Below are 1,153,433 nucleotides of genomic sequence, written 5' to 3'. Positions count from 1 at the left end.
TCTATTTCATCTATTCTAATTGTCAAGGAGTCTGTTAGGTAAAGTTTTATAACTCTTTTCCAAGCCTTTAATTCTCTTTCCAATTCTTTTTTCCATTGTCTTCATTTCTTTTTTAATCCTGCCATTTAATGTATTTAAAAAATCATATTAAAATGTTTTTTAATACTTGTCTCATTACTTCCAGAAATTCTAGTTGAACTTGTGCAGCTTTCTTTTTCTTTGAAGCTTGCTTATTAAAACCATTGTTCTAATGTTAGAACCATTCTTTTCTACATTTACATTGTTAGCATCCCAGTAACATAATAGTACTTTATAATGGGATTCTTTTGTTGTTATTATTTGCCCATTCTTAAAACCTTACTTCCTGACCAGATTTAGTGTTAAGGGTAGTCTCCATGCACTTTTGAAGGGTATGTCTGGATCATGTTTTCGTCCTGTTTTGTGTCTTCTTGGGTTGTGCTGCTGCTTTCTAACAGTTTTGAATATTATGTTAATACTGGATCTCAGGTACAACTCAGGCTGTTATCATGAAAACTTTCAGGTTTTCTAAAGCAATCTGATTCAGGGTAAAAGTTAAGCTGTTCCTTCCTGGAAAGATTACACTCTGCAAGCTCCTGACCTAAATTTTGGTCTAAGCCATAAAACTGTAAACTTGCCTTTGGTGGAAACTCCAGTATCAGGTCAAATGGAAAGTTTCTCTTTCATCTGGGTTTCCTGCCTTGTTTGCCTGCTACAGGCTTCTAAAAGACCTGATGGTTGGATCTGAGGCCCCACTGCCATCCTGGGGTCATAAGCACATAGCTATTGTTTATTTCTATGCTTGCTTGGTATACATCCTGGTTCTAGGAGTGCTCCTTGCCCTAGATCACCATCCCTAGATGAAATCCTCTTTGAATCTATGACCAAGAACTAAATAGAGAACAATAAAACTGCCTGTTAGAACCAATTCTTGTACAAAATTAGGTCCTTCTGTGAGCCTCGACTGCATCTTGCCCTATTATATAGCTTTGGGCAGGCTTTGAAGCAGTTTCCTCTTGGAGGGTCTACATGACATGTTCCTAGCTAAACCCTATTCCCAGGGTTCACAGACTTCTCTGTCTCCCTCTACTGACCTGGAATGAATCATTGTGGTTGTTTTTTTCTTCTTTTTTCCAACCAGGTGTTAGTCTAGTACATTTTCAGATCGTTGTGAAGTGGTAGTAGAAAGGGAGTGGGCAGCTGGGTCGTACTTTGTCCTTTTTTTCTCATTTGTCCATCTAGGCCTATTTGATTATTAAAGGCAATTGTGTAGTAAATCTATCATTTGATAAACCCAAAGACCACAGCTTCTGGGATAAGAACTCACTATTTGACAAAAACTTCTGGGAAAACTGGAAAAGAGTATGGCAGAAACTAGGCATAGACCAAAATCTCAGACCATCTACCAAAATAAAGTCAAAATGTGTTCATGGTTTAAATATAAAAGCTGATACTGTAAGCAAACTGGGAGAGCAAGGAATAATTTACCTAGCAGATTTGTGGAGAACAGAAGAATTCATGACCAAACAGGAGATAGAGAACATTGTGAAATGCAAAATAGATAGCTTTGATTACATTAAATTGAAAAGTTTTTGAAAAGCCAATGCAACCAAGATTAGAAGGAAAGTAGAAAATTGGGAAAGAATTTTTACAACCAGTGTCTTTGATAAGGGCCTCATTTCTAAAATACAAAGAGAATTAAGTCAAAATTATAAGAATACAAGTCATTCTCCAATTGATAAATGGTCAAAGGATATGAACAGTCAGTTTTCAGATGAAGAAATTAAAGCCATCTATAGTCATATGAAAAAATGCTCTAAATCATTATTGATTAGAGAAATGCAAATCAAAACAACTTTGAGGTACCACATCACACCTATCAGATTGGCCAACATGACAAAACAGGAAAATGATAAATGTTGGAGAGGATGTGGGAAAATTGGAACACTAATGCATTGTTGGTGGAGTTGTGAAATGATCCAACCATTTTGGAGAACAATTTGGAACTATGCCAAACGGGCTATAAAAATGTGCATACCCTTTGACCCAGCAATAGCACTTCTAGGGCTGTATCCCAAAGAGATTATACAAATGGGAAAAGGATGCACAAGTACAAAAATATTTATAGTGGCTCTTTTTGCAGTGGCAAAGAATTGGAAATTGAGAGGATGCCCATCAATTGGGGAATGGCTGAACAAGCTGTGGTATATGAATGCAATGGAATACTATTGTGCTATAAGAAATGATGAGCAGGCAGACTTCAGAAGAATCTGGAAAGACTTGTGTGGTCTGATGCTGAGTGAAGTGAGCAGAACCAGAAGAACATTGTACACAGTAACAGCCACATTGTGTGATGACTAATATTGATAGACTTAACCATTCTCAGCAATGCAAGGATCTAAGATATCTCTAAAGGCCTCATGATGGAAAATGCTATCCACATCCAAAGAAAGAGACATGGAATTTGAATGCAGATTGACACATACTATTTGCTATTTTTTTTTCTTCTGTTGTGTTTTGTTTCCTCTTTCTGGTGGTTTCTCCTACTGGTTCTAATTCTTACTTACAACATCACTAATATGAAAATATGTTTAATAGGAATGTATATGCATGGCATATATCAGATTGTGTGTCATCTTGGGGAGTGAGGTTGAGAGGGAGGGGGAGAAACATTTAAAACTCAAAAGCTTATGGAAGTGAGTGTTGATAAATCAAAAAAAAATTAATGAAGAACACAAAAAAAGGTAATGGTGAGCCACTTGAGTTTATTGATGGGATAAAGGGTTGAGGGAGGTTGTAATGAAGGGCAAAGAGATAGGATTTGTGACCTTTAGGCAAATCACTAGACATTTATAGAGTGCCAGATCCATATATCAGGCTTTGAAGAGTAGATTATATCAACCAGAACTCAGAAATCTTTGCCTAATTACCATTTGTATAGTGTGAGCCAAGCATCAGCTGGGAACTGAACTGCATTATTAATATTCCCTTAATCACTCAAAGGAAGAGTAGTCAGGGTTGAAGGTAAAGAGGGGCTAAATAATTTGATTGATCTTTTCCAAGAATCTCTGGATTTGGAGCAATTTACATATTGTGTTTGAGATATAGTATTGTTTAGTGAATAGAGAGATGGCCTGAGAGTCAGGAAGCCCTGACCTAAGTACATTGTCAGTATGATCCTGGACAAGTTATTTAATCTTTCAATGACCCAACAAACTCTCTACGAATAGAAGGTGCAGAAATGGCGTTCATATCCATTAGTAGAAGGAACGTCTTCCCTGAGAATTCCCTATATCAATGAAATGCCATATCCAACTACTCTCCCTTCCAAAAAAAAAAAAATACTGTTTGATGATTGCCTGGTTCTAGGAGAAGATATTGGCCTATAGCTTCAAGGCATGTTCTTTGTTGCTACCGGTTCTCGTTGTTGTTGTTGTTGTTCCTCTGCCAACAGTAAGACACTGTTCCTGCATGAAGTGATTCCATTTTGCTAAGGTAACATGACCAGGGTTCAGTGAAAGAGTTCAAAGTCAAGAAAAACGCAGAGCAAGGCAAGTCATTGGAGTCTCAGTTTAAATCAGATTGAGTAAATCCATGTTACTGATTTTCCCTAGACTAAATAGTCAGTGGAGCTATCCAGAAAAAGAAAAGTTGTCTACTTTCCAACCAGGTTTTAGTCTGGCACATTTTCAGATCTTTGTGAAGTGGTTGTAGAGAGGGAGTGGGTGGTTGGATTGTACAAAGCAAAGGAAAGTTGTTTATCTATCCCCTGAGAACAATATAGAGTTTGGCACTTTCTAAAAACTTGCACTCGGTGGCATGTAAGGTTCCAGGGCAAGTGTGGCACTTCCCAGCTTCTAGTCCTTCCTGTGAAGTAGGATCAATGTAAGGACTAGCAATTCTACCTGGTAGTTAAATTGAGTTTTGTCTTATGGGCAAACACTCCTGATGAACAGTGATTTCAGCCCATAGTTGACTATAAAGAGAAAATCAAGCCAGATAGCATTTTTTCAGATTAAATAACATTTTCAATAATAGCTCTGTGACACTGGGCAAGTCACTTAACCCTATTTGCCTTAAAAAGACCTGAGTTTAAATCCAGCCACAGACACTAACTGCATGATGCTCAATAAGTCACTTAACCTCTGCCTGCCTCAGTTTCCTCAACTGTAAAAGGAAATCAGCTATTTTCTCATTTCTTACAGCACAATAGGAGTGTGTGGGCATTCAGGAAAGACTAACACCTCTGGCATGAGGGCTGCCAAGCCCTTTTCACGGCTGTTTATCCATCTTTGGTGTCCACCTGCCTCCCAACTCTCACCTGTGGCTCCAAGAAGCAAGGGCAGTGACCTCACCACAGTAAACAGTTTTGGCAGATGGGCTATGCCAGGTTGAGGGTAACCAACAGGCCTCTAACCTATCAGTGGGTGTCCAATCACGTATGCAAAGAATTTCCTTGGTAGAATGAGCAGGTGTGAAAAATTTGTTCCAACAGACCACGAAGATGGTGGAAGCAGGCATTATATAGCACTTAGAGCTTGGTTAGACATTAAAGATGCCAAGGTCACCCACTGTAACCTAAGCCATCACCAGTCATCTTGACTTTTGTCTTGCTACTGGAATCTGATGATTCTGGAAGAGAGCGTAAAGCTGACAACTTCTTGAAACTCAGCCTCACTTAAATCCAATTTATATACAATCACCCACACCATTTTTACCTACCTCAAAGTACTATGGCAATGAGCAAGTGACCAAGTAGCAGGTGCATATACTCTGGGAGCTCTAGTCACAACCCTAAACACATGCGGCCCAGGCCACAGGGTCATCCTCTTACTGGACTGAAGTAAAAGAAGAAATTGGCCGACACCTGGGTGTCTGAGCAGATTTTTTTAAGGATCACATTGCTCACTTCCTGGCATGAGGAAGGGACTAGAAAAGATTCCCTAAAAATTGTCTGTTTCAGAATCAAAAGAACATTATGCACAATAATATCCACATTGTGTGATGACCAAGTTTGATAGACTTAGCTCTTCTCAGCAATACAAGGATCTAAGACAACTCCAAAAGACTCATGATGGAAAACGCTATCCATATCCAGAGAAAGAACTGTGAAGTCTGAATGTAGATCAAAGCACACTATTTGCTCTCATTTTTTGTTTTGTTCTGTTTCTTCTTTCTCATGGTTCCTCCCATTCATTTTATTTCTTCTTTACACCATGACTAATGTGAAAACATGTTTAATAAGAATGCATATGGGGGCAGCTAGGTGGCACAGTAGATAGAGGTCTGGCCTTGTAGTCAGGAGGACCTGAGTTCAAATGTGATCTCAGACACATGACACTTACTACCTGTGTGATCCTGGGCAAGTCACTTAACCCGATTGCCTCACCTAAAAGCAAAAAATAAAAATAAAAATAAAAATGAATGTATATGTAGAGTCTATGTCAGATTGCATGCCATTTTGGGGAGGGGAAGGGGAGGGAGGCAGAGAAAATTTAAAACTCAAAGTTTATGGAAGTGAATGTTGAAAACTAAAACTAAATAAATAAATTTTTTAAAAATTGTCTGCTTCACCTAACCTAACTCTGGCCTGCTTACTGTGGAAAATGGGGATCCTACCCTGCTATGGAAACACAAAATAGTAACTCAAAAAAAGTATGAGATGTGCAAACTTAGAGATATCTCCACTCCAAATGTACATATGGACTATTTGTACCTGACCTATGATCTCATAGTGGTCTGATCAGTTACAGTCTGACACACTGTACCTCTAATGTAGCGATGACATTTTGGTCCTCTTTGAACAACAACACAGCCCAACAGCATTCCATCACATTCATATATCACATTGTTAAACACTTTCTATTTTCAGGGGTGTTTTTTGTTTTTACCACCAAAAGAACTGCTAAAATATTTTTGTACATGAAAGACTTTTTCCCTCTTTCTTTGATCTCTTTTGGCTATAGATCATCCAGTGGCATAACTATGTTAAAAGGCATGCACCCTTTAGGAACTTTTTTGTGATGTAATTCCAAATTGCTTTCCAGAACAAAGTAAACCTATTCAGTGAATCTATTCAGAGGTTCACCAACAGTGAATCAATATGTCCATTCTACCACAGTACTTCCATAGTTTTCCTTTTTTGTCATTTTTGTCCTTCTGGTATGAGGTAGAATCTCAAATATCCTTTCATTTTAATCTCTGTAATTATTAGTGATAAAATATTAGCATTTTTTCATATGGCTAAAGATAGTCTGAATTTTTCCCTTGTGAACTATTTATTCATATCTATAGGTCATTTACCAATTAGACAATTACTTTTATAAATTTTAACCAGTTCATTTATCTGGGAAATGAGAGCTTTATCAGAGAAACTTGCCATAAAGATTTTTTTTCCTAGTTAATTGTTTCCCTTTTAATCTTAGCTTTACTAGACTTGTTTGTGCAAGACTTTTAAAAAGTCTACAGATTAAAAATTACCCGTTTTCATCCTCCATAATCCTTTCTATTTCTTGTTTAGTCATGAACTAGATCTGATAGGGACTTTTTCCCCATGTTTCTCCCATTTATTTCTAAGGTGACCTTTTATATCTCCTCAAGAAAGTTCTTAAACCAAGGTCTGATGTCTTTCACTTTCATCCCTAAATGGGATGAAATTTGACTCAGTTTTCTATATATTTGAAAAATGAGTCCTTTATAAGAGGCATTGCTGTAAAAATTCTTTCCTAGCTTTCTGCTTTCCTTCTAATTTTTGGTTGTAATTGGTTTTGTTTGTGCAAAAGCTTTTTAATTTTATTTAACGAAAATTATCTATTTTTTCTTTTTTAACATTCTCTCTCATTTGGTCATGAAGCTGAAACTCACTTAACTTCTCCTTTAAGAATGTGGATGCTATACCACTTGTTGCATATATGTTTAGTATTGATATTATTTCATTGTCTAAGGTACCTTTTAGCAAGATGTAGTTTCATTCTCTATCTCTTTTAATTAGGTCTATTTTTGCTTTTACTTTACCTGAGATCAGGATTGCTACCACTGCTTTTCTTTTTTTTACTCAATAGATAATAGCATAATAGATTCTGCTCCAGCCCCTTAACTTTACTCTGTATGTGCCTCCTTGCTTCAGTTGTGTTTCTTGTAAACAACACATTGTAGGATTCTGATTTTCGATCCACTCTGCTATCTACTTATATTTTATGGAAGAGTTCATCCATTCACACTCACAGTTATGATTACTATCTATTTTTCCTCATTCTATTTTTCCTCCTGTTTGTCCTCTCTCTCCATTCACCCTTTTCCTCCTTAACACTGTTTTGCTTCTTTTGTTCTTCCAGATGAATTTTGTTTTGATTTTTTCCAAGGCAAATAAAATAAATTTTTGGTGGTTTAATTGGTATGCCACTGAATAAGGAAATTAATTTAGGCAGAATGCCCATTTTTATTACATTGATTCAATACATCCATGAGCAATTAATGTTTCTTCAATGGTTTAGATATGTCCTTGAGTGGAAAATATTTTCTAATTGTGTTAATTAATTGCCTGGATTTATTTTCACAGGTAGACTCCCAAGTATTTTATAGTGTCTACCTAACTTTAAATATATTTCTCCCTCTATCTTTTCCTGCTGGGTTTTGTTGGCAATATAAACAAATGCTGATGAATTCTTTGTGGGGGGGGGGGGGTTGTGTCTTACAACTTCTGTAAAGTTGTTTCAAATACTCTTTTTTAGTTATTCTCCTGAGTTCTCTAAGTTCATCATATCATATGCAAAGAATGATACTTTTGTTTCCTCATTGCCTACTTTTATTCTTTCAATTTGTTTTCTTGTCTTATTGCTATACCTAGCATTTCTAGTACAATATTGAATTATAGGGGTAATAGTAGAAATCTTTGTTTCATCCTTGATCCATTGGGATGTTTCTAGGTTATCACTATTACTTTATGCTCGCTCTTGGTTTGAGATAAATACTACTTATCATTTTAAGAAAGGTTCCATTTATTCCTATGTTTCATAGTGTTGTAAATAGGAATAGGTATTGTATTTCATCCCAAAAAAATGTGAATTTATAGATATAATCACATTATTTTTGCTATTGATATGGTCACTTATGTTTATATTTTTCATAATATTGAATCATCTCTTCATATCTCCCTGGTATATGATCTTTATGCTATATTGCTTTAATGTCCTTGATAGTATTTTATTTAACATTTTTACATCAGTAGTAAATAACCATAGTAATCTGATAAATCCAAAGATTTGGAAGGGGAGGATGGAAAAGCAGTGGGCAAAAACTTACTATTTGACAAAAACTGCTGGGGAAACAGTATGACAGAAACCAGGTATGGACCAACATCTTACATTGCATACCAAAATAAGTATGTGTATATGAGTATATGATTTAGAAATAAATAGTGATTCCATAAGCAAATAGAGGAGCCTGGCTTAGCTTACCTGTGAGATTTATGGATAAGGGTAGGATTTATGACGAAATAAGAGACAGAGAGCATTATGAGATGTAAATGATAACAATAATAATAATAATTACCTTTCATATTGCTCTTTAAGGTTTGCAAAGAGCTTTAGAAATACTATCACTTTTTATCCTAACAATCCTGGGAGATAAATGTTATTGTTATTATTCTCTAAGGCAGTGTGAGAAATCTCTTAAAGGATTTTCCAGAGTGAGAAACACATACTATGGACTTCACTGTAAGATCCATCTTTCCTCCTTTTCTGAATCTCAAAATCCCTTGGCATTATTTTTCAACCATTTCAACCATTCTAACTTTACATAGTTTCTGATGAAAAGGCAAATTTCTCAAGAAGGCTGAATCCTGTAAATGTGCATTTGATTCACTACCCTTCCCATTTCTTCTACAATTAGGGAATACCCAAAATCCTGCCTCCTGTTCTTCAACCTTTTCTTTTTTGTACGTATATTGCAATTTTTTTTAATTTTTTTTTAAATTTGTATTCATTTTAAGCTTAAATACAAAAGGACAAAAAAAGAACTTTATATACACAGCACAACAAAAAAAGAGGATTCAATATAAAACAATGAATTTCCATTTCACCATTAACTTTTTTAAAAATCTATGTAGTACATACTACATATTTTCAAAACTACCTTGTTTTTCTGTATTTCCTTCTAAATTTTATTTTGTTCTCTGCTGTGCACTTTGTTATCTCCCTCCCACTCCACCTCACCCTAGAGATGGCTACCATTAAACACAAATAAGTTTGTGGGTATATGTACATATGTATGTATATATATATATATATATATATATATATATATATGTGTGTGTGTGTGTGTGTGTGTGTGTGTGTATGTATGTATGTATGTATGTATATACATGTAAAATCATACTATACATGTTTCTACTTATCAGTTCTTTCTATGGATACAAGTAGTATCTTCTTTCATAGGTCCTTTGTAGTTGATTTGAGTATTTATAATACTCAAAGTGACTTAGTCTTTCAAAGTTGCTCTTAGAACATTTCTGTTGCATATAATATTCTTTTGGTTCTGCTTATTTCACTCTTCATTATTCCAGCCTTTCTATGTTTTTTCTAAAATCTACCAGCTTATTATTTCTTATGGCACAGTAGTATTCCATCATAATCATATATCACAACTTCTTTGGCCATTCTCCAATTGATCAGCATCCTCTCAATTTCCAGTTCTTTGGGAGCTGCTATAATTGCTTTAGAACATATATGTTCTTTTCCTTTTTCCCTTAATCAGCTTGGGAAACAGACCTAATAGTGGTATTTCTGGGTCAAAGGGTATAAACAGTTTTACAACTCTTTGGGCATAATTGCACGTTGCTCTATAAAAAGTTTGAATCAGTTCACAGTTCCACCAACAGTGAATGTGTTCCAATTTTTCCACATCCCTTCCAACATTTGTTGCTTTCCCCTTCTATCATTTTATCCAATCTGATAGGCTTAAGGTGATATCTTAAAGTTGTTTTAATTTGCATTTTTCTAATCAATGGTGACTTAGAGCATTTTTCATATGACTATAGCTTTGATTTCTTCATTGAAAAACTGCCTGTTCATATCCTTCGATAATTTATCTATTGAGAGATCAATCATATTCTTATAAGTTCGACAAAGGTTTTACAAAGTATATATGAAATATTTATCTGAGAAACCATCTTTAAAAATTTGCCACCAATTTCCTGTTTTCCTTCTGATCTTAGCCACATTGGTTTTATTTGTACAAAACCTTTTTAATATAATGTAATTGATATTATCCATTTTACACCACATAATATTCTCTATTTCTTGTTTATTCCTAAGTTATCCTCTACTCCATAAGTCTGATGGGTAAGATGGGCCATGATCTTCTAATTTTGCTATAATATCTACCTATCTATCTAGCTTATGCATACATTTCGAACTCATCTTATGTCAAAATTAGGTCCCTGGAGAAGTTCATCAGCATTGTATGTCAATTTCATGATGGCATGCTTGCCCAGGTTCTGGATAACGGACAATGGTCTTTTGCTTTGCCATTCACCAATGGAGTGAAGTAAGGCTGTGTGCTTGCTCTCATGCTTTTCAACATGATTTTTTCAGCCATGTTGTCAAACACCTTCAATGAGGACAAACAGCATCAAAATCAGCTCCAGCACTGATGGTAAATTCTTCAACTTGAAAAGGCTACAAGTCAAGACCAAAGTAGAGGAAGTGTCAGTGCATGATTTTCTGTTTGCAGATGATTGTGCCCTCACTGCAGCCTCTGAAGCTGAGATGCTACAAAATATAGATCTATTCTCTGCTATTTGTGCTCATTTTGGCCTAATAACACCAAGAAAACATAGATGTTCCAAAAGACAGCACCATGCCATCCACACATGGAACCTTGGTCACAGGATATGGAGAAGATTTGCATGCTGTGGATAAGTTCACCTACCTTGGCAGTGTACTTTCCAGGGATGTACACATTGCCAGAGCTAACTCAGTATTTGGGAGCCTTTGAAGGAGAGAGTGGGAGAGAAGAGATATTAGACTTACTACCAAACTGAAGATCTACAGAGCTGTTGTGCTGACCTCACTGTTAGATGCCTGGGAAAGCTAGACAGTACATCAGCACCATGCCAGGAAAGTGAATTGCTTCCATTTGAACTGTCTTAGAAAGATTCTGAAGATCACCTGGTAAGATAAGATACCACACACTCAGGTCCTTTTTTGAACTAAACTGTCAAGCATTCAAACCCTACTGCAGAGAGCACAGCTTAGATGGGCTGGCCACATTGTTCAAATGCCAAATGTATGCTTGCCAAAAAGACTGTCTTATGGAGAACTCACACAGGGCAAGTGCTCACATGGGGGTCAGAAAAAAATGATGCAAGGTCTCTCCTAAAAATTTTGGAAATGGGGCAGCTAGGCGGCAGCATGGATGGAGTACCGGCCCGGGAGTCAGGAAGACCTGAGTTCAAATTTGGCGCCAGAGCAAACACTTGACAGTTACGAGCTGTGTGAACCTGGGCAACTCACTTAACCCCAACTGCCAAAAAATAAAAACATTTTTAAAAAATTAATTTTGGAATTGATTATGTGACACTGACACAGGACAGTGGTGTGTCCTCATCAGAGAAGATGCTGTGCTCTAGGGGCAAAGAAGAATTTAAGAAGCTCAGAAGAAATGCAAGATGTGCAAATTTAGAGAATCCACCCCAAATGTTCACATGTGGACTACTTGTGCCCAACTTGTGGCTTGTATTGGTCTGATCAACCATAGTCAGATGCACTGTAACTTGACTCTAACATAGTGACATCATTTTGGTCCTGTTTGAAAACAAAGGACATCCACCAACCAATCTTGGTAAATGGTATGACATTGCTCTTATTAAATTGGCCCAGTTTCTGTCAGATTGCTCTTCAGCTTTCCCAGCAATTTTGACCAATAAGAAATTCTTATCCCCAAGCCTTAATTTTTCACATTTGTCAAATACAGGTTTACTACAATCATTTGCTACTGTATGATGCATGTCTACTCTGTTCAACCGATCAGTTCATGTAATTCTTTCTATGCATTTCTGAGAGCATCCTGCTCAATATTTCTTATAGTACAATAGTTTCCATCACAATCACACAGCATGACTGGTTCATCGATTTCCCCAATTGATTGGCATTCCCACAATTACCAGTTCTTTGCCACCACAAAAATAGCTGCTATAAATATTTTAGAACATCTAGGTTATTTCCTTTTTCCCTAATCATCTTTAGTCAAAGCTACTAGCAACTGTAACAAACCATATGCAACACTCTTCTAGATGCTAAATTTTCTAGAACCAGTCCTATGCTGCCAATGTTTGCACAGAGAAAATTGTGGTGCTCCTACTGGAGTTAAGTGTCCAGTTTCTCTTTGATATTGTTGAAGGAATTTGCTCCCATGGAATCAGCCTGCCCTTGCTCCCACGACTCCTTTGTTCATCCAAGGATACAAATGGTTGGGATGGAGGGCTGAGGTCCCCACTGGACATATGTGAGATTGCATCTGGGGCTTTCTCTGTGAAGGTATATTTGCCAACACCAAACTGCTGGAGACAGGTAAAATATTGGTATTGAAGATAGCCCACCATATGGTGAGGAATTGTGAGTCATGGTAGGGTCATGAATGTCATTCCTGAAACTTTTCATTAGGGGTTGGAGTATAATTCCATGATTTGATTCATCTCAGGAAATGCTTGAATTCTGCGTTTGCCCCAAGTGCCTTAAATGCTGGATAGTAGAAGTATATAATAATGCTGCTTAGGTTATAAATAAATGCCAGGTGCTTTCTGATATTTCTTGTTGCCCAAAAGCCAAAGAAGATGTTCACCAAACCCTGAACCCCACCATAAAAACTGCCCTGTTCAGAAGCCATACGTAACAGCTGTATATTTCAGTGAAAGGTCAATAAACAAAGACACTGAAATTGAAACAGTCAGACCAATCTGAGTCTGGTGCTGCAATTAGTTTCTCTCTCTCTCTCAAAAAGCTCATCAACATTTGCCAGTACCAGAGTATCTGCCTCCATGAACACACATTATGCATACTGTATTAGTGACCAGAAGTGCAGTTTAGTTAACATGACATCCAGCACAGACCTGTGTTTTTTCATTAAGATTAGATGAGCTGGATCCTCACTGTTCAGGATGGTGACTATGATGACTACATTGAAAATCTTTTCTAAACTCTCCTGTTATGATGCTGGGGAGGCAGTGACTGGTCACTGTTGAGTATAGGAACCCAAGGCACTGTGGTGAGGCAGCACCTGAGAGGAACATCTAGAACTTCCTTACTTTAAAAAAAAAAATTTAAACCATTTTTAATAAGTTATTCTAGCAGTGCTTGCCCATTTGCCTTAATAGTTTTTTGGCTATATTGGTCAGTCAGTCACTAGAAGTTCCTCATGTAATGTCAGTTTCATTCATGATTCAAGGCCCTAAAATCTCCTCAGGTTGATTAATGAAATTTCTTACATCAGCTAAAGGAGCAAAGTATAGACATTTCTTTACACTTCCTTACAAGTTGTGAATGGGACACTCTTTAGTCTCTGTGTAAAGTCATGCTTATGCATTTGAGAGAAATAATTATTTCTCTCTTACATTTAATAACTATTTCTCTAAAGAGGATGAAGGTTTTTCTCTTTTTCTGCTTCCTCATTCAGAAATCACTCCCTGTGGGTTACTCAGGCAGACTTTGAAGGGCTGATACCGAGAGGGAGAACTCAGATCTGTTCAAAAGGTAAAGTTAGGTGAATTGATGGATTGTAGCCCATTGTGTTTTACTTAGACAAGTCTGGGAAAATGTGGATTCTCCCTTTTATCAGACAAGGATATGGATCCAAATAATTTTCTTTGACCAAAACCAAGTAATTAGAATCATATACTCCACACCCTCAGTAGAATAGATCCATGTCTCAGTATAATATTCATTCTCTCATTGTTGACCAATCAAAGCTGATTCCAACTCTCAGGAACCCACATTTTTCCACGGGCATTGAATGGGTTCCATGAGGGTTTTTTTTTTCAAAGAGAGATAGCCAAATGGCCATCCTTTTATTAATAACATGCTAGCATTATTAATAAAATTATTAATTACTGAGAAACTATGACTCTCAAACTTTTTATATGTCACACATAATGCATGTAAGATTGTTTTATGTATGTAATAATTAGAAAATTAAAATTAAAATGGATCTGCTGAGATTTAGAGATGTAAGGGTGATGGTACTCCAAAATCACCACAAACGTGTCCTGTCCAAATGAATTTGACCCAACCCTTCTTTCAGCCAAAGACAAGGTTTATTAGAACATTGTGGTGGGTGAGATTTAAAGAATCTTCCAGATTGGATACACTCTTAAGGAATCTAAACATTTGTATCGCTAATGTAATCAGGCCATATCTTAAGAATCTGAGCCCCTTAATGGAGAACAAATGGATCTTATATATAGAAAGATTGTGGGAGGGATCTAGGAGTGTCCAAGTAGTCTGGGGTGCCTGGAGAAGGAGGTCTAAGGAGGATCTAGATGAGAGTGGCCATTAAGCTGGGGTGACTGGGAGGTAATAGAACACCAGGGACCAGGACCACGTGGCAAAGGGAGAGTGGAGCCCAGATAGGATTAAGGGTGGGAAGTTGCTGGGGGCCATAGGGAGGTAAGACAATGGAGGGCTAGGATAGGTTAAGGGTAACAAGGAATTGGGAGTTTGGGCATAGGTGATAATGAAAGGCCAGTTGTTAGGATTATAGCCTCAGAAGAACTAGAGATTTGGCCATGTGGGAAAGTCCAGGGCTTTTCCTTTTTGGAATCCAGATCCCAAAGACAAGATCTTTTCCTTTTAGGGGTTCAGATCCCATCCCATCAGATCTTGTATCATATTCTTATTGATCCTTTATTTACAGCTAATTGATTTTGTCCTATAACTGACTTCTTAGTCTCTGTCTCTAAACTTAGTTCAGAATCTCACTGACCTGTAATGGGTTAAGTTTAGAAATCTAGTTCTCTTGCTAGCCACTATTCTACTCTTGCCTCAAGGAATTCTGCTAACCTTGGAAGATATGGTCTGCCATAAGAGAGTTGGGCCTAATATATTTACAACACCTTCAATCCTTCAGTGATGTCTGGTTTGCTGTCCAAATGAGTCTGGGCCATTATCTTGGGCCTTACAAGCAGACTCAATCAATAACTACTTCTTAGTCACAGGAAGGAAAGGAGGAGGGTTGTTGCTAGCCCCCCAATATCTAATCAATTATGGTATAACCCACACCTCAGCTACATAACCAATTATGTTGCCCTTAAGCACATGATGTCACCTAGCTTGTTATGTTCTTTGTTCTGTAGTCATCAAAGAGTATAAAAGGGGAGTTGTCCTTTTGTTTTGGGTCTTTGATTGGAGTCCTGATAATAGAATGTTATCTTGCTTAGAGAAATGTGCCTTAGTTTACCTTTTTGTTAAATTTAACTTGCAACAATATTTAATAATTACGGCTATTTTTGTTCTTAATGTGTTAAAATGTCAAAGAAATTACTCATTATGTACATAATATGGAAATCATGGACAGAACACACCTAAGCAATACTGGAGAGTCTCATTCAGGAAGGAACAGAAGGTCAAAACAGCAACAAGCATTTACAAAGTATTTATTGTGTGTCAGGAATGGTGCCAAGTACGGGGGATATACAGACAAAAAACAGTACCTATTTTTAAGAAGGTTAATTTCATTCAGGAAGGCAATATGAAAATAATTATGCACAAAAATATATATAGTATGTATGTGTGTGTGTGTGTGTGTGTGTGTGCGTGTGCGTGTGTGTACAAAGGCACTGGAATTAGAAGAACTGGAGAAGGTAGAGGGGGGCAAAAAAACAAAAACAGAAGGGAGAGGAGGAGAATTTCTTTCTTCTTTTGAGGGGAGGGACCCGGAAGAGAGTGGGGAGACAATCAAGGTTAAGTGACTTGCCCAAGGTCACACAGCTAGTAAGTATCAAGTGTCGGGGACCAGATATGAACTCAGGTCCTCCTGACTCCAGGACTGATACTCTATCTACTGCACCACCTAGAAAGCACATGAAGTAGGGAGATGAAATCTCTTATGAAAAGAACAGTGAGGAGGTCAGTGTCACTGAATTGCCAAGTATGAGGAAGGAAGCAAGGTAGAATAAGATAGGAAAGATAGGAAGGGGCCATGCTATGAAAGGTTATAAAAGACAAATAGGACTTTATAGTTTGTCCTGGAGGTAATACAGAGTTACTGGAATCTGGGGGAAATGGTCAGACCTGTGCTTTAGGAAGATAATTTTGATAGTTAAGTTTAGTATGGACTGGAGTAAAGAGAGTACTGAGGCTGGGAGAACAACCAGCAGGCTAGCATAACAGTCCTGATGTGAGCTAATAAGGGCCTACCTCAGGGTGGTTGTAGTACCTTGAGGAGAGAGAAGGGAGACTATAGTAGATATGTGATGAAAGTAGAATTGACAGGATATAACTAGTGATTGAATGTTCTGTGGGGGTGGAGTGAGAGTGAGGCATTAAAAATGATAGCTAGTGACTGGAAAAGTTGCTTTCTCCTGGGATAGATGAAAAAACAACACAGGCCAGAAATAGAAATGGTTCAGAATCCCTCTACACCTGTTACTAGATCTAGGCATCTTTTACTTTGTGCATCATGAGCTCAACCCCCTTCTGGATTCACTGGCACCTCACCTCCTGGCAGGGGAAGTTTCTGTGTAGTCTCACATTCCTTTTCCTCACTGTGTCTGTCGTACAGTAAAACACAGCTGTATCCTCAGTCTTAAGGGAATTCATCTGTAGATATAGCATGCTGTTGCCATCATCTCTGGAGATGGTGAATCGACCTTCCACAGAGTCTGCATAGTATGTACTACTTCCACCAGTGCTAATTCGTGCAACCCATTCCAGTCCTTTTCCTGAAGCCTGGCGGACCCAGTGCATCGTGTAGCTGCTGAAAGTAAATCCAGAACCTTTGCAGGAGAGACTCAGAGAACCCCTAGGCTGTCTCACATCTCCCCCAGACTCCACCAGCTGCACATCACACTGGGCACCTACAATACAGAGACATTGTATTAAAGTCAATAGTCACATGAAGTCACCACTTCATATTATCCCTCCCTCTACAGAAAATTACCTTTGAAAATAACCAGAAGGAAAATCCAGTTCAGTCTAAATTTCATGGTGAGTTTCCAGGTTAGTCCTCTGCGGGGAAGGACACAAAGAGCTTGAGCTTGTCTCCCAGAGATACAGGTACAGGGTTTAGGGCTGCTTTTCATCCCAGTAGGGAGGGACCCAATATGCATGTCTTGCTGTATTCAAAAAGAGAAAGAGTACCTTCCTCTCTTTCTTGAACTTCAAAGAGAAGTTGGTTCCAAAGCACTGGGGAATGTTGGTGACACTGAGACTCCCAGAATTGACTGTTTTGACTCAGTGTCAAACACCTCACATCACATCAACAAGTGGATCACACGTAGTAGGCCTTTCTGTGTTTCTAATAAACTTCTAATCAATCTTAATCTCATTTCTCATTGTCAAAGCTCCTAAACCATCTTCCACTTCCAATGATCAACAGATTGAATCCGTTCTATGAATCACTTTCTTCTCTGGGTCTCTTGTTCTAATCCTTGGCACCTCTACAGCTACATTTTGTTTCCCTTTACCTAGAATTATATTTCATCTAAATTATTTACCCGTAGTCCCAGTTATAGTCCCCCATTGCCTTGTTAGGAACAGCTCATATTCCTTATTTCACTCTTCTAGGTGGAGAAATTGAGTTACGAAAGTCACAGTTCACATTAAAAAAAATTGCAAGTCTCTTCCCCAAAAAATCTTGTCCTCAGAGAGAAATGTCTTGTTTGATGGGACAGAGAAATTTTTATCCTCTGTGACACTGACCTAATAGTCTGATTTATGGGAAAAGTATTGCTTAGATCTCCATGAGATGATCGTCATATTTCAAATACCATTCTCATTACCTAGAATATACAGCTCTGCTGCCACCTGCTGTACATTTAATTACTCAGCCTTATTTTTTCATTCTCACTTCCACTTTTTTTTTTTCCATAGAGGAGAGTTTTGTAATTTCAGGTCCCTTATCCTTCTAGAGATCTAGGTCTTGAGATCTTTGAGAGATGATCATTATTTTCAGAGACTCAAATCAACGGGGTAAAAAAAACCACCAATCCCTCTTTTGGCCACCATTATAGCTACGGAATCTTCATCATAAAGCAGGGAGTCTGCACCACATCTATTTTTTCCCCTCCCCTGCTATTGTTATTGTATTTGAGGTGGCTCCATCTTACTCAATCATTTACCAAATTAAGAATAATTTATAATACAACAGCGTTGTCAACAGAGTTCAAGGACTATAGAAAAGTTCATAAGGGTCTTCTTCGAGTGCTAAGTCCATAAATCATTGTTTCAGACATGCTTGTATAAGGGTCTTAGACTTTTAGATTTTTCCCTTTTCAGACATAAAATGATCACCCTATGTGTCCTATTCATATACAGTAAAGTTTGCAAAACTTGAAAGTGTCCCATTCACTATTTGTAAGGAAATTTAAAGGAATGTTTATATTTTTTACTCCATGAACAATTTTAATTAACCTGAGAGCATTTGGGGTCCTTGCTCATATGATGAATGCAACTGATGCCATGTGAGCAAGGTCTAGATTAGCCATGTCCCTTGGGTTGATATAAAAAGCAATCCAGCCAATTTTGTGATTAGCAGAGGGAGAGTCAGCTCTGTTGTCAGGAGTTGGGCTAAGGAGAAAAGTAGGCAAGGGAATACAATTGTAAGACCTGCACAGCAAAGATACTGTTCCCATAAAGAGCAACATGGAAATTTCACCGTAAGAAAAAGGAAGCCAAGGTCTTCAAGTAGCTGAGACTTGAGTTGGTTTGGCCATGTGTATTCCTTATATGTATCTTACAACTAGCATACTTTACACACGTGCCAATTCATCACACTGCCTCTGTATGTATTGTGGGAAAGTGTGCCTCATGTTTATAGTTAAAAGGTTCATGCTACACATAACCTTTATCTTTTCTTTGAACTAATTATATCAACTGATGTCTGGACCTCAAAGCTGTCTCGGCCTCTACCTGTGCTTGTAGTGGCCTCAGTCTTTGCTCATGTGATTTCTGAAGGGACGAAATGGCTTCAGGTGGATGCCAGGACCTTTTCCTTCAGAGCTGGTAAAGCCCCATACATTCTGGTTTTCTACTCCAGTTCCTGGCCCAAAGGGCCCATGAGTGTGGACTCACAAACTACCTGAGATTTTTGACCCAGGACATTCCATGAAAGTGAGTTGGAGGACTAGGCCAAGAGGGAGATGCTACATTGGAAATAACACTTCAGAAAAAAATATCCTTAGATTTCCTTAAATAGGAATATAAAGAAAGCTATATTCAAAATCTGATCAGACATTCTTAGTCATATGACCAACAAGATGGAAGAATCTCTATCCTCTCCAATTCTCACAACCTTTCAAATGTTTCCAAAATAATAAGAATGTTTGAGAAATAAAATCAGTTTCAGCTATCAACGTCATTTAAGCACTAAGAACTCCAACAACACAGCAAATTGATGAACTTAACAAGAGAGAAGTCTTATTATCCCTAATTCCAGAATTCCTTCTCAAAGCAGCTCCTAAATCCTTGGAGAATTGTCACAACCTGACCCATGGGCTTATAACAGAACTCAATTCTTTCCACTCCCGACTGTGCAAGAGGGGGGAGGTATAGAATGTCAGATTTTTGCTGTCTTTGGTGTGGCAGTATGGCAGCATGCTGTGCTTAGCAGTACTTCGCTAGAAAACTAAGGAACAGAGGGAACTGGAGTAGGAAACCAGAACGTAAGGGGCTTTGCCAGGTCTGAAGGAAAAGGTCCTGGCATCCACCTGAAGCCATTTTGTCTCTTTAGAAGTCACGTGGGCAAAGACTGAGGCCACTACAACGTGAACCCCCTACCATAGGAAGAGGCTGAGACAGCTTTGAGGTTCAGACAGTAAAGAAATCTATCATCAAAGTGGAATGAGTCAAAACGTAAGGGATAGGTGAATATAATGAAAAAAATATTGAAATTACCAAAGATCTCAATAAGAAGAAAATCCAATTAGAGACCTTGAACACAAGCAAATAAACCAATAAGGAAGATAAAAATAACAAAAGAAAGCCCCTACAACATCCAAATTGAATAAATATTGCAATACAAAAGAAAATAAATCAATACATGATGCAGCAGAAAGCTCTATGGATTCCCAAGGTCTCTTGGGAAGTGATTGCATGAAGTTACAGCAGAATGTTTCCTAATAGTGCAAGAAAGAAATGAGTTATGAAAGCTGAATTTATCTCCTGCATAACAGACATAATAGGCAGCACAGAAAAATTTAAATCCATGGTGGCAAATCTCACCAAAGAAAAAAAGAGAGAACAAGTGATTGGGAATATAAATATACAAAAGTGAAGAACAATCTGGAAGGAAAAAAGCAAAAATCAATAACCTTAAAAGAAAACATGATCTCTATAAAGTAAAATATATAGTTCTCTAAGAGAGGATGCAAAAAGGTAATTTAAAGATCTGACACTTTATGATCCCATTTTGGAGTTTTCTTGGCAAAGATACTGGAATGGCTCACCATTTTCTTCTCCAACCCATTTTATAATTGAGAAAACTGAGGTTAACATGGTTAAGTGACCTGCCAAGGTTACACAAGTATAGTAAGTATCTGAGGCCAGATTTGAGCCCGTGGAGATGAGTCTTCCCAATTCCAAGCCCAGTGCTCTATCCACTGTGCCACTTAGCTGCCCATGTTTATATCTATAGATAAATACATATACACATATGACTTGTGTATATGTGTATATGTATTTATATGTGCATATGTACATATACATATATATAGTTTATTTATGTGAGTATGTATGTACCAAAAGCCATTCTCCAATAGATTGCTTAAGTGGTCAAAGAATACAAACAAACAGCTCTCAAAAGAAAAATTACAAACTATCAATAACCATATGAAAGAATGTTCCAAGTTACTAAAAATAAGAGAAATGTCAGTCTCCTGAAGTTTGGCAAAAGGGATTGTGGAAAGATAGGCATTGTTGTTGGAGCTCTGAATCTGTAAAAAAAAAAAATAGAACTACAAATAACATGACTAAAATGTCCATGGAGGTAGTTAGGTGGTGCAGTGGATAGAATACTGCAGTTAGAAACAGAAAAATCTGGCCTCGGGTACTTACTAGCCAGGTGACCTTGGGCAAGTCACTTAACCCTGCCTCAGTTCCCCATTTGCAAAATGAGCTGGAGAAGGAATTGGCAAACCACTCCAGTATCTATGCCAAGAAATCCCCGCATTGAGTCACAGAAAGTCCAACACAACTGAAAAATGACTTAACAAAACTTAACAAAAAAATGTCCATGTTCTTTGGCTCGGAGATCCTACTACTAGATTTTCCCACAAGAATATTGTCGATAAGAAAATTTCAATAGTGCCAAAATATTTATAGGAGCATGGTATCAAGGAAATGAAAATATAGTAGATACCTATGGAGGAGAATGTGGAGGAGGAGAAGTAGAAAGACTAAACAAATTGTACCACATAAATGGAACAGACACTGTAAGAAACAGCCCACATGATGAATACAGAGTTATACGGAAAGATTTACATAATAAAATATAGAGTAAAATAAGTAGAACCAAGAAAGCAATGCACACAATAACTATAACAATGCCAAAGAAAGAAGAATAAACATAAAACAATCAAAATGAATGTTAGAAAAGCACAAAGAATCAACATGGTCCTGAGGAAGAGATATGAGAAGATTTCCCTATCCCAAGACTTTGGAGGTGTGTGGGTGTGGTACATTTACACATATTTTCAGACTTATTTCCTACATTGATTGGTTTTGCTGATTTTTTCCTTCTTTTTTTTAAACAATATTTTTGTTATCTGCAATGGTTCTATAAGAGTTGGAAGGGGGAGGAGATACTGGGAGAAATTTGTTGATGAAACAGACAAAAGATAGCAATTGAGAATCATCAGCATTAAAATGATCGTTGAATCAATGGGAACTGATGAGATCACCAAGTGAAGCAAAGGAATGTGAAAAGAGGGCCCGGGATACAACCTGTGGGACACCCGCAGCTAGTGTATGCAGTAAGAGAAGTTCTCCATGAGACCAAACAATCCATTTAAGAGACTCCAGTGTCTCTCCCCTCCCTAATTACAGAAACTAAGACCCAAGGTGGGAAGGATTGGATTGAAGTGAGACAGTGTAATGAAACACAGTTAGATAACATTAGAAAAAAGCACTGTCAAGATGCTGGTGAGTCCCTGGAGGAGTAGCTTATCTTGCTAATTAATAAGAGAACACCTCCTGTTTAAGCAAGAGTGGGTGCTCTAAGAGGACTAAAAAATAATACTATGGTTATTTTGATATTTGATAGGTTGTTCCCTATTAGAACGGCCAGGGGGAGGGTGCTACTATTTTCATCTACCCCCACCTGAAGTGACTTCCCTGTTGCCCCTGAGAAGTGATGATTAAAACCATCATGGAGGCAGTAATTTTGCTGACAAAAACCTCTCCTGATGATATGCTAATTACCTAGCAGATGTTAGATGACCTGATTTCCACAGAGCCCCCCAAGTAGAGGAGATGTTTCTTTCATGCTCCTACACCAACAGGGAGGAGAGTTTGTCAAGAGATGATCTGTCATCTCTTGCTCCAAAAGGAGCAAAACAGCAGCCACCCCCAGCAGGATCTACTGATTACAAGACGGCCCATAGGAAATGTGCTTGTGGAGGATGCTGCAAATGTAGCGGGTCAGTTTTCTACTAACTCCTAGGAGAATGCTGATGCCAAGGTCTTGGCATCTTGGTCTACCTTCGATTCAGAAATCTCAATATTTTAAGGAACAAATCTAGATTACAAATATGACCAGATGCCTAGTTAAGTCCCTCAGAGAACTGAAGGCCTGACTACTGGTGACTTTAAAGTGGCTAGGAGATTGATGACTGTTTTGATTCCATTGTGAGAAACTGTTCTACGCCACTAAGTTTGGATCTGATGCCATCTGGTGGTGAATCCAGGTCATTGCAAGTGTTATTGTTGGCCATTTCTAACCGCTGAGATGGATAGTAGTATCAAAGTCCACAGAGGAGTACATTATAGAAATTGACGCACCAAATTGGTTTACTAGCTAGGCTCTGTATCAGAAATGGCCCTGTTCCTATAATACTGTCTCTATCCTACTCTTAACAGTTAGGTGAGTGGCTGCCAGTGGCACCCAGTGTTGTACTCTCCTCAGCGAGTGGTGGAGTTGAGGCAATATTGAATCCCATGAGAAGGGGACATGTGTATTGATACAGAAATTATTGGATGCTAGAGTCCTTAGGAAAACCATCTCTCAGTTCAACAACCCTTTTTGGCCAGTGAACAAGGTAAATGGGACTTAAAGATTGGCCACAGATTGTTGTTGTTATTGTTGTTGTTTGCCCTTCATTTTCCAAGAGGACCATGATATCAGGAAGATGATGCCATGACTTGCAAGGGAATTGGATTTAAGTGAGGGATGGCTGTGCAAGGTCACCAGCTTCACTTTCTCCTCCAGAGCCATCTGGATCCAGTGGCAAGATACAGATCAGGATGAATGGAGATGGCCCCCAGCCATAGATTACTAGGGTCTGAATAAAGAAGTTGACTCATTAGCTTTGAATGACACCATTCTAACACTATAACTCTTTCAGAGACTCCCTACAGGCTGGGCTTGTGGGTGACTTGACCAATGCATTCTTTTTGGCTCTCCATAAGACCGAGGACTAGAATCAGTTTGTTTTAACTACTGTGATGTATAAAATGGTTTGAGAGGCATAATTTTGGGTATTTAATCATTTTATTAATAATGCTAGAATATTATTAATAAAAGTGGTCAGTGTCATTCTCAAATGCCAAAGACAAATCATGGAACCCACTTGGAAATCAACTCTGATTGGTTAATAAGTAATAAGAGAGAATGAATATTATAATAAAGAGGTGGACCTATTCCATTGAGAGGCTGGGAGAGGTGACTGTGATCATGCCATTTACTTCCAATCCATCCCCCAGCCTTGGGCAATCTAATCAAAGAATTTATCCGCCCAAACCTAAGTAGTACACAATGGTCAGGAATTCACCTAGATAAGATGGTCTGGGTGGAGTAATTTTTAGTAGAGGTCAGTAATGTCCTTCAAAGGCTAGGCTTCAAACAAGGAAACAGGACAGGGGAAAAGCCTGGCTCTCCCCTATAATTGGTTACTGATAATCATTTCTCTCATTCGCTAGGCATAAATTATTCTTTAATGATTCTCCCACAGGAATATCTTAGCAACCCTACAATTTGCCACTAAAGGGACAAATTTAAGTTTCCTTCTGATTTAAGGGCAATCCATTATCAGGATAACATTATGTAGGTAGGTCCTAATGAGGAAGCAGTGACCATTGCCCTTTACAGGTTTATTATCCATTTATACCAAGATGGTTGGGCTACTAGCCCTGACAATATCCAGGGCCCAAGAACCAAAATTTCTGGGGACCCAATGTATAAGTTTACAACATGACATATTTCCCAAGGTCAGGGACAAGCTCCTGGCCCTTAAGCTCCTGACCAACAGAGAGAATGCACACCCACTTATTAGCTTTTTTAAATGCTGGAGACAGCATATCTCCCGCCTGGGGATAATTCTGAGACCCTCTGATACTGTGACACACAAATCTGTACGTTATAAATAGCCCACAACACAACAAGAAGCCTTAGAAACTGCTCAGAGGATAATTCAGTCCTTACTCCCAAGACCCCTGCTGGCAAATGATAATACCGAACTGTAGTATCCATTACCAACAGCGATGCAAATTGGGATTTACAGCAATAAGACATGGCTGGAGGATTCTGGACCTGAGCTTTGAGTTGCTCTTCACCAACAGATAGTGACAATGCCGGGACCTGAGGCCTCCAGTCCAGACCCTGTAACCCTGACTCCTCCAATGGCCCAGTGGGATCCAACCAATAAGGATCTGGTTCTTGAGCAACACAATTCTGCCTATTTAGCCAATGGTACCATCTGCTACAAAACAAGAATTTACAACTGGACTAGTCTGGTAATAGGAAACAGGGATACTGGCAATTCCTTATAACTGGAGGAGCTCCAGGCTTCACAGCTGACATGTAAGAGAGCCTTGAAAAATGCTGTAGAGAAGATCTTCATCTATACAAGTTCCTGGGCAGTGGCCATGGGCCTGGCCCAATGATCTAGGGCCTGGAGAGCACAAGATTGGATAATCAAAGGCTTTCCCTTTTGGAGTTTTGATCAATGAAAGAATTTTGCTGATGCCTCCAGTTACATAGCTTGTAGGCCATGTCAGCCCCCATCAGAAGTATATGCTAAAAAAAACAGATTGGAGATTTGTTACAAAATCAGCAGAGTTTGGGGAGTGGGTCTAGAGTCAGTTTGGATATTTGAGTGGCCAAATCATTCCGCACTGACCATAGGACCAGATGATCCCTGTCACTAGGAACAAGGCAACTATTCCTGACCCAAATAGCCCTCAACCTGTCCCCACTGGGCAAAACCGAACTCCCTCATCTCAGCTTGAGAGAGTTGCCCCTACTGATGAACAGTGGCATCATAATGCACCTGACTGCCCACGTCAGGCGTCCAATCTCCCAGAAGCTGTGTCTGTAACAGCTGATACTATCCTGGAAAGGAGCAGTGCTCCCTGCTCCAGTTTCTTGGATCCGGACTTCAAGAAGGCCAATCCGATAAGAATGAACTGGTTTTGGACATCGTTCTGGCTGATCCTTTCTGGCCTTTCCTCAGGTTAGTTTCTTGTTCTTTCAGAGGGCTCCATATACCCTGGATAAGTAGCTCAGGTCCTCCTCATGGCAGACACTTTCCATTAGGATAGTTCAAGAAATTCCTTCCCAGAAAATTTCTCTCTCTCTCCCTCCCCCCTCTCCATGTGATATATATATAAACTAACTTTTATGTTTTCAGATCTCTTACATGTCCTTTATCTCTATTTTATACCTTTTGGGGTTTTGCTCATTTTGCAGCTGGAAATCCTAGGGCAGTGAAAGCTCTTATCAGGATAAAGAAAAGAATGTAGATCTCAAGCTTGCTCAGTTGGACTTGAAGCAACAAATGATCCTTTCTCTTTTTCCCTTCCCGTGATCTGGTCTTTACTTACAGAAACATATAATTTATTAAAAGTAGAAGTAAGGCGCAGCTAGGTAGCACAGTGGATAGAGCACCGGCCCTGAAGTCAGAAGGACCTGAGTTCAAATCTGGCCTCAGACCAAACACCTGACACTTACTAGCTGTGTGACCCTGGGCAAGTCACTTAATCCCAATTACCCTAAAAAAGAGAGAGAAAGAGAAGAAAAGTAGAAGTAGGTAGATGCTTATGGATATCTAGGAGTGCAGTGGATAGAATGCTGGGCCTGGAGTCGGAAGACCCATCTGAGTTCAAACCTGGCCTCAGACAACTTACTAGCTGTGTGACTCTGAACAACTCACATTTCCCTGTTTGCCTCAGTTTCCTCATCCATTAAATGAGCTGCAGAAGGAAATGACAAACCACTCCAGGATTTCGCCAAGAAAACCTCAAATGGGGTCATGAAGAGTCAGACACAACTAAACCTACTTACCAACAGGTAGATACTGTCATATACACATATATATCTACATGTGTACAGTTATATGTGCACCTATATAGATATATGTATGTGTGGGTACACACACACACACACACACACACACACACACACTCCAGGTCACAGTGATCTTGATGAGGTGCTTGGGTGCTTGTACTGGGACCCCAATTCCATGACCACAATTCTCCCTAGCCTCAGAAACACTATCCCTGGCAGTTTCTCCCCAGCCCAAGGACACTGTGCCTAGCAATTACTCATGCATGGGTTGGAGCAATTTCTCTCCCTGGTGCAGTTCTAAACAGCACCTGAAGGAATTATTAGTTTGAACTGGCTTTGCACTGGGTCATAAAGACATTCTTACCCACTACTATACTATCCTACCGCCCTACCACATTATCTACATCCTGGGCTCCTCATTAACTGTATTCGAGACTTAAGACATATGTGTATACTCCCTACATCTATCCTGTCTAACAAGACATTAACTGGAGGCAGCCTGGACAACTCTCAGTTACCCCTGAACTCTAGTTAACTTAGTGAGGTAGCAGGCCTAAAGCCACACCTCCGTGTAGCTCCCCCTTGTGGGCTTTTCCTGGTGAAGTCTGGGTAAACCAGCTATACAGTAGATACAAAAAGTGCATGTTCCTTTAAGAACTGACCACTCCTTAACCACTCCCTAATCCCGCCCTGAATCACCTAGTTAGCATATTTGGCACATGTTTTATATTTTATCCTATATAAACTTTATCAGTACCCCTTCTAAGGTCACAGGTTCCTTAAGAATCCTTGCCTCCTGAAAAACATAACAATAAATATTTTGCCAACTTGATTCAAGGAATGCTTGAGTCTGTGAATTCATGCCACAGACTACCAGTCCTGTACTCTGGTCTTTGAGGAGGTCTCAACCTCTCAGACCGCAACAGTCCGCAACAGTCCCCTCGTGGTGGTAGACGCAGGATTAAGATTTACAGCTGGGCTCTAAGGAAGCCTTTAATTTAACTTTATGGGGCCGGGGCACACTCAGAAGCACACTACCAGGTCCTCTTCCCTGCTCATCCTTGACCTTTTCGGTGACCTTTTAAGTTATCCCACCACTAGCTACACTGTTTCTTTAGCATCAGTTCCACTCCAGCTAACTTCCACCAGCTCTTTCCTTCAACTCAGCTAAGGCCTGTTTAGGCCATTCTTCACAACTCAAGCCCCGGTCCTCCCCGGTCCTCCCCGCCACGCCCCTCCGAGCCGCTGCACAACCAGGTCAGACGCAGCGAGACCGAAGCCCGGGGCCAGGCAGCGCAGTTACGGGCGCTTCAGGACTGGCGAAGGGGCAAGCGGCGGGACCCACGCCCCGCGAGTCGTCCAGCCAATCCAGAGCCCCGAGGAACGAGGAGCGCGAGGCGGCGACGGCTCGCCCGCGGAGCTGCGCGTGCGCGGTGACGTCTGTGTTTCGTTAGGCCGCGTGGACTGAAAGCAGGCTTGGCCCGAGGCGGTGGGCGGAGACCAAGAGGGAGGCCCCGGAAGACGGACTGCTCGGTGGAGGTTCCGATGGCGGGCATGACGCTCGGAAGGGCTTGGCAGCAGATGTCTTGGTTCTATTACCAGTATCTGCTCGTCACCGCGCTCTACATGCTGGAACCCTGGGAGAGGACCGTCTTCAGTATCCTGCTCCATTGGCTGCGGGGGCGGGCGGTGAGGGCCTTGGAGGTGGGGGGGCGCGCGCAGATGAAAGCCAGATTCGCGGCGGGAAGGAGGCTGTGGGACCTGAAGGGGCCGGGCTCGCCGAATGGCGGAGAGAGTCGTCTGAGGTGGAGCTGTGGGGAGAAACCTAGGCTAGACAGCCAAGCGTCGGCCTGTAAGTGCGTGGAAGAGCGTGGAGGGCACCTGTGGAAGAGAGGGCCTGAAGCCGGGGGGCGGGGGGGGGCGGTGCTTGCGTCCTGGTGGCGGATACAGCTGAGCTTGGGGAGGGGAGGGGAGGAGAGGAGCGAGGATGACCTGTGAGAAAACGTCCAGGCAAGTGAAGGGAGCTGTGGAGAGCTTAGGTTCGTGTGGTCGGGGGGAAGGTATCCTGCTTTCCTGCTCTGTGTGTGTGTGAGTGTGAGAGGGGCAGAGATTTGTCTCTTGTAGTGCAACACCATTTAAGTCCGTTATATCAGCCTTTTTCCAAGTTTCAAAATATTTGGTCCAAGAGAAACAGTTTAGATTTATCTTTGTGATGGATAAGTTTTAAGTTCCAGATTTTATGTATATGGTTAGGAAAGGAATTCTTAGTTATATTTGGATTAGAATTAGCAACTAATAACAAGGCCTTACTGAAGTGGACAATTTTGTTGATTTTTCAAGAGGAAAGAATATTCCAGATGGTGGCGTTTATTTCCTTGACCATCCTTCATAATTATTTTGTATTTCCTATGTTAGTGGCAAATACATGGCATTCGTTTCTGTATACATTGGTGTTTTCAATATTGTTTTCTGGAGGGGGCTTAGTTTTTAAAAGGAACATATAAAAATGATAGAAAAGTATTGAAGTAATTTTATTACTACTGTATATAAAATATTTATCCTGGAAACCACCACAGCTCCCCTTGATTCAGTCTCCTGAGGCCTACTTTGCCTGTGTGGACCACACTGAACTGCACTTCTCTCCCAGCTCAGCTCAACAGACCTTTCCTGTGGACCATCCAGGTTGTCTTGGGCTGGAAGTTTGTTTTACTCTGTCTTTTTGTGGGTTCTGCTGCTCTAGAATTTGTTTAGAGTCATTTTGTACAAGTATTTGAAGGGGTTTGGGGGAAAGCTCAAGCAAGTCCCTGCTTTTACTCTGCCATCTTGGCTCTGCCTCTGGATAGCTGACTCCCACTCACATTCAGTTATGATTACGAACTATGCATTTCCCTCTATCCTATTTTCTTCTGTTTATCCTTCTCTCTCTCTTTTTATACTGTCCCTCCCAAAAGTTTGTTTTGCCTCTGACCACTGGCTCCTTAATCTATCCTCCCTTTCATCATTCCACCTCTTTCTCTTATCCCTTTCCCTTCCTATTGCCCTGTTGGGTAAGATAAATTTCTGTATCCAACTGAGTTTGTATTTAACATTCTTCCCACACTGAACCAGTTCCAATGAGAGTAATGTTCAAGCATTGCCCATCACCATTTCCCCCTTCACTCTAAACCTTTTCCTTGTGTGCCTCTTTGATGTGAGATAATTTTCTCCATTCTACCTTTCCCTTCCCCTTTCTCTTAATGCATCCCTCCTTTTTTTTTAATATCATCCCAACATAATTCACTCATACTTGTGCCCTCTTGTCTATGTAGTCTACATCTAAGTGCTGTCATAAGGATAAAAAGTTCTTAGGAATTACAGTATAATCTTCCCATAGAGGAATGTAAACACGTTATCTTATGTTTTCTCTTTTATGTTTTCCTTTTTATACTTCTCTTTAGTCTTGTATTTCAGTGTCATATTTTCTATTCACTTCTGGTCTTTTCATTAGGAATGCTTCAAAATCCTCTATTTCATTAAATGCCTTTTTTTTTCCACTGAAGAATTATACTCAGTTTTTCTGAGTAGGTTATTCTTGGTTGTAATCCTAGTTCCTATGCCTCCTAGAATATCATATTCCAAGCCCTCCACTCCTTTAATGTGGAAGTTGCTAAATTTTGCATGATTCTGACTGTTGCACCACAATATTTGAATTGTTTCTTTCTAGATACTTGGACTATTTTCTCCTTAACTTGGGAGTGCTAGAGTTTGACTGTATTATTCTTGGGAGTTTTCATTTTGGGATCTCATTTAAGAGGTGGTTGGTGGATTCTTTCCATTTCTGTTTTATCCTCTGGATCTAAGATATTGGTGTAATTTTTCTTGATAACTTCCTGAAAAAATGATGTCTGGGCTCTTTTATTTTTTTTGTCATGGTCTTCAGATCAATCATTCTTAAATTATCTCTCCTTGGTACATTTTCCAGGTCAGTTGTTTTTTTGTTGAGATAGTTCACTTTTGCTTGTGTTTTTTGCATTCTTTTGACTTTGTTTTATTGTTTCTTGATATCTTATGTAATCATTAACTTCCAGTTCACCAATTCTTATTTTTAAGGAATTATTTTCTTTAGTGAACTTCTGTGCCTTTTTTTCCACTTGGCCAGTTCTGTTCTTTAAAGTGTTATTTTCTTCAGTATTTTTTGTGCCTCTTTTACCAAGGTATTAATTCTCTTTTCATCATTTTCTCACATTACTCACCTCTTCCAGGAATTCTTGGTGGGCCTATGTCCAAATTCACTTTTTTTTTTCACCTTTAGAGATTTAGTTGTAGTTATGTTCACATTGTTGTCATCTTCTGAGTTTGTGTCTTGGTCTTTCCTGCCACCATCGTAGCTTTTTATGGTCAAGTTCTTTTTTGTTTGTTTGGTTTTTGTTGATTTTTCTAGCCCATTTCTTAACTTTGAACTTTATGTTAAAGTTGAGCTCTGCTCACCTAGGTGTGGGAATGCATTGTCCCAAGCTTCAGGCTTTTTCATGCTGCTATTTTCAGAGTTAGCTCTAGGGAGCTGCAAGTTTGCGATACTTCCAAGGTGGTGTGTTTTGGGGAGAAGTGTAATCACTGGTCTCCTCGTCAGTGCTCTGGGGGTTCCTGCTCATCTTGTGCAGTTGACAGCACCAGTGCTCTTGTTCTGCTTGGCTTTGGAGCTGTGAGTAGGGCCCCTGTTCCCTTGCAGCCACACAAGTCCTAGCATTTCTCTTGTTCCTGCTCTCAAGCCATCATCTTATATCTTTATTCCCTTTCTCGGCCAAATTCGTAGAAAAAGATCCCTACACTCAGGCTCTGTTTCTTCTCTGCTCAGCTACTCCTCAACTGCTTGCATTCTAGCTTCAGACCATCAACTGAAACAACTCTTTCCAAAGATAGTTTCTTAATTTCCGAAGCAGATTCTCTTTTCTCTGTGTCCATCCTTCTCAGTTTTTCTGCTGCATTTGACTTTAACATCCCTTTCTTTCTGGATTCTCTGACCTCTGTAGATTTTTGAGATACTGTTCTCTCCTATTTTTCATTCTGTTTAACCATTACTTCTCTATTTCCTTTGCTTATTGGCTCATCATCAAGACCCGTAACTGTGGCTGTCCCCTGAAAATCTGTCCTAGCTCTCTTTGTCTACCAGGGGATCTTAACCTGTTGTCCATGAACTTGTTTATTTGTTGTTAGAACTATTTAAGTAAAATTGTTTTTCTTTGTGATCTTATGGAAAAGGGTCCACAGGTTTCAGCCAGCTTTGAAAGGAGTCCATGATCCAAAAAAAGGTTTAAAAATAAAACTCTACTTATATACTTTCTCTTGGTGACCTCCTGATCTCTTACACACTTAATTTCACTGTTAGTGTGTGTGTGTGTGTGTGTGTGTGTGTGTGTGTGTGTGTATACATGTGCATGCATGCACACATGGATAAATAGTTGCCTTTGTTTTCCTCCTAAGTTTCAATCCCACATCACCAGTTAGTAACCTGTTGGACATTTCAAACTGGATTTCCTGGAGAGATCTCAAACTCAGCATGTCCAGAATGGAACCTGTTTTCTTTCTTCAAAACCCTCCCCTCTTCTACATTTTCCTGTTTCTGTTGAAGTCTCCCAGGTTCAAGATCCCCTTTTAACTCTTGATTTTAATACATACTAGCTATATGACTTAAATTGCTTACAGATGAGTTGCCAAGCTCCATTCCTGGAGGGAGTTTTTATACTTAAAGACTTTCTGCCTACTGTACATGTTCCTTCCCAGTAGTATACAGTTCTTCAAGAACTGTTTTGTAGTAAATTACTCTTATTTAAATAAAATTTGTGGTCATGGCCCCAAGTTTTGCAATCTGTCACTAGAAGTCACCATGCTATCATACTATCTCCAGTCTGGAAAGGGAGTATAAATTATTTGTGTAATATGTGTATAGTTTTACAAGAAATGAAGATAGGACAAAGGAGTTTTTATAATAGGAAAAAAAAATCACTTTTTGAAAATGTATATCCCGGCCTTTCTGTAATGACTGCAAAATGTATTGCTGGCTCTTCGTCATGACCTGTAACCGTTGTACAAGTCTGTCCTAGGCCCTCTTCATGCATTTCATAAAGCATATGAGAATTTAAGTAGTTGAATAAAGCTTCCTAATAAACTTTTTCTTTAAGTTTCCAGGATATATGTTCTAATTTAATTCTTTCCCTTGAGAGTATGTTCACAATCATATGAGCTACAAAAATATTTCATAAAACCTATAAGTTCTCATATTTGTTAGTGATATATTGCTGACATGCCCTCCCATGCATGGGGCCTGGGTGGTTGATATTTAGCATTGCCTGGTAGAAGTCATGTTGCCTTTACATAGAAAGGAACTGGGACAGATAGTATAAATGAACAGATAGAAATCAGTGACATTGGGGTTAGCAGCAGTCTTGAAGCTGAGATGGGTTGTTCTTAGAAATAACTCCTGACTTCTCTCTCTCCTTCCATTTTCATTTGATAACCTATTAAGATTAATGGTGGTGAGGCTTTGCCCTTAGTAGAGACTCTTGTCTCCACTCTCACAGGGCAAGGTGCTTGGCTCATAGGACTGTGTGAATCAGGGACCTCCGTCCCCACTGTTAGGCATCAGTGTAACTCTAGTGGAAGCATCCCATTCAGGTCTGGGACCAGGGAGGAGAAATTATCTTTGTGTTTACTTGTGAGGGGATAGAAGTTCCTTGTGGGGACATTTGTCTTTCTCTGTATGGGTAACAAAAGGAAACTGGGAGCTGGCTTCAAGTAGTTACCTTATGGTATTAGCTGATGAGCATCCCAGATTAGACCTTTTATCTGGGAAGAGAGTGAGTGAGAAGCAGTCAAAAGAACATTGGCTTGTTCTAGGGTGTTTGGTTTTTTGATTTTTTTTTTAAACCTTTTTTATGTCATGGGTCCATTTGGCAGACTGGTAAAGCCTGTGGGCTCCCTCTTAGAGTAATGTTTTTATGAAGGAAATCAGCTGTATTGAAAGCAGTTATCAGGTGGTGGCTTTTTTTGTTTGTTTGTTTTTAAGACCTTGAATAAGTCATTCAGCCTCCTTGCAAACCTGTAAATTGAGAGGTTTGAACTAGATAGCCTCTGGAGTCTCTTCCAATTACAGACTCATTTATATGATCCTTAGATTATGGCCCTTAGGTACCCCCTGTTTCCTCCTTATTATAGCACCCAGGAAAGAAATAATTTACATAATTTTGTCAGCAGTATTTGTGTATTGCGTGTGACTTAACTAATTTTCTTGGGGGCAGGTTTGGGGAATAAGTATAAAATGCATACTTATTGGTTAGGTCAGATGAGGATGGGTTTTACTCGATGGTTTTTACTTACTCATATTCTCCTTAAAGTTTGCCACAGAGGGGCCACCCATTTTGTTGAAGGCCCCTCTTTGCTTTCTCCTGATATCATGAAGCTGTCATTCTGGCTGACCATTTGCCATCCCCTTATTATTGCCCGACACATCTTCTCTTTCTGGCTTCCTATTTATTGATAATATCCTTTACTCTTGTTCTTCTTGGGAGATTTAGTTGGTTATATTTGGCAGTCTGCTCACATTCACTTTATGGTTCTCCATGGCCCTCAGTGAGATGTCCATCTTTAGTTCTTTGCAGGCAGTGGTATTTCAGATTTTGCTGCCATGCAGCAGTACTTGTGAAACATATTGAAAAGATGAGAATTGAAGTAACGTAGCATAAACTGAAGATGTGTTTATTGTCTAAATTACTATCATAATTTTACTTTAAGTTACATGCTGTATTGGTTTTTGATGCTTTGCCACTTGTGATTACTTCAGTATGAAACACTGCAGTTTAGAAAGAAGGCTTTCCTCATTTAAAAATTTTTGAGTTTACTCTTCTAGATTCTACATTTTTGTATTTTAAATTATCTTTGTTAAAATTCTCCATTGTACTAAGAGAAACAACCTAATAGTTTTCCTTAATTACAACTCCAGATTCCATGTTGATTTCCATTGTTGGAATGGCATTATACACTGGATACATCTTCATGCCTCAACATATCTTGGCAATATTACACTACTTTGAAATTGTACAATGAACACAATGTGCTCAAGAAGCAACGGACCAGAGATCCATGGAAGGGAAGAAGCAACCTCTCTTGGTGAAATGAGACTTCAGCAAATTCCAGACATATGTTATGAATATAAAGACTAAATTTGGTTTAGTAGGATGAGGAAGCAATCCCAACTCATATGTTGTATTCATTATTCAAGTATTCCTTTATACAATAGTTTTGTCTATTTTGACATTGTGGTGGTTTGTACTCAAAATATCAGTATTTTCTTAACCTTTGGAACTGTTTCACTGTTGTTCTGTGAAAACTTTTCTTAATGTAACATTGAGTAAATTTTGATTGCCTTCTATTTTTTTAATCTGAGATCATTAGTTAGGCCTCTTGCTTCAGAAGTTGTCTGGACAAAAATCTACCTGGATATATTTATAGTTTTCACCAAAGTTTTGTAGAAATAATAATAGCAAGATAAAGAGGGAATATTTCAATTGAGCATAAGAGACTTCTTTGTAAGTTTATACTCAGGAGTAGTTCCAGCTGTGTAGACTGCTCATTATAAAACATTTATTTTGCTTTAGTGTTATTAAAAAAAAACAAAGTATTTCTCCCCTTAATAATGAAAGAGCAAAGAAGATCCTTCTACAGTTTGAATAAAGGAATACCTAACTTTTTAATAGTTAGCCCTATTTTATGGATTTCTCATTGATAAAAAAAAGTTCTACAGTAAAATGCTTGGAGAAGTAATTAACTTACTTGGGGCATTATTATGGAATGCTGATCAAATGGTAGTTTTATTAAGTAAGTAGGAAAAGATTTTCCTAAAGCATATCACTAACATTGTAGTCTTATAAAATTAACTTTGAAGATTGTAGCTGGTGCATAATTAGTAAAACTACAACCCAGGGAGCTTTACAAACTTGTTAATATACCATTTCACACTTTGTGATGTATGTATATTATTATGTGTGTTGTAAAAATTTTCATTTCCGAAATAGAATTTTTCTGTGGTGAAGGCTGATTATCAGAATTGAAAATGAACTGATAGGAAAACTTCTTTGTTTGAGATTTATGCCATTCTTGATTTTAATCTCATGCTGTGTATTTTTTTCCATTCTAAATTTATTGCTACTAAAGATTAATAATTTTTAACTGATTGGTTTTCATTTTCTTCCCATATTATAGAATTGTTAAACTTTAAGAACTGATTCAATCAGCAGGTATTTATTAAGCAACTTTTATGTGTCAAGCACAAAGCTACGTGCAAAGACAAAAAGAAAGACAATTTCATATACAAATAAAGGTTAAATAATTTTTCCAAGGTCATACAACCAAGTTCAAGCTAGTGTTCTTTCTCCTTTGTTGATAGTTCACGCAGTATTTGGGGTACACTTAAAATTGTGTAGAAAAAATAACAAGATGAAGAGGGAATATTCCAAATGAACTTTTTTCTGACTCTTTTTGTGCTGCTTGCTCATGATCCTGGCCAATTACTTGAGTTTTAAACTCCTTGTTAAGGTAAGAGTCTGCTTCCAGTGTGGAGAATGTACTGTCCGAAGCTTCAGGGTTTTGTGCAGCTGTTTTCAGAGATACTTGTAGGGACCTGTAAATTTTCAGTTCTTCCAAGGTGCTATGATAAGGGGTGAGGTGTTTACTCCTTTCCTGGCCTGTGACCACAAGTACTCCTTTCTGTCCTGTAACTGTGAGGAGGGGTTTCTCTCCACAGCCACTACAAGCTCCACCACGCCAGTGCTCCTCCTCATCCCAGCACTGCTGCCCAGAACTGTGACCCAGATCCACACACGGGCAAAGCAAGAGATTCCTGCCTCAGCACTGGCAGAGATCCCTGCAGTCCCTCTCTGATCAACCATTGGATTCCCCCTCAGTCTGTGGGCCGGAAGCTCGGGAAGCAGCTTCCCCCCCTCACCCCCCACACGCTCTTGGGGAATGGAGCTGAGACCCCGCCTTCCTCTCTGACCACTGACAGAAACAGACTTTTCCCACTGACCTTCTAAGTTGTCTTTGGCATTGGTGGATTGAGGAGTCTGGAAACCTCCACAGCTGCCCGCGATTCAGTCCTCTAAGGCCTGCTCCAGGTTTGCTGCAGCCTGCGCCCACGCTGCATTCCCAGCCTGGCACGACACACCTTTCTGATCAATCAACCAGGTTGTCTTGGGCTGGAAATTTGTTTCACTCTGCCTTTTTGTGGGTTCTGCTGCTTCAGAATTTGTTTACAGCCATTTTTTATGAGTATTTGGAGGGGTTTGGGGGAGAGGTCAAGCAAGTCACTCCTTTCACTCCACCATCTTGGCTCCGCCCTCCAGTTGAACTTTTTTCTAAGTTGATACCCAGGAATAGTTTTAGCTGTCTAGACCCTGCTCATTATGAAATTTTTATTGAATCATAGAATGTAAAGCCGGAAGAGACCTTACTTAGAGATAGACTACTTAATTCCCTCATTGTACGGTTGAAACTGAGGCCTAGAGTAGTTAAGTGACTTGCCAGAGGTCACAAAAGCATTTCTAATCCCAATTTTGAGGTAGACCAGGAAAACTGAATTACAATAAGAAAAACAGAAGGAAGCAATCTATAAGCATGATAATGGTAAGCCAGTCAGAGCCTAGGTGTCTTCATCCTTAAAATGACTAATTAGAATAGTAATGCTTTTACCTACCTCAGAGTTAAAGACCTTTGTAAACCTTAAAGTGTTTAAGAATATGGACTGGAGTCTGTTATTTAGAACACAGTTGATTTAGAAGAGACCCTCTAAAACAGTTCCACAAATAGATTTAAGGGGATCCACAAACTTGGATGGGAAAAAAGAATTTATTTCCACTAGCCCCTAGCTGAAATTTGACATTTCCTTTGATTATGAATAGAAAAAACTAAACTTATTCTAAGAAGGGTTTGCTAGGCTGTCCAGGGGGTCCATGACACAAATAGTTTATAGTTCATTCTTTATTAGAGAGGCATCCTGACCTGACAGAATGAGAGCTGGGGTCTGCATCAAGAAGAATGGGCTCACTTTCTGCCTCTGACATGCTGGCTCTGTCCAGTTAAGTGACACTGGACAAGGTACCTCTCGTTGCCCCAGCAACTCTTCTAAGACTTTGAACAGAGAAGGTACATGCACATCAGCAACTCATGTGAATCATGAGTCACTTGGGGCACTGAGAAATTAGGTGACTTGCTTGTCTTGGCAGGTATTTCTTGCTCCAAGACTGCTACTCTATCCACCGTCCAACACTGCCTCTTGCTTGCTTAAATGTTGCTTGCTTTAGTGGACTTGTATTGACATACGTGTATGTATTAATATTGTATGCCAACAATGCCAGGTGTTGCACTAAACATATTTTTGAAATACAGCTATATCTACTTGCAAAAAGCATCTACATGCTTTTTAAAAATTATCTTATTGTAATAGGACAAGCCCACAGTGCATTTAACTTCCACCTCTCTGCATGCTCAGCATTAAGCAGTAATATTTAATCTGAAGTTTGTTACTTTTCCTTTTAGTACCATGTTCAGAACCATCCTTACTATAATCTGGTACTTGTAGCCTGCTGTAAATATCATTAAGCTTTTTGGAGTAAGGAAGGGGAACTACATACAAAATATTGGCCCCCATTCTGTTTCACCATTATTTTGAATCTTGGTATCACTTTCTTCATGTCTCTTTGCTTAATTTAATTAGCAATTTGAAGAAGGGGCTTCCAGTAGTACATAGAGGTCCTACCTTGAGGTCAGGAAGGCCTGGATTAAATCCCCTCTGTGACACATAACTGCCTATAAATCTGTGTGACCACCGGAAATTACTTAGCCTCTAAGTGCCTCAACCAACTTTCTGGGAGTAAATTACACTCTAGTTATAGGTCTGGAAATGGAGTTAATTTTGTGCTTTTACTAAGCACCAAATTTTATGAGTCAAAATAATAGAGTGAGTTCAAGCAAATTTTCAAAATAATTTTCAAAAACGTTTTAAGTGCTTACTATTTCAGGCATAGTATCAGTGATACAAGTTCAAGAGAAGCAAATTTTCAAGGAACATACCTTCTAATGGGGAAAACAGCACAAATGGGATGTGGAAGAGAGGGAATTGTGTTGTAAACATGGTGGCAAGGTGTGGAGATTGCCAAAAAGTGGCATGGAAGCCTGATCAGGGCAAGAACTCATTACAGCTGAGCCCTAGTTCATTCCAAGGGTCAAGTCCAAAGCTCCTGTGAGGAGGAAATGAGGATGATGACTAGAGTCTGGGGCTGTTCCAGTAAGACAGTAGGAAATTTCAAATAGCTACTGGCTCATTTCCTACTGCCTGCAAACATGCCTATGCCTTCCCTATCCTGAAAAAAATAATCACTTGATTCTTCCATTCCTGCTGTCTCTCATCCTGTATCTCTTCCCTTTTTAACTAAACTCAGTGCCTCCGTTTTCTCTCCTCTCACTTCTTACAGTCTGGCTTCCAGCATTATCATTCCACCAGATCTACTGTAATGATTTCTCAGTTGTGAAATGCAGTGGTCTTTTCTCAGTCGTCATTTTCCTTGACCTTATTATAGCCTTTGACCCTCTCTCCACCTTGATATTCTGTTTTCTCTTGAGTTTTCAGGACACCACTCTCTCTTACGTATTTGGCCATTCCTTCTCTGTCTTCTTTGCAGGATCTTCCTCCAGATCACATCCTCTAATCATAGGTGTCCCTCAGACTTTTGTCCTGGGCCTCCTTCTATTCTGCTTCACTTGGTGATCTCATCACCTCCCATGGATTTAATTATCCTCTCCATGCTTATGATTCATAAATCTGCCTTTCTTGTGCCAATCTCTCTACTGCCCTTCAATCTTGCATCTCCTCTAACAGCCTCTCAGACATCTCAAACCGGATGTCCAGAAGACATCTTAAACTCAGTATGTCCAAAGTAGAACTCATTTTCTTTCCTCCTCCTTTTCCTCTTTCTCCTTTTACTTGCTCCTTATTTCCCTATTGCTATAGAAGGCAACACCATTCCTCCCAGTCCCTCAGACTTGGAGTCATCCTTGATTCCTCACTTTCTTTCAGATATCCAACCTGTTGCAAAGGCATAATAATTTCACCTTTGCAACATCTCCTCTGTATGCCCCCTCCTGTCCTCTGACAATGCAGACCCTCATTACCTCATGCCTGGATTATTGTATTATAGCCTGCTGGTGAATCTGCCTGCCTAAAATGATCCCCCTAAAACGCAGGTCTAAACATGTTGCTGCCCTACTCAGCAAACTCCATTGTCTCTCTATTGCCTCCACAACCCACTCCTCTCCTACCTTTCTAGTGCTTTTATTCCCCAACATGTATTTTTCAGTCCAATAACACTGGCCACCTGTGTGTTCAAGCCACAAGAGAGTCTGTCTCTGGGCTCTGGGCATTTTCTCCAACTGTCCCCCTTGCTGGGAATATTCGATCTCTTCCCCTCTATCTGCTGACTTTTCTGGCTTCCTTTAAGTACCAACTAAAGTCCATCTTCTACAGGAAGCCTTCCCTAACCTCTCTTAATTCTGGTGCTTTCCCTCTTTAACTATCTTCTATTTATCCTTAAGAGCTTGCTCTGTATATATATTTTATGTTGTCTCCCCCATTAGATTATAAGCTCCTTTATGAGCCGGAATTGTCTTTTGCCTTTTTTTTGTATCCCCAACACTTAGCACAGTGCCTCAAAAACAGTAGGTGCTTAATCAATGTTTTTTGATTAATCGATAGTTCTGATTTGTGAAGAAGTGACACAGCATGACATGAGGCAATGTCTAAAAGGGTGGAAGAAAAGGTAGAGAGAGAGTACAAGCCAAATAACTGATGTGGTAGAAACAAATTCATCAGAAAAGTGCAGCTTGGGTTACTAGAAATTTGTCATTACAAAAATTGAGCACTCACATATTGACATAGTAATGTGTACTTCATAAGTAAACGAGAAATAATTCATGTTTGTGCAGTTCTGCAAGTGTTTATTGAAAACCTAGTGAAAGCAAGGTATTGTACGAGGCTCTAGGAATACGAAAAATAGTGATAATGACAATAGCTAGCATATAGTGCTTTACATATGTTATCTCGTTGGATCCTCCCAATAATCCTGTAAGATAACTGCTACTTAACATGTTCATTTTACAGATGAGGTAACTGAGATAAAAAGTGGTTAAGTGACTTGTACAGGTCACAACAGAATTGGAACAAGTCTTGGCTTCAACTACATCGTGCTATCCACTGAGCCACCTAATAAAACAGCACCTGTCCTTATGGAGATTGTTTGGATTTTCATAGACATTTTTCTGGAGTTGATGAGGGCAAAATATCCCTTTTTTACATGCAGAAAAACTAAAGCATACAGTTCAAAGTACTTGACTAAATTAACTGAACCAGTGACGAGGGCAGAGCCAATCATAAGTTGACCTTATTTGCCCATAGTGAAGCTTCCTCTTAGGGAGAAGTGATCTTCATAAAGTGCCAGTCTGACTATATCATCCCAGCCCTTCCCTCATTCAGTATACTCAGCCACTCCAGTGACTCCCCCTTACCTCCAGGATCAGATATAAATTCCTCGGTTTGGTTTCTACAGCCCTTTATAACTTGGTCCCTGCCTGCCTTTCCAGTCTTTCTCCCTTCCTCCTCGACACCAGCTACAATCTGGTGACATTGATCTCGTTGCTGTTCCTCCCACCTGACATTCTGTCTGTGACTGCATTTTCACTGCCTCTCCCTTGGGCCTGAAATTCTCTCCTTCATTTCCACCTTCAAGTCTCAACTAAAATCCCTTCTGCAAGAAGCCTTTCCCAGTCTTTCACCCCTTAATGTTAATGCCTTTCCTCTGATTTCACCTTCTTTGTACATAGTGTGAAAGTTGTCTCTCCCATTAGACCGAGTTTCTTGAAATGCAAGGAAAGTTCTTTTGCTTTCCTTTGTATCTGCAGCTCTTAGTGTAGGGCCTGTTATGTTTCTTTTTGTCTCTTGTTGATATCTGCATTATGGGGTAAACCTGTTTCTTGCAATTAATAAAGTATTTATACATGGGCTTACAATAAAACCTAACTCCTGGAAAAAAAAGTGTTTATCAATGTTTACCATACTTTGCATGTGTTCCAGGCACAGGTTTGCCATTATTTTAACCTGTTTAAGCATTGTGAAAGTAAAATCTGGCCTTTGCACTTTGTAGGATAACAGTGCTATTTTGGATGGTATTTTTAGCTGAGCCTTCAAGGAAGCTAAGGAAACTAAGAAACCCAATGCAAAGGCACAGGAAAATTGGGAAGAGGGTAGGGTTTAGGGGGACTCTTGCTTCTGGTTGGGAAATGTTCATTTTGGGATACCTGTAGGAGAGCCAAAAGGCAGTCAGTGAGTCAGGACTGGAACTCAGAAAAGAGACTGGAGCTAGATAGACAGTAAACATTTATTGAGAGCCTACTAGGTGCTAGGCACTGTGCTAAGGCCTGGGAATACAACACAGGACAAAAGATAGTGCCTGATATTAAAAGGAAGACATTCACAGAGTGCTTTCAGTTTTGCAAAGTGCTTTGTAAACCATTTCGTTTGATCCTAATGTTCCTCAGCACACTTCTGAACTTCCATTTTGAAACTTCTTTGAAAGATACTTTATTAGCCACGTAAGAAAATCAATCTCATTTTATAGTGTTTGTATATACACACTCTCCCTGGGTTCGATGCCTTTTTCTCATTCTTTCCCTAAAGGAGGGAAGACAAAGGGAAATGTGCATGTCTGAATAATGGGCCCATGGGGAATTAGAGAACACTACAGGCTGGAAATGAAAGAACACTTCACCTGGGAAAGTATTAGAAAGTAGAATAAAACATTTCGTCCAATACAACTCAGGGAATAGGTACAAACAAAGAACATACAGGGTAAATAGGAGAAGATTAAAAGAGAGAAGGCATTAGAATGAATAGGGATTGGCAAAAAGCTTTCTGTAAAAGATGAGATTCTGGTTGGGACTTAAAAGAAGCTTGTAGGTAGAGATGAGAAAGGAGAGCAAGCCAGGCATGAGAGCCCACCAGAGGGAATGCCCACATCTGAAAGATGGGAGTGTTTTGTTCTAGGAGTACAGGGTGGGGAATAAAGTGTATGAAGACTTGCAAGGTAGGTTATGAAAGCCTTTGACCACCAGAGGATTTTATATTTGATCCTGTAGGTGATAGGGAGCCCTGGGGGTTTGCAGGCTGCAGAGAAGGAGCCAGTAGACAGAGAATGACTGAAAACAAATGATAAGAGTAGAGATGACAGAATGGACAGTATTAAAGGAGATTAGATGGATTGAGACCGCATGTGCAGGTAGAGGGGTTAGGCCCTTGTAAGGAGTAAAGCCAGCTTTTCATTTGAGACAGGATAAAGGAGGAGATGGTGGCAGAAACCATATAAGTGATGTGAAAGGAAGAAGGAAAAAGTGGAGCCATGGGGGATTTGAGGAGGGCTAAAAAAGTTTGGGAAAGCCAGGGTGGAGAGTGGGAAAGTGAGCTGATAAAGGAGGTGTACAAGGATTGCCTAGTGGAAGTGAAGGCCCAGTTGAGGTTGTATAGTATTACTTTGTAATGAGCCCACTCGAAACAGTTGTGTGACTTTCTTTACCAACATTCAGGTGCCAGATGGTGGGTTGGCAGGGTCCAATTGCTGATATAATGGAGGTAGGGGCTCGAGAATAGGACAGTGTAAAGAATTGGTTCACTAAGGGGTCAAGTTGGGGAAAAGAGTAGACAGTGGCTAATGTAAGGAAAAGGGACTAGGAGACGAGTGAGGGGTCAAGGAATTTGAGATCATGGTGTGGGTGAAGAGTAGGTTTTGGCAAGGGAAGGCAGAGGGAGGGGTGGAATGTTAATAGATTGTGGTCAGATTTGGAAATACTTGAATATGGATGTGGTACATGTGTGGGTAATGGAAAGATTAGAGGTGTAACCATCTGTATATGGCTGACATGGGGTGGAGGAATAGGTCAGGGGAAGTGAATAGGTTAAGGAAGTAGGTTTAAGTGAGAGGATGCCAATATGTAAGTTGAAGTCCCCAAGTGTGAGGACAGCAAGTAGAGAGGAGAGAAAAATTGTGAGCCAAATTTTTGGCTCACAAAAAATTGTGAGTCCAAACTCATTGAGCAAGCAGGGGGAGTAACCTGAAGATTTTTCAACAGCAGCTGCCAGGATTTTGATTTGGTGGTAGATGTGAATTGCATGACCCTCAAAGGAGGAAAGGTGTTACTGAGAACCTGGAAGTGGCAGTGGTGGGCAAGGCATATTCCAACTTCGTCATCTCAATCAGTGAGCCAAAGAGTGAAGGTATAGCCAGTACTGGAAAGGGTGGCCAGAGAAGTTGGGTTACTAGGGGAAGCCTGCTTGCCAATAGAGAATGGAAGAAATAGGAGAGGAAAAGATTTGTCTAGGGAACTTTGTTGCCTGTGGAACAAGCATTCCAGAGGCCACAGTAGAAGTGAATGGTGTTTGAAGTGAATGGTGTTTGAGGTGAGATGGTTGAGAGGATTAAGAATAAGGAATGATGGAGGATGGGGAATAGGGTTCCGATGATTACCTGCAGGGGTCAGAATCAGTGAGAGCTGTAGGATATGAGCAGGTGTCAGAATTTTCATCATTAAGTGGAAGGAACTGCTTCTCTTTACACAGGAGACAAGCTCAGGCTGGGGACAAATGCAGCATGAGATGGAAGGCACACAGTCAAATGGGAGGACCTAGTTCACTCCTCTCCCCTCCAAATACTGGAAAATGAGCAGAGATGGAAGTCGAAGCTGTGTAACACATTTTCTCTTTTCTCTTTCTCTTCCCTCTTGTCTGTGCCAGATCAGGCCTGCAGCAGGAGGTGGAAGTTGTCTTGTGCTGGCACAGATGAAAGTCATTCCACTAGCCTGTAGCAGCCTCTCCTAAGGGATCACTCAAAGCAGGCATCAGAAGGCTCCTGGTTAGAGGAAAGTCTTGGTCTTCTCACCTGAGAAAGTGGAAGTCTCCCAAGTGCAGGGGAAAGTCACTGTGGGTCACATAGAAATCAGTCTGCTGTGTTTATGATCCCCTGAGTTTTCCCAATCCACTATATTCCCCCAAACTTAGCAGGCTATACCCTGGGCCCAGTCCTGAACCATGACATGGGCCAGGCTACCTTCCTGTCTGGGGCTTCAATCATTGTGGCCTTATCTGGTACAGTCAAATTTGTCATCACTGTAATGGTGTATATCAGTGTGCCCTCATGAAGGGAGGCCTCCCACCTTAATGGATCGATAAGAGGCACAATTCAAGTTGTCCTACAGAAAGATAGCTAAAGTATACTGGACTCTTCCAGTTGAAAACAAAATGCTCCTTACTTGTCTCAGCCACAGAAATGAAGAAAAAAGCATTGATGAGGTCAGTAATTCCATATCACTCACTCTGGGCCTGAGCTACTTGGTGAATGACTTTGAAGAGATCAGGAACAACTGTTAGTTGTGGTGGGCATGACTTTGTTCATGTGGCAAGGTGCCATCTACCGTCCTCATGGACCACAAGGGATTGTAATGTGGAGAATTAGGAGGTGCTTCCGATTTCTTCATCTCCCTCACTAAAGAAGAAATATGTTTCACTAGGAACCACGGCACCCGTTCCCCCAACCCTCCTCAGAGATCTGTATTGTTTGGTTACCTACATGGGATGGTTCAGACAACACAAAATGTTCCCATGTATCCTGCACAAAATAACTTACATAGAGGTTCCCAAAAGGGGCTCAATACAGATGCTGCCTCCCAAGAGCCCATGATAGCCCTTCCCTTGGGGTTAGAGGAAACTGAAGGGTCTTAATGCCCTGTTGTTACATTTCCTAGTACAGTTTTACTGGTACCTCCATAGGCTGACCATCAGTTACTTTATTAACAGCCTTGTGTTTTAGGAACCCCATACCCAAAGCTCCCTCATCAAGTCTTGGCAGTATGGTGGACTCTGCTTTCTCCCATCCCCAAGAGTGCCTGTTTGAATGGACTGTTTGCCTGAGTCATATCTGTCCTGATCTCTGCTTCACATTTTACTAGTTTATCAGACTACCCCTGTATAGTTGTAGAGTAAAACCCATGTTAGGGTCTGCATAAATCTAATTTATCAAACCCATTTCTTTTAGGAACTTAACCCCCTCCTTTGCAGACCCTCATTGGTACGGCAGCATTTTATCTTTATGGGACCAGGTGTGTGTAATATCCCTATCTTACCTCCCTAAAAAGGGACGTAAGGTAACTTCCACGTGGATTGAGTAATTATTTAAGCAGCTTCCCTAGTTAAGTCTTCTGAGAGCTTCCCTATGGATCTCTACTAGGGAGAGAAGCTTCCCATTAGTTCCATTTGACCATCCCTCAGCAGCCATTGCTCCAGTGACTCATTAGGATGCTACTGTTGCATCATCACCATCACTTTTTTAAGGTTTTCAGAGCATTTAATATATGTTACTTGATCCTCACAACATTTCTGGGGGGTAGATTCTGTTATTATCCCCAATTTAGAGATGTGGAAACCTGAGGCTGAGAGAGCTTAAATGACTTGCCCAGGGTCACACAGCAACTTCTTGTCTGTGATAGGATTTGAACTTAGGTTAGTGGTGAAAGCCCACTCATGCCCTGGTTCCTGGGTAGAAGGAGTCACCCTTGGAGAAACAGTAAATAGGAAATATCAGGAACTTTGTTAGCACACTTCCCAAGTCTCTGCTTCACTCCTGCTCTGATTCTCCTATCTTACGATTCTGGTCTCAGTTCAGTGCAGTGAAATCTCTGAGGTTGCCAGTCTCAGCCCATTGGTTGCTGTTGTGTTCTCTGGTGTTGGTCCCCACCTCTTTTATGTGTGCTGTTACGGAGCCTATTAGCTGCTATTTTGGATTGTCAGAAGCCAAGAGCTCTGTCTCCAGTTGCTGAATGCATTGAGCCAACTTAACTTTTAGTGTTATGGTCATTCAACTTTGTTACAACAAAGGGAAATCATCTGGCAGAACAAAAGGCCAAGAATATAAAGGGAAACGGTGAAAAAAAATGTGAAGGAAGGTGGCCTAGTCATATCAGATCTTAAATTGTATTATAAGGTGGTAATTATATTATAAAGTGTTAATTATCAAAACAATGTGGTACTGGCTAAGAAATGTGGCTAAGAAAGAGTGATGGATCAGTGGACTAGATTAGGTACACAAAACATTGTAGTAAATTACCATAGTGATCTGGTGTTTAAAAAACCCAAGGATTAAAGCTTTGGGAGCAAAACCTCCCAAAAATCCATTTGACAGAAATTTCTGGGAAAACTGGAAAGCTGTTTGGCAGAAACTAAGCAAAGAGTAAGATCTTCTACCGTATACCAAGGTCAGAAAGTCAAAATGATTAGAAATAAAAAGTGATAAGCAAATAAGGGAGCATAAAAAATTGTATCTGTTAGATCTGTGGGTAAAGGAAGAGTTTATGATCCAAGAAGATAGAGAGAGGGAAGATCACAGGAAGCAAAATACATAACTTTGGTTACATGAGATTAAAAAGTGTTTGAAGAAGCAAAATCAAGGTAACCAAAATTCTAAGGAAATTGGGGTAAAAATTTTACAGCTAGTGTTTCTGTTAAAGGCCTCATTTCTCAAATAGATAGCGAACTGAGCCACATTTACAAAAATAAAAGCGATCTCCCAGTTGCTAAATGGTCAAAGAACATGAACAGGCAGTTTTCAGAAGAAATCAAAGCTACCAATAGTCATATGAAACAGTGCTCTAAATCATTAGTGAGGGTAACTACAAAGTAAAACAACTCACACGTGTTAGATTGGCTTGCATGACGGAAAAGGAGAAGGACAAATGCTGGATGAAATGTGGAAAAATTGGGACACTAACGCACTGTGGGTGGAATTGTGAACTGGTCCAACCCTTCTGGAGAACAATTTGGAACTATGTCCAAAGGACATAGAAGCTGCATACCTTTTGACCCAGCAATACTGTTACTATGTCTATTCCAAAAGGATAAAAGGAAAAGGACCTACATGTACAAAAATATTTATAGCAGCTCTTTTTGTGTCAGGAAAGAATTTGAAATTGAGAGGATGATACCCATCAGTTGGAAAACAGCTGAAGAAGTTGTGGTATATAATATGATGGAAGAAATTGTGCTATGAGAAATGACAAGCAGGATGCTTTGAGAAAAACATAAGACTTACATGAACTCACGTCCTGGGGTGGACGGCCCATCCCTCAGCTCCCAGCTGGCTTACCAACAGTCATGATAAAAATCTGCAATAAAAAGAAACTGAGATAGAAAGTTCTGAGCCTGATCAGGCTTGCAATTGCCAATAAAAGGGATGGAAATCTCCTCAGTACCTAAGGATGCATCTGACAATCAGAGCAACTCTTTTATATAGTTCATTACACAAGGCACCAGAAGCAGTCCAGTGATGCAGGTCCTATCTTGCTAGGTGTTCAGTAGTTGCAATCTATAGTGATGTGTTGCACAGCTTCCCTTTTTTTCTTTGTATAATCTTTGACCATGAAGTCTAGGGTCCTTCGGAACAATCTGTCTGTAACGTATGGTGGCAATGAACTGGTCCCAAAATTTCTTTCCCTGTTAAACCCCCCCCCCCAGTTTCCAAAAATAAATCCACATGACTTGTCATTTCTTCAGCACATCGTTGCTGACATATTGTTAGCTGAATTCATGATGCTACTCATGGAGTACCTTTTTTTCTGCTTTTGGATCTTAACTGTTTCATAGGCTGCATCATGAAAACATTAGTAAGCCTTTGATCCTCACACTTTCTCACTCCCTATGGCCAATCTGTTGGCAAGGCCTGTCAGTTTCAATTTTGCAGCATTTCTTCAATATGTCCTCTTCTTTCCACTGATGTTGCCACCACTCTGGTGCAAGCCCTTATCACTTCACACCTGGATCATTGCAGTATTTTTTGTCCTTTGTTGTTTTTTTTAAATTAATTAATTACTTTTTTTTTAAATTTTTTGGAAAGGCAATTGGGGTTAAGTGACTTGACCAGAGTCACACAGCTAGTAACTGTTATGTGTCTGAGGCTGGATTTGAACTCAGGTCCTCCTGACTCTAGGGCCAATGCTCTATCCACTGTGCCACCTTTTTTTTTTTTTAAGCAGACTAATGACATGACAGAGTGATGTCTTGACTGGTGTGTAATTTGGATTTCAGTGAGGCAGAGTTGCACAAAGTCAATAGCCACACTCTCTCTTCCATAGTCATGGAAGTCCAGTGGCAAGACAAAACGCTTGCCCTGTGTGAGTTCTCCATGAAATAGTCTTTTTGGCAAGTGTACATTTTGCATTCAAACAACATAGCCAGCCCATTGGAGTTACCCACACTTCCTGTGAACATCTTGTGTATTTGTGGAAGAGTATGCCCCAGATTTGTGGGGGGCATATTTTGTAGCTACTGTTCTTACTACTTCTCCTTAAAGGAACTCATTAAGAGGCAATTTTGTCTAACTGATTGTTAATAGGAACTTCTGAGCTATATTGTTGCAAGTACAGGCTCATTGGCTCATCCCTAAGAACCTGAGAGAGTAGCTACCCTCAGGGAATCCAACCCACAGGTCTAGGGTGTATCCCAGGTGAGTACATATTTGATACTTATATCTTTGGGTGTTTCATATACTCTGTTATCTTCAGTTCATCCAGTTAAGAGATCAAAGGAACTGATGATACCAAAAAAAAGTTTTCACTTGCTGTGCCCATCCCTAAGCTTTATAATATTAGTTAGAAGTAACCAGCCTAGGCAGAGTGTATTTTAAAATTACAATTTAATATGTAGATTTATAATAGGAGATCAATATACTTGCTTTCCTAATGAAAACATAAACTTTATAATCTAGTCTATAAGAAAAACAAGATTGTTTAACTATCCCAATTAAGGATAGTTATCAAAATCATGCAAAAAGCTGTCATTTCTGTAGATGTGGGAGAATTATTCTAGCATAAGCACCATTCAGTAATGCAAATAGATTATCATCTAAAGAAAGTGTTATAAGTAGGTAAGGCAAAGCATTTATTGAATAGACTGTTTTAAACTGCTCATCTTGATGTTAAGTAATGCAGTGATTATTAGGTAGCTATGACTATTGTTTTCCAGGTCACATCTGATTTGAGGTCATTCCTTGTTAGTGTATAGTCAAAGTTTTCCAGTATATCCTGTACAAAGAATGAGTTTTAGTACCATACCTCTAGAGTTAAAGCAGAGATCTTTTTTTTTTTTTGAGTCAGGGAATTTGGACTAAAGATGATTTCTAAGATTTTTTTTAAAGGGGTGAAGTTTTAAAGGCTCAAGTGAGTGAATTGTGATATACTGAAAAATGGATTTCACAGCTACTTATAGTTTGCAAAGCAAGATGAATTGAAAGCCCTGTTAAAAACTGGAACAATTCTGATGGCACCTTAAGGTAAGTAGGTAGAGATTATTACCTCCATGTTTACAGATGTTGATATAGAGCCACAGATGAAGCAATTGAATGGTGAATGAGTCAGTGATCTGTCTAGTAAAATGTTCTGTAGATTGCTAAACAGTGACGTCTTTTATCTGCTGGGAGTAATGCATTGCAATGGATAATGCAGACATTGCATAAGTATTACAAATGCTCTGTCGTTACTCAGATTCTGAATATTATTTGAACTATTTCTGCCTCAGAGAACAATTGGAAAATGAATGAGTCAAAGATCTGTTGAGTTCCACGTTGAACCTTATCATTCCTTTGTCCTTGACTTAGTGTTAGTATGTGAAAATACTGATTTAGCTTGAATCTCTCTTATATGAAATGTCTGGAATTCAAATATTCCTCTAGACAGGGCAGAATCTCATTTCATTTTGTCAGATGTTCCATCTAAGCTGTTTCTGATTTGCTGTGTGATTACAGACATGTCCTGGTGAAGTGATTCCTGCCTCTATCATGCATACTAATTAAAAAGGTGCTATTCAAGATGCCTGGGGAAGCACACACACTGGTGAGCATGAGTACATGCACATACACAATCATTATCATCATCCCTGGTTACTACAATCAATTAATCAATAAACATTTTTAAGCACTTACTATGTGCCAGTCACCATGCTAAATCCTGGCAAAACAAAAAGAGACAAAGTATAGCCCTTTCCCTCAAGAAGCTTACAATAAAATGGCAGAGACAACATGCAAACAAATATGTACCAAGCTAGCTATATACATGATTAATCAGAAATAATTAATAGAGGGAAGGAACTAGAATTAAGAGGGGTTAAAGAAGGCTTCCAGTAAAAAAAAAAAAAATGGGATTTTAGTTGGAATTCAAAAGAAACCAGGGAGGTCAGTAGGTGAGGTTGAGGAGGGAGAGTGTCGCAGGCATGGGAGACAGGCAGAGAAAATGCCAAGATGATAGATGGAGTGTCTTATTTGTGGAACAGGCAAGAGGCCAGTTTCACTGGATTGAAAAGTGCATGTTGGGAAGTAAGGTGTAAGAAGACAGGAAAAGTAGGAGGGAGCTAGGTTATGAAGGGCTTTTTTGTATTTGATCCTGAAGAGGAGGGATCCACTGGAGTTTATTGACTAGTGGGGTGACATGATCACATCTGTGCTTTAGGAAAATCACTGTAGTGGCTGAAGTGGATGGGAGTGAGGAGAGGCGATCTGCCTGGAGTGAAGCAGGCAGATCCACCAGCAGGCTGTTACAGTATGAGGGCCTTGTGCTAGAGTAGTGGCACTATTAGAGGACAGAAAGGGGCATATTTGAGAGGTGTTGCAAAGGTGAAATCTACAGGACTTGGCAACAGATTGGACATAGGGGTGTGAAACATAGGTGTCCAAGATGACTCTTAGGTTGTGAGTCTAAAGGACTGGGAGGATGGTTATTGGCCTCTGCAGTAATAGGAAAGGTGGGAGGAGGTCCCCTCCCTAGCAGAGCACACAGTCAGTGAGAACATTAGTGTAAAAGAGCATGTATATAATAACATACATTGGCAAGGATCCTTTGGAGAAAAAAATATTGGGGGCAGCTAGGTGGCGCAGTAGATAGAGCACTGGCCCTGGATTCAGGAAGACCTGAATTCAAAATCAGCCTGAGACACATAACACTTACTAGCTGTGTGACCCCTGGGCAAGTCACTTAACTCCATTGCCTAACCCCCCCCAAAAAAAAGAAAAGAGAAAAAAATGTTGAACTCTAAATATTGAAAGGACACCTAAGAAATGTGTTGCAGCAGTCTTCTGCAAGTGAGAAACCAAAGCATTCTAGATGCAAATATCTCAGTTTTTCCCTGCTGCATATAAATCAATCCAGCTGGAAGTCTGAAGAAAAAAAATCCCCTGGGACCCTGAAACACATAGCAGACCTACAATTTTCTGAAAGGATCGTGACAATACGTAGGGCAACCCAAATAATTCTTAATTTACTTAATGATAGAACAGGCAGGATTAGGTTTAAAAAAAAGAAAAAGAAAAAAAATGTGATGAGCCCTGAACACGAGCAGGATGCCCCAGAAAGGAATTAAGGTTGATTGGAGTCAGTACTTTAGATACCTCTTGCTTCTTTGTAGCAGTGTGCCATTTCTTTGTGTAGAAGTAACCTATCCCATTGACTGAGAACAATACAAACCCCAAGGAGATACATCTAGATGGGTACCAGGCCAGCATGTCTCCAGTATGGTACTAGACGTGTACTCCATAAGTGCTTAAATTTAAAAAAAAAACGTGGCCAGACGAGAGCAGAGTACAACAGGAGTTTCATTTCCTCTGCTCAAGATGCTAATACTTCTATGAATGCAGCTTAAGAAATTATCTTTTTTTTCATTGCCCTGCTACACTTTTGACTCAAATTGAGCTTGTAGTCCCTAGGTCTTTTTCATGTAAATTGCTTATCAGCCACGTTTTCTCCAATTAGTGCAGCTGATTTTTTAAAAATATAATTGTAAAACATTACACTTGTCCTTATTACATTAGACCAGGTACTTTATTCTCATCTATCAATCTTTTATATTCCTAACTCTTTTAGCCAGTGTATTATCTGTAATAGATTTGGGCAGGGGAGTGGGGGGATACTTACCAATCTAGGTTCTTGAAGTTACAGTCAGATAAGAGCAATGAGTCAATTAATAATGAAGCAAGTAGCCATTTATCCTGGCCTATTCTGGTAGGTACCAAAAAGGACAGCATCTACACTGAGCCTGGCATAAGTGGTTATGTATGTGTGTGTGTACATATGTACACATATACATATGTGTACATATGTATATACACATATACATATGGATTTTTTGGGGCAGCTTTCATAAGCTAAACAGTATGCAAAGTAAAATGAAATAAAGAAAGCTATTCATACAACATAAGTGGTTATACAAAAAGGAATAGTATACTTGGAGAAAAATGTGTATTATTGGTTACAAGAGACAGATAAGGGAGGTAATCAACTGAGTATAGATAAACTCACTCAATTCAGAAATCTGCCCATTGAGCCAGAGAGGGAGGAGAACTTTCCTCAGTCTCTGAAATCTTCCACCTTTAGCAGCCAAATCTTCAAGAATAAGAATGAAGAACAAACCACAACTTTTTGTACTGATAAGTGGTAAAAAGGAGACACTGAGTTCCTGCAGCTGGTCTTATAGTTCTTCTAGGGGTCATTTACAGCAAGTTGGCTGATACAAAACAAGGTGGAGGCAGCATGCCTTGAAGTAGGGCTATTTCTAAGGAGAGGAGGGTCTATGCATTACAGAAGTATGTTAGGGATGTTCATGGTGCAATACTGGGGGTTTGGCAAGGCAAGGGGAGTGAGTAAGCTCACTAGAGGTTATCAACTTTAGGAAGCATGCTGAAGTCAGACTCTAGGATTCATCTGGGATGGTAATTTTGTTCACTTTTTCCAGATACCCATCTTTCAAGTGTCATGTCATTGACAAATGTGTTAAGCAGACTGTTTCCTCTTCAGAGCAACTGATAAAGTGCTGAACAGATCGTTTTTAGTGTCAGTGACAGGAGAGGCCAGAGAATACAAGGGACAAACTACTTTGCCTCAGCTCACTTGCTTTCTTACATTAGCTTACTGATTCCAGATAAGTAGTGGAGTAAGCTGAAGGAAAGTTGTCCTGATTTGCAAGTAGAGGAGGGGAGGTTGTGTCTGTCTTAGACACAGGGACACTGACCACCATGGAAGGGGAACTTGAGACTCCATGAGGCCTCCACTTGAGAAGCCAACCCCAGGGGAGATGAAGAAAGCCTTCTGACTGATTCCTAATCTTAATAATTAGGTATTAGATCAATTGTTGCTCTGAATTTGGCATCCAAGAAACTTAAGTAATACTTTGGGGACTGAAAAGAGCTTGAAATCACCTCTGTCAAAACAGCATTAGAACTGGAAAGGACTTTAGGAATCATCTAATCTAAGACCTATATTTTACAGAGGGAGAAACTCTGGCCTGAGAGAAAGGCAGTGACATGACTTGCCCAGTCAGAGAAGAAAGCTCCTTCAGCTCTTACTGAAACAGAGGTCAGACTGAGGTACAGTAGAATAGGATACAAATTTCAGAGATTCACAGATTTTTAGACCTAAGTAAATTCATGCTGCCCCAGATGCCGATCCAAAACTTCCCAGAAGATACTCATGCTCTAGACTTCTGCCAGGTCAAATGTTTTCTGTCCTATGTCCCATTCCTCTAATCTCTAATATGTGCTAAAATAATAATGGATCAACTTCTGTCTTTTCCATTCAACATCTACATACCTCAGCCATTTCTGATTAATCTATTCCTTGATTCCTGATTTCCCCACTCCACATTCCTCACCATCTCCCCCCCAACTGAATTTTCCCTTTTCAAAAAAAGTTAAGCAAAACAAACAAAATAACAACAGAGGAACCATTAAGAATTCTTTCTAAAAGTACACAAAAAGGTGAGGGTGAAAGTGGAATTCAGATAGAAGAGATGGTAGAGACCCTGACCTGAAAATTCCATGTGGCTTGAAACTCACAATACTGCGCATCTATAAGTGAATAAAAAAATTTTTTTTTTAAGACTGAAGTGCACAATAGGAAGGTGAATAAATGGAGAGAGCGGACATGGAAGATACCTACCAAAGTACCGGACCCAAGTAAATGGTAAGCAATGACAAGACAGCAATTTCTGTATTCTCTCAGGAAGAAGATAGACTACAGGAGAATGAGTGGCACCTGACAAAGGTAGGGACTGAAACAGGGTAGAGTGGAAGAAAGGAGGCAATCTTGATTGAGTGGTAAGGGGGGAGGTCTTACTAAAAAAAAAAAACACCTTAATGAGGGGGTGTGAGAGATTCTGTAATAGGAAATGAAGAGCTTTAATAGGTATAATCAGCAAAAATTTGGTGCTTCAAAAGATTTCTGAGAATGTTATACCTCCATGGACAGCATTCTTCCTCAGGAGAAGGGTAATCAGATTCCTGGGGGAAACTGACAACAGCAAAGTTGGAAGGTATAATGAGAAAAGAAACTTACTGTCAAAGGGGGAAAAATTATCGTGATGAGAGTAAAGGTTAGGAATGAACCACATACTTAGGGACACAGGAAAATTTTTACTTTTGTATAATACTTCTGTCTCTGTCTCCTGCAGGAAATATTTCTAAGATTGAGGCACAACAGGAAAAAAAAGGAGAAGGAACAAGATTTACAAGGCAAAAACACAGAATTTGTTTAGAAGACAGAACTCAAAATAGGTACCTTAGGTATTAGGTGGGCAGGCATCTGAGGCCAGGACACTCCAAGTGGTGGATCCTGCTCTGGCTCAGGTGGCTAAGGTCTACTTTTTCATTGTATTTATTTTTTAGGAGTCTATTTGGGTCTTTTGTTTTTTGGTCCGTATTTCTTTCACAACATGACTAATATGGAAATTTTTTTTAAAAAAGAAAAAGTCCTTTAGAATTGTTGATTAAGAGAGCATTGATGACTTGGGAGAGAGGAGTTTTAGTTGAGTAATGAAGACATACTGCAGAGTTTGGAAGAATGGGAGAGAAAAGAAAGTGGAGCCACTAGAGGGCCTTCTCAAGGAGTTTTACCGTGAAAGGGAGGAGAGATATGGCATGATGACCAGTGGGGATGGAGGGTTTTGGGTGTATGGAGGGAGATAAGAGTATGTTTGTAGGTAGTATATACAAAACAGAAAAGAACACAAATAAAATGATTCTATATGAAACTGAATCTCCATTTCACACTGCCTGCTTTTTTTAAAATATATAGTAAAGTCTGCATGTTAATATTGAAATTTCCTGTTTGTCTTCTCCTTCCTTCTGTTCTCTTCTGCGCATTTAAAAATATATCATAGGGGCAGCTAGGTGGCATAACACTTACTAGCTGTGTGACCCTGGCCAAGTCACTTAACTCCAACTGCATCACCAAAAAATAAAATCATATACATACATACATACATATATATATATACATATATATATATATATAATGACAGTTTTGTAGGTACTGCTGTTAATATTTTAGAATAAAATTTCACTGATATCTTTTTACAGTCAACTAAATTTCCTCAAGAATCCATTCCCATTTTCTCTCTTCCCAGAGAAAGTCCATATGACAAAGAATAATTTTAAGAGAGAAAAAAAGAGGAAGGGGAGAAAAAAAGAGGAAGGGGAGAAAAAATTAGAAAAGCCAATCAATTTTAAAAATATATGAAAATGTGAAGTGTTCCACATCAGTGAATGTCTCACCTCTGCAAAGAAGTTGGAGATGTTTTCTTATCTCTCTTCTTTGGAGCTGTGCTTTAAAAAAATTTTTTTTTGGCCACATTCACTTTCAGTTGTTTTGTGGTGGTTGTTCTTTCCATTGATATTATTGTAGTCATTAAGCATATTGTTTTCTTGACTCTGCTTGCTTCCTCTGTAGCAATCTCTTTCCATGATGCTCTGGATTCATCATATTCTTTATTTCTTATAACACAGTAATATCCCATGAACCACAATCATATTCATGTACCACAATTCACGTTCCACAGTCAGTGGGCATCTCCTTTCTACTTCTTTGCTACTACAAGAAGTGTTGTTGTAAATATTTTGGAAAATACAGAGACTTTCTTTTATGTATATGTATAGTAATGGCATCACTAGATCAAAGAGTCATTTTGGGGGGATAATTCTAAATTATTTTCCAAAATTATTGTATTAAATCATAGCTTCAATCAATCGATCAATATTTATTAAGCACCTACCATGCCAGGCATTATGCTCAGTACTAAGGATACAAAAAAAGATAGTCCCTGCTCTCATAGAGCTCACTATGTAATGGGAGAGACAACATAAAAACAAACATATATGAAGGAAGCTATGTACAGAATAAATAGGAAATAATTAACAAAGGGAAGGCACTCTATTAAGAAGAGTAGTAAAGGCTTACTGTAAAAGAGAGGATTTTAGTTGGAACTGGCCAGGGAGGCCAGTAGGTGGAGTTGAGGAGGGAGAGCAAGCCAGGTCTAGGGAACAGCCAGAAAAAAAATGCTTGGAGCCAAGAGATCAACAGTCTTGTTTCTGGAATAGCCAGGAGGCTAGTGTCACTGGATCATAGTATGTGTCAGGGAGTAAGGTTGTGTATGTGTGTGTGTGTGTGTGTGTGTGTGTGTGTGTGTGTGTGTGAGGGTGGGGAGGTGACATGGTAGGAGTTACACTTTAAGAAAATTATTTTATTTGCAAAAAACTTTCTGGGATGCATCTGCCTTTTATTTACTTTACCATTTAGGTAATGTCAATTTAAAAATAGTTTTCTATTCCAATTTATATTAAAGCACTTACAAATAAAACTTGAAATTTCTTAAAACTGGTATCATTGTCCCATTAGTCTTGTCCTAATCCCTATCATGCATTAATCACAAATATAATGTTAAAAATATCCCAATAAGGCTCTCCTCTCGCTAAGCTGTTGACACTGGGCTCAGCGATTACAGGTGGTGACCATGGGTAGCAGGGTTCCTGCTGATGTGGCAGTGATTCAGGGTTGGTTGTCTGTGCTGACTTGCCCTTTGAAACTGTATGCATGTTTGCTCTAAGGAAGAAACACTTTACGGTTTCTGACTTAACCTACGCAGAAGCCACCAGGTAGGTGGTGTTCTCTCAGCTGGCTGCTCTCTAGAGCCACATTTGAAATTTCTATAGTGTGTGACCTGTAGACACTTTAACAACACATTTTCATTTCTAGGTTACTAGGAATTCAATTACTTTAAAAAAAAAAAAGATAGGTAATGACATGATTTGCTTTGGTTTTTTTAACCACAAGCTACAACAGGAAATGATCAGTGGCAAAGGTCAAGACAGAAGATAAAAAACACTCATACCAAGATTCCTCAGCAGACATGGGCTTTGGCAGATTGTAGACTCATCTCACCTTTTTAAAGGGGTTGTGTTAACATGAAGTATGATACTGAGGCCCAGCAATTGCTGGAGTGGCCTTGGCAGTCATCATTGTGGCATGTGAGAAAAGGATCCAGGGTGTTAAATTATAAAGGGACAGCCCTTTAACTCAGGTAAACTGAGTGATGCCTGAAGGAGGAGGGACCATGTACAAGAAGCAAGAACCACGAGTAATAACTCAAATAAATTAGGCCATAAAGCTTGGATTTAAATTGTGGAAAATTGATTTTCTAGTTGTATAAATTACCACTGTGGGAGATACCAATGTGGTTAAATCTTTCAAAAAATATATATGTTAGTGCACATAACACACATATCCTAATGAGAGAATATATTTAGGAACTGTCAAATGTCAAACAATTTTATGTTGTCTGAATTTTTAAAATTACTAATATTTTCCAAGATTATTTAAAAAATACTCTTGCTTAATGAAACCAGCCAAATTTGTGGAAAAGTACATATGTGTTCTCATGGGATACAAGTATCCCATAAGCCTTTTAGTATCAAAAATAGTGTCCTCCTAAATTTAGTATCTCAATCGTGTCCTAGTAAAACTTAGCATCTAATTAGTATCTAAATGTAGTATGTAAATAGTGTTCTAGTTAAAATTTAAAAAAAAAAAAAGGATGCCTTAGTATCCCATCAGGTTCCAGGCCATATGCAACCAAGCCCCAAGTACAACAATTTAGGAAACATCTCTTAAGGAGTCATTGTGAAGCCTCATTTCCTCTTTCTCACTCTCAATATTTATGAAATCCTACTTTGCCATAGCTAAATAAACAACTAGAAAAAACAATTTTAATTGTACTTTAGTTGTATGGATGTTTTTTGTTTGTTTGTTTTTTGAGGCTTAGGCTTCTGATTTCATGGATTTCATTGTTCTCACTGTGGAAACTCCACCAACGCTGATGTGCAACCCATCTTTACCTTGAGATCTTAGAAGGTTGCCTGGGGACACAATAAGAGGTCAGGTAATTTGCCCAAAGTCACATGGCCAGTATATGTCTCAGAGAAGACATCCCAACTTCAGAGCCAGCCTCTAATCCACTCCTCCATACTGCCTCTTCTGTTTGAGATATTAATACAATATTCACCAACCTTTTTTCTAAAATACATGATTCTCAGCAGAATTTCATTTGTGGACAGCACAAATTAGTGAAATTTCACACACATTTTAAAAGTTATCTAGATTTGCTACTTATTTGAGGACAATTATTTGATTTTCTAGTGGGCAACTAGGTGGCACAATAGATAGAGTACTGGACCTGGAGTCAGGAAGACTTGAGTTCAAATAATACCTCAGACATTTACTAGCTGTGTGACCCTAAGCAAATCATTTAACCCTGTTTGCCTCAGTTCCTCATCTATAAAATGAGCTGGAGAAAGAAATGGCAAACCACTCTAGAATCTTTGCCAAGACAACCCCAAATAGGGTCATGGAGAGTCAGACATGACTAACAAAACAAGAAGTTGATTTTCATCTGGTTTCTCCCTGTTCTGTAATCCCATATAACTCCAGCATCAAGAAAAAATACATCAAGAAAAGGAGAAAATGCAAACAGAAAACAAGACACACTAGCCTGGGAAAGATGTCCAGCAGCTTATGTGCAGGCTCCACATTGATGTTCATCAGAGTAAACTCATTATTGAGATTAGAAAACAACTTTTCACCCACTTAGCAGGAACCTTCAAATCGGGGATATGCCTCTGAACAGAAAAAGACAATTATTTTAATTGAAGTTCTTCTTCAAATACGTTTTCAAATTTTGAAAAAGAAGTTGTACAGGCACACTGGGGCTATCACTAGCCTATTTTTTAAAAGAAGAAGATGCATGCTAAAAGTGGATACAACTATTGACATAAAAGATATTTCATTTAGAATTAAGCAGACTTGTATTGAGACCAAAAGAATGGATTTTTCATGTACTTGGAAGGAGAATAAGAAAAATGACAATGTACAGCTAACTGAAGTATATTTAAAGCTTCTGAGACCAGGCTGAAGGGTTAATCTTATACACACAGAAAGCAGGCTCAGGAATTTGTAAAAGCAAAGCTGACTATCAACAGAGTGAGAGGTGAGAGGTGAGAGAAGGTCTTTTACCTTCAGAAGAACATTGAGACAATACCAAATATTGGCAATGCTGTCCTCAAATAATATGCAATCAACTGGGAAGTCTTCTTACTATTTGCAAGGTTTCTTCCACTTCTGTGAAGAATTGCAGCCAGCAAAGGAAATAACCACTGTAAAAATCAGTTTAACGAGCAGTAACAACCCCTAGCAAAAGCAAAAGAATGGCAAAGTTCCATTTATTTACAGCTAAGCAAAATGCCAATGACCCTAGGATGTCTTAGTTACAAGACAGGCGAAGAACATAAAGCCAAGCTGAGAGTCACAGAATCATATTGAAAATGTCCGTACTCAATCAGAAGAAGGCCTGGAAATGCCCTTGCAAGAAATAGAAGAAGGCCTGGAAAAGCTCTCACAAGCTTCATTTTGGATGAAGGTTGTTTTTTTTTTCCTTTTAAATAAAAATAGTATAGAACAACTGAAGGTATGTAAATCATTAGACTGACAATAAAAGCTGTTGTACATATGTAATTAACATCTGTTGAATACTCTCCTAGCCCTATGATGTGTGTAGTGAAGAATTAATTTTAACGCTGTCATTTGATTATTAATATAAATTTGTAATATTCTCTTCTCTGTCAAAAGGCTATCTCTTACACCAGCTTAAAGAAGTGGCCAACTCTAGCTAAGGAATGTCATCGTATTAAGTGTATTCTCAAGGCATCTGCTGATTAACTAGGTTGGTCTGGGCCCAGCTCAACTGGAAACTTGAGTTCTGTTTGCTAGAGTTTTGAGTTTTGAGACTCATGATCTAGCCTCATTCCTCAGCTGAACTCCCACTTTGACCATGAAGAAATGGGGAGGGGATGAGGGCTCTTAGCCCACTTCCTCATCAAATGTCAGGGTCACTTTTCTCTTGTCAAGGGAGTTTTCAGTAATTTACCATCAGCAAAACAGACTGATGTGATAGTCTCCCTTGGCATTTTTGGTTACCTAGAGAAACCACTGACCATCAATTTATTGATTATTGGCTAGCCTAATTAATAAATTGATTGTTGATGCCCAGAAACTTTGTCTCAAAAATTTTACCTGCCACAAGAGCAATACAGCCTGGATTGATAGGTTCTGCAAGATAGGCACATAAAAGACTGGGTAAAAGACTCATGATGGAAAATGCTATCCACATCTAGAGAAAGAATTATGTAGTCTGAATGCAGATCGAAGCATACTATTTTCTTTTTTTCTTCTTTGTGGTTTTTCTCTTTTGTAATGATTCTTCTTTCCCAACATGACTAATGTGGAAATATGTTTAATATGAAAAAAAGATTATGGTAAGCTGTAAGAAGTAGATAATCTAGTCCCCAGTACCATAAATTTTTATCACTGCTATTGAAGTACCATTGCTTGACTGGTAAATTAAAAGTAATTTCTCTCCAGTGCCTCTGATCTTCACAAACTCCAAACGTAGGAGGTTTTCCAGATTCTGAGTAATAATTCAGAGAGACTGTCCACCAGACTTCTTGTCCATTGAGGACCACAATGATCATCAATAGCCATTCTTCCATAATTTCTCTTCCCTCAGGCTACACACAAAGAAAAAATTTTCAGGCGCTTTTAAGATGTCTGCTTTCAAAAAGGCACACTTTATTCCCTTCAAAACTCTGCTTGATCAGATAAAAATATCAATATTCAAGGTGTTATCGCTTCTCTGCCATTGAGAATTTCAGCCAACTTTAAGGGATGCCAGGCTTTTAAGTGTGAAATCAAAAAATGGTTATCTGTTATATCAATGCAAGAAGGATCCCCTGGTACTCTTAGTGTTCCCACTTGTCCTAGGCTTCCTGTACAGTGCTCAGAAAAAAATCTTTTTGGTAGCTGAATCCAGGATAGACTGGAGGCAAACAGACTGAGTAGCAAGCTATTGCAGTACTCTAAGCATAAGGTAATGTGGGCCTGCACTAGAATGGTGGCAGTATCAGAGCAGAGAATAAGGTATATTTGAAAGATATGGCAAAGGTGAAACCAATAGCCCATGGCAACAGATTGGCTATGGGGAATGAGAGATAGTGAGGAGTTCAGGATAGTTCCCAGGTTGTGGGAGCATACTGGGAGGATAGTGTTGTCCCCCACAGTAATAGGGAAGGTAGGAAGGAAAGATTTAAGGACAAAGAAAATGAGTTTGAAGAGGTCTTCACCAACATTGGGGCATTGCTATTGTTAACCCTCCTCTCCATTCACCCCAGAAAAAAACACCCTTGTAACAAATAATCATAGTCAAGAAAAATGAATCCACAGAGCTGCTGCATTCAAAATTGTATGTTTCTTCATTGTGTGTCCATCACTTCTCTGTCAAGAAGTGGGTAGGTCCTCTGGAGACATGATTGGTCATTGCTTGATCAGAGTTCTAAGTTGATTTTCTTTACAATATTATTCTTGTATGAATTGTTCTCCTGGTTCTGCTCATATCACCCCACATCATTTCATAGTATCCAGGATTCTCCAAAATCTTCCCTTTCAAAATTTTTTTAAAGTGCAATAATACTCCATTAACTCATATATCACAATTTGTTCACCCATTCCTTAGTTGTCTAAGAGGCCAGCTAAAGCTGCCCCTTAGATGATGATGATGATGATGATGATGATGATGATGATGATGATGATGATTCTTCATCATCATCATCATCATTTCTTATAGCACAATACTATTTCATTACATTCATATGTCATATTCACAATTATGATTACTATCTGTGTCTTTCTCTCCATCCTTTTCCCCGTTTATGTTTTTCTTTCTCCTTTCTCCTTTTCCTTCCTCACTAATGTTTTCCTTTTGACCACCGCCTCCCTCAGTCCCACCTCCCTTCTATTAGCCCTCTCCCTTTTCTTCCTTTTTACCCTTACTACTTCTTCCCTGCCTTTCATCCTCCCTCCCTTTTCTTTCTCCTTTTCCATCCTACTGCCTATAGAGCATGTTAGATTTCTACACCTAACCGATTATTTTATTCCCTTCTTGAGCCAAATCTGATGAGAGTAAGGTTCAAACAATCTCATCTCCCTCCTTCTTTCCCTCTGCTGTAACAGGTTTTTGTGCCTCTTCCTGTGATGTAATTTACCCTTATGTGCCTCCTCCTTTCCTTTTCTTAGTTAAATCAGATTATTCCACTTACTTGGATCCATTTAACCCAGTTGATTAGACATTTTTCACCATTACATCAAAGTCAACATGATGTAATAACAATACAGTTCTCAAAAGTTACAAATGTCAGGGGGCAGCTAGGTGGTGCAGTGGATAGAGCACTGGCTTTGAAGTCAGGAGGACCTGAGTTCAAATTTGACCTCAAACCAAACACTTGACACTTACTAACTGTGTGACCCTGGGCAAGTCACTTAACCCCAATTGCCTAAAAGCAAAAAAAACAAACAAAGAGTTACAAGTGTCATCTTCCCTTGTAGGGATGTTAAACAGTTTGCCCTTATTAATAACTTGTTTCTTTCTATTTTCTATTTTTTCATTCTTTTGTTTTTGTTTGACAGATTCTTGCTCTCTCATAGAATCATTAGCTTCCATCTGCCCAATTCTAATTTTTAACAAATTGTTTACTTCTATTAGATTTTGTACCTCCTTCCCCATTTGGCCAAATGTATTTTTTTAGGGACTTGTTTTCTTCAGTGTACTTTTTTTCCAATTGGCCAATTGTATTTTTTAAGGACTTGTTTTCTACAGTTAATTTTTGTCCTTCCTTTTCTTTTCCCAAGCTATTGACTCTCTCTTGCATACCTCTCATTTCTTTTCCCATTTTTTCTTCTACCTCTCTCATTTGACTTTTAAAATCCTTCTTGAGATCTTCTAAGAAGGCTTTTTGAGCTTCAGATCAGTTTGTATTCCCTTTTGAGGTTCCAGATGTGGGTTTGTTGACAATGTTGTCCTCTTCCGAATTTCTGCCTTGATCTTCACTGTTCCCATGAAAAAGAATCTATGGTACGTTTCTTTTTGCTCATGGTGTTTGCTTATTTCCTGGCCTTTAAAGAGATTGAGCTCTCCTGCTGGGGAGCAGAGGGTACTGAACCAAGCTTCTTGTGTTGGAGCCCAGGGCCTGGTCACTGGCTTTGTGTGCTGAGGCCTCCAGTGTTGGCAGTTGGAGGCTACAGGATTCTGGCAGCTTACCTGGTGTTGGGCTGAAATCAGCAACACTGGAACTCTTGGGGTAGGATTGGGTAGTGTGGCTCCTGGAGTTTTCCTGCTCCCCGTGCCTTTCCTTCCTTTCGCCTTCTTCAGCTCTTTGCAGATGGATGTTGTAGGGTGTTTATCCACTTGGGGCCACTTGGAGCACTGCTTCCCTTAGTTTTGCTGAGGCACTGGGAGACTTGGTTGCTGTAGAATGCCCAGGCACGTGGTAGTTTTCCAAGCTGGTTTCCACTGGTTCCCCCACTCTCAGTGAGGCATTCGGGAGTCCAGGTGTTGGTGTTTGCCTACTCCACCACCTGGGCTTCAGGATCTCCTCCTGGTGTGCTAAGGTGGGGCTTTCCACTAGCTTGCTGGGACACCTCCGGTTCTGTACTGCTCCCCTTCCCCCAGGGTAAGAGGGGCCTTTCCCATTAATCCCTCAGGCTGCCTGGGCTACTGGACTACTGCACCCTATCTTTCTTCTGGTTCAGCTATTCCAGTGTTTTTCATGGGGTGATATTTTCTGGGCTCCCAGGTGTTAATAAGGAAGGGTAAGAGTGAATTACTTCTTACTCCTCCATCCTGGCTCCTGGAAGCGGAAGTCCCTGGAACCCAAAGTTTTAAAACCAAATGTTAAAAATTGTTTTTACATGCAACTGGGAAATATGACATATGGGCAATGGAGTATGGAAATCTATCCTGCCCTACAGGAAAATAGCAGGGGGAGGGGATAAGAGAAGGCAAGGTGATAGAAGGAAGGACAGATCAGGGGAAGGGGTATTCAGAATGCATGCCATTTTGGGGTAGGGGGAGAGGAGAGATGGGGAGAATATTTGGAACTCAAGATCCTGTGGAAGTGAATGTTGAAAACTAAAAATAAATTTTAAAAAATAAAAGCTAATGGATTAATCAGTACAACAAAATGAAAAAAAAAAGACTGAATAAGAAAACAAAACACTACAACCTGTTGCTTATAAGAAATGCATTTCAAAAACAAAGATTTACACAAAATAAAAACTGAAATGGGAAAAAATGTACTATTCATCAAGTGAATCCAAAACAGTAAGACTTGACATCATGCTAACACATGAAACAAGGTTTTATTTCAAAATGAAAAGGGACAAAAAAAATACATTATGATGCAAGGAACCATAGACCACAAACCAATATCAGTAAGACACTTATATACTTCAAATGCTTTATGATCCAAATTCATAAAAGAAACATTAACAAGAGGATATAGACAGTAACACAGTAGAGACAAGAGACTTCAGTAACCTGTTCTCAGTTTTGGTAAGTCTAACACGGATAAATAAAAGGGAAAATATGGAACTCACTAAAATGCTCAAGAAACTAGTTAAAATACTTAAGACATGTTCAATATGTGACTGCAAAAGAACATTCATATTTCTCAGAATCACATAGAATTTTGACAAAAATTAACCATGTATTAGGGCACAAAGATATTGCAAAAAAAAAACATCTAAAAAGGCAGAAATAGTTAAAACAGCCTTTGCAAATCATAAAATAATAAGGCAATAGACACAGACTCAGATGGAAACAATGAAAATTGTAAACAATGTGTGGGTCAAAGAATAAGAGGAAAAAATCATTATATAAAAGAAAATTATAATGATGAAACAACATACTAAGATTTTTAGGAAACAGTTACAGCAATCCTTGGGAAACAAGCATATCTTTTCACAATACATTAACAAAATAGAAGAAAAAAAAGGATTCAATAACTGAATCTGCATTTTTTTTTAATTTGAAAGCTAACAAATAAAACAAACCTGAAATAAACACAAAAGAGGAGATATTAAAATCAGAAATAGATACATAGGAAATAAATATATCCATAGAAATGATATACTAAAAGCTAGTTTTTTGAAAAGACTAATAAAATTAATAAACTCTTAGTTAACTTTAATTAAAAAAGAAGATAGGAGAAAATCAAGTCAATAAGATATTAGTGTTATTCATGAGAACCAACCCCAAAATCTGACATCCTTTTTAGAAAGAAATTTAGTTAAGTCTTTTGGTAGAGGAGAGTTAGCCAGAAAAGAGATATGACTCCTTCTCAGGCTCTGGAAGTTTTACGTTGTGTGGGATTTACACCCCATTTGTTATTGTTGTTCAATCATTCAGTCATGTCTAACTCTGTATGATCCCATGGACTAAAAAACCATGGGATTTTCTTGGCAAAGACGTTGGAGTGGTTTGCCATTTCCTGGTCCGGTGAATTAAGGCAAACAGAGGTTAAGTGACTTGCAGAAGGTCACACACCTGGTTTCTGGGAGCCTATTTCAACTCAGGTTCTCCTGATTCCAGGCTCAGCAACTCTATCCCCTGAGCCGTCTCGCTGCCTTGAACCTCACATACACAGTTCAGTTTTGCTGAGAGAGCAACTCAAAAGCAAGGTACACTGAGACAGATATTCAAAAATATTTGGGAGAAGCCAAAAAGCACAAAAGAACCTAAAACACAAGCTTGGGTGGACCCCAAAACAAGTCCTGGACGTGTCAACTCAAGGTGGATCCAGGATCTGAGTAAACCCCCAAATCCTTGTAGCCATCTCCAGCAATCCTAGAGAGTTATTGGAGTCTGGTGACGTTCCAGGTTTGAACAACCTTTTATTAAATAACGTTGAATATAAAAGATAAAAATTGTTTTTCTAAACAATATAACAAATCATTTTGCTCACAATTTTCTCATTTGGGGCTTTTCCAAGTCTAATATTCTCATAATAACTAAAGCATAATAGCAGAAGCAAAACACTGAGTTAAGGTATCAAAGGGAGTTCATTAAAATTAAAAAAAAAACTTGAATCAACGGAATCATCCTCCTTATTATCTATCGTGTCTAAAGCTTGATATAATTCATTTAAGAAGAGATAGGAATGAAATTGGTAACAAATTTTCCCAATGCCTCATGGTCAGAGGATCAATCTAAGTAAATTTCAGGGGCTATAAGTCAGAGGATTTAAATTTATACTAGGACACAAATGCATTCTGGCCATGAGTATCAAAAAAAATTGTAATTCCTCATTTTCTTCAAGTTCATAAAAGTTGAAAAACTTTAGTTTAGCAGAGTTATAATCTCACTTTATTAAATAGAATCTATAGGTTTAAATCAGACAGTTTAAGTGAGATTAAACTTCATTTAGAGGGTTCACAATGGACCAGTTAGGAGAAGAGATTTGCATATCACTAAGATAACCAAGAAAACTCAGTGACAGGAAACAGTTAACTAGGGTGATAATTAAATCATTTTGGGAAGCTTCAAACTTTTCTTTGGCTTCTATGTGAGGAATATCAAAAAGTTAACATTGTTATTCCATAAGTCAAGTTTTGGTAAGGTAAAGTTGATATATACAGAGAACACTGAAAGATGTAAAGTGAAATCTTTTATGTATGTGAGTCCTGGTAAATCTCTGTTGCTTATTACAGCTCCGAGAGAGTAAAATGAACTGCATCTGGCTCTAAACTGTGATTAGTGAAACTTGCTGTTTGAGATAAAAGGCTCTTGGGACTGTAACTAATTTTGTTTTGAGTTTGAATTTGGGTATAGTTCTCTGTATTAAACCAGAATCTGAGAGAAATGCCACAAGCTACTCAAAGGGAATGTGATCCTGTACTGTGAACAGATGGAGGTCTACATTTGGGAAAAAGCCATGAGGACAATCTAAACCTCAATAATCTAGGATGGGATCCGCCTGGCACAGTTTCCCCATTTGTGTTCCTCTGAAAAAGAATGTTTCCCACTTTACTATTCCTGAGTCTGGCGATGATGTGAAATTGATACTGCATGATTGGAGAGCTGTGACTCTTATCTGAATTCAAACAGAGCTAAGGATGTTCTATCTTGTCATAGTATGTCACATATCCCTGCCTTTTCCTTTTATAGCAGATTTCTATGATCAGAGCAAGTGGTCAGTAAAAGACATGAGCACAATGTAAGTATGTGAGATCTTGCTGTTTTGATCTGAATTTGTAGTCATCCCATGGCCTAAGTAAGAGTAAAATCTGTGTTTGAATTTATCATATGTAAAAGATTCAATTTCTGAGGTATCTCGTCTAGAGGATAAACAAGTTTGTGGAACAAGATTGTATATCTATTCAGTTGTGAGGTTAAAGTTAGGAACCTCTTTTGTTTAAGGCAATTTTTGCAAGAAACCCCCTCCCTAATGTAACCACCTCAGAGATCTTTGCCACCCCTTTGCCTTTTGTACTGGCCCCTCCTTTATGGGAAAATTTTTCTATCTCAACACCCTGCTTCTCAATGGGGAATTATTCCCTTGCTTGAGAGACAAGCTCTGTAGCCACTGTACAGGTAAAGACCCTTGCTAGGGGAGGGATTGTAAATGTCTCTGCTGGTCTCTTGACTTGTACTACCTATAAGGATGCCTACAGTGATGAGTGTCCCTAGAATTTCACCTCTGCCATCTCTACCACCTGTTTTGAGGGAACACTCCCTACTTGTACCTATGACTGAATTCCTCTTGCCACTCTCCTAGTAGATACTCCTTATTTAACCTTCTTTTCCCAGTTGACACACAATGCTACAGCCCCCTTCTAGCTATAACACTCTTGTTGATCTTTTGAAAGTTTCTCTCTTACCTGGAATATTGGCGTGTAATCATACTGATCTATGGGGCAGCCATGCTCAGTACCTTTGACAAACAGGCCCCATCTGTACCCCTAAGGGATATTCCTTCCTTTGTGGAATGGGTAGGCCAGGTGATGAGGATTCTTAGGAAGATGTAAAGCAAAATGCCACTACTTGGCAGGACCCTAGGACTTGTTCTGGACACCCAGTGTTTAACACCTTATAAGGATTTTGGTGTGTGCTCCCTTGGATTTTTGGCACCACCTCTGACCATTTTCAATCTTACTAAACCCAGCACCTCCACCCTGAAAAGAGTAAAGCATAGGTTCTGGGACAATGTTCTCTGGTACCTTAAAAAGGGAGCAGATGGGGCAGATAGATGGCACAATGGATAGAGCACTGGCCCTGAAGTCAGGAGGACCTGAGTTCAAATCGGGCCTCAGACCAAACACTTGACACTCACTAGCTGTGTGACCCTGGGCAAGTCACTTACCCCAATTGCCTTAAAAAAAAAAAAGGGAGCAGAGTAGCTCATGCCTTGGTATGGACACTTACAAGATGAGTTCATTCTTTCAAACCTGACAAGGACCATTCACCAATTGGCAAATGACACAGCTTATAGTCTCCAGGACATTCAGCAATCTCTGGATTCCCTGGCAAATGTGGTCCTGGATAATCAGATGGCTTTGGATTATCTATTTGCTTAGTGGAGGTGTCTGTGCCCTGGCAAACACCTCCTGCTGGATGTATATTAACAACTCTCAACAGGTGGTGCTTTGTACTGAAAGTATGCTAGAGAAAGCCACCTGGATGTGAGACATCCATGAAAACCTTAGTACACCAGGGCGATCCTCTTCTTAGGGATCCTGGCTTCTTTCTATGTTAACCCATATACTTGTTCCACTCCTGATTATATTCCTTTTACTTCTTTTTGGACCTTGTCTGCTTAATTTTCTTATCAGATTTGTCTCCTTTAGGCTCAGTGCCCTCCATTTCCAAATGACTGCTCAGGTTGGGTACCAACCTTTGTCTGAGACCACAACCCATCACCCTCTGGACCTGGCATCTGCCAAGTTCTGGACACTGGCTAAAGCACCAACCCCTTGAATGGAGGGACCCTGCAAGACTGGGACAGCTCTATACCCAGTCCCAGCAGGAAGCAGTTTCAGAAGCTGAGACCTTCATCCCTTACCCCAAAAGATTTTGGGTCTCATCTGTTTAAGGGGATAATGATGGGGTGCTTAGGTGGTTGTACTGGAACCCCGATTCCATAACCATGTTTCTCCCTAGCCTCAGAAACACTATCCCTGGCAGTTTCTCCCCAACCCAAGGACACTGTGCCTAGCAATTACTCATGAGTGGGCCCCAGTTACAAACTGCACCCGAAGGAATTATTAGTTTGAACTGTCTTTTCACTGGGTCATCAAGATATTCTTACCCACTGGACTATCTATACTACCACCTAACTTCATTGTCTACATCTTGGATTCCTCATCATCTGTATTCTAGACCTAAGACATATGCATACTCCCTACATCTATCTTGTCAAACAAGACATTGAATGGTGCTGGACAACTCTCAGTTACCCCTGACCTCTAGTTAACTTAGTGAGTTAGCAGGCCTAAAACTATACCTCCGTGTGGCCCCCCCCTTGTCGGCTTTTCCTAGTGAACTCTGGGTAAAATGCCTGCACAGTAGATACAAAAAGTACATGTTCCTTTAAGAACTGACCACTCTTTAACCACTCCCTAATCCTCCCCTGAATTACCTAATTAGCATATTTGACACATTTTATTATAATTTATCCCATATAAGCTTTAACTGTTCCCCTCTAAAGTCACAGGTTCCTTAAGAATCCTTGCCTGCTATATAGCATAACAATAAACGTTTTGCCAACTTGACTTAAAGAACACTTGAGTCTGTGAATTCATTCCAGCTGATCCTGTCCTGTACTCCAGTTTCAGGACCTCTCAACCCACAGACTGTAAGGGGGTCAGAAGGTATCCCTTTGCTGGCCCTAGGAGCAAGATTCTGTTGTATTGCCCATACTTGGATCTGGTCATAGTACTGGGTTTCAGTACCAGGGTGAGGAGGAGCTTGCAGCTACAGGTGAGCTGAGACCCTGGTCACAGTTAGAGAGTGGAAAAGAGTATTTGTGGTCCCTCACAGACCACAGCACAAGCCAGGAGAGTAGTAAACACTCCTCTCCCTAGATCATACCTTGGAAGAATCAAAAACTTACAGGTTCCCAGAATTATCTCTGAAAACAGCTGTACAAAAAACCTGAAGGGATCTAAGACATCTCCAAAGGACTCGTGATGGAAAACGTTATCCACATCCAAAGAAAGAACTATGGAGTTTGAATGCAGATCAGAGCATACTATTTGCTATTTTTTTCCTCTTCTCTTGAGTTTTGTTTCCTTTTTCTGGTGTTTCTTCCTATTGGTTCTAATTCTTACTTACAACATCACTAATGTGAAAATATGTTTAATAGGAATGTATATGTATAGCCTATATCAGATTGTGTGCTGTCTTGGGGAGGGTGGTGGGAAGGAAAGGGGAGAAAAATTTTCAACTCAAAAGCATATGGAAGTGATTGTTGATAAATCAAAATAAATTAATTTTTAAAAAATAATTTTCTTTTCCTAGAAGCCATCTTTGGCACACTCCTGTAAGTATGGAGCATAGTAGAGCTGCCTATGAGATTGATATGAAGACCAGGTGGAGAAGGAACATGCAGTCTTAGGAGATGCATCACACTGTTTTTCTGGATGAAGACAGGAATCTGACCTAATTCTGTTGAGTGCCTACTATGAACTCTAAGTGTCTATGTGTGGGCTAGAAGTATTGGCCCTTGGAATGTAAAAGATCAGTTCCACTGCCCATTGTGAAAGAGCCAATCATGTCAGAAATGGATCTGAGCCCACATGCAGAACAGTATAAAAGGTCTCACCTCTTAGGGCTCCTCAGTCCACCTGACTCCTTGGGGACCTCCTCTCGTCATCCATCCAAGAAGGTAGGTATCTCCTGGCAGTGGAATGGACAGGAGGGAGAACAATCATTGCTTCTTCAGAAGGAGGTGGAAGGTCTTGGAGGATGGGACAGAGAGGAGATGCCAAATCTAAAAGCTGGGATGTGCGGAAGCACTCAAGAAGGAAAAACATCAAGACAAGAAAAGAATGGAGTTTGAATACAGATTGAAGCATACTATTTGCTATTTTTTTTCTTCTGTTTTATTTTGTTTCCTCTTTCTGGTGGTTCCTGCTATTGGTTCTAATTCTTACTTACAACAATACTAATGTGAAAATATGTTTAATAGCAATGTATGGATGGCCTATATCAGATTGGTCACCATCTTGGGGAGGGAGGGGGAGAAAATTGAAAACTCAAAAGCTTATGGAAGTGATTGTTGATAAATCAAAATAAATTAATTAAAAAAAGAAAGAAAAGAAAAACAAAAACAAAAACCTGAAGGTTGGGACAGTGCCCCCTCCACTCTGGAAGCAGAGCCTCATTTTAGCAGAGAGTTAAAAATCAAGAACAAGGCTGGAAAAATGAGCAAACAGAAGCAAGCAGAAGAATCCTGACTATAGAAAGTTACTATGGTGACAGAGAAGATCAAAACACAAACTAAGAAGAAAAAGAGGTACAAAAGAACCAGAGAGTGAAAGAGAAAATGAAAGAATCCACCTATCACCTCCTGAAAGAAACCCCAAAATAAAAATTCCCAGGAATATTATAGCCAAATTCCAGAAATCCCAGGTCAAGGAGAAAATATTGCAAGCATCCAAAAATAAACAATTCAAATACTGTGGAGCCAACATCAGGATAACACAAGATTTAGCAGTTCTACAATAAGGGATCAGATTGGACTATGCTATTCCAGAGGACAAAAGAGCTAAGATTACAAGCAAGAATCACCTCTCCAGAAAAACTCAGTATAATCCTTCAGGGGGAAAAAATGGACATTCAATTAAGCATTCAAGCATTCCTAATGAAAAGAGCTGAATAGAAAATTTGGCTTTCAAATATAAGACTCCAGAGAAGCATAAAAGTAAACAGAAAAGGGAAATCACAAGGGATTCAATAAGTTTAGACTGTTTACATTCCTACACAGGAAGATGATACTTGTAACTCACAGGAATTTTCTCATTATGAGGGCAGTTAGAAGGAGCAGATATAGACAGAGGACATGGATGTGAGTTGATTATGATGGGATGATTATCTAAAAAAATCAAATTAAGGGGTGAAAAAGAGGGATGAACTGGAAGAAGGATAAGGGGAGAGGTAGAACTGGGTAAATTATCTGCCATAAAAGAAGCATGAAAAAGCTTTTACAGTGTAGGGGAAGATGGGAGTGGTGTGTGGGAGGGGTCAGCGGTTTTGCGAACCTTACTCTCATCAGAATTGGCTCAAAGAGGGAATAACATATATTACAATTGTGTATAGAAATCCATCTTACCACACATGAAAGTAGGAGGGGAAGGGAATAAGGCAGGGAATAAGGGGGGCTGCTAGAAGAGGAGGCAGATTTGGGGAGGCAAAAGTCAGACGCAAAACCTTTCCAAGAATACACAGGGTAAAAGGAGAGAGTTGGGAAAATACGATGAAGGGAAATACATAATAATCATAACTGAAAAAATTTTATAGCAAGTTTCTCTGATAAAGACCTCATTTCTCAAAAATATAGAGAACTGGGAAATAACAAAAGGCAGTTTTCAGATGAAATAACCAAGCTATCATAGTCATATGAAAAAAATGCTCTGAATCACTATTGATTAGAGAAATGCAAATTAAAACTACTCTGAGCTACTACCCCTACCTATCAGATTGGCTAATATGACAGAAAAGGAAAATGACAAATGTTGGAGAGGATGGGGGAAAATTGAGACACTAATGCACCATTGGTGAAGTTGTATACTGAGTCAACCATTCTGCGGAACAATTTGGAACTGTACCCAAAGGATTATAAAACCATTACCCTTTGACCAAGCAATACCAATACTAGGTCTGTATCCCAAAGAGATAGAAAACAAAAGGGAAAAGGACTTATATGTACAAAGATATTTATAGCAGCAGATATTTATAGTGACAAAGAATTGGAAATTGAGGGGATATCTATCAATTGAGGAACGGCTAAACAAGCTGTTGTATATGATTGTGATGGAGTACTATTGTGCTAGAAGAAATGACAAGCAGGATGTTCTCAGAAAAAGCCGGAAAGATCGATGCAGAATGAAATGAGCAGAACCAGTAATACTGTGTAATGAGCAACCCTAAATGACTTAGCTATTCTCAGCAATACAATGATCTGGGAGAATCCTGAAGGCCTTAAGGTGAAAAATGCATCTACAGAGAAAGAACTGATGGAGTCTGAATGCACACAGAAGCATACTTTTTATTTTTTTTGTTGGTATTTTTGTCTGTGTTTTCTTTCACAACGTGACTCACATGGAAATATGTTTTGCATGACTGCACATATATGGCCTACATTATCTCGACGCGGGGGGAGAGTAAGGGGAGGGAGAGAATCAAAAATTTTTTCTAAAAATCCGAATGTTAAAAAAAATTGTTGTAACATATAATGGGGAAAAATAAAATGTTCATTTAAAAAAAACACATTCCTCTTACGGTGCTGGAGCTGCACCTCTGCAGCTACTGTTATAAGACCCTGATGCTCCACTATGCGCCACCTCCCCGCCCCGCCCCGCCCCGCCTCTCCCCTCCCGTCCCCTCCCCTCCCCCCCCTTTCCTGGAAGCTCTCTGCGCAAGCGCAGTAGCAAGGAAGCGGAAGTGCCGCTAACGGCTGCTGTTACAAAGTCCTAAGTTGTGGCTTCGGTCGGAGGGCCTGTGCTGGGCCCCCGGGCCGCTCGTCATGAACCGGCTTTCTGAAGATGATGACCCGTATGTAGTTGAAGAGCCCAGCGACGAGGAACCAGCTCTGAGCAGGTAGGCCTGGCGCGGGGCCTGCTCAGCGCGGCCAGGACACCCCCGACTTCTCCGGTAATCGGGGTTGGGCTTTCCAGCGTCTGTCCGCTCCCGGAGCGGCCCGGGATAAAGCAGGAAGGCTTGATGTCGGAGAAATGGAGCCTCGGGAGGGAAAAGGAGCTCCCCCTCCTGGAGGCCTCCAGGCAGAGGCCGGGAGTGCGCCGAGCTTGGGAGCGCGCCTTGAGCAGTAGCCCCGAAACCACCCAAACAAGTGGGAGGGGCCTGCTGAGCTTGGGGTTTAAGGGAAAGCACGGGGGCGGGTGGGAGCACAGCTTGCTGGTGTCAGGTCCACGAGCACCCACTGTGTGCCAGTCACTGTGCTGAGCGAGCACCTACTGTGTGCCGGTTACTGTGCTAAGCGCCGCAGACCGAACGGCAAAAGACAGTTTGTGCCCTCAAGGAGTTCGTGGTCTGGTGAGAATGAAACCACGCTGAACGAACAAGCTGTATACAAGATAGGTTGGAAACGACCTTAGAAGGAAGGCACTGGGATTAAGAGGGACTGGAAAAGTTCATATTTTTATTTTTTACAGTAAATAGTATTTTATTTTTTCCAATTACATGTAAAGATGGTTTTCAACATTCATTTTTAATAAGATTTTGAGCTCCAGTTTTTTCTCCCTCTCCTCCCCCCTCCCCAAGATGGCAAGCAATCTGAAATAAATTATACATGCACGATCATGTTAAACATATTTCTACATTAGTCATGTTATGAAAGAAGAAACAGAATAAAAGGAAAAAACCAAAGAAGATGAAAATAGTAAGCCTCGATCTGCATTCAGACCCCAGCAGTTCTTTGTCTGGGTGGGGATAGCATTTTCCATCATGGGTCTTTTGGCATTGTCTTGGATCATTGTATTGCTGAGAAGAGCTAAGTCTGTTGTAGTTGATCGTCACACAGTATTGCTGTTATTGTACATAATGCTCTGCTGGTTCTGCTCACTTCGCTCAGCATCAGTTCGTGTAAGTCTTTGCAGGTTTTAGAAAAGTCTTCTTGCAGATGGTAGGATTTTAGCTGGGACTTGAAGAAAGGCAGGAGGGAGAGATGAGGAAAGAGAGAATACTAGGCATGGAGGACAGCCAGTGAAAATGCACAGATTTGGGAAATGGAGTGCCTTGTGAGTGGAGCGGCAAGGAGGCTAGTGTTATTGAGTAGTGGAGTATGTGGTGGGGACTGGAAAGGTGGAAGGGAGCCAGATTATAAAGGGCTTTGAATGCCAAACAGATGATTTTATAGTTAACCTTAAAGGTGATTGGGATCCACTGGAGTTGATTGAAAGTGGGATGGGGATGGGGGTGGGAGAAGGGATAAAGAATGGGTAGGGTGGTAATATGGTCGGATTTGTGCTTTAGAAAGATATGTTTGTCAGCTAAGTTTAGGATGAACTGGAGTGGGGAGAGCCTTATGGCTTTTGCAGTAGTCCAGGCATGAGATGATTAGGAGGGAATAAGCATTTATATAGCTCCTACTATGTGCCAGGCACTGTGCTAAGCACCTTACAAATATTTTCTCATTTGATCCCCACCAAAACCCCACAAGGCACGTGCTGTTGTTATTCTCATTTTACAGTTGAGAAAACTGAGGCAAACAGGTTAAATGACTTGCCCAGAGTCACACACTTAGTAAATGTCTGAGTCTAGTTTTGAAGTAAGCTTACTGACTCCAGGCCAAGTGCTCTATCTGCTGTGCCACTTTGCTCCCTTACATGGGCTTTTGGGTACCAGGATAGCTGCAATATCAGTTAGTTGAGATAAAGGGAATTAGTTGAGCCTAGCTGAATGAAATTTATAAACAACCTTTCAAATCTCATAGCGTCCAGAAGTTCAGTCAGACTTTTATGTAATGGGCAATATGTTAAAAGACGGGAGACTACGGATGTGGAATATTGCACATGTTTTCAGAACCCATGGATGCAACTGTTAGTTTTGATGAACTACTTTCCCTACTTCTTTTAACATCTTTGACTCATTGGATAGGTAAGGCTAAAGGGATGTTATATGTCTGTATGTGTATGTGTATGTGTGTATAGATAAGCATTCATATAGCACTTTAAGGTTTGCAAAGCATTTTTACATGTTTTATCTCGCGCTATCCTCAAAACAGTCATGGCGGGTAGGTGCTATTATTATTATCATCCCTGTTTTACAGATGAGGAAACTGAGGCTGAGAGAAGTTGAGGCACTTGCCCAGTGTCACACAGCTAACTAAATTTTGAGGCAGAATTTAAACTCAGCTCTTCCTGACTCTAAGGCCAGTACTCTATCACTGTGCCATTTGTCTAGTATACAGTATAAAGGACATTAAAAACAAGATGTTTTTTTAAAGAGACAGATTTGTAGAATAGAAATTATACTGGACATAGAACCAGATGATCTGGGTTTAAAGGTGCCAGTTTCATTACTTACACATTGTGTTGACCCTCACTTGTCCTTAACCCACTCTGGATCTAATGCACTACTCTACCTCACCAGAGCCCTTAAGAGGCCCAATTAACAAGCAATTAAGTACCTACCTTGTATATGTTGTGTTGGGTACTTGGTATACGAAGACAAAAATGAAACAGTCCTAGCCCCTCAAGGAACTTTCATTGAGGAGCTTACATTGATGAAATCAAATATGTTTGTAGAAGTGCTTTGAAAACTGAAACCCTATATAAATAAATGTAAGAGAGAAATAAATGTATCAGAAATTTCAAGTCTCACTTCTCCTGTTCTCCCAGCCCTCCCCACCAAAATTTGGAGACTCAACATTCTGTACTCTAGAAGACAGAAGCAAAGAACCTGGATAGTCCATATGTTGATTAAATATCCCCTAATAATTGATTTAATTATGAACAAAATTTTGTAGAAAAGAATTTTGACATTTAATTTCTTCTTGAAAATTAATCTCATTTACCTTAAGTTTATGGTGGTGCCCTCAACAGAGGCTGATTGGGGAAATCTCAACAAAGAGAGAACAAAGAGAAAAGTAACTTACTTGAAAGTACTAATGAAATTCTGCATAAAATTAAATTCTGTCTTTATTGGATCTTCATCCAGTCATGTCCATTGTAGATGGGTGATTGCCCAGCACTCAATCCTGGGCCCTATTCTCTTTTCCCTCTATTTTGCTTCACTTGGTGATCTGATCAGCTCCCATGGATTTAATTATCATCTTTGCTGTTGATTCTCTGTGCTGATGATTCTCAAATCTATTTATCCATCCCTAACCTCTCTGATAATCTCTAGTCTCCAACTGCCTGTTGGATATCTCTAACTGGATGTCTTATAAACATCTTAAACTCAACATGGCCAAAATTGAACTCGCCCTTCCCTCACCCCTCTAAGCCCTACCCCTTTCCAGAATTCTCTGTTTCTGTTGAGGGCATCACCATTCTTCCACTCCCCCTAGGCTGACAACCTAGGTGCCATCCTTTACTCGTTATCTCTTACCCCATATCCAGTCTGTTGCCAGGGCCTGCCTATTTCACCTTTACAACATCATTTGAATACTCTCTGATATGGCTACCGCCCTAATATAGGTCCTCATCTTCTCCTGTATGTACTGTTGAAGTACTTTGCTGATTAGTCAGCCTGCCACAAGTCTTTCTCCACTCCACTCCTTCCTCCATTCAGCCGTCAAAGTGATTTTCCTAAATAAAATGTTAGTCTGATCATATCGTGCTGTTAAACTCCAGTGGCTTCTAATCAGTATCTAATATAAAATTCTCATTTGTTAAAAGTTCTTCATAACATAACGCTCTTTCCCACTTTTCCAGTCTTCTTACACTGTACACCCCCCACATATCCTTCAGTCCAGCGATACTGACCTCCTTACTGTTCCTCAAAAAAAGGTATCAAGTCTCCCAATTCTGTGCATCTTCACTGGCCATCCTGTATGCACGTCCCACGTGCTCACCTTCTCACCTCCCCGTGTTGGCTTCCTTCGGGTTCTGGCTAGAATCCCACCTTTTACAGGAAGCCTTTCCCAACCCTTCTTAATTCTAGTGTCATCTCCTTGTTGATTATATCTTATTTATTCTGTACCTAGTTTATTTGTACATAATTATTTACTTATTGTCTCCGCCATTAGTTTGTGAGTTTCTTGAGAACAAAGCTGTCTTATACCTTTCTTCTTATTCCCACATAATAGGTGCTTAATAAATGCTTATTGAATGCTTGCCTAGTTTCCTTTGCCACTGTGTCTTTAAAAACTGTAAGTTCTACTACACATCTATATGTTTGTATACCAAGGTCTGCTAATTGTCTGTCTTTAAATATTAGTTCTGAAGATGAAGTAGATGTGCTTTTACATGGCACTCCCGACCAAAAACGAAAACTTATCAGAGAATGTCTTACTGGTGAAAGTGAATCATCCAGTGAAGATGAATTTGAAAAAGAAATGGAAGCTGAATTAAATTCCACCATAAAAACAATGGAAGATAAGTTGTCATCACCAGAAACAGGTAAATCTTCAACTCAGTATTTTAAACACTTAGTTTATTCTACACACTTAGTTTAAAGAGCCGAGTTAGATTTTTTTCCCCCAGAGACTTAGCTGAGGTTTGGCATTCATTACCCACAGAAGTTTTGCTTGTGTTGTTGCTAAGATATAAGTGATAGCTACTTGTATGATATTATTTACTTGCTAGACTTTGTGTTGGAATAGGGATGGAATGATGTTGGGGAGGGGGTAAAAGAAAAGCTCAGAAATACCTCTAGGATTAAGTTGCATAAGGAAGATTTGAGGATTTACCATACTTGAATTCCTTATTGTTCCCCTCATTGAAATTTGTTCTGCATTTTGTATAGTCCAGGGGTGGGGAACCTTTTCATGTTGGAAGGCTGTATTAATATTTAGCTGTAATCAAATAAGGCCTCTTTCTTTTTTTAAAAATTTTATTAATTTATGTTGATTTAGCAACAATCACTTCCATATGCTTTTGAGTTGAAAATTTTTCTCCCCCCATCCTCCTCCCCACCCTCCCCAAGACGGTGCACAATCTGATATAGGCTTTATATTTACATACCCATGAAACATATTTTCACATTAGTGAAGTTCTAAGTAAAAATTAAAACCAATAGGAGGAACCATCAGAAAGATGAAACAAAACTCAACAGAGGGCAAAAATAAGTGATAGTGATTCGACTTCCATAGTTCTTTCTTTGGATGTGGACAGCATTTTCTATACCGAGGCCCCTGGAGATGTCTTAGATCCTTGTAATGCTGAGAAGGGTTCAGTTTAATAATATTAGTCATTGAATAACATGGCTGCTATTGTGTACAAAGTCCTCTTGGTTTTGCTCACTTCACTTAGCATCAGACCATATAAGTCTTTTCAGGTTTTTCTGAAGTCAGCCTGTTCATCATTTCTTATAGCACAATAGTATTCCATTACATTCATATACCACAACTCGCTCAGCCATTCCCTGATTGATGGTCATCTTCTCAATTTCCAATTCTTTGCCACCACAAAAAGAGCTGCTATGAATATTTTTGTACATGTGATTCCTTTTCCCATTTGTTTGATCTCTTTGGGATATAGTCCTAGAAGTGCTATTGCAGAATCAAAGGGTATGCACATTTTTGTAGCCCTTTGGGCATAGTTCCAAATTGTTCTCCAAAATGGTTGGATCATTTCACAACTCCACCAACAATGTATTAGTGTTCCAATTTTTCCCACATCTTCTCCAACATTTATCATTTTCCTGTTTTGTCATGTTGGCCAATCTGATAGATGTGATGTGGTACCTCAGAGTTGTTTTGATTTGCATTTCTCTAATCAATAACGATTTAGAGCTTTTTTTCATATGACTATAGATGGCTTTAATTTCTTCATCTCAAAACTGTCTGTTCATATCCTTTGACCATTTATCAATTGGGGAATGGCTTGTGTTCTTATAAATTTGTCTTAATTCTCTATGTATTTTAGAAATGAAGGCCTCTTTCTTTTTTAGTGAGGCAGTTGGGGTTAACTGACTTGCCCAGAGTCACACAGCTAGGAAGTATTATGTGTCTGAGGCCAGATTCGAACTCAGGTCCTCCTGACTCCAGGACCGGTGCTCTATCCACTGTGTCATCTAGCTGCCCCTAAACAAGGCCACTTTCAAGAAGCTCCAATTAGATATACTTAGAAATGTAAATCATTTTGTAAAAATCTGTCATGTACTTAATAATTTCAACAAATGTAAACTGTTGTTAATTTTAAAGTTAATTAACCTTTTAATGACTTTGTTATGCCTGCTTTTTATAGTTGGAAAGCATTTGAATATTTGATTGCAGCATGGAGGTCTGAAGTTTCAGTTCATCCTCTAGATGGGTATCAGTCATTTGTGATCTTAAGGGCGTCTTGATTTGGGTTAGGTAGGAGAATGTAGATTTGCAGCAATAAGGAGCAATAAATGGTTGAAAAACAAGAAAGCATTTTTCAGGCATCTTGCCAAAGGTGTGGGTATAATACAGTATTTTTCCATATTTCAGTTGGATCTTTCTTAGCATCAAATAATGACTTAAAAATGTCATCTAATGAGAGCTCTGTAGTTCTTTAGGTGCCTTGGTGATATCAACTAGGTGAGGCTGAAATGCTAATTTGAGTGTGATGTCATGATTCTCAAAGTCAATGAACTTTTCATTGTATTCTCCAATTAATAGGTTTATAACAGCTGTGTATTCTTTAAATGATTTGCATATATCATCCTGCTCATCAGTGACCTTTGCTAAATGAGGAAAATGTCCATCCGAAATTTCCTTTTGAAGAAGATGTGTTTTGAAAAAAGATAGCTTTTGTCAGAATGCTTGAATTTTTTGGCCACATATCATATATAGACTTAAGTTTTACTTTGCAGAGAAACATTCAGGTTGTTTTGATTTGATGTGATATCACATTGAAATGTAACATTCCTATAGAAATATTCTTTCAGTAATTCACATTGCTGATTCTGTTTTTCATAAAATTTAACTATCTCTTCTCAAAGAGAAAAAATTTTGGCAAACACCTGTGCCTGTGATAGCCAACGAACTTTAGAATGATATGGCAAATCTACACTGAATACCTCATCTTCAACTTTAGCATGTTATGAAACTGACAATGTTGTGTTGCATTTGCAGAAATATAGTTAATAATACTTATAACTTGTTGCAAAATGTCACTTAAAATAGTAGCTTTAGCACAGAAATTTTGCTGATGCAAGATATAATGAAAAGAAATGAGAGCATGCGGATGTGTTAGTATTTTTTTATCTGTACAATAAACCCTTCATGTTTTCCTGTCAGAGAAGGTGCACCGTCTGTACACACACTCACTAAATTTACCAAATTCAGTCCAAACTTTATGACATTTATCTTGAAAGTTGTTGAAGATAATTATTCCCTGTGTTCTTTCTGTTTGCAAGAGTGTGCAAAGTGAGTAACTCTGTGTAGCAAAGAGTTAACTCTCTGTAGTGACTGTGAAGTATAAAACCTGTGCAGAGTCAGTTGATTCATCCAAGTCGAGTGAATAATACATATTTTCCTTTTGAAGTATTGCATGAAGTTGTTCTGTTAAGTTGAAGCCCAATTCATGCTGCTGATCAGTTATGGCAGTTGTTTGTACTTTGAAATGTTATTAGTGTTTAAGTGTCCTACAACTTTGATAATGCATTCTTTCACAATTTCTACGTCACTGAATGGCTTCCCTTTTTTCCCAGAGCTACTTTATAAGTTGCTTCGGTGGCATTATTCCAGGTCTTATTGCTGTTTGAAAGAATTGTCTTTGCTTTTGCTTTTCATCTTTTGACTTATGCAATACAACCTTTCGTGCCTCTCCCTCTAATTTAAAATATTTCTGGTCCTTATGAATGTTATAATGTTGATGAGCATTGAATTTCTTTAATGTTGATGTGCAGTATCACATAGCAAGCAAATCATGTTATCTTTAGCAGAAACAAGATAATATTGCAATTCCCAGTCCTCATTAAAAAAATCTGTTTTCTTCCTTCAGTGTTCTCTTGATCTTTGACATGATGGGCTGTTAAGCAGACAGAATTAAAAAATATTGTTGAGCAGTGCAACTATTCACAAATTCCACTTCAAAAAGAAACACAGTGCACCGTTGTCCAAAGCTGACAACTTGACCCCTTATAAATTCTTGCCAACTAGCCTTGTGTGGTAGTGGTGCCAGTTAGGTATAGCAGCTGTCAATTTAGCCCTTATGGCTTACTAATATTCTAATTGTACTGGTCTATCTGAGAGAATTACTTTGTTGAAACTTATTTTATTCTTTGGTATTTTAAATCTGTTCATTTTAAAAATAAAATACAAGAGACTAACAAGATGTATTAATAAAATAAAAGGATTTGTTCTGTAAAATTTGGATTCAGTTTAAAGGCCACACTTAAGGACCTAGAATGCCACATATAGCCTTCTGGCGTCAGGTTCCCCACCCCTCATATAGTGGTTGAAAAACAAGAACTTTTTCCTTTTCTTTTTTGAGTTAATAACAGTAAATAACCCTGTGAATTCTGACAGTTACTCTATAACACTCACCCAAATTGGGCTAAGGAGGAGGTATCATTTTGTTACTAAATCCTTGGATAAAATGTGGTTGTACTCTAGACAATTAGGCATCAAGTTAGTTAGGTATCGAGATCTTAATTTGTGTTGTAGGAGGAGTTTGGTGGGACCCCTTCTTTCCCTATTTTTTACAAACAGTTTATGTAATTGATTTATTCTTTGAATGTTTCATAAATCCATCTGTAGCAGTGTGTATGTGTGTGTGTTTTTTGTCTCCTGGCTTTTCATTTTTAAAAACAGTTTCTTCCTTAGGAACTGTGAAAACTTCAATGGCTCTGTCAAAGTATTATGATGACATATATTCTGATTCTGATTCTGAGGATGAAGACACAGGTAAGGACGATATAATACTCTTACAGCAAGGTTTTTTTTTTCTTTTGAGAAACAAAAAATGTTAGCCAGTTGGTATTATCTTGATGTAACTGAATTTAAATAGCTACAAGACGTTTGCATTTAGGACAGCTAGGTGGCACAGTGGATGGAGTGCCTGACCTGGAGTCAGGAAGACTCATTTGTCTGTGTTGAAATCCACTTATTAGCTGTGTGACTCTGGGCAAGTCACTTTACCCTGTTTGCCTTAGTTTCGTTATCTGTAAAATGAGCTGAAGAAGGAAATGGCAAGCTACTTCAGTATCTTTGCCAAGAAAACTCCAAATGAGGTCATGAAGAGTTGAACACAACTGAAAATGATTGAACAGAAGATATTTGCAAAGATAAAAGAGATAAAAGTATATTGTTTCAGTCTTATAGTTTCATCATTTCTACTTGGTCAGATTTTATAGCCATCATCTTTTCCTACTAGCTTCCCTTTCTCTTAACTAAATTTTTATGGAAGACCTTCAAGTATGATGACATGCTCTATTCTTTTTTTTAATATTTTTTTTCCTCCAATTGCATGTAAAAACAATTTTTAACATTTTTTTTTTAGTTCCAAATTCTATCTATCCCTCCTTTCCCTTTGCTCTCCCTGAAATGGTAAGCGGTATGGTATAGGTTATAAATGTGCACTCATGTAAAATGTATTTCCATATCTAATCTCAGTTCTTAAAGCAGTGTAGGTAATACATTGGAATAAATATCTGAAGAATTCATAAGATAAAATATAAAATTTACTGTTTTTCTTGTTAATTGTGTGTTTACTATCTTAGCTATATTTAGATGCATTGAGTATGAAGAAAAATAGTGAATTAATTACAGACCAAGCCAGATGTTTTCAGTTGTATATTCTAAAATTATTTTCATTACAAACTTACCTGTCAACAAAAGTAACAAAATAAACATGTAAAATAAAAGGTAAGATCCTGCGCTACAGTAGAAACAAATATATTTTTGAACAACAGATAACCAAAGAAGAAACTTTTCTTCTGTGTCTGCTTTATGGTCTCCCAGAAGTTCCACCTTTGGCCCTATTTTCTTCCTTCCTTCCTTCCTTTCACTCTGTTACACCTCATATTCTGTTTTTCTTGTGTAATTCATATTTTATCATTTTAATGACACCGTAATTTTCTATTTCACTATATGACAATTCAGCCATTCTCTCAATTATTGGGCATAGAGGTTATTTGTAGTATTTTGTTGTTACAAATAAAGCAGTGGTGAATGTTTTTATACAGATAGACTCACTGCAATTTTTGTTTTTGTTTTTTTGACGAGGAAGTTGGGGTTAAGTGGCTTGCCCAGGGTGACGCAGCTAGTAAGGATCATGTAGCTGAATTTGAACTCAGGTCCCCCTGACTACAGGGTTAGTGTTCTATCTATGCACCACCTACCTGCCTCCCCGCCCCACCATTGCAATTTTTTAAATGATAGTTCTGGTATTTAACAGTGAAATGACTGGGTCAGATTTTATTTCACATTTTGAAGCACTTACACATGAGGACTTAAGGAAACTTTAGGCCCAGAGAAATGAAGTAATTTGCCTAGGATGTCATATTGAGTGAGTAATTTAACATTTAAAGCATTAGTTACTGGGATTTTTGTGGAGAGTTTCGTGTTGGCATGTGAATTTATCCCATTTACAGTATAATTTTAAATATCTTTATTAGCTGAATAAGAACTTTGGGCTGAGCTAGGTTGGGAAGGAAGAGGTATTATCTTTTTCCTTTTTCTCAGTTTTAAGGAAAATATGTACATAAACAGGAAAAAAATAACACCAAGAAGATATGTAGCATAGGAAATTCTCTCTCTGTGTTAAAAGGACATGACTGTTTGAGTGGTATTAAGGCACTTCCTTTACACTTTCAGTAATATCACAAGTGAACAAGAAGAAAAAACAGCAGCGTCGGATTCCAACAAATGATGAATTATTATATGATCCTGAAAAAGACAATAGAGATCAGGCCTGGGTGGATGCACAAAGAAGAGGGTAAGAATTATAAACCAAAAAAGAAATTATGTTAGAACACTGAGGGAGAAATTCAAAATAATTATCTCAGCTAAGTGCCTTGAGATCATTGGAAAGTTAAAGTACACCTTTGTGCTTTTGAAATTTATTTTTAAAATAAATGGTTGAAATTGTTGCTTTAATCCAACATATGATTCATAACAGGTTATTTTATTTTTTCCCTAGATTTTTAAAAATATATATTTTAAAGCTTTCTTATAATCTTACACATATAACATATACAACTTTAAATTCATCTAGAATCAATCACTTATATATGGCAGATTGTTGTTTTCTAGCTTTTTATCTCCCAGTGTCTTCATGAAGGCTTCCCTTTGGATGCCCAAAGTTACCCACTATGGCCTTTGATATATTTGACTCCTCTCCTTCAAGCCCCAATACACTTTCATTTGCCAAATAATACTAATTCTGTCTCCACAATATTTCTTAAATTTACTCTTTCCTCTTCATTCTTAAATTCATTCTCAGTCTAGTTCGTTTTGCCTCAACTGTAGTCATCTAACCTTTTCCTTTGATCTGCCATTCACACTGTTGTCAGGATAGTCTTTTTCCTGCACAACTCTAATCATGTTATTACTCTGTTCAGTACTCTTTAGTGGCTCCCTTTTGCCTACCAAATAGAGACCACACTCTCTCTTATCCTAGCGTTCAAGTTCTTCCTCATCTTCAGGCAAGAAAACATTAATCCTGGCTGTCCACAGCTTATCGGGGCCCTTGTTCCCTCTTGTTTAAGAGAGTGGAGGGTAGAGAACAGAGAGCTCCTCCCAGATCCTCTGCTTAGGAAGGGTGGCCAGGCCAGCCATCTCTTCATTTCCTACCTGGCTATACATCGGACTTCATCATGCCCCCAAGCCATGCCCCCTCCCCTTTTTCCATCCCACTCTTCAACTTCTTTTTTATGTGTTGTCTTCCCTCATTAGACTGTAAGCTTCTTGAGGACAGGGACTGTCTTTTGCCTTTTTCTGTACTCCCAGCACTTAGCATAGTGCCTGGGCACGTAGTAAGCACTTCATAAATGTTTTTTAACTGATACTGAATGACTGACTTTCACAATCTGACCTCAGTGTGCCTTTTCAGCCTTACCTCACACTACTTATTTTCATACACAGCCTTTCCTATACTTTCCTATGTCCTTATCTTTGTTCTTTTGTGTCAGGCTCCTTCCTATCTTTACAATCTTCTTGCATCTTGCTTCTTTCCAATTACTCTTCAGTCGAGTGACTCTGCCTCCTTGCTTTTCCTTACATATCATCTCCCTACTCTTAAGCATTTTCAGTGGCTGTTCCTTCATTCCTGGAATTCTGGAATTCATCTTTGCCTTCTAGCTTTCATGAATTTCTTAAAGTCTCAGCTAAAGTCCTGTGTTACATAAGAAGCCTTTTCTAGTCCTCCTTGTTTCTAGTGCCTTCCAAAGACTAACTCTAATTTAGCCTTGTGTATATCTTTTGTTGTATAAAGTTGTTAAATTTTATCTCCTTCATTAGACTGATTTCTTGAGGGTAATACCTTTTTGGGGGGGGGGCTTTCTTTGAATCCTCAGTACTTAGTACAGTACCTGGCACATGATAGGAGCTTAATAAATTCTGTTTAACTTGACTTGAAATATTCTTTTCCCCTTCCCAGCCATTTCTGCCTAGTGACATCCTGTCTTTAAAGGTCGAGTTCAAATGCCACCTCCTCCATGAAATTTCCCCTTTTATTGTCAGCATTGTACTTAATTCTTTCTCTTTGGTGCTTTATCATATTTTAATTTGTGTTACAGTTATTTGTGCAGCTCTCCTACTTGATTTTATTTTAAACTCCTTAAAGGGCAGGAACCAGTCTTTGTTGTATTTTCATCTCCCTAAGATATAGTGCCTTGTATATTACAATTTTGGGGGGCTAAGGGGGCTAGGCAATGGGGTTAAGTGACTTGCCCAGGGTCACACAGTTAGTAAGTGTCAGGTGTCTGAGGCCAGCTTTGAACTCAGGTCCTCCTGACTCCAGAGCTGGTAACTCTATCCACTGCACCACCTAGCTGCCCCACAAATGTTTATTGGATGACTTGAATTCTACCTAAGCCTGCTCTCCCCCAGGATAATCCCATACTCCAAAATGATCCCTTCTTTTTTTTGAAGGGATCCACAACCTTATCCACAACCTTAGCAGGACTAATATTACCTGGTGTGGGCTCTAAATAATCAACCTGAGGGCACCAAGTAAGTCCTGATTAGGGATCTCAGATTGAAGGTGACTCCAAAGTGCTCCCAGAAAAAGGAAAAGCTTGTTTTGAAATCAGAAAGCACTGAAGCTAAGTGAAGTTTAATGATACTACTGCAGTTTAAGTCAATTCTTTAGGTAAATTAAAACACAGTAAAACTTGTGTTAAAATGAGTTGGTTAGTGAAAGTAAGTTTAAAGTGTATAAATAAGGCTGTAGTAAGTTAGGGAAAGAATTATTGAAGATAAGATTGAACAAGAATATACAAGTAAGTAAAAATAGATATAGAAATAAATTAAGTGGATGTGTACACCTAATAGAGGGTGCTCAGATTGGAATAGATCAAATTAAAATGAGAATATGTGGCTTATAAAATACTGAAATTTTGAGAAGGAAAAGCAATACTTGCACATTATTTAAAAACAAAATAAATTGACTTCACTTTGAGAAATAGAGAAGAGGTTATACTCTGAGCCCTTCAGAAAAGTACTATCTCTATCAGACGGTTTACCAGTAATGCAATTCCTATTATGTTCCTGTGCCATAGTTGGGCTTTGGCCTGTCTCCTTGGGCGTTGCCAAAATAGCTGAGTGAATGCCTTTCTGGCATAAAATAAGTTTAACTTTGAGAAGAAATCAAACTGCTGGCTAAAATCTGACACCCTCAAATAAGGAACTTGTGCTGAGTGAGTTGTTTTTGAGTCCATTTGCCTATCACTTATAAAAATTATGTGACCGTAACTAATTCTAATTGCCCAAAAGCCCTTAAATAGATTATTATTAACTGTGCATTTGTAACCACTACAGAACTAAAAATGGGTTTACTAGAGGAATTAAATAAGTAGAAGAAATAAAGAGTAGTGTTGCATAAGGAAATAAGAAAAATTAAGGCGGAGATGGGTAAAGAAAGTTGGAGTCTGCACTTTCAGTATAAATTATGGGTTTGAAAGTAAAGCGTTTTGGAGTTTTGAAAGGGAGATTTCAGAGAGGGTATTAATCCCACTGAAATGAGAAAAAAGAGATTTAGGATTTTTTTTCTTTTTAAGCAGTGTCCCTTTGATAGTTGCTGCAGGTCTTCCTTCCTCAGTCAGTATAAGTCTACAAAATAAGTTTCATAAAATGCATGTTAATTGATTGATAGAGAAAGGATTATTTCTTTTCTCTGGTTTAAATAGTCATGCTAAAGGATTAGTAATTTAGAAAATTTAAAGAAATTGGTTTGGCTCTTTGGGTAACTCAAGGAAACAAAGAAACAGTAATGGGAAACTGGGATTGTCATCATGAATTTTTTTTTAATATAAGCCAACTAAAAGTAATGGAACCTTGTGCCAAATGAAGTTTAGTTATAGCCACTAATCATAATAAATCAGAATGATTGGGTTGAAAATATTGTAATGGTGGTAAATTAGAGAATCTAATCAGTCCTTGTAAGTACAAAGGGAATAATAAATATTTACACCTATCTCCCAGTGTTGTTGGGAGAAACACTTAGTTGTGAAGTGCTTAACACAGTGCCTGGCTTGTGTAAAGGATGAGTATTGTAGTGCTCAGACCTTGTAGGAATACAGTTGAAACAAAATGCTATGCCATTTATCGGTACTTTTTCTAACTGGCATGGAATGTTAACAAATTGAGAAATTATAGACTAAACATTTTGAAGTATTACTAAAAACAGGCTTAAGCAACTCTCAAGACAGGAAAAAGCCTGACAGGTTAGCACTTCGTAAACATGAAAATGCCACAGGTAATAAGATAAATGACATTCTATGATTTCATAAGATTGAAATGTATTTAAATAAACTTATCACCTCATTGGTGATGTTTTAAGTACAAGAAGGCTAAGAGAAGTTGTTAAAGCACATTTCTTCCTCTTTTCAATCTGAATACTGTTACATTATAAATACCTCTGTTATATGATTATTGGAGTATATTTTATTAAAAAAAATAGGAGGCAGCTAGGTGGCGCAGTGGATCGAGTACCAGCCTTGGAGTCAGGAGGACCTGAGTTCAAATATGGCCTCAGACCCACAACACTAGCTGTGTGACTCTGGGCAAGTCACTTGACCCCAATTGCCTCACCAAAAATAACCCAAAAAACCAGAAAATAATAATAATAATAGTAAATGACTTACTGTTAGGAGGAAAACATTGTAAAATTCTCTTAGGGGATCTTTGTCTGTAATGTTTCTTGGGATGAGCTCTGCCTATCCTACCCAAAGTAGAAAAAGAAACCTTTTGAATAATAAGTGGGTATCATTTGAGGTCATTTGGAGACCAGTGTAATTGTATCTTTTAATGCTATTATTTGAACCAACTATTCATTGTGTAGGGTAATTCAAGGCAGACTCACCAGTCTTGAAGAGACTTACCTCAGACTCAGAGAATTTGGGTACAGACAATGAGGGGAATCCAACCTCCCAGGGCTGGCGTCCATGGGGGAGCCATCGACGAAAATTCAACCTGGTGTGCACTTCCTTTTTGGGTCCCTTGAAGGGGCTGGCCTAAAGAGGTCAGGGTGGGAGGTCCACGCATCATTGTCCTTTAGTGGTCTCTATTAATGTGAGGATTAAAATTATCCAGCCTGCAGTAAGAGAGATTGAGGCAGAGCCCTGAGGCAATGGCACTTTATTGAAGGGTCTATGGTCTCCTCTAATGAAGTGGATCTTAGATCTTTCTCAAAATGTGAGATGCCCCCTCCTTTCAGGGCCCTAGTTTTATACGGTTAGATATCTAGACGTTCTAGAATGGTTATAGCAAATACAGAATAATTCCATTGGTTAACATATGATGTGTAGGCTAAAGTAAGCAAAAAAAATGTATCAGCAGGATCATGGGTTAGGCAAAGCATGGGGCATCTCCACCGACTGGGTGGTCAGAAGATGATCACCTGCTTGTGTTGGACGAAGGATAATGGTCTGGAGGTACAAAAATAAATTGGAGGATTTTCCATGTAGTTGAATCACCTCTGCTACACTGTGAAAACAAGGGTGGAGGGCCTCTAGCTAATTTCCTATGATTATGCAAGTGATCTTACAATCCGAAGCTCACAGTTCTGGGACCTGATATACAGAGCTTATAATCACTACGCCTATGGAATCATATCAAATTGATTGATAATGACTGGAATGGAGTAAGGGTTCAAATGTATTACTTTTCACACTGGTTAAGAAGACTTTGCTTGAAATAATAGGTATAATGTTCCTTCATTATCCCTTTTTTTTCATCTTGAATATACTGAGAGATTTGACTAACTAGTCAATCAAGAAACATTTGTTAAGAGTCTGCAATGCACTAGGCCATAGGTTCCAAAGTGGCTGATACTGGTCCACTGTGGAGCATTGGACCGATCCAGGGAGGTGACAGTAGCCTTGAGTGCAATGGGAGGAGGGGAGTGTTGAATAAAAATAAGAGGGCTTTGGAAGGAAAGGAAAGAAGAGAACAGAAGAAAATTTTGAAAAACCTTTTGTACATGTTTCATCTATAGTGTAACAGAGTTAGTCATAGTGATTACATTCTTTTCCAAATAAACACACAAAATGCAAGTTATAACCAATTAGTGATCAAGACCAAAAGTTATAACCAATTAGTGATCAAGACCAAGAAGGCTTTAACAGTCAAGTGTTAGCAGGTGAGCATGTCACTCATTTTGGGGAGATGTGTACATAATGACTTGTTTACAATACAATGCTATACGGTTACATGGCTCCATATTGTGTCATCAAAATTTCAATATGGGAAAAAAATCCACAAATTTATAATAAATTATTAAATTTAAGATTAAATTATATAATTTTTTGAAATGATGCAGATTTTTTAAAAAAAAATTAAAGGGTTAAAGAAATTCCAGGGGGTGCTGAGTAATTTTTTTTTTAAAGGGGTGGTGGCCAAATAAGTTTGGGAACTTCTGCAGGGGGCAGTTATTTAAGGCACTGGATAGAGCAAAGTGCAGTGAGGTATCTTATTCTTGTGTTAAGATCATATAAGAATCCTGATTGTTCCAACCACAGAGATAATTTGGTCAAGGATCCTCATTTACCATTATTAGGCAAGGGAAATCAATTAGTCAGTATTAAGTACCTGTTGTGTGCCAGGTATTGTTCTAAGTACTGGGATACAAAAAGAGGCAAAAGACAGTCCTTGCTCTCAAAGAGCTTACCTTCTAATGGGAGGGAGAAATTAAGGATATTGTATGCTTCGTCATTATCATGGAAGATTTTTCTGAACAGAGTTCAAATGGAATTCCATATATAGAGTAAGGTCCTCTAGGTGTTGCTGCATGCAGATGGTATTGTGCTGCTTTCATCAGACTCCAGAATGCTACAATACCTCCTCAGTAAGATCTATTGCCACTTAAGAAGTTGGTTTAACAGTTCACTCAAGAAGAAAACAAGTGGATAGAGAATTTCTGTTGCTCAAATTATGACATACAGTTGGATGATGAATTAACAACAACTAAGAGGCAAAGTGGAGCAGCTAAGTGATACAGTGGAGAGAACACTAGGCCTAGAGTCAGGAAGACCTGAATTCAAACCCAGCCTCAGACACTTACTAGCTGTGTGACTCTGGTCAAGTCACTTAACCCCTATTTGCTTCAGTTCCTCATCAGAAAGTGGGGACACACTGGAGAAGGACATGGTAAACCATGGGGTCACGTGGAGTAGGACATGATTGAACAAGGAAGCACAGTGAGTGCTGGACTTGGAGTCAGGAAGATCTGAGTTCAAATCCTGTCTTAGTCACTTACTTAGCTATCTGACCCTGGGCAAGTCACTTAACCTCTCTTAGCCTCTTCTGTTAAATTGGAATAATGATAGCACTTACCTCACAGGATTATTGTGAGAATCAAATGAAGATAGCATGTATCTTTAAAGCCCTTTACAAATCCTAAAGTGCTATGTAAATGCTTGCTACCATCATTATCATCTTCATTGTCATAAGTAACACTAATAATTTATTAAGTCTGTTTATCTTGGGACAGATATTAAATATGAAGAAGAGTAGACTGGATAGCATTTGAGAAATCGCTATGTGCTTTTGTATTTCTCAAGATACTCTAGCCCTTCAACCCCTTTTTTTGTTGGGGGAAGGAGGTTGGATTTGTGGCTTCATCAATGGAGGAAACTTCTGGTGAGGAGACACCTATCAATGAAGATCATTTCTGTGATTTATCATCTTAAAGATTTGCTTGGGCGTCTGTGATTGACATAACTTTTAGATACCCTTTATTCATTTGATGAATCCACAAGTAAGAATCATGCAACACTGTGATTTCTGAAAGTCAAAATAGTGAATGATCTGTAGGGAAATAGAGGGACATAATGTGATGGGGCTAACCAGCCTCTAACAAAATGTTAATGATAGCATAATAGGTGGTTCTCCTGAGTGCTAAGCTACTACCTATGAAATGTTAAAAGACCTGGGCTGATCCTCAGTTCCATATGGAATTTGAAGGACATGGTAAGAATTATATAAAATGAGAACGCATAGAGGAATTGTGACCTTTACCGGTGAAGTGAAGAGTCACATTAATGAGATCACAGATTCTTCAAAGTATTGAGTAATTTTGTGAAAAATTACAAGCATACCATCTTCTAATATTTTCAACTTACTGGAGTTTATGTTGCACTAACACGTTAGTTTCACAAACCTTTCACAAACATAGGACATTGTATAGTAAGGTATTTCATTTTTATTGCCCAGATTTTAGTAAAAATGGAAGACAGTGGTAGTATTTGAATACAGACTGTGAAAACATAAATTTCAGTCATATAAGTTTATGTTCTTATTGCAAGTGCAGAAGCAGCGTATGGTAATCAGTCAATAAACATTTATCACGCACCTACTATGTGCCAGGCACTGTGCTAAGTTCTGGGGATACAAACAGAGGCAGAAGAAAGTCTCTGCCTTCGAGAAGCTTACAGACCAATGGGGGAGACAACATGTAAACAAATATACACAAAACAAGCTGTATATAGCATAAATCAGAAGTAATTAAAAGAAGGCTCCCTGTAGAAGATGAGATTTTAGTTGGAACTTAAAGCTAGGGAAGTCCGTAGGTGAAGTTGAGGAGGAAGAATGTCCCAGGAATGGGAGGCAGCCAGAGAAAATTCCTGCATCTGTGAGATAGAGTGCCTTGTTTAGAGAACAGCCCAGGACACTATCACTGAATCAAAGAATATGAGTTGGGGATTAAGGTGTAAAAAGACTGGAAAGGTAGGGGGCTTTGAATGTTAAACAGCATTTTGTATTTGCTCCTGGAGGCAATAGGAAGCCACTGGAGTGGGGCAGGGCGGAGTGACACAACAGCGCTTGTGTTTTAGGAAAATAACTTCAGTGGTTAAATGGGAAATGGATCAGAGTGGAGCAGGCACTTGAAGCGGGGCAGAGGCATCAGCAGGCTATTGCAGTAAGAGCCTGAGGAGATGAGGGGACTGCACCCGAGTAGTTGTAGTGTCAGAAGAGAGAAGGCTGTGTATTTGAGAAATGTCACAAAGGTGAAATCAACAGGCCTTGGCAACAGCTTGGATATGGAATATGAGAGAAAGTGAGGAATCCAGGATGACTTCCTGGGTTTTGAGCCTAAGAAACTGGGAAGATGGAGTTCTCTACAGTAATAGGGAATAGGAGGGTAGGCCTTTGGGGAAAAGATAAGAGTTCTGTTTTGGACATACTGAGTTTAAGATGTCTACCGGAAAACTAGTTTGGAATGCTTGAAAGGCAGTTAGAAAGGTGAGATTGGAGGTCAGCAGAGAGATTGGGGCAGTATAAGTAGATTTGAAAATCCTCAGCAGAGAGATGTAATTAAATCCACGGGAGCTGATGAAGACTAGTGTAGAGGGAGAAGAGAAGCGAATTCAGGACTCAACATTGAGGGACACCCTGGTTAGAAGGCATGATCTGGAGGAGGATCCAGCAGAACCAGGAGGAGGTGGTGTTCTGAAAAAGAGAGAGAGGAGAATATCAAGGAGGTAAGAGTGAGCAACAGTGTCAAAGGCTATGGAAAGATCAAAGAGAATGAGGATTGAGAAGAGGCCATTGGATTTGGCAACTTTGGAGAGAGCAGTTTCAGTGGAATAATAAGGTCAGAAGCCAAATTGTAAGGGGTCAAGAAGAAAGTGAGAGAAATATAGAGGCCTACTTTGTAGATGGCCTTTTCAAGGAATTTAGCTACAAAGGGCAGAAGAGATATAAGGGGATAGTTAAAAGGGATAGAAGGATCAAGTGATGTTTTTTTCAGGATTGGGGGAAATGGGCATCTTTGTAGACAACAGGAAATGAGCCGCTAGAGAGGGAGAGATTGAATATAACTGAAAGAGTGAGGATGGCAGAGGGGGTAATCTGTTGGAAAGAGATGGGATGATTACTTGAACAAGTAGGTTAGGTTTGGTAAGAAGTAAGGCTGCTTAATCATGTGAAACAAGTGAAGGAGGAGGAGGTGGCAGAAGGTACTTTAGAGCCTCCGTGAGTGAAATCATTATATTCTGCATGTTTTCATATGATATAAATATGGTTCGGCAATACATATTAATGTTATAATAATCTTTTTTTTTTCGCTTTTTCTGTAATAGATACCATTGTTTTGGAATGCAGCTCTCTCACCAACAACAGCCTGTTCCAAATAGTGATGCTGTCTTGAATTGCCCTGCCTGCATGACTACACTGTGTCTTGACTGCCAGAGGTAATGAATAAAGAGGAGGATGTTGGTGGATTTTATTTTAAGCAGAAATAAGCTTTATATTTGGGGGCAGCTAGGTGGCATAGTAGATAGAGTGCTGGGCCTAGAATCAGGAAGACCTGAGTTCAAATTTGGCTTTAGACACTAGTTGTATGACTCTAGTCAAATCACCTAACCCTGTTTGCCTCAATTTCTTCATCTGTAAAATGATCTAGAGAAGGGAATGGCAAACCACTCCAGTATCTTTGCTAAGAAAACCCCAAATGGGGTCATAAAGAGTTGAACATGACTGAAGCAACTGAACAACAAAAGAGCTTTCTATTTAGATTTCCGTAAATTCCTTGAGGACAGAGGCATTTTGTGCAAGCTCAGAAAATCTTTTAAAAATGTCATTAATAAATATTTTTTCTGTGTGACCTATATTTCTAAATGTATTGCTCTCTCTCCTATCCCTCCTCCCACCAATCCCTTATAACAAAAGCAAATATGAGTGACAGGAAAAAACAGTTCAATAAAACTATCCGGCATATCAAAAAAGTCTTAACATATGCAGTGTTTCCCCCTTCCTCAAAAGAAGCCAGGGGAAATGCCTTCTCAATATTTCGGGGGTCAAGCTTTGTCATTATAATTTTGCAGCATTCAATTTCAGTTGTTTTATTATTTTTTCCATTTATAGTTTATCACTGTATGTTGTTTTCCTGGTTCTGTTTGCTTTGTATCAGTTCACATAAATCTTTCCATGCTTCTTTCAACTGATCATATTGTTTCTTACAGCACATCAATATTCTATTACATTCCAATTCTTTTACCTTCATGTAGCACAACTTGCTTATTCTTTCCCTATTTGTGGTAGGAGCAGTACCTTAACCCCTCCCTCTATTCAGGTTAGGCTAGTGTTTTTCCTTAAAACATATTAAGACATTCTTCAAGACTTGGTTGGCTCAGAATATTGATATCACTTCCTCATGTAATATGTGGAGTATCATGGAGTACGAGGAGGCTAGCAGGACATTTCAGACAGGGAGAGACTTAGAGGTTTGACCAGTGGATCAAGATGGATGTAAAAGGAGCTTTGATCAGCTAAATTAATTAAAGGTTTCTTCAACACCTGCCCTTGTTTGAATATCTTTCTCCCGCTATGGCTAAGTAAATCTTCCTTTGTTAACTGTTAAATGAGCCACTCCAATTTACTTATTTTGTTTCATTATTGAACCTAACCTGGTTATGAGGTTGCCGACCTGAGACAGGACCGGCATATGGCAGTTGGAATAGTCTTGTAGGATTGGAACATAAATTGAGCTCTTGGAGTGGGCAGTGGGCCCTGTAGAAGAGGGCATTTATGCTTCTAGTGGTACTTTTGGTAATGCCAAAAGGCAGTGTCTTAGTATGAGGCACTCCCACTCCTGGGAAACTAGAGATTAAACTGTTTGGGGCCATTCAGTAAGAAGAGAACTATATGAGTATGCTTTTTATCCTTAAGAATTGTACCTTGAAGATAAATGCTGTAAACTGTTTTAGGCTCTCTAACTTTGTGGGTCTTCAAGCCTGTAAGCCTCTTCTAAGTTCTGCTAGGGGATACCTTCAGTACTCAGTTTACCTTCAAAGCAGCTTGGAGGGACTCAAGTTTTGGGGATGGAGAAAGAAGTGTTTTCTTCATTAGAAAAGGACAAATTCAGAAGAACTAGTGCTCAGGCCACAGCTAGGTGGTGCAATAGATAAAGTAGAGTGCCTGACCCAGAGTCAGGAAGACTCCTCTTCATGAAATCAGATCCAGCCTCAAACACTTACTAGCTGTTCATGACTGGACAAGTTACTTAATTCTGTTTGCTTCAGTTCGTCACCTGCAAAATGAGCTGGAGAAATGGCAAATCACTACAGTGTCTTTGCCAAGAAAACCCCCAACATGAATTTTGTTGTGATTCTTCGGTGCAAAGTATTGGGGGACGCACTTATCAGTACAATGCTAAAATCTATCCAGGAACCTAGATACATTTCTGGAGTTGGGGATGGAAGAAAGGAAGAAAACAAGCATCTATTAAGTGCCTACTATGTGCCAAGCACATTTATAAATATTATTTTATGCTGTTATCATACCCATTTTACAGTTGAAGATTCTGAGACAGAGATGTTAAATAACTTGCCCAGAATCACTGGATTTGAACTCGAATATTCCTGACTCCAGACTTAGACCTCTAGTCACTGCACCAACTAGCTGCCTCTTTGGATAGACAAATGTGTCAATTGCACCCCCCCTGTTGAATTAGCTGAGAGCAAGCAGAGTGCTGCGTAAGTTTTATAAGTTACCCTCTTATGCCTACGTAGTAGTTGACCCGGGCAAAATGGGCAGCAGGTTGAGATGAGAACTCTGGTGTTAGCAGACTGGATCAGCTCCTTATTTAGTAACAACAGCCCACTGGCAGAAAAGGTGGGGCACTACTGGCATGCTCACTGACCAAAAGGCAGGCCCACACTGCTGTTAATCCAATCTCTAGTAATCATGGTACAACTCCACCCCAAGAAGAGCTTGGAGGATAAAGGGGATGGGAAGGAACTTGGCTTTCTGATAGGGAGAAGTGAAATTGTCTAACTAGCCCCCACATAAGAAATGGGCCTGCTCTTTAGAGGATTCAGATTTTGTATTCCTCCTCTCATCCCAGGGAAGGGGGCGTTCCTGGCTGGGAACACTAAGTGGGTTGCAGATAGTTCTCCCTGATTTGTGAGGGTCAGTGATTATGACAGAAATGTCAGCATTTTTTCAGTAAGCCTTATCTTCCTAGTGCTGCTAATTATGGCCTTTTATACTGAGAGACCCACCGGGAACTGCATATATTTGGCATCACCCTCAAGATGGACATGATTATTTAGCCCCTGGACTCCATCCTTCTTGGTACTCTCGTAAATTCAGTCACTCCTTCAGGGAAACATTACATTTTTTTTGGTTATGTTTTTCTTTGAGTTTTTCCTAGCCCTAAAGTAATTTTAAGTGTCATTTAAGTCATAAAAGTAACTTAAGATGGGCCTCTAGAACAGAAGTGTCAAGCAGGAGGCCTCAAACACTATAATTGGGAAATACTTAGCAAAATAAATAAGAACACACCAGAAATAGGTAATATGTGGTTTTATAAGTCAGATATACAGCCTGCAGGGATCCTTGTGTACAGTTTAATAATCCTGTTTCTATTTGAATTTGACACCACTTTTCTAGAAGACCTAACAGATTTTGCCATCAAGGATGTGGTAGGAGCAATATTTTAACAACTCTCCATCCAAGTTAGGTTAATTTTTCCTTAAGCGTTATTAAGACATTTCCTGAGACTTGGTTGGCTGTGGGAACTAAGGACTTAGCTAAGCCTCATCCTTTGAGTACAAAACAACCAAGAGGACTGGGAGCAGTGTTGGGGGTAGAGGCTTCCAGGTTTAACTGGCTAAATCAACTGCAGATATCTAGAATGCCTTTCTTGTTGAATATCCTTTTGTTGTGGTTAGGTAAATCTGCTTGAATGACTTAAGAGTTTCATTTTGTTTCAGTACCAAATCTAAATTGATTACAGCTGAGGCCAGGACACCATTTGATGGGCATCTACTTTGTTTTCAGTTCTTTGATGCTCCACCAACAATGCATTAGTATCCCTGTCTTTTCTATAGTCCCTCTAACCTTGACTGTTAGCTTCTTTTGTGAATTTTGTGAGTACGAGGTAAAGCCTCAAGATTGTTTTGATTTATATTTCTCTTATAGCCAGTGATTTGGAGCATTTCATATGGTTTTTTGATAATTTGCAATTCTTCTTTAAAGAATTATTCACTCATGTCCTTGGACTATTCTCTGTTCTAGACATGACTTTTGGTCTTACATATTTGTTAGTTGCCTATATTATCAAAAATATCCCCGATATAAGTACTTTTCCCATTTGACTTGCTCCCTTATTCTAGTTGTATTAACTTTGTTCATACAAAAGCTTTTTGATTTTTTGTAATAAAAATTAATTTTTATATTTATAATTACCTCTTTCCCTTATTTATTACAAAAAGTTTTTGTTAATGATAATAATTGGTTAAAATTTGGGATTTTATTTTGGTAAATAATTACACTTACAATTACTTCAGCAGTTGGTATTTTTAAATTTCATTAATCAGATGGGGAAATATGAGTTTTTGTGATAGAGATATGGAAGTACTAAAATGTTCATTTAACCTACTGGTATTTTGTGGCATGAGATGATAACATTCTGTCATTACAAAACCATTCCTACCTTTTATAGACTCATGAACCCTTAGAGTTGAAATGCACCTCACATATCCTCTAGGTCAGCCGTTATTACAGTATCCAAAAAGTCTTCCAACTTATACTTGAAAAACTTTGCTTACTACCTTCAGAGACAGTCCATTCCATTTCTTCATAGCTTGAATTTTAGGAAATTTTTCCTAATTTTAAGTCAGAACTGCCCTAGTTCTGTGGTTCTGGGGTGAGGCAAAACAAGCCTAATTTCCAGTCCACTTGACAGACCCTTTGAGATTTGGAGATAGCTATTAAGTGTCTTTCTAGATCCAGGGTTCCTTTTTTTTTTTTCTAAATAAATTTTTATTGATGTTTCTTTTTTTTTATATCATGATAGTTTTCCCCAGTATCCTTTCTTTTTCCCCTCCCAGAGAGCCATCTCATATAACAAATACTATTTTGTGTGTGGTAAAACCTATGTGTCTCTTTCAAAATGATGTTTTCAAATTTATAAAATCAGCTCTGCCCTTCTCCAACATTTTATTCTGTGGATTATTGAGAGCTTTTGTTGTAGCTCTCTGTAAATCTGGATAACAATTGTACCTAAGAGGTTTTTCCCTCCTCCTGCTTCTTTTGAGGCCATTTTAATCAGATCAACAAACAGACAGTTTAGTCATTTTTTAATTGCTTTTTCTCTGAACAAAGATCTGTTTTTACTTCCACCTCCTTCCCTAACCCCAATTGAAAAAGAAAAACAAAAACATGTATACATAGTCATGCAAAATATATTTCCACCTTCATCATGCCCAAAAGACAGTACCTTTCTCCCAGCCTGTTAAATGTTTCTGAACAAAAGCACATCATAACTGTATTTTACATCATGGGCTATGAGTCAAACCCTATACTCTAACACTTATCTTTTACAAAAAAAATTAACGTTTTTCAATTAACAATAAAATCTATTTTCCTCCCTACATTGCGGGGGGGGGGGAGGAAAATCCCTTTTAACAAATATGCATATTCAAACAGAACAAATTCCCACATTGACTGCATCTGGAAAATATGTTTTAACTTTGCACCCTGAGTCTATCACCTCTGTCAGGAGGACTAACACAGACTTTAGTCAGTTGTTAAGGTCTTCCTTCACCTTCAGTTGGCAGTAATGATGAAAAAACTTACTGTCCCCATCTAAGTACTTCTATTTCCCACTTAGTAAGGCTCCAATCATTTTGACTACATTTGATGATATATATATATATATATATATATATATATATATATATATATATATATATAATATATATATCTCAATCATTCTTTCTATATTTCCTTTGCTATCTAGCTTCAAAAGATCTGGGCAGTTTTCATTAATTTACTAAAATACAGTGGTGAGGCTTTTAAATTTAAAAAAAAAAATTTTTCAGTCAGCAAAAATCTTCTCTTCCTGCAACCCCTACCCTGACCACCATTGTGCATGAAAGAAAAACAAAACCTGTATATGTAAGAAACATATACAGTCAAGCAAAACAAATTTCTGCATTGGCCATGTTAAAAAAAATTATATTTCATTCTGCATTCTGAGTCCATCACCTCTCTATCAGGAAGTGTTTTATCATTATGCCTTTGGAATCAGGTTGTTCTTTAGACTGCTCAAGAGTTTTTTCTTTTTTCAGAGGTGTTCATCTTTGCCATATTGATATCATTGTATAAATTCTTCTCTTGGTTTTGTTTACTTTGTATCTGTCTGTTAACTGAGATCTTCTCAGGCTTCTTAGAAACCACCATTCTTACAGAGCATTAGTATTCCATCACATTTATAAACCATAACTTGTTCAGACATTCCTCAATTAATGAACACCCCCTCTGATTCCTATTCTTTGCTGCCTCAAAAAGTTATAAATATTTTTGTACATCCTTAGAGTTTATTTTGCTTAGGAATAATCCTTCCTGTAATCTACTTTCCCTCTAGTTCTTTCCCCCTTTCCCACCTGTTTCTCTATTGAGTGAAATGTATTTCTGTACCAACTGTGTGTGTTTGTGTGTGAGATAATTTTCGCTAATCTTCCTTTCCCTGCTCCCTCCCACGTCCCTTTCCATTTTTCTTAAGATCATCAAGATATAAGTCATTTTCAGATCTTCTAACTAGACTCCCTCTTTGACCCTGATGATGATAGGGTTCAGAAGGGGCAAATACATAATTTCTTCATGTTTGAATATAAGTGGTTCTTGTTTAGTCGTTTATGATTATTCATTCATGTTTACCTTTTTATGTGTCTCTTGTGTTTGAACTTTAAAGTATCTTCACAACTCAGGTCTTTTCATTGGGAATGAATGGAAGCCCTCCATTTCATCAAAGGTCCATTTCCCCCCCTCCTTCCTCCTTTATGATTATATTCAGTTTTATTGGATAAGTTATTCTTGGCTATAAGCCTATATATCCTTTGCCTTCTGGAATATGGTATTCCTATTTTTTTGCTTCTCTATTATAGAGGAGTGTGTGATCATGGCTCCTCAGTAGCTGAATATTTTCTTTCTGGCTGCTTGAAGTATTTTTTCTTTGACCTGAATCTCCACAATTTGCATTTAATTGTAATGTCCCTGGGAGTTTTCATTTGGCTCTTTCTTAAAGGAGATAACCAGTGGATTCTATTTCTACTTTGCTCTCTGATGCTAGTTGTCATTCAGAATTTTGATGTCTAGGTCCTTTTGGGCATGGCATTCAGGTAGTCCTGCAATTCTTAAATTTTTTTCCTCCTCAGTCTTTTTTTCAAGTCAGTTATGTTTGCTGTGAGATCATTTATATTTTCTTCTGGTTTTTTTTAGCCTGTTGACTTTTTTTGTGTGTGTAAAAAGAGTTTAGTAGCTAAATGTGCCATGATGTGTTCAGAGGATAGTATATAAATTACAGTATGTGAAACATCCACTTTGGTTTAGGCAAAACAAAACACACATCTTTTAGAGAAACATCTTTTAAAAAACCTCACTATCCCCAGTACATATTTTCTGTTTCAGATTTCTAAGTGAAGGGATTATAGGTCCCTTCCTTCATACTGAGGTAGGTGATGGGCTTGAAGAACACAGGAAAAAAAAATGTACCTGCCTGCTCCATGCTTAATTCCCACCTCCTAACCTGCAGTCAAAGCTCTTCCCCCTTGACACTCATTTTTTTGTTGTTGTTTTGTTTTGGTTTTGGTTTTCAGCATTCACTTCCACAAGATTTTGAGTTCCAGATTTTCTCCTTATCTCATCCCTCTCCCCACCCCAAGATAGCATGCATTCTGTATACTCCTTCCCCTAATCTGCCCTCCCTTCTATCTCACCCTCCCTTTTATCCCCTTCCCCTTCTATTTTCCTGTAGGGCAGGATAGATTTCTATACCCCATTTACTGTATTTCTTGTTTCCCAGTTGCATGTGAAAACAATTTTTTTTTAATATGTCTTAAACTTTGGGTTCCAAATTTTCTCCCTTCCTCCCTCCCCATCCACCCTCATTGAAAAGGCAAGCAACTCGATACAGGTTATGCATGTGTAGTAATGCAGAACACTTCTGTAATAGTCATTTTGTAAAAAACTAAGTATATTTCCCTTCACCCTATCCTGCCCATTTATTCTGTTCTCTCTTTTGACCCTGTCCCTCCTCAGAAGTATTTGCGTCTGATTACTCCCTCCCCCAGTCTGTCCTTCCCTCTGTCATCCTCCTGCTCTCTTGTCCCCTTCCTCCCTCCCTGTTTTCTGTAGGGTAAGGTAGATTTCCATACCCAATTGAGTGTGTATGTTATTCTCTTCTTAAGCTAAATCTGATGAGAATAAGATTCATTCATTCCCTCTCACCTTCCCCCTGTTTTCCCTCCACTGTAAAAAGCCTTTTGTTTTCTGGTTTATGTGAGATAATTTACCCCATTCTACCTGTCCCTTTCTTCTTCTTTCAGTATAATCCTCTCTCACCCCTTAATTTTATTCTCCAGATATCACCCCTTCATCTTCAACTCATGCTGTGCCCTCTATCTATCTATCTATATATACATACATATAATTTTTACCCTCCAACTACCCTAATACTGACAAAGGTCTCATGACTTAAAAACATCTTTCCATCTAGGAATGTAAACAGTTCAACCTTAATAAGTCTGTTATGATTTCTCTTTCCTGTTTACCTCTTCATGTTTCACTTAAGTCTTGTACTTGAAAGTCACATTTTCTATTCAGCTCTGGTCTCTTCATCAAGAATGCTTGAAAGTCTTCTGTTTCACTGAATGACCATTTTTTCCCCTGAAGGATTATACTCAGTTTTTCTGGGTAGGTGATTCTTGGTTGTAATTCTATCTCCTTTGCCCTCTGGAATATTATATTCCATGCCCTCTGGTCCCTTAATGTAGAAGCTGCTAAATCTTGTGTTGTCCTGATTGTGTTTCCACCATACCTGAATTGTTTCTTTCTGGCTGCTTGCAATATTTTCTCCTTCACCTGGGAACTCTGGAATTTGGCTACAGTATTCCTAGGAGTTTTCCTTTGGGGCTCTCTTTCAGGAGGAGATCAATGGATTCTTTCCATTTCTGTTTTGCCCTCTGGTTCTAATATATCAGGGCAGTTTTCCTTGATAATTTCTTGAAAGAGGATGTCTAGGTTCTTTTTTTGATCATGGTTTCAGATAGTCCAATAATTTTTAAATTCTCTCTCCTGGATCTATTTTCCAGGTCAGTTGTTTTTTCAGTGAGATATTTCACATTGTCTTTTATTTTTTCATTCTTTTGTATTAGTTTTACAGTGTCTTGATTTCTCATAAAGTCACTAGCTTCCAATTGCTCCATTCTAATTTTTAAGGAAGCATTTTCTTCAGTAGGCTTTTGGACTTCCTTTTCCATTTGGCCAGTTTTACTTTTTAGGGCATTCTTCTCCTCATTGGCTTTTTGGACCTCTTTTGCCATTTGAGTTAGGCTATTTTTTAAGGTGTTATTTTCTTCAGTATTTTTTTGGGTCTCCTTTAGCAAGCTGTTGACTTGTTTTTCATGATTTTCTTGCATCACTCTCAGTTTTTCCTCTACTTCTCTTACTTTTCAAGATCCTTTTTGAGCTCTTCCATGAGACCAATTCATATTTTTCTTGGAGGCTTTGGATATAGGAGCTTTGACTTTGTTGTCTTCTTCTGGTTGTATGTTTTGATCTTCTTTCTTACCAACGAAAGATTCTGTTGTCTGATTCTTTTTTTTTGCGCCTTTGTTTGCTCATGATCCCAGCCAATTACTTGAGTTTTAAACTCTTTGTTAAGGTAGGGGTCTGCTTCCAGTGTGGAGAATTCACTATCCCAAGCTTTGGGTGTTTTGTGCAGCTGTTTTCAGAGATACTTCTAGGGACCTGTAAACTTTCAGTTCTTCCAAGGTGGTATGAGCAAGGGTGAGGTGTTTACTTCTTTCCTGTCCTATGCCCCGGTCTGTGAGTGACCACAAGCACTGTTTTCTGTCTTAGAACTGTGAGGAGGATTCTCTTTATAGCCACTACAGCTACACCATGCTAGTGCTTCTCCTTACCCCAGGACCACCACCTAGAACTGTGACCCAGATCTAAGCATGGGCAAAGCAAGAGAATCCTGCACCAGCAGAGAGATCCCTGCAATCCCCCTCTAATCAGCCACTGGATTCCCCCTCATTCTGTGGGCTGGAAGCAGCCGCTGCCCTGGGGCCAAGCTCAGGGACTGGGGCTGGGACCACGCTTCTGTCTCTCACCAAAGACACAGACTTTTCCCACTGACCTTCTAAGTTGTCTTTGGCATTTGTGGGTTGAGAAGTCTGGAAACTGCCACAGCTGCCCACAATTCAGTCCTCTGAGGCCTGCTCCAGGTTTGCAGAGGCCTGCCTTCCCTGAGCTCCCATGCCAAACTGCACTTAACTTTCCCGGCCCAGCACAATATACCTTTCCCATCAGCCATATAGGCTGTCTTGGGCTGGAAATTTGTTTCACTCTGTATTTTCGTGGGTTCTGCTGCTTCAGAATTTGTTTAGAGCCATTTTTTATAGGTATTTGGAGGGGTTTGGGGGGGAGCTCAAGCAAGTCGCTGCTTTTACTCCGCCATCTTGGTTCCCAGTCATTAAGGAGTTTTTGATGCTCATTTCTTATTCAACACTTTATCTAAGATTGTTCTTGATTGTGTTCAGGAAGCCTGCGATATTAAGGTAGCGCTCCTTTAGCTTCATATTACTTAGACCATAGAAGAAGCCTTGAGATCCTTAGTCATAACTTCACACTATCCTGTCTCGGCACATATCTTTTCCAGTCTGTAAATTTGATTAAGTCCTGATTACTGCCCAGCTTCTCTCAATGCTGTAATCTTGTCCAAGCAAAGATGCTGGCAATAGGATTAGTGCTGGTGAGTTGGCTGTTCTGGTGTTCTCAGTAATAGCAGGTGACAGTTCCATGAGTAGTCTCTAAGTCGGTGGTCTTTCCATCTAGGCAGACCAGCACTGAAGTCATTGGGTCAGGGGAACCAAAGCCCTGGGCTCAGTTATCAGGGACCATCATATGGTGACATCATAATTCTTACCAGTCCAGGCAAAATTACCTGAAGACTTCTGCATCTCCGGGGGCGGGGGGGGGAGATTGTACAGTCCACGTTCCTTTATACCACTACCATCCTTTGGAGTAAACACTATCTTGAAAGTGCCCTCATTCTGTGTAGATTTATTGTAATAAAGTTGATGACCTTGTACTGGTCACCATTCACATCCCTTCTAGTGTGCATTGTGCTTGGTTCAGCCACGGACTAGACTGGGGGTGTGGCGTCTTCACTAAATCAGTATTGCCCTGGTAGATTATGTGTCTGGTCATGATGCGGGAGCCCTAGTTAGTGTATGTGAGCTGTACATCCGCAGAGGGCAGGATGAGCTTTTCTCCTGATGAACTGCCACATGATATTCATTAGCTCACCTCCATTCATCTCCAAAACAGACTTCTCCACTTTGATCCATTTGCCTTCACTTGTTACACTGTGGCTGCCTAAGCCAAAGCCCTATGGGTTTCTGCTCAGGACTGAAGGGAAGTTCTGCCAGAGTTGTGCATGACCTCTAGCTAACCAACTATCTCTAGTAGACAGAGCGATAAGAAGTCTGTTTCTTTTTGTCCCATGGAGTCATTGCTTTTTTTTGATCCATTCAAATTTTCAGGAAGTTTTTTGTTTGGGCATGGTTTTTGTACTTCTTGCGCCAAGCTATTGATTCCCTTTCCAGTTCTTTCTTCTGTAGCTCTCATTGATTTTCTTTTTCTTTGTTTTTCTTGCAGTGTTCTCATTTCATTTATAAAAACATTTAAAAACTTTTAAAAAAACATTCTTGCTTCATCTCTTCTTGGAATTAGAATTGAATCTGTGCCCAAGATGTTTTCCTTTGAGGCTTTGCTTGTGGATGTTGTGGAGTCTTTCTCTCCATCTGATTTGCATATTAAGTAACCTTTTTGTCAGAATAACTTTTTTTGTTTGTTTATTCTTCCAGCTTACTTCTTGAATTTGGACTTGATGTTAGAGCTAGGGTCTGCATACTTCTGGAAGGAATTTCTGGACTGATCCTTTTACTTCTTTCTTGAGCCACTGAGCGTTGTGTTATTCTGGGATCTCAGGGACAGCCCAGGCTGGAGACTTGGCAAGGTTTCAGTGCTCCCAGAGTGCTCTGATGTAGAAACCCACTGTTGTTCTTTTGGTCCACTAAGCCATTTCTGAGAAGGAGCTGTCAGATGACCACTAAGTACGATAGTAGTAGCAGTGTGAAGGGGCCTGTCAGGTCTAGATTACAGTAAAGAGAAGACTACAGTAGGCCTAACTTTGTTTCAGTTCTCACTCATATCAGTGCTTATCTGCTGTGATCTAAATATGGCATTCCACTCCCCCTTCACTCTGCCGTCCTCCCCCATGCTGAGACATTTTGCTTCCCACCTGCCATGCTAGCAGCAAGCATTTCCAGAGGCCTGAATGCTACTTTCAGTGTTCCACTATTGTGGGGCAGGAGCACTGCTATAGGTGTTGTCACTGGTGGGGGCTGAGCTCTCTCCCTTTACACCCCGTGCTGGGACCCTCTTATTCGACGTTAAGCCATATACCTCTCCCCCCAACCCCCACCCACCCATCCTCTGACCAGTTACCAAGGCTGCTAATGTCACAAGTAAGGATGTCATTGTCACTGGCCAATATGTTGATGAGGTCAGGAGTGGTCCTAGACCTTGAGTTCCTCCTGCAGCCCTTGTTCAGAGTCTAATGTTGGCAATCCCTTCTGCTACCAGTCAGCCATGCTATGGGACTCAGGAGCTACTGATGTCTGAAACTGACAAGGCTGCTACCATTTGTTGAGAACGTACATCTCAGGGTTGTCTGCCTGTATGTCAGGAAAAGAGAAAAGGCAAAAGAGTTGACTGGGACATATGCTCTACCTCCTTTTTCAAAGTAGTTCTTATTTCTGCCAGAGTGGAGGAGATCACCAGGGGCCTAATCTCCTAAAAGACCCCTAACCTATCTCTCAGGAGGGAGTGAGGAGAGACAGGGAGAGAGAAGTGGGAGAATAGGGAAAATGGAGAGAGACAGACTAATGAGATAAGGGGAGAGACAGAAAGACACAGGGAGACACTGAGCAACAGACTGGTTGGAAGGGAGTTAGAGACCAGAGGGAAGGGGAGCATCAGAGTGATTGACTAGGAGACAGTCTGACTGGAAGTGATGGGGAGAGGGAGAAACAGACAGAGACACTGACTGGGAGGTTGTGGGGGAAGAGGTAGACTTACTAGAAGGGCACTAAAAAGGCCGAGGTTGGAAAAAAATCAGCAATTCACATATTTTTTGGAATAAAATATATTATCAAATTTCATCCTCATTACCCTTTCAGTTAGGTGGATACTATTTTTATCCCCATTTTACAAATGTGGAAACTGAGGCTCAGAGAAGTTATGTGCTTTGCTCAGGCTTACACACTAGTAAATATTTAAGGAAGGATTTTTATCTAGGTCTATTTGGATCCAAACCTAGCACTAAATCTACCATGTCACATTCTCTACTCATCTGTAAAGGGATAGTATTAATAATTGTATTATTTACCTGATAGGGTTGTCATAACACTCAAATGACATAATGTTTGTAAGGTACTTTGCAAAGTGCATCATAAATGTCAGTCGGAGTTTTGGTGAGAAGTTGATACTAGTGTCACCAAGATTTCTCCTGTTTTAGATAAACATATTTATAACATTTAATTCCTCTTCCTCTTTCCCTTAGGCACGAATACTACAAAACTCAATACAGAGCAATGTTTGTGATGAATTGCTCTGTCAACAAAGAGGAGGTCCTGAGATATAAAAGCTCAGTGAATCAGAAGAAAAGGCAGGGCCATAAAAAAATGAAATCTGACAGTAATGATTCCACGGTTCAAGCAGAGAATGAAGAAGTATATCACCCAGTAAAATGTACTGAATGTTCAACTGAAGTAGCAGTATTTGATAAGGATGAAATCTTCCATTTCTTCAATGTTTTAGCAAGCCATACATAAAAGCACAGTTGAGAATTTGCATACCTGCTACTATATAAAATATAAATATGGAGTATTGCTAGTTTCTACATTTAAGAAAATCTAAAATTATCATCCGAGGAAACAATTTTAATCTTGATAAAAAGTGGTTACTAACTTTCAGACCAGTTTGATTGAAAGCTAATTTAGAAGTCAGGCTGTTTAAGCAAGTAGCTTTATGTTTATTAGAGCTGTCTGGAATAAACATTTTCCTGAATTACAACAATTCTTTTCCTCTGTGAAATTATTTTTCCCATGTCCTTTATGTTACTAGAAGCTGTTGTGTTCATTAGTTGTAGGTTTTGCTAACAAATGTGTCACTTCATAGAATCTGTTGTAACCTGTGCTATCTTTTTTTTTTTTTTGCTAGACAGTGGTTAAGTGACTTGCCCAGGGTCACACAGCTAGTAAGTGTTATGTGTCTGAGGGTGGATTTGAACTCGGGTCCTCCTGAATCCAGGGCCGGTGCTCTATCCACTGTGCCACCTAGCTGCCCCTTAACCTGTGTTTTCTTAGAAAACTCCTTCAACTGAATTTTCAGTAGATCAAAAACAAGTTACAGTATCTGGAGGTAGTGATAAATTTGGTTTTTGAAGCTACAGCATTGGCTATTGTCAGTTAAAGAATTCACTTATCATTAATGAATTCATTCATTAACAAGTTCATTCAAATGATCCCTTAAAATTTATAGATCATTACCCACTATTATCCACTTTGTGGATAATCACAAGGTATCTCTGGTATGGCCTTTAGTTGGAGTTGGCATTTTTAGATTTGTAGTAATATGTCTTTTAGTTTAAACATGGGGAAAATTAACTAAATTAGCTTTTCAGAATTTCCTGATTGGTCATCAAAGTAGTTTTTACAAAGCAAACATTATCTTGAAAACTCTTTGTAAGCTTCCTTTCTACAATATGACAGTAACAAGAACGATGAAGGGTCTCAAAGACAGTGTCCTTTATTGGGACACAGGAGTGTCAGCATGGGAAGGGAGGTATGGCAGGGGGTGGGGGATTTTTGGCCACATGGGCATTGCAGGGAAAAACCTGCCTAATCCAGTTCACAAGCTAGTCTGTTGACCTGCCTGAAGGCCAGAAGTATGTGAGGCTGCAGAGGCCATTAGACTCCCTGGACTTGCTCTTCACTTAGATCTCCGACCCACAAACAGCTGGGCTGGGAGTGATTCCCCAGAGACAGGTATCTATAAGCACCAGACCTGTGTAGCACATTATACTAGGACGATTAAAGAGAGAAAAAGTGTGATTCTTCCTATGACAAATATAAAGCCCTTCAAGTTTGTGCTGGGCAAGCAGGCATAATCAGGGCTTTAAAAATAAAAATTTCTGTTGAAGTTTTCTATTTATTACACCATCATAGTTATCCAAAATATTTGTTCCCCTACCCCTCCCAGAGAGCCACCCCATATAACAAATAGTATTTTTTAATAGAAAAAAAATTGCAACTGATGGATACATTGGAATAAGTCCAAAAACATGTACAATATGTAACACCTGAAACTTCCACCTCCATGAATGAGAGAGTTAGGGGTTTCTTCTCACATTTCTTCATTAGAGTCCTGCTTGATCTTTGTAATTCTGTTATATTCACTTTGATTTTTTTGTGTGAGGTTCTTTCCACTTACAGTATTGTAGTTATTGTGCTTCCTTGGTTCTACTTACTAAGCTTGTCAGTTCATTTAGGTCTTTCCATGCTTCTCTGTATTCATCACATACATCATTTCTTATAGCACAACAATATTTCATTACATTTATCTAGCACAGTTTGGTTAGCTATTCCCCAAATGATAGATAGCTACCTTGTTTCCAATTCTTAGGTATCACGAAAAGTGCTGCTACAGATTTTGGAGTACATGGGGATTTTCTTATCAATGATTTCTTGGTGTATAAGTTCAATAATGGAGTCTCTGGTTCAAAGAGTATAGATGCTTTAGTCACTTTAATAATGCCAATTTGCTTTCCAAAATGGTGGTTACCATTTCACAGCCCCCATACTTCACAAATCATCTCAAAAGCTGAAAAAGAAAACACTTTGCCTTTTATGAGACAAATTTACCGAAGCGGGAAAAAGTTTGTAAGAGAAAAGGTTTAAGTAAATAGAAATAGGAAAATAGATGGAAAATTAAAGAAAACTGAAGTCTGTTTGCACTGACAGTGTGAATAGAGGGTTTGAAAGTCAAGGGTTTGGAGTTGTGGAAACAGGTTTGAGGGTGTTTTTTTAATTCTATTGAGATGAGAATTAGAGAAACTTTTGGGAGAAATACTTGTTAGCAATTTCAGATAGACAATATTCTATCACATTATAACATTTACCAAATGGAACCATAGGAATAAACTTGCAGCACAGAATCATTCGAGTACAGCATACTAAAATTCTTCCTTGAAGGACTATTAGAAGGGTATGTCCCAATGCTTATAGTCTTGCGGGCTGCAAAAAGAGGGATGGGAATGTGACTGCCACCATGGAGCTCTGAAAATGAGCTAACTGGTGGAAGCAGTGAGCTCCATAATTTGAGGTTGTGGCCCTTGGGAAAATTGAGATTTTGAATGTTAGCATTAGTGATTGTAAATCTAGATTTGATTTGGTTGAAGTTCTGAAATTAATTTATACTGTGGTCTCATTTAAAGTGAGATGTGTTCTCTTATTAGCATAATTATGGTAAGTCAGAACAAGGCAAAATAGATTTGATATTTGGCATTAAGTGCCTGGAACCTGAGTTCAAATCCAGCCTCAGAAATTTAGAAGCTATACAAGTCATTTCACCTGTTTGCCACAGGTAAAATGGAATAACTGCACCTACCTCCCAAGGATGTGGTGAATATAAAATGAGATAATAATTGTAAAGTGTTTAGCACAATCCCTGGCACATGTTAAGTGCTATAGAAATGTTAGCTATTGTTATAGTTAACATAATTACTCTATACTGGTTTTTGAATATGATTAGTATAGAATATCAAATTGGTAGACAATTTTCTATATGAGAAGATTTGGAAATACATTCAAATGAATTGATACTATTTGACTGGCAGAAAGCTTTGTTTTAAAAATCTAACAATAAAATAAACAGTATTATAGAATTCTAATTTTTATTGTGGTTTTGGGGAATCTATTCTATAAGAAATGCCATTAACTTGAAAAATCATACTTGGAGAATTATGGTTACGATGTTGGAAAACTCTTAAGTTGAGTATATTTTGCTTTAAAATAGACAAAATTTGGGGGACTTTCTATTTGGATTGTGTCATAGGATCATACCAGCCATATGTAATGCAGTTTTAGAAACTAGAATCATGCTTCTTAACTTATGGGAGCCAAGATGGTGGAGTAAGCAGTTAGTCACTCTCACTCTGAGTCACTCTCACTCTCCCTTATTGACCTCTAAAAACCCAGAAAATATTGCCCCAGCTGCGTTAGCAGAAAAACAGAGAGGAGCATTCTATTAGCCTGGAAGACTTGGGGGATCAGTGAGAAAGGTCCATGGCTCTGGTAGAAGGGGAGCGCAGTCCAGCACCAGAGGCATCCCATCAAGCCAGTGACAAGCCCCACAGCAGCAAACCAGTGGGAGATCCTGAGGCCCAGGAAGGTGGAACAGGTAAGTGCCAATACCAGAACCTCTCACATGCCTTGGCATAGCTAGAGAAACTGGCAGACTCCAGATTGAGAACAGTCACATGTGCCACCGGGAAAGCATCCTCCAGCAGCTGAACCTCCCTGTGCTTCAGAGCAGCCCCAGCAGGCAGGTGTCCCCCAGCAAGCAACACCCCCCACACACACCACCCACAGCTTCAGCGTAGCCCTAAGGAAATGCAGAAAAACCCCACATTGCCTCAGCACACACCAGACACCACCATTAGGACCTCAGCTCAACACCAGGTAAGCTGCCACACTGTGAAAGCCTCCAGCTGCCAGCACCTTAGGCCCTAGCACACAAAGCCAATGACCAGGTCCCTGGCCCCCAAAACAAGAAGCTTCGGACAGTTTCCCTATGCTCCAGCAGGAGAGCTCAACTTTAAAAGCCAGGAATCAGGCAAACATCATGAGCAAAAAGCAAAAATGGACACTGACCATATATTCTTCCTATGGGGACAGAGAAGATCAAAACATAAATTCAGAAGAGAACAACATTGTCAATATACCCACATCTGAAACCTCACAGGGGAATACGAACTGGTCTGTAGCCCAAAAAAGTGTTCTTGGAAGAGGTCAAGAAGGATTTTTTTTAAGTTAAATAAGAGGTAGAAGGAAAATTTGTAGAAGAAATGAGAGGCATGCAAGAGATAATTAGTAGCCTTGAAAAGGAAGGACAAAAATTACCTGTATAGAAAACAATTGCTTAAAAAATACAATTGGTCAAATGGGGGGGGGAAGTCCACTGAAGAAAACAACTCCTTAAAAAGTAGAATTGAAAAAAAAAAGTAGAATTGGCCAAATAGAAAAGGAGGTAGAAAAGCTAAATGAAGAAAACAATTTGTTAAAAATTAGAATTGGGATGGGCGGAGCCAAGATGGCAGAGTGAAAGTAGTGACTTGAGCTCTCCCATAAACCCCTCCAAATACCTATAAAAAATGGCTCTAAACAAATTCTAAAGCAGCAGAACCCACTAAAAGACAGAGTGAAACAAATTTCCAGCCCAAGACAACCTGGATGGTTGATTGGAAAGGTGTATCGAGCTTGGCTGTGAGAGGAGTGCAGGGTGGCATGGACGCACAGGCCGCAGTGAATCTGGAGCAGGCCTCAGAGGACTGAATCGTTGGCAGCTGTGGCAGTTTCCAGACTTCTCAACCAAAGAACACCAGGGACAACCTAGAATGTCAGTGGGAAAAGTCTGTTTCTAAGCTGCTGAGAGAGGAGCACGGGGTCTCAGCTCCATTCCCCAAGTGTGGCCCAGGGCAGCGGCTGCCTCCTGAACTTCTGGCCCACAGACTGAAGGGGAATCCAATAGCTGATCAGAGGGGGATTGCAGGGATCTCTCTACTGGTGCAGGATTCTCTTGCTTTGCCCATGCGTGGATCTGGGTCACAGTTTTGGGTAGTGGTCCTGGGGTGACGAGCAGTGCTGGCGTGGTAGAGCTTGTAGTGGCTGTGGAGAGAAAATCCTCCTCACAGTTCCAAGGCAGAAAAGAGTGCTTGTGGTCACTTGTAGACCAGAGCACAGGCCAGGAAAGGAGTAAACACCTCGCCCTTGATCATAGCACCTTGGAAGAACTGAAAATTTATAGGTCCCTAGAAGTATCTCTGGAAGCAGCTGCACAAAACCCCCGAAGCTTGGGACAGTACATTCTCCACACTGGAAACAGACTCCTACCTTAACCAAGAGCTTATAACTCTAACAATAAGGCAGGATCATGAGTAAACAGCGCAAAAAGAGTCAGACTATATTATCTTATTTTGGTGACAAAGATCAAAACACACAACCAGAAGAAAACAATGAAGCCAAAGCTCCTACATCCAAACCCTCCAAGAAAAATATGAATTGATTCCAGGCCATGGAAGAGCTCAAAAAGGATTTTGAGAAGCAAGAGAAGTAGAGGAAAAACTGAGAGTGATGCTAAAGGAGACCCAAAAAAATACTGAAGAAAATAACACCTTAAAGAATAGCCTAACCCAAATGGCAAAAGAGGTCCAAAAAGCCAATGAGGAGAAGAATGCCCTAAAAAGCAGAATTGGCCAAATGGAATAGGAACTCCAAAAGATTACTGAAGAAAATACTTCATTAAAAATTTGAATAGAGCAATTGGAAGCTAGTGACTTTATGAGAAATCAAGACACTATAAAACAAATCCAAAAGAATGAAAAATTAGAAAACAATGTGAAATATCTCACTGGAAAAACAACTGACCTGGAAAATAGATCCAGGAGAGAGAATTTAAAAATTATTGGACTATCTGAAAGCCATGATCAAAAAAAGAGCCTAGACATCATCTTTCAAGAAATTATCAAGGAAAACTGCCCAGATATTCTAGAACCAGAGGGCAAAATAGAAATTGAAAGAATCCACTGATCAAGTCCTGAAAGAGATCCCCAAAGGAAAACTCCTAGGAATATTGTAGCCAAATTCCAGAGTTCCCAGGTCAAGGAGAAAATATTACAAGCAGCCAGAAAGAAACAATTCAAGTATTGTGGAAACACAATCAGGATAACACAAGATTTAGCAGCTTCTACATTAAGGGACCTGAGGGTATGGAATATAATATTCTGGAGGGCAAAGGAGACAGGATTACAACCAAGAATTAACTACCCAGCAAAACTGAGTATAATCCTCCAAAGCAAAAAAATGGTCATTCTGTGAAATAGAGGACTTTCAAGCATTCTTGATGGAAAGACCAGAACTGAGTAGAAAACTTGATTTTCAAATACAAGACTCAAGTGGAACATGAAGAGGTAACAGGAAAGAGAAATCACAAGAGACTTATTAAGGTTGAACTGTTTATATTCCTGCTTGGAAAGATGATATTTATAACTCTTGAGACCTTTGTCAGCATTAGGGTAGTTGGAGGGAAAAAATTATATGTATGTATAGATATATTTAGATAGATAGAGGGCACAGGGTGAGTTGAAGATGAAGGGGTCATCTGGAGTATAAAAATGATAGGTGAGAGATGATTATACTGGGAGAAGGAGAGAGGTAGAACAGGGTAAATTATCTTACAAAAAAAAAAAGAAAAGGCTCTTACAGTGGAGGGGAAACAGGGGAAGGTGAGAGGGAATGAGTGAATCTTATTGTCATAGGATTTGGCTTAAAGAGGGAATAACATACATACTCAATTGGGTATGGAAAGATGTCTTACCCTACAGAAAAATAAGGGGAGAAGGGGACAAGAGAGCAGGGGAATGATAGAGAGGAGGGCAGAGTGGGAAAGGGGGTAATCAGAAACAAACTTCTGAGGAGGGACAAGATCAAAAGGAATAGAATAAATTGAAGGGCAGGATAGGATTAAGGGAAATAGAGTTAGTTTTCCACAACATGACTACTATGGAAGTGTTTTGCATAGATGTACATGTATAACCTATACTGAGTTGCTTGCCTTTTCAATGAGAGTGGGTGGGGAGGGAGGAAGGGAGAAAATTTGGAACCGAAAGTTTTAAAAACACATATTTTTTAAAAAAATGTTTTCACATGCAACTGGGAAATAAGAAATACAAGAAATGGGGTACAGAAATCTATCCTGCCCTACTGGAAAGCAGAAGGGGAAGGGGATAAAAGAAGGGGGGGGAGAGAAAGAAGGGAGGGCAGACTAGGGGAAAGGATATTCAGAATGCACGCCATCTTGGGGTGGGGGGAGGGGTGAGATGGGGTGAAAATTTGGAACTCAAAATCTTGTGGAAGTAAATGTTGAAAAGTAAATAATTTTTAAAAAAAGTCAGAATTGGACAAGTGGAAGCTAATGACTCCATGAGACATCAAGAATCAGTCAAACAAAATCAAAAGAATGAAAAAAAAAAAGAAAATGTAAAATAATTCACTGGAAAAACAACTGACCTAGAAAAACATCCACTACTTCATGGTTGAGGGGGGAGGTCAGCTGAGGAAAGAGGGTAGGTCATGAGTTTTGAGCCCCCTCTAGCAAAAAGAACTCAGGTTCCCAGTTGGGCTGGGCCTAGACCAACCTACTTAATGGGTAGATATGCCTTGAGAAAACACTTAATACAATGACATTCTTTAGCTAGAGTTGGCCAAAGTCTTCTCTTTAAGCTAGTGCAAGAGATGGCCAGAGTAAAAAATGATTAAACAAATTCTAGAGCAGCAGAACCCACAAAAAGAGTGAAACAAATTTCCAGCCCAAGACAATCTTGGATGTCCATGGGAAAGGTCTGTTGTGCTAGGCTGGGAGAGGAGCACAGTTCAGCTTGGGCCTCAAAGAAAACACATAAAAGAACCTATCCATGGAACCAAAGTACAATTAGGATTCTTCTTTCCAGCTGTTTTTTTAGTTAAGTTAAAATAGGATTTCATAAACATTGAGAATGAGAAAGAAGAAACGAGGCTTCACAATGACTCCTTAATTAAAGCGGTGTTTCCTAAATTGTTGTACTTAGGGGTTGGTTGCATATGGCCTGGAGCCTGATGGGATACTGTGGTATCCTTTTTTTCTGTTGTAACTAGAACACTATTTAGATACTAAATCTAGATACTAATTAGATGTGAAATTTTACTAGGATACGATTTAGATACTAAATTTAGGAGGACACTATTTTGATGCTAAAAGGCTTATGGGATACTTCTGTATCCCATGACAATATATATAGATATATATATATATCTATATATATATATATATATATATATATATGTACTTTTCCACAAATTTGGCTGGTTTCATTAAGCAAGAGTATTTTTTAAATAATCTTGGAAAATATTAGTAATTTTAAAAATTCAGACAACATAAAATTGTTTGACATTTGACAGTTCCTAAATATATTCTCTCATTAGGATATGTGTGTTATGTGCACTAACATATATATTTTTTGAAAGATTTAACCACATTGGTATCGCCCAGAGTGCTAATTTATACAACTAGAAAATCAATTTTCCACAATTTAAATCCAAGCTTTATGGCCTAATTTATTTGAGTTATTACTCGTGGTTCTTGCTTCTTGTACATGGTCCCTCCTCCTTCAGGCATCACTCAGTTTACCTGAGTTAAAGGGCTGTCCCTTTATAATTTAACACCCTGGATCCTTTTCTCACATGACACAATGAAGACTGCCAAGGCCACTCCAGCAATTGCTGGGCCTCAGTATCATACTTCATGTTAACACAACCCCTTTAAAAAGGTGAGATGAGTCTACAATCTGCCAAAGCCCACGTCTGCTGAGGAATCTTGGTATGAATGTTTTTATCTTCTCCTCTCTTGACCTTTGCCATTGATCATTTCCTGTTGTGTCTTGTGGTTTTAAAAAAATGAAGCAAATCATGTCATTAGCTATCTTTTTTTTTTTAAGTAATTGAATTCCTAGTAATCTAGAAATGAAAATATGTTGTTAAAGTGTCTACAGGTCACACACTATAGAAATTTCAAATGTGGTTCTAGAGAACAGCCAGCTGAGAGAAGACCACCTACTTGATGGCTTCTGTGTGGGTTGTCAGAAACCGCGAAGTGTTTCTTCCTTAGAGCAAATGTGCATAAAGTTTCAAAGGGCAAGTCAGCACAGACAACCAACCCTGAATCACAGTAGGAACCCTGCTACCCATGGTCACCACCTGTAATCGCTGAGCCCAGTGTCAACAGCTTGGCTACGGGAGAGCCTTATTAGGATATTTTTTTAACACTATGTTTGTATTTACTGCATGATAGGGACTGGGACAAGATTAATGGGACAATGATACCAGTTTTGAGAAATTTCAAGTTTTATTTGTGTTTTAATATTAATTGGAATCTAAAACTATTTTTAAAGCAACATTACCTAAATGATAAATAAAAGGCAGATGCATCCCAGAAAGTTTTTTGTAAATAAAATAATTTTCTTAAAGTGTAAGGCCTACCATGTCACCTACACACACACACACACACACACACAACTCCCTAACACATACTAAATCCAGTGGCACTAGCCTCCTGGCTATTCCAGAAACGAGACTGTTGATCTCTGGGCTCCAAGCATTTTTTTTCTGACTGTTCCCTACACCTGGCTTGCTCTCCCTCCTCAACTCCACCTACTGGCCTCCCTGGCCAGTTACTCTCATCATGATAATTTTTACCCATTTGCCATTAAGTCTCTTTTCTCATTATACCTTCCAACTTTGCTGTTGTCAGTTTCCTGCAGGAATCTACTCTTCTCTTGAGGAAGAATGCTGTCCATGGAGGTATGACATTCTCAAAAGTCTTTTGAAGCACCAAATTTTTGCTGATTGTACCCATTAAAACTCTTCATTTCCTATCACAGAATCTCTAACACCCCCTCATTAAGGGTGTTTTTTCAATAAGATCTCCCCTCTTACCACCGAATCAAGATTTCCTCCTTTTTTCCACCCCACCGTTTCAGTCCCTACCTTTGCCAGGTGACACCTATTCTCCTGTAGTCTGTCTTCTTCCTAAGAGAATACAAAAATTGCTTTCTCATCATTGCTTACCATTTACTTGAGTCGGGTACATTGCTGGGCATTATCTGCCATCTCCTCTCTCTCCTTTTATTCACCTTCCCACTGTGCACTTTAGTCTCAAAAGAAAATTTTTTTTGATTCACTCATAGATGCGCAGTATTGTGAGTTTCAAGCCACATGGAATTTTCAGGTCAGGTTCTCTACCATCTCTTCTATCTGAATTCCACTTTCACCCTCACCTTTTTGTGTACTTTTAGAAAGAATTCTTAATGGTTCCTCTGTTGTTATTTTGTTTGTTTTGCTTAACCTTTTTTAAAAAGGGAAAATTCAGTTGGGGGGGAGATGGTGAGGAATGTGGAGTGGGGAAATCAGGAATCAAGGAATAGATTAATCAGAAATGGCTGAGGTATGTAGATGTTGAATGGAAAAGACAGAAGTTGATCCATTATTATTTTAGCACATATTAGAGATTAGAGGAATGGGATATAGGGCAGAAAACATTTGACCTGGCAGAAGTCTAGAGCATGAGTATCTTCTGGGAAGTTTTGGATCGGCATCTGGGGCAGCATGAATTTACTTAGGTCTAAAAATCTGTGAATCTCTGAAATTTGTATCCTATTCTACTGCACCTCAGTCTGACCTCTGTTTCAGTAAGAGCTGAAGGAACTTTCTTCTCTGACTGGGCAAGTCATGTCACTGCCTTTCTCTCAGGCCAGAGTTTCTCCCTCTGTAAAATATAGGTCTTAGATTAGATGATTCCTAAAGTCCTTTCCAGTTCTAATGCTGTTTTGACAGAGGTGATTTCAAGCTCTTTTCAGTCCCCAAAGTATTACTTAAGTTTCTTGGATGCCAAATTCAGAGCAACAATTGATCTAATACCTAATTATTAAGATTAGGAATCAGTCAGAAGGCTTTCTTCATCTCCCCTGGGATTGGCTTCTCAAATGGAGGCCTCATGGAGTCTCAAGTTCCCCTTCCATGGTGGTCAGTGTCCCTGTGTCTAAGACAGACACAACCTTCCCTCCTCTACTTGCAAATCAGGACAACTTTCCTTCAGCTTACTCCACTACTTATCTGGAATCAGTAAGCTAATGTAAGAAAGCAAGTGAGCTGAGGCAAATTAGTTTGTCCCTTGTATTCTCTGGCCTCTCCTGTCACTGACACTAACAACGATCTGTTCAGCACTTTATCAGTTGCTCTGAAGAGGAAACAGATAGTCTGCTTAACAAATATGTCAATGACATGAACCTTGAAGGATGGGTATGTGGAAGAAGTGAACAAAATTACCATCCCAGATGAATCCTAGAGTCTGACTTCAGCATGCTTCCTGAAGTTGATAACTTCTAGTGAGCTTACTCACTCCCCTTGCCTTGCCAAACCCCCAGTATTGCACCATGAACATCCCTAACATACTTCTGTAATGCACAGACCCTCCTCTCCTTAGAAATAGCCCTACTTCAAGGCATGCTGCCTCCACCTTGTTTTGTATCAGCCAACTTGCTGTAAATGACCCCTAGAACTATAAGACCAGCTGCAGGAACTCAGTGTCTTCTTTTCATCTCTTATCAGTACAAAAAGTTGTGGTTTGTTCTTCATTCTCATTCTTGAAGATCTGGCTGCTAAAGGTGGAAGATTTCAGAGACTGAGGAAAGTTCTCCTCCCTCTCTGGCTCAATGGGCAGATTTCTGAATTGAGTGAGTTTATCTATACTCAGATGATACCTCCCTTATCTGTCTCTTGTAACCAATAATATACATTTTTCTCCAAGTATACTATTTTTTTTGTATAACTACTTATGTTGCATGAAGAACTTTCTTTATTTCATCTTACTTTGCATACTGTTTAGCTTATGAAAGCTGCGCCAAAAAATCCATATGTATATGTGTATATACATATGTACACATATGTATATGTGTACATATGTACACACACACATACATAACCACTTATGCCAGGCTCAGTGTAGATGCTGTCCTTTTTGGTACCTACCAGAATAGGCCAGGATAAATGGCTACTTGCTTCATTATTAATTGACTCATTGCTATTATCTGACTGTAACTTCAAGAACCTAGATTGGTAAGTATCCCCCCACTCCCCTGCCCAAATCTATTACAGATAATACACTGGCTAAAAGAGTTAGCGATATAAAAGATTGATATATGAGAATAAAGTACCTGGTCTAATGTAATAAGGACAAGTGTAATGTCTTACAATTGTATTTTTTAAAAATCAAAAGCACAAATTGGGTAAAGCGTGGCTGAAAAGCAATTTATATGAAAATGACCTGGGGACTACAAGCTCAATTTGAGTCAAAAGTGTAGCAGAGCAATGAAAAGAAGATAATTTCTTAAGCTGCATTCACAGAAGTATTAGCATCTTGAGCAGAGGAAATGAAACTCCTGTTATACTCTGCTCTTGTTTGGCCACGGCTTTTTTTTAATTTAAGCACTTAATGGAGTACACATCTAGTACCATGCTGGAGACATGCTGGCCTGGTACCCATCTTGATGTATCTCCTTGGGGTTTGTATTGTTCTCAATCAATGGGATAGGTTACTTCTACACAAAGAAATGGCACACTGCTAGAAAGAAACAAGACTCCAATCAACTTCAATGGGCATCCCACTCATGTTCAGGGCTCATCAGATTTTTTTTTTTGCTTTCTTTTTAAACTAATCCTGCTGGTTCTATCATTAAGTAAATTAAGAATTATTTGGACTGCCCTATGTATTGTCAGTATCTTTTCAGAAAACTGTAGGTACACTATGTGTTTCAGGGTCCCAGGGGATTTTTTTTCTTCAGACTTCCAGCTGGATTGATTTATATGCAGCAGGGAAAAACTGAGATATTTACATCTACAATGCTTTGGTTTTGCACTTGCAGAAGATCACTGCAACACATTTCCCAGGTATCCTTCCAACATTTAGGGTTCAACATTTTTTTCTCCAAAGGATCCTTGCCAATGTATGTTATTATATACATGCTCTTTTACACTAATGTTCTCACTGACTGTGTGCTCTGCTAGGGAGGGGACCTCCTCCCACCTTTCCTATTACTGCAGAGGCCAACAACCATCCTCCCAGTCCTTTAGACTCACAACCTAAGAGTCATCTTGGACACCTATGTTTCACACCCCTATGTCCAATCTGTTGCCAAGTCCTGTAGATTTCACCTTTGCAACATCTCTCAAATATGCCCCTTTGTCTCCTCTAATACTGCCACTACTCTAGCACAAGGCCCTCATACTGTAACAGCCTGCTGGTGGATCTGCCTGCTTCACTCCAGGCAGATCGCCTCTCCTCACTCCCATCCACTTCAGCCACTACAGTGATTTTCCTAAAGCACAGATGTGATCATGTCACCCCACTAGTCAATAAACTCCAGTGGATCCCTCCTCTTCAGGATCAAATACAAAAAAGCCCTTCATAACCTAGCTCCCTCCTACCTTTCCTGTCTTCTTACACCTTACTTCCCAACATGCACTTTTCAATCCAGTGAAACTGGCCTCTTGCCTGTTCCACAAATAAGACACTCCATCTAACATCTTGGCATTTTCTCTGCCTGTCTCCCATGCCTGCGACACTCTCCCTCCTCAACCTCACCTACTGACCTCCCTGGTTTCTTTTGAATTCCAACTAAAATCCCATTTTTTTTACTGGAAGCCTTCTTTAACCCCTCTTAATTCTAGTTCCTTCCCTCTATTAATTATTTCTGATTAATCATGTATATAGCTAGCTTGGTACATATTTGTTTGCATGTTGTCTCTGCCATTTTATTGTAAGCTTCTTGAGGGAAAGGGCTATATTTCGTCTCTTTTTGTTTTGCCAGGATTTAACATGGTGACTGGCACATAGTAAGTGCTTAAAAATGTTTATTGATTAATTGATTGTAGTAACCAGGGATGATGATAATGATTGTGTATGTGCATGTACTCATGCTCACCAGTGTGTGTGCTTCCCCAGCATCTTGAATAGCACCTTTTTAATTAGTATGCATGATAGAGGCAGGAATCACTTCACCAGGACATGTCTGTAATCACACAGCAAATCAGAAACAGCTTAGATGGAACATCTGACAAAATGAAATGAGATTCTGCCCTGTCTAGAGGAATATTTGAGTTCCAGACATTTCATATAAGAGAGATTCAAGCCAAATCAGTATTCTCACATACTAAGTCAAGGACAAAGGAATAATAAGGTTCAGTGTGGAACTCAATAGAACTTTGACTCATTCATTTTCCAATTGTTCTCTGAGGCAGAAATAGTTCAATTAATATTCAGAATCTGAGTAACGACAGAGCATTTGTAATACTTATGCAATGTCTGCATCATCCATTGCAATGCATTACTCCCAGCAGATAAAAGACGTCACTGTTTAGCAATCTACAGAACATTTTACTAGACAGATCACTGACTCATTCACCATTCAATTGCTTCATCTGTGGCTCTATATCAACATCTGTAAACATGGAGGTAATAATCTCTACCTACTTACCTTAAGGTGCCATCAGAATTGTTCCAGTTTTTAACAGGGCTTTCAATTCATCTTGCTTTGCAAACTATAAGTAGCTGTGAAATCCATTTTTCAGTATATCACAATTCACTCACTTGAGCCTTTAAAACTTCACCCCTTTAAAAAAAATCTTAGAAATCATCTTTAGTCCAAATTCCCTGACTCAAAATAAAAAAAAAGGTCTCTGCTTTAACTCTAGAGGTATGGTACTAAAACTCATTCTTTGCACAGGACATACTGGAAAACTTTGACTACACACTAACAAGGAATAACCTCAAATCAGATGTGACCTGGAAAACAATAGTCATAGCTACCTAATAATCACTGCATTACTTAACATCAAGATGAGCAGTTTAAAACAGTCAGTTGTACTGGCTAAGAAATAGAATGGTGGATCAGTGAAATAGGTTAAATATGCAAGACACAGTAGTCAATGACTATAGTAATCTATTATTTGATAAACCCAAAGACCCCAGCTTCTGGGATAACAACCCAATCTTTGAAAAAAACTGCTGGGAAAACTGGAAAAGAGTATGGCAGAAACTAGGCATAGACCAAAATCTCACACCAAATATCAAAATAAAGTCAAAATGGGTTCATGATCTAGATATAAAGACTGATACTATAAGCAAAATGGGAGAGCAAGAAATAGTTTACCTATCAGATCTATGGAGAACAGAAGAATTCATGACCAAACAGGAAATAGAGAACATTATGAAAAGCAAAATGGATAATTTGATTACATTAAATTGAAAAGTTTTTGCACAAAGCCAAGGGAACTAAGATTAGAAGGAAGGTAGAAAATTGAGAAAGAATTTTTACAACCACTGTCTCTGATAATGGCCTCATTTCTAAAATATATAGAGGATTGAGACAAATTTATAAGAATACAAGCCATTCCCCAATTGATAAATGGTCAAAGGATATGAAAAGACAGTTCTCAGATGAAGAAATTAAAGCCATCTATAGTCATTTCTCATAGCACAATTTCTTCCATCATATTATATACCACAACTTCTTCAGCTGTTTTCCAACTGATGGGTATCATCCTCTGAATTTCAAATTCTTTCCTGACACAAAAAGAGCTGCTATAAATATTTTTGTACATATAGGTCCTTTTCCTTTTATCCTTTTGGAATAGACATAGTAATAGTATTGCTGGGTCAAAAGGTATGCAGTTTCTATACCCTTTGGACATAGTTCCAAATTGTTCTCCAGAAGGGTTGGACCAGTTCACAATTCCACCCACAGTGCGTTAGTGTCCCAGTTTTTCCACATTTCATTAAGCATTTGTCCTTTTCCTTTTCTGTCATGCAAGCCAATCTAACACGTGTGAGTTGTTTTACTTTACAGTTTCCCTCATTAATGATTTAGAGCACTGTTTCATATGACTATTGGTAGCATTGATTTCTTCTGAAAACTGCCTGTTCATGTTCTTTGACCATTTAGCAAGTGGGAAACTGCTCTTATTTTTATAAATGTGGCTCAGTTCACTATCTAATTGAGAAATGAGGCCTTTAACACAGACATTAGCTGTAAAATTTTCACCCCAATTTCCTTAAAATTTTGGTTGCCCTGGTTTTGCTTCTTCAAATACTTTTTAATCTCATGTAATCAAAGTTATGTATTTTGTTTCCTGTGATCTTCCCTCTCTCCATCTTCTTGGGTCATAAACTCTTCCTTTATCCACAGATCTGAGAGATACAATTTTTTATGCTCCCGTTATTTGCTTAAGTTATCACTTCTTATTTCTAATCATTTTGACTTTCTGACCTTGGTATATGGTGGAAGATCTTACTCTTTGCTTAGTTTCTGCCAAACAGCTTTCCAGTTTTCCCAGAAATTTCTGTCAAATGGATTTTTGGGAGGTTTTGCTCCCAGAGCTTTAATCCTTGGGTTTTTTAAACACCAGATCACTATGGTAATTTACTACAATGTTTTGTGTACTTAATCTATTCCACTGATCCATCACTCTTTCCTAGCCACATTTCTTAGCCAGTACCACATTGTTTTGATAATTAACACTTTATAATATAATTACCACCTTATAATGCAGTTTGAGATCTGATATGACTAGGCCACCTTCCTTCACATTTTTTTTACCGTTTCCCTTTATATTCTTGGCCTTTTGTTCTTCCAGATGATTTCCCTTTGTTGTAACAAAGTTGAATGACCATAATAAGACTAAAAGTTAAGTTGGCTCAATGCATTCAGCAACTGGAGACAGAGCTCTTGGCTTCTGACAATCCAAAATAGCAGCTAATAGGCTCCGTAACAGCACACATAAAAGAGGTGGGGACCAACACCAGAGAACACAACGGCAACCAATGGGCTGAGACTGGCAACCTCAGAGATTTCACTGCACTGAACTGAGACCAGAATCGTAAGATAGGAGAATCAGAGCAGGAGTGAGGCAGAGACTTGGGAAGTGTGCTAACAAAGTTCCTGATATTTCCTATTTACTGTTTCTCCAAGGGTGACTCCTTCTACCCAGGAACCAGGGCATGAGTGGGCTTTCACCACTAACCTAAGTTCAAATCCTATCACAGACAAGAAGTTGCTGTGTGACCCTGGGCAAGTCATTTAAGCTCTGAGAGAGCCTCAGGTTTCCACATCTCTAAATTGGGGATAATAACAGAATCTACCCCCCAGAAATGTTGTGAGGATCAAGTAACATATATTAAATGCTCTGAAAACCTTAAAAAAGTGATGGTGATGATGCAACAGAGGAGTTGGAAGAGAAGTTCAAGTAGCAACCTAATGAGTCACTGGAGCAATGGCTGCTGAGGGGATGGTCAAATGGAACTAATGGGAAGCTTCTCTCCCCAGTAGAGACCCATAGGGAAGCTCTCAGAAGACTTAACTAGGGAAGCTGCTTAAATAATTACTCAATCCACGTGGAAGTTACCTTACGTCCCTTTTTAGGGAGGTAAGATAGGGATATTACACACACCTGGTCCCATAAAGATAAAATGCTGCCGTACCAATGAGGGTCTGCAAAGGAGGGGGTTAAGTTCCTAAAAGAAATGGGTTTGATAAATTAGATTTATGCAGACCCTAACATGGGCTTTACTCTACAACTATACAGGGGTAGTCTGGTAAACTAGTAAAATGTGAAGCAGAGATCAGGACAGATATGACTCAGGCAAACAGTCCATTCAAACAGGCACTCTTGGGGATGGGAGAAAGCAGAGTCCACCATACTGCCAAGACTTGATGAGGGAGCTTTGGGTATGGGGTTCCTAAAACACAAGGCTGTTAATAAAGTAACTGATGGTCAGCCTATGGAGGTACCAGTAAAACTGTACTAGGAAATGTAACAACAGGGCATTAAGACCCTTCAGTTTCCTCTAACCCCAAGGGAAGGGCTATCATGGGCTCTTGGGAGGCAGCATCTGTATTGAGCCCCTTTTGGGAACCTCTATGTAAGTTATTTAGTGCAGGATACATGGGAACATTTTGTGTTGTCTGAACCATCCCATGTAGGTAACCAAACAATACAGATCTCTGAGGAGGGTTGGGGGAACGGGTGCCGTGGTTCCTAGTGAAACATATTTCTTCTTTAGTGAGGGAGATGAAGAAATCGGAAGCACCTCCTAATTCTCCACATTACAATCCCTTGTGGTCCATGAGGACGGTAGATGGCACCTTGCCACATGAACAAAGTCATGCCCACCACAACTAACAGTTGTTCTTGATCTCTTCAAAGTCATTCACCAAGTAGCTCAGGCCCAGAGTGAGTGATATGGAATTACTGACCTCATCAATGCTTTTTTCTTCATTTCTGTGGCTGAGACAAGTAAGGAGCATTTTGTTTTCAACTGGAAGAGTCCAGTATACTTTAGCTATCTTTCTGTAGGACAACTTGAATTGTGCCTCTTATCGATCCATTAAGGTGGGAGGCCTCCCTTCATGAGGGCACACTGATATACACCATTACAGTGATGACAAATTTGACTGTACCAGATAAGGCCACAATGATTGAAGCCCCAGACAGGAAGGTAGCCTGGCCCATATCATGGTTCAGGACTGGGCCCAGGGTATAGCCTGCTAAGTTTGGGGGAATATAGTGGATTGGGAAAACTCAGGGGATCATAAACACAGCAGACTGATTTCTATGTGACCCACAGTGACTTTCCCCTGCACTTGGGAGACTTCCACTTTCTCAGGTGAGAAGACCAAGACTTTCCTCTAACCAGGAGCCTTCTGATGCCTGCTTTGAGTGATCCCTTAGGAGAGGCTGCTACAGGCTAGTGGAATGACTTCCATCTGTGCCAGCACAAGACAACTTCCACCTCCTGCTGCAGGCCTGATCTGGCACAGACAAGAGGGAAGAGAAAGAGAAAAGAGAAAATGTGTTACACAGCTTCGACTTCCATCTCTGCTCATTTTCCAGTATTTGGAGGGGAGAGGAGTGAACTAGGTCCTCCCATTTGACTGTGTGCCTTCCATCTCATGCTGCATTTGTCCCCAGCCTGAGCTTGTCTCCTGTGTAAAGAGAAGCAGTTCCTTCCACTTAATGATGAAAATTCTGACACCTGCTCATATCCTACAGCTCTCACTGATTCTGACCCCTGCAGGTAATCATCGGAACCCTATTCCCCATCCTCCACCATTCCTTATTCTTAATCCTCTCAACCATCTCACCTCAAACACCATTCACTTCAAACACCATTCACTTCTACTGTGGCCTCTGGAATGCTTGTTCCACAGGCAACAAAGTTCCCTAGACAAATCTTTTCCTCTCCTATTTCTTCCATTCTCTATTGGCAAGCAGGCTTCCCCTAGTAACCCAACTTCTCTGGCCACCCTTTCCAGTACTGGCTATACCTTCACTCTTTGGCTCACTGATTGAGACGACAAAGTCGGAATATGCCTTGCCCACCACTGCCACTTCCAGGTTCTCAGTAACACCTTTCCTCCTTTGAGGGTCATGCAATTCACATCTACCACCAAATCAAAATCCTGGCAGCTGCTGTTGAAAAATCTTCAGGTTACTCCCCTTGCTTGCTCAATGAGTTTGGACTCACAATTTTTCTCTCCTCTCTACTTGCTGTCCTCACACTTGGGGACTTCAACTTACACATTGGCATCCTCTCACTTAAACCTACTTCCTTAACCTATTCACTTCCCCTGACCTATTCCTCCACCCCATGTCAGCCATATACAGATGGTTACACCTCTAATCTTTCCATTACCCACACATGTACCACATCCATATTCAAGTATTTCCAAATCTGACCACAATCTATTGACATTCCACCCCTCCCTCTGCCTTCCCTTGCCAAAACCTACTCTTCACCCACACCATGATCTCAAATTCCTTGACCCCTCACTCATCTCCTAGTCCCTTTTCCTTACATTAGCCACTGTCTACTCTTTTCCCCAACTTGACCCCTTAGTGAACCAATTCTTTACACTGTCCTATTCTCGAGCCCTACTTCCATTATATCAGCAATTGGACCCTGCCAACCCACCATCTGGCACCTGAATGTTGGTAAAGAAAGTCACACAACTGTTTCGAGTGGGCTCATTACAAAGTAATACTATACAACCTCAACTGGGCCTTCACTTCCACTAGGCAATCCTTGTACACCTCCTTTATCAGCTCACTTTCCCACTCTCCACCCTGGCTTTCCCAAACTTTTTTAGCCCTCCTCAAATCCCCCGTGGCTTCACTTTTTCAGAAAAAAAAAAACTGGAGCTGTTCTCCATTAACTCCTTCTTCCTTTCATATCACTTATATGGTTTCTGCCACTATCTCCTCCTTTATCCTGTCTGAAGTGAAAAGTTGGCTTTACTCCTTACAAGGGCCTAACCCCTCTACCTGCACATGCGGTCTCAATCCATCTAATCTCCTCTAATACTGTCCATTCTGTCATCTCTACTCTTATCATTTGTTTTCCATCATTCTCTGTCTACTGGCTCCTTCTCTGCAGCCTGCAAACCCCCAGGGCTCCCTATCACCTACAGGATCAAATATAAAATCCTCTGTTTGGTGGTCAAAGGCTTTCATAACCTACCTTGCAAGTCTTCATACACTTCATACTCCTAGAACAAAACACTCTCATCTTTCAGATGTGGACATTCCCTCTGGTGGGCTCTCATGCCTGGCTTGCTCTCCTTTCTCATCTCCACCTACAAGCTTCTTTTAAGTCCCAACCAGAATCTCATCTTTTACAGAAAGCTGTTTGCCAATCCCTATTCATTCTAATGCCTTCTCTCTTAATCTTCTCCTATTTACCCTGTATGTTCTTTGTTTGTACCTATTCCCTGAGTTGTATTGGATGAAATGTTTTATTCTACTTTCTAATACTTTCCCAGGTGACGTGTTCTTTCATTTCCAGCCTGTAGTGTTCTCTAATTCCCCATGGGCCCATTATTCAGACATGCACATTTCCCTTTGTCTTCCCTCCTTTAGGGAAAGAATGAGAAAAAGGCATCGAACCCAGGGAGAGTGTGTATATACAAACACTATAAAATGAGATTGATTTTCTTACATGGCTAATAAAGTATCTTTCAAAGAAGTTTCAAAATGGAAGTTCAGAAGTGTGCTGAGGAACATTAGGATCAAACGAAATGGTTTACAAAGCACTTTGCAAAACTTAAAGCACTCTGTGAATGTCTTCCTTTTAATATCAGGCACTATCTTTTGTCCTGTGTTGTATTCCCAGGCCTTAGCACAGTGCCTAGCACCTAGTAGGCTCTCAATAAATGTTTACTGTCTATCTAGCTCCAGTCTCTTTTCTGAGTTCCAGTCCTGACTCACTGACTGCCTTTTGGCTCTCCTACAGGTATCCCAAAATAAACATTTCCCAACCAGAAGCAAGAGTCCCCCTAAACCCTACCCTCTTCCCAATTTTCCTGTGCCTTTGCATTGGGTTTCTTAGTTTCCTTAGCTTCCTTGAAGGCTCAGCTAAAAATACCATCCAAAATAGCACTGTTATCCTACAAAGTGCAAAGGCCAGATTTTACTTTCACAATGCTTAAACAGGTTAAAATAATGGCAAACCTGTGCCTGGAACACATGCAAAGTATGGTAAACACTGATAAACACTTTTTTTTCCAGGAGTTAGGTTTTATTGTAAGCCCATGTATAAATACTTTATTAATTGCAAGAAACAGGTTTACCCCCATAATGCAGATATCAACAAGAGACAAAAAGACAACATAACAGGCCCTACACTAAGAGCTGGAGATACAAAGGAAAGCAAAAGAACTTTCCTTGCATTTCAAGAAACTCGGTCTAATGGGAGAGACAACTTTCACACTATGTACAAAGAAGGTGAAATCAGAGGAAAGGCATTAACATTAAGGGGTGAAAGACTGGGAAAGGCTTCTTGCAGAAGGGATTTTAGTTGAGACTTGAAGGTGGAAATGAAGGAGAGAATTTCAGGCCCAAGGGAGAGGCAGTGAAAATGCAGTCACAGAGAGAATGTCAGGTGGGAGGAACAGCAACGAGATCAATGTCACCAGATTGTAGCTGGTGTCGAGGAGGAAGGGAGAAAGAACTGGAAAGGCAGGCAGGGACCAAGTTATAAAGGGCTGTAGAAACCAAACCGAGGAATTTATATCTGATCCTGGAGGTAAGGGGGAGTCACTGGAGTGGCTGAGTATACTGAATGAGGGAAGGGCTGGGATGATATAGTCAGACTGGCACTTTATGAAGATCACTTCTCCCTAAGAGGAAGCTTCACTATGGGCAAATAAGGTCAACTTATGATTGGCTCTACCCTCGTCACTGGTTCAGTTAATTTAGTCAAGTACTTTGAACTGTATGCTTTAGTTTTTCTGCATGTAAAAAAGGGATATTTTGCCCTCATCAACTCCAGAAAAATGTCTATGAAAATCCAAACAATCTCCATAAGGACAGGTGCTGTTTTATTAGGTGGCTCAGTGGATAGCACGATGTAGTTGAAGCCAAGACTTGTTCCAATTCTGTTGTGACCTGTACAAGTCACTTAACCACTTTTTATCTCAGTTACCTCATCTGTAAAATGAACATGTTAAGTAGCAGTTATCTTACAGGATTATTGGGAGGATCCAACGAGATAACATATGTAAAGCACTATATGCTAGCTATTGTCATTATCACTATTTTTCGTATTCCTAGAGCCTCGTACAATACCTTGCTTTCACTAGGTTTTCAATAAACACTTGCAGAACTGCACAAACATGAATTATTTCTCGTTTACTTATGAAGTACACATTACTATGTCAATATGTGAGTGCTCAATTTTTGTAATGACAAATTTCTAGTAACCCAAGCTGCACTTTTCTGATGAATTTGTTTTCCACATCAGTTATTTGGCTTGTACTCTCTCTCTACCTTTTCTTCCACCCTTTTAGACATTGCCTCATGTCATGCTGTGTCACTTCTTCACAAATCAGAACTATCGATTAATCAAAAAAACATTGATTAAGCACCTACTGTTTTTGAGCACTGTGCTAAGTGTTGGGGATACAAAAAAAAGGCAAAAGACAATTCCGGCCATAAAGGAGCTTATAATCTAATGGGGGAGACAACATAAAAATATATATACAGAGCAAGCTCTTAAAGGATAAATAGAAGATAGTTAAAGAGGGAAAGCACCAGAAATTAAGAGAGGTTAGGGAAGGCTTCCTGTAGAAGATGGACTTTAGTTGGTACTTAAGGAAGCCAGAAAAGTCAGCAGATAGAGGGGAAGAGATCGAATATTCCCAGCAAGGGGGGACAGTTGGAGAAATCCCAGAGCCAGAGACAGACTCTCTTGTGGCTTGAACACACAGGTGGCCAGTGTTATTGACTGAAAAATACATGTTGGGGAATAAAAGGACTAAAATGGTAGAAGAGGAGTGGGTTGTGGAGGCAATAGAGAGACAATGGCGTTTGCTGAGTAGGACAGCAACATGTTTAGACCTGCGTTTTAGGGGGATCATTTTAGGCAGGCAGATTCACCAGCAGGCTATAATACAATAATCCAGGCATGAGGTAATGAGGGTCTGCATTGTCAGAGGACAGGGGGGGCATACGAGGAGATGTTGCAAAGGTGAAATTATTATGCCTTTGCAACAGGTTGGATATCCGAAAGAAAGTGAGGAATCAAGGATGACTCCAAGCCTGAGGGACTGGGAGGAATGGTGTTGCCTTCTATAGCAATAGGGAAATAAGGAGGAAGTAAAAGGAGAAAGAAGAAAAGGAGGAGGAAAGAAAATGAGTTCTATTTTGGACATACTAAGTTTAAGATGTCTTCTGGACATCCGGTTTGAGATGTCTGAGAGGCTGTTAGAGGAGATGCAAGATTGAAGGGTAGCAGAGAGATTGGCACAGGGAAAGGCAGATTTATGAATCATAAGCATGGAGAGGATAATTAAATCTATGGGAGGTGATGAGATCACCAAGTGAAGCAGAATAGAAGAAGGCCCAGGACAAAACTCTGAGGGACGCCTATGATTAGAGGGTGTGATCTGGAGGAAGATCCTGCAAAGAAGACAGAGAAGGAATGGCCAAATACGTGAGAGAGAGTGGTGTCCTGAAAACTCAAGAGAAAACAGAATATCAAATCAAGGTGGAGAGAGGGTCAAAGGCTATAATAAGGTCAAGGAAAATGACGACTGAGAAAAGACCACTGCATTTCACAACTGAGAAATCATTACAGTAGATCTGGTGGAATGATAATGCTGGAAGCCAGACTGTAAGAAGTGAGAGGAGAGAAAACAGAGGCACTGAGTTTAGTTAAAAAGGGAAGAGATACAGGATGAGAGACAGCAGGAATGGAAGAATCAAGTGATTATTTTTTTCAGGATAGGGAAGGCACAGGCATGTTTGCAGGCAGTAGGAAATGAGCCAGTAGCTATTTGAAATTTCATATCGTCTTACTGGAACAGTCCCAGACTCTAGTCATCATCCTCATTTCCTCCTCACAGGAGCTTTGGACTTGACCCTTGAAATGAACTAGGGCTCTGTTTGTATGAGTTCTTGCCCTGATCAGGCTTCCATGCCACTTTTTGGCAATCTCCACACCCTGCCATTATGTTTACAACACAATTCCCTCTCTTCCACATCCCATTTGTGCTGTTTTCCCCATTAGAAGGTATGTTCCTTGAAAATTTGCTTCTCTTGAACTTGTATCACTGATACTATGCCTGAAATAGTAAGCACTTAAAACGTTTTTGAAAATTATTTTGAAAATTTGCTTGAACTCACTCTATTATTTTGACTCATAAAATTTAGTGCTTAGTAAAAGCACAAAATTAACTCCATTTCCAGACCTATAACTAGAGTGTAATTTACTCCCAGAAAGTTGGTTGAGGCACTTAGAGGCTAAGTGATTTCCGGTGGTCACACAGATTTATAGGCAGTTATGTGTCACAGAGGGGATTTAATCCAGGCCTTCCTGACCTCAAGGTAGGACCTCTATGTACTACTGGAAGCCCTTTCTTCAAATTGCTAATTAAATTAAGCAAAGAGACATGAAGAAAGTGATACCAAGATTCAAAATAATGGTGAAACAGAATGGGGGCCAATATTTTGTATGTAGTTCCCCTTCCTTACTCCAAAAAGCTTAATGATATTTACAGCAGGCTACAAGTACCAGATTATAGTAAGGATGGTTCTGAACATGGTACTAAAAGGAAAAGTAACAAACTTCAGATTAAATATTACTGCTTAATGCTGAGCATGCAGAGAGGTGGAAGTTAAATGCACTGTGGGCTTGTCCTATTACAATAAGATAATTTTTAAAAAGCATGTAGATGCTTTTTGCAAGTAGATACAGCTGTATTTCAAAAATATGTTTAGTGCAACACCTGGCATTGTTGGCATACAATATTAATACATACACGTATGTCAATACAAGTCCACTAAAGCAAGCAACATTTAAGCAAGCAAGAGGCAGTGCTGGACGGTGGATAGAGTAGCAGTCTTGGAGCAAGAAATACTTGCCAAGACAAGCAAGTCACCTAATTTCTCAGTGCCCCAAGTGACTCATGATTCACATGAGTTGCTGATGTGCATGTACCTTCTGTGTTCAAAGTCTTAGAAGAGTTGCTGGGGCAACGAGAGGTACCTTGTCCAGTGTCACTTAACTGGACAGAGCCAGCATGTCAGAGGCAGAAAGTGAGCCCATTCTCCTTGATGCAGACCCCAGCTCTCATTCTGTCAGGTCAGGATGCCTCTCTAATAAAGAATGAACTATAAACTATTTGTGTCATGGACCCCCTGGACAGCCTAGCAAACCTTTCTTAGAATAAGTTTAGTTTTTTCTATTCATAATCAAAGGAAATGTCAAATTTCAGCTAGGGGCTAGTGGAAATAAATTCTTTTTTCCCATCCAAGTTTGTGGATCCCCTTAAATCTATTTGTGGAACTGTTTTAGAGGGTCTCTTCTAGATCAACTGTGTTCTAAATAACAGACTCCAGTCCATATTCTTAAACACTTTAAGGTTTACAAAGGTCTTTAACTCTGAGGTAGGTAAAAGCATTACTATTCTAATTAGTCATTTTAAGGATGAAGACATCTAGGCTCTGACTGGCTTACCATTATCATGCTTATAGATTGCTTCCTTCTGTTTTTCTTATTGTAATTCAGTTTTCCTGGTCTACCTCAAAATTGGGATTAGAAATGCTTTTGTGACCTCTGCAAGTCACTATAACCTACTAGTTTCAGGTTTCAACTGTACAATGAGGCAATTGAGTAGTCTATCTCTAAGTAAGGTCTCTTCCAGCTTTATATTCTATGATCCAAAATAAAAATTTCATAACGAGCAGAGTCTAGATAGCTAAAACTACTCCTGGGTATAAACTTACATAAAAGTTCAATTGGACTATTCCCTCTTCATCTTGTTAATTTTTTCTACACAATATTAAGTGTACCCCAAATGCTGCGTGAACTATCAACAAAGGAGAAAGAACACTAGCCTGAACTTAGTTGTATGACCTTGGAAAATCACTTAACCTTTCTTTATTTGTAAAATAAGAGTTAGATTATATCTCAAATTCTATGAAATTGTGTTTCTTTTTGTCTTTGCATGTAGCCCAGTGCTTGACACATAAAAGTTGCTAAATAAATGCCTGTTCATGATTGAATTACTTCTTAAAGTTTATCAATTCTATAATGTGAGGAGAAAATGAAAACTAATCAGTTACAAAGTATTCATCTTCAGTAGCAATAAATTTAGAATGGAAAAAAATACACAACATGAGATTAAAATCAAGAACAGCATTAATATTCTTTTTTTTTTTTGGTTAGGCAATGGGGTTAAGTGACTTTCCCAGGGTCACACAGCTAGTAAGTGTTATGTGTCTGAGGTCGCATTTGAACTCAGGTCCTTCTGAATCCTGGGCCAGTGCTCTATCCACTGTGCCACCTAGCTGTCCCCTAAGAACAGCCATTAATCTTAAAGAAGTTTTCCCATCATTTGATTTTCAATTTTGATAATCAGCCTTCACCACAGAAAAATTCTATTTTGGAAATATAAATTTTTACAGCACATACCACAAAGTGTGAAATGCTATATTAACAAGCTTCTAAATCTCCCTGGGTTGTAGTTTTACTAATTATTCACTGTGAACAATAATATGCCTTTTTCCCCCCCCAGCATCAGCTACAATCTTGAATTTTACAGGACTACAATGTTAGTGATTATTTACTTAATAAAACTACCATTTGATCAGCATTCCATAATAATGTCCCTAAGTAAATTAATTAGTTCTCCAAGCATTTTATTGTAGAACTTTTTTATCAATGAGAAATCCATAAAATAGGGCTATTAAAAAGTTAGGTATTCCTTTATTCAAACTGTAGAAGGATCTTCTTTGCTCTTTCACTATTAAGGAGAGAAATACTTTGTTTTTTTAATAACACTAAAGCAAAATAAATGTTTTACAATGCACACTCTAGACAGCTGAAACTACTCCTGAGTATAAACTTACAAAGAAGTCTCTTAGGCTCAACTGAAATATTCCCCCTTCATCTTGCTATTATTTCTACAAAATTTTGGTGAATACTATAAATATATCCAGGTAGATTTTTGTGCCAGACAACTGCTGAAGCAAGAGGCCTAACTAATGATCTCAGATTAAAAAAATAGAAGGCAATCAAAATTTACTCAATGTTACATTAAGAAAAGCTTTCACAGAACAACAGTGAAACAGTTCCAACGGTTAAGAAAATACTGATATTTTGAGTACAAACCACCACAATGTCAAAATAGACAAAACTACTGTATAAAGGAATACTTAAATAATGAATACAACATACGAGTTGGGATTGCTTTCTCATCCTACTAATACCAAATTTAGTCTTTATATTCATAACATATGTCTGGAATTTGCTGAAGTCTCATTTCACCAAGACAGGTTGCTTCTTCCCTTCAATGGATCTCTGGTCCATTGCTTCTTGAGCACATTGTGTTCACTGTACAATTTCAAAGTAGTGTAATATTGCCAAGATATGTTGAGGCATGAAGATGTATCCAGTGTATAATGCCATTCCAACAATGGAAATCAACATGGAATCTGGAGTTGTAATTAAGGAAAACTATTAGGTTGTTTCTCTTAGTACAATCAAGAATTTTAACAATATTTTCATATTCAAAATATGAAAATGTAGAGTCCAGAAAAGTAAACTCAAAAATTTTTTTAAATGAAGAAAGCCATTCTAAACTGCAGTGTTCCATACTGAAGTAATCACAAGTGGCAAAGCATCAAAAACCAAAAGCATGTAACTTGAAGTAAAATTATGACAATGCCTTAGACCATAAACACATCCTCAGTTTATGCTACATTACTTCAAGTCTCAATCTTTTCAATATGTTTTACAAGTACTGCTGTATGGCAGCAAAATCTGAAATACCACTGCCTGCAAAGAACTAAAGATAGACATCGCACTGAGGGCCATGGAGAACCATAAAGTGAATGTGAGCAGACTGCCAAATATAACCAACTAAATCTCCCAAGAAGAGCAAGAGTAAAGGATGTTATCAATAAATATGAAGACAGAAAGAGAAGATGGGCTGGGCAATAATAAGGGGATGGCAAATGGTCAGCCAGGATGACAGCTTCATGATATCAGGAAAAAGCAAGGAGGGCCTTCACTAATATAGGTTGCCCCTCTGTGGCAAACTTTAAGGAGAATATGAGTAAGTAAAAACTTTAAGGAGAACATGAGTAAGTAAAAACCATCGAGTAAAACCCATCCTCATCTGACCTAACCAATAACTATGCATTTTATACTTATTCCCCAAACCTGTCCCTGAGAAAATTAGTTAAATCACACATAATACACAAATACTGTTAACAAAATTATATAATTATTTCTTTCCTGGGTGCTATAATAAGGAGGAAACAGGGGGTACCTAAGGGCCATAATCTAAGGATCATAAATGAGTCTGTAACTGGAAGAGACTCCAGAGGCCATGTAGTCCAAACCTCTTAATTTACAGCAACATATCACTAACAAATATAAAAACCTACAGGTTTTATGAAAAATTTTTGTAGCTCACTTGACTGTGAACATATTCTCAAGAGTAAAAATTACAATTAGAACATATCCTGGAAACTTTAAGAAAAAGCTTATGAGGAAGCTTTATTCAACTACTTAAATTCTCATATGCTTTACTGAAATGCATAAAAAGGGCCTAGGACACACCTGTACAACAGTTACAGGTCATGATGAAAAGCCAGCAATACATTTTGCAGTCACTACAGAATGGCTGCAGTACACATTTTCAAAATGTGATGTTTTTTTCCTATTATAAAAACCCCTTTGCCCTATCTTCATTTCTTGTAAAACTATACACATATTACACAAATAATTTATACCCTCTTCCAGGACTGGAGATAGCATGATAGCATGGTGACTTCTAGTGAAAGATTACAAAACTTGGGGCCATGACCACATTTTATTCAAATAACAGTAATTTATTTAAAAAATAGTTCTTGAAGAACTGTATACTAGTGGAAAGGAACACGCACAGGAGGCAGAAGGTCTTTAAGTATAAAAACTCCCTCCAGGAATGGAGCTTGGCAAGTCATCTGTTAACTTACAGTCTTAGAGTTACTTGGGATACTAACAGATTTGGCAACTTGTCCTAAGTCACATAGTTAGTATGTATTAAAATCAAGAGTTAAAAAGGGGATCTTGAAGCTGAGAGAAGGTGGTAACTTCAACAGAAACAAGAAAATGTAGAAGAGTGGAGGGCCTGGAGGAAAGAAAATAGGCTCCATTTTGGACATGTTGAGTTTGAGATCTCTCCAGGAAATCCAGTTTGAAATATCCAGCAGGGTATTAACTGGTGATGTGGGACTAGAACTTAGGGAAAAACAAAGGCAAGCAAGTATCCATGTGTGCACTCGAGTACACACGCAGACCTCCCCCATCCCCCCCGCCACACACACACACAGAATAACAGTGAAATTAAATGCATAAGAGATCAGGAGGTTACCAAGAGAAAGTATATAAGCAGGATTTTGTTTTTAAACCTTTTTTATTTAAATAGTTATAACAACAGCAGTAACAATAAAAAATAAACAAGTTCACTTCTGCTTCCAGGAGCCAAGATGGAGGAGTAAGAAGTAATTCACTCTTATCCTCCCTTATTAACTTTCTCTGAAAGCCCAGAAAATGTCACCCTAAGAAAAACCCTGGAACAGCTGAACCAGAAGAAAGATAGGATGCAGCAGTCTGTTAGCCCAGGTAGCTTGAGGGATTAATGGGAAAGGCCCCTTCTGCTCTGGGGGAAAGGGAGCAGTACAGAACCGGAGGGGTCCCAGCAAGCTAGTAGAAAGCCCCACCTCAGCATACCAGGAGGAGAAATCCAGGTGGTGGAGCAGGCAAACACCAACACCAGGACCCCCGAGTGACTCAGTGAAGGCAGGGGAACTGGTGGAAACCAGCTTGGAAAACCACCAGTCCCTGGGCATTCTACAGAAACTAAGTCTCCCAGTGCCTCAGCAAAACTCTGGGACGCAAGTTCCAAAGAGCCCCAGGCAGATAAACACCCTACAACATCCACCTGTAAGGAGCTGACAAAAGCCAAAGGAAGGAAAGGCATGGGTGTGCAGGAAATCTCCAAGGGCCACACTACCCAATCCTACCCCTAGAGTTCCAGTGTTGCTGATTCCAGCCCCACACCAGGTAAGTTGCCAGAACCCTACAGCCTCCAACTGCCAGCATTAGAGGCCCTAGCACACAAAGCCAGTAACCAGGCCCTAGGCTCCCAACACAAGAAGCTTGGGTCAGTGACCTCTGCTCCCCAGCAGGAGAGCTCAATCTCTTTAAAGGCCAGGAAATAAGCAAACACCATGAGCAAAAAGAAACACTCAACTGGAATAACAAAAGGTCCAGAATATCAAGAGAACTAATGAAAAGAAATGCAAGGGAAGGTAGCCTAGCTATTCAAGATCCTAAATTGTATTATAAAACAGTAATCATCAAAACTACTTGGTACTGGCTAACAAATAGAATGGTGGATCAGTGGAACAGGTTAAGTATGCAAGACATAGTAGTCAATGACTATAGTAATCTATTATTTGATAAACCCAAAGACCCCAGCTTCTGGGATAAGAACTCACTGTTTGACAAAAACTGGAAAAGATTTTGGCAGAAACTAGGCATAGACCAAAATCTCACACCATATACCAAAATAAAGTCAAAATGGGTTCATGATTTAGACATAAAGGCTGATACTGTAAGCAAACTGGGAGAGCAAAGAATAGTGTACCTATCAGATTTATGGAGAACAGAAGAATTTATGACCAAACAGGACATAGAGAACATTATGAAATGCAAAAAAGTTTTTGCACAAACAAAGCCAATGCAACCAAGATTATAAGGAAAGTAGAAAATTGGGAAAGAATTTTTACAACCAGTCTCTCATTTCTAATAGAGAATTAAGTCAAATTTATAAGAATACAAGTCATTCCCCAATTGATAAATGGTCAAAGGATATGAACAGGCAGTTCTCAGATGAAGAAATTAAAGCCACCTACAGTCATATGAAAAATGATGTAAATCCCTATTGATCAGAGAAATGCAAATCAAAACAACTCTGAGGTACCACATCACACCTATCAGATTGGCCAACATGACAAAACAGGAAAATGATAAATGTTGGAGAAGATGTGGGAAAATTGGAACACTTATGCATTGTTGGTATAATTGTGAAATGATCCAACCATTTTGGAGAGCAATTTGGAACCATGCCCAAAGGGCTATAAAATGTGCATACCCTTTGACCCAGCAACAGCACTTCTGGAGCTGTATCCCAAAGAGATCATACAAATGGGAAAAGACCCCACATGTACAAAAATATTTACAGCAGCTCTTTTTGTGGTGGCAAAGAATTGGAAATTGAGAGGAAGCCCATAAATTGGGGAATGGCTGTTGTGGTATAAGAATGTAATGGAATACTATTGTACTATAAGAAATGATGAGCAGGCAGACTTCAGAAGAATCTGGAAAGACTTGTATGGTCTGATGCTGAGTGAAGTAAGCAGAACCAAGCGAACGTTGTACATGGTAACAGCCACATTGTGCAATGACTATTATTGATAGACTTAACCCTTCTCAGCAATATAAGGATCTAAGACATCTCCAAAAGCCTCATGATGGAAAATGCTATCCACATTCCAAAGAAAGAACTATGGAGTTTGAATGCAGATCGAAGCACAGTATTTGCTATTTTTTTTCTTCTGTTGTGTTTTATTTCCTCTTTCTGGTGGTTCCTCGTGTTGGTTCTAATTCTTACTTACATCATCACTAATGTGAAGATACATTTAATAGGAATATATATATGAATAGCCTCTATCAGATTGTTTGCCATCTTGGGGCAGGTGGGAAGAGAGAGGGAGAAAAATTAAAAACTCAAAAGCTTATGGAAGTGATTGTTGATAAATCAAAATAAATTAATAAAAAGAAAAGAAAAAACAAATAAACAAGTTCACGGACAACAAGTTAAGATCCCCTGGTAAACAGAGAAGAGAGCCTGGGAAAGACTCTCAGGGAATCATCTACAGTTATGGGTCTTGATGATGAATCAATAAGCAAAGGCAGCACAGAAGGAATGGTTAAACAGAATGAAAAATAGGAGAGAAGAGTATCAAAAATCTGCAGAGGCCAGAGAATCCACGAAGAGAGGGATTTTAAACGTTAAACGCAGCAGAAAAACTAAGGATTGACACAGAGAAAAGAGAATCCAATTTGGAAATTAAGAGACTACCTTTGGAAAGAGTTGTTTCAGTTGAAGGACTGAAGCTAGAATGCAAGGGGCTGAGGAGTAGCTGAGAGGAGAAGAAACAGAGAATGAATGAATGGACCTTTTTCTAGGAATTTGGCTAAGAAATGGAATAAAGATATAAGATGATAGCATGAGGGCAGGGTAGGTCTAGAAAAGATTTTTCTATGGTGAGGGAAAGTTGGCCTATTTGAAAGAAGCAGGGGAAGGAACCAGTAGATAGGGAGAGGTGGAAGATTTTTAGGGGAGAGAATGATTGAAGTTATAATCAGTTGAAGAAGACAGGAGGGGATAGACTCAAACAGGCATGTAGGAAAGTGGGCCTCTGTAAAGAGAAGGGCACTACTTTTCAGCAACTGGGGAAAAAATGGCAGATGTCAAGGCATTTTGAGATAAAGAGAGAATTCATGGTGAATGCCTTCAGTTTTCACAATAAATTTAAGCTGGGAGGTGAAGAGAAGTATGAGACTTAAGAAGAGAAAATGTTTGGAGTAGTTTCTATAAGGACTAAGACAGAGAATCAATTAGGAAGAGGAGGAGGAGGAGGAGGAGGAATGAGCAGAAGGAAGAGGGAGAAAAAGAGGAAGGATGGAGGAGGGAGGAGGAAGAAGAATAAGAACAAAAAGAAGAGAAAAGAGAGGACAAAGAAGAAGAAATAGCTAACATTCAAATATGTGTGAGGCACTCTACTAAACACCTGACAAATATTATCTCATTTTATCCCCACAACAATCCTGGATAATATTATCATTCCCACTTTACAGTGGAGGAAACTGAGGCAAATTGAGGTTAAGTGATTCGCCCAAAGTCATAAGCTACTAAATGTCTGTGGCTGGATTTAAACTCAGGTATTCTGGTCTCCAGGCCTAGTATTCTATACACCAAGCCACCTATTATAAACAGTGGCCAATCTACACTGGTGAAAGAAAGATTTCCTCACCAGGGGATTCCCTATACCTCTGAAATCACTTGTCCAGAGATTTGGACATATGTTTGCATTGTTTCTATGTTTTCCTAACGTGGGACATAACTCATTTGATTAAAAACATTAAGAAGGGGAAGAGCCAAGATGGTAGAATAAAGGCAGGGACTTGCTTGAGCTCTCCCCCAAACCCCTCCAAATACCTTTTTAAAAATGACTCTAAACAAATTCTAGAGCAGCAGAACCCACAGAAAGACGGAGTGAACCAAATTTCCAGCCCAAGACAACCTGGAAGGTCAGCAGGAAAGATCTGTTCCACCAGGGTGACAGTGGAGCACAGTCCAATGTAGGCCACGCCAGCGAGCCACAGCCACAGCAAACCAAGAGTAGCACAGGCCAGGGAGTGGTAAACCTTAGAGCATACCAACTTGGAAGAATTAAAAACTTATGCTCCCCTAAAAGCATCTCTGAAAATAGCTGCATAAAACCCCTGAAGCTTGAGACAGTGCTCCCTCTACCCTGGAAGCAGAGCCTTACTTTAATAAACAGTTAAAAATCAAGTTAATAGGCTGGGGAAATGAGCAAACAACAGAAAAAAACTCTGACTACAGAAAGTTAATATGGTGACAAGGCAGATTAAAACATACACTTGGAAGAAGACAACAAAGTCAAAGCTCCCACATTCAAAGTCTCCAAGAAAAATATGAATTGGTCTCAGGCAATCCTCAAAGAGGATTTTGAAAATCAAGTAAGAGAAATAGAGGAAAAATTGGGAAAAGAAATGAGACTGATGTAAGAAAATCATGGAAAACAAGTCAACAGCTTGGTAAAGGAGACACACAAAAAATTTACTGAAGAAAATAACACCTTAAAGAACAGGCTAAGCCAAACCGTAAAAGAGGTCCAAAAAGCCAATGAGAAAAATGCCTTAAAAAGCAGAATCAGCCAAATGGAAAATGAGGTCCAAAAGCTCACTGAAGAAAATAATTCCTTAAAAATTAGAATTGAGCAAATGGAGGCTAATGACTTTATGAGAAATCAAGAAACAAAACCAAACCAAAAGAACGAATAAATAGAAGGCACTGTGAAATATCTCACTGGAAAAATAATGACCTGGAAAACAGACCTAGGAAAGATAATTTTAAAATTACTGGAGGGGGCAGCTAGGTGGTACAGTGGATAGAGAACCAGCCCTGAAGTCAGGAGGACCTGAGTTCAAATCCGGCCTCAGACATATAACACTTACTAGCTGTGTGACCTCGGGCAAGTCACTTAACCCCACTGCCTAACCAAAAAAAAAAATTATTGGACTACCTGAAAGCCGTGATCAAAAAAGTAGCCTAGACATCATCTTTCAAGAAATTATCAAAGAAAACAGTCCTGATATTCTAGAACAAGAGGATAAAACAGAAATTCAAAGAATCCACCAATTACCTCATGAAAGATATCTCAAAAGGAAAACATCTAGGAATAGTATAGCAAAGTTCCAGAATTCCCAGGTCAAGGAGAAAATACTGTGATAAGCCAGAAAGGAGCAATTCAAGTTTCGTGGAGTCATAGTCAGGATAACACAAGGTTTAGCAGCTTCTACATTAAGGGATTGGAGGGCTTGGAATATGATATCCCAGAGGTCAAAGGAGCTAGGATTACAACCAAGAAATCACCTACTCAGCAAAACTGAGTATAAACCTTCAGGGGAAAACATGGGCATTCAATGAAATCAAAGGCTTTCAAACATTCTGGATGAAAAGATGAGAGCTGAATAGAAAATCTGACTTTTAAATACAAGACTCAAGAAAAGGATAAAAAGGTAAATAGGAAAGGAAAATTATAAGAGACTTAATTAGCTTAAACTGTTTGCATTCCTACATGGGAAGATGATATCTGTAACTCATAAGACCTTTTTCATTATGAGGGTAGTTAGAAGGTGGACACAGACAGAGGACACAGGTTTGAGTTGAATATGAATGGATGGTATCTAAAAAAACAAAATTAAGGTGTGAGAGAGGAATGTACAGGGAGAAGGAGAAAGGGAGAGGCAGAATGGGGTAAATTATCTCACATAAAAGGGGCACTAAAAAGCCAGAGGAGGGGAAGAAGGGGGAGGTGAAGGGGAGTGAGAAAACTTTACTCTCATCAGAATTAGCTCAAAGAGAGAGAATAACATACACACGCAACTGGATATAGAAATTGGGTATAGAAATCTTTCTTACCCTACAGTAAAGTAGGAGGGAACGGGATAAGAGGAGGGAGGGAGGGCTGCGACAGAAGGGAGGGCAGATTGGTGGAGGGGGTAGTCAGAAGCAAAACACTTTTGAGGAGAGACAGGGTGAAAGAGAGAGAGTAGAATAAATGAGGTGGGGGGTGGGGATAGCATAGAGGGAAAAATAGTCAGCAATAGTAACTGTGAAAAAAATTTTGAAAAAAGTTTCTCTGATAAAGGCCTCATTTCTCAAACATATAGAGAAGTGATTCAAATTTATAAAAATAAGAGCTATTTCCCAACTGAAAAATGATAAAAGATATGATCAGTTTTCAATAAAGTAATCTATAAAAATATGAAAAAATACTCTAAATCACTACTGATTGGAGAAATACAAATTAAAACAATTCTGAGGTACAACCTCATACCTATTAGGTTGGCTAATAGAACAGAAAAGTGACAAATATGTTAAAGGGGATGTGGGGAAAATGAGGCATTAATGCGTTATTGGTGGAGCTGTGAACTGATTCAACCATTCTGGAGAGCAATTTGGAACTATGCTCAAAGGGCTGTAAAACCATGCATACCCTTTGACCTAGTAGTATCACTGCTAGGTCTGTATCCCCAAAGAGATAAAAAACAAAAAGGAAAAGGACCTATATATACAAAAATATTTATAGCAGTTCATTTCTGGGGGCACAGAACTAGAATTTGAGAGGATACCCATTAGTTGGAGAATGGCTGCACGAGTTGTGGTATGTGATTATGATGAAATACTATTGTGCTGTGAGAAATGATGAGCAGGATGCCCTCAGAAAAACCTGGAAAGACTTGCATGGACTGATACAAAGTAAAATGTACTATGTACAAAGTAACCGCCATATTCCAAGATAAGCTGACTTAGCTATTCTCAGCAATACAACAATCCAAGACAACTCTGAAGTACTTATGATGAAAACTGCTATCCATCCCCAGAAAAAAACTGATGGTTTTCAATACAAATTGAAGCATACTTTTTCAAATTTCTTTTATTTTTCTTGAGGGTTTTTTTTGTCTGTTTTCCTTCACAACATGATTGTTAGGGATATCTTTTGCATGACTACACATGCATAACCTATATGGAATTGCTTGCCTTCTCAATTCGGGGAAGATGGAGAGAGAGGAAGGGAGAGAATTTGGAACTCAAAGTTTTAGAAACAAATGTTAAAAACTATTTTTACATATAACTGGGGAAAAATAAAAAGTAAAATACTGAAAATTTTAAAAAATTAAGAAGTTACATTACTATATCAGAAAAATTGTGTCTGAGTAGAGAGAGGGCTGTCTTCTCAGTCTTTTCTTTTTTTAACGGCAATTGGGGTTAAGTGACTTGCCCAGGGTCATACAGCTAATAAGTGTCAAGTGTTTGGTCTGAAGTCGGATTTGAACTCAGGTCCTCCTGTCTTCAGGGCCAGTGCTCTATTCAGTGCGCCACTTAGCTGCCCCTGGCCTCTCAGTTTTCTATGTTACAAGGCAATGGCCCATCTTGGTGGATGAAATTTCCTTACTGGGAATTCCCTTCACCAAAGACATCACAGGTCTAGTTACCATAATAGTAACGTTAGATGCAGAAGACTTTTGATAAAATATAAAACTCAACTGTGTTGAAATCATTAAATAGAAAAGGAACAGAAATTTTCTTTGGTCTGAGTAGCATGATTTGAAACCAACAGTTGGCCTTATGTAATGAAGAGACATTAGAGGTTTTTCCATTTTAAAAAAGATAAAAAAGCAAGGATACCAATACCTGACAATTTTTAAAAATGACAGGAAAAGAATTAATCAAGAAAAATAAATTCAAGCCGATGTAGTGGCACGTGCTTATATTTCCAGCTCCTGAGAAGGCAGAGGTCTTTCTCTTGAGCCCCTGAGTTCTGAGCTGCAGTGGGCTAAGCTGGTTAGGTGTTCACACTAAATCTGGCCATTTCTATCTCTTCTTCCTGCTAAACTTTTTTTTTACACTGAAAAAAAAAATAAAACAACTCTTTAATTAGAATTGGCAAAATGGAAAAAGAAATACAAAGGCTGACTAAAGAAAACAATTCGGTAAAAATTAGAATTGGGCAAGTGGAAACAACTGACACTATGAGAAACCAAGAATTAGTCAAAAAAAAAATCAAAAGAATGAAAAAAAAATAGAAGAAAATGTAAACTACCTCACTGGAAAAATGACTGACCTGAAAAACAGATACGGGGGAGACAGTTTAAGAAGTATTATTCTACCTGAAAGCCATGACCAATGAAAAGAGCCTGGACAGCATCCTTAAAGAAACCATCAAGGAAAACTGCCCCGAGGTCCTAGAACCAGAGGGCAAATGGTCATCAAAAGAATCCACAGATCACTTCCTGAAAGAGATCCCAAATTGAAAACACCAAGGAATATTGCAGCCAAATTCCAGAATTAGCAGGTCAAGGAGAAAATACTACAAGCAGCCAGAAAGAAAGAACCCAAACACTGTGGAACCACAGTCAAGACCACACAGGATCTCGCAGCCTCCACATTAAAAGATCAGAGGGCTTGGAACATGATACTCTGTAAGCCTAGATTACAACCAAGGATCAACTACCAGCAAAATTTAGTATAATCTTTCTTTTGACTAACACCTCCCTCAGTCCCTCCTTCCATTAGCCCTGTCCCTTTTCTTCCCCTTTACCCTTACTACTTCTTCCCTCCCTTCTATCCCTCCTCCCTTTTTTTTCTCCTTTACCCTACTACTGCCTCTAAGGCAAATTAGATTTCTATACCTGATTTTGTTATTCCCTCTTGAACCAAATCAGATGAGTAAGGTTCAAACAATGCTCATCTCCCTCCTTTCTTTCCCTCTACTGTAATAGGTTTTCATGCCTTTTCCTACAGAAATTTACCCTCAACTGCCTCCTCCTTTCCTCTTCTCCCAGTACATTTCCTTAGTTAGATCATATTAATCCATTTACTGAGATCCATTTAACCCACTTGATTAGATTTTTTTTTATTATTGCATCAAAGTAAACTTATACCCACCCCTTCTGTGTATAACCCTTTAAAATTATGTAATAACAATACAGTTCTTAAGAGTTACACAAGAGTCATCTTCCATTGTAGGGATGTAGACAATTTGCCCTTATTAATAACATGTTGTTGTTTTCTGTCCCATTTACCTTTTAATGTCTCTTTTGAGTTTTATATTTGAAGATCAAATTTTCTGTTGAGCTCAGCAAGGTTTGGAAGTCCCCTGTTTTGTTGAATGTCCATCTCCTCCCCTGAAAGAGGATGCTCATTTTCTCTAGGCAGTTGATCCTTGGTTGTAATCCAAGCTCCCCTGCCTTAAGGAACACCACATTTCACGCCCTATCCCCTAACGTAGAGGCTGCAAGGCCCTACACAATCCTGTGGTTCCACAACACCTGAATTGTCTCTCTGGCCACCTGCAGTTCTCCCTAATGTGGTAATTTTGGAATTTGACTGCTATATTCCTTGGCATTTTCAACCCGAGATCGCCCCCAGGAGATGATTGGTGGATTCTTTCTATTGCCATTTTACCCTCTGGTTCTAGGACCCCAGGGTAGCCTTTCCCGATGACCTCCCGAAAGGTGCTGTCCAGGCTCTTCTCTTCATCATGATTTTCAGGTAGACCAATAATTCTCAAATTGTCTCTCCTGGATCCATTCTCTTTTCTTTCCTTTCTTTCTTTTTTTAAAAATAATTTATTTATTTTTAGTTTTCAACATTTACCTCAAGATTTTGAGTTCCAAATTTTCACCCCATCTCGCCCTCCCCCCACCCCAAGATGGCATGCATTCTGAATATCCCTGCTAAACCTAACCTTATGCCTCTACTTTTGTAATCCCAAGCAATGTGGCTTCTACATTTAGGTACTACTCTAAACTAGTCTTTCAAAAGGTAAGCAATAACTTTTTTTTAAAAAAAATTGTTAACTTAGGGGTAGCTGGGTGGCACAGTGAATAGAATACCGGCCCTGGAGTCAGGACGACCTGAGTTCAAATATGACTGCAGACACATAACACTTATTAGCAAGTCACTTAATCCCCACTGCCTCACCAAAAAAATAAAATAAAATAAAAACTGTTAACTTAACCAAACAAAAATATTTCAAGATACAAACGGGAACATGGAAGAGGGCTATATAAGAAACTGTAAACTTCTGTTATGTAGCATGTTATTTGTGTGTGTGTATGTAAAATGTGCAATATATACAAATATAGTTTAATAAGGTAGTAAGAAAATCATCTCCCTCCAAAATTTTTTTCTGTTATTTAAAAAAGTATCTATGCTATATGTTACATATATGCTACATAAAAAAGTATTATAAGTAGTATATTTAAAGCAAAACAAATTAACACAGTGGCTACAGCAGAGAATGCACATCTTATTCTGTGTTTCTAGTACATCCTCTTCACCAAGAGGTGGGACATATGTTAAATCATCTGTTTTTCAGAAATCATGACTGATCATTGACCTGGTCAGCATTCTAAAGTTTTTCAAAGTTGTTTCCCTTCACATTATATTTCACTTTATATTCATTCAATATTTCTCTGAATTAATCATATTCATAATTTCTATTGGCACAGTAAAAGTATACCAACATCTTCTGAGCTATTCCCCAATTAATGGGAATCTGTTTTGTCTTCAAACCCTTACTAGAACAAAAAATTTTGTCACATGTAATAATCTCCTATACATAGGTCCTTTCCTTCTGTCCTTGACCTCCCTTGACACATGTGATTGATACTGAGACTAACAGAATATTTATTTAGGATTAGGGTCACAAACTGTGCTAAGTGCCGCAGACACAATACAAGCAAGCAATATAGTCTCTGTACTCAAGGAACACAGAAAAGTGAAGAAGTAATGCAGAGTCCTGGGACCTGGGAAAACAGGGAAAAGCTGACTTAGCAAAGCCAAGGAACTCTGACAGAGTCCAGGTCATAAGAGGCAAGGAGAATAAAAGCAGGCTGTGGCTGATTGAGAAAGTTGTAATAAAAACTTACTTAAATTTAGTGATTTGGGTGTATAGTTCCAAATTTTTTCCCAGAATGGTTGAATCAATTCACAGCTCCACCAAAAGAGCATTAGTGTGCCAGTCTCCCCAGAATTTCTCCACGAACTGTTATTTTCTTCTTTTGTCATCTTGCCAGTCTGATGGGTATGATACAGAACCTCAAAATTGCTCTAATTTACAATGACCTCCTAATAACCAAATCAAAATTCCCCCCCCATATCATCCTTTTCGGCAATCTCTCTCCTTCTTCATAGTTTCGACTACCACAGCTAACGTAAATGAATCCCAAATATTTATTCTGAATCACAACTGTCTTTTGCAATCTAGACCCTCATCTCCAGCTGCCTTCAGAAAACCTTTACCTGATCTCCTACCAGCATCTCAAAACTTAGCACTTCCAAAACCAAATTCATCCCTCCCTCTTCCAATGAACTCCCTCCCCCAACGAATCCCCCTCCCCTTTTGACAATATTTCCACGGCACTACCTCCTACTCCAATATATACAATTCTGTGGTCCTTTCTGGACATTTGAGGCACAGGAGAGATGAGCAGTATTGATTCCACCCCAATAACATCTCTCATATCCTACCCCTCTTCTAAGAGCCACTTAACCTTCCTGCTTCTACTTTCCACCCTCTCCTCCCACTATCATTTTATGCAACATATTACTGCCAAAATAATCTTTCTTTTCTTTTTTTAAAGGCAATTGGGGTAAAGCAACTTGCTCAGGGTCACACAGCTAGTAAGTCTCAAGTGTCTGGTCTGAGGCCGAATTTGAACTCAGGTCCTCCTGACTTCAGGGCCAGCGCTCTATTCACTGTGCCACCTAGCTGCCCCCCAAAATAATCTTTCTTATGAAGAGATTTGGGTGATTTAATTTATCTGCTCAAAAATCTTCGTGCCTCCCTACTGCTTCTCCAATAAACAACCAACTCCTCTGCCTAGCATTCAGAACCTTTTACAGTGTGACACCTCCTCAGACTCTTCTAGCTCTCTCTCTATGCTCCTATAAAACATAGCTCACTAGCAAGACTTTGCTCAGACTTCTCTATGTCTGAAATGCTCTCTTTAATGTCCTTTTTAACCTGAGGAATTCCTACCCATGTTTAAAATTCAAACTAAAATGCCACATCCTCAAATCTTCCCTGATTTCCCTGTTGAACAACAAATGACTCCCCCTCTCAGAGTTCACATACTACTGTTTTGCAATTTTGCATTTAACTAAAATGTAACATGCCTTATCCTCCTGCTGGACTATGTAACCGCTATGAAGGCATCAAACTTGTCCTATCTCAATATTACAAATCACCTAGCATTCAGCACAGTATTTTGCATACATAAGGAACTTAATGTTTGCAGAATGAGAGAAACTGCTGTTTTTCATACCCTATAAATACCATTGCTCTAGCCATGACTCATATTTTCGGGTAGGTACCTTATAGATCATCGAGTCCAACTCCTTCATTTTACATATTATGAAACTGAGGCTGAATTGTGACTTATCCAAGTCCCTAAGGAAAAAAAAAATCAATTCAACTGAACAAGAATTTAATGAGTATTTATTATGTGCCTGGCACCGAGGATACAAAGACAAAAATATCAGTCCTGGGGAATAAGCATTTGTAAAATGTCTGCTACGTGCCAGGCACTACACTAAGCACTTTACACAGATTATTTCTTTTGACCCTCACAACAATCCTTCCAGGCAGTTGCTGTTATCCCCATTTTACAGCTGAGATAACTTGAGACAAACAGAGGTTAAGTGGCTTGCCCAGGGTCTGTCAAAAAAGGACTGTGTAGGAGGTGGTACCTGAGGTTTTCTCCATTTAATTTTCATTTGGAAAAACAATTTACAAATATCACATCTTTACTAAATTAATTATACAACAGATCAATAGTTTTCCTGACAGATAAGAAGCATGTTAAAATAACTGGCTTGATTTACTTAACTTCTTTGCTATGAAAGCAACTTGATTCCCATTTAGACTTGTAGCATTAGAGATGATTTCCATCAACTCCTTGACAACAACTTGGCAAGTACAGTTAAATGTTAATGTCAATTTATCAATCATCAGAGGCATTCTTGTTAGGACTGTCTATTGCTGCCATCTTTATATTCCATTCCAGTGGTGTTATCCCTATGGGCTGGTGTTGACGTAGAAAACCACAAGTTAAATATCTCTGATAAAAGCCTTATTTTTTCAAATATACAGAGAACTGAGTCAAATTTATAAGAATATAAGTCATTATCCAACTGACAAATGGAGTTTTCAGATGATGAAATCAAAGCTATCCATACTCATATGAAAAAATGCTCTAAATCACTAATGATTAGAGAAATGCAAATTAAAACAACTTGGAGGTACCACATCACACCTATCAGACTACGTAGTATGAGAAAAAAAGGAAATAGATAAATGTTGGAGGGGATGTGGGAAAACTGGGACACTAATGCACTGATGGTGAGGTTGTAAACTAATCTAACCATTCTGGAGAGTAATCTGGAACTATGCCCAAAGGGCTATAAAACTGTGTGTACCTTTTGACCCACAAATAGCACTACTTGGTCTATATCTTAAAGAGATTAAAAAAATATTTAAAATATTTATAGCAGCTCTTTTGTGTGGTGGCTAAGAACTGGAAATGGAGGGAATGCCCATCAACTGGGAGATGGATTAGCAAGTTGAGGCACATGATTGTAATGTAATATTATCGTGCTGTAAGAAAAGACAAACCGGATTATTTCAGAAAAATCTGGAGAGACATGAACTGATAACAAAGTGCAGTAAACGGAATTAGGAGAACAGCGTATACAGTAACAGCAACTATAAATGACTTAGCTATCTCAGCAATACAAGGATCTCATGATGAAAAATGCTATCCAGCTCCAGAGAAAAACTGATGTTGTCTGAACACCTGAAGCATATGATTTTTTTCTTTCCTTCCCTCCCTCCCTCTCTCCCTTCCTTTCTCCCTTGAGTCTTCTCAAATAAAATAATATGGAAATGTTTTAGCTGATTGCACATGTATAACCTATATCAGATTACTAACTGTCTGGGCTGGGGGGAGGGTATTGAGGGAGAGAGGGATAGATTTTGGAACTCAAAACTTAAAAAAGGTTAAAAATTGTTTTTATATGTTACGGGAGGAAAATTATTATTAAAAAAAGAAAACCACAAATTAACACTATGTATATTCCGTCAAACATTTCCCAACTGCATTTTAATTTGATTCTGGCTGTACTTGGGAGTTTTTCTAGGCATCAAGTTTGACTGAGAAAGTAATATATGATGCTTGCCAGACAATATTGTTGGTAGTTAGTTTGTTTTTTTGGTAGCATCAATTTCATTATAAAGACTCAAGATCTCAGCACCTCCAATAGTATCTGAGGGAAAGGTAGTTTTTCTTCTGCTTAACAGCAGACAATAGACCTGAATAAATTAAAGATAACAAATCCTTCATGACATTCATATTCAGAACCTAGTAATTCAAGGACACTGACTAATGTACCTCCAAAGGCAAGAGGAGGAATCTCCTTCCCAGTTCCTTAAATTTAATCAGAAATTGTTCAGAGTACATTTTATAGTATTAAGTATACCTGAGTTTATCAGCTCCCACAGGCATAACTTTCTTCTCAGCTGATACGGAGCAGTGTTACTTTTCAAATTTGACAAGTATAGTAGGCCAGGCTGAGTCAGGCCTGTCTGGTACCCCAGGTTAGAGACTGGAATAAAATAAAATATCATAACACACCTGAAAGTAAACAGAGAAATTTACTTAGCCACGGCAAGGAAAGAGTACAAACAAGGATACAGCATGAATTCAGTGGAGAGTAGCTTCCTTGTGCCAGTGCTGGTCATGCTGCTGGTCTGTCAGAAGCCTGAAAAAGGAGCCAGATGACTACCTGTGCTCTAGCTTTTGTATTTAGGATACCAGTAAGCTACTCAATAGTTCAAGCTTTCAGTTCCCAGAGGTAATTAATTCTTAAGCATGATTTCAATATCTTTTAAAGAAAAACTAGCTTAGCATGCATAGGGTACTGTCTTAGGATACTGCCTCCAGCACAACTAAAAAATGAATAGCACCACCAAGGAATCTGAGGATAAAACAATATTGAGGCATTTCTTCTTGTCTTCTGGGTCTTCCCTGCCAAGGACCCCTCTACTTATGCCCACAATCTCACTTCCTTCAGAAACTTGCTTCTTTGATCACTGTCTCTCCTGGTGTAATCTCTCTTTTCTTCTCTTTTTCTTTACACACTAACCAAGATTCACGTAGCCACTAATAACCTAATTCAACCCCTCTCCTCTTACCTGAAGCCTCCTAATCCATTTCCCTGCTACCTCTCTTTGCCCTAAACTCTTTCATCCTCCACTCAAAAGGATCTTATCAATGCGAATATTCCTGGGAGGTCTAAGTAGCTTTTTAGGTCACAAGACCAGAAAAAAATGACAAATCAATTATTGTTTCCAAAACATTTTAATCCTCCAATTCACTCAAAAAGGAATTATGCACAATATATAACTATAGTCAAGAAAACAGAATACCCGTAAGATACAATTAACTACAAAGAATTATTAATATTTATGTGTTCTTACTCAGATTCTTTAAGCAATCAGCTTCCATGTGTCAATGGCAGAAGCACATGTAAACTCAGAGGCCTCTGGGAGGGGCAGAGCCAAGATGGTGGCGTGAAAGCAGTGAGTTGGTTGAGCTCTCCCCCAAACCCCTCCAAAAACCCATAAAAAAAATGGCTCTAAACAAATTCTAAAGCAGCAGAACCCACAAAAAGACAGAGTAAAACGAATTTCCAGCCCAAGACAGCCTGGATGGTTGATCGGAAATGCATATCGCACCGGGGCAGAGAGGAGCACAGTTTGGCTTGGGCATGAAGGCCCCAGCAAACCTAGAGCAGGCCTCAGAGGACTGAATCGTGGGCAGCTGTGGTGGCCTCCAGACTCCTCAATCCATGAACACCAAGGTCAGCGGGAAAAGACTGTTTTTTCGGTGAGAGAAGAGCTAGGGAAGAGCCAGTTCCAGAGCACAGAGCATGGGTGCCGGGGTGGTGGCTGTGTCCAGAGCTTCCGGCCCACACACTGAGGGGGAATCAAGTGGCTGATCAGAGGGGGGGACTGCAGGGATCTCTTTGCTGGTGCTGAGGCAGGAATCTCTTGCTTTGCCCATACTTGGATCTGGGTCATAATTCTGTGTGGCGGTCCTGGGGTGCGGAGGAACGCTGGTGTGGTAGAGCTTGTAGTGGCGCTGGAAAGGAAATCCTCCTCACAGTTCCAAGACAGAAAAGACTGCTTGTGGCCGGTCACTCAAAGACCAGAGCACAGGCCAGGAAAAGAGTAAACACCTCAACCCTTATCATACCACCTTGGAAGAACTGAAAATTTACAGGTCCCTAGAAGTATCTCTGAAAACAGCTATACAAACCCCCGAAGCTTGGGACAGTACATTCTCCACATTGGAAGCAGACTTTTACCTTAACAAAGAGTTTAAAACTCAAGTAGTTGGCTGGGATCATGAGCAAACCTCGCAAAAAGAGTCAGACTATATTATCTTACTTTGGTGACAAAGAAGATCAAAACATACAACCAGAAGAAGACAACAAAGTCAAAGCTCCCACATCCAAAGCCTCCAAGAAAAATATGAATCACTACCAGGCCTTGGAAGAGCTCAAAACGGATTTTGAGAAGTAAGTAAGAGAAGTAGAGGAAAAACTGGGAAGAGAAATGAAAGTGATGCAAGAAAATCATGAAAAACAAGTCAACAGCTTGCTAAAGGAGACCCAAAAAAATACTGAAGAAAATAACACCTTAAAAAATAGCCTAACCCAAATGGCAAAAGAGGTCCAAAAAGCCAATGAGGAGAAGAATGCCCTAAAAAGCAAAATTGGCCAAATGGAAAAGGAAGTCCAAAAGCTTACTGAAGAAAACACTTCCTCAAAAATTAGAACAGAGCAAATTGGAAGACAGTGACTTTATGAGAAATCACGACACAGTAGAACAAATCCAAAAGAATGAAAAATTAGAAAACAATGTGAAATATCTCATTGGAAAAACAACTGACCTGGAAAATAGATCCAGGAGAGAGAATTTAAAAATTATTGGACTATCTGAAAGCCATGATCAAAAAAAGAGCCTAGACATCATCTTTAAAGAAATTATCAAGGAAAACTGCCCTGATATTTTAGAACCAGAGGGCAAAATAGAAATTGAAAGAATCCACAGATCTCCCCTGAAAGAGATCCCCAAAGGAAAATCCTAGGAATATTGTAGCCAAATTCCAGAGTTCCCAGGTCAAGGAGAAAATATTGCAAGCAGCCAGAAAGAAACAATTCAAGTATGGTGGAAACACAATCAGGATAACCAAGCTTTAGCAGCTTCTACATTAAGGGACCTGCGGGCATGGAACATAATATTCTGGAGGGCAAAGGAGACAGGATTACAACCAAGAATCACCTACCTAGCAAAACTGAGTATAATCCTTCAGGGGAAAAAATGGTCATTCAGTGAAATAGAGGACTTTCAAGCATTCTTGATGAAAAGACCAGAGCTGAATAGAAAATTTGACTTTCAAATACAAGACTCAAGTGGAACATGAAGAGGTAAACAGGAAAGAGAAATCATAAGAGACTTATTAAGGCTGAACTGTTTACATTCCTGCATGGAAAGATGATATTTATAACTCATGAGACCTTTGTCAGTATTAGGGTAGTGGGAGGGGAAAAATTGTATAGATAGATAGATAGATAGATAGACAGACAGACAGAGAGATAGATGGCACAGGGTGAGTTGAAGATGAAGGGGTGATATCTGGAGAATAAAATTATGAGGTGAGAGAGGATTATACTAGGAGAAGGAGAAAGGGAGAGGTAGAATGGGGTACATTATCTTGCACAAAACAGACAAGAAAAGGTTCTTACAGTGGAGGGGAAACAGGGGAAGGTGAGAGGAAATGAGGGAATCTTATTCTCATAGGATTTGGCTTAAGAAGGGAATAACATACACACTCAATTGGGAATGGAAATCTATCTTACCCTACAGGAAAACAGGGGGAGAAGGGGACAAGAGAGCAGGGGGATAGAGAGAAGGGCAGATTGGGAAAGGGGTAATCAGAAGGAAGTACTTCTGAGGAGGGACAGGGTCAAAAGAAAGAATAGAATAAATGGGGGGCAGGACAGGATTAAGGGAAATAGAGTTAGTTTTTCACAACATGTCTACTATGGAAGTGTTTTGCATAGCTGCACATGTATGGCCTGTACTGACTTGCTTGCCTTTTCAATGAGGGTGGGTGGGTAGGGAGGAAGAGAGAAAATCTGGAACCCAAAGTTTTAAAAACACATATTTAGGGGTAGCTAGGTGGCACAGTGGATAGAGCACTGGCCCTGGATTCAGGAGGACCTGAGTTCAAATTCCACCTCAGACACATAACACTTACTAACTGCGTGACCCTGAGCAAGTCACTTAACCCCACTGCCTAGCCAAAAACAAAAAACAAAACAAAACAAAAAAGAAAACCACGTTTAAAAAAAAAGTTTCCACACACAACTGGGAAATAAGAAATTCAGGAAATGAGGTACAGAAATCTATCCTGCCCTACAGGAAAATAGAAGGGGTAGGAGATAAGAAGAGGGGGGAGAAATAGAAGGGAGGGAGGACTAGGGGAAGGGTATTCAGAACGCATGCCATCTTGGGGTGGGAGGAGGAGCAAGATGGGGTAAAAATATGGAATTCAAAATCTTGTGGAAACTAAAAATAACCAAATTTATGTATAAAAAAAAAAGAAATAAGGACAGAAGCCTTGAGCTTAAGTAGGATGTGGACAAGTAGAAAAGTTGTCCAGGTCTCATGGTGAAGTTCATACCCAAATCATAGCTTTAGCTAGACATCTGTACATAGTTTGATCACTTTTGTCTATTCTATATCAAATTTAATTTGACCTACCTTTACTGAGTGCCTACTGTGCATGAGATGCTGTATTACTTGCTTGTGATGCCAAGAAAATTATGCATGTTAAAATATTATTCTGAAAAGGGGCCCACATGCTATACCAGACTGTCAAAAGAAAACATGACACAAAATACAGTAAGAACCACTGTACAAGAGGAAGGGCCACAACATTTAGGTTCAGTCCTCTGAGAGGGTTTTATAGGCTATAGACAAGAGTCTCACAGGATGAAAACATGGATGGGAAAAAATATCCAGAACGATGACATCACAAATTGAGTGAGTGGACATTTACCTTTGCTTGAACACCTCCAATAAGGGAAACTACTACTTTTCAAGACAGTTTATTCTCCACTCCCGTACTCCTTTCATCCCAATTTGTAGACAGTTTTGTCTGCCTCTGCAACTTCACTGCTCTCAATTCTACTCTCTAAGCCAAAGCAGAATGCATTTATTCCCTCTTTCACACAACAAATACTTCAAATATTACATATTTTCTGAGTCATTTTTCCTCCAGGCTATAGACCCCTAGTTTCTCCAACAGAGCAGCATTATCTCAAAGTCTTTTACCATCCTGGTCATCTCCAGGTTGCTTTTTGGCTTAACAGTGTCCTTACTTAAATGTAATGCCCTGAACTAAACATAATACTTCAGATGCAGTCTTAGTTTTCTCTTAATGCTGCCTAAGCCCACTTATATTTGCTTTCTTGGCTTTCATATCATATTCTTGACTCATACTGAGTCCACCAAAACCCTTGGATCTTTTTCATATGAAATGCTTCCTTTATCTTATATCTGTGAAGTTAATGTTTCGATTCCAAAGGTAAGACTTTACAGTTATCCCAATTCAATTACATCTTAATAGATTTGGTCACGTGTTGTAGCAGATTGTTAATATCACCTAGGAGTGTATGGGGGCATGCAAGGAAAACTAGCACCTCTGGTGTGAGGGCTTGCTGAGCCTTTTTCAGGGCTGCTCATTCACCTCTGCTGTCTATCAGGCACCCAACTCTCACCTATGGCTCCAAGAAGCTGTAATATGCACAGTGGCCACACCCAGGTAAACTGTCTCAATAGATGGGTTAAACCAGGTTGAGGGTAATCAATGGGGCTCAAACCTGTCACTGAGTTATCAGGGTGTCTACTGCAAGCATGTGAAGACTTCCCCTGGTGAAATGGGCATATAACGACAATTTGTTACAACGGCCATGAACACGGCTAAAGCAGGCACTGTGGAGTACTTAGAGCTGGTCATAGAAAATGCCAGGGTCATCCACTGAATCCCAGGCCTTCACCAGTCATCTTTACTTTTGTCCTGACACTGGATTCAATGATTCTGGAAGAGAGAGCAGACCTGACTACTCTACCCAACTCTGCCTCACTCAAATCCAATTCATGCACGAGTCAAGAAATCACCTCATGATGTCATTGGTACTCTTTGAAAATGAAGGACAATTATGAACATCTAGGACCCTTCAGTGTGTTAGCTATCCGTCTAAGCATTATATCCACAAATTTTATAAAAAATACCATCTAGACCTTTATCCAAATCACTGCACTTCACCATTCTACCAGTCACCATTACCTGTTTAAACTGTTCCCTATGCCTCAAATGCCTTCCTGTCCCAACTTCACCTACTGAACATTTATCTGTCTTTTAAACTTCAATAGTTCTGTAATAGTTTAAAATTCAATATTTCTCAGTCACTGATGTGGCCATTCCCGCCTTCAGGGCAGACAGAAACCCAACCATTTCTTTTCCTTCTGGGTCATTAATATTCATGTTTTCCTACAGAATTTGTACTCATCTTAGCCAACCTGTGATTAGCCCCATTGAGAATGATAGACATACTTTATATAACACTTAGTGGTACAGCCCTCTACTAAACTAAAAGCTGATGACAGCAATCCAGAATTATCTATACTATTTTTCCCAACATTGTCTACTGAATAAGCACTTTGTTGAATAAATTAATCTTTCTTTATAGGCCAAACCTTTCATTCATTTAGTACCTAAAAATTGTTTACTGATTAGTCCAATCACTAAAATAATCTAATAAGAATAAGATAAGGAGTTGGGTGGAGTTAAATCTATGGTCATAAAAGACCTACTCTAAAAAGGTCATGAAATCATCCATATCTTTTAGCCCGGGGAAGCTTGGGAAAAGGTCCCTTTCACTCTGCTGGAAGAGGAGCAATACAGCATTGGAAGCTTCCCGGCAAGCCCCACCTTAGCAAACCAGTGGGAGATCCTGAACACCAAGGTGATGGAGAAGGCAAGTGCCAATACCAGGACCCCCCAAGTGCCTCGGTACAGCCAGGGGAACCGGTAGACTCCAGCAGCCAAACCACTCTGTGCTTCAGCACAACTCCAGGTGGGCAGGCTTCCTCAAGTAGCCAAACTTGGTCAAAAGCAAAATTTTAGTGAGGACGGAAAGGGAGAAAGAAAGGAGAAAGAAAAGCATAAACGGGGTGGGGGGGATAGGATGGAGATAAAGATACCAACAGTAATCATAACTGTAAACGTGAATGGAATGAACTCTCCCATACAATGGAAGCAGTAGCACAGTGGATTAAAAATTATAATCCTACAATATATTGTTGACTAGAAACACATCTGAAGTAGAGGGATACAGATAGAATAAAGGTAAAAGGCTGGAGTAGAATACATGCTTCACCTAAAGTAAAACAAGAAGGGGTAGCAATCTTGATCTCAGACAAAGCAAAAGTAAAAACAGATCTAATTAAAAGAGATAAGGAAGGAAACTACATCCTGATAAAATGTACCACAGACAATGAAGTAATATCATTACTAAATACATATGCACCAAGTGGTATACCATCCAAATTCTTAGAGGAGAAGTTAAGGGAGTTACAGGAAGAAATAGACAACAAAACTATACTATTACGGGACCTAAACTTCCTAATATCATTACTAAATACATATGCACCAAGTGGTATACCATCCAAATTCTTAGAGGAGAAGTTAAGGGAGTTACAGGAAGAAATAGACAACAAAACTATACTATTAGGGGACCTAAACTTCCCCCTCTCTGAACTAGATAAATCTAACCACAAAATAATTAAGAAAGAAATTAAGGAGGTGTATAGAATTTTAGAAAAGTTAGATATGGTAGACCTCTGGAGAAAACTGAATGGGGATAGACAGGAATATACCTTTTTCTCAGCAGTACAAGGAACCTACACATAAATTCATGATGTGTTAGGGTATAAAAACCTCACAATCCAAAGCAGAAAGGCAGAAATATTAAATGCATCCTTTTCAGATCAACATGAAATAAAAATTACATGTGATAAAGGGCCATGGAAAGATAGATTAAAGTTAATTAGAAACTAAATAATCAAATCCTAAACAATGAGTGGGTCAAACAACAAACCATAGAAACAATCAATAACTTATGGGATGCAGCCAGAGCAGTTCTTACGGGAAATTTTATATCTCACAATGCTTACATGAATAAAATAGAAAAAGAAGAGATCAATCAATTGGGTATGCAACTAAAAAAGTTTGAAAAAGAACAAATTAAAAAGCCCCAATCAAATACCAAATTAGAAATCCTGAAAACCAAAGGATTAATAAAATTGAAATTAAGAAAACTACTGAATAAATAAAATGAGCTAGTTTTATTAAAAAAAAACACAATAAACAGATAAACCTTCGGTTAATTTGATTTAAAAAAAAGAAAAGAAGAAAACCAAATTATCAGTATCAAAAATGAAAAGGGTGAAGTCACTACCAATGAAGAGGAAATTAAAACAATAATTAGGACCTATTTTGCCCAACTATACACCAATAAATTTGACAATATTAGTGAAATGGATGAAAATTTACAAAAATATAAATTGCCTAGACAATGGATGAGGAAGTAAAAGACTTAAATAATTCCATTTCAGAAAAAGAAATTGAGAGGCAGCTAGGTGGCACAGTGGATAGAACTCCAGTCTCGGAGTCAGGAGGACCTGAGTTCAAAACTGGCCTCAGACACTTGACACTTACTAGCTGTATGACCCTAGGCAAGTCACTCAACCCCGACTGTTCACCAAAAAGCAAAAAAAAAAAAATTGAACAAGGTTATCAATGAACTTCCTAGGAAAAAATCTCTAGGGCCAGACAGATTTACAAGTGAATTCTATCAAACATACAAAGAACAATTAATTCCAATACTGTATAAACTATTTAGGAAAACAGTTGAAGAAGGAATCCTACTTATGATACAAGTATGATGCCGATACCTAAACCAAGAAGAGCCAAAACAGAGAAAGAAAAATACAGGCCGATTTCCCTAATGAATATTGATGTAAAAATTTTAAATAAAATATTAGCAAAGAAATTACAGCAACTTAACACGAGAATAATACACAGTGACAAAGCACGATTTATATAAGGAATGCAGAGCTGGTTCAATAAAAGTCAACTAATAGGCTGGGAATAAGAGCAAACAATGGGGAAAAAACTGACTGTGGAAAGTTACTATGGTGACAAGGAAGATCAAAACACATACTTAGAAGACAACCAAATCAAAGGTCCTACATCCAAAGCCTCCAAGAAACATGAAATGGTCTCAGGCCATGGAAGAGCTCAAAAAGGATTTTGAAAAGCAACATAAGAGAACTAGAGGAAAAACTGGGAAGAGAAATGAGACTGATACAAGAAAATCATGAAAAACAAGTCAACAGCTTGCTAAAGGAGACCCAAAGAAAATCATGAAAAGTAAGTCAACAGCTTGCTAAAGGAGACCCCAAAAAATACTGAAGAAAATAAGACCTTTAAAAATAGACTAACCCAAATGGCAAAAGAGGTCCAAAAAGCCAATGAGAAGAATGCCTTAAAAAAGCAGAACTGGCCAAATGGAAAAGGAGGTCCAAAAGTTCACTGAAGGAAATAAGTCCTTAAAAATTAAAATGGAGCAAATGGAAGCTAATGACTCTAAGAGAAATAAAGAAATTATAAAACAAAACCAAAAGAATGAAAAAATAGAAGACACAGTGAAATATCTCATTGGAAAAATAATGACCTGGAAAACAGATCCAGGAAAGATAATTTAAAAATTATTGTACTAACTGAAAACCACGATCAAAAAAAGAGCCTAGGGGGCAGCTAGATGGCAGAGTAGACAGAGCACTGGCCCTAAAGTCAGGAGGATCTGAGTTCAAATCCAGCCTCAGACACATAACACTTACCAGCTGTGTGACTCTGGGCAAGTCAACTTAACCCCAACTGCCTAAAAAAAGAGAGAGAGAGAGAGAGAGAGAGAGAGAGAGAGAGAGAGAGGGAGAGGGGAGAGGGAGGGAGAGAGGGAGAGAGAGAGAGAGAGAGAGAGAGAGAGAGAGAGAGAGAGAGAGAGAGAGAGAGAGAGAGAGAGAGAGCGCAAGCCTAGACATCATCTTTCAAGAAATTATCACGGAAAACTGCCCTGATATTCTAGAACCAGAGGGTAAAATAGAAATTGAAAGAATCCACCAATCACCTGAAAGAGATCCCAAAAGGAAAACTCCTAGGAATATTATTCCAGAGTTTCCAGGTCAAGGAGAAAATACTGTAAGCAGCCAGAAAGAAACAATGCAAGTATTGTGGAAACACAATCAGAATAATAGAAGATTTAGTAGCTTCTACAATAAGAGCCTGGAGGGCTTGGAATATGATATTCCAGAGGTCAAAGGAGCTGGGATTAAAACCAAGAATCACCTTCTCAGCAAAAATGAGTATAAACCTTTAGGGGAAAACATGGACAGTCAATGAAATAGAGGACTTTCAAACATTCTTGATGAAAAGACCAGAGATGAACAGAAAACTTGACTTTCAAATACAAGACTCAAGAGAAGCATGAAAAGGTAAATAGGAAAGAGAAATCATAAGGGACTTATGAAAGTCGAACTGTTTACATTCCTACATGGGAAGATGATATTTGTAACTCAAGAGACCTTTCTCAGTATTAGGGTAGTAGGAGGGATGATAGATAGACAGACAGACAGACAGAGAGATAGACAGAGGGCACAGGGTGAGTTGAATATGAAGGGATGACATCTAAAAAATAAAATTAATGGGAGAGAGAGGATTGTAGAGGGAGAAGGAGAAAGGCAGAGGTAGAATGGGGTAAATTATTCACATAAAAGGGGCAAGAAAAAGCTTTTACAGTGGAGGGAAAAGACGGGAGGTGAGAGGGAATGAGTGAATCTTACTCCTATCTGGGTACAGAAATCTATCTTACCCTACAGGAAAATAGGGAGGAAGGGAATAAAAGAGGGAGAGATGATAGAAAGGAGGGGGTAATCAGAAGCAAACACTTTTGAGGAGGGACAGGGTCAAAGGAGAGAATAAATGGGGGTGGGATAGGATGGAGGGAAATACAGTCGTGTCTTTCACAACATGACTACTATCCCTATAAAGAAGTGCTTGCCTTCTCAATGAGGGTGAATGGGGAGGGAGGATGAGACAGAATCTGGAACTCAAAGTTTTTTAAAAAATGTTAAAAATTGTTTTTACATGCAAGTAGGGAATAAGATACACAGGCAAAGGGGTATAGAATCTATTCTGCCCTACAGGAAAAGAGAAGTGGAAGAGAATAAGAGAAGTTTGGGTGGTGATAGAAGGGAGGACAGACTGAGGGAAGGGGTATTCAGAAAGCATGTCATCTTGGGGTGAGGGGAGGAGAGAGATGGGAAGACGATATGTAACTCAAAATCTTGTGGAAGTCAATGCTGAAAAAAAGAAATTTATTAATAAAAATATTAAAAAAATCAGAACAAAAATCATGTGATTATATCAACAGAAACAGAAAACGCTTCAAACAAGACATAACAGCCATTCTTGTTTAAAAAAATGTTAAAAAATATGGGAATAAATGGGACTTTCCTCAAATAACAAACAGTATCTCAAAATAAGAACCAGCATTATATGTAATGAGAATAAAGTAGAAGTCTTTCCAATAAGACCAGGGATAAAGCAAGGGTGTCTATCATCACCATCAAAGAAATGCTAGCTATAGCAATAAGACAAAGAAATGAACAGAATAAGCACAGGCAAAGAGGAAAGAAAATGACTGTTTTCTGCAGATGATATGATGGTTTACTTAGAGACCCTTAGCATCGACTAAAAAAATTAGTAATTTCAGCAAAGTTTTCAGGTATAAGAAATCACCAGCATTCCTGCATATTATCAACACAACATAATAAGAGATTTCATTTAAAATAGCTACAGAACACATAAAATACTTATAAGTCTACCTACCAAGGCACACAAAGGAACTAAATTACTACAATCACTAAACGTTCATTATGAAAATAATGTCAGACCTGCGTTAATGGAAGAATGAATTGCTCGTGTGTACACTGAGCCAATACAAACGTGAGTAATATTTAAATTACTTTATTTAGGGCCACAGCAATCAAACTACCAAGAGGTTATTTTAAACAGCTACAAAAATTCACCTAAAGGAACAAAAGATCAAGAAACTCAAGAGAAACAATGAAGAGTGAGATGGAAGGGGGCCTAGCAGTACCACATTTCAAATTATACTATAAACCAGCAGCAGAGAAATAATCTGCTACGCGTTTAAAAAATAAAGAGGTTGACTTAAATGGTGTTGCACTACAAGAGACAAATCTCTGCCCCTCTCACACTCACACACACACACATAGCAGGAAAGCAGGATACCTTCCCCCCGACCACACGAACCTAAGCTCTCCACAGCTCCTTCACTTGCCTGGACGTTTTCTCACAGGTCACCCTCGCTCCTCTCCTCCCCTCCCCTCCCCAAGCTCAGCTGTATCCGCCACCAGGACGCAAGCACCGCCCCCCCCCGCCCCCCGGCTCCAGGCCCTCTCTTCCACAGGTGCCCACCACGCTCTTCCACGCACTTACAGGCCGACGCTTGGCTGTCTAGCCTAGGTTTCTCCCCACAGCTCCACCTCAGACGACTCTCTCCGCCATTCGGCGAGCCCGGCCCCTTCAGGTCCCACAGCCTCCTTCCCGCCGCGAATCTGGCTTTCATCAGCGCGCGCCCCCCCACCTCCAAGGCCCTCACCGCCCGCCCCCGCAGCCAATCGAGCAGGATACTGAAGACGGTCCTCTCCCAGGGTTCCAGCATGTAGAGCGCGGTGACGAGCAGATACTGGTAATAGAACCAAGACATCTGCTGCCAAGCCCTTCCGAGCGTCATGCCCGCCATCGGAACCTCCACCGAGCAGTCCGTCTTCCGGGGCCTCCCTCTTGGTCTCCGCCCACCGCCTCGGGCCAAGCCTGCTTTCAGTCCACGCGGCCTAACGAAACACAGACGTCACCGCGCACGCGCAGCTCCGCGGGCGAGCCGTCGCCGCCTCGCGCTCCTCGTTCCTCGGGGCTCTGGATTGGCTGGACGGCGCGCGGGGCGTGGATCCTGCCGCTTGCCCCTTCGCCAGTCCTGAAGCGTCCGTAACTGCGCTGCCTGGCCCCGGGCTTCGGTCTCGCTGCGTCTGACCTGGTTGTGCAGCGGCTCGGAGGGCGTGGCGGGGAGGACCGGGGAGGACCCGGGGAGGACCGGGGCTTGAGTTGTGAAGAATGGCCTAAACAGGCCTTAGCTGAGTTGAAGGAAAGAGCTGGTGGAAGTTAGCTGGAGTGGAACTGATGCTAAAGAAACAATGTAGCTAGTGGTGGGATAACTTAAAAGGTCACCGAAAAGGTCAAGGATGAGCAGGGAAGAGGACCTGGTAGTGTGCTTCTGAGTGTGCTCCGGCCCCATAAAGTTAAATTGCAGGCTTCCTTAGAGCCCAGCTGTAAATCTTAATCCTGCTAATACCACTACTACAAGACCACTGTGACCTGGATTATATAACTATAAGCATCTGCCTGTTAAGTCGTTTCAGTAGTCTCTGACTCTTTGTGATCCCATTTAGGATTTTCTTGGCAAAAATCCTGGAGTGGTTTGCCGTTTCCTTCTCCAGCTCATTTTACAGATGAGGAAACTGAGGCAAACTGTGTGCCCTGGGTCACACAGCTAGTAAGTTGTCTGAGGCCATATTTGAACTCCATCAGATGAATCTTCCAGACTTCAGGCCCAGTAGTCTATCCACTGCACCACCTAGCTGGTCCTAAGCATCTACCTACTTTTTACCTTTTTAAAAGTTGTATGTTTCTGTAAGTGAGGGCCAGATCATGGGAAGGAGAGAAAGGGAAAGAATCATTTGTATCTTAAAGTCCAACTTCTCTAGGATTTCCAACCGCTAAATAAGCAAAACCCAAAGTAGCATAAAATAGAGATAAGAGGATATGTAAGAGATCTAAAAACATTAAAATGAATTCACATGGGAGGGAGAGGGGAGAGAGACAGACAAAGGCAGGGGAGAGTTTAAATGGGAGCTCAGCTTTTTTCATTGTAAGGAAAGCTATTAATACACTAATGCATATTAGTATATAAAGAGAGCTAATGTATAACAATGATAGTAGTAGGGACAATTTCAGAGAGAGAATAACTACTTATTCTCTCTCTCTAGCAGGCTCCTTTTTCTGCCTCAGTTCCTGCTGAAGAAGTGAACAATATCTCCTATTTCTTTAAAGGCAGAAAACCCTTTTCTCAGTCTTTAAATTAGCTACACCTTACAGGTGGTGCCCAGTTTTTATCAAAAAAGTGAAAAAGTATGAGTTTAAAAAAAAACAACTATGAGAAAGAACACAGCTTAGGCTCTAGGCCAAATTGTCTGTCTCAGACACTTCTAGTTTTTCTTTCATCTCTAGTAAGATAGGAAACCAAAAGTAAGCTTCTGGTATTACAGTAAGGACTAATTCCTTTAAACTAAGCTCCCTTTAATGACAGTACTAGAGTGGGGTGGGACAGGGAGGGGAGGCTGAGTTAGAAATAATAGAATTTTCCTCCTCCCTTCAGGAAGACCAAGTCTCAAATGTCTGTAGTCTAGTCCATGTGGTAGGTGATGCTGCATCTTTGCAGTTCACAATGCATCTCCTAATGTAAGGTGGTGAAGATGAACCAGAGCAGCTCCAGAAACATCAGTCAGAGTCCAGGTTGTGAAATCAGTCATTCAACTAGAATTTATTAAACATCTGATAGGCAGTGTGCTAAGTGCTGGGAATACATAGAAAGGTAAAAATAAGTCCCTATTTTCGAGAAACTCAAAGTCTAATACGGGAGACAACATTCAAACCACTATGTATAAACAAGTCACGTCATACCTGTGCCCTCTCTCTGTCTACTCCTTTAACTGCCTTTATAATGATGAAGTTCTTATGAGTTACAAGTATCATCTTTCCATGTAGGAAGGTAAACAGTTTAACTTTATTGAATCACTTATGTTTCCTCTTTCCTGTTTTCCTTTTTATGCTTCTTGAGTCTTTTATTTGAAAGTCAAATTTTACAGAAACTAGGTATTAACCAAGACCTTATACCACATATCAACATAAGGTCAAAATGGATACATGATTTAGAGATAAAGGGTGATGCCATAAGCAAATTAGGATAGTAAGGAATAGTTTACCTGTCAGATCTATGGAGAAAGGAAGAATTTAAGACCAAACAAGATAGTAAACAAAATGCAAAGTGGATAATTTTGATTATATTAAATATGAAAGGTTGTGCACAAATAAAACCAATGCAAACCAAGATTAGAAGTGTTGACAGAATTTTAATGAGCCAGTCTCTAACCTGGGAATGACAAGACAGAGCAGGCCAGAGGAAAGGTGCCAGTAATCAAGTAGCTGTTTAATTAATTAGTTTCATTATGAGGAACAGACCTGCAAGTTGGGAATTCTCCTGATCAGAATTCCACTTGCTATACTGAAGGCAGAAATTCTATACATAAATCATAAGTGGGAAGGGAGGGGAAAGGTGAATTACAAACAGTCATTTCCAGAGGCTGAGTGGTTTCCCGGGACAAGCCCACCAATAAAGGTGTTTTGGCTTTCTGTGGGAACAGCATTGCTTCAAGTCCCCGGGGGAATGGGGAGGGGCACAGGACCAGAGTTTTGTGATAGGAACAGGTTCTAGATCTTTGATTTGATCCAGTTAAGGTATGCAGGTGTAGGAATGTAGTGATTGTGAGAGCATTGTCAGGGGTTTGATTGATCATTTCAAGCTGTATTGTAAGCTTCTGTAACTCCCAAGCCAGAATCTGAGGAATCTAAATTATTAGTATGTTCATTACACATATCATATTGATTAATATGAAAATCATAATTCCCTTCACAGAAGGAAAACAGAGAGCTGGGAAACTATTTTTACAGCAAGTAGCTCTGATAAAAGCCTCATTTGTCAAATATATAGATAACTGAGTCAAATTTATAAGAATACAAATCATTCGCCAATTGATAAATAGCCAAATGATTATGAACGGGCAGTTTTCAGATGAAAAAAAATCAAAGCTATATATAGTCATATGAAAAAATGCTCTAAATCACTTTGATTAAAGAAATGCAAATTAAAACAATTCTGAGGTACCACCTCACACTTATCAAATTGACTAATATGACAGAAAAAGAAAATGATAAATGTTCCCTTTGACCCAGCAATAGCACTTCTAGGGCTATATCCCAAAGAGATCATAAAAATGGGGAAAGGACCCACATGTACAAAGATATTTATAGCAACTCTTTTTGTGGTGGCAAGCAATTGGAAATTGAGGGGATGTCCATCAATTGGGGAATGGCTGAACAATGGCTGGTATATGATTGTGATGGAATACTATTGTGCTGTAAGAAGTGATGAGGAAGTAGAAAAACCTGCAAAGACTTACGTGAAGTGATGCACAGTGAAGTAAGCAGAACCAGGAGAACATTGTACACAGTAACAGCAATACTGTATGATGATCAACTGTGAATGATTTAGCTATTTAGCTTATTATGATTAGCTATTAGCTCCTTGAAAGTCCTTCATTTTATTGAATATCCATTTTTTCCCCTGATGGATTATACTCAGTTTTGCTAAGTAGGTGAATCTTGGTTATAATCCTAGCTCTGTTTCTTCCTGAATATCATATTGCAAGCCCTCAGATCCTTTAATGTTGAAGCTGTTAAACTTCATGTTATCTTGATTGTGGCTCCACAATATTTCAATGGTTTCTTTCTGGATGCTTGCACTGTTTTCTCCTTCAACTGGCTATAATAGTCCTGGGAGTTTTATTTTGGAATCTCTTTCAGGAAGTGATTAGTGGATTGTTTCAATTTCTCCTTCACCCTCTGATTCTAGGATATGGTGGGGAGGGTTTCCTTGACAATTCTTGAAATGTGATGTCTAGGTTCTTTTTTGATCATGGATCTCAATTAGTCCAATAATTCTCTTTTTTTGATTCTTTTGATTTTATTTGATTGTTTTTTGATGTCTCATAAAGTCATTAGCTTCCACTTGCCCAATTCAACTTTTAAGAAATTATTTTCTTCAGTGAGCTTTTGCACCTCCTTTTCCATGTGACCAATTCTGATTTTTAAGGTATTTTCTTTAATATTTTTGGGGGCCTCTTTTATCAAGATTTTGACTCTTTTTTCATTGATTTTCTTGCATCACTCTCATTTGTTTTTCAAATTTTTTCCTCTACCTCTCTTATTTGATTTGTGAAATCCTTTTTGAACTCTTCCAAGAATTCTTTTTTGGCCTTAGACCAATTCACATTTCTCTTTGAGGCTTTGAATATAGCTGTTTTGACACTGTTGTCTTCTGAGTTTTTGTTCAGATCTTCTCCGTCACCATAATAACTTTCTACAATCAGGTTCTTTTTTGTTGTTGTTTGCTCAACTTTCCAGCATTTTTCATAACTTTCAACTTTATGTTAAAGTTGGGGCTCTGCTCTCAGAGTGGAGGGGTCACTGTCTCAAGCTTCAGGTTTTTTTGTGCTACTGTTTTCAGAGATAGCTTTGGGGATCTGTAGTTTTTTGGTTATTCCAAGGTGGTAAGATCTAAGGAGAAGTGTGGTCACTGCTCTCCTGGCATTTGCTCTGGTCTGTGAACAATCACAAGCACTCTTTTCTGCCCTGAAACTGTGACCAGGGTCCCTGCTCCTGCTAATGCTTCCCCTTGCACTAGTATTGCAACCTGGAACCACTTATAAACAATGCAACTGAGTCCTACATCCAGTGCCAACAAAGGGACCCTTGCAATCTTCTTCTGACCTGGTGTCCAACCTTGTTATCCTCAGTGGGCTGAGAGATCCAGAAGCCACCCTACTTCCACCAATTCATTTGCCCCCAAAGGTCTGCTGCTGGCTTGACAGGGGTGGCTTGCCCTGGACTGCACTCCACTCACATCCTGGTGAGACAGACCTTTCCTGCAGACCTTCTAAATTGTCTTGGGCTGAAATATTGTTTCATCTCATCCTTTTGTCAGTCCTGCCACTCCACAATTCATTTTGAGGAATTATTTTAAATTTGTTTAGAGGGGAATTTGGGAGAGCTCAGGCAAGTCCCCGCCTTTACATTTTGGCTCTGCAACTTCTAGGGGAGGTGCCTATTTAACAGCAAGCTCTTCTCCTGTTCTCGTGCCAAAAGACATTTTTCCAAGAAAGAATATTCAGTAAGGGAACTCATTGTTCCCTTAAAGGGAGTAACTCTTTCCTAGCAGGGTGGAGTTAAACTGTCTCAGAAAACATCTGCCCCAACAATTTGAGGGCTTAAGGCCACACTTGACCCAATATGGAGGCTTACATTAGCTCAGAAGAATTTGAGATCCAGGAGAGATGTCCAACCTCTGGGAGCAGTCTTCTGCGAAGTTTTTGAAAGTTTGTGCTAGGGAGCCAAGTCTTGTCTCAGCCTGTTTGGCTTTGCCAAAAATGGTGACAGCTGAAATCTGAAATGGCTAGGGAAACAAAGGTTCGAGCTTCCAAACAAATCAAATTATGAAGTAATGAATGCCAAATACATAACAAACCAAGATCATACCTCCTCTGCTTTGCACTGAAAGGGCAAAACAAATTTTATTGCATTAAAAGAAAACAACAGAATAAAAACCAGGATACAAGATTAGGTAATCTGATTTCTAATTGGAGGAAAGATGTTGGATTTTCCAAGTTGGGAGGGGGGAAGAGTGAGTTTTAGTCAAGTTAGGAGGGGGCAAGTGGAGAAGTGCTCTCTTAAATCTTTAAAATCTGGCTTATAACTTTATCATTTGATTGAAAGAGTTTTTTAAAAAGTTACCAGTAATAATTGCCAAAAATAATTGAAGTTTCTCGGTCCTCATCCTTCCTGAGCTCTCTGTAGCCTTTGACACTCAAATCACTTTCTTCTCCTTAATACTCTCTTCTCTCTAGATTTTTGTGACACTACTCCCTCTGAGTTTTATTTCTGCCTCTCTCCATTTCTGGATCTTCATCTAGTTCATGCCTGCCAAGCATGAGTGTCCCCTAGGGACCTTAGGGTTATAGGCCCTCTTATCTTGCCCCTCTGTATTATTTTACTTGATGATCCTTATCAGAAATCATGGATTAAATTACCTTCTCTGTACTAGCTAGTCGCACTTAAAATCCCACCTTCTACAAGAAGCTTTTCACAATCTCATTTAAAGTTTATTTCTTCATTCTGTGGTTATCTCCAATTTATCTTGGACATATCTTGTTTGTACAAAGTTACTTGCATGTTGTCTTCCCCATTAGATTGCCATCTCTTTGCACTGTCTTTTGAATTTCCAGAGACTTGTCTTTTGACTTTGTATCTCCAGTGCTTAAAACAGTGCCTAACACATAGTAGGCACTTAATAAATGCATTTGAATGACAGGTTTTGATATGCAAATATATTAAATTCAGAAGAGAATCCTGGTAACCAGGATAAAAGGAGGGACAGAGAGGGGTGTTTAAGAGAGATGGCATTATGGGTAGGGGAATAGTTGTGTTAACTGAAAAATAAGGAAAGCTCACCTAAGTTTTATGCAAAAAAGCTTTATTCCACTGGAGGAGGGAAAAGTGGACACACATGGCAGAGTCTGGTCTAGGACAAAGGAGACCTTTGACTCCCTCATATTGTCCTTAATTTTAATAATTTGATTCTCTCATTTTGAATCTCTAATTTTTAACATTTATACATTAATTTTGATTTTGATAATTTTCCTCCCTAATTTTAGCTCCTAGATCCTGATTTTGTAATATTGACTCCCTAAGTTAATTCTGACAATTTGACCCCCTAATTTTGATACCCTAGTTTTGACTTCCTTATTTTGACAATTCTACTCCTTATTTTAGCTCCCAAATTCTGATTAATTTTGACAATATAATTTTCTAATAATGCCTCCCTAATCTAGAAAATGTTACTCCCTAATATTGACTCCCTAATTGTGTCTTCCTTATTTTGAAAATTTGGCATATGAACTGGGTTTCCCCTGGGAAAGAGAAGGGAACCTATCTTGGGTAAGCATGGAGCTCAATCCAACTGTAGAAAGCAAGGGCTCATAAGAGAAATTCTCTGTTCCCCCTGAGAGGTTTATTATGTATCCTGTACTTTTAATTCTAAGAGGGCATAGCATCTGCATCTTAATTGGGATTAATTTACAGTCTCCCACCCACACTAAGCCATGTGGGCCCTTTGGAGGGATTTAGCCAGTTTTAACAATTTGATTCCCTAATGTTCACTTCTTTATTTGACAATTTGGCTCATTAAATGGGGTCCCTGGGAAACAGAAGCAAACATAAGTCAAATGAGCATGGCACTGTGAACTCAGCTGTAGTAAGGGCTGATGAAGGAAATTCTCCGTTTCCCTTGAGAAGTTTATTATGTGTCCTGTACTTTTAATTCTAAAAGGGCATACCAACCATGTCTCAGTTGAGATTAATTGATAATCTCCTACCCATGAAAAGCCACATGGCCTTTCTGGAGAGATTTAAATCATTTTGACAATTTTATCCCCTAATTTGGACTCCCTAATTTGGCTTTATAATTTTGTCAATTTGTCTCCTTAGTTTTGATTCCTTAATTTTGAACATTTCACTTCTTCATATTAATTCTCTGATTTTGACTTCCTAATTTAGACAATTTGACTCTTTTAACATTGATTCCCTTATTCCAAAAATTTGACTTTATTTAGACAATTTGACTCCCTAATTTTGACTTCCCAATTTTGCCAATTTGACTCACTATAGTCTTGACTCCTAATTTTAACAATTTGACTCCCTAATTTTCAAATTAATTTTTTAACATTTTGATTCCCTAGTTTTGAATATCTGATTCTGACAATGTGACTCCCTCATTTTGACTTTCTAGTTTGGCATCCCTAATTTTTAAAAAACATTTATTTTTAGTTTTCAACATTCACTTCCATAAACTTTTTTTAAATTTTCTCCCCTTTCCTCTCCTCCCCCCTTCCCAAGATAACATGTAATCTGATATAGGCTCTACTTATACATTCATATTAAGCATATTTTCACATTAGTCATAGAAGAATTAGAACTAATGGAAGGAACCACGAGAAAGAAGAAATAAAACAAAACAACAAAAGAAAAGGAGAGCAAATAGTATGCTTCTATCTGCATTCAGACTCCATGGTTCTTTTTCTGGATGTGAATAGCGTTTTCCATAATGAGTCTTTTGGAGTTGTCTCAGATCCTTGCACTGCTGAGAAGAGATAAGTCTATCAAAATCAGTCATTGCACAATGTGGCTGTTACTGTGTACAATGTTCTCTTGGTTCTGCTCATTTCACTTGGCATCAGTTCATGTAAGTCTTTCCAGGTTTTTCTGAGGTCTGCTGGCTCATCATTTCTTATAGCACAATAATATTCCATCACATTCATATAACACAACTTGTTTATCCATTCCCCAATTAATGGGCATCCTCTCAATTTCTAATTTTTTGCTACCACAAAAAGAGCTGCTATAAATATTTTTGTACATGTGGATCCTTCTCCCTTTTTTATGATCTCTTTGGGATATAGACTTATAAGTGGTATTGCTGGGTCAAAAGGTATGCACAACTTTATAGCCCTTTGGGCATAGCTCCAAATTGCTCTGCAGAATGGCTGGATCAGTTCCCAACTCCACCAACAGTGCATTAGTGTCCAGGTTTTCCCACATCTCCTCTAACATTTATCATTTTTTTTTTTGTCATACTAGCCAATCTGATAGGTTCGAGGTGGTAACTCAGAGTTGTTTTAATTTTCATTTCTCTAATCAATAGGAATTTAGAGCATCTTTTTAATGTAACTATAGATAACTTTGATTTCTTCATCTGAAAACCACCTGTTATAATCCTTTGGCCATATATCAATTGGAAAATGACTTGTATTCTTATAAATCTAACTCAGTTCTCTATATATTTGAGAATGAGGCCTTTATCAGAGACACTTGCTGTAAAATTTCCCCCTAGTTTTTGGCTTTTTTTCTAATTTTGGTTGCATTGGTTTTGTTTGTGCAAAATTTTTTAAATTTTATATAATCAAAGTGATCCATCTTATGTTTTGTAATGTTTTCTATATCTTGTTTAGTCATAAATTCTTCTCTTTTCCATAGATCTTACAGGTAAACTATTTCATGCTCTTCTGATTTATGATATTCTTTATGTGTAAATTGTGGACTTATTTTGACCTTCCCTTGGTATATGGTGTGAGATATTGGTCTATACCTAGTTGTTGCCAGACTGCTTCCAATTCTAGCAGTTTTTGTCAAATAATGAGTTCTTGTCCTACAAGCTTGGCTTTTTGCCATTACAGAATACTAGATTAGTGCTGTAATGCATTGTGTACCTAATCTATTCCACTCATCCACCATTCTAAGAATAGAGTACTGATTGATTTGATGATTACTGCTTTGTAATTCAATTTGAGATCTGGTACTGCTAGTCTACCTTCCTTTACATTTTTTTTATTCTCTTGATATTCTTTTATTCTTCTAGATTAATTTTGTTATGATTTTTTTCTATCTCTACACAATAATTTTTGGTAGCTTGATTGGTAGGGTACTGAATAGATTAATTTAGGTAGAATTGTTATTTTTATTATATTGGCTCGGCCTACCCAGGAGTAATGACTGTTTTACTACTGTTTAAATCTGACTTTGTTTATGTGAAAGTGCTTTGTAATTGCATTCATATAATTCTTGGGTTTGTCTTGGCAGGTAGACTCCCGAATATTTTATATAATCTACAGTTATTTTATTTTGGTTTTATTTTATTTTATTTTATTGCTTTTTGGTGAGACAATTGGGGTTAAGTGACTTGCCCAGGGTCATATAGCTAGTAAGTGTCAAGTGTCTGAGGCTGGATTTGAATTCAGGTTCTCCTGACTCCAAGGCCAGAGCTCTATCCACTGCCTCACCTAGCTGCCCCCATATCTAGTTATTTTAAATGGAATTTTTCTATCTCTTGCTGCTGGCTTTGTTGGTAGTATATAGAAATGCTGATCATTTATGTGGGTTTATTTTATATTCTGCAGCTTTGCTAAAGTTGTTAATTATTTCAACTATTTTTTTTTAATTGATTCTCTAGAATCCTCTAAGAGTACCATCATATCATCTGCAGAGTGGTAATTTTGTATCCTTATTGACTATTTTTTATTCCTTAAATTTCTTTTTCCTGTCTTATTGCTATAACTAGAATTTCTAGTACAATATTGAATAATAGTGGTGATAATGAGCATTTTTGCTTCACCTCGATCTTATTGAGAAGGCTTCTAACTTATCCCCATTAGAGATACTGCTTGCTAATAGTTTTAGATAGATACTACTCATCATTTTAAAGAAAGCTCCATTTATACCCTCTAATGTTTTTAATAGGAATGGGTATTGTGTTTTGTCAAAGGTTTTTTTTCTGGATCTATTGATATAATCATATGATTTCTTTTGGTGTTACTGATATGATCAATTATGTTAATAGTCTTCCTAATATTGAGCCAGTCTTTCATTCCTGGTATAAATCCCACCTATTCATAGTGTATGATCCTTGTGATATATTGCTGTAATCTTTTTAGTAGAATTTTATTAGAAATTTTCACATCAATATTCATTAGGGAAATAGGTCAATAATTTTCTTTCTTTGTTTTGGGTCTTCCTGATTTAGGTATCATTATCATATTTGTGTCACAAAAATGATTTTTATAGGACTCCCTCTTCACCTACTTCCCAAATAGTTTATACAATATTGAAATTAATTGTTTAAATGTTTTGTAGAATTCACTTCTAATCCATTTGGCCCTGACGACTGTTTCTTGGGGAATACCTTGATGTCTTGTTCAATTTCTTCTTCTAAAATGAGGTTACTTAAGTATTATATTTCCTCTTCTGTTAATCTGGGCAATTTATATTTTTGTAAATATTCATCCATTTCACTTAGATTGTCAGATTTATTGGCATACAATTGGGCAAAGCTATCCTTACAATTGTTTTAATTTCTTCTTCTTTGGTGCTGAATTCACTGTTTTCATTTTTGACACTGGTATTTTGGTTTTCTTCTTTCTTTTTTAAAAATTGAATTAACCAATGGCTTATCTATTTTTTTGGCTTTTTCATAAAATCAGCTCTTCGTTTTATTAGTTCAATAATTTTCTTACGTTCTGGTTTACAGGAGGGTGGGGGTCTCGCTAATGGATTGCCTTGGGGTTGGAGCCTCTTGCAAGCCCTGTGCTGCAAGTCTGGCTGCTGCTCTTGGACCTCTTTTCCCTCCCACCCCAATGAGACAGATCTTTTGTGCTATGCTGGGTAAGCTGCTTCCCTGCTTCTAGATCAATTCTGAGGCAGTTTTCTAGTTGTTTGAGGGGAACTTGGGAGGGCTTCAAAGGTTTCCTTTCTCACTCTACCATCTTGGCACTAGAAGCTTGTGACTCTTTATTATTATTATTATTATTATTATTTTTTATTTTTATTTTTTTTAGGCAATTGGGATTAAGTGACTTGCACAGGGTCACACAGCTAGTAAGTGTCAAGTGTTTGGTCTGAGGCCAGATTTGAACTCAGGTCCTCCTGACTTCAGGGTTGGTGCTCTATCTACTGCGCCACCTAGCTGCCCCAAAAGCTTATAACTCTTAAGAACTTTATCACTCTTAGGGCAATTAAAATGATAAAAAAAAAAAAAGACAATGCAGTTAACTATGATGGGATGATATAAAAAAACCAAATAAACAAAATTAAGGGGTGAAAAAGAGGATTGCACTGGGAGAAAAGATGTAAAAGAGTTACCACAGTGTAAGGGAAGATAAAGGGGAAGGGTGGTAGTAGGCAGTGCTTGAATCTTACTCTCAGAATTTGCTCAAAGAGGAAATAATACACACAGTTGTGTATAGGAATCTATCTTATCATATAGGGAAGCAGGAAGGGATGAGGATAAGAGAAGGGGAGGGGAGAACTGATAGAAGGGAGAGTGAATTGGGGGAGGTGATGGTCAAAAGTACTTGTGAGGAGGGACAGAGTGAAGGGTGAGAGAGAAAAAGATAAATGGTGAAAACAGGATGGAGGAAATACAGAGTTAGTAGTCATAACTAAGTATGGAATGAACTCACCTACAAAATGGAAGGAAATAGCAGAATGGTTTAAAACCTGGAATCCTATTTATAAGAAACATATTTGAAGCACAGGGACACTCACCTAGTAAAGGCAATTTTATTAAAGAAAATGACAACAATGAGACAACATACCAAAATTTATGGGACACAGCCAAGTGGTACTTAGGGGAAAATTTATATCTCTAATTGCTTACATCAATAAAATAGAGAAAAAGCAGATCGATGAATTGGGCATACAATTTAAAAAACTAGAAAAGGAACAAATTAAAAATCCCCAATGAAACACCAAATTGGAAATCCTGAAAATCAAAAGAGAAATTGATAAAACTGAAAGAAAACTATCAAACTAATAAATAAAATTAGAAGCTGGTTTTATGAAAAAATCAACATAAAGCATTGGTTAATTTGATTAAAAAAAGGAAAGAAAACCAAATTACTAGTATCAAAAATGAAAGGCATGAATTTGTCACCAATAAAGAGGAAATTAAGAATTGTTAGGAGCTCTTTTTAAAATTATTTTAATTATTTTTAGTTTTCAATATTCATGTCCGTAAGATTTTGAGTTCCAAATTTTCTCCCCATCTCATCCCTCCCCAACCCTAAGACAGCATGCATTCTGAATACCCTTTCCTCTAATCTGTCCTCTCTTCTATCTCCCCGTCCCTTCTCTTATCCCCTTCCTCTTCTATTTTCCTGTCAGGCAGGATAGAGTTCTTCCCCCCCCCCATCCTCATCTTTTTATTTTTATTTTTATTAATTTATTTTGATTTATCAACCATCACTTCCATATGCTTTTGACTTTAAAATTTTTCTCCCCCTTCCTCCCCACCACCCTCCCCAAGATGGCGCACAATCTGAAATAGGCTATACATTTACATTCCTATTAAACATATTTTCACATTAGTGAAGTTGTAAGTAAAAATTAAAACCAATAGGAGGAACCATCAGAAAGAGGAAACAAAACAGAAGAGAAAAAAAATGATAGCGATTCAACTTCCATAGTTCTTTCTTTGGATGTGGATAGCATTTTCCATCATGAGGCCTCTGGAGATGTCTTAGATCTTTGTAATGCTGAGAAGGGTTAAGTTTATCAATATCAGTCATCGCATAACGTGGCTGTTATTGTGTACAGTGTTCTCTTGGTTCTGCTCACTTCACTCAGCATCAGACCATACAAGTCTTTCCAGGTTTTTCTGAAGTCAGTCTGTTCATCATTTCTTATAGCACAATAGTATTCCATTACATTCATATACCACAACTTGCTCAGCCATTCACCAATTCATGGGGATCCTCTCAATTTCCAATTCTTTGCCACCACAAAAAGAGCTGCTGTGAATGTTTTTGTACATGTGGGTCCTTTCCCCATTTGTATGATCTCTTTGGGATATAGCCCTAGAAGTGCTATTGCTAAGATCAAAGGGTATGCACATTTTTATAGCCCTTTGGGCACAGTTCCAAATTGTTCTCCAAAATGGTTGGATCATTTCACAACTCCACCAACAATGCATTAGTGTTCCAATTTTCCTACATCTTCTCCAACATGTATCATTTTCCTGTTTTGTCATGTTGGCCAATCTGATAGATGTGATGTGGTACCTCAGTGTTGTTTTGATTTGCATTTCTCTAATCAATTACGATTTAGAGCTTTTTTTCATATGACTATAGATGGCTTTAATTTATTCATCTGTTCATATCCTTTGACCATTTATCAACTGGGGAATGGCTTGTATTCTTATAAATTTGTCTTAATTCTCTATATATTTTAGAAATGAGGCCCTTATCAGAGAGACTGGTTGTAAAAATTCTTTCCCAATTTTCTACCTTCCTTCTAATCTTACTTGCATTGGCTTTGTTTGTGCAAAAACTTTTCAATTTAATGTAATCAAAATTATCCATTTTGCTTTTCATAATGTTCTCTATCTCCTGTTTGGTCATGAATTCTTCTGTTCTCCATAGATCTGATAGGTAAACTATTCCTTGTTCTCCCAGTTTGCTTACAGTATCAGCCTTTATATGTAAGTCATGAACCCATTTTGACTTTATTTTGGTATATGGTGTGAGATTTGGGTCTATGCCTAGTTTCTGCCATACTCTTTTCCAGTTTTCCCAGCAGTTTTTTTTTCAAAGAGTGAGTGCTTATCCCAGAAGCTAGGGTCTTTGGGTTTATCAAATAATAGATTACTATTGTCATTGACTACTGTGTCTTGCATATTTAACCTATTCCACTGATTCCCCACTCTATTTCTTATGCAGTACCAAGCAGTTTTGATGATTGCTGCTTTATAATACAATTTAAGATCTGGAATTGCTAGGCCACCTTTACCTGCATTTCTTTTCATTAGTTCCTCTGATATTCTGGACCTTTTGTTCTTCCAAATGAATCTTATTATTTTTTCTAACTTTGTAAAATAATTTTTGGTAGTTTGATTGGTATGGCACTGAATAACTAAATTAGCTTAGGTAGGACTGTCATTTTTATTATATTAGCTCAGCCTACCCATGAGCAACTGATGTTTTTCCAATTATTTAGATCTGATTTTATTTGTGTGAAAAGTGTTTTGTAATTGTGTTCATAAAGTTCCTGGGTTTGTTTCGGTAGGTAGACTTTTAAATATTTTATAATGTCTACAGTAAGTTTAAATGGGATTTCTGTTTCTATCTCTTGCTGTTGGTCTTTGTTGGTAATATATAAAAATGCTGATGATTTATGTGGATTTATTTTATAGCCGCAACTTAGCTAAAGTTGATTATTATTTCAAGTAGTTTTTTACTTGATTCTCTAAGTATATCATCATGTCATCTGCAAAGAGTGATAGCTTTGTTTCTTCTTTGCCTATTCTAATGCCTTCAATTTCTTTTTCTTCTCTTATTGCTAAAGCTAAAATTTCCAGTACAATATTGAATAACAGTGGTGATAATGGACATCCTTGTTTCACCCTTGATCTTACTGGAAATGCTTCTAGCTGTCCCCATTATATATAATGCTTGCTGAAGGTTTTAGATAGATGCTTTTTATTATTTTAAGGAAGACTCCATTTATACCTATGCTTTCTAGTGTTTTTAATAGGAATGGGTGTCGTATTTGGCAGGATAGATTTCTGTACTCCACTGCCTATATATCTTATTTCCCAGTTGCATGTGAAAACAATTTTTTAACATTTGTTTTTAAAATTTTGGGTTCCAAATTTTCTCCCTTCCTCACTCCCTACCCACCCTCATTGAGAAGGCAAGCAACTCAATACAGATTATACATGTGTAGTTATGCAAAACACTTCCATAGTGGTCATGTCATGGAAAACGAACTATATTTCCCTTCATCCTATCCTGCCCCCCATTTATTCTATTCTCTCTTCTGACCCTGTCCCTCCTCAGAAGTGTTAGCTTCTGAATACCTCCCCCCCAATCTTCCCTCCCCTCTATCATCTCCCTGCTCTCTTATCCCCTTCCCCCCTATTTTCCTGTAGGGTAAGATAGCTTTCCATAACCAAGTGAGTGTGTATGTTATTCCCTCCTTAAGCCAAATCTGATGAGAATAAGATTCACTCATTCCTTCTCACCTTCCCCCACTTGCCCTCCACTGTAAAAGTCTTTTCTTGTCTGTTTTATGTGAAATTATTTACCCCATTCTACCTCTCCCTTTCTTCTTCTCCAAGTATAAGCCTCTCTCACTCCTTAATTTTATTCTCCAGATATTACCCATTCATCTTTAACTCACCCTGTACCCTCTATCTATCAATCTATCTATATATCTAATTTATTTTCCCCTCCAACTACCCTAATACTGATAAAGGTCTCATAAGTTACAAATATCATCTTTCCATGTAGGGATGTAAACAGTTCAACCTTAAAAAGCCCCTTATGATTTCTCTTTCCTATTTACCTTTTCATGCTTTTCTTGAGTCTTGTATTTGAAAATTGAATTTTCTGTTCAGCTCTGGTCTTTTCATCAAGAATGCTTGAAAGTCCTCTATTTCACTGAATGTCCACTTTCTTCCCTGAAGGATTATACTAAGTTTTTCTGGGTAGGTGATTCTCGGTTGTAATCCTATCTCCTTTAACCTCTGGAATGTCACCTTCCAAGCCCTCAGTTCCCTTAATGTAAAAGCTGCTAAATCTTATGTTATCCTGATTATATTTCCACAATACTTGAATTGTTGCTTTCTGGCTGCTTGCAATATTTTCTCCTTGACCTGGGAACTCTGGAATTTGGCTACAATATTCCTAGGAGCTTTCCTTTGGGGATGGATCTCTTTCAGAAGGTGATTGGTGGATTCTTTCAATTTCTGTTTTGCCCTCTGGATCTAGAATATCAGGGCAGTTTTCCTTGATAATTTCTTGAAAGATGATGTCTAGGCTCTCTTTTTGATCATGGCTTTCAGATAGTCCAATAATTTTTAAATTATCTCTCCTGGATCTATTTTCCAGGTCAGTTGTTTTTCCAGTGAGATATTTCACATTGCCTTCTGTTTTTTCATTCTTTTGGTTTTGTTGCAAATGTCTTGATTTCTCATAAAGTCACTACCTTCTGTTTGCTCCATTCTGATTTTTAAGGAAGTATTTTCTTCAGTAAGTTTTTTAACTTCCTTTTCCATTTGGCCAATTCTGCTTTCTAAGTTTTCTTTGGCGTTTGTGGGTTGAGAAGTCTGGAAACCACCATAGTTGCCCATGATTCAGTCCCTGAGGCCTGCTCCAGGTTTGCTGAGGCCTGGTCTTTCCCTGCAAGCCTATGCTGAACTGCGTTTCTTTCCCAGCTTGGTGCGATAGACCCTTCTAATAAACCATCCAGGTTGTCTTGGGCTGAAAATTTGTTTCACTCTGTCTTTTTGTGTGTTCTGCTGTTCCAGAATTTGTTTAGAGCCATTTTAAAAACAGACATTTGGAGGGGTCTGGGGGAGAGCTCAAGCCATTAGGAGCTCTTTTGCCCAATTATATGCCAATAAATTCCATAATCTAAATAAAATGGATGAATATCTACAAAAATATAAATTACCTAGATTAACAGAAGAAATAAAATACTTAACCCATTCTTAGAAAAAGAAATTAATCAAGCCATAATTGAACTTTCTGAGAAAAAATCCCCAAGACCAGACAGATTCACAAGAGAATTCTACTAAACATTCAAAGAACAAATTAATCCCAATATTATACCAAGTATTTGGAAAAATAGGTGAAGATAGAGTCCTACCATACTCCTTTCATGACACAAATATGATGCTGATACCCAAAACCAGTAAGAACCAAAACAGAGAAAGAAAATTATAGAGCAATTTGTCTAATGAATATTGATGTGAAATTTTTAAATAAAATACTAGCAAAAAAACTCAGCAATATGTCACGAGGATCATACACTACAACCAGGTAGGATTTATACCAGGAATGTAGGGCTGGTTCAATATTAGGAAAACTATCAGCATAATTGACCATATCAACAACAAAACTAACAAATCATATGATTATCTCAATAGATACAGAAAAAGCATTTGACAAAAAAATACAACACCCATTCTTGTTAAAAAACACTAGAGAGCATAGGAATAAATGGAGTCTTCCTTAAAATGATAGGTAGTATCTATTTAAAACCATCAGCAAGCATTATACGTAATGGGGAGAAAGTAGAAGCATTTCAAATATGATTGGGGGTGAAACAAGGGTGTCCATTATCACCACTGTTATTCAATATTGTACTAAGAAATGTTAGCTTTACGAATAAGAGAAGAAAAAAGAAATTGAAGGAATTAGAACAGGCAAAGAAGAAACAAAGCTATCACTCTTTGAAGATGATACAATGGTATAGTTAGAGAATCAAGTAAAAAATTACTTGAAATACTAAACAAATTTAGCGAAGTTGCAGGCTATAAAATAAACCCATATAAATAATTGGCATTTCTATATATTACCAACAAAGACCAACAGCAAGAGATAGAAAGAGAAATTCCATTTAAACTTACTGTAGACATTATAAAATATTTGAGCGTCTACCTGCCAAAACAAACCCAGGAACTGTATGAACACAATTACAAAACACTTCACACAAATAAAGTCAGATCTAAATAACTGGAAAAACATTAGTTCTTGTGGGTAGACTGAGCTAATATAATAAAAATGGCAATTCTATCTAAATTAATCTATTTAGTAAATGCCATACCAATGAAACTATCGAAAATTATTTTATAGATGTAGAAAATAATAATAAAATTCATCTGGAAGAACAAAAATTCAAGAATATCAAGGGAATCAATGGGAAAAAAAGTGCCAAAGAAGGTGATCTAGCTGTACCAGATCTCAAACTATTTTATAAAGCAGCAATTATCAAAACAATCTGGCATTGGTAAGAAATAGAGTGGCAGATCAGTGGAATAGATTAGGTACAAATTGTATTATAGTAAATGATCATTGTAATCTATTATATGACAAACTCAAAGATCCAAGCTTTTGGAACAAAAACTCATTGTTTGACAAAAAACTGCTGGGAAAACTGGAAAACAGTATGGCAGAAACTAGGTATAGATTAACATTTCACTCTGTATACCAAGATAAGGTTAAAGTGGGCACATGACTTACAAATAAAGAGTGATACCATAAGCAAATTAAGAAAGTATAGACTAGTTAATGTGTCAGATTTATAGATAAGGGAAGAATTGAAGACCAAAGAAGACATAGAGAGCATTATAAAATGTAAAGTAGATCATTTTGATTATATAAAATTAAAAAAGGTTTTGTATAAACAAAACCAATTCAACCAAAATTATAAGGAAAGCTGAAAACTGGGAAAAAAAATTTGTGACTAGTATATGTCATTTCTTAAATATGTAGAGAACTGAGTCAAATTTGTAAAAATACCAGTTATTCCCCAGTTGATAAATGGTCAAAGGTTATGAACAGGCAGTTTTCAGAAAAAGAAACCAAAGCTACTTATAATTATATGAAAAAATCTTCTAAATCACTATTGATCACAGAAATGAAAATTAAAACAACTCTGAAGTACCAGCTTACATCTATTAGATTGTCTAATATAACAGAAAAGTCAAATGATAAATGTTGGAGAAGATATGGGAAAACTGGGACACTAATGCATTGTTGGTGGAGTTGGGAACTGATCTAACCATTCTGGAGAGCAATTTGGAACTATGCCCAAAGGGCTATAAAACTGTGCATACTCTCTGATCCAGTAATACCACTGCTATGTCTACATCCCAAAAACATCCAAAAAAAGGGAAAAGGACCTCTTTGTACAAAAATACTTATAGCAGCTCTTTTTGTGGTGGCTAAGAATTGGAAATCAAAGGCATGCCCATCAATTGCTGAATGGCTAAACAAGTTGTGGTATATGATTATAATGGAATATTATTGTGCTATAAGAAATGACAAGCAGGATGATTTCAGAAAATCCTGGAAAGACTTACAATAACTGATGCATAGTGATGTGAACAGAACTAGGTGAACATTGTACACAGTAACAGCAATATTGTTTGACGAAGTACTATGAGTGACTTTGCTATTCTTAGCAATACAATGATCCAAGACAATCCCAGAGGTCTAATGATGAAGCATACTATCCACCTCCAGAGAAAGAACTGATATTGACTGAATACAGACTGAAGATGCCATTTTTCATTTTCTTTCTTTCTTTCATTTTTTTTCTTTTATTTGTACAAAATGAGTAATATGGAAATGTTTCACATAATTGCACATGTATAATCTATATCTGATTACTTACCATCTGAGAGATGGGGTAAGGAGGGAAAGAGGGAGGGATAGAATTTGGAACTCAAAACTTTAAATAAAAATGTTGAAAAATTGGGGGGAAAAGATTTAAAAGTATTATCTATGTGTTTACTGACTTCTTTGAGACAATTTCTCTTCTCCTCCCCCCTTCCCTCCATCTATTGATTGGTCCAAGCATCCTGATTTGGCATAAAAGTCTTCATCCTCATAGAGTCAATTCCTTTCAGACTTGGTTCATGACTGAGACCATGCTAGTTGCCATACTGATGACTTACTGACCAGACAGTTTCAGATGCAGATGAAGGGATACTGTGTCCAGAAAAGTGAAGTATAGTCTTCTTTGCAAATGCAAAAAAAAGTAAACCTCCTCCTTTGTTAAACGTTTGGTGCCTTGCTGGTGTCTCATTGTGTCTCAACATAGAACATTAACTAAGAGAGTGCTGGCTCTAAAGCCATGCTTACAACAGCTTCTTTGTACATAAACATGTGGGAGAATGTGGCTAGATGGCTCTGCCCATTGTTAGAGAAAAAACCCTCTAGCTTGGAGGTTTTAGCCTCCCCAGTTACTACATTTAATTTAAAACTAGCATTAATAGGGGGCAGCTAGGTGGCACAATGGATGGAGCACTGGCCCTGAAGTCAAAAGGACCTGAGTTCAAATCCAGTCTCAGACACCTGACACTCACTAGCTGTGTGACCCTGGGCAAGTCACTTAACCCCACTGCCTAGCAAAATTAAAAAAAAATGGGGGCAGCCAGGTGGCACAGCAAATAGAGCTCTGGCCTTGAAATCAGGAGGATTTGATTATCACCTGTAAAAGTGATAGTTTTGGTTCCCTTTTGCCTCTGTTATTCCTTCAATATTTTGGGGGGTGTCCTAGTGCTACAGTTAGCATTTCTAGTATAATGCTGAACAATAATGGTGATAATTAACATCCTTGCTTGCCCTCTGATCTTATTGGAAAGACTTCTAGGGTTGTTTCCCCCCCTCCCCATTACGATAATGCTTGCTCTTGGTTTTAGATGAATCTATACCATTTATCATTTTGAGGAAAGTTCCATTTATTTTAGTGCTTATGTTTTTTTCCCCCCCTTAAACAGGAATGGGTATTGCGTTTTGTCAAACGCTTTTTCAGCATCTATTGAAAAAAAAGTTATTTTTCTTGTTTTTGTCATGGATATCATCAATTACACTTGCAGTTTTCCTAATATTGAACCAGACCTGCATTCCTGCTACAAGGTCAGCTTGGTCATAGTATATGAGCTTTGTGATATATTGCTGTAATCTTACATTTTATTCACATATTTTTGCATCAAAATTCACTGGGGAAATTGGTCTATAGTTTTCTTTCTCTGTTTTGACTCTCTTTGATTTAGGTATTAAGACCATATTTGTGTTATAAAAAAGAATTTAGCAGGAGTACTTCTTTACTGTGATGATCAGCCTGCTGACCCCTTATTTGGATCCCTATCTACTCTGTATCCACTAGAATATCTGGATGTCATGTTCTACTCACCTTTAGGGAAACTAATTTGCTGTCACTGCATCTGCATGGTGCATCTGCTTGGACTTCCACCTGTAACTTGCTGCCATACTTCTGACACTGCACTCATCTAGACAGATTCTTTTTAGTGCCTGGATCTTTTTGCTTCTCTTGTCCCACTTCAGGGAGTCAGGTTCTCAGTTACTCTTGCTTCCACTGACCTACCATTCTCCAATGTCCTTGTAGGAACACATCAAGCCTCCAAATAATTCAAGCCTTTATTTCATACATAGGCCTGCCTATAATACGCTTCATGGTCCATCCAGTTGAATAATGGAGAGAGTCCTATGAGATATTTTAAAGATCCATAGAAAAGAACACTATTACCATATATACATTATAGTATCTCTACTAACATTATCAATATTTCCATAGGAAATAGAACATATGAGGTATACCTTGGTCTCACACCAGTGGCTTTAGTTATGAAAATACTGGTCACCAGGAGAAAGGGTAAATACCTCTGAGTCCCACTGATAAAGGAGGTCAGTTCAGTTCCCAATTCCCCACACGCTGTCAGATGAGCCCTGAAAGAGGTAGTGGTGTCATAAGAAGTATGGTCTTCCACATTTTTTGGTTAGGGACAATGAATCCCAATATTCTAGTTCTGAGACCTAGGGACCAATTTAATCTAAGCAGAGTAATTGCATAATCAGAGTACGTATAGCTTAGGCAGTTCTGTATCAATTCTTGTTTCTGATCCTATAGATGTTATACTCCAATTCTAATAATAGGGTTCATAGAACTTTAGAATTAGATAGAAAACTTAGATATCACCTGGCTCGACCCTTTAGTCAACTGACTTGAATTCATCGAATATTTGCAAATATACCATGTGCAAGGAACTATGTGCTAGATGCTACGGACACAAAGACAAAAATAAAAGGCCCTGTTCACAAGGTGCTTATTAGAGGGTTTCTACTGGTGGGAGACAGGTACAAAGACAAGTAAACCAAAGATAATTTGAGGAGGATAGTAACAAGTAGGGTTATCAGAAAGACTACACGGAGTAGTAAGTTATTTTACAGTAAGCTAAAAATTCTAAAGTACAGGTGAGGAGGAAGTGGTTGCAAGGCACAGGGAACACCCTGTGCAAAAAAGCAACAGATGGAATGCTAAATGTGAGAAAAAAATTGGTAGTCCCATATGGCTACTAAGGTGTGCGAAAGGGAATACTAGTGAAATAATTCTGAAAAAGAATAAGCTATAGCCAGATTGTGGAGGCCTTGAAATGCCAGTTTCACTGTATAAAGAGGCCACCTCAGATTCCTGAGAAGGGGAATGACTTTAGCACCAGGAAGATTAATTTGGCTGCTCTGTGGAGGGTAGATTTGCAAGGAGGAAAGCAAGGAGACCAGTTAGGAAGCTACTGCAATAGTTCTGGCAAGTGATAATGGTCTGGGGGCAGTTAGGTGGTACAGTGGATAGAGCACTGGCCCTGGAGTCAGGAAGACCTGAGTTCAAATCCAGCCTCAGACACTTGACATTTACTAGCTGTGTGACCCTGGGCAAGACACTTTAACCCCAAATGCCTCACCAAAAAAGCAAAAACAAAAACAAAAACAAAAACAAAAAAAACCTCCCAAGGTTGTGAATCTACATTGACAAACAGATGATGAAGCCCTCTGTATGCTGATATTTGGTGAAGACATGAGTTGGGGCAAGGGAGGGAGTTAAGATAATGAATTTTATTTTGGACATATTGAGTTTGAAGGGCTCATGGGACATTCAGATGGAGATGTTCAGGAGATAGTTGTTGTAAAACTAGAGATATAAAGAACTTGGAGGCATTTGTGTAAAGATGGTAACTGAACCTATAAGAAGCATATAGAGGTGACTGGGCAGGAAAGAGATGATGATTTAGTAAAGAAGACTGCAAAAGCAGTTAGTGAGGTAGGCAAGAACAGTGTTATAGAAGTCAAAAAGAGTATCAAGAAGGGGTTGGTTAAATGCTATAGTCTTCAAGTAGGATGAGGACTGAGAAGACATCAGATTTAGTTGGTAAGAGATCACTGACAGTCTTAGAGACAAGTTTTGGTTAAGTGGTGCAAAAAGAAGCCAGCTTGCTTTCAGCAGAGAAGTGCTGGTGTCAGAGGTGTTGGTGGAGCATGACCCAGCTGAGATTAGTTAGCCGATTTGTTATGAACAGTAAGCTTACTTATGACCTGAAGTGCTATTTGGAAGCAGTGGTGTACGAGCAGAGGTGGAGGGGGTAATTCAGGGTTGGGGAGAGGTGAGTGGCAAAAGGACAGTGGGTAAGGAATTCAGGGTAGAGGAAAGGAAATAATTAAGCTATACATGTGAAAGAAGGTGAGGCAAGAGATGTGACAGATTGAGAAGAGGTGGAGGAACTACTTGAAGATAAAAGAAAAGGTCTAATTGGAGCTTCCTTAAATTTAAGCATAGAGTAACTTAAAATATACACATGATTTCTGATTTTATGTCCCCTAAAATACACAACAAAATGTTAAAAAAGGTGGATTATTTTACAAATCTCTGGAGTATCATACTTACATTTTCTTCAAAAAGGGTGAAAAGATCACCATTTTCCTGATGCAACTTGCTTCCTTCCCCTAATACAACCTGATTGGTCTCAACTTCCCTGACATACCTTCTTGGTCAAAAGGCGTAACATAAGAAATCTCAGTTAAATCTAAGAATCTAGATCTCTCAGATTTGGTGGTGCCTGAGATCATGTGAGTTATCATACCCTGATGACTTACCAATAAATTTTAAGATAGAGATTGGGGCAGGGGGAGGAGGGGCCCAGTGCCTACTAAATGCCACTGTATTCTTATTGTTAGGGCAGTTAATTTCCTTTGTCAGATGTTCAGCAACTTTTGAGTGCTTCATTTTGTCCCCAAACTGAAGCAAAACTAAGAGGGTGCTGGTGTTCAAGCCCTTCCTATAACAGAAAGGTTTATGGATCAAAGATCAAATTGAAGACTAGGTTAATAATACAGCCATCCATATTGCTGACTAGTCAAAGGTTGATTTTTACCATTTCGTGAATCTGATTTTAGAGAATTGGCAATAAATGTTTAGTCACCCTGAAGGGAAAGCTAATAATTTATTTTTGGCAAAAATAAACTTTCATAGCCACGTGACTAATGTTAGCCACCATTATTATGGCACCCTATATACAAAGGATAGAAGAGCCTTTCCAGTTTAAATAATTAAAGAGAAAGGAATACATAAACCCTTTGAGTGGAATATGGATTCTGTTAAAGGGAGGGAGAAGGCTCTGTGAAATAATGAATACTTTTATTTATTAATTAAGCACTGCCAAATACAAGAAATTTTCAGCATGCCAGGAAGGGCAAAGTGAAAATTACAATACCTCTCCTAACCAGAACAAAGGTCAACCTTAGTATAAAAAGCATAACTAACAGTAGATGCCCAGATTTTGCAGGTTTAGTTCCATATTATTGTTTAGCATTCACATAGTACCTTTATATTTTCAAAATAGTTTAAAACATTTATTAATCCTCACAACACCCCTGTGAGGTAGGCAAATTTATCTTTTATAGCTGGAGAAATTGAGGCAGAGGTTAAGTAACATGCCCAAGGCCACCAAGGCAGTAAGTGAAATTGTATTTAAAATCCAGAAGCTATGGTCCTATTTCATCAAAGAAAGTTACACAAAGGACCAAACACTAGGTCTTCTTAGCCAATAATAACTATGACAGACGACAACAACGACAACAACAACAACAACAACGGAACAGCTTAAATGCTATCAGGGATGTTAAGAAAGTTAAAAAAATTTAACTAGAAACAAGTTAGGCAACAGAACATGTAGAAATGGACTGTAGAATCACCAGCACTAGAAATATCTGAGACTGAGATTAGGCATTCATCAGGAATGGTTTAGGAAAATGTAAACAAACCTGCTACAAATGCAGGGAAAGTAAACTAACCAATTCATTAGGTTTTTTCCTAACCCCAAATAACTATGCTTTCAAAGGAAAGAATGGTCAGAAAAAGTGAGACAATCAAACTGAACCCAACGTAACTTCAAGCCAGTAAACATACTAATGGTCATTCACATTATAAAGGTCAAAACCAATTTTAATTTGTGACAACTAATATGGTTTCTATAAACTGATTTGCAACCAAAATCTACCAAACATTTTCTTATCAAATCAAACTAGAAGTTGGGGAATCAAGCACCAGGCAGTTAGTTAGCATAAACCATATAGCTAGCTTGATGACTAAATCCAAATCTAGGCTCTGTAATTCCCAATGTCAACTTTGTGCTTCTATATTTTATAATTAGATATTTAAATTGGTTTATCCAAATTCCATCTTTGAATGTTTTAAGAGAGCAGAAGTGTACCTTACTTTTTTTTGCAAAGGGACTGGTGTGCTTGGTTCAATATAACACTTCTAAAAACTGAACCTGCGTTGTAAAGCCTAACAAATGAGTAGGTTTACTAGGGCAATTGAAAATTTTATAGTGATACAATGACTACATAGTTTAAAAAATATCACTGTTATCACTGTTTATTTTACAATAATAAGGATTAGTCTACAAGTTAAGGCAAACATACTAATGCATTTGCTTTTCTTCAAAAATCATAACGAGAGATCACATAACATCTGTTCTAAAACTTCTAGGAGATGTTCATTAACTAAAAATAAGCCAAATCAAGATGCTTTGCAAGTATACATGAGAAAATAATGCTTTATGATAACAGTACTCAAAAATAGCCAAAGGAAATGTATATCCCATTTGATCAAATGGATAATTCAAAAAATAAGACTGGCAGCTACACATAAGTATACTTATAACATGAACATAATTATATTGCCTACTTTCACAAGAAAACAAGTTTTGGTTTCTGAACAAGAAAAGTATACAGTGATTAAATAAATGTACATGTGAATATATGTATTTCTGAGCAGAGTTGCATTATACACTCAGGAATCATTTGAGAGTAGTATTAATCCATTGTTTAAAATCAGAAGATTATGTGCATTTTGTCAGCAGACTTTTTTCCTCCAATGCCCTGTAAATGTTTGGAGGCCATCAACAACAATAATAAAATACAAAGGAAGGCAGCCCTTGTTAACAGGAACATGGAGTGTAATTTATGTGTCTCCATTTAGCACTGCCAGACAGCTTTGCAGCAGCTGTAAATTACCCTAGAAAATATAGAAAACAAAAGTTAATTCAAGCCACAGAAAACTGTTAAATAAAATGACGATTTTATGAATTCTGAATTATATATTAGATTCTTCAACAAATTTCATTAAATCATAAAATTTTAGAACTAGTGGTGCAAAAACACCTTTTACTTCAACCATATTGTTTTACAGGTAAGGAAACTAAGGTACAGAGAGGTCAAATGACTTGCCTAAGATCACACTATAACAAGAGATAAGATTCAAACTCTGGTCTTCTGAACCTCAAGTACCACTATACTACTATACACTAATTGGATAAGCAGAGGGACAAAGAATCAGATTATGAATTTTCTCAAGAAATTCAGTACACTAGTATACCCCTTGGATGCACAGTGGGATGTTCTTTTATACCCCCATTCTTCCACTAAGGGATTTCAACATACATGTCAGTCAGTTAACAAACAATTATTAAGTACCTACTATCTGACAGACAGGCACTGTGATAAGGGCTGGAGATACAAAGAAAGGCAAAAGACAGTCAAGAAGCTAATGGGGAAGACAACACATGAAAAGAAGATGAAAGCCCAGTTTGTGGCTTCCTTAAATACAGCATCTGGGAGGAGCTTTCTACTGTCAATTCTCCATCCTCTCTAATCAGAGGAAGGGAGGGGACACAGAAGTAAGGAGTATTGAGCAGGTGTAAGTTTAGGAGTTGATGTAATTCTGCAGGATGAGATTCTAATGAAGTCCAGAGGAAAGCAGCCAGTTGGGGACATGAAGATATGTTGATGTTACTTCAAACATCGTAGCCTCACAATTCCTCAACATCCCAGCCTTCCCAGTCCTTAAGTTTTCATTTCCTCCCATATTTTAAAATTTTATTCTTAACATTTTTTGAATGTTGAGTTCCAAATTCTCTCCTTCTATTCAGCCCCATCTCCTCCCCCTGAGAAGGCAAGCAATATTATATCAATTTTACATGCAAAGTCATGCAAAACACATTTCCATATATTCATCAGTTCTCTCTCTGGATGTGGATAGCATTTTTCATCATGAGTCCTTTGGAATTGTCTTGGATCATAGTATTAATCAGAGTAGGGAAGTCTTTCACACTTCATCATCTTGACAATATTGCAGTTACTGTGTACAATAATCTCCTGGTTCTGCTCACTTCACTATGCATCAGTTCATATAAATCTTCCCAGGTTTTTCTGAAACCATTCCCCTAGTTTCTTAAATCACAATAGTACTCCATCACAATCATATACTACAACTTGTTCAGCCATTCCCCAAATGAGCAACCCCTTAATTTCCAATTCTTGCCACCACAGAGAACTCTTCATATCCTCTGATCATTCATATAAATTGGGGAATGGCTCTTACTTTTATAAATTTGACTCAGTTTTCTATATATTTGAGAAACGATGTCTTTATCAGACAAACTTGCTGTCAAATTTTTTGATGTTATTTCATTGGTGATGGTACCTTTTAGCAAAATATAGTTGTTCTGTTTATCTTCTGGAAAGGTTTACTTTTGCTTTGCCTGAGATCATGATAGCTACTCCTGTCTTTTTTACTTCAGCTGAAGCATTTTGCTCCAGCCCTTTATTTTAACTTTGTGCATGTGTCTTTGTTTCAAGTGTGTCTCTTGTTAATAACATGGGATTCTGGTTTCCAATCCATTCTACTATCATCTTTGGTTTTATGAGCTGATCTCATTCAACGTCATGATTAACTGTGTATTTCACTTCATCCGATTTTCTTTTTTGTTTGTTCATCTCTCTCTTTAGCCTATCCACCCTTTTTTTTTTAGCCTGCCCCTCCTCTATTTTGCTTCTCACCACTCCTTCCTTAATCTGCCTTCCCTTTTATTAGCCCAGCCCCACCCCCTCCCTTTCAGGCCCATTTCTTTTATCTCTTTCCCCTCCTACTTCTGTGTTGGGTAAGATAGATTTCTATATGGAACTATATGTGTACAGATATTCTTCACTGTTTGAACCAATTAAAGTAAGACGTTCAAGTGCTGCCCCCCAACCCACCATTTTCCCCTCTGTTATAAAAGCTACTCTTTGCACATCCCTTTTGTGAGATAATTTCCCCCATTCTTCCTCTCCCTTCACCCTTCTCCCAATGTACCCCTCTTTTTCATCCCTTCATTTTTTTTTCTGACACCATCTCAATGTAATTTATTCACACTTGTGCCCTCTACATAGACTCCTAACTGCCCTTATAATGATAAAGTTCTTAGGAGTCACATGTATCATCTTCCCATATAAGAATGTAAACAATTTAATCTTTATGGTTTCTCTTTCATGTTTACCCTTTTATGCCTCTCTTTAGTCTTACACTCGAATGTCCTATTTTCTAATTAGTTCTGGTCTTTTCATCAGGAAACTACTCTATTTAATTAAGTATCCATTTCCCTCCCCTGAAGAATTACACTCAGTTTTACTGGGTAGGTTATTCTTGATTGTAATCTCTAGGTCCTCTGCCTTCTGAAATATTGTATACCTCCTACTTTAAAGTGGAAGGCACAACATCTTGAGTAATCTAGACTGTAGCTCCATGGTACTTTAATATTCCTTAGAGTTTTCATTTTGGAATCTCTTTCAGGAAGGGATGGATAGAATTTTTTCCATTTCTATTTTACCCTAAGGTTCTAAGATATCAGGGCAGTTTTCCTTAATTATTTCTTGAAATATGATGTCTAGGCTCTTAAGTAGTCCAGTAATTCTTAAATTATCTCTCCATGATCTATTTTCCAGGCCAGACCTTTTTCCAATGATATATTTCAGTTTCTTCCCACCCCCCATTCTTTTGACTTTATCATTTCTTGATGCCTCATGATGTCATTAGCTTTCACTTGCACAATTTTAATTTTTAAAGAATTACTCCTTCATGAGCTTTTGTACCTCTAGTTCCATTTGGCCAATTCTGCTTTTTAAGGAGTTCTTTTCTTCAGCAGATTTTTATGCCTCTTTTACCATCTGGCCAATTCTGGTTTTTTAAGGTGCTATTTTCTTCAGAGTGTGTGTGTGTGTGTGTGTGTGTGTGTGTGTGTGTGTGTGTGTGTGTATGCGCATGCACACATGTGACTCTTTTACTAAGATAATTCTTCTTGTAATTTTCTTGTACCACACAATAACTTTGTTCCAAATTTTTCCTTTATCACTCATCTCTTTCTTTAACTCTTCAAGGAATTCTTGTTGGCCTTCTGTCAAATCAACATTTTTTTTGAGGTTTTGCTTATAGTTGTTTTCTTCTGAGTTTTGTGTTGTGTTCTTATTTGCTATTGTAGTAGCTTTTCATGCTCAAGTTCATTCTTTTTTTTTTTTTGGTGCTTATTTTTCCAGCCTTTGAACTATTATGTTAAAGTTTGGCTCTGTTTACCTGGGGGTGGAAAAGGCACTGTTCCAAGCTTTCGGCTTTTTTGTGCTACTGTTTTCAGAGCTATTTCTGGGAGTCTGCAAGTTTTTGGTGCTTTCAAGGTGGTGTGATTCAGGGTGAGGGGCAGAATCTCTTTTGCTCTGGTCTTTATCCAAAAGGGCCCCTGTTCCCCTGCGGTCACAAGTACTAGTGACCAGGGTGCCCCTGCCCCTTTGTGATCATCCACAAGTGAAGCTCTTCACCTTAGAACTGCATCACAGAACTATATATGGGCAACAGAACTGCCACACAGCTTCCAGTCCTGTGCCTTGCGTCACCTCTGGGCCCCCTGCAATCTTTCTGACCAGCTGACCAATCCCCTATCTCTGGATCAAGACTTCTCAAGGCGGTTGTTGTCACAGATGCCTCTAAGACCCACTTCTGGTATTGCTGCTGTGTGCAGTTCATCCTGGACCCACCCTGGTGTCACAGACCCCACTTGCCTAAGTTGTCCTGGCCTGGAAAAATGTCTTGCCTTGACCTTTTTTTTTTTTTTGGCTCTGATACTCCAGAGTTTGATCAGAAGTTTTTTTAAAAAGTTGCCTGGAGGGAAATCTTGGGAGAATTCAGCTGGGTTGCTGCCTCTACTCTTGTCTTCTTGGCTCCATTACCCGCTTTAGTGCTTTAGAACTAACAGCAACTCTGGTTTAGTACTCCTGTCTTCTGCCTCCACTCCAACTCCACTACTGCTACTGAATAGAGATGGAGAAAAATCATAAAACCAAGTAAACAAGGTTCACTACAAAGTTAAGTTATCTAAACCAGTGCTTCTTAAACTGGTTTAATGGAAAAAAGTTTAAGACTTGCTGATCTAAACTGTGCCCTTTCCATATACAGCAAAATAATCCTCTTACTCCACCCTAACTGATTCTCTATGCTACTGTCCATAGCAATTATTCCAAAATTTTTCTCAAGTTTGTTATTTCTTCTCCCTCCTTTCTCAGTTGATGACTTTGTTACTTATTTGAGAAAACTGATACCATTTGCCTTGAGATCATTCTTATCATTCTCTATATTTTTTTAAAAAACCCTTTGAAACCAGACCTCAGTCTTTTCCTTTATTCCAGTTTCTGAAGTAGTGATCTTCTCCCCTCCAAATTCCTATATACTCTTGATACCATCTTATCCTTTCTTCTCTAGCAGATTCCCTTTCTAATTCATGATCTTCATTTCCCTCCCTACTGCTTATAAACAAGCCCCAGTCTATCCAACTTAAAAATTCCCCTCCAGCTGTGTTCCTATATCTCTCTACATGTTTCTCAACCACATATCCACAAAAAGCTATCTATATCTGTCACTATAATCCAATAACAAACAAAAATGGCCCTCAAAGGAAATCAACCTCATTAACTATAGTGGCGCTGTCAGTCCAGGAGAACTGATGGAACATGTTTTCCTTCATATTATTGAATTATGCACTGTCTACTAGATTTGCTTAGGTGTTTTAATTTGTTACAAAGAAAGATTCAATACCATGTAGAGAGAAAGGTTCCCTTGGAGAGTCTTAAAGGTGAAATTACTACAATGCAGAAAATAAGTTGTAAGTAAAATTTAAAAAATTATCACATTACATCAAACATTGTAAATTTCATGCTATTTATTCATCACCGTATTTCAAGAAATCATAAAGCAAAAAAAAAAAAGAAAGAAAGAAATTATAAAGCAAACCTGCCTCATATCTTAGATGAAAAGGGTAAAACAGAAATGTTAAGAATCCACCAATCATCTCCTGAAAAGAGATCCCAAAATGACAACTCTCAGAAAGACTACAGCCAAATTTCAGAGTTCCAAGGTCAAGGAGAAAATATTGCGAACATCCAGAAAAAACAATTCAAATACCATGGAGCCACAGTCAAGATCACACAAGATTTAGGACCTTCTACATTACAGGAGAGGAGGGACTTAGAATATGATATTCCAGAAGGCAAATTACAATGAAGAAAAACCTATGCAGCAAAACTGAGCATAATCCTTTAGGGGAAAAAATATTTTAATGAAATGCAGGGCTTTCAAGAATTACTGATGAAAAGACCAGAGCTGAACAGAAACGCTGACATTCAAATACAAGACTCAAGAGAAGCATAAAAAGGTAAACATGAAAGAGAAATTATAAGGCACTCATTAAGGTTAAACTGTTTACATTCTTATGTGGGAAGGTAACTCCTAAGAACTTTATTATTATTTATCAGTTAGAAGGAGTGTAGATAGGCAGAGGGAAATGATCTAAGTCAATTATGCTCTGATGACCTAAAAAAAAGAAAAAAAGGAGTGAAAAAGAGGGATGCCTTGGGAGGAGGAAAGGAGAAGGGGAAAAATTATTTCATGCAAAAGAAAACCATAAGGAAGAGCTTTTATAGTGGATGGGAAAATGAAGGGTGCGAGTGGGCAACGCTTACATCTCACTCTCATTTAAATTGGTTCAAAGAGCAAAAAAGAAAATACACACATACTCGGTTGGATATATAAATCTATCTTATACAATAGGGAAGTAAGAGGGGAAGGGAATAAGAAAAACAAAGGGTTGATAAAAGGGGGGGGAGTGGATTAAGGAAGGCAGTGGTTAGAAGCAAAATAGATTTTTGAGGAGGGACAGGGTAAAAAGACAAAGAGGGAAGGATACATAGACGAAAATAAGATGCAGAGAAATACAGTTAAATAATCATAAATGTGAAGGTGAATGCGGTGAACTTAGTCATAAAACAGCCAAATGGATTAGAAATCAGAATTCAACAATAAGGAGTTTATAAGAGACATGTCTGAAAATAAAGACACATACACAGAGTTAAAATAAGAGACTGGAACAGGATCTGTTATGCTTCAGCTGAAGTAAAAAAGGCAGGGGTAGCAATCATGAACTCAAACAAAGCAAAAGCAAAAAATGGCATAATTAAAAGAGGTAATCAGGTAAACTTCACTTTACTAAAAAGCACCATAGCCAATGAAAGAGTAACAAATTTTTTTTACAGTAAGTTTTTCTGATAAAGGCCTCATTTCTCAAATATATACTGAATATAGAAATGGGCAGGTAGGTGGTGTACTGCATAGAGTACTGGGTATGGAATCAGGAAGACACGTCTTTATGAGTTCAAATCTACCCTCAGACACTTACTGGCTGTGTGTCCCTGGGCATTTTCCATAGTTCCTCATCTGTAAAATGAACTGGAGAAGGAAATGGCAAATCACTCCAGTACCTTTGTTAAGAAAACCCCAAATGGGGTCATGAATAGTTGAACACTACTGAAATAACTTAAGAACATAGAACTGAGTCAGATTTATAAAAATAAGAGCCATTTTCCCAATTGATAAATAGTCAAAGGATATGAACAGGCATCTTCAATAAGGAAAAAAAAAATCAAAGCTATCTATAATCATTTGAAAAAATGCTCAAAATCACTATTGATTAGAGAAAGGAAAATCTGAGATATTATTTTACACTTATCAGAAATGGCAAACGCTGGAGGAGACGTGAGAAAACAGGCATGTTGGTTTAGTTGTGAACTGATCCAACTACTCTGGAGAACAATTTGGAATTATTCCCAAAGGGCTATAAAACCATGCATACCCTTTGTCTCAGTAATACTGAAGAGATCAAAGAAAAAGAAAAACTTACATGTAAAAAAAATATTTACAGCAACTCTTTTTGTGGTGCAAAAAAGTTGGAAATTGATGGAGAATGCCTGAACAAGTTGGGGTATATGATTTTTGACAGAGTAACATTACTATGCTATACAAAATGATGAGGGAGTGGTTTCATAAAAACCTGGGAACACCAATATAAACTACTGTAAAGTGAAAAGAACTAGGACAGCATTTTACACAGTTACAATACTCTAACAACGATCCACTGTGAAAAGCTTTGCTACTCTGATTAATACAATGATCAAAGACAATTACAAAGGACTCTTGATGAAAAATGTCATCCACTTGCAGAGAGAACTGATAAACTTTCACTGTAAATTGAAGTGTAATTTTCTCACTTTATTCTTCTTGCTTGTTTTTGCAACATGGCTAATAAGGAAATATGTTTGACATGTTTTCACATGTGTAACTGATATCATATTGCTTGCCTTCTCAGTGGATTAAGGAGGGGTTAAAGAGAGAATCCGGAACTCAAAATTTTAAAAATAAATAATCCTTTAAATAAACAAACAACAAATTGGGAGAGCAGAGGAAGAGACATTTCATTGCATTGGGGATGCTAGTCTGAACTGGTATACGATTTCATCACTGGGAGTTCCCTATACTAATGAAACTCTAACCCAAGTCTCTTTCTTTGTCCTTTTTCATAGCTCAGCTGGTATTTACAAACAGCTTGACTGATAGTCTTTTTTTGGGGGGCTAGGCAATGGGGTTAAGTGACTTGCCCAGGGTCACACAGCTAGTAAGCGTTATGTGTCTGAGGGCAGATTTGAACTCAGGTCCTCCTGAATCCAGGGCCGGTGTCTATCCACTGCACCACCTAGCTGCCCCACTTGACTGATATTCTTAAAATGTCTTAATACCTTGGCATGTTTTAGTTCCAGTTCTGCTAGTTCCACTAAATTTTTTCTGAATGCAGCAACTCTTCTTGTCTTAAAGTCAATAAGTTCTACAAAAGAAAGAAGTTAAGATTTAAAATTCAACTTACCTATTGGTTTGGGACATTTCTTGTAAACAAAGATTACAAAGACAGTACCTTGCTTTGCAGATTCTGATATCTTTTCAAATTTCTGACAACACACTTGCTGAGAGGTTTCAGCCTGTAGAACATCTTTATTTTTGGCTCTTGCTTTATCCAGTGCCTTATTAGCATTTTCATAATCCACTAGTGACCTAGATCTTCTGTACAGGAGATCCTATAAAATAGCATGCTCCAAAGTAATACATGTCACAAGCTCACAGTTATTATTTTCAATCATTTAGTTTATCAGTTAAAGTGAAAAAATTTTGGTTTTTGTAAGACTTCACTAATTTTTCATCATGTAAATACAAAGAAAAGAAAAAGAACACTTTGTTTAGTTAAAGAATTTAGAGCTCTCTCATAAAAAGACACATTTTTAGTGTGTGTAAATATGCATAAATCTTGTTATTAATACTAAGAAACATTAAAATAATGAAAAATGGAACATTTCTATCTTAATTGCAGAAAAAATAATTTGAAATATAAATTCCATTATAAAGTAATAAATTTAAGAGTGTATAAAGCTAAAGTTCCAAGTGAAGATTTTTTTTTTGTAAAGATACATGTGTTATAAAGGAGAATAGCATCTTTCTTAGTAGTGGACTACAAGTCAGATATTATAAATCTGAATCCTGCCCCTCTTTGATATTTATTAACTTTGGGCAGTCATATAAGCAAACATGAATGAGCCTCAACTTCATGCACAAAATGGGAAAAATTGATGTTTACCACATTTCACACATACTGTGAAAATGAAGCAATATGAAATGTATGACAGCACTTTCGTAAATTCTAAGATGATACAGATGTGTGCTTGAAAATATAGCTTCAGTAAACACACTTCATTTTTTACGTCTAGTTCTTAGTCCTTACAAGGGAGGAACCCCTTCTGTTTAACATGAAATAAGGATTTTCTTGGCAATTTTCACAGCCTGTGCTTAAAGGTTTCCAAAAACATTTTCCGTGTTATTTCATTTGATCCTTTCAAGAACCTTGTGAGGTAGGTGCTACTTTTATCCCCCTTTAATAGCTGATGAAATTGCAGTACACAAAGGTGCTGCACATGACCTGCCAACATGTGTTAAGTTCATAGCTAGTAAGTGTCTGAGGCAGGATTTGGAACCTACGTCTGCCTGAGGCCAGCATTCTATAAATCTTGTCTCTCAAAATTGTTGAATGAGAATAGATTTTTACTTAGCACAATGACATGAATAGAACAGATGCTTAATATTTTTCTGAATTAAATTGAGTTACATTTACATGAGATGAAGAAATTCAACATTTTTAAGCTTAAAAATCAGATTCTCTTTAGTTATAAATAAACACTAAACTATTTTGAAATTACAGTACATTTCACAAAATAAATGTATCTGAGGTGATTTTTTTTGCTATGGTTATTGAAAATTCTGATTTAATGACTTTTTTCAGTTATCTCCTATATACTATATTTTCTATTGCATTTTTCTATTTAAGCAGCTTACATGACATGATTTATTAAAAACCAGTTATTATAGAAATTATTTTTGCAAAATGAAATATCATGCATAATTTTGTATACTCTTTATGAGAATTTGCTATGAAATAATAAGTATGCATTGGTACTCAGACTCACCTGCTTCATAAATTAACATTAAATCTGGACTTTCTGATGCTATTAGGCAGCATTTAAAGTATTCCCATAGTCACTTTCATTCTCATTATTAAAAGTTTAAATAAATATCCTGAAGCTAAAATGCCAGAAAGCCTTTTCAATGACTTTCTTTTCCTCAGTGGAGACATAGCAAATTAGAAATTTCTTAAGAGACCCAAAATGTTTTTGTTTGGAGGCATTTCTGGTTAACTTAGTGGAAATTTATAGAATTCACAGGAACCATTCTTGGCTGCAGTTGCGGAAGTTTTAGAGATGGAGTATACAGAATATAAGGCATAAGACTAATGATGTTTATACTCTCTCATAAAACATTTCAAAGAACACTGAACAACAAAGTCACCTTAGCAGCTTGAGATTCCCTTAAGTAATATTTTAGAAGGTCAGAAAGTTTGAGGTCCTCATCAGCAGATACTCGTGCTTCTATCTTCTGAAAGAGTAAAAGCATTGTTTCTGTAAGCAGACACACACCTATTAGCTCCCTCTACCTCAGGGGTTCTTAATGTTGGGTCCATAAACTTGTTTTTTAAATACTATGGTGACTGTATTTCAATATAATTGTTTTACTTTGAAATCTCATGTATTTTACTTTATGTACTTAAAAACATTGTAAGAAGAAGTTCAGAGGCTTTACCAGACTGCCAAGGTATCCATGACACAAAAAAGGGTAAGGACTCCTAATAGGTTACTGCAAGAAATTTAAATAGTTATAGAAAACAGTTATATTTTAAAAAAATATATTTTTCAAAATACTCTCCAATACTCTCCCTCCCCATGTCTATTCTTTGTCAGTAGAAGAAACTAAAATCAGCTAATTTGGGCAGATTAACTTTCATAGAATTACATAACTCAGAGTTAGAAGAGACCTCAGAATTCATCTAGCCAAACTCACACTTAAATATTATTTGACAAGTAGTCCTTCAACCCTTCCCTGAAGATCTCAAATTAGGAAGAACCTACTGACTTACAAGGAAGGCCTTCCGTTTTTCAAAAATTAAATGTTAGTTAAATTTTATCTTATATTGAACCTAAATTTGTCTCTTTGCCACTTTTATCCAGCCTCCTGGGAGCCAAATGTAACAAATCTACTACTTCCCCAACAGCCCTTCAGATGCTTAGCAACAGCAATGATGTCTTCTCTTATGTAAACATCTCTAGATCCTTCAGTTAGTCCTCATCACGTAATGCCAGGATCCTTCACCATCTTGGCTATCCTCCTTTGGCCACTCTCTAGCTTATTAATATTTGTCCTAAAGGTGGTGTGACTAGGGCAGAGTCTAACAGGACTGTATCATCTTTCTAGTACCAGACATTACACCTCTCTTAATTCAGTCTCACATTATATTTGTTTATTTTATTTGGTTGGCTGCTACATCACACTGCTATATTTATAGTTTGTTAAAACACCAAGTCGTTTTCAAATGCTTGTTGCTTAGTCATGAATTTTACAACTTACCCTTGTGAAACTGGCTTTTTAAATCAAAGGGTAAAATTTATCCCTATAACATTTCATCTTACATATCTGTATATAGTGACTTCATTGCTATAGGGAATTCTTAGCTAAGTGTAACTCCCTCTATCAGTGCAGGTCAGCACCTTCTCTGCAACTTCTATCCTAATTAGGTTGCCTAGAACACTAGAGTGTTACATTATTTGCCCATGGTTACAAAGCCAGGTATTGAATCGAGTCTTCCTCACTCTGAGGCCAGCTCTCAACTGTGTTGCCTCTCAAATTTGTTTTAGTTTTTTTATTCTAGCAAATTATACTTTTAATTAAAACTGCAGTGATACCACAAAGAACACTCTGCCTTTTGAGTTTAAGTTCTATATATATATATTTCAATTAATGACACAGTGATACCACAAAAATACACTGCCACCAAGTTTTTAAAGTTACAAATTAGATCGTCTTCTATAAGATACAAATTAAAAGTACTATCAGGAATCTATACACTATATAGAAACAATATACTTTGGTATTTAATACTTGGACAAATTAAAGCCCAACATATATTCTTATGTGCATACCCTACAAAAAACTCCTTTGGCTATTCCAAAGCAAAACTTTGTTACCTAACATAGGAACTGACTAGCTTTATGATGTGAGAAAATACACATGCACAAATTATAATCATATTCAGTCTAAGTGAAACTGCAAGTCTAGTTAATGTATATAGTTCTTGCTATAAACAAAAATGATTATTTTACTATAGACATTTATTAAATGACAAACTGACCCACTTAGCACTTATCAAAAACTTGCCTGAGATAATGCAATGGGCATAGGTACTCTCCATTATCTATAATTTCCAAGTTCCATCCTTTATTACAGTTTTGATTAAAGTTCTTTCCTAACAAATATTAGGATTTCATTATTAGATTTCATTTACTTATGAAACAAGATATTTGTTGCAGGTTGCTTTTTCAATAAAACCTCACTAATTTTTTGACTAGCTAGGTAATACAGTTGGAATTAGCAAGAAATTTGGATTAGAGAATTTTATTTAGTACAAGTACAGTAAACAAATTAATGGTGTTCTATTATTAAAAGTACCTGGGCTACCTGCTTAATTAGTAATGATTTGTAATTAGTGTATTGACCATATTAATGGTCTAGAATAAAAATGCTTGAAAAAGGATTATTCTTTCAAGTATTTAAAAACTGAAAGTGACCTTTGGCAAGTCATTTAACCCTGCTGGGCCTCAGGTTAATTCACTGTATAATCAGGGGGTTGAACCAGATACAGATAACCTCTGAGGTCCTTTTGGGCTTTTAGATTTATGTTCCTATGATCCCCTATCACCTTCGTCATTTTAACTGTTTTAGACTGATTTTTATAATAAAGGAAAGTTATTTTATGCAAAGGCAAAACTTCATATTGTCTTCTTTCCAAACAGCTACAAAATGAAATTAGGAAGACTCTCAGGTACATCTAGAAGTAGTAAAATGTCTGATATCTAGATACTCATGATCCAGAATTTCTAGTTATCCAAAATGCTCAGAAGTAGAACATATATGTCATATACTTCCAAACATTCTGTCCTAGGCTCCTCATCTAGAGAACCAGGAAAATCTTTTAAGTTTCTCACAGGATGCACAATTCTTATCTATTGTGGAGTCCCCTCTCAGTTACATGAATGTTAGCAACAAAACATTAATAAGATGGATGAAAGTTTATTATGTTATGTATAATGTAAAAAAATACATTGAATTGGTTAAAGTAAGGGAATGTGTTTAGCCTGAAAAAGATAAGACTTGAGAGGAAAATGATAGTTTTCTTTAAATAGCTGAAGGAGAGTCATTAGGAAGGATTAGGTATATTTTGTGTTTTTTCCAAACTTGGATCAATAAATTTAAGATAGGACACTGGATTTCAGATCAGTATAAAGAATATGACTATTACAGCTGTTAAAAATGGAATAGGCTGCCTTTTAAGGTGATGGAATTACTTTTCACTAGAAATGTTAAAGCTGAGGACAAATGCTTACTTGTTGGCTATGTTATAGAAGAGAATCCTATATTAATACTGAACTAGATGAACCATATAAAGAAAATGACATTTCTACATACTTAATATTTTAAAAGTTATAGCACTTCAAAAATTGATTTTTACTACTGTCCTCTACAAAATGGCTACTTTGGCTACTTTTCCTATTAGCACCTCTAAAAAGGTTCAAAACTGATATGTAAAGTCTAAAATTATTAACTTCTCGAGTATATCAAATGTTAATAAATAAGTTTTGGTATGACTACATGGGGGGGGGGAGATATCATGATTAACACATTATCACCATAAAACAAATCTAAACTCTTTAAGACAATGTTTCTTTTTCATAATTTTTAAAAGACACTGCTGAAAGGGATTCTTTGTACCTTGTCTAGAATTTAAAATATCACTGCCAGGAATTTCTTCTTATATCTACCTTAAAGCATTTCTGTTCCCAATTAAACTAACTGTCCTTAGTAGAAATCGATGGTTTTTTAAAAAAATCATCATTACTTATGTATGTGTGCATATATGTGTGTATATATGTATACCATGTTTATTTTTAACCTTTCTTCATAGATGCTACTTTCTAATCTTGTAAATTAACATTGTGATTTTCTAATTTCACATCTGAAATCAAGTCTAAAAATGGATACCATCCTGTTGCCTATTTATTGTTTCTGCATTCCTGTTTATTCATTTCAATATCACACACACTTTAAAAATGTCATTCTATTATTTGCTTTTCTTAACTTTGTAGCTTACTATGAACGCTACTTCATTTTCGATGCTGTGATTACTGATTACTACAAGTACTTATGAATATTTGTGAAGGAAAATATATTACTGGTTGGAAGAGAATCAAAGGACAACCAAAACATTTCAAGAGAAAAGGACTATCATACGACAGTTGAAAAGAGCTAAAAAGTGATATAATCTAATATTAATATAATCATAAAAGGCAAACGGTGAACCTCGTCTTGTTTAACCAATCCCAGAAAAAAGGAGTGCCCTTAAAGCTTGAAATATGTAAATTTAGGACAAATACATTTACTTCACATGCAAAGGGGTAGTAAACATGTTACCCTAAGAGGTGGTAGAGACTAAAAATATAAATATATTGAAAACATTTGAGCTCCATTCATGGATGACAGATCCATAATGGTTTTTAAGGGAAACCATAGGGTTCTGGAATATTTCTAATCTTTTTTTAGTCTTGATGTCCATAACAACCATGTTCTAACACATGAAAAATTCTTACTCAAAGAAATTTTTTTCTTCTGTAAACAGACAATTCTATTCATTTGTCTCTGAAATAAACTGAAATCACCTGACATTAAGTCAAAATCTGACATACACACAGGATTAATCACTGCTCCCAGCTCAGTCATCCATGAATGAAATAAATAGTATTTTTTTTGCAGACTAGCACTTGTGATCTTATAATCATATAGAATATAAAACATAAAGGATATCATGTCAATATTATTAAGATAGTAACCACTGTGATTTTAGCCTTCCAAACAGTTTAGTACCTACATAATAACTCATAATAATCATTCATTTGTTGATAAGTATATCACAACGTGCTAAAGCAAAAGTCTTGGTAAAGGTTAAAAAACATTTCATTTGATTTGAAGAGCCCACCAGTCTACTATAAAAGAAAACAAAAAGTTTGGTAAGAGTCTTTGTAAAATGTAAGCTTCAAAGACTTGTGACTCTGTTGGTATGGATAGTCACTTGGATCACAACTCTTTTATGATTTGGTAAACTGTCTTAAGAGATTTTCTTTGGTTGACTCAATGAACATTTATTAAGTGCTTGCTATGTGCCACACACTTGCCAACCTTGTGATGAATTTCTCTGATTTTTTTCCAGATATCAAGAGGTCCATATTTGAATCCTTTCCAGTTCAGTAAGACTTGCCAAGAACAATCTTTAAAAAAAGTGAGACGTCCACTTGACAGCCTTTTAAGAACTTAGGGATACTTTCATACCAAAATGAAACAATTAAGGCAAACTAAAATAAGTATTTACATAATAAGAACAAAAATACACGTCTTATTTCAAACACAAATATTTGGCAAAGAATAAAATGTATTATATTCAAAATTAACTCTTGGATACTTGATATCTTTCGGTAGAATCTATTCTCTTGAACTACAACCAACCTTTCATGCTAAAACACAAAGGGAATCTTAAAGTCTTACTGCATGCACAGAGTTTAGATTCTCAAATCTTAATTAATGGGACTTACCCTTGTCTTATCAAACAATTCTGAAACTTTAAGAAAAAATCTGGAAGGAAAAAGATTTTTATCAGTTGCTTCCTTGGATATCATTAATTTTCCATTTCAAGTTTTCACAGAATTGCTCAAACATCCAAATTAATTCTGAGCATCTGATAGAGTGCCAGACCTGAAGTGAGAAAGATCTAGGTCTAAATCCTGTCTCTGACACTTACTAGTGGTATGACAATAGGCAAGTCATATACCCTCTCTGGGTCTTAGTTTCCTTAACTACAGAATAGGGATGATAGCATCTCTAAGTACCTATACTTCACAAGGTTGTTTTGAGGCTTGAAATAATATTTGGAAAGAATTTAGCAATTTTTAAACCAAGATTTAAATGTCAGTTATCATTAATGCCAGAGATTTTGTTAGTCAATATATGCAAGGATACTAGTTCTTACTTTGATCCATGTACAAATTGAAATTTGTGGAAGATTACAGAAAATATCACTATATTTCAAAACTTTCAGTGAAAGCCTTTTGTGTCAAGAAGATATACTAAACCACAAACTAAACACATATATCTTTATACCCTTTAGTAATGTACCATATTTCATCAAAATTATTCATCTCCTTCTAAAGTTAATGTGCAAATAAAATACTAAGGAGTAAAGGTGAAACACGTACCTCATTTTTTCCACTCAATTAAAGGGAAAACTTAATGAAGGTACAGAAATGCTTCAGATACCTGATGATTAAAAACTATGACTTAAGCATTTCCAAAGACTGGTTTGTTTCTATACAGTAATGGAGGAATAAAACAATTCCCACCTGGAATTCACTCACTTCCTAGCAAAGAATCTTTCTATACTTCCAGGTGGTAACGCCACCACATACTAAAACGAAATCAAATGTAAAACTGTTACATCAGCTTTAAGAACATAGATAGTATTGCATTTGATCAAATGAATTACTATAATAAGAGAAATACTAGTGTGTGCAAAGTAAAATAATCTCCCTCATAAATGTTTAAAAATTTCACGTAATTCTAGTCCGTACTTTCTCCATATACTATCTATCCAATGTTCTGGAGGCCTTTTTCTTGCTCTTCATTACAGTATGTGAGGAGTAGCAATGTGCCACTTCAGTGGTCCACCTGTTTTCTAATTCTCGATATGTTATTACTTGCTCACTTAGATTTCTAGTCACATGCAACTTTAATGACATTCAATACAATCTACATCGTTTCTCATCAACTAATCTTGTTGGCAATACATCGCAGGCTACACACAGTCATGATAAATTTCTCCTCTGCCCTTGGAGATATTTGTCATTTTAATCCTTCTGAGAGAGCAGACTTCCATAATTTGCAACCATATAAAATCACTGAGATGGGCTTTTGGTAACAATAGTTGATGAATTTTCCCAAATGCAACTCCAGTTTGAGCTTCTATTCAATTCAAGACTCAACTCATTATTCTAGCAGCATATATTAATTGTTCATCATTCATATACTGTCATTCAGTAACGTTTATTCTTTGTGACCCTGTGGGATCATAGAATGCCATGAAGTTTTCTTGGCAAAGATACTAGAGTGGTTTGCCATTTCCTTCTCAAGTGGATTAAGGCAGAGGTTAATGATTTGCCCAGGGTCACACAACTAGTAAGTTTCTGAGGCCAAATTTGAACCTAAGCCTTCCTGATTCCAGGCCTAGTGCTCATATCTACTGAGCCACTTAGCTGCCTCAACATATATTAATACACTGATTCAAAAGGCAGCCTGCCCGGCTCTATGTCATAATTTTGGCAATAGGCATCACTTTTCCAAAATGGAAGATTACATGAATCTTTTCTTTTCTTCTCATTACTGTATATTTTACTGTGAAGACTTTGTAGTGTTTTCCAGGACGAGAGATAATTAGCACTTCATCACGTATAGGATCATGTGGATAACAAGGAGCTCTTCTCGCTCTGTACTGCCTCTCCTTTTATCCCTCTTTGCCTGCTGAATTCTTTAAAACCCAACTCAAAAGCCACCCCTTCCATGAAGTCTTGAGTCTACTCCCTCCAAACCACCACCAGAAATAACCCTCTTCCTTAGCTCTCACTGTTTTATACAAAGCTTCCAGAAACAAAGAAACCATAAATTTTCTATCTCCCCCAGTGCCTGGAACAATGTTCTGTACACAGGATATGTTTAATAAACGTCTGCTGAATGAAGCAATCAATATAACATCTTTAATGTTTTAGACCTTATAAGCGACATCGCCAGAACCTCTGGCAAACACAACTTCCTGTTTAATACCTTGTCAATAACTCAACAAGGTTAATAAAACAAGTAATTTCCCATTTCCACAAAGACATAAACCATATCTCTTTAGCAACTATTAACCCATATTTTATCACAAAGGAGTGAAAAATGAACTACTAATCAATTGTTTTTCTTTTGCATGAAGTAATGTAAATAAATAAAAGTGAAATCTCTAGCATATTCAGCCCTGCTCAAAATTCTGGACCTTGAATCTCTCCTGAACACTGTTATATCATAGTTCAAAGAGAAGGTTTTGGGAAAAGGTATAGAATAATTAACTCTCAAATTTTTTTCTACAATTGAAAAAAACAGCCCTAAGGATGAAAAACTGAAATGTTTTTCCATTAAGAGTGGGGATTACAATGTACTCTAGATATAGCTTAAATCAACTTAAGCAAACCAAAACACCCCCTCCCCTCATCATAGGATAGTTATGCAATAAAACTTTCTGAGCAATCTACTATATTGTTAATTTCATATTAGTAACCTCTCAGTTGCCAAATGCATATTCAACAAATTATAAAATGTAAAACAAGTCATGTTAAAAAAATTTCACCAGAACACAACATCTGAGCCACAATAATCTTTATGAATATGAATCTGAATTTGAAACTGATTGCTTATTTTAATAAAATTTCTCAAAGGCACATAATATCCTATAAGACTTAAGAAGAATTCAAGAAAAAAAATCAGCTAATTTTTATCAAGTGAAAGACAACAGACTGTGAAAATAATATATGTCTCATATTCCTGTGATAATTGAACAGAACAGGAACGAGGACAGAATACTAATATAGCACGTTCAAGCAAAGTCTTCTTGATATACATACGTGCTGAATGAGAAAAAAAATGAATTTCAATATGCTAAGCTGGAGGTATATGGGCTGAGACTGTTAATTAGCAAATTTTCTCTGCTTTATCTTGAATACTATTTGACCAAAGTGCTTACTTGCATATATCTGTAGAATCTTGTGTACCTAATGCATACAGTGAAGATCCAATTCTATTGTAATCATCTGCAGCACCTGAGGAGAAAATTTTGAAGATTTACTATATAATTCCAAAAGACTTATTACAACACTGTCTTCCAAGCCTATGCCATCAGCACAACTTTTCAGATAAATGTGTTATAAAAAGGTGTTTCTGGTGATACCAATAACAAAACCCCTTGAATGAGGTCTAAGGCAAACTCATCATATATTAAAATTCTCCATATTAGTAGTTCATATTAAAAGTTTTCTATAAATGTAAAAATTCTTATAAAATGGCGTAAGAATATCCAATTACTATTCTAATAATTCATGGATAGATTTCTATTCAACCTCAAATCAAAGATTTACATACTTATTGTTGTTCCAAGAAAAATCCCTTGTGAATAAGCTTTCTCCATCACAAGCCCTAGATTTGGAAATGTATTTCTCATTCTGCACATTTTGAAATCTCTTGCAGACACATCATTTTGGGCAAAACTAAACTTACTATTTTCATAGCCATGATTCTGAATTTTGATAAAGAAACAAGTAAACTTAAACTCAGAGATATTCTCATTTCGCTGGTTAATTCATTTTAATTGCTTGAGAATCATCTCCAATGTTGGGGTCAAGGTACAGTGTTTTTGACTATGGCTTTAAAGTCTCATATGAGCTCAAAAGGCTCTATCACAGGTAGGACAGGGCAGCTAGGAGATACAGTGGATAGAGCACTGGCCCTGAAGTCAGGAGGACCTGAGTTCAAATTTGGTCTCAGACCGAACACTTGACACTTACTAGCTGTGTGACCCTGGGCAAAGTCACTTAACCCCAATTGCCTTAAAAAAAAAAAAAAGAAAATCTAGGATGGTGATGTCTTTAGACTTGGGCATCTCACATTTCCTTTGGGCTACTGGGCTCAGAGCACAGTGCCTTCTTTGATGCAGAAATACCTGCTTTTATTTATCATAATTCGAAGAAATATCATAAAAATTGACGCACCTGTATATGTGTATATATCTGTGTGCATATATGTATATATATCTATGGATACATATCTATCTATCTATCTATCTATATCTATCCATGTGTAAATACTACAGACAAAGAAATGAAAGCAAAACAAAGTGATTTACCAACAGCTTTTCAGCATACCAATATGGGAGCTGGGGGAGAAAAAAACACTAAAGTTTCCGAAGTTTCCATTCAGAATACTACTTTTTGTTTGTAGAAACAGTATAGAAGGTACTGTCTCTGTATTTAAGAACTACATATCATAGACAGAAATTTCCTCAAGAAGGACACGTTAAAATATAACTTTTAAGTACGCCAAAGCAATGGCACAAAGAATAGAACTTAACTGATTATCAAGCAAGATACTTCTTTAATTCCCTTCTTCCTAAGCATTTATTAGCTACACCCACAGTTTACTGTTATATCAGGTCTTTACATTCAGTTTGTCCATTAACTGATTTAAAAACAAAAATATTTCTATGTTAAGGAAATTGCCAATTGTAAATGATAAGTAACTTTTGCTACATTAAGTTTATACTGATCCTAGGTTTCTCTTCAAAAAGTTAATACTTACTTTTATGTGACCTTGTCATCCTATCTGATTTGGCAGATGCATCCTTAACTCGGTTATGATATTCTAAAAGGAATGTTCGTTCATGTTCAAAGAAATCATCTACATCCTGTAGATCAAAACAGAAAAACAAGATTTTTACATAGCCCAAAGTCTGACTATAAGGAAACTTTAGCACTGCAGAATCAATGCTTCTGAATTGTGGTGCTGGAGAAGACTTTTGAGAATCCTTGGACAACAAAGAGATCAAATCAGTCAAGAAATTAATTCAGACTATTCACTGGAAGGTCAAATATTGAAGCTGAAGCTTAAAAGCTTTGGCCACATAACAAGAAAACAGGAATCTTTTGTGTGATTAAGGAAGAAAAATGTGGTTCAGATTCGCTCCTACAATGAGACACACTCCTAGAGAGAGAAGTGAAGGTAGCTTTAATTAAGATTATAATATAGGTATAGAAAAGGTAGATTTATAGCAACATATAATTAGCAATATGACTATGGTCAGGCTAAGAATACAAAGAATAGCAATAATATAAGAAAACATCACCAATTCGGGGAAGCATCAACACCTGAAGTCCAAGCTAGGGATTCCCAGGGTACAATTTTTCATGGTCCCGATTGGGAAAGTCCCAGGCAGAGCATCCTCTCCATGGGTTAGAATCCAAAGACAGCTTTCCCAACTAGGATTTATATAGGGCTTCTAACAAAGGAGGCCCTGTGCCAGAAGTGCTCATGATTCTAGTAGATGTTTTCACTTGGTCCAGGAACTGGCCAAGTTCCTGGAGCAAGCAAAACATCTTAGAATATTAATTAACTTGATATGTTCTGATGAAATGGCCAGGTTCCCAGAGCATATCTTCCTGAGAACTGGCTAAATTCTCAGGTCAACATAGATAACCACACTCTGGTTTATAGCCCAATGTTTAGAGTCATACAGGGGACATGGACGATCTTTCCTTATAAGATTTATTGATCACCTTTGGATGAGATCCTGATGTTGAGAAAGATTAAAGGCAAAAGGAAAAGGGGACGGCTGAGGATGAGATGGATAGAGTCATGGAAACAACAATATGAACTTGGACAAATTTCAAGAGACAGTGGAGGACAGAAGGGCCTGGGGTTCTGTGGTCCAAGGGGTTATGAAAAATCAGATATGACTGAACCAAAAGAGGACAAAATATTCTTTTGAAATATGTTATTTTTCTTATCTATACCAGTTACATGTTTTAGTATACATAAGAGATAAAATCAAATTTGTAAACAAGTATTTTAAGAACAAATGGGAGGGGGGCAGCTAGATGGTGCAGTGGATAGAACTCTGGCCTTGGAGTCTGTGGAGGACCTGAATTCAAATCCCTCAGACACCTGACACTTACTAGCTGTGTGACCCTGGGCAGGTCACTTAACCCCGACTGCCTCACCAAAACAAACAAACAAAAACAAATGGGTCTTCCATAAAACATAACATAGCAGTATGGATGACTAATACTGTATACTTCACACACACTTATTTAAGAGAATGAAATGCAGTCATATGATTTTAACTATCTGCACAGGGACCCTTATAAAATTCATGCAATATACTTCTAGAATAATGCCATTCAAAAATCATATATGTAGAACCCAAATGAGAATATAAACTTCTTCGTAAAATATAATGAAAAATAACGATGGATGAATTATGAGCATTATCATTTCAAAACGCAGAGAAATAGTGCAGAGTAAAACTAGCTTAAAGAAAGCTTTGCAAGGTATCCAACTTAGCTCAGTCACACATAGGGCATTCAACGGTGGAAATGGAAGGATTAGAAAGAATAAAAATGAAAAAGATATACAAAAATTATTTTAGCTAACTTCTTTCTCCACCAATGACAGCGGAACCCCACTCGGACACTGAATCTCAGATGCACTTTCTGGAGGGAGAAATGGTACTGAATAGAAAAAAAAAAGGTAAAGCACTAGAGGTGTACTAATTATCTACTTCTACCAAATCTGCATTGAAAGATGAGAAAATATTACAAGAACACTGAAAGACCGATATGCTATGTATCTGAAGGAAAGGGAAGTTACTAAAAACACTGAGAAAACATCTTTATTAACACTGAAAAAACTGAGAGAACATCAATAACTATTGATCTATAATTCTCACTCTCCCACATACACAAAAAATGTGAGACAATATAGGAAGCAAGAGTATCCCTCATAAGTATAATGAGTAGAGAATATGTAGGCTTTTGGAAGGTAATTCAACAATGAACTATATCTTTACCGTTTCTAAAATGAAAGATGTTGAAAACAGAAGAACCCATTGTGCTGTGAAGACAAGCAATATATGAACTATACAAGTGAAATCATGAAAAACGTCTTGGGGAAACAAAAGCAAAAAAATGAATTGAAATAAAATCTGCTTCATTCTGCATTTGAGTTCATGAGTTCTCTCTCTGAAGGTGGATAGCATTTTTCATCGTTGGTCCCTTGGAATTATTCTGGATCATGATACTGACCAAAGCAGCTGTCTTTCACAGATGATTGTCATTACAATATCATTGCTACTGTGTACAATGGTCTCCTAGCTCTACTCACTTATCGCTGCAACAGTTCTTGGAAATCTTTCCAGGTTTTTCAGAAACCATCCCCCTCCTCATTTTCATAACACAACAGTATTCTATTACAAGCATATGCGTGTAAGTCTCCTGAAATTTTTCTGAAATAATTCTGCTTGTCTTTTCTTAGAGCACAATATTACATTATGATCACACACCACAACTTGTTTGGTCATTCCCCAACTGATAGTCCCCTCAATTTCTACTTCTTAGCCACCACACAATGAGCTACTGTAAATATTTTTGTACAACTAGGTCCTTTCCCTTTTATCTCTTTGGGATACAGACCTAATAGTGGTATTGCTGGGTCAATGACCTTTAGGCATAATTCCAAACTGTTCTCCAGAATGGTTGGACCAATTCATAGCTCTACTAATAGTACCTTAATGTCCCTATTTTTCTACATCAACTCCAATATTTGTCATTCTCCTTTTCTGTCATATTAGCCCAACTGATAGGTGTGAAGTAGTACCTCAGAGTTGTTTTAATTTGAATTTTTCTAATCAATACTGATTTGGAGCACTTCATTTTATTGATCAGAGTAGCCTAGTCTTTCAATTAATCTTCATTAATTACTGTGACTGTCCACAAAGATCTCCCAGTTCTTCTCACTTCACTTTGCATCAGTTCATAAAGACTTTGCAATGTTTTTTTCCCTGAAACCATCCCTCCTTGCCACGTTCCACAGTACAATATTAATCCATCACAATCACATGCCACAACCTGCTCAGCTATTCCTCCACTGATAAGCATTCCCTTAATTTCCCATTCTTTGCCACCACAAAAAGATGCTACAAATATCTTTGTACATATAGGTTCTTTTCCTTTTCCTCTAATCTCTTTGGTATACAGACCTAGTAGTGGTACTGCTTGGCCAAAAGGTATGCACCCCCCACCCAAGAACTTTGGGCCCAGTCCAAATTGTTCCTCCGTAATGTTCTGACCAGTTCACTACTTAACCAACATTTCATTAGCGTACCTATTTTACCTCAACCCCTTTAGTATTTGTCATTTCTGACAGGTGTGAGGTGGTACTTCAGAGTTGTTTTAATTTTCCTTTCTTTAATCCGTAGTGATTTAGAGCATTTTTTTATATGACTACAAAAAGCTTTGATTTTTTTTTCCTGAAAACTGCCTATTCATATCCTTTAACAATATATAATTCGGGAAAAGATCTTAGTTTTACAAGTTTGGCTCAGTTTCCCACAGATTTGAGAGACAAGGTCTTTACCAGAGAAACTTCCTATATACATTTTTACATTAGTTCACTGTCTTTAGTTGTGTCCAATTCTCTGTGACCCCACTGGGTGCTTTCTTTCTTTCTAAAAATTAATTTATTTTTAGTTTTCAACATTCATTTCCACAAGATTTTGAGTTTCAAATTTTCTCCCCATCTCTCCCCTCCCCCCACCCCAAGACAGCATGCATTCTAAATACTCCTTCCCCCAATCTGCCCTCCCTTCTATCACCTCCCCCCTTCTCTTATCCCTTTCCCCTTCTATTTTTTATATGGCAGGACAGATTTCTATACCACTTTGCCTGTACATTTCCCAGTTGCATGAAAAACAATTTTTAACATTTGTTTTTAAAACTTTTGAGTTCCAAATTCTCTCCCTTCTTCCCTCCCCACCTACCCTCATTAAGAAGGCAAGCTATTAGATATAGGTTATACATGTGTAGTCATGCAAAACACTTCCATGATAGTCATGTTGTAAAAGACTGTATTTCCCCCATCCTATCCCACCCCTCATCTATTCTCTCCTTTTACCCAGTCCCTCCTCAAAAGTGCTTGCTTCTGATTATCCCCTCCCTCAATCTGCCCTCCCTTCTATCATATCCCCATCTCTAATCCCCTTTCTCCCTATTTTCCTGTAGGGTAAGATAGAGTTCCATACCCAACTGAGTGTGTATGTTATTCCCCCCTTAAGCCAAATCCAATGAGAGTAAGATTCACTCATTCCCTCTCACCTCTCCTCTTTTCCCTCCACTGTAAAAGCTTTTTCTTGCCCCTTTTATGTGAATAATTTACCGCATTCTACCTCTGCCTTTCTCCTTCTCTCTCACCCCTTAATTTTATTTTTTAGATATCATCCCCTCTGTCTATATCTATCTATGTATACCTATATCTATATTCCCTACAACTACCCTAGTACTGAGAAAGGTCTCATTGAGTTACAAATACATCTTTCCATGTGGGAACGTAAACAGTTTAACTTTAATAAGTCCCTTATGATTTCTCTTTCCTGTTTACCTTCTCATGCTTCTCTTGAGTCTTGTATTTGAAAGTCAAATTTTCTGTTCTTCTCTGGTCTTTTCATCAAGAATGCTTGAAAGTCCTTTATTTCACTGAATTTCCATGTTTTCCCCTGAAGGATTATACTCAGTTTTGCAGGTAGGTGATTCCTGGTTTTAATCCTAGCTCCTTTGACCTCTGGAACATCATATTCCAAGCCCTCTGGTCCCTTAATGTAGAAGATGCTAAATCATGTGTTATTCTGATTGGTTTCCACAATACCTGAATTGTTTCCGGATGCTTGCAATATTTTCTCCCTGACCTGGGATCTCTGGAATTTGCCTACAATATTCCTAGGAGTTTTCCTTTGGGGATCTCTTTCAGGAGATGATTCTTTCAATTTGCATTTTACCCTCTGATTCTAAAATATCAGGGCAGTTTTCCTTGATAATTTCTTGAAAAATGATGTCTAGGCTCTTTTTTTGTTCATGGCTTTCAAATAATCCAATAATTCTTAAATCTCTCCCTTAATTTCCAATTCTTTGCCACCACAAAAAGATGCTACACGTATCTTTGTACATATAGGTTCTTTTCCTTTTTCTTCGATCTCTTTCGGATACAGACCTAGTAGTGGTACTGTTTGGCCAAAAGGTATGCACCCCCCCACCCCCCCTTCTAAGAACTTTGGGCCCTGGATCTATTTTCCGGGTCATTTGTTTTTCCAATGAGACATTTCACATTGTCTTCTATTTTTTCATTCTTTTGGTTTTGTTTTATAATTTCTCGATTTCTCACATTCATTAGCTTCCATTTGCTCTATTCTAATTTTTAAAGAATTATTTTCTTCAGTGACCTTTTGAATATACTTTTCCATCTGGCCAATTCTGCTTTTTAAGGTGTTTTTCTCATTGGCTTTTTGGACCTCTTTTGCCATTTGGGTTACTCTATTTTTTAAGGTGTTATTTTCTTCACTATTTTTTTGAGGTCTCCTTAGCAAGGTTCTTAAAGAGTCTCCTTTAGCAAGCCATTGACTCGTTTTTCATGATTTCTTGCATCACTCTCATTTCTTTTCCCAATTTTTCTTCTACTTCTCTTACTTGGTCATATTTTTCTTGGAGGCTTTGGATGTAGGAGGTTTGCCTTTGCTGTCTTCTAGTTGTATGTTTTGGTCTTCTTTGTCATCAAAGTAAGATTCTATAGTTTGAGTTTTTTGCCTGTGTTTGCTTATGTTCCTAGCCAATTATTTGACTTTTTAACTTTCTGTTAAGGTAGGGCTGTTTCCAGGGTGGAGGGTGTACTATCTCAAGCTTCAGGGGTTTTGTGCAACTGTTTTCAGAGATACTTACAGGTACCTGCAAATTTTCAGTTCTTCCAAGGTGGTATGATCAAAGGACAGGTGTTTACTCTTTTCCTGGCCTGGGCTCTGGTCTATGAGTGACCACAAGCACTTTTTTTCTGCTTTGGAATCTTAAGGAGGATTTTCTCTGCACTACCAAGAGCTCCTTGCCCCAGGCCTGCCACCCAGCACCGCATCCCAGATCCAGGCACAGGCAAAGCAAGAGAATCTTGCCTCAGCACCGGCAAAGAGATCCCCACAAGTCCCCCTCTGATCAGCGGCTTGATCTCCCCACCACCATCTGTGGGCAGAGAGCTCAGAAGCAATGCCTCTGTTGCCACTGTCCCAGGGCTGGACTGTGTTCCTCTCATTCAGGTCCAACAGACCTTTCCCACTGACCTAAACTGTCTTTGGCACTTGTAGGTTGAGAAGTCTGGATATTGCCACAGCTTCCCGTGATTCAGCCCCCTGAGCATTGGGGGTTTTCTTAGCAAAGATACTGGAGTGGTTTGCCATTTCTCCCACTCACTTTACAGATGGTGAAACTGAGGCAAACAGGGTGATGTTACCTGCCAATGGTCACATAGCTAGTAAGTGCCTGAGGCCGCATTTGAATTCTTATCTCCAGGACCAAAGCTTTATCCACCACACCTAGCTGCCCTATTGTCTGTAGTACCGTTTAGTAAAATATAGTTCCCCACATCATCTCCTTTAATTAGTTCAATTTTTGCTTTTGGTTTGTCTGATTGCTTCCTGTTTCACTTCAGTTGAAGAATATTAGATTCAACTTTAGTCCTTTATTTTGACTTTGTGTGTCTTTCTGTTTCAAGTGTGTCTCTTGTAAACAACACAGTGTTGGATTCTGATTTCTAATCCATTCTGCTACCTAGTTCCATTTTGTGAGTTTATAGTTACAATTATTGTTTATTTGCAACCTCCCCATCCCATTTTCTTCTCTTTATTATTCTTTTTTATCTAATTCCTCTTCCAAAATGCTTTGCTTCTGACTACTGCCTCCATTAATCCACTACTCCTCTTTTATCAACTCTCCTTTTTCTTATTCCTTTCCCTCCTACTTTCCCACTAAGTTACATTTCTATACCAAGTGAGTATATGTGCATATTCTTTGCTCTTTGATGTTTACTTTTTTATGCCTCTCTTGAGTCTTGTGTTTGAAGGTCAACTTTTCTATTTAGGCTATTCTTTTTATCAGGAATGCTTCAAAGCCCTCTATTTCATTAAATATCCTTTTTTTTTCCCCTGAAGGAGTATAAATCAGTTTTGCTGGGTAATTCTTGGTTGTAATCTTAGTTCCTTTGCCTTCTAGAATATCATATTTCAAGCCTCTCCTCTCCTGCAGTGTGAGAGATGATAAATCTTGTATAATCCTGACTCTGGCCCAACAATATTTGAATTCTTTTTTCCTCTAAAATGTTTGCAATATTTTCTCTTTGACCTGGGAGCTCTGAAATTTGGCTATAATATTCCTGAGAGCTTTCATTTTAGGATCTTTTTCAGGAAGAATGGGTGGATTCTTTCCATTTCTATTTTACCCTCTGGTTTTAATATGTATAGACAGATTTCCTTTACGTTTTCTTAGAAAATAATGTCTAGGCTCTTTTTCATTTTTTGGTCATGGCTTTCTAGTAGTCCACTAATTCTTAAATTCTCTCTCCTTAACCAATTTTCCAGGTGAGTTTTTTTAATGAGATATTGAATATTTTCTTATTTTTTTCATTCTTTTGACTTTGCTTACATTGCTTCTTGATGTCTCATGAAATCATTGGTTTTCATTTGCACAATTTTAATTTTTAAGGAATTCTTTTCCTTAGTGAGTTTTTATATCTCTTGCTCCACCTGGCCAATTTTGCTTTTTAAGGAGTTCTTTTCTTTGGTGAATTTTTATACCTCTTTTACCATTTGCCCAATTTGTTTTTCAATTTATTTTTTATTTCAGTATTTTTGGTGCCCCCTTTACTAAGCTATATGGCAATAAGACATGAACACCAGTATTTCTGAAGAACTAAGATAAAGAACACACAGAGGGCAATGAAGAGGTGTAAACAGTAAGTATGAATATTACAACATGTAATCAATGAAGAACTGTAAAGAAGGACAACAGAGATAACCTTCAAGGAGCTACACGACAGGAAGAAAAGATGGGCTGATATGGTGGCAAGAAGGGGGAGCAACAAACAGGAAGATAACCTGAGTCTTCCAGTGATTCCCTTGAAACGTCCAGAGAAAACAAGGAAGGCACACTGCATGGATTCCCTGTAACGATCTTTTGGGAGGGCAAAGACAAAAGTGGCACAGGATGAACAGATATAGTTTAAGTGTAATCTATCCTGCTGGACGGACTTTGTAAATCTATGAGATCACAAATTCATATGAATATCCAAATAAGAAAGGAGGAAAGGAGTCTGGAAGAAAGAAAACAATCTTTTTTTTTTTAATGACCCATTATATGCATCAACTCCTATTTTTCTGAAGTTAAATTCTCCCCAGCAGGAGGAGCTAGGTGGTGCAATGGATAGACTGTTGGACCTGGAATCAAAAAGATTCATCTTCCTGGGTTCAAATTCAGCCTCAGACACTTACTAGCTGTGTGACCCTGAGTAAGTCACTGTTTGTATCAGTTTCCTCATCTGTAAAATGAGCTAGAGATGGAAATGGCATACTTTGCCAAGAAAACTCCAAATGGGGTCACTAACAGTCAGACATGACTGAACAACAAAACAATAACAAAATTCTCCCCACCTGACTTAGCTAACACTAAACAAACCCAATTATTAGCAGAATATTCCCCTCTTGAATACTTCCATAAAATATTTATTGAAAAGAACTACAATAACTAGTTAATTCCTACAAATAAAAGAATCTCCAGAATTGTAAACTGAGGAGATGCCCATCAATTGGAGAATGGCTGAACATGTTGTGTTATATGAATGTAATGGAATATTATTGTGCTTATAAGAAAAGAACAAGCGGACTTCAAAAAAACTTGAAAGATTTGTATGGACTGATGCTGAGTGAAGTGAGCAGAACCAGGAGAACATTGTACACAGTAAAGGCAACTTTGATAGACTTAGCTCTCCCCAGCAATGCAAGGATTTAAGACATTTCCAAAAGACTCATGATGGAAAATGCTAACCACAACCACAGAAAGAACTATGGAGTCTGAATGTAGATCGAAGCATACTATTTGCTCTTTTTTCTCCTTCTGTTTTGTTTCTTCTTTCTTATGGTTCCCCCTGTTGGGTCTAATTCTTCTTTACAATGACTAAAGTGAAAATGCTTAATAGGAATGTATATGTGAAGTCTATATCAAATTGCACACTGTCCTGAGGAGTGAGAAAAGGGAGAAAATTTAAAACTCAAAATCTCATGTAAGTGAATGTTGAAAACAAAAAATAAATAAATTAATAAAGAACAAATCAAATAATCAATAATTTCATTAAAAGATTGTCAATAATGAGATAACATATCAAAACCTATGAAATACAGCAAAAGCAGTGATCTGAGGAAAATTTATATCTCTAAATGCTTACACCAGTAGAGAAAAAGCAGACCAATGAACTGGGTATGCAATTAAAAAAACCAGAAGAAAAACTAAAAATCCATAACTAAATACTAAATTGAAAATCCTGAAAATTAAAGGTGAGATTAATAAAATTGAGCACAAGAAACCCACTGAATTAACAAATAAAGCTAGGAGTTGATTTTATGACAAAAACAAACAATAAAATAGATAAACCATTGGTTAGTTTGACTTAAAATAAGAGAGAAAAAAACCAAATCTCTAATATTAAAAGGAAAGGGTGAATATACCACTACCAAAGATGAAATGAGAGCAATTACAAGGAGTTATTTTGCCCAATTATGCCAATAAATTTGACAATTTAAATGAAATGCAAGAATATTTACAAAAATACTAAATTGCCTAGATTAACAGCAGAGCAAAGAGAATATCTATATCTAAATATGTCTATTTTGGAAAAACAAATTGAACATGCCATAAATGAGCTTCCTAAGAAATAAGCACCCTGACCAGATGGATTTATAAGTGAGTTCTATTAAACATTTAAAGATCAATTAATTCCAATATTAAATGAATTATTTGGAATTATAGGCAAAAAGTCCTACAAAACTCCTTGTAAGAAACAAATATGTGGGGCAGCTAGGTGGCGCAGTGGATCGAGTACCAGCCTTGGAGTCAGGAGAACCTGAGTTCAAATCTGGCCTCAGACCCACAACACTAGCTGTGTGACTCTGGGCAAGTCACTTAACCCCAATTGCCTCACCAAGCTCCCCCTTCCCCCAAAAAAAACCCAAAACCAAACAAGAAACAAATATGATACTGATACCTAAATCAGGAAGAGTAAAAACAGAGAAAGAAAATCATAGACCTACTTCATTAATGAATATGGCTGCAAAAATCCTAACTAAAATACTAGTCTGAAGATAACAACAACATATTACAAAGACTATACGTTGTGACCAAGTGGGATTTATACCAGTAATGCAAGGATGGTTTAACATGAGGAAACACAAGGAAAAGTAACATAAAATTAACATAACTGATTATATCAATAACAAAAATTTTAAAAATATCAAATAATATCAACAGATGCAGAAAAAGCTTTGGATAAAGGAAAACACTTATTTCTATTAAGAACACTCGAAAGTATAAGTATAGATGGATGAAAAATATTTATCTGAAATCATCAGCAAATATTTTAATGGGGATAAGCTAGAAGTATTCCTAGTAAGATGAGGTGTGAAAGAAGGATGCCCACTGTTAACAATATTATTCAATATTGTATTGGAAATCCTAGCAATAGCAGTAAAAGAAGAAAAATAAATAGAAGGAATCAGAGGAGGGAATAAGGTAATAAAACTCTCTTTTTGCAGATGATATGATGATATACTGGGGAAATGCCAAAGACTCAATTAAAAAGTTAGCTGAAACAATAATTTCAGCAAAGTAGTTGGTTATAAATTAAATCCACATAAATCAGCATTCCTGTAAATCACAAACAAAACCCAACAACAAGACCTAGCGAAAAATACTCCATTTAAAATAACTCTACAGAGTATAAAATACCTGGGAGTACATCTGCCAAAACAAACCAAGGAACTATATAAACAAAATTATAAAAAAACTTTTTATACAAATAAAACCTGATTTAAATAACTGGAGAGAGGTTAATTGTTCATGGGTAGGCAGGCCCAATACAATAAAAATGACAATTTTACCTAAACTAATTTATACATCAAATGCCATCCTAATTAAAGTACTAAAAATTATTTTACTGAATTAGAACAAATAATAACAAAATTCATTTGGAAGAAAAAAAAGTCAAGAATATAAAAGGAAATAATGAAAAAAAATGTAAAGAAGGAGGTTTAGTAGTACCAGATCTTAAATTATACTATAAGGCAATAACCATCAAAACTAGCCGGTACTGAAGGGGCAGTTAGGTGGCACAGTGGATAGAGCACTGGCCCTGGAATCAGTTAGACCTTAGTTTAAATCTGGCCTCACACACACACAGCTGTGTGACCCTGAGCAAGTCACTTAATCCTGACTGTCTCAAAAAAAAAAGTTGCAAAAATTAGCTGGTACTGGCTAAGAAATAGAAAGGTATATCTCAGTGGAAAAGAGGAGACATATAATTTATAGCAGCAAATAAATATAGTAATCTTGTATATTACACCGCATAAAGACTTGTTTCCCAACAAAAATCGTTGGGAAAACTGGAAAGCAGTATGGCAGAAACTGGGCATAAAGAATATGTTTAGAATGCTCAGTTGTTTAAATTCAGCTTATTTCCAAGTTTTCTCATAAACTCACATACGTAACATATACAACCTTGTATTAATTGATAATCAATCATTTGTATAAATTAAGAACTAATAAGCTAGCACCCTGCTGCCAAAAGTAAATTGTTGTTCTCTGGCTTTTTATTCCCCAGTGTCTTTATGCCCTCCTCTCGATGCCCAAAGTTCTCCACTGTGGGCTCTGATATATTTTTTGACTCTTCTTCCTCAAGTCCTACACACTATCATTTACTCAAATTTATTCCTTTCTTTTTATTCTTTTAGTTCAATCTGCCTTTTAGTTCCTTTTGCCTCAGCTGATACAGTAGTCAGCTAACCTTTTCCCTAGATATATTTCCCTGTCATATGAACAGCACTGATCATGTTATTCCTCTGTTCAGTAATCTTCAGTGGTTCCCACAACCTATCAAGTAGAGTCCATACCCTCTCTTATCCTGGCATTCACTCAAGAACTTCCTCAAGTTTTCCTGTTCCTCACAAGAAAACTTCAACCTTGCCTTTCCTAACCTTATCAGTTACCCCGCCCTGCCTCTAGGACCTCTTCTTCACTCTGACTGGGGAGAGTGGAGAGTAGATAGCTCCTCCTAGGTACTCTGTTTAAGCAAAGTGCTCAGGCCAGCCACCTCTTTATTTCCTACCCTCCTAGACTTCGCCATGCCTCCAAGCCAGGTATTTTCTCCTTTCATTCCCTCTTCAGCTTCTTTTTTATGTGCTGCCTTTTCTCATTAGATTGGGAGTTTTCCAGCACTTGGCAACAGTGCCTGAGCTAATAAATAAGTAAGCACTTAATAAATGTTTACTGACTGACAACAAGCAACTGACTTTCACAATCTGGTGTCTTTCAGGAACCTGTTGCCTAATTATTCCTTTTTTCTCTGATTTTCAATATCTACTTAAACCCCTGGAGCCTTTCCTGCCACCAATAATCAAATAAGCAAGCATTAAATACCTACTTTGTAAGTCACACTGTTCTAGGTGCTGGGGAAACAAAGACAAAAAACAAAGTCAGTTCCCTCAAGGAGTTTACATTCTGTTGAGGAAGGAAACACGTACATATCTAAGTACTTACAAAATAATTTTGAAGAGGAGTGTACTAATAGCTTCAGAGGATCAGGAAAGGCTAATGTACAAACATGTCTCGATTTCCTCCATCCCCAAAAATCCTTTACATGACCATACTAACTCCTCAAGCTATTATATCTCTTTTCTTTTTTCACCAACTTTCAAACTGTAACCTGTACTCATTGCATCCATTTCCTCATCTCACTTCTAGCAACAACCTATTTTCCAACCATACTACTCAACTCAAATTGTTCCCTTCTAAGTTTCAAATAACTTCTTAAATGCTAAATCTAGTGGTTAGCCCTCTCCAATTTGACCCCTCTGAAGCTTCTGACACAGTCTACCATACTCTTCACTTAAACATTCTCTTTCCTTACCTTCACTGGTACTGGTCTCTTCTTAAATCTCCTGTCTTTATGTCCTTTGTCCAATCACAATTCACCTACCCCCAAAATGTGGGCATCACCAAGGTTCTGCACTGGGTCCTCTTCTCCTACATCTCCTTTATCCCTTAGTGATTTCATCAGCTCCTATGAGTACAACTATCTCGGTGAAGATGACTCCCAACAGAATATGAGCTCTATAAGCCCAAGTTCCACGTCTCCTTTTTGTCTTCAGCACCCAGCACAAAGCCTTAAACATAACATTTACTGCATTGAAAGGAACAAATACTATACTTAGAGAATCCTAGAGAATGAAGTAAAAAACTACCTGAAACAGTAAACAACTTTAGCAAAGTTGCAGGCTATAAAATAAAACCACATAAATCATCAGCATTTCTATATATTACTAAAAAAGCCCAACAGCAAGAGATAGAAAGAGAAATTCCATTTAAACTTACTGTAGACATTATAAAATACTTAGGAGTCTACCTCCTGAAACAAACCCAGGAACTCTGTGAACACAATTACAAAACACTTTTCACACAAATACAGTCAGATCTAAATGACTGGAAAAACGTCAGTAGCTCATGGGTAGGCCGAGCTAATATAATAAAAATGACAATCCTACCTAAGCTGGTTTACTTATTCAGTGCCATACCAATCAAACTACCAAAAATTATTTTTTAGAGTTAGAAAAAATAAAAACAAGATTCATTTGTAAGAACAGAAGGTCCAGAATATAAAGGGAAATGCAGGGGAAGGTGGCCCAGCCATTCCAGATCTTAAAATTGTATTATAAAGCAGCAATTATCAAAACTGCTTGGTACTGGCTAAGAAATAGAGTAGCAGATCAGTGGAACAGGTTAAATATGCAAGACACAGTGGTCAATGACTAGAATAAACTATTATTTGATGAACCCAAAGATCCCAGCTTCTGGGATAAGAACACACTCTTGGAAAAAAAAAACTGCTGGGAAAACTGGAAAAGAGTATGGCAGAAATTAGGCATAGACCCAAATCTCACACCATACACCAAAATAAAGTCAAAATGGGTTTATGATTTAGATATAAAAGTTGATACCATTAGCAAACTGGGACAGCAAGGAACAGTTTACGTATCAGATCTATGGAGAACAGGAGAATTCATGACCAAACAGGAGATAGAGTACATTACAAAAAGCAAAATGGATAACTTTGATTACATTAAATTGAAAAGTTTTTGCCCAAAGCCAATGCAACTAAGATGAGAAGGAAGGTAGAAAATTGGGAAAAAATTTTTACAACCAATGTCTCTGATAAGGGCCTCATTTCTAAAACATATAGAGAAATAAGTCAAATTTATAAGAATACAAGTCATTCCCCAATTGATAAATGGTCAAAGGATATGAACAGGCAGTTCTCAGATGAAGAAATTACAGCCATCTATAGTCATATGAAAAAATGCTCTAAATCAGTATTGATTAGAGAAATGCAAAGCAAAACAATCTTGAGGTACCACATCACACCCATCAGATTGGCCAAGATGACAAAACAAGAAAATGATAAATGTTGGGAAAGATGTAGGAAAACTGGAACACTAAGGCACGGTTGGTGGAGTTGTAAAATGATCCAACCATTTTGGAGAGCAATTGGGAACTATGCTCTAAAATGCTATAAAAATGTGAATATCCTTTTGACCCAGCAATAGCACTTCCAGGGCTATATCCCAAAGAGATTATACAAAAGGGAAAAGGAATCACATGTACAAAAATATTCATAGCAGCTCTTTTTGTGGTGGCAAAGAATTGGAAATTGAGAGGATGCCCATCAATTGGGGAATGGCTGAGCAAGTTTGGTATATGAACGTAATGGAATACTATTGTGCTATAAGAAATGATGAACAGACTGACTTCAGAAAAACCTGGAAAGACTTGTACGGTCTGATGCTGAGTGAAGTGAGCAGAACCAAGAGAACACTGTACACAATAACAGCCATGTTGCACAATGACTAATATTAATAAACTTAACCCTTCCCAGCAATACAAGGATCTAAAACATCTCCAAAGGCCTCATGATGGAAAATGCTATCCACATCCAAAGAAAGAACTATGGAATTTGAATGCGGATCAAAGCATACTATTTACTATTTTTTTCCCTCTTCTGTTGAGTTTTGTTTCCTCTTTCTGGTGGTTTCTCCTACTGGTTCTAATTTTTCCTTACAACATCACTAATCGGAAAATATGTTTAATAAGAGTGTAAAAAAAAAAGAAAAATAAATAAATTGTTTCTTTCTGGCTTCTTGACAAAAAAAAAGGAACAAATACTCATACTATTATTACTATAAATAAAATCTTACCTTTACCCCTGAAACAATGACACCATCTGCCGACTTAACCATATTTTTAAAGAAATCTTCAAGTTTCTCTTTCTTGTTTTTTCCACGTACACTCAACTGAAAGATACAGAAATTTAAAAAAGGCATTCTCAGTATAAATAGGAAGCAATGCCCTTAATGCCTGAAGCATCAAAATGGAAATGACTATTTTCTTAGACACTTCTGTCTGTCCCCTCCTCCCTCTTTGGCACACCCTTCCTTCCCTATAATTGGCCAGCTATTTTCCAACTCTCAAAAACCATAGTAAAATAAGTACAGCCTTTCTTATTGAAAAGGGCACATCAATCAACACTCCTATGGCTTACTCATCATTTGCTATTGATCATCTGTTTTCTAAATTTACTGATGGTTGGAGAATTGATATTCAATACACTATTTAGGACACTTGTTTCATTCCACGTTTAACTGTTAGGAAATGGCCTGTTTCCTGGGTCACCAGGTTCCTTACTGATTTCAGGCAGGTCCACCTATCTATCCTTTCCCCAATCACCACCCACAGAGGAGGACTAGGAAAATTATGCTGTCTCATGAAGACTGACAACTTCAGTCCAGATAAATACAAAAAAAGCATAGTAAATGATATATAAAGAAGCTTTTTTACAATGGCTACTTGACATTTTCTATTATATAATTATCTGAAAATTAATACAGAATGACTATCTACTAATTCTGGTAGATACATCTTCAAATTCAAATCTATAACCTGTTTCCACTTCATCCTAATTAAACTTCATACTGTCATGTGTTAGATGAACACTTATTAGGTTCTCATTTTAGAGACTAGCTCTCAACTCAAATTTATATCTAGTATTTTAAAAAATGAAAATAATTTTAAATGTGTTCATACACATTTTTTCCTTCTAAAACTACCCTGGATTTCATTAATGACCAGGTACTTTAACCAAGTTATATCACTTCAAAAACACATTAATGATGGGCCATATTCCTAAAAAGTAAGATCTCTCGCAAATAAAAAAATCTCAAGTGTGTGCGTGCGCACACCCACCCACCCACTCACCCACACCTTTGGTGTGTGCCTTAGACCATTTCTCAAAAAGATTTTAGTTAAGTGAGAAAGTATGCATATGGATTAATACCTGCTATTATCTCCTTGGCTGCCTTTTTTTTTTGTGGGGATGGGTGGTGGGGTGGGTGGGTTAAAGTACCATTTTCTTCATTTTTCTAGAATCAGTCTCTCTATCATATCCTAAAAACCAATCCCTGGGTGCATGTAAAATAGTTTGAAGTATAGATTTATTTTCTGTATGCATTTAGTCACCTGAGGTAGTCTTTCCAACTTTAACTATTGCCACTTCCTTAAGTACCTACTGGAGAGAGTCCAAATACTGTGGTTCCATTAAAGTCATTAATGAAGTAGATTATTACAGTAACAGTAGAAGATATTTTACATTTTACATTTGCTTATAAATTTAAATTCTGAGTTTCAGATTCTCAAAATCTTTCTGTAAGAACACTTCAAAGGTCATTTGGACCAACATATATACCTGAACAAAAATACTGACAACATATCTATCAAATGGTTATCCACCCTCTTCTTCAAGACCTTTGGTGAAGGAGGGAAACCCACTGCCTTCTAAGGCATCCCATTCCACTTTTGGTTAGCTCTAATTGTGAGCCAGTTAAAAAAAAATCTATCCTACATTTACCTCTTTGTCATTTTCAGGCATTATTCCTAATTTTGAATCTCTGGAGCCAAGAAGAAAAAGTCTAGTCCTTCTTCAAATGAGCAACCTTACAAATACTTCAAGAGTGCTATCATATTCCTCCTAAGTCTTCTCTTCTTCATATGTCATTTCTTTCACAGGAAATGATTTATAAAGCCCTACACCTTCCTCTGGATATTTATCAAAGTCCTTAAAATGTGGCACCAAGAACTGAACACAAAGGATCTGAGGAGGCCTATCTCCACCTTGGTTCTGGACACTATACTTCTTAAGCCTGAAAGGAGAAAAGAGGGTGGGGAAGAAGGGAGAGAGCATTTTTGTCTTTACTTGTTTGTTCTTCATTCATTTAGTTCTTCCTTGTTAAAGGCTAGGGGTTTGGCTGGTCATGAGCTATCCTTGTACTCTAAGAGGAACAAAATGGTATCACTATGTTAGGTTCAATGAACAATGTGTCCAACCATGGCTGATTAGATTACAGGTCAGGTACAAATGGTATGCACAGAGATGTCTTTAAGTTTGCATATTTCTACATTTCTTTTGAGCTACTGCAATTATGTTTTGCTCATAGAGCACAGTGCCTACTTTGATGTGGACATATTGTGCTGGGTGGTCCTGTGCCAGTGTCTCTCTCTCAATTCCAAAGTTCTTCAGAGAGACTTTGAGAGTTTTCTTGTATTGCTCCCTCTGTCCTCCATGTTAGCTCCTGCCTTGTGTGATTTCTCCATAAAACAGTCTTTTAGGCAAACATACGTTTGGCATTCGAACAACGTGACCAGTCCATCAGAGATCCCCTTTCTGCAGAAGAGTTTGAATGCTTGGCAGTTCAGCTCAAAAAAGGACTTCAGTGTCTGGTACCTTGTCTTGCCAGGTGATCTTCAGAATCTTCCTAAGACAATTCAGATGGAAGTGATTCACTTTCCTGGCATGGCACTGGTAGACTGTTCAGGTTTTACAGGCATATAACAATGAGGTCAGCACAACGGCTCTATAAATGTTCAGTCTGGAAGCAGCCTAACACCTCTTCTCTCCCACACTCTCCTCTGGAGCCTCCCAAACACTGAGCTAGCTCTGGCAATGTGTGTGTCAACCTCATCATCTATGTGTACATCCCTGGACAGTATACTGCCAAGGTAAGTGAACTTATCTACAGCATTCAGAATTTCTCCATTTGCTTTAACAGATGGTTCCACGTATGGATGGTATTGTGCTGACTTGTAGAGAACCTCTGTTTTCTTGGTGTTGACTGTCAGGCCAAAATTAGCACAAGCAGCAGAGAATCAATCCATACTCTGTTGCATCTCAGCCTCAAAGGCTGCACTGAATGCACCAACTCTCCCTCCACTTTGTAGAGGGTTGGGTTAAGTAAATGAAATCCTAGATCATGAAAGAGTAAGATGGCACCTAGTTGCCCTTGATGAGTTCATGTCAAACCAGTCCCAAAGTACATTCAATCATATTTGAAGGAGTGGTGGGTTTAACTGATGAGCTGCTGATAGTAACATCTGATAGGCTACTGAACAAGAACTGAAAAACAGGAAAATATGTCCTCATTTTCAAAAAGGAATAGAGTGAAATCTGGACTGTTAGCCAAAGAATGACTGGAAAGATGAGTCTTTTTGACTCTGGCTTAGCATTTTATCTACTGGGCAAACTAGCTGCCCTTAACGGTAGGCACTGTCATTTTTATATTGATACCTTAGCATACTAGACCATTAAATAATATTGAATTTGATGGTTTTTTCATCCTTGAACAAATATGAGTGGTAGAAAATTTTCTCCTAAATTTTAGGATTTATTCATGAGTTATATTTTCTATGTAGTCTTTGAGCCAAGAAGACCTGCCCCTGATACACACTGGATATGAGACCTTGGGCAAGTCAGTTTTTCTTTCAAGGTCCTGGGGAATTCTCCAAGACTCTAAGTTGTAGTTTGGACGCTCACTTTAATTGGCAGATGGAGTTTCCTCATCTGGGAGTTTCCTGAACAAATAAATTTAAATATCTGGTCCCTATCCCTGTTGAAACTAGGTCAGCTAGGCACATCTATACATAATTCCTGGGTACAAGCAGTAATATGCAAGAAAAATAACAAAAGGAGAACATTAATTCTATTTCTGTTCCTATAAAAATTATTATTTAACATTAACACACCAGACTCTTGTTCTTTAATAAATTATAGTGACTCCCTACTTCCCCCAAGATCAAACATAAAAGCTGCTAGGTTTTTAAGGCCTTTCACAAACTCGGTGCTTCCTACTTTTTCAGTCTTCTGAAAAGTCCCTCCATCACATTTAACAATCTAATGACACTGGCTTCCTTGCTATTTCTTGAATAAAATACTCCATTTCTTGACTTCATGATTTTTCACTGGCTGTCACCCATGCCTGGAATTCTCTCTCCTTACTCCCATTCATCTATCCTCCCTGGCTCCCTTGTAGTCCCAACTAAGATTACACCTTCTGTAAGTCACCTTTGCTGATTCCCCTTAATGCTAGTGTCTTCCCTCTGTTGATTATCTCCAATGCATCCTGAATACATCTTATATGTATGCAGTTGTTTGCATGTTGTCTCCCTCACTAGACTGTGAGCTCTCTGAGGGCAGGAATTGTCTTTTACATCATTTTGACATAGCAGGAGCTCAATAAATATTTACTGAATGACATCCCTCTACCATAACTTTCAAAAGTTTTATTTTTAAAAATTATAGATAGTGTTTATTTGAAGGTTCATAACGCCACAATTTTAACCTCCTCTGTGCTGAAGAGAAAGAATATGAAGAGGAAAACACAGGAAAGGAAGCATATCTTACCCCCTTAAGGGAATCCCTAATATGGCATTATCGAGTTCTATAGCTCTAATATCATCCACGAAAGTTTTAGCTAACTTCGTCAAATCTATTTGATAATCCAAATTCTCAGATTCACATATCAAGAAAAATAAATTCTAGTATCCCATATGACAGAAGTATGAATTCCCATTCTTTCAACTGACTTTCCAAACTTATGAAAGACTACTTTACTCCTGTGGCACTGTATTTCGAACTAATTAATTTTCTAAAACATCTAACCCTTTTCCAAAATAACTTGGAAATAAGCCTTGATTATTGCTTCAATTAAGTCAATCAATACTCACATCCTGATTATATTCCAAGAAGACATGAAAATTTAAATCTTTTCTCAAAATAGGATGTGCTGCAACACGACACAAGAAGACTTCATGCATTGCAACTGTCTTCTTGAATATTGCCAAATACTCACTGGAAATAATGAATAGAATTAAAGGTTAAGTCAATCAACTCAAATAATTAATCAAATCTGCTAACAGAAAAAGAAAGTATTACACTCATGTAAACAAAGGTGTTAGTTGAAATTTTTATTAAAAATGTAAAACCTTGCCTCTGAAGTTTATTAAACATATGTAAATTTTGATACTTAATGGTTCTTTAGACTTTTTTATTACAAAAAGGTGATATTTAATAATTTCCAACCACATCATTATTATAAGGGTGTAAAGTTTCTGGTACCACCAAAAATACACTTAAAAAAAAAAAGACCTAATTGATACTCTTGCTTCACTACGTGCAAGAAGGATCATAAGTTTTACATACCAGGAAACCAGCAGGATCAATGTTGGGAGAAGTTTGATCTCTGTGAGTGTAGTCATTCAGTGAAGACAAAAAAGAAGGATGCAGAGGATGGAGGTGGCAGTAGAAGAAACCCAAGGTTTCTGTGTTATCCAACCCCTAACCAGACCACAAAAGAATCATGATCAGGGCCACTGGAAAATCACAGATTCTTCAATATAAGTGTGCTCTGTTAATTTCCAGTTTTTCAATCTTACAATCTGTAAGTATATATCTCCATCTGCTAACAGACTACTTCTTGAATATACTTCTTGTACAAAGAACTAATATGTTTCTAAAAAACTAAACAAACACAAAAAAGAATCCAGTTTCCTGAAACTAGATTTTTCCTGGCAGTTTGAAATGCCAAAGAAGTGCCTAGTAGCAATGTGAATATATACTTGGAAATGGAAACCAAGTGTGAGAGGACATTCAATGAAGGGCAGAAATGATCAAAAAAAAAATTGAGAGAAAAGGATGGAAATGACTAAAGGAAAATCAGTATTCTGTGTGACTCTCATAATGCAGAGAACCAGCACAGTGCAAAGCCTAAATTAATATAAAGATATAAAAATATAAATAATATAAAAATATAATATATTTTTTCTCAGAAAAAAGAGAAAGTCTCTATACTTTGGACAAAGTATAAATATAAAATATCAATTGCTTTAACTTTTTTTTGATAACAAATATATGGTATGTTTAGAATTACTTTACAAAAGTAAAGCAGAAACAGCTACTATGACATGGCTATTTTGCTCATTATATACTAATGCTTATTTGCTTTTATATCTAGAAGCAGTTTATAATTTTGAGGCAGGAAAAAAAGAAGATAAAATAAGACGTGTATTTTGAATACAAAGACACTTATAGTTAGTAGCATAGTCCAAAATTATATGAGGAAACAGAAATTTCATGCTGGAAAAAGAACCAGATTGGTAACAGCTGAAGTTTTATGAGTTAAACATGTTTAACAATTATTTTTATAAGCCTATGAATAAAGTATTTTGGCAGAATGGATTTAAAATAAACATTTAAATAATTTTCACTGTGGGAGCAATAATTGCTACAATTTTCCTGCTGGCTCTGATCATGATAGTTAACATTTGTTATGTAGTATCAGTGAATGTGCAAACCTGAATCTTCCAGAAAGAGTTACCATACTGAAATGATCAGAAGAATGACAGAGCAGAGAATATTCGAAATAGACATCATAATGAAAGCATATTTACCAAAAATGAGTGGAATAAAAGATGTACATACGCTTCCAGTTCTTGTTTCATCTTTGTGAATTCTTCCTTAGTCATTGACCCTTCTCCTTCACCAAGTTTCTGCAGTTTTTCTCTTGAAGCATCGAAATCAGGTCTTGGTGGTGCTGGTGGTATCTGGAATGGTATCATTCAGGAATGGAGAGTTACTCAGTTTAAAGTTGTTTCATTTCATATAGCTAGTCAAAGACTTATGCTTACATTCAATTCTGGAATCAGTCTAGCAATTTGGATGCACTGTAAAATCTGAAGGAATGTTGCAATGAATTAAACTGGTTCCACAAAACTTCCTAAGAACATCCTAAAAACCTGACTGACCCAGAAGAGATTCAGATTAAACGTATCAAATTCTAATTTTTAAACTTTCTTGTGCAATTAAAAAAAATTATTCCTTTAATTAAATTAATGTTTATCAGGGGCTCCCTTTAGGTCAAAGGGGAAAAATAAAGTCTTTTCCTATTCCCCAATCAGTACTTTTTGTATTCATGACTGATTAGAACAATGCTTCCTGTCTATAGCCATACACCACACAATAGCCCAGAACTGGAGCTATCTCAAAAATACTTAGACCATGGCAAAACCTAAATAAAATTATTAGCTTTACTTTGTTCTAATATTCTCATGTTAATGTAGGGCTAGAAGAGAACATAGAGACTATACAATCCCGATCATATAATCACTTTGCAACTTTTTTATTCTAAGTGATTTAAGGATCTAAGTGACACTGATTAGTTAGGGGCAGGAGACTAAAGAAAGAATGAAAAGGTTTTAAGAGTGACTGATTAAAAAATGAGGAGGTACTCATTATGTTTTGAAGGCTACATAAGGCAAGTTTTCTGCATATTTTTCAGTAGAAGGCTACGTGATTGGGAATTCATGTGCTTTGGCCATATCACTATTTTACAATTATTAAATGTTTCAACATGGGTTAGTAGATGTAAGGTTGGCCTTGGAATCGGCGAAAAACTAGATTCAAATCTTGCGTCTGGCACATAATAGCTGTGTGACCTAGAATAAATTATTTAACCTCTTAATAACTACAACTAGGAGGGAGAAAACTCCTCATATCAAAGAAAATCACACACAACTGGAGCAGGAAAAAAAAAACTTTGCTGGCAGGCAGTAGCCAGTTATTTTACATACTAGTTATATCTACACAAGTATCAGGCAGTAGTCAGTTACATATATACATATATGCATATACATATTATATATGTGTATGCACACACACACACACACACACACACACACACACATATATTGCCTACTGGTTCTTTTGTATGAGCTGATTAGTGAATTGGGTTTTTTGGTGCTAAAAATCTCTAGTGAACTCCACCCTATAGTCAAGTAGGTTGTAGTTGCCACAGAGATAAATAAGGAGGCCTGAAATGATTTAATTTTGGAGCTTAAGATGAGTTATGGGTAGAAGGCAAGAAAGAACTCAGCAAAAAGGAGAGAATGTACGTTAGGGATTAACTCTGAAAAATTGGATAGGGGTAGGTGATTCTAAATGGGAAGGGACGACTATTTCTCAGGGAAACAGACAATTTAATAGAAGGTGAGCATAAAGGAATGAGAATAGGTATTGGACAAAAACTTAAGGAGAGAGTAGGAAAACAGGTTAAGTTTAAAGGGGAAGAAATGTCTTGAAAGAGGCAAGGATTAAATGATCTAATAAAAAGATGGGCGAAATGGCCTCTATGATGAAGTAGCAAGAGCAATGAAGTCAGAGAATGAAAGTTAAAAATCTCAGCACTGCTTACTATCCTTGTAATCTTAAGCAAATCATTCTGTTTTTTTCATCTGTAAAATTAAGGGCTGGGAAGAGATAACCTCCGGCTCTCATTTTTATAATCCTAGGTATTACGATTAATCCTGGGAATGAAGTAGGGATAATGCTTTCCAAAAAAGTAGGTCCTTGAGGGCAGGGACTATTTAATCTTGGTCTTTTTATTTGAGTACCAACCATAAGGACTGAGACATAAAGTTGTTTAATAAATGCTTGCTGATTGATTAAAAGAAACATATTACTGACATAAGATCATGGTTCAGAGAGAGAAAATGAAGAAAGGATGGAAACAAATTTAGAACCCAATAGGTGCTATTTCTATAAATGAAAGAACTGCTCCTGATCATCTCATTGATTCTATCATAAGAAAATCGTGCTTCAATTAAACATTATAGAACCTTAAAAGTGATTACCTTAAGTTGGTTGGAACTAAAATGCATACAAGACGACTAGAATTCAAATTCTTCAGACACTCAGCAAGTGTATTACCCTGGACAAATCATTTAATTGTTGTCTACCTCAGTTTCCTCATTTGCAAAATGAGGATAATAATAACATCTACCTCACAGAATTATGAGGAATACTTCACAAACCTTAAGGTGATCATTAATATTAGCTAATAATATCACTATTCTTTTTAAGAAAGGTAAAAAGTTAGGAAACTGACTCTTATAGACAGATCCTACTGAGCCCCAAAAATCTTTCGAAACAAAATAAAGCACAAAAATATTAAATGATCTCTAGCATTAAGTCAGATTTAATTAAGTCAATTTACCTGCAACATTCCATATGCAAAACAAGAAAAGCTAAAGAAAAAATAAAAGGTCTTAGGATCACTATAAGATTAATATGAATTAGTTAAATGACACAGTCACCAAAAAAGCTAGACTGCATTACTAAAAGCACAGGTTCAGGACAAGTGAAGACAATACTTTTAATGTACCCTGTACATTGGTCTTGGAGTAGTACATACTGAATGTTATATTTTAAGAGCACTGGCAGATGAAGGAACCAGGCAGATTTAGTTAGAAAAGATAGGACAGCTGTCTTCAAATATTGACGTGACTGTGATGTGGAATAGTTGATTCTGTGCAGCACCTAAGAACAGAACTAGGATCTGAAGATGAGAATTAAGAAAACTTTTTAAGAATTTGCAGTATGTAGTGATCTGCTTTCTGAAATACATTATGAACTCCCCATCACAGGAAGTGTTCAGAGGAACACAGCAGGAAGACTTCTTGGACTGGGTAGGAGTTTGGGCTAGATGGCCTCTAAAAATTTCAACTTGAACGTCTAGACTATGATTCTACAAAATAAAAAGTCAAATCAAATAGGAATAAAATGCTAGTATTAAAGACAACTTTCATAACAGACATTTCTTTTCATGACATAATCACAATAAGCTAAGTGATGCAGCAGATAAAATGTTGAATTTGGACACAGGAAAATATAAGTTCAAATAAAGGCTCAGATACTTAGCTGTGTTACCCTAGGTAAGTCACTTAACCTGTCTACTTTATTTTCCTCATCTGTAAAATGGTGTTATTAATAGTACCTACCTCTCAGGGTTGTTGTGAGAATAACATAAGACAGTGTTTGTAAAGTGCTTTTACAAAGCTCTATCTGAATGACAGCTATTGAGATATTCAGTCCCTAAAATAATATTACATAACAAGTGAAAATAATGAGTTAGAACTTAAGATAATTAGAAAATTGGTACCATGTTACTTTATAAATAAACTAACTCAAAGTTCTTTCAAAGTAACTGGTGAGAAACTAAACTTAGAGAACCAGTTTTAGTACAAAACTGGACTTGTTAAGAATTATGACTGTAAAAGCAGTTTATTGCAATGAACAGTATTCTATGAACTATTAAGTACAATTTAAAGAGGCAGTGTAACACAGTGAATAAAGATGGTCTTAGAGTCAGGAAGACTTGGGTTCCATTTCCATCTCTGAAACATACTGGTATGTTGCCCAGGCAACAAGCTGCAGAGCAGGTGTAGATCTATTGGCAGAGGGAGTTTAAAATCACTTTAAAATAATATCTAAATGATAAAAAAGCCCAGGGGAGATGTCCCTCCTTCCTACCTATACAAAAGGATAACTTCAAGCATGAAAGGCAGTATTAGAAACTGGATCACTTCACTGAAAGCACACAAATAAAAAGGACCTTCAATTAATTATACAAATCAGGGCTTAAAAAAAAAAGCAACCACAGTACTTACAATGTAACCTGCATAATCTTCATTTTCAACAAAGGAATCATGAAGCCATATAAACTCCTCATGTTGCCGAACAACAGAAAATTCATTTTGTTTAAAATTTGGTAATGAACTCTGCAAAGACAGAGATCCTTGAGTGAAAAAAATGTTCAGTATTTTTACAAACATGTTCACATCTTAATTTCAAAAGATTACTCTTCAAAGAATATAATATTTCAGACTTATTCTATTAGGAAAAAAATACAAAACAGAAAAAGATACAAATTACTACAACAGTATTTGGGAAAATAAGTTGACAAGGCATTATTTTGTTGGACTACTACATGATTTAAAAGTCACTACCAATAAATACTGAGCTCAACTATTCAGAGGAAAAATTTGTTCAAAATTAGTAGAGGTGCATAGGAAGTAAAATATACGTCAAGAGGAAATTTGAAAGACAGTAGTTTAACTTTAAAATGGGGAAAAAAAAGTAGAAAGTGATCAGAATATCACAAGTTTTAATAGATCCCTGAAATTAAAAATACTATCTAACAATTTAGAGTAGAAGTGTCAAACATGTCTCCTCACAATGTGTCAAACATGTGGCTTACAAGACTCCTGAGTGCAGCTGAACGAGATTAAAATGCAACTGAGAAATATTTAACAAAATAAATAAAAATACTATTTAATACAAGCAATGTTAGTATATGGTTTTCCAACACAGGCTCACAGGGATCCTTATTTATGATAAGAGTCTGACACCACTGATTTAGAGTATTAAGTTTTTAATACCTCTAGAATCTATGTATAAAATATTCTTAAATCAATGAAGTTTGTCTACTTTCCCTAATATTTATTTTGCTAAAAGAACGTAATAGTTAACTATAAACTATTACTTCTTTTTTGGCTAATTTATTACTCTTGTTTCAAAGCCACAGTCCAGACAGATTCATTATTGCCTAGTAGCATTAACAACAAAAAGCTCCGAATCCAAAAAGGGGAGGGGGGGGCAGTGAGAGAACAAATTTACCTTTGTGTGAACAGTGAATTTCACTTTATCCCTCTCACTAAGCGCATCAGAAATATCCACTTGCAGGGCAGCATCACTTTGAAGATCTACATTTATTGCTCTAAGCTAGACAAAGAAAATCAATAATGCCTTAATAACAATATTGAATTTGTGCTTTTAAATAGTATTTCATATTCTTTCCCTCTCCCACCCCCACTCAACAAGAGAACTTTAAGAGAAAAAACTCTGAAAAAGAGACAGAGTGAGAGTGAGAGGGAGTGAGGGGTAAGAGGAAAGAATGGGGAAGGAGAAGGGAAAAGAAGGGAGAATACTTGGGACTGTATCATAAGTAAACAGGCTTTCCAAACCATCTTTCATTCTTTCCAACCAAACTTTTCAGTAAGACTGGGTAATTCACATCAAAGCAAAAAAAGATTCTCTACAGCTCTGTATGAGGGGTAGATTTTACTCTACTACATGATCCATTATATTAAAAGCTTCTAAAACTACCCGGAGTTTAAAGCTTGTAGAAAAAGGAATACAATACAATGTTTTTAAAAGGCTGCCTTAATTAGGATGGCCAAGTCACAGATTGCATCCAATTGTAGTTGCCCCTTGCCTACTCAAAACAGCAAGAAATGTGCCAAATCAAGTAAGGTATAACACAAAGGGAAGAAAAGAAATTATCCAAAGGTAATCATCATGGAAAAAGTACTAAAGAAGCGTGCTATTGGCTGCCCTTGCCAATGAGATAGAATACTGATCCAATGACAAGCAAGTATAACAAACCCCCCACACTAAGGGCTTCCACTCAAGGTCTCAGTGAAAGCAGACATTCAACCAGAATCTTCCAAACCTCAGTAAATAGAATTCCATAAATTAAGCATCCAAAGAAAAACCTAGCAGACATGCTGCTGAAACAAGCAAGCAAAGAAAATTGTTAATACAATGAAAGAATAATATGGGGAAAGGAATACCAAGATAAAAATCTGCAACAATAAAAGGTCAGCCAAAAGTACTCAAAATAAATCTCACTATACTACAAATATAGACCTCAAAATGTGGTTGAGAATTCAAAAAATAAACTGAACAGGAACCAGAGCATCATCACAGACAAAGCTGTTGCTCACAAACACCTGGACACAACATTGATCCATAAGCATTTAAAAATAACATTTTAAAAAGATTCTGGCATGCTAGAAACACATAATGTCCAAACCATAGGGAATGAAAAGCTTTCACAATATAAAGACATAGCAGAAGAAATCAAAACCATCTGGGCATAGGATGAAGCAAATATCACTTCTGTCATCCTGTTTGCTACTGACGTTGCTCTGAAAAAGTCAATCTTCCTTTCAGGGAGTTGAAATTTTAACCCTAATACTTTTATGAAGTTATAAGAAGCAATTATTTCATTCAAAGAGTACATAGAATGTAAGCTTATAATATATAACAAAATAACAGAATGGTAACCTGTCCATGGCCAATTCCTATATGAACTCAATTCAATTAAGATCATAATAATAATAGTAATCAATATTTATGCATCTCTTTAAAGACTGAAAAGTGCTTTACATATATCACATGATCCTTAGAATAACTCTTTAACTGGGGAAAAAAAAACCCACCCCAAAACTTCTGCTCAGACAAGTGACTTCTTATCCACTGCTGCCAAAAAAAAAAAAAAAGATAAACTCTACATTAATTACAAAAGAACCTAAGAAAAGAACCTGCCATAAAGGGCAGAAAGGTCTAATAGAAGAACTGAAGGAAGTACTAAGGAGTAATATTAGATTTCATTAAAAAAAAATTGTTACTTTCTGATTTTATATCACTTTCATTTCCAAATACATCTCTATCCCTAACTCTGACCCAATGCACATTTTGGTGGGTTGAAATAAGAGTTCTTAATGAAAAACAAGGAGTGTCAATGAATCTGTCTGGTCATCTCATTTTATCAACATGTTCTGCCCCTCTAATTGGATCTTATGACCAGAGGACAGGACATGGGCGCCAGGGACTTTATTTTTATCTTTTCTTTTCTACTTACGTACTTAAGTATGCACGTATATATGTATGTATGTATGTATGTATGAAGAGTTTTCAACATTCACATTAATAAGATTTTAAGTTCTAAGTTTTCTCTCACTCCTTCCATCTTCCCCAAGACGGTGTGCAATCTGATATGGGCTATACATACACATTCATATTAAACATATTTTCCTATTAGTCATGTTGGAAAGAATTAGAACCGATGAGAGAAACCCCCAGAAAAAAAGAAACAAACAAAAAAAAACCCAAAATGAAACACAAAAAGGAGCAAACAGTATGCTTTGATCTGCATTCAGACTTCATAGTTCTTTTTCTGGATGTGGATAGCATTTTACATCCTGAGTCTTTTGGAGTTGTTTTAGATCCTTGCACTGCTGAGAAGAGCTAAGTCTATCAAAGTTAGTCATCACATAATGTCACTGTTACTGTGTACAATGTTCTCCTGGTTCTGCTCACTTCACTCTGCATCAGTTCACAAAAGTCTTTCTAGGCTTTTCTGAAGTCCACCTGCTCATCATTTCTTATGAAACAATAGTATTACATCACATTCACGTACCACAACTTGTTCAGTTATTCCCTAACTGATGGGCATGCCTTCAACTTCCAATTTTTGGCCTGTACGAAAAGAGCTGCTATAAATATTTTTGTACATGTGAGTCCTTTTCCCTGTTTTATGATCTCTTTGGGATACAGACCTAGTAGTGGATCAAAGCTGGGTCAAAGAGTATGTAGAGTCTTACAGCCTTTTGGGCATAGTTGGAAAATGCTCTCCAGAATGGCTGGATCAGTTCACAATTTTACCAACAACACATTACTGCTCCAATTTTCCCACATCTTCTCCAACATTGGTCATTTTCCTGTTCTGTCACATTGGCCAATCTAATAGGTGTGATGTGGTACCTCAGAGTTGTTTTGATTTGCATTTCTCTAACCATTAATGACTTAGAACACTTTTTTTATATAACTATAGACAGCTTTAAATTCTTTATCCAAAAGCTGTCTGTTCATATTTTTTGACCACCTATCAATTGGGGAATGACATATTCTTATAAATTTGACTCAGTTCTCTAGACATTTTAGAAATGAGGCTATCAGAAACACTAGCAGTAAAAATTCTTCCCCAGCTTTCTGCTTCCCTTTTCATCTTGGTTGCATTGGCTTTGTGCAAAAAGGTTTCTTCTGGGGCAGCTAGGTGGCACAGTGGATAGAGCTCTAGCCTTGGAATCAGGAGGACCTGAGTTCAAATCCAGTCTCAGACACTTGACACTTACTAGCAGTATGGCCTTGGGCAAGTCACTTAACCCCATTGCCTAGCCAAAACACAACAACAATAACAACAAAAGTTTCTTCCATTCTCCATAAATCTAACAGGTAAACTATTCCTTGCTCTCCCAATTTGCTTATAATATCAGCCTTTACATCTAAATTGTGTACCCACTTTGACTTTATCTTGGTATACTGTGTAAGATGTTGGTCGATACTTAGTTTTTGCCATCCTATTTTCCAGTTTTCCCAGCAGTTTTTGTTAAATATTGAGTTCTCATCCTAGAAGCTGGAGTCTTTGGGTTTATCAATCAGTAGATTACCATAGTTACTACGGTGTCTTGTGCATCTAACCTATTCCACTGATCTATTTCTTAGATAGTACCAAGTAGTTTTGATGATTGCTGCTTTATGACACTTTTTTTTTTTGGTTTTTGGTGAGGCACTTGGGGTTAAGTGATTTGCCCAGGGTCACATAGCTAGTAAGTGTCAAGTGTCTGAAGCTGGATTTGAACTCAGGTCCTCCTGACTCCAAGGCTGGAGCTCTACCCACTTGTGCCACCTAGCTGCCCCTGTAACACAGTTTTAGATGTGGTACATCTAGGCCACCTTCCCTAGTATTTCTTTTCACTAATTCCCTCGATATTCTGGACCTTTTGTTCTTCCAGATGGACTGTTATTATTTTTTCTAGCTCTATAAAATAATTATTTGGTAGTTTGATTGGTATGGCACTAAACAAGTTAATTTAGGCAGAACTGTCATTTTTATTACATTAGCTCAGCCTACCCAGGAGCAACTGATATTTTTCCAATTATTTAAATCTAACTTTGTGTAAAGAGTGTTTTGTAACTGTGTTCACATTGTTCCTGGATTTGTCTAGGCAGGTAAACTCCCAAATGTTTTATAAAGTCCTCAGTAATTTTAAAAGAATTTCTCTTTCTATCTCTTACTGCTGGGCTTTGTTAGTTATATATAGAAATGCTGATGATTTATGTGGGTTTATTTCTTATTCTGCAACTTTGCTAAAGTTGTTTATTATTTCAAGTAGTTTTTTTAGATGATTTTCTAAGTATACCATCATATCTTCTGCAAAGAGTGATACCTTTGTTTTCTCAATGCCTATTCTAATTCCTTTAATTATTTTTTCTTCTCTTATTGCTAAAGCTAACATTTCTAGTACAATACTAATCTCTGTTCTTACAGGAAATGCTGCTAGCTGATTGCTATTACATATAATGCTTGCTGATGGTTTTAGAAAGATGCTACTTATCACTGTAAAGAAGACTCCATTTATTCCTATGCTCTCTAATGTTTTTAATAGGAATGGGTGTTCTATTTTGTCAAAAGCTTTTTCTGCATCTATTGAGATAATCATATGATTTCTACTAGTTTTGTTGTTGATATGGTTAACCATGCTGGTAGTTTTCCTAATATGGAATCAGTCTTGCACTCCTGGTATAAAACCCAAGTGGTCATAGTGTATTATCCTCATGACAAATTGCTGTAGCCTCTCCTGCTAATATTTTATTTAAATTTCTGCATCCATATTCATTAGGAAAATTGATCTATAATTTCTTTCTCTAGTTTGGCTCTTCCTAGTTTATGTATCAGCACCACATTTGTATCATAAATAGAATTTGGTAGGACTCCGCCTATTTTCCCAAATAGTTTATACAGAACTGGAGTTAATTGATAAAATTCACTTTTAAATTCATCTGGCTCTGAAGATTTTTTCTTAGAGAGTTCATTGATGGTTTGTTCAATTTCTTTTTCTGAAATGGGGTTAAGTATTTTATTTCTTCTGTTAATCTGGGCAATTTATATTTTTGTAAATACTCATCCATTTCACTAAAATAGTCAAATTTATTGGCACACAGTTGGGCAAAATAGCTCCTAATTATTGTTATAATTTCCTCTTCATTGGTGATGAATTTACCCTTTTCATTTTTGATACTGGTAATTTGGTTTTCTTCTTTTCTTTTAAATCAAATTAACCAAAAGTTTATCTATTTATTGTTTTTTTCCCATAAAACCAGCTCTTAAAATGTTTTATTTATTAGTTCAATAGTTTTCTTATTTTGAACTTTATTAATCTTTCCTTTAGTTTTCAGCATTTCTAATTTGGTATTTTAATTGGGGATTTTTAATTTGTCCTTTTTCTAGCTTTTTTAGTTGCATGCCCAATTTACTGATCTCCTCTTTCTCTATTTTATTCACGTATGCATTGAGAGATAGAATATTTCCCCTAAAAACTGCTTTGGCTGCATCCCACAAATTTTGGCATGTCTCATTATTGTCAATTTCTTGGATGAAGTTATTGTTTCTATGATTTGTTTTTGACCCACTTTTTCTTTAGAATTGGATTATTTAGCTTCCAATTAATTTTTACTCTTTCCATGGCCTTTATTACATGTGATTTTTACTGCACCATGGTCTGAAAAGTATGCACTTAATATTCCTGACTTTCTGTACTGGATTGTGAGGTTTTTACGCCCTAGTACATAATCAACTTTTGTTTAGGTTCCCTGTACTGCTGAGAAAAAGGTATATTCCTTTCTATCCCCATTCAATTTTCTCCAGAAGTCTACCATATCTAACTTTGCTAAGACTCTATTCACCTCCTTAATTCTTTTCTTATTTTGTGTTTCGATTTATCTACTTCTGAGAGGGGGAGATCTCTCATTAGCATAGTTTTGCTACTGAATCACTTTTGGCAGTGGCAGTTGCCAGACCTCTCAGCCCACAAATGCCAATGTCAACTTAGAAAATGGGCAGGAAAGGTATATAGCACCAGGGTGAGAGTGGAGCATAGTCTAGTGCAGGCCATGTCAGCCCAACCCTGGCCCCAATAAACCAGGAGCAGGCCTGGAAGTGACTGAATCGGCAGTGGCAGTAGATGCTTTCTGAGCTCTCAAACCAGCTCAGACAGTAAAAGGGTTGAACAACTGCTCAGAAGGAGAATTCCTTGGGTCTTTTTGCTAGCACTGAGGCAGGACTCTGTTGCTTTGCCCATACTTGGATTCAGGTCCCAATCCTGAGTGGCAGTCCAGGGCAAGAAGCACTAGCATAGCAGAGCTTGTGGCTACAGTTGAGGGAGGACCCTTCTCACAGTTCCAGGGCAGAAAAGAGTGCTTGTGGTCACTCACAGACCAGAGCACAGGCATGGAAAGTAGTAAACACCTCTCTTTAGATCATACCACCTTGGAATAACTGAAAACTTATAGGTCCCTTGAAGCATTTCTGAAAACAATTACACCCCCCCCCCGAAACTTGGGACAGTGCGTTCTCCACCCTGGAAGCAGAGTCCTACCTCAACAAACTCAACTAATAAGCTGGGAAAATGAGCAAACAATGGGGAAAAAAATCTCTGATTACTAGAAGCTGCTATAGTGACAAGGAAGATCAAAACTCACACTCAGAAGACAACAAAGTCAAAGCTCCTACATCCAAAGCCTCCAAGAAAAATATGAATTGGTCTCAGGCCATGAAAGAGCTCTAAATGGATTTTGAAAATCAAGCACAAGAGGTAGAGGAATATCATATTCCATAATTCTGACTGTGGTTCCATGATACTTAAATTGTTTCTTGCTGGCTGTTTGCAGTATTTTCTCCTTGATTTCACCTGATAATTCTGGACAATATTCCCTGCCGTTTTCATTTTGGGATCTCTTTCAGGAGGTGACTGGTAAGTTCTTTTGATGATTATTTTACCCTCTGGTTCTAGGACCTCAGGGCAGTTTTCTTTGATAATTTCTTGAAAGATGCTGTCCAGGTTCTGATCACGGCTTTCAGGTAGACCAATCATTCTTAAATTCTCTCTCCTAGATCAATTTTCCAGGTCAGTTGTTTTTCCCAATGAGGTATTCTACATTTTCTTCTATTTTTTCATTCTTTTGCTTTTGTTTGATTCTTGATGTCTCATAGTGTCATTAGCTTCCATTTGACCAATTGTAACTGTTAATGAATTGTTTTCTTCAATTAGCTTTTCTACCTCCTTTTCCATTTGGCCAATTCTATTTTTTAAGGACTTGTTTTCTTCAATGGACTTTTTTTCCATTTAATCAACTGCATTTTTTAAGGAATTGTTTTCTACAGTCAATTTTTGTCCTTCCTTCCTTTTCCAAGCTATTGATTCCTTTTTGCATACTTCTCATTTATTTTCCCAATTTGTCTTCTACCTCTCTTATTGGACTTTAAAAACTCATCTTGAGCTCTTCCAAGAAGTCTTTTTGGACTTGAGACCAGTTCATATTCCCCTTGGAAGTTTCAGATGTAGGTATATTGACAATGTAGTCCTCTTCTGAATTTGTGTTTTGATCTTCCCTGTCCCCGTAGAAAGAATCTATGGTCAGTGTCTGTTTCTGCTGTTTGCTCACAATGTTTGCCTAATTCCTCCCTTTTAAAGTTGAGCTCTCCTGCTGGAGCACATGGGTCCCTGCCTGACATAAGCTTCTTGTGCTGAAGGACCTGGTTAATTGGCTTTGTGCGCTGGTGGCTGGAGGCTGGAGGGGTCTGCAAGCTTACTGGGATCCTAGTGTTGGTGACTGGTGTGTGCTGATGTCATGTGGGATTTTTCTGCATTTCCTCAGGGCTACATCGAAGCTTGTGGGGTGTGGAGAGGTCCTGATGCTGTTGCTTGCCTGCTGCACCACCCTGGGGCTCAGGATTTCCCACTGGTTTGCTGAGGTGGGGCTTGCTGGGATGCTTCTGGTTGTGGACTGCATTTCCCTTCCACCAGAGCAGGAGAGACCTTTCCTGCTGATCCCCCAAGCTTCCTGGGCTAATACAATGCACATCCCCATTTTTCTGCTAGTTCTGCTCTTTCAGGATTTTTCCTGGGGTGATATTTTCTGGGTTTTTAGAGGTCAATAAGGGAGAGTGAGAGCGACTTACAGCTTACTTTGCCATCCTGGCTCCCAGATCCTCCAGGGCCTTTATTCAAAGAGGGGTTTAGCATAGTTTTCTCCCCACTTCCCTGGCTACAGTGTTTTTGGACTTCTCAGGTACATTCTTTCCCTTTCCCTTCCCCTTCTCTCTTGCTTTTCAGCCTCCTTTTGTCTGTTGTCTTCCCCAATTAGACTGCTTACACTAATTGAGAACAGGGGCTATCTTTGTTTTTATTTGTATTTGTATTCCCAGAACTTATCAGAATGCCCGGCACAGAGTAAGTTGACTATTTGCCAACTACTGACTTTACTGATTTAAAACAAAACTAGAAACTCAAGCAAAATGGTGACCAGAATAGAAAAAAAATATAAGGAAAAAGTTCAAAATTCAATGATTACTGAAATGCTGAAGCAAGGTTAAAACAAAGAAAAAGAAAGAAAAGAAAAATTTGAAGAAACAGTCAAGGCCTTCAAAAGCAAACCTGGAAAATGGAGCTACAATCAATGGTCTCTGGAAAAACTGAAATGCAGTCTGGCAAAACAAAGCTTAGATCAACATCTTCTACCACATTCCTTAACGAATTCAAAATGTATAATGGCCTTAATATTAGAGTTTCATGCCAGTAAAAAAAAAAAAGATGAGAAACAGATCAGAGTTTCACTAGCTGTGGGTAGGGCATGTATTCTCTGTCAAAAGGGATAGGCAATTACAAAAGACCAAAATGGATAACTTTGACTACATAGAACTGAGAAGCTTTTGCAAAAACAAGATGCAGCTGCTGAGAAGACCTCCCCACATACATCCAAATACATAATGACAAAACCAATACAAATGGAAAGAACCACCATAACACAATCAAAGGTGAATACTGTAAAAGTACATTTAAAAAAGCATGTCTTTTCCCCCCCAAATAAGATACCGCCACTGCATGCCTTAGCAGCGGTAAAAGGTGTGGAATTTCACATATATTTTCAGACTTTTTTGATGTACCCGTTTTGCTGATTTCAATTTTTGTCTATCTTTTTAAAAATCTTTGGGATGGTTCTATGAGAGACCGAGGCATACTGGAAGAAACTATGGCAAATGTAAAAACACAAGATTTTTAAAAAATTATTTAAAAATCAATAATTTCCCACAAACACATAACAATGTAAAAAAATACGAATAGCTTATTAAAAGAAGTCGGGGTAAGAGGGCAAGATAATAGAGTACAGGTAGCAAAACTCAGCTGAATTCTCCCAAAATTCCCCCTCCGAACAATTTTAAAATAATGCCTCAGATAGAATCCTGGAGTGTCAATAAAACGTCAGGGTAAGACATTTTCCCAGCCCAAGACAACTTAGGAGGTCAGCAGGAGAGGTCTGTGATACTGGGGTGGCAGCTGGCCTGGGGTATAGCAATATGCCAAAGCAACACCAGCAACAGACCTTAGAGGCAGCTGCAACTATGGCACAGCAGCTTTGGGAGCTCTCAGTCCACAGATGATAAGAGGTACAAACAATTGGCCAAACAGAGATCACAGAGGACTCTTTGAGGGCACTGTGTTCAGGACCCTGTTGCATTCATTGCCCATATGTAATTCCAGGTAGCAGTTCCAGAATGAATGGAAACACTAGCACTTGCAGCAGAGGAGGAACAGGGTCCAGACAGCAGCTCCAAGGTGGAAAAGAATGCTCACTTACAAGGAAGTAGGGGCCCTGTTCTCAATTCCAAGGGAGAAAGGACCATTAGCACTTGCTGCTGCAGGGGAACAAGGTCTCTTCCTGTGTAAAAACACAGACTAGACTGTGGAGTTGTGAACTGATCCAACCATCATGGAGAGCAATCTGGAACTATGCCTAAAGGGCAATCAAACTGTACATGCCCCTTATTAGAGCTGTATCCCAAAAAGATAAAAAAAAAAAGCGAAAATGGCCTACTTGTACAAAAATAGCAGCTCTTTTTGTGGTGGCAAAGAATTAGAAACTGAAGGGATGTCCATCAACTGGGGAAGGGTTGAACAATGTAATCGAATACCACTATACTATAAGAAATGATGAGCAGGCGAATTTCAGAAAACCTGAAAACACTTACATGAACTGATACAAGGTGAAGTGAGCAGAATCAGAAGACTATTGTACACAGTAACTGTGACACTGTACAATGATGAACTATGAATGACTTAGCTATTCCCAGCAATACAATGATTGAAGACAATGCCAAAGGTTTCATGAGGAAAATCGCTATTTACATCCTGAGAAAGAACAGATGGAAGCATGCTATTCCCATGTTCTTCACTTTTTTGTTTTCTTTTTTCATTTCTTCTTTCACATCATTAATATGGAAAAATATTTGACATGACTGAACATTTAAAACCTCTATCAAACTGCTTAGCATCTTGGAGAAAATTTGGAACTCAAAGGCTATAAAACTGTGCACACTCTTTGATCCAGCAATACGATTGCTAGGTCTATTTCCCAAAAACACCCCAAAAAGAGTAAAAGGAGCTATCTGTACAAAAATATAACAACTTTCTGTAGTGACTAAGAATTGGAAATTGAGGGGATGCCCACCAAGTGGGCAATGGTTGAACAAGCTGTGGTATATGGTTATAATGGAATAGTGCTGTGCCATAAGAAATGACAAGGATGCCTTCAGAAAAACCTGGAAAGACTTGTATGAACTGACAAATAGTGAAGTGAGCTTAACCAGGAAAACTCTGTACACAGTAAAAGCAATATTATACAACAAATAACTGTGAATGACTTAGCCATTCTCAGCAATACAATGATTCAAGACAATCCCAGAGGCCTCATGATGAGAAATGCTATCTGCCTCCTGAGAAAAAACTGATGAAGTTTAACAACAAATGTTAAAAATTGTTTTTATATATAACTATGGAAAATTCTTTTTCAAAAATATATTCAAGCTCTTCACTTTTTGGGGGTGGGGGCATGGTGTTTAAATAAGATTATATAGGTGAATTAAGATCCTAAGGAATATTATAATAATTTTGTTGTCATTCAGGCATGTCCCCGTTCTTCACAACCCCATTTGAGGTTTTCTCGACAAAGAAGAGAAGTTTGCCATCTCCTTCTCCAGCTCATTTTAAAGATGAGGAAACTGAGGCAAACAGGGTTAAGTGACTTGCCCACGGTAACAAAGCTAGTAGACATCTGAGGTCTAATCACAATGCAGGAAGATGACTCCAGGACCAGAATTCTATCTATTGTGCCACCTAGCTGCTAATATGCTATATAATGACTTTCTCTTCTCTACACACACGCATACATTAAAGTCATTCACTAATATCACATTTGATTTCTTCCTTCTCCTCTGCCACTGCCATCGTCACCACCACTTCTTTAAACTCAAATGCTATATCATCTGTAGTGGAGAAACATCATAAGCTTTTCCAATAAATTTAAGAGTAAAGCAAGGACAATAACTATGTTTGACATAGTGGCACACATGCTAGCTACAGCAATACAGTAACATTAAAATGAGGATTGTTGTTGTTTGTCCTTCATTCTCAAAGAGGACCATGACATCAGACAGGTGATGCCATGACATGTAAGTGAACTGGATTTAAATGAAGAAGGGCTGTGCAAAGTCACCAGTCTCACTTTCTTCTCCAGAGCCATCTAGGTCCAGCGGCAAGATATAAATCAGGACAACTGGAGATGGCCCTGGATGTAGTGGGAGATCTTGGCCTTTTTAAGCTAAGGTCTTTAATAGGTCTCAGTCTGACTGAAGCAATGCCCATTCCGTGATTAAGTCTAGGTAAGAAATGAGGCAGAGAATGGTCTCTATTACCTAGTAAAAAAAAAAAAATCCGGGAGGGGAAGACCATCAGGGTTTCTGCCCAAAACATTAACAACTGCTATTTACATTCACTCTGAGCCAATCAGGGCCCAAAAAATGACCAAGTGGGGCTTGGCCTGGGACCTATTATTGGCCAATCAATGTGAGCCAGAGTGATTTGGGTTTAAGGCAACGTCCTTAAGAAAAAAATCTAGCCTCTAAACTCCAAAATATATTGCGATGTTTCAGCAATCAAAATTTATATGTGAAGAGAGGGAAGGGTGTGGGGGGGAAGAGAGACAGAGAGAGAGCAAGCGAGCTGTTTTGCCCAACTGGCCAGTTCCAGTTCAGTCCCAGTGGGGCAGCTCCTACTATTCAGAAGTTGTTGTTTGTCCTTCATTCTCAAAAAAGACCATGACATCAGGAAGGTAAAGACTGTAGCTTAAAAGGGTCAAAGTCTGTCACTGCATACAGGGCCCTCTCTAGTTGTCCTGATCTGTATCTTGCCACTGGACCCAGATGGCTCCAGGGGAGAAAGTGAGGCTGATGACTGTACAGCCCTCCCTCACTTAAATCCAAAATGAGGGAATAAGAACAAGAAAAGGAGAAGTAAAATTATCTTAGTTAAAAAATGCAGTTAAAAAATATTTTGTCCCCACTATAACCCTCAATACAGCTACCTCTCAATACTTTGCAAGGCTGACTATTCTGGTTATGCTTTTGTCCCCTTCCAATACCGACCTTATAGTTATCCAATTAGACTCTATTCTGTCATCTAGTCCCTCATTCCTTTTCCCCTGGACAATGAAGTAATATCATTAGTAAACATATATACACCAAATGGTATAGCACACAAATTCTTAGAGGAGAAGTTCAGGGAGTTACAGGAAGAAAGTGACAGCAAAACTATACTAGTGAAGGACCTCAACATCCTCCTCTCAAAACTAGATAAATCTAACAATAAAATAAACAAGAAAGTTAGATATGATAGACCTCTGGAGAAAACTGAATGGGTATGGAAAGGATTATAGCTTTTTCTCAGCGTACCTAGCAGCTGCACAAAAACTGACCACGTATTAGGGCATAAAAACCTCACAATCCAATGCAGAAAGACAGAAATATTAAACGCATCCTTTTCATATCATGATGCAATAAAAATTACATGTAATAAAGAGTCATGGAAAGACAGACTAAAAATAAATTGGGAAACTAAATAATCTAATCCTAAAGAATGATTGTGTCAAACAAAAAATCAAAGAAACAATCAGTAATTTCATCAAAGAGAATGACAACAATGAGACAATATACCAAAATTTATGGGATGCAGCCAAAGCAGTCCTTAGGGGAAATTCTATCTCTCAATGCTTGTGTGAACAAAATAGAGAAAGAGGTCAATGAATTGAGCATGCAACTAAAAAAGCCAGCAAAAACACAAATTAAAAATCCCCAATTCAATACCAAATAAGAAATTTTGAAAATCAAAGGAGAGATTAATAGAATTGAAAGAAAAACTACTGAACTCATAAATGAAACTAAGAGCTAGTTTTATGGAAAAAAAAACCAAAATAGATAGACCTTTGGTTAATTTGTTAAAAAAAAAAAAGAAAGAACAGAATTACCAGTATCAAAAACGCAAAGGGTAAATTCACTACAAATGAAGAGGAAATTAGGAAATTAAAACAATAATTAGGAGCTATTTTACCCAACTATATGCCAATAAATCTGCTGATCTAAGTGAAATGGGTAAATATTTACAGAAATATAAATTGCACAGATTAAAGGAAGAGGAAATAAAACACTTAAATAACCACATTTCAGAGAAAGATATTGAACAAGTCATCAGTGAAGTCCCTAAGAAAATATCTCTAGAGCCAGATGGATTTACAAGTGAATTCTATCAAACATTTAAGGAACAATTAATTCTAACACTATATAAACTATTTGGGAAAATAGTCAAAGGAGTCCTACAAAATTTTTATGACACAAATATGGCGCTGATACCTAAACCAGGAAGAGCTGAAATGGAGAAAGAAAATTATAGATCAATTTCACTAATGAATATTGATGCAAAAATTGCAAACGAAATATCAGCAAGATTACAGCAATTTATCACTATGACCAGGTGTGAATTATACCAGGAATGCAGGGCTGGTTCAATACTAGAAAAATTGACCATATATGACTGTATCAGTACTATATCAGTAACAGCATAATTGATCATATCAATAAAAAAATTAAAAGAAATTATATGATTGTCTCAATAGATGCAGAAAAAGTTTCTGACAAAACACACCACTCATTCCTATTAAAAACACCAGAGAACATAGGAATAAATGCAGTTTTCCTTAAAATGATAAGCAGCATCTATCTAAAACCATCAGCAAGCATTATATGTAATGGGAATAAGCCAGAAGCTTTCTCAGTAAGATCAGGGGTGAAACAAAGATGTCCATCATCACCACTGTTACTCAATACTGTATTCGAAATATTCGGTTTAGCAATAAAAGAAAAAGAAATTGAAGGAATCAGAATAGGCTATGAGAAAAGAAAGCTCTTTGCAGATGATATGAGGGTACATCTAGGGAATCAACTAAAAAACTATTTGAAATAATAAACTTTAGCAAGGCTTCAGGATATAATATAAACCCACATAAATCATTGACATTTCTATGTGTTACTAAGAAAGCCTAGCAGCAAGAGATAGAAAGAGAAATTCCTTTTAAAATAACCACAGACTACGGCAGCTAGGTGGTGCAGTAGATAGAGCTTCAGTCTTGAGTCAGGAGGACCTGAGCTCAAAATAACCATAGATTCTATCGAATACTCAAGAGACTACCTACCAAGACAAACCCAGGCACTATATGAACATGATTACAAAATGCTTTTCACACAAATAATGTCATATCTAAATAATTGGAAAAATATCAGTTGCTCACGAGTAGGCTGAGCTTATGTAATAAAAATGACAATTCTACCTAGTTTATTTAGTGTCATATCAATCAAGTTACCAAAAAATTATTTTATAGAGCTAGAACAAATAGTAATAAAATTCATCTGGAGGAACAAAAGGTCCAGAATATCAATGGAATTAATGAAAAAAAAATGCAAAAGAAGATGGCCTAGATGTACTAGATCTAAAAATACATTATAAAGCAGCAATCATTAAAACTATATGGCACTGGCAAAAAACAGAGTGGTAGATCAGTGGAACTGGTTAGATACACAAAGACAGAGTAGTCAATGACTATAGTAAAATCTGTTTGATAAATCCAAAGACTGTAGCTTCTGGGATAAGAACTCATTATTTGACAAAAACTGCTGGGAAAACTGGAAAACAGTATGGCAGAAACTAGGCATAGACCAACATCTTACAACCCATACCAAGATAAGGTCAAAATGGGTACATGATTTAGACATAAAAGGTGATATCACAAGCAAATTAGGAGAGCAAGGAAACACTTTTCCTGTCAGATCTATGGAGAACGGAAGAATTTATGACCAAACAAGAGTAGAGAACATTATGAAATGCAAAACATAATTTTGATTATATTATATTAAAAAGGTTTTGCACAAAGCCAATGCAACCAAGACTAGAAGGCAATCAGAAAGCTGGGAAAGAACTTTTACCTCCAGTGTTTCTGATGAAGGTCTTGTTTCTCAAATATATGGAGAACTGAGTCAAATTTACAAGTCATTCCCCAACTGATAAATGATCAAAGGATATAAACAAGCAGCTTTCAGATGACAAAATTAAACCCACATATAATTATATGAAAAAATGCTCTAAATCACTATTGATTAGACAAATGCAAATCAAAATGACTCTGAGGTACCATATCACACCTATCAGATTAAGATGACAAAACATGAAAATGATAAATGTTGGAAAAGATGGGGGAAAACTGGAACACTAATGCATTGTTGGTGGAATTGTGAACTGATCCAACCAATCTGGAGAGCAATTTGGAACTGTGCCCAAAGGGTCATAAAATTGTGCATATCCTTTGACCCAGCGATAGCACTTCTAGGGCTGCATCCCAAAGAGATCATACAAATGGGAAAAGGACTCACACGTACAAAAATATTTATAGCAGCTTTCTGTGGTAGCAAAGAATTGTAAATTGAGGGGATGTCCATCAACTGGGGAATGCCTGAACAAGTTGTGGTATATGAATGTAATAAAATGCTACTGTACTATAAGAAATGAGGAGTAGGCAGATTTCTGAAAAATCTGGAAAGACTTACATGAACTGATTCTAAGTGAAGTGAGGAGAACACTGTATACAGTAACAGCCACACTGTGCAATGATTAACTTTGATAGATTTAGGTCTTCTCAGAAATGCAAGGATCTAAGACAATTCCAAAAGACTCATGATGGAAAATGCTATCCACATCCAGAGAAACACTTATGAAGTCTGAATGGAGATTGAAGCATATTACTTTCTCTTTTTTCTTTCTTACGGTTTTTCCCTTTTGTTCTGATTTTTCTTTTACAAGATGACTAATGTGGAAATATGCTTAATATGATTGTACATATATAGCCTATATCAGATTGCTTGCCATCTTGGGGATGGGGGAGGAAGAGAGATAACTTGGAACTCAAAATCCTATAAAAATAAATACTGAAAACTATCTTTACATGTAATTGGAAAGAATAAAACACTATTAAGAGGAAAAAATAAAACAACAAAAAATATACAATACAGGGAAAAACAGGAACACAAAATATTGGAATAAATTAGAAAAGGCAAAAGAAAGACAACCAGGAATAGCCTACCCTGAAAAAAAGTAGAATTCTAATTGTGAAATAAACCTTTAACAGAAAGTGAGATTTTAATGCATTCTTGTCAGAAAGACCAGGCTGTGCAGAATCTTTGAAATGAAAAGCGTAAGAAACAAGCAAAATCTAGAAAGGTAAATATATCCGAAAAAATGGGAAGGAGTGAAATGATGATCAAGTAACAACATTTAAATAGAGGAAGATAAAAAAGAGTCCTTTAAAAATTTCACTGGCTTCAGGGGTCAAAGAATAATAAACAAAGGGCTTGGGAGTTTCTTAGCTCCATATTATTGCTCTTAAGAGAGAAAAAAAAGGGAGGAATAAAAGAATAAACTAGGGAACAAATGAAAGGAGTTTATATAAAACTTCCTATTTGTCATAATTGGGTCTCCTGAGATCATACAACTGAGCGGGGGAAATTGGGTACCTCATGTCCCTCCTTCTTATCTGAACTGATCAAAGAGGGTTAAACAGATAAGTACAAGCAGTTTGCTATAGAAATTCAATAAATTCAACAGGGAAACAGGTGAACATGGGGAGAGGAAGTAGTTTAAGGAGGAGGGTAAAGTTAGGAAGAGAATAGTGAAAAATAAAACAAAAATTAATTTCAGGTGGTAGATTATAATAGGAAGGAAAAAGGAATAAAGTATAAGAGAATGGGGGTAAATAAGTGGGATCATTTTAACCATAGGCAATTAATTCTGATTCTACTCCACTCTGACAATGATGATAGTAAGATCTAGCATTTATATGGTACAATAAGGTTTGCAAAGCACTTATCAAATCTTATCTCTTTTACTCCTCACAACACCACCAAGATGTCGGTGCTATTATTATCTTCATTTTACAGATGAGAAAACAAAATGGCACAGGAGTGACTTTTTTTGTTGCAAAGGGGAGAATGCTTCAAAAGAGGGAAAAAAAACCCCAATGATCAACCACAATGGTGATGAACTCACTTATGAAACAGAGGAAGGGAATAGAAAGAATTAGATAGCAGAAACCAACACTATGTTGTTTATACATATTTAAAACAGAAAGATTCAAAGTTAAAATCAGGAGTTGGATCAAAATTCTTATGGCTCAAGGATATTTCTGAAAAGCAGGAGTGGCAGTTATGACCTCGAAGAAGGCAACATTAAAAACATACAACACTGAAAAAGATGACAGAAATGACATCATGCTTAAAAGTATGATAGAAAAAAACCTTAAAAATGCTCCTAACAAAGTAGCATCCAAGTACTTATTAAAAAATAATTTAATTTAAATAACCTTATCTTAGGGAAAAAAAAACAAGCCATAAATTGCCAAATGGACAGAATATATTAAGAAGTGAATTAAGAAGTATTTAAACAACTATCAACTTCAACTGTAGATACTGTTTGCAAAAATAAGAAAAGATAAAATCCTACTAAACTACTTCTACAATATAAATATGGTCCTGATAACTGAACGAGAGACAAAACAGAAACTATAAGCCATATTTTAATGAACACTGATGCAAAAATATTGAATAAAATATTAGCAAAGATGCTGCACCAACACAGTAAAAAGATTATATATTATTACCAAAAATGTGGGGTTGCTTCATTATTAGGAAAGCAATAAACATGATAAACCACATTAATAAGAAAAATGAAAATCATATGACAGATGCAGGAAATGTTTTTGAGAAAAAACAAACACCCAATCCTATTAAAAACATTAGAAAGTATAAGAAAAAAATGGAGCTTTCTTAAAATAATAACTACTACCTATCTAAAACCAAGGACAAGCATTATCTGTAATGGAGATAAACCAGAAGACTTTACAGAAACATCAGGGATGAAAGCTAGAATGGTCATCATTATTATCATTTAATACTGTAATAGAAATGCTAGCTATAGCAATAAGAAAAAGAAATTGATGGAATAAGGAAACAACAAGGAAACACAACTATTCCTTTCTAAAAATTTTTTATTTTATTTTTAACTTGTGAAATAAAACAAGCATTTCCATAACATAGTAAAATAAAAAATGATTGCACATGATACTACATCTATCATATACAACTTGCTAGTCCTTTTAAATATATAACAGTTATCATGTAAATTTCTTTTTTTTCCTTTTCTTCCACCCCACTCCCCCAATGGCTACCATTAGACACAGATACATATGTATATGTAAAATCCTATACATACTTCTACTTGTCAGTTCTTTTTCTGGATACAGATAGCATCTTCCTTCATAAGTTCTTTATAATTAATCTTTATAATTAATTAAATTATAATTTAAAATTCATTTGTCTATAATAATAGACAAAATGACTTAGTCATTCAAAGTTGTCAATAAAACAATACTGCTGTTACTGCAGACATTTTCTCAGTTCTGTTCATTTCACTCTTCATTATTCCATGTGAGTCTATCCATATTTTTCTAAAATCAACCAGGTTATCATTTCTTTTTTTTCCCCAGGTCATCATTTCTTATAGTACAGTAGTCTTCCATCATGCTCATATACCACAACTTGTTCAGCTACTCCCCAACTGACGGGCATCCCTGTAATTTCTAGCTCTTTACCACTACAAAGAAAGATGCTATAAATATTTTAGAACTTGTGGATTCTTTTCCTTTTTCCCTAATCATCTTTGGAAATAGACCTAGTAGTGGTACTGCTTACTCAAAAGGTACATAGGCATTTTAATAACTCTGGGCATAATTCCAGATTGCTCTCCAAAATGGTTTGGATCAGTTTACCGCCGCACCAACAGTGAATTAGTGTCCCAATTTTTCAATACTCCCTCTGACAGTTGTCATTCTCCCCTTCAATCATTTTAGCCAATCCGATAGATGTAAAATGATATTTCAAGGCTGTTTTAATTTACATTTCTCTAATCAACAATGCTTTAGAGCACATTTTTGTAATTCTTTTCTTTTTTTGGCTAGGCAATGGGATTAAGTGACTTGCCCAGGGTCACACAGCTAGTGTTGTGTCTGAGGCCTGATTTGAACTCAGGTCCTCCTGAATCCAGGGCCAGTGCTCTATCCACTGCACCATCTGGCTGCCCCTTGCTTTAGAGCATTTTTAAAATCACTATAAATGGTTTTGATTTCTTTATTAGAAAACTGCCGGTCCATATCCTTTGATATTAATCAACTGGGGAATGATTCATATTCTTATAGATTAGATAAAGTTCTTTTTTTTTCAATATAAATTTGTTTATTTTTAGTTTTAAACATTCACTTCCACAAGTTTTTGCGTTCCAAATTTTCACCCCATCTCCCCCTTCCCCCCACCCCAAGATGTCATGCATTCTGAATATCCCTTCCCCTAGTCTGACTTCTATCTCTCCCCCCCTTCTCTTATCCCCTTCCCCTTCTATTTTCCTGTACAGCACGACAGACTTCTGTACCCCATTTCCTGTATTTCTTATTTTCCAGTAGCATGTGAAAATACATATTTTTTAAAACATATGTTTTTAAAACTTTAGGTTTCAAATTTTCTGTCTTCCTCCCTCCCCACCCACCCACCCTCATTGAAAAGGCAAGCAACTCAATATAGGTTGTACATGTGCAGTTATGCAAGACACTTCCACAGTAGACATGTTGTGAAAAACTAACTCTATTTCCCTTAATCCTATCCTGCCCTCCCATTTATTCTATTCTTTCTTTTGACCCTGTCCCTCCTCAGAAGTATTTACTTCTCACTGCCCTCCTCTCTATCACCCCCTGTTCTCTTGTCCCCTTCTCCCCCTATTTTCCTGTAGGGTAAGACAGATTTCCATACCCAATTGAATGTGTATGTTATTCCCTCCTTAAGCCAAATCCTATGAGAATAAGATTCACTCATTCCCTCTCACCTTCCCCTGTTTCCCCTCCACTGTAAGAGACTTTTCTTTCTGTTTTTTTTTTGTGAGATAATTTACCCCATTCTACCTCTCACTTTCTTCTTCTCTGAGTATAATCCTCTCTCATCCCTTATTCTCCAGATACGACCCCTTAATCTTCAGCTCACCCTGTGCCCTCTATCTACATATACATACTTATAATTTTTTCCCTCCAACTAACCCTGATACTGACAAAGGTCTCATGAGTTATAAATATCATCTTTCCATGCAGGAATGTAAACAGTTCAATCTTAATAAGTCTCTTATGATTTCTCTTTCCTGTTTACCTCTTCATGTTCCACTTGAGTCCTGTATTTGAAAGTCAAATTTTCTATTCAGCTCTGGTCTTTTCATCAAGAATGCTTGAAAGTCCTCTATTTCACTGAATGACCATTTTTTCCCCTGAAGGATTATACTCAGTTTTGCTGGGTAGGTGATTCTTGGTTGTAATCCTATCTCCTTTGCCTTCTGGAATATTATATTCCATGCCCTGTGGTCCTTTAATGTAGAAGCTGCTAAGTCTTGTGTTATCCTGTGTTTCCACAGTACTTGAACTGTTTCCTTCTGGCAGCTTGTAATATTTTCTCCTTGACCTGGGAACTCTGGAATTTGGCTATAATATTCCTAGGAGTTTTCCTTTGGGGATCTCTTTCAGGAGGAGATCTGTGGATTCTTTCAATTTCTATTTTGCCCTCTGGTTCTACTATATCAGGGCAGTTTTCCTTGATAATTTCTTGAAAGATGATGTCTAGGCTCTTTTTTTGATCATGGCTTTCAGATAGTCCAATAATTTTTAAATTCTCTCTCCTGGATCTATTTTCCAGGTCAGTTGTTTTTCCAATGAGATATTTCACATTGTTTTCTAATTTTTCATTCTTTTGGATTTGTTCTACTGTGTCGTGATTTCTCATAAAGTCACTATCTTCCAATTGCTCTATTCTAATTTTTAAGGAAGTATTTTCTTCAGTAATCTTTTGGACTTCCTTTTCCATTTGGCCAATTTTGCTTTTTAGGGCATTTTTCTCCTCATTGGCTTTTTGGACCTCTTTTGCCATTTGGGTTAGGCTATTTTTTAAGGTGTTATTTTCTTCAGTATTTTTTTGGGTCTCCTTTAGCAAGCTGTTGACTTGTTTTTCATGATTTTCTTGCATCACTCTCATTTCTCTTCCCAGTTTTTCTCTACTTCCCTTACTTGCTTCTCAAAATCCCTTTTGAGCTCTTCCAAGGCCTGGGACTGATTCATATTTTTCTTGGAGGCTTTGAATATAGGAACTTTGACTTCATTGTCTTCTTCTGGTTGTATATTTTGATCTTCTTTGTCACCAAAGTAAGATAATATAGTCTGACTCTTTTTGCACTGCTTGCTCATGATCCCAGCCAATTACTTGAGTTTTAAACTCTTTGTTAAGGTAAGAGTCTGCTTCCAATGTGGAGAATGTACTGTCCCAAGCTTTGGGGGGTTTGTGTAGCTGTTTTCAGAGATACTTGTAGGGACCTGTAAATTTTCAGTTCTTCCAAGGTGGTATGATAAGGGGCGAGGTGTTTACTCCTTTCCTGGCCTGCAAGTACAAGTACTCCTTTCTGTCCTGTAACTGTGAGGAGGGGCTCCTCTCCACAATCACTACAAGCTCCACCAAGCCAGCGCTCCTCCTCACTTCAGCACCACTGCTCAGAACTGTGGCCCAGATCCAAACACGGGCAAAGCAAGAGATTCCTGCCTCAGCACTGGCAAAGAGATCCCTGCAATCCCTCTCTGATCAGCCACTGGATTCCCCCTCAGTCTGTGGGCCGGAAGCTCAGGAAGCAGCTGCCCCCCCAGCTCCATGCTCTTGGGGAATGGAGCTGAAACCCCACCTTCATTTCTCAGCACCTACAGAAACAGACTTTTCCCACTGACCTTCTAAGTTGTCTTTGGCATTGGTGGATTGAGGAGTCTGGAAACCTCCACAGCTGCCTGAGATTCAGTCCTCTGAGGCCTGTGCGCCCACACTGCACTGTGCTCCCAGCCAGGCGCGATACACCTTTCTGATCAGTCATCCCACTTGTCTTGGGCTGGAAATTTGTTTCACTCTGTCTTTTTGTGGGTTCTGCTGCTTCAGAATTTGTTTAGAGCCATTTTTTATGAGTATTTGCAGGGGTCTGGAGGAGAGCTCAAGCAAGTCACTGCTTTCGCTCCGCCTCCCCTAAAGTTCTTTATGTATTTGCGATATGACCTGTATCTGAGAAACTATTACAAAATTTCCCACAATTTTCTGCTTTCCTTCTACATTTTTTATTTGTACAAAAAATTTTTAAATTTAATGTATAGTTATCCCTTCCACTTCACAACTTTCCTCACTGCAGTTTGGATATATCACAAGTCAGCATGAGAAATTAAATGTCATTTTTTTTTGGCAGCCACAAAAGATAGCAACATTTCAAAGATAATTAACTGAAAGACTTAGTAACTCTGATCAATACAATGATTCATGACAATTGCAAAGGACTCATGATGAAAAATGTTACCAACCTCCAGATAGTAAATTGATAGACTCAGAGTACAGACTGAAGCATATTTTTTCCTCTTTATTTTTCTTGTACCCCCCCCCAATATGGCCAACATAAAAATATTGCATTTCTTGTCTTTTCAAAGGGTGGGGGAGCAGGTGGAGGGAATGAATGAATTTTGAACTGGAAATAAAAATAAAATAAAATAAAAACAAAGAAAAGGGGGAAAATACCCTTTTATGTAAAACAAAACAAAAACCCTAGAAAGCACAATGATATGGTATGGTAAGTCCTTGTTTGTAAAACTGAAAATATCAAAGCAGTATTTTTCTGGTCTTAAAAAAAAGTGGAAAAAGAAGTTCAAGACATCCTGGGTTTGAAGGTGGGATAATTTGAGGGCAAAAAACATCTCTTATAATGAGTTGGACTAAGAATGGTAATTTAGAACACATTCCTTAAGTTAATTGGGATGCTGACCATTCTAAAGGAAGTCTTACTTGCTTTATTCCCATAAAAAGGACTATCCCACTATTCCAATTAAAGAGAAGCATCCTCTTCTACTCAGAAGACATTCTCCTCTCCAATTCAGAAGAAATTTTAATATTGATCACTGAGAGAAGTCCTATTGACTTCTTTAGGGCAGTAGTACAGGAAGAAATCCAAACTTCTTACTCAATTATAATTTTTAGATATTGCAATTGCCTTCTTCAAGATTTGCCCTTAAAGATGAACATTACCTAAAATTGTCTTGGGGGCAGAGATGTCATCAGGGCATTAGGAAACAACCATTTTAGATATTTCATTCTTTCTAGGCCACAAATGATGTGGATATTTGACTAATATTAAATAAAATTGTTTCTGGTAGATTTGAATTGATATACATCAATATTTTTCTATCTAAAACCAAGAGCTATCATTAATTGAGATGATGAAACTCTAAATGCCTTTTCAATAAAGGCAGAGTGGATAGCAAGAATATTCACTGTCATCACCGTCATCTTATATCATAAGACAAGAAAAAAATTGAGGGAATATGCAAAAGAATGAACAAAGATATCACCTTTTTTCAGGTAATGTGATCCACTTAGAGATCCTAAGAGAGTCAACTAAAAATTAACAGAATCAACTAATGGCTAACTTCAGTTGCGTAACAGGATGTACAAAGAACTTAACCATCAACTTAGACTGTAAAAAGCCAAGCAGGCTAGCAAAGGTAAAGTACAAAAGTCACATATAGTCATAAAAAGTACTATTAGAGTCAGTAAAGCTCACAATGAGTTAAGTATAGCCAAGAATGTCATTAGCAACAAAAATGATTTTGGGGGAGTATACTGGGGGGGGAAAAGAGACTCAAAGAACTGCGCAAGGTTTACAGGAAGATAAAAATTGACAATTTATAACTACTTAATTTTGACTTTTCTTCTACTTTCTCTTCCAAAGAGAATTTTTGGATTGAAAAAAGAGACTAAAAATGGCTAAAAGTTGCCACCCAAGACAAACAAGGAGACACTAAGAATGCACCTATGTGGCCTGGGTGAGTTGAGTTCAAGTCACCAGGCTCAAAAAACTTTCATCCCACGGAACTGGAAAAATCCTTACATGTGATTGCAGAACTACTGCCAAAGATCTCAGAAAAAAAAGGAAAGGTACTGCAAGGCTGCAGATGGACAGGTGTCTGATTTTTGCAAAAAGTAAAAAAAAATTCAGCAAACAATAGGACAAAGAGCTTAACATCAATTCTTGGCAAAATTCTGTGGTTAGCAAACTTCAGATATGGCTTCATTAAGAACAAGTTAACAGTGGCTTCTCTTTTAGAAGTGTCAAATCACTGTTGGTGAAATTGTGAACTGATCCAACCATTTTGGAGAGCAATTTGGAACTACACCCAAATGGCTATATAGACAAAAAATATTTATAGCAGCTCTTTTCTGCAGTAACAAAGAATTAGAAATTGAGGGGCTGCTGACCAATTGAGGAATGGCTGAACAAAGTTGTGTTATATGATTGTGATGAGATACTATTGTGCTATAAGAAATACTAACAAGATGCTTTCAGAAAAACCTGGAAGGACTTACATGAACTGATGCAAAGTGAAGTGAGTAGAACCAGGAGAACATTGTATATAATAACAGCAATACTGTACAATGATCAACTATGAATAACTTAGCTATTCTCAGCAATACAACATCTAAGACAATTCTGAAGGCCTTATGATGAAAAGTGAAAAAAACAGAAAAACCACCTCCATAGAAAGTACTGATGAAGTCTGAGTGTACACTGAAGCACACTTTAAAAAAAAAAGTCTTTATTTCTCTTGGGTTTTTTTTGGTGGGGGAAGAGTCTGTGTTTTCTTTCACAACATGACTAATATAGACATATGTTCTGTGTCTCTGCACATGTATAACCTATAACAAATTGTTTGCTTTCGCAATAAAGTGGTAGGGGAGGGAGGGAAAGAATTTGGAACTCAATTTTTTCTTTAAATGAATATTAGTTGTTTTTACACGTAATTGAAGAAAATAAAATATTTAAAAAAACAAACCAAAACAAACAAAAAAGAGCAAGTAACAGCAGACTGCTCTCATTTCCTTGGTCTCATATTGACAGGGAACAAATGCAGCATAGTGAATAAAGTGCTGTATTTAAGAATCAAATTCAATTTCTTGACATTTCCTAGTCATGATTATTTTAACTAAGTCAAAGTTAACCTCTCTGAGACTCAATCAATTACCTACAAACTATGTTTCTGACAAGCTGTAATACGCACTGAGGGAAGGAGTTCCAATACTGATGAAATCACAGATTCTTGAGGTACTGATTAGATTGGTAGATCAAGAGATAGAGCACAGGACATGGAGATATGCACAGGATGAAGAGAGATGGGCTAAATCATAAAAGTTAGTTGAATTTAGAACTAGTTGAATATCAGACCCAAACATTAGTGACTAAAGGTTTAATGTCAACGTAGAAGAAGATAGGTTCCCAAAAGATGTCTTAAAAAAAAAAAAAGATGGTGGCTCTCCCTATCTCACCCAGGCAAGATGTACAGTTGGTCCTCACGGGTCTGATCCCACTAATGATCATCACGGAGGCTTTAATCTGCTGTTTCCAAACTTGTTTCTCCTAAGGCAGCCTGGAGGCCCTTCAATCTGGGTGACTAACCATAGTGATGCTAGATTTAGTGCAGATACACATTCAGCTTAGCCAATTGAGGTTCAACTCCAGAGCTCAAGAGAGCTACCAGGACCAGCCATTCCAGTAGCAGCAATTACAGGAGGGCATAACCATGCCCAACCCCAAAAGATTCTAATAGGCTTGAATTTTGGCTGAGTCTACTAAGCTCAAACTGAAAAGGCATAAATGTAGGCTTATGCTAGGGATTAAGAAAATCAATTTCACAAGCAGAAGAGCAATCAACAAGCATTTATTAAATGCAAGGCTTATTACATTCCAAGGACTGTGCCAAGGGATACAAGGAGTCCCTGCCCTTAAGAAGCTTTCACTCTAATGAAAGAGACGAGTATACCAAGATTTCAGTTTTACCCTTGAGTTCTAAAACAGCCAGTCAGTCAATAAACACTTATTAAGTACTTATTAAGTGTCAGGTATGTGCTATATACCAGGTATAGGAAATAGCTCCTGCTGTCAAGGAACTCAATCTAATTGGGGAAACAACATGCAAACAACTATGCACAAATCAGGATAAATTAGTCGTAATCTCAGAGGGAAGACACTACACTTAAGAGGGCTCAGGAAAGCCTTCCTGTAGGTTGCATTTTAGCTGGGACTTGAAGGAAGTTAGGAGGCAGAGATGAGGAGGGACAGCATTCCCCCAACGGGGGACAGACAGCCAGTGAAAATGCCCAGAAATGGAGTCTTGTTCCAGGAACAGCAGGGAGTATAATGTCACTGGATCTAGGAACATGTGGGGTGGGTGGAAAGTGAGGTATGAAAGCAGTACTGATACAAGGAAAGGCAAAAACCAACATCCCTACTCTTAACAGGGGAAACAATATGTAAATAATAATGTATAGGATAGGCAGAGTGCAAAAATATAGTGTAAATGTAATCTTAGGGGAAGGCCTTCAAAGAGGGTGGGATTTGAGCTAAGACTTGAAGGAAGACTATTAGTTATAGACCCTCAATAAATATTTCTTGGGGATGAATATTTCTTTATGCTCTTCCTTTAAACCACTTGAATTAAATTTAATCAATTATCACTTATCGAATGTCAATTAAATGCCAAGCTGAAAGGAAGGTTACCATTGGATAAAAAAATAATAATAATGTGATACCTATTCAAAAGGAACTTATAAGTTCACAAAAGAATTTTAAAATTTTCAATACCAATGGGTAAGTCCAAGTCAATATAATTAAAAGTGTCAATACTACCTAAATTAATTTACTCAATCAGTGCCATCCTAAAGTACTAAAGGATAACTCTGCAGATTGAAAAGAGTAATCATAAATGACAATAATGTTAATAATGAAATTCGTCTGGAGAAGAATAAGTTAGAAATTTCAGGAAGATAATGAGAAAAGTAGAAAGCAAAAGGGCCTAGGAGTATCAGATCTCAAATTATACTACAAAGCAGTAATCACCAAAACAATGGGTTAAATAATCAGAAGAACAGATTTGGTACACAATATAGAAAAACAAAGGCACACAGTACCCTAGTTTTTGATAAACCCAAAGACCTCAGTGTACTGGGGAAAAACCTCACTATTCCACAAAAACAGACAGGAAAACTGGAAAGAAGCTCAGCAGAAACTAGGTATAAACCAACATCTAACCTTTTATAGCAAGATAAACTCCAAATGGGCATGACTTAGAGCAGAGGTGCTGGTTGCATACTGCAACCACAAACTAACATTACCTATATTATATATTATTTTTTATTTATTTTGTTAAACATTTCCTAATTACATCTTAATACCATTTGACACCTCCGACTTAGATGAATCATAAATAAATTAGAGGTGTGAGAAATAAATTGGCTTTCAAATCTAGGGAAGCGGAGCATTCATAACCAAATAAGATATAGAGAAAATCACAGAAATTGACAATTTGATTATATAAAATTGAAATTTTGCCCAAATGTGGCTAATGTAGCTAAGATTAAAAAATAAACATTTAACTGGGGAAAAAAATCTTTGCAGCAAGGTGCTTAGTTAAAGGTCTCCTAACAGATTCAAACTTCTAATAATAACAGCTATTCTCCAATCGATAAATAAATGGCTAAAGGATGCAAACAGGCAACTTTCTCAGGAAAAAGTGCAAACTATCAATAGTCATACGAAAAGAAATGTCCCAAATCAAAAATAACAGAGATGCAAATTCAAGCAACTCAGAGGTACCATATCACATCCGTCAGATTGGGAAAATTCACTAAAAAAGGAAAAGGACATGTTGGAGGGGCTTGCCAAACAGGCACATTAATGAACTGGTCCAGTCACTTTGGAAAGCAATTTGGAACTATGCCAAAAAAGTCACAAAATTGTACATGCTGTATTCACAATAATACTCCCAAAGAGAGGAAAAGAAAGCATATGTACTAAAAGATTTATATAAATTCTTTTTGTAGTGGTAAAAAACTAGAAACTAAGGAGGTGCCCTTATTTGGGAAACAGTTGAAGAAGTTATAGTATATTAATGTATTGAATACTATTGTGCAACAACAAATGATGAAAGAAATAATTTCACAGAAGTCTGAGAATATTTGTGTGAAAACCAGTGCAGGATGAAGTGAACAGAACAATTTATACAGTAACAACAGTATAATAACAAAGGACTTGGAAAGACTAAAGAAAAAGAACTCTGAATTGATGCAATTACCAACCATGATTTATTTTAGAGGGCTGACTGTAAAGTAAGCTACTCATGTCTTGACACACACTGCAGGAAGAGACATATTTTTGAGAAAAGGCTGAAGTAGGAATTTGTTTTGCTTGACTGTGCATATTTATTACAAGGTTCTCTTTCATCAACTTCAGACAGGGGCAAAGAGGTAGGAAAGAGAGATAACAGATTTTTGTTAATTTAAAAAATTTAAATATTAATTGATCCAAAATATACACTGTCCAAATTCATGGTAATATTTGTCTATTCTCATTTAAAAGGTGTGTCATTAAGAAAATATCTCCTATTCAAAGATTCTTTTCTAATCCTATAATTTTTTTTTAAATGGACACATTTTCTCACAAACTTCCAGTTCCATTCATCAAAAAGGGTTATATAACATAGCCCTATTGCCTCCCCAAAGGATCTATGGATAGATTTCAGGGCGTCAGTGGTTTCAGGGGAGAAAAAAAATTCCATCTTTATTCATCATTTTTGGTTTCCTCTCTAATCCTATGTATTTTATTTTATGCATTTAAAAACATTCTGAGGAAGAGTTCCATGACCCCCAAAGGTTAAGAACTCCATTAAGCAATTCCTAATGGCATAACTAAGCAAATGTACATACTACTTTAACATCATTAGGTATAATTTACCACTCAAAATTATTTGGTTTATAACTATAAACAGCAGGGCTTCAAAAACAAGCAAGTAGTACCATTTTGCTGTGCACTTTCACTTAAGAAAAAATAAGTTTAGTTGCCCAGTGAAATAGTTCTTATTTAAGAGTATTATTATTAAATCACTTTTATTATCTTCATCTTATTAAATAACTTTTGCTGACTGAACTGACTAAATAATCATTTAAGCACCTGTGTGCCTATCACCACAAGAGGTGATATATAATGCTTAGATAAGAAACAATACAGTAAAGGAATGTAATACACCCAAACATCATAACATAAAATAAGTGCATGAGAGAGGAACAAAGTAGTACATGTGGTAGAGGACAAGGTCATCATAAACTGGATCAGGAAATTGACAAAATATCAGAAAAGAGCTTCACTGAGGAATATGAAGAGTTTGGTTTCATTTTCTCTTATTTTAACTGACTGGATACCTAGCCAATTAACTTCACTGTCCTTTGCAACACAAACAAAAAATAAGGACAAGGTTTTAAATCACAAAAAAAAAATTACATTTTTAAACCAATCGACAATTATAAAACATAGGACAAGCTGATTAAGCAGGTGGCACAAGGGATGGAGAGCAGGGCTGGAATCAGGAAGACTCATCTTCCTGAGTTCATATCTGGTCTCACTAGCTGGGAACTAGCTATGATCCTGGGCAAGTCACTTAACCCTGTTTGCCTCAGTTCCTCATTTATAAAACAAGCTGAAGAAGGAAGTGGCAAATTATTCCAGTATCTATGCTAAGAAACCTCAAAATGGAGTAAGGAAGCATTGGACATGACTGAACAATAAAAATCCTCCCCAAAAAAACTCCCTCAGAATTATCTGATTAAGTCATAAATGACTGGGATGTGTATTGGTGAAGAGTTCCTCATGATAACAAATTCACAAATTCTTCTCATATCTGAGTAGAGATTATTGCGCATTACTGTAGTCTGACCAAGTTCAGAAATCTGATTTTTCTATCAGATTTTTTCTATTTTTGTATCAATGTAGCATAACAAAAAACAATCAGAGAAAGTATGCCCTTCTCTCAGTGTCTTCCTATGTTAATCTACTATCCTTAATGTTTCCTAACAAGAATTCACCAATTTCACAGTTCCTACATAATCTAAGAGAAATATATGGCAGCAAAATGCAAACAATTCTGGAAAATAATCACCTGAAAAGTAAGTACTGACTGTAAGTCAGTGGAAACCTTGCTAGGCTATACTACAATGATATGATATATATGATATACTTATATCATTAACAAACATGAAGATCATACTGGCAAGCTGCAGTTGAGACCTTACCCTTCAGCAATGGTAAATGGGACAATGAGGTAAGAGGAAGTTTAGGATCTCCAGAGACCAATTCTGAAATAATTACTCTGAGGAGCAGAATGTTCTCTTACTAGGGCAAAGGAAGAAGATAGTTTTCATAGCGTCAGATATTCTCAACTACACAGTCATTTCTGTATGTACATACTTTTTTAACTTAGCAGATTATTAGAAGTATGGAGTTAAAGTCTGGAAACTGAAAGTTGCTAAAAATGTAATTTAAGACAAAAATATACTGTTTTGGGGTGATTAAGAGGCATAGGAGCGTGTAGAGGGGAAAAAGGACGAAAATTCATATAAAAAAGCACCTTGGAAGGTAGAAGAATGAGTTTTCATGCACACTGGGGAGGAATGCTAAGTCTCAAGCATTCTTTGAAAAGACAGTGCTGTAAGAAACCGGGAAAGGCTAGAAGATCGCCCCACTTCTCATTATCAGCCTCTTAGAAGGACCAGATTGCTGGGTGGGGTGAGAACTCGGCGTTCCTGGAAGCCTCAACATAAGAAGAGAGCCCAAGAAGGTAGGGACGGAGGAATGAAAAGCAAAAGGGAGGGTTAAAACTCCCGGGGACACAAGAATAGGGGCGTCCCCTCGGGAAGGCGAATTGCAGAAGGGCGGGGCGAAGCAGGGCGGCCGGCAGAAGCAGAACGCAAGGCTTGTCACGGGGCAGAAGTGCAGGAGCAGACAAAGGAGGTGCCCTCCGAGCCCCAGAGAAAAAAGGAGGGGATGCCAGAAGTAAACGAAGCAAAACTTACTCCGCGGTCCTCCTCAGAGAGGAAGTCAGGGCCGTCGTCCAGGCCTTCCTGCAGGGTTGGCGGCGCCCGGGGCACCCAGGAAGAATATGAAGAAAGGGGAAATACAAAGGAGAGAAGTTAGTGCGAAGCGGGAGCAGCACCCCCAGCCTTCCCCACTGGCTGTCCCCGCTGTCCCCACGGCCCCGCCGCGCGCCCGAGCGCTCCGAGGAGCCGAAAACACCCACCATCATGGCTGCTCCAAGCCAAGGGCTAACGCATGCGCGCAGGAAACGGAGGGCGGGGGAAGTCGGCTGGAGGTGGGCGGGGCGGAAGAGACATCCGGTCCTCATGGTCCCAGGCCTCGGGGTGCTGGCTGCTGAGTGGTCAGGCTGCGGTGAAGCTTGTGTCCCCGAGAGGGAGCGGAATGCATAGGTTATGGAGACACCCTGACAGCTTCATCTCTCCTCGTCTCATCTCTGGGCGAGTGTTCTCGGTTTGTCGGGGCTTTTCTTCCCAACCAATGCGTAAGCCCACGAGTGTAGGAATCGAAGGGAAATGGAAATCTTCCTATCATTTCCAATTGAAATCTTTCCAGGTTCTGACCTCCTTTTACAAATGATCTAGTTTTCCCCAATGGAAAGAAAACAAACTCTGCAAACTGTAAGCCAGTGTGATGGACTTGGATTTCTGGGGAAATTGTAGAAGGGATCCGTCATTAAGGATATGCCCAGTGAACATTTTCAATTGGAATCTATGATCTCAAAGAGCCTCGTTAAAAACAAGTCATTCCATACTAACTTTAATTTTATTTTTCATTTTTTAGGGTTTTTGACATGTAGATCAAGGAAATGCTGTAGATACCATTTATCTAGATCTTAGTATACTGTAGGGTCAAAACTACTCTATTTCTAGTGCCCTGATTAGGTGAGGATGCTTTAAAAAAATTTCAATCAATGAAAACTGAATGAATAGGGCATGCACACCTTGAAATGATCAGAGCCATTATGTGATAGGCTGGGTCTCAACCAGAGGACTTCATATAAAGGGTAGACGCTATCTCAGAATTGGAAATAAGAAATTCTGATCATGTAGACTGGAGAGATTGGAGCAAGCTTGGAGCAAAAAGCAGACTGATATGTAATAGAAGGCTTATAATGGGGAAAGGCTTTATTTACAGGATCCAGCTTCAAAGTGGTGGTGGGACCTGGCCCCCCAAAAGCCATGTCTCAGAAAATAACCCAGCCCTGCTGGGTTATTCTAACTCTTCCCTTCACCCCCTACAAGAAAATTTTCCCTTGTTGCAGGCCTGACTCTGTAGTTCTCTTATCAGGACAGAGACAGGAATATTGACCCAAGGACTCTCTTTTTGGCACCAGATCCCCAAGTTCCATGCCTCTGACAACTCCCTCAATGTCTGGTATACTCCCTATGTTTTCCTATCCATAGCTCCCAAGGCCACCTGGACCCTTAGATTACCTAATTAGAATCAGGGCATTCCTTTCCCATGCCTTTCTTCTATATAAGTTCTAGATTTACCCCCATTAGAGTGTAAGTTCCCCAAAGGGACTTTGCAGGGTGTTAGAATAAACCACCTCTTGACTGAAAGAAGGCGTGGGTGTGTGAATTCCTTCCAGGCAACTCTGCCTTGGCATTCTTGGGGTCCCAGCATCCCTAACCTCTACCTTAAACTTCTTCAAAAGAACTTCCAAGAAAAGGTCAGCTCTTTTCCCAACTCCCTGTCCCAATGTCTATCTATAGATATTATAAATTTTTTAGAATTATTAACCATGTTTTATTAGCCACATGTTTTATGAAATGTTTTATTAACTACATGCTTCTAGTAAACGGGATTTTGCCTCCACAAAAAGGCTAAGGGGAGGCAGCTAGATGGCCCAGTAGATAGAGCACCAGTTCTGGAGTCAGGAGGACCTGAGTTCAAATCCGGCCTCAAACACTTGACACTTACTAGCTGTGTGACCTTAGGCAAGTCATTTAACCCCATTGCCTAGCCAAAAAACAAAACGAAATGAAACTAAAAGGCCAAGGCTTAACTAGAGATAGATTTAAATAAATGCAAAGTTAGACAGAAAACCCAACCTCTTCCAAGGAATTAGGGATTATTCCTAATTGAGGGCTCAGTGATTGTACTGAACTTTTCATCTAGAATATACTCCCTAAGCCAAAGAGAAGGAAATCAAATGGACCCTAGGGACTATTATATTGCCCCCCCAGGCTTAAAATGAGGTAGTTATCGTAACAAGGTGTTAACTTTTGATAAAGTGTCATATTCTTCTTATGGATATAAGAGAGAGAAATGTGGATTCAGAATTCATTGAATGGCGACTTAAAGTGTAGCCGTTAATGGTTCAAGTCAACTTGGCTGGAGGTCTTAGTTGGAGTGCTTTATGAATATGTTCTATTAGAACCTACATAGATGAAATTTAACATAGGTGAAATTCTTATCAGATTTACAAATGGACACAAAACTAGATGACAGGATCAGAAAAGGTATTAGAAGATTAGAAAATTGGCTTGAATCTAATATAAAATTCAGTTAGGTTGTTTTGTTGTTGATCAGTTTTATCTGACTCTTCATGAGTCAGTCAAAACCTCATTTGGGGTTTTCTTGGCAAAGATAATGTAGTGATTTGCCATTTCCTTCTCCAGCTCATTTTACAGATGAGGAAACTGACACAAACAGAGTTATGTTTGCCCAGGGTCATACAACTAGTATCTGAGGCTGGATTTGAATTCAGGTCTTGCTGACTCCATGCCCAGTGCCACCAAGCTGCTGAAATTCAATAGAAATAAATGTCAGATATTATCTTTGTATAGCCTTGGCAGGATAGTCACCCCTTACTTTAATTGCTGAAAACTCATTTCATTAATTCTTTAATTGTGTTCTTAGGCAACCAAGGGATATATTTTATGTAAAAGTTACAAGATAAGTAAAGTTTCAGCTTGGTTTAAGAAAACATCCTAATAGGCCCTGCAAGTCTCTACAACTTCAGTTTCTCTGAAGGGCAGAATTTGGAAGCCTCCTTATTATACAATTGCGCGTAGGTTCCTTATACTTTCTTCTGTATCACCTCAAGATTGGTACTTAAGGATCAGATTGGGAAGCCTCCTTCAGAATCTGTTTTTGTATCTGGAGTCACTTCCCCCACTGCATTGTTTCACCAAATGATTTAAGAAAGGCAACAAGGTTTCAAGCTTCTTCCAGCTTCTTCATTAGCTAGGATAGTTCATTCTTGTAATCCAGTTGCTAGGGAGTTGGGAGGAGGGGAGGCAGGGTCAGGGTTGAGGCTGGCAGATATTTTGAGCTTGGGAATACAAATGGGCTATTGGGATCAGGTGTCTTCACTAGGTTCAACATTAACATGCTGAACCTCTGGCAAAGCAGTTGCCTAAGGAGGGTCAAACCCATCTAGGTTGCAAAAAGAGCAGGTAAAATCTCACATGTAAATCAATAGAGGGATCAGGCCCATGAGTAGTCTCTGTACTTCCAGCCTGTACTGCAGGCTGAAGAAAGAAAAACAAAGAACCTATTTCATCTTTGAAAACTTAGGGCAGGTAGGTGGTGCAGTGGATAAAGCACTGGACCTGAGTTCAAATCCAGCCTCAGGCACTTTCTAGCTGAGTGACCCTGGGCAAGTCACTTAACCCTGTGTGCCTCAAGGAAAAAGAAAAAAAACTCATGTATCTGGCCTATCTTAGGCTCAAGTGCCAGGACTTTTGAAACAAGGAACTTATCTTTATCCTGGAATAGGGCACACTGAAACTTGACTCTAGCACAGTGATATCACTTTGGTCCTCTTTGACAATGAAGAACAGCAACCAACCAACTAACTTCAGGAACTAGGCCAGGTATAATATTCCATTAGCAGATTATCATTTTGAAATAAAGCAAAGAACGTGGTTCTGAATTCAATTCAACTGAAAGGCCCATAAACTGGAAGGGATAATAAAGACTGTCTAGTTTGATCCCTTAATTTTACAGATGAAGAAACAGATGAAGGAGATTAAATGACTTGTTCAAAGTAACACTGAAGTGGTAGAGTTGTGATTTGAATCCAAGTACTTTGACTCCAGAGCCAATACTTTGACCAATTAACTGTACTCAATAGATCAAATTTTATTAAGGACTTACTGTGTGCCAGGGACTTAGCACAGGCACTGTGTTAAGCTCTGGGGATACGAAAAGAGGCAATCTAATAGGGGAGACAACATTCAAATGAATATATACAAAGCAAACTATATAGAGGATAAATAGGAAATAATTAACATAGGGAAGGCACTAATATTAAGAGGGTTTTAGGAAAGCTTACTGCAGAAGGTGGGATTTTAGTTGAGACTTAAGGGAAGCCAAGGGAGTTAATAGGTAGACTTGAGGAAGGAGAGTGTCCCAGGCATAGAGGACAGAGGACAGAGAGAATGTCCAGAGCCAAGAGTTGGAGTGTCTTATTCATGGAACTGCCAGGAGGCCACAGTTGCTGGATCAAAGAGTATGTATTGGGGAGGAAGATGTAAAAAGACTGGAAAGGTAGAAGGGGGTTAGGTTATGAAGAGCTTTGTTGTATTTGCTTCTGGAGGCAATAGGTTACAATGGAGTTTATTGAGTATGAGGGGATGATGTGACCAGACCTGTGCTTTAGGAAAATCTCTTAAGTATCTCACTAGAGGATGGATTGGAGTGGAGAGAGACTTGAGGCAGGCAGATCTATTACAATAGTCTAGGTATAAGGGATTGACTGCCAGGGCTAATGTCCTGGCAGTATCAAAGGAGAGAAAGGGGCATATTTGAAAGATGTTGCAAAGATGAAATCAACAGGCCTTGGCAATAGATTGAATATAGGGGGTGAAAGGTAGGGCTAAACTAGGTTGAGGGTCTACCTCCAGCACACGAAGACTTCCCCCAGCAGAATGTGCAGATTGTCCATTAAGGCAGCTGAAGTAGGCATGGCGGAGTGCTTAGCGTTCAGTCAGACATCAAAGACACCAAAATCATCCACTGCATCCTGGGCCATTACCAGTGTTGAAATGGAGTGAATAATGAGTTTACTTGATTTGCTTGAGCTCCCTTATTATCTGGGAGAGGTTGAAATAACCTGGGAATCAAAATAAGCCAATCAGAAGTCAGAATATGTGCTGCTTAAATGATCCTTTATGGTGTCCACTGGGTGAACCCAGAACACCTCTGCTATGCCAGCAACCATAGGGCTGGCTCAAATGGATTCATACTGGCCCCAAATGGACAGAACTTTCATAAATGTCCTAGTTCTGGGTATTCTAAATTCTTCCTATTCTCCTGCTTTACTTTGTTGTAAAACCACATAAACCACTTCCTAAAACCCCAATCTTTAGAGCAGCAGACTAGGTTCTACTGTTCTCTGCATGCACCTGTGCTGTATTCACCCAGTAAATGCTTCTGGCTTTGCACTTGAACTGTGCCTTCATTCCCTTTGTTCAGGAGGAAACTGTGCCTCAAATCATCGAATTGCCAATTAATCAATTTGTGTCAGAAATGGGATTGGTTTATGGGTTTGGGATCCTTACCCACTATTACCACTGAGACTGAGCTTAGCCAGCAGGAGCCCTTTGTGTTCCATCCCCTGTGGATGATTGTGTGGTGAGTCCTCTGCCCCAGCCCAGTCCTGAACTCTCAACTCTTTTTGTTGAGTGAGGATTTGGTAAAGGCCTTAGAAGGTGACTCACTAGGAGGAACCTGCAGGTAAGAGCTTCTGTTCCTGACTATAAGCCATCTGTTGGTCTATGGCTTTAGAAGCTTTCTGTTGTGGTTCTATAGCCCTAGAAGCCATCTGTTGTAGTTCTACAGCCTTAAGAGCTGCCTATCTCACACCATGGATAATAATAACTCTGAGAAACAGGTTAATAATTGTCCTCCTGTCTGGAGAGCAGCCTACTGCATATTTTGGCAATCCAGTGCTGATACTTATAAGTCTGCATCATAGCTCCCAAACCTGCAACTATGTAACCAATTGGAAGAAATTGACACAAAATGACCCACTTCACTGTTGGCCAACTTGGAGTTCTTTTGATTGGGATAAAATAAATTATGTTAAGAAATGTCTTGATGAGGCCAGCAAAAAAAAAAAAAATTAAAACCCTGAATGAGATATTTTTAATAAATGACTGCTTGAAACCATCAAGTAAGAAGCCATTTGTAACTTGGATTCCCTTAAGAAAAGCTTAGAAGGAATTATCCTATGTGTCTGTCTTATCATTTTGTCTGTGTTTGTGTCTTTGTAGAATGTAGAAAATCTTGTTTTGCATTGTGTTTGTGTTGTTTATAGATTCTGTTACCTTGAAAGATTTAAAATGCAGCCAGCCAGAAAAATTTTTAAGGTCTATAGCCAAAGAGTTTAAAACACTGGGAAAGATTAATGAACTTTTATACTTGAAGCAATTGTCCCAGTACTAAGGGCTAACTCCCACTTTAGGCTTTCCATAGGAGATTAGGTTGGAAGAAAACAGAAAAGAAATAACTTGATAGGAAAAAAAAAACATCTTGGTAGATTTTGAAGGTTTGGAGATTAACCATTTAAGGAGTTTGAAGATTTATCATTTTTAAGATTGCAGGGGAGAACTCCTGGGATTTTGGGTAATTCCAGGAACTCATTACCTTATGAATTATCTTAGTGAGTTTTGGAGTACCACTCTGTACAATTTGTTTAAAGAAAGAATTAGATTCTATAAAAGTTAAATGATCCCTAGAGATGGATAGTCTCATTGTTCTAGGGCAATGAAGGAAAGCGGCTAGTTTGAAAGTAATCCCAGAATGAAGAGAAAAAAAATAGGTATACAAGTTGCTCTTTATAGCCAAAATGATTAGACAAATAGGGAAAAGATGTAATGAAAAAGTTTTCTAATTAAATGGAATAATACATTTTGAGAAAAACAATAGGATTAGACAGTTGTCTCTAAGAATTATATGCATATGTATATGATTGGCTTCCAAATTTATCTATCATGAAAATTTAGGCTTTGAGTATGTTTTAGTAATAAGTTCTCAAAATTGAGTTAAGGATTTTGCACATAAATTGGACTGATAATGGTAAAGAAAGTGAAATTAGTTCCCCATTTTTAAAGTATCTTTCTGATCATATTAAAGGGCAGAAAAGTTCATTTTATAGTTGGATCCTCATGAATTTTTCAAGATTCTTGTATCAGGTACAGGGTTTAGGTAAGGATAGAAACAGCCAATGGTATATCACTGAAATTCTTTGAAGTTTCAAATTTGGAGAACTCAATTTAAGTGATTGTACTAAAAGTCAGAATATGTAAGAACCTCTAGATTTGGAACTAGAGAAACAGAGCTCCTTCAGAGCTATTCTGAGGATAAAGTGTACTGTCTAAGAAAAGATATCTAGGGACCAGACGACTACATGAGACATTTGGGACTCAAAATATGTTGGTTAAATGAACATTGAGAATGGTTTACTAGGATACAAAGAGACTTGATGCTAGTTAATATTGATGGTAATTACTGTATTGTCTTTTGTTTCATGTTATTTAAGTTTAAGTTTTCTTGGTTACCATGGTGAGATATAAATCTCGCTTCTCAAAACTAGCCCATGGAGCAGCTAGGTGGTGCAGTGGATAGAGCACAGGCCCTGAAGTCAGGAGCACTTGGGTTCAGATCCGGCCTCAGACCAAACACTTGACACTTACTAGCTGTGTGACCCTGGGCAAGTCACTTAACCCCAATTGCCTAAAAAAACAAAAACAAAAACTAGCCCATTGAGCCCTCTAAGTAGTTTGATCTGTATTTGACTTAATGTAATTGTGCAGTTATGGGAGTTTGGAGAAAATCTCACGGTGCTGTTTGAAACTAACTCTGCATTCCGGGAAACTAGACCATCTCTATGTGCTGTTTAGAGATCCTTAACCAAGGACCTATGTTATGCTGCCCAGAAACTCAGATCCAAGGATTGAAGCAAAGAGTTTTCTCACAGTAGTCCAGCATTGGTAAATGGAGAGGCCAACAAATTCACGTTATAGCCACCCCTTGTTAACCCTTCCTTGACCAGGAAAAGAGAAGATTGTTTAAACCAAAGATCTCCCATGATTCCCCCAGTTCAGAGACCGTCTCCCTCTGATCCTGTTAACCCCTCTCATTTCAGATCAGGTTCCCAAATAAAGATGTTGGGAAAAAATGCTGGAAAAATGTAGGGAAACTTGAATTACGTTCTGGTCACAGAAACTTATCAGCTGTGTAATCTTAAGCAAGTTATCTTATATCTGTTTGTCCCAGTTTCCTAATCTATGAAGAAAAAAATAATAATGGTTCCCACCTCCCAGGGTTGTTGTGAGGACAAAAATAATATAATGATTGTAAAGTGCTTAACACAGTGATTGATATATACTAAGCACTACATAATTATTGAATATAATTGTTCCATGCCTGATAATTCTCAAATGGGTTTAACATGTCAAAGGTAATAAGAATAAAGATTTTTGTATGGGATAATTTGGAAATACAATTAACTGAATTGATGTCATCTGAAATTTTGTTTCATGTTTTAAATACATGATATTTTTTGTTATTACTGTATTTCTAAGTTCTCTTACATTGTGAAATTTAACGGACAGAAATGCTGTTAGGCAAAACAACTTTTTAATCTGGATGCTTTTATGCATGAATTGAGCTTTAAAAAGATGTGATAAAAATAGATATTTGAAAACTTAATATTCAATAAGGCATATTTTCTTATACAACAGATAGTAAAAATGGTGATGATCATGATAATAATAAACATAAATGTACTATAATAGTAAATTTTCATTTGAAAATTTTTTGGCTATTATTAAAGTGTATAGGGTAATTTATAAGTCAACTATGTCTGTTGACATGTCTGTATGTCTGAAGCCTCAAAATATGGTTAATTTTAATTTATAAGTAAGGAATAAATGAAATGTTAACTGTTAGGGAAACATCAGGAAAGATATTCAAATCCTACATTGTGGTTATTGAAGTTTTGCTATATGAGGTAAATATTTTGCGAACTATAATTTACTATTGTTTTGAGCTTAGATTACCAGGATAGTTGTCTGAATTGTCATGAAGCCAATAATAGAAAATGGCATGTGCTGCAGTCTGGGAATTGCTAAAGGTAGATGTCTGTGCCTGGGAAAAGTTTTGGGGACCACCTTGGCAATGCCTAAGATAGGATCCTTTGACTTTATTTCCCTATTGTGTATTTCCTTCTGAAAAGAAAATTTCCCCACCTGGTTAATCTTGAGCCTTGCTTTTGACACCCCGTGGCTACATGACACCATGTGATGACATGACTCATGCCTTGACTCAAGCAGAGCTAAGGGACTTTTTCACCTTGTTGTGCCCAATCCCCATACTCTCATGCCAGTCTAAATTCCTTGGATACATTGTTGCTCCCAATAGACTATGTCTCAATTTCTGAAGGCCAGTCCCTCCGGCTGTATACAAATGAGGGAATAAATGTGTGTGTGTGTGTGTGTGTGTGTGTGTGTGTGTGTGTGTGTGTGTGTGTGTGATTTCTGTCCCCTTGAATATTATAGCAAGACTCTTGATATTGTGGCCAAAACACAACCAGGGTTCTTGTGAGCAGCCATGCCAGCGGCTTATTTGGTCAAGTCTGTTGCTAATGTGGTGTTGGACTTAACAGTCATCACACTCAGCATCTTTCAGCCAGTCACCTCACCAATTAGAAGCTGGTCTCCTCAGCAAGCCGAATACCACCCATTAAGCCCATCTGAAGAAAGCTCCTTGTCCTGTTTGGATGATCAAGCCCACTGGTGACCTGATTGCTGTCATTTGGAAGGGCCAGAAGCCACCAACTACAGGTGTAGATAGCTCTTCCCAAGAGACAAAGAAGACAACATCTGGTATAGACAGGAGTCCTAAGATTCAGGACCTGGGCTGAGGATTGCTGAATATTTTATCCTGTGTTGCTATTGCATTTTTGTTACTGCTTTCTTGCATCTTTTGATAGGATTCTTTGGAGGTCCTGTGCCTGTCTTCTTCAACCTCCTTATAGTCCTTATTTCCTTGGTCTCTTGTTACTTCCTGGGGGTCTCTGTCTACCAGCCCTTACTATGATTCCCCTAATTAGGTTGTTCTTGGTTGCTCCCCACTGTCGCCGTAGGCCCTCATAAAACCTTGCCCATAGGACCAACTTGACCTTATCCATGTTGTTGGGACTTTGTTTCTTTCTGCTGTGGGTGTGTCCTGCACCCACTAAAGCAACCCCTACATGGGTTTGCCTGACAGCTTCACTTAACTGACTGCTAGATTTGTGTATGTGGAAACCACTTTTTCTCTTGCTCAGTGGCTACCCCATATCATGTGTGAGATATCTATCCTGGAGCCAAATTATGGCTAGTGGACTGCCCTTAGCATGATGCACCCAAGATTTGGGATTTATTCCCTTGAAACAATAGTCCACAATTTATCATGTAAGATCTCAGAATACTTCAGCATCACCTCTCAGGTCCTCCACAAGATTAAGTGAGAAATACATTCCCTTTTTGCCATGGTCCTTCAGAATGGGTAGGTCCTTGACAACCTTACCACCATGCAGGGGATGCTTTTGCCTATCTTGGTTCTATGTCAACTGATCTAGTGCCGTTCATGATGATATCTGCTTACTCCAGGAGAAGGCCAGTGTCTTTGATTCCTTGGGGCAATACATCTTTAGTTGGCTCACCAGAGGAATAAGCTCTCTCCTCTGCTCTGTTCTCTTTGGCTTCCATGCTATCTTCATCATTATGATATCAATCTATGTTATAATCAACTGTTTCTTTGCACTTGCTTCACACTGTTCTACCTCAATAGTTAACAAAGTCATGTTCCAGAAAATTTTGCTCCCTTAGTCTTTGGGTGGTGTTCAGATCACCTTGACCAACAGGAAATGTAGAAATGGAATGAATAATGAGTTTACTAATCACCTTGATTTGCATGACTTCCCTTATTATCCAGGACAGGCTGAAATAACTTGGGAATCAAAAGCAGTCAATCAGGAGATAGAATGAGTGTTGCTTGAGTTTGACCTACCACTTTGTGGTGTCCACTGAGTGAACCAAGAACACTTTGGATGTGTTAGCAACCACAGGGCTGGCTCAAACTGGTTCATATTGGTCCCAAATACAGCTTGTACAAACATTCTGGGGACTCTGCATTCCTCCTATTCTCCTGCCTCCCTTTGTTGTAAAACAATATAAAATGCTTCCTAAACCCCTAATCTCTAGAGCAACAGAATAGGTTCTACTGTTCTCTATGTGCATGTGTGCCGTACTTACCTATTAAATGCTTGTGTCTTTGCACTTGAACTGTGCCTTCATTCCCTTTGTTCAGGCAGATATTGTGCCTCAATTAATCAAATTGCCAATTAATCACCAGTCATTTTGACTTTTGTCCTGTCACTGGACTTCAATGACTCTGAAAGAGAGAGTGAGGCTGATGACTTTACACAACTCTGCCTCGTTTAAATTCGATTAATGCACAAGACAAGACATCATTTGTGATGTTGTTGGTCCTCTTTGAAAAAGAAGCACAGAACAACAGAAATTCCACACTGTCCTTCCTTGTCCCACTAGTCTTGTCTATGGCATAGATGTTCATTATTTCAATTGGAATGTAATCATTGAGCTCTTTGTCAAATACTTAATTCCAGCCTAAATGTGTTTAGCGTATTCACGAATGTGTGCTTCAGTAAAAACATATAGATTTGCAATGATTCTGTTGGCTTAAGGATGAGGAGCACCCATGTTAAATCTCCTTGTTTCCCATGTAAGGACCACAGTCCATTGAATTGAGTTGAGTCACAAGCTATATGTACTCCACTATGAGGATTAAAGCAAAAATTCCTTTGTCAAGAAATATTCCAAGGAGTTGAAGTCATTGCCTGATTCCAGTAGACTACAGTAGACCAGTAGACTTCTTGAAAGATTTCTAACATTAATCTTAAAGACTGCACTGTAACATACTTGGTAAGACATATTCTATGCAAGGATAAGAATTCCATATCTTGCTTCACTCTCATGCTAGGCCAGGGCTGTATAGGCACATAAGATTTCCTAGGAAATAGAAACCATTCCACAGAGAGACAGAGAATCTGCTGTGATTCAGGGTATTTATTTGACTTCATATGGTCCTCCTATTATCATTAATGCATCAAGTCCGTCAAGGTTCCATTAGTGTGTCTTTGCCAAAAAAAAAAAATAAAGAGAGAGAGAGTTCTTCTCCTTCAATAAATGTTTGATACAAAGGAAATCATTCCTGCCTATTATTTCTCTCAAAATATTTCTATTTCTCTCTAAATAGAAAACTCTTAAATGGACCAAAAATACCTACAATAACAAGAGTCTAAACTCTATTGCAATGTATTGAATTATAGAAAGGAAATGAATCTTGATGAAATACAATTTTACATGTTGAATGTCCAATCATGTTCCAAATGGTTTCTCTTTGTATCTACAATGTGGTTCAGTCATCTCAGTCATGTCTGACTCTTCATGAGCCTATCTGTGTTTTTCTTGGCAAAGATATTGGAATGGTTTGCCATTTCCTTTTCCAGCTCATTTTATGGATTAGGACTTGAGAAAAATAGGGTTAAGTAATTTGCTCAAGGTCACATAACTAGTGTCTGAGGCTGGATTTGAACTCATAAAGACATTTTCCTATCCATTGTGCACCTACCTGCCCCACGTATCCACAATAGATATTCATTTCTCAATCAGCAAAATTGAAAAGGTCCTTCAACAAAACAGGAAGTGTCCTATACCATCCTTGTAGTTTTCTCTATGGTGTAGATGTTCCTTATTGCAACTGGAATGAAACAATTGAGTTCCATGTCAATAATTTCATTCCAGCATGAATGTGTTTGTCTTTTTCAAGAATGTTTTCTTCAACAAAAACAGATATATTTGTGATTGGTTCTATTGGGTATTAGATCATGAACACCAATTTTCCACAAATTTACAAAACTTCTTATTGCTCTGCACTGCTTTTGTGGAATAAAAATATGTAGTGCAACCTCTCAAAAACAAACATTTGAATTGGGTTGAGTTACAAGCAACTGTGCTGAATCAAAAAGATTATAGCAAAAGTCCCTTTGTCAAGGAACATTCCAAAGCACTGAAGCCATTGATTAAAACTAGGAGACTACAGTGGAATCTTTTTGAAAAGCTTTCTAACATTAATCTTAAAGGCTGCGTTGTAATATACTTGGTAAGACCCACGTGCATCAGTGTTGTATTAGGCTTAATGTAAATGAATGGGAGTTCTATATCTTTCTTTTCTCTAAAGCTAGTCCAGGGCTCTATAGTATATAAAGTTTCCCAGGAAATGGAAACCATTCCACAGAGAATTGCTGTGATTCAGGAATTTTATTTGACTGCAGCAATGCAATTTATATATAATTTATATGCTTCAGTTCCATTAAGGTTACATTAAGGTCTCTTTGCCCAAGAAAGAGTTCTTAAACAAAGGAAGTCCTTCTTACCTATTATTGGAGAAAGAAAGTGCTGAACTGAGTGAAGATTACTAACAAGGGTTACAGTTTAGTCATCTTGTAATGTATCATATCCAAAGGAAGAAAATGAGTCTTGATGAAATATGATCATACCCATTAACATAGGTAAGACAAATATAAGTAAAACATTAACATAAATAAGACAAACCTGCACCAGTATTGCACTGGGCTCAATGAACAGGAATTCTTTATTGTCCTTCCCTCTAAATCTAAGCCATGGCTCTGCATGCATATAGGGTTTCACAGTAAATGAACCCATTCTATAGAGGAGCAGAGAACTTTGGTGATTCAGAACATTTATTTGATTTCCAATATTTCCACTATTATCAAGTCCACTAGGTCCATTAGAGTTACTTTGTCTAAGGAAGTGCTCTTTTCTTTCAGTACATGTTTTACACAAAGAAAGTCTATGTGCCTATCGATACACACAAACACAAATGTTTTGCTGTATCTAAATGATGGAGATTTCTTGATGTGCATCATGAATTTGTTGCCATAAAAGCAAATGAAAGTTTCTATGGGAGAGTAACAACTCCATGTAAGAAAATGTTGATTGGGTACTGACTGTTCTTTTTAGGTTCCTTCCCCTTGATAGCATCAGATATCAGGATGCCCTATCTATCATGAGACAATCATGAGAAACTTTCAGTAGTCTTGTGGTGCTCCAAAGGCACTCTGTACCTTTGAATTCTTTGCAAGTTCCTGATGTCAGGAAAGTGTTCTACTCCTGCTCAGATGATATCTGATTATTTTGAGTCTCACTGACCTTCCTTGACCAACAATCTTCACTCAAGTTCTCATTGTCTAATTTAGGATACATGAAAGCAGCCTTTTTTACCTTGAACTTTAAATGATTCTACAATGGTCTCCAATTAACTTTTTTTTTAATTTCCTAGCCCAGATGATCAAATGAATTTTCATTTGCTTTTATGGCAACAAATTCATGATGCACATCAAGAAATCTCCATCATTTAGATACATTCTTCCAGCAATCAGAATAATTAATGAAGTGGTGACATGTGACAATTTATTTATCGACAAGGGCTTCAATCTAAGCAATTCTCATTGCATGCTGTAAGCCTGGGGAGATTGAAGAAGTTTTACAATAGCTGGAACCACAGAAAAGTCAACTTTTAACTTTTATTGACCTTGTGCTGAGTTCTCAAGAAGGTCTATTTGATAGGGAATTCTATGTAATGATACTGAATAGAGGCAATCCAAAGTGACTACTCAGCAGGAAGCCATTTGGAAGTTGAAATTTGACTTTTCTATGGTACCAGCTATTGTGTTCAGGGCTTCAACCCTGGGCTTATAGCACGCAATGAGAATTGCTTAGATAAAAACATTTGTCAACGGATCTATTGTTACATTCTTTTACCTGTTGCCACTTTTCTATTTATTCTAACTCTTATTCACCTTTCCTAAGTATACATCCAACTCAGAATTACACTTATTGGGGGAAAATTTTCACAGCACTGTAGGTGACAGTCTCAAGTATCATGGATTGCCAAACAAGAGTTAGTAGCCCAGGAGCCAGAAATAGAGTTTCTCTATATGAGAATATACAAAGTGCACTAACAAATTAAACAATAAATAATTAAAAGGGGAGTCAAAATAGGGGATAACCATGAGCTCCAAGATGAGGTAGAGGAAGATATCAAGTTGGAGTGGATGTCTTGTATCCAAGAGGCTGTCTGTAGTATCCTTTGAGTGTGGAGTTCTACCCTATGGGAATGATTAATGTACATACAACAAGAGATGTGACCAAAGCACAAAAACCTCTTGTAGAGGCAAGAAGATAGTCGAGAGCAATACAGTTGTGTAGAACGACATTGGCGAAAAAGTCAAATGACTCTCAAAGTTCAGATAAGCCATGGGCTGTGTTGTTTGTGAAGAGCAAGATGATTCCTGTTAAGTTAAAAAGAAATAGCCTCATGCTTCCAGTGGCCATACCAAGGGAATAAATACTTAGTTCCCTTGGATAGATACCAGAGGGTATTTTCCCAGAATCCCCATTTGATGGGGGGAGAATGAGAAGGGGGTTTGGGAACAAGTAGTACGTTTTTAAATCTGTATTGGGAGTGCCACCTGGCTGAGTGTGCACTGTCCAAATGGTTGGTAAGGGGAGAGGCAGCAAGAAGTTAGGACAACATCAAAGGGTTGGGTAACATTAAGGGTGGCTAGTCCACAAAGATAGTCCCTGGGGTAGTACAAAGAGAACCTGTGGTTTTATTTAAGCTAGGTCACAACATCATTGCCTATATGAGTGATGTGTTACAGGCACAAGGGAAATACCCAGGCCAGTGTCGGGTAATATTGTAAGGATATAGAATGCTACTGGTCAACTGGAGATATTTGAGAAGGTTCTGGATGCTAGTAATAGTGGTCTCTTGGTCATCCCTGGCCCAGAAACACAGGTCCTTGCCTGTCAGATTTGAAAGTAAGAGAGCAGTTACCATAGCAAGGAAGTCCTTAAAGGAATGCTCATAGGATAAATTCCATGCTGAGTTCTTGGGGGGATAAGGAAAGGGGTATGGGAAGTAGACCCATAACCTGGGGGTGATGGTGACATACCCAGCAGTCACATGCCCTGGCCCACCTGACAGAATTCCCTCTTTGAACCAAAGCATTAGACTCGCAGTCATGGGGAAGCAAGCCTAGCTCTAGGCATGGGATAGGAATTAATGACAGAAAAAGGAAGAATAACATGATAATGTTTTTATGAGTAGAACCAGAAGCAGAGGAATAGAAGGCAGAACAGAAAAGCAAAGCAACCAAAAGGCAGCTGCTCAACCATCAGCAGAGTATGATGGTCCTTTGTCTCTTTTGTTTGTTTGTTTTTTTGTTTGTTTTTTAGGCAACTGGGGTTAAGTGACTTGCCCAGGGTCACACAGCTAGTAAGTGTCAAGTGTTTGGTCTGAGGCCGGATTTGAACTCAGGTACTCCTGACTTCAGGGCCGGTGCTCTATCCACTGCGCCACCTAGCTGCCCCCAAAATGTTTTGCAATTTTTTTTTTTTTTTGCTTTTAGGCAATTGGGGTTAAGTGACTTGCCCAGGGTCACACAGCTAGTAAGTGTCAAGTATTTGGTCTGAGGCCGGATTTGAACTCAGGTCCTCCTGACTTCAGGGCCGGTGCTCTATCCACTGTACCACCTAGCTGCCCCTCCTTTGTCTCTTTTGAAGAGAAGTTTTAGATCCTTGATTGGTTCACAGGTGTACTGCTTGGGCTGCCCTACGATAGGAGAAGAGACAGGTTTTATCTGGGACACGTGACCAGGTACTGAGGCCTTGAAGCTTCACAGCAGTGGGGGTTGTTTATTATTGTATGGATTATTGTGTGGCCCCTTCCATTTTACCCACAAAGGGTTAGTACCCTGTGACTTCCAAGATTTTATTTTTTTATTAATTTATTTTGATATATCAACAATCACTTCCATAAGCTTTTGAGTTTTAAATTTTTCTCCCCCTCCTTCCACAAGATAGCATGCAATCTGATACAGGCTATACATATACATTCCTATTAAACATATTTTCACATTAGTCATGTTGTAAGGAAGAATTAGAACCAATAGGAGGAACCACCAGAAAGAGGAAACAAAACAAAACAGAAGGAAAAAAAAATAGCAAGTAGTATGCTTCAATCTGCATTCAAATTCCATAGTGCTTTCTTTGGATGTGGATAGCATTTTCCATCATGAGACCTTTGGAGACATCTTAGATCCTTGCATTGCTGAGAAGGACTAAGTCTATCAATGTTAGTCATCACACAACATGGCTGTTACTGTGTACAACATTCTCCTGATTCTGCTCACTTCACTCAGCATCAGTCCATACAAGTCTTTCCAGGTTTTTCTGAAGTCTACCTGTTCATCATTTCTTGTAGCACAATAGTGTTCCATTACATTCATACACCACAATTTTTTTTTAAAATGAGATTTTAAATAAACCGTATCTCCAGGGCTAACTGATAGGAAGGAGGTAGAAACTTTTGTCTGGCTTGGGGAGGTGTGAGTTGGCATAGTCACATACTGCCCTTTGCACTTGCCCCAGCTGAGAGAATTCTTAGTCAGTAGTTAGTGATCTGAGAATATAAGTAGTTAGGAAGGGCCTGCCATACATGAGTTCAAAGGGGCTAAGTCTGATGTCTGTCTGAGGGGCCATTCAATCACGAAGTAGGGTTACAGGGAGAAGTTTCACCCACTCCTGCCGGATTTCTAGGGTCATTTTAGTCAAGGTCCTCTTTAGGGTATGGTTAATTTTTTTCCACCTTGCCCAAGAACTGAGGGTGCCACGCAGAATGAAGATGGTGGGTTATATCTAATGCCTTGGCAACTCCTTGAGTGATCTGGGAAGTGATTGCTGGCCCATTATCACTTTGCAAGGATCGAGGGAGTCCAAATCTGGGAATGACCTCATTCAAATGTACCTGAGTCACTTCTGTGACTTTTTCAGTGCAGCAAGGTTTCAACCCAGTTTGTAAAGGTGTCTATTAGCACTAAGAGAAGCTTAAAGTCTCTGCAGGATGGCATATGCATAAAATCTATTTGCCAATCTAGGCAATTAATGCTTGGGAAGGTACTGCGATTTTGGACAGGGGTAAGGAGATGGTCTTGTTGGGTATGAACAGTGATGACTGTCACATATGTTACTGTAAAATCTGCCACCTGCAAGTGTAATACTGGGTTGCATATACACTTTGGGAAAGGTGAGTAAGAGTCAAAATAATTAAGAAAGAAGTAACATATAGAAGAGAGTAACATAAGTCACTGCTCCTTTAGAGTTGGCTTGGATACATATAGAACAAACCTTGCAAACCTGCCTAATTGTTTCTAGCAATTTAGGTTCAGTAAAGAGGGACCTCACCAGATTGTGAAGTGCATGCTTTTCTAGATGTGTAGCCTGGTGGAGCTGAAAAATGAGTTTCCATGTTCTAGCTCCTAGGATTGCTAATTAACTGGAGGGTGACTTATACCAGCCAGAAAGGGAGAGTTCAAATCCGTTCCTTTGATATTGTTGTTGTTCCTCAGTAGTATATTGAGGTGTGGTAGTGGGAGTAACCTGAGGTTCCAGGGGTGTCATCGAGGCTGATTCTCGAGCAGTGGCTTTAGAAGCCTTGTCTGCCAGTTGGTTTCCCACAGCCTATTCGGATTCCCCCTTCTGGTGGCCTTTACAATACATGACTGACACCTCTTAGGGAGAGTGTACTGCCTGAAGAATTTCGGTCCCATGTTTAACGGGGTACTTTGTGGTCAAGAATCCATGCTCCTGCCAAAGAGTGCCATGGATATGTAAAACATGGAAGGCGTATTTGGAGTCTGTAAAGATGTTTACCTTTTTGTTTTTCCCAAATTCCAAGGCTCTGGTGAGTGTAATCAGCTCAATCTTTTGTGCAGAAGTTCCAGATGGAAGGGACTGAGATTCTTTTGTGCCCTGTAGGATGATTATTGCATAACTGGCTCTCCTCACCCCTCCTTCCACAAAGCTAGAACTGTCAGTATACCATTCCTTGTCAGGATTATCAAGGGTGGAGTACTTTAGATCAAGAGTCTCTTTGCAGTTGTGGGTGAGGCTCTCAGAGCCACTGGAATCAGGAAGCAAAGTGGCTAGATTCAAGGTGTTACATACACAAAAAGTCAGGTCAGTGCTATCTAGCAGAAGTGCACGATATTTGGTAAGATGGCCACTTGCCAACCACTGGTGTCCTTTGGTTTCTAAAATGCTCTGGACTTTATGAGGAGTCAGAAGTTCCAGCAGTTGGCCAAGGGTAAGTTTGGAGGCTTTGGTAATAAGGAGGGCAGTGACTGCAATAGCCCAGAGGCAGGGAGGCCAGCCAGTCACAACAGAGTCAAGTTGCTTAGAAAAATAGGCCACAGGCCTTGGATCAGGTCCAGGGTCTAAGTAAGGACTCCCAAGGTCTGTCCCACCTCTCATCCACATGAAGAGCAAATGGTTTTTCCAGATTAGGTAATGCCAGAGTAGGGGCAGAGATTAATTTGGACTTAAGGGTGCTAAAGGCCTGTTTCTATTTGGGTGTCCATTCTAAGGGAAGGGTGTTGGGACCCTGTGGGGCAGCATACAGAGGTCTGACAATGACCCCAAAGTTGGGAATACAGATTCTGCAGAATCTGGCCATACCAAGAAAAGTAACTGTTTCTTTGTGACTGGTTCAGGCTAAGACAAAATGACTTGCTTTCTTTCTGATGTTAAAGACCGAGAGATGGAAGTTAAAGTATGGCCAAAGTATTTTATGGACTGACAGGCAATATGGACTTTGGATAAAGAGACCCTATATCCATGAGAATTCAGAAAATTAAGAGTTTATGTGGCTGCTATAAAAGCGGCTTCTTGAGTGGGAATACAAATGAGGATGTCATCAACATATTGAAAGAGGCTGCTGTTAGATAATTCAAGGCCCCTTAAATCTCTACCCAGAGCTTGTTCAAATAAGTGAGGGCTATCCCTAAAACCCCATGGGAGGACAGTCTATGTTAACTGGTGTGGCATCAGCTCCGGGGAAGATGTCTATTCAAAGGCAAAAACAAACAAGGACTCTTAGTGAAGGGGAATATATAAAAAAAAGAAAGCATCTTTGAGGTCTAGGATGGTAAACCAGTGAGTGTCACCTGGAGTCTGGGACAGGATAGTATATGGATTAGGCACAATAGGGTGAATGGGGACCACTGCCTCATTGATAGCTTGTAGGCCTTGGACAAACCGGTATTCCCCATTTGGTTTACTTAAAGGGAGTATAGGAGTACTACAAGGTGATTGAAAAGGGACCAACAGCCCATATTGGAGAAATTTACCAGCGAGAGGTTGTAACTCAAGCTGTGCCTCTAGCTTGATAGAGTATTGCCATGTTGTGTGATGACTAACATTGATAGACTTACCCCATCTAAGCAATGCAAGGATCTAAGACATCTCCAAAGGTCTCATGATGGAAAATGCTATCCACATCCAAAGAAAGAACTATGGAGTTTGAATGCAGATTGAAACATACTATTTGATATTTTTTTCTTCTGTTTTGTTTTGTTTCCTCTTTCTCGTGGTTCTTCCTTTTTGTTCTAATTCTTCCTTACATCACTAATGTGAAAATATGTTTAATAGGATTATATATGTATAGCCTATATCAGATTGCATGCTGTCTTGGGAAGGGAGGAGCTGCCAGAACCCTACAGCCTCCAACTGCTGGCATCAGAGGTCCCGACACACAAAGTCAGTGACCAGGCCGTGGGCTCCCAACACAAGAAGCTTGGGTCAGTGCCCCCTGCTCCCCAGCAGGAGAGTTCAATCTCTTTAAAGGCCAGGAAATAAGCAAACACCATGAGTATAGAAAAGTGCTGTAGATTCTTATTATGGGAACAGTGAAGATGAGGCAGAAATTCTGAAAATGACAACATTGTCAACAAAACCCAATCTGGAACCTCAAAAGGGAATATGAACTGGTCTGAAGCCCAAAAAGCCTTCTTGGAAGAGCTCAACAAGGATTTTAAAAGTCAAATGAGAGAGGTAGAAGAAAAATTGGGAAAGGAAATGAGAGGTATGCAAGACAGAGTCAACAGCTTGAAAAAGGAAGGAAAAAATTAACTGTAGAAAACTAGTCCTTAAAAAATACAATGGCCAAATGAAGAAGGAAGTTTAAAATGTAATGGAAGAAAATAATTTGTTAAAAATTAGAATTGGGTAAATGGAAGCTAATGACTCTATGAGAAAGAGAGAATCAGTCAAACAGAAACAAAAGTATGAAAAAATAGATGAAAACATAAAATACCTCATTGGTAAAACAACTGACCTGGAAAATTGATCCAGGAGAGACAATTGTTTTTGTTTTTGTTTTCTTATGTCTAATTCATCTCTAAGTCTACCTTCTATCTTAATCCACATCTACCCCTTGCTGCTTGTTTTTTTTCTGAAGTTTACAACAAACTCTGCATGTGTTTGTTCAAACATCTTTCCTCTGGTTCAGAAGACAGTGAAGTTAATGTGTAGCCCCCTATCCCACCTTGCCTCCGTATTTATTATAATCTTTGCAGTCTTTGAGAGGGTAATTTTCATCTCTTTCCTCTTTCTTCTATTCTTTTTTCCTTCCCTTTCCTTTTTAAAAAGTCCATCAAAATAGAAAAAGTGCTCTGTGTTTTATACTTCTTCTATAACCCTTGAAAACATTATGTAAGGGTTATGTAAGATAATTTTTTCTTTTCCCCCCATTATACTGTAAACACTTTATATAATCATATAATTCCAATGGCTTAAATGTTTTTACCTGTTTTTCTTGACTTCTGTGTTTACATATCAAAGTATATTCTTAGCTCTGGATCTTGATCAAGAATATCCAGAAGTCCTTTGTTTAAAGATAATTTTTTTTACCCCTGTTACATTATATTCAGTTTTGCTAGATACAGTTATTTTTGGTTCTAAGTCTTTAACTTTTGCCTTTTGGAATGTTATATTGCAAGTTTTACTCTCCAGAGTGGTTGCTGCCAGGCCTTGTGTTACAACTGATTGTGGCTCCTTAGTACTTAAACTCCTTCTTTCTTATTATTTGAAGTATTTTTTTTAACCTGGAAGCCCTCCCTATCTCTCATCCCTCCTTAATATCTAATCTGTTGCCAAAGCTCATCAATTTCACCTTTACAACATCTCTCAATTATGCCCCATTCCTTTCTCTGACACTGTCTCCATTTTAGTGTAGGCCCTCATCACCTCATTAGTGGATTGTTGCATTAGCCTATTGGTGGGTCTACCTGCCTCAAATCTTTCCCAATTACCATGTATCCTCCATTCACCCACCAAAATAATTTTCCTAAGGTGCAAGTCCTACCTACTGTGTCATACATACCCAATGGCTTCCTCTCACCTCCAGTATCAGATGTAAAATCCTCTGTTTGGTGTTCACATTAGCCCCCTTCTACTTTCCCAGTCTTTGTATACCTTACTTCCTATCATGACGGTTCAATGACACTGGCCTCCTTGCCAAGACACACCATCTCTCAGCTCTAGGCATTTTTGTTGGCTATTCCGCATCCCTAGAATGCTCTCCCTCCTTATTTCTGTCTATTGGCTTCCCTGACTTCTTTTAAGTCTCAACTAACATTTTTTTCTTCTACAGGAAGCCTTTCCCAACTTGTCTTAATTCTAGTGCCTTCTACATAGCTTATTTACACATGTTTGTTTGCTTGTCTCCTCTATTAAATTGTGAGCCCCTTGAAAGCAGAGACTTTTTTTTTGCATCTTTTTGTGTCTTTATTGCTTAATATAGTGCCCAGCACACGACAGGTGCTTAATAAATTTTTGATTGACTGACATTCTTAAGTGTCATAATTTTGGGTTTTCTATCAGGAGGTGACTGATGAACTCTATTTTCACTTTATCCTCTGGTTCTAATAGGTATGGGTAGTTTGCATTAAAATTTTCTTGAAGCATATCTATTTTTTTAATGTTAGAATTTTTCAAATAATATAATGATTCTTAGATTATTTTTCACAATCTATTTTTCAGGTCAAATGTTTTCAGTAAGAGATATCTTAGATTTTCTTATATTTTCTCAGCTTTTCACTTTATTTTCTTTTTCTTATAGTCTCATCAAGGCATTGATCTTTGGATTGCCCAACTTAATTTTCAAGTAGTAATAAAAACCTTGGGTAAGGTTTTGAATATCATATATTAGCTAAGATATTTATTCTCTTTCTTATTCTTTGTAACTTTAATTCTATTTTCTGTTCTTTCCTTCATAGTTCTCATTTACTTTCTCATTCTTTTATCTAAAGACCAATTATTTCATTTTTATTACAATTTTTAATTTCTTCTTCTTAGAATCCATTAGAATTTGTTACTTTGTGACTTAGAATGTGTGACTTTCCTTAAGGATTTGCTTATAGAATTATTTTGTCTTTTTAGCTTTGTATCTTGGGAGTTTCTGACCCCAATATTAATTTTGTTATTTTCTTCTGTTTGCTCATTTTTAAAAACTTTAAATTGGGACTTTTTTGTCATATGAATTTTTCTAAAATTCTATTCAAGTTCTTAACTTATTTCTTGTTTGCTTTTGGTCAGATTGTCTAATTTTGACAGGGAAATATTGAGGTACTGCAGTACAATAGTTTTATGTCTATGTGTAATTTATTTAATTTTCTCCTTAAGTATCTATATGCTATGTATTTTGGTAAAATCCAATTTTCTTCTTTATCTCTTTAAGTCTATGTTTGTTGGCGCCATGTTTGAAATCATGATTATTACCCCCTACTTTATAATTTTTGCAATGGCATAATAAATTTTACTCCAACCCCTTATTTTAATTCTGTGTTTTTTGTATTTGAACTCTGAATTTTTATATTTAAAATGCATTTCTTCTAAACAACAGATCATTGGATTTCCCTTTCAAATCCCTTCTGCTTTTTCTTTGTATTTTATAGTTGAGATGATCTCATTCATATTAACAGTTATAATAATTAATCATGTGTTTCCTTCCATCCCATTGTCATATACTTTCCCCCCTCTTTACTTTCTGCTATCTCTTTATCACAGGTTCTAACCTTTTCTTTCTTTCTTTTGAAACCCTTCCTCAATTCCTCTGCTCCACGCTTAGTGTATTTTGCTTATCACTAATTCTTCCTTGAATTGACTTTTTTTCTTCTTATTCCTTGCTTCTTATTGAGATGAATGTGGGTTTTATACCAAACTCTTTATATGTGACCAGGTCAATGGAAAGTGACGCTTAAGTAACACCCACTTCCTCACTTCTTCCCCATAGTTTACCCTGATTAGTTGAGATAAATTTCCCTATATTTCCTCTATTTTTTTGCCCTTATATATTATTTCCCACCACCCCTTTTCTTTATTCTTCTAACATCAACAAAACATAACACAACCACTCCCATATCCTCTGTCTGTTGGACTCCATGTGTACTGATGACATGAGGATTCTGAAGGAAGCTTTATTTGATCCTCTATCCCAGAATGTAAACAATTCAACCTTATAAAATACCTTTTGGCAGCTTGAAGAATTTTTTCCCCCATGATGTTCCTCTGATTTTTTTCTATTGAAAGAATTCTTTTCATTTTCAATTTGGCCTTTTCTGTATATATCTGGATAGGTTTCTTTCATGATTTCTTGAATAGCCAATTTCTTTTCATTCTTTCTTTCTTTCTTTTTTTTGGACATGGCTTTTAAGTAGCACAATTATTTTTTAAATTAAATTTTTTTTTACATCATCAGAATTAATATTAGTATCCACTATCTCCCCCTCCCAGAGAGGTATCCTATATTTTAGAAAAATTGTGTTTTAAAGTGAAAAATAAAAAAGCAAGAATTGGTAAAATTATTTAATACATAGAAAAGGTCTGGAAAAATATGCAATGCCCATACCTAGGTATTTTGTTTTTCTTTTCTGTTGCTATTTTTAATTAAATTTAAAAACAATTCCTATTAGTTCTTCTTTTATATACTAATTCTTTAGCATTTGATTATTTTGTTTCTAATTCCTATTTAGTTCTCTCTTCAAAGACTCTATTTTGAATAGAATATCTATTGGATTATGATCAGTGAAATGTGTGTTTAATATTTATTGTTTTCTGCATTTATTTATGAGACTTTAAGCCTTAATGCATGGTTAATTTTTGTAAAGGTGCCATGAACTATATGTAGGTATGTATACATAGGCATATATATGTGTGTATGTTTATGCATATACATATATGTGTGTGTATATCTGTCTATTTATCTATCTATCTATGTACTTATTCTCACTCAATAATTGTCAGTGATCCATCATATCTAAATATTCTGCAAACCTATTTAGGTATTTGATATCTTTATTTTTTCATATTTCCTAGTTTTGACTGGACTTGAAAGGGGTACAATGAAATCTCTCATAATCTGTTTCTTTCTGTACCTTATTTGGCAAGTACTTTGAGTGTATGGCATTTGGTATATATGTTAAGTATGAAGTCAAATTAATTCATTTATCATAATGTAGTTTTTCTACACACAATAAAAATATTTTTCTATTTACATCTTTTCATTAAGTCTATTTGTGCTACTATTTTGTATGAGATCATGATTATTATGCTTGATTTTTAAAAAATTTCAACTAAATTGTAATAGGCTTCCTTCTCAATTCATTCTGGATCTTCGATCCATTTCTGGAGTCCAAGTGACACAGTTGTTAACTGGCTCCTCTTCCTTCTATTACACTTTCAAAAAATACCATTTTATCTTTGCATTTTCTGAAAACTATCCTATCTTGTGATTTTCCTAGATTTTTTTTTTGGAGTAATTGTAGGCAAGAGGTGGGCTTTACTACTTTCTCCTCCTCTCCATTTTGGGCAGTCTCTTTTTGATCTGCATCTTGAAGGAAGGATATTTTAAAAGGAGGAGAGGCTTGAGTGAGAATACATTTGCATGCATAGCTGATGAAAATTCCCAATGTAGGAGATGCTGTAGCACTTGCTTCCATCAGAATGATGATGACATGTAATGGAAGTGCCTTGGTTAAACTTAAACAAGGGCAGATTTATAAAAAGCTTTTATTTAGTATTTTATTTTTCCCCAGCTACATGTAAAAACAATTTTTAACATTGGGTTTTAAAACTTTGAGTTCCAAATTCTCTCCCTTCCTTCCAGCAATTCCATATAGGTTATACATGTGTAGTCATTCAAAATATTTGTAATGGTCATGTTGTGAAAGAAAACATAGCCAAGAAAAAAAAACTCAAAAAAAAAAAGAAAATTAAAAAAAAGTGTGCTTCAATCTGTATTCAGACACCAACAATTCTTTCTCTGCGGACGGATAGCATTTTTCTTTTTTTTTATTAATTTATTTTGATTTATCAATAATCACTTCCATATGCTTTTGAGTTTAAAATTTTTCTCCCCTTTCCTTCCCTACCCCCCTTCCCAAGATGGCACACAATCTGATATAGGTTATACATTCATATTCCTATTAAACATATTTTCACATTAGTGATGTTGTAAGTAAAAATTAAAACCAGTTGGAGGAACCATCAGAAAGAGGAAACAAAACTCAACAGGAGAGAGAAAGAAATAGCAGTTCTGGATAGCATTTTTCATCATAAGTCCTTCAGAGTTGTCTCAGATCATTGTATTGCTGAGAATGGTTAAGTCATTCACAGCTGATAATCTTACAATATTGCTGTTACTTTGTACACAGTACATTTTACTTTACATCAGCCCATGCAAATCTTTCTAGATTTTTCTGAGGGCATCCTGCTCGTAATTTCTTAAAATCCAATAGCATTCCATTATAATCACATACCACAGTTTGGTCAGCCATTCTCCAATTGATGGGCATCCCCTCAACTTCTAACTCTGTACCCCAGAAAAGAGCTGCTATAAATATTTTTGTACAGGTAGGTCCTTTTCTTTTTTGTTTTTTATCTCTTTTGGGATACAGACTTAGTAGTGGTATTGCTAGGTCAAAGGGTAAGCATGGTTTTATAGCTCTTTGGACATAGTTCCAAATTGCTCTACAGAATGATTGAATCAATTCACAACTCCAGCAATAATGCATTAAAGTGTCATTTTTTCCACATTCCCTCCAATATTTGTCATTTACCTTTTCTGTACTATTAGCCAATCTGGTAGGTATGAGATAGCACTTCAGAATTGTTTGAATTTGCATTTCTCCAATTAATTAGAGTATTTTTTCATATAGCTAGAGGTCTCTTTTATTACTTCATCTGAAAAGTGATCATGTGTTTTGGTCATTTATCAATTGGAGAAAGGCTCTTATTTTTATAAATTTGACTCAGTTCTCTATATGTTTGAGAAATGAGGCCTTTATCAGAGAAACTTGCTTGAAAATTTTTTTCACAATTACTATCCTCCACTTTATTCTATTCTCTCTCTCTCCTTTCACCTTGTCCCTCCTCAAAAATGTTTTGCTTCTGACTATCCCCTTCCCCAATCTGCCCTCTCTACTATCACCACTCCACTCTTCTCTTATTCCCTTCCCCTCCTACTTTCCTGTAGGGTAACTATGATAGATTTCTATACCCAGTTGAATCTGTATGTCATTCCCTCTTTGAGCCAGTTCTGATGAGAGTGAGGTTCACTCACTTTCCCTTACTTCCCCCTTGTTCCTCTCTACTGTAAAAGCTTTTTCTTGTCTCTTTTATTCAAGATAATTTATCCCATTCTGCCTCTACCTCTCTTTCTCCTAGTATATTCCTCTCTCACCCCTTAGTTTTATTTTTTAGATATCATCCCTTCAAATTCAACTCACATGTGTGCCCTCTGTCTATGTATGTTCCTTCTAAATACCCTCATAATGAGAAAGGTCTTATGAGTTATAAATATCATCTTCCTATATGGGAATGTAAACAGTTTAACCTTATTAAGTCTCTTTCCTGTCTACCATTTTATGCTTCTCTTGAGTCTTGTATTTGAAAGTCAAATTTTCTATTTGGTTCTGGTCTTTTCTTCAAGAATACTTGAAAGTCCTCTCTCTTATTGAATATCCATTTTCCCTCTGAAGGATTATACTCAATTTTGCTGGGTAGGTGATTCTTGGTTGTAATTCTAGCTTCTTTGTCCTCTGGAATATCATATTCCAAGCCCTCCTATCCTTTAACGTAGAAGCTTCTAAATCTTGTGTTATCTGGACCGTGGCTCCATGATACTTGAATTGTTACTTTCTGACTGCTTACAATATTTTCTCCTTGACCTGGGAACTCTGGGATTTGGCTATAATATTTCAGGCAGTTTTCATTTTCAGACGTCTCTTAGGAGGTGATTGGTGGATTCTTTCAATTTCTATTTTACCTTCTAGTTCTAGAGTATCAGGGCAGTTTTCCTTGATAATTTCTTGAAAGATGATGTTGAGGCTCTTTTTTTTTTATCATTTCTTTCAGGTAGTCCAATAATTTTAAAACGCTGTCTCCTGGATCTATTCTCCAGGTTAGTTGTTTTTCCAATGTATTTTTTTTCATTCTTTTGGTTTTGCTTTGTCTCATAAAGTGATTAGGTTCTAATTGTCCATTCTAATTTTCAAGAAATTTTTTTCTTCAGTGACCTTTTGGACCTCCTTTTCGATTTGACCAATTCTGCTTTTTAAGGCATTCTTCTCCTTATTGGCATTTTGGACCTCTTTTACCATTTGACTTAGTCTTTTTTAAGGTGTTATTTTCCTCACTATTTTTTGTGCCTCCTTTAGCAAGCTGTTAACTTGTTTTTCATGATTTTATTGCATCAGTTTCCTTTCTTTTCCCAATTTTTCCTCTGTCTCTCTTACTTGATTTTCAAAATCCTTTCTGAGCTCTTTCATGGCCTAAGACCAATTCATATTTTTCTTGGAGGCTTTGGATATAGGAGTTTTGATTTTGTTGTTTTCTTCTGAGTATGTGTTTTAATCTTTCTTCTCACCACAATAACTTTCAATAGGCAGAGGTTTTTCCCCCCCATTGTTTGGAGGGTTTTGTGCAGCTATTTTCAGAGATACTTTTTTGTTTGTTTGTTTATTGGTTTTTTGTGGGGCAATTGAGGTTAAGTGATTTGCCCAGAGTCACACAGCTAAGGAGTATTATGTATCTGAGGCTGGATTTGAACTCAGGTCCTCCTGACTTCAGGGCCAGTGCTCTATGCACTGCACCCCTTAGCTAAGATACTTTTAAGGACCTGTAAGTTTTCAGTTCTTCCAAGGTGGTATGATCTAAATGGAGGGGTGTTTACTGCTCTCCTGGCCTGTGCTCTGGTCTGTGAGTGACCACAAACATTCTTTTCTGCCCTGAAACTGTGAGGAGGGTGCCCCCTTCACTGCTGCCACAAGCCCTGCTATGCTAGTGCTCCTCCTCACCTGGGGATTGCCACCAAGGACCTGGAGCCAAGTATGGGCAAAGCAACAGAATTCTGCCTTAGTGCTATCAAAAACACCCAAAACAAAACAAAACCCTGTAATCACCTTTTCACCAGTCGCTCCATCCCCTTGCCATCTGTGGGCTGAGAGCTTGGGATGCAGCCACTGCAGCTGCTGTTGCTAATTCAGTCACTCCCAAAGCCTGCTCTTGGTTTGCTGTGGCCTCAGCTGTGCAGATGCGGCCTGAGTTGGGCTAGTGTTCCACTCTCACCCTGGTACAACAGACCTTTCCTGCCTACCTTCCAAGTTGTCTTAGGCTGGAAATTTGTCTCACTCCATCTTTTTATGAGTTCTGCTGCTTTAGAATCTGTTTAGAATAATTTTTTAAAGATATTTGGAGGGCTTTGGGGGAGAGATCTGGTGAGTCCCTGCCTGTGCTCTACCATCTTGTCCCCACCCAAAAAAATGCAGACATTTTTCACTTAGGTAAGCTAACCATTTGATTAATAAAAGCCCTTTTTGAATGACTGGACAGCCACAATTGGGAATGTCTTCAAAACTTTGCTCTTGGTTTGATTCCTTCACTGATAATGATGAGACAATGCTTTAAGACTCCACAGCTTCCATATGAATACTGAAAAAGGCCATGAAAAAGGCCTTGCTGGTTTCAAAGGTCATGAGAATGAATACTTGGATATCCTGGCTTCTTGGTATCACAGAATCTGGATACCTCTTATCCAAGTATCGGAGCATTCTGAAGTTCTAATGAATGAGTTTTCCCTCCAGCTTATCATCAACATTCTAAGAATTAAGTATTGCCCTTTGGGACCCACCCCAGTGGCAGCTGAGATAAGGACTCAGTCATGTTGCATCTGAATATCCCTTTTTAAAAGCTATTACTTATCAGACTTATGGCTAGGTGAACAATTTATGAATAAACAAGAGACAGAGAGCAAAGTTAGGCATAAAATGAGTAATTTTGATTACATGAAATAAAAAGGTTTTGTAGAAATAAAACAATTGTATCCAAGATCAGAAGGAAAGCAGAAGATTAGGGAGAGGTTATTTATAGGTGGTTTTTCAGATAAAGGTCTCATATCTAAAATATATAAAAAGCTTTGCCAAATCCATAAGAAAATGAGTCATTCTCCAGTTGATAAATGGTCAGTTGATTAGGCAGTTTTCCAATGAAGAAATCAAAGCAATTTATTGTCATGGAAAAAAGTGCTCTAAATCATTATTGATTAGAGAAATGCAAATTAAAACAACCTTGAGACATCATTTTACACCTACCAGATTGGCTAAAATTATTGAAGGGGAAAACACAAAATGTTGAAGGGGATGTCGAAAAATTGAGACTCTAATTCACTTTTGGTAGAACTCTGAACTGATTCAACCATTTTGGAGAGCAGTCTGGAATTATACCTGAAGAGTTATTTAACTGCCCATTCCCTTTGACCTAGCAATACCACAATTAGATCTATTTCCAAAGATGATTAAGGGAAAAGGAAAAAGAACCTATATGTTCTAAAATGTTTATAGCAGCTCTCTTTGTGGTGGCAAAGAATTGGAAATTGCAGGAGTGCCCATCAATTGGGGAATAGCTGAACAAGTTGTGGTATATATGACAGTGATGGAATACTGCTGTGCTATAAGAAATGATGATGTCAATGATCTTAGAAAAACATGGAAAGACTTGTATGGAATGATGAAGAGTAAAATGAGAAGAACCAAAAGCACATCGTACACAATAACAGCAATATTGTTTTAAGAATTACTTTGAATGCCTATGTAATTTTGGCTTATTATAGATACCCAAATTTAACTATAAAGGGCATATGAAGAAAGATGCTATCTACATCCAGAGAACTGATAAATAAAAGTATGTATAGAATATTTTTACATATATTTACCTATTTGTGTCTAATGGTGGCCACCACCATTAGACACAATGGTGGGGAGGGGGTAGAGAAGAAAAAAAAAGGAAAAGAAGAGAATTTTACATGATAACTTTATTATATATTTAAAAGGGATAGCAAGTTATACATAATAGATTTGCAGTTTCATGTGCAATAATCTTTTTTATTATACTATATTATGGAAATTCTTGTTTCATTCCATAAATTAAACAATGAAATAATTTTTTCAAAAAGTTTATTGATATTAAGCGGTCAAACAGAACTGGGTCAAGATTAAAAATCACCAAAACAGTGGGTGGAAAGGGGACAGAATTGGTGTTGGGTTAGGGTAAGGGCATTTGAAAATCCGCAAAGTCCTACGGGGGATCTTTCTGGGTATCAGGTGTCTTTTTGGGAGAATAAGAGCAAGGTGTACTCTCTACATTTATGTTTGTCATGACACTTCTGCACCAAAAATGTTTTTAAAATGTAAATATTTACAATGCTAAGATAATTTATTTTACTGATATTTAAAACCAATGTTATAATTAATACTATAATGATATACAATGCATAATTTTAAAAATATATAAATATTAAGAAATATGCTATTATAATATTGAAACAAAATGTGAGATAATATGATTTCTTGGAAAGAATTTTGGATTTAGAGGCAGCTAGGTGTATGTGAAGTTAAATCCTGGGTCCAAAGCAAGCCTTGATCATTTCCTAAATATGTCAGCATGAAAATATAATTTAATTGGAGTCTCAAGTACAAAATTGGAATGACAGTAAAAAAAGTCACTAGATTTTTGTGAGAACCAATTAACATACTGTATATAAAATACTTTTTATACTTTGACACGCTATATAAATGTCAGCTGTTACTATTTGGAATCAGTACATGTGATCAGTATTTGTGATCAGTACTTTCTGTTGCTTACTATCTTTATGATTTGGAACAAGTCATTTAACTACTCTGTTTCTTGGTTTTCATCTCATAACAATAGTAATAACAACAGCTAAAATTTATTAAAAAACTGCTAAGTGCCAGGCAGTACACTAAGCACTTTACAAATATTATCTCATTTGATTCTCAGAACAGTCCTGGGAGGAAGGTACTATTATTATCCCCATTTAACAGATAAGAAAATTGAAGTACACAGAGGTTGAGTTTTATCCAGGGTCACACAGCTAGTAGGTATCTATAAGTTTTATGTGTTTATAAAATCAGACCTAAACAAAAAAAAATACAGACTATTTCATAAAAATAAATACTAAGAATTCATGCCAAAATTCATACGAAATAATACCCAGGAAAGTAAGCAGAACTAAGAAAACAACAAAAGTAATAAATACTTCTTTAATGCAAAGAACAGAAAAGAAATTAAATGTGCTTTAATTATAGTGATTATGCTTACCTCTGCATAGGCAAAAAAAGTGCTGGGATATGTAAATATCTTTCCTTTATTTTCAGGTGTGAGCAACTATATATGTGGAATATTGCATCTGTTGTCATAATTGATGTATTGATTGGTTTAATGAACTGCTATCTTTCATTTAATATTTTTGTTACAAGAAATATCTCACTGGGTAGGGAAGGGGGCAGACATGCATTCAGAAAGGAAGTAATATAAAAACAAAAGATATCAGTAACTTAGGTTTTGTTTTTTATTATTATAACTACCTTTACAATCTCTGGGTAGACTGATACTTAAACCTCATCAAAATATCTTTACGTTTGTGAGAGTGCTGAAATAGACATGGCTACGTTTGACATGATTCCTATGCTGTCATAATAACTCTCAATCTTCCCCTTACTAATAATTATCTTCTCTTATAAGTAAATTCCCCTCACCACCAGTCGACTATACTCAGTGGACCTCTGGACCCACAAAAATAACAGTGACCTCCTAGTATGGTTACATTAATCTCCAGGTTGATGCTTTGTCTCCTATCTAAGAAAAAAAATAAAGTGGAAAAAGAAGCCAGGAGCCCAGCTTCAGATTAACCTAATAGACTTTGGCATGGTTATCATTATTTGGTGGTAGAGGAGGATCAGTCCTTCCCCACACTGCTCTGGAAATCTAATATTTCAGACAGCAAGATGACACAGAAAGTGATTTGTGTAAGCTGATATACCCTTCATCCCCCTAAAACAGAAATACACAGAAAAGTAAAAGAATAATCCCAACAAAGAGAGGAAAGGAAAGAATTTATTACATGGAAAAAATTGTGTCACAGAAGACCTTGCAATTCATTAAAGTGTTCACTCTGTAGCTTCCTTTTTGGAGTTTGTGTGTAAGAGATTAAAATGATTACTCTGCTCTATCATAACTCTAAAGTTAAAGTCAAGTACTGCGAAGAAGGTATTATCTTGCCCAATATAATCTGACAGTCTTAGATGGCATTATAACCTGTAAAGTCTAAGTCTTATTTTTTTTTAAATTTCTTTTTCTGATAAGCACCTTAGAGTTTTTTATTTTTATTTTTATGTTTAATTTTTGTATCTTACCTATCATTGTCACATGTATCTGAAATAATATGTTTTCTAGTTTACTAATAACTTGACTGCAAGTTGGATAATATTGATAATTCCCTTTTACTTAGTTAATTTACTGCTTCTCACTACCTCTTTCCAGAGTATGAGACCTGATTTGTCTAAGGGTCTTTAAGATGAGGCAAAATTTCCTCACACCTTGTCAGCTGAGTCAATTTCATTATGTTTCTGTTGCTTCATATGTGTCATTCCAGTTTGATAGACCTACTTCCTAAAGAATAGCCAGAATTATCTATTAGCAAACACTTTTATCCTGCTGTCAATGCCTGGAAAACTCTGGACCCCTACCCTGCTCTGACCAGCAGTTTCTAACTGCCTTTGTTCCTGGACAGATAGTTCCAAGGACATTTATGTGATCTTATTCTTGTAATCCCTCAACACCTTCAACACTCCCTTTCTGCAGTTCAGCTGTTCTGTGTATCCAGACTATAAGCTTCCTGCTGTTTCCAATGACTATGCCCTAAAAGAATCCCCTTCTCTTCTTTTCTCCTGGGCATCCCTGTCTGAATAAGGCAGTGTGCTGTCCCAAATTGCAATTCCGTGACCCTGAATAAATGCTTAATTTTGTTTACTGATCACCTAGTTGGTCTGAATTTTTTCCAGGTTGACACTGTCCTATGTCTCCAGTTGTGAACTAGGAAGGAGATCAGGCCCAGAATATAACATAATTGGAAAATAGTTTACACTTAGCAGCTTACACAACATGAGAACTCCCATGGATAAATTCATATATATGTATATATGTATGCATATCTGCATACATATGACATATATACACATATATATGTATGTATATATCACCCTTTTAGAAAACAGGGCAATGGGGGAAGAGAAAGAGAGAGTGGAGGGGGAGAGAGAGAGAGAGAGAGAGAGAGAGAGAGAGAGAGAGAGAGAGAGAGAAAGAGAGAGAGAGAGAAAGAGAAAAAGAGAAAGAAGGGAAGGTTATATTTTTGGCCACATTGGATAGCAGGACAGCAAACATTATAAAAGAAATATAATTTACTTTTATATAAAATTAAAGAAAGTTTTGCTTTTGTGTATCTATAATAATAAACATGGAATAGAAAAATTTTTGTGATAATGTCACTGATAAAGTTGACACAAAAAATCTGTAAGGAATTTACACAAATATATATTTAGCAGTATACCGTATTAATTTCTTTATTTTAAACCTAAATAAAGTAAAATGGTGATCTCTATGGTCCATGTGGTCCTCTAGTCTGCTGTTTTAAGGAGTTGGCTTTATTTTTAAAAATTGTTAAGTAAAATCTCAATTGCTCTAAGCCCCTAGTTAGGAAAATGCCTAACAATTCCTCTACTCTGATTCCTGTATTTTAATTTACATTTATCTCTCATTAAGCTCTGACTTCTTTTTGGTTGAAGGATCCTGAAAACATATGGGTAAAACAGCAGATTATATTACAGCCTTTGTGGATAGAGAGGCATTCAGAGGGGAAGTTGGAGGAAAAGTATATCTTTTCTTGAGATTTCCTTCAGTTCTTGAGTAAGTGGATATATTGGTAGAATCAGAATGGGTCCTCTTCTCCAAGACCTGATGACTCTCCTTGATAATTCCCTTCCTTGCTACAGTTCTGTCTTATCTTCTTTTTCTTCTTTATATTACCATTACTTACCATTGTTGTACTCCATTCCTCTTGCTCCACTTCTAAAAACTTGGAATATCTATTTCATTCTAAACTAGTTCCTCTTTTAAAAAATTTCTTAGAGTAGGACCAAGTATCTTAAAAAGTGGCATTCATTTATTAGCATATTAAGAAATTTTCTTTTTCTGATAACTAATAGAGATTCCTGGGGTACAGATTTTTTGGTGACCTTTCATATATACTTAAAGTACACAGTGTCATTTAAGAACAAACCCAAAACCTGAAAAAGTTTTAGGGAGATATTTATTAAGTCCTTTGGCAGAGGAGACAGATAGAAAAGGTGTAACCCATTCCCCTGAGCCTCTCTAATTTTACATGATACAGAATTCAAACAAGGGCAAAAGACACAATACATAAGCAATTTCTATATAAAGCACATGGGTTTCTTGAGATGCATATCAGCAGGTAATTCCAAACATATGTTTTTTGCCACTGAAGCTTGGGACAGTGTCGTGTAACTATAAGAACTTTATCATTATTAGAACAGTTGAAAAGATGTGAACATAGAGAGTGTGCAGGAGGGAGTTGATTATGTAAAAAAAAAAAAGATTGGTAAGAAATAGGGATGCCCTTGGAGAAGGTGGAAGGAAGAGTGGGGAAAATTATGTCACATAAAGAGCCACACAAAGAAGAGTCTTTACAGTGGAGGGGAAGATGGAGGTGAGAGTAGGAAAAAATTGAGCCTCAGTTTTACTTAAGTTGGCTCAAAGAGGGAAAAGTACATACACACACCAAATTGAGTATTTGGAAAGTAGGAAAGGAAAAGAATAAGAAACAGGGTGTGACGATAAAAGGGAGGTTGGATAAAGGAAGCCAGTGGTCAGAAGCAAAACAGACTTAATGGAAGGGCAGGATAAAAAGAGAGAAGGATAAACAGAAGAAAATAAGAAGGAGAGAACTGCAAAGTTAGTAATCATAAATATAAATGTGAATGGGATGAAATCACTGAAATGGAAGCTAATAGTAGAATGGCTTAGAAGCCAGAATCCAACAATATGTTGTTTACAAAAAACACACTTGAATAATACACAGAGACACACACAGAATAACAATAAAAGGTTAGAGAAGAATCTAGTATGTTTCAGCTGAATTCAAAAAGGCAGTGATGGCGATCCATCTCAGAGAAAGCAAAAGCAAAAATATACCTAATTAAAAGAAATAAGCAAGAAAACTAAATCTTGCTAAAACAGCATTAAAGACAATATCAGTACTAAACATATGTGCACCAAGTGGCATAGCATCCAAATTCTTGAAGGAAAAATTAATTGCAGGAGGAAATAGTAAAATTGTATTAGTGAAAGGACCTTAATTTTCCCCTCTGAAAGCTAGATAAATCTAACCTTGAAATAAAAAAGAAAGAAGGAGATGAATAGAATCTTAGAAAAATCTATATATGATAGACCTCTGGAGAAAATTGAGTGGGAATAAAAAGGAAAATACCTTTTTCTCAAATGTACATGTACTTCCACAAAAATTGACCATGTACTTGGGCATAAATATTGATTTCATACTTTTCATACCATCATAATGGATCCATTATGAAAAATGCTATCCACCTCCAAAGAGAGAATTGATGAATTTTGAGTACTGATTGAAGCACATTTTAAAAATTTTCTTTATTTATCTTGGTTTTTCTTTTGTGTGTGTGTGTGTTCTCTTTTGCAACATGACTGTTATAGGAATATGCGTTGCATGACTTAACATGTATAAACAAAATCAAATTGCTTATATTCTCAATGAGTAGAGGAATGGCAAGAGGGAGGGAGAGAATTTGGAAGTCAAAATTTTTAAAAATAAATGCTAAAATTTTTTTACATGTAATTGGGAAATATTTAACTAACTAAATAAAAATGTATTAAAACAAACCCAGAGGAATCAGAAAAGAAACTTATTTATATCATAGCTTTAGTAAAAAAAAAAAGTAGATTACAAAATAAACTCACAGAAATCAACACTTCTAAAAAGCAATAAGAAAATAAGAAAAAAATTACAGAAAGGGAAGTCCCTTTCAAAATAATTACAAAATACAATAAATATATGAAGGTCAAATTGGCAAATAGCACTCAAAACTGTACATGTGCAATTATAATATATTTCAAAATGAAAAAATAATGCAATAGTTGGAGGAATATTCAATGACCATGCATCACTACAATAAAAATACCAAATGCCACTGAAGTTAATTTATAGATTTGTTGAATATGAATTTACTGATATAAAAAAGCAAGGATTCATTGATAAGTCCTGCTGCCAATCATTTATCAGTATGTAAAAACATTTTCTAATCAGTTTATGTTATATTCTCAGAACATGGCACCATGGCAATAAAAGAAAGAAAGAAAATAATATTTTAAACCATATTACACAGGGCAAGGCAGGATGGATCCAACTGGAATTTTTAGAGGAAGGAAATAGGGAGGCAAAAGATTTACGCGTCAAAGAACTGAGAGCCGAAGGGGGAGATCGTGTAAACTGATCAGCAATTGATGGAACCAGGCTTACGATTTTGCAAACAGACAGCAGGAACTGACGAAACAGTGCCAGATTTTGAGTTAGATGTCTTAGCTAGATGATTCAAGCTTAGGTCTGTTATAGATTTGCTGTCTCAGGCAAAATGAAATTTATACTAAAATTCTCTTATGACATACCAAAGGGATAATCTATGAGGCTAGCCAAATTAGCAATAAATATCATTTGGAGGAACAAAAGCTTTACAATATCAAGAAAAATAATGAAAAAAATAGGAATAAATGGTAAATAGCACTTTCAGATGTCAAACCATATTAAAAGACAGCAATAACCAAAACTGACACTGTTATTAAAGGTAGATCAAAAGAACAAATAAGAAATCAGAAGTAATTGAAATTTGAAAAAAAACACATTGCTCAATATGTCCAAAAGACATTAATACATAGGAAGGAACACTTCATTTTGCAAAAACTCGTAAAACTGAAAATAATGCTATCAAAAATTAGGCTTAGACCAGCAGTTTACACTGTCTACCATGTGGTAGGACCTGTGTTGGTGAGTGGGATGTTGGAGATCACTGGGGAGAAGGATTCATAGGAATGCCTACTGAAGAATTTCTGACAAATGATCTTTTTATGGATCCTTTTCCCTTCCTTCCCCTTCATTCCTAAAACTTCACTTTCCTTTTAATTAGGTTGATCCCTTAATATGGAAGGGTTTTCAGCTAACATACCATAAAAGGGTTCGTTGAGGTATAATTGTGTCAGAAAAATGCAACTGAGTTTTTTTTTTGTTTTCAGGAAAAGTCAAGCAAACTGGTTGCCATGGGGACATGAAGCTTATATTTCTGTAATGCCAAGCTGACTGCTTTTTGCAGTGTCTGCTGAAGCCTTTATTGCATTGCAGGGAGGTGGTGAGGGAATGCTAAGCTAACCATTTGGAAGCTTCATCTAGGTTCTTGTTTTCTTTACAATCTATCTGACTGTCTGCTGTGATGATTCTGAGGAACTGAGAAATATTTCATTTTCCTTTAATCTCACATAAAATAAAGATAGCTTTAATTATATTTGGTGATTTACAGTGCTAATTATATTTTAAACCTCAGACCTACTAGCCTAGTGTTATGAGAGAAACGGTGAGTACTGTTGAAATGCATGTTGTTGTTGTTGCTATACCTTCATTTTGAAGAAAACCACTGACGTCACTGGGTGGTGTCTTAACTTGTGCATGTATTTGATTTAACTGAGGCAGAGATGCCCAAAGTCCTGAGCTTCACTTTCTCTTCCAGAGTCATTGAAGTCCATTGGTAAGACAAAAGTGAAGATCACTCATGATGGTCCAACAATGCACTGAAAGACCTTGGAATCTTTGATGTCTGACCAAGTTCCAAAGCACTCCACAGCATTTGCTTCAGCCACATTCGTGGCCATTGAAACAAATTATTCTTATCTGCCCATTCCATTGGGGAAAGTCTTCACCTGCTTGGGAATATATATTCCCCTAACTCACCATTGGGTTTGAGGCCTGTCACTTCCCTCAACCTGGTTAATCCATCTGCTGAAAAGGCCTGTGGCTGTTGTGCATGTTACATGATAAAGGTACTGTAATAGAGACATTATGGAGGTAAAAACATAGAGTTAATTATGCTTAAGCACAAGTTCAGAGGGGTAGAAAAAGTAAACCCTGACCCATGATTAGGATTCTTGTGAGGCTTTTAACAGACAAAATTCTATCAGAGTGACAAAGAAATAATTCTTTTATATATTGCAATCTTGTACATTTATTTAAGCTACAAAAGTTTAAAAAAAGATTTATATTCCCATGTTTCCTTTAATGTCATAAAAGTTGAGCAAACTTAGTAAGTAAAGTCATAATCTCATATATTCCCTAAGGAAACAAATCTAGTTAAATAGACTCTATAGGCAAACTAAATCGGGTTAAACCTTGAAATTACAAAATCTTACACTTCCCTCCTAGGTTGCATTTTTTAAAAAGTCACAATAGGCTAATTGAGAGAAAGGGATTTACATGTCATAAAAAGCTTGGCATCAGTGAAATTCTTCCACAAATGAAATATTTTTGAGATTTTTTAAATGCTGTATTCATTTTTCCTCTCATTTGTTTTCTCAGGAATGTCAAAAGTCTTCCCTTAACATTATTATTCCATAAGTCAGGTTTTGGTTAGGTGAGTTTAATATTAATAGACTTAGTTAATCCAGAGTTGCAAGAGGAATGGCTCTCAGCCTTGATTATATAATAAAAATCAATAAAAGGAAATAAAAAATTTCTATAACATCCCACAATATGCGGCACTAGACTCAAAGTGGAAATGTGATCAGAATAGAAAAGATCGTTCCATAAAAAACATGAAAAGTTTTTGGGTGAAGACAAGTAATGTGACAAAGATAAGAAGGGAAGCAATTGTAGGGAGTCAGCTATTGTGCTAAGTCAGTCTGAGAGACTCCTTTTCCAATCTTATTTTTAACTTTGAATATGTGGCAGGTAGCCTGCATAACATGGTGGTGGCACATGCTCACTAATTCCATTTCCCCTTATGTTGTAATGAAGGAGGAGTTGAGGCAGCCTTAATCCCACATCTTCATTTGAAAAGTAGACCAATCAAGAGCTAAGTTGGCATTAACCTCATCTTTTCATTTGAAATTTGGGTCTATCAAGGTTGTTTTTTCACATGCTGCCTTGATGTATTAATGAATTCTTTTTGTCTTACTGAGTTTGCCTTAATTGAGTAGGTGAGGCCCTAACCTAGGTTGTTGGTTTTTTTTTTTTTTAACACAACCAGTTGGGAAAAATATTTGTATCAAATATCTCTGATGAGGGTTTGAGATTTTTTTTTAATATATAAACACACACTCAATTAAAATATTATATATGTATGTAATTAGGAAAGATTCATAAAACCAAAAGCAATCCTTAATAGATAAGTAAATGGAAAAGATAAGAAGAAACTTTTTGTTTGTTTTTTTTCACTTCTTTTTAAAAACAGTATTTTTATTTCATTAAATATTTTCCAATTACATGTCAAAAAACTTAACAATCAACTTTTGAAACATTGAATTCCAAATTCTTTCTTCTGCATGTCCTTTCCCCCTCCTTGAGAAGGCAAACAATTTGATTTTGTTATGCGTGGGAAGTTATGCAAAACATATACATATTAGCCAGCTTGCAAAAAAAAAACAACCAAAAAAATTACAAATAAAAAAGTATGCTGCATTCTGCATTCATAGTTTATCAGTTCTCTCCCTGGAATGGATAGCATTTTTCATCATGTATCTTTTGAAATTATCTTGGCTTGTTGTGATCAGAGTGGCTAAGTCTTTCATACTTGATAATGTTTGCAAAAGTAATATTACTGTGTACAGTGTTCTCCTGGTTCTGTTCACTTCGCGTGAGTTCATATGAGTTTTTCCAGGTTTTTCTGAAACCATTTGCTCATCTTTTTTTGTAGTACTTTTAAAAAATACATTCAACATTTCTTATTGATTCCATCGCAATCATATGACACATCTTGTTCATCTGTTCTGTGATTGATGATCATCCCCTCAATTTTCAATTCTTTGCAACTACAAAAAAAGTTGACATGAATATTTTTGTACATATGTCCATTTCCCTTTTCTTTGATTTCTTTGAGATATAGATATACTGGTGGCATCGCTAGATCAAAGGGTATTCACTGTGTTATGGCATTTTGGGCATGGTTCCAAATTATTCTCCAGAATGCTTGGACTTGTTCACCACTCCACCAACATTACATTAGTGTCAATTTTTCCACAACTCCTGTAGTATTTGTCATTTTCTTTTTCTGTCACATTAGTCAATCTGATATGTGTGGGATGGTATCTCAGAATTGTTTTAATTTGCATTTCTTTAATTCATTGATAATTATTTACAGCACTTTTTTACTGTGACTATTGAGCTTTGATTTCTTCTGAAAATTCCTTGTTTATATCTTTGACCACTTATCAACAGGAGAATAGTTCTTAGTTTTATAAATTTGGCTCAGTTTTCACTCACATTTGAGAAATGAGTCCTTTAGGGGGGCGGAGCCAAGATGGCAGAATGAAAGCAGTGACTTGCTTGAGCTCTCCCCCAAACCCCTCCAAGTACTCATAAAAAATGGCTCTAAACAAATTCTAAAGCAGCAGAACCCACAAAAAGACAGAGTAAAACAAATTTCCAGCCCAAGACAACCTGGATGATTGATCAGAAAGGTGTATCGTGCCGGGCTGGGAGCGCAGTGCAGAGCAGAGTGGGCCGGCAGGCTGCAGCAAACCTGGAGCAGGCCTCAGAGGACTGAATCACGGGCAGCTGTGGAGGTTTCCAGACTCCTCAATCCACCAATGCCAAAGACAACTTAGAAGGCCAGTGGGAAAAGTCTGTTTCTGTCGGTGGTCAGAGAGGAAGGCGGGGTTTCAGCTCCATTCCCCAAGAGCGTGGCCCGGTGGGCATGGGAGGGGGGCGTGCAGCTGCTTCCCAAGCTTCCAGCCCACAGACTGAGGGGGAATCCAGTGGCTGATCAGAGAGGGACTGCAGGGATCTCTTGGCAGTGCTGAGGCAGGAATCTCTTGCTTTGCCCGTGTTTGGATCTGGGCCACAGTTCTGGGCTGCAGTGCTGGGGTGAGGAGGAGCGCTGGTGTGGTGGAGTTTGTAGTGGCTGTGGAGAGAAACCCCTCCTCACAGTTACGGGGACAGAAAGGAATACTTGTGGTCACAGGCCAGGAAAGGAGTAAACACCTTGCCCCTTATCATACCACCTTGGAAGAACTGAAAATTTATAGGTCCCTACAAGTATCTCTGAAAACAGCTACACAAACGCCTGAAGCTTGGGACAGTACACTCTCCACATGGGAAGCAGACTCTTACCTTAACAAAGAGTTTAAAACTCAAGTAATTGTCTGGGATCATGAGCAAGCAGTGCAAAAAGAGTCAGACTATATTATCTTACTTTGGTGGCAAAGAAGATCAAAATATACAACCAGAAGAAGACAACAAAATCAAAGCTCCTACATCCAAAGCTTCTAAGAAAAATATGAATCAGTCCCAGGCCTTGGAAGAGCTCAAAAGGGATTTTGAGAAGCAAGTAAGGGAAGTAGAAGAAAAACTGGGAAGAGAAATGAAAGTGATGCAAGAAAATCATGAAAAACAAGGCAACAGCTTGCTAAAGGAGACCCAAAAAAATACTGAAGAAAATAACACCTTAAAAAACAACCTAACCCAAATGGCAAAAGAGGTCCAAAAAGCCAATGAGGAGAAAAATGCCCTAAAAAGAAAAATTGGCCAAATGGAAAAGGAAGTCCAAAAGATTACTGAAGAAAATACTTCCTTAAAAATTAGGATAGAGCAATTGGAAGATAGTGACTTTATGAGAAATCAAGACACTGTAAAACAAATCCAAAAGAATGAAAAATTAGAAAACAATGTGAAATATCTCATTGGAAAAACAACTGACCTGGAAAATAGATCCAGGAGAGAGAATTTAAAAATTATTGGACTATCTGAAAGCCATGATCAAAAAAAGAGCCTAGACATCATCTTTCAAGAAATTATCAAGGAAAACTGCCCTGATATTAGAACCAGAGGGCAAAATAGAAATTGAAAGAATCCACAGATCTCCTCCTGAAAGAGATCCCCAAAGGAAAACTCCTAGGAATATTGTAGCCAAATTCCAGAGTTCCCAGGTCAAGGAGAAAATATTACAAGCTGCCAGAAGGAAACAATTCAAGTACTGTGGAAACACAATCAGGATAACACAAGATTTAGCAGCTTCTACATTAAAGGACTGCAGGGCATGGAATATAATATTCCGGAGGGCAAAGGAGATAGGATTACAACCAAGAATCACCTACCCAGCAAAACTGAGTATAATCCTTCAGGGGAAAAAATGGTCATTCAGTGAAATAGAGGACTTTCAAGCATTCCTGATGAAAAGACCAGAGCTAAACAGAAATTTGACTTTCAAATACAGGACTCCAGTGGAACATGAAGAGGTAAACAGGAAAGAGAAATCATAAGAGACTTATTAAGATTGAACTGTTTACATTCCTGCATGGAAAGATGATATTTGTAACTCATGAGAACTTTGTCAGTATTAGGGTAGTTGAAGGAAAAAAATTATATATATATAGATAGATAGATAGATAGAGGGCACAGGGTGAGTTGAAGATTAAGGGGTCATATCTGGAGAATAAAATTAAGGGATGAGAGAGGATGATACTCGGAGAAGAAAGGGAGAGGTAGAATGGGGTAAATTATCTCACAAAAAAAAACAGAAAAGTCTCTCACAGTGGAGGGGAAACAGGGGAAGGTGAGAGGGAATGAGGGAATCTTATTCTCATAGGATTTGGCTTAAGGAGGAATAACATACACATTCAATTGGGTATGGAAATCTGTCTTACCCTACAGGAAAATAGGGGGAGAAGGGGACAAGAGAACAGGGGGGTGATAGAGAGGAGGGCATATTGGGAAAGAGGGTAATCAGAAGTAAATACTTCTGAGGAGGGACAGGGTCAAAAGAAAGAATAGAATAGATGGGAGGGCAGGATAGGATTAAGGGAAATAGAGTTAGTTTTTCACAACATGTGTACTAAGGAAGTGTTTCGCATAACTGCACATGTACAACCTATATTGAGTTGCTTGCCTTTTCAATGAGGGTGGGTGGGTGGGTGGGGAGGGAGGAAGGGAGAAAATTTGGAACTCAAAGTTTTAAAAACACATGTTTTTTTTAAAAAAAGAGAGAAATGAGTCCTTTATCAGAGAAACTTGCTGCAAAATTTCCCCCCAGTTTCTTGTTTTCCTTTTAATTTTGGCAGCATTGGTTTTTTGTGCAAAAGCTTTTAAAATTTATGTAATCAAAATTATCTTTTTAATTCTCATAATCCCCTCTGTCTCTTGTTTGGTCATAAATCTCTTATCCATAGATGTGACAGGTACATTTTTCTCTGCCCTCCTAATTTACATGATATCCATTTTGATCTTATGTTGGTCTATGCTGATTCTCTGCCAAATGGCTTTCTAGTTTTACCAAACTATTTTTGTTGAATGGTGAGTTGTCATCCCAAAAGACTGGATCTTTGGGTTTATCAAAGACTAGAATGTCATTTAATCCCTATGAATTGACTCACTTTGTACCAGTACCACTGAACAGTATACTGTCACCTGCTCTATTCCACTGATCCACCACTTTGTTTTAATGGCTGCTTTGCAATATAGTTTGAAATCCAGAACTGCTAGGACACCATCCTTAACTATTTTTTTCATTGATTCCTTTGATATTCTTCACCTTTTTTTCTTCCAGATAAATTTTGTTACCATTTTCCCCAGCTTCATAAAATAATTATTTGGTAGTTTGATTGATATGACTCTGAATAAGTAAATTAGGTAGAATTGTCATTTTTATTATGTTAGCTCAGCCTACTTATGGACAATTAATATTTGTCCAATTGTTTGTATGTCTTTGTATGAAGTGTTTTGTAATTATGTAGTATTGTGTTCATCTGGGTTTGTGTATGTAGACACTCAAGTACTTTATATTGTCTGCAGTTATTTTAAATGGCATTTCTCTTTCTATCTCTTCTTGCTGGATTTTGTTAGTAGCATATAGAAATACTGGTGATTTATGTAGATTTATGTTATATCCTGTAACTTTACTGAAATTTTTAATTATTTTAACTAATTTTTTTTTTACTAGTTTTTAAAAATTGCTTCTCCAGGCTTCTATAAGTATGCCATATCATCTGCAAAGAGTGATAGTTTTGTTTCCTCATTGCCTGTTTATATTTTTCCATGTTAATCCCTGGAAAACTCTAAGACCCCTACCCGTTCTGACTAGCAATTTCTAATGACCCCTCAACCCCAATCTCTGCTGTGGGCAACAGTTTCCAACTTCCCCATTCCTTGACAGAAACGGCTCCAAGGACACTTCTGCAACCCCTTCCTTCTTAACTTTGTCTATTCTGATGACCATAAAGGTGACCCCAGCCTGAGGCATGGTCAGTGTCCGGCTTCTATTGGTTAGAAGTTGCCTAAACCAATCCTGTGGTTTCTCTAGGAAAGTTTTTTTTCTATTACCCTGCAATGTATAACTTGTGAATACTATTCTATTTATCAACTTAGCTGCCCCCACTTCTGAAAGTATATAACCTCTATTTATAACTCCCCTCACTGAACTTCCCTGAGTAAGACAGTGCATTGTTCTGAAGTGCAATTCTTTGATCCTGAATAAATGCTTTACTTTACTTATTGCTCACCTTGTTGATTTCATTTTTATGCAGGCTTGCCATAATTGGTATCAGAAGTAGGATCTGAAGGGGGACATCCTTATTAAGCCCTTGGACTTTGCCTTGTGAGTTTGGTACACCAGGGATCCGCTGTATCCATCTGGGCCCAGGACCTGCGCTGTCCTTGGCAGCCCTTCTCAGATCTCTAAGCTGCCACCTTGGTTGAGTTCTTGAGAGCCTTTTGCATCTAGTCATCTATGGGGCCGTTGGTTATTTGGGGCCACCAGTTCCCCATTCATATGAGGCCATTTGTTATTTGGTTGCTGCTGCTAATACCTGCAAGAATGGAAGGGGATAAAAAAATTTTGCATTTGAGATCACGTCTAGACAAGGTGGGATTCTTCATCAAAAACCCCTAATGAAACTCATTCTTTCTTTGCTATCTAGAAAGATGAGATTCTCAATCTGCATTAACCTAATATCTATATATAGACCTCAGAATTTGACCTAAAAAGTACTTTCTTTTGTGCACACTAAATTATTTTTTAAAAAAGTTGCAGGCTTTTGTCTGTGTGGAGGGTTGTTTGCCAAATTTTTGTGTGTATATGTGTGTGTGTGTGTGTGTATACATGTATATATATATATATGTATATATATATATATATATTTGTTATGTGTATGCTTCTGTGTGCTTTTCAAATATGTGCTTCAGCAGAGAGCCTAGCAGGATGGAAGTTTAACCTACCTGATGTGTTAACAGGGACTTTAACCCTCTTGGGAGAGGTAAGGAGGAAGACTTTGCTGGTAAGCACTTTGGTTTCTTTTTTGTCATATTATCCATGTTTAAAATCAAACTAGTTTTTTCCTGAAGTGACCATCAGACACTTTTGAATGTCTTCTGTTTGTTTGTCCACCGTTTCACAGCTGTTGGTCTTTTCGCGTGTTTTTCTGTGACCATGTTTCTGTGTCTCTCAGAGTCTGTGTGAACGACATTGTGTGCATGGAGCTCAAAAGGAAAAACTTTGCCAGCAAATATATCTCTCTGTATCTGTTTAATCATTCATTGAGGCTTGCTAAATTTCCTTTTAGATCAGTAGTCTTTTGGGCTATAAATTAAATTGTTAAAGGGTTGATGTTAAATATTTGAAACTGTTCATTTAGAAATTCAATAGACATTATTATTATTTTTTTTTTACTCTGAATATTGGCTATTCTGGGTTTTTTTTTTGTATTGTGCAAATTAAGAATCATTGGAAAAGGGAAAAAAACGGGACCATGCTCTGCTAACACCTGACTTAAGTCCTAAAATCAATCATCTAGAATTCTAGAGAGAGAAGTTTTAAAAGCAATGGCTTATAATACTTAATCCAGATTTTGTACTTGAAGCCTCTTCACTGAGGTTTGGGTGATAAAGCTTAGGTGTGCCAAAGTTCAAACTTCTCTCTCTCTCCTGAGAGATACCAGGATGAACTTATCAATCACCAGTAAGTCTGCCACTAGTAGAAGACCCCAGGGAGTGGCTCAGACCCTAAAACTTACAAAAGTATTCCTTAGAGAGAGTGGGAGATAATCTTCAAGGCATGTGGGAGATATATCCCTTTTCCTTAAAACTGCTATTAATGATCTCTGTGATGATGGCCAACTAGGTGATTTCTATTCTGTTCTTCATTCCATGCTTGTAAAAATGTATTATATCCTAATTTAGGGGTCTCTTGGCCAGAGGCAGAGCCATTAGACCATAATAAAGGATACTTAAGTAGGAGATCTGCCTCAGTTTATCCTTTTTTTGGGTAAATTTGTATTGAAACAGAATTAACCTGTTGATTATAGCTATGATTTTAAAGCTTCACATATATTTCTTAATGCTCCCAATGAAACATTAAATATGTGTTTATATTTTGGAACTTGATAACAAAGAGTCAGACTGACTGAAATGACTGAAAAGCATGCCTCCTCTACTTCTACATGTAGATCCTGAATAGTGCTAATAATAAATCCTTTTAATTTGTCACATTATTCTAATTTAAATTGAGTATTTCTATTGGGCTGGAACCAATAACCATATTTTATATTACTGTATCTTCAAATAGTGAAAATTCAAATACATAAGACTACTTGGAACCATTCATTGTTAGCACTTATCAGAATCTTGTTGCATGTTAGATACAAATCAATGATATCTTGTATGAGAGTATTAGAAAGGAAAAGGCATGTTCAGTTAAAATCCTACCTTCTAAACACTTTTTCCTTACCTTCTAAGATTATCTCCAATTTATTTTGTATGCTTCTTGTTTATACATTTTCAGTCAATTTTCAGCTGTGTCTGACTCTTTGTGACCTTATTTGGGGTTTTCTTGGCAAAGATAGTGGAGTGGTTTGCCATTTCCTTCTCCAGCTCATTTTACAGATGAGGAAACTGAAGCAAGCAGAGTTAAGTTGCTTGCTTAGGGTCACATAGCTAGTGAGTATCTGAGGGGCAGATTTGAACTCACAAAGATGAGTCTTTTTGATGCCAGGCCTAGCATTTTATGGTTTTTGCACTGTACTCTGCACTATACCACATAGCTGCCTGTTTGAACATAGTTATTTACATGTTTTCTCCTTGAGCACAAGGACTATCATTTGCCTTTCTTTGAATCTCCAGCACTTTGTACAGTTCCTGACATAGGTCTATATCTATGTCTATATCTATATCTATATCTATATCTATATCTATATCTATATCTATATCTATGTCTATGTCTATGTCTATGTCTATGTCTATGTCTATGTCTATGTCTATGTCTATGTCTATGTCTCTGTCTCTGTCTCTATCTCTATCTATCTATATCTATATCTATATCTATATCTATATCTATATCTATATCTATATCTATATCTATATCTATATCTATATCTATATCTATATCTATATCTATATCTATATCTATATCTATATCTATATCTATATCTATATCTATATCTATATCTGATGTCATGTAATAGCTCTGACTTAAAGAAGAAAAAAGAAATAAGGACTGGAATTAGAAACTCCATTGAATTGCTTAATTTATTAAATTTATGAAATTATTAAATGGGGACAGGTACACTTGATTCACTGGATACTTGATGAGAATGACTATGATGGCATCAGGGAATAAGGGTTTGATTACACCTTAATAAAGGGTGTAGGGTGTGTTCAGGGAAGACTAGTACCTCTGATGTGAAGGCTGCTAAACCCTTTTCAGGGCTGCTTTCCACCTTTGGTGTCCACCTATTCCACCTAACTTTCACCTCTGGCTCCAAGAAGCGCTGTTGCATGCACCGTGGCCACACCCTGGTAAACTGTTATGACGGATGGGCTAAACCAGGTTGAGGGTAACCAGGGATCTCAAACCCATTGGTGAGTTAGGGGGGTATCTACTCCAAGGATGTAAAGACTTCCCCTGGTAGAATGGGCAGATGAGAACAATCTGTTCCAACAGCCATGAAGGCAGCTGAAGCAGGTGCTGTGGAGTGCTTAGAGCTTAGTTAGACATCAAAGACACCAAGGTCATCCACTTCATCTTGAGCCATCGCCAGTCATTTGACTGACTCTGCCATGCCAACTGAACAATGATGACTCTGGAGGAGAGAGTGAGGCCGACAACTTTATGCAATTCTACCTCACTTAAATCCAATTTGTACATGAATCAAGACATCTCCCATGACATTTTACCATTTTTACCTATCTCAAAGTCCTGTGGTGGCAGGCAAGTGATGAAGCAGCAGATGTGGATACACTTGGAGCTTTACTCACAATCTTGCACATAAGAGGTCCAGGCCATAGGGTCATCTTCTCACTGGAAGCAGCAGTGGGATTTGGCAGCCCCCTGCATGTCTGAGAGCCTTTTTTCAAATTTTTTATTTTTTTGGCTCTGAGCAGCCTTTTAAGGGTCACACTGCTCACCTTCTGGCGTGAGGAAGGGGCTAGAAAAGGTGCCCTAAAATTGTCTGCTTACCCAACTCTGGTCAGATTAACACAGCAGGCAGGGGATCCCACCCCATAGTTGAAACACTAAAAATGTACAAAAACAGTTGCAAAGATGATTCCACTCACCATCGGCATATGGAATGTGTGCAAACTTGTGGAAAATACAAAATCAAAATCCAGTAGATCTGAAAGAGGAACAGCTCTTGTTGCAAGAGAACTCAGCAGTTATTACATCCAAATAGCAGCCCTGAGTGAAACAAGGCTGACAAATGAAGGCCAGCTTACCAAAGTTGGAGCTTGATACATGTTTTTTTCTGGAGGGGATGCAGTGAAGGGGAACACCAGTGATCATTACTGATGAGCCCTGATGAGATCAAAGAAAAATTTTATGAAGACCTGGAGACCCTTATCATCAGTGTGCCAGAAAAGGGCAGAGTAGGCTCAGACTACCAGACTTGGCAGGGAATCCTAGGGAGGAATGGAATTGGAAACAGCAACAGCAATGGTCACTTAGTACTGATGACTTGTGCATCTCGTGACCTTCTCACCACCAACACTGTCTTCCATTTACTTAAAAGCAATAAAACTTCATGGATGCATCCTCACAGCAAATACTGGCATTTAATAGACTATGTGATTGTAAGGAGAAGAGACAGACAGGATGCGAGAGTGACAAAAGCTGTGTGTGGCACAGAGTGCTGAACTGATCAAAGACTTATCCTCTCCAAGCTAAAGATTCACATTCAGGGGATGGAGCCAAGATGGCAGAATAAAAGCAGTGACTCACTTGAGCTCTCCCTCAAACCCTCCAAATACCTGTAAAATGACTTTGAACATATTCTAGAGCAGCAGAACCCACAAAAAGATGGAGTGGAAAAATTTCCAGCCCAAGACAACCCAGAAGGTCAACAGGAAAGGTCTGTTGTACCAAGCTGAGAGAGGAGCACAGTTCAGTGTAAACCATGCCAGCACAAAGTGGGCCCCAGGAAACCCGGAGCAGGTCTTAGGGAACTGAATCACTGGCAGCTGTGGCTGTTTCCAGACTTCTCAACACACAAATGCCAAAGACAACTTGGAAGGTCAGTAGGAAAGGTCTATTGGACCGGGGTAAGAGAGGAGCACAGTCCAGCACAGGCCTCAGCACAGGCCTGGAGTGGCAGTTGTGGCAGCTGCTGCTTCTGGAGCTCTCAGCTCACAGATGGTAAGGTCATTGAACAACTTATCAGATGGAGATTACTGGGATCTCTTTGCTGGCACTGAGGCAGGATTCTGTTGCTCTGCCCATTCTTAGATCTGGGTCACAGTCCTCAGTGGAGGAGTGCTAGCATAGCAGAATTTGTGGCAGTGGTGGGGGGGGACCCTCTTTATAATTCCAGGACAGAAAAGAGTACTTGGGGTCACTCACAGGCCAGAGCACAGGCCAGGAGAGGAGTAAACACCTTTCCTTAGATCATACCACTTTGGAAGAACTGAAAACTTACAGGTCCCTAGAAGTATCTCTGAATACAGCTGCAGAAAACCCCTGAAGCTTGGGACAGTATACTCTCCACACTGAAAGCTCTACCTTAACAAAGAGTTACAAAGTCAAGTAATTGCCTTGGAAAATCAGCAAACAGTGGAAAAAACTCAGACTATAGAAACTTTCTTTAGTGACAAGGAAGATCAAAACATACAGTTGGAAGAAGACAGCAAAGTCAAAGCTCCTACATCCAAAGCCTCCAAGAAAACTGTGAATTTGTCTCAGCCTGTGGAAAATCTCAAGAAGGATTTTGAAAACCAAATAAGAGAAGCAGAGGAAAAATTAGGAAGAGAAATGAGAGTGATGCACAAAAATCATGAAAAACAAGTCAACAGCTTGCTAAAAGAGACCCCCCAAAATACTGAAGAAAATAACACCTTAAAAAGTAGACTAACTCAAATGGCAAAGAGTTCTGAAAAATCAGTGAGGAGAAGAGTGTCTTAAAAAGCAGAATTGGCAAAATGGAAAAGGAGGTCCAAAAGGTCACTGAAGAAAATAATTCCTCAAAAATTAGAATGGAGCAAGTAGAAGCTAATGACTCTATGAGTAATCAAGAAATTATAAATCAAAACCACGAGAATGAAAAAATAGAAGGCAATGTGAAATATCTCATTGGAAAAACAACTTACCCGGAATATAGATCCAGGAGATAATTTAAGAATTATTGGACTGCCTGAAAGTCATGATAAAAAAAAAAGGAGCCTAGAGATCATCTTTCAAGAAATTATCAAGGAAAACTGTCCTGATATTCTAGAACCAGAGGATAAAATAGAAATCCTTCCTGAAAGAGATCCCAAAAGTAAAACTCCCAAAAATATTATACCAAATTTCCCAGGTCAAGTAGAAAGTATTGCAAGCAGCCAGAAAGAAACAATTTACGTATTGTGGAAACACAATCAGGATAATACAAGATTTAGCAGCTTCTACATTAAGGGATTGGAGGGCTTGGAATATGATATTCCAGAGGTCAAAGAAGCTAAGATTAAAGCAAGAATCACATATCCAGCAAAACTGAGTATAATGAATAAAGGTGAAAAAATGACATTCAGTGTTGTAGAGAAATTTAATGCATACTTGAGAAGCAAGAGCTAAACAGAAAAATACACACACACACACACACACACACACACACACACACATATTGAACCTTACTCTCATCAGATTTGGCTTAAGGAAGGAGTAACACACACTCAACTGATTATGGAAATCTATCTTACCCTACAGGAAAGTAGAGGGGAAGAGGATGGGGGGGTGATAGAAGGAAGGGCAGATTGGGGGTGGGGTAATCAGAAGCAAACACTTTTGAGGAGGAACAGGGTCAAAGGAGAGAATAGAATAAATGGGTGGGACAGAATGGAGGGATATATAGTTAGTCTTTCACAATACGACAATTACAGAAGTGTTTTGCATGACTGCACATGTATATACTACATAGAATTGCTTGTCTTCTCAATAAGGGTAGGTGGGCAGGGAGGATGGGAGAGAATTTGGAGCTCAAAGTTTTAAAAATGAATGTTAAAAATCATTTTTACATGCAACTGGGAAATAAGATACACGTGCATTGGGGTATAGAAATTTATCTTACCCTACAGGAAAATAGAAGGGGAAGGGGATAAGAGAAGGGGGAGAGGTAGAAAGGAGGGCAGATTGGGAGAATGGGTAATCAAAATGCATGCAGTCTTGGGAAAGGGAGAGAGACAAAATTTGGAACTCAAAATTTTGTGGAAGTGAATGTCACAAACTAAAAATAAATAAATAAATAAAAAAGATTTGCATTCAACAAAAGCAGAAGCCCCAAGGCAAAATGAATCCAGAAGAATTAATATAAACAGATTAGAGCTCTCCTCTGAGAGGGAACATTTTGTTGCTAACTTAGAGGGAAAGTTGAGCCAACACATAGTTGTCAACAGTGAGCAGAAAAGGAATGTGCAGCTTTCAGAGATCTGGTGTATACCACTGCATTTGCTCATCTGGGTCAGAACACTCATAAACATCAAGCTGGTTTAATGAAAACGATGCAGAAATTCAGAAACTGCTAAATGAAAAACAAGAACTCCATAGGGTTTACCAGCAGGATAGTTCATCAAAAATAAAGTACAAGCAAAGCTTAGAGAGATGCAATGTTCTTGGCTCAGTGAGAAGGCAGAGGAAATTCATTTTTATGCTGATAGTAACAATCCAAAGTGCTTTTATGATGACCTGAAGGCTATTTATGGGCTAAGGACCTATGGTGCATCTCTTTCTCCTTTTTCCTTTCCCCCCTTCACTAGTGTTTTGCTTTTGACCACCGGCTCTTCAGTCCCTCTTCCCTTTTATTATCCCTTTCCCTTTTCTTCCCCTTTACTCTTACTGCTTCTTCCCTCCCTTCTTTCCCCCCTCCCTTTTATTTCCCCCCTCCTTTTTCTTTTCCCTTTTGCCTCCTACTGCCTCTAAGGCAAGTTAGATTTCTATACCTAACTATTATGTTATGCCCTTCTTGAGCCAAATCTGATGAGTAACGTTCAAACAATGCTCCCCCCTTTCTTTCCCTCTGCTGTAATAGGATTTTGTGTCTTTTCCTGTAATGTAATTTACCCTTGTCTGCCTCCTCCTTTCTCAGTACATTTTCTAAGATCAGATTGATCGATTTATTTGATCCATTTAACCCACTTGATTAGATTTTTTTTTTATCCACCCTCTTTATGTATACTCCTTTAACATGGTGTAATAACAATACAGTTCTCAAAGGCTGCAAGTGTCATATTCCCCTGTAGGGGTTTAAACAGCCCCCGCCCCCCATTAACAACATATTATATCTTTCTTTCCCATTTACCTTTTTATGTCCTTCTTGAGTCCTGTACCTGAAGATCAAATTTTTTGTTGAGCTCTGGTCTTTTTATCAGGAAAGTTTGGAAGTCTCCTATTTTGTTGAATATCCATCTCCTTCCTTGAAAAATGATGCTCATTTTTGCTGGGTAGTTGATACTTGGCTCCTTTGCCTTACGGAATATCATATTCCACGCCCTGGTCTTTTAATGTAGAAGCTGCAAGGTCCTGTGTAATCCTGACTGTGGTTCCATGATATTTAAATTCTTTCTTTCTGGCTGCTTGCAGCACCTTCTCTTTCATCTGGTAATTTTGGAATTTTGCTATTATATTCCTTGGTGTTGTCAATTTGGGATCTCTTTCAGGTGGTGAGTGGTATATTCTTTCTATGGTTATTTTGCTTTCTGGTTCTAGGACTTCTGGGCAGTTTTCCTTTATGATTTCCTGAAAGATAATGTCCAGGCTTTTTTTTTCATCATGATTTTCAGGTAGTCCAATAATTTTTAAATTGTCTCTCCTGAGTTGATTTTCCAGGTCGATTGTTTTACCAATGAGGTATTTAATGTTTTCATCTATTTTTTCATTTCTTTTGTTTCTGTTTCACTGGTTCTTGCTCTGTCATAAGACATTAGTTTCCATTTGTCCAATTCTAGTTTTTAACAGATTGTTTTCTTCTGTTAGTTTTTGTCCTTCCTTCTTCAATTGGCCAATTGTGTTTTTTAGGGACTTGTTTTCTTCAGTGTATTTTTTTTCCAATTGGCCAATTATATTTTTGAAGGACTCTTCTACCTCTCTCATTTGACTATTAAAATCCTTCTTGAGCTCTTCTAAGAGGCTTTTTGGGCTACAGACCAGTTCATATTCCCTTTTGTTGTTGCAGATGTGGGTTTGTTGACAATGTTGTCCTTTTCCGAATTTCTGTCTTGATCTTCACTCTTCTCATAATATGAATCTATGGTATGTTTCTTTTTACTCATGGTGTTTCTTTATTCCCTGGCCTTTAAAGAGATTGAGCTCTCCTGCTGGGGAACAGAGGGCATTGACTAAAGCTTTCTTGGGAGCCCAGGTCTTGGTCACTGGTTTTGTGTGCTGGGGTCTCTTATGTTGGCAATTGGAGGCTATAGGCTTCTGGCAGCTTACCTCGTGTTGGGTTGGAATCAGCAAGGCTGGAACTTTCAGGCAATTCTAGGTTGCCTGCTTTTCCTTTCCTTTAGCTTTCTTCAGCTCCTTTCAGTTGGGTGCAACAGGGTGTTTATCTGCCTGAGGCCCCCTGCAGTGTTGTCTCCCTTGTTTCTGATATTACACTGGGCGATTCCTTTGCGGTAGAGTGCTGAGGCACCTGGTGGTTTTCTGAGCTGGTTTCCACTGGTTCCCCCCCCCCCCACTGAGGCACTGGGAGGTCCAAGTGTTGGTGTTTGCCTGTTCTACCACCTGGGTTTCAGGATTTCTTCACAATTGGAGGCTGCAGGGCTCTGACAGCTCACCTGGTGTTGGGCTGGAACCAGCAAGGCTGGGGCTTTAGGAAGCCTTTAGGTTGCTTTCTTCACCTCCTTTCAGATGAATGCTGCAGGGTACTTATCTGCCTGGGGCCCCTTGTAGTTCTGCCTCCCTTATTTTTGCTGAGGCACTGGGAGACCTGTTTGCTGGGCTGCTGCACTGCTGCTCCCCATCTTTTTTCTAGTTCAGCTATTCTAGGGATTTTTTCCGGGGTGATATTTTCTGGGTTTTCAGAGGTTGATAGGGGAGAGTGAGAGTGACTACCTTTTCACTCCGCCATCTTGGCTCTACCTATGGTGCATCTCAACTACTCAGTGCTAATGGAGCCACACTGATTAACGACAAGAACACGATCCTAAGAGATGGGCTGAACACTTCCATGGTGTTCTCGACAGGCCTTCGTCAATCAATGATGAAGCCATTGACTGTTTGCCTCAGGATAAAGTCAATCCCTCCTTAGCTGAAGTTCCAAATGAAGAAGAGATTTTGAATGCCATTAGGCTGCTTTTGTGTGGCAAAGCCCCTGGTGATGATTCTATTCCAATTGAGCTTTACAAGGCAGGGGGTCCATTGTTCATGCAAAAGCTGACTAATATTTTCTAGGTTATGTGGCAAGAGGAGGTTATCCTAATAAGTTCAAGGATGCCTCCACTGTCCATCTCTATAAAGATAAAAGACATAGATTGTCCTGCAACAACCACAGGAGGTCTCTCTCTTAGTTATTGCTGGCAAGATTCTTGCCAGAGTTCACTTGGAAGATAGTCATCTACCTGAGAACCAGTGTGGCTTCAGAAAAGGCCAAAGAATGGTCAATATGGTGTTTGCTGCCCAACAAGTCCAGGAGAAAAGCCAGGAGCAGAATGGAGGTCTGTACACAATGTCTGTAGATCTGACCAAGTCATGAGGCCTTATGGAAAATTCTGTCAAAATTTGGTTGCCCAGAGAAGTTCATCAACATTGTGTATCAATTTCATAATGACATGCTTGCCTGGGTTATGGATAATGGACAATGCTCTTGTGCTTTCCCAGTTACCAATGGAGTAAAACAAAGCCATGTGCTTGTTCCCATGCTTTTTAGCATGATTTTTTTCAGTTATATTGCCAAATGCCTTCAATGAGGGCAAACATAGCATCAAGGTCAGCTACCACACAGATGGTAAATTCTTCAACTTGAAAAGGCAAGACGAAAGTGGAGGGAGTGTTGGTGCATGATTTTCTGTTTACAGATGATGTGCACTCAGTGCAGCCCCTGAAGCTGAGGTGCAGCAAAGTATGGATTGATTCTCTGCTAATTTTGGCCTAACAACACCAAGAAAACACAGGTGATCCATCAGCCACTGTCACACCATCCATATGTGGAGCCATTGGTTACAGCAAATGGAGAAATTTTGAATGCTGTGGATAAGTTCACTTACCTCAGTAGTGTACTTTCCAGGGATGTATGCACTGATAATGATATCCAAATAAGAAATAGCCAAAATAATGATAATAATAATAATAATAATATTGATAATAATGCAAACATAAATGTATAATGTATAAATAAATAAGTAAATAATCATAATAACAACAATAATAACATTGATAGATAAATTGATAATGATAGCCAAACAATAATAGTCAAAAAGACTATTTATGGAGAACTCACACAGAGCAAGCATTCACATGATGGTCAGAAGAAGCGATACAAGGACACTCTCAAGGTCTCTCTTAAGAATTTTGGAATTGATTGTGTGACTGGCATAGATCTGCTCAGCATGGTGTGCCCACATCAGAGAAGGTGCTGTGCTCTATGAGCAAAGCAGAATTGAAATAGCTCAAAAGAAAAATGAGATGCACAAATTTAGAGAATCCATACCAAACATTCACACAGACTATTTGTGCCTGACCTGTGGTAGAACATTCTGAGCTCATACTGGTCTGATCATCCACGGTCAGACACACTGTAACTTTATTCTAATATGGTGATGTCATTTTGGTCCTCTTTGAGAATGAAGGACAGTAACCAACCAATAAGGCACAGTTATATGGCAACTTCAGGAGTTCAAGGATGCCTCCATTGTCCACCTCTGTACAAGTAAAGGAAATAGATTGTCCTGTGACAATCACGGAGGGTGTTGTTTCTCTCTTAGTCATTACTGACAAGATTCTGATGTGAAATCTGAAACATCGGACATGGAGAAAGGAGCTTCATTGAGGGACAGTAGAGCTGTGATTATGTAGACTGGCTCAGGGACTAGGAGATAGGTCAGAGACTCTTTAATGGAATGGAAATCAACCCAGGCTCCCAGTGGAGTGTTCAGCCTATGCTAGGCAGTTGGGGACTACAGCAGCATGATTGGAGGAAGGTACTTTTTGGTAATGAAATCTCCCAACCTTTCCTGAAAGCGGAAAAACACTTTGGGCCTCCTGTTTCATTTCCCTTCACCTGTCCCTCCAACTGTTTAATTGCATTGCAATAACTAGTTCATTATTAGTTAGGAAGTGATATATTGTCGCTTAAAATTATAGTGGTTCTCTCCTCTTCAGCTGTAGGGAATTTGTTTTAGATAAAGCATTTTAAGTTTAGTCATAATCACTCTAGATCCTCAGTTAGGAACATTCCAAATGTTTAAGCCAAAGTTGAGTTCTCTGCCTAATTTTCCCTTTATCTCTCATTAACCACCATCCTCAATTTGCCAATTATGTAACATTAATATCTGGAGAGGGAAAAAAAAAGTCAAGCATTTGGAATTATAAAAAAATACACAATAAGAATTTCATTGTTTCACTTAAATGTATAAGAACAATTCCCTGTGGATTTTCCATTTTGGTTGTTATTATAGTGAAATTCAGCCAAATATTTCCATCAATCCACTCCAGATCTTTGGTAGTGTTTAGAAAAATTGCCTGCACAACAATAATTATTATTTTAGAACATTAAAAAAAAAGCAAAATCAGAGTAGCTTGTTATATTGTTCAAAAACAACAGACACATGAAATCAAATAAATATCCTGAAACACAACAGATTCACTCTGTTTGTGAAGAATGTTTTCATTTGCATTGATGCATTGTATCCAATAGAGAGAAGGCTTAATGTTAGAAGAAAGCTAGATACAGAATTCCTATTCATTTGTTTTATGGACAACATTAGTTAGGCAGTGGAACTTCAACTTCATGTCACATTTTGGTCGTCAGAAGGAATTAGGAAAAGCTTTTAAAAAGATTATTGTGGAAAATGGCAGAATAAGAGAGGAAATACCAAGCTCCCCAAAATTCTCTCACAAACGAGATAAAATATTGCTTCAAAGTGAATTCTGAGTGGCAGAAATAATTAAAAGTTGGGTTAAAGCAGTTGTCCTAAGTCAACTTGAGAGGATGTTAGGAAAGACTTGACTTCCAGAGGCCAAACCTTGGCCCAAGTGAAGTACAAATACTTCTAGACAGATTTAGATGAATTAACGAACAACAAGCCCTGGGGGCAGCTTCAGCAACTTTCAGATCCTGCACAGTATGGAGGTCAGAGAGCTGAGCAAGGAAAGATTGAAGGGCACTCAAATGTTGTGGCAAGCCAGGACTAGTTGTGCTTACCAGATGTAGTTCCAGGCTGCAGCTGTAGATAAGGAGGAGTGAGCACATGCCATGTGAGTGTGGTAGCAGAAGGGTGGTGACCTTGCTGGCTATGAGCACTTGCAGGAAAGCAGCATCCCTGGTTTCAGTTCCAGGACAGAGGAGTGAGCTTAACTGTGCAACAACAGGAGGGAATACAGGGAGTAAGAGTGCAGTAATTAAAGCAACTCTAAGGTACCACCTCACACTCATCACAGTGGCTAATATGACAAAAAAGGAAAATGATAAATGTTGGAGGGGATATGGGAAAACTGTTGGTGGAGAGCGATTTGGAACTATGTCCAAAAAGGCTATAAAGCTGAGCATACCCTTTTTATCTAGCAATAGATCTATAGCTCAAAGACATCAAAAGAAGGGAAAAGGGCCTGTTTGTATAAAAATATTTATAGCAGCTCTTTTTGTGGTGGCTAAGAACTGGAAATCAAAGGGATGCCCATCAACTGGGGGATGGCTAAACAAGTTGAAGTATATGATAATAATACAATGTACCAAAATGACAAGCAAGGTGATTTAAAAAGAAAACCTGGAAAGACTTACATGAACTGATGCATAGTGAAGTGAATAGAACCAGGACAACATTGTACACAGTAATAGCAACGAAGAATCGTGAATGGCTTAGCTATTCCCAGTAATACAATAATCCAAGGCAAATCATGAAGAACTAATGATGAACCGTACTATCTGCCTTCAGAGAAAGAACTGATAATTGATTGAATAAAGACTGAAGCATGCAATTTTTATGTATGCTTTTATTCAAGTCTTCTTGTACAAAATGACTAATACGGAGATGTTTTACATAATTACACATGTATAACCTATATCTGATTGCTTACCATCTCAGGGAGGGGTGAGGGGAAGGAAGGGAGGGAGGGATAGAATTTGGAACTCAAAACTTTAAATAAAAATGATTTAATTTTTTTAAAAAAAGTGCAGTAACAGTGTGGCTGGGGCCCCTAGCTGGGGCTCAGAGGCAGACAGGAGTGTCTGAGATTAGGCCCCCAGGTAGAGTTCAGAAAGCACCAGTATGGGGGAAGCTAGATGGCACAGCGGATAAAGCACCGGCCCAGGAGTCAGGAGGACCTGAGTTCAAATTTGGCCTCAGACACATGATACTTACTAGCTGTGTGACCCTGGGCAAGTCATTTAACCCCATTTCCTAGCAAAAAAAACAAACAAACCCCAAATCCAAAAAAAAAACCCAACCCCAAACCCAAAATAACAACAACAAAAACAGAAAGCACCAGTTCAAAAAATCTGAAGCCTGAGGCATCATTTCTTACAACTCAGGATTTGAACTTGGCTATAACAATAAAATGCTTTAAAAAAAAGTCATGAGTAAGAAAAGGAGAAAGAATCCGATCATGTATAGTTATTATTGGGATAGAGAAGATCTGGTTTCATACTCAGAAGAAGATGGTAAAGTTAAAAAAAAACCATTCCCACTTTAAAGAAAAATGTCAAATGATCACTAGCCCAACAAGCATTCTTGGAAGAGGGAAAGGATTTGAAAAATCAAATAAGAGAGGTTGAGGAAAAAATTTAAAAATAAGAGCAATCCAAGAAAACCAAGAAAATTATGAAAAAAAGTCAAGCAAATGGAAAAAGAGAACCAAAAACTTATGGGAGAAAATAACTTTTTAAAAACTAGAATTGGGCAAGGGGAAGACACCAAGAAATAATAAAACAAAATCAAAAGACTAAGAAAATAGAAGAGAATGTGAAACATTTCACTAGAAAAACAACTGATCTAGAGAACAAATTAAGGAGAGACAATATAAGAATTGTTGGACTACCTGAAAGTTATGTTTTTTTAAAAAAGTGGGTAGTATAGATGTGATATTAGAGAAATCTAAGAAAAATTGCCTTGAAATTCTAGAACAAGAGGGTAAAATAAAAATAGAAAAAATCCATCAATCACCACCTGAAAGAGATCCCAAGATGAAAACTTATAGGAACATGACAACCAAATTTTGAAACTCCCAGGTTAAAGAGAAAATACTATAAGCAACAAGAAAAAATAATTTAAATACAGTGGAGACAGGACAACACAAGATCTAGCAGTTTCTACATTAAAAGACTGAAAGGCTTGGAACATTATATTTTAGAGAGTGAAGAAGCTGGGTTTGCAACCAAGAATAACTTACTCAGCAAAGCTGAGTATAATATTGGATGAAAAAAATGAACATTTAATGAATTGAGAAACTATAAAGTATTTGTGACAAAAAGATAAGAACTCAATGAAAAATTTGATGTAAGATGCAGGAGAAACATACAGAAAACATTAAAGATCAATTATAAGGGACTCAGTAAGGTCAAACTGTTTACTTTTTATGTGGGAAAATGTTATCTGTGCTCTTAAGAATGTTATTATTTTGATAATTTGAAAGAGCATACACAGATAGAAGGCTTGGGATTGAAGGGAGAATAATGGGATGATTCTAAAATATAAAATTGGGTAGGGATTAAATGAAGTAATTATTTCATACTAATGAAGCATGAATGGAAGAACTATTACAGTGAAAACAGGTGGAGATGGAGGGCTGGTAGTGCTGAACCTTATTTTCATTGGACCTGGGTTAAAGATGGAATAACATACATCTAGAAGGGTATGAAAGTTCTAAATTTATAAAAAAATAGGAGGGCCAGGGGACAAGATAAGGGAGAGACTTTTAGAAGGGTATGTAGATGAAGAAGTAGGAGGGAGAGGAGACAGGATAAGGGAGGGATTCTTACAAGGGTTGGTAGATTAAGAATAAGAGGGTAAGGGGAGAGGATAAGGCAGGGATTCTTAAAAAGGATGCAGATTAGAGAGAGTGGTTAGAAGTAAATCAAACATGTGAGGAGGGATAGGGTAAAAAGAGGGTGAGAAGAATTAATAGAGAGGAAAAATAGGATAGAGTGAAATATACTAGTAATTATAACTTTGAATGTGAATGTAATAAACTCACCAATAAAATGTGAATAAATAACAGAATAGATTAAAAATCAGAATCTGACAATATATTGTATAGGAGATATATTTGAAAATGAATGATACACACAGACTTAAAGGGCTGCAGTAAAATTTATTGTGCTTCAGCTGACAAAAAAAAGCAAGGGCAGCAATCATGATCTCTGACAAAGTTAAAGCTCAAATAAATTTAATTAAAAGAGATAAACAAGGAAACTACATTATGATAAAAGTTACTATAAAAGCGGTGCAATATCAATATTCACTTATATGCTATATATGCATATACCTCTATGCTCCCAAATCTATGACATCTAAATGTTCAATGGAAAAGTTAATTTCCATTAAAGGGGAAACTAGATAATAATACTATGATAATGAGGGACTCTAACCTTTCCCTCTCAGAATTAAACAAACCTAAGCAAAAAATAAATTAGAAAGAAGTCAAGAAGGTGAAAAGAATGTTAGATAAGCTAGATATGATAGATATTTGTAGAAAATTAAATGGAAATGAAAGTAATACACCTTTTTTTCCTCAGTGGTATATGGTACTTTTACAAAAATTTACCTTATCAGGCAATAAATAGGGCACAGGGCATAAAAAGCATAGGGCAACATAGGATATGAAATTTTTATAATTAAATGCAGAAAAGCAGAAATATTAAATGCATTCTTTTTAGAAAATGATGCAATAAAAATTATATTCAACAAGAGATTATGGAAACAGATTAAAAGCTAACTGGAGACTAAGTAACCTAATCTTAAAGAATGAGTGGGTAAAAAAACAAAAAACAAAAACAAATCATAGAAACAATAAATAATTAAAAGGAAGCACAATAATGAGATAATATACCAAAATCTATGGGATGCAGCAAAGCAATAATCAGAGGAAAATTTATGTCCCTAAGTACTTATGTCAATAAAATAAGGAAGAGTAGATCAGTGAAGTGGGTATGCAATTAAAAAAATAGAAAAAGGACAAATTAAAAATCCTTAATTAAACACCAAATTGAAAATCTTAAAAATTAAAGGTGAAATTAATAAAATTGAGTATAAGAAAACCATTGAATTAATAAATAAAACCAGGGGTTGGTTTTATGAAAAACCAATAAAATAATATTAACCAATAAAATCATTGGTTAACATGATTTTTAAAAAGAGAGAAGAAAACCAAATCATTAGTAATAAAGATGAAAAGGGTGAATATATCACTAATGATGATGATATCTAAGCAATTATAAGGACTTATTTTGCCCAATTATATGCCAATAAATTTAACAATTTAAGTGAAATGGAAGAATATTAACAAAAACATAAACCACCTAGATTAACAGAAGAAATAAAATATCTAAATAAATCTATTTTGAAAAAGAAATTGAACAAGCCATAAATGAACTTCTTAAGAAAAAAGCATCAGGACCAGATGAATTTACAAGTGAATTTTACCGAACATTTAAAGACTAATTCTAATATTAAATAAATTATTTGGAATAATAGGCAAAGAAGGAGTCCTACCAAACTCCTTTTATAAAACAACTATGTTACCATTACCTAACCAGGAAGAGCAAAAACAAAAACAAAAAATTATACACCAATTTCATTAATGTATATGCATACAAAAATCCTAAATAAAATACCAGCTAGCAGACTACAATATATTACAAGGATTATAAATTGTGACCAAATGGTAGTTATACCAGGAAGGCAGGGATGGTTTAACATAAGGAAAACTATTAACACAATTGATTACATTCATAACAAAAATAATATGATTATATCAATAAATGTAGGAAAAGCTTTTGATGGAATGCAGATAGAATTTGTATCAAAAACACTTGAAAACATAGGTATACATAGATTTGTCCTTAAAATGATAAGAAACATCTAAAACCATCAGCAAGAATTATTTGTAATGGGGATCAGCTAGAAGCCTTCCCAATAAGATCAGGATTAAAACAAGGATGCCCATTGTCACCAATATTATTTAGTATAATCTTTTCCATTAGCCCTTATACATTAGACTGATATACAGCAAAGACTTACTGCTACAGGAATGCAAGATAAAGAATTCCCATTCACTTGCTTCAGGACCTACATTAATCAGGAGCTAAAGACTTCACTCATGTCACATTGTGGCCTTTAGGAGGAATGATTGAATTCTTTCAGAAGATCACTATGTAGTCTATTGGAATCAAAGAGTGATTTCAATGACTTGAAATATTCCTTGACAAAAGGACTTTTGCTTAATTCCTCATGATTTAGAACAACAACTTTGAGATTAAAAATCATTTGAATGGACTTCTCATTACATGGAAAGGAAGAATATCTTATTTTGGGCATGCATGATTTTTAAACACATGTTCCTAGAATCACAATAAAATTATCAGTGCTTTTTCTGAGTAATAAATGATTGACTTGGATATAAGCATTAGTGCTGAAGTCATGTAAATCATGGGAAAAAATGATTTCACTTTGTTTGGAATTATGCTATCTTTAAGCAGTGAAACAAGGAATATCAATACAAAGGCAAAGTGTATTGTCCCAGAGAAGCAAGAAATGTGATAATCATGGAGCACCTTCTTCAATTTCTTAATTCTGACACATTTGTATCTCAATAGGATATAAAGGTAGGCAGCTAAGTGGTGCAGTAGATAGAGTGAGGAACCTGGAGTCAGGAAGACTTATCTTCCTGAGTTCAAAGCCATCAGGCACTTACTAGCTATGTGATCCTGGGCAAATCACGTAATCCTGTTTGCCTCAGTTTCCTAATCTGTAAAATGAGCTGGAGAAGGAAATTGCAAACTGCTCCAGTATCTTTGCCAAGAAAACCTTAAATGGGGTAACAAAGAGTTGGACATGGCTAAAATTATTGAACAACAAAGGATGCAAAGGTAAATCATTTGGAATGAAAGTAAACATCCAATAGGAAGTATTTTTAGCCATAACTCTCTTCTTTTATTTGGATCAAATATGTAAATATATGAGTACCAGTTTGATGGTTATTGTAGTCAAATTATACCAATTTATATTGTAGTCAAATTATACCAACCCCTCTTAATCCTCATCCTGGAAAACTTTACTTGTGTTGAGAAAATTGCTTTCATCAGAATAAATGTTATTTGAGCAAATAAATGCAATGTTAAGTCTAAGTAGCTTGATATAATATTGAAAATAGGTGAAAGTCATGAACCCTTGGGACAAATCAGATTAACTTCCTTTCTATGGAATTTCCATTTGTAGTGACACATTGTATTCATGTAGAACAAAGACTAGAGGAAATCAAGTTACAGAATTCTCAATCAGTACTATCCAGGATCTCCATCAGTCAGGCAGTGGAGACATCCACTTAACATAACATTATGGCCTTTAGGAGGAATGATTGCAATTTTAAAGATGATCACTATATCAAGGGGAATCAAACAATTATTTCAATAACTTGGAATATTTCTTGAGAAAGAGACTTTTGCTATAGTCATTATGATTCAGCACAATTTCCTTGTGATAACACTCAAATGAATGGAACCATGTCATTTTATAGGAAACAAGGAAATTTTATCTTAGGAGTATATGATTCTCTTATGATTATTTCTAGAAACACAGTAAAACCAAAAATGCTTCTCTTAGCATGAGTAGAAAAGATTGTGCTTAATCATGACTCACTTTTAGAATTTGAATTAAATTAACAATACTCCGGTGGTCTCTCTAGTTAAATCCAGCCAACTCTATGTTTCAATCCATACCCAAGCATTCTTTCCTTGGGTTGAGAAAAATGCCTGCATGAGAAGAACTATTATTTGAGCAAATAAAACCTAGTGGTAACTCAAAATAACTCTATACATTAGTGGAAATAGGGGAGATATAGGCAGTCAAAAATCTGGAAGACACCAGATTTGATCCATTTCTTTGGAATGGTTTTTATTTGCAGTGATATATTATACAAAAAAGACTTAGTTTTAGAGGAAAGTATGTATTTGATTTTTTCAGGACCTACATCAATCAGGTATTAGAGAAGCTCCACTTCATGTCACATTGCAGAACGGAGGAGGAATCATGGAAAGCCTTTAAAAAGATCACTGTGTATTCTTTGAGAATAAAACATGGATTTAATGACTTGGAAAATATTCCAATACCTTGAGAATAAGATTTTTGCTGTATCCCTTATCATTCAAATCAATGTTCCTGTGATTGTATGCAATGGAAAAGAGAATTGCCTGTATGTAAAAAAAATGAAGAAATATTATTTTGGGAATGCATGATTCTTTTATCATCATTCATAGAATCACAGCAATACAACAGTGTTTTCTCTGAGGAATAAATTATTTCAAAGTAGTTTGATATAATTATGGATGCATGAATACTCTGGAACACATCAGATTCACTCCTTTTCTGTGGAATGCTTTTCATTTGCAGTGCTATTTTATATCCATTTAGAGCAACATTTTACTATGTAACACTTCTGTTTGTGAAGCGTCTTTTTCAATTTCTCAATTTTGACACATATCTATAGAGGATACAAAAATAAAGTATTTGGAACAAAATTAAAGACTTAATAGGAATGATTATGCTTAACCACCACTCTCTTCATTTGAACTGAATATATAATATTATGCTTTCAGTCTTCCAGTTTGGTGTTCATTGTAGTCAAACTAAGTCAACTTTCTCTCTCCGTCCTCATCCTGGAAAAGTTTATTTGTATTGAGAAAATAGCTTTTACAAGAATAAATGTTATTTGAGTAAATAAACACAATATTGTGATAGTCACTTGATATAGTATTGGAGACAGAGGAGAGTTATGAAGTTAAATAAACATCTCAACGCACCAGATTTACTCCTTTCTATGGAGTGATTTTTATCAGCAGTGAGACATCATATCCATGTAGACTGAAAACTTACTGCTAGAAGGAAGCAAGATGCAGAACTCCCATTCATTAGCCTACATTACTTATTTATCCAAGAGATATCCACTTTATGTCACATTATGACCTTTAAGAGAAATGATGAAATTCTTAAAAAGATCACTATATAGTCTATAAGAATCAAAAGCGAGTTCAATAACTGGAATATTCCTTGACAAAGAGATCTTAAATATATTCAGTGCAATTTCTTTGCGATAACAGTCATTGAATGGACCTTTGTCATTATGCAGAGAATAATAAAATTTTATTCTTTATGATCGTTCCTAGAATCACAGCAAAATAAACAATGTTTTCCTAACTTTAAATAGGAAAGATTGTGCTTACCCATGATGCTTTTTCTTTATTTGAAATAAACATAAAAATACACCTTGATTATTCTGGTTTAGTAAATACTGTAGTCAAAATCAATCATTTTTCTATCTGTGAATCTATGTGCAGGACATCAGGAAAGTTGTCTTTATGTAGAAAAAAAGGACATCTATGTTGAGAGTACATGATTATTTTACCATCTTTCTTAGACTTAGAGCAATACAATGTTTTCTGTAAGGAATAAATTATTTGATAGTAGCTTGATAAAGTGATGGACATAAGAGATGTTTCTGAAGTGAAAAGGATGTCCTAGAACAAATGAGATTGATTCCCTTTCTGTTGAATGGTTTTCATTTTCAATAATACTCTATCCAAGCAGAGCAAAGTTTTACTCCTAGAAGAAAGCAAGATACAGAACTCCCATTCATTTGCTTCTATATCAATGAAATGGTGGAAACTACCACTTTATGTCCCATTGTGGACTTTAGGAGGAATATAGGAGAGCTTTAAGAAGATTGTTATGTAGTCAATGGCAATCAGAGAATGGCTTCAATGACTTGTAATATTCCTTGACAAAGGGACTTTTGCCATAATCCCCATGAAACAGTACAGTTTCATTGTGATTCTACTCAATTCAGATGACTCTGGTCATTTCACAGAAAGTGATAAACTCTTAACATTGCCCATACATGGTTCTTTTACAATCAAGAGTAGAATCACAGCAAAACTGGAACACATAGATATCTCTAGTGGATACGAATTTAATCCATTTGGAATTAGAAATGCCATTTAGTAAGAAAGATTTTGCTTAAGGACAAGTCAGTTTATAGCATTACTCCTTGAGTATCCCATTTGGGTGTTAATTTTAGGCAATTCATCTGGCTTTCTAATCTCAATCTAGTTGAGAAAATTGGCTGAGTGAGAATAATTCTTGTTTTAGAAAATGAAATCTAATAGAAAGATAAATTCCATTTAAAGTAATTCTGGACAGTATAAAATACTTGGGAGTCTACTTGCCATGACAAATGAACACAAATTATATGAAATTATGTGAACACAATTACAAAACATTGCTCATGGGTAGGCTGAGGCCATATAATAAAAATAACAATTCTACTTAAATTAATCTATTTATTCAGTGCCACAACAAACCACCCAAAATTATTTTATAGTTAGAAAAAATAATAAAAAACTTCATCTGGAAGAACAAAAGGTCAAGAATATCAATAAAATCAATGAAAAAAATGTGAAGAAAGGTAGTCTAGTCATGACATATTTCAAATTGAATTATAAAGCTATAATTATCAAAACCATTCTGGTACTAAGAAATAGAGTGATGGATCAATGGAATAGATTAGGTACACAATACATTAGAATAAATGGCCCTAGTAATTTAGCATATGGTAAACCCAAACATTCAAGATTTTGGGACAAAAACTCATTATTTGATAAAAACTGCTGGGAAAACTGGAAAATAGTATGTCAGAAACTAGGTGTACACCAACATCTCACGCTGCATATCAAGCTAAGGTCAAGATGATTTAGACATAAAGAGTGATACCATAAGCAAATTAGGAAAACAAGGAATAGTTTACCTGTCAGATCTATGGGTAAGAGAAGAACTTAGGACCAAACAAGATATAGAGAGCACTATGAAATATGAACTGGATAATTTTGATTATATAAAATAAAAAAAGTTTTGTGCAAACAAAACCTATACAACCAAAATTAGAATGAAAACCTTTAAGAAAATCACTATGTAGTATATGGAAATCAAGAATGGCTTCATTGACTTGGAACTCCTTGACAAAGAGACTTTTGCTCCAGAAATTTCACAATTTACTTGTGATTCCATTTAATTAACACAATTCTGGTCAATACATAGAAAGTAAGGAGATCTTAACTTGGGCATGCCTTTTATTAGAAGCCATTGAAATACAGAAAAAACAACAATGACCCAATGCTTTTGTTGAAGAAGACATTATTTAACTGGATATGCACATTAAAGCTGAAATTGAGTAATTTGCATGGAACACAATGGTTTAATTTCATTTGGAATTTATTGTTTTTATTAGATACAAAGTTAGAGCATTTGGAATAAAACAAATCATTCAATGGAAAGAATAGTTCTTAACCACAACTCTACTTCTTTAACTGAATTCATTAAGTAACAGTAGTCCTAGAGTATTCCAGTTGGGAGTTTGTTGTGTTCAATCCAGCTAGCAGGTGAGTTTAAATATAAGGTAGGAATAAGGATTGGACCTGTGGTTTCATTGTATAGGGAACTTTCTCAGGTAAGGAATCTTTCTATACCAAAGGAGATTCTCAAGCTATTCTGTAAGTGATAGAGAGTAGTCTTTTTCAACCCACATTCATAAAAAAAAAATTTACTTTGTTAAGAATATTGTCTGAATAAGAATAACTTTTAATTTGGAAAATTATACCTAATGATACCTCAGAATAGCTTGATGCAGTGATAGAAAGGAGAAATATAAGAAGTCAAATAAATGCCTTGAATCATACCAGATTTCTACCCTTTCTGTGGAATGGTTTTTATTTGCATTGATACATTATATCCTTGTTGAACAAAGATACTTGTAAAGGAATGGTTTCAACGACTTGGAATATTACTTGACAAAGAGACTTTTGTTATAATTCTCAAGAATTTGCACAAATTCTTTGATTCCATTCAATTCAAATGACTTTTTGTTATTACATAGAAAGTAAGGATATCTTTAATTGAGTGTGAACTATTCTTTTACCAGCAATCATAAAATCATAGCAAATTGAACAGTCACTTTACTGAGGAAGATACTGAAATGATATTAGGACCCAGGCTGAAATTGAGAAATGGGCATTGAACACAATGGTTTCATTTTGTTTGGAACTGTATTGTTTCTCTTGATAGGATAAAAATTCCAATACAAAGAAAATAGCTATTGCACCTGATGCAGTTTAGGGGTCCTGGGACCCCAAAATCACAACATGCAGATCCTGCCATAAAGAATTCAACCCAAGCCTTTTCTCAGCCAAAGACAAGGTTTATTAGAACACCTTCCATGTTAGACAGACTCTTAAGGAGTCTGAACATTAGTAAGCTATTGCTTAGATTAGAAGAATCTAAGCCGTGGCTAGATTTTAGGAATCTGTGCAGTGGCTAGATTATAAGAATCCCAGCAGTGGCTAGATTATAAGAATCCCAGCAGTGGCTAGATTTTAAGAATCTAAGCATCTTAATGGAGACAAGATAGGCCTTATATACAGAAAGCCTGTGGGAGGGATCTAGGACTGGCCAAGTAGTTTGGGGTGATGGGAGGAGGGGCCTAAGGAGATCTGGATGGGAGTGGCCAGTAAACTGGGGTGAACAGAACTGCTGGGACCTGTACAATGGAGCCTAGCTAGGATTAAGTATGGGAAATGGCCAGGGGCCATAGGGAGGTAAGACAATGGAGGGGAGACTGGGTGTGGCCACAGTGATAGGCCAGTTAATGGGAACTGCCACAGTTTTGGCCATGTGGGAAAGTCCAGGGTTTTTCCTTTCTGGGGCCCAGATCCTAACCCCATCACACCTAGGAAACATATGTGACACTCTTTATCTTTGTAGAGCCCCCTTTTCAAAAATTAATAAATGTATATCTCCATGAATACAAAGGTAAACAGTTTGGGATGAGACACATCATTTGTTGAGAAAGATTGTACCTAACCATGATTCCCTTTCATGATTTAAATTTAACATGTAACAATTTTTTTTTCAACATTTGGGACAGTGCTGCTAATGACAACTCTATTGCTGCCTAAGCCTTCTGTTGGAAAATGAATGTGCAACCCTCAACTCACAATCCTCCATTATGGAACATATTAAAATAAAGGAAACAATGCAATAACTCCCATAACTCCAAAGCAATTCTATGAAGAGTGGTGAATGGGAAACGTAAGGTAAAACCCAAATGGGTCATTTTGCCCTCTAAAATTATCTCAGACAAATATTGAGAAATCTAAGGTTACTTGGGAGAAACCCAGCCAGGAAGGCTCATGCATAGCCTTTCAGGATGAAAACTGGGCAGGGCCAGTACTCTTATCCACTGTGCCACCTAGCTGCCCCAATCTTTTTAAATCTTACTCACACCCTTCCTCCTCACCTACTCTCTTGTAGGCTTTCTACTTTCTGAGACTGCAGTGATCACTTTCCCTTCATTGCTATCCCTTGATTTGAACCTGGCATTTCACTAATTCCTCTTTATCTCTTGGTTTACCTTACCTCTTCTATGTACAAGCATGTTGTACTATAACCTCTCAAAAGATGCATTCAAAAGAAATTGTAGGCAGCATGCCATCAGGTTCTGTTCAAATGCCCTTCACTGTTCATTCATCCTTCACTGTTAATTCTACCAGATTTCTGCCTTTACCTCTGTCTCTTTGTGTACATTTAGAAAGAATTCTTTTTCTGGTTTCTCTATTATCAATCTGTTGCTGTTATTGTCTTTGTCTGCTGCATTTATTCACCCCAGCTGCATTTCTGTTGTCTGGGTGCTTGAGAGGCAAATAAACTCTTCACTGCTGTTTTTCTTTCTAAAAATGTTTCAAACTTTTCTTTAATATTGAATGTCCATCTCTTGCCCTGTGTGATTAGGCTCAGATTTTGAGGGTAGATCACTGTGGACTTGCTCTTTGCAATACTTTATTCTATATTGTCCTCCTTTTTCTAGTGGGTGCAGAATAGTCTTGCCTTGTGCATACATCCTTTACTTTGCATTTTGTGGTCTTTTTCCTGATGGCTAGCAGAACTTTTTTTTTTCTGAATTGAATTGTTAAATTTAATCACTGTGTCTCTTGGAATTTGCAGCCTTGGTTTATTATTTTTCTTAGGTAATCTGTGAATTCTTTCAATTGGAATTTCATATTCTATATTTAGATGTTCTGACCAGTTTTCTTCTGGGAGACCTATGATCTTTATATTTTCTCGGTGCACTTTTGCCTTTAAGTTCAGTATGTTTTGTTGTCTTAGTGAGTGTATTTTCTTTTAGCGGTATTATATTTTTGCTTCTCTTTTTCTGGGTTGTCCTTGAATTCTGTATATTTACATTCCCAATCTGTTGTTCTTCCTTGTGTTTCTTCTGTGAGGTGTGCCATTGTTGATTCAAGTTTTTCTATTCTTGTCATTATTTTTACTCTACCTGACATAATTTTTTTTTCTTAATTATAATTTCTCTTTTAAACTCCTCAGGAATAAAGTGTTGTGGTTTCATGCTCTCTTCAAATTCCAGTCTTATGTTATTTTATTTTGCAGTATTTATTCATACATGCTTGCATTCATTTACTAGATCTGGAGACCATATTTCCTTCTGTTGTTATTGTTTTTCCTATTGATTTATCTATTTATGTTCAAGGTTTTTGAGATTTATTCTTCCTGAAGTATTTGGCATTTTCAGCCTCCCCACCTCTTATTTTCCTGATCTTCTTGCTCCTTAGATCATGGGGATCTAGATTTTGGGAGCTGGAAAACAATGTCCTCCCACATTGGACAATTAGTGATTCAACAGCCTAGGTCCCTGCCCCAACTTACTTTTAAGTACTCAGAACTGGTGCAAGTTGGATGTTGTGCTATGTCCCTCAGGCTTGATGGAATTCCATGCAGTCCTTCAACACCCAGTGTCCTGTCCTGATGACCTGTGCCACTTCCAGTTCAGAGCCTATTTTCTCTGGCATTGATAGTTCAGAGGTTTGCAGTAATGGTGCTTCCAGGTTGTCGCTCCCAGCAGGTTTTTGCTCCTATGCCTAACTTGTGAAGAAATTAAATTGAGTCTGCATAATTTTTTTTTTATTAATTCTACTTACAGTTAATTGATCTTCTCATAATTCCCTAACTCATGCTTCTTTGTCTCAGAACTTAGTTCAGAAATTCAGTTGGCCTGTAATGAATTAAGTTTAGAAATCCAGTTCTACTAATTCTATTCTTGACTCAAGGAAATCTGCTATACTTGAGAGAAGCAGGTGGACACCAGGGAGTGTGCTCACTATCCCTAACTTTTCAGGTGAACTCAAACAATGAATATTTTTAATCACAGAGTATAGCTTCCCTCTGAGTTAGCTTAATTAATGGGAAAACTGTTATCTACCATGTTCTATCTGCATCTCTGAAGAAAATAACCAGAAATCTGGTATTATCTTTAGCTAGCTCAAAGAGATATATTATTTGCCCTTCCTGTCCTTGTACAATTAAGGAGAGTTCTATCATCCTCCTAAGAGACAGGGAGTCTGCTATCCTTGGTCCACTACACCTCAGGATGCAGGTAGGTCCCATAAATCAATCAAGCATTCCTCTGACACAGACAAGGATGGTTGCTAACACCACACAAGTGTTAATCTGCTCTTCTTAATGTAACCAATCATATTATCCATACTCCCATGGTGCTGTCTACCTTGTAACCAATCTTATTATCATCCCTAGCTGCCCAACTCTGTAATCCCAAAACAATATTAAAGGTGGTGAGTCCTATCTTTGGATTTTTGGTCATTGAGAGGCCATTGACCCAATTTATTGGTAACAGCTAGGCCATCTAATAAATTGATTATGCTCAGATCATTGTCTCTAAGCTTACTTTAATTTTCAAATGTAACAAAGGCCTGAACAAATTTCCACATCCTGAAACTGGATTCTCTATGGAATTGGAAAGATGGAGAGGGGGAATGGAATGCGCAGGGATGAGTTTTAATGTAAGCCTGTGTTGTGTGCTTGGGTCTGCTAGTGTGGCCTCACTGTCATGTTGTGGAAGATTAGGGAGGGGCATCAGTTCTCAAGGTTTTTTAAAAAAAATAATTAATTTATTTATTTTTGGTTTTCAACATTCACTTCCACAAGATTTTGAGTTTTACATTTTCTCCCACTTCCTCTCCTTCTTCTTCCCCAAGATAACATGCAATCTGATATAGGCTCTATTTATATATTCATATTAAGAATATTTCCACATTAGTCCTTATGTAAAGAAGAATTAGAACTAATGGGAGGAACCATGAGAAAGAAGAAACAAAACAAAACAACAAAAGAAAAGGAGAGCAAATAGTATGCTTCCATTTGCATTCAGACTCCAAAGTTCTTTCTCTGGCTGTGGATAGCATTTTCCATCATGAGTCTTTTGGAGTTATCTTAGATTTCAAGGGTTTTTTTTTTTAAACTTTCTTTTGGATCCTGGGTGTCCTAGACCAGGGCTTCTTAAACTTTTTCCACTCATGACCCCTTCTGTGCTTTTTTTGTTTTGTTTTGTTTTTTGTTTGTTTGTTTTGGCTAGGCAATGGGGTTAAGTGACTTGCCTAGGGTCACACAGCTAGTAAGTGTTATGTGTCTGAGGCCGCATTTGAACTCAGGTCCTCCTGAATCCAGGGCCGGTGCTCTATCCACTGGCCCACCTAGCTGCCCCTGTGCTTCTTAAACTATGGATTGTGACCCCTTTCCCCCATATGGGGTTGTGACCCACTGTTTAGGAAGTGTTGTACCCAGACCCTGGAGATAGCTGAATTTAATCTATCTTTGGTATATAATTTCTGTGTTGAAGAGCTTTGAGAGGTTGTGGTAGTGATCAGAGAAAATGTCTAGTGTACCATCTTATTGTTCACACATGACCTGGACCCTTGTTTACTTTATAATAATTCTCTCAGTGATACCTCTATGGATATTTTGATGATGATGATAACAGTTGATGATGACAATGATGACGGTGATGATGATAATCATGTTGCTATTGTTGCTGTCATTGTTGTTTTTAACCTCAAATGTATCTTTTTTTTCTTTATTTCTGGGATAATTTGTTTCATTATGTGTGCCTTCCTTTATAGCTGTATTTGTTTACTTTTTCACAGTATATTTGTTGTCTGAGGTGTTTGCAAGGCACATTTGTTTTCTTTTTTTTTTTTTGCAAGCTCACATATAGTTTTCTTTATAGATATGCTTCAAAGTTATCTTTTTCACAGAATATGCTTCTTTTTTCTCTAACGATTAAACACGGATTTACAGGTGTGCCACCCTGAGATAAATTTTGAGCTCTTTTCCTCTGTGGAACATATTATTTTGTTCTCTCCTGCAGTTTCTGGTGCCTTTCTATTGAAGTTTTTTTTTTCTCCTGGTCACATGAAGATTTTGTTTTCTGTAATTGGAATGGTTAAATTTAATAACCCACTATGTGTTTTGGATTTTTCAGAAGTTTTAAAAAAATGATCTGTGAATTCTTGTGATTGGCACTTTCTTCCTATTCAAAAATTCTGGACAATTTTCTTACAGTATTTCTTGAATTATGCTGTTCAGTTTTTTTTTTAAACTTATGTGTTCTTCTGGGACACCTATAATCCTTAATTTGCCTTTATTACTTTTATCTTAAAGTTCAAAATGTTTTACTTCTGGGGCAGCTAGGTGGTGCAGTAGATAGAGCACTGGCGCTTAAGTCAGGAGGATCTGATTTCAAATCCGGCTTCAGACCAAACACTTGACACTTACTAGTTGTGTGAGCCTGGGCAAATCACTTAACCCCAACTGCCTAAAAAAAAGTTTTACTTGCATAGAAAGAATATATTCTTTCAAAGTCACCACTTTTTTTCCTTTTTTTTCTTCCATACTATCTTCCACTTCTGTGTATTTGCATTCTCATTAGTTGATTTTTCTCTTGTTTCTTTGGTGAAATTTGCCATTGTGGATTCAACTTTTTCTTTTCTGCAAACTGTTTCTGTTCTTCATAAATTCCACTTCTGTTATTTTTATTTCACTTGAGAAGTATTTGTTCATTAATTTTCCTTTGTTTTGAAAATATTTAATCAGGGTTATTCGGACTCATTTATATTATCAGGCCATATTCTTTCTTGTTATATCTATCCGTTAATGCTAAAGGTTCTTCCTGCTGAGATTTTTGGTAATTTTAGTCATTTTTCCTTTTTTTCCCTTATTGTTCACTTTCTGACTCCTTCCCCTTTAATGGCAGTTTCTACAGGGGCTGAACCTCAAAGCTTTCTCAGCCTCCTCTAATTCTAGGGAATTAACTTTTTAACAACCTCAGTATTTTCTCCAATTGTCTTTGGGGAGAGAGGTAAAACTAGTTACAGCCTGATGCCAGTCCTGTTTTCTTTAGGCCTTGTGCAACCATCCTCAGTTCTCTGTCTGAGCATCGTTGAAGTGCAACATCATGAAGCTAGCATCCCTAGGCAGTGCAAGCTTCCCACTTGCATGTACCTGCAGTATATGGGGCAGAGTTCTGCTGCAAGCCCATGGATAGGGTTGAACTTCTTGGCAGAGAATGGTGCCCTGTGTGGGAGGGGCTGCTGTGTGTTATGGATTAAGCATTAACCTTCTCTACTGTTTGTTTGTCAATTGTTATTTCATTAATGTTCTTACTGTCTCAGACCACAGAGACAAGTGATTGTTTTTGTCTTTTATATAATTACTACTTTGGAGATGTTTGAGAATTTGTGTGAATCAGAAATCCACCATATTTTTAGTCATGTGACCCAAGAAGTCTGGAATTTGTCCTCTTTCATTTGTATCCTAGTCCTAGAATTGTCCCTAGGATAGTATCAGCTAGCAGTAATGTCTTCATTGGCAGACAAGGTTAAACTGGATGTGATGAAGTAAAATAGATTCAATACTGTTTAAGGAGCCTATCTCAGAAACTACACCATATCTGCAGGGAACATTTTAAGGATTCCAGCAAAATAACTGCCAGAAGCTGTGAGTTACTGCTTTTCCACATAGGTTTTTTTAAGCCTATAGTAGTTTTCTCCTGAACTCTATTTTTACTGGTGAGACAGTATGTCTCAGACTTTTGTACGGTTATTGTGTACCAACAGTTCTTAACTTTACTTTAGTAAATACTAAACACTTTAGTAAATACTAAAAGCTAGTAAATACCTAAAAGTTAATTTAATCTGACTTATTAATTTATTTCAATTGATTATCAATTAGAGAAGAGCTATAGTGGAGGTTTATAAGTTATAGTATTACAGCCGGGTAATAAAGTGGGCCTGGAGTCAGGAAGACTCATCTTCCTGAATTCAAATCTGACATCAGATGTTTATTAGCTGTGTGACCCTGGGCAAGTCCTTTTACCCTGTTTGCCTCAGTTTCTTCATCTGTAAAATAACCTGGAAAAGGAAACGGCAAACCATTATAGTATCTTTGTTAAGAAAACCCCAAATAGGGTCACAAAGAGTTGGACACAACTGAAATGACTGAACAACAAATTATAAAACCATTACCATCCCTTCAGTAGTACCCCTAGAATGTTGGGAGGAGATGCAATAGTCTTCCTCTGGGACCCAACATTACTGTCCCATTGTAGGTTGTAAGATTAACTCCAGAGCCTGACTGATCTATGTATAGAAGGTTACATCATAAAAAATTTAAGAAACAAGGAAGAAATTCTATTTTGGATCTACAAATAAGGAAGAATCCATGAACTAACAAGTAATAGAAAGGATAATAAGATAGAGTAAATAATTTAAATAAAATTAAAAAGTTTTTGTATTAAAGTTACAAGTGAAAATCAATTAATTGGGAAAAATATTCACAGGAATTTCCCCTCACAAATGTCTCATTTCATGGACACACACATATTTTCTAAGGAATATACCTAAGCTATCAACAACCGTATTAAAAAAAATGCTCCAAATCATGAATAATTAGAGAAATTCAAATTATAAGCTTCCACCTTATATCCATAAGATTGGAAAAGATTTAAAAAGAAAAATGACAAATATGGAGAGGGGTGTGCGAGAAGATGGATACATTAATATACTTTTAGCAGAGCTGTGAATTAGTCTAGGCATCCTTGAAAACAACTTAGAACCATGCCCTCAAAGTCACTAAACTCTTCATATCCTATATCTTAGCATTAGCACTACTATGCCTATATCCTAAAAAGATGAAAAAAGGGGAAAAGGACTCATATATATGAAACTATGTTAAGAATCTTTAAAATGAAAATAACTAACAAAGAACCTTGATGTTCAGCCACAAAGTTTTCCCTGATATTCCTGTAAAAAACAATGAATAGAAATTAGACCTAGACAATTATATGTATTAATTAGGTTCTAATGTTATTTTACTACCAATGAATTTGTACCTTTTTTTTTCTGTAGTCTGACCATTTTGTTTTCTCTAGAGACTCCTTAAACATCTGAGTTCATTTTTTTAGGAGGAAGCAAACGGCTGCAAAAATCACTGGGATCCTGTGTAATAGTCTTGTTTATTGCCTTAGGGTGTGTGTGGCATAGTTTCTCTCATTTTATTTCAGTATGGAAAATCCATTTAAAATATTTTGGCCCTCCCTTCCAGAGAAGAAGTCTGAATTATTATGGTATTAAAAGATAAAATAGGTTGATATTATAAAATACTATACATATATTTTATGTATTTCTGAGTTTCTTAGCTTTTTATGTGTCATCTGCTGACATTTACATGTTGTTTGTAGCTTCTACAAAACTCCTCCCAAATTCCCATTTAATTTCTGATGCTGAACTGTGATATATTGAAACTACAAAAGTCGCAGTGTGGAAGGGATAACTGTAAATGAAGGATAAAGGGTACTTTAAAACAAGTTACTAGTTGGAACTGGCCAATCATTCCTATAAAACCATTGCTACAATGTCTCTTGAAGACAAAGTCATAGTTTAGGAAAACTGAGGTTTCTGTTGTCAAAAATGTTGTATCAGATCACCCATATTTTATTGCTAATGGATATGCATAGTGAAGACTGCAATTCAGTCTAGGTAGAGAAAGAACTGCAATGTCACCTTCTTAGCCTACCTTCATTTCTAGATCAAATTAGTTTTTAGATATTCTAGGTAGGATCTTGGGAATGTGTCATATCATATGAACCCTAAGTTAGGTACTTATCTAAAACAAAAGGCTTCAATCTCTATTCAGGTATAAAATCTGAGAAGGAAAAAAAAAATCTAATATTAGACCTGAAGGAATTTGCATGGCTTTTGTTAGCCGGATGTGGTGGCTATAACATCTATGTTTTTAACAAGAAGATATTTTAGCAGACTAACTCTGAGGTGATTGATTTGACTCCGAAGAGATGAAATATGTCACTAGAGTCCAGAAGAATCCAGTGGAGTCAATGAGGGGCAGGCCCTGTGAACTCAGTGGAAGAATGCATCCAGTAAGGAGCAATAAAACAGCATTACCTGAAGACATGAAAAGTGCTATAGCATTAGAGGTGGGAATTACATTTCACGTATGTTCCCTTTGTGTAAGGATCTCCTCCCTCTCCCCTCACCCCGGCCCCTGTATCTCTTGGAATATTCTTATCTGGCTCACTCTCCCTACTAATAGCATGTATATGTATGGACTGTGTCCTACGTTTATGATTATATGCTCCATTTTAAAGGATAAGGAGGTCTGCATTATTGAGTGTATAGAGTTGAATAATGTGAAATAGAACTAAGCTCTTTAAGAGCAGGGACTATCTTTTATCTTTGTTTGTACTCCCCAGTACAGTGCTGACACATAGTGAGCCCTTAATAAATGTTTATCAACTGGCTAACTGACCAAAAAATAGAATGGGCCCAGATGGTGAAGAGCTTTCCAATGCCATGCACAATGGGTTTTCTGTTTGTTTGTTTTGTTTTTGTCCTATAGGTAATAGGGACTCACTGTAGTTTATTGAGTAGAAAATCACTTCAGCTGCTATGGAAGATATACTGGAATGGCAGGCAGACCAGGTAGGATGCAATTACAATAGTCCAGGTGAGAAGTGATGAGGGCTTGAATTATTGTAGTGGTTATGTGAATAGAAAGGAGGAGTTACATTTGAGAAATGTTGTGGAGATAGACATAATATTTTGCAACAGATTGGATTTCTGGGGTGAATAAAAACGAGGAACCTGATTGACTGCAGATAGGGAAGTTCATAAAAGTGAGAATTTGGGATGAAAGTTGATAAGTTCTGTTTTTAAACATACATTCTACTGAATTTGAGATGCCTGTGAAAAAGCCAATGGGGAAATATCTTAAGATCACTCATGTAAAACCTGTTGAATGCCTACCTGTGTTGAGTCTTTTACTTAGGGACTGGAAGATGTACATCATATGGAAAAACCAAGTTACTACCTTCATAAAGCTAATGACTTATAAAATAAAATAATTGTAAGAGCTCATATTTATGTAGCAGTTCAAGTTTGTAAAGGATTTTACATATATTGTATCATTTGATCCTCATAGTAAGTTTGAGAGGTAGGTCCTATGATGGTGATGATAAGGATGATGATGATTTTGCAGATGGGGAAACTGAAGCCCAGAAAACTTAAGTGGCTTGACCTACATAACATAGCTAATAAGTGTCATGAGCAGGGTTATACCCTATATATTCTTCACCTCAAGTCCACAAGTTGGAGCCCTCTGCATAAAGTATCTTTAGAGTGAGGAGTACACAACCCAGGACATGAATAAAATGTTCTATTGGAAAGGAAGTACTATAATTTTTATGTATTTTTATCCAAAAATGAGATAGAAATTACATTTAGCTCCTATTTAGAATGTAGATTGACATGGGCATGCTCACTTGGTCCATATGTCAAAAAGTCACGTATCATGTATGAGATTTCTTAAAGGAAGAGAAAGTATTCTATAACATGGAGGCATTGAAAATGGCACCCTTAATGGCTTTTAAACTTTCAGTGTATGACAACATGTCATGTTTTGTGTATGCCTTTTTAAAAGTATTTGTACCATATATTATTTAGTTTTGATTACACTAACACAAAGTGACAAATAGTTCAAAACATTCTGAGGGGAAAATGTAGACTGAAGATAATTATGAAAGCACAAGAAAACCAAAAGGAAATGGCAGGGCTGAAATTCTGCTACTAGACCCAGTTGTTTGTTAGCCACATCATTTTCAAAATATTTATTTATTTATTTTTGGTTTTCAACAATCACTTTTATAAGATTTTGAGTTCTAAATTCCCCCTGCCACACACACTCCTTTCTCCAAGACACTATGCAATTAGATATAGGCTGTGGGTATATGATCACATTAAACATATTTCCATATTACTCATGTTGTGAAAGAAGAATTAGAATAAGAGGGAAAAATATGAGAGAAAATAACAAAAAAATAACAAAAGAAAGAGAAAATAGTATACTTCAATCTACATTCAGACTCCATAATTCTTTCTCTTGATGTGGATAGTGTTTTCCATCATGAGATTTTTGGAATTTTCTTAGATCATTGTATTGCTGAGAAGAGTTAAGTCTATCAAAATTGGTCATCGCACAATGTTGCTGTTATGGTGTACAATGTTTTCCTGATTCTTCTCACTTCACTCAGCATCAGACCATACAAGTCTTTCCAGGTTTTTCTGAAGTCCACCTGCTCATCATTTCTTATGGAACAATAGTATTCCATTACATTCATATACCACAACTTGTTCAGCTATTTCCCAAGTGATGGACGTCCTCTCAATTTCCAATTCTTAGCCACCACAAAAAGAGCTGCAATAAATATTTTTGTACATATGAGTCCTTTCCCCATTACGATCTTTTTTGGGATACAGACTTAGAAGTGGTATTGCTGGATCAAAGGGTAAGCAGAGTTTTATAGCCTTTAGGCATAGTTCCAAATTACTCTCCAGAAAAGTTGGATCAGTTCATAACTCCACCAACAATGCATTGTGTTCCACTTTTCCCACATCTTCTCTAACATTTATCATTTTCCTGTTTTGTCCTGTTACCCAAACTGATGGGTGTGAGGTGATACTTCAGAATCATTTGCATTTGCATTTCTCTAATCATTAGTGATTTAGAACATTTTTTCATATGACTATAGATAGATTAAATTTCTTCATCTGAAAGCTGCCTGTTCATATCCTTTGACCATTTATCAATTGGGGAATGACTTGTATTCTTATAAATTTGACTCAATTCTCCGTATATTTTAGAAATGAGGCCTTTATCAGGGACATTGGCTGTAAAAATTGTTTCCAAGCTTTCTGCTTCTTTTCTAATCTTGATTGCATTGGCTTTGTTTGTGGAAACCTTTTTAATTTAATGTAATCAAAATTATCCATTTTGCATTTCATAAGGTTCTGTATCTCTTGTTTGGTCATAAATTCCTCCCTTTTCCATAGATCTCACAGGTAAACTATTCCTTACTCTCCTAGTTGGGTTATAGTATCACCTTTTATGTGTAAATCACGTTCCCATTTTGACTTTATGCTGATATATGGTATAAGATGTTGGTCTATGACTAGTTTCTGCCATACTGTTTTCCAGTTTTCCCAGCAGTTTTGTCAAATGGTGAGTTTAACCCCACAAGCTAGAGTCTTTGGGTTTACCAAAAAGTTGATTACTATAGCCATTGACTACTGTGTCTTGTGTACCTAACATATTCCACTGATCCACCATTCTATTTCTTAGCCAGTACCAAGTAGTTTTGATGATTGCTGCTTTGTAATACAAGTTTAGATCAGGTATGGCTAGGCTAACTTCCCTTGCATTTCTTTTCATTAATTCACTTGATATTCTGGACCTATTATTCTTCCACATGAATTTTGTTATCATTTTTTCTAGTTCTATAAAATAATTTTTTGGTAGTTCAGTTGGTATGGCACTAAATAAGTAAATTAATTTAGGTGGCATTGTCATTTTTATTATATTAGCTTGGCCTATCCATGAGCAACTGATGTTTTTCCATGTATTTAGATCTGACTTTGTTTGTGTGAAAAGTGTTCATATAGTGCTTGAGTTTGTCTTGGCAGTTAGACTCCTAAATATTTTTTATTGTCTTTAGTTACTTTAAGTGGAATTTCTCTTTCTATCTCTTGCTATTGGGCTTTGTTAGTAGCATTTAGACATGCCAATTATTTATGCAGGTTTATTTTATATCCTTCAACTTTGCTAAAGTTATTAATTCAAGCAGTTTTTTAGTTGATTCTCTAGGATTCTCTAAGTATACCCTCGTATCATCTGCAAACAGTGATAGCTTTGTTTCTTCCTTGCCCATTTTAATTCCTTCACTTTCCTTTTCTTCTCTTATTGCTAAAGCTAACATTTCTAGCACCATATTGAATAGCAGTGGTTATAATGGACATCCTTATTTCATCCCTGATCTTATTGGAAATGCTTCTAGCTTATTCCCATTACGTATAATGCCTGCTGATGGTTTTAGGTGGATGCTACTTATTATTTTGAGGAAGACTCCATTTATTCCTATATTCTCTAGTGTTTTTTTTTTAAATAGGGATAGGTGTTGTATTTTGTCAAAAGCTTTTTCTGCATTTATTGAGATCATTATGTGGTTTCTGTTAGTTTTGTTGTTGATATGATCAATTATGTGTATAGTTTTTCTACTATTGAACCAGTTTTGCATTCCTGGTATAAATCCCACCTGGTTATAATGTATTACCTTCATGATAAGTTGCTGTGATCTCCTTGCTAATATTTTACTTAAAAATTTTCTATCTACATTCATTAGGGAAATTGTTCTATAATTTTCTTACTCTGTTTTGACTCTTTCCAGTTTAGGTGTCAGCACTGCATTTGTATCACAAAAATAATTTAGTAGGACTCCTTTTTTTGCCTTTTTTCCCAAATAGTTTATAAAACATTTGAATTAATTGTTCTTTAAATGTTTGGTAGAATTCACTTGTAAATTCATCTGGCCCTGGAGATATTTTCTTAGGGACTTCATTAATGGCTTGTTCAATTTCTTTTTCTGAAATATGGTTAAGTATTTTATTTCCTCTTCTGTTAATCTGGGCAATTTATATTTTTTGTAAATATTCATCCATTTCACTAAGATTGTCAGATTTATTGGCATACAGTTGGGGAAAAAAGCTCCTAATTATTGTTTGATTTTTTTCTTCATTGGTGGTGAATTCTCCCTTTTCATTTTTGATACTGATAATTTGGTTTTCTTCTTTCTTTTTCTTTCTTTCTTTCTTTCTTTCTTTCTTTCTTTCTTTCTTTCTTTCTTTCTTTCTTTCTTTCTCAAAATAACCAAATTAACCAAAAGTTTATGTATCTTATTTTATTTTTCATAAAACCAGCTCAGTTTTATTTTCAGTTCAATAGTTTCCTTAATTTTAATTTTATTACTCTTTCATTTAATTTTCAGAATTTCTAATTTGGCATTTCATTGGGGATTTTTAATTTGTTCTTTTTCTAGCTTTTTTTTAGTTGCATGCCCAATTTATTGATCTCCTATTTTTCTGTTTTATTCATGTAAGCATTTAGAGAGATAAAACCTTCCCGAAGAACTGCTTTGGCTGTATCCCATATGCTTTGTCATATTGTCTCATTATTGTCATTCTTTTGGATGAAAATGATTGTTTTTATGATCTGTTGCTTGGCCCACTAATTCTCTAGGGTTAGATTATTTAGTTTCTAATTAATTTTTAGTCTGTCTTTCCATGGACCTTTACTAGATGTAATTTTTATTGCATTATGATCTGAAAAGGATGCATTTAATATTTCTGACTTTCTGCATTGGATTGTGAGATTTTTATGACCTAGCACATGATCAATTTTTGTGTATATGCCATGTACTGCTGAAAAAAGATATATTCCTTTCTATCCCCATTCAGTTTTCTCCAGAGGTCTACCATATCTAACTTTTCTAAGGTTTTATTAACCTCCTTAACTTTTTTCTTGTTTATTTTGTGATTAGGTTTTTCTAGTTCACAGAGGGAGAGGTTGAGGTCCCTGACTAGTATGGTTTTGCTGTCTATTTATTCCTGTAACTCACCTAGCTTCTCTTCTAAGAATTTGGATACCAAATGATATCACTTGTTGCATATGTTTAATATCAGTAATGCTTCATTGTCTATGGTACGTTTAGCAGGATGCAGCTTCCTTCCTTATATCTCTCGATTAGATCTATTTTTGCTTTTGCTTTGTCTGAGATCAGTATTGCTAACCCTGCTTTTTTTTACTTCAGCTGAAGTAAAATATATTTTTCTCTAGCCTTTTACCTTCACTCTGTGTCTATCCTTTGTTTCAAATATGTTTCTCATAAACAACATAGTGCAGAACTCTAGTTCTTCTTATCCACTCTGCTATCCACTTCCATTATATGGGAGAGTTCATCTCATTCATATTCACAGTTATGATCTCTAACTAAGTCTTTCTCTCCATCTTATTTTTTCCCCTGTTTGTACTTTTCTGTTCCTTTCTCCTTTCACTCTTCACTAGTGTTTTGTTTCTGACCACTACCTCCCTCAATCTGACCTTCCTTCTATCAGCTCCCCTCTTTTTTCTTTCCCTTTTCCCCTACTATTTCTTCCTTCCCTTCTGCCCTTTCTTCTATCCAGCCCTCTACCTTTTTTCCCCCTTATCCCTCCTACTTCCTATAGGGTTAGATAAATTTCTATACCCAACAGAAAGTGTATGCTATTCCCTCTTTGAGCCAATTCTAGTGAAAGTAAGATTCAAACAATGCTAGCCTCTTTCCCTTCTTTCCACGTACTATAATAGATCTTTGCACCATCTCATGTGATATAATTTACCTTTTTCTATCTCCTCCTTTCCTCTTCTCTCAATTTAATAATTTTTTTTCACTCCTTAATTAATTTTTTTATCATCACATCAAAATCAACTTATACCCACACCCTCTGTCCACGTATACCTCTTATTAATATTGTAATAACAATACAGTTCTCAAGAATTACAAATATCATCTTCCCATGTAGGGATGTAGACAGTTTACCCTTATTGAATAAAGTGGTTTTTTTTCCCTTTTCTTCTTACTTTTTTATGCTTCTCTTGAGTCTTGTATATGAAGATGAAATTTTCTGTTAAGCTCTGGATTTTTCATCAGGAAGATTTGGAAATCCCCTATTTCATTAGATGTCCATCTTCTCCTCTGAAAGATTATGCTCAATTTTACTAGGTAGTGGATACATTATTGTAATCCAAGCTTCTTTGCCTTCCAGGATATCATATTCCAAGCCCTCCAGTCCTATAATGTGGAAGCTGCTAGTTTCTGCATAATCCTAACTGTGGTTCCATGATACTTAAATTGTTTCTTTCTGGCTGCTTGCAGTATTTTCTCCTTGACCTGATAATTCTAGAATTTGGCTACAATATTCCCTGGAGTTTTCATTTTGGGGTCTGTTTTATGGCGTGATTGGTGGATTCTTTCAAAGACTATTTCCCCTCTGGTTTAAGGACCTCAGCACAGTTTTCCTTGCTAATTTCTTGAAAGATACTGTCCAGGGTCTTTTTTTTTTTTTATCATGCCTTTCAGGTAGACCAATCATTCTTGAATTATCTCTCCAGGATCTGTTTCTGAAGTAATTTGTTTTTGCCATCAGGTATTTTACATTTTCTTCTACTTTTTTATTCTTTTGATTTTATTTGACTGATTCTTGATGTCTCATGAAGTCATTAGCTTCCACTTACACAATTCTAATTTTTAAGGAATTGTTTTCTTCAGTTAGCTTTTGTACCTCCTTTTCCATTCAGCCAATTCTATTTTTTAAGAGTTATTTTCTACAGTCAATTTTTCTTCCTTCCTTTCCCAAGCTATTGACTCTTTCTTGCATACCTCTCATTTTTTCCCCCAATTTTTCTTCTCCCTCTTTTATTTGACTTTTAAAATCCTTCTTGAGCTCTTCCAAGAAGGCTTTTTGGGCTTGGGACCAATTTATGTTTCCCTTTGAGGTTTCAGATGTAGATATATTGACAATATCGCCCTCTTCTGAGTTTGTGTTTTGATCTTCCCTGTTACCATTATAGTTCTCTATAGTCAGTGTTCTTTGCTTTTGCTCATTTTGTTTGCCAATTTCCTGGCTTTTAAAGTTGAGCTTTCCTCCTGGAACACAGGTGGCACCGTCCTAAGTTTCTTGTCTTGGGAGCCAGGGGCTTGATCACTGGCTTTGTGTGCTGGGGCCTCAGGTGCTGGCAGCTGGAGGCTGTAGGGCTCTGGCAGCTTACCTGGTACTGAGCTGGGGTCCTTGTGGTGGTGTCTGGTGTGTGCTGAGGCCACATGGAATTTTTGTTCATTTCCCCAAGGCTACACTGAAGCACAGGGAGATCTGGATGCTGGAGGACACCTGCCCCCTTCTACTGAAGCATGTGGAGATTCTGCTGGAAGAAGCCTGCCCTCCCAGAGAACTGTGCTGCAGCACAGAGTGGGGGCATTTGGCTTCTGGAAGATGCATGCTCCCCTGGGGCTGCACTGAAGTCAGCCCCTGGAGGATGCCTGCCTGCTTGGGACTTTGTGGGCACATGTGGTGGTTCTCTGAGTTAGTGTCCACTGTTCACCTGTCTAGGTTAAGGCATGGGGGTGGGGAGAGTCCTGCAGTTGGCATTTGCCTGCTCAACCACCCTGGGGCTCAGAATCTCCTGATGGTTTGATGATGTAAGGCTTGCTACTGGCTTGCTGGGACAACTTCTGTCCTGAACTGTGCTCTCCTTTTGCCTAATTGAAATGGACCTTTCTTAGCAATCCTCTAATTTTCCCAGGCTGAAAGACTGCTTCTCTGTATTTTTCTGCTGTCTCTGCTATTCCAGGATTTTTCTTGGGGTGCTATTTTTTAAGAGGTCATTGAGGGAGAATGAGAGAGAATAAGAGAGAATGAGAATGGTTACTCCACCATCTTCGCTCCCAGAAGTTCCCAGTCAGTGCAAAACCTTTTAAATTTAATGTAATCAAAACTATCCATTTTGCATTTTATAACATTCTCTATCTCTTGTTTGGTCATAAATTCTTCCCTTCTCCATAGATCTGACAGATAAACTATTCTTTGTTCTCCTAATATGGTTATAGTTTCACCCTTGATGTCTAAATCATGTACCCATTTTGACCTTATCTTGGTATAGAGTGTAAGATGTTCTGTGCCTAGTTTCTGCCATATTGTTTTCCAATTTTCCAAGCAGTTTTGTCAAATAGTAAGTTCTAGTCCCACAAGATAGTTTTTGGGTTTATCAAAAAGTACATTACCTTGTTTTTGTCTACCTAACTTTTCCCATTGATCCACTACTCTATTTCTTAGCCAGTACCAAGTAGTTTTGATGATTATTGTTTTATAATACAGTTTTGGATCTGATATGATTAGGGCACCTTCCCTAGTATTTCTTTTCTTAATTCACTTGATATTCTGGACCTATTGTTCTTTCAGATGAATTTTGTTATCATTTTTTCTAGCTCTATAAGATAATTTTTAGTAGTTTGTATTGGTATGGCACTAAATAAGTAATTTAATTTAGGTAGAATTTTCATTTTCATTATATTAGCTTGGCCTACCCATGAGCAACTGATATTTTTCCAATTATTAAAATCTGACTTTATTTGTGTGAAAAGTGTTTTGTAATTGTGTTCATATATTTCTTGGGTTTGTCTTGGCAGTTAGGCTCCCAAATATTTTATACTGTCTTTAGTTACTTTAAGTGGAATTTCTCTTTCTATCTTTTGCTATTGGGCTTTGTTAGTAATATTTAGACATGCCAGTGATTTATGTGGGTTTATTTTATATTCTCTAACTTTGCTAAAGTTGTTAATTATTTCAAGTAGTTTTTTAGATGATTCTCTAGGATTCTCTAAGTATACTCTCATACCTTCTGCAAAGAGTGATAGCTTTGTTTCTTCCTTGCCTATTTTAATTCCTTCAATTTCCTTTTCTTCTCTTATTGCTAAAGTTAACATTTCTAGCACAATATTGAATAGCAGTGGTGATAATGGACATCCTTGTTTCATCCCTGATGTTATTGGAAATGCTTCTAGCTTATTCCCATTACATATAATGGGCTTGATGATTGTTTTAGAGAAATATCGCTTATTTTAAGGAAAATTGTATTTATCCTACATTCTCTAGTGTTTTAATATGAAGGTGGACAACAAGGGGGTGTTTGATTTCTATTCTATGTTGTTTGTTCTACTTTTTTTCAGGTGCTAGAGGTAATCCTGATGAGAACCAGCTAGAATTTCTAGCCATTTGGATCTTGGTGCCTGGATTCCAGGTGGGTTGATATAGCCAGACAGCCAAGCTTGGAAGCTCTGAGAAGCCTGGATCTAAGCTAACTCTAATTGTAACCTTATCCTTAGACTAACCTTAACCCTAATTCCAAGTTCCAGGGGAGTTTTGGACTTGGAACTGAAATTGTGTTCTATAGGAGCCAAGCTAAGCTATGAATCCAATCTCCCTTCTCCTTTCCAGAGACTGAAGCAGTATAAAGGTGTTGGTGATAGTAATGGCCTCCCACATATGGGAGAGAGTAAGTTTGTACATTTTGCTTTGAGAAATTAGCTAATGAGAAAGACATTATAATCACAGTTTTAAAAACTAAGGTTTTGCTGCTCAAAATGTTATCACCTACACAACTTAACAGAATTTTCTAGTCTGTGTTCCAAAAACAAATTTTCAGTGGTTTTGAACTCATTTGTTAAAAACATAAAAACCTAACACCTTCCAATGGGTTTGCAAGACCCTCTGATTGACATCAGAGAAGATGGAAATTTACTAGCTAAGTTTCAATAAAATCTTTTGTATAATTGGTGGATGGAAGTGACAAATGAATATCATGATTAATGGTATTAATTAATGGTATAGGGAGACACAGATTATAAATGATCATAAAGTCAATTTATTAATTTTAAAATCTATGAAATAAAGACAGCATAATCTGTAAATCTATTTATTTTAGCAAATGACAAACATTAATCAGAGAAATTCTTCAGATTAAACTATAATAGAAAATACATGGAGTGAATGATTTCTGGGAGCAATTGAGAGGCATGTATCTCACACAAGAGAAAATTCCATAAAGTCTTTGGAGAGGCAAGCTAGAAATCAGAGACAGGCTGCGGAACTGGCTTTCCCCTGCATATCCATCTTCTAATGTCTCTTCTATCTCTTTACGTGTCTATATCTGGAATCTGGAATTGCATGCATCTTCCCTTGAAGGAAGAACAGAGAAAATATTCTCTCCTCTCCAAAGCTCTCATGGCAACTTTGACCCTCATGCAAGGCATGCTGTATTGAATCACCATTTTTTCCACCCTTGAGAAAAGTCTTGAAACCTGGGTTACAACAGGATTGTATGTTGCTGTGAGACTGACAGACAACAACAACAATAACCCTCCTTGTGAACCAGACTATTTGTTGTTATTCAGTCATTTTAATCATGTTTGATTCCTGTGACCCCATCTGGGTTTTCTTGGCAAAGTGGTTTGCCATTTCCATTGCATTTCATTTTACAGATGAGGAAACTAAGGCAAACAGCGTTAAGTAACTTGCCCAGGATCACACAGCTAGCCTGAAGATAGATTTGAACTCAAGTCTTCCTGACTCAAGGTCCAGTGCTCTATACACTGAGCCTCCTAGCTGTCCAAACCAGATGATAAACAATACAAATATAAAAGTAAAATCTAATATATGTTTTAAGGAAAGAATGGCTTTAGGGAAATTATTGTTTCTCTGGGAGAACATGCAATTTTAGAAAATCTTTTAAGATGATTAGAACTGTGATTTAAATAAAGGAAATATAATTTTATGCTTATGTGAAACTTTTATGATGTGGTATGTGCAAAAATTCGTTATAAAATAAGGAACTATGGGAAAATCATTGATACAACATGAGAACTATATTTCTAATTTTAATTTTCTATAATCAAGCTACATAATTAATTTTACTTTATAAATATCATGCTTGTTATCTTGTCCTGAAATATCTATAATCATCCGATCTAGTGTTTCATAAATCAAGGTTTCTTTGTTTTTTGAAGCAATCTCCCATTACCTAATTGAACGTCTTACTTCGTCCTGTAGAACTGAAGGGTTTTATACTATGAATTCATTAGATGAAGTTTAGAAGTTCTTAGTAGAAAATACTAGAAACTATTCAGTTGACAATGTCTGTAAATGCAGTAAAAACACAACAGAATGTTAGGGCAGAGACCCAGATGCTAAAGAGATACCATAATCAACAACATATTTTATTAGTAGCATCCAAATACCTAGTTGGTTCAAATGCTTCCTTGTGACTTAACCTTTTTTGGAATTGACTTTCCTTACCTGTAAAATGAGCAAATTAGACTGAATGATTTCTAAAGGGCCTTTACAGCTCTAGATCTAGAACTCCTTCTATGACGTCTTATGAACTACTAGTCAGGATGGAAAATAGAGTCAAGAAATTTACAGAAGGGTCACTTGTGGAAAAAGAATTTTCATTTAACTATTGTGTTCCTGGCACTTCTTTATTGCCTCATGGCAAAGTAATTTTATTTTACTCCAAGACAAATTAGAGAGGCTTTGGACACATTTTCTAAATATTAATTACACTAGCCTCATTACAACTAATTCTATTCCCAGAGAAGGTCTCTGAAATTTAAGGAAAAGAAATTCAAAGCAGCACCTGTAACATACGGTACACACATATATCTGATTTATTACTACTTATGCTACCTACTGGGTGGAAACACCAATTATACTTCTACTTTTTAATCCATGCACCCAAACTTTTTTAAAACATACAAACAATACACTCCTCTAAGAACAAACCACTAACCTGAATCTTAGATGGTTCCAATAAACTTCTTTCATACTAGACTCAACAATATTCCCCTTGCCCAGTTGGAGGCCAAAGGTCTTTCTCCAAGTTGGTTGTTTGTTACATTTCTGCCAATCAGTGTTGCCCTCAAGCCAATACCAGCAGCTTGATTCTCAGGCATGGGAAATATAGGAATCATTTCTAATCTTGCCCCAGTAACCAGCTGCAGTCCTAAAGTAGGCTCCTTCCTTCCTTCCTTCCTTCCTTCCTTCCTTCCTTCCTTCCTTCCTTCCTTCCTTCCTTCCTTCTTCCCTCCTTCCTTCCTTCCTTCCCTCCTTCCTCCTTCCCTCCTTCCTTCCTCCTTCCTTCCTCCTTCCTTCCTCCCCCTCCTTCCCTCTTCCTTCCCTCCTTCCCTCCTTCCCTCCTTCCCTCCTCCTTCCTCCTTCCTCCTTCCTCCTTCCTCCTTCCTTCCTTTCCTCCTTCCTTCCCTTCTCCTCCTTCCTCCTTCCTCCTCCCTTCCTTCCCTCCTTCCTTCCTTCCTCCTTCCCTCCTTCCTCTCCCTTCCTCCTTCCTCCTCCTTCCTTCCTTCCTTCCCTCCTTCCTCCTCCCTCCTCCCTCCTTCCCTCCCTCCCTCCTTCCCTCCTTCCCTCCCTCCCTCCTTCCCTCCCTCCCTCCTTCCTTCCTCCTTCCTTCCTTCCTCCTTCCTTCCTTCCTTCCTTCCCTTCCTTCCTTCCTCCCCTTCCTTCCTTCCTTCTTCCTTCTTCTTCTTCCCTCCCCCTCCTTCCCTCCCTCCCTCCTTCCCTCCTTCCTTCCTTCCTCCTTCCTTCCTTCCTTCCTTCCTTCTTCCTTCCTTCCTTCCTTCCTTCCTTCCTTCCTTCCTTCCTTCCTTCCTTCCTTCCTTCCTTCCTTCCTTCCTTCCTTCTATAGGTATTCCTAAGTGGTTTGATACGTAATTTGAATGGTAATTTGGTATGTGAACTACCAATGTTGTTTACGATATTTTTTTGTGGGTGGTCTGTCTTAGAGTGTCTTCTACATATTGCTTGCTATGTGCACCACACAGAATCTTATTACTGAAAAATAACATAGCAAAATAACTTGACCAAAACAGTTCAATAGCAAAATGGAGGATTAAAACAAAGTGGAATCAGCTGTGCCAAGTTAACAGCCTTGTTCTTACTATCCTATTAAAATACTAAAACTTATTTTAAAATGTATATAGCATGTACATGAATGAAACTACCTATTTATCCCCCAGAGTTTTTATCTGCTGTAATGATTTTTCTATTTTAAAAGACAGAGCTTTGGAAGAGGCACTGACTGCTCGAGTTACATGTGTCCTGTTCTGTTTTCCAGCAATCTAGGGCCTATCTTTTAGGACTTGGGTTGGGATTCTGGCTTATTTTCCCTTATTCATATTCCCTTTCTTGGTTTAGTAACTAGACTCTTGATTCCAGGACAAAAATAATTAAAATATCAGAAATAAGCAATGATAATCTGCGGTTGCAGATCTTAGCTGAGAAATACTGAGGAGGGAATCAGTTAGAATCAAAAGGCCCCCTATGCTGCTAGCTAGCCTGTTTGTGACAGTGTGCTTTAACGGCCCATAATGATGATCTCTGGAGACACACAGACAGTGGGAAAATGAAGGCGAGCAAGACAAAGACCTGTACTATGATCTAGAAAGAGTAAGCTATAAAGCTTGAACAGAAGGAGAGATAAACTAGGAAATGAGTGGAAAAAAAAAAGAGGGGAAAGTAGCATAGACTTGCAGCAGGCTTTGACGTAACTGCTGCAGCTAACATCTCCAGCTCTCAGCACGTAGTGAACAACGTGACCACACACATCTTTCCTCCATAGCAACCCCAGTCCTCCTCTATTGCTAGCTCTTTCTTTTCTTTCCTGAGCGTATATCCATGTTCACACTGGGATTCCAGGTTTCCAGCCGCTGTCTCTTCCGCTTCATTGCCCAGTGCCAGTCAACTCATCTGCAGCTGGACGCTGCTGTGGCACTATTTGGTTAACTTGCATCCAGATGCAACGGCCTTCTTCCCCCAATCCCTTAGCAGTATTTCCCAGCTTCACCTTTGGATGACAATATTTGGCTAATACAGCCAAGGCAGGGAACTCCATATAAACTCCTGCTTTTCCCTATTCAGTAATCCACTCCCTTCCCCACCGCCCCCTCCCTCTCTTCTTCCTTGAGGAGGAGAGTCTAAAGGGAAAAGAACATTGTGTATGTGCTCAACTGTGTGTGCACATACCGTTTCAACTTGGATTTTTTTTTTTCTGCAGCCCTCTTTGAATATGATAATGGCTAGATCACAATTTTTGCTCCCGGAATTTGTTTTACTAGCAGTAGCTGTATTGTTCCTACCTGGGCTTTATTTAAGGCTACTTTGGAGAGCAGTGGCAAACAGCAACAGCAGTGGCTAAAAGGGACTGCACATCTCTTTCCCATTCCGTTTCCCTGCCTCCTCCCTCGCCATCTCCAATCCCATCCCCCCATCTTCTGTCTTACCACTCCATTCCTAGACCTCCTCCACCCGCACCACTGTGCCAGTCTGAATCGTGTAACAGGATTGGCGTTGCAATGGCAACTGATGGAACGGGTGCGGGGAAGACGGCAGAGATGGGGGCACGAGACTACAATCAAGCAGGCCGCAGCTTCTTGGTTCTCAGTAGATCGCTGCGAGTCACTTTTTAAAAACAAGACCAGAAGAGGAAGCCTATTCTCCGTTTCCGTTCAGAGCCCAATTTTTGGTATCTGCCTGCAGGCACGAGTCTTGGATTTTTCCCAACCTCTCTGCGTATTTCTTCCACCTGCCGCGGCCAGCAACAGCCTCCACCACTGCAAAGACTCAGCTCAATCCAGCTTTCCTGGAAGAACATTTCAATCGCCAACCTTTCTTTTCTATCACCGCCCTTCCTCCCTTCCCCTGCCTTCCACCATTTGTCTGCGTTTTCCCAGCCTCCTAGTGTATTTCTGTGTGTTTGGGTATGTTTGTGGAGTCTGGTGGAAGAGGAAGGGGAGGTAGGGGTGGGTTATTATAGTGTGTGTGTGTGTGTGTGTGTGTGTGTGTGTGTGTGTGTGTGTGTGTGTGTGTGTGTGTGTGTGTGTGTGTGTGTGTGTGTGTGTGTGTGTGTGTGTGCGCGCGCGCGAGCGCGCGCGTCCGCGCCCTTGTGTGTATGTGTGTGTATGCGCGCGCGCGCGCGCGCACACGCGCTAGGTTCTTGCGTTCCGCCAGCTACAGCCTGAGAAGGACGTCTGCCTTTCCCTCTTTATCTGAGCAGTTTCAGGCAGCTGGAGGCTTCTCCTCAACGGAATTGGAGAGCTCTGGGCCTGTGAAGGTTCCGTAGTGTCTTCCTGGGTTGGATATGTTCATGTTCACGTGAAGATGGATTTAATTTACAGTCTCCCGTGGATTCTGACAGTTCTCCTGGAGGGGATCTCTGGCCAAGGAGTGTATGGTGAGTAGAATCACAACCTAGCCTTATTCATTCTTTTCCGCAGTTAAGCGATCGTGACCTTGTAATTCTTAGGTTAAAGTAGCTGTTGAGACGGGAAAGAACGAAAATACATTGTATAGTGCGGCCTGTCAAGATTCTCCTATAGTGACATTTGATTTACAATTCATCTGGTTATTGGGAGGCATTTAGAGGCAGAGAGACGCGATGCAGATTGGTAAATCTGCTCTTCAGGCCTCTCAGACTGTGAGTTATGTGGAGCAGGTTCAATTGCAATTGTGCTTGTGAATAGGTTTGGACTCAATTCGACTTAGAATTTGCTTTAATAGTCATCTGGTGCTTTGTTTCGGGCCCAGTGTTTTCTGAACAGGAAAAGGAAATAAGAATATAATCCCCTTGTCTATTCCCTTCTTTCTCCGCTCCCATTTCCCCACCTTTCCCCGTTTTTTTCTTTTCCTTCGTTTTCTAGCTAAGGGAATGACAGGACAGTTGATTCTGGCTTTGCGAAAACCATTAACATAAATACTACCTTATGGGGCAGAGGGAGGGAAAAGTCAAGATTCCCAGTGGCAGGCACAATTAAGGGGCATGTTTATGTGAATGAACGGAATAAATGAATGAATGGAAAGAACGAATGAATGAATAGAAGTGAAGTCCAAGCTTCTCAGTCCGGGTCCGGGTCATTAATCCCTTCTTTTCACCTGCAAGCCCACATCTGCAGCTCCCCACTCCTTTTACTCTGGGAGGGACAGATATGTGTGTGTTTGAGAGAGAAAAATAACTTATTTATTTTGGGAGGAGGCATTTTTACTCTAATGTCAATCCAGGTTCTTTGGCAGACAGCAATGTGCACTTTTTGCTTCTAATATTTTAGCACACACACACACACACACACACACACACACCCCATTGCATTGACTCCAGCTATTCTATTTTGAATCTGGATATCCTCTGTAGGACAAGCTCCCAAAAAGAGTGTAACTTTTTGAATTCACAAGGGATGGTTGAAGGGGAAGAAGAAGCAGGGAAGTGGGTTCAAGGTTGTGTTTGCCCCTAAAACAGACTCCTGGGGGCCATATCCTGAGGAGTTGCAGCTGCATTCAGAAATCAATGAATCAGCACTAGGACTCGTGGGAACCCCCAGTTATGAGCAAGATTAGCAGCATCTTTCATTTCCTTATGAAGTGGGGTTCATATGTCATAGCTGAGGATGCCAAGTCCATTCTTGAAAGTCAGAAACCACAGATCCAGGAACTGGTGGCTGGAGGCTATGCAAAGGTTTCTTTACCCTTCAAACTTTGTCACTGTCTTTCTCATCTACAGTGGCATTGCTGGATAGTGAGCGAAATTAAGGTACCTAATAGGATTTTCAGGAACTTCAGTGCTTTGCTACCATTCACAATCTTTCCAAGGGTAAAGTTACTATCCTGTTTGCCCTATAATGGGTGGTGGTGGTGGTTAAGAACAGGCTTCCTCTATTTCCCTCCTTCTCTTTTGTGCTTTCCCCATCTGTCAGTATGAACTGAATCATCATTCAGTATGAACTGAATCACTTTTTATTCATCTCCTAGCCCACTCCATCTTTCTAGTTTCTTTGAACTTCTGGGAAGAAAACTGGACAGCAGAATTTGATAGTAGAAGTAGGAGAGTTGGGGGCAGCTATAGGTGCTTATGTGTCATCATGGGCATAGCACTAGTGACCTACTCAGATTGGCAACAATAGGTGGCTAGAAGGGGATTTCTATGGTGGTGCCCAATAGATTAGGTGCACTTTAGATTTTAGGAAGTTGAAAATGTTCCCAGGGCACTGAGGCATCCATTGTAGAGTCACAATGGAGGACATTTCTAGGCAGAGGTATTTTTTTCAGTGTTTTGAATACCTTAACTACACTAACCTTTTCTGAGTCCTCAATCTCATCCTAAATCCTGTCTTTTATACTAAACAACAACCAAAACAAAATAGTAGGTTTGTTTCCAAATGGTACGAATGAGACTGTGCCAAAGATTGAAGGTCAGTGATACATTCCTTGGCACACTTTTTCCCCCTTTCAGTTAATTTCTCCTGGGGGGAATGAGGAAGGTGGGAACCATGGAGTTGTATTATTATTTTAGGTACATCAGCATGTGCAGATCAGCAGTTTTGTGAGAGGCAGCATTTCTAGTTAACTATTTACATCTTTCACTTTAATAGTGCATATGTATGTCACTTTCTCTTTCTTATCACAGGTGTTCATTTTTAAAAGGTAGCAACATGTCATAAAGGCAGCTCCTTATAATCAAATTGAAAGATTGAAAGTCTAACCAATATCTATTATCAGATCCCATTAAAAGGACTAAAACCAGATTATATGTATAAATCAAATAATCTTTCAACCTTATTACTTTCTGTAAATTAAGACCTACCATAATTTTGTGTTCACAATATTCTATCATAAGAAGCAGCATGTATATGTACAATATCTTGGACTTGGAGTCAGGAAGATCTGGTTTCAAATTCCACCTGTAAAACTAGTTTTGTGACCATAATAGCAAAGTCACTTAAGCCCTCTGTGTGCCTTGGAGGAGGGAGTTCCTATTCCAGTGAATTCATGAGTTCTTCACATATTGACTGTTTATTCATTACAGTCATAGATTTAGAACTAGAAGTGACTTTGCTTATCATTTAGTCCATCCTCATCATTTTACAGAGGAGAAAACTAAGACACAGAGAGGTTGAGCAATTTGTCCAAGGTAAGATACATACATAATAAATTTGTGAATGAACCCAGGTTCTCTGATTCCAAATGTGGTGCTCTGTTGATACTTTGGTAATGACATGAATATTTTATTTTTACTTCATGTACTAAAATTTGATTTTTACTACATCTTTTCTTAGTTTAAAGGACATATACAGATTGATGAAATCATATAGATAATTTTGAACATTTTAATGCAATTATAATTAAAATAAGTTACATGTAAAATGCTTTGCAAACTTGAAGTGCTATACAAATGTCAATCATTATTACAACTGTTTAATTTTTAATGCAAAGCAAGGGTGAATAGGAACCTAAAAGACCCATATACCATAGGTTGTCATTGTATGAACTCTTGATTTCTGAGATCCCTTGAATTTTATCACATTGCATTTTCCCGAGTCTCTTCCTACCTCCTTTCAGTTCCTATCACATGATCGTCGATCTAGAGTCAGAAGGGACTTCAGAAGAAAACTAATCTAATCCTGTCCTTTTGCAGATGAGAAAACTAAGGGCCAAGGATATTCAGTGACTTGCCTAAGGTCATAGAGTAAGGCATAGAGGAAAGATTTGAACTCAGTTTTGCTAACTGTAAAGCCAATGTTCCTTTTCCTGTTCCCAGCTGCCTAAATCTGTATGTTCCCTAATTCCTGAGCATTCCCTAAAGGTTTATCTTTAGTCTCTTTTTTTTTTCTTCTGTAGATGTAGATGAGATCATTTATTATCTCTATGCAAATTACTTTATTTTCTCTATATCCAACCCCAATCTCATCATTCAGTCCCAAAGCAGCTTGCTGGAATCATTTACTTAATATATCTATTCAACTCATCAGATTCATTATGTCCAAAATATACTCATCTTCCTTTATAAACCTTATCGACTGTAATCACAAAAGACCATAAACTCCTTGAGAGCATGGGTACTTTGCTTTTAATGTTGTATTGCTAGTACCTAGCATAATTTCTGTAATTTAGTAGGCGATTATTAAATGCTTGTTGACTTGTTTGATGTCACCTTCTCTCAGTTCCCTATGCTAGGTAACCTAGGGTCATCCTACTTTCCATTCTTACTGCTACCACTCTAATTGAAGTCTTCATTTCCTCTCACCAAGACTATTTTAATAACTTTTCTCTGAGATTCCTGTTTTCAGTCTCTCCTTCCTCCAATCTGTCACTGCCAGATTAATCTTTTAATGTGAAAGTCATTTTTCTCCTCAAAATTTGCAAGTTTTCTTAACCAAATACAATGCAAAAGCTGCTATTCACTCCCTCCTCACCAAATTGGTTTGAAATTATTTTTTCTCTTATTTCACTTTGCTTCTCGCATTTTTGCATTTCAGTCAAACTCGGATTGTGTGATCTCATCATATTGGATATTCCCATGTTTGCCCCAGGACGATATCATCTTCCCTCTTGTGTCTCTGACAAGATGATAATTCTTCTTGTCTTGGTTCTTGGCCCTTCCATACTTCACATACCTGAGCAACAAGAAATAAGAAACAAATGAAAGAAAGCCCACATATTGGCGCAATTCAGTTCCTTGGAGAGCTGTATGTGCATATTCAGTCTTTCCTATCTCCTACTTTTGCTTCCCAAAGAATCACTTGCATCAAGGAACCAGTGCCATTTAGAGACACAGACGGAGAAGAGGAAGAGAGGTTCTCCTAAGGGAAAGGTCATGAGAAGCTCCAAACACATCCTGAGAAAGTGGACAAAAGTAACTCAGATCTAGTCTTGAGAAGAGTGACATAGTAAGACAGACTTTAGGAATATCAACTTGGCACATGCATGGAAAATGGATTGGAAAGGGGAATAGTAAATACAGAGAGATCCAACGAGAGGTTATGAAGGCATGGAGTGGGGTCGTTGTAGGATGAATTGAGAAAAAGAGACTGACTAATGAAGAGATAAAATTGGCAAGACAGAAACAAGTAAGACATTGTGGAGGTAAAGAAGACTGAAGAATCAAAGATAATTCCTAGGTTGCAAACCTGTGTGACTAAAGAATGGTGGAATCCTCAAGCAAAATAGATATGTTAGGAGGAGGGGTGTACTAATTGCAAAGTGATTGAGTTTTGTTTTGCATATGTACAGTTTGAGATGTCCATGGAACATGCAATTGGAGAAGACATGTTGGAGCTCAGGAGAGAGATTATAGTTATGTTTGAAGGGGACAAGTTAGTCTTTGAACAATTGATGTTACCCACTGCTCACTAGTTAATATAATTCCAGAAACCTCTCTTTCCAAATAGGAGTCATGACACTATTTCTGTTTTGGATAAGGTTGGGATTGCTTGCTGAAAACTGGCCACACCCCTGGGGGCCTTTAAATAGATAGCACATCAGCCCTAGAGTCAGTTGAAGCAATTAGAGAGTTTGGGTTAGTCTAGGTAAGGAATAAAGTAGTTAGGTGGTGAAGTGCAGAGAGTGCTGGCTCAGCAGTCATCTTCCTGAGTTCAAATCTGGCCTCAGGTACTTACCAGCTCTGTGATCCTAGTCAAGAGACTTTTAACCCTGTTTGCCTCAGTTCCTTATCTGTAAAATGAGCTGGAGAAAGAAATGGCAACCACTCTAGTATCTTTGCCACGAAAACCCCAAATGTGGTCACAAAGAGTTGGACACCACTGAACAACACAGGTAAAGAATAGTTTTGTGGAGTGTGACCCTTGTGCCTATTCCAGAATGCCTTTAGCAGTGTAGCTATTCTCCTAAAAGAGAATGAAATTTGAGAGAGTTAGAGTTACAGCTTGAGGGAGAAGAGACAAACAGAATTCACGTGCACACTTAATACACACATACACAGAGGCAACGACTAGAGGGAAAAAATACCCCAGCACTAAAAGCAAATAGGAGCTGTAAGCATGAATTCAAAGGAGAATTGATCCTAGCCATTGAGAATCAAGCTTTATGAGGGCTCCATGAAGAAAAAAAAAGACATAGAGTGCCAAAGGCAGGAGCTACTTTTGCCTCATATGTGCTTTACACATGCTTCATTACCATTGTATTTTAGGGTAGTCCCCACTCTTCTGAGTAATATTATGTGTATTTGTTGGAGAGTATTCCTCAGGTTTATAGAGGGGACCATTTTGTACCTTTGTTCCTACTATGACATTTTTGTAAATGCTTTTGTTACAAGAAACTTGCAAAAACTGATTTAGTGTTAAGGATAAGCACACCAGAAAAGGCTCATGAGCTGTGGAGAGCAGAGTACACAGGATATTTCAAATGTACTTAGTCAGTCTTTGGGGAAGTACTTTGCTGTTTGGTCATTTCAGTTGTATCTGACTCTTCATGACTTCATTTGAGGTTTTCTTGGCAAAGATATTGAAGTGGTTTGCTATTTCCTTCTCCAGTTTATTTTACAGATGAGGAAACTGAGGCAAACAGGATTAAATGACTTGTCCAGGGTCATACAACTAGTAAGTGTGTGAGGCTGTATTTGAACTCAGAAAAATGAGTCTTAGAAATCAAGCTGATTTGGGAGTCATTTGCATAAAGATAATAGTTGAATCCATAGGGGCTGGTAAGACCACAAGGAGAGCGAAAAGGGAAAATTAGAGAGGGCCTAGGAAAAAGCTATACTATGGAGTGTGATATGGATGATGAATTGGCAAAAGAGGCACATAATAAGTATATAAGATAATATACTATATAATAACATATAATAAAGAGGCATTTAGCAAATAAGAAGAGGACTACAACATTGTACATCTGTGAAAACTCATGAGGAGGGTGTATCCAGAAGGAGAGGATGAATCCATAAGAGTGTCAAACACTACAGATATCACAGGATCAAACGTCTAAAGATAGAAGGGACCCTAGGGTTCCTCTAGTCCAACCTCTCATCACATGATTTAAGAAACAGATCCAGGGTGGTTAAAAAGGATGAGGGCTGAGAAAAAGCCAATAGCAATAGCAATAGATTATTAGTGATCTTGCACAGATCAGTAGGAGAGGATGAAAGCCAGTTTTCAAGGAATCAGATGAAAAAGTACAGACAACTAACATACACACACACACACACACACACACGCGTATCTTTTCTAGGAGTTTGGCTATGTAAGAGAGTGATAATCTGATGGGATGTTAGGGTCAAGGGAAGGTTGTTTAGGGGAGTAGAGCAGTGACATTGGTCACTGAAGGATTGCCTTTTCCTTTGAGACTGCATTAGAGCAAGGGAAAAGAGAATGGAAGATACACACAATCTGAAGTGAGGAATTGAAGAAGCGAGGGAGCTTGTAAGAGACTTGTCATGTATGTTCTGGCATACAGGCAAGAAAGGATGGAACTTTTATTTCTACAAAAATTATTTTGATCTCATATTTGCAGTTGTACAAAATAAAAAATATAGATTAAACTCCTTAAAGAAATCTTTTATCTTTCCTACTGTGTGTAACTTTAAAGTAGTGAAACTGACTCCCTTACATAGTTTATTATTGACTCAGAAGGCTATTTTATAAAGGAGCTCATACTCTAATTCATGCTTTTAATTACTTTATATTATATGCAGATGTGCCAGGGCCCAGAGGCCTGTGCCACTGCCAAAACCCTGGTTAAGTCAAATTCAGGGGTGCTGTGCTTCAGAGGATATCCCTATACTGACTGTCATTGGGTTATGGTCTTTAAGTTGTTGTTGTTGTTATTGTTGTTGTTTTTGTACATATTGACAATAAATTTACCTTGGTTTATTAATTAAATAATTGCCTGATACCTGTTGTGACTAATAACATATGCAGAAGGAACCTGGTATTAGTGGTTTAAGCTATAGAACAGAGCAAAGCTAGTCTTAAATACTTGGGTTTGACCTTCAATTAAATGAAATAGAACAGTATTTATAACTTAACTTTTAGGTACTTTGTATAGGTATATATATTTTTCCACTGAACACATTCCACATTTGAACTGAATGGAAGATTTTTGCTGCTGAACCAACATGTCCACTGGGTCCAGGGGGTCTTAAGTACTTACCTTCTCCCGCTTAGGGAGCTCTGGGCTCTATGTATGCAAATCCAGTTTCAGTCCTATGGGATCTTGACCCTTAAAGATGGAAGTTAGGCTCTTTAATTCTTTGAACTCTACAGCTTTGTCTTGGAACCTCAAATGGAATTGCTTACAGCTTAGATTTGACTCCTGTCTAGATTTTACAAAATAAGTTAGGTATGACAGTCATTTAAAGTCTCCACACTCTAGAAATACTGAAAACCCAAAAGACTCAAAAGTACGTACTGATAAAGAGTTAAATTTATATCTCCTGTTATAACCTCCTGAGATGTTGATGCTTAGCCATTAAAACAAGAACCCTTAGTCGAACTATTGAATAGGCATTGCATTTTTAATTCAGCTCTGCACTGTCCAAACTATTTCTTCAAAGCCCATGTTTTCTGGCAATCAAGGCCAAAAGTTGAGTGTCCTCTAAGAAGTTCTGTAATTTTGGAGGAGTAGAAGGGGAGAACCAACTTACCTTACAAACTACAGCAAGCACTAATTGAGGAACTCGTGAACTTCTACCCTCTCATACTTATAAATAGCCTCTAAGGCAAGAAATATGTGCCTTAGCATCTTTTTTTTTTGTCCTGGGGATTCAGGCAAAGAAACACAATGCAGAAGAGGCAGCTAGGGTTTTGAGATCCTGATTCAGTCTTACCTGGATGTATACTCCCTAGTTGCCGTGACAGCAGTCATTTCTGTTCATTGAAAGTTGCAGAAAGGAAGAGTTATGTACTTCATGATCTGGAGGGAGGAAAAAGAGAAAGCACTAGAGGCTAGAGTCATTCCATTTAAATCTACTCCAGACCTGCATTACTTGGCAGTAGGTGGGGACCAAAATTAAAGTAGGCTAAACTTCTTTGGGCTGCAAATAGTCTAGTCACTAGAGACAGATTGACAATGGTTGGTTTCCATGGGTCACATGACAAACAGGAGAGAGTGTGCGGTGGCAACCCACTTGCCAAGTTACATGATAGGCACAATAGTGACTAGTGGAAGGCAGGTTAAATGAGGCACAGACAAAGCACTCTTTACTTTCTTTTACATCCTTTACATTTTTCATGGGCTGCCTGAAATCCTTTAGCGATCCATATGTTGTGTAGGTCTGGTCTGTTCAGTGGGTAGTTCTGCCTGGTGTAGTTGTCAATCCTTTCTATGAAACTTTGACTTACTCCTCTCCTTGGGGTCATTCAGGAAGTTGCAACTTGAAACTCAACCAGAAAATTTTGGTTGTACATGTCTTTTATCAAAGGACCTCCAGAAAGGGCAAGAACAAATGTGTCACTAGAGAGGCTCGATCACAAGAACAGAACATACTGGAAAGAGATCTGCATGGGGTGTAATCTAGCTAGAGCCAATCCAGGGGATTTTTCTTGATTGCATCCATTTCACCACAATGTAGCAGTCATTAACTGAAAAGTACCAAATACTCTCGATACATTGCTCTACATACATTGTTTAGAACAATATGAATGAAGTATTTCACGTACAGGAAATTGTTTTCTATTTTCTAGTGGAAACCATTGATCATTGATCGTATTGAATCATAGGGTAAGAAAGAGTCTTAAAAGGTCATGAAATTTATTTTACTACTTAAAGGCAGAATCGCATGTAGATTAAGAGTCTGTACATTTTAATTTAGTCAACAAAAGAGAAAGAAATTCTAAAATCTCTCAGAACATGTAAAGCTTCACTGTCTAGAAATTGTTTCCTAGAATTGATATAAGCCCTCATGCTATGTGTAATGACATTTATATAGCTAATAATTTCTCTTCTATTTTTTGTTCATTTGTCACATTTAAATTGACTAAGAATTTTTATGCTTAAAAATCCCAAATATTTTAGTAAGTTCCAATCACAGAAGAGAATTATTGTCTCCATTTTAATACACACATAAATATATATGTGTGTTATACATATACCTGTATATATGTATATTTATACATATATGTGTATATATGTGTATATTTATATACACACACATATGTATATGCATAACACATCCCAGATGAATTGCAAGGTACTACAATGGGCACAGATAGAAACTTCCAACTCTGTTACTAGTTACTCAATTCTGATTGACAGATGTAGGACAGACTGAGAAGGAGACTTTCATAGACAAGTAGAGTTTCTGGACAGGGAGGTCCTGAGTTGAGTAATGAGAAAGGAGAAAGTTGAGAAACAAACAATAGTCGTTTTGCTCAGGTCACAGAAATAGAGCAGAGTTTCAGTTCCAACACTTTGAACCAGCACAAGATCCCAGTTGGGGCTAATGCCTGTGACGCAACAAGAAATATAAAAACAAAATTAAAAGGCTGCAATAGAAGACACGTAAGATATCTTGTATCAGTAACAATTTAGCTAGAAAACAAAGGAGAAAAAATTCAAGAAGCATTTGATTATCTGAATTCCATGTCTGAGAAGAACCTAGACATACTATTTCAAGAAATCTTAAAAGAAAACTGCCCAGATCTCTTAGAAGCAGAGGGCATTGTAGAAGCAGAAAGAATCCACTGATTACGTCCTAAAAGAATCCTCAAAATAAAAACTTCTAGGAACATCATGGCCAAAATCCAGAGCCTTCAGGTCAAAGAAAAAAATATTTCAAGCAGTCAGAAAGAAAGAATTCCAGTAGCCAGGAGGCACAATCTGGAATACACATGATTTAGTAGCAGCTGCTATAAAGTAGTAGAGAACTTGGAATACAATATTCCAGAAGGCAAAGGCTATTGTTTTACAGATAAGAATAACTTACTCTGCAAAACTGATTATAAAGCTACAGGGTGAAAATGAATTAAATTGTTTTATTATTCTTTACATTTATTTTTGAAAAAATGAATTTTTAATGAAACAAAGGACTTTGAAGCATTCCTAATGAAAAAAGAGCAGAGTTACGGAGAAACCTTGAAGTTCTAACACAAGAATGGAGAGAAATGAATGAAGATAAACTTGAATAAACAATGATAAAGGCTAAACAAAGATAAATTGCTTGCATCCAAACATGGGGAGATGATACATTTGGTCCCCTCTGATTCTTATCATCATCTGAAGTCATAGAAGTTTGACTCGATAAGTCCAAGGAGTCATTCTGTTATGTTTTGATGGTCTTAAGAAAAGAATGGAAGGAGAGGGAAGAAAGATAACACTAGGGGGAAGTAACAGAGAAAATTATCTCACAAATAGGACATACAGCTCAACAAAGGATGTACAACTATACAAAGAAGGATGAGGAAATGTAGGAAAGGAGCTGCCAGTTAAACCTCACAGTCATCTGAAGTGGTCACAAGAAGGAAGAATTACACATACAGTTGGTGGGAGAGAAAGGGAAGAAAGGGGAGGGGGAGTTCGGAGAAAGGTAGATTAAGACAAAGATTAGTCCTAATTAGCAAAACAAACTCTAATGTTGAATAAAACTATTTATATCTCTTATTGAGGTGGCAAAAATGGGAATATAAGGGGTGCCCATAAATTGGGGAGTGGATGAACAAATTTTGGTGTAAATCTGATGGGATACTATTGTACTGAACTTTTATCAGCATAATGGCCACAGTGGAAAGGTGTTTTGATTGATTATTTGTTATGTCCTATTTTTATTATATTCTCAATTGGATGGGGTTGGGATGGGAGCATAAAAGGGCAAATTTTGACTGATTAAAACAAATAAACTATTTTAAAAATAAATGAATAAAAATGCATACTTTCATCAATTAATCATTTTGCTCTGAGCTTCTGTTTCAGTGTATTAATTAAAGCTGAGAAACTTCTTTTCCCATCTTTCATTTATTTTTTTCACTATCATTGCCTTTAGTCCTTAGGCTTAAATAAATATCAGTATTACTGATTACATAATTAATATTATATAGCATAGTTACTCTTAACCTCATATCTGTGGGGAAGATTTATTTATTTTTATGGTAAGTCTTTGCTTGGACATGTCATTATCAAATGGCTTATGTCCCCAGTTAGAGACCAAATTTCTAGCTGGACTGGGAAATGAGCTTCCAGCCCATCACTATGAAAGCCCCTTTTCCCTATATTGCTCTCATTGTGCCCCCCATGCCTCAAACAAAGGGACTCCAGGCAACTTGAGGATAAGATCAACAACAGATGTTTATAAGAAATAATATTAAATTTGGAGAATGTATTTTTTAACAGCCCCCCCCCCAAACACACACACAATTAATTAGGAATAAGGCAAGGGAAAGTAGGGACTGGTTTGTCTCTCTTAGTGCTCCTGCCCTTAGAATGAATGCTTGAGACAAAATACACAGTCACATACCTCCCAGCTTGTCCATTTCAAAGTCATCTCTTATAGAATTGAAGTAGGAACCTGAAGATATGGCAGGCTCCATGTGCTGCCACAGAACAACTTCCACCTTCCCTTGCCTCCTTATTTTCTTTAACCCTCCCAAACTCCTTCAGTAGTGCATACATGAAAAACCAGAGTCCTATGTCAAGGCAGATCTTTCATTAATTCCCTCTTTTTTTCAAACTGGGAAGAACTACAAATCCCAGGGATTTTTTGGCCAGCTAAACCTGTGTCAGATATTATTACAAGCATAGCAAATAATAAAAAGACATGTTTACTTATTTCAACAATGTTTCCATTTACCACTGTTAAATCTTCTTTAGCATTTATTTTTAAATAAAAACTATTTCATATACAGTCTGACTTTTTTGACATCTACTACTAATTAGAGCATCTGTCACAAGGATTTACACACATTAGGTAACTGATAAGTACTTGCTGGGTTAATAAATTAGATCTCAATTTCTGTTTATTTTCCAAGTAATGGTGGTCTTTTGAAATATAAATGTTTAACTATTTCTCTTCTCTCTTTCCAGAAAAAGTTTGAAGGTGTGCAAGGTTTGCTCCATTAGACTAAAATAATAGTCTTTTTCTAACATGGGTACGTTTCAGGGAGAAGGTGAGGACTGAGATCCTTAAATTCAGAAACAACTCCACTCCTCTCCTTTTCACGTATCTGAAAGAAAATAGATTTATTTTAGTCCAATCATCATACTTTATGGAAATGATGTGGGGCCTATTTTCAGCAATATTTCAGCTGAGATTTTGCATCTCTTATTATTTCTCTCAGTGTAGTGACTCATACCTTGCTGATAATTCTACTCGGTTATCTTGCCTGAATCTAGGGTCCACCGCATTTCCTAATTGAACTTCCTATCTGATCCTGTCCTCCAGGGGCAAATCACTTCATTATCATATCTGAATTTATGTATTTAATAAATTTGTTTATGTAATTTCTAAAGGGGGGAAACTTCTTATAAATACGTGTAGTCCAGCAAAACAAATTCTCACACATTAGCAATGTGCAAAACCGTATTTCTCATTTTGCATCTTGAATCCATCACCTCTCTGGCAGCATAAGGGTAGCATGTTCAATTTCTAGTTCTCTGGACTTGTGATTTTCATTGCATTAATTAGAGTCCCAATGTCTTTCAAAGTTGTTTTCTATAATATTGTTGCTTAATTCTTTGAATTTCACAATTTGTAATTTTCTTTTTTTGGTTATCTTTCCCCATTTGATGAGTGTCAGATTGTACCTCAGAGTTGTTTTAATTTAAATTTCTCTTAACATTAGTGATTTAGACAATATACACGCTTTAAAAAAAACTTGGATTTTCCCCCTTGAGTGTTGCTTGCTCATGTCTCTTATTCATTTATCTACTGGAGAAAACTACTCACTCTTACACATTTGGATATAAGACCCTTTTCCACTGAAACTTGCTACAAAGATTCCCCCACACCCCAGTTCCCTGTTTTCCTTCTAATTCGAATGATATTCAATTTGTGCAAAAACTTTTAGAGTTTTATATAATCAAAACTGTCCTTTTATCTTCATGATCCTCTCTATTGTTTTTTCAGTTATTCATCTTTTCCCTCTCCATGGATCTGAATTTTCTTCTTTGCTCTTCTTATTTGCTTATGATGCCATATATGTTTGGAGTTTATCATTGTATTATGTTGATCTATACCTAATTTCTGCCAAAGTACTAATTTTCCCAGAAGTTTTTATTATATAATGAGTGAGTCCTTCTCCCACTACACAGCAGCTTTGCATTTAGTGAATACTTTTTTTGTATCACCCTATTAGTTGATGGGTGTCTAGTACCAGATTAGTTTTTAATATTTACTGCTTTGTAATATTGTTTGAAAAATGATACTGATTCTCTTCTTTCTCATTATTATCCTTGTGTTTTTTGACCTTTTAAGTCCTCCAGATGAATTTTGTTTATGTTTTTCCTAGCTCTGTATAATAATCTTTCAGCAGTCTGATTAGTTTGGCACTGAAAGAGTAAAATTAGTCTAGGTAGTATTGTTATTCCATTTTCTTGACCTACACACAAATAATTAATATTTTTCCAAATATTTTATACTGTCTTTTTTCCTGCAAATTATATTTTAGTGTGGAATTCATGTAGTTTCTGGGAATATCTTGAGAGATGCACTCATGAATATTTTATGATTTCTGTAGTTATTTTGAATGGATTTTCTTTTTGTTAGATTTTGTTAGTAACATACAGGAATGCTATTGATTTATGTGGATGCATATCAGGCAACTGTGCTGAATTTATTATTGCAATAATTTTTGATTGACTAGTGTTTTTAAATAGATCATCATATTATCTGTAAAAAAGGTAATTTTGCTTCCTCTTTGCCTATTCCTTCAAATTCTCTTTCTCTTCTTATTGCTATAGTTATCATTTATAGCACTATGTAAAATAGCAGTGTAAAGTAGCAGTGGTGATAATAAACCTCTTTATCCATTGAAGCCATTGGTGACGCAGTAGAAAGAACACTGAGCCTTGAGTTAGGAAGACCAAGTTTAAATGTGGCCTCAGACACTAGCTGTGAGACCTCAAGCAAGTCACTTGACCACTGTTTGCTTCAGTTTCCTCAGCTATAAAATAATAGCAGCACCCATTTTGAAGTGTTATTGTGAGGCTCCTATGAAATAATATTTATAAAAAGCTCTGAGAACTGTGTCTGGAACATAGTAGGTGTTATATAAATGCTTATTTTCTTTCCTCTCCTTTCCCTTCCTTTCCTTTATCCTTACCTGATCTTTATGGAAAGGACTCCAACTGTTCTCTAATATGTGTAATGTTTCTTATTGGTTTTAGATAAATAGTATTTACTTTACCAGTGAATGAGCCATTCATTCCAATTTTTCAATAGTTTTTAATGGAAATGTGTATTTTTATTTTGTCAATCTTTTCAGTTTATATTTATATAATCTTGTAGTTATTATATTATATTATTATTATATTATTATTATTATTATTATTATTATTATTATTATTATTATTATTTTTAGGCAATTGGGGTTAAGTGGCTTGCTCAGGGTCACACAGCTAGTAAGTGTCAAGTGTTTGGTCTGAGGCCGGATTTGAACTCAGGTCCTCCTGGCTTCAGGGCCTGTGCTCTATCCATTGTGCCAACTAGCTGCCCCTTATTATTATATTATTAACATGATTTATTTTATTCATATTATTTATATTGAATCAATCATACAACCCTGATGTAATAACAAAAAGCAATAGTGTGTCTTCTTTATTATTACAAACATTTTATATAATATTATAATTAAGATTCTTCTTTTGAGTGTTTGATAGAATTCACTTGTAAATACATTTGATCCTATACATTTTTCCTTTGGAGTTTATTTATGTCTTTAATTTTTTTCAGATATTATTTTATTTAAATAGTCACTGCACCTGTTGATCTGGACATTTTAAACTTTTATATGTACTCATTCTTTTCTTCTAGCTTGTCACTTGTGTTAGAACTTAGTTATGCAAAAATAATTTCTGAAAATTTCCTTTATTTGCTCTTCAATTACTGAGAATTTTTTTCATTTTTGACATGAACAACTTCGTTTCCCTCTTTCCTCCTTTAATCACTTTACCTGTTGTTTGTTTTATGTTTTTTTAACACTTAATTTTTATGTATCAGTTCAATGGTCTTTTACTTTCAACTTTAGCCACCTTTTTATATAATTTTTACAATTTCTACTTTGTTGCTTGGTTGGGGATTTTGATTTGTTGCTCAAGGTATTTGTAAATTACATCTCAATCCAGTACTTTGTTCTCCCTAATTTTTTCATCTTTGATAACATTTTCTATTTTTTTCTAATTTGCATTTTGGCCCACTAAATCATTAGAATTACATTATTTTTTTCTCCAACTGCTTTTTAATTTCCTTTTTGTATTAAAATATTTGGGCAATTAGGTGGCATAGTTGATAGAGCTGTCCTTGGAGTCAGAAGGACCTGAGTTCAAATGTGACCTCAGTCACTTACTGGCTATGTGACCCTGCACAACTTACTTACCCCTGTTTCACTCAGTTCCTCATCTGTAAAACCAGCTAGAGAAGGAAATGGTAAACCACTCCAGTATCTTTGCCAAGAAAACCCCAAATGGGAACATGGAGAATTGGAAATGACCGAAACCTCCCAACACATTAAATTTTTTATTTTACAGGCAGTTATAATCTCTCTTTTCTACCCCAACTGAACTGAAAAAAAAAAAAGATGTAACCCTCATCATAAAAATACATCAGTAGGCCAGCAGAATAAATTCCATGACTAAAAATGTGTGTCTCTATATTTTAAGTTCATCACCTCTAATGTCAGGTAGTGCCATGTTTTATCTTTAGTCTTTTCAACATTTTTTTTTGTATTGATCACATTTCTAAAAGTTTCAAAATTGTTTTTCTCTATAATGCTATTTTAATTGTATAAATTATTCCACATCTGCCCAGTTAAATCTGTATCAGTTCATAGAAATTCCCAAGTTTTCTCTGAAGTTGTACATTTTTGTCTTTTCTTCTGGAGCAATAACACTCCATTGCACCTTCATACTATAAATTCTTCTTCTTCTTCTTCTTCTTCTTCTTCTTCTTCTTCTTCTTCTTGCCATTCTTCAGAATGAGAATACCTCAATTTCTGGCTAGTAGGAAAAGAATCTACTAAATCGATTTTTTAACATATAGGTCTTTTCAGTTTTTCTTTGATTCCTTATGTGTATATATCTAGTATGTAGGTGAGTCAAATAATATGTACAGTTTAAAAACTCTTTGGTTACTAAATTTGGCTCACATAACTTTCTAGAATGACTTTTAATGACTTTTCAATTTATTCTTCAAGAGATTTTTACATGTTTTTATTGTATTTTGACCAATAAATGAGTTTAATATTTCTGATTTTCTACACTTTTTTTTAATGAGCTCATAGATGCTGCATGTAGCTGAAAAGTTAATAAATTACTTTCTGTTCCCATTTAGTAATTGATAGAGTTCTACAATTTTTAATCTTTCTTAATTTCCTTATTTATGTTTGGGCTAAATTTATCTAGGTCTGAAAGCTCATTGAGCTGTCTCAGTATTATTATTTTACTATCTATTTCTTTCTCCAATTTGATTAATTTTTTCCTTTAAGTATTTAGATGCTATGCTATTTAGTTAATGTCTAAGGAGTGTTGATATTCAGATTGCCTACTGTTTCAGGGAGGGAGGAAGGTAGTGAGGGAGGAGTAGAATTTGGAACTCAAAACTTAAAAAAAAGTTAAAAATTATTTTTACATGTAATTGGAGAAAAATGAAATATTAAAAATCAAGAATTTATCAACATAAACATTAAGGACACATTAAAATTTAAATTTAAAAAATAAGTAGATATTTCCAATTCTTTGCTATTACAAAAATAAAACCCCTATTACCTAAAACACATTTATACATATTGTAATTTCCTTTGCTTTACTCTTTTGTCCTATCTATAGCCTTATCTGAAAGAAAATGTGATTATGTAGATTATTTGCCACTTGAAATACAGCAATGAAAAATATGGAAAACTGGTTGAATCACTTTCATTTCTTTAATAGAGATTACTATGCACAATATAGTTGTTTTACAAAGTAGAAATTTGGAAAATTAGAAAATAGTTAAATCTTGATAAAAACTGTCATTTAATGGATAAATAAATTAAAGAGCTGATTTTATAAAATGAATAAAATAAAATTAGCTAACCTAATTTTAAAAAGGGAATTTTGTATGTAAAAGAATTTTCATATCAAAATGGAAATAAAAGGAGAATTTACAACAGTTAAAGAGGAACTAAAGAAATTCTTCAGAAACTGATTTGCCCAGTTATATGCTGACATAACTGGTGACTTAGAGGAAATGTATTAATGCTACAAAAATATGAATTACACAGGTTTTAACATTTTTCATTTATTTTTAATCAAGAAAAATCTTACTTTTCTCCCCTCCCCAAAAAAAGTGAGAAAGAAAGAAAAAATAAAACCCCTATTATAAGCATGCATAATCAAGCAAAATAGATTTTTACATTGGTCATGTCCAGAAAAATGTCTCATGTTACACTATGAAGTTTTCACTTTTTTATCACGAGGTAGGCAGTATTTTTTATTATTAGTCTTCTGGAATTATGGATATTTATGCTGATTAGAGTAACTATGTATTTCAAAGTTGTTTGACTTTGCCATATTGTTTCATTGGTATGAATTGTTCTCCTGGTTCTACTTACTTCTCTTTCCATCAGTTCATGCCAGTCTTCCTAAAATTTTCTCCAAAACCATTTCCTTTATCATTTCTTACAGCACAATGTTATTCCATCACATTTATATGCTGTAACTTATTAATCCATTCTGCAATTTATGGGCATCTCCTCAGTTTCCAATTCTTTGCTACTACAAAAAGCTCTTTTTATATCTCTGTAGTTGGTTTTGTTCTACTCTCCCTCTAGTTCTTCCTTTTCCTTTCTCCCCTTTCCTTTCTATTTCATTGTTGAGTGAAATGGATTTCTTTTCCCAACTGTGTGGGTACAACTGTGTACCTAACTAGTTCATATGAGAGTGTATGTTTTACCCACTCTTTTCCTTCTTATTTTTATACTTTTATTTGTGCACCCTTTTAATGTTTTTCTTGACTTCTTGATTTCTCTTGATTCACAACAAAATTTTAATATTGATTCTTGACCTTTTCCGAAGGATTTCTTAAAAGTCCTCTATTTCATGAATGAATTATACTGTTTTTCTGGGTAAGTCATCTTTGATTTTAAGCCTATATCTCTTTTGCCTTCTAGAATTGTATATTCCAAATTCTTCACTCCCTTAAAGTAGTGGTTCCTAAATTATATATGATCCTCTGTGACTCCTCAGTGTTTCAATACTTTCTTTCTGCCTAGTTTTTACTATGATGTTCCTGGTAGTTTTCATTTTGGAAATTCTTTCAGCAGATGATCAGTGGATTCTATTTGTACTTTGCCCTCAGGTTCTAAGAGATCTGGACAGCTTTGTATTTTTATTTTCTTGAAATATGATGTTTAGGTTGCTTTTTTTGCCATAACTTTCAAGTAGCCTAATTATCCTTAAATTTTCTCTCTTTGATGTGTTTTTAAAGTCAGTTATTTTTGCTGTGAGATAGCTTTGGTTTTTTCTTTTTTTTTCAATCTTTTGACTTAGCTTCAGTATTTCTTATTGTCTCAAGAAGTTTTGTACCTCTCATGCCAAATTGTTAATTCTATTTCCAATTCTTTCTTCCATAGTTCTTAGTTCTTTTTTGATTTTTTTCCTCTAACACTCTCATTTCATTTATAAAAGTAATTTTAGGGCAGAGCCAAGATGGAGTAAAAGCAGTGACTTGCTTGAGCTCTTCCCCAAACCCATCCAAATACTGTAAAAAATGTCTCTAAACAAATTCTAGAGCAGCAGAACCCACAAAAAGAGAGAGTGAAACAAATTTCCAGCCCAAGACGACCTGGATGGTTGATTGGAAAGGTCTGTTGTAAAGGTCTGGGAGAGGAGAGCAGTTCAGCATGGGCTGCACATCTCCGCATCAGTGAACCCAGAATTGGCCTTAGGGGACTGAATTATGGGCAGCTGTGGTGGTTTCCAGACTTTGCTTCCCGCAAACACCAAAGACAACTTAGAAGGTCACTAGGAAAGGTCTGTCAGACCGAGGTGAGAGAGAAGCTTGGTCTGACACCAGTCCAGGCACAGGCCCAGGGCAGCAGCTGCTTCCAGAGCTCAGCCCACAGATGGAAGATCAAATAGCTAATCAGAGGAGGATTGCAGGGATCTCTTTGCTGGCACTGAGGCAGGATTCTCTTGCTTTGCCCATGCTTGGATCTGGGTGGCAGTTCTGGGGTGAAGAGGATCATTGGCATGGTGGAGCTTGTGGTGGTGGTGAAGAGAGAATCTTCCTCACAGTTCCAATGCAGAAAAGAGTGCTTGTGGTCACTCATAGACCTGAGCACAGGCCAGGAAAGGAGTAAACACCTCACCTTTGATCAGATCACTTTGGAAGAACTGAAAATGCACACCATCTTGGGGTGGGGTGAGGGGTGAAATGGGGAGAAAATTTGGAACTCAAAAACTTGTGGAAATGAATGTTGAAAACTAAAAATTAATTAATATAAATAAATAAAAATACATACAAAATACATATAAAAATAACTTTAACTTTCAGTAATTTCAATTGAATTTGTGTTCAAACTGTGCTTTTTTTTTTTACTTGAGATTTTTACTTGTTGACATTTTGGCATTATTTTCTTCTGGTTTGGTGTCTTGAATGTCCTATCACCATGATAACTTTTTATGGTGGAATTCTCTTTTTGTTTGCATATTCTTCTAGTCTACCTCTTGAATTCAGAATTAATGTTAGGGTCAGGAATTGCACAATTCTTGAAGAAATGATTAAGTTCATGCTGCTGCTTTCTTGGAGTTGTTGAATGTTATTCTATTTTGGACAGCTTAGTACTCCCAAAGTGGTCTGACCATGGGCAAGCCTGATCTGTGCCCCGCTCCCCCCCCCCAATTTGAGCTTTGCAATTTCTTGACCTGGATTTGGGTCTCAGCAGTTGGTTATGAGCTAGACTTTTCTGTAGACTGCTGTATTATCAACACAGATATGAGCCACTATCAGGTATATAGAGACCCCCTATCAGTCATCTGGAGAACATTCCATATGTTCAGAGTGACAGAACTATAGGTTTCACTTTGGTTCGAGGTTGCTGCCCTGGTTATTCCTTGGGCTTCAGACTAGACTAGAGGCTGGAACTGAGACCCCGTTCTACTCCAGAGTCTAAGCCACACAGTTGCTACTTGCTTCTGAACTTGTTCCTCACTCACTCCCCAGTCTATAAACTGAGGTCATTCTTTATGCTGGATAACCACCCCTAGACACAGGTCTCCTCTGTTCTACTTTGGGAATGCTTTCTCAATGTTTTCATAAACAAAAGAGAAAAAAGAACGAGCCAAAGAATCAGTCATCCATCTAAAAACCCTTACAGAACACAAAAATTTAAAATCTCAAATAAGTAACAAAGTAGAAACTCTGACAATTGAAGGAGAGATTAATAAAATTGAAATCAAAATAAAAATTGAATTAATAGATAAAACTAGTTTTTTGGGGAAATAACAGCATAGGCCAACTTTTAGCATAATTTTAAAATTCAAATTTATTTTATTTTCAGATCTAAATTCTTTCCAATTATTGCGAAGATGAGAAATACAATACCTATTGTATACATGCATTCATACAAAACAAATCTCATCATCAACCATGTTCCTTCCTGTTTCTCCAAAAATACAAGAAAAAGGAAAGAGGAAAAAAATATGCTTCAATTTGCATTTGAGTTCATCAATTCTCTATTTGGAAGTGGAAAGCATTTTATGTCATTAGTCCTTTGGAACTACGGTGGGTCACTGTGTGGATCAGAGTTACTAACTCTGTCAACAGTTGATTATCATTGCAATATTGCTGTTGCTGTATAAATTGTTCTAGTTCTATTCTTTTCACTTTGCATCAGTTCATATAAGATTTCCCAGGTTTTTCTGAAACAATCTGCTTCATTATCGCTCAATAATATTCCCCAATTGATGGCCATCCCCTCAGTTTCTAACTCTTTGCCACCAAAAAAAAAATTCTGTTATAAATATTTAAGTACATATGAGTTCTTTCCTTCTTCCTTTTGATATCTTTTAGGTATAGACCTAGTAGTGGTGTTGCTGGGTCAAAACATGTGCACAGATCAATAGCTTTTTAGACTTAACTCTAAATTACCATCTAGAATAGTTGGACTAGTGTACAACCTCACCAGCATTTGTCATTTTCCTTCTTTTGTCACCTTAGGTTACGAGGTGCAACCTCAGAGTTGTTTTAATTTGCATTTCTCTAATAGTGATTTAGATAAATGTTTTACATGACTAATGATAAGTGATTTTTTTTTTTGGCTAGGCAATGAGGTTAAGTGACTTGCCCAGGGTCACACAGCTAGTAAGTGTCAATTGTCTGGTCTGATAATGAATTTGAACTCAGGTCTTCCTGACTCTAGGGCCAGTGCTTTATCCACTATACCACCTACCTGCCCCATAATTGATTTCTTCTTGGAGAATCTGTTCACATCTATTAATCATTAATGAATTGGGGAATGGCTCTCATTTTTATAAATTTTACTCAGTTTTCCCAGCTGTTTTTGTCGTATAGTGAGTTCTTGATCTAATAGCTAGGATCTTTGGATTTAATAGTCACAAGGTTGTTGTGTTCATTTGTTTTGATATGTTGTGTAGGTACTTTGTTCCATCAATCAGCCACTCTATTTCTTATTCAATATCAAATTATCGTTATGATTACAGCTTTCTAGAACAATTTGAGATCTGGTACTGCTAGTCCCCCTTCCTTTAATTTTTTTTTCCATTAATTTCCTTGATATTCTTGACCTTTTGTTCTTCCAGATGAATTTTGTAATTATTTTTTCTAGCTTGAAAGAGCTTTCTTTAGTAGTTTGATATTTCATTAAATAAGTAAATTAATTTAGGTAGCATTGCCATTTTCATTATACTGGCTGTGTCTATCCATGAGCAATTATTATTTCTCCCATTATTTAAAGCTGTCTTTACTTGTATGAACAGTATTTTGTAATTGTGTTCATATAGTTCCTGTGTCTTTCTTGGCAGGGGGACTCCCAAGTATTTTTTATTATCTGTAGGTACTTTGAATGGAATTTTTGTATTTCTTCCTGCTGGGTTTCATTGGTAGTATATACAAATGCTGATGATTTGTGTAAATTTATTTTATATCTTCATTATTTTATATCTTGTTTTATAACTTTGCTAAAGATATTAGTTGTTCTTAACTAGTTTTTAGTTGTCTGTGTAGGGTTCTGTAAGTAAACTATCATATCATCTGCAAAAGGAATAGTTTTATTTCCTCATTACCTGTACTTAGTTCTTCAATTTCTTTTTCTTGTCATTGCTAGAGCTAAAATTTCTAGTAAAATATTGTATAATGATATTGATAATGGTCCTTGCTTTACCACTGATTTTATTGGAAAGGCATCTAGTTTATCCCCATTACTAATAACATTTGCTCTTGGCTTTAGATGAATACCACTTATTTTAAGAAAAGCTCAATTTATTCCTATGCTTTCTAGTGTTTTCAATAAGAATAATTATTACCATTTGAAAGACTTCTTTCTTTTTCTGAATCAATTAGCCAATAATGTATTTATATTATAATTTTTTGAGGCATGTTATCTCATTTTTATAATTATCTTTAATAAAATTATTTATTATTTCTGTGATTTATACTTTGATCCACTCATTCTTTGGAATTTTTATTTAATTTCCAATTAATTTATATAGTTCTAAATTTTCTTTTATTTCTTTTTAAAATGATTTTTTTGACTTATTATCTTTCAATATTTCTGCTTTTCTGCATTTGTTTGTAAGGTTTTCATGCCCTAAAATAAATGGTCAATTTTTATAAAGATGCCATGCACAATATTCCCCAGAGTTTTCACATATCTAGTTTTTCTAAAATTCTATTCATCTCCTTAACTTCTTTCTTCTTTATTTTATAGATTTATCCAGGTCTGAGAAGGCTAAATTTAGTTCCTCTATTATTATAATTTTACTTTCTATTTCCAACACATTTAACCTTTCCTTCTAAAATTTGGGTGCTTTGCCATTTCATGCATATAAGTTCAGTACTGATATTAATTCATTGTCTTTGGTAACTTTGAGAAAATATAGGTTCCCTGATTATCTCTTTTAATTAAGTCTATTTTTGTTTTTGTTTTGTCTGAGGTCATGATTGATATTCCTGCTTTTAAAAAAATCAGCTGAAACATAAAAGCCCTTAACTCCAGCCCTTAATATGTGCATCTTTCTATTTTAAGTGTGTTTCCTTCAAACCGTGTACTGTTGGATTCTGTTTTCTTTCTTTTTTTCTTTAATTTTATTAATTTATTTTGATTTATCAACAATCACTTCCATATGCTTTTGAGTTGAAAATTTTTCTCCCCCTTCCTCCCCCCCCCCAAGACGGCACACAATCTGATATAGGCTTTACATTTACATACCCATTAAACATATTTTCACATTAGTGAAATTGTAAGTAAAAATTAAAACCAATAGGAGGAACCATCAGAAAGATGAAACAAAACTCAACAGAAGGTAAAAATAAGTGATAGCGATTCAACTTCCATAGTTCTTTCTTTGGATGTGGACAGCATTTTCCATCCCGAGGCCTCTGGAGATGTCTTAGATCCTTGTAATGCTGAGAAGTATTCAGTTTAACAATATTAGTCATTGCATAACGTGGCTGTTATTGTGTACAAAGTCCTCTTGGTTCTGCTCACTTCACTCAGCATCAGACCATATAAGTCTTTCCAGGTTTTTCTGAAGTCAGCCTGTTCATCATTTCTTATAGCACAATAGTATTCCATTACATTCATCTACCACAACTTGTTCAGCCATTCCCCAATTGACGGGCATCCTCTCAATTTCTAATTCTTTGCCACCACAAAAAGAGCTGCTATGAATATTTTTGTACACGTGGGTCCTTTTCCCATTTGTTTGATCTCTTTGGGATATAGCCCTAGAAGTGCTATTGCTGGATCAAAAGGTATGCACATTTTTGTAGCCCTTTGGGCATAGTTCCAAATTATACTCCAAAATGGTTGGATCATTTCACAACTCCACCTGGATTTAATTTTTTTCCATTAATTTCCTTGATATTCTTGACCTTTTGTTCTTCCAGATGAATTTTGTTATTATTTTTTCTAGCTTGAAAGAGCTTTCTTTAGTAGTTTGATATTTCATTAAATAAGTAAATTAATTTAGGTAGCATTGCCATTTTCATTCTACAGTTCTTTTCCATTTTGAGGTGAGTTTATCCCATTTACATTGACAGTTATGATTGTGAACATTGTATTGTTTCCTTATGTGTGTGTACAGACACAGACACATGCACACACATATATATACATAATGTATTTTTAATATATTTTATCCTTCCTGTTTGCTTATATTTATCCTTCTCTTTTACTCTGTCCCATCTTCTTTTGCTTCTGTCCACTGCTTCTCTTAATACCACTTCCTTTTCTCTTTACCTCTTTCCTTTCTACTTCCCTGTTGGGTAAAATGAATTTTTATGCATATGTAAATGCTTTCCTCCTTAGATGAGTTCAGATGAGAGTGAGGTTTAAATGTTACTTGCTCTGTCCCCTCCTCATTCTTCCCTCCATTTTATAAACTCTTCCTTTCAGGCCCTATTTATGTGAGACAATTTTCCCTATTTTTCCTTCCCCTTCCCCTCTCTCCCAGTACATCACTCTTTCTCCTTTCCATTATTCTTTTGAGATCATCTCAACGTGATAAGATTAGGCCCATGCCCTCTAAGTAGACTCTATCTAAAAGGAGATGATAACATTCTTAGAGAGTACATATATTATCTCCAAATATAGGAATGTAAACAATTTAATGTTGTTTAGTCCCTTATTATTTCTCTCTCATGTTTATATTTTTATGTTTCTCTTGAGTCTTGTGTTTGAAGTCAAATTTTCTATTCAGCTCTAATCTTTCCATTATGAATGCTAGAACCACTTTGATTTTGTTAAATATCCATTTTTTCCCTAGTAGCATTATAATCAGTTTTGCTGAGTAGGTTATTATTGCTTGTAATTTTAGCTCCTTTGCCTTCCAGAATATCATATTTCAAGCCACTCCTCCATTATGAGACAACAAGAAACAATAAAAAATCTATCAGCAGTAGCTGCTAAATTTTGGGTGATCCTAACTTTAATATTTGAGTTATGTAGTATTTGAGTCTGTCCATTTACAGTATTTTCTGGATTTTCTGTATTATAAATACATGCATACATATTCCCTATCATATAATAATCCTGGGACCTTTCATTTTGGGATTTCTTTTAGGAGGTAACCATTGGATTCTTTCAATTTTTACTTTGCCCTCTGGTTCTAAGCTAGATGGGTGGTTTTCCTTTATAATTTTAAAAAATATGCTGTCTGGGTTTTTTTTAAAATGGATTTTAGGTAGTCTCATGATTCTTAAATTATTTCTCTTTGATCAATTTTACAGGTCAGTTGTTTTTCCTAGGAGATATTTCATATTTTCTTCAAAATTTTTCAGTGTTTTAATTTTGTTTTATTTTTCTTTGTTGTTTCATAATGTCATTAGCTTTCATTTGGCCAATTCTAATTTTCAAAAAATAATTTTTTAAATGAATTTTTAAGTGAAGTCATGATTGATACTCTTGCCTTTAAACAATTCAGCTGAAGCACAATAATTAATAATTAATTTTTAGTTCATTGTTTAAAATTTATTTTTACTTTTTTACTAAACTGTTAATTCTTTTCATTCTTGTAGAACTCTCATTTCTTTCCCCAGTGTTCCATTATTCTTTATCTGATTTTAAAAATAATTTTAATAATTTTAAAATAAATTTTTTGCTCTTGTCTTTTTCTTTAACTCTTCTAGGAATTTTTGTTTATGAATTGTGTTCAATTTGCAATTTTCTTTGCAACTTTGCTTTAGATGTTTTCAAATTATTGTCTTTCTGTCTTGAGCTGTCACTATGGTAGCTTTTTGTGGTCAGGTTTTTAATTTTCTTCTTATTAGCCTACTTCTTGACTTTGGAGTTCATATTAGTGTTACATTCTATTAACCTCTAGAGAGAGAAGGTCTGGCTCAGTCTTCTGTCTTTTATGTCCTTCTGCTTTCATTGCTCAGTCTGGGCTGTCAGCTTTTTGTACTTCCATAGTGGTATCATCTGAGAAGTCTGTTCATTGCCCTCTTTTTCTATGCTTTGAAATTTCCTGACCCAGGTTAATTTTTTGGCTTCTGTGTAGTTGCGTTTCGATAGAGAGTTGCTGACCTCAGCCATTGTTAGCTGGCTGGAAAGTTCCATAGGTTGAAAGCAACCAAAATGCTGGTTCCCCTTTGGTTTTGGTCTCCTGACTTGATTTATTCCATTGCACACTTATTCTGGACCAAAAGTTAGAACTGAGTCACCACTCTATTCTTGGGTTCAATAACACAGAGCTAAGTTTCTGGAAATTATTCCTTGCTCCTTACACATATGAGGGCCCTGGTCCCTAGTGACTGTATCCTAATGACCAAATGAGCACTCATTTCTTCCCTGGAACTGTATGACCTAGAACCAGGTAATCAGTAACTGAGCTTCTAGATGGCACCCATTCCTGTTCCTAGTTGCTAGTAAGGGGATCTCTTTCTTCCCAGATGTTCAGTCCCCTTAAAGTCCTTGTGTGCTGCACTGCTCTCCATATCTGCTTCCACCACCACAGCTTACTACCACTCTGCTGCCTGCTGCCACTGCAGTGCACTATGTTCCTGGCCAGCTTTAGTCTAATGTACATTGACTCTCTATCTTCCTAGGCTGCCATGGATTGGAAAAAATTGCTAATTTTTTTTTTCTGATCAGAATTTGGTTTGTTGTGCTTTCCAGGTAGTTGTAGAGGAGGTTGTGAAGGAGCTAAGGCAAAAATTGCTACCTCTCACTTAACCATCTTGACTCTTCCTCCCTACGAATGATTTTAAAAAGAGAGAGAACCAAATCATTCATATAAAAACTGAAAAAGAATACTTCAGAACAATTTAAGAGGAAATAAAGGACACTTTTTAGAAACATGATAAATTTTATAACTTAGAGGAAATGGAGGAATGCTTACAAAAGTATAAAATGCCCAGATTAACAAAAGATGAAATAGACTATTCAATTCACTCAATATCAGAAGAATAGAAGAAATCATTAATTAACTTCCAAGTCAAAGAGCTCCCAAATAAATTCTATTAAACATTCAAAAAACAATTAATTCCAATGTTACAGAAACTATTTTCAATACTTCATTCTGCAACTACTCTACTATAACCACAACTGTGTATTCAGCTTTTACTTTTTTGAACATAGACATTGATACTTGTTGGGAAATTGTTAGTTAATTGTGCATGGAATTCATGACATTGGCAAACTGATCAGATGTTTTCTGAAGGATTAGTTTTTAGAAATATTGAAAACATTAAGATTTTCATTTATAAGGAAGATCAACTCAAGTTTTTAAAACACCTCCATACATCCGTAGGATGGGCTTCTGCACCTTTGGTGACATGACTAACACCTACTGTGCAATTCATTCTCCTTATAGCTTCTGTGCTAGGTCATGGAGTGGCTCAAAGTAGATTCCCAGGAAGAACATGAATTCATGACAGATATGAGGAAAAGACTATAGCTGGGACTCTGGGCCCCCAAACCCTCCATCTACTCAGACTTGGGAGGTAGGAAACTATGACTAAAGCCAGCTGATAAGGGCACTGACCAAGAAACCACAGTCCAGTTTTTCCTCAATCTCTCTCATTTGATTTTTAAAGTCTTTTTAAAATTCTTCTATGAATTCTTTTTGGGCAGTGACCATTTGACATTATTCTTTGGGATAGGAGAGGCTTTTTTTTTGCTTTTTCATTTTTGATACCAGTAATTTAGTTTTGTTCTTTCTTGCTTTTAAGTCAAATTAATCAATGGTTTATCTTTTGTGTTTTTTTCTCATAAAACTAGATAATTAATTTAATTTTTTACTTCTAATTTATCTCTCCTTAGATTTTCAGGATTTCTATTTTGGTGACTAATTGGGGATTTAGAATTTGTTCTTTTTCTAATTTTTTTTTTAGTTGGATACCTGATTTATTGATCTGCTCTTTCTCTGTTTTATTGATGTAAGCATTAACAGAGATACATTTCTCACTAAGTACTGCTTTGGCTGCATCCCACAGATTTTGTTATATTGTCTTATTGTTGCCATTATCTTTAATGAAATTATCGATTGTTTCTATGATTTTCTTAACCACTCATTCTCTGAGGTTATATCATTTAGTTTCCAATTGGTTTTCAATCTGTGCTTCAAAAGCTCTTTACTGACTATAATTTTTATTACATTGTGGTCCAAAAAAAACTGCATTTAATATTTGTTTTTCTGTATGTCTATTAGGTTTTTGTGCCCTAATACTTGGTCAGTATTGTGAAAATGCCATGTACTACTGAGAAAAAGATATATTTTTTCTATTCATATTCAGTTTTCTTTAGAGGTCAATCATATCTTAAGTTTTCTAACATTATAGTAATCTTAACTTCTTTCCTATTATTTAATGGTTAGATTCATCTAGTTTTGAGAGGAGTAAATTGGGGTTCCCTCATTAGCATACTTTTATTATCTATTTCCTACCATAACTCATTTAACTTTTCCATTAAAATGTTGATGCTATGTCATTTGGTGAATTTATGATTGGTACTGATATTACTTCATTGTATATGGTACTTTTTCACAAAATGCAGTTTCCCTGCATTTTAATTAGGTCTATTTTTCCTTTTCCTTTTCTGAGATCAGAATTGCTATCCCTGACTTTAAAAAAAGATTCAGCTGAAGCACAATGCATTCTACTCCAGCCCTTTATTTTAACTCTGTGAGTCTTTCTGTGCAAGTGTGTCTCTTGTAAACAATATGTTGTTGGATTCTGGTTTCTAATCCATTCTGCTATCTACTTCTTTTTATAAATGTGAATTCATCCCACTTGCACGCATAGGTATGATTACTAATTGTATTTCCCTCTACCTCATTTTCTTCTGTTTATCCTTCTTTCTCTTTCTATCTTGTCCCTCCTCAAAAACCTACTTTGCTTCTGACCACTGCCTCCTTTAATCCATCACTCCTTTTATCGTTCCTTTCTTTTTTTTTTCCCTGTCCTTCTTCTTTCCCTATTGGATAAGATAGATTTCTATGCCTAGCTGAGTGATTCTATATATTCCTCCCCCCTTGGACTAATTCTGATGAGAGTGAAGTTCAAGCATTGCCTGTCACCTCCTCCCCCCTCTGTTACATTTCCATTCCACTGTGAAAGCTCTTCCTTCTGTGCCTCTTTTATATGAGAAAATTCTCTATTTTATCTCTCTCCTTCCCCTTTCTCCCAGTGTATCCTTCTTTCTCATGACTTCATTGTTTGTTTTTTAAAAGTCTTCACAACATAATCAAGTCATATCCATGCCCTTTGTCTATGTAGACAACTTATTAATGATAAATTTCTTAGGAGTCACATGTATCGTCATTTCATGTAGAATGTAAAGAGTTTGATTTTATTGATTCTCTTATGATTACCTTTTTGTGCTCCTCTTGAGTCTCCTGTTTGAATGTCAAATTTTCTTAGCTCTGGTCTTTTCATCAAGATGTTTGAAAATCTCTATTTCATTACACTCAGTTTTGCTGTGTAGGTTATTTTTGGTTGTAATCCTAGCTTCTTTTCCTTCTGGAACATCATATTTCAAGCCCTTCAGTCCTTTAAAGTAGAAACTGCTAAATCATGTGTGATTCTGACTGTGACTCCATAAAATTTTAATTATTTCTTTCTGGCTGCTTGAAGTATTTTCCCTTTGACCTGGAAGCTCTGAAACTTGGCTATAATATTTTTTCATTTTGGGATCCCTTTCAGGAAGTAATAGGTAGATGATTTTTTAAAAATTTTATTAATTTATTTTGATTTATCAACAATCACTTCCATATGCTTTTAAGTTGAAAATTTTTCTCCCCTTCCTCCCCCCCCCCAAGACGGAGCACAATCTGACATAGGCTTTACATTTACATACCCATTAAACATATTTTCACATTAGTGAAGTTGTAAGTAAAAGTTAAAACCAATAGGAGGAACCATCAGAAAGATGAAACAAAACTCAACAGAAGGTAAAAGTAAGTGATAGTGATTCGACTTCCATAGTTCTTTCTTTGGATGTGGACAGCATTTTCCATCCCGAGACCTCTGGAGATGTCTTAGATCCTCATAATGCTGAGAAAGGTTCAGTTTAACAAGGTGGATGATTTTTTAAAAGTATTTTGGGGCAGCTAGGTGGCACAGTGGATAGAGCACCGGCCCTGGAGTGAGGAGGACCTGAATTCAAATCCAGCCTCAGATACATAATACTTACCAGCTGCGGGACTCTGGGCAAGTCACTTAACCCCAGTTGCCTCACCAAAAATATTTTATTTTTTCCAACATATAAAAACAATTTTGAACATTAAAAATATTTTTTTGAGCTCCAGATTTATCACTGAGAAGGCATGAAATTTGATATAGGTTATACATGTGCAGTCCTGCAAAACATATTTTTATATTAGGTTGTGGAAGAAAACACAGACTCCTCCCCCCCACCCCCAAAAAAATAACAAGAAAAGCAAAGGAAGTAAAAAAAAAAGTTTGCTTCAATCTTCATTGAGACTTCATTTAGTTCCAGCTATAGAGGTGAATAGCATTGTTCATTATGAGTCCTTCAGAATTGTCTTAGATCATTGTTTTGCTAAGAATAGCTAAGGCATTCACAATTGATCTTTGTGCAATGTTGCTGTTGCTATATACAGCTATATACAGTGTTTTCTTGATTTTTCATGGAGTCATAAGCTTCCAGTTGCCAAATTCTAATTTTTAAGGAGTTATTTTCTACAGTGAACTTTTGTATCTCTTTTTCCATTTGGCTAAATCTACTTTTTAAAGAGTTCCTTTTCTCAGTGAATTTTTGTACCTCTTTTTTCATTTGGCCAATTCTGTTTTTAAGGCATTCTCTTCAGTGGATTTCTGTGACTCATTTGCCTATTTTGTTTTTTAAGGTGTTATTTTCTTCAGTTTTTTTTGTTCCTTCTTTATCGAACTGTGCATCACTCTAATTTCTTTCCCCAATTTTCGCTCTACCTTTCTTATTTGATTTTTAAGCACTTCCAGGAATTCTTTTTGAACCTGAGACCAATTCACATTTTTCTCTGAGGCTTTGGGTATAGCAGTTTTGATATTGTTTCCTTCTTCTGAGTTTGTATTTTTGTCTTCCCCGTTACCTTAGTAACTTTCTATGGTTAGGTTCTTCTTTAGTTGTTTGCTTCTTCTCCCATTATCTCTCTTGAATTTTAATTTTATGTCTGTTACTGACATTTTCCTAAACTGTCCCAAGCTTCTGGTTTTTTGTGTTGCTGTTTCCAGAGATAGTTCTGGGGTTCTGTAAGTTTTCAGTTCTTCCAAGGTGGTATGATCTAAGGAGAAGTGTAATCACTGATTTGCTGTCCTGTGCTCTGGTCTGTGAGCAACCACAAGCACTCTTTTCTACCCTGGAACTGTAACTATGATCACTGCTCCTCATCACTCTGAGACTGCAACTTGGAACTGCATATGGACAATGCAGCAGAGTCCTGCACCCAATGCTAGCAAAGGATCGCCTGTAATCTCCTCCTGACTCTTACCACTTGTCTGACCTGCTTCCTGTCTATGGGCTAAGAGCGCCAGAAGCCACTGCTGCCTATTCCATTACCCCCAAGACCTATTTTGGCTTGCACTCTAGTCTCACCCCAGTGAGACAAACCTTTCCTGCTGACCTTATAAGTTGTCTTAGGCTGGAAAATCATTTCACTCCATCTTTTTGTTGATTCTCTTGCTCTATAATTCATTTTGAAGTATTATTTAAAGTTGTTTGAAGGGGAATTTGGGAGAGCTCAGGCAAATCTCTGTCCTACTTGACAATCTTGGCTCTGCCCTGGTGGAGTCTTTCCATATATTTTATCCTCTGGATCTACGATATTGGTGCAATTTTCTTTTATAATATAATGTCTAGGCTTTTTTTTTTTAAACTATGGATTTCAGGTAGTCCAGTAATTCTTACATTATCCATCCTCAATCTATTTTACAGTTCGGATGTTTTTCCTTTGAATTATTTCACATTTTCTTCCATTTTTTTTGTTCATTTGATTTTGTTTCATTATTTCTTGATGTCTCATGGAATCATGAACTTTTACTTGCCTAATTCTAATTTCTAGGGAATTATTTTCTTCAGTGAGCTTTTGTACCTTTTTCTTTTTTTCCCATTTATACAATTCTGCTTTTGAAGTTTTATCTTCAGTGATTTTTTTTAACCTCTTTTGCCATTTGGTCTAGTCTGCTTTTCAAGGTGTTCTCTTTTTTATTAAATTTTTGTATCTCTTTTACTATTAGATCATTTCTGTTTTTAAGGTGTTTTTTTACTAGTATTTTTTGTTCCTCTTTTATCAAGCTATTAATTTTGTTTTTATAATTTTTTTTGCATTGCTCTAATTTAATTTCCCATTTTTTTCTATCAATCATCTCTTTCTTCAACTCTTTTTGAAATTCTTACTGGGTTTGGGTCTAATTAGCATTTTTCTTTTAGTCGTTTTTTGGGTAGCTGCTTCTTTTACATTATTGTCTTCTCCTGAATTTGTGCCTTGGTGATCCATGTCACTATAGTAGTTTTTTATGATCAAGTATTTTGTTATTGTTATTGTTCGCTCACTTTCCAAGCCTATTTCTTACCTTTGAACTTTTAAAAAAAATATCAATTCCAAGTGGGATCACAGAGAATGGTATAACCATTCATTCATTTATTAATCCATCCATCTATTCATTCTTTATCCATTTGTATAATGTATACATATTGAGAGTTTACCATCCTTAAGCTTTTCCAGAAAGGAAGTATAGGGAAAGGGAGGGATAAAATCTTCAAATACTGTTAGAAGTCACTACTTTTGCATTCTTGTTTTTCATCCCATTTTGATGGCTAAATTATGAGAAAATGAAGGAATAATATGAGGATGGCACAACTCATCTTTCTTTCTGTGTTCCAAGTAAGCTTTTGGCAACATATATCCACACATACATATATGGATATGGTAATAGTAGTAGTAGTACATATATATATGGTGATACAATATGAAATGATAAGTAGTATCTATCTTTAATGAGGATAAGATCGGGGTGAAGCAAGGATGTCCTTTATCAATACCGTTAGTCAACGTTATACTAGAAATGCTAGCTATGAGAGGAAGAGAAGAAAAAGAAATAGAAGAAATTAAAATAGGGAATGAGGAAACAAAACCATCACTCTTTGAAGATGAAATGCTTGTCTACTTACAGAATCCTAAAGAATCAACTAATAAACTATTTTAAATAATTAACAACTACAGCAAAGTTGCAGAATATAAAATAAACTCACATAAATCATCAGCATTTCTATATATTACCAACAAAAGTCTACTAGGAAGAGATAGAGAAATTCCATTTAAAATAACCCCAGACAATATAAAATACTTAGGAGTCTACCTGCTAGACAACCAAGAAACTGTACACACACAGTTACAAAACACTTTTCACAGAAATAAACTCAGATTAAACAATTGGAAAATATTAATTGCTCATGGGTATGTGTAATGTCCAGAATCCCCTTGGCTGGGGAAACCCTGATTCTCCCCTATAACCATGGGGTGCTCTTTTGATACCAAACGAAGAGGCCAAATATCTCCATATTGATTAAAGGTAATAGTTTAATTAATCATCATGAATACTCACAAACAGGTGCAATCTTTGGTCTGAGGCAGCAGCAAGACAGTTTAGTGGATCCCCACTTAGAACCCCACAGGTGCTGGTGGTAATTATGGAAAACAGATAAAGGGAGGAGGAGCTATAAAGTGCATCTGATTGATGGATATTTTTGGGTTTTTGCTTAGTAATGAGCTTGGGAGTTAAGCCAATATTATACCCAAACTTAAGTTTGTGTATCGATCATGTCCCGGTTACATATAGGTCACAATATTCTTGTTATGGCTTTCATAGGTCATAGTATCTTAAATTATGATTCAGTATCTAAGTTATGATTTAGTATCTAAGTTATGATTGTTAACAGGTCATCATGTTTGGGCTTCTACCTTCCACAGAGTTCAAGGTTTTAGGCTTTTCACTTATAACTGTATTTTATGGCTTTTTCCCAATTGGAACCCTACAATCCACTCCTGAAAAGCTGCTCATACATTCTTTCTAAATATCTTCCACAAGGTCCCTGGGGCAGCTCTATACTAGGGTGTTTAGGGCTTTTTTGGGTACAGCCAGGATGATCTAATTTGTAAGCATAAACCACATAAGCAATACAGGCAGAGACAGAAAAACAACATGACAAATTTAAAAAATACTTGCCATAATAATTACAATTTTCTTCCATCCTACCCCTGGGGAGATGAAGAACCAATGGCATTTGGTGATTAATGAGTGAGCTGAATTTCTGAACTTAACTTAGTACAGGCCAGTTGAACTAGGTTCAGGGACAACTAACCATGACTTGGGCAGTTTTCCAACATACTGGGGTGACAGAGAATGGAATCAATTAGAAAATGGAATCAGAACAATTTTTTCAATTTCCTTTTTTTTTTTTTTGTCAAGGGGAGACTCTTACAATGATGATCATCGACCCATCCCCAATTTGATTAACAAATTTTATCTTTGAATCCAGACATCCCATTTAGTTGTCTGTCTCTGGAACATATTTTCTTGGGCTATTTAGAAAATGTCTTGTCCTCAGGAGCAGCTCTTCAGTAGAATTGTTTTTCTGGTTCCAGATTGCTTGTAGAGACTCCTTAGATGTTTCCATTAAAATCTTTTACAAAACAGATATCAACACAAGTTTAGTACAGACTCTCAAATTTTCCTTTTCCAATAACTGGTTCATATTGTGAAGACCAGCTGAAACCTTACAATTTCTGATCTTAACAATAGAACTATAAGAGAGAACATCAAAGTTGGAAGCCATAGTTTGCTTGAAGCTCCAGGAAATTTAGTTTTTTTCCTTTACATGCTCCATTAGAATTATTTGTATTTGACATATAGGATTATTTCATCTTGTTTCTTTTGCAAACTTTTCCAATCTAATTATAATTCTGTTGGGAGGATCAGATGCTTTTGGGGATCTAATCTTGTACATGAAAAAAAAAAGTAACAATACTCTTGCAGGTAGAAGCTTTCCACCCTGGGTTCAATAGTTACACAAATGAATTTACTTATAAGAGGCTGACTTTATTCTAATTATAATAAAAGACTTGGGAGAATACTTAAATAATAATTCCAAAATAGTGCATATCAATGAGCTGTTTATAATTGAACATATTTCTACTACAGGACACACAGTACAAATGGGTATTATTTCCACATTAGTAATAAACTTGAATGAAATTGACTTTTCTATTAATGTAACACAAAATATTCCCTAAGTTACTTCCCTCTAAGAAAACTGATTGTACTGAAATTCTCTTCCCCAAACCAAACTGAAGATGTTTCTGATTTCCATCCCACAAATTAATAAATCCATATATTTGTTTCAAAAACTATTTTATCTTTGCCTAATCACTCCCATATTATTCTGAAAGAATGAGCTATTTCAGGGACTTAGTCTTTCATATGACTATGCAGGCAGGCAGATGACAAACCTGAGTACTAATTTACTTAGTGTTTAGGATATAGAATGACTACACATTCAGATTGGAAATAGCAACATCTCATGCGTTTGCACTGTGCTTATATCTTTTACTGACCACTTACCTTGATTATACAAATTTGCTATAAAAGGAAAAAGCAGGAAATCAATTATACCAGCATCAAATTGGTCCTTCAGGATTAAGCCTAAAGACACATATATGACAGCATAAAACAGCCTTAGCTATGTTTGATTTCAGATAAGAATCACAGTTTGGTAACCAACCATGCAGTAACAATTCCACTTCCTAGCCAGACTCAGATGAAGCCAAGTGGGAAACATTCCTTTTCAAAGGAACACAATGGAGAAACTGAGCCAAGAGGATTCCACCTTAGGCTGATGCCAAGGTTGTCCTCTCAGCTTTTTCCAGATGCAAACCTCCATCTGTAACAGTTCAGGATCACCTTTCTTCTAAGTAGCTTGTGGCATTTCTCTTGAATGTGGGATTACTGCCTTTATTCATCAGACCTGAATTCAAAACTCAAACCTCAAAAAAAAAAATCTGTTCCAGTCCCAAGAACTTTTACCGAAGTGGCAAGTTTCACTAATCATAGTTTAGGATTAGATGCAATTGTTTTTACTCTCATGGAATTGCAATAAGCAATAAAAATTTACGAGGACTCACATACATAAGAGATTTCACTTAACATCTTTCACTTGTTTTTCTTTCCTTTACAAGTTTATATTTATTCTAGTACAGAGACTAACCATTAGAAATCATTTTAATATTATACATCAACTTGCAAATTCTCAACAGCCAGGTTCATTGTTTAGTAACCCCATAATCCAAACAAGCTCTTTTCCCAGGGCTGATGACCTTACCTACACAGATGGTTTCCAGGAACCTGGCAAGCTTACAAAATAAGGAGAATCAACAGGGACCCCAGAGAAGGGGCTGATCTTGGTGCCCTTGCCTGTCTACACCATGATATTCTTCTTCTGGACTGAGGTAAACTACATACTCTCTGGGTGGCAAGTCCCCTATTTTCAGTCTTAGTTTAGTTTGTTTTGCCCTGACTGAATTTCGCCTGTATACTTTTATGGCTACACTTGCCAGGATGTCTTTCAGTGTTTCCATATAGCATCATGCATTCTGCATCGGTATCTACCAATGTGGACACTGTTCATTGTTAGGACCCCAGTATATGGCAACTGGCACACGAGGCCTCCAGTCACCACTACATTGGAGGTGACCTTGGCTGCCTTCTTGAGGGAAAGGAAGTGGAAGTATCCATCTGATCTACCCTTAGAGCTGCTGTGGCCTATATTCTTTGATACCTTCCCCCAAGGTGGCATAGACTAACCCTGCTGCACACCCTCATATCCCAAGGAGGACTGTTCTGAATGGGCAGAAGCAATATGGATGAGGCTTTCATTTCACCCCCTCCTTTCCACACACAGTAGTCAATTAATGATTTTAGTTTTTGACATTAAATCAATAATCCCAAATAACTTAGTTAACAATCCTACAACTAACATAAGTGATAGCCAAATAATTTTAGCTGTAACTTCCTCTTAACTACATACAAAAGTGGAAACACCCAGTTTTCTAAATGACAGTTACAAAACATTATAAGGCAGGGTTAGCAGGGCTGTTGAAATAACAATTGATTTTAAACAATTTTTCCACCATCTTTTAGTTTCTTTCAGTTCATACTCTAGTAACATCCAAATTATGAAAGTTTGTGTGACATAACTGATGCAATAATTTGAAGCAATAGTATGTATTTGAAACTTGGAACAAACCCATTACCCATCAGGTGACTCTAATCCTGTTGAACACATTTCCAAATTACCTTATATAGAAAATCGGGTATCTCATTATCATTGGCATTGTATACTAATCACATCTAATTAAAGAACTAAAAATAATAGTTAACATTTATAATGTCTGCACTGTGCCAGGCATTGTGTTAGGTACTTTACACTTATGTGAAGTAAACTGAGGTAACTTGCTTAACATCACCCAGTGAACAAATTTCAGCTCTATGCATCTTCCCAATTTGTCTCAGTGCCAAATAATATAATAAATTCTGACTTATCTTAAGCATCAAATTGGAAGAGACATATTTCACTTAAAATGTGACCAGAATGAATTCAGTTACTTGGATCTATGTTCCAAATGGTATTACACAGAATCTGGGGTCATAATTTTAATACTGACTATAGCATTATATTTTACACAAATGCTATTTATTTAAAACACTTCATAATTATGAAGTCCACTGTTTCTAGCCAATCCACTGCCAAAGATTGTAAAAGTGGCAATCTGATATTGAGATTTAATCTACCTCAATGATCACACAAGAACATGTTTTAATTTAGTTCAAATCTTGGTTCCACAACCTCAGAAGGAACTCATAGCTTACCAATTTATCATAGCTCTCTATGATTTCTTCTTATGAATATAGTTTAGTCAAGTTTCCAATTTTAACACACACCTCAGTTTAAAAAATTATTTTAAAATTGACCACCACTTAATTTTAGTTTGTAAGACTTCCTAAATTCTAGCTAGATATTCCGGTCAAACTCAGTTATGTTTTGGTTGTTTCCTGATACACACAAACCTTTCCCTTTTTTGTGAACTAGGAAAGGGCTAAACGCCAGTCTATTCCAAAGTGCAGCCTCTTCCCTTTCTTCACCTTGAAACTTTTCACTGACACAGTCCCCAGCCTTCCTGTTTCTAATCAGCAAAGTGACACTTTCTTTTTATGAGCCAGGAAAGGGTTAAGAGCCAGTTCTATTCTAAAGTGCTAACCTTTAAACTTTCACTGATGCAGCCCTCAAATCTACCTGTCTCTCTATAATCAGTGAAGCAACCTTCTTCTCTTAGATCTGAGGGGAAAAATTCCCCTCTTCTTTTTTATTCTTTTTTTTTCCTAGGCAATGGGGTTGAGTGACTTGCCCAGGGTCACTCCAATTCACTACTGCAATTCTGCTTTGCTCATAGAGCACTGCACTTTCTTTAATGAAAGCATGACATTTGGGGTGATCCTTTGCCAGTGTTTCTCATGTCATGCAATCAATTCCAAAATTCTTCAGAGAAACCTTGAGAGTGTCCTTGTGTTGCTTCCTCTAACCTCAGTGTGAACGCTTGCCTTGTGTGAGCTGTCTGTCAGATAGTCTTTTACACATTTGAACAAAATGGCCAGCCCATTGAAGTAGGGCTCTCTGCAGTAGAGTTTGAATGCTTCACTCTGCTGGTGACTGGGAAAGTGTGAGAGCATTTTCCATTGTCCAGAAGTTGTGTGAACATACAATTATAAAACTGATATGCAATACTTTTGAACTTCACCAGGAGACCAAAATTTGCCATAATTTTCCACAAGACCTCATGACTGATAATATCAAAGGTCTCGATCAGATTATGAACATTATGTGTAGACCTCTGTTCTGCTTCTGGCATTTTTCTTGGAGCTGTTGGACAGCAAATACCATATCAACCATTCCTCAGCCCTTTCTGAAGTCATACTGGCTCTTGCTTCCAGGTGAAGTATTAGCCTATTAAGGAGGATTCTGGCAAGAATCTCGCCAGCAATGACTAAGAGGGAGACCCCCCACCCCTGTGATTGTCACAGGACAATTTATTTCCTTTACCTTTGTAAGGATGGATAATGGAGGCATACTTGAACTCCTGGGAAATAACTTTCTCTTTCCATGTAACCCAGAAAAATTCAGTCAGCTTTTGTATGAACGGTGGACTCTCTGCCCTTTCAATCTCATCTGGAATCAGCATAGAATCAGAGCCAGGCACTTTGCCACATGAGAGGAGCCTAATGGCAAAACCTCTTCTTCAATTTGAAGTTTGGCTAGAGAGGGATTGACTTTGACCTGAGGTATATGGTCAGTGGCTTTAGCATTGATTAATGACTGGTGAGAGCACTATGGAAGTGTTCAGCCCAATTCTTCAGGATCATGTTCTTCACACATGTTCTTCATTGTGGCTCTACCAGCATTGAGTAGTTGAAATGCAGCATAGGTCTTTGTTTCAAAAATAGCTTTCAGGGTAATAAAAATGTTGCTATCAATGTAAGACTGAATTTCAACTGCTGTTTTACTGGGCCAAGAATCCTACATCTCTCTAAATTTCACTTGTACTTCACTTTTGATAGAGTTAAAAGCTGCCTTCTTATAGATGAATGAACTATCTGCTGGTAAACTCTGTGGAGTGCTTGTTTTTTATTTAGCAGTTTCTGAATTTCCCCATCACTTTTGTTAAAATAATCTTGATGTTTGTGAGTGTTCTGGCCCAGATGAGTGAATGCAGTGATGTACATCAAGTCTCTGAAAGCTTGCCACTCTATCTACTCCTCTTTTGCCAATCATGTGTTGATTCAGCTTTCCCTCCAAGTTAGCAATAAACTGTTCCCTCTCAAAAATGCTCTAATCTGTTAACATTAAGTCTTCTGGTAGTTGTCTTGCCTTCAGCCTACTACTTTTGTTAAATGAGAATCTTTAGCTTGGAGAAGATAAATCTATGATCAGTCCAGCTCTCTCCACCACACATCCTATTTATCTCTTTCCTTACAATGACATAGTGTATTAAATGCCAATGTATGCTGTAAGGGTATGTTCATGAAGTTTTGTTGCATTTAGATAAGTGGAAGACAGTATAAAGACAGTAATGAGAAGATTGTGAGATGCACAAGTCTTTAGTAGTTAATGACTTGCTGTTCTGTTTCCAACTCCATTCCTTCCAAGGACTCCCTGCCATGTCTGTGCCTAGTCTTGCATTAAAGTCACCCAGAATTTTAAAATTGTCTGCTTTTGACACACTAATGATGAAGTTCTGCAGGGCTTCATATAATTTTTCTTTGTTCTCATTGGGTTTTGTCATGGTGGGAACATGTACACTGATGATGTTGACATAGCACTTTCTTGCAAGAGACAATTTGTGTTGTCATGAGCCTGTTGTTTACTCCTTTTGGGAGGCATATAAACTTGTTGACTAGATTAGTTTTGATTACAAAGCTTCATAGCACTCCCTTTCACTGTAGTCACTCTAGAAAAACAACATTTTTAGCTCCAACTTTGGTAAGCTGGCCTTCTTTTGCCAACCTTGTTTCACTCAGGGCTGTTATTTGGATACGATACCTGCTGAGTTCTCTCACGACAGCAGCTGTTCATCTTTCAGGTCTTCAGATTTTGTGCTGTCCATAAATGTGTGCACATTCCATGTACCAATGGTGAGTGGAATCATCTTTGAAAAAGTTTTTGTATATTTTTTTGTGTTTTGACTATAGAGGGGGATCCCCACCTGCCACAGTAAGCAGGCTAGGACTGGGTGAAGCAGAAAATTTTTAGGGCATCTTTCATAGCCCCTTCCTCATGCCAGGAGGTGATTGGTGTGGTTCTTCAAAAAAGCTGCTCAGACACCTGGGGTCTGCTGAATCCTACTACTGCTTCAGTCCAGGCAGAAGACGACTCTATGGCCTGGGCCACCTATATGCAGGGTTGTGACTACAGCTTCCAGTATATTCACACCTGCTGCTTCATCACTTGCCTGTTGCCACAGGGCTTTGAGGTAGGTAAAAATGGTAAAATGGTATGGGTAATGTCTTTTGATTTGTGCATAAATTGGATTTAATTGAGGCAGAGTTACACAAAGTTGTCGGCCTCACTTTCTCTTCCAGAGTCATCGAAGTCCAGTGCCAAGACAGAGTCAAGATGACTGGTGATGGCTTGGGATACAGTGGATGACTTTGGCATCTTCAATGTCTAGCTAATCTGTAAGCACTCTACAATGTCTGCTTCATCCACCTTCCTGGCTGTTGGAACAAATTTTTGTCATCTACCCATTCCACCTGGGGATGTCTTCACATACTTGCAGTAGACACCCCCTAACTCACTGAAGAGTTTGAGACCCTCAACCTGGTTTAGCCCATCTGCTAAAATGGTTTTCTGGGGTATGGTCATTGTGCATGCTACAGCTTCTTGGAGTTACAGGTGAGAGATGGGTGAATCAGGTGGACACTAAAGGTGGAAAGCAGCACAGAAAAGGGCTTGGCAGCCCTCACATCAGAGGTACTTGTCTTCCCTGAAAACACTCTACACCCCAGCTACTTGTATTTGACAAAAACTGCTGGATCACTGGAATTCAATCTGGCTGAACTTAGGCTTTGAAATTAGCATTGTATGATAATACCATTACACTTCATGTCATATAACTACAAATGACTTAGATATAAAATGTCACATCATAAACAAATTTGAAGAACAATGAAGACGTTACTTTTTGGATCTATGGATAAAGGAGTTCAAGACTCAAAGCAAGGCATAGAAAGGATCACATAAAATAACATGTGCAGTTGTGATTAAAGAAAATGTGAAAGTTTTTGCACAAACAAAACCACTAAGATTAGTCACTATGATTAGAAGGGAATCAATTAAAAGAGGAAACAAATTTGTAGCAGATTTATCTTATAAGAGGCATTTTTCCAATTCATGAATGGTAAAAATATATATTCTTTAGACTTATATGGACTGACACTGAGTGAAATGAGCAGAACCAGGAGAACATTGTACGTAGTAACAGCCACATTGTGCTATGACTGACTTTGATAGATTCTTGCATTTCTGTAAAGAGCCAAGTCTAAGATAACTCCAAAAGTTGCATGATGGAAAATGCTATCTACACCCAGAGAAAGAACTATGGAATCTGAATGCAGATGGAAGCATACTGTTTACTCCTTTTCCTTTATTTTGTTTTATTGATTCATTTTCATGCTTCCTCCCATTAGTTCTAATTGTTCTTTAGATCATGACTAATGGGAAAATATGCTTACTATGAATGTACACATAAAGCCTATATCAGATTGCGTGCCATCTTGGGTGGCAGAGAGAGGAAGGAGGGGGAGAAAATTTAAAACTCAAAAAAAATTACAGAAGTGAATGTTGAAAACTAAAAATATGTAAGTTTTTTTTAAAAACTCACAAGTCCAATTATCGCTTCTAAAGAATCAATAGATCTAGAGGCAGAAGGGACCTCAGAAGCCATCTAATCCAATGCTGTTTTTTTTGTTTTTTGTATATAGATAGAAAATGGAGAATTCAGAGAGTGGTTTACCTATGGGGACAAAAGGAATAAATAATAGAACTTGGATTTGAAACCCAGTGTTGGGATACCAAACCTGGAACTCTTCATGCTGCCTCCACTTTGGAGGACTTCCTCTCTCCCCCCCCCCCCACTGGGGGAAAAAAAAAGCCCCACACCAATTACTGTCTGAGACTCCCTTCCCTGAGCCCTTTCCCACCTAAAAACAAAGTCTGATATCACAGTAACTTCACCGTCCCCAACCATTTACAGAAGACGAAGGCAATGCGCCATTGATATATCCAAGATATACTTCTCTTTAAGAGGAATTAAGGCAGACCTGCACACCTTGGCAGTAGATAGAGATCAGGGTTAAAATAAGCTAAACTTCTTCAGGCTACAGAGATAGGTGGAGGGCTGCCACGCAGTGAGGAAGGGACAGAAGCTTTCGCATTGTTGCTACTCATAGCATAGTGGATGTTGGCTGTGTTGGTACGTGGCTGCACTCACTTTGCCCCTGTTCAACGCCAGTAACGACTGAAAACACAGTGAAAAGATATGACTTTAGCACCTCTCAAACTAGAGACAGACTAATTGCCGAGAGTTACGTGACAAGAGAGTACACAGTGGCAACCCACCCGCCAAGTTACATGACTGGCACAAAAGTGACTAGTGGAAGGCCAGTTAAGCTGGCATGGACGAAGCACCCGTACTTTCTTTACTTTCTTTACATCCTTTACATTTTTGTGGGCTGCCTGAAATCCTTTTGCACCTATATGTTGTACAGCCTTGAATTAAAGTTAAGGTAACTTAAAAAAAAGCAAGGTGCTTGACCTCCTGGGTTCAATCAAGTGAGAAGTAGGGATTAACAAAAGAGTGAAGATAACACCTAAGCCTTTGTTGTTGTCCTCTGCAGTTCAAGGAGTGACCTTGTCAAAGTCCATTCTGCACTCTCTCCCGAAGGGCTGTTTTTCATGGAGATACTTCTTGGGGTCATAGATCATAGGAATCTTAAACCTTAGGAAGGAAGGAAATTTAAACACCTTGACTGCCCCTATCAGGGCCTGCCATTAGGAAACCTTCTCCCATCTTCTGGTATGTGTATTTCTTTGTTGGCTTCAGAAGTGATGCCAGTCCAATCCTTGATTCTCCTGATGTCCAATTTTCCATCGAGTTCTGGTCTGTCACAAATGGCACTTTTTCAATTCGGTAACTTCATTTTTTTTTTTTTACCTATTCAGGCTAATAATCAGCTTTGCTGGGCAAAGCCCTACTGTTTTTTAATGTAGATAAAAGCTGCTAGGTTTTGGCATTATCCTTAATCCCGTAGAGCTACATTTTTAAAAATGTTGCATATTGTATTTTTTCCTTTCAAGGAAGCTTGAAACTTGGCTAAGAGTTTTCATCCTGGGATCTCTTTCAAATGGCCAAAAAAATAAATTCTTAAGCCCAATAACGTTCCCTTAGGTTTCTTCTGATTCTTACATTTTAAAGTCAAATTTTCTGTTCAGGTCTGGTCTTTTCCTCAAGAAAGTCTGAAAATCCTCTAAATCATTAAAGGACATACATGGGGCCTGGGAGGGAACCACTACTTCCTGATGTAGGATTCAGTTTGCATCCTCCATGTTTTCAGGGACACATACCCAAACCAAGTTCCTTAAGAATACCGCCAGATGCTTTCACATCAGATGCATTCTTCAATTGATCTTCAAAAGTAGAACAGGTCCTGGGGCTGGGCTCCTGCTCGCTGTTTCTGCTGCTCAGCTTCTGCTCCTTGACTCTTGTACTGCTCTGAAGTCCACAACTTAAAACTGCTTCAGGGCAAATCAGCTTGCAGTCTTCTTTTCTTCTTCATCCCCCTACTCTTCTCCAGGGCCAGCTCTCAATAGAATTCTGCTTCTTTCTGCACCACTGCTTATACTGCTCTTCACTCCTGTGGCACTGCAGGCAATGCACATACCTTTGCCAGGCTTCCCCGATGCGTGCCTGGGCCACAGGCGTACCTCTACCCTCTTGCCTTTGTGCTGCATGTAGGGTTTGTGGCACATGCCCTGGTCTTTTCCACGTGTTTCTGCCTGCCTGTGTAAGTAGTTCAGCTCTTCGAACCCTGGGGGAATGCCCTAGTCCTGGTTATTTTTGGTCGGGCAAACATACGGGCTAGAGGTGGGGATGGCTCCTGTCCTAATTAAAAAAGAATTCTTAGGGGCAGCTAGGTGGTCCAGTGGATAGCGCTCAGGCCTTGGAGTCAGGAGGACCAGAATTCAAATCCAGTCTCAGACCAGATACTTGACACTTACTAGCTGTGTGACCCTGAGCAAGCCACCTAACCTCGACTGCCTCACCAAAAAGGAAAAAAAAATTCTTAACTTGTAATCTGAATGATTTTAAATATGTACACATCAATACCTGTATTTCAATACAATTAAAATCCTATGTATTTTATTCTATGCATTTCAAATATTCAGATAAGGTATCTCAATACAAAAAAAAAAAAGGAACTTGGGGTGTGTGGTGGTGTTGAGGTTTAGAGGCTTAGGGAGGCTAGACCCCAAAATCATGACAGGCAGGTCCTGCCCAAATTAATTCGACCCAAGCCTTCTTTCAGGCAAATACAAGATATATTAAAGATCTGCCATATTGGCCAGACTCTTAAGGAATCTAAGCATTTGTGTCACTAACGCAAGTGGGCCAGATTTTAAGAATCTGAGCCTAAAAAGATATTAACAGGCAGTTCTCAAAGGGAGATAACCAAATTATCAACAACTATATGAAAAATCTTCAAATCACTAATAATTAGAGAAGTGCAAATTAAGAGTTACGAGATTCAACTTCACATGTGTCAAATTTACAAAGCTGACTAAGGAAAGTGAAAAAAGTGCTGCGAAGTCTATAGGAAAACAGGCACTGTGAATTGGTGCAGCCATTCTACAAAGCATTTTGGAACTAGGCCCTAATATCAATAAACTAGTATATTTGATACAGTGATAATTCTTTTTAGCCTTATTTCTCAAAGAGCTCAAATTTAAAAAAATGTATAAAATTAATTATAGCAGATCTTAGATGATAGTAGGTGACATAAATTTGGGGACTAGCAGGGGTACAGTATTGAAATTGTACCAGATTCTTGTCTTCATCAAGAATAGGTGTGTGTTATTTGGGTGAATGATCAAAATGCACTGTGATAAATACAATACTGTGATACCATAAGAAACAAGAAATGTGAGTAATTCAGAATTGCATGAACTGATGGAGAATGAATTAAGTTTAACCAAGAAAGCATTGTACACAAGAACTAAAATACTATAAACAGAAGTATTGCTGAAACTATTAAATTTAGATTAACTGTAATGACCAATCTTAGTTCAGGAGAACACTTGGAGGCACACTTTCTGCTCCTTGTAGAAAAATTGAGAACTATGGTGGTGGAAAGTTGCATATGCTATCAGACAGTTTCAGTGTCAACTGGTTTGCTTGTGAAAAGGGAAAATTCAGCAGTTATGTGAGCCTTATTGGAAAAACATTGTAGTGTTAAGATGAAAATCAACAAACTTTGTCCAAAAAGAGGCTACAATTTTCTGGCAGGCTGCAGGACTTCAAATAAAATTTTAATGTTAGCAGGAAAAATCCCCCACAACTTTATTATTTCTTGCCGTTAGGTTCCTGATTCACACATTAAAAAATTCTGCTTTAGAAATAAAGTTAATTAAAAGCTAATTAGTTTAATGATTGCTGAATGAAAATTTAAAAAGAGCAGATCAAATTGTTTTTGAACAGACTTACTAGACTGATAATTAGGGAACCTCATGTCTACATAATTCACCTAGATTTGGGGGAATTTGACAAAATCTGTCATGTTATTCTTATGGAGAGAATTAAGAGATATGGTCTAGATGATAGTAACCTTAAATAGAGTTTTTTACAGTATGGGATATATGCCCAGACAAAAAAGTTGTTATAAATAGGTCATCATGCATATGGAAAGGTCATTGCTAGTGAATTGTGTAAGGAATCTTGGCTGTGTTTGCTTCAGCATGTTTGTTGGTGACTTGGCTGAAAACATGGTTGATATGCTTATTAATTTGTGGAATGCACAAGGCTAGTAAGAATAGATTACACATTGGAAAACCAAGTTCAGATTCTTAAAAGATATCAAAAAACTAGAGTATTTGGCCAAAGCTAACAGATTTCATATAATAAATGTAAACTCTTGTAAGTGGATTCAAAATATCAGCATTCACAAGATGAGGGAAGATGAAGTTAGACAATGGTTTCCTCCCAAGATTTTAGTGGATGGAAACCTTAATGTGCATTGATGGTGTGAATACGCTACCAAAACACGATCACACATACATATAAAACCAACAAAAATGTAATCTTAGGGTTTATTAAGAGAGACATAGTGTACAGACAATGGAATAATAATTTCTTACTCTGACCTGAAATAACTAGAGTACCACGTTTAATTCTATACATCATATTTTAAGAAGAGGCATCCAAAAATGGGAAATTGGCCAGTGGAAGGTAAATGAGATGGCAAGAAAATGCCATGCAAGGATTTGTTGAAGGAATTTTTTTTTCTTTTTGGCTTGGAGAAGGAAAGATTTGGGTAGTGTCCATGACAATAATCTTCTAGTAGTTGACAGCTATTATATTGACGAGGAATTATTAACTTGTTCTAATTATCCCCAGAGGGGAAATTGCTGAGATATGATTTAGGATCCATGTAAGATTAAAACCTCATAACAGAGCAACACAAAAGTGATATTGACTGCCTGGAGAAGTAGTGAGTTTTTCTGCATTTGAGGTCTTCTCTGTTGTTGTTTGTCCTTCATTATTGAAGAGGACCATGACATCAGTAAGGTGATACCATGACTTGCAGGTCTAGCAAATGCTGAAAGTCCTCTTGAAGCAAAAGTGATAGAAAGCATGCTTGTTCTGGTATATTTGGGGATAATTGTCTTCTGAGTTCCTTCACAGCTCTGAGATTCTGTAAACCGTGTAATTTGCCAGCCTTGAAGGATAGCTCTTTCTGCTGGTAGGGTATGATAGAGAAAAGACGAGATTTTTTCCAGCTCTTGTTTAATAAAATGACATCAAGCTATTAAAGAATACTAACCTCCCAGTTCTCCTCAGCTTGTCTCTTTAACTACCCGAGATCCCTCAACTTCTTCTTGCTCAAATGCAAAACACCGCCACCACCACCAAATCTACAACAAAAAGTTCCAGCTTAGAGGAAGAAAAGAAAAAAGGGTGATGTGAGTCTGACGCCTCTCAACTTTATCTACTGGCTTCAGAATACTTATTTTCACCAATTCCATATAGAAAGATAGGGCATGATGAGCTCTGCTTTATCTTCCAAAGACTGGAACTCTGATTTCTAGAAACATACTCAATTTAAGAGAATTCCTCTGCTACAATACAATTTGGAGGTACAGCACATAGTCCTTTGTATTTAATTACTTTGCATAAGTTTATAGTTATTTACATTATACTTATGTTGGATATTTTTCATTTATACTTTGTATATTCACTATTAGAATGTGAGTTCTTTTAAAACACTATTAGGCAAAGAAATAAAAGAAAGATAAAAAAGACCTATAATTACAAACATATTTTATAGAAACTCTTTTTTTTTTGATTGGTAAAAAGGAGATGTTCTCCTAAGAATGGCTAAGCAAATTATGGAATGTCGAAGTAATGGAATAATATTGTGCCATAAGAAATTACAAAATGGACTATTTGAGAGGAAACTGGGAAGGTATCTATGAATCGATACAGAGTAAACATAGAACTAGAACAATTTGTTCAATGACAACACTATAGAGGAAAACAATTTTGAAAGGTGTTAGAATGCTCATCAATGTAATAATGAACCACAAATGCAGAATGTTAAAGATAAAACATGCCTTTATCTACAACCAGAGATGTAATGAACTTGAAGTGTAGAGAGACGTACATTTTTGGGGGTGTGTCCAACATAGGAGTTTGTTTTGCTAGACTGTGTCCTTGTGATGTAGGTTTTATTTTTCTGGTTTTATTTTTTGTTGTTGTTGTTGTTTCTCAATCAAGGAGGGGCACTGGGGAGCTCAGATTATAAATGCGTGTAAACATAAAGAAAAAATAAAAATGATGTGAGCTCCTCTTGAATAGGTCTTATTTTGTTCCTTTATATCCCTAGAGTTTAGCACAGTGCCCTGCATGTATTAGGTACTTAACCCATGCTTGCTGACTGATGGTTGATAGAATTTTGCCCACATGCTAAATAATCTAACGATTGATATTGTTCAGATTTCTTGGAGCCCACATGTATGTGATGATAATTCAATGTGTTAAAGCAAGGACTTTCATAGGATTATAGGATTTATCATTTGAAGGGACATTAGAGATCCTATTCCCTCTCATTTCACATGATTAAACTGAAGCTCAATGAAGATGGGATGATCTGACCAGAGTATCACGGACATGTTGTAGAGGAGACAAGATTCAAGCCTCGGGTTTTTTTTTTTGACTCAAAATTCAGTGTTGTTAGTGGAGTCACAAGAATATATAGATAATCATAGACTGTTAGTACAGGAAAGGAACCTTAGAAATTAATCTTCTCTTCCACCCTCTTATTGCACACATGAGAAAACTGAGGACTAGAAAGGGGGAATGATTTGCCAAAGGTCTTACAGTTAATTAGTAGCAAAGTTGGAATTAGAATTCAGGTGTTCATTTGCCCTCTAGGAGTGTTTCTCCTCTGAATCACCTGTAATACCTTGTTTGGCCACAGTTGAGCTTACCATGCAGCTTACAAAACAACAACAAAAGGCACAGTTCTGACTATATCAAACACCCTTCTCACCTCTCTGTCCCTATTAAAAAATTTCAGTGACTTTAAATTACCTTCAGAATCAAATATAAATCAATCTCTTTTTAGCTTTTAAAACCTTCATTCCCACTGCTAGAAAAGTAATGCTTATAATTCACTCCAGAGATCCTCTAATAAAGTTATCTTTGGAAGAAGAAGAAACTAGCCTGAAATAGCTATGAGACATTTTTGTTTTGTTTTGTTTTGTTTTGAATGAATACAAAAAAGAACATAACAACTGCCTTAAATATCATCAAGGATGTATATAAGCAGAAAAGGCAATAGTTTAATCCTCTAGTCTCTCCACACTAGTTTCAAGTATCTCAACACTCTAGTCCTTCCTCCCCTCAGCTATCAAATTGATGCTCTTAAAGCACAGTCTAGGCAGCTGGGTGGTGCAGTGGATAAAGCGCTGAGCCTGAAGTCAGGAAAACTCATCTTTGTGAATTCAAATCTGGCCTCAGATATTTACTAGCTGTGTGACCTTGAGCAAGTCACTTGACCCTGTTTGCCTCAGTTTCCTCATCTGTAAAGTGAGCTGGAGAAGGAAATGACAAACCACTCCAGTTTCTATGCCAAGAAACACCCAAATAGGGTCACAAAAAGTTGGATATGACTATAACAAATGAACAACAAAACAACAAAAAGCACAGTTTTGACGGTATCATATACTCCTCTCACCTCTCTGTCCCTATTTAAAAAACTTCAGCCACTCCAGATTATCTCCAGGATCAAATATAAATCAATTTCTTTTTGTTTTGTTTTATTTTTTATTTTTTAGGCAATTGGGGTTAAGTGACTTGCCCAGGGTCACACAGCTAGTAAGTGTCAAGTGTTTGGTCTGAGGCCAGATTTGAACTCAGATCCTCCTGACTTCAGGGCCAGTGCTCTATCCACTGTGACACCTAGCTGCCCTGATCAATTTCTTCTTAGCTTTTAAAGCCCTTCATAATCTGACTCCTTACTATCTTTCTACTCTTCTTACACTTAACACCCCTCCACTACTTTGTGATCTACTTACATTGACCTCATTGTCATTTCTGGAATTAGTACACTATCTCAGAGTCCAGGCAATTTTTCTGACTAACCACCATGCTTGAAATTCTCTTATAATCACTGTCTCCCAGCTTCCTTGGCTTCATTCAAGTCTCAGCTAAAGTTCTTACCTTCTGCAAAAGCTTTTCCCAATCTTCCTTAATCTTAGTGTATTCTCTCTGAAATCAACCCCAACTTGTTTTTGTCCAAATCTTGTTTGCACATAGTTGTATTCTGTCCCTCCATTAGACTGTGAGCTCTTTGATAGCAGAACTTGGGGTGTGTGTGTGTGTGTGTGTGTGTGTGTGTGTGTGTGTGTGCGCGCATGGTGTGTGTGTGTGTGGGGAGGGCATGTATGTGTGTGTAGTTGTTAATTGTTTTTTTTTTTTGTGGAGCTTTCTTTTTATCCCCATCACTTAACATAGGATCTGGCATACAGTAGGCACTTAACTTGACTTGTAATTTGAGAACAGGATACATATGGAAGGTGGTATGTAACCAGGACTTTGGTTAGATCATCTATGGAGGACTGATGAGAAGATGTGGACAAAAATCATAAAGGCTGTGAAGGCATGTAAAGGTTGTCAGGAAGCACTGGTAGAAGGTACACACACATCTCTAAGATCAGAGATCTATCAGAACTCATTAATTTTTATGGAATGGAATTTCTGATGAAATCTACTGAAAAACCAAAAATTTGATTTTGACAAATATTAAACATTTATAACCTAGCACATTTATAGTAACCCATCCAAAACAGAATAATATTTTTTTAAAAATATCAGTACTAGACAATACCCTGGAAGTTGCCTATCTGAGTTGAAAGGGGCATTAGACTCCTTTGACACCTAGATAATAATAATAATAATAGTTTACATTTAACTAGCAATTTACAGTTTGCAAAGTGCTTTTGTCACAACTTCAGGGGAGTGATGTGGCAAGTATGATCTCCATTTTATGGATGAGGACATGGAGATTCTGAAGGATTAAATGACTTGCACATTATCACACAGCTAGCAACTATCTAAGACAGGTTTTGAATCCATTACTTCTGTCTCTAAGTCCAGCTCAGTATCCACCACACCATGATGTTAGTATTTTAATAATCTCATCTGTACCCATCCTGTCATTGTACACCTGAGAAAACAGACCCAGAGAGGCTAAGTGATTTGACCAAGGTTGTGCCACTAATCTGTGGCAAAAATAGGACCCAAAATCAGGTGTCTAGACTTTAAATTCAGTGGTTTTTTTAAAACATCACTTCCTAGATACATATTTAAGACTTTGGTTCTCTTGCTTGTGACATTAGTCATTTCATAGGTACCTCTGAATAGCTTTCTCTATGTATAAAACAGGAAGAAAACAGCTGCTACTTGCTGCACTCCATGGGCATATTAAAAGAGCATGCCTGTAGAAGACTTAGAAAAAGTGGAATTCAATAAACTAAATACCAGATGCTAGACTATAGAAATAAGTATACCAAATATACCAATAGGTATACCAAAAGGTATACCTGACTGAAGGGAATGAATTAGAAATGAAACAAGCAACAGGTTTAGTGGCCTTTGAAGAGACAACAGTATTGTTACCACTGTCAGGCACTCTACCTTGTGCTCTACTGAAGAACACATGGTCGCTGGACAGAGCTTTTATGATTCTAATGAGACTTAGGGGCTCTGTGCAAGAGAATAAAATGCACAGTGGCTCATAACCACAACAACCCATAAATATATATAATCTCTCTTGGGTTGGAAGGGAGTAGTAGTAGCAGCAATTCAGAGCATAATACAAAATACTCACAAGTGTCTGACAAATTATACAAATACCACAAGCACCCAGTACATTATAGGTAATGGAGTGACATCTACCTGTTGACATCCTACCTATCTTTCAAGATTCAAATACTACCTCCACTATAAAATCTTGCCTTATATCCTTCTATTGCCAGTTAGAAGTAATTTATCTTTTAACTAATCTATTGTAGCAATTTGTGCCACTCTTGAGCTCTTATTTTAGTCCACATATTTGGTCCTATAATAGCTATATATGGCACCTTATCTTTGTGTATGAGCCATATTCATGCCCTTCCCTGCCTTAAGTTCCATGAGGCTAGTCATAATAACTAGACCTGAAATTTCACTGCTTTAGGGAGCTCAGTGATAAGGGAACTCCCTCTACCAATATGGGTTGGGAATTGCTCTATACTTTTTACAATTTTAAAAAGCTGTTGCCTAAAATGATTGAAGTTTAAGTGACCTGTCCAGGGAGATACAACCAATGACAGATGTAGCACCTTAACTTAGATCTATGTTTCAAGGCCAGCTCTCTATGTGATGAGCACATTACATCTCCTAAGGACTGTATCTTGAGTATCTCCCCACCTCCTGCCCAGTAGATTGGTTTGAACTTAGGTTATGCACACTGAGTGGCTATCATGTGCTTGTTTGGTATCAAAAGACAGGGTTCTATTTCTAGCTCTGGATTCCTTATTCAAGGTCAACAGCTAAGAAGTCAGATAATGTCACAGAATCTCAGGTGAAATGGGCTAAAATCCCCTGCCTTTGCTTGTTTTCCAGAGTGGTTGTGAGAATCATATGAGATCATGAATGTTCAGGCGCTTTAGAAATTCTGAAGTTCCGTGTGAATGTAAAGTGCTGAGACTATTAATATTGTTGCATGCAGAGATATGGGATAGAATGATGTTCAGGCCTGTCTGTATATGTGGGTATAATATGCCAAAAAGTGAGAGAAAGGCAAGAAAGGAAAGTCTATAACAACTCTACTTTTATTTAAATAAAGCAGCAACCATTAATATGAATACTGCTTGTCTATTGTCTGGTTTTAACTAGATAGTAAGTAAGTAATCCATGGATTTGTGGGTTTGGGATTTTATTAAATATTATTATTTTTATTTAATGATGTGTTAAATGTGCCTATTTTATAGCAAGTTAGGCTGGGGTGACTGAACGATTTATTTTTAAAGACAATTTTAGAGCATTTTTCTTTCATGATTTTATTAATTTTAAAAAATGCTTCCATTCAAAATTTCTGTAGAAGCTTCAACAATTTTTTTTTTCTTATATGATCTGTTCAGGAAGTTGCTTGAACAAAAACCAATTTATGATGGAGTATAAATCAAATGAAGCAATTGCAACCAACAGTTTCAGTTCAATTTTTTTGTCCTAAGATGCCTGCAGGAACCTAGTGATCCACCATGTTTTCCCCCTTTCTACTGCTTTTCAGCTTCAGTTCTGTCCTCCCAATCCCTTCGTCTTCCTCCTGTCTCTATCTCCAGCTATTATTTTTCATACCTGCCCACAAACATGCCTGTATTCTTAGTTTGAAAAAACAAACCAAACGAAACCAGTAGATCCTATCATGCCTTCAGCTATTATCCTATATCTGTCCTCTCCTCAGCTAAAGTTCTCAGCTAAACTAATATATTTGGTGCCTTTACTTTTCTTATTTCTTAAACCCTCTACAATTTGATTTCCAGCTTCATCATTCTACTGAAATTACACTCTCAAAAGTTATCAATGATATCTTAATTATCTTTTCTCAATCCTCATCCATCTGGACATTTCAGTAACAATTGCCATGTTGAACCTCTGTCTTGGGGCTTTATTGACTGTTGTCTTTGGGTTCTCTACTCACCTGTGTAACCACTCTTCAGCCTTTTTTTTCCTACATCTTCATTCATGTCTTGCCTTTTAACTATGGGTATCCCCCAAGCTTCTCTCCTAGGCCCTCATCTTTTTTCTCTCTACTTGTTCACCTAGTAATCTCAACAGTTCTATCATTTCTATGCAGTTCTATCTATCCAGCCCTAGTCTCTTTCCTGAATTTCCATCAGGCATCACCAACTGCTTATTGCACATTTCAAACTAAATGTCTTACAGATATCTCAGGCTTCATATGTCTGAAAGAAAACTCATTATCTTTCTCCAAAACAATCTTAATCTGGGTGGAATTCTGGAGGTACCCATCCCATATTACTATATTACTGTCAACAACACCATCTTTCTAGCCACCTAGGTTTACAATTTTGATCTCATCCTCCACTCTTCTCTCTCACTCACAGTTCATTGACAAATAGAAAGTTAGCAAGGTGGTGCAGTGGACAGAATGCTGAACCTGGAGTCAGGAAGATCTAAATTTGACCTCAGACACTTATTATCTGTGTACCCTTGGACAAGTCATTTAATATCTATCTGCCTCAATGTCTTTAATGTTAAAATGAAGATAATAATAGTGCCTGACCCTCTGTGTTATTTTGAGGATTAAATGATCATATTTAGAAAGCATAAAGCATAGTGTCTAGTGCAAAGTATATACTATAAAAATGCAATTATTGACTACTACTGTTATTATTATTATATCTTAAAATTACTTTTTTCACTGTCATCCCTTAAATCTCCTTCCCTTTACTCCTCTTTACTCATATAAGCCCTTGTTCACCTTCTTCAAACCTTCATCACTTTTTGCCTGCTGGTCTCCCTTCTTCATCTATTGCTACTTTAATCCAACCTTCACTCAGCTGCCAAGGTGATTTTCCTAAAGTCTAGGTCTGATAATATTAAATGCCTACTCAATAAACTAATAGATCCCTATTACTTCTAATATAAATTCTTCAAGGGGTTTACATTTAAAATTATTAACACTGTGACCCTTTCCATCTTCTCAGTCTTTTAACACATTACTTCTTTTCCACAGGCTCTAAGGTCCAACAATTCTGGTCTGCTTACTTTCTCTGTCACACACAATGCACTATCTCCAATCTCAATTCCTCTGTACTCAAATGTTCTGTCTCCTAACCTCCACTTTTTAAGAATCCTGGCTTTTTATGAGACTTAGCTCAAGCACTGCTTCCTATAGTAGGTCTTTCCTGATCTGCCTAGTTGCCAGTTTCTTTCCCATTATGAGTAACCTTTTTTTTTCCTAGTCTATATGTATCTTATATGTACCAATTTATGTATATGTTGTCTCCACCACATTAGGCTCTTTTCCTTTTTCTTTCAATCTCTAGTTCTGTTATTCTTAAACTTTTGGTCTCATTAAACTTTTTGGTCTCTTTTGAACTCATGTACTGCCTGAAAGAATCTTTGGAATGCCTATGGTTCTATAGACTACATTTTGAGAAACAGTGCTCTGATGCTTCGCACAGTGCCTGGCACATAATAAAATCTTACTACATATTTATTGATTAATTACAATATTAGTTTCCTTCAGTTTTTCAAAGTGCTTTATATAAATTATCTCACTTAATCCTCACAATACCCTGTGAAGTATGTGCTATAAGTGGAATGTAAACTTATTTTATGGTATGGATTATTTCATTTTTGTACCATCATTTTTTAGCATAGTGCCCATATGCTTAAGAAATATTTGTTGAATTGAATTGCATCTTCATTTTCCAGGTAAGAAAATTAATGTTCAGAGGGGTAAAGTCGTTTGCCCAGGACCACACAGTTTGTATTTTAGGCAAGATCTGGCTTGCTGATTCAAGGACTTTATCACTTTATCACTTATGTGATAAAACTTTCAAGTATACAAAATATAAATATATAGTAATTTTTATATCTGACTTGCTTATGTTTGTTAACTATGTACTGATGTACAATTATTAAAGCCCTTAATTATTTTTCTCTCATACTTCAATTCATTCAAAATTATTAATATTGGACTGTACATTAACATAGTTTTGCAGTTAAATACATTAATTTTTCCTTAAAGATATACAGTTATCCCTTCCACATCACAACCTTCCCCATTGTGGTTTTGATATATTGTGGGTTGGCATAAGAAATTAAATAGGAATTTTTTGGGAGTTTTGCAGAAGTAAAAAAAATAGATGACACACAGCCAAATACATAACCCAAATGTTATAATAAGGTACTGTAAACACTCCATAATGGAAAAAGAAAAAATTCAGACTTCTCTGGTATGAAGGGAGGGCCAAAAAATCTGTGGATTTTTCAGATTGCAAGGGCATTCCACTCCTAACCACTGCTATGTGGAAGGGATAACTATATTCCTGTTGATTGATTTTATACCTCTTCTATTGTTGACTGTCTCTTCTCCATCTTTTGTTTATACACTAGAAATTTCTATTATAAATTTCCTTTCTATTATCTTTATGTTCCAGATACTGGGGACTTGAGAATTCAAAGTCTAAAAAATAGAAATTCTAGTTCTCAGAGAGTTTTGCATTTCATAAATGAAGAAAGGTTTTTGAGGAAAAGAAAGACGTATTTGGAAAAAAAAATAAAAGATTCCCAATCAAATGTGTAAATTTGAGATCAACCTTGCCATTGCCTTATTGATAAAGATTATTTCAGTTGGCAATAATTAATTGTTACTATCTTGATTGAACATGAGAAACAAAAGATGTGATTAGAGCTCAAAAATTTTAAATGACAGAGCAAAAGATTATTTTATGTTTGGTAGCTTTAAAGTTTTAAAATATAACTGAACAGTAAACTGTCTTAAAAGGTAAATGATTGTTCATGTTGTCCAGAAAAAAAGTTAAATGAAAAACATAGAATAAGAACATGGCTTTATATTCCCTAGAAATTCAAATTAGCACCATACAATGTAGACCAATTTATAATTCTTTGATTTAAATTATTTTGTAAATATGTAATCTTCATTCTTCATTCATATGTATCAATATAGACTTGTCATTACAGAGTTTGTCAAAAACAATACCATTTTTTACCACATAATTGTCATGATTTTTCTGGCAAAATTTTGCAAAAATGTAGGGTGCAACCATTATGTGAGGCTTTAAAAAATTTGTGTCAGTATTACTTGTCTTTTAGTTTTCCCCAGTCTTGCACCAACTTTTCACTCCCTGAAAACTCTTTCTATAGCTCCATTTCCATGCTGTTCAGTGAACACAATCATTTTCAGTTTGAAGCCTGCAGAACAATTATTCTATTTATCCATAATCAGAAAGAAATGCTTCACATGTTTATGTATCACTGGAAAATGAACTGTATAGTTTAGCTAGTGTGGGAAGATACAAGTCTTACCTTATCACATGACTTACTCATGACAGCTTTGCCTGCCCACCTGCTCCCCTAAGGCTCTTCATTGGGCTGAGTGACAATACTATTAGTACTGCAGCGCTCTGAACAAACCATAGAAGTTGGCTTTCATAAATATATTGACAATGTGTGTGGGCTGAGCATTCTAGGCTCACAGCTCTCAATGTGCAAGAGATAAATGCGTAACCATATGCCACTGGTGAATACATTGCTTCTCTGTTTAACTTTTAAGCAGTGTGATGAACAGAATTATACCATGGGATGATTATGTGATGAAATATTATAAACTAATTTTTGGACTGAAAAAAAAAACGGTGTAATAGTTATGTGGTGGCCGTGATTATGTGGTGAAATATGGTAATATATGTAGAACAAAAAACATGTAGTAATAAATATACATTAAAACAATGTTGAAGTAGTTAATTTATCCTCAAACTAAACAAAGTAAATAAATAAGAGGTGAAATTTAGTATTTCAGAGCCTAGTAATTAAGAATTTTTTGTTATTTTCAAGCAGTGAACTGATGTTTTTTCACCTTTATACTCTAATGAAGACAATATTTACTAAACACTCTGGGATTGGAAATAAGATTGAGTTTGGTGTTATAGAATCCTAAATTAATATGAATTTAGGGTACCTTCAAACATTTAAAAAGTACCTATATGTAATTAATATGTTGATTAAAAATTAATTTTCTATTCATTAAGATCATGTTCCATTTCTAGTTCTAGTTACTCTATGTGGAATATTTGAAAATAATACACACTAACATTTAAACATTTTTAATAATTTATACTGGCTTTCCCTTATTTATTTAGGATTAGTGAGACAGTAGCATAGCGATAATAGCAACGGATTAGGGGCCAGTAGATTTTGAATTATATGGTCCCAGCTCATTTTTTACCACTCACTGTTAATTAAACCATCCTTCATCTGCTTTCTCATTTGTAAAATGTGCATTTCCCATTTATTTAATATAATTTGGGGGAGGACAAATGGGGAGCTTGTATGTGAAAGTATTCTTTGAAATCATAAATTTATAGGAAAATGAAAGATAATACTTAACAAAAACATTCCTGAAAATAGTTTATGCTCATTCTTATTTTCCTTTTCTCTATTCTTTTTCCTACTGTTGCTATTCTTTCCATATTATTTCAGTCATATCATCAATTAAATATTTTTGGAGCTAATCCTGGAGACTAACCATCCAGCTTTGTTATGAGAAGACCTGAGTGTGAATTCTGATTTTGCTACAAATACCTTTGTGACCTTTGGCAACCCACAGAGCTGTTTGTATGTATATAATTTTTAGTATATTTACAATGTGTTCTGGACATAGTTAATTTACATTTTTACTTGAAGTAAATATTTATTTTTTATTGAGGAAAGGATCAATGAATGCTAATAGGATGTTAAGAATACAAATATTCAAAAAGATTGAAACAAGTAAAAAATATATTTTATATATTTATATATGTACTTATATAAATATGTATAATATATATATATATATATATTAAATACAGAAAAATGTTTCATATTAGGTATCCATTTTGAATTTACTGTGGTATATGGCATAAAATGTTGGCCTAAGCCTAAATTCTACCAGATTGCTCTCCAATTTTTTTAATCAGGTTTTTATTAAATAGGGAGTTCTTTCCTAAGTAATTTATGTTTCTTCAAATTTATTGAACAAGTTATAAAGTTTTATTTTTTTCTGGTTCTGTCTTATCTAATCTTTTCCATTGATCTACTTCTGTGTTATTTAACTAATACAAAATGTTTTGATAGCTGCTACTTTATGATGTAATTCAAAGTCTGGAAGTACTGCACTCCTTCATTCTTACTTTTCCCTCTCATTATCTCCCTTGATATTTTTTGTTGTTATTTTATCAGGGTCTGTGAAGTATCCTTTTGATTGTTTGGTATAGCATCAAAAAAGCTGCTTAGAGACCCTTAACTAAGGACATAGATTATGCTGAGCAGAAACCCAATCAGATCCAAAGTTGATGCAAGAAGTTTTGTTTTGTTTTGTTTTGTTTTTTACAATTATACATCTCAAACAATCTATATGTTTTACTTATCAATCAGCTACTGTTTCCATGTTCCTTTGATTGACTACAGACCCTGAGGTGAGAAGTGTGGGACACCTCTTTTTCTGATTTCAGGGAATTGCATCTATTTGCTCTTTCCCTCTCAACTTGTAAAGTCCCTAATCTTTCCTTCAATTAGAAATCAGATTACCTAATTTTGTTTCTAGGTAATTGTTTTCTTTTAATTAACTGATCTTATTTGATTAACGGTTTTTAATGCATAAAGTCTGTTTCCTTTTGTATTTGGAGTCCAGTGTCAAAGCTGAGGAAGGTGATTGGACCCGATTTGTTGGGTAATTGCCATGTATAGCTTAATAAACTGATACACTTGGAAGCTCGAACCTTTGTCATTTCATCTTTCACCCACTGCACTGCCCTAATGATGATAAAGTGCTTGGGGTTTACATGTATCATCTTCTCATGTAAAAATGTAAACTGTTTAATTTTATTAAATCCCTTGTGATTTCTTTTTCATGTTCATTTTTTTGTGCTTCTCTTGAGTCTTATGTTTGAATATCACATTTTCTATTAAGCTCTGATATTTTCATAAAGAATTCTTGAAAATCTTCTTTTTCATTAGATGTTCATTTTGTCCCTTATAGTATGATACCCAGTTTTGCTGAGTGGGTTATTCTTGGTTTTAATCTTAACTCCTTTGCCTTCTGAAATATTATATTCCTAGTCCTTTGCTCCTTTATCTCATGGCTACTAAATCTTGTGTGATCCTGACTGTGGCTCAATGGTATTAGAATTGTTTCTTTCTGACTGCTTTCAGTATTTTCTACTTGACTTGGAACTCTGTATTTTAACATAAGATTCCTGGGAGTTTTCATTTGAGTATCTCTTACAGGAAGTGATAGTTGGAATTCTTTCAATTTTTACTTTGCTCTCTGATTCAAAGATATCTGGGAAGTTTTCCTTTATAATTTGGAAATAAGCTGATTAAGCTCTTTTTAAAATCAGGACTTTCAAGTAGTCCAATAATTTTTAAATTTTCTATACTTGATTTATTGCCCTGTTTAGTTATTTTTCTATGATACATTACACATTTTCTTCTTTGTTTTATTCTCTTCATTTTGTTTTATTGTTTCTTGATGTCTCATGGAGTCATTAGTTTATACCTGACCAATTCTAATTTTTATGGAATTATTTTCTTTGGGGAGATTTTGTGTATCTTTTACCATTTAGTCAATTCTGATTTTTTAAGAAGTTATTTTAATATTTTTTTAAAATCTCATTTACTAAACTGTTAATTTTCTTTTTATATATATATATTTTACATTTCTCTCATTTCTTTTCCCAATTTTTCCTCTATTATTCTTATTTGATGTAAAAATAGTTTTTCGCTCTTTTTAAAAATCACTTCCTTTAGCTCTTCTAGGAATTATTGTTTGTCTTGGGTCCCATATGCATTTTTCTTTCATATTTTGCTTGTGGTTGTCTTCATATTATTGTCTTCTGAGTTTGTGTCTTGAGCTTCTCTGTCACCATGGTAGCTTTTATGGGGAAGTTCTTCTTTTTTTTTTTTTTTTGCTAGGCAATGGGGTTAAGTGACTTGCCCAGGGTCACACAGCTAGTAAGTGTCAAGGGTCTGAGGCTGGATTTGAACTCAGGTCCTCCTGACTCCAGGGCCAGTGGTCTACACACTGCACCAACTAGCTGCCCCAGAAGTTCTTTTTGTTGTTGTTTGTTCATTTTTTCCAGACTATTTCTTGCTTTTAGGTTTTATGTTAGAGTTCTTTGCTTACCTCTGGGTTGAAGGGCAGTGACTGACCTGAGCTTCAGTCTTTTATGTCCTGCTGTTTTTACAGCTAGGTCTGGTGGCCTCTAAGTTTTTAATGCTTCCAAAGCGGTATAACCTGGAATGTGCCCTAGTCCGGTCAGTATCTTTTTGGTCTGTATTCTAATTCTTATGTAAGTTGAGTCCCTGCTCCCACTTCTCTCTACCCTAAAGCTGTGACCTAGATCTGGGTTCTGTGTGATGGAGCTCCAAAATGAAACCCCATCTTGCACCTAGCAGAGAGGGCCACCTAGACTCTTTCTAACCAGTCCAGTCTCCTTACTGACCCCGGGCATTGGGCACTCCCAGTATTACCACTGCTGTAGCTACTGCCATTGCTGTTTTCAAGATGCTCACCTGGTAGCATTTTTGCCATGGCACACACATAGTTCTTACCATCCTGTCTACAAACCTCACTTTCTGTCTTCCTAAGTTTCCTACGGCTTAAAAAGTGATTTTGTGTGATTTTCTGTTAGCTATCTCACTCAGGATTTAGTTTGATCTTCTTTTCAAAAGTGATTTAGAGGGGTGGGTTGGAAGAGCACAGCAAAATTATTGACTTCATCTTAGCCCTTCCCTGCAGTCTCTACTTTTAAGAAGCTCATACTCTAATGTGGAAAAAATACAGAAAGTTTTGGCTGTGAGTTAGATGGTATTTAGAGTGCAATAACAAAGCATATGAAAATGCATCTACTTTAGCATTATAGCATCAGATTTTTTTCCTGAAATGAACCATTTGCTGTGCTGGATAGTTGTGGATGAATGGTTTCTGCACAGAGGACTAGATTAGAAAAAGAGCTGATGGTCTGGAATGGTTGGAGGGAATTGCTATTCTTAGGGTTATTGGGAAAAGGATCCTGGACTGTTGCAATTGGAGTTAGAGGGGATGAATTGGATGAGATGGTTGCAGCAGCTGATTCTTCTGGCACATGGTACCCTCTGTCTCTCCCATTCTAGTGTTTCTAATCTTTCCATGTTTTCTCATTAATGCTAGCTTTTGTTTTTAGATAAACATTTTATATCATATTTCAAAAATATTTTTCTATGACTATGTTTCATAATATTTTTAAATGTAGAAAAATATATTTTATCAAAGGCTTTTTGGTATTTATAGACATAATAATGCAATTTGGAATGCATATGTTGACATTGTTAAAAATAAAGCAATATTTGCAACTGACTTTAAGTACAGTTATCACTTAATACAGCCCACAAGGGCTGTATTACTGGCTAATGAAAACATTAGCTAGTAGAAATGTTAAATATTTTGTATCATAACTAGGAATTAATTTTCATTGATTGATTAGGTGGCTAAAAGTAAAAAGTAAATTTCCATGTCTCAGTAAGAAAGTTTGTAAAATTCTTTTTCCTTCTATTTTCCACCACATATTTGTATGAGTAAGTATTTTCACTGTATCCTTGTTTTAAATCAAAATACAGAAATAAGCTTGATGCAGAGCCAGATTGAAGACCATATTTGCTTGGTGTGGAGCCAAATATTGCAAACCTTTGTTCAGATAATAAAGTTCAACATCAATTATGTTTATGTATGATTATTATCTTATGTTGAATATTTTCTCATTTGTAACTTATTTCACTAAAATGTTTTTATATTAAAAAGGCTTTATAAAATAATAGATTAATATGATATATTGTGGATAACAAAAAACATAAAAGGTCTTGCTGGATTACTAATTTTTTCTTTTTTTATTAATTAATTTATTTTCAGTTTTCAACATTCACTTCCACAACATTTTGAGTTCCAAATTTTCTCCCCATCTCTCCCCTCTTCCTACCCCAAAACAGTGTGCATTCTGAATACCCCTTCCCGCAATATGCCCTCCCTTCTATCACCCCCCCATTCCCTTCCTCTTCTATTTTCCTATAGGGCAGGATAGATTTCTATACCCTTTTGCCTGTATATCTTATTTCCCAGTTGCATTTAAAACAATTTTTAACATTCATTTTAAAAACTTTGAGTTCCAGATTCTCTCCCTTCCTCCCTCCCCACCCACCCTCATTGAGAAGGCAAGAAACTTGATATAGGTTAAACATGCATAGTCATGCAAAACACTTCCATAATAGTCATGTTGTGAAAGACTATATTGCCCTCTATCCTCTCCCTCACTCCTGCCCCATTTTTTCTATTCTCTCCTTTGACCCTGTCACTCCTCAAAAGTATTTGCTTCTTATTATCCCGTTCCCCAATCTGCCCTCCCTTCTATCATCGCCCCCATTTCTTATCCCCTTCTGCTCCATTTTCCTATAGGTTAAGATAGATTTTCAGACACAAATGAGAGTAAGATTCACTCACTCCCTCTTACCTCCCCCCACTTTCCCTCCACTGTAAAAACTTTTTCTTGCCTCTTTTATGTGAGATAATTTACCTCATTCTACTTCTACCTTTCTCCTTCTCCCAGTACAATCCTCTTTCACCTCTTAATTTTATTTTTCAGATATCATCTCTTCATATTCAACGCACTCTGTACCATCTATCTATCTATCTATCTATCTATCTATCTATCTATCTATCTATCTATCTTCTCTCCAACTACTCTAATACTGAGAAATGTCTTATGAGTTACAAATATCAACTTTTCATGTAGGAATGTAAACAATTCAACTTTAATAAGTCCCTTATGATTTCTCTTTCCTGTTTACCTTTTCATGCTCTTCTTGAGTCTTGTATCTAAAAGTAAATTTTTCTATTTAGTTCTGGTCTTTTCATCAAGAATGCTTGAAGGGGCAGCTAAGTGGTGCAGTGGATAGAGCACCATCCCTGAAGTCAGGAGGACCTGAGCTCAAATCCAGCCTCAGACCAAACACTTGACACTTATTAGCTGTGTGATCCTCAGCAATTCACTTAACCCCAATTGCCTTAAAAAGTGCTTGAAAGTCCTCTATTTTGTTGAATATCCATTTTCCCCCTGAAGGATTATACTCAGTTTTGTTGAATAGGTGATTCTTGGTTTTAATCCTAGCTCCTTTAACCTCTGGAATATTGCATTCCAAGCCCTAAAATCCCTTAAGGTAGAAGCTGCTAAATCTTGTATTAGCCTGATTGTGTTTCCACAATACTTGAATTGTTTCTTTCTGGCTGCTTGCCATATTTTCTCCTTGACTTGGGAACTCTAGAATTTGGCTATAATATTCCTAGGAGTTTTCCTTTTGGGATTTCTTTCAGGAGGTAATCAGTGGATTCCTTCAATTTCTATTTTACCCTCTGGTTCAAGAATATCAGGGCAATTTTCCTTCACCATTTCTTGAAAGATGATGTCTAGGCTCTTTTTTTGATCATGGCTTTCAGGTAGTCCAATAATTTTTAAATTATCTTTCCTGGATCCATTTTCCAGGTCAGTTGTTTTTCTTTTTTTTCTTTTTTTTTCTTTTTTAGGCAATTGGGATTAAGTGACTTGCCCAGGGTCACACAGCTAGTAAGTGTCAAGTGTTTGGTCTGAGGCTGGATTTGAACTCAGGTCCTCCTGACTTCAGGACTGGTGCTCTATCCACTGCACCACCTAGCTGCCCCATGATGCAATTGGGGTTAAGTGACTTGCCCAGGGTCACACAGCTAGTAAGTGTCGTGTGTCTGTGGCTGGATTTGAACTCAGGTCCTCCTGAGTCAAGGGCTGGTACTCTATCCACTGCGCCACTTAGCTGCCCCTCAGTTGTTTTTCCAATGAGATATTTCACATTGTCTTTTATTTTTTCATTCTTTTGGTTTTGTTTTATAATTTCTTGATTGCTGCATTCTAATTTTAAATGAATTATTTGCTTCAGTGAGATTTTGGGCCTTATTTTTCATTAGACCAATTCTGCTTTTCAAGGCATTCATTTCCATATTGTCTTTTTGGACCTCTTTTGCCATTTGGGTTAGTCTATTTTTTAAGGTGTTATTTTCTTCAGTGTTTTTTTGGGTCTCCTTTAACAAGCTGTTGACTTGTTTTTTCATGATTTTCTTGCATCAGTCTCATTTATCTTCCCATTTTTCCTCTACTTCTCTTAATTGCTTTTAAAAATCCTTTTTGAGTTCTTCCATGGCCTGGGACCAATTCATAGTTTTCTTGGAGGCTTTGGATGTAGGAGCTTTGATTTTGTTGTCTTCTTCTGGTTATATGTTTTGATCTTCTTTATTACTAAAGAAAGATTATGACTTTTTTTTTTGCGCCTTTGTTTGCTCATGATCCCAGCTAATTATTTGAGTTTTAAACTCTTTGTTAAGGTAAGGGTGTGCTTCCAGTGTGGAGAATGTACTGTCCCAAGCTTTGGGTGTTTTGTGCAGCTTTTTTTCAGAGATACTTCTAGGGACCTCCAAGGAGGTATGATCAAAGGGGAGGTGTTTACTGTTTTCCTGGCCTGTGCTCTGGTGTATGAGTCACCACAAGCACTGTTTTCAGCCTTGGAATTGTGAGGAAGATTTCCTCTTCACTGCCACTACAAATTCTACCACACCAAAGCTTCTCCTTGTCCCATGACTGTCAACCAGGACTGTGACCCAGATGAAAGCAGAGGCAAAGCAAGAGAATCCTGCCTCAGCACCAGCAAAGAGATCCCTGCAATCTCCTCTCATCAGTTACTCAATCCCCACACTGTCTGTGGGCGATGAGCTTGATGAAACCACTGCAACTGTGGCTGCCACCCTGGGGCTGCGCTAGGGCCAGGGATGGACCATGCTCCTCTCTTACCCAGGTCTGACAGACCTTTCCCACTGACCTTCTAAGTTGTCTTTGGCATTTGTGGGTTGAGAAATCTGGAAACCACCACAGCTTCCCGTGATTCAGTCTCCTGAGGCTGCTCCATGTTTGCTGTGGCCCTGTCTTTGCCTGTGTGGCCCACACTGGACTGTGCTTCTTTCCCAGCCCAGCACAACAGACCTTTCCTATCAACCATCCAGGTTGTCTTGGGCTGGAAATTTATTTCTTTCTGTCTTTTTGTGGGTTCTGCTGCTCTAGAATTTATTTAGAGTCATTTTTACAGATATTTGGAAGGGTTTTGGGGGAGAGCTCAAGCAAGTCACTGCTTTTACTCTGCCATCTTGGCTCCATCCCTTGGATTACTAATTTTCTTACAGACTATCCCACAGAATGTATTCATATATGTTCATATAATTCATAAAGTGAAAGTTTAATTTGAATGAAATTTTTTACATTTTACAATTTTATAATACAAATTCTAATTTGGAGCTTTTGGGGATAAACATTACCACTTTAGCTCTCATAAGCACTTAATGAATAAATTTTTTAAAAAAATTATGAGTAGTACACTAAATTGCCTTGAGGGTTCACAAAATTTTTTTTGTTATTGTTGAAAAGAGTTTGTGAAAGGAAAAATTTGGGAACCCCTATAATAGAGTATGTTGGTAAACTGTGATGAAACTTAAAAATGGATAACTTCCCTATATTAGATCAATAAGTCTACCAAAACTTTTCATACCTTTCAGAAGGAGTTTTATTAGGTCAGGTTTCTGATATTGTATTATCTTAGTGGTTGCTTGTCTTTGAGGATAATTTATACTGATAGCATAGAACACCTGAGAATTGCAGAGGCTCCTGGAAGGCATGTGTAATCATATAAAGGCATCTGACCTGTTCATCTGTATAGGAAATATCAAATGATCAAAGAATCTCTATTAGACAGATTTCAACATGCATTGGATGGATGACATACAGATCTTGTTCATCAATAAGTCCCATCTGAACAAAAAGTACAGATCAACATCAAATTGAGCTCAGAGTTGAAAAGGAGAATTGTCTGGATTGCCTTTTGATTTCCCTTGGTAAAATTATTTTATGAACCCAACATTTCCATGAAAGTAAATATCCATTTTTAAATGTAGTAATGTTCTTTTGCTATATATCAGTAGGACACAAAAACAACTAGCACTAAATAATTAAAAATGAGCATCAAACAGAGTACAATGGTGAAATACAAGATGGGTGTTAGCAGATTGAAATGTTTAAGCAATGAAGGACTCTAAGGATCAGAAATAAAAATATCAAAAGATATGATAAAAAAGAGAATGGGGGCTGGTCATATAAAAAGTGTGAAGGATTCCAGGTGAACAGCCAGAGTGCTTCACTAATATGCTCAAAATATCAGGAAAAAAGAAGTCCCCCAACATATTGGGTGTACCCTAACCCATATGGGAAGGACATAGACAAGAGTCATACAAGATGAGCAGATATGGATAAGTCAGTATCTTCGTTTTTGGAATGATAGATGACAGGTCCATTTGTTTATTGATATCCATATAAATCGCAAGATATCTGTTTCTTCTTTCTTTAAACTGACTTATGCCTTTTTGCCTTACCCTTTCAGAGTAGTTTTCAGAAGCAGTTCCATTTGGATGATCAAATTAATGACAAATATATAGCTCAGCTCACATTGATATTATTTGTTAACCATGATTTTCCTAAATAGACAATGAATATAACTCATTTTTTGATCACCATAGACATAATTATAAATATATTAGTATACTTATAACTAAATATAAGATAAGCATTTGTCTTAGAAACTTTATGCTATTATTTATCCTCAAAGACATTCTTTTTTTTAAATCCAAATTTAAACACACAGAACATCTTTATATACACAACAAAACATAAAAAGGGATTCCATATGAAACTATGAGTTTACATTGTATATTGTTTGCTTTTTATAGCAAAGTATATAATAGATTATACTCATTCCTTTAAAACTATCTTACTTGTTTCAACTTCCTTCTGAACTTCCATTTCTTCTTTTCTGTCTGTGCATTTAAAAATAGTGTTAAAAATAGTTAAAAATTGTTAGCCTCTCCTGCTCCCCCAATACCAATTAAAAACCAATAGAAAGGAGGAAAAAAAGAAAAATCTTATAAGAAATACACATTGTCAAGCAAGAAGAATCCATAATGTGAATATGTTGAAAAATTCATATCATTTCACCTCATGTCCATCATCTATCAGTCACAGTACTGGTAACATGCTTCATCATTGGTCCTCTGGAGGTATGGTTGGTTATTATTTTAAACAGAGTTCTTAAATCTTTCAAATTTGTTTTCCTTTATGAGATTCTTGTCCTCGCACAAATTGTGCTCTGGTGCTGCTTACTTTACATTATTTTATATTCATACTATCCAGAATTCTCTGAAAATTTTTATTTCTTAAAGCACAATTCTCTTATGTTCATTGAACATAATATGTACAGCTATCTCCTAATTATCTAAGAGGCAATCTATATCAATCCTTTAGATTCTAGTTATTTTCTTCTCCCACCCTTTAATAATCCCTTCAACATCACGTATTTTGTTATGCTTATGAGTATTCTCACCCCAGTATTTACCTATTTCTGTTACTCTTTCCTATAACTGCTTGTTTTCCTATTGAATTTGATGTGTTTCTGTCCCAACTTGTCTCTCTATCTCTTTATGTTCCACAGTTCTTTGTCTATTTCAGAGACAGATTCATATGATACCTACTCCACCATCTCTCTCATGATTATATACTCTTCTTTCTCATAACCCCATTCATGACAAAGAGTAAGTTCCCCCTCTTACACTAGCATATTTCTTTTAACTTTTTTGTCCTTCTCCTCTTCAAATGCCAACAACAGGACCAGTTCACCCTTCTTAATTTTTCAGTAACCTTTGAAGTTATTAAGATTCTAAAAGATGTTTGTTTCTACAACAATGTTAGTTACAGCTTCTTCCAATTGTTCAAAGAAATTTGCCTTTCTAGGTTTCTTGGAAAGCTTGTGTTTGCATTTCAGAGTTCTGCTTCACTCTGGGGTTTTCATCAGAAATTTTAATTTTCATTAAAAATATGTTTCCATTTATAATACAATTTAAGATCTGGTACAGCCACCTTCCCTTGCATTTCTTTTCATTAATTCCCTTGATATTCTGGACCTTTTGTTGTTCCAGATGAATTTTGTTATAGTTTTTTCTAGCTCTACAAAATAATTTTTGGTAGTTTGATTGGTATGATGCTGAATAAGAAAATTAATTTAGCTAGAATTGTCATTTTTATTATATTAGCTTGGCCTACCTATGAGCAATTGATATTTTCCAGTTATTTAGATTTGACTTTATTTGTGAGAAAAGTGTTTGTAATTGTGTTCATATAGTTCCTGGTTTTGTTTTGGCAGGTACACTCCCAAATAGTTTATAATGTCTACAGTAATTTTAAATGGAATGTCTCTTTCTATCTCTTGCTGTTGGGCTTTGTTAGTAATACATAGAAATACTGATGACTTGTGTGGGCTTATTTTATATCCTGCAATTTTGCTAAATTTCTGCATTTAATTGTGAGGCTTTTATGCCCTAGTACACGGTCAATTTTTGTGTAGGTACCATGTACCACCAAGAAAAGGTATATTCCTTTCTATCTCCATTCAGTTTTCTCTAGAGGTCAATCATATTTAACTTTTCTAAAATTATTCATCCCTTAATTTCTTTCTTGTTTATTTTATGGTTAGATTTATCTAGTTCTGAGAGGGCGAGGTTGAGGTCCCCCACTAGTATAGTTTTGCTGTCTATTTCTTTCTGTATCTCCCTTAACTTCTTTAAGAATTTAGATGTTATACCACTTGGTGCATATGTTTAGTAATGATATTATTTCATTGTCTATGGTACCTTTTAGCAGGATATAGTTTCCTTCTTTATCTCTTTTGATTAGATCTATTTTGCTTTTGCTTTGTCTGAGATCAATATTGCTACTCCTGCTTTTTTTTTAACTTCAGCTGAAGCATAATATATTCTGCTCCAGCCTTTTACCTTTACTCTATGTTTCCCTTTGCTTCAAATACGTTTCTTGTAAACAGCATATTATAGGTTTATGGTACTTAATCTACTCTGCTATCCATTTCCATTTTGTGGGAGAGTTTATCCCATTCACAATTGCAATTATGATTACTATCTGTGTCTTCCTCTCCATCCTATTTCTCCTCCCTCCAGTTTATGCTTTTCTCTCTCCCTTTTCCCTTTTCAGTAGAGTTTAGCTTTTGACCACTGCCTCCCTCAGTCTGCCCTCCCTTCTATTAGTCTGTTCCCTTTTCTTCCCCTTTACCCTTTCTACTTCTTCCTTCCCTTTTATTCATCCCTCCCTTTTCTTCTCTCTTTTCCCTCCTACTGCCTAGATTTCTATACCTAATTGATTATGTTATTCCCTCCTTGAGCCAAATCTGATGACAGTAAGGTTCAAACAATGCTCATCTCCCTCCCTTCTTTCCCTCTACTGTGACAGGTTTTTGTGCCTTTTCACATGGTGTAATTTACCCTTGTCTGCCTCCTCCTTTTCTCTTCTCCCAGTACAATCTCTTTTGCCTTCTGTCTAAGTATACCCCTTTTAAATGTCATAATAACATTACAGTTCTCAAGAATTACAAGTGTCATCTTCCCTTGTAGAGATGAAACAGTTTGCCCTTATTGATAACATTTTTTTTCCAGTTTACCTTTTTATGCCTCTCTTGAGTCTCGTATTTGAAGGTCAAATTATTTTTTGATCTCTAGTTTTTTCATCAGGAAGGTTTGGAAGTCCTCAATTTTGTTGAATGTTCATCTCCTCCCATGAAACATTATGCTTATTTTCACTGGGTAGTTGATCCTTGGTTGTAATCCAAGCTTCTTTGACTTAGGGAATGTTGTATTCCATGCCCTCCAATCTTTTAATGTAGAAGCTGCAAGGTCCTGCATAATCCTGACTATGGTTCCATGATATTTAAATTGTTTCTTTCTGGCTGCTTGTAGTACTTTTTATTTGATCTGGTAATTTTGGAATTTGGCTAGAATATTCTTTGGAGTTTTCTATTTGGGAACTCTTTCCAGACGTGATTGGTGGATTCTTTTGATGACTAATTTACCCTCTGGCTCTAGGACTTCAGGGCAGTTTTCCTTGCTGATTTCCTGAAAGATGCTGTCCAGGCTCTTTTTTTCATCATGGTTTTCAGCTAGACCAATAATTTTAAAATTGTCTCTCCTGGATCTATTTTCCCGGTCAATTGTTTTACCAATGAGATATTTTATGTTTTCTTCTATTTTTTCATTCTTTTGTTTCTGTTTGACTGATTCCTGCCCTCTCATAGAGTCATTAGTTTATATTTGTCTCATTCTAATTTTTAATGAGTTGTTTTCTTCTATTAGATTTTGCACCTCCTGTTCCATTTGGCTAATTCTACTTTTGTTTTTTGGCTATTTTAATTAATTAATTTATTCACTTCCACAAGAGTTTGAGTTCCAAATTTTCTCCCCATGTCGTCCCTCCCCCACCCCAAAATGATGTGAATTCACCAATTCTACTTTTTAAGGACTAGTTTTCTTCAGTTAATTTTTGTTCTTCCTTTTCCAAGCTAATGACTCTCTCTTGCATACTCTCATTTCTTTTCCCAATTTTTCTTCTGCTTCTCTTATTTGACTTTGAAAATTCTTTTTGAGCTCTTCCAAGAAAGCTTTTTCGGCCTTGATACCAGTTCATGTTTCCCTTTGAGATTTTGGTTGTGGGCATATTGACAATGTTGTCTTCTTCTGAATTTGTGCCTTGATTTTCCCTTTCCCCATAATAAGAATCTATGGTTATTGTCTGTTTTTGCTTTTTGTGCATGATGTTTGCCTATTTCCTGACTTAAAAAAAATTGAGTTTTCCTGCTGCAGTGGCGTTCTCCTGCTCACCTGGTCTTTGCACTTGAATGTTTGGCTCATGCTCCCCTTGGCCTTGCACAGGGATGTTTTGCTGCTGGTGGATGTCTGTCAGCCTGGAGTTTTACCTCCTGGAGTCATGCTTCCCAGAGTTGTGTTGAGGCACTGGTGATTTGGCTGCTGGAGAATGTTATCACCTATGGTGATTTTCCAAGCTGGTGTCTATTGGTTCGCTTGCCTGTATTGAGGCTTTTTGGGGGGAGGGGACCTGGTGCTGGAACTTGCCTGCCCCACCAACCTGTTTCTCAGGATGTTCCCCTGTATGATGAGGTGGGGCTTGCTGCTGGATTGCTGGGATGCCTCCTGTCCTGTAGTGCTTCCTCTCCCCCAGAGTGAGAGGGGACTTTTTTGTTGATCTCTCAAGCTTCCTGGACTACAAAGCAGCAATACTCTGTCTTTTTGCTGGCTCAGGGTTTTTCCTGGGTTGATATTTTCTGGGCTTTCAGACAGAGGTCAACAAGTGAGGGTGAGAGCAACTTACTTCTTACTCAGCCATCTTGGCTCCCAGAAGTGGAACCTACCTGCCAAAACAAACTCAAGAACTATATGAACGCAATTACAAAACGCTTTTCACACAAATAAAGTCATATCTAAATAATTGGAAAAATATCAGTTGCTCATGGGTGCGCTGAGCTAATATAATAAAAATGATAATTCTACCTAAATTAATTTACGTATTCAGTGTCATAGCAATCAAACCAGTAAAAATTATTTTATAGAGTTAGAAAAAACAATAACACAATTCATCTGGAAGAACAAAAGGTCCAGAATATCAAGGGAACTAATGAAAAGAAATGTAGGGGAAGGCGGCCTAGCCATTCCAGATCTTATATTATAAAGCAGCAGTCATCAAAACTACAATGAGTTATACTAATCTACTGTTTCATAAATCCAAAGACTCCAGCTTCTGGGATAAGAAATCACTATGTAACAAAAACTGCTGGGAAAACTAGAAAATAGTATGGCAGAAACTAATCACAGACCAACATCTTACACCCTATACCAAGATAAAGTCAAAATGGATATAGGATTTAGATATAAAGACTGATACTATAAGCAAACTAGGAATAGTTTGCATTTCAGATCTATGGAGAAGAGAAGAATTTATGACCAAACAAGAGATAGAAAACATTATGAAGTGCAAAATGAATAGTTTTGATTACATTAAATTGAAAAGTTTTCACACAAACAAAGCCAATGCATCCAAGATGAGGAGGGAGGCAGAAAACTGGGAAAGAATTTTTACAACCAATGTAAACCTATCATTTTTATCTTTTGGAATATTGTATTTTAAGATGTCTCGCTTATAATAGAGGCTTTCTGATCTTATGTGGTCCATTAATTCCTTCTGGAGGCTTGTAATACACATACACACATATTGTTGCTATGATAATCGTGCTACTTTTGATTTTCAAGTTCTTTTAGGAGATGATCAATTCATTGTTTCTCACTTTACATTACTTAAGACTCTCTCCACTTCAAGCCATTCTCCATTCAGCCACTAAAATGGTTTTCCTAAAACAGGAGTTCAATCTTGTCACTTCCCTACTCAGTAAGCTCCAGTGGCTTCATGTTGCCTTCTGGAGGAAATACAATATGTTCTATTTTATATTCAAAGACTCTCATAACTTAACCCCCTTTCCATTGTCCTTGTACCTTACTTCTCAACACAAACTTTTTGTATTCAGTGATACTGGCGTCTAGTCTGTTCCATAAACAATACACTCCCATCTCTCAATTCCAGTCATTTTCTTTGGCCATCCCCCATGCCTGGAATGCTCTCTCTCCTCTGCTCCTACTACTGACCTCTCTGACTTCTCATCTTTTACTGGAAACCTTATTCAATTGCTCTTTATTCAGTTCCTTCCCTCTGTTAATTTTTTCCTATTTATCCTGTTTATTGTGTGCTTCATATATATTTCTTTGTATGTCTCTCCCATTAGAGGCCAATCTTTTGCCTCTTTTTGTATCCCCAGTACTTAGCATAGTGTCTGGCATCTAGTAGGTGCTTAATGAATGTTTATTGATTGATTAGTTAATTGATTGATTCTAATAGATCAAGACATTTTCCACTTATGATTTCTTGAAATAGTGTGCAGGCTTTTTAAAAATTATGGTTTTCTGAATGTATAATGTATAATGACTTTTGTTTTTGATACCAAATATCTTGCATTGTCTTCTTTCTTCTCATCTTCTTTCAATGTTTGATTACCAGTATTTCTTGCTGTCTCATGGAGTCATTTATTTCTCTTTGATTTATTGTAGTTTTTAAGGAATCCAATTCTTGAATAGGGTTTAACATTTTTTTCTCTGTATTATCTCTCCCTTGGTTCCTTCTGTTTTTACAATGACTTTTACCTCCCAGAGTCAATCACTACCCCTCAAGTCTTTGAAGTTCAGAGTCCTGGGTCTTTGGAACCATCTTTTGAGCCTGAAGACAGCTTTGGGAACCTCTGAACCCCTAGCCCAGGGCTGTTCCAGTCTGAATACTCTGATATGCTGGATAGTGCCACCTCTGAAGGTTGTTTGCTAAGACTTCCAAGGTCCTTGCCTTGGGGCTTTCTTATCACCTTAAAGCCTTCTCAGTGGAACACTTTGTTCTTCCAGTCTTTGTAAAGAAAGTCTTTCAAGTTATAAGTATCTAGTCTCTAATTGCATGGCTATTCTGTTCTACTACTGGCTTTGCTATAGGGGTTCCCTTTCCTAGTGTCTGTGGGGTCTTGGATGACTTTTTGTGAAGTTCTAGTGTGAAAGAAGTAGGACTCTGTATTTTGTTACTGCATTTAAAAAATTTTTAATTAATTTATTTTTAGTTTTTCACATTCACTTGCACAAGATTTTGAGTTCCAAATTTTCTCACCATCTCTCCCCTCCCCCACCTCAAGACAGTGTGCATTCTGAATACCCCTTCCCCTAATCTGCCCTTCCTTCTACCACCCCCACCTTCTCTTATCTCCTTTCCCTTCTATTTTCCTGTAAGGCAGGATAGATTTCTATACCCCCATAGCCTGTAACTTATTTCCAAGTTGTATGTAAAAACGATCTTCAACATTTGTTTTTAAAACTTTGGGTTCTAAGTTCTCTTCCTTCCTTCCTCCCCACTCACCCTCACTGAGAAGGCAAGCAAGTTGATATAGGTTATACATGTGTAGTTATGCAAAACACTTCCATAGTAGTCATGTGTGAAAAACTAACTATATTTCCCTTCATCCTATCCCACTCTCCCATTTATTCTATTCTCTCCTTTGACCCTTTCCCTTCTCAAAAGTGTTTGCTTCTGATTACCACCTCCCCCAATCTGACCTCCCTTTTGTCATCCCCCCTCTCTTATCCCCTTTCTCCTTATTTTTCTGTAGGGTAAGATAGATTTCCATACTCAATTAAGTGTTTATGTTATTCCCTCCTCAAGCCAAATCTGATGAGAGTAAGGTTCACTCATCCCCTCTCACCTCCCTTGATTTCCCCTCCACTGTAAAAGCTTTTTATTCACTGTTTTCTGTGAGATAATTTATCTCATTCTACCTCTCCCTTTCTCCTTCTCCCACTACATTCTTCTCTCACCCCTTAATTTTATTTTTTTTAGATATCATCCCTTCATATTCAACTCTGTCCTCTGTATCTCTCTCTCTCTATATATATATCTATATATCCATATATATATATATATATATCTATATATCCATCTATCTATCTATCTATCTATCTATCTATCTATCTATCTATCTATGTATATATATTCCTTCCTACTACTCTAATAATGAGAAAAGTCTCATGAGTTACAAATATCATCTTTCCATGTAGGAATATAAACAGTTAAACTTTAATCAGTCCCTTATGATTTCTCTTTCCTGTTTACATTTTCATGCTTCTCTTGAGTCTTGTATTTGAAAGTCAATTTTTCTATTTAGCTCTGGCTTTTCAAGAATGCATTAAATTCCTCTATATCATTGAATATATAAATTCCTCATTGATTATGCTCAGTTTTGCTGGGTAGGTGATCCTTGATTTTAATCCTAGTTCCTTTGACCTCTGGAATATCATATTCCAAACCCTCCAATCCCTTATGTAAAAGCTGCTAAATCTTGTATTATTCTGATTGTGTTTCCGCAATACTTGAGTTTCTTTCTGGCTGCTTACAATATTTTCTCCTTGACCTGGGAACTCTGGAATTTGGCTATAATATTCCCAGGAGTTTTCCTTTTGGGATTTCTTTCAGGAGGTAATCAGTAGATTCTTTAAATTTCTTTTATCCCCTGGTTCAAGAATATCAAAGCAGTTTTCCTTAACCATTTCTTGAAAGATGATATCTAGGCTCTTTTTTTGATCATGATTTTCAGGTAGTCCAATAATTTTTAAGTTATTTCTCCTGGATCTGTTCTATAGGTTAGTTGTTTTTCTGCTGAGATATTTCACATCATCTGACAGACCTTTCCCACTGACTTTCTAAGTTTTCTTTGGCGTTTGTGGGTTGAGAAGTCTGGAAACCACTACACCTGCTAGTAATTCAGTCCCCTGAGGCCTGCTCTGGGTTTGCTGAGACCTAGTCTTTGCCTGCCCATGCTGAACTCTGCTCCTTTCCCAGCCCAGCACAACAGACCTTTCCCATCAAACATCCAGGTTGTCTTGGGCTGGACATTTGTTTCACTCTGTCTTCTTGTGAGTTCTGCTGCTTTAGAATTTGTTTAGAGACATTTTTAACAGGCATTTGGAAGGGTTTGGGGGACAGCTCAAGCAAGTTACTGCTTTTATTCTGCCATCTTGGCTCTGCCTCACCCATTATTGCATTTTTAAATAGCATTATTCAGTCTAGCAAATTTCAGTGTTTTGCTGAAGTACACATGCACAACCTGGGCAGTCTCTGTTTGGGCAGCCTTCTTAGTAAAAAGCACTTAAAGACTGATTTTTCAAAAAGAAATTACTCTTTTCCCTTATTTTTAATAGAACTTCCCCTGATTTCTAAGAAGCATTTAATTTTTGTAAGGGTAATAAATGACTCTCCTTTCAGTCTTAGAAATTTTTTTAATAAAATTTACAAAATTTTTCTAAATTTTTTTTTTATAAAACTGAGATAAATTTATAAATTTTTTTGTTTTTTATTTTTTTTATACATGGTACTTTTAAATAGAACAAGATGAATTGTGAAGTCTGAAAACTGGTGCACAGGAGTGGTAAAGGTAGAAGACTATGGATAGTTTAAGGGCAGCCATTCTTTGAGTTACTTCTATGGAAGGAAAAGTCTCTCTAGTATTTAATATCATAACCTCTCATTAATATCTTACTTTTTAACAAATATATATGTATATACATATCACATATGTACATATGCACACATGAATATATGTGAGCATATGTATATATGTATGCCACTTTCTATGGCTCTTGGAGAACAACCAACAATGTCAACTGAAAGAGTACTGACTCGATGCAGGGGCAAACGACCCTATATTTGTAATATCATTTATGCAATAATACGTGCCCTAAATACCTTGTTACAGAAATCAGATTATATGTATATATATATATATATATATGTATATATACATATATATATGTTTAAGCATTTTAAGATAATCAACCTATACATATGCATATAAAAATAATTGCATGAGAAAAATAAAATTGAATCTGAGAGAATATAAGGGGAAATCCTCTTTCAGTCAGACACTTCAAACAAGATGTTATTTTATTTTTTAAAAATTTCAGGACTAACTTTATGCATAAAGTGAATAGATGGTATAATTTGAGAGGTTCTAGCAAATATTTATGGCCTAAAGTGATTTTTCTAACATAAATGTATTAGAAATGATTATTAGAGACTAATTTCTTTGGGATTCTTTCCTTTTCAGACTCTTTTATTGGGCAAATATTCCTTGGAGGACACAGTAGTAAAACAGTAATTCACAATTCAATGTCATCGATTCGTGACATCAAGTCTGAGTCTCAAACTCAGCATGAGAATATTGAATATTGAGAGAATATAAAGATGATGAAAGAATAGATAGAAATTGCTGAAAGGGAGATGATAGATATAAAAAAACACAAATAATTTACTTCATGGTTATACATAGGATTAACTGTTTACTTCTTTCTATTTTGCCCTATTTCTATGTCTGAGAAATATATACTACAATGATGCTATTTTATTAATATAGACAGAAAACTATATTTGAATGATCTATACTATGGATGCAGTTATATAACCTTGCCCACTTGATAGTAAGTATATTTTAAAAATATTTTGTTCTTTTGGTAGGGTACTAATATGTGCTATATAAATATTAATGCCTTTCAAGTGTTTGAAATTCTAAAAAAAGATTTAATATGTCAAAATTTCATAGTGGTTGTTTGGCTGATAGACAATTCAATAAGCTGATGGGGGAAAACAGTTCACACTTCTCTAATGTTTCATACTTTTAAAATGTTTTCCTCACAATAGTGCTTCAAGGTAGATAATACACTTATTTTATAAATAAGGACACTGGCCTTAGAGAAGTTAAATAACTCCATATTATATGGAGTGAGGGCTAATGCTCTTAGATATCTAGCCTATCTCTGTACAGATACCCATACATATTCACATACATTTGAATGATGTTCTTTTGTTTAAAAATTACTACCTCTCCTCTCATACATTATTTGCTAACTCCTATTCAGAACCTTACTCAGTGCTCCCAGTTATTAATGCTCTTTCCCTCTTCAAATTATCTTGAATTTACATGTGCTTTGTTATAGCCTCAGAGAAACATAGAAAAACCCCACCTGGCCTCAGCACATGCTAGACACCACCCCAGCTCAGCACCAGGTAAGCTGCCAGACCCCTAAAGCACCTGAGGCCTCAGGACACCAAGTAAGTGACCAGGGCCCAAGAAGCTTGGAACAGTGCCTCTTTTGCCCCAGAAGCAGAGCTCAACTTTAAAAGCCAGGAAATAAACAAATATCATGAGCTTTTTAGCAAAAACAAACACTGACCATAGACAGTTTCTGTGGTGACAGAGAAAATCAAAACACAAAAGAAGAGGACAACATTGTCAAATATGCCTACATGCAAAACCTCACAGGAGAATATGAATTGGTCTCAAGCCCAAAATCCTTCTTGGAAGAGCTCAAGAAGGTAGAGCCAAGAAGGTGGAATAAAAGCCATGTCTTGCTTGAGCTCTCCTCTAAACACCTGTTAAAAAGAGCTCTAAACAAATTCTAGAGCAGCAGAACCCACAAAAAGACAGAGTGCAACAAATTTCCAGCCCAAGACAACCTAGATGGTTGATTTGAAAGGTCTATCATGCTGGGCTGGGAGAGAAACACTGGTCAGTGTGGGTATGCAAGCAAAAACCAGGCCTCAGTGAACCTGGAGCAGGCCTCAGGGGACTGAATCATGGGCAGCTGTGGCAGTTTCCAGACTTCTCAAACCACAAATGCCAAAGATAACTTAGAAGGTCAATAGGAAAAGTCTGTGACCATGGTGAGAGAGAAGCTAGGTCCCAGCCCCAGTCCTGGCTATAGCCCCAGGGTGGTGGCTGCTTCCTGAGCTTCCAGCACACAGACTGAGGGGGAGTTGAGTGGCTGATCAGAAAGGGATTGCAGGGATCTCTTTGCTGGTGCTGAGGCAGGATTCTCTTGCTTTGCCTGTGTTTGGATCTGGGTCACAGTTCTGGGCAGCGATCCTGGGGTGAGGAGGAGTGGTGGTGTAGTGGAGCTTGTGGTGGCAGTGAAGAGAAAATCCTCCTGACAGTTCTAAGGCAGAAAGGAGTGCTTGTGGTTACTCATAGACCAGAGCACAGGCCATGAAAGGAGTAAACACTCTGCCCTTAATCATACCACTTTGGAAAAACTAAAAGTTTACAGGTCCCTAGAAATATCTCTGAAAACAGCTGCATAAAACCCCCAAAGCTTGGGACAGTACATTATCCACATTGGAAGTAGACCCCTACTTTAACAAAGAGTTTAAAACTCAAGTAATTGGCTGGGATCATGAGCCAAAATAAGTGCAAAAAAAAATCAGACCATAGAATCTTTCTTTGGTGACAAAGAAGATCAAAACATACAACCAGAAGAAGACAACAAAGTCAAAGCTCCTACATCCAGAGCCTCCAAGAAAAATATGAATCAGTCCTAGGTCATGGAAGAGCTCAAAAAGTATTTTGAGAAGCAAGTAAGAGAAGTAGAGAAAAAACTGGGAAGAGAAATGATAGTGATGCAAGAAAATCATGAAAAATGAGTCAACATCTTGCTAAAGGAGACCCAAAAAAATACTGAAGAAAATAACACCTTAAAAAATAGTCTAACCCAAATGGCAAAAGAGGTCCAAAGAGCCAATGAGGAGAAGAATGTCTTAAAAAGCAGAATTGGCCAAATGGAAAAGGAAGTCTGAAAGCTCACTGAAGAAAATAATTCCTTAAAAATTAGAATGGGGCAAATGGAAGCTGGTGACTTTATGAGAAATCAAGACATTATAAAACAAAACCCAAAGAATGAAAAAAATGGAAGAGCTCAAGAAGGATTTTAAAAGTCAAATAAGAGAGGTAGAAGAAAAATTGGGAAAAGAAATGAGAGGTATGCAAGGGAGAGTCAACAGCTTGGAAAAGGAAGGACAAAATTTGACTGAGGAAAACAATTCCTTAAAAAATACAATGGGAAATGGGAAATAATCCACTGAATAAAACAACTCCTTAAAAAAGTAGAATTGGCCAAATGGAAAAGGAGGTACAAAAATTCACTGAAGAAAACAATTCCTTAAAAATTAGAATTGGGCAAGTGGAAGCTCATTGAGACATCATGAATCAATCAGCCCACAAAATCAAAAGAATGAAAAAATGTAAGAAAATGTAAAACACGTCATTGGAAAAACCACTGACTTGGGAAATAGATACAGGAGAGATAATTTAAGAATGATTGGTCTACCTTAACGCCATGATCAAAAAAAGAGCCTGGACAGTATCTGTCAAGAAATTATCAAGGAAAACTTTGCTAAGGTCCTCAAAACAGAGGGTAAAATAGTCATTGAAAGAATCCACCAATTGTCTCCTGAAAGGATCCCCAAATGAAAACTCCAAAGAATATGTAGCCAAATCCCAGTCAAGGAGAAAATACTTCAAGCAGCCAGAAAGAAGCAATTTAAATACCATGGAACCACAGCCAGGATTCATCTTCTATATTAAATGATTAGAGGGCTTGGAATATGATATTCTGGAAGGCAAATGAGCTTGGATTATAACCAAGAGTCAACTACCCAGCAAAATTGACAATAATATTTCAAGGGAGGAGATGGATATGCAATTAAATAGGGAACTTTCAAATTTTTCCGATAAAAATACCAGAGCTGAACAGAAAATTTGATCTTCAAATATAAGACTCAAGAGAAACATAAAAAGGTAAACAAGAAAGAAAAAAATATTCAATAAGGTTAAACTGTTTACATTCCTACATGGGAAGATATTAATTGTAACTCTTGAGAACTATATCCTTATTATGACATTTAGAAGAGTAGAATATAGACAGAGTGTCTGGGTATAAGTTGACTTTGATGGGATGATGGGTGGAATAAAAGGATTGTACTGGGAGTAGAGGAAAACAGGAGGCAGAAAAGGGTAAATTATATCGCATGAAGAGGCACAAATACCTATTACAGTAGAGACAAAGAAGAGGGGAGGTTCATTGTTTGAACCTTACACTTATCAGATTTGGCTCAAAGAGAAAATAACATACACACTCAACTGGATATAGAAATCTATCTTACTCTATAGGAAGTAAGAGGGGAAAGAAAAGAGAGGGGGTGGATAGAAAAGAAGGCAAAAGAAAGGGAAGAACTAGTAGGGGAAAGGTAGAAGAAAAGGAAGGGGGCTGATAGAAGGAAGGGCAAATTGAGGGAAATGAGGTCAGAAACAAACACTAGTGAGGAGGGAAAGGGAAAAAGAAGAGAGAAAAGTATAAACAGGGGGAAATAGGATGGAGAGAAAGACATAGTGATTATAACTGAGAATGTGAATGGGATGAATCCTCCCATAAAATGGAAATGGATAGCAGAGTGGATTAAAAACCATAATCCTACAATATTTTGTTTGCAAGAAACATTTGAAGCAGAGAGATACATACAGAGTAAAGTGAAAGGCTGTAGCAGAATATATTATGTATCAGTTGAAGTAAAAAAAGCAAGGGTAGCAATCCTGATGTCAGACAAAGCAAAAGCAAAAATAGATCTAATTAAAAGAGATAAAGAAGGAAACTACATTCTGCTCAAAGGCACCATAGGCAACAAAGTACTATCAATACTAAACATATATGTACCAACTGGTATTGCATCCAAATTGTTAGAGGACAAGTTAAGTGAGTTATAGGAAGAAATAGAAAAAGTATACTAGTGGGGGATCTCAACCTCTCCCTCTCAGTACTAGATAAATCTAGCCACAAAATAAACAAGAAAGATGTTAAGGAGGTGAATAGAATTTTAGAAAAGTTAAATATGGTAGACCTCTGGAGAAAATTGAATGGAGATAGAAAGGGATATATCTTTTTCTTATCAGTCTGACCATATACTAGGGCATAAAAACCTCACAATTGAGTGTAGAAAGGCAGAAATATTAAATGCATCCTTTTCAGATCATGAAACAATAAAAATTACATGTAATGAAGGGCCATGGAAAGATAGACTAAAAATTAATTAGAAACCAAATAATCCAATTCTAAAGAAAAAGTAGGTCAAACCACAAATCATAGAAATAATAACTTCATCCAAGAAAATGGCAATAATGAGACAAGATACCAAAACTTATGGGATGCAGCCAAAGCAGTTCTTAGTAGGAATTTTATCTCTCTAAATGCTTACATGAATAAAATAGAGAAAGAGGATATCAATGAATTGGGCATACAACTAAAAAAGCTAGAAGAAAGACAAATTAAAAATCTTCAATTAAATACCAAATTAGAAATTCTGAAAATCAAAGGAGAGTTTAATAAAATTGAAATTAAGAAAACTATTAACTAATAAATAAAAGTAAAAGCTGGTTTCATGAAAAAAAAAACCAATAAAATAGCTAAACCTTTGGTTAATTTGATTTAAAAAAAGAAGAAAACCAAATTACCAGGATCAAAAATGAAACAATGAATTCATCTCCAATGAAAAAGAAATTAAAAGAGTAATTAGGTGCTATTTGCCCAACTGTTTGCCAACAAATCTGATAATCTAAGTGAAATGGATGAATGGTTACAAAAATATAAATTACCGAGATTAGCAGAAGAGGAAATAAAATACTTAACCCCATTTCAGAAAAAGAAATTGAATGAGTCATCAATGAACTACCTAAGGAAAAATCTCCAAGGCCAGTTGGATTTACAAGTGAATTCTGCCAAACATTTAAAGAACAATTAATTCCAATACTACTTAAAATATTTGGAAAAATAGATGATGAAAGAGTCTTACTAAATTTTTTTATTATATAAATATGGTGCTATTACTTAAAGCAGGAAGAGCCAAAACAGAAAAAGAGAATTATAGAATAATTTCCCTAATGAATATTGATGCAAAAATTTTAAATATAATATTAGCAAAGAGATTACAGCAACTTGTAACAAGAATAATATACTATGACCAGGTGGGATTTATATTGGGAATGAAGGGCTGTTTCAATGTTAGGAAAACTATCAGCATAAATGACCAAATCAATAACAAAATTAACAGACATCACATGATTATTTCAATAGATGCAGAAAAAGCTTTTGACAAAATACAACATCCATTTCTGTTAAAACACTAGAGAGCATAGGAATAAATGGAGTTTTCCTTAAAATGATAAGTAGAATCTATCTAAAACAGTCAATAAGCATTATATGTAATGGAGATAAGCTAGAAGCATTTCCAATAAGATCAAGGTGAAATAAGGATGTCCATTATCATCACTGCTATTCAACATTGTATTAGAAATATTAGCTTTTGAAATGAGAGAATAAAAAGAAATTGAAGGAATTAGAATAGGCAATTAAGAAAAAGAATTATCACTCTGTAGATGATATGATGGTATAGAGAACCCTAGAGAATCAACTGGAAAAGTACTTGAAATAATTAACTTTGGCAAAGTTGCAAGATATGGAGAAGGGAAGAATTTATGACCAAACAGGAGATAGAGAACATTATAAAATGCAAAATGGATAATTTTGATTACCTTAAATTAAAAAGGTTTTGCAGAAAGCAAGACAATGAAACTAAGATTAGAAGGGAAGCAGAAAGCTGGGAAACAATTTTTACCATCAATGTCTCTGATTAAGGCTTCATTTCTAAAATATGTAGAGAACTGAATCTAATTTATAGAAATAAAAGCCATTCCCCAATTGATAAATGGTCAAAGATTATGAAAAGGCAGTTTTCAGATGAAGAAATTAAAGCTGTCTATAGTCATATATGAAAAAATGTTCTAAATCATTATTGATTAGAGAAATGCAAATAAAAACGACTGTGAGGTAACATCACACCTATCAGATTGGCTAACATGACAAAACAGGAAAATAATAAATGTTGGAAAAGATGTGGGAAAATTGGAACACTAATGCATTATCGGTGGAGTTGTGAACTGATCCAGCCATTCTCGAGAGCAATTTTCCCAAAGGGCTATACAACTGTGCATACACTTTGATCCAGCAATACTACTAGTTGGACTGTTTCCCAAAGAGATCATAAAAATGGGAAAAGGACTCCCATGTACAAAACTATAGCAGCTCTTTTTGTAGTGGCAAAGAATAAGAAATTGAGGCAATGCCCATCAATTGGGCATTGACTGAACAAGTTGTATGTGAATCTAATGGGATATTATTGTTTCATAAGAAATTATGAGAAGGGGGACTTCAGAAAAACCTGGAAAGACATGAACTCATGTTAAGCTCAGTAAAGTGAGAAGAACCAGAAGAACACGTTACACAGTAGGAAAGAACAACACTGTGTGATAACCAATTTTGATAGGCTTAGCTCTTCTCAGCAGTGCAGTGATCTCAGACTTTTAGTAAAGTTAACTAGATCAGGCTGATACCGTGGGATTGATTTCAGCAAGATATTAAACAAAATTTCTCATAATATTCTCAGGAATAAAATGGAAAGATTTGAGCTAGGTAGTAATAAATAGAAATAGAACAAACAAAAAACCAAAACTCTTTCCTTTAGGCCTCTTTCATGTGCAAGGTAGTTTTGTCTCTTCATTTTTCTTCCCACTTTTCCTAGTGAATCCATCTTTCTAAGCCCTTCATTTTTTTTGACATCATCCCAACATAATAATATCAGGCCCATGACCTTTCTCTATCTAGACATCTTATAACAGCTCTAATAATGATAAATTTCTTCAGAGTTACATCTTCCCATATAAACAGTTTAACCTTTTAAGCCCCTTGATTTCTCTTTCATGTTTACCTTTTTATGCTTCTCTTAAGTCTTGTGTTTGAATGTCATTTTTAATATTTCGTTCTGGTCTTTTCATCAGGAATGCTTAAATGTCCATTTTGTCCTCTGAAAGATTATTCTGAAATTGTCTGGGCACATTATGTAAGGCTGTAATCCTAGCTTTTCCTGTCTAGAAAGCTGATAAATATTGGTTTATCCTGACTGTGGCTTCACTATATTTGAGTTGTTTCTGCTTGCTTGTAATATTTTCTCCTTGACCTGACAACTGTAGAATTTGCTATAATATTCCTGGAAGTTTGCATTTTGGAATCTCTTTCAGAACATGATCAGTAGATTCTTTCAATTTCTATTTTACCTTCTACTTCTAAGATAGCATAGCAATTTTCCTTTATAATTTCGTACAATATAAAATAAATTCTTTTTTTTTTTTCACCATGGCTTTCAGGTAATCCAATGATTCTTCAATCATTTCTCCTCAATCTGTTGTCCAGGTTAGTTGATTTTTACCATAAGATGATTCACATTTTCTTCATGGAGTCATTGACTTTTACTTTACCATTTCTAATTTTTAAGGAATTGTTTTCTTCATTGAGATTTTATTTCTCTTTCCCTACTTGTCCAGTTCTTCTTTTTAAGGAGTTCTTTTCTTCGGTAAAGATTTGTACCTCTTTTACCATTAGGGGTAGGCCAATTCTATTTTTAAGATTTTATTTTCTTCAGCATATTTGTTCCTCTTTTACTAAGCTGTTTAATTCTTTTTTCATAATTTTATTGCATCACTTTCATTTCTTTTCCCAAATTTTACTCTGCTACTCATTTCTTTCTTTAGTTCTCCCAGCCTGTACACAGATGACCCAAGGCATAGGGTTGTCTTCTCACTGGATTGAAACAGTAGCGGGATTCAGCAGCCTCCTGGGTGTCTGAACAGCCTTTTTTAAAGGACCACATTACTCACCTCCTGACACGTGGAAGGGGCTAGAAAAGTGTCCCAATATTTGATTGCTTCACTTAACCTAAATCTGGCCTGTTAACTGTGGCAGATAAGGATCCTATCTTGTGGTCAAGACATAAAAAAAATGTACAAAAACTTTTGTGAAGATGATTCCACTCACCATTGGTACATGGACATTGCTTATGGACAATAAGCAACATGAAAGACCTGAAAGATGAACAAGTCTTGTTGTGAGAGAACTCATCTCATCCAGATAGCAGATCTGAATGAAACAAAGCTGGCAAATGAAGGCCAGCTTACCCAAGTCAGAGCTGGATAAACAGTTTTCTGGTGTGGCTACAGTGATGGGGAGTGCTGTGAAGCTGGTAGGTTTCACAATCAAATCTAGTCTAGTCAACAAACTTGTATGACTCCCCAAAGGAGTGAACAACAGAGTTGTGACAACGAGATTACCACTGACAGGAAACTGCCATACCAACATCAGCAATACATATGCTCCCACCATGACAAACCCTGATGAGGTCAAGGGAAAATTTTATTAAGACCTGGAGACCTCATCATTAATGTGCCTGAAGAGGACAATTGTAATTCTAATTCTGGATGACTTTAATGCCAGATTAGGCACAGATCCTTAGATATGGCAACATCCTTGGGAGGAACGGAGTCAAAACCATCAACAACAATGGTCATTTACTACTGAAGACTTGTGCATCTCATGACCTTCTCCTCACTGTCTTCCATTTACCTAAAACCAAGAAAACTTCACGTATACATCCTTACAGTGAACATTGGCATTTAATATACTGTGTCATTGTAAGGAGAAGAGACAGACAGGTTATGAGAATGATTGTGATGCAGAATGCTGGACTGATCATAGATTTATCTTCTCCAAGCTAAATTCAACAAAAAGAGCATACAGGAGGTGAGACAGCCGCAAGAAGACCTAATGTCAACAGATTAGAGCACTTCTCCCTGTGTGAACTTTATGTTAAAGTTGAGCTCTGCTCATTTTGGGCTGGGGGGGGCACTGTCCCAAGCTTCAGACTTTTTCTACTGCTATTTTCAGAGATAATTCAGAGGGCCTGTTAAGTTTTTGACACTTCTAATGCGGCGTGGTTGGGGGAGAGGTGTGATCACTGCTCTCCTGGTCTCCTGGTCTACTCTCTGGGCTTTATACAGAAAAAGGGTCCCTGGTGCCCTACAGTATCAAGTGCTAGTGCCCCTCTCGATCTTAGAACTGCAGCAAGCGCCTCTAGTTCCCTGCAGCTGCACCCACTCCTCTCTGCCCTGGAACTGTGACTTTGAACTGTGTATCAGCATTGGAGGTGCCAAAAACCACCTGCTTTTGCATCCAGTGCTAGCTCAGGGTGCTCTGTAATCTATGTCCAGTTGTCCATTCCCCTGACTGTCTCTGGGATGAGAGTTCCTAAAGTTGCTTCCGCACAGTCACCTCCAAGGCCCAATGTTGGTGTTGTCACAGTGTACACCCTGGGCTGGCTCTCATCCTGTTGTCAAAGACCTCCCCTTTCAACCTCTTAATTTGTTTTAGGCTAGAAATTATCTCTCTCATCTCAACCTTTTACTGGCTGTGCAACTCCAGATTCAATTTGACCTCTTATTTGAAAGTTGTGGAGTGGAATGTTGGGAGAGTTTGGCTGGCTTTCTGCCTCTACTGAGTCATCTATTTTTTTTCTATGTATAAATAATTAAAAATTATAGTAAAATAGAATTATATTCCATTCTTAATAGTCATTCTTTGATTGGTGACTATACCTGTGGACAGACTTTTGTATGTCATTTTCTTTGAAATTTATGGATTTTTACATTGGATATCAAAAACAGTCAACAATTAAAGACATTCCTGAGGAAGAAAAAAAAAAAGAAAAACTGTCTGCCAGAACCCCTGCCAAACCACTCAGCTTGATAATTTGGTTACTTTCACTTCCCATTGCTGCACTCCTTTTCCCCCCAACCCCCAACTATTGACTTTTCTGGTGGTTAGGTTTAGGCAGAGGTCATTTGCATGTCTGAAGCTGAAAGAGATCTTTTGTTTAACTTATTTATAACCTATCTGTTATACCATGAAGTGCATATGTGCTTGCTTTCCTAATGGCTACAGTATCCCTACTTGTCACCAAGGGATGCTATGTGTAAACACTCAGAGTACTCCCCGTTCCACCACCCTAAGCTCACGGGGTTATTGGTCTCATACAGGATTCAAATTTTAGACTAAGAGAAAAGAAAAAAGAATATGTCTGTAAACTATAATAATTTTAAAAAGTTATAAAAATCTTAACACAGCTCTTTCAGTGGCAGATTTGAGAAATCTGCTCTTGATCAAGCAGCCTCACTTAGAGACTCAAATGATTGAGTTTTTGGTAGTCACAAGTCCAGGGGTGATCTGGAGCTTGCTGGAGCCAGCTAGAGAGAGCTGGGTGTGTTTGCATTTACATCTTCAAAAGTGCCAAATGCTATAAATCAGGGCTTAATTTCTTATGTCATTGATTATCTAAGGAAAATGATGGAGGAAATGTTAATAATACAGATTAAACTTAAAAGTGTGTTGTGTATACCAAGGAAAATTAATGTTGGATTTATTATCAGTATTTCTTCATGATGCCATCTGTTTCCTCAGACCCCTAATATTTGAGAGTCAGGAAGTATTTGAAGGGCATAATTCAGTAAGATTTTCTTCTTGTCCCTTTCCTCCACTCTCCTACCCTGCAGGATACCCACCTCAGCAGGGATCTTTACTTTTGTTTAGGGACTCTTGCTTTACTTTCTGTAAACAAAAGCCCCTGGAGCCGCATCCTCCCCTAGGGACATGTCTACTTGTCCTTGCTACTCCCTTCATCAAGATTTGGGACCTGGACTAAAATAGGGAAAACTAAGCCAGTGAAAACCTAATTGAGATAGCTTATATTTTTCTATCCAAAGATTACTAGAGGAAGCTGGGTTTCATAAACCAACTTATATTCCCTTTCTTAAGCACCAGAAAAGACTTGGTTAGCCACATTAGAAAGCCATTTTCCCTAGCTGTAGTGAAGCCTGAGGAGTAGTTCCCACCCCACAGGCTCGCCTAATGGAGGAGGAGCTGTGAACCTTTAGCCCACCTCCTCACAAAAGTGTCCATCAATTGAGATTGCTAGAGGAGTTCCCAGTGACTTCTGTCAAGTCATTCAGAAAGAAGACAAACCTAGGGATCCCACCCTCTTCCAGATCTCAGTCTGATTTAAGGTTACACAGCTAATACATTTCTGAGGCTGAATTTGAACTCAGGTTTCCCTGATCCATGCAGTATCCAAGTACATTGCCTTAATGCCAAATATAAAATACATTTACCACAGTTATCCTAATAAGAGAACACACGTCATCGTAAATGAAACCACATTGCAATTTTCCCTAGGGCTATTAACTACCAGCTTCTCTAATTTCAGAGTCCACTGTTTTCAGTTAGCTCACTTTCAAAGATTCATGGTGGAAGTCTCAGTTTTCCATCCCCCTTATTTTGAATCCTATGAGGCTGTAAGGATTGGTATATGCCCTTCTAATGATCTAGATTTTTAGTATGCTATACTCACATAATTTCATGTTGCCAATTTATTTCTATAATTTCCATTTGGTAAATGTTGTAACACTATAGAATATTGTCTGACTGAAACTGTTAACAGACAGTTCTCCAAAAAGTTTCTCACATTCTTATCTCAGTGGAATAAAAAACTTTCTCAGATCTCCTTCCAAAACTCCAAACTAAAGACTTTTTTTAAAGACTTTCAAACCCTTTATTTATGGTCACTGCAAATAGACTCCAACTTTCTTTAACTTTCCACCAGTTTTTCTCTTCTTTACTTACTTAAACCTTTTCTCTTGTATTTTTTTCCTTTCAGTGGACCAACTACAAAACTGACTTTTTTTTAAAAAAAACACTCTGATTCCTCATTTTTCTTTACCTTCACTACTTTTCTTAAATCCATTTCATCCATCATATTCTAATCTAACATTCTACTGAATCTTTCCTGTACAGATTACCTTATGCAACACAATATAATTGCTATACTTTTACTTCCTGAATAGTATAGTCTATTTCAATTTAGGTCACTTAGCCACTAGTTTACCTAAACAATTAAATTCTGTTGAAAAATTTTCAAACTAAGCGTTGGTTCTGCTTATTCTTTAGGAAGTGAAATTGACGGGGTGCTTGGGTGCTTGTGTTTGGGTGCTTGTACTTGGACCCCAATTTCTCCCTAGCCTCAGAAACACTGTCCCTAACGTTTCTCCCTAGCCCAAGGACCCTGTGCCTAGCCATTACTCATGAGTGGGCCCCCGCAAGACCCTTATCTCTCTCCCTGGTGCTGTTCCAAACGGCACCTGAAGGAATTATTAGTTTAAACTGGCTTTGCACTGGGTCATAAAGACATTCTTACCCACTACTATACTATCCTACCGCCCTACCACATTATCTACATCCTGGGCTCCTCATTAACTGTATTCTAGACTTAAAACATATGTATGCTCCCTACATCTAACTTGTCAAACAAGACATTGATTGGTGGCAGACTGGACAACTCTTCAGTTACCCTGAACTCTGGTTGACTTAGTGACGTAGCAGGCCTAAAACCACACCTCCATGGGGCCCCCCTTGTGGGCTTTTCCTAATGAACTCTGGTAAAACGCCTGCGCATTAGGTACAAGAAGTGCATGTTCTTTTAAGAACTGACCACTCCTTAACCACTCCCTAATCCCACCCTGAATCCTCTAGTTAGCATATTTGGCGCATGTTTTGTGTATTTTATCCTATATAAACTTTACCTGTACCTCTCTAAGGTTGCAGGATCCTTTAAGAATCCTTGTCCCCTGAAAAGCGTAACAATAAACTTTGCCACCTTGGCTTAAAGAATGCTTGAGTCTGTGAATTCATTTCACATGACCCAGTCGTTGAGGGGTCACAACCTCTCAGCCCACAACATTTATGGTGCCCAACGTGGGGCTAGTCTGAAGTCTCAAGCCTTCTTCGACTCAAGGTAAGCCTCCCCCCTCCTCTCGTCCTGTAGTTGGGTCGCCCCTCAAGCACCCAGGAAGGCTTGCTGGGGCTGAGTTGAGCCTGCAAAAGGCTCTAGCGGATTTCCCTCTTGACAAGGGACGCCTTGTTGGGAACTTCTGCCGGGTTTTTTTTTCTCCCTCACCAGGACGCTGGTGGAGGCAAGTAGACTACCCGAGCAAGTCCTTCTTTTTTTGTTTTTTTAAGGTTTATAGGCAAAGAGGATGGGCAGATCTCCCTCTACACCTTGAGATTCGCCCCTAGGTTATCTTTTACGCAATTGGAGAAAGCTCATTCTCCAAAACCCTAAGAAAAATTTTTTTGCCTGGTCTCCATAAGATCTGGAGAATCATGAAAAATTGTCTGTTTTGTGCAGGGGAAGTCTCTCTGAGTTTTTGGATCATCCCTGTCATTATCGTGTATCTGTTCTGTGTTTGTGTTTGTCTGTGTGGTGTGTGTCCGTGTGTAATCTGAAACCCTTTGCAGTCAGGGCTGTAGCTGGACTCAGAAATGACGTTTTTTTCTTCTTTCTCTCCCTCCCTGATAACAGCAGCTTCAGAGGAGCGGGTGGATGAGGAGAGAAAAATACTTTATTATTTAGGTTACATGATTGGTAAAAAGCAAGTCGAGGAGGATCCTCGAAGTGTCAGGTCAGAATTAGAAAGAAATAAGATATGTGCAGTTTTAAAGGGACTTTAATCAAAAGTCCATCAGAGGGATAAGTAGGTAGGAAGGCAAGGCAAGAAGGTTTAAGCATGTAGGAGAGAGTATGTGTAGAAAGCTTAAGGAACGTATAATTTATTTACACAGTGTGAATAGACGGTTTGAGAGTAAGAAGGTTTTGAAACTTTTGGAGAAACTGTCAGGGACAGTGTTTCTGAGGCTAGGGAGAAATTGGGGTCCAAGTACAAGCACCCAAACACAAGCACCCAAGCATCCCGTCAAAATCACCCTCTAGGAAATAGGGGAGAGAGGCATGTGCTATTTGTCCTTAATCTGTATCCTAGTTGCAAACTTCAAGAAAAAAACTCACAAAGATGTTTTAAGAATTACAAAAATCTTTAACCCATACTGTGGAAATTTCCAGTAAAGATATTACATTTCAGTTACAATTTTTAGTCTCTAATTAGTTTATAATGTCTTAAATTTCTACAATGTAGGAATAACATTTCTTCCTTTTCTTGTCTTTATCTCTGCAATCTCCAACCTGGCCAGAGTTTTTGAGAGAAAGAAAGAATTTCAGTTTTGCTCCTTATCTCCCACTGAAAGTCTTAAAAAATGTCGGTGAGAATAAATCCCTGCCTAATATTACAGACAGCTGGAAAAGCTGTTTTAAGTATAAGATTTCATTAGTCTTTCCCACCCTTCCAAGCTCCCTTTCTGTGCTATTTCAAGGCAGTTTTTGTGGGTGACAAAGTGTTCCCCTTCAAAATTCTTCAAGGTAAACAATATCTTGTGTGTGCTAGAGAACTTCTTCTGAAGTAGAAGCCCTCATCAAATCCCACCTCACTGCCTGCCCAGTACAGGTTTCCTTCACCTACCAAGGGTCATCCTAAGTGAATGAGTGTAGAACTAATGCTCCTGTTCATCAGGATATCTGAATGGCTGCCAGCCAGTCACAGACCAGGTATCTCATAAGAGTTGAGGAGAAAAACAGGAAAAGAAAGAAAATGAGAAGAAGAAAAAGCTCTTCCAAAGGACCTCTAGCCTGATTTAACCAAATTTTTGGTTTTTAGTAGCTATTTACCAAACCTTGAGTAATCAAGTCAAGGGGATTATTCATTTGGCCAATTAGGGATTAGTATGGTCTTGGCTAATTCTAACCCCACCTCAGTGTTTCCCTAGGCTAAAACCAAGCACAGCCCCCTTAACTTTCTTGACACCTGGAGTCAGGGCCTGGACTATGTCCAACCTGAACCCAAGGAACACACCAGGTTCTCACTGCATGTGATGTGATCCCGTTTTGGTCAGTCCCACCCATGCTCAATTGTAGAATCAGAAACTTATTCATTTTCCCTGGTCTCAGGGAGCCTTTGGTTTTACTTGAGCAATTACCAGGGAATCCCACTGTTGTTGTTGAAAACAAACGCCAAAATCTGAAATGGTTTTTAAAAAGAAATTTATTAGGCCATTTGGTAGAGGATAGTGACTTGGAAAGGAGATGTGGCTCACCATAATCCAGCCTCTGGAAGGTGTATGATATATAGGATTTATACAAGGGTCACCACACACAAAGCAAATATGCAGAGTTAAGCACTTGCCATCAGGGCAACTTGAAAGCAATGTTGATTGAAATAGATACAAAAAACTGTAAACACTAATAAAATTTGGGTGAATCCAAAGCACAATGGAGCCTAAACCAAAAGCTCAGTTGAACCCATCCCAAATTCTGCATGAAGTAAGCCAAAACAAAAATCTTTGTTTTGGGATCCAGGACCTGGAGGAACCCAAAATAGCTTGTAGCCATCTCCGGCATTCCTAGAGAGTTACTGGGATCAGGAGATATTTTGGTGTGCACAACCTTTAATCACCTAAAGTTGGATTTAAATAGAATAATGCTATTTTCTGAGCAATATAATAAATCAACCCCCCCCCCCCCCACACACACACATACAGGAGTCAGGGACTTTCCAATATGAGATCACCAAATGGTTGTTTTTCAGGGGGATTTCTACATTGTAAGTCTATCAATATATCGTGAAATTATTGAGGTTCCTATTTTTTTTCCACTTCATAAGTATAATTAAATCTAGATTACTCTGTATCTGTGTTCGTTAAGTTTGTAAGTTCCTGTTTCCTCTTGATTTCTACCAATTTCCTTAATAATCAGTATTTTTACTTGAGAGTCAGTGATTATTTTTAATCCTTTATGTATTCTTATAGGAAGGCAGTTGATTCTCTTTTGGAGGTATTGTTTTCAATAGTTGTAGGTGTTTGACAAAAATATCCACACGAAGAAGTGGGAGCCTAGTTTTCAATAGAAGTATTTTTCTACGAGACATTTTTCCAGTAATCTTACAAGAAGTCAGAATAAGTGTTTAAACTTCTAGTTTTATCTTAAATCTGGCCCACTGGTACCTTTTTTTTTTTTTAATGAGGCAATTGGGGTTAAGTGACTTGCCCAGAGTCACACAGCTAGTGAGTGTTATGTGTCTGAGGCCAGATTTGAACTCAGGTCCTCCTAACTCCAGGGCCAACACTCTATCCACTGTGCCACCTAGATGCCCCCCAGCGGTACCTTTTCAAAAGGCTCATGGCATTGTAAAAGACAATAGACAATTAGCATAACTATATAATTAGTGAGAACAGCAACAAAAAAGGAACAGGGTAAACATCTTAATATCTTAAACAAAAGATTCTTGTTCTGTTGACTTGGGTTTAGCTGTCTACTTTATGAAATTATTTGCTTCCAGGAAACTTTTTTCTTGTAATTCTAAATCAAAGAGATATGTCCTAGACTATTACAAATTGTGTAACTTGGTCCACTTGCACTAAGCTGAACCCTTCCATCTAGTTTCTAAGGAAGATTTGCAGAGGTGTTTTTGTTTTGTTTTAATTTTCTCCCCCCAACCCCACCCTGTCCAGCCAGGTTCTAAGTTATTTATTTATTTTTCTTATGAGGCAGTTGGAGTTAAGTGACTTGCCCAGAGTCACACAGCTAGTGAGTGTTATGTGTCTGAGGCTGAATTTGAACTCAGGTCCTCCTGACTCCAGGCTGGTGCTCTATCCACAGTGCCACCTAGTTGCCCTCATTGTTTCTTTTAGTACTTCTCTAGGTAATGAAATTCATACCTGCTTAGTAATAGGATGTCATAATTTAATAAGGTCAAACACAATATAATGACTTTTGTCTTCTTGAAAATTTTAAGGTGTCAAGCTTATAATATTCAGGACTATAAGAATATCAGATTAGTGTAGCTATAACATCTGAAAGTTTTGAGAGTTTCAATTTTCACATATGACTTGTTCTTTTAAAAATTATTGTTTATTTTTAACATTAACCAATTTAAGTTCCAAATTTTCTCCCTTCCTTGAGTCCCTTTCCCATCTATTGAGAAGGCAAGGAATGTGACATCAATTATGCATATGAAATCATGCAAAACATATTTCCATATTAGCCATATCACAAAAAAACAAGAAAAATAAAGTGATAAAATTATGCTTCAGTCAGTTCTCTTTCCAGAGGTGGGTAGTATTTTTCATCCTATGTCCTTTGGAATTGTCTAGGATTAGTATATTACTCAGAATATCTAAGTCATTCACAATTGATCAACATACAATATTGCTGTTATTGTGTATATGATCAGAAAAACAACCTTAGACATCGTCTTTCAAGAAATTATCAAGGAAAACCACCCCGATATTCTAGAACCAGAGGATATTAAATAGAAATTGAAAGAATCTACCGATCTCCTCCTATAAAAGATCCCAAATTGAAAACTCCAGGAATATAGATAGCCAAGTTATATTATAGCCAAATTCCAGAGCTCTCAGAATAAGGAGAAAATATAGTAAGCAACCAGAAACAAACAATTCAAATACTGTGGGGCCACAGTAAGGATAATACAAAATTTGGCAGCTTCTGCTTTCTAGGATCAGAGGGCTTGGAATATGATACTCCAGAGGGCAAAGAAGCTAGAATCGCCTACCCAGAAAAGATGATTATTATCCATTGGGGGTGGGGGGAAATGGATGTTGAATGAAATAGAACACTTCCAAGTATTCCTGATGAAAAGACCAGAGTACATGATTGTGATGGAATACTATTATATTGTTAGAAATGAAGAGTAGGATGTTTTCAGAAAAACCTAGAAAGGCTTACATGAACTGATGCAAAGTGAAATGAGCAGAACCAGGAGAACGTTGTACACGGTGACAGCAACATTGTACACTAACTTAGCTATTCTCAGGCATACAATGATCCAAGACAACTTCGAAGGCCTCATGATGGAAAATGGTATCCACCTCCAGAGAAAAGAACTGATGGAGACTGAATGCAGATTGAAGCATAGTTTTTTAAAACTTTTTTCCTTTATTTTGGTCTTTTTCTTTTACAACATGACTAATATGTAAATGTTTTACATAACTGTACATGAATAACCTATATCAAATTGCTTGCCTTCTCAATAAGATGGAGAGTAGAAGGAGAGAATTTGGAAATTAAACATTTTTTAAAATGAATGTTAAAAATTATTTTTAAATGTAATTGGGGAAAATAAAATATTAAATAAATGTTACAATAAATTGTAGTATCACTTTTCATTTTCATATATCTTTTAGCAAAATGTAGTGTCCTTGTGACAAAAAAAATTGATATTGTCTACATTTTTGTAATTGGTTCTATTGTGTATCACTGCCAGCATTTTGTATAATAAGTCACATTTGTTTGTCTCTGAGGTAAGTTCAGAAATTCAGCTTTTCTCTTTGTTTTAATTCAATTTAGAAGTTCAATTTTTTCTGCTAATAACTATTTTATTCTTGTGTCAAGGAAATCATTTATCCTTGAAGGATGCAGGTGGATGCTAGGACTTTGTCTGTTATCTCTGTAACACTGGTTGTCCTTCAAGAAAATCTGTTTTGTAATCTCTGTGACACTAACTAGCCATGCAGGTGGACATCACCAATGAGGTTTCCATAACGACAAAATGGAAGGAGGGGTTGTTGCTAGCCCTACATTCCAAATTTCCAGCCAATCATATTATCCCCCAAATCTATGATGCATCAAATTTAATAACGAATTTCTTTTCTTCAGCTGTGGTGCAGCGTTCTAGTTTTTGTATGCTTCTATTTTTATCTATAAAATAAAATGCCAGCCCTCTTTCAGGGTATTTTTGTTTGCTGATGAGGTAAGACCCCCTTTTAATGGTAAATACTAGCTTTACCAATAAATTGAATGTAGAGTTTTGTGCCTCCCTTTATCTTAATTTCAACCACAACATCTACTTATCTTTTTTTTATTAGGTCTATTTTTGCCTTTGTGTTTTCTGAGGTCACTATTGCTACCCCTGCCATTTTTTACGCAGCTGAAGCATAATAGATTTTGCTCCAGCCCTTTATTTTAACTCTGTGTATGTCTTTCTGCTTCAAGTGTGTCTCTTGTAAACAACATATTGTTGGATTCTAATTTGTAATCCATCATGCTATCCACCTCAGTTTTATGGGTGAATTCATCTGATTCACATTCAGTTATGTTTACTGTGTATTGCCCTCCATCTTATGTTCTTCTGTTAATTTTTATTGCTCTTTTTTTATACTGTCCTTCCTTAAAAATTTGTTTTGCTTCTACTGCTGCTTCCCTTAATCTGCTCGCTTTTTAAATCATTCCCCCATATCTTGTATCCCATTTATTTTTCATATTCCTATTGAGTAAAATAGATTTCTATACCTCTCTCTCTCTCTCTCTCTCTCTCTCTCTCTCTCTCTCTCTGTATTCTTCCCTTTTTGAACCAATTCTGATGAGAGTGAGGTTCAAGAGGCCCATGGCCTCTGCTCCCCATTTTCCCTTCGCTATAAATCTCTTCCTTGTGTATCTCTTTTATGTGAGAAAATTTCCTTATTCTGCCTTTCCCTTGCCCCTTCTCCTAGTTACATCCCTCTTTGTCACCCCTTCATTTTTTTCAAAAGAGATCATTTCAGTATAATCAACTATCTTGCTCTCGGTCTGTCTAGATTTCTCTAATTGCCCTAATGATAAAGTTCTTAGGTGTTACATGTATAATCTTCCCATACAGGAATATAAACAGTTTAACCTTATGATTACTCTTTCATGTTTAACTTTTTGTGCTTCTTTTGAGTCTTTTGTTTGAATGTCAATATTTCTATTCAACTCTGGTGTTTTCATTAGGGATGCTTGGAAATGTTCTGTTTCATTAAATATCCATTTTCCCCTCAACAGGTTATGCTCAGCAGAGGTTCCCAAACTGGGCAATACTGCCCCTGGGGGTGCTGAAATGATCCAGGGGGGCAGAAATAGTCTCAGGTGCAATTGGGGCATGTTGAATAAAAATAAGGGGGCAGTGGAAGCATAAAGAAAGAAAAAAAGAAAAAAATTGAAAAAAACATTCTTATATGTTTCATCTGTTTTATAAGAATTAAAGTTGTAGTGATTACATTATTTTCCAAATAATCACACAAAATTCAAGTGGTCAAGTCTGCTGACAAGTCCTAACAAGCAAGTGTTGGCAGGTGAGTGTGTCACATATTGTCTAGAATTCCAGAATGCATCTGCAGGGATATGTATGTGTAATAACTTGTTTACACTATGATACTATACAATGATGTAACACAGTATTGTGTCATCAAAATTTTAATGCAGAAAAAACCCCACAAATTTACAATAAAGTATTAAATTTAAGATGTGCCATTTAGTATGTGTGTGTGTGTGTATTTGAAATGATGCAAATTTTAAAAAATATTAAAGGGTTAAAGAGAGTAAATTTTGAGGAGAGCGTTGAATAATTATTTTTAAAAGGGGGTGGTAGGCCACATAAATTTAGGAACCTCTCATACTCAGTTTTGCTGGGTAGGTGATTCTTGGTTGTAATCCTAGCTCCTTTATCTTCTAGGATATCGTGTTCTGAGCCTTTAATGCCTTTAACTTGGAAGCAGCTAAATCTTCTATGATCCTTATTGTAGCTTCACAGTATTTAAATTGTATCATTCTAGTTGCTTGCAATATTTTCTCTTTATTTCCTGAGCTCCAAAATTTGGCTATAATATTCCTGAGGCTTTTCATTTTGAGACCTCTTTCAGGAGGCAATCTGTGGATTCTTTCCATTTCTATTTTACTAATTTACTATTATTAATTATTAATTATTAATTTTCTAATATACTATTTCTATTTGAAGATATTGATATTGATAATTGAAGATATTTCTTCGTGATTTCTTGAAATATAGTATCTAGGCTCTTTCTTTGATCATGGTTTATAGGCAGTCCAATAATTCTTAAATTATATTTCCTGATTCTTTTTGCTATACAAATGTTTTTTTTTCCAGTGAGATATTTTACATTTTCTTCATTTTTGGACTATTTTTCTTGTTTCTTGAAGTCATTAGGTTCCATTTACCCAATTCTAATTTTTAAGAAATTATTTTCATTGGTAAATTTTTGTAACTCTTTTTAAAATTTGGTCAGTTCTGCTTTTTAAGGAGTTATTGTCTTCAGTGAATTTTTGTGCCTCCTTTACCAAGGTATTAATTCTCTTTTCATAATTTTCTTGCATCACTCTCTTATTTTCCCAAATTTTCCTGTACAACTCTTATCTCTTTCTTTAACTCTTGTAGGAATTCTTGTTAGGATTGAGTTTGATTAACATTTTTCTTTGAGGCTTTGTTTGTGGCTGTTTTCACATTATTGCCTCCTTCTGAATTTATTTCTTGGTCTTCTCTGCCATTACAGTAGCTTTTTATAGTCAGGTTCTTTGTTCTTGTTGTTGCTTTTGTTCGCTCATTTCCCGAGCCTGTTTCTTTACTTTCAATATTATGTTGAAGTTTGAATCTGGTCACCTGAGGTTGAGGAGGTCTGATGCCTTAGGCTTTTTTGGTCTGCTATTTTCAGAGCTAATTCTGGGGGTGAATAAGTTTTTGGTGGTTCCTGGGAGAGATGTGGACACTTCTTTTCTACCCTACACTGTGTTCTTTACCCTGTTCTCCTGGGGATGCAGTGCTCCTTTTTGCTTTAGAACTGCAACCAATAACTCTGTATGGGCAATAGAGTTGCCAATCAGTACTAGCTAGCATCCAGTCCAACAAAGGGTCTCCTATCCACTCTCTATCCAATCCCTGTACTGTTTCTGGGCTGAGAGCTCCCAATACTTCAGCTTTCGCCATCACTGACAGCTACCTCCAGGGCGCTTGGCTAGGGCTACTTGCTATGCTCTGGGCTGACTCCTTTCCTGGTGTTACGGACCACTGTTCACTCTGACTTTTTGTTGGCTCTGCTTTTCCAATATTAGATTTGAGGAGTTATTTAACATTGTTTGGAGTTAATCTATGTTTCCATGCCTCTTTATTGAATGCAATTTTTATTGCATTATGTTCTGAAAAGGATTGATGGCAAGGTGGTCCACTATACTGAGAAGACTCAGGAAGACCTGAGCTTGAATTTGACCTCAGACCCTTAGTAACTCTATGATTCCTTTTTCCCCGGTTTTCTCATCTGTCAAAAAGATAGAGAAGGAAATGGCAAACTACTCTAGTAGCTTTACCAAGAGAACCCTAAATAGGCTCATGAAGAGTCAGATGTAGCTGAAACAATTGAACAACAAACCTGAAAAGAATGCATTTAATAGTTCTATTTTTCTCTATTTGGTTATGAGTTTGTTATGCTATAGCTGGTGTTTTCACCTTGCTGCACTCTGGGCTATCCTCAACCTGAGTGTCACAAAACTCCTGGACCTTTTGTGCTCCTAAATTGTCTTGGGCTAGAATGTCTCACTCTAACATTCTGTAGTCTGGATGATCCAGAATTTGATTTGATGCATTATTTTAAAATTGTTTGAAAGGAAATGTTGGGAGAGCTTAACTGCCATCTTCTCCGCCATCTTAATGCTGTCTCAAGGCAGCAGTTCTTAAGCTAAGGTCCACAGACTTATTTTCTTAAGAACACATATAAGTACATTTCTTCCAAATTATTTAACTTCTCTGTTTTCTCATATACATGTATATACATTCATATACATATATGAACATATAGTTAATAAATATATTCAGAATAATTGGTTTCTTTATAACCATATATCTTATTTTATGAATTTTGCTACATTTAAATATTTTGTTAAACAGAGAATTTGTCTGGACTCTTTGAAAACTATTACCAATGTGGCATTTAAAAAGTTTGAGAGACATCATTTCTGGGTAGTCATTTTATTAATAATTAATTAAATTTATATTAATATTAATTATATCAATATTTATTTATTTAATTAATTAATAAAAGAAGATTTGTGGCACTCTCAAATGCCAAAGACAGTTGTGGAGGAGGGCTCATAGCTTTTAGACCCTTGGAAGATGGTTATTCCCTGTGGGTGGCAATCAACTCTGATTGGTTAACAATGAGAGAATGAATTGCAATAAAGAGCTTGATCTATTCTAATGAACTTTGATTATGTCATTTACTTCTAAATTACCCCCAGCCTTGGGCAATCTATTCAAAGAATTTATCTCCCACCCAAGCATAGAAGGGAGTTTCACCTTAGATTAGAAGTCTGTTCTTGTTGGGGGGAGTAGCAATACCTGGAATGAGGAAGTGTTAATCCCATCTTCAATCAGCTCTGTCCTTAAGAGACTGGACAAGGAAATAGGGCAGGGGAAAAAAAAGCTTGTGTCTTCCCAATTTTAATAATTTGCTGTTAATATGATAGAGAAATAATCATTTCTCTCAGCATGATTTTGAAACAGAGAATTTCCTCTGGTTCTTTTAATGATTTATGGATACCATTGCAGCAACAGGCTATTATCTAATGCTAAATTAATGCTAAACATTCATCTCCTTTCCATGTAATACAGATGCATAACAATGTCTTCCATGCTACTTTTCAAGTAGAAGTAGCATGAATTCAAATGAGGGGGAAAAGTTTCACTTCCAAAAGTGAAACTGAAATAGTTTTACATTCACTTCAAATAGAAGCATTGCAAAGAACTGATAGTTGATTCAAAGTTACTCATATTGTTTATACATTTGAATTTTAACCAAAGTTTCAAAGTCAGAATTTGAAGCAAATATTTAATTATTTGTAATTCGTTATTGGACTTATCGCATTAAGCCACATCTCATTCTTCTTCTATTCCCTGACATTCATAGACATCATTCCTTCCTTATCCTTCTGTTGTCACTCAGACATTTCCTCAGATGTCACACCATAGCTATCATTTACTGACTTGCGCATACATCCCTAAAACGAAATTTGCTAGTTATTTTCCTTTCCATTGAGAACTCCCAAGAGAGCTAGATGGTGCAGCAGATAGATCTTTGGGCCTGAAGTTAGGAAGACCTGAATTCAATCTGACATTTACTAGTTTACTTAATTTCTGTCTACCTCAGTTTTCTCAACTGTAAAATGGGAATAATAGCACCTAACAAGATTGCTATAAAGTTCAAATAAGATAATATTGGTAAATACTAGCATACTAGCACAATGTACATTAGTAGGTGCTTAACAAATTCTTGTTCCCTTCCACCCCACTTTACATATGAACTAGTCTATTACTTAGACTTTTACCCTATCTACTGAGCCTTAGACACTGTAACATTTTATAGTGGAGGACAACTGCATACAAATCAGAAGTAGTATAAAGTTGAACCCAGTCAAAATAAAGTTTTGGCGTATGCAAGAGGGCAGGATTTTTGTAAAAAGTAGTTTAATCTAAAGAGCTTTTTCTTTCTTAATATATTTATATATGTCACTTTGTAAAAGGAAGATTTGGAGGACTTTTCTGTATGTATACTTTATAAACCAGTAATACTGGAGCAAAGAGGCAAAAAATAGTAGACACTCTGCAAAATAAATGATTAAAGAAATCAATTCATCATGAAAACACATTTATGAAAATATAACGAGCTTCCTGAAAATGTTTTGTTTTTTCTGATATGAGTGATTCTTAGTTGTGAAGGCTTCCTCAACCCTTCTTAATTTTAATGCCTTCTTTCTGTTAATCATTTCCTACTTATTCTGTATATAGCTTGCTTTGTTTATATTTGTTTGCATGTTATCTCCCCAATTAAGGGCAGGGCTATCTTTTGTCCTTTTCTTATCCCTAGCACTTAGCACAATGCCTAGTACATAGTAAGTGCTTAATAAATATTTATTTATTGATTGATGAGATGATACACAATATTTACCTTTCCAGTTTTCACATATATGGTAATTTCAATAGCTTAATTTTTTTTTTATTCAACCTTGTTAAACTAGTTAGGATTTTATGAAGGGCTCAAAACAGCCTGTATGCTACCTCTGAAAAAAGATTATTTCTTTTGTTTGCCCCCATAAAGGGCACTGAGAATTAGTTCACATCTCAAAACATTTCTCTACCAGCAGATTTATAACATTTCATCATTGCAATGCTCTCATCATTTCAGTGGCCAAATCATATCTTCCCTTCTCATCCCCTCCCTGCCACCTCCTAGCAAATCCCCAACAAATGATTATCCAGTCTTTGTTTGAAGACCTCTAAATCAGGGGAACTCACAACCTCTTATTCCTTTTTTTGTTTAGCTAGCCCTAACATTTCAATAGTTTGTAGACTGTATCTTGCCATAGGTATGATAACTTTTAGTAATCTGTGGGATGTTGAATTGGAACAGCTTTAAGCAAGGCAGAGTTTAAACCTTTTCTGCTTCAGATATATACCTACAAATTGCGTATTTTAAAATTATTTTTTCAATTAATAAGCATTTATCTTCCTCCTACCTTACTCCTCTCCAAAGCAGGGAAAAAAGTGTAAGGGAGGAACTTCATAAAAAATATGTATAGTCAAGCAAAACAAATTCTTATGTTGGCTGGTATATCCAAAAATTTATGTCTCATTCCTCATATTTTGTCATTCACCTCTGAACAGCTTCTACAATCATGGTTTATCGCCATATTTATCAGAGTTAAGTCGTTCGAAACTTCATATCTTTTTATAATGTTATTGTTACAGTATAAATAAAAGGTATTCCTGGTTCTACTCACTTTATTCAGTATCACTTCCTTTAGGCTTTCCTAGATGTCTCTGAAACCATCCCCTTTATGCTTTCTCATAGCACAATAATATTTCATTATGTTCATATGCCATAATTTCCTCAAGTATTGTCCAGTTGATGTGTACTCCCTTAGTTTCCAGTTCTTTGCATCCACAAAAAGAGTTGCTGTAAATATTTTTTGTACATAGAGGTCCTTTTTCTTTGAGTTCTTTGGCATTATAAGTCATAGTAGTGCTATCTCTAGGGTGGCTAGATGGCACAGTGGAGGGGGTGTGAGGTCTGAAGTCAGGAAGATTAATCTTTTAGAGTTCAAATCTAGCCTCAGACACTTACTAGCTATATGATCCTCGGCCAGTCACTCAACCCTTTTTCCCTCAATTCCTCATCTATACAAATATGCTGGAGAAGGAAACGACTAACCACTCTAGTATCTTTTCCAAGAAAACCCCAAATGGCATCATGAAGAGTTGGACATGACTGAAAAGTGACTGAACAACAAAAAATGGTATCTCTAGGTCAAACAATATGATTAGATGGTTAACATGGGGATCATAGTTCAAAATTGCTTTCTGGAATGGATAATCCAAAGGCAAATTTCTAAAAAACAAGCTGAAAGCCAAGTATGCAAAATGCAATGGAATGGGAAGAGAGTATATAGAGTTATGTATGTAGGGTGATGAGGAAGTTAGGTGGCTTGGTGGATAGAGTGCTAGACCTGGAGTCAGGAAGACCTGAATTCATATTTGGCCTCAGACACTTACTAACTGTGTGACCTTGGGCAAATCACTTAACCTCTGTTTGCCTTAAACCACTGAAGAAGGAAATGGCAAACCATTCTAATATTTTTGCTGAGAAAACCCCGTGGACAGCATTGGCATGCTGTAGTCCATGGGGTCATGAAGAATTGGACATGACTGAACCACTGAACAACAGTGTAAGGTGAGAGAAGAATTATGAGTCTACTGGTTATAAAGATGTGGAGTGAATTCCAATCTATACTTTTATTTAGTAAATTTTACTTCGTATGTATATATATATATACATACATATATATACATATATGTGATACAAGGTTTCCTCAATTCAATTAAACTAATATTTATTAAGAAGTTTTTATATCGTTATAATATATGCACAGAGAAGTAAATGTGAAGTAATTTCAGGATAGGAAGATTAACTAGAGGGGAAATCAAGAAAGGCTTCTTTTAGAACCTAAAGTAGAAAGAAGAAAAAAAGAAAATTAGCAGTGCAAGACTGAGTAAAAACAGGCACACTAGTGTCTATTGTTGGAACTCTAAGTTCATCTAACCAACGATACCCCAAAAGTTACCAAATTGTGCATACTCCTTTGACCCAGCTATATTGTTTAGTAGGCCTATGTGCTAAAGAGATAAAAGAAAAGAAGAAAAATACATATATACAAGAATATTTGTAGCAATTCTTTTCATAGTAGGCAAAACTGGAAATTATTGGGGTGCCCTACTATTGAAAAGAAGGAAATAATCATATTTTAAAGACCCACTATGTAGTATACTAAGTACTTTATGAATATTATCTCATTTCATCCTCATAACAGCCCTGTGAGGTAGGTGCTATTATTATTCCTATTTTATAGTAGATGAAACTGAGGCAGACAGAGGTTAAGTGAGCTGTCTTAGGCTGCATTTGAACTCTGGTCTTCTGACTCCAGGTCTAATACCGTTTCCACTATGCTACATTGCTGGGTTAAAGAAATTATGGGATGTCAGTGAACTAGAATACAAAAATGCCATAAAAAAATGACAAAATGGTTAGTTACCAGTGCAACTGTGAAGATCTCTATGACATGATGCAAAGTGAAGAGAGCAGAACTAGGAGAATAATTTATATGATGATGACATTTTAGAGGGAAAAAACACATTGAAAGAACTCTCATCAGTGCAATGATAAAGCAGAAGTCTAGAGGAATGATGATTCAATATGGCACCCATTTCTTGCTGGAGAGGTGATGGAATTAAAATTGATAATGAGCCATTTTTGTACATGGCCAATATGGGAATTTGTTTTGCTAAACTACACATAGTTATTATTCCTTTTTCTTTTTTTAATTGTATAATAGGGGAGAGAAAATAATAGGTGTTTATAAACATAAATTTATTTTTCAAAAAGAAAGGGCTTTTAAGTAAGAGAAGTGAGGAGTACATTCCAGGTTTAAAGGACAGCCTATGTAAAGTTAAGGACCCTACATGGCAAGGCAATCTGGGGAAATGAGTAGTAGGTCAATTTGACTAGAATCGAGAGTACATGTAGGGGATTAATATATAACAGATCCAGAAAGATAGGTAGCAACCAGATTATGGAGGGCTTTCAAAGAGAGTCTAACTTTTATTTTTTCCTACAGGCAATAGAAAGCCATTGCAGATTTTTTTTGGTAAGAGTCTATATTATCCTACACTATAGTAAGAGATGTAAGTTCAATATCCGCACATGTTAGAGGTAGGCAAACCTATGTTCCAGCACCCTATGTTCAAGTTCCATCTTGGGATTAAATAAATGACTTCAGGTTATGGAATAATTAACTAAAGGAAGTTTTCTTAGCTGTAACACAGAAAGGATATTCAACAAGGACATAATAGAATTTAGCTTGTATATAGATGTACTCTCCTTCTGTTCCCCATTCTCCAAAAAGAAATGTAACTGGGTAGCAGGGCAGGGTGTGATGATTCGTTTGATTTTGGAACATTCACTCATTCTAAATGGTCCTGACCCCACATAAGTGGGTCTTTTATGTCATTAGGTGACCAGAAATCCACATTAATATAGCCAGAAGCTACCAGGTCATTGTGTCCATGTCAGCACAGTTTGAGCTTTTCTAATTCCCCATTGGGAAGTGGACCAATCAGATCCTGGTTTAGTAGCATTTTATGGAAAATCAAGCCTACCTGATGGCTGGGGTGAAGATGGAATGGGATCAGAGACACAAACCTAGTAAATATTGGACCTATTACATAGGTCCAATAGCAAGACCCTAAGGATCTTCTAGAAGACCCTTCCACCATATAAATGCATTTATGGCTTTTACTAAATAATAATTCTAGCTTGGGCTACCTAGGATGAAAGAAATTAAGAATTAAGGAAGGAAGGAAAGAAGGAAGAAAGAAAAAAAGAAAGCAAACAAGAAAGAAAATTACATACATCTCCTCTACCTTGTGAAGGAGTCACCCTGGAGAGATAGAAAATAGAAAAAAAGAAATGAAAAACTTTGAAAGCCCAAAGACTCAGAAATTCTTTGCTTTTCCTTTTGCCTTCAGGACCAAACATAAGATCTTAAAAGTTTGGTTTAGTTAGGTAATGTCAAATCTTGGCAGTTCACAATGGGCCTCCTGTCTTAAAACTGAATCTTGTTCTGGTCCCCCTGAAAGCCCTCTTCCTCTTCTAGTTACTATCATAATTAAGTTTATGAATAGCCAGTATAAAATAACAATAGCAGAAAGTGAGATTTCAAAGGGGAACCTGGAAGTCACATACAGACAGTCCTAAAGATCAAAGAAGCATAATTTGCAAACTATATCATGTATTAACCAAAAATCACATCCTGAGAATATTTTCTATATTAGCCAGCTAGGTCCTGCTCTCCAGGCATTTTGGTCCTATAATATATAGATCTCAGATAAGTTCTAGACATTCACATTAAGATCAGCAGAACACCAAATGTTGCTGATAACTTTGAGAGGATGTATATATGTTAGTGATACAACCCCAAGATGTTATGGATAAGAGTTATTCTATCCCTACCAACCTTATAAAACCTTATAAAAAGTGAAACTCCAAACTCCTACCCCTTTGAGCACTCTTCCATCTCCATCTGGGTCTATGCTACTTAGTACTCCAAACTCTAATCCATGGTTACATGATTACATGGATACTCTTTGTGACTTTTCCTGTTTCCATTCTCTTCCCCACACTGCCTGCATTCTTTCTTTCATTTTTAAAATTTTTTTATTAATTTATTTTTTGTTTTCAACATTCACTTCCATAAGCTTTTGAGTTTTTAATTTTCTCCCCATCTCTCCCCTTGCCCCTCCCCAAGACAGCATGCAATCTGTTATAGGCTCTACATCTACATTTCCATTAAATAGATTTTCACATTACTCATGTTGTAAAGAAGAATTAGAACCAATATGAGGAACCACAAGAAAGAAGAAACAAAACAAAACAGAAGAGAAAAAAAGCAAATAGTGTGCTTCAATCTGCATTTAAACTGCATAGTTCTTTCTTTGGATATGGATGGTATTTTACATCATGAGACTTTGGGAGATGCCTTAGATCTTTGCATTGCTAAGAAGAGCTAAGCCTATCAAAGTTAGTCATCACACAAGATGGCTATGACTGTGTACAACATTCTCCTGGTTGTGCTCACTTCACTCAGTATCAGTCCATAGAAGTCTTTCCAGGTTTTTCTGAAGTCTGCTTGCTCATCATTTCTTATAGCATGATAATATTCCATTATATTCATATACCACAACTTGTTCAGCCATTCTCCAGTTGATTCACATCCCTTCTGTTTTCAATTCTTTGCCACCACATATAGAGCTGCTATAAATATTTTCATACATGTGGGTCCTTTTCCTATTTTTATGATCTCTTTGGGATACAGACCTAGAAGTGCTACTGTGGGTCAAAGACCTTTTCATAGACCTTTGGGCACAGTTCCAAATTGCTCTCCAAAGTGGTTGCATCAGTTCACAACTCCACCAACAATGTATTGATGTTCCAATTTTCTCACATCTCCAACATTTATCGTTTTGCTGTTTTGTCGTGTAAGCCAACCTGATAAGTGTAATGTGATACCTGAAAGTTGTTTTGATTTGCATTTTTCTAATCAATAGTGATTTAGAGCATTTTTTCATATGACTATGGATAGATTTAATTTTTTCATCTGAAAACTACCCCTTCATATCCTTTGACCATTTCTCAATTAGGAAATGACTTGTATTCTTATAAATTTTACTTAGTTCTCTATATATTTTAGAAATGAGGCCCTTATCAGAGACATTGGTTGTAAAAATTCTTTCCCAGTTTTCTGCTTCCCTCCTAACCTTGGTTGCATTGGCTTTGTTTGTGCAAAAACTTTTCAATTTAATGAAATTATCCATTTTGTATTTTATAATGTTCTCTAAGTCTTGTTTGGTCATACATTTTTCTATTCTCCATAAATCAGACAGGTAAACTATTCCTTGCTCTCTGTTTGCTTATAGTTTCGGCCTTTATATCAAAATCATGTACCCATTTTGACTTTATTTTGGTATAGAGTGTAAGATTTTAGTCTATACCTAGTTTCTGCCACATCCTTTTCCAGTTTTCCCAGTAGTTTTTGTCAAATAGTGAGTTCTTATCACAGAAGCTGGAGTCTTTGGGTTTATCAAATAGTAGGTTACTCTTGTGTACCTAACCTATTCCACTGATCCACCACTCTATTTCTTAGCCGGTATTCAGTAGTTTTGATGATTGCTGTTTTGTAATAAAATTTAAGATCTGGAACATCTAGGCCACCTTCCCTTGCATTTCTTTTCATTAGTGTCCTTCATATTCTGGACCTTTTGTTCTTCCAAATGAATCTTCTTCTTATTTTTCCTAGCTCTATAAAATGCTTTTTTGGTAGTTTGATTGGTATGGAAAACCCTTAACTTAGGTAGAATTGTCATTTTTATTACATTAGCTTGGCCTACACATGAGCGACTGATATTTCCCCAATTATTTAGATCTGACTTTATTAGTATAAAAAGGGCTTTGTAATTGTTTTCATTTAGTTCCTGAGTTTGTTTTGGCAGGTAGACTCCCAAATATTTCATAATGTCTACAGTAACTTTAAATAGAATTTCTTTCTATTTCTTGCTGTTGGGCTTTGTTAGTAATATGTAGATTTGTGTGGGTTTATTTTATATCCTGCAACTTTGCTGAAGTTGTTTGTTATTTCAGGTGGTTTTTTACTTGATTCTCTAGGATTCTCTATGTATATCATCATGTCATCTGCAAAGAGTGATAGCTTTGTTTCTTCTTTGCCTATTCTAATACCTTCAATTTCTTTTTCTTATTACTAAAACTTTTCCAGTACCATATCAAATAACAGTGATGATAATGGACATCCTTGTTTCACCCTTGATCTTATTGGAAATGTTTCTAGTTTGTTGCCATTACATGTAATGCTTGTTGAAGGTTTTAGGTAGGTGCTACTTATCATTTGAAGGAAGACTCCATTTATTCCTATGCTCACTAGTGTTTTCAATAGGAATGGGTATTATATTTTCTCAGAAGCTTTTTCTGCATCTATTGAGATGATCATGTGGTTTCTGTTAGTTTTGTTGTTGATATGATCAGTTATGCTGATAATTTTCCTAATATTGAACCATCCCTGCATTTCTGGTGTAAATCCTACCCAATCATACTGTATTATTCTTTTTTTGGCCATTAATGTATTTATTTATTTTCAACATTCACTTCCACAAGATTATGAGTTCCAAATTTTCTCCCCATCTCGTCCCTCTCCTAACTGCAAGGCAGTGTGCATTCTGAATGCTCTTTCCCCTAATCTGCCTCCCTTTCTATCTATCCCCACCCCTCCTTTTCTTATCCCCTTCCTCTTCTATTTTCCTCTAGGGCAGGCTAGATTTCTATACCCATTTCCTGTATATCTTATTTCCCAGTTGCATGGGAAAACTTTTTAAGATTTGCTTTTAAAACTTTGGGTTCCAAATTTTCTCCCCCCCCCCCCCAGTTGAGAAGGCAAGTAGCTCAGTACAGGTTATACTTGTATAGTCACATTGTCTCCTATTTTTTATTCTTTTGGTTTTGTTTTACAATGTCTTGATTTCTCATTGAGTCACTAGCTTCTGTTTGCTCCATTCTAAGTTTTAAAGAAGTATTTTCTTCAGTGAGCTTTTGGACTTCCTTTTCCATTTGGCCAATTCTGTTTTTTAAGGCATTCTTCTCCTCATTGGCTTTTTGGACATCTTTTGCCGTTTGGGTTAGGGTATTTTTTAAGGTGTTATTTTCTTCAGTATTTTTTGGGTCTCTTTTAAGCAAGCTATTGACTTGTTTTTCATGATTTTCTTTCATCACTCTTATTTCTCTTCCCAGTTTTTCCTCTACTTCCCTTACTTGCTTCTCAAAGTCCTTTTTGAGCTCTTCCATGACCTGGGACTGATTCATATTTTTCTTGGAGGGTTTGGATGTAGGAGATAAGACTTTGTTGTCTTCTTCTGGTTGTATGTTTTGATATTCTTTGTTACCAAAGAAAGATCATGACTTTTTTTTGCACCTTTGTTTGCTCATGATCCCAACTAATTACTTGAGTTTTAAACTCTTTGTTAAGGTAGGGGTGTGGAGAATGTACTGTCCCAAACTTTGGGTGTTTTGTGCAGCTTTTTTCAGAGATACTTCTAGGGACCTGTAAGTTTTCAGTTCTTCCCAGGTGGTATGATTAAGGGTGAGGTGTTTACTCCTTTCCTGGCCTATGCTCTGTTCTGTGAGTGACTACAAACACTGTTTTCTGCCTTGGAAGTGTGAGGAGGACTCCCTTTCCACCAAGGCACAAGCTCCACTATGCCAGCACTCCTCTTCGCCCCACGGTTGCTGCCAAGAACTATGACCCAGATCCAAGCAAAGCAAAGCAAGAGAATCCTGCCTCACTACCAGCAAAGAGATCCCTGCAATCCCTCTCTGATCAGCCACTTGATTCCCCCTCAGTCTGTGGGCTGGAAGCTCAGGAAGCAGCCACCACACTAGGGCTACAGCCGGGACTGAGTCTGGGACCTAGCTTCTCTCTCACTGAAGTCACTAACTTTTCCTACTGACCTTCTAAGTTATCTTTGGCGTTTGTGGGTTGAGAAATCTGGAAACTGCCCAAGATTCAGTCCTCTGAAGCCTGCTCCAGGTTTGCTGAGGCCTGTTTTGCCTGTGCACCCAAGCTGAACTGCATTTCTCTCCCAGTCCAGCATGATATACCTTTCTAATCAACCATGCAGGTTGTCTTAGACTGAAAATTTGTTTCACTCTGTCTTTTTGTGGGTTCTGCTCTAGAATTTGTTCAGAGCCATTTTTACAGGTATTTGGAGGGGTTTGGGGGAGAGCTCAAGCAAGTCACTGTTTTTACTCTGCCATCTTGGCTCTGCCCTACATACTGTATTGTTCTTGTGGTAAGTTGCAGTAATCTTTTTGCTAATATTTTATTTAAAATTTTTGCATCTATATTCATTATGGATGTTGGTCTATAATTTTCTTTCTCTGTTTTGACTCTTCCTGGTTTAGGTATCAGCACCATATTTGTATCATAAAAAGTATTTGGTAAGACTCCTTTTTCACCTATTTTCCCAGGTAGTCTATATAGTATTAGAAGTAATTGTTCTTTAAATGTTTGATAGAATTCGCTTGTCAATCTATTTTGATTTTTTTCCTAGGGAGTTCATTGATGGCTTGTTCAATTTCTCTTTCTGAGATGTGGTTATTTAAGTTTTTCACTTCCTCTTCTGCTAATCTGGGCATTTTATATTTTTATAAATATTCATCTATTTCACTAAAATTGTCAAATTTGTTGACATACAGGTGGGCAAAATAGTTCCTAATTATTGTTTTAATTTTCTCTTCATTCACGGCAAATTGATCCCTTTTATTTTTGATACTAGTAATTTGGTTTTCTTCTTTCTTTCTTTTTTAAATTAAATTATTGTTTTTTTTTCCCATAAAACCAGCTCTTAGTTTTATTTATTAGTTTAAGAGTTTTCTTAATTTCAATTTTATTAATCTCTCCTTTGGTTTTCAGAATTTCTAATTTGGTACTTAATTAGGCATTTTTAATTTGTTCTTTTTCTAGTTTTTTTAGTTGCATGCACAATTCATTGATCTCCTCTTTCTCTATTTTATTCATGTAAACATTTAGAGATATAAACCTCTCCCTAAGAACTGCTTTTACTGCTTCCCATAAGTTTTGGCATGTTATTTCATTATTGTCATTCTCTTGAATTAAGTTATTGATTGTTTCTATGATTTGTTGTTTGAACCATCCATTCTTTAGGCTTTGATTATTTAGTTCCCAATTAATTTTTAGTCTGTCTTTCTATGGCCCTTTACTACATATATTTTTTATTGCATCATGATCTGAAAAGGATGCATTTAATATTTCTGCCTTTTTGCATTGGATTGTGAGGTTTTTATGCCCTAGTACATGGCAGTTTTTTGTGTAGGTGCCACCTACCACTGAGAAAAAAGTATATTTCTTTCTATGTCCATTCATTTCTCTCCAGAGGTCTACCATATCTAACTTTTGTAAAACTCTATTCACCTTAACTTCTTTCTTATTTATTTTATGGTTAGATGTATTTAGTTCTGAGATGGGGAGGTTGAGGTCCCCCACTAGTATAGTTTTGCTCTCTATTTCTTCCTGTTACTCCCTGAACTTCTCTAAGAATTTGGATGCTATACCATTTGATGCATATATATCCCTGCTTCTGGGGCACAGGGGGCACTGTCCCAGGCTTTTTGTGCTGGGGGCTAGGGGCTTGGTTACTGGTTTACTGAGGTGTGGTTTGCCACTGGCTTGCTGGGATGCCTCTCTTCCTGTACTAGACTTAGCAGCCATAGTAAGAGGTGTCTTTCCCATCAATACCCCTAGCCTCACCACCTAAAACACTGCTGCATCTAGTCTTTCTGCTGACTCTACTATTTCAGGGTTTTTCCTTGGGAAATATTCTCTGGGTTTTTCAAGGTCAATAAGGAAGGGTGAGAGCAACTTATTGCTTACCCACCATCTTAGCTCCAAGAAGTTGAAATAGGTGACTTTCAAACATTCAATCTCTGGGCTAATAGCTCCAGGAGCCACTTCTGTGGCAGCTACTGCTGCTGATTCAGTCACTCCCAAATGTTGTCCTTGGTTTGCTGGTGTTGGTGCTGTATTGCATGCCCTGCGGCCCTATACTTGACCATACTTCTCTCTCACCCAATTCCTATAGACTTCTCCTGCTGACCTTCTAAGTTGTCTCTGGCATCTGTGGGCTGAGAAAACTGGAACTCATCACTGCTGCTAGTGATTCAGTCACCCAGAGTGGCTTTGTTTATGCTCTGTATGCCTCTGCGCCCTGCATGGTAGACGCTCCTCTCTCAGGCCAGTGCAAAAGACCTTTCCTGTTGACCTTCCAGGTTGTCTTTGGCTGGAAGTCTGCCTCACTCTGTCTCTTTGTGGGTTTTGCCATCTAGAATTTGTGGAGATTCGGGGGCATGCTTAGACAAATCCCTGTTTTCACTCCACCATCTTGGCTCTGCCTTCTCCCTGCCTTCTTTCAACACCCCATCCCAGTCCCCATAACCATCTGCCTCTGTATCCCCTACTTTGCACTGTTTGTCTCTGGACTAGCTGTGTCATTTTCTCCTATACCCTCTGAGTGATTGAAGCCTCACTTCCTGCTGCCATTGTGTTCTTTCCTGGTGAGAACCCAAAGAACCAAGCATGTATCCCTCATTTCATAATTCCATAAATTAGCAATTCTTTTTTTTTTTTCAGTCATGTACAAATCTTTGTGATCCTATTTGGGTTTTTTTTTTGGCAAAGGTATTGGAGTGGTTTGCCATTTCCTCCTCCTCCTCTTCCTCCTTCTTCTTCTTCATCTTCTTCTTCTTCTTCTTCTTCGTCTTCTTCATCTTCTTTTTTTTTTTTTTTACATTTTATAAATGAGGAAACTGAGATGAACAGGGTTAAGTGACTTGCCTAGGGTTACATAGCTAGTAAGTGTCTGAGGCTGGATTTGAACTAAGAGTCTAAGCCCAGTGCTCTATTGTGCCAGTTAGATGCCCCAAATAGCAATTCACCTCCTGATAAAAAGTGATGAGAAATAGCACAAATGATCACATTTTTAGCACAGTCATAGATTCTTTTCCTGATGTAAGGTGGTGATAAGAATCAGTAGCAGCACAGGAAAATTAGAACCTTTGCACATATGATTCTTCTGGCATAGGCAACAATCAAACATCAATGTCATCTGTAGTAAAATGACTAAGAGGTCATAAACATCTTGCATGCAGTCTGCTCCATGGTAGCCAGATACTATAATGGCTAGAGCACTGAACTTGGAGTCAAGAAGACCCGAGTTCAAATCTGGCCTCAGATTCTCAGTAGCCATTGCCTTTAGCTTATTTAAAGGCAAATCTTTAAACCTCTCCTTACTTTAGTTTCCTCATCCATAAAAAGAGGATAATAATAGTTCCTATTTCCTAGGGTTGTTGTGAGGATAAAATGAGAAAATATTTGTAAAGTGCTTTGCAAACCTTAAAATGCTATATATAGTAGTCAACCTTCTCCTCCAAATGGTCTCCCAAGACTCCCATTTATACAATATTCCTTGGTTGGTCAAGTAAAACTTACTCCTCTCTGAAAACTGCATTAGAGAAATAGTACTAAAATCTTTATCCACTAAGAACCCTCTGTATAGGGCTTGTCAATTTATTCCCCAGGGGAATAAGGACTCTCTCTCTCTCATCCCTATCTAGCATCTGAGGATTACTACCCAGTCGGTAGTGGATCCCCCTTCTTCCAAGTAAATAAACATTCATCATAGTGACATAGTGACAGTTTCATTTCTAAGTTCTTAGAAAGCAAGGGATCTCTCAATAATATCACCACATGGTCCTTTGAACTCTTGATGGGAAGGAGTTGTCTGAACTATCCTGGTGGAAAGTAAGCCTTCAAATTGTGGGAAACCTGAGCTATTTCTCCAGTGTGTATGAAGCTCTTTGAATGTGCAAAAATCTCATAGGCGAAGTGATTTGGCAGCAAGAAGAAAGAAGAGAAGGCTGGAGAGTGCAAACCGAAACTATATCTGAAAGCCGTCTGATCTTATCAGCTAAGTTTTGCTGTAGACTAGATCCCAGGAGCTATTGAACTGGAGATCTTTTCCCTTTCATTGTGGTGGTGTTGATTCATCAGACTGGATTCTGGTGGTTTGGATAGTTGACCTTCAGAAGTTAGGTACATGAAGATGCTATAGATTGTAGGTGCAGATCTTTTGTCCTGAGGGGAGAGAGCACCATTTTGGTATTTGGGGAGAGATTAGGTGGGATCTGGCTAGAAAAAGATCTGACTAGAACAAGAATCTGCATTGGGGAGGAATAGTTAACTACCCTGTTCTTGGTGTTGTCTCATGCAAGCACAACATAGGATCACCTTGCCAACATCCAGATTGGCAATTGACCCACGCCCCAACCTCTGTTAGTTATATAATGACTTCATCTTGGTTGTTAAGTACATGTTATCTTATGGGAGCCAACATACCTACAAAAAATTGTATGCAATGGAAGATATCAGCTAAATTCCTCCCTTATTCCTGTTCCCAAAAGGGAGAGCTTTTGGTTGTCCATCTTTTTTTCTCCAGCCCCAAGATTACTTAGTCTATCCCAAGGTCAAGGCTAGGAATTGATGTAGATGTAGATCTCCTCTGCCTACTCCCTTAAGCCTAGAAGTCAGCCCAATAGAAGTACTCACCAGGTCCCTCATTCTCTAGGGAAGGAAGAAAACAAGAATTCTATGTGACGGATACTATGCTAAGCACTTTCCAAATATTTTCTTATTTGATCCTCACAACCACTCTGAGAAGCAGATGCTATTATTACTATCATTTTACAGTTGAAGAAACTGAGGCAGACAGAGGTCAGGTGATTTGCCTGAGGTGCGAGGTGCTAAAAACTTTCTGAAGCTGCTTTCGAACTTGTCTTCCTGACTCCAAGCCCAGTGCTCTATGCACTGTGCCATCTAGCTGCCTAGGAAATCCTCCTTTATTGGATTAATGTCCGTTGAAATCTCATTTTGTATGTCTCTCTTATAGTGGATGGAGCCATTTGCTATTCTTCAGGAAGTAGGTTCTTATAAGCGATCAGGCTAGCAGAAGAGGCAGAGGTTCAGGGCCTGGACTGGAGGTCTCAGTAGCTGCTCCAATATGTATTTGAAGAGCACCAGAGTGACCCACACAATGTGATTTTTAATATATCATTTTCATTTATCAGTAGATGCTTCCTGTGCCCTACTCTGTTTCACTTAAGTCATAAAAGACAACTCTGAGTAAAAAGTGATTATATGATCACCTTTGTCACCTGTTAGATAGCAACTAGTGCCCAGGGTTAGTCCAGCAACTACTTCTCTTTTTTTAAAAATTAATTAACTTATTTTTAGTTTTCAACATTCACTTCCATAAGCTTTTGAGTTTTAATTTTTTTTCTCCTTTCCTCCCTGCCTCTCTCCCCAAGATGGCGCACACTCTGATATAGGCTCTACATATACATTCCTATTAAACATATTTTCACATTAGTCATGTTGTAAAGAAGAATTAGAACCAATAGGAGGAACCACAAGAAAGAAGAAACAAAACAAGAAAAAAAGAGCAAATACTATGCTTCAATCTGCATTCAAACTCCATAGTTCTTTCTCTGGATATGGATAGCATTTTCCATCATGAGACTTTTGAAGATGTCTTAGATCCTTGCATTGCTGAGAAGAGCTAAGTCTATTGAAGTTAGTCATTGCACAACGTGGCTGTTACTGTGAACAGTGTTCTCCTGGCTCTGCTCACTTCACTCGGTATCATTCTATAGAAGTCTTTCCAGTCTGTTTGCTCATCATTTCTTATAGCACGATAGTATTCCATTACATTCATACCATAACTTATTCAGCCATTCCCCAGTTGATTCACATCCTCTCAATTTCCAGTTCCTTGCCACTACAGAAAGAGCTGCCATAAATATTTTTGTACATGTGGGTCCTTTTCTCATTTTTGTGATCTCTTTGGGATACAGCCCTAGAAATGCTATTGCTGGGTCAAAGGTAGCAACTGCTTTTCAAAAGTGGTATAGTAAGAGGTCGTTTCATAGAATTTGTAGATCCCAAATTCTAAATAACCATTTATTATTGCCCACCCTTTGGAACCTATGAAAGTCTTCACTCAATCTACTATTTATATACAGAAATCTCCCCAAATAGGGACCTGCATGGTCATAAAGGCCCAAGATTGCTAAATGACTTGCTTTGGATTTTCCAGCAATGTAGCCTATTCTGGGCCCCACTTGAAAGAGTAAGGTGACTTGGTAAATGGTGATTATCAGAATGCACAGGTGGGGAATGTGGGTTTTACAAAGCCTGAAGAATCCAGTAAGTATCTAGGATTACTTCTTAGATTGTAGAGAAATTAGTGTTATTAGCTTATTCCAGACTGTGCCTAGAATACTCTGGGTTTTCCTTACCCATTATTCCTGAAACTTGATAGAGAAGGCTGGCTCTAGCATTTCTCTCCTTTTGTCCTTCGTAATGGCTACTATCAGATGCAGGGCCTCAGCCACCATGGCCTTCTGTTCTGGTCAACATATAATTTCATCAATATTGTGGTATATGTCAATGCCCTCAAGAAGAAAAGCCTCCTTTAAGTCTCTGCCTGCCATAATGTGGTGAAGGAGAGTTCAGATAGCCCTGAGGAAGATCAGTGAACATATATTGGGTTTCTTCCTAGGTGAAATTAAAATTCTTCTGACTAATGTTAGTCACAAGAATAGAGAAAAAATGCAGTGATGAGGTTAATAATCCTAATAACACTCACCCTAGACCTGAGCTACTTGGTCTATGACACTGACAAAGTAATGATGAGCTGTGTATAAGTATAATGACCTTCGCAGGTCCTCATAATAAGACAAAATATCAGGCACCACCTTCCCTCCTCACAGATAACACGAGATTACTCTAAAGGATTTGATATAACCAGATATATTCCTCTTCATTTATCTCTGTCACTAGAGAAAAAAGAAACTTTCATCATTCTAAGGATTCCATATAGTTTGATGGTAACTGCACAGGATAGTTGGGCAGCTCTAAGGGTTTCCATTTGGTTCCACCCACAATAGTTGGCATATAGATGCCAAAAGAACCGATGCAGATACTCATGATTAATCAGAACCATAATCTGACCTCTGTAGCTTTCCCTGAATAATCAAAATATGGCAAGGGTTTTAGGGAATATCTTGGGCTTGGATAAGGCTGAAGGGCTCCTTCAGCCCTGGTACTGAATTTCCCTGTACAGTTTTACTAGCACACCCATAGCTTGGCCATCAACTGCTTTCTTATCAACCTCATATATCAGGAGTCACATTTAAATCTTCATTTCTATGCTTTCTGTGTCTTCTCAAGCCACAGCTGTCACAATATCATGCTCAAATTTCACCATTTGATCAGCCTATGCCTGTATAGTTATGTGTAAAGAAAGATCCATAGCTAAGGTCTGAAGCAAGAAGGTAGTATCTAATTGCACCCAAGGCAGAATAGGTGTATAGTATGGTTGCCTGTGAATGCATGTGTGTGTGTGTTGCGGGGGAGGTGGGGTAGGGGTAGAAGATAGATGCAATCTATCAAACATTTCTTTTAGAAACTTCCATATTAAGGAACTGACTACAGTGAGAATTCATTTTAATGGGGCAAGGTGGAAGTAACTCCCTAATTCAGCCGTCTGACAAGGGATCATTAAATCCCTATCTGGAGTCTTTAATTGATTTGCATGACTCAGTAATGCTATCCTCAGAGTGCTCTCCTGTCTATACACCTTTTTGGCAGACGATGTCTCAGTATTGGCTACCGTATACCCTCAGGAGCCACTGCCACAGTTGCTCATCAGGTTGCTGTTTAAACTTCTCTTGCAACCTCCCCAGTTCCACAGTGGTGAAATGCTACCCACCCACTCCTCCTTCAGTGATGGAAGTCTCCTACGAGGAGCAGTAATAGGGAAAACAGCATTTTTTTAACCCCAGTGAGAGTTTTCAAGTTTCTTCCTCCCTTAGGCTCTCGTTCTCATGGCTTCTTTGGAATGCACTAAAATCTTAGTCAGAGATCATCCTAAGGGCTGTGTGTTACTGTCTGGGACTTATTTATCCTTGCCGTAATAAGCAGAACTCCCTGTAGTTCGTAGTCATTAGCTCCATACGTTTTCCATTAGCTTTCATTGAATGGTGCTTAAAAGTTGAGTTTTGTCTCTACTTGCTGAATGTACTGGGCCAATTTAATCTCAGTCTCATTTTACTGAGAGTGAAACTTATGAAGGATGTTCGATAACAACCAATATATACTGGACTTAGTATTTCTGTAGCTGCCCTGGCATCCCCCTCCGGCATCCACTGAACTAGTTACTATGCCTGAGTCAGAGTAGAATGTTCCATCGAGAGTACTTCTCATGTACCGTTAGAAAAGCCTTTGGCATAGGGACCCATAATATTGTATATGGCACTCTGATCAGCTTACTCATTCTATCTGTGGCATCCTTAAAGCAATTACAATGTGGGTCACAAAACCATCTAGTCCAAATTACTGATAACTTTTGAGAGGTGTGCTTGACTCAGGTCAGTACCCTAATAGTTCCAGTTCAATGCTCACACAAAATGAGGCATCCATTGAACAGTCCAGCACTCTGTTAGTTCAAGTTCCTTATTGGGATAAAATAAGGAATTTTAGGCCATTGAACAGTTAACAAAAGGAAGCTTAACTTAGCTGTATCATAGAAAGATCATTTAACAAGGATGAAGTAGCACTTACCTTGTGTAGATGTAGCATCCTCATCACCATATTGAAGCATATTTGGTAAGAAGGGCATGGTATGACAACTTGTGTGTTCTTAGTACATCCACCAAGTCTGAAGGTCCCCAGACCCAAGTGGGCCTTTTATGCCCTTCAGAGAACAGGAGGCCACGTCAGAATGTACAGCTATGCCCTTGGTGGTTCAAGTTAAGCTTTACCTTATCTCCAGGTCCTTTTGCTTTTTCAGTTTCTCTTACCTTTTTTTTTTTGAGGGAGACTATGTTAGATGAGGGGAATATGAAAAAATGGATGAGACTAGTGATTGCTGGCATTGTCTGCTCCCTGCAGTAGTAGTCAGTGGGGATTGGGCTATATCTTTCATTCCTGGCTATGCCTTCTCTTCTTAGGCTCTATTCCTGGTATATCTGAGATAGTGGTTAGAACTGTGGCTGAAAGTAAGGATGCCCAAAGCCTGATATAGTTTCTCTTAGGAAAGAAATTACCTCTGCTGAATTGAGAAGAGGAATATATTTTTTTTCCCAATGACTTCTGAGTGTTCAAATTTTGTCAGGGAACTCTTATTTTCATCTCTTCTATGGCCATGAGGGGGTGATGTGAATTTAAAACAAGCTGTCTATTACTCTTATTGAGGACCTTGGGAATAATTACTTACCTACTGGCTCTATCCCGCCATTAGTTAATTCCAGATTTTGGCCTTAGTGACTATCTCTAATTATCTCAATGTATGTAGATATTCTCTCTCTCTCCCACACCTGTCACCCCCTCTCCCCATTCTTCCCCCATCTCTTCTCTTTCCATATATACACTTTCTTAATGTGTATTACACATATATGTGTGTATGTATTGCACACTCAGGTGGCACAGTGAATACAGTGCCAATCCTGGAGTCAGGAAGACTCATCTTCCTGAGTTTAAATGTGGCCTCAGACACTTACTAGCTATATTACCCTGGACCAGTCACTTAACCCTGTTTGCCTTAGTTTCCTCATTTATCATACATACACACACATGCACACACACACACACACACACACACACACACATCCCTGTATATAATATGTATACATTTATCTATCTACAAAGCCAAAAATGGAACACTTCTTTCACTCAAGATTACAATTTATAGGGGGTAGGAGGGACAAATGGATACACACACACACATTGTGATGAATGAAAAGTCTGAGAGACATACTTTCTGGGTAATCAATATTCAATTTATTAATTATGGCTAACAAATAATTATTAAAATGAGGTCAGTGGCATTCTTGGAAACCAAAGGTGAACCTTGGGAGCTAGTGAGAGTTTAAGTACCCTAGAGAGTGGGTGTTCCCTACTGGCAAAAATCAGCTCTAATTGGTTAGCAATTAATGAAAAAATGAATATTATAATGAGAGGTGGTTTTATGCTAATGAGGGGCTAGGGGACCTGATTTTGATTATGTCACTTTTGGAGAAAGAGACTTATCTCTACCAAGACCACCCTAGCCTCTGGCAATCTAGACAAAGGAATCTACCTTTACCCAAGCCACCCATGTATGTAGTTGAACAATGGGCTGGAATTTACCTAGATTAGATTCTCTTTACCCTTTAATCAGAACTAAACTTTCTCAGTTGGGTGGGGTCTCACTGAAAATTGAGGAGAATATTAACCCAATCTCATTATCAGCCCTGTCCTTCAGAGGCTGCTTTGAGCTAGTAGAGAAGGAAACAGGGAAAAAACCCTGGATCCCCCAATTTCAATTGGTTATTAGTAATTATTTCACTCATTATATAGATAAATTGGTAGAGCTATATCTATTATGTAGGTATAATGTATATAGTGAACACACACTACATACAAGGCAATTTAAGAGAGGAAAGAAACTAGCTTTGGGAAGATCAGGAAATTCTGTATAAGGTAGCACTTAAGTTGTCTTGAAGGAAGTAAAGGATGTCTGGGAGAAGTGAGAATAAAGAGCATTGCAGGCAAGGTGGTTGGTTCAAAGCCACAGAGATGCAAGACAGAATGTTGTGTTTGAGGAACAGAAAAAAAATAAAAGCCAGTTTGACTGGACTGTAGAATTAGACCATAGTTTGATTGCACCTATAGGTAGTTTGGGGCCAGGTTTAAAGGGCCCTAAAAGTCATTTTATCCTAGAGAAAGCCACAGGGTTTTTTGAATGCAGAAGTGATATAGTCAGACATACAGCTGAGGAAAAATCACTTTGTTGGGTGTGAATGGATTGAAGCAGGAAGAAACTCAAGGCAGAGAGGACTGTTAGGAGACCATTGCAGCAATGGAGGTGAGAGATGATGAAATCCTAAACTCTCAGTGAAGTTGGGATAGATGCAAGAAATATGGACATGGAAACTATAAGAGTTGTCAACTGATTGGTTATGTAGGATTAAAAGAGTGAAGACTCAAGAATAATGCTGGGATAATCTGGGAGACTAGAAGAATGCTGATGCCCTCAACAGAAATAGGGAAATTCATAACTGTGTTCGAAGTAGGGAAGAAAATAATGAGTACTATTTTGGGCAAATTGAGTTTGAGATGGGATGTCCAATTTGAAATTCCTAAAAAGCAGTTTGTGATCATAGAATGGAGCTCAGAAAATTGACTGGGACTGGCTATATAGATCCAGAAATCAACTGCATGGAGATGATAGATGAACCTATAAGAACTGATGAGGTCTCCTAGTGAGAAAGTATATTGAGAAAAGAAGAGGATCCAGGATGATATGCTCACAATTAAGAGAAATTTCAATTTAGCAAAAATTCATGAATCCTAGGAGGATTGGTCATTTTAGTCACAATGCCTGGCATATAGAAAATTATTAGGAAAGTTATGTATCATCTAGGATTCAGTACTGAAGATAAGTCCCTTGAATTTTTGGGACTTAAGGATCTTGAAACATGCTGTACATAATATATCCAACAGAAATGTAATAGAACTGGGTTGCTTACCACACCATATTATCACACCCTCACCGTAAGTAGGAAACTAAAGTTCAAGTCTCAGGTCTGCTATTGACTATGTGACCTTGGAGGAAATAATTTAGATTTTGAAAGTCTCAGTTTTCTTATCAGTAAAATCAAAATCAAAATAACTTTTTAAGTACCTAACAATATTATCATAAACAGAATCCACTATATGTCTGAGAATTCTATATAAATATGACTTTGGAGGGCAACACATGATCTCCTTAAGATTTTCCAGTTTTTCAGTTTCTGTATAAAATTGAGAAGTTAAATATATTTGGGAACCATAATATAGTCCATCCTTGAATAATTGAATTAAATATTTTAAAAATAATTGATCCTGAGGGGTGGAGCCAAGATGACTTGATTAGAAACAACCCAGCTGAACTATCTCCCTCCAAAAAACTTAAAAATAAGGCCTGAAATCAAATTTTAGAGAGGCAGAGCCCACAAAAGGTCAGGGTGAAATACGTTTTCTGGCCTAAGGGAACTTAAGAGGTCAGCAGAAGTCTGTGACGCCAGGGTGGAGGTCTGTCCAGAGCCCACACAACAGGGACAGAAACAGTGATCACAGCAACAGCAGCATCTTTGGTAGCTCTCAGTTCAGAGATGGTGAGGGGGTCAGACAAGTGGTCCGAAAGACATTACAGTGGACCCTTTGCTGCCACTGGGTACAGATGTTGCTAAGGCAACTCTATTGCCCATACACAGTTCTGGGTCCCAGTTTAGGGAAGAGAAGAGTGCTAGAGGATGGTCAAAAGGGAACAGGGGCCCTTATCATAGTTCCAAGGTAAAGAGAGTGCTAGTGTTTATAGCTGCAGGGGACCAGGGGCCCTTGCTACGTAAAGACCAAAGTGCAGACCAGGAGAGCAATTACCATAAATACCTCTCAGGATCACACCACTTTGGAGGACCAAATACTTGCAGACACTCACCCCTAACCCCAAACTAGCTCTGAAAACAGCAGCATGAAAAAGCCTGGAGCTTCAGTCAATGCCTCCTCACCTCCAGATAAGCAGCTCTCAACTTCATAACATTCAAAGTCAAGAAATAGGCTGGAAAAATGAGTATACAGCAACAACAACAATAACAACAACAAAAGAACTTGACCATATAAAGCTACTATGGTGGCAGTGAAGACCAAGACATAAACTCAGAAAAAAATGTGAAAACAGCTTCAACCAAGACCTCAAAGAAAATGCTAATTGGACCCAAGACCAACAAGAATTCCTGGAAGAGTTAAACAAAGAGATAAGAGTGGTAGAGGAAAAATTAGGAGAAGAAATGAGAGTGATGTAATAATTTTATGAAAAGAGAATTAATAGCTTGGTAAAAGAGGCACGAAATAATACTGAAGAAAATAACACACTGAAAAACAAAATTGGCCTAATAGTAAGAGAGGCACAAAAATTCATTGAAGAAAAGAATTCCTTTAAAAGCACAATTGGCTGGGGAAGCTAGGTGGTGCAGTGGATAGAGCTCTGGCATTGAAGTCAGGAGGGCCTGAGTTCAAATCCAGCCTCAGACACTGGGCACTTACTAGCTATGAGACCCTCGGCAAGTCACTTAACCCTGATTGCCTCACCAAAAAGCTAAAACAAAACAAAACAACACAAAAAAGTGGAATTGGCCAGAATTGGCTGCTTAACAGTGGATTAAGGGAGGCAGTGGTTAGAAGCAAAATCAGCATTTGAGGAAGGACAGGATAAAAAGAGGAAGAAGAAGAAATAGAAGAAAATTTGATAGAGAGAAATATACAGTTAGTAATCATAACTGTGAATGTGAATTAGATGAGCTCACTCATAAAATGGAAGTGGATGCCAGAAGGCATTAGAAACCAGAATCCAACAATACATTGTTTCCAAGAGGCAGGCGTGAAACAGAAAGACACACACAGAGTTAATATAAGGGGCTACAGCAGAATTTGATATACTTCAGCTCAACTGAAAAAAGGAATGCATGATCTCAGACAAAGCCAAAGAAAAAATTGACCTAATTAAAATAGGTAATCAGAGAAACTCCATTTTACTAAAACTAGACAATAAAGTAATATCAAAAAAATTAACAAGTTTCTCTGATAAAGGCTTCATTTCTCTAATATATACTGAGTCAAATTCATAAAAATAAGTTGTTGCCTAAATTGATAAATAGTCAAAGGATATAAGCATACTGTTTTTAGGAGAAAAAATCAAAGCTATATATCGTTATATGAGAAAATGCTCTAAATCACTATTTATTAGAGAAATGCAAATTAAAACAACCCTGTGTTATCTATCCCATAGATATCAGAAATGACAAATGCAAAAAAAAAAAATGACAAAGATTGGTTGGGATGAGGGGAGAAAGTAGGTACACTAATGAACTAATGATGGAGTAGCAAATTGGTTCAGCCATTCTGGAGAATAATGTGGAATGCGGCCCAAATTTACGCATACCCTTTGACTCAGCAATACCACTACTTTACTTTGATCCTAAATAGATAAAAGAAAAGGAAAGGGATCCATATATACAAAAATATTTATAGCTGCTCTTTTCATAATGGCAAAGAATTGGAAATTAAAGTGATGCTCATCAGTTGGGGAAGACTTGAACTAGTTGTGGCATATGATTGTGATGGAATATGACAATGGGGTTGGTTTCAGAAAAACATGAAAAGACCCATATAAACTGATACAAAGTGAAATAAGAACTGAGAGATCATTCTGCATAGTAACAGCAACGTAATGGGGATCAACTGTGAAAGACCTAACTACTCTGATCAATACAGTGATCCAAGACAGTTCCCAAGGACTTATGATGAAAAAATGTTATCCACCTCCAGAGAGAGTACTGATGAACTCTTCTTGGTACAAATTGAAGTACAATTTTCTCACTTTCTTAATTTTTCCTTGCTTTTGTTTTTTGCAGTATGGCTAGTATGGAAATATATTTTGCATGATTTCACATTGATATTATATTGCTTGCCTTCTTATTGGGTGGGGGAGTGGTGGGAGGGAGGGAGAGAATTTAGAGCTCAAAAATTAAAAAGAAAAAAATTGTTAAAATAAGCATTAAATTAAAAATATGCACTTTATCTACTATGTTTTGAATTTGATCAATAAAATGCTAGAGGACTTGGGGAATATTTAGTCTAATCACCTCATTTTATGTCATAGAAAACAAGCCCAGAGGAAGTTAAGTGACAATCATATAGTGAATAGCATAGCCAGTTTTTAAGCCCAAGTCATTTGACTACAAATTCAGTATACTTTTCCCCATAGCACATTGCCAACCAATATACTAATGAACCTCATTATCATTCATTAAGAAGAATAAGTCCTGGGTAATTGTTATTTTCCCAGAAGGTAGAATAGGAACAAATTTTTTTTTACTTAAATTCATATATTCAGCCCAGGAGTTTATGGATTTGATGATTTTTTTCTTCAGTTAAGGGTTCTAAATATTTCAGCAATAATCTAATGTACCGCTGTCACTGATGATAATCATATTGATTGAATTAACAAAATGGTACAGACAGAAAAATTCTTGGTGTAATTCTCCTTTTGTGTGCATGTAATTAAATAAACTAATAAACTGATAACTAAACTGATAGTAAATTATTTATAAAGATGGATTTGTTGCTGGAGTTACTATTCTTCATGACCCCATTTGGGGCTTTCTTGGCAAAGATATTAGAGTGGTTTGGCTTTCCTTCTCCGGTTCATTTTACAGATGAAGAAACTGAGGCAAACAGGGTAAAGTGACCATATTTGAACTCAGAAAGATGAGTCTTTCTGACCCCAGACCTGGTACTCTATCCACTGTGCCACCTAGCTGTTCCAGATTTAGGCTTACCTCCTAACTAAAACTTGTATATGATTGTTAGACTGTTTGTCTAAGAGTAAATTTTTTTTTCTAAATGCGTATAGTTGAATCAAATTCTTCCTAGAAGATTATTTATAATTGCTGCTGCTACTCTTAGCTCACATTTATTCCACAATTTACAAAGTGCATTCCTTGCATAAACAGTGTGAAGTGCTGAAACCATGAGTGTGGCATCTTCTTTTAGCAAGGCCAGTAAATTTTGGCTAGCACTTGTGACCGTAAAGTAGACTAACAAGACTGAATAGCTCCTTGAGAGTTCATTCTCCTAGATTTAGTGTTACAAATTGTTATTGAATTGAAACAAATGAATTTTAGAGATGATCTAGTCCAATGCTTTTATTTTATAGATGTGAGAAAACCAAGGTACCAAAAGCTTGTGACTTACTTAAAGTTACAAAGCCAATTAGTGGCAAAGCTAAGACTATAATCCTGGTTTTCTAACTCCTAAATTGTCATTTTGCCATCTGATATAGCTAATTGAATTTATAGTATTATGCCAAAGATACATATCACTACAAATAATGATTCAACTTCATCAATAGGAGTGAGGTGAGATGGCATTGAAAACAGTACAGGGAACTTCCCTCAGCTGGAACATTAGCCAGAAAAGTTTACTTTCTCTTAGCTAATGATCAAATTGCCAGTTATACTCATTCCTTGGTCATCATCCTCTTCTACACTTTCCATAGGAAAAGTAATGTGTGCATTTCAGAAACCTAATGCTATCTTGATTGATATCACTGGACATCACTGGATTGGAATCACTGATATCTTGAACTATTGTTTTTCCATAGTCATCCTCATCTTTATGTGTATGTGTGTGTGTACATATGCATATGCATATGCACCTATGTATATATAATGTGTAAAACTTTGAATATCCCTGATTTATATGAACAATATAGAGAAATATAAGATTTTCTGTCCAATATCTGTCCTTAGTTGATACATCTATTTTTAAATCTGATAAGATTTGCTTTTACATTTGATGCACTCAGAATGGTTTTTGAAAATACTTTACTTAATCTTTGCTTTCCTGTTGTCTCTCTTCCTACTGGTTTAACAGCTCCTCCCACTGTGCGGATTGTGCACTCAGGTTTGGCATGTAATATTGAAGAGGAGCGCTATTCAGAGAGAGTCTACACTATCCGAGAGGGAGAGACTTTGGAACTGACCTGCCTGGTGACAGGCCATCCACATCCACAGGTGAGTCCTGAATAGTGACAGATGAAATTCATTAAGGAATTTTTGGACACTCGTTTTAGTAGATTTAATCAAGTTTTATCTATATGCACGTGTGCAATGTGTGTGTGTGTGTGTGTATGTATGTGTGTGCTTGATATGTGTCAGGCACTGGCTAAGCACTGGAGATAACGAAGGTCAAAATGAAGCGAGGGAATAGTACCTTATCTCAAGGAACTTACATTCTATTTAAGGAGCTTATATGAATTGATAATGACAAAAATATTGCTTAGAATACATGAATTTCTAAGACATGGATTTTGGGTGTATACAGTTTCTACTATGATTATTCTATCGTAATCTCTTTATTTGTTAAGTGAAAACTTTCACCAGTGAGCCAGAGATCACAGATTTTCCGGATTCTGGGAACCTAATATCTTATTCTATCTCTTTACCTTGTATGGATACAAGTGGTCATCCTTTGCTCTTGCTAAATAACCAATCTACCTTCTTTTCCCATGGGAGGGGAGGTAAGAAGTATTTAGTAAGTGCCTACTACATACCAAGTGCTAAGCACTTTACAAATTATCTCATATGATTCTCACAGTAACCCTGAGAGGTTGGTGCTATGGTTATCCCCATTTCACAGCTGAAGAAATTGAGGTAGACAGAGGATAAGTAACTTACGAAAGATCACATAACTAGTAGGTATCTGAGATTGTATTTTAACTAAGTTCTTTTTGACTTCAGCTCCAACATTTTATCCACTGTGCACCTAGCTGATGACATCCTTTACACATTGTCTTTGTACAACTCTTGGTAATGTGCTTCATGCTTCTTATATCCCATCTTACATCTTATTTCCAGACTTCTGATATCTCAGCCTCCCAATTATCCTTAAGTTTAATTCTTCAGAAGCTGTGGTATTACGTGATTTGAAAGTATGCAGAGTGGCTAGAAGAATACTGTTAAAAAGATGGGTTGTTATTCCCACTGTTCATTTTTTTTCTTTTTGCTCAACTCTTATTCACTTGCAGTGTTTAACCAATATTTCTATATTAATAGATAAATTCTTTGTGCTATCCAGCAAACTGTATATCATAGTCTGAAAAATAGGCATTCAATCATTATCCATTTATTTTCTGTTAGAAATTTTTTTTTCAGTAATTATAGGTCTAATTGAGGAGATTTTGCAGTATTCTGTGATGATGCAATAAGCACATTAGGAAACTTTGTAGCATCTCATCTATAGAGAATCTTTCTTTAACTGGATTCTGCACTGAACAGTCTCTATTAAAGAAGTATGTGGTACCCTGTTGAATGTTTTGCTTAGTGTTAATATTCAGAGCATCACTGAACAAAATGTCTCTGATGTTACGTCATTCAAGTAACCTTGCATGGTTTTGACTTATATGTGGGAGAGCTTTTAAAGTAACAACTTGTTTGATTAAATCTGTAATTTTAAAAAATGAAAAATTAATTGTCATAGTGGAATTTCATAACCATCATTCATTCATATTTCATCTTTCATTCACTTGTATGACCATAAACATGTGGTCTGCTATAGAATATCATTTATGAATACTTTGTCATTTCTCTCTTACTTTCATCAGGAATTCCCTTAATGTGTTGATTTTATATATATATATATGTGTGTACATATGTATATGTATATATATATACACACACATATATTTAATGAACTTTATGTACAAAATCATTTGATTTCAAGTAAACATTTAATATAAAAACAAATGTTTATTTCAACAACTGAACTTACCCGCATTTTTTAAACACATCTACTGTACCATTCAAATGCTTGACCAGCTTACATGGTTTTTTCAAAATCTCTTACCAATGGTACATATAGAAAAGGCACCTTTTAATAAATAGAAACAAAGGGATTTTTTCAGCTCTTATTATAAGAAGACATGAAAAGTTTACTTAACAGAAGTTATTTCATTACTGTTTTTTGGGGGAATCACCAACTTTTGTGTGAACAGTACTAGCCTTCTTTTAAACATTAAGATCATAATTGCTTAAGAAATAACATAAGCAACAATTCTAGACCTACATCTACCTTAAAATAACCTATTTTTTACATATGCACATAGCTTTAGCAAATTAAAGCCAGAGAGAAATGCTTGAGATCTACTTCCTGGAGGCATAATTTGAGTTATGGGAGCTCCTCATTGGAGAGCTGACAACTCAAGGAGTCTGTAATGAAAGCTGCAGTTTCCCTCTTTCCTATTTTCCCACAAACACCAGTGACTAAGAACTTAATACTGGATGACAGATCGCATCCATGCCATTAGTTAAATATTCCCCCCAGTTAAACACATCTTAAAGACCAATCAAATCATTTTATTAATTTCTGAAGACACCATTAGAAACCTTCACTCAACAAAAATAGGGAACTGCTTCATTGATTATATTTTAGAGCTAAATTTATCATAATCTTAGAAAAACCACTGGAAGAAAACTATGTGATGGCTATATCCTATGTGAGGCAGCTAGATGATTCTGTGGATAGAGTGTTGGGCCTGGAGTCAGGAAGACCTGAGTTCAAACCTGACCTCAGACACCTACTAGCTATGTGACCCTAGGAAAGTCATTTAACCTCTATTTCCCTTAATCTACTGTAGAAGGAAGTGGCACTCCAGTATCTTTGCCAAGAAAACCCCGTGGACAGTATTGGCATGCTGTGGTCCATAGGGTCATGAAGAGTTGGACATGACTGAACAACAACATATCCTTTTAAGAATAATAATAGCTAGCATTTATATAATGCCTGCTATGTGCCAGGTATCATGCTTAGTGTTATTAACTCACTTGATCCTCACAACAACCCTGAGGAGTTGGTGCTATTATTATGCCCATTTGACAGGTGAGGAAACTGAGGCAAACAGGGATTAAATGATTGAGGTTATATAGCTAGTAAGTTAAATCTAAGGCCAGATTTAAACTCAGGTCTTCCTGACTTTAGGCTCAGCACATTGTACCACTAGCTGCGTATATTTTATTATATATATAATTTTCTATGTCTAGGAAAAACAATTTATTTGGTGATTTTGGTCTTTTTAATGGCAATATTGTCCTTATAATCTTAATGAGTATGTTATGTTGATTATATCAAATGTCAGAATTAGAATAGTGAGTTGGCTCTTATTTGTAAAAATGTACATGGTTTTCAGTGACCTATGGCTTCTCTCTAAATCAAAGACTCATTTTTTTTTTTAAGAACTGTTACTCCTACTGACACTATGTGGCTATAATGTACAGATTACCAGACTCACAATTGCAGGTAACCCAAAGGACAACAAAGGGATTTATTATGGGCACAAGAAGAATGAAGTAGATTGCCAGTGAAGAACTATGCAAAAGTAGAATAAAAAATGATCAAAAAGGAATTGGATCAGCAACATTGTGTGATGATCAACTATGAATGACTCTGCTCTTCTCAGCAATACAATGATCCAAGACAAGTATAAAGGACTCAACAAAGGAAAATGCTATTCATATTTAGATAAAGAACTGGTGGACTCAGTGCAGATCAAAGCATATTTTTTCATTTACTTTATTCTTTTCTGTGTTTTTCTTTTGATCTGTTTCTTCTTTTACAACTGTGACTAATATGAAAATATTTTTACATGATAGCACATGTATAAACTATATCAAATTGCCTACCAATTTTAGAAGAGAGGAAGGGGAAGAAGGCAGGGAGGGAGAAAAAATGGGAACTCAAAATCTTGTAAAAATAAATACTAAAATTTTTCTTGACATGTAACTGAGGAAAAAATAAAATACTGTTAAAAAAAAGGAATTGGCACAGTCATGGAGCAAGAAGGAAGGATTGCTCATTTGCTCCGGTGGTATTCATAAAATATCAAGAAATCTAGAGGAAGTCCTCTAATATGTTGAACTTCCTGTGGAGGATTCATGGAAGGACATGCACAAGAGTTCCACTGTATACAAAGATTGAAATGAGTTAAGATTGACACAATTATAAGGGATACCAACATTAAGGAGATCACCAATGCATAAAAGTAAAGAAGTGTTAAATTGTGTTCGTCACAAGACAATTGAAAGGAATTATAGAAACTTCTTCATGGATTGCATCTTATCTTTACTTTCACAAGTTAAGTATCTTATCAGGATAGGGAATAATCAATTTTTAGCCAAGAATAGAGATTAAAAATATGGGAAGAGAAGGGCCTCAGTCTGTATCTATTCCCTCTCAGTTCATTATTGAGGTCTGGGAAATATGATGCAATAGAGAAAGAAGAGATGTAGACTTTTTCATATGGTTCAATGTAGGCCAATTTTGATAACCTGTATTGTTCAATGCAATGTGTTTTTCTTGACTTAATTAAATTGTTCATGATTAAATTAGAACTCATGATGTCTTCCTTTACTAGCACCTTATGCTAGTATCCACCTGTTGAAAAAATTTTTATGCCTGTGTTGAAGAAGTTAGAAAATGATGAAAGCAGGGTAGGGGAGAGAGGGAGGGAGGGAGAGAGAAATAGAGAGAGAGAGAGAGAGAGAGAGAGAGAGAGAGAGAGAGAGAGAGCGAGAGCAGGATATTTGTTTCTTGTCTTCAATCTGTCATTTAGCTCAAGGTTGAATGAACTTGGACAAATTTTTTAACTTTTCTTCATTTTTTCCTCATTAGAATCTGTGCCCATATTGCATGACTAGGTCAGAAGGCAGCTTCTAGATGCTATAAAAAGACTAAACTTTTGATGAATCAGTCTGATTTAAATAAATTGTCAACTACCCTGGTACTCCCTATATTTCACCCTCCTGATTTGGTATTAACTCCCTAGCTAGAGTTTTCTTTCAACTGGTTTTCTTGCTTGTTTCAGCCTCTTAAATGTTGGTACTTGACTTCCCAGGACCACTTCAACTTGACTTTAGTTTCTACTCACTATTTTAGATCCCATTCTTTTTCTCCCAGAGAAACATTGTACGTCCCTCATTTTGGTGTTTTCATCCATGCTAGTACGTGAGATATCTGGGTAAAGCAGTGGCTAGTAGCTGTGGGCATGGAGTCAGGGAGACCTAAGTCCAATTCTAGCCTCAGACTGTGTGCCTGTGGGTAAATCTCTCAATGTGTGTTTTGATTTCTCAACTGTAAAATAGGGAAAATAGCACCTGCCTCCTGGGGATGTTGTGAGGATCAAATAAGATAATATTTATAAATCACTTAGCACAATGCCTGGAGCCTAGGAGATGCTTAATAAATATGTAGTTCCTTCCTTCCTTCCGTCCTTCCTTCCTTCCTTCCTTCCTTCCTTCCTTCCTTCCTTCCTTTCTTCTTTCCTTCTTTCTTTCCTTCCTTTCCTCCCTCCTCCCTCCCTCCTTCCTTCCTTTTTTCCTTCCTTCCTTCCTTCTTTCCTTCCTTCCTTCCTTCCTTCTTCCTTCCTTCCTTCCTTCCTTCCTTCCTGCCTGCCTTCCTGCCTTCTTTCCTTTCTATTGGTCCTGTCTTGAATGAAATAAAGGTGTTCTGGGCTAAGCTTGACTCAGGTTGGTACAGTTGTTCAGGCATGAAATTGAAACAAAATGAAAGTTGTAGACTATATCACACTTAATAAAACAAGTTTAATTAACAATAATGTGGAAAGAAATAGGCAGAATCAAGATGATGGAGTAGCTGGAAGATGTACAGCTTATGTCTCCCACCACATCTCTTCCACAAAGAAACAAAATCTGAATTCTGATCAGAAAATCCAAGAAAAAAATCCCCATGAATCATTTTTCCAGCCCCATTTGGCTTGAATGTTAGACAGAGATATTTGTAGATACAGAGGAATGTATCTGGTTAGGAACGTCCTGAGTTTAGAACATTTCAAGGGCCAGGGATTGAAAGAGAACCAAGACTGGATACTGGGGTAAAAGGCACTGAGGTAAAAAGAGTTGCTAGAGGATCTTTGAACTAGCACACGATGTAGAAATGGTTACTCTCTGTCAGCTCTGTCTCTCATTACCCAGTTCTGGTTCTGGATGAAGGATGGGATCTCACTTAGGGGTGGTAGAAAGGATCAGTAATGACCATGGTGCCTAACTGGTACTGACTAAGAAATAGAGTAGATTAGGTGCACAATATAAAGCAGTAACGACAATACTAATCTAGTGTTAGATAAATCCAAATATCTAAGATTTTGTGACAGGAACTCATTGTTTGACAAAAATTGCTTGGAAAACTGGAAAGCAGTTTGGTTGAAATGAGGTGTAACCTATATCTCATACTGCATACTAAGATAAATGAGTACATGATTTAAATATAAAGGGTGATACCATAAGCAAATTAGTGGCACATAGAATAGTTTATCTGTCATAGCAAACTCTCATAACATTAAATGTGACTGATTAAATCATCCAAAAAATCAAAAGAGTGACAAATTGGATAAGAAAGCAAGACTTTAAGATCTGTTGCTTATAAGAAACATTTAAAACATATTCAAAACATCCGGAATTATAATCATGTTACCTGGCAAAGCAAAAACAAATATTAAAAAATAAATAAGATAAACAAGGAAACTACATTATGTTGAAAGGAACCATAAATAGTAAACCAATATCAGCATTACATTTATATGTTCCAAATGTCTTAGCATCCAAATTTATAAGGAAACATTAACTGAGCTACAAAAATATGTAGACAGTAACACAATAGTGACAGGAGACAATGCTTCTGAGTTTTGGATAAGTCTAACAGAAAGTTAAGCAAAAGAGAAAATATGGAACTGAACAAATTATTGGAGTCACTAAAGCTAAAGGACTTATGTGTCTTCTAAATGAGACTGCAAAACAGTATATATACACACATACATTATATATGTATATGTATATATGTGTGTGTGTATATATATATATATATATATATATATATATATATATATATACATACATATATAACATATTCAAACACACACATACACACAAGATGCAGACCCAAATGAAGGCCTTACGATGAAGTCCTAAGTAATGAGTGGTTCAAAAACAAATAAAAAGAACAATTAGTAATTATATGAAAAAATAATTATGAAACAACATACCAAAATTTCTGGAATGCAGCTAATGTTTAGGCGAGAAATCATGTCCCTACAAATATACATTAATAAAACAGAAGAGACAACATGCCAAAATTTATGGGATGCAGGCAAAGAAGTACTTAAGAGAAAATTTATATCTCTGAATGCTTTTTATCAATAAAATAGAGAAATAACAGATCAATGAATTGGAATTCAATGAATGCAACTAAAAAGAAAACTGGAAAAGGAACAAATTAAAAATCCCCAATTAAAACACCAAATTGGAAATTCTAAAAATTAAGTGACCCATGAATGGATATGTTCTGATCTCCAAATAACTTGCTACATATGGTGTTGTCTACTACCTTTACATTTGTGTGTTTCCCTTGAGAGACAGCCACCTGAGAACAGGGTTATTTCACGTATATCTTTATATCTCAGGCCCCAGCAATGTTTCTAGCACAAAGAAAGTTCTTAATAAATGCTTATTGTTTGATTAATTTTTTAATCTTAGTATTGTTTCATCTTTGCATAGTACACCTCTTGAGACTTACTTTCCCAATTCCTACTTGTACTGGCTGGCCAGAGAGCAGCTAATTACTGTTCTCTTCAAGAGTTCTAAAGGAAACCCTAAAAGATTCAGGGTTCTAAGAGCTCCTAAAATCTCATCTTTTGTTCTCTCCAATAGACAAGTAGAATGCTATTAGGTTTTTAGAAAGGGAGTATTTACTGAGAAGTTATAGCAAGAATAGCAGTTACCAAAACATTTTCTCCAAATTGGAGGCATTATCTTTTCTGGCAAACACAAGATCTCTGGGTATAGTGGGCTCGAAGTTAAAGTGCAAAGGTAGTCAGGCACACATGTAAAGATTGTGTGGGGCTAAGAAGTACTACAATGCTGCTAACCCTAAAGTCCTTTTCTCTCTTTATGGAATCCACGGGAAGTTTCCCTTTGATGTGATGCTCTTCTGGGCTTCAATAATTAATGTCTTTCTAGAGTCTCCAGTCATAATCTTTTAAGCTTCAGACATGCTAAAGATTCTCTGCATCCATTTGAATTGTTTCCTTTGCTGTCAAGTAGTGTTATGTAATTTGATTGCAAGTGAGACCTGTGATGGCTGTCCTGATTTTATATTGACACCCATTGTTAGAATATTCATTCATTTAATTATTTTATTTTAAAATAATATATTATTTTATTTTTCAAGTAACAAGTATTTTAAATACTTGTCATTACTATTACCATACCCTTACTAAAAATTTTTACAGATGAGACTCATAGTTTGTGAAATTGAAGGAGCAATGATTTCGGGTAAAAATTTATTGTTTTGGATAAAAATATATCTTTCCAGCTGCACCCTGCTTTCTTAGATAGCCTCGCTCTTTGCTATGAAGCTTTAGTGGTGGAGTTGAAGGTTTCTTTTTAAAAACTAAATTAAAAAAAAATTTGCCTTCTGCCCATGCCAACCCAAGGCCCAGGACCAGAGACTGAGGCTGAAGCTCAGAAAACTTAGTGCCTAGAGGAGTCAAAAGAAAGGGAAACACGTCTTGTTGGTTTCCCCAACCTAGCAGTAGCTGGCTGGAGTTCCTAGGAAGCAGCAGGGACTTCTCATCTATGGATGGGAAGGAGGGCAGGTAGCCCTCCCCACCCCAGTGTGAACTGCCCCCCACCAAACCTAAGAGTCATCACAGCAGGCAAGGTAATGATGTGAATATTGTCTGGAAGAGGGTCACAGAGGGGAGCCATGCAGTAAGTGATCAGGTCACTAATCTGACCCCTTCTTAATCCTGTACCAAAGACTCTGTTTTATAAGTGGGAAAGAAAGGAAGGAAACAGGAAAATCTACGTGTTGTCTACAACAATGAGGACGTCTTTAGAAACTGGAAAAATCACTCAGGCCCTCATAAGCTACATAATTGGGCAATTTGCTGTTGTTAGAAGATTGCAGAAATATTAATTTCTGACTGGCACACCTAGAATGTTGTTGTTGTTTAAGTAATTTTTTCACTTGTGTCCAATTCTCCATGACCCCATTCGGGGTTTTCTCGGTAGAGATACTGGAGTGGTTTGCTATTTCCTTCTCCAGTTCATTTTACAGATGGGGAAACTGAGGCAAACATGGTTAAGTGACTTGCTGAGGGTCACAGTGAGGCCAAATCTCAACTCAGGAAGATGAATTTTCCTGATTCCAGGCCCAGCGCTGTGCCACTTAATTGCCCCTCACCTAGCATGCAGATGTATGAATACTTATGTCTTTCACATGACCATAATTTCTCTCTTCTTTATGCAAAATTACATAGAGCTTGACTGGCCTGTCTAAAATGCCTCCTTCAAACTAATGTTTCCATAATCTATTATATTGGAAGAATGCAATAAATTCTTTGCGTGTCACATGTGCAATAGAAATGATGAGTACTCTGTAAAGTAGGTAGAACAAATTGTGTTGCTTTTTTAGAATACAACTTCAAAATAATGGTTAAATTTTTAATATCTTCCAATTGAAAATAAATTGTACAGTTAAAACTAAACAAAAAAAAGGAAATTATGTTGCTCTTTGGAGCAGCATCTTAATTAGGCACTTGAGCACTCTAAAGTACCACTGAACAGAAACCCTGCAGACTCAGAGCTTGTTACAGAATTTCAAATTCCATTAACGGAGATAGCTTCATGCTATGTTTTCACTATTCCAACGGTGTCAGTAATAGTAATCTAGTCAAAATGCAGTAATCCCTATTGTAGGAAAGTACTTGCTTATGTAATTTCTAGTAAGAGAGTTTGTCCAAAATTTGTGGTATTTCATACTTCCTCTTGAAGCATATACAAAATAAAAGTCTTTAATAGTCCTGGCATGGGTTGTGAAGTATATTTATCACTGGAGTTTAATTACTACCACTGTAATGATATAAAATGAACATTGTGGCACTTAGGAGTTTGATGCTGAAGCTCTTGGAAAGTAATGGACACACATACACGCACACACACACATATGTATGTACACATTTGGCATAGAAAAACTGAATCTCCTCCCTAATGCAAACACTTTTTGACTAGAAGGGGGTGGTACATAGGAATTTGTGTTGGTTAGAAATTTGTTTTGGTTTAATGACACTCTTGGGACTTATTTACGATACTTAAAGATAATTTACACCAACTTAGTTTTGATATGTTCCAATTTTAAAGATTTATTTTTGCTTTAAGGTTAAATAAGAAAGAAATGTATGTCAGTTTAGAGGTTTCCAATTAATTTTCTTCATGAAAGTTTAATAATTATCTCTTTAACATCAATAAATTTCAAACTGTTTTTAAGAAAGAGAAATACTTTTAGGAAGAAATCCTTAAGTAAAAATCTTTTTCATATATGTTTAAGTAAAAATTTTTTTGGTGATTTTTAGAAGGCCGGATAAATTTTATTTGTAAGCCTACTTATTGCAGTAATTTGGTGCTATTGATAACAATTGTGTCCACACCTACAGTCATAAGGGTGATTTATTGTTTGAGGAGAAAGCTTTTTTGGGATCCTGAATATTCTTTTTGGAGTTTCATTCTTAGGTTTGTTGTATCCTTGAACTGACTCTAAGTGGGAGCTTTAAGAAAAACATCAGCAGTCGGCAGCTCAATGGGAGTGACATCTGAGATCTAAGGCTAGTGAATGTATGTCTAGGAGAATAAGGTAGGGAAGTTACCTTGGAAAAGCTAAGATTGGATTCTTCTTAATTTATTTTCCCATACAAGAAATCTGTTGACCTGGTTCCATATGCTAGACTACTTATAGTGGTGTAGTCCTTGAGGACCAGTTTTGATGTTGTTTTAACTATGACCCTGCTTATGACTCTCAGAGCAAATTTCTGTTATCAGGGTAGACAAACAGTGAAAGTTTGTTATTGCAATATCTATTAGTTACTAGACTAAGTTACTAAGGCATCTGAATTACTGTAATAAGTTGCAGGTGGGAATAGATCTTGCTGTTTTAAATCTGAATTTGTAGTCATTCCATGGCCTAAGTAAGAGTTAAACTAGTGTTTGAACTTGTCATTCATATATATATATATATATATATATATACACACACACACACACACACACACACACACACACACACACACACACACACACGCACACACACACACGTATATATGATTCAGTTCCTGAAGTATCTCATTCTTTCAGGATGATATGAGTATAATTAGACAAAGGTAGAGAAGTTTGTGAAACAAAGATGTGAATCTATTAAATTGTGAGCTTCTTTTGTTTTCGTTTTAAGGAATAGGATTTCAGCACAATCAGTTGTGTTAATGGAGAGTAGTAATTATGAGCTATCATATGTTACCTTAGCTGGAAATCTGATTTTACATATGTTTGTTATTTAATCTGGGATTAGAAGAAGAGCATGCCCTGAACTGAATGCACACTACCTAAGAGTCACCTTAAAGATGTTCTCAGTGTTTAAAGGGATCTGAGAGCAGTAGTATATGTTTATGTCCATTTGAACATGGTTAATAACTGAACATGTTTTACTATAGACAAATTTTCATATAATCCGTTCTCTGCATATAATTTGAGATTATTATATTTATATATCCCATCATGTCTTTTGTTACTTTTTTTTTGTTTTATTTCATTTTTTGTTATTAAGCATCTTAAAGAAAAGGCATTTGGGCAATATTGGACTTAGGGAAATTTTTTTTATCTATTTAACATGAATACTAGTTATATCAAGATGTCATGATTTTTTCATAAATGCTAAGGATTTCTTTATTCTTTGAACAGATTACATTTTGTGCTAATATCCAGATTTATCTTCCTTTCACTAACCATATTCCCTGTTAAGCACACCATAACAACATCACAGTGAAATAAATAATGAAATAAAAGAATTTTGATACATTAGAAAGCAGTACTCAGTGATACATTTACATTCTATTTATACGATTAAACATCTGTTCATATAGGACCTATCTATAGGATTACTAGCTAATTTTGGGGGAGGGTTTATACTGTTACAGGTATTATTAACATGATAACTACTTCCCTTATATGCAAATAGTAGACCTATAACCTTATTGAGAATAAAACTGATTATGAAAATTGACTAAGTAGCCTCTCCGAGAATATGGCTTATGAAATCATGTGTAATATGACAAAAACTGCCAGTGACATCAATATGGATTTTCAACCTGCTTTTTATGACATCACATTTAATCAATAGAGACCAACATGGTCAGTCAGTTAATTCTTAATATGAACAACTGGGCAGGGGGAAGAATCTATACATGAATAAACAGGGGAACTAAATGCATTTATCAAGGAATGTCTGGTGGTGATAATTCTGGATGAAACTTGTATTGCAGTTTTCATTTCCACAGCTGTTTGCTGAGAGTCTGACCCTATGAGCTTCCAGACCATCATGCTGTTGTATTGGGGGGATGGCCAAAGCTGACAACACTGGTGGTGTCATTCTAGCCATTTGCTGATTCATCTGAGAGAGGTTCTACTGGGGCTGCTGAGTTTGCTGGATACCAAACTTATTCTGCTCCCATTTGTCCTACCATTACTCCTTGAGACCCAACCACATTTTGAGGAAGTGGCATCACACCAGTTTGTGCATTTCCCACAAACCTGTTGGGCATTACCATGCCAACCATCATGCTTTCATTTTATCCCATCATGGATACTGATCGTCCCATCATATTTCTCATGATTCCAGTGGCTGCAGGCACATGGATGGAAAGCCTTGAAACTGAATTGGTGCTTGTGAGGTAAATAGTATAGTTGAAGGGTCCATAAACATACCTGGAGCACTTGGTTGCTGAATGGCCCCTGTCCCATACAGAGATAGGATGGATTCTTTGGATAATTGCTTCTTTGCTGATTCTTCTTATTTTATAGTTGGCTCAGTGAACACATCCAGATCCACAGATCCAGCAGTTAATGTGGCAGCTACTGGTTCTGACTGTTGCTAGTAAAAGATTAGAGATCATTGGGCCAAATATATCCAGGTCATCATTCAGGGTAGTGGTGATGGTGATAGTACTGTCATTTGTCATAGGCACTTCAGGAGGGCCATCAAGTCCTAAAAGGTCAATAGTGGGGTTTGCTGCTTTTTTAGAGCTGGTGCTTTTTTCAAGTTCCTGATTGAGTTCTTCTTTCTTCTGGGACTTTTCAGCTGAAATGGGTTTTGATGGCTTATCTGGATCCTTCTCTTTCTTTTTCTTTCCCTTTTTTTCTTCCTCCTTCTCTTTATTGGTAATAGTCACTGCATTTTTGCCATTGTATTTCTTTTTTTTCATATTTAGTTCTGTTGAAAATTTCCCACTCCTTGATCTATTTGGGGCTGTCAAAAGTTCTCTGGAAGGTTAGCTTCATAGAACATTCTTGCCTTTGTATTTCCCATACCTTGCATGCACTGTAGTTGTTCTGGTGTCCTCTGATCAAGGCTGACTGACTTGACCCTGGATATATGAGCACCAAGATTTATGTGAATTACAGCACACTGAATGCAAATAAATATGCCAGTATTCCAGGAAGACCATTGTGGACCTTGAAAAGCTGCAGTGAGGGAGGGAATCTCTCAAGTAAGCTTGCTTCATTTTTGGCACCTCTAATTGCAAGAAAAATTTTTCTTCCCATCCAGCCTTACTGTGATCAATCATTTCCCATCTCTCCTGAAAATTCATCCTCCTTGATGCTTGTGATCTTGCATTTTCTGACTCGCTCCATTCTATGCCCTCCATGATGAATCTTATACAGTTACCAATGTGAGATTATAATCAATACTTGTTATCTAAGAAATGGGATCCTTGAAAACAGAATCCATAGCTCTAATTTTTGGAACTTGCTATTTAAGACATTCTGGGACTGTAACTGATATTATCCTGAGTCTGACTCCAGGTATGATCATCAGTGAATTCTGTTAAGCCAGTGATCCATGATGTCAGTGACATTGTGGGGTTTACATCTGTGAACTGCATGCAAAGTTCTCATGGGAAAGGTTGGGAGAATGACTCTTGCGTGCCAAGGCATGGGTTGAGGTTTGATTTTCTTCGCTTAATTTCCCCATTATAACATTTCCTCTTGAGTGGAAAATATCACACCTGACTGACTTTAAGCCTGGCACAATGCAGTTGGCTATCTACATAACTTTTGCCTGGAACTGACATTTTGTTAGAGAGGCAATATTCCTTGTATCCCTGATTCTTCTTTTATGGAAAGTTTCTATAATCTTGGTAGGTGATCAGTACTATAGAGTGAGATGCAGGTATGAGATCTGAGCTATTTGGCCTAGAATTTTAGTCCTTTCTATAATCCAAACAGCTAATTAATTAAATCTTTAACCTTGTCATCTACCTGTTTCTAGTTATATATCCCTTTGTAAGATAAGGTCTTTTAACTTCTCACAATGGCATGGGGATAATTAGGCAAATGACAAGAAGACTTGTGAAACCAGGATACAATCCTGTTATTTAGTGAAATTAATATCATAACTATCCCAATTCCGTGTTAATGAAAAGAATAGCAACAGCACTCTTAGTTATCTTAAAAGAAGAATGTTTTGTGGTCACTTTTACAAATAACTTACTTGATATGCACTGTCCTGAAACTGATTATTCAACATGTTTATATATCCCACCCCAGAACCTTTTGTTATAATTGAAGTTAATCTGGCAACATTTAAATGAATTCATTTTTGTATTACAGTTCTTCTTCTTATAACAAAGTGTTCTGTTATTAATTCCTTAGCAGAATCTCATCCTCCTAACGTGGGAATGAACAATGCAAAGTATAAAAATTGGCTTCTAATTTTCTGTTTGTACCTGAGTTTCCTATATGTATCAGTATAACAATTGGCCAACCTAAAAATGTAAATTTCCTTGTCTGAAATGTTCCAGGTTTGATTTTCTAATTATAGAAACATAGGGTTTGAGCTAACTTTCATTAATTAAACTGGTTATTGGCAAAGCAAATTTAAAATTCTGTTAAGACCAACTTTGTAGGGAATTTTTAATGGAGAAGAGGATCTCTATAAGGGATCTGAACAAAAGAAGAACTGCTCTCAAACCATACTCAAACCATGGGACTGCATCAGATGTTTGCAGAGGAATAGAGGAGTTCTATAGGGGAAGGATACATCTATGAAATGCACAATTCTATTACTATTTATTTTTTTCCTTTCTTCCTTTTATCTATAAGATCTAATTATCAGAGGGGATTGTCCCCTTTGATTTTGTCAAAGGGCTTGTCCTTTTTTCCCTTTTCCTCTCCTGTAGTTAGAAATCCTTGATGAAAGTGTTTGTCGTATTAGTTAGCGATCCAGTGAGGAGACTATGTCTCTCAATAGAATCAAATGGGGGAATGAGAGAAATAATTATTTCTTTTTCATATTAAGAGCCAATTGTTAAAATTAGGGAAACCCCAGCTTTTTCTACCTGTCCTATTTCCTTGACTAATCTGTCAAGGACCAGGCTGTTAAAGATAGGGTTAAGATTCTCCTTATTTTGGGTATTGCTACGCTACCCAACTAGCTAAGGCTAAGGTGGGAGATACAGATTCTTCATCTAGATTGCCATATGTATAGCTACATGTATATATGTACACACACACACACACACACACACACACACACACACACACACAGAGTCAATTAAATTAGCCATATCCCAGTAATAAAGTTTACCAGGCCTTTAAAAATTTACTCAATATCTTTTCTTCCTTTTGTCTTCTACAGTATAAATTCAATCTGGCACAAAATATATTGCTTGAAATCAAGAAAATGATTATATTCTGGAATACCACATAGATGCAATATGTGATAGTTTACTTAAACCCCTAGGACAGGGGTGAGGAACCTGCACCTTCAAGGACATATGTGGCTTTCTAGGTCCTTGGGTGCGGCCTTTTGACTGAGTCCAAGTTTTACAGAACAAACCCTTTTATTAAGGGGATTTGTTCTGTGAAGTTTGGATTCTGTCAAAGGGCCACGCTTGAGGACCCAGAGGGCCACATGTAGCCTTGAGGCTGCAGGTTCCTCACCCCTGCCCTAGAAAAACAGCACTGGTCAATTGCTGTATACCCCCAGATTTTATACACACATGTGTTTTTGTATGTATACATATATACATACATACATGTATGTATGTATGTATCTATATCTATGTATGTGTCCCCAGGTGAAACTCACTCTACATCATAAGCCAGCTTGAAAATTACACCCTCTGGTTTTTTTGCAAGGAGTACGTGTATCCTATTTACTCAGTAGGATTCCACAACTCAGCAAATCCTTACACTTGGGTTGATAAGAATATATGACTAGATGGTTCTCAACATCTTTATAAGTTTGGAAAGGAGATTTCACAAAACCTTTTCTTCATACGTTTTCCCACACATCAATAAATTATCAATATTCCTTTTTAAAATTTCTATGTAATTATTTGTTAGGTTTTAACATCATAACAATGACTCCAAATAACTTAGTTAACAATCTTCAAAGATGATGACCAAATAATTTTAGGTGAAACTTCCTCTTAAATATAGGCAAATATAAATATAACTTAACTTCATAATTACAGTACTTCAGAATATTACAGCACAAGATCATCAGGGCTGATAAAATAATCTAACAGTTTTCCAACTCCTCACCTTTTTTACCTTCTTTTAAAATTATAATTTTTAATCTAACAATATCCAGATTATGAGAGAAATTGCTTTTCTAACAACATAGCTGATATAATAGTTTAACAGATTTCAAAATATAAGAAAATGTAGAAACAAAACAATACTCTAAACAATATCATGTTTTTGCAACTTGAAGCAAAACTTATTACCAATTAGATCACAATAACTGATATATTATCACATCCAATATTTGTGTAGTGTTAGGTTTAATATGTATGGACTTCCTACAAATTTATCCTGAAAGGTGGGTGGACATGATTAACCAGATATTTTCCTTTGCCATTTCTAGTTCTTAACTGAAATCAAAGCACTATGCTGTAACCTAAGCATTGGGCTAGATCCTGAAAATTTAAAATACTGACAACGTAACTCAGTTATTAATCTGCTATTGATTTCTTTTTAATATATTTATATCAGTCTTTTAACAATTTTATCTACAGTCCAAAAGAATGAAAGAAGAGTAAACTTTTCTAACAATATTTCTAAAACAGTGAATTATTAAGCACTTTTCTTCAACACATTACAAATCATATAACTGGGGTAACTTGGCTTACTAACAAACTTCCTGACCCACATATTATAATAATCATAATAATAACAACAATAATAAATTTCACTTAAAATGAGACCAGAACAAATTCTATCACATCCTTATCTATTTTCTAAATACTGTCACATAGAACCTTAAATTATAATTTCAATGATTTAGTATTATATTTTAAACAAAGGCAATTTATTACAAGGATTTCATATTATGGGGATCACTATTTCCAACTAACCCACTGCCAAATATTTTAAAAGTGACAGTATGTAAGAGATTTTAATTAGGAGTACTTTGGAGCTTAGGAGCACTTTGCTCATCAGATTTCTTCTAACTCCCTATAACAGAAATTGCCACATCGCACTTGGAGAAAAGAGGACTATGTCCTTTATTTTGATTCCCAAACTTGTTAACAGCTTACAAAAAACCTGACTGGTACCTAACAGGAGAGATATGTTATGTTGCCTAAAAAACTGTTTTCCAAATTAAAAGTCATACTTGCCTTCTTTTTGTCTTGCTACTTTTCACCTTTTAGAATCTGGAAAGAGTTAACACTTAATAATTTGTAAATCAAGGGAGCTGTATTTTTCTCACACCTTTCACCAGCATTGCTTATAAGTGATTACTTATAAGGCTAAGATAGAAAAGCTCAGATCAAAGTATCTTAAAAGGCAAAAAAACTCTTTTTTTTTGGCATTTAAACACATTGTCCTGATGTCAAGTATATTTGGGGGGCAAAGATAGTCCCCTAGATTTAATTTAAACATAATCTACAAACTTTAGCTTTGCAATCCAATTATACCTGAATTCAGCTAACTTTGGAATAACCAAAAAAAAAAAATCCCTTTTGCTAGGTGCCTACTTCTTCCTTTTCTCTCATTAGCCCTTTATCAGTTCTCCCTTTAACTTTATCAGTTTAAAGCTCCTGCTAAAGCTTCATCCAAAGGGGGGAAAAAAAAACTTAGAATTTGTGCTGAGAGAAAGCCTTTCTTGGATTTCACCTCTAAAACTCCAAACTTACAATTAAAAGACAGAAAGAGAACTGTTTAAAATTATCTCTTTTTAAATGTTATAGCCAGGAGGAGTCTCATCCTGCTTTTTCAGGACACTTCACCTAGCAAATACAGACCATATCCCATAGACAAAGACAAATCACAGAGAAAAACATGCAGAAATCAAAACTGAGATGTAAAAACTACATTTCCACTTTGGAAAACATGCTGTCCAAGGCCAGTAGCTTTTCCAAGAGTTGATATCCTCACAACTTACCTCAGTTTCCTTTAAATCTACCTGCAAAAGGCTTCCAGGTCATTCCTACTTGAGCAATGGGACTGAGGTACCCAGGCCATGACCTCAAAGTGAACTCTGGACTTCTTAGGTGGCCACAACCCTATGGGTTCACCACAAAGAAGAAAACAGAGCTATCATAAAAGACCTCTTTGGCAGATGCTTCCCACAACTTGTGGGAACCTCCCAATACACCCTCATAATCCTGGCTTGAAGGGGTTTTATCAATAGACCTTGTCAAATTCTGTTGATGGTTCCTTTGCTAATGTGAATGAAAATTAGAGTGCTGCAGCATTAAAAGCAGATATATAGACACAAAATATATAATCTTGCACAGATAAAATTTAATTACTGATAAAAAAGGAGAGTCAGATCACAGCCAGAGCCCTAACAGAGAACTGTCCTTATAAAGAACTCTCCGTGGTCCCAAGATACATAGGGGAGGTTTTTTTTGTTAAGCATCTAGGGTGCCTATGTATCTCCTTTCTTAAAATTTTTATTTTTAATTTATGGAAAAAAACAAGCATCTTCATAACATGATGCAATAAAAAATGATTGTATATGAAACTGCAGATCTACTGTGCACAACTTGCTCTTCCTTTCAAATACACAACAAAATTATCACATACATTTTTTTCCCCTTTCCCCACCCTAGAGATAGCTACCATTAAATACAAATAGTATGTGCATATGTGTATACATGCACATATGTGTAAAATAATTTTATACGTATTTCTATTTATCAGTTCTTTCTCTGGATGCAGACAGTGTCATTCTTCATATGTCCTTGTTGTTAATTTGGGTATAGACAAAATAACTTACCAGCTCTAAGTTGTTCTTAAAACAATATTGATATAAATATATACAATGTTCTCTTGGTTTTGCTCATTTTGCTCTTTATTATTTTGTGCAAGTCTTTTTTATGTTTTTTTAAAATCACTGAGCTCATCATTTCCTATAGCACAGCAGTATTACATCACAATCATATACCACAACTTGTTAGGTCATTCCACAACTGATGCAATTTCTCTGCAATTTCCAGTTCTTTGCAACCACAAAGAGAACTGTTACAAACATTTTAGAACATATAGGTTCTTTTCCTTTTTCTCTATTCATCTTTGGAAATAGACCAAGTAGTGGTATTATAACTCTTTGGACAGAATTCCAGATTGCTCTCCAAAATGATCAGATCATTTTACAATTACATGAACAATGAATTGGTGTCTCAATTTTTGCACATGCTCTCCAACTTTTGTCACTTTCCCTTTCTATCATTTTAGCTAATCTGATAGGTGTAAAATGATATCTCAAAGGTATAAAAAAGCCTATATTTCAAGAAATCATAAATGAAAATGGCTTAGAAATTTTTGCACTAGATAGCAAAATAAAACAAAAAAGAATCCATCCATCACTCCCTGAAAGAATATGATTCAGTTCATCAGAAAAATTTTGGTAATGAAATAGCATATATAATATCTGTGGATAGACAGCCATTGGATGCTTGTACAAGCTAATAACTATTTTCAACGTCACCTTTTTCTGCCAGAGTTCAGTCTTATCTTTGTCAGAGAGAAGTCAGGTTTACTCCAACATTTCGGCTTCAAGATCCTTAGAATTTCTCTGGCTCTGAGTTAGTTTCTTTCCATTGCTCAATAAGTCTCTTACATCATTATGTGAGATGATATTTGATTGATTTAAGGAGGTATATAAGGTCCTGTCTACCAATTCAAAAAAGAAGTGTTTTTACCTAACAAAGGTAAGTATTTTTAAATGTGTAGCATAATTAATGAAACCTCAACTTTACAAGAGGAAAAATAAAGAGATAAAAGGAATACATTTGGAAAGAAAGAAGGAAGAAGAGTGGAGGAGCTTGCTACTTCTAACAATCTTTGTGAGTATAAGAGATAATAGACATAGAGAAAGGAATACAGGGAGAGGGCCTCCAAAAGATATTAAGAATAATAATAAAACATGCCAAAACTTTTGACATCCAGCCAAAACAAAACTTGTAGGAACAAAGAAATAGAAAGCAAGTGAATGTCCATTGATTTCAGATCAAATTGTGGTATATGCTTGTAATGAGATTATTGCACTAAAAGAAATGACAAAAATAACATATAATGAAACAATGCATAATGATTTTTCTATAGATATAACATGCACTTATATATTTGATCCTATTATAAATACACAATAGTTATCACTAATATTAACTGACATTGAGTCCCCTTGTATTCTAGTGACCCATTCTCAATATTCATTTAGTCAGCACATTTTGAATCCCAGAAAGTTATCTGGTCCCTAGATATCTTTTCTTGGACAATATGCTTATTTTTAGGACAGCTCTAAAAGGAGCTCTGTTTCTCTGGTTCCAAATCTAGAGGTTTCTAGATAATTCTGACTTAATATAGTTAAGTACAATCATTTAAATTTGGTTCTTCAATCTTGAACCTTCAGAGAATTTCAGTATATATAACATTTGATATTTCTATCCTTAACTAAATTCTTATATAAGAATCTTTTTTCTTAATTTATGAGCTACTTTCCTGTTTTTTAGCTAGCATCAGATAGTTTTGATAATTATGGCTCTCTAAAATAGTTAACGATCTGGTACTGTTAACCCCCTTCCTGTACAATTTTTTTTATTAGTTCCTTTGATACTCTGGCCTTTTTGTTCTTCATTTTTATAATTTTGGCCCTGCCAATCCATGGATAATTTATATTTCTCCAAGTATTTAAATCTGAAACAATTCCTGGGTTTGTTTTAGCAGATGTTTCTTCCAGGTATTTTATACTGTATAGAGTTATTTTAAATGGGATAGCTCTTACTATCTCTTCTTGAGGGTTTTTTCTGGGTAATGTATCTAAAATTATTAATTATTTCAACTAAATTTTTAGTTGAGTCTTTGGTATTTTCCAAGTATTTCAACATGTTGTCTGCAAAAAGAGATAGTTTTATTATTTCATTCCATATTTTGATTTCTCTTTCTTCTCTTATTGATATTGCTAGGATTTCTAATATAATATTGAATAATATTGGTGACAGTGGGCATCCTTGTTTCATACCTGATCTTACTAAGAAGGCTTCTAGCTCATCCTCATTACAAATAATGCTTTCTGATGGTTTTAGATAAACTTTTTTTTTTTATCAATTTAAGGGAAAAACCATTTATACTTGTATTTTCAAATTTTTTAAAGTAGAAATGAATTTTGTACTTCATCAAAAGCTTTTTGGGGGCATCTATTAATATAATCATGATTTTTTCTGTGTTATTGGTATAATCAGTTATGTTAATATTTTTCCATCTCTGCATTCTTGGTATAAATCCCACTTGTTCATAATATATGATATTTGTAATATATTGTTATAATATCTTAGCTAGTATTTTATTTAGGATTTTGGCATCAATATTCATTAATGAAATTTGTCTATAATTTTCTTTCTCTGTTTTTACTCTTCCTGCTTTTAAGGATCAGTATCATATTTGTTTTATAAAAGGGATTTAGTTGGAAACCTTTGAATGATTTATTTAATAATGGAATTACTTGATCTTTAAATGTTTGATAAAATTCACTTGTAAATCCTTCTGGTCCTAGTGCTTTGTTCTCAGGAAACCGGTTCTTTTGCCCATTTAATATTATAATAATTTAATATTAATATATTAATATTAATATTATAATATTATCAAACAGGTACTATAAAAATGGGGAAATAGTTTCACTTTCTTTACCATTATCAATACAATTTATGTGTAAAATCCAATTTTGAGAACTTATTACTAAAACATACTCAAAGCTTGAATTTCCATGATAGATCAATTTTGGAAGCCAGTTATATACATCTGTATATAGTTATTAGTGAAAACAGTCTAATTCTGTTGCTTTTATCAAAATTTACTATTCCATTTAATTAGAAAACTTCACATTACATCTTTTTCTTATTACTTTATCAGATGATTTCCTCCTTAGGAAGATATCCTTATGTTATAATTTTACCATAAATACTGGTTAAAAATTTAAGATGCTCATACTTGCATCCTATTATAATAACTCAGAGATGTTCCAGCATCAATCTATTATTTAATAGATTTAGTATTGTACTTATAAAACTTCTTGATTGTAGAAATTTGTTAAAAAGAGAAAAAGTGGGACATAGTTATAACTATGGGGAAAACTCCCTTAGCTGTTTGATTCCAGACATGAGTCATATCTGACAGCCAATCATGTAGTCACAGGGTATTAAAAGCAAGGGTCAGGATTAAACAGGTGAGGAAATTTCCTTTTCAGCAATGAAATAGCACAACAGGGAAATAGAGTCAGGAAGATCCTACCTAGGCTGTGCCTAGGTTGTCCCCAAAACTTTTCTTAGGCACAGACATCCACCTTTAGCAGTTCCCAGATTGCAGCACTTGCAATTTTCTAGTATTGACATCACGACAGTTCAGACAACTATCCCTGTAATCAAAGCTCAAAACAATAGTGAACTTCAGTCCCAAGAATTTTTGCCTTAAATAGCAAAATTTCACTAACCGCAACTTAGGGCTTGAATATGTTTCCTGATGTTTCCCTGACAGTTATACCATTTTGTTTATCCTTTACTTATAAATTAAAACTAATCCTATTCCGGGGCTTTAGACATACAGCAAATACCTGATAGTTGACTCATCATTAATATGTTGAAGCCACATCTTTAAAGCACCCTATATACTTTCATAAAAGCTAAGAATTTTCAAATAAAATTTGCTATTATATTATTATCTACTTTATAACAAAATGTACTTAATTAAGTACTTAAATCTTCAAATACCTATTTTCTATTACAATCTTTTAAAAACCCAATTCACGTATAACAGCATCCAGATTAAAAAGTTATTTTGTCTAACAGAATTTCTATTACATTGGTCTCTCAAATTTTACAATATAAGAGAATTTAGAAATATAATAACAAACAATAAAGTTAAGATGATGTCATTAATTGCATTTCCAAATTATCTCACATAACAATCATTGATCTTATTACCTTTGGCATTTTAAAACCACTTTAGAGTTATCAGGTATGGCTCAATTACATTCAATTAAAGAAATGACAATAATGTAGTGCTTAGCATATGCCAGTCATTGTTTTAAACACTTTACATTATCATCATATTATATTATCATTATATTAGTTTGTTCTTCATCACAACCTTGGGAGGTCGGTACCATTTTATTATTTTTCTCTTTACAGATCAGGAAATTGAGGCAAACAGAAATAAGATAACTTGTCTAAGATTATACAGCTAATACATTTCTGCAACTGGAACAGACAAGGGTGGGCTCACTTTGGGACCAGGTACAACTCAGGCTGGGCTCACTTTAGCTGCTGGGGCTGGGAAGGCAGAAAATACTACACCTGGGTGATGCTGTCAGGCTTGCCTAGTGGAATGGGCTGCAGGATGCCTAGGGGCACAGGACCATTGGGGCCACTGCCAGTGGGGGGCTCCACCTCAGCTGCAGACCCCCCCCCCCCCAAATCCAGGTGGGCCCTAGACAATAGCTGAATGGCTGCAAGGGCAGAAGATAAGTCAAGTTTCACTACATTTTTCCAGCATTTCTTTCAACGCGTGTATTTGGGAATCTGATCTGAGATGAGAAGGGTTAATATAAGTTCATCTATGTAGTCAGTAGTCAATATATTAAGTACATACTATGTGCTACACTGTGCTAAGTACTAGGGATACAAATATGAAAAGAAAGCCAGTTGTTTCTCTCAAGAAATTTACAATCCAATGGAGGAACACAGGACACAAAAGAAAGCTGCAGGGTGTGGAGAGGGAGACTGCCAGAGTGCACCCTACATAGCGGCATGCATGATGGAGTCAGCAGAAAGCCAAGCAGCTGATGGAAAATGAAGTGAATTAGGAAGTTCTCAGCTCTCTATAAAGGGAAGCTTTTGGGAGGGGTTACTGCTCTATCCTCTAGTACTCCACTCAGAGTGGAGAGGCAACTGACAGTGCTGAGAAGATATTGAGTATCAAAACTATATCATTCTCCATATTGGGATTTTAGGTGATGAAGGTATCCTAGGGGAAGGAAAAGACCTCATTCTCTAATGAGGGAGACAACATACAATTACCTATATACATAAAAGAAATATGTAGGGTAAGTAGCAGGTAGTTTTAGAAAGAATGCACTAGTAGTGGGGTGGAGTATATGAAGAAATGTTTCCTGACATAGGTGTAATTTTAACTGAGACTTGAAGGGGGACAGGAAATCCAAGAGGTGCATGTGAAGGGACCAGATATTCTAGGAGTGGAGGCCAGTGGGTGAAAAGGCACTAGGCTTCATTTTTATCTCTCCTACTCTTTTGTCCCCCACTCTCTAATCAGGTTTCCAATATAGATATTTAATGTTTTCTGATTCAGGTGTCACTGGTTTGTTTAATATTTAATTATATTTTCCTAATATAGCTTTAATTTTTCTCATATCCTGAGATGCACCCTTAAGCGTCATAATATATCTAACAATGAAATGTGTCATCTGTAATGTATTCCATTTGCCAATCAATTTGGCTTCATGAATATTTATTAAATGCCTACTCTGTGCAAGGACAGAGGCAGTAGAATGGGTGGTGAACTAGTTTTGCATTTATGAGGAAAATTCAAGTCTTGCCACTGACATATAATGATCACCTTATCTCATTGCATAATTCTGAGTCCTGGAAACTTTAAATGCTTTAGGATATCCTCTCAGTCTATAGCTTATTGGAAAATTCTTGATCTCAATTGGTAGAAAAAGTTTCTTTATTGGGATTTCCCTAAACCAATGAAATCACAGATCTGGACCAAAAAAAAAAATGCATACGGTATCACTGTACTGGTTATTCCATGTTTCCTAAGGAGTACTCAGTAGGACAAATGCTTTTTTGTAAGATCTGTGATCTGTGATCCTATGATCTCATTTATTCTTCTATTTAAAAATTAAAAGCAGTCTGGCTTCACAGAAAAATTTAGAGAACAAGTTTGCTGACAAGATGGTGGTTATTATATGTTAAGTGACCTTCCTAAAATAGGAAACTTTCATGTCTTATATCCATTTCTATCAGGGCAAACTTGTTATAATTTTTAAAAATATATGTAAGGATTGACTATGTAGTTTAATTGAGATGTTTAGATAGATGAGAGGAATTATAGAGACAATGATTCAGATTAGTTTAAGGAAATGATTGACTAAATTTCTAAAGGAAATGATATAAATTTTATCTCACATCTTGTTTTTAATGATGTTGAGAATGATATTGAATGATTGCCTAAAAAAGACCTAAGAGAGAAGATGGTAAAGATATTTTGGTGCATGACTTTTGGAAAGCCTTAATGTTGGCAATATTTTGGGCTTTGATGCAATCAGTACAGATTACCCTCTGCCTATTCAGTCCACTTTATTTATTTTTTATTTTTAAAAAATATTTTGAGCTTAACAAACACTAAATAGAATAGGTATTTCACTGTGTATGGGAGAATAGGAAAAAGAGGATTATAGTTGAAATGGAAGATCTCTATTACATACAGGTTATCTTTCTATTTAATCATATAATAAGTTCAACCTATAGTGTTCAAAGTTTTCATGCTTCTTTTCTGACCTTTCTGTTTTTCTTCTCTGCATTAAAAAAAACCAAAAACAAGAACAAGAACAAAAAAGTAGACTCAGTAACACTATTCTTAAACTTTTTCCCCCCAACCTATCCCTATGCCTCTCTCATCTTTCCATCCCTTTCCACTGGAAAAAGAAAAGAAAAAAAAAGCCTTTGTAATAAATATGCCTAGTCAAGCAAAACAAATATCCACATTTCCATAAATGTATCTTGAGTTTTATCACTTTTCTGTCAAAGAGTGAGTAGCATACTTTATCATAACTGTTTGGAATTATAGTTGTTCATTCCTTTTATTAGAGATCAAAAATCTTTCAAAATGTTTTTTTAATAATGTTTTTATATAAAGTGTTCTCCTGATTCTGCTCACTTCACTCTGTATCAGTTCATATAGTTCTATCCAAATTTATCTGAAACTGTCCAGCTAGGTGGTGCAGTGGATAGAGTGCTAAGCCTGTAGGCAAGAAGACTCATCTTTCTGAGTTCAAATCTGGCCTCAGATACTTACTACTTCTGTGATCTTAGAAAAGGTAATAGAGAATTGGACACAACTAAAAAATGACTCAACAAGAAAAATCTTTTTTTACAATGAAATATTCCATTATATTCATATATCATAATTTGTTTAGGTATTCTTCAATAGATTTGGACCCCTTAGCTTCCAGAACTTTACCTCTACAAAATGAGCTGCTGTAAACAATTTCATTCATGTGAGTTAAGAGTAAAACTTTTATCTCATTTGGATACAGATGTAAAGGCATTTAGATGGTACAGTGTATAAAGTCCTAGACAAGGACTCAGGATAGTGTTGAATTTAAACTCCGTTCAGATACTTACTAGCAGTGTGACTCTGGGCAAGTCATTTAACCTTCCTCTATTTCATTTTCTTCATTTCTAAAACAGGGAAAATAATAGCACTTACCTCATGGGGCTGTATTTTTTTAAAAATTTATTTATTTTTAGTTTTCAACATTCACTTCCGTGAGATTTTGGGTTCCAAATTTTCTCCTCATCTTTTCCTTCACCCAAGACAGCTTGCAATCCAATATAGACTCTACATATACATGCACATTACACCTATTTTAAAATTAGTCATGTTGTAAAGAAGAATTAGAACCAATGGGAGAAACCATGAGAAAGAAGAAATAAGCAAAAAAAAAAAAAGAAAAGAAAAGAAAAAAGAGGTCAAATGATGTGCTTTAATCTGTATTCTAACTTCAGTTCTTTCTCTGGATGTAGATAGCATCATGAGACTTTTTGGAGATATCTTAGATCCTTGAATTGCTGAGAAGAGCTAGGTCTATCAAAATTAGTCATCACACAACATGGCTGTCACTGTGTACAATGTTCTCCTGGTTCTGCTCACTTCACTCAGCATCAGTCCATACAAGTCTTTCCCGGTTTTTCTGAAGTCCACTTTCTCATCATTTCTTATAGCACAATAGTATTCCATTCCATTCATATACCACAACTTGTTCCCCAATGGATGGACATCACTTCATTTCCAGTTCTTTGCCACCACAGAAAGAGCTGCTATGAATATTTTTGTACATGTGGGTCCTTTTCCTATTTGTATGGTCTCTTTGGGATACAGCCCTAGAAGTGCTATTGCTGGGTCAAAGGGTATGCACATTTTTATAGCCCTTTGTGCATAGTTCCAAATTGCTCTCCAGAAAGGTTGGATCAGTTCACAACTCCATTAATAATGCATTAGTGTTCCAATTTTCCCACATCTTCTCTAACATTTATCACTTTCCTATTTTGTCATGTTGACTAATCTAATAGCTATGATGTGGTACCTCAGAGTCATTTTGATTTGCATTTCTCTAAACAATGGTGATTAAGAGCATTTTTTTCATATAACTATAGATAGCTTTAATTTCTTCACCTGAAAACTGCCTGTTCATATCCTTTGACTATTATCAATTGGGGAATAACTTGTATTCTTAAAAATTTGACTCAATTCTCTATAATATTTTAGAAATGAGTTCCTTATCAGAGACAGTGGTTGTAAAAATTCTTCTCCAGTTTTCTTCTTCCCTCCTAATCTTGGTTGCACTGGCTTTGTTTGTGCAAAAACTTTTCAATTTAATGTAATCAAAGTTATCCATTTTGCATTTCATAATGTCTTCTAACTCTTATTTGGTTATAAATTCCTTTGTTCTCCATAAATTTGATAGGTAAACTATTCCTTGCTCTCCCAGTTTGCTTATAGTATCAGCCTTTGTATCTAAATCATGAGCCCATTTTGACTTTATTTTGGTATACAGTGTAAGACTTTGGTCTATGCCTAGTTTCTGCCATACTCTTTTCTAGTTTTCCCAGTAATTTTTGTCAAATAGTGAGTTCTTATCCCAGGAGCTGGGGTCTTTGGGTTTATCAACAGTAGATTACCAGAGTCATTGACCACTCTGTCTTATGTACCTAACCTATTCCACTGATCCATCGCTTTGTTTCATAGCTAGTACCAAGTAGTTTTGATGATTGCTTCTTTGTAATACAATTTAAGATCTGGAACAGCTAAGCCTCCTTCCATAGCATTTCTTTTCATTAGTGCCCTTCATATTTTGGACTTTTTGTTCTTCCAATAAAATAGAATCTTGTTATTATTTTTTTCTAGCTCTTTGAAATAATGTTTTGGTAGTGTGATTGGCATGGCACTGAATAAGTAAATTAACTTATGTAGAATTGTCATTTTTATTATGTTAGCTCAGCCTACACATGAGCAACTGATGTTTTTTCAATTATTTAGATCTGACTTAATTTGTGTGAAAAGTGTTTTGTAGCTGTGTTCATATAGTAGCTAGACTCCTACATATTTTATAATGTCTACACTAACTTTAAATGGAATTTCTTTTTCTATCTCTTGCTGTTGGGCTTTGTTGGTAATATGTAGAAATGCTGATGATTTATGTGGGTTTATTTTATAGCCTGCAACTTTGCTGAAGTTGTTTATTATTTCAAGTAATTTTTTTTATTATTGGATTCTCTAGGATTCTCTAAGTATATTATCATATCATCTGCAAAGAGGGATAGCTTTGTTTCTTCTTTGCCTATTCTAATACCTTCAATTTCTTTTTCTTCTCTTATTGCTAAAGCTAACTTTTCCAGTACCATATTGAACAACATTGGTGATAATGGACATCCTTGTTTTACCCTTGATCTTATTGGAAGTGTTTCTAGCTTATCCCCATTACATATGATGCTTGCTGAAGGTTTTATGTACTCAATGCTAATTATCATTTTAAGGAAGACTCCATTTATTCCTATGCTCTATATAGTCTTTTCAATAGGAATGGGTGTTGTATTTTGTCAAAAGCCTTTTCTGCATCTAATGAGATGATCATGTGGTTTCTGTTAGTTTTCTTGTTGATATGATCAATTATGCTGATAATTTTCCTAATATTGAACCATTCCTGAAATTGAGGAGATGCCCATCAATTGGAGAATGGCTGAACAATTTGTGATATATGAATGTAATGGAATACTATTGTGCTACAAGAAATGATGAGCGAGCAGATTTCAGAAAAACCTGGATAGACTTGTATGGACTGATGCTGAGGGAAGTGAGCAGTACCAGGAGAATGTTGTGCAATTGTAATAGCAACATTGTGTGATGACTGACTTTGGTAGACTTAGCTCTTCTCGTCAATGCAAGCACCTCCAAAAGTCTCATGATCGAAAATGCTATCCACATCCAGAGAAAGAACTATGGAGTTTGAATGCAGATTGAAGCATACTATTTGCTCTTCTTTTTTTGTTTCTGTTTTGTTTCCTTTCTTCTTTCTGGTGGTTCCTCCTATTGATTTTAATTCTTCATTACAACATGAAAAATGTGAAAATATGTTTAATAGGAATGCATATGTAGAGCCTATATCAGATTACATGCCATCTTGGGGAGGGAAGTGGGGAGAGTGGGGGAGAAAATTTAAAATTCAAAAGCTTATGCTAGTGATTGTTGAAAACTAAAAATAAATTAATTATTTTTAAAAAAGAGAAAAAATAAGAATAATAGCACTACCTGAAAGTTATAATAAAAAAGAATCTTGGTAAGATAATACAGGAAATAATTAAAGAAAATTGTCCTGAAGCTTTAGAACAAGAGAGGAAAGTAGAAATGGAAAAAAACATCCACTGATCACCAGCTGAAAGAGACCTTATGAGGAAAACCTACAGGAATATTTTAGTCAGATTCTGAACTCCCCAGCTCAAGGATATAATATTACAAGCAACAAGAAAACAAAAACATTTTACATATGGCAGTGCCACAATTAGAATCACAAAAGACCTAGCAGTGGCAATGGTAAAAGACTGTGGGTCTTGGAATACTATATATCAAAGAGCAAATGAGCTGGGCTTCCAGCTGAAAATATCATACCCAGCAAAGCTAAGTATAATTCTGAATTTTTAAAAAATGGACATTTAGTGAATTTTCAGACTTTCAGGACTTTGTAAAAAAGCAAACAACTTAATAGAAGACTTGGCATGTAAGAGCCAAGAGAAACATAAGGTATATTCCAAAGACCAATTACAAGGGACTTAATAAGGTCAGATGGTATAACTTTTCTGTATGTAAAATGTAAAACATATTTCTAAGGTTGTTATTAGTAATTGGGTAGTTCGTAAGAAAGATTGGGGTAGATTTGAAAAAAGTAAAACCATTCAGAAACAGCTAAAAAGAGTAATTGTCTTATACAAATGAAGTGCAAGAGAAACAACAAATACAGAGGAATTAGATGGGGAAAGAGGTCTGTTAGTTCTGGAAACCTACATTTGTCGGTAATGGGTTTAAGAGGGGAACAATACATATACATCTAGAAGAGCATAAAAGTCTTCTAAATTTAGAAATAAAATGCTAAGGGGATAGGGAGGTGGGAGAGGATAAGGAAAAGATCTTTGGAGGGGAGGGTGAGGGAATGGGTTAAAGGGTAGTATAAAAGTGTGGTTAGATTTGTAAGAATGGGAGGATCAAGGACAGATCTTTAGAGGGGAGGGTGATAGAATAGGTCAAAGGGTAGTATAAAAGTGTGTTTAGATTTATGGGAATGGGAGGATAAGGTAGGGATAATTGGAGGAGTGATACATTAAGTAATAAGAGAGGAGGGCAATGTAGCAAGTAGAAGTAAAGTAGAGGAGTCAGGAGGGATAAGAAATAAGAGATATGCACAAATATAAAAACAAAGATTTGGAGTAGAATCTATTGGAGAAAGTATATGTTTATGTATGTGTATATATATGTATATGTATATGTGCATGTATATATCTATAAATAAATATAATCATGCTTAATTGGAGCCTCTGGGGGGAATGACAGGGGGAGGACAGGTGAAAAAAGAACAAAGTAAGAAGTGTAAAACAGAGAAGAAAAGAAAACCTATAAGGAACAAAGAAAAGATGGACAGCTTTCAACACAACATGCAGTATTTAATATATGAGATTTCTTTTTTCTTTTTTTAAAATTTATTTTGATTTATTGACAATCACTTCCATAAGCTTTTGAGTTTCAAGTTTTTCTCCTCTTATCTCTCCTGCTCCCTCCCTAAGATGGTGTACAATCTGATATAGGCTTTACATATACATTCCTATTAAACATATTTTCACATTAGTAATCTTGTGAGGAAGAATTAGAATCCATAGGAGGAACCACAAGAAAGAGGAAACAAAACAAAACAAAACAAAAAAATGGCAAATAGTATGCTTCGATCTGCATTTAACTTACAGTTATTTTTTTTTCATTTTTTCCCTATATATGTATATTTTAATATAAGTTTATTTTTAGTTTTCAACATTTATTTCCACAAGATTTTGAGTTCCAAATTTTTACCCATCTTGCCCCTCCCCCTACCCAAAGATGGCATGTATTCAGAATTCCCCTTCCCCTAGTCTGCCCTCTCTGGTATCTCTTTCCCCCTTCTCTTATCCCCTTCCCCTTCTATTTTCCCGTAGGGCAGGATAGACTTCTGTACCCCATTTCCTGTATTTGTTATTTCCCAGTTGCATGTGAGAATATTTTTTTTAAGCATGTGTTTTTCAAATTTTGGGTTCCAGATTTTCTCCTTTCCTCCCTCTCATTGAAAAGACAAGCAACTCAATATAGGTTATACATGTGTAGTTTTGCAAAACACTTCCATGGTAGACATGTTGTGAAAAACTAATTCTATTTCCCTTAATCCTATCCTGCCCCCCCATTTATTCTGTTCTTTCTTTCGACCCTGTTCTCCTCAGAAGTATTTGCTTTTGATTACCCCCTTTCCCAATCTGCCCTCTTCTCTGTCATCCCCCTGCTCTCTTGTCCCCTTCTCCCCTTATTTTCCTGTAGGGTAAGACAGATTTCCATACCCAATTGAATGTGTATGTTATTCGTTGCTTAAGCCAAATCCCATGAGAATAAGATTCACTCATTCCCTCTCGCCTTCCCCTGTTTCCCCTCCACTGTAAGAGCCTTTTCTTTTATGTGTTTTTGTGAGATAATTTACCCAGTTCTACTTCTCCCTTTCTTCTTCTCCTAGTATAATCCTCTCTCATCCCTTAATTTTATTCTCCAGATATGACCACTTAATCTTCAACTCACCCTGTGCCCTCTATCTATCTATCTATCTATCTATCTATCTATACATACATACATACATACGTATATTTTTTTCCCTCCAACTACCCTAATACTGACAAAGGTCTCATGAATTACAAATATCATCTTTCAATGCAGGAATGTAAACAGTTCAATCTTAATAAATCTCTTATGATTTCTCTTTCCTGTTTACCTCTTCATGTTCCACTTGAGTCTTGTATTTGAAAGTCAGATTTTCTATTCAGCTTTGGTCTTTTCATCAAGAATGCTTGAAAGTCCTCTATTTCACTGAATAACCATTTATTCCCCTGAGGGATTATACTCAGTCTTGCTGGGTAGGAGATTCTTGGTTGTAACCCTATCTACTTTGCCCTCTGGAATATTATATTCCATGCCCTGTGGTCCTTTAATGTAGAAGCTGCTAAATCTTGTGTTATCCTGATTGTGTTTCCACAATACTTGAGTTGTTTCTTTCTGGCAGCTTGTAATATTTTCTTCTTGACCTAGGAACTCTGGAATTTGGCTACCTTTGGGGATCTCTTTCAGGAGGAGATTGGTGGATTCCTTCAATTTCTGTTTTGCCCTCTGGTTCTAAAATATCAGGGCAGTTTTCCTTGATAATTTCTTGAAAGATGATGTCTGGGCTTTTTTTTTTTTGATCATGGCTTTCATATAGTCCAATAATTTTTAAATTCTCTCTCCTGGATCTATTTCCAGGTCAGCTGTTTTCCCAATTAGATATTTCTCATTCTCTTTTAATTTTTCATTCTTTTGGATTTGTTTTACAGTGTCTTGATTTCTCATAAAGTCACTAGCTTCCAATTGCTCTATTCTAATTTTTAAGGAAGTATTTCCTTCAGTAATCTTTTGAACTTCCTTTTCTATTTGGCCAGTTTTCCTTTTTAGGGCATTCTTCTCCTCATTGGCTTTTTAGACTTCTTTTGCCATTTTGGTTAGACTATTTTTTAAGGTGTTATTTTCTTCAGTATTTTTTTGGGTCTCCTTTAGCAAGCTCTTGACTTGTTTTTCATGATTTTCTTGCATCACTCTCATTTCTAATCCCAGTTTTTCTTCTACTTCTCTTACTTGCTTCTCAAAATCCCTTTTGAGCTCTTCCAAGGCCTGGGACTGATTCATATTTTTCTTGGAGGCTTTGGATGTGGGAGCTTTAACTTTGTTGTCTTCTTCGGGTTGTATGTTTCGATCTTCTTTGTCACCAAAGTAAGATAATATAGTCTGACTCTTTTTGCTGTGCTTGCTCATGATCCCGGCCAATTACTTGAGTTTTAAATTCTTTGTTAAGGTAAGAGTCTGCTTCCAATGTGGAGAATGTACTGTCCCAAGCTTTGGGGGTTTGTACAGCTGTTTTCAGAGATACTTGTAGGGACCTGTAAATTTTCAGTTCTTCCAAGGCGGTATGATAAGGGGTGAGGTGTTTACTCCTTTCCTGGCCTGTGCTCTGGTCTATTAGTGCCCACAAGCAGTCTTTTCTGTCTTGGAACTGTGAGGAGAAGTTCTTCTCTCCAGCCACTAGAAGCTGTACCATGCCAGCGCTCCTCCTCTCCCCAGGACACCCACCCAGAACTGTGACCCAGATCCAAGTATGGGCAAAGCAAGAGAATCCTGCACCAGCAGAGAGATCCCTGCAATCCCTCTCTGATCAGCCACTCAGTTCCCCCTCAGTCTGTGGGCCGGAAGCTCAGGAGACAGCTCTCGCCCCAGGCTGTGCTCTGAGAATGGAACTGAGGCTACCTTGCTTCTCTCTCAGCACCACAGAAACAGACTTTTCCCACTGATCTTCTAAGTTGTCTTTGGCATTTGTGGGTTGAGAACTCTGGAAACCACCATAGCTGCCTGCAATTCAGTCCTCTGAGGCTTGCTCCAGGTTTGCTGTGGCCTGTGCGCCCACATCGAACTGCACTCCTCTCTCAGCCTGGGGTGATATACCTTTATGATCAACCATCCAGGTTGTCTTGGCCTGGAAATTTGCTTCATGCTGTCTTTTTGTGGGTTCTGCTGCTTTAGAATGTATTTAGAGCCATTATTTATAGGTATTTGGAGGGGTTTGGGGGAGAGCTCAAGCAAGTCACTCTTTTCACTCTGCCATCTTGGCTTCACTCATAGTTCTTTCTTTGGATGTCGATAGCGTTTTCCATCATGAGACTTTTGAAAATGTCTTAGACCCTGGCATTGCTAAGAAGGGCTAAGTCTATCAAAGTTAGTCATCACACAAAGTGGCTGTAACAGTGTACAACATTCTTCTGGTTCTGCTCCCTTCACTCAGTATCAGTCCATACAAATCTTTCTAGGTTTTTCTGAAGTCCACTTGTTCATCATTTCTTATAACATGATAGTGTATGTGCCACGTACTGCTGAGAAAAAAATATATTTTTTTCTATCCCCATTCAGTTTTCTCCAGAGAGCTACCATATCTACCTTTCTATTCCATTCTATTCACCTCCTTAACTTCTTTCTTGTTTATTTAGTGGTTAGTTTTATCTAGTTTGGAGAGGGCGAGGTTGAGGTCCCCACTAGTATAGTTTGCTGTCTATTTCTTCTTGTAACTCCCTGAACTTCTCCTCTAAGAAGTTGTATGCTGTACCACTTGGTGCACATATATTTAGTAATGATATTACTTCCTTGTCTATGGTGCCTTTTAGCAGGATGTAGTTTTCTTCCTTATCTCTTTTGATGAGATCTATTTTTGCTTTTGTTTTCTCTGAGATCAGGATTACTACCACAGCTTTTTTTACTTCAGCTGAAGCAATATACGGTCTACTCCAGTCTTTTACCTTTACCCTGTGTGTGTCTCTCTGTTTCAAATATGTTTCCTGTAAAAAAGATTATGGTTTTTAATCCATTCTGCTATCCACTTCTGTTTTATGGGAGAGTTCATCCCATTCACATTCACAGTTATGATAATTATCTGTGTTTTTCTTTCCACCCTATTTTCCCCTGTTTATGCTTTACATTCTCCTTTCCCGTTTTCCCTTCTCCCTAGAGTTTTGCTTTCGACTACCACCTCTCTCAGTCTGCCCTCCCTTATATTAGCCCCCTTTTTTCCTTCCCCTTCACCCTTCCCTTTTCTTTCCCCTTTTCCCTCCTACTGCCTAGAGTGCAAGTTAGATTTCTATACCTAATTGATTATGTTATTCCCTCCTTGAGCCAAATCTGATGAGAGTAAGGTTCAAACAATGCTCATCTCCCTGCCTTCTTTCCCTCTAACCTATATAAGAGGTTTTTGTGTCTTTTCCTGTAATGTAATTTACCCTTGTCTGCCTCCTCCTTTCCTTTTCTCCTAGTATAATACCTTAATTAGATCCATTTAACCCACTTAATTAGATTTTCTTTATCATTACATCAAAGTCAACCTATACCAACCCCCTCTGTCTATGAATACCCCTTTAAAATGGTGTAATAATAATAATGATAATACAGTTCTCAAGAGTAGCAAGTGTCATCTTCCATCGTTGGGATGTAAACAGTTTGCCCTTATTAATAACATGTTGTTGGGTTTTTTTTTCTGTCCTGTTTACCTTGTTATATTTTTCTTTAGTCTTGGATTTGAAGATCAAATTTTCTGTTGAGCTTTGGTCTTTTTATCTGGAAGGTTTGGAAGTCCCCTATTTCATTGAATGTCCATCTCCTCCCCAAAAGATCATGTTCATTTTCATTGGGTAGTTGATCCTTGGTTGTTATCCAAGCTTCTGTGCCTTACAGAATATCATATTCCATGTCCTACGGTCTTTTAATGTAGAAGCTGCAAGGTCTTGTGTAATTCTGACTGTCATTCCATGATATTTAAATTGTTTCTTTCTAGCTGCTTACAGCATTTTCTCTTTGGCCTGGTAATTTTGGAATTTGGCTAATAAATTCTTTGGCATTTTCAATTTGGTATCTCTTTCAGGAGGTGATTGGTGGATTCTTTCTATGGCTTTTCTACCCTCTGGTTTTTCCTTGATAATTTCCTGAAAGATCCTCTCCAGGCTCTTTTTTTCATCATGATTTTCAAGTAGAGCAATAATTTTTAAATTGTCTCTCCTGAATCTATTTTTCCAGGTCAGTTGTTTTACAATAAGGTATTTTACATTTTCATTTATTTTTTCACTCTTTTGTTTCTGTTTGACTGATTCTCACTCTCTCATAGAGTCATTAACTTCCATTTGCCCAATTCTAATTTTTAACAAATTGTTTTCTTCCATTATATTTTATACCTCCTTTTCCATTTGGCCCATTTAATTTTTAAGGAGTTATTCTCCTTAGTGAGTTTTTGTGTCTCCTTTTCTGTTTGACCAATTCTACTTTTTAAGGAGTTGTTTTCTTTAGTGTGCTTTTTATTTTCCATTTGGCCAATTGTATTTTTTTTTTTTGCTGTTTTGGTTAGGCAATAAAGATTAAGTGACTTGCCCAGGGTCATACAGCTAGTAAGTGTCAAATGGCTGAGGCCTGATTTAAACTTGGGTCCTCCTGACTTCGAGGATGGAGCTCTATCACCAACTGTATTTTTTAAAGACTTGTTTTCTACAGTTAATTTTTGTACTTTTTGTTCCAAGCTATTGACTCTCTCTTGCATATGTCTCATTTCTTTTCCCAGTTTTTCCTCTATTTCTCTTATTTGACTTTTAAAATTCTTCTTGAGCTCTTCCAAGAAGGCTTTTTCAGCTTCAGACCAGTTCTTATTCCCTTTTGAGGTTTTTGGGTGTGGGTTTATTGGCAATGTTGTGTTCTTCTGAATTTGTTCCTTAATTTACCCTGTACCCATAACAAGAATCTATGGTCATTGCACATTAAAACAAATTGCTCATGGTGTTTGCTTATTTCTTAACTTTTACAAAAAAAAAATTGAGCTCTCTTCCTGGAGAGCAGGGGGAACTGACCCAACTCTGGGGCCTGGTCACTGGCTTTATGTGCTGCATCCTCAGATGCTGGCATTTGGAGGCTGTAGGGTTCTGGCAGCATACCTGAAGTTAGGCTGAAATCAGCAACACTGGAGCTCTAGGGGTAGAGGTGGGGATTCTTGCCCTTGGAAGAAGCCTCCTCACCTGGGCCTTTCACTCCTTTCTTTGGCTTCTGCTCACCTGGGCCTTGCAAATGGATGTTTCACTGCTGCATGATGTTTCTCTGCCTGGAGGCTTCCCTCTTGGAGTTGTGCTTCCTAGAGTTTTGCTGAGGCACTGGGAGACTTGGCTGGAGAAATTCCATTTAAAGTTACTGTAGGGGCAGCTAGGTGGTGCAGTGGACAGAGCACCAGCCCTGAATTCAGGAGGACCTGAGTTCAAATATGACTTCAGACCAAACACTTGACACTTACTAGCTATGTGACCCTGGGCAAGTCACTTAACCCCAACTGCCTAAAAATTAAAAAGATAAAAATAAAAAAAATAAAGTTACTGTAGACATTATAAAATATTGAGAAGTCTACCTGCTGAAATAAACCCAGGAACCATATGAACACAATTGCAAAACACTTTTTTAAACTTTTTTAAAAATTACAATATTACTAATTTATTCATTTTTAGTTCTCAACATTCACTTCTACAAGTTTTTTTTGGTTCCTCTGTCTATACTGAGACACTTGGGCATCCTAGTGTTGTTGCTTGCCTCCTCCACCACTCTGGGGTTCAGGATCTCCCCCTGGTATGCTGAAGTGGAGCTTTCCACTGGCTTGCTGAGACACCTCCCATTCTGGACTGCTCCCCCTCCTCCAGAATGAGAGAGGCCTTTCACATTAATCTTCCAAACTTCTTGGGCTACCAGACTGCTGCAACCCATCTTTCTGCCAGTTCAGCTATTCCAGCATTTTTCTTGGGGTGCTATTTTCTCAGCTTTCAGAGGTCAATAAGGTAGGGTGAGAGCAACATATTTCTTACTCTACCATCTTGGCTTCCAGAAGTTGAACTCATGAGGCATTCTTAAAACGATAAGTAGTATCTATATAAAATCAGGAGGAACCACTCTTTGTAATGGTAAATAAATTATAAGCTGTTTCAATAAGATGAAGAGTAAAGCAAGCATCTGCTTCATTTTCACAATTATTAATCAAAATTGTACTACATGTACTAGCTATAGCAATAAAGCAAGAAAAAGAAATTGAAGGTATAGCGTATGTAGCAAGGAAAGAAAACTATCCTTTTTTTCACAGGAGATGTGATGAGAACCCTAGAAAATCAATGAAAACTAGTTAAAAGAACAACCTTAACAAAGTTTCTCTATTATTAATTAATCCACATAAACCACCAGTATTTCTATATATTACCAACAAATCCTAGCAGGAAGAGATAGGCAAATACCATTTAAAATAATAATGGACAATATAAAATTTTTGGAACTTTACTTGCCAAGAAACATCCAACAAATATTTGAACACAATTACCAAGCACTTTTTATGTGAATAAAAAAACCCTAAACTAAAAATTAGTGAAATAATTTGTCATGTGTGGATTGAGTCAATATATTACTAACAATTCTACCTAAATTAACTTACTTATTCAGTGCCATGTTAAACTGCCAAATAATTATTTTATACAACTAGAAAAAGTAATGAAATTCATCTGGAAGAACAAAATTCAAGAATATCAAGGGAATCAGTGAAAAATAAGAAGGAAGGGGGCTTAGCACTATTAAATTTTAAACAAAGTGATATTCATCAAATAATCTGATATTGGCTAAGAAATAGAGTTGTGGATCAGTGGAATAGGATGTGTACACATTATACCATAGTAAATTAAAACAGTAATCTAATGTTCCACAAGCCAAAGGAATCAAAATTTGGGAACAAGAACTCAGCATTTGACAATAATTGCTGGAAAAACTGGAAAGCAGTTTGTCAGAAACTAGACATAGACCAACAACTCACTTTGTATAACAAGATAAGGTAAAAACGGGCACATGATTTTGACATTTAGGGTTGTGTAAGTAAATTAGGGGAGCATGGAAACCATTTATGTGTCAGATCTATAAATAAGGGAAGAGTTATAACCAACCAAAGATAAGATCATGAGAAGTAAAATGTACAATTTTGATTGCATGAAATTAAAAAAAAATTACACAAGCTAAACCAATGCAGTAAAAATTAGAAGGAAAGCAGAAAGTTGTGAAAAAAATTTTACATTATTTTTCATATAAAGACCTCATTTCTCAAATATATAGGAAACCAAGTTGAATTTATAAAAATAAGAGCCATTCTCCTATTGTCAAAGGATATGAATAGGCAGAAATCAAAGCTATTAGTTGTCACATGAAAAAATGCTCTAAATTGCTATTGATTACAAAAATGAAAATTAAAGCATCTCTGAGGTACCACCTTGCACCCATCAGACTGACTAACCTGACAGAAAAAGAGAACAACAAATACTGGAGGTAATGTGGAAAAATAGGGACACTAATGTTGTTCACTAAGTGAATAGGTCGAACCATTCTACAAAAAAAAATTGGAATTATGTCCAAAGGACCATAATACTGTACATATTTTTGTCCTAGCTATACCACTTATAGACCTAGTAGTTCTATTTTTGTCTCAAAGAGTTCAAAGAAAAGGGAGAATGACTAATTTGTATAAAAATATTTGTAGCAGCTCTTTTTGTGTTGGCAAAGAATTAGAATTTGAGGGGGATGTTCATCAATTGTGGAATGGATGAACAATTTGAAATATATTATTATAATGAAATAATATTATGTTATAAGAAATGATGAGGGGGATGGTTTCAGAAAAATCTTGGAAGAATAATATGAATTAATGCAAAGTGAAGTGTGCATATTGTATACAGTAACAGCCATATTGTGATGATCACCTATGAAAGACTTAGCTATTCTAATCAATAAAATAATCCAAGACAATTCTAAAGGGCTTATGATGAAAAATGCTGTCCACCTCCAGAGAGAGAACTCACAAACTCTGAAGGCAGACTGAGGTATATATTTTTTTACTTCCTTTATTTTTCATCCTTTTTTCCAACATGGCTAATATGGAAAATATTTTATATGGCTTCACATGTATAGTTGATGTTCTGTTGCTTGCCTTCTCAATGGGTGAGGGAGGAACGAGAGGGAAAGAGATATTTTCAAACTCAAAACTGTAAATTTTTTTTTCAAAAAAGAGCTAAATTGAAATTAGAAAGAAAAATTGCCTAGATATCTTAGAACCAAAAGGCAAAATAGAAATTGATAGAATCTTCCAATTACCTATTGAAAGGGATCTCAAAATGAAAACTCCCAGGAATATTATAGCCAAGTCCCAGGGCTTCCAGGTCAAGGAGAAAATTCTGCAACCAGACTGAAAGAAACAATTTAAATAACATGGAGCCACAGTCAAGAGCTCATGTAATTTTTTAGCCATCTCTTTAAAGAAATGTACAGTATAGAATATGATATTCTGGATTATGACTAAGAATAACCTACTCAGTAAAACTGAGTGTCATCCTTCAGTAGGAAAAAAAAGGATATCAAATGAAATTGATGACTTTGAGGCATTCTTAATAAAAAGAGAAGCATAAAAAGTGAATATGAAAGAATCATCATAATGGATTTAATAAGGTTAAACTGTTTATATTCCCAAATAGGAAAATGATTCATGGAACCCCCAGAAACTTTATCATCATTAGGGCAATTAAAAAAATACACATATGTATATATACACATATATGTGTATACACACACGCACACAGATTAAAACGAGATTTGTGATTTCATTGGTATAGTGAACTCATTGGGTGAGGAATTTCCCGGTGCTTTAAAAACAAAGACAAAAATAAGAGTCAGTATCAATCAGTAGTTGAAGAAAACATTTTAGAATTCCCTCTGTAGCCCATAGTCTCAATGCTGTCAAACTTTAGAATGAAACTTGCCTGCTCATGTGTCATAGCTATGATTTTTTTCTAAAAAGTAGCACATAGGTCCCCCCCCCTTGTGTTATGCCTTAAAAATCTTCCCCACATTTCATGTACTCTTTGAGTCAATATTCACTAATATTATAGGTCATAAGCTCTGACTAATACATTAAATGTCAATTATCCAGTGAGAAAGGACATAAATAAGAGTTCATAGTAAATTAAATAACAACAAAACATTGCCTTATGTTTGTAGGAGGATAGCCTTATGCTGGTTACCTCATTATCAGTAGTATAGTATACTCATACAGAGGATATGCATGAATAGAAAACACATGGAGGGAAAACACATTTTTGTGGGAAGATAGCATGTGGATAAACACATGCAAAGAATATGTATATATATATATATATATATATATATATATATAAAATGAACACATGTAAAGAGACTTGTACACAGATGGTTGTTCTGGGTGTAGGTTTGGGCACTGCTATGGATCATGAACATTTTCTTTCTACATATTCTCTCACTTGGAAATCTCATCAGCTGATATAAGTTTAGTTTTCATCTTTGTGTCCAGTCTTTCTCCTGAGTTTATTATGCATCAGTACCTGCCCTTTAGCCATTTCATATTGTTAATTCTGAAGTTTGCATTAGTATCTCATAACATTGTGGTATAACCACTTTCCTAAAATTAAGAAATAGAAAGGATGACAAAGGATTGCAGAGTGGCTGTCTTCCAAACCATTATACTGATGCACTTGACATGAAGTGAGTGGAACTCTTTCATAGTCTGGTACCACAAAAAGACAAAATGCATTACAACAAATCAGATATACCAAATATCCCACCAGGTAAAAATGTGTCAGTGCAGATGGCTCATTGTTAATGTAGTCAAGCAATGAGTATAAGTGAAATGAACTGAAGATAATGAGTGTTTTTGTTGTAAGCCAGTAATTGATCCTAATAAAATTATAGTAAATATGAATATATTTAAAATATTAGTAATAATCAACCATGTGAGTTATTAATATATTACAATAAACTGTATCATTATGAATATATAAATAATAGATATTCATAGACAAGGACATTTTATTGTTTTTGTTAAGTAAAAACAAATTAAAGAAAAAATATTAACATTAATAATATAAAAATGTTAAATAAAATTTTCATTTTATTTTATTTAACATTTTAATAAATTCTAATATTAAATAAAATATATAAAATATTAAAACATCACTGATATTAAAACAATAATTTAAAATATTAATTAATATTTAATAATTAATATTTTATTAAAATATTAAACAGGACAACAACAACAAAATAAACCCACACAAATCATTGGCATTTCTATGTGCTGCTAACAAAGTTCAACAACAAGAGATACAAAGAGAAATTCCGTTTAGAGTTACTGTAGACATTATAAAATGAGAGTTTATCTGCCAAAACAAACTCAGTAACTATATGAACATAATTATAAAACACTTTTCACACAAGTAAAGTCAGATCTAAATACTTGGAAGACTACCAGTTGCCCCAGGACTGCTACCCAGAACTGTGACCCAGATCCGAGTACGGACAAAGTAAGAGATTCCTGCCTCAGCACCAGCAAAGAGATCCCTGCAATCCCCTCTGATCAGCCACTCAATTCTCCCTCAGTCTGTGGGCAGATAGCTCCAGAAACAGCCACTGCCCCAGGATTGCACCAGGACTGGAGCTGGGACCCAGTTTCTCTCTCACCGAGGTCATGGACCTTTCCTACTGACCTTCTAAGTTCTCTTTGGCAATTGTGGGTTAAGAAGTCTGGAAACAGCCACAGCTGCCCAAGATTCAGTCCCCTGAGGCCTGCTCCAGGTTCTCTTTGCTTGCACACCCATGCTGAAGTGTGCTCCTTTCCCAGCCCTACACAATAGACCTTTCTAATCAATCATCCGGGTTGTCTTGGTCTGGAAATTTGTTTCACTCTTTTTGTAGGTTCTGCTGCTCTAAAATTTGTTTAGAGCCATTTTTTACAGGTATTTGGAGGGGTTTGGGGGAGAGCTCAAGGAAGTCATTGCTTTTATTCTGCCATCTTGGCTCCACCTAAATTTCCAATTCTTAGCCACCATTAAATATGTTTGTACAAATAATTCCTCTCCCTTTCCTCACTTTGTTGGATTTTTTTGTGATACAGACCTAGTAGTGGTATTACATAGTCAAAGAATTCTATTTTGACTCTTATAATCTGCTATATTTCTTGTTGGGTTAGTAACGATCTCTCTTGCTATAGTTGTGAAATGTTCATGATCTCATAATGCTTTTAAAAAAATATTATGAAACTTTTAGTTGTTCTCCTGCCTCCCTCTCCCATGGAACACAATATAAATAGAACTGTTGCTGATTTCTCTGTAGTGAAATTGGAGTTATCTATATTTTATTTGTAAATCAAGTGTTAGAAGTGAATTTGCATAATATTTGTGAGCTTTTGTTTCCTCATTTGTAAAATGGAGTTAATAAAGTACCTACTTCCTCTCAGTTTTTTTGCAGCTCAACTGAAATAATGTCTTAAAAAAACCTGTCAGTTTTAGAGCACCATATCAATGTCATTTGCTTTTAAAAGCTGGATAATCAGAGAAAAATTATAAAATATACTTCACTTATAAAATACATGTAACTGAATATTTTTAAACAATCCTTTAGAGGAATGAGATGTATTATCCTCTTAGAAAGTGTATTATTCAGAGATGTTCAGATTAATTTGTTCTGTGAGCACACAGCTAACCTAAAGTAACAAACTTTTTTTCTTTTTGGATACTTGCTCAGATCAGATGGACCAAAACAGCAGGAAGTGCCTCTGATAGATTTCAAGATTCAAGTGTCTTCAATGAGACTTTGAGGATTACAAATATTCAAAGACACCAAGGAGGCCGATACTACTGTAAAGCAGAAAATGGTTTGGGATCTCCAGCAATAAAGTCAATTAGAGTGGATGTGTACTGTAAGTAAAGAGCTGAGAAAGCTTCTTCTTACTATTTTTCTTTTACAATTTTAAATAACCATTAAGGTTATCTTGCTGATTCCTTTAAATGATACAAATTCTGTGTAGAAATACAATGTTTAAGATAGTGACAACTCAATTAAGAAACCTTCTTTAAACAGCATGTTGAAGTAGATAGACAATTTGAGATAACAGATTGATTTACAGTTTGCCTCTGAATTGTACTAGTTGTGTGAGCATGGAGAAGTTAACAACTCAGTGTTCCATGACAAGTCTCTAAGACTCTTAAGCTGAAGATCAGGTAACCTGGAATTTCCTACAATGATAAAATCACAGGTCTAGAGCTCTTCTATCTCAGTCCTATTAAAAAAAAAGTTTAAATACCTACATACGTACACATATATGTAAATTAATGAATGTGTAAATGCATTAGCTTAGAAGAAGAAACTTTAGAGTTCATTGATTCTAACACTCTTGTTTTACAAATGAGGAAATTGTAGCTCTGAGAGGTTGTGACTTTATGGAGATCACACAGCTAGTAGAGGCAATATTCAAACCCAGGTTTACTTGACTTCAATATTCTATCCAACATACCACACTGCCTTTCAAGAGTTTATCAGTTATTACAAGCTTTACCTACAGCTTTGTTAGCTATTAAGTTACACACACACACACACACACACACACACACACACACACACACAACACAAAATAGTACCTGGCTTCTGTTCAACTATACCCAGTTTAAAGGAACCACCAAAAGCAAAACTGGAACCCTTCATCTTATCTTTTGTATTTAACCTCATTTTTTCTGATCCTTATTCTTTCTTTATGTGTGTACTTCACCTGAAAAACAAAAACAAAAATGGAGAAGCATCTTGTAATTTGTTGATAAATTGACTGAAACTCATTCTCATTTGAACAAAAAATGTAAAGCTTTTGAAGTGTGTTTTTATCTCTTTTGTGAAACCTGTATTTTTGTTTTCTGCCTGATTAAAGCACATTCAAGCATAAATAAGAAAGTGAGTAAACATAAGTTATGCTATTTTTTCCCTTTACATATTCCACATCTCCCTGCTTCCCTCATACACTTAAATTGGCAATGTGGCTTCTGGGTACAAAACCACTTATCTCCTTTCATATCTAAGTTTCTTGAAGGTAGAAAGTGGTTCATTTTTATATTTCTTCCACCCAACTTCAGCTCCTGGTATAATGCCTGGCACAGAGTAGATATTTAATAAATGTTTGTTGATTACTTGATTGTTTCTAAAACCCATAACCCAACCTTTCCTGTTATAGTTCTGCCGACATGCCCTTCTACCCTAATTTTTTTCTCCACACACAGGAAGTTGGGCTGTCTCTACCATTTAACCTAACCCCTATCCTCTTCTCTGCATTCAGAAGTTCAAATATACATAGTACTGGCTTGAATATAGGTTATCTTATTCCCCCCTGCCAATTTTTCTTGTTTTAGGTTTTGGATTGCTTGAGGTCAGGGATTATATTTGGACTCTTTTTGTACTCCCGTTACTTTGCACAGTGCCTAGCATCTAGTAGGTGCTTAATAAATGCTCATTGAATTGGCTATAAAACCTAGGTGTGGCCTAAAATTGGTTTATTTTAATATTTCTAATTTTTTCTACTGTTAACTGTCTTTACCTGACTGACCATACCTTTTTCTGACAGCTTGGAAACTCTTTTTGTCTCCTATTTCATTTTTATATTTGGAAATAAAACTTTTAAGGAATATATATATTTGAAAATAAAAATTTTAAGGAAAAATTGTATGCCTGAAGGGGATTAACATATATTTAAAGGTGCTCAGGAATCATTTCTCAAAATATCTTGAGTGAAAATTTTTAAAAGAGGTGACAAGTTCACAGAAGGTGTTTTTTTTTTTTAAGGAAAAAATAAGCAAATATCAATTGCCCCTTCATCTGGCTATTGTCTTTATGTGAATCACTTACACATACATTGGTAATTATCTTTAGTGAAAATATAAGAAAGAAATGAAAAAGGATTTTCTAAGCTATTTTCTGTACTAGAGCAATCTTTATATTCATACAGTTGATTGAGAGGTATAAAACTATGTCATATTTATTATTTGATTTATTATTTGACTTGATGATAAATACAGCTTTGAAGATTTCTAATCAAACATGTGGTATTAGTGGATAGTGTGCTAGCCTTGTGGTCAGGAAGACCTAGGTTCAAACATTTGTTTACTAAGTGTGTGACTGTGGGCAAGTCACTTAATGTTTTTGAGCCTCAGTTTCCTCATCTGAACAATGAGGGAGTCGGACTAGATGACCTTTAAATGATATCTTTTCTTTCTCTAAATCTATAATCCTTTTGTCGTTATCCATAAAATTTTTCTTGTTAGGTGTTATTTAAAAGTTATTGTTGGCTGCAAAGATGTTAACATAAGCAACGAGATCTATCTTTGCCAAAGGTATGTTAGTTTTACCTCATCTTCTGGATGGTGCTTTAAGGGCAGTTCTATGTCTTATATTTTTATATTCCTTGAAGGATACTTTAGCACATCATACTTATTCTTTTTTTTAATTATTTTTGGAGGGTGAGATGGGTTCATGTAGAGATTACTGGATTTTGCTCCTAGCTATACATACAAGCGAGCTCAACTGTTAGATTTTCAGTGTGAATGTTGGAATTTGACAGTCATTACAACCATTTCTTAATTTATTGTTTTGCTGATTGTTTAGGCTTACCAAAGTGATGGAGAAAATGTTAATAATTCAGATTAACCTTAAAAGTGTGTCATGTGTCCTTTTTATTGAGGTAGTTTACCAGCTCGAAATATTTCCCAGTACACTGCTGGATCCATGGCTTTATTGATGTAGTTACTCCTTTCGCTTTCTTATCCATAGTAGCTTAAATTAAAAATCCATCCAACATCCTGGAATCTTTATCCCAATTCCTTTTATGTATCTGGGATATAGAGCTGCTGTATTTGACCTCACAGCTTGGGTTAGAAGATTCACAGGAAACTAGTATTCAGAAACTACTGCAAACATGAATTTTATTATCATACAGCACAGCGAACAAACAAAAACCCCTACACATGCAATACAGATGGGGTTTTGGCCACACAGATGCAAAGAAACTCATGCACCTTGAGGGAGAGTGAGGCATGTACAGGGTCCAAGATCTCAGTGGTAGTACAGGCTCAGAAAAGAGGTCCAAACAGGGATATTGTATAGCTTAAAAATGGGCTTGGTTGAGGACTATTAATCAAAGCGAGATGTGTGAGAGAGAGGCCATTCCTAGTCAGACCCAGATTTGGTGGGGAAATTCTCTGTTACTTATCTGATACAAGGCTCAAGTGGAGTGAACTTCCTTGTGGGGACCAGAAGCTTTTTGAGTTGGTAATCAGAGATCCTAGGGATAGGCGTAGCTCACAGCTCACAGTTGGCCAGTTGTCCCATTCAGCTGTGATCATTACTGCTTGACATAGGGTCGGAATGAGACAGTAGGAAAAAGTAGAAAAGTACAAGCTATCTACAATGTCTATATTTTATGGCATTAGGATCACTTAGCTTAAGTGACTCCTTATTGGAGGCTTGTCATTATAACTATAACAACAACTAATGTATTTCAAAAATCACAATGATCACTAGGACTTAACCTCTCTGTTCTTTTTCATTCTTCTTAAGGCCTCACTATTTTTCTGGTCATTCAGGTCCTTGATGCTTTTTATATCACCTCAGACTCAAATTATCTTTAGTAAAATGTGTGGCCTATTTATTTCTAGTATATGTTTTTATGGCTACTTATCTTTTCCAAGATTTTAGTGTTCTGCTATATTCTTTTGCTGATGTAGTAGCCCCTATGAGATACTTCTCCAACTTGCATTTGCACTTGTGGGTTATATGCCATAGAGTGACTATTACTCCAATGTTTTAAAGAGTCTGTGGTCAGATCTCTTACTGTAGTTTGTAAGCTTAAACTTGGGTTAGTCTCACATAAGTTCACAAAATGTTCATTGGAAGAGGTGGCACAAGCCTAGAGCACAAACAGGATAGGGTACATATGTGGCCAAAACTACTCACTCTTCGACTAAAATTTCTTTCTGTCCTGTAGATTCCTAAGGAAGCCCAATCTTTGGGTATAGCTTTTCTGTTGGGGGGGTGGTAGCTTAGATGGACTCCCAGAAATAATTATTCTACATAGCCTAACTCTCAACTGCTACAGCTGGATTGTTTTTTGAATTCATAACCAGCTCTCTTTGCTTCCAGAGGTCCCATTCTAGGAAGCATCTTTTAACCTTGAGTGACTCCCTCCCTGTATGTGTCTATCTGGAATCTAATTTCTCAACTGTGCCTTAGGATCTCTTGAACTCTCCAACTATTGAATGAAATAACTTCCCCTGAGCAAGTAGCTCTGTTGCCACATTATATGGCATATGGTGGAGGAGGGAGAAAACATTCTCCTGCGTCTCCCCTCCCCAGAGAAGTAAAGATATGGGTTCTTCCTTGACTGCTGACTCTCTTTTTGACTGTTTTCAACTTTTCAAGTCCTGGCCTTCTCTCTCTATTTTAAGCTATAAGAGGGATGGTCATTTTTCATCCAAGCTAATGAGCTGATTCCTCCTTTCGAGAATCAGAGAGCAGTATGAAATTTATGCTTTATAAAAGAATCACTTGCTGTTAACATTTTGTTACCATGCCAACCCTTCATCATCTGGAACTGTATCCCAGGGCCATATCAATTGGGGATGACAAGGAAATGATACCCACTCTCTATCCTTTTCCTTTCCCCCTTATTCCCTCCCTCCATTACAGACAGACAGACACACACACACACACACACACACACATACACACAGTGAAAGCATACATAAATTCCCTTTCTGCTCTTTGAATGTGACATTCCATCTCCTAACTTTGTGCCTTTTCACTGGTTGTTTTACATAGCTGGAGTGCTCTCTGCCTTTTGAATTCCCTGGCTTCTTCAAGACTCAGCTCAAATCTTATCATGTAAAGCAAGGCTTGCCTGCTTCTTACCTCTGTTAGTGTCAACCCTTTGAAATTATCTCCCATTTACACTATATATATCTTGTTTATACATAGTTGTTTTCATGTTGTTTCTCCATTAGAATGTGAGCTCCTTGAGGACAGGAGACCATGTTTTTTTGCATTTCTTTTTATCCCAGTGCTTAGCACAGTGCTTGGGATATATCAAAAGCATAACAAATGCTTATTAAATGATTAAAGCTTAGCACAGAATTATTCATTTAATATTATATTTGGTTTACAGCTACTGAGAACATATTCCTGACTCACCACCATACTAATATAGAAAAGAAACACTTATTAACAACTTACTCTTACAAAAGCATGGTTATTCTAAATCCTCTCGAATATTTATAGATTCTGTTAAAGTATAATATGATGCCTTAAAGTTTGTGTTCAGGTGTTGCCTCTGACACATGCTATCTGAGCAAAGGCATTTCATCACCTGGGAGTTTCTGGAACAAATAAAATCACAAAATTCTCTCCCTAGTTTTTGAAATATAGGGAATTTCTGACATATTATCCCTGACACTTGATCATTTATTTTTATGTATTCAATAAGAGTTTTTTTCAGCAAGTAGTGAAATACTAAATCTAACCTACAGTGATAAATTGGTATTTCTTTACTAGTAGTGGCAGCAGTAATATTATCTCATTCTTCTCATCTTACTCTGTGGAGTTTAGATAGAATAGTCACAAGACAAGACACTGCCCTACTATTCTTTCATATTTAATATTCTGCAGATTTTTAATCAGTTGAATAAACTAGCTGCATTTTTTGGTCATTATATAGCAAGTATTAGACTATCAGGCTCATTTTTTTTGTTAGGCTCACTGAAAACATCTTCAAGAAAATTCTACTAGGGGATAAGACAGTGGTGATGATATATATCCTATCCATTTCCTTCATGGTTTTGATTTCTTCTATAAGATCTCTATATTTAGAAAGCTTTTCATCCAATGAAACTTGAAGATTGTGTGTATTTGTCATGATGATACTTATTAAAGACACTCTTCTTTAATTTCTGTGGATTAACTTTATGGTCAAGTGATTGTGGGTTATCAGTTCTAAGAGTAATGCTGTTCTTGCTCCCATAGCTTATTTGTGATTGTCAAAGATATTTTTGTGTTTACATTTGTAGTGTGTTGATTTGTCATCTGCTAGTTTATGAAATTGAAATTATTATTCTTTCTAGATATCTCATGGATAATAAAATTTTTGTAGCCTACAGTGATATATTGTGGAATTTCCACCATTTCATAGCATAATCTGTATCAATAACTAACTCTGAGCTCTTTAAGGAAACTTTTCTGTGTAATATCTGGTGGCAATTATGTAATCCTTAATTGATGTCATAAGTATCATTTTTGTTAAAAAAATTATATTACCTAGTTATTTAACACTTCCTTATAACTTCCTTATAACTGGTTGATTTATTTGGCTTTTGCCCATGGGGAATCTTTGACTCCACCTTTGTATCTTAACTATTTCATGGGTTCCTGTGCAGAGGAAAAAATAGTTATATATGGGAAATGCAATTGCATAAGCCCATGGTATAAACCAAGTAAGACATAGGTCTTACTTGAAGTCTGTTTGTTCCAAATATATTTCTGCAAATGTTTGATTTGTTTATCATGTGATCTGAGAACCTCTAGCTATTCTTTTTCTCCCTTTTTAGAGAAAAAGTGTTTTTTCTGTAGTGACCTTACGAGTTATGGGTCTCATTATCATTGCATGGGTTTCTATTTGGTCACCTTCTCAGTTTGAGGAACTGTGGGTTTGTGTGTGTGTGTGTGTGTGTGTGTGTGTGTGTGTGTGTGTGTGTGTGTGCGAGAGAGAGAGAGAGAGAGAGAGTAATTTTGCCAGTATGGTGATTATATATGATATAATTATATATATATATATATAGTATATGTTACATGATATATAATATACATATAAAATATGGTATTTCTGAGGAGATTATTGCTTAAAATGTGTTTTTTCCATTTAGCTTCAATTTCAGGATTCAGTTTAATTAGATCAGAGCTCTGGATATAAATACTCACTGGCTAATTGGACCCTTTCCCTCACTCCCTTCAAACTCCAGAATTCCCCTTCTCAGCTCTTTGGAAATTTTATCTTGACCCCCGGATTGGCCAGCTTGACTTTTTTCTTTTTCTTTTTACTAATTTATTTTGATTTATCAACAATCACTTCCATAAGCTTTTGAGTTTTAAGTTTTTCTCCCCTTCCCTTAACACCTCCCTCCCCAAGACAGCACATAATCTGATATAGGCTATACATACATATTCCTATTAAACATATTTTCTCATTAGTCATATTGTAAGGAAGAATTAGAACCACAAGAAGGAACCACAAGAAAGAGGAAACAAAACAGAAGAAAAAACATAGAAAATAGTATGCTTCGACCTGCATTCAAACTCTGTAGTTCTTTCTTTGGATGTGGATAGCATTTTCTGTCATGAGGCTTTTGAAGATGTCTTAGATCCTTGGCCAGCCTGACTGAAAAACTCTATGAGAGTGCATGGAGTTGAAGTAGAAGTAAAAAAAAAAAACCCCATGGGAGTGGAAGATGGATATCATATAACACCAAGAGAGTAGAAGCTATTGGAGGGATGTGGCACCAATAAATCATCATCACTGGACTCTTGGTCTGGGACTGTGTTGAAACTTTTTTGGAGTGTAGAAGCTAAAGGGTGAGTCTTCATTTCTCTTCTCCCCATTTAACTTTCTTACTTTTTTTTTTTCCCAAGAGGTCTAGAACTGATGTCTTTTCCCTGGATGTAGGAAAAGTCTGTTTCCTAGAGATGTAGTTACCGTTTTTTTTTATACATTTACTTTGTATCAAGCCAGTAATTATGATAAAATGTTAACATGGAAATTGTTAATCTGAATGAATTTGGGACGAGGCAACTGAGGAGAGAGAGAAAGAGACAAAGATTTTGAAATTGAGGTATTTTTGCTAAAAAATCTGCTAGTTAGGGACTTAGACTTTAAAAAGGCATTTTATTAACAAAATTATTAATAAACCATTTTTATAACTTCCATGAGCAGAAAAAGAATACTTATGCCAAAATTACTTCAGGCAATTAAATATCAGTAGCTTGATGTTGGAACAGGGGTTCTGGGGATAGCTATGATAGATCTGAGACAGAACTTCGGCAATTTTTTTTCCTGGGCTTTTTCAGAGAGAAAAGTCCCTGTCAGAGGACTGGCTGGGGCTGAGTGGACTAGCTCACAGAAAGGGATGTGTGTGTGTGTGTGTGTGTGTGTGTGTGTGTGTGTGTGTGTGTGTGCGTGTGTGTGTATTAAGAGTGATTGATAGCCTTGCTCACCAGTATAGCATCATATTAACACACTACTACCTGAAATATTTATATATTCCAAATAGATTGTTAAATGAACTTTTCAATGAAGCCATATAACTTGACCATAACCATGTCGATCATGTGATAAGTGTGATGCCTCTCCTTTTGTGAATGAACTCTATTCAGAAGTGATAATAATTGTTTCAGTACTAGGCAGAACCATCGTAGGCTTAAAATGTCTTGAAGGAAGATGCCATACTTTATAAGAATTGTCCTAAACATTTTTTCTAGTGACATGTTTTAAATAAAAGTTTTCCATGATCATCAAATATTCTAGTGTCCCAATTATTATTGGATCTATTTTATCTATTATATAAGTTTAAAATACATGATTAGGCCATGACTATTAAACTCAGTCAAAGGCTTTGAGTTAATCAATAAAAGCAGCATAAATGTTTCAGTGCTTTCATTGAATTAATGAATTGTACTTTATATTACTGTTGCTTTTTTGGCACATCCATTTTGCTCCTTAGTCAATAGGTTTTTTTTGGCTAGAGTTCATATACTTTCAGTCATAACAGTGTTGAATATTTTATATAAATTATATAAACACATGACTGACATATTTGTATGATGGCCTGGAAAAAATTACCCATCAGATCTGTGGATAGGGGAAGAGTTCATAACCAAGCTAGAGAGTTACAGATTAATAGGAGATAAAATGTAATAAAATGTAAAAGATTTGCACAAATAATACCAATGAAGCTAAAATTAAAAGAAAAGTAGAGAACGAGGGAAAATCTTTGCAGCAAGTTTCTCTGATAAAGGTCTAATTTGTCAAATATACATGCAACTGAGTTAAATTCATAAGAATAAGCCATTCTCCAATTTATATTCAGATAATATGATTTTCAATATGGTTTTCTGAGGAAGAAATAAAAGGTATCAATAGACATGTGAAAAATGCTCTAAATCACTAATAATTAGAGAAATGCAAATTAAAAAATTTCAGAAGTACCATCTCACACCCATCAGATTGGCAAAGGTGATAAAATAAGAAAGTGACAAATGCTGGAGGGGATGTAGGAAAGCAAGTATTTTAATGCACAATTGGTGGAGTTGTGAATGAATCATTCTGAAAACAATTTAAAACTATGCTCAAAAAACTATTAAACTGTGCTTACTTTTTGACCCAGTAATACTGGTACCAGGTCTGTACTCCAAAAAGATCAAAGAAAGTAGAAAAATAGTACATATCTACAAAAATATGTAGAGCAATTCTTTTTGTGGTAGCAAAAAATTGTAAACTGAAGGGATGCTCATCATTTGTAAATGACTGAACCAGTTATGATATATGAATTTACTGAAACATTATTGTTCTATAAGAAATAATAAAGAGGATGGTTCTAGAAAAACTGAGGAAGACTTATATGAACTGATGCAAAGTGAAGTGAGCAGAACCAAAAAAAATTACACAGTAATTAATAACAATATTTTAGAGCAGGGCTTCTCAAATTTTTTTCCACTTGCCACCATTTTTCCCATTTGAACAACATTTGTTGGTGTTTCATGGCCTGAGGGCATGTGCAGTGCAAAGTGCACATACTTTGTGTTCAGAACCAAGGCTGCAGTAAAATTGTGTGATGCAACATGGGCAAATGCTGCCAAAAACAGCTAGGATTCATCATGCATTTGCTTTATAATTAATTTTTGGTCATTGTGTGTTCAGAAACCTTTTACTTTTGCTAAATTTTTCATGACCCCACATGAGGTCATGACCCACATTTTAAGAAGTGCTGTTTTAGATATAACCAACTGTGAAAGTCTTAGGCACATATTATATGTATGTGTATATATGTGTGTGTGTGTGTGTGTGTATGTGTGTATACACACATATACATATGTATATGTAAATTCATCAGGAAGAGATAGAAATTCCACTGAAAATAACCAGAAACAATAAAAAATACTTGGGAGTGTACCTGCCTAGACAAACCCAGGGACTATATGAACACAATTATGAAACACTTTTCACACAAATAAAGCCAAATCTAAACAACTGGAGAAATATTAATTGTTCATGAGTAGGCCAAATAAATAAAAATGATGATTCTACCTAAATTAATGTGCTTATTCAGTGCCATACCAATCAAATGTGGGTAGCAGAGAAAAGTAAAGCAACTCTAACTGCTAGCATTTCTAATACAATATTGAATAATATCAGTGATAATGAGCATCCTTTTTTCACTTCTGATCTTGTGGGGAAGGCTTCTAGCTTATCCACAATAAAAATAATGCTTCCTGATGGTTTTAGGCAAATGCTTCTTATAAATTTAAGGAAAAATCCATTTGTACCTATGCTTTTGAGTGTTTTCAACAGGAATGAGTGCTGCATTTTGTCAAAAGTTTTTTCTGCATCTATTCATATTATTTTATGATTTTTGTTACATTTGTTGTTGTTATAATCAATTAGGTTTTCCTCATGTTAAGTCATCTCTGCATTCCTGGTATAAGTCCATCTTGGTCGCTATGTATAATCTTTGTGATATATTATTGTAGACTAAGGGTTAGTGTTTTTTTTTTCATCTAGAGTCATTAAAGAAATTAGTCTATAATTTTCTTTCTCTGTTTTTGTTCTTCCTGGTTTAGGTACCAGAACAATATTTGTTTCATAAAAGGAGTTTGGTAGGACTCCTTTGCCTAATATTCCGAATAATTTATTTAATCTTAGAATTAGTTTATCTTTAAATGTTTGACAGAATTCACTTGTAAATCCATCTGGTCTTGATGCTTTTTTGGGGGGGAGAGTTTCTGAACTTTTATTTTTATTTTAAGGAATGGTTCTCTGAAAGAAATTTGGGGAGGGTTAGATTAAGAAATGAAGGTGATATAAAAACAAAATGTAATGAAATAAAAAAAAAGAAATGCGAAAGAAGCAACTTTGGATTTTATCTCTTACTATCCATCCTGTTATTTGAGACCAAATAAAACTGAACATTTTGGAAGAGATCATATATCAAACCTCACTGTTTTTCACTTCCTGAAATGGAACATGATTCATTACTCTCCAAATATCAGAATCCTTCACACTTATTCCTCTAACTTATTAGCTTTGATGTAAAGAGCAAATACATCTGGGTAAAGAATCTGAATTGATTAGTGAACCAGATTACTTAAAATCAGAGTTTTAAAATATTTGTTGTAAGGAGGGGAAAATGGAGGTGTAGAGACATTATTTTGATTTATTAGAGATGTACCACACCATCTTACTAAAACATTGAAATTTTGAGTGGTAACCTTGCTTAGTGAATGGAGAGCTGGCTACAGAGTGAAGGAAATCCATGTACAAGAAATATCCTAACATACTGGCTATGTGATCCAGGGCAAGTCAGAGCCTCTCACTACCTTGGACACCTTCTTTGCCTCTAAGTTGAAGAATCTGTACTGGGTTGCATTGGTAGAGAGGTTTTCTATACAAATTAAAATCATGGTACTTGATAAACCACTGTAAAATAATTATTACCACCCAAACAACATAGGATGTTGTTCATTTCAAGGAAATTCAAAGTCAGTAAAACTGCGGACTTCTACAAAAATCTTTGGCCCTCATGTTGATTCACTTATGTTCAACTAAAAGACTGCCTAAACTCACAACACTAAAAGTAATTTCTCTCCAGTCTGTCTAAAAAGATTTCCTATAACTTACAAAGGGTGTCCATTGCAGCTAAGTGATTTCCTATACTGAACACATTCAAAGATTTTCCTGTGATAGGAATTCTTTTATGTTTAGTAGAACTTTATGTCAAATACTTTCCCACTTTCACTGAATTTAAGGTGGTTCCTCTACAGTATGGATTCTCTTATGTTCAGTAAGATGACCACTACAGCTAAGGTTTTCCCACATTCACTACATTCAAAGAGTTTCTCTCCAGTATGAATACACTTATATGCAGTAAGCTGCCCATTCCACCTAAAGGATTTACCATATTCGGTACAATTAAAGGACTTCTCTCTAGTATGAATTATCTTATGTTTAAAAAAATCTGGTTGCTACCTAAAGGATTTCCTACATTCATTACATTGAAAAGATATTTGCCCCAATATGAACCATCTTATGTGTAGAAAGCTATCTGCTTTGGCTAAAGGATTTCCCACATTCACTACATTTAAAAAGTTTCCCTCCAGTATTAACTCTCTTATGTTGAGTAAGATGTCGACGTCAGTTGAAGTATTTTCCACATTTTTTACATTCAAAAGGTTTCTCTACAGTATGAATTCTCTTATGTGTGGTTAGGTGTCCATGCTGATTAAAGGACTTTCCACATTCATTATATTTAAAGGATTTTTCTCCAGTATGAATTCTCTTATGTTTAATAAGCTGTCCACTCCAGCTAAATAATTTCCCACATTCATTACATTCAAATGTCTTCTCTGTAACATGAAGTACCTGATGATTTGTAAAGGATGAGCTGTAACTGATGACTTTTCTGTATTCGTAAGTTTTTCCTTCAGTACATTCCCTGTGAAGTTCAACGCATTCTGGATGGTAACTTAAGTGTCTTCCCACAGTTATCTCTACAAAGCTTCATCTCAGAAAAGATTCCATTAATTTTCCTATCATTTGAGCACTGATTAAAAGTTGTTTTGTGTGTATCACATTTACTTAGACTTTTTTTCCATATGATCTCTCATTTTTTAAATTGTAAGTATTTCTTCATTGAAGGCTTTTCTAAATATATCACATTCATTTGTATTAAATATAGTTTTTCTGTCGATGACTGTTATCTCCTTTGAAAGGCTTTTGTAGTTGCTTTTCTGTTGCTGTAACCTAACATCAGATTCCCAGATTTTTTCAACTTGGAATCCCAGGGACCATCCTCCTTGAGCCTTTCCTTGGATGATTCTTCCACAGAAATGCCTCTATTTGTATTTCCTTGGTTGTTTCATGATTACTCTCCAGAATGAGGCTGTCTGGGCACTGGCCAGGACCATGCCCTTCCAGAATGGGTGGGGTCCTCTATGGGGACATCGGGAGAAGGCCTTTCCTGAGTTGGTTTGAGAGACAATACAGTCCCAGGCTCAAGATTCCCTGGTGCATTGGAGAAGGAGGTGGTCCTGTGAGGAAGACAGCCAAGAGAAGATGAGCCTGATGCTTTTTTTCTGAGGAAGCTCATTTGTGGCTTGTTCAATTTCTTTTTCTAAAATAAGTTTATTTAGATATTCTATTTCCTTTTTTGTTAAGGTAGGCAGTATATATATATATATATATATATATATATATATGTATATATATAATATGTATATATATATAATCTGTAGATGCAGAGATATATATATATATTTATATATATACACATATATCTATATACACATGTGTGTGTGTGTGTGTGTGTGCATATATATATGTATATGTGTATATATATATATATATATGTGTATATATATATATATATATACACACACACATATAAATAAGATGTATATTTTTTTTGTGTGAGGCGATGGGTAAAGTGATTTGCCCAGGGTCACATAGCTAATAAGTGTCAAGTGTCTGAGGCTAGAGTCATTTATGTATTTTTAAAAAAATATTCTTCCGAGTGGTGGAGCCAAGATGGCAGAGTGAAAGCAGTGACTTGCTTGAGCTGTCCCCCAAACCCCTCCAAATATCTATAAAAATGGCTCTAAACAAATTCTAAAGCAGCAGAACCCACAAAAAGACAGAGTAAAACAAATTTCCAGCCCAAGACAACCTGGATGATTGATCAGAAAGGTTTACCGTGCCAATCTGGTAGAGGAGCACAGTGCAGCATGGGCACTCAGGCCAAGAACCTGTAGCAGGCCTCAGAGGACTGAATCACGGGCAGCTGTGGCGGCTTCCAGACTTTTCAACCCAGAAACTCCAAAGACAACTTAGAAGGTCAGTGGGAAAAATCTGTTTCTGTGGTGCTGAGAGTGGGGTCTCAGTTCTAGTTCCCTGAGAGCTCAGCCTTTGGGGGGCGTAGCTGCCTCCTGAGCTTCTAGCCCACAGACTTAGGGGGAACTCAGTGGCTGATCAGAGAGGGATTGCAGGGATCTCTTTACCAATGCTGAGGCAGGAATCTCTTATTTTGCCCGTGCTTGGATCTGGGTCACAATTCTGGGCGGTGGTCTTGGGGTGAGGAGGAATGCTGGTGTGGTGGAGCTTGTAGTGGCTATGAAGAGAAAGCCCTCCTCACAGTTCCAGGACAGAAAGGAGTGCTTGTGGTCAGAGCACAGGATAAGGAAGGAGTAAACACCTCACCCCATATCATACCACTTTGGAAGAACTAAAAATTTACAGATCCCTACAGGTATCTCTGAAAACAGCTGTGCAGACCCCAAACCTTGGGACAGTACATTCTCCATGTTGGAAGCAGACTCTTAACTTAACAAAGAGTTTAAAACTCAAGTAATTGGCCGGGATCATGAGCAAGCAGCACAAAAAGAGTCAGACTATATTATCTTACTTTGGTGACAAAGAAGATTAAAATATACAAACAGAAGAAGACAACAAAGTAAAAGCTCCTACGTCCAAAGCCTCCAAGAAAAATATGAATCAGTTCCAGGCCTTGGAAGAGCTCAAAAGGGATTTTGAGAAGCAAGTAAGAGAAGTAGAGGAAAAACTGGGAAGAGAAATGAGAGTGATGCAAGAAAATCATGAAAAGGAAGTGAACAGCTTGCTAAAGGAGACTCAAAAAATGCTGAAGAAAATAACACCTTAAAAAATAGTCTAACCAAAATGGCAAAAGAAGTCCAAAAAGCCAATGAGGAGAAGAATGCCCTAAAAAGAAAAAATTGGCCAAATGGAAAAGGAAGTCCAAAAGATTACTGAAGGAAATACTTCCTTAAAAATTAGAATAGAGCAATTGGAAGCTAGTGACTTTATGAGAAATCAAGACACTGTAAAACAAATCCAAAAGAATGAAAAAATAGAAGAGAATGTGAAATATTTCATTGGAAAAACAACTGACCTGGAAAATAGATCCAGGAGAGAAATTTAAAAATTATTAGACTATCTGAAAGCCACGATCAAAAAAAGAGCCTAGACATCGTCTTTAAAGAAATTATCAAGGAAAACTGCCCTGATATTTTAGAACCAGAGGGCATAATAGAAATTGAAAGAATCCATTGATCTCCTCCTGAAAGAGATCCCCAAAGGAAAACTCCTAGGAATATTATACCCAAATTCCAGAGTTCCCAGGTCAAGGAGAAAATATTGCAAGCTCCCCCAGAAAGAAACAATTCAAGTACTGTGGAAACACTATCAGGATAACACAGGATTTAGCAGCTTCTACATTAAAGAATGCAGGGCATGGAATATAATATTCCAGAGGTCAAAGGACACATGATTACAATCAAGAATAACCTACCCAGCAAAACTGAGTATAATCCCTCAGGGGAAAAAATGGTTATTCAGTGAAATAGAGGACTTTCAAGCATTCTTGATGAAAAGACTGGAGCTGAATAGAAAATTTGACTTTCAAATACAAGATTCAAGTGGAACATGAAGAGGTAAACAGGAAACAGAAATCATAAGAGACTTATTAAGGTTGAACTGTTTACATTCCTGCATTGAAAGATGATATTTGTAATTCATGAGACCTTTGTCAGTATTAGGATACTTGGAGGGAATAAATTATATGTATGCATAGATAGATAGATAGATAGATAGATAGATAGATAGATAGATAGATAGAGGGCACAGGGTGAGTTGAAGATTAAGGGGTCTTATCTGGAGAATAAAATTAAGGGATGAGAGAGAATTATATTAGGAGAGAAGAAAGGGAGAGGTAGAATGGGGTAAATTATCTCACCAAAAAAACCCAAACAAACCAGAAAAGTAAAGGCTCTCGCACTGGAGGGGAAATGGGGGAAGGTGAGAGGGAATGAGTGAATCTTATTCTCATAGGATTTGACTTAAGGAGAGAATAACATACACACTCAATTGGGTATGGAAATCTGTCTTACCCTACAGGAAAATAGGGGGAGAAGGGGACAAGAGAGCAGGGGGGATGATAGAGAGGAGGGCAGATTGGGAAAGAGGGTAATCAGAAGCAAATACTTCTGAGGAGGGACAGGATGAAAAGAAAGAATAGAATAAATGGGAGGGCAGGATAGGATTAAAGGAAATAGAGTTAGTTTTTCACAACATGTCTACTATGGAAGTGTTTTGCATAACTGCACATATATAACCATATTGAGCTGCTTGCCTTTTCAATGTGGGTAGGTGGGGAGGGAGGAAAGGAGAAAATTTGGAACCCAAAGTTTTAAAAACATATGTCTAAAAAAAATGTTTTCACATGCAACTGGGAAATAAGAAATACAGGAAATGGGGTACAGAAGTCTATCCTGCCCTACAGGAAAATAGAAGGGGAGGGGGATGACAGAAGGGGAGATAGAAAAGAGGGAAGACTAGGGGAAGGGAAATTCAAAATGCATGCCATCTTGGGATGCAGGAAGGGGTGAGATGGGGTGAAAATTTGGAATGCAAAATCTTGTGGAAGTGAATGTTGAAAACTAAAAATAAATAAATTTATATGAAAAAAACATTCTTCCATTTCACTTATATTGTTAAATTTATTAGCTTATAGTTGGGCAAAATAACTCCAAATAATTTCTTTAATTTCATCTTCATGAACGATATATTCACCTTTTTCATTTGTTGGTACTAGTAATTTGGTTTTCTTTTCTTTTCTTCATTATATTAGCTGATGATTTTTTTGTTTTATTGGTTTTTTCATAAAACCAACTTCTGATTTTGTTTATTAATTTTCTTGTATTCAATTTTACTAATTTCATCTTTAATTTTTAGGATGTTCAATTTGGTGCTTATTGGGGGATTTTAAATTTGTTCTTTTTCTAGTTTTTTTTAATTGCACATCCAATTCATTGGTCTTCTCTTTCTCTATTTTTTTGATCTTAGCATTTAGAGATATATTTTTTTCTCTGATTACTGCTTTTGCTATATTCCATAGGTTTTAATATGTTGTCTCCTTCTTACCATTCTCTTTAATAAAATTATTTATTATTTCTATGACTTTTTCTTTAAGCTGTTCATTCTTTAGGATTAGGCTATTTAGTTTGCAATGAACTTTTAATCTGTTTCTAAGGTCCATTATTAAATATAATTTTTGTTGCATTACGATCCAAAATAGTTGCATTTAATCTTTTTTTTGGCATTTATCCATAAAGTTTTGATGTCTTAATATGATCAGTTTTTGCAAAAGTACCATATACCACTAAGAAAAAGGTATTCCTTTCTATTCCCATTCAATGCACTCCAGATATCTATCATATCTAGCTTACCTAAGATTCTGTTCATCTCCTTGACTTCTTATTTTTTTCTTTCTTTTGATTGCAATGATCTAGTTCTGAAAGGGGAAGATTGAACTCCCACAGTATTATAGTTTTATTACATATTTCCCCCTGTAATTCATTTAGCTTTTCCTTTAAAAATTTGGATGCTATTACATTTGGTGCATATAGATTTAGTATTGATATTACTTAATTACTTATGGTACCTTTTTATCATAATGCTACTTTTCTATTTATCTCTTTTAATTAAATCTATTTTAGGTTTGACTTTGACATCATAATTTTTAACCCTGCTTTTTATGTATCAGTTGAAGTATAACTAATTCTGCTCCAGTCCTTTATTTTTACTTTATATATATCTCTCATTTTGAAATATATTTCTTGTAAATAATACATTTCCTGATTCTAGTTTTTAATCTATCTGTTTCTGTTTTATGGGTGAGTTCATCCCATTCACATTCCTAATTATAACTACTGGTTGTGTGTTTGCCTCCATCCCATTTTTGTCACTGTTTATCCTTCTCTCTCTCTTTTTTTACCCTATCCCTCCTCAGACATCTAATTTACTTTTAACTGCTGCTGTCCTAATCCTCAGCCTTTCTAAGAATCCCTCCCATATCCTCTTTCCTTACTCTTCTATTTATTGATCTGCACACTCTTTTAAAAATCCCTCCCTTATTCTTTCCCCTCACTCCCGTATTTCTTTGTTATATAAGAAGACCTTTATACCCTTCTAGATGTGTAGGTTATTCCCTCTTCAACTCGGTACTGATGAGAATATGGTTCTAGCACCACCAGCCTTCCACCCCCTCCTGTCTCCGATAATAATAGTTCTTCCATTTGTATGGGATAATTGCTCCATTTCCCTCTTCCTACCCGTTTTTTTTTTCAGCCCCAGGCCTTCTATTTATGTATGTTCTTTCTTGTGTTAGAGTTGGGCTGCAGTCCTTAGGTGTTGAGAATCTTGTTTCAGGCCTCAGGTTTTTCATGCTGATGTTTTTTAAGCTCTCTCTGGGTGCTTGATTTCAGGTAGTCCTCTTCATTGCTGAGCTACAACCAGGGCCCTCAGCAGCACTGTCACCACAGACACTCTTATTCCTTGTAGTCTCTTCCCAGATCTGCAACCCCTGCCCTGGATCCAAAACCAGGGACTCTGCTCTTCTGCAAGTGCCCACAGTCAGCAGAGTTGCTGCTTCCGCTCTGTGATGCACTCACTAGTTTATGTTTGTTCATCCTCACAGCCACAGCCGCAGCCACAGCCATAGCCATAGCCTGGGACTGAATGTGGTCAATGCACCTGGGCCTCACTTGTTTTGAGTCAAGGGCACTGCAGTCTTCCTCTCTTTAGCAGTCTCTCCTTTCCCCCACACTATCCATGGGATGAAAGTTCCTAAAATAAGGCTGACATCTCTTCCCTCAGAGCTTATTGTTTGTTGACTTAGCAGTATCTGCTGGGAAGGTATGTACACTGCAGCCAGGCCAGAATACCACCCAGGGAGGTGAGGTCTCTCCAAATATCCTTGGAAGTTGTCTTAGGCAGACAACAGTTTTATCCTAACTTTTAATTATTTCTGCTTTGCAAGGTGCACTTTGAGGCAGACTTGAAAAAAAATATTTGTGGAGCAATTTGGGAGAGCCAGGTAATTTTCTGCCTTATTCTGCCATCTTCCCAGAGTCCAAAGGGAACACAAATTTGTACAAAAATATTTACAGCAGCTCTTTTTGTGTTTGCAAAGAACTGTAAATTGAGGTGATACTCATCATTTGGGGAATGGCTGAACAGGTTGTGATGTATAATGTAATGGAATACTCTTGTACTATTAAGAAATGATGAGCAGGATGATTTCAGAAAAAGTTGGAAAGATTTACATGAACTGCTACAGAGGGAAGTAAGCAGAACTAAGAGATCACTATTACACAATAACAGCAATATTGTATGATGGAAAACTGTGAATGACTTAGCTATTCTCAGCAATAGCTGAGTGTCAATAGAATCAAAAATCTGACACAATCCCAAAGGACTCATAATGAAAAATGCTATCCATTTACAGAGATAGAATGGATAAAGTCTGAATGAAGAAAGAAGACTACTATTTTTCTTTCTCCCTCTTCTTTCCTTCCTTCTTTCCTTCCTCCCTCCTTCCCTCCCTATCATTCCTTTCTTTTTCTTTCTTTCTTTTCTTCCACAAAAAATTATGGAAATATATTTTGCATGTAGGCTTGTGTATAATCTGTAACAGACTGCTTACCATCTCAGGGAGGGAGGAAATGATGGAGAGAATTTAGAACTCACAAATAAAAGAATGTTAAAAAATGTTTTTACATGTAAATAAATATTATTTTAAATAATAATAAAACATTTTTAAAAAATCAGAAGTGGTTAAATGGAAAAAAGACACAAAACTTTACTGAAGAAAATATTCCTTAAAAATTAGAATTGGTGAAGTGGAAAATAATGACTTCATGGGCATTGAAACAATAAAATAAAGTTAAAAAAAATGAAAACACAGAAAATGTTAAATAGCTAATAGGAAAATCAATTGATCAAAGAGAGATAATTTAAGAATTGTTGGACTACCTGAAAGTAATTATCAGAAAAAGAACCCAGAAATCATATTTCAAGAAATTAAAGGAAAAACTTTCTAGCCTCTTAGAGTCTCCAAACTTAGAACCAGAGGACAAAGTAGAAATTGAAAGAATCCACAAATCAGCTCCTGAAGTAGATCCTAAGATGAAATTTCCCAGGAATATATAGCCAAATTCCAGAGCTACCAGGTCAAAGAGAATATACTGCAGGCATCCAGGAAGAAACAATTCAAATACTGTGGAGCCACAGTCAAGGTCACACAGGTTTTGGCAGCTACCATGATAGAAGAACTTGGGATAAGATGTTTTGAAAGGCAAAGGACCTAAAAATAAACCAGATAAAATCTATTCAGGAAAACAGTATAGTCTTACAGAGGAGGAAAATGAGCTTTTCATGAAACAGTATTTCTATTTAAGTATTTTTAAAGTAGTCCTAATGAAAAGATCAGAGCTGAATGGAACATTTAAGATTCAAACACAAACTCAAGAGGGATGTGTAAAGAAAAACATGAATGAGAAATAGAGGAACTTAGTGAGGATAAACTGTTTACATTCCCAAATGGGAAGATGACGTATGTAAATATAAAAGAACTTTATCATTAAGTTAGCTGAGGAATGAAGGGAAACCTTAATTTACCCCTTTGAGACCTGTATATGTCTAACCCTAAAATAAAGAAGAAAGCAGTTTAAGAGATGAATAAAATTTTAGAAAAGTTAGATATCATAAATTTCTACAGAAAATTGAATGAGCATAATAAGGAATATACCCTTTTCTCAACTATGTGGCACTTTCACAAAGACTACCCATTTACTAGGGCATAAAAGCTCACACACAAATGCAGGGATATTAAATGCCCCCTTTTTAGTCCAAAAGGCATTAAAATTACATTTAACAAATGCCTTTGTTCCACAGATTAAAAATTAATTGGAAACTAAATTATGTAATCCTAAAAAATGAATGGGTCAAAGAACCAATCATAGAAATACTCGATAATTTAATTAAAAATAATGTCAACTATGAGACAACATATCAACATTTGTAGAATGCAAAGTTGCAGTTAGGGAAAATTTTACACCTCTGACTGCTTATATCAATAAAAGAGAGAAGGAGCAGACAAATGAATTGAACATGTAACTTAAAAAAATGGAAAGAGAAAATTTAAATTCCCAATTAAACAAAAAATAGAAATCCTAAAAAACAAAGGAGAGATTAATAAAATTGAAAGTAAAAGAAAATTGAACTAATAAGTAAAACTAAGAGTTAGTCTTATAATAAAATAAAGATAAACTATTGGTAAAAAAAAATGGCTTTTTTTAAAAGAAGAAAATCAAATGACCAGTATAAAAAATAAAAAGTGAATATTCCACTAATGAATATAAAATTAAAACAGTTATTAGGAGCTGTTTTGCTCAATTATATGTTAATAAAACTGGCAATATAAGTGAAATGGGCACGTATACATAAAAATAATTTGTTGAGATTAACAGCAGAAAAATGGAATATTTAAATAACCCTATCATGGAAAAACAAATTGAACTTTCCAATAATGAACTACCTATGAAAAAATCCATTAAAAAAGTCCTAGAATATTCCTTCCATGACATAAATAAGGTTTTGTAAGTAAACTTGGGAGAGTAAAAACAGAGAAAGAAAACTATAATCCCATTTCCCTAATGAGTATTGATGCAAAAAATTTTTAATAGAAAAGTAGGAAGAGACTATAGTAATAAATGACAAAGATCATACTCTATGATCAGGCGGAAGTTACACCTGGAATGTAGATCTCAATCAATATTAGTAAAACCGTAACTATAATTGCCCATCTCTATAACCAAAACTACAAAAATCATATATGATTGTCTTATTAGATGCAGAAAAAACTGTGACAAACTTCAACACCTACTTGTATTAAAACACTAGAAATTATTGGAACAAATGTTGCTTTTTTTGTGCTTTTTATAAAAGCTAAAACAGATTTAATCAAAAGAGAAAAAAGAGGACACTACACCGTCACCCATATTTTTCTTTTTTTTTTTTTTAAATTAACTTATTTATAGTTTTCAGCATTCACTTCTACAAGATTTTAGGGTCCAATTTTTTCCCCATCTCCTCTCTCCTCCCACACCAAGATGGCATGCATATGGAATACCCCTTCCCCTAATCTGCTTTCCCTTCTATCTTTCCCCCTTTATCTTATCCCGTTCCCCTTCAATTTTCCTGTAGGGCAGAATAAATTTCTATACCCCATTTTCTGTATATCTTATTTCCCAGTTACGTGTGAAAACAATTTTTAACATTTGTTTTTAAAACTTTAGATTCCAAATTCTCTCCCTTCCTCCCTCCCCACCCACCCTCATTGAAAAGGCAAGCAACTCAATACAGGTTACACGTGTGTAGTTATGCAAAACACTTCCATAGTAGTAATGTTGTGAAAAACTAAGTATATTTCCTTTAATCCTATCCCACCTCCCATTTATTCTATTCTCTCTTTTGATCCTGTCCCTCCTTAGAAATGTTTGCTTCTGATTACCCCCTCCCCCAATCTTTCCTTCCATCTGTCATCCTTCTGCTGTCTTGTCCCCTTCCCCCCCCTATTTTCCTGTAGGATAAGATAGATTTCCATACCTAATTGAGTGTGTATGTTATTCTCTCCTTAAGCCAAATCTTATGATAATAAAATTCACTCATTCCCTCTCACCTTAGCCTGTTTCCCCTCTACTGTAAAAGCCTTTTCTTGTCTGTTTCATGTGAGATAATTTACCCCATTCTACCTCTCCCTTTCTCCTTCCCTCCATATAATCCTCTCTCACCCATTAATTTTATTCTCCAAATATGACCTCTTTATCTTCAATTCACCCTGTGCCATCTATCTATCTATCTATCTATCTATCTATCTATCTATCTATCTATAATTTTTTCCCTCCAACTACTCTAATACTGACAAAGGACTCGTGAGTTGGAGACATCATCTTTCCATGAAGAATATAACAGTTCAGCCTTAATAAGCCTCTTATGATTTCTCTTACCTGCTTATCTCTTCATGTTCCTCTTGAGTCTTGTATCTGAAAGTCAAATTTTCTATTCACCTCTGATCATTTCATCAAGAATACTTGAAAGTCCTCTATTTCGTTGAATTTCCACTGTTTCTCCTGAAGGATTATGCTCAGTTTTGCTGGGTAGGTTATTCTTGATTGTAATCGTGTGTCCTTTGACCTCTGGAATATTATATTCCAAGCCCTCCAATCTCTTAATGTAGAAGCTGCTAAATCCTGGGTTATCCTGATTGTGTTTCCACAATACTTGAATTGTTTCTTTCTGGCTGCTTACAATATTTTCTCCTTAACTTGGGAACTCTGCAATTTGGCTATAATATTCCTAGGAGTTTTCCTTTGGGGTTTTCTTTCAGGGGGTGATTGGTGGATTCTTTCAATTTCTATTTTGCCCTCTGGTTCTAAAATATCAGGGCAGTTTTCCTTGATAATTTCTTGAAGGATGATGTCTAGGATCTTTTTTGATCATGGCTTTCAGGTGGTTCAATAATTTTAAAATTTCTCTCGTGGATCTATTTTCCAGGTCAGTTGTTTTTCCAATGAGATATTTCACATTCTCTTCTATTTTTTTCATTCTTTTGAATTTGTTTTACAGTGTCTTGATTCCTCATAAAGCCACTAGCTTCCAATTGCTCCATTCTAATTTGCAAGGAAGTCTTTTCTTCAGTAATCTTTTGGACTTCCTTCTCCATTTGGCCAATTTTGCTTTTTAGGGCATTGTTGTCCTCATTGGCCAGAGGCTAGCTTCTACAGTGTTGGGGAGATTCCCTAAGTAAATATATGAAAAAAAACATGGAAAATACTTGCACAAGTTTTGAAGGCATAGAAGAAATTAAGTTCTTTATTTGTGGAATACCCAAAATAATTAAATCAGTGATCCACAATTTTTAAATAGAAATACCATAGTCTTAGAGGAGGAAAACAATATTCTCAGTTATCATTTTTAAAGAGAAAATCTGCTGCATAGCCAGTTAATGTAGATGAAGTTTTCAATACTATATTAAAACATTTAATCTAGCATTTTAAATCACAGATTTAAAGTTGGAAGGGAACTTCATGGCCTTCTAGTCCAACTCTTTCCTTTTACAGATGAAGACACTCAGGGGACTTCCAGGAAAGGTGGCTGCCTAAATGGGAGGTAGAGTGCCAAACTCCCAAATACCCACCCCAGCAAAAATTAGAAAATTCTCACTACACTGCAAAATGATCAAGAAATCCATTGAGAAATGAAAGTAAGTGGTTCTTCTCCTGAAAAAGTGATCCAGAAAGCCATAGATAATAGAACAGTGAGTCATTAGCAAAGCCAATGCTAGTGAAAGCAAATATACTTATGGTAACCTCCTCATGTGATTAAAGATGGCCCAGAGATTTGTGTAACTTGTAAGGCTCTGTTTCAGAGACAGTGAGGGTGGAAGGCACAGTTAGGGTGGCAGGTGGAGATTAGTGTAGGAACCCATGGCGAGACCAAACAGTACTGAACACCACATGAAAAATGCAGCAGAGGGCTGCATTAGCTTAAAGGGAAGTTAAGTATTTAAATACTGTTCACACATCACTAAATATTTTGAAAGTCATTTTTTTTTTCTGAAACACTATGCTTCAGTCTTCTTTGGATAAGGCAATGTGTTTTCAGTGAAACAAAGTGACTTTTTTTTAAAGAATTTCAATGTTGTTATTCCTTTGAGAAATTAGTGGGAAAGTGCAAATCGAAGCATACTTTTCTCATTTTTTTTTTTGCAACATGGCTAATATGCAAATATGCTTAGCATGATTTCACATGTATAATCAATACATTGTTTATCTTTTCAGCAGTTGGGGGAGGGGTAGGAGAGAGGGAGAGAATCTGGAACTCAAAATTAAAAAATAAAAAAGTTAATAAATAAACAATATGTATTTTAAAATTAATGGAAGACAAGGGTTGCAACTTATCAATGTCTTCCTAACACATGATTAACCAGTGGATGGAAAGATATATTTCAAATCCTTAAACTAATTCACGAAAGTATTTGGCTTTACAGGGGCAGATAGGTGGTACAATGGATAGAGTGCTGGGCCTGAAGACTCATCTTCCTGATTTCAAATTTAGCCTCAGACAGTTACTGGATGTGTGACCCTGGGCAAATCACTTAACCCTGTTTGTCCCAGTTTCCTCATGTGTAAAATGAGCTGGGAAGGAAATGGCAAACCACTCCAGTATCTTTGCCAGTAAACCCCAAATGAGATCATGAAGAGTCAGATATTACTGAAAAAAAAAACCCACAGCAACTATTGAACAGCAACAAATATCAACTGTTTGGCTTCACAGATTGATTTTTTCATATAATATATTTTCTTGATATGAAAGCTCAAAAAGTAGGCTAGAAGCGACAGATTTTCATCCTAGTAGCATTATTTTGCCCCAAATTTGGCGAAGAACACAAAATTATATTAATAGGTGAAGGTTGACTCAGGCCAATACCCTATTTTTCAGGCTTGTTGAAAGTAGGCAACAAAATGAGGTTTACTTATTCATAGAATGTAACGGATATGCAACAAGGATATTGTAGCACTTAACTTGGGGGAATCTGTGGTTTTCCTCTCTGAAGTCTGAGTAGGCCAGAGGCTGCCAGGAACCTTCATCAGACAAGGTGAAGCTTGAGCCTTAGTCCACACAAGTCCCTGAAACCCTGGGGATTGCTTTGTTGCCTTTCAAGGAAAAACTAGCTCTACTAGTATAAGGGAAATGTAGCTCCTACCACATGTGTCAAAAAATGGTGAGATTCTCCCTGTTTATTTTCTAAATTCTCTAAGTCTTCCTCTAAATTCTCTAATTTTGAGAGGTCTTAGAAAAATATACTTATTTGTGAAGTGTGGTTATAAGTACAAATTCAGTTTAATCATCTTTGTTGTATACTCAATATATACCCAATGTATAAACTGAGTGCCAAATCTGGCATCTCAACAGTGCAAGCTATTCTACACAAAACAATGATGTACTAAGGATTTTATTTACCTATCAGAATTGTGAAGGGGATTATGATTTTTGTAATATGATATGTGCAATGAATATACTAATAGATTAAGTTTTTCAGAATTGCCTCTCTTGTGAGTCAGACTTACAACACAGCTTGAAATGATAAATGAAACCTTTGACAGTACTCACAATCACTGGCATCCTCCTGCCTATGTACCTGAAATGAAGTGAATCAAAGATTGTAGAACATGTTCCCATCATAGAACTCTGGTCCTGTGACCTATCACATGATGACCACCAAGGACTTGAGTGGTATTGCCCCTACGGGACCCCAGAATTGTATTGCCTTCCATTTGTGGGTTTGTCATGGGAAACTACTCAAGCATAGGAAAACACTGTAACCCACTTTCCCCCTCTCTTCCCACTTGTGATTTATGTATATAATCTCTGTCTTCACTTCAGCAAGGTGAAATTCTGATCAGGAGAATTCTTGATTTGCAAATCTGTTCCTTGTAATGAAACTAATTAATTAAATGGCCACTTGATGCTTTGTCTCTGGCCGGCTCTTTTGTCATTCTCAAGTTAGAGACTGGCTCAGTAAAATCCTGTTAATGTAAGTCTGTCATGATATGTAGAGGCCTTAGCAAATGCCCAATGGCTTTTTGATTATTTATAAAGAGGCTTTGTCTATTGTTCTGTGACAGAGATCTATTTGTGCTAGTTTGACAGTTTGATATAGTCAGTGATGATACCCAGAAATACAAGGAAGGCTCACCCAAAATTAGGGTCAAAAGGAACCTTATACATCAAGTCTAGGATGTTACCCTACTACAAAAGCTCTAATGGCTTATTCCTCCACTTTTGAATATTGGTCCAACTCTTTGTGATCCCATTTGGGGTTTTCTTGGCAAAGATACTGGAGTGGTTTGCTATTTCATTCTCCAGCTCATTTAACAAATAGGAAACTGAGATAGACATAGATAAGTGACCTAGTCAGGGTAACAAAGCTGGTAAGTGACCGAGGCCAGATTTGAACTCAGGAAGATAAGTTTTCCTGACTTCAAGCCCCACATTCTATCCACTGCAACACATAGCTCACTAGCTTTCACAAGGTCATTTATTCCATTGCCTAGTTTTTTTGTTTTGGTCTGATTTTTTTTTGTTGTTGTTGTTTTGTTTGTTTTGTTATTAAAGTTCTCCTGACAAAAGAATTTTAAATGTAGTTCGGGACTGGACTGATTTCTAACCTGTGGGTAGCCAGAGACAAACAAATCAGGTCAAAGGCAAATGAGTCAGGAATCAGATAACAGTTTAATTTCAAAGTGAGGAAAACACTTGTGAGCAGAAATCTACCTTCGAGAGAAGGAGGGCTTTTGGTTTATGGCAGGGGAAGGGTTTTTAGTCATGAAAACCACAAATGACATGACCACAACACAGTCATTCTTACATCTTGAGTAAACTTTCCACTGTTGGCTTTTTTTGGGACAATACAGGCATTCTTCAGTCCTGTGAGAACAGTCTCTAAGTTATTAGAATTGTTGAGTCTTGTGATTCTCTCAAGTCATTAGGGTTGTTGAGCCTTCTGATCATTCAGTAGGGTACAAAACCAGAGTTAGTGTGGTGGTAACAGGAGTGCAGCACCTGGTTTGGTTGACTTAATCTTACAAGCACAGGGATTGTTCAGAATGTCAGGAGATGTGATCGATCACTTTCTGCTGCAGTGTGTCAGCTGTAGCCCCAGCTCTGAGGCCTCTGAGGCCAAGATCTCTTTGGAAATAGGGAAGCTCTAAAAATCTAACCCATTACACACATGTAAAATTATAAATCCCATGATAGTATTTGCTAGATGGTGAGATCATCCAGAGATTGAACACAAAGGATTGTTGTTATTCCAAGCTCAGGACACAGCCCTCTTTCTGGGCCTTACCTCTGGAAAAGAGGGTATCTCCTAATATCTTGACATTTCTCCCTTTTAGCAAATGGGAGTGTGTCTAAAAAAAAACACCCTACCTTTATGGCCAATAAAGGAGAGGCAGGTATAAGCCAAGATGCCAGGAGAGGTCAATTAGGCCAGGATGAGATGTTGTCCTGGGGGTTAGTTCCTTGAGGGGACCCATCAGGGAAGTGTGTCCCAGATACCATTGAGAGTCATTGTTTTCATATAAGCAGAAAAGGGGGGGGGCAAGAAAATGCCAGCACATGCTTGAATCAGGGCCTTGGTGGTTGAGCACATAACAAAAAGAAAGATGAAAAAACAAAGAAACTAGGATATTATATTCATCCTTTGTCCAGAATCTTGAGACAGCTGTCTCATCTAGATGTCAACTGCTTCTGGTTCCATAGTAGAAGAACTTTGAGGGTTTTGCCATCCACTTAGGAGCAGGGGCTTACTTCAGATGATCCAGGAGTACAAACCCACAAGTTTGGCAGCTGTGAGAGTAGTCAGAAGGACCTGGTAGGGGCCATGGGGGAAAACTCCTCACATTAATCTTTGAATCCAAGTTTCTGGACAGCATAATATAAGTATTTAGTTAAAAGTCTCCAAACAACACATAAATATGATCCAGTTTCCCAGCTACATAGGGCTATGTTTAAACAATACAATAGTTTTTCTCATAATTCCCATAATTGTGCAATTACATTAAATCAGGTACAGATTAAACTACTTAGAGGTCTCATAATGGACTAGTTCTAAGAAGAGAGATTTAAAAGGCACCAGGGTAACCAAGAAAACACAAATATAAACATCTTAAAAGACCAAAGCAACACAATAGTTAATCACTAATATTAACTGACATCAAGTCTCCTTATATTCTAGTGACCCATTCTCAATATTCATTTAATCAGCACATTTTGAGTCTCAGATGGCTCATATTTTATCTGTTTCCTTGATATCTTTTCTTGGACAATAAGCTTTATTCTCAGAACAGTTCTGAAGGGGACAATACTTCTCTGGTTCCAAATTGAGAGGTTCCTAGATAATTCTGACTTAATACAATTTAGTACAATTGTTTAAATTCGGTTCTCCAATTTTGAAATTTCAGGGAATTTTAGTTTATGTACTGTTTGCTACTTCTATCCTTACCTAAGTCCTGTAACCTTATGTAAGAAACATTTTTTTTTGAAATTGAGTTATTTTTCTATTTCTTAGCCAACACCAAATAATTTTGATAATTACTGCCTTATAATCTAGTTTAAAATCTAATACTGCTAAACCTTCCTCCTTTACATGATTTTTTTGAATTTGTGTTCTTCATTTTTATTATATTGGTCCTGCTTACCCATGAACAATTCATATTTCCCCAATTATTTAAATTCGATATAGCTTTTTGGCTACATCTGCTAGGTATTTTATTTTCAAGTATTTTACACTGACTAGAGTTATTTTAAATGGAGTATCTCTTACTATCACTTCTTGCAGGGTTTTGTTTATGTTATATAGGAATACTGATGATTTTATGTATATTTAGTTTATATCCTGCTACTTTGCTAAAATTATTAATTGATTCAACTAACTTTTTAATTGAGTCTTTGGGATTTTCCACGTATTTCAACATATTGTCTACAAAAAGAATTAGTTTGATTACCTCATTCCCTATTTTGATTCCTTCTATTTCTTTTTCTTCTCTTATTGCCATTGCTAGGATTTCTAATACAATATTGAATAACATTGGTGGTGGTGGATATACTTGTTTCACACCCAATCTTATTAAGAAGGCTTCTACCTTATCCCCATTACAATTAACGCTTTCTTATGGTTTTAGATAAACATGTTTTTTAGATCAATTTTTTAAAAATCCCATTTATACCTATATTTTCAAAAACCTTTTTTTAATAGAAATGAGTGTTATACTTTATCAAAAGCTTCCCCCACCCCTGTCCTGGCTGCAATTTAAATCTTTCAAGGTAACAGAAACTAGCTCACAACACAAAGACTATACAGACATTTAACATTTTACAAAGAAACAGAAAAAATGACAAGACTGACACAAATAGAACTAGTTTGGCTGAAACACATAGTTGAAATTTTACAAGGCTTTGTTAGAGAGACCAATTAACAGAAGCATGCAGTTAAGAAAGGATATCCTTACCACAGAGAGCTTAGAAAAATTGGGTTACCTGAGAGCCTCAGCATTTTCATCACAAAGAATGGTGAGCTCAGCCAAAGTGACAGCTCAGAGGATTGGAGCAGGGATAAGGGTAGAGGATTCATCAGATGAGAGGTGGGGATTGGACTCCAGAAAAATAAGTCTCTAGTGTGCATACTCTATTCCCACTAGTATCAGAGAGTCCAATGACCCAATTCCATGTCCAATCCCACTTCTTTTTCTAAAAATAAATTTATTTATTTTTTAATTTTCAACGTTCACTTCCATAAGATTTTGAGTTCCAATTTTTTCCCCCATCTCTTCCCTCCCTCCACCCAAAGATGGCATGTAAATTGATATAGGCTCAGCGTACACATTCATATTAAACCTATTTTCACATTAGTTAAGTTGTAAAGAAGAATTAGAACCAATAGAAAATAAATGAGAAGAAGAAGGAAGAAGAAACTAGAGAGAGAGAGAGAGAGAGAGAGAGAGAGAGAGAGAGAGAGAGAAGGAGAGAGAACACAAAGAATATGCTTCAATCTGCATTCAGACTCCATAGGTCTTTTTCTGAATGTGGACAGCATTATGCATCATGACTCTTATTATCTTAGGTCCTTGCATTTCTAAGAAGAGCTAAATCTATCAAAATTAGTCACCGCACAAAGTAGCTATTACTGTGTACAACATTCTCCTGGCTCTGCTCACTTCACTCAGCATCAGTTTGTATTTTGAAGTTTTTCTGAACTCCACTTATTCATCATTTCTTATAGTACAATGGTATTCCATTATATTCATATACCACAACTTGTTCAATCAGTCCTCAATTGATAGATATCCCCTCAATTTCCAATTCTTTGCCACCACAAAAAAAGCTGCTATGAATATTTTTGTACATGTGGTCCTTTTCCATTTTTATGATCTCTTTGGGATACAGACCTAGAAGTGGTATTGCTGGGTCAAAGAATATGCAGTTTTATAGCCTTTTGAACATAGTTCCAAATTGCTCTCCAGAACGGTTGGATCAGTTCATAACTCTACCAAAAATGCATTAGCATTCCAGTTTTCCCATATCTTCTCCAGCATCTGCCATTTTCCTGTTTTGTCGTGTTAGCCAATCTGAGAGGTTTGGTGTGGTACCTCGAGTTGTTTTGATTTGCATTTCTCTAATCAATAGTGACAGAGCATTTTTTCATATGACTATAGATAGCTTTAATTTCTTCAGCTGAAAACTGCCTATTCATATCCTTTGAAGATTGAGGAATAACTTGTATTCCTACAAATTTGACATGGTTCTCTGTATATTGTAGAAATGAGACATTTATCAGAAACACTGGTTGTAAAAATTCTTTCCCAGTTTTCTGTTTCCCTCCAAATCTTAGTTGCATTGGCTTTGTTTGTGCAAAAACCTTTCAATTTAATGTAATCAAAATTATACAGCTTGCATTTCATAATGTCCTCTTACTTTTGTTTAGTCGTAAATTCCTCTGTTCTCCATAAATGTGACAGGTAAGTTATTCCTTGCTCTCCCAGTTTGCTTATCATATCTGCTTTTATATCTAAATCATGTACCCATTTTGACTTTATTTTGGTATATGGTGTAAGATGTTGGTCTCTGCCTAGTTTCTGCCATACTGTTTTTCAGTTTTCTCGGTTTTTGTCAAATAGTGACTTTTTATCCCAAAAGCTAGAATCTTTGGGTTTATCCAACAGTAGATTTCTGTAATCATTGACTGCTAACCTATTCCACTGATCCACCACTCTGTTTCTTAGCCAGTACCAAGTAGTTTTGATGATTGCTGCTTTATAATACAATTTGAGATCTGGTATGGCTAGGGCACCTTCCCTTGAATTTCTTTTCATTAATTCCCTTGAAATTCTGGATCTTTTATTCTTTCATATGAATTTTGTTATTATTTTTTCCAGCTTTATGAAACAATTTCTTGGTAGTTTGATTGGCATGGCACTGAATAAGTAAATTGATTTAGGTATAATTGTAATTTTTCTTATATTAGCTTGGCCTACCCATGAGAAACTGATGTTTTTCCAATTACTTAGGTCTGACTTCATTTGTTTGAAAAGAGTTTTGTAATTGTGTTCATAGAGGTCCTGGGTTTGTTTTGCCAGATAGACTCCCAAATATTTTATAATGTCTACAATAACTTTAAATGCAATTTCTCTTTTTGTTTCTTGCTGTTCAGCTTTATTAGTAACATATAGAAATGAAGATGATTTATGTGTGTTTGTTTTATATCCTGCAACTTTGTTACAGTTTTTCATTATTTCAAATAGTTTTTTTGTTGATTCTCTAGAATTCTCTAAGTATACCATCATGTTATTTGCAAAGATGGGTAGCTTTGTTTCTTCTTTGCCTGTTCTAATACCTTTAATTTCTTTTTCTTCTCTTATTGCTAAAGGTAACTTTTCTAGTACCATATTGAACAATAGTGGTGATAATGGATATCCTTATTTCACCCCTGATCTTATTGGAAATGCTTTTAGCTGATCCCTATTACATATAATGCTTGCTGATAGTTTTAGGTAGATGCTGCTTATCATTTTAAGGAAGACTCCATTTATTCCCATGCTTTCTAGTGTTTTTAATGCGAATAGATGTTGTGTTTTGTCAAAAAGCTTTTTCTGAGATAATCATGTGGTTTCTGTTAGTTTTGTTGTTGATATGTCAATTATGCTGATTTTCCTAATATTGAACCAGCCCTGCATTCCTAGTATAAATCCTACCTAGTCATAGTACATTATTCTTGTGATAAATTGCTGTAATCTTTTTGCTAAACTAAGATTGTCAAATTTATTGGTACACAGTTGGGCAAAATAGCTCCTAATTATTGTTTAAATTTCCTCCTCATGGGTGGTGAATTCCTCCTTTTCATTTTTAATACTGGTAATTTGATTTTCTTCTTTTTAAAAAAATCAAATTACCAAAGGTTTATCTTTTTTTTCCATAAAACCATCTTAATTTTATTTATTAGTTCAATAGTTTTCTTGATTTCAGTTTTATTAATATCTCCTTTGGTTTTCAGAATTTCTAAATTGGCATTTAATTGGTGATTTTTAATTTGCTCTTTTTCTAGAGTTTTTAGTTGCATGTCCAATTTATTGATCTCCTCTTTCTCTATTTTATTCATGTAAACATTTAGAGATATAAAGCTTACCTAACGACCACTTTCACTGCATCCCATAAGTTTTAGTATGTTGTCTCATTATTGTCATTCTCTTGGATGAAGTTATTGATTAGTTCTTTAATATATTGTTTGACGAACTCATAGATTAGATTATTCAGTTTTCAATTATGTTTTAGCCTATTTTTTTTTTGCCATATAGGATAGACTTTTGGACTCACACCAGGAGCCCGTGCTTCTTCAGCACCATTGTGTATTTGTGGATTTTGCCTTCCACATTCTTCTCGGCTTGCTTGTGTAGTTTTGTAAGCTTCTTTTTCTTTCTATAATGGATCTTGGCTTTCCCCTTCCTCTTCTCTTCCAACATAGCAGTCACTGCCTAATACTTCCAGCCAACCTTGTGGGCCAGGCATCCCAGATAAGCAAACTTTCTAGTTGGCTTCAGTCTGTCACTTTGAGAGCAGCTGGGACAACCATGTGTTTCCACTTGTCATATGGAGGAATGCCATCAAACACCTTAACACGTTCTAAGGCAGCCTGACTTCTCTTGGTATTGTGGGGAAGCATCCCACTGACTGTCTTCCAGAAAATGCGATTTGGGGCTCTGAAGTGATAAGGGCCTCTTGAAGGGTTTGTGGTAATTTGCTTTAGGAGGAAGGCCAGGTATTTCAGTTTATTCCAGTAGAAGTTTTGTGAGATGTTGATGCCTTCGCAGCGAACCATGACCACCTTCTGTCCCAGGAGGACTTGCTTGGCCACAATGGCGGCCAAGCAGCTGAGGAGATGGCCCCACCCATTGATCACCAGGACCTGCCTGTCCACCATGGCCAATGCTGCCTAGGAAAAGCTAGCCTATCTTTCCATGGCCCTTTATTACATGTAACTTTTATTGCATCATGATCTGAAAAAGGTGCATTTAACATGTTTGCCTTTGCGCATTGGATTGTGAGGTTTTTATGCCCTACTACATGGTCAATTTTTTTTCTTATTAATTAATTTATTTATAGTTTTCAACATTCACTTCCACGGTATTTTGAGTTCCAAATTTTCTCCCCATCTTGTCCCTCCCCCCACACCAAGATGGCATGCATTCTGAATGCCCATTCTCCTAATCTGCCCTCCCTTCTATCTCCCCCACTTCTCTTACCCCTTTCCCCCTCTATTTTTCTGTAGAGCAGGATAGATTTCTCTACCCCATTGCCTGTTTATCTTATTTCCCAGTTGCATGTGAAAATAGTTTTAAACATTGGTTTTTAAAACTTTGGCTTCCAAATTTTCTCTCTTCCTCCCTCCCCATCCACCGTTGTTGTAAAGGCAAGCAACTAGATACAGATTATACATGTGTAGTCATGCAAAAACACTTCCATAGCAGTCATGTTGTGAAAAACTATCTATATTTCCCTTCATCCTATCCTGCCCCCATTTATTCTGTTCTTTCTTTTGACCCCGCCCCTCCTTAGAAGTGTTTGCTTCTGATTACCTCCTCCCCCAATCTTTCCTCTCTTCTATCATCCTCCTGCTCCCTTGTCCCCTTCCCCCCTTATTTTCCTGTAGGGTAAGAAAGATTTCCATACCCAATTGAGTGAGTTTGTTATTCTCTCCTTAAACCAAATCTAATGATAATAAGATTCACTCATTCCCTCTCACCTTCCCCTATTTCCCTCCACTGTAAAAGCCTTTTCTTGAATGTTTTATGTGAGAAAATTTACCTCATTCTACCTCTCCCTTTCTCTTTCTCCCATTATAATTCTTTCTCAACCCTTAATTTTATTCTGCAAATATCACCCCTTCATCTTCAACTCACCCTATGTCATCTATCTATCTATCTATCTATCTATCTATCTATCTATCTATCTATCTATCTATCTATCTACATACATATACATATATATTTTTCCCTCCAACTTCCCTAATACTGACAAAGGTCTCATAAGTTACAAATAATCATCTTTCCATGTAGGAATGTAAGCGGTTCAACTTTAATGAATCTCTTATGATTTTTCTTTCCTGTTTATCTCTTCATGTATCTCTTGAGTCTTGTATCTGAAAGTCAAATTTTCTGTTCTCCTTTGGTCTTTTCATCAAGAATACTTGAAAGTTCTCTATTTCACTGAATATCCATTGTTTCCCCTGAAGGATTATGCTCAGTTTTGCTGGGTAGGTGATTCTTAGTTGTAATCATATGTCCTCTGACCACCAGAATATTATATTCCAAGCCCTCCAATCCCTTAATATAGAAGCTGCAAAATCTTGTGTTATCCTGACTGTTTTCACAACACTTGAATTGTTTCTTTCTGGCTGCTTGCAATATTTTCTCCTTGACCTGGGAACTCTGGAAGTTGGCTACAATATTCCCAGGAGTTTTCCCTTCGAGATCTCTTTCAGGAGGTGATCAGTAGATTCTTTCAATTTCTATTATACCCTTTGGTTCTAGAATATCATGGCCGTTTTCCTTGATAATTTCTTGAAAGATGATATCTAGGCTCTTTTTTGGTCATGGCTTTCAGATAGTCCAATAATTTTTAAATTTTCTCTCCTGGATCTATTTTCCAGGTCAGTTGTTTTTCCAATGAGATATTTCACATTGTCTTCTATTTTTTCATTCTTTTGGTTTTGTTTTACAATGTCTCAGTTTCTCATAAAGTCTCTAACTTCCATTTGCTCCATTCTGATTTTTAGGGAAGTATTTTCTTCAGTGAGCTTTTGGACCTCCTTTTCCTTTTGGGTAATTCTGCTTTTTAAGGCATTCTTCTCCTTATTGACTTTTTGTACCTCTTTTGCCACTTGGGTTAGGCTGTTTTTTAAGTTATTTTCTTCATTTTTTTTTTTTTGGTCTCCTTTAGCAAGCTGTTGACTTGTTTTTCATGATTTTCTTGTATCATTCTCATTTCTTTTCCCAGTATTTCCTCTGCTTCTCTTACTTGCTTCTCAAAATCTTTTTTGAGCTGTTCCATGGCCTGGGACTGATTCATATTTTTCTTGGAGGCTTTGGATGTGGGAGCTTTGACTTTGTTGTCTTCTTCTGGTTGTATGTTTTGATCTTCTTTTTCACCAAAGAAAGATTTTATGGTCTGACTTTTTTTTTGCGCCTTTGTTTGCTCATGATCCCAGCCAATTACTTGAGTTATAAACTCTTTGTTATTGTAGGTATCTTCTTCCAGTGTGGGGAATGTACTGTCAGGGGTTTTGTGCAACTGTTTTCAGAGATACTTCTAGGGACCTGTAAATTTTCAGTTCTTCCAAGGTGGTACAATCAAGGGTGAGGTGTTTACTCCTTTCCTGGCATGTGCTCTGGTCTATGAGTGATCACAAGTGCTCTTTTCTGACTTGGAACTGTGAGGATTCTCTCTCTACCACCACTACTTTGCTAAATTATTTCACTTCTTGGTTCTGGTAGAAGTATAAACATCACATATTCCAGGAAAGTTACTGCATAATTTCTCTCTCTCCCCTCCCATAGAGCTCAGAAAACAGCAACAAAAAACCTTAAGCCTGATATTAATCCCCCATACCTCAGTATGAGAGCCCAACTTTCATACAAAGTTAACAGATAGAAACTATGCCACTAAAATGAGTAAGCAAAAGAGAAAGAACCCAAAGATAGCTATGGTGATAGAGAAAATCTAGCTTCAAACTCAGAAGAATATAGTGAAGTTAAAAAAATCTACTTCTTCAAAAGCAAAAAGCAAAATTGTCAGAAGCCAAAAGAGTTTTTGGAAAAGCTTAAAAAGGGCTTTAAAAATCAAATAAGGGAGGTTGAAGAAAAATTAGGGAAAAAGTAAGAGTAATCAAGAAAATCAATTAAATTATGAGAAGAAAGTCAACCAACTGGAAAAAGAGATCCACAAGCTGCAGAAAAAAAATAACTGTTCAAAAATCAGAATTGGGCAGAAGAAGCTAATGAGTTCATAAAACACTAAGAAATAATAAAACAGAATCAAAAGAATGAAAAAAATAAAAGAGAATGTGAAACATCTCATTAAAAAAGCAACTTGGAAAAGATATGGAGGATAGACAATATAAGAATTTCATAATGAAGATTATGAAAAATAAGTCTAGATACTGTACTTTAAGAGATCATTATGGAAAATTGACCTGACATTTTACAAGAGGGTAAAATAGAAATTGAAAACAATCCACCAATCATCACCAGAAAGAGATCCCCAAATGAAAGCTCACAGAATATCATAGCTAAGTTTTAAAGCACCCAGGTCAAGGAGAAAATAGCACAAGTAGCTAAAAAAAATTAAATATTGTGGAGCTACAATCAGGATAACAAAAAAACTTTGCAGCTTGTACATAAAACAAAAACAAAAACAAAGGGCTTGGAGTAAAGGAGCTGGGCTTGCATCCAAGAATAACTTACCTAGCAAAACTGTGTGTTATCCTGAATGGGAACAAAAATGACATTTAATGAATTGAAAGACTTTCAGGTATTTCTGGGTGGGGGTGGAGGGAACAGAACTGAATTAAAAATTTGACCTACTAGACTTAGGAGAAACTTAAGAAGATAAACATTAAAGACCAATTATGAAGGACTTAATAAAGTCAAAATGCTTATTTATTGTATGGGAAAGCATTCTTTGTAACTCTTATGAATGTTATCATTAGTTGTATAGTTCCAAAAGGATACATAGAAATCTTGATGTTCAGTTGAGTATGATGGGATGATCCTTAAAAATTAAATTGGGTAGGGAGAAGTGAAATGGAGCAATTATCTCATACAAATGAGCCCTGAATGGATGTACTGTTACATTAGAGGCAGGAGAGGGTAGAGGGCTGCTAGTGGTAGTTATTATCATCAGAATTGGTTTGAAGAGGGAATAACCTGCACTTCTAGAAGGGTATAAAAATCTTAACTTACATAGAAATAAGACTGCAAAGGAATAGGATAAGGGAGAGACTTTTAGAAAGCTACTTAGATCAAGAAATAGGAGCTTAAGGGGAGAGGATAAAGGAGGGGCTTTTAGAAAAAATAAATAGATTAAGGAAAAGGAGGCTAAGGGAAGAGGATTAGGGAGGGATTCTTGGAACAGATGTGGATTAGGGAGGCAGTGGTTAGAAGTCAATTAGACTTTTCAGGAGAGGTGGGGAGAGAGAGAAAGAGAGAGAGAGAGAGAGAGAGAGAGAGAGAGAGAGAGAGAGAGAGAGAGAGAGAGAGAGAGAGAGAGAGAGAAACAGTGAAAAAAATAGCATGGAAGGAAATGTACAACTATTAATCATAATTTTGAATGTGAATGGTATAAACTCACCCATAAAACAAATGAATAGCTGAATGGATTAAAAAACAGAATGTGACAATATGTTGTTTAAAAGAAACATGTTTAAAAATCAGATACACATAGAATAAAAATAAAGGACTGGAATAGAATTTTTTATGCTTCCAGTGATGCAAAAAAGCCAGAGGTAGCAACCATAATCTTATACAAAATTAAACCTAAAACAGATTTAACTAGAAGATGTAAAAAGGGGAACCACATTGTGATAAAAGATACCATAGATAAGTAATATCAATACTAAACCTATATGCACCAATGTTATAACATCCGAGTTTTTAAAAGAAAAGCTAAATGAATTACAAATGGAAATAGATAGCAAACTATAATAGTGTGGACTTCAATCTTCCCCTCTTAGAACTAGATTGGTCTGTTTAAAAAAATAAATAAGAAGTCAAGGAGATTAACAGAATCTTAGGTAAGCTAAATATGACAGATATCTGGAGTGCATTGAATGGGAATATAAAGGAATATATCCTTTTCTCTGCAATAGATGGTATCTTTACAAAAAATTGACTGTATATTAGGGCACCAAAACATTGTAGTTAAATGCAGAAAAGCAGAAATATTAAATGCATCCATTTCAGATCAAATTGTAATAAAAATTACATTCAATAAAGGCAGTGGAAAATAGACTAAAAATGAATTGGGAATAAATAACCAATTCTAAAGAATAAATGGATCAAAGAACAAATCATAGAAATAATCAATAATTTTGTTAAAAGAGAATAACAAGAACAATGAGACAATATACTAAAATTTATGGGATGCAGCCAAAGCAGTACTTAGGGGGAAATTTATACCTTGAAATGCTTTCATCTATAAAATAGAGAAAGAACAGATCAATGAATTGGGCATACAACTAAAAAAACTAGAAAAAGAACAAATTTAAAACCCTGAATTAAAAACAAAATTAAAAATCCTGAAAATCAGAGTAAAGATTAACAAAATTGCAAGTAAGAAAACCATTGAACTAATAAATAAAACTAGAAGCTGGTTTTATGGGGAAAAAACCCAACAATAAAATAGATGACTTATTGGTTAATTTGATTTAGAAAAGGAAAGAAGAAAACCAAATTATCAGTGTCAAAAATGAAAGTATCACCAATGAAGCACAAATTAAAACAATTATTAGGAGCTATTTTGTCCAATTATATGCCAATAAATCTGATAATCTAAGTGAAATGGATGAATATATACAAAAATATAAATGTAAGAAATAAAGTGTTGGATCTGTAGAATAAATTAGGTACGCAATACATGGTAGTAAATGACCATTATAATTTAGTCTTTGATAAACCCAAAGATCCAAGCTCTTGGACAAAAACCCATTATTTTTACAATAGCTGTTGGTGAAACTGGAAAGCAGTTTGGGGGAAGCTAGGTATCTTACACCATATAACAAGATATAGTCAAAATAGTATATGAATTAGACATAAAGGTGATTCCACAAACATATTAGAAAAGCATGGAATTAAGTTTACCTTTCAGATCTATGGATTTGGGAAGAATTTAGTACCTAAAAAGATTTATACAGAACATTATGAGTGGTCAAATGGATAATTTTCTTTATATAAAATTAAAAAGGTTTTGCACAAAAAAAGCAACACAACCAAAATTAGAAGGAAAGAACAAAACTGGGAAAAATTATAACAGGTATTCCTGATAAAGGCCTCGTTTCTCAAATATGTAGAGAACTAATTCAAAGAATACAAGTCATTACCCAACTGACAGATGGTCAAAGGATATGAACAGGCAGTTTTCTGAAGAAGAAATCAAAACTACCTATAGTAATATGAAAAAAATTATCTAAATCACTCTTAATTAGAGAAATGCAAAATGAAACAACTCTGAGATATCACCTCACACCTGTCAGGTTGGCTAATATGACGAAAAAGGAAAATGATACACATTTAAAAGATCAGTAATCCATTATTAAATAAATAATTTATTTAATTTTCTAGCAAAGGATTCCTGCCAAACTCTTTATGAAACAAATATGATGCTGATACCTAAACCAGGAAGAACAAAAACAGAGAAAGAAAATTATAGACCAATTTCATTAATGACTATGGATGCAAAAATCCTAAATGAAATACTAGCACAATATATCAGAAAGATTATGCATGGTAACTAAGTGAAATTTATACAAGGAACGGAAGGATGGTTTAACATAAGAAAAAAATATTAACCTAATTAATAATATCAATAACCAAGATAACAAAAATCATATGGTCATATAAATAGATGCAGAAAAAGCTTTTGACAAAATAAAACATTATTTCCTCTTGGAAATACTTGAATGCATAGGTATAAGTGTATTTTTCCTTAAATTGATAAGAAGCATGTACCTAAAACCATTATTTGTAATAAGCATAAGCTAGAAGCTTTCCCAACAAGTTTAGGAGTGAAAAAAGCATGCTCAATGAGGTAATAAAATATGATGATATACTTGGAAAATCCCAAAGACTCAACTAAAAGTTATTGGAAACAATTTAGTAGCAGGATATAAAATAAACCCACATAAATCATCAGCATTTTTATGCATCACCAATAAAAACCCAGAAGAAGAGATAGTAAGAGATACCCTGTTTAAAATAACTGTGGCCATTACAAAGTACCTAGGAATATACTTGCCAACATAAACCCATAAACTTCATGAGCTAATTGTAAAACAATTATTATATAAATAAAGTCATATGTAAATAATTGGAGAAATATTAATTGTTCATCAGAGAGTGGAGTCAATATAATAAAAATGAAAATTCTACATAAATTAATCTACATGTTCAATGCAATCCCAATGAAATTATTAAAAATTATTTTATTGAACTAGAAAAAATAAATTCATTTCGAAGAATAAAATGTCCATTTCAAAGAATGTAATAAAAATGTAAAGGAAGGAGGCTTAACAATAGCAGATTTTAAACCATATTGTAAGTCAATAATTATCAAAACTACCTGGTACTGGCTGAGAAGGAGAAAGGTGGATGAGTGGATTAGAGAATACATAGATTTCATAGTCTACATAGAATATACAGTTGTAAATGATTATAGTAACCTTTTTGTTTGATAAATGTAAAGATTTAAGCTTTTGGGAGAAGAAAACACAATTTGGTAAAAATTGTTGGGAAAACTGTAAAGCAGTCTGGAAGAAATTGGGTACAGACCAATGTCTTACACCATTTACCAAGATACAGTAAAAATGGATAAATGGCTTAGATCTAAAAGGAGATATAAGAAAATTAGAAGAACACAGAATGTATTACCTATCTGAATTATGGATTTATGAAAAAAAGGAAGAGATAGAGAGCGCTGTGAGATTTAAAATAGATTATTTTGATTATATTAAATTAAATTTTTTCATACAAATAAACCAATGTAGCAAAGATTAGAAGGAAAGCAAAAAATTGGGGAAAAATTTTTAGAGATGGCTTCTAGGATAAAGGTCTCATATCTCAAATATACAGAGAATTCTGTCAAATTTGTAAGAAGATCAATTATTCCCCAACTGATAAGTAGTCAAAGGGTATGGACAGGAAATTGTTTGATGAAGAAATCAAAACTATGTATGGTCAGTCATATGAAAAAATACTTTAAATCCTAATTTCTCAGAGAAATGCTAATTAAAACAATTTTGAGATGTCATCTCACACCTATAAGACTGGTTAAAATGAAAGGAGAAAATAACAAATGTTAGAAGGGATATGGAAAAATTCAGGCACTAATACACTACTGGAACTGTGAACTGATCCATTGGAGAGCAATCTGAAATTATGCCCAAAGAGTTATAAAACTGTGTATATCCTTTGACCTAACAATACTACTAGTAGGTCTTTTCCCCAAGGAGATGAAGGAAAAAGGAAAAGAGCCTATATATTCTAAAATATTTATGCAACTCCTTTTGGTAGTATAGAACTAGAAATTGAGGGGATGTCCTTCAATTGGGGAATGGCTAAACAAGTTGTTATATATGACTCTGATGAATACTACACAGCTGAAAAAAAAAGATGAGGAGTTGATTTTGGAAAATTATAGAAAAACTTGTGTAAAATAATGAAAAGTGAAGTGAGTAGAAGCAAAGGAATGTTGTATACAGTAACAGCAATATTTTTAATAATAACTATGAACAACTAAGTTATTCTGAGTACTATAAATTCTCAAATTAACTATGAAGGATCTATGAAGCAAGATATTATCCATCCACCTCTAGATAAAGAACTCACAAATAGAATTATACGTAGTATGATTTTACATACATTTGTAAATCTTTGTCAAAAAGTAGTCTTCTCTAGTGCAAGATGAGGATGGAGGGAGATAGTTTGGAACTTAAAATATAACAAAATTTTTTTTTTTAAATCCAAGGACAAAAATAAATTTGTGGCAAAAAATCATTGAGATTCTCTCTGTTGTCCTTCGGGTCCTTCTTTGGGAAAGCTCCAGCATTTTTAGACTGAGGATTTAGACATATGTCTTCCTCTGTCTAATCCAAGCTATTCATTTCAATCTATACCTCTTGTACAATTTAAAACAGGCCTGGAATATATAAAAATTATTAAAAATAACTTAGTTTTTAAAAAGTTTCAATAAGCAAATCAAAAATGTAAACAATTACATAAGTTGTGAATTTAACATAGACTCTCCCTGTAGAGGAAAAGATGGACAAAATTATGGAAGAGGAGGAAAAGTTCAATACCAATTGTACAATTGTTACTACTTGTGGCCTCAAGATTTCCCACTCTCTGTGATAGGTAGAGAAAACTTTCATTGACCTCTCAGTAGTTACTCTCTTGACTGAACCTCCACACCATTTCCTTGATTGAATTATGTGTGATCATTTCCTGATCTGGTATGTTAATACACATACTTCCAGAAGAATCTTTTTCTCTTTGGGAAAAAAAAAACAGTACTGTGTGGTTGCTTCAACAATTCCCAGAATTCACACAGTTATATGTCAGAGCTGTTCTCTGTCTACAGAGAAATCAATTTGAATACTTATTTGATTATGCCTGCATTCTACTAAACCTATTAAGACATCTCTGCTTTACATACAAAGTACCTGTAGAAGAAAATTTTATTTTTTAACATTTTTTATGTCATGATATAGTCTTATTATGTGGGAACTTGTCTTGAACCATTATAAAATTCAAGTTTGGTTAAATCAAGAACTACTCTTTGAAGGACTTCATTTTGAATTTCTCTTAAAAATTCATCTGTCATCATACCACAAATCCTAAACTTGTATATTTGAGACAGATGGTATAGCTCTGAAATATGAGGAATGATTAATTGAAATGATTCAGAATTCTATGTGTAGAAATTAAGTTTCTTTGGGGAACCTATACCTCCCCCTCTCTGAATTAGACATGTCTAACCACAAAGTAAACAAGAAAGAAATTAAGGAGGTGAATAGCATTTTAGAAAAGTTAGATATGGTAGACCTCTGCAGAAAATTGAATGGGGATGGAAAGGAATACACTTTTTTTCTCGGTGGCACATGGCACTTGTACAAAAATAGACTATGTAGTAGGTCATAAAAGCCTCACAATCCAAAGCAGAAAGGCAGAAATATTAAATGCATCCTTTTCAGATCATGATGTAATAAAAATTGCATGTAATAAAGGTCCATGGAAAAATAGGCTAAAAATTAATTGGAAACTAAATAATCGAATCCCAAAGAATGAGTGGGTCAAACAACAAATCATAGAAACAATCAATAACTTCATTCAAGAGAATGACAATAATGAGAGAACATACTAAAACTTATGGGATGCAGTGAAAGGAATTCTTAGGTGAAGTTTTATATCTCTAAATGTTTCCGTGAATAAAATAGAGAAAAAGGAGATCAATGAATTGGACATGCAACTAAAAAAAAAACCTAAAAAAGAACAAATTAAAAATCCCCAGTGCCGCATTAGAAATACTGAAAACCAAAGAGAGAATAATAAAATTGAAATTAAGAAAACTAGGGAACTAATAAATAAAACTAAGAGCTGGATTTATGGGAAAAAAACAATGAAATAGATAAACCTCTGGTTAATTTCACTTTTTTAAAAAGAAGAAAACCAAATCACCACTATCAAAAATGAAAAGGGTGAATCCACCACCGAGGAGGAGGAAATTAAAACAATAATTAGGAACTATTTTGTCCAACTGTATGCCAATAAATTTGACAATATTAGTGAAATGGACAAATATTTGCAAAAATATAAATTGCCCCCATTAACAGAAGAGGAAGTAAAATACTTAAATAACTCCATTTCAGAAAAGAAATTGAACAAGCCATCAATGAACTCCCTGGGAAAAAATTTCCAGAGCCAGATGGATTTACAAGTGAATTCTATCAAACATTTAAAGAACAATTAAATCCAATACTGTATAGATTATTTGGGAAAATAGGTGAAGAAGCAGTCCTACCAAATTCTTTTCATGATACAAATATGGTGCTGATACCTAACTGGGAAGAGTTAAAACAGAGAAAGAAAAGTATAGACCAATTTCCCTAATGAATATAAATGCCAAAATTTTAAATAAAATATCAGCAAAGAGATCACAGCAACTATGACCAGGCAGGATTTATAGTAGGAATGCAGGACTGGTTTAATATTATGAAAACTATCAGCATAATTGATCATATCAACAACAAAACTAACAGAAATCATATGATTATCTCAATAGATGCAGAAAAGGCTTTTGACAAAATACAACACCCATTCCTATCAAAAACACTATAGAGAATAGAAATAATGGAGTCTTCCTTAAAATGATAAGTAGCATCTACCTAAAACCTTCAGCAAGCACTATATATAATGCAGATAAGATAGAAACATCTCCAATAAGATAGAGGTGAAACACGGATGTCCATTATCACCACTGTTGTTCAATATGGTACTAGAAATGTTAGCTTTAGCAATTAGAGAAGGAAAAAAAATTGAAGGAACTAGAATAGGCAAAGAAACAAAGCTATCACCCTTTGCAGTTAATATGATGGTATACTTACAGAATCCTAGAGAATCAACTAAAAAAAACTGCTTGAAATAATAAACAATTTTTAGCCAAGTTGCAGGCTATACAATAAACCCACATAAATCATAGGCATTTTTATATATTACCAACAAAGCCCAACAGCAAGAGATAAAAAGAGAAATTCCATTTAAAGTTACTATAGACTTTATAAAATATTTAGGAGTCTAACTGTCAAAACAAACCTAGGAACTATGTGAGCACAATTACAAAACACTTTTCACACAAATAAAGTCCGTTCTAAATAATTGGAAAAACATCAGTTGCTCATGCATAGGCTGAGCTAATATAATAAAAATGACAATTCTACCTAAACTAATTCACTTATTCAGTGCACTACTAATCAAAGTACTAAAAATTATTTTATAGATCTAGGAAAAATAGTAAGAAGATTCATTTGGAAGAACCAGAGGTCCAGAATATCAAGAGAACTAATGAAAAGAAATACTAGAGAAGGTGGTCTTGCAATTTCAGATCTTAAATTGTATTATAAAACAGCAATCATCAAACCTACTTGGTACTGGCTAAGAAGTAGAGTGGTAGATCAGTGGAATGGGTTAGGTACACAAGACAGCAGTCAATGATTATAGCAATCTACTGTTTGATAAACCCAAAGACTCTAGCTTTTGGGATAAAAACTCACTATTTGAAAAAAAATGCTGGGAAAACTGGAAATGAATATGACAGAAACTAGGCATAGATGAAAATCTTATACCACACACAAACATAAAGTCAAAATGGGTTCATGATTTAGATATAAAGACTGATACTATAAGCAAACTGGGAGAGCAAGGAATAGTTTACCTGGCTGATTTATGGAGAACAGGAGAATTTATGACTAAAGAGGAGATCTCTGTGAATATTATGAAATGCAAAATTGGTTATTTTGATTGTATTAAATTGAAAAGATTTTGCACAAACAAACCCAATGCAACCAAGATCAGGAGGGAAGCAGAAAACTGGGAAAGAAGTTTTACAACTAGTGTCTCTGATAAGGGCTTCATTTCTAAAATACATAGAGAACTAAGTCAAACTTATAAAAATACAAGTCATTCCTCAATTGATAAATGGTCAATGGATATGAACAGGCAATTTTCAGAGGAAGAAATTAAAGGTTTCTATAGTCAAAATCAATAGGAGGAACTACAAGAAAGAGGAAACAAAACAAAACAGAAGGAAAAAGAGCAAATAGTATTTTTCGATCTGCATTCAAACTCCATAATACTTTCTCTGGATGTGGATGGCATTTTTGATGAGTCTTTTGGAGTTGTCTTAGATGCTTGCATTGCTTAGAAGAGCTTAGTCTATCAAAGTCAGTCATTGCACAATATGGCAGTTACCATACACAATGTTCTCCTGGTTCTTCTCGTTTCACTCAACATCAGTTCATATAAGCCTTTCCAGGTTTTTCTGAAATCCACCTGCTCATCATTTCTTATAGCACAATAGTATTCCATTACATTCATATACCACAACTTGTTCAGTCATTTCCCAATTGATGGGCATCCCCTCAATTTCCAATTCTTGGCAACCACAAAAAGAGCTTCTATAAATGTTTTTGTACCTGTGGGTACTTTTCCCATTGTTATGATCTCTTTGGGATACAGACCTAGAAGTGTTATTGCTGAGTCAAAGGATAAGCACAATTTTTATAGCCCTTTGGGCATATTTCCAAATTACTCTCCAGAATGGCTAGATCAGTTTAAAACTCTACCAACAATGTGTTAGTGTTCCAATTTTCCCACATCTTCTCCAACATTTATTATTTTCCTGTTTTGTCATGTTGAACAATCTGATAGGTGTGATGTGGTACCTCAGAGTCGTTTTGATTTGCATTTCTGTAATCAATAGTGATTTAGAGCATTTTTTGTATGACTATAGATAGTTTTAATTTTTTCCTCTGAAAACTGCCTATCTATATCTTTTGACCATTTATTAATTGGAGACTGACTTGTATTGTTATAAATTTGAATCAGTTCTTTATGCATTTTAGAAATGAGGCCTTTATCAGAGACACTGGCTGTAAATATTATTTCCCAGCTTTCTGTTTCCCCTTTGACTTTATCTTGGTGTAAGGTGTAAACTATGCCTAGTTTCTGCCATACCATTCTCCAGTTTTCCCAGCAGTTTTGTTAAATCCCAGAAGCTGGAGTCTTTGGATTTATCAAATAGTAGATTACTGAAGTAATTGACTATTGTGTTTTGCTTATGTAACTATTCCACTGATCCACTACTCTATTTCTTAGCCAATACCAAGTAGTTTTGATGATTGCTGCTTTATAATGTAATTTAAGATCTGGTACAGCTAGGAGGTAGGTTATACTATTATTCCCAAATTACCTGTCTTCAGTTGAAGAAGTTGAGGCAGACAGAGTTTTAGTGACTTGTCAAAAATCACACAGCTATTGTCTAAGGCAGGATTTGAACTCAGGTCTTCCTCATATGCTGGCACTCTATCCACTCTGCCATCTACTTTTCTAGCTAGAAAAATGATCTCCTGGGTCCTTTCCAGCTCTACCAATCTGCAATTCTATGATTTTCTTATCACCATTACAGTTGTAAGATCAATAGTATTGGTAATATGCCTTTTTCTGTATCCTGTATACAGATTGTTTGAGAAGCGCAACAAGACTATATAGTGGATAGTGTGCCAGGCCTGGAGTCAGGAAAATCTGGTCAAAGATACTCTAACTGTGTGACCCTGGGCAAATCACTTAACCCTGTTTGTCTCAGTTTTCTTATCTGCAAAATGAATTGTGGAAGGAAATGGCAAACCATTCCAGTATCTTTGACAAAAAAACTTCAAATGGGGATTGAGAGTTTTATATCCTAATCTCAGATGTGTTGAAACTTGCTCTGTGACCTAGAGTTACATGCCATGGGGCCTATGTAATGTTGTCCAAAACCCTACCTCAACTAACGCAAATGTAATTAGTATAACTGACATCCATACCCTCTTTATATATGAATCTGAGATACTAAAAGGCACCTTCTTTTATTTTCTGACATTATTAGGAAATATTATTCAGCATTTCACAAACATTGCTAGATTCTAAAATGAATATTGCTTTTTAATAATTCATCATTATGTCAGAATTGGCTTCTCTGATAATTTTGTTTACAATATAATAGAAGTTTTGCAAGTTGTGATTACCTTGGTTGTTCTTATTCCTAGATTTGGATGATCCAGTAGTAACTGTTCATCAAAGCATAGGTGAAGCTAAAGAACAATTTTACTATGAGAGGACGGTGTTCCTTCGTTGTGTTGCCAATTCCAATCCACCTGTTCGGTACAGCTGGAGACGTGGCCAGGAAGTCTTACTGCAAGGATCTGATAAAGGAGTTGAAATTTATGAGCCCTTCTTTACCCAGGTAGGACCACAGGCATTATAATTTATCCCCTTTAGAATATTTTCCAAAGCTATTTTTTAAACTTTCACTGTCTTCTTCTGAAACTCAAGTTTCAAAAAAGTGTATTTTTCTCTGCTTTCTGTAAAAAATAAATCTGAGCTAAAAAATAATTAACTAAGGGGCAACTAGGTGATGCAGTGGATAGAGCACTGGCCCTGGAGTCAGGAGGACCTGAGTTCAAATCCTTCCTCAGACACATAACACTCACTAGCTGCGTGACTCTAGGCAAGTCACTTAATCCCAATTGCCTCACATAAAAAAAAATAGCTAATCATAATTAAGCCTTCACATCTCCTCTCTTAAAGGATATTTATATTTAAGGTAGCAAAAATATGATGTGTTTGGTATTCAATTTTTGGAAAATTTTATTTGTCCCATTGTTAAATATCTTTAAATTTGAAAAATGATTAGCATTTCAATAGTATTATTTGTTTATTTTGGAAAGACATTCTCATAAAATACAAAGGCATTTACAAAATTTGGCTTTTCTCATTTTGCAGCAATAAAGGGATGTTACAACAATTATCAATGTTTCCATTTATTAAGTCTCTGACTTCTAGTTTGTGGAACCAGCCTGTTATAACATATTTTTTGGTGAGGTTAATTGTTCAAAAAGGCTCAGTGCTATAAGAAAGGTAGAAAAAAATGATAGTTGTATGATGTGGCTATTGTGAGATAACATTACATTATAGGAGTATTTGATACATAGCATAAAATCAAATGTGAAATAAACAGAATTATACTGCTTTATTTAAAATAAATCTACATAATAATTCACATGAGAAAAATTTAGTTGTTGTCCCTGCTATGATATGATTAACAGTCAATTGATTTAAAGAAATAATATATATGATCAAGGTCAGGAATTATAGAAGACTATGAGGTGGTGCAGTGGATAGAGTGCAGGGCCTGGAATCAGGAAGACTCACTCATCTTGAGTTTGAATCTGATCTCAGACACTTACTAGCTGTGTGACTCTGGGCAAGTCACGTAACCCTGTTTGCCTCAGTTTTCTCCTCTGTAAAAAGACCTAGAAAAGGAAATGGCAAACCTCTCCAATATCTCTGTCAAGAAAACAAATGGGGTCACAAAGAGTAGGACGTGACTGTAAATGACTGAACAACAACATGAGTTGGGATTGAAAATGAGAAATTCAATGTGAGGAAGAAGGTAGGCTGAATTACAACATTCTAAATGGCTTCCAGTATAGGATGGGGCAGGGGTGAAGTTTGGAGAAGGTCCACCTTATGCAGAAGATGACACCAAAGAAATTATGATTGGAAAAAAATGGTCAGGTAGGTAAGTATATGGATCAGAAGGATCTCAGGCTACAAGAGCTACACTTGGATCTTTTAGATGTAAAGAGACCTAGAAAAATGAGTCCAACATGTTGAATAGATCCTCTATATGCAGTCATTAGAAGAGCATGGTTAAGAATCACATAGAATGAATAAGCAGGGATAGGTTGCAAGCTGTGTTACTGATGGCAGAAATTCTCACATGCATGTAATCTCAGATACACTGTAAAATGTGATGAATTTTTGAGCTTGAAATTGGTAGAACTACTTTAATACTGCTATGGCATGGGAAACGGATTGAGGCATAAAAAAATCACAAGCTAATGAAAGCAGAAAGCTCAGTCTTTGGAAAAAGAAACTGTAACCATGTAATAATGAATTACTATATCAGTTAAATTGCATAGCACCATATAAAGGTTGAGGTATGTGGTAGGTCAATATTTTTCTGACACAGCTCCACTTATCCTGACACAGTTTTCTCCCTAAATACAACCCTCGTACAACTTTCTGCAGTCCCAGTTTCCCTAGCAGATTCTCTGGTGAAACTTCTTTCTCTGATTTGCCCCAGTTTCTCCAATATAATTTCCTAGTTTAGGGCCAATAAAGAGCTCAAGCCATGCAGATTCCATCTTTCTCAGACTGAGTGGATTCCTGTGACTATGTGAGCTGCAATATTGTGATGACTGACTGGCCAGATGAGTTACCAGATGGTGAGGGAGGCCATGTCCAGAGAAGATAAGCAGTACAGTATCTTTACTGTCTTAGAGTAAAGTAAACTTCCTTTGTTAAATGTTTAGTGCCTCTTGAGTGCCTCATTTTGTCCCAACATTAAACTTGAACTTAGAGAGCAGAGAGTTCTACTTTTAGAGCCACAAGTATAACAACATATCAAGGGCAGAAGCAGACAAATTTTAGGCAAACATTCCAGTTAAAGCATATGAATATTTAGCTTCTATATACCCAGTGGCAGTTGTATAGTGTGTTCTGTTATAATGTAATGGTAAATGCAGCTTATAAGTTTTTAAGTACTCCATTTCCTCATTATCAGTATCTGTAAATGTATTTCCATGGATCTTAATTTGCTGTGTCATTCTCTTATTGAAAAACATTTGTCAAAATTTTGAAAATTACATTTCCTCTATATTCTTAATAAACATTTAAGGGTTAAAGATGATTGAAGTAATACAATATGATAAGAAGTTTCTGTAATTCAACTTGCCGAATATATTTCTAATGATTTGCCTATGTTCACATGTACTTTGAGCAAACAGTGAGCTACTGTCATCAAAACTGTGAGGACTATGGGCTTTGATGTGGGCTAAACAGAAAAACAAGAAATCCCAGCTCAAGGGAAAACATGTTATTTTTCATTACTTCCCTTTCAGTTAGCACAATGAAATATTGAAATTCTGAATATCTTAAAAAATACTGTGAAAAAGGTTCGTTAATGTGTTTCCATTTCATGGCCCTTCCCTTCCCTAGTATCCCCTTCACTCCCCACCTCAGAATGTCAAGATTTAAAGGTGACATCAAAGAACTTCTCTTATAACTCAAACCTAAAAACATTCACCTCTAATATGTAACTGATATTAATCCAGTGGTGACAACCTTATTTCCCAAATCATACCACCTTGAAGCACTGAAAACTTCCAAACCTTCAGAACTAGCTCTGGAAAAAGCAGTGTGAAAAACATTCTCAAATCTACTGATCCAGAATTAACTTCATTGTTGATATCCTGTCTCACTTCTTCAACTGCCTGTTAGATATCTTGAACTGGATGTCCAGTAGACATCTTAAATTGAACATATCTAAAACTGAACTTGTTACCTTTCAGCCCAAATCTTTCCCCCTCCCAAACTTCTAAACTGTTGACAGCATCAGTGTCTTCCTGATCCTTAGGCTTGTAACTAAGGTGTCAACCTGTATTCTTCATTATCTCTCATCTCCTTATCCAGGTTGTTGCCAAGAATGATCTATTTCTTCTTCTCTCTCTCTGTCTCTCTCTTTTTTTTTTTAGTTTTCAACATTCACTTTTATAAGATTTTGAGTTCCATTTTTTTTTTCTCCCTTCCTATCTTCCCACCCTCCTCCTAAAGACAGAAAGCAATCTGATATAGGCTATACCTGTACAATCATATTAAACATATTTCTGAATTAGTCATGTTGTGAAAAAAAAGAATCAGAACAAAAGAGGAAAATCACAAGAAAGAAATTAAAAGAGAAAATAGTGTGCTTTGATTTGCATTCAGACTCCATAGTTCTTTCTCTGGAGGTGGATAGCATTTTCCATGGTGAGGCTTTTGGAGCTGTCATAGATTATTGTAAGTCTATCAGAGTTGATCCTCACACAAGGTTGTTACTGTGTACAGTTCTCCTGTTCTCTCATTTCACTCAGCATCAGTTCATGTAAGTCTTTCCAGGTTTTTCTAAACTCCACCTGCTCATCATTTCTTATAGCACAACAGTATTCCATTACATTCTTATACCACAACTTGTTCAGTCATTCTTCATTTGATGGGCATCCCCTCAATTCTCAATTCTTTGCCACCACAAAAAGAGCTGCTATAAATATTTTTGTACATGTGGATAATTTTCCATTTTTTATAATCTCTTTGGGATACAGATCTAGTAGTGGTATTGCTGGATCAAAAGGTATGCAGCCCTTTGGGTATAGTTCAAAATTGCTCTCCAGAAAGGTTGGATAAGTTCACAACTCTACCAACAATGCATTAGTGTTCCAATTTTCTCATATCTTACCCAACATTTGTCATTTTCCTATTTTGTCGTAATAGCTAATCTGATAGATGTAAAGTGGCACCTCAGAGTTGTTTTAATTTACATTTCTCTAATCAATAGAGATTTAGAGAATTTTTTTTTCATATGGCTATAGATAGCTTTAATTTCTTCAATTGAAAACTGTCTGTTCATATCCTTTGACCATTTATCAGTTGGGGAATGATTTGTATTCTTACAAATTTGACTCAGTTCTCTATATATTTTAGAAACATAGTCTTTTGTGGCATCTAGGTGGTGAGGTGGATAGAGCACTGGCCCTGGAATCAGGAGGACCTGAGTGTAAATCCAGCCTCAGACACTTAATATTCACTAGCTGTGTGACCCTGGACAAATCACATAACCCCATTGCCTCATTAAAAAAAGAAAGAAAGAAAGAAAGAAAGAAAAAAAGAAAGAAAGAAAAAAAGAGAAATGAGAGGTTTATCAGAAACACTGGCAGTAAAAATTGTTTACCAACTTTTTGCTTTCCTTCTAATCTTCATTGCATTGGTTTTGTTTGTGCAAAACCTTTTTAATTTAATATAACCAAAATTATCCATTTTGCACTTCATAATATTCTCTATCTTTTCTTTGGTCATAAATTCTTCCATTCTCCATAGATCTGACAGGTAAACTATTCCTTGCTCTCTTAATTGCTTATGGTATTACCCATTATGTCTAAGTCAGGTACTCATTTTGACCTTCTCTTGGTATAAGGTATAAGATATTTGGTTTATGCCTAGTTTCTGCCATACAACTTTCTAATTTTCCTGGAAATTTTTTTATCAAATGGTGAATTGTTATCCCAGAAGCTAGTTTTTGGGTTTATCAAACAGTAGGTTACCCTAGTCATTGACTACTGTGTCTTGCGTAACTAACCTATTCTTCTGATCTATGACTATTTTTTGGTAGTACCAAATAGTTTTGATGATTGGTGCTTTAATATAGTTTAGATCTGGTATGGCTAGGCCAACTTGCTTTGCATTTATTTTCTATTAATTCTCTTTTGTTCTTCCAGAAGAATTTTGTTATTATTTTTTCTAGCTCCATAAAATAATTTTTGGTAGTTTGATTGGCATGGCACTGAATAAGTAAATTAATTTATGTAGAATAGTCATTGTTATTATATTAGATCAGCCTACCTATGAGCAACTGATGTTTTTTCAATTATTTAGATCTGACTTTACTTGTGTAAAAAGAGTTTTGTAATTTGTTCATATAATTCCTGAGTTTGTTTCATCAGTAGACTCGATAGAACTTTATAATGTTTACGATTATTTTAAATGGAATTTCTATTTCTATCTTTTGCTGTTGGATTTTGTTAGTAATATATAGAAATGCTAATGATTTATGTGAATTTATTTTGTATTCTGCAAATTTACTAAAGTTGTTTATTAATTCAAGTAGCTTTTTACTCAATTATTTACAATTCTCTAAGTATGTTATCATATCATCTAGGAAGAGTGATAGCTTTGTTTCTTCTTTGCCTATTTTAATACCTAATAATAGACATTGTTGTTTCACTACTTATCTTATTGGAAATGCTTCTAGCTTATCTCCATTGCATATAATGCTTGTTGATGGATTTAGATAGATACCACTTGTCATTTTAAGCAAGACTCCATTTATTCCTATGCTCTCTAGTGTTTTTTTTTAAATAAGAGTGGATGCTATATTTTGTCAAAAGCTTTTTCTGCATCTATTGAGATAATCATATGCTTTCTGTTAATTTTGCTTTTCTTATGGTCAATTATGTTGATAGTTTCCCTAATATTGAACCAGCCGTGCATTTGTGGTATAAATCCTACTTCATCATAATGTAATTATGATAAATTACTGTAATCTGTAACAAGCAAGGCTATTTTTAAAAAAATATCTATTTATTTATTTGGTGAAACTGGATTTGAACTCAGGTCCTCCTCATTCCAGTACTGGACTTGTGCTCTATCCGTTGCACCACCTAGCTGCCCCTCCTTGCTAATATTTTATTTAAAGTTTTTACTTCTATATTCATTAGGGAAATTGGTCTAGAATTTTGTTTCTCTGTTCTTGCCCTTCCTGGTTTAGCTATCAGCACCATATTTGTATCATAAAAAAGACTTTAGTAGGACTTCTTCTTTACTTATTTTCCCAAATAATTTATGTACTAATGAAATTCATTGTTCTTTAAATGTTTGATAGAATTCACTTGTAAATCCATCTGGCCCTGGAGATTTTTTCTTAGAGAGTTCATTGATGACTTATTCAATTTCTTTTTCTGAAATGGGATTATTTTAGTTTTTTATTTCCTCTTCCCTTTACCTGGGCAATTTATATTCTGGTAAATATTGATCATTTCACTAAAGATTGTCAAATTTATTGGCACACAGTTTGGCAAAATAGCTCCTAATTATTGTTTTAGTTTCTTCCTCATTGGTGGTGAATTCACCCTTTTCATTTTTGATATTGGTAATTTCGTTTTCTTCTTTCTTTTTTTGAAAATCAAATTAAATGAAAGTTAATCTATTTATTGGTCTTTTCATAAAACCATATCTTAGTTTTATTTATTAGTTCAATAGATTTCTTCTTTTCAAATTTATTAATTTCTCCTTTGGTTTTCAGAATTTCTAATTTGGTACTGAATTGAGAATTTTTAATTTGTTCTTTTTCTAGATTTTTTAGTTACATGCCCAATTCATTGATCTCCTCTTTCTCTAGTTTATTCATGTAAGAATTTAGAGAGATAAAACTTCCCCAAAGAACTGCCTTTGCTGCATCCTATAGGTTTTGGTATGTTGTCTCATTATTATCATTCTCTTGAATGAAGTTATTGATTGTTTCTATGATTTGTTGTTTGACCCACTCATTCTTTGGGATTAGATTATTTAGTTTCCAATTAATTTTTAGTCTCTTTTCCCATGGCCCTTTATTACATATAATTTTTATTGCATGATAATCTGATAAGGATACATTTAATATTTCTGCCTTTTTGCATTGGATTGTGAGGTTTTTATACCCAAATACATGTTCAATTTTTGTGTAGTTTCCATGTACCACTGAGGAAAAGGTATATTCCTTTCTATCCCATTCAATTTTCTCCAGAGCTCTACCATATCTGACTTTTCTAAAATTCTATTCACCTCCTTAACTTCTTACTTGCTTATTTTGTGATTAGGTTTATCTAGCTCTGAGAAGGGGAGGTTGAGCCCTCATTAGTATAGTTTTGCTGTCTATCCTGAACTTCCATTAACTTGTCCCCTAAGAATCTGGATACTATACCACTTGGTGCATATATATTTAGTATTGTTATTACTTCATTATCTATGGTATCTTTCAGCAGGATGTAGTATCTTTCCTTATCTCTTTTAATTAGATCTAATTTTTATTTCATTTTGTCTGAGACCAAGATTGCCAGTGCTGTTTTTTTTTAAACTTCAGTTGAAACATAATATATTCTGCTCCAGCCTTTTACCTTTACTCTGTGTATCACTCTGCTTCAAATGTGTTCCATGTAAAGAACATATTGTAGAATTATGGTTTTGAATCCACTCTGATGTCTGCTTCCATTTTGTGGGAAACTTCATCCCATTCACATTCAACTTATGATTATTATCTGTGTCTTTCTCACCATTCTATTTTCCCCGATGTATATTTTTCTGTCTCCTTTTTACCTTCCTCTGCTCACTGAAGTTTTTCTTTTGACCATTGCCTTCATCAATCTGCCTTCTCTTCTATCAGCCCCCTCCTTTTTCTTTCCATTTTCTCCTGGTACTTCTTCCCTCCCTTCTTATCCAACCCCTCCCATTTCTTTCCCTTTTCACCTCCTGCTTCCTACAATGTAAGTTCAATTTCTATACCTGAGTGTTATTCCCTCTTTGAGCCAGATCTGATGAGAGTAAATTTCAAATAGTGCTCAACTTCCTTTCTTCTTTCCCTCTACTGTAATAGGTCTTTATGCCTCTTCATGTGATGCAATATACCTTTTCTGTTTTCTCCTTTTGTCTTCTGCCAGTACAATTCCTTTTCACAATTTAATTAAATTTTTAAATCATCCCATCAAAGTCCCTAACTGATTATGTTATTCCCTTCTTGAGCCAAATCTGATGAGAGTAAGGTTCAAACAAAAAGGTTCCCTTTTTTCCCTCTGCTGTAATAGGTTTTTGTGCCTTTTCCTGTAATGTAATTTACCCTTGTCTGCCCCTTCCTTTCCTTTTCTCTGAGTACATTTTCTTGGTTAGATCAGATTAATCCACTTAGTTGGATCTGTTTAACACACTTGATTAGATGGTTTTTTTTTTTATCATTGCGTCAAAGTCAACTTATACTCACCCCCTTTGGGTATACTCCTTTAACATGGTGTAATAATAATAATACAGTTCTCAAGAGTTACAAGTGTCATCTTCCATTGTAGGGATGAAAACAGTTTGCCCTTGTTAATAACATGTTGTTGTTGTTGTTTTCTGTCCTGTTTACCTTTTCATTTTTTTCTTCACTCTTGTATTTGAAGATCAAATTTTCTGTTGAGCTCTGGTATTTTTATCAGGAAGGTTTGGAAGTCCTCTATTTCATTGAATATCCATCTCCACCCCCCTAAAGATCATGCTCATTTTTGCTGGGTAGTTGATCCTCCTTCTGCTTTCCTGTAAGGCAGAATAGATTTCTGTACCCCATTTCCTGTATTTCTTATTTCCCAGTTGCATGTGAAAATATATATTTTTTAATATGTGTTTTTAAAACTTTGGGTTCCACATTTTCTCCCTTCCTCCCTCCCCACCCATCCTCATTGAAAAGGCAAGCAACTCAATATAGCTTATACATGTGCAGTTGTGTAAAACACTTCCATAGTAGTCATGTTGTGAAAAACTAGAGAATTAGAGAAAAAAACTAGAAAAATTAGAGAATTGACAGAATTGGGCATATGCTTCTGGATGGGGCATCCATCCTTATCCTCTATGCTGTGGAAGGTGTACCCAAGTCCATGCCCTTGAATCAAAACAGTGGCCTGAGAGCCTGAGAATGTCAGGCGGAGTGTGAGACAGCCTCATAGCTGTCTGCCTGAAAAGCACCCCCAAGCCTTCCTAGGTGCTTGGAGACTGACCCCAAATGCAGGGTAAGAAAGAAGCGGGGGACGGGGGGGAGGCTTGCATACCAGTATTGGCTGGACAAGAACTTGAGGTTAGACAGCTTCCCTATATGGGCCAACAAAATGTTGAGGTTTAGATGTTAGGGGTGCTGGGACCCCAAAATCAAAACATATGGGTCCTCCCCAAATGAATTTCACCCAAACATTCTTTCAGCCAAAGACAAGATTTATTAGAACATCTGCCATATTGACCAGACTCTTAAGGAATCTGAACATTACTGAGCTATTGCTAGATTATAAGAATCTTAGCCTTTGACTGGATTTTAAGAATCTGAGCCTCAATTGTAAGTTTTTAACAAATTATTTTCTTTGGTGAGTTTTTTTAACTTTTTTTTCCTATTTGACCATTTCTACTTTTTAAGGAGTTGTTTTCTTCAGTGTACTTTTTTTTTCCATTTAGTCAATTGTGTTTTTTAAAGACTTGTTTTCTGCAGTCAATTTTTGTCCTTCCTTTTCCAAGTTGTTGACTCTCTCTTGCATACCTCTCATTTCTTTTCCCAATTCTTCTTCTATCTCTTATTTGACTTTTAAAATCCTCCTTGAGCTCTTCCAAGAAGGCTTTTTGGGCTTGGGACAAGTTCATATTGCCCTTTAAGGTTTCAAATGTGGATATACTGACAATGTTGTCCTCTTCCCTGTCCCCATAGAAAGAATCTGTGGTCATTGTCCATTTTTTGCATTTTTTTCAGCCAAAGGCAAGGTTTATTAGAACATCTGTCATAATGGACAGTGTCTTAACCTTAATGAGCTGTTGGCTAGATTATAAGAATCTGAGCAGTGGCTACATTGTAAAAATCCAAGCAGCTTAATGGAGACAAGATGGATCTTATATACACAAAAACTGTGGGAGGGATCTAGGAGTGGCCAAGTGGTTTGAGGCGAGTGGAGGAGGGATCTAAGGAAGATCTGAATGGGAGTGGCCAGTAAGCTGGGATGAACAGGAAGCCTGGGACCTGGACCTCATGGCCAAGGGAGAATGGAACCTAGCTAGGATTAAGGGTGGGAAAGGGCAGGGGGCCACAGGAAGGTAAGACAGTGGAGGGCTAGGCTAGGTTAAGGGTAACAGAGAATTTGGGGATTGGGTATAGCCACAATGAAAGGCAAGTTGATGGGATAATAGCCTCAGGTGAATACCAGAGATTTGGCCTCGTGGGAAAATCCTGGGCTTTTCCTTTCTGGGGTCTAGCTCCCATCCTCATCATTCCCCCCTCAAACAAATGGGACCTGAGGGGCAGAGCCAAGATGGTGGCATAAAAGCAGTGACTTGCTTGAGCTCTCCCCCAAGCCCCTCCAAAAACCTATAAAAAATACTTTAAACAAATTCTAAAACAGCAGAACCCACAAAAAGACAAAGTGAAACATTTCCAGCCCAAAACAGCCTGGATGGCTGATCAGAAAGGTATGTCATGCCAGGCTGGGAGAGGAATACAGTTTGGCATGGGCACGCCAGCCTCAGTGAACCTGAAGCAGGCCTCAGAGGACTGAATTGCAGGCAGCTGTGGAGGTTTCCAGACCTCTCAACCCACGAACGCCTAAGACAACTTAGAAGGTCTGTGGGAAAAGTCTGTGTCTGCAGTGAGAGAGAGAAGCAGAGTGGTCTCAGTTCCAGTCTCCAAGCTTGGCCCCCGGGCAGCAGCTGCCTCCTAAGCTTCTGGCCCACAGACTGAGGGGGAATCGAGTAGTTGATCAGAGGGGGATTGCAGGACTCTCTCTGCTGATGCAGGATTTTCTTGCTTTACCTGTGCTTGGATCTGGGTCACAGTTCTGGGTGGCGGTCCTGGGGTGAGGAGGAACCTGGCATGCTGGATCTTGTAGTGGCAATAGAGAGGAAATCCTCCTCACAGTTCCAAGACAGAAAAGAGTGCTTGTGGTCAGTCATAGACTGACAGTCCAGAGAAAGGAGTAAACACCTCGCCTTTGATCATAACACTTTGGAAGAACTGAAAATGTACAGGTCCCTAGATGTATCTCTGAAAACAGCTGTACAAAACCCATGAAGTTTAGGACACTACATCCTCCTCACTGGAAACAGACACCTACCTTAACAAAGAGCTTATAACTCAAGTAATTGGATAGGATCATGAGCAAGCAGAGCAAAAAGAGTCAGACTGTATTATCTTACTTTGCTGGCAAAGAAGATCAAAATATATAACCAGAAGAAGACAACAAAGCCAAAGTTCCTACATCCAAAGTCTCCAAGAAAAATATGAACTGGTCCTAGGCCATGGAAGAGCTCAAAAAAGGATTTTGAGAAGCAAGTAAGAGAAGTAGAGGAAAAACTAAGAGTGATGATAAAGGAGATCTGAAAAAATACTGAAGAAAATAACACCTTAAAAACTAACCTAACCCAAATGGCAAAGAGGTTCAAAAAGCCAATGAGGAGAAGAATGCCCTAAAAAGCAAAATTGGCCAAATGGAAAAGGAAGTCCAAAAGCTTACTGAAGAAAATACTTCCTTAAAAATTAGAATGTAGCAATTAGAAGCTAGTGACTTTATGAGAAATCAAGGCACTGTAAAACAAATCCAAAAGAATGAAAAAATAGAAGAGAATGTGAAATATTTCATTGGAAAAACAACTGACTTGGAAAATAGATCCAGGAGAGAGAATTTAAAAATTATTGGACTACCTGAAAGCCGTGATCAAAGAAAGAGCCTAGACATCATCTTTCAAGAAATTATCAAGGAAAACTGCCCTGATATTTTAGAACCAGAGGGCAAAATAGAAATTGAAAGAATCTACCTCCTGAAAGAGAACCACAAAGGAAAATCCTTAGGAATATTGTATCTGAATTCCAGAGTTCCCAGGTCAAGGAGAAAATATTACAAGCAGCCAGAAAGAAACAATTCAAGTATTCTAGAAACACAATCAGGATAATACAAGATTTAGCAGCTTCTACATTAAGGGACCAGAGGGCTTGGAATATAATATCCTGGAGGGCAAAGGAGATAAGATTACAACCAAAAATCACCTACGCAACAAAACTGAGTACAATCCTTCAGGGTAAACAATGGTCATTTAGTGAAATAGGGGGACTTTCAAGCATTCTTGATGAAAAGACCAGAGCTGAATTGAAAATTTGAATTTCAAATACAAGACTCGAGTGAAACATGGAAGAAGTAAACAGGAAAGAGAAATCATAAGAAACTTATTAAGGTTGAACTGTTTGCATTCCTGCATGGAAAGATGATATTTATAACTCATGAGTTCTTTGTCAGTATTAGAGTAATAGGAGGGAAAAAATTATATATAAGTATATAGATAGGTAGATAGAGGGCATAGGGTGAGTTGAAGATGAAGGGGTGATATCTGGAAAATAAAATTAAGGGGTGAGAGAGGATTATAGTGGGACAAGGAGAAGGGGGAGAGGTAGAATGGGGTAAATTATCTCACATGAAACAGACAAGAAAAGGCTTTTACAGTGGAGGGGAAATAGGCTAAGGTGAGAGGGAATGAGTGAATCTTATTCTCATAGGATTTGGCTTAAGGAGGGAATAACATACACACTCAATTGGGTATGGAAATCTAGCTTACCCTACAGGAAAATAAGGGGGGACAGGGACAAAAGAGCAGGGGATTGATAGAGGGGAGGGCAGGTTGGGGGAGGGGATGATCAGAAGCAAACACTTCTGAGGAGGGACATGGTCAAAAGAGAGAATAGAACAAATGGGGGGTTAGGATAGGATGAAGGGAAATATACTAAGTTTTTCACAACATGACTACTATGTAAGTGTTTTGCATGACTACACATGTGTAACCTGTCTCGAGTTTCTTGTCTTTTCAATGAGGGTGGTAGGGGAGGGAGGAAGGGAGAAAATTTGTAACCCAAAATTTTCAAAACACATGTTAAAAAACTAAAAAATTTAAAAAATTTAAAAAAAAAACAAATGGGACCCAAATTCTTCTGGGGTAAGGGGCAAAGGTCTTGGCTTCTGAAACTGCTTCCTGCTGGCAAGGGGCATAGAGCTGTCCCTGCCTCAAGAGGGTCCCAAAGAGGAGGTTGACTAGAACCAAGCACAGGCCACATCCAGGGAACAATGGGGGGAGGGGGACGTTGGCTGTTACCCACTGTTTGCTACCAAGTGTAGGTGAATAGCTTGTTGTCTGGAAGACACAAATCTGACAGAAAAGACTGCAGGGCTCAGATAAGACAGAATAAAACATCCTTAACTCTGTTTGGATTCAGATAATTTGGTTTTCCAACCATGCGGTATCAAATCCGCCTCATAGCCAGACTCAGGAATAGCCAGGTGGGTAATATTCTTTTTCAAAGGAACATAATGGGGAAACTGATCCAGGAAGATCCCATCTTATATTGATGCTAAAATTTTCCTCTCAGCTTTTCCCGATGCTGTCTTCCCACCAGTATCACATTCTCTCTGAGTAGCTTGTGGCATTTCTCTCAGAGGATGGATTATTGATTGTCAGTGGATTATTATGATCCATCAGACAACTCAAAATAAAATCCCATGAGCTTTTACCTCAAATGTCAAGTTTCACTAATCACAGCTTAGGAAAAACTTTTCCAGGATTTACATATCAAACTTAAATTTGTCCTGGCGTAAAAAGCCATTCATTAGAGATTTCTATACACTTGCAAATTCTCAAGCCATAACCCAAATAACCTTTTTGGCTAGTTTACACATTAAAACCATAACCAACAATAGCCAAATTATTTTAGCAGTAACCAAATTATGAAAAGTTGCTTGACATAACTGATACAAAAAGTTCACCAATTTGAAACTTAAAACAAACCCATTACTAATCAGGTGACTTCATTTCTGTTAAATTCATTTCCAAATTACTTTACACAAAGGAACATCTCATCATTAACAGTTAAAACACAACTTTAAAAGAGTGTGCTTACCCAAGTTTAGAGGCCAGCTTCTTTACCTTGAGCAGGATGTGTTGAACCTGGATGATGCTTCCAGGCAAAGGTTGCCCCAGGACCCAAGGCCATTGGCAGTGGGGCTATGCTGTAGATGCTTCCCCTTCCCCCTCCTTTTTTTCCCCAGGTGGGGGAGTGTGAAATCAAAGGTGAGGAGAAAAAGGTGAAACTGTCTTCTCTTATGAGAGGGGTTAACAGATACCCTCTTGACTCAAGGGAAGGGAGTGACCAGAGTTGTAACTCCTTAATGATCAATCACAAAACCTCCAGATCTGCTGAGATATTTTTAGCTATTCTAACTTTTCCCTGTAACCACCATGAAGGGCAATTCAGGGTTGTAGAGGGAAGGGAGGAAGTAAGCCTCAGAGAACCAAAAAGCAACTGCAGTTTTCCCCAATTCTCTAGCACCAAGAGAATTGACAGAATTCAGCATATGCTTCTAAATAGGGTGTCTGTCCTTGTCCTCTATGTTGCAGAAAGTGTTCCCAGGCCATGGCCTTGAACCAAACCAGTGGACTGAGAGCCTGAGAGTGTGAAACATCCTTGTTACTCTCTGCTCAAAAAGCATCTCCAAGCCTTGGTGCTTAGAGAGTGACCCCAACTGCAGAGCAAAAAAGGGGGGGACACTTATATACCTTTCAGTCTTGACTGGAGAAGAACTTGAGATTAGGCAGTTTCCCCATATGGGCCACCAAAATGTTGAGGTTAGAGGTTTAGGGATGCTGGGACCCCAGAATCAGAACACACATGTCCTGCCTGAAAGAATACAACCCAAGCCTTCTTTCAGCCAAAGACAAGGTTTATTAGAACATCCATCATATTGGGCAGACTCTTAAAGAGTCTGAACATTAGTGAGCTATTAGATTGTAAGAATCTGAACGTGTTTTTTTTTGTTGTTGTTGTTAATAATATGTTCCTATTTCCTAGCTTTTAAAGTTGAACTGTCCTAAATCACAAGGGGTACAATTCTAGATTTCTTCTGGTGGCAGCCAAGGGCCTGGTCACTGCTTCCTGTACTGTGACCTCAGATGCTGGCAACCAGAAGCTGTAGGTGTTTGGCAGCTTACCTGATACTGAGCTGGGGTCCTAGTGGTGGTGGCTGGCCTGGGCTGAGGCCAGATGTGATATTTCTGCATTTCCCCAGGGCTACACTGAATCTCTTGGGTTGGGGGTAGGGTATGCCCCCTGGAGAATACCTTGTCAACCAGGCTGCACTGAAGCATGGGGAGATTTGGCTGATGGAGAATGCCTGACGACATGGAGTTACACTGAAGCACAGGGAGGTTCAGCTTCAGGAGGGTGTCAAGACACTGTTGCACAGAGTGGTTCTCCCACCTGGAGTCTGCTGGTTAAGCTGGTTTTTCCAATGCATGCGGGGATTCTGGTGTGGGTGCTTGCTTGCTTGCTCCACCACCTTGGGGCTCAGGATCTCCCAAGGGTTTGCAGAGGTGGGGTCTGTGACTGGCTTTCTGGGATGCTTCCTATCCTGTACTGCTCCCCCTCCCCCAGAGTGAGAGGGGCCTTTCCTGTTAATCTGCCAAGCTTCACTGGCTAAAAGACTGCTGCACCCTGTCTTTCTGCTGGCTCTGCTGTTCCAGGTTTTTTCCTCTGGGTGATATTTTCTGGGTTTTTAGAAGTCAATAGGGGAGAGTGAGAGCAACTTGCTATTTACTCTGCTCTCTTGGCTCCTGGAAGACAAAAAGACATGTTAGCATTTAGAGAGATAAAACTTCACCTAAGAACCACTTTCATAAATTTTGGCGTATTGTTTCATTGCTGTCATTCTCTTGGATGAAGTTATTGATTGTTTCTATGATTTGTTGTTTGATCGACTCATTCTTTAGGATTAGGTTATTTAATTTCCAATTAATTTTTAGACTTTCTTTCCATGGCCCTTTATTACGTGCAATTTTTATTGCATCATGATCTGAAAAGGTTGCATTTAATATTTCTGCCTTTCTTCACTGGATTGTGATGGTTTTATGCCCTAATACATGTTTAATTTTTGTATAGTTGCCATGTGCCACTGAGAAAAAGGTATAATTCTTTCTATCCTCATTTGCTTTTCTCTTGAGGTCTATCATATCTAACTTTTCTAAAATTCTGTTCACTTCCTTAACTTCTTTATTGTTTATTTAATGATTAGATTTATCTAGTTTTGAGTGTGGGAGGTTGAGGTTCCCTAATAGTATAGTTTTGCTGTCTATTTCTTGTTGTAACTTACTTAACCTCTAAGAATTTGGATACTACTATCATCTGGTGCATATGTGTTGATACATTTTAGCAAGATGCAGTTTCTTAGATCTATTTTTACTTTTGCTTTGAAATCAGGATCTCTACCCCAGCTTTATTTTTTTTAACTTCAGCTGAAGTATAATAAATTCTGCTCCAGCCTTTTACCTTTCCTCTCTGCTTCAAATATGTTTGTTGTAAATAACATATTGTAGGATTATGATTCTTAAACCACTCTGCTATCCACTTCCATTTTATGGGAGAGTTCATCATTTACATTCACAGTTATGATTACTGTATCATTCTTTCCCTTCTGTCCCCCCATTTATACTTTTCTCTCTCCTTTCACCTTTTCCTCCTTCAACAATATTTTGCTTCTGTCCACTGCCTCCCTCAATATGTCCTCTCTTCTATCAGCTCCCCTCCCCTTTCTTTTCCCTTTCCCCTCCTACTTTTATCCTCCTTCTGCCCGCCCTTCTATCCATCCCCTCTGTTTTCTTTCTGCTTTCTCCTCCTACTTCCCTATATGGTCAGGTATGTTTCTATACCCAGTTGAGTGTTATTCCCTCGTTGTGCCAAATCCATTGACAGTAAGGTTCAAAGAATGCTCAACTCCTCCGTTTTTTCCCTCTACTGTAATAGGTCTGTTGTGCCTCTTCATGTGATGTTATTTACCTTATTCTGCCTCCTCCTTTCCTGTTCTCCCTGTGCAATCCTTTTTTCATCCCTTAATTGATTTTTTTTCATCACATCGAAGTCATCTTATACCCACACCTGTGTCTATTTAAATCCCTAAGTGCCCTAATAAAGATACTTTCCTCAAGAATTACAAGTATCATCTGTCTCTGTAGGGATGTATACAGTTTAACTTTATTGAAAAACATGTTTTTTTTTTCTTTCCTGTTTACCTTTTTAAAGCTTCTTTTGAGTTTGTATTTGAAGATCAGATTTTCTGTTCAGCTCTGTTCTTTTCATCAGGAATGATTGGAAATCCCCCATTCCATTGAAAATCCACCTTTTCACCTGAAAGATTAAGCTTAAATTTTCTGGGTAATTGATTTTGGGTTGTAATCCAAGCTCTTTTGCCTTATGGAATATCATATTCCAAGCCCTCTCATTCTTTAAAGTAGAAGCTGCTATGTCCTGTGTAATCCTGACTGTGGTTCCATGATATTTAAATTGCTTCTTTCTGGCTGCTTGCAGTATTTTCTCTTTGACCTGGTAATTTTGGAATTTGGCTACTACATTCCTTGGCATTTTCAATTTGGGATCTCTTTCAGGAGGCCATTGGTGGATTCTTTCTATGGCTATTTACCCTGTGGTTCTAGAACCTCAGGGCAGTTTTTCTTGATGATTTCCTGAAAGATGCTGTCCAGGCTCTTTTTTTAATCACGATTTTCATGTAGACCTATAATTTTTAAATTGTCTCTCCTGGATTGATTTTCCCAGTCAGTTGTTTTACTATCGAGGTATTTTACATTTTCATCTATTTTTTTTCACTCTTTTGTTGCTGTTTGACTGATTCTTGATCTCTCTTAGAGTTGTTAGCTTCCATTTGCCCAATTCTAATTTTTAACAAATTGTTTTCCTCTATTAGATTTTGTACCGCCTTCCATTTGGCCACTTGTATTTTTTAGGGACTTCTTTTCTTCAGTGCACTTTTTTCCCCCGTTGGCCAATTTTATTTTTTAAGGAATTTTTTTTTACAGCTAATTTTTGTCCTTCCTTTTCCAAGCTATTGACTCTCTCTTGCATACCTCTCATTTCTTTTCCCATTTTTTCTTCTACCTCTCTCATTTGACTTTTAAAGTCCTTCTAGAGCTCATCTAAGAAGGCTTTTTGGGCTTCAGACCAGTTCACATTCCCTTTTGGGGTTCTAGATGTGGGTTTGTTGATAATGTTGTCCTCTTCAGAATTTCTGCCTTGACCTTCACTCTTTCCATAAAAAGAATCTGTTGTACATTTCTTTTTGCTCATGGTGTTTGCTTATTTCCTGGCCTTTAAAGAGACAGAGCTCTCCTGGTGAGGAGCAGAGGGCACTGACCCAAGCTTCTTGTGTTGGGAGCCTAGGGCCTGGTCACTGGCTTTGTGTGCTGGGTCCCCCAATGCTGGCAGTTGGAGACTGTAGGGTTCTGCTGGCTTACCTGGTGTTTGGCTGGAATCAGCAACACTGGAACTCTAGGGGTAGGATTGGGTAGTCTGGCCCCTGGATTTTGCCTGCTCACCTGGGCCTTTCCTTTCACTTTGTTCTGCTTTTTTCAGATGGATCTTTTGCTGTGGCAGGATCTTTCTCTACCTAGGGCTTTCTCCCTTGGAGCAGCACTGCATTCCCATTTTAACCAAGTTAGACAGATTTTTTTTCCTGAAGTCCTTCTAACTTATCTTAAACTAGAAAATTGTTTCACTCTGTCTTTTTTTTTTGTAGGTTTTGTCGCTCTAGAATCTGTTTAAAGGCTTGATTTAACATTGTTTCTGAGGGAAACTGGGAGAGCTCAGGCAACTTCTTGGCTTCTCTCTGCTATCCTGGCCAAGGATTACCTCTTTCGCCTCTAGAATGAAGCACAAAATCCTTTGTTTTGATTCACAGTTTTGCCCCCCCTCCCCATTCTAGTCTTCCACCATCTACTCCCCACTCCTTTCTGTATTCTATGGCACTAGCATCAGTGTTGTTCCTGGAACAAGAGATTCTATAACTGTGCTGGAGGCACTTTCACTGGTTCCCCATGCCTGGAATACTATCCCTCTTTGCCTCTAGGCTTCCTTTAAGTCTCAGCTAATATCCTACCTTCCACTGAGCATTTCCCAAGCCTATTAATCTTAGTGCCCTCTGTTGATTAATTCCCATTTTTCTTGTATATAGTTTGCTCATACATATTTGTTTTTATGTTGTAATTGTAAATTGTAAGCTCCTCATGGGCAAGAGATTTTCTTTTGCCTTTCTTTATTTTTTCTAGCACTTAGCACAATGCCTGGCACACAGAAGGTCATTAGTAAATGTTTATTACTGATTGACTTATTTTGATTAGATATTTTTATATTTCTTGTAAACAAATACTCTTGGAGTCTGCTTTTGAATCTATTCTCCTATTTCATTTTATGTCCCAGTCCATTCATCGCGTTCATATTCACTATTATTACTGTTAATTCTCTATTTCCAAGTCCTTATCTTTTTCTACTCTCTTTGCTCATCACCTCCTATTATGAAGAATTCATTGGTGAGAGAAATGTTCCCAGCCCTAGTATTCTATATTTGATGCAGTCTTCTTATGTTCCTCTGCCCCTCTTTCCTTCCCTTTGTCCACAACTCATTCATAATTTCTTACGCTTCCTTTCTTTCCTCTAAAGCCTATCTTCAAGTTTGGAGTTTGTTTTGCTTATGACTAATCTCTCTCTGAATCTAAACATAGATATAGATATATTCACACACATACACACGTGCGTATATGCACATATATACACAGATACACGTACACATATATATGTACTTATATATACATATACATTACTAAGATATCTATAATCATGCCCATATATAGACGTACACTTTCTTTTTTTTTTTTACCTTTTTTTTTTTTTGGTGAGGCAAATGGGATTAAGTGACTTGCCTAGGATCACATAGCTAGTAAGTGTCATGTGTCTGAGGTCAGATTTGAACTCAGGTCCTCCTGACTCCAAGCTGGGAGCTACTGTACCGCCCAGATACCCCCTGGGCATATACTTTCACAGGCTTCTTTGTAAGACCATACTTTACTTGTTTGTCCTCTGTTTCTCTGAGCATGAATAACATATTCCTTCAAAATTCTAAGTCTTTTGCTATTTTTTTCTAAGTCTGCCAACTCATCGTTTCTTACACCACAGCAATATTCCAACCATATACTGTCTGGTTATTTTAAATAATATAAAACAATATTGGCTGACATGTAGTTTAGTTTCCCTATTTTTCTCTTTTGATTAAATCCATTTGAGTTTTAACTTTTTTTCTGAGATCTTGATTACTACCACTGCTTTTTTTTCCTAATAAATTCTACTCCTGATTTTTATTTCATTTCTCTATCTCTTATTTCCACTTTATGTCTACCTGCTACCTTGCCCTCCTGTTACTTAACCTACCCCCTTCTAAAGATCCTTTTCTTATCCTCTCTCTCCTCCTTATCCCCTTAGCCTTTTATTACTTTATGAATTTAGAAGACTTTTATACCCTTCTAGATAAATATGTATTCTTCCCTCCTTAACCCATTCCCAATGAGAGTAGGGTTCCAGAAATACCTGCCTTCCTCCCCCATCTAATTCCTCTGTGTCAGTTCTTCCTATTCCACCTCATTTGTATAAGATAATTACTCTTTTTACCTTTTCCTAAACAGTTTTACTTTCAAGAATCATATCATACTCAGGTCTACCCCAATCTTTTTTTCAAACTACCCAATTACCAACAATAGTCTTAGACATACATTTTACATTTCCTCATATAAAAAGTCAACAGTCTGTCTTTATTGTTTCCCTTGTAATTAGGCTTTGTTGTGTACCTTATATTTCTCTTGAATCTTGAATGTCAAATTTTCCATTAAGTTCAGGGTTTTTTTTGCAACAAAATCTTGAAAGTCTGGCAATCCATTGAATATCCTTTTTTTTTTTCATTCAGGATTACACTTAACTTTGCAGGTATGATATTTTTGGCCACAACCCTAGTTGTTTTGCTCTTTGATATATAATGTTCCAAGATATGTGGTCTTTTAGAGTGTCTGGTGCTAGGTCTTGTGAGATTCTAGTTGTAGCTCTGCTATATTTGAATTGATATTTTTCTTGTTGCTCATAATATTTTCTCCTTGAGCTGGGGATTTCAGAATTTAACCATGATATTGTGTAGATTTTCTTCTTTTTCTATTTGGCCAATTCTATTTTTAAAGGAGTTGTGTTCTTTAGTGGATTTTTCATCCCATTTGGCAAATTCTGCTTTTTAAGGAGTTATTTTCTTTGGTCAGTTTTTCTGCTCCCATTTCCAATGTGTTGACTCTTTTTTCATAATAATTTTGTATAATGCATTTCTTTTCCCAGTTTTTCTTATACCACTCTTAATTGATTTTTAAAATACTTTTTGAGCTCTTTCAAGGGGACTTTTTTGGCTTGAAACCAATTTATATTCCCCTTTGAGGCTTCACATGTAGCATTTTGACATTTTTGCCCTCTTCTAAGTTTGTGTTTTGAACTTCCCTGTCACCCTAGTAGGTGTCTTTGCTTAAGCCTCTTTTTTATTTATTTGTTTTTTCTCACTTTTTAAAGTTTAGCTTTGCTCCCAGGGTATATGGGGCAATGTCCAAAGCTTTTCACACTTAAGGCCTGGGGCCTGGTTATTGGCTTTCTGTGCTAGGGCTCTGGGACTGGTGGCTTGCTCACTGCGCTAAGCCAGTGCATTCTAGTCACACTTGTTGTACCCTGGATTCTGGAGCTGGCATTGTACCTGCTATACTGGTGCTGGAAGACTCACAGCTGGCCTGCTGTGCTACTGGTCTGCTAAGCTAGGACCAAGGGGCCTCAGTTGCTGATATGTGCTATGGCTAAAAGCCTCCCACTGGCTCACCCTGACTGCCTGCATTGTGCTGAGCTTCCCTTTAACCAAGTGAGACAAACCTTTCCTGAAGTCCTTTAAGTTATCTTGGGGTGGAAAGTCATTTCATAGTATCTTTTTGTGGATTCTGTGGCTCCACAATTCTTTTAGAGGCTTGGTTTAACACTGTTTCTGAGGGCAACTGGGGAGATCTCAGGCAGCTTTCTGACTTCTCTTCACCATCTTGGCTCTGCCCCCCAAAATATTCACTTTTTTTGCTTGTTCTTTCTGTTTACACTGTTATAGGTGTTTAATCCTATTTGCCTCAGTTTTCTCATCTGTAAAATGAGTCAGGAAATGGCAAACCACTTCAGTATCTTTGCCAAGAAAACCAAAAATTGGGTAATGGAGAGTTGGACATGATTAATCAAGTAAACAACACCAAAAATATTGTTGTCTTAGCTTTGCTTCTTCACTCTGCATCAGTTCAGGCAGATCTTTTCATGTTTTTTGGTATTCAGCCCATTAGTAATTTCTTTTAAAATATTTATGCTTATTTAATCTGTTGAGTTTACTTTTTGAAATACTTTTTACTTATTTAAATATTTCCCAATTATATATAAAAATTTTAACATTCATCTTTTAAAATTTTTGAGCTCCAAATTTCTCCTTGTCTCCTAAGGCTCTGCCAACCCTTTAGAAAGAAAGCAATGTGATATCTGTTATGCCTGAGGAGACATGCAAAGCACATTTCCAAAATAGCCATGGTATAAAAGAAAACATATACACATCAAAAAACAAGAAAAATACAGAATGTTAAAAAAAAGTATACTGCAATCTATACTCAGAGTTCGTCAGTTTTCTCTCTGGAGGTAGAGAAAACTTTTTCATCATTTTTCATCATGGGTCCTTTGGAAGTGTGTTAGATCATTGTTTTGATAAGAGTAGCTAAATTTTTCACAATTGATCATTATTGCAATATTATTGTACTGCATTTTGCTGTTAACTGTTCTCTTAGTTCTGTTAACTTCATTTTTTAACAGTTCATATAAGTCTTCCCAGGTTTTCTGAAAATGTCCTTCTCATCATTTGTTATAGCAGAGTAGCATTCCATCATGATTACATGCCATAACCTCTTGAGGAATGATCCTTAATGGATGGACATCCCCTCAGTTTCCAATTCTTTGCCACCACAAAAAGAGCTGCTATAAATATTTTTGTGCATGTGGTCCTTTTCCATTTTTTAATGATCTCTTTGGGATATAGACTTAGTAGTGGCTTGATCAAAGGGCATGCACAGTTTTATAGCACTTTCAGTGTAGTTCCAAATTGTTCTCCAGAGTGGTTGGATTAGTTCACAACTCTGCTAACAGTGCATTTGTGTCCCAGTTTTTCCACATTCCCTCCAGCATTTGTCATTTTCCTTTTATAGCATGTTAGCCAATCTGATAGGTGTGAGGTGATATCTCAGTGTTGCTTTATTTTGTGTTTCTCTAAACTGTAGCGATTTAAAGCATTTTCCCAAGTGATTATTGATTTGATTTCTTCTTCTGAAACCTGATTGTAAACCTCTTGACCATTTATTAACTGGAGAACTGCTCTTTTTTTTAAAAAAAAATTGGCTCAATTCCTTATGTATTTGAGATATGAGGCCTTATCAGAGAGATTTGCTTTAATTTCCCCACCTCCCCCTAGTTTCCTGCTTTCCTTATAATCTTGGCTGCATTTGTTTCAGTTGTGCAAAAAAAAATTTTTTTTTCAATCAAAATTATATATCGTATTTCCTCTGGTCTTGATTCTCTCTTGTTTAATTATAAATCCTTATCCACAGAGCTGACAGATAAAATTTTCCATGTGTCTACAATTTACTTATGATATCACTTTTTACATCTAAGTCATGTACCCATTTAGATCTTATCTTGATATAAAATGTGAGATGTTGTGTCTATCTAGTTTCTACCATACTATGTTCCAGTTTTCCTATCACTTTTTTTTTTAATAATGAGCTCTAGTCTCAAAAGCTTGGATCATTGTTTTTATCAAACACTAAAATTGCTATGGTCATCTGCTACAGTATATTGTATAGCTAATCTATTCCATTGGTCAATACCTTTATTATTCAGACAGTACCATATTGTTTTCATGATTATTGTTGTTTAGTCATTTTAATCATGTTCAACTCTTCATGACCCTATTGAGTTTTTATTGGCAAAGATACTTGAGTGATTCATCATTTTCTTCTCCAGCTCATTTTACAGATGAGGCAAAGAGGGTTAATTGACTTGACACAGCCTGTAAATGTCTGAGACCATATTTAAAATTAGTTCTTCCTGCCTTCAGGCCCAGAATTCTATCCACTATATCACCTAACTGCCCATTTCTATGATTATAATTGTGCTAATCATAAAAATGTAGTTTGACATCTGGAACTGTTGGCTGCCTTCTTTCTTTTTTAATTGATTCCCTTAATATTCTTGATGTTTTGTTTTTCCAGATGAATTTTGTTATTTTTTTTTTTTAGTTCTATAAAATAAATTTTTGATAGCTTGATTAGTATGGTTCCGGATACGTAAATTAATATAGGTAGAATTATAATTTTTATTATATTGGCTCAGCCTACCCATTAATATTTCTGTAATTGTTCAGATTTGTCTATATTTGTGTCAAAAGTATAATTGTGTTTATATACTTCCTGGGTTTATTGTGGCGGGTATTCCCAAGTATTTTATATTGTCTGCAGTTATTTTAAATGGAATTCCTCTTTCTATCTCTTTCTGTTGGACTTTGTTGGTAATATATAAAAATTCTGATGAGTTATGTGGGTTTATTTTATATTCTCTAACTTTGTTAAAGTTTGTGATGTTTTTCAATTAGCTCTCTAGGATTTTCTAAGTGTACCATCATTGTTGTTGTTTGTCCTTGGTTCTTAAAGAGGGAGGGCTGTGCCACTCTCACTTTCTCCTCCAGACCAACTGAGTCCGATGACAAGATATAAATCAGTTCAACTGGAGATGGCCCCCTGTGACACAAGAGGAATTGATAGAAAAAAGAGTATGGGCATGTTATTGTAACTTTATTTCTATAATTCCTAATTCCTTTCCAAAATTATTTATATTGATTCACAACTCCTACAACAGTACTCTAAAGTGACTATTTTCTTACAACTCCTCCAGCATTGACTATTGCTATCTTTTGTCACCTTTTCCAATTTGCATGCTGTGAGGAGAAGCCTCAGGATTGCTTTGCTTTGCATTTCTCTTAATACTTTGGAGCTTTATTTTATATTAGAAATATTTTTCAATTTTTCTTTTGAGGGCTTTTTGTTTATATCCTTTGTCCATTTCTTTATTGAGAAATCATTTTTGGTTATATATGTGTGTGTATATCATATATATGTATACGTACATATATATACACATATGTACATATAAATACATATTATATATAGTATACACACAAATATTTGTATATATACACAAATATATACTTTATAATTGTTATATTTAAATTTTCAATTGGTTGCATTTAATATAGCATGTAATATTATATATATATAAGATTATATATATACATGTTACAATAATACACATTAAATTATAATATGATGAATATTTTAAAATAATATATTAATTATGTATAAATGGTATATTACATTATATGATATATTATATGACAGAATGTTTTAATGTATATTATATAATGTATGTGTTATATTAAATTATAAATTATGATATATACAATAATATTAATATGTTTTCATCAATTACAAAGCTATATTGAGTAATTACAAATTGTATATTTGTCTATATGCATAGAAAAATATATTATATACACATGTAAATATAAATATGTGCATGTGTAAATATATAAACACATATATATGCATGCATACATATATATGTGTGTGTGTGTATATATACATATGTATATATACACACATACACACACATACATATACATATACACATACATTTATTTTACCAAACCCAGAGAAATTTGATGTAAAGACTTGTTTCTCTATTCAAGTGCTTCTCCTCTTAACCTAAGTACATTAAATTTTGAGTGTAGAATCTTCTTAGTTTCATATATTACAAATTATCTTTTACTTTTTGTAACTGTTTTTATTCCATATTTAGTTAAAAATACCTTTCCTAAAACTAAAAGACTAAAAGCACTTTAGATAGGATTTTTTTCACAAACCATACTGAAAGAGTTAAAATTAGAAGGAAACAAGTTAAAATTACCAAAAATTATTTTGTTGAGCTATAAAAATAATAACAAAATTCATTTAGAAGAACAAAATGTCAATACTATCGGAGGAATTAATGAAAAAAATACAAAGGAAGCAGTACAATATCTTAAACTATATAATAGGGCACCAATTATCAAAACTATCTGGTACTGACTAAGAAATAGAAATGTGGATCGGTGGAACAGAGTACACATACAATACAAAGTACATTTGAGAAATGTAAAGATTTGAGCTTTTTGGATAAGAATACATTATTTGGTAAAAAAAAAATATTGTTGGGAGAACTGGAAAGCAGTCTGGTAAGAAACTAAGTAAAAGCCAATATCTTAGACCATTTTTACCAACATAAAGTCAAAATGGTTGCATGACCTATAGGTCCCTAAAGGGAGATATCATAAGTAAAGATATCATAAGCTATCATAAGTAAAGATATCATAAATAAATAACATGGAACATATCAATCAGACTTATGGATAGGAAAATAATTTATGAATAAGTAAGAAATAGATAGCATTGTAACATATAAAATTGATAGTTTTAATGCATTAAATTAAAAATATTTTGTACAAATAAACTAATGTAGCCAAAAGTAGAAAGCAGAAAAAAATTAAAGAAAAATTTATAGTCTCTCAGATAAAGGTCTCATATCTCAAATATATACAAAACTTATCAATTTTTAAGAATACAAGTCATTCCCTAGTTGATAAATGGTCAAAGGCTATCAACAGGCAATTTTTCAATGCAGGAATCAAAGCTATATATAGTCATATAAAAATGTTGTAAATAATAATTGATCAGAGAAATGCAAATTAAAACATCTTGGAGATATCTTCTTACATCTATCAGACTGGCTAAAATGATAGAAGTGGAAAATGACAAAAGTTGGAGGGGATGTAGAAAATTGGGACATTAATACACTTTTGGAACTGTGAATGGATCCAACCATTTTGGAGAGCAATCTGGAATTATGGCCAAGGAGTTAAAAAACTGTGTATACCTTTGACCTGCAATACCACTATTAGGTATGTTTCCCAAAATGATCAGGGAAAAAAAGGAAAAGAACCTATGAGTTCTAAAACATTTATAGCAGCTCACTTTGTAATGGCAAAGAACTGAAAATTGAAGGAATGCCCATAGATTGGGGAATGGCTAAATAAGTTGTGGTTTATGATTTTGATGGAATGCTACTGTATTGTAAGAAATGATGAGCAGGTTGATTTTGTAAAAGTATTGAAAGCTTGCATGAAATAATGAAGATTAAAACAAGCAAGACCAAAGGAATGTTGTATAGATTAACAACAATATTGTTTGAAGAATAACTGAATGACTAAGCTATTTTGATAATTGTAAATATTGAAATCAATTATAAAAGACCTATGAAGGAAGTTGCTATCCACCTCCAGAAAAAGAAATCATAAATAGAAATATGCATAGTATGGTTCTACATATATCTATGTCTATAGCCATCTCTCTCTCTCTCTCTCTCTCTCTCTCTCTCTCTCTCTCTCTCGCTCTCGCTCTCGCTCTCGCTCTCGCTCTCTCTGTATATATCTGTGTCAAATGATTGCCTTTTCCACTGTGGTGTGGGGAAGGAGAGAGAAAATTCAGTCTTAAAATGTAATAAGAAATTAAATTAAATTTAAAAATACATCTCTTACCCATAGCTATGAGAGATATATAATCTACTTTTCTTAATTTTTTGTAGTTGGTTTCTTTTCATATAAAATTAATTGCATTTTCTTCTTTTTTCAGTCTTTTGACATCGTTTCAATGTCTTGTTGTCTTATGGATCCATTAACTTTTGTTTGGTCCATTCTAATTTTCAAGGAGTCTGTTATTTGGGTAAAGTATTAGGCCTCTTGTCCTATGCTATTAATTCTCCTTCCAAGTCTTTCCTTCCTTATTTACTCTTACTTCTTTTATAGTTATTTCTTCTAGCATTCTCATTTCATTTATAAAAATATGTATATTTTTTCATCTCTTTGGAAAAAAATAACTCTTGTTTCATTTCCTCCCTAAATATGTTAGTTTAAATTGTGGCCAATTCATTTTTTTCAGTCATTTCTTGTAGATATAATTCCATAATTATTCTCTTCTTTTCAGTTGTGAAAATTCTCAGAAAATTTGCTAAATTTTCTTGAACTGCTGAGAAAACTAGAAAACATAGAAATTATGTTTAGGTCAATTGCATATTAAATTTAACCAAATTAAACTTAAAATAGATGTGGACTAATAGACTTTGATTTAAAAAGTGGTATCATAAGGAAATTGGAGAAGTGGGGGAAAATCACTTTTCAAATTTATGGATAAGAGAGGAGTTCATGACTAAAAGAGCTATAGACAGGATTACAGAATAGAAAATGATTTGATTTTATAAAATTAATGGGCTTTTGCACAAACTATACAAAAGCAGTTAAAATAAGAAGAGAAATAGATTATTGGGGGAAAGAATCTTTGCAACAATTTTTGTGTGTAAAGGTCCCATATCCAGTGAAAAGAGAAAGAAAAATCAAAATAAGACAATTATGGCAGTAAAGGGAGTTATCAACGAAGTCATGGGCCATAGAAGCATCTCAGAGAAGAAAACAAGTTGTACTCACTTACTTAGAAACTAAGGGCAGTCCCAGAAAATGATGTCTACTCTTTATTTAACTTCTCCTTCTACTACCTTTCTATCTACAGATACTATAATAAAATCTACTGCTTCATTATCCAAATGTTTTCAGCAACTTGAATTTTGCCTCAATGAGAAAGGGTCCAGGGATTGGAGATAAGTAAAAATTGAAGTTAAGGCTAACTGGGACAGCTAGGTGGCACAGTGGATAGAGTACTGGCCCTGGAGTTAGGAGAATCTGAGTTCAAATCTGCCCTGAGACACTTTAAACTTACTAGACGTGAAACTCTTGTCAAGTCACTTAACCCCAAATACCTCACAAAAAAATTAGGTTAACCCCTAGATATTCCAGATTATTCAGAGTGATTGTGGTTTTAATCACAACTTTTCACCTGAAATAAAGTCTCTAAATCTGTAGAAGAGGGAACTGAAGAGCTTTAAATGCCAAAGAACTTATATTTTATCTTGAAAGTAATAAGGAGTTACTAGAGTATACTGAGTAGGGAAATAACATGGTTAGACTTTTTCTGCAATAAAATCACTTTAGTAGCTCTGTGGAACATGTTTTGAGATGGAGAGAGATTTGAAACAGGGAAACTAATTAGAAGACTACTACAGTAGTTAAAAAAAAGAGAGAGAAAAAGATGATACTCTGAACTATGGTGGTGTTTATTGTGTGGTGAAAATAGAATATATTCAAGAGATGTTGTAGAAATAGGAATACTAATATTTGGCAACTAATTGGATGTGTGTGGATTATGAATGAGAGTGAAGAGTTGAGGATGATGCTGAAGTTTCAAAGCTCAATGATTGGCAGAATGATGACATTCTCAACAGCCAAACACATTTAGGAAAAGAGCTTTGAAAAAAACAAGAGTTCTGTTTTAAGTGTGGTGAGGTTGAAATGCCTATGGACTATCCAGTTTAAAATGTCTAATAGAGAGTTAGTAAAATGTGCCTGAAACTCAGAAGAGTTACTGAAGTTGGATATACAGATTTGGGAATCATCTGCATAGAGATGATAATTGACCCCATGGGAATTGATGAGATCACCAACTGAGAAACTATAGAAAGAGAAGAGGGCCCAGAATACCAATTTATAGGATATCTACATATGATTACAATATGGATCCAGATCCAGCAAAGTGGACTGAGAGGTAATTGTAAGGAGTGTCAGGTACAAGGAGAAACAGGAGAGGACAGTGTCCAAAACAAAAAAACAAAACAAAACAAAACAAAAAACTCAGAGAGCAAAGGATATCTAGGAAGAAAATCTGATCAACATAGTCAAATGATTGATCGGTGTCAAGAAGGATAACGATTGAGAAAAAGGCATTAGATTTAGTAATGAAGACATTTTTGCTCACTATCAAATAGCTTGTTTCATTTGAATGATGAGGTCAGAAGCCAGAAAGTAGTGGATCTAGAAACAGTGAGGACAGAGTGAATAAGAGGGGTTTTTGAGCAATTTAGCAAAGAAGAAGAGAGAATATAGGAAGACAGCTATGGGGAATGAGAGGATCCAGAACTTGTTGTTTTTAAGGATGCATACTTGTAGGTAACAGGGAAGGATAAAAAAGGAGAGATTTAAACTTAGAAAGTTAGGCTGATATTAGGGACAAGCTTTTGGAGAAGAAAAGGAAACAAAATTAAAAAAATACATGTGTAGGGATTGATTTTGTCAAGAACAAGGGATGCCTTTTTTATTAGCAATTGGAATAACAAAGAGAGTGTGGCATGTGAGGTGAGAGGGAGTGAATACAGAACCTTTATAGGTGGTTTCAATTTTTTTTTTTAGTGAAATATGAGGCAAGTTCCTCAAGTTAAAGAATTTTAGAATAGCCATAGGAAGTTTGAAGACAATACAGAAGGTTTGGGACAGCTGTCATAGTGAGCTGGATAGACAATCAGAAACTGAGGATTATTTACTCCTAAGTGAGAGCTCAGTTGAGATTAGATAAAATTCTGTAGTGGACAGAATCAGTATAGTTTCATGACCTACTCCAGCTCCACTGAGCAGCCCATGCATAGGGGCAAAATCTAATGGTGGAAGTAATCCAATGCTAGAATTTGGTAAGGCATGATCAATGTTAAGAAAGGGGATAAGATTCAAATGTAAAGTGTAAGGGATAACTGAAATGGTTTACCAAGAGGTGGTGATTGCAAAGAGAGAGAATGTAGCCAGTGCAGGAGTCATGACCTGGGAAAGGATTAAGTGGTAGAGAGTTTGAAAGTAATAGTGAGAATGGAAAAATGGTTGCTAGGGTGTCTATAAAAGAAGTTTTAAATTAGCATGCAGCAGTGAGAGCCTTGTTAAAACTGAACAATGTACATTTGTAGTGGGATCAATCAGCACACTTGTGTGACTTCTTACTGAAATCATCATCATCAAACAGCATCAAAATGTTATCATGAATAGAGAATGTAGATGGGGAGAATAATCAGGAGTTGGAGTCAAGAAAGCATATGTAGTAATAGAGAATAAGGTTTTTGACAGTTGAAGACAGTGTAAAATTGAACTGGTTAACTCAAATGTAATTTGGAAGGAAGAAAAGTGAGTTCAGAATGGTGGTGGTAGCTTAGGAAAGCAAAGAGAAGTTTTCAGTGAGATGGAGAATGGGTTTAGGAGGGGTAAGAGCTAGAAGGAAAAGAGCTTACAGCGAGAAATGAATTTAAGGTTTATGGACTGTGGAGGTAGAATACTTGTGGATAGGACATCAAGGGTATAATGATACCTCTGTGTGGCTGACATGGTGGGAAGATACAGGCTACAGGAACTGAAGAAGTTGATAAACTGAAGTGACAACAGTCTGTATAATGAAATCCTTACTTGTATAGGCAGGGATTGAGGTTAAAAAAAGTATGAGCCAGGAACTAAATTCCTTGAGAAAAGAAAAAGAATGTCTTAACCAGTGAAGAATAGTCTGATATATCTGGAAGTTTTGAACATCAACGAAAGAGAGGTTAGTGATTGGAGGTGGTAGAAAGAGGGCCTATAAATGACAAGAAAAGATAGGAAAGGGAAAGGAAAGAAAGGGAATGAGCATTTATTTATATAGTGCCTACTATGTACTAGGCACTATGCTAAGCACTTTTACAAATATCATTTTATTTTATCCTCACAACAAGCTTAAGAGGTAGGTGCTATTACTGCTTTTTACAGTTGAGGGAATGTAGGGAAATAGAAATTAAGAGACTTGCCCATGGTCACATAGCTTGTAAATGTCACAGGCCAGATGTGAACTCAGGCCACTGCAGCACCAGATGCCTACTTCTCCTACTGGTCCAGCACGTCATGGGGCATGAGGGAAGATATATTTAGTACTGGACAAAATGACCAAGAATATATTGCATTCAAGAAAGAGCCAGGTTTCTATGATTGGAAGGAGAGGTAAAGGTCTAATATGAATGACATTTTGTTAAGAATAAAAGGAGGATTCTATAGAGCACAGTGAAAGAATTCAGAATTAAATAACTAGAAAGGAGAAGGATGGCTATGATTGAGTGGATTATAGTGGACAAACAGGTGGGCTGTGGTTGATGTTCTCCTAAATTCAGACTCAAAAAGATTTGTAATGCAGCCTTATGGTAATAGATCAGCACACCTTTCCCTGTAGTAATTATATTAGATTGTTTTTACTTGCGCAAAAGAAAGAAGGAGGGATGAACAGGGAAGTTAGCAAGATGTGTACATACTTCTAGCCCCCAGTGTTCTGGTGGGTTGACTGGTGGGATAATGGCTTTTGAGATGATAGATGGATAGATAGATAGATAGAGTATTTAGCAAACACTTAGTGGGCTGGACACTGTACTAAGTTCTGGGAATACAAGTAAAAGCAATAAGACAGTTCTTACCCTCAAGGAGCTTGCATTCTAACGATACACACATAATGAGGGACAGGAAATTGTTGAGATTAAAAAGGAAGAAATTTTGCCTGCTAGAGGCAGGCAGAGAGTCAAAGTTTGCAGTAGGTTGGGCTCAAAGGAGAATAGGGCTATGGTGAGGAGACAGAGGGAAGATTTCTTTTATTTATGTCATCTCCTTGAGGGCAGGAGTTTGCTTTTGCTTTTCGTGGCATTTCTAGGACTTAGCACAGTGCTTGGTGCACAGTTATTAGCTTAATAAGTAGTATACTCACTGACTGGATAGATGTACATAAACTGAATCATTTCAAATTATCTGACAAAAGCTAAGCAGGATAACGAAAGAACCCAGTAGGAAGTACTGATACATGTGATGTTGACAATTTTTCTATGTTGACTTTGTAATGTGGAGAAAGATTATAGAATAAAACCTCTTACCATGCAAAGAACAGCATAGTATTCTTAATAATGGAGATTATAAAACATATTTTTGAAAAGATCACAACATCCATATAGATTTTTCTATAAAATATATTAAAAAAGACACAAAAAGGGCCAAATGGAAAACATATTGTTCTAAGAAGCAAGTTAATAAATAAATGCAATAGTCTCCATTATTAAGAATGCTATAGTGTTCTTTGCTGGCAATTTGCATGAATTCTTCCCCAAATATACATTTTTTCCTTTAGAAAACCAGTATTTAAAAAAAATGAAGTTTTTGTTCTATCCAGTAGTTTTGTCCTTGAAATTTAGTGTAGCACATATGATACTGTAAAATATAATCTATTCTAAAAAATAAGAAAATTTACTTAAAATAAAACACTGAAATATAACATAGCTATTATTTAGTATTTGTATTTTACTAATCTGAATTAATGCAATATATTGACTTGTTATTTCTAATTAATTACATTTTTTTAATAATAATCTTCTCTACATTTCCAGGGTGAAACCAAAATCTTAAAGCTAAAGAATCTTCGACCTCAAGATTATGCTAATTACAGCTGTATTGCTTCAGTGAGGAGTGTGTGTAATATTCCTGATAAGATGGTATCATTTAAACTCTCCAACAAGACAGGTATGGAACTATTTCTGTATATTATGTATTTTTTATCAACTTAACTTATTGAACATTTAAATTTTTCATCATTAATGTTTTTATTTACTTTTTGCTAGATACTGTGACAAGAAATTGGGGGGAGGGAGGGAAGAAGTAGAGGGGGGAATGAGAGAGAGAGAGGGGGAGAGAAACACACACACACACACAGAGGGAGAGAGAGAGAAAGAGAGAGAGAGACAGAGAGAGAGAGAGACAGAGAGAGAGAGACGTAGGGTGCTTGTTGTGACCTCTCATCTCATTGTTCAGTACAACATCATGTTGTGAAAGTGAAAGTGAAAGGCTGACCAGTATCATCTGTGTAACTCAGAGACAGTCTGATGAGTTTTACAGAGTTTTTCTGGCTTAAACAGAAATGAATTAAGAGATAACACTATCTGAAGGACATTTTAAGGATGAGTATGAATTAAAAGAGTTTGTAAATTCTATATTCAAGTAAAATATTTGTCCAGTTGGAGAGTGGAGCATACTAAATTCAGTCAATCAACAAGCCTGTATTAAGAGTACTAGATATTGTGCTAACAACTAGACAGTAAAGAATCAGTTTTATGTAGTGCTGATGTTTTAAACTGGAGCAAAGACATCAAAGCCTTCAGTCTAGAGTTTTAAGATACCCTGTGAACATGAGTATTCCTCATGTAAAATGATCTAGACAAAGAAATGGAAAACCACTCCAGTATCTTTGCCAAGAAAACCCTAAGTGGGGTCACAAAGAATTGGACACAAATGAAAAATGACTGAACATGTTCAATATCTGCTATCAAAAATAACTGACCTAGAAAACTGGATGATGAGACATTAAGAACAAATTGACTGCATGAAAAATATGACCAAACAAAAAATGCAGATACTTTGATTAGATAAAGAAAACAAACCAGAACTGTTAGAGGGCAATGTGAAAATAAATACAAACCTTTAATCATTTCCTGATCAAAACCCGAAATTCAAAATTTCCAGAAATATTTTAGCCAAATTCCGGAGTTTTCATCGTGAAGAAAGAGTATTACAACTATCTGGGAAGAAAAATATCAAGTAGCGAGGAAGTGTAGTCAAGATCACTCAAGACTTAGTAGCAACTACCATAAGTATGGAAATCCTGCTAAGTCTTAAGTTCAAATCCAGCTTCAGAGGCTTACAAGCTGTGTAAAAATATTGTGTACATAATTCTCCTGGTTCTCTTTGTTTCATTCATTAGTTTACAATTGCCCTCAAAATCATTCATTTTTATAGTGTTCGTGTTATAGCATAAACTGTTTTTCTGGTTCTGCTTACTCCACTCTTCACTGAACTACAGATAAGTCTTTCTATATCTTCTAAAAATAATTTATTTCTTAATTGCTTTTTAGCACATTAGTACCCCATTACATTGATATATCACAACTTATTTGGCAATTCTTCAAGAAATGAACATTCCTCTATTTTCATTTTTTTTTGCCACCCAAAGCAGCTGTTATAAATATTTTTCTTATGCATTTTCTACATACTATTCCTCTTTCTTTGATCTCTTTTGCATGTAGACTCAACAGTGGTGTAGCTGGTTTGAAGCATATTGTATGACAACTCTATGTGTATAATTCTAAACTGTTCTCCAGAATATTGTAACCATTCAAATGTCTACCAGTGAGTTAATTTGTCTGTTTTCCCACAGCTCCTCCAACATTTATCATTTTCTTTTTTTATCATTGATGGGTGTGAGGTGGAATCTCAGAATTCCTTTAACTTACAGATCTCTAATTAGTGATTTGTGGCATTTTTACATGGTTATAAATAGCCAGTGGTTTCCCTCTCCCCTCGCCCCACTTCAGAACAACCTATTCATAATCATAAACTATCATTTGGAGAGTGGCTGTTATTCTTATTTGAATCAATTCCTTATATATCTTGGAAATGAGAATTTTATCCAAGAAACTTGCAGTAATGATTTCCCCCAGTTGTGTCCTTTTTCATCTTAGCTTTGTTTAATATGTTTGTGCAAAAACTTTTTAAAAATTTATGTAATAAAAAATTTCCATTCTATCTCATATGACCTTTACTCTTTGTTTGGTCATGAACTTTTCTCCTATCTACAGATTTGATATGTAATTTTATACCTGTTTCTCTGATTTGTTTATTTCGTGACCTTTTATATCTAGGTGGTTTCCATTTGGAACTGCTCTTGATTTGAAATGGGAGGTGCTGGTCAAAATCTAAGTTTTTACAAACTGCTGTCCAATTTTCCTAGAAGGTTTTTTCCCCCTCAAATAATGAGTCTTTGTTCCAGTTAGCTGGGGTCTTCAGGATTTTCAAATGCTGAATATATACCAAATACTGGGTATCTAATCTGTCCTACTAATTATATTTGATACCAAATTTTTATAATTACTGCTTTGTCATTTACTTAGACTACCTTCATTCTCATTTCCCACTTTTTCATAATTTCTCTTGAGATTCTTTATGTTTTTCTCTACTCCATATGAATTATTATTTTGTCCAATTCTAGAGAAAAATTTGATTGATATGGCTTTGAATAAGTAAATTATTTTAGGTAGCATTGACATAGACATAGACATGGCTTAATCTATGGAATTACTCAATATTACTTAGTAGTCACTATAGATACTATACTATATATATACTATATATGCATACTATAGTACTAAGTATTACTTAGTAGATCTCTTTCTATAAACAGTTGTTTATAATTATATTTATTTGATCATTGTGTATATTTTAGAAGATAGAATCAATAAATCAATCAGTCAAAAAACATTGAAGTGTCTGTCATGTGCCAGGCATTATGCTAAGCACTAGGAATATGAAGAAAGGTAAATGAGAGCCTCTACTGTGAAAGAGCTCACAGTCTTGTGGGGAGACTTTCAAATATTTTATGTAAGCTGCAGCGATTTTAAATGAAATTTCTAATTTTTCCTGATAGATTTTATATAGAAATGCTGATTTTGTATGCTATAATTTTGCTGAAGTTATTAATTATTGCTATTAGTTTTTAATTGACTCTTTAGGGTTCTTTAAGTATACTATATAGTGATGTCATTTTGGTCCTCTTTCAGAATGAAGGACAACAACCAACCAACCAAGTAGACCATAATATTATTTGACCAAAGTGATAAGTTCTTTTTCTTTTAACCAAGAAGGTTATTCTCTCAATTTCTTTTCCTTGTTTTGTTGCTACAACCAGTATTTCTAGTACTATGTTGAATAGAAGTAGTGATGATGAATTTATTTGAAAGAACTCTAGTTTATTTCTGATGCAAATAATGGTACCTCTTGGTTTTAGATATGTACTATTAATTATTAGAGAGGAAAGGCCTATTTATTCCTGTGTAACCTACTGTTTTCATCAGACATGTGTTGTATTTTGTCAAAAGCTTTTGTTGTATCTGTTGATATAAAGATATTATTTTTGTTGGTTTTCTTAAAATGGTGAATTGAGAATAGGGATTTTACTAATATTAATCTTGTATTCCAGGTATAAATACTACCTGGTCATGGAATATAAGGATTATATTGCTAATATTTTATTTGAAATTGTTGCATCTATGTTCATCAGGGATATTAATCCACAATTTTTCTTTTTGTGTTTTGATTTTTCCTGTATCATAAAAGACACTTGGCAGAATCTCTCATTTTGTCATTTTTGAAAAAATTGTGTAATACTGACATTAAGTGTTCTTTGAATGTTTGATAGAATTCATTTTTGAATCCATGTGGTCTTTGAGATTTTGCCTTTGGCAACTCAATTATGATTTATTCAGTTTTTTCCTCTGAAATTAGATTGTTTAAATTCTCTCTTGTTATATTAATTTGAGTATTTTATATTTTTCTTACTATGTATTTATTTCACTTAAGATGTCAAATTTGCTGGTGCCTAATAGAATGAAATAATTTATAATGTCTCTATTTTTTCTTCATTTGTTAGGAATTCTTTTCATTTTCACACTAGCAATTTAATTTCCCTCTTTCTTATTTTTAATTAATTAGCTAATAGTATATATATAATATATATATATATATATATCAGCTCTTACATATGTTATTAATTTATTTTGTTTCAATTTTGTTAACTTCTTTAAATTTTAGAATTTTTATCTTGGTGTTTAATTGTTTTTTAATTTGTTGTATTTCTAGTGTTTTAGTTGTGTTCCCAAATAATTGATTCATTTTTTATAATAATAAAAGTGTTTAAAGATATAAAATTTCTCCTTATGCTTTGGTTTTAGCCTAAAAATTTTGGAATGTTGTCTCATTGTCATTATCTTTAATACAATTATCTATCATATTAATGAGTCTATGATTTTTGACTTAGCAACTCTTTAGTTTTAAGGTATTTAGTCTTCCATTGATTTTTAATACTTTTCTGCCATGAGGTTCTTTATTTAATATGGTTTTACTGTGCTATGACATATATGATAGTTCTGCTTTGCAGCATTTATTTGTGAGTTGTTGTTGGTTTTGTATTCTAATACATGATCAGAGAATGTAAAGATGCCTATTCATAGCTGGCAAATATGTGTATTTTCCCATTCAATAATCAGTACAAGTCTATCACATCTTTTTTCTTCCAAAGTTTTATTCAGATTTTTAATGTTTTTGATTTTCTTTTTGGTCACATGTATCAAGGGCTGATGGGGCAAAATGAAGTCCTTTATTATCATTATAGTTTCATTGTTATAATCATTTATTTTTTCTTTTAGATATTTAGAAGTAATAGCATTGGGTGTGTATAGGTTAGATACTGGAATTATTTCTTGCCTATATTTACATTCAGTAAAATGTAGTTTTCTTCTTTATCTCTTTTAAGTCAATTTTTCTATTGCCTTGTCTGAAATTGCAGTTTCTTCAGCCACTTTTGTGTGTTTAGCTGAAGCATATTAAATTTAGGTCTTATCCCATATATTTAAAAAATATTTTAATATTATTTTTCCTCAATTACAAGTAATTTTAAAAAAAGTCTCATCATGGAGCTATTTTTTATTTTAAATATTTTATTTTTACCAATTACATGTGAAAACAATTTTTAACAATCATCTTTTAAAATTTTGAGGTCCAAATTCTCTCCATCCCTTCCTTCCCTCCCCTCATATTGAGAAGGCAAGCAATTTGATATAGGTAATATATATGCAGTCATGCAAAACATATTTTGATACTAGTAGTGTTGGGAAAGAAAACATAGAACAAAAAAAAACTTGAAAAAATAAAGTGAAAATAGTACGCTTTAAATCTTCATTCAGATGCCATCAGTTTTGGAGGTGGATGCATTTTTCATCAAAAGTCCTTCAGAATTGTCTTGGATCTTTGTATTATTGAGAATAGCTAAGTCATTCATAGTTGATCATCATCCAGAATTGCTGTTACTGTGTACAATGCTCACCTGTTTCAGTTCATTTTGTTTTGCACCATTTATAAAAGTTTTTTTGGGTTTTTCTGAAAGCATCCTATTCATAATTTCTTATAGAACAATAGTATTCCATCAGACTCATATACAACAACTTGTTAAGCTATTCCCCAATTGATGTGTATCCAATCAATTTCTAATTCTTTGCTACCACAAAAAAGCTGCTATAAATATTTTTGTACATATAGGTCCTTTTCCTTTTTTTTTCCTCTTAACCTACTAGTGGTATTGCTAGGTCAGATGCCATACACAATTTTGTAGTTCTTTTGACATGGCTCTAAATTGCTCTCCAGAATGGTTGGATTGGTTCATAACTCCACCAATCATGTATTAGTGTCCTGATTTTCCCACATTGTCTGCGATATTTGTCATTTTCCTTTTTTGTTATATTAGCCAATCTGATAGAAATGAACTAGTACCTGAGAGTCATTTTAATTTGTATTTCTCTAATCAATAGTTATTTAGGGCATTTTTCCATATAATTAATGACAGCTTTGATTTCATCATCTGAAAACTGCTTGCTGATATTTTTTATTTATCAAATAGGGAATGAATGACTTGTATTCTTATAAATTTTACTCAATTCTCTATATGTTTAATTTTGTGTAATCAAATTATCCATTTTACATCCTATAATTTCCTCTGTCTCTTATTTGGTCATAAATTCTTCCCTTCTCCATAGACCAGATAGGTAAACTATTCCGTGATCACCTAATTTGCTTTAGTTATCACTCTTCATGTCTACATCAGGCACCCATTTTAATTTCATCTCAGTATATGGCACAAGATGTTGGTCTACATCTAATTTCTGCCAAACTGCTTTCCAGTTTTCCTAGAAGTTTTTTTTTTGTCAAATAATGAGTTCTTGTCTCAGAAGCTGGGATCTTTGCATTTATCAAACACTAGATTACCATGGTCATTACCTCCTGTGTATTGTGTACCTAATCTATTCCACTAATCTACCATTCTATTTGTTAGCCAGCATCAGCTTATTGTGATGGTTACTGCTCTGCAATGCAATTTTGAGATCTGATACGTCCAAGACACCCTCCTTCATATTATTTTTTTCATTTATTCTATAGATATGTTGTTTTTCCAAAACATTTGTTTTTCCACATGAACTTTGTTATGATTTTTTCTAGCTCTGTAAAATATTTTTGGTAGTTTAATTGATATGGCAATTAATGAGTAAATTAGTTTAGGTAGACTTGTCATTTTTTATTGTATTGGTTTGTCCTACCCATGAGCAATTAACATTTTCTCAATTGTTCAGATCTGACTTTATGTAAAAGTGGTCTTGTAATTATGTTCATAAAGCTTCTGGGATTGTCTTATTGTCTAGTTATTTTAAATGGAATTTCTTTTTCTACCTCTTACTGCTGGATTTTGTTGGTAATATATAGAAATGCTGATGATTTTTTTTATTTTATATCCTACAACTTTGCTTAAGATAATTATTTAAACTAATTTTAAATGGATAATCTAAGATTCTCTGACAATATCATCATATCACCTGCAAAGAATGATATTTTGTTTCCTCATCCTCTCTGCAATTTCTGGTGGGTTCTGAATTATTTGAAGTTCTTTTTCTTTATGTTTGAAAGGCTTTTGCCTGCTTGCTTGTGTTGTTTGCAAGAACAATTCCGAAAATCTGAAATAGTTTTATAAAGAAATTTATTTAGTCATTTGTTACAAGACAGCAAGTCAGAATGGAGGTGTGTCTCCATCTTGTCCAGGCTCTGGAAGGTTTACGTTATATAAGATTTAGACATAGGTGCCCATACACAAACCAAACATACACAATTAAGTAATTTTGCCAAGCAGTCAACTTGACCAAAATACAAGGAACCCAAAACATAAGCTTGGGTGGATCCATCACAAGTCTAGGGTGTCATAATCCAAAACAAGAATTCTTTGTGGGGATTTAGGACCTGAGAAAACCCAAAATACCATTACCAATATTCCTAGAATATTGAGCTCTGGCAACATTCTAGGTTTGGACAACCTTCAATTATATAAAGTTGGATATAAAAGATAAAATAAAATTTACTGAACAATATAATAAATCATTTCTCTGCCATTTTCCTTCTTTTGGGCTTCCCCAAACCCAACATACTCATATTAGCAAAAGCAGAACTACTGAAACAAAAAGCTGGATTAAAGTGTCAACAGGTAGCTTAAAAAAACCCAAATCATCCTCCTTGTTATCCATTTTATCTAAAAGCTTCATCTCATTCATGTAAGAAGGGATAGGGGCTGTATTAGTGAAAATTTTTTCCCAATGTCTCAATGTCAGAAGGGTCAATTTAAATAAATCTCAAGGGCATTAGGAGATTTATACTTATAAATTAGGGGATTTATACTTACATTATGAAATAAATGCACTAGGGCCATAAGCATCACAGAAAATCATAAAACATACTTTTCCTTCAAAGTCATTAAAGTTGAACAAACTTAATTATGTAGAATCATAATCTCATGTATTCTTTAAGGAGACAAACCACCTTAAACACACTCTAAAGATAAACTGCATCAACTTACAGATTAAACTACTTAGAGTGCTCACAATGGATTGATTTAAAAGAGGAAGATTTACATATCATCAGTTAGCTAGTTTTGTCACAGTGGCTGACAAAAAATTAAATCATTTTAAGGAAGTTCAAATTTTCCATTATTATTCCATAATTCATGTTTTAGTAAAAAATTTTAGTTGACTAAAAAGCTGCAGGATAGATCCCCAAATAATAAATAAAAGGAATTTGGGCATACCTCTTGCAGGCAAATATAAATACCTTGAAACAAAATGATCTACAACAATATAACAGTGATTATCAATATTAAATAACATCAAGTCTCCTTGTAATCCACTCCAAATGTCCATTTAATCAGCACAATTTGACTCTTAGCTGTCATATATAGTCATGTAGTCCTTGGGAACATCTTTGCTTGGAAATGCTGGAATAGGCATTGTTCTCAGAGCAACTCTAGAGCGTGCTTTTCCTAGTAGATTAACCTTTTCTGGTTTCAAATCACTTTCAGAGATTCCCTAGGTAATACTGCCAAAATCTGCCAGTAAAAAGAATCAATACAATTTAGTGCAACCATGTAGTGAAAACTAGCTCATGCTTTGTGGATGTAATACTATTGACGTCTGAGCTATAAGAAGAACATCAAATTAGGAACCCATAATTCAACTGAAATTTCAGAGAATTACAGTTTTATTTACCACCAGCTTTTTCTGAACCCTGTAGAATGCCATCAAAAGATTGAAGGAAAAATCTTAAAAAGGATCCATAGGGGTCTGACTTATAAAATGAGTGCATCTATCTCTTAATATTATCATGCAAGAACTTCAAAATAGGGGAAAAATAATACAATTTTTACGATTACATTTGCAATTAAAATTACAATCTTTGAAATTATTAATGCAGTTTTATATGTAAAATCAAACCCAATTTTGAGAATTTATAGCCAAAACATACTTAAAGCGTATTTCTCATTAGAAACATTTGGAAGCCAATATTCATACTCACACATGCACATACATACATACATACATACATACATACATATACATACATGTAGTATGTATGTATGTATGTATATTGGTAATGTGATGCAGTGGATAGATCATTGAGCTTGGAATCAGGAAGACTTATCTTCAAGAGTTCAAATCCAGCCTCAGACACTTACTAGTTATCTGACCCTAGGCAAGTCATTTAACACCGCTTGCCTCAGTTGTTCATCTGTAAAATGAGCTGGAGAAGGAAATGGCAAACCACTCCAGTATCTTTCCAAAAAACCCCCAAATGGAGTCACAAAGAGTCAGACACGACTGAAACAACGGAACAACATACATACACATATTCATACACATTTATGTACACATGATTGGCTTCCAAATATGCATACGTACACATAGTGTGTATGAAGATATATCCTAGTTCTTAGATTTCTAACAGTCAAATCTTGTTACTTTTTCAAATTTTACTACTCTATTAAAATGTAAAACTCCTGTCTTTGTCCTATCCACCTCTTTTGAGGATATATCCTTAAAATAATAAGGATTATCCTTGTATCTGCTAGAAAGAATGATATATTTTAAGGACCTATCAGCAAACCTAAGAACTTATGTAACTAATTGCTTAAGATATGGAGTTGACCATAAATGCAGATTGAAAACAATTAAGATCTTTAATACTTGCATTCCATTATAGTAACTAAAAGATGTTTTAGTACTAATCTGTTAATGAATAGATTTAGTGTTGCAATAACAAAACTTCTACAATTCACCAGCCCTGATTATAGAAATTTTCTGTGAAAGGAAAAATGGATAGACATGGTTATACCAATATCAAAACTGTTCCTCCAAGTGTACAGACTAACTTGACATAGCTTGACATACGCCATAAGTCAAGGGGACCGGGAGGGTTCCCTTACCTCTTTTTGATTTCAGGTAAGAATCATAGTTCATGAAGCTGAGTTCCGCATTATTCACAGTATATCGAAGCCAGACTCAGAACTTACCAGGAGAAACATCAACAAAATCAAATGTGGATTTACAATCACAAATGGTAACATTCAAAATCTCAATTTCCCAAAGGTTGGTATTTCAAATTTTAGAACCCACTGCTTTCAGTTAGCTCATTTTCAAGGATCCATAGTGGCAGCCTTATATTCCCATTCCCCTCATTTTGAAGCCCATGAGGCTACAAGGATTAGGACATGTCTTTTTAATGTTCCTTCAAGGACACATTTGTAGTATGCTCTAATCAAATAATTTCACATTACAAATTTTATTTCTATAGTTTGCATTTGGTAAATGTTATAATGATAGAATTTGTCTGTCTGCACTTGGTAATAGGCACTTCTCAAAAAAGGTTTTTCAAATTGTTCTTATCTCAATGCAATTAAAAAAAACCTCCTAAAACATTTTTCTGTAACTGCAAACCTTTGACCTTCAAACACTCTATTCACACTGTCAGTACAAAGAGACTCCAATTTTCTTTAACTTTCCACTCATCTCCTCTTCTCTACTTAAGTCTCCACTATTGCAGTTTTTCCCTCAGTGGATTTTGATGAAAGCCTACCATCTTCAAGACTAATCTTTCATTTTACACTTTGTTCCTCTGATGGGATGCCTGGGGTGTTCAAGAGGACTAGAATTTCTGGTGTGAGGGTTTGCTGAGCACTTTTCAGGACTGTTCATCCACCTTTGGTGCCCACTTGATTTATACAACTCTGACTTGTGGCTCCAAGAAGCAATCAGCTACACAGTGGCCACACCCCAGTAAACTGTCTTAGCACATGAGCTAAACCAGGTGGAGGGTAATCAACAGGCTCCTAGCCTGTTGTTGAATTGGGGGGATATCTACCTTAAGTGTGTAAAGACTTTCCTCAGCTGAAAGGGAGGATGAGAACAATTTATTCTAATGGCCATGAAGGTGGCTGAAGCATGTGCTGTGGAGTGCTTAGAACTTGCTCAGACATCAAAGATGCCAAGGTCACCTACTGTATCTTAGGCCATTCCCAGTCATCTTGACTATCCCTCCTCTCGTATTCAGTGACTCAGGAAAATAGAGTGAGGTTGAACTTTGTGCAACTCTGCCTCATTTAAATCCAATTTCAAGCACAAATTAAGACATTACCAGTGTTGTTATTGGTACTCTTTGAAAATGAAGGACAAGCAGCAACAATGATTCCTCACTTCTCTTTACTGTCACTGCTTTCTCAAGTCCATCTCATGTTATTTCTCAATCATATTGTTGTCTAACATTCTACTGAATTTCTTCTGTACAGATTTTCTTACAAAATACCAATTTACTGCTATACTTTAAATTTTTGAATTGTATAGTCTATTTCAATGTAGTGACTTAACCACTAGTTTACCTAACAATTAAATTTGGTTGAATCATTTAGCTTCATTTCTGCTTATTTTCTAGTAGGTGAAATAACCTTCTATTAGAACAATATATCTATAGCCCTCCAGTAAGAGGAGAGAGGCATGTCCTGTTTGTACTTAATCTTAAACTGAGCTGCAAAACTCCAAAAAATCTACTAAGATGTTTTAGCAGTTATAAAATCTTTAAACCATAATTTGGAAATTTACAATAAAGATATCATTTCTTTACAAATTTTAGTTTCTAATGCCATAAATTTCTACAAACCAGGAAAAAAATTGCCTTCCTCTTCTTCTCTGTCTTTATCTCTGCAACTTTCAAACTGGCCAGGGTTGTGAAAGCAGAGAGAAAGAAAGAATCTTATGGGTTTTTTTCCTTATCTACTATTTAAAGTCTAATAAAAAAAATCCAATGCAAGTCCATGCTTAATATAACAGATATCTCAGGGAAAGCCATTTAGGTATGAAATTTCATTAGTCTTCTCCACTTTTCCAAGATCACTTTCTATGCTGTCTCAAGGCAGTTTTTATATGCAACAAAGTTTCCCCCATCAAAATTCTCCAAGATAAACAAGACTTTGGGCACATAAGAGAAGTTCTGAAATGGAACCCCACAAAGCTTACCTCATTACCTGCTAGATCCAAGTTTCCCTTACTAACCTAGAATCATCCTAAGTAAATGAGTATAGAACTAATGTCCAAATTCACCAGGATATCTGGGTGGCTACTGGCTCATTACAGATTAAATATCTAGGAAAAGTTGAGGAGTAAGGAAAAGAAAAAGAGGAAAGATAAAAGGAAAAAGCTCTACCAAAGGACCTTCAATCCAATTTTAACAATATTTTCAATTTTTAGCCACTGCTTATCAAGCCCTTGAGTGATCAAGTGAAAGGGATTCCTAACATGGCCAAGTAGAGATTAGGGTGGCCTGAACTAATTAAAAAAAGAAACATTTCCATGTTAGTCATGTTGTAAAGAAGAATTAGAACAAAAGGGAAAGAACATGAGAAAGCACCCCTCTCCAGCCAAAAAAAAAAACCCAAAAACCAAAAGAGCCCTGAAAAATAGTATGCTTCAATCTACATTAAGACTCCATAGCTCTTTCTCTGGATGTGGATAGCATTTGCCATTATGAGTCTTTTGGAATTGTCTTAGATCATTGCATTGTTGAGAAGAAGTAAGCCTATCAAAGTTGGTCATCCCACAATGATGCTATTACTGTGTACAATATTTTCCTGGTTCTGCTCACTTCACTCAGCATCAGTTTATGCAAATCTTCTAGGTTTCTTTTTCCCGAAATGCAACTGCTCATCATTTCTTATAGAACAATAATATTCCATTATATTCATATACAACAACTTGTTCAGCCATTCTCCAATTGATGGGCATCCCCTCAATTTCCAATTATTGGCCACCACAAAAAAAAAACTCCTATAAATATTTTTTGTACATGTGGGACCTTTTCCCATTTTTATGATTCTTTGGGAGGCAGACCTAGAAGTACTATTGCTGAATCAAAGGGTATACACAGTTTTATAGCTCTTTGGGCATAGTTCCAAATTTCAGTCTGAAATGGTCAGATCATTTCACAACTCCACCAACAATGCATTAGTGTTCCAATTTTCCCACATCTCCAACATTTATCATTTTCTTTTTTTGTTATGTTAGCCAACCTGACAAGTGTGATGTGGCACCTCAGAGCAGTTTTGATTTACATTTCTCTAATCAATAGTGATTTAGAACATTTTGATATGACTATAGATAGCTTTAATTTCTTCCTCTGAAACTGCCTATTCATATTCATTGACCATTTATCAACTTGTATTCTTATAAATGGACTTAATTCTCTATATATTTTAGGAGTGAGGCCCTTATCAGAGATACTAGTAACAAAAATTCTTTTCCAGTTTTCTACTTGCCTCCTAATCTTGCTTGAATTGGCTTTGTTTGTGCAAAAACTTTTCAATTTAATGTAATGAAAATTATCCCTTTTGCATTTTGTAATGGTCTCCATCTCTTCTTTGGTTATAAATTCCTTTGTTCTCCATAAATCTGACAGATAAATTATTCCTTGCTCTCCCAGTAAGCTTACAGTATCAGCCTTTATAACTAAATCATGAACCCATTTTGACTTTACTTTAGTATATGGTGTGAAATTTTCATCTATGCCTAGTTTCTGCCATACTCTTTTCCAGTTTTCCCAGCAGTTTTTGTAAAATAGAGAGTTCTTATCCCAGAAGCTGGGGTCTTTGGGTTTATCAAATAATAGATTACTATAGTCACTGACTATTGTATCTTGCATACCTAACCTATTCCACTGATCCACCACTCTATTTCTTAAGCAGTACCAAGTAGTTTTTTTTAAATTCTTTTAAATTTTTAATGGGTTCTTTTTTAAAATTAATTTGTTTTGAATTATGAACAATCACTTCAAAAAGCTTCTGGGCTTCAAAATTTTCTCCCTCTCCCTTCAGACCTCCATCTCCAAGATGGCATGCAATCTGATATAGGCTATACATATACATTCCTATTAAACACATTTTCACATTAGTGATGTTCTAAGTAAGAATTAGAGTCAATAGGAGGAACCACCAGACAGAGGAAATGAAACTCTGCAGAAGAGAAAAAAAATAACAAACAGTATGCTCTGATCTTCATTCAAATTCCATAGTTCTTTCTTTAGATGTTGATAGCATTTTCCATCACGAGGCCTTTGGAGATGTCTTAGATCCTTGTATTGCTGGGAAGGGTTAAGGTTATCAATATTAGTCATCACACAACATGGCTGTTATTGTGTACAATGTTCTCTTGGTTCTGCTCACTTTACTCAGCATCAGACCATACAAGTCTTTCCAGGTTTTTCTGAAGTCAACCTGTTCATTATTTCTTATAGAACAATAGTATTCCATTATTTCATATACCGCAACTTGTTCAGCCATTCCCCAATTGATGGGCATCCTCACAATTTCCAATTCTTTGCCACCACAAAAAAGAGCTGCTATGAATATTTTCATATGTGTGAATCCTTTTCCCATTTGTATGATCTCTTGGGGATATAGCCATAGAAGTGCTATTGCTGGTCAAAGGGTATGCACATTTTTATAGCCCTTTGGGCATAGTTCCCAATTGCTCTCCAAAATGGTTGGATCATTTCACAACTCAATGAACAATGCATTAGTTTTCCAATTTTCCCACATCTTCTCCAACATTCATCATTTTCCTGTTTTGTCATGTTGGCCAATCTGATAGGTGTGATGTGGTACCTCAGAGTTGTTTTGATTTGCATTTCTCTAATCAATACTGATTTAGATAATTTTTTCATATGACTGTAGATGGCTTTAATTTCTTCATCTCAATTTGACCATTTATCAATTGGCAATGACTTGTATTCTTATAAATTTGACTTTCTATATATATTTTAGAAATGAGGCCCTTATCAGAGAGATTGGTTGCAAAAATTCTTTCCCAATTTTCTATCTTCCTTCTAATCTTAGTTGCATTGGCTTTGTTTGCATAAAAGCTTTTCAATTTAATGTAATCCACGTTATTTATTTTGCTTTTCATGATGTTCTCTATCTCCTGTTTGGTCATGAATTTTTCTGTTTTTCATAAATCTGATAAGCACAGTATTTCTTGCTCTCCCGATTTGCTTACAGCATCAGCCTTTATATCTAAATCATGAACCCATTTTGACTTTGTTTTGGTATATGGTATGAGATTTTCATCTATGCCTAATTTCTGCCATACTCTTTTCCAGTTTCCCCATCAGTTTTTGTCAAAAAGTGAGTTCTTATCCCAGAAGCTGGGGTCTTTGGGTTTATCAAATAATAGATTACTGTAATCATTGACTACTGTGTCTTGCATACATAACTTATTCCACTCACCCACCACTCTCCTTCTTAGCCAATACCAAGCAGTTTTGATGATTGCTGCTTTATAATACAATTTAAGATCTGGAATGCTAGACCACTTCCCCTGCATTTCTTTCATTAGTTCCTGATATTCTGGACCTTTTGTTCTTCCAAATGAATCTTGTTATTATTTTTTCTAACTGTGTAAAATAATTTTTGGTAGTTTGATTGGTACAGCACTGAATAAGTAAATTAGGTTAGGTAAAATTGTCATTGTTATTATATTAGCTCGGCACACGCATGAGCAGCTAACTGATGTTTTTCCAATTATTTAGATCTGACTTATCTGTGTGAAAAGTAATTGTATTCATATAGTTCCTGGGATTGTTTTGGTAGGTAGATTCCTAAATATTTTATAATGTTTACAGTAATTTTAAATGGAATTTTTCTTTCTATCTCTTGCTATTGGGCTTTGCTCATAATATGTAGAAATGCCAATGATTTATGTGGGTTTATTTTATACCCTGTAATTTTGCTGAAGTTGTTTATTATTTCAAGTAGTTTTGTACTTGATTCTCTAGGATTCTCTAAGTATATCATCATATCATCTGCAAAGAGTGATAGCTTTGTTTCTTCTTTGCCTATTCTAATGCCTTCAATTTCTTTTTCTTCGCTTATTACTAAAGCTAACATTTCCAGTACCATATTGAACAACAGTGGTGATAATGGACATCCTTTTTTCACCCCTGATCTCATTGGAAATGCTTGTAACTTGTCCCCATTACATATGATGCTTGCTGAATATTTTTGGTAGATGCTATTTATTATTTTAAGCAAGAGTTCATTTATTCCTATGCTCTCTAGTGTTTTTAATAGGAATGGGTGTTGTATTTTGTCAAAAGCTTTTTTCTGCATCTATTGAGATAATCATGTGGTTTCTGTTAGTTTTGGAGTGGTTATGATCAATAATGCTGATAGTTTTCCTAATACTGAACCAGCCCTGCATTCCTGGTATAAAAGTCATAGTATATTATTCTTGTGATGAGTTGCTGTAGTCTATTTGCTAATATTTTATTTGAAATTTTTGCATCTATATTCATTAGGGGAATTGGTCTATAATTTTCTTTCTCTTTTTGACTCTTCCTGGTTTAGGTATCAGCACTATATTTGTATCATAAAAAGAATTTGGCAAGACTCCTTCACCTATTTTCACAAAGAATCTATATAATTCTCAAGGCTTACAAGTGACGTTTTCCCTTTTAGGGACGTAAATAGTTTGCCCTTATTAATAACATGTTATTTCTTTCTGTCCCATTTACCTCTTTATGTCTCTTGAGTCTTATATTTGAAGATCAAATTTTCTGTTGAGCTCTGGTATTTTTCTCAGGAAGATTTGGAAGTCCCCTGTTTCACTGAATATCCATCTCCTCCCATGAAAGATCATGTTCATTTTTGCTGGGTAGTTGATCCTTCATTGTAATCCAAGCTCCTTTGCCTTACGGAATATCATATTCCACACCCTATGGTCTTTTAATGTAGAAGTTGCAAGGTCCTGTGTAAACCTGATCATGGTTCCATGATATTTAATTGTTTCTTTCTAGCTCCTTGAAGCATTTTCTCTTTGGCCTGGTAATTTTGGAATTTGGCTACTATGATTCCTTGGCATTTTCAATTTTGGATCTCTTTCAGGAGTTGATTGGTGGATTCTTTCAATGGCTATTTTGCCCTCTGGTTCTAGGACCTCAGGGCTGTTTTCCTTTATGATTTCGTGAAAGATACTGTCCAGGCCCTTTTTTCATCCTGATTTTCAGGTAGAGCAATAACTTTTAAACTGTCTCTCCTGGATCTATTTTCCAGGTCAGTTGTTTTACTAATGACTTCTTTTATGTTTTCATCTATTTTTTAAATCTTTTGTTTCTGTTTGTCTGATTCTTACTCTCTCATAGAGTCATTAGCTTCTATTTTCCCAGTTCTGCATTTTAATAAATGGTTTTCTTCTATTAGATTTTGTATGTCTTTTTCCATTTGGCCCATTTTATTTTTTAAGGGATTCTTCTCCTCAGTGAGTTTTTGTGTCTCCTTTTCTGGTTGGCCAATTATGCTTTTTAAGGAGTTCTTTTCTTCAGTTAATTTCTTTTAAGGTTAATTAATTAATTTAGTTTTAGTTTTCAACATTCACTTCCACAAGATTTTGAGTTCCAAATTTTCTCCCCATCTCATCCCTCCCCCAACCCCAAGGCAGCATGCATTCTGAATAGCCTTTCCCCTAATCTGCCCTCTCTTCCATCTCTTATCCTCCTTCTCTTATGCCCTTTCTCTTCTATTTTTCTGTAGGCCAGGCTATATTTCTGTACCCCATTGCCTGTATATCTTATTTCCTAGTTGTACATGAAAACAATTTTTTAACATTTGTTTTTAAAACTTTGGGTTCCAAATTTTCTCCCTTCCTCCCTCTCCATCCACCCACATTGAGAAGGCAAGCAACTCGATACAGGTTATGCTTGTGCAGTCATGCAAAACACTTCCGTAGTAGTTATGCTGTGGAAAACTAAATGTATTTCCCTTCATCCTATCCTGGCCTCTGTTTATTCTACTCTTTGTTTTGACCCTATCCCTCCTCAGAAGAGTTTGCTTCTGATTACCCCCCTCCCAATCTGCCCTCCCCTCTATCGTTCCCCTGTTCTCTTTTCCTCCTCCCCCCTGTTTTCTTTTTGGGTAAGATCACTTTCCTTACCCAACTGAGTGTGGATGTTGTTCCCTCCTTAAGCCAAATCCAATGAGAATAAGATTCACTCATTCCCTCTCACTTTCCCCCATTTCCCCTCCACTATAAAGACCATTTCTTGTATGTTTTATGTGCAGTAATTTACCCCATAATACCTCTCACTTTCTCCTTCTCCCAGTATAATCTTCTCTCACACCTTATTTTTATTCTCCAGATATTACCCCTTCATCTTCAACTCACCCTGTGACCTCTATCTATTAATCTATCTATACATATAATTTTTTTTCCTTCCAAATACCCAAATACTGACAAAGTTCTTATGAGTTATACATATCATCTTTCCATGTAGGAATATGAACAGTTCGACCTTAATAAATCCCTTATGATTTCTCTTTCCTGTTTACCTCTGCATGCTTCTCTTGAGTTTTGTATTTGTGAGTCAGATTTTCTATTCAACTCTGGTCTTTTAATCAAGAATGCTTGAAAGTCCTCTATTTAAAAAAAAGAAAAGAAAGAAAGAAAGCCCTCTATTTCACTGAATGTCTATTTTTTTCCCCTGAAGGATTATACTCACTTTTGCTGGGTAGGTGATTCTTGGCTGTAATCCTATCTCCTTTGCCTTCCAGAATATCATATTCTAAGCCCTCTAGTCCCTTAATGTAGAAGCTGCTAAATCCTGTGTTATCCTAATTATGTTTCCACAATACTTGAATTGTTTCTTTCTGGCTTCTTGCAATATTTTCTCCGTGACCTGTGAAATCTGGAATTTGTCTACAATGTTGCTAGAAGTTTTCCTTTGGGGATCTCTTTTATGAGGTGATGGGTGGATTCTTTCCATTTCTATTTTACCCTCTGGTTCAAGAATATCAGGGTAGTTTTCCTGATAATTTCTTGAAAGATGGTGTCTAGGCTTTTACTTTTATCATGGCTTTCGGGTAGTCCAATGCTATTTAAGTTAACTCTCCTGGATCTACTTTCCAAGTCAGTTGTTTTTCCAGTGTGATATTTCACATTGTCTTCTATTTTCTTATTCTTTTGCTTTTGTTTTACAATGTCTTGATTTCTTATAAAGTCACTAGCTTCCAATTGCTCCATTCTAATTTTTAAGGATTTTTATTTGAATTTTAAACTCTCCATCAAGGCAGGGGTCTGCTTTCAGTGTAAAGAATGTACTGCTCCAAGCTTTGGGGATTTTGTACAGCTGTTTTCAGAGATACTTCTAAGGACCTGTAAGTTTCCAGTTTTTCCAACGGAGTATGATCAAACACAAAGTGTTTCTTCTTTCCTGGCCTTTGGTCTGATCTATGAATGACCACAAGCACTCTTTTCTGCCTTGGAAGTGGAGGAGGATTCCCTCTCTATCATCCCACAAGCTCCAGAATGCCAGCATTCCTCTTCACCCCAGGACTGCCACCCAGAGCTGTGACTTAGATCCAAGCACAGGCAAAGCAAGAGAATCCTGTTTCAGCACCACCAAAGAAATCCCTGCAATCCCACTCTTATCAGCCACTTGATTCCCCCTCAGTCTGTGGGCCAGAAGCTCTGGAAGCAGCCAGTGCCCTGAGGCTGTGACCAGTGGCTGTGTCTGGGACAGAGCTTCTTGGTTACCTTGGTCACAGACTTTTCCTACTGACTTTCTAAGTTGTTTGGCATTTGTTGGTTGAGAAGTCTGGAAACTGCCAGAGCTGCCCGTGATTCAGTCCTCTGAGGCCTGCTCCAGGTTTGCTGAGGCCTGTTTTTCCTGGTCGCCCAAGCTAAACTTGGTTTCTCTTAGAGCCCAGTGCAATACACCTTTCTAATCAACCATCTAGGTTGTCTTGGGCTGGAAATTTGTTTCACTCTGTCTTTTTGTGGGTTCTGCTGCTCTAGAATTTGTTTAGAGCCATTTTTTACAGGTATTTGGAGGGGTATGGGGGAAAGCTCAAGCAAATCACTGCTTTTACTCTGCCATCTTGTCTCTGCCCTCTTTCTTGAGTTAATTTTTGCCCTATCCTTTCCATGCTATTTACTCTCTCTTGCATACCTCTTATTTCTTTTCCCAATTTTTCTTCTACTTCTCTTATTTGACATTTATTGTCCTTCTAGAGTTCTTCCAAGAAGGCTTTTTGGACTTCAGACCAGTTCATATTCCCTTTTGAGGTTCCAGATGTGGGTTTGTTGACAATGTTGTCCTTTTCAGAAGTTCTGCCTTGATCTTTACTTTTTCCATAATTAGAATCTATAGTACATTTCTTTTTACTCATGGTGTTTGCTTATTTTTTGGTCATTAAAAAGATTGAGGTATGCTGCTGGAGAGCAGGGGGTACTGACCCAAATTTCTTGTATTGGGAACGTAGGGCCTGGTCATTGGCTTTGTGTGCTGAGTCCTCTGATACTGGCAGATGGAGGCTGTAGGGTTCTGGCAGCTTGCCTGGTGTTGGGCTGGAATCAGCAACATTGGAACTCTAGGGGTAGAATTGGGTAGTCTGGCCCCTGAAGGTTGCCTGTTCACCTGGGCCTTTCTTTTCCCTTTCTTCTGCTTATTTCAGTTGGATGTTTCACTGTGGCAGAATGTTTCTCCACCTGGGGCTTTCCCCCTTGGAGCTGTGCTTCCCAGAGTTTTGCTGAAGCACTAGGAGACCTGGCTGTAGTAGAACACTGAAGCACGTGGTGATTTTCTGAGTCAGTTTCCACTGGTTCCCCTGACTGTACTGAGGCACTCAGGGGTCCTGTTTTTGGTGTTTGCCTGCTCCACCACCTGGGGTTCAGGATCTCCCCCTGGTATGCTGAGGTTGAGCTTTCCACTAGCTTGTTTTGATACCTCTCATTCTACACTGTTCCCCCTCCTACAAGACAAGAGGGGCCTTTCCTGTTAATCCCTCCAGCTTTCTGGACTACCAGACTGCTGTACCCCTTCTTACTGCTGGTTGAGCTGTTCTAGGGTTTTTCCTGGGGTGATATTTTCTGGGCTTTCAGAGGTTAATAAGGGATGGTGAGAGTGACTTCTTACTCCACCATCTAGGCTCCTAGAAGTGGAACCCTAGGACTTATATTCTTACAAATTTCACTCAGTTCTCTACATATTTTAGAAATGAGACCTTTATCAGAGACACTGGTTATAAAAGTTGTTACCCAGCTCTCTCCTTCCCTTCTAATCTTGGTTGTATTGATTTTGTTTATGCAAAAACTTTTCTATTTAATGTAATAAAAATAGCCATTTTGCATTTCATAAAGTTCTCTATGTCTTTTTTGGTCATAAATTCTTCTGTTCTACATAAATCTGACAGGTAAACTATTCCTTGCTCTTCTCACGTATCCAATTTGACTTAATCTTGGTATATGGTTTATGCTTAGTTTCTGCCATTCCATTTTCCAGGTTTCTCAGCAGTTTCTATTAAATAGTGAGTTCTTATCCCAGAAGCTGAAGTCTTTGGGTTTATCAAACAGTAGATGACTAAAGTCATTGAGTACTGTCTTGTGTACCTAACCTATTCCACTGATCCACCATTCTATTTCTTATGTAGTACTGAGTAGTTTTTTCCAGTCTTAATTCGCAAATTGGGCCTTTGTGTTAGGGTCCTATCTATGCTAATTATGGAAAGAATACTTGTATGGTCTTATTCTGCATTATCTAGGTGTATCAAGTGCTGTGTTCTTCAGAGATTTCAGGGGAGTTTCAGGGGCTTCTTTTGGCACTTTCTTTTGACACTAAGCAGTCTCACTTAGGGTTTGGTCTGATTATTTTACCACTAAATTAAGCTTTGAAGGATTCAGGACCAAGTTTTAGTCTAGCAATGCAAGTACAAGTTTGACTCTTATTTGGGTCACAGCACACAATCATTGATTCCACCCTTATTTAGATATGGGAAAACTGCAAGTACTTAGTAACAGAGCTATTGGCCAACACTCATTGTTCACTGTGCCAACCTGGTCATTACGTTTTGTTTGGGTAGAGAATAAAAAGTCCAGAGTAAGGATGACAGAGCTCCTACTCTGTATTTGGCATGTGTTCATGGGTTGAATTCATGATTCTGTTTCTGGTTAAGAATTTAAACGAAGTAATCTAAGAATAAGAAATTGAATAAACCCTAAATGAACTTCTAGGGATAGTTAGGAGGGAGCCATAGGCCCAGTTGGATTTACAAATGAATTTTATCAAATATTCAAAGAACAATGAACTTTAGTACTATAAGTCTTCCATATATGTGGTGAAACTAATATACCAAATTCTTCTTATAATACACTTAATCTTGAGATAAATAACTAGACCTGTATCAGAGAAAACAGGTTAATGAACATTGAAGCAAAAAATTGAGAAAGCTGCCATATTAGTGCTTCTGAATTGATTTTTGTAGTTGAGATCTCTAAGGCTGTGAAAGAAGGGGAAGGGAATGTAAACTGAACTTCCTTTCAAGCCCAGAAACATATTCTGCCCCCTTTTCTCAATTTCTGCATATTTTGGCTAGTGAACTCAGTGTAGATGTCAATTCAGATTTTTGTTTGTTCTTTTTTCCCCCCCTTCTTTTGGATTCTTGATGTCCTAAATCATGGAGGCAGTGGAAAATTCTTTATCTTTGACATATGATTTCTATTTTTGAGAAGTTTGATAGTAGAGAGGATTGGGGAAAATTTCTAGTCCTCCATCTTCTTTATCATGTGTCCAGTAAATTTCCACCACTCACTTTCCAGCTTTTTATATGTTGTCTTGTTTCCCAATTACATTGTGAGCTCCTTGAGGGTAAGGATTGTCTTTTGCCTTTCTTTATATTAACAGCACTTACATAGTGCCTAGCACATTGACTGACTGACAATCCTACTGCTTTCCTGGAGTCATTATTTCAGTTAATTTTTATTTTAATCTCTAAGGGTTCTTTGATACATCATATCATCTGAAAAAGTGATCATTTTGTTTCTTCTTTGCTCATGTACATGAAATCAATTTTTTATCTTTTGTTATTGCAAGAGCTAGCATTTCTATAACAATGTGAAATAGTAGTGATGACAAATAATATTCTTGCATTATCACTCATCTTATTCGAAAAGTCTCTACCATTTTTCCATTTCAAATTGATTCTGCTTACTATATTAAGCAAAAGTACATTTATAATTAAAAATTGTAACTTTTTCCACATAAATGTGAGTTACATTTTGTCTTGAAATAATCATGTGATTAAAAAAATGCATTATCAATATGCTTTTGTCATTGAAAATAAAAAGTACTGCACTGCACATTCAAGCCGCAAATCTGCCAGAAACAATTCTTATTAATTTATCATTATTCTTTTTCTATTTAAGATATATACTAAACTTAAATACACAATAAGAAAAAGAAACATTATAAATTTAAATATTGAAACTTAAATACAAAATAAGAAAAAAAAGCATGTCATGTACACAGCAGAATGTGTGAGGATTCAAAATATATAGCAATAACTTTCCACTTCAAGAAAGCCTATATAATAAATGCTGCAAGTTATGTTGAGAGCTGTCCATCTTTACTTCCTTATAGTTTTCTTTTGTTCTCTACTGTACACTTTTTACTTTGTTCTTTTTTCAACCCTACCCTCCCAAAGGCTACAATTAAGTGTGGATATGTGTATATATGTGTGTGTGTGTGTGTGTGTGTGTGTGTATACATACACACATCTGTATATATATATTTACACATGCATCTATACATATACATATTTATACATACAGCTATACATATACATACATATATAGACATATACTTTCCCTAACAAATTCTACTCCTGATCTTTGTTTTTATGTTTGTATATATCTCTTATTTACTATCCCTCTTAATTACTTTTCTTCTCCCTGCTACTATGCCCTCCTATTACTCAACCTGCTCCCCCTCCAAGGACCCTTCCCTTATCCTCCCATTCCCATTCATCTAAATACCTTTCTGCATGCCCCTTTAACCTATTCTTTCACGTACCCTCCAAAGATCCCTCCCTTATCCTCTCCCCTTAACATCTAATTTCTTTCTGAATTTGGAAGACTTTTATACTCTTCTAGATATGTATGTATTGTTCCCTCTTGAACCCATTCCTAATGAAAGTAGGTTTCCAGAATTAACAGCCCTCTTCCCCCAACTAATTCCTTTGTGTCAGTTCTTCCTCTCACACCTCATTTGTATAAGATAATTGCTCTTTTTGGCTGTTCCTAAATGACTTTGCTTTTTAAAATCATATCATACTCAGGTCTACCCCAATCCTTCTTATGAACTACCCAATTACTAATAACAATCTTAGACAGACTTTTTAAATTTTATACACATAAAATGTAAACAGTCAGTCCTTATGGAGTCCTTGCAATTAGTCTTTGGTATATATCTTATATTTCTTTTGGTTCTTGCATGTCAAATCTTCTACTAAGTTCAGTTATTTTTTATTCAACAAAATTCTGAAAGTCTGACAATTCATTAAATGCCCATTTTTTAAAATTCAGGATTATTTGTTAGATATTTTCAGACAGAACCCTGTTTTTTGTTTTTTCTCTTCAATATATATATTGCTCCAAGACCTGTGGTCTTTTAATATTGCCACTGCTAGGTCTTGTGTGATTTTAATTGTGGCACCACTATATTTAAATTTTTTTTCTTGTTGCTCATAATATTTTATCCTTGAGCTGAAGGTTTTGGAATTTGACTATGATATTCCTGTGGATTTACCTTGTAAGATCTCTTTTAGGTGGTGATTGGTGGATTTTTTCTATTTCTATTTTCCCTTCTTGTTTTAATTTTTGAGGACAAATTTCTTTAATTATTTTTTGTATTACTCCATCAATATTCTGGTTTTGATCATAGCTTTCAGGTAGTCCAATTATTCTTATGTTTTCTCTTCTTGATCTGTTCTCCAGATCAGTTTTTTTTTTTTTGGCTAGGCAATGGGGTTAAGTGACTTGCCCAGGGTCACACAGCTAGTAAGTGTTATGTGTCTGAGGCCAGATTTGAACTTAAGTCCTCCTGAATCCAGGGCCAGTGCTCTATCCACTTTGCCACCTAGCTGCCCCTGTCAGTTGTTTTTCTTATGAGATGTTTTTATATACTTCAAATGCATTCTGAAGCACATTATTACATAATGTAATATGATTAAAATTCTGAAGGAAAATTATGACTTTCTAACCAACTATGAATTAAAGCTATAAAATGGGGGGTGAATATGTGAAAGATTAGAAAAGATGTAAGTCTAGGAGGCAATAAAAAACTTTGAGGGAAAAGTCAAAGATGACTAAAATGGTTGTGAACAATCAGAAAATGATTACAATTAACAAAAATAGTGGAATTAGGGTGGGTAGAAGGTCAGGTTTTAGGGGGAAATGGTGGATTCCATTTTTGGAAGTCTTCACCGTAGTAAAAAAAATATCTCATTGTGAGTTGGTATTTCTCGCTTTTCTAATGTGGCAATATAAAAGATAGATTCAGATTTTGCCTCTAATATCCTAGTTGTGTGACAAATAACAAGTTATTTTTCCTTTCAGTGACATTTCTGAGAATTTAAATTACAAATAGATAGTTTTTGGTGTGGGTTCCAAGAACGATTTTTCTACAGAAAAGAAATCAGGTCTGTCCTTCCTCCCCAAAACAACAATAATAACCACAACACCAAAAATTATACATAAAGTGATCTTATACATGCATGTCTAACTTCTTTAATACTTTCATGTGGTGGATCTGTGATGTCATTGAGGTAGTTATTCTCTACATCATTTCACACCTTCACATTCTGTGCAACTCTGGTCTATACCTTTCCATGAATCCTCCATTGGATATTCATTCAAATGTGGTAGGAGGATTTCTTCTATGTTTTGATGTTACTTGGATTTCAATGTAGTGGCTGGCCCATTGGTTTCCTCTCACTCTTAGTAAATAAATGACTTATTTTTTAGTCTTCCATCTTCTTCATTCAGGTTCTCATGTATAAATCATCATTGCTAAGATGTTGTAGCCTATACACAACAATCAAACATCTTTTTTAGACTTTTGGGTAATAGAACATTTTAAATGTTTAAAGACTGTGGTATTCCAATATTCAGAGCCACAAAGAACATTAATGGCAAAAAGATGGACCTTGTTTCATGAAAAAGTAGCTGTTTTTAGAAGCAATGTATAATTGTCCAAAGTGAGCTCAAGTTACCCTCATTCTCTCATGTTCTTTGGCCATGACAGCCCATATAATAGACTTAATATTAATTTCAAATGTGTTTGGGTTTTGGAATCATACACAACTGTGTTACATTCTTTTCTTCTTCTAATAGTTTGTCTATTAGTGAAGACCCTGGTCAATGTAAGCCAAAAAAACCCACTGCATGTAAATCTTAATTCTTGTGCAGTTGTGATTTTTTAGTTTAATGAAAAGGTTATAACAATATTTTAATTGATTGAGGTTTCTTATTTATTATTTTTTAAACAAAAGGAATGTTGAAAGATCTAGGATATTATTATAAAAGGCACCACTGTTATGAAAAGAAAAGAATGTGATTGCCATGTATTGAGAATTTACCTGTCTACCACCTCCTGCCCATCCCCTCATTTTAAAAAATTAATTTATTTTGAATTTTTAACAATTACTGCCATAAGCTTTTGAGTTTAAATTTTTTTTTTTCTGTCTCTCTCTCTCCTCACCTCCCTCCCCAAGACAGGTTGCAATCTGGTATATGCTCTTCATATACATTCCTATTCTGTGTATTTTCACCATAGTCATGTTGTAAAGAAGAATTAGAACCAATAGAAGGAACCACAAGAAAGAAGAAACAAAACAAAACAGAAGAAAAAAAGAGCAAACAGTATACTTCTCTCTGCATTCAAAATCCATGGTTCTTTCTCTGGATGTGGATAGCATTTTCCATCGTGAGACTTTTAGAGTTGTCTTAAATCCTTGCACTGCTGGGAAGAGCTAAATTTCAAAGTTAGTCATCCACAATGTGGCAGATACTGTGTACTGATACATTATGCTGGTTGTGCTAACTTCACTCAGCATCGGTCCATAAAAATCTTTCCAGATTTTTTTGAAGTCTGCTGCCTCATCATTTCTTATAGCACAATAGTATTCCATTACATTCATATGTCACAGCTTGTTCACCCATTCCACAATTGATGGACATCCCCACAATTTCCAAATCTTTGCCACTACAAAAAGAGCTGCTGTAAATATTTTTGTACATGTGGATCCTTTTCCAATTTCTATGATCTCTTTGGGACACAGACCTAGAAGTGGCATTGCTGGGTCAAAGTGTGTGCACATTTTGGTAGCCCTTTGGGCATAGTTCCAAATTGCTCTCCAGAATGGTTGGATCAGTTCACAACTCCACCAAAAATTATTAGTGTTCCAATTTTCCTACATCTTCTCCAACAGTTATCATTTCCCTATTTTGTCACATTAACCAATCTGAAGGATGTGATGTGGTACCTCAGAGTCATTTTGATTTGCATTTGTCTAATAAATAGCGATTTAGAGTATTTTTTATATGACTATGCATAGTTTGAATTTCTTCATCTGAAAACTGTCTGCTATATCCTTTGACCATTTTTCAAATGGGCAATGACTTGTATTCTTACAAATTTGACCCAGTTCTCTATCCATTTTAGAAATGAGGCCTTTGTCAGAGACACTGATTGTAAAATTTTTTTCCCCAGTTTTCTGCTTCCCTCCTAATCTTGGTTGCATTGACTTTGTGCAAAACTTTTCAATTTAATATAATCAAAAATTATCCATTTTGCATTTCATAATGTTATCTGTCTCTTGTTTGGTCATGAATTCTTCCTTTCTCCATAGATCTTCATAGGCAAACTATTCCTTGCTAACCTAGTTTCTTTATAGAACCAGTCTTTATATCTAAATCATGAATCCATTTTGACTTTATCTTGGTGTAGGATGTGAGATGTTGGTCTATGCCCAGTTTCTGCCATACTATTCTCCAGTTTTCCCAGCAGTTTTTGCTAAATAGTAATTTCTTTTCCAGAAGTTGTAATCTTGGATTTATGAAATAATAGATTTTTATAGTCATTAACGTTGTGTCTTCATACCTAACTATTCCACTTATCTATGACTCTATTTCTTAACCATTACCAAGTAGTCTTGATGATTGCTGTACAATTTAAGATCTGGTACAGCTGGATCACCTTCCCTTGCATTTCTTTTCATTAGATCCCTTGATATTTGAGACCTTTTGTTGTTCCAGATGAATTTTTTTTGTTTTTTTTCTAGATCTATAAAATAATTTTTGGTAATTTGATTGGTATGGCACTGAATAGGTAAATTAATTTAAGTAGAATTGTCATTTTTATTATGTTACCTCAGCCTACCCATGAGCACCTGCTATTTTTCCAATTATTTAGAACTGACTTTATTTGTGTGAAAAGTGTTTTGTAATTTTGTTCATATAGTTTCTGAGTTTGTTTTGGCAGGTAGACTCCCAAATATTTATAATGTCTAAAGTAACTTTAAATGGAATTTCTCTTTGTATTTTTTGCTGTTGACATTTGTTGGTAGTATATAGAAATGCTGATGATTTGTGTGGATTTATTTCATATCCTGCAAATTTGCTAAAGTTGTTTATTATTTCAAATAATTTTTTACTTGATTCTGTAGGATTCTCTAAGTATGCCATTATATCATCTGCAAAGACTGATAGCTTTGTTTCTTCTTTGCATATTCTAATTCTTTCAACTTCTTTTTATTTGCTAATTGATATAGCTAACATAGTACAATATTGAATACCAATGATGATAATGGACATCCTTGTTTCACCCCAGATCTTATTGGAAATGCTTCTAGCTTAGCCTCATTACATATAATGCTTGCTGATGGTTTTTTGATAAATGCTACATATCATTTTAAGGAAGAGTCCATTTATTCCTATGCTCGCCAGTATTTTTAATATGAATGGATGTTGTATTTTGTTAAAAGCTTTTCCTGCAGCTATTGAGGTGATCATGTGGTTTCTGTTAGTTTTCTTGTTGATAAGATCAATTATGCTGATAGTTTTCCTGATATTGACTCCTGGTATAAATCCTACCTGGTCACAGTGTATTATCCTTGAGATAAATTGCAGTAATCTCTTTCCTAATATTTTATTTAAAATTTTTGCGTCATATTATGTAGGGAAATGGGTCTATACTTTTCTTTCTCTGTTTTGGCTCTTCTCAGTTTCACTATCAGCACAATATTTGCATCATAAAAAGATTTTAGTAGGGCTCCTTCTACACCTATTTTCCCATATAGTTTAGGTAGTATTGGAACTAGTTGTTCTTTAAATGTTTGATAGAATTCACTTGTAAATCAATCTGGTCCTGGAAATTTTTTTCTTAGGGAGTTCGTTGATGGCTTGTTTAATTTTTTTTTTCTGAAATGGTGTTGGCCAAGTATTCTATTTCCTCTTCTGTTAATTTGGGCAATTTATATTTTTGGAAATATCCATCCATTTTGCTAAGATTGTCAAATTTGTTGGCATACAGGTGGGCAAAATAGTTCCTCTTTCTTGTTTTGTTTTCCTCTTCATTGGTGATGAATTCACCCTTTCCATTTTTGATCCTGGTAATTTGGTTTTCTTCTTTTTTTTAAATCAAATTAACCAAAGATTTATCTATTTTATATTTTCCCCATAAAACCAGTTCTTAGTTTTATTTTTTTATTTCAATAGTTTTCTTAATTTCAATTTTATTAATCTTTCTTTTTCAAAATTTCTAATTTGGTATTTAATTGGGGATTTAAAATTTTTTAATTTTCTAGCTCTTTTAGTTTCATGCCCAATTCACTGATCCCTTCTTTCTCTGCTTCATTCATATAAGCATTTAGAGATATAAAACTTTCCATAAAGACCACTTTTACTGCATCCTATAAGTTCTGGCATGTTGTCTCATTAATGTCATTCTCTTGCATGAAATTATTGATTTTTTCTATGATTTGTTGTTTGACCCACTCATTCTTTAGGATTAGATAATTTAGTTCTCAATAATTCTTCAGACTATCTTTCCTTGGCCCTTTATTACATGTAATTTTTATTGCATCCTGATCTGAAAAGGATGTATTTAATATTTATGCCTTTCTGCATTGGATTGTGAGGTTTTTATTCCCTAGTATATGGTTAGTTTTTGTGTAAGTGCCATGTACCACCAAATAAAATATATATTTGGGGCAGCTGGGTGGCATTGTCCTGGATAAAGCACTGGCCCTGGAGTCAGAAAGACCTGAGTTCAAATCTGGCCTCTCACACATAACACTCACTAGCTGTGTGACTCTGGGCAAGTCACTTAACCTTACTTGCCTTACCAGAAATAAATAAAAGGTATATTCCTTTCTATCCCAGTTCAATTGTCTCCAGAGGTCTGCCATATCTAACTTTTCTACAATTCTCTTAATTTCCTTAAGTTCTTTCTTCTTTATTTTGTGGTCAAATTTAACTAGTTCAAAGAGGGGGAGGTAGAATTCCCCTACTCTAGTATAGTTTTGCTGTCTATTTCTTCCTGTATCTCCCTTTACTTCTCCTTTAAGAATGTGAATGCTATAGCATTTGGTGTGTACATGTGTAGTAATGATATTACTTCATTGTCTATGGTACCTTTTAGCAGGATGTAGTTTCCTTCCTTATCTCTTTTGATCACATCTGTTTTTGCTTTTGCTTTGTCTGAGATCACAGTTGCTACCTGGAGATTTTTTTCTGAAGGAACTCATTTGTGGCTTACTCAATTTCCTTTTCTAATATTGGATTATTTAAATATCCTATTTCCTCTTTCTGTTAATATGAGCAATTAAAATTTTTGTAAATATTCATACATTTCATTTAGGTTAACTGATTTATTGGCATATAATTGGGGAAAATAGCTCCTAATACTTTCATTTCCCTTTCATTGGTGGTGAATTTACCCTTTTTATTTCTGAAACTAGTAATTTAGTTTTCTACTATCTTTTTTTTTAATCAAATTAACCTTCTCGGAGCCAAGATGGTGGAGTATGCAGTAAGTCACAATCACTCTATCTTTTTGCTTCTTAATAAACAAGAAAATAGCAACCTAGGAAAAATCCTGGAATAGCAGAACTGGCAGAAAGATGGGGTGGAGCAATATCTTAGTCCAGTAAATTTGGAGGATCAGCAAGAAAGGTCTGTTTCACTAAGGTAAAAGGGAAACACATTCTAGGACAGGAAGTGTCCCAGCAAGCTGGTGGCATGCTCCACCTCAGTAAACCACCAGGAGCTGCTGAGTCCCAGGCTGGTAGAGCAGGCAAATGCCAAGACCAGGACTTCCACGTGCCAAAGGCTTAGCCTGGGGGCACAGACAAGGGAAGAGGCAGACTGCAACTCAGAGAACCACCATGTGCACTGGCACAACTCCAGATGGTCAGGCATCTTCCAGCAGTGGACTTCCATGTGCTTTGGGACAGTCCTGGGTGGATAAGCTTCCCCCAGCTGCCAGACATCCTTATGTTCTTGTGCAGCTCTGGGTGGGCAGGCTTCCTCCAGCAGGCAAATGTCCCTATGATTCAGTACAGTCTCACACAGATAGGCATCTTCCAGGGGTGGGACCTCCATGTGCTTCAGTGCAGCCCCAGGCAAGCAGGCATCCTCCAGCAGCCTCTCTGTGCTTCAGCAGAGCTCCAGAAAACACAGAAAAACCTGGCCCCCAGAATAAGAAGCTTGGGACAGTGCCCCCTGTGCTCCAGTAGGAGAGCTCAACTTTAAAAGTCATGGAATAGGCAAACATTATGAGCAAGAAGCAGAAAAGAACACTGACCATAGAGAATTATTATGGTGACAGAGAAGATCAAAACATAACCTCAGAAGAGGACAACATTGTCAATATATTTACATCTGAAACCTTAAAGGAAAATGTGAATTTATCCCAAATCCAAAAAGCCTTCTTGGGAAATCTCAAGAAGGGTTTTAAAAGTAAAATAAAAAGGTAGAAGAAAAATTGGGAAAAGAAATGAGAGGTATGCAAGAAAGAGTCAATAATTGGAAAGGGAAGGACAAAAATTGACTAAGAAAACAACTCCTTAAAAATACAATTGGCCAAAGGGGAAAGGAGGTACAAAATGTACTGTACTGCAGACAAGACCTCCTTAAAAAGCAAAATTGGCCAAATGCAAAAGTAGGTACAAAAGCTTAACTGAAGAAAACATTTCATTAAAAAGTAGCATTGGGCAAGTGGAAGCTGATGACTCTGTGAGGCATCCAGAATCACTCAAAATCAAAAGAAGAAAAATAAATAGAAGAAAATGTGAAATACCTCTCTAGAAAAAAAGAACTGATCTGGAAAAGACATCCAGGAAAGATAATTTAAGAATTATTGATCTACCTAAAAGCCATAATGAAAAAAAGAGCCTGGACAGCATCTTTCAAGAAATTATCAAGGAAAATTGTCCTGTAACTGAAGGGGAAAATTGTCACTGAAAGAATCTACTAATCACCTACTGAAAGAGATCCCAAAATGAAAACCCCAGGGAATATTGTAGCCAAATTTGAGAATTATCTGTTCAAGGAGAAAATACTTCAAGCACTCTAAAACAATAATTTAAATATCGTGGAACCACAGTAAGTATCATGCAGGACCTTGCAGCTTCTACATTAGAAGATCAGAGAGCTTGAAACATGATCTTCTTTAAGGGAAAGGGGCTTAGATTACAACCAAGGATGAATTACCCAGAAAAACTGTGCATAATCTTTTAGGGGAGGAGATGGATATTCAATGAAATTGGGGACTTCCAAATCTTTCTGATGAAAAGACTAGAGCTTAACAAAAAATTTGATCTTCAAACACAAGACTTAGAAGAGGCATAGAAAGGTAAACAAGAAGGAAAAATAAAACATGATATTCAATAAGGTTAAATTGTTTACATCTCTACATAGAAAGATGATACTTGTAACTCTTGAGACCTGTATCATTATTATGATATTTAGGAGGGGTATACATAGGCAGAGGGTGTGAATATAAGTTGACTTTGATATGATGCTAAAAAATTAATTAATTAATGAGTGAAAAAAATAATTCTACTAGAAGAGGAAAGGAGGAGACCGAAGAGGGTAAATTGCATCATGTGAAGAGGCTCAAAGATCAAGAGGGAAAGAAGGGAGGGAGGCAAGTATTGTTTGAACTTTACTCTCATCAGATTTGGCTCAAAGAGGGAAGAACATGCACACTCACTTGGTATACCCAAATCTATGCTATCTATAGGGAATTAGGAGGGCAAAGGGGAAACAAAAAGGAGTGGGGCTGATAGAAGGAAGGGCAGAATAAGGGAGGTGATGATCAGAAGCAAAATAGTTGAGGAATGAAAAGGATTAAAGAGAAAGAAAAGAATAAACATAGGGGAAAATAGGATCGAGATAAAGACACAGTTAGTGAATAATTGTGAATGTGAATGGGATGAACTCTCCCATAAAATGGAAACATATAACAGAATGGATTAAAAACCATAATCCTTCAACATGTTGTTTACAAGGAACCCATTTGAAGCAGAGAGATACACAAAGAGTAAAGGTAAAGAGCTGGAGCAAAATATATTATGCTTCAGCTGTAGGGGGAAAAAAGACAAAGGTAGCAATCCTGATCTCAAACAAAGCAAAGGCAAAAGTAGATCTAATTAAAAGAGATAAGGAAGGAAATTACATCCTGCTAAAAGGTTCCATAGACAATGAGGTAACATCATTACTAAACATATATACACCAAGTGCTATAGCATCCAAATTCTTAAAGGGAAAATTAAGTGAGGTACAGAAAGAAATAGACAGCAAAACTATACTAGTGGGGGACCTCAACCTCTCACTGACAGAACTAGAGAAATCTAATCACAACATAAGCAAAAAAGAAGTTAAGGAGGTGAATAGAAATTTAGGGTTAGAGATTGTAATTAGACAAAGTTAGATATTGTAGATGTCTGGAGAAAATTGAATGGGGAGAGAAAATAATACCACTTTTCTCAGTGGTACATGGCACGTATACGAAAATTGACCGCATGCTACGGCATAAAACCCTAAAAATCCTATGTGGGAAGAAAAAATAGGAAATGGATCTTTTTTTCAGATCATGATGCAATAAAAATTACATGTAATAAAGGGCCATGGAAAGACAGACTAAAAATTAATTGGAAATGTAATAATCTGATCTGAAGGAATGAGGCCAAGCAACAAATCACAAAAACAATCAATAACTTCATCCAAGAGAGTGACAATAATGAGATAACATGGCAAAACTTATGGGATATACCCAAAGCAGTTCTTAGGGGAAATTTGTATCTCTCAGTGCTTGCATGAATAAAATTGAGAAGGAAGAGATCAATGAAATGGGCTTGCAACTAAAAAAGCTAGGAAAAAAACCAAATTAAAAACCTCCAATTAAATTCCCAATTAGAAATTTTGAAAATTAAAGAAGAGATTAATAAAGTTGAAATTAAGAAAACTATAGAACTTATGAATAAAACTAAGCTGGTTTCATGAAAAAAAATAGATAAACCTTTGGTTAATTTGAGTTAAAAAAAAAAGAAAACCAAATTACCGTTATCAAAAATGAAAATCGTGACTTCACCAGCAATGAAGAGGAAATTAAAAGAATAAGTAAGAGCTATTTTGCCCAACAGTATGCCAATAAATCTGACAATTTAGTGAAATGGATGAATATATTATAAATTGTGCAGTTTAACAGAAAAGGAAATAAAATACTTAATCCCATTTTCAAAAAAGAAATTGAACCAATGAATTTCCTACAAAAAAATTCTCCAAGGGCAGATGGATTTTTTTAGATTATTTATTTTTACTTTTCAACATTCTCTTTCATTAGATTTTGAGTTCCAAATTTACTCCCCATCTCTCACTTCCCACCCCATCCAAGATGGTGTTCAATTTGATTTTCACATTAGTCATATTGTAAAGAAGAAGTAGAACCAATTGGAGAAACCATGAGAAAAAAAGAAACAAATGAAAATGAAGAAAAAAAGGAAAAGAGCAAATAATATGCTTTGATCTGCATTCAGACTCCATAGTTCTTTTCCTGGACATGTACAGCATTTTCCATCATAATTCCATTTGAAATTTCTTGGATCCTTACATTGCTAAGAAGAGATGAATCTATCAAAGTTAGTCATCACATATTGTGGCAGTTATTAAGTACAATGTTCTGCTGGTTCTACTAACTTCACTCAGCATCAGTTCATTCAAGTCTTTCCAGTTTTTTTTCCAAAGTCTGTCTGCTCATCATTTCTAATAGCACAATAGTATTCCAATATATTAATATACTACATCTTGTTCAGTCATTCCCCAACTGATGGGCATCCCCTCAATTTCCAATTCTTTGCCACCACAGAAAGAGTTGCTATAAATATTTATGTACATGTGAGTCCTTTTCCCATTTTTGTGATCTCTTTGGGATATTGACCTAGAAGTAATATTGATGGGTCAAAGAGTATGCACATTATTATAGCCCTTTGGGCATAGTTCTCAATTGCTCTCCAGAATGGTTGGATTAGTTTACAACTCCAGTAACAATGCTTAAGTGTTCCAGTTTTCCTGTATCTTCTACAGCATTTATATTTTTTTTGTTTTGTCATGTTAGCCAATCTGATAGGTGTGATATGGTATCTAAGAGTTGTTTTGATTTACATTTCTCTAATCAATAGTGATTTAGAACATTTTTTCATATGACTATAGATAGCTTTAATTTCTTTAGAAATGAGGACTTTATCAGAGACATTGATTGTAAAAATTCTTTCCCAGTTTTCTGGTACCCTGCTTCTTGGTTGCATTGACTTGGTGCAAAACCTTTTCAATTTAATGTAATCAAAACTATGCATTTCATAATGTTCTCTATCTCTTCTTTGATTATACATTCTTCCGTTCTTCATAGATCTGAGAGGTAACCTATTCCTTGTTCTCCCAGTTTACTTATACTATCACCCTTCATATATAAATCATCTACCCAGTTTGACTCTATTTTTGGATATGGTATAAGATGTTGGTTTCTGCCATGCTATTTTCCAATTATTCCAGCAGTTTTTGCCAAATAGTTACTTTTTATTCCAGAATATGGAGTCTTTGGGTTTATCAACCAATAGGTTATTATAGTCATTGACTACTGTGCCCTGTGCTTCTAACCTGTTTCACTGATCCACCACTCTATTTCTTAGCCAGTACTAATTAGTTTTGCTAATTGCTGCTTTATTATACAATTAAAGATCTGGTATAGCTAGATCACCTTCCCTGGCATTTCTTTTCATTAATTTCCTTGGTGTTCTAGACCTTTTGTTCTTCCAGATGAATTTTTAAATTATTTTCTTCATTCTGTAAGGGCCAATGGATTTACAAGTGAATTCTACCAAACATTTAATGAACAATCAATTCCAATGCTGCATAAACTACTTCGAAAAATAGGCAAAGAAGGAGTTCTAATAAATTCTTTCTATGATACAAATATTATGCTGATATCTAAACAAGGAAGAGCCAAAACAGAGAAAGAAAATTATAGACCAATTTCACTAATTAATATTTGTGGAAAATTTTTAAATAAAATATTTGCAAATAGGTTATAGCAACTTATCATGAGAATAATAACTATGACCAAGTGGGATTTATACCAGGAATGCAGAGTTGGTTCAATATTAGGAAAACTATCAGCACAATTGACCATATCATTATCAATACTAATAGACATCATATGATTATCTCAATACAGAAACAGCTTTTGACAAAATACAGCACCCATTCCTACTAAAAACATTAGCAATGATAGGAGTAAATGGAGTCTTCCTTAAAGTGATAAGTAGCATCTATCTAAAACCATTAGCATATGTAATGTGGACAAGCTAGAAGCATTCCCAGTAAAATCAGGGGTGAAACAAAGATGTGCATTATAATCACTGTTCTTCAATATTGCACTAGAAGTGTTAGTTTTAGCAATAAGAAAAGAATAAAGAAATTTCAAGAATTAGAATAGACTGTGAAGAAATAAAAATATCACTCTTTGCAGATGATATGATCATATACTTAGAAAATCCTAGAGAATCAACTACAAAACTATGTGAAACAATCAACAACTTTAGCAAAATTGCAGGATATAAAATAAACTCACATAAATCATCAGCATTTCTGTAGTGTACCAACAGAGGCAGCAGCAAAAGATAAAAAGTGAAATTCCATTTAAAGTAAGTATAGACAATATAAAATATTTGTGAGTCTGCTTGCAAAGAAAAACTCAGAAACTATATGAACTCAATCACAAAACACTTTTCATGCACATAAAATCAGATCTACATAATTATAACAACTGTCTGCTGCTCACTGGTAGGCCAAGCTAGTATAATAAATTTTAACTGAACAGTTCTACCTAAATTAATTTACTTATTAGTTCAATGCCAATCAAATTACCAAAAATTATTTTATAGAAATGGAAAAGTAATAACAAAATTCATCTGAAAGAATAAAAGATTCAGAATATCAATAATGAAAAGAAATGGAAGGGAAGTTGGCCTAGCCATACCAGATATAAAACTGTATTATAAAGCAGCAATCATTAAATCTACTTGGTACTAGCTAAGAAAAAGAGTGGTAGATCAGTGGAATACATTAAGTACACAAGACACAGTAGTCAATGACTGTAGTAATCCCTTGTTTGATAAACCCAAGGACCCCAACTTCTGGGATAAGAACTCACTATATGACAAAAACTGCTGGGAAAACTGGAAAATAGCATGGCAGACACTAGGCATAGACCAACATCTTAAACTGTATACCAAAATAAAATCAAAATTGGTATACAGTTTAGACTTAAAGGGTGAGACTATAAACAAATTAGGAGAGCAAGGAATAGTTTAACTCTCAGATCTATGAAGAAGGGAAGAATTTATGACCAAAGAAGAGATAGAGAACATTATAAAATGCAAAACTGATAATTTTAATTACTTTAAATTAAAAAAGGTTTTGCACCAACAAAACCAATGCAACTAAGATGAGAAGGGAAGTAGCTGGCAAACAATTTTTACAAGCGGTGTCTCTGATAAAGTCCTCATTTCTAAAATACATAGAGAACTGAGTCAAATTTATAAGAATACAAGTCATTCCCTAATTGACAATTGGTCAAAGGACATAAACAGGCAGTTTTCAGAGGAAGAAATTAAAGCTATCTATAGTCATATAAAAAATGCTCTAAATCACTATTGATTAGAAAAAATGCAAATCAAAAGAACTCTGAGGTGCCATATCACACCTATCAGATTGGCTAACATGACAAAGCAGAAAAATTATAAATGTTAGAGAAAATGTGGGAAAATTGGAACACTAATGCATTGTTGCTGGGATTGTGAACCCACCCAACCATACTGGAGAGCAATATGGAACAATTCTTCAAAGCCTATAAAACTGTACATAGTCTTTGGCCCAGTAATACAACTTCTATGTCTGTTTCTCAAAGAGATCACAAAAATGGGGAGAAGACCAACATGTACGAAATTATCTGGGGCAGCCCTTTTCATAGTGTCAAAATATTGGAAATTGAGGGGATGCCCATCAATTGGGGAATGGCTGAATAAGTTGTGTTATATAAATATAGTGGAATGCTGTTGTTCCATAAGAAATGATGAATAAGCAGACCAGAAAAATCTGGAAAGACTTGAATGAACTGATGCTGAGTGGAGTGAGCAAAACCAGGAAAACATTGTATATAATAACAGCAACATTGTGTGATGACCGACTTTGATAAACTTAACTCTTTTCAGAAATCCAATGATCTAAGACAATTCTAAAAGACTCAGTGGAAAATGTTATTCATATCCTGAACCATGCAGTTTGAATGCAGGTCAGAGCATACTATTTTCTCTTTTTTTTTGTTTCTTCTTTCTCATGTTTTTGTCTTTGGTTCTAATTCTTCTTTGCAACATGACTAATGTGAAAATATGTTTAATTTGATTTTGTATGTGTAGCCTTTATGAGATTCCATGTTGTTTTAGGGAGGGTGAGAAAATTTGGAACTCAAAATCTTATAGCAATAAATGTTGAAAAGTAAAAACAAAGAAATAAAAATTTTAAAAAAGAAAAAAATAAAAGATCAATGTCAAAAAGGAAGTGAAGGTGATATAAAAACACATTAATAACAATTTCACAAAGTAATCAAATTAATGGATGCTACATCTGTTTTATTTTTGTTGATACACATAGACACATATGAAATAAGCTCCTAGTTTTATTTATTAGCTCAATGGTTTTCTTTAAATTTTGTAAATTTCTCCTTTGATTTTCAGGATTTTAAATTTGTTGTTTAATTGGGAATTTTTAATTTATTCTTTTTATTTTTTTAACTTTTATGTCCAGTCCATTTATTTTCTTTTTCTCTCTTTTATTGGTGTAAGTGTTTAGAGATACAAAATGTCCTTTAAGTCCTGTTTTTGACTGTGTCCCATAAATTTTGGTATGTTGTCTCATTGTTGTCATTCTCTTTAATGAATTATTGATTGTTTCTGTGATTTATTCTTTGACACACTTATTCTCTTGGGTTAGATTACCTTCAAATTAATCTTTAATCTATATTTCCATGGCCATTTGTTGAATGAATTTTTTTATTGCATTATGATCTAAAATTTAATATTTCTACTTTTATTCATTTAGTTGTGAAGTTTTTATGCCTTGGTCATAACATGGTCAATTTTTGTGAAAGTGCCATACAACACAGATAAAAAGGGTATACTCCCTTCTATTCACATTTCAGTTTTCTCCAGAGTTCTATCATATCTAAATTTTCTAAAATTCTATTCATCTCCTTAACTTCTTTCTTCTTTATTCTATGGTTAGATTTATCTAGTTTTGAGAGGGAAACATTGACGTCCCTCACTGGTATACTTTTACTGTCTATTTCCTCCTATAACTCATTTCACTTTTCCTTTAAGAATTTGGGTGCTATACCATTTGGTGTATATGTGTTTAATATTGATATTAATTAATTGCCCCTGCTAATATCTTTTAATTAGGCCCATTTTGCTCTAGCTTTATCTGAGATGGTGTTTGCTAGCCCTACTCGTTTATTTTTTAACTTCTGCTGAAGCATAATAGATTTTGCTCCAGACCCTTATTTTTATTTGTGTCTCTCTGTTTCAAGTGTCTTTTTTGTAAAGAATATATTGCTGGATTCTGGGTTTTAATCCATTCTGCTACCTGCTTCTGTTTTATGGATGATATTGTCCCATTCCCATTCACAGTTAAGATTGTTAACTGTGTATTTTCTTCCATCCTATTTTTCCCTGCTTATCTTTCTTTCTCTCTCTTTTTTACCTCATGTCTCCTCAAAAGTCTATTTGCCTTCTGACCACCATGTCATGCCCTTCCCCTTCTACTTCTGTGTAGGATAAGAGATTTCTACATTCCACTGAGTGTATGTTATTCCCTCTTTGAGCCAATTGTGATGAGAGTAAGGTTCAAGTGTTGCCTTCCACTCCCAATCATCCTCTCTCCATTGTAAAAGGTCTTCCATTTATGCCTCTTTTATGTGAGATAATTTTTTCCATTCTTCTTCTCCCTTCTCTGTTCTCCTAGAGTATCCCAGAGCATCCTTCTTTCTCAGCTCTTTCATGTTTTTGAAACCATCCCATCATAGTCATCTCACACCTTTGCCCTCTGTCTATGTTACTCCTTTTAAAGGCCCCAATAATGATAAAGTTCTTAGGAATTTCAATTATCTTCTTCCCATATGGGAATGTAAACAGTTCAACCGTATAGATTTCCTTATCGTTCCTCTTTCATATTTACTTTTTGATGCCTCTCTTGAGTTTTATATTTGAAAGTCAGATTCTGTTCATGTCTTGTCTTTCCATTAAGGAGCTCTCCTCGTTGAGTTTTTGTGTCTCTTTTTCTGTTTGGCCAATTCTACTTTTTAATGCGTTGTTTTCTTCAGTTCATTTTTGTCTTTCCTTTTCCAAGCTATTGGCTCTCTCTTGCATACCTCTCATTTCTTTTCCCAATTTTTTTTCTACCTCTCTTATTTGACATTTAATGTCCTTCTCAAGCTCTTCCAAGTAGGCTCTTTGGGCTTCAGACAAGTTCATATTCCCTTTTGAAGTTCCAGATGTGGGTTTGTTGACAATGTTGTCCCCTTCAGAATTTCTGCCTTGATCTTCACTGTTCCCATAATAAGAATCTGTAGTACATTTCTTTTTGCTCATGATGTTTGCTTATTTCTTGACCTTTAAAAAGATTGAGATCTTCTGCTGGGGAGCAGAGGGAACTAGCCCAAGCTTCTTGTGTTAGAAGCCTGGGGCTGGTTACTCACTTTGTGTGCTGGGGCCTCAGATACTGGCAGCTGGAGGCTGTAGAGTTCCGGCAGCTTACCTGGTGTTCGACTGGAATCAGCAACACTGGAACTCTAGGGGTAGAATTGGGTGATCTGGCCTCTGGAGACTGCCTGCTCACCTGGACCTTTTCTTCCACTTTCTTTGGCTCCTTTCAGATGGATGTTTCACTGTGGCTGTATATTTCTCCACCTGGGGTTTTCCGCCTTGAAGCAGTGCTTCCCAGAGTTTTCCTGAGGCACTGGGACAGTTGACTGTCATAGAACACTGAGGCACATGGTGTTTTTGTGAGCACTGGTTCCTCTGTCCTTACTTAGGCACTTGGGGGTCCTGCTTTTGGTGTTTGCCTGCTCTACCACCTCGGGTTCAGGATCTCCCTCTCATATGCTGAGGTCAAGCTTTCTGCTAGCTTGCTGTGATGCCTCCCATTCTGTACTTCTCCCCCTCCCCCAGGGCAAGAGGGGCCTTTCCTGTTAATCCCTCAAGCTTCCTGGGCTACTGGACGGCTGCGCCCCTTCTTTCTGCTGGTTCAGTTGTTGCAGGGTTTTTTCTGGAGTGATATTTTCTGGGCTGTCAGAGGTTAATAAGGGATGGTGAGAATGACTTCTTATTTGGCTCCCAGAAGCGGAACTGCATGGTGATATTCTTACTTGATGTTTGTAATTATGTCAGTCCCTCACTGGGTAATCTCCAGTAGCTCCCTAGTCCATCTAAGATCAAAGCCGCTTTCAGGTAAGGATTACTTTTAGCTGCTTTTATGTAGTTGTCTTGTGGGTTTTTATCTTGATCTTCTCTGTTACCATAACTACTTTGTTATGGTTAGCTTTTTTTCTAGCTTATCTCTTGACTTTTAATTTTAAGTTTATGTTAAAGTTGGGCTCTTCTCTCAGTGTGGAGGGCAGTCTTCCAAACTTCAGGAGTTTTTTGATGCTATTTTCTGAGCTGCTTCTAGAGTTCTGTAGGTTTTTGGGTCTTCCAATTTCATATGGCCTAAGGAGAACTTTGGCCACTGCTATCCTAGCTTGTGTTGTAGTCTTTTCCCTGAAAGGAATATTGTTTCCCTGTAGCACTACAGAAGTGCTAGGACTCCTCCTGGCCCTGGGACTGTGACCAGGTCCTTTGTCCATGTAATCTGGATGTCAAAGTCCACCTTTTGTTTTTAATACCAACCTTGGTGTTAAAAAGTGAAGAGTACAGAAATGTATGGTAAATGTGAGTAGCATACAACATATAACTAATGACAAATGTGTCAAATATAAAGAAGAAGCAAAGCAAGGGGAACAGAGATTAAGCATTTTAATAAAGCATGCTATGTGCTAGGCACTATGCTGAGCATTTTACAAATATTATAACATTTGATCCTCAAATCTTTAAAGTTGGTAGTTATCCCCATTTTATAGTTGAGGAAATAGGAAAACAGGGGTTAAAGTGACTTGTTCAAGGTTACACAGTGATTTAAGTGTCTGAGGCCAGATTTTAACTTGGGTCTCCCTGATCCCAGGCCCATTACTTTATCCACTGTATCACCAGTTGCCTCTAGACATAAACAAACTAAAGGTATTATTAACATATAAATTATAAGAAAAAATATATTGCTCGTGTAATTATAAGAGGTAGATCCAGAAAGCAGGTAAATCCTGCATCAGATTGTGGGGAATTTATGAGAAGATTTGGACAAGAGTCTCACTGGATAGATAAGAATGGATGGTTTGTGAGCTACATCTTTGAAGAGTATCCAAATTGAAGTTATCATAGGTCCATTTGAATATTTTAATGTTCATACTAAGGGATAAATGAAAAATAAAATAAAAATAAAAAAACCCTTTAAAACATCATTCTTAATGTTCAGGGATAAAAATTTTAAATGTCATATTTAAGTAATTGTTTAGTTCTTTTGATTGTTAAAATATAGTTTTTTAATGTAACACATTCATATAGATATATACGTATGTACATGTATATATGCATATATATGATTTTAAACTTACTATGTCTTAATTGAATTTAAATGAAAGTTTTGTGAGTATAAATTTTTAAAAAGGGAACAATATTGTTAATACAGAGTTTAAATAAATGAGTTGTAACTATGGAACTATTAGAAAACTTTAAAAGTAAGTGCATGTTCTATTTTTTATGTTTTTCAGCTTCTCCATCAATTAAACTCTTGGTGGATGATCCCATAGTTGTAAATCCTGGAGAGGCCATAACTTTAGTATGTGTTACAACAGGGGGTGAACCTACCCCTACACTTACCTGGGTAAGGTCCATTGGGACTCTTCCTGAAAAGACTGTATTGAATGGAGGAACTTTAACTATTCCTGCCATCACATCGGATGATGCTGGTACTTATAGCTGCATTGCCAACAATAATGTGGGGAATCCAGCCAAAAAATCCACCAATATCATAGTGAGAGGTAAGTTTACCTAGAGAATTAAAATTTCATTTCCCCAAAAATCCAATTTCTCAAGATATAAATGGTGGAAGTGGTAATGAGACATGTACATCTTTATTTAAATAAAATGTGCCTATATAAAATTATTTGAAAAATATTGTTTTATTAAGGGCTTTATAAATCTTTGAATCTTTTAAGAATCATAATCGTGTCATAGGAATACAGATGCATTCACCATAAAGAGTCAGTGCACATTTTTCATCTCAGTTGTTTCCTGAACAAGATATGTTTCCTGAATATAGTATGGAATTATCCTTGTACTGGGTCTTTACTTGTTTTATTGATATCTTTGTCATCCTGCTAATAACAAAGGCTTTAAGCAGACTTGATAACAAAATCGAGTTGATGAACTTCAGTGAGCTCTTGATCTTGGTTTTAAAAGTGACTTAAAAGTCAGATATAAGACAGTCAAAGACACAAGTCAGACAAAAGACTGTGACAGAAGATTCAGACAGAGAAAGGAGAGATCTTCTTAAAGGAGAGAACACCAGAAATTTCACAATGTTCTTTTTGAGGGAGAGGATAGAGAGAGAAGAGACATACAAATATCAGACTGCAAACATGAAAAGAAGCCTCTATAGCCATGTGGACTTTATATGAAACCATACAGACATGAAAGAAGAGACTATTATCATGAGAAGGGAAAGACATTTAGAAACTTTAATGAACACACACATCTTCCTGAAACAAAGACTTGTTATTCTACAGGTTTTGTTTTATGGCCATGAGTCATGGAACACTGTAGTCTCTGAAGAATTTGAAATAATATCACTTAGAGGGAAATGGAGATATGCAGAATAGGTGTGAATGTATCACAAACATGGAATTACAAAGAATAAAAGCAAAGGTCATCATCAAAAAATTATGGAAAACAAGAATATTGGCTTGTCAGAAGGCAAAAGTGAGGGATAACTGAAAGACTGTTTCTGTGCCCTGTTGGTATTTTCATGTCAAAGGAAAGTCTCTAGGTCACTGGGTAGAGCACTTCTGATGAATTTATAGAACATAGGCAAATGCTGCACTGAATGTGCAGGTATTGCATGGTTTGAAGAAAAATCACATATGATATCATCAAAGATCCAATTGAATATTTGAAAAAGTAAATAAAACTTGGCTTTCTAGCCTATATGTATGCCTGAAAGCTAAGGATTCTTAGGAAAATTAACCAAATTTCATGTTTGCATACATATATATGTTGTATGTGTGTGTGTGTGTGTGTGTATACACATATACACACAGCCCCCTCCAAAAACAAACAAACCAACCAGCCCAGGATGATGAAACGTTATTAAACATTATTAAGAGTGCCACTAATGTGAACCTGGTTCATCAAATCCAAAAATGATACATGGATATAATAGTAATGTTAATCTTTTTTAAAATATATTTTACATAATTAAATATTCCCCAATTACCTTTAGAGATTTTTAACATTCAATAAAAAAAATTTAGCTACAAATTCTCTCCCTCCCTGATACACTACCAAAGTAACATGATATCAATTATACATAGAATATGATATCAATTATACATGGAAAACATGCAAAATATATTTCCGTATTAGCCATAGTACAAAAGAAAACCCACCCACCCACCAAGAACACTAAAGAGAGTGAAAGAAATATACTCCAATCTGTACTCATATTGATCAGTTATCTCTCTGCAGGTTGATAACAGTTTTCATCATAGGTCCTTTGGGATTGTCTTGTATATAATTGTCTTTATCAGAGTAGTAAAATCTTTCACAGATGGTCATCTTACAATATTGCTGTTACTATGTATAACAGTCTTCTGGTTCTGCTCACTTCACTCTGCATCAGTTTATGTAAGACTTCCCAGTTTTTCTGAAAAAAATCTGCTTGTCATTTCTTATAACACTATAGTATTCCATCACAATCATATACCACTGCTTGTCCAGCCATTCCCCAATTGATGGGCATCCACTCAATTTCTGATTATTTGCCACCACAAAAATAGGTTCTACAAATATTTTATGCAAATAGGTCTTTTCCCTTTTCTTTGGTCTTTTTGGGATACAGACTTAGTAATGATGTTACTGGGTCAAAATGTATGTATTTTATAGCTTTTTTGGCATGGTTCCAAATTATTCTCCAGAATCACTGGACTGGTTCACAACTTCACCAACACAGCATTAGTATCCCTATTTTTCTACATCTCCTCCAACATTTGTGTTTTCTTTTTTTTTTTTTATCATGATAGCCAATCTGATAGGTGTGAGGTGGTACTTAATTGTTTCAATTGTTTTCAGTTGTCATTTCTTTGATCAATAGCAAATGATTTAGAGCATTTTTTCATGTAGCTTTGATTTCTTCTTCTGAAAACTACCCATTCATGTTTTTATAAATTTTATTCAGTTCTATATATATTTGAGAAATGAGTCTTTTTCATAGAAACTTGCTATAAATTTTTTCCTGAGTTCTCTGCTTTCCTAATTCTGACTGTATTGTTTTTGTTTGTGCAAAAACTTTAAATTCATTTAATCAAAATTATCCATTTTACTTCCCATGATCCTCTCTTATTTGGCCATACATTTCCCCTTATCCATAGATGTTACAGATAAATTTTTCTACGCTCCCCTAATTTGACTGTGTTATCATCCTTTATGCCTGGATTAGGAATATTAATATACTAAGCATTTTACAATTTTGTCTTTACGATTTAATTCTCAAAACAATTTTATTTTGTAAATAGTAAATATCTCCATTTCATAGATGAAGGTCTGAGACTGGTAAAGTAATTCATCCAAGGTCATTTAATCATAGATCTAGGGTTTCCAGGTATAAAAAGCCATTTAATCTCAGGGATTTCAAGTGTGTAAGCATCAAAAGCAGAATCTCAGACTAGGTCTTCTGGTTCCAGAGCCAGCAACTTCCTAATGTTCCATGTTGTCATAAAGCTTAAAAAGTAGACTAGATGATAAGAGACTTAGGTTTAGACACCTATTCTAGTGGCCCCCCCCCAAAATGCTTTTATCTATATAATGATATGACTGAAATATTTGGGCAGCATTTTTCTTGAATAATAGCTTTGAAAGTGGTTATTAACATTTTCAAATGAAATTTTTTCACTTGAAACAACTTTATCCTAAGGCAAAATTTATTTTCATATAATTTGGAGTAGTGGAAAAATGACAATTTAATTAAATTGATAGTCATTAATTCTGATATTTTTTCCAGTATAATCTCAGCTAGTCAATAAAAGGCTAAGCCCTTGTTTCTCTGAATCCACACTTCCTGATTTCAAAAATGAAGGATGTGGAAAAAAAGATTTCTAAGGTCACATTTTCAAAATTCTGTGATTATCTTTCCTTTATATGAGTGACATAGTGGTGAATAATTCCTGTCATTCTTGGTATGCAAATCTAGAGCTTAGCATAGAATATCATGTAGTTCAACATATTACCCACTCTATGTTCATTCAAAAACATTAATTTTTTTTCAGCATCACCTTTTTAAAATTTTTTATTAATTTATTTTGATTTATCAACAATCACTTCCATATGCTTTTGAGTTTAAAATTTTTTTCCTCCTTCCTCCCCACCACCCTCCCCAAGATGGCACACAATCTGATATAGGATATACATTTGCATTCCTATTAAACATATTTTCAAATTAGTGAAGTTGTAAGTTAAAATTAAAACCACCAGGAGGAACCATCAGAAAGAGGAAACAAAACTCATCAGAAGAGAAAAAAAAAAAGATGGCGATTCAACTTCCATAGTTCTTTCTTTGGGTGTGGACAGCATTTTCTGCCATGAGGCCTCTGGAGATGTCTTAGATCCTTGTAATGCTGAGAAGGGTTAAGTTTATCAATATTAGTCATTGCACAATGTGGCTGTTATTGTGTACAACTTTCTCTTGGTTCTGCTCACTTCACTCAGAATCAGACCATACAAGTCTTCCCAGGTTTTGCTGAAGGCAGCCTGTTCATCATTTCTTATAGCAAATAGTATTCCATTACATTCATATACCACAACTTGCTCAGCCATTCCCCAATTGATGGGCACCCTCTCAATTTCCAATTCTTTGTCATCACAAAAAGCGCTGCTATGAATATTTTTGTACATGTGGGTCCTTTTCCCATGTGTATAATCTCTTTGGGATATAGCTCTAGAAGTGCTATTGCTGGGTCAAAGGGTATGCACATTTTTATAGCCCTTTGCGCATAGTTCCAAATTATTCTCCAAAATGGTTGGATCATTTCACAACTCCACCAACAATGCATTACTGTTCCAATTTTCCCACATCTTCTCCAACATTTATCATTTGCCTGTTTTGCCATGTTGGCCAATCTGATAGGTGTGATGTGGTACCTCAGAATTGTTTTGATTTGCATTTCTCTAATTAATAATGATTTAGAGCATTTTTTCATATGACTATAGATGGCTTTAATTTTTTCATCTGAGAACTGTCTGTTCATATCCTTTGACCACTTATCAATTGGGGAATGGCTTGCATTCTTATAAATTTGTCTTAATTCTCTATGTATTTTAGAAATGAAGCCCTTCTCAGAGAGACTGGTTGTAAAAATTCTTTCCCAATTTTCTACCTTCCTTCTAATCTTACTTGCACTGGCTTTGTTTGTGCAAAAGATTTTCAATTTAATGTAATCAAAATTATCCATTTTGCTTTTCATAATGTTCTCTATCTCCTGTTTGGTTATGAATTCTTCTGTTCTCCATAGATCTGATAGGTAAACTACTCCTTGCTCTCCCAGTTTGCTTATAGTATCAGCCTTTATATGTAAATCATGAACCCATTTTGACTTTATTTTGGTATATGGTGTGAGATTTGGGTCTATGCCTAGTTTCTGCCATACTCTTTTCCAGTTTTCCCAGCAGTTTTTTTCAAAGAGTGGGTTCTTATCCCAGAAGCCAAAAACATTAATTTTTAAAGCTACCATTGGTATGCATCCAATATCAACCCATGTGGAGGCATGTGTAAACATGGCCAAGGGGCTTACAGTTTGACTTTTAATCTATATCAGTAATGGACTCATAGCTGTGAAATTAGCCCCATTGACATATCATGGTGTGATAATATTACACTGAGTTTTATGAATGATTAAAAAGTATGTGAGGTGTACTACCATTAAGAAATTTGTAATTTAGTAGAGAAATCAACACAGGCACAGAAATCATTGCAAGGCAGTACATGTTAGGTATAAGAGAGGTAAAAAGAAAAGAGAAAGAAGAAAAGAAGCTAGTGAGGAAATTCAACAAAGAAAGGGCTTTTTTTTCTCAATTTAAAAAAAATTAAAAATTAACAAGCATTTGTGTTTGTTCTATGTTCAGGAAACTGATTTTGAACTTGAATAAAATATTCTGATTCTTTTTGTTCCAGTATGATACTGAGACTTATAAATAGCTGCTGTTCTATTCAAAGAAGGAACAAGCATTTATTTATTTATGCAGATGATATGATAATTTACTTAGAGAACCCTAGAGTCAACTAAAAGAAATAGAAAAAAAAATTAACTTCAGTAGTGTTGCAGGATATAAAATAAAAGCATATAAATCACTGGCATTTCAGCATGCTACCAAGAAAATGCAACACAAAATAGAAAAAGAAATTCCATTGAAAATAATTAGAGAAAGTACAAATCACTTGACAGTCTCCCTAACCAAGACACACAAAAGAACAATAGAATACTACAAAACTCTAGGGAAGTAAAGATAGGGCAAAATCAATGGAAAAATATTAATTGCTCATGAATAAGCTGAGCCAATATACAATAAAATGACAATACTACATAAATTAATTTACTTGTTCAGTGCCATGCCAAAGAACCAATGGATTACTTTACAAAGTTAGAAAATATAATAACAAAATTCATCTGGATGAGGAAAAAGGCCAAGAATCTCAAGGGAAATAATGAAAAAAATAATAGGAAGAAAAGAAATAAATATCTCAAAATATAATACAAGCCAGTAGTCAATGAAATGATTTGTAACTGTTTAAAAGTCAATTACTGGAACAGATTGGGTATGCCACATGCAGAGGCAAACAAACCTAGTAGCCTAGTTTTTGATAAACCCAAAGACTCAAGCCAATGGGATAAAACTTTTCACTATTCAACAAAAACTGCTGGATAGGGGCAGCTAGGTGGTGCAATAGATGGAGCACCAGCCCTGGATTAAGGAGGACCTGAGTTCAAATCTGGCCTCAGACACATAGCACTTACTAGCTGTGTGACCCTGGGCAAGTCACTGAACCCCATTGCCTAGACCAAAAAAAAGAAAAAAGAAAAAAGAAAAAGACTGCTAGGTAAATTGGAAAACAGTCTGGTGGAAGCGAGATATAAATGTAAAGCTCAAACCATGTACCAAGATAAACTCCAAAAGAATAGGTGACCTTGATATAAAAGACCATATGTTTAAAAAATTGGAGGAGAAAGGAGTAAATTATCTTTCATAACTGTGGATGAAGAATCCATGCCAAACAAGTGAAAGAGAAAATTATAGGAAAAAAATGAGCAATATTGACTGCAAAAGAAAATTTTTTTTTTTTTGTGCAAATGAAACCAAAGCAGGTAAAATTAGAAAGCAAACCAATAATTGGGAAAGATATTCTTGCGGAAAGTTTTGCTGATAAGTATATCATTCACAAGGTTATATGCCTTGATTTAAGTTTATAGCTATAGGAACCATTTCCCACTTAATAAATTATTAAAGTAAGGGAGGAATCATGGAAACAAGCATTTATTAAGTGCTTACACTACTCTAATTATTATGCTAAGTATTGGGGATACAAAGAAAAGTAAAGAAAAAAAAATCTGTGTTCTTAAGGAACCTGCATCTTTTAGAAGCAAAAATACAACAAAAGAGCATGATTTTAAAGTCTGGAATGTAAGGAAATTGTGAAGGAGAAGTGGAGTGAAAGTAGGCCACTCTAAACCTCTTCTAAAAATGGAAGGTCCAAGAGGAAATTGCCAGTGGGAGAAAGTGTAGATTGGGCCTGGTAGAGGGATTTTTCAGGCTCTTTAGCCAGCAGAGGTGATAAGATGTTCTAGTCCAGGAACCTCCAGGGTGCTAAGAGCAGATTCAGGATGAAACAGCAATAGAGAAATGATTTTGAAGCCCAGAAAGCACGAAAAGTGCTAGAAAGGGAAAGGATACAAACAACCTATTTTTCTAATTAATAAATTTATTTTTAGTTTTCAATAATCACTTTCATAGGCTTTTGAGTTTTGAAATTTTTTCTTTTATTATCTTTTATTTTTTTCTCTTTTTAAAATTTATTTTTAGTTTTCAGCATTCACTTCCACAAGATTTTGAGTTCCAAATTTTCTCCCCATCTCATCCTTCTCCCCATCCCAAGATGGCATGCATTCTGTATACTCCGTGCTGTAATCTGCCCTCCCTTCTCTCTTACCCCCTCCCTTCTCTTATCCCCTTCCCCTTGAAATTTCCTGTAGGGCAGTATAGATTTCTATACCTTATTTCCTGCATATTTTGTTTCCCGCATATCTTATTTCCTAGTTGCATGTGAAAACAATTTTTTTTAACTTGTGTTTTTAAAATTTTGAGTTCCAAATTTTCTCACTTCCTCCCTTCCCACTCACCCTCATGGAGAAGGCAAGCAACTTGATACAGGCTATACATGTGTAGTCATGCAAAAACACTTCCACAGTAGTCATGTTGTGAAAAACCAAGTACATTTCCCTTCATCCCATCCCACCCTCCCATTTATTCTATTCTCTCTTTTGACCCTGTCCCTCCTCAGAAGTGTTTGCTCCTGATTACCCCTTCACCCAATCTGCCCCCTCTCTATCATCTCCCTGCTCTCTTGTCTCCTCCCCTCCCTCATTTTCCTGTAGGGTAAGATAGATTTCCATACCCAATTGAGTGGGTATGTTATTCCCTCCTTAAGTCAAATCCAAAAAGAATAAGATGCACTCGTTCTCTCATCTTCCCCCATTTCCACTGTTTCTTTTCTATTTTATGTGAGATAATTTATCCCATTCTGCTCCTCCCTTTCTCCTTCTCCCAGTATAATACTCTTACCCCTTAATTTTATTCTCCAGATATCACCCCTTCATCTTCAACTCACATGGTGCTCTCTCTCTCTGTCTCTCTGTCTCTCTGTCTCTCTGTCTCTCTGTCTCTCTCTGTCTCTCTCTGTCTCTCTCTCTCTCTCTCTCTCTCTCTCTCTCTCTCTCTCTGTCTCTCTCTCTCTCTCTCTCTCTCTCTGTCTCTCTCTCTCTCTCTCTCTCCATACTTATAATTTTTACCCTCCAACTACCCTAATGCTGACAAAGGTCTCATGAATTACAAATATCATCTTTCCATGCAGGAATGTAAACAGTTCAACCTTAATATGTTTCTTTTGATTTCTCTTTCCTGTTTACCTCTTCATGCTTGACTTGAGTCTTGTATTTGAAAGTCAAATTTTCTGTTCAGCTCTGGTCTTTTCATCAGGAGTGCTTGAAGGTTCCCTATTTCACTGAATGACAATTTTTTCCCCTGAAGGATTATACTCACATTTGCTGGGTAGGTGATTCTTCATTGTAATCCTATCTCCTTTGCCCTCCAGAATATTATGTTCCATGCCCTGTGGTCCTTTAATGTAAAAGCTGCTAAATCTTGTGTTACCCTGATTGTGTTTCCACAATACTTGAATTATTTCTTTCTGGCTGCTTGAAATATTTTATCCTTGACTTGGGAACTCTGGAATTTGGCTACAATATTCCTAGGGACTTTCCTTTGCTTATCTCTTTCAGGAGGTGATTGGTATATTCTTTCAATTTCTATTTTGCCCTCTGGTTCTAAAATATCAGGGCAGTTTTCCCTGATAATTTCTTGAAAAATGATGTCTAGGATCTTTTTTTTTATCATGGCTTTCAGATAGTCCAATAATTTTTAAATTCTGTCTCCTGGATCTATTTTCCAGGTCAATTGTTTTTCCAATGAGATATTTCACATTGTTTTCTATTTTTTCATTCTTTTGGATTTGTTTTACAGTGTCTTGATTTCTTATGAAGTGACTAGCTTCCAATTGCTCTATTCTAATTTTTAAGGAAGTATTTTCTTTAGTAATCTTTTGGACTTCCTTTTCCATTTGGCCAATTTTTCTTTTTAAGGCATTCTTCTTCTCCTCATTGGCTTTTTGGACCTCTTTTTCCATTTGGGCTAGGCTATTTTTTAAGGTGTTATTTTCTTCAGTATTTTTTTGGGTCTCCTTTAGCAAGCTGTTGACTTGTTTTTCATGATTTTCTTCCATCACCCTCATTTCTCTTCCCAGCTTTTCCTCTACTTCTCTTACTTGTTTCTCAAAATCCTTTTTGAGGTCTTCCATGGCCTGGGACTCATTCATATATTTCTTGGGGGCTTTGGATATAGGAGCTTTGACTTTGTTGTCTCCTTCTGGTTGTATGTTTTGATCTTCTTTGTCACCAAAGAATAATTCTATGGTCTGACTCTCTTTGCACTGCTTGCTCATGACCTCAGCCAATTACTTGAGTTATAAAGTCTTTTTTAATGTATGGGTCTGCTTCCAATGTGGAGAATGCATTGTCCCAAGCCTCTGGAGTTTTGTGCAGCTGTTTTCAGAGATAATTCTAGAGATATGTAAATTTTCAGTTCTTCAAAGGTGGTATGATAAGCGGCAAGATGTTACTCCTTTCCTGGCCTGTGGTCTGGTCTATGACTGACCAGAAGCACTGTTTTCTGCCTTGGAACCATTAGGAGGATTTTCTCTCCACCAGCACTACAAGCTCCACCACACCAGCACTCCTCCTCACTGCAGGACTGCCACCCAGAACTGTGACCCAGATCCAAGCACCAGCAAAGAGAATCCAGCAGCAGCTGAGAGATCCATCCAATTCCTTTGTGATCAGCCAGTGGTTTCCCTCTCAGTCTGTGGGCTGGAAGCTCTGGAGGCAGCTGCTGTCCTGGGGTCACACTTGGGGACTGGGGCTGGGACCCTACCCTTCTCTCTCACTGCAGATGCAGACTTTTGCCACTGACCTTCTAAGTTGCCTTTGGTGTTCATGGATTGAGAAGTCTGGAAACTACCACAGCTACCCGTGATTCAGTCCTCTGAGGCCTGCTCCAGGTTTGCTGAGGCCTGCCTTGCATGACAGCCATGCCAAACTGCACTTTTCTCCCTGCCCGGTGTGATATACCTTTCAGATCAATCATCCAGGCTGTCTTGGGCTGGAAGTTTGTTTCACTCTGTCTTTTTGTGGGTTCTGCTGCTTTAGAATTTGTTTAGAGCCCTTTTTTATAGGTATATAGAGGGGTTTGGGGGAGAGCTCAAACAAGTCACTGCTTTTATTCCACCATCTTGGCTCTGCCCCTGAGTTTTAAATTTTCTCAGCTTCTTTCCCCACCTCCCTCACCAAGATGGCATACAATATAACATAGGCTCTACGTATACATTTCTATTAAACATTTTTTCATATTAGTCGTTTTAAAGAATAATTAGAACCAATAATTAGAACCACAACAAAGAAGAAACAAAAGAAAAGAAAAAAAGATCAAATGGTATGCTTTGATCTGCATTCAAACTCCATAGTGCTTTTCTGGATGTGGATAGCAATTTCAATCATGAGACTTTTGAAGATGTCTTAGATTGCTGCATTGCTGAGAAGAGCTAGGTCTATCAAAGTTAGTCATCACATAATGTTGCAGGTACTGTGTACAACCTTCTCCTGATTCTGCTCACTTCACTTAGCATCAGTCCATACAAGTCTTTCCAGGTTTTTCTGAAGTCTGCTTGCTCATCATTTCTTGTAGCACAGTAGTATTCCATTACATTCATGTACCACAACTTGTTCAGCCATTTCCCAATTGATGGACATCCTCTCAATTTCCAATTCTTTGCCACCACAGAAAGAGCTGCTATAAATATTTTTTTACATGTGGGTCTTTTCCCCTTTATTTTAATTTCTTTGGTATACAGCTCTAGAAGTGGTATTGCCGGGTCAAAGGGTATGCACATTTTTATAGCCCTTTGGGCATAGTTCCCAATTACTCTTCAAAATGGTTTGATCATTTTATAACTCCTCCAACAACACAGTAGTGTTCCAATTTTCCTACATCTCCAATGTTTATCATTTTCCTGTTCTTTGATGTTAGGCAATCTGAGAGGTGTGATGTTGGTACCCAAGACTTGTTTTGATTTGCATTTCTCTAATCAAAAGTGATTAAGAACATTTTTAATATGGTCATATATATAACTTTAATTTTGTCCTCTTAAAACTGCCTGTTCATATCCTTTGGCCATTTATCAATTGGAGAATGACTTGTATTCTTATAAATTTGACTTAATTCTCCATGTATTTTAGAAATGAGGCCCTTATCAGAGACACTGGTTGTAAAAATTATTTTCCAGTTTTCTGCTACCCTGCTTCTTGGTTGCATTGGCTTTGTTTGTACAAAATCTTTTCAATTTAATATAATCAAAATTATCCATTTTGCATTTCATAATGTTTTCTATCTCTTGTTTGGTGATAAATTCTTCTGTTCTCCATAAAGCTGACAGGTAAATTATAACTTACTCTCCCAATTGGCTTATAGTATGAGCCTTTACATCTAAATCATGTACCCATTTTGACTTTATTTTGGTATATGATTTAAGCTTTTGGTGTATGCATATTTTCTGCCATACTGTTTTCCAGTTTTCCCATCATTTGTTGTCAAATACTGAGTTTTTATCCCAGAAGCTGAGGTCTTTGAGTTTATCAGACAGTGGATTACTATAGTCACTGGCTGTTGTGTCTTGCATACCAAACCTATTCCATTGATCCATTCCTCTATTTCTCAGTTAGTACCAAGTAGTTTTGATGATTGCTGCTTTATAATATAAGATCTGGAATGAGTAGGCCACTTTCTCCTGCCTTTCTTTTCCCTTGATATTCTGGACCTTTTGTTCTTCCAAATGAATCTTGTTATTATTTTTTCTATCTCTATAAATAATTTTTGGTAGCTTGGTTGATATGGCACTGAATAAGGAAATCAATTTAGGTAGAATTGTCATTTTTATTATATTAGCTTAGCCTACCCATGAGCAACTGATGTTTTTCCAATTGTTTAGATCTGATTTTATTTGTGTGGAAAGTGTTTTGTAATTGTGTTCATATAGTTCTAGGGTTTGTTTTGGTAGGTAGACTCCCAAATATTTTATAATGTCTACAGTAACTTTAAATGGAATTTTTCTTTCTATCTCTTTTGCTGTTCAGCTTTGTTGGTAATGTGTAGAAATGCCAATGATTTATGTAGGTTTATTTTATGACCTGCAACTTTGCCAAAGTTGTTTATTATTTCAAGTAGTTTTCTACTTGATTCTGGATTCTCTAAGTATATCATCATATCATCTGCAAAGAGGGACAACTTTGTTTCTTCTTTGCTTATTCTAATGCCTTCAATTTCTTTTTCTTCTCTTATTGCTGAAGTTAACATTTCTAATATTGTATTGAACAACAGTGGTGATAATAGACATCCTTGTTTCACCCCTGATCTTATTGGAAATGCTTCTAGCTTATCCCTATTACATGTAATGCTTGCTGCAGGTTTCAGGTAGATGCTACATATCATTTTAAAGAAATTTAAATTTAAAATTAAATTTAAAGAAAACTCCATTTATTCCTATACCCTGTGGTGTTTTTAATAGGAATGGATGTTGCATTTTGTCAAAAGCTTTTTCTGCATCTATTGAGATAATCGTGTGTTTTCTGTTAGTTTTGTGGTTGATATGGTCAATCATACTGACAGTTTTCCTAATATTGAAACAGCCCTGCATTCCTGGTATAAATCCTACCTGGTCAGAGTGTATTGTTCTTGAGATAAATTGCTGTAAACTATTTGCTAATATTTAATTTAAATTATTTGCATCTATATTCATTAGGGAAACTGGTCTATAATTTTCTTTCTCTGTTTTGGCTCTTCCTACAATATTTGTATCATAAAAAAATTTGGTAAAACTCCTTCTCCACCTATTTTCCCAAATAGTCTATATAGTATTGGAATTAATTGTTATTTAAATATTTGATGGAATTTCACTTGTAAATCCATCTGGCCCTGGGGATTTTTTCCTAAGGAGTTTATTGATGGCTTGTTCAACTTCCTTTTCTGAAATGGAGTTATTTAAGTTTGTTTGTTTGTTTTTTACTTCTTCTGTTAATCTAGGCAATTTATATTTTCATAAATATGCATCCATTTCATTAAGATTTTCAAATTTATTGGCACATACTTGGGCAAAATAATTCCTAATTATTGTTCTAATTTCTTCTTCATTGGTTGTAAATTCGGCCTTTTCATTTTTGATACTGCTATTTTAGTTTCTTTCTTTTTTTTAATTAAAGTAACCAAAGGTTTATCTATTTTATTGTTTTTTTAATGTAAGATCAGGTCTTAATTTTATTTACTAGCTCAATAGTTTTCTTAATTTCAATTTTATTAATCTCTCCTCTTGTTTTCAGGATTTCTAATTTGGTATTTAATTGGGGATTTTTAATTTGTTTTTTTCCTGTTTTTTCTTTTTAGTTGCATGACCTACTCTTTCACTATTTTACTCGTGTAAGCATTTAGAAATAAAAAACTTCCTTTAAGAACTGCTTTTGCTGCAGTGGTCTGTTTCTGTATAGGTGCCATGTACTGCTGAGAAAAAGTATATTTCTTCCTATATCCATTCAATTTTCTCCACAGGTCTACCATATTTAAGTTTTCTAAAATTCTACTCACCTCCTTAACTTCTTTCTGGTTTATTTTGTGTTATCTAGTTCAGAGAGGGGGAGTTTGACATCCCCCATTAGTATAATTTTGCTGTTTCTTCTTGTAAACCCCTGAACCTCTCCTCTAAGAATTTGGAATCTATAGCACTTGGTGCATATATGTTTAGTAATGATATTACTTCATTATTTATGGTAGTTTTTAGCATGATAGTGTTTCCTTCCTTAACTCTTTTAATATGATCTATTTTTGCTTTTCTTTGTCTGAGATCAGGATTGTTATCCCTATTTTTTTTTTACTTCAGCTGAAGCATAATATATTCTACTCCAGCCTTTTACCTTTACCCTATGTGTATCCCTCAGTTTCAAATGTTTTTCTTGTAAACAACATATTGTAGAATTATGTTTTTTAATCCATTCTGTTATCTGTTTCTGTTTTATGGGAGAATTCATCCCATTCACATTCACAGTTATGATTACTGTCTGTGTCTTTCTCTCTATCTTTATGCTTTTCTTTCTCCTTTCTCCCTTTCCTTCCTCTCTATCATTTTGCTTTTGACCAAAGCCTCCCTTGATCCCTCTCTTCTATTTGTATCCACCCTTTCCCCCGGCCCCTTACCCTTACTTCTTCAGTCCCTTCTATTCACATATTCCCTTTCCTTTTCCCTTTCCTCTCCTACTTCCTATAGGATAAGTTAGATTTCTATACCTAAGTGATTATCTTATTCCCTCTTTGGACCAAATTTGATGAGAATAAGGCTCAAAAAATGCTCATCTCCCTCCCTTCTTTTCCTCTACTGTAATAGGTTTTTGTGCCTTTTTCTGTAATGTAGTTTACCCTTGTCTGCCTCCTCCTTTCCTCTTCTCCCAGTACTAATCCTTATTTAGATCCACTTATTCTATTTACTTAGATCCACTTAACCCTCTTAATTAGATTTTTTCTCATTATATCAAAATCAACTTATTCCCACTCCCTTTGTTTGTGTATATCCCTTTTAAATTGTGTAATAACAATACGGTTCTCAAGAGTTACAAGTGTCAGCTTCCCTTGTAGGGAAGTAAACAGTTTGCTCTTATTAATAACATGTTGTTGTTGGGTTTTTTTCTCTCTCTTGGTTTTCCTCTTTATGCCTCTCTTCAGTCTTGTGTTTGAAGATAGTATTTTCTGTTGAGCTCTGGTCTTTTCATCAGGAAGGTTTGGAAGTCCCTGTTTCTTTGAATATTCATCTCTTCACCTGAAAGATTATACTCAATTTCACTGGATAGTTGATCCTTGGTTGTAATCCAAGCTCCTTTGCCTTATGGATTATTGTATTCCTTGCCCTATGATCTTTTATTGTGGAAGCTGCAAAGTCCTGCGTAATCCTTACTGTGGTTTCATGATATTAAAATTGTTTATTTTTGGCTGCTTGCAGTACTTTCTCTTTGACCTGGTAATTTTGGAATTTGACTTCTATATTCCTTGGCATTTTCAATTTGGGTTCTCTTTCCAGAGGTGATTTTTTCAATGACTATTTCACTCTCTGGTTCTGTGACTGGAGGACAGTTTTCTTTGATGAATTCATGAAATATGCTGTCCAGGCTGTTTTTTTTTCACCATGCTTTTTGGGTAGACCAATGATTTTTAAATTTAAATTTTATGGTTTTCTTCCATTAGATTTTATACCTCCTTTTCCATTTAAAAATGTTCTCCTCAATGAGTTTTTGTTCCTCCTTTTCCACTTGGCCAATCCTGCTTTTTAAGGAGTTGTTTTTTTAGTGTACTTTTCTTCACTTGGCCAATTGAATTTTTTTAGCAACTTGTTTTCTTTAGTTTCCATTTGACCAATTGTATCTACAGCCTGTTTTCAAAGGACAAAATCCAAACTATAAACTGTTATATGAAAATAAATGTTCCAGATCACAAATAATAAGAAAAATTTAATTAAAACAACTCTGAGATTCTACTTCACACCAAAAGAATGGCTAAGTTGATAAGGAAAAATTATAAATGTTGGAGACACTGCAGGAAAACATGTATAACTTTCCCAGCAAACACTCTAAATCACCAAGTTTTTCAATTTTCTCATCTATGTACAGAGCTTGCAATGCCTTTGATCTTGCCACCATGTACAAATATTCTACTTCCATGTTCATAAACTCTGACATTCCTATATCTAATCATAATCTGTTGTCATTCCACTGATCCTCTGCCTTGCAATTCCAAACTGCACTCTCTCACCATGACCTCTAATTCTTTTACTTTTCAGTTTTGGATTACTCACATCTGCATTTGCTCCCACTCATATACTGAATAAAGCTGAAGAAAATTATGAAACCATGTTGAGTGTATCCATTAAAATTTCATGTTATATAATCTGAACTAAATCCTAATGATGGCAGATCAATCCTTTTTTGCATTTCCCTTTAATTTTCCTTCCATTCACCAAAGTGAGTATTTCTTAGTTTTATATGGCACCTTTACAAAAATTGTCAGTGTTCATAACAATCTCACAAATTCAGAAAAGCATGAAAAGACCACAATGCAATAAAAATCACAAACAGGACCACGGGAAATGGATTAAAATTAATTAGAGACTAAATCATAAGGAATTGGTGGGTTGAAGAATAGCACTTGGTATAGTGCATGGCAAATAGTAGGCATTTTGACTTATGAAAAAAAATGGCATAAATGGGAAAATTTGCCAGAAATTTGGAGATGTATCAAAGGTAGTCCTGAGGGGAAATTTATATCTCAAAGCACTTTCAAGAACAAATGGGGTGTGTGTGTGTGTGTGGGGGGGAATCAATGAAGTTCGTGTGCAACTAAAAATTAACCTAGAAAACTATCCAATTAAAAATCAATTTAAACATCAAAATAGAAATTTTGGCAAGCACAGAAGTGAATAACAAAATTGGATGTAAAAAATAAATTAATAAGTTGAACTATGAGCTAGTTTTAAAAAAATCAGTAGAAAAGACATGACTTTAGCTATCTTGATTTTTTTTAAAAAACAGACAAAACAAATAAATTATATGGTATCAAAATGGAAAAGGTAAATCCACAAGTAAATGACAAATAAAGGTGATTAGCGGGAACTATTTTGCCCTACCTGGCAATTTAAATGAATAAATATTTACAAAAATGTAAACTCATCACATTAATAATTTTGGATTATTATTGCTGGTTTTTGTTTGTTTTTCAATGAATAAGGCATAAACTTCCAAAGAAAGAAACCCTGGAATCAAATTTACAAATAAATTAAATCAAACATTCAAACAATTAATTCCAGTAGTACATTTTTTCCCTTGAAATAGAAAAAAGACAAAATCATCCACCTTCTATCTCTTTCTGCTCAAAGAATGAAGAAAGGCTAGCATAGGACCTGCACAGGATCTCCATCTCAGCCAGTATGACTTCCATTTACTTTTCAGTCTTCTTGCTGTATACATTTGATCCCCATCTCCTATTCAAGGAGAGATGACCTTCTTCTGACTTTGCACCTTCTATCTCCTATTGCATGACTACTGAGGGAAGAAGAGGAAAATCTTTTGGGGAGCATGACTTCCATCTCCTGCTGCACTGCCCCTTTCCTAATCTCCAGCCTCCTCTGAGAAGGGAAAAATGTCTTCCACTGAATGATTAACACACTCACTGTTGTTGTTTAGTTGTTTCTCATTCTTTGTGACCCCATTTGGAGTTTTCTTTACAAAGACACTGGAGTGGTTTGCCATTTCCTTCTTTAGCTCACTTTACAGATGCGAAAACTAAGACAAACCAGGTTAAGTGACTAAGTGTCTGAGGCTGGATTTGAACTCAGGAAGACGAATCTTTCTAATTTTAGGCCCGATACTAAACACACTCCCACCTGGTTACATTTTTAACATTCCAGTGATTCTGAATTCTTGTAGGTCATCATCTGGACCCCATTCCACCTTTCTCACCACCCAATTCCTTATTCCCATGCACCTTAAGACTTCCACCCCAGAGTGACATTTGTATCACCTCTTTCACTATGCCCTCAGGAATTCTAATTCTATAGTCAACAAGCTTGCCTTCATCTTAAATCTTGTCCTCTTTCACTCTTCTGGAACTCACTGAGACCTGACTTCCTCCTGATGACACAGACTCTATGGCCACCCTTTCCAGTACTTCCTATATTTAAAAATTTTTTTTTAGGCAATTGGGGTTAAATGACTTGTCCAGGGTCACACAGCTGGTAAGTGTCATCAAGTGTTTGATCTGAGGCCAGATTTGAACTCAGGTCCTCCTGACTTTAGTGTCAGTGCTCTATCCACTGCACCACATAGCTGCCCCCTGCCTATATTTTTTAATGAGAAAACAGGTTCTTTTAATTTTAATTTAATATTTTATTTCCCCAATTTCATGTAAACACATTTTTTAGCATTTGTTTAAAAATAATTCTTTTCCACAACTAACAGAGATGTTATAAATATTTTTTGAACAGGTAGATATTTTAAATTTTTGGTTTTGTTTCTTTGGGATGCAAACTTAGTAGTGGAATTGCTTGGTCAAAGTGTATTCATGGTTTTATAGCACTTTGAGTATAGTTCCAAATTGCACTATAGAATTGTTGAATCAATATGCTACTTCACCACAGGGCATTAGTGTCCCAATTTCCCCACAAAACCTCCAACATTTGTCATTTTCCTTTCCTTTCCTCTTAGCCAATCTAATATGTATGAGGTAGTACCTCAGAATTATTTTAATTTTCATTTCTCTAATCAATAGTGATTTAGAGCATTTTTCCATTAATATAGATAACTTTGATTACTTCATCTGAAAACTGCCTGGTCATATCCTTTGGCCATTTATCAATTGAGGACTGGCTTTTATTTCCACAAAATTAACTTAATTCGCTATATATTTGAGAAATAAGGTTTTTATGAGAGCAACTTGCTGTACATTTTTTTCACAGTTATAATTGCTATGTATTTCTCTCCATTCTATTTCCCCATTTATCCAACTTTCTCTCTCCTTTTACCTGTTCATTCTCAAAATCGTTTTGATTTTGTCTTTTACCTGATCCAACCTGCCCTCTCCTTTGTCAGGGTCCCCTTTCTTTTATCCCCTTCCCCTCCTACTTTCCTGTATTGTAAGAGAGATTTCTATACTCAACTCAGTGTGTATGGTATTTCCTCTTTAGGTTCAGGTGCTTCTCTCCCATCATCACCTACACTGTAAAAGCTCTTTCATGCCACCTTTATGTAAATAAAGGTGCCTTTATCCACATTTTGCCTTTATCTTTCCCTGTTTCCCAGTGCATTCCTTTTTCTCATCTCTTATTTTTTTTATATATCAACCCATCATATTCCACTCACACCCATATTCTCTATTTATGTATACTCTAGCTGCCCTAATGATGAGAAAATTAATAGGAATTACAAATATCATTTTCCCACATAGGAAAGTAAATAGTTATTAAGTCCCTTATGATTTCTCTTTCCTGTTTACCTTTTCTGAAAGTCAAATTTTCTATTCATTTCTGGTCTTTTCATCAGAACACTTGGAAGTCCTCTATTTCATTTAAAATTCATTTTCCTCCTGAAGGATTAGACTCATTTTTTCTGGGTAGATCATTCTTGGTTGTAATCCTAGGTTTTTTGTCCTCTGGAATACCATATTCCAAGCCCTCTAATCCTTTGATGTAGAAACTGATAAATCTTGGTTCTTTTTGGCTGCTTGCAATATTTTCTCCTTGCCCTGGGAGCTCTGGAATTCGACTATGCTATTCCTGGGAGGTTACATTTTGTAGTATTTTTCAGGAGGTGATCAGTGGATTCTTTTGATTTTTATTTTACCCTCTGGTTCTAGGATGTCTGGGTAGTTTTCCATGATAATTTCTTGACAGATGATGTCTAGGCTCTTTTTTTCATCATGGTCTTCAGGTTGTTTAATAATTCTTTTTTCTCTCTTTTCTAATTAAAACTTGAATACATAATAAAGAAAAATAAATATTACATACTTAAATATTAAAACAAATATAAAATAAGAAAAGAAAAGAAAGCATGTCATGTGCACAGCAGAATGGAAGAGAAGATTCAAAATATATGGCAATAAATTTTCATTTGGGGGCAGCTAGGTGGTGCAGTGGATAGAGCACTGGCCCTGAAGTCAGTAGGACCTGCGTTCAAATCTGCCCTCAGACCAAACATGACACTTACTAGCTGTTTGACCCTGGGCAAGTCACTTAACCCCAAGTGCCTAAAAATAAAACAAATTTCCATTTCAAGAAAACCTATATATTAAATACTATGTGTTGTATTGAGAGCTGTCCATTTTTACTTTGCTTCCTTGCAAGTTTCTTTTTGTTCTCTGCTGTACACTTTTTACTTTGTTCTTTTTCCCTCTTCCTCCCTCCTACCACCCTCTTAGGCTACAATTAAGCATGGTCATATATATATATATGTATATATACATACATGTATACATATATATGCATACATACATTTATATGTATGTATTTATGTATATATACATACATGTATACATATATACGCATACATACATTTATAAACATATGCTTTCTTTAACAGATTTTACTCCTAATCTTTGTTTTTATGTTTGTGCGTATCTCTCCTGACTCCTCTTCTTTACTTCTACTTACTACCTTGCCCTCCTATTACTTAACCTACCCTGCCTCCAGTGATCCCTCTTTTAAAGTCTTCTCATTCCCATAAATTTAAACAACCTTTTATATGCCCCTTTGACCTATGCCATCACCCTCCTCTGTAAAATCCCTCCCTTTTCCTCCTAAAAATCCCTCCCTCATCCTTCCCTTCTCATTAATCTAAACACCCTTTTATATCCCCCTTTAACCTATTCCCTAACCCTCCCCTCTGAAAATTCCTCCCTTATCATCTCCCCCCTCATCCTCTTGGGATATTTCTTTCTAAATTTATTTATTTCTAAATTTAAAGACTTTTATACTCTTCTAGATGTATATGTATTGTTCCCCTCTTAAACCCTTTCTTGATGAAAGTAGGTTCCCAGAACTGACAGCCCTCCTTCCTCATTTAATTCTTCTATATTGGTTTTTCTTGCACCTCATTTGTATAAGACAATTATTCTTTTTAACTGTTTCCTGAGTGATTTTACTTTTTGAAGTTATATCATGCTCAGGTCTACTCTGATCTTTCTCATGAATTATTACTAATGAACTTATGAACAATTACTAATAGCAATCTTAGACATGTGTTTTAAATTTTTCATACATAAAAGGTAAACCATCTGTCCTTAGTGAGTCCCTTGCAATTGGTCTTTGGAGTGTACTTTATGTTCCTTCTGGATCTTGTATGTCAAATCTTCTATTAAGTCCAGATTTTTTTTTTTTAACAAAGTCTTGAAGGTCTGACAATTTATACAATATCCATTTTCTTTATCTAGAATTATGCTTAGCTTTGGTGGGTATGATATTTTTGGCCAGATTCCCAGTTCTTTTGCTCTTCAATATGTAGAAGTCCAAGACCCATGATCTTTTAATCACCGCTGCTAGGTCTTGTGTGATTCTAACTGAGGCACTGTCATATGCAAATTTTTTCCTGTTGCTTGTAATATTTTGTCCTTGATCTGGGAGTTTTGATATTTGACTATAATATTTGTGTGGGTTTTCCCTGTAAGATCTCTTTCAGTTGGTGACCGGTGGATTTTTTTCTATTTCTACCTTCTTGTCTTATTCTAATGCTTCAGGACAATTGCTTTGTTTCTTGTATTAGTATATCAAGATTATTATATCAAGATTCTTTTTTTATCATAGCTTTCAGTTTGCCCAATTTTTCTTTTGTTTTCTCTTCTTGATCTATTCTCCAGATCAGTTGTTTTGTGTGATGTGTTTCACATGCTCTTCTTTTTTTTCATTCTTTATATTTTGTTTTATTATTTATTGATCTCTTATAATTTTGCTAGCTTCCCCTTGCCCAATTCTGATTTTCAAGGAGTCATTTTCTTCCTTAAGATTCTGGATCTCTTTTTCTAATTGGTTGACTTTGTTTTCATAATCTTTTTGTTTTTCTTGGATTGTTTTTTTTTTTAAAGTTTTTCCTCAATTTCTCTCATTTAATTTTTAAAGTCTTTTTAAAGTTCTTCTATGAATTCATTTTGGGCAGGTGAAAATTTAACATTACTCTTTGGGGTAGAAGAGGGTTTCTTTGCTTCTCTGTCCTCCTCTGAAGATGAACCCCAGTTTTCTCCATTCTCATAGTAACTTTCTATGGTTGGATTCTTTCTTCTTTACCTGTGCATTTTAAAAAATAGTTTAATTTTTGTAATCACCTCTAGTTTTGGGGCATGGGAGATGGTGCCTCTGGCCTCAGATCCTCCTTCAGTTCCCCTCTCTAATTTTGAATCCAAACTAAGACCTCCAGCCTCCTGTAAATCCCCACACCCAATGGGGTCCCCACCTCACTGCTTCTGCACTCATTGGGAGAGTGTTGGTTCCTTCTTGTGCAGTATTGTCTCCACAGCACAGCTGGTTCTGACATTCCTTATCAGTAGAGGTCCTCAATGTTCCCCAGATCAGATACCTAACTCCCTTCATTGTCCCAGAGGTAAAAGTTCCTATACCTGGGACCAAGACAGCCTCCTACCCAAAGTAACTCCAAGGCTTGTAGCTTTTTATTTAAGAGGTCACTAGCCTGAGGTGTTTACTCTTCACAAGGGCCAAATCTCATCCTGTGATTTTTCTTCTGCCCCTTTTCTTATTTATTTTTATCATTCTATGTTTGTCCTGAGGTGCTGTTTTATGAACTCTTTGAGATACAGACTTAGAAGTGGTATTGTTGGGTCAAAGGATATGCACAATTTTATATCCCTTTGGATATAGTTCCAAATTGCTCTCCAGAATGTTGGTTAACAACTCCACCAACAATGCAGTAGTGTTCCAGTTTTCTGACATCTCCGACATTTATCATTTTCCTGTTTTGTCATGTTAGCCAATCTGAGAGTTGTGATGTGGTACCTCAGAGTAGTTTTGATTCACAGTTCTCTAATCAATAGTGATTTAGAGCATTTTTATATGAGTATATATACTTTCTTCCTCTGAAAACTGCCTGTCCATGTCCTTTGACAATTTGTCATTTGGGTAGTGACTTGTATTCTTACAAATTTGATTCAGTTTTCTATACATTTTAAAAATAAGGCCTTTATCAGAGACACTGGTTGTAAAAATTCTTTTTTTTTTCCTGCTTCCCTCCTAATCTTGGTTGCATTGACTCTGTTTGTGCAAAACCTTTTCAATTTAATGTAATCAAAATTATCCATTTTGCATTTTCTGATGTTCTCTATCTCTTGTTTGGTCATAAATTCTTCCCTTCTCCATAGATCTGATAGGTAAATTATCCTTGCTCTTCCAGTTTGCTTATAGTATCAGTCTTTATATCTAAATCATGTGCTTATTGTGACTTTATCTCGATATAGGGTATAAGATATTGGTCTATGCCCAGTTTCTGCCATATTATTCTCCAGTTTTCCCAGTAGTTTTTGTTAAATAGTGATTTTTTATCCCAGAAACTGGAGTCTTTGGATTTATTAAATAGTAGATTATTATAGTCATTAACTATTGGTGTCTTGCATACCTAACTGTTCCACTGATCTACCATGCTATTTCTTAGCTAGTACCTAGTAGTTTTGATGATTGCTGCTTTATAATATAATTTAAGATCTGGTACAGCTAGGTCACCTTCCCTTGCATTTCTTTTCATTAGATCCTTTGATATTCTGGACCTTTTGTTGTTCCAGATGAATTTTGTTATTGCATTTTTCTAGCCCTATAAAATATTTTTTGGTAGTTTGATTGGTATGGCACTGAATAGGTAAATTCATTTAGGTAGAATTGGCATTTATATTATCTTAGCTTGGCCTACCCATGAGCAACTGATGTTTTCCAATTATTAAGATCTGACTTTGTTTGTGTGAAAAAGTGTTTTGTAATTGTGTTCATATAGTTCCTGAGTTTGTTTTGGCAGGTAGACTCCCAAATATTTTATAATGTCTACAGTAATTTTGAATGGAATTTCTCTATCTATTGCTGTTGGGCTTTGTTAGTAGTATATAGAATACCAATGATTTGTATGGTTTTATTTTATATCTTGCAATTTTGCTAAAGTTGTTTATTATTTCAAGCATTTTTTTTACTTGATTCTCTAGGATTATTTAAGTATACCATGATATCATCTGCAAAGATGGATAGGTTTGTTTCTTCTTTGCCTATTCTAATTCCTTCAATTTCTTTTTCTTCTCTTATTGCTAAACCTAACATTTCTAGTACAATATTGAAAACAATGATGATAATGGACATCCTTGTTTCATCCCTGGTTTTATTGGATGTCCTTCTAGCTTGTCCTCATTACATATAATGATTGCTGATGGTTTTAAGTAGGTGCTACCTATCATTTTAAGGAAGACTCCATTTATTCCTATGCTCTCTAGTATTTTTAATAGGAATGGGTGTTGTATTTTGTCAAATATTTTTCTGCATCTATTGTAATAATCATAGTATTTCTGTTAGTTTTGCTGTTGGTATGGTTAATTATTCTGATAGTTTTCCTAATATTAAACCAGCCCTGTGTTCCTGGTGTAAATCCTATTATCCTTGAGATAAATTGCTGTAATCTCTTTGCTAATATTTTATTTAAAATTTTTGCATCTATATTCAATAGGGAAATTGGTCTATACTTTTCTTTCTGTGTTTTGCCTCTTCCTGGTTTACATATCAGCAACATGTTTGCATCAAAAAAAAATTTGATAGAACTCCTTCTTCAACTATTTTCCCAAATAGTTTCTTTAGTATTGGAATTAGTTGTTCTTTAAATGTTTTATAGAATTCATTTGTATATTCATCTATCCCTGGAGATATTTTCTTAGAAAGTTCATTGATTGCTTGTTCAATTTCTTTTTTTCAAAAGGGGTTGTTTAAGTGTATTATTTCCTCTTCTGTTAATCTGAGCAATTTATATCTTTGTAAATATTCATCCATTTCACTAAGATTGTCAAATTCATTGGCATACAATCTGGCAAAATAGCTCCTGTTTATCACTTTGATTTCCTCTTTGTTGGTGGTGAATTCAACCTTTTAATTTTTGATACTGGCAATTTGGTTTTCTTCTTTCTTTTTAATCAAATTAACAAAAGGTTTATCTATTTTTTTTTCTATAAACCGGCTCTTAGTTTTATTTTTTAGTTCAATAGTTTTTTTTTAATTTAAGATTTTTTAATCTCTTCTTTGGTTTTCAGAATTTCTAATTTGGTATTAAACTGGGGTTTTTAATTTGTTCTTTTTCTAGCTTTTTTAGTTACATGCCCAAGTCACTAATCTCTTCTTTCTCTACTTTATTCATGTAAGTATCAAGATATAAAACTTCCCCTGAGGACCACTTTCATTGCCATAAATTTTGGTATGTTGTCTTATTATTGTCATTCTCTTAGATGATGTTATTGATTATTGCTATGATCTTGTTTGACCCACTCATTCTTTAGGATTAGGTTATTAATTATTTATCCAATTAATTTTTAGTCTATCTTTCCATGGTCCTTTATCACATGTAATTTTTATTGCATCATGATCCAAAAATTATGCATTTAATATTTCTGCCTTTCTGCTTTGGAATGTGAGGATTTTATGCCCTAGTATATGATCAATTTTTGTGTAGGTGCCATGTACTACTGAGAAAAAGGTTTATTCCTTTCTGTCCCCATTCAGTTTTCTCCAGAGGTCTCATATGTAACTTTTCTAAAATTCTATTCACCTCTCTAACTTCTTTCTGGTTTATTTTGTGTTTAAATTTATCTAGTTCAGAGAGGGGGAGCTTGAGGTCCCCTATATAGTATAGCTTTGCTCTCTATTTCTCCCTCTATTTCCCTTAACTTCTCCTTTAAGAATTTGGATGCTATAGCACTTGGTGCATATATGTTTAGTAATGATGTTACTTCATTGTCTATGGTACCTTTTAGCAGGATGTAGTTTCCTTCCTTATCTCTTTTGATTAGATCTGTTTTTGCTTTTGCTTTGTCTGAGATCAGGATTGCTACCCTTGATTTTTTTTTTTTACTTCAGCTGAAGTGTAATATGTTATGCTCAGCCTTTTACCTTTACCTTTATATATCTCTCTACTTCAAATGTTTCTTGCAAATAACATTGTAGGATTGTAGTTCTTAATACACTCTGCTATCCTTTTCAGTTTTATGGGAGAGTTCATCCCATTCACATTCACAGTTATGATTACTATCTGTGTCTTTCTCTCCATCCTATTTTCCCCCTGTTTATGATTTTCTCTCTCCTTTCTCCTTCATACTATTTTTTTTCTGTTCAATCTCTCCAATTCAAACCTCACCCTTGGATGTTTCCTACCACCTTCTGCCTTCACTTCTACTCATGTAATGCTAAACAAATGTGAAGAAAATCATGCAACTTTTTTGTCTCACTCTCCATGGTGGCTCTTCCAAACCTCTGTACTTCTTCACAAAAGCTCCCAGTACTCCTCCTGATCCCTTCTCAGCTGAGAATTTTGCCTCATCTTCATCTCATATCATGCTGATGCCTTCAGCTACTATCTCCTTCACCACTATATCAGATAAAGAGATGGACAAGGCCAACCCATCTACTTACAAAAATGATTCCATTTCTTCCTATCTCTAAGAGATTGTCCTTTCTGTCATCTGAAACCTCTCACTTGTCTTCAATCTCTCCATGTCTACTGGTTCTTTCTCGACTGACTACAAATATACTTATGTCTCCCTCATCCTTAGAAAAAAAACAAACTTCTCTTGATCCTTCCCATATCTCTTCATCCTTTTGTGACAAGCCTCATTGAGAATGACAGCTGCAATAGATAACTCCAATTCTTGTTCTCTTTTTACTATCCAGTAATGTATGATTTGACCTCATCATTCTACTGAAATTACTTTCTCCAAAGTTACCAATGATCTCCTAATTTTTAGATCCAATGGCCTTTTCTCAAACTTTATTCTTCTTCAACTCTCTGCAGCCTTTGATATTTCATCTAGATCATTCCCATTAACTGTTGGTTGCCTGCAGGGCTAAATTCTGAGCCTTCTCCTCTCTTTCATTAATATCCAATGGATTCAATTATCATCTGCATACTGATGATTCTCACATCTACTTACCCAGCCTTAATCTCTCTGCTGACCTTTGGACTTTCATCTCCAACTATCAGACATCTTGAACTGGATGTCTAGTAGACATCTTAAATTTAAGCTTCCCCAAACTGAACTCATTATCTTTATCCCTTAAATCCTTTCCCCTTCCAAATGTCTCTATTTCTGTTGATGGTGCCATCATCTTCTCATCCTCCATTCCCAGGCTCACAATCTAGGTGTCATTCTCATCTTCTCACCATCTCTCAATCCCCATATACAATATGTTACAAGGACTTTTTAATTTCACCTTTGCCACCTCTCTCAAATATACCCCTTTCTTTTCCCTGATATGTCCACCAACCTCTCCGATGCAGGCCCCATTATCTCATGCCTAAACTATTCTAATAGCCTCCTTATTGATCTGTGTTTCACAAGTCTCTTCCCACTCCAGTCCATCCCCCATGCAGCCACTAAAGTGATTTTTCTAAAGCACAGGTTTGACCATCATCCTCCCCCACTAATCAGTTAACTCCAGTGGCTCCATATCACCTCCAGGATAAAATATAAAATCCTTTATTCAATGGTGTTCAAAGGCCTTCATAAGCTAGTTCTGTAACCTCTATTTTTCCTGTTTTCTATAATATATAGTGCATATGTATGTATGTATGTATGTAGTCCTTCATTTTTGAAGAGTACTAAAATGACATCACTATGCTAGAGTCAAGTTTTAGTGTGTCTAACTGTGGCTAATCAGACCAATATGAGCTTGGAATATTTTACCACAGATCAGGCATAAATAATCCTTGCAAACCTTTGGGGTGTATTCTCTAAGTTTGCGTGTCTTGCCTCTCTCTTGAGCTGTTTCAATTCTGCTTTTCTTATAGAGCACATCTTTTCTGATGTGGGCCATGCTGAGGGGTCCTGTGCCAGTGTCTCCCATGTCACACAATCAATTCCAAAGTTCTTAAGAGAGACCTTGAGAGTGTCCTTGTATTGCTTCTTTTGACCACCATGTGAATATTTGCCCTATGTGAGTTCTCCATAAAATAGTCTTTTTGGCAAATTCTGATATCAAATTGGTATCAATTTTGATTTAGAATGAGATACCTTGTAGACATCTGAAGCTCAATGTGTCCCAAATGGAACTCATTACATTTCCCTCAACTAAATTCTTCACTGTTCCTAGGCAATCCTTCTATCTATGACTTATCAACTCTCTACCCCACTCTTCATAGGAGCTCTTCCAAACCTTTTATTTCCACTCAAACCCCTCATGACTCCTCCTCCCCCATCTTCTCAGATGAGGACCTTGCCTCATATTTTACTAAAAATAAGGCCACCAGCTCTGAACTTCCACTTCTCCCTCTTCTTCATCTCCTATCACTCCTGTGGCTTCTGCCACTTTGTCCTCCTTCATGCATGTCACATAATAAAGATGGTCTTTTCCCTTACCAAGCTGAATCCCTCTACCTGCTCAAGTGATCCCTTGCATCTTGCTTCCCCTCTTTCATTCCCACTCTATCACTTTTTCTCAATTTCCCTCTGCCACCTACAAATATTCCCATGTTTCCTCCATCTTCAAAACATACGCACTTGTTCCTTCAATCCCTGTTAACTATTGTCCTATAACTCACTGTCCTTTGTAGCTAAACTACTGGAAAAGGCCATCTCTTCTCAAAAAAAAAAATCTTTCCAGTCCAGCTTCTGACTTTACTATTCCAATGAAACTGCTCTCTCCAAAGTTACTTAGTCTCCAAATCCAGCAGATTTTTCTCAATCCTCATTTTCCTTGACCTCTCTGTAGTTTTTGACATTATTGATCACTCTGTTCTCTCTAGATTTTTGCAACACCACTTGCTCTTGGTTCTTTCTCTTTCATACCACTCCTTCTCAGTCTCCTTTGCTGGATCCTTTAGGGTTCTCTCTGTATCTTCTTCTACTCTCCCCTTTATGCCACTACATTTCATTATCTTATCAATTCCCATTGATTTAATTGCTATCTCTGTGTTGATAATTCACAAATCTCCCTATCCTGCCCCCTCTTCTCTGCTGGCTTCTGATCTCCCATCTCTAATTGTCTCTCACATCTTGAATTGGATGTCCAGTAGATATCTTAAGCTAAACATGCCCAAAACAAAGCTTATTGCCTTTAAACCTCACCTAAAATACCATCTACCTTCACAATATTTTTTGTAAGTGTCCTCTTCTCTTCACTCATGGCCACTACTCTGTTGTATATCACTTCATGCCTAAACTATTGCTATAGCCTTCTGGTTGATCTCCCTGCCTCAAGTCTAATCTATCCTCTACTCAATTGACAAATGACTTTCCTAAAGTGTAGGTCTGACCATATCACCCCTCCAATAAAATCCAGTGGTTTCCTAATACTTCCAGTATCAGTTATAACGTTCTTCTTTTGACTTTTCATATTTTTAGTTGTTTAAATTGTGTTCAACTATGTCTGATTCTTCCTTACCCCTTTTAGGGTTTTCTTGGCAAAGATACTGGAGTGATTTGCCATTTCTTTCTCCAGCTCATTTTACAGATGAGGAAACTGAGAGAAACAAGGTTAAGTGACTTGCCTAGGGTTACACAGCTAGTAAGTGTCTGAAGTCAGATTTGAACTCAGGTCTTTCTGACTCCAGGTCAGGTCCTCTATCCACTGTGCCACCTAGCTGCCCATATGACTTTTAAAGCTCTTCACAATTTGGTCTCACCTTACCTTTCATGTCTTCTTAAATTTTATTCCACTCCATATACACAGTGATCCAGCAACACTTGCCTTCTTGCTGTCCCTCACAAATTGCACTCCATTTCCTAACTCTTCATTTTTACTGACTGTTTCCTATGTCTAAAATGTTTTTCCTCCTCATCTCTGCCTCCTTGTTTCCTTTAAAATTGTGTTCAACTTTTAGCCTCTACAGAAGACTTTGTCCCTGCCATGCGTTTCCTCTCTTCCTTGATTGCCTTCAAATTATATTGAATATATCTTGTATATATACATTTTTCATGTTATGTTCTCTTCCCCTCTCCCTTCCCCACTTCAGATGTGAGCTTTAAACAAATGCCAGGTGGAGGGGAAACAATCACAGTTAAAATAACTACCCTTCCCCAAAATCAAAACAGTTATGATACTGTCATAAGCACAAACCAGTCTAAAGGTCACAGTAGAGCCTGAGGCCTTTTGAAAACAACAACTAGAAAAACAGGAATAGAAAGCTGATTGTCAGAAACAGAATGATGTCTTTGCTCCAAAACTTCTATATCTATAAGCAGAAGCTAAGGATTTATAATTTCCTTGCTTGCAACTTCTCCCTTGGCTTGAGGTGGTATATCTCTTCCCTTGTTCCTCCACTTACCCTATATGTATGTCCTAATCTCACTGCACCAGAATATTCACTTTTAGTAAAACCGTATCTTGTGGCTATGAACATAATCATTTCCAAGATCCTCTATTACCCACCTTTTGACCTACACTTTTATTTTGTGCAGCAGGATTAATTGAGCAAAATCTTTTCCCTCTTCCCCTATTCAGATTATATAATGCTACTTGTACTTCTATGTGGTCAAATCTCCCTCTAAAACCTAGACCTCTTTGGCTTCCAAAATATGGTTTGCTCAAATCATCCAGGAGGAAAGGTGAAAAGGAGTTTGAAAACAATGTTCTCCGTTATCTCCAGGGATAAGATTTATGATTTCAGATTCAGATCCAAAGTTCCCAACAAAATGGCTTTAAGGACATGTTGGACTAAAAAGTCATGTCTTTGAGGAAACTGACAATAAGTAAGGAGAGACAGTAAACCCAAAAAAAGTCAATGCATTTAATAAGAGTGACAGTCAACAAATCGATCTTTTGAAAATAGCACTTAATGAAACTCACTAACTATAGGTGATAGGAACAGATGATATATGTGACTTAGACCAGTTCTCCCTGGTGCTAGAGACTTATTGGGTCTCGATCAAAGAAGATAAAGGTGTGGTTACCATTACATGTAATCTGTCCATGGCATTTTTCTTGAACAGACATATTACCTAGGCTTGGTGAATGTTATGCAGAACATTTCATGAGCAAAATTCCAACATTAATATTGCCACAAAAGGAGGCCACTTTTAGGCAAGATCCATAGCATCTGCCAAAAAGTCTTTATAAATGGTGACTTCCTCCTCTCTTATCACATAGGACAACTCCATAAGCCATTCAGGTGGCTCAAAGCTCCCACCAGTAAGACAGGCCCAGTTTCCTGCCTCTCAGGGACACAGTGCAAACCAAGTTTCTTATTAACTACCATCTCATCTCATTTCCTGCACATGCATACCATTCTGTAGTTTATTTAATTAAGGGGTGTTTGGGAGATAGTCAGATTGAGTTTGCGCACCCCTTTATTGACCTTACTTGGAAGATTATACTACTAATAGTTTCATACATATGTGTCCTTATCCATTTTCTTTCATCTCTTTGGGGGATAGACATACTAGTGATACTGTTAAGTGAACTGGTAAGTGAAACAGTATGCACAGTTTAAGAATATGGGGAACATAATTTTCCAAAATTTAGTAAATTTGGGGACATGATTGCTTTCAAGAAAAGTTGGAACAATTTACAACTCTGCCAAAAACCATTGCAGCCCTTCCAAAAATTGTCATTTTATTTTTTCTCCAATTCATTAATCTGATGGATGCAAGATGGAACCTTGGGGTTGTTTTAATTTGCATTTGCCTAATTATTAGTGATTTGAAACATTTTTCGTATAGCTATTGATAGCTTGGATTCTTTACTTACAAAATTGTCTCTTTATATCCTTGTATTATTAATAGATGGATGGTTCTAATTCATATAGATTTTACTCAACTGATTAAACTTCATATATCTTGGAACTTTATATTTCTTGGAAATAAAATGCTTACTAGTGAAATGTGCTGCAAAGATATTTTCCTAGTTACCTACTTCTCTTCCAATTTAAGCTATATTAGTTTTCTTGTGAAAAACTTTTGAAGTTTTATATAGTCAAAATTGCCTATTTGGATCATCTCTATCCTTTATTTGGTCATGAACTCTCCTTTTATCTATACTTATCAAAGTCAATTTCTTCTTCTTCAATCCTCTACTTTGTTTAGTGTGTGACTTTTCACATCTGATATACATACACACACATATATATCCCTTTGGAGATTAATTTAATATATGGTGAAATGTTCATACATGTTTAATTTCTGCAAGACAGCCATTCAGTTATCCCAGTAATTTTGCCAATAGTGAGTCCTTATTTGTTTGCCTTGGTAAGTTGTGTACGTAATTCATTCCACTGATCAATCTCCCTATTTTACAAACAGCAACAAATAATGTTGACGATTATTGATTTTTAAAAATTAATTTATTTATTTTTAGTTTTCAACATTCACTTCCACAAGACTTTTAGTTCCAATTTATCTTCCCATTTCTCCCCTTCTCCCACCCAAAGACAGTGTGCATTCTGAATACCTCTTTGCCTAATCTGTCCTCCTTTCTATCACTCCCTTCCCCCCCATCTCCCTCACCTTCTATTTTCCTGTAGGGCAGGATAGATTTCTACACCCCATTGCTTGTATATCTTGTTTCCTGGTTGCATATAAAATAATTTTTAATATTTGCTTTTTGAAACTTTGTGTTCCAAATTCTCTCCCTTCCTCCCTCCCCACCCACCCTCACTGAGAAGGCCGACAACTCAATACAGGCTATGCATGTGTAGTTGTGCAAAACACTTCCATAATAGTCATGTTGTGGAAAACTAACTAGATTTCCCTTCACCCTATCCCACCCCCCTCATTTATTCTATTCTCTCTTTTTTGATCCTGTCCCTCCTCAGAAATGTTTATTTCTAATTACTCCCTCCCACAATCTGCCTTCCCTTCTATCATCCTCCCCCTTTATCCTCTGACCCCTTATTTTCCTGTAGGGTGACAGATTTTCATCCCTTCTTAAGCCAAATCCAATGAGAGTAAGATTCACTCATTCCCTCTCACCTTCTCCCACTTCCCCTCTACTGTACGAGCCTATCTTTCCTGTTTTATGCAAGATAATTTATCCCATTCTACCTCTCCCTTTCTCCTTCTCCAAGTATAATCCTCTCTCACCCCTTAATTTTATTCTCCAGAAATCACCCCTTCATCTCCAACTCACCCTGTGCCCTCTGTATACATACATACATACATACACACACATATTTTCCCTCCAACTACCCTAATACTGAGAAAGGTCTCATGAGTTATAAATATCATCTTTCCATGTAGGAATGTAAGCAGTTCAAATTTAATAAGTCCCTTATGACTTCTCTTTCTCGTTTACCTTTTCATGCTTCTCTTGAGTCTTGTATCTAAAAGACAGATTTTCTATTTAGCTCTGGTTTTTTCATTAAGAATGCTTGAAAGTCCTGTATTTCACTGAATGTCCATTTTTTCCCCTGAAGGATTTATACTCAGTTTTGCTGGGTAGCTGATTCTTTTTTTTTAAATCCTAGCTCCTTTGACCTCTGGAATATCATATTCCAAGCCCTCTGTTCCTTTAATGTAGAAGCTGCTAAATCTTGTTTTATCATGTTTGTGTTTCCACAATGCTTGAATTATTTCTTTCTGGCTGCTTGTAATATTTTCTCTTTGACCTGGGAACTCTCAAGTTTGACTATAATATTCCTAGGAGTTTTCCTTTAGGGATCTCTTTCAGGAGTTTATTGGTGGATTCTTTCAATTTCTATTTTGCCCTCTGGTTCTAAAATATCAGGGCAGTTTTCCTTGATAATTTCTTGAAAGATGATGTCTAGGCTCTTTTTTTGATCATGGCTTTCATGTAGTCCAGTAACTTTTAAATTCTCACTCCTGGATCTATTTTCCAGGTCAGTTGTTTTTCCAGTGAAATAGTTCACATTATCTTCTATTTCTTATTCTTTAGGTTTTATTTTATAATTTCTTGATTCCTCATAAAGTCATTAGCTTCTGTTTGCACCATTCTAATTTTTAGGGAAGTATTTTCTTCAGTGAGCTTTTGGACTTCCTTTTTCATTTGGCCAATTCTGATTTGTAAAGCATTCTTCTCCTCATTGGCTTTTTGAACCTCTTTTGCCATTTGGGTTAGGCTATTTTTTAAGGTGTTATTTTCTTCAGTATTTTTTTGGGTCTTGTTTTTCATGATTTTCTTTCATCACTCATTTCTCTTCCCAGTTTTTCCTCTATTTCTCTTCCTTGCTTCTCAAAATCCTTTTTGAATTCTTCCATGGTCTGGAACTTATTCATATTTTTCTTGGAAGCTTTGGATGTAGGGGTTTTGACTTTGTTGTCTCATTCTGATTATATATTTTCATCTTTTTTGTTACCAAAGTAAGATTCTATGGTCTGAGTTTTTCTAAGGTTTTTTTTGAGCTGTTTGCTCATGTTCTCAACCAATTATTTGACTTTTAAACTCTTTGTTAAGGTAGGGATCTGCTTCCAGTGTGGAGGGTGTGCTGTCCTAACCTACAGGGGTTTTGTGCAACTTTTTTCAGAGATACTTCTAAGGACCTATAAGTTTTCAGTTGTTCCGAGGTGGTATGATCAAAGGTGAGGTGTTTACTCCTTCCCTGGCCTGTGCTCTGGTCTATGAGTGACTACAAGCACTCTTTTCTGCCTTCTGGAACTATGAGGAGGATTTACTCTTCACCAACACCATAAGATCCACCATACCAGTACTCCTTCTTGCCCAAGGACCACCACCCAGGAGTGTAACACTGATATGAGCACAAACAAAGCAAGAGAACCCTACCTCAGCACCAGCAAAGAGATCCCTGCAATCCACCACTGATCAGTGGTTTGATTCCCCTACCATCTTTGGACCAAGAGCTCTAGAAGCAGCCACTGCCTTAAGGCTGGGCCAAGACTGTGCCCAGACCATACTCCTCTCTCATCCAGGTCCAGTAGATCTTTCTTACTGACCTTCTAAGTTGTCTTTGTCATTTATAGGTTGAGAAGTCTGGAAACCACTACAGCTGCTAGTGATTCAGTCCCCTGAGGTCTGCTCCAGGTTTGCTGAGGCCCTGGCTTTGCCTGGGTGACCCATGCTGACCTGAGCTCCACTCAGAGCCCAGTGCAACAGACCTTTCCCATCAACCATCCAGGTTGTCTTGGCCTGGACATATGTTTCACTCAGTCTTTTTCTGGGTTCTGCTGCTCTAGAATTTGTGTAGAGCCATTTTTTACAGGTATTTAGAGGAGTTTGGGGCAGAGCTTAAGCAAGTCACTGTTTTTACTCTGTCACCTTGGCTCCCCCTCCCTGAAGATTATTGACTTTTATTATAGTTTAAATTCCAGTACTGCTAAACTCCTTTCCTTTCCATTTTCTTTTTCATTATTTTCTTTGAGATTGTTAATATTTTGTTCTCTCAGATCAATTTTGTTCTTATTTATTCTACTATAAAGAAATCTTTTGGTAGTTTGGTTTGTACAATTTGAATAGAGTTGCCATTTTTTTTTTATTTTACTGTCCCAGCCTTCCCATGTGAGGTTACTATTTCTCTTAATTATTTAGGTCTGATTTTCATAAGTGAGTGGTAATTGAACTCATATTCATTTTCATTGTAGTTGAATTCATATTCATTCATTCACAGTTCCAATGTGTATATTTCCTGCATTCTGTAATTATTTTAAGTAGAGTTTATTTTTCCCTTTCTGCTAGGTTTTGTTGGTAATTTACAGAAATCATGATGATTCATGTGCTTTCATATTTTTTAGTACTGAGTATGGTGTCTTTATTAATGGCACACAACATAGGACACTATGCTTCTCCCCTCCACTATAGTGGTGCTCTGCAGCAAAGACTATGTATAAGGCAAGAGATACTATGTATCAGGACATAGGTTAAGGATGTAATCTTCTGGAGGCAGTTGGGTGGCTCAGTGGATAGAGCTCTGGCCTTGGAGTCAGAAGGACCTGACTTCAAATCCAGTCTCAGACACATGACACTAACTAGCTGTGTGACCCTGGGCAAGTCACTTAACCTTGATTGCCTCACTACAAAGAAAAAAAAAAGGATGTAAGCTTCCTAGTAGTGTAATTCCTCTTTTGGCTGAGGGTGAAGGTCCATGGCTTTCTACTTTACTCCTCAGAGCTCATGTACTGCATGGTTTCTATAAACATATTCATTGTCATACCAGCAAATGAACTAGACAAAATGGTCATTAAGGGCAATACCAGCACCAAAGTTAGTAGAATGAATACTTTTTTAAGGTCAGAGAACAGAAGCTGATCCTCTGTGAAGCCCAGTTTTCCTTTCAATGACATATTATGCTTGCTTCACCACTTTCTTGATATCATCACATTCAACAAGTTTCTCCAGGCAGCAGGTCAGATCTCCAAGAGATACACTGGGAGTAAGAACAGTGAAGACCATGACTTTGACTTTCCATTCAGCTCAGGTATGATCATACCCACAGCTTTGGCATTGACCGTGGAATCAGGGATAATATTTTGGGCACTGCCATATCCATCCTACCACAACTTTCTGGAGAGGCTGTTGTCTTCTGGGTAGCAGCAATGACAGATTCTGGTCATAAGTCCTTTAACAATGCCAAAGTTGCCATGAACGATCTGGGTTGCAGAGCCAAGCCTTTGGTAGTATAGGAGGCATTACTGACAATCTGAAGTGAATTATCATATTTCCCATGGTTAGCTTCCATCAAAGACACTGGAAAGCATAAAGGACATAAATAATGAAGCATTCAGTTCCACCATTCAGGTGAGCTCTAGTCTTTTCCATTATGGTAAAGACATGAGTGGACTCTACTACCGTCTCAGATCTAGCATCTTCTCATTTATTATTGGTGGGATAATGCCCCTAGAAGATAGTAACGGCTTTTCCATTGATTGCCAGCTTTCAATTCCCAGCCTTGATAGTGCCCTTGAACTTGCCATGAGTGAAATCATGTTGACTATGTAGTTGAAATTAATTGAAGGATCACTGATGTCCATAACATCCACTCTGATGTGAATGGAGCCCTGGTCATCAGATGCCCAATATAGGTAAATCTATTGATTCTGACCTTCATCATCTTATCTCAGGGATGTGGATGCAGCAGCAGCAACACCAGGCTTGGGAGAAGAGCTGACAGCCTGGATTTATTTTGTATTCTACTGCTTTGTGAGTTACTAATTACTAAATTAATTTAGGTGATTCAAAGGAATGATTTGTTTCCTTTTTTTCCTATACATATTCCTTTAATTTCTTTTTCTTGTCATATGAAATGAACTGATGTCACAGAACTGAATTAGGATTGGAAGAAGAAACTTTATCACTCCCTGTGGATTTTGTATAAGATAGCAGAACATTTCTGAACCAAAGGGATTCCAGTGGCAAACTAAAGGAATTGCTCATGTCAGGGGAAGGGAAGGAAGAGAGTCTTAATCTCTCTCTACCTGCCTCCACCTTATTCCTTAATCAGAGAAGGAAGTTGTACATTTCAGGACAAGGATTTGGAGTTTTTCACTGGTAGCTTAGTAGTGTGTCCAGAAGTGACTGGTGGTAATGTCTGCCTCAGGACCAAGGCACCCTAAAGAAGGGTAGCTTCTAAACTATGAGGAGCAGAGTGGAAAAGTTATTCCTTAACTAGGGAGAACTTCAAGAGTTTCTTGTCAATGGGAAAAAGGACTTCTACAAACCAAGAGCTAATTTTTATCCTTTTGCTAAATATTTTCTCATAGCTTGATCACATTTTCCCTTGGACTGTATATGTACTTGTGGAAGACTCTTTCAGTTTTTTTTTGTTTGTTTTTAAGGGTGGGGGCTGTTTAGAAACAAATGTTATTACGATATATATTACTATAGCACCTTTGTAAATTAAACTTTCTAAAAGCTAATTAAGCCATAGCTCACTAATTTATAACAACAAATGATAATGGGGGAAACACACTGATGGCTGATCATAAAATGTTGTACTATAAATACACTGCTCATGTCCTTCAGGGTACCCATAAAACATAAAAGAATGTGTGTGGGCGGCAGGGGACAAGATGGTAGAGAAAAGGCAGGAACTCACCTGAGGTCTCCAAAATTCCTCTCAAAATAACTTTAAAGAAGTACCTCAAAACAAATTTAAGAGTGGTCAAATCTACAAAAGGATGGGGTGGAAAAATTTTTCAGGCCAAAACAACTTATAAGGTGAGTAGGAAAGTATGTTTCTTGAGGTTGAGAGTGGAGTGCAGTCTGCTGCAGGTTGTGCTAGTGTAGACCAGGCTCCACAAAACCAGAAATAGGCCTTTGGAATAACTAAATCAGCAGCAGTAGGGGCTGATTCCAGAACTCTTATCCCATAGATAGTAAAAGGCTCAGATAACTGCTCAGAAGACTACAAGGGTCTTTTTTTCTGGCACTAGGGGCAGAACTCTGTTGCATTGCCCATACTTAGATCTGGGTTCCAGTCCTGGTGGCAATCCCAGGGTGAGGAGGATTAGGAGCATACCAGAACTTATAGCTACAAGGGACCTGAGACCCTGATAATAGTTCCAGGGCAGAAAAGAGTGCTAGCAGTAATTCACAGACCAGAGCACAGGACAGTAAAGTAGTAAACACACTTCTCCTTAGATCATCCTACCTTGGAAGAGCTGAAAACATAAAGGTCCCTTCACACAGTTGCACAAAATCCTTGAAGCTTGGAACAGTGTGTGCTCTACCCCAAAAGCAGAGCTCTGCTTTGAAAAAGAGTTAAAAATCAAGAAATTGACTGGGGAAATAAGTAAATAACAGAAAAAAATTCTGACTATAGAAAGTTATTATATTGACAAGGAAGATCAAAATACACACTGAGAAAATGACAACAAAGTGAATTGGTTTCAGGCCATGGAAGAACTCAAAAAAAAATTTCAAAATCCAGTAAGAGAGATAGAAGAAAAATTGGGGAAAGAAAGGAGAGTGATGCAAGAAAATCATGGAAAAAAAGAGCCAACAGCTTGGTAAAGGAGACACCAAAATACTGAAGAAAATAACACCTTAAAATTAGAATAGGCTAAATGGTGAAAAGGTACAAAAATCCAATGAGGAAAAAAATGCCTTGTAAAGCAGAATTGGCCAAATGGAAAAAGAAGTTCAAAAATTCACTGAAGAAAAGAACTCCTCAAAAAGTAGAATTGGGAGGTAGCTAGGTGGTGCAGTAGATAGAGTACTGGCCCTGAAGTCAGGAGGACCTGGGTTCAAATCCAGCCTCAGACCAAATACTTGACACACACTAGATGTGTGACCCTGGGCAAATCACTTGACCCCAGTTGCCTAATAAGTAAAATAAAAAAAAAAACAACATGAGGAGAGCAAACATATAGGCTATGGGCCTGAGAAAATAAATTAGGGGCAGCTAGGTGGCTCAGTGGATAGAACACTGGCCCTGGAGTCAGAAGAACCTGAGTTCAAATCTAGTCTCAGACCCGACACTTGCATTGACACTTACTAGCTGTGTAACCCTGGGCAAGTCACTTAACCCCAATTGCCTCGCCAAAAGGAAAAGAAAAAGAAAAAAAAAGAATTGGACAAGAGGAAGCTAGTGACTCCAAGAGACATCAGAATATAATAAAACAAAATCAAAAGAATAAAAGATAGAAGAAAATGTGAAATATCTCATTGGGAAAACAATTGACCTCAAAATCAGATCAAAGAGAGATGATTTAAGAATTATTAAACTACCTGAAGACTAGGATAAAATAAAAAGAGCCCAAATATCATCTTTCAAAAAATTGTCATGGAAAATTGCCCTGATGTCCTAGAACCAGAGGGTAAAATAGAAATCAAAAGAATCCACCAACCACCTCCTGAAAGAGATCCCAAAATGAAAACTTCCAGGAAGAGTATAGTCAAGTTACAGAGCTCCAAGGTCAAGGAGAAAACATTGCAAGCAGCCAGAAAAGATTTAGCACTTTCTGCATCAAAGGATCAGAAAGCTTGAAATATGATATTCCAGAGGGCAAAAGATCTAGGATTACAACCAAGAATAACCCACCCAGCAAAACTGAGGGGGAATCATCAGGGGAAAAAATGGGCAGTCAATAAAATAGAGTACTTTCAAGCCTTCCTGATAAAAAGACCAGAACTGAATCGGAACTTTCAAATGAAAGACTCAAGAGAAGCATAAAAATGTATATCAGAAGGGGAAATTATCAGCAACCCACAAAAGGTTAAGCTGTTTACTTACATTCTTTCATAGGAAGATGTTACTTGTAACTTATAAGAACTTTATCATTATTAGGGCAGTTAAAAGGACTTTACATGGACAGAGGGTATGGGTATGGATTGAATATGGGTGAGTTGATATCTAAGAAAATTAAATTAAGGAATGAGAAAGAGGAATGGACTGGGACAAAGGGAAAGGGAGAGGTAGAAAGGGGTAAATTTTCTCACATAAAAGATGCACAAAAGAACTTTTATAGTGAAAGGGAAGATGGGAGAGGTGGCAGGGAACACTTGAACCTGACTTTCTTCAGGATTGGTTGAAAGAAGGAAAACACACACTCAGATGGGTATAGAAATCTTACCCTGTAGGAAAGTATGAGAGGAAGGGTATAAAGAAGAGGGGCACTGATAGAATTATAAGCAGATTGGGGGAGGCAGCAGTCAGAAGCTAAACAATTTTGGGTAGGAAGAGGGTAAAAAGAAAATAGAATAAATGATCAAAAAATAGAAACAGGCAGTTTTCAGACAAAATAATCAAAGCTATCTATAGTCATATGAAAAAATATTCAAAATCACTATTGAATAGAGAAATACACATTAAAGTAATTCTGAGGTGCCATCTCATAACCTATCAGATTTGCTAATATGACAGAAAAAGGAAATGGTAAATGTTGGAGGAGGAGTGGAAAAATTGGGACACTAATGCACTGTTGGTTGAGTTATGAACTGATCCAGCCATTCTGTAGAGCAATTTGTAGAACTATGCCTAAAGGGGTATAAAACTATGCATGTAGGGGACAGAACCAAGATGGCAGAATAAAATCAGGAATTCATTTGAACTCTCCCCCAAACTCCTCCAAATACCTGCAAAAAAATGACTTCAAACAAATTCTAGAGCAACAGAGCCCACAAAAAGAGTGAAACAAATTGCCAGCCCAAGACAAGCTGGGAGGTCATCAGGAAATGTCTGTTGTACCAGGCTAAGAGAGGAGTGCAGCACCAGCACAAACAGTGCCAGCACACACGAGGCCCCAGGAAACCTGGAGCAGGTCTCAGGGGACTGAATCACTGGAAGCTGTGGTGGTTTCCAGGCTTCTCAACCCACAGATGCCAAAGACAACTCAGAAGCTTAGTAAGAAAGGCCTGTCAGACCTGGGTAGGAGAGGAGAACAGTCCAGCCCCAGCCCCCACCCCAGCACAGCCAGAGCAGTGGTGGTGGCTGCTTCCAGGGCTCTCAGCCCACAGATGGCAAGGAAATCAAACAACTGATTAGAAAGAGATTACAGAGATCTCTTTACTGGCACTGAGGCAGGATTCTGTTGCTTTTCCCATACTTGGATCTAGGTCACAGTCCTGGATGGCAGTCCTGGGGTGAGGAAGAGCACTATTATAGCAAAGCTTGTAGAAGCAGTGGAGAAAAAAACCCTCCTCACAGTTTCAGGGCAGAAAAAAATGTTTGTGGTAACTCACAGACCAGAGCACAGACCAGGGAGGAGTAAACACCTCTCCTTAGATCATACCACCTTGGGAAGAACTGAAAACTTACAGGTCCCTAGAAGTATCTGTGAAAACAGCTGCACAAAGTCCCTGAAGCTTGGGACAGTACACCCTCCACACTAGAAGCAGAGACCTACCTTAACAAAGAGTTAAAAAGTCAAGTAATTGGCTGGGAAAATGAGCAAACACAGGAAAAGAAACTCGGTGACAAGGAAGTTCAAAACATACAATCAGAAGACAATGAAGTCAAAGCTCCTACATCCAAAGTCTCCAAGAAAAATATGAATTGGTCTCAGGCCACAGATGAGCTCAAAAAGGATTTTGAAAACCAAGTAAGAGGTTTCCAATTAATTTTTAGTCTGTCTTTCCATGATCCTTCCTTACATGTAATTTTTGTTGCATCGCTATCTGAAAATGATTCATTTAATATTTCTGACTTTCTGCATTGTATTTTGAGATTTTTATGCCATAGTGTATGGTCAGTTTTTTTGAAGGTGCCATGTACCACTGAGAAAAAGGTATGTTCCTTTCTATCCCTATTCAGTATTATCCAGAGGTCTGCCATATATCTTTTCTAAAATTTTACTCACCTCTTGAAATTCTTTCTTGTCGACTTTGTGGTTAAATTTATCTAGTTCTGACAGCGGTGTGATGAGGTCCCCTAATAGTATAGTTTTGTTGTCTATTTCTTCCTGTAACTCACTTAACTTCTTTAAGAATTTAGAAGCTATACCACTTGGTACATGTTTGGTAATGATATTACTTCAATGTCTATGGTATCTTTTAGCAGGATGCAGTTTTCTTCCTTATCTCTTTTAATTAGATCTGTTTTTACTTTTGCTTTGTCCGAGATCAGGATTGCTTCCCCATTTTTTTTTAACTTCGGCTGAAGCATAGTATTTTCTTCTCCAGCCTTTTATCTTTACTCTGTGTGTGTCTATGCTTCAAATGTATTTCTTCTAAACAATATATTGTAGGAATATGGTTTTGAGTCCACTCTGCTATCTGACTCCATTTTAAGGGAGAGTCATCCCATTCACATTCACAGGTATGATTACTAACTGTGTCTCTCCATCCTATTTGGCCCTCTATTCATGCTTTTCTCTCTCCTTTTTTCCTTTCCTTCCTCACCAGTGTTTTGCTTTTGATCACTGCCTCCCTCAATCTGCCCTCCCTTCTTTCAGCCCCCACTGTGTTTGTCTTTCCTCTTTTTCCTCCTACTTCTTGTGGAGTAAGATAGATTTCTATTTCCAATTGAGTGTGAATGTTATTCCTTCTTTCAGCCAAATCCAGTGAGAGTGAGGTTCAAACAATGCTTGCCTCCCTCACTTCTTTCCCTCTACTGTAATAAGTCTTTTTTGCCATTTCACATGATGTAATTTACCATTTTCTGCCTCCTCCTTTCCTCTTCTCCCAGATAATCCTTTTTTTCACTGCTTAATTATTTCTTATCATCATATCAAAGTCAACTTATACCCACACTCTCTTTCTATGTATACCCCTTCTAAATGTCATAATACAGATACAGTTCTCAAGATTTACAAGAATCATCTTCCTATGCAGGGATGTAAACAGTTTAAACTTATTGAACAATATGTTTTTTTTCTTTCCTTTTTACCTTTATATATTTCTCTTTAATCTTGTACTGAAGATCACATTTTCTGGTGAGCACTTTTTTTAATCAGGGAAGTTTGGTGGTCCTTATTTCATTAAATGTCCATCTCCTTCCCTGTAAACTTATGCTTAATTTTGCTCTGTAGTGGATTCTTGGTTGCCATACAAGGTCCTCTGCCTTCTGCAATATCCCAAGGCCTCTGATCTTTTAATATAGGAGCTTCTAGGTCTTGAGTAATCCTGACTGTTTCCATGATATTTAAATTGTTTCTTTCTGGCAGCTTGTAGTATTTTCTCCTTGACCTGATAATTCTGGAATTTGGCTACAATATTTCATGGAGTTTTCATTTTGGGATCTTTTCAGGAGATGATGGATGGATTCTTTCAATGATTATTTTACCTTCTGGTTCTGGGGCCTGAGGGCAGTTTTCCTTGATAATTTTTTGAAAGATGCTATTTAGGCTCTTTTTTTTTCATGGCTTTCAGATAAGCCAATAATTCTTAAATTATCTCTCCAGCATCTATATTCCAGGTCAGTTGTTTTTTCAAGTGAGATAGTTTTCATTTTCTTCTATTTTTTCACTCTTTTGATTTTGTTTGTTTCTTGATGTCTCGTAGAGTCATTAGCTTCCACTTGCTGAATGCTAATTTCTAACAAATTGCTTTATTCAATTAGCTCTTGTACTTCCTTTGCATTTTCATTTTTCATTTTCATTTCACTTTTTGAGGAGTTCTTCTCTTCAGTGAGCTTTTGTACCTCCTTTTCCATTTTGCCAGTTCTACTTTTTAAGGAGTTTCCTTCTTCAGTGGGTTTTTCCCATTTCACCAATTGAAGTTTTGAGAAATTGTTTTCTATAGTCAATTTGTCCATCCTTTTCTAAGGTGTTGACTGTCTCTTGCATACTTCTTATTTCATTTCTCAGTTTGTCTTCTACACCTCTTATTTGACTTTTGAATTCCCTCTTGAGCTCTTCTAAGTAGGCTTTTTGGGATTGAGACCAATTCATATTTTCCTTTCAGGTTTCAAGATGTACGTATACTGACAATGTTTCCTTCTCTGAGTTTGTGTTTTGGTCTTCCATATTCCAATAGAAAGAGTCTATGGTCAGTGTTCTTTTTTGCTTCTTGCTCATGATGTTTGCCTATTCCCTGCCTTCTAAAGTTGAGCTCTCCTGCTGGAGCACAGGTCCCAATCTTCTTGTGCTGGGGCCCAGGGTCTTGGTGTGCTGGGTCTGTAGGGATCTGCCAGCTTCCTTGGTTCCGAGAGGCTGTGTGCTAAGGCCAGGTGGAGTTTTTCTGCATTTCCTCAGGGCTTCAGTGGAGCATGGGAACTCTGGTTGCTGAAGGCTGCCTGCCCACCTGAGACTGCACAGCAATGCATGGTGGTTCTCTGAGCTGGAGTCTGCCATTTCCTTTGGCTATGCAAAGGCATGTGGGAGAGAGTCCTGATGTTAACATTTGCCTGCTCCCCCAGACTTGGACTCAGAATTTCCTACTGGTTTCCTGAGGTGGGGCTTGCTAGGATGCTTCTTGTCCCAGAATGTGCTCCCTTTTTACCTGAGTGAAATGGATCTTTCAAGTTTCTTGCACTAAAAGACTGTTCCACCATGTCTTTCTATTGTCTTTTCACTGTCTCTACTCTTCCAAGATTTTTTCTGGAGAGATTTTTTTTTTTAGAAGTCAATATGGAAGAGTGAAAATGATTGATTGCTTACTCTGCCATCTTGGATCCTGGAACTCCTGAGTATCATTATTTTTAAAGGACAAAATTCACCAAAGATGGGCAAAAAGGCTGAAAAATTCAGAGGAAAAGGTTATGTTTCATCAGTGATACCCGTTAGAGATAAGTGATGAAGAGGAACAAAAATATTGTAGATGTGGATATTTGGTTAAAAAGATGGTGTTTAAGAAGAGGAAGAGGAAGTTTCAGAGGAGAAAAAGGAGACACATATAAGAGATTTCATAAAGGTAAAATTGACAAGACTTAGGAACAGATTGCATATGGGGATGGAGGGAAGGTGGTGAGAGAATAATAATTCAAAGATGGCATATAGGTTTTGAGCTTAGGTGACTGGATAAATGGTTGGTGCCCTCAATAGTAATAGGGAAGTTTGGAAGCTGGGAGAGTTTGGGGGAAAACATGAATTCAGTTTTGAATATGTTGAAATGAAAGTGTCTGTGGGACATTCAGTTTGAGACTTGTAATAGACTTTTAAATGAAATATTGTTCATTGATTTTTAAATTTTTAAATTTATTTTATTTTTAGTTTATGAGATAAAATAAGCATTGTATAACATTGTAAATTTTTTTTAAAAGACAGTTGCACATGAAACTGCAAATGTATTATGTATAACTTGTTATTCTTTTAAATATATAATAAAGTTATCATGAAAATTTATTTTTTTTCCTTTTTTCCCCTCACCCCTTCCATAGAAATGGCTGCCATTAGTCATTATCTATTAATATATAGGTATGAAATCATTTTATACATACTTCTAGTTATCAGTTTTTTCTCTGGAAGCAGATAGCATCTTCCTTCATATGTCCTTTGTATTTAATTTGGGTGTTTGTAATAGTCAAAATGACTTACTCACTCAAAGTCGTTCTTGAAAAATATTGTTGTTACTGTTCTCTTGGTTCTTCTCATTTCTCACTTCATTATTTCATGGAAATCTATCCATGTTTTGCTAAGATTATCAAAGCTCATTTCTTATAGCACAGTAGTGTTCCATCACAGTCACATATCACAACTTGTTATGCCATTTTCTCTAATTGACAGGCATTCCTGCAATTTCCACTTTTTTTGTGCTACCACAAAAAGATAAAACTATATATATACACATATATGTGTGTTTGTATGTGTGTATGTGTGTATGTATATATGTATATGTGTATATACACACCCACATATATGTATGTATGTATACATATATATGTATATGTGTGTGTGTGTGTGTGTGTGTGAGTGTATAAGCTATAAATATTTTAGAACATAATAGGTTCTTTTCCTTTTTCCCTAATCATCTTGGGAAAATAGATGTAGTAGTAGTATTGCTGGGTAAATGGGTATAGGCAGTTTAATAACTCTGGGCATAATTCCCAATTGCTCTTCAAATGTTTAGATCAGTTCACAGCTCTACTAACATTGAATTAATGTTCTTTTAAAAAAGTATATATAGGTCATGTATCTAATTTGACCTTACTTTGGTAAAACAGTATATGATATTGATCTATACCCAATTTCTACCATACTGCTTTCCAGTTAACCCAATAATTTTTACCAAGTAATCAATTCTTATTCCAAAATCATAAGTCCTCACATTTCTCAAATACAAGGGTATGATGTATATTTGCTGCTTTAAATTGTATATCTACTCTATTGCATTGATCTACCTTTCTATTTCTTAACTAGTACCAGATAGTTTTGATAATTATTGCCTTATAATATAGTTTAAGATCTGGTAAACCTCCTTACTTTACATTTTTTCATTATTTCCTTTGATGTTCTTGCCCTTTTTTTAAAAGAATTTTGAATTTTTTTTCTAATTCATTAACTTTATTTTGGTAATTTAATTAGCATAGCACTGAATACATAAATTAGTCTGGATAAACTCATCATTTTTATTATGTTGATCCTACCTACCTATGAACAATGAATGTTTCTCCAATTATTTAAATCAGATTTTCTTCATATAAAATTTTTAAAAATATTTTTAATATAGTTTCTAGGTTTGTTTTGGCAGGTGTAATCCCAGGTATTTTATACTGTCTAGAGTTATTTTATTTTATTTATTTTATTTAAATTTTTTGGTTTTTATCTATTTTTTATTTTGTTTTTTTATGTTTTTTATTTTATCACTTATTACTTTATTATTATTTATTTTTAGCTTTCAACATCCACTTCCACAAGATTTTGAGTTCCAAATTTTCTCCCCATCTCACCCCTCCCCCCCAACCCAAGATGGCATGCATTCTGAATATCCCTTCCCCTAATCTGTCTTCCCTTCTATCTCTCTCCCCTTCTCTTATATCCTTCACCTTCTATTTTTCCTGTAGGGCAGGATATATTTCTAAACTCCATTTCCTGTATTTCTTATTTCCCAGTTGCATGTGAAAACAGTATTTTTAACATGTGTTTTTAAAGCTTTGAGTTCCAAATTTTCTCCCTTTCTCCCTCCCCACCCACCCTCATTGAAAAGGCAAGCAACTCAATACAGGTTATACATGTGTAGTTATGCAAAACACTTCAATTGTAGCCATGTCATGAAAAACTAAGTGTATTTCCCTAAATTCTATCTCATCCCCCATTTATTCCATTCTCTCTTTTGACTCTGTCCCTCTTCAGAAGTGTTTGCTTCTGATTACTCCCTCCCCCAATCTGCCCTTCTCTCTATCATCTCCCTGCTCTCTTGTCCCATTCCCCCCCTATTTTCCTGTAGGGTAAGATAGGTTTCCATACCCAATTGAGTGTGTATGTTATTCTCTCCTTAAGCCAAATCTTATGATAATAAAATTCACTCATTCCCTCTCACCTTAGCCTGTTTCCCTTCTACTGTAAAAGCCTTTTCTTGTTTGTTTTATGTGAGATAATTTACCCCATTCTACCTCTCCCTTTCTCCTTCTCCCAGTATAATCCTCTCTCACCCCTTAATTTTATTCTCCAGATATCACCCCTTTATCTTCAACTCACCCTGATCCAATCCTTCTATCTATCTATCTATCTATCTATCTATCTATCTATCTATCTACCTACAGATAATTTTTTTCCCCTCTAACTACCCTAATACTGACAAAGGTCTTATATAGTTACAAATATTATTTTTCCATGCAGGAATGTAAACACATCAGTCTTAATAAATCTCTTATGATTTCTCTTTCCTGTTTACCTCTTCCATGTTTCACTTGAGTCTTGTATTTGAAAGTAAAATTTTATATTCAGCTCTGATCTTTTCCTCAGGAATGCTTGAAAGTCCCCTATTTCACCAAATAACCATTTTTTACCATAAAGGATTGTACTCACTTTTTCTGGGTAGGTGATTCTTGGTTGTAGTCCTATCACCTTTGCCCTCTGGAATTTTATATTTCATGCCCTGTGGTCCCTTAATGTAGAAACTGCTAAATCTTGTATTATTCTGATTTTGTTTCCACAAAACTTGAATTGTTTCTCTCTGGCTGCCTGCAATATTTTCTCCTTGACCTGGAAATTCTGGAATTTGACTACAATATTCCTAGGAGTTTTCCTTTGGAGATCTCTTTCAGGAGGTGATCAGTGTATTCTTTCAATTTCTATTTTGCCCTCTGGTTCTAAAATATCAGGGCAGTTTTCCTTGATAATTCCTTGTAAGATGATGTCTAGGCTCTTTTTTTTGATCATGGCTTTCAGACAGTCCAATAATTTTTTAATTCTCTCTCCTGGATCTATTTTCCAGGCCAGTTGTTTTTCCAATGAGATATTTCACATTGTTTTCTATTTTTTCATTTTTTTGAATTTGCTTTACAGTGTCTTGATTTCTCATAAAATCACTAGCTTCCAATTGCACCATTCTAATTTTTAAGGAAGTATTTTCTTCAGTAAGCTTTTGGGCTTCCTTTTCCATTTGGCCAATTTTGCCTTTTAAGACATTATTCTCTTCATTGGCTTTTTGGACTTCTTTTGCCATTTGGGTTAGGCTATTTTTAAGATGTTATTTTCTTCAGTATATTTTTAGGTCTCCTTTAGCTAGCTGTTGACTTGTTTTTCATGATTTTCTTGCATCACACTCATATCTCTTCCCAGTTTTTCCTCTACTTCTCTTACTTGTTTCTTAAAATCCTTTTTGAGGTCTTCCATGGCCTGAGATGGATTTGTATTTTTCTTGGAGGCTTTGACTTTGTTGTCTTCTTCTGGTTGTATATTTTGATCTCCTTTGTTACCAAGGAAAAATTCTGTGGTCTGACTTTTTTTTGCACCTTTGTGTGTTTATGATCCCAGCAAATTACTTGAGTTTTAAACTCTTTGTTAAGGTAGAGGTCTGCTTCCAATGTGGAGAATGTACTGTCCCAAGCTTCAGGGGTTTGTATAGCTGTTTTCAGAGATACTTCTAGGGACCTGTAATTTTCAGTTCTTCCAAGGTGGTATTATAAGGGAAGAAGTGTTTATTTCTTTCCTGGCCTGTGTTCTGGTCTATAAGTGAGCACAAGCACTCTTTTCTGCTTTGGAACTGTGAGGAGGATTTCTTTTTCACCACCACCACAAGCTCCACCTCACCCAGGTACCGCCACCCAGAATTGTGACCCAGATCCAAGCATGGGCAAAGCAAGAAATTCCTGCCTCAGCACTGGCAAAGAGATCCCTGCAATGTCCCTCTGATCAACCACTCGATTCCCCCTCAGTCTGTGGGCCAGAAGCTCTGGAGGCAGTTGCCACCCCAGGGCCAAGCTTGGGGACCGGGGCTGGGACTGATCTTCTCTCTCTCTCTCTCTCTCTCTCTCTCACCACAGTGACAGACTTGTCCCATTGACCTTCTAAGTTGTCTTTGGCATTCATAAGTTGAGAAGTCTGGAAACCATCACAGCTGCCTGTGATTCAGTTGTCTGAGGCCTGCTCCAGGTTCACTGAGTCCTGTTTTGCCTGCGCGCCCCTACTGAACTGTGTTCCACTCCCTGCCTGGTGTGATATACTTTTCTGATCAACCATCCAGACTTTCTTGGGCTGGAAATTTGTTTCAGTCTGTCTTTTTTGTATGTTCTGCTGCTTTAGAATTTATTTAGAACCATTTTTTTTTTTACAGGCATTTGAAGAGGTTTGAGGGAGAACTCAAGCAAGTCACTGCTTTTACTCCACCATCTTGGCTCCTCCCTCTAGAGTTATTTTAAATGAGATATATTTTTACTATCTCTTCATTCAGGGTTTTGTTTGTGATATGTAGGAATGCTGATGCTTTATGTGGATTTACTTTATATCCTAAAACTGCTAAAATTATTAATTGCTTTGACTTTTTAGTTGAGTCTTTGAGATTTTCCAAGATTATCACCATATTGTCTGCAAAACAATATTAGCTTCATTACGTCATTCCCTATTCTGATTCCTTTAATTTCTTTTTATTCTCTTATTGTTATTGCTAAGATTTCCAGTACAACAAAAATTGATGATAATGGGCATCCTTGTTTTACTCCTGATCTTACTGGGATATTTTCTAGTTTAATCCCATTATAAATACTTGCTGATGGTTTTAGAAAAATGTTTTTTTAAATCAATTTAAGGAAAAAATTCATTTTTACCAATATTTTCAATTTTTTAATAGAAATGAGTATTGGATTTTATCAAAAAGCTTTTCCTGCTTCTAGTGATCTTATGTGATTTTTAAAAACTTTTATTTTTGATATAATCAATCATGTTAATAGTTTTCCTTATGTTAAACTATCCCTACATTCCTGGTATAAATCCCACTTGATCAAAATATATAATCTTTGTAATATATTATTATAATATTTTAGCTAGCATTTTATTTAGGATTTTTGCATCCTTATTCTTTAATGAAATTGTTCTGTAATTTTCTTTTTCTGTTTTTACTCTTCCTGGTTTAGGTATCAGTATCATATTTGTTTCATAAAAGGAGTTTGGTGGAATCCTTTCTTTACCTATTATTCAAAATAATTTATTTGATATTAGAATTACTTGATCTTTAAATGTTTGATGTAATTTATTGTAAATCCATTTGGTCCTGGTACTTTTCTCTTAGGAAGCTCATTCATGTCTATTCAATTTCTTTTTCTAAAATAGGTCTATTTAGGTTTTAATTTCCTCTTCTGCTAATCTAGGCAAATTGTATATTTTTTGTAAATATTCTTCCATTTCACTTAAATTGTTAAATTTACTAGCATATAATTGGGCAAAATAATTCCTTACAATTGCTTTAATTTCATCTTTGTTAGCGGTATATTCACCCTTTTCATTTTTGATACTAGTGATTTAGATTTCTTCTCTCTTTTCAAAAATCAAATTGACCAATGGTTTATCAATTTAAATTTTTTATTTACATCTATTTATTTTTATTTTCATAAAACCAACTCCTAAGTTTATTTATTAATTCATTTTTTTTGCTCTCAATTTTAGGATTACCAATTTACTGCTTAACTGACCACTTTTAATTTGTTCTTTTCTGTTTCTTTTAATTGCATGCCCAATTTGCTAATCTGCTCTTTCTCTATTTTATTGATGTAAGTATTTGGAGATATAAATTTTCCTCTAATTACTGCTTTTGCTGTATCCTATAGATTCTGATATGTCCTCTCATTATTGTCATTCTCTTTAATGAAATTATTGTTTCTATGATTTGTTCTTTAATTCCCTCATTCTTTAAGATTAGATTGTTTCATCTCCAATTAGTTTTTAACCTGTTTCTGTGGTCCCTTATTAAATATATATTTTATTATATTGTGATCTGAAAAGGATGCTTTTAATTCTTCTGTTTTCCTGCTTTTAACTATAAAATTTTTAGGTAATAATATTTGCTCAGTGTTTGTAAAGCTACCAGGAACTGCTGAGAAAAAAAAGATACAATCCTTTCTATTTCCATTCAATTCTCTCCAGCTGTCTATCATATCTAGCTTATCTAAAATTGTATTCTCTTCTTTGGCTTCTTATTTATTTATTTATTTTTGTTAAATTTATCTCACAGAATCATTATAATGTATTTTTCGATTTTGATTTTTAATGCATTCTCCTTTCCCTTTTATGGATGAGTCCATCCCATTCACATTTAAAGGTGTAATTACTATTTGTGAATTTCCCTCCATTTTATTTTTATTCACCACTTTCCTTCTCAGATTCTCTTTTTACCCAATCCCGGTTACCTTATCTTCTCCTACTCTCTTTTTCCTTATTTTATGCACCCCTCTAAAAGTCACTCCTTTATCTACTCACCTCACCCTCCTAATCTTAATCTATACATTCTTCTAAAAGCTCCTTCCCAATTAGTTTTCTCACCTCTCTAGAAGTTCAGAAGACTTCTAAACCTCTTCAGATGTACATGCTGCTTCCTCTTCAAACCAGATGAGAGTAAAGTTCTATCATTACCAGCCCTCCACCACCACTTGCTTTCTCTGTATTATTTCTTCCTTTTATGCCCTATTTTATGAGATAATTGCTCCTTTTAAACTTTTCCTCCCCAATTTTGTTTTTTTTTTAATGTCATCACCATACACAACTCAGCCCCAACCTTAGCAATGATAAGTTTTCAGCATACTATTACTACTAATAATTACCAATATTAATAACATTTTCATATATATAAACAATTTGACCTTAATCAGTGCCTTATAATTAGTACTTAATGATTTCTTTATATTTCTTCAGAATCTTTCATATCAAATTTTCCTTTCAGGTCTTTGGTTATAAATACCTGAAAGTCTTCCAGTTTGTCAAATATCCATTTTTTTCCACTCAGCGTTATACTGATCTTTGCTGGATAAGCTAATCTTGGATACAACTCCAGCTCCTTTGTTCTTTGAAATATAATGTCCCAAGATTATGGTCTTTTCATGTAGAAGCTGCTAGGTATTTTGAAATCCTGACTGTTTTCCCACAATATTTGAATTGTATGTTTTTTTTTTCTTGTTGCTTGCAATATTTTCTCCTTAACCTGGGAATTTTGAAACTTGTATATGACATTCTTGCAGGTTTTCTTCCTGGGATCTCTTTCAGGTGGTGATTGGTGGATTTTTTCTATTTCTATTTTACATTCTTGTTCTAGAGACTCAGGGCAATTTTTCTTAATAATTTCTTGTCATATTGTATCAAGATTCTGGGTTTGATTATAACTTTCAGGTAATCTAATAATTCTCTCATCAATCTTTTATCCAGACTAGTTGTTTTTCTAATGAGATGTTCCACAGGTGAATGCTAAAGACTTCCTTGATCAAGTGGGAGTTCAAGGATAGTCCAAAGTGGGGTTTTCTAGGGCCCATAGACAAATGGGGCCCAATTCTTTTTGGGGTAAGGGGCAAAGGTCTCGGCTTCTGAAACTGCCTCCTGCTGGCAAGAGGTGTAGAACTGTCACTACCTCACTGAGTCCCATTCAAGGGGTCGAATTTAGGTCCAGTGGGCTAGAGACCTTGGACTCAGTTGGAGGTTGTTATATAGCTTGAGCAATCATCTGGAAGTTGCTGGCTAAGATCCTGATGGAAACAAACCTGGCAAGGAGGTTAAACAAACAGAAACTAAACAGCTACAAAAGGAATATAGAGAAAAGACAATTTACCTGGAGGGAATTAAAGATGACTATGGCAAGGTAAAAATATAAAAGGAAAAAGGCACGTATGATTTCACCTCTGTCTGCTGGGGAAGGCTAGGGCCTGTCTAGACAGAAATTTGAGGTCCTCCAAGGATTCACAGGTATATTCTAGAGTCTGGGTACAAGTTGAGCAAGGCTGACAGACTTGTCGGGGGTTTCTCCTACCTTCCCCTACAAGTCAAAGGGCTTTTGAACAGAATGGCTGGAGCAGCCATTGCCCAGAGGCATGAAGGCCATCTGACGTCCATGGAGTCTAATTGTTTTGAAAAATAAGCAACTGGTCCGGGGTTAGATCTTAAGGAGTGGGTTAGGACCCTCAAAGCTATCCTGTCTTTTCATCCACATATAAAGTAAAAGGTTTTTCTAGATTGGGTAAAGCTAATGCTGATATTGTGATCAGTTTAATTTTTAAAGTCCAGGCCCCACTCTAGAGAGAGTGAGTCAGGGTCTTGAGCAAAGTCATAAAGGGGCTTAGCAATAAGGCTAAAATTAGGATCCAAAGTCTACAAAATCCAGCCATGGCTAGAAAAGTTTGAAGTTGTATCATTGCCTGGAACAGGAATAGACAGTATTGCCTTTTTTCCTCTCAGATGTTAAGGAGCAAGATGTGGGTATTAGTTCCTGGCCCAGATACTTTACAGACTGGCATGCTATCTGAACTTTGTTTAAAGAGACCCTGTAGCCTCTAGTGCCCAAGAAATTAAGACCTCCCTCAGCAGCAGCTAAAAAAGCCTCCCAGGTAAGGCTACAAATACATCATGGCACAACACTTTAGGGTCTTAGAGGTGAACAATAGCTGGGGTGGCATGAGTAGCTCTCCCAGGAATTCTCTGATTCCAAACAATTGGCTTAACTGTGTCCCACACTTCTGAGGGAACGTGGGAAGGTCTAGTGAGTGGGAGAAAAGGGAGGTGGGAGTATTAACTAGAGGAAATTGGCTCCCGAATTTCACCATTGAGTCCCTTCCCAACAAGGGGATGGGGCAAGAGGAAAGCATAAAGAAAGGATGTTCAAACAACAGTTCCTTTAAATAGGCTAGGGAGTGGGTATGTCTCGAGACATCCTTTAGTTTTCCCTTCAATGCACATAATCTGATGGGTTGAGGGGTGGGTAGCTCCAGAATAATTGGTTAAAACAGATAACATAGCCATGATAAAGTGGGTAACCTTACCTTTGGCCTCAGTTTTTGCTCAGGGCTTGATGAGAGAGATGGAGAAAGTGGGAGCACTGCCAAACCCCAGGCTCCTCCATCATTCCCAGCCTTGAGAAGACTGGAGGACAGGGTACTGGCAGGTGACACCGCTTTTCCAACCTTAGGAACAATTTTCCTCCAGTGTCCCTCCTGGGCACATCTTTGGCATGGTCCAAGAGGCAACAACCCTGGGGGCTCCCTTTGGGGTGCACCCTAGAAGGGCATTACTTGGACCAGTGACTCTCCTTGTGGCACCAACTTCCAGAATCACTGGACTTCCTCCAAGGGAGCACCTTGGAGAGGCACTCCTTGGACCAGTGACCCTCCTGGTGGTATCAAAAGCAGGTTTCCCCACTGCCTGAGTTGCCAGGAGCACCCTTTGGTCCTTTCTTGGCCTTGGCAGCAGCCAAGAATTGAGCATATTTTCTGTCTCTAGCCCTTTCCCTATGTTCTCTTTCTTCTGTTGCTACTAAGTCTCTGTTGTTAAAAACTCCAAAGGCCATATTTAGTAATTGAGCCTGAGGTATTTGGGGTCCATTTCTGCAATTTCCTCCTAATATCTGGGGCAGACAGGTTAATGAAATACATGCTAAGGCTTGCTTCCCTTTCTATAAAGTCAGGATCTAAATTTGTATACTTCTTGATAGTTTCTACCAGCCCATCTTGGAGAAGAGCAGGGTTTTCCTTTACTCCCTGAGTAATTTCCTTAATTTTTTGAAAATATGTTTGCTTTCAAAATGCTCTTTTTAGGCCTTCTAACAGGCAAATTACCATATGATCTCTCTTTCCCCTATTCTCACTTTTCTGATAATCCCATCCTGGGTCACTAGTGGGAACAGCAGTTGTTTCTGGGGGTTTTTTTGTGGGGTCATCAATAGCAAAATGATCCCCACATTTTTGAGCTTGTTCCTAGATTCTCCTCTTCCCTTCAGTGGTATAACAGGTGGAGAGGAAGATATGCAAATCACCACAAGAAAGCTCAAATTGTAGGGATATGTCTCTAAAGCTCTCAGTAAACTTACTGGGATCTTCTGAGTATTTCCCCAGTTTCTTTTTAACCTGAATGAGACCTAAGATGGAGAATGGGACCCTGATTGTCCAGCTAGATGAGGCAGGCACTTCCCTTAGGGGAAAAAGTCCTGAAGATGGTGGGGGCCAAAGCCAGGGCCTGGGTGGTCCTTGCTGCAGGGGGGAGGGGCCAAGGGAGAAAATGCAAGGTAGGAGTTGTGGAAGGTAAACAAGGCAGGAATTGCTTAAGCTAGAAGAAAAGGGAAAAAAATTCAAGATAAATAGAGGGTGGTCAAGTTGGAGAGGGCTTGGGAAACAGGGTGGGCTAGAGAATAGGCAGGGATTGCAGGAGAATGGAGAACAGTAGGAGGGGTTGGGGGAGAAAGGGGAGCAGCAGAAAGGGTCTGGGGAGAATGGGGAGCAGCAGGAGGGTCAAGGGAGAATGTGGAGGGGATAGGAGCTAGGGAAGTGGTTGGAATGGAGACAGGGAAGAGGGGGAGAATGAAGCCCTAGGGGCCATAAGTGTGTCATTTAATAGGTCCCCATTCCCTCTTTGTGGGGCAGCTCTAGCTACAAGCATCTTACAGTCTTTTCTGAGAATGGGGTCGAGGAAGCTTGACAAAAGTCATTATGTAGGGAATATCTACCCATTTTCTTTCTCTGTGACAATATAATTCTAACTGTAAGAGAGTATTATGTTGTAATGTCCCAAAAATGTGCCATGCTTCATGATTTTCCAGGTGATACTGAGGCCAAATGGTGTTGCAAAAGAACACCAGCCTTTCCTTTTTAAGTTCTTTAGAGAGGCTAATTTTTTCCAATTTTGTAAAAGACAACCAAAAAGCGATTTTTTGGGAATTGGAAAGGATTGACCCATTGTGGGCATAGGGGCTGGAAGTCTATCCCTCCATAAAAGAGGTTCTGGGAATAAACCTTGGGAAATAAAAAAATACCTGAAGTTTCCCCAATTCCCTAGTGTCAAGAGAATTGAGAGAATTGGGCATACACTTCTGGATAGGGAGTCCGTCCTCTATGTTAAGGAAGGTGTGCTCAGGTCCATGGCCTCAAACTGAATCACTGGACCAAGAGCATGAAAGCATCAGGCTGAGTTCGAGATAGCTTCATAGTTATCTAACCTAATGGGATATAAGAGACGAGGCCTAAAAATCACTTCAAAGTCAAGCCTTGCATGGAAATCCACCCCAACTGCAGGGCAAGAAAGGGATTAGGGAGAGGGGGGAGGCTTACATACCTTCCAGTCTTGGCTGGAGAAGAACAGGGTTAGGCAGTTTTCCTAGTTTCAAGAAACCAAATGTTGAGGTTCAGGGGTACTAGAACCCAGAAATATTGAGAGAAAGAGATGTGGATCCTGCCCAAATGAATCTGACCCAAGCCTTCTTTCAGCCAAAGACAGGGTTTATTAGAACACCAGTCAGGGGAGGGCGAGATTTTGGGAATCTGCCATATTGGCCAAATTCTTAAGGAATATAAGTATTGCTAATGCAAGTGGGCCAGATTTTAAGAATCTGAGCACTTGGCTAGTCTCTTAAAGAATCTGAGCCAATTTAAGTATTTCTAATGCTCAAAACGATGTAGCATTCAAAGTTGTTCTTAGAACAATATTGCTGTTACTGTATATAATGTTGTCTTGGTTATACCCATTTCAATCTTCATTATTTTATGCAGGTCTTTCCATGTTTTTTCTAAAACCAACCAGCTTATTGTTTATCATCACACAGAAGTATTCCATCACAATCATATACCACAACTTGATTAGCTATTCCCCAGTTGGTGAGCATACCCTCAATTTTCAGTTCTTTGCAAAGAGAGTTGCTATAAATATTTATAACATGTAAGTTCCTTTCCTTTTTCCCTAATAACCTTGGGAAATAGACCTAATAGTTGTATTGTTGGGTCAAGGGGTGCAGGAAATTTTTATTACTCTTTGGGCGTAATTCCATATTGCTCTCCAAAATGGTTAGATCAATTCACAGTTTCACCAACAGTCAAATAGTCTGCCAATTTTCCCAATCCCCTCCAAAGTTATTGTTTTCCCCTTCTTTCATTTTAGCTAATCTTATAGGTGTAAGATGATACCTCAAACTTGTTTTAATTTGCATTTCTCTAATCAATAGTAGTTTAGAGCATTTTTATATAACTATACATAGTTTTGATGTGTTCAGCAAAAAATAACCTGTTCATATCTTTTAGCCATTTATCAATTAGGGAATAACTTGTATTCATATAAATTTGATAGAGTGTTTTATATATTTGAGATATGAGACCTTTATCTGGGAAACTGTCTATAACAATTTTCTCCCAGTTTTCTGTTTTCCTTCCTTTCCTTGGCTACGTTGGTTTTATATGTACAAAATCTTTTTAATTTAATGTAATCAAAATTATCCATTTTACACTTCACCATGCTCTTTATGTCTTATTTATCCATAAATTGTTCTATCAATAAGTCTGATAGATAATATGTTCCATGTTCTTCAAATTTTCTTATGATATCTCCCTTTATATCTAAGTCATGTATACATTATCTTGATACATTATCTTGATAAATGGTACAAGATATTGGTTGAGGCATCATTTCCACCTGTCTGCTTTCCAGTTTTCCCAACAATTTTTTACCAAATAATGAATTCTTATCCCAAAAGCTTGTCTTTCTATTTGTCAAACACAAGATTACTGTAATCATTTGCTACTGTGCATTGTATGTCTACTCTCTTCAATTGATTTACCTTTCTGTCTTAGTACCAGATAATTTTGATAGTTACTGTCTTGCAATATAGTTTAAAGTCTGGTATTGCCAAACCTCCTTCTTTACACTTTAAAAAAAAATAATTCTTTTGATATTTTTGACCTTTTGTTCTCCCAAATGAATTTCATTATTTTTCTAGCTCAGTAAAATGTATATTTTTGTAATTTAATCGGGATGGCATTGAATAAATAGATTAGACAAGATTGTCATTTTTATTATATTAGCACTACCCACCTATGAGCAATTAATATTTCTCCAATTATTTAAATCTTACTTCATTTGTATCAAAAGTGTTTTATAAATATATTCATGTACTTCCTGGGTTTGTTTCAGTAGGTATATTCCCAGGTATTTTATACTGTCTAGAGTTATTTTAAATGGAGTATCTCTTACTATCTTGTCTTACAAGGTTTTGTTGGTGATATATAAAAATGCTGATAATTTATGTGGGTTTATTTTACATCCTGCTACTTTGCTAAAATTATTGTTTCCACTAACTTTTCAGTTGAGTCCTTGGGATTTTCCAAGTATATCATTATATTATTTGCAAAAGAGATGGTTTTATTACTTCATTGCCCATTCTGATTCTTTTAATTCCTTTTTGTTCTCTTATTGCTATTGCTAGTATTTCTAGTAAAATATTAAATAATATTGGTGATAATGGGCATCCTTCTTTCACTCCTGATCTTATTGGAAAGGCTTTTATCCCCATTACAAATAATGCTTACTAGTGGTTTTAGGTGGATGCTTCTTATCATTTTAGGGAAAAATCCTTTATATATGTGCTTTCATGAGTTTTTGTTTTATAGGAATGGGTGTTGTATTTTATCAAAAGGCTTTCTCTACATCTATTGATATAATCATGTAATTATTGTTACTTTTGTTACTGACATAATCAATTAAGTTAATAGTTTTCCTTAAATTAAACCATCACTGCATTCCTGGTATAAATCCCACTTGATTATCATGTATAATCTTTGTAATATATTCTTGTAGTTTCCTAGCTACTATTTTATTTAGTATTTTTGCATCCATAACCATTAATGAAATTGGTCTGTAATTTTCTTTCTCTGTTTCTGCTCTTCCTGCTCTAAATATCAGTACCATGTATGTTTCATAAAAGTTATATGGTAGGACTCCTTCCTTGCCTATTTTTCCAAATAACCAATTTAATATTTTAATTAGTTGATCTTTAAATGTATGATAGAATTCACTCAGAAATCCATCTCGTCCTGATTCTTTTTTTTTTTCTTAGGAAGCTCATTAATGGTTTATCGACCTTCTTTTTCAGAAATAGGTTTGTTTAGGTATTCTATTTCCTCTTCTGGTAATTGAATTTGCATATAATTGGGCAAAATAACTCCTCATAATTGCTTTAATTTAATCTTCATTAATGATATTTTCACCTTTTTCATTTTTAGTACAAGTAATTTTGTTTTCTTCTCTTTTTAAAAAAAATCTTATTAGCCAGTGCTTTATCTATTTAATTGTTTTGTTTAATAAAACCATTTCCCAGTTTTATTTATGAATTCCATGGTCTTCTTACATTCAATTTTTATTAGTCTTACCTTTAACGTTTAGGATTTCCAATTTGGTGTTTAATTAGGGATTTTTAATTTTTTTTCTAGTTTTTTTTAACTGCATACCCAATTCATTGGTCTGTTCTTTCTCTATTTTATTGACATAAACATTAAGAAATATAAATTTTCCTGTGATTACTGCTTTTGCTGCATCTTATAGGTTTTGATATGCTGTTTCATTATTGTAATTCTCTTTAATGAAATTATTGGTTGTTTCTATGATTTGTTCTTTAACCCACTCATTCTTTAATATCAGTTTGTTTATTCATCAAATAGTGAATGTCTGAGGCTGGATTTGAACTCAGGTCCTCCTGACTTCAGGCATGGTGCTCTATCCACTGTGCCACATACTTGCCCCTTCCAATTTGTTTTTAATCTATGTTTCCATGGTGCCTTATTGAATGTAATTTTCACTGCATTGTGATCTGATAAGGATGCATTTGATTTTTCTACATTTAAGTATAAAGTTTTTATGCCCTAATATATGGTCAATTTTGCAAAAGAACCATGTACTCTCATTCAAATTTCTCCAGATATCTATCATATCTAGCTTATCTAAGAGTTATTCAGCACCATAACTTTTTTCTTTTTTCTTTTTTTGTTGTTAGATTTATCTAATTTGGGGAGGGGAACATTAAAGTTTCCTACTATTTTAGTATTATTATTTCCACCTGTAATTTGTTTAACTTTTCCTTTAAAAATTCAGATGCTCCAGCATTTGGTGCATTGGTTTAGTATTGATATTGCTTCATTTTCTATGGTTCCTTTAGTTTTAATATAGTTTTCCTATTATCTCTTTTAATAAAATTTAGTTTAGCTTTAACTTTGTCTGAGATTATTGCTAGCTTTTTTTGGCATCATCTGAAGCATAATAAATTCTACTCCAGTGCTTTATTTCAACTCTACATGCATTTCTCATTTTTAAATGTGTTTCTTGTAAATAACATATTGTTGGATTCTTATTTTTAATTTGTTCTGTTATACATTTCCATTTTATGGGTGAATTCATCACATTCCCATTCAAAGTTATTGAATACTCATTGTGTATTTCCTTTCATTCTATTTTCTCCTACTATTCATTTCACCCTCTCTTTTTACTCTAGAAAAAGAGAGGGGAGGGGAGGAATTTACATGATAACTAAGTTGTACAAAGTGGTGTTTTCATGTACATTAATCTTTTTTATTGTACTATGTTATGGAAATGCTTGTTTTATTCCATAAATTTAAATATATAAATAAATTTAAATTAAAAAAAGAAAAATCTGTGCAGCTAGGCATATAGGTAGCACAATGGAAGGAACACTGGACCTGCAATCAGGAAGACCTAAGATCGAATGCAATATCAGACACTTACAGTCTTTGTAACCCTGGGCATGTCACTTAACTTCTCCTTGTCTTTGTTTCCTCATCTGTAAAATAGAGATAATAGTAACACCTAATTGCCAAGATGCTTGTAAGGATAAAATGAGATAGTATTTCTGAAGTCCTTTGCAAACCTTAAAGTTTAAAAATACTATTTTTATTATTGTTGCTCTTGTTATTGGCCCTCAGAAGTGAAAGTTTGTTTCACTTGTGACAATTCCTTTACCTATTCTACATGCCTTCTCTACCCTGCCCATCTCTTATTGTCCCCACCTGTTCCCTTGTTGTATTTAATGTATTTCCACACCAAAATCTTTGTGTGTGTGGGAAAGAGCATCCCTATATTTCCATATTATCCATGTTGCAAAAGAAAACACACAAAAAACCCTATAAAAATAAAGAGGGCTTAAAACAGTATGCTTCTATCTGCATTTGGAGTTCATTAGTTCTCTCTCTGGAAGTGGAAGGCATTTTTCATAATGAGTTCATTGAAATTGTCTTGGATCTTTGTCTTAATTGGAATAGCTAAGTCTTTCATAGTTGATCATCTTTACAATATTGCTGTTATTGTGTACAATATTCTCCTGGTTCTGTTCCCTTCTCTTTGCATGAGTTCATATAAACCTTCCCAGATTTTTCTGAAGCCATCCTGCTTGTCATTTCTTGCAGCACAATAGTATTTCATCATAATCATATACCACAACTTGTAGATATCTCAAACTTAATATATATAAAACAGAACTCATTATCTTTCCTCCAAAACCCTCTTTGTCTCTTATCTTCCCTCTTACTATAGAGGACAAGACTATCCTCCCAGTCTCTCAGGCTCATAACTTAGAAGTCATCTTAGATTCCTCATTATCTTTCAATCTCACCACCATATCAAAGCTGTTCCCCAAACCCAACAATTTTACCTCTGCAACATCTCCTGTATATACCCCCTTATTTCCCCTGACCCACCACTCTAGTGCAGGCCCTCATCACCTCATGCCTGGATTATTGCAATAACTTGCTGGTGGTTCTCAAAGTCTCTCCCCACTCCAATCCATCCTCAATTCATGAAATAAAGTGATTTTCCTACATTACAAGTCTGACTGTCATGCCCCTCCCCCATCCTCATTCAAGAAACTCCAATGTCTCACCACTGTCTCCAGAATCACCTCCTCTATTTGGCATTCAAAGAACTTCAGAACCTTTCCCTCTCCTTCCTTTCCAGTCTTCTTACACTTTACCCCCCAATACATACTCTTTAATCCAGTAACACTGGCCTGTGTTCCATGACCCACAACCATTCATTTCTCAGCTCTGGGCATTTCTCTGGCTATCCCCAGGCTTGGAAGATATCCTTCCTCCTCTATTCTGATTATTGACTTCCCTAGATTCCCTTTTAAGTCCCAGAAAATCCCATCTTCTGTAGGGAGGCTTACCCAGTGCCTCCCTTTATTCCAGTGCCTTCACTCTGTTAATTATTCACTATTTATCTGTTGTGTGGCCTTTTCTGTATATTTTTTATGTGCACATTGTCTCCCCCATTAGAGGGTACACTCTTTGAGGGCAGGGGATATCTTTTGTCTCTTTTTTGTTTCCCCAGAACTTAGCACAATGCCTGGAAGAGAGTAGGTGTTTAATAATTATTTATTGATTCATTATTTTTCTTTGTATTTCCATGATACCTTGAAGCAGAATATAGTGACTTTACTCACAAATACTCCACTGGATTTATGTTCTCATTTACTCAAGGGTTCTCTCCAATGATATAGATCTCAACCCATTCATGCCTGACTATTCCATGAAATCCTGATCCGTGTCTTCACAAAAATTCATCAGAAAAGAGAACAACCTTTGTGCTACAGTCTTTCCTTGATTTCTCCCAACATTGTGGTGGTATCATTACCTTCTGTAATATTTGTTGAACTGTTGAACAAGCTCTACAGCTTGTGTCCTTAACCTGGAGTCCATAGACTCTCACAGAGTGCTGGGGGAAAATATTACATTTTTATTTCAGTACATTTAGTTTCCTTTGTAATCCTATATTTTATTTTATACTTTTCAAAACGTTATTCTGAGAAGGTACCCATAAGCTTCACCAGATTGCTGAAGAGCACTGGTCCTTAACAAAGAAAAACTTAAGAACCTCTTTTATATAAGGTATCCATTCATATGTGTGTTGAAATATGGAAAATTGAAAACCTTTATACATGTATTCTTTCCTGCATTTATGGACAGATTCTTTTGGGTGATTATGGATCTCTTCCAGGAGGCTCTACAGTGTCTTGGGAATTAATGCTATCAGCACAATGTCATCTACAGAAAGGAGCATATTTGAAACTTCACCAGCCACAGGGAATAACTCCTTGATCTAAACTCTATGATGTATCTTCTCCATCACAGTGGCAAGTACTTTAGAAAAAATATTTATCTCTGCTCACCTAAAATTTATTATCTAAGGGTTATAATAACAAGATTATTTCTGTCATTACATATTGCATGTTACATACCCTAAATTATCTCAATATTTTAATTAGAAGAAACTTCCAGGGCAAAGCCAAGAAGGCAGAGTAGAGAAAACATTCAGCTGAGCTCTCCCAACATCCCCCTCCAAACAATTTTAAAATCAAATCAAATTCTGAAGTGACAGATCCAACAGAAGATCAAGGTGAGACATTCTTCCAGGCTAAGACAACTTTGGAGGTCTGAAAGAGAAATCTGTGATGCAGAGAAGGAGGCTTGCCCAGATGAATCACTAGTGGTGTGACTAAGTGTTGGCAGAAGAAGCAGCAGCAGTTTTGGGAGCTCTGAACCCATAAAGAATAAGGAGAGCTGACAAATGGACAGAAAGAGATTATAGGGACTGGATACAGGACCAGACACTGTCAACTCCATTGCCTATACCCACTTCCAAGTCATAGTTCAAGGGCAGAGAGCAGAACTTCCAGATGAAAGGGAGCAGGAAACCTGAGAAGCAGTATTGCTTTTGGTCATAAGAAATTAGGGACCCTGAGGAAGAATATCACTTCCTATTCCAAGGGAGATGGGATCCTGCGAGACAGTATCACTTCTGGTCAGGACCCTGAGGAACAGTATTGTTTCCAGTCCCAATGGAGCAGGGGCCCTGCAGAGCAGTAAGAATTGTAATCATAAGGGATCAGAGACCCTTCCTGGGTAAGGACTACAGTTTGGACTGGAAAAGCAATGACCATATGTCTCTCCAAATGACATCACTTTGGAAGTTCTGAAAACTTCTGAACCCCTAGAACTAGCCTGAAAATAGCAGTGTGAGAAATCCTGAAGCTAGAGATACTTTAAAGAGAGAGATACATGCAAGAGTTAAAATAAAAGCCTGAAGAACAATCTATTATGCTTCAGTTGATATTAAAAAGGTGGAAGGGAAAAGCAATCATGATCTTAGACAAAGCAAAAGCAAAAATAGACCAAATTAAAAGGGATAAACTGAGAAACTACATCCTGCTAAAAGGCTCAATAGACAATGAAATAATAATAATACTAAACATAAATGCATGAAATAACAGTATCCAAATTCTTAAAGTTAAATAAATTACAAGAGGAAATAGATGGTAAAACTCTACTACTAGGAGACCTCAATACAATAAAAATATATTCTGTAAAAGTCTGTGGAAGCATAGGTTAAAATTAATTGTTAAATAAATAATTCTAAAGAATAAGTAGGTCAAAAACAAATCAAAGAAACAATCAATAATTTCATTAGAGAGAATAACGATGAGAAAACATACCAAAATTTATAGGATAATCAGTACTTGGGAGAAAATGTATCTTCAAACATGTACATCAATAAAAGAAAGAGCAGATCAATTAATTGATAAAAACACTGGGAGAACAAATAAACACCAAATTAAAATTGTGAAAAAAATCAAAGGATAGATTAATAAAACCTGAAGTGAAAAAAAACCCTCTAAACTAAAAAAAAAGAAACCATAAAAATCGATAAAGAGCATTGGTTGATTTGATTTAAAAAAAGAAAGATGAAAACCGAATTACTAATATCAAAAATAAAGAAGTAAATATACCAGTAATGAAGATGAAATTAAAGCTATTATTAGGAGTTGTTTTGCCCAAATATATGCCAGTACAACTGACAATCTAAATGAAATGGATGAATATTTACAAAAGTGTAATAGTATCTTAGAAAAAGAAATTGAAAACCCATCAATGAGCTCCCTAAGAAAAAATGCCCAGGATCAGATCAATTTACAAGTGAATTCTGCCATGTATTTAAGGAATAATTAATCCCTATACTATAAAAACTAGTTGGAAAAATATGTAAAGAAGGAAACCTGCCAGATTTCTTTTATAAAATAAATTGACAGTTCCTAAACAAGGAAAAGCAAAAACATAGAAAGAAAACTATAGACCAATTTCCTTAGTGAATATTGATAGAAAAATTTCAAAGAAAATATTAGCAAGATGATTGTAGCAATATTTCACAAAGATATGCACTATAACCAGGTGAGATTTGTACTAGGAATGCAGGGCTAGTTCAATATTTGGAAAACTGTCAACATAATTGACCATATAAAAAAAAACCAAATTCAACAAAAATCATATTATTATCTAAATGGATGCAAAAAAAAATAGCTTTTGACAAAATATAGCACTCATTCTTATAAAAAACATGAAAAAGCATAGGAATCAATGAAGGATTTCTTAAAATGACAAGTAGATATTACTAAAACCATCATCAAGCATTATTAGTAATGGGGATAAGCTGGAAGTCTTCCCAATAAGAGTGAAGCAAGGATGTCCATTATCACCACTATTATTCAATATTGTATGAGAAATGTTAGCTATAGCAATAAGAAACAAGAATGGAAAATAAAGAAATAAAAATAGATAATGAGGAAACAAAACCATCACTCTCTACAGATGATATGATATATTTAGAGAATGCTAAAAATCAACTAAAAAACTAGTTGAAGCAAGGAACAATGTTAGCAAAATTTCAGGATATAAAATAACCACATAAATCATCAGCATTTCTATGTAGTACCAACAAAACCCAGAGATAGAAAGAGAAATTCCAGACAACATAAAACACTTGACAGTCAATGTGCCAAGATAAACCCTGGTACTATATTATCACAATTATAAACCACTTTTTGCCAAAATAAATGCATGTAAACAATTGGAGAAATATTAACTGCTCTTGGGTAGGCCAAACCAAAATCATAAAAATGAAAATTCTACCTAAGTTAATTTACTTATTCTGTGCCATAAAAATCGAATTACCAAAGAACTGTTTTATAGAGCTAGAAAAAAAATGATAACAAAATTTATTTGGAAGAATAAAAGGTCAAGAACATCACAGGAGTCAATGAAAAAAAATATGAAGCTTCCTAGCAGTATCAGATTTCAAACTATAGTACAAAGTGGTAATCATCAAGTCAATCTTCTACTGGATAAGAAATAGAGTAATGGATAAGTGGAATAGATTAGGAACACAATACAGAGTAGCAAATGACCATAATAATTTAGTATTTGATAAACCCAGAGATCCAAGCTTTGGGGAATAAGATCTTACCAAAATAAGCTGGGAAAACTCAAAAGTAATTTGTCAGGAACTAGATATAGACCAATGTCTCACGCAGTATACCAAGATCAGGTCAAAATGGTTATATGATTTAGGCATGAAGGGTAATATCAAATGTAAATTAGAGGAGCACTGGAAAATGTACCTGTTAGATCTATGGATAAAGGAAGAGGTTATGACTGAACAAGAGACAGAGAGGATCCTGGGAAGTAAATTGGATACTTTTAATTACATGAAATCAGAAAGCTTTTGCACAAGCAAAATTAATGCAGGCAAAATTAGAAAGAAAACAGGAAACTAAAAAATGCATGTTTCTCACTTCTCAAAGACAGAGGAAGCTGAACCAAACTTTTAAAAATAGGAGTCATTCCTCAGATGATAAATGATCAAAGGACATGAATAACCAGTTTTCAGAAAAAGAAATCAAAGATATCAGTAGTCTCATGAAAAATGTTCTAAGTCACTACCTAATTGAGAAATTAAAATTAAAGCAACTCTAAAATACTATCTCATTCCTATCAGATTGGCTAATGTGACAGAAAAAGAAAATGACAAACTCTGGAGGGGTTGTAAAAAAATTGGGACATTAATGCACTTTTGGTGGAGTTGCAAACAAGTCCAATCATTCTGGGGAACAATTTGGAATACAACTCAAGGACTCTAAAATTGTGCATATGCTTTGACTCAACAATACCACTACTAGGTCTGTATCCCAAAGAGATCACAGAAAATAAAAAAAACCAATGTATTTATTTTTAGTTTTCAACATTCACTTCCACAAGATTTGAGTTCCAAATTTTCTCCCCATCTTGTCCCTCCCCCCACCCCAAGATGGAATGCATTCTGAATACCCTTTCCCCTAATCTGTCCTCCCTTCCATCTCTCCTCCCCCCTTCTTTTATCCCCTTCCTCTTCAACTTTCCTGTAGAGCAGGACAGATTTCTATACCTCATTTCCTATGTATCTTATTTCCCAGTTGCATACAAAAACAATTTTTTTTAACATTTGTTTTTAAAACTTTAGGTTCCAAATTTTCTCCCTTTTTCCCTCTCCACCCACCCTCATTGAGAAAGCAAGCAACTCAATACAGGTTTTACACGTGTAGTCATGCAAAACACTTCCATAGTGGTCATGTTGTGAAAAACTAAATGTATTTCCCTTCATCCTATCCTGTCCCCCCCCTTTATTCAATTCTCTCCTTTGTCCCTGTCCCACTTTAGAATTATTTGCTTCTGATTACCACCTTTCCCAATCTGCCCTTCCCCTATCATCCCCCTGCTCTCTTGCTCCCTTCCCCCCAACCCCTATTTTCCTGTAGGATAAGATAGATTTCCATACCCAATTGAGTTTGTATGTTATTCCCTCCTTAAGCCAAATCCTATGAGAATAAGATTTACTCATTCCCTCTCACCTTCCCCCATTTCCCTTCCACTGTAAAAGCCTTTTCTTGTCTGTTTTATGTGGGATAATTTATTCCATTCTACTTCTCCCTTCCTCCTTCTCCAAGTATAATCTTCTCTCATCTCTTAATTTTATTCTCCAGATATTACCTCTTCATCTTCAACTCATCCTGTGCTCAATCTCTCTCTGTCTCTGTCTCTGTCTCTCTGTCTCTCTGTCTCTCTGTCTCTCTGTCTCTCTCTCTCTCTCTCTCTCTCTCTCTCTCTCTATATATATATAATATATATATATAATATATGTATATACACATATACATATACATACATGCACATATAAATTTTCCCTCCAACTAGACTAATACTGAGAAACATCTCATGACTTACAAAAATCATCTTTCCATGCAGGAATGTAAACAGTTCAACCTTAATAAGTCTCTTATCATTTCTCTTTCTTGTTTACCTCTTCATGTTTTGCTTGAATCTTGTGTTTGAAAGTCAAATTTTCTATTCAGCTCTGGTCTTTTCATCAAGAATGCTTGAAAGTCCCCAATTTCACTGAATGTCCATTTTTACCTTGAAAGATTATACTCAGTTTTGCTGCGTAGGCAACTCTTGCTTGTAATCCTATCTTCTTGTCCTCCAAAATATCATATTCCAAGCCATCTGTTCCCTTAATGCAGAGGCTGCTAAATCTTGTGTTATCCTGATTGTGTTTCCACAACACTTGAATTGTTTCTTTCTGGCTGCTTGCAATATTTTCTCTTTGACCTGGGAACACTGGAATTTGGCTACAATATTTCTAGGAGTTTTCCTTTGGGGATCTCTTTCAGGAGGAGATCAATGGATTCTTCCAATTTCTATTTTGTCCTCTGGTTCTAAAATATCAGGGCAGTTTTCCTTGATAATTTCTTGAAAGATGATGTCTAGGCTCTTTTTCTGATCAGCTTTCAGATAGTCCAGTAATTTTTAAATTCTCTCTCCTGGATCTATTTTCCAGGTCAGTTGTTTTTCCAATGAGATATTTCACATTGTTTTCTATTTTTTCCCATTCTTTTGGATTTGTTTTACAGTGTCTTGATTTCTTATAAAGTCACTAGCTTCCAATTTCTCTATCCTAATTTTTAAGGAAGTATTTTCTTCAGTAAGCTTTTGGACTTCCTCTTCCATTTGGCCAATTCTGTTTTTTAAGGCATTCTTATCTTTATTCACTTTTTAGACCTCTTTTGCCATTTGGGTTAGTATTTTTTGGGGTCTCCTTTAGCAAGCTGTTGACTCGTTTTTCATGATTTTCTTCCATCACACTCATTTCTCTTCCCACTTTTTCCTCTACTTCTCTTAGTTGCTTCTCAAAATCCTTTTTGAGCTCTTCTATGGGTTGAGACTGATTCATATTTTTCTTGAAGGCTTTGGATGTAGGAGCTTTGACTTTGTTGTCTTCTTCTAGTCGTGTGTTTTGATCTTCTTTGTCACCAAAGAAAGATTCTATGGTCTGACTTTTTTTTTGTGCCTTTGTGTGTTCATGATCCCAGCCAATTACTTGAGTTATAAACTTTTTGTTAAGGTAGAGGTCTGCTTCCAGTGTGGAGAATGTACTGTTGCTAGCTTCGGGGGTTCATGCAACTGTTTTCAGAGATACTTCTAGGGATCTGTAAATTTTCATCTCTTCTAAGGTGGTATGATCAAGGATGAGGTGTTTATTCCCTTCTTGGCCTGTGTTCTGGTCTATGAGTGACCACGAGCACTCTTCTGCCTTGGAACCATGAGGAGGATTATCTCCGTACTACCACTACAAGCTTGACCATACAAGTGCTTCTCTTTGCTCCAGGACTGTCACCCAGGACTATGACCCAGATTCAAGTATGGTCAATGCAAGAGAATCCTGCACCAGCAAAGAGATCTCTGCTATCTGCCTGTGATCAATCACTTGATTTCCCCTTAGTCTGTGGGCTGGAAGCTCATGAAGCAGCCATTGCCCTGGGGCTACAGCCAGGACTGGGTCTGGGACCTAGCTTCTCTCTCACTGATGTAAAAGAATTTTCCTACTGACCTTCTAAGTTATCTTTGGTGTTTGTGGGTTGACAAGTCTGGAAACTGCCACACCTGCCTGTGATTCAATTCTGAGGCCTGTTCCAGGTTCACTGAGCCCTGTTTTGCCTGTGTGCCCACGCCAAACTACATTCCTCTTTGGATCAACCATCCTTGTTGTCTTGGGCTAGAAATTTGTTTCACTCTGTCTTTTTGTGGGTTCTGCTGCTTTAGAATTTCTTTAGAGACATTTTTTACAGGTATTTGGAGGGATTTGGGGGAGGGCTCAAACAAATCACTGCTTTTACTCAGCCATCTTGGCTACACCCCTTGGGGATAAAAAAACCAATTTGTACAAATATATTTATAGTAGCTCTTTTTGTGATGGCAAAGAATTGAAAAGTGAGGATATGTCCATTAATTGGGGAATGGCTGGACAAATTATAGTAAATGATTGTGATGGAATGCTAATATGCTGTAAGAAATGATGAGCATCAGCTGGAGAATGGCTAAACAAGTTGCAGCACATGACTTTAGTGGAACATTATTGTGCTATAAGAAATGAAAAGCAGTCTTCAGGTTGGTTTCTGGAAGAAAATTTTGGTGCAATTTTCTTAGAGGGTGCTAACCTATTTGGTCTAATCATTATTTAAATGTGTACCAAGTAAAAAAAAAGTACCAAGTCTTTTGTTATAACTGGAGTAAAAGTCAGTATCTGCCCAAGGGTGGAAAGCTTCTACCTGGAAAGGTGTGGTTACTTCCCAAGAACATCTGATTCTCCTGAAGGAATTTGGAATCAGAGAAGATATTTTTCAGGAAATAACAAAGAACAAATAATCCTGCACGTCAAATGTAAATGATTTTAAAGAGGCTCTTGTACTTTAATTTCTCTATATAGTTGGGCCCTGCACACTTGCTTGTAAGATTTGTGTCTATGGGCCATTCACTACAGCTGGAAGCAAATGGTGGGTACCAGCCCTTGTCCACCCATTGTCTGCTGTGTGCATCCTATGCTCAGTTCCAGTCAACTTCCTTCCTGGGACTCCCTCATAGAAGGGACAGATCTACAACACCACCTGTCAGTAGGAAGCAATTTTAGAAGCTGAGACCTTCATCCCTTACCCCAAAAGATTTTTGGTCCCATTTGTTTGAGGGGGAACATTGAGGGATGGGATTTGTGATAGACCCCCAAAAGGAAAAGACCATGTCTTTGGACCTGGACCCCAAAACCCCTGAACCCAGATCTCTGGCATTTGCCTGAGACACCCAGTCCTTCTCAGTCAATAATTCTATTAATTGCTCTTTCATTGTGACCCTCATTGTCTGCACCTGGTCCCATCACAGACTATTTGCTGCTCTTTAATCTCATCCAGATCTTCCCACAGTCTTTCTTTATAAAAATGTCTATCTTGCCACCGTTAAATTGCTCTGATTCTTAAAATCTGGCCCACTTGTCAATACACGTGTCAGAAATGTGCAGGTTCTTAAAATCCCGCTGGATTTCACTGGTGATACAATAAACCTTGTCTGTGAAATGACAAGCATAATGGTTTCAGAAAAACCTGGGAAGATGTATATATGCAAAGTGAAGGGAGCAGAACCAGGACAACACAGTAACAGCAATATTTTAAGAATGATCAACTTAGCTAATCTGATCAAGACAATGATCCAAGATAACCCAAACGACCCATAAAGAAAAATACTGTCAACCTCGTGAGAACTGATGAACTCTGAATTCAGATTAAAATATACTCTACTCTATTTTTCTTTTTTTATGTCTGTGCTTTATTTTGCAACATGATTAATATGGAACTATGTTTTGTGTGACCTCACATGTATAATCAATATCAAATTGCTTGCCTTCTCAAGGGAGAGGGAGGAACAGGAGGCAAGAACATAATTTGTAACTCAAAATCTTAAAAAGATAAATGCTTATTTTTTTACATGTAATTGGGAAGTATTTAACAAAATAAATAGAATACTTTAAAAAGGGGGGAAATAGGGTCCTTGTACTCAGAAATCTCACAATTTAATGGCTGATAGAACATGCCAAGAACTAAGGACAAGCAAGATATATATATACACACACACACATACAAATATACATATATGTGTGTGTGTATGTGTGTGTGTGTGTGTGTGTGTGTGTGTGTGTGGTAAATTGCATGTAATCTCAAAGGAACATCACCAGGGAAGCTAGGTGGCCTAGTGGATAGAGCATCGGCCCTGTATTCAAGAGGATCTGAGTTCAAATCCGGCCTCAAACACATAATATGTACTAGCTGTGTGATGTTGGGCAAGTAACTTAACCCCATTGCCCCCCCCAAATAAAAAAACAACCACAAAACAAAACAAGAAAAAGGAACATCACCATCATTAATTAGGACTAGGAAGAACTTGGAGAAGACAAGTTTTTAATTCAGACTTTTAAAAAGCCAAATAAATCTAGAAGATGGAGACAAAATTCTAGGTATGAAGGATATTAATGGGAAAAAAACCCAAAGAATTAAGAGATGGAGTGTGATATACCACAGGAGGCAAGGAGGCAAGTATCACTAAATTACAGAGTACGTGGAAAGGAGTAAAGTGTAAGAAGACTGGAAATATAGGAAAAGATCGGGTTATGGAAGCATTAAAAACCTAATAGTTTTGTATTTAATTCTGTAGGTAATAAAAAGCCACTGGATTTTACTGAGTAGGGGCATAATCATCAGTAGGAGAGATTAGTAAATGCTTTAGAAAGATCACTTTGGTAACTGAGTGGAAGGTAGACTATAGTGGTGAGAGTCTGAGGCAGGGAGATCAAAGGCAAGAGGGAAGGAAATGAAATAAGCATTCATATAATGCCTACTATTTTGCCAGACACTATGCTACATGCTTTTTACAAATATTATCTCTTTGATTCTTCCAACAACTCTGCAAGGTAGAAGGATGCTGCAGTAAGAGGCAAGATGAAGAGGGCTTTCACCAGGGTAGGGGAAGTATCAAAGAATTAGAAATGGGTATCTACTATACATAGATATGAATACACACAGATCAATAGATAGGTGGATGGATGGATAGATAGATAGATAGATAGATAGATAGATAGATAGATAGATGATAGATAGATAGATAGAAAGATAGATAGACAGACAGACAGACAGACAGACAGACAGATAGATAGATAGATAGATAGATAGATAGATAGATAGATAAAGGCAGAATGTACAAATGTACAAGACTTGGATAGAGATTTGATACAGGGATTGAAAGTGAGAAGATAAGAATGACACCTATGTTGCAAGCCTGGATGACCAAGAGGATGTCATTACCTTTAACAATAAGAGGGAAGTGAGGAAGAGATGAGGCTTTGGGGAAAATAAAATTTATTTTAAAAAATTTTGAGTTTAAGATATCTACAGGATATCCAGTTGGATATGTTCAATAGGCAGTTGGAGATGTAAGTCTGGAAGTCAAGACAGACATTAGGGATAGATCTCTATCAATCAATAAACATTTATTGTTCTGTTCCAGGCACTGTGTTAATAGCTAGAGATTCAAAAAGAGGCAAAAAGTCCTTCCCATCAACAAGGTTACAATCTAATAGGAGAGACACCATGCAAACAAATATATGAAAAAAGAAGTGCTATAGAGGGTAAATAGGAAATAATTAATGGAGGGAGGGCACTAGAATTAAGAAGAATTGTGAAAGATTTCCTGTAAAAGATGGAATTTTAGTGGAGATTTAAAGGAAGCCAGGGAAGTCTGTAGGTAGAGTTGAGGAAGAAGATTATTCCAGGCATGGGATCAGTGACAGAAAATGCCCAGAGCCTAACTGAGTAATTATCACATAAATATCAATTACATAAACAATCTAATAATTGAAATGACTAGGAACTGATTAGATTGTGAAGTGAAACAGTGTAGTGGATGAAGGGGAAGCATTTATTAAGTACCTACAATGTGCCAGGCACCATGCTAAGTACTTTACACACATCTCATTTGATTTTCAAAAAAAACCCTGGGAGGCTGGTGCTACTATGATCTCCATTTTGCAGTTGAGGAAACTGAGTCAGATAAAGGTTAAGTGCATAGGGTCACACAACTGTGTGTGAGACCAGATTTGAATTCAGATCTTCCTGATTACACGCCCAGGATTCTATCTATTGTGTGCCTAGCTTCCTAGACACTCATGGTTAATGTACCAGATCTTAATGAAGATCCAGCAAAAGATAGTGAGGAAGAGTGGTCATAATGGTAGGAGGAGAACCAGAAAAGAATAGTTTCATGAAATTATAAAAAAGATAGATAATTGAAAGTGTCAAAGTCTACATAGAGGTCAAGAAGGATGAGAATTGAGAAACATTAGATGGGATAATTAAAGATCATTATTACCAGACCTCAAATAATATTAAAAACTGTAGCTCTCAAAATCATTGGTTAAAAATAATAGGTGGATGGAACAGCCAAGACAAGAGAGAATAAAAAACAATTAGACAAAAATAGTCAGTTTGATGTACTTGAAAACATAAATTACTTAGGAAAGAACTCCGATTTTTTTTTAAAAAGCCATCTGGCTGAAATTAGGCCCCCATATTTTATCATGCTCCACAATATATTTTAAATTGATGTGACTTTATTGTTGAAGATCATACTATAAAATAATTAGAAGAGAACCACAACATCTGTTTCTCGTATCTATGGGTAGGAGATGCATTCTTACCCAGAAAAGGGATAAAGACAATTACAAAAGATAAAGCAGATAACTGATTGCATGAAACTTAAAAGTTTTTATACACACGCACACACACACACACACACACACACACACACACACACACACATTCCTTACTTAGGAGAGAGCAGTTTCAGATGAATAATGAAGACAGAAGCCAAACTGCTGAGAGTTAAGAAGAGAGAAAAGAAACTGTAAACACTGATTGTCACTTTCTCAAGTAGGTTAGCCATAGCATGGAGTCAAGCAAAATGAATTCCCAAGTTGGCTATCTCCAAAAATGTGTGTATCATTTTATGAACGGAGTCTACTGTCTCTTTATCAGGAGGTAGATAGTGTGCTTCAAAATTGGTTTTCTGCAATCATGGCTGTTGATTGCATGGATCAGAGTCTTTCAAAGTTGTTTGTCTTTGTGATATTATTATTGTACAAGTTGCTATTGTATAAATTCTTCTCCTAGTTCTAATCACTTCACTGTGTATCACTTCACTTGTATCACAAGTCTTCCTCAGCATTTCTTAAAACATGATTTTCATTCTTTTTAAATTTTTTTTTTATTTTTAGGCAATTGGGGTTAAGTGACTTGCCCAGGGTCACACAGCTAGTAAGTGTCAAGTGTTTGGTCTGAGGCTGGTCATTCTTTCTTACAAGACAATTCCATTACAATCACAAACTGCAATTAATTCAATCATTCCTCAATTATTGTACCCACACCCTCAGTTTCTAGTTTTTTGCCATCATAAAAAGAGTTCTTATCAATATTTTGTGTCATGAGTTCTTTTCATCTTTCTTTGAGCTTTTTGGGGTATGGGATTTGAAGTAGAATTGCTGAGTTAAGGATATAAACAGGTTAATATTTTAGGGGGGTATAGTTACAGATTGCATTCCAGAATGGTTGGACCAATTTATGTCTCTGGTACATTAATGCTCATGTTTTCCTATCGTCCCTTCAACATTTATAATTTTCCTTGTTGTGTCCAATTACCAACCTGATGGGTGTGAGATATAGCCTCAGAAATGCACTATTTTACAAGTCTCTAATTTGTTAGTGTTTATGAAGCATTATTTTATATGGCTACTGAAAGTTTAATTTTTTTTTCCTTAGAAAACTACCTGTTCACATCCTTTAGCCTATTATTACTTGATGAATAGCACTTGCTCTTCTAAATTTGAAATAGTTCCTTATACATTTTAGAAATGAGTACTTTATCATAGGTACTTGCTGCAACTTTTTTTTTAACCAGTTAACCCTTTTCCTTCTAATTTTAGCTGCATTGGTTTTGCCTGTGCAAAAATTTTTGTTTCATGTAAAATAAATGTCCACTTTTCTTCTTTTACCTAATCTATTCTTTGTTCAGTTATGAACTATTCCCTACCCACAAATCTGGAAATTAATACCTTACTCCTTTAATGTGTTTATGAAGTGACTTTCTTTTCGATATATAATGTAAACTTCTGGGTCAAGAGACCAACAAGACTTCCAAGTCATGTGGAGAACTTGACATTTTCTTCAAACCTTATGACTTCTTAAACCTCTCCAAAATGGAAATTATACTCCAGAGATAAAGCAATTCCAGCTCAAAAAACCCCCAAAAGGTAAAAACTCAATGTACACACGTTTAAATTGTGCTCACTCAGCACCCTCTTCCCCCCTGTTGCTTATCATATTACTAGCAGCAGGGTAGCGACAGCCAACTCAAAGTCTTATAAAAGAATTCATACCCAAAGTCCTGTTCCACCTCATCTTCTCCCTGTGCTATGAGATCCAAAGCCAGAAGATCAGAGAAATTTGCTCAGGCTACTCTAACAGCAGTGTGGTAACACTCTCCACTGCTGGACCAGGAAACTGACATATATATTTTCTGGAACTGTGTGGTACTGCAATAAACCTAAGAGAAGAAGCCTAGCATCCAGCTGGGGTTAGGTGTACCTCCCAGAAGTTAGTTGTGGCAGATACATAGATTGTAAAATCATGGAGGAGACTGAGATACTTTGAGATGCAACTCCCAGGGAAACTACTGTCAGAGGAGAAAGAATCAGAAAGTGAATAATAGTGGGAAGAAGAGGAGAAAGAATTTAAATTATCCTAGATTTCAGGAAGAAGAAAACTAAATGACTGAGAGCATAACCCAGATAAATCATTCTAGAAGACATTAATAGGAGAAGAAAATATCATCTCTAGATCCTAATAAATGAGTTCAGAGTCTATGAATAAATACTAGAAAACAAAGGAAAATGATTGAATACTTGATTTGGACCTTGTGGATTTTGAGGAGCACGCTGAATGAGAGCAGAATATTCCGGTTATTTTAGAGAGAAACAAGAATTTTAAGTACAGAATTTGTAGCCTGAACAGTAGAAATAACTGTCAAAACAGAAGAATTTTAATCTGTAGTGGCAAGTCTCATCAAAGAAACAAAATAGAGGGCAACTGACTGGGAATACAAGCACAAGGAAGTAAAGGACAATCTATAAAAAGGACAATTAAAAAAAAGCAATAACATTAAAGAAAACATATCCATGTGAACAAAACATACTGAGCTCAAAGACAGGATGTGTAGAGACAAATGTTTTCAGAAAAACACAAGTCAGAAAACATAAACATCATTATACAAGAATTAGTACAATTATCTCTTCTACATTGCAACTTTCCCCCATAATGATTTTGATATGTTGTATCTTGGCATAAGAAATTAAATGGCAATTTTTGGGAGTTTTGCAGAATCAGAAGACAACATACAAAGGCTAGCAGATGATATAGAGCCTATGAACAAATACTTAACCCAAATTTTACAATAAGGTACTGTAAACACTACATAAAAGAAAAAAGAAAAAAATTCAAACTTCTTCTCTGGTATAAGAGAGGGCCAAAAAATTTTTACATAGATTTTCCAGATCATGGGGGTGCTACACCCCTAAGCCCTGTGATGTGGAAGTGATAACTACAAGAAAACTTCTTGGGACTTCCCAGAACACAGGAAAAAAATTCCAATTGATGGAATCCAGAGATCACCTCCTGGAAAAAAATTTAGAGTGCAAACTCCAAGATATATAGGGGTTAAATTTGATAACACCATGAAACAAAAAAATTTCACAAGAAACCAGGAGAAAGACCTTTAAATGCAAAGGAAAGGAAATTTGAATAACAAAATTATATTGCGCCAATCAGAAAACACAGGAGAGAATGGAATAATATGTTCCAAATAGCAGTGGAGCTCAAGATGAAACCCAAGATGACCTATCTATGAAATCTGAGTTTAATCATCCATGGGAAAGTATGGTCATTCAATAATTTAAATTTAATTTAATAATTTAAACTTAAAACATTTTAGAAGGAAAACAAGACCCAGTGAGACTATTTGCTTCTCAAACATAAGAAGCATAAGAAAGGCTATGAATACAAGAACCAAGAATGATGACATTGCCAATTACAACAATGAAACCAACAACCAAATAACAACAGAAGAATCATTAATATTTCTTCCTACTTGTACACATGGAGACCAGATTGAAAACAGAAATCAAATAGAAATGATGTTGGAGAAAAAGGCCTGAAACATCACTGACTAAATCTCACAACACACTGCTTACAGGTGAATATATTGTTTTGTTCTTTTTTTTTGTGGGACAAAATTACAAGGTGGGAAAGTACATAAAAATGGGTAAGAATACAAAAAAAACATAGAGGTGAACATGTGATATACCCTATCAAATCAAAGTCTAACAAATGAAGGGAAAATAACTCTCATAGTATTTCAAAGCAGAGAGTCTACAAGAAAGTGACAAGGAAACAAAGAGAGAAATTGATAGAAAGGAAGAATGGGGTGAAAAAAACTATTTCAATTATGAGAGGGTGTACCATTTATGAATTTTCCTATGGATGAAGAAAGATTACATAAATGGAGATGGGGAATTTTAATCTGCAGAGATTTGATGCTCAGAAAGACCTCTCATTCTGCCTCAGGAGTAAAGGAATCAGAGCTACTGGTGCCATCTGTCACCCAGAAAAACTGGGAGGGCAGAGACCAAGCAAAAAGATTTTGAGGCAAACATGGAGCACAATTGGCCAAGAGAAGGACAAAGATCAATAATGTATTGCATAATAAGGGAGAGAGGAAGAAACCTTTCATTAGACAATATGCTCCCTTTCACCTGCAGAAATTAGTATGTTTCTAAAAGTGAGGCATACTGTAAAATTGGGCGTCAAGGGAAGAGCTTTACAGGTATAGCAGGAACTGTTTAAAAGGGAGAACTCAAAATAAATGCTTCAAAAGTTTTAATTCCATGAGGAATGCAAAAATAAAGGCTAAATACATATATATGTATACATATATATATACATGTGTATACATGTATGTATACAATGATAATAATAAAATAGATATACAAAAATGAAAAAAAATAAGTTTAATGCCATGAAACAAAGAATAAGTTTAGAAGAGGCAAAAAAGGGAATAGAAATAATGAAGAGAATGAAAGGAATCCTTTCTAGAAAAAGGTACAGATAATGAAATAAAAAAACCACTAATGTACAAAATTAATCGAAGGAAAAGACAGGAAATTAAGTTCTAGTTAACTCATTAACTGAAAGGAAAAAAAAGGGAGGAAAAATTAAATAATCTGATACAAGCAAGCAAGAAAAAGCATCGAATAAATAAATCTCCAAAGGGAAAGGAATAACAAACTGGGGGATGAAGGGAACTCAGCTAGGGAGAATAATGTCATCTTTAACTTATTAAACTAAAATAATTAGAAACATAGTTCTGTATGACAGGGGAAGAGGGGGAAAATCATAACTTTCAAAAAACGATATTAGAAAAAAGTGAGAGAATAAGCTTAACTCTTATGACTTTAAATCTGAATAGATTAAACAGTTCAGTAAAAAGATTGTGACATATAATATAAATCATGTATTCATTTGGAGCTTACTTTGTTATAAAATTACGAGGTTGTGGATCTCAAACTAATTTCTGTCAGACTGCTCTCCAGTTTTCCTAGGAGTTTTAGTTGGGATCTTTGGGTGTATGTAACATTGGCCTATTGTGTTAATTTGATTCTGTATGCTGTGTACCAAATCTGTTCTACCTATTGGCTTCTCTATTTCTTAACCAGTAGAAAATTATTTCAATAGTTACTGCTTTGTAGTATAGTATGAGATGTGGTGTTGCTGGGCCCAATTTTCTTTAATTTCTCTAAAAATTCTTGACCTGCTGCTCCCCCATGTCAATATGTTTAGTGATTTTTAAATTCATAAAATAATCTTTTAATTGCCTGAAATGACAATGAAAAAGTCAATTAATTTGAATATTATTGTCATATAAAAATGATTAACTTGACCTACTCATGAGCAATGAGTATTTTTCTAATTATTCAAGTCTCTCTTAGCTCCAAATAGTGTTTTGTAGTTGTTGTTATATAATTCCTATGTCTTTTTTGGTACATGGATTCCCAAGGACTTTACACATTTTGTCACTATTTCAAATGGAATTTCCCTTTTTAACCCTTCAATCTGAGATTTTTAAAATAAAATTCAAAAATGTTGAAGATTTAGGTAAATTTATTTTATATTCGGCAGATTCCCCAAAGTTATTGTTTCAATTAATTTTAGTTTAGTCCCTTGAATTCTCTAAGCAAACAATCATACCATCTAGCAGTACCAGACTTTAAGCTATATTACAAAGCAACAATCATCAAAACAATATGGTACTGGTTAAGAAGTAGAGTGATAGATTAGTGGAATAGATTAGTTACCCATTACAGTAGTAAGTGATCATAGTAACGTAGTATTTGATAAACCCAAAGATTTATTTATTTATTTTATTCTTGCTTGGAGGCAAAAACTCAGTATTTGATAAAAATTGCTGAGAAAACTGTAAAATATTTTGGCAGAAATTAAGTATAGACCAGCATCTCACACTGTATATTAAGATAAGGTCATGGATACATGATTTACACATAAAAGTTGATATCATAAACAAATTAGGGATGCATGGAAAGAATATTACCTGTCAGATCTATGGATAGGAAGAGTTTATGACCAAACAAGAGATAGAGAAGGTAATGGGAAGTGAAGTGGATAATTTTGATTATGTGGAATTAAAAAGGTTTTCTATGAACAAAATTAATGCTGGCAAAATTAGAAGAAAAACAGTAAATGGGGGAAGGGGAATTTTATGGAAAGATTCTGTAATAATGGCCTCACTTCTTAAATGACAAATTTACAAAAATGAGAGTTATTCCCCAATTGCTTGATGGTGAAAGAATGAACAGTCAGTTTTCAAAAGAAATCAAAGATTTTTAAAGTTACGTAAAAAATGTTCTAAATCACTAATGATTAGATAAATGCAAATTAAAACAACTCTGAGGTACCATCTCACACTTATCAGATTGGCTAACCTGAGACAAAAGGAAAATGACAAATTCTGGATGAGCTGTGAAAAAAAAAGGTACACTAATGTACTGTTGGTAGAGCTGTGGAATGATCCAATCATTCTGAAGAAAAATTTAAAATTATACTTGAAGGTCTATAAAGCTGACTTAGCAATACCAATGCTAGGTCTGTATCTCAAAGAAATCAAAGGAAAAGGAAAAGGAACTGCATACAAGCAGTTCTTTTGGGGGTTGCAAAGATTTGAAAAGTGAGGGGATACCCATCAATTGGGGAATCTCTGAACAAGTTGTGATATATGATTGTGAGGGAATACAATAAGGCTATAAGAAATGATAAGGATATTTCAGAAGAACCTGGGACCTTGGAAGGCTTATATGAACTGATACAAAGTGAAATGAGTAGAACCAAGAGAACAGTGTACCCAGTAACAACAATATTGTAACTAAGGATCACTTGTGAAAAACTTAGCTACTTTGGCCAATGCAGTGATTCAAGACAATTCCAACAGACTCATGATTAAAAAAAAAAATCTATCCATCTACAGAGAGAGAACCTATGAATTCTGATTGATGCATACCTCTTTCACTTTATTTTTCTTACTTTTTTTCCAAAATGGCTAAAAAGGATATATGTTTTACATGACTTTGATATCATATTGACTGCCTCTTAATGTATGGTTGAGGGAGTGGAAGAGGAGAGAGAATTTGGAAGTCTTTTTTTTAAATGAATGTTAAAAATAAATAAACGGATAACATTTTGTTGCTTAAATGCTACACATAAGATATTGGTCTGTTCCCAGTTTCAGTCAGACTGTTTTCTAGCTTTCCCAACTAATTTTTACAATATAATGATTCTTATCCCCAAAACTTAACTCTTTACACTTGTCAAATACAAGGTTACTGTAGCTTTTGTTGTTGTAAATTTTATGTCTACTGTGTTCTATTTCATTTCTTAGTCAGTACCAGATAGTTTTGATAATTATTGCCTCATAATATCATTTAAGATCTAGTAATGTTAAACCTCCTTCCTTTATATTTTTAAAATTAGTTCCTTTGACATTGTTGACGTTTTGCTCTTTCAAATGAATTTTTATCTTTCCTAACTCAGTAATTTTAAAAAATAATTTAATTAGGATGGCATTGAAATATATAAATTAGTTGAGGTGTTTGTCATATTGGCACTGCCAACCCATGAAGAATTAATATTTCTCCAATTACTTAAATCTGATTTTTATTTGTATAAAATTAATTTAGTAATTCTTTTTTTGTAGTCATTGGGTTTGTTTTGGCAGGTGTACTCCAAGATATTTTATATGGTCTTGAGTTATATCATACATCATTTACCAAGAAAAGGTCAAAATGTATATGTGACCTAGACATAAAGAGAGTTATAACAAGAAAATTTGAAGAATGCTGAACATATTACTTATCAGATTTATGGATAGGTAAACAATTTTTGAATAAACAACAGAGAGCATGGTGATATGTAAAATGGATAATTTTAATTACATTAAAATAAAAAAAGTTTTGTCTAAACAAAACCAATGTAATAAAGATCAGAAGGAAAGCAGAAAATTAGGGGAAATTTTTTTCAGATAAAGGTCTCATATCTCAAATACATAAAGAACTCTAACACATCTATAAGAATACAAGTCGTTGATAAATGATGAAAGGATATGAACAGGCCATTTTCTGGTGAAGAAATCAAAATAATTTATTGTCATATGAAAAAATATTCTAAATCATTATTGATTAGAGAAATGCAAATTAAAAGAAACTTGAGATGTCAATTTACCCCTACCGGATTGTCTAGAACTGTTGGAGGGGATATGGAAAAATTGGTACACTAATTCACTATTGATAGAACTGTGAACTGATCCAGCCATTTTGGAGAGCAATCTGGAATTATGTCCAAAGAGTTATTGAACTGCCTATATATGACCTTTGACCCAGCAATACCACTACTAGGTCTATTTCCAAGAATGATTAGGGAGAAAGGAAAAGAACTTATATGTTCTAAAATATTTATAGCGGCTTTCTTTGTTGTGGCAAAGAACTAGAAATTGTGGGGATGCCTGTCAATTGGGGAATGGCTAAACAAGTTGTGGTACATGATTGTGATGGAATATTACTGTGTTATAAGAAATGATGAACTTAATAATCTTAGAATAACACGGATAGGCTTGCATGAAATAATGAAGCGTGAAATGAGCAAAATCAAGAAACACTGGATACAGTAACAGCAATGTTGTTTTAAGAACAACTTTGAGTGATTAAATCATTTAGAATATTGTAAATACCCAAATTAACTACAAAGGGCCCATAAAGGAAAACATTCACATCTAGAGAAAGGACTGATAAATAGAAATATGTATAGAATTATTTTGCACATGTGTGTGTGTGTGTGTGTGTGTGTGTCTATTGGTGCTTATCTTTAGGGCAGGGGAAGAGAGAAGAAAAACAAAAATTACATGATAGCATTATTATATTTTAAAAGGAATAGCAAGTTGCACATAAGGAATTTGTAGTTTCATCGGCAATTATCCTTTTTGTTCTATTCTACTATATTGTGGAAATATTTGTTATATTTCTTAAGTTCAGAACAAAATAAGTCAATAAATCAATAAATTCAACACCTAAGCCTAAAAATAATTTCTATATGTTTCTGTAACTTAAAAAAAATTTTATTTGAGTTTTTGCATAAATGCTCATTAGGGATATTGGTCTATAGTTTTCTTCCTTTTTATGACCTCTAAGTATAAGTTCTAAAGTAATTTCATAGAAAGAATTGGAATTCACTGTATTCTTATTTTTTTCAGTCATTATCATTATTGTAATAATAAATAGCATTTATATAACTTGCTGAGGTTTACAAAGTACTTCACAAATGTTATCTCACTTTATTCGCATAATAATCCTTTTAAGTAGGTGCTATTATTAGTCCCATTTTACAGATGTGGGAAGCAACATTAAATAACTTGTCCAGGTTTTCAAAAAGCTATAAAATGACTGAATATATTAAACTTGAGTCTTCCTGACTTGAAATTCAGGGTTGTGTCACCTGTTTACCTAGTTTATATAACATCAAAGTTGCTACTGTTTGTCCTACATTTTTGAGAGGACCATCACATCAGGAAGGTGATGCCATGACATGCAAGTGAATTGGATTTAAGTGAGAGAGGGCTGTGCAGAGTCACCAGCCTCACTTTCTCCTCTGGAGCCATCTGGATCCAGTGGCTAGACATGGATCAGAATAACTGAAAATGACCCAGGATACAGTGGGGGAACCTTGGCCTTTTGAAGTTAATGTCTTTAACATGTCTTAGTCTGATTGAGGCAGTGCCCATTCAGTGATTAAGGCTTAATAAAAATGAGGCAAAAAAATGACCTCTTTAAAAAAAAAGATCTGGGAGGGGAAGCCCCTCAGAGTTTTTGGCCAAAGTAGAAGCAATGGTTATTTACATTCATTTTGAGACAATCAGTACCCAAACAATGGAGCCAGAGTGAGTTGGGGTTAAGGCTGGTCTTTCAGATAAAAAACCAAAACAACAAAAAAAAAGTTTCAGAGATTAAAATTTACATTCCCTTTGGGCAGAGCACCATCAAGTGGGGGTATGATACCCTATATGAAGAGAGAAGAAGCAGAAGAAAGAAAAAGAAGAAAGGAAAAAGGAAAGAAGAGAGAGAGAGAGAGAGAGAGAGAGAGAGAGAGAGAGAGAGAGAGAGAGAAATAAGAGGCTTAAGAAGAAATGAAGCTAAGAATGTCCTCTTTTAAAAAAAATAATCTGGGAAGGGAAGACCCTCAGGGTTCCTGGCCAAAACAGAACCAATTGCTTTTTAGACTTATTTTGAACCGATCAGGGTATGTCATCATATCATCTGCAAAGAGTGCTAGCTTTGTTTCTTCTTTACCTGTTCCAATTTCTTCGACTTCTTTTTCTTATTGCTAAAGCTAACTTTTCTAGTACCATATCGAATAACAGTGGTGATAATGGACATCTTTATTTCACCCCCGATCTTATTGGAAATGCTTCTAGCTTGTACCCATTACATATATTGCTTACTGATGGCTTTAGTAGATGCTACTTATCATTTTAAGGAAGACTCCATTTATTCTTATGTTCTCAAGTATTTGATAGCAATGTATTTTGTGAAAAAAAAACCTTTTTCTGTATCTAGTGAAATAATCATATGGTTTCCCTAAGTTTTGTTGCTGATATGACCAATTATGATGATAGTTTTCATAATACTGAACAAGCCCTGCATTCCTGGTATAAGTCCCACTTGGTCATAGTGTGTTATTCTAGTGATAAGTTGCTGTAATCTTTTTGCTAACATTTTATTTAAAGTTTTTGCATCTATATTAATTAGGGAAATTGGTGTATAATTTTCTTTCTCTGTTTTGATTCTTCCTGGTTTAGGTACCAGTACCAAATTTTTGGTCATAAAAAGAAGTTGATAGGACTCCTTCTTCAGCTATTTTCCCATATAGTATATATAGCATTAGACTTAATTATTCTTTAAATGTTTAATAGAATTCTCTTGTAAATCCATCTGGCCCTGGAGAATTTTCCTAGGAAATTCATTGATGTGTTGTTCAATTTCTTTTTCTGAAAATGGGGTTAAGTACTTTATTTCCTCTTCTGTTAATCTGGGCAATTTATGTTTTTGTAAATATTTATCCATTTCATTAAGATTGCCAAATTTATTGGCATGAAATTTTATGAAATAGTTCCTAATTATTGTTTTAATTTCCTCTTCATTGCTGGTGAATTGACCTTTCTCATTTTTGATACTGGTAATTTGGTTTTCTTCTTTCTTTTTTTTAAAATCAATTTAACCAAAGGATTATCTATTTTTTCATAAAAAAAGCTCTGTTTTATTTATTAATTCAATAGCGTTTTTAATTTAAATTTTATAAATTTTTCCTTTAATTTTCAGTTCTTTCTAATTTTGTAGTTGAGAATTTTTAATTTGTTCTTTTTCTAGTTTTTTAGTTGCATGCCCAATTCATTGATCTCCTCTTTCTCTATTTTATTCATGTAAGCATTTAGAGATATAAAACTTCCCCTAAGAACTGCTTTCACTACATCCCATTAGTTTTAGTATGTTGCCTCATCATTGTCATTCTCTTGCATGAATAATTGAATGTTTCTCTGATTTGTTGTTTGACCCACACATTCTTTAGGATTAGATTATTTAGTTTCTAACTAATTTTTAGTCTATCTTTTTGTGGCCTTTTATTGCATGTAATTTGTATTGCATCATGATCCAAAAAGGATGCATTTATTATTTCTGCTTATCTTCACTGCATTGTGAGGGTTTTATGCCCTAGTATGGGGTCAGTTTTGGTGTAGGTGTCATGTACCTCTGAGAAAAATGTATATTTTTTTATATCCCCATTCAATTTTCTCCAGAGTTCTACCACTTCTAAATTTTCAAAAATTCTATTCACTTCCTTAACTTCTTTCTTGTTTATTTTGTGGTTAGATTTATCAAGTTCTGAGGGGAGAGGTGAGGTCCCCTAGTAGGTTAATTTTGATGGCTATTTCTTCCTGTAATTCTCGTAACTTCTCCTCTAAGAATTTGGATGCTATAGCACTTGGTGCATATACGTTTAGTAATGGTATTACTTCATTGCCTTTGGTGCCTTTTTAGCAAGATGTAGTTTCCTTCCTTATCTCTTTTGATTAGATCTATTTTTGCTTTTGCTTTGTCTGAGATCAGCGTTGCTACCCCTGCTTATATTACTTCGTCTGAAACATGATATATTCTTTTTGGGTTTTTTGGTTGATTACTGATTTTTAAAATTTAAAAAAAAATTTTATTAATTTATTTTGATTTATCAACAATCACTTCCATACACTTTTGAGTTTAAAATTTTTCTCCCCCTTCCTCCCCACCACCCTCCCCAAGACAGCTCACAATCTAATATAGGCTATACATTTACATTCCTATTAAACATATTTTCACATTAGTGATGTTGTATGAAAAAATTAAAATCACTAGGAGGAACCATCAGAAAGAGGAAACAAAACTCAACAGAAGAGAAAAAAAAGATAACAATTCAACTTCCACAGTTCTTTCTTTGGATTTGGATAGCATTTTCCATCCAGAGGCCTCTGGAGATGTCTTAGATCCTTGTAATGCTGAGAAGGGTTCAGTTTAACAATATTAGTCATCGCATAATGTGGCTGTTATTGTGTACAAAGTTCTCTTGGTTTTTATATAGTATCCCATTACATTCATATATCACAACTTGCTCAGCCATTCCCTAATTGATGGGCATCCTCTCAATTTCCAGTTCTTTGCCACCAGTGGCAAAGATGACTAATATTGTTAAACTGAACCCTTCTCAGCATTACAGGGATCTAAGACAGCTCCAGAGGCCTCGGGATGGAAAATGCTGTCCACATCCAAAGAAAGAACTATGGAAGTCTAATCACTATCACTTGTTCTTACTTCTGTTGAGTTTTGTTTCATCTTTCTGATGGTTCCTCCTATTGGTTTTAATTTTTACTTACAACTTCACTAATGTGAAAAATATGTTTAATAGGAATGTAAATGTAAAGCCTATATCCGATTGTGCATTGTCTTGGGGAGGGTGGGGGGGAAAAGGGGAAGAAAAATTTTCAACTCAAAAGCATATGGAAGTGATTGTTGATAAATCAAAATAAATTAATGAAATTTTTAAAAGAAGAAGAGCTGCTATGAATATTTTTGCACATGTGGTCCTTTTCCCACTTGTATGATCCCTTTGGGATATAGCCCTAGAAGTGCTATTGCTGGGTATGCACATTTTTATAGCACTTTGGGCACAGTTCCAAATTGTTCTCCAAAATGGTTGGATCATTTCACAACTCCACCAACAATGTGTTAGTGTTCCAATTTTTCCCAGATCTTCTCCAACGTTTATCATTTTCCTGTTTTGTCATGTTGGCCAATCTGATAGGTATGATGTGGTACCTCAGAGTTGTTTTGATTTGCATTTCTCTAATCAATAATGATTTAGAGCATTTTTTTCATATGACTATAGATGGCTTTAATTTCTTCATCTGAGAACTGTCTGTTCATGTCCTTTGACCATTTATCAATTGGGGAATGGCTTCTATTCTTATAAATTTGTCTTAATTCTCTATATATTTTAGAAATGAGGCCCTTATCAGAGAGACTGGTCATAAAAATTCTTTCCCAATTTTCTACCTTCCTTCTAATCTTAGTTGCATTGGCTTTGTTTGTGAAAACACTTTTTAATTTAATGTAATCAAAATTATCCATTTTCCTTTTTGTAATGTTCTCTATCTCCTGTTTGGTCATGCATTCTTCTGCTCTCCATAGATCTGATAGGTAAACTCCTTGCTCTCCCAGTTTTCTTATGGTATCAGCCTTTATATCTAATTCATGGACCCATTTTGACTTTATTTTGGTATATTGTGTGAGATTTGGGTCTATGCCTATTTCTGCCATACTCTTTTCCATTTTTCCCAGCAGTTTTTTCAAAGAGTGGACTCTTATGCCAGAAACTGGGGTCTTTGGGTTTATCAAATAATTGATTACTATAGTCATTGACTACTGTGTCTTGCATATTCAACCTACTGATCCACCACTGTGTTTCTTAGTCAGTACCAAGTAGTTTTGATGATTGCTGCTTTATAAAACAATTTAAGATCTGGAATTGCTAGGCCACCTTCCCCTGCATTTGTTTTCATTAGTTCCCTTGATATTCTGGACCTTTTGTGCTTCCAAATGAATCTTGTTATTATTTTTTCTAACTGTAAAATAATTTTTGGTAGTTTGATTGGTATGGGACTGAATAAGTAAATTAGCTTAGGTAGAATTGTCATTTTTATTATATTAGCTGGCCTACCCATGAGCAACTGTTTTTCCAATTATTTAGATCTGATTTTATTTGTGTGAAAAGTGTTTTGTAATTGTGTTCATAGAGTTCCTGGGTTTGTTTCAGGAGGTAGACTCCTAAATATTTTATAATGTCTACAGTAAGTTTAAATGGAATTTCTCTTTCTATCTGTTGCTGTTGGGCTTTGTTGGTAATACATAGAAATGCCTGTGATTTATGTGGGTTTATTTTATAGCCTGCAACTTTGCTAAAGTTGTTTATTATTTCAAGTAGTTTTTTACTTGATTCTCTAGGATTCTCTAAGTATATCATCATGTCATCTGCAAAGAGTGATAGCTTTGTTTCTTCTTTGCCTATTCTAATGCCTTCAATTTCTTTTTCTTCTCTTATTGCTAAAGCTAATGTTTCCAGTACAATATTGAATAACAGTGGTGATAATGGACATCCTTGTTTCACCCCGATCTTATTGGAAATGCTTCTAGCCTGTCCCCATTACATATAATGCTTGCTGAAGGTTTTAGATAGATGCTATTTATTATTTTAAGGAAGACTCCATTTATACCTATGCTTTCTAGTGTTTTTAATAGGAATGGGTGTTGTATTTTATCAAAAGCTTTTTCTGCATCTATTGAGATGATCATGTGGTTTCTGTTGGTTTTGGTGTTGATATGCTCAATTATGCTGATAGTTTTCCTAATATTGAACCAACCCTGCATTCCTGGTATAAATCCTACCTGGTCATAGTGTATTATTCTTGTGATAAGTTGCTGTAATCTATTTGCTAATGTTTTGTTTAAAATTTTTGCATCTATATTCATTAGAGAAATTGACCTATAATTTTCTTTCTCTGTTTTGACTCTTCCTGGTTTAGGTATCAGCACCATATTTGTATCATAAAAAGAATTTGGTAAGACTCCTTCTTCACCTATTTTCCCAAATAGTCTATATAGTATTGGAATTAATTGTTCTTTAAATGTTTGATAGAATTTGCATGTAAATCCATCTGGCCCTGGAGATTTTTTCCTAGGGAGTTCATCAATGGCTTGTTCAATTTCTTTTTCTGAGATGGGGAAACATGATATATTCTGCTCCTGACTTTTATCTTTACCCTGTGTATATCTCTCTGTTTCAAATGTGTTTCTTGTAAACAACATGTTGTAGGATTGTGGTTTTTAATCCATTCTGCTATCTGCTTCCATTTATGGAAGAGTTCATCACATTGACATTCACAGTTATAATTACAATCTGTGTCTTTCTCTCTATCCTATTTCCCACTCCCATTTATGCTTTTGTCTCTCCTCTCCCTTTCCCTCTTCACTAGAGTTTTGCTATTGACCACCACCTTCCTCAATCTGCCCTCCCTTCTATCAGCCCCCTGCCTTTTCCTTCCTTCTTTCCCCTTGCTATTTCTACCTTCCTCCCTTTTCTTTCCCCTTTTCCCTCTTGCTGCCTATAGGGCATTAGATTTCTCTACCTAACTATATTACTCCCTCCTTGAGTCAAATCCAGTAAGAGTAAAGTTCAAATAATGCTCTTCTCTCTCCCTTCTTTCCTTCTACTTTAATAGGCCTTTTTGCCTCTTCATGTGATGTCATTTACCCTTCTCTGTCTCCTTCTTTCCTCTTCTCTCATTAGAATCCCTTTTCACCACTTAGTTATATTTTTATCATCACACCAAAATCAACTTAAACATACCACCTCTGTCTATGTATATCCCTTCTAAATGCTATAATAACGATACATTTCTCAGGACTTATGTATATCATATTCTCACACAGAGATAAAAAGTTTGCCCTTATTGAATAACATGTTTTTCCCCTTTCCTGTTTATGTTTTTATTCCTCTCTTGAATCTTGTATTTGAAAATGAAATTTTGTGTTGAGCTCTGCAATTTTCAACAGGAAAGTCTGAAAGTCCCCTATTTCATTGAAAATTCATTTCCTCCCCTGGAAGATTATGCTGAATTTTGCTGGGTTGTTGGTCCTCGGTTATAATCCAAGCTTTTTTGCCTTATGGAATATCATATTCTAAGCCCTATGATCTTTTAATGTAGAAGCTACAAGGTCCTACGTAATCCTGACTCTGGTTCCATGATATTTAAATTGTTTCTCTTTGGCTGCTTGCAGTAATTTTTTCCTTCAATATGGGATCTTTCTCAAAAGGTGATCAGTGGATTCTTTTGATGACTATTTTACCCTCTAGTTCTAGTACCTCAGGGCAGGTTTCCTCGATGATTTCTTAAAAGATGCTGTCCAGGCTTTTTTTCATCATGGCTTTCAGGTAGACCAATAATTCTTAAATTATCTCTCCTGGATCTATTTTCCAGGTGAGTTGTTTTTCCCAAGTGGTTACATTTTTTCCCCTATTTTTTCATTTTTTAAATTTTGTTTGGCTGATTCTTGATATCTCATAGAGTCATTAGCTTCCATTTGCCCAATTCTAATTTTTAATGAATTGTTTTCTTCAGTGAGCTTTTGTACGTCTTTTTCCATTTGGCCAATTCTACTTTTTAAGGAGTTTTTTTCTTCAGTGTACTTTTCCCCCCCATTTTGTCAATTGTATTTTTAAAGGAATTGTTCACTTTTTCTTCTACCTCTCAAATTTGACTTTTAAAATCCTTCTTGAGCTCTTCTAAGAATGCTTTTTGGGCTTGAGACCAGTTCATATTCCTCTTTGAAGTTTCAGATGTGGGTGTATTGACTGTGTTGTCCTCTCCTGAATTTGTGTTTTGATCTTCCCTGTCACCAAGATATTTTTCTATGGTTATTGTTTTTCTTTGTTGCTTCTTGCTCATGTTCTTTGCCTTTTTCTGGCTTTTATAGTTGATCTCTTCTTCTGACTCAGACCTCTTATGCTGGGGGCTAGGGGCCTAGTGACTGTTTTTTTGTGCTGGGGCTTCAAGTGTTGACAGCTTCTGGTAGCTTACCTGGTTCTGAGCTGGAGCTGGTAGTGGTGGCTGGTGTATGCCTGGTGTTCACTTGCTTCATCACCCAGGGCTCAGGATCTCCCACTGGGTTGCTGAGGTGGGGCTTGCCACTGGCTTGCTGGGATGCCTCTTGTTCTGTACTTGTCTTCTTCACCCACAACAAGAGGAACCTTTCTTGTTAAGCCCCCTAGCCTCCCAAGCTAAAAGACTGTTGCACCTTGTCTTTCTGCTGACTCCACTATTTAAAGATTTTTCTTGGGGCAATATTCTCTGGGTTTTTCAAGGTTAATAAAGGAGGGTAAGAGTTACTGCTTACTCTGAATTACTGCTTACTGTGCCATCTTGGCCCTCAGAAGTCTTATTCTAATATTTATTAAGCAGGTATTCTGTGCCATTCACTGTTAAAATCTCAGGTTACAAAGAAAGGCAAAAAATAGTGCCTGCTCTCAAGGGGCTCATAAAGGCCCCAGCCAGGTGTTGTGCTTTTTCCTCAGGCTTGGTGTAGTGCTGCACAACTCCCTTCCCACTTCCAACTACCCACATATAATGCGTTGTCCCATTCCCTCTGTTTATTTACTCTCTGGCCTGACACTAGTAGTTCAGAGGCTGTTGGTATGAGCAGTTCAAAGTTTTGCAGTACTGTTGCTTCTGAATTGCAGCACCTGTTAGGATTTTGCTCCTCAAGGACTGTGGCCAAACTGTCTAATGAGGCCTGATCAAAATTCCACATCTTGGAACTAGGTTCTCTATGGCACTGGAAAGAGAGAGGGCCGCTGTGGTGCAGGAGTGGTTTTTGTTGTAAACCTATGTTGATTCCTTGGGTCTGTTAGCATGTTCTCAGTTCTGGGTAGAAGAGGTCGAAGAGAGATGCCAAGTGTGCTCAGGATCAATGAGCATCAGTTCTTGGTTTGATTTTTCTTAACTTTCTTTTGGATTTTAAGTTTCCAAGATGATGGAAACAGCTGAATTTGCTTTATCTTTGGTACACAATTTTTATTTTGCAGATATTTGAGAGGTAGTAGGGATTGTAGAAAATGTCTAGTCCACTCATTTAGCCAAGAAGTCTCCAAGATACTTTTTTCTTTTCTTTTTTTTCCTTTGGACTTCATTTTCATATTCCTTGTCTTGTTAATTCATTAATTTGTTCTATTCTAGTTTTCAGGGAATTTTTTTTAAACTTCTTTTGGATTTTAAGCTTCCAAAATCATGGAAACAGCTGAATTTGCTTTATCTTTGGTACACAATTTCTATTTTGGAGATGTTTGAGGTGTTGTGGAGATTGTAGAAAACATCTAATCCACTCATTTAGCTTAGAAGTCTCCAAGATACTTTTTTTTTTCCTTTGGACTTCATTTTGGATATTTCTTCTCTTGTTAATTCATTAATTTGTTTGGCCTATTGTAGTTTTCAGGGAATTTGTTACTTGACTATGGTTTTATACCTCTTGTGGGTTTTTTCTGTAATTTTTTAAAATGTTAAACTTACTTAAAAAAAGAGAAAAGAAAAAGAAAACATTGCCATGCACACAGCAGACCATAAGAGAGGATTCAAAACAAAACAATGAATTTCCATTTCAAGAAAACCTTTGTAATAAATACTACACTTTGTTTTCAAAGCTGCCCCAGCTTTTCTTTGCTTCCTTCTAGGTTTTCTTTTGTTCTCTTCTGTGCACTTCTTTTTAAAAGTGAAAAGTATGCTTCATTCTGTATTCAGACTCACTTATTTCTCTGGATGTGGATTGAATTTTTCATGAGTCCTTTGGAATTGTCTTGGATCATTGTATTTTTTAGAACAGTCATTCACAGTTGATCACCATAAAACATTACAGTTACTGTGTACAATGTTCTCCTGGTTCTGCTCACTGCACTTTGTATTAGTTCATGCAAGTCTTTCCAGGTTTTACTGAAAGCATGCTGTTTATCATTTCTTTTTCTTGTTTTTTTTTAGCTCTTATTTAGTATTTTATTTTGCTCTAGTTACATGTAAAAACAATTTTTAATATTCACTTTTAAAACATTAAGTTCCAAATTATTTCCCTTCCTGCCTATCCATCCCCCCTAATTCAGAAGGCAAGCAGTTCAATATAGGTTATACATGTGTATTCACACAAAACATATCTGTAATAGTCATGTTGTAAAAGAAAACAGGCAAAAAAAACCTCAAGAAAAATAAAGAGAGTTTAAAAAAGTATACTTTAATCTATTCAGACATCATTAGTTCTTTCTCTGGGGATGGATAGAATTTTTCATCATAAATCCTTCAGATTTGTCTTGGATCATTGTATTCCTGAGAATACATGTAAGTCACTCACAGCTGAATATTGCTGTTACTTTGCACATAGCACATTTCATTTTGCATCAACCCATGCAAGTCTTTCCAGGTTTTTCTGAGAGCATCCTGCTCATCATTTCTTATAATACAATAGTATTCCATCATAATCACTTAACACAACTTATTCAGCCATTCCCCAATTTATGGGCTTCCCCTCAACTTCTATTTCTTTACCCCCAGAAAAGAGGTGCTATAAATATTTTTGTACATATAGGTCTTTATTCTTTAGTATTTTTTCAGTCTCTTTTGGGATACAGACCTAGTAGTGGTATTGCTAGATCAAAAAGTATGGAGAGATTTATAGCCCTTTGGGCATAGTTCAAAATTGCGCTCCAGAATGGTTGGATCAGTTCACAACTCTACCAACAGTGCATTAATGTCTCAGTTTTCTCATATTCCCCTCCAACATTTGTCACTTACCTCTTCTGTCCTATTAGCCAATCTAATAAGGTGTAAGGCAGTACCTCAAATTTGTGTTAATTTGCATTTCTCCAATCAATAGTGAGTTAAAGTATTTTTTTTCATATGGCTATAGTTAGCTTTGATTGCCTCATCTGAAAGCTTATCATATGTTTTGATTATTTATTAATTGGGGAAAGGCTCTTATTTTTATAAAATTGACTCAGTTCTCTATATGTTTGAGAAATGAGGTCTTTATCAGAAAAATATGCTTCAAATTTTTTTTCACAGTTACTATTGCTAACTATATTTCCCTTCACCCTATATCCTGCATTTATTCTATTCTCTCTCACCTTTCACCCTGTCCCTTTTCAAAAGTTTTTTCTTCAGACTACCCCATCCCTCAGTCTGCCCTCCTTTCTATCACACCCCAACTTTTCTTATCGCCTTTCCCTCCTACTTTGCTGTGAGGTAAGATAGATTTCTATACCCAATTGCTTGTATATGTTATTCCGTATTTGAGCCAATTCTGATGAGAGTAAGGTTCACTCACTCCCTTTAACCTTCTCCAGCTTCAACTCCACTGTAAAAGCTTTTTCTTCACTCTTTTATGTGAAATAATTTATACCATTCTACTTCTCCATTTCTCTTTCTCCCAGTACATTTTTCCCTCAATCCTTAATTTTATTTTTTAGATACCATCCTTTCATATTCAACTCACACATGTTCCCTCTGTCTATATATACACACCTTCTAACTACCCTCATAATGACAAATGTCTTATGAGTTATAAATATCATCTTTCCAAGTAGGAATGTAAAGAATCTAACCTTATTAAGTCTCTTATGATTTCTCTTACTCTTTCCTGTTTACCTTTTCATGCTTCTCTTGAGTCTTTTATTTGGAAGTCATATTTTCTCTTCATCTCTGGTCTTTTCATCAAGAATGCTTGAAAGTGCTCTATCTCATTGAATATCCATTTTTCCCCTGAAGTCTTATACTCAGTTTTGCTGGACACATGATTCTTGGTTATAATCCTAACTCCTTTGCCCTCTGGAATAGCATATTCTAAGCACTCTGATCCATTAATATAGAATCTACTAAATCTTGTGTTATCCATACTTGAATTGTTTCTTTCTGGCTGTGTGCAGCATTTTCTGCTTGACCTGGGAACTCTGAAATTTGGCTATAATATTCTTTGGAATTTTTCATTTTGGGATGTTTTTCAGAATGTGATCAGTGGATTATTTCAATTTCTATTTTATCCTCTGGTTCTAGAAAATCTGGGCAGTTTTCCTTGATAATTTCTTTAAACATGATGTCTTGGCTCTTTTTTGATCATGGCTTTCAGGTAGTCCAATATTTTTAAATGATCTCTCTTGTATTTATTTTCCATATCAGTTGTTTTTCCCATGAGGTATTTCATGTTGTTTTGTATTTTTTCATTCTTTTGGTTTTTTATTGTTTCTTGATTTCTCATAATTATTCAAAATTTCTCCTTATCTTCCATTTGCCCTATTCCAATTTTTAAATAAGTAATTTCTTCAGTGAGCTTTTGGACTTCTTTTTCCATTTGACATTCTTCTCCTCATTGGCTTTTTGGACCTCTTTTACCATTTGGCCTAGTCTGCTTTTTAAGGTGTTATTTTCTTCACTATTTTTTTTGTGCCTCCTTTACCAAGCTGTTGACTTGTTTTTCATGATTTTCTTGCATCACTTTCATTTCTCTTCCCAATTTTTCCTCTACCTTTCTTACTTGATTTTCAAATTCCTTTTTGAACTCTTCTATGGCCTGAGACCAATTTATATTTTTCTTGGAGGCTTTGAATCTAGGAGGTTTGATGTTGCTGTCTTCTGAGTGTGTGTTTTGATCTTTCTTGTCACCATAGTAATTTTCAAGAGTCAGAGTTTTTTTTCTGTTTTTTTTTTTCTCATTTTTCCAGACTAATAGCTAAATTTTAACTATGTTAAAGTAGGGCGCTGCTTCCTGGCTGGAGGGCTCACCATCCCATGCTTCAGGGATTTTATGTAGCTGTTTTCATAGATACTACTAGGGACCTGTAAGTTTTCAGTCTTTTTCATTTTTTAAATATTTTTTATTAATTTATTTTGATTTATCAACAATCACTTCCATATGCTTTTCAGTTTAAAATCCCCCCTTCCACCACCCTCTGAAAGATGGCATGCAATCTAATATAGGCTATACATATATATTCCTATTAAACATATTTTCACATTAATGATGTTGTAAGTAAGAATTAGAACCAATAGAATCATGAGCTGAAAAGGATGCATTTAATATTTCTGCCTTTCTGCATTGGATTGTGAGGTTTTTATGCCTTGGTACACGGTCAATTTTTGTGTATGTGCCATGTACCACTGAGAAAAAAAGTATATTCTTTTCTATCCCCATTCAGTTTTCTCCAGAGGTCTATCATACCTATCTTTTCTAATGTTCAGTTCACCTCCTTAACTTCTTTCTTGTTTATTTTGTGGTTAGAATTATCTAGTTCAGAGAGGGGGAGGTTGAGGTCCCCCACTAGTAAGTTTTGCTGTCTATTTCTTCCTGTAACTCCCTGAACTACTCTAAGAATTTAGTTGCTATGCCATTAGGTGCATATATGTTTAATAATGATATTACTTCATTGTCTATGGTGCCTTTTAGCAGGATGTAGTTTCCTTCCTTATCTCTTTTGATAAGATCTATTTCTGCTTTTACTTTGTCTGAGATCAGGATTGCTACCCCTGCTTTTGTTATCTCAGCTGAAGCATAATATATTCTCCTCCAGCCTTTTACCTTTACCCTGTGTGTGTCATTCTTTTTCAAATGTGTTTTCTGTAAACAACATATTGTAGGATTATGTTTTTTAATTCATTCCGCTATCTGCTTCTGTTTTATGGGAGAGAGAGTTCATCCCATTCACATTCACTGTTATGATTACTATCTGTGTCTTTCTCTCCATCTTTCCCCCCCATTTATGCTTTTCTTTCTCCATTCTCCTTTTCCCTCCTCACTAGTGTTTTGCTTTTGACCATTGCCTCCCTCAGTCCCTCCTCCCTTCTATTAGCCCTTTCCCTTTTCTCCCCCGTTACCCTTACTAATTCTTCACTCTTTCTATCTCCCCTCCCTTTTCTTTCCTCTTTTCCCTCCTGCTTCCTATAGGGGCAAGTTGGATTTCTATACCTAACTGATTATGTTATTGTCTTCTTGAGCCAAATCTGATGAGATTTCCATTCTTTTCCTCTGCTGTAATAGGTTTTTGTACCTTTTCCTGTAATAGAATTTACCCCTGTCTGCCTCCTCCTTTCTCAGTACATTTTCTTAGATCAAATTAATCTACTTACTTGGATCCATTTAACCCACTTGATTAGATTTTTTTTTTATCATTACATCAAAGTCAACTTATATCCACCCCCTTTATGTATACTCCTTTAACTTGGTGTAATAACAATACAATTCTCAATAATTACAAGTGTCATCTTTCCTTGTAGGAATGTAAACAGTTTGCCCTTACTATTTTTTTAAATTTTATTAATTTATTTTGCTTTATCAACAATCACTTCCATATGCTTTTGAGTTGAAAATTTTTCTCCCCCTTCCTCCCCCCCACCCTCCCCAAGATGGTACACAATCTGATATAGGCTTTACATTTACATACCCATTAAACATATTTTCACATTAGTAAAGTTGTAAGTAAAAATTCAGTTTGCCCTTATTGACAACATATTGTATCTTTCTGTCCCATTTATCTTTTTATGTCTCTCTTGAGTCTTATTTTCTGTTGAGCTCTGCTCTTTTTATCAGGAAGGTTTGGAGGTCCCCTATTTTGTTGAATATCCATCTCCTCCCGTCAGAGGTCATGCTCATTTTCACCGGGTAGTTGATCCTTGTTTGTAATCCAAGCTCCCTTGCCTTATGGAATATTGTGTTTCACACCCTATGATTTTTTAATGTAGAAACTGCAAGGTCCTGTATAATCCTGACTGTGGGTCTGTGATATTTAAATTGTTTCTTTCTGGCTGCTTGCAGTATTTTCTCTTTGACCTGGTAATTTCAGAATTTGGTTACTATATTCCTTGGCATTTTCAATTTGGGATCTCTTTCAGGAGGTGATCAGTGGATTCTTTCTATGGCTATTTTACTCTCTGGTTCTAGGACTTCAGGGCAGTTTTTCTTTATGATTTCTTGAAAGGTACTGTCTAGGCTATTTTTTTCATTGTGATTTTCATGTAGACCAATAATTTTTAAATTGTCTGTCCTCGAATGACTTTCCAGGTCAGTTGTTTTACCAATGAGGTATTTTATGTTTTCATGTATTTTTTCATTTTTTTGTTTCTCTTTGGCTGATTCTTGCTCTCTCATAGAGTCATTAGCTTCCACTTGCCAATTCTAATTTTTAACAAATTGTTTTCTTCTATTAGATTTTGTACTTCCTTCCCCATTTGTCCAATTGTATTTTTTAGAGATTTGTTTTCTTCAGAGTACTTTTTTTCCAGTTGACCAATTGTATTTTTTAGGGACTTGTTTTCTTCAGTGTACTTTTTTTTTTTTTGCCAGTTGGCCAATTGTATTTTATAAGGACTCTTCTACCTTTCTCATTTAACTTGTAAAATCCTCTTGAGCTCTTCTAAGAAGGCCTTTTGGGCTTCAGACCAATTCATATTCTCTTTTGAGGTTCCAGATATGGGTTTGTTCACAATGTTGTCCTCTTCAGAATTTCTGCCTTGATCTTCACTGTTGTCATAATATGAATCTATGGTATGTTCCATTTTGCTCATGGTGTTTGTTTATTCCCTGGCCTTTAAAGAGATTGAGCTCTCCTGCTGGGGAGCAGAGGGCACTGACCCAAGCTTCCTGTGCTGAGAGCCTAGGTCTTGGTAACTGACTTTGTGTGCTGGGCCCTCCAGTGTTGGAATTTGGAGGCTATAGGCTTCTGGCAGCTTACCTGGTTAGGCTGGCATCAGCAAGGCTGGGACTCTAGGACAATTCTAGGTTGCTTCCTTTTCCTTTCTCTTTGCTTTCTTCAGCTCCTTTCAGGTGGATGTTGCAGGGTGTTTATCCACCTGTGGCCCTTTGTAGTGCTGCTTCCCTTATTTTTGCTAAGGCACTGGGATATCCATTTGCTGGGCTACTGGACTGCTGCTCCCCATCTTTCTTCTGGTTCAGCAGTTCCAAGGTTTTTCCTGGGGTGATATTTTCTGGGCTTTCAGAGGTTAATAGGGGAGGGTGAGAGCAACTGCCTTTTTACTCTGCCATTTTGGCTTCTGGAAGCAGAATACTCCCCTGAGGTGCCAGACTCAGCAGGTCCTTGTCTTCCCCTCAGCTCTAAGTTTTCAGTTCTTCCAAGATGGCATGATCTAAACCTCTCCTGGCCTGTGCTCTGGTCTGTGAGTGATCACAAGCACTTTTTTCTGCCCTGGACCTCTGAGGTGCACCCCCTCTGCTATTATAACAAGTTCTGCTATGCAGGTGCTCCACCTCACCTGGGACTGCCACCTAGGACTGTTATCTGGATACAAGTATGGGAAAAGCAACAGAGTCCTACCTCAGTGTTAGCAAAAAGACCCCGGTAATCTCCTTTTGACCGGTTGTTTGACCCTTTTACCATCTATGGGCTGAGAGCTCCAGAAGCTCCCCTCTGCCTCTACTGATTCAATCTCTTCTAAGGTTTTCTCTTTGTTTGATGGGGCTGGGATTGTGCTAGCATGGCCTGGACTTGGACTGCATTCCTCTCTAACCCTTATACACGAGAACTTTTCTCCCAATCTTCTAAGTTGTCTTCAGCTGGAAATTTTTTTCACTCTTTTTGTGGGTTCTGCTGCTTTAGAATTTGTTTAGAGTCATTTTTAAAAGGTATTTACAGAGTTTTGGGGGAGAGCTCAGGTGAATCCCTGCCTTTACTTTGCCATCTTGGCTCTGTCTCTTACACCTCTTGTTATACCTTAGTTCTTTTCTCAAGTCTTTTTTTCCAAAGTACTTATTTCTTTTCTGATCTTTTGATATGAAGTTCTCATTTCATTTACGTTGTCATTTTAACTCTTAAAAAAACCTCATTTCATTTCTTCCAGGAATGTTAATTCATGCTGTGATCAAGCTGTATCTTTTTTTCCTTTTTTTCTTAATTTATTTTAATTTATCAATAATCACATCCATAAGCTTTTGAATTTTAAATTTTTCTTCCCCCTCCCAAAGATGGCATGTAATCTGATATAGGCTATACATACACATTCCTATTAAACATATTTTCAAATTAGTGATGTTGTAAGGAAGAATTAAAACCAATGGGAGGAACCACAAGAGAGAGAAAACAAAATAAAATGGAAGAAAAAATAGAAAATAGCATGCTTTGATCTGCATTCAAACTCTATAGTTCTTTCTTTGGATGTGGATAGCATTCTCCATCATGAGACCTGTGGAGATGTCTTAGATCCTTACATTGCTGAGAAGGGCTAAGTCTATCAATGTTAGTCATCACACAATGTGGCTGTTATTGTGTACAACAATCTCCTGCTTCTGCTCATTTCATTCAGCATCGGTCTATACAAGTCTTTCCGGGTTTTTTCAGAAGTCTGCCTGCTCATCATTTCTTATAGCACAATAGTATTCCATTACATTCATATACTACAACTTGTTCAGCCATTCTCCAATTGATGGGCATTCCCTCAATTTCCAATTCTTGGCCACCACAAAAAATGCTGCTATAAATATTTTTATACATGTTGATCCTTTTCCCATTTTTAAGATCTCTTTGGGATACAGCCATAGAAGTGCTATTGCTGGGTGAAAGATAATTTACATTTGTATAGCCCTTTGGACATAGATCCAAATTGTTGTCTAAAATGGTTGGATCATTTCATAACTCCACCTACAACACAGTGGTGTTCCAATTTTCCCAGATCTTTTTCAACATTTATCATTTTCCTGTTTTGTCATGTTGGCCAATCTGATAGGTGTGATGTGGTACCTCAGAGTCTTTTCGATGTGAATTTCTCTAATCAATAGTGATTTAGAGCATTTTTTTTCATATGACTATAGATGATTTTAATTTCTTCATCTGAGAACTGCCTGTTCCTATCCTTTGACCATTTATCAATTTAGGAATGACTTGTATTCTTATAAATTTGTCCTAATTCTCTATATATTTTACAAATAACGCCCTTATCAGAGACACTGGTTGTAAAAATTCTTTCCCCATTTTCTACTTTCCATCTGATCTTCATTGCATTTGGCTTTGTACAAAAACTTTTCAAATTAATGTAATCAAAATTATCCATTTTCCTTTTCCAAATGTTCTCTATCTCCTGTTTGGTCATAAATACTTCTGTTCTCCATAAATCTGATAGGTAAACTGTTCCTTGCTCTCCCAGTTTGCTTACAGTATCAGCTTTTTATATCTAAATCATGAACCCATTTTGACTTTATTTTGGTATATGGTGTGAGGTTTTGGCATGCCTAGTTTCTGCCGTACTCTTTTCCAGTTTTCCCGGCAGTTTTTGTCAAATAGTGAATTCTTACTGCAGAAGCTCTTGTCTTTGGGTTTATCAAATAATAGATTACTACAGTCATTGACTGTTGTGTCTTGCATACTTAACCTATTCCACTGATCCACCACTCTATTTCTTAGTCACTACCAAGTAGTTTTGATGATTGCTGCTTTATAATACAATTCAAGATCTGGAATGGCTAGGCCACCTTCCCCTGCATTTCATTAGTTCCCTTGATATTCTGGACCTTTTGTTATTCCAAATTAATATTGTTGCTATTTTTTTCTAGCTCTATGAAATAATTTTTGGTTGTTTGATTAGTATGGCACTGAATAAGTAGATTAGTTTAGGTAGAATTGTCATTTTTATTATATTAGCTCAGCTTAGACATGAGCAACTGATATTTTGACAATTATTTAGATCTGACTTAATTTGTGTGAAAAGTGTTTTGAAATTGTGTTCATATGGTTCCTGGGATTGTTTCAGTAGGTAGACTCCTAAATATTTTATAAGGTCTGCATTAACTTTAAATGGAATGTCTCTTTCTACCTATTGCCATTGGGCTTTGCTGGTAATACATAGAAATGCCAATGATTCATGTGGGTTTATTTTATAGCCTGCAACTTTCCTGAAGTTGTTTTTTATTTCAAGTAGTTTTTTTAAACTTGATTCTGTAGGATTCTCTAAGTATATCATCATTTCAACTGCAAAGAGTGATAGCTTTGTTTCATCTTTGCCTATTCTAATACCTTCAATTTCTTTTTCTTCTCTTATTGTTAAAGGTAGCATTTCCAGTATGATATTGAGCAACAGTGGTGATAATGGACATCCTTGTTTCACCTCTGATCTTATTAGAAACACTTATAGCTTTTCCCCATTACTTATGATGCTTGCTGAAAGTTTTAGGTGTATACTACTTATTATTTTAAGGAAGACTCCATTTATTCCTATGCTTTCTAGTGTTTTTAATAGGAATGGGTCTTGTGTTTTGTCAAAAGCTTGCTCTACATCTATTGAGATGATCATGTGGTTTCTGTTAGTTTTGTTGTTGATATGCTCAATTATGCTGATAGTTTTCCTAATATTGAACTAGCCCTCCATTCCTGGCATAAATTCTATGTGATCATAGTTTATTATTCTTATGATGATTTAGTGTAATCTATTTGCTAGTATTTACTTAAAGTTTTTGCTTCTAAATTCATTAGGGAAATTGGTCTATAATTTTCCTTCTCTGTTTTGACTCTTCCTGGTTTAGGTATCAGCACCATATTTGTATCATAGAAAGAATTTGTTAAGATTCCTTCTTCAGCCATTTTTCCCAAATAGTATAAACTTTTGGAATTAAGTGTTCTTTAAATGTTTGGTAGAATTCACTTGTAAATCCATCTTGCCCTGGAGATTTTTTCCTAGGGAGTTCATCAAGGAATTTTTCAATTTCTTTTTCTGAGATCAAATTATTTAAGCATTTTACTTCCTCTTCTGTTAATCTTGGCAGTTTATGTTTTTGTAAATATTCATCTATGTCACTAAGATTGTCAAATTTATTGGCATACAGTTGGGCAAAATAGTTCCTAATTATTATTTTAATTTCTTCTTCCTTGGTGGTGGATTCATCCTTTTCTTTTTTGATACTGATAATTTTGTTTTCTTCCTTCTTTTTTTTAATTAAATTAACCAAAGGTGTATCTACTTTATTGTTTTTTTCATAAAGCCACTCTTAGCTTTATTTATTAATTCAATAGTTTTCTTAATTTCAATTTTACAAATTTCTCCTTTGATTTTTAGTATTTCCAATTTGGTGTTTAATTGAGGATTTTTAATTTGTTCTTTTGCTAGTTTTTAGTTGTATGCCCAGTTCACTGATCTACTCTTTCTGTATTTTATTCATGTAAACATTTAGAGATATAAAATTTTCCCTAAGAACTGCTGTTGCTGCATCCTATAAGTTTCGGTATGTTGTCTCATTATTTTCATTCTCTTTTGTTTTAGGTAGAATTGTTATTTTTACTTTATTAATTTTTATTAATTAACAATTTATTATTTTATATCAATGAGCAATTGATACTTTCCCACTTGTTTAAATCTGACTTTATTTGTGTGAAAAGTGTTTTTAAATTTTGTTCATATAGTTCCTGGGTTTGTTTTAGCAGTTAGACTCCCAAATATTTTATATTATGTACAGTTACTCTAAATGGAATTTCTCTTTCCATCTCTTGCTGCTGGGCTTTGTTGTTAATATACAGGAATGCCGATAATCTATGTGGATGTATTTTATATCCTTCAACTTTGCTAAAGTTGTTTATTGTTTCAAGTAGTTCTTTTTAGTTGATTCTCTGGCATTCTTTAAACATACCATCATAGGATCTTCAAAGAGTGATAGTTGTGTTTCTACATTACCTATTCTAATTCCTTCAATTTATTTTTCTTCTCTTATTACTAAAGCTAACATTTCTAGTATAATATTGAATAACAGTGCTGATAATGGGCATCCTTATTTCACCCCTGATCTTATTGGGAATGCTTCTATTTTATCCCTATTACATAAAGTGCTTGCTGATGGTTTTAGATAGATATTTATCATTTAAGGAAAACTCCATTTATTTCTATGCCCTCTAGTGATCTTAATAGGAATAGGTGCTATATTTTGTCAAAAGCTTTTTCTGCAACTATTGAGATAATCATATGATTTCTGTTAATTTTGTTATTGATATGGTCAATTATGTTGATGGTTTTCCTAATATTTTACCCACCCTGCATTGCTGGTATAAATCCCACTTGGTCATGTTGTATTATCCTCATGATAAACTGCTATTATCTCTTTGCTAATATTTTATTTAAAAATTGCATCAATATTCATGAGGGAAATTGGTCTATAATTTCATTTCTCTGTTTTGTCTCTTCCTGGTTTAGGCATCAGTATCATATTTGTGTCATAAATGGAATTTGGTGGGACTCCTTCTTAGTCTATTTTTGCCAAATATTTTATATAGTATTGTAATTAATTGTTTTTTAAATCTTCAGTAGAATTCACCTGTAAATCTGTATAACCCTGGAGATTTTTTTCTTACAGAGTTCATTGATGGCTTGTTTGATTACTTTTTTTTCTGAAATGGGCTTATTTAAATATTGTATTTCCCCTTCTGTTAATCTGGGCAATTCATATTTTTTATAATTACTCATCCATTTCACTTAGATTGTCAGATTTATTGGCACACAGTTCGGCAAAATAGTTCCCAATTACTGCTTTAATTTCAATTTTATTGGTGGCAATTCACCCTTTTTCATTTTTGATACTGGTAATTTGGTTTTCTTCTTTTTTTAAATCAAATTAACTGACACTATTTTCTTAGCTTTTTTAATGAAAACAGCTCTTTTATTTATTAGTTCAATAGTTTTCTTACTTTCAATTTTATTAATCTCTCCTTTGGTTTTCCAAATTTCAATTTGGTATTTAATTGGAGATTTAAAATTTGTTCTTTTTCTAGCATTTTTAATTAGATAACCAATTCATTGATCTTCTCTTTCTCTATTTTGCTCATGTAAGCAATTAGAGATATAAAATTTTCCCTAAGCACTGCTTTGGCTGCATCCCACAAGTTCTGGTATATTGTCTCATTGTTGTTATTCTTGTTGATGAAATTAATGATTGTTTCTATGATTTGTTGTTTGATCCCCTTATTTTTTAGGATTAGATTATTTAGTTTCCAATTGGGTTTTAGCCTATCTTTCCATGGCCCCTTATTCCACATAATTTTTTATTGCATCATGACCTTAAAAGGATGCATTTAATATTTCTGCCTTCCTTCATTTGATTATGATATATTTTTGCTGTAATACATGGTCAATTTCTGTGTAGGGGCCATGCACCCCTGAGAAAAAAAGATGTTACTTTCTCTCCCCATTCAATTTTCTCCAAATATCTATCATATCTTTTTTTGTTTTTTTTTTAAAATTTATTTTATTAATTTATTTTGATTTATCAACAGTCACTTCCATATGCTTTTGAGTTTAAAATTTTTCTCCCCTTTTCTCACCACCACCCTCCCCAAGATGGTGCATAATCTGATATAGGCTATACATTTACATTCGTATTAAACATATTTTCACATTAGTGAAGTTGTAAGTAAAAATTAAAACCAATAGATGGAACCATCACAAAGAGGAAACAAAACTCAACAGAAGAGAAAAAAATATATAGTTCATCCCATTCCCATTCACAGTTATGATTACTATCTGTGTCTTTTTCTCCATCCTTTTTTCCCCCTGTTTATGCTTTCCTTTCTCCTTTCTCCTCCGCCCCCCAGGTTTTGCTTTTAACCACCACCTCCTTCAGTCTCTCCTCCCTTCTATTATCCCTTTCCCTTTTCTTCACCTTTACCCTTACTGCTTCTTCCCTCCCTTATATCCCCCCTCCCATTTGTTTCCCCTTTTCCCTCCTACTTCCTATACGGCAAGTTAGATTTCTATACCTAATTGATTATGTTATTCCCTTCCTGAGCCAAATCTGATAAGGGCAAGGTTCAAACAATGCTTACCCCCCCTTCTTTCCCTTTGCTGTAATAGGATTTTCTGTCTTTTGCTGTAATGTAATTTACCCTTGTCTGCCTCCTCCTTTCTCAATACATTTTCTAAGATTAGACTAATACATTTACTTGGATCCATTTAACCCATCTGATTAGATTTTTTTTATCATTACATCAATGTCGACTAATATCCATCCCCTTTATGTATATTACTTTAACGTGGTGTAATAACAATACAGTTCTCAAGAGTTGCAAGAATCATCTTCCCTTGTAGGGTTGTAAACAGTCCATCCTTATTAACAACTTGTTGTATCTTTCTGTCCCAATTATTTTTATGTCTTTCTTGAATCTTGTACTTGAGGATCAAATTTTTTGTTGAGCTCTGGTCTTTTTATCAGGAAGATTTGGAAGTCCCCTATTTTGTTGAATATCTGTCTAATCCCTTGAAAAATCAAGCTCATTTTTGCAGGGTAGTTGATCCTTGGCTGCAATCCAATCTCCTTTGCCTTATGTAATATCATGTTTCACACCCTGTGGTCTTTTAATGTAGAAGCTGCAAGGTCCTGTGTAATCCTGACTGTGGTTCCATGATGTTTAAATTTTTTTTTCTGGCTGCTTGCAGCACCTTCTCTTTCATCGGGTAATTTTTGAATTTTGCTATTATATTCCTTGACATTGTCAAGTTGGGATCTCTGTCAGGTGGTGAGCAGTGGATTCTTTCTATGGTTATTTTACCTTCTGGTTCTAGGACTTCAGGGCAGTTTTCCTTTATGACTTCCTAAAAGATACTGTCCAGGTTATTTTTTTCATCATGATTTTCAGGTAGTCCAATAACTTTTAAATTTTCTCCCCTGGATTGATTTTCCAGGTTGGTTGTTTTGCAAATGAGGTATTTTAAAATTTCATCTATTTTTTCATTTTTTTGGTTTCTGTTTGACTAATTCTTGCTCTCTCATAGAGACATTAGTTTCCATTTGTCCAGTTCTAGTTTTTAACAGATTGTTTTCTTCTGTTAGTTTTTGTACTTCCTTCTCCAGTTCACCAATTGTATTTTTAAGGGATTTGTTTTCTTCAGTGTACTTGTTTTTTTTCCAGTTTGCCAATTGTGTTTTTTAGGGACTTGTTTTCTTCAGTGTACTTTTTTTTTTCCAGTTGGCCAATTAAGGACTCTTCTACCTCTCTCATTAGACTTTTAAAATCCTTCTTGAGCTCTTCTAAGAAGGCTTTTTGGGCTTCAGACCAGTTCATATTCCCTTTTGATGTTGCAGATGTGGGTTTGTTGACAAAGTTGTCCTCTTCAGAATTTCTATCTTGATCCCTCACACTTCTCATATTATGAATTTATGGTACGATTCTTTTTACTCATGGTTTCTTTATTCCCTGGCCTTTAAAGAGATTGAGCTCTCCTTCTGGGGAACAGAGGGCACTGACCCAAGCTTCTTGTGTTGGGAGCCTAGGTCTTGGTCACTGGCTTTGTGTGCTGGGGCCTCTTATGTTGGCAATTGGAGGCTGTAAGGTTCTGGCAGCTTGCTTGATGTTGGGCTGGAATCAGCAAGGCTGGAACTTTCAGGCAATTCTACATTGCCTGTTTTTCCTTTCCTTTAGCTTTCTTCAGCTGCTTTCAGTTGGGTGCTACAGGTTGTTTATCTGCCTGGGGCCCCTTTCAATGCTGTCTCCCTCGTTTCTGCTAATGCATGGGAGATTCCTTTGTGGTAGAGTGCCGAGGCACCTGGTGGTTTTCTGAGCTGGTTTCCACCAGTTCCCCCACCCTCACTGAGGCACTGGGAGGTCCAGGTGTTGGTGTTTGCTTGCTCTACCACCTGGGCTTCAGGATCTCCTCCTGGTTGACAGTTGGAAGCTGTAGGGTTCTGACAGCTTACCTGGTGTTGGGTTGGAATCAGCAAGACTGGGACTTTAGGAAGCCTCTAGGTTGCTTTCTTCAGCTCCTTTCAGATGAATGCTGCAGGATGCTTATCCTCCTGGGGCCCTTTGTAGTGCTGCTTCCCTTATTTCTGCTGCAGCACTGGGAGACCCATTTCCCTGGCTGCTGCACTGCTGTTCCCCGTCTTTCTTCTAGTTCAGCTATTCTAGGGTTTCTTTTTCTCTGGGGGTGATATTTTTGGGGTTTTCAGCGGTTGATAGGGGAGGGTGTGAGCAACTACCTTTTTATTCCACCATCTTGGCTCCCAGAAATGGAAGCCCTATTTTCATTCTCTTGAATGAAGTGATTGATCATTTCTATGATTTGTTGTTTGACCCAATCATTGTTTAGGAATAGATTATTTAGTTTACAATTAATTTTAGTCTATCTTTCCATGGCCCTTTATTATATAATTTTTATTGTGTCATGATCTAAAAAGTATGCATTTAATATTTCTGCCTTTCTTCGTTGGATTGTGAGGTTTTTATGCCCTAGTACATGGTCAGTTTTTGTGTATGTGCCATGTACCACCAAGAGAAAAAGTATATTCCTTTCTATCCCCATTTAGTTTTCTCCAGAGGTCTACCATACCTATCTTTTCTAAAATTCTATTCACCTCCTTAATGGCTTTCTTATTTATTTTGTGTTTAGATTTATCTAGTTCAGAAAGGGAGAGTTTGAGATCCCCACTAGTATTGTTTTGCTGTTTATTTCTTCCTGTAACTCCCTTAACTTCTTCTATAAGAATTTGAATGCTAAACCATTTGGTGGATAGGTGTTTAGTAATGATATTACTTCATTGTCTATGGTGCCTTTTAGTAGTATGTAGTTTCCTTCTTTATCTCTTTTGATCAGATATATTTTTGCTTTTGCTTTGTCTGAGATCAGGATTGCTACCTCTCCTTTTTTTTTTTTTTTTACTTCAGCTGATGCTCCTGGGAGCCTAGCTGGTGCAGTAAGCAGTAAGTCACTCTCACCATCCCTTATTAACCACTGAAAGCCCAGAAAATATTGCCCTAGGAAAAACCTTGGAACAGCTGAACCAGTAGAAAGACCGGGTGCAACAGTCCAGTACCCCAGGTAGCTTGAGGGATTAATAATAAAGGCCCCTTTTGCCCTAGGGCAAGGGGAACATTACAGAACAGGAGGTGTCACAGCAACTTTGTAGAAATCCCTACCTCAGCATACCAGGGGGAGATCCTGAACCCCAAGTGGTGGAGAAGGCAACACCAGAACTCCTCAGTGCCTCACTAAGGGCAGAGGAACCAGTGGAAACTGGCTCAAAAAAACCTCTAAGTGCCTCCATATTCTTCAGCAACCAAGTCTCCCAGTGCCTCAGCAAAACTCTGGGAAGTGCCACTCCAAGGGGGAAAGCCCCAGGTGGAGAAACATCCATCTGAAAGGAGCTGAAGAAAGCAAAAAGAGGGAAAGAAAGGCCCAAGTGAGCAGACAAACTCCAGCAGCCAGGCTACTCAAGCCTACCCCTAGAGCTCCAGTGTTGCTGATTCCAGCCCAATACCAGGTAACCTGCCAGAACCCTACAGCATCCAATTGCCAGCATTGGAGGCCCCAGGACACAAAGCCAGTGACCAGGCCCCTGGCTCCCAATACAAGAAGCTTGGGTCCATGCCCCAGCAGGAGAGCTCAATCTCTTTAAAGGCCAGGGAATAAACAAACAACATGAACAAAAAGAAACATACTATGGATTCTTATTATGGGAATAGTGAAGATCAAGGCAGAAATTCTGAAGAGGACAACATTGTGAACAAACCCACATCTGGAACCTCAAAAGGGAATTTGATCTGGTCTGAATCCAAAAAAGCCTTCTTGAAAGAGCTCAAGAAGGATTTTAAAAGTCAAATGAAAGAAGTAGAAGAAAAATTTGGAAAAGAAATGAGAGGTAGGCAAGAGACAGTCAAGAGCTTTGGGAAAAAAAGGACAAAAATTAACTGTACAAAACAAGTCCTTAAAAAATACAATTGGCCAACTGGAAAAGAAAAAAGTACACTGAAGAAAACAAGTCCTTAAAAAGCATAATTGGCCAAATGGAGAAGAAGGTACAAAATCTAATAGAAGAAAACAATTTGTTAAAAATTAGAATGGGGAGGTTGCAGCCAGGTAGTGCAGTGGATAGAGCACCTCCCTGAAGTCAGAAGGATGTGATTTCAAATCTGTCCTCAGATCAAACACTTGACACTTACTAGCTATGTGACCCTGGGCAAGTCACTTAACCCCAATTGCCTAAAAATAAATAAATGAAAATTAGAATTGGGCAAGTGGAAGCTAATTATTCTGTGAGAGAGTGAGAATCAGTCAAACAGAAACAAAGGAATGAAAAAATAGATAAAAACATAAAGTACCTAGTTAGTAAAAACAGCTGACTTGGAAAATAGATCCAGGAGAGACAATTTAAAATTTATTGGTCTACTTGAAAATCATGATTAAAAAAAAGAGCCTGAACAGCATCTTTCAGGAAATCTTCAGGGAAAACTGCCCTGAAGTCCTAGAACCAGACAGTAAAATAGCCACAAAAGAATCCGCTGTTCAACTCCTGAAAGAGATCCCAAATTGAAAATACCAAGGAATATAGTAGCCAAATTCCAAAATTACCAGGTGAAATAGAAAATATTGCAAGCAGCCAGAAAGAAACAATTTAAATATCATGGAACCAGGGTCAAGATTACACAAGACTTTGTAGCTTCTACATTAAAAGATCATAGGGCATGGAATACGATATTCTGTAAGACAAGGGAGCTTGAATAACAACCAAAGATCAACTACCCAGTGAAAATGAGCATAATATTTCAGGGGAGGAGATGGACATTCAATGAAATAAGGAACTTCCAAACCTTCCTGATAAAAAGACCAGAGCTCAACGGAAAATTAGATCCTCAAATAAAAGGCTCAAGAGATGCATAAAAAGGTAAACAGGAAAGGGAAAAAAAGAACATGTTATTCAATAAGGATAAACTGTTTACATCCCTACAAGGGAAGCTGATACTTGTACCTTTTGAGAACTCTGTTGTTGAGTATAAGTTGACTTTGATGTAATGATAAAAAAAAACACTCAAATGAGTTAAATGGATCTAAGTAAGTGGATTAATCTGATCTATCTAAGGGAATATACTGGGAGAAAAGGAAAGGAGGAGATAGACAAGGGTAAATTATGTTATAGGAAAATGCACAAAAACCCATTATAGTAGAGGGAAAGAATGGAGGGAGATGAACATTATTTAAACCTTACTCTCATCACATTTGGAACAAGGAGGGAATAACATACTCAGGTATAGAAATGTAACTTTCCCTATAGGTAGAAGGAGGTAAAGGGGGAAAGAAAAGGGATGGGGAATAGAAGGGAGGGAAGAAGTAGTAAGGATAAAGGGGAAGAAAAGGGAGGGGGCTAATAGAAGGGACTCAGGACTGAGGGAGGCTGTGGTTAAAAGCAAAACTCTAGTGAGAAGGGAAAGGGAGAAAGGGGAAAGAAAGCATAAACAGGGAGAAAATAGGATGCAGAGAAAGAAATAGTTAGTAATCATAACTGAATATGAATGGGATGAACTCTCCCATAAATGGAAGCAGATAGCAGAATGGATTAAAAATCATACCCCTACAATATTTTATTTGCAGGAAACACATTTGAAACAGAGGGATACACACAGGGTAAAGGTAAAAGGCTGGAGTAGAGTATATTATGCTTTAGCTGAAGTCTTTTCTTCATAATTTTTGAACTCTCACTTTGTAGAGAAATGTAAACCAAAACAACTCTGAAGTACCACGTCACACCTATCAATCTGGCTAATGACAAAACAGGAAAATGATAAATGTTGGAGAAGATGTGGGAAAATTGAAACCCTAATGCATTGTTGGTGGAGTTGTGAACTGATCCAACTATTCTGGAGAACAATTTGGAACTATGCCCAAAGGGCTATAAAACTGTATACACCCTTTGACCAGATAATACCACTTTTAGGTCTGTATCCCGAAGAGATCATAAAATGGGAAAAGGACCCACATGTACAAAAATATAGCGGCTCTTTTTGTAGTGGCTAAGAATTGGAAGTTGTAGGGATGCCAGTGAATTGGGGAATGGTTGAACAAGTTGTGGCATATTAATGTAATGGAATACTATTGTTGCATAAGAAATGATGAGCAAATGTACTTCAGAAAAACCTGGAAAGACTTTCATGAACTGATGCTGAGTGAAGTGAGCAGAACAAGGAGAATATTGTACACAGTAACATTGAACTGTTGTACAATGACTAACTTTGATAGATTTCTTGCCAATGTAAGGATCTAAGACAACTCCAAAAGACTCATGATGGAAAATGCTATCCCCATCCATAAAAAGTACTATGGAATCTGAATGCGGATCAAAAAATACTATTTGTTCTCCTTTTTTTTTGTTTCTTCTTTCTCATGGTGCCTCTCATTGGTTCAAATTCTTCTTTATAACATGATTAATGTGAAGATATGTTTAGTATGAATGTATATGTAGAGACTATATCAGATTGTGTGCCATTTTGGGGTGGAGGAAGAGAATGGAGGGGAGAAAATTTGGAACTCAAAATCTAATTGAAATGAATGTTGAAAACTAAAATAAATAATTTTAAGTCACTTTGGAGTTATTCTTCTCTGCTTGGTTTGTGTCTTTGGCATCCTTGGCATTATATGAACTTTATATTTTATTTTCTTTACTAATTTTTCAGCCTTGTTTCTCAGATTGGACTTTTTTAAGAATCAGTCTCTGTGCACTTCTGAAGGGACTTTCATGGCCTTTTATTATCTTTACTTGCCTTATCTAAAGTCCTGCTGCTATGATTTTTGGGTTATATTCTTAGTTCTTCAAGGACCACAGGGACAGCTTGAACCAAAGAGCTGCATATCAGTGCCACATTTTCAATAAGAATTATATATTTTCTGTAATATTCCCAAACTCTCAAAATATGAATTTTGTTCCAGAGCTAAAGTAATTTCTGTTGTTTCTACATACCAAAGAATTGTAATGAGGTAACATAAAAATCAATAGCATTTCTTTATAATAATAACCAAAAAAATCCAAGAGATAAAATAGAAAGGCAAATCCTTTTCACCTACAATAAAGAACAACCAAGATTGTAGAATAAGAGGGTACAGTATAACCTAGCTCTTATATATAGCTATTCCACAAATATCTAGAAAATGTATCACACCAAGTACTGGGAAATCTAAGAAAAAAAACATAGTGAGTCATTTTTTGAGTCCTTCTTGGCCTAGGGAGAGAGATAAAGGAGTCTGCAGACACTGAGTACAGTGTCTTACCAGGAGTGTGTGGAAGCATGGAGCTTTCTGGCATAGGAACTGAGCTGAGCCTGCCTCTGGCTATACACCAGGGCAAGAAGAGTTTACAGATCTGGCACAGAGGGGTCTGATCTGGTTTGGAGAGATGAAATAGATGCGAAGTGGCAGTTCTGTCACTCACATGACAAGGCTAGATCCACAGATTCAGTGCAAACTAAGGGAGCAACATTTACCCAGGAGTGGCTCAATGATACTGGAGATCTGAGCCAAGGGGAGGTGGTCTTGGAGGTTTTAGATTGTGTACTGAGCAAGGAGTAAGTTGAGAAACTATCACCACATATGTGATTCTGAACCTGGGAGAGTAGTGGAGTTTCAGAAGCAGCCCCCAGCCAAATCTGAAGTGTTCAGTGGAATAACCAAAGCAGGAAGCCCATAATGAAGGGAAACCTGCATCTCTGTCATTCTAAAACTGCAGAGATTTCCAACTGGTTGATAGTGGCTGAGTCCAGTAGTCAGCTGGAACTCCAACCAGGGCCAAGTTCACAGTTGAGGTACTCAGACCCAAATCTAGGTCAGGAACTTGCAGGGCTCAGATCAGAAGGCTCTGACCTCTCCCTAGATCAGGCTAATTTGGATGTACTGAAAGCTTTCAGGACCCCAGCTTAAACTGTCCCTGGGATCCTTGAGTAACACAATAATCTGTATTTTAAGAAACCTACAATATGATGTACAGAGCCTGACTCTTATCTCAATTCTAAAGTCAGGAAGTAAAGCTGAAAGATTGGATGAACAGCAACAAAACAACCCACTGTAAAGAGCTATAACTGTGATAGGTACACTCAAGACAAAAATTCAGAGGAAGAAAATTGCTCCAAAACATGTTATAAAATCTCAAAGAAAAAAAAGAGCTTTGACACAAGTTAAACTACAGTTCCTGAAATAAATGAAATGAGAGATAAAAAAAAGAATTAACAGTTGTTTCATCTGTGAAATGAAATCACTAGATGAAAAAAATAGAAAAGAAATGAGAGTTCTAAAGTACTTCTCTCTTTTTTTTCCCTTTAATACTCTTCTTTACTGGCTGGCTACTGACTTCATATTAAAACTGAAATAGCTCTCCCCAAAATTCTTGATGACCCATTTATTTCCAAATCTAATGGCTTTTTCTCAATCTTCATCCTGCTTGAACTGCCAGTTTGGGCATTATTCTTCACCTTCTTTTCCCTGATACTCTCTTTTATCTATGTTTTTCTGACACTGATCTCACTTGGTTCTCTTTCTACTTGTGTAACTGCTTCCTCCCAGTTTTCTTTGCCAGACATTTATCTCAATGGTGCCTACAAACTGCAGATGTGTCCTGAAGGCTTCTGTCCTGGGTACTCTTCTCTTTCTATTTCACCTGGTGATCTCATTAACCCCATGGACTAAATTATTGTCTCTAAAGAGATGGTATTTATATATTCATTTAGCAATTTCTGGTTTCCTGATATCTAATCTCAAAACACTAATCTAAAAATCTTGAACTGGAAATTCCATACACAACTTAAACTTGACATGTTCAAAACTGAACTCATTATCTTTTCTCCAAGACCCTCCTTTCTTTCTAATTTTCTTAATGCTATTGAGAGTACTACCATTCTCCCAGTCACCCAGGCTCACAATCTAGTTGTCATCTTTTACTTCTCACTTTCACTCCATACATACAATCTGTTGCCAAGTCATGTTAATTATACCTGCAACATCTCCTTTATATTCCCTCTTCCTTCCTTTGACATTGCCTGGTACAGGCTTTCATCACTTCAGGTTTGAAATATTGCGATAACTTTTTGGTTCATCTCTCTACATCAAGTCTCTCCCCACTCTAGTTTATCCTCCATTCATCTGTCAAAGTGTTTTTCCAAAGCACATGTTTGATCATGTAATGCCTTCATTCCATGCTGAATAAATTCCAGTGGATCCTTATTGCCTTCAGGACCAAAACCCTCCGTAACATGGAACCTTCCTAGCCTTCTGGTCTTTTTATACTTTAAATTTCTTTCATATATTCTGTGATCCAATGACACTGGCCTTCTTCATGTTTCTTGCATGATTCACTCCATCTCCTGACTATAAGTGATTTTACTGGTTGTCTCCCAAACCTAGAGTTCTCTCCCTTCTCATCTAAATCTCCTGACCAAAATTTGAACTTCTGCAAGAGGCCTTTCCCAATCCCCCTGAATCCTAATAGCTTTCCTCTAAGATTATCTCTAGTTTGTTCTACATATGTCTTGTTTGTATAGAGTTATTTTCCTATTGTCTACCAATTTGAACATTTATGAGCCATGGCTAAAGAATGGGGCACTTGAAATATAACAAAGGCAAAAGATATATGCTTAAATAAGGAAAGGATCCAATAAAAACTGAATCTAGTAAAATTGAATGTAATTCTAAAGAAGGGGAATGGATTTTTAATGTAGCAGAAGATATCCAAGAATTTCTTTTTTTCAAATGCTACTGGGTTTTTTTTTTTCATTACAAATACAGATTACTTCCACTTCATGAAAGGTTGCTTGTAATTAACTAAAACTAATACTAGTGACCTTATTTGAAAGTGCAATGCCACCTTTCACATCTGTAGCATCACTGCCCACCTTTCTAATTTTTTTTAAGCAATTGGGGCTAAGTGACCCCAGGGTCACACAGCTAGTACGTGTCAAGTGTTTGGTCTGAGGCCAGATTTGAACTTAGCTGCTCTCCCCTTTCTGTTTTAAAACAAAAATCAGGGACAGCTACGTGGCACAGTGGATACAGTACTGGCCCTGGATTCAGGAGGACCTGAGTTTAAATCTGGCCTCAGACACATAACACTTACTAGTTGTGTGACCCTAGGCAAGTCACTTAACCCCATAACCTAGCCAACCCCCCCCAAAAATAAAACAAAAATGAATAGAAATCTATTTATCTTTCCCGTTCCTACCCCATTGAAGTAAAAAAGGAAACAAAAACAAGTTTCTTGTAAAAATACATAGCCATGACAAATAAATTTATAGCCATAAATATATGTGTTTATATATGTGTGTATATACATCATGAATCTGTACATGTATGTCATTTTGTACCTTAAATCTGTCACCTCTATCTCATGAAAAATTTGATTCCTCTGGAATTACAAATTGTCATTATACGTAGTACTCATAGCTTTCAAAGTTGTTTGCTTTTACAGTGTTGTTATATGTTTTTCCAGTTCTAGTTATATGATTTGTCGTCAGTTTATAAAATCCTTAAAATTATTCATTTTATAATATTGATGTTATAGTATAAATTGTTCTTCTGGTTATGCTTACTTTACCTTTCATCGGTTTATTTAAGTCTGTCCATGTCTTTTTAAAAATCATCAACATTTTTTCCCTTACTTTCACAGCATGATACTGCATCCATATGCTACAACTTACTCAACAGTTACTTAATTGATGGATAGCTTTTTAAGTTCCAGTATTTTAGCATCAATTATATACAGATTTGAATTACAGTTCCTCTTCCTCTTTATTTAATATGTTTTGAGTATAGGCCTAGTAGATGCATAAATGGGTCAGAGGTAACACACTGCTTGGTAAATTCGTATTTGTAATTCCAGATTGCTTTCTAGAATGATTGTGTCCATCCATTTTCCTGCAGTCATTTCAATATTTATCATTTTTGTTTTCTTTCTTTTTTTTGTCATCTGTGTGGTGAATTCTCAGAATTGTTTTAATTTGGATTTCTCTAGTACTAATTTGGAGGTGTTTTTTTTAAACATGGCTGTAGATAGACTAAAGCTCTTTTTTGAGAATTGGACAATGACTTTTTTCTTATAAATATGAATCAGTTCCTTATATATCTTGGAAATGATACTTTTCTCTGACAAATGTGCTGAAAACATTTTTCCCCAGTAATTGTTTCACTTTTAATCTTAACTTTATTGGATTTGTGTGTGCATGCAAAAAAAATTAATTTTATGTTATATGATTGTTTATTTTGTCTTCTACAATTCTCTTAATTTCTTATCTCATCATGAGCTTTTTCAAAGATCTGATAGTTTTTTTCATGTTTCCCTTTTTATTTATGATGTGACCTCTGATGAAAAGACCCAAACTGAATAAAAACTTGATAATACAAACACAGATATAAGAGAAACATTAAAAAGGTGAATATCAGTGATCAATCATAAGTCAATAAATAATGATCAAGCAGGGGCAGCTAGGTGGTGAAGTGGACCTGGAGTCAGGAGGACCTGAGTTCAAATCTGGCCTCAGACACATAACACTTACTAGCTGTGTTACTCTGGGCAAGTCACTTAATCCCAATTGCCTCTAAAAATAAATATGTAGTGATTAACTGTTTACACCCTAATTTTGGGAGATAACACATTTCCTATCAGAATCCTATCATCATCAGTAGTCATAGAGGGAATCTAATAAGGCTGAGGTTCTGGAAGATATTCTGTTATATTTTAATGCTTTTAAAAGATGAAAGAGCCTCCTAGAGGTAGGAAAGAGAGATGAAGGGTGAAAAAGTTATCTCATAATTGAAATGAGCAAGTAGAAAACTATACAAGCTATAAGAAAGGCATGTGGTGAATGAATGACACTTGAACCTCACCTTCATTTAAACTGGTCAAAGGAAGAAGAATACAAATGCAGGTGCTTGGGTTGAGAAATATAGTACATTCAAGAAGAAAATAGGAGGGAAACATGAGAGTGGGGAACAAGAGAGAGGGTAGATTAAAGGATACATTAGTTGACTAAACAAACTCTAACCACAGACAATGTGTTGGGAAGAAGATTTTAAAAGGAAGGTTTAATGCATAAGAACTTATGATTAGACTCCAAGTAGGGAAAGAGTAGGGGGATAAAAGAACAAAGGCAGATTTCATTAAACCAAGAGCATTGGAGCTGAACACACTCTTCTCTCACCACTCTTTTCTTCTTTATAAAATAAGAATAGGTAAAAAAAATACACAATTAGTGATCTTAACTTAGAATGGGAATGGCATGAATTTAGCCATTAAACAGAAAGGGATAGCAGATTGGATTAGAAAGCATAATTTAGTAGTATGTTGTTTGTAAGAAATATATAACCCATAAAGAGTCACACAGCTGAATAAAAGGTCAGAGCACATGTTTTTTATGCTTCAGCTGAAGAGAAAAAGGCTTGATCTCAGACAAGGGAACAAGAATAACAAAAATAGATTTAAAAGATGCAATCAGAGAAACTATGTTTTGCTAAAAGGTATTACAAAAAATGAATACTACATATGTATGCCCTGAATGGCATAACATCTAAATACTTAACTGAAAAGTTAAATGAGTTTAGATGGAAAAACCCACAGTAAAACTATAAAAGTTGATTTTTCCCATTCAGACAAAGATTAGTCTAACCAAAATAAGCAGGAAATTACTAAAAGCGAGAATTAAGGAAAAGTTAGCTATTATAGTCCTATGTTAGTTATTGAATGGGAATAGAAAGGAGTTTGCATATTCTCAGCTGTTCTGGCATCTACAAGCATAAGATCTTCACAAATAAATGTCGAAAAGCATAAATATAGATGTATGTTTCATTTACCTTAATTTAATAAAAATATATATTCAACAGTTAAGAAAGGACTAAAAGAAAGTTGGAGATTGTATAACTTAATCCTAAAGAATAAATAGGTCAAAATGTATTGATAAAACAGTAGATAATTTCATTAAACAAAATGACAACAATGAGAGAAAATTACAAATTTTTTTGATGCAGTCAAAGGCGTCTTTTATATCTTTAAATACTTTAACCATTGGTACCGTCCTGTCTATTCTTCACTGCAGGTCCTCTGATTTCATCTCTCCAGCTTCTGCCCCTCCTTCAGTTTCTTGCTCCCACTGAAGTGAGGATGCTCCTCCCCACCTAGGATAGTGGGGTTGGGGAGGAGTTATGTCACCATCTCAAAAACCACCATGAGCTGGAAGCAGCTGGGGACCAAAGCACCTGTGCTTTGTCTACTCTGACTCTTAGCTCTTGCCAATCTCTGGAAAAGGTGTTACACTATTTACTGCCTCATCTATAAGTTAAAGCTATAATTTTTGATAAAAATTATATTGGAATGCCTTATACAAAGTAATTAAATGATAAATGGTAAAAATTTTCCTTGTTTACTATTATAGATTTAAAGTCCTATATTTTAAAATTTTGCTTATATAACATATGGGGTATATGATAACAACTATATCATTTTATTATGTACTGTTTTGCATGGTTCTCTAATTTTTTTTTCATGAGTGTAGCTACTGTCTTCCCAATTAAATTACAATGTCTTCTATCCTATTTGTATACCCAATAATGCATAGCATAGTGAGAACAAAGTAGAAAAATAATGGCTACCGATTGACTTTAACTGTGTGTTGATTTTCTGCATTTAAATATAAGGGTCACAGATATACAATTAAAAGAGACCTCTTCTCTCATTTTATTGTTTAGGAAACTTGGGCCTAGAGAAATTAAGTGGCATGCCCAAGTTAACAAAGGTATTAAGCTAGGATTTGAACTTAGTGATTTTGATTCTATATCTAGTTGTTGTTGTTATTATTTTAACCAGGATACCACACTGCCTACACTGTCTCTGGTATTATACTTTTTAGATTTTTATACTATCTTTGAATACTATATGATAATCATCATTTGGCTTTTTGAATTAATATAAAAAGAAAATTAAAAAAAACACTATGCTTAGAAAAGTGCTTGATTATAGAACTATATAATATTAAGTGCTCATATGAAACTGATTTTTTAAAGTTCTTAAGGGATTTGTATAATCTTAAAATGTAGAAAAAAGGAAAAATTAACTAAGCAAATGAAAAAGGAGTGTTTCATTTAGAGTGCCATTGAGCTAATAAGAGGAAACTAAAATTGTCTTTCAAAGCATTTTGCAAATTATGTTGTTGTTGTTCAGTCATTTCAGTTGTATCCAACTTTTCATGACCCCATTTGGAGTTTTCTTGGCAAAGATACTGTAGTGCTTTGGCATTTCCTTCTGTAGCTCATTTTACAGATAAGGAGCTGAGGCAAACAGGGTTAAATGACTTGCCCAAGGTCACACAGCTAGTAAGCATCTGAGGCCAGATTGAACTCATGAAGATGTCTTGCTGATCTGCACTTAAATATTATCTTATACTCTCATGGTTTGATTTGTGTTGTAAACATTCATTTCCATTTAAAATTATGAAACTTTATATGTGCAAAGGGCTATACAGTATATAATGTATATGCAGTATCCTATCAGTGACATTTCTAGTAAAAGGAATTTTCCTGTATGTGATGGAATGCTATACTTTACCAATTAAATACAAATACATGAACTTGGAGAATTATGTTATGTGTCCTGTCTTATCCTGCAAATACCTTTTTATTAAGTCCTAATACATACATATGTACACACACACACACACATACACATATGATTAAATATTAATGTAGCTGGCTATTGATTATGCTAAAGGATAACAGTGAAATAAAAATAGTAGACTTAAATTTTTTGCCTTTCAGTGCTTCTATTTAAATTTGCATCTTTTTTATGAAGCTTCTAAATAAAATACGTTTTCTTTTTTGGATATGTCTACCACCATATTTAAATTATATTACTCCTATCATACCTATAATGCTTATGAAGTAATTATTTCAAATAGCTATTCCAGTTTTTATTATCTAAGATTAACGTGAAAGAAAGCCAAAGTGAAAAATTGAGGTGAAAATACTTGTGCTGTGGATATATCTCCTTTCACAGTAAAAATGTTTATTGTAATACAAATGATATCTAACCATAGAGAAAAGACAAATATAAAGATAAAGATAACATATTTCAGATTCATCAATAATTAGCAAGCTTACTGTAGTTATCAGAGTCTGGTGTGCTGATATTTGACTACAATATTTTCAACCATGTTCTTTCTATCTTTCCCTTTTTAAATAGCAAGCAAGAAAAAATAGATAAAATATACAATAAATAATATTATGAAATGTCCTTAGAAACTCATTGTTAAATGGTCTAAAAAATTGAAGAGACACAGGTGTCCAGCATTACACAAGTTATTTTTATACTTGTCAAGAAACATTTAAAAGAATTATCTTTGTAACAGAGTACAGATTCCTATATCATCTGCTACTCTGATTCAGTCAGGATATCCTCAGTTGCTATGAAGCTGCAAAGGATATTTATATTTAATAAACTGATAGTATATAGCCCCTCCCTCTATGCTTCTGATGTTTTGCTTTGCTGGTTCTGGGAATGGAAATGACACTGACAAAAGTATTTTAACAGCTAGCCCCAGAAGAATTTTTTAAAAAAATTTAAGACATATGTGCTTCTGACAGGTAAAAGTTTTGAACATCTACAAAGTAGTTGGCAGTTATTTTGGCTGTAAATCTCATTTTCAGTGGCCAACAAGATAAATTTTAATCAAATGTTTCTTCTGTCTAATCCAATTCTACTCTAAGGCACTGCTATCTCAGTTATCTCTGTTTAGGTTTGTTTAATTTTTGCCCAGTTACTTATTAGCCATCCTGAAGATGTAGACTTAGGAAACATTGCAGTTAAAAAAATTATTAGATTAAAATAAAGATTAAAAGATGATAAGCAAATTCCCTAATACTTTTCCCAAATAAACAAGTAAAAGGTTTTTTGGTGCTGTCATTGACTTTAAATAGTTGTCCGACCTCAAAACATAAGTGAACAATGTTTGGAAATAAAGTCTTTAAATTGCATTTTAATTGTTTAGCCAATTTAATAAATATTTTCATAACAAAACCATTTAATATAAAATATGGAATTTACAAAGAATGTAGATAAATTTTGATGATCTTCATTTTATGAACTAAAAAGTAAATAGCTGAATAACTAAGTTAAGATTGTTTTTGAAAATTTTTATGTTTTAGCACTAAAAAAAGGACGCTTTTGGATTACGCCGGATCCTTATCACAAAGATGACACCATCCAGATTGGACGTGAGGTGAAAATATCTTGCCAAGTAGAAGCTATTCCTTCAGAGGAGTTAACATTTAGTTGGTTTAAAAATGGACGCCCCTTAAGAAGTTCTGAGCGGATGGTTATAACACAGACTGATCTTGATGTTTCCCCTGGAACAACAAACTTGGACATCATTGATTTGAAATTCACTGACTTTGGAACATACACATGTGTAGCATCCCTAAAAGGAGGAGGCATATCTGATATAAGTATTGATGTTAACATATCCAGCAGCACAGGTAAGATACTATGTGACAAAGAATGTCCATATGTTTTAGAATTATGAGACCAGTTCTTCTTTGTGTAGTAGACGTAACTTTCTAAAAAAAATTCCCTTAATTACATGTAAAATTATTTTTAACATTTAAAAAATTCTTGAGTTCTAAATTCTTTCCCTCCCTCCCACCCCAGCTCCTCCTTGAGATGGTAAGCAATATGATATAGATTATATGTGTGCAAATAGATGTAACTTTTTGATCTTTATTCTTCCTCAGAAAACTGTTTAATTTTAGGGAAGGTTTTTTAAAAATAAGATTTTTATGTCTGAGTAATGCATACTACAGTAGAAAAAAAACTTCAAATAAAATGTGTCATATTAGCTTTTAGTTTTTTTGATTCAATACTTGAAATTTTTTATTTAAAATAGACTATAGTAAAATTGTTTTAAATGTTCAAATACAGTAAATAAAGTTAGGAAGAACTGAAATATTCTATCCTGAGGTTCTATGCCTATATAAAATAACTACAATTTGTCTTCACTAATTACAAAACAATTGGGAATATTTAAAAGCAATACATATTAATGATTTTTTTTAAAAAAAGAGGGTTGGAATTATTAAATTTTGAATTGGGGTTAAGGCAGATCTATTTTGAATATTTATTTTTATTACTTTATTTTTAGTTTCCAACATTCACTTACATAAACTCTTGAGTTTTTAATTTTCTCCCCCTCCCTCTCTGCCTACCTTCCCAAGATTGCATGCAATCTGATATAGGCTCTACATATACATTCCTATTAAACAGATTTTCACATTAGTCGTGTTGTAAAGAAGGATTAGAACCAATAGGAGGAACCACAAGAAAGAAGAAACAAAACAAAACAGAAGAAAAGAAAAGAGCATGTAATATGTTCCAATCTGCTGAATATTTATTTTTATAAACACATTGTCATCTATTTCTGCTAGCTTAAATGTGATCATAAAAGTGAGGAGTACCATGATGGAAGGATGAACAATATGACCTTTCAAGGTCAGTTATACCCTTGAGGACATATTTTTAATTTCCATTTATTCCTAGTCATATTTGAATAGCAAGATTTTTTTTTGAATATTAGGAGAAGAATTCACTAAGATACTTCAAGAAGCATATTCTTTGTGGTTACAGCTGATTTTTCACCCTGAAGACAAAATAGCTTGAATGTATATTATCTTGTATATATTGACATTGACATTGAACCCAAGATTTTGTGCCTTAGGTTCATAGATCTAAAGTTCCATTGAACCTAAGAACACCTAGTCCATCATCCTCATTCTACAGTTGAAGAAACAGAGGACAGAAGAGTTTAAGGGCTTTGCCCAAATCCTCAGAAGTAGTATTTACCAGAGGTAGAATTTGAATCCAGATCTTCCAACTCCAGAGCTAGTGATTTTTCCATTGTACTACACTTCCTCCTTCTTGTCATTCCTATTTACAATGCACACTAAGCTACTTTCCTCTCTAGGGATTTTTAGTTCCCTCTTTAAGCTAATCAAACATATGTTAATATGTTAATGTTATGTTAATATAATGTTAATATGTAGATTATGTAAAAGTTACACTTTTTAAGCAGTGAAAAAAATAAAAATGAAGATCTAGAGTGTATATAGACATATATGTATGTGCTGCGTACATATTTCTTTTAAAAATAAAAATAGCTTTTTTCTATTGAAATTGTTTTCAAGTATTGGAGTCAATTTTTGCCAAGTTAATGGCAGGAATGCATGATTCCCAGGATTGGTCATTTTAGAGATCTGAAAGAAAGCTGTTGCTTCAGAGTTCTCCATAGGATGTTACACAAATGATTAACATGTGATTAGAGAATAGCATCTTATTTTGCCCAAAGAATTTTCTACATTTCTTGTCTGTAGAGTTCTTCAGCTATATGTCAAATCTGATTATATTTTAAAGAAAATGGTTAGGATCAAATGAAAACTGAATTGGATGAGATACTGATTAGACATAACATGTGGAGGTTGAAATTAGCATAAGAAAAGCTAAAGTGCTACAGTTTTATTCTTTAGGGCTAATAAATGGGGAAGAGTTGTATAGGTGTTAATTTTGTTTCTATGGAATTGCTCTAGAAATCCCTGCTTATCTATATGGCATTAGAGGATGAACTTAACCACGCTTGGTCTCGGGTTCCTCAAAAGCAAAATTATTTGGAAGGACTATGGTTCATTTCAGTTAAAAAAAATAGAGACTAGAAGGTAGAAAATACTGTGGACTTCCAAAGGAATGATAATGTGACGTTTCCATAAACAGCCATGTCCCAATCCTGTTAGCCAACACTTAATTTTTAATTAGGGAAAATATTCTTACCATCCTTTATATTCCTGTATGAAAGTCTCTTTTAAAAAGTTTTTGTTGATATCTCCTTTATCTTATATCATCATGAGTATCCCAAGTATCTCTCCCTTTCACATTCCCAGAGAGCTATCCTACACAAAAAATATTTTTGTGAGAAAAAAAGTCAGCAAAACTGATCAATACAATGAAGAAATCTGAAAATGAGTTCAATATATAATACCTGTGGATCTTCTACCTGCACAAAGGTGTGGGTTTGGGATGTCTTCTCATATCTCATCCTTTGAGTCCTTATTGAGCTTCATAATTTTGTTATATTCACTTTTATTTTTTTCCACATGTAGCTCTTTCCATTTCCATCATTGTAGTGGCTGTGCATATTATTTTCTTGTCTCTGCTTCCTTATCTCATAAATCTTTCCATGCTTTCTTGTATTCATCACACACATTTCTTATAGAATAGTAATATTCAGTTACATTCATGTAATTAAATTTGTTTAGCTGTGCCTCAATTGATGGGCATCTATTTTGTGTTTAATTCTTTACTAACCCAAAAGATACTGCTACAAACATTTTGGTGTATATGAGGACTTTCTTTTTATTGATGGCTTCCTGGGGTTATATATAAGCCCAGGAATGGAGTCTCTGGTTCAAAGGGTATGGGAATTTTAATCACTTAACTTTCATAATTTCAAATTGCTTTCCAGAATGGTTGTACCATTTCACAGTTTCACCAACAATGTATTAGTGTGCTCATCTTCCCACAACCTCTCCCATATTGATTATTTTTTTAAAAAATTGTTTCCCCCAAATTCACAGAAAACATTTTAACATTTACTTTTTAAAAGTTGTAATGTGAAATTCTATACCTCCTTCCCTCTCCTGTCCCCTCCTTGAGATAGCAAGTAATCTGATATAGGTTATCCATATACTATCATGTAAAACATTTCCATGTTACTAATTTTGTATAAGACTTGATGAGAGACAGAGAGACAGAGACAGAGACAGAGAGAGAAAAAGAGAAACAGAGAGAGAGAATGGAAAATATTCTTCAGTCTATATTCAGACAACATCATTTTTTTCTCTGGAGGTAGATAGCATTTTTCAACATTCTTTGGGATTGTCTTGGATCTTTGTACTGATGAGAATAGCTAAGTCACTCACAGTTTTTCATCTCACAATATTGCTGTTATTGTGTACAATGTTTTCCTGGTTCTGTTCACTTCACTTTGCATGAGTTCACGTAAGTCTTTCTGTGTTTTCTTTTTTCTGAAATCATACTGCTTATTTCTTGTAGCACAATAATATTCCATTGCAATCACATACTACAACTTGTTTAGCCATTCCCCAATGGATGGATAACCCATTGATTTCCAATTCCAAGCCACCACAAAAAGAACTGCTATAAATATTTTTGGAGAAATAGGTTCTTTTTCCTTTTTGTAAAAATTCTCTTGGGGATACAGACCTAGCAGTGGTATTGCTGGATGAAAAGGTATGTACAGTTTTACACCTAGAATTTGCACATAAATTCCAAACTACTCTCCAGAATGGTTGGATCAGTTCACAACTCCTCTAATGGTGCATTGGAGTCCCAGTTTTCCTACATTCTTTCAACAATTAACATTTTTCTTTTTTGTCATATTAGCCAATCTGATAGGTGGGAGGTTGGTACCTAAGGTCCAACATTGACTATTACCATTTTTTTCATCTTTTACAATTTTCGAAGTGTGAAAAAAAAACCTTAGAGTTTTTTTTAATAAACATTTACCGTATTCTTAGTGATTTGGAGCATTCTTTCATGCGGTTGTGAATATTTTGTTTTTCTTAAAAAACCCAATTTTTTTTATTCTTTTGTTTCTTCATATCTTTGACTATTTATCTATTAGGAAATGGCTATTATATATAATATATTATATACAAATATGTATAATATATTTATATAAGTATGTATCACATCCACATAGATACATTTTATTTATATGTCTGTATACTATATTATTTGATTATGTATGCACACATATTATTTATGTATCTTAGATACCAAATGCTTGTCAGATATTTTTTTTCTAAGATTTTTTTCCTACCTGGCCATCTTAATCTTAGGTGTGTTGATTTTTATGTGCAGAAGCTTTTCAATTTCATATAACTGCAGTTATCTATTTTATCTTTTGTAGTTTCTTCTCTGGTTAAGCATACATTTCCTATTCATGAGTGTGAGACTATTAGAATATTTTCTTCTAATTTTTAGTAGTGTGATCTTTAATATTAAAATCTTGTATTCATTTAGAATGTATCTAGAATACGGACTTTGGAATGTTTTAGAATATGGAATACTGTGCTTGTCTAAGCCAGCTGTATATTCCAGACTGCTTTCAAGTTTCCAAATAATTTTTTACCAAATAAGTAATTTTTTCCTAGGCAACTTGTGTTTTCCACCTAATCAAATTCCAGATTATTGAATTCCATCTCTTCTGATTCTCTCTTGTCTAATCTGTTCCATTATCTATCTCTCTATTTTTAAACAAATAACATGATTTTGATTACTGCTCTTTATAATACAGTTTGAGATATGAAAATTATATTCTCCTTTTTCCCTACTTCTTTTGATTATTTCCTTCATTTTATAGATCTTTTCTTTTTCCAAATGAATTTTGTTATTATTTTATCAACCTCTAGCAAGTGTCCCCTTGGTAAATTGATTGGAATAGCATTGAAAGTATAAATTAATTTCCATATGATTGTCATTTTTATTATGTTTCTCTGCCTTAGTCATGAGCATTGAATATTCCTTCAGCTATTTGACCTGGTATTTATTTAAATTTAGTTCTATTTTATTTTCAATTCCAAAGTGTTCTGTGCTCCACCCCCTTTCATACCTATTAGGAAGGCAAGAAATATAAAACCCATTGCAAATATGAAGTCATACAAAAGAAATGTTTGCATTGACTATGTTGGATGGGGGGGAGGAAAAGGGGAAAAAAAGATGCCTCAATATGCACTGTAAGTCCATCAGTTCTCGTTTTGGAGGTAGATATTATTTTTAGTCATGAATCCTTTGGAACTGTGGTAGGTCATTATGTTGATCAGATTCCCTAAGTCTTTTACAGATATTATCCTTACAATATTGCTGTTGCTATGTAAATTGTTTTCCTGGTTTTATTTAGTTTATTTTGCATCAGTTTGTGTAAGTCTACCTAAATTTTTCTGAAATTATCCCTTTCATCGTTTCTTACAGCCCAAGAGTATTCCATCGCATTCACATATCTTAACTTGTTCACTATTCCCCAGTTGATAGGTGTCTCCTCATATTCCAGTTCTTTGCCATCTCAAAAAGAGATGTTATAAATATTTTTGTAAACATGGATCCTTTTTTCTTTTTTTTCTTTAAGTACTTTGTAATACACTCTGTAAAAGTCTTTTTATGCTTCACTAGGTTAATCCCTAGGAATTGTGCACATTTTAAAGTTATTTGGAAAGAGAATGTACTTTCTATTATAGCTTCGTGTGTTTTCTTATTATTGTTTAGGAATGCTGTTTATCTTTTAGGAATTATTTTGTTTCCTGCAATAATACTATAGCTCTAAATTGTCTGAATTAATATCTTTGCTGATTCTCTATGATTGTCCAGCTTATATAATTATGTAATCAGCAAATGGGGATGGTATTATCACCTCTTTTCCTTTTTTTTTTTTTGCATTTAATTTCTTCCTCTTGTCTTATTACTATTACTAACATTTCAAAAACTGTATCAAATAATGGTGGGTAGTTGGACATCCTTGCTTCACTCTCGTATTTGTTAAAAAAAAAATTCTAATATGTCCTTGTTGCATATGATGCTTCCTTTTAATCTTAAGTAGATTTTTTAAAATTATATTAAGAAAGTTCCCTCGGTTCCTGTATTTTGTGGCATTTTTAGTGTTAAAGTGTTGTATTTTTTCAAGGTATTTTTTCTACATCATTTGAGATGATTATGTGCTTTTGTAAATTTTGATTTTTAATTTGATGATATAATATGATTTAATATGTTGATTGTTTTCCTAATGTTGAACTCTCTTCTTGCAATCAATCCCGCTTGGTCATAATGAATGACTTCTTGGATATATCATTACAGTCTGTCTGACAGGATATTAAAATGTTTAAGTAAAAATTCATTAATAATACTGGCCTGTGATCTAGTATTTTTCTTTCCCTGGTTTAGGTATTAGGACTATATTTGTTTCAAGAAAAGGATTCTGATAGGTGTGCTTTCTTTCTCAATTTTTGAGACTAATTTATGAAGTATGAGTACTAATTGTCTTTAAAAGTTTGATATAATTTTCTCTGGGAAATTTTCTGTCAGGATCAGGTAGTTTTTTTTTTCCTTTTGGTAATTCTTTCACAGCTGGATTTATTTCCTTTTCAGAGATTGGGCTATTTAAGATTTTTATTTGTTCTTCTGGTAGTTTGGGTATTTTATATTTTAGATCATATTCCAATATTTCTTTTATGTTCTCAGATTTGTTAGAATATAACTACATATGAGATGTTTTGATTGTTCTTTTTTTCCTGGTTTTGTTGTAATTTCACTTTGCTGACATCATTGATCTGCTTTTTTATTCTCTTCCTTTTGTAATATTAGCTAAAGGTTTATCAATTTTATTATTCTCTTCAAAGAAACAGTTTTAGTGTTATTTTTTTCATTCCTAAGGTTTTTATACATTTACACCTTATCTATTTCCCACCTAATTTTTAACATCTCCTCTTTTGTGATTATTTTAGGTTCATTTATTTGTTGGCTTTCTAATTTTTTTTAAATTGCTCATTTAATTAATTGATCCTCTCTTCTTCTATTTTGTAATATATGATTGTAGGGATATAATTTTTCCTCTGAGGATTGCTTTAGCTTCCTTCCAGAAATTTTGGTTTGTTTTTTAATCACTGTAATTTTCTTTTATGTAGATATTAATTATTTCTATAATTTGACATTGTTAAGTCTCCATTTGGGTTTATATCTTTTTTGTGGTCCCTAAGCAATTGTTTATTGTTCTATGGTCTATAAAGGGTATATTAGCTATTTAGTCCTTTTTACATTTGTTTGCAATATCTGTGTCCTATAACATGGTCAGTTTTTTTAAAAAAAAACTTCTATGTTGGACAGCGTAAATATATATTTGTTCACTGTCCTATCTAGAAGACAACAAAAATTTTAACTCTGATTTCTCCAGCAATTTCTTAATTCCATAGTTTCTCATTTGTTTAACTTTTTATAAGATCTATCCAAATTAAGAGATTAAAGGAAGTCTCCTGTAACTACTGTGTTACTATCTGTCTTCTTGTAGTTAATATAATGCTTCCTTTATGTATTTGGCTGGTGAAGCATTTGGAGCATTTAAGTTTATTATTGATATTGATATTGATATGGTTTCTTTCAGCATGATATGGTTTCTTTGCTTTTTTATTTCCTGAATATTTGTTTTTGTTTTATCAGGTAGCATGATTACAACTCCTACTTTTTCTGGATTTACTTGATGCGTAATAAATTATTGCCATCCACTTAGCTTTATTTTGTCTTCATCTTTATTTTTAAAATGTGTTTCTAATAAGTAACAGATTATAGTGCTTTGTTTTATTATTCAGAATGCCAGTTTTTCTTTTTATTGTATTGTTTAACATATTCACATTTAAAGTTATGAGTTAAGTTTATAATTTCCTTTACTTGTCTCTAACTTTTTTCCCCCAAATTATGATTTTTCCTTCTTCTATTCTAAATACAGTACTATGTTCCTTGAGTTGTTTTAATTCTCTTTTAAGATGGCCCTATTACTGCTGGTTCTCTTCCTTTAACTCCTGATTCCTTCTTCTCATTTGTTACCCCTCTCTTTTGGGATTTTGTTTACTGATTCCCTTTTTCTCTTGCTTTTATCTAGTTATACCCGTATGTTTCCCCCCTTTTTTTGTTAAGTAAATTCTACCTTCCTCTCCTCCCCTTCAACCAGTCCTATTATTTAGGTTTTTTTAAAAATTTCATTCTTTGCATACCTTCCCATAAAAGATTTCTCTCACTTCATATTAGTCACCTCTTTCTGTACTCTAGAACGTCATTCTTTGATTCATCACCCTTCTTTATAATTACCTGAACTCTATCTTTCTCTGTATTTCTCATGCAATCAAAACTTACAAAGACTTTCCTTTCTAGACAGTTTCTTCCACTGCCTTGTAGAGCTTATTTCCTGGATACTCTTTTTTTTAAAATTGTGTCTCACTTCCAGCACAATGCTAGGGAGAGAATCCTTCCCCATGGTAGTGCTCCTTCGCCACCCTGTCCCTGATTATGCAGCCCACCACTGGTTACCATTTTTCCACATTTGTCTCAAAATCTTCTCTCTGTATCCATACTCTTTTTTCCCCCAGGCCAGAGAAGTTGCTCCTAGGAGTTGCAATTTCCACTCTCAAATTGGAGAAGTAGACTTTTCAAAGCACCAAGTGTCTGAGGCACCACCTACAGTAATGTCTCCATGTCTCTTCACAGACCATCTCTCTTCACCCATAGAAGCCATTCATCAATGGAAATACCTCGCACTACCAAAGCAAGGTTTTCTTCATCCCCCTCCACATTCAATCCTTCCTGTATTCCTCCTCACCAACTCCCCAACAAGTTTTCTGTTACTGAAGCAGAAGGAGTCACTTTCTCCTCATTGCTACTTCTCAATTTGACCTGAGAATGACACAAATTCCTTTATCTCCCCTTGTTCCCTCCCTGCCCCTTTCATTGATTCTCCTATAGGTCGAGTACCACCAGGTTCTATACATAATGCCTCTAATTTTCCTCTGTACTGGGACCTCCACCAGAAATATTCCCTCACTGTCTCCTTATGTACATTTAGGGGAAAAAGCCTTACTGGTCTTTTAGTTGTCACTCTGTTCTTGCTGCTGTCTTTGGCTTCTTCTTTCATTTATTCCCCTTACATCTGTGTTGTTTGAGGTGATCAAACAACAAATAACTTCATTAATTCTGATTTTCTTTCTAAAAATGTTTCAAATCTCCATTAACTACTATCCATCTTTTTTTTTTTTAATTATGGTTAATCTCAGATTTGCAGGTTATATCACCCTGGGCTGCATCCTAAGCTCCATTGCTGTTTGGAACATACAATTCCTTTCCCTTCTATGTTTTCCGGTAGGTATAGAATAGTTTTGTGTCATTTTAACTTCGTTTCTTTTTCATTTGAAAGCCTTTCTTCTGATCACTTGCAGAACTTGTTTCTGAAATGAATTATTAAATTTAACTGCTATTGGAGTGACCTTAGAATCCATAGCCCTGTTCCTGAGGAGACTTATGAATTTCTTCCATCAGTATTTTGATTTCTATATTCAGAAGTTCTGGGCCATTCTCTTCTATTATTTCCTGTATTATGGTGTTCAGTTTTTTGTTTTTCTTGAATAGTGAGCATGTTTTCTTTTAACGTTATAGTTTTTTACTTATCTTCTTCTAGATTGTCCTTCATTTCTGTATGTTTTTTCCCAATCTATTGTTCTCTCTTTTGTTTTGTTGGCAAGATTTGTCACTGTAGATTTCAGTTTTCTGTTCTGCCTATTGCTTTTCCTGTTCAGACAGTAAATTCTGCTCTCACAATTTTCATTTCTCTTTTGGACCACTCGGGAACAGCATGTTGTGGTTCCATGTTCTCACATTCTACAGGGTTCTCTGTTGAGTCAAATATTGAATCCTCACAGTTCCAGAGTAGAAAAGAGTATTGTGGTTACTCACAGACCAGAGCAGAGGGCCAGGAGAGTAGTAAACAAACCTCTCCTTAAATCATACCACTTTGGAAGAACTGAAAACTTACTGGTCCCCAGAAGTATCTCTGAAAACAGTTACATAATGTCCCTGAAGCTTGGTGCATATTCCACACTGGAAGGAGAGCCCTACCATAATACAAAGTTAAAAAGTCAAGTAATAGGCTTGGAAAATGAGCAAAATAACAGGAAAAAACTCTGACTATAAAAATTTACTATGGCAACAAGGAAGATTGAAACACACTCAGAAGAAGACAACAAAGTCAAAGCTCCTACGTCCAAGGACTCCAAGAAAAATGCAAATCCATCTCAGGCCATGGAAGAGCTCAAAATGGGTTTTGAAAATCAGGTAATAGTGGTAGAGGGAAAATTGGGAAGAGAAAGGAGAGTGATGCAAGAAAATCATGAAAAACAAATCAGCAACTTGGTAAAGGAGGCACAAAAAAATTAGTGAAGAAAATAACACCTTAAAAACAGATTAGGTCAAATGATAAAGAGGAGGTCCAAAAGCTCACTAAAGAAAATAATGCCTTGAAAATTAGAATTGAATTCAGCCTCCTGAGTGGGCTGTGGGTGCCAGGAACTTCTTGACACCTAGATGGAAGCTAATGGCTTGTGGTGTGGCCAGCCCAGCAGGTGAGAAGAGGTGGAAGGGTGCCTCGGGGGCCAGGTCAGGCCGTGAAGCTAGTCTGTCTATACTGAGGGGCCGGGGAGCCAGAGCAAAGCAACACCATGGGGGTTTAGCCATACTGGTTCTGGGATTCTGCCTGGCTGCTGTCATTGTGAGCCTTGGGCCTGGGCCTCATCATGCTCAGTGTAAAGCTGACCACCCAGACCTACTGCAAGGTGGTGCTACATGGGCCAGTACCCCCACTACACCATCAATGCTTTTGGGGGGACTAGGATAGTAGTGTGTTCTACAGGTCAAGGCTAAGATGAAGTGATAGGGGCAGCTAGGTGGCACAGTGGATAGAGCACTGGCCCTAAAGTCAGGATGACCTGAGTTCAGATCTGGCCTCACACCAAATACTTGACATGTACTAGCTATGTGACCTTGGGCAAGTCACTTAATCCCAATTGCCTAAAAAAAAAAAAAAGGAAGAGAAAAGAAAAAAAATTAATTGACAGATCTGTTTTGAACATTTTTTATTTTACATAAGACTTGCTTTGAAGGCAAATACATAAAAACTAATGTGATTAAGTATTTTAATCATTTTTTTTCATGAGGGTTGTTATCTTAAAAGATAAATAGCAAAGAGATAAATTACAAATTTACAAAGAAGCAAAAACAATAAAAGGTTTGCCTTTTATGTTTATGATTGCTATACAAAGTCAGAAAAACTAAGCACAAGATTTGGAGAATTTATAATAACACTACTATTCTTGAATGGTATAAGAAAAAGAAATACAACTTTCTTGCAAAATGAAAGATTGCCTTGTAGCAATTAGGAGTGTCCAAGAATGGAATAAGCATCTACAAGGTAATATCACCATAGGTGTTCAATCAGAGAGAAAATGATCATGTTAAAGATATTGTAGAGAGGATCCTGGAAGGGAGGAATGATAGTAGATGAGATAGGTGTAGTCTGGGGGAAAGAGCTCCACGTTGGGACTCTACAGCCCCAGGACTTCTCTTAACTTTGTGATCCAGGGCAAGACCATTCTGATATCCTGGCCTTGGTTTTACATATCTGTCAAATGGAAAGTCTTGGACTGTATGGCATGAGGTCTCTTCCATCTCTACCACTCTGATCTTGTGAGGCCTCTGAGATTCCTTTCAATACAGATCCTGTGATTTTCTTAAAAATAGCATTGGTTCTATTCAGAATAGAACTCTGCACATCTACAGTTGGGAAGTCTACTGGTTTTATTCTCTGTAAAATTTTTTCTACTTATTTTGTCTTCTTTCTTTTAAGGCTGCCTCAGCTATTTCCTTTTGAGTTATTAACTTTGATTTGACTTTTAGCTTACTTTTCAAATAGAATAATAGTGTTGTGAAAACAGTCTCAAAAAATGCAATTTCTAAATTTATTACCTAGATTTTTTTTTTGCATTGCTCTTTAAAAAGCAACTTAATTTGATTTTGAAAATAACAATCCCTCTTAATTGAGCTCCTGAAGTCATAATCTCCTATGGAATTGGAGCTGTTACTATGGTGACTTTTCGTGACATGGGTTAAAGAGAATGAGAAAAATGACAAAATCACGCAGATCCATGGGTGGATAAACAGATCCTCAGATGTTATTCATGATTATAGAAAGGAATTTGGCTTTAAAACTAGATTTCCAGTTCACTAATTGACATTTCTTGAGGCTCTCTATCAGTTCTTATTCCCTTTGAAGCACTGCAAAACATTTCAGTGAAAACAAAACTGGCAGAAAAGCTGCATATGTTACTCTTGCCAAATCATTGGCTTGTATGTGTGTGTTGTGATTTATTGCCTTAATCTAATCTCATTTCTATACCCTTTTAGAAGCCAAAGGATGCCTTTTTTATCCTCAAGATTTTGACTTGTTCCTCCTTCAAACTTTGATTATTATTTTGAAATATATGTGAAATGTAATCAAGCATTACTTCTTGGATGTAGAGGTTGAGTGTTAAGAAATTCTTGTTCCTTAGAACTATGTGGTAAAATGAAAACTATTGGAGGGTACCTCTTCTTATACACACAGTGAAATCCTGGTATAGATAACATCAGGTTTACCAGTGAAATGAAATGTAGACCTACCAAGTCATATTCCTGTATCCTTATTGGCATTTGGCATTGTTTTTAGCTATATTCTTTCAAAAGTAAAAGGGGACTGTTTTAAGCTGAGGCATGAATGATCATTGGGAAATGCTTGCATTGCTCTGTAAGAAACCTTGGCCTTGGACTTTTGCTAACATCTTGTAAATCAAAAATGTGTTCCTCTGTACAGTAAAGTACACTACTATTTAACAACATGAAGTTTTTTAAATAATTTTGTTCCCTTGGGGGAGAAATTAGAATGAAGCAAAAGGAAGCTAATGACTTTATGAGAAATCTAGAAACAATAAAACAAAACCAAAAGAATGAAAAAATAGAAGACAATGTGAAATATCTCATTGAAAAAGAAAAAAAAATCATAAGACCTGGATAATAGTTCCAGGAGAGATAATTTAAAAATTATTGGACTACCTGAAAGCCATGATAAAAAAAAAAAACAGCCCTAGACATCATCTTTCAAGAAACTATCAAGGGAAACTGCCCTGATATTCCAGTACCAGAAAGTAAAATAGAAATGGAAAGAATCCACTGATCACCTCCTGAAAGACATCCCAAAATGAAAACTTCCAGGAATATTATTGCCAAATTCCAGAGTTTCCAGGTCAAAGAGAAAATATTGCAAGCAACCAGAAAGAAACAATTCGAGTATGGTGCAGCCACAGTCAGAATAATACAAGATTTAGCAGCTTCTACATTAAAGGGTCAGAAGTCTTGGAATATGATATTCCACAGGGCAAAGGAGCTAGTATTACAACCAAGAATCCCCTACTATAGTCCTTCAGGGGAAAAAATGTACATTCATTGAGATGGAAGACTTGAATACAAAATTTGACTTTCTAATACAGGACTCAAGAAAAGCATAAAAAGGTAAACAGGAAAGGGAAATCATAAAGGACTTAATAAGGTTAAACTGTTTCTATTCCTGTGTGGGAAGGTGATATTTGTAACTCATAAGGTCTTTCTCATTATGAGGGTAGTTAGAAGGAGCATATATAGAGAGAGGACACTGGTGTGAGATGAATATGAAAGGATAATATTTTAAAAATAAAATTAAGGGGTGAGAGAGGAATGTACTGGGAAAAAGAGAAAGGAAGAGGTAGAATGGGGTAAATTATCTCATAAAATAGGCAAGAAAAAAACTTGGAGAGGAAGAGGGGGGAGATGAAGGAGAGTGAGTGAACCTTACTTTCATCCAAATTGGCTCAAATAGGGAATAACATACACACTGAACTGGGTACAGAAATCTAACTTGCCATATAGGAGGGAAAGGGATTAAAAAAAAGGGGTGGTGATAGATGGGAGGACAGATTGGGGTAAAGTTAGAAGCAAACACTTTTGAGGAAGGACAAGGTGAAAGGAGAGAGGATAGAATAAGTGGGGGGGATAGGATGAAAGGAAATTCAGTTAGCAATAATAACTGTGAAAAAACTGAAGCAAGTTTCTGTAATAAAGGCCTCATTTCTCAAGTGTGTAGAAAACTGAATCAAATTTATAGAAATAAAGGTCATTCCCCAATAGAAAAGTGATCAAAACATAGGAACAGTTTTCAGCTGAAGTAATCAAAGCTATCTAGTCATATGAAAAAAATACTCTAACAATTGATTGGAGAAATGCAAATTAAAACAATTCTGAGGTACTATCAGATTGGCTAATGCCTATTAGATTGGCTAATAGGACAAAAAAAGTAAATGACAAATGTTGGAGGAGATGTGGGGAAAATGAGACATTAATGCACTGTTGGTGGAGTTGTGAGCTGATTTAACCATTCTGTAGAGCGGCTTGAAACTACGCCCAAAGGGCTGTAAAATTATGCATACTCTTTGACCTAGCAATACTACTGCTAGGTCTATATCCCAAAAGAGATAATAAAACAAAAAGGAAAAGGACCTATGTGTACAAAAATATTTACAGCAACTTATCTGGGGGTAAAGAATTAGAAATTGAGGGAAGCCCATCAGTTGGGGAATGGCTGGACAAGTTGTGGTATGTGATTATGATGAATACTATTGTACTATAGGAAATGATAAGCAGAATTCTCTCAGAAAGACTTGCATGGGCTGATGCACAGTGAAATGTACTTAGTAAAAATTAACAGCAATATTGTAATATGATCAGCTGTGAATGACTTGGCTATTCCCAGCAATATGATAATCCAAGATGACTCTGAAGGACTTGTGATGAAAAATGCTATCCAGTCTCAGAGAAAGAACTGATGGTGTCTGAATAGAGATTGAAGATGCTTTTTTTACTTTACTTTTCTTGATTTTTGTTCTGTTTTCTTTTAGAATGTAAGTATTAAGGATATATTTTGCATGACTACACATGTGTAGCCTACATTGAACTGCTTGGTTTCTCAATGAGGGGGGATGGGGAAGGAGGGAGGAAGATAATTTGGAACTCAAAGTTTTAAAAACAAATACTGAAAGTTGTTTTTATATGTAACTGGGTAAAAATTAAAATAAAATACTAAAAAAAAACCCCCTCCAAAATATAGAATTTTATATGTATACAGCAAAACAAAAAGAAAAGAAAACTTTTTTTCTCTTTCTTTAGCTCTTTAAGGAATTTCTGTTGCAGTTGTGTCCAATCTGAACTTTTTTTTCTTTGAGGCTTTGCTTGTAGCTGTTTTCACATCATTGTCATTTTTTGAGTTTCTGTCTTGATTTTCCTTGTCAGTATAATGGATTTTTATGCACAGGTTCTTTGTTGTTGTTTGCTTATTTTCCCAGCCTATTCCTTGACTTTGAAATTTATGTTAAAGTTAGCCTCTGCTCACCTGACTGAGGTTTTCACAGCTATTTCTGGGTGTTTGTGGGTTTTTTTGGTGCTTCCAAAATGGTGTAATCTAGGGAATGGCATGGTCATGGCTATCCTGTTCTGTGTTCTGCTTCTTACCCAGGAAGGACCCCTGCTTTTTTATAGCTATTAGAGCTACCCTGCAACTGGGACCAGCACTCTTGCTCTTTTGCTACTGCAAGCATTCCTTTACACATTGGAACTGTGTTATGGAATTGGATAAAGACAATGGGGTTGCCAAGTAGCACTGAGTTCTGTGCTTAATGCTAGTATAGGAGCTCCTATAATCCTTTTCTGACTATTTGTCTAATCCCCTTAACTGTCTCTGAAGTGAAAATTGTTGAAGTTGCTGCTGCTGTCACAGATTCCTCCAAAGCTCTCAGCTAATGTTACCACTTTTCTTTTGGTCAGCTCCTACCAGTGCCACAGATCTCTCCTTCCAATCTCCTCAGTTACCTTTGCCTAGAAAATAATCTCACCCCAACTTTTTGTTAGCTATGCTGCTCTAGAATTTGATTTGACTCATTATTTTTAAATTATTTGGAGGGGAATTAATTCTCCACTTTTTAACTTTGCCATGTTAAGTAAACTTTAAAATATCTCTCTTTCTCTTTGCCCTTATCTTATCTTATGTAACATTTTTTTTTCTATTTTGCCTTTTCCAAAAAAGTTTTTCTTTTGGCTTTGACCATTTCATTATTTCTCTCTTCTTATTGTCATTTAGTTGTACCTGACTTTTTGTGACCCTGTGGACCATAGCATGCCAATGCTGTCTAAGTGATTTTCTGTGATTTTCCATTTCCTTTTCTAGTGGATTAAGGCAAATAGAGGCTAAGTGACTTGTGCAGGGTCACAAGCAGGGTCACACATAGTAAGTGTCTTAGGTGGGATCTTTACTCAAGTCTTCCTGGCTCTAGGCCAAGTGCTCAATAAATTGAGCCACCTGGCTACTATCCCCTTCCAGTCTTTTCTAAATCCATTCTCTTCTTCATAGGCTATATTTCTTCCATCTTTACTCACTCTGTCATTCATGTGACACTATTTGTTGCTTCTGAATTTAACTTTCTTCTGTCCTATTTCTATTTTTGCATTTGTATATCTTACTTCGTTCTCCTTCTATTATGCTTCACATTTAGAAATGTCAATTCATCAAATAAGTAATGAATTTCTAATAGAAGTAATGTACAACTTTGGGAATCACTCTGTGCCATGACTCATGAGGCTAAGTCCTACCCTTTATCTTGATAACTTTCCACTCTTAAGGCCAGTGGAACCTGTGTCTTTTTCTATGTTTACCTATATCTGCTCTGGGTGCTGGTATTGGGGAACATCTCTTTTAGAGGAAGAAAGCTTATAGAATATAAGTATGGAATAAATTATTAACATTTTGCAGAAAAAGTGACTTCTAATATACAAATCTTTCCTGATGAAATATATGTGTATGTATATATGCATGTATATGTGTATATAAACACACACAGTATATCCATAGACTTTCTAGGGGATGTTTTGTAATACTAAGGTTCTCAGATTGGAATCCTAGAACTTAGTTTTTGAAAAATATTTTGATAATTATCTCAATATGATAGATTTCTTTTGCAATCATATGTATTGTATTCTGAGAAAGGGTCCTTAGTTTTTTCCAGAGAGAAAATGGGTTCCTGATACAAAATAGATAAAACCCCCATCTTTCAGTGGTACTTTTGCCCTTTTGGGCAAGTGACCCTTTTACTCCCCCCACCCATGACAGCTCTTACTTTGTCTTATTATTCTATTCTCTTGAAGCTCTCAGTCTTGTAAAGACATGTATATCCCTTCATCATTCACATACAGATGGTGGGTGTGTAGCTCTAGCTTCTCCTAGTTTCTTATTTCCCTTCTCCTTATTCACATGATTTCCCTCTCTGGTATTCCTTCTACAAAATATATTCAGTTACTTATAGAGGATCACAGGATTTAGTGAATGAATTATTAATTCAATTTTTTCTCCTTCCCATTTCTTATATTGTAAAAAAAATTATTTATTTTTAGTTTGAAACATTCACTTCCACAAGATTTCAAGTTCCAAATTTTCTTTCCTTCTTATCCCTCCCCCCACCTCAAGATGTATGCATTCTGAATACCCCTTTCCATAATCTTCCCTCCATTCTATCTCCTCCCCTTCTGTTGTCCCCTTCCCCTTCAATTTTTCTGTAGGGCAGGTTATATTTCTATACCTCATTTCCTGTATATCTTATTTCCCACTTGCAAGTGAAAACAATTTTTTTAAACATTTGTTTTTAAAATTTTGAGTTCCAAATTTTCTCCCTCCCTCCCTCCCCACCCACCCTGATTGAGAAGGCAAGCAACTTGATACAGGTTATACGTGTGTAGTCATGTAAAATACTTCCATAGTAGTCATGTTATGAAAAACTAAGTATATTTACCTTAATCCTATCCTGACCCCTGACCTTCTTTGACCCTGTTCTTCCTTAGAAGTGTTTGCTTCTGATTATCCCCTCCCCCAATCTGCTCTCCCCTCTATTATCCCCCTGCTGTCTTATCCCCTTCTACCCCCCCCATTTTCCTGTAGGGTAAGACAGATTTCCATACCCAATTGAATGTGTATGTTATTCCTTCCTTAAGCCAAATCCAATGAGAATAAGATTCCTTCATTCCCTCTCACCTTCCCCCACTTCCCCTCCAGTGTAAAAGCCTTTTCTTATCTGTTTTATGTGAGATAGTTGACTCTCTTCTACCTCTCTTTTTCTCCTTCTCCCAGTATAATCTTCTCTCACCCCTTAACTTTATTCTCCAGTTATCACCCCTTCATCTTCAACTCAATCTGTACCGTCTATCTATCTATCTATCTATCTATCTATCTATCTATCTATCTATCTATCTCCATACATATAATTTTTTTCCCTCCAACTACCCTAATACTGACAAAGGTCTCATGAGTTACAAATATCATCTTTCCATGCAGGAATATAAATAGTTCAACCTTAATAAGTCCCTTATGGTTTGTCTTTCCTGTTTACCTCTTCATGTTTCTCTTGAGTCTTGAATTTGAAAGTCAAATTTTCTATTCAGCTCTGGTCTTTTCATCAAGAATGTTTGAAAGTTATCTCTTTCACTGAATGTCCATTTTTTCCCCTGAAGGATTATACTCAGTTTTGCTGGGTAGGTGATTCTTGGTTGTAATCCTATGTCCTTTGCCCTCTGGAATATTATATTCCAAGCCTTTCTGATCAACCATCCAGGTTGTCTTGGGCTGGAAATTTGTTTCACTCTGTCTTTTTGTGGGTTCTACTGCTTTAGAATTTGTTTAGAGCCATTTTTACAGGTATTTGGGGGGCTTTAGGGGAGAGCTCAAGCAAGTCATTACTTGGACTCTGCCATCTTGGCTCCCCGCCATCTCTTAAATCTTTAAATTTTTTCCCCTGAAATCCTTACCCTAGGGATCTTTCTTCCTTGGTGTTCTATCATTGTTCTTTCATTTAACCTTCAATTCATAATTTTTAAAAATAAAAATAGTCTAGAAAAGTGAAAAGGTTTATTTCATGCTTTATTGTTCTCCTGAAATTTATACCTATTTTGTTTCTGTTGTTTGAGTATTTGCAAATATAGTCATCAGTTCATTTTCTTTCTTTTTTCCTTCCCTTCCCTTCCCTTCCTTTCCCTTTCTTTTTTTTTCATTTTCTTTTCTTTTTTTGTCCAACAAAGTCTCAAATACTTCTAGCTGAAATTACATCTTTTCTTTTAATTCAACTTTAAAATGTGTGGTTTTTTTTTCAGCCAAAGACAAGGTTTCTTAGAACATCTGCCACAATGGGCAGATTCTTAAGGAGTCTAAACACTAGTAAGCTATTGGCTAGATTATAAGAATCTGAGCACCTTAATGGAGACAAGATGGACTTTATATACAGAAAGACTGTGGGGGGTATCTAGAGTAGCCAAGTAGTCTATGAGGTAATAGAATTCCAGGGAACTGGACCACATGGTCCAGGGAAAATGGAGCCTAGATAGAATTAAGGGTTGGAAATGGCCTGGGGCCATAGGTAGTAAGACAGTGCCAGGATAGGCTAGGTTAAGGGTAACAGGACTGAGAGATTGGATGTAGTCACAATGAAAAGCCAATTGATGGGATTATAGCCCTAGAACATGTGAGAAAGTCCAGGGTTTTTCCTTTTTTGGGGTCTAGCCCCCATTCTCATCATTCCCTCAGACAAATGGGACCCACATTCTTTTGGGGTAAAGGGCAAAGTTCTTGGCTTCTGAAACTGCTTCCTTCTGGCAAGGAGCATAGAGCTGTCCCTGCCTTGAGGGGGTCCCGAAGGAGGTTGCCTGAAACTGAGTATAACCTGCATCCAACAAATGATGGGGGCAGGGTTCATTGGCTGGTACCCACTGTTTGCTACCCACTGTAGTGAATGGCCTGTAGTCTTGAAGACACAAATCTGACAGAAAATAACTGCAGAGTCCAGATATAAAGCAGGGACTAGATTTAGGGCTCAAATATTAGAGGATAAAACATCCTCAGCACTATTTGGATTCAGATAATTCCATTTTCCAACTATGCAGTATCAAATCCACCTCATAGCCAGACTCAGGAATAGCCAGGTGGGTAACATTCCCTTTCAAAGAAACATAATGGGGGAACTGAGCCAGGAAGATCCCATCTTAGACTGAGGCTAAAATTGTCCTCTCAGCTTTTCCCGATGCTGACTTCCCATCAGTATCACATTCTCTGAGTAGCTTGTGACATTTCTTTCAGATGGTGGATTATTGATTATCAATGGATTATGATCCATCAGACAACTCAAAATAAAATCCTATGAGCTTTTACCTCAAACAGCAAGTTTCACTAATCACAGCTTAGGAAAAACTTTTCCAGGATTTACATTTCAAACTTAAATTTGTCCTAATGTAAAAAGCCAATTAGAGATTTCTATACACTTGCAAGTTCTCAGCAAGCCATAACCCAAATAACCTTTTTGGCTAGTTTACACATTAAACAACAACCAACAATAGCCAAATTATTTTAACAGTTACCAATTAAAAAGTTGCTTGACATAACTAATACAACAAGTTCACCAATTTGACACTTGAAACAAACCCATTACCAATCAGGGACTTCAATTTCATTAAATTCATTTCCAAATTACCTTACACAGAGAATCACATCTCATCATTAACAGTTAAAACTACAAATTTAAAAGAGCCTATTTACCCAAGTTCAGAGACTAGCTTCTTTACCTTGAGCAGGATATGCTGAACCTGGGTGATGCTTCTAGGCAAAGGTTGCCCCAAGGCCCAAGGCCATTGCCAGGGGGACCCACTCTGTAGCTGCTGACCCTCCCCCCTTCGTCCTTTCCCAGGTTGGGGAGGGAAAAATCAAAGGTGAGGGGTAAAGGGTGAAACTCTCTTCTCCTATGAGAGGGGTTAACAGATACCCTTGACTCAAGGGAAGGGAGTGGAAGAAAAGACTGACCAGGGTTGTAAGGAGGAGTTTGAAAACTCATTAATGATCCATCACAAAACCTCCAGAATCTGCCAAGATATTTTTAGTTGTTCTAACTTTTCCCTATAGCCTCCATGAAAGAGGATTCAGAGGTGTAGAGGAAAGGGAGTAGGTAAGCCTCAGGGAATCAAAAAGCAATGTAGCTTCCCCCAATTTCCTAGCACCAGGAGAATTGACAGAATTGGGCATACACTTCCTGATAGGGTGTCCATCCTTGTCCTCTATGCTGCAGGAAGTGTACCCAGGTCTGTGGCCTCAAACTGACCCAGGACCAAGAGCATGAGAGCTTCAAGCTGAGTGTGAGACAGACTCAAAACTGTCTGCCTGAAAAGCACCTCCAAGCCTTGGTGCTTGCAGAGTGACCCCAACTGCAAGAGCAACAAGGGGTTGGGGAGCTTACATACCTTCCAATCTTGGCTGGAGAACTTGGGGTTAGCAGTTTCCCTGCATGGGCCACCAAAATGTTGAGGTTTAGGTTTAGGGGTCCTGGGACCCTAAAGTCAGAACATACAGATTCTGCCTGAAAAAATTTGACCCCAACCTTCTTTCAGACAAAGACAAGGTTTATTAGTACATCTGACATATTAGGCAGACCTAAGGAGTCTGAACACTAGTGAGCTATTGGCTAGATCATAAGAATCTGAGCAGTGGCTAGATTTTAAGAATCTAAACCTTTGGCTATAGTATAAGAATCGGAGCCAATATGTGTTCTTTTGCTTTTCAGCTTGAACATTCTTTTGGAAAATATTGTTCTGTTTTCATGACTGCGAGTAATCATACTTATTTGAAATAACATTCATTTATATTTGAGCTCTATCTCTACATTGACTGAAAATTATTATTTAAACTTTGAGATTTTAGCACTGCATACCTTGGAGTTTCCAAGACTTGAAAGGGATAGTTTTTAGAAGTAACATATGGATTCAAAAGATGAGTGCTGTGTTGTCTCTGTCCTGGACAGTTTTCTTAAATTATTGGTTACCATATGTTTTTTGAGTGTTTTGTTTTGTTTTGTTTTTTACAAATTTTGTCATAATATTTTAAGAGCTATAATCCTTAAGATACATGTCTGTGGGGCATGGGGGTGGAGGCAAGATGGCAGAGAAAAGGCAGAGACTCACCTGAGCTCTCCCTTTATTCTCCCTCAAACAATTTTAAATAATACCTCAAAATGAAATCTGGAATGGCAGAAGCCACAAAAGCATGGGGTTAAACAATTTTCCAGCCCAAGGCACCTTAGAAGGTTGGCAGGAAATGTCTGTATTATTAGAGTGAGAGTGGAGCACAGTCTAGTTTAGCCAATATTCTGATAAGATAGTAGTAAGCAGTGCCCCTTAAAGCCAACAGTAGGTCTGGGTGCACTGAATTGGCAGCATGGGATTCCAAAGCTCTCATCACGCCAACAGTAGAGGGGTCAGACAACTGGTCAAAAGGACATTATAAGGGTCCCTTTGCTGGAACTGGGTATGGGAATCTGTTGCATTGCCCATATGCGGATCTGCGTTGTAGTCCTAACCCACAGTCCCAGGTTACAATTGCAGGCAAGGAGGAACATTAGGCACAGCTTGTAGCCACAGGGGAGCAGAGACCTTTGTTATAGTTCCAGTTTGGAAAAAAGTGCTTGTAGTCACTCACAGAACAGAGCACAGGCCAAGAGTGTAGTAAACACAGCTCTCCTTAGATTATACCACCTTGGAAGAACTGAAAACTTACAGACCCCCAGACCTAGCTTGGAAAACTTCTGCACAAAAAACCTCAAGTCTGAGACAATGTTCCCTCCAGAGCTCAACTTTAACATAAAGTTAAAAGTAAAAAAATAAGCTGGAAAAATGAGCAATTAACAATAGCAAATGAACTTCACCATAGAAAGTTACTATGATGACAGGAAGGATCAAAACAATCTCAGATGAGGACACCAATATCAAAACAGCTATACCCAAAGCTTTGAAGAAAAAAAAATATGAATTTGTCTGAGGCTCAAAAATAATTCCTGGAAGTGCCCAAAGAAGATTTTAAAATCAAATAAAAGAGTTAGAGAAAAAATTGGGGAAAGAAATAGGAGTGATGCAAGAAAATCATGAAAAAAAGAGTCAACAGCTTGGTAAATGAGGCACAATATAATGAAGAAAAATTATTCCTTAAAAAACAGAATAGGCCAAAAGGCAAAAAAAGGCACAAAAATCAAATGAAGAGAGAATAAATCTTTTTTTTAAGTAGAATTGACCAAATTAAAAAGGAGGTAGAAAAATCTCACTGAGATTTTTCTGTAAAAATTCTGTAAAAATTAGAATAGGCAAGTGCAAGCTGACTTGATGAAATATCAAGAAACAATAAAAAAAAAGTCAAAATATTGAAAAAATAGAAGCAAATATTAGCTATCTCATTGGAAAAACAACTGACATACAAAATAGATCCAGAAGAGATAATTTAAGAATTATTGGGCTATCTGAAAGCCATGACCAAAAAAAAGAGCAAAGTTCAAGAATTTATCAAGGAAAAGTGCCATGATGTCCTAGAACCTAAGGATAACCTAGGAATTAAAAGAATCTACTGATCTCCTCCTGAAATATATCCCAAAATAAAAACTCCCTAGAATATTATAGTTAAATTCCAGAACTCCCATGTCAAGGAGAAAAAATTAGAAGCAGCCTGGAAGAAACAATTCAAATATCATGGAGCTATGGTCAGGATAGCACAATATTTAGCAACTTCTCCTTTAAAAGATTGGAGGGCTTGGAATAAGGTATTCCAGAGGACCAAGGAACTAGGATCACAACCAAGAATAAACTCCCCCGAAAAACTGAGTACAAGCCTTCAGGGGGAAAAAAATGGAGATTCAATGAAATAGAGGACTTCCAGACCAGAAAAATTTTACTTTCAAAGAAAAACTCAAGAGAAGCACAAAAAAGGTACATAGGAAGAAGAAATCATAAAGGATTCAATAATATTAAACTGTTTACATTGCTACATGGGAAGCTGATACTTGTAAGTCCTAATAATTTCATCATTATTAGGGAAGTTACAGGGAGGATGCACAGACATGTGAGTTCAATATGATGGGATGATAGCTAAAAAAAAGTGTGTTGAGAAAGAGGAGTGCACTGCAAACAAGGGACTATGAGGCTGAAGGAGTAAATTATCTCATATAAAAGAGGGATAAAGAACTTTTACAGTGGAGGGGAAGATGGGAGAGGTGAGGGGAATGTTTGAACCTTATTTTCAATAAAATTGGCTCAAAGAGGAATAATACACACACACACACAGAGACACACACACACACACACACACACGAGTGTGTATAAAATTTTATCTTATCCTGTAGAGAATAGGAGGGGAAGGGGATATGAGAAGAGAGGAACTAAAAGTAGGAAGGTTGGATTATGGTAGGTGGTGGCTAAATGTAAAACACTTTTGAGAATGGACAGGGTGGAAAGAGAGAAAGTGAGTAGGATAAATAGGGGGAAATAGGGTAGAGGGAACTATGTAGTTTGTCATCATAACTGTGAATTGTTTTTGCAATGAGTATCTCTGATAAAGGCCTCATTTCTCAAATATTTAAAGAACTGGGTCAAATATGTAAAGTATTGCCTTCAACCAATTAATAAATGGCTAAAGGATTGGAACAGGCAGTTTTCAGACAAAGTGATCAAAACTATCTATAGTCATATGAAAAAAAAACTCTAAATCATTATTGATTAGAGAAATGCAAATTAAAACAACTCTGAGATACTATTTCACACTTATTAGACTGACAGAAAAGGAAAATGACAAATGTTGGAGGGGATGTGAGGAAGTTGAGACACTAATGCACTGTTGGTGGAGTTGTATACTGATTCAACCATTCCAGAGAACAATTTGGAACTATGCCCAAAGGTCTATAAAACCATGCATACCCTTTGAGCAAGCAATACCACTACTAGTTCTGTATTCAAAGAGATAAAAAACAAAAATGAAAAGCACTTATATGTACAAAAATATTTATAGTAGTTCTTTTTGTGGTGGCAGAAATTTAGAAATTCAGGGGAACCCCATCAATTGCAGAATGGCTGAACAAGTGGTATATTACTGTAATGAAATACAATACTATAAGAAATGATTAACAGGATGCTTTCAGAAAAACTTGGAAAGACTTACATGAACTGATGAAAAGCGAAATAAGCAGAATCAGTAGAACATTGTACCTATCTTTCTTTTTTTTAATTAAATAATTTATTTATTTATTTTTAGTTTTCAACATTCACTTCCATAAGATTTTCAGTTTTAAATTTTCTCCCCTTCCCTCTCTTCACCCCTCCCCAAGACAATGCGCAATTGATATAGACTCTACTTATATATTTATGTTAAACATATTTTCACATTAGTCATGACATAAAGAATTAGAACCAGTGGGAGGAACCCCAAGAAGAAAAAAACAAAGCAAAACAACAAAAGATAAGGAGAGTAAATAGTATGCTTTGATCTGCATTCAGACTCCAAAGTTCTTTCTCTGGATGTGGCCAGCATTTTCCATCATGAGTCTTTTGAAGTTGTCTTAGATCCTTGCATTGCTGAGAAGAGCTAAGTCAATCATAGTTGATCATTACACAATGCTATTGTTACTGTGTTCTTCTGGTTCTGCTCACTTCACTCAGCATTGGTTCATTTAAGTCTTTTCAGGTTTTTCTGTAATGTGTCCGCTAATCATTTTTTATAGCACAATAGTATTCCATCACTATCATGTACTACAACTCGTTCACCCACGTCACTCATTTCCCTCAATTTCCAATTCTTTGCCACCACAAAAAGAGCTGCTATAATTTTTTTTGTATGTATATGTAGGTCTTTTTCTCTTTTTGATGATCTCTTTGGGACACAGACCTAGTAGTGGTATTGCTACATCAAAGGGTATGTACAGATTTATTGTGCTTTGTGCATGTGTAACTCAAAATTAACAAAAAAATGTCAAAGTTGTTTTTACATGTTCTGTAGAAAATTAAATATTTTTAAAATAATTCAGGGGGAAAGGATAGATATTTGTGCATATCTTCTTTAGTCATTTTGGTTTATATAGACTTCCTTTTAAAATTGATGCCTTTTGTTTATTTGTCAAATTTCCCTCCAGCCCTATATTCCATTTCATTGTGAAGTTTTCATGTCCTTTTTTATCTCTTATATTGTTTTCAATACTTTATATCTGGCACATAACCTCCTCCCCCCAAATATTTTTTGATGGTGTTGGAAAACAACAGAAAACAACTACTATATCAATTTATCATTTACCTAAGCCCAGAACTATTTTTGTTAGTGTCAGGAAGCAGTACAGTATAATGGAAGGAAAAATGACTTTAGAATCAGAGGACCTGGATTCAAATATCAGCTCTATAATTTGCTTCCCTGTGTTACTTGGAGTAACTCACCTCATTTATCTGAAATGGGAAAATTTTTAGAATGAGAGACTTGTATTAAACTATCTCTAAGGTACCTTTTAGTCCTAAATTTTATTTTCCTATGATGCCAAGGTGCAAAAGAAAGACATTACATAAGTTCTTAGTAGGGTAACGTAGGACCTAAGTTCTTACTTAAAGTATTTAAAACATAGAAATGTGGTATAAAAGAAGAATTGCTTAAGGATGAGTACTGAAAAGCTAATGGATTTAGATACTTTATACATACTATTCAGTTCAAATAATGGTGATATTTGCAAAAATGTGAAAGTACTGGAAGTATTATTATACAGGGTGGAGGGAAAGATAGGCACAAAATAAGAGACATTGTCACAACTGAAGTTAAAAAAATTCTAAGTGTATTTAATGTGCATTTAACATCAGTTAACAAAATGTAGTCAATTTCCTCCAGACTGTCTAAATAGTATTTGTAAATAAACTAAATGTATTTGCTTCACATTTTATGAGAAACATCCTGGCTCTGAAATAAAATGAAGTGTAAAACTATCATTAAATAGTATTAAATTATATTAATTTTTATCATGGGACCACATACTCAGAAAAAGTGAAACAGTCATTCTCTGTAAACATCTTCAATTCTTCAATCTTTAAAACAAAGGGGCAGTATGCCAATTATACAGTAATTAGAACTAAATATACAAGAAGACAGAATAGCCATGAGTAAACACAATAGAACTTTAGTATTCATTCAGCACCCCTCCATCTATCCACATCCATATATCTGCAGCAAAAAGTACAAACTAAGTTATTAGCATTTGTAGGATCTTGGACTTAAGATAGGAAACCTCACTGTTCTCTCTGGTACTCTCTGGTACTGTCTCCAAACACCAGCTTTTTCTATCCCGCAAGGAATAGATGCTGACTCTATCCAGCCATGTGAAGGAAAGGAGGAGTCCTCAGAACAGAACTGAACAGGCTAAATGCATACAAGCGTAGGTGGCTATGTTGGCCCAAAGGACAGAAGTCTGAAAATCCATCAGCATACTGGATATACTGTTAGTCTTGTTGAATGATTTTTTTTTTCATTTTAAGGATTGGTTTTCTTTGTGTGGATGGGGAGGAATCATTGAAAACTGAGGGTAATATAAAACCAAAAGATATTAATTTTTTTTGATTGAAGGAGGTTTTTTTTTTTGTCATTCTTGCTAGTAACCTTATTGTGTGTTTTAAAATTATACCTATATTTTTGTGTGGACTAGCTGAAATAATCATAAATTTAAATCTGCTCATTAACCATTTGTGTGATATAATAAGCACCCTTCCTTTCTTAATTGACCATTTATCTACTAACAAGACTTGCTAATTATATCTCATTTTCTTTACAGAGTATTCATCTTCATATATTTATTTACTGCTTTTGAAAAAAAACATGAACGGAGCTATTTCATTTCATATTAAAATGTTTATTGAAATGACACTAAGATTAAACATTCAATGGTATACAATCAATGACAATTAGGGGATTTAAAAACATTATTTGGAGTGACTATATATAGGCTAAAAATGTAGCATAAATTTTATAAGGAGACAAATAGCCTTTTGTGCTACAGTAGTAAATTCATTTTTTCTAACCATCATTCAGAAAATAGCCTACTATTGTACACAAAAATTGCACTGAAAAGGAAAATATATTGCACATTCTTTTAAAATATCCCTTTTTCCCAAGCTTTCATAATCATTAATGCTTTTAAAATTCATTTAAAATTCATTTTGATTCACATATATATACATATAAATATGAATTGGATTTATGTATATTCATATGTGCACTATTTCACTATTACATAGCACAATGGAAACAGTACTGCATTTTGAGTCAAAAACCTTGGTTTGTGGGTCCAATGTGAACCCACAATTCAAGGTCTATTGTATATATGTTGTATATTTACATATTGTTTGTGTACATACATACATATATATATATGTATATATATATACGTATATATATATACGTATATATGTATATATATGTATATATATATGTATATATATATATATATACATATATATATATGTATATATATATATATATATATATACGTATATATATGTATATATACGTATATATATACGTTATATATATACATATATATATATATATATATATATATATATATATATATATATATATATATATATTTAGTGAGGCAACCAAGTTAAGTTAATTGCTCAGGGTCACATAGCTAGTGAGTACCATGTGTCTGAGGCTGGATTTGAACTCAAGTCCTCCTGACTCCAAGGTCAGAGATCTATCCACTATGCCACCTAGCTGCCCCCATAGACATAAATTTTTATACATGCATATACACACATATATGGTAGGAGCAATTCAGAGGATCAAGCTTTGTTACTTTCAACTGTGTGATCTTAGTCAAGTTACTGAACCTCTCAAGATCTCACTCTTCTCATCTTCAAAGTGAGAGTGCTGGATGAAATGTATTCTAAGTTTCTTTCCAGATATAAATCTTTTTTTCCCACTTAGTAATATTTTATTTTTTCCAATTACATATAAAGATAGTTTTCAACATTCACTTTTATAAGATTGAGTTCCAAATATTTTTCTCTCTCTCCTCCCTGTTCCCCAGGATAGCAAGCAATCTGATATAGGCTATAAATATGCAATCATATTAAACATATTTCCATGTTAGTCATATTTTGAAAGAAAAATCAGAACAACAGAAAGAAAAAAAACTAGAAAAGACCATGATTTGATCCACATTCACACTCCATAATTCTTTCTCCGTATATGGATAGCATTTTCCTTCATGAGTTTTTGGAATTGTCTTAGATCTTTGCATTGCTGAGAAAAGCTAAGTCTATCAAAGTTGACCATCACACAAAGTTGTAATTACTGTGTACAGTATTCTCCTGGTTCTGCTCACTTCACTCATGTAAATCTTTCCAGGTTTTTCTGAAATCTGTCTGTTCATCATTTTTTATAGCACAATAGTATTCCATTACATTCATATACCACATCTTATTCAGCCATTCCCTATTTGATCATTATCCCCTCAGTGTCTAATTCTTTCCTACCACAAAAAGTTACTATAAATATTTTTATACATGTAGGCCCTTTATCCTTTTTTAATGATTTCTTTGGAATTTCTTTGGAATACAAACCTGGTGGTGGTATTACTAGTCCAAGGGTATGCACAGTTTGATTGCCTTTTGAGCATAGTTCCAAATTGTTCTCCAGAACGGTTGGATCAGTTCACAACTCCACCAAGAATGCATTAGTGTTCCAATTTTCCCGCATCTTCTCAAACATCTATCATTTTCCTTTTTTTTTTTTTATCATATTACCCAATTGCACAAGTGTGAGATGATAGCTCAGAGTTGTTTTAATTTGCATTTCTCTAATCAATAATGATTTAGAACATTTTTTGTTTGATTGTAGATAGCTTTGATTTCTTCATCTGAAAACTGTTCACATCCTTGGACCATTTATCAATTGGGAAATGACTTGTATTCCCATATATTTGACTCAGTTCTCTATATGTTTGAGAAATGAGGTCTTTATGAGAAACACTGGCTGTAAAAGTTATTTCCAAGATTTCTGTTTTCCTTCTAATCTTGATTACATTGGCTTTGTTTGTACAAAAGTTTTTTTAATTTAATGTGATCAAAATTATCCATTTTGTGTTTCATAATGTTCTCTATCTGTTGTTTGGTCATAAATTCTTCCCTTCTCCATGGATCTGATAGGTAAAATATTCCTTGCTCTCCTAATTTGCTTGTGGTATCACTCTCTATGTCTAAATCATGTACATATTTTGACCTTATCTTGGTATATGGTGTGAGGTGTTGGTCTATGCCTAGTTTCTTCCATACCATTTTCCAGTTTTCCTAGCAGTTTTTTTTTTATCAGATAGTGAGTTCTTATCCAAGAAATCAAAGTCTTTGGGTTTATCAAACAGTAGATCAGTGTAGTCATTGACTACTGTGTTTTGTGTAGCTAACCTATTTCACTGATCCACCTGTCTCTTAGCCAGTACCAAATGGATTAAATGATTGTTGCTTTATAATACAATTTTAGATATGATATGACTAGGCCACCTTCTTTTGCATATTTTTTCATTAATTCTCTTGATATTCTTGATCTTTTGTGCTTCCAGTGAATTTTATTCTTGATTTTTTCTAGCTTTATAAAATAATTTTTGGTTAATTGATTGGTATGACACTGAATATGTAAATTAATTTAAGAATAATTGTGATTTTTATTATATTAGCTCAGGCTACCCATGAGCAACTGTTATTTATCCAATTTAGAGCTGGTTTCATTTGTATGAAAAATGTTTTGTAATTTTATTCATATAGTTCCTGGGTTTATTTTGGCAAGTAGACTCCCAAATATTTTATATTGTCTACAGTTATTTGAAATGGAATTTCTTTTTCTATCTCTTGCTGCTGAACTTTGTTAGTAATATATAGAAATGCCAGTGTTTCATGTGGGTTTATTTTGTATCGTTCAACTTTGTTAAAATCATTAATTATTTTAAGTAGTTTTTAGTTGATTCTATAGCATTCTCTAAGTATGCCATCATATCATCTGCAGAGTCATAGCTTTGTTTCTTCACTGCCTACTCCAATTGCTTCCAATTCTTTTTCCTAAAGCTAACATTTCTAGTACAATATTGATTAACAGTGCTGATAATGAACATACTTGTTTCATCCCTGATCTTATTGGGAAAGCTTCTCTCCATTAAATATAATGCTTACTGATGGTTTTAGATTGAAGCTGCTTATCATTTTAAGGAAAACTCTATTCCTATGTTCTCTAGTGTTTTGAATAGGAATGGGTGCTGTATTTTGTCAGAAGCTTTTTCTGCATCTATTGGGATAATCATATGATTTCTGTTAGTTTTATTATTGATATGGTCAATTATGCTGATTGTTTTCCTAATATTCAACCAGCCCTGCATTTCTGATATAAATTCCATCTGGTCATAGTGTATTATCTTTGTGATAATTGCTGTAATCTCTTTGCTAATATTTTATTTAAAATGTTTGCATTAATATTCATTAGTGAAATTGGTCTGTTATTTTCTTTCTCTTGACTCTTTCTGGTTTAGTTATCGGCACTATATTTGAGTCATAAAAGGAATTTTGTAGGGCTCCATCTATTTTTAAAAATAGTTTATATAGTATTGGAATTAATTGTTCTTTAAATGTTCGAAGAATTCACTCATTTTCTTAGGGAGTTCATTGATGGCTTGCTCATTTTTTTTCCTGAAATGGGATTAAGTATTTTGCTTCCTCTTCTATTAATCTGAACAATTTATATATTTTTAAAATATTCATCCATTTCACTTAGATTGTCAGATTTATTGGCATACAGTTGGGAAAAATATCTCCTAATTATTGCTTTAATTTCCTGTTCATTGGTGGTGAATTCACCCTTTTAATTTTTTATACTGGTAATTTGGATTTCCTTTCTTTTCTTAAATCAAATTAATCAAAGGTTTTTGTCTATTTTATTGGATTTCCCCCCATAAAACCAGCTCTTAGTTTTATTTATTAGTTCAATAGTTTTCTTGATTTCTATTTGATTAATCCCTCCTTTGGTTTTCAGAATATCTAATTTGATATTTAATTGGGGATTTTTAATTTGTTCTTTTTTATAGCATTTTTAGTTGCATGCTCAATTAATTGATTTCTCCTTTCTCTATTTTATTCATGTATTTAGAGATATAAAATTTCCCCAAAAAAACTACTTTGACTGCATCCCATAAGTTTTAGTATGTTGTCTCCTTATTGTCATTTTCTTTGATAAAATTATTGTTTCTATGATTTGTTGTTTGACCCACTCATTCTTCAGCATTAGATTATTTAGTTTCCACTTAACTTTTAGGCTATCTTTTCATGGCCTTTTATTTTATGTAATTTTTATTGCATCATGATCTGAAAAGGCTGCATTTAATATTTTTGCCTTTCTGCACTGGATTGTGAGGTTTTTATGCCCTAATACATGGTCAATTTTTGTCTAAGTGCCATGTAACACTGACAAAAATGTATAATCTTTTCTATCCCCATTCACTTTTTTCCAGAGGTCTATCCTATCTAAGTTTTCTAAAATTCTATTCACTTCCTTAACTTCTTTCTTGTTTATTTTATGATTAGATTTATCTAGTTTTGAGGGGGGTTGAGGTCCTCCACTAGTATAGTTTTGCTATCTATTTCTTCCTGTAACTCACCTAATTTCTCCTCTAAGGATGTGGACCTTTTGGTGCATATATGTTTAGTACTGATATTACTCCATTGTCTAAAGTACCTTTTAGCAAGATATAGTTTACTTTATCTTTTAATTTGATCTATTTTTTGCTTTTGCCTTGTCTGAGATTAGGATTACTAACCCTAATTTCTCCTTACTTCAGCTGAAACATAATAGATTCTGCTCTGCCCTTTCGCTTTTGCTCTCTGCTTCAAATGTTTTTCTAGTAAATGACATATGTAAATATATAAACCAGAAATCTGGTTTCTATCCACTCTGCTATCTTCTTTTGTTTTATGGGAGAGTTCATCCCATTCACATTCACAGTTGTGATTACTGATGGTTTCCTTTTCTATATTCTATTTCCCCCCCCATTTATACTTTTCTCTCCTTTCACCTTTTCCCTCCTCACCAGTGTTTTGCTTCTGACCACTGGTCCCCTCCCTTCTTTCAGCCCTCCCTTCTTTCAGCTCCACTCCCTTTTCTTTTTCCTTTCTCCTACTACTTCTGCCCACCCTTCTGTCCTCCTTTCTATCTACCCCCCTCCTTTTTCTCTCACCTTTCTCCTCCTTCTTCACTATAGGGTCAAATAGATTTCTATAACCAACTGAGTGTGCATGTTATTCCCTCTTTGAGCCAAATCCATTGAGAGTAATGTTCAAACATTGCTCACTCCCTTCTTTCCTTCTGCTGTAATAGGTGTCTTGCACCTCTTCATGTAATGTAATTTACCTTATTCTGCCTCCCCATTTCCTTTTATCCAAGTTTAATTCTTTTTTTCACCCTTAATAATTTTTTATATCATCACATCAAAGTCAACTTCTACCTAAACTCTCTGTCTATGTACACCCCTTCTAACTGTCCTAAGAAAGATAACAGTTCTCAATAGTTTCAAGCATCACCTTCCCATTTAGGGATATGAACAGTTTAACTTTATTGAATAAAATGTTGGGGTTTTTTTGTTTCCTGCTTATCTTTTTTATGCTTCTCTTGAGTCTTGTATTTGAAGATCAAATTTTCTGTTCATCAGTGGTCTTTTCATCAGGAATCATTGACAGTTTCCTATTTCATTTTTTTTTTAAATTTTAGCCTCAAACAGCAGACCTCGAATACAGAATAGAGAAAAGAAAAAAAATCATAAGCTTAAATATTGAAACTAAAATACAAAGTAAGAAAAGAAAGAAAAAATGTCGTGTGCATAGCAGAATGTGAGAAAGTATTCATTATATGTAGTGATAAATTTTCTTTTCAAGAAAGCCTGTATGATAAATACTATATGTCGTGTTGAGAGCTGTACATTTTTCTTTGCTTCCTTGTAAGTTTTCTTAACTGTGTTCTCTGCTGTGTACTTTTTATTTTGTTCTTTTCCCCCTTCTTTACTCACAGAAAGGTACAATTAAGCACAGATATATTTATATATTGATTTAGATACATACAAACACATACACATAGACATATACTTTACTTAACTACTGATCTTGGCTTTTATGTTTGTGCATATCTCTTATTCCTTATCCCTCCTGACTCCTCTACTTTACTTTTACCTACTACCTTACCCTCCTATTACTTAGCCTATTCCCTCTCCAAGGATATCTTCCCTATCCTCCCATTCTCAAAAATCTAAACACACTTCTATAATCCCCTATAACATATTCCCTCACCCTCCCCTCTAGAGATTCCTCCCTTCTCTTTTCTCCCCTCCCTACTGCTTTACCATTTTTTCTTCTGAATTTAGAAGACCTTTATACTGCTTTAAGTATATATATATAGATAGATAGATATAGATATAGATATAGATATAGATATAGATATAGATATATAGATATAGATATATATGTATATGTATGTATAGATAGATAGATAGATAGTTACCTCTTAAAGCTATTTGTGATGAAAATAGGTTACCAAAACCCTACTCCTCCATCTAATTTCTCTGTGTAATTTCTCTGTCTCTTGCACCTAATTTGCATAAAATAATTACTCTTTTTATTTGTTCCTAAGTGGTTTTACTTTTAAAAGTCAAATCATGCCTGCCCCAATCTTTCTTACAAACTACCCAATTACTTATGACATTTTCACATTTTACATATATAAAAGGTAAATGATCTCTTCATTGAATCCCTTGTAACAGTCTTTGATATGTACCTTATGTTTCTCTTAGCTCTTATATATCAAATCTTCTGTTAAATTCAGGATGATGTTGTTTTGTTTTTTTTAACAAAATCCTGCAAGTCTGACAGTTGATCAAATGTCCACTTTTTTTCATTCAAGATTATGTTCAACTTTGTTGGGTATGTTATTTTCAGCTGGAACATCAGTTCTTTTGCTCTTTAATGTATAGTGTTCTAAGGCCTGTGGTCCTTTAATGTCTCTGCTGCAAGGTCTTGTGTGATTCTAATTGTGGCACTATCATATTTAAATTTTTTTCTTGTTGCTCTTAATATTTTACCCTTGAGATGGGCATTTGGGGATTTGACTATTGTATTCCTATGAGTTTTTAAAGGATCTCTTTCAGTTGATGATGGGTGGATTCTTTCTATTTCTGCTCCCCTTCCACTTGTGCTAATGCTTCAGGACAACTTTATTTAATTATTTCTTGAATAATTGTATCAAGATTCTTTTTTGATCATAGCTTTCAGGTAGTCTGATTATTCTTATGTTTTCTCTTCTTGATAAATTCTCCAGATCAGTTGTTTTCCTTGTAAGATGTTTCACTTTCTTTTCTATTTTTTCATTGTTTATATTTTGTTTAATTGTTTCTTGGTCTCTTATAAATCACTGGCTTTGCCTTCCCCAATTCTAATTTGCGATTTCCCTCCTTAAGATTCTGGATCTCCTTTTCTAATCGGTTGACTTTCTTTTCATAATCTTCTTGTTTTTCTTGAATTATAATTTTCTTTTTTTTTAGTTTTTCCTCAATCTCTGTCATTTGATTTTTAAAGTTCTTTTATGAATTCTTTTTGGGCAGGTGACCATTTGACATTACTCTTTGGGGTAGAAGAGGGTTCCTTTGCTTCAATATTCTCCTCTGAAGATGAGCCCCAGTCTTCTATATTCCCATAACGTTTTTTGGGGCAAGGCAATTGGGGTTAAATGATTTGCCCAGGATCATACAGCTAGTAAGTGTCAAGTGTCTGCTTTAAGATCGGATTTGAACTCAGCTCCTCCAAGCTGTTGACTCTCTCTTGCTTACCACTCATTTCTTTTCTCAATTTTTCTTCTACTTCTCTTATTTGACTTTTAAAATCCTTTTTGACCTTTTCAAAGAGGCTTTTGTTCTTGAAATGAATTTATATTGCTATTGAGGCTTCACATGTTGGTATATTGAGAATGTTGCCCTCTTCTGAGTTTATGATTTGATCTTCCTGTCACCATAGTAACTTTCCATGTTTATTTTTGGCTCTTGCTCATTTTTTGGCCCATTTTGTAGCTTTTAAAGCTGAGCTCTCCTACTGGGGCACAAAGGGCAGTTTCCCAAGGTTCTTGTGCTTGGGGCCAGGGGCCTGGATACTGGCTTTGTGTGCTGGGGCCTCAGGTACTGGCAACTTGCTCACCACACTAGGGTGGCCTGGCCTAGTCATGGCTGTTGTTGCCTGGTTTCCAGGGCCAGCAACTTGCCTTCTTCACTGGTGCTAGAGGTCTCACAACTGGCCTGCTTAGCCACTGGTTTGCTGAACCAGACCTGAGGGGCCTCAGGGTTTTTTTAAGCTTGCATTTTGTATTTTATTTTTCTCCAGTTACATGTAAGAACAATTTTTAACATTGGTTTTTAAAACTGTGAGTTGCAAATTCTGTCCCTTCCTCCCTCCCCACCCTGCATTCCCACTGAGAAGGCAAGCAATTCCATACAGGTTATACACATATAGTCATACAAATAATATTCACAATATTCATGCTGTGAAAGAAAACCCAGACAAGAAAAAAACTCAAGAAAAATAAAGTAAAAAAATAAACTTTAAAAATGTGCTTTAATCTGTAAATAATGTATATTGCAGTCTGTATTCAGAATATCAGTTTCTTCTCTGGGAATGGATAACATTTTGCATCATAAGTCCTTCAGAGTTATTTTGGATTACTATATTGCTGATAATAGCTAAGTCATTGACAGCGGATCATTTTACAATATTGCTGTTACTTTGTACACAGTATATTTCACTTTGCATCAGCTCATGCAAGTCTTTCCAGGTTTTTTTTTTTCAGCCAAAGACAAAGTTTATTAGAACATCCATCATATTGGGCAGACTCTTAAGGAGTCTGAACATTAATAAGCTATTGGCTACATTTTAAGAATCTGAGCAGTGGCTAGATTATTAAGAATCTGAGCAGTAGCTTGATTATAAGAATCAGAGCATCTTAACAGAGATAAGGTGGACCTTATATACAGAAGGACTATGGGAGGGATCTAGGAGTGGCCAAGTAGTCTATGAGGTAATAGAATGCCAGGGACCTGGACGAAGTAATCAAGGGAGAATGGAGCTTAGCTAAGATTAAGGGTGGGAAATGGCCAGGGGCCTTAGGGAGGTAAAACAGTGGAGGGCCAGGCTAGGTTAAGGGTAACAGAAATTGCCATAATGAAAGGCCAGTTGATGGGATTATGGCCTCAGGGGAGCAACAGAGATTTGGCCATGTGCGAAAGTCCAGGGTTTTTCCTTTTTGGGGTCTAGATCCCATCCTTATCACTCCCCCCTCAAACAAATGGGACCCAAATTCTTTTGGTGTAAGGGGCTAAGATCTCAGCTTCTGAAACTGCTTCCTGCTAGCAATAGGGGTAGCTGTCCCTGCCTCAAGAGGAGGTTGACTGGAACTGAGCACAGGCTGCATCCAAGGAATGATGGCAAGACATTGGCTGGTGCTTGCTGTTTGCTACCCACTGTAGGTGAATGATCTGTAGTCTGGAAGACACAAATCTGACAGAAAAGACTGCAGGACCAAGATATAAAGCAGGGACTAGATTTAGGGCCCAAATGAGAGGATAAAACATCCTTAGCTCTGTTTGGATTCAAATAATTCAGTTTTGCAACCATGCAGTATCAAATCTACCTCATAGCCAGACTCAGAAACAGACAGGTGGGTAGCATTCCCTTTCAAAGGAACATTATGGGAAAACTGAGCCAGGAGGACCCCATCTTAGACTGAGGCTAAAATTGTTCTCTCAGCTTTTTCCCAATGCTGACTTCCCACCAGTATCACGTTCTCTTGGAGTAGCTTGTGGCATTTCTCAGATGGTGGATTATTGATTTGTTGATGGATTAGGGTTGATGGATTGATTGATCCATTAGACAATTCAAAATAAAATCATGAGCTTTTTTACCTCAAGCAGTAAGTTTCACTTATCACAGCTTAGGAAAATCTTTTACATCTCAAACTTAAATTTGTCCTGGTGTAAAAAGCCAATCAGAGATTATTCCTATATACTTGCAAATTTTCAGCAAGACAAAACCCAGACAAGCTTTTTTGCAAGTTTACACATTAAAACAATGACCAACAATAGCCAAATTATTTTAACAGTAACCAAATTATGAAAAGTTGCTTCACATAACTGATACAAAAAGTTCACCAATTTGAAATTGAAACAAACCCATTACCGCTCAGGTGACTTCAGTTTTGTTAAATCCATTTCCAAATTACTTTACACAGAGAATCAACATCTCATCATTAACAGTTAAAATAACTTTAAAAGTGTGCTTACCCAAGTTTGGGGGCTAGCTTCATTACCTTGACAGGATGTGCTGAACCCGGCTGATGCTTCTAGGCAAAAGTTGCCCTAGGGCCCAAGGCCATTGCCAAGGGGACCCACACTGTAGCTGCTGCCCCTTCCCTTCCTTCCTTTCCCAGATGTGGGAGGGTAAAATCAAAGGTAAAGGGTAAAGAGTGAAACTCTCTTCTCCCATGAAAGGGGTTAACAGATAACCTCTTGATTCCAGGGAAGAGAGTGGGAGAAAGGAGTGACCAGGGTTGTAAGGAGGAGTTTCAAAACTCCTTAATGATCAATCACAAAAACTCCAGAATCTTGCATTAGCTGTTCTAACTTTTCCCTGTAACCTCCATGAAGGGGGATTCAGGGGTATAGAGGGGAGTAAGTAAGCCTCAGGGAACCAAAAAGCAACTGTAGTTTTCCCCAATTCTCTAGCACCGAGAGAATTAACAGAATTGGGCATGCACTTCTTGATAGGGTATCCATCCTTGTCCTCTGTGCTGCAGAAGGTGTATCCGGATCCATGGCCTAGAACCAACCCAGTGGACCAAGAGCCTGAGAGCATCAAGATGAGTGTGAGACAGCCTCATAACTGTCTGCCTGAAAAGCACCTCCAAGCCTTGGTGCTTGGAGAGCAACCCTAACTGCAGAGCAAGAAAGGAGGGGAAGCTTACATACCTTCCAGGTTTGGCCAGAGAAGAACTTGGGGTTAGGCAGTTTCCCCAATACGGGCCACCAAAAGGTTGAGGTTTAGGGGTGCTGGAACCCCAAAATCAGAATATACAGATCCTGCCTAAAAGAATTCAACCCCAGCCAAAGACAAGATTTATTAAAACATTGTTCATGTTGGGCAGACTCTTAAGGAGTCTGAACATTAGTAAGCTATTGGCTAGATTTTTAAGAATCTGAGCAGTGCTTAGATTTTAAGAATCTAAGCCCATGGCTAGATTATAACAATCAGAGCCTTTCCAGGTTTTTATGAGAGCATCCTGCTCATCATTTCTTATAGTACTATAGTATTCCATCATTATCACATACGACAACTTGTTACTCCATTCTATCTCTCCTTTTTTCTTTCTCCCAGTACATTCCTCTCTCACTCCTTAATTTTATTTATATAGATATCATCCTTTCATATTCAACTCACACCTGTGCCCTCTGTCTATATATGTTCCTTCTAACTACTCTAGTAATGAGAAAGGTCTTATGAGTTAAAATATCATCTTCCCATGTAGGAATATAAATACTTTAACTTTATTAATTCCCTTATGTTTTCATTTTCCTGTTTACCTTTTATGCTTCTCTTGAGTCTTGTATTGGAAAGTCAAATTTTCTATCCAGCTCTGATCTTCAAGAAGCTTGAAAGTCCTCTATCTCATTAAATATCTATTTTTCCCCTGAAGGATTATACTCAGTTTTGCTGGGTAGGTGATTCTTAGTTGTAATTCTAACTCCTTTGCTAGAATATCATATTCCAAGCCTTCTGATCCTTTCATGTAGAAGTTTGCATTATCTTGTATGATAAATCTTGTATTGTCCTGACTATGGCTCGACATGCTTGAATTATTTCTTTCTGGCTGTTTGGAATATTTTCTCTTTGATCTGGGAACTCTGGAATTTTGCTATAATATTCCTGGCAGTTTTCGTTTTGGGATCTCTTTCAGGAGGTGATCAGTAGATTCTTTCAATTTCTATTTTATCTTCTGGTTCTAGAATATCAGGGCAGTGTCCCTTGATAATTTCTTGAAGGATGATATCTAGCCTCGTTTTTTGATCATGGCTTTCAGGTAGTCCTGTAATTTTTAAATTGACTCTTCTGCATCTATTTTCCAGGTCAGTTGTTTTTCCAATGAGGTATTTCACATTGTCTTCTATTTTTTCATTCTTTTGGTTTTGCTTTACAATTCCTTCATTTCTCATAAAGTCACTAGCCTACAGGCATATATGTATGATTATGGGAAAATAGTTTATAAATGTATATTTTATAATTTTATTAATATGATATTGCACCTTGTTTTTATGGCCTTCAATGGTCACTTGCTTTCAGAAAAATTTTCTGATGTTTCAGAAGATACAAATGTTGGACATGAGGTCAATTTGACAATGGATATGCTTTAAGGATGCTTCAAATTTCTCAAGAACCAAAATAAGCAATGGACTGATTGCACTGATATAAAATATTCAATAAATCAATATTACTTAAATGCTTGCTTTGTGCCAGGCACTGTTTTAAGTACTAGGGTTACAAAAAGAGGCAAAAGACAGTCCTGGCCCTAAGGAGCTTGCAATGAAATAGAGTAGGAAAAATGCAAACAAATATATACAAGGCAAAGTTATTCAGGATAAATAGAAAGTAATTGTCAAAGAAAAGGTGGCAGAATTAAGAGGAGATGAGGAAGTGTTCCAGTAAAAGGAAGGATTTTATTTGGGACTTAAAGGAAGCCAGGGAGATCAGTAGGCAGCACAGAGGGTAGAGAATGTTCCAGGTATGGGGGACAGCCAGGGAAAATGCCTGGGCCCAAGAGCTTGAGTATCTTATTTACTTAATGGGCAGGAGGCCAGGGTTACTATATCAAAGAGTAAATTTCAGGGAGTAAGGTATAAGAGGATGAGAAAGGTAGAAGGGGGCTAGATTATAAATGGGTTTGAATGACAAATAGAGCATTTTGTGCTTGATCTTTGAGGCAAAAGGGAGCCCCTAAATTTCTCAAGTAGGAGTGGGGGTGGGGTTAATATGGTCAGACCAGTACTTCAAGAAAATTGGGTTATTCATTTAGTGGAGGATGAATTGTAGAGGTGAGAGACTTGAGGCAAGTAGACCCACTAGTATGCTACTACAACAATCCAGGCATAAAGTAATAAGGGCCTGCACTAGAATGGTGGCAGTGTTAAAGGAAAGACAGTGGCATATTTGAGAGATGTTACAAAAGTGAAATCAGCTAGCCCTGCCAGCAGATTGAATATAGGGGGTGAGAGATAGTGAAAATGACAGGATAATTATTAAATTCTGAGTTTGAGGGAGTGGGATTATGGCATTATGCTTTTCGGTAGTAGGGAAAGTAGGAGGTGTGAAGAGTTTAGAAGAAAAATTCAGTTTTAGACATGTTAAGTTTAGGATATTTAGCTCTAGATCTCTGAAAGGAAATTGGAGATACAAGATTAGAGGTCAAAACAGGATTTCTGACAGAATAGGTAGGCTTGAGAATTATTATCATAGAGATGGCAGTTAAATCCATGGGAGCCAGTGAGATCACCAAATGAAGTAGTTTAGAGGGAGAACAAAAGAGGGTCCAGGACAGAATCCTGAGGTACATTCACCTATACTTAGAAGGCATGATCATTAAGAGAATCCAGCAAAGGAGACCAAGAAGGATTGGTCAAATAGGTAGGAGAGAGTGTTGTTCTGAAAACCTAGAGAGAAGATATCAAGTAGGAGAAAGTAATACAGTGTCAAAGACTGCAAAGGGGTCAAGGACAATGAGGATAGAGAAAAGGAAAGTTGAATGCTGCAGAGCTGGCTCCAGTTGTGGTGCTGGAGAAGACTTTTGAGAGTCCGTTGAACAGCAAGGAGGTCAAATCAGTCAATACTTAAAGAAATTAATTCATGCTATTCACTGGAAGGTTGAATACTGAAAATGAAGCTTAAATACTTTGGCCACATAATGAGAAGATGGAACTCATTGGAAAAAAAAAAACCTGATGTTAGGAAAGATTGAAGGAAAAGGTAAAAAAGGATCACAGAAGGTAAGATGGATAGAGAGTATGTCAGAAACAATGAACATGAAATTGGACAGACTTTGAGAGACAGTGGAGGGCCTGGTGTTTTATGGCCCTTGGAGTCATGAAGAGCTAGACATGTCTGAAAAACGAAAATTTTGCTACAAGAGAAAGACTCAAGACAAAACATTTTTTAAAAGATCCAATTATAATGAATAATGTTTGCTTTACTCTTAAATACTTTTCTGATGATATTTAGGATATCATGCCTATTCAGTGCCAGTGAACACCTCATATTCATTGGCACTGAAAAGAATTGAAGAATTCTCTGCTAAATGTTTTAAGAAATCAGTTTAACAGTAAAGCAAGACTCTTATCTAAAGGAGTGCAGGCCAGCATACCCCAATGGACAAACAATCACAGCAGATGTGTTTCTCCATAAACTTGTGACATGGGGGCATATGGAAATCCAGCTTGGATGTTGACATATTGAAGTGTCTCAAAATCACAGAACAGCTGTGTGTGCAACATGACATTGAAGTTGATCTTGGACATCATTTCATTTGTTGATACTCCTTACTATCCATGCTGCTGCTGCTGCTAGATTTCTTGTGGCTGGAATACTCATCCAGGATGAAGTCCAAACTCTTCTGGTTCAGAAGACAAAATAATTCCTTCTGCTTGGTTACCAGGTCCCAGTTCTCTGTGAACCATTGCTTCAGCTCCTTGGGGATCTCTACTTCTACTTCTGCCTTAACACTGAGACCCATTTTTTTCTTGGCACTGGCATTGTCCACCTGGATCTGCTTTTTGTGTGAGGGCCAAGAGGAAGCCCAGCTGGTGTTGCCTTTGCTGGCATCTGCCCCATGCAGCAACCGGGGGAGCCTGTCTTTGACTGTGGCCTTGTGGGCCCTGCGCTGCAGTGACTCAAAGCTACTGCTTTCTTGCCTGAGGCCTGCCCAATGGCTCTTGCAGGTTGGCCTCCAAGTACTTGAGGAAGGGAGAGCCTCAGGAACTCATTTGTCCCATTTCTTATTCCAGCCCATATAGTAGTCACTTGTTCTTTGGCCTGGACTTCTATGCTCATGCAGTTGGCCTCTTGTACAACAGTGGCCATGGAAGCACAGCAAGCATTCACCCTCTTGGAAGCCCAGATTGGGCTGGGTGGCCTTGCTTACCATCTTTCAACTCACAGTGACAGAGACACATTGACTGAGGTGGAATTCTCTGCAACCATGAATAACAGGCAGCAAGACCAGCAACCACTCAAATTATTATTGTTTTTGTTTTTGTAAACAAAACCAATGTAGCAAAGTTAGAAGAAAAAAAATAAGGGGGGGAGGTTGTAGCAAGTGTCCCTGATAAAGGCCTCATTTCTTAAATATAAATTGAACTGTGTGAAATTTAGAAGAAAAAAAAAGAGCCAATCCATAACTGCTAAATTGTTAAAGCATATGAACAAACTTTTCCAAGGGAGAAATCTAACCTATCAATAATCATTTTAAATGATTTAAATCACTAACAATTAGAGAAATGCAAATTGAAAAAACTCTGAGGTACTACCTCATACTTATCAGATTGGCTAACCTGATAGCAAAGGAAAAAGATAAATGATGTAGGGTACCTGGGAAAATAGGTAGATAATATGTTGTTGATGAAGCTGATGAAGGAAAAGGTGCCTTTTCCTTTTTCTTTGATTTCTTTGGGGTATAGCAGCTCTTTCTGTGGTGGCAAAAAAATGGAAACTGAATGGATGCAGGAATGGCTGAATAATTTACGGTATGTGAAAGTAATGGAACACTATTGTGCTACAAGAAATGAAGGGAATGGATTCAGAAAAACCTGGGACGACTTATATGAATTGATACAAAATGAAGGGAGCAGAACCAAAACAATGTATATAATTACAGCAATATTGTGAAAGACTTAGTAACTGATTAATACAATGATCCACCACAATTCCAAAGGACTCATTATAAAAAAAAAAAGGCTATCTACCTCCAGATAGATAACTGATGGACTCTGATTGAAAATTGAAACATATTTTCCCTTTATTTGTCTTGCTTTTTTTCTCCTCTGAATATCACTAATGTCTCAATTTTTTCATGCATTCCTATGTATAATGGTTATTATATTTCTTGCCTTCTTAGTGAGTGGGGGAGAGATAGAAAGGAGTAGAGAATTTGAAACTGAAAATAAAAATAAAATTCTAAAGTTTCGTGTGTTCAGAAAAAAAGATGCTGTTTAGTTTTAATCACCAGAATATTATGCTGAAATTTGTGAAAGTTTAATGTGACAGTAATATGAATGCTGAATTTTTGCGGGGAAAATCAGTAGTTTTTTGCTATTCAGGTGTGAAGATATTAGGTTTTTTTGGACTGAGTCTGTGATTTTAATAATGTCATAAATTTTCAATGAGAAAACTCTCTCTATCCGTATAAATTGGTACCTACTCTGAAATTTATAATTTATAAACCTAGGGCACTAATGACTTGCATAGAAATATGTAAAATCAGAGGTTGGATTTCACTCTAGTTCTTCTTGACTTCAAAGCAGTCTCTCTATCCACTATGTCATGCTGCCTCTGTTCACCAAGATTCTTATATGTATCATAATACTAATGCAGAAAATATATTGAGAATGAATTATCCTGAAGTTGGTAAAAACTTCTAGTAATAAAGACTATAAAGGAAGATTATAGCTTAGCCTTTCTGATATTTGTATCTTTTATTAGAATACATAGGTGAAAACTTTATGTGAATTAAGTATATTTTTTATATCTTTAGGAAATATGAGTGCCAAACATAGTGGTGGACAACTGTAATTCTTGTTAACAGTGAGGCTGGTGGGTCATTCAAGCTCAGGAGCTCTGAGCTGCAGTAAACTAAGCCCAATACAATTTCTGCTCTATGTCCAGCACCAATATGGTGAGCCCCTTGGAATGGGAAGCCACCAGTCTGACTAAGGAGGAATGAACCAGTCCAAGTCAGAAACTGAATAGGTCAAAGCACCTGTGTGAAACAATGGTGGAATCAGGCCTATGAGAGTGAGAGAGAGAGAGAGAGACAGACAGACAGACAGACAGACAGAGACAGAGAGACAGACAAAGAGAGACAGAGATGGGGGGAGAGAAGGGAGAAGGGAGTGAGGGAGATGGAGGAAGGAAGGAACAAAGGAAGGAAGAAAGAAAGGAAGAAAATATCAGGACAAGTACTCGGCACTGTTTCCTATGCTGATGATCATGGTCTTATCTTAGACTAGGAACCAACTTAAGAAGCAATTGAACCATTTGGCTAATTAACCTTGACAAGCCAGTAGTGCTTCTCTCTTCTCTACTGCAGCACTCAGACCTTATTGAGATATCTATGCCCTTCACATACTTTACAGAAGCTCAGAAATGCTGGCATTTCTCAGTTGAAAGTTTCATGCCACTTTCCTCTGACTTATCCAATGCATCTCTTTTCTATGGTTTTCATAGATGCAATAACATCACCAAGGTACACCCAACGTTTCCAGGTATATACTGTATATATCCAACTACTTTTTCTCTCAGTGATTGGAAAGTGCCAGGTGCCCTCAAAGTGTCTTTCCATTAAAAACTGGTAAAATACAACTAGGCAGATGAAAGCCATCTTCTCCTTATCTTCCTTTGCTTTGGGAATCCAGTAATAGATAGTGTGTAATATTCCCAAGTGTTTTGAACTTTTGGCAAGATGTTCTGGTCTAATTTGGCTCTTTTGTTCAAAGTGTTGTTTGCAGTAGCCTAACAGACTACTGATTAGTGCTGACATGCTGAAGATATTATCTGGATATTGTTGGATATAATGGAGCCAAGGTTGCCCCTTTCCTATTGACACCAACTGCCTCCTTAGCAAACTCCTGACTGATTATGATGGACCTCAGATGTGGGTAGAATTTTTTATTCAGTACTATAAGATTATGCCTTTTTAAAGGATGCAACGATATTTTTCTTAAATATATAATAACTGACTGCTGTGTGTTCATTTAAATATTTATTCACTTTTTCCTCCACAAAAGTTTAACTTTGAACCTTCATGATAGTATATAGGTAACCATGGGTTCTTGAAAATTGTAACAGTGAAATTCTAGTTCTAGTAGTTTATACCATTCTGGAAAGGCTTCAGATGTGAACATGTGCTGTTGAAAGATCAGCCTTGCAGCATGCAAATAGTTTAGTCATCAGTAGGTTGATCTCTAGATAACAAATTCTTTAGCTATGAAAAAGAGTCAGAGGTAGCTAAGTGGTTCAGTGGATAGAACACTATGTGTGAAGTCAGGAAGACTTGATTTAAAATCCAGCTTCCAACACTTCCTAGCTATTTGGCCTGGGATAAATCACTTAACTTCTGTTTTCCTCAGTTTCCTCAACTATAATAGCACCTGCTTCCCAGGATTGTTATGAGGATAAAATGAGACAATATTTGTAGTGCATTTAGTGCAGTACATGGCACATCAAAGGCATTTAATAAGCACATACTTGCTTTACAAAACTATAAAGCAGGGATTTTATTTTGAATTGTCTTTTTATTATTAACTGAAAAATAAATGTTAGCGTAACACATAAAGCAGATTTTAACTGTGGACTTCAATTATGTAGATTGTTGTTTTAAAGAAAGGTATGTTAAATTTAACATAATAGTAACAGAAATGCCTTGCTATTTTTTTGTATCCCTTTATGAACTTCATTCTATTCTCTGTATATTTTTAACATTTCATTGATTCTCTTTTCATTCTTTCTTCTTTTTTTGCATCCTTATCAGTAAGCACCAAGTTCCTTTCCTCAGTAGAAGGCCTCTCTTGTAATAAAGAAATATAGTCAAACAAAATGAAAGCAAAAAACGAAAAATAATCCTCAGTCTTCTATGGCCCTCTTCTGTTTCTTCCTTGATGGCAAACTGACAAAGAAAGGAATGGCAGATGATAATCATACAGTTGTAAGGCCATCCATGAAAATCAACTGAACTATTGACACTTTAAATACAACTTATTTTTTCAAAGACAAATTAGTTGACATACTATGGAAAGAATGAATCATATAAGTATTATTGAGAGGACTTCTGGCAAGATGGATGACTGAGACTTTGCTTAATTAAATCTATCATGAGGAAAGCCTCACTAAACAAAATGAGGAGGTTGACAAAAGAAGATGCAAACCAAAAGGGACCTCAAGTAAAATGGATTATACCATGGAGTAAAAGAAAACTATGTATCAGGAATAATAAAGGAAAAATTGGAATTATCTCTGGTGTGGCTTATAAGATTAATAAAAGAATTAACTAAGAAAAAAATATGGAAGAAGATAAACTTGAGAAAAGGATATTTAGAGCAAATAATATGGAATATCTCTTCAAAAATGAATTAATTGAAAAGAAATTGACATATTGGGAAACTAGAAATGGAGAAAGAACAAGAAATATTCATATGGATATCTGATCTCATCAATGTGTATGTCTCTTCCAATAATGCAAATCATGACCCATCCATGCTTGCTGGTTCAGAAGGAGAGAATTTGAGAACTGACACAATGCAAAAAGGCATCAGAGTTGGGCAGTGTAAAGGAATAACGCTAAATCTGATTGTGTTGGAGACAAGCTTCATGATCCACAATTATGGAAAGGATAAAAGAGGACACATCTCACTCCCTAATTGGTTGGTCAAGTGCCCCTTGGGGTCAGCCTATAGCCTCTTTGAAGTTGGGTCATAGTCCTTCAATAGGCAAAAGCTCTTACTTTGGTGGCTACTGGCATACATCAGAAGGCATATATTTAGAAATGAATGTATACAAAAACAATGTAATAAAATTAAATTGAAACAACAAGTTTGGAAAAAAAATATTTATGATTCCAGGCATCTATCTACTAATGAATACATTCTATAAGTAATTGTTTTAAAAAGATAATGACATTTTAACTTAGAAGACAAATATTATTTGACATCTTGCTTCATGGAATGGTTTATACTACTAGCACATAGAAGTGGAAGAATATGTCTTGTTCAAAGAAAAAGACCTATTATGTGGGAATTAAAAGTTCTTTTGTTCAAAAGAAAAAAAATAAAATGTTGGAAGAAATAGCACTATTTATCAAAAAGTTACACACTTCTTTCAAAAGCCAAATTCATGATTCCATTCCTGGAAATATAGTGGAGTGCATTTGAATGAAAAAAAAGAAATATGGTACTCTCCTAATACAGTATTCTATACATGTATTCATTTAGTCAATAAATAAATTTTATTAATCATCTGCTAATAAATGCTTATTGACTGAATATTTATTGAGAAATTACTAAGCTGAGGAAAAGGCAGCATATAGTCACAGGAAGTTTCAATTCCAAATATCTGCTATAGGCTTTATTGGCCAAAAGTCAAGTATTTGATACTGTCTTAACTTATTAACAGCTGCATCCTTCAAAAAGTTGAAGAATCAATGTAACAAATTACTATCCTGAATTAGAATAGAACTACTAATCCTGATTCAAACAATGTGTCTAGCCCATTGGAGTTGGGGTCTCTGTAGTAGAGTTTGAATGCTTGGCAGTTCAGTTTGAGAAAGGACTTCAGTGTCTGGTACCTTATCTTGCCAGGTGATCTTCTGAATCCTCCTAAGACAATTCAAATGGTAGAGTCAGTTTACTGGCATGGCACTGGTAAATTGTTCAAGTTTCACAGGCATACAATAATGAGGTCAACACAATGGTTCTATAGGCCTTCATATGGGTAGGCAGTCTAATACCCTTCCTCTCCCCCTCTTTCCTATCCAATACTAATTATATTGCTAAGCCACTTCAATAATACTTTCTTTATTGACTCAAATTTCTTATGACATCGACCTTTTAATTTGTTGTCCTGCCAGTCCACAGCTCTGGGTAATGCTTGTGCTTTGTTCCTGCTCCTGAGTTGCTGAATGCTGGTAGAGAAAAATCACAACATGTTATATCTGGATCCTCTATAAATTTGCAATGTCTGTTCTCCTGCCTGGATTCTTATTGTTATACAATATGTCTTCAACTCTTATTGACTCTTTATCACACTCCCTACAGTAGCTATTCAAAACCTCCTTTCATCTCAAGTTCCCAGTACTATCTTCTTCTCCTTCATTCTCAAAAATGTAAAATAACTTTTTTTTTGGCTAGGAAATGGGGTTAAGTGACTTGCCCAGGGTCCCACAGGTAGTACGTGTTATGTGTCTGAGGCCAGATTTGAACTCAGGTCCTCCTGACTCCAGGACCGGTGTTCTATTCACTGTGCCACCTAGCTGCCCCTTCACTTATTACATTTCTGAAAAAATGAAGACTATCTAATAAGAATTACCAAAATTTTAATTCTCTGATAACCTAAATGTACTCATCCATCTTTCTCTCCTTTCCTTCAGTCTCAAAGGAAGAGTGATCCTTTGGGGAGAAAAAAACCCTACCTGTGCTCTTTATCCTATTCCTTCATGTCTTCTTTATGATCTTGCTAAGTATCCAATCTTCCCCATGCATCTTCAATATCTGGCTTTGTACTGTCTCTTTCCTTTCATAACCAAACTCTTAAAAAAAAGAGTACTTTACTGTCCCAATTTCCTTCAGCATGTACTCACTCCTCAACCCTGTTACAGAAGTTTTTGTCTTCACCACTCCATTAAAATAGCTCATTCAAGGTTATTAATGACTTCATTAATAAATTCACTGCTCTTTTTCTGCCCTTTTTTACCTTAACCTTTTTGCATCATTTGATCCTATTGGTTACCCTCTATTTCTTGAAATCCTTTCTTCCTGTAACTCCAGTGTCACAGCACATTTATATTTCTACTAATACCCCAATGACCATACTGCTATATATTTTTCTGGCTCCTGATGATCTTTGGGTGTTCCCCAAAGTTCTATCATAGGACTTCTTTTGTCTCTTGGTAATCTTATTCAATGTTGTGGCTTCAATTAGCACTTATCTACAGATGATTTCCATGTATGTTCATCTACCTTAAGCCTTTCCAAAGAGCTCCAATAGAGCTTTTCCAAAAGTCTAATGTGTATCTCTACTTGGATTTCCTGCCTGCCCCTCAATTCAACATTACTGAAATTGAACTCATTTTTCCCTTTAAATATGCCTTCTAGTATCTCTGTTAAGGGCATCAACACCCTAATCATCCTAATTATTAACCTTGCATGTCCTTGACTCCATATATACAGTCCTAGTTTCTCTCCTAAGCTATACTCATGCATCATCAACTAGTTATCTCACAGACATTTCAAGCTTCACATTTCCAAAACAAAACTTTTTATCTTTTCCCCAAAATCCACTCCCCTTCTGAACTTCCCTATTTCTATGGAGGGCCTCATCATTCTTTCACTCACCTATGTACAAAACTTTGGCATTATTCTTTACTTCTCACTTTTCCTCACCCACACATTTGGTCAATGACCAAATCTTGTGGTACCTATTTCTATGATAGCCCTGGTATCTATTCCTTTTTCTCTACTCTCATGGCCATGACTCTAGTTCAGACCCCTATAACCTCCTACTTATACTATTGCAATGTCCTCCTTGTTGGATTGCTGCATCATCTTTCACCTTTCTAATATAGCTCCACATTGTTGTCAAAGTGATCTGCCAAAAGCACTATACACACATGTGTGTGTGGTGTATGTACATATACATATATACAGTATGTATGCATATCTATGTATATATGATAATGTTCTGCATTTATTTTTAATTTTTAATTTAAATGCCAAAAAATAGTATTTCCATATACACAGAAGAACATAAAGGATTATATGGGAAAAAGAGAAGTATGCAAAACTCTGAATCTCTACTTCATTGTGTTTACATTTGAAAAATATATATATATTAATTTGCATATGTATGTAAAAGATGAATATTATTTTCAAAACTGTCCTGCTTGACAGACTGTGTTTTTTTCTTAACTTTTCACTGTTTTCTTTTGTGCATAATTATTTTTTTCAATGTCCTTGCATTTGGGAATTACTATTGCTAATCCTAACTCCTTAATTAAAAAACAAAAAACAGTGCAATAAGAAAGTGTAATCAAGCAAAATGAATCTACACAGTGGACATGTCAAAAAATGTATCCTTCTTTCTGCATCTTGAGTATATATCCTCTCAGGAGGGTTTTTTATGATAGGTCTTCTGTGATATGGTTAGTCATAGCATTGCTTAGAAATCTTAAGTCTTTTAAAGCTATTTTTCTTTAATATTGTTGTCCTTGTAAAAATTATTTGTTGGTTCTTTTCACTTAACATTGTGTGATCACACTATCCTGGATTTTCTGAAAGCAACCCATTCATCATTTCTTAGTAGTAATATTTCATTACATTCATATACCACAATTTGTTCAGACATTCCCTAATTGATGAGCACTCCCTTAGATTTTAGGGTTTTTTCCTTTTTTTCCCCCCTTTATGTTTTCCTTCAAGATGAAGAAGTTTGTTTTGGTTGTGACATGGCCTTCAATAATTTGGTTTTATACGAGATTATCTTATACATTCTATTTCATATATTCTACTTTCTGCATAAAGTTGACTACTGTCTATCTAATTGTTTTATTCTGTCCTTCCTTGTCTCTGTAGCTATATCTGTCTCATCCTTCATCCTTATCTCTGGTGAGATAATAGGATGATAATTTGGAGATGCAGTAATATAATAGCTAGCTTTATGAAATGGTTTAAGGTTTTCAAAGGGCTTTACAAAGAAATCTCCTTTTACCCTTAGAACAACATTAAGAAGTAGGTTTTATTGTTACTACTAATCTGTTGGTGAATAAACCAATAAAGATAGAAATTAAATGTCACGGCTAGTAATGACTAAGAAGTTAAATGCCACATACCTAGTAAATGACTAAGGCCAGATTTGAATTCAATTCCTCTTGACTTCGAGTCTAGTGTTTTATCCACTACACCACCGAGCTGTCTAATTGGAAGGAATCTTAGAGCTTATTTAATCCAACTCCGTCATTTTACATATGAGGAGACTGAGGCACAGAGATGTTAAGTAATTTATTCAAGGTCATGCAGATAGTGACATAAGTGGGGTTTGAAAACATGCCTCATTCAATCATGTCACCAGTGAAAAGGGACCAGTAGGAGATAAGTCATCCATTTGAGAACAGAGACATATGCCAAAGGTGAATTGATAGTTTCCAAAGAAAGGAGAGACTTATACGTGTATACTTGGAGTAGAGAGATACAGACTAAGGCTAAACATGGATGAACACAGATAAAGACTGATATAGAAGAATTGCCACCTGAGGGAGAAAGTAGCTTCAAGGAGTGCAACCCCTTGCACCTGAGAATTTTGACTTTGAATTCAAGACAGGAATTCTAGGTCATTAAGCACAAAGAGTTGTGAGATTGTGCAATAAATATATATCCTATATGTGTTCTTCTCTACCATTGGGCTCTCCTCTTATCATGTGTTTAATATAAAAATGTTTCAGATTTGGAGGGGAAGGATGCTTTGTTCCAACAATTCTCTGTCATTTTAGTAAATATCTTTGCTAAATGCCAGTTGAGGCCATTGGCTGATAATCAGTGGAAGTCATCAATGCTTGTGTGTTTTCCATTGATAATACTAAAAATTTAGCCCCTCTAGAAGCCCAATCTAAAGACATATAGGTGCTGCAAAAGATAGAGTGCTGGGCCTGGAATCAAGAAGACTTGAGTTCAAATTCAGTGTTAGGAATTTGCAGGCAATATGACCCTAGGTAAATCATATAACCTCTATTTGCCTGTTTCTTCAACTATAAAAATGAGAATAAAAACATTACCTACATATGGGGTTGTTTAAGATCAAATGAAATAATAGTTGTAAAGCACTTAGCATAGAGGCCTCATCATGGATAATATTAAGACCCTTTTCATTTGCTGAGACCTACTGGAGGTGTTCTTTTTCTAGTATTGTAATGTTTGGAAATCATATTTTGGAGGAATTCACTGAAGAAAAAAGTATTAATTTTGTTTTGACTTTAATTGTCCACTAATTTTCTGGTATGTTTCCATTTACAAGTCAGACCAATTCTTTTGAAATGAACTTTTTTTCTTGTCTAAATGCCTTTGTAATCTGTTATATCTATTTGCCCCAGATCACTAACTACTTAGTCACATATTAAAACTAACAGAAATTTTACATCCCTAAATTATTGGTGCCTCGCAGTTTCCTAGATCACATTATATAACTAAGTATTCATTTTCTTTCCTGCTTTGAAACACAACCAGACTGCTTGCCTTATTATGATAAAAGTTCAGAGAGCTTTTCTAAGATCCTTATGGATTACAGGTCCATAGGATAAGGTATGCTTGCTGACTGAGAAACTGTGAATAATCAACCCCAAATCTTGAATCTCTTTAGAAGCTCTACACCTCTTTAGAGGATTTTCTATGTTTTTTGTTCTTTTAAGTTAATCTGCTTATTCTTGGGAAGGGGGTCAATTAGGTACTTTCACTTTATTTGTTTTAATCAATCGGTAAGTTCCTTTGGAGATTTTTTTTAGAATGAATTTCTATGCCTCTAGAAGCATCATCTATGTGTGAAAATGATTACTGCTGAACTTGGTGCATCCTGTGTGTGAGTTACCTAGAGAGGGTTTTTTGTTTGTTTGTTTTTCTATACTTCTAGTTAGTTTTGCCTGTATGTAAAAAGAAAGGCAGATGAGGTTTTGTACCAGACAGTTTGTCTTCTCACATGAAAGTGGGGATGGTGACTTCCAATAATTTTCAGGTCTCTAATCTACAGGAAGGGCAGCTGGGTGATGCAGGGCCTGGAGTCAGGAAGACCTGAGTTCAAATATGGCCTCAGAATATAGCTGTGTGATTCTGGGCAAGACACTTTACCCTGTTTGCCTCTGTCGGAGAAGGAAATGACAAACCACTCCAGTATCTTTGCCAAAAAAACATCAAATGCAGTCACAAAGAGTCAGACATGCCTGAAATGAATGAACAACAATCCTCAGGAAAAGTCCAACGTATGCTGAGACCTCTATAGGATCAGGCTCTCCTTCAGAAAATGGAAAGCTTATTCCCCCTCCACCCCCCGCAAGCTGTACAACATTTTTCTTTATTGTTGTTGGGCTAGGAAAAGCCTTTGTATAGACTGAGAAAGGTAGTATAAAAGTTGGAATATTTAATTTTAATTTCTTGTTTGTCAGTGAACTGTGTCATGAAGACTTTTCCTTGGACTCTAATATAAGGCATTAGAAAAGGACAACGATTTAACCTCTCCAATTCACTAAAACTATCCAGGATTTTTGGCCATGGATTTTACCAAAAAGATTCCAGGTGATTTGATGTTTAAATATTCACCTACCTTTTAAATGAGGAGAGAGTAGAAGTAGAAGAGAGTAGAAGAGTGGAGGTTTCTTCCCACCTTAATTAATGTAATCACAGAAAGCACAGGCATTTTAATTGAACAGTCAATCAATCAATAGAGTAAAGCACATACTTGGGAAGTTTCTTATAACCTCATCAAAATGTATGGGAAAAGCCTTTAATCAATTCTAATAGATCATAGGACTTTTGATTGTTAGATGAAGGGATTTGTTGTTTGTTCATGTGCAATCATCTTTTTATATATTTTTATGGAAATACTTGTTTTATTCCATAAATTAAATTTAAACATAAATAAATAAATAAAAGACCAAGTTATACCACTTGGGCTACATATAAAAATAGCTTAGTAGTACTAATGGCCTATAGGGACCTGGCTTGTAAATGTGAGTGAGAATTGGCAGACTCCAAAGGGGACATTACACACTTATCTTATTCTTTGTATCATAGATATTTGTGTAATTTCCACCACAATTCCATTGATTGTTAACTCCTTGAAACTAAAATTTATATAATATCAATCTTTGTATACCCAGTGTTCAGCACAAATGCTTTACATACAGCAGTTATTTAATAAATGGTCATTTAATTTATTTTAATTGAATCAGTTGTAAGACGCTTTGTCTATGGAATTAATAATGGCAAAGAAATGAAAAAAATTAGTATTACCTACATGTCACAGACTTTAGATAAATAGATTCATAAAGGTAGAGAAATAATAGGAATGATCTTAAAGACAGAAACTTTTACTAGAAAACTTTTCAAGAAAAATAAATTGTTCTCAAAAATTAAATTTGTCAATGTAGTCTCAAATGTTCCTGATGAGGAATAAAATATAAAGAAACTGATGTAGTTACATGAAAAGCTCTCAGATGATCTCAGATTAGAAAATAGTATGTATAACTACAAGAGATATAAATTGAAGCACATAATAAAGTATAAATACAAAAATTAAAGATGTAGAATTATAGAAATAGTGTCAGGAGGGTGAAAGCCTAGCATGAGTTGAAGCTTTTGAAAAGTTCTAAAGACAACATAAAAATATTTTAAAATATTTTAAAAGAAAAAAAAGATGGAATGAATGGACCTTTTTACTTGGACCAATAAATATAATTTTGACATTATGTAAGGACAATAGAACTACCTGACTCTATTTTGTCTCCATTTCCTCTATGAAGAATGGTCTTAAAATTGGAAAAAGAAGAAAAAACAAACCTGATAGTAACCGGAAGTCCCAGATAAATGACAAGATAAAAAAATCGCTACTTGATTTAGATGTGCTAAAATCCTTAGGTGAATTTTGGCCCTAAGAACTTGATAGTAATTAGTTTTAAAAGAAGATTTCAATATAAACATTGAAATCTATGAGGATGCTGGCAGAGAATAGGATAAAGAAAGAAATTAGGTCATAGGTATGAAAGTATTTGTAAATATGATAACTGAAACACTGTTAATTTTTGAAGAATCATTGAAAAAGATGTAATAGTACCTTCTGCATAAGTGATTGATAAAAATTTGTTTATTTGAATTATTGACCATACCCCCATGGGAAAACCAAAATAATTTTGAGAGATAAAGTTTTGGACTAAATTAATCAATTTTATCAATCACTCTCAGCAAATAGTTGAGAAAAAGGGCTCATTCTCCTCTCCATAGTAAAGTGGAAGCATGACCACTTCTTAGTTTGTATGCCCTTGGATGAGAGGTGTTCCAGCTGACCAACTCTAATTGGTTAACAATTAGTGAGAGGTGGACTTCACAGAGAGACCTAGGCTTACTCCAAGGAGGGGACAGATACCCTATAATCAAACCACCCCCAGCCTTGTGTCATCTAGACAAAGGATCTATCTCCACCCAAACTTGATTGAGGGTAATTTACCTTAGATTAGAGATTCTTTGTAAGGTTAGATGGGGTCAGATAGAAGAGAAAATTGGCTCAACCTCAGAGAATAAGTTTTTAAATGAAGACAATAGGAAAAAAAAGGCAAACTCTGGATCTTCCCAAATCATTGGTTATTAATAATCATCTCCCTCACACCAAAGAAGAGATATTTTCTTTTTATTTTTTACTTAATAATAATATTTCATTTTTCTCTAATTGCATGTGAAGAAAATTTTTAGCATTCATTTTTACAAGATTTTAAGATCCAAACTTTTCTTCCTCTCTCTCTCCCTTCCCTTCTTCCTAAAGTAGTAGGAAGTTTGATATAGGTTATGCATGTGTTATCATGTAAAACGTATTTCTGTATTAGTCACAGTTGTGAAAGAAGAAACAGATCAGAAGGGGAAAAAACATAGTTGATCATCACAAAATGTTGCTAATACTGTGTACAATGTTTTCCTGCTTCTGCTCATTTCACTTTGCATTAATTTGTACAAGCCTTTCTAAAGCTTTTTTTTTGAAATCTGCCTATTCATCATTTCTTATTGCACAATAACATTCCATTACATTCATATACCACAGCTTGCTTAGCCATTCCCCAATTGATGGACATCTCCTCAGTTTTCAATTTTTGCCACCACAAAAAGAGCTACTATAAATATTTTTGCACGTGTAGGTCCTTTTCCCTTTTTTATGATCTCTTTGGGATACAGACCTAGCAGTGGTATTTCTGGATCAAAGGGTATGCATTATTTGGTTGCCCTTTGGATGTAGTTCCAAATTGCTCTCCAAAATGGTTGGATCACTTCACAGCTCCACCAACAATGTATTAGTGTCCCAATTTTCCACATCTTCTCCAGCATTTCTCATTTTCTTTTTCTGTCATATTAACCAACCTGATTGGTGTGAGGTGGTACCTCAGAGTTGTTTATTTTGCACTTCTCTAACCAAAAGTGACTTAGAGCACTTCTTCATATGTCTATAGATAGCTTTAATTTCTTCATCTGAAAACTGCTTGTTCATATTCTTTGACGTTATTTATCAATTGAGAAATGGCTTGTATTATTTATAAATTTGACTCCGTTCCCTATATATTTGTGAAATGATGTCATTATCAGAGAAACTTGCTGTAAAGATTGTTTCCCATCTTTCTGATTTCCTTCCAGTTTTGTTACTCCAGCTGAAGCATAATATGTTCTGCTCCAGCCCCTTACCTTTAACTCTTTGTGTGTCTCTCTGCTCCAAGTCTGTTGTAGGATTTTAGTTTTTGATCCACTGTGCTATCTGCTTCCACTTTATGGGAGAGTTCATCCCATTCACATTCACAGTTATGATTACTATTGTGTCTTTCTCTCCATCCTATTTTTCCTTATGTCTGTTCTCTCTCTCCTTTTTCCCCCTTTCCCTCCTCCCCAGTATTTTGCTTCTGTCACCTCCTTTGATCTGCCCTCCCTTCTGTCAGCCCCCCCATCACCTTCTGTCAGTCCCCCTGTCCCCTTTACTTGATCTCCTCCCCTCCTAGATCTTTGTTGTGTGAAAAATTTCTATATTCAATTGACTGTGTATATGATTCCATCTTTGAACCAATATTGATTACAGTAAGTTTCAAGAGATACCCATTGCCCACCTTACCATCTTCCCCTCCATTGTAACAGGTCTTTTGTGCCTCTTCATGTGAAATATTTTACCCCATTCTACTTCTTCCTTCCTTCTGTACTCCTTATTCTCATCCCTTAATTTTTTAAGTCATTCCTTCAAATTAACCCTCTATCTATGTATATTCCTTTTAGTTGTACTATTAGCAGTACACTTTTTAAGAATTACAAGTATCATCTTCTTGTGTAGTGATGTAAATAGTTTAGCTCTATTGTATGCCTTGTTTTCTTCTCCCTCTTTACCTGTTTATGCTTCTCTTGGGTCTTGATATTAGAGGTCAAATTTTGGTTCAGTTCTGTTCTTCTTAGGAAAGCTTGAAATAATTCTATTTCATTGAATGGCCATTTTCCCCCTTGATGTATTATGCTTTCTTTTACAGGCTTAGTGATTCTTGGTTGTAGCCCTAGCTCCTTTGTCTTCTGGAATATCATGTTTCATGACCTCTGATACTTTAATGTTTACCTGACAAGTCCTGTGTAATTCTAATTGTGACTCCCTGATAATTGAATTGTTTCTTTCTAGGCACTTGCAGTATTTTTTTCTTGACCTGATAGTTCTGAAATTTGGCTACAATGTTCCTTGGAGAGTTGCTTTTGGGATGGTGGGTTCTTTCTTTTTTCTTTCCTTCTTTCTTTCTTTCCTTCCTTCCTTCCTTCCTTCCTTCCTTCCTTCCTTCCTTCCTTCCTTCCTTCCTTTCTTCCTTCTTTCACTTTTATTTATCTAGTATTTTATTTTTCCCTAGTTACATGTAAAAATAATTTTTAATATTCATTTTGAAAATTTTTAGTTCCAAATTCTCTCCCTTTCTCCCTCCCCAAACTCCTCCATTGAGAAGTCAAGCAATTCAATATAGGTTATATATGTGTAGTCATACAAAACATATACATAATAATCATGTTTTGGAAGAAAATATAGACAAAAAAAATCAAGAAAAATAAAGTAGAAAAATACATATGTTTCAATCCATATTTATACACCATCAGTTCTTTCTCTGTGAATGGATAGTCTTTTTCAACATAAGTCCTTCACAGTTGTCTTGGATCATCGTATTGCTGAGAAGAGCTAAGTCATTCACAGCTGATCATCTTACAATATTGCTTTTACTTTGCATGTCATACATTTCACCTTGCATCAGCCCATGCAAGTCTTTCCAGGTTTTTCTGAGATCATTCTGCTTATCATTTCTCACAGTGCAATAGTATTCCATCACAATCGTATGCCACAACTTGTTCAGCCATTCCCCAAGTGATGGGCATCCACTCAACTTCTAATTCTTTATTCCCAGAAAGGAGCTGTTACAGATATTTTTGTGCACATAGGTCCTTTTTCCTTTTTGTTTTTCATCTCTTTTAGGATACAGACCTAGTAGTGGTATTGCTAGGTCAAAGGTCATGTGTGGTTTTATAGCCCCTTGGGCATGGTTCCAAATTGCTCTACAAAATGGTTGAATCAGCTCACAACTCCACCAAAAATACATTAATGTCTCATTTTCCCCACTTCCTCTCCAAAATTTGTCATTTACTTTTTTTTGTACTATTAACCAATCTAATAGGTATGAGGTAGTACCTCAGAATTGTTTAAATTTGCATTTCTCCATTCAGTTGTGAGTTAGAGTATTTTTTTTTCATATGGCTATATAGAGTGAAACAAATTTCCAGCCCAAGACAACCTGGATAGTCTACAGGAAAGGTCTATTGCACTGGGCTGGGAGAGGAGCACAGTTCACTGTGGGCCACACTGGCAAAGACTGGGGCCCAGCAAACCCAGAGGCCTCAGGGGACTGAATCAAGGGGAGCTGTGGAGCTTTCCAGACTTCTCAACTCACAATCACCAAAGACATCTTGGAAGGTCAGTGGCAAAGATCTGTCAGACCTGGGTGAGAGAGGAGCTCAAATCTAGCCCTAGCCCTAGTGCAGCCTCAAGTGGTAGCTGCAGCAACAGTGGCTGCTTCTGGAGCTCTCAGCCACAGGCTGTGGGGAGACTGAGTGGCTGATCAGAGGGGGATTGCAGGGATCTCTTTGCTGGCACTAAGGCAGGATTGCTTTTGTGCTTGGATCTGGGTCCCAGTCCTGGGTGAGAGTCCTGGAGTGAGGAGGAGCACTGACATAGCAGAGCTTGTGGCAGCAGTAGAGAGAGAATCCTCCCCTCATTTCCAGGGCAGAAAAGAGTACTTGTGTTCACTCACAGACCAGAGCACAAGCCATGAGAGGAGTAAACACCTTTCCTTAGATCATACCACTTTGAAAGAACTGAAAACTTACAGGTCCTTAGAAGCATCTTTGAAAGTAGCTGCACAAAACCCCCAAAGCATGGGGAAGTACATCCTCCACACTGGAAGCAGAGCCTACCTTAACAAAGAGTTTAAAATTCAAGGAACTGGCTGGGAAGATGAGCAAACAGAAGGAAAACAACTCAGACTATATAATCTGACTTTGTTGAGAAGATCAAAACATGCAACCAGAAGAAGACAACAAAGACAAAGCTCCCACATTCAAAGCCCCAAGAAAAATATGAATTTGTCTCAGGCCATGGAAGAGCTCAAAAAGAATTTTGAAAATCAAGCAAGGGAAGAAGAGGACAAATTGGAAAGAGAAATGAGAGTTAAGCAAGAAAATCATGAAAAACAAGTCAACAGTTTGCTAAAGGAGACCCAAAAATATTGAAGAAAATTAACACCTTAAAAATAGATTAGACCAAATGGCAAAGGAGATCCAAAAAGCCAATGACGAGAAAAATACCTTAAAAATCAGAACTGTCCAAATAGAAAAGGGAGTCCAAAAGCCCACTGAGGAAAAATTTTTTTTAAGTGGAGCAAATGGAAGCTAATGACTGTGAGGAATCAAGAAATTCTAAAAAGAACCAAAAGAATGAAAAAATAGAAGACAATGTGAATTATCTCATCAGAAAAAACAACTGACATGGAAAATATATTCAGGAAAGATAATTTAAAAATTATTGGACTAGTTGAAAGCCATGATCAAAAAAAGAGCCTAGACATCCTTATAGAAATTATTAAAGAAAACTGCCCTGATATTCTAGAATCAGAGGGTAAAATAGAAATTGAAAGAATCAATCATTTCTTAAAAGAGATCCCAAAAGGAAAACTCTTAGGAACATTATAGCCAAATTCCAGAGTTCCCAGGTCAAGGAGAAAATATTACAAGCATCCAGAAAGAAAAAAAATCAAGTATTGTGGAAACACAATTACGATAACACAAGATTTAGCAGCTTCTACATTAAAGGATCAGAGGGCTTGGAATATGATATTCCACAGGTCTAAAGCATCAGGATTAAAAACAAGAATGACTTACCTAGCAAAACTGAGTGTAATCAGTGAGGGGAAAATTTTACATTCAATGACAGAGGAATTTAATACATTCTTGAGAAGCCAGAGCTAAATAGAAAAAATTGACTTTCAACAAGACTCAAGAGAAGCATAAAAAGATAACCAGGAAAGAGAAACTATAAGGGACTTATTAAAGTTGAACTGTTTACATTCCTACATGGAAAGATGATAAGTGTAACTCATGAGACCTTTCTCATTAGTATGGTAGTAGAAGTGAATACATACATACATATATACATACACACACGTGTGTGTGTGTGTGTGTGTATGTATAGACAGAGGGAATAGGGTGAATTGTATATGAAGGGATAAGATCTAAACAATAAAATTAAGGGGTAAAAGAGAGAGGAGTGTACTGAGAGAAGGAGAAAGGAAGAGATAGAATGGGGCAAATTATCTCACATAAAAGAGGGAAGAAAAAACTTTAGCAGTGGAAGGGAAGAGGGGTAGGTGAGTAGGAATGAGTGAACTGTACTCTCATCATATTTTGGCTTAAAGAGGGAATAATATGCATACTTAATTGGACATGGAAATCTATCTCACCCTACAGGAAAGTAGGGGGGAAGGAGATGAGAAGGGTGGTTGATAGGAGGGAGGGCAGATTGAGAGAAAGAGTAATCAGAAACAAACACTTATGAGGTGGGTCAAGGTCAAAGGAGAAAATAGAATAAACGGGAAGGAATAGGATGGAAGGAAATATAGTCTTTCACAACAAGACTATTATGGAAGTGTTTTACATTACTACACATGTATAACCTATATTGAATTGCTTTCCTTTTCAATGGGGTGGCAGGGAAGGCAGGGAGAGATTTCAGAACTCAAAGTTTTAGAAACAAATGTTAGAAATTGTTTCTTGTGAGCAGAACCAGGAGAATATCATACACAGTAACAATCACACTGTGCGATGACTAACTTTGATAGTCTTAGCTCTTCTCAGCAACGCAAGGATGTAAGGCATCTCCAAAAGTCTTATCATGTAAAATATTATCCACATCCAGAAAAAAAAAACTATGGAGTTTGAATGCAGATCGAAGCATACTATTTGCTCTCTCTTTTTCTCTTCTGTTTTGTTTTGTTTCTTCTTCTTGTGGTTCCTCATATTGATTCTAATTTTTCTTTACAACATGACTAATGTGAAGATATGTTTAATAGAAATGTGTGGGTAGAGCCTATATCAGATTGCATGCCATCTTGGGTAGGGAGGTGGGAAGGGAGGGGCAGAAAATTTAAAGCTCAAAAGTTTATGGAAGTGAATGTTGAAAACTAAAAATAAATTAATAAAAAAGAAAAAGAAATTCTTTCTGCCTGCAACTGGGAAATAAGATAGCGAAGGGGTATAGAAATCTATCTTACCCTATAGGAAAACAGAAGGGGAAAGTCATAAGAGAAGTGGAGGGATAATAGAAGGGAGAACAGATTGGATGAAGGGGGAATCAGAATGCAGGTCATCAGGGGAGGGGAGGGATGGGAGAAAATGTGGAACACAGAATCTTGTGTAAGTGAATGTTGAAAAACAAAAATAAATAAATAAATTGGAAAAAAATTAAAAAAAGAAAAAGCTTTTTCTTGCCTCTTTTGTGTGAGATAATGTATCCCATTCTACCTCTTGCTTTCTCTTTTTTGCCAGTACATTCCTCTCTCACCCCTTAATGTTATTTTTTAGATATCATCCCTTCGTATTCAATTTATACTTGTGCCCTCTATCTACATACACTCCTTTTAACTACCCTAATAATGGAAAAGGTCTTATGAGTTACAAATATCATCTTACCATGTACGAATGTAGACAATTTAACATTAATGAGTCCCTTGTGATTTCTCTTTCCTGTTTACCTTTTCATGCATCTCTTCAGTCTTGTATTTGAAAATGAAATTTTCTATTTAGCGGTTTTCTTTTCCCAAGAATGTGTGAAATTCCTCTGCATCATTGAATATCCATTTTTCACCCTGAAGTATTATGCTCAGTTTTGCTGGGAAGTTTATTCTTGGTTTTAATCCTAGCTCCTTTGACCTCTGGAAGATCATTCCAAGCCTCTTGATTCTTTAAAGTAGAAGCTGCTAAATCTTGTATTATCCTGACTATGGCTCCACCATACTTGAATTGTCTCTTTCTGGATGTTCTGTCCTTGACTTGGAGACTCTGTAATTTTGCTGTAACATTCCTGGCAGTTTTCATTTTGAGATGTCTTTCAGGAAGTGATCAGTAGATTATTTCCATTTCTATTCTACCCTCTGGTTCTAGAATATTAGGGCAATTTTCCTTGAAAATTTCTTGAAACATGATATTTAGGCTCTCTTTTTTTATCATGGCTTTCAGGTAGTTCAATAATTTTTTTCTCTTTTTTATTTTTAATTTTTATTTTTTTAAATATAAATTATTTATTTTTAGTTTTCAATATTCACTTCCACAAGTTTTTGAGTTCCAAATTTCTCACCCCTCCCCCCACCCCAAGATGGCATGCATTCTGAATACCCCTTCCCTGGTCTGCCTTCTCTTCTATCTCTCCTCCCTTCTCTTATCCCCTTCCCTTTCTATTTTCCTGTAGAGCAGGATAGACTTCTGTACCCCATTTCCTGTATTTCTTATTTCCCAGTTGCATGTGAAAACATTTTTTTAAAACATGTGTTTTTAAAACTTTGAGTTCCAAATTTTCTCCTTCCTCCCTCCCCACCCACCCTCATTGAAAAGGCAAGCAACTCAATATAGGTTGTACATGTGCAGTTATGCAAAACACTTCCTAGTAGACATGTTGTGAAAAACTAACTCTATTTCCCTTAATCCTATCCTGCCCTCCATTTATTCTATTCTTTCTTTTGACCCTGTCCCTCCTCAGAAGTATTTGCTTCTGATTACCCTCTTTCCCAATCTGCCCCCTCTCTCATCCCCCTGCTCTCTGCTTGTCCCCTTCTCCCCCTATTTTCCTGTAGGGTAAGACAGATTTCCATACCCAATTGAATGTGTATGTTATTCTCCTTAAGCCAAATCCTATGAGAATAAGATTCCTCATTCCCTCTCACCTTCCCCTGTTTCCCCTCCACTGTGAGAGACTTTTCTTTTTTTTTTTTTGAGATAATTTACCCCATTCTACCTCTCCCTTTCTTCTCTGAGTATCATCCTCTCTCATCCCTTAATTTTATTCTCCAGATATGACCCCTTAATCTTCAACTCACCCTGTGCCCTCTATCTATCTATCTATCTATATATACATACATACAATTTTTTTCCTTCAACTACCCTAATACTGACAAAGTTCATGAGTTACAAATATCATCTTTCCATGCAGGAATGTAAACAGTTCAATCTTAATAAGTCTCTTATGATTTCTCTTTCCTGTTTACCTCTTCATGTTCCACTGAGTCCTGTATTTGAAAGTCAAATTTTCTGTTTAGCTCTGGTCTTTTCATCAGGAATGCTTGAAAGTCCTCTATTTCACTGAATGACCATTTTTTCCCCTGAAGGATTATACTCAGTTTTGCTGGGTAGGTGATTCTTGGTTGTAATCCTATCTCCTTTGCCCTCTGGAATATTATATTCCATGCCCTGCGGTCCTTTAATGTAGAAGCTGCTAAATCTTGTGTTATCCTGATTGTGTTTCCACAGTACTTGAATTGTTTCCTTCTGGCAGCTTGTAATATTTTCTCCTTGACCTGGGAACTCTGGAATTTGGCTACAATATTCCTAGGAGTTTTCCTTTGGGGATCTCTTTCAGGAGGAGATCTGTGGATTCTTTCAATTTCTATTTTGCCCTCTGGTTCTAATATCAGGGCAGTTTTCCTTGATAATTTCTTGAAAGATGATGTCTAGGCTCTTTTTTTGATCATGGCTTTCAGATAGTCCAATAATTTTTAAATTCTCTCTCCTGGATCTATTTTCCAGGTCAGTTGTTTTTCCAATGAGATATTTCACATTGTCTTCTAATTTTTCATTCTTTTGGATTTGTTTTACAGTGTCTTGATTTCTCATAAAGTCACTGTCTTCCAATTGCTCTATTCTAATTTTTAAGGAAGTATTTTCTTCAGTAATCTTTTGGACTTCCTTTTCCATTTGGCCAATTTTTCTTTTTAGGGCATTTTTCTCCTCATTGGCTTTTTGGACCTCTTTTGCCATTTGGGTTAGGCTGTTTTTTAAGGTGTTATTTTCTTCAGTATTTTTTTTGGGTCTCCTTTAGCAAGCTGTTGACTTGTTTTTCATGATTTTCTTGCATCACTCTCATTTCTCTTCCCAGTTTTTCCTCTACTTCCCTTACTTGCTTCTCAAAATCCCTTTGATTCTTCCAAGGCCTGGGACTGATTCATATTTTTCTTGGAGGCTTTGGATGTAGGAGCTTTGATTTTGTCTTCTTCTGGTGTATATTTTGATCTTCTTTTCACCAAAGTAAGATAATATAGTCTGACTCTTTATGTGCTGCTTGCTCATGATCCCAGGCAATTACTTGAGTTTTAAACTCTTTGTTAAGGTAAGAGTCTGCTTCCAATGTGGAGAGTGTACTGTCCCAAGCTTCAGGGGTTTGTACAGCTGTTTTCAGAGATACTTGTAGGGACCTGTAAATTTTCAGTTCTTCCAAGGTGGTATGATAAGGGCGAGGTGTTTACTCCTTTCCTGGCCTGTGACCACAAGTATTCCTTTCTGTCCTGTAACTGTGAGGAGGGGTTCCTCTCCACAGCCACTACAAGCTCCACCACACCAGCGCTCCTCCTCACCGCCCAGAACTGTGACCCAGATCCACACATGGGCAAAGCAAGAGATTCCTGCCTCAGCACTGGCAAAGAGATCCCTGCAATCCCTCTCTGATCAGCCACTGGATTCCCCCTCAGTCTGTGGGCCGGAAGCTCGGGAAGCAGCTGCCCCCCCCCCAGGGCCACGCTCTTGGGGAATGGAGCTGAAACCCTGCCTTCCTCTCTGACCACCGACAGAAACAAGACTTTTCCCACTGACCTTCTAAGTTGTCTTTGGCATTCATGGATTGAGGAGTCTGGAAACCTCCACTTCTGCCTAGTGATTCAGTCCTCTGAGTCCTGCTCTAGGTTTGCTGTGGCCTGTGCACCCACGCTGCGCTGTGCTCCCAGCCCAGCACAATACACCTTTCTGATCAGTCATCCAGGTTGTCTTGGGCTGGAAATTTGTTTCACTCTGTCTTTTTTGTGGGTTCTTTTGCTTCAGAAATTGTTTAGAACCATTTTTTATGAGTATTTGGAGGGGTTTGGGGGACAGCTGCAGCAAGTCACTGCTTTCACTTCGCCATCTTGGCTCTGCCCCCCCAGTTCAATAATTTTTAAATTGTCTCTCCTGTATCTGTTATCCAGATCACAGTTTCTTTTTTCCCCAATGAGATATTTCACATTGTCTTCTCTTTTTCATTCTTTTGGTTTTGTTTTATTGTTTCTTTATTTCTCATAAATTCATTAGTTTTCATTTGGTCCATTCTAATTTCTAAGGAACAATTTTCTTCAGTGAGCTTTTGGGACTCTTTTTCCATTTGGTCAATTCTGCTTTTTAAGGCACTTTTCTCCTCACTGGCTTTTTGGACCTCTTTTACCATTTGGCCTAGTCTGTTTTTTAAGGTGTTATTTTCTTCACTATCTTTTTTGTCTCCCTTACCAAACTGTTGACTTGTTTCTCATGATTTTCTTGTGTCACTCCCTTTCTCTTTCCAATTTCTCTTCTACTTCTCTTACTTGCTTTTCAAAATCCTTTCTGAGCTCTTCCAAAGCCTGAGACCAATTCATATTTTTCTTGGAGGCCCTGGATGTAGGAGATTTGACTTTGTTGTCTTCTTCTGAGTATGTGTTTTGATCTCGTCAGCATAGTAATTTTCTATTTTCAGGGTTTTTTTCTGTCATTTGCTCATTTTCCCAGCCTTTTATTTGACCTTTAAGTCTTTGTTAAAGTAGGTCTCTGCTTTCAGGGTGGAGAGCACAATGTGCCAAGCCTTTGTGCAGCTGTTTTCAGAGACACCTCCAGGGACCTGTAAGTTTACAATTCTTCCAAGGTGGTATCATCTAAGGAGAGGTGTTTACTACTCTCTTGGCCTGTGCTCTGCTCTGGGAGAGACCACAAGCACTCTTTTCTACCCTGGATCTGTGAGGAGGGTCCCTCCTCCACTGTTACCACAAGCTTTCTTATATTAGTACTCCTTCTTGCCCTGGGACTGCCATCAAGAACTGTGATCTGGATCTGCGAATGAGCAAAGCAACAGAGTACTGCCTTAGTGCAAGTAAAAGGACCCTGTAATCTCCTTCTGGCCAGTTGTTTGACACCTTTTCTGTCTGTTGGCTGAGAGCTCTGGAAGCAGCTACTGTTCCTGCTAATTCAGTCACTTTCAAGGACCATTCTGGGTTTGCTAGGGCCTGGTCTGTGCTGCAGTGTCCTGCATTGGACTGCACTCCTCTCTCATTCTATTGCAACAAACCTTTTCTGCTGACCTTCCAAGTTGTCTTTGACTAGAAATTTGTTTCACTCTGTCTTTTTGTGAGTTCTGCTGTTCTAGAATATATTTAGAGTTATTTTTAAGGTATTTGGAGGAGTTTGGGGGAGATCTCAGGTGAATTTCTGCCTTTAACTCCACCCTCTTGGTTCCACCTTTGGTGGATTCTTTCAATGTGTATTTTGCCCTTTGGTTCCAGGACATCAGGGTGGTTTTCCTTGATAATCTCAATGCTGTCCAAGTCCTTCTATTAATCATGGCTTTCAGGTAGTCCAATGATTCTGATATTGTCTGTCCTGGATCTGTTCTCCAGATCAGCTGTTTTTTCCATGAGATATTTTACATTTTGTACTTTCTTTTCTCTTTGGCCAATTGTGACCTTTAAAAATCCACTGAACAAAACAACTCCTTAAAGAGTACAATTGGCCAAATGGAAAAGAAAGTACAAAAGCTAATTGAGGAAAGCAACTCCTTAAAACTTAAAATTGGGCAAATGAAAGCTAATTACTGTATGACACAACAGAAATCAATCAAACAAATTCAAAAGAATGAAAAAAAAAGAAAGATAATGTAAAATATCTCATGCTGTTCCAGGATTTGTTTTGAGGTCTTATTTTATGGTTGTTTTGATGTTAACATAGGAGAATTATGTTGATTTACTGCTTTCTCCACCCTATTGGTTCCTGGAACCTGAATCATATTATCTTCTTAAATTAATTTTTAATTGATAAAAATCTATTTTCTCTTCCCATCCTTCTTCATTGAGAAAAAGAAAAAGAAAACCCTTGTGACAAATACGCATAATCAAACAAAACAAATTCCAGTATTGGTAATGTCCAAAACATATTCATCTTATACTTCACTGTTAGAGAATTATTTCACTGTTAGAAAATGGTCACCATATTTCATCATGAATCGTCTGGAATCATGCCTGGTCATTTCCTTGGTCAGAATTCTTAAGTCTTTCAAAAATTGTTTATCTTTCATTGTTGTCAAATTATTCTTGTAATTTTTCAGTATGCATCAGCTTGTACAGGTTTTCCCATGTTTCTCTGAAAGCATCTCCTTCATCATTTCTTACAACACAGTAGTATTCCAATACGTTAATATTTCATGATTTTTTTAGTCATTTCCTAATTGAAGGGCACTCTCTCAGTTTCTAGTTCATTGCTACCACACAAATAGCTGTTATACAAATCTTTGTAAACATATAGGGTTTGTTTCTGTTTTGTGAGCACTTTGACAAAAAGACCCAGTAGTAGTAATGTTGGGGCAGAGGGCATAAAAAATTTAATGACTTTTTAGGCATATTTCCAGACTACTTTCCAGAATGGCTACAAGCCATTCACACATTTTCACCAAGTATTAATGTACCCATTTGACTTCAGTACTTCAACCTTTATCATATTCTCTTTTTGACAATTTTTCCAATATTATGGATGTGGAGTGGAATCTCTATTGCTTTAATTTGCATTCTCCTGCTCCTCTGTCAACTGTGGAAAGTGTGCAGAAAGGAGGACTACCATCTCCTGTTGACTAATCTCTATCTTTCAGAGAAAAGAGAAAAGAAGAATATGGTAAATGAGCTAAAATCCTTAAGAGTCAGAATTTTAGCCCCAATTATTTGATAGTAATTAGTTTTAATCTGACCCTGCATCTTCCATCTTGTGTTGCATTATCTCCTGCCTGATTTCCAACTTCTTCAGGTTGGGGAGAGGTGCCTTCCTCTTAAAGATTAACATAGACATGATCAAGGGGCAGCTAGGTGGCACAGTGGATAGAGCACCAGCCCTGGAGTCAGGAGGACCTGAGTTCAAAGCTGGCCTCAGACACATAAAACTTAACCAGCTGTGTGACCCTGGGCAAGTCACTTAACCCCATTGCCTAACAAAAAAAAAGCAAAACAAAAAAACCCGTAGAAATGATCATTCCCTTCACATCTCTGTGGTTCTTTAGGTCTTCATCCAAACCCCATTCCAACATTCCTCATCACCTGATTCCTTATTCCCATGCCCTTGGTTTTACCATCACTCAAAATGCATCACCTCCATTTTCAAGAACTCTGAAAATCATTTATCTGATGACAATCTTTTGGCTTTCTATTTCTCCCCCCCACACACCTTCCCTTAACCAATCCTACTCTTTTTCCATATTGAAGTCTCCAGTCCTTCAGCTCCTCAGTTCCCTTACATGCCATCACCCTTGCACTAGAAACTGTCTCCATTTTTCTCCATCCCCTTGATAAACATGTTCAATTCTACTCTCCAATTCCATTGAGTCCTTGGATCTCATATGTCATTGATTGTACCTTGTTAAGCTTCAATTTTAGATCATTCCCATCATCCACTGCCTTTAATCCTTTACATGTGCTGCTGAAGAAGGTGAAAAGAATCATTCAACTATTCTGACTGGGTCTACTAATTTATATTGCACAAAATCAACAGATCCCTCATGGCTGCTAAGCAATTCTTCCATACCTCCCTTATCTACTCATTATCTTGCTCTTTGCAGTGACTCTTCCAAACTTTTTTATCCCCCCTCAAAGCTTGCATTGTTCCATCTCATCTCACTCAATTAAGAATGCTGTCTCATATTTTATTGAAACTATCAAGTCCATTCTCCAAGAACTCTTTTTTTCTCCTCTCCTCCTCATCTCATATCATATAGCTGTCTTCTACCACTATCTTCTCCTTCATCAATGTCTCACAAGAAAACATGGCTGTACTACTTGGCAAAGCTAACTCTTCTACTTGCACAAAGGATCCCATTCCAGCCTGTTTTTTCCAACAGATTGCCTCCCCACCCAGTAATCACAACACTCTCTCACTTAACTTCAGTCTTTGTCTACTATCTCCTTTATTATTGTTTATAAACATGCCTATATCTCTCATATCCTCAAAAGTTCTAACTTTATCCACCCCTCCACTAACTTTTGTCCTATATCTCTCCTGCCTGTGATAGCTAAACTCAAGAAAGTTATCCACAGTTACTGCTTATGTTTCCTTTCCTCTCACTCTTTCCTTAAGTTTCTAGTCTAACTTCTGACCTCATCACTCAGTTAAAACTTCTATTTCCAAAGTTATCAACAATCTCTTAATTGCCAAATCCAATTGCTTTCCCCCCTTAATCCAGCCTTTCACACTGTTGATCACCCCTCCACTCACTGATACACACTTCTTTCTAGGTTTTTGGAACACTCCTTTCTCCTGGTTATCCTCCTATCATACTACTCCTCAGTTGTTGGTTTTTTTTATTTTCACTCAAGTCAAGTGTCCCACAGGGCTCTTCCCTGGGCCTTCTTCTCTTCTCTTTTTCCTCTCCTCTCTCCTCTTCTTTTCTCTTCTTTTCTCTATCTATGCTACTTCACTTGATAGTCTCATCAGCTCCCATAAATTTTATCATAACAATTCTGATGATTCTCAAATCTACTTATCTAGCCCTAATCTTTCTACTGATATTCATTTTTGTATCTCCAACTACCTTTCAGATATCTTTGATTGGATGTCACATCTTAAACTCAACTTGTCCAAAGTCAAACTCATCATATTTCATCTTAGATCCTCTACCTTTCCAAACTGGTGTTGAGGATATCACTATCCTCTCAGTTCCTTAGCCTTACCATCTAGGTATCATCTTCAACTCCTCCCTGTCTCTCACTCCCCCATCCATTCTGTTTTCAAGGCCTATGGATTTCACCTTTGCAATATCTCTTAATTATGCCTCCTTTATTCTTACACTGCTACTGCCCTTGTACAGGCCTTCATCTCATCATAATTGAACTTGCCTGCCGTAAGCTCTCTTTATTGCAGTCCATCTTCCATTCACCAAAAAAAGTGTTTTTTCCCAAAGTGCTGGCCAACAATTTTATTCCTGTGCTAAATAAACTTCAGTAGCTCCATATGACTTCCAGAATCCAATTCAAAAACCTCTGTTTGATGTTCAAAGCCTTTCATAACCTATACCTTCTCCTCTATTTTTCTGGTCTTCTTGTGCTTTATCCCCACCACTTTACTCAATCCAATGACATTGGCCTTCTTTCTGTTCCTCATACAAGATACTCCATCTCTTGACTTCAACTATTTTCACTGGATGTACCCTATTCCTAAAATGCTGAGCCTTATCATCTCCACCTATTGACTTTCCTAGGTTTGAGTCCTACTTAAAATTCAATCTTCTTCAGAAATCCTTTCCCAATCTCTCAATTCTAATGCCTTCCCACTGTTAATTATTTCCTATTTATCTTGTATATAACTTATTTGTTGTACATATTTGCTTGTGGTCTTCTCCATTAGATTTTGAGTTTCTCAAGGGCAAGGACTGTTTATTGCTTTTGCATCTCTAACAAGTAGCACAGCCTGACACATAATGGGTATTTAATAAATGCTTATTGACCGACTATCTACATTACTATTATTATTGATTTAGAATCTTCTTTTTAAAATGACTACTGGTGGCTTGAATTTCTTTCATAGAAAACTTCCTTTTCCTATCTATATTTCATATATATAAATATGACAGATAGATAGATAGATCAATACCAGAGATTTTTGCTGCAAAAATATTTTCTCCAACCAATTGTTTCCCTTTTCAGTTTAGCTTCATTGTTTTTGTTTATATAAAACTTTTTATTTTGATGAAATAACAATTGTCAATTTGGGATTTTCTTCACAAAAATATGGGAGTGGTTTGCCATTTCCTTCTACAGCTCATTTTATGGATAGGGAACTAAAGCAAACAGGGTTAAGTGACTTGCCCAGGGTCACATAGCCAGGAAGTGTCTGAGCTAGATTTGAACTCAAGAAGATTAGTCTTCCTGACTTCAGGCCTAGCTCTCTCTCCACTGAGCCACCCAGCTGCCTCAATGCATTTTTTACTCCAGTAGTTTAGGTCTTCAGAGTTATCAAATAAGGAAACTGTATTCATTTGCTTCTCTACATTATGTATCTAATCTCTTCCACTAATCAACCTCTCTATTTCTTAACCAGGACCATATTTTTTTCATGACTATTGCTTTCTAGTGTAGTTTGATACCTGTTACTTCCTTACCACTTTTTTTTTTTGTAATTATTTCCCTTGGGATTCTTGTGTTGTTTTTTTTTCTCCAGATAAATTTATTATTTTTTCTAGCTTTATAAAATAAACCTTTATGACACTGAATAAACAAATAAATTCAAGGAAAAGTTTTTTTTTTAATATATTGACATGATCTATCCATGGCATAGCAGGTGGTACATTGGATAGAGTTCTGGGCCTGAACCCAGGAAAACTTGAGTTCAAATTTGGTCTCAGACATTTACTAGCTGCTATAAGACTCTGGACAAGTCACTTAATCTCTTTATACTGCCTCACTTTTCTTAATTATATAATGGGAACAATAATAGCATTTATTTCTCATGGTTGTTGTGAAGATCAAATGAGCATGTGAGCACAATGCCTAGTACTTGGTAGACAATATCAATGCTCATTCTTTTCCCTATGAGCAATAGAAACTTCATTATATAAATTATATTTATAAAGTTCTCATGTGTATGTATTCACTATTACTTTCCCAAATATTTTATGCTTTCTGCAGTTATTTTAAATAAAATTTCTGTTTTTCCTACTGAGTTTTAAAAATTACTGATGTATTTTTTTACATTATGAACATTTATAGATCAATCACATATTACGTAAGAGGTCTCTTGTAAACAATTTAAACACTTAAGAAAAACTAATAGTATAATAACATCATCTGAAAATACATCTAATATTGTACATCTGTAATGTTTCTGTACCTCTCAGTTTTTTAAATTAATAAAAGTCCATCTCTCCTAACCCTGCTGGGAAAAGAAAATTAAACAAATGTCTTATAGCAAAACAAATTCCTTAAATGCTTCTTATTCTAATATGTTTGGACATATTCTATAGTTATTTCTCGAAATATAATACATAATATCATATGTAATAGGTAAATTATACACAGTATATAAACACAATATCCAATTTGTTGATCATAGATTTAAGGTAGTCCAATGATTTTTAAGTTATCTCTCCCTGATCTGTTTTCCAGGTTGTTATTTTTTTCATATAAGATTTCCTAAACTTTCTATTTTTTCAAGCTTTTGACTTTGCTTTATTTTTTTTTTGTATGTGGCAACCTTGAATCATTAAGTGTTATTTGACCCATTCTTATTTTTTCTGGAGTCTGTTATTAGGGTAAAGTTTTGCATTTTTTTTCATTAAGCTGTTAATTCTTTTTCCAAGCTTTCTTCTATAGTCCTTATTTCATTTATAATATTTTTTAGCTCTTTATTAAACTCTTGTATCAGTTTTTCCAGGAATTCTAATTCTGGGCAATCTGTTCCTTCTTTTCTTTGAGGTTTCTCTTTTGGGTGTTTTTTTTTAAGCTATTCTGTTCTTTATTGGTGTATTGGGCATCCCTGGTATCATAAAAATACTTTTGTTGTTGTTGTTGTTGACTAATTTTTCTTTTTGAGCCTCAATTCTTTGCTCCTTTCCTGGAGGCTGAGAATCAGATTAATCTTGTTGAGACTATTTCCTTTAGTCTGAAACCTTTCCTTTGCTTATGGAGCTGAGTGGTAGATCTTCCCTATTTCAAGAATCAGATCAAGTTGAGGCCTTTTTGTTTTGTTTTGTTTTGCTTTTTGCCCTCATACAAGTGGTACTAAAGGAGGAAGAGAGAAACTAGAAGACAAACATAGCCAAAACAAAACAGAAACAGCAATGTAACAGTTGCATGAAGGAGTGACTACATTTGGTATAGTGTCAGGAAGGACTAAATTCTGAATCTAAACAGTCAGGTTTATATGGTAGGTGATATCAAGCATGTAGAAAGGTAACTATAAGCAGGAGCAGCCCCAGAAACATCAGAGCTATAGCAAAGATGATGATATTGCTAGAATAGCCACTAATCTTCATCACAGGTCAGAAACAAGTGCCCTGTACAGCCACTTGCTTGATTTTCCCTGGCTGGGAGTCCTAATTGGGAGGGGATACAAACTATTTGCCCCATAAGAATGATTGCCCCTCTTCTTTGGTCAGAGTGGAATGCTTTCATTCCTTATTCCTGCCTCCAGATTTCTTAGCTTTTTTTTAATTTCATGATAAAATCTCACCTTCTGCAAGAAGCTTTTCCTGATCCTCCTTAATTCTGGTGCATTCCATCTGCTGATTATTTCTAGTTTATCCTGTTTTTAGCTTGTTTGTGTGTAGTTCTTTGCATGTTGTCTTCCCCAACAGATTATGAGCAGAATTATTTCAAGATTGGATTAGTTCCTTCAAGTGGGAGGAGTACAGAATAAAGTGAGCCCAGACTGGCCTTCATGCTTCTGGTGGTACTTTTGATATCTTATCTCTCTAGAGATAGTGATTTCTTACTATGACCATTCTACTCCCTGTGCCCATTTATCAAGGAGGGACGTATGTGCTTTGTGTCCTTAAGAACTGTATCTGCTCTCAGCTGGAGGGATAGAGCTTATTGGTCCAGCCTGTAGCTTCAGCTGCTGCCTTTGCAGCTGCCGCCATCACCATGATTCAGTTTTTGCTAGGATTTACGCTCGGCAATGTGGTCGGGATGTATCTGGCTCAGAACTATGACATTCCAAAGTTGGCCAAAAAGCTTGAAGAGATTAAAAAAGATGTAGATGCCAAGAAGAAAACTCCTAGCTCTTAAGGCCAGCATCTAGTAGTGTCTGGATGCCTTCCTATTCGAAACAAAAGCTCCTATTCTCTCTTCCAGGACTGGATGACTATCTTCACCCTGACATACACTGAGATGCCTTTGAGCTAAAATATACCTGTAACACCAGAACTACCCTGTATTACTCCTCCTGGACTCCTCTGACCCCTGTACCTGTGTGGGAGATTCTGTTACTTGAATCATGATGCTTGACCAGGAAATGCTAGTTTTGATTAGTGATCTCTCCCCTTACCTTTTAAATTGTGGATTTCTAGTAATTTTTTTTAAGTTGCTTTTTATATGGCAGTATACTAATTCTCTAATTATGTCTACCACACTGGATGCTTTATAAGCATTTAGTGTCAAACAATGTTGTTCAAAATCAATTAAAACCATTATATAGCAACTGAAAAAAAAAGAACTGTGTCTAGAAGATACCATTGGTAAACTTGGTTTAAGGCCCTTTGAGGAGCTCCTTTTATTATAATCCAATCCTGCAATAGTTCCAGACTGAACCTGACTCAAACAAGTATCTTGGTAGTGTAGGCTCAAAATTGGAACAAAATGAGACACTCTTAGGTTATTCAACAACAAAAAGAGATTTTCTTCATTCAGGTGGTGGACAAGACTAACTTGTTTGAGTTACCCAAATGATCCAACCTTCAAGTAAGAGAGCACCCTAGAGCTGCTTGTGGCTGTGTTATACCCAGGTGATGAGGAAACAATGCCAAGAGCCAAACAGTCTAAGCCTTTAAGCAGCTATTAATACCTATTATGGAAAAACTAGCTTAATTTGGAGGGAGGGGGTTGAAAAGAGTTTAGGATATTCCTCCTACCACAGCAATAAATATAAACTATTGGTTATTTACCTAAGTCTTTTAAAAAAAACATTCCTAAAAAAGCAGATCTATCATGATTGAATAAAATTCTAATCATGTAAGTCTTAAATAGAGAGTGGAGAGAAACAAAGTAAGAACATTTTAGACTGAGGAAGAAAAAAAACTTGAAATGTTGAGTTAGCCAAGATTTCTTTGTGGACACCTTAATTAATATAATTTTGGTGAGTCATGAACTTTTAATAGCCATTTTGGAAATTTTTTTTAAGTACCTAATAGTGAGGCTACATAGGAACTGTTCTGAATTTGGGCTTCTCCAAAAATGAGGTAGCTTCTGTATATTCTCACTATGATATATAATAATGGAAAACTCCAAAAGTATAGCAATAGTAAATAATAAACATTGATAGACTTATGAAAATTTGAAATGAAAGTGCTAATTTGTGACCTAGAATTTATTCCCTGGTAGAACCCGTTACAGGGTCTGAATTTGACTACAGGAGTGTCAGTGGGGGCTTCGGTGTTGTACAGTGACCAAAAAAAAAATCACCAGATTAATAATATTTACACTGTGAATAATTTGTTCATGTTTAATTACATTCTAAATATTCTCAGTCCTCATTAACTGAAGTTCTCAAATTATGCTCTAGATGAATTTAAAATCAAGTCCAATTTCAAGACAATTTTAAACTTGAAACTTTAGAATCTAAAACCAATTTGAATTTTCATGTAAAGGAGAGGTGTTCAACTCATTCCCAGCAAAACTGCCCAGCATGGTAGGAACCAAATTAAAATGTAATTGTGAAGTGCTTAAAAAATAAATAAAAATACAATACAGTACAACATGTAGAATGGTAATTTGTGTTTTTCTAAGTTAGTATTCATCCTGTTCTATTTGAGTTTGACACCACTGATAGAAAGAAACATCAATACAATCAAGAACACAATTTCAGAATCCTAACTTTCTGTGTATACCACACATTACTAATTAATCTGCAAAAAATCTGACAAGTGTTAGGTTGTAAAAATCAGGAAGCAGAAATTATCTCAAGTTAATGAGTACTTTGTTTATCATCACATGAAGTAACCAGAATGCATACACATAAGCTAAATACATGTATGAAGGTAGCCCATGCCCCAATTTTCATAAACTTTGATCAAACAACTCAGACTTCTTTTCTTTGCCAAACACTGTTCCCCAGTTGACATTATATTGACACAATTCCTTTTCCTTATCCTGAAAGCATTGTTTTCATTGACATCCAGAGGTCTTTGTACAAACAATCCTTCAGTTTAACAGCAATTCTCTTATCTCTTCTTCCTGTTTTGCAACCTCATGCATCAGCAGAAATTATTTTCCTTTATTACAGCATTCTGTATAGTTATACAAAATTTAACCCTTCACAAGAGTTTTAGGTTATTCAGCAACAAAAAGAGATTTGCTTAATTCAAGTGGACAAATCTACCTTCTTTGAATTACCCATATGATCCAAAACTCAAGTAAGATTCATAAATTTGGTAAGTCTAAAATGAAAAATAAATATGGATATAATGACATAACAATGATATAATAACATTATCTGAAAGATGAAAACTGAAAGTCAGTTTTCAAAAGAAATAATTAAGTAAGGTTAGGCAAACAGCATAAAAAGTTCTTCCCCACCAGTGTATACATTCCAGTATACACTCCACAACCAATACCATCTTATTTTACTTATTTTACTATTTAACTCTGCAAGACCCAAAGAGTCTGGGCAAAGTTTAAATGACTGCGTCACCCCTTTCAAGTTCAAAAGAATAAGGAGCTACTTAACACTGAATGAAGGTCTCTGTGCAGCTTTTCCATCAGTCTATTGACATGAAAATAGCTTGAAAGAAAAAGGTAGGTGTGTCAATGACAAATCTTATTAACAGAATAAAATGCAAAGCTCTACAATAAGACCTGGAAAGATGTAAAATGAAATTAATCAGATTGCCATTTTTCTTTCTAGGTTTTATGATTCTAATCTCTACTGGTTCTCTTCCTACCAGTCTGATAGCTATTCTCCTCCAGATTATGCCCACTGTCTTGTTTGGTGATCATTTTAGATGCCATGGGTTATGGTTATCATACCTCTGCAGATGATTTTCAGGTCTATTTACCTCACCCTTATATCTAGTCTCACATCACCACATGCCTACTGAACATCTTGAACCAGATGTGCTATATACATCTCCAAATCAAAATGTTCCAAAATTAACTCCTTATCTACCCTCCAGATACTCTGAATCAGTGACATAGGTTTTCTTGTCCTCCTCTGAAGACTTTACCACTTGTCTCCTTGCTTCTCCAAATTCCTTCAAGATTCATTTCAAATTCCACCTTACAAAAGAGGTTTTTTCTAATTCTCCACCTCCATACACTATTACTACCTTTCCCCTGAAAATTATTTTCTATATCTATCTATCTATCTATCTATCTATCTATCTATCTATCTATCTATCTATCTGTCTATCTTTCTATCTGTCTGTCTGTCTGTCTATGTAGTATGTCCATAATTATTTGGAAGTTATCTTCTGGATTAAAATATAAGTTCTTTGAATGCAGAAACCATGTCTTTGCCTTTCTTTATAGCCTCAATATTTAGTACAGTGTCTGGCACATAACAAGCACCTAATTAATGTGTGTTGACTGCCAAAGGTTTTAATTACTGGATTGCACATTTTTAAAGTATGCAAATTCAAGTTTTAAAAGCTTGGGCTGGGGAGCAGCAAATATTTATTATTCTGTTAAAAAAAATAGGGGAATTTCTGGATTAATGTTTTGGGGTTTCAAAACAAAATAATTTGATTTTTATAGACTTTTTAAAAAAATCATTTTTTTTCTTATGCTGCTTATCAAAATTAAATTACGTCTTTACATTAAGATTATTCACATGTAAATAATTTTCCATGACAATCATTTTCCTAAGGGAATAAGTCTTATGTTTTCTGACAAATGTTTTGCCTACTGGGTGGAATCTAGCTACAGTAAAGATCTTAGGAAGTTTTCCCAGTTCTGTGATAGTATTCAGTAGGAAGTTGACTGGTCTTAAGACATCCATTCCTGATATGATAACTACTAATGAAGTAGTTGTTCAACTAACAAAAAGCAAGTAGAACACTAATAAATTACATTGATACGATGACCTAGGTATCATTTTACATATGTATTATTTGAGGAAGTTGTTAACACTAAGGAAGGCACAATGTAATTTTTATTTTTTAAAATGGGCAAGAGTTGGATCAGTTACCTCTAGTATCTGTTTACTTCTTGAATTTTAATTCTAAATATAGGAAGGACTTTTATGTAATATCAAAATACTGGATTGTCCTAGTCAGTTATTTGTTAGTAGAGAAATTATATATTTGAATAACAGGACTGTCTATTTCATTCTTTTTTTTCCCCTTTGTTGGAAATAGACAGGTTAATTTGAATCTCTAGATCATTTGCTTTCAATTTGTAATTGTAACTTATGCATTTCAAATTATAATATTCAACATTTCCCACATCATACAACTATATCCGTTTAAAAAATAATGCAGACTCTCAGATGTAAGACAAAGTTAGTTCCCATTAGGAACATGTACACTTCACAATTACATCCAATCATTAAAAATATATCCTCCATTTTGAAGGAATACAACACAATAAAGAAATAAATGTGTCTATAGCAGAAGATAAATAGTCTACACAGGGTTCAAGGGCACTCCTTTACCCTATGATCTCTGTCTTTGGAATAGTCAAAAGAATAAAAAAGTACTCATAAGGCTGCATATATTTCAACTTTTTTACTTCTAACTTAAACCTTTTAGCAAATTACATTTTAAGAAATTTACCCAGGAAATCTATTATATGCTCAATAGTCAGGGTGGCTGACTGTTTTTACACTCAAAGCTCTAGAGGCAACCTTGAGAACTTGAAGGTTTTTAGTACTGTCACTTCTGAGCCCATAAACAATTCCCTTTCAAAAGTCTGTGTGAACTTGCTCTCTCTATAAGGCTAGCCCATCTCAAGAATGACTGATTTTGAACTAGATTCCTGTTTTAATCCTGCCAAACTGATTCTTCAACCAATCTTAGTATACTTCCTTAATAGCATTGCATTGCATTTAATCCAATGATACCCAATAGCATTTTGATCTTTCTAAATTGGTTAAGAATTTTTTGCAAATAGTTTTTCAGTCTCAATGAATCATTTAATAGGCTTGTTCTCCTTTGATACAAGTATGACAGTATACAGCATCAAGTTAGTTACTTGAAGTGGTTGTGATGATTGATTGATTCAGTCTATTCCCATCCTTGCATTCTAAGTTTAACATTTACTCTCCTCAGTGAATCTTTAAAGTATGTTTAGAAAGTTCGTAGTTCCAAATCCTAGAGCTATCTCTAGTAACTTGGGAAGTTTCAGCATTATCTTTTTTGAATGCCTCCCCCAATGCTTTGAACTAAAGACTCTGAGGAAAAGTCTAGCAATATATTTCATAATCAATCAGTAATTAAATTACTTCCATATTCCTAAAAATAGTGATATAATTTCTACTGGTTACAATTGTAATTATGATTCTATATTAGTCATGTTGTAAAAAAATGCAGACAAAAAATAAACCAAGAAAAATAAAGTTAAAAAAACTATGCTTCAATCTGCATTCAAGGTTCATCAGTTCTCTCTCTGGAGGGGGATAGCATTTTTCATCATAGGTCCTTTGGAATCATCTTGGATTATTGTCTTCATAAGAGTGGCTAAGTCTTTCACAGTTGTTCATTCTCACAATATTGCTATTACTGTGTACAATATTGTCCTGGTTCTGCTCACTTCACTTTGCATCAGTTCATGTAAGTTGCTAGTTGCTTTTTTTTCCTGAAACCACCTTATTCACCATTTCTAATAGAACAATAGTATTCTATCACAAGCATATATCACAACGTATTCAGCCATTCCTTAATTGATAGGCATCCACTCAATTTCCAACTTGTTTCTATCACAGAAAAAGATGATACATACACACATAATAGTGTGTGTGTGTGTGTGTGTGTGTGTGTGTGTGTGTATATATATATACATATACACACATACTGTATATATGTATGTGTGTATATACATATATATACATATATGTATGTGAATATGTCTTTTATACTTTTGTTTGATCTCTTTGGGATATAGACTTATTTATGATATTGGTGGGTCAAAGTGTACACATAGTTTTATAGCTATTTGGTGGTAGTTCCACACTGGTGGATTAATGAGAGGTGGAGCCAAGATGTTGGATTAGAGAAGCACTCAGCTAAGCTCTTTCAAAACCCCATGTTAACAACTCTAAAATAACACCTCAAATCAAATTCAGGCATGGCAGAACCAACACAAGGTCAAGTGAAACAATTTTCTAGTCCAAGACAACTTATGAGGTTGACAAGAAATGTGTGTCTCACCAGAGTGATGGTCAAACCTGGAGTGCAACATAGACCATGCAGCACTACAGTGTCAGTAGTGGGCCTTGGAAGTAGCCACACAGGCAGCAGAAGCAGCTTTGGGAGCTCTCAGCCCATGGAATATGGGACAGTGGAACAATTGCTCAAGAGATTGCAGGAGACACTTTGCAGGACTGTATCGCATTACCCATGGGCAGGCTGGGTTGCAATATCAGGGCTGAAAGGAGCAATAACATTTGTGGCTGCAAGGGAGCAAAGGTACTGGTCCTGGTTCCAGGATAAAGAGGAGTGATCACGCATGGGAGAGCAGGGATCCTGGTCTCAATTCAAAGACATAGGGGAGCACTAGTAATTATGGCTACAGGAGAGAAGAGGCCTTAATCATAGTCTCAGGGCTGGAAGAGCAGTGATCACACTTCTTAGATTATATCACCTTGGAAGCACCCAAAACCTACAGACCCCTAGAACTAGCTCTGAAAATAGTAGCAAAAAAAGGGCTGAAGCTTTGGCCAGTGCCTCTTCCACCCAGAAGCAGAGCTCAATGTTAAAATATGAAGTTAAAAGTAAGAAATAAGCTGGAAAACGAACATAAAACAAACAAAAAAACCTAGATCATAATCATAAAAAGTTACCCTGGTAACAAAGAAGATCATGACACAAACCCAGAAGAAAACCATGTCAAAATAGCTACAGGCAAACCCTTAAAGAAAAATGTAAATTAGATACAAGTCCAAAAAGAATTTCTGAAGACCTCAAAAAGGATTTTAAGACTCAAAAGAGGTAGAGGAAAAATTGGGAAAAGAAATGAGAGTGACGTGAGAAAATTATGAAAAGAGAATCTACAGCTTGGTAAAAGTGGCATAAAGCAATACTGAGGAAAATAGCATCTTAAAAAGCAGAAATAGCCAAATATAAAAAAGAGATATAAAAATTCATTGAAGAGAACTTTATTAGTAGTAGTGAAAAAGAATGAAAAAGTAAAAGTGAAGTAAAAAAGAGATACATAAACTCACTGAAGAACATAATCTTTTAAAAATTAGAATTGGGCAAGTGGAAGGTAATGACTCCACAAGACACCAGAAAACAATGAACAAAAGTCAAAAGAATGAAAAAATAATAGAAAATGTGAAATATCTCCTTGGAAAAGCAACTAACCTGGAAAATGGATTGAGGAGAGATAATTTAAGAATTATTAAACTACCTCAAAGCCATAATCAAAAAAAGAACCTAAACATCATATCTCAAGAAATTAATGAGGAGGGGCAGCTTAAGCACTGGCCCTGAAGTCAGGAGAGCCTGAGTTCAAATCCAGCCTCAGACCAAACACTTGACACTTACTAGCTGTGTGACCCTGGGCAAGTCACTTAACCCCAATTGCCTAAAAATTTTAAAAAAAAATCAAAAGAAAGAAATTAATGAGGAAAACTGCCCTGATGTCCTAAAACCAGAGTAAATTAAAAATAGAAAGAATCCACCAACACTTCCTGAAAGAGATCCCAAAATAAAAACTCCCAGGAATATCATAGCCAATTGTAGAGCTGCTAGGTCAAGGAGAAGATGTGGAAAGCAACCAGGAAAAAATAATTCAAATATTATGGACCTGAAATCAGGGTCACATAAGATTTACCAGCTTCCACAACAAAGGATGAGAGGCCTTGGAATATGATATTCCAGAAAGGATCTCAGATTACAACCAAAAATAACTTCTTCATCTTGAGTACAATCCATCAGGGGAAAATAGATATTTAATGAAATAAAAGACTTCAAAGTATTCCTGATGATAAGACCAAAAATGAATAGAAAATCTGACTTTCAAATATAAGACCCAAGAGAAACATAAAAAGGTGAACATAAAAGAAAAATCCTAATGATTTTTATGGTCAGATTGTTTTTCATTTTGTTTGCTCATTTTCTCACTGTTCCTCAATTTTGAACTTTAGGTTAAAATTGGGCTCTGTTCTTGACATGGGTAGACATGCTGTCTTAAGCTTCAAGCTTTTTCACATTGCTAATTTCAGCTAGTTCTGGGCAACTTCTGGAAAGCTTTCAGTGCTTCCAAGGTGGTGTGCTAGGGTGAACTGTGGTCATTGCTAGCCTGGTCTACACTCTAGTCCCTACCCAGGAAGGATCCCTGATCCCCTGGGATTGCAATGTATACTGCTCCTCATTTCCCATGATCCCTTGGGACCAGAACTGATACTGTTCCTCAGAGTCCCTCATCTATTTTGACCAAAAGCAATACTGCCCCTCAGGGTTTACACTTCCTCTTGATGGAAAGTGATCTTCTCCACTCCCGAACTGTGACTTAGAAGTGTGTATAGGCATTAACATAAAATTGTCACAGATCTTTCTGATCTCTTGGCTGGAAAAATGTCTCACTCTGACCTTTTACTATATCCAGAATTTGATTTGAAGTGTTATTTTAAAGTTGTTTGGAGGGCAGTTGCACCAAGTGCTTTCTCTGCTCTTCCCGTCTTGACTTAATTCCTCATAAAGACACAATTTAACAAATGCCATTTCACAAAATTATTAGAAGCTTCTGCCTATCTTGGTGATTTCAAAAGGCCTTCAAATAGAGGAAGGAGAGGCCAGAGTCAAGGAAGTAGAGGAAGAATATTGTTATTCTCTTTGTAACATTTTCACAATAAAGATTGAATTGAAGACTAATATAATTTATGAAAACTCTACTGTCTTTCAAGTATATGAAAGAGCCAAGTTTTATTCTAATTTGCCTGCATTGAGTAATCAGTTGGGAAATCGGAACTTCTCACATTGTGAACAGCCTGGGGCAAACTCTGGTGGAAACCTGAATCACCAGACTTCATTGTCCGGTCCTAATGTGTCAACCTAGAGGCCTTCAGAGTTGCATCTACAAAAGTGAAAGGGAGGCAGGCACATATGAAGGAATTCAAGATCCTGCTGAGGTGAAACAAGGCCGGCTCTCAGAATTTGTTGCTACCTCGCATAAAAGCAGTATGAAGAATAAATGACATTGCAATGACCTTTTTCAAACCTTGAAAGTTTGTTAAAGCAGGACATCCTTCAGAAGGTTTATGCCTAGTTTGATGGTCTATAAGAACATAAGAGGAATATACTGAAAATGAGAAGAAGGGATAGAACAAGTTTTCATAATTTGATTTCATGAGAGAAATATACAAACATGAACATATGGACATGGGGAATGGACATCAAATGAGCCTTACTCATTTGAGCAGATAAAGGAAGTTTGGATACACATGCTCACCCATACACCCAAAGTATTAGGTGTAGGAACATATCACACTCAAGAGAGAAATAGGCAGAGATAGATAGGCAGGGAGTGGAGTTATGAGGAAGGTATTCTGAGGGATTAGTTAGTCACAAGCACAATACTGATTCTAAAAGAGAGATTGAAAAGAGGGGTAGTGAATAAAGAAAAGCAAATAACAAGAATCTAAGGAGTACTTAGATTATTTCTTTAAAAAAACTGGGAAATGATTGAACAATTTATGGTACTGAAATATTGTTGCATTGTAAATGACAAAAGAGATGACTCTGGAGCTGAGCTAGGAAGGGAAGTATGAATTGACAAAGAGAAGTATGGAGAAGTTTCAGCTGACAATGTGAAGTGAGCAGAATCAGAATGATTTATTTAAGAAGAGAAAAAATACTTGTAAAGGAAAATAATTTTGAAAGACTTAAAAACTGATCAATGCAGCATTTCATGCTGTAATATATTACTGACAGAGATATGATGGACATGGAGAGCACACATTTTTGGATATGATTACTCTGCATTCATTTTGTTTAATCATTCTTATTTGCTCCAAGAAATCCCTTTCTTTTTTTCTATTTAAATTAAAGTATGATAGTTGTGGAAAAGAGGGGCTAGGCACAGTGAGCCCTCTTCCTAAAGAGGGTAATTGGACTTTTATTTAAAAGGAAGCAACATGATATAAAGTTTCATATAGAAACCCAGTTTCATATAGCCCTTAGGGGGAAATACAGCTGATCTTGCTTGAAGGAGAGTGAAACTAGGGACTTGATAAACTGGGTGGCTGATGCTGGATACGTCTTTCCACCAAAATTGTAGAGGTACCCCTAAGTGATCAGAGGCATGCTGGTATATTATCTGCGCTGTTATTTGCCAGTAGCAAGTTAGTTCCATTTAGCCAATTTATATTAATTAGATTTTATTATAAAGGGATATTTAAATTAAAACATATTGAAAAAGTACAAATTTCCCTCCCAATACCTAGGAGGTGCTCTTTGCCCTACAAGTCTCTGGAGAAATTGAGATCTCTTTTAATGCAGTTTCTGTATGGTATTGATCCCACTAAGTTCACATTCAAATGTGGCATTATTGCTAAATAAGCCCTTTTCTCGGTTACCCATAAATGGCAAAGCTAGATGAGTTGGCTGCGAACTCAGGCATGGACTCTACTCTCAGACCTCCTGGTGAATCTCTCTCTTAAACTTTTGAAACTTTATATAAAATCAAAAGAGCAAACACTGAGGCAGAGAACAAGGCCCATACCAGAGTTAGGGAACACCTCTAAGACTCTCTCCTTAGAATTTTTTCTCGCAGAAACTCTATCAAGCAGGAATATGTCACACCAAAGGAAGGGTGATATTCTAGTTGTCTTTACCTTTTAAACAAAAGGCTCTTCTTCACATGGCTCCCTTTCACATCACTAACAGCCCAGAACATACTCTTGCAGATGTTAAGGATCAAACCTCAAACACACAAAGCATGTGTGCACTACATTGTACCTTCTCACACAAATCAAAACATCACCCTGTGATGTCATTGGTCCTCTTCAAAAATGAATAACGAACAGTAACAATAGCCCAGAAATGACTATATAATGTCTTAGCTCACTTTTCAACAACTTTAACATTTTTTTTATCTTTAGATGAAAGGTCTTTAAACAGAAACAAATAAACACTTTCCTTAATTTTTCCCAACCTTTGATATATTTTGGTCCCTTTTCTACTTGATTTTGCCCAATTTATCACAGGATCATCTGATAAAAATACATAGTGATATTCCATTCTAAGAAGATAATTTTTATGTTGGTCACATCATTCTCAACTTAGTGATTGATTTATTATAATGATTGATAATTGGTTTTTACCATTAGGTAGCGTTATATCAAAATACTTCTGAATTCTATTAAAGGATTTTTTAAAAATTTCTGATTAAGGGATTTTATTAGTTTCTATTTTGCCTAAAATTTGGTGCATGGGATTGTGTTACATTTCAATGTACAGTTGATTTTCCTTAGACTTTTAAATATTTTAATGTACTTTACCAATTAATAGTAACCTTACAACCCTTTTTCTTTTTCCTCTGTCAAGTTCCACCCAATCTGACTGTTCCACAGGAAAAATCACCTTTAGTCACCAGAGAAGGGGATACAATAGAACTACAATGCCAAGTGACTGGAAAACCTAAGCCCATCATCCTTTGGACTAGAGCAGACAAAGAAGTTGCTATGCCAGATGGGTCAATGCAAATGGAAAGTTATGATGGAACACTGAGAATTGTGAACGTATCTAGGGAAATGTCAGGAATGTACAGATGTCAGACTAGTCAGTACAATGGATTTAATGTGACACCAAGGGAAGCATTGGTACAGCTCATTGTACAGTGTAAGTGAATTCATTTTTTGTGATTATCTCTTGGGGAAAATGGAAGAAAGAACTAACCCCTTAAGTAAATGAAAATTATTTTCTCTATTGGGTTAGCAATTTGGATTTCAATACAATTATTTCACTTGTAACTTACTCATTACAAACAATGTCATGTCTCCTTTTAATTATTTGTTTTCTACAGATCCCCCTGCTGTGGAACCAGCATTCCTGGAGATAAGGCAAGGACAGGATAGAAGTGTCACAATGAGTTGCAGAGTGTTGAGAGCCTATCCTATCCGAGTGTTGACCTATGAGTGGCGCTTGGGCAGCAAATTATTACGGATGGGTCAGTTTGATTCACAAGAATATACAGAGTACACACTGAAGGATCTATCAAATGAAAACTATGGGATTTACAACTGTAACATTATAAATGAAGCTGGAGCTGGGAGATGCAGCTATCTTGTTACAGGTAGGGATTCAAAGATATTTTAAGTGAACTAAAAAATAAAATACAAAATAGTACACAGGATATTTCATTCCATGACAACATGAGAATGAACGAATTTATGAAAATCCATTGAGCAAAATAGACTTTTTCTTTTGGCACAACTTTTAATTATTTACTTGTAAGATTAATCTTGTCCAGTAATTAACACACAAAAAAAATTAAATTTCCACAGGGCTTTTAAGTAGAGCTTAGTTATTTGAGTCTTTCAGTAATAAAGCAACAAATATTAATGATACTCATTTTATTTGGGCTAAAATAAAATTAATTTGAGAAAATGTTGTTATTTGAAGATAAATCTTTGAGTATGACCATCTTAGAATAGTAAGTAGATTTTTAAAAATCCTACAGATACTTAATTTATCATTGACCTTTGATGGCCTCACAAAGTTAAGATAAAATAATGAAGTTTCAGATCCTAACATTTCATTTTTTAAGTTTTACTGATATGTTTGTTTTTATATTACAAACATCCTTCTCTATGAGAGGTCTTCTGTAACAAAGTAAAACAATTAAATAAAACTAATAATACAATGAATGATTTCATCTGAAAGTTCATAAAACATTCTATATCAGTAAAAATTTACCACATCTACTATTTTTTAATTAATAATGCGGTTGATAGACTGCTGGGCCTGGAGTCAGGAGGACTTGAGTTCAAATCTGGCCTTATATACTAACTAGCTGTGTGAACCTGGGTAAGTTGATTAACCTCTGTTTGCCTCCCTTGCTTCATCTGTAAAATGGAGTAATAATAACACTTACTTCCTAGGGTTGTTATAAGGATCAAATGAGATAATAATTGTAAAGAGTTTAAGAGTGCATGGCAGAGACTGAACTAGGGAGGCAGAGCCAAGATGGCAGAGTGAAAGCAGTGACTTGCTTGAGCTCTTCCCCAAAGCCCTCCAAATACCTATAAAAAAATGGCTCTAAACAAATTCTAAAGAAGCAGAACCCACAAAAAGACAGAGTGAAGCAAATTTCCAGCCCAAGACAATCTGGATGATTGATCTGAAAGGTATATCGTGCCAGGTGGGTAAGGAGTGCAGTCCAGCATGAGCACGCAGAACACAGCGAACCTGGAGCAGGCCTCAGAGGGCTGAATCATGGGCAGCTTTGGTGGTTTCCAGACTTCTCAACCCAGGGCACCAAAGACAGCTTAGAAGGTTAGTGGGAAAAGTCTATTTCTGTGGTGTGAGAGAGGAGCTTGGTCTCAGAGGCATTTCCAGAGTGTAGAGCACAGAGTGCAGGCACCAGGGCAGTGGCTGCATCCTGAGCTTCCAGCCCACAGACTGAGGTGGAATCGAGTGGCTGATCAGAGGGGAATTGTAGGGATCTCTTTGCCAGTGCTGAGTCAGGAGTCTCTTGCTTTACCCATGTTTGTATCTGGATCACAGTTGTGAAGGGTGGTCCTAGGTCAAGGAAGAGCTCTGGTGTGGTGGAGATAGTAGTGGTTGTGGAGAGGAAACCTTCCTCACAGTTCCAGGACAGAAGGGAGTGCTTATGGTCGCTCAGACCAGAGCACAGGCCAGGAAAGGAGTAAACACCTCGCCCCTTATCATACCACCTTGGAAGAACTGAAAATTTACAGGTCCCTACAAGTATCTCAGAAAACAGCTGTACAAACCCCGAAGCTTAGGATGGTACATTCTCCACATTGGAAGCAGACTCTTACCTTAAAAAGAGTTTAAAACTCAAGTAATTGGCTGGGATCATGAGCAAGCAGCACATAAAGAGTCAGACTATATTATTTTACTTTGGTGACAAAGAAGATCAAATCATACAACCAGAAGAAGACAACAAAGTCAAAGCTCCTACATCCAAAGCCTCCAAGAAAAATATGAATCAGTCCCAGGCCTTGGAAGAGCTCAAAAGGGATTTTGAGAAGCAAGTAAGAGAAGTAGAGGAAAAACTGGGAAGAGAAATGAGAGTGATGCAAGAAAATCATGAAAAACAAGTCAACAGCTTGCTAAAGGAGACCCAAAAAAATACTGAAGAAAATAACACCTTAAAAAATAGCCTAACCCAAATGGCAAAAGAGGTCCAAAAAGCCAATGAGGAGAAGAATGCCCTAAAAAGAAAAATTGGCCAAATGGAAAAGGAAGTCCAAAAACTTACTGAAGAAAATACTTCCTTAAAAATTAGAATAGAGCAATTGGAAGATAGTGACTTTATGAGAAATCAAACATGTAAACAAATCCAAAAGAATGAAAAATAGAAACAATGTGAAATATCTCATTGGAAAAACAACTGACCTGGAAAATAGATCCAGGAGAGAGAATTTAAAAATTATTGGACTATCTGAAAGCCATGATCAAAAAAAGAGCCTAGACATCATCTTTCAAGAAATTATCAAGGAAAACTGCCCTGATATTTTAGAACCAGAGGGCAAAATAGAAATTGAAAGAATCCAGATCTCCTCCTGAAAGAGATCCCCAAAGGAAAACTCCTAGGAATATTGTAGCCAAATTCCAGAGTTCCCAGGTCAAGGAGAAAATATTACAAGCTGCCAGAAAGAAACAATTCAAGTGTTGTGGAAACACAATCAGGATAACACAAGATTTAGCAGCTTCTACATTAAGGGACTGGAGGGCATAGAATATAATATTCCAGAGGGCAAAGGAGATAGGATTACAACCAAGAATCACCTACCCAGCAAAACTGAGTATAATCCTTCAGGGGAAAAAATGGTCATTCAGTGAAATAGAGGACTTTCAAGCATTCTTGATGAAAAGACCAGAGCTGAATAGAAAATTTGACTTTCAAATACAAGACTCAAGTGCAACATGAAGAGGTAAACAGGAAAGAGAAATCCTAAGAGACTTATTAAGATTAAACTGTTTACATTCCTGCATGGAAAGATGATATTTATAACTCATGAGACCTTTGTCAGTATTAGGGTAGTGGGAGGGGGGAAAATTATATATATGTAGATAGAGATAGATAGACAGACAGACAGATAGAGGACACAGGGTGAGTTGAAGATAAGGGGTCATATCTGGAGAATAAAATTAAGGGATGAGAGAGATTATACTAGGAGAAGAAGAAAGGGAGAGGTAGAATGGGGTAAATTATCTCACAAAAAAACAAAAGAAAAGTCTCTTACAGTGGAGGGGAAACAGGGGAAGGTGAGAGGGAATGAGTGAATCTTATTCTCATAGGATTTGGCTTAAGGAGGAAATAACATACACATTCCATTGGGCATGGAAATCTATCTTACCCTACAGGAAAATAGGGGAGAAGGGACAAGAGAGCAGGGGATGATAGAGAGGGGGCAGATTGGGAAAGGGGGTAATCAGAAGCAAATACTTCTGAGGAGGGACAGGGTCAAAAGAAAGAATAGAATACATGGGGGGGCAGGATAGGATTAAGGGAAATAGAGTTAGTTTTTCACAACATGTCTACTATGGAAGTGTTTTGCATAACTGCACATGTGTAACCTATATTGAGTTGCTTACCTTTTCAATGAGGGTGGGTGGGGAGGGAGGAAAGGAGAAAATTTGGAACCCAAAGTTTTAAAAGCATGTTTAAAAAAAATGTTCTCACATGCAACTGGAATAAGAAATACAAGAAATGGGGTACAGAAGTCTATCCTGCCCTACAGGAAAATAGAAGGGGAAGGGGATAAGAGAAGGGGGGGAGAGATAGAAGAGAGGGCAGACTAGGGGAAGGGGTATTCAGAATGCATGCCATCTTGCGGTGGGGGGGAGGAGCGAGATGGGGTGAAAATTTGGAATTCAAAATCTCATGGAAGGGAATGTTGAAAAATAAATAAATTTATATTAAAAAAATTAATATGAAAAAAAGACTCAGCTATAATCCCATCTTATATAAGATGTCTTTCCTTGTCTTTCGTAATGCTAGTTGTTTGCATGTTTTTTCACCTGTTAGCTATGAACTATTTGAAAGTGATTGCCTTTCCTTGTGTCCACTGTACGTAGCACAGAGCCTGGCATATAATAGGCACTTAAGAAATGCTTGTTGACTTGACTTGAAATCAAAGGATTGGAGTTCAATCTCTATCACTTATTTTCCATATGACCATTGACAAATCATTTCGACTCTTTGGGCCTCAGTTGTAAAATAAAAAGTTTAGGTAAACTCTAGTGTCCCTTCCTGATTTATATAACTATGAGGTGGAAGTGGGAGAAAGCATGTACTTGTGTTACATCATAGCTTCATAGATTTAAAGCTACAAGAGACTTTAAAGGTCATCTCTTCCACCCCTTGACTTTATGGATCAGAAAACTAAGGCCAGTGCTGTGCTGGTAAATGTTTAACAACCAGCCATTGGGAGAAAGAGGAATGTATGTAACACACTTTTAAATTTAATTTGAATTATTAACATTTTCTCCATTACTTTTTTAAGTCTAGACATTAAACAAAACAATAAATCATGCCCTGTTCAATCAAAATTAACTACTGTCAGAGCAAGTAGTCAAATAGTAAATGGCAGAACCAGGATTCAAACCCAGGTCTTCTGATTCTCTTGATTTTAAGTCTAGTATTCATTGTACTAAACTTTCACGGCTCAATAAAGGTTGATTGCCTTGGTTTAATCTGACTGGCTGAGCTTGTGCTTCAAGTTGAAGAGGGAGAATTTCAGCCCCCTGCATTTATGGTGATAGTTAATCTCTCCTGGTCTCACTGTTGTAATAACTCTGTTCATGACCTATTAATGGCTCCAAAGTGCTTTGGGTTTAAGAACAAGGCCTGATTCAACTGCTGCTTGTGGCTGAGATGATCTGTACTTTTTTGTTTCATCTTGCTGTGGTGCAAGGCACCCAAATGAATGTATTAAATAATGCAAATAAAGTATTGAAAGGTGATCTCAAAAAAAAAAGAGTGCATGGCACATAGTGAACACTATATAAATGTTAGCTATTATTATTTTTTTTTCTTTCCCTCCTATCCACTCCATTAAAGAAAAAAAAATGAAACAAATTCATTGAAACAAATACGCATTGTCCAGCAAAAACAAATTCCCTTCAATGGCTCTGTCTCTGCCTCTGTCTTTCTCTCTCTGTCTCTCTGTCTCTCTCTCATTCTGTACCCTAAATACATCACTTTTCTGTCATAGATAGCATGTTTGGTCATCGGTCTTCTAGAATATGAATATTTATTGAACTAATGATAGTTCTTATGACTCCTAAAGCTATTCATTTTTATACTGTTGTTAGTGCATTATTGTTTCCCTGTTTCTGCTCATTTCATTCTTCATCATCTTAATGTTGATATAGTATAACTTGTTCTTCTGCTTCTTCTTGCCATGAGCAGGAACTACATCAGTTCACGTCATTCTGTGTCTTTTTTAAATCATCTATTTCCTCATTACTTACCTCTTTATTTCCTCATTCACATACTATGGCTTATTCAATCATTCCTCAATTACAGTTGGATACATAACATATAAAAGCAAATATATATCTCATGCTCTAGTATTTAAACCCCCTAGAAAAACCCCAGGTACTGGGATAAAGGCTCATTATGTGACAAGAACTGCTGGGAAACTTGAATGGCAATATAGAAGAAATTAGATTTAGGCCAACACTATACCGTAAACTTATAAGCTCTAAATGGATACAAGACCTATATATAAAAGGTTACATCATAAATATATTAGAGAACCATGGAAAATTACCTATTAGAAACATAAATAGGAGAAAAGTACATGACTCAAAAAGGAACAGAGAGTATTAGAAAAGACAAAATGAATAATTTTGATTAGAAACAATTTTTTAAAATTTGCACAGACACATCTTATAAATCTAAGATTAAAAGGGAAATAATTAGCTAGAAAAAGTCTTTGCATTAAGGTTCTTCAATACATGTGTCATATCTAAAATGTTCTGATTCATATTTATTTAGGAACAGATTCACATTTATAAGAATAAGATGGCAGCTAGGTGGTGCATTGGAAAGAGCACTGGCCCTGGAGTTAGGAGGACCTCAGTTCAAATCCAGCCTCAGACACCTAATATTTCCAAGCTGTGTGACTGTGGGCAAGTCACTTAACCCCAATTGCATCACCAAAAAAATAAAAGAAAAAAGAATAAGATACATTCTCCAACCGATACATGGTATAAGTATATAAACAATTCTCAAGGAAATAAACTATGTATAGCCATGCAGAAAAAAACACTCCAAATCACTACTGATTAGAAAAAAATTAAACAATTATAATATTCCACCTCACACTCGTCAGAGTGGCCACGATGACAATCTCCAAAGTTACTAATGATATCTCATTTGTTAAGTCCAATCCTCATTCTTTTCTCAATCCTCATTCTTTGTGACTTCTCTTCCATCTTTGATGCTATCAATCACCCTCTTCTTGATTTTCTCTCCTCTCCTGGTTTTCTTCTTACCCACTAACTGCTCTTCTCAGTCTCATTTCTGAGATCTCTCTCCAAGTCATGTTCATTTATTATTGGTGTCCCCTAAGAGCTCTGTCCTGGATTCTTCTCTTCTCTTTTCTTACTATTCCACTGGGTGGAATCATCAGCTTTCATGGATTCAGTTATCATCTCTATCTTCTCAGTTCTCTAATCTAGTCTTCTCTAGCCCTAACTTCTCTGTCGACTTCTTGTCTTGAATTTTCAACTGCATGCTGTGCGTCTTGAACTAGATATTGTGCACAAATATTAAATTCAACCTGTACAAAATTACACTCATTATCTTTCTACCTAAGCCCTCTCTTCTTCCTTACTTCTCTATTATTGTTGAGAGTACTATATCCTCCCAGTCACTCACCCAGGCTCTGTACTAGATGTCACACTCAACTTCATCCTCCATATCCTATCTGTTACCAAGGTGTGTTGATTTTATCTATGTAATATCTCTCACGTATACCCCCTTCTTTCCTCTAACACTGCCATCACCTTTGTACAAGTCCTTATAAGGTCATGCACAGACTACTGAAATGGCTTGTTTCTTGATCTCACTGCCACAAGTCTACTACAGTCTAGTCTCCACTTAACTCTCAATGTCATCTTTAAAAAGTCCAGTTCTGATCATTTCATTCCCCTACTCATTCAACTATAGTGGCTCCCTAACACTTCTAGAAGCAAACATAATTTGGCATTTAAATAATTTAAATAAATAATTTTGCATATAAACATCATTTGACATTCAACATCCTTTGCAATTCCAAGTCTCCTTATACATTATACTACCATCACCATGCCCTGCCTCCACAATACAGGGACTCTGGCCTCCTTGATGTTCTTTCAAACTCTCCATTTCCTGGCTCCAAGCATTTACACTGACTGTCCTCCATGCCTAGAATGTTCTCTTTATTTCTGTCTCTTGGCTTCCCTGGTTTCTTTCAAATACCAGCTAAAATTCCACATTCTGAGCCCTTCTTAATCTTCCCTAATAATGCCCTCTCTTTGTTGATTATCATCAGTGTATACTGCATCTAATTTGTTTGTGCACATTTGTTTGCATGTTGTCTCTCCCTTTAGATTGTGAATTCCTTGAGATCAGGGACTGTCTTTTGTCTTTCTTTATATCCACAGTTCTTAGCCCCAATGCTTGGCATATAGTTGGGAATTAATACATGTTTAGTGACTGACTGATTCTCATTCTTTCTATAATTATATATTTTCCTATCTACTGGCTCCTTCCTTAGTGTCTTGAAATACCCCTATGGGGTAGAACTCACATGGAGGTCAGAAGCAATACAAGGACACTCTCAAAGTCTCTGAAGATCTTTGGAATATATTGTGAGACATGAGACACATTGGCCAAGGACTACAAAGCATGGCATGCCCACATCAAAGAAGGCACAGTGCTCTATAAGCAAAACAGAATTGCAGTAGATCAAAAGAAACAAGAGATACACAAATTCAGAGCCATTTTCACACCAAATGTTCATATGGACTATTTGTGCTTCACCTGTGATAGAACTTCCAAGGTCATCTTGGTCTGATTAGCCACAGTTGGACATACTATACCTTGTGTCACATCACATAGTGATGTCATTTTGATCCTCTTTGAGCACAAAAGACAACAACCAACCAATCAGACCCCCATTAAATTTCCACAAAGAGCTAAAAATCACTTCAGATGGAATTTTGATCAGGAAAGCCAAGAGGAAGTCATGATGCCTCATTTGTCTAACCTAAGATGCCTTAGGGAGACAGAAATGTCTATAGACATAGAGGACAGTATCTGTCCAGGAAGACTAGATCATTCCATCACCCAGGGACTAAAATAGGTCTGGGACAAGAAGGCAGGGCAGGAAGTATCAGGGCAGAAACTAAATCCAGAGGACATATGAATTTGTGTTGAATACAGAATGAGTATCATCTGAAAGCTCTGTTACCCACTACCCAGTTCAAGGTCATAGATCGAGGGTGGAGAGCAAGGAACAAACTCTGGAAAAATGCAGTTGTTTAGCTTTAATCCCACAAGCAAAGCAGTGAGTCAGTGCTACCCTGTAGCCCACTGTGGAAGCCTGCAATGGAATAACCAGGGTAGATATCTCAAACCAAAGGTGAGATAACAGTTCAGTCATTTTGAACCTGCACAGCTTCTCAGAAGCCTAATAGCATGCAAGTCCTGCAATGATCTACTGAAACTCCCAACTAACGATGAATTAACAAACTCAAGCCCAAAGTTAGGAACTTCCAGAGTTTGGACCAGTAGGGCAGAAAATTGAACTTGCCCTGGATCACATTACTTTGTAAACAACTAAAGTTTGTCAGACACCAAACTAACTGAAAAAGTAAGATGACAGCTTAAGCCAGAAATCTACCACCCCACCCCATCCCTGAGGTGTACAAAGTCTACCACTGACATAAAGTGTAAAGGCAAGGAGTAGGCTGGAAGACTGAGTAAACAAAAAAAGAAAATCACTGTGAAGAACAATTATATCAACAAGGAAGCTCAAGATGCAAAGAAAGAGAAAATGAATCAACATCTATAAGTGAAGTCTTAAAGAAAAATGCAGCTTAGACATGTCCAATAAGAATTCATAGAAGAATTAAATTAAGGATTTAAAAATAGGTTTAAAATGACTTTAAAAACAAAATGAAAACTGTAGAGAAAGAAAAGGGAAAAGAGATGAGAGTTATGTAGGAAAGACATAAAAAGAGAATTTAATAGCTTGGGAAAAGAGGTCCAAAAGTTTATTGAAGAAAATAACTCATTGAAAATTAGAATTGATCAGATGGAAGCTAATTATTCCATGAGACATCAAGAATTAATAAAACAAAGTTAAAAAAAACTTTTTTAAAAATAGAAGAAAATGTGCAGTATCTCATAGGAAAAAATAATTGACTTGGAAAATAGATCAGAGAGAGATAATATAAAAATCATTAGACTGCCTGAAAGCCATGAACAACAACAAGGCCTAGACATCATATTTTAAGAAATCATAAATAAAAACTGCTCAATTATCTTAGAAGTTGAAGGAACAGAAATTAAAGTAGAAGCTGACAGAACACACCTTGGCATTGGTGAGCTTCTGAAAGTGACTCTGAAAAAGATACTACTAGAAATATGAGCCAAAAATGCAGATCTTACAGGTCAAGAAAAAAATAATACAAGCAACCAGAAAAATAATTCAAATAACAAGGAGCCATAGTATCACACAAGATTTAGCAGACATCACTACAAAGAAGTAGAGAGACAAGAATTTGAAAGCAAAGAATCTAGGCTTAGAACTAAGAATAAAATGCCCAATAATGCTGAGTGTAATCACATCAAGGGGGAGAAGGAATGGACCTTTAATGAAATAGAATACTTCCAATCAATCCTGATGAAAATAATAGAACTGAGTAGAAAATCTAATCTACAAACAAACACAGGAATCAAGAGAAACATAAAAAGGTAAACATGAGCAAGCAATGATAAGGGACTAAACACAGTGAAAAAGTTTATGTTTTTATATGGAGAGATGATACATGTAGCCCCTCTGAACTAAATAATCATCTAATTAGACAGAAGGCCTAGGCAGAAATGGTTCTGATATGTTGTTCATCTCAAAAGAAAAATGGAAAGAGTGAAGAAGAAGAATACACTGGGAAAAAGGAGAAGAACTGAGAAAGTTTTGTTTGTTTACAAAAATGGAGTTTACAAGGAAGAGTTTTTATAAGAAAGGCAACACTTGAACTTCACTCTCCTCTAAACTGGTAAAAGGAAGGAATAATACACATACACAGAGTTTAGTACAAAGATGTATTCTAACTAATAAGGCAAAAGGAGGGGAAAGGATTAAGGGATTGGGAGGGGGGAATAAGAGAGAGGGTAGATGAAGGGAGGCTTTATCAGAAGCAAAACAGACTAAAAAAAGTAGGTGAAAAGAGAAGGGAAAAGTATAAGTGAATAGGTTGGAAGGAAATATGCAGTTAGCATTTACAACTGTGAATGTGAATCGAGTGGACTTACAAATAAAACAGAAAGGGATAGTTTTTTGTAATTAAGTCATTTCAGTCAAGTCTGACTCTTTGTGATCCCATTTGGAATTTTCTTTCAGAGATACTGGAGTGATTTTCCATTTCCTTCTCTAGTTCATTTTGTAGATGAGGGAACTGAAGCAAACAGGGTAGAATGATTTGCCCAAGTTCATACAGCTAGTCAGTGTCTTAGGTCAGATTTGAACTCAGGTCTTCCTGATTCCAGGCCTGGTGCTTTATCCATTGTGCCACCTAGCTGGATTAGAAACCAGAATCTAACGGCATATTGTATAAGAGAAACACACTTGCAGCAGAAGGATACATAAAGAGTTAAAATAAGGGACTGGAACAGAATCTATTGTGCTTCAGCTGAATTTTAAAGAAGGAGGAGGCGGAGGAGGAGGAGGAAGGAGGAAGGAGAAGGAGAAGAAGAAAAGAAGAAGAAGAGAAGAAGAAGAAGAAGAAGAAGAAGAAGAAGAAGAAGAAGAAGAAGAAGAAGAAGAAGAAGAAAGAAGAAGAAGAAGAAAAGTTATAATAGTGAATGGGAGGAGAGCTCAATTGATCCCTCTGTTATCTACATAAAATCTAACAAAAAAAAACAAGGAAAAAACCAAGGACCTGAATAGTCTTTAGAAAAGTCAGATATTATAGACCTCTGAAAAATATTAAATGAGAAAAGAATGGAATATACTGTCATGATTGAAGTCAGTTCTCTGAGTCAGATAACATTTATTAATAAGGGCATGCTCTCTGCCAATAAATGGGTCAATGAATTGTCTCCATTTATGCCAAAGTCTCCAAGCAGTTACAGAGTTCACTTTAGAGTTCTCTAAAGACCTTATAGAGTTCAGAACAATGAACAAAACAGGGTAGAACAGAATATCATGGAATTTAAGACAACATGATTTGTTACAAAGCTGAGGCACATGATTTTTTAAAGTTTGATGATGGGTGTTAGCAATGATCCTCCTCTTCTCTTGTGAGACTAAGAAGTGCTCATTATTTGAGTGCAGGTGTGAGATAGCAGCCCAGACGTTTGGACAGCAAACCAGACATCCTTGAAGGATGGCTTAGTAGTAGTTTAGTGGTATAAGGATATTAGACTCAACTTCTTATATTCACACACATTCTCCAAGGTCAGTTAAATTCCTTGATGCAAGAATAGAATAGTGATTAGCAGAACTGGATTTTTAAGCTAAACCCATTATAGGCCAACTGAATATCTGAACTAATTTCAGAGATGAAGAACCATTGCTTGAGTAGTTAGAGGACAAAGACAATTACAAGGCAAATATCAATTACTTATAAACAGGATCAATAAGAATACAGAATTGATATTTATCATTTCAATCCCTACTTATCAACTGTGCATACACAGCACCTACACAAAAACTGACCTTGTATTAGAACATAAAATTTCACTAACAAATGCAGAAAAACAGAAAAATTTTGTGTTATCTTTTACTAACCATAAAGTAATAAAATGTATTCCCAAAAGGCCTTTGAAGCAAGGATTCAAATTAATTGGAAATTAAATAAAAATACTAAAGAATAGGTGCATCAAAGAACAAATCATAGAAAAAATCAATAATTTCTTCAAAAGATAATGTGAGTCAAAAAAATTGGGGGTATAAAGCTGAAACAATGTTTTGAGGAAAATGTATATCTCTAAATGCTAATATCAATGAAAGATAGAAAACAAAGGAACAAAATGCTCTTGCAACTAAAAATAGAGAATACCAATACGTTAAAAGTCATAATGGAAATCCTGAAAATCAGAGGAGAGATTAATAAAATTGAAAGTGAAAAAAAAATTGAAGTAATAAAACTAGAAGCTGGTTTATTTAAAAAAAAATAAACAAGCCATTGGCTAGTTTGATTTTTTTTAAAGAGAAAAGAAAACCACATTGCCAGTATCAAAAATAAAAAAGGTACATTCATAGCTCAAATTAACACAAAAGGAAATATAGTGTTTAAATAACCATATTGTAGAAAAATAAATTGAATAAGCCATAAATGAATCCTCAAAGGAAAAAAAAAAGAGGACCAGATTGATTGAAAGCTAATTTTTCCAAACATTTAAGGACAATTAATTCTAAAAGTAAATGTTCATAATATTCTTGATGTGTAAATCAAGGAAGGTCAAAAAAAGAAAATTAAAATAATAGAGCAATTTCCCCAATTAATAGTTATGAAAAAAATAAATAAAATATTAGTAAGAAGACCACAGTAATTTATCAAAAATATTCTACACATTGACTTTTGGATTTATGACAGGAATAAAACTGGTTTAGTATTAGGAAATTTATAAACATAATTGACCACATCAACAATAAAAACCAAGAGTCATATGATTATTTTAATAGATACAGAAAAAAAGCTTTTTAACAAAATGCAACACACATTGCTGTTAAAAAAACAATAAAAACCACACTGCATACAAATAAACAGAGCTTTCCTTAAAATGATAATTAGTCTCTACTTAAAACCAAGAGTCACCATTATATGCAATAGGAATGAGCCAGAAACCTTTCCAGTAAGATCAGGGGTAATGTAGAGATATCCATAATCACCATTACTATTCAATATTATATTCAATATTATAGTAGGAACTACAGCAATAAGACAAAAAAGAAAAAGAAATTCAAGGAATAAGCATAGACAAAGAGGAAAAAACTGTTACATTTTTCAAATGATAGCTTACCTAGAGAATCCTGAAGAATCCACTAAAAAAACTAAAAAAATTGTTTTGATTAAAACAATTAACAAATTTAGCAAAGTGGCAGGATATAAAATTAATCCACATAAATCATTAATTATCAACTAAACCTAGAAGAAAGTGATAAAAAGAGAAATTCAATTTAAAATAAATGCAGGGTGGTGGAGACAAGATGGCAGAGTGAAAGCAGTGACTTGCTTGAGCTCTCCCCCAAACCCCACCAAATACCTATAAAAAATGACTCTAAACAAATTCTGAAGCAGCAGAACCCACAAAAAGACAGGGTAAAACAAATATCCAGCCCAAGGCAGCCTAGATGGTTGATCAGAAAGGTACATCGTGCCAGGTTGAGAGAAGAGCACAGTGCAAAGTCAGTGCATAGGCAAGGCAGACCTCAGTGCACCTGGAGCAGGCCTCAGAGGACTGCGTGGCAGGCAGCTGTGGCAGTTTCCAGACTTCTCAACCTAGGAATGCCAAAGACAACTTAGAAGATCAGTGGGAAAAGTCTGTTTCTGTGAGAGGAGCTAGGTCTCAACCCCAGTTCCTGAGTGGCCCTGGGGTGGTGGCTGCCTCCTGAGTTTCCAGCCCACAGACTGAGTGGGAATCAAGTGGCTGATCAGAGGAGGATTGCAGGGATCTCTTTGCCAGTGCTGAGGCAGGAATCTCTTATTTCACCCGTGCTTGGATCTTGGTCACAGTTCTGGGTGGCAGTCCTGGGGTGAGGAGGAGCGCTGCCGTGGTAGAGTTTGTAGTGTGGCTGTGGAGAGCAAATCCTCCTCACCGTTCCAAGACAGGAAAGAGTGCTTGTGGTCACTGATAGACCAGAGCACAGTCCAGGAAAGGAGTAAACACCTCACCCTTGATCATAACACCTAGGAAGAAATGAAAATTTACAGGTCCCTAGAAGTATCTTTGAAAACAGCTGTACAAACCCCAAAGCTTGGGACAGTACATTCTCCACACTGGAAGTAGACTTCTACCTTAACAGAGTTTATTACTCAAGTAATTGGCTGAGATCATGAGCAAACCTCACAAGAAGTGTCAGATTATAGAATCTTTTTTTGGTAACAAAGATCAAAACATACAACATGAAGAAGACAACAAAGTCAAAGCTCCTACATCCAAAGCCTACAAGAAAAATATGAATCAGTCCCAGGCCTTGTAAGAGCTCAGAAAGGATTTTGAGAAGCAAGTAAGAGAAGTAGAGGAAAAACTAGGAAGAGAAATGAGAGTGATGCAAGAAAATCATGAAAAACAAGTCAACAGCTTGCTAAAAGAAACCCAAAAAAATACTGAAGAAAATACCACCTTAAAAAATAGCCTAACCCAAGTGGCAAAAGAGGTCCAAAAAGCCAATGAGGAGAAGAATACCCTAAAAAGAAAAATTGGCCAAATGGAAAAGGAAGTCCAAAAACTTACTGAAGAAAATACTTCCTTAAAAATTGGAAGAGCAGTTGGAAGCTAGTGACTTTGTGAGAAATCAAGACACTGTAAAACAAATCCAAAAGAATGGAAAAAATAGAATATGATGTGAAATATCTCATTGGAAAAACAACTGACCTGGAAAATAGATCTATGAGACAGAATTTAAAAATTCTCTATCTGAAAGCCATGATCAAAAAAAGAGCCTAGACATCATCTTTCAAGAAATTATCAAGGAAAACTGCCCTGATATTTTAGAACCAGAGGGCAAAATAGAAATTGAAAGAATCCATTGATCTCCTCCTGAAAGAGATCCCCAAAGGAAAACTCCTAGGAATATTGTAACCAAATTCCAGAGTGTCCAGATCAAGAAGAAAATATTACAAGCTGCCAGAAAGAAACAATTCAAGTGTTGTGGAAACACAATCAGGATAATCAAAGATTTAGCAGCTTCTACATTAAGGGACTGGAGGGCATAGAATATAATATTCCAGAGGGTAAAGGAGATAGGATTACAATCAAGAATCACCTACCCAGCAAAACTGAGTATAATCCTTCAGGGGAAAAAAATGGTCATTCAGTGAAATAGAGGACTTTGAAGCATCCTTGATGGAAAGACCAGAGCTGAATAGAAAATTTGACTTTCAAATACAAGATTCAAGTGCAACATGAAGAGGTAAACAGGAAAGAGAAATCATAAGAGACTTATTAAGGTTGAACTGTTTACATTCCTGCATGGAAAAATGACATTTATAACTCATGAGACCTTTGTTGGTATTAGGGTAGTTGGAGTGAAAAAATGATATGTATGTATACAAATATAGCTATAGATATAGATAGAGGGCACAGGATGAGTTGAAGATTAAGGGGTCATATCTGGAGAATAAAAATAAGGTGTGACAGACTTATACTGGGAGAAGGAGAAAGGGAGAGGTAGAACAGGGAAAATTATCTCATGAAAAAACAGAAAAGAAAAGGCTCTTACAGTGGAGGAGAATCAGGGGAAGGTGAGAGGGAATGAGTGAATCTTATTTTCATAGGATTTGGCTTAAGGAAGGAATAGCATACACATTCAATTGGGTAAGGAAATCTGTCTTACCCTACAGGAAAATAGGGGCAGAAGGGGACAAGAGAGCAGGGGGATGATAGAGAAGAGGGCAGATTGGGAAAGGGGGTGATGAAAAGCAAATACTTCTGAGGAGGGACAGGGTCAAAAGAAAGAATAGAATAAATGGGGAGGCAGGATAGGATTAAGGGAAATAGAGTTAGTTTTTCACAACATGTCTACTATGGAAGTGTTTTGCATAACTGCACATGTGTAACCTGTATTGAGTTGCTTGCCTTTTCAATGAGGGTGGGTGGGGAGGGAGGAAGGGAAAAAATTTGGAACCCAAAGTTTTAAAAACACATGTTTAAAAAAATGTTTTCACATGCTACTGGTTAATTAGAACTACAGGAAATGGGGTGCAGAAATCTATCCTGCCCTACAGTAAAATCGAAGGGGAAGGGAATGGGGATAAGAGAAGAGGGGGAGAGAGATAAAAGGGAGGACAGACTAGAGGAAGTAATATTCAGAATGCATGCCATCTTGGGGTGGGGGGAGGAGGGAGTTGGGGGTGAAAATTTGGAACTCCAAATCTTGTGGAAGTGAATGTTGAAAACTAAAAAATAAATATATTTTTAAAAAAGATATTTAATTATGAAAGAGATCATATATAAAATGGAACATGTTTTACAAAAAAAAAATTAAGTCAACGAGTCCTACCAAATTCCTTTTATGGCACAAATATGGTGCTGATACCTAAACCAGGAAGAGTAAGAAAATTATAGACTAATTTCCCTAATGAATATTGATGCAAAAAAATTTAAATAAATACCAGCAAGGAGATTATAGTAATATGTCATAAGGATCCCACACTAAAACCAGGTGGAATTCAGACCAGGAATGCAGCACTCATTCAATATTAGGAAAACTATCAGCATATTTGACCACATCAATAACAAAACCAACAGAAATTGTATGATTATCTCACTAGATGCAGAAAAGGCTTTTGACAAGATATAGCAACCATTCCTATTAAAAACATTAGAGGGCATAGCAATAAATGGAGCTTTCCTTAAAATGATAAGTAGCATCTATCTAAAACCATCAGCAAGCATTATTTGTAACAGGGATGAGCTAGAGAACTTCCTAATAAGATGAGAGGTGAAGCAAGGATGCCCATTATCACCGCTATTATTCAGTATTGTTCTAGAAATGTTAGCTGTAGAAATAAGAGAAGAAAATAAATTAAAGGAATTGGAATAGGCAATGAGGAAACAAAACTATCACTCTTTGCAGATGATATTATGGTATACTTACAGAATCAACTAAAAAACTACTTGCAACAGTCAACAACTTTAGCAAAGTTGCAGGATATAAAATAAAGCCTCATAAATCATTTGCATTTTTATATATTACCAATAAAGTCCAGCAGCAGTAGATAAAAAGGAAAATTCCATATAAGGTAACTAGACAATATAAAATACAAATATATATATATATATATGTATATATATATAATATATAAAAATACATAATATAAAATACTTGAGAGTCAAGACAAACTCAAGAACTCTATGAACAAAATTACAAAACAATTTTCACACAAATAAAGTCAGATCTAAACAATTGCAAAAACATTAATTGCTTATGGGTAGGCTGAGCCAATTATAATAAAGAAAATAATTCTACCTGAATTAATTGGCTTATTCAGTATCATCATAATCAAACTACCAAAATATTTTATAGAGCTAAAAAAATCATAACGAAATTAATCTGGACAAACGAAAGATCAAGAATATCAAAGGAATTCATGAAAACAAGTGTGAGGAAAAGTGACCTAGCCATACCAGATTCCAAATTGCATTATAAAACGCCAATCATAAAAACTATTTGATACTGTATAAAAAATAGATTAATGGACCAGTGAAATAAATTAGGTACACATGCCAGAAGAGTTTAGGCAAGTGTGATAAGATAGTAGAGGTAAGACTTCTACCATGGCACAAGTGCCTGTCCAGAGGGAAGGAAGGGCAACATAAAAATTAGCCCCACAAAGCCCAAATAAGCCTTAGATCCTATAGGCCTTTGAGAGATATTGCTTAGTTACAGTCCTCCTTGGGAGCAGAGGTAACACAACCTACCTGACAGGCCAAGTATGATAAGATCTGGTGGGGAAAATTAGATCTGTGTTGTTGATTATTGGACTGGAAAAAGGCTTGTGAAGAGTTACATTTGTTGTAGGGATACTTTCAGCTAAGACTGACAATGCCAACGTTAATAAGAAAATCATAACTAGTAACAAAGACTCAGGAGATTCTAGGTAATGCAAACAATGGTTTGAAAGTAAGGCTCTGGGTCTGACTGTAGAGTTGAGAGTAACAGACAGAACTTGGGGGTGAAGTTGTGTGCATCCACTTACTGAAAAGTTGTTGCTGAAGCCTATTGTGCAATGAGTAACTGAGGAGTTCCCTGAAGTTATAAAAAGGGCAAGAGTGTGGTTGCGCTGGGAGGGCTTAATATTGCCAAGATCAATTGCTTTGGGGTTTTTGATAGGGTTGCTAATACAAGATGAGAAGTTTCAGGCTAAGATGGTAGCTTGGTCACAGGGGCACCAGAATATTCAAGGAATTTTGAAGATCTCTAGCACTCCTATTTGTGGTACAAGTGTGAATGGTTGCTGACCAGAGGAGGGCTCTAGTTTCTAAGATGATATGGTTCTGGATTGGAATGATTATTGTGGATACAAACCCAGCAATTCTTGAGATTGCCTATCTGGGCCACCTTTTGCATGGTCATGGAATGTGTGTAATGGGAGCAACCCCCAAGAGTAGGAAATAAAAAGGCTATCCAGGGATTCATAATATCGGTAAATGCAGAGGAGATCTAGTGATGAGATCAGTGAAGCTGACAGTAAAAATGACAAAATAAACCAAAGAAGGGCATACATAACAAAGATAGTGTACCAGAATCAGCATCTGGCAAGGGGATTTCTGACATAACATCCCTGAGAGCAAGAACACTATCTAGAAGAGTTACACAATTATGGTCATCATCAGGGCATTCACAAAGTGGCTGGGTTGAGGCTATCATATTGTGTTCTGTAAGCAGGGAAAGTTCAAGGCCAGTTAGTTAGCTGGTGGAAAAATACTGAGTATAGTAAGAATTGAGGAGAGCTAGTACAACTTCAACAGTCTGTTTACTAGGTCAGAAATAGCTACAACTGGGGGTGGAGCCAAGATGGCAGAGTAAAGGCAAGAACTCCCCTGAGCTCTCCCTCAAATCCCTCTAAATACTTTAAGAAATGACTCTAAAAAATTTAGAGCAGCAGAACCCACAAAAAGAAAGAACAAAACAAATTTCCAGCCCAAGACAACCTGTAGGTTGACAGGAAAAATCTGTTGCATCAGCCTGAGAGAGGAGACAAGTAGAATTGGCCAAATGGAAAAGGAGATTCAAAAACTCAATGAAGAAAATAATTCTTTAAAAATTAGAATGGAACAAATGAAAGTTAATGACTATGAGAAATCAAGAAATGATAAAACAAAACCAAAATAATGAAAAAAATAGAAGACAATGTGAAATATCTCATTGGAAAAACAACTGACCTGGAAAATAGATCCAGGAGAGAGAATTTAAAAATTATTGGACTACCTGAAAGCCAGGATCAGAAAAAGAGCTTAAACATCATCTTTCAAGAAATTATCAAGGAAAACTGCTCTTGTATTCTAGAACCAGAAGGTAAAATAGAAATTGAAAGAATCCACCAATCACTTCCTCAAAGAGATCCCAAAATGAAAACTTCCAGGGATATTATAATCAAATTCCAGACTTCTCAGGTCAAGGAGAAAATATTGCAAGCAGCCAGAAAGAAGCAATTGAAGAACTGTGCAACCACAATCAAGATGGCACAAGATTTAGCAACTTCTACCTTAAAGTATAGAGGAGGGCTTGGAATATGATATTCTAGAGGTCAAAGGAGCTAGGATTAAAACCAAGAGTCACCTACCCAGCAAAACTGAGCATGATCCAGGGTAAAAAAAATGACATTCAATGATATAGAGGAATTTCATGCATTCTTGGGAAAAGAAAAGAGCTAAATAGAAAATTTGACTTTCAAATACAAGACTCAAGAGAAGCATGAAAAAGTAAACAGGAGAGAGAAATCACAAGGGACTCATTAATGTTAAACTGTTTACATTTCTACATGGAAAGATGATATTCATAGCTCATGAGACCTTTCTCAGTATTAGGGTAGCTAGGAGTACACACACACACACACACACACACACACACACACACACACATACTTCTATACATGCATACATATATAGACAAATGGCACAGGTATGAGTTGAATATGAAAGAATGATATCTAAAAAATAAAATTGACAGATGAGAGAGGAATGTTCTGAGAGAAAGGGAAAGGGAGAGAAAGAATGGGGTAAATTCTCACACATAAAAAAGGCAGGAAAAAAAACCTTTTACAGTGGAAAGGAAGAGAAGGGAGGTGAGAGGGACCTTGCTCTCATCAGAATTGGCTTAAAAAGGGAATAACATACACACTCAATTGGGTATAGAAATCTATCTTACCCTACAGGAAAGTAGGAGGAAAAGGGATAAGATAAGGGGGTGATAGAAATGAAAGCAGATTTGGGGAGGGGGTAGTCAGAAGCGTGAAAGGAGAAAATAGAACAAATGGGAAGTGGGTTAGGATGGAGGGAAATATAAGTTAGTCTTTCACAATGTGACTATCATGGAAGTGTTTTGCATGACTACAGACATATAACCTATATTGAATTGCTTGCCTTCTCAATGAAAGTGGATATGGAGGGAGGAAGGAAGAGAATTTGAAACTCAAAGTTTTAAAAAACATGTACTGGGGAAAAATTAAATACCAAATTAAAAAAAGAAATAGCTACGACTGTTAAACACCCAGGGAATTCTGTGGCTGCAGAGTCAAGAGAGTGGCAGTAGTACCCAAGTGGGCAAAGACTGTCTCCATGTTTTTGTGAGAGTACCTTTATTGCATTTCCCCCTTTCTTTACTGTGAAGAAATGGAAGGGAAGGTAATAAATGTGATGTTCTAAGACAAGGAGAATGAGAAAAGCAGGTTTCATACATCCAACAGCAACCTAGGATTCTACCATATGGTGCAGGGAGTCAGAGGACAAATCTTTAAGAAGTCATAAAGGGGCCTAGGCAATAGGGGAAAGGAATGAATCCACAGCTGGCAGTAGTTGGCAAGGCCAAGGAAAGTGTGTAGTTGGTATTTAGTTCCGGAACAGGGAAATCTCATGATGGCTTGGACCTGAGTATCATCTAGGTGGAGGCCATCAGGTGAAATGCAATTACCAAAAAATTTAATAGAAATGCAAACTAATTGTAGATTCTCCTTGGAAGCTTTGTGGCCCTTCAGGGAAAGCTGGGTGAGTAAATAGAGTCTTATATGCAAGCACTGGAAGAAGGGAAGCACAGCAACAGATTATCAACATTCTAGGAGAGTAGATCTGGATAGAAAAACAAGGTTGGGTAGCTCATGTTTAAGGGCTTGTGAAAAGAGGGTTGGGTTTTCTGGGTCATATTGGAGAAGAACAGTCCAAGTGTACTGTTTCTCTTCCCAGGTAAAAACAAAAAGAGCTGTAATTTGGGGGACGGAGGAACAGAAGATGCTGCACAGATCTAAACTATGAAGTGAGAAGAGCCAATGAGAATGTTGGTGAGGAGTGTGTAGGGATTAGGGACAACCAGAACTCTGGGAACAGCCTGAGAATTAACAGCACAGAAATCCTTAACTAGCTTTCATCCATGGCCACTAGGTTTCCTAACAGGAAAAAATAGATGTGTTACAAGGGCTAGGGCAAATGACAATTAGATCAGAGGCTAGATAGTCACTTACAAGAGAGTGAGACCCTTTAATAGCTTCATGTATCAGGCACTGTTGGCAGACATAAGGCAAAGGTTTAGAGGAGCCTACCTGGACTACAATTGGGATATTGTTGACACATCCAATGTCTATGGTGGAGACAGACCAGAGGGACTCAGGGACCTGATCCAAGCATGAGAGGATAGGGTAACAAACCACATGAAAGTGGAAAGTAGAAAGTACAAAACAAGGGGCATGAAGAAGAGACAGAGGGTTGAGTAGGGAAAAAGAAATTCTACCCTTATACACAAATTCAATGGTAACCCTATAGATTTCAAGTCATGACCAAGCAAATGGACAGGAGTGTCAATCAACAGAAGAAATATGTGTGTGTATGTGAGAGCTCCCCCAAATGAAAGGACAATGAAGGCAAGACAGGCATGGTCTGAGACACATTAAAAAAACCCACAATAATGACACAATATTTACTCAGAGGAAAGGGTGTAGGGAGCCTAGCTGGTTAAGAAATGACAAAGTGTCCCCAGTATCAACTAGGGTCTCAATGACATGGTTGGCAACTGTCAAAGAAATATTGCTGACAGGGGAAGCAAAGACCACTAGGAAAATTATAGTTTCCATTCCTGACCCACAGAGATTCTTTGAGCCCCATCAATAGCCATTCTAATTAGGATTTTTTTGGGGGGGTCATGGTCAAGAGAAGGACAAAGTTCTGGCTAGGGATCGGGGCCTGTAGGGAGCCAGGAAGAAGTAGGGTCATATAATCTCTTCCTTAGCTTGCACTGCAGGGCATGGCATTCATTTTCCAATGTCTAGGCTTTTTACAATGGAAGGAGACCTAGTCAGGGTGTTGAAAATTGGAATTCGGGGGGGGGCAAGAACACTCCCCATTGCCCTTCTCCTCTACTCTCTGCAATTGATTGGCTGATCTGGGGGGAGGTATTTTATTTTAATTTTCATCTTAAATTTATCAGTAAGGGTGCTTTTATATCTAGAAGCTGCTTTCACGAGAACCAACATGTCTGTAGTTTGCCAATCTAACATGTTTCTTTTTAATTAAGTCACTGAGATCCTTTTGGAGGTCATCAGTGAGAAGGGTGTTAAAGGTGAGAAGGTTGAGAGTCTTTTTATGGTCTAGGCCAGAGCTTAAATCAAAAGTCACAAGGAAATGGTTGTAAAATTCAGAGAATGATTCACTGGGGTTTTGGCAGTAGGCTTTTTAACATTTTGTCCAATCTACAACTGGGCCTGAGATGTGGACTTATTAATTTTTTAATAGGATTTTTTCAATCTGCTACCCTGAACCATCATCTGAACACTCCAGGTAGGTCAGCCTCCCCTGAAACTACTAGGGTGTGGAATAATTGGTAAAATATCAAGGAGACCAGGTTTATAAATAGAAAGTTATCTGAAGTTTTCTAGTCAATTCTCTGGGGTCTTTATGGACCCGAGGAAACTCCTTCACTATGGCTGGAAGTTCTGCCTTGGTACAAGGCAGTTACAAGGTGCAAGGGGTTAAAAGAATAGGAGGGATTATTTAGATCCAGGTTCCTTCTTCAGTTTGAAAGGAAATTGGTGGATGGGCTCATTAGCTACTTCTCCTTGAACATACTTCACACAAGAACCAGGGAAAGAAAGGTAAATATTTTTGGCATGTGCTGGTAAGTCTCAGAGTTGTTTCAACTTAGCAATGCAATTTTGATTTTCTTGGGAGAGGACTTGGACATTATTCTGTAGAGCACAAATTTGAGTTTCACCCTCTTTTTTTTTTAAATTTCATTTCGTTGAGAGTTTCCTTAACTGATATTAGATAAGTCTCAGCTTCTTATTTGGTGGTCTCAAATAGCTACTTATTAAAAGCATCCCACTCTGGATGTTTAACCTTCTTGCCAGCATTATCAAGACATTTATTAAGGTAATTTATCCTGATTAAAAGTTCTCCATGTTAGCCAAAAATGACAATGGTCATCTTTGCTCATTTTCTGTCAGTTAGATGCCTGAAGATTTTGGGCCCATGAAGTAATGACATGTGATCCACTGCCTTCCCCTTGAGGGGGCATAATTTTGGAAGGTTTATTCCCCATGGCTATTAGGGGCCCATACCAAAGGAGAACAAGTTGCTCCTGTGAATCTAGCTGGAATACAGAAAGAGCTATAGCAACCAAACAATCATTCAACTTCAGCTAGCTAAGTATACCCAAAAGAATCAAAGGAATTATTTGGGAGCTCCAAGAGCTCTTCTTCCCTTCCTTCCATGGGCCACCAAATGTTTCTCTTGCAAGAATTAACTCAACTGAAAAAGATGGGAGTTTGGAATCTGAGGAGAAAAGCACTACTCACCAACCTGGAGATTGGAGATGGGTAGAGCACAAGGGGTCAATGCTGGTACCTAGCCACACATCCAGAGTCTCTGGTCAGTCAATTTTACCATTTTGTCTCATCAGATCCCATTGCTACCACCAAGAAAACATGGACTAGAGTTTGAAAGTCCAAATGAGACTATAACCAGGTTGAGTAGCAGCTTAGTTTATTACAAAAGAAAGTATAGACATGCATGCTGGGACTTCTCTACACTGAGTACCAAGGAGCCTGACTCTGCAAGCAAAGCCTGACATAGTTATAGGTTTCAGTGAAATTGGGAGATATATGGAGAGGAGAAGGGGCAGTCTGTTTTAAGAACCCCTAGAACATGGAAGCATGATTCTGAAAACAGTAGGACCATTTCAGTCAGTTCTCATCAGCTCTTCAGTGGGCTAGCTTAGCAGGTGCAAAGTCCAAAGTAGGACAGTAAAGTAGGATAGACATAAAGGATCACTACTATGTAAAGGCTGAGCAAGGGTTAGATCAGTTACTGATTGATCCATTCCTTCTTTAGCCCTCTTTTCATCCTAATAGGGTAACTCAAGGAAGACAGGTTACTTTTGAGTGCATATGCACAGGAATGACTCATATGCTTATAAATTTGACTCAGTTCTCCATATATTTCTCTTTATCAGAGAAATTTGTGATAATTTTTTTCATCCTCAATTCCTTACTATCTTTCATCCTTAATGTCTAATCTGTTGTCAAGGACTGTTGATTTCAACTTTGCATCACCTCTCAAAATGATTGTTTCTCTTCTCATATTGCAACTACCCTGATGCAAGCCCTATGGACTTGTATCACTAATGAATATTGATTTAAAAAAAAGTTAATAAAATCATCATAAGGAAAATATATCAATATATTCAGAAAAGAATTCATTATGAGCAAGTTGGATTCATATTAGAAATACAAAAATTAGTCAAAATTACAGAAACGATTAGCATAATTAAGCACAAGTTAGCTGTATTTTCCCTCTGGAACTTCCCTCAATTTCTAGGCTTTCTCACTCTTTCTTACCTTCTACTGTCATTATTGAGTGCCTTCTGGAAACTGTATTTTGGGAATAGCAGCAGGTCAACCATTCTTAATTCTTTTATCAACTGTGCTCTTTGGACTTTGCCTCCATCCGTTTGGACTTTGTCTCCTCCTCCCATTCACTTTTATGTTTCCTTTAATGCATTGTATTTTTTTAGTAACATGTAAGCTTCTTTTGGTTAGGAACTATCTTTCTTTTTTTGGTATTTGTATACCCAGTGTTTAACATAGTGTATACATAAAAAACACTTAATAAGTGCATATTGTCTTGCATGGTCTTGCTATGTAAAATACAAATATAACCAAAGACATGCAGCAAAAACCTGACAAAATGAAGCATTCATTTATCCAAAAAAAACCCCCCACTAAATCAGAGCAAAAAGATGTTAATCAATCAATAAACATTTATTAAGTACTTCCTATGTTCCAGACACTATAGTAAGTGCTGGGGATACAAAAAAAGTGAAGAGATAGTCCCTGCCGTCAAGGAACTCACAATCTAATGGGAGAAACAGCAAGGAAACAAATATGTGCAAATAAGCTATATACAGGATAAATATGAAATTATTAAAAGAGGGGAATCACTAGAATTAAGAGGGAATGGCAAAGATTTCCTATAGAAGATGGGATTTTAGTTTGAATTTAAAGGAGACCAGAGAAGTCAGTAAGTGAAATGAGGAGGGAGAGCATTTTAAACATTGGGAACAGCCAGAGAAAGTACCATAGCTAAGAGATTTACTTTCTTGATCACAGAACAGCAAGGAGGCCAGGGTCATTAGATCAAAGGGTATGTGACAAAGAGTAAAGTGTAAGAAAACTGAGAAGGTTGGGGGGGTGGTGTGGAGTGGCTAGGTTATGAAGGGCTTTGAATGACAAACTATTTTTTATTTGACCTTGGAGGCAATAAGGAGCCACTGGAGTTTATTGAGTAAGGAGGTGACATAGACATGCACTTTAGGAAAATCACTTTGGTAGTTGGTTAGAGGATAGATTAGAGTGGGAAAGCAGGTAGACTCACCAGCAGGTTATTGTGATAGTCCAGACGTGAGGTGATGAAAGTCTGCCCCACGGAAGTGGCAATATGAAGAGAGAAGTAGTAAATGTAACAAGAGTGAAATCAATAGGCCTTGGTAATGGAAAAGTATGAGGGATGAGAGGTGGTAAGGAGTAGAGAACAATACCTTGGTTTGGAGATTGAAGGACAGTGACATTGTCCTTGACAAAATTAGGGAAGTTAAGACTAGGAAGAGTTTATGGAGAAAGACGATGAATTTAGTTTTGGATAGGAGTAGATTAAGATGTATTCTGAACATTCAGTTTGAGACATCTGAAAGGCAGAGTGAGAGTTCTGCATTCAACTGGATAAGGAGATATGAGAATGATCAGCATAGAGATGCTAATTGAATTCAGGAAAGCTGATGAGATCAGGACAGTGCTATGTGGAACACCTACAGTTAAATAGTGTGACTTAGATGAGAATCAAGCAAATGAGAATATGAATGAGTAGGTATAGGGAGAATTAGGAAAAAATAGAATTCCAAAAATGTAGAGAGAATCAAGAAGAAGATGGGGGTCAGCAATGTCAAACAGTGCAGAGTGGTTAAGGAGAATGAAGATTGAGAAAAGAGAATTAGATTTGGCAATTTAAAGATCACTCATAGCTTTGGAGACAGAAGATGCAATGATGATCTCAGAAGTTGGACTGTAAGGGGTCAAGAAGAGAATAAGAGGAGAGAAACAGAACATCTATAAGAGATGGCCTTTTCAATTAGTTTAACCACAAAAAGCAGATGAGATAGCACATGATAACAATGATGGAAAGATCAAGTGAGGGTTTTTTGAAGATGAGGGAGAACACAGGCATGTTTGTAGGCAATGGTGAAGGAGCCAGTAGACAGGGAGAGAATAAAAATATGTGGTAGAGTAGGAATGATATAGGAGGCAATCTGCTAGATGTAAGAATGGAATGCCATCTCTTTGGTAGTTATAAAGGTTAGTCTCATTAAAGAGTAAACCCATCTCTTCATGTAAAACAGAAGTGAAGGAGGAAAAAGTGGTAGAAGGTGTATGAAATGATATGAGATAAGGAAGAAGGATGAAGATTGGAAAGGAAACTGTGCAGAAGGAGATAGAAGTCCCAATCCCTACTGACTTTCTATGTAGTCATGGAAATGACTATCAAAATGCATATTTAGAATAAAGGCTAGTATTGTTTGTAATGCAGATACCCTAGAATCACTCATTCACTTGATAAATATTTATTAAGTGCCTACTATGTTACAGATACTCTAGGGATATAAAAAGAGCAAAAGATAATCTCTATCCTTGAGGAGCTTAGAATCTAATGGAGAAGACCACATATAAACAAGTATATACAAAGCAAAATATATGCAGAGTAAAAAAGAAATAATTGACAGAAGGGAGCCACTGCAGATAAGTAGGATTGGGGAAGGCTTCTTGTATGAGGTAGGATTTTAGTTAGAGCTTAAAGGAAGCCAAGGAAGTCAGTAGTCAGAGTAGAGGTTGCAAAACATTCCATGTATGGGGGATTGCCAGAGAAAATACCCAGAGCCAAGAGTTGGAGTATCTTGTTCATGGAACAACCAGGAGGTCCATGTCACTGAATCACAGCACACATATCAGGGAGTAAGATAAAAGAAAACTGAATAGGTAGGATGAGGTTAGCTTTTAATAAGCTTTAAATGCCAAGTAGAGCGCTTTGTATTTGAACATGGAAGCAATAGGAAGCCACTGGAGTTTATTGAGTAGGGGTGTGTGTGTGTGTGTGTGTGATATAATCGGACCTCACTTTAGGAAAATCACTTTATTGGCTGAATGGACGATGGATTGGAGTAGGGGGAGACTTGAGGCAGGCAGACCCACCAGTGGGCTATTACAGTAATCTGGATGTTAGGTGATGAGAGCCTATACTAAAGTTGTGGCAGTGTCAGGAGAGAAGTTGCAAAGATGAAATCAACAGGTCTTTGCAACAGCAATAAAAACATTGGGGTGAGAGGCAGTGAGGAATGCAGGATGACCCCTAGATTGTGAGTCTGATGAACTGAGAAGATGGTGTTGCCCTCAATATTACTAAGGAAGGTGGTAAAAAGATGAATTCAATTTTTAATTTAAGATGTGTATTGGATATCCAATTCTATATGTCTGAAAGGCAGTTGGAGATGTGAAATTGGAGGTCAGCAGAGAATTTAGAGAAGGATAAATAGATTTGAGAATTATCAGGACCAAGTGAAATAGTATAGAAGGAGAAGAGAAAAGTGCTGGACACCTATAGTTAGAGGGCATCCTCATGCTGGAAGAGGATCTAGTAAAGGAGACAGAGAAAAAAGATAAGTTAGTAGGAGAAAGAGGACAGAATGTTGACCTGGAGAGAAGAGAATGTTAAGAAGAGAGTGATTAAAAGCCATTCCCTAATTGATAAATGGTCAAAGGATATGAACAGACAGTTCTCAGATGAAGAAATTAAAGCCATCTATAGTCATATGAAAAAATGCTCTAAATCGTTATTGATTAGAGAAATGCAAATCAAAACAACTCTGAGGTACCACATCACACCTATCAGATTGGCCAACATGACAAAACAGGAAAATGATAAATGTTGGAGAAGATGTGGGAAAATTGGAACACTAATACATTGTTGGTGGAGTTGTGAAATGATCCAACCATTTTGGAGAACAATTTGGAACTATGCCCAAAGGGCTACAAAAATGTGCATACCCTTTGATCCAGCAATAGCACTTCTAGGGCTATATCCCAAAGAGATCAAACAAATGGGAAAAGGACCCACATGTACAAAAATATTCATAGCAGCTCTTTTTGTGGTGGCAAAGAATTGGAAATTGAGAGGATGCCCATCAATTGGGGAATGGCTGAGCAAGTTGTGGTATATGAATGTAATGGAATACTGTTGTGATGAACAGGCTGACTTCAAAAAAACCTGAGAAGACTTATATGGTCTGATGCTGAGTGAAGTGAGCAGAACCAAGAGGACGTTGTACACAATAGCAGCCATGTTATGCAATGACTAAGAATGTTAAACTGAACCCTTTTCAGCATTACAAGGATCTAAGACATCTCCAGAGACCTCAGGATGGAAAATGCTGTCCACATCCAAAGAAACAACTATGGAAGTCGAATCGCTCATCTTATTTTTACCTTCTGTTGAGTTTTGTTTCATCTTTCTGATGGTTCCTCCTATTGGTTTTAATTTTTACTTACAACTTCACTAATGTGAAAATATGTTTAATAGGAATGTATATGTAAAGCCTATATCAGATTGTGTGCCATCTTGGGGAGGGGGGGGGAGGAAGGGAGAAAAATTTTCAACTCAAAAGCATATGGAAGTGATTGTTGATAAATCAAACTAAATTAATAAAATTTAAGAAATTTAAAAAAAGAAGAGAGTGATAAACTGTGAAGGAGAGGTCAAGGAAAATGAATATTGAAAAAAGGCCATTGGATTTGGCAAGTAAGCAACAATTAGTAACTTTGGAGAAAAATTGGAAGTCTGGTTGTAAGGGGTTAAGAAGAGAATGAGAGAAAAGAATGTGGTTATTGTAGATGGTCTTTTTGAGTTTAGCTACAAGGGCAGAAGAGATATAGGGTGATTGTTAGCAAGGAGAAAAGGATAATAAAGATGAGAGATGAAATGTCTTATGTGAGGAATAGAAAGATCATTTTGTGTGGATTGTAGAAGGGTGACAATGTATAATAAGGCTGAAAAGGTAATATCATAAGAAGAATTTGATTTCTATTTATTAATCTTTATTATTTCAGACTTAAGACTGTGACTCCTATTTAGGAGACTATTTGGCTGGCTGTACCCTGTCCTGTGAGATGTTAAAATTTAGTTAAGATCCTCAGATTTTCCTGAGATAGGAAGCCATAAGTGAGGTCAGGCTTTCCAAAGTGATTTGACTTGAAATTTGTGGAAGGATCCTAACTAGCTCCCACCCTGTGGTTATCTATCCTATCTCAATTAGCCCATTGTAAACTCAATCTCACAAGTGTAGCCTTGAAAAATAATTCCTTTATGTTTATCTCTAAAACTTTGTTTCTTCTTTCCCTGGTTAATGTGTAAGATTATGTCTCCCTTGTGAAAGCTGTAAAACAAAAATTATTTCTCTGTCTCTGATATAACTGAAAACTCTCTCTTTTTTCCTCTCTCTAACTCCTCCACTTTATTTCTACCTACTACCTTACCCTCCTCTTACTTAACCTACCCACTATCCAGCAATTCCTCCCTTATCCTCCTGTTCCAATAAATCTAAACCCTCTTCTATATCCCCCTTTTAACCTATTCCCACACCCTCCCCTCTAAAGATCTCTCTTTTATTCTCTCCCTCTTCCTATCCCCTTAGAATTTTTTTTCTAAATTTAGATGACATTTATACTCTTCTGCATGTATATGTATTTTCCTGTATTAAATCCATTCCTGATGGGAGGTTTCCAGAACTAACAGCCCCCTCCCACATCTAATTCCTCTGTATTGGCTCTTTCTCTTGCACCTCCTTTGTAAAAGATAATTACTCTTTTACCTGTACTCAGATCTACCCCAATCTTCCTCATAAATTACATCATTGCTAGTAACAATCTTAGACATAGGTTTTACATTTTTAATACACAAAAGGTAAACATTGTCTACTTATTTAGTCCATTGTAATTGGTCATTGGTATGTACCTTATATTTCTCTTGGCTCTTGTATGTTAAATCTTCTGTTGAGTTCAGGGTTTTGGTTTTTTGTTTGTTTGTTTTAGGCAATTGGGGTTAAGTGACTTGCCCAGGGTCACACAGCTAGTAAGTGTCAAGTGCTTGGTCTGAGACTGGATTTGAACTCAGGTCCTCCTGACTTCAGGGCTGGTGCTCTATTCACTGGGCCACCTCACTGCCCCTGTTTGTTTGTTTTTTAACAAAGACATGAAGGTCTAACAATAGATCAAATTTCCATTTTTTTAAACTCAGATTTATGCTTAGTTTTGCTGGGTATGATATTTTCAGCCAGAAGCCCAGTTCTTTTACTCTTTGATTATATAGTGTTCAACAATCTGTAATCTTTTAGTGTCACCACTGCTAGGTCTTTTGTGATTCTACTTGTGGTACCATGAAATGTAAATTGTTTTTTTTTTTCTTCTTGTTTGTAATATTTTGTCCTTGATCTGGGGGTTTCAGAATTTTGCTATAATATTCCTGTGAGTTTTCCTCATAGGATCACTTTCAGGTGATGGTAATTTTTTTAATGGAGGATAAAGGAGGGATCTTTAGAGGGGAGAGTGTGAGAATAGGTTAAAAGAGGTATATAGAAGGGGGTTTAGATTTATTGGAATGGGAGGATAAGGCAGGGATTGCTGGAGTAGGGTAGGTTAAGTAAAAGGAAGGTAAGGTAGCAAGCAGAAGTAAAATAGAGGAGTCAGGAGAGAAGAAAAAAAGAAATATACACAAATATAAACTGGTGGATTTTTCTATTTCTACTTTTTATATGCAATCATCTTTTTTAATACAATATGTTATGGAAATGCTTGTTTTATTCCATAATTTTAAAATTAAATAAATAATTTTTAAAAATCTTATGTTTATGGGCCTTCATAACCTGGGCCCTTTTTACCTTTACGGTCTTTTTACACCCTATTTCCTTTTGTATACTCTGAGATCCAGTGACAATGATTTCCTTTTTGTTCCTCCCACACAACACCCCACCTCCCAAAACCTAGTCTTTTCACTGATGGTACCTTATGCCTCTTCTCTTCCTTCTCATATTTGTCTCCTAGCTTCTCTAGCTGCCTTCCAGTCTCAGCTAGAGTTCTACCTTCTGCAAGAAGCCTTTCCCTATCCCTCTTAATTCTGATATCTTTTCTCTGAGACTACCCTTGATTTGTCCTGTATATAGCTTATTTGTATTCTGTCTCCCCCATTAGACTGTGAGCTACTTGAGTACAGGGACTCTTTTTTGTTTTGCTTTGTATCCCTAGCATTTAGCACAGTGCTTTGTATACAGTTGGTGACTGATAAATGCTGCTTGACTGACTGCTAGCACATCACATAGGGGCTGGTGCTGTATTTCTTCTGCCATGGTATGTCAGTCCTGGCTGGCTGGCCACACTCCAGGCCAGTCCTTTCATAAATACAGTTAATATTAGGAGTTCCTTTTGTTTCTAAATGGCACATACATGGCCTTGGTGTAGGTGAATGATCTTGAGTCTCCTTTTGAGTGGTTGCCTTCACAAGCCAGTGGCTTGTTTCAAATAAATCAATTATAAATTCTAAAGAGTTTGTTATCAAGTTTGTACTTTATCCAGATGTTCTTGGTTTGCTTTTTTAATTTTTTTTTAAGATTCATTAACTTATTTATTCTTAGTTTTCAACACTCACTTCCACAAGAGTTTGAGTTCCAAATTTTCTCCCCCATCTCATCCCTTCCCAAACCCCAAGACGGCCTGCATTCTGAAAACCTTTTCCCCTAATCTGTCCTCCCTTCTATCTGCCCCCCCACCTTCTCTTATCCCCTTCTTCTTCTATTTTCCTATAGGGCAGGATATATTTCTATACCTCATTAACTGTATATCTTATTTCCCAGTTGTATGTGAAAACAATTTTTTAACATTTGTTTTTAAAACTTGGGATCACAAATTTTCTCCCTCCCTTCCTCCCCACCCACCCTCATTGAGAAGGCAAGCAACTAGATACAGGTTATATTTGTGTAGTCATGCAAAACACTTCCATAGTAGTCATGCTGTGGAAAACTGTTTCCCTTTATCCTATCCCACCCCCCATTTATTCTGTTCTCTCTTTTGACCCTGTAGCTTCTCAGAAATGTTTGCTTCTTATTACTCCCTCCCCCAGTCTGCCCTCCCCTCTATCATCCCCTCTTCTCCCCTTTCCCCTATTTTCCTGAAGGGTAAGATAGCTTTCCACACCCAATTGAATGTGTGTGTTATTCCCTCCTTAAGCCAAATCCAATGAGAATAACATTCACTTATTCCCTCTCACCTTCCCCCACTTCCCTTCCACTGTAAAAAAACTTTTTTTGTCTGTTTTATGTGAGATAATTTACCCCATTCTACCTCTCCCTTTCTCCTTCTCCAGTATAATCTCTCTCACCCTTAATTTTATTCTCCAGATATCACTCATTCATCTTCAACTCACCCTGTGCCCTCTATATCTATCTCTACATATAATTTTTTCCCCCTCCAATACCCTAATGCTAATAAAGGTCTCATGAGTTACAAATATCATCTTTCCATGTAGAAATGTAAACAATTCAACCTTAATAAGTCCCTTATGATTTCTCTTTCCTCTCTGCATCTTCATGCTTCTCTTGAGTCTAATATTTGAAAGTCAAATTTTGTATTCAGCTCTGGTCTTTTTTTCAAGAGTGCTTGAAAATCCTCTATTTCACCAAATTTCCATTTTTTCCTCTGAAGGATTATACTCAGTTTTTCTAGGTACGTGATTCTTGGCTGTAATCCTATCTCCTTTGCCCTCTGGAATATCATATTCCAAGCCCTCCAATCCCTTAATGTAGAAGCTGCTAAATCTTGTGTTTTCCTGATTCTGTTTCCACAATACTTGAATTGTTTCTTTCTGGCTGCTTGCAATATTTTCTCCTTGACCTGGGAACTCTGGAATTTGGCTACATATTCCTAGGAGTTTTCCTTTGGGGATCTCTTTCAGGAGGTGATCATGGATTCTTTCCATTTCTTTTGCCCTCTGGTTCTAAAATATCAGGGCAGTTTTCCTTGATAATTTCTTGAAAGATGATGTCTAGGTTCTTTTTTTGATCATGGCTTTCAGATAGTCCAATAATTTTTAAATTCTCTCTCCAGGATCTATTTTCCAGGTCAGTTGTTTTTCAGTGAGATATTTCACATTTGTTTCTATTTTTTTTATTCTTTTTTTTGTTTTACAATGTCTTGATTTCTCATAAAGTCACTAGCTTCCATTTGCTCCATTCTAATTTTTAAGGAAATATTTTCTTCAGTGAGCTTTTGGACTTCCTTTTCCGTTTGTCCAATTTTGCTTTTTAAGGCATTCTTCTCCTCATTGGCTTTTTGGATCTCTTTTGCCATTTGGGTTAGCTATTTTTTAAGGTGTTATTTTCTTCAGTATTTTTTGGGGTCTCCTTTAGCAAGTTGTTCACTTGTTTTTCATGATTTTCTTGCATCAGTCTCTTTCCTTTCCCCGGCTTTCCCCTTCTTCCCTTACTTGCTTCTTAAAATCCTTTTTGAGCTCTTCCATGGCCTGGGACTGATTCGTATTTTTCTTGGCAGCTTTGGGTGTAGGACCTTTGACTTTGTTGTCTTCTCGTTGAATGTTTTGATCTTCTTTGTCACCAAAGTAAGATTCCACGGTCTGAATTTTTTTGCACTGTTTGCTCATGCTCCCAGCCAATTATTTGAGTTTTAAACTCTTTGTTAAGGTAGGGGTCTGATTCCAGTGAGGAGAATGTACTATCCAAAGCTTCAGGAGGGTTTATGCAGCTCTTTTTAGATATACTTCTACAGACCTGTAAGTTTTCAGTTCTTCCAAGGTGGAGTGATCAAGGGCAAGTTGTTTACTCCTTTCCTGTCCTGTGCTCTGGTGTATGAGTGATCTCAAGCACTATTTTCTGCCTTGGGACTATGAGGACGATTTCCTCTCTACCATCACCATAACTCCACCACACCAAAACTCTTCCTCACCCCAGGACTGGGAACCAGGTGCAAACATTTGCAAAGCAAGAGAATCCTGCCTCAGTACCAGCAAAGAGATCCCTACAATCCCCCTCTGATCAGCCACTCCATCCCCCCATATTTTGTGAGCTACGAGCTCCAGAAGCAGATGCCACACTGGAGCTGCACCAGGACTGGGGCTGGACTATGCTCCTCTCTCACTCAGGTCTCACCGATCTTTCTAAGTTGACCTTCTAAGTTGTCTTTGCCATTTGTGGGTTAAAATGTCTGGAAACTGCTACAGCTGCTAGTGATTCAATGTCCCCTTAAACCTGCTCCAGGTTTGCTGAGGTCCTAGCTTTGCCTGTGTGGCCCATGCTGACCTAAGCTCCACTCCCAGTCTGGCGCAAGAGACCTTTCCCATCAACCATCCAGGTTGTCTTGGGCTGGAAATTTGTTTCACTTTTTCTTTTTGTGGGTTCTGCTACTCTAGAATTTGTTTAGAGCCATTTTTTGCAGGTATTTGGAGTGGTTTGGGGGACAGCTCAAGCAAGTCACTGCTTTTACACCAACATCCTGGCTCTGCCTCCCAGGACTTGTTTTCTATAGTCAGTTTTTGCCCTTCCTTTTCCAAACTGTTGACTCCCTCTTGCATAACTCTCATTTTTTCCCACTTTTTCTTCTAAAATCCTTCCTCAGCTCATGCAATAAAGCTTTTTCTGAGATCAGTTCATGTTCTCTTCTGAGGTTTCAGATGTGGGTATATTGACAATGTTTTCCTCTTTCAAATTTGTGTTTTGATCTTACCTGTCCGCGTAGTAACAATTGGTGGTCATTGTTGATTTCTGCTTTTTGCTTATGTGGTTTGCCAATTTCCTGGCTTTTTAAGTTGAGTTTTCCTGCTGGATCATAAGGGGCACTGACCTAAGCTCCTTGTGCTGGGGGCCAGCAATCTGATTACTCGCTTTGTATGCTGGGGACTCAAATGTTAAAAGCTGGAGGCTGTAGGGGTCTGGTAGCTTACCAGTTGCTGAGCTGGAATCAGTAACACTGCAGTTCTAGGGGTGAAGGTAGGGGGTCTGGCCCCTGGAGGAAACCTGCTCACCCTGACTTTTTTGAAGCACTTGAATGTTAGGTTGCTCAAGAATGTTTGCCAGACTGGAGCTGTAACTCTTAAATATTCTTCCTGGTGTTGTGCTTCCCAGAGTTGAGCTGAGGCACCAGGTGATTTAGCTGCTAGGGAATGCCATTGCACACGGTGGTTTCCGAGCTGGTGTCTACATGTTCCCTGCCTGTACTAAGGCACTCTGGGGGTCCTTGGTGTTAGCACCTGCATGCTCTGACACCCTGACACTCAGGATATTCCCCCTGGTATGATGAGGTGGGGCTTGCCACTGGCTTGCTGGGATACCTTCCATCCTTTACTGCTCCTCCTCCCCCAGAGTGAGAGGGGCCTTTCCCATTAATTCCCTCAAGCTTCCTGATCTACAAGACTAGTGCACCCTATCTTTCTACTGGCTTAGCTCTACTAGGGGTTTTCTTGGGGTGATATTTTCTGGACTTTTTTTTATCATTCCTTTATCTGGTAATTTGGGTTTTCCTCTCATTTTATGAAATTAGTGAACAATTTTTAAAAAAAATTATTATTGACTAAATTATTTTCCTTCAATTTCATTTATCTCTTTGATTTTCAAGATTATCATTTTTTGCTCTTATTGAAGAATTTTTTTATTGTTTTACTAGGATTTTAGTTATTTGGCAGACTAATTGATATACACATACATATATACATGTATTCTCTTTGATTTATAATTTATATTTAAAATTATTTAGAGTTATACATTCATCCCAAAGAACCAAAGAAATATGTGATCTAACTTCATTATTGTCATTTTCTTTCATAAAATGATTTATTCTTTAGGATACAGAGACAACTAACAGAAATACATAGGGCCAAATATCCTCCCCAATTATTGTATTCAAGGAAAATAATAGTTCTCAAAAGAATTATATATTATTAACAACCATATGTAAGAATGCTCTAATTTATTAATAATAAGATTAATGCAAGTCACATCTAACAAACTGGCAAAAATGACAGAACATGGAAAATCTCAGTAACAGTGAGGTTGTGGAAAAGCAAACACTCTAATGAATTGTTAGTGGAGTCATAATTAGTCTAGACTCTAAACAGTCTGGAAAGCAATTTGAAATCATGCAAAAGGAATGGTCAAAATGTGTAAACCCTTTGACCCAGAAATTATATGGTTAGGCATATACCCGAAAAGTTCAATGACAGAAAGGTAGCCCCCATAATTCACCAGAATGTTTATAGCAGCAGTCTTCTTCATAAAAAAAAAACCCAGCCCTATAAACTATAAACAAAGTAAATGCTCATTGACTGGGCAATGGCCAAAAAATTATGGCTCATGAATGAAATGGAATATTATTGTGTGATAAAATATAATTAATACAGAAATCATGGAATGGTTTTTATGGGCAGATGCAAAGTAAATAGAACTGGGAAACAATATAAATAATGACTTTAGTGATATAAACAGAATGAAGAACAACAACAAAATAATTAGATCTTAATACTTTGAATTCATAATGACCAGGTCTGAAACCAAAGAAGAAATGTAAGGAGACAACTTATCCATTTGTTTGCAGAGGTAGACCATAGGTGTAGAACATTGTAATTTTACTGGAAATTCTGTTTTTCTCTTTTTAAGTACTTTATTATGAGATATGCTACTCAGGGACAGAAGGAAGAAAGCAGTGAACAAGAAATTTAGATTTTTTTTAAACAAAAGATATCAACAAAAGCAAATTAAATAGAATCATATGTTACTGAAAAAGGTTATGATATTCTGTCCAACATTACTTATAGTAATCCATGTTAATTCAAATAATTTTTGATTGAAACATTATCTTTGCCTCAGTTAGTAACATTTAAAGGTGTCCATTAAATCATATCATATCAAAGTTTTCAATTATATTTCTTTTTTGAGATTCAGAATTTCTATTTTTATTTTTGTAAGAACTTTATGATTTCTTGTTTTCTAGGTTCCCCTCCCACACACATGCTTACTTCACTGATCTGTTTTGCTAATAAAAGTATTTAAAGATAAATTTTCCCATAAGGATTGTTTTGGCTGTCTCCCCAAAGTATATTGTTTTATCTCAATGATTTGTTATTGGGATTAAATTATTTAATCTCTATTTGAATTTCAATCCTTTCTTTAAAAATATTTTTCAGTATAATTTTATTGCATTGTATTCAATAGGGGGTATATTTAATATTCCTTTTTATGCATTTTTCCTCACTTTTTATGTCCTATTACAGTCTTTTCACTGATATTGTGAAGCCTATCAAAAACCTACACTTACGATGTTAGAAGGAAGATGAACCAGGAAGACACACAGATAAATAAGGGACAGAGAGGTGGGAAGATAAAAAAAAAGTGATGGAGGTTAAGTGAGCAGAGAATTAAAATGGGAAAGGAGGTCCTCAAATGTCCAGGAGAATGAGAACTGGATAGGAATACAACTTATACTTAATGGTAGTTGTTTCATTCAGTCACTTTTCAGTTGTGTCTGATTCTTTGTGACCCTATTTTGAATTTTCTTGGCAAAGATGCTAGTGTGGTTTTCCATTGCCTTCTCTAGTTTATTTAACAAATGAGAAAACTGAGGCTAAGATGGTTAGGTGACTTTCCCAGGGTCACACAGCTAGTAAGAATCTGAGTTGTAGATTTAATATCAGGTCTTCCTGATTCCTGGCCTAGAACTCTATCCACCATGCCACTTAATTCCTTTAAACTGTGCACTTTTATCATTCGAACCTAATGCATTTTTCTTTACTTTAGGCAAGGCCTATGCTCCTGAATTCTATTATGACACCTATAATCCTGTGTGGCAAAATAGACATCGAGTATATTCCTATAGTCTTCAATGGACTCAAATGAATCCTGATGCAGTGGACCGTATTGTTGCATATCGCTTGGGTATAAGGCAGGTGAGAAAATTAGTTGAAATTCATTTGTGATGTTTATTTTTTTATTTCCCTACAAGATTCTTTTATAATTACTTTTCTATTCATGTTCATACATGTTACAAATGCATTGTTAGTCATGAAGTACTTGGAAATCTTGAGAACTAATTATGTATTTTGTAATTTGGCAATCAATAGATTAAAGATTTAGCCCTCTGGGTTTTATGAGAAACTTCATCTCTATATAAAAAAGAAGAATAACATGATATTTGTTGGAAATAAAATTTATTTCAAATGTGTTACCTATACAAAATATTCTTATTTCTTACAATTTCTTACAATTTTTGATTCCATAGAGTTCAAATTTTGGAGTATTTTTAAAATCTAGTTACTAATTCATATACATAAATAGTTTTAGAAAATAAGCTATAAAAGTTTGATTTTAGTGTATTTGTCTACCTATTTGTAGCTACTTCCACTAACAAAATCACCCGTTTTCCAAAATTCAAGTTTCATTCTACTTAAAAAGATCTCATCTTGACTTTAACTCCAAACTTCCTGATCAGTGTTCCAAAATCATAGAACCTTCAAGTTGTAAGTAGTCTTAAAGATCATGTAACTCTGCCTTATAGAGGGAATACTTGTTACAGTAACCCTGATAGATGTTCATTCAGTCTCTGACTGAATATTCTAGTGACAGGAAATAACACTCTATTTTTCCTAGATAGAATTGTAAAAAAAATTTGGAATTATGTGGAGGCAAAACTTAAATGCATCTATCTGTTGTCCTCCTGGATCAATGGAGATTGCCTACTCCTTTTTTCCCATATGACAACACTTGAATAATTTTTCAGAGGCCTTTTTCTTTAGAGCTGCAAGATCTAGATCATTTCATCCAATACCCCATATTATCTGAGGCCTAGATAAAGGAAATCATTTGCTTAAATTAAAAAAAAAAACTAACAGAACAAGTATCTAAACCATTATCTTCTGGAAGAAAATTCAGGATTTCTATTTAAATCAGTGTGAGTTATAGGAGTCCTGATCACAGTTGCCTAACACCCCTTTAGGGAGAAGATAGACGCAAAATAATATTCAAACAGATCTGTGATCTCAATGATCTGTAAGTTCTTTCGATCATACACAACAAAACCCACCTGTGCCTACTGATACTGTGTTAATCTCGTTTTCCTATGATCTACCAATGTGGGGTGTCCACTAATGTGTGTGAAGCCTTCCTTTCTTTCTTCTTTGAGAAATGATAGTAATAACAATATCTCAGTTTTTTAAAGTATTTGTGCTTCACAAAATCTTCCTTTCATAATTGTTCTGAGGTGGGTAGTAAAACTCCCAAGTTGCAGAGATCTGTCTTCTGTCATCAGTTAACAGTAGTTCTTCTGCCTCCAAATAATGGATCTATGCTTTCCTTGTTCTTCTTATTCCAAAAATACACAACTTATTATTTTGAAGGATTAGCATTTTTATAAGCCTCACTGGACTTTAGTTTTCTTGTTGCAAAACTATTTTATAACATTTTCACTTTAAAATTGAAATGTAAGTACTTTACTCATTTCTTTTCAAATTAGTTTATTTTTTCCTCAGCTTCTGGGAGTCCTTGGGGTGTGTGTGTGTGTGTGTGTGTGTGTGTGTGTGTGTGTGCATGCGCGCGTGTGACTGAATTATTTTGATTTCCTAACATAATTATTTCAGATGCTTTCCTTGACGAGATCATTTTGCTCTTGATCTACCATCTTCCTAATGACCTACACTATACTTTGGCCTTGTCTGTTACTGATTTCTGATGTTTCTCCCCTTTGTATATGGATCGTGGGTAAAAGGAAGATAAGAACTCAGACTATCATGAATTGAGCAGCTTAGTACTCACAGTCATGCAAATATTTCACTACAAAGCCCCACGTGCACACAAAGAAATGGTAGCTCAGGTGTGCTGTGCACAGGAGTACACCCATCGAGACTCCAGATCTCTGAGGACTCTGTCCTTGTTCTTTTACAGGACCCTAGGTGTCCTGAAATGAAACTCCCCTAACTCCTATCCAACTCCGCTTATATCAACCACTAGGGAATTATGATTAGGGAAGTCTACTAAACTTACATAGCTAATCCTAAATGTACCTGGCTGAACCAGTTATTGGGCACATAGGAACTTCCTAATACACAGAAGAGTTAAACATTGGTCAAACACGGAGTTACTTTGTAATCTTAAAGCCTAACACTAAGCCACTCTTCACAACTTACCTTCTTGATTCATCTATTGTATTTAGGGGAGCTCCTACTGGGTATCAGTACGTTTCTCCATTGGGAGTGTCAGTGTGGACTAGTCAGACATTGAGGTGCTGACTCAGAGCATCTTGTTAACTACTTGTTGCACATTTCAAAAGAGAGCCACATGGCTTATTTCTTGATCCTAGCCACCAATTGTCGTACTTTCCTAGTTGTATTCACCCCAAAGCAACAGGAATTGTCAGCCAATTCTCACTGTTTGGCTAACAAGTAGTCTGGTCTAACACCATTCAGGCTAACAAGTCTAGTCTCTCAATTGATGGCGTGGGCCATTTCATTGTTCAAGATTTCTATGATGTAAGATAAATTCCTAATCATGGTGTAGGGTGCAGAAAGTTTGGACTTCTGGAAGTAAAAGCCAAGAAGGTAAGAAAACCAATTGTTGGAATATTCCCCCTGGCAAGTCCTTATTCATTGTAATTCTATGAATTGAAAGGCTATCTTGGTATATGCAGAAAAAAGTCACAATATATACCCTAGGAAACATGCTGAGTTGGAGAGAGGCCAAAGTGATGCTTCCCCATCACCAATGTTAATTGTACATGGTGGTAGTACAATACTTCCACTTCTATATAATGGTATAGTGATTAATGGCATTCTCTGACATCTAAATGTTTGTGGAGTCTGAAAGTCCTTTCTCCACCTCCCTCAAAATCTTCTTACACTTCCTGAAACATATAAAAGATGGCCATCAGGTGAGGAAGGTCACCATATAATTTTAAAATTTTCAAAGACTTGCTCTCCCATGTTTGGTACTCTATGGGTAGAGACTGTAACAGTGCATCATGTATAATTGTGCATATGGGAGACTGAATGATAGAGTAGATGGGTACCTAATGTAGATGGAGTAAAAGTTTCTTCAGCCATGACCCTTATACTCACATTTTTGTCTTGGTACTAAAAAGTTGCCTTTTGGGGGTCCCGAGGGCTGCATGACCAACCCAATAAGATATTAAGGATAGCCTTATTATATTTTTATAGATTGTTGTGGTCATTATTCACTATGTGATAGTAGAGCTGACAACAGTAGCAGGAGTCATTGTGATCAAATTAGTAGGTTTCATGGTGACTGGCTAGTCAAAACAATGGCTGTAGTTCTCAAGATATTATCAACTGTGGCTATCAAACAGGATCAGGCAGAATCAGCAAGAAGGTCTAAAGGTCACCAAGAAACATAATGAAGACGTTAAGTTCCTCTCCTTCCTTTCCATCATGTCTTAGACCTGTGCTCATTTTTCTTCTTCTCCTTTTTTTTTTTTGGTTGGGCAATGGGGGTTAAGTGACTTGCCCAGGGTTACACAGCTACTTAGTGTTATGTGTCTGAGGTAGGATTTGAACTCAGGTCCTCCTGAATCCAGGGCTGGTATTCTAGCCACTGGGCCACCTAGCTGTCCCATCACTTATCTTCTTTTGAAACGCACAATGTGTTTCCTATAACTCCTGCTAGGATTTCTTTGGGCATGTATTTATAATCCCCTGAATTTCTGTGTAAAACCTTTCCATGTAATTCCAATGTGTGGAATACAAGTAAGTAGGTGAGGGAGCCAGTGTAACCCTCATATTACCTTGCCAAGAAAGGCCTTCTAAGTGGGCACAGTAAAGCAGAGGGGAGAAAGTTGTCTCTTTCTATCCCCAAGAGAGTGGACAGTGAGGTTAGCATCTGTGCTTCCCTGAATTCCTACTACCGTGAGGCAGGCTGAGAAAAAAGACATCCTCATTCACACCCCCAGTTTGGGCTCAGTTTTAAAGAAACAGTTGTGAGTGCAGTATCATTTACAGTTAAAGTCAGTTGCAATCCCTTCTAGTCCCTCATCTCCAACCTTTTATAAATTTGTATTTAGCAGATACACTAGGGGAGATGCCTAAAAGGACATAATAGAGTTTAAGGTGAAGACTTCATGAGGAAGTCAATCTAACCGTACCTCCCACTGCCTATTGGAAATGAGAGTCTTTGATTTGGACTTTTAACTGTTCCTTCCATTGTTCAATTGTCTCATCTCCCTGATGGTTCAGTGCTAGATAAAGGCGGTGCAGATTGAAGTACCAGTGTCAGTAGAAATGTAATCTGGATATCCAAACCTCCAATAAATGTGAGTCTCAGGGCTTGGACGGTGTCTTGCCCTCACCCTTTCTTATGAGATTTAGAGTTACTCAGTACCCAGTGAAGGAGGTTGTAGGACTAACAGCACAATTCTGAAAAAAAAATATTTCAATCTCATCAGCAAGCTAGGATCTACTTTTCAAAAGATGTACAGCTAAACATGGTCCCTTTTAGGGTTACCATCAACAATCCCAGGCACTTATGAACGTGTACAGTCTTTAACACAAGTTTCCATAATCTTGGGCATAAAAAGGTCCCAGCAGCACAGCCTGTTTAATTGCCTCAGAGCTATTCAAGGGCCTTTGCTCTTTATTTTAAAAAAGTTTATTTTATTCTGAACTTAAGAAATGAAAAAGTATTTCCATAACTTAGTGGAATAGAAAAAAAGATGACTATACATGAAACTGCAAATCTATTATGTACAACTTACTACTCTTTTTAAATATATAATAAAGTTATCTAAATTGATTTTTTCTTCTTTTCCCTCACCCCATCCTAGAGACAGTTACAATTAGACAAAAATATGCATGTACATGTATGTGTGTGTATATATATGCATTTATATATGTGTAAAACATTCTATACAAACATGTACTTATCAGTTCTTTCTCTAGATGCAGACAGTATCTTCCTTCATATGGTCTTTGTAGTTAATTTGGGTATTTATAGTAGGCGAAATGACTTAGTCACTAAAAGTTGTTTTTAAAACAATATTGCTGTTAGTGTACACAATGTTCTCTTGGTTCTGCTCATTTCACTCTTCATTTTTTAGTGCAAGTCTATCCATGTTTCTCTAAGATCATTGAGTTCATCATTTCTTGTAGCATTGTAGTATTCCATAACAATCATATACCACAACTTTTTCAGCCATTCCCTAATTAATGGGTATCCCTGAAATTTCTAGTTCTTTGCCACCACAAAGAGAGCTGCTCTAAATATCTTAGAACGTTTTTCTTTCCCTTTTTCCCTAATCATTTTGGGAAACAGATGTAGTAGTAATATTGCTGGTCAAAGGGTATAGGTAATTTAATAACTGTTTGGGGCATAATCACAGATTGCTCTCCAAGATGGTTGGATCACTTCAGAGTTCTACCAACAGTGAATTAGAGGCCCAATTTTTCCACATCTATTCCATCATTTTTGCTTTCCCCTTCAATCATTTTAGCCAATCTGAGAGGTTTCATATGATATCTCAAGGTTGTTTTAGTTTCCGTTTCTCTAATCAATAATAATTTAGAGCATTTTTTTCATATCGCTATAAATTGTTCTGATTTCTTCATAGGATAACTGCCTGTTCATATCCTTTAATCATTTTATCAATTGGGGAGTAACTTACACTCTTATAGGTTTGACAAAGTTCCTTATATATTTGAATTATGTGACTTTTATCTGAGAATTTATCTATAAAATTTCCCCCAATTTCCTGCCTCCCTTCTTATCTTGGCTACATTTGTTTTATTTATACAAAACCTTTTTAAAGTTAATGTAATCAAAATTATCTATTTTATACCTCATCATGCTCTTTATCTCTTATTTATGTATATATAAATATATAATAACTTATATAGTTCACCTATCCATAAGTCTGATGGGTAATATATTCCATGTTCTTCAAGTTTTCTTGTACTATGTCTCTTTATATTTAGAACATTTTGATCTTACTCTAGTAAATGGTGTAAATTATGGTCTATGCCCAATTTCTGCCAGATTGCTTTCCAGTTTTCCCAACAATTTTGACCAAATAATGAATTCTTATCCTAAAACCTTAAGTTTTTACTCTTGTAAAATGCAAGGTTACTATATTACTTTGCTGCTGGAAATTGTATGTTTAGTCTGTTTCACTGACATACCTTTCTATTTCTTAGCCAATATCAGACAGTTTTGATAATTATAGTCTTATAACATAGTTTAAGGCCTGGTACTATTAAGCCTTCTTTTATATTTTTTTTAAATCAGTTCCCTTGACATTCTTGACTTTTCATTTTTTCAAATGAATTTTATTATAATTTTTTTCTAATTCAGTAGCATAATTTTTTTGGTAATTTAATTGAGATGGCATTGAATATATAAATTAATTTAGGTAAAATTGTCATTTTTATTATATTTGCCCTGACTATCCATGAACAATTAATATTTCTCTAATTACTTAAATATAGTTTTATTTATATAAAACATTTTTTATAATTTTCTTCATATACTCCCTGGGTTTGTTTTGGCAGGTGTACTGTCAGGTATTTTATGCTATCCTGAGTTATTTTAAATAGGATATGTTTTACTATCTCTTCTCATGAAGTTTTGTTACTGATATACAGGAACACTGATGATTTATGCAGATTTACTTTCTATCCTGTTACTTTGCTAAAATTATTGTTTTAACTAACTTTTTAGTTGAGTCTCTAGGATTTTCCATCATATTTTCCACCATATCATCTGCAAAAGAGATAGTTTTATTGCCCCATTCCCTATTCTGATTCCTTCTATTTTTTTTTCTTCTTATTGCTATTGCTAGGACTTCCAATATAATACTGAATAATATTGGTGTCAGTGGATATCCTTGTTTCACACCTGCTCTTACTGGGGAGACTTCTAGCTTATTCCCATTACAAATAATGCTTGCTGATGGTTTTAGGTAAATATCTTTTTAATCAATTTAATGAAAAATCATTTTATACCAATTCTTTCAAGTGTTTTTAATAGAAATGAGTTTTGTACTTTATCAAAAAGCTTTTTTTCGCATCTATTGATACAAACATATGATCTTATTTTACTTCTAGAATTGATATAATCAGTTATGTTAATAGTTTTCCTTATATTAAACCATACCTGCATTCCTTATATGAAGCTCACTTGGTCATAATGTATAAGTTTTATAATAATTGTTGTAATCTCTTAGCTAGTATTTTGCTTAGGATTTTTCCATCCATATCCATTAATGACATTGGTCTATCATTTTCTTTCTGGTTTTACTCTTCCTGGTTTAGGTAACAGTAAAATATTTATTTCATAAGAAGAGTTTGGCAGCATCCCTTCTTTGCCTGTTATTCTAGATATTTTTAATATTATAATTAGGTGATTTATTATTGATAAAATTCACTTGCAGATTTGTTTAGTCCTGGTGCTTTTTTGCTTAGGAAGTTCATTTTCTTTTTCTAAAATATGTCTATTGAGATAGTCTATTTCTTCTTCTGCTAATCTAGGCAATTTATGTTTTTGTAAATATTCTCCTATTTTACTTAAATTGCCAAATTTATTGGTATATTATTGGGCAAAAAACTCCTTAAAATTGCTTTAATTTCATCTCTATTACTTGTATATGCATCCTTTTCTTTTTTAATATACTAGTGTTTGGTTTTCTTCTCTCATTTTTTTAAGCAAATTAACCAATGGTTTATCTATTTTACTGGGTTTTTTTTAATAAAACCAACTCTTAGTTTTATTTATTAATTCAGTAGTTTTTTACACTCAATTTTATTAATCTCATCTTTAATTTTTGGGATTTCCACTTTAGTTGGGGATTTCTAGTTTGTTCTTTTTCTGTTTTCTTTTTTTTTTAAATTACATACTCAATTTATTGGTCTGTTCTTTCTCTGATTAATGTAAGCATTTAGAGATATACAGTTAAATTTAAATTTTAGAGATATAAATATAAGGGCCTATTGCTCTTTAAAAATCACTGACCACCTCACTGTATTCAAAAGTTTGAACAAAGGCTAAGTTGAGGAATGTGCTACTACCATTAACTAAGAAAGCAGGAATGCAATTAACTCACCTCCCAGTCCAATCTCCAACCTGTCCCCACCCATTTTACAGCCCTTTCAGTTTTTAAAATTTATTTTTCTAATACATTTATTATTTATTTATTTTTAATTTTTTTTTTTAACTTTTGGGTCCTGAATTCTTTCCTTCCATGCTACCCATCCTCTACCCACTGAGAAGGCAAGAAATGTGTTATTAATTGTACATATTAAATTATGCAAAATATTTCTATATTAGTCACATTGGGGGGAAAAAAGGCAAGAACAATTAAGAAGGTGAAAAATTATGCTTCAATCGGCACTTAGACTTCATCAATTCTCTTCCTGCAGATAAACAGCATTTTTCATCATAAGTGCTTTGGAATTGTTTTGGATTATTCTGTTAACTAGAATAGCTAAGTCTTTCACAGTTGATTGTCATTACAATATTGCTATTACTGGGTACCACATTCTCCTAGTTCTGCTCACTTCACTTTACATCAGTTCCTAAAAGACTTTCCGTGTGAGTGTGTGTGTGTGTGTGTGTGTGTGTATACACATATATATGTGTGTGTGTGTGTGTGCATGTGTGTACATATGTATACATACATACACATATACACACACACACACACACACACACACACACACACACACACACATATATATATATTCTCGTTTTTTCTTTGACCTGTTGGGGATACAGAGCTAGTAGTAATATTTCTGGGTCAAAAAATATGCACAGTTTTATAGCCCTTTAAGCATAATTCTAAATTGTTCTCCAGAATAGTTGAACAAGTTCACAACTCTGCCAACAGTGCATTAGTGCCAATATTTTTCCATTTCCCCTCCAACATTTGTCATTTTCCTTTTCTGTAATATTAGCCAATCTGAGAGGTGTAAGGTGGTACTTCAGAATTGTTTTAATTTGCATTTCTGTAATCAATAGTGACTTAGAGCATTTTTTCATGACTATGAATAGCTTTGATTTCTTTCTCTGAAAACTGATAATATCCTTTGACAATATATCAGCTGAGAATGACTTTTTTTTTATAAATTTGACTCAGTTTTCTATATATTTGAGAAATGAGGCCCTAGAGAAAACTACTGTAAATTGTTTCCCAGTTTCCTACTTTCCTTCTAACCATGGTTGTTACGTTGGTTTTGTTTGTGTAAAAAATATTTAACTTAATCTAAATTAACCATTTCACTTCCCATAAAGCTCTCCATCTCTTGTTTTGTCATAAATCTTTCCCTTATCCTTACATCCAACAGATAAAATTTTCCATGCTTTCCTATGATATTATCATTTATGTCTAAATTATATACCCATTTTGACCTGATCTAGTATACAATGTGAAATATTGGTCTATGCCTTGTTTCTCACAAACTGCTTTCCAGTTTTCCTAGCAATTATCAAATAGTGAATTCTTGTCCTAAAGGGTTGGATCTTTGTAAGAATTATTCTAAGAATTTTTGTAAGAATTATTGATCTACCTAAAAGTCATGATAAAAAAAAATCTAGATATCATCTTTCAAGAGATTATCAGGACAGCTAGGTGGCACAGAGCACTGGCCCTGAAGTCAGGAATACCTGAGTTCAAATCTGGCCTCAGACCAAACACTTGACACTTACTAGCTGTGTGGTCCTGGGCAAGTCATTCAGCCCCAGTTGCCTAAAAAAAAAAAAGAAAAGAAAAGAAAGGGGAAAAAAAGGAAATTATCAAGGAGAACTTCCCTGATATTCTAGAATGAGAAGATAAACCAGAAATTTTTAAAAATCCACCATCACTTCCTGAAAGAAACCCCAAAATGAAAACTCCCAAGAATATTATAACCAAATTTGGGAGCTTCCAAATCAAAAAGAAAATATTTCAAGCAGCCCAAAAGAAACAATTTCAAATTGTTTTTATGTAATTTTTTTTCTTTTTTTTCCAATTTATTTGTTTAGTTTTCAACATTCACATCCACAAGATTTTGAGCTCCAAATTTTCTCTCCATCCCTCCTCATGATGTCCTACATTATGATTCCTCCTTCACCCAATCTTTCTCCCTTCTATATCCCCCTCTCTTATCCCTTTCCCCTTCTATTTTCCTGTAGGGTAATATAGATTTCTATACCCCTTTGCCTGTATATCTAATTTCCCAGTTGCCTGCAGAAATAATTTCTAACATTACTTTCTAAAACTTTCAGTTCTAAATTATCTCACCTCCTCCCTCCCCACTCACCCTCATTGAGAAGGCAAGCAATTCAACATAGGCCATACATGTGCAATCATGCAAAACACTTCCATAATAGTAATGTGAAAGGCTGACTATATTTCCCTCCATCCTATGCTGGTCTACATTTATTCTGTTCTCTTCTTTGTCCCTGTCTTCAAAAGTTTTTGCTTCTGATTACCTCTCCCCCAAATCTGTCCTCCCTTCTATTGCCCCTCCCTCTCTTATCCCCTTCCCCCCTACTTTCCTGTATGATAATATAGATTTCCATGTCCAATTGGGTGTATATGTTATTTCCTCCTCAAGCCAAATCTGATGAGAGTACAGTTCAATCATTCCTTCTCACCTCCCCTCTCTTCCCCTCCACTGTAAAAGCTTTTTCTTGCCTCTTTTATGTGAGATAATTTACCCCATTCAACCTCTCCCTTTCTCCTTCTCCCAGTACAACTCTCTCACCTTTTAATTTTCTTCTTTAGATATAATCCCTTCATATTCAACTCACCCTGATTGATTGAATTCTCCCTGATTTTATATGTGTGTGTCTATATATATATTTACACATGCATAAAGTCAATTTTTTTGTATTTAGCTCTGGCTTCTCAAGGATGCATTAAATTCCTCTACAACATTGAATATCAATTTTTTCCCTTTCATTGATTGCACTCAGTTGTGCTGAGTATGTGATTCTTGATTTTAATCCTAGCTCCTTTGACTTCTGGAATGTCATAATTCAAGCCCTCTGATCCCTTAATGTGGGAGGTGCTAAATCATGTCTTATCCTGATTGCATTTCCACAATACTTGAATTGTTTCTTTCTGGCTGCTTGCAATATTTTCTCCTTGACCTGGAAGCTCTGGAATTTGGTTATACTATTCCTGGGAGTTTTCGTTTTGGGTTCTCTTTCAGGAGATGATGGGTGGATTCTTTTAATTTCTATTTTACCCTCTGGTTCTAGAAGATCAGAACAGTTTTCCTCGATAAGTTCTTGAAAAATGATATCTAAGCTCTTTTTTTGATCATGGCTTTCAGGTAGTCCAATAAATTTTAAATTATATCTCCTGGATCTATTTTCCAGGTCAGTTGTTTTTCAAAGGAGACATTTCACATTGTCTTCTATTTTTTTTATTCTTTTGGTTTTATTTTATAATGTCTTGATTTCTAATAAAGTTATTATCTTTCATTTGGTCCATTCTAATTTTTAAGGATTTGTTTTCTTCAATGAGCTTTTGGGCTTCTTTTTCCATTTGGCCACTTCTGCTTCTTAAGGCATTCTTCCCCTCATTGGCTTTTTTGGACCTCTTTTGTTCAGGAAGTAGCTGCTGCTGCTGCTGCAGCCACCACCTCAGGGCTGCACTAGGGCCAGGGCTGGACGATGCTCCTCTCTCACCAAAGACAACTTAGAAGGTCAGTGGGAAAGTTCTGTCAGATAGACAACTCTAAATTGTCTTTGGCTTTTGTGGATTAAGAAGTCCAGAAACCACCAATTTCCCTTGATTCAGTCCCCTGAAGCCAGCTCTGGGTTTACCAGGCCCTGTCTTTGCTGCTGTGGCCCACACTGAACTGTACTCCTCTCCTAGCCTGGTACAATAGACTTTTCTCATTGACCATCCAGGTTGTCTTGGGCTGGAAATTTGTTTCACTCTTTTTGTGGGTTCTGCTTCTCTAGAATTTATTTAGAGTCATTTTACCAGTATTTGGAGGGGAGAGCTCAGAAAAAAAAATTATAGCAGATATCCCTGATAAAGACCACATTTCTGGGATATATAGAAAACTGAATCAATCAGTAGAGCCACAGTCAAGATAACACATGATTTAGTAGTTTCTACATTAAAAGATTTCATGGTTTAAAACATGATATTCCGAAGGACAAAAGACCTGAAATATCTACCCAGCAAAGTTGAGCATAATCCTTCAGGGGACAAAATGGATATTCAATGAAATAAAGAACTTTCAAATATTCCTGATGAAAAGACCAGAACTAAATAGAAAATTTGACTGTCAAAAAGAAGGCTCAAAACAAGTATGATAAGTTAAACAAGAAAAAGAAGTCATAACAGGTTAAATGTTTTATATTTCTATCTAAGAAAATAATACTTGTAGCTCTTAAAATCTCCCTCATTATTAGGGCAGTTAGAAAGTATATACATAGCAGAACATGAATAGAATATGATGGGATGGTTATCTAAAAAAATTAAATTAAGAAGTGAAAAAGAAGAATGCATTGGAAGAAGGGAAAAGGGAGAGATAGAATGGGATAATTATCTGACATAAAAGAGGCCCAAAAGAAATTTTACAGTGGAGGGGAAGATGGAAAAGTGCAGAGGGAGCACATGAACCTTACTTGCATTAGAATTGGCTCAAAGAGGGAAGAACATACTCAATTGGGTCTTACTATATAGGAATATAGAATAAGAGAAAGGCAGGGTTGATAGAAGGGAGCACAGATTGGGGGAGTCAAAATCAGAAGCAAAGCACTTTTTAAAATGGACAGGGTGAGAAACAGAGTAGGATAAACAGGGAGAAATAGAATGGAGGAAAATACATATTTGGTAATCATTAGTGTGAAAAAAAATTACAGCAAATTTCTCTGATAAAGACCAAATTTCTCAAATACATAGAGAACTGAGTCAAATTTATAGAAATAAGAGCTGTTCTTTAATTAATAAATGGTTGAAGGGTATAAATAGGCAGTTTTCAGGCAAAGTAATCAATGCTATCTATAATCATATGAAAAATGTTTTAAATCACTATTGATTATAGAAATGCAAGTTAAAACACCTCTGAACTACCACCACATACTTATCAAATTGGTTAATATGACAGAAAAGAAAATGACAAATGTTGCAGGGTATGTGAGTAAATTAAAACACTAATGTACTGTTAGTGGAGTTGTATATTGATTCAGCCATTCTGGGGAGCAACTTGTAACTCTGCCCAAAGGGCTATAAAACCATTCTTTCTCCAAGCTACTACCACTACTAGGTCTATATTGTGAAGAGATTTTAAAAAAAAGAAAGAAAAAAGACCTATATGTACAAAAATAGCAGCTCTTTTGGTGGTGGAAAAGAATTGGATATTGAGAGGATGTCTATTAGTTGGGGAATGGCTAAACAAGTTGTTGTGTGTGATTGTGATGGAATACTATTGTGCTATAAGAAATGACAAGCAGGGTGCTGACAAACAGGGTGCTTTCAAAAAAACCTGGAAAGATTTACGCGAACTGATATGAAGTGAAATGATCAGAACCAGGAGAACATTATACACAGTAATAGCAATATTATATGATGATCTACTGTGAATAACTTAGTATTCTCAGAAATACAATGATCTAAGACAATTCTGAAGGACTTATGTTGAAAGGTGCTGTCCATCTTGAGAGAAAGAACTGGTGGAGTCTGAATGCAGATCAATAAACTTTTGCTTTTCTTTATTTTGGGGAGTGTTTTTGTCTGTGTTTTCTTTCACAGTATTACGTGGTAATGCACTTTGCATGACTACACATGCATAGCATGTCAAATTATTGCTTTCTCCATGGAGGGGAGGAGGAAGGAGAGAATTTAAAATTCAAAATTTGAAAAAAGAGTGTTAAAATTGTTTTTACATGTAATTGAAAAAAATTAGACAGTTACATAAGTATTTGGTCTTCTAATAGTTTTGGGATATTTTATATTTTTGAAGGTATTCCTCTTTTGTATTCTCACTTTTGTTAGCATATATGTGTATAATATGTTTTGATTATTATTTTTATTTCTTCTAGTTTTCCTGTGATTTTACCTCACTTATTTGATGTTTTATTGATTTGCTTTTTGGTTCTTTTCTTTTTAATCAGATTAGATAAGTGTTTATCAATTTTATCAGTCTTTTCAAAGAACTGGCTTTTAGTTTTATCTATCATTCCTATAGATTTTGTTTCCAATATACCTAATAATGCTAACAGCCCTCTAGTTTTTTGTATCTCCTATTTTGTGCTTGTTTTTGGTTCATTCATTTGTTGGGCTTCTGTTTTATAAAGTGCACATTCAGTTCATTAATCGTCTCTTTTTGTATTTTATTATTGTATATTTGTAAGAATATGGTTTTCCCCTAGAGAACTTGGCTTAGTTTCATCTCAGAAATTTTGAGATGCTGTGTCATTACAAATTTTTTTTACTTAGTCATTAAATCATTTCAGTGATTTGTTTTGTTTTGTTTTACCCACTCATTATTCTTTAGAATGTCATTGTTAAATTTCTATTCTGGTCTTTATCTTTCATTTATGGTCCTTCCATCAATTTCTGTTTTTATTGTGTTGTGTTCTGTAAAGGATATGTGTATATCCTTTATATCCAAAGTGTATATATATATATATGTACATACATACATACATACACACACACACACACATATATACATGTATCTGCTTTTGTGTTTGTTGGCAATATCTCTGTGCCTGAGTACGTGGTCAGTTTTGGCAAAAGCTCCATGTGGTGCTGATAAATACACATATTCTTCTGCTATTTTATTTAAATGACTAAGTCTTTTAACACTATTTTCTCTAGCAATTTACTCGGTTCCATATTTTCCCTTTTGTTTATTCTTCTGTTAGACTTATCCAAAACTGAGAGCAGTATATTGAAATTTCCAGTCACTCTTGTGTTACTGTTTGTCTTCTTGTAGCTTAAATAATGTTTCCTTCGTGAATTTGGATAATAAGGCATTTGGAGTGTAGAATTTTATTATTCATATTGGTTTGTTGTGTATAGTGCCATTCAGCATAATATGGTTTCTTTGTTAACCATTTTTAAATTTTTTAAATTTTTTTTCTGCTTTGTCAAATAGCATGATTGCAACTCCTACTTTTTTAGATTTATTTGATCCATAGAAAAATTTTTTTCCCTCTTCTCAGTTTTATTTTGTGTATATTTTTATATTTTTAAATGTGTTTCCTACAAGCAACAGGTTGTAGGGTTTTGTTTTCTTATCTAATCTGTCACTATTTTGTATCATCAGATTGTTTAATCTTTTTATTTTTAAAGTTATGAGTTAAGTTCGTATTTTCTTCCATCTCTCTCTGATTTTGTTTTTTTGAAGTTATAACTTTTCCCCTCTTTGTTATAACTGCAATATCACATTCCTTCACCTACTTTCATCTTTTTTTTAAGGTGATCCCGTTCTCACAGACTCTCTTCCCCTTATCTTTCATCCCCTTCTCTCATTTTAGATTTTATTTGTTAGTTTCCTTTTCTCTCCTCTTTTAATCTGATTATATAATCCCTCTCTTTACTTTCCCCCCCTCTCATGTAATCAAGTAGATTCCTCTTTCTTGTCCACTTGTGTGTGTGTGTGTGTGTGTGTGTGTGTGTGTGTGTGAGAGAGAGAGAGAGGTTTGTCTGCTCACAATTTTTCCTCTGCAGACCATAAATTCTGCTCTCATAATTTTCATTTCTCTTTTGAGAAACTCAGAACAATTAGTTTGGGTTCCATGTTTCACAGGGTTTGTCCTGGTGTCCTATCTTATTCCCTTTGGTTCTTAGTTCTGTGACATAGTACTGGAAGCTCAGAACTTTCAAGTGTTGGTAGTACAGGGTTATGTACCCTGGCTCTAGTTTAGAGTTTTGCTACATTGGTATTACAGGGTTATGGCCTTTCACAGACTTTTTCTCCTGAGGGCTTTCTGTAGCCTGAGAAAATTTCTGCAGCCTGCAGTCTGGGTATCCATGATGGTGGAGGTGGGTTTTATTGTAAGACTGTTTCTATAAATCTGAAGTCTTCAAATATAGCCTCATTGATAATAGAGTATGAGAAAAAGGAGGGATGCCAAGTGAATTCAGGGTCAATGAGGATAAGGTAATGTGCTTTTTTTTAAACCTTCTTTTGGATTATGGGTATCTTAGACCATGGAGACAGCTGAAATTAGTGACATAGAGTGGAAAACAGGTATTCTTCATCTATTTGGTTGACCATAATATGTAATTAGAAAAGAAGGTGGGGAGGACTTTAGGTCAGTTCATGAGTCAGTACATATACATATATATATCTATAGATATAGATATAGCTATAGATATAGATATAGATATATCTATAGATATAGATATATCTATATAGATATATCTATATCTATAGATATAGATATATATCTATATCTATAGCTATATCTATATGTATATATATATATATATATATATATAGCCTGGATTGTCTTTGGGAAACTACAAAATTAGTTTAATATCCTCAAATTTCTCCTCAAGATAAAGGTCAATCTTTTATAACAACATTCTTCCAGCCATGTTAATTAGCTATCATGGAATTCCACATTCTTTGAAGAATTAAATTTAAGGATTACCCAAAAGACAATAGGGAAATATGTGATGGACCTAGGTAAGATATCATGCGTTATTAATAAAGAATTATGTAGGGAAAGCAGATCAAAAGGTATTATAAATTACCTACTAAAACACATTTTAATTTACTTTTTTTTCTAAAGCAGTGGGTACTTTTCTAGGAATGCTTACTATTTTTTTCCTTTGCTCAGATTCAAAATAATTTTCATAAGTGATAATCAAATAATGTCATATAAAACTCACTTATAATCAAACTTCTAAACCCTTCCACTTCCAGTGGGAGTGGTCCTAGTTTCTCCAAGTTCATTACTTTTGAACTTTACAGCATGCTATTTTCAGGGCTGATACGATATTTTGACTCTGTCCAAATAGAAAGTCCCAAAAACTTTCACAAAGAAAGACAAATTAAGAGGTCTTTGCTACTTTTCTTCTCCAAAATAATATTATTTTCCATTTTAGAGCAAAATATACCCAATTAAATACATGTTTTCAAATGATGCGACCACATACTTTAATAGCTCAACTCATAATATAACAATGTCCAGATTAAAATAGAGGTTAATTTTTTTTTGGGGGGGGGGCTAGGCAATGGGGTTAAGTGATTTGCCCACGGTCACAAAGCTAGTAAGTGTTATATATATGAGGCTAGATTTGAACTCAGGTTCTCCTGAATCTAAGACTGGTTCTCTATCCACTGGGCCACCTAGCTGCCCCTGAGGTTAATTTTTTAATGACACAATTGCATCCCCTCTCTGAGTATCGTTCTTCAGATTAACAGCATTTCCTGTACAGTGATTTCCCAAATATTAGAGTACAAGAAAATTTGAAAGCCTAACAATAACAAATAATATTATGGATTTTAAAAAACATAGCACAAAACTTTTTACCATTCAAATAATATCAATTCATTTGAATGTATTTCTGAATCATCTCATATAGAAAATCACCATCTATCAATTTGGCATTATATGCCAATTATATTAAAAAATAGTGTAATTATATTTAATTAGTATAATAGTAGCTAACATTTATGTAACACTTACCATGTGCCAGACACTGTGATAAGCACTTTACAGTTTATCTCATTGGATTCTCACAACAACCTTGGGTGCTAAGTGTTATTATTATCCCATTTTACAGATGAGGAAACAGATAAACAGATGAAGTAACTTGCTTAAGGTCACATAGGTAATAAATTTCTGAGACTAGATTTGAACTCAGGCTTTACTGATCCGTGCATTTTCCAAGCCTATTGTCTTAGTGCCAGATATTGAATATATTTTGTGTTAAGTTCTAGTTTACCATAGTTATCCTAATTAAGCACATTTCACTGTATATGAGACCACAGTACAATAGAGTTTCTTTTTTTACAATTTATTTATTTTTAGCTTTCAACATTTACTTCCACAAGATTTTGAGTTCTAAATTTTCACCCCATCTTGCCCCTCCACCCACCACAAGATGGCATGCATTCTGAATACCTCTTCCCTAGTCTGCCCTCCATTCTGTCTCTTTCCCCCTTCTCCTATCCCCTTCTCCTTCTATTTTCCTGTAGGGCAGGATAGATTTCTGTACCTTATTTCCTATATTTCTTATTTCCCAGTTGCATGTGAAAACATTTTTTAAAAATATGTGTTTTTAAAACTTTGAGTTTCAGATTTTCTCCCTTCCTTCCTCCCCATCCACCCGCATTGAAAATGCAAGCAACTCAATATAGGATATTCATGTGCGGTTATGTAAAACACTTCCATAGTAGTCATGTTGTGAAAAACTAACTCTATTTCCCTTAATCCTATTCTGAACCCCCCATTTATTCTGTTCTTTCTTTTAACCCTGCCACTCTTTAGAAGTGTTTGCTTCTGATTATCCCCTCCTCCCAATCTGAACTCCCCTCTATCATCCCCTTACTCTTTTGTCCCCTTCCCTCCTCCATTTTCCTGTAGGGTAAGATAGATTTCCATACCCAATTGAGTGTGTATGTTATTCCCTCCTTAAGCCAAATCTGATGAGAATAAGATTCACTCATTCCCTCTCACCTTCCCCCATTTCCTCTCCACTCTAAGAGTCTTTTCTTTTCTGTTTTTTTTTGAGAAAATTTATCCCATTCCACCTCTCCCTTTCTCCTTCTCCCAGTATAATCCTCTCACCACTTAATTTATTCTCCAGATATCACCCCTTCATCTTCAACTCACCCTGTGCCCTCTATCTATCTATTTATCTATACATACATACATATATATATATTTTTTCCCTCCAACTACCCTAATACTGACAAAGGTCTCATGACTCACAAATATCATCTTTCCATGCAGGAATATAAACACTTTAACCTTAATAAATCTCTTATGATTTCTCTTTCCTGTTTACCTCTTCATGTTCCAATTGAGTCTTGTATTTGGAAGTCAAATTTTCTATTCAGCTCTGGTCTTTTCATCAAGAATGCTTGAAAGTCCTCTATTTTACTGAATGACCATTTTTTCCCTGAAGGATTATACTCAGTTTTGCTGGGTAGGTGATTCTTGGTTGTAATCCTATCTCCTTTGCTCTCTGGAATATTATATTCCATGCCCTGTGGTCCTTCAATGTAGAAGCTGCTAAATCTTGTGTTATCCTGATTGTGTTTCCACAATACTTGAATTGTTTCTTTCTGGCTGCTTGCAATATTTTCTACGTCACCTGGTAACTCTGGAATTAGGCTATAATATTCCTAGGAGTTTTCCTCTGGGGATCTCTTTCAGGAGGAGATCAGTGGATTCTTTCAATTTCTATTTTGCCCTCTGGTTCTAAAATATCAGGGCAGTTTTCCTTGATAATTTCCTGAAAGATGATGTCCAGGCTCTTTTTTTGATCATGACTTTCACATAGTCCAATAATTTTCAAATTCTCTCTCCTGAATCTATTTTCCAGGTCAGCTGTTTTTCCAATGAGATATCTCACATTGTTTTCTAATTTTTCATTCTTTTGAATTTGTTTTACGATGTCTTGATTTCTCATAAAGTCACTAGCTTACAATTACTCTATTCTAATTTTTAAGGAAGTATTTTCTTTTTTTAATTTGTTTTTTTATTTTTCTTTTTTTAAATATAAATTTATTTATTTTAGTTTTCAACATTTACTTCCACAAGATTTTGAGTTCCAAATTTTCACCCTATCTCGCCCCTCTCCCCACCCCAAGATGGCATGCATTCTGAATATCCCTTCCTCTTGTCTGCTGTCTCTTCCATCTCTCCCCCCCTTCTCTTATTCCCTTCCCCTTCCCTTTTTCTATAGGGCAGGATAGACTTCTGTACCCCATTTCCTGTATTTCTTATTTCCCAGTTGCATGTGAAAACTGTTTTTTTAAACATATGTTTTTAAAACTTTGGGCTCCAAATTTTCTTTCTTCCTCCCTCCCCACCCACCCTCACTGAAAAGGCAAGCAGCTCAATGTGGTTATATATGTGCAATTATGCAAAGCACTTCCATATTAGACATGTTGTGAAAAACTAACTCTATTTCCCTTAATCATATCCTGCCCTCCCATTTATTCTATTCTTTCTTTTGACCCTGTCCCTCCTCAGAAGTATTTGCTTGTGATTACCCTCTTTCCCAATCTGCCCTCCTCTCTATCATCCTCCTGCTCTCTTGTCCCCTTCTCCCCCTATTTTCCTGTAGGGTAAGACCCTACCCTATTGAATGTGTATGTTATTCCCTCCATAAGCCAAATGCAATGAGAATAAGATTCCCTCATTCCCTCTCACCTAAGAAAGTACTTTCTTCAGTAAGCTTTTGGATTTCCTTTTCCATTCGGCCAATTTTGCTTTTTAGAGCATTTTTGTCCTCATTGGCCTTTTGGACTTCTTTTGCCATTTGGGTTAGGCTCTTTTTTAAGGTGTTATTTTCTCCAGTATTTTTTTAAGTTTCCTTTAGCAAGGTGTTGACTTGTTTTTCATGTTTTTCTTGCATCACTCTCATTTCTCTTCCCAGTTTTTCCTCTACTTCTCTTACTTGCCTCTCAAAATCCTTTTTGAGCTCTTCCAAGGCTTGGGACTGATTCATATTTTTCTTGGTGGCTTTGGATGTAAGAGCTTTGGCTTTGTTGTCTTCTTCTGGTTGTATGTTTTGATTTTCTTTGTTAGCAAAAAAAGATTCTATTTTCTGACTCTTTTTTGTGAGGTTTGCTCAATATTCCAATCAGTCACTTGACTTTTGAACTCTTTGTTAAGGTAGGGCTCTGCTTCCAATGGGGAGGGTGTAGTGTCCCAGGCTTCAAGGGTTTTGTGCAGCTGTTTTCAGAGATACTTCTAGAGCTCTGTGAATTTTCAGTTCTTCCAAGGTGTTATGATAAGGGGCGAGGTGTTTACACCATTCCTGGCCTTTGCTCTGGTCTATGAGTGACCACAAGCACTCTTTTCTGTCTTGGAACTGGGAGGGGAATTTTCTCTCTACCTCCACTATGTGCTCCACTACTCCAGCACTCCTTCTTGCCCCAAGACCACCACCCAGAACTGTGACCCAGATCCAAGCACAGGCAAGCAAGGTAATCCTGCACCAGCAAAGAGATCCCTGAAATTCCCCTCTGATCTGCCACTCGATTCCCCCTCAGTCAGTGGGTTGGAAGCTCAGGATGCAGCTGCCAACCCAGGGGTACACTTAGGAACTGGGCTTGGGACCTGTCTTCTCTCTCACCACAGAAGCAGACTTTTCCCACTGACCTTCTAAGTTGTCTTTGGTGTTCACGGGTGGAGAGGTCTGGAAACTGCCTCAGTTGCCTGTGATTCAGTCCTCTGAGGCTTCCTCCAGGTTCTCTGAGGCTGCCTTGCCTGCGCACCCATGCCGAACTGAGCTCCTCTACCCGCCCAGCACAATATTCCTTTCTGATCAACCATCTAGGTTGTCTTGGGCTGGAAATTTGTTTCACTCTGTCTTTTTGTGGGTTTTTCTGCTTCAGAGTTTGTTTAGAGCCATTTTTTGTAGGTATTTGGAGGGGTTTGGGGGAATAGTTCAAGCAAGTCACTGCTGTCACTCCACCATTTTGGCTCTGCCACAATTTAGTTTCAGGACCAACTTCAATCAAATCAATTACTAATGGTAACTTAAAAATCTCAGTTTTCCCCAAGGGCCAAGGTGCTGCCAGAACCTCGAATTTTAGAACCCGCTGCTTTCACTTAGCTCACTTTCAAAGATTTATTCTGGCAGTCTTGCATTCTCACCCCATCAATTTGGAGACATGCTGGTCAAATGGTCCTTCAAGATCAGATTTTTAGTATGCTGTACTCAAATAAGTTTATCCTGCAGATTTTATTTATATAGGGTCCATTTGGTGAACATTATAACTTGATAGATTACTTGTCTGTGTGAAATTGCTAACAGGCATTTTTCTAAAAAGTTTCTGAAATCCTATCTCAGCGAAATACAAAAACTTCTCAAACCTCTTTCCAAAACTCCAAACTCTTTTTTTTATGGGTGGCAAGGTGTTCCCCTTCAAAGTTCTCCAAGGTAAACAAGACTTTCTGTGTTCTAAAGAACTCCTGAAGTAGAAGTTCCAGTCAAAGCTCACCTTATTGCCTGCTAAATACCAATTTCTCTTGCTACCTTAGAGTCACTCTAAGTAAATAAGTGTGGAACAAATGCCCACGTTCACCACAATATCTGGGCTCTACTGGGTAGTGTCAGATTAAACATCTAGGGAGAGCTGAGAAGAAAGATAGGAAGAGAAAGAAAAAGAAGAGGGAAAAAGAAAAAGATGTATCAAAGAACTTCTAATTTACATATATATATTAGCAGCCCTTTTCTAATCAAGCCAAGAGGATTACTTATATGCTGTTGGTGATTAGAGCAGCCTGAGCCAATTCTAACCTTGCCCAAGTCTTTTGTTGGACTAAGGCCAACCACAGCTTCTTAATTTAACAGACACCTGTAGTCAGGGTCTCAACTGTGTCTGATTTGAATTCAAAGGGACTCACCAGATTTTTGCTGTATTTGATGTGATCCCATGTTGGTCAGTATCACCCATTCTCAATCTTAGCATTACAAGCATTTATTCAGCTTTCGTGGTCTTGGAGGTGCTTTGGATTTATCCGGGTGATCACCGGGGAATTCCACTTCTGACATCATTTTGTTGTTCACAAGAACAAACCCCAAAATCTGAAATGATTTTAGAAAGATATTTATTAGATTATTTGGTAGAGAAGAGTGAGCCAAAAATGAGGTGTGGATCCCTCTTCTCCAGACTCTGGAATGTTTACATTATATAAGATTTAGAGAGAGGTACCTGCACAGGAACCTCATGTACACAGTTAAGCAATTTTCCAGAGAGGTCAACTTGACCAAAACACAAGCTTGATTAGACCCTTCACAAGTCCTGAGTGTGGTAACCCTGAAAAAGAATGATTTGGGTGGATCCAGGGCCTGGGCTAACTCAAAATACCTTGTGGCCATCTCCAGCATTCCTAGGGAGTTACTTAGGGTCAGGTAACTTTCTAGGTGTGGATGTTTAATCACATAAGGATAGGTTTAAACAGTATAATAATTTTTTGAGCAATATAATAAATGTCTCCCTGTATCTTTGTCTCTGTCTCTCATTCTCCTTTTCTCTTACCAAATGAATGTTTTTCACCATGTTCCCAAACTAAGGCTCAAAGAAATTCTATGCATCAAATATGTACCTAATTAGTAAAAAATGTTCTCCTGATTCTCCCTGTGTTTGCTTTAAAGATGTAATAACTGCTTCTGGATTCTTTCCCAGTCCTTCTGAAGTTCATAAGTTGGGTCCCTACAGTGTAGCTGCCCCTCTCAGGTTCTAGAGGTACCTTCTGTGACACTGAGTTCTTAAGACTATATAGATGAATAGATAGATAGATTGACTAAGTGAGCATTTTTTAACCACTTATGTGGCAGACAATGGGCTAAGCAATGGGGATACACATATAAGCAAGCAAAACAGTCCCTCCTATCAAAGATCTTATATTCAAATGGAAGAAAAAGCAAACACATCAAGAGGAGATAGAAGGGGAAATGGAAAGATGTTCAAGTGATAGAATCATGTGGTGTTGCCTAGGAGGTATAGCAAAGGAATTCTTCTAGGCAAGGTAAAATAAAAATCTCAACTACCATGAAAGCCCTATAAGTGTCCTTCCCATTAAAAGTAAAACAGTAGACTTACTTGAAAGCAAGGGCATTCAATAAATGTCAAATAATTAGAATCTGAGCTTCTTAAAAGCAGGAATTGTTCTTGCTTTTCTTTGTGTCCCCATCATGTAGTACAGTGTCTGATGCATAGTAATTTCTTAATAAATGTTTGATTGACTGACAGTAACAACAATAGCTGCAAACTGTTTCCTATCATAAACTTAGGATGTATAAATACATTCAATATCTATGGAAAGAGAAGGCACAAACTGAATATAAAGATAACAAGGCAGAAAGTCTTTATGCATTTTCTTTTTTAGAGAAAGTTGTTCATACTTCAGAAAGAGAAGATTGGTTAACTTCTTAACATCTCATAATCTGTGATTACAATCTGGGTGGAAATCAGTTGGAATGGAGCAAATTCTTGTCTTACTGATTATATATGGTTATGTTTCCCACTTTACTAAGTGTCAATGACTTCTATGACACCATAACTTCCTAATTAGAGCCATGTTAAATAATTAGAAAAGTGGAATGAACAAAGTTGTTTGACTGCTTTTCAAGTGTGATGTAGCAAGATTCTGGATGAGGCATGGGATGAACTAGATGGAAGGATGGAAGGAGTTAAGTATTAAGTGCCTGTTATAGGCCAAGCACCATGCTAAGTGCTTTACAAATATTCATTTGATTGTCACAATGACCTGGAAATGTAGATGCTATTATCTCATGTTGTCTAACTGCTCTCCACATCCTTATTTGTTGCCCATTTTTATGGATGTCTTCACATGGCCACTATCATTTGCTGGATAAAAATGGATAGAGATGGTACATGTTCTGAGTATCTCTTCTGATGATTAATTAAAGACTAAAGGTAAAGATGAGTTTGATGGCAGCAGAAACATGGAAACAATCTGAAACAAAATTCAAGAAATTGACAATATGACAAGAGTGTTTTCTGCTATCAGAGAGGAAAATTATAACGCTTAACAGATTCCTCAAAAGGATGTTGCCTAGTAGAGTGTTGGCTGGAGGACTACAGACCCTGCACAGTAATAATGATGTTATGTAACTAGCTATACCTCATTATGTATTGGAGTATACTTCACTCTTTTCTTGACCCTACACAGAATGAATGAGGGAATTTCATCAGTTTTCAGCTGCTGCCTTTGCAGTGACATAGGCAGGGTGCCAGATGATAAGAAGTTTCTGATCAATATTTCATCAGGGTAGAAAACTGAGGCACTAGTTATTTATTTCAGGGGAAAATCAGTCTCTCAGATTTTTATTACAGGATTTAGGACAATCTCATGTCATTACATCAGAAAAGAAATGTGTGATTTATTATTTTTTCATTTATTTAAATGCATTAACAAAACAGTCTAGTCAATGTGATGGGTGATGCCACTTTTTGAGGTTGACAGTGGGTCTCTTAACGAAAAGTGGTGATGCTGAGGCAGAGCAGCACCACAAATATCAAAGGCACAGCACAGATGATGACACTTCCAGTATAGTTGCAGATTTCTTCTCCTGATATAAGCTAGTGATGATGAGTACAGTTCTGGGAACACGAGTCTCTGCGTGGACACTCCTGGCACCATCTACAATTCTTTATCTTGCATCAGGGTCATATGTAGCAAAGTGGCTACTTCTTGCACACAGCCAGGATCTAAAGACTCTCCATCATGTACTGCTACATAGCATTCTCTGATCCACCTGGAAAAATATCCCCCTACTTGAAGGCTATATCAGTATAATATACAGATATTATTTTAGGAGTTAAAAGATGTTAAACTAGATAAAATGGTGTTCCTCAGGGCCAGTAGAAGAAGCAGAATTATAATATCTGGACTACAGACCTTCGATTTTGACATACCCACCAATTTTTTGCGAAGAGCATGAATACCAGAGGGAGCCAAACAGGCATGATTTCTAATGCACATTTTCCATTTAGCAGTAGAAGCCACCTATACTCTAATTATTTTGTTAAGGAACTATGTGGTACCATTCACAATAGATAACTCAACAAAGAATTAATTTATGGCCTGTGTCATTTGTTCAAGAGCAACTGGGAATAAGAGGCAAGCAACTGCTTTTTGAAATAAGTATGGTGAGTGAGTGCTCTGAGGAGCTTGAAGCTGCATGTGCCTAACAGTGGATCATTCTAGGCATTCCTTAGTGCCTGCCAAAGGCTAGAGGACAGAGAACTCCAGAAATATGGGTCTTTCAGGGTCATAAGAATCCAAAGGGAGACACTACTGGAGAGCCTGCTTTACTTCTTTCAGGGCTATTATGGGCCTCACTTGAATGACACTGAAGAGTGGGACTAGTGGTGACTCAGTAAATGGAGGCCATCATCCAGGTGGAGAATATGGATTTTCTAAGATGTAAAAAGTCCAGTATGTCTCTTAGATCCTGAGGAAGCACATGTTGGTAGCTAATTCCAGACCACTTGGAATCTTCTGAGCTTTCACCGTATTATATTCCCCAAAACTTGACAGAGCATGCTGGACCTTGGATTTTCTAAGGGTTAATTTCCTAGACCCTTGTCCCTCATAGGTCACCACCTGATCTAAAGCTTCTGACACAGTGCCTTTATCTGACCTAGTCAACATTAGGTCATCAATGTAATAGTGTACACCAATAGCCTCAGAAAGGGAGGCCTTATTCAAGTCTGTGCCTACCACATTGTAGCAGTAAGGAGAGTTCAGGTATTTCTGGGCAAGAATGGTTATAGGATATCAGGCTACTTCCCAAGGGATCAAGCTGATAAGTATTTAAGGTTGGATCTGAAATCAGGTCTTCCTGACTCCAGACCCAGTGCTGTAGGCACTGTAACTTAGTGCCCAGGTGCTTAGTATCTCGGTATAGTTTTTCTAGTACACCCATATTTTGGTCATCAGTTACTTTCTTATGAACCCATGTTTTAGGAGCCACAATCAAATCTTCCTCCTAGAAATGGTATCATCTTCTTTTGCCTAACTAGCAAGGCAGCGATAGGCTTCTGTAATTTCTCTACTTCCCCCTCCATCCCACAGTGTCTATTTGCACTGTACTTGTTCAAGCCACAGTTGTTCAAACCTCTTGCTTGAATTTCACCAATTGATCAGCCAGCCCCACTGGTATGGTTGTGTGGTGAGGAAGAACCATAACTAAAGTTTGAAGCCATGCAGGTTGGGCACCACCCACAGAAGACAGGATATAATTGCTCCCAGATATTAGCTGGGCACAACGTATTGCAAGGGGAGTAAATTCAATCTTTCTCAACCATTTAAAAAGGACCCCTTTTACAAACCCCTTTTGGAGGGTCTAACAAATTAATTTAGCTCTATGAAAGGAAGTCCTCAGAGAGTTCCCAGAGGCAAGGGAAGTCTGAAGAAGACTGTGCCTTTTCCCCTGCCTCCATTGGTTCCATTGTGCCACACCCTCAGGAATCAGTGCTCCAGTGATTACTTGGGTTTCTCTTTGAACTTCTCCTGCAATAATACCAGTTCTAAGGTGGTAAAAGTCTACCCACATACTAGTCCCTCAAGGCAGATAGCTATTGAGCTCCTCCAAGGAGCAATAATAGGGTAACTCTGGGATTTTCTAAACATCAGTGGGTGTTCCCCAGTGTCTATTCCAATTCAACTCTCCTCCAGTCTTTTGGCTTCTATTTCACTAGGAACTAGAACCTCCATGTGAGTGACCATAAAATGGGGCCCCTCACTTGCACAGCCACCAGCTCCATTAGTAGTCCATTAGTTTTCCTTGTAAGATTCCTGAAAACGAATGTCTGTTTCCAGCTGCTGAATGCACTGGTTCAGTTTACTTTCAGTCTGAATAAACTACTAGCCCAATTTCTGCAGCCTGGTCAACAACATTTATGGAATGCTATCCTTGTTGCTTTCTTTACCCTCCTGGGCAGGCTCTCCTAGGACCTATTGATCTAATCCATCTGCTTGAGTTGGAGCCTGCTGCTGGGGGGGGGGAGAGCTGGAACCAAACAGAGCAGGCAGAAATAAATGATTAGGGGAACAGAATGTGTAGAAAGGGTATGCTTACCAGAGAGATCCAAGATGACCCAGGGCCACTAATGGGCCCCAGAGTTTTCCTCACAAAGAAGGACAGATCAACCAAGGCAGGAGCTTGGAGATTTGAGCAGTACCAATATCAAAGGACTCTCTAGATGAGCCGGGTTTGGACTCGAGAAATAAATCTTCAGTGTCACCTAGTCTGTTCCCACTGGTACCAGAGAGTCCAATGGCCTAGTTCCATGTCCAATTCCACTTCTGACACCAATTAATGTCAACCAGTTGGAACTGTCCTGTAACCTTTGGGTGGCTGGAGCCTAACAGAGCAGGCTGCAGACAGGAGAGTCAGGAGTAAAACAGAAATTTAATTTCAAAGTTAGGGACAAAGATTGCTAGCAAGGATACATGTGCCAGAGCCCTGCCCCTGGTGGGGGGATCCACAGTGGGGAGTTCTCAATACTTCTACCAATGGCTGCACAGTGAGCTGGAGACCTGACAGTGAGTGGTAATAGCAACAAAGTGACAAATTTGATTCACATGAGGGCTTCATGACTAGACTGCGAATGCAACAGGTACTTGTCCAAGCTCAGAGAACACCTGGTGTGGGTCAAAGCAATACAATAATTATATGAAACAATTATGAGATTTTGCTGTGGCTGAGATCATCCAGAAGGTGAGTACAAAGGATTGTTGTTATACCAACCTCAAGGCCCAGCCTGCTTTCTAGGCCTTAACTCTGGAAAACAGGGTGTCTCCTGATGTCTTGACACCACAAAGTTCTCACCCTAAGAAAACAAACAAACAAAAAACCTTTAACATTCTACAGTGAGGGTATAATATGTACATATGCAACCAAACAATTTAAGGAAGGAGAGAACATTATCTGGAGGAATTAGGGAAGTGAATATGCTAGATGGCAGCTTAGCTAAGTTTGAAGGATCTGGGTTCAAATTACACCTCTTATATTTACTAGCTGTATGGCTCTGGGAAAGTCACAATCTGATTCCTCTTCTTTAAAATGAGGGGAGATGGGTTAAATGTAAAGGGAAGGTGATGATGAAATTGAAGGTCCCTGGAAACCTTACATCTATGATCCTATAAGATACAGATAGAGTTGAGACTGGAGCCTCTGTACTCTGACTACTGATCCAATACACTTTCTATTGTTTCATTTGCTGCCTTAATAATGAGGAGCCAGAAGTTCCATTTCCAAGAACCAAGATGGAAGAATAAGAAGTTGCTCTTACCCTCCCTTACTGACCTCTGAAAGCCCAGAAAATATCACCTCAGGAAAAACCCTGGAACAACTGAGCCAGCAGAAACATGGGGTGCAGAAGTCTTGTAGCCCAGGAAACTTGAAAGATTAATGGGAAAGGCCCTTCTCACTCTGGGAGAGAGGGAAAAATATAGGATGGGAGGTGTCCCAGCAAGCCAGCAGCAAGCCCTACTTCAGTATAACAGATGGAGATACTGAGCCCCAAAGTGGTAGAACAGGCAAGCACCAACACCAGAACCTCCCGAGTACCTCAGTACAGGCAGAGGAACCAGTAGACACCATCACATGTGCTGGCATTCTCCAGCAGCCAAATCTCTCAAAGCCTCAGCACAACTCTGGCAAGCACAACTTCAGGAAGTAAAGCTCCAATCTGACAGATATGCCCCAACAGCCAAACATTCAAGTGCAAGGCCTGGGTGAGCAGGAGCCAAACATTCTATGTCAAGGCCCAGGTGAGCAGCTGTTCCCCAGGGGCTAGACTCCCCAGACCCAAACTGAGAGCTCCAGTGCTGCTGACCCCAGCCCATCACCAGGTAAGGTGCCAGAACCCTACTGCATCTAACTGCCAGAACCCGAGGCCCCAGTACACAAAGCCAGTGACCAGGCCCCAGGCTCCCAGCACAAGAAGCTTGAGTGAGTGCTTTCTGTGCTCCAGCAGGAGAGGTCAATTTTTTTGAAAGTCAGGAAATAGGTAAACGCCATGAGCAAAAAGCAGAAACAGACAATGACCATAGATTCTTATAATGGGGACGAGGAAGATCAAGGCACAAATTCAGAAAAGGGCAACATTGTCAATTTACCCACATCTGAAACCTCAAAGGGGAATATAAACTGGTCTCAAGCCCAAAAGGCCTTCTTGGAAGAGCTCAAGAAGGATTATAAAAGTCAAATAAGAGAGACAGAAGAAAAATTGGGAAAAGAAATTGGGAAAATTAGGAAAAGTACACTGAAGGAAACAACTCCTTAAAAATAGAATTGGCCAAATGGAAAAAGAGGAATAAAAACTCACTAAAGAGTAGAATGCCTTCAAAAGTAAAATGAGCCAAATGGAAAAGGAGGTACAAAATCTAATAGAAAAAAATCATTAAAAATTAGAATTGGGCAAATGGAAACTAATGACTCTATGAGAGATCAAGAATCAGTCAAACAGAAACAGAAGAATGAAAAAAAGAAGAAAATGTAAAATACCTTATTAGTAAAACACCCAGGAGAGACAATTTAAAAATTATTGATCTACCTGAAAACCATGATGAAAAAAAAAGAGCCTAGAGAGCATCTTTCAGGAAATCATCAAAGAAAACTGCTCTGTGGTCCTAAAACTGGAGGGTAAAATAGTCATCAAAAGAATCCACCGATCACCTCCTAAAAGAAATCTCCAATTCAAAATGCCAAGGAATTTTGTAGCCAAATTCCAGAGTTACAGGTCAAAGAGAAAATACTGCAAGTAGCCAGAAAGAAAAAAAAAATCATGAAAGCACAGTCAGGATTATGCAGGACCTTGCAGCTTCTACATGAAAAGATCTGAGAGTGTGGAATATGATGTTCTGTAAGGCAAAAGAGCTTGGATTACAACCAAGGTTCAACTACCCAGCAAAATTGAATAAACTTTTAGGGCAGCAGATGGACTTTCAATGAAATAGTGGAACCTTCCTGATGAAAAGACCACAGATCAATAAAAAATTTGATCTTCAAATACAAGACCCAAGAGAGGCATAAAAAAAGGTAAGCAAGCAAGAAAAAACAACAGTAGCATGTTATTAATAAGGGAAAACTATTTACATCACTACAAGGGAAGATAACACTTGTAACTCATGAGAACTGTATTGTTATTATGCCATTTAAAAGAGACATGCATAGAAAAAGGGCATGGGTATAAGTTGATTTTGATGTGATGATAAAAAAAATCTAATTCAGTGGTGAAAAAGGATTGTACGGGGAGAAGGGGAAAGGAGGAGGCAGACAAGGGTAAATTACATCACATGAAAAGGCACAAAAAGCTATTACAGTATAGGGAAAGAAGAGAGGGAGATGAGCATTGTTTGAATCATACTGTCATCAGATTTGGTTCAAAGCAGGAATAACAATCAGTTAGGTACAGAAATCTAACTTACCTATAGGCAGTAGGAGGGGAAAGGGAAAAGAAGAAGGAGGGGTGAATAGAAGGAAGGGAAGAAGCAGTAAGGGTAAAGGGGAAGAAAAGGAAGAAGCTTAATAGAATGGAGGGCAGACTAAGGGAGACTAAACTCTAATGAGAAGGGAAAGGGAAAAAGGAGAGAGAAAAGCATAAACAAGGGAGAAAATAGGATGGAGAGAAAGACACAGTGATCATAACTATGATTCATATATTCATAACTATGAATGGGATGAACTGTCCCATAAAACAGAAGTGGATAGCAGAGTGGGTTAAGAATTATAATCCTACAATATGTTGCTTACAAGAAACACATTTGAAGCACAGGGATACATACAGAGTAAAGGTAAAAGGCTGGAGCAGAATATATTATGCTTCAGGTGAAGTAAAATAAGCAGGGGTAGCAATCCTGATCTCAGACAAAGCAAAAACAAAAATAGATCTAATTTAAAAGAGATAAGGAAAAAAAGCCTACAACCTGCTAAAAGGCACCATGGACAATGAAGTGATATCATTACTAAACATATATGCACCAAGTGCAATAGCATCCAGGTTCTTAGAGGAGAAGTTAAGGAAGTTACAGGAAGAAATGGGTAACAAAAACTAGTAGAGGACTTCATCTCCCCCTCTCGGAACTAGATATATCTAAGCACAAAATAAAAAAGAAAGAAGTTAAGGAGATGAATGAAATTTTAGAAAAGTTAGATATGGTTGACCTTTAGAGAAAATTGAATGGGAATAGAAAGGAATATACATTTTTCTTACACAAAAATTGACCACGTATTAAGGCATAAAAACCTCACAATCCAAGGCAGAAAGGAAGAAATATTAAATTCATCCTTTTCAGATCATGATGTAATAAAAATTGCATGTAATAAAGGCCCTGAAAAGATAGATTAAAATTTTTTTTGGAAGATAAATAATCTAAATCTAAAGAATGAATGGGTCAAACAACAAATCAGAGAAACAACAAATAACTTCATCTAAGGGTTCTGCTTCCAGGAGCCAAGATGGTGGAGTAAGAAGTAAATCACTCTCACCCTCCTTTATTGTCCTCTGAAAGCCCAGAAAATATTACCCAGTAAAAACTCTGGAACAGCTGAACCAGCAGAAAGTTGGTGTCCAGCAATCCAGTAGTCCAGGAAGCTTGGGGGATTGATGTGAAAGGCCCCTTTTGCTCTGGGTGAGGGAGAGCAGTACAGAACAGGAGGCATCTCAGCAAGCCAGTGGAAAGCCTCACCTCAGCATACCAGCGGTTGATGCTGAACCTCAGAATGGTGGAGCAGGCAAGCACCAATACCAGGACCCCTGAGTGCCTCAGTACAGGCAGGGGAACCAGTGGAAACCAGCTTGGAAAAACACCTGCAGCCAAGTCTACTGGTGCCTCAGTAAAATTCTGGAAAGCACAACTCCAAGAAGGACAGCTCCAGGCAGAGATACATCCTGCAGCAGCAAAAAATCTATCTGCAAGGCCCAAGTGAGCAGGAGCCAAAGAAAGAGCAAAAGACCCAGGTGAGCTGGCATCCTCCAGGGGCCAGACTTCCCATCCCTACCCCTAGAGCTCCAGTGTTGCTGATTCCAGCCCAACACCAGATAAACTGCCAGAATCCTACAGCATCCAACTGCCAGCATCAGAAGCCCAATCACACAAAGCCAATAACTAGGCCCCAGGCTCTCATCACAAGAAGTTTGGTCAGTGGCCCCTGCTCCCCAGCAGAAGAGCTCAGTTGTTTTAAAGGTAAGGAAATAAACAAACACCATGAGCAAAAAGAAATGTAGATTCTTATAATGGGGACAGGGAAGATCAAGACAGGAATTCAGAAGAGGATAACATTGTCAACAAATCCATAAATGAAACCTCAAAAGGGAATATGAACTGGTCTGAAGCCCAAAAAGCTTTTTTGGAAGAGCTCAAGAAGGATTCTAAAAGTCAAATAAGAGAGGTAGAAGAAAAATTGGGAAAAAAAGAGAGATATGCAAGAGAGAGTCAATAGCTTGGAAAAGGAAGGACAAAAAGTAACTACAGAAAACAAATCCCTAAAAAATACAACTGGCCAAATGGGAAAAAATTACACTGAAGAAAAGTCCCCAAAAATACAATTGGCCAACTGATGGAAAAAGTACACTGAAGAAAACAAGTCCTTAAAAAATACAATTGGCCAAGTGGATAAAAGACACTGAAGAAAACTCCTTAAAAAACAGAATTGTCCAAATGGAAAAGGAGGCACAAGAAATCACTAATTTGAAGAACTCCTTAAAAAATGAAATGGGCCAAATGGAAAAGGAAGTACAAAATCTAATAGACAAAAATGATTCATTAAAAATTAAAATAGAAGAATACAAATTTATAAGAAATATCATTCCCCAATTGGTAAATGGTCAAAGGATATGAACAGCTAGTTTTCAGAGGAAGAAATTAAAGTTATCTATAGTCATATGAAAAAATGCTCTAAGTTACTATTGATTAGAGATATGTAAGTCAAAATGACTCTGAGGTACCACATCACACCTATCAGATTGACTAACATGACAAAACAAAAAAAAAATGATAAATGTTGGAGAAGATGTGGGTAAATTGGAACACTGATACATTGTTGATGGAGTTGTAAAATGATCCAGCCATTCTGGAGAGTAATTCAGAACTATGCCCAAAGGGCTATAAAACTGTGCATAACCTTTGACCCAGCAATACCACTTCTAGGTCTATATCACAAAGTTATAATAAAAGCAGGAAAAGGACCCACATGTACAAAAACATTTATAGCAGCTCTTTTTGTAGTGGCAAAGAATTGGAAACTGAAGGGATGCCCATCAGTTGGGGAACAGCTGAACAAGTTGTAGTATAGGAATGTAATGGAATACTATTGTGCTATTGGAAATGATGAGCAAGCAGACTTCAGAAAAATCTGGAAAGACTTGCATGAATTGATGCTGAGTGAAATGAGCAGAATCTGGATAACATTGTATACAGTAACATCTACATTATCCAATGACTGATTTGATAGACTTAGCTCTTCTCAGCCATACAAGGATCTAAGACAACTCCAAAAGGCTCATAATCAAATATGTCTGAATGCAGATGGAAGCAGACTATTTGCTCTCCTTTTCTTTTTTTTTTTGGTTTCTTCTTTCTAGTAGTTCCTCCCATTAGTTCTAATTCTACTTTACATCATGACTAATGTGGAAATATGCTTAATATGAACATGTATGTAGAGCCTGTATCAGATTGTCCACTGTCTTGGAGAGGGGGAAGAAGGAGGGGAGAAATTTTAAAACTCAAAATCTTATGGGAGTCAATGTTGAAAACTAAAATGTAACTAATTAATTAAAAAATAAGGAGGAACCAGGTTATTGAGAGCTTTCAATGTCAAGCTGAGGAACTTTCATTTTATCCTAGAGTGAGTAGACACTGATGTTCTTTGAGCATAGGAATGACAGCATCAGAACCACGCTTTCCTAATATCAATTTGGCTATGTAGAGATGATGAAAGATGTGAGAAATAAGAAGCAAGAAGACCAACTATGAGTCTATTGCAATAGTCCATGTGATGAATATCTGAGCTTGAGTAATGGTCCTATAAATGGTAAGAAGAGCAGGTATGTATAGAAAGTGATGGAGATACAATTAATAAAGCCTGGAAACTGATTTGATATGGAAGAGGAAGAATCATGGCTGACTCCAAGATTGAAAATCTAGCTAATTGAAAGGACAATGGTGCATTCAACAAAGAAAACTTTGGAGGAATGGTAAAATTCACCTTTATTTAGGGGTGCAAAAAGTGAATTTAGTTTGGGACAGTTAAATTTGATATACTGATTCATATGTTCAGCTATAGGTATCAGACTGAGAGCTGGTAAAGTAGGATTGGAGTTCAGGAGGTAAATTAAGGCTGATTATATAAAGATCTATACAGCTGCAATTATTGAATGTATAGGAGCTAATTATATCCACACAAGAAAAAGAATATTAAGAGAGAGACCAAGAAGATGCAAGATAGAATATAATAAGAAAACTGTGCTTTGTGAATAGGAGATAAATGTGACAAAGAAATTTGGAGATGTTCTATTAAGCTGGCATAACAAAAACCATAGTAAGAGAGAGTATCAAGTCATTTAGAGTGTAAAAGCTACAGATAATTTAACAAGTAAAATGAATAGTATAAAAAAAGAGATTATTGGTAAACTTGACAAGAGTACCAGAAGCCAGAATGAAAGGGGTTGAAAAGTTAAGAAACTAAGCAAAAGAGTGTAGGTGACTAGAGAAAACTATCAATTAAAGAGAAGAGAAATATATAATGATTGCTTGAGGAGTTGGCAGGTCAAGTGAATTTTTTTTAAGATGAGGGAGACCTGGACATGCTTGTAAACAGCAAGGAAGAATATTATTTATTGTTGTCCTTCATACTTGAAGAGAACCAAAATGACATCATGATGTCAGGGTCAATGTACAATGTGTCTGACTGTGGCTAATTGAACCAATACAAGCTAGAAGGCTCTACCATAGGTTGTGAGCAAATAGTCCATATGAACATTTCTTTTGAGCTACTGCAATTTTGCTTTGCTCAGAAAGAAAAGCACCTTCTCAATACAGGTATGACATGCTGGAGAATCCTGTGCCAGAGTTCCCCATGACTCACAATCAATACCAATGTTCAGAGAGATCTTGAGAGTGTCCTTGTATCACTTCTTCTGACCTCCATGTGAGTATTGGCCTTGTATGAGTTCTCCATAAAATAGTCTTTTAAACAAATGTACATTTGGTATTCAAACAACATGGCCAGCCAGCAGAGTAGTACTCTCTGAAGTAGAGTTTGAATGCTTGGCAGTTCAGCTCAAGAATGGACTTCAGTATCCAGTATTTTATCTTGTCAGGTGGTCTTCAGACTTCCTAAGATAATTCAAATGGAAGTGCTTAAATTTTCTGGCATGACACTGGTAGGCTATTTAGGTTTCACAGGCTTACAACAATGATAGACAATATCTCTTTAGACCTTCATTTTGGTAGGTAGCCTAATACTTCTATCCCACACTTTCTTTCGGAGCCTCCCAAACACTGAACTAGTTCTGGGAAACTCATCATCTGTGTACAGCCCTGTAATGTATACTGCCAAGGTAAGTGAACTTATCCATGGCATTCAAAAATTCTCCATTTTCTTTAACTTATGGTTCCAAGTATGGGTGGTACAATACTGGCTGATGAAGAACCTCTTTTTTCTTGGTGTTAACTGTCAGGACAAAATTAACACAAGTGGCAGAGAATCAATCCATACTCTGTTGCACCTCATCCTCAGAAGTTGCATTGCGTGCACAGTCATCTGTGAACAACAAGTCATACTCCAGCCCCCTCTCCACTTTAGTCTTGGCTTGTAGCCTTTTCAAGTTAATGATTTACCATCAGTGTGGTAGCTGACCTTAAGGCCACTTTCATCTTCGTTCAAGGCATCTGACAACATCATTGAAAACATCATGCTAAAAAGCACGGGAACAAGCACACAGGTCTGCTTGAGTCCATTGATGACTGAGAAAGCATGCAAGCATGCCATCATGAAACTGGAGTACAATTCCAATTAATATCTCCAGGTAACCAAATTTTGCCATTATCTTCCACAAGCCTTCACAACTGACAGTAAGATTTATGAACATTGTGTATAGACCTCTGTTCCGCTCCTGGCATTTCTTCTAGAGTTGTCTGGCAGCAAAGACCATATAGACTGTTCCTTGACCCTTTTGAAACCATACTGCCTCTCATCTTCCATCTTCCAGGGGAAGAATCAGCCTATTGCATAGGACTCTGGTGAGAATTTTGCCAGCAGTGACTTAAAGAAAGACCTCCTTGGAGTTGTTGCAAGATGACCTATTTCCTTTTCCTTTATAGAGATAGACAATGGAAGCTTCCTTGATCTTCTAGAGGATAACCTCCTCTTGTTATATAACCTGAAAGATTTCAGTCAGCTTTTGTATGAACAGTGGAACCTCTGCCTTATAAATCTCTGCCAGAATGGAATCACTACCAGGTCCTTTGATTCATGAAAGGAGCCTAATGATATTCAAAACTTCTTCATTTGGATCTTCAATTAGAGAGGGATTGGCTCCAACCTGAACTATATGATCATTGCTTTCAGCATTGGTTGATGATGGTCTGTTAAAAACACTATGGAAGTGTTCAGTCCATCTCTCTAGGATCACGTCCTTATCACATATCAGTGTGATTCTCTCAGTTTTGAGTAGTTGACATAGGGTTTTGGCCCATAAACAGCCTTCAGGGCATTGTTGAAGCATTTTCTCATTTACCTTTCTTACTGTACCAAGAATCTGACATCTCTCTAAGCTCGTCCTCTTTCAACACATTGATGATGATGTATTTCCAGGTCTTCCTAAAATCTTTTTGACTTAATCAAGATTTGTCATTGTGGGAGCATGTACATTGATGATGGTGGCATGACACTTTCCTACAAGTGACAATTGCATTGTCATGAGCATTCACTGCTTTTGGGAGTCATATAAACTAGTTGACTAGACTAAATTTTCTTGCAAAACCTACTCCACCTCCACAGTGATCCTTATCATGGTGACCACTCCATAAAAATATGCATCCAACTATGACTTTAGTAAGCTGGCCTTAATTTGCCATACCTGTTTTACTCAGGGCTGCTATTTGGATACTATACCTGCTGAGTTTTCACACAATAAGAGCCATTCATCTTTCAGGTCTACTGGATTTCATGTTTTCCATATGCATGTGCATATTCCATGTACCAAAATGGTGAGTGGAATCATCTTCACAAAAGTTTTTTTTTGGGGGGGGTATTTGTGTGTGTGTGTGTGTGTGTGTGTGTGTGTGTTTCAACCTCATGGTGAGATCCCTGCCTGCCACAATAAGCAGGCCAGAATTAGTAAAGCAGAGAATTTTAGGGCATCTTTTCTAGCCTCTTTCTCATACCAGGAAGTAATCAGTGCAGTCCTTAAAAAGGCTGCTCAGACAGCTACCAAATCCACTGCTGCTTCAGCCAAGTGAGAAGATGACACTATGACCTGGGCTGCCTGTGTGCATAGTTGTGACTACAGCTCCCAGTAAATTCACACCTGCTGCTTCATCACTAGCCTGTTGCCACAGGACTTCAAGGTAGGTAAAATAATAAAATAGTAACATAATAAAATAGCTGAATAATAAGCTATTATTGAATATATTAATAATAATATAATAAATATAAATATGAAAATAGCTGAACAGGCAACAATAAGGAAGAATATAATGGTTAAAGAGAGATTGATGAAAATAAGGAGGAAAATGGGAGGATTGAAGGACAAACTATCAGAGATATGAGGAGATGATATCTAGGGCATAAAATAGATTAGATAGGAAATGAGAAGGGCCACCTCTTTCTCAGAGATTAAAGGAGGAACAATTTTACAAGGGATTGAAGGCATGGGATAGGGAAGGTGAGGGAATTCCTAGAGGATGGCTAAATTTATGAGTTTTTTAATCCTCTACTATGCAGTGAAGTGAGGGAGGGAAGCTTAAGGAAAGAAAATCAGGTTTGGAATAGCCGCTTTAAGCAGAGTAGTTGTCATTTATCAATGAGGGACTGGTTGAAATTACACAATACAAATTTTAATGGACCCAATTGGCATGGTTCTGTTACTTCTTCTAGTAGCACTCAACAGGGATGAATAAGGTGGGGGAAAAGAAGTTAAGAAGTAATGTTAAAAAGCATGGATGATAAGAAGTAATGTTAAGAAGCATGGATGATAATATATAGTTCAACTGTGTCATTTAAGGTCAAAACTATGAAGGGAGAAAAATAAAGTCTGAACAAGAGTGACAATTAGGAGAACATTGAGAGGGAGTTCAGGGGCTTGATAAAATGGCACCAAAAATGTCTTTTTTTAAAACTTTTTAAACTCTAAACTTAGATGCTCAAGAAAGATCATTTCACACAAAGAAGACAAATGTAATTTTCATATGAAACTTTGAATCTCCATTTCATACTCATCTTCTTTTTGAAGTATACAAAGGTATGACCAAAAAAATTAGAGAACTAGATATTTTATTCAATCCTCATGATATCTACAACTTCTCCCAAATAGGAATTATCCTACAGAAATAAAGGGATTTAAGCTGTTTCCAAGGTCTAGGAAAGTAAGAACCTGAACAGGGTAAAAAGTCAATTCACTAATGGCAGAGAAGACAAAACTTTACCTCTTAAAGAAATTTCAGTCATCATACCCTTTCTCAGTACCTCTCATGTACCTGTCAGCAGGGATGTATAAAGCCTACCCAAGCAGTCTGTAACAGAAATCAACTCCAGAACCCAGTGCTAACCATTGTTTCAATGCTTCAGAGATCCAAACTGTAGAAATTTGCACAGACTGTGATAGCAGTGTGGCAGGGACAAAATGGAAATGGCATAGGGCATGGGTATGTTGTATGATACTCCGTAAAGACTTTTAAAAAAAGTGTGTGTTTGTGAAGGGACTGACATCTAGGTGGAAATGACCTAATATGTAAATAGGTAACTTGAGGCAGAGACCAAGGCTGGTTAAACACAAAATGCTCAGTGTGGGAGGAGGCAGATAATTTTGAGGTTCTGTACCCAGAGAAACTACATTCTAAAAGGAACAAGTACAGAAGTAAGTGTGTCATGATCTTAAGTTCACAGAGAGTTTAAAACCTTAAGTATAAGCAGATAAACTAACAGGGAAGATGCTTGTAGCAGAAAGGAATATGGCCTCCAAATCAAATAAGAGAGTTTTGGCAACTATGAATAAATATTTCAAGATAAAGTAAAATGAATCAGCACTTATTGAGGCAAAAGACCCTTAATGTTTCTAAGGGAGCATGGAACCACAACAAATAAGAATTATGAAAGAAGATTTTATGGCCTGAATAAGCAGACATAATTTGGAGAATAGAAAAACTTGAATCCACCATGGCAAGTCTCAACAAAGAAACAAAAAAGAGGATAACTGATCAGAAATGTAAAAAACAGAGAAATAAAGAACAATCTGGAATAAAAAAAAAGCAAAAAAAATATAAGGAAAGCATGGTCTCCATACTAGTAAAACTTATTGATCTTGAATGCAGGACACATCAAGACAAATGAAGTATTATAGGTCTCTCAAAAGAAGATGAGAAGATGACATGTCAAAAAACTGGAACACCATAATGCAAGAAATCACACAAGAAAATTGCTTAGAGAGGGTGGAGCCAAGATGATGGAGTAAAAATAGAGACTCATTTAAGCTCTCCCCCAAATCCCTCCAAATACTGGTAAAATGACTCTAAACAATTTCTAGAGCAGCAAAACCCACAAAAAGACAGAGAGAAACAAATTTCCAGCCCAAGACAACCTGGATGGTCTATAGGGATGGTCTGCTGCACCAGGCTTGGAGAAAAGTGCAGTTCACCACGGGCTGCAGCAGCACAGGCCAGGCCCCAGGAAACCCAAAGCAGAACTCAGAGTACTGAATCGCTGGCAGCTGTGATTTGTTCCAGACTTTTCAACTCACAAACTCCAAAGAAAGCTTAGAAGTCAGTGGGAAAGGTCTGTCAAACCTGGGTGGTAGAGGAGATCAGTGCAGCACTGACCCCAGCATGGCCTTGGGGCAGCAGTGGCAGCGGCAGAAACTACAATAGCAGTGGTGGCAGCAGCAGTGGCTGTTTCTAGAGCTCTCAGCCCACAGATGGTAATGGGATCAAACAACTGATCAGAAGGAGATTACAGGGATGTCTTTGCTGGCACTGAAGCAGGATTCTGTTGCTTTGCCCATACTTGGATCTGGGTCACAGTCCTGGGGTGAAGAAGAGCACTGGCATAGCAGAACTTGTGGCAGAAGCAGAGAGGGAACCCTCCTCACACGTCCATGGCACAAAAGAGTACTTGTGGTCACTCACTGAAAAGGGAACAAGCTAGGAGAGGGCTAAACCCTCTCCTTAGATCATACCACCTTGGAAGAACTGAAAACTTACAGGTCCCTACAAGTATCTCTGAAAACAGCTGCACAAAAGCTCCAAAGCTTGGGACAGTATACCCTCTACACTGAAAGCAGAGCCCTACCTTAACAAAGAGTTAAGAAGTCAAGTGATTGGCTGGGAAAATGAGAAAACAGCAGAAAAAACTCTGGTTATAGAATTTTACTTTGGTGACATGGAATATCAAAGCATACAATCTGAAGAACACAACAAAGTCAAAGCTCCTACATACATCCAAAGCCTCCAAGAAATTAGAATGGAACAAATGAAAGCTAAGGACTGTGAAAAGCCAAGACATTATAAAATGAAACCAAAAGAATGAAAAACTAGAAGACAATGTGAAATATCTCATTGGAAAAACAAATGACCTGGAAAATAGATCCAGGAGAGATCATTAAAAATTATTAGACTACCCAAAAGCCATGATAAAAAAAAAAAAGCTTAGACATCATCTTTTAAGAAATTATGAAGGAAAACTGCCTTGATATTCTAGCACCAGAAGGTAAGATAAAAATTGAAAGAATCAACTAATTACCTCCTGAAAGAGATCTCAAAAGGAAAACTGACAGGAATATTATAGCCAAATTCCAGAGTTCCCAGGTCAAGGAGGAAATATTGCAAGTAGCCAGAAAGATACAATTCAAGTATTGTGGAAACACAATCAGGATGAAAAAAGATTTAGCAGCTTCTACATTAAGGGAGTGCAGGGCTTGGAATATGAGATTCCTGAGGTCAAAGGAGCTAAGATTAAAACCAAGAACAACCTATCCAGTAAAATTGAGTGTAATCAATGAAGGGGAAAATATAGCATTCAATAATGTAGAGGAATTTATTATTGAGAAGCCAGAGCTAAATAGAAAAATTGACTTTCAAATAGAAGACTCAAGAGAAGCATAAAAAGGTAAACAGGATAGAGAAGTCATAAGAGACTTCTTTCAGTTTTGGATAAGTCAAACAGAAAGATAAACAAAAGGGAAAAATATAACATTGAAAAAAATTTCCGGAGAAACTAGAGCTGAAAATCTTTTGGTACTTTCTAAGTAAGACTGCTAAAGACCATATGTATTCCTTAGTACAACATGGAACTTTTAATTTAAAAAGGACCATATATTAGCACACAGAAATATTTTAAACAAACATAAAAAGGCAGAAATAATAAATACATCATTCACAGACCACACAATGATAAAATACAAATGTGTTCTTTAAAGGAAAAAATATATTGGGATTGTGCCAAAATAATGACAAATGACCATACTATCAAAGTTAATTTACACTTTTAATGCTATACTACTCAAATTATCAAAAGGATACTTTGTAACACTTGACAAAGTGATAACAAAATTCATTTAATAATCCAACAATATTTGGATTGTTAAAGGAAATGATGAAAAAAGATATGAAAGGAAGAATAAGATTTCTGAACTTCAAACGCTATTATAAACAACATTCATTAAAACCACATAATATTGGTTAAAAAGTAGAGAGATCAATAGAGTAGATCGGAGAAGGAAGAATCAGAAAAGTGGGACTCAATAATTCAATATTTAATATACTGGAAAACACACATTCCTTTGGGAGATAATTTTTTGATAAAAATAACTGGGAAATAGAAAGAAATTAGGCTCATATGAACATCTTGAGGCATATTCCACTACAAATAAATTCAGTTCAATTCAGTCCAGTCATTTTTCAATCATATCCAATTCTTTGTTGTTGTTGTTGGCTCATGTCCAATTCTTCATGACCCTATTAGGAGTTTTCTTAGCAAAGATATTGGAGTGGTTTGCTATTTCTTTTTCCAGACGATTTACAGATGAAACTAAAGCAAACCACATCACACCTATCAGATTGGCTAACATGAAAAAACAGGAAAATGATAAGTGTTAGAGAAAGTGTGGGGAAAATGGAATACTAATGCATTGTTGATGGAGTTGTGAACTGATCCAACTTTTCTGGAGAGCAATTTGGAACTATGACCAAAGGGCTATAAAATTGTACATACCCTTTGACACAGCAATAAAACTTCTAGGGCTGTATCCCAAAGAGATCATGAAATGGGAAAAGGACTCACATGCACAAAAATGTTTATAGCAGCTCTTTCTGTGATGACAAAGAATTAGAAATTGAGGGAATGCCCATCAATTGGGAAGTGGTTGAACAAGTGGTATATGAATGTAATGGAATACTATTGTTCCATAAGAAATGATAAGCCGGTGGATTTCAGAAAAAAACTTGGAAAGACTTACATGAACTGATGCTGAGTGAAGTGAGCAGAACCAGGGGAACATTGTACACAGCATCAGCAACATCATGTAATGACCAACTTTGATAGACTTTGCTCTTCTCAGCAACGTGGTGATCTAAGGATATTCCAAAAGACACATGGTGGAAAATACTATCCACATCCAGAAAAAGAACTATGGAGTCTGAATGCAAATCAAAGAGTACCATTTTTCTTTTTTTTTCTTTTGTGTGGTTTTCCTCTTTTGTTCTGATTCTTCTTTCACAAGATGACTAATGTGGAAACACATTTAATATGATTGTACACATATAGCCTATATCAGATTGCATGCCATCTTAGGGAGGGTGAAGGAAAGGAAGGGAAAAAATATTAGAACTCAAAATCTTATAAGATTATATATATGTACATATATATATATATATATATATATATATACTTTTATAAAAATAAATATTGAGAAATAAAAATTAATTAATTTTAAAAAAGAAATACATGTTGATGGATTCAGAGTTTAAAATTTTCCCTTTTTATGTCTTCGAACAACATTTAAACTAATGAAATCCAATTTCTATTTAAAACAATAACAAAAAAATGTAATCACAATTTTTACTTTTTTAATTTTATTAATAGGAAGCTTTTAGTTACAATGTATGTTGCTACTTAGTAGCAAAGACAATCTCCTTTCCACAGATCTATTCGCATGTTGTGATAGAAGAGTAAATTCAAAATTTCATAGCCTCTTATATGCAAATTTGAGTTTAATACATTTTCAACATTTAACATTATAGTTCACTCCATAGATCTTAAACTCTAAATAATCAATATGATTAGTAGTCTAGTGATCATATATTGAGGTTTTGTATCAAATATTTTTGAGGCCCAGTTTAAAAATCTGTGAAAATGTTTGGAGAGGATTAATTTCAAGGGGTAATTGACCATGAAATGGATCCTTTCATTTAACACCCTAGCTGGGCTCAGATTGGCTGTAGAAAATCAACACTTTTACCAAATGGCTTATTGGCACATTTGGGCAGACCCTGAGAATAAAAAATTCTGCCCTAAATTAAAAAAAAAAACAGGCTGCTCAACCATTTCCTTTGACACCTATTTTTACAGATGTGTCCAAGGGCTTTAATAATCAGAAAACCCTCCCTTCTTATGCAAGTAAGGAGATAGGGTCTCAGCCTCTCCTCCCAACACAAAACACTGCCTTAATTCTTCCCAAGGAAAGCAGTGGGAGACTCATAAACTGGAGAAAGCTTAGGGATCTCAACCAATTTGCAAATGAACATCCTGTAAAATTATGGGGAAGACTAAAAATAGCCTTGAGACTATATTCAGGGATTGAGGATCCAACAGACCCTGTGGTGATCAAAAGAATACTGGTGGTGCTCATAGGTAAAGCTGCCGATTATATCTGAGATTACTTTTTAGTATTAGCCCATAGGTATGAAACTAAAATGTCTGATGAAATTGTGTCCCTCATGACCTATAACAGTCAGAGAAAAAAGGAAAAAAGAGTGAGAATTTCAACAAATAGAGCAATTTACCACAGTACCTAGCTTTTACCTTTAGCCATGGCAGAGGGAAATACTGACTGTGGGTTTCACAATTTCAGATCCACAAAGGAGACTGAGAGGGAGCCTTGGACTTCAGGAATCATGGTATAGGTTCCTATTCTAATAATGTATGTCTACATTGTAAACAGAAAGGACACTGCTTGCATCTTTAGATATACTGGCATTGCTTAAGTCCTTAGAAAGAACTGATACCTAAAACCTCTTTATTCTAGGATAAATTGGGAATTGGGTGATTCAACTTTATTAAGTTAATTTAAAAATATTTACATTAAAATTAGCTCTTTTTGCTCTCTATAATATACTGAAGTTCTGATGCTAAGCTCTTGCCAATACGCAGGGACCTACTTTCACTGCCCTTTGATCAAATTTTCATTGGGAGGTAAAAGACTAAGCAAGAAAGAATGAAAGATAATTTTTTCTCAGTCTTCCCAACCCTTACCAGCTTGAGGTTGTAGAGATTAAAATATGTAAGAATTAAAGGAGAATTTATGGCATTGTAACTAATCAGATACTAAATTTGTAATTTAAAAGTAATATATTTGCTATAAATTTCTAAATTATGGTTTAAATATTTATAATATCACTGTGGATTTAGAACAAGCAAATGAGGTGTAAGACCATTATTTTTTTAAATCAGTCTTTCTCTTGGAAGGTGATGGAGTCCTTGTGTGTACTGAAAACAAAAAGATGATTTCACTATCTAGCACAGGCTAAGAAAATGGCTTGCATTCTGCAGCCTTGAGATTTTATCAAGCGAAAATTTGATCTTGGAAGGATGTTATAGTTATAATTGTATCTTCTTTTGTAAATGGTTTGACAGAACTTAATTGGAATGAAATTAGAACCAAAGACACCTGAAAGAAATTTAAATGCCCTATGTAACTCAAAATTTTAAAGTTTTGCAGTTAATCTGTGGAGGGCAAGAACATTTGCATAGGAAAGATTGATTGGAATGTTGGGAAACAGGAAAATAGAGATGAAAATAAAGAAAAAAGCAGTGAGGGTAAGTAAAGGGCTAAATCAGAGTGTAACAAGAAAGCTATAATTTTGAAGTTGGTAGGGTTTTAATAAAAGTCCACTGGAAGAAAAAAGACAGATTTAAGCAAAAAAAAAAAGATAAGAGAATGGGTAGAAAGTTAAAGAGTCCATTTACACTGAATATATGCAGAGGTTTTTGAAAGTAAAGGGTTTGGAGTTTTGGAAAGTGGTGTTTGAAGGAGGTTTTGTTCTCATTGAGATAAGAAAGACAGGAGAAATTTTCTGTGCCTTTAAATTTATGGACACCAGTTGGAGAAGTGGCTTTTTTGACAGTCTTCTATAAAGTTGCAGCATTTACAAAGTGGAACCTATAGTAATAAATTTGAAACATGGAATTGTTTGAGTATAGCATGGTAAATTCTATCATTAAGATTTTAGAAGGGTATGTTCCAATATTTATGTGGAAAATATTATGACTTTAGGAAAACTTTATGGGCCTCAAAGGAGGAGGATGAAAAAGTAAACTGCCATTAAAAATATTTGTAACAGAGCTAACTGAAAGTTGAAAATGCTGGCAGCTGAGTGCCCATGAAAAAAATTAAGATTTTGAATGATACCATTTGTAATTATAAAACCATATTTGATTTGATTGTTTGTCCTAAAACTAAATTATAATGTGATCTCATTTAAAATGAAATATGTCCTCCTCTTGGGATAGTTATATTTGAGCCTCTATAGGTAGAACCTATCTTAATGCAAAATACACTTGATATTTGGCATTAAGGTGATATGCCTAGAAACTATGTGGATAAGAATTACAAGTATTTAAATTCAAAATTCAAAGCTTCAAAATTATTCTATACTGGCTTTTTAATGTGATTAGTACAAAATGCTAAAATGACAGATAGATGAGTTGATTTTGTGTATAAGATGGTTCAGAAATGTATTCAACCAAATTGATGTTATTTAACTAGCAATAAATTTTGTTTCATGTTTTTAAAAATCTATAATGCTGTTTATGTTATTGTTACACTTCTAATTTTTCTTATATTGCAATTTTTGGGAAATCATGATTTAAGAAATTATTTGAATCTAAAAATTGATACCTAGATAGTTATATAATTGTATTTTTAGAAAATTAACTCCTCTTTTCATCTGGACAATGTCATATTATAAATTGAGCTTTTTAAGAATGTGGTGTATATTGAAGTTATACCTTTAAACCAACTTAATCTCAACACACACCATATTTAAAATTTATTTCTACTTGAATGTTTAATATGCAATCCCTTCAGAGACAGATATCTGTCAGAATAAAAGCTTAAAAAGTGGCCAATATTTAACTGTATTTTGAGGGAACTATCATGTACTCACTGTATTCTGTAATTATAAAATGTGGCTATTTTTTAAATTTCTAATGACTGATTTCTACTGTAGGATGGATTTAAACTAGAAAGAATGAATAACATAAGACTTTATATATGCTTATTGTTGACTGTTACTGCAGCAAAATGAGGAAAAAAAATAATAACTGTACTTAGCCCTGGTCTGTGATTAGTTAAACTTACTATTTGAGGTTAAAATCTCTTGGGACTGTATTTTGATATTATTCTGAGTTTTAATTTCAGGTATGATCATCAGAATTATTACATAAATAATCCACTATTCAAAGGAAATGACAAAATTCTCAAAATTCTCAAAAAAAAAGTACAATCTGAGAATTGCTACAGGTGGATGTTTGTGCCTGGGAAGGTTGAGAGGAAGACTTTGAAATATAATGGAAGGATCCTCTTGAATCAGTTTCCCCATTGTGTGATTTCTTTTCTGAACAAGAAATTTTTCCACCTGGTTAATCCTGAGCCTGGCTATGATACCCTGTGAATAATGTGGACTTCCCCCCCCCACCCCATGATTGACTGTTCCAAAGAGTCAAGTATAAGTCTTACCTGGAATCTAACAGAAGTAATAAAGCTTTCTTGTGTTATAATTATGGTCTGTTCCCTTAAAGGGACAGTCTCTATATTGTTATGACCATGTATTTTATTCCTTCCTTTCATAGTAAAATTCTATAATCAGGACAGATGTATTTTTATACATGTTGAATCTTTTTGTTACACTACTTAAACAACTCTAGTATATTCTCTAGTAGATTTTAGCAGTCTTATCTAAGGAATCTCTGAAAGTAATGTGAACCAACTAGGGAAATTGATGTGCTAGGAAGAATGCCTCTCCAGAACTGCCCTGGGAATGAGGCCAATCATAGAATTGTCAAGGAAAATATTTCCAGGGATAAGACAGCTATATGGCACAACTAAATCCCAAGATGAAACAAGCTGATTAAATGGCACTTGGAATGGATTACCAGTAACAAGCTAGATAAAGCAGACTTTATGTTAATTGGCATTGAAAATGATTGAGGATACAAATATGAAAGACTTTGATGTTTTGAGTTTTACTATTCTGAGTTTGTGGTCAATTATTGTTTTAACTGCATAATCTAATTAATTAGGTAAATAAATGTCTAGGCTTGACATCTATCCACTTGTTAATGAGTATGCATTCATGGGTAGGATTAGGTCTGCACAGTATTGCTTCTTTTCTACCTATCTGTTTACCTATCTACCTATCTATCTGTGTGGGTGTGTTTCCTCAAAGGGGTTTAAGGACAAAGATATGATGTAATAAAGATGTAAAAGTTTTACATTTCAAATATTATGTAAAAGCTTTTAACTTTAATTCAACAATAAACTTTACTTTGAAAAAAGCAATAAGATTAGATTCTTTTCTCTGACAACTAGGAATATATGTGTGTGCCCATATCTGTATATACACACACATATACATACACACATACATATACATATACATATACATATACATATACATATACATATACATATACATATACATATACATATACATATACATATACATATACATGTATATATAATGCATAGGTGTATTCATATGATTGACTTCCCAATATTAAGATATTATTAAGATCCCAATATTAAGGCCAATATTCTTGGATGATTATTTTTTATATTTTTTTATTTTTGATCGTGAAGGTAATTAAGAACTAGATTGAAAAAGTAAAACAAAGGACTAAACATCTTTTAGGTTCAATAGAATACAAACAGATAATTTTTTAAATTTTTCCTTCCTTTTTGGGGGAGGGAACGTCTACAAGCTTTGATTATATTTTAGTAATAAATTCTCTTCTTATATTTTACATATAAAATTGCATTAATAATTGGAAAATTTTAAAACATGTTTATTTTTTCCTATTTTGAAGTTTCTATATTATATTATTAAGAGACATAAAGGCTCATTTTGCAAGTCATGCCATCATAGATACATTTTAAGATTCTTCCTTCAGTATGTAAATCACATTGCATATATCAGGTAATAAAAAGAGCAATTAGTATACAAAAAACTAAAATTATCTGAACTTTCAGGGGCAATTATTGGTTTCTAAGCTATTGTTCTTATAGTTCTGTTGTTAATAAAATTAGCTCCATACTATTTGAAGTGGTTTTGACCACATGAATTAGTTACTGGAAGACTGGATTTAAGAGGCCTTACTAAATTGTATTCTCTAGCAGATTTTAGCAGTCTTATCTAAGGAATCTCTGAAAGTAATTTGGAACCAACCAGGGAAATTGATGTGCTAGGAAGAATGCCTCTCCAGAACTGAACTGGGAATGAGGGCTATTCTAGAATTTTCAAGGAAAAAATATTTCCAAGGATCAGATAGCTACATGGGACACCTAAAACACAAGATGAAACATGCTGATTGAATGGCACTTGGAACAAGTAATGAGCTACATAAAGGGCAATTTATGCTAATTCATGTGAAGGGTGATTACTGTATTACTCTTGCTTTAATATTTCCTGGTGTTTATATCTGCCTGAAGCTATGTGCACCCAAAGAGTAATGAACACACACCCATTTATAAGTGTGTGATCAAAGAGAGGAATTGCAGACTTCTCTAGTACTAAAACTGGGGACTGTTAAGGAATTTTTTATATCCTTTCATTAAATTGTATTATTTGGATCTCCTTCTGTAACTTCGGGTTACCTAAAAATCTGTCTTCTATTAATATCAACTCTACCTGACCAAACCTGACTCCTAGGGTAAGATTGTTTGACATTACTCTGATAAAAGGGGAGTTTGAACTCCCTAAAGTGATTTAGTTGTCAGCTCTCCTAGTTAACTGTATTAAGCAAGGATTTCCCTGAAGTCATTTTTCTTGGTTATCTTGGTGATATGTAAATCTTCTCCCTCAATCAGCCTATTGTGAATCCTCTAACTATAACCTAATCTGTAACCTGATTTACTGATAAAGTCCATTAAATAGGTTTGTTTCTATAGGGAACATATGAGATTATGCCTTTGCTTAACTAAATTTGTTAAATTCATATGACATAGAAGGAAGTATGGAATTATAAATCTGTCTTTCATTTCAGCCTCACTGTGAATTTTTTTCATTGTCTAGTCTATAACAAAGGCTCTAACATACTAGCAAGGGTAAGAGTGGAAGTGATCTAAAGAAAAATCAGAGTATATGCCTTCTTATTTTGGGTGAAATTGAGGACAGATAGGGGCAGCTAGGTGGCATAGTGGATAGAGCACCAGCCCTGAAGTCAGGAGGACCTCAGTTCAAATCTGGCTTCAGACCAAATACTTGACACTAGCTGTGTGACCCTGGGCAAGTCACTTGGCCCCAATTGCCTTAAAAAAAAAAGAAATTGAGGACAGTTTCTAAAATTAAGTTGTTCAGTTTTAGAGTCCCTGAAACTATTATGAGTTATAAGACTTTCCTCTTTTCTTGCCTCCACAATGCCTGAATATGGATCAGGAACATATTTCTTAGTTAAGGACTTCTGATTGACATAGTTTCCCATTTGGTCTTGGAAATCTTTGAACACTCAGCTCAGAAAATCTTGTGGCCTGAGAAACACATGGTAGCACATCATTATTATGGTGATTTGATTCTTGGAGGCTGGAGATGGATTGTATAGAAAGTCTGCTGTATGTAGAAGATTGAACATACAACTTTTGTTCTGCTTATTTCACTTCATTTTCACCTTATTTCATCCTTTTTATTATAGTACCTTCTTCATCCTTTTCCCTCCAGCCAAATATTTTCAGTATCATTTGTAAAGGTGTAGTGTAGAAGCAGGAGAATAAAGATTCTCCTAGTTAGGACTGATCTCAAAATCTTTCCAAAGAGGATGAAAGAACAAGGGAAAATCATAATAATTTACATTCCCTTCCTGTCCTTCTCCAGTTCCTGCCCCCAGACAAAATTGTCTACTGTCAAAAACTTGTGTAAACAACAATCAATAGAAAAAAGCAAATCACAAAAAGGCAAAACCTTGAGAGGTGGTTATGAAAGCTAGGAAACTAAGTTCTATTTCTTTGTCTTAATAAGGATAAAGGATTAATTATAGGGTTATTTATAAACTTTTGGTGTTTCAGCACCATCTAGAACTACTGCCTTACTGAGTGTGCCTAGTATATCTTATTCCCAATCACTATAGGTTATTCAGGTTGAGAAGTTAAAAGAATATGAAGCAAAGTCTTGGCAATAGTCCTAATTCATTGTACATATTCATTGCTCTGGATCTTTTGGTAGAAAATATTGATGTTAAACAGTAAAGCATGAATCAATTTTGAAGGCTTTTTATTTCTCATACTATTAATTAGCCATCAAAATATCTTCAAGATACTTTGCAATTTACTTGTAAAAAGTAAATTAATTTTCATATGATATACATGTAGCATATTGTCTACTATGATAAAATAAATCTTACTTCCTGTTGCTGTGATCTATTTTCTTCTATTTTAATAAAATATTACAGTAGAAGGAACTTTTGTCATTATATCATTTCTTTTGATATCAGGCTGGACAGCAACGTTGGTGGGAGCAGGAGATTAAGATAAGTGGAAACATTCAAAAAGGAGAACTCATTACCTATAATCTGACTGAGCTGATAAAACCAGAGGCCTATGAAGTCCGTCTGACTCCTCTTACCAAGTTTGGTGAGGGAGATTCAACCATTCGTATCATTAAATATAGTGGTAAGTAGTATTTAAATCAATTTTTATGTGTACTGCATATGGTTTTAATCGGATAAAATAAGCAATATGAGTAGGTACAAAAATAATTACACGAGTCTAGTGGAATGCAATAACAGTAAGTCTAATTTCAAGTATATACAGGCAGTATCTTTAGCAATAATCACTGCAGGCCTAGATCATTATCTCTAATAGCTCTATGTCAATCTAGAGTCTAGATTTCTGATTACTGGTGAGTTCAGTGGGTTCCATCAATATGCAATCTAGAATATACTGTGGCAGTTTGTGTACACTGCTTCCAAAAGTAACTGACACAATGTCCCTTGACAGGGGTAAAGTTTTCAAACTCTTAGGGATTTTAATGACACAGATGCACTTATTTTATCCATTGGGGATAGTTTCCACAGGGAGGAAAAGTGACCCAGAATGGAGGCTTTATCACTGTTTTAAAACAAAATCCTCCTTAATTGTTCTTGAATAAGGCATTTATAAAACTAGTGGAAGCAAGAGCTAAGGAAGGTGCTTCCTGGAAAATAGGAAGTTAAGCCAAAACCAAAACTCAAGACATGAATAAAAGTTCCATGCAGATCATTATGAAGTCAGTATAGGGTGTGTACCTTTCCAGCTAATTCCTAGGAAAAGAAATACAACTGCTGTTTTTCTCTTAGAGGAATAGCTCTTTAAAGTTTGTAAAGCTGTTTTAAACTATCTCGTTTTATCCTCACAACAACCCTAGGATTGCCATTATCATTCCCATTTTATAGACAATGAAATTGAGGCAAAAGGGGCTAAGTGACCTGCTCAGGGTCACACAGCAAGCAATTATCTGAGGCACGATTTGAACTGACACTCTTCCTAACTTTAGATTCAACACTCTATCCACTGAACTGTATAGTTGCCTTAAATTAATTCTAATTTGAATCTAATGAATTATTGCATTTTCAGTCCATTTGAAAAATGAAATTGTATTTATGTACCCTCTGGATAGTCCACTGAAAAGGCTGAAAATAAATGCCTTAGTCACAATAAAAACAACTCAAATTTTAATAACATTTTAAGGATTACAAAATTTTTTCCTCACAGCAATTATGTGAGGGAAATAATAAAAATTTATTAACCTAATTTTAAGATTAAGATATTATATATAGATGTATTAGGATTCAAATCTAGGTCATCTGATTCTAGTTCTAGCATTGTGTAATACTGACTCACAAAAAACCTGACACTATTTGATAAACTTTGATTTCCTGGATCCTATAATTACTGGACTAGGAATATACTATGTTCTCTTAGTGCTATTCAATCTTTTGTGACTGTAGCTCAAGATTGATCCCTACATATGTAATTCAACAAATGCACCTATCTCAAAAGATTATTTACCTCACAAGTCCATTGTGAAGAAAGTGCTTTGAGTTTTGCAATAAATGTAAGATTATTATTATCAAATCCATATTGCTATCTCTTCATACGCCTTATAATAGGAAATATTGTGTATTGATTTTAAGAAAAAAAATAACTAAATTCTAAAGAATTAGCATGAATTTTAGAATTACAAGATTCAGATCCCTAGTATTGTTTGTCAGCATTTCTGTTATGTTTTTGTATCCCTGTTTTAATGAATAACTGTCCAAACATATCAACTTTCTTTCACTGATCTAGTGTAATGTTTACTTTTAATCTTTAATTAAATTTAACATCTAAATACATTTAACCTTTAATTAAATAAATATTTTTAATTTTTAAAAATACCATACATATCTGAGCTAAAGTCTACATTTACTTAGGCATTATATTTGGCTGAATTATTAGAAAAGTGTAACAGTTTTTTAAAAACCTCTACTATTCTCTACTCTCATGTAAAAATAATTAACTCCATTGTCTCTATATATCACAAAAATCTGAGGTTCTTCATCTTGGTTGCCCTTCTCTGAATATATCCTCCAATTTACCAATGTCCTTCCAAAATGTAGTGTCCAGAACTGAACATATTGTTATGAATTTGGCCAAAATGAACATTAATCCATTAAAAAAAGAAAAACAGAAAAAAGGATTGTATATAAGTCTTTAATGTCCATTATGTAGATATTGTTTTTGTTTTGTTTTTCCCTTGCAGTGAGAGGTATATTTCAAATCTAACATGATCATTCTAATCATACTCTGATTACCTGTCCTTCTCCAAATTACTTATTGCTTTCTTCTGTTAATTTTAAAAAAATGATTCATTGCTACCATTTTTCTTTTCTTCATTCCTTTTTAAAAGTGTCATATCACTATCTTCCACTCACTATCACTTTCTTATCACTATCTATCCCTTCAATTCCCTTCCCTCAAAAAAGAAATCCCTCCCTTCCACACACTTGGGATGTCTGAAAATGTATGCCTCATTTTGCACCGTTAATAAATCACCTTTCTGCCAAAAGGTGGAAATCATAATTCATCATCAGACTTCTGAAGTTGATTGGTCATTGCTTTAATCATAATTATTAACTTTTTCACAGTTGTTTTCCTTTATGTTGTAATCAATAGATTGCATGAATTATTCCCTTGTTTCTTCTCACTAACGTCTACATTAGTTCGTTCATATTCCCACAGGTTTCTTTGAATTTGTCCCCTTTTATAATTTCTTAGACTATAATAATACAGTCATAAACCTCAATTTGTTCATCAATATCTACTTGATGAGCATCCCCTTTGGTTCCAATTCTTTCTATAAGAGGTACATGCACAGCTGTTACATTTTCAGTGTGAATATTTGTACCTTGGAAATCAACAAATGTTACAAAAAATAGATTGCTTTATCATTTTGTTAATTTCTAGATTTAAGAAAATTATAAAGAAAATGTTGATAATACAGATTAGACTGCTGCCCTGGACCTGGATTCAAGTATGGGCAAAGCAACAGAATCCTGCCTTAGTGACAGCAAAAAGGCCCCTGTAATCTCCTTCTGACCAGTTGTTTGACCCCCTTATTGTCTGCATATTGAGAGCTCTAGGAGCAGCACTCATGCTTGGATCCAGGTCCTGTGCAGCAGTCCTGGGGTAAGGAGGAACGCTAGTGTAGCAGAGCTTACAGCCACAGTGAAGGGGAACCCTCCTCACAGTTCAAGGGCAGAAAAGAGTGCTTGTGGTCTCTCTCAGGTCACAGGATAGGCCAAGAGATGAGTAAACACCTCTCCTTAGATCATGTCACCTTGGAAGAACTGAAAAGTTATAGGTCCCTAGAATTATTTCTGAAAAGAGCTGTCAAACCCCCTGAAACTTGGGACCATTTGCCCTCCACCCTGGAAGCAGAGCCCTAATTTAACAAACAGTTGAAAGTCACCTAATAAGCTGGGGAAATGAGTAAACAATGGGGGAAAACTGACTATTGAACATTACAATGGTGACAAGGAACACCAAAACACACATTCAGAAGAAGACAAAAAAGTCAAAGCTCCTACATCCATAGCCTCCAAGAAAAATATTAATTGGTCTCAGACCATGGAAGAGCTCAAAAGGGATTCTGAAAATCAAGTAAGAGAGGTAGAGGAAAAATTGGGAAGAGAAATGACAGTGATGCAAGAGAATCATGAAAAACAAGTCAACAGATTGGTAAATAAGACAAAAAATACTGAAGAAAAGAAAACCTTGAAAAACAGACTAGGCCAAAGGGTAAAAGAGGCCTAAAAGCTGATGAGGAGAAGAATGCCTTAAAAATAGAATTGGAGAAATGGAAAAGGAAGCCAAAACCTCACTGAAGAAAATAATTCCTTGAAAATTAAAATGGAGCAAATGGAAGCTAATGACTTTATAAGAAATCAAGAAATGATAAAAACAAGACCAAAAGAATGAAAAAAAAAATAGAAGACAATGTGAAATATGGTATTGGAAACACAACTGACCTGGAAAATAGATCCAGGAGAGATAATTTAAAAGAATTGTGCTACCTGAAATCTACAATCAATAAAAGAGCCTAGACATCATTTTTCAACAAATTATCAAGGAAAACTGCCCTTATATTCTAGAACCAGAGGGTAAAATATTAATTGGAAGAATCCACTGATCACTGCCTAAAAGAGATCCCAAAATCAAAACTGCCAGGAATATTGTAGCCAAATTCCAGAGTCTCAAAGTCAAGGAGAAAATATTGCAAGCAGCCAGAAAGAAACAATTCAAGTATAGTGGAACCACAGTCAAGATAACAGAAGATTCAGCAGCTTCTATATCAAAGGATCAGAAGGCTTGGAATATGGTATTCTGGAGGGCAAAGGAACTAGGATTAGAACAAAAAATTACTTTACCTAACAAAACTGAATATAATCCTTTGGGGGGGGGGGAATGGACATTCAATGAGATAGAGATAGAGGAACTTCCAGAAATTCTTGACGAAAGGGCCAGAGGTGAACAGAAAATTTGATTTTCAAATAAAGAGAAGATAAAAAGGTAGACAGGAAAGGGAAATCATAAGGGACTTAATAAGGTTAAACCATTTACATACCTACAGGGGAAGATGATATTTGTAACTCATAAGACCTTTCTCATTATGAGGATGGTTAGCAGGAGCATATATAGACAGAGGGAACAAGTATGAGTTGAATATGAAGAGATGATATCTAAAAAATAAAATTAATGGGTGACAGAGGAGTGTAATGGGAGAAACAGAAAGTGGTAGAATGGGGTAAATTATCTTACATAAAAGACACAAGGAAAAGCTTTTGCAGAGTATAGGAAGAGGTTGAGTTGAGGGGGAGTGAGTGAATCTTACTCTCATCAGAATTGACTCAAAAATGGAATAACATACAGACTCAATTCGGTGCAGAAATCTGTCTTACTTATCCTGCAGGAGAAAGTAGGAGAGGGAAATGGTGTGTGATAGAAGGGAGGGCAGATTGAGGGAGGGGGATCAGAAGCAAAACACTTTTGAGAATGGACAGGGTGAAAGGAGAGAGAGAATATAATAAAAAGAGTTGGGGAATAGGATGGAGGGAAATACATTCTGCTGAAAGGCACCATAGACAATGAAGTAATATCATTACTAAAAACGTATGCATCAAGTGATATAGCATCCAGTTCTTAGAGGAGAAGTTAAGGGAGGTACAGGAAGAAATGGACAGCAAAACTATACTAGTGGGGGACCTCAACCTCCCCCTCTCTGAACTAGATAAATCTAACCACAAAATAAACAAGAAAGAAGTTAGGGAGGTGAATAGAATTTTTAAAAAGTTAGACATGGTAGACCTCGGGAGAAAATTGAATGGAGATAGAAAGTAATATATCTTTTTTGTGTGTGTAGGTGTCATGTACCACTGAGAAAAAGCAGACTTAAGAAAAACCCAGACAGATTTACATGAACTGATGATGAGTGAAATGAGCAGACCAAGTGAACATTGTAATAGCCATACTATGTGATAACTGACTTTGATAGACTTAGCTTTTCTCAGCAATGAAAGGATCTAAAACAATTCTAAAAGAGTCATGATGATAAATGCTATCCACATCCAGAAAAAGAACCATGGAATCTGAATGCTATCATATATCAATGGTATGAGAGCAATCATATTATTTGCTCTCCTTTTCTTTTGTTGGTTTGTTTTATTCCTTCTTACTCATACTTCCTCCCATTCATTCTAATTCATTCTCTACGTCATGAGTAATGTGAAAATATGCTTAATATAAATGTATAAGTAGAGCCTATATCAGATTACATGCCATCTTGGGGAGGGGAGAGGAGAGAGAGAGGGAGAGAGAAAATTTAAAACTCAAAAGCTTATGGGAATGAATATTAAAAACTAAAAATAAATTATTTAAAATTAAAAAAAGAATTAAAGAAAGAGAAAAAAGTGAAAAATAGTCGACTTCAGTCTGTATTCAGACAACATCAGTTCTTTCTCTAGAGGTGGACAGCGTTTTTCATCATGATTCCTTTGGGATTGTCTTAGATCATTGTATTACTGAGAATAACTAAGTCATTCACAGTTTTCATTCTGCAATATTGCTGTTACTGTGTACAATGTTCTCCTGGTTCTGCTCACTTCACTTTTAATCAGTTCATGTCAGTCCTTCCAGGTTTTTCAGAAATCATCCTGCTCATCATTTCTTTTTTTTAATTTTTAAAATATACATTAGTATTTTATTTTTAACAGTTATATGTGAAAACAATTTTTAACATTAATTTTTGAAATTTTAAGTTCCAAATTCTCTGTCGTCCTCCCTCCCCCCCTCCACACTAAGAAGGCAAGCAATTAGATATAGGTTATACAAGTTTAGTCATGCAAACATATTCATAACAGTCATGTTGTGAAAGAAGCACGGACAAAAAAAACCCTCAAGAAATATAAAGTAAAAAAAGTATTCATCAATCTGTATTCAGACACTATCAGTACTTTCTTTGGGGATGGATAGCATATTTCATGATAAATCTTCCAGTTGTCTTGGATAATTTTATTGCTGAGAATAGTTAAGTCTTTCACAGCTGATCATCTTACAATATTGTGGTTATTTTTAACACAGTGTATTTTACTTTGCATGAGTTCACAGAAATCCTTACAGATTTTTCTGAGAGCATGCTGATCATCATTTCTTATAGTACAATAGTATTTGATCATATTAACATACCAAAATTTGTTCAGTCAGATGGACATCCCCTCAATTTATAATTCTTTGCCCCCTGAAAAGAGCTGCTATAAATATTTTTGTACATATAGGTCCTTTTCCTTTTCTAATTTTTTTGAAGGATGCAGACCTAGTAGTGATATTGCTAGGTCAAAGGCTATGCGTAGTTTTATAGTCCTTTGGGCATAGTTCCAAACTGCTTTATGGAATGGTTCAATCACTTCACAGCTCCAACAATAGTGCATTAATGTGTCATTTTCCCCACATCCTCTCCAACAATTGACATTTCTCTTTTCTGTTCTATTAACCGATCTTGTAGATATAAGGTAGTACCTCAGAACTGTTTTAATCTATATTTCTCCAATCAGTAGTAAGTTAGAGTATTTTTTTAATGCAGCTTTTGATACTTTTGATTACTTCCTCTGAAAACTGATTATATCTTTGATTATTTATCAATTGGGGAATGGATCTTTTTTTTTTTAATAAATTTGACTCAGTTCTCTAAGAGTTTGAAATTTAAGGCCTTTATCACAGAGAATTGCTTCAAAATTTTTTCATCCTTACTATTGTTAACTGTATTTTCCTCTATCTTATTCTCCCCCCTGTTTATTCTATTCTCTCTTTTCTTTCATCCAGTCTCTCCTCACAAGTGTTTTGCTTCTGACTACCTCATTCCCCAATCTGCCCTCCCTTCTATCACCACTGCCTCCTTCTCTTATCTGCTTCCCCTCCTACTTTCCTGTAGGGTAAGATAGATTTCTATACCCAATTGACTGTGTATGTTATTCCCTTTTTGAGACAATTCTGATGAGAGTAAGGTTCCCTCATTCCCTCTCACCTTCCCCCTCATCACCTCTACTGGAAAAGTTTTTGTTGCCTCTTCTATGTGAGATAATTTAACCCATTCTACCTCTTTCTCCCAGTATATTCCTTTCTCAGCCCTTAATTTTATTTTTGGACATCATCCCTTCATATTCAACTCACACCTGTGCCCTCTGTCTCCTTCTAACTACTCTCATAATAAGAAAGGTCTTATGAGTTACAAATATCATTTTCTCATGTAGGTATGTAGAGTTTAACCTTATTAAGTACCTTATGATTTTCCTTTCCTGTTCACCTTTTTAAGCTTCTCTTGAGTCTTGTATTTAAAAGCCAAGTTTTTGATTCAGCTCTGGTCTTTTCATCAAGAATGCTTGAAAGTTACTTGAAATGCTTAAATGTTGAATGCTCACTTTTTCCTCAGAATGATAATACTCAGTTTTTCTGGGTAGATGATTCTTGGTTGTAATGCTAGCTCCTTTGCCCTCTGAAATATTGTATTCCAAGGCCTCCAATCTTTTAATGTAGAAGGTGCTAAATCTTGTGTTCTCCTGACTGTGATTCCACAATATTTGAATTGTTTCTTTGTGGCTGCTTACGATATTTTCTCCTTGACCAGGGGACTCTGGGATTTGACTATAATATTCCTGACAGTTTTGATTTTGGGATCTCTTTTAGGAGGTTATCAGGGGATTCTTTCAATTTCTATTTTACCTTCTTGTACTGGAATATCAGGGCAGTTTTCCTTGATAATTTCTTGAAAGATGATATCTAGGTTCTTTTGGTGATCATGGCTTTCAGGTAGTCCAATAGTTTTTAAATTGTTTCTCCTGGATCTATTTTCCAGGTTAGTTGTGTTTTCAATGTGATATTTCACATTATCTCCTATTTTTTCATTTTTTGTTTTATTATTGTTCCTTGATTTCTCATAGAGTCGTTAGCTCCCATTTGCTCCATTCTAATCTTTAAGGAATTGTTTTCTTTTGTAATTTATTTATTTTTAATTTTCAACATTCACTTCCATAAGATTTTGAGTTCCAAAATTTCTCCCCATCTTTCCGCTCTCCCCAACCCCAAGATGGCATGCAATCTGATCTAGGCTCTACACATATATTCATATCGAACCTATTTTCGCATTGGTCAGGTTGTAAAGAAGAATAAGAACAAATGGGACAAACCACAAGAAAGAAGAAACAAACAAAAAAGAGAGAAAAAGATCAAATAATATCCTTCCATCTGCATTCAGACTCTATAGATCATTTTTCTGGATGTGGACAATATTTTCTATCATGATACCTTGATGAGAAGGACTAAGCTTATCAAGGTTACTCATCACACAGCATGGCTGTCATTGTGTACAATGTTCTCCTGGTTCTGCTCAATTCGCTCAGCATCAGTCCATATAAGTCTTCCAGGTTTTTCATTAGTCCATCTGCTCATAATTTCTTATAGCACAATAGCATTCCATTACATTCATATACCACAACTTGTTCAGCCATTCCCCAATTTACAGGCCTCCCCTCAAATTCCAATTCTTTGTCAACCACCAAAAGAGCTGCTATAAATATTTTTGTGCATGTGGGTCCTTTTCCTGTTTTTATGATCTCTTTGGGATACAGATCTAGAAGCAATATTGCTGTGTCAAAGGGTATTCACATTTTTGTAGCCCTTTGGGCATAGTCCCAAATTGCTCTCCAGAATGGTTGGATCAGTTCACAACTCCATTAACAATGCATTAGTGTTCCAATTTTCCTACATCTTTTCCAACATTTATCATTTTCTTGTTTTGTCATATTGGCCAATCTGATAAGTATGATGTGGCACCTCAGAATTGTTTTGATTTACATTTCTCTGATCAATAGTGATTTAGATCATTTTTTCATATGACCATAGATAGCTTTAATTTCTTCATCTGAAAACTGCCTGTTCATATCCTTTGATTGATTGAGGAATAACTTGTATTCTTATAAATTTGAATTAGTTCTCTATGTATTTTAGAAACAATTCAAGTACTATGGAAACACAATCAGGACAACACAACATTTGGCAGCTTCTACATTAAAGGACCACAGGGCATGGTATATAATATTCCAGAGGGCAAAGGAGATGGGATTACAACCAAGAATCACCTACCCAGCAAAACTGAGTATAATCCTTCAGGGAAAAAAATTGTAATTCAGTGAAATAGAGGACTTTCAAGCATTCTTGATAAAAAGACCAGAGCTGAATAGAAAATATAACTTTCAAATGCAAGACTCAAGTGGAACATGAAGAGGTAAACAGGAAAGAGAAATCATAAGAGACTTATTAAGGTTGAACTGTTTACATTCCTACATGGAAAGATGATATTTATAACTCATGAGACCTTTGTCAGTATTGGGGTAGTTGGAGGAAAAAATTATATGTATGTATAGATAGGTAGATAGATAGATAGATAGATAGATAGATAGATAGATAGAGGGAACAGGTTGAGTTGAAGATTAAGGGGTCATATCTGTAGAATAAAATTAAGGGATGAGAAAGTATTAAAGTTGGAGAAGAAGAAAGGGGGACATAGAATGGGGTAAATTATCTCACAAAAAAAACCCAGAAAAAAGTCTCCTACAGTGGAGGGGAGAAGGGGGGAGGTGAGAGGGAATGAGTGAATCTTATTCTCATAGGATTTGGCATTTGAAGGGAATAACATACACATTCAATTGGGTATGGAAATCTGTCTTACCCTACAAGAAAATAAGGGGAGAAGGGGACAAGAGAGCAGGGGGATGATAGAGGGGAGGGCAGATTGGGAAAGGGGGTAATCAGAAGCAAATACTTCTGAGGAGGGACAGGGTAAAAGAAAGAATAGATATAACGGGAGGGCAGGATAGGATTAAGGGAAATAGAGTTGTTTTTCACAACATGCCTACCATGGAAGTGCTTTGCATAACTGCACATGTACAACCTATATTGAGTTGCTTCCTTTTCAGTAAAGGTAGATGGGGAGGGAGGAAGGGAGAAAATTTGAAACCTAAAGTTTAAAAAACATATGTTTAAAAAAAATGTATTCACACGCTACTGGGAAATAAGAAATACAGGAAATGGGGCACAGAAGTCTATCCTGCCCTACAGGAAAATAGAAGGAGAAGGGGATCAGAGAAGGGGGGGAGAAATAGAAGAGAGGAAACACTAGGGGAAGGGATATTAAGAATGCATGCCCTCTAGGGGTGGGGGGAGGGTTGACATGGGGTGAAAATTTGGAACTCAAAATCTTGTGGAAGTAAATGTTGAAAATTAAAAATAAATAAATTTGTATTAAAAAAATTCTCTTAAAAGAATAAACACATGCAGTGAAGCCTTAAAAAATATTATCAAGGAAAGCTACCCTGATACTCTAGAACCTGAGGGCAAAATAGAAATGAAAGAACCAACCAATTCTCTCCTGAAATAGATCTCCAAAGGAAAACTGCTAGGAATATTGTAGCCAAATTCCAGAGTTCCCTGGTCAAGGAGAAAGTATTGCCAGAAGACAGAAAGAAACAATTCAAGCATTGCGGAAATACAATCAGGACAACACAGGATTCAGCAGCTTCTACATTAAGGAACCAGAAGGCTTGGGATATGATATTCCAGAGGGCAAAGGAGATAGGATTACAGCCAAGAATCAACTACCCAGCAAAATTAAGTATAATCTTTCAGGGAGAAAAAAAAATGGATATTCAGTTAAGTTGAGGATTTTTTTTATTAGTACTTGCATTCATTTCAGGTATGGAGTTTACACACATTATTGAGCAAATATTTTAGAACCAGAGGGCAAAATAGAAATTGAAAGAATCCACCAATTACCTCCCAAAAGGGATCCCCAAAGGAAAACTCCTAGAAATATTGTAGCCAAATTCCAGAGTTCTCAGGTAAAGGAGAAAACATTGAAAGCAGTCAGAAAGAAAGAATTCATGTATTGTGGAAACACAATCAGTATAACACAGCATTTAGCATCTTGTATATTAAGGGATCAGAGGACTTGGAACATAATATTCCAGAAGTCAAAGGACATAGAATTACAGCCAAGAATCACCTACCCAGCAAAACTGAGTATAATCCTTCAGTGGGAAATGGATATTCAGTGAAATAGAGGATTTTCAAGCATCCTTGATGAAAAGGCAAGAGCTGAATAGAAATTTTAACTTTCAAATACAAGATTCAAGGGAAGCATGAAGAGATAAACAGGAAAGAGAAATAAGGGACTTATTACGGCTGTACTGTTAGGGACAGCTAGGTGGTGCAGTGTATAGAGCACCGGCCCTGAAGTCAGGAGCACCTGAGTGCAAATCTGGCCTCAGACCAAAACCTTGACACTTACTAGCTATGTGACCCTGGGCAAGTCACTTAAAACCAATTGCCTAAAAAAAATTTAAAAAAAATATTTAAAGGCTGAACAGTTTATGTTTCTACACGGAATGATGATATTTAAGTGGCTTGTCTAAGATTTCCACTTCTGGGGCCAAGATGGCGGAGTAAAAAGGTAGTCACTCTCATCCTCCCCTATCAACCTCTGAAAGCCCAGAAAATAGCACCCCAGGAAATATCCTGGAACAACTGAACCAGAAGAAAGATGGGGAGCAGGAGTCCAGCAGCCCAGGTAGCTTGAGGGATTAACGGGAAAGGGCCTTCTTGCCTTGGGGGAAGAAGAGCAGTACTGAATGGGAGGCACCCCAGCAAGCTAGTGGAAAGCCCCACTTTAGCACACCAGGAGAAGATCCTGAAACCCAATGGGAAGAGCAAGCAAACACCAACACCTGGACCTCCAACTGCCTCAGTGAGGGTGGGGGAACCCGTGGAAACCAGTTTAGAAAACCACCAGGTGCCTTGGAACTCTACAGCAACCAGATCTCCCAGTACCTCAGCAAAAATGAGGGAAGCAGCACTACAAAGGGCCCCAGGCAGATAAATACCCTGTAACAACACCAATCTGAAAGGAGCTGAGGAAAGGAAAAGGAGGCAACTTAGAATTGCCAAAAATCACAGCTTTGCTGATTCCAGCCCAACACCAGGTAAGCTGCCAGAATCCTACAGCCTCCAATTGTGAACCCCGGAGGCTCCAGCACACAAAGCCAGTGACTAAGACCTAGCCTCACAACACAAGAAGCTTCAGTCAGTGCCCTTTTCTGCCCAGCAGGAGAGCTCAATCTCTTTAATGGCCAGGGAACAATCAAACACCATGAGCAAAAAGCAATGTACCATAGATTCATATTATAAGAACAGTGAAGATCAAGGCAGAAATTCTGAAGAGGACAACATTGTCAACAAACCCACATCTGGAACCTCAAAAGGGAATATGAACTGGTCTGAAGCCCAAAGAGCCTTCTTAGAAAAGCTCAAGAAAGATTTTAAAAGTCAAACAACAGAGGTAGAAGAGTCCTTAAAAAATACAATTGGCCAACTAGGGAAAAAAAAGTACACAGAAGAAAACAAATCCCTAAAAATACAATTGGCCAAATGGAGAAGGAGGTACAAAATCTAATAGAAGAAAACAATTTCTTAAAAATTAGAATTGGGCAAATAGAAGCTAACGACTCTATAAGAGAGCAAGAATCAGTCAAACAGAAACAAAAAAAAACTGAAAAAATACATGAACACATAAAATACCTCATTGGTAAAAAAACTGACCTGGAAAATCAACCCAGGTGAGACCATTTAAAAAATATTGGTCTACCTGAAAATCACAATGAAAAAAAAGAGCCTGGCCAGTATCTTTCAGGAAATCATCAAGGAAAACTGCCCTGAGGCCCTAGAATCAGAGGGTAAAATAACCATACAAAGAATCCACCAATCACCTCCTAAAAGAGATCCCAAATTGAAAACACCAAGGAATATAGTAGCCAAATTCCAAAATTACTAGGTCAAAGAGAAAATACTGCAAGCAGCCAGAAAGAAACAATTTAAAATATCATGGGCCCACAGTCAGGATTAGAAGGAACTTGCAGTTTCTACATTAAAGGACCATAGGGTGTGAAACATGATACTCCATAAAGCAAAAGAGTTTGGATTACAACCAAGGATCAACTACCCAGCAAAAATGAGCATGATCTTTCAGGGGAGGAGATGGATATTCAATGAAATAGGGGACTTCCAAACCTCCCTGATAAAAAGACCAGAGCTCAACAGAAAATTTGATCTTCAAATACAAGACTCAAGAGAGACATAAAAAGGTAAATGAAACAGAAAGATACAATATGATGTTAATAAGGGCAAACTGTTTACATCTCTGCAAGGGAAGGTGACACTTGTAACTCAGGAGAACTGTATTGTTATTACACCATGTTAAAGGATTATACATAAAGGGGGTGGATATAAGTTGACCTTGATTTAATGATTAAAAAAAAATCTAATCAAGTAGGCTAAATGGATCCAAGTAAGTGGATTAATCTGATCTAAGAAAATGTACTGAGAAAGGAGGAGGCATACAAGGGTAAATTACATTACAGAAAAACACAAAAAACCTGTTACACCAGAGGGAAAGAAGGGCAGGGAATGAACATTGTTTGAACTTTACTCTCATCAGATTTGGCTCAAGAAGGGAATAACATAATCAGTTAGGTATAGAAATATAATTTGCTCTATAGGCAGTAGGAGGGAAAAGGAGAAAGAAAAGGGAGGGGGGATAGAAAGGAAGGAAGAAGCAGTAAGGGTAAAGGGGAAAAAAAGGGAAGGGGCTAACAGAAGGAAGGAGGAAGTGAAGGAAGTGTTGATCAAAAGCAAAACACTAGTAAGGAGGTAAAAGGAGAAAGAAGAAAGAAAAATATAAATGGGGGGCGAAGGATGGATAGAAAGACACAGGTGGTAATCATAACAGTGAATGTGAATGGGATGAACTCTTCCCATAAAACAGAAGTGGATAGCAGAATGGATTAAAAACCAAATCACATTTGAAAAAGAGTGACACACTCAGAGTAAAAGTAAAAGGCTGTAGCAGAATATATTATGCTTCAGCTGAAGTAAAAAAAAAAAGCAGGGGTAGCAATCCTGATATCAGACAAAGCAAAAGCAAAAATAGCTCTTGTCAAACGAGATAAGGAAGGAAACTGCATCCTGCTAAAAGGCACCAAAGACAATGAAGTAATATCATTACTAAACATATATGCACCAAATGTTATAGCGTCCAAATTCTTAGAGGAGAAGCTCAGGGAGTTACTAGTGGGGGACAACCTTCCTGTCTTCAAAGTAGATAAATCTAACCACAAAGTAAACAAGAAAGTAGTTAAGGATAAAAAAGTTAGGTATGATAGACTCTGGGGAAAACTGAATAGGGATAGAAAGGAATACACTTTTTTCTCGGTGGTACATGGCACATACACAGAAATTGACCATGTACTAGGGCATAAAAACCTCACAATCCAACACAGAAAGCCAGAAATATTAAATGCATCCTTTTCAGATCATGATGCAATAAAAATTATATGTAATAAATGGCCTTGGAAAGATAGAGTAAAAATAAATAGGAAACTAAATAATCTAATCCAAAAAAGTGATTGAGTCAAACAACAAATCACAGAAACAATCAATAACTTCATCTAAAAGAATGACAATAATGATAGAACATACCAAAACTAATGGGATGCAGCAAAAGCAATTCTTAGGGGAAGTTTTATACCTCTAAATGCTTACATAAATAAAATAGATAAAGATGAAGTCGATGGAAGGGCATACAACTAAAAAAAAGCTAGAAAAAGAACAAATTAAAAATCCTCGAACACCTAATTAGAAATATGGAAAACCAAAGGAAAAATTAATAAAATTGAAACTGAGAAAACTATTTAACTAATAAATAAAATGAGAGCTGGTTTTATGAAAAAACCAATAAAATAGATAAACTTTTGGTTAATTTAATTTAAAAAGAAAAGAAAGAAGAAAACCAAATTAAGTATCAAGAAAGAAAAAGGTGAATCTACCACCAAGGAAGAGGAAATTAAAACAAAAATTAGGAACTATTTTGCCCAACTGTATGCCAATAGATTTGACAATCTTAGCGAAATGGATAAATGTCTACAAAAATTTAAATTACCCAGATTAACAGAAGAAGAAGTAAAATACTTAAATAACTTCATCATGGGAAATAAATTGAACAAGTCATTGATGAGCTCCCTAGGAAAAAATCTCCAGGGCCAGATGGATTTACATGCAAATTCTATCAAACATTTAAAGAACAATTAATTCCAATATTATATAGACTATTTAGGAAAATAGATGAAGAACGAGTCTTACCAAATTCTTTTTATGATACAAATATCATGTTAATATCTAAACCAGGAAGAATCAAAACAGAGAAAGAAAATTATAGACCAATTTCTCTAGTGAATATAGATGCAAAAAATTTAAATAAAACATTAGCAAATAGATTATGGCAACTTATCACAAGAATAAAACACTGTCACCTGGTAGGATTTATACCAGGAATGTAGGGCTACTTCAATATTAGGAAAACTATCAGCATAATTGATCATATCAACATCAAAACTACCAGACATCTCATGATCATCTTCATAGATGCAGAAAAAGCTTTTGACAAAATATAACACCCAATTCTATTAAAAACACTAGAGAGCATTAGAATAAATGGAGTCGCCCTTAAAATAATAAATAGCACCTACCTAAAACCTTCAACAAGCACCATATGTAATGGGCACAAGCTAGATGCATTTCCGATAAGATCAGGAGTGAAACAAGGATGTCCATTATCACCACTGTTGTTCACTTTTGTACTGGAAATGTTAGCTTTAGCAATAAGAGAAGAAAAAGAAATTGAAGGTATTAGAATAGGCAAAGAAGAAACAAAGTTATCACTTTTTTGCAGATGACATGATGATATACTTAGAGAACCCTAGACAATCAAGTAAAAAAGTAAATGAAATAATGAACAACTTTAGCAAAGTTGCAGGCTATAAAATAAACCCACATAAACCATTGGCATTTTTATATATCTACAACAAAGCCCAACAGCAAGAGATACAAAGAGAAATTCCATTTAAACTTACTGTAGACATTATAAAATATTTAGGAGTCTACCTCCTGAAACAAACCCAGGAACTATATGAACACAATTACAAAACACTTTTCATAGAAATAAAGTCAAATCTAAATAATTGGAAAAACATCAGTTGCTCATGGGTAGGCAGAGCTCATATAATAAAAATGACAATTCTACCTAAGCTAATTTACTTATTCAGTGCTATACCAATCAAAGTACCAAAAAATTATTTTATAGAGTTAGAAAAAATAATAACAAGATTCATTTGGAAAAACAAAAGGTCCAGAGTATCAAGGGAACTAATGAGAAGAAATGCAGGGGAAGGTGGCCTAGCTATTCCAGATCTTATATTGTATTATAAAACAGCAATCATCAAAACTACTTGGTACTGATTAAGAAATAGAGTGGTGGATCACTGGAATAGGTTAAGTATGCAAGACACAACAGTCAATGACTATAGTAATCTATTATTTGATAAACCCAAAGACAACAGCTTCTGCAATAAGAATCCACTATTTGACAAAAAACTGCTGGGAAAACTGGAAAAGAGTATGGCAGAAACTAGGCATTGATCAAAATCTCATGCTATATACCAAAATAAAGTCAAAATGGGTTCATGATTTAGATATAAAGGCTTATACTATAAGCAAACTGGGAGAGCAAGGAATAGTTTACCTATCAGATCTATGGATAACAGAAGAATTCATGACCAAACAGGAGATAGAGAACATTACAAAAAGCAAAACTTTGATCACATTATATTGAAAAGTTTTTGCCCAAACAAAGACAGTGCAACTAAGATTAGAAGGAAGGTAGAAAATTGTGAAAGAATTTTTAAAACCAGTGTCTCTGATAAGGGTCTCATTTCCAAAATATATAGAGAATTAAGTCATATTTGTAAGAATACAAGTCACTCCAAAATTGATAAATGCTCAAAGGATATGAACAGGTAGTTCTTAGATGAAGAAATTAAAGCCATCTATAGTCACATGAAAAAAATACTGTAAATCAGTATTGATTAGAGAAATGCACATCAAAACAACTCTGAGGTACCACATCACACCTATAATATTGTCCAAGATGACAAAACAAGAAAACGATAAATGTTGGAAAAGATGTGGGAAAATTAGAACCCTAATGCATTGTTGGTGGAGTTGTGAAATGATCCAACCATTTTGGAGAAGCAATTTGGAACTATGCCCAAAGTCTATTAAAAATGTGCATATCCTTTGACCCAGGACTAGCACTTCTAGGGCTATATCCCAAAGAGATCATACAAATAGGAAAAGGACCCATATGTACAAAAACATTCATAGCAACTCTTTTTGTGGTGGCAAAGAATTGGAAATTGAAAGGATGCCCACCAGTTGGGGAATGGCTGAAGAAGTTGTGGTATATGAATGTAATGGAATACTATTGTGCTGTAAGAAATGATGAACAGGCTGACTTCAGAAAACCCTGGAAAGAGTTGTAAGGTCTGATGCTGAGTGAAATGAGCAGAGCCAAGAGAACATTGTACACAATTACAGCCATGTTGTGCAATGATTAATATTGATAAACTTAACCCTTCCCAGCAATACAAGGATCTGAGACATCTCCAAAGGCCTCATGATGGAAAATGTTATCCACATCCAAAGTAAGAACTATGGAATTTGAATGCACATCAAAGCATACTATTTGCTATTTTTTTTCTTCTATTGAGTTTTGTTTCCTCTTTCTGGTGGTTTCTCCTATTGGTTCTAATTCTTACTTACAACATCAGTAATGTGAAAATATGTTTAGTAGGAATGTATATGTACAGCCTATATCAGATTGTGCACCATCTTGGGGAGGGTAGTGAGGAGGAAGGGAGAGAAAAATTTTAAACTCAAATGCATATGGACGTGATTGTTGATAAATCAAAATAAATTAATTAGAAAAAATAAAATTAGAAAAAAAGAAAGATGATATTTGCAACTCATGAGACCTTTCTCAGTATTATGGCAGTTGGAGGGGAAAATGTATATGTATAGATGGATAGATAGATAGATAGATAAATAGATAGATAGATAGATAGATAAATGGATAGATAGAAGGCACAGGGTGAGTTCAAGGTGAGGGGGTGATATCTGGAGAATAAAATTAAAGGGTGAGAGAAGATTATACTGGGAGAAGGAGAAAGGGAGAGGTAGAATTGGGTAAATTATCTCACATAAAACAGACAAGAAAAGTCTTTCATGGTTGGGGGAAAGGGGGAAAGTGAGAGAGAATAAGTGAATCTTATTCTCACCGGATTTGGCTTAAGGAGGGAACAACCTATACACTCAGTTGCATATGGAAATCTATCTTACCCTACAAGAAAATAAAGGAGGAAGGGGATAAGAGAGCAGAAGGATGATAGAGGGGAGGCAGATTGTGGAAGGGGTAATCAGAAGCAAACACTTCTAAGAAGGGACTGGATCAAAAGAAAGAATGGAATAAACAGAGGGCAGGAGAGGATGAAGTAAAATATAGTTAGTTTTCCACAACATGACTATTATGGAAGTGTTTTGCATCACTACACATGTATAACCTGTATCAAGTTGCTTGCCTTCTCAGTGAGGGAGGATGGGAAGGGAGAAAATTTGGAACCCAAAGTTTTAAAATCAAATGTTAAAAATTGTTTTCACATACATCTGGAAAATAAGATATACAGTTAATGGGGTATAGAAATCTATCCTGCCCTACAGGAAAATGAAAGGGGAGAAGGATGAGAGAAGGGGGGGAAGATAGAAGAGAGGCTAGATTAGGGGAAGGGGTATTCAGAATGCATACCATTATGGGTTGGGGGGAGGGAAGAGATGGAGAGAGAAAATTTGGAACTCAAAACCTTAAGGAAGTGAATGTTAAAAATTAAAAATAAATAAATTAGTAAATAAAAATTTAAAATACAAAAATAAAAAGTTTTATTTGCAGTCATAGGACAAGTTTTTTAGTTCAAAGTATGTACTAGAGAACGTGTAGAAATACTGAACTTTGCAGTGATTTGTCTCTTATGTAAAGATATATAATTGAATATTTAAGGATAACATCAGAATAATAGAATCTTGAAGTCAGAAAGAACTTAAGAAATAACCTTGTCCACCCTGTTTTCCAATGAAGGAATCCCCTCAATGATATTTTTGAATTATACACATTCAGTATCCTCTTGAATACTACCTCTGGGAATACTACTATCTATGGCAGCCATTTCATTGTTGTACACTTCCAACTATTTGAAAGTTTGTTTGGTTTTTAATTGGTAAGACAGTGTGTTATTCAGGAAACAGCAATGGACTTGGAGTTAAATTAGGCCTTGATTTAAATTCTGCCTCAGACATGTACTAGCTGTAAGATTTTAGTAAAATAATTTAATCTTAATAGGTTGTTGTAACAAGCAGATCAATTTATATATGTAAAGGCAGTGTCATGTAGTAAATATGAGGCTGGACTTGAAGACAGGAAGACCTAAGTTCAAGTTCTGTCTGTGACGTATCCTAGTTTTGTGACCACGTGCAAGTCACTTCATTTCTCAGTGCCTCCCCAAACTTTCTGAGTCTCTATATTCTAAAGAGTTGCCAATCTGTGTCTGTTAATAGAGTTTTCCATGTGAGAGCTCTCAACTTGATGAAATCACAGGTCTGGGGAGGTAGGGTGGGGTAGCAGAATATACTTCTTAGATCAAAAAAAAAGTACTGGCTATAGAGTGGCAGAGTGTCAAAATAATATTTTGGGATGAATCTAAAAATGAACACAAATAATGCCAACTTGGAGCTATATCTCTAGAGTTCCATAGAGCCCTGTCTTTGTTCAAAACTTTTTAAGCATGATCATCTAAGCAATATATGTCAGAGACAAAATTTGAAAATAGGTCTTCCTGATTCTAGGGCTAGAAACACTGTTACACTGTCTCCAATTAAATCTATTTAATTAAATCTATATGAAATGTTAAATGTCAAGTTTAAATATTTTTAATATTATAAGAATAGGAACCACACACTAATTAAAATGAGTTAACATGGAAATCAAAGTATCAGTGATGTTTTTCTACAATTTTATGAGCTTAAAATATGTTTTATAAAGCTTTAGATGGTTTTTTATAAACCTTTAATCTTATATTTATGTTTTACTTTTACATATCATAGAATAACATAATTTTTGAGCTGGAAGCACCTTGGAGGTCACTAAGTCCAATCAGATATGCAACCTAGGTGTCCAGACTCCCAAATCAGTATCTTCCTACTATATGACCTCATCTATCAACTATACTAATACACTAAAAAAGACATTTCTTATGCTTGGTGGTATAATTGTACATTTAGCAAGTAGGGTAATGATCCATGTGCTACCTCTTTAATCATTCCTTTTAATTAGGCAATTTTTCTTCTGAGAGATCAGAGTGAAATAGAACATGAAAAAAGCAATAATAAAAAATAATTTGAACTTAGTGTTTTTCTTTCAGTATTTATAGCATGAAGTGTAGACTATTGGCAGTTTTCCCAGACCTGACTCAGACTTATTTGTTGAATAAAATGAAATACTTGTCTGTAATATAACATTGCGTTAAGCAAATGTTGTTTGACTATATTATGAGTAGGATATTCAGCAAATTATGACATTAGTTCAGTTGGACACGGCTCTTCTCACCTTCATATGGAAACACACTTAATCAGAAGGGTACATTGACTTGCATGGAAGTGAAACATCCATCAAGTCTGAGGAATACTATATACATGATGAACTTTTTATGGCTTAAGTGATTTGGAAGTTACATTAGTTGTTTAAGCCTTTGCTTCCTGGCTCAATTAAATCTCAAGGTGATTTTGTTCCTTTGTAGAGAAAAAGGTAGTAGCCTAGCCTGCAAGATAGAATCCTTATGCAGTTAGTTGCTTCTACCACATCCTACATGTTGGTGGCTGTTACTGCCCACTGCCAATGTCTGCTATGCTTGTGAGCATAGCTTACATAGTGCATATGTAATCATCTCATTCTTTCTATCCAGTATTCTAAAAATCCTGATTGAGATCCTGGATCATTCTTAAAGTTATTCACCTACCTTTATATGGGACATTATTTATATATGGCTTTTGTCACCATGACCTCTCATCTGGCCCAGTTAATATTATATTTGAACCTCCAGACACCTAACAGTAGATCTGGTAGATCTCTTGGTGACTGCCAAAGGCTAGTCTTTATGGGCAGAGGCCTCTAGAAACATGGGCCTTACAAGGTCACAAGAACCCAGGAGAAGAGATTGCTTAACAGATTACTTTACAACATCCAGGTCTGAAACCTATTCTGGGTCCCGCTTGGAAGTCACTTGTGAGTGACTTGCCAAATAGGGGCTATCAGGATATCAAGGTAGGGAATGTGAGTTTTCCAAAATCTAGAATCCAATAAGTCTCTGGAATTCCTTCTAAGATCCTAGGGAAACTCGATAGCTTATTCTGGCCTGTGTCTAGAATCCTCTAGGTTTTCCTTACTCACTGTATTCCCCAAAATTCTGTTGAGTGAGTTTAACTCTGAATTTTCTTAGGATTGATTTCTCACCCCTTTTTCCTCATATGGACTGCCATCTGATCTATGCCTTTTTTCACAGATTGCTTCAACATTGTTTCATCAATGTAGTGGTATATATACACCAATAGAGAGTCTCTACTCACCAGAATATGGCAGTTTAATGAGAATTCAGTTAGCTTTGGAGAAGGATGGTGAAGTTATGTTGTACTCCTTCCCAAGTGAAAATAAAACTGTTCGTGGTAGTTTATATCTGATATTAGAATGAAACGAGTTGCTCACAATTCTTCTAATATTCAATATAAAAAGGTTTACTTATCTATAGCAGGAGGAAGATATTTAATAGGGATATTCAGTCAGTCCATTTTGAGTGAAACTTCCAGGTATTGTTCATACAGTTTGTCTAATGTCAGAAATATCAACATGGAAACTGAGGCTCTTTTCTATACTATACCTTTTCTATACTGGTAAACAACAAACTACATCAACAACCTGAGACAATATCCTTAACCAATAAAGCATCAAGGATAACTTTAATACATCTTAAAGAAAAAAACTAGCATTACTTTCATGTGGTTACGAAAAAGTAGCCTGTGTAACATAGGAAATACTACTCCTATTACACTGTGGTACAGTGGACAAAGTATTGGCCTTGGAATCAGAGGACCTCTATTCAAATCCTGCCTATTGTCATTTCATATCTGTGTGATCATAGGCAAGTAATTTAGTGTCTTTGAGTTTCATTTTCTTTTTCTGGAAAATAAAAAAAGCAGATCGGACTAGATTGGGATGGGAAATCTGTGACCTGGAGTATTTGTTCTGTGAAATTTGGATTCAGTCAAAGGGCTATTTAAGGACCTAGAAGGCTACATGTGGCCTCCAGGCTGCAGGTTCCCCACCCTTGGACTAGATAGTCTCTAAACTCTGTTCCAGCTCTGTTTCTGCTCTACATCTGTTATCAATCTATAATCATTTCTACAATTATTTCAAGTATGTGATCAGCAATGAGATCATTCCAATCCAATCCTTCAAACTGTGCCAAATGTTGACCAGGCCTAATTCAGGCTGATACTGAGGTTCAGGCTTGGGTTTAGAATGAAATGAGATGCTTGTATACCATATAGCATTTCACAAAAGGGCATTTATTTACAGTGGCATAGGAAAGAAATTCAGCAAATATCTGAAATGAAGCAGTGGCTCAGTTGTCTGCAGCTAATCTTATCTGCATATGGAAATATACCCAGTCAGGAACATGTGTTGATGCACATGGCAGTGGGATAGCTATTAAGTCTGTAGAATATTATCTATTTATGAGATTTTTATGCTTTTGTGTAATCAGGAGGCTATATCAGTCATCAAGCCTTTCTCTTAAATTGAATAAAACTTAAACAGTGATTGTCTATTCTATAAGGACAGTAATTAGTAATAAGCCATTAATTTCTATAATATATTCATACTTCATGTAGATTAGAACAAAAGAATCCCTTAAACATTAAGAATTCAGAGAATTTCTTGATGAAGTAAACTTTGTATTATGCAAGAGAATGAGAAATAGTTACATTTTCATTCATCTTAATGAGGAAATTGAATTCATTGTCTGACTTATAATATCAATTACAAATAATTTTACTGCTAATAAAACAAAATTTTAAAATGTTCCAATAAAAAAACTTATCTTTAAGCATAAAGAAATGCTTACTTAGATGTGGCTTTTTTCCCCAAAATAAAAGATAGATAGATAGATAGATAGATAGATAGATAGATAGATATAGATATATAGATTGATATGGATGTAGATATATAGATATATATTTCATATAACCATCCTTTTATCAAAGAAAGATCATATAAAATTCATAATTTAAATGTTTTTTATATTTGAAATATATTCTTATATTTGAAGAAGGGATACATTTTTTGCATCCTTTTATCTACATAAATAGCCCTTACTTCAATGAATTTCATGCAACTATAGATTCTATATAGTTCTCTTTTTAACTTTGGTTTTGGAATTTTAAAACTGAGAAAGTAGAATATAAAGACAATGCAGACCAATAGAAAACAAAATATCTTCTGTATATAAATATTTTCACTTAAAAGCAACAGGAAAAACTATTGTTCAACATATATTTTAATGAGTCTCCATCTAATAATATATGTATATTTGTGTGTATGTGTATATATATATATATATATGTGTGTGTGTGTGTGTGTGTGTGTGTGTGTGTGTGTGTGTATTTACATGTCTTCTCCATTAAGTTGTAAGCTCCTTGAGGACAGGGTATGTCTTTTGCCTCTTTTTCTGTATCCCTAGTGCTTACCACAATGCCTGGAACATAGTAAGTGCTTACCAAATATTGATTGATTGACATATCATGTATACATTCAAACCAATTACAAATAAATATAACTCATATGTAGAGAAAATGTACTAACAAGAGTCATATTTAGTTTGCAAATCATAATAGGTATCATCCAGATATTAACTAGAAAAGAAAGAAAGTGATAGAATTATGTCATTATGACCTTTAGACCTCATAGTAAAGATTTCTTTATTAGACGGGAGTTGTCCCACAAAATGACAAATACAACCTTATGCACAAGCAAACATGCACGCATTTTTCTATATGATTCTTTCTCAATTTTCAAATTCTGAAAACAGTACTCTATAAGTTTATATATTCATGAGCTTCCTTGAAGTAGGAAATATTTTGAGTAGAGAGAGTATACATATATCTTTCTTCTTTGATATATTTCAAATACAAGATATGTAAATTACAGATTTTATGTATTTGTTGTGTATATGTTGTTGTAAATATTGTGTATATATATGTGTACATATATGTATATGTACATGGTATTCTCTACATTTGTATATATGTGTATATATACATGTATATGTACATATATACATTTCCTAGATTAAATAATTTATATTTTAAAAATGAGTTCTAAACTCTTATTCCATATTCATACTAAAATCTAATTTGTGCCTTCAAAGATGATATAAATCCTATTGGTTTCCTGAAAAAAATCACTTCTTTTATGCAAAACCTAATATTTATTGCTTATAAACCATGAACAGTTCTGAATGGCTAAAATAAAGTATAATTTCAAGAGGAAAGCTACAGAATATTTTTGTATCCACATACTCAGGAACATTGATTTTATTTCCATTATATTCCAGGTTATTTTCAAAGTAAGCAGATAGCAAATAAAAAAACTGTAGCAAAATATATGTCTAAGAATTATTTTCATGGTTAAAATATCTAGATTTTAATATGTTGCTAGTAAGATATTACCCTAGTTTTAATTTCAGAGCATATGATTAAAATGGATTAGAGTCCTGAAGGATATTTCAGTACTCCACTTCAGTACTATACTTGGAAGTGAAAAAGCCCATGCTATACAATAATTATCTTTTGGGGTTACTTAAGAATATTATCGTTGAATCTTATGGAACAAGACAGGTACCACAAAATTCAATAGGACTGGAGTTTGGAAGATCATTAAGTACTTTGGCCAGAGACACTGATAGATTAGGAAGAATTGCTTATTCTTTCACTTTCTGAATTCCTTAAATTTGTGTTAACTTAATTTTTTTCTTTTCTTTTATTTAGCTCCTGTAAACCCTCATTTGCGTAAGTATTTTCATTATTATCTTTTAATGTTACCTCATTTCACCAAAGTTTTAGAAATGTAAACATGCAAAGAATCACCAGATATTGTTTCTTTATTTGAAAAAGAGTTGGTTTTTTTTCTCCAGAATCAATGTTTCAGACATTTAATTTAATTATATATATTTAGTTTTCAAAGGACAATATACATGAAAGGATGATATTATGATTATAGCTATCAAGAAAGATGGATATAGGGAAAACTCACCTAAAATGAAAAGATAAATGGCTTCTGTCTAATTCTTCCCCACTCTATCTAATCAATCTTTTTGCCTTCTTGGGTTATATTTTCATAATCTGCTAAAGAGAAATAAAAATTAATCTTTATTTAGAGTAAGCATATTATAAAACTATACTTTTAATAGTTTTCTAATGATTTTTATAAAATACATGGAGAAACATTCGTATGTATTGGATATCTGCAATGGTATTTGACTCTTGTGTGGACTGAAGAAATTTTGAGAAGTGGTAACATTGGTAAGACATAAAGAAGTGATAAAATCTGTGTGTAAGCACTGTAAGGGCTTCAGGGTTCCCTTTTTCCTTTTCTTGGCCCTTGAGAGTTGTTTTCTATTGTCAATGTAGGGTGAGGAGACAAGGAGCCACTGAGGTCATACTGAAGTTCTTCATAAGCCATAAGGGTCAATGATTATTAATTTTGTGAAAGGAATTACTTTATTTCCTTGAGATAGACTTCCACATTTTTTCCCACCATTTTGGGTGTGCAGGGAGCAGACAGCAGTGGGACTTTGGATCCCTGCCCATCACATGTCCCACAGTGGTGGACTTTTAAGGTCAAACTCCTAGGTTGCTGGTTGTTTCTCTCTCTTAGACGACCAGCAGTGCTCCTTAAGAACAGAGACCACATCTGGAAGAATTCTCAAATCAGTGTTTAGGTTGGTCCAGGTCTAGAGAAGACTTTTGGAGATCAGTGCTGTGGAAGTGAGGCCAGAGCAGGATTTGACTGGTACCTGTTGAAAATCCAGTGTTAGGTCAGGGGTGAATTGTCCCTTCCCATGTCCCTTTGCTTTCACTATATGGGACCTGAATCCAAGTGTCATAGAAGTGGTTAGAGTCTTAGAAATGTAGTCCATTACCTTGTCATTTCTCATGCCTCAATAGATGTGTCATAACGAGTATTCTCCCCATTACCCCTAAGAAAAACTGGGAAGGCAATCAGAAGGATGTTTCTGGAAATGGTTGCAGGGGGGAAATCTTGTAGTCCCTTGGAATTTTCCTTGTATTTTTATTATATGTAATAAATCTCATGACCATAGTAAATTGTGAGACTATATGATTATATGGAGATCATTGAATAAAATAGGAAAGTCAAGATGTAAGATAGGGATGAAGCCAAAGATTTTTTCATATTTAAATAACGTCTATCTACATTTTATGTCATCCCACTAGCCTACATTTAAATCACATAAAGTAATACTAAGAATTATTTACCTTTTTTTCCTAATCAAATGTCTCTCAAATCTGTTATGGTATAGTTCAAAAGCACCTCTTCTAACTTAGTCTTCAATCAGAATAAAGGAAGGATGTAGTCAGTAACAATTTAACCTTTAGAGATTAAAATGAACTTCTAGAACTATAGACTTACTTTTGTGCTGGGAAATTTACCATTCTTAGAAATGAAAAGATGAGTGTTTACTAGTTGCCCTCCTACACTCTTCCTCCCCAGTCCCTTATACAGATTAGAACTGGCTCAAGATCCATTCTTACATATATATTTTGTCAGCACAGGTGGAATACAAAAGTCTAACTTAGATAAAAGTGCTAAATGTAATTTCTAGCTTTCCAGTCTTTGCATGTGGCCCTCAAGCTATGCACCTAGCAAGCTCTACCAAGCTTCCTAAATAGCTTCTGCAATACTTTTATACCAAGAACATTTTTAGATGAAATTGGAAGGAGAATAACAAATAAACATGAAGTAAAGCATATCTTCTGGTGTTTCCATGGCGTTGAATTCCCATCAGCAATGATATTGTAACCACTACTCTACTTCTTCATTGCATGATATGCTTAAAAGAAACTATGAAAAGCAGTTGTATCTGACTATACACATAGATGAAAGCCATGTTGGAACCAACATAAGTGTAATAGGCATTCAGGTTTCAATTTTCTAGGCTCTATAAGAAAAAGTAGAAATAAAATTTTTATAAATACAAAAAAAAAAAACAGTGACCATAATGATTTTAGCCAATATTTAAAATCTTAATTAGGATGATTGAGGTTGTTATTTGTTAAATGATAAGTAGGGAATAAGTAAGCTTTCATAAGCAATTTTTATAGGAGACAGTTTTAGTAGACTTCTATGTCTATTGTTTGTTGATTTTTTCTCACTTGGTATGACAACACAGGGTTAAAAGTTCTTGAATCACATCATTCATGTACATGTTAGAACCAGATAAGATTCTATGGCCAATGCAAACTTTATCTACATTGAACTTTGTTCAATGATCCTCTGAATGTCCACATTAAGACATAAAATTGTGAAATATGCGCTTACTGGAAACATTTTGACAGTATTATGAAGGATATCTTATGCAAAATATAAATAGAAAGGCATTATCATCTACAAAATGATCTTATTTGGAAATGATATTGTATTATCTTTTTCTAACCTTGGAAGACTACAAAGGCAGATAGATAGCTAGATAGATAGATAGATAGATAGATAGATAGATAGATAGATAGATAGTTGGAGCATTTATTAATCACTTACAATGTACCAGGCACTGTGATAAGTGGTAGAAATATAAAAACAAGGAAACAAAATGCTGCTCCCTACTTTCAAGGAGCTTACAGTCTCATGAATGTAGGCTTTATGCAGGCACTCACAAATCACTGAATCAACCTTTCAGAGTAACCATCAGTAAAAAATTCATATTCATTTAAAGGAGATCTGCCTACCAATATGCAGGGGGTGGGGAAAGTAGATCATAGATCTTAGAATTGGCTTTTAAAGGTATCTTGGAGGTCATCTTTTCAAACCTGCACATATTCCTGATAAGAAAACCAAATCTTAAAGAGCTTAAGTGATTTTCCCAGGATTGCACAATTAATATGAGATAGAACTGAGATTTGAACCTAGACCCTCTGACTCCAAATATATTATTCATTTACTATATAATTCCACTTCTGAGAGATATATCAAATTATGAAATAGAGTTGCTCACATAACCACTGATTTGGTGTACTCCCACTAAACACAGCTTCTTTATAATTGTTGATCATATATAAGAAAAATAAAAATTGTAAATAACTCAAAAGGTTATTTATGTATCTATGCGTGATTAATGTAAATAAAAAGTTGTTAATGCTGACTGTCTTAAAAGACCTAAAATAAATTATCAATGATTGGAAAAGGAATCACTTCAGCCATATAACAAGTAAGGAATAGCAGAGAGATAGCTTCAATACTATACTGACATAGTTACACCATTCATGTGGTATAGGCACTTTATATGTTTGATGCTGAATTTCATGTTCCTATTACAAAGGTGAAAATTTTGGTTGAGTCATAAGAGATATTACTTCAGATTTTACTATATAATTACATCATTTCTTTAAGATGTTCAGAAAATTAGTAATAGAAAAGAAACTGGCAGTTATATCTTAGAAATTAATAAGGGATATTTGGAACAAAAGGTAATGAATGGGCAGCTAGATCGCACAGTGGCTAAAACTCAGGTCTTGGAGTCAGGGGGGCCTGAGTTCAAATTTGGCCTCAGACTCTTAACACTTACTAGCTGCATGACCTGGGCAAGTCATTTAACCCCATTGCCTTGCCCCCCCCCAAAAAAAGTAATGAAACTGAAAATTCTTCAGGAAAAACAGAGAAGGCTTGATGATATTGTGACAGAATTTCTTGCAAATAAAATCCAAACATAATTTGATGGAGACTAGCAATAATATTTGAAGTTTAAAAACATAGCTGTTTTGTCAAGGAATAACATTTCAAAATTTCTTCTTTTGAATCATTTTTTGGTTTTAAGCTTAAAATGAATGAACTTGAAAATTGAAGTTAATATCCAACAATCAAAAGCTCTGTTAAAAGAATCAGATTTTTACTGTTTGACTCATCTAAAATGATAAATAGGGTTGCTTTGAATTATTTGCTTTAATATAAAATATTTTCTTTTATATGTATTTGCTATTTTCTTTATAGAAAATGGTTTATAAGGAATTAAATGTTTTGAATTATTAAAAATTAAATTATGACTCCTTATTGAATATTTTTTAAACAACAAAATGATGAATGCATTCAAATGACACAGGCAGAAATAATCTGAAACATTGTATAAATTATTATGAATCTTGGGCAAGAAACTGAAAACTAAGGATTTATGGTTGTATTTTCCTCACTGTTATCCAGTGAACAGCTGGCTAAGAAAGTGGCATCTGAAAATGGGATTTGGATTTCTGGACCCCAGGTTAAAATATACAGAGGAACTATTTCTGTCCAGTTACAACTAACAAATTCTAGTAGGATTATATTTCAGAGAAAAAAAACATTCTGATACCATTTTATGAGAAATTAGAGTGATATGGATCAGATGATAAAATTAGACGGATTTAGAACTAGTTGGATCACTGGACATGAAGAATAATTGTTAATATTTCATTGTCATTGTTGCAAGTCTTATAAATGACATGAATCTGGAAGCTACATTGGAATGCAACTCAGAATTCTAACATTTTGACAAGCTGGACCATTGTGTTGAATCTAATAAAATGAAATTCAATAGATATATATGTAAAGGCTTATACGTGGGTACAAAAATGATACTTATTAGTCTAAGAAGGGGGAGGCAAGGTTAAACATTAATGGTTCTGGAAAAAAAAATTGGAGGTTCCAGGTAATGTATTGCAAGCCCAATGTGAGTTAGTAGTGTAATGTAGCAGCCGAAAAACTTCATGTGATTTTGAGTTCCATTGAGACCCATGGCATTCAAAAAAAATTCAAGTCAAGTGAATCAACATTTATCAAGCTTTTGCCAAACACTTGCCAGACACTAAAAAGGCAAAGTAATGGTCTCTGCTCTCAAGGAGCTTACAGGGAACTTAAAGGAGACAGCAATGCTCACAACTATGTAAGAAGAAGATGTATATGAGATTAATTGGAGATATTCTTGTGTAGGCTTCTTGAATAGAGAAGTGGTAATACCATTGTTCTGAGGAGTACAGCTGGGATGGATAAGGGTCTTGAGTGATATGAGACTCAGTGATATGAAGGAATTGGGCATATTTAGCCTGGAGAAAAGAAATGTCAAAGTGGATATTATAACAATATTCAAGTGTGTGTGGAGCTATCATGTAACAAACTGGTTAGACTTGTCCTTTTTGAATACAGAGAACAGAAAGAACAGCAACAGGGAGAAGTTGCAAAGAGGCTTATTAAGGCTTAGTGTAAGAAAAAACTCTAAAATTAGAGCTATCCAAAGGTAGAACAATATGAGGTAAGACATTTTTCAAAGTTACGTACTAAGTTTATTGCATACTTTTATTTTTAAAGGAAGCTCTATGTGATAGAGGTTAGCAATTTCATATCTACCCCTTCTACAATTTGGTATTTTGTAAGTTCAGAATTTTTTTGTGGTGAGGCAATTGGTGTTAAATGACTTGCCCAGGGTCACACAGCTAATATCATGTGTCTGAGGCCAGATTTGAACCCAGATCCTCCTGACTCCAGGGCTGGTGCTCTATCCACTGTGTCACCTAGCTACAACAAGTTCAGTATTTAAAAAATAATAATACTTAAAGGAGAATGGTCTACCTCAAAAGATGGAGGAAGTTTTCAGACAGTTTGTAATACTATTTGTGAGGTATGTTATACTCAGAATTGCTTTCATTCCTTTCCTGTTAGTTCTAATGATTATTGATTAGTAATATAATTTGACTCCTGGAAGTGCTATTCCTTCTTAATTTTTACTTTTTGTTTTTCTTCAAATGAATTTTGTAATTATTTGTCTGGATCCATAAGTACTCCCAAAGTAGATTTATTGAGAGAGCATTAAATCTAAAAATTTGTTTAGGTATTATGTTCATTTTTATTACATAGGTCTTGACCAGATTTGAGCAAAGAAAGTCTCTCCAAATATTTATCTTTGTTTTCAAGTTTTTTGTAATTGTATTTAAATCATGATATTTTCCTTGCAAATTGACTCTCAGAGTCTGTGAGAATGAGAATTCCTTTTCTATTAACCTCTTTCATGTAGTTAGTGTTATATAAAAATACTGATGATTTATGTAATTTCATAACCTTCTACTTTAAATGAAGTTAAGAATCAACTCAGTTAAATTTTTGATGACTTTCTGAAGTTTTCTAAGTAAACTATAATGTCGGCTACAAACAATCTATAGTTTTTGCAAATCCTTTACAACATTTATGACTTTTTTTTGTCTTCCCATGTTGCTATGGCCAATAATTCTAGAACTATGTCAAATCAATATTAGGGAGAATAATTTAATTGCTTAAAATAATTTATCAGATTGAAATGGCTGTTCAATGTTTGTGTTTTGTAAGGATTTTTAGCATAAAAGATTAATGTGTTATATCAGTGGCTTTAAAAATACTCATGTGGTTTTTAATGTTTTGAGTTTAATATAATTATGTTAACTGTCTTAACAATATGGAATCACTCAGAACCCTTGTAAAAATTCAACATAATCAAAGTGAGTAATGTTTTGGATATATTGTTATAGCCTTTATACTGACTTTATTTACACTTTTTGAATCAATGATTATTAAAGATATTGATAGTGATATTGATTTACAGGAAGAGGTTATTGAAATGAGCTCAAACTGGCTGTAAGAGCAAGAAAACAACATCTTATTCAATAAGGGCAAACTATTTACATACCTAGATGGGAAGATGATACCTGTAACTCTTGAGAACTGTATCTCTTATACAATATTTAGAAGAGATATGCATAAACAGAGAGTGCGTGTATAAGGTGGCTCTGATTTGATGATAAAAAACCTAATTAAGTCATGAAAACAGACTGTAATGAGAGAAAAGGGAAAGAGGAGACAGAAAAGGGTAAACAAATCACATGAAGAAGCAAAAAGACCTATTACAGTAAAGGAAAAGAAGGGAGGGAGATGAGCATTGTTTGGAGGAAAATTGGATGGAGAAACAGACAGATAGCAATCATAATTCTGAATGTGAATGGGATGAACTCTCCCATAAAAAGGAAATGGATAGCAGAATGGTTTGAAAATCATAATTCTAAGATAAGTTGTTTGCAAGAAACACATCATTGTGAGACCTTCATTTATTGTGTATTTTTTGTCCATGTTTTTCCATAATTCCTGAGTTTTGTTTATGATATCCATCTTATGCATTGGGGAGGCCTCCTTTTTGTATTGTTTGTTTTGCTATCTACTTAACAATAACCTACCACATACTTTGTCCATTAGATACTCTTATAATGTGATTAAGGGCAATATTATGAGAAGCAGTAGTATTATGGTGGAGAGAGAACTTGATCTGGAATCAGATGATCTATCATCAAGTCCTTATCTCACATGTAAAAGCAATGTGATCTTGGACAAGTTGCATATCTTCCCTGAACTTCAAACCAAAAAATGGAGCTAATAATACTTGTATTACCTATCTGATTTTTGTTCCTTTTTGAGAACTAAATGAGCTGATTCATAAAAGGGGGCTTTGTAAACTGTAAAATGATAAAGAACCAAGTAAATATAAATTGTTAGTGCAATTACTTAAAGACAACTAGTGAATTTCTTATTTTCATGTTTATGCTAAGTATCTGACTAACTACAGAGTCAAAATCGCTAGAATGAGAATTTGAGATTTGCAGATATTTATTTTACATGCTAATAGCATTGTGTGTGCTAGATTGCAAATGACTGATAAACTTTCCACTTTCTAGATATGGAGCACCATAAGACTTTAGATTTTACTCCCTCAAAAATGTGTCTTTGGACATTTAGTATTGTCATCTAAATTCAACATGGTGATGTCACTGTAAGATACAGTGAACGATAAACAACTCAGAGTGGGCAAAAGAAAGGAATGCATCTGAATGTCCATTTAAATAGTAGGCTTCTTTTCCCACCATCCTGGGCTTAGCTGTCTTTTTCATAAAGTGTTCTGTTTAGGAGGAGATCCTGAAGCCCAGGTGGTGGAGCAGGCAAACACCAACACTTGGACCCTGGAGTGCCTCACTGAGGGCTGGGGAACTGGTGGAAACCAGCTTGGAAAACCACCAGATGCCTGAGCATTCTACAGCAAACATCTCTCCCAGTGCCTCAGGAAAACTAAGGGAAGCATTGCTCCAAGGGCCCCAGGCACATAAACACCCTGCAACATCCATCTGAAAGGAGCTGAAGGAAGCAAAAGGAAGGAAAGTCTCAGGTGAGCAGGAAATCTCCAGGAACCACACTACCCAATCCTACCTCTAGAGTTCCAGTGTTGCTGATTCCAACCCAACACAAGATAAGCTGCCAGAACCCTACAGCCTCCAACTGCCAGCGTTGATGGCCCCAACACACAAAGCCAGTGACCAAGCCCTGGGCTCCCCACACAAGAAAGTTGGGTCAGTGCACTCTGTTCCCCAGCAGGAGAGCTCAGTCTCAGTCTCAGAAAATAAGCAAACACCATGAGCAAAAAGCAGATTTATATTATGGGAAGAGTGAATATCAAGGCAGAAATTCTGAAAAGGACAACATTGTCAATAAACCCACATCTGGAACCTCAAAAGGAATTATGAACTTCTGCAAAGACCAAAAAGCCTTCTTAGAATAGCTCAAGAAGAATTGTAAAAGTCAAATGAGAGAGGTAGAAGAAAAAATGGGAAAAGAAATGAGAGGTATTCAAGAGAAGTCAATAGCTTGGAAAAGGAAGGACAAAAATTAACTGTAGAAAGCAAGTCCTTAAAAAATAAAATTGGCCAAAGGGAAAAAAAGTACAATGAAGAAAACAAGTCCCTAAAAAATATAATTTGCTAAATGGGGAAGGAGGTACCAAATCTAATAGAAGAAAAAAATTTGTTAAAAATTAGAATTGTGTCAAATGGAAGCTAATTACTCTATGAGAGGGTAAGAATCAGTCAAACAAAAACAAAAGAATGAAAAAATAGATGACAATGTAAAATACCTCAGTGGTAAAACAACTGACCTGAAAAATTAATCCAGGAGAGACAATTTAAAAGTTATTGGTCTACCTGAAAATTATGATGAAGATAAGAGCCTGGACAGTATCTTTCAGGAAATCATCAAGGAAAACTGCCCTGAGGTCCTAGAACCAGAGGGTAAAATAGCCATAGAAAGAGTCCACCAGGGGCAGCTAGGTGGTGCAGTGGATAGAGAATTGGCCCTGAAGTCAGGAGGACCTGAGTTCAAATCTGGCCTCAGACCAAACACTTGACACTTACTAGTGACCCTGGGCAAGTCACTTAACCCCAATTGCCTTAAAAAGAAAAGAAAAGAATCCACCAATCACCTCCTGAGATTCCAAATTAAAAATGCCAAGGAATATAGTAGCCAAATTCCAAAATTATCAGGTCAAAGAGAAAATACTTCAGGCAGTCAGAAAGAAACAATTTAAAAATATCATGGAACCACAGTAAGGATTACATAGGACCTTGTAGCTTCTACATTAAAAGACCGTAGGGCATGGAATACAATATTCCATAAGGCAAAGGAGGTTGCATTACAACTAAGGATCAACTACCCAGCAAAAAATGAGCATGATCTTTCAGGGGAGGAGATGGATATTCAACAAAATTAGGGGCTTCCACACCTTCCTGATAAAAAGACCAGAGCTCAACAGAAAATTTAATTTTCAAATACAAGACTCAAGACAGACATAAAAAGGTAAACAGAACAGAAAGATACAACATGGTATTAATAAGGGCAAACTGTTTACATCCCTTCAAGGGAAGATGACACTTGTAACCCTTCAGAACTGTATTGTTATTATACCATGTTAAAAGAGTATACACAAAGGGGTGAGTATAAATTGACTTTGATGTAATGATGAAAAAAAATCTAATCAAGTGGGTTCAAAGGATCCAAGTAAGTGGATTAATCTGATCTAAGTAAGAAAATGTACTGAGAGAAAAGAAAAGGAGGAGGCAGACAAGGGTAAATTACATCACAGGAAAAGGCACAGCAGAGGGAAAGAAGGGAGGGAGATAGGCATTGTTTGAACCTTACTCTCATCAGACTTGGCTCAAGAAGGGAATAACATAATCAGTTAGGTATAGAAATCTAACATGCCCTATAGACAGTAGGAATGAAAAAGGGAAAGAAAAGGGAGGGGGGATAGAATAGAGGGAAGAAGTAGTAAGGGGAAGAAAAGGGAGGGGACTAATAGAAGGGAGGTGGGAGTGAGGGAGGCAGAGGTCAAAAGCCAAACATTAGTGAGGAAGGAAAAGGAGAAAAGAGAAAGAAAACCATAAATGGGGGGGAGAGAATGGAGAGAAAGACATAGATAATAGTCAGAACTATGAATATGATATACGAATGTAATGGAATACTATTGTGCTGTAAGAAATAATGAACAGGCAGACTTCAGAAAAACCTGGAAAGACTTGTATGCTCTGACGCTGAGTGGAGTGAGCATAACCAGGAGAATGTTGTACACAGTAACAGCCACTTTGTGAGATGACTAATATTGATAGACTTAATCATTCTCAGCAATACAAGGATCTAAGACATCTCCAAAATTCTCATGATAAAAAATGCTGTCCACATCTAAAGAAAGAACCATGGAGTTTGAATGTAGATCAAAGCATACTATTTGCTATTTTTTTCTTCTATTTTGTTTTGTTTCTTCTTTCTGTTGGTTCCTCCTATTATTTTTAATTTTACTTACAACATCATTAATGTGAAAGTATATTTAATAGAAATGTATATGTATAGCCTATATCAGATTGCATGCATCTTGGGGGGAAGGTAAGGAGAGCTGGAGAGAAAAATTTAAAACTCAAAGCTTATGGAAGTGATTGTTGATAAATGAAAATAAGTTAATAAAAAAATAAAGTCTTCTGCTTCTGGGAAACATTTCCCCTTACAAATTCTGTGTCAAAAGAGTTTATCCTTGAGTTGCTGGGGATGGAGCCAAGATGGCAGAGTAAAAGTAGTGACTTGCTTGAGCTCTTCCCCAAACACCTTCAAATACCTGTAAAAATGGCTCTAAAAACTCTAGATCAGCAGAACCCACAAAAAGACAAAGTGAAACAAATTTCCAGGCCATGACAGCCTAGAGGGTTGATTGGAAGGGTCTATCATGCCAGGCTGGGAGAGGAACACAGTTCAGCATGGGTGTGCAGGCAAAGACCAGACCTCAGAGCTCCTGGAGCAGGCCTCAGAGGACTGGATCACAGGCAGCTGTGTTGGTTTCTGGACTTTTCAACCCACAAACGTCAAAGACAACTTAGAAGGTCAGTAGGAAAAGTCTGTGACCAAGGTGACAGAGAGGCTCTTAGCTGCTTCCAGAGCTTCCAGCCCACAGACAGAAGGGAAGTAGAGTGGCTGATCAGTGGATTGAAGGGATCTTTTGCTGATGCTAAGGTAGGATTCTCTTGCTTTGCCCATGCTTGGATCTGGGTCACAGTTCTGGGTGGTGGTCCTGGAGTGATGAGGAGCACCAGGGTGGTGGAGCTTATGATGGTGGTGAAAAGGGAATACTCTTCACAGTTCCAAGGCAGAAAAGAGTGCTTCTGGTCACTCATAGACCAGAGCACAGGCCAGAAAAGGAGTAAAAACCTCTCTTTTGATCATACCACCTTGGAAAAACTGAAAATTTACAGGTCCCTAGAAATACCTCTGAAAACAGCTGCACAAACTCCAAGCTTGGGACAGTACCCCCCTCCATATTGGAAGCAGACCTCTACCTTAATAAAGAGTTTAAAAGTCAAATAATTGGCTGGTAATATGAACTGTGTAAAAAATCTCAGACTATAGACTCTTACTTCGGTGACAAAAAAGATCAAAACACACAATCAGAAGAAAACAAAGTCAAAGCTCCTACATCTAAAGCCTCCAATAAAAATATGAATTGGTTTTAGGAAATGGAAGAACTCAAAAAGAATTTTGAAAAGCAAGTAAGACAAGTAGTGGAAAAATTGGGAATAGAAAAAAGAATGATGCAAAAAAATTATTTTAAAAAACAAGTCAACAGCTTCCTAGAGGAGACCCAAAAAATACTGAAGAAAATAACACCTTAAAAAAATAGACTAAACCAAATGGCAAAAGAGGTCCAAAAAGTCAGTGAGGAGAAGAATGCCTTAAAAAACAGAATTGATCAAACAGAAAAGGAAGTCCAAAACCTCAATCAAGCAAATAATTCCTTAAAAATTTAGAATGGAGCAAATGGAAGCTAATGACTCTATGAGAAATCAAGAAATTATAAAACAAAACCAAAAGAATGAAAAAATAGAAGATAATGTGAAATATCTCATTGAAAAAACAACTGACCTGGAAAATACATTTATGAGAGATAATTTTAAATTATTGGACTACCTGAAAGCCATGATAAAAAAAAAAGAGCCTAGACATCATCTTTCAAGAAATTATCAAGGAAAACTGTCCTGATATATTAGAACCAGAGGGCAAAGTAGAAATTGAAAGAATCCACCAATCACCTCCTGAAAGAGATCCCCAAAGGAAAACTCCTAGGAATATTAATATAAATGCAGAGTTCCCAAGTCAAGGAGAAAATATTGTAAGCAGCCAGAAAGAAACAATTCAAGTATTCTGGAAACACAATCAGGATAACACAAGTTTTAGCAGTTTCTACATTAAGGAATCAGAGGATTTGGAATGTCATATTCCATAGGTCAAAGGAGCTAGGATTACAACAAGAATCACCTACCCACCAAAACTGAGTATAATCTTTCAGGTGAAAATAATAAACATTCAGTGAAATAGAGAACTTTCAAGGATTCTTGATGAAAAGACCAGAGCTGAATTAAAAATTTGTGTGTGTAGACAGAGGGCACAGGGTGAGTTGATTATAAAGGGATGATATTTGAGAAATAAAATTAAGGGGTGAGAGAGAATTGTACTGGGAGGAGGAGAAAGGGAGAGGTAGAGTGGGATAAATTACCTTACATAAAAGAAGCAAGAAAAAGCTTTTAAAGTAGAGGGGAAGAGGAGGGAGGTGAGAGGGAATGAATGAGTCTTACTCTCATCAGATTTGGCTTAAGGAGAGAATAACATACACACTCAATTGGGTATGTAAACCTATCTTACCATACAGGAAAATAGGGAGGAAGGGCATAAGAGAGCAGGGGGGATGATAGAGGGGAGTATAGATTGGTGTAGGGCTAATCAGAAGCCAATACTTTTGAGGAGAAACAGAGTCAAAAGAGAGAATGGAATAAATGGAAGAGCAGGATAGGATGGAGGGAATTATAGTTAGTCTTTCACAACATGAATATTATGGAAGTGTTTTGCATGACTACACATATATAATCTATATTGAATTGCTTGCCTTCTCAATGAGGGTGGGTGGGGAGGGAGGAAGGGAGAAAATTTAGAACTCAGAGTTTCAAAAATGAATGTTAAAAATTGTTTTTATTTGTAACTGGGAAATAAGTTATACAGGCAATGGGGTGTAGAAATCTATCCTATCATACAGGAAAATAGAAAGGGGTAGGGGAGAAGGGGAAAAGGCTTATAGAAGGGAGGGCAGATTAGGGGAAGGGTTATTCAGAATGCTTGCTGACTTGGGATGAGGGGAGGGAAGAGATGGGGAGAAAATTTGGAACTCCAATTCTTGTGGAAGTGAACGTTGAAAACTAAAAATAAATAAATTAATTTTTAAAATAAATAAATTTTTTATTAAAAAATGAAAAAGATGAATTTATCACCAATAAGGAGGAAATCAAAACAATAATTAGGAACTGTTTTGCCCAATTGTATGCAAATAAATTTGCAATCTTAGTGAAATGAATGTGTGTGTGTGTGTATATATATATATATATATATATATATTTCCTAGATTAACAGGAGAGGAAATAAAATCCTTAAATAACCTCATTTCAGAAAAAGAAATTGAAGAAGTCATTAATGAATGCCTTAGGAAAAAAATCTTCAGGGCCAGATGGATTTATAAGTGAATTCTATCAAACGTTTAAAGAATAATTAATTCTAATACCATATCGACTTTGAAAAAATAGGTGAAGAAAGATTCCTACCAAATTCTGCTTATCATACAAATATGATACTGATACCAGGAAGACACAAAACAGAGAAAGAAAATTATAGACCAATTTCCCTAATGCATATAGATGCAAAAACTTTAAATAAAATAATAGCAAAAAGATTACAGCAACCTAGTGATCTAGGTTAATACACTATGACCAGGTAGGATTTATACCAGGAATGCAGGGCTGGTTCAATATTGGGAAAGCCATCAGTGTAATTGACTATATCAACAGCACAACTTACAGAAACCATGTGATTATCTCATGAGATACAGAAAAAGCTTTTGACAAAATACAACACCCATTCCTATTAAAAACACTAAAGAACATAGGAATAACTGGAGTATTCTTCAGAATGATAGCATTTATCTAAAGCCATCAGCAAACAACATTGGAGGTAAAACAAGGATGCCCATTATCACCACTGTTAATCAATATTTCACTAAAAATGTTAGCTTTTGCAATAAGAGAAGAAAAAGAAATTGAAGAAATTAGAACAGGCAGAGAAGAAATAAAGCTATCGCTGTCTGCAGATGACATGATATTTACAGAATCCTAGAGAATCAAGTAATAAAAACTACTTTAAATAATAAACAATGTTAGCAAAGTTGCAGGATACCCACATATATATCATCAGCATTTCTATATATTACTAACAAAGCCCAACAGTAAGAGATAGAAAGAGAAATTCCATTTGAAGTTACTGTAGACATTATAAAATATTTAGGAGTCTACCTGCCAAGACAAACTCAGGAAGTATATAAACAAAATTACAAAACACTTTCTACACAAATAAAGCCAGATCTAAATAATTGCAAAAACATCAGTTGCTCATGGATAGGCCAAGCTAATATCTCACAGAAGAGCACATATGGAAGAATTTTTTACAGTAGAGGGGACAATGATAGGTGGGAGGGAGCAATGCTTGAATTTCACTCTAATCTGAACTGGCTCAAGGAGGAAATAGTGTACATCCGCAAACAGAGACCTGGTTATAGAAATTCATGTTACTCAATATGGAAGTAGGAGGGGAAGGGAATTAGAGAAACTAGAAATAATGATAAGGTAAAGTAGAGCAAGGGAAATCAGAAGCAAAACAGACTTTTAAGAAAGAACCAAGTGAAAAAAAGGTAAGAGAGAGAAGGATGAAGAGAAATTACAGTTAACAATCATAACTGTGAATGTGAATGATATGAATTCATCCAAAAATTGGAAGAAGTTAGGGGAATGGATTAAAAATCAGAATCTAACAATATATTGTTTATAGCACATAAACTTAAAATAGAGTTTTACACACAGAATTAAAATAAGGGACTGGAGCAGAATTCATTGTGCTTCATCTGAAGTAAAAAAAAGATGCAGGTCTAGCAATCAGGATTTTAGGCAAAGCAAAAGCAAAAAATAGATCTAATTAAAACAGATAATCAGAGAAACTACATTTTACTAAAAGATACCAGGGACAATGAAGCAATACAAATACTAAACATATATGCACCAAGTGGCATAGTATATATATTTTTAAAGGAAAAGTTAAATGATTTTCAAGAGAAAAAGCAAAACTCTACTAGAGGGAGACCTCAACTTTCCCCTCTCAGAACTGTATGAATCTATCCATAAAACAAATATGAACTAAATTAAGGAGATAAATAGAGTTTTATAAAAATTAGATATGATTGACCTCTGGAGAAAATTGAATGGAAATAGAAAAAAGCATATCAATTTCTCACCTGTGCATGGTCCCTTCACAAAAATTGGCCCTATGTTAGGGCATAAAAATTTCACACAAAAATGCAGAAATATATAAAAATTAAATGTACCTTTTCCAGAACATAATGCATTAAAATTATATTTGATAAAGAGCTATTGAAGCAGAGGTTAAAATTAATCTAATCCTAAAGAATGAATCATAGAACCAATCACAGAAAGTATCAATTATTTCATTAAAGATGATGACAATAATGAGACAACATACTAAAGTTTGTGGGATGCAGCCAAACCAGTAATTAATGGAAAATTTGTATCTCAAAAAGCTTACATAAAAAAAAAGAAATGAGTGAATTAGATATGCAACTAAAATTAAAAAAAATCAGGAAATTAAAAATCCTTGTTTAAACACTGTATCTTCAGGTGGCAGTGAGGTGGTGCAGTGGATAGAGCACCGGCCCTGAAGTCAGGAGAACCTGCGTTCAAATCGGCCTCAGACCAAATACTTGACACTTACTAGCTGTGTGACCCTGGGCAAGTCACTTAACCCCAATTGCCTAAAAAAAAAAAGAGGAAAAAAGAAACATTATATCTTCAACACAAAAGAAGAGCAATAGAATTAAAAATAAAACTATGAACTAATAAATAAAAGTAGGAGCTAGTTTTGTGGGAAAACAATTAAAATAAATGTTTTTTTAAATAAATAAATGATAATTTTTATAAATAAAGCAAGTTTCACTGGCTAACTTGATTTTATAGAAGAAAGGAGAAAACCAAAAGATGAATACCAAAAGTGAAAAGAGTAAATCAAATCAAATCAAATGAAATTAAAGCATATTAAGAATGATTTTGCCCAGCTATATGCCATGTCAATGAATTGACAATCCAATTAAAATGGATTAATATTTCCAAAAATATGCATTGTCCAGATTAACAAAAGAAGAAATGGCAGTTTAAATAACTCTATCTTAGAAAAAGAAATTGAACAGCCATAAGTAAATTCCCTAAGTGAGGGACAGGGACAAGAACAGAAAGAGATGTATTTACAAGTGAATTCTACCAAACATGTAAAGAACAATTAATTTAAATATTATATAAAGTATTTATAAAAATAGGTAAAATAATTTACCAAACTCCTTCTGTAACACACTTTATTTTAATGCTTAAACCAAAGAGAGCAAAAACACAGAGAGAAAATGATGAACTAATGTCCTTAATGAATATTGATGCAAAACTTTAAAATAATATACTAGCAAGGAGATTATAGAAATGTATCACAAAGATCATACACTATGACCAGATGGGATTCATATCAGGAATGCAGAGCTAATTAAATATAAGGAAAAAAACTATAACCATAATTGACCCTATCATAACAAAAATAAAAATCATTTGATTATGTCAATAAATGCAGAAAATTTTTTGACAAAATGTTAACACCATTCCTATTAAAACAAAACACTGGAAAGCAAGTAGAGCTTGTCTTAAAATGCTAGGTAGTATCTATATAAAACCAAGAACAGCATTATATGTAATCACACCAAGCTAAAGGCTTTCCTGGTAAGATCAGAGGTGAAGCATGGATGTCCATTATCACCATTATTATTCAATATTGTAATGTAAATGTTAGCTATAGCAACGACAGGAAAAATAAATTGAATAATGGGTATACTAGAATACAAAGAAGATAAAATTACCATCTTTTTGCATATAATATAATGGTATACTTAGAGAAATCTAGAGAATCAAATGGAAAAAAATGTTTGTCAAAGTTGCAGTTTATAAAATAAACCTACACTAATCATCAGCATTTCTAGAAATTGTCAATAAAATATTGCAGGGAGAGACAGAGAAATTCTATTTGAAATAGCTATAGGCAGAAGGAAATACTTGAGAGTCTACTTGCCAAGACAACTACAGAATCTGTATGAACACAATTCAAAATACTTTTCACACAAAAAGACAGATCTAAACATGACAATAATACCTTAATTACTTATTCAGAACTACTGAAGAATTAGTTCATAAAGCTAGATGTGCTAATGGAGTTTAGCAAAAAAGGTAGAAATTTTGTAAATAATTTTGAGGCATTTATTTTGCTTTGGTGTAAGTTTTCTAAACTATTATTTGAATATGAATATGTTTAATATTCACAGGAACATAGAACTAAATTTGGAAGGTACCTCAGAGGCCTTCTAGTTCTACCTCATTTTACACATGAAGAACTTGGGTTCTTTCTTTCTTGGGTTCAGTCTTTCTACTTTACCATACTGACTAATTAAAAGAAAATAATGAAGCTTTAGAATTGGCTTAACTCAGATAGTAGGATGTTTCATGTAGTCCATTCCATAAAGAGAATAGACTACTAGAGCACCAATGTAATCAAAAGTGCCCCTTCTTGAAACCTTTCCTTCAATGCTTCAGGAATACATGATTAGTTCCTGTGGGGGTTCCATCCACTGATGCAGATCACAATGCTTCTTCATCTTAGTAGATGATTTTTATACATTTCAATGCCTCTCTCCACCTCAAAAATCTTCCTATGGAGACTAATCTTCTGGTGAGCATCCTCTCTGAACTTAGCTTTTCTTATCTTTATATGACAGATATCTTGATATTAGGTAGACATTTCCTAAATTGAGTGTTCTACAAATACAGTATTATAAGAATTGAAAAGATCAATGATTTTGCTGTTGTAGACATTCCCTTCACCAAATGTAAATTACTGTCTACTGGTTGATTACCTACTACTGATAGATAGTATTTATTAATTGTCACAGAATGATTTCTTATCTGGTAATAAGCCTTTCTATCCTTGGCTAGAATGATTGTTTGATGACATTAAGATTTTGCTAAAAACCATCCCTAGCTTGGTAGGACTTTCCCAAGATTGTATCCCGCTGGCACAGCCTTTAAGCCCTATTGGCATAGTCTTCTTTACTGACACACATTTTATTAACACAAGATTTTATAGGGGAGTCCTTAAAAACAGAGACAGGGCAGCTAGATAGCATAAAGAATAGAATATTGGGCTTGGAATCAAGAAGGCTCATTTTCGTGAGTTCAAATTTGGCCTCAGACACCTACACCCTGGACAAGTCATTTAACCCTGTTTGCCTCAGTTCCTCACCTGTAAAATGAACTAAAGAAGGAAATGGCGAACTACTACAGTATCTTTGCCAAGAAAATCATAAATGGGGTCATTAAGAGTCAAACACAACTGCAAAATAACTGAACAACATTAAATAAAAACAGAGACAATAATTAAGAGTTTAAAAAAGTATCAAGGAACTTTCCAGATAGTCTATTTCATAAAAAAATAAAATTAAAGCATTTATCAAACTCTTACTATATGCCAAACATTTTGCTATAAACTGAGCATATGAATGCAAAAGCAAAATAGTCCTTGCCCTTAAGTAGCTTACCTTCTAATATAGGAGACAACACATATAGAGGAGTTAGTAGCCACAGATTGCAAGCCAGAGTGTTGTCTGGGAAGTCATTACATAAGTTAAAGTAGTAATATCAACAAAGCAAGAAGTTAGACAGAATCAATGCTTATTGTAAATAAATTAGGAAATATCTAAATATAATTGTTATCTAGAATTCATTTGACTCAGTCATAATACTTTTGTGAAATTGGAAGAAAAGGGGGTGGCTAGATGGTGCAGTGGATAGAGCACCAGCCCTGAAGTCAGGGGGCCTGAGTTCAAATCTGGCCTCAGACCAAATACTTGACACTTACTAGCTGTGTGACCCTGGGCAAGCCACTTAACCCCAATTGCCTATAAAAAATAAATAAATGATAAATAAATAATAAATAAAAGAAATTGAAAGAGTAGGCATTATGATACCCATGTAATAAATGGGAAATGAGGTTCAAGCTTTCAAATGTTTTGTGTGACCCTATGAGGGTGGCAGTATAAACATTATGATCCCTTCTTAAAAATAAGAAAACCCAGGCTAGGAGAAATTAAATTACTTGTTCATAGTAAGTGACCAAGCTGGAATTTGAACCCAGGTCTCCTATACCATGGTATCTCTCTGGTGTTAATGTCAAAGTTGTATCTAGGTTTGTTATATAGAGAGGAAAAAGCAGCTTTCTAGAGTTGTGGTTTTTCCCAATTGAAAATTCATTTAGCTGAGTCTATGTTGCAAGTGAGGGAGGTAGCAAGGAAGATAGCAAGCAGATAGAGTACTACTTGTCATGTGGAAATGTGGCAGCTAAGAGGACTGAGACACAAGCTATCTTTTCTTTTTAAATGAAGCAACCACAGGGGCTGTCTAGGGGTGCTGGGGATGATCAAAAAACCATCTGGGGTTTGCTACAACATGCAAAGTTCTGTCAGACCTGGGCAAAATAACCAGAAGCATGTCCCAAAGAGCCCAAATGGCCACTGGGACCAGAAATCATTTCTGAGCATGCTCCATGCATGTGGGAAGAGGTGACTATCACTTCTTCTATCTAAAAGTTACAATCCTAAGACAGACAAAAATTTAAAAAAAACAGTAATATCCATCTCGAAAATTCTGATCTTTATTTTTAAATTGAAGATAGTAATTCTACCACCTTGACCCATGTTGTTATCAAGCATTATTATTGTATAGTGCTTTAAAATCTTTATTGTGACAGAATTGCAAATTCTGATGTCATTCATTGAATTGGCTTACAGGTGAGTTTCACTGTGGATTTGAAGATGGTAACATCTGTTTGTTCACTCAAGATGATACAGATAATTTTGACTGGACAAAACAAAGTACTGCAACCAGAAATACAAAGTATACCCCAAATACCGGGCCTAATGCAGATCGCACTGGATCCAAAGAAGGTAGGAGATCCTTGTAAATGAGTTTTCCAAGTTCTACTATTCTATCTGTAGGCCCTTAAAATACAATATTAATGCAAAATTGATGATAGATTCAATTACAATTTTATAGTTTTACCATTTTCAATATTTCAAGAAATCTTGGTTTCATTCTCAGAGACTATTTTCACTGATTTATATTGCAACCTCTCCAAGTATTAAGAGAGAAAATTTCATAAGCCATTATGACCAACAATTTTACCACCTACTAGCCTACTTCCTGGTAAGATTATTTACTTATTTAGTGGGTCTAAGATGCCAGAGATTATGTTGCTGTGGAATCAGAAGAGGACTTTTATGGAAGATGTTTTTGATTATGTAGCAATTATAAAGATAAAACTATTGCATTATTCTTTGTATGATACTAAACTTGGAGATATTTTCAAATATTCTAGATGTTTCTTATCCCACAGGATCATTCATAAAGCAAGATAGAAAATAGAGAACTTTATCTAAAACATAAAGTTTCAACTCCCATTCTTGTCTCAGTATTTGAATTTTCAAACAATTGTAATTAATGAAGTCTGAATTATTTAAACAATTGGCTCCAATTTCCATTATTTTCCTTATACATGAACTTCTAAATTTATATTTATTTATTTTTGGAATCATAATAAATAGATACTATTTAAAATTCCATTTTGATTGTGTAGACAATGCACTTTTATTTCTCATTATTTGTTTAGTTGACTATTTGTAAGCTTCATATTTTAAATTGCCACTCAAATGGCAATACTGATATGTATACACACAACTACCTATTTTTAGTGTTTTAAAAGAGGCATTCAACCAATATTCGCTTAATATGAAAAATATAAATGGCATTTAATAATTTTAAACTCTACTTTTAACTTCAATCTTGAAGCTGAATTTTTTATATAGTCATTTATCATTTATGTCCAATTCTTATGACTCTGTTTGGGGTTTTCTTGGCAAAGATACTAGAATGATTTCCATTTCCTTCTCTGAATCATTTTACAAATGAGAAAACTGAGGCAATGAGGGTTAAGTGACTTGCCCAGGGTCACATAGCTAATAAATTTCTGAGGCCAGATTTGAACTCAGGAAGAGGAGTCTTCCTGACTCCAGGACTGGTACTCTATCCACTTGACCACTTAGTTTACCAAGTTGAAATATCAGTATTCAAATAACGTAAGCTTATTTTTCATTTTTTAGGTTACTATATGTATATTGAGACCTCTCGGCCCAGATTAGAAGGAGAAAAGGCCAGATTACTGAGTCCTGTTTTCAGCATAGCCCCCAAAAATCCTTATGGAGCCACAAATACCGCATATTGTTTCAGCTTCTTTTATCACATGTATGGACAACATATAGGTAAGATAACGTGAGCTACTATGTTTCTCTTAAAACGAAAATGAGAACAAAGTCTCATAAGAACACCAAACAAAATTAATTCTGGCCTAAATAGCCATGGTTGATGTGTTTTTTTGACAACTTTCATAACAATCAATCAGGAATTTGGAATTTCTTTTCTCACTCCCTAAGTTTATAACCAAATTAAAAATCAAATGAAAGAGCTGAACCTTTTTCTCTAAAGGAGGATAATTCAGCAAAATCTCCGAAAGGGATGAATTCTAAAATCCTTTTGGAGCAGATTTTAGCTTATGTCTCTTATACAAGATGTTTAGCTGACTAATTATGTAATACATTTTAACAAGAGTGGAAGAGTTGTCATATTTAAAATAACTTTATAACTTTAGAGCCTTCATTTTCTTGTTTGCAAAACTCATCCTATTTGCAAATCCCAATACAAAATACTGTGTGATGGATTCCATAGATCTTTCAACACATGCATTTATCAGTTCCAACTTGTTCAAAGATAGCTGACTTCTTTTAATTTTTTAATGCGTCTTTGCTTTCATCATTGTGAGGCCTTCATCTATTATGTATTTGTTGCCCATATTTCCCATAATTCCTATATATTGTATATGGTATCTATCCTATGCATTTGGAAGACCTTCTTTTTGTATTATTTGTTTTGATATTTACTCAACAATAACATACCACATACTTTGCCCATTAGATAGTCTTATAATGTGATTAAAGGCAGCATTACAAAAAGTAGTAGTTTATGGTGGAGAGTGAACTTGATCTGGAGTCAGAAGACCTATGATCAAGTCTTTACTCTGACATGTAAAAGCAATGTGATCTTGGACAAGTTGTATATCTTCCCTGAACTTACACCAAAAAAATGGAACTAATAATACTTGTATTACTTATTTAATTTTCATTTGTTTTTGAGAACTAAATAAGCTGATTCATAAAAGGGGGTTTTGTAAACTTTAAAGTGCAAAAGAACTATGTAAATATAAATTGTTAGTGTTATTACTTAAAGATTTAACTAGTGAATTTGTTATTTTCATGTTTATGCAAAGTATCTGACTAACTACAGAGTCAAAACCACTAGAATGAGAATTTGAGATTTGCAGATATTTATTTTACATGCTGATAGGATTGTGTGTGCTAGATTGCTAATGACTGATAAACTTTCCACTTTCTAGAAATGGAGCACCATAGCACTTTAGATTTTACTCCCTCAAAAATGTGTCTTTGAACATTTAGTATTGACATCTAAATTCAACATTGCCCACGGAAAACACAACCTCTTCTATGTAAAAAAAAATTCCCTCCTCCCTATTTGTTGATGAATAAAATCTTCTCTGTTATCCAGGCCAAAGACCTAAGAGTCATTTTGGCCCTCTCTCCCACATATAGTAAATTGCCAGATTATATGGTTTTGCCTACATAATATCTTTAACACTGGCTTCCTATTCATGGTCAGTCTTATTGTCAGCTTTTTTTAAGTGCCTACCAGAGAGGGCAGAGCCAAGATGGTGGAGTGAAAGCAGTGACTTGCATGAGCTCTCCCCAAAACCCCTCCAAATACTCATAAACAATGGCTATAAACAAATTCTAAAGCAGCAGAACCCACAAAAAGACAGAGTGAAACAAATTTCCAGCCCAATTCAGCCTGGATGATTGATCAGAAAGGTATATCACGTCATGTTGGTAGCGGAGCGCAGCACGGCATGGGCACCCAGGCCATAGTGAATCTGGAGCAGGCCTCAGAGGACTGTATCACAGGCAGCTGTGGTGGCTTCCAGACCTCTCAACCCACAAACACCAAAGACAACTTAAAAGGTCAGTGGGAAAAGTCTGTTTCTGCAGTGCTGAGACAGGAATGCGGTGTCTCTGCTTCATTCCCTAAGAGCTTGGCCCTGGGAGGGCTCAGCTGCTCCAGAGCTTCTGGCCTGCAGACTGAGGGGGAATCCAGTGGCTGATCAGAGAGGGACTGTAGGGATCTCTTTGCCAGTGCTGAGGCAGGAATCTCTTGCTTTGCCCATGCTTGGATCTGGGTCACAGTTCTGGGCAGCAGTGCTGGGGTGAGGAGGAGCACTGGCGTGGTGGAGCTTGTAGTGGCTGTAGACCTCTCTACACCCTCATCACAGTTACAGGATAGAAAGGAGTACTTGTGGTCACAGGCCAGGAAAGGGGTAAACACCTCGCCCCTTATCATACCACCTTGGAAGAACTGAAAATTTACAGGTCCCTACAAGTATCTCTGAAAACAGCTATACAAACCCCTGAACTTGGGACAGACACTCTCCACATTGGAAGCAGACTCTTACCTTAACAAAGAGTTTAAAACTCAAGTAATTGGCTGGGATCATGAGCAAGCAGCACAAAAAGAGTCAGACTATATTATCTTACTTTGGTGAAAAGAAGATCAAAATATACAACCAGAAGAAAAACAAAGTCAAAGCTCCTACATCCAAAGCCTCCAAGAAAAATATGAATCAGTCCAGGCCTTGGAAGAGCTCAAAAGGGATTTTGAGAAGCAAGTAAGGGAAGTAGAGGAAAAACTGGGAAGAGAAATGAGATGATGCAAGAAAATCATGAAAAACAAGTCAACAGCTTGCTAAAGGAGACCCAAAAAATACTGAAGAAAATAACACCTTAAAAATAGCCTAACCCAAATGGCAAAAGAGGTCCAAAAAGCCAATGAGGAGAAAAATGCCCTAAAAAGAAAAATTGGCCAAATGGAAAAGGAAGTCCAAAAGATTACTGAAGAAAATACTTCCTTAAAAATTAGAATAGAGCAATTGGAAGCTAGTGACTTTATGAGAAATCAAGACACTGTAAAACAAATCCAAAAGAATGAAAAATTAGAAAACAATGTGAAATATCTCATTGGAAAAACAACTGACCTGGAAAATAGATCCAGGAGAGAGAATTTAAAAATTATTGGACTATCTGAAAGCCATGATCAAAAAAAGAGCCTAGACATCATCTTTCAAGAAATTATCAAGGAAAACTGCCCTGATATTTAGAACCAGAGGGCAAAATAGAAATTGAAAGAATCCACAGATCTCCTCCTGAAAGAGATCCCCAAAGGAAAACTCCTAGGAATATTGTAGCCAAATTCCAGAGTTCCCAGGTCAAGGAGAAAATATTACAAGCTGCCAGAAGGAAACAATTCAAGTACTGTGGAAACACAATCAGGATAACACAAGATTTAGCAGCTTCTACATTAAAGGACCAGGGCATGGAATATAATATTCTGGAGGGCAAAGGAGATAGGATTACAACCAAGAATCACCTACCCAGCAAAACTGAGTATAATCCTTTAGGGGGAAAAATGGTCATTCAGTGAAATAGAGGACTTTCAAGCATTCCTGATGAAAAGACCAGAGCTGAATAAAAAATTTAACTTTTAAATACAGGACTCAAGTGGAACATGAAGAGGTAAACAGGAAAGAGAAATCATAAGAGACTTATTAAGATTGAACTGTTTACATTCCTGCATGGAAAGATGATATTTATAACTCATGAGACTTTTGTCAGTATTAGAGTAGTTGAAGGAAAATTTATATGTATGTTAGATAAATAGATAGAGGGCACAGGATGAGTTGAAGATTAAGGGGTCATATCTGGAGAATAAAATTAAGGGATGAGAGAGTGATACTCAGGAAGAAGAAAGGAGAGGTAGAAGGGTAAATTATCTCACAAAAAAAAACAGAAAGAAAATCTCTTCAGTGGAGGGGAAAGGGGAAGGTGAGAGGGAATGAGTGAATCTTATTCTCATAGGATTTGGCTTAAGGAGGTAATAACATACACATTCAGTTGGGTATGCATATTTGTCTTACCCTACAGGAAAATAGGGGGAGAAGGGGCTAATTAAAAGTAAATACTTCTGAGGAGGGACAGGGTCAAAAGAAAGAATAGAATAAATGGGAAGGCAGAATAGGATTAAGGGAAATAGAGTTAGTTTTTCACAGGATGTCTACTATGGAAGTGTTTTGCATAACTGCACATGTATAATCTATATTGAGTTGCTTGCCTTTTCAACAAGTGTGGGTGGGGAGGGAGGAAGGGAGACAATTTGAAACCTAAAGTTTTAAAAACATATGTTTAAAAAAATGTTTTCACATGCTACTGGGAAATAAGAAATAGAGGAAATGAGGTACAGAAGGAGATAAGAGAAGGGGACAAGACATAGAAGAGAGGACAGACTAGGGGAAGGGATATTCAGAATGCATGCCATCTTGGGGTGAGTGGAGGGGTGAATTGGGGTGAAAATTTGGAATTCAAAATCTCATGGAAGTAAATATTGAAAACTAAAAATAAATAAATTTATATTAAGTGCCTACCACATGCCAAGCACTATGTTGGGGGTGGAAAAAAAAAGATAAAAGACTTGCCTTCAAAGACCTCATAATCTATTGGAGGATACAACATGCAAACTATGTAAAAATAAGTTATATGTAGTATTATAGAAAATAACAATGAAAAGGCACTAGAATTAAGGGATTGGGATACAATTCCTGCAAAAGGTAGAATTTTGGCCAGGATCCAAAAGAAGCCAGTGAAGCCAGGAGGTAGAGATGAAGGAGAGTACTCCATACAATGGTGATACACAGTAAAAGTGAACAGAGTTGAAAAATGCAATGTCTTGTGCAAGGAAAAACAAAAAGGCCAGTGTTATTGGATCAAAAAGTGAAAGACAGTGGTAAGATTGTGAAGACCATAAGGGGTGGAGGGGACTGGGTTTTGAAGAACTTTAAATGTTAAATAGATCATTTTATTTTTGATCCTGAGGTGATAGGAAATCACCAGAGTTTATTGAATAGGAGAATGACATTATTAAAAGTAGGTATGTTAAGAAAATCACTGATAGCTGAATGGAGGATGCCCTGGAACCTATATGTTATTGCAATAATTCAAACATGAGGTTGAGTGCCTGTACCATGGTGGTAGTAATTTTAGAAGAGAAAGGAGGGAATATTGAAGAGATGCTGCAAAATTGAAATTAAAGGACTCAGCAATTGTTATGGGGGATAAATTTAATTGAAATAGCATAGAAGGAGTAATGAAGAACAGTATAGCCTCAAATTAAGGTTTACAGTAAATATGTTGTGGGTAAAATCAGCTCAGTATTGTCAGAACATTGGTGCCTTGGGGAGTAATTAGTAAATGCAGTGTCACAAAGCAAGAGAGAGGAGTAGTAAAAGACAAAGATGGACAAAATTAATTAAATTCCAAAAGGAATTTAATTTAAAAATTCAATTGAAATAGTGGAAAATGGGTAATTATTTAATAAGGAGACAATATTAGTCAATTGGTGATTGTACAGAATAGATTAGAAGGGCAAGGCAACAAACATAATGTAGTTAGTGACATTTATGCCAAGGAAATAAAAGATCTGCTTGATAATCGTGTGAAAGAAGGAATGTCTCTTTATCAGGATAGTCATTGTCACTAGAGAACTATCTTGATTACTAGATGAAAGGGAACTTTACATTGTCAGATAAGAGAAAGAGAAAAAATAGACTTTCTTGAGTTACCAAAGTCCTCTGCATCCTCAGATACAATTGGAAGCAGAAGGAGATAATGGAGGAAACAAGCCTGATGCAAATTAATCCTGTACTAAGACTCAGCAAAATGGAGACTATGAAACAAAATGGTTTTAGTTATGTTAGGCTTAGTTTAGTCAGCTGATTTAGTTAACTATTTTGTGAAATTATCTAGATTTAGAGTTGAGCAGTCTGAACCTCGAGACTACTATCTTAGCAGAACCCAAATATCTTTCAAGTATAGATTAAGACAATTAATAGTAGTTTTGCAAGGAATAGAAAATCTGAATTTAAACTTCTATTTTGTCTTAAACCTGACATGTAGGTATATTTCCAAAATGGTGATGTCACTCTAAGATACAGTGAACAATAAACAACTCAGAATGGAAAAAAGAAAGGAATACCTCTGTCTATTTAAATAGTAGGCTTCTTGTTCCACCATTTTGGGCTTAGCTATCTACTTCATAAAGTCTTCTGCATCTGGGAAATATTTCTCCCTTGAAATTCTGTGTCAAAAGAGTATATCCTTGGGTTGCTGCAGATGGAGTCAAGATGGCAGAGTAAAAGCAGTGACTTGCTTGAGCTTTCCCCCCAAACCCTCCAAATACCTGTAAAAATGGCTCTAAAAATTCTAGAGCAGCAGAAACCACAAAAAGACAGAGTGAAACAAATTTCCAGCCCAAGACAGCCTAGACGGTTGATTGGAAAGGTCTATCGTGCCAGGCTGGGAGAAGAACACAGATCAGCATGGGTATGCAGGTGAAGACCAGGTCCCAGTAAACCTAGAACAGACCTCAGAGGACTGAATCACAGGATGCTGTGTTGGTTTCCAGACTTTTCAACCCACAAACATAAAAGACAACTTAGACAGTCAGTAGGAAAAGTCTGTGACCACAGTGATACAGAAGCTTGGTCCTAACCCCAATCCTTGCTCAACTCTGGGGTGGTGGCTGCTTCCAGAGCTTCCAGCCCCCAGAAAGAAAAGAAGTTGAGTGGCTGATCAGAGGGGAATTACAGGGATCTCTTTGCTGGTGCTGAGGTAAGATTCTCTTGCTTTGCCTGTGCTTGAATCTGAGTCACAGTTACATGTGGTGGTCCTGGAACAAGGAGGAGCACCAGCATGGCGGAGCTTGTAAGGGCAGTGTAGAGTGAATACTCTTCACAATTCCAAGGCAGAAAACAGTGCTTGTGGTCATTCATAGGCCAGAGCACAGGTCAGGGAAGGAGTAAAAACCTCTCTTTTGATCATACCACCTTGGAAGAACTGAAAATTTACAGGTCACTACAAGTATCTCTGAAAACAACTGCACAAAACCTCCAAAGCTTGGGATAGTACATTCTCCACACTGGAAGCAGACCCCTACCTTAACAAAGTGTTTCAAACTCAAGTAATTGGCTGGGATCATGAGCTAACTGCACAAAAATTCAGATTATAAAATCTTTCTTTGGTGACAAAGAAAATCAAAATATACAACCAGAAGAAGACAACAAAGTCAAAGCTCCTACATCCAAAGCCTCCAAGAAAAATATGAATTTATCCCAGGCTATAGGAGAGTCAAAAAAGACTTTGAGAAGCAAGTAATAGAAGTAGAGGAAAGACTGAAGAGAAATGAGAGTGATGCAAGGAAGTCATGAAAAACAAGTCAACAGCTTGCTAAAGGAGACCCCCCCAAAAAAAAGAATTGAAGAAAATAACACCTTAAAAAAAATAGCCCAAATGGCAGAAGAGGTCCAAAACACCAAAGAGGAGAAGAGTGCCTTAAAGAGCAGAATTGGGATCTTGGCAAAGGTATAATGAGTAGGAGCCAAGATGGTGGAGTGAAAAGGTAGTCACTCTCACTCTCCCCTATCAACCTTTGAAAACCCAGAAAATGTAACCCCAGAAAAAAAACCCTGGAACAGCTGAATTAGAAAAAAGATGGGGAGCAGTAGTGCAGCAGCCCAGGAAATGGGTCTCCCAGTGCCTCAGCAAAAATAAGGGAGGCAGAACTACAAGGAGCCCCAGGTGGATAAGTACCCTGCGGCATTCATCTGAAAGGAGGTGAAGAAAACAACCTAAAGGCTTCCAAAAGCCCTGGCCTTGCTGATTCCAACCCAACACCAGGTGAGCTGATGGAGCCCTGCAGCCTCCAATTGTGAAGAAATCCTGAAGCACAGGTGTAGAGCAGGCAAACACCAACACCTGGACCTCCAAATGCCTAGTGAAGGTGAGGGGAACCAGAGGAAACCATCTCAGAAAACCACCAGGTGCGTCAGCACTCCACCGCAAAGGAATGTCCGGGTGCATTAGCAGAAACAAGGGAGACAACACTGCAGGGGTCCCCAGGCAGATAAACATCCTGCAGCATCCATCTAAAAGGAGCTGAAGAAAGCTAAATGAGAGGAAAAACAGGCAACTTAGAATTGCCTGAAAGTTCCAGCCTTGCTGATTCCAGCCCAACATGAAGTAAGCTGCCAGACAGCCTCCAATTGCCAGCATAAGAAGCCCCAGCACGCAAAGCCAGTGACCAAGACCTAGGCTCCCAACACAAGAAGCTTGGGTCAGTGCCCTCTGTTCCCCAGCAGAAGAGCTCAATCTCTTAAAGGCCAGGGAATAAAGAAACACCATGAGTAAAAAGAAACATACCATAGATTCATATTATGAGAAGAGTGAATATCAAGAAAGAAAATCTGAAGAGGACAACATTGTCAACAAACCCACATCTGCAACAACAAAAGGGAATACAAACTGGTCTGAAGCCCAAAAAGCCTTCTTAGAAGAGCTCAAGAAGAATTTTAATAGTCAAATGAGAGAGGTAGAAGAGTCCTTCAAAAACACAATTGGCCAATTGGAAAAAAAATACACTGAAGAAAACAAGTCCCTAAAAAACACAATTGGCCAATTGAAGAAGGAAGGACAAAAACTAACAGAAGAGTACACTGAAGAAAACAAGTCCTGGGCAGCTAGATGTCAGAGTGGATAGAGCACCGGCCCTGGATTCAGGAGGACCTAATTTCAAATCCGGCCTCAGACACATAACACTTGCTAGCTATGTGACGCTGGGCAAGTCACTTAATCCCCATTGCCCAACCAAAACAAACAAACAAACAAAAAAACCAAAAAAAGGAAAAAAAAGAAAACAAGTCCCTAAAAAACACAATTGGCCAATTGAAGAAGGAAGGACAAAAATTAACAGAAGAGTACACTGAAGGAAACAAGTCCCTAAAAAACACAACTGGCCAGTTGAAGAAGGAAGTACAAAAACTAACAGAAGAAAACTATCTGTTAAAAACTAGAATTGGACAAATGGAAGCTAATGTCTCTATAAGACAGCAAGAATCAGTCAAACAGAAACAAAAAAAAAATGAAAAAATAGATGAAAGTGTAAAATACCTCATCAGTAAAACAACCTACCTGGAAAATCGACTCAGGAGAGACAATTTAAAAATTATTGGACTACCTGAAAATCATGATGAAAAAAAGAGCCTGGACAGTATCTTTCAGGAAGTCATAAAGGAAAACTGCCCAGAAGTCCTAGAACCAGAAGGGAAAATAACCATTGAAAGAATCCATCGATCACCACCTGAAAGAGATCTCAAATTGACAACGTCAAGGAATATAGTAGCAAAATTCCAAAATTACCAGATGAAAGAGAAGGTGTGGCAAGCAGCCAGAAAGAAACAATTTAAATATTATGGAAGCACAGTCAGGATTACACAGGACCTTGCAGCTTCTACATTAAAAGACCTCAGGGCATGGAACATGATTTTCTGCAGGGCAAAGGAGCTTGGAATGCAGCCAAGGATCAATTACCCAGCAAAAATGAGCATCATTTTTCAAGAGGAGAGGTGGATATTCAATGAAATAGGAGACTTCCAAACTTTCCTGATAAAAAGACCAGAGCTCAACAAAAAATTTGATCTTCAAGTACAGGACTCAAGAAGGACTTAAAAAGGTAAATGGGACAGAAGGATACAATATGTTGTTAATAAGGGGGGGGCTGTTTAAACCCCTACAAGGGAATATGAGACTTGCAACCCTTGAGAACTGTATTGTTATTACACCTTGTTAAAGGAGTATACATAAAGAGGGTGGATATTAGTTGACTTTGATGTAATGATAAAAAAAAATCTAATCAAGTGGGTTAAATGGATCCAAATAAGTGGATCAATCTGATCTTAGAAAATGTACTGAGAAAGGAGGAGGCAGACAAGGGTAAATTACATTACAGGAAAAGACACAAAATCCTATTACAGCAGAGGGAAAGAAGGGGGAGCATTGTTTGAACCTTACTCTCATCAGATTTGGCTCAAGAAGGGCATAATATAATCAGTTAGGTATAGAAATCTAACTTGCCCTATAGGCAGTAGGAGGGAAAAGGGGAAAGAAAAGGGAGGGGGGAAAGAAGGGAGGGAAGAAGCAGTAAGACTAAAGGGGAAGAAAAGGGAAAGGGATAATAAAAGGGGAAGGGACTGAAGGAGGCAGTGGTCAAAAGCAAAACACTAGTGAAGGGGGAAAGGAAAAAGGAGAAAGAAAAGCATAAAGGGGGAAAGGATGGAGAAAAAGACACAGATAGTAATCATAACTGTGAATGTGAATGGGATGAACTCTCCCATAAAACAGAAATGGATTGCAGAATGGATTAAAAACCATAATCCTACAATATGTTGTTTACAGGAAACACATTTGAAAAAGAGTGACACATACAGGTAAAAGGCTGGAGCAGAATATATTATGCGTCAGCTGAAGTAAAAAAAGCAGGGGTAGCAATCCTGATCTCAGACAAAGCAAAAGCAAAAATAGATCTAATCAAAAGAGATAAGGAAGGAAACTACATCCTGCTAAAAGGCACCATAGACAATGAAGTAATATCATTACTAAACATATATGCACCAAATGGTATAGCATCCAAATTCTTACAGGAGAAGTTCAGGGAGTTACAGGAAGAAATAGACAGCAAAACTATACTAGTGGGGGACCTGAACCTCCCCTCTCGCACTAGATAAGTCTAACCACAAAATAAACAAGAAAGAAGTTAAGGAGGTGAATAGAACATTAGAAAAGTTAGGTATGATAGACCTCTGGAGAAAACTGAATGGGGATAGAAAGGAATATACTTTTTTCTCAGCAGTACATGGCACATACACAAAAATTGACCATGTACTAGGGCATAAAAACCTCACAATCCAATGCAGAAAGGCAGAAATATTAAATGCATCCTTTTCAGATCATGCAATAAAAATTATATGTAATAAAGGGCCATGGAAAGATAGACTAAAAAATAATTGGAAACTAAATAATCTAATCCTAAAAAATGATTGGGTCAAACAACAAATCATAGAAACAATCAATAATTTCATTCAAGAGAATGACAATAATGAGACAACATACCAAAACCTATGGGATGCAGGAAAGCAGTTCTTAGGGGAAGTTTTATATCTCTAAATGCTTACATAAATAAAATAGAAAAAGAGGAGATTAATGAATTGGGCATACAACTAAAAAAACTAGAAAAAGAACAAATTAAAAATCCTCAACTAAACACCAAATTAGAAATATTGAAAACCAAAGGAAAAATTAAAAAATTGAAATTAAGAAAACTATTGAACTAATAAATAAAACTAAGAGCTGGTTTTATGAAAAAACCAATAAAATAGATAAGCCTTTGGTTAATTTAATTAAAAAAAGAAAGAAGAAAACCAAATTACTAGTATCAAGAATTAAAAGGGTGAAGCTACCACCAAGGAAGAGGAAATTAAAACAATAATTAGGAATTATTTTGCCCAACTATATGCCAACAAATTTGACAATCTTAGTGAAATGGATACATATTTACAAAAATATAAATTGCCCAGATTAACGAAGAGGAAGTAAAATACTTAAATAACCCCATCTCAGAAAAAGAAATTGAACAAGCCATTGATGAACTCCCTAGGAAAAAATCTCCAGGCCAGAGGATTTACATGCAATTCTATCAAACATTTAAAGAACAATTAATTCCAATACTATATAGACTATATTTGGGAAAATAGGTGAAGAAGGAGTCTTACCAAATTCTTTTTATGATACAAATATGGTGTTGATACCTAAACTAGGAAGAGTCAAAATAGAGAAAGAAAATTATAGACCAATTTCTCTAATGAATATAGATGCAAAAATTTTAAACAAAATACTAGCAAGTAGATTGCAGCAACTTATCACAAGAATAATACACTATGACCAGGTAGGATTTATACCAGGAATGCAGGGTTGGTTCAATATTAGGAAAACTATCAGCATCATTGAGCATATCAACACAAAACCAACAGAAACCACATGATCATCTCAATAGATGCAGAAAAAGCTTTTGATAAAATACAACACCCATTCCTATTAAAAACACTAGAAAGCATAGGTATAAATGGAGTCTTCCTTAAAATAATAAATAGCATTATCTAAAACCTTCAGCAAGCATTATATGTAATGGGGACAGGCTAGAAGCATTTCCAATAAGATCGGGGTGAAACAAGGATGTCCATTATCACCACTGTTATTCAATATTGTACTGGAAACCTTAGCTTTAGCAATAAGAGAAGAAAAAGAAATTGAAGGCATTAGAATAGGCAAAGAAGAAACAAAGCTATCACTCTTTGCAGATGACATGATGATATACTTAGAGAATCCTAGAGAATCAAGTAAAAAACTACTTGAAATAATAAACAACTTTAGCAAAGTTGCAGGCTATAAAATAAACCCACATAAATCATCAGCATTTCTATATATTACCAACAAAGCCCAACAGCAAGAGATAGAAAGAGAAATCCCATTTAAACTTACTGTAGACATTATAAAATATTTAGGAGTCTACCTCCCGAAACAAACCCAGGAACTCTAGGAACACAATTACAAAACACTTTTCACACAAATAAAATCAGATCTAAATAATTGGAAAAACATCAGTTGCTCATGGGTAGGCCAGCTAATATAATAAAAATGACAATCCTACCTAAGCTAATTTACTTATTCAGTGCCATACCAATCAAACTACCAAAAATTATTTTATAGAGTTAGAAAAAATAATAACAAGATTCATTTGGAAAAACAAAAGGTCCAGAATATCAAAGGAACTAATGAAAAGAAATGCAGGGGAAGGTGGCCTAGCAATTCCAGATCTTAAATTGTATTATAAAGCAGCAATCATCAAAACTGCTTGGTACTGGCTAAGAAATAGGGAGGTGGATCAGTGGAATAGGTTAAATATGCAAGACACAGTAGTCAATGACTATAGTAATCTATTATTTGATAAACCCAAAGACCCCAGCTTCTGGGATAAGAACCCACTCTTTGAAAAAAACTGCTGGGAAAACTGGAAAAGAGTATGGCAGAAACTAGGCATAGACCCAAATCTCACACCATATACCAAAATAAAGTCAAAATGGGTTCATGACTTAGATATAAAGGCTGATACCATAAGTAAACTGGGAGAACAAGGAATAGTTTACCTATCAGATCTATGGAGAACAGAAGAATTCATGACCAAACAGGAGATAGAGAACATTATGAAAAGCAAAATGGATAATTTTGATTACATTAAATTGAAAAGTTTTTGCACAAACAAAGCCAATGCAACTAAGATTAGAAGGAAGGTAGAAAATTGGGAAAGAATTTTTACAACCAGTCTCTCTGATAAAGGCCTCATTTCTAAAATATATAGAGAATTAAGACAAATTTATAAGAACACAAGCCATTCCCCAATTGATAAATGGTCAAAGGATATGAACAGACAGTTCTCAGATGAAGAAATTAAAGCCATCTATAGTCATATGAAAAAATGCTCTAAATCATTATTGATTAGAGAAATGCAAATCAAAACAACTCTGAGGTACCACATCACACCTATCAGATTGGCCAACATGACAAAACAGGAAAATGATAAATGTTGGAGAAGATGTGGGAAAATTGGAACACTAATACATTGTTGGTGGAGTTGTGAAATGATCCAACCATTTTGGAGAACAATTTGGAACTATGCCCAAAGGGCTACAAAAATGTGCATACCCTTTGATCCAGCAATAGCACTTCTAGGGCTATATCCCAAAGAGATCAAACAAATGGGAAAAGGACCCACATGTACAAAAATATTCATAGCAGCTCTTTTTGTGGTGGCAAAGAATTGGAAATTGAGAGGATGCCCATCAATTGGGGAATGGCTGAGCAAGTTGTGGTATATGAATGTAATGGAATACTATTGTGCTATAAGAAATGATGATCAGGCTGACTTCAGAAAAACCTGGAAAGACTTATATGGGCTGATGCTGAGTGAAGTGAGCAGAACCAAGAGGACTTTGTATACCATAACAGCCATGTTATGCAATGACTAAGATTGTTAAACTGAACCCTTCTCAGCATTACGAGGATCTAAGACATCTCCAGAGGCCTCAGGATAGAAAATGCTGTCCACATCCAAAGAAAGAACTATGGAAGTCGAATTGCTATCACTTATTTTTACCTTCTGTTGAGTTTTATTTCATCTTTCTGATGGTTCCTCCTGTTGGTTTTAATTTTTACTTACAACTTCACTAATGTGAAAATATGTTTAATGGGTATGTAAATGTAAAGCCTATATCAGATTGTGTGCCATCTTGGGGAGGGTGGGGGGGAGGAATGGGAGAAAAATTTTCAACTCAAAAGCATATGGAAGTGATTGTTGATCCAATCAAAATAAATTAATAAAAAAAATTTTTAAAAAGCAGAATTGGCCAAATGGAAAAGGAAGTGCAAAAGTTCACTGATGCAAATACTTCTTTAAAAATTAGAATGTAGCAATTGGAATCTAGTGACTTTATGAGAAATCAAGACATTGTAAAACAAAACCAAAAGAACGAAAAAATAGAAAACAATGTTAAGTATCTCATTGGAAAAACAACTGACCTGGAAAATAGATCCTGAATAGATAATTTTAAAATTATTGGACTATCTGAAAGCCATGATCAAAAAAAGAGCCTAGACATCATCTTTCAAGAAATTATCAATAAATACTGCCCTGATAGTCTAGAAGCAGAACGTAAAATGGAAACTAAAAATAAATAAATTAATGAGAAAAAACAACAACAAAAAGAGTTTATCTTTGATTGTTGTCTATGAATTGTCCATCCTGATCTGCTTTAAGCCAAAGACATGCATTTGTACATCAATATCTTGGTATCATTAGCTGGGGTATCAGTTGTTAACAGTACCTGGATTGGGACTTTTTTTAGGATGGATTAGCAGAAGTGTTTTTTCCCAGATTTCAAGCCATTTGTGGAGGTTTCCTGCATAATACTGCTTAAATGTGTTAGTGATAAGACAGTATAACTTAGTAAATCTTTCAAATACCTAATTGTATTGGTCTTCTAGAGTATGAATCTTATGGAGATAACCTTATAAAAAGCAGGGCATATAGGAATGTCAAATAAGTCAACTTGCAATTCATCAAAAATTTTGGAGAACTTCAGTTTTCACATACCATTTGTTCCTTCTGTCTTTGCTTGAACACTGTACATTACATGAATAATGCTGTCTATAAGCTAAAAGAAGAACTTTAAAGGATCTGAAAGGACCTCACTTTGTAAAATAAGTCCTTTCATCTCCTGATATTATAAGAAAAAGACTTCAAACAGAAAAAAAATGAAAAGTTTCTTGACAACTAATTAAAACAATTCTACATGTTAAAGCCTAGATTCTATTTGAGACCTTACAGATAATTGCTATAACATCTGAAGTCCATATATTCAGGCATTTGTATGTGTAAGCAATATGAATATTCAAGTGGACCTGAAGGAGGTTCAATATTTTGCTCTGCCTCTTTCAAGCTTATTCCCTGTTACCTCCATTATTAAATTAAAATATGTCGTTTCTGACTATATAAATTTACCCAGCAGAAGTTTTAAGGCTACTAATACAATTATAAGTATCTTGAGTCCTTCAAATATATTCTTTTATCCAGATTCCCATTCATAAGCCAGCCCCCATCCTTCTGGTGTAGCAACCAGTTTGTGTAATTTTGATCAGCCCCAAGCCAGAACTGGCATGTTCTGTTCCCTTACTATTTCTGATCTCCAATGAAGACTTTGTGCAAATGAAATCCATTAGTGAAGATAAAAGAAGTGTGATAATAAGTAGTTACATTCCAGTGTTCTGGAATATCAGTTATAACCCTATCTATTTAAATTCGGTAAAACCATGAGAGTTACTCTTCCTTGGTGAATTGGGACGTGGACACAAATCTAATAATTGTCCTCAGTAGCTGAGGCAAACTTTTAAAACTTTACTCACTTTTATATTAATCTGTTATCTAAACGTTCTAGCACAGAGAAAGAGATGTCCAAACTGGCAGAGATTTATATCCATACTTTTGGAAATGACTCTGTACCCCAGAATGTATTGCATTTGGGTCTTGAACAGTGGCAACAATACTACAGTAACAATATTAATATTTATTATGATTGTTGTTATTGTTATAAGGTATATGTAGTGCTTACTATGTTCTAAGCACTGTGCTAAGTAAGCACTTTGCAAATATTATTTCATTTGCTCTTTGTAACAACTCTGGAAGATAGATGCTATTATTATCCCCATTTTATAATAGAGGAAATGGAAATAAGCAGAGATTAAGTGACACACCCATAGTCACACAGCTAGTAATTGTTTGGGTAAAATACAATTAGGGTTAACATTTCTGAATGTTAAACAATTGAGTCAAGAACTCAGTTCCTAAACCATTCCTCTCAAGACTGAAAAGATTTCCCCCCCTGGAATATCTTTTAACCTTAAATGCAAAAAAAGATATTGCCCCTACATGGATCATGGTAGCCATGCACTCTGAGATAATGAACTTATGTAGACAAGAATAAAATTTGACTATTACCCTTATTCTATTTCTCTAAGAAAGATCTTAGCTTTTCTTCCACCCACTTAAGGAAAAAGTCTGGAAAGAGTTTTAACCTAGAGAAAATATTCTTTCTTAAATTTCCTAGCTTTAACAAAAATGAGGTTTACAAAGCCATCTGGGGTCCAATTTAAAAGCAATTGGAACACAAATTAATATTATTCTCCTGATTGTCTGTTCAGTAAACTATTCACTTAGTCATTGAAAAGTTGATGTCAAAGAAAGCCTAAGTAGGTTTTTCCATGGACAAGTATTTGGACCTTGATCTGATCTTGGGTCCAGAAATGGGTAGGATTTTAGTACTGAATTAAAACTCACTCATTCATTTCAAAATCTAATTCAAGGAGGGAGTTTCTTTGGTTTTGTGAATACAGAAAATAACAAGATCTATCTTAGATCTGGAACTTTATCTTAGCTTTAATCTTGAGTCATCAAGATCCATATATCCTAGAGTTATACTGATAAAGAAAATGATTAATATAATATTCCTACATATACCAGTTCCTTATATGAAGAGTATTCCAATACTAGGGGTATACAAAGCCTAATTCAATTGAAAATTAAGTTTTTATATCTTTCTCATATTCCTGTTCTGAGAATACATTATTTTCCTATCATTCAGAAAAATATGATACTGTAAGGATGAAATTTTATACATGAATATATGTGTTAAATCAATAAGCAAGGAAGTGGCAAGTCTTTGAAATGATTAGTCCTAGTCACAAGGTTAGGAACACAAAAATGTAATGGTCACAAATTCAAAATAGGATGCTTTTTGCTTGCATTCCACTACAGTAGCTCAGATATACTTGATGATTATAATAAAGTTAATTATAAAACATTTGCAGTTCTGCCACGGTTATGAAAAATTGCTATGAAAGGAAGAGGAAGGACATGGATGTAACCCTATTTCAACTCTATTTCCTCAGGTCTAAGTTCAACAGCAAAGACTGAGCTATCATGGATATGATATCATGGATATCAGAACAAAACTATGATTTCATGTAAATGACAGCGATAGCTAACCATGCAGTAAAATTTGACATTATTTCCAGAGCCAGTGATTTTCTACATCCTTAAATATAAGGTAGAAAATATTCCTGATCACAAAGGAAATATTCATCTTTTCAATTTTCCCAGCCATCTACATATTTTGGTAGTTATTTTCTAGATGGCAGTATCATTGAGCATCTTATGACATTTTTCTTTGAATAGTAGATATTTCAAAGTTATACATTCACAGCATTCCAATCAAAAGATAAATCATCTTCTTAATAATATAAGTACATTACAATCTAGGTATCTGTCAAATTGACCTAATTTCTTGTATAATCATTTCTCCAAATCACAATGTAATAATAATAATAATAATAATAATAACAATAATAACAACAATAATAATAATAATATAATAATAATAATAAACACAGTGCTTGTGATGTGCCAAGTGTTGTGTTAAGTGCTTCAAAATTCCTGTCTCGGGGCACAGCCAAGATGGTGGAGTGAAAGCAGTGACTTGCTTGAGCTCTCCCCCAAACCGCTCCAAATATTCATAAAAATGGCTATAAACAAATTCTGAAGCAGCAGAACCCACAAAAAGACAGAGTGAAACAAATTTCCAGCCCGAAACAACCTGGATGATTGATCAGAAAGGTGTATTGTACTGGGGTGGGAGCACAGTGCAGCACGGCGTGGGTGCGCAGGCCTTAGAGGACTAAATCGTGGGCAGCTGTGGTGGTTTCCAGACTCCTCAATCCATGAATGCCAAAGACAACTTAAAAGGTCAGTGGGAAAAGTCTGTTTCTGTCGGTGGTCAGAGAGGAAGGCAGGGTTTCAGCTCCATTCCCCAAGAGTGTAGCCCTGGAGGGGGGCAGCTGCTTCCCGAGCTTCAGGCCCACAGACTGAGGGGGAATCCAGTGGCTGATCAGAGAGGGACTGCAGGGATCTCTTTGCCAGTGCTGAGGCAGGAATCTCTTGCTTTGCCCATGCTTGGATCTGGGTCACAGTTCTGGGCAGCAGTGCTGGGGTGAGGAGGAGCACTGGCGTGGTGGAGCTTGTAGTGGCTGTAGACCTCTCTACACCCTCATCACAGTTACAGGATAGAAAGGAGTACTTGTGGTCACAGGCCAGGAAAGGGGTAAACACCTCGCCCCTTATCATACCACCTTGGAAGAACTGAAAATTTACAGGTCCCTACAAGTATCTCTGAAAACAGCTATACAAACCCCTGAAGCTTGGGACAGTCCACTCTCTACATTGCAAGCAGACTCTTACCTTAACAAAGAGTTTAAAACTCAAGTAATTGTCTGGGATCATGAGTTAGCAGCACAAAAAGAGTCAGACTATATTATCTTATTTTGGTGAAAAGGAAGATCAAAATATACAACCAGAAGAAAACAAAGTCAAAGCTCCTACATCCAAAGCCTCCAAGAAAAATATGAATCAGTCTCACACCTTGGAAGAGCTCAAATGGGATTTTGAGAAGCAAGTAAGGGAAGTAGAGGAAAAACTGGGAAGAGAAGTGAGAATGATGCAAGAAAATCATGAAAAACAAGGCAACAGCTTGCTAAAGGAGACCCCAAAAAATACTGAAGAAAATAACACCTTTAAAAATAGCCTAACCCAAATGACAAAAGAGGTCCAAAAAGGCAATGAGGAGAAAAATGCCCTAAAAAGGAAAATTGGCCAAATGGAAAAGGAAGTCCAAAAGATTACTGAAGAAAATACTTCCTTAAAAATTAGAATAGAGCAATTGGAAGCTAGTGACTTTATGAGAAATCAGGACATTGTAAGACAAATCCAAAAGAATGAAAAATTAGAAAACAATGTGAAATATCTCATTGGAAAAACAACTGACTAGGAAAATAGATCCAGGAGAGAGAATTTAAAAAGTATTGGACTATCTGAAAGCCATGATCAAAAAAAGAGCCTAGACATCATCTTTCAAGAAATTATCCAGGAAAACTGCCCTGATATTTTAGAATCAGAAGGCATAATAGAAATTGAAAGACTCCACAGATCTCCTCCTGAAAGAGATCCCCAAAGGAAAACTCCTAGGAATGTTGTAGCCAAATTCCAGAGTTCCCAGGTCAAGGAGAAAATATTACAAGCTGCCAGAAAGAAACAATTCAAGTACTGTGGAAACACAATCAGGATAACACAAGATTTAGCAGCTTCTATATTAAAGGACTGAAGGGCATGGAATATAATATTCTGGAGGGCAAAGGAGATAGGATTACAACCAAGAATCACCTACCCCAGCAAAACTGAGTATAATCCTTTAGGGGGAAAAATGGTCATTCAGTGAAATAGAGGACTTTCAAGCATTCCTGATGAAAAGACCAGAGCTGAATAAAAAAATTTAACTTTTAAATACAGGACTCAAGTGGAACATGAAGAGGTAAACAGGAAAGAGAAATCATAAGAGACTTATTAAGATTGAACTGTTTACATTCCTGCATGGAAAGATGATATTTATAACTCATGAGACTTTTGTCAGTATTAGAGTAGTTGAAGGAAAATTTATATGTATGTATAGATAAATAGATAGAGGGCACAGGATGAGTTGAAGATTAAAGGGTCATATCTGGAGAATAAAATTAAGGGATGAGAGAGGATGATACTCAGGAAAGAAGAAAAGGAGAGGTATAACAGGGTAAATTATCTCACAAAAAAAAGAGAAGTTTCTTGCAGTGGAGGGGAAGCAGGGGAAGCTGAGAGGGAATGAATGAATCTTACTCGCATAGGATTTGGCTTAAGGAGGGAATGACATACACATTCAATTGGGTATGGAAATCTGTGTTTCCCTACAGGAAAATAGGGGGAGAAGGAGACAAGAGAGCAGGGGGATGATAGAGGGGAGGGCAGATTGGGAAAGGGGGTAATCAGAAGGAAATACTTCTGAGGAGGGACAGGGTCAAAAGAAAGAATAGAAAAAATAGGAGGGCAGGCTAGGATTAAGGGAAACATTTTTCACAACATGCCTACTAGGAAGTGTTTTACATAACTACATATGTATAACCTATATTGAATTGTTTGCCTTTTTGAATGAGGGTGGATGGGGAGGGAGGAACAGAGAAAATTTGAAACCTAAAGTTTTAAAAACATATGTTTAAAAAAATGTTTTCACATGCTACTGGGAAAGAAGAAATACAGGAGATGGGATATAGAAGTCTATCCTGCCCTACAGGAAAATAGAAGGGGAAGGGGATAAGAGAAGGGGGGAGAGATAGAAGAGAGGACAGACTAGGGGAAGGGATATTCAGAATACATGCCATCTTGGGGTGGAGGGAGGGGTGAGATGGGGTGAAAATTTGGAACTGAAAAACTTGTGGAAGTGAATGTTGAAAACTAAAAATAAATAAATTTAAATAAAAAAAAAGAAATCCTAAAAAAAAAACCAACCAAAATTGTTTTCTCAATTAGCATTATAAAAATAATGCTAATATAAAAATAATATCATGGATTTAAAACATCAACAGAAAAGTTATTTATTGTCAAATAACATTAATCCAGTCAAATGCATTTATTTAATATCTTTAGTGGAAAAAATACATTACATTCACATATCAAGTTAGGCATGCTAAAGGGGTTACATTCAGAGATGATCTAGTTGCAAATATAGCTACAAAGGCAGCCAAAATCATTTACCATTCAGTGCACAAATCAGTCATGCTGTGAATAATAATTTTCCCAATTAATTTTTCAAAACCCAATATAATTTTAACTTCAAGATATTTACTAAGTAAACCATCCCCAGTGATCTGAATATGACTTAACTTTGACAGAAAAATTACACATAATTCTTATTCTTAATAGCTCATTATAAAATACCTTTCATTTTCTACTCAAAAAAAGATCATGTGTTGGAACCTGCATTTTCTGGAAATAAAACTAGTACTGTTATCTCTCTGTATTAAACAAGGACATAATGTCACTTATCATTCTAATGTTCAAAAGAATTAGTGAAAACCTGTGAGCTGTGAGCTTGCTGAAATAGGATTTCATCTTTATGGGATCAGGCATTAGAAACTTCTCATTTTATTCACATTAAAGGGGACAAAAGGGAGTCTCTGCTGCTTATAGTTAATTTAGTTTACTATGTTTCCCCAAGTCTACTAAATTTTGCTTCAAAGTCTCAGCATTGGATCCATTAGACTATGCCCTCAGGAGTCATTGTTTAAGTAATTCAGCAAGTTCCTGTTTGAACTTCTCTTATTACCTGGAAAGTTTCTTTATGGTATAAGTCAACCCATCTTCTGCTCACCCAATGAAGGAACTCACATTCTGGGGTGTTGTAATCGTGTAAGTAGGAACAAGAAGTTTATTCCTCACTGTTAATATCTATCTCCTGTTCAATGGCTCTGATTTCAGCACAATATAGTGCAACCTCTGAGACAGAGACTATATATATTTTCCCAAAAATACACAGATTTCTGGTTATGGACTATCAGTTCCCAATCCTTTCAAAAGATCTACCTTCATTTTTGCTGATAGTTACCAGCTCTGTTAGTTGCCCTTCCACTTCCAGTGTATTGTCCTTAAAAGCCACAAGCTCTTTCTATAGGGGCTAAATACTCTTGGCCAATTTACCATTGGTCTTTTTGGGCTGGTAGTCCAACTTCTGCAGAATAGTAAACAATAGCTAGGGAATGATGGATTTGATACCTATCAGCCTTCTCCAGCACTCACTGGGCCAATTGTTACAGATCAAAGAGACCCTACTTTCTGTTCCACTGAGAGGATTACTCACACATAGCCAAAATGGTTTTAGCAACCAGCTATATAATAGTAATAGAATATTACTGTGGTACAAGAAATGATAAGTTAGATGATGTTAGAAAACATGGACAGACTTGCATGAAATAATGAAAAGTTAAATGAGCAAAACCAGGAGAACATTGCATATAATAGCAGCAATATTGTTTTAAGAAGAACTTTTAGAGACTAAGCCATTTTGACTCTTATAAATATCCAAATTAACTACAAAGAACATGTGAAGGAAGATGCTATCTGCATTCAGAGAAAAAAATAATAAATAGAATTATGTGTAGAATTATTTTACATATATGCATATTTGTGTCTAATGGTAGCCATCTCTAGGGTGGGAAAGGGGAGTAAAAAGGGGAAAAAAGAAATTTACAGGATAACCTTATTACATATTTAAAAGAAATAGCAAGTGACACATAATAGATTTGCAGTTTCACGTGCAATCATTTTTATTATGCTAATTTATGGAAATGTTTGTTTTATTCCATAAATTAAAAATAAAATAAATAAAAAATTTAAAAAGAATTATACTGATGAATTCCTAGTATTCCTTACCTGAGGATACAGAAGGGTTATTAAAATTTGGAATAAAATAAATGAAATGGAATATGTTGTACTCTGAAAACAAAACAAATAAACAATGAGACGATAACTTCTCTGGCTAGTTAATTTCCCCATCTAGAAGCCTCCCAAAGTAAATTTACCTAGAGTAAGCTAGAAGATTGCTGAATTAAGCAACTCAAATTATGTCCCACCTGGTGCAGTCCCATTTGGGGTACCAAAAATTGTGACAGCGTATTGACTAGTTACTGCAAATACTTAGTGACACAGAAAAAAGTAATTACGATTTGTTCACTCACAGTGTGACACATAATCAAAAGTCAATGGACACATTTCTGTCATAATTTTCTTAGTGATATTTATGCCACATGGACATTTATGCCATCTTTCTGATCATAGAAGAAGGAAGGAACATGTCCTTTTTAACATAGTCATTCCTGCTAGATCATAGGGAACCTTAATTAGAATCCTTTATTGTATAAGGTAAAGAAAAAGAGTAGACATCTTTGTGCTGTCAAAATCTTCTGAATCTCCTTTGCAGTCATGAAACAATTGTAAGCAGAAGGGAGGGAACCAGCCTGTTGCAATGAGCCAGATTAATGATGAAGAACATAAAGGCTGATTAAAGCTGAGACCTAACCTGTGACAATCTAAAGGGTTCTATTTGTTCTTCTTGTTCTACTCATTTCACTTTGTATCAGATCACATAAATCTTTTCAGGTTTTTCTTGAGAGCGTCTTGCCCATCATTTCTTATAGCACAATAGTATTTTATCACAATTATGTGCCACAACTTGTTCAGCCATCCTCCAATTGATAGGCATCCCTTCAAATTCTAAATCTTTGCCACCAGAAAAGAGCTGCTATAAATGTATTTGTATATATTTTTAACTTTTTTTGTTTGTTTGTTTCTTTTGGGATACAGATCTGGTAGTGGTATTGTTATGTTAAAGGATATATATGGTTTTATAGACTTTTTGGCATAGTTCCAAATTGCTCTACATAATGTTTGAATCAGTTCACCACTCAACCAACAGCACATTAGTGTCTCAATTTTCCTATATTATCTCCAACATTTGTCATTTTCTTTTTCTATCCTATTAGCCAATCTAATAGATATGGGGTAGTACTTCAGAATTATTTTAATTTGCATTTCTCTAATCAATAGTGATTTAGATTTTTTTTCATGTGGCATTAGGTAGATTTAGTTACTTCATCTGAACACTGACTTTTCACATCTTTTGATTATTTATCACTTGGGGAATGGCTATTATTTTTATAAATTTGATTCATTTCTGTATATATTTAAGAAATGAGGTCTTTATCAGAGAAATTTGCTTCATAATTTTTTCAGTTATGATTCTTAACCGTATTACCTTCAATCTTATTCCTCAACCCATTTATTCTATTTTCTTTCTCTTTTCACCCCATCCTTCTTCAAAAATGTTTTGTTTCTGACTACCACCTCCCCCAATACACCCTCCCTTCTCTCAGCACCTTCCCTTTCTTATTCCTTTCCCCTCCTACTTTCCTGTAAGATAAAAAAGATTTCTAAAAACAATTGAATGTGTATGTTATTCCTTCTTTGAGCCAATTCTAAGGAGAGTAAAGTTCATGAACTCCCCTCCTCCCTTCCCCATTTTCCCCTCCACTTTAGAAGCTCTTTATTGCCTCTTTCATGCCAAATAATTTACAGCACTCAATTTCTACCTTTCCCTTTTTCTCAGTGCATTCTTCTTTCTCACCCCTTAATTTTACTTTTAAAGATATCCCATAATATTCAACTCTTGTTTTTGTCTTCTGTCTATACATACTCCTTCTAGCTCCCCTAATAAAGAGAAAGTTCTTAGGAGTTTCAAGTATCATCTTTCCACATAGGAATGTAAGCAATTTAATCTTATTAAGTCCTTTTGATGTCCCTTTCTTGTTTATCTTTTTATGCTTCTCCTGAGTCTTGGATTTGAAAGTCAAATTTTCTATTCAGCTCTGGTCTTTTCATCAGGAAAGCTTGAAAGTCTTCCATTTCATTAAATATCCATTTCTCCTCTGAATGATTATACTAAATTTTGATAGGTAGGTGATTCTTGGTTATAATACTAGCTCTTTTGCCCTCCATAATATCATAGTCCAAATGATCCTTTAATGTAGAAGCTGCCAAATCTTGTGGGATTTTTATCTGCAGAATTTTTTGTATAATATTTAAATTATGTTTTGCTTTCAACATTCACTTCCACAGGATTTTGAGTTCCAAGCTCTCTCCCCATCACTCCCCTACCCCCACCCCATAGTGGTCTGTATTCTGATTACCCCTTCCCCAGAACTGCCCTCCTTTCAATCACCTCCCATTTTCTAATCACCTTCACCTTCTATTTTCCTGTAGGGTAAGATAAATTTCTATCTCCTATTGCCTGTGTATCTTATTTCCCAGTCACATGCAAAAAACAAGTTTCAACATTCATTTTTCAAAACTGAGTTCCAAGGGGCAGCTGGGTGGCACAGTGGATAGAGTGCTGGCCCTGAAGTCAGGAGAACCTGAGTTCAAATCTGGCCTCAGACCAAACACTTTACATTTACTAGCTGTGTGACCCTGGGCAAATCACTTAACCCCAACTGCCTAAAAAAAAACCCCAAAAACTTTGAGTTCCAAAATTTCTCCTTTCCTCCCACCCCACCCACCCTCGTTGAGAAAGCAAGAAATCAATAAAGACTATACAAGTGAGGTCATGCAAAACACTTCCGTGATAGTCATGTTGTGAAAGACTAACTAAATTTTCCTCTAATCTATCCCATCCCCCCATCTATTCTATTCTCTCCTTTGACTCTGTCCCTCCTCAAAAGTGGTTGATCCTGATTACTCCCTCCCCCAATCTGTCCTCCCTTCCATCAGTACCCCTTATCCCTTCCCTCCCCTACTTTCCTGTGTGGTAAGATAATCCTGTGTTATCTTGACTGTGGCTTCACAATACTTGAATTGTTTCTCTCTGGCTGTTTGCAATATTTTCTCCTTGACAAGGGAGCTCTAGAATTTGGCTATAATGCTCCTGGGTGTTTCCTTTTTGAGATCTTCTTCAGAAGGTGATTGGTGGATTCTTTCAATTTCTATTTTATCCTCTGGTTCTAAAATATCAAGGCAGTTTTCCTTGATAATTTCTTGAAATGTGATGTTTAAGCTTTTTTTGACTGTGCCATTTGATTGTAGTTCAATAATTTTTAAATTATCTCTTCTGGATTTTTTTCAGGGGTAAAATTTTTGTAAATAAATTTTAGTCACATAGCTCAACACCCTAAGAGACTAGCAAATATATTTATCCCCTACTGTAATTCTTTTTTTAAAGTTTATTAATTTATTTTTTGTTTTCAACATTCACTACCATAAGCTTTTGAGTTTTAAATTTTCTGCCCCTCCCTATCTGCCTCCAAGACAGTATGCAATCTGATATAAGCTCTACATAAACACTCCTATTAAACATATTTTCACATTAGACATGTTGTAAAGAAGAGTTAGAACCAATAGGACAAACTACAAGAAAAAGAAATGAAATAAAACAGAAGAGAAATAAAAGAGCAAATAGTATGCTTCCATCTGCATTCAAACTCCATAGCTCTTTCTCTGGATGTAGATAGCATTTTCCATCATGAGGCTTTTGGAGATGTTTAAGATTCTTGCATTGCTGAGAAGAGCTAAGTCTATCAAAGTTAGTCATCACATGATATGGCTGTTACTGTGTACAACATTATCCTGGTTCAACTCAATTCATTCAGCATCAGACCATACATGCCTTTCCTGGTTTTTCTGAAGTCTGCTTGCTCATCATTTCTTATAGAACAATAGTATTCCATTACATTCATATACCACAACTTTTTTAGTCATTGCTCCATTGATGGGCATCAGTTCAATTTCCAATTCTTTGCCACCACGAAAAGAGCTGCTATAAATATTTTTGTACATGTGGGTCCTTTTCCCAGTTTTATGATCATTTGGGAAAAAGCCCTAGAAGTGCTATTGCTGGATCAAAGGGTATGCACATTTATTATAGCCTTTTGGGCATAGTTCCAAATTGCTTTCCAAAATGGTTAGATCTGTTCACAACTCTACCAACAATGCATTAATGTTTCAATTTTCCCATATCTTCTCCAACATTTATCATTTTCCTGTTTTTTTCATGTTAGGAAATCTGATAGGTGTGATGTGGTACCTCAGAGTGCTTTTGATTTGCATTTCTCTAATCAATAGTGATTTAGAGAATTTTTTTCATGTGACTATAGGTAGCTTTAATTTCTTGATCTGAAAACTTCCTGTTCATATCCTTTGATCATCTGTCAATCTGAGAATGACTTGTATTCTTAGAGATTTGACGTAGTTCTCTACATATGTTAGAAATGAGGCTCTTATCAGAGATACTGATTGAAAAAATTCTTTCCCAGTTTTCTGCTTCCCTCCTAATCTTGGTTGCATTGGCTTTGTTTGTGCTACAACTTTTCAATTTAATGTAATCAAAATTATCCATTTTGCATTTCATAATGTACTCTATCTCTTGTTTGGTCATAAAGTCTTCTGTTCTCCATAAATCTAACAGATTAAACTATTCCTTGCTCTCCCAGTTTGCTTATACTATCAACCTTTATATCTAAATTGTGCACCTATTTTGTCTTTACTTTGCTATATGGTGTAAGATTTTGCCTATGCTTAGTTTCTGTTGTATGCTTTTCCAGTTTTCCCAGAAGTTTTTGTCAAATAATGAGTTCTTATCCCATGAGCTGGAGTCTTTGGGTTTATCAAACAATAGATTACTGTAGTCATTGACTACTGTATCTTTCATACTTAACCTATTCCATTGATCCACCACTCTGTTTCTTAGCCAGTACCCAAATAGTTTTGATGATTGCTGCTTTATAATACAATTTAAGATCTGGTATGGCTAGACCACCTTCCCTAGCATTTCTTTTCATTAGTTCCCTTGATATTCTGGACATTTTGTTCTTCCAGATGAATTTTGTTATTATTTTTTCTAACTCTGTAAAATAATTTTTGGTAGTTTGATTGGTATAGCATTGTATAAATAAATTAGGAAGAGTTGTCATTTTTATTATATGAGCTCTGCCTACCCATGAGCAACTGATGTTTTTCCAATCATTTAGATCTGACTTTATTTGTGTGAAAAATGTTTTGTAATTGTGTTCATGTAGTTCCTGGGTTTGTTTTGACAGGTAGACTCCTAAATATTTTATAATTTCTACAGTAACTTTAAATGGAATTTATCTATCTCTTGCTGTTGGGCTTTGTTGGTAATATATAGAAATGCCAATGTATCCTGTAACTTTGCTAAAATTGTTTGTTGTTTTAAGTAGTTTTTTACTTGATTCTCTAGGATTCTCTAAATATAGCATCATATCTGCAAAGAATTATAGCTTTGTTTATTCTTTGCCTATTCTAATTCCTTCAATTTTGTTTTCTTCTCTTATTGCCAAAGCTGACATTTCTAGTACCATATTGAACAACAGTAGTGATAATGGACATCCTTGTTTCACCCCAAATCTTATTGGAAATCCTTCTAGCTTGTCCCCATTACATATAATGCTTGCTGAAGGTTTTAGGTAGATGCTACTTATCATTTCAAGGAAGACTCCATTTATTCCTATGATCTCTAGTGTTTTTAATAGGAATGGGTGTTATATTTTGTCAAAAACTTGATCTTCATCTATTGAGATTATCATGTGGTTTCTGTTACTTTTGTTCTTAATGTGATCAATTATGCTGATAGTTTTCCTAATATTGAACCAGCCCTGCATTCCTGACATAAATACTACCTAGTCATAGTGTATTATTCTTATGATAAGTTGCAGTCTTTTTGCTAATATTTTATTTAAAATTTGTGCATCTATATTCATTAGAGAAATTGGTCTATAATTTTCTTTCTCTGTTTTGACTGTTTCTGGTTTAGGTGTCAACACCGTATTTGTATCATAAAAAGAATTTGGCAAGACTGATTCTTCACCTATTTTCCCAAATAGTCTATATAATATTGAAATTGATTGTTCTTTAACTGATAGAATTCTCTTGTAAATCCATCTGGCCCTGGAGATTTTTTTCCTAGGGAGTTTACTAATGTCTTGTTCACTTTCTTGATTCTGAAATGGGATTATTTAACTATTTTACTTCCTCTTCTGTTAACCTGAGCAATTTTCATTTTTGTAAATATTCATCCATTTCACTAAGATTGTCAAATTGATTGGCATACAGTTGGGCAAAATAATTACTAATTATTGTTTTAATTTCCTCTTCATTGGTGGTGAATTTACCCTTTTCATTTTTGATACCAGTAATTTGATTTTCTTCTTTCTTTTTTGAAATTAAGTTAACCAAATATTTATCTATTTTATTGGTTTTGTCATAAAACCAGTCCTTTATTTTATTTATTAGTTCAATAGTTTTCTTACTTTCAATTTTATTAATCTATCCTTTGGTTTTCAGAATTTCTAATTTGGTATTTAATTTTCATTTTTTCTTTTCCTAGTTTTTTGTTTTTTAGTTTCCTGACCAATTCATTGATCTCCTCTTTCTCTATTTTATTCATGTAAGCATTTAGAGATATAGAACTTCCCCTAAGATCTGCTTTCGCTGCATCCCATGAGTTTTCATATATTGTCTCATTATTGTCCTTCTCTTGGATGAAGTTATTGATTGTTTCTGTGATTTGTTTTTTGACCCACCATTCTTTAAGTTTGGATTATTTAGTTTCCAAATAAATGTTTAGTCTATCTTTCCATGGCCCTTTGTTACATATAATTTTATTGTATCATGATCTGAAAAAGATGCATTTAATATTTCTGTTTTTCTGCATTGGATTGTGAGGTTTTTATGAGCTAGTACGTGGTCAATTTTTGTGTAAGTGTCACGTATCACTGGGAAAAAGTATATTACTTTCTATCCCCATTCAATTTTCTCTATAGCTAAACTTTTCTAACTTTTCTAAATTCTATTCACCTCCTTAAGTTCTTTCTTGTTTATTTTGTGATTAAATTTATCTAGTTCAAAGAGGGTGAGGTTGAAGTCCCCCAATAGTATGGTTTTGCTGTCTATTTCATCCTGTAATTCCCTGAACTTCTCCTCTAACTATGTGGATGCTATACCACTTGGTGCATATATGTTTAGTAATGATATTACTTCATTGTCCTTGGTGCCTTTTAGCAGGATGTAGTTTCCTTCCTTACCTCTTTTAACATGATCTATTTTTGCTTTTGCTTTGTTTAAGATCAGGATTGCTACCCTTACTTTTTTTTTTTACTTCAGCTGAAACCTAATATATTCTACTCCAGCCTTTTACCTTTACCCTGTGTGTGTCCCTCTGTTTCAAATGTGTTTCTTGCAAACAGCATATTGTAGGATTAAGATTTTTCTGCTGTTTCCATTTTATGGGAGAGTTTGTCCCATTTACATTCACAGGTATGGTTACTATCTATGTCTTTTTCTGCATCATATTCCCTCCTCCTCTGTTTGTGCTTTTCATCCTCCTTTTCTCCCTCTCCCTCCTCACTAGAGTTTTGCTTTTGATCACTGTCTCCCTCAATCTGCCCTTCCTTCTATCAGTCCCCTCCCTTTTCTTTACCATTCCCCTTACTACTTCTTCCCTTTCTTCTATCTTCCCTTCCTCTTTTCTATCCTCTTTCACCTCCTACTATCTGTATGTCAAGTTAGATGTCTATGCCTAACTCAGTATGTTATTCTCTCCCTGAGCCAAATCCAATGAGAGTAAAGTTTAAACAATGCTCATCTCCCTCCCTTCTTTTCCTGTACTGTGATATGTCTTTATGTCTCTTCATGTGATGTAATTTACATTCTTCTGCTCCCTCTTTCCTCTTCTCTTATTACAATTTTTTTCTCCACTTTATCATGTTTTTATCATCACATCAAAGTCAACTTAAACCCACCCATTCTGTCTATATGTATTCCTTCTAAATTTTGTAATAAAGATATAGTTCTTAAGCTTTATAAGTATCATCTTCTCATATAAGAATGTAAGCAATTTACCCTTATTGAATAATATGTTTTCCCCCTGTCTTGTTTGCCTTTTTATGCCTCTCTTGAGTCTTCTATTTAAAGATCAAATTTTATGTTGAGCTCTGGTCTTTTCATCATGAAAGTCTGGAAGTCCCCTATTCCATTGAATATCCATCTCTTCCTCTGAAAGGTTATACTCAATTTTGTTGTGTATTTGATCCTTGTTCATAATTCAGGCTCCTTTGTCTTATATAAGGAATATCTTATTCCAAGCCCTCCTATCATTTGATGTAAAAGCTGCAATGTCCTGCATAATACTCATTGTGGTTCCATGATACTTGGATTGTTTCTTTCTGGCTGCTTGCAGGATTTTCTCCTTGACTTGATAATTCTGGAATTTGTCTACAATATTCTTGGTGTTTTCAATTTGGGATCACTTTCAGGAGGTGATGGATGGATTCTTTCAATAACTATTTTACCCTCTGGTTCTAGGGCCTCAGGGCAGTTTTCCTTGATCTCCTGAAAGATGCTGTTGAGGCTTTTTTTTTATCATGGTTTTCAGGTAGAACAATAATTCTTAAGTTATCTCTCCTGGATCTATTTTCCAGGGTAGCTGTTTTTCCAATGAGGAATTTTATATTTCCTTCTATTTTTTTCATTGTTTTGATTGATTCTTGATTTCTCAGAGAGTCATTAGCTTCCAATTGCCCAATTCTAATTTTTAATGAATTGTGTTTTTCAGGTAGCTTTCATATCTCCTTTTCCATTTGGCCTATTTTACTTTTTAAGGAGTTGTTTTCTTCAGTGTACTTCTCCCCCCGTTTTGTCAACTGTATTTTTAAATGAATTGCTAAGTTTTTCTTCTATCTCCTTATTTGACTTTTAAAATCCTTCTTAATCTCTTCCAAGAAGGCTTTTGGGGCTTGAGACCAGTTTATATTCCCCTCTGAGGTTTCAGATGTGAGTATACTGAGAATGTTATCCTCTCCTAAATTTGTGTTTTGATCTTCCCTGTCACCAAGATACTTTTCTATGGTCACTGTTTTTCTATGTTGCTTCTTGCTCATGTTGTTTGCTTTTTTTCTGGCTTTTAAAGTTGATCTCTGCTTCTGGGGCACAGAGCGCACTGTCCCAGGCTGCTTGTGCTGGTGTCTAAGGGCCTGGTTACTGATTTGCTGAGGTGGGGCTTGCTGCTGCCTTGCTAGGATGCCTCCCCTCCTTTGCTTGTCCCCTGTAGCCACAGCAAGGACTTTTCCTATTAATCCCCCTAGCCTCATGAGCTAAAAAACTGCTGTATCTAGTCTTTGTACTGACTCTATTATTTCAGATTTTTTCCTGGGGCAATATTCTCTGGGCTTTTCAAGGTCAATAAGGGAGGATGAGAGCTTCTTACTGTTTACTCCACCATCTTGGCTTCCGGAATTGTAAATAGGTGACTTTCAAACATTCAGTCTGTGGGCTAATAGCTCTAGGAGCAGCACTGTTGCTGCTGCCACTGCTACTGCTATGAATTCAGTCACTCCAAAGGCCTGTTCCTGGTTTGCTGGTGGAGGTGATATATTAGCACACCCTGAGATGGGCTGTGCTTCTTTCTCCCACGGTTCTGACAGACTCCTTCCACTGACCTTCTAAGTTGTTCTGGCATCTGTGGGCTGAGAAAACTGGAACTCACCACTGCTGCTGGTGATTCAGTCCCCTGAAGCCTAATCAGGCTTTGCTTAGGCCAGGTCTGATGCTGCACCCTGCATGCTGGATGGTCCTCTCTCAGGCCATTGCAACAGACCTTTTCTGTCGACCTTCCATGTTGTCTTGTGCTAGAAATCTGCTTCACTCTGTCTCTTTGTAGGTTCTGCCACTCTAGAATTTATTCAGAGTTACCTTTTAGAGGTATTTGAAGAGATTTGGTGTTGATCTCAAGCAAGTCCCTTCTTTCACTCCACCATCTTGGCTCCACCTACTGTAATTTATTTTCAATATACCCCATGTCATGTTTATTTTTTATCTTTCATTTTGCTTCTTGGAAATTACAGAAGTTTGCTTTTATAAATTTAATTGGAATACATATTTTGTTCTATTTTAAAGGGGACTGAAAAAACAGAATTCAGAGGTCATGCAAGTACAAAAAGTAATTATGTTTGTCTAATACATTAGCAACTTCATAAAGTCAGTAATTGTGCAGCATTTTTTACATCTTAAATCAGACCAAAGACAGCCTTAAAATGTGCATGTATGTATAAAGGTCATTCACCTACTGACATTGTGGCTCAATGTAGTAATTATAGTAATTATCTTCCCCACTCCAGGTGTGTGTGTATGTGTGTGTGTGTGTGTGTGTGTGTGTGTGTGTCTGTTTCTGTCTGTATCTGTGTCAGTCTGTGTGTCTGTGTGTACATGTCTCTGAGAGAGAGAGAGGGAAAGATAGAGAAAGAGAGAGACAGGAAGAGGGAGAGTGAGAGGGAGCAAAAGAGATAGAAAGAAAAGAAAGAGAAAGGGGAGGAGGGAGAGAGGGAGGGAGAAAGGAAGGGAGGTAAGGAGGAACTCTGGCACCTCTCTGTTGAGAACATTATGAGTTTCTGGTAGAAGCTACTTTATATGGGTTGATGCTGCTGCAGCAGAGTAGACTGCCAGTCCTCTTTCTCTATTTCCTTATCAATAAAGGCCAGACTTCAGTGGGAAATAGAAAAAGATGCAGTGTATGGGGCTGGGGTCTGTACCAGTTCAATGACAATTGCAAGATGAGAGACTAAAGTTCCTGGGGCATCATCAGTCCCACTAGGGCCACAGAAGTCATAAAGTCAAAAAGGATGCACTTTACATGGAGATCATCTCCTGAATTGGTGTGAATAGATGCAAACTGAACAAGGGTGGAGAGGTGACTAGGAAAGGTAGCTGTAACAAAGGTGGAGGTGAGGGCAACAGTAACTACTAGGAGAAAAACCTAGTATATGGAGCCTTATGGAACAATCTCTGGGATCAGTCCAACACTGGCTCTAAAGGGCTGATGGAAAGTGATAATCAAGGGACCAACCAGCAAGCACTTATTTATAACAATAAAAGATGGACAGGCACTGGAGATTCAAAGACAAAAAAAGAAGAGTCCTCACCCTCAAGGACCTTATGTTCTATCAGAAGTGACAACATACATACATATAATAGATACAAGATAATAAAGCAGAAGGAAATCTGGAAAAGTCTTACTTGCAAGAGTAAGTTTGAGGCTTACCTTACAGGAAGTTAAGGATTCTAAGAGAGAGAAGTAAGAAGGGAGTGTATTCCAGGCATGGGAGACAACCAGTGAAAAAGCTTGGAGTTAGGAAATGGAATGACATATATGAAAAATAGAAAGAAGGCCAATTTAGGTGAAGTGGGGGTTCACAAACTCTCACAACTGAGGTGCACAAAGGGTAGTAAATGTAGACTAATAAGGCTAGAAAAGTATGTTGGAGCCAGGTGAAATGCTTTAAATGCCAGAGGACAATGATACAGTGAATTGGGAAATTATTATAGAAGATTGCTACTGACTGGAATGGATATCAAGATATTTAGAAAGATACAAAAATGACAGTGGAAAATCACAAAAAGAGATGGTTTGCTTAGTTTCAGAGTTTGTCATAGTTTTGTATTACAGAGCAAAGATTGAAGTACTGAAGCTTCATATCCTAAATAGATCTTAGGTATTCTATGTGAGTCATTGGTCCAAGTCTCTTAAGAACTTCATTATTCTGAATAAATGTGACTTCTGAATTGGTCCAGGCTTTAACTCCCCTAAGAGCTTCCACAGTTGAAATAAAAGAAAATGGAAGAGAGTAAAGGACTGGATTTGCAAATAAGGCGATCCTTCAGTCAGCCAGGAAACATTTTTAAGAGCTATTCTGTGCTAGGCTGTTTACTTAGCACTTGAGAAGCAAAGAGATAAAAGATAGTCCATGCCCTTAAGGAGCTTAGAATCTAATGGAGGAGACAACAAGCAAACAAATATGTAGGCACAAGCTATCTAAAGGATAAATAGGAAGTAATTAAAAGAGGGAAAGGCTTAATGAAGAGGGTTTAAGAAAGACTTCCTATAGAAGATTGGATCTTAGTTAGGATTTAAAGTAAGCCAGGAAAGTCAGCAAGTAAATATGAGGAAAGAGAATATTCCAGGCATGGAGGACGGCCAGAGAAAATGCCCAAAGCCAAAAATGGAGTGTCTAGTTTGTGGAACAGCCAGGAAGCCACTGAATCAAAGAGAGCATGGAGATAAGTGAAGTTAAGAAAACTGGAAAGGTGGGAGGGGGATAAATTATGAAGGACTTTGTATTTTGTATTTGATCCTATAGGCAATAGGGAAACACTGAAGTTTATGGAGTGGGGTGTGTGTGTGTGTGTGTGTGGTGTGTGTGTGTGTGTGTGTGTGACATGACAGGCCATGAGCTTTTGGAAAAATCACTTTGGCAACTAAATGAAGGATAGGTTGGAGTGGGAAGGGATGTTAAGGCAGATATATCCACCATTCACCTGTTAACAGTGGTCCAAGTGTGAATTGATGTGAACCTGCTCCAGAATGCTGGTAGTATCAAAGGAGAGAACGGAGCATATTTGAGAGATGTTGCAAAGGTGACATCAACGGACATTGGCAACAGATGGTATTTTGGTAGAGAGAGATATTGAGGAATCTAGGTTTGAACGTGAAGGATTGGGAGGCTGGTATTGCTCTCTACAATAACATGGAAGATAAGAGGTGGACAGAGTTTAGGAGGAAAGATAATGAATTTGGTTTTGGACATTTTAAGTTTAAGATATCTACTGGACATCCAGTTTAAGATGTCTGAAAGATAGTTGGAGATGCAATATTTCAGTTCAGCAGAAAGGCCAGCATAGATAGATTTGAGAATGATCAGTATAGAGATAAAAATTAAACACATGCAAGCTGATGAAATTACCAAAAGAAGTAATATAGAAAGATAAGAGAATAGGGCTGAGGACAGAACCCCATGAGTCACTTCATCCTCATCCAGAGGAGGAGACAGCAAAGGAAATTGAGAGGGACTGATTAGATAGGTACTAGGAAAATCATGAGACAATAGTATTGAGAGAGAAAGAGAGAGGGAGATGGTAATCAATAGTGTCAAAGGCAGCAGAGAGTTAGAGAGTTCAAGAGTTCAAGAAAAGTGAGGATAAAGAAAAGGTCATTGGATTTGGGAATTAAGAAATCATTGGTAACTTTGGAAAGAGTAGTTTCAATGGAATGATAAACTTACAAGCTGAATTGTAAAGCCTTAAGAAGAGAATGAGTGGAGAGAAAGAGGAGGCACATATTGTAGAGGGTCTTTTCTAGGAGTTTATCTACAAAGCACAAATGAGATAGAGAATGATAATTATCAGTGATAGAAGGAGCTGAGGGAGAGATGGCCATATTTGTAGGCAGTAAGGAAGGAGCCATTAGATAAAGAAAGACTGAAAATAAGTGATAGAATGGGGATGACAGCATTTGGGGAAAATAGAATATAAATGCCAGAAAAATTGAAGTAATTAAGTTTTAGTCATATGTAATATGTAGATTGACCATGGTGCCCTCATTCTATCTGTATATCAGATGGCCACTTGTCACATATGGTCTGTAAGGTATCTTTTTAAATTTTGTGTATATTTTATAAGGCTATCTCTGACACACACTGGCTGTGTGGTCAGGGCAACTCTAAGCCTATAAGTTTCAGAGCAATAGATTACCTTAGAAAAGTTAGTTTCTTCACAGAGTTCCCTAGACACTTGAAATCAAAGGTTTATATCTTTCCCTAACCCTAAAAAATAACTATAAATATTCAATAATGTCTTATTTGACATTTCTGTTTATCTTTATTTTCATCACCCTATTTACAAAATCAGCTAATGAATATTCATTCACAGTTGTGAAATTTTGATAATACATATTTAAAATTATTTAAGAGCAAAGAAATTCCTGTGCAATTGTGATAATTTATACCTAACTATACAAACTGAATTTCACTAAGGATTTAAAGCTAGAAGTGATTTTGTTGTTCAGTCATTTTTCAGTCCATCCCACTCTTCATGACCTCATTAGGGATAGCAAAGATACTGGAGGGGATTGAGATTACTTTCTCCAGCTCATTTTATAGATGATGAAACTGAGGAAAACAGGGTCCAGCGAATTGCCCAGGGTCACAAAGCTAGTAAGTGTTTGAGGCCAGGTTTGAACTCAGGAAAATGAGTTTTCCTGATGTCAGGGTTGGCACACTATCTACTGTGCTACCTACCTGTCCCTCCTTACTTAATGCCCATTTTTTTCACCTCCAGGTTGAAATATGAAATTCATGAATTTAGATGCAATTTTGACAAATGTAAATATAAATAAATTGTTTGAAATAATTCATTTTCATGAGTAGTACAGTAAGTGTTTTGAGTTCAAAGAGTGATTACCATGGACTCTGAAGTTTTTTCTTTTATAAAATATTAAATTCCTTTTGTTTTTACTGATTTATTTTAGAATATATGAACTCAAATAAACTACATTATATACTTACTGAAAAAGGTTAAAAAATAATGTTTATGACCCATAATATATGCTATATATGCTTTTGTAAATTATCTTTCTTTAGATTATGTGATACTGTGTGTTTTAACTTTAACAAGTAACAAAAGGTAAGAAAAACAACTTCTACTGTATTTTTGTTACTGTTTAGTTTTGCTACTGTATGGTATAATTATTATTTATATAGCTGGGTCAATATACATTCTTCATATATATGATTACTTTTCTCTACATCACTTCATACAAGGTTTCCACAATTAAAAACATTCTTCATATTTCCATTCTTTAAATCTGTAGCTGCTTTGCAAATAGAAACAAAGTATAAAACACATAAAACTTTAAGTCCTTACAACTTTTTATATAAATTATGGAAGATAAAATTTTATTGTTATTTTTAGGTGTTTTAAATGTTTATCTGCGTTTAAAAGGACAGACTACAATAGAAAATCCATTATGGTCTTCAAGTGGAAATAAAGGACAGCACTGGAATGAGGCCCATGTTAATATATATCCAATCACTTCATTTCAGGTAAGGAAAGAATAGTCATTCTCAACAATCGATTGAAGAATAAAGATAGGTAAAATCCTTTTGCATACACTAAAGAAATAGCTGCTAGTTGTCCCTGATATAAATATTATAAATATTTATATTTGCTATTTTGAAAAGTTTCAAATGAATACTAAAATGCAAAGGCATAGCTTCCCCCTTTTTATTAAAAATGCCTTTCATTATTTAAACATTATATTTAAATGTGTGTGTTATAATCAAAATTTGAATAGATTTAGAAGATAGCATCAATTTATAAAACATGATGCATAACTTGAATTGTGACTGTTCCTATTATACTCCCCATTCCACTTTGCTAAATGGTAGGCTAACTCTTATAATATTAGAAAATGGATAATAATTTTGAAGTCATTTATTTTAATTTTGCTTACATAACTGTTTTCTTTTGCAAATCACCCATCTTAATACTGGAAGTTCTATATTTTTATGCAATGCTTTGTTTAGAATACAAAATAATGTCAACTATTCACCAATGTAGCAATAATCTGGGGTCAACCTCAAATAATATGCCTCAGACATTTTAGAAAGCACAGAGAAAATGTCTTAATTCAGGATAAGGGGCAAAAATAACTGCAAAATAACTAGGTAATGGCATCATTAACTTTAGCAAAAAAAAATTCAGAATAAATTAATTCCATTACATTTTATCACATTAACTTTGACAATTTCCAGCCAATAGTACCATCTTTCCATATCATAAATGGCACATTTCAGTACATTTGTCATTTGTGTAGGAGGAATTTCATATTAGGAGAAGGAAGATAATTTATTTTCCTATGATCAAATTTTGTAATTGTGACTTCTGATACCTCCAGATAACTTTCTCCTAAAAAAAATATATGTCTGTTGATGCTTAATTTACAAAAAAAGAAAAATAACTAAGTTATTAATAGATTTTAACTTTGAAAATATAATGATCTTACAGCTGTATTTTTGTTTGCTTCCTGACCAACTCTAAAACCTAAACTTACGAAGCCAAATAATTTCAAGAATTTATAGGTGGATGTAAGAAAATATACATACATATATACATATATTTATACATATACATACACATATTATGTATATATATATGTGTGTGTGTGTATATATATATATATATATATATGCATACATATGTTAACATGATTTTTACTGAGCCAGTCTCTAATTTGGAGTGTTCAGAGCCACATAAAGCAGGCCTAGAGACTGGAGTGCCAGTAATCAAGTAATTGAATTAATCAGTTTCAGAGTGAAGAATGTTCTCTTTGCTGAAGTAAAAACACAGGTTATGTATTTAGATCACAAGTCAGGAAGAAGGGGGAGAAGGTGGATTATAAACAATAATTTAGTGGTTTCCAATGAGAAACCCATAAGTCTCACAAAACAGTAAATTATGGAGTCAAGTCTTTGGGAGTTGTGACTACCTCGCCTAAAGTACAGAACCAGAGTTCTGTGATGGGAACAGGTTCTTCAATCTTTGATTCACTTCATTTAAGGTCCAGTGATTGTGAGTATTGTCAGAGTTTTGATTAATTAGTTTAAGCTGCATTGTGAGCTCTGACTCCCAAGCCAGAGAAGCAGCTCTTGAAAAAACTAAATTATTAGTATATTCATTACACATATCATATTGATTAATATGAAAATTGTAAATTCCCTTCTCACATACAATACACACACACACACACACACACACACACACGTGTGTGTGTGTGTGTGTGTGGTGTGTGTGTGTGTGTATTCCATTTACATTGATTGGGGGACAGAGCCAAGGCCATAAGGGCAGCAACCCAACTAAACTCTCCCAACATCCCCTTTCAAACAAGTTTAAAATAATGCATAAGATTGAATTCTGGAGTTGCAAAGGTGAAAAAAGATCTGAATGAGATATTTTCCCAACCCAAGATAATTTAGGAGGTCAAAAAGAGAGTTCTGTGACACTGGGGTGGATTCTGCCCCAGAACATATAAGGTAGCAGCAAAAGCAGCAGAGGGCCTTGGAGGGAGCTGTGAGAGTAGCATCAGCAACTTCAGGGCCTCTCATCCCAGTGATGGTAAGGGAGTCAGAAAATTGGTCAGAAAGAAATGACATTGAACCCTTTGCAGGCACTGGGCACAGGACACTGTTGAATTTCCTATTAATAGTTCCCACTTGCCATTTGATGGTGGAGAGAGGCAGCCGCAGGAAGCCAGGGAACCTGGTCAGAGTTCCAGGAGAACTAGCACTTGCAGTTGCAGGGGAGAAGATGTCCTCCTTGGGTAAAGACCAGAGTACAGACCAGGAGAGCAATGATCATACTTCTCTCCAGATTGCACCACGGTGAAAGCACTAAAAATTTACAGACTCCCAAAACTAGCTCTGAAAACAGAAGCAGGAAAAAAGCCTGAAGTTTGTGACAGTGTGCTCCCCACCCCATCCCAGGAACAAAGCACAATTTTTAACATAAAGTTAAAAGTCAAGGCATAGAGTGGGAAAATGAGCAAACAAAAAAAAAATATGGTGACAGGGAAGATGAAGACACAAACTTAGAAAAAAGCAACATGAAAATAGCTGCAAGAAAAACAATCCTCAAAGAAAAATACTAATTACACATAAACCCAACAAGAATTCATGGAAATACCTAAGAAAAGAAATTATAATGATAGAGGAAAAAGTAGGAAAGAAATGAGTGATTCAAGAAAATTATGAAAAGAAAATTAATAGTTTGGTAAAAGAGGCACAATAATACTGAAGAAAATATCACTTTAAAAAACAGAATTGGCCAAATGTTATCAAAAATTCACTGAAGAAAATAAAATTCCTTAGAAAGCAGGATTGGCCAAATGGAAAAAGAGGTATAATATTACAATGAAAAAAGAATAATTCCTTAAAAATTAGAATTGGGCAAATGGAAGCTAATGACTCCATAAGAAATCAAGAAACAATAAAATAAAGTCAAAAGAATTAAAAAAGAACATGTGAAATATCTCACAAAACAGATATAAAGGACTAGGAGAGTAAGGAATAGTTTACCAGTTATATTTATGGAGAATAGAAGGATTTATGACCAAACAAGAGATAGAGAACATTATAAAATGCAAAATGGATAATTTTGATTACATTAAATTGAAAAGTTTTTGCACAGACAAAGCCAATGCAACCAAGATTAGGAGGGAAGCAGAAAATTGGGAAAGAATTTTTACAACCAGTGTCTCTGATAAAGGCCTCATTTCTAAAACATATAGAGAAGTGAGCCAAATTTATTAGATTTATACGTCATTTCCCAATTGATAAATGGTCAAAGTATATGAATACACAGTTTTCAGATGAAGAAATTAAAGCTGTCTATAGTCATTTAAAAAAATGCTCTGAATCACTATTGACTACAGAAATGCAAATCAAAACAACTTTGAGGTACCACATGACACCTATTAGATTGGCTAACATGACAAAACAGGAAAATGGTAAATGTTGCAGACGTGAAAAAATTGGAGCACTAATGCATTGTTGGTGGAGTTGTGAACTGATCCAACCATTCTGGAGAGCAATTTGAAACTATGGCCAAAGGGCTCTAAAACTGCATATACTTTGACCCAGCAAAATACCACTTCTAGGTCTGTATCTAAAGAGATCATACAAATGGGAAAAGGACCAACATGCACAAAAATATTTATAGCAGCTTTTTTTTTGTCATGGCCAAGAATTGGAAACTGAGGGGATGACCATCAGTTGGGGAATGGCTGAACAAGTTGTGGTACATGAATGTAATGGAATAGTATTGTGCTGTAAGAAATGATGAGCAGACAGACTTTGGAAAAACCTGGAAAAACCTGATCTGATGTTGAATGAAAGCAGAACCGGGAGGACATTGTACATGGTAACAGCCACATTGTGTGATGACTAACTTTGATAGACTTATCTCTTCTTAACAATGAAAGGACTTAAGAAAACTCCAAAAGACTTATGATGGAAAATGCTGTCCACATCCAGAAAAAGAACTATGGAGTCTGAATGCAGATTGAAACGTATTATTTGTTTTCTCTCTCTTTTTTGTTTCTTCTTTCTTGTGGTTTCTCTCAATCATTCTAATTCTTCTTTACATGACTAATGTAAAAATTGGTTTAATATAAATGTATATGATGAGCTTATGTCAATTTACATGCCATCTTGAGGTGGAGGGAGGGTAGAGATGGGGAGAAAATTAGAACTCAAAATCTTATGAAAGTCATTTTGGAAAACTAAAAATAAATAAATAAATTTACTAATTAAAAAAGAAACAAAGTGAGTTCTCATAGATTAGGGACTGGTTAAACACATCATTATTCATAAGTGCAAGAGAATATTATTGTGCTGTAATGAACAATAAGTGTGAATATTTCAGAGTAAGATATGGGAACTTTATAAACAGATGTGGAGTGAAGTAAACAGTCAGGAAACCAATATAAACAATGATTTCATGTATGCACATTAAAAATAAAACAATAACAATAAATAGTCTGATGGTAGGTCTGCCTGTCTCAAGTCTTTCCCCACTACAATCCATCCTCCATTCGGCTACCACATTTTTCTAAAGCATAGCTCCAAATATGTTATCTCTTACTCAATTAAATCAAGGGACTCCCTATTGCCTCCAGGATCAAATACGAAATTATCTGTCTGTTATTTAAATACCTTCGTAATCTAGGTACACACACACACATACAGAGAGAGAGAGAGAGAGAGAGAGAGAGAGAGAGTCACATCTTTCTAATCTTCTTATACCTTATTCTCCACCATGTACTCTTAAACTATTGATAGTGAACAAGATACTCTACCTCTCAGTTCTGGGCATTTTCTCAGCATATAATAAGCATATAATTGTCTCAGCATATAATAATAATAATAATAATAACACAATAATTTTTTTTCTGGGCCTGTTATGATTTCACCTTTTGCATTTCCAATTCTGCTCATTTGATTTGTTGTCCTCTAAAGGTTGCCTGGCAAAAGGTTATTTTATTAGTCTTTTCAAAGAACCAGCTTCTATTTGTTTAGCATTTCTATAATCTGTTTGGTTTCCAGTTTATTTCTCCTCTAATTTTCAATATCTTCCTTTTTTTTCTTATTTGGCACTCATTAATTTTTTTGGCTTTCTACTTTTTTTTTTGTCTAGCAATGGGGCTAAGTGACTTGCCCAGGGTCACAGAGCTAGTAAGTGTTATGTGTCTGAGGCCAGATTTGAACTCAAGTCCTCCTGAATCCAGGGCTGGTACTCTATCCACTGCACCACCTAGCTGTTCCTGGCTTTCTAATTTTTAAAGCTCATTCAGTTCATTAAATCTTTCATTTATTGTTAATGCTTACTTTTGAAACATATTTTTCCTTGAAAACTTATTTTAACTATATTACAGTTATGTAGTTTCATCATTGTGATTGTCCTTCATGTAATTATAATTTTTTAAATTTATTCTTTATCAATTCATTATTTAAAAGTTAATCATTGACTCTTCATTTAGCTTTTTGTCTTTTGTTCGTGCTCTGGAAGATATTAATATTTCATTGAGTCTACAAAGGACTTATTTACTAATTCTGCCCTTTTACATTCATTTGCTGACAATATACTGCCCATCATTTCTTATAACACAATAGTATTCCATCACAATCATATAAAACAACTTGTTCAGCCATTCCCCAATTGATGGACACCCCTTCATCCTATTTCTTTGACACCCCTGAAAGAGGTGTTATAAATATTTTGTACATATTTGTCCTTTCCCTTTTTTTTTTTTTTTTTGGTCTCTTTGGAATACATACCTGGTAGCAGTATTGCTTGGTCAAAAGATATGCATGGTTTTATAACCCTTTGGTCATTGTTTCAAATTGCTCTCCAGAAAGGTTGAAGCAGCATACAACTTCACCAACAGTGCATTAGTGTTTTAATTTTCCCACATCCCTTCCAACATTTGTCATTTACTTTTCTGTCATATTAGCCATTCTGATAGATATATGGTGTTAGATCAGAATTGTTTAAATTTGCATTTCTCTAATCAATAGTGATTTACAGATTTTTCATATGACTATAAGTAGCTTTGATTACTTTGTCTGAAAACTTCCTGTTTGTATACTTTGACCATTTATCAATTAAGGAATGGCTCTTATTTCTGTAAATTTGACTCAGTTTTCTATATATTTGTGAAACAAGAAACTTTATCAGAGAAACTTGTAAAAAAAATTATCACAGTAATGATTACCAAAAATGTATTTCCCTCCATCCTATTTTCCCTGTTTATCCTTCTTCTCTCTCTTTCTCTGTCTCTCTGTCTCTCTCTTCCAAATTTTTCTCCTTCCCTCCTCTCCCTAAAGTGGTAAGCAATTTGATAAAGGTTATATATGGGCAGTCATGTAAAACATATCTCCATATTAGTCACTATTGTGAAAGAAGAAACAGATCAAAAGAAAAAAAGACAATAAAAATAAAGAAGGTGAGAATAGTATGTTTTGATCTGCTTTCAAAGTCCATCAGTTCTTTCGGTGGATGTGATAGCATCATCCATCTTCATTGGATCATTGTATTGCTGATGATAGTTAAGTCATTCATGGCAGATTTTCACATAATGTTGCTGTTACTGTGTAAAATGTTCTCCTATTTCTACTCATTTCATTCTGAATCAATTCATGTAAGTCTTTCCAAGTTTTTCTAAAATATGCCTGCTCACCATTTCTTATTTCACAATAGTATTCCATTACATAATTATACCATAACTTGTTCAGCCATTTTACAATTAATGTGCACCTCCTCAATTTCCAATTCTTTCCCACCACAAAAAGAGCTGCTAGAAATATTTTTGTACATTAAGGTTCTTTTCCATTTTTTATGATTTTTTTTTTCAGAATAAAGACCTAGTAGTGGTATTGCTGAATCAAAGGGTATGTAGTTGGTTGCCCTTCGGACATAGCTCCAAATTGTTCTCTAGAATGTTTGGATCAATTCACAACTCCACCAACAGTACATTAGTGTCTCAATTTTCCTCACATCCTCTCCAACACTTATCATTTTCATTTTTTGTTGTATTAGCCAATCTTATAGGCATGAAGTGGTACCTCAGAGTTGTTTTAACTTGCACTTCTCCAATCATAATCTCTAATCAAAATCTCTAATCAGTGACAGAGCACTTCTTCATATGGCTATAGATACTTTTGATTTCTTCATCTGAAAAGTGCATATTCATTTCCTTTGACCATTTACCAATTGTGGAATACTTGTCTTCTTGGAAATCTGACTCAGTTCTCTACATGTTTGGGAAATGAGGCCTTTATTGAAGACACTTGCTGTAAAAAAGGTTTTTTACCCAAATTCTGCTTTCCTTCTAATATTGGTTGCACTAGGTTTTTTGTGCAAAACCTTTTTAATTTAATAAAGTTAAAATTATCTATTTTACATTTCATAATGCTCTCTATCTCTTATTTAATCATAAATTCTTCCCTTCTCTGTATATCTGACATGTGCACTATTCATTGCTCTTCTATTTTGCTTGTGATAACACCCTTTATGTCTATATCATACACCCAGTTTGATCTTATATTGGTATATGTTTTAAGATATTGATCTTTACTTAGTTTCTACCATATTGTTTTCCCGGAAGTTTTTGTCATATACTGAGTTCTTATAGCAGACACTAGGGTCTTTAAGTTTATCAAACACTAGGTTACTGTGTCTTCTAAACTTAATCTATTCCACTGATCCACTACTCTATTTCTTAGCCAGTATCATATAGTTTTGATGATTACTGCTTTATAATACAGTCTGAGATCTGGTATGGTTAGTTCAACTTTCTTTGTATTTTTTTCTATTAATTTCCACAATATTCTTGACATTTTGTTCTTCTAGATAAATTTTGTTATTATTTTTTCTAGCTCTATAAAATAATTTTTGGAAGTTTAATTCATATGGCACTGAACAAGCACATTAGCTTAGACATGATCATCATTTTTATTATATTGGCTTGGCCTACCTGTGAGCAATTGTTGTTTTTCCAATTATTTAGATCTGATTTATTTGTGTGAAAAGTGTTTTGTAATTGTATTTGTATACTTTCTGTGTTTGTCTTGGCAGGTAGATGCCTGAGTATTTTCTGTTGTCTACAGTAATTTTAAATGGAATTTCCCTATCTATCTCTTGCTTTTTTGGTAATATACAGAAATGCTGATTATATATGTGGGTTTATTTCATATCCCGCAACTTTGGTGAAGTTGTTGATTATTTCAAGTAGTTTTTTAGTTGATTCTCTAGGATTCTCTAAATGTAGCATCATATCATCTGCAAAGAGATAGTTCTGTTTCCTCATTGCCTATTCTAACTCCAACTTCTTTTTTTACTCACTATAGCTAACATTTCTAGTATAATATTGAATAATAGTGATGATAATGTGTACCTTTGCTTCACTCCTGATCTTGCTGGGAAGGTTTATAGTTTATCCCCATTACAGGTGCTGCTTGATGATGGTCCTAGGTAGATACTGCTTATCATTTTATGGAATACTCCCTTTATTTCTATGCTCTCTAGTGTTTTTAATAGAAATGGATGCTGTACTTTGTCAAAAGCTTTTGCAGCATCTATTGAGATAATCATATTTCTATTGGCTTTGTTATTGGTACGGTCAATTATGCTGATAGTTTTCCTAACATTGAACCAACCCTGTATTCATGGTAAAAAAAAAATCCCATCTGGTCATAATGTATGACCCTTGTGATATATTACTATAATCTCCTTGCTAGTATTTTATTTAAAAATTTTGCATCACTATTTATTAGGGATATTGGTCTATATTTTTTCTCTGTTTTAGCTCTTTCTGGTTTTGGTACCAGTCCCATAAAAGAAATTTAGTAGGCCTTCTTTACCTATTTTTCCAAACAGTTTATGTAGTATTGGAATTAATTGTTCTTTAAATGTTTGGTAAAATTCACTTGTGAACCCACCCATCTGGACCTGGGGATTTTTTCTTAGGAAGTTCATTGATGGCTTGTTCAATTTCTTTTTGTAAGATGGCATTTTTTAGAATTTTATTTTCTCATCAGTTATTTCATAAATTTCACTCAGATTGACAAATTTATTGGTATATAATGAGGCAAAATATTCCCTAATGATTGCTTTAATTTCTTCTTCATTGGTGGTATTTATCCTTTTCATTTTTGATACTGGATATTTGTTTCTCTTCTTTCCTTTTTTCAACTAAATTAACCAATGGCTTCTCTATATTATTGGGGTTTTTTTTTTCATAACACCAGCTCCTTGTTTTATTTGTTAGTTTGATAGTTTTTTTACTTTTAATTTTTATTAATCTCACCTTTGGTGTTCAGGATTTCCAATTTAGTGCTCAACTGAGGCTTTTTAATCATTCTTTTTTTAGATTTTTTTTAAGCTGCATGCCCAGTTCAGTGATCTGTTCTCTCTCTCTCTCTTTCTATTTTATTGATGTAAAAATTTAAAGAAATAAAATTTCCCCTAAGTACTGGTTTGGCTGCATCCCATAAATTTTGGCATGTGGTCTCATTGTTGTCATTCTCTTTAATGAAATTATTGATTGTTTCTGTGATTTGCTCTTATTCCATAGAATTAATTTTAAATCTATCTTTCCACTACACTTTGTTGAATATAACTGTTATTGCATTATGATCCAAAAAAAGATGCACTTAATATTTCTGCATTTCTGCATTTGATTTTGAGGTTTTTGTGCTTCAGTACATGTTCATTTTTTGTGTAGGTGCCATGTACTGCTAAAAAAAAAAAAGGCATGTTCTTTTCTACTCCCATTCAATTCTCTCCAAAGTTCTGTCATATCTAACTTTCCTAGGATTCTATTCACCTCCTGAGTTTCTTTCATGTTTATTTTTTGGTTGAATTCACACCTGTACTTTCACTCCTTCTAACTGCCATAATAATGAGAAAGTTTTTAGGAGATATAAGTATCATTTTACCATGCAGGAATGTGAAGAGTTTAACCTTATTGGAACTCTTATGATTTCTCTTGCCTGTGTACCTTTTTGTGCTTTTTTTTTTCAGTCATATTTTGAAGTCAGTTTTTCAGTTCAATTCTGGTCTTTCCATCAGGAATGCTTAAAAGTCCTCTATTTTATTGAATGTTTATTTTTCCCCTCCATAATATCATATTCCAAGCCCTCTCATCCTTTAATATAAAAACTGCTACATCTGATGTTATCTTTACTGTGGCTCCATATTTGAATCATTTCTTTTTTCCTGCTTGCAATATTTTCACCTTGACTTGGGAGCTCTGGAATCTGGCTATAATATTTCTGGCAGTTTTCACTTTGAGATATCTATCAGAAGGTGATCAGTTGATTCTTTTGATTTCTATTTTACCCTCTGGTTCTGGAATATCAGGCAGTTTGCTTTGATGATTTTTTAAAGGATGAGGTGTAGCCTCTTTTTTTTTTTTGATCATGGCTTTCAGGTAGTCTGCTGATTCTTCAATTCTCTCTCCCATTTCCATTTTCCAGGTAAGTTGTTTTTCCAATGAGATATTTCATATTTTTGTATATTTTTTTCATTCTTTTGATTTTGTTTTGTGGTTTCTTGGTTAGTCATTAGCTTCCACTTCCCCATTCCAATTTTTAAAGAATCATTTTTTTCAGTGAGCTTTTGTACCTCCTTTTCCATTTGGCAATACTATTTTTGAAAGAGTTCTCTTATTCAGTGGATTTTTGTACCTCTTTTTCTATTTGACCAATTCTGCTTTTCCAACATTCTTCTTTTCACTGAATTTTTGTGCCACTTTTACCATTTGACCTATTCTGGGTTGGTTTTTTTAATTTTTTTTAATATAAATTTATTTATTTTTAGTTTTCAACATATACTTCCACAAGATTTTGAGCTCCAAATTTTCACCCCATCTTGCCCTTCCCCCCACCCAAAGATGGCATGCATTCTGAATACCCATTCCCCTAGTCTGCCCTCTTTTATATCTCTCCCCTCCCTTCTCTTATCCCCTTCCCCTTCTATTTTCCTGTAGGGCAGGATAGACTTCTGTACCCCATTTCCTGTATTTCTTATTTCCCAGTTGCATGGGAAAACTTTTTTTAAACATGTTTTTAAAACTTTGGGTTCCAAATTTTCTTCCTTCCTCCCTCCCCACCCACCCTCATTGGAAAGGCAAGCAACTCAATATAGGTTATATATGTGCAGTTAAGCAAAACACTTCCATAGTAGATACGTTGAGAAAGGCTAACTCTATTTCCCTTAATCCTATCCTGCCCTCCCATTTATTCTATTCTTGTTTTTGACCCTGTCCCTCCTCAGAAGTATTTGCTTCTGATTACCCCCTTTCCCAGCCTGCCCTCCTCTCTATCATCCCCTGCTCTCTCGTCCCCTTCCCCCATTTTCCTGTAGGGTAAGACAGATTTCCATACCCAATTGAATGTGTATGTTATTCCTTCCTTAAGCCAAATCCTATGAGAATAAGATTCACTCATTCCCTCTCACCCTCCTTTTCCCCTCCACTGTAAGAGCCATTTCTCTTCTCTTTTTTTCTGAGATAATTTATCTTGTTATACCTCTCCCTTTCTTCTTCTCCTAGTATAATGTTTTCTCATCCCTTAATTTTATTCTCCAGGTATGACCCCTTAATCTTCAACTCACCCCACGCCCTATGCCTATCTATCTATCTATCTATCTATCTATCTATCTATCTATCTATCTATCTATCTAATATCTATCTATCTATCTATCTATCTATCTATCTATCTATCTATCTATCTAAATACATATAATTTTTCCCCCTCCATCTACCCTAATACTGACAAATGTTTCATGAGTTATAAATATCATCTTTCCATGCAGGCATGTAAACTGTTCAGCCTTAATAAGCCTATTATGATTTCTCTTTCCTGTTTACCCCTTCATGCTCCACTTGAGTCTTGTGTTTGAAAGTCAAATTTTCTATTCAGCTCTGGTCTTTTCAACAAGAATGCTTGAAAGTCCTCTATTTCACTGAATGACCATTTTTCCCCTGAAGGATTATACTCAGTTTTGCTAGGTAGGTGATTCTTGGTTGTAATCCTATCTCCTTTGCCCTCTGGAATATTATGCCCTGCAGTCCTTTAATGTAGCAGCTGCTAAATCTTTTTTTATCCTAATTGTGTTTCCACAATACTTGAATTGTTTCTTTCTGGCAGCTTGTAATATTTTCTCCTTGACCTGGGAACTCTGGAATTTGGCTACAATATTCCTAGGAGTTTTACTTTGGGGGTCTCTTTCAGGAGGAAATATGTGAATTCTTTCAATTTCTATTTTGCCCTCTGGTTCTAAAATATCAGGGCAGTTTTCCTGGATAATTTCTTGAAAGATGATGTCTAGGCTCTTTTTTTGATCATGGCTTTCAGATAGTTCAATACTTTTTAAATTCTCTCTCCTGGATCTATTTTCCTAGTCACTTGTTTTTCCAATGAGATATTTCACATTGTGTTCTAATTGTTCATTCTTTTGGATTTGTTTTACAGTGTCTTGATTTCTCATAAAGCCACTAGCTTCCAATTGCTCTATTCTAATTTTTAAGGAAGTATTTTCTTCAGTAATCTTTTGGACTTCCTTTTCCATTTGGCCAATTTTGCTTTTTAGGGCATTCTTCTCCTTATTGGCTTTTTGGACCTCTTTTGTCATTTGGGTTAGGCTATTTTTTAAGGTGTTATTTTCTTCAGAATTTTTTGGGGTCTCCTTTAGCAAGCTGTTGCCTTGTTTTTCATGATTTTCTTGCATCACTCTCATTTCTCTTCCCAGTTTTTCCTCTACTTCTCTTACTTCCTTCTCAAAATCCTTTTTGAGCTCTTCCAAGGCCTAGGACTGATTCATATTTTTCTTGAAAGCGTTGATTGTAGGAGCTTTGACTTTGTTGTCTTCTGGTTGTATGTTTTGATCTTCTTTGTCACCAAAATAAGATAATATAGTCTGACTTTTTTTTTGCACTGCTTGCTCACGATCCCGGCAAATTATTTGAGTTTCAAACTCTTTGTTAAGGTAAGACTCTGCTTCCTGTTTGGAGAATGTGCTGTCCCAAGCTTCAGGGGTTTGTGCAACTGTTTTCAGAGATACTTGTAGGGACCTGTAAATTTTCAGTCCTTCCAAGGTCATATGATAAGGGGCGAGGTGTTTACTCCTTTCCTGGCCTGTGACCACAAGTACTCCTTTCTGTCCCATAACTGTGATGAGGGTTTCCTCTCTACAGCCACTACAAGCTCCACCACGCCAGTGCTCCTCCTCACCCCAGGACTGTTGCCCAGAACTGTGACCCAGATCCAAACAAGGGCAAAGCAAGAGATTCCTGCCTCAGCACTGGCAAAGAGATCCCTGCAATCCCTCTCTGATCAGCCACTGGATTGCCCCTCAGTCTATGGGCCAGAAGCTCAGTATGCAGCCACCGCTGCTCGCACTCTGGGCTCTGCGTTCTGGAACTGTCTCTGACCTAGCTCCTTTCTCACCACAGAAGCAGACTTTTCCCACTGACCTTTTAAGTTGTCTTAGGTGTTTGTGGTTTGAGAGGTCTGGAAGCCACCACAACTGCCAGCAGTTCAGTCCTCTGAGGCCTGCTCCAGGTTTGCTGAGTCCTGCAAGCCCACACCATACTGTGCTCCTCTCCCAGCCTGGAGCAATACGTCTTTCTGATCACTCATCCAGAATGTCTTGGGCTGGAGATTTGGATCACTCTCTTTTTGTGGCTTCTGCTGCTTTAGAATTTGTTTAGAGCCATTTTTTATAGGCATTTGGAGGGGTTTGGGGGGAGCTCAAGCAAGTCACTGCTTTCACTCTGCCATTTTGGCTCTGCCTCCCTATTCTGTTTTTTTAAGGTGATTTTTTTCTTCATTTTTTTTGTGCCTCCTTTACCAAGCTCTTGATTTTTTTCATGATTTTCTTGCATCACTCTCATTTCTCTTACCATTTTTTTCTCTTGATTTTTAAAGTCCTTTTTGAGTTCTTCCATGGCTTAGGTCCTAATCATATTTTCTTTGATGCTTTGGATATAGAAGTTTTGACTTCATTATCTTCTTCTGAGTTTGTGTTTTGATCTTCCCTGTTCCCATAGTAATTTTCCATAGTCAGTATCTTTTTTTTTGCCATTTGCTTGTTTTCATGCTATTTCTTTATATTTAGCTCAATGCTGAAGTGGGGCTCTGTTTCCAGGTGAGAGGGGGCACCTTCCCAAGGTTCAGAGTTTTTTGTACTGCTGTTTTCAGAGGTAATTCTGGGGACATGTTAGTTTTTGGTTCTTCTAAGGTGGTATAACATAGGGAGAGGTATGTTTTACCACTTTCATGGTGCACTTGTCTGTGAGCAACCACAAGCACTCTTTTCCACCATGGAACTATGGCCAGGGTCTTTATGCCCTTGCAGCTACAAACTCTGATGTACTCTCAGACTCCTCTTTGCCCTGGGACTAAGACCCAGGATTGTGACCCACATCCAAGTATTGGTAATGCAACAGAGTCCTGACTCTGGTGTCAGAAAAGGGACCCCTGTAATCTCTTTCTGACCAGTTGTCTAACCCCCTGATTGTCAGTGAGCTGAAAGATCCAGAAGCTACCACTGCTGCAATGGATTCAGTCACTCCCAAGGCCTGCTCCAAGTTTTCTGGGGGCCCAGTTTGCACTGGCAATACCTGAACCAGACTGTATTATACTCTAAGCTTGGTGAAACAAACCTTTCCTGCTAGCCTTCTAAGTTGTCTTGGGCTGGAAAATCGTTTCTCTCCATACTTTTGTGAGTTTTGCTACTGTAGAATTTGTTTTGAGGCATTATTGAAAGGTATTTAGAGTGGTTTAGGGTAGAGCTCAGGCAATTTTCTGCCTTTTCTCTGCCATCTGGAGTACATCTTCCATTTATTTGCAATATATTTGTGCCCTGTGACATGGACAATTTTTGCAAAAGTTCCATATTATTCTGAGTATTGTTTTTGTTCTTTGGCGGTCCTACTTGGAAGATAGCAAAGATAGCATGTCTTTAATCTCTAGTTTCTCCAACAATTTATGCAATTCAATATTTCCCATTTTGATCATCTTTCTATTAGATTTGCCCAAACATGAGGGGAAAATTTTAAAAAATCCTGGCATTGTTTTATCATAGCTATGTCTTTTAACATCCTAGTTGTTTTCCTTTATGAATTTGGATACTATGTGATTTGGAACATATAAGTTTAATATTGCTGTTGGATGGCTCCTTTCAGCATGGTATAATTTTTTCCCTCTCATATACATACATGTGCATGTAATACATATATGTATATACATGAATCCACATATTCTATACTTATACATGAGACAGCTAAGTGACTCAGTGCCTAGAGTGCCAGGCCTAGGGTCAGGAAGACTCACATTCTTGTGTTCAAATCTGGCCTCAGACACTTCCTGCCTATGTGACCATGGGCAACTCATTTAATCCTGTTTGCCTCAGTTCCTCATCTGTACAATGATCTGGAGAAGGAAATGGCAAACCACTCCAGCATTTTTACCAAGAAAACCTCAGATGGGTTCACAAAGAGTCAGACATGACTGAAACTGAAAAATAACAGCAACAGCAGCAACCTTTCCAAGCCTCAATCTTGGATCATTTCAATCATCTGCCTTCATTCCTATTCATGTGCTGCTGAATGAAGATGGAAAAGATTATGCAGCCATTCTGATGTAGACTATTACAAATTTATGCTACATAACCCCAACTGGGCCCCTTGCTGCCCATTCTATACTTACCTTATCAAAACACTATCCCACTCTCCACAGCAACTCTTCTAAACCTTTTCATCTCTTCTCTATGGATCTCTAATGGTTCCCTCTCCTTCTCCCCTCTCAGCAGAGAACTTTACCTCAGCTTTGCTGGGGTAAAAATTGAAACCACTCACCAATCATCTCATATCATTGATGCCTTTTGCCACTCCATCTTCCTTCACCCCATCTCACATGAACTTCTCTACCGGCACAAATGATCCCATTCTATGTTTTCTCCTCTAGCAAATTGAACCTTCCATCATCCCCACTCTTTCACTTATTTTCAATCTCTCTGTCTATTGGTTCTCTCTTCCTACTGCCAGGAAAACTACTCTTTCCAGAGTTACTAGTGATCTAACTTCAAATCCAATGACTTTTTCTCAATCCTCATCTTTCTGGACTTTTATGCAACCTTTACCATTGTCAATCACCCTCTTCTTTCTTCTCCCTAGGTTTTCAGAACACCACCTCTTCCTCATTCTCCTCCAATTTATCAGATCTTTCCTCAGTCTCCTTCACTGGATCCTCATCCAGGTCATGCCCACTTCCCTGAGTATTCCCTCTTCTCTTCTCAATTAATTAATTAATAATTAATTAATCTCATCAACTCATCTCTATGCTGATGATTCTCATACCTATTTATCCAGACCTAACTTCTCTGTTGACCTCCAGTTATACGTCTCTAATTTCTTTTCAGGCATCTCGAAGTCAATGTCCTGTAGACATCTGAAACACCGTGTATAAAAAACTGAACTCATTATCTTTCCCCCTAAACTTTCCCCACTTCCAAACTTCCTTATTACTGTTGAGGGCATCTCTCAATCCCCCTGGATTACAATCTAGTGTGCAACCAACTCCCCACTATCTCTCACCCCCACTCCACCCCCCATATCTAATCTATTACAAGCCATGGCTTATAAATTTTGATTTTGCATTATTTCTTGAATATGCCCTTTATCCCTCTGACACTGTTACCACTCTGGTGCAGGACCTCAATTCGTTATTCCTGGACTATTGCAATAGAATGCTGGTTTGTAGTTGGTCTGCCTATCACAAGTATCTCCCCACTCCAGTCCATCTTCCATTCAACTACTGTAGTAATTTTTTCTAAAGCATTGGTTTGACCGTTTCACTACCCCACCTTATTCAGCTAACTCCAATGGGTCTCTATTACCTCCAGGATTGAACATAGACTCCTCTGTTTGGTATTCAAAGCCCCATCCCACCCTCACTTTACAATCTTTTTACACTCTAGTCTCTTCTCCATCTATGTATTCTTCGATCTCGTACCTCCTAGTAGGTTCCTGAACATAGTCCATCTCTTGGTTATGGACTTTTTCTCTGGCTATTTTCACCTGTTTAGACTGTTCAACCTCCTCATCTCTATCTCCTGAATTCACTGACTTCCTTCAAGTCCCAGCTAAGATCTCATCTTCTACAGTAAGACTTTTCCAAACCCTCGTACTTCTAGTGCCTTCTATTGGTTATTTCTTATTTATCCTGTACATAGCTCATTTGTATTTATTTTTGGCATACTGTCTCCCTGATTAGGTTGTGAGCTCCTTTAGGGTAGGAACTATCTTTTGCCTTTTTTTTTTTGCATTTCCAGCACTTAGAGTAGTCTTTGTTACATAGTAAGTGATTACTAAATACTTATTGACTGACTAAAGTCCACCTGTTTCAGACCTTTCTCTCAATCTATTATCTTATTTAAGATCCATTTTAATCTTTCCCTTTCGCATACTTTTTCACAGAAATGTCTTAATGACCCTAAGGTGCTAGTTTCTTTTCTTTAATCTTATAAGTGTCTTTCTCTCAAAAGTTTTTTTTCCTTTTAATAGTTTCTGATGATGGAGTAATTTATTTCCTTACTTATGCTTTCCTTAGTAATTGTATTTATTGTTGATTCTTATGTTTCTGTTAATTTGGGTATGTATGAATCGAATAAACTCATATCTCTGCTTTTAGTTGCTTTTTTAAAGTTTTCTTTTAAGAGTGCTGCAAATGCTTTTCCTTTATTGAACATCCAGTTATATTCATTGATTTAAAAAAATGATTTCCCCCTCCACCCTATTTTGCAGGGTTATGTTGGGTTACTTTGGGTTGGGTGTTGAGCTGCCTTTGTTTGTCAGGTATGCTATTCCATTCTTTTCTGTAGTTTCCAGTGACATCAAAATACTCTTGTGTTATTAAAATTTCTTTTTTTCTTTGAATGTTTTTCTTCTGCCTAATTGGAATTTGGTGTTTGTCATTGCAATTTTTAAATTGAACCACTATGTAGCTTGGAATTTAAAATATAGTTTTTTGTGGTTTCTGTTACTATTATTTTGCTCTGGAGGTATTCTGTGTATCCTTTTGATTGACACTTTGTTTACTGTATTCAGAAGTTCTGCACAGTTTCCTCCTATCTCTTGTGTTATGATGTTCAAGTTTTTTTCACTTCTCATATTCTCTAGGTGGCCCAGGATCTTTAAGTTGTTTGTGCACATCCTATTTTTGTGATCAAAATATTTAGCTTGAATTTCAATTATCTATTCTTTTAATACTGTTATATTCTGCATTTCTTCTGGATTTCCCTTCATTTCAGTTTATTTGTATTACCAATTATTTGAAGAGAGTCACAATTCAAGTGTTTCTCTTCTGGTACTTATTTCTATTGTGCTAGCCACTAATTTTGCCATTTGTTCCCTTTAAACTTCTTTCAAATTTCTGATTGCTTTCACAACCACAGGGTTTCCTGATTCATCAGGTATTGATTCACTTCTCTTTCTCTTACAATATTTATTTAGAGATATTTGTAAGTCTAGTAGAAGTATTGGTAATCATCTTCTCCTTCCATTTTAATATCTTCCCTGCTGATTTATCTTCTTGAACTCTAGAGTTTTCAATATTGTCATCCTCCTGAAATTATTCATGGTTTTAGGTGATTTCCCCTACCCCACTTATGCTCTCCTATCACATACATTTTGACTCCTTCTCTGTGATGGTGAGTTTAGCCCCAGGGGATGGACCTTAAAAATTCCTCAGCCTCCTCACATTACAGGGACATCATTTTTCACCAGCCTCAGTCTCTCCTTCAAGTGAATTCTGTGAGGCTGGACTGGCCCTGGCTGGATGCTATTTCCCTTTTCTTTAGGCTCAGTGTATTCTGCCTGCTGGATGCCCTTTCCCAAGTCCCTTTTTAAAAAAATTCAATGACTGAGCACAGGTGCCCCAGGCAGAAAGTAGTCCTACCCTATTATGTCGCCTCCTGCTACACTAGTAGCTAGGTAGAATTGAGTTCTGCTGCTTCTTGTTATGAAATTGTAGGGTTAGAGTAGGAGCAGGGTTTGCCAGAGAGACACAGCAGGGAAGCTGCTAATTTGTCCTCAGAGCACAAGCAAGTGGGTTGGACTATATGTTGTATAAAAGAGTACAGGCTGATAGGTGGAGTAATTATTGAGTGATTAGGTTAGGTATTAGCATTCATCACTGTTAATTCATAAGACTGCTATCTTATTAGACTTTTTGGTTTCTCAAGCTGTGGCAGAAGCTGTAATTGCTATACCTCTGATATATGATTCCACTTGAAATAGGGGAGCAGGCAGGCAGAATATGTGGGAAATTATAGGAGAATAGAAAAAATGTCTAGACTTACATTTTGTTTGCCATATAACCTAAAAGTTCCTATTTACCATTACTATTATTACTTATGAATCTGTTTCCCTTTGTGTAAAAATTAAAATCAAGCACTGAGAATGCAAAAGGAAAGATGTACTTTGCATTGTCCCCACACTACAGGGATGATTGAGTATACTAGATTACACACATATTGAATAAATATAATTCCTGTTTCTCTACATAGCCCTTAATGCCATGAATGCAGAGTGTGTTCTCTGACCCAGAATTCACGTATGTATATGTATTTATGTGTGTGCATATACAAACAGATACAAATATGTACATATACATATTATATATCTTATAAGCAACAGTAATTCATAAGTCTCTGCCTCATAGTTCATAAGTCCATAAGTCCCCTCATGTAGTTTTCTTTTATTTTATAAAAATAGCCTAGAAATTTGCCAAGACCAACCACTGCCCCTCATTCTGCAGCAGCTTTGAGAAGAGTTTGTTAGGAGACAAAGGCCTTCCCCACAGCCAAGACGACTTTTGAGACCAGGCATAGCAAGAAACATTAGCCTCCAGAGAATATTGTACACATTACATGGTTTTTGAATAGAATTTCATTTCAGCTTATTTTTGTCTCTCTGCACTTGTCCTCTTTACCTTCTTTCCCAATTTGTCCCAGCCACCAAAATTCTTGACAAATGTCAGCAGTAGGCCTGATACCAGCACCACGTGTATCTAGGTTCTGTATTAGGATGAAATGAGTCAGTTATAGGTCTTTAATCAGTTAACAAAGGAAGGTTTAATTTGCCCTAACATAATTAAGATATGCAACAAGGATAGAATGGCACTTAGCTTCTAGTGCTTCTCCCCACCTCCATTTCCATATGGAAATATATCTGTTAAACAAGGAGAGATGGGCTCAGTTTCATGGCCTCAAGACAATCAACAAAGTTAAAGGGGCTCAGATTCCATGTAAATAGAATTTTGTATGGCTTTAGGTAACCAGGAAGTTATGCAAAAATTCAGACCACAAGGAGAGAGTTTCAAGGGAGACACACTTGAGCTTTGCCCCATCCTTAAGAAATAAATTCTTGGCTTTGTTGCCTTTCCCTAACTAATAGAGTAGGAATAGGGGAGGTATGGTGGTAATGAAATCCTTTCTGGGAAAGCACAGTAGGTGTAGCTCCTAAAATTGGGGGAGATAAAAAAGCAAATTCCAGGCCAACCTATGTGGGTGGTAGTAAAACTGTAAAATGAAATTCAGCACTGGTACAATATGGACTTATTCTAAAGTCCCTGCCCCATTTGGATCATTCAGAGAAGGCTACTGAGGACAGCTAGGTGGCATAACTAGCGGCCAGACTTGGAATCAAGGAGACCTGAGTTCAAATCCAGCCTCAGATACTTACTAGCTGTCTGATCCTGGGCAAGTCACTGAACCCTGTTTACTTCAGTTTCCTCATATGTAAAATGAGCTGAAGAAGGAAATGGCAAATCATGCCAAATCAACTTTTCCAAGAAAGCCACAAATGGGCTCATGAAGAGTTAGACGCAACTGAAATGACTGAACAACAACAAAAACATCAACTGAGGACAGATCATGGAAAGAAGGAATATTAGAAATTCAATATTTCTGCAGAACTCTTTAAGCAGCCTTCATGCAAGTTATTGTGGGTAGGCCAAAATGGAAATTCTTGGAATTGCCAAAACCATCCTCTGTAATTAACATAAAATAATATAAAGTCTGCATGGGGTGAAAGATATTTTGATCTTAGTGATAAGATGGAGGAAGCTGAAGTGCTTCATTATACCAGCTCAATTTACAATTCACTGTAATCCTTAGGATGAGGGGCAATTATGTGGTGCAGTGGATAGAGCACCGACTCTGATTCAGGAGGACATGAATTCAAATCCAGCCTCAGACACATGATGCTTAACCCTGATTGCCTCATCAAAAAAGTGAAAAAAAGTCATCAGGATAACAGACCTTTTGCATTCCAGAATATGCCCAACACTATATGCCCAGTACCTCCTAGTAGATCAACTGATTCTACAAATCATAACATGAACATAGTATGTCCATGTCTTATAGCAGCTGCTATCACAGCTTTTCCTGCTATATAAACAGTTCCACAGTGTAATTTTTGCAAGTCTTCTGACTGGCAGTTCTAAACAATGTTGTAATGTATAACTATACACCATCCAGGAAGACTCATCTTCATGAATTCTAATTTGGCCTGAGACACTTACTAGCTGTGTGATCCTGGGCAAGTCATTTAACCCAGTTTGCCTTAGTTTCTTCATCTGTAAAATAAGGGCAGGAGATAGAAATGACAAGAAAAGCCCAAATGGAGTCACAAAGGGTCAAACACAACTGAAAAATGACTAAACAACAACACACACCATCCAGCAATTTGTTATCCATTTACATGGTCAGTTAACTTTTTTTTTTTGTAAATAGTATTTTTTCTAATTACATGTAATGTAAAGATAAGTTTCAACATTCATTTTTATAAGATTTTGAGTTCTAAATTTTTCTCCCTCCCTTTCTTCCCACCCCCATCCCCACTCCACCTCCCAAGCAATCTGATATAGCTTATACATATCAATCATAAAAATATATTTCCACATTAGTCATATTGTGAAAGAAGAAAAAGAACAAAAGGGAAAAGTCACAAAAAGCAAAGAAAATGAAATAATATGCTTTGATCTGTAGTTAGACTCCATAGTTCTTTCTCTGGATGTGGATAGAACTTTGCATCATAAGTCTTTTAGAATTGTCCTAACTCATTGTATTGCTGAGGAGAGCTAAGTCAATCATAGTTGATCACTGCACAATGTTACTGTTGCTGTGTACAATGTTCTCCTGGTACTGTTCATTTCATTCAGCACCAGTTTATGTATGTATTTCCAGGTTTTTCTGAAATCTACCTGCTAATCTTTTCTTACAGCACAATAACATTCCATTATATACGTATACCACAACTTGTTCAGCCATTCCCCAATTGATGGACATTCCGACAATTTCCAGTTCTTTGCCACCACAAAAGAGCCACTATACATAGTTTTGTACATGTAAGCCATTTTCCCTTTTTCATTATCTCATTGGGATACAGACTTAGTAGTGGTATTGCTCAGTCAAAGGGTATACACAGTTTTATAGTCCTTTAGGCATCATTCCAAATTTCTCTGCAGAATGATTGAATCATTTCATAACTTCACCAACAATGCATTAGTGTTCCAATTTTCCCATGTCTTCTCAAAAATTTGTCATATTAGCCAATCTGATAGGAGTGAGATAGAGTTGTTTTTAATTTATATGTCAGAATTATTTTAATTTGTATATTTCTAATCAATTCTAATTTAGAGCATTTTTTCATGTGACTATAAATTGTTTTGATTTCTTTACCTGAAAACTGCCCATTCATATCTTTTGACCATTTATCAATTAGGGAATGACTTGTATTCTTATATATCTGTCTCAGTTCTCCATGTATCTGAGAAATTAGGCCTTTATCAGAAACACTGGCTATAAAAAGGGTTTCCCATCTTTCTACTTTCTTCTTAATCTTGGTTGCATTGGTTCTGTTTTATGCAAAACCTTTTTAATTTAATGTAATCAAAATTATCCCTTTTGCATTTTGTAATGCTCTCTATCTCTTGTTTGGTCATAAATTCTCCCCTTCTCCATAGATCTGACAGGTAGACTACTCCTTCCTCTCCTAATTTGCTTATGGTATCACCCTTTATTTCTAAAATATGTACCCATTTTGAAAGTCAGTTACTTTTGCCTACTTCCAAGTTAGCATCCTCTCCTCTTCAAGAACAAAGTCAAGATGTTGGGTAAACAACCACTTCCACTTCTTCAATCATTCATCCTACTCTAGCTGACAAAATCAGAAGCATGTTCCAAGAAATTGCCATCTTAGAAGAATCTTAGGCTTCTTCATCAAATTAATTCTCCTGACTGTATTCTGAGGTAGATTAAGCTGAAATTTTCTTAGGTGCCCCAAAGCCAAAAAAAAGGTGCCCAGGAAGGAGGTGACAGCAGCCCTAAAACCAAATGATGCCAAAAAAAAAAAAGACTAAGGACCAAGACATGCAATGGCTATTTTGTCAAAGAAAAATATCTGCATGTGAAAAAAAAAACTTGAATATTATGAGAAAACATTTTAAAATGTAGAGCTTGAAAGGAAAAGAAAATTTGAATTTAAAATAAATTTAACTAAATAAAAGTAAATGGCAAATCTAGCAAACAATGATATTCCTAGATTACTTACTAATCATCAATAAATAATATGATAGCATTAAAAAAAACCTTTTCCCAATAATAAAATATAAAAACAAATTAATATTTTATAGATTATTGAGAAGGAAGGGGCAGAATTAGCAGCCCAGTGGGAAATATTTTTTAACAATTTCTTTTTTTAATTTTGTAATTTTTAATTTTGGAAAAGCTTGGATTATCACCACTGTTTTAATAACATAATTTGTAGGTTAGGAAGAATGTATAACCTGAATTATAACTTCTTACTTGAATAAAAATTCCCTAAATTGTAAAAAAAACAAAAAATACATATTTAAGGCTTTCTACAATTTGTCGTCATAATCAATTTAATAGCATTTTCCTCTATACACTCTTTCTTCCAGGCAAACTGCCTGCTAACTGTGTTCTAATATAGGCCTCTTGTTTATTATTTCTGTGCATTTACCTTAGCCATCCCTCATTACTGAAATAAATTAATCCTCATTTCTATCCTTTAACATCTTTCTCTTCCTTTGGTTACCTTCTCTACTAAACCTCCTATGACCTCCACAAATGAATGTATCCCCCTCCTTACCTTCATAACCAGCCAATAATGTGCCAGTTCTTAATGATATCACCTCCACAATACCTCTCATGTCTATCCTCCCCTTTCTACTCTAATGAATATTTTATTAATAATTTTTTAAATTATTTTGTTAATTTTATTAATTATTAATTAATTAAATGTTTCAGGCACTGTGCTAGTCACCGGGCATACAAAAAGAAGCTAAAGACAGTCCATGCCCTCAAGGAGCTTACAATCTATAGAGGAGAAAATAGCATGAAGAGAAAGATATAATTATCATAATTATAAACATGAATAAGATGAACTCACCTATAAAATAAAAGCAGATAGCAGAATGGATTAAAAAACAGAATTCCACAATACGTTGTTTACAAGAAACACATATGAAGCAGAGAGATATACACAGAGCAGAGGTAAGAGGCTGGAGCAGAATTTGCTTTGCTTCAGCTGAAGCAAACAAAGCAAGGGCAGCAATCATAGTCTCGGACAGAGCAAAAGCAAAAATAGACCTAATTAAAAGAGCCAAAGAAGAAAATTATATCTTTCTGAAAGGTACCATAGAAAGTGAAGGTATATAAATGCCAAACATATATGCACCAAGTTGTATAGCATCTAAATTTTTGAATAAGTTGAATGAGTTAAAGAAGAAAAGAGATAATAAAACTATACTGGGGAGGGACCTCAATTTTCCCCCCTGAGAACTAAGTCAATTTAACTAAAAAATAAACAAGAAAAAAGTTAAGGAGATAAATAAAAATTGTGCAAAAGTTAGATATGGTGGATCTCTGGAGAAAATTGAATGGGAATACAAAGAAATATATATTTTTTTGCAGCAATACATGGCACCTATGCAAAAATTGACCATGTATTAGAACACAACCTCACAACCAAATGTAGAAAAGTAGAAATAGCAAATGCATCCTTTTCAGATTATAATGCAATAAAAATTACATTCAATAATGGACAATGAAAAGAGAGATTTAAAATTAATTGTAAATTAAATAATCTAATCCTAAAAAAATGAGTCCAAGAACAAACCATAGAAATAATCAGTAACTTAATTTTAAAAAATGACAAAAATTAGTCAACATATCAAAATTTATTGGATGCAGCCAAAACAGTACTTAGAGAAAAATTTATATTTCTAATTGCTTACATCAATAGGATAGTAAAAAACCAGATCAATGAATTAGGCATGCAAAAACAACAAAAATATCAGAAAAAGGACAAATTAAAAATCCTCAATTAAACACCAAATTGGAAAACCTGTAAATCAAAGGAGAGATTAATAAAATTGAAAGTAAGAAAACCATAGAGCTAATAATTAAAACTATAAGCTGGTTTTATTTAAAAAAAACAATAAAATAGATAAATCATTAATTTCATTTAAAAAGGAAGTAATAAAACCAAATTATTAGTATCATAAGTGAACAGGGTAAATTCAAAACCAATGAGGAGGAAATTAAAACAATAATTAGGAACTATTTTGCCCAACTGTATGCCAATAAATTTGACAATCTTAGTGAAATAGATGAATATTTTTTAAAAAATATAAATCACCCAGATTAATAGAAGAAGAAATAAAATGCTTAAATAATCTCATCCCAGGAAAAGAAATTGAACAAGCCATCAATGAACTCCCTAGGAAAAAAATCTTGAGGTCCAGATGGATTTACAAGAGAATTCTATCAAGCATTTAAAGAATAATTAATTCCAATACTATGTACACTATTTGAGAAAACAGGTGAAGAAGGAGTCCTACCAAATTCTTTTTATGATATAAATATGGTACTGATATCTAAACTGGGAAGAGTCAAAATAGAGAAAGAAAATTATAGACCAATTTCCCTAATGAATATTGCTGCAAAAAAATTTTTAATAAAATGTTAGCAAAGAGATTATTGCAACTTATCACAAGAATAATACATGATGACTAGGTAGGATTTATATCAGGAATGGAGAAATGGTTCAGTATTAGGAAAACTGTCAGCATAATTGACCATATCAACAACAAAACTTACAGAAACCATATGATTATCTCAATAGATGCAGAAAAAGCTTTTGACAAAATACAACACCCATTCCTATTGATAACACAGAAGAGCATAGGAATAAATGGAGGCTTCCTTAAAATGATAAGCAGCATTTACCTAAAACCATCAGCAAGCATTCTATGTAGTGGGGATAAGCTGGAGACACTTTGAATAAGATTAGGGGTGAAACAAGGATGTTCATTATCACCACTGTTACCTAATGTTACTAGAAATATTGGTTTTAGCAATAAGAGAAGAAAAAGAAATTGAAGGAATTAGAATAGGCAAAGAGGAAATAAAGCTATCACTCTTTGCAGATGATATGATGATATACTTTTTTTAAGGCAATTGGGGTTAAGTGACTTGCCCAGGGTCACACAGCTAGTAAGTGTCAAGTGTTTGGTCTGAGGCCATATTTGAACTCAGGTCCTCCCGACTCCAGCGCCAGTGCTCTATCCGCTGCACCACGTAGCTGCCCCGATGTGATGATATACTTAGTGAATTCTAGAGAACCAAGTAAAAACTACTTGAAATAATAAACAACTTTAGCAAAGTTGCTTGATATAAAATAAACCCACATAAATCATTGGCATTTCTATATATTACCAACAAAACCTAACAACAAGAGATAGAAAGAAAAATTCCATTTAAAGTTACTGTAGACTTTATTAAATATTTGGGATCTACCTGCCAAGACAAACCCAAGAAATATATGAAAAAAATTACAAAACACTTTTCATACAAATAAATTCAGATCTAAATAATTGGAAAAACATCATAAGTAAGTTGAGCTAATATAATAAAAATGACAATTCAACCTAACTTAATTTACTTATTCAGTGCCATAGCAATCAAACTACCAAAAACAATTTTTATAGAGCTAGAAAAAATAATAACAAAATTCATCTGAAAGAACAAAAGGTTCATAATATCAAGAGAATTAATGAAAAGAAATGCAAGGGGAAATGACCTAGCCATACCAGATCTTAAATTGTATTATAAAGCAGCAACCATCAAAACCACTTGGTCCTGGCTAAGAAATAAAATGGTGGATCAGTGGAATAAGTTAGGCAGACAAGATGAAATAGTCAATAACTGTAGTAATCTACTGTTTGATAAACCAAAAGAACCCAGCTTCTGGGATAAGAACTCATTATTTGACAAAAACTGCTGGGAAAACTGGAAAAGAATATGGCAGAAACTAGGCACAGACTAACATCTTATACCATATACCAAAATAAAATCAAAATGGATACATGATTTAGATATAAAAGCTGATACTATAAACAAACTTGGAGAGCAAGGAATAGTTTACCTGTTGGATTTATGGAGAACAGAAGAATTTATGACCAAACAAGAGAGAACATTATGAAATGTAAAATGGATAATTTTTATTACATTAAATTGGAAAGTTTTAGCACAAACCAATGCAATCAAGATTAGGAGGGAAGAAGAAAACTGGAAAAGAATTTTTACAGCCAGTGTTTCTGATAAAGGCTTCGTTTCTAAAATATGTAGAGAGCTGAGTCAAATTTATTAGAATACAAGTCATTCCTCAATTGATAAATGGTCAAAGGATATGAACAGGCCATTTTCAAAGGAAGAAATTAAAGCTATCTATGGCAATACAGAAAAAAATGCTCTAAATCACTGTTGGTTAGAGAAATGCATATCAAAACAACTCTGAGGTACCACTTTATACCTTTCAGATTGGCTAACATAACAAAACAGGAAAATGATAAATGCCCGAGAAGACGTGAGAAAAATGGAACACTAATGCATTGTTGGTGGAGTTGTGAACTGATCCAACCACTCTGGGGAGCAATTTGGAACTGTGCCCTAAGGGCTACAAAAATGTGCGTGTCCTTTCACCCAACAATACTACTTCTAGGTCTTTATCCAAAAGAGCTCATACAAAAGGGAAAAGGACTCACATGTACAAAAAACATTTCTAGCAGCTCTTTTTGTGGTGGCAAAGAATTGGAAATTGAGAGGATGCTCATCATTTGGGGAATGGCTGAGCGAGTTGTGGTATATGAACGTAATGGAATACTATTGTGCTATAAGAAATGATGAGCAGGCAGACTTCAGAAAAACCCGGAAAGACTAAAAGGAACTAATACTGCATGAAGTGAACAGAACGAGGAGAACATTGTACACAGTAACAGCCATAATGCACGATGATGAATTTTGACTAACTTATCTCCTCTCAGTATCTCCAAAGGACTCATGATAGAAAATGCTTTCCACATCCAGAAAAAGAACTATGTGGTCTGAAGCACATTATTTGATCTATCAATTTTTTCTTTTTTTGTTTGTTATTTCATTTCTCATGGTTCCTCCCATTGTTTCTAATTCTTCTTTACAACATGACTAATGTGAAAATAGGTTCAATATTAATATATATGTAGAGACTATATCAATTTACATGCCATCTTGGGGTGAGGTGAAGGGAGAGATGGGGAGAAAATTTGGAACTCAAAATCTTATGGAAGTGAATGTTGAAAACTAAAAATAAATGAATATTTTTTTAAAGACCCCCCCCAAAAAAATGGGGAAAGAAGGAAACCAAATTACTAGTATCAAAAATACAAAGGATGAATTCACCACCAATGAAGAGGAAATTTAGACAATTGTTAAGAACTATTTTGCCCAATTATATGACAATAAATTTGATTATCTAAATGAAATAGATCAATATCTACAAAAATACAAATTAACCAGATTAATGGAAGAAACAAAAGATTTAAATAACCCAATCTTCAAAAAAGAAATTGAACAAGAAATCAACAAACTTCCTAAGGAAAAATCCCCAGGACCAAATGGATTCACAAGCAAATTCTAAAAAACATTTAAAGAACAATTAAAAATTATATATTATTATATATTATACAATCTATTTTGAAAAAAAAGGCAAAGGAGTCCTACTAAATTCCTTTTATGTCAAAAACATGGTGCTTATACCTAAACCAGGAAGGACCAAAAGAGAGAAAGAAAGCTATTTCCATGAATATTGTTGCAAAAAAAAATTTTTTAAAGAAAACAATATCAAAGACATTGCAGCAATATGTCACTACGACCAGGTAGGATGTATAGCAGGAATGCAGACCTGGTTCAATATTAGTAAGATTATAAGTATAATTGACCATATCAATAACTAAACCAACAGAAATATGATTATCTCAATAGATGCAGGAAAAGCCTTTGACAAAATACAGCACCTATTGCTATTAAAAACACTAGAGAGCATAGAAATAAAAGAAGCTTATGTAAAATTATAATTAACATTTATCTAAAACCATCAGCCAGCATATCTCTAATGGGGATAAGCTAGAAGCATTTCCAATAAGATCAGGGGTAAAACAAGGATGCCTATTATCACCTCTATTATTTTATCTTGTACTTGATATGTTAACTGTAGCAATGAGAGAAGGAAAATGTATTGAAGGAATTAGAATGGACAATAAAGAAACAGAACTATCAATCTTTGCAGATGATAAGATGTTTTTCTTAGAAAATCTACTAAAACCTATTTGAAATTATTAACAACTTTAACAAAGTTGCAGGATACAAAATAAACCCATATAAATCATCATTTCTATATATTACCAACAAAATCCAGCAACAAGAAATAGAAAGAGAGACTCCATTTGAAATAAATGCAGAGCATATAAAATGTTTAGGAGTCTACCTGTCAAGCCAAACCCAGGAACACAAATACAAAACACTTTCCATAGAAGGTCAGGTCTAAACAATTGGAAAAATGTTAATTGCTTCTGGGTAAGCTGAGTCAATATAATAAAATATAATAAAATAATAATAATAATAATAATATGATAAAAATGGCAATTCTACCTAAATTTATTTGTTCAGCACCATACCAATCAAACAATCAAAAAATTATTTTATAGAGCTAGAAAAAAGAATAAAATTCATCTGGAAGAACAAGAGGTCAAGGATATCAAGGGAATCAATGAAAAAAAGTGCAAAAGAAAGTGGCCTAGCTGTACCAGATCTCAAACTGTATTATAAAATAATACTGGCTAAGAAATAGAGAAATATAAGAAATAGATCAGTGGCATAGATTAGGTACAAATTACATTAATAGGAAATGACAGGGGGCAGCTAGGTGGCACAATGGGTATAGTACCAGCCCTGGATTCAGGAGGACCTGAGTTCAAATCTGGCCTGAGACACATAACACTTACTACCTGTGTGACCTTGGGCAAGTCATTTAACCCCATTGCCTAGCCAAAAAAAAAAAATAGTAAATGACAATAGTAATCTGGTATATGGTAAACTCAGAGATCAAAGCTTTTAGAACAAAATTCATTATTTGGCAAAAACTGCTGGGAAAACTAGAAACCAATATGTCAGAAACTAGATATAGAATATATACCAACATCTCGTGCTATCCACCAAGATAAGGTGAAAAATGGGTATGTGATTTAGACATAATTAAATAAAATTAAATAAAAGCAAATTAATTAAATATGGAATAGTTTATGCATCAGATTTATGGATAAAGGAAGAATTTGGGAAGAAATAAGATGTGGAGAGCATGACAAAATCTAAAACAAAATCTAAATTTTGATTGCATAAAATTAAAAAGGTTTTGCACAAACAAAATCAATACAAGCAAAATTATAAGGAAAGCAGAGAACTGGGGAGGGGGGAGGAATTTTCCAACAAGTATCTCTGATAAAGGCCTCATTTCTCAAATATATAGAGAACTGAGTCAAACTTATAAGCATACAAGTTATTCACCAATTGATAGGATCAAAGGATATGAACAGGCAGTTTCCAGACAAAGAAATCAAAGCCATGTGAAAAAAGCTCTAAATCACTGTTGATTAGAGACAGACAAATTAAAACAACTCTGAGGTACCACCTCACACTGGTCAGATTGGCTAATATGACAAAAAAAAATGGAAAATGTTGCATGCTGGAGGGGATGTGGCACAAATGGGACACTAATGCATTGTTGGTGGAGTTGTGAACAGATTCAACCATTCTGGAGAGCAATTTGGAACTATGGCCAAAGGACAATCAAACTGTGTATACCCTTTGATTCAGCACTACCACTACTAGATCTGTATCCCAAAGAGATCATAAAAAGGGAAAAGGACCTACACATACAAAAATATTTATAGCAGTTCTTTTTTGTGGTGGCTAACAATTGGAAATCAAAGAGATGCCCATCAGCTGGAGAATGGCTAAACAAGCGGTAGTGTATGATTATAATGGGATACTGTTTTACTATAAGAAATTACAAGCAGTATGATTTCAGGAAAACCAGGAAAGATTTACATGAATGGATGCATAGTGAAGTGAAGAGAACCAGGAGAACAGTGTACAAAATAACAACAATATTATTCAATGAAGCATTGTGAATGACTTAGCTATTCTCAGTAATACAATGATATAAGACAATCCCAAAGGATTCATGATGAAGCATACTATCTGCCTCCAGATAAAGAACTCATATTGTTTGAATACAGACTGAAGCATGCTGTATTTACTTTTTTTTCTTTTATTCATGTGTAAAAAATAGCTAATATGGAAATTTTATATATAATTGCACATGTATTACCTGCATCTGATTGCTTACCATCTCAGGGAGGAGTGAGGGGAGGGAGAAAGAGATAGAATTTGGAACTCAAAACTTTAAATAAAAAGGTTTTAAAAAATAAATTTTTATTATTTAAAAAAAGAATAGACAGAAGAAATATGCAAGAAAGATTTTAACATCACTAATAAGCACAATGATGTGGTTACTGACTTAGAACTAGCCTAGAAATCCTGGAGAATGAAGTCAAGTGACCTTAAGAAGCATTGCTAATAATTAGGCTAGAGCAGGTGATGGAATTCCTGCTGAGCTATTTAAAATCCTAATAGATGATGCTATTAAAATACCCTTGGGGCAGCTGGGTGGTACAGTAGACAGAGTCGTGGCCCTGGAGTTAAGAGAACCCGAGTTCAAATCCACCCTCAGACACTTACTAGCTATGTAATCTTGGACAAATCACTTAATCCCAATTGTTTCCCAAAACAAAAATAAATAAAGTGCTGCAGTCATTATGCCAACAAACATTGAAAACTAATAGTGGCCACTGGATTAGAAAAGATCAATTTATGGCTTGATCCTAAATAATGGCAATTTCAAAGAATGTTCAAAATACCAAACAATTAAATTCATTTCACATGCCAGCAAAATTGTGCTTAAGATTCTGCAAGCTAGGTTTCAGCAATATGTGGACTAAGAATTACCAGAAGAGCAGGCTGCTTTTCAAAGAGGCAGAGGAACTAGAAACAAATTGGCCAATGTTCACTGGATTACAGAGAAAGAGACTTTTCTTCATCCTTGACTACACTAAGCATTTTACTGTGTGGATCACAATAAAATGTGGCAAGTCCTCAAAGTGATGGGTGTACCAGAACATCTTACTTGTCTCCTGAGGAACATGCATATAGGCCAAGAATCAACAGTTAGAGCCAAACATGGAACAACTGATTGGTTTAAGATTAGAAAAGGAGGATGACAAGGTTGTATATTTTCTTTCACCTAATTTATTTAATTTATGTGCAGAGTACATCATACAAAATGCCAGGCTATATGAATCAAAAGTTAAAATTAAGACTGCCAGGAGAAATATCAACAATCTCAGATATGCATATGATATCACTCTGATGGCAGAAAGAGAAGAATTGAGAGGTTTCTTGAAGAGGGTGAAAGAGGAGAGTGTAAAAGCTGGCTTCAAGCTTAACATAAAACAAAACTAAGATCATGGCAAGTGGTTCCATCACTTCCTGGCAAATAAGGGAGAAGAAATGGAAGCAGTGTTAGATTCTATATTCTTGGCATCAAAGATCACTGGAGTTGGTGAGTGCAGCCATGGAATTAAAAAATGCTTGTTCCTTGGAAGGAAAGCTATGACAAATCTGGACAACATACTAAAAAGCAGAGATATCACATTGCTTACAAGGGTCTATATAGTCAAAACTATAGTTTTTCTGGTGGCAAAGAAAGCTGAGTGCTATAGAAACCACACTTTTGAATCATGGTGTTAGAGAGGACTTTTGAAAGCCCATTGAATGGTAAAGAGATCAAGTCAGTCAATGCTTAAATTAATTCAGACTTTTCACAGGAAGGTCAAATACTAAAGTTGAAGCTTTAAATATTTTGGCTACATAATGAGAAGACAGGACTCATTGAAAAAGACTCTGATGTTGGGAAAGGTTGAAAGCAAAAGGAAAAAGAGATGGAAGAGAATGAAATGGATAGATAGTATCACAGAAGGAAGGAATGTGAGCTTTGGAAGACAGGAGACAGGGTAGAAGGGTCAGTAGTACTATACTCGATGGAGTCACAAAGAGTCATACATGATTGAATGAGAGAACAATAACAAAATAAAGTACTCTGGCTTTACACACTTTATTTCCATATCAGTTCATATACATTTGCCCAGTTTTCTTGAACATGCTCTTATGAAAGACAACACAACCCAAAAAAGAAAAAAAATCCCAAGAAAAATGAAGTTTTTTTTAAAGTATGCTTTGATTTGCATTTAGACTCCAGCAGTTATTTCTTCCGAAGGTGGGTAGCATTTTTTTCATAATGAGTTCTTTGGGATTGTCTTGGATCATTGTATTGCTGAGAATAGCTAATCATTCACAATTGATCATTGTACATATACACACACACACACACACACACACACACACACATATATATATATATATATATATGCGCATATATATATATATGCATATATATCTCATTTATGCTTTATTTTGATTTATTGATTTAATTGAAAAATATTCTTACCTAACAATTTTAGTTACTTTTAGATGAATGAGATAATCCATGGGGTCCCATCCCTACATCATTATCTGATAAAAGAGATTCATAAAAAGAGATTATAAGTATCAAAGCCAGTTCTATCAAATTTGAAGCAAATCTGATTTATGGAATAAAAGAAAATGAAGCGCTATCAAAATGTATGACATCTGGAGCTTCAGTCAATCAAGTTTTTGAAGATAAGCCTGCTTCAACTTTTAGAACCAAATTCAAATAGGAATACAAGCCTGTTGAAAAGGGGGGGAAATGACATTTTAACAAGAGCAACTATTGATAGTGAAAGAGCCACACTAATCAAAAAAAAAAAAACAGAAGAGAAGTGTTGATCTCTTGACTGGCAGACTGACAAAAGAATGGTACTTAACAGCCTCCTATCTCTAGTCAAACTGCTCATCCTCAGTTGGAATTGTGAAAAGAAGGATCAGTTAACACTGGGCAGCTGTTGAGAAGAAGATGAGCAAAGATTATTCACTAATAAGGTTAACAAAATATTTTCTGACTACCTACATTTCAATAAGTGATAAGGAAAGGAGTACTTTTTTAAAAAATTTCATTACTTTATTTTGATTTATCAACAATCACTTCCATATGCTTTTGAGTTGAAAATTTTTCTCCCCCTTCCTCCCCCCCACTCTCCCCAAGACAGTGCACAATCTGATATAGGCTTTACATTTACATACCCATTAAACATATTTTCACATTAGTGAAGTTGTAAGTAAAAATTAAAACCAATAGGAGGAACCATCAGAAAGATGAAACAACTCAACAGAAGGTAAAAATAAGTGATAGTGATTCGACTACCATAGTTCTTTCTTTGAATGTGGACAGCATTTTCCATCCCAAGGCCTCTGGAGATGTCTTAGATCCTCGTAATGCTGAGAAGGGTTCAGTTTAACAATATTAGTCATTGCACAACATGGCTGTTATTGTGTACAAAGTACTCTTGGTTCTGCTCACTTCACTCAGCATCAGACCATAAAAGTCTTTCCAGGTTTTTCTGAAGTCAGCCTGCTCATCATTTCTTATAGCACAATAGTATTCCATTACATTCATATACCACAACTTGCTCAGCCATTCCCCCAATGGATGGGCATCCTCTCAATTTCCAATTCTTTGCTACCACAAAAAGAGCTGCTATGAATATTTTTGTACATGTGGGTCCTTTTCCCATTTGTTTGATCTCTTTGGGATATAGCCCTAGAAGTGCTATCACTGGATCAAAGGGATGCACATTTTTGTAGCCCTTTGGGCATAGTTCCAAATTGTTCTCCAAAATGGTTGGATCATGTCACAACTCCACCAACAATGTATTAGTGTTCCAATTTTACCACATCTTCTAAAGGAGTACTTTTTTAATACTGAAGGAACTCATTGAAAGGATTCCAGAAGGCAAGAAACTTGCTAGGTATTGGGAATGTCTTCTAGGCCTTGGAGCAATTACATTATTTGAAACATCACTGCATTTTTTGATAAAGTCATCTGACAGGTATTTAGGCTATGGAGGAGATACAGCAAGATACCTTGTAGATATCCTAACAATGAAGAGTCTAGTGAAAGAAAGCAAATGAAATGTTAAAGTTTATTCAGCTAATGAAGGGGCAAACAAAATATGAGATAAAACAATAAATCAAAATTGTCATAGACATAACAGCAGCAGTATAACATAAGATAAACATCAGAACAAGATAATATGCAAATTTGTTATTGAGAGTGAGAGAATAATTCAAGGGATTCAATCAGCGTTTTAAGGACCCCTGATAAGGAAACTAGTGGGTCCTATATAATTAAATATGTGTCAACTACTTCATACTTGCAAAATATGGGGAAAAGGAGATGCATTTTTATGAAAACAATTTATTTTAGTGACTTGACGTCTCTGACACCAATGAGGTATTCTCAAAATCTGAAGAATTTTGTAAATTGCAAGATATGTTAAAGAAATCTTATCTGTCTGTTTTTTCTTTGGAACAATTAGCAGAACTGACAAAAGAAACAAGTGCTTTCTGTGACAAGTAACTGTTGTATCATGTGGAATTTTGCTTGATGCTGAAGAAACAGAAAAGAAATGAAACTATGGACAGGAAATAATTTAAAAACTCAAATTGTTTTTTTCATGTTTTACATTTCTCACACATATGTATATTGTCTTGTAACCATATACTGCGCCTTCTGGAATGCCTGGGTCATAAGCAAAAAAACTTATTTCCATCTTATATCTTTTCCTTTTCAATTCCTCCCATTTTGGAGTTCTCACAGAGACCAGGCTACTGAAGACAGTCTCCTTACCCATCCTTTCCAGCACTGACTGTATTTTCACTCATTCTACTCAACTGAGTGCTCAAGGCGGGAGAGTTGAATACTCCTTGCTCTCCATTGTGACTTTCATGTTCTACCCCTGTCGTCATAACTCACCTCTCCTCCTCAGAGGTTCACAAAATGCACATTTATCACTCAATCAAAATCCTGGTAGCTGTTGTCTATAGACCTCCAAAATACTCTCCTTACTTCCTCAATTGATTCAGTACCTGGCTCACAAACATTCTCTCCTCTCAATTCCTCCTGACTTTATACTAGGGGACTTCAAATACATCTTAATATTCCCTTAAAAACTCTAACTTTCTAGTTCCTCAGCTTATTCAGTTCCCATGACCTACTCCTCCACTCCATCTGAGCCATACACAAAGATTTCCAAACACTTGAACTTGCCATCAATCACAAATGCCTTCATCTTCATGAATTATGAAATTCCTGTACCTGAAATTTATTGTTATTCTACTTCCCCCTCTATTTTTCAGTACTAAACCTCCTCTTCATCTACACTATGACCTCCAATCTCTTGATCCCTCAGTGTCTGCCAGACTATCACTCCTGTACTAGCCATATTCTTTTTTCCTTGACCCCTTGGTAAAGAAGTTCAACTACATGCTGTCTTATTCTTGAGTCCCTGGACCCCTTATCATATCACTGATTATGCCCTACCAAGCTCCAGACTTGGATCACTCTCAAGATCTTCTGCCTTGAATCCTACACACATGCTAGTAAACAAAGTTGGAGAAAATTATGCAACCATTCTAACTGGGTCCCCTATAAATTTATGATACATAATCTCAACTGGGCTGTCACTACCACTAATCAATGGTTCTACACCTCCCTAATTAACTCACCACCCCACTCAACATTGTAGCTCTTGCAAATCTTTTTATCCATCCTCAAACTTGCTATGGCTCATCCTTCCTTATCCCCTTCATATAAGAACTTTGACTTTTATTTCACTTATAAATATTTCATATGTATGTGTGTATTTGTGTGTGTGTGTGTGTGTGTGTATTTTGAATAGAAACCAATCACCAAGAGCTCCCTCTTCCTTACCTCATATCCCTCAGATGCATTCCACCAATAACTTCTCCTTTACCCCTGTCTCACATGAAGAGGTGGCCCCTTCTCCTTGCCAGGACAAATCCTTCTACCTGTACAAATGACCCTATTCAGTTATGTCTCCTTCAACAGACTATCCTCTCTATAATCTTCACTCTCTCACTTATCTTCAATTTCTCTCTGTTTACTGGCTGCTTACCTACTGCCTATGAACATGTCCATGTCTCTTCCACCCTCAAAAACACTCACTGGATCTTTTCATGACCACTGACTATTTTGCCTTTTGTGGCTAAATTCCTTGAGAAGGTTATCTACAATAAGTGTGATGGAATACAAGATATATCTCATAGCTTTTCTCAACCAATGAATTAATCAACAAGTATTTATCAAATACTTACTTTTTTTTTTGGTAATTGGGGTTAAGTGACTTGCCCAGGGTCACACAGCTAGCAAGTGTCAAGTCTTTGGTCTGAGGCCCAGATTTGAACCCAGGTCCTCTTGACTTCAGGGCTGGTGTTCTATCCACTGCACCACATAACTGCCCCAAGTTTTTGCCATACATTATACTAAGCAATGAGGACATAAAGAAAAAATTGAAAACAGATCCATGCACTCAAGGAACTTACATTCTAATAGGGAGGACAACCTTTAAATAACCATGTACATATGTGATATGTGCAGTATAAATTAGTAGTAATCTAGTAGTATAAACAGAAGTAAAGCACTGGGTGTAGTGGTGGGGTGAGGGAGAAGAGGAAGAAAGAACTAGAAAAGACTTCTGGCAAAAGATGAGATTTGATCTGAATTTTAAAGGAAGACAGAAAGCAGAAGTGAAGGAAAAAATCGTTACAGCTAGGGGAAAGTGAGAAGATGTCACTGGATCACAGAATATGAGAAGGAGATTAAAATTTAAGAAGACTGGAAAATGGGACCTATATGGGACAAAGTTGTGAAGGGTTTTAAAGGCCAAATAGGAGATTTTATACTTTTATCATGGAGATAATATGGTACCACTTGAGTTAATTGAGAGGGAGGTGGTGGAGGGTGACATGGTCTAACCTTCACTTAAGGGGGAAATTGTTAAATAAGTGGAAAAAAGATTGCAGTAAGGAAAGATGTGAAATGGAGAGATCAATTAGAAGACTACGGAAATAGTTCAAGTATGAAGTGATGAGAGCCTAAACCAATGTGGTAGGTTTGTAAGTGAAGAGAAGGTAATAAGAGATATGATGAATGTAAAGACAACAAGATACCAAAACAGACTGAATGTGGAACAAGAGGGGAGTTAAGGATGACACTAAGTTTGTGATCCTGGGTGATTGGGTATATGATAGTCCCCTCAGATAAAAGGGAATTGGCACAGAGGAAAGGGCAGGGGAAAAATAATATATTTTGTTTTGGACACCTTGATTTTGAGATGTCTATGGGACATCTAGTTTGAGATGTAAAAGAAACAATTTGTGGTGTAAGACAGTAGCTTAGGAGAGAGGTTATTTATATAGACATAAAACTATTTATGCGTCTATATACATATGTATATGCATGTGTATACATATCAACAGATACATGTATGCATACATATATACATACATAAACACATGCATGCATATACACATACATATATATCTGAGGAAATTTTCATGGATACTAACTGAACCCATAGGATGTTATGAGATCATTAGATAAAGGAGTATAGAGGGAAAAGAACAGAGAGTTTAGAAATGAATTTTGGGAGACACATTTAAGAGAGTATGACAGATGAAAAATTAGCAAAAGTCACTAAGAAGAAATGGTCAGACAGTATGAGGAGAACCAGAAAAAAGCAAAATTATGGGAAAAAAAGAGAGATGGGAAACTACACAAGAGAAAAAAGTGATCACTATGTGACCTTGGGTAAATCATGTAAAATCTTTCAGAAAAATAATAGTACCTACCTTTCCAGGTTTGTTTTCAGAATCAAATAACACAGTACATGTAAAAATACTTTATAAACCTCAAAGTATTGTATGAATGCAGGTTACTATTATCATCATCATCAAAGAATGAGAGGTCAAGAAAGATAAATAAAGAGAAAAGGCTGTTAATTTGGCAATTAAGAGATCATTGGTGATTTCAAGTTATGTAACTAACAAGATAGCAGACTTTTAAAAATCTCACAACTCTCCCAAGAATAGGAATAATGTCTAAGAGTTATAGTAATTGCAGCTGTTCTCCCAGATCAAGAAACCAAAAAGCATAACAAGATCAAGTCAAGGCCAATTAACAAGTATTAACAAGCACTTACTGTGTGCAAGACACTGTGCTAAGTGCTGGGAATACAAAGAAAGACCAAAAACAAAACAAGGCATTTTTTAAAAAGTCCTGAAAATACTAAAATGATGGTATACAGGTCAAGACTCAGCAAAACTCTCCCAACATTCTCCTCCACACAACTTTAAAATAAGAGAATGAAAAGTCTGAGACACAGTTTCAGAGTAACTAATTATCAGATTATTAACTAGACTAGCAAATAATAAATTGATGGTCAGTGGATAATAGAAGAGGGAGGTGGGACTGATAAAAGGGGTAAAAGGGGAAGTAGATTGGATAAGGTGGTGATCAGAAGTAAAACACTTGTGAAATCTCAGTGGAAAAACAAAACGACTAACCTGTAAAATAGATTGAGGAGAGTTGATTTAAGAATTATTGGACTACCTGAGAACTATGATTTAAAAAAAAAAGAACCTATATATCATATTTCAGTAAGTTATAAAAGAAAATTACCCTGATATCTTACATCTAGATGGTAAAATAGAAATTGAAAGAATCCACTAATCACCTCCTGAAAGAGATCCCAAAATGAAAACTCCCAGAATGTCATAGCCAAATTCCAGGTCTCTCAGTTCAAGGAGGAAATATTGGAAGCAGCCAGAAAGAAACAATGAAAATTGGAAGCACAGTCAGAATCACATAAGATTTAGCAGCTTCCACATTAAAGGAGTGAAGGGTTTTGAATTGAAAGGGACAAAATTCCAAGGGGCAAAGGAACCAGGATTAGAGCCAAAAATAACCTACTCAGCAAAACTGAGTATAATCCTTCAGGTGAAAAAAAAAAGGATATTTATGAAATAGAGAATTTCCCAGCATTCCTGATGAACAGCCCAAAGCCAAATAAAAAATTTGACATTCAAACACAAGACTCAAGAGAAGCATAAAAAGGTAAACATAACAGGCTCAATGGAGTTAAACTGGTAGATCCTAAGAACTTTACAATTAGTGGAACAGTTAGAAGGAATCTGCATAAACAGAGGGTAGAGGTGTGAATTGATTGTGTTGAGATGATCTCCCAAAAATGAATGTAGAGGTAAGAAAAAAAATGCACTGGGAGAAAGAAGAAAGGAGAGGTAAAAAAGAAAGGAAAATATTCTCACATAAAGGAGGCAAAAAGGAAGAGTATTTATAGTGGAAGGGAAAATTGAGGAGAGGAATTTGCTGGTAATATCTGAACCTCACTCTCATCAGAATTGGTTTAAAGATGGAATATTGTGTATACACATTGAGTTGGATATAGGAATCTATCTCCCCTAATAGATAGGAGGGGAAAAGGAAAATGGGTGGAGTATTATAAGGACAGCAGATTAGGGGAGGCAGTGGTCAGAAGCAAGAAAGACTTTTCAGCAGGGACAAGATAAAAAGAGAGGGAGAAGGCTAACAGAGGCAAATGGGGTGAATGGGTAGGTTGTAGCTGTGGTTTGTCCTTCCTCAAAGATGACCATGACATCAGGAAAATGATGCAATGACTTACAAATGAATTAGATTTAAGTGAGGGAGAGCTATGCAAAGTCACCAACCTCACTTTTTTCTCCAGAGCTATGTGGGTCCAGTGGCCAGATATAGATCAGGACAACTGGACATGGCCCAGGATGCAATGGGAGATCTTGGCCTTTTTAAGCTAAGGTGTTTCTGAGTTTTTACTTTAACTGAGGCAAAGCACATTCTGTGATTAGGGCTGTTTAAGAAGTGAGCCAAGGAATGTCTTCTTTAATGAAAGAAAGATAGAAAGAAAGAAAGAAAGAAAGAAAGAAAGAAAGAAAGAAAGAAAGAAAGAAAGAAAGAAAGAAGAAGAAAGAAAGAAAGAAAGAAAGAAAGAAAGAAAGAAAGAAAGAAAGAAAGAAAGAAAGAAAGAAAGAAAGAAAGAAAGAAAGAAAGAAAGAAAGAAAGAAAGAATAATAATCAAACTGGGAGGGGAAGACCCTCAGGGTTTCTGGCACAGAGAGAAACAATTTCTATTTACATTTACTCTGAGCATTCAGGTCCCCCCAAAACAAACAAACAAACAAAAAACATTGAATAGTGCTTGGGCAGGGACCTATTGTTGTCCAATCAATTAAAAGTCTGAGTGAATTGGTTTTAAGGACTATAACTGAATGTGAATGGGATAAACTAACCTGTAGACTAGAAGTGGATAGCAGAATAGATTGGACACCAGAATCCAACAGTATATTCTGTGCAGAAGACATACTTAGCGCAGAAATACATACAAAGAGTTGAAATGAAGAGCTTGAACAGAGTCTATTATGCTTCAGCTGAAGTGGCAGGGATAATAATCATGATCTCAGACAAAGGAATAGCAAAATTAGACCTAACTGAAGAGATAATCAAGGAAACTACATTTTACTAAAAAGTACCATATCAAAACATTTTAAAGCAAGTTTCTCTGATAATGTGCTAATTTCTCAAATATAAAGGGAACTGAACCAATTTTATAAAAATAAGAGCCATTGTTCAATTGTTAAATGGTCAAAGTATATGAACAGGCAGTTTTCAGATGAAGAAATCAAAGCTATCTATAACCGTATAAACTAAATCGCTGTTGATTAGAGAAAGGCCAACAACTCTGAGGTGCCACTTCACACCTATTAGAAATGACAGATGCTGGGGATAGGAGGGAAAATAAGTTCACTAATGAACTATTGGTGAAGTACTAACTAATCCAACCATTTTGGACAACAATATGGAACTAAGGCCAAAGGGCTACAAAACTGCATACTCTTTGATCTAGCAGTATCACTACTAGACCTGTCCCCCAAAGAAATTTAAAAAGAAGAAAAAGACCTTTATGTACAAAAAAGATTTATAGCACTTTTTTTTTTTAGTGGGAAAGAATTGAGGATTGAAGGGATGCTTATCAACTGGAGAATGTCTGAACAAGTTGTGGTATATAATTATGATGGAATACTATTATGCTATAAGAAATGGAGAGCAGTATGCTTTCAGAAAAACCTGAAAAAATTAAAAAAAAAAAGAAAAACCTGGAAAGGCTTACATGAACTAATACAAAGTGAAGTGAGCAAAACCAGGAGAACATTGTACACAGTAACAGTAATGGTGTAATGATGATTAACTAAGAAAGACTTGTCTACTCTGATCAGTGCAGTGCTCCAAGGCAATTTGAAAGGGCTCATTATATGTAAAAAATGCTTTCTGCCTCCAGAGAAAGAATTGGTGAATTCTGAGTTCAAATTGAAGTAAAAACATCTTCTTTTTGTTTGTTTTGTTCTTCCTTTCTTCCTTCTTTCCTTCCTTCCTTATTACTAATATAGACATATATTTTGCACGACTTCACACAAATAATTGATTTCATGTTGCTTGTCTTCTCGGTGAGTGGGAAAGGGGTGGGAGGAAGGGAGAAAATATGCAATTTAAAATTACATCTTGGAAACTTGAACCCAAGCATCAGTGAAAAAGAAGTTGATTATATTAAATAAAAGAGAGGTATTTAAATCATTCCTACAAGAAAAACAGACATAAGGTCATTCAATTTGCAAACATTCTAAACAACAGAAATTCAACAAAGTTAAGTAAAGCTACCACCAATAGAGATTGTTTTAAATTACTATTTTTTAATTTTTTCCTAATTACATGCAAAAACAATTTTTGTCATTTATTTTTTAAAGTGTTGATTTCCAAATTATTTCCCTTCCTTTCCCTCAACCCCCTTCACGCAGAAAGCAAGCGATTTGATATAGGTTATACATGTGCAGTCCTGCAAAACATATTTCCATATTAGTCATGTTATAAAAGAAAACATAGACAGTCCCAATAAAACAAGAAAATAAATAAAGTTGAAAAAATGTTCTTTGATTTGCATTCAGACTCCATCATTTCTTAGCATTTTTTTTAACATAAGTCCTTTAGAATTGTCTTGGATCATTGTATTGATGAAATAGCTAAGTCATCAACAGTTGATCATCATACAATATTATCATTACTATATGCTTTGTTCAGCCATTTCCCAGTTAATGGTTATGGTTATTGTTCAGTAATTTTCAGTCATGTGTAGTTCTTTGTGACCACCCTGTTTGGAGTTTTCTTTTCTTTTTTTAATCTATTTTACTTAATATTTTATTTTCTCCAATTACACATAAAAACAATTTCAACATTCATTTTAAAAATTGAGTTCCAAATTATCTCTTTCCCTCCTCACCCCCTTCATTGAGAAGGCAAGCAATTTGATATATTTTATACATGTGTAATCATGCAAAACATTTCCATAAAAGTCATGTTTTAAAAGAAAACATAGACCAAAGTAAAAACCCAAGAAAAATAAAGAAAATTTTAAAAAGTATGCTTTAATCTGTATTCAGAATCCATCAGTTCTTTCTCTGGGAATGGATAACATTTTTCAATATAAGTCCTTTGGAGCTTTCTTGGACCATTGTATTCCTTAGACTATCTAAGTCACTCACAGTTGGTCATCTTATAATATTGCTCTTACTGTGTACAATATTCTCCTCGTTCTACTCATTTCATTGTGCATCAGTTCATGTAAGTCTCTCCAGGTTTTTCTGAGAGCATCTAGCTTACTGGTGGGGAACCTGCAGCCTTGAAACCAGATGGGGCCCTCTAGGTCCTCAAGTGAAGTCCTTTGACTGAATCCAAATTTCACAGAACAAATACCCTTAATAATAAATAAGGTTCAAGTGTTGTCCACTATCCCCCGCCACCATCTTCCCTTCAATTATAAAAGTACCTTCACACTGCTTTCATGTGAGATAATTTACTCCATTCTATCGCTCCCTTCCCCCTTCTCCCAATCTATTCCTCTTTCTTACCTATTCATTTTATTTTTTTAGATGTCATTTCATCATATTCAACTCACACCCATTACCTCTGTCTATGTATACTCCTAACTGCCTTAATAATGATAAAGTTCTTAGGAGTTACGAGTATCTTCCTACATAGGAATGTAAACAGTTTAACCTTATTGAATCCCATATTATTTCTCTTTCATGTTCACCTTTTTATCCTTCTCTTGAGTCTTGTATTGGAAAGTCAAATTTTCTATTCAGCTCCAGTCTTTTCATTCATTTTCCAGAATTCTTAGAAGCTCTCTATTTTATTAAATATTTATTCTTTCCTCCAAAGAATTATACTCAGTTTTGCTGGGTAGGTCATTCTTGGTTGTAATCTTAGCTTCTTTGTCTTCCAGAGTATCATATTCCAACCCCTCCAATCCTTTAATATAGAAGCTCCTAAAATTTGTGTTAACCAGACTGTGCCTTTGTGAAATATGAATTGTTTCTTTTGGGTTCTTGCAATATTTTCTCCACCACAGAGTCTGGAATTTGGCTATAATATTACTGGGAGTTTTTATTTGGGGATCTTTTTCAATAGATGATTGGTGGATTCTTTCAGTTTCTATTTTATTTTCTCATTCTAGGATGTCAAGGTAGTTTCCATTGATAATTTCTTGAAAGATGATATGTAAGCTTTTTTTTTATCAGGGCTTTCAGGTAGTTTAATAATTCTTAAATTATTTCTCCTTAATCTATTTTCCAAATCATTTGTTTTTCCAAAGAGATTTTTCACATTTTCTACTATTTTTTCATTCTTTCTATTTTGTTTTATTGTTTCTTCAAGTCTCATGCAGTCATTAACTTCCACTTGCCCAATTATAATTTTAAGGTATTATTTTCTTCAATGAGGTTTTGCACCTCCTTTTCCATTCAACTAGTTTTGCTTTTTAAGGAGTTCTTTTCTTCAGTGAATTTTTGTACATTTTTTCCATGTGGCCAATTCTGCTTTTTAAGGAATTCTTCTCCTCAGCGGATTTATTTTTCATTTTCCACTTTGCCAGTCCTGTTTTGTAAAATGTTTATTTTCTTCATTGAATTTTGTGCCTCTTTTACCATTTGGCCTATTCTCTTTTTTTAGGTATTATTTTCTTCAGTATTTTTTATTTAATTTTTTTGAAATTAAAAGTCAAGCTGTTGACTCTTTTTCATGATTTTGTTGCATCACACTCATTTCTTTTCTGAATTATTCCTCTGCTTCTCTTATTTAATTTTTTTAAATCTATTTTGAGATCTTCCAGGAAGTCTTTTTTTTTTTTTGGCCTGAGACCAATTCACATCTTTCTTTGAGGTTTTGGATGCGTCAGTTTTGACTTTGTTGCTTTCTGATTAATGTATTTTCATCTTCCCTGTCACCACAGTAACTTTCTATGGTCAGGTTCCTTTTTCGTTGTTTGTTTGCTTGTTCATTCTTCCAGCCTATTTCTTGACTTTTAGCTTTATATTAAAGTTGAGCTCTGCTTTGGAGTGGAGGGGGCTCTTTCTTGAGCTTGAGTATTTTTTTTTGTGCAGCTGTTTTCAGTGCTAATTGTGGAGATCCTTAAGTTTTAAGTTCTTCCAAGTTCGTATGATCCAGGGAGAGGTGTATTTACTCCTCTCCTGGCCTGTGCTCTGGTCTCTGAGTGACTGACCATAGTCACTCTTTTCCACGCTGGAACTGTGACCAGAGTCCCCATTCCCCTGCAGCCACAAGCTCTGTTTTGCTAGGATTCCTCTTTGCCACAAAACTACTCCTCAGGACTGCCTGAATCCATGTATGGGCAATGTAGCAGAGTTCTGAACCCAATGCCAGCAAAAAGGCATTTTTAATCTCCTTCTGACCAGTTGTCCCTTACCATCTGTGGGCTGAGAGCTCCAAAAGCCACTGTTGTCAATTCAGTTGCCTCCAAAACCTGCTGCTGTCTTGCCAGGGTGTTACTTGTGCTAAACTGAACTCCATTCTCACCCTGGTAGTACAAACCTTTCCTACTAAACTTTTAAGCTGGATTGGGCAGGAAAAATGTTTCACCTCATTCTTTCATGGGTTCTGCTGCTAGAGAATTCATTTAGATGCATTATTTTAAAGCTGTTTGCAGTCAAACTTGGAGGAGCTCAGGAGACAAGTCTATGTCTTTTCTCTGCCATCTTCACTCTGCCTCTAGAGATTACTGAAATGGGAAAAAGCTAGAAGAGAGACACCTATGAGGTTAAAACAACTACAAAAAATTAAAAAAATATATCTATTAAGATATTTCTTTCAGGGGCAGCTAGGTGGTGTAGTGGATAGAGCACCAGCCCTGGATTCAGGAGGACCTGAGTTCAAATCTGGCCTCAGACATATAACACTTACTAGCTGTGTGACCCTGGGCAAGTCACTTAACCCCATTGCCTAACCAAAAAGCAAAAAAAAAAGAAAAGATATTTCTTTCTAAATGTGCACAAGGAGATAATGATGAAAGCAAAACTTAAATAGAATAAATATTGGTGGGGAAATAGGCCTAAATCACATACTAAATTATGCCATTTTCCCTCCAATACTACCTCCAGGTAAATTATTGTTTCTTGTAGGACTAAGTTGCAGAATGAGAGGTTGTATAAAAACAGACATGGAAGATCAAATATGGAGGGGAATTGGTGATGTATTCTGATCAAGTCAAATTACTCTTGTAATTCCTCAGAGGAAGAAGAGTTCCAGGAGAATAGACAAAGTTGAAAAGGGAGTGACTGAAAAAAAAGGAGAAAAGAGGAAATTTTAATTCATTGTTGGGAGGGCACACCATTGAAGGACATTCAAAGATTGAGAACGATAAGAAGATTTTGTAATGAGAAAAGAATATGTTACAATAGGTATGATCTTCCAGGATTTGGTGGTCAAAGATACTACTTTGTCTGTGAGTATATTTTGCCTCCACTCACAGCATCTTACCCGAGGAGAAAAAGAATCAGACTTCCTGAGGTCAATCAGTATCTAGAAATGTGGGAAATGCCTAAAAAAGTAAAGCCATACACAAATAAAAATAAAGGACAGGAAAAAAATTTAGTACATATCAGATAAATAAAAAAATTCAAGAGTAGCAATCACACTATCAGATAAAGCAAAAACAAAAAAATCACAACACATAGCTCAATAAGAAAACTTCCTTATGCAGAAAGAAATTGTAAACAAATTAATATTAAGGTAAATTAATTTCTTCCAAATATCATGGCATTTAGATCAGTGAAGAAATCTTTAATGGGTTTCAAGAATAAATAGTTACATAATAATAGTAGGATATTTTAATGCCTTTCTCTAAATTTTGGAAAAATTTAACAGAAAATTAAATGAAAAGGAAAACATAAAAGTGAACAAATTTCTGGAAAAAAAACTAGAGCTAAAAGACTTATGGCATCTGCTAAAGGGACTGGTAAAGACTATATTTCTCAGCATCATGTAGAGCTTCTACAAAAATTATCATGTTTATGCATAATAACATTGCAAATAAATGTAAAAAGGTAGAAATAGTAAGCATATCCTAACACAATAAAAATAATAATAATTTCAGAGTATACACAACATTGAGACATAGACTCAAATAAAGATTTAATAATGGAATTCTAAATAATGAGAGGAGTCAAAGAACAAATCATAAAAATGATAATTGTGTGAAATGAAATTAAAAGGATGTAAATGAATTAAAATTTCTGGGATTCAGTAGAGTTCTCAGAGGAAAATTATATTTCTAAAAGCACACATTAACAAAATATAAAAGGAGATGGTTAACAAATTAGATATGTATATTTAAAATTAAAGGACAAAAGCAACTAATCAAACCCAAAATAAATAAAAAATAGGATGTATTAAAATATTAAGAAATAATTGGAAATAAAAAACGTTGGAAATAAAAGACTGTAGAAATTATAAAACTAAAAGTTAGTTCTTTGAAAAAAATTAATAACATTAGTAAACCTTTAGCCAATCTTATTTTTAAAAGAAAATATAAAATCATATTAACCAAATGGCAAAGTAAACAAAGCAAAGTTATAATAAAATCAAAAGAAGTATAGAAAAGTATAAGAACCTATGTATCCAGTTTATTTGCTAATGACATGGTTGCTATGGTCTATTTAAGAATGTCCCAGGGAATCATCAGACATTCTAAGTAAGACAATTTGTTGCTTTAGCAAAGTTGCAGGCTACAAATCAACCCATCAAAACAATAGCATTTCTGGGGGGCAGCTAGGTGGCTCAGTGGATAGAGCACCAGCCCTGGATTCAGGAGGACCTGAGTTCAAATCTGGCCTCAGATACATAATACTTACTAGCTGTGTGACCCTGGGCAAGTCACTTAAACACATTGCCTAAAAAAAAAAAACCTAATAGCATTTCTTTATAACAATCATAAAGTCCAAGAGGTAATAATAGGGAAATCTCATTCAATATAATGACACAATGCACAAAACATGTGAGAATCAGTATGCCAAAACACAGGATATCTGTATAGATTGGATTACAAAGTACCTCAGTGCAATCATTTGGAAAGCAATTTACATTATAAAACTAAAGAACTAAAATGTCCATACTCTTTGACCTTGAGATTCTACTAGTAGGCTAATAAATCAAGAAGGTGGCTAATAAAGAAAGTGATCACATACATCACAATATTTATAACAGCACCTTTTGAGGTAGCAAAAAAGTGAGAAAAAAGATGTTCACTGATTGTGGAAAGGCTAAAGAAATTTTAGTACATGAATTTAATAAAATGTCACTGTGCTATAAGAAATGTTGAATATTATGAGTAGAGGGAAGACTTAAATAAATTGATGCAAAGTAAATTAAGCAGAAACAACAAAACAATGACTACAACAATGTAAATGCAAAGAACAAAAACAACAAAACAATTGAAAGTGAACATAATAAGCAAGACCTCAAAGAATTAATGATATTTTTATACAGTTGTGCTTTGCTTTATCTTTTCCTAATTTGGGGGTTGGGTCTATATTTGTCTCATTGAGTATACTAAGAATGTTTTCTTTTGGTACTAGTTGTCCTTTAAAGATTAGTATAATCCATTTCTTTGCAGAGATTGGAACACCACCAGAGCGGAACATTACAGAAATTTTCAGAGTTTTTCTATGTATTGATTGGCTTTGCTATTTTTTTTAAAATTTTCTTCCTTTAAAAATTCTATTTGTCATATGAAATGACTCTCTGGGAAGAATGAGGAGGAGAAAAGTAGGGAGCAATTTTGATAATGTTAAAACAACATACGTGATTAAAATTGTATTTTAAAGAAAGATCATTGGTGACTTTGGAGAGAACAGTTTTCATTCAATTATGAAGTTTTGAAGTCAGATTGCAGAGAATTCAGAACTTAGTGGTGGAAAATGAAGTGGAGGTATTGATTATACTTGGCTTCCTCAAGGAGTTGAGGGGAAAACACTTATAGGAAAATAACTAACAAAGGGATTTTTGAGAGATAAAGATATATGAGTGTTTTTGTAGGCTTCATGGAAGAAGCTAGGAGGTAGGGAGGAATTGAAGATTAGAAAAATGAATAGGGGAGAATCCGCTGGAAAAAAATGCAGTAAAGTGATGATGGAATGCTAGGAAAATCATTGGAATGTATCACAGGTACTTATAAAAGTTAATAACAAGTGTCTTAGCAAAGAGAAGAGCCACCTTTTCATGAGAGACAAGGGAAAAAGAGGAAATAATCAGGAAAGACACCTGAGTGATGTGAAGTAAGGAGGGAAGAAAAGAGAGCTTTTGTCAAATGGCCTCAATTTTTTTTTCCACTGAAGTATGAATTGAGGTTCTTAGCTGAAAGAGTTGGAGGAGAGGGTAAAGTGGGGCCCTTAAAGGGGGATTAAAAGTTTGGGATTAGCCATTGTAACAAGAAGGAAAGTGAGTCTATCAGGAATGTGTAAAGGGATTGCCTTATTGGAATGAGGACCAAGTTAAGATGATGTAATATTAATTTGTTGGAAAGGCAGGACAGTGTACACAGTGAAGTGATGATGGCCTGGAAAAGAACTGTAGGACACAGTGAAGACAAAGATAAGTATTATGGGTAATAAAGGAGAGAGAAAGATGGAACAAAAAAGGAGTAGGATCAGATGAAGGAGTTTCTGAGTTAATTAACTTGGAAGTAGAACATTTCTTCCTGAGTTAATGCAACCTGGTCAACCAGATATTTTTCTATTTGTGACAAAGTTCTCAATACATCTGTACTTCTACTTTTTTCAGGTCTGTAGAAATTGTAATTGGAGCTATCTCCATGTAAGTGATGTTCCAGACTAGAGAACCATCTTAAAATATTATACTTTTTAAAATCCCGGAGAAGGAAATATGTAAGATTTTATTTTTTGGTGGAAATATATTCAGAATTCATTTCAAAGTCTGTAATTCTCAGAAAATGATTATCTTCCACTTGTTTTATTTCCCCAGAAATCAAGATTTTTTTAAAAAAATCAAAAGATAGAGCTAGAAACTTGGCTTTATTAATAACTGGAGAACTACTCCTATAAAAGAGCTAATATTTCTCATAAGTCCAATAAGAACCGATGTGAATTTAGGTCTCCAGTAACTAATTAATAATTTATTAAACATCAATAAAAAGAAGACATCCTAAGATTTGACAATTAAGAATTTGCATTCACAATTTCTGATAATAAATTGATTATGCAATAATACTTGTATAATTAAATTCATTTTATTTTCTTCCATAGCTCATCTTTGAAGGTATTCGAGGCCCTGGTATAGAAGGTGATATTGCCATTGATGATGTATCAATTTCAGAAGGAGAATGTGCAAAACAAGATCTAACTACTAAGAGTAAGTGGCACTTGCACCAAAGGAATTGATTTGAAGATGATACGAGTGCATATGTATTTATGTGTGGAAGAAAACATGAATCAAAAACAAAAAGTGAAAAATAGTATGCTGTGATCTGCATTCAGATTCCATCAGTTCTTTCCTTAGGGGTGGATAGGATTTTTGATCATGAGTTAAAGTTATATTTTTCAAAACCAAAACCAATTTAAAGAAATTGGAGAAATGCTTCTTATTCCAGTACCAAATTCTGTTATTGAGATAAGGCAAAGAAAAAGTATTCTGGCTTTGAGATATAGCTCTTATTAAATGAATATTTTAAAATATTTCAATCAGCTAGGCAAAGCACAATTGAGCTTGGAATTAAATACATAACTATGAGTCCATAATTGTCTAATTTAGCTGATTTAGGAAGGAAACCATTTGCCCCCATTTAATGATGACTAATACCCATATATGCAATGTTATTGATAGGCAGTTTTCAATGGGACTGAGAGAAATATTTCAAACAGTACACTGAGCTGAAACTTCATCAGGCCATTTCTTTTTTCCATTTGAAATTTGATAACCACAAGCAGATGAATCAGTCTTTTCCTCTCTGCAATTCTCTCTGCTCCTTAGACTTCTTTGCTGGATTTTCATTCGTGTCATACCCTTAACTATTGCTTTACCCCAAGATGTCTTAAGTCCTTTTATCTTTTCTCTTCAGGTACTCTCATTTGATGATCTCATCAGGTACCAAAGGCTCATTTATCATCTGTATGTAGATAACTCCCAGAGTTATATATCCAACTAGAGTGTCTTTCTTGAGCTCTAACACTATCTGGAAATTCCACTGCCTATTGAACATTTCAACTCAATGTGCCATAAGCATCTCAATCTCAGCATTTCCAAAAAGAACTCATTATCTTTCTCAAGAAACCCTAACCTTCTCCCAAAATTCTCTTTTACCATTCAGGGCACCAGTATTCTTCCATCCACCCCGGTCTGAAACCTCAATATCATACTTGACTCCTCATGCTCACTATTGAAGAAAAAAAAGCTGTACTTTTTGAGTTTGGGGCACAAATATCCTAGAAACAATTTGCTGGTTAACCTAAAGCTAGTTATATTTTTAGTATTAGTTTATTTTATTGTTAATTAGTTTATGTTATTAAATCAAATAATGAATTCTGAAATGTCACATATATGCAAATTCACACTTAAAGAAGTTATTATATAAAATGTGGTAACTGGTGAAGTATGCAGTGAAAATTTAAACCATTCAACTACTTTAAGGGATTTGTTGTTTGCACTAATTCCAATTCTAAAATGGATAGTTTCCCCATGGCTTTGAAATTTAGAATAATAATTTACAATATTCCCAAACAAAGATAAAGTTCCACAGTCAAGATTATTAACCATAAGTTCCATCGCTATCTCAGAACAATTCCATTTAAAAGGTGGGCATAACTCACAGACTGGAAAATCATTTTCCTAAACTACTTAATGTCTTTTTGACCACTCCTTCTAAGGAATATCCTTTCCACTTCATTGAAAAAAATGAACTCAGGAAGTACTTCCATTAAGTGCAATTAAAAAAAAAACTTTCTCCTCTTAGTGTGATCATTACCCTAATAGCTTCAGGGTACAATCCTTTCTTAGCTGAATAGAATCATGAGACCTGGGATGGGTTCGAAACTGGCTTGGTATTTGATAAGAATGATATTAAATGATATTGTTTTCTTAGAAGTTTAATTAAAAGCAATAATAAGGCTTTTTTCATTCATGTAAATCTAGAAATGGCTTTCTACTAAAGAAATATTTACTTCTTTATATTTCTAAAAAGGGAAGGCACAAGTAGGGCTAGGTAGCTTAATGTGTTTCCGCACCATTCACCGACATATCCAAACAATTGTAAAGTCTTATATCTATTTTCACATTTCTCGTATAGCACCTCATTAATCCATTCACACAGGTCCTACCTAATTTAGACTCTCATTACTTTTTCTCCACTCAGAAAGAGAACAGATTCTAACTCCAATTTTGGATAAGAGAATAAAGCACTTTCCACTTTACTGTGTTACTGCAGGGTTTTTCATGTTTATTTCTGTTCAATTAATCTAGCAACTTATCAAACTGTTATTGATGGGTTTGTGTTACCTTTCCCTAAAAATACAGCTATTATAAAAGTTACCTACTGAAAATAATGGTCTAATTCCAGAGCTTAGCATAGTGCCTGACACATACTAGGTGCTTAATAAATGTTTATTAATAGATTGAAATGGAAAAATGGCAGCCTTGTGCTATGGAAAGACTACTGTAGTGGATTTAGGGTCAGATGCCTTCAGTTTGAATCTCAACGTTGCTGTTTATATGATGTCAGGCAAGTCATTTAATTTCTCTATGCCTCCGTTACCTCATCTATAAAAGAAGAAGAATGGACTAGCTGATCTTTAAGATCTATTCTAGCTCTAATCCTGATTTGAGATAATTAGGTACTGTAACAGGTCATCAGGCCATTTGGAAAAGGGGTTAAGGAAAGTTAGGTCTTATCATGTCTTTCAAATTGTATCACGTTATTGCCTGACTTATCTATACTATTTAACATTCCAGTAGAACCCCACCCTCACCAGCCACCCCAGAAAAGAACAGAAATACCTGCACCCAACAGCCAGCAGACTAAACTTGGATCCTCTCCAGGCTATAGTCTCTTCAACAGGGGTTAAGTGATGACAACCCCCCCTTCTCCCCACTTTTCTGTCAGCCACCCAGGTGAAACATTAGGTCCAGGCTCAGCCCAGATTCCACTTCAATACCCCTATGGTGAGCCTCCTTGCCCATTTACCACCCACTATTATCCCTATTGGTTCTCTTGTTCTCCCTATCTCTATAATTAATTAATAGCCATTTAAGGAAAAATTGTCCCTTCCCCTAAACCTCTTCATGTTCTCTCATCTTCATCCACTTCAATGCTACCTCACCCATGTCCCAATCTCACCCTAATGACCCCTTCCACTGTATGTAACTTCTGAAATTCCTATTTCATAATGACCAAACTTCCCTTCATCTTGGACCTCTTTCACATTCTTTCCATATTAGTTCTCTGACACTGAGCTCCACTATGATGACCCTGTATCCCTAGGAATCCTTTCTAGTCTACTTATACCTTGTCTTACACTCTCTTTTTCACACTGGTCCTAGAGCAGGTCTGACTACTCTTTTCCCTCAGACTTCCAAACTTTCTTATTAGCCCCTTTACCCTGAAACCTTTCCTCCTTTAAAGTCCATTCAATCAAAATTTACCATCCAATCAAAACTATGGAAATATAGTATATCAACTGCCAGATTATTCTCCCTCTTTTCCCAAGGAGCTTAGCACCTGGTTCACAATCTTCTCCTCAGTAACTTCAATCAATTGATAAACATTTTTAAAACATATAGTATATGTCAGGCACACTACTAAGCATTAAACACTACCCTCAAGGAACTTACAATCTGATGGAGTAGATGACATGAAAACAAATATATAAAACCCTAACAGAATAAATATGAACAGAGAGAAAGAACTAGAATTAAGAGGAGTTGGAGAAGGCTTCCTGTTGAAAGTGGGATTTTGGATGGGACTTAAAAGAAGCCAAAGAAGTCAGTGGTCAGAGGAGAGGAGAGAGAACATTTGAGGCAAGGAGAATAGCCAGATAGAATGCCCAGAGCTGAGGGATGGAGTGTCTTGTTCATGGGACAGCCAGGAGACCAATAGTAAGGAGTATTATGAAAGAAATCAGGAAAAGTGGAGGTGGCTAGTTTATGAAGGGCTTTTAATGACAAATGGAGCATTTTGTATTTGCTTCTGCCAGGCAATAGGAAACCACTGGAGTTTACTGAGAGGAACGGTAACATGGTTGGACCTACATTTTAGGAAAATCAGTTTAGTGGCTGAATGGAGGATAGATTGGTGTGGGAAGAGACTTGAGGCAGGTAGAAACACTAGCAGACTATTGCAATAATCAAAACATGAAAGGATGAGGTCCTGCAATAGAGTGGTAGCAGTGTCAGAGAAGAGAAGAGAGCCTATTTTTAAAGATATTTCAAAAGTGAAATTGATAAATCTTGACCACAGCTAAGGTGAGAGATAGTGAAGAATCCAGGATGATTCCTAGGTGGAAACCCTGAAGATAGGAAGGTGGTGTTGCCCTTTACAGTAATGAGGAAGGTAAGAGGAAGAGGACTTTTTTTTGGGGGGGGATATAATGAATTATGTTTTGAACATATTGAATTTATCAGTTTGCTAGACATACAGTTGATTGTAGGAGTGATTCATGGCTGAGGCTTGGCTGGGTATAATCCATCATACAAAAGTGGGCTAAGGATTCAAGAGAGGAGGGCAGTATAGAGTTGAATCATTTCACTAAAGAGTCGGTATGGGGAGAAGAGGAGAGAGTGGCTAGGGCAGGGGAGATGACATGGGAGACAATTAAGGAGTCCAGAGGCTGGAGGCCATGGTGCCAATGAAGAGTAGAGTTATGTAAGGGAAGGCAGAAGGAGAGGTGAAAAGCTAATAGATTCTGGTCAGATAAGGGGATTTAATAATTCTTGAACATGGAAGTGGTACATTTGTTGGTGATAGCGAGATTGAGGGTACCGCCACCTTTGTGTGTGACTGAGGTAAGGTAGAGGAGTAGTTCATTGAAGGTGAGTAGACTGAGGAACTGAATGATTAGGGCATCTGAGGGAAAATCAGTATGTATTGGAATTCTCAGGGATGAGATCAGGAGTAAGAGGAGAGTAAAATAGTAAACCAGGTATCAAACTCAATGAGGAAGAAAAGGAAATGACCTGGCAATCTATAGACAACAGTTACCATGATTTTGATTGAATTGTAAATATGAATAGTATGAACCTCAAAGACAGAGAGGTTGCTGAGTGATAGAAGGAAGAGAACATGGAAGTAGCAATTGGGAAGAAGTATTCCAACTCACCTGTCTTTACCAGTGAACCAAGGAGGATAAATGAAAGTACAGCAAGTGCTGGAAAGAGTGACCAAGGAGGATGTGTTATCAGAGAGAAGCCAAGGTTTAGTAAAAGCTATGAGATAAAGAAATGGACAAGGAAAAAAGGTTTAAGCTGAAGGAAAGTTTGCTGCCTATGGAACAGGCATTCCAGAGGGCACAGTGGAAGGGTTGGGTTAAGTTTAGATAAAATTTTAGAATAGGAGGGTTGAAGGTGATGGAACTGGTGATAGGAGGTGAGGAATAGGGTTCAGATGGTGATCTACAGGAGTTCAAAATTACTGTATCCATATATATGCTTCCTCAAAGTCCCTACCTTCTCATTTCTTCAACATCCTTAAGCTCCATGATCTAATTCTTTATAGTTCTCTTCAGCCACCTATAGGGATAGTCACACACTAGATCTTGCCACTTCCCACAAAGATTCCACTTCCCTAAATAGAAACTATGACATTCCTCTATCTGACCATAAACTACTGTAATTCTACTACTCTCTTTTCTCATCACTGATCTTATACCTCTTCTTCACCATCACTAAGATCCCCTATTCTTCAATACCTGAGGAATTTCTCATCCCTATTTTGATTTCATAATTGTCCCTTTTTAACTTCAATTCAATCATTAGCCTTTACAATTTTTCTGCTCTTGAATCCCTTGTCCTATCACTACTTTATTTTTCTTGAGGCAGCTTGGTGGCACAGGTGGCACCTAGCACTAGTCCTGGAGTCATGAAAAGCTGAGGTCAAATCTGGCTTCAGAAACTTACTAGCTATGTGACTTCAGGAAAGTCAATTAACCTTTGTTTGTATCAATTTCCTCAACTGTGAAATGGGGGTAGCAGCAACCTACCTCCTAGGGTAACAACCCTAGGATCAAATAAGATAATATTCATTAAATATTTAGCACAGTTCCTGGCACATAATAAGCACCATATAAATAATGCTAGCCATCCTCCTCCTCCTCATTATTATTGTTGTTGTTATTATTATTATTATTATTATTATTATTATCATTAGTGTTGGTGTTGTTGTTGCCAAACCTTGCAGGAGCTACTGAATGAAGCTGGAGAAAGTCATACAAGTGTTCTGGCTGCGCACACTACAAATCCAAATATTTAACCTCAACTGGATTCTCACTGTATCAAGATTCACTTTTATTCCTCCCTAGTTGATTCTCAAACTTAATTCCACTGAAGTTATTTCAAACAGTTTTTTCTCTCCTTAATCTCTCCTCCATTCCCCCAGTCTCTAACAAGACTGACACTTGTATATGATCCCCTATACACCTTATCATATCCTTGTCATATTTTCTCTCTCTGTCTCTGTCTGTCTCTCTCTCTCTCCCCCTCTTTTTCTCTCTCAACTTCAACTTCTCATAATTGTCCTCAAACGTGCCCAAGCCCCCCTCATTCTCATTCTTAAAAAAAAGCTTCCCTATACCCTACTATCCCCTGAAGCTATCATCCTATATCATTTTTTCCTTTTCAGCCACTCTTTTAAAAAAAAAAACTGTCTACATTCTTTGCCTCCACTTCCTCTCCTGTCACTCACCAATCCTTCATAATCTGGCTTCCAACCCCATAACTAACCTGAAATTACTCTCTCCAAAGTTGATAGAGATCTCTGAATTGCAATTTCTGGTGGTCTTTTCTCAGAATCTTCCTTTCCCTATGTGCTGCATTTGACATTGTTCACTAATCTTTTATCCTGAATACCTTTTCCTCATTCACCTCCGACCTATCTGGCCACTCTTTCTCAGTCTTCTTTTCTGGGTCATTGTCCACATCATGTTCTCAAACTGTGGATGTTCTCCAGGATTTTATCCTAAGGTCTCTTCTTTACTTCTTTAACACTCAGAAATCTCATCAGCTCCCATGGATTTAACTATAATATATATGCACATGACTCACAGCTAACTAGAGTGACACACACACACACTACCTAGTAGATAGATTGCTAGATATGGGTTTACATGAGTCAGGCACTTACTAGATGTGTGATTCTGAGCAAGTCATTTAACTTCTCTGTGCCTCAGTTTCTTCACTTGTTAAATGAGTGTTATAATAACAGCACCTATGCCACAGGATTATCATGAAGATCAAGTAAGATAATATTTGTAAAACACTTTGTAAACCTTGAAGTGATATATAAATGCAATCATGATTATTAGTATATATCCTGGTGTTTCTCCTGAACTTTAATGCCACCATCAATAGATATCAAAAACTACATATCCAAAACCAAATTCATCTTTCCTTCTAAATTCTCCACTACTTCCTCCTAAACTCTCCCCTATTCCAAACTTCTTTTACTGGCAAAGGTACCACAATTTATCTAGTCTTTCAGATTTGTAATCTCAACATTATCCTGGCCTCCTCATTCTCCCTCAACTCATAATCCAGTCATTTGCCAAACGTTTTTTCTATCTTCACATCTTTTGCATCCAACCCTTCTCTGCATTCAACATAGCAGTTCAGGTCACCTCTCACTTAGATTATTGTGACAGCCTCCTAATTGGTCTCCCTTCTTTGTCTCTCCTTGCCCCAATCCATTCTATATACTGCTGTCAAAACAATTTTCCTTAAATGTAGATCTGATCTTGTCATTCCTCTGCTCAGCCAACTCCAGTATCTCCTTATTTCCTCAAAGATAAAACATAAACTCCTCCCTCTAACTTTTAAATATCATCACTACCTGCCTCCAGTCTAACTTTCCAGTTTCAATGCATATTATTTCCCTTCCTATATTCTCTATTCCAGCCAAATTGGTCTTTTCTTTATTCCTTACAAAAGACACTCCATCTCTTATCCCCTTAATTTTGCAGTGGCCATCCCACAAACCTCTGCCTCATGGAGTCTTTAAGGTTCGGCTCAAACACCATCTTTGACATGCCTTTCCTGATTCATCCCACTTTAGTGATCTCTCTCCTAAACTACCTTGCATTTAATTTCTTTTTCTTTTTTTCTTTTTATTAATATTATATTTATGCTTTGTATACCTTTACCTGTATTTCTCTCCCCAATTAGAATGTAAGCTCGTCATGAGTAGAGATTTTTTTCATTCCTTGAATATGTGCCTATATATAGTAGGTGTTTAATGAATATTGATCGGTTCATATGTTGATTGGTATAATTGCCCTTGCCCAGAGGAGTATGGGATCTGAAGTCAGATAATTTCCCATAGACAATAAAAAGTTATTAATATGGATATAAATTGTTGATACATTTTAAAAATAGTTAAGAAGGAAAAAGGATGCAAATTTCCCTCTCTGTAAAAAACCGACATGGAGTAGAGCAAGCAGTCTTCCTGTTAGATGACCTTAAAGTTATTGAAAAAAATGAGGCTTGGAAAAATGCTGAACTTTCTAGGGATTTCTGGATATTTGCCCTGAGCTAGTTTGTTTTCATCTCAAATAAAACTTCTACTTCTACTTCAGCTCAGTACATAAACCTAGACAATTAAATTCTAAGCAAAATTTCATATACGATCATACAAATTTGAATTTACAATTCTCAAATGAGAAATTCTCAAGTTATCATCTAGTAGATACACTGTTTAGTTTTCTAGAAATATATATCTACTTACATGATTCAAATTTATATGCTGTTTTGTGAAATGTTGCTTAGAATATAATTGTTGAGGCTTATGTACTGAGCTGAAGTAGAGATAAAAATTTTACTTGAGATGAAAACAAATAAGCATAATACAATTTTTATTTCCTACATCCTCTGTCATGGCAAAGTCCTTCCAGATAAAGTACACATACATGCACACACACACACACACACACACACACACACACACACCACACACATACACACACACACACATTTTTTAAATGGTCTTCTTGTCCCAGTTTTCATTTTCCTTAGTGCACTAAAATTTTATTGTGTATGTCTCTGAAAAGCTAATTCTACTTCTGTTCTGGTATTTATTTTCTTTATCTTTAGATTCAGTTGATGGCGCTGTTGGCATTTTAGTACATATATGGCTTTTCCCAGCTGTCGTCCTCATCTCTATCTTAAATCCTCGAAGGTGACCTTATTCTGGCAGAGGCTATAAAAGATTCACCAAGCACTGACATGAAGAAAGAGTCTTTGTAAATGGACATTTAAAAACAAACTACCAAAGATTCCTCCACTGACTACAGACTCCAAAACAAAACAAAACAAACAAACAAAAAAATAGCACTGGGGATAAAAACATCATGGGAGCATAATTTATTCCAAACTACATATGAAAGGTGATCTTGTCATGAATAAAGAAGAGACCTACCTTCAGGGGCTCTCCTGGCTAATAAGAATACAGTTTCATCTGGTTAAACTCTGGGAAAAAAAAAAGAGCTATAGAAAGAAATCCTTGTCAAAGCACAAAGTCATGACTGGTTTTGTTTCAAAAGAATAGTTTGCTTGTTACCTTGGAAACCTAATGGCCTGCCAACAAAAACCTCATAGTAAACAGGGTATGTGAAGAGCTGGCATTTATTTTCCCTTCAAGAAGGCTTTTAGTAGAGAATTAAGTAAATGTAGGCCCTTTTGCCTTTGGCTGTTACTTTTTCTTGAAAATTACCCTAACTCAGAGCTTTTTAAGACATTCATGTCCTTTCCCCATCCTCTTTTCCCCCTCCCCCATGGCTAAGCTAGATAACTGTATGCTGTCTCTTTTTGCATGCATTATTATCCAGGATGTGAAACCTGGGCTTACGTATTACACAGGCTTATCGGAATTTGCTTGCGGCCACTTGAACATCCCAACTAAGTCATCTGTTCCAATGAAGAAACCAAACCACTATCTTTTATAAAATTGCCATGGAAACCAAGTGCCTTCAATGAAACAAGCCTGAAAATTTTTCAACACAGAAGCTTGCACTGCTAAGAGTGGTTTGTGTAAAACTATTTTATAAACAAACTACAGAGGCTAAATGTAATTAGAGGCAAGAAAACAAAATGCCACTTCTGGAGAAGAAAGAACCTAAGTTGCTTCGTAAGCCCTTTCAGATGAGATATTTGTTTAACCAGCTAGACAGCCATGGCCTTTCAGCTTATTATCCATTAGAAAATAGCTTCCACTGATACTGGACATGGGAACAACACTCCCCACCCCCCTTTATTAAGTGGATCAATCAGAGCAAAAGATTGTTATTTAAAATATTAGGTGGTAAAATAAAAAAAATGATTTGATTAATGTCCACTTGAAATGAAGTTGGCCCTAACTTTAGAACTCCTAGTTTGTTGATTGAGGGAAAAGGAAAGTGTTTGTGATCACAGTATATAGAAACTCTACAGCAACACTGGAACTGAAAAATGTCTTTATTCTAATTACTAAGGGTAATATGCCTCTGCCCTTTAGTCAGACTCTGTGCAGATTGTGAAATAGTATTTTATTATTTTATCAACATTTAAAACATACAAATACTTTTACAAAAAAAAAATTCTGTAAAAATGATTTTGAGCTACCTGAGGACAAACCATTACCAGTTTGAGCTACCAGGACAAACCAGCCAGTTTTCCTATGTATTGTAAATTTCCCTTATATTTGTTGGTTATGAAACTTGATGACCTTTTTCCTTAAATTATTTCAGCTTTTAACTTCATTTAAAAAGACTTCTGTCTAAAGAAGAGTATCATCATCATTATTATTGTTATCATTAATATATATTGATAATGCCCCAGGGTTAAAAACTGATTATGCAAATAATTGGGATATACATATTAAGATTTAACATTTGAAAATATAAATATAAAAAGCACAACAAGATGTAGTGAAACAATGACAAGGCTTAATATTTCTTTCAATTCTGTAGAAATGTTTGTGCAAATTAAGTAATTCATCTGAAATGATCATTTTACAGCTATGTTCAATAAAGCCTCTTTCCAGGTAAGGTATGTTAAGATGTATGTGTGTTTGTATGTATATTCACTTATTCACCAAGCTAAACTGATTGTTTTTCACTGGTGATATTGTCATTAGATATATCTTTGCACTTCATATACTTTGATGTCTAAGGACAAGAATTTTAGAAAAAAAATTTTTTAACTTTTGAAAATGCCAGTTCTCTCTAAGTAGCTTATTGGTAAAATGCTGTTTCAATGGTATTGTATCTGGAAAATACAACATCTTAATTCAGAATGGAATCTTATATTTAACTAAGGAGAGAACCATTTTAAATCTTCAATAAGTATCTAAACTGGGCTATTAAAAATTGAAATGTCATAAAAACCAATTTGACTCCTCTAACAAAATTGAAATGAAAATAATTTTTCTATATCATTAATGTTGTCTATCCATGCATCTAATTAATCTCTTATATTGATGAAATGCCCTTTTGATATTGGTCTGAATTCAATTACTTTTTTTTTCCTTCCTTAAGTTTAAAAGAAATCTCATTATGATAGAGATCATAAGACTTGAGTAGAATACTATTTTTTTAGCCAGGCACTTCCCTTTCATTTTAATTAACAAAACTGATTTTACTTGTTAAAAAACTGGTAGTAATAAAAATCTCTTCTTAAACCTTCACAAAACCTTCATAAGTCAATAAGAAATGATAAAGCTAGAGGTGGTTCTTTTAAAAACACACACGTATCAAACAAAATACCAGTAAAAGAAAGATGGTATAGAATATATCAGTCTAAAGGGCTCTAGATCTCTTAGCTAGACTAGAAGCTGAATAATTATCTCCTTTCAAATCAAAGCTATAACTTATTTTAAAAGCATAGAAATAAGAAACAAGAAACTTTAATTCTTGGAAAATGGCAGGTAAATGAGCTAAGTATACCCTAATTTAGCCTAATGTTACTTTTCTAGGTAACAAGATTTTAGTGCACATGGCATAGTTGAACTGACCAACAAGATTAGTATGATTTTTGGTGGTGAGAAATAATATATGAGAAGCCTAAATTTTGTCTGAAGTATTTTTATTTTGTGTGAAAAATTTCAACAGGGACCTTTAAATCATTGGATTTTCTGGGTGTAGGCTGATAGCTATAATTTCTGTTTACCTGTGCTACTTAATTTGGATATTGCTGTATGATTAATCTTTGAAAATTGCCAGAATTAAAATGATACCTAATTTGGATATAGTTCATCAAAAGGAAACAAGGAAGATTAAGTAAATCTTGTATGTGTATGTGAATGTACATACAAATGACATTTTCATTGACTATGCTATGTACTAGGGTCACTCAGTATTCTCTTTTCCTTTTTCATTTCTTTCCCTCTGGTCCATCAATCTAAATATTTTGCTCCATTTTTTCTTTCTTTCTTTTTTAAAATTTATGTCTATTTAGCTCTGTGTCACTTCTTTCATTGTGTCATTTGCTGACTATTCCTATAACTATTTTAAAAAAAAAATTGTGGTTCTCCTGTGCTGAATAATATATTGCAGATAATATAGTATATCATAAAAGAAGTATAGCGAATCACAAAAATTTATTTTATGACAGTTTGTTTGGGATATGGTATGCCACAATAGCACGACAAGCTAAAATTCATAAGTTATTTCCCATTGATCACTAAACTGTCTTTGAATTAATTTTAATAACTAAAACCACTTGGGTTTAAGTTGCAAACAAGCTAACTAACTGCATTATATATTATCAGTGTAATAAATCATCCCATACCTATTTTACAATGTAACAAAATCCCAAATATAATTGTACTCGATTTTCACCAACCATACATTTTTATTTTAGAAGCCATATAATTAAGTCATGTTTTAACAAAAAAGTTTAATGTATGAAAAACAGAATCAAATTAATACCACATTTAAGGATCTGAGAAATTTATATGGATATTAAAGAGTTTAAATTTTACATATTCATCCTTTATAGCAAGATACTTTTAAGAAGGTGAGAAAATCTGATGCTCTCTTTTATTTTAATGACTATTATATTTCAGGTGTATATTCATTATCATGTTTCCATTTAAACTTTACCTTTCAATAGTATGAGGTGTACCATAGCACCTCAGGCCTGAGCAGGTTTATCCCCAAAGGCATCTGCCTAATTGGCCAGCAAATACATCTTTCAAAGTATTTCACATTGTACTACAAAGAAAAGAGATTATTCTGGTGCTGCTGGATGACTGAAGTCAATTAGTAATTAATGAATTTACTATAGAAACAATAAAAATATAAGAATCATCTCCATTTTGCCTTTTTTCCTCCAGTGTTCCCTTTCTACCTGCCATCAATTTATGGATTTTCAGGTAGTTTGTTTTTAAAATGATGGCCATAATACTTCAAATTTCAACTTACAAGAAAAAAAAAACCTATGATGCAATATGAAGATTCTTCCCCCCATGACTGTGTATTCAACTGCAGCATCAGATGTGACATTGGGATAAATTTCTGTAGTACTTCTATGAAAGACAGAAATGCTAATTGCATGGCAGTGGGGAGACAAAAGAATTCTAAACCATAGATAAATATATGGAAAAATAGTGAAAGGGTGAGTAATGAAAGGATTGAAAACCATGAATCTACTACAAATTCAATCATGGATTGTCTTACCATATCTTGTATACATTTTAATTTCATTAAACTGTCATTCAATTTCATTATTCTGATCCAGAATATAGTGTTATCAGAAATTAGAAAGTTGAAATTGAAAGCTTTTAAGAGTGATAAACTGAAGGTAATATATTGGACAGAATATTCAGTAGTAAAAGCAGTAAAATTTAGTTATATTAATTTTTCATCAGATCAATGAAAAATGTACTTTATTTTTGAACTGACATAAAATGATAAGAAAATTTATGAAATAGTTCTTAGTTTGTTCAATTCTTTGTGGATCTAGTCCATATTTCATTGATATCCTGGCTTCTTTAATATGAAAATACAGTTTTCCCTTTAGCCCCATGTTCCAAATATTTTTTAGATATAAGTTTAATCAATCTTACACTGAATTAAATCTATATTTGATTTCTGGTTACATTATATACATGTGTGCTTCTAGGTTTGATTTGCTTTTCCATTAGGTACTTTTTCCCCTCTGTTAAATAGTTTCAGATAGATGTATGTTATTTTCCATTTTTTCAATAAATGAAAACATGTTAAATACCATGTTAGTGTTCTGCAGACATTTCTACTATTAATAACTGCTAACGAGTGAGAAATTCAATGACTATTTTAGTGACATTCATTTTTAGAGTTTATGAGGTGTTTTTATTATCCAATTTTATCCTAGAGGAACTATGTAAAATAGATAACCAAGTATATATATACACACATGTACATATATATGTATATATGTATATATATACACACACATATATATAATATATAACATATATATATATATAATATATATAATATATATAACATATATATTATATATATATATATATAATATTATATTAGCAAATAATGAAATAACTGTTAAAAATTTGCTTAGGGTCTGGGAATTCTTTTTTGGCCTAACTAGGAAGTAGCAGACCCAGAACCAGAATCCAGGTGTTTTTACTCTTAGTCTGTTTCCACTACACCGCATTGCCTCCTTAGGATAGCAATTCTATTTTAAAACCATCGAAATATATGAGATCAACGGTTACATCAGCATGAGAAACTGACGTAGAAGGTGTGACTCAAATAAGAGGAGGATTGGGTCCTTGTATGCACAGTCTTTGGTACATTAAACCTTCATTCCATAATTTTTACTTATTTATACTTTAGGTTTTGATATGCATTGCAGATTTCCCTGAAAAAGGAGAGTGAAAATGTAATCAGTGCACAATATAAACCTGGTATAAGACAAATGATTCATCAAAACATACAAACAAGATGCTAAACATAAATGTCTCGCAGTGTCCGTTTAGTAGAATATTATCTTAATTTAACAGTTTTATTTATTTTTATTATAGTATGTTATATATGATATATAACATTGCTAATATATTGCTAATACAATAATATATAATAATATTATTATTATAATTAATAATATCTTAGTTTAAACCACTTATAATCTGTTAAGTGGCTGGTACTTGAAAAGAAGCATAAAGCAGTTTGCAGGTCTTCTAATGAAGACCTTGATTTGTACCATTGTACCTTGATTCTGTACTGTCCAAACAGTTCCCAGTACATGTCTGTTATTGTACTTCTTCTCTTCTCTGACACCAGAGCCACCTTAGTCTAGGCCCTCATCACAATATACCTAGACTCTTTACATAATATTCTGATTAGTCTTCCTGCCTCAAGTTTCTCTCCACACAGTCCATTAGTTGGCAAACTGATCTTGATAAAGCGCAGGTATGACCATATCTCTCCACAATTAATAAATTCTAATGGCTCCATTTCCTTTTCAGTAAAATGGGAATATTAATAGCATCTACCTCACAGTGTTGTGAAGCTTGAACAAGATAAAACACATAAAACATTTTGCAAACTTTAAAACATTGTGTGTATGTTGGCTACCATTCATTTATTTTCATGATGGACTTCCTGTAAATATTTATTGTAATCATTGTAGCATAAGTATAAAGATTAAATGTCAATTCTTATTATGAATTGATATACAACAAAGCTACCTCTACCAAATTTTCTTCAAAAAGAATCTTTAAGTCAGTCTTCCCATTACTTACATAAAACTACCTTCTCTCTTCTGTTTTTGTTTACAGTGAGAATGTCAAGATTTACATAATTAATTTTCCCTGATAATTTATGCATTTGTTGGTCAATGAACCAAGATGTCACATTTAGCATACCAGAATTCAATTTCATGTTTTCAGATGGTTTAAAAGCTATAGAATTCTGAGCATTTTCTGCTCACTTTTCTGCCACTGTCACCATCTGTGCAGAAGAGGAGACATCACTGAGGATGATTCTGTGCTTTACTTTGTCATGGATTTCTATAATGAAAAAAAAATGTCATCACCAAGTAGCTATCCTGCTTGTGATAAGCTTTTTTGTATTTTAACTAAGTGGATCCTTAAAAGAGAAGAAAGGAATAAACATTTATACAGTTCCTACTACAGAACAAACACTGTGCTAAGCACTTTACAAATATATTTTTTGATCCTCATGAAAACCCTATAAAGTAGGTGGTATTGTTAATCCCATTTTACAGTTGAGGAAACTGAAGCAAACACAACTGAAATTAAGTGCCTGAAGTCACACAGCTAATAATTGCCTCAGACTGTATTTGATCTTTCAATCTTTCTGACTCCAGGCCCATTCTATCTGACTCTTATCTACTGCACCAACTAGCTGCCTCCTTAAAAGCATAGTGGTCTCTACTGTATACTAATGTTGAACATACCTTTATAATTTTTTAAAAATCCATTCATTCTTTTTAAGAGGTAATTCCTCAGGTAAAGGTAGAGATTAACTAAGTTGGCAGTAGACAAAACTGATGAGCTATATTATTTATAGCCCTATTTTTGGTCAATGGCTTAGTTCTTAGATCAAGTGCAAATCTACAAATATTTACTAGGTAACTACTATTTCAATGTAAACTAACAAATGACTATACTCATAATAAAAATAAACAGAACCCTGAGTTATGAATATTATTTCTCATACTGTCAGTAGATTTTTGTTACATTTTGGCTATTATACAAATGACATGCAATTACACTGACACCAGCTCCCATCCTTGCTCCATTTAATTTACAAATAGAAGTAGAGAGTAGTAGATAGAGTGTAATAAGGAAGACTTGGGATAAAAAACACATACCTCTGTCACCAGTTGTATGACCACAGAAATTATCAGGACTGTTTTGAGCACCTACCTGATAGCTGTGAGGTGAAGTGTAACTTCCTTCTACTCCCTTATACACTCAACACACCACTCCCAGCCTCCATTCAACCATGAGCACATGACAACTAAATTATATATCCTACCTTAGTAATCCTGCAGTGGGATTTGGACTGCCCCTTTTGCATTTGTTTTTTCCTGATCTTAAAAGAAATACCTTTATGAGATGGAAAAGTCCAGGCTTTGGTGGTGGTGAGGGGAACCTTGTAACTTTGAGAAGTCCAGGTGTCCCATGAAATTAGAGATAAGTTGCAGGAGTAACAACTACTCCAGAGGTTTTAGAGAGGATAGCCAATGATAAGAGGATTAGCCTAAACCTCAATCACACAGCAAGCATCGATTATGCACCTACTACACACAGGTACCCTGTTAAGTGTTGGGAATACAAAGTAAGGCAAAAGACGGTCTCTGCTCTCAAGGAGCTCACAGTCTAAACAGGGAAGACAAAATGTAAACAACTATGTACAAACAAAATAAATGCAGGATAAATGTGAAATAATCAATAGAGGGAAGCCACTAGCTTTAAGGAGAATTAGGAAAGGCTTCTTTAGAAGACTGAATTTTAGCTATAACTGAAGAGAAGTTAGAGGTGGAGATGATGGAGAGAATTCTAGGCATGGAGAACAACCAGAGAAAATTCTCAAAGTCTACAGTCTTGTGTGAAGAACATGAAGTCCTGTGTCACTGAATCATAGAAGACATTGGGGTGAATAAAATCTAAGAACATCAGAGAGGTAGGAGGGAAGTATGTTATGAATAGCTTTGACCACCAGAATATTTTATATGGGAGTAGGTGTGTGGGAGCTAAATAGTCTGCTTCCCATTCAGGCAGTCATCTTGGATGTCTGAGTACCATTAATTTAAAATAGGTTGTCCTACTCCTCTGAAAAACCACTAGAATTGTCCGAGAGCCCCAGAATGAGAATGTTGAAAACCCCCTGGAGCAACACAGGGCAGCAACAAACTTCCACTATTGTTATTTAGTTGTTTTAGTCTTTTTTGCCTCTTCCTGACTGCATTTGAGGTTTTCTTGGCAAAGGTACTGGAGTGGTTTTCATTTTCCTTCTACAGCTCATTTTGCAGATGAGGCAAACAGGGTTAAGTGGCTTGCCCAGGGTCACACTGCTAATAAGTGTCTGAAGCCAGATTTAATTCAAATCTTCTTGACTGCAAGCCCAGCACTCTATCCATTGTGCTACCTAACCCCAACTTTTAGTCAACATAGAATAAATGCACTCAGATTGGGACAGTGTAGGCCCAGGGGCTCTAAAATACTAAATACTCTATCCTGAGATGCCAAAGAATGTCCTGAAGATCCAACACTCTGTATCTTCCTGAATCTAGGCAGGGTTAACTCCAGGAAGTAAAGATTAGCCCAAGAAAGCAGGCTACCCAGGTGAAGACCAATTAGAACTTACCACTTAACTCAAAAGTATAGCAGAGGGGCATGCCATAGTCCTGGAACAAAGCTTTAATTCAAGAACTAAAGCTGAAGATATGATTAAATGAAAGAAAATACAAATGCATATGAAAAATTATCCAAAAATTTAGATGTCCCAAAAAGAAAAGAGTAATTCCATAAAAACCACAAGCAGAAATTGAAAGGAAAAAAAAATGATTTTCCACAAGGACTATGAAAATTCCTAGAAGAAATGAAGCAAGAGATTTAAAAAAAGAAAGAAAGAAAGGTTTTACAAGAAAGAATTGGAAAGAGAATAAATAACTTAGGGGAGAAAAGTGATAAGCCTTACTCAAGAAATAAACTCCCTGAAAACTGGAGTGGACAAAAAAAATTCATTGATTCCATTGAGGCAATACACTAGAACCAAATCAAAATATCAAAACATGTAGAAAAACTAATGTTTCTGATATTTAAAACAACTGAATTGGAAACAAATCAAGGAGAAATAATTTAGGAATCATTGAACTCTCTGAAAACTATGATTTCCCAAAAGCCTGGACATTATTATTTCAAGAAATCATAAAGGAAAACTGCCCAGATATATTAGAACCAGAGAGAAAAGTAAAGGTAGAAAGAACCCACTGGTTATGTCCAGAAAAGAATATAAAAGGAAAAATCCCAAGAACGCTATGGTGGAGTTTTTCACATCAAAAATAAAAAAATGAACATAAATGAATAAATAAGTGGATAAATGAATGAATAGCTGGACAGATAGATAGACACTGAAAGTATCCAGAAAGAAGACATTCAAGTATCAAAGAACTATGGTCAGGACCACATGAATCTTGACAGCTTCTACTGTAAATGAAAGAAGACCTTGGAATGCAATGCTACAAAGTTCAAAACAAATTACATCCAAGAATATCTTACCATACAAAGCTGAGTATAATCCTACAGAGGGGAAAAAAGGATCTTTAATGGAATAGAGGACTTTCAAGCACTTCTGATGAAAAGGACAGAAATGAGTAGAAACTTTGAAATATAAACATAAGAATCCAAAAAACACTAGAAAATTAAATTTTATTGAAGAAATTGGGGAGAGTTTTATGACTTTTCATAATTGGGGTGTGTGAAAAGAGGAGTACACAAACATGCAGGAAGGAATTGGGGAAGTAGAAATCAGATGAATCTTAATTTTATAGACAAATGAGGGTAAATTTGAGCATTTAGAAAGAATTGAATGATAACATAGTGATAACATTCTAACTGAAAGAGAAGACACTAGTTTCTCTTCAAAAATTCAGTCTATCAAAGGATATTGAGGAAAATAAATTTAAAAAAAAACAAACATCTGGGGTATATTGGTTATGTCATGAGAGTCTGAAGACAGGAAATAAAGAAGTAAGTTAAAGGAATGACCTAATGTAGAAAAGAAGGAAAAGGATATGGAGCTTGTTCTTTTTTATAATTGGAGTGAGTGAGAAGAGAAGTATACAAACAAGGAGGAAGAGGTGGGGGTGGGGAGTGGGCATCAGATGTACTTCTTCCTTATCTGAGATGGACAAAGGAAAGGTGAACACAGACTCAAAGAGTTTGGTGTAGACATACTTCAAACTCAAAAGGCACACAAACAGATAAGAGATAAGGAAAGATGTTAAGAGAAAAGATAAGTGGTAGGGGTGAGAGGAGAGAATAACCAAAAGCAAAAAATTTCCTAATCTTGAAGTGGGAATTAAAAAGAGGAAGAAAAAAATTCAAAGCAAAGAACTCAAAGCTAAGGTAGCTGAGGGGCTTTAGAGTTATTCTTAGACAATTGAAGAATGGCTGAACAAATATTAATTGTGGAATTTAATTAACTGTGAAATATTATTGTACTTTAAAAAAATTAAATGAATCATTTCAGACAATACTTGGCAGTATGACTGAACACATTAAAATGAGTAGAGCCAGAAGGACAATTCATACAATAACAATAATGTTGTAAAGAAAAACAGCTTCAAAAAATTTAATTCTAATTATCCAATAATCAACAATGTCTCCAGAGAAACTATGTTGAAGTATGACACTCGCCAACAAAGAGGTGATGGATGCAAGATTCAGAGAAATGAATTTTTGGACATGGCCGCAATATAGATTAGCTCTGCTTGACTATGCTTATTTGTTACAAGAGGATTTTTTTTTCCCCTTTCACTTTTCAATTGCAGAGTATAAGGGCAAGAAGAACTAATAATAATCATGTTTCCCTCCACCACCACCACTACCCCAAAAACTACTATAACAGTTTTCATAATGTGCAAGAAAAAAACAGAAGGAAGTTCAGAAAGAAAAAGATAAGCAGGCAAATTTTAAAACTAACACGTAGAATTTATTACATACCTTTTTTTTAAAAAAAGAAGCAAACAATATGTCATGGAGAGTCACAATTTCATGCAAAATCCTCTTTTTGTGTCCTAATGTGGTACGAAAACATTTGGGATTTTTTTGTGTTTAAGTTCAGAATTATTTTCAAAAGAAATTAATGATATTACTCCTAGAATCCTCCATAATGTTTCAGCAGGTTAAAAAAAAAGATTTAAATAAATTAATGCTTTGAATTTCAGCCATTAGATAGAATTGTTTTCCTACAGATAACTGCACATTTCTATGTCAAGATTCATATACTTTATGGTGTTTTGCAATTATCATACTTCACCACATAATTGTGGCATCCTGTTTTTTTGAGTCCAAAAATTACTTTGTAACCTTCCATCACATAACTGTCACTTGGTATGATTCTGTTTGTCACACCACTTAAAAGGCAAACAGAGTAGCAGTGTATTCACCAGTAGCATGTGAATGTGCATTTATCTCTTGTGCATTGAGAACCGCTAGCCTAGAATTCTCAGTATACTGGCATTGTCAGTATATTTCCAAAAGCCAACTTTCATGGTTTGTTTAGAGTGCTGTAGTATTAACGGTATTATGACTCAACTCAATGCAGAGTGGTAGGAACAAGGGAAGCAGTTGGGCAGGAAAGGCTGCCATGAGTGAGTCATACAATATAATAACACTTGCATACTCCCAATTTTAACATATATTCATAAATATTCCATGAATCCTACTGTTGCACCAAAGACAGTTTAGTAATAAATCACTTTTAAGTAATAGCACAATTTTAAAAATAAAAGAGCTTCACATAATGGTAGCACCCCCACTTTTTTACAAAAATTTTGGCATAAAATCTGCAACAATTGTGGTGAAATACAGTATGATCAACATTCACAATTAAACTAGTACAAGTAATACTTGGGTTTTTAAAACTTGAATAGTTTTATTTATTGATTGTAACAAAGATCTTATATTCAACAAATAAAATTGTATTTTGGCATCAGAGAGAATTTTTCTGATGTCAAAGGAAATATAAAAGGTGTTTCTTAGCACATTCAACTACTCATGCATAAGTAAGACGTATACAAGAAGCTACTGATGGTATTAAATAAATGTCTGTAAAAACTTACCTGAAGGAAAATGCCTATATTTTGTGACCTCGGAAATAAAAGTTTGTCAATAATTTCTGTAGCTACTTACACTTGAGTTACTAGAATCCAGTGCTATACTGACAATTCACAGAGCTGAATTTCATAAAAGTAGAACTCAATGTAGATACAGTGAGTTAAAGAAATTAATCTTTAGATTTATACTTTTTTGGGCCAGACCTTTGATTTCATTGAAAGCCACTTTGTCTGGTTACTCAAGGGGGCAATGAACGCAATCCACTCCAGACCTGGTTGGCTTAATCTTAACCAGGTTAGCTCCCCTCCACCAAATGTTTATCACATAAAAGATAATCACAGATAGGGAGAAAGTATATGTATCAAATAAAGCAGAACAGTAATTGAGGAAGCTATGTTGATTAGCTTAGATAAAAGAATGGCAATTCTATCATCTAAGCTAACCCTTAAATGGGTAGGGGGCATCTGTTAAGTGGGACCAAGATATAATCTAAGTCGAACTGAAGAAAGAATGATCTCACCCACTCTTAGTCTTTGAGGTTCTAGGCCCTGGAATCATGGGTCATGTTGAGATGCCAGCTCCTCGCCACATGTATGATTCAAAAGGCCATTCAAAGTCTATGTCTTCTCTCCTCACCCCACTTGTCTTTGCTAGTCAGGAGTCTGATCTCCCTATAAATGCACAGTTTCATGGGCTCAGAGATCTCCCATTCAATTGGGATACACATCTCCCTAAATATAAACATAATATTCTTTAATGAATAGACAACAAAAGTTGTGAGTTTCCTATAATAAGACAGTATTGCTTTCTACTATTTAAAAAATATTGAGTTACAGCTTTTCTAAGGATCAGGTCAGAAAATTCAAATTAATACCTACATACCATAGTATCTATAATGTGTATCTAACAATTATGGTGGTATACAGTTGTTTGACTGAAGAGGAAAGCTAATCCCTCACTCTGCCCTTCAGTCTTCTGTGGACAGTCACTCTTTCCCAACTCCTCAACTCCTTTTAGGAAGCTCCTTGGGAGAGATTTTTTTCCTTACTAAATGTCTTACACTTTACTACCCAATCATACTGATGGCAAAGAATGAGGGAAGATAAGGGTCTTTAATCTACTTCAGAAGGGAACATTGGGGAAATAGGGGTATTACCAGTGACCACTATCTGAGAGGGAAGTAATTCTAGTTCTCTATTTACCAAACCTCCTCATCTCACAGGAACACCATTGGCTTGGATTGTGCCTAGGTTGCCCCCCCCACTAGATTCACTTAACCTTTTTTCTACTTTCAAGAATCAGAGATTCTTAACATGTTTTCATAAAATATTTTTAGTTTGTCTTGAGCCTCCAGTTGGTTATTCCAGAAAAATCACCTAGAATCTCTCTCTGTCTCTCTCTCTCTTTCTCTCTCTCTCTCTCTCTCTCTCTCTCTCTCTCTCTCTCTCTTTCTTTCCCCCCATATGTGATATATGAGTATATATATGAGCATTATATACATATATGTATATATATATATATATATATATATATATATATATGCCTCTGTCCCTCTTTCTATCTCTGTCTCCCACTCTCTCTTTTTTCTTCCTTCTCCCTCTCCCTTCCTCTTCCCTCCCTTCCTCTTTCACTCTCAGCTATTTACAAAGGGTCATTTTAATTTTGTTTAAAACATTAAGATTCATGGAATTCAACAGTCTTGGTGATTTCATATACTGGAAGATTTTTGTTTTGTGTTTCTTTTAAGAATAAGAAGAATTGTTGATTGTAATATGCTACTTATAATTCCTCCTCCCATCACCACCTTACTTCCATTATTTTGCTATTTGAAGTCTTAAAATTGTATATATATGGTATATATGAACATATATACATATATGTGTGTGCATATGTGTGTGTGTGTGTGTGTGTGTGTGTGTGTGTGTGTGTGTGTGTACAGAGAGAGAGAGAGAGAAGAGAGAGAGTCAGGCCTTGAGAGTATGCAGAAGCATTCTCTATTTCTTCTAATCCAAACAACGTGGAAATCTGATGAGCCTACTTCCAGCTATTAGTAACTAAAAAACTAGTACTTTCTGGTAACAAAGAGATTTCTAGTTGACTGTGGAGACAAAAGTACTAATGGCTCATGATTTGTCAAGTTGGAATTGAGCATTTATACAAAAAAAAGTGACTACTCCCTTTGTTGGACCTTTTGCTTCTTTAACTTCCTGGCAATGAGTGAGGTAAAACTTCTTTGAACAATTGAATAGGGGAAAGGGCCACTACCTCCCACCCAATTACCATACACACATCCAAGAACATATATTGCCTCTGTTTCTTTTGTGTTTATTTTTTCCTGATCATAGGGTAACTCTGAAAAGTTGACTGGGAGATCCATTAGAACTACCAGAGATTTCACCAGCAACCAGAAGCAGTAGCAGAATCCCAAGAAGTGGTAGTGGCTAATGACAGAAGGACCACTTGCAGCTGGAGGTTAGAAGACAGCCCTCAAGAACAGCTTCAGGGATCAAGACTCCTCTTGACAGAGAGAAATGCTGGCTAACAACTCCAGAAAACCATGAATTTTTGCAGCCTAGTATAGAACTTTACCTAAGAGGAGCCTCATGAAGATCCCATGAAGGAAAAAAAAGGACGTGTGGAACCAGGAGTTAGGAGGTACCTCTTAACAAAACATCTCCTCTATATGTGTGAATTATTACCATGACACTTTAAGTTTAAGTCCATTCTCTTCAGGGGTTTTGTGTGTGCAAGAAGAGTATGTATTCTGATTAGGGTTGATGTTCTTATTATGCCTTTTCAGTAAATCCCTTTTCTAAGTTACAATAGAACTCTACAGATTGATGATAAAGGGGAATACTCTGGGATAGGGTCTTATAATGATGGTACTAGAAACTTCAACCCCTTAAGTGACACCTAGAACTTTAAGGAGAATATTAGCCATTGCATTTAGAATCTAACTTCAGCTCTACACACACACAACACACACACACACACACACACACAAATATATACACACATCCCCAACTTCTCTTTCAAAAATCTCCACTGATTTTGTAATTGTCAAATCAAATGGTCTTTTCTCAGTCTTCATTTTTCTTGATCTCAATATATTAATACCATTGACCACCCATGCCTCTAACATACCATGGCCTCCGTGGGTTTTCATGATAGAGTTCTGTCTGTTTATCTATTTGGTTCTTCTACCTATCTGTCTAATTCTCAAGATCCTTTGATGGATCATTGTCTATATTCCACCCACTTTGTGGATGTACAGCAGAGTTCTAATCTGGATCCTTTTCCCTTTTCTCTCTATCGCATCAACTCCAGTCAATTCAACTACCATATCTATGGAGATGACTCTCAGATCAATATATCCAATTCTACTTTCTCATCTGAGCTCCAGTCCAGTATCTCCAAATTCATATTATACTGCAGACATCTCAAACAATGTGCAAAGCAGAACTCCTTATCTTCCCCCATAATTCTCTCTTTGATCTAACTTTCTTGTTTCTGTTGAAGGTGCCTTCACTATCCCATCACCAAAAGTCACAACTTCCAAATCCTATTGATTCTTCCTAACATCTCTTTCATATATACCTCTCTCTCTACTCACATAGCTGTCAGCCTCATTCAGGTCTTATCACCTCCACATGAACTACTTTAATCGCCTCCTAATAGTTCACCCTTCTAATTTCTACCTCTCTTTATCTTCCAAATTTCCACCAAATTGATAGTCCTCAAACAGAAGTCTTCTCTGCTCAAGAAGCTTCAGTAACCCCTTATTTACTCTAGAATAAAATACTGTCTCCTGTCTTTGGCATTTAAAGTCCTTAAAATCTGGCCTTATTCTACCCTTCTAGGCTTAGTCGGGCTCTCTTTCCTAGCCTAGCTAGTTTATTATTCCCAAACATAATGTTCTATCTTCTGCCTCTATATATTTATAGTCTGTCTCTTGTGCCTAGAATGAACTACCTCTTCACCTCCATCTCACAGAATCTCTTGTTGCCTTCAAGGCTCAACTTGTCATGTCTTATGTAAGATGTCTCCATTTTCTAGTCTCAATTTTCCCTACCTCAATTTCTCCTGCTGTAAATTATTTCGTGTCAGTGGCTTGAATTTCTACAGATCAGATCAGGGTGAAAATACCAGTAACCATCAATGAGTTTAAGTAAAATTCCATTCCAGTTTCTTTCTACCCTTGCATCACTCTGAAGAAGCCCCTACTACTTTTAAACCTGACAAATCCCTTTCTTTTCTGTGTTTCTCACATTTCCTGGAAGGAGAGGTGGGAGAAAAGGGGAGAAAAAAATCAACCTAAGATGCAACTTTATTAAGGTCTGCTTTTTGAGCCATTGCTTTGCAGTATAATTAAGTATACTACCATGTCACTTGTACTAGCTTAGTGCAGAAAGACTCTTCTGAATGATTCAGAAAGCCCTAGGCCTTTATAGAGAGGGGTGATGGCCAGAGGAGAGAGATAATGTCAAATATGTGTCATAAGATTGGTCCTTGAGACAGGAAGAGGTGCCCATTCAGTAGACACTAAAAGGAATAACTCTGCCTTCTGGATTTTTTCCTTCTTCCCTTTGGAATATGCAGCATGTAATACCTCCCCTGACTTCTGCCCAGCCAAAATGGTAACTGTTTACACATGATAACTAGAGCCTACTCTAGTTAGCTCATCATGTCATCTTGACTTGAGTCAATATCTCAGGTCTCTAGCTGCCTCATCTAATTAATGTTTGTTTTCCTGAATGCAGATACACAAACAGCATTCATGAAAGATGAACTTTTCAAGAGACACTACCTCAGGAGTTTGGAAATTCCTGAATTCTCTCAATTGGTACTTATTGCACTACAAGGTAGGTAAAGGGGATTCCTAAAGCTACTACAGAACATCTCAGAGTAGAAGCTGAGCATGAGAAGGAGACCTGGCTGGCCAAAAGATTATGAGAGAACTGTTCGGACTACGCAGATTTGAGATGAAGATGAAATGCATATTCTATAATCCCACTATGTGCTTCATGTTTTAAGTGTTAACCTTGTAGAACAATATAAGAGTTATAAGTTGCTACTTTGTCAGTGCTCATGTAATAAGAGTGAACTGTGAGTACATTCAATATCTATAGGAGCCTGGACCACTCCTGGTAGGCCACATGATTTCTGTCTCAGAGCTACAGGGCTTGCTACTTTCGGATGTGCACCAAACTTTGATTCCCCCTAGGAAGAATTAGCCTCTGAGCCAGGAAAAGCCTTCCACTCAGTAGATTTTAAAAGGATTGATTCTCCTCTCCTTTGATACCTGAGAAATAAAGTCATTCTACATGTGTGGATCAAGGGTTAGTGGTTTAGTTTAGAAGGAAAGGATGAGTGCCCCAAAACTACTGTTCCATATTGTTAAATTGTATCATTCATTTGAATTTCCTATGCTATCTGATAGTTTTTAAATAAATCTAATAATCTTAATGGTGAAATGTCAAAACTTGTGAATTTGGGGTGTACAAAGGTGGTGATGATGAATCATAACCGTGATGAATAATTAAATTCAACCAGAAAGAAATAGGTGCTTGAGGGAGATGATGAAAAAGACAAACTTCCATGAGTAAAACTGTGATCTATATGTTCATAGGTCTATGTATATAGATCTATATGTTCATAGGTCAGTTCCTCCCCCGATCTACAGTCCTCCACACCAATTGTCAATTGGACGTTTCCAATGGTATGCTCAAGAGACATTTCAACTCAACATGTCCAACACTGAACTTATCAACTTTCTCCCCAAACCCTCTCCTCTTCCAGAGATCTAATTTGTCAAAGATTTCACCATCCTTCTGCTGATCCAAGTTCATAATCTCGTCCTCAATATCATTCACTCTCCCTTACCTCACATATCTAATCAGTTGCCAAATCTTTCCATTTCTACTTTAACAATATCTGTTTCATTCAAGCATTTCTCTTGACTTAGTTCAGGCTCACATCATCCCTTAGCTAAACTATTAAACAGCTTCCAATTGACCTTCCTATATTCTAGTCCATCCCACACGTTGCTACCAAAATGACTTTCTGGAAGCACTTATCTAATCAAATCATGCCCCTACTCAGTCAACTATAGAGTCTCCCCGTTGTCGCTAGAATCAACTATAAATTCCTATATGTAGCTTTTAAATCTCTTCATAATCTGACCTCAATCTATCTTTCTAGCCTCTTTGGACCTTACTCCCCCACCACACTCTGCAAACTAGCCAAAATGGTCTTTTACTGTTCTTCACACAAGATATTACTTCATCTTTATAGCCCACCTTCTACATGAAGATTTTAATGATCTCCCTAATTCTTTTTTTATTATCTTACTGATGCCTTCTCTCTCAAACTACCTTATATTTATCAACTTTATGCTGTGTAAATTTTAATATGCACTTGTCTTCCTCATTAGAACTTTTGCTTCTTGAAAGCAGTTATTATCTCATTCTTTGTACTTATATCCCCAGAACCAAGCACAGTGCCAAGCATATGGTTGTTGTTCCCAATCATTTTTCAATCATGTCTAAGTCTTCTATGATCCCATTTGGGGTTTTCTTGGCAAAGATGCTGGAGTGGTTTACTATTTCCTTCTCTAGCTCATTTTATAGATGAGGAAACTGAGGCAAGCAGGGTATGCCCAGGGTCAGACAGCTAGTAAGTATCTGAGGCTGGCTTTGAAACAAGAAGATGAATTTTCCTGTCTCTAAGCCCAGTGCTCTATCACTGAACCACCTAGCTGCCCAAAGATGTAATAGCCACTTAATAAATACTGGTTGACTGAGTATATTTAGCAGCTTTCTATTTATGCATATTTAATGTTTATATTTATTCTAAATGTATGTGCTCACAAATGTATTTATTTTTCCCACTAGACTACAATTCTTTTTCTGCATGGATTGTTTCATTATTTGTATTTTTCGTTACCAGCACTTGGTACATAATTGGTAACTAATAAATTTCATTGATTAAGTGATTGATTAATTTTACATGTTTTATTAATTTTGAATATTTCCAAACTATATCTTTTTGACTGGATGTCTGGAACAGTATCATTTTTGGTAATTCTGAATATATTCTATACCATATGGTCAGCCTAACTCTGGCTAATTCCCTGGTAGTTTAAATTCAGGATTAGAATAAAGTAAGACACTCATTCAATGGTCATTAAAAAGAGATTTATTTAGCCTCTGGATTAAGGTGCATCAATTAGATGCAATGCATTTTTTCAATCTATAAAGCAAAGAAAATAAAGATATGATGAAAATTTTTATTTTAAAATAAAATTATTATAATAAAATGTTTGGGTCAATTGATACACATGGTTCTTTTAATGTTAATATAGAAATGTATACTCAACAAGAGCAGTACTTAGCTCAGGTAGACCCAGCCCCTGACATCTCCATATAGAAGTTAGAAGTACCTCTGATCAGCAGGGCAAGTTTCAGTGACTTTCACAACCCCAGGGTATTCATCAAGTGTGAAGGGTTTCGACTTCAATGTGGAGAGGAAAGGGTGATTTTTATTTATTTACAACATTCTAAGTCCTAAGCCAAGTCCATAAGGGCCAGAAATCACTGGGAAGCTGCATTAAGGGAGACATAGCTTGAGCCTTAGCTACCCGAGCCAATGAAGTCCCAAAACACATGGCAGAGGGAAAGGGTTCTGTGATAGTGTTCTTCTCACATCCCACTCATTGGTAGCAAAATTCTGAAGATCTTCTAGAGGACTTTCCACTATTTAAATGTTTGTGTGTGTGTGTTTATGTTTATCAGACTTCACCAGCATAAAAAGTGTGGCATAGACTTTACTAAGGGAGAATAAAGGCAAAAACAAAGAAACAGCAAAATAGACACAAAATAACAACAAAACAAATTTAACAGCTCTTTTAAAGGAGTTACAGGGAAGAATAAAATAATTTCAAAAATGAAGGCCAGATATAATAGGATTTTGTCCTTCCCTCTTTGGAATTACTAGATTTCTGATCTTCATCCTTATAGTAGGAAATGGTGATGACAAATCATGGCAGTTTACAGTGGGTCTCCTGATGTAAGGCATGAACAATGCATAGGAGGAACACAAAGGGTATCAGGGATATAGCACAGGTGATGACATCTCTGACAAATTGTTCTTCTAATGTAAGACAGTAGTGATGACCGAGAGTGGCACATCAGAGCCACAGCACAGATGGTAACATCACTAGCATAGTCACTGATTCTTCATCATGCATTAGAGCCATCCATTTCAGAATGGCTAAAAGTTCATAAGAATCTTGTATGCAAACAGTCCTCAAATCTAAATTAATACCAGGACAGAATTCCTTGGCTTATCCACCAAAACCTCCTCTTTCTTGGGAACCTCATCTAGGAGTTAATATCAAATGTTTGACCCATTAGAGGCTGGATAGGTATGTCCCTCACCTCCAAACAGGAACTCAGGATTGCTACCAAGTTTGCTAAAGGAATTTCTTTCTTCCACATAAATTCATTATCACCATAGTTATGTAAAGACAGTTTCACTTCTCTGTGTCATTAGAAAATAAGGCGACAATTGCACTTCATGTTCCTTCAGTCCCTCTCTGAGGTGGAATTATCAAGTTTCCCATCGTAGAGTAAAAGAAACTTGACAATGAAAGACGACCTGAGCCATTTCCCCCAGTTGTATGTAGATACCAAAGAAGACAGAGACTTTGAGGTCCAGGTGACTTTGTCAGCAGTTAGAACAAGGAAGGATCTGAGAGGGTCAACCTGAACTGTATGTAAATGCAGTCAATCCATATTGAATAAGTCTCTCTGGAGACTAGAACCAAAGCAAAACAAAACAAAAACAAAAAAACCTCTGGGCTAGAGAGTGATCTGGTAGTGATTTACTGAGGACATGGATTCTGGAAGGGATGATACTCAACTGAGATAGTCAGCCCCAGGCTAATAAAGCTGTTGTTTCAACAATGTCAAGTACCTGAGTTTAAATGGTACGAGATGATACAAGAATGAAAAATCAAGAGGATGTGATGGTGGTTGGCCCAATTTGGAGCCTCTGTCATGATGAAATGGATCCCCCAATCAGAGGCTATGATGTATTCTCCATAAAGAAAGGGATATTATTTGAGATTTTAATAGTTGCTGCCATAGTGGCAGATTGCCTGGTATATTAATTCCATAACCTGAATAGATATCAACTACATTGAGAGCAAACCTTTTGGCCTGATATGGGAAGAAAACAGCATAATCCATTTGCCAGTATGAGGCTGCTAGGAAAATACAAAAGATTGTTCCATTGTGGTCCTTCAGAATTGGTGCTCTGAATGGCACCAAGGGCACATCTGGGCTATGCTTATCTTGTGTTAGGGAGATCATATTGTTTTGCATCCACTGAAACATGTCTTCTTGGCCGTCATGTTCAAATTCATAATAGATCCACTCCTCAACATCTGCTTATCATCAATCAGTTAAGCTGAGGGCACCTGATGTCTCTGATAGACACTGACAAACCCTACAAAAAATATTCTCAGAGGCATCAGCAAAATCCTTCGATTGTTCCTCAGAGAAGAGAGTCTTTGGTTGTCCAGTCCTGTTCTTTCCAGACTCCAGACCACTTAGTTAGACCCATGGCCACTGCTCAGAAATCAAAGTATATAAAGATCTTATCTATCCCAATTCTTAAGGCCCTCAAACATACAGCCCACTAAAGGACTTGCCAGACTCCTTATCCCTCAGGATATGCCTTCTAATTCATATATTTCTTATAGTTGAAAGGGCTGCCAGGAAACCAGACAAAATGGTGTTTCTCAGAAGCCAGGTCCTCATAAGCATGAGGCTGATTGGGATCACAAAGGAAGCAAGGTGTCAAGGTTTGAACTGGAGGCCCTGAATTGTCAGAGTTGCAACCTGTTCGAAGAAATATCCAGGGCACAAACACTTCTCCATGTCTTGGCAGCCTTACCACCTTGGAAGATGCCTTCACTTCTGAGACCTTCTCACCCTAGAAGATCCTTCTGCCCCCGTGGCCTCATTCTCTGATTGGAGAGTTCCTTCACAGAACCTCCATTTTGAGAAAGTATCCAGGCCAACTCATGATCACTACTCCTCTCCCAGCTCCCTTCTGGACTCTGGACTTCTCTACTATGCCTTTGCTTGAGTCTTTACACCCCCAACTACTGCTTTTCAATTTGATTTTATGTCTTACCCCATTAGAATTAAACCTATTAGAAAAGGGTTCCTTTAGGACAGGAACTGTCTTTCTTTTTTGCTTGTATTTGTATAGCTAATACTCAGTGCATAGCATATTAAGCATTTATTATGATTGAAATTGAGCAAACAATAACTGAATCTCCAAAGGGAAAAAAATCCCCCAGGATCAGATGAATTTACAAGTAAATTCTATCAAACATTCACAGGATCATCAATTCCAGTATGACATAAACTGTTCACAAAAAAAAGTAGGAAAAAAGAGACCCTTCCAGTTTCTTTGTTATGATACAAATATGGTCATGACACCTCAGGGAGAGATAAAGAAGATAATTTTATAAGCCAACATCTTCAATAGTCAGTTAGTAAACATTTACTAGGTGTCTACTAAGTGCCAGGGATACAAAAAGAGGCAAAAGAGCTCACAATCTAATGGGGGAAACAACAAGCAAACAAATGTGTACAAACAAGCTTATATAGGATAAAGAGGAAATAATAAAGAAAGAGAAGACACCAGACTTGGGAAAGGCTTCCAATAGAAGTGAGAAATGAATTTATAATTTTCATATTAATTGATATATGTGTAATGAATATACTAATAATTTAATTTTCTCAAGAGCTACCTCTCTGGCTTGGAAGTCAGAGCTCACATTACAGCTTAAACTGATTAATCAAAACTCTGACAGTGTTCACAATCACTGGACCTTAAGTAAAGTGAATCAAAGAATGTAGAACCTATTCCCATTACAGAACTCTGGTTGTGTACTTTAGGGGAGGTGGTCACAACTGCCAAAGATTTGACTCCAGAATTGTATTGTGGTACTTGTGAGTTTCTCATAAGAAACCACTAACTGATTGTTTGTAATCCTTCCCCCCCTTCCCTAATTGTGATTTAAGTGTATAAGCTATGCTTTTACCTCAACTAAGAGAATATTCCTCACTCTGAAACTGATTAATTAAACTACTTCATTACTTGCACTCCAGTCTCTAAACCTGCTTTGTGTGGCTCCAAACATCCTCAGGTTAGAGACTGGCTCAGTAAAAATCCTTTTAACAGAAGATAGAATTATATCTAGGACTTAAAGTAGACCAGGGAAACAAGTAGATGGAGATGAAAAGGAAAAGGATTGATGAATAAATTATTAAATAAAATATTATCAAATAACCTACCATGACATTTTTGAAAATTTTGTATTATAAACATTGGGTTTTTACCAGAAAAACAAGGCTGGTTCAATATCAAGAAGACTATAAACATGAAAATTCCATTAATAAAAATAATTTTTAAGTGCATGATCCTATCAATAGATGCTGGAAAGCTTTTTGACAAAAATCTAACATCCATTTCTTTCTGAAAAAAAAAAAAACAACTCTAGAGAGCATGGGAGTTCTTTCCTGTCCCAGAGCAGCGTTGATTTGTAACAAACATACCTCCAGGAGTAAATATAATAAATATAAAGTGTTCCATTCCACTTTCAAAGCCTTTCATAACCTATCCCTCTCCTACTTTTCCAATACTCTTATACTTTCCTCCTCAAAATATCATCTTAAGTTCAATGACACTACCCTCTTAACTGTCCCATGATGAATAAAATACTCCATCTCGAAGCAGAAAACTGAGAAAGAATTTTTGCAAACAGTTTCTGATAAGGGCCTACTTTCAAAAATATGTAGAGAATTACGTCAAATTTATGAAAATACAAGTCATTCCCCAGTTGATAAACAGTCAGAGGATATGGGCAGGCAGTTTTCAGAGGAAGAAATTAAAGCCATCTATAGTCATATGAAAAAATGTTCTAAATCACTGTTGATTAGAGAAATGCAAATCAAAAGCACTCTGAGGTACCACATCACAGCTATCAGATTTCCTAACATGAAAAAAACAGGAAAACAATAAATGTTGGAGGAGATGTGGGAAAATTGGAACATTAATGCATTGTTGGTGGATTTGTGAACTGATCCAACCATTTTGGAGAGCAATTTTTAACTATGCCCAAAGGGCTATTAAAAATGTGCATACCCTTTGACCCAGCAATGCCACTTCTACCATATCCCAAAGACATCATAAAAATGGGAAAAGGACCAACATGTACAAAAACATTTATAATAGCACTTTCTGTGGTGGCAAAGAAATGAAAATTGAGAGGATGCCCATCAATTGGGGAATGGTTGAACAAGTTGTGATATATGAATCTAATAGAATACTATTGTGCTATAAGAAATGATTACCAAGAAAACTTCAGAAAAATCTGGAAAGATTGTATGGACTGATGCCAAGTGAAGTGAGCAGTACCAGAAAAATATTGTACACAGTAGCAGCCACATTGTACACTGACTAACTTTGATAGACTTAGTTCTTCTCAGCAATGCAAGGATCTAAGACATCTCCAAAGTCTCATGATGGAAAATGCTATCCACTTCCAGAGAAAGAACTATGGAGTTTGAATGCAGATCAAAGTACACAATTTGCTCTTTTTTTTCTTTCTACTGTTTTGTTTTGTTTCTTCTTTCTTGTGGTTCTTCCTATTGGTTCTAATTCTTCTTTACAAATGACTAATGTGAAAATGTGTTTAACAGGAATATATATGTATAGCTTATATCAGATTGCATGCTGTCTTGGAGAGGGAGGAGGGAAGGGGGGGAGAAAATTTAAAACTCAAAAGCTTATGGAAGTGAATGTTGAAAACTAAAAATAAATTAATAAAAAAAATAAAAATATGTGCTTAAAAAAAAAAAAACATACCATCTTTCAGCTCCAGGTATTTTCTCTGGCTGTCTTCCATGCCTGCACTCTCTCCCTTTTCTGCTCCAACTACTAAAATCCCACCTTCTACAGGAATCCTCCATCATTCCTTCTTAGTTCCAGGGCCTTTCCTCTTCTAATTGCTTCCTATTTATCCCATATATAGTTTGCTTTGTAAATATTTGCCTCTCTTATTAAATTGTAAGCCCCTTAAGGGACTGTCTTTTATCTCTTGTATCCCTAGCACTTAGCACAATGCCTGGCACATAGTAGGCACTTAATAAATGTTTACTGACTGATAACCTCCTGAAAGAGATCCCCAAAGGAAAACTCATAGGAATATTGTAGCTAAATTCCAGAGTTCCCAAGTCAAGGAGAAAATATTGCAAGCAGCCAGAAAGAAACAATTCAAGTATTGTGGAAACACAATCAAGATAACACAAGATTTAACAGCTTCTACATTAAGGGAGCAGAGGGCTTGGAATATAATATTCTGGAGGGCAAAGGAGATAGGATTACAACCAAGAATCACCTACCAAGTAAAACTGAGTGTAATCCTTCAGGGGGGAAATGGATATTCAGTGAAATAGAGGACTTTCAAACATCCTTGATGAAAAGACCAGAGCTGAATAGAAAATTTGACTTTCAAATAGAAGACTCATGAGAAACATGAAGTAGTAAACAGGAAAGAGAAATCGTGAGGAACTTATTAAGGTTGAACTGTTTACATTCCTGCATGGGAAAGATGATATTTGTAACTCATGAGACTTTTGTCAGTATTAGCGTAGTTGAAGGGAAAAAATTATATGTACAGATAGATAGATAGATAGATAGGGCACAGGGTGAGTTGAAGATAAAGGGGTAATATCTGGAGAATAAAATTAAGGGATAAGAGAGGATTTTACTGGGAGAAGAAGAAAGGGAGAGGTAGAATGGGGTAAACTATCTCACATAAAACAGACAAGAAAAGGCTTCTACAGTAAAGGGAAATGGTGGAAGGTGAGAGGGAATGAGTAAATATTATTCTCCTCAGATTTGCCTTAAGGAAGGAATAACATACACACTCAGTTGGGTGTGGAAATCTCTTACCCTATGGGAAAACAGAGAGGAAAGGGGACAAGAGAGGAGGGAATGATAGAGGGGAGGGCATAGTGGGGGAGGGGTAATCAGAAACAAACACTTCTAAGGACGGACAGAGTCAAAAGAGAGAGTAACATAAATAGGGGGTGGGATAGGATTAAGGGAAATGTACTTAGTTTTTCAAAACAAAAAAAAATAAAATAAATGTTTATTGATTGACTGATCTGGGCAATCAGATTTATTATGATGCAACTATCAATTACCATGAACAAACTTCTTATCTTGATGTGGGAGAATTTTTTTTGGTAATTAAGCAACCCCTCAGACTGGAGGAAGGAATGTTATATTGTTGTTTCCAGCACAACATGGCAGCAAAACCACAATGCTGTACAATTTTTTTAATCAACCATGTCTTTGCCCAAGAGGCCTTTCCAGTCTTTTTATACTTCATTCTTCTCCATATACTCTTTGGCATGTACTCTTTAATCCAATGACACTGGCCTCATTGCTATTCCATCTTCAGCTCTGAGTATGTTGTCTTGCTCTCCCTCCCACCCTCACCCCATGCCTGAAACACTTTCTCTCCTCATCTCTCTTTACTGCCTCTATTTAAGTACCAACTAAAATTCCTTCTTCTACAAGAAGTCTTTCTCAACCTCTCTTAATTTTGATTTCTCCTCTCTTTCCTTATTTCTTTTATCTTGTATATAGCATGTTTGTATATATTTGTTTGCTTGCTATCCCCACCCATTAGATTGTGAGCTCCTTGAGGACGGGGATGTCGTTTGCCTCATTTTGTATTCCCTGCACTTAACAGAGTGCTTGGCACATAGTAGACATTTACTGAATATGTATTGATTGATTTTTCTGTAAGAAATGGTATGCAAGGAAAGGAATCAGCAAAATTCTTCCATTCATCTTGTCCTATGCTCAGATCATTTGACTAGACTCACCACCAAAATATTAGTATAGCTGAAGATCACATCCTTCAAGTATTTCTCACATGCCAGCCAAGTAGCCTACAGCTTAACACACTAGAAGGGCTAGCCAGGACCCCTAGCTCTATAGTAACCCATTACTGAGGTAGAGGATGTTGAAGTTCAATTGCATATGCCTTTGTCATAAAGAATGGAACAATTAGTCAACTAGGAAAAATGACATTCCTCAGAAGCAAGGGCCTCATAGAAATTAACTGATTGGACCAATGGAGGAGGCAGGTTGCCAGAATCTGGCCTAGAAGACTCAGTCTCATCATAACCATCATTATTTCTAAAATTGTTAACACTGTAGAATCCCAGAAGACGTGTGATCGTAAATGTTCCATTTCCATTTAGTAATAGAAACACTCTGTGACCTCATTTTTGTTAGAGATCTCTTCTTGTATTACTCAACTCATAATAGACAACTGGACAAAGGGCAAATTTATGACCCCATGTTATCTATTCAGTAGCAACTAGAGTCCAGTAAGATACAAGGAGCTGCTTTTCAAAAACAGTACAGTTTGCAGCTGCTCTGGGAAACTTGAAGTTCCAGACACAATAGTTTTATTCTGATCACTCTTGGTACTTGTTAAAGGCTCCACTTATCCTACTAGTTTTCATGGAAAGGGACCTCCAGAAACATGGGCATTGCAAGATCAAGATCAAGATCCAAAGGGAGAGACTGATGGATAGCCTGCTTTATTTACATTTCTTCCAAGGCTGTAGCCTGCCCTGGGACCCATTTGAAAAGACTCTAATTCGTGAGTAACTCAGAAAATGGAGGCCATCAAGATACCCAGGTGGGAAATATGGATTCTCAAAAAGTTTCTGAGTTTCCTTCTTTGAACATAGGGAATCAAGTGTCAGGATCTGTGTTCATGCTTTGTCAGCAAGTGCCATACTGTGTTCACAATCCTTTTAGTTTTCTCTGCCCACTATGTTCCCCAAAATTTGATTTAGTGTGATAAATCCTGGATTTTCCCAGAGTTGATTTCCTATTCCTTGTCTCTCATATGGGCCACCATCTGATCCAGGGCCTCTGTAGCCTCCTCTGGCTCAGTCAACATTATTTCATCAATATACTGGTGTACATCAATGGTCTCAGGAAGGGAAGCTTCTTTTTAGGTCTCTCTCACCACAATGTAGCAGTATGAAGAAGAAATCAGGTGGCTGCCCCTTGCTTTGGATGGTTACATTTACCTTCCATCAAAATCTTTCTCCCTACCTCCATTTAAAAGCTGATCTCCTATTAGTTTCCTTTCATCAAAAATTGGTAAAAAGTACAAATCCCATAGGCCTTTGTGCCCAGCCCACCTCTTGCCCTGGGTGGTTATAAATGTAATTGCTGTAAGGCTCATGAGGGTAAAAATATTTTTAATCATATAACTATTTGGAGACAAGGATAATTAGATAAGGACTATTGATTTTATAAGGGGACTTTGTTGAATCATTAACTCAGAAGTGAAAGGAGAGTCACTGAGGACCAAGAGGCTCTGATTTAACCAGCTGAAATTATATGTGGCTAAGGCTAAGAAACTATTGTGGTGAAGAGAATGAAGAATCTAGCACAACATGAAAACTCAGCAGGAAGTTGAAAAGCAGCTTTGTTGGAACTGCTAAAAGTAACCACAAGCTGGATCAATTAGTTAATAAGAAAGCTACAGCTTCTAGTTCTTGGATGGCTGAATAACTGGAAGATAGATTCATCTCCAAATCTTCTTTCAATGCCACCTATGGATTAAGAGAGGAGAAACTTCTCACAAATGTGTATTGCTTTTTGCTGCCCCCCTCAACTTTCAGAAGGAAAAGGGGTACACAAGTTTTGTAATTGTTTGACTATATAGGAGCTTCTATAATCTAATTGAATGGGGCATCATCCTGAAGAGTAAAGAGCTATCTTACTTCTGTAAGAGTCAATCCAAAGTATTGTGCCATGAACTTGAGTAAAAATCTCTGAACTCTGTTAGAATGATGTAATGATTGAATAGCTGGATGGTCCTGAATGTATGTATAGCCCAAAGACTAGCAAACTGTATGAGTTTTGCAGTTCTCTAGATTAACAGAACTACTAGCCAAATTAAGAGGTAACATTTTCTCAACCTTTTTTTCAACGGTGACTATAAGTTAGAAGATGTTGTAAATGCCTTATCATTTTGATGATAGAAAATAATACTTGGCCAGAGAAATAAAGATCAGCAGACAAGAAGTTAGAGAAATGGATTTATGAATTTTGTGTGTCCTTGAACATTTGCACAATTTGAACAATGATTTCAAAGCAAGGAGTACAGAGGTGTGAATAACCCTGAGCACATGGTCTCTCTCCCTCTCTGCCCCACCCCCTCCAGCCTCATGATATTCTTGTAGGTTCTTATAAATGTGTCCATTCTCTCCCAGATATGAAGTACATTGGTGAGAGAGTGTGACCCAAGATTATATGGGGATCATTACATATTTATTAATCCTGAAATTTCATGCTATTATTTCTTTATTGTTAAATAAATGATTATGTTTTAGATCTAAAAGTGTCATCATTGTGAATGATTTGTTTGCGTAAGTGGAAGTTTACTGTTGGGAACTCACAAGCTATTGTGGTGAGTAGGGGATGGTATATTCTCATTCAACAGGATTACCCCAAGCATCCTTAGAGAGTGTAGGTATAATTGCACAGTGATGAGTCTTTTCTGTGAACCTAGACCTGCCAGTGTGGGAGCAAATTGGCATGATCAAGCCTTCCTAGACATTGGATAGATGCCCATAGATGAGGTATGAAGCACTACATTGTGACTATAAACATGCCACACACCTATATCATATAACTTAATTTTCATTGGGATGGTTGTAAAAGAGATTATGTCATCTGGAATTCTTAATATATTGAGGGTGATTATTCCACTCAGTGTTAACATACAGGACCACTATCATTTCATTGCTTTTACCTAGAAAGAACCAGATTTCTCTATTAGTGTGTTTTCCTATTTGTTTTTTATGAATAAATAAAAACTTTAAAAGAATAAGCCTTGCTAAGTCAAACAAAAGAGCCCTTTATTGTCAACATGAAACAAAGACAGTTGAGCCAAAAGGGTTGTTGCAATTTTAGCTCAATAGCTATTTATTGTTCCCATTATATGCCATGCACACAATACATAGAAAATAAAACATATGATATACAAAGTTGAAAAATAAAAAACCCTATTCCTTCAAGTAGTTTACTACCTATCAGGAGATGAGAGAAGATATAGTACATACACAATAAATATAATGTAAGAAAAAATTAGTACAAATCCTGGAGCAAAGTACAAATCCAAAGTGCTCCAGGAAAATTTAAAGCAGAGATCATGTTCAACTGATCAGAGAAGACTTTGTGGAGGCAGTCTCTTTTTTCCTTCAATTACATGTAAACAAAAATTTTTAACATTCTTTTTTTTTTTCAGTTTTGAACTCCATATTCTCTTTCTTCCCCCTCCTTGAGAAAATAAGCAATTTTATATAGATTACACATGTGCAGTCACACAAAACATTTCAATGTTAGCTATGTTGCAAAAGAAAATGCAGACCAAAAATGCCCAAGAATAATAAAGAAAGTTTTAAAAGTATGCTTCAATCTGTATTCAGACTCCATAAGTTTTTTGTCTGGAGGTAGATAGCATTGTTCCTCTTAAATCCTTTGAGATTGTCTGGGATTATTGTATTGCTGAGAATACCTAAGTCATTCACAATTGATTATTTTACAATATTGCTGTTACTGTGTACAATGTTCTCTTATTTCTGCTCATTTTATTTTCCATCAGTTGACATAAGCTATCACAGGTTTTTCTGAAAGCATCTTGTTCACCATTTCTTATAGAAAGAGTATTCCATCACAACCATGTACCACAATTTGGTCAGCCATTCCCCAATTGATGAGCATCCCCTCAATTTCCATTTTTTTCTTTAATTAATTTATTTATTTTTAGCTTTCAACGTTCACTTCCACAAGATTTTGAGTTCCAAATTTTCTCCTCACCTCCCCCCACCCCAAGATGGCAGCATTCTTAATATCCCTTTCCCTGATCTGCCCTCCCTTCTATCACTTTCACTTCTTTTATCCCCTCCTCCTTTCACTAGGGCAGGATAGTTTTCTATACAGTGTTGCCTGAATATCTGATTTCCCAGTTACATGTAAAAACAATTTTTAACATTTTTTAAAAAGCTTTAGGTTCCAATTTCTCTCCCTTCCTCCCCCCCCCACTCACCCTCTTTGAAAAGGCAAGCAACTTGATACAGGTTATACATGTGTAGTAATGCAAGAACACTTCCATAATAGCCATGTTGTAAAAAACTAACTATATTTCCCTTCATCCTATCCCACCCCCAATTTATTCTATTCTCTCCTTTGACCCTGTACCTCCTCAAAAGTGTTTGCTTCTGATTATTCCCTCCCCCAATCTGCCCTCCTTTGTATCATCCACTCCTCTCTTATCCCCTTCCCCTCTATTTTCTTACAGGGTAAGGTAGATTTCCATACCCAATTGAGTGTGTATGTTATTCCCTCCTTAAGCCAAATCCAATGACAGTAAGATTCACTCATTACCTCTCACTTCCCCCCAGTCCCCTCCATGTTAAAAACTTTTTCTTCCCTCTTCTATGTGAGATAATTTATCCCATTCTACCTCTCCCTTTCTCCTTCTCCCAATACATTTCTTTGTCACCCCTTAATTTTAGATTTTAGGTATTATCTCTTCATATTCAACTCACCCTGTGCCCTCTGTCTAGACAGATAGATAGATAGATATAGATATATATTCCCTCCTACTACACTAATACTGAGGAAGGTCTCATGAGTTACAAGTATCATCTTTCCATGTAGGAATGTAAACATTTCAACTTTAATATGTCCCTTATGATTTCTCTTTCCTGCTTACCTTTTCATGCTTCTCTTAAGTCTTGTATTTGAAAACCAAATTTTCTATTCAGCTCTGGTCTTTTCATCAAGAATGCTTGAAAGTCCTCTATTTCACTGAATATCCATTTTTTCCCCGAAGGATTATACTCAGTTTTGCTGGGTAGGTGATTCTTGGTTGCCATCCTAGTTCCTTTGACCTCCAGAATATAATATTCCAAGCCCACTGGTCACTTAATAAAGAAGTTGATAAATCTTGTGTTATCCTGATTGTGTTTCCACAATATTTGAATTGTTTCTTTCTGGCTGCTTGAAATATTTTCTCCTTGACCTAGGAATTCTGGAATTTGGCCATAACATTCCTAGGAGTTTTCCTCTGGAGATCTCTTTCAGGAGGTAATTGGTGGATTCTTTTAATTTCTATTTTACCTTGGTTCTAGAATATCAGGGCAGTTTTCCTTGATAATTTCTTGAAAGATGATGTCTAGGCTCCTTTTTTGATCATGGCTTTCAGGTAGTCCAATAATTTTTAAATGATCCCTCCTGAATCTATTTTACAGATCAGTTGTTTTTCCAACAAGATATTTCACATTGTCTTCCATTGTTTCATTCTTTTGGTTTTATTTTATAATATCTTGATTTTTCATAAAGTTATTAGTTTCCATTTTCACCATTCTAATTTTTAAGGATTCATTTTCTTCAGTGAGCTCTTGGACTTCCTTTTCCATTTGGCCAATTCTATTTCTTAAGGCATTCTTCTCCTCTTGGCTTTTTTGGACCTCTTTTGCCATTTGGGTTGGTCTACTTTTTAAGATGTTAGTTTCTTTAGTATTTTTTGGGTCTCCTTTAGCAAGCTGTTGACTTGTTTTTCATGATTTTCTTGCATCACTCTCATTTCTCTTCACAGTTTTTCCTCTACTTCTCTTACTTGCTTCTGAAAATCCTTTTTGAGCAGACCAATTCATATTTTTCTTGGAGGCAATGGATGTGGGAACTTTGACTTTGTTGTCTTCTTCATGTATGTTTTTATCTCCTTTGTCAACAAAGTAAGATTCTATGTTCTGACTTTTTTGCACTGTTTGCTCATGTTCCCAGCTAATTGCTAGAGTTCTAAACTCTTAGTTAAGGCAGGGGTCTGCTTCCAGTGTGAAGAATATATTGTCTCAAGCTTCAGGGGTTTTTTGCAGCTGTTTTCAGAGATATTTCTAGGGATCTATAAATTTTCACTTCTTCCAAGGTGGTATGATCAAAGGTGAGATGTTTACTCCTTTCTCAGCCTGTGCTCTGGTTTATGAGTGACCACAAGCATCCTGTTCTTCCATGAAACCATGAGGAGTATTCACTCTACACCACTGCCACAAGCTCCACCACACCAACCCTCCTCCGTGCCCCAGGACCTCCACCTATAACTGCGATTCAGATCTAAGCATGAGCGAAGCAAGAGAATCCTGCCTCAGTGCTTACAAAGATATCCCTGCAATTCCCCTGTGATCAGTCAGTCTATCCCTCCTCCATTTGTGGGCCAAGAGCTCTGAAAGCAGCCGCCACCCTGAGGCTGCACCAGGACTGGGGCCAGACCAAGCTTCTCTCACCCAGGTCCAGCAGACCTTTCCTACCGACCTTCTAATTTGTCTCATTTGTGGGTTAAGAAGTCTGGAAAGCACCACAGCTCCCCTTGATTCATTCCCCTGAGGCCTGCTCCAGGTTCACTGTCTTTGTTTGCACAGCCTATACCCTGAACTGTGCTCCTCTCCCAGCTTGGAGCAACAGACCTTTCCAATCAACCATCCAGGTTGTCTTGGGCTTGAAATTTGTTTCACTCTGTCTTTTTTGTGGGTTCTGCTGCTCTAGAATTTGTTTAGTACCATTTTTACAGGTATTTGGAGGGGTTTGGGGGAGAACTCAAGCAAGTCACTGCTTTTATTCTGCAATCTTGTTTCTTCCCTCCATTCCCTCAATTTCCAATTCTTTGTCACCACGAAAAGAGCAGTTATAAATATTTTTGTACATACAGGTGTTTTTCTTTTCCCTTTAATCTCTTTCGCATATAGACAGTATGCCCAAATAGTAGTATTGCTGAGTTAAAAGGTATGTACAGTTTGATTGCCTTTTGGGCATAGTTCCAAACTGATCTGCAGAAAGGTTGGACCATTTCAAAACTGTACTAACAGAACATTAATGCGCAATTTTTCCACATTCCCTTCAGCATTTGTCATTTGCTTTTTCTGTCATATCAACCAATTTGATAAGTGTGAGGTGGTACCTCAAAGTTTTTTTTTAATTTTTATTTCTCTGATCAATAGTGATTTAGAACATTTTTTCATATGATTATGGGTAGCTTTGATTTCTTCTTTGGAAAATTGCCTGTTCATATTCTTTGACCATTTATCAGTTGGCGAATTGCTTGTATTCTTATAAATTTGACTCAGTTCTCTATATGTTTGAGAAATGAGGCCTTTATAAGAGAAACTTGCTATAAAATTTGTTTCCGAGTTTCCTCCTTTCATTCCAATTTTGGCTCCATGAGGCTGTCGCTTGAGATGAGCACTGATGGGTCAGCTAGGTGATGCAGCAGATAGAGCGCTGGCCTTGGAATCAGGAGGCCCTGAGGTTCAACCTGACCTTATCCACTTATTACCTGTGTGAACCTGGCGAAGTCACTTAACCCTAATTGCCTCAAAGGGGGAAAAAAGACATGAACACTGAAGGAAAATAAAAATTTCAGGAGATGGAAATGAAAATGGAGTTTGCTCTATTTGTGGATGTCTTATACATACAAACTGTAGTAGCAGGACAAAAATCAGTGAACAGCTGCTAGTCAAATTTGGTTTAAACGTAGAATGTTTTAGGAAAACAATAAGAAATAAGGCTGGTTAGGTGTATTAGAACTAAATTGTGGAGGGCTATAAATGGCAGTTTTGCTTTTTGTGTGAGACATAATAGAATATCAATGAACGGTCTTGAGTAGGGTAACTTGTTCTGTCCAATGAAGTAGAAAGTTACCTAATGGTGGAGAAAGTAGAATTAGTTGCAGTTAACACATTATCCCATCTTTCTACTTTTAAAAAATGAAAGAATGAAAAAGAATACCTATTTTTATTGCTTGTTATTGCTAAGATGAGCAGCATTAATTCTTTGGTTGTTACCACACTGACATACATGACTTGAACCATAGGCAAGTGTGGTGTTTTCATTGTATTATATCCCAGGACATGCTGTCTCAAAACTTGCCAAATGTGACCACTACTAACCATTTTGTTGATTCACATAGGGGAAAATGACATGATATTGAAGAGGTTACAAACTATCTTGGCTTTATTTTTCTCATCTACAAATGGAGATTATTAAACAAGATAAGTTCTAATATCAATTTCAGCTCTACAATCTATGCACTTTTCTATGCACCTGAAAAAACCTAAAGACAATGAAGTCCTTGACAAGAAATTTAAAAATTTAAGGGACGGATGCTACCAATTGATGGTTGAGAACATGATAGCTATTTAAGAAGATGTTATCTGAGCATGAAACTTGGGTTTCTGGGACATAGCCTTCAATATTCAAATTATGGTTTCTTGGTCCAGAATGCAGTGCATCTACATACAGTGGGATGAAGTCCAATTTTTTTTTAAAATACATTTTTGCCTACAGTTTTGTGAATATGACAAATAAGGTTTTAAAATGAAAAGGGAAGGATAAAAAAGAAAACTACCAATACAGATTTCTCAAATCTCAGAGAACAGCAGATATAACATGGAAAGGTGATATCAGTTCAGAATGTCAGATATTCATAAGAGATGATATCCAAAAAAAAAAGCTAATAATGTAACTCACTTACTGTTCATATTACATGCCATGCCCTGGGAATAAAAATCCTCAGATGCCTATACAAAAAGGAATGAAGTATGAGTGAATACAGTGAAATAGAGAACATAACAGAAAGAAGCGAATTTGGCATCATAGGTGATTTTGTGGTATTAGTATACACTTTGCTGGTGCCAACTTGACCCAATTAATGATAGCAGATTATTAAATTTTCAGCGTGAGCATTTGTGCCTTGGAAATGGGCTTGACTTATTGATTATCTAGACTTAAGAAAATGATGAAGAAAATGTTAAGAATATAGATTACATTTTACAACATATGTACATTTTTTGGAGAGTTAGTTGTCAAAATTTGCCACTACACCCCTGTATGTACACACTACCCAAGTCAGATTGAGGAAGTAAACTGCTTTGTTAACAGGTAAAAAAAATCTAGTAGCACAGAGTTGTAGTAACTATAGGAGATTTCTAATATTAGAATATCTCCTTAAGCA

At 36.2% G+C, this 1,153,433-nt stretch overlaps 6 protein-coding genes, 3 long non-coding RNA genes and 5 pseudogenes across 11 annotated transcripts; 5 read left to right on the top strand and 9 right to left on the bottom strand.

Moving 5' to 3' along the window:
- Window positions 1–12,374: 12,374 nt before the first annotated feature.
- On the bottom strand, window positions 12,375–17,338 carry LOC110220641 (glycogenin-1 pseudogene; annotated as a pseudogene).
- A 10,868-nt stretch (window positions 17,339–28,206) lies between these two features.
- SPTSSA (serine palmitoyltransferase small subunit A) lies at window positions 28,207–35,928 on the top strand. The gene is made up of 2 exons (XM_021004807.2): window positions 28,207–28,384; window positions 34,703–35,928. The coding sequence occupies exons 1-2, from the start codon at window positions 28,273–28,275 to the stop codon at window positions 34,804–34,806; spliced, it is 216 nt and encodes a 71-aa protein (XP_020860466.1). The 5' UTR covers window positions 28,207–28,272; the 3' UTR covers window positions 34,807–35,928.
- A 14,069-nt stretch (window positions 35,929–49,997) lies between these two features.
- Window positions 49,998–50,816, top strand: LOC144456209 (uncharacterized). Its single transcript, XR_013485122.1, has 2 exons — window positions 49,998–50,168; window positions 50,640–50,816. It is a non-coding gene; the product is annotated as an uncharacterized LOC144456209 (long non-coding RNA).
- Window positions 50,817–59,572: 8,756 nt separating this feature from the next.
- On the bottom strand, window positions 59,573–74,836 carry LOC110220642 (dolichyl pyrophosphate Man9GlcNAc2 alpha-1,3-glucosyltransferase-like; annotated as a pseudogene).
- EAPP (E2F associated phosphoprotein) lies at window positions 74,719–109,724 on the top strand. 2 transcript variants are annotated; one of them, XM_021004695.2, is made up of 6 exons: window positions 74,719–74,908; window positions 79,211–79,392; window positions 83,730–83,810; window positions 85,722–85,842; window positions 95,648–95,758; window positions 109,210–109,724. In XM_021004695.2, the coding sequence occupies exons 1-6, from the start codon at window positions 74,835–74,837 to the stop codon at window positions 109,478–109,480; spliced, it is 840 nt and encodes a 279-aa protein (XP_020860354.1). In that variant the 5' UTR covers window positions 74,719–74,834; the 3' UTR covers window positions 109,481–109,724. The 2 variants fall into 2 exon arrangements, with proteins under 2 accessions (XP_020860354.1, XP_020860353.1); XM_021004694.2 differs by having other exon boundaries at window positions 83,718–83,810.
- A 1,702-nt stretch (window positions 109,725–111,426) lies between these two features.
- LOC110220690 (uncharacterized) lies at window positions 111,427–128,670 on the bottom strand. 2 transcript variants are annotated; one of them, XR_013485481.1, is made up of 4 exons: window positions 124,051–128,670; window positions 123,499–123,585; window positions 119,507–119,548; window positions 111,427–114,595 (listed from the first exon to the last, which is right to left on the bottom strand). It is a non-coding gene; the product is annotated as an uncharacterized LOC110220690 (long non-coding RNA). The 2 variants fall into 2 exon arrangements; XR_002327940.2 differs by lacking the exon at window positions 111,427–114,595 and having other exon boundaries at window positions 117,832–119,548.
- An 8,084-nt stretch (window positions 128,671–136,754) lies between these two features.
- On the bottom strand, window positions 136,755–166,681 carry LOC110220689 (serine palmitoyltransferase small subunit A). The gene is made up of 2 exons (XM_021004810.2): window positions 166,482–166,681; window positions 136,755–137,566 (listed from the first exon to the last, which is right to left on the bottom strand). Exons 1-2 carry the CDS (start codon window positions 166,591–166,593, stop codon window positions 137,463–137,465), a joined length of 216 nt encoding a protein of 71 aa, XP_020860469.1. The 5' UTR covers window positions 166,594–166,681; the 3' UTR covers window positions 136,755–137,462.
- Window positions 149,782–156,500, bottom strand: LOC144456373 (uncharacterized). The gene is made up of 3 exons (XR_013485480.1): window positions 154,048–156,500; window positions 151,885–151,960; window positions 149,782–150,585 (listed from the first exon to the last, which is right to left on the bottom strand). It is a non-coding gene; the product is annotated as an uncharacterized LOC144456373 (long non-coding RNA).
- Window positions 166,682–191,323: 24,642 nt separating the features above from the next.
- On the bottom strand, window positions 191,324–272,948 carry SNX6 (sorting nexin 6). Its single transcript, XM_021004809.2, has 14 exons — window positions 272,889–272,948; window positions 272,665–272,712; window positions 240,960–241,064; window positions 239,951–240,061; window positions 235,929–236,050; window positions 234,176–234,299; window positions 229,321–229,416; window positions 213,528–213,633; window positions 211,921–211,996; window positions 208,688–208,727; window positions 203,286–203,372; window positions 201,310–201,469; window positions 201,137–201,222; window positions 191,324–193,226 (listed from the first exon to the last, which is right to left on the bottom strand). Exons 1-14 carry the CDS (start codon window positions 272,892–272,894, stop codon window positions 193,173–193,175), a joined length of 1,221 nt encoding a protein of 406 aa, XP_020860468.2. The 5' UTR covers window positions 272,895–272,948; the 3' UTR covers window positions 191,324–193,172.
- Window positions 272,949–367,154: 94,206 nt separating this feature from the next.
- MDGA2 (MAM domain containing glycosylphosphatidylinositol anchor 2) lies at window positions 367,155–1,121,707 on the top strand. Its single transcript, XM_021004762.2, has 17 exons — window positions 367,155–368,314; window positions 497,757–497,896; window positions 542,240–542,414; window positions 591,385–591,581; window positions 625,152–625,284; window positions 668,575–668,844; window positions 791,851–792,180; window positions 879,350–879,643; window positions 879,828–880,097; window positions 918,535–918,683; window positions 970,550–970,727; window positions 996,270–996,290; window positions 1,016,897–1,017,052; window positions 1,018,265–1,018,423; window positions 1,056,105–1,056,235; window positions 1,107,492–1,107,597; window positions 1,116,532–1,121,707. Exons 1-17 carry the CDS (start codon window positions 368,242–368,244, stop codon window positions 1,116,618–1,116,620), a joined length of 2,871 nt encoding a protein of 956 aa, XP_020860421.1. The 5' UTR covers window positions 367,155–368,241; the 3' UTR covers window positions 1,116,621–1,121,707.
- LOC110220667 (stromal membrane-associated protein 1 pseudogene) lies at window positions 510,262–511,445 on the bottom strand (annotated as a pseudogene).
- LOC110220666 (large ribosomal subunit protein uL13 pseudogene) lies at window positions 576,128–576,735 on the bottom strand (annotated as a pseudogene).
- On the bottom strand, window positions 834,663–835,163 carry LOC110220588 (mortality factor 4-like protein 1; annotated as a pseudogene).
- Window positions 867,564–867,716, top strand: LOC110220668 (short transmembrane mitochondrial protein 1). The gene has a single exon (XM_021004763.1). It carries the CDS (start codon window positions 867,573–867,575, stop codon window positions 867,714–867,716), a length of 144 nt encoding a protein of 47 aa, XP_020860422.1. The 5' UTR covers window positions 867,564–867,572.
- Window positions 1,121,708–1,153,433: the final 31,726 nt, after the last annotated feature.

This window comes from Phascolarctos cinereus, unplaced genomic scaffold (assembly GCF_003287225.1).
Source record: "Phascolarctos cinereus isolate Bilbo 61053 unplaced genomic scaffold, phaCin_HiC Scaffold_3;HRSCAF=262, whole genome shotgun sequence".
NCBI classification, from domain to species: domain Eukaryota; kingdom Metazoa; phylum Chordata; class Mammalia; order Diprotodontia; family Phascolarctidae; genus Phascolarctos; species Phascolarctos cinereus.
Note: the sequence above shows the minus strand (reverse complement) of the source record. Positions and strands in the feature narration are given on the sequence as shown.

What these genes read in the sequence shown, in the direction of transcription:
- MDGA2 (XM_021004762.2), top strand. Translation starts at nt 368,242, where the DNA reads ATGGATTTAATTTACAGTCTCCCGTGGATTCTGACAGTTCTCCTGGAG. An exon ending in TAACATATCCAGCAGCACAG is followed by an intron (nt 792,181 to 879,349) that starts GTAAGATACTAT and finishes TCCTCTGTCAAG; the next exon opens with TTCCACCCAATCTGACTGTT. An exon ending in ATCGCTTGGGTATAAGGCAG is followed by an intron (nt 918,684 to 970,549) that starts GTGAGAAAATTA and finishes TTTTGATATCAG; the next exon opens with GCTGGACAGCAACGTTGGTG.
- EAPP (XM_021004694.2), top strand. Translation starts at nt 74,835, where the DNA reads ATGAACCGGCTTTCTGAAGATGATGACCCGTATGTAGTTGAAGAGCCC. An exon ending in GTTGTCATCACCAGAAACAG is followed by an intron (nt 79,393 to 83,717) that starts GTAAATCTTCAA and finishes TTTTAAAAACAG; the next exon opens with TTTCTTCCTTAGGAACTGTG. An exon ending in CTGTGTCTTGACTGCCAGAG is followed by an intron (nt 95,759 to 109,209) that starts GTAATGAATAAA and finishes TCTTTCCCTTAG; the next exon opens with GCACGAATACTACAAAACTC.
- SPTSSA (XM_021004807.2), top strand. Translation starts at nt 28,273, where the DNA reads ATGGCGGGCATGACGCTCGGAAGGGCTTGGCAGCAGATGTCTTGGTTC. An exon ending in CTGGGAGAGGACCGTCTTCA is followed by an intron (nt 28,385 to 34,702) that starts GTATCCTGCTCC and finishes TTACAACTCCAG; the next exon opens with ATTCCATGTTGATTTCCATT.
- SNX6 (XM_021004809.2), bottom strand. An exon ending in GATGACAAGGTCACATAAAA is followed by an intron (nt 211,997 to 213,527) that starts GTAAGTATTAAC and finishes TTTTCTCCTCAG; the next exon opens with GTGCTGCAGATGATTACAAT. An exon ending in GATTCTACAGATATATGCAA is followed by an intron (nt 208,728 to 211,920) that starts GTAAGCACTTTG and finishes TTTTCCTTCCAG; the next exon opens with ATTTTTTCTTAAAGTTTCAG.
- LOC110220689 (XM_021004810.2), bottom strand. Translation starts at nt 166,593, where the DNA reads ATGGCGGGCATGACGCTCGGAAGGGCTTGGCAGCAGATGTCTTGGTTC. An exon ending in CTGGGAGAGGACCGTCTTCA is followed by an intron (nt 137,567 to 166,481) that starts GTATCCTGCTCG and finishes TTACAACTCCAG; the next exon opens with ATTCCATGTTGATTTCCATT.
- LOC110220668 (XM_021004763.1), top strand. Translation starts at nt 867,573, where the DNA reads ATGATTCAGTTTTTGCTAGGATTTACGCTCGGCAATGTGGTCGGGATG.